This window comes from Globicephala melas, chromosome 8 (genome assembly GCF_963455315.2).
Source record: "Globicephala melas chromosome 8, mGloMel1.2, whole genome shotgun sequence".
In the NCBI taxonomy this organism is placed as follows: Eukaryota; Metazoa; Chordata; class Mammalia; order Artiodactyla; family Delphinidae; genus Globicephala; species Globicephala melas.
Window position 1 is genome coordinate 44,786,182 of NC_083321.1, and position 1,131,617 is coordinate 45,917,798.

A 1,131,617-nucleotide genomic window follows, 5' to 3' on the forward strand; every position below is an offset into this window, starting at 1 on the left:
TCGTCAGAGCCAGCAAGGCTGAAGAGTCAGAGAGTGTGCTAGTAAGGTGGAAATCATCTTTTACACCTAATCTTGGAAGTGATATCCTATTACTTTTGCCATATTCTATTCAATATAAACAAACTACTATGCCCACCTCACACTTAAGAGGAGGGGATTATACGAGGGCATGAATAAATACCAGGAGGTGGGGGATCACTGGGAGTCATTTTAGAAGGCTGCCCCCCACGACGTTAATGATTCTTCTCATTCCTTCTCTTTGCAACTTGTATATCTATGTTAGCATATGCCACGCGGTACTATTGTTACTTATGTTAGAAAAACTCAGTCTTCTTCCTGTGTGTCTTTCCTTTACTCTCACACTATTGCCACACTCACAGCACTTCTGACATCAGATATGTGTGGGGTTCTCTCCACAACAAGCATTTCTCTGGGACACCAGCTGGGTATCCTACAAGTTAACACAATTCTGATGCAGTCCACCTGGAGATAGTGTCAGAGGCCACAGGTTAAGGGTTCAGTTCTATGAGCCTGCCCCTCCCTCCTACTTCAGACACCAATCAAATTCCAGGTTGTTACCCATGCTTCTAAACCACTGGCTATAAAGCAGAGGTTCCCATGACCCCTTGCTCAGGTGATCAATTTACTAGGATGGCTCACGGAACTCAGGAAAACAGTTTGCTGTTTACCAGTTTATCTAACGGGATGTGATAAAGGACACAGATGCACATCCAGATGGAAGGGATGCACAGGACAAGGTATGTGGGAAGGGGCACACAGCTTCTATGCCATCCCCAGGTGCACCATGCTACCAGCACCTACAGGTGTCACCAACCTAGAAGTTCTCTGAACTCTGCACTTTGGGGATTTTTTTTTTTTTTTTTTTTTTTTTTTTTTTTTGCGGTACGCGGGCCTCTCACTGCTGTGGCCTCTCCCGTTGCGGAGCACAGGCTCCAGACGCGCAGGCTCAGCGGCCATGGCCCACGGGCCCAGCCGCTCCGCGGTATGCAGGATCCTCCCGGACCGGGGCACGAACCCATGTCCCCTGCATCGGCAGGCGGACTCTCAACCACTGCGCCACCAGGGAAGCCCTTTTGGGGATTTTTATAGAGGCTTCATCACATAGGCATGATCACTCATTAAGTCCATTTCCAGTCCCTCTCTGGAGAATGGGGGTGTGGCTGAAAGTTCCAAGCTTCTGATCGTGACTTAGTCTTTCCGATGACCAGCCACCATCTAGAAGCCTACCAAGAGTCACCTCATTAGAACAAAAGGCACGGCTATCACCTAAGAGAAAATTCCAAGGGATTTAGGAACTCTGTGTCAGGAACCACGGTCAAAAACAAAATATTAGAACAAAAGATGTTCCTAGTGCTTTTGTCACTTAGGAAATTACAAGGGTTTTAGGCATTCTGTGCCTGGACCTGAGGGTACTATATGTATGTATTAGCACACACATAGCTGGCTCTCAGTAAATGCTGAATGAATGAATGCATACACTTTTTCGGATTTCATGAGCTCCAAGTCAATACCTTTATCCAGCTCTCTGTATTGAGTGTTAAGATCATTCAATACAGGGCCAATGGTTCCTGACCACCCAAATATTGTTCTTCCTCATGACTTTTTTCTTGGTTTAGAATGCATTTGTGAACAAGCCAGAAGAATACATAAAGGCTATTGTACTTGAACTTTACTCTATGAGTTGGCCATTGACTCACCTCTATGTGTAATCTCATATTAATATTTATTGTAACAAGGAAACTGCAGTGTTTTGGACTGTGGTCAAGTTAAAGAAAGCTGAGCTCCCTCAGCAACCACAAAACCAATAAATATAGGCAAAATTTGGCTCCTCGGTCTCTAGACTTTTACTTTAGTCTTTGAAGTCTAGGGTGCTTTCTTGGCATCCTGAAATTCTGCATACTAAATTCTAAGATTTTCTAGAAATGAGGACCATTTGGGGCCATTTCCAGACTTTTTTTTTAACTACTCCAATCATTGTTGTTATTTTGTTTGGGTTTTTGTCTCCAGGTAAGTTGAAGACATTCTTCTGTGATCAAAAAAAAAAAGACAAAATCAGTTAAAAGTAAAATCTCTACATCAAAAGACCTAATAGAATACTATGTTGTGCATATGCTTTTACCTATGAAGATTATCATTTCATCAAAAGCTAAAATTGTAAATAATAGTAATAACAAAGACTTGGATGTTACAAAACTGCATAAAGCTATAGTATCATAGCAAAATATCTTAAAATCACATCATGTTTTCTCCACTAGTAGATTTATTAGAAGATTCTATTAAAGATGTACTATCAAGTGGAACTTCTATGTAGTAGAGGTATGGGGAGGAGATGTCTAAATCTGAAGACCCAGCACGGAAACTCTGCTTGGGTTATAAATCTGGAAAGGGGGGTGGGATGAGGCATGTGCTACTGTTAGACATCAGAGATGATGCGAACTCACCATGGGTATTGACTAGTGTCTAGGCAGAGGCAAGAGGCAAACCTGATGCCAGTGTGGACAGAAATATGGCTTTGTCTGTGGGAGATCTTGACCTATGTCTGAAATGCAAGTGCAGGTAGATCAAAGCACTAAGATGCTCAGTGAAAGTGACACCATGATACTTCAGTGAGTAAGCTGGGTAGCCTGCATCTGCATGGGGAGAAATGTCATGTGGTGCCAGCCAGAGCTGGGGAACACTTCAAACTTTACCGGAAGCAAGAGAATATTCCCATCCTTGCTCCCACCTCTGTATGTCCCCTTTTTAATACCCCCTCATGGGAAGAGTCATTGCTAACCTGATTGATAAAGGCCAGGACCTCTAGTAGGCCTTATTTTACTGGTGCGTGGAGTTATTCTGCATGTAAGCTCAGGACTTATTCATGACACTCAACTGTCAGCTTTCTGCCTCAGACCCTGGCATGGCCTGGTCCCTAAAGGCACTGTAGCCATCCTCATCCATCACTTCCACACTATATATGTGGTTAGATAAGTGGACTTGTGGCTCCTGTTGCATCCTTTTTTGGATAGTATTTAGGCCTCCAGCCTTAAGCTCTATGCCCTTCCACAGAGAGCCCTGCATTGGGGTTTATTGGCTGATATAAATAAAGTGTGGGTAGAGGCAGAGATCATTATCCTTGTTACACTATCTATACTTCCTTTATTCTCCTTTTCTAGAGTGAGGGCTTGGGAAGCACCAATGCAATCTGCCTTTATCTGGCTCTGTTGAAGCAGAATCCTACTCCTTGGAAAAAAAAAAAAGTAACCCTCCATGTTTATCCAGAAGCAGGCAACTCAGATGTGTTCACAAGCAAGTATGGTCACCTTCCACCTGGCACTAAGTCTTTTCCCACTGCTCTTGGTCTAATTCCACTCCAGTAAGTGCTATCATATCTTCCATTAGGCACTCTGGCCACTTCTGCTTGTTTCTTCCTTTTCCCACCAAGCACCATGACTGTTTCCTCTAGTTATCAATAAATCTACCAGGCACCACAGTCTCTATTGAGTACTGCTTCTATTTCCTCGGGGAACTGCCACACCAACAAGACATCTCTGACTTTGCCTGACTCTGCTGCTGCTTCCCTGGTAATATCCTCCGTGGCATCTACCAGCAATGCTACTTCTCTTGATGACACCTTGTCTACTAGAGACTGCTGCTTTTTCCTCTAGTCACCACAAAATTCTGCAGGCACTGCCATCTCTACCAGCTATTATTGCAGTTGCCTGACACCAGTGCTGATGCACTGGAATCCCTGATGTACCAAAGCTAAGGAATGTGCTGGGTAGGCTTGCTGGATTTAGCAAAGCAAACACTAGGATGCCCAGTTAAATTTGAATTTCTGGTAAACAATAAATAATATTTTAGTCCCAGTTATCTGTGTGAAGTAACATTTGGGACATAGTTACACACACAAAAAGATCCGTTGTATACCTGAAATGCAAATTTAACTGGGCATCCTGTATTTTATCTAGTCACCCTAGTGTGAAACAAGTGGATGATTAGTGCTTCTCTCTCCATTTGTGATTAAATCCATTTGAAATGGACCAAACCAGTACTTACCATAACCTAATATATTGACTTTTTAGTGCAGACAGCTGTTGCAGCTTTTATGAACATCCCTCTATAAATCTATGACATGGACTTGATTCCATGGGAATTGGTTCATGGATAAAATCTACTTAAAATCACCTCATTCCAGCCTACTCTCCATCCCATGACAAAGGCTTTATTAGGCAATCATTCATAATGGCCTGGCTTCCTTTTGCCTTCAGATGAGTTCTCTCCATAGAGGAAAATAAGAGCAACAGAGGAGGAGGTTATCCCAACCAGATATTAAAACATATTATAAAGCCCCTATAATTAAAACAATGCAGTACTAGTACATGAAGAGACTGATCGAGATTTAAAATCTTGTAATATCAAATTTAAATTAGGAATATCAGTATGAACTCTAGATTGTTATTTTCTTGATCAAGATTTAAAATCTTGTAATATCAAATTTAAATTAGGAATATCAGTATGAACTCTAGATTGTTATTTTCTTTTCAATTTCCCTAGTTCTGTCTACTGAAAAGGACTAGAAGTAATGACAATCCAATAGCTATGGATCTATCTAGCAACCAGATTGGACCTCTACATACCATTCCCCAGTAAAAGGATCCAGAATTCCTTGGAGGAATGGTAGTTCCAGATCTGGAGCAGGAAATATATAAAATATAGAAGATAAGCCAGGGACCAGAATGTAAGCAAGCTATAAAAGTCTTGTCAAAAAGACCATATACTGTGACTACCATTGGCTAAATATGGGACCATATAAATATCAAAAGTAATAATAAATGCAATTGATCAAATATATAAAACCCATGCATTCATAATTATACTAAAAACGTTAAAATTCCACACATTGGACACAATTGCAAGTAACTAGGTACCAACTCCTTAAGAGGAAAGAATTTGGTATTTCTCCTGTCTTTCCCGTATGGAAATATTTCAGTGTAACCAAATAACCTTGGTTCATAAGGAAAAGTTTTTTACAGAAGTGATGTTACTAAGTTCTGATAATTAGAAAATCACCCTCGTTTTGTAATCCCTAATAAAATGGATTCAGACTACCACCATAATGGATAAAGGCATTAGGTGAAATATTGATGGGAACCCCAGTGATCAGTCTTAATAAAGGAGATATCAGGGGCCTCCTGATGTGATGCAGCACAAGCGATGAAGTATTCCTGCCAAAACAGTTGAACATGAAACAAAGCAAGCCTCTAAAGCCAAACTGCCTATATGGGAAATATGGCAAGAAAAGGGAACAAGGTAAATGGAAGAAAGCAGATAAATCCAGAATGTAGGGAGAGTCTATACAACCACTGACCCAGAGTGATAGTCCTTATGCGTTTAGGTAGCTAAACCTTGGTCCCTTGTTATTCAATCAAACACTCACCTAAGTGTTGCTGCGAAGGTATTTTGTAAATGTAATTCAAGTCTGTAATCGGTTGACTTCAGGTAAGGGAGATTATCCTAGATAATCTGGGTAGGTCTGATTCAATCAGCTGAAAGAATTTAAGAGCAAAACTGAGGCTTCCCAGAAGAAATTTTGAGTGTGGTGGTTTCCACTCACGCCCAAGAGCTCCAGCCTGCCCTTCCTGACAGCTTGCTCTATGGATTTCCAGCTAAGCCCAAGAGCCCCGACCACTAAATCAATTCCTTGCAATAAACTTCTTAGTTTATACTTCCTACTTGCTCTGTTTCTCCGGTTGAACCCTAACACACCCAGTTTTTGTAACAAGTTGATAGTATGAAAAAAGCGGGAGAGACAGACTGTTCTAAATTTTAAAAACCTTAAAATTTAATGATCAAATGCAATGAGAGGCCATAAAGGGCTACGGTGAGATCAGTGATCACAGGACATAGTGAGGAAGGATTGTTTGGATCCTAATCCAAAACAAATTAGTACAAGTTTACTATCTGTAAAAAGACTTTTTCTACATAATCTGGGAAATGTAATTATGGACCAGCTGCTTCTAATCCTTGTTTTCCATGTAGCAGAGTGATAAACTGACCTGGGTTTTACTCTCCTGGGATAGACTTTGTCATTTCCCGTTAGTCTGTCTCTCTGACAACAAGGACCCAAAAAAACCAAGGTGAAAAGCTTCCAGGATTGGAGCAAGTAATTTCTATGTTGTTCTTGAACTTTCTCCCTTCATTTCCCCCAGCCCGGTCTGTATGCATTGGATTGATCCTTCCTTCGACTATACGTGTTAATGGTAAGGTTTGAGGCTCACATTTGCACAAGGAGAAACATGACTTCTTTCATCTGTAGTATTATTAGGCCCAGCTGGTTTAGGAAAAAACAGACTTCCAGAGGGAAGAGCTTAAAGGAACAGAGACGACTAATTGCTGGAAGTAAAACATTGTTGTGAAAGGATCTGACAGCTAGGGAAGAGAATGTTAACTTGTCTCTTAGCCAAAAAAGGTTGTCAGGGAAGTGGATTCCTCTGGTTTCAGTACGTTAGAAAGTGTTCAAAGAAAAAGCAGAAAATGGCAGAGGAGTTGTTGGCAGGAAAATGGGAATTCCTAGGGTCAAACTGAGATGGCTGAGGCAGAGAAGAAGCTCGCTTAAGGTGAGGGATGAGTTATGACAAAGGTAGGTGGGCCATGAAGAGTTGTGTTAAGATCAGTGATCACAGAACATCGTGATGAAGGATTGTTGGGGAGGGTGCTCGGAGGTGGCTTGGATCGACCGGATAATGCTGGGGGTAGATAGTATACAGAGCTGACTCTCCCCAAGGTCCAGATAGATCTTTGGGGCAATGGGGTGGTAAATTCATCCATTTAAAACAGTTCCCAAACACTAAGGCCCATTTTGTTGACCAGCTCTGGCTTAATATTGAGTACCAACACCTTAATGGTGTAGACTTAGAAGATAATATTTTAAGTTGCTTGGTCTGGCAGCAAGATACAAGATAGACTGAATAAATATGTTTCAGGATAGGTTGATCAGCTAAGGTATACTAATCTATCTGTGGATGTGGATCTAACATGGAACTTAGACTGAGATGATAGGAATAAACAAGAATGGGTTAAAACCAATAGTAAAATACAGTAGCTAAAACAGGAGGTTCTGAAATCAGACAGTGGGTTTGAATCCCTGCTCTGCCATGTATGCACTATATGAACTTAGGCAAGTTATTTCACCTCTCTAGGACTCTTCTCTTCTGTAAAATTGAGATGATCTTAGTAGCTTTAAAATCTGTCTTTTAGGACCATTGTGAGGCTTACAGGAGATAATATATAGAGAACACTAAGAACTCGAAAAAAAAGGATTAAAAAAATGAGAAGAAATTTTAAAGAATGTACAGGATACCATGACAGAATGCTTTAGGAGACAGAAAAAAATCTCTTCATATGATTGAGCCTGGGAGACCAGAAGGAATATTGAGGCCACTTTGATATAGAAATTGTTGAGTTCAGGTGCCATTACTGTGGTATTCATTCCTATGGGAGATACCCTACGTAATTAGGGAAGTACAGGATTGGTACACCAATGAAAGTTAACAATTGGCAATGTTGACTTGAGAATCATCTGTATACAGGTGATAATTGAAGCTAGGAGGGCATGAGCTCTCCAAATGTTTAACACATAAAAGCAGAGGGCTGAGGCCAGAACTTGAGAAGCAGCAGCCTGAGAGGAGGGATAAATCAGATGTAAAAACCTCAAAGTGCAGCATCCTGGAAGATGATGCTTTCATCTCAACTGTAGGTGACTCGTTTCCTCCGTATTCTACACTGATCTAATTAAAAGCAGTAATTAGAGTGAAAGCAGTACATTGTGAGGGAAAAGCACTAGACTAGTGGCCAGAAAATCTGGATTCTAACCCAGCTTAGTTAACTTGCTCTGTAGTCCTTTGTTGAATCATTTCCCACCTTTGGATCTCAGTTTCCTCATCTATAAAAAAAAATGTTAGTCCAGATGATTTATTAGACAGTTCTTTTGACTTTATGATTTTATGAATTACATACAGGAAGTTAAAAATGTTTACAATCCATAGCCACTGAAAGCCTTCCTCATATATTCCCACAGTCCTGTCACAGATGTTTAGTGACCTTACAAAAAGCAGGAGACATTGGACATACTTTCCTAGAAAAGTATTTCAAAAGTCTCTCAAATTTTCCTGCTCTTCACTACAAGACTGTGTTTACTACAATTTTATTGAAGCCTCTGTGCTTTAACTGGAAAATACCTATATAAACTATGACAATCTGAATACACATTACAAATTGCAAGATTCATTATAAAAGGATCCTTCTTATAAAAGGATTACCCTAGAGGTTTCTTCTCCCATAACTCTTCTTTAAAGTTTTTCTTAAAATTATAGTTGGGGCTTCCCTGGTGGCGCTGGGTTGAGAGTCCGCCTGCCGATGCAGGGGACACGGGATCGTGCACTGGTCCAGGAAGATCCCACATGCCGCGGAGCAGCTAGGCCCGTGAGCCATGGCCGCTGAGCGTGTGCGTCCAGAGCCTGTGCTCCGCAACGGGAGAGGCCACCACAGTGAGAGGCCCGCGTACCGCAAAAAAAAAAAAAAAAAAATTATAGTTGATTTACAAGGTTGTGTTAGTTTCAGGTGTACAGCATAGTGATTCAGTGATATATATATTCAGATTCTTTTCCACTATAGGTTATTACAAGATATTGAATACAGTTGGACCTTGTTGTTTATCTATTTTATATTTAGTAGTGTGTATCTGTTAATCCCAAACTCCTAATTTCTCCCTCCCCCCATAACTGTTAATATTTATGGTTTCCTACAAACATTTTTCCTACATTTTTTCTATATATGAAAAAAAATAAAGGCTTCCTTATCTTGCTACAAAACAACTTCATTAAGTCCTATTCCAGAGAGAATCCTAACCTCTTCTATTATGGTTTTTAAGATAATCCTTATTACTGTCCTATTGTTTTACATTCTAGCTAATTCATTATGCTTGTGCAAAGTTAAGAAAAAACTGTAGTGATGAGAAAGAACTATCTAGAGATGTCAATAATAACACTAATTTAATACTAATTTTTAAATATTTCAGTCTTGTAGTCTTGCCTATAGTCTAATCCTCACTATACTCTCCATGAAGTATAGAGGAGTACTGGCACTGTTTTACAAAAAAAAAATTTTTTTTTGGACTTCCCTGGTGGCGCAATGGTTAAGAATCCACCTGTCAGTGCAGGGATGATCCCTGATCCGGGTTTGATCCCTGGTCTGGGAAGATCCCACATGCTGCAGAGCAACTAACCCCTTGCGCCCAACTACTGAGCCCATGCACCACAACTACTGAAGCCCGTGCGTCCTAGAGCCCATGTGCCTCCACTACTGAGCCCACGCACCACAACTACTGAAGCCCATGCACTCTAGGGTCCACGTGCCGCAACTACTGAGCCCATGTGCTGCAACTACTGAAGCCCATGCTCCTAGAGCCCGTGCTCCACAACAAGAAAAGCCACTGCAATGAGAAGCCTGTGCACCACAATGAAGAGTAGCCCCCACTTGCCGCAACTAGAGAAAGCCCACGCACAGCAATGAAGACCCAACGCAGCCAAAAAGAAACAAAAAATTTTTTTAATAAAATTAAATTAAAAACCTTTTTTCTTTTCAGTTGCACCAGGTCTTAGTTGCAGCAGGCAGGCTCCTTAGTTGCGGCTCACGGGCTCCTTTGTTGTGGCTTGTGGGCTCCTTCGTTGTGGCACATGTGCTCCTTAGTTGAGGCTGATGGGCTCCTTAGTTGCAGCTTGGGGGCTACTTAGTTGTGGCATGAGTGTGGGATCTAGTTCCCTGACCAGGGATCAAACCCATGTCCCCTGCTTCGGGAGGTGGATTCTTAACCACTGCACCACCAAGGGAAGTCCCTCCAGTTTATAAAATTGAAGGCAATTTGCAGAGTGATTTTCCTGATTTCCCAGGCTCAGATCAGTCTGAAATATAAAGCCTCTTAAAATTTTAATAGATATGTCAGGGCGTCCCTGGTGGTGCAGTGGTTGAGAGTCTGCCTGCCGATGCAGGGGACGCGGGTTCGTGCCCCGGTCCGGGAAGATCCCACGTGCCGCGGAGCGGCTGGGCCCGTGGGCCATGGCCGCTGAGCCTGCGCGTCCAGAGCCTGCGTGTGCAGAGCCTGTGCTCCGCAATGGGAGAGGCCACAACAGTGAGAGGCCCGCATACCAAAAAAAAAAAAAAAAAAAATAGATATGTCTTTTTTCCCCAATATCATTAAGGTATAATTGGCATATAATAAACTGCACATGATAGAAGAGTACAATTTGAGAAGTTTTGACACATGTATACACCTATGAAACCATCACTATAATTAAGAAAATGAACATATCTATCACCCCAAAAAGTTTCCTCCTGCTCCTGAGTAATACCACCCTCCTGCTCATCTCTACCCTGGCAACTTTTCATCCCCAGCCCAAGAAACCACTGACCTTTGTGTCACTATAGTTTGGATTCTCTAGAATTTTATATCAATGGAATCACATAGCATGAATTGTTTTTTAGTCTGGTTTCTTTCACTCAGAATAATTACTTTGAGATTCATCCATGTTGTTGAGTATATCAGTTGCTCATTGCTTGTTATTCCTGAGGAGTATGCCATTATGTGGATAAACCATAGTTTGTTTTCCATTCACCTGTTGAAGGACATTTGGGTTGTTTCCAGTTTGGGCCTATTACAAATAATGCTGCTATGAATTCATGTATAAGTCTTTGTGGGTAAACACCTAGGAGTGGAATGGCTGGATCATATGGTAGGTGTAGCTCTTTTAAAAATGGCCAAACTTTTTCCCAAAAAAGTTGTATTATTTTACATTCCCAACAAGCAGTATATGAGAATTCCAGTTGTTCCACATCCTTGCCAACACTTTATATGATCAGTCTTTTTAATTTTAGCCATTCTAATAACTAGGGTGTGCAGTGATATCTCATTGTACTTCTAATTTGCATTTCTCTAATGATAATGATGTTGAGCATCTTTTTGTGTGCTTATTTTGTCATCCATATATTTTCTTTGGTGAAGTGCCTATTTAAATTTTTTGTCCACTTAAAAAAATTGGTTGTCTTCTTATTGAATTGTAACATTTCTTTATATATTCTAGTTAGAAGTCCTTTGTCAAATATATGTTTTGCAAATACTTTCTCCCAGTCTGGGGCTCACCTTTTCGTTTTCTTAAGTGTGTTTTGAAAAGCAGAAGTTTTAATTTTGAGGAAGTGAAACTTACTACATGTAATTTTTTTCCTTTAATGGATTGTGCTTTTTGTGCCTTTTCTTAATCTTTGCCAAATCCAAGGTCACTAAGATTTTTCTCCTATGTTCTCTTCTATAAGGTTTATAATTTTAGCACTTAAATTTAGATTTATGATCCATTTTTAGTTAATTTTTGCATATGATATGAGGACAGGATCAAGATTCTTTTCTTTATTTTTATTTTTAGCATATGCTATCCAGTTATTCCAGCATCATTTGCTGAAAAGATTATCCTTCCCCCATTGACATGCTTTGGCATATTTCTTGAAAATCAATTGACCATATTTGTGTAGGTCTGTCTCTGCACTCTATTCTGTTACATTGCTCTATTTGCCTGTCTTTACACCAGTACCACACTGTGTTGATTACTGTGTCTCTTATAAATCTTGAAGTCCGGTAGTCTAAGTCCCTCAACTTTGTTTTTCTTGATCAAAGTTTGGGCTACTCTAGGTAGCATTTTCATAGAAATTTTAGAATCAGCTTGGTAATTCCCACAAAATGAACCTGCTATGATTTTTATTGGACTTGCCCTAAGTCTATAGATCAATTCAGAGAAAAATGACATTTTAAAACGACTGAATCTTTTGATCCATGAACATGATATATCTCTGTATTTAGATCATTAATTTCTCTCACAATATTTCAGAGTTTTCAATTTATATGTCTTTCACATTTTGGTCAAATGTATCCCTAAGTTTGTGTATGTGTGTGTTTGTTTTGAGTTTTTTTTGCTGCTAAATGGTATTTAAAACATTTCAAAGTCTAATTTTTCATTGTTACTATAGAGAAATAAACTGATTTTTTTTTTTTTTTGCGATACGCGGGCCTCTCACTGTTGTGGCCTCTCCCGTTGTGGAGCACAGGCTCAGCGGCCATGGCTCACGGGCCCAGCTGCTCCGCGGCATGTGGGATCTTCCCGGACCAGGACATGAACCCGTGTCCCCTGCATCGGCAGGCGGACTCTCAACCACTGCGCCACCAGGGAAGCCCCTAAACTGATTTTTATATACTGACTTGGTATCCTTCAAAACTCACTTCTAGTTCTAGTAGATTTTTTTTTGTAGTATTCTAAAGTATTTTTGTCTGCAAATACAGTGTTCTTTCCAATGTAATGCCTTTTAAAAATTTTCTTTGTCTGGTTTTATCACACTGACTAGAACCTCCAACACTACATTTAACTGAAAGCAATTTTTTTCAGAGAAATAGTCCTGACTCCTGGCGCAGATTAGTTTCAACTATAGGACCTTTTTGAATTTAATTAGATTTTTAAAAATCATTATGTATGGTTCATCATTAGGCTGTTAGTTTTTACCACATTCAAATATTCATCAAATGTTCAAATGTTGAACAATTACTGCATGCCAGGCTTTGTGCTGGTTGTCAGGGAGACAATCCTCAGTACACTCTCCATAAGGTATATAAAAGGAGTATACATAACACAACACTGTAAATCAACTATACTTCAATAAAAAAAAATTTTAAAGGGATACACAGACACATGGATCTGGCCCTAATGAAGTCTCACCACCTCACTGAGGCAGTTTAGAACAAGAGTTAAAAAACACAGGCTCAGGGTTTCCCTGGTGGCACAGTGGTTAAGAATCCCCCTGCCAATTCAGTGGACACGGGTTTGAGCCCTGGTCTGGGAAGATCCCACATGACGCGCAGCAACTAAACCTGTGTGCCACAACTACTGAGCCTGCGCTCTAGAGCCCGCAAGCCACAACAAGAGAAACCACGGCAGTGAGAAGCCCACAGACCGCAACGAAGAGTAGCCCCCGCTGACTGCAAATAGAGAAAGCCCATGCGCAGCAACGAAGACCCAATGCAGCCAAAAATAAATAAATTTAAAATCTGTATTTTTTAAAAAGCACAGGCTCAGGGTTCAGTCAGCTTGGGTTTGAATCTGCCTCTGCTCCTTACTGATTGGTTGACCTTGGAAAACTTTCTTAAGCTTGTTTCTTCAACTGTAAAATGAGAGTATGAATAATACCTTCCTCATAGGACTGCTGTGCGGATTAAATGAATTAATACCTTTAAAGTACTCAGAACAGGCCTTGGCACATAGTAAATTGTCAACAAGTATTATCTGTTATTAGAGGGCAAGATTAGGTCTTGCAAGGTAAATCTACAAGTGACTGGGGAAGGATGAGTGTGGCAACATGTACAAGCATAAGAAGTAGTTTAATTTAGCTGCTAAGCATAAAGGCGATAGTGAGAGGCATACCTGGGTCTAAACCCTTGCTCTGCTGTTTATTGGCTGTGCAACTTCAAGCGAACTATTTAAACAAGAGCAATGCCTATAAAGTGCCTAGTATAGTATTTGGCACACAACAGATGCTTAATATACAGCAATTATCCACTACGGACGTTCTGAAAAGCCATGATCTCGCCAACATGTGTTCATAATAATAATAGTTGCCATTTACTAGGGCTTATCATTTTGGACTCTGTGCTGGTTACTTCCTATATATTCTCTTTTATGCTTCTTAATCTAGCTAGGTGAGCATAATGGGCCCCTTTCATGATAAAGAAACGTGATGCTCTTCGTGTAGCTATAACCAGTGGGAGGTTGGAGGCCTAATAAGTAGTGGCTTGGAATCCAACCCTTGACCAAACCGGGGCTCGCAGTGCCTTTGCCACCCGCCGGGCTCTCGCTCAGGAAATGGGGCCAGGAGAGCCAGCACCCGCCAGGCCGCACCCACTGAGGCCCCACGGAGCCTTAGCCTCGAGGAGCCTGCCAGGCGAGGCCTGTTCCGCCGCCCCTAGGGCACGGCCTCCTCCTAGGCCTCCGCCGCCACACTTCCCTATCGGACGGCCTCCGGGTCCGGGACCTCGCAGGTCCTCAGGAGAAGCTGAGCTAGCTAGCGGAAGTTCTGGGGAAGAAGGTTGAGCACCGTTTCTAAGCAACGCGCTGGGGCGGGGGTGGTGGTGCACGCCTTGTACGTCACTGAGGTGCGACCGGGTAACGGCCGGAGCCGCCGCCGCCGCCGCCACCGCCGCCTGCGGGTCTGAGAGGCTGGCTGAGGGTTCGCCGCTGCTGCCGGAAGCGCGATGCCTTGAACCTGGGGTGAGCTCCGTAGCGCTGGTCTGTCGCCGCTTCCCCTGCGCTGCCCCACAGCCCTCGGACAGGGAGGAGAGACGCGGGCCAGGCCTCGACTGCCGCGCCGGGCTTCCGTGGGGAGACAAGCCCCGACCCGCCGCCGCCGTCTCTAGGCCTCGGCTTAGGGTGTGGAGCTGGCTTGGGAGGCCCTTCCGTGGTCGTACTGTCTCTAAGCCAGTGGTTTCCAGTGACAGAGCGTGGAAGTGGCTTGTTCCGTTTTGGGCGGGCGGGGGAAGTGGTTCAGGGGGATCAGGAGACAGCTTTTCCTCCTTGAGCGCGGATCCGCTTTTGAATGTTGCCGCCGGCGCAGTCAGTCGGCCAGCAGACGTAGCTGTTGGTTCCGAGTGCAGGTGCGCTTGAGGCGGGGTGGTGGCGGAAGGGTGGTGGGTGTGTTGAGTTAACGCGCGAGTGAGGCTAGAAACCTGTGCGCGCGCCCCACCCTGGACACCCCAGTTAGAAACCCTTGCCTGGGTGATGGCTCAGAAATGGCCAAGCCCGTCTACTTAACCCGTCCTCCCGTTCTAAATTAGCTTAGGCAGCTCCCCTTGCCAAAGGCCTGGCCTTGTCGAACCAGCCACCGTGAGACCCGGCAGAGACCAGAAGTTTTCTGGCTACTAATTGTAATATTCATTCTTGGAAAGGAAACTTTCTGTGTCGCTTTTGAAATGATTCCTTTGTTATTTTTATCGTGTTACAGAATGTGAGTTTACTATTATTGTTCAAATTTATCCCCAGCCCCTTGAAAATTGCAGTGTACGTCCGTGTTCTGACCCTGTCCTATTTCACCGTGCCAGGTGATGCAGTTCTCATCTCTGGCGTATTTCTAAAGCGGCCGTGACACTTCCTATGGCTTATAACTCTTAGATCTTATGCATGAAGTGATTCTTTTCCACCTCCCCCCCTCCCCGCGCGCCCATTCTTCCTGCTATAAAATGAGCTCCATCCGTTCTGAATTTCATCTGGCACATGAGGTGCCCCGGACCAACGATCCTAAATTAGTCGCCTCTATATTGGAAAGCCCTCTAAGAAGTGATGCTTTCTGAATTAAGAACTCAAAAATAGTATGACTATTTCTCCTTTCCTCTGATGCTGCCTGGCTGCAGTTTCTAAATATTTCCCTCCAGGATATGCTTGTGTGTTTCCAAAATGTGTTCTTTGTCATTTGATAGAAGTGAGTTTTATATTTGATGTGTGTTGTCTGATCCTTCTAAGTTCACATTTAAGCACTTGACACACTTCCTTTCCCTTTCTCTTCCCCAAAGGCAGAGAATGTCCAGAGAAAATGCTTACAAGTCTAGTTAGTGCATTTTCCACATATGAAATGTATTTAGTAAACACCCTGGTGATATCAGAAACCCATGTTTTCAGCCTCCAAGTACTATCCTTTTGTAGTTTTTCTTTGCATAAAATTTTTGTCTGATTAAGGTCTTTGACCCCAGAACAGACATTCTAGACTCTACAGTGGCTCTGACTAGTCTGATAGTTTCACTATGGTCTGTAATAACCGCTGTTACTTTCTTGTCTTGCAGGACAGCTGATAATCTGTTTACAGATCTAGAGTTTGAGTAAACAATGAGTAATAAAATAGGGACCTAGTTTTTAGTACTTAGTTTTTTTCACTGATGCTAAAACGGAGTTAATAGTGAAAATAGTTGATGATTATTTCAACTATAAATATCTCTTCTGTAACTAAAGAAGTTGATACTAGATTTCATGGAGGTCTCAGAGAGGTTTTCTAAATACTGCAGTATTTGTGAGCTAGTCATCTTGTACTTCCAGGCTTTTCATCTTTGCTTTAATCCTTTTATGAATGGATATGGTTTAAATTTTCATGAAGGTTTTTTTTTTCCAGTTACCCATGATGTGATTTTTATAGCTTTACAAAGAATATTTGAACTACAGCAATTCATTTTGTTAGAAAAAGCAGTGATCAAGTGTTATGTTACCACCCACTAGGGAATGTGGCATTTTTGGAATCCTTGATATTCTTATGAGTTTCAAAATAACAATTATTCTTTATTTAGAAAATCCTTCAAATGTTTTTTTGAAAGCACATTGTTATCTTGCTTGAAAGGACTAAATTATAGGGGCACAATAGCATGAGAGCTGCCAGTTCTTTGAGAAGTCTTGACCAGAGATTTATCTTTTGCTGAATTCTATGCCAGTGGTTGGCAAATTAAGTTCCTGTTCAATACTACTGTTTCATGATCTAGAGGGAAGTATTTTGCTTATACCAAATAATGAAAGTTTCTCAATTTACATAAACATTAATGATACATTTTTACAATTTTATATTTTTTCTTCCATGTATTTTTTTAACTTCAGCTTCTCTGCAACTAGTAGATGACTGAACAAGTTAACAAAACTGAAAAGAATACTAAGTTAATAATAAAAAACCAGAAACTGTCAACAATATTTACTGTATCCATTCATAAACATTTATTGTGTGCTTATGTATATGCCAGAAGAGAGAACACAGCTACTACCCTCAAGAAGCTCATAGAGGGGGATGGTCAAGTGACCTAACTGATGATATGTGCTGTGATAGAAGAATGTGCCTAGTCACCAAAGAGGAACATTGAAAAACCTGTGGCGGGTGATGAGAGGGTGGCCTCAGCAGATTGTTTCATGAACATGCATGCATGCACCCTTGATTGTGGTTTTATTGCATGTAGATCACAGAGTCATATTTTTATGCCCATGATGGACGTTGACATTTATCATTTTATGGTATTCAAAATGAATTGTAAATCCTGGGCCCTCTCCACTGAACCAGGTTGAGAACCAATTTTCCTTTTTTTTTTGTGGTATGTGGGCCTCTCACTGTTGGGGCCTCTCCCATTGCGGAGTACGGGCTCCGGACGTGCAGGGTAAGCGGCCATGGCTCACGGGCCCAGCCACTCCGCGGCATGTGGGATCTTCCCGGACCAGGGCACGAACTCATGTCCCCTGCATTGGCAGGCAGACTCTCAACCACTGCGCCACCAGGGAAGCCCGAGAACCAATTTTCCATGCCCTTTCAGTAGTCTCTAGATAGTGTTCCCTTTTAATCTGAGGAGTTAATAATCAGGTTTCCCAGATACCTGATACCAAGTGGAATTATAAGATAACAAGTTAATATGCTGCCTCAAATTATAAATTTTATTCAAAGTTAGGACACCAGTTCAAAACAATGCAGAAACAAAAGGGATCATTTTCTTTTTTTTGTGGGGGGGAGGTACTGTTTATTGAGGTATAATTGATGTTCAATATTATATGTTTCAGGTGTACAACATAATGATTTATAATTTTTAAAGGTTGTACTCCATTTATAGTTATTATAAAATATTGGCTATATTCCCTTTGTTGTACAATATATCCTCATAGCTTACCTATTTTATACACAATAGTTTGTATATCTTAATCCCCTATCCCTATCTTGCCCCTCCCCTTTTCCCCCTCCCCACTGGTAACCACCAATTTGTTCTCTGTTATATCTGAGTCTATTTCTTTTTTGTTATATTCACTAGTTTATTTTTTTAGATTCCATGTATTAGTGATGCATATGGTGTTTGTTTTTCTCTGTCTGACTTACTTCATTACTTCAATTTCAGGTGTACAGCAAAGTGAATCAGTTATACATATACATATATCCACTCTTTCTTAGATTCTTTTCCCATACAGGCCATTACAGTGTACTGAGTATTGTTCCCTGTGCTATACAGTAGGCCAATATTAACTATTTTATATATAGTAGTGTGTATATGTCAATCCCAATCTCCCAATTTATCCCTCTCCCCCTTTCCCCCTTGGTAACCATAAGTTTGTTTCCTACATCTGTGACTCTATTTCTATTTTGTAAATAAGTTCATTTGTACCATTTTTTTAGATTTCACATATAAGTGATATCATATGATATTTGTCTTTCTCTGTCTGACTTAATTCAGTCAGTATGACAAAATCTACGTCCATCCATGTTGCAGCAAATGGCATTATATTTCGTTCTTTTTATGGCTGAGTAATATTCCATTGTATATATGTACCACATTTTCTTTATCCATTCATCCATTGATGGAGATTTAGGTTGCTTCCATGTCCTGGCTATTGTAAATAGCACTGCAATGGATATTGGGGTGCATGTATGTTTTCAAATTATGGTTTTCTCTGCATATATGCCCGGGAGTGGAATTGTTGGATCATATGGTAGGTCTATTTTCAGTTTTTTAAGGAACCTTTATTTTGTTCTCCATAGTGGCTGTACCAATTTACATTCCCACCAAGAGTGTAGGAGGGTTTCCTTTTCTCCACACCTTCTCCTGCATTTATTGTTTGTAGATTTTTTGATGATGGCCATTCTGACCGGTGTGAGGTGTCGGTTTGATTTGCATTTTTCTAATAATTAGTGATGTTGAGCATCTTTTCTTGTGTTTGTTTGGCCATCTGTATGTCTTCTTTGGAGAAATGTCTGTTTAGGTCTAAACATTTTTTTTTTTTTTTTTTTGTGGTACGCGGGCCTCTCACTGTTGTGGCCTCTCCCGTTGCGGAGCACAGGCTCTGGACACGCAGGCTCAGCGGCCATGGCTCATGGGCCTAGCCGCTCCGCAGCATGTGGGATCTTCCCGGACCAGGGCACGAACACATGTCCCCTGCATCAGCAGGCAGACTCTCAACCACTGCGCCACCAGGGGAGCCCAAGTCTGCACATTTTTTGATTGGGTTGTTTGTTTTTTGAAATAGAGCTACATGAACTGTTTGTATATTTTGGAGATTAATCCCTTGTCAGTTGCTTCCTTTGCAAATATTTTCTCCCATTCTGTGGGTTGTCTTTTCGCGTTTATGGTTTCCTTTGCTGTGCAAAACCTTTTAAGTTTAATTAGGTCCCGTTTGTTTATTTTTGTTTTTCTTTTCATTACTCTAGGAGGTGGATCAAAAAAGATCTTGCTGCGATTTACATCAAAGAATGTTTTGCCTATGTTTTCCTCTACGAGTTTTATAGTGTCTGGCCTTACATTTAGGTCTTTAATCCATTTTGAGTTTATTTTTGTGCATGGTGTTAGAGAATGTTCTAATTTCATTCTTTTACATGTAGCTGTCCAGTTTTCCCAGCACCATTTATTGAAGAGACTGTCTTTTCTCCATTGTATATTCTTACCTCCTTTGTTGTATATTAATTGACCATAGGTGCATGGGTTTATCTCTGGGTTTTCTATCCTGTTCCATTGATCTATATTTCTGTTTTTGCACCAGTACCATACTGTGTTGATTACTGTAGCTTTGTAGTTTAGTCTGAAGTCAGGGAGCCTGATTCCTCCAACTCCGTTTTTCTTTCTCAAGATTGTTTTCACTATTCGGTTTCTTTGTGTTCCCATACAAATTAAAAAAATTTTTTGTTCTAGTTTTGTGAAAAATGCCATTGGTAATTTGATAGGAATTGCATTGACTCTATAGATTGCCTTTGGTAGTATAGTCATTTTGACAATATTGATTCTTCCAGTCCAAGAACATGGTATATCTTTGCATCTGTGTCATCTTCGGTTCCTTTCATGAGCATCTTATAGTTTTCAGAGTACAGGTCTTTTACCTCCTTAGGTAGGTTTACTCCTACGTATTTTATTCTTTTTGATGCAATGGTAAATGGAATTGTTCCCTTAGTTTCTCTTTCTGATCTTTTGTTGTTAGTGTATAGGAATGCAAGAGATTTCTGTGTATTAATTTTGTATCCTGAAACTTTACCAAATTCATTGATGAGCTCTAGTAGTTTTCTAGTAGCATCTGTAGGATTTTTCTATGTATAGTATCTTGTCATCTTCAAACAGTGACAGTTTTACTTCTTCTTTTCTAATTTGGATTCCTTTTATTTCTTTTTCTTCTCTGATTGCCATGGCTAGGACTTCCAAAACTACGTTGAATGAAAGTGGTGAAAGTGGACATCCCTGTCTTGTTCCTGATCTTAGAGGGAATGCTTTCGGCCTTTCACCATTGAGAAAGATGTTAGCTGTGGGTTTGTCATATATGGCCTTTATTATGTTGAGGTAAGTTCCCTCTATGCCCACTTGCTGGAGAGTTTTTATCATAAATGGGTGTTGAATTTTGTCAAAAGTTTTTTCTGCATCTATTGAGACGATCATACGGGTTTTATTCTTCAGTTTGTTAGTGTGGTGTATCACTGACTGATTTGTGGATATTGAAGAATCCTTGCATCCCTGGGATAAATCCCACTTGATAATGGTGTATTATCCTTTTAATGTATTGTTGTATTCGAATTGCTAGTATTTTGTTGAGGATTTTTGTGTCTATGTTCATCAATGATATTGGCCTGTAATTTTCTTTTTTTGTGGTATCTTTGTCTGATTTTGGTATCAGGATGATTGTGGCCTCATAGAATGAGCTTGGGAGTGTTCCTTCCTCTGCAATTTTTAGGAAGAGTTTCAGGAGGATAGGTGTTAACTCTTCTCTAAATGTTTAATAGAATTTGCCTGTGAAGCCAGCTGGTCCTGGACTTTTCTTTGTTGGAAGTTTTTAAATTACTGTTTCATTTTCAGTACTTGTGAGTGGTTTGTTCATATTTTCTGTTTCTTTCTGGTTCAGTCTTGGAAGGTTGTTTCTTTCTGGTTCAGTCTTGGAAGGTTGTATCTTTCTAAGAATTTGTCCATTTCTTCTAGGTTGTCCATTTTATTGGCATGTAGTTGTTTGTAATAGTCTCTTATGATCCTTTGTATTTCTGTGGTGTCAGTTGTAACTTCTATTTCATTTCTAATTTTATTGTTTTGAACCCTCTCCCTTTTTTTCTTGATGAGCCTTGCTAAAGGATTATCAATTTTGTTTATCCTTTCAAAGAACCAGCTTTTAGGCTCATTGATTTTTTTCTGTTTTCTTCATCTATTTCATTTATTTCTGCTCTGATCTTTATGATTTCTTTCCTTCTACTAACTTTGGGTTTTGTTTGTTCTTCTTTCTCTGGTTGCTTTAAGTGTAAGGTTAGGTTGTTTATTTGAGATTTTTCTTGTTTTCTGAGGTAAGATTATATTCCTATAAACGTCCCTCTTAGAACTGCTTTTGCTCTGTCCCATAGGTTTTGGATCTTGTCTTTTGTTGCAATTGTCTCTAGGTATTTTTTTGATTTCCTCTTCGATTTCTTCAGTGATCCATTGGTCGTTTAGGAACATATTGTTTAGCCTCCACATATTTGTGTTTTTTACAGTTTTTTCCTGTAATTGACTTCTAGTCTCATAACGTGGTCAGAAAAGATGCTTGATATGATTTCAGTTTTCTTAAATTTGCTGAGGCTTGATGTGTGGCCCAAGAGGTGATCTATCCTGGAGAATGTTTCATGTGCACTTGAGAAGAAATTGTATTCTGCTGCTTTCGGATGGAAGTATATATTTATATATATTTATGCTGCTTTTGGATGGAAATATATATTTATATATATTATATAAATTAAATTAAGTCCATCTGATCTAATGTGTCATTTAAGGCCTGTGTTTCCTTATTGATTTTCTGTCTGGATCACCTGTCCATTGATGAAAGTGGGTTGTTAAAGTCCCCCACTATTATTGTGTTACTGTCAGTTTCTCCTTTTATGGTTCTTAGCATTTGCCTTATATATTGAGGTGCTCCTATGTTGGGTGCATATATATTTACGATTGTTATATCTTCTTGGATTGATCCCTTGATCATTATGTAATGTCCTTCTTTGTCTCTTGTAACAGTCTTTATTTTAAAGTCTATTTTGTCTGATATGAGTATTGCTACTCCAGCTTTCCTTTGATTTCCATTTGCATAGGATACCTTTTTCCAATTCCCTCACTTTCAGTCTGTATGCGTCCCTAGATCTGAAATGGGTCTCTTATAGACAGCATACATACGGGTCTTGTTTTAGTATCCATGCAGCCAGTCTATGTCTTTTGGTTGGTGTATTTAATCCATTTACATTTAGGGTAATTATTGATATGTATGTTCTTAATGCCATTTTGTTAATTGTTTTGGATTTGTTTTTGTAGGTCTTTTTTCTTCCTTCTCTTTTGTTCTCTTGTCTTGTGATTTGGTAACTAACTTTAGTGTTGTGTCTGGATAGCTTTCTCTTTTTTGTGTATGTATCTACTGTAGATTATTGGTTTGCAGTTCCCATGAGGTTTTGATATAGCAGTCTATATATATATATGATTGTTTAAGTTTCTGGTCTCTTAATTTCTAATGCATTTCCAATATCCTGCATTTATACTCTCCTCTTCTTACAGTTGCTGGCTTTGATATCATATTTGTGTGTGGATGATTTCCTACCTTTACTTTATATTTGCCTTTACCAGTGAGCTTTCCCATTTGTAACTTTCTTGTTTCTAGTTGTGGCCTTTTCTTTTCAGCCTAGAGAAGCTCCTTTAGGATTGTTGTAAAGCTGGTTTGGTGGTGCTGAATTCGCTTAGGTTTTGCTTCTCTGTAAAGCTTTTGATTTCTCCATCAAATCTGAATGAAGCGCTTGCTGGGTAGACTATTCTTGGTTGTAGGTTTTTCCTTTTCATCATTTTAAATATATCATGCCACTCCCTTCTGGTCTGCAGAGTTTCTGCTGAAAAATCAGCTGATAACCTTACGGGGATTCCCTTGTATGTTATTTGTTGCTTTTCCCTTGTTGCTTTTAATATTTCTTCTTTGTCTTTAATTTTGTCAGTTTGATTAATATATGTCTTGGTGTGTTCCTCCTTGGGTTTATCTTATATGGGACTTTCTGCACTTCCTGGACTTGAGTGAGTGTTTTCCTTCTCATTTTAGGGAAGTTTCTGGCTATAATCTCTTCAAATATTTTCTCAGGCTCTTTCTGTCTCTCTTCTCCTTCTGGGACCCCTATAATGCGAATGTTGGTGCATTTAATGTTGTCCCAGAGGTCTCTGAGACTGTCCTCATTTCTTTTCATTGTTTTTTCTTTATTCTGTTCTGCAGCAGTGATTTCCACGACAGTCTTCCAGCTTACTTCTTTGTTCTTCTGCCTCATTTATTCTGCTGTTGATTCCTTCTAGTGTGTTTTTCATTTCAGTTATTGTATTGTTCATCTCTGTTTGTTTGTTCTTTAAATCTTCTAGCTCTTTGTTAAACATTTCTTGTATCTTCTCAATCAGTGCCTCCATTCTTTTTCTCAGATCTTGGATCATCTTTACTATCATTACTCTCAATTATTTTTCAGGTAGATTGCCTATCTCCACTTCACTTAGTTATTCTTTTGGGTTTTCATCTTGTTCCTTTGTCTGGAGCATATTTCTCTGTCTTCTCATTTTGTGAAACTTTCTGTGTGGATGGACTCCTTTCCACAGGCTGCAGGATCATAGCTCCTCTTGCTTCTGGTGTCTGGCCCCTGGTGTGTGAGATTGGTCCTGAGACTTGTTCAGGCTTCCTGGTGGGAGGGACTGGTGCCTGCCCACTGGTGGGTGGAGCTGGGTCTTGTCCCTCTGGTGGGCAGGGTCATGTCAAGGGGTGTGTTTAGGGGTGGCTGTGACCTCAGTACAGCTTTAGGCAGCCTGTCTGCTGATGGGTGGGGCTGTGTTCCTGTCTTGCTGGTTGTTTAGCCTGAGGCGTCCAGCACTGGAGCCTGTAGGCTGTTGCGTAGGGCTAGGTCTTTGTGCCAAAATGGAGACCTCCAGGAGAGCTCACAATTATCAGTATTCCCTGGGGCTTCTGCCACCAGTGACCTTACCCCCACAGTGAGCCACAGACAACCCCTGCCTCCACAGGAGACCCTCCAAACCCACAGGTAGGTCTAGCCCAGGCTCCTATGAAGTCAATTCTTTGTGCTGGGTCCCAGTACACATGAAATCTTGTGTGCGCCCTCAAGAGTGGAGTCTCTGTTTCCCTCAGTCCTGTGGAGCTCCTGCACTAAAGGCCCACTGGCCTTCTAAGCCAAATGCTCTGGGGGCTCCAATTCCAGACCCCTCAGGCTGGGGAGCCTGACATGGGGCCCAGAACTCTCACTCCTCTGTAATACAATTATTTTCCAGTTTGTGGGTCACCCATCCGACCGGTATGGGATTTGATTATATTGCAGAAGTGCCCCTCGTACAATCTAGTTGTGGCTTTTCTTTGTCTTTGGATGTAAAATATCTTTTTTTGTAGGTTCCAGTCTTTTTTGTCCATGGTTGTTCAGCAGTTAGTTGTGATTTGGGTGTTTTCACGTGAGGAGGTGAGCTCAAGTCCTTCTACTCTGCCATCTTGTTGGGAATCAAGAGGTTGCTTTTGGTTTGGATGCTTGCTGCCTCTTTCCTCAGTGTGTGTTAGCTGTAATTCCTTTGATATGAGGTGTGTAGGTGCAGCAGGCCATGCTCACACCTGATACAGCAGGAACAGCAATTGACTTTTCCTCCCGTGTATCCCAGTGGCAACTATAGCCCACACACTCCCTGTACAGCAGGGGCAGTGCTTGACACCTGCTCGCTGCCTGTGCACACTCCCCAGATGGTGGGGGCAGCTATTGCCGCCTGCTCACAGGTTTCCCAACGGTAGCGATGGCCCACGCCCCCCCGGGACAGTGGGGGCAACACTTGGCACCCATTCATGGGTCTTGCAGCGCCGGCCCTCGCCCTCCCAGGACAGCAGGGACAGCAACTAGATCCTGCTCGCAGGTCTCTTAGTGGTGGCGGCTACCTGTGCCCACCTCTGGAGCCCATCATGACAGTGGCAGTGGCCTGTGCCTGTCTCTGGAGCCCACAGTGGCAGTGGAAGCTCACACCTGCCCCCAGAGCTTGTGTAGGTGGTGTCCTGTTGCCTGAGACCATGCCTGCAGGGAAGGAAGCTCCTATAGTGGTCCCACCCCTCTCCTTGCACACCCCCCCAGGAGTGGCGCCTTGCCTCTCTGGTTGGCCCAGGCTTCTTCTGAACACACCCTCAATTGCCACACTCTAGCCTCTTCAGGCTGTCTCCACACAGCCAACCCTGGTCCTTTCCCTGGGTCTGACCTCCGAAACCTGAGCTTCAGCACCCAACCTCCTCCCACACCGGTGGACAAGCGTCTCAGCCTGGGGAGTACAAGGTGACGGTACCAACGTCTGTTCAGGTCACTCTCCATTTTGCCTTCCACAATCCGGTTTCTGCACTCTGCTTAAGGCTCCAAAGCTCCCTTTCCATCCAGGCTGATCTCCCCGCCAGTGAGGGGACTTCCCCGGGTGCGGGAACCTTACGTCCTTCACAGCTCCCTCCCTAGGGTGTAGGTCCCATCCCAATTCTTTTCTCTCTCTTTTCTTTTTCTTTTGTCCTTCCTGGTTACATGGAGGTTTTCTTGCCCTTTAGGAAGTCTGAGGTCTTCAGCCAGTGTTTGGTAGATGTTTTGTGCAAGTCGTTCCACTTGTAGATGTGTTTTCGACGTATTTGTAGGAAGAGGTGAACTCCATGTCTTACTCATCCGCCATCTTGATTCCTCTCCCTCATGTAGTTTTGATTTGCATTTCTCTAATAATTAGTGATGCTGAGCATTTTTTCATGTGCCTATTGGCCATTTGTATGTCTTCTTTGGAGAAGTGTCTATTTAGGTCTTCTGACCATTTTTTGATTGGGTTTTTTCAAATTATTATTATTGAGTTGTATGAGTTGTTTGTATATTTTGGAAATTAAGCCCTTGTCAGTTGCATCGTTTGCAAATATTTTCTCCCAGTCCGTAGGTTGTCTTTTTGTTTTGTTTATGGTTTCCTTTGCCTTGCAAAAGCTTATAATTTTGATTAGGTCCCATTTGTTTATTTTTGCTTTTATTTCTGTTGCCTTGGGAGACTGACCTAAGAAAACATTACTACAGTTTATGTCAGAGAATGTTTTGCCTATGGTCTCTTCTAGGAGTTTTATGGTGTCATGTCTTATATTTAAGTCTTTAAGCCATCTTGAGTTTATTTTTGTATATGGTATGAGGGAGTGTTCTAACTTCATTGATTTACATGTGGCTGTCCTGCTTTCCCACCACCACTTACTGAAGAGACTGTCTTTTCTCCGTTGTATGTTCTTGCCTCTTTTTTCAAAGTTTAATTTACTGTAGGTGTGTGGATTTATTTCTAGGCTCTCTATTCTGTTCCATTGATCCATATGTCTGTTTTTGTGCCAATACCACATTGTTTTGATTACTGTAGCTTTGTAGTTTTGTCTGAGTCTGGGAGGGTTATGCCTCCATCTTTGTTCTTTCTCCTCAGAATTGCTTTGGCAATTCTGGGTCTTTTATGGCTCCATACAAATTTTAGGATTATTTGTTTTAGTTCTGTGAAAAATGTCATGGGTAATTTGATAGGGATTGCATTAAATCTGTAGATTGCTTTGCGTAGTATGGTCATTTTAACAATATTAATTCTTCCAATCCAAGAGCATAGAATATTTTTACATTTCTTTGAATCAGTTTCCTTTATCAATGCTTTATAGTTCTCAGCATATAAGTTTTTCACCTCCTTGGTTGGGTTTATTCCTAAGTATTTTTTTGGGGGGGAGGGGGTGCAATTTTAAAAGGGATTTGTTTTTTTACTTTCCCTTTCTGGTATTTCATTGTTAGTGTAAAGAAATGCAACAGATTTCTGTGTGTTAATCTTGTATCCTGATACCTTGCTGAATTTATTTACCAGTACTAGTAGTTTTTGTGTGGAGTGTTTAGGGTTTTCTATATATATTATCATGTCATCTGCATATAATTACAATTTTACCTCTTAAAAGGGTCCATTTTGTAACTCAATAAACAAACAACTAAATCTCTTTAATATCTGTTTCGTGGGCATATTGATTAAATTATCATTAATATTTTACATGAAATCTTAAGACCATATATTTCAAAAGTTTAATTTTTCTTTGTTAAGAATTGTAGGTATAATTTAAAGTTTTCAGTCTGGTTGATTAGAATATTTTATTGCATTTTTATTAAATCAGTACAGGAATGCTAGAGAGAATTTAAGTTTCACTTTGGGAGCAAAATATTAGGTTAGAGGTTGCCTTCTCCACTTCTCATTAAAGCAAAAATTTTCTCTAAAACACTAATTAGATGAACTTCTTATTTTTGCTTAAACACCTCCACCTTTCCAGTGAATGCAAGCTCACATGCTTTGCAAGACAGCCCTTAACCCTTCTGGATAATTATGGATGATAGGAAATTCTTATATTGACCTGAAATCAGCCTAATTTATACTGGCCATTCTGGTCTCTGTAATTATATAAAGTAAATATTACTTTCTCTTCCACATGAAAGCTCTTCAGGTGTTTGAACAAACCTATCACCATGCTCCATGTTGTTACTGAACTATGATTATCTAGAATAAATTGCTTTGTTTCCTCTTCTAGATCCATAACATCTTGCGTGCTTTCCCAAATATATTCAAATGATTAGTGCCCTTTAAAAGTGTCACTGCTTAGAGCTGATTAGAGAACTCTGGTGTGTTGGAACCATTCCAGAGCACAGTGGAACTAGGCTCTTGCTCTGGACATCTGCTTCTAGCAAGAGTTTAGGATTATTTTAGCATCTTTCTTATTGCTATTTACTGTTTACTTATTTTGACTGGAACATTCAGACCTTTTATATTTTATTTGCTTTTAAACATAACTTACCTATGTGCTTTATGTGCCTTTCAAAACATATTCAGGATTTAACTTTTAGTCATATTTGACATAAAAATTTATTCTATTTCAGAAAATCAGTATCCATTTTCAGTTTTGATTCTGGTATTCTGTGGACATTATTCATTCCAGTTTCAGTCATCCACAGATTGGGCAGGCATGCAGTCTTGTCTTTGTGTCATAAACAAAAATGGTAAACATCCCATCTCTTGGTGCCAGTCTCCCTCTCCTTCTGCCTAGGCTTTAGTCACTCTGGCTTTTTTTTTTTTTAACCTCAAAGTCACCATACTCCTTCCTATTTAGGCGCTTTCTATAACCTCTGCCTGGAATGTCCTCCCCTTGCCATGCCTCTATCCCTCTCTTCTCTGGCTAACTCTGACCGATAGCAAATCAAATGTTTGCCCAAGGACTTCTTCCCTGTCACAAGACTAGGTCAAGTCCCCCTTTTATAGGCTTTCAGTACCCTATACTTGTTTGGCTTAGCACTTATTATTTTGAAATTATGTATTTATTGGTGTGATTGTTGTCTCTTCCCCACTGAATCAGATGCTCCATGGTGGCAAGAACCCTGTTTCTTACACTCACTGTTGTATCCCCAGAACACAGCACAGTGCCAGGCATATGGTGCTTGTTGAATTTAATTTTTTAAAAGGCCATGTAACAGTGGCTCCCTAACACCAGTGTACAGCCTTTGGCTCCTGATGATTTTTTCACACATCTGGATTAGAACAAGAAAAATAAGGACCATAGTGTTACTGTATGTAGTATAAGTCGGTGTGAAATTACTGCCTTCTTGGGAAGGACTTTTATTCTAGTATTATATCCTTCTATTTCCTAGGTTATAAGTTATTCTTTAAATTTTTGTTAAGTTTTAGAGATTTTTTTCATTTATTTTTGGAAAGTATCCTTACTTAGAATAGAAATAAATGTTCAACATCATGGTGCTTTGAGACTTTATATTAGACTATGAAATCCAGAAATTACTAATGTTGAGTATTCTAGAGACCTCCTCTAAGCTAAAATCTTTGTTTCTCTTTGAATACGATTGCTATGAATCCATTTGGCTATATTTAAAGTATATAATTTTGCCTTCAGAGATGTTTTCTTAGTGGCCTGGATCTTCCTCAACAACTTCCTTTCATTTATCTCTGTAATACATATTTATCATTGCCAAGTAGGCTCAGATTCAAAACAGTAATTGTTGAGTTTTTCTCTTTAGAACAGTTGTACTTTTCCTATATTTAATGTGACTAAAAGAATAAACCTCAAATATAACACATTAAATTTGAATACAAAGCAAAATTTGCATATTTATGGTTACTGAGAACTCTTATTGTAAATGATTTTATATTTTAGAGTTATAACTTTTCATTTTTTTGATTAAATGATAAAGCAGGTTTCCTGACAAAATTTTTACTATAAATTGTTACTGTTTCACCTGCTTTATATGATATGAGTGTTAATTCAGGTGAAGTAAAATGATAGTCTTTGACATGTAAATAAAATGGAATTTCTTATAGGAGGGGGGAGGATCAGATTCTTTTTAATTTTAATGCTTTTTTCTTTTTCTAACTTTTTTTTTTTAAAAAAGTCTAATATTAGCTTTGTGGCTTTATTAATTTAACCTCTCTGTGCTTGTTTCCTTAGCTATCTTGTTTCTTCATCTGTGAAATGGTTATCATGAGGATTTAAATGACTAAATTCATGAATATATATAAAGTACTTAGAAGATTGTGTTACACAGTAGAAGTGGTGAACGAATACTAGTTGATTTTACTATTATTAGTAGTGGTATTCGTATTGAATTGGGATTTTCTTATTCAGCTGTAGAATATATCAGGATACATAAATACTAAAAATTTATCTTATTTTCTATTTTAACCGTATCTCCGTGCTTAATATTTTGATAAATCATTATTTACCAAAGGAGAAAAAACTGTCTAGAATAAACACATCCAACTCTTCTCTAGCCACAATACATAGAATTATATCCTTCAAGACTTTAGAGTGATTATTAAATAAATGTTTTGTGATTAAATTTTAAGTCAATTCAGTAACTTATTGATCTACCTTGATAGTAGATTATTAAAGTAGTGATCCAGCCTTTTAACTAAAATATCACCTTCATATTTAGAAAACAAGTTATATAAATTCGAAATTAAAAATACCTAGAGGAGGGACTTCCCTGGTGGCACAGTGGTTAAGAATCCACCTGCCAGTGTGGGGGACATGGGTTCAAGCCCTCGCCCGGGAAGATCCCACATGCCCTGGAGCACCTAAGCCCGTGTGCCACAGCTCTTGAACCTGCGCTCTAGAGCTCATGAGCCACAACTACTGAGCTTGCGTGCCACGACTGCTGAAGCCTGCGTGCCTAGAACCCATGCTCCACAACAAGAGAGGCCACCGCAATGAGAAACCCATGCACTGCAACGAAGAGTAGCCCCCGCTTGCCGCAACTAGAGAAAGCCTGCATGCAGCAACAAAGACCCAATGCAGCCAAAAATAATTAATTAATTAAAAAATAAATACCGGGCTTCCCTGGTAGCACAGTGGTTGACAGTCCGCCTGCCGATGCAGGGGACACGGGTTCGTGCCCCGGTCCAGGAAGATCCCACATGCTGTGGAGCGGCTAGGCCCGTGAGCCATGGCCACTGAGCCTGCGCGTCCGGAAACTGTGCTCCGCGACGGGAGAGGCCACAACAGTGAGAGGCCCGCGTACCGCAAAATAAATAAATAAATACCTAGAGGAGTTAAAAAGCAAAAGCACTTTTTTTTCTAAGCAGAAAATGTAACATAGTTGAATTAGCTAAAAAGTCTGTTTAATTTACATATATTTTACAATTAAAATTAAGTTGTACATTTATAAATAAAGTAATTCTACAATAAATTTTTTAGCTGATCTATTTATATCATGATTATACATCACAGTATATCATAGCGTTAAAGAATATAAGCACTAGAATCTAAAAAACATGAGTTCAAATTTCACTTCAACCATTTACCAACTGTTTGTTTTTCATATAAATTTATTATTTAGTTTTGGCTGTGTTGGGTCTTCATTGCTGTGCGTGGGCTTTCCTTCTAGTTCCTTCATTGCTGTGCGTGGGCTTTCCTTCTAGTTGCGGCGAGCAACTCTTCGTTGCGGTGCACAGGCTTCTCATTGCGGTGGCTTCTCTTGTTGCGGAGCACGGGCTCTAGGTGCATGGACTTCAGTAGTTGTGGCACGCAGGTCTCAGTAGTTGTGGCTTGCCAGCTCTAGAGCACAGGCTCAGTAGTTGTGGCACACAGGCTTAGTTGCTCCGCGGCATGTGGGATCTTCCCAGACCAGGGCTTCCTGCATTGGCAAGCGGATTCTTAACCACCGCGCCACCAGGGAAGTGCTACCAACTGTTTAATGTTTTTTGGGGGGCTGCGTTGGGTCTTCGTTGCTGCGCGTGGGCTTTCTCTAGTTGTGGCGAGCAGAGGTTACTCTTCGTCGTGGTGCGCGGTCTTCTCATCGCAGTGGCTTCTCTTGTTGCACAGTACGGGCTCTAGGCATGCAGACTTCAGTAGTTGCAGTCCCCGGCCCCTAGAGTGCGCAAGTTTCAGTAGTTGCAGTGCATGGACTCAGTAGTTGTGGCATGCAGGCTCAGTAGTTGTGGCGTACAGGCTTAGTTGCTCCTTGGCATGTGGGATCTTCCTGGACCAGGGATCGAACCCGTGTCTCCTGCATTGGCAGGCGGATTCTTAACCACTGCACCACCAGGGAAGTCCCCAGCTGTTTAACTTTAGATAAGTCACTCAACTCTATTTCCTTATCTGTCAACTAGGAATATAATAATGCCTACCTCTTAGGGTTATTGTAAGAGATAAATGAGATAATATATGAAAGCCCTTAGTTTGGAGCCTGACATGGTAAGCAGTCAGGAAATGTTCTTAGGAAAATTATATGAGGTAAACAAACTTCCTATTAAATACAATCACTTAAATGCCTCTGTGTGTGTGTGTAATGGTTTTTAACTTGGCAAAATTATAGGAATTCACCCTCCCAATAAGATAAATGAATCCTGTATTCTCATTTACCTGTATGATCTTTAAAAAATAGAACTGTAAATCTTTACTTTAAAATATAGTTGTTTAAATAAATTCCACCTTAGACTCATGTAAGTCTGTTGAGATCTCACTTAAAAGTATTCCTGTTTTGCTTTACTTTCTTGAAGGGATGGGTATGTTGCCATTTTTATATTACATATTAAAAGTATATATTACATATATATATATATATATACACAATATATATACCATATATTACATGTAAAAGTAACTTTTATGTATATTTGACAGAAACGATGTGAAGCAACACTCTTTTTGGATTTCATAAGACATCATTTCATCATGGGACAGCAAATTTCGGATCAGACGCAGCTGGTTCTTAACAAGTTACCAGAAAAAGTAGCAAAACATGTCACATTGGTTCGAGAAAGTGGCTCCTTAACTTATGAAGAATTTCTTGGAAGAGTAGCAGAACTTAATGATGTGTAAGACTTGCTCTTTTTCATTTTATTTTCTCCCCTTGACATATTGCCCCAGTGTTATGACTGTCTGAGAGATAACCACACGTATTGGTTGGTAAGAGAATGTTTTCAGCAGCAGTTAGCAAATATTTATTGAGTACTATAAGACTTTCTGTGTAGCTATCTAAAAATATGTCATAGGACTAAAAGAACAGAAGGAACTTAAAACTGAATTTTGACCACAGGCGTGTAAATTGACCCTTGTTTGAAAGCACTGAAGGAGGTGCATAACAGAAGAGAATATACCAGTTAGTCATCTAGAGAAAGGCACCTAGGATAGTCAAAGGGCACTTCAGGTTTCTGAATATCAACCAATTCATCTAGTTAATAAATAAATCTTCTGTGTTTGTTCATTGAACCATTATTTTGCCAGAGAAATATATATATATGGTAATAATTCATTTGTCATCACTGAAGAATAAGATATTTTGTTTATAAATATTTTCTAATTAGCTATCATGTTTACATCTCTACTTAACTCTTGAATAGGTTTCTAAGATGGAGTATAAACTTCTCTGACTCCGTAGCACATCCAATAGAACAGCCTTCTCTTTGTGAATTATTCTTTATTAAATCAATTTTTATACTGATCTGTATAGAAGCTATTAAAATATACTGAGCTCTGTCCCTGAATGACCCCAGATTGTTACACTTTTAAAATATTCCATTTTTGTTTGTGTGTTCTCCCTTAGTGACAGGAGAGCAGATGTCACTTCTTTCTATTAAGTCTTCCTCTAGCAGCACCCATATCCAACTCTCTTTGTATATGTATCTTCTGTCTCCCTGGGGGTATAGTTATAACTTATTGGCATTGCCTTTTAAATGAGATCTTAAAGGTTCTTTCTTTAGTCTATCCAACTTAGCTAACGTTCACTGAGCCCATAGTATGTGCAAGGCACTCTGCTGACAGTCTGACATTTTAACTGAGGCCTAAAGTGATTACCTAAGTATCGATGGCAGATCCAGCTTTCCCCAAGTCTGAAGATCTTTCCACTATCCCATGTTACCTCTCCTTAAACCCCAAAAAGGCCAAACAAAATCACCAAGCAGTTTGGAACCACTTAGTATATATAAATTTATATTATAGTCACTATTAATAGTTTAGGGTAAAATACATGAATGTAGTCCTTAAGCTTTGCAATAACTGTATTGGATAAGAGACATATTATACTTGGCCATTTAGAACACATTAGATAAAGAGAAGGAAATGCAGTGTTTTTATGGACATGGCTGGAGTGTCCTGTTATTAGCCAGTCATGAAGAATAAAGCATTCTTAACTCTTAAAAGTTATCTTAGAAGATCATTTCTTTTAAGAACACTGGATTTCACTCATTAAAAACAGACAAACCAAAAAGAAGCCCTGTATGGATATATGGATGGATCCTGTGTAGATATATATATATATAAATGCATAGAAAATGAACTGGAAAGATATACACAGCTCTCTGGGGAGGTGATGGAAAAGGGGAGCAGAGAAGGGAGATTTTACCTTTTACTGTGTATATTTGTGTATTGTCTGATCTTTTATAATAAAAATGTAGTCATGGTTTTTAAAACTCTAGCATTTTACTTTGTTCTTTTTTTTTTTTTTTAAAGATCATCCAAATGGTAGCATTTGAGGCATTACTTCTGAGACTGTATTCTTAAGGAATAAAATTCAATTGAGAATTTAATAGTATCATAAGAGTGGAATTTTTATGTATATTGTGTCAACTTTTTTGAAGAGTAATCAATGACATTTGCCATCCCTTTAGAGTCTTAGAACTTACATACAAAAAAACCTAGTCTCTTATATGAAATTTTGTTTTTTGGCCTAAAGATACTGGATAAAATGTGTCCTATGAAAACATCCTCAAGCTAAGCTTACTGTGTAATATAGAGGTGATGGTAAAAGAGTATCTCCCTTTTATTTATTAGCACAGAATGTTTCTGACTGGATTTGCTTCTTAAAACCAATTCCCCTGGGTCAGAGTTGGAATTTCACAAGTTCAGTGCTGTCTGAGAACTATAAAGTTAAACCTACGCAAAAGACGCATGGCTTGATAGCTAGAAAACAGAACTGGGAACTGGCAGTACTACTTTCACTGGCAGACTTTGTTACCTAGGGCTAGTTACTTAATTTTCAATGGCCTCAATTTATTTAGCTGTAAGTTTCTTAGTTCTGACTGTGATATCCCCACTGGTGCTCAGAGAGAAATGTGAGTAATGATAAAAGGGAGCTGCAATACTTATGTCTTTGAACTGATTTAAATTGGCATTGTTGCACGATATTGAGTTATCCTAAAAAGTGTTATATTTTTTATGTTAGTATCCTGTTGCTTTCTAAATCAGAATTACTCTGCTAGGGGAGGACAGTAAAGTTACATAAGCGTCTCAAAATCATTTGCTTCATCCAGTTTCAAATTATCTGTAAAAATTGTCTTCAAAGAGGTATATAAGTGTTGTTGCTTAAGGAAGGACTCAACCAAGATCAACATTTTTTCACACTTTATATACATCTGAGGCACTAGTCAAAATATGGATAAATGAAACCAGCTAAATTTTTTCTTTAAGTACCTGATTCCTTGCACATGTTTTTCCTAGCTGTCTTTGTTAGAAATTTAAAGACCATTGAGATATAGATATGAAAAAAATAGATTTATAAATATCATTCCACTATGCTTTCCACCTTGAAAATTAAATTGTATGTTTATAGTCAAAACATTCTCTATCCCTGTATTTTAAAAATCTAATTATTACAATCACCATTATTGTTATTTGTCTTTCTGTGTTTTCTTCACATTTCCTCCTCTGTCTTAAACTTTCTTGAATCTGGTTTCGTAGCTCCATTATTTTACGTGACTTTTCATAAAATTAACGAATGTGTTTACCTCTTTTCAGAACTGCTAAAGTGGCTTCTGGCCAGGAAAAACATCTTCTCTTTGAGGTACAACCTGGGTCTGATTCCTCTGCCTTTTGGAAAGTGGTTGTACGAGTAGTCTGTACCAAGGTGAGAGTGATAGATATTTCCAACTCTGAGCTTAAACTATTTTGGTGGTTAGAACCACATTTAATAGTATAATATAATACAGTGGAAATAAATGTTTATAATTTGGTTGTTATTAACATTTATTTGTAAAACCATATAAAACAGTTTTGATACTATTTTTGCCTTCCAGGTTAACTGTTTGAATTTCACTGGTTGTATAATTGCCATATAGCAGAGATTTATTTTTTAATTTAATTTATTTATTTTTGGCTGTGTTGGGTCTTCGTAGCTGCATGCAGGCTTTCTCTAGTTGCGGCAAGCAGGGGCCACTCTTTGTTGCAGTGCAAGGGCTTCTAACTGCGGTGGCCTCTCCTGCTGTGGAGCACCGGCTCTAGGCAGTCGGGCTTCAGCAGTTGCAGCATGCGGGCTCAGTAGTTGTGGCATACAGGCTTAGTTGCTTCATGGCATGTGGGATCTTCCCAGACCAGGTATTGAACCTGTGTCCCCTGCATTGGCAGGCGGATTCTTAACCATTGCACCACCAGGGAAGCCCCAGAAGAGGTTTTTATAATCAAGGAAAGTGGTAGTAAACGTTCATCCTTATCTTGTACCTCTCTTTTTGGAATTTAACTGACTGTGGAATCCTAAAGTAACACCCTACTTAGCTCTAAGATGACTTCTTAAAAATTAAGTGTCTCTTAGTTCATCTTTAAATTTTAGATAATAGAGTATATCAACTGTGCTAAAAAATATGGCAGCTGTCATAGAGTATTAGGAAGCCTCATCCACTAATGGGTAGATTAGGATATGTGGTTCTTAACCTTTTTGAGGCCACAGAACTTTTGGTGAAATTAAAGGCATGAATTTTATTAAGCTTCCTCCTATCCCAACCCTTGCTCTAAAACACAATAAAATCATCCATATGCATATAAACAATAAGTTGGGCATTCATGAATGCCTTTATTTCAACTCCTGATCAATCCATGAAGAACTCCTGGGTAAGGAGATTTTTTTCTTTTGTATCATGGACACTGGATGTTACCCAAATAATATGTCACATTTCCCCAGTGGGTTGATTGCCACTACTATGCTATAAGTGGAGTAGGATTGATTGTGTTTAGTTGATCGAATTTGAAGGTCTAATTATTTAAGTAGTAAAAGAACTTTAAAAAGGATTAGAGGAACAAAGACAGAGAGATCTTAATTCCAGACTTGGCTAAGTGCCTGAAGTTGATTGGCACCTGTTAAAGTTTACAGTTGATTTAGAGAAAATATATAGTATAGTTAATACCACTCAGCTGTGTCTATCAACACTGAACATTTGCTTATTGATTTTTTTTAAGTCCAAATGTTAAAAAGCACTTAACAGCTGCCAGAGAACCATCATTCAAAAATTTTTTGCATTATTCATGACAGAGGTAGTTAATGTGATACAGTGTGGTGTGGGTAGCAGTGTAACTTTATATAGTGTATAATATGTCACAAATCATAGTAACAGAATACACACTGAAATACAGCTTGATCCAAGATCACATTTTGTTATTTATACTTAGATTACTGGGCTCAAAAACTGTATACCAGGGCTTCCCTGGTGGCGCAGTGATTAAGAACCCCCTGCCAGTGCAGGGGACATGGGTTCGAGCCCTGGTCCAGAAAGATCCCACATGCCGCAGAGCAGCTAAGCCCGTGCACCACAACTACTGAGCCTGTGCTCTACAGCCCGTACACCACAACTACTGAAGCCCACACGCCCAGAGCCCGTGCTCCACAATAAGAGAAGCCACCACAAGGAGAAGCCCACGCACCACAACGAAGAGTAGCCCCTGCTCACTGCAACTAGAGAAGGCCCGCACGCAGCAACAAAGACCCAACACAGCCAAAAATAAAAAACAAATAAATAAATAAATTTATTTTTTAAAAAACTGTATACCAAACACATATTTTTCCATTTTCTGTTTGTTTTGGGGTTTATATTATATTTATATTACGTTCATAAGCGGTTTTTTACAGTGTTATAAATATGCATACTCCCAAAAGAACTTTTGAATTTGCAAAGGAATAAGGTAAAGAAGAAATGAAGAACTGTGCTTAAAACATGTAAAACCATTCAAATAGACTAAGTAAATCCCATACAGTACTCCCATCATCTTTGAGTTTACACTGCACATAATCTTTCAGGACTATTTGAAAGTCAACTTCAGAGGACACATGGGTGAATTTATAAGAACTCTAGTGACAAAGGTCATTTCTGAGAACTGTGCATTCTTTCTCCTTTTCTTGCTCTCTCTTCCACAGTAACCATCCAGCTGATCTTTTCAGTTTTATCTCTACTAGGTTTCACTTGAGTTTACTTGTAACACAAAGTTCACACTCTCAAGGAGACTGTAACTAATGCTCAGGCCCCTCTTTCTTCTCATCCAGATTACTTTAGATTCAGTGATTAATCTCCACGCCTTCAGACTCTTCTCCTAATTCCAATTTATTTATTTATTATTTTTTTAATAGCTCTTTATTGGAGTATAATTGCTTCACAATATTGTTAGTTTCTGTTGCACAACAAAGCAAATCAGCCATATACATACACATGTCCCCATATCCCCTTCCTCTTGAGCCTCCCTCCCATCCTCCCTATCCCACCCCCATAGGTCATCACAAAGCATCGAGCCAATCTCCCTGTGCTATGCTGCTGCTTCCCACCAGCCAACTATTTTACATTCAGTAGTGTATATATGTTGATGCTACTCTCTCTTCACCCCAGCTTCACTCTCCCACCCCATTTCCTCAAGTCCATATTCTACCTCTTTATTCCTGCCCTGCAACTAGGTTCATCAGTACCTTTTTTTTTTTTAGATTCCATATATATGCGTAGCATATGGTATTTGTTTTTCTCTTTCTGACTTATTTCATTCTGTATGACAGACTCTAGGTCCATCCACCTCACTACAAATAACTCAATTTCATTTCTTTTTATGGCTGAGTAATATTCCATTGTATATATGTGCCACATCTTCTTTATCCGTTCATCTATCAATGGACATTTAGGTTGATTCCATGTCCTAGCTATTGTAAATAGAGCTGCAGTGAACATTATGGTACATGTCTCTTTTTTTTTTTTTTTTTTTTTTTTTTTTTGCGGTACGCAGGCCTCTCACTGTTGTGGCCTCTCCCGTTGCGGAGCACAGCCTCCGGACATGCAGGCTCAGCAGCCATGGCTCACAGGCCCAGCCACTCCACGGCATGTGGGATCTTCCCGGACCGGGGCACAAACCTGCGTCCCCTGCATCAGCAGGCAGACTATCAACCACTGCGCCACCAGGGAAGCCCCATGTCTCTTTTTTTTTTTTTGCGGTATGCGGGCCTCTCACTGTTGTGGCTTCTCCGGTTGCGGAGCACAGGCTCCGGACGCGCAGGCTCAGCGGCCATGGCTCACGGGCCCAGCCGCTCCGCGGCACGTGGGATCTTACTGGACCAGGGCACGAACCCGTGTACCCTGTATCGGCAGGCGGACTCCCAACCACTGTGCCACCAGGGAAGCCCCCGTGTCTCTTTTTGAATTATGGTTTTCTCAGGGTACATGCTCAGTAGTGGGATTGCTGGGTCACATGGTAGTTCTATTTTTAGCTTTTTAAGGAACCTCCATACTGTTTTCCATAGTGGTTGTATCAATTTACATTCCCACCAACAGTGCAGGAAGGTTCCCTTTTCATCACACCCTTTTCAGCATTTATTGTTTCTAGATTTTTTGATAATGGCCATTCTGACCCGTGAGGTGATACCTCATTGTAGTTTTGATTTGCATTTCTCTAGTAATTAGTGATGTTGAGCATCTTTTCATGTGCCTCTTGGCTATCTGTATGTCTGTCTTGGTGAAATGTCTCTTTAGGTCTTCTGCCCATTTTTTAACTGGATTGTTTGTTTTTTTGATATTGAGCTCCATGAGCTGTTTGTATATTTTGGAGATTAATCCTTTGTCTGTTGTTTCATTGGCAAATATTTTCTCCCATTCTGAGTGTTGTCTTTTTGTCTTGTTTATGGTTTCCTTTGCTGTGCAAAAGCTTTAAGGTTAATTAAGTCCCATTTGTTTATTTTTGTTTTTATTTCCATTACTCTAGGAGGTGGGTCAAAAAAGATCTTGCTGTGGCTTATGTCAAAGAGTGTTTTTCCTATGTTTTCCTCCAAGAGGTTTATAGTGTCTGGTCTTACATTTAAGGCTTTAATCCATTTGGAGTTTATTTTTGTGTATGGTGTTAGGTAGTATTCTAATTTCATTCTTTTTTTTTTTTTCTTCTGTACGTGGGCCTCTCACTGTTGTGGCCTCTCCTGCTGCGGAGCACAGGCTCCGGATGCACAAGCTCAGCGGCCATGGCTCACGGACCCAGCCGCTCCGCGGCATGTGGGATCTTCCCAGACCGGGGCACGAACCCGCGTGCCCTGCATCAGCAGGCAGACTATCAACCACTGCGCCACCAGGGAAGCCCTCTAATTTCATTCTTTTACATGTAGCTGTCCAGTTTTCCCAGCACCACTTATTGAAGAGGCTGTCTTTTCTCCACTGTATGTTCTTGCCTCCTTGTCGTAAATTAGGTGCCCATATGTGCATGGGTTTATCTCTGGGCATTCTATCTTGTACCATTGATCTATATTTCTGGTTTTGTGCCACTGCCATACTGTCTTGATTACTGTAGCTTTGTAGTATAGTCTGAAGTCTGGAAGCCTCATTCCTCCAACTCCGTTTTTCTTTCTCAAGATTGCTTTGGCTATTTGGGGTCTTTTGTGTTTCCATACGAATTGTAAAATTTTTTCTTCTAATTCTGTGAAGAATGCCATTGGTAGTTTGTTAGGGATTGCATTGAATCTAGATTGCTTTGGGTAGTATAGCCATTTTCACATTATTGATTCTTCCAATCCAAGAACATGGTGTATTCCTCCATCTGTTTATGTCATCTTTGATTTCTTTCATCAGTGTTTTATAGTTTTCTGAGTACAAGTCTTTCACCTCCTTAGGCAGCTTTATTCCTAGGTATTTTATTTTTGTTGCAGTGGTAAATGGGAGTGTTTCCTTAATTTCTCTTTCTGATTTTTCATTGTCGGTGTATAAGAATGCCAGAGATGTCTGTGCATTGATTTTGTATCCTGCAACCTTAGCAAATTCATTGATTAATTCTAGTAGTTTTCTGGTGGCATCTTTAGGATTTTCTATGTATAGTATCATGTCATCTGCAAACAGTGACAGTTTTACTTCTTCTTTTCCAATTTGTATTCCTTTTATTTCTTTTTCTTCTCTGACTGCTGTGGCTAGGACTTCCTAAACGATGTTGAATAGTAGCAGTGAGAATGGGCAACCTTGTCTTGTTCCTGATCTTAGAGGAAATGGTTTCATTTTTTCACTTTTGGGAGCGATGTTGGCTGTGGGTTTGTCATATATGGCCTTTATTATGTTGAGGTAAGTTCCTTCTATGCTCATTTTCTGGAGGGTTTTTATCATAAATGGGTGTTGAATTTTGTTGAAAGCTTTTCCTGCATCTATTGAGATTATCATATGGTTTTTATTACTTAATCTGTTAATGTGGTGTATTACATTGATTGATTTGCATATATTGAAGAATCCTTGCATCCCTGGGATAAATCCCACTTGATCTTGGTGTAGGATCCTTATAATGTGTTGTTGGATTCTGTTTGCTAGTATTTTGTTGAGGATTTTTGCATCTATGTTCATCAGTGATATTGGCCTGTAGTTTTTTTTGTGACATCTTTGTCTAGTTTTGGTATTAGGGTGATGGTGGCCTCATAGAATGAGTTTGGGAGTGTTCCTCCTTCTGCTATATTTTGGAAGAGTTTAAGAAGGATAGGTGTTAGCTCTTCTCTAAGTGTCTGATAGAATTCACCTGTGAATCCCTCTGGTCCTGGGCTTTTGTTTATTGGAAGATTTGTGTGTGTGTGTGTGGTACGCAGGCCTCTCACTGCTGTGGCCTCTCCCGTCACGGAGCACAGGCTCTGGACGCGCAGGCTCAGCGGCCATGGCTCACAGGCCCAGCCACTCCGCGACATGTGGGATCTTCCTGGACCAGGGCACAAACCCGTGTCCCCTGCATCGGTAGGCAGACTCTCAACCACTGCGCCACCAGGGAAGCCCTATTGGAAGATTTTTAATCACAGTTTCAATTTCAGTGCTTGTGATTGGTCTGTTTATATTTTCTATTTCTTCCTGCTTCAGTCTTGGAAAATTGTACCTTTCCAAGAATTTGTCCATTTCTTCATGGTTGTCCATTTTATTGGCACATAGTTGTTCGTAGTAGTCTCTTATAGTCCTTTGTATTTCTGCAGTGTCAGTTGTGATTTTTCCTTTTTCATTTCTAATTTTATTGATTTGCGTCCTCTCCCTTTTTTTCTTGATGAGTCTAACTAAGGGTTTATCAATTTTGTTTATCTTCTCAAAAAACCAGCTTTTAGTTTTATTGATCTTTGCTATTGTTTTCTTCATTTTTATTTCATTTATTTCTGCTCTGATATTTATGATTTCTTTCCTTCTACTGACTTTGGGTTTTCTTTGTTATTCTTTCTCTAGTTGTTTTAAGTGTAGGGTTAGATTGTTTATTTGAGATTTTTCTTGTTTCTTGAGGTGAGATTGAATTGCTATAAACTTAGCAATTTCTTAGAACTGCTTTTGCTGCATCCCATAGGTTTTGGGGTGTCGTGTTTTCATTGTCATTTGTTTCTATGTATTTTTTAAATTTCTTCTTGGATTTCTTCAGTGACCTCTTGGTTATTTAGTATCTCACTGTTTAGCCTCCATGTATTTGTGTTTTTTACAGTTTTTTTCCTGTAATTGATTTCCAACCTCATAGTGTTGTGGTCAGAAAAGATGCTTGATATGATTTCAGTTTTCTTAAATTTTATGAGGCTTGATTTGTGGCCCAAAATGTGATCTGTCCTGGAGAATGTTCCATGTGCACTTGGGAAGAAAGTGTATTCTGCCACTTACAGATGGAATGTCCTATAAATATCAATTAAATCTATCTGGTCTATTGTGTCATTTAAAGCTTGTGTTTCCTTATTTATTTTCTGTTTAGATGATCTGTCCATTGGTGTAAGTGGGGTGTTAAAGTCCCCTACTGTTATTGTGTTACTGTTGATTTCCCCTTTTATGGTTGTTTTAGCATTTGCCTTATGTATTGAGGTACTCCTGTGCTGGGTGCATAAATATTTATAATTGTTACATTTTTTTCTTGGATTGATCTCTTGATCATTATGTAGTGTCCTTATCTCTTGTAACAGTCTTTATTTTAAAGTCTATTTTATCTGATACGAGTATTGCTACTCCAGCTTTCTTTTGATTTCCATTTGCATGGAATATCTTTTTCCATCCCTTCACTTTCAGTCTGTATGTATCCCTAGGTCTGAAGTGGGTCTCTTGTAGACAGCATATATATGGGTCTTGTTTTTGTATCCATTCAGCCAGTCTGTGTCTTTTGATTGGGGCATTTAATCCATTTACATTAAAGGTTATCGACATGCATGTTCCTATTACCATTTTCTTAATTGTTTTGGGTTTGTTTTTGTGAGTCTTTTTCTTCTCTTGTGTTTCCTGCTTAGAGAAGTTTCTTTAGCATTTGTTGTAAAGGTGGTTTGGTGATGCTGAATTCTCTTTAGCTTTTGCTTGTCTGAAAAAGCTTTTGATTTCTCCATCTAATCTGAATCAGATCCTTCTGGGTAGAGTAATCTTAACTGTAGGTGTTTCTCTTTCATCACTTTTAAGTATATCCTTCCACTCCTTTCTGGCCTGCAAAGTTTCTGCTGAAAAATCAGCTGATAACCTTATGGGGACTCCTTTGTATGTTATTTTTTGTTTTTCCCTCGCTGCTTTTAACATTTTTTCTTTGAATTTAATTTTTGTTAGTTTGATTAATATGTGTCTTGGTGTGTTTTTCCTAGGGTTTATCCTGTATGGGACTCTCTGTGCTTCCTGGACTTGGATGACTATTTCCTTTCCCATGTTAGGGAAGTTTTCAACCATAATCTCTTCAAATATTTTCTCAGACCCTTTCTTTTTCTCTTCTTCTTCTGGGACCCCTATACTTCGAATGTTGGTGCATTTAGTGTTGTCCCAGAGGTCTCTGAGATTGCCTTCAATTCTTTTCATTCTTTTTCCTTTATTCTGCTCCTTGGCAGTTACTTCCACCATTTTGTCTTCCAGCTCACTTATTCGTTCTTCTCCCTCAGTTATTCTGTTATTGATTCCTTCTAGTATTTTTCATTTCAGTTATTGTGTTGTTCATCTGTGTTTGTTTGTTCTTTAATTCTTCTAGATCTTTGTTAAACATTTCTTGTATTTTCTCAATCCGTGCCTCCATTCTATTTCCAAGATTCTGGATCATCTTTATTATCATTACTGTGAATTCTTTTTCAGGTAAATTACCTATTTCCTGTTCATTTATTTGGTCTTGTAGCTTTTTTCCTTGCTCCTTCATCTGTGACATATTTTTTTTTTAACATCTTTATTGGAGTATCATTGCTTTACAATGGTGTGTTAGTTTCTGCTTTATAACAAAGTGAATCAGCTATACATATACATATGTAAAAATATGGAACGCTTTACGAATTTGCGTGTCATCCTTGTGCAGGGGCCATGCTAATGTTCTCTGTATCATTCCAATTTTAATATATGTGCTGCCGAAGCGAGCACTGTGACATGTTTTTTTGCCATCTCATTTTTTTTTTTTTTTTAATGAGTGGGGTTGTATTCCTGTCTTACTGTTTGTTTGGCCTGAGTCTTCCAACACTGGGGTTTATAGGCTATTGGCTAGAGCTGGGTCTTGCTGCCGAGATGAGGAACTCCATGAGACCTCGCTCCGATGAATATTCCCTGGGGTCTGAGGTTCTCTGTTAGCCAGTGGTTCAGACTCGGAGTTCCCACCACAGGAGCTTCAGCCTGACCCCAGGCTCATGAACCAAGATCCTGCCAGCCACCTGGGGTGGCAAAATAAAAAAAGAACAATAACAAAGTAAAAAATAAAATTAGACTAGGAAACTAACAGATATGCTAGGAAGAATATAAAAATGAAAATATAGATGACTCAACAACCAGAAGGTACATCAGTACCACAATAGTAAAAAAGAGGAGGGAGGAAAAGAAAAAAAAAGGGTGGGGGGAGGCCTTGGCTGTGGAGGGTGGGGCCTAAACATTGGTGAGGTTTGGGTGGTGGGCAGGGACAATGCTCAGGACCCACAGGGCTGGAAAAGGCCCTGTGGGCTGTGGGGGGGTGGAGCTTAGGCTCAAGGAACAGAAGGGGCCCAGGTGTGCCCCCCACCCCTGGTCTCAGAGGGCAGCAGACCTCACCTGGGAGCCCAGCAGGCTTCCTGGGCTCAAATGGGTGGGGCAAACGCCCTCTTCTCCTCTCCTCCGGTCTGGGAGGGCCCCTCCCACCTGCCTCTCCTGATCTCCTCTGGCCTCCCTCCTGTACCTCCAAGGACCCATGTGGCCTGGAGGGGATTTTGAGGGCAGGGGATCAGCCTGGGACCTCATCAGCCTCCCCGGGCCCAAATGGGCAGGGCAGTTGCCCCCCACTCCTTTCCCACTCTTCTCAGAGAGTCCCTCCCGCCTGCCTCTCCTGATCTCCCTGGCCTCAGGGGCACCGATCCTGTCTGGCCTCCACTTGTCCTCCTGCCTCAGTCCCCCATACGTCCTACCAATTCACTTTGGGGTTCCTCACATCTCCTTGGGTGTCAGAGTCTCCCACCATTGGCTGGCAGTCGCCCTAGTTGTGGGGAGACGCTAACCCCACGTCTTCCTACACCGCCATTCTTGACTCCACCTCAGTTCTAATTTATGATGCTGTGAGAATAACCTTTCTAAAGCACAGCTCTCATCAGATCACTTTTCTGTTTAAAATTCCTCAGCAGTTCTTCCTTGGCTTCAAAATAGTCCCAACTCTTTGACCTGGCATTTGAGGCCCTCTACAATATGGCTCCAAGCTATCTTTTCTGTTTTACCACTATCCCCTTTTGCAGTCACCAGGCTTAACTAATTTAAGGCTGTATAGCTGTTACTTTCCTATCTCGATGCCTCTGCTCACTGAGTTCCCTCATCTAGAATGTCCATTCCTCTGTTGTTTAAATTGCCATCAGATACAAGTCACAAAAAAACCCTATTCCACCAGTTTAAACAAAAACAGTATTTATTTTCTCACTTATCAAGAAACCCTAATGTAAAGTACCTCCTCGATTGGTTAATTCAAAGACCTAGCAGATCCCTCTTTCAAACTCATTGGGTCAATATTAGCTCACATTCCCCTTCTTACACCTACACTGGCAGAGGGGATGTGATTACTGTGATTGATTTAGATGAGACTAACAAGGATTGACTCCTGAGTCATTTCAGGGAGTGGTAGTCACCAAAACAAAATTAGGGCACTACTGGCACAGTAAAAAGTGGGAATGGCATTTGGATAATCAGCCAGTAGTTTCTGCCACATCTTTTATTTCTGCATGTCTAAATTTGAGGCCTCCTTAAAGGTCCACCTCAAATACCATCTCATCCATAAAGTTAACCTAAAGAAATTCTTTTGGCTCTTCTAAACTCCAAAAGCACTTTATTTATACTTCATGATTAAATTTTACGTTATGACTAAAATTATTTGTTTAGGTTCTTAGTTTCCCTAGAAGATATTAAGCTCCTGAGAGCAGGAACTCTGTCTAGATTCATCCTTGTATCTCTTACAGCCTGTAATGCTTAGTACCTGGTAAGAACTCAATATATGTTGAGTGAACAAAAATCTGTTGAAGAAATATTCTCATTTTAAATGACTGGGATAGGTTGAAGCTTTCCTTGTGTATTGATATAGTATAGTACCTAAATTACATTCTCCATCTTTGTTTTATAAATTACTCAGCTCACATTGAAGGGCCCAGTAGAAATTGTAGAAAACTGTAGGAATATGAATGTAGCAGATTTCTGATCCCTTAGTTTTCTGTTGCTTTTCTTTGGCAAACACAGAATTAATGTTTGATTTTACTATTAGTCAAAAAAAATTTTTTTTGCCTCAGTATCTCTAACCATTATATCTTTATGGTGATTAAACATCATCCTTAAAATAAGATTCTAAGTTAGAAAAACAAAAGTATTAAAAACATAGGCAATCAGACCTTTCATTTGTATAATTTTTCTTGATTTTAGATCTAAAGAAATGTTTTATTTGCATTTCTTAGTTTCTTTTTGAAAGACTCTATGAGAAGTCAGTGTTAACATTAGAAAAAAAGAGTTAAAGTCCAGTATAAAATGCTGATAGTAGGGCTTCCCTGGTGGCGTAGTGGTTGAGAGTCCGCCTGCCGATGCAGGGGACGCGGGTTCGTGTCCCCGTCCGGGAAGATCCCACATGCCGCGGAGCGGCTAGGCCCGTGAGCCATGGCCGCTGAGCCTGCGCGACCGGAGCCTGTGCTCCGCAACGGGAGAGGCCACAACAGTGAGAGTCCCGCGTACCGCAAAAAAAAAAAAAAAAAAGCTGATAGTAGACTGAAATTTTATATTTCTTAATCTTAAGCAACTAAAAGCCAATTTACAGTAAGACCTTATCCTGAGTATCTGCTATCTGCTGTGGCGGTTATACTCAAACATTATAAAAAAATAATCTAAATAATGTTTAAATGGAATATTTTGTGGAAATAATATTAGAAAAATTAATGGGTTAATTAAAATTATGGACTAAGGTGGCTGTTAAGAAGCTTCATGAATTATTTTATTTTCATCCATCTTTTTACTTAGACCAACACCTTGGAGTCATCCTTGACTTCTCTTTTTCTCTTAATACCCACCCCACAGTCAGTGTATGAGTGAATCCTGTCAGGTTTCTCTTAAAAATATATTCAGAATGTGACCAACTCTTACCATTGTCATTACTATCACCTTATTCCTAGCAACCATCATCTCTCACTGGGATTATTCCAATAGCCTTCTAACTCGTCTCCCTGCTTCTGCCCTTGTCCCCATTATGTCTAGTCTCAGCACAATAACCAGTCTGTTCCACTCATAATCTGAAATGAAATAAGATCTTATTACTCCTTGGCTCAAAACCCTCCAGTGACTTGCCATGCCCTTGGAGTAAAAACCAAAGTCATTACTATGAACAGCAAAGTTCTATACATTCTGTCCCCACCTCACTCCCTAACCCTATCTTCAACCACTCCTCTCTCTCTCATTCTGTTCCAGCCACGCTTGGCTCCTTGCCAGATTCACTTCTGCCTTTGCACTTGACTATCATCCTGGAATGCTCTTTCCCCCAGATATCCATATGACTGATTCGTGCACCTCTTTAGTTCCTAAATATCACCTACTCTGTGAGGGCTTCCCTGTAGCCTTTCAGCATTTTCTCTCCTCTGTTTAATATTCTCCATAGCACTTATTTCCATCTTATCTAATCTGTATTTTATTTGTCTGTCTCTCCTACCTATAGTGTAACCTCCATGAAGACAGGGATTTTTGTCTGGTTTTTACACACTATGTCACCAGTGCCTAGAGCAGTGCACATAGTACGTGTAACACCCACATAATGGGTACTTGATAAATATTATGTGAATTGTATGATTATAATAATAACAGTTTGTAGCGAATATAACAAAAAAGAAGACTCACGGATATAGAGAACAAACTAGTGGTTACCAGTGGCAGGGGTGGGTAGGTAGGGGCAATATAAAGGGAGGGGATTAAGAGGTACAAACTATGAGGTATAAAATAAGCTACAAGAATATATTGTACAACACAGGGAATATAGCTAATATAATAACTATAAATGGAGTATAACCTTTAAAAATTGTGAATCACTATATTGTATACCTGTAATTTATATTGTACATCAACTATACTTCAATTTAAAAAATTGAAGTTTGATGAGCTTTGCTATTAAATACTAAGTTTATATGAATTATTCCCTAATTTCTGAACTGTGCAGTTCCAGAGGAAGACTGGCCCAGTTTCCTCAGCTCTGAAAGTCTTATTTTGTAAGCCTGTATAAATTCCTGTCACCATTAATGCTATTTATTTGTTCTCTACCCCATGTATAGTCTTTTATTACAAAGAATCTTACATATTTGCATCCCTGTAGAGACCTTACCTTCCCCAAATTTAATGAATTTTCTGATTACTAGAGATGGTTCTACCATTTTCACAGTGGAATCTGATTCATACTTGATTCTGTTTTTTCTCTTACTGCCCTCTCAAGTAATAATTAATAAATGCTAGTTACAAATATTATTATTTTATTCAAAATATTGAAATGTTGCTATAATCATGTCTTTTTAATATAACCTAACTATTGTACTTCACTTTCTCATGTCTCCAGATTGTAAGTTTTGGTATATAATAGAACTTAAGATATTCAAGAAGGAAATCTGTTGTTTCAGTTATAGTAGAATGGCATGTGGTTGTTGGATTCAAATAAATCTTTAATTAAAAAATTCTATAGGGGCTTCCCTGGTGGTCCAGTGGGTAAGGCTCCGCACTCCCAATGCAGAGGGCCCGGGTTTGATCCCTGATCGGGGAACTAGATCCCACATGCATGCTGCAACTAAAGATCCCACGTGCCACAATGAAGATCCTGTATACCGCAACTAAGACCCGGCACAGCCAAAATAAATGATAAATGAATAAATAAATAAATATTTTTAAAAACTGAACCTTAATTTTAAAAAAAAGAAATTCTTTAAATAAATTAAAATGAAAAGGATTGTCAATACTGATCTCTAAAATTAGTTTCTTAATTCTGGGAAAGTTGCCTGACCTCAACAACTAAACAGGATGATGGCTAATCAACCCTACAGGTTATTTTGAGTATCACATGATATAATATTGTATATTTTGAACCCCACAAATGTAGGGGACATGATATTATTCATTTGCTCAGACTCTTGCTCTCTTGTTAGGTAATTTGCAAACTTTGAAAACTTCTGTTTCCTAGGATGTTTGACTAAATATTTGTTCCCCTTTTTTGGGAAAAATCGATCAAAAAAATTATCAACTTTTTTTTTTCATTTTCTTTGTATTTTTAGATTAACAAAAGCAGTGGCATTGTGGAAGCATCACGGATCATGAATTTGTACCAGTTTATGCAGCTTTATAAAGACATCACGAGTCAAGCAGCAGGAGTATTGGCACAGAGCTCCACCTCTGAAGACCCTGATGAAAACTCATCATCTGTAACATCTTGTCAGGCTAGTCTTTGGATGGGAAGGTATACAGTTCATAAATACCATGTTTCTCTTATTTTCCAACATGCAAAGTACTGAAATCGCATTAATGTTTTTGCTGGTGTTCTCCATGACATCTTAAATCACATTACTTTTTGTCTTAGTTGATATTATATCCCAGATCTGCTTTTGGATTATTCTGTGTTTCAGGACATTGTTAGAGTGCCAAATAAAAGAAAAACTAAAGTGGCTCACACCAGGTAATGCTTCTGTCAATCTAGTTTCCATGAATCCACTCTTCGCTCTACCTGCTTGCATTTAATGACAAAGGATATAGTTAATACCCCTCTTATAATAGGCATTTAGGTTCTTAGACAATCAAAGCTCTTCAGGGAATTAGGTCCAAGAATCTGGCAAAACCATTCCAGTTTTTCTTAAAGATATCTAATTGGAGCATTAACATTGTAAATACTGTCTTCAGGACTTGGCAGTCCATTCAGGAATGAACAAGTAGTTGGTACACATATTGCATGTACTGAGTTACCAGAAGGAAATGAAGTCAGACAGCATTTTCTGTGATGGTGCTTGTTTACTCAGGCCTAATATATTATTGTTCTATCTAAACTTTCTTTTCCTTCTCTGTAATGCTTTTGGCATGTGAAAACTCCCACCTGTTGCCACTTGACAACCATGACCATAATTTAACTTTATAAATGCCTCATTGGAAAAAGGCTTATGTGGGTCCAGACATGTTGACATCCTGTCTTATTGTCATACAGGGTAGACAGCACAAATCTGAATTGACAGTGTCTTTTAACTTGAAATTAAGAATATGGTTAACAAGAACTTCTTTTTTATTGCTCCATTTACAGTTGCATTTTCCGATCCATTCTTAACCACCTGGTTTCCAAATACTATGTTGTAGTAAGATTGTATTTTAACTTACCATTTCCTGTTTATCTTTAATAGGATTGTTTGGTTTTCTACGTTTGGGCTGTACAAGTGTTGCTGATGAAATGCCAAATGAGTTTTAGAGTATTATAGGCAGGATTTTGGCTTATCTTTCCTGTATTTTGTAAAGTTAATCTTTCAAAGACAGGCGTCTGATTTCCTGCTTTTTGTCCTCTCCCTCTTCAGAATGGTGATTTATTTTTGAGTATTTTGAAAGTTGACAATAGTATTTATTAGTAAATAGTATTTACTAAGCTCGATGGTAGCAAATTAATTGAAAGTAATACTTTTTTCTTATTGCAGTCATTGTAATGAAGGAGGTAAGAGTGTTATTCCTTTTCATGTGCGCTTGAGACTGGGAAACTCAATGCCTGATTGGTAGGTTAGGGCTGCTTCTTGCCTTTGTATGATTTTTGGGTTTTTTTGTTACACCCTGATACACTTAGTTCATAGAAAAACAGACTTTTCAAGTTGAGAGGGATCTTAAGAGGTATTTATTTGGTTCAGCCTTACATCTGGTGCCTATTTCTATTAGTGGTTTATATTTATTAAGTACTTGTAGGGTATTAGGCATTGTGATGAGTGCTTTACACGTATAAACTCATTAAATCACAACAACCCCATAGGAATACAATTATTGGTTCATTACAGATGTAGAAACTGAGGTTTAGACAAATAAATGACACGGCTAGAAATTGGCCTAGCTGAGATTCACATTCTGGCCTGTCTGGCAATACAGCCATGCTCGCAACCTCTGCATTAGTACTCTCTGGTGCAGGAAGATCCTATATTAGAGTGCTTCTTAAACTTTAATATTCACTGGTTTTGAGAAGGAGCTTGAGATTCTGTCAGGTTCCCAGGTGTTGTCACTACTGCTCATCCATGGATAGCACTTTGCATAGTGAGACTTAACCACATTTAGCCAAGTGGTAGTCCAGCTTGTACATGAACACCTGCAGCTGTAAGGGACTCACTGCCTCAGAAAGGCAAGCCTTTTGATTCACAAATAGCTTTAATCACTATGTAATTTTCCCTTTTGCTATTTTCCTCAGAGACAAAATCTGGCTCTCCTAAGGCAGCATAGCACAGATTCTAGAACCAAATTGCCTGTTTTCAAATCCTGGCTCTACTCCTTACTATGTCACTCTGGACAAGTTATTAAACTCTCTTTCCTCAGTTTCCTCATCTTTTAAAAGAGGATGACAATGATAAGATCTACTTCATAGGACTCTTGGGAGAGTTAAGTGAGTTAATATATGTAAAATGCTTGGGGGCTTCCCTGGTAGTGCAGTGGTTAAGAATCCACCTGCCAACTCAGGGGACATGGGTTGGAGCCCTGGTCTGGGAAGATCCCACATGCCACGGAGCAACTAAGCCCATGTGCCACAACTACTGAGCCTGCGCTCTAGAGCCCATGAGCCACAACTGAAGCCCGCACGCCTAGAGCCCGTGCTCCACAATAAGAGAAGCCACCGCAATGAGAAGCCCGCGCACCACAACTAAGAGTAGCCCCTGCTCGCCGCAACTAGAGAAAGCCTGCGCACAGCGACAACGACCCAACGCAGCCAAAAATAAATAAATTAAATAAATAAAATGCTTGGAACAGTGCCTGGCCCATAAAAAAAAAAAAGTGTGTAAAAGTTAACTATCATTATTCTTAAATTATTACCGTATTCTACTTATTTCAGTGACACTGCCCTCTGGAAATCCACCAAACAAGTCTGTTCTCTCTTTCAGTCCTTCAAATACTTGAAAACAGAAATCAGATTCTCACTGAGCCTCTGTTCTCCAGGATAAGCCTCCCCAGTTCCTTCGGCCTTTGTTTGTATAGGTCTCTTCTATATCCCAGAGGCTTTCCTGGATGATCTTTTATTTGTCAATTTGTCTTTCAGGGTAGGGGGCAGAGAACTGAATTCTCCACTTTACAAGTGGTCTAATAAGGACAAACAGAGCAAGACTCTTCCTCCTTCCTTCTTCTGGTCACTGTATTGCTAGGAAGGTAGCAAGAAAAGTGAACATAGTACAGCTTCTACTGGCTGCTTCTGTGTCTCCTGTTCTTTCTTTCACCTCCATCCAGAATGCTGTTCTTTGTAACCCTCTACTCCTCAGTTTTAAACTCTAACCATCAGGACTCTGTCACTGTTTATGGATTCAATTATATTCTCTGCTACTGACACCCAAGTCCATGTCCTTAGACATAAATTGTAAACTCCTCAAGAGCAGAGACCCTAGTTCTTCTGGGTCTGGCACAATACGTGGCACCTAAAAGGCATTTAAACATTTAAATGAATAGATATAGAAAAATTCAAATAACATTAGATCCACATCCATCTAGGGTTTCATTAAGTTTCCCCATTTCAATTCAGGGGCTGCCCTCTTTTATGCATTGCTAAAGCATAGCATTTAGTCTATTACCACATCCTGATGATTTGTCTTTTGTAATGCCACTTAGACCAGGCCCTAATTATCTCCCAGGTGAATTGCTGAAATAAGGATCTGATTGGTGTTCCTCCCTCTAGACTGTCCTCCATACTGCTCTCCCAATTAATCTCCTACAGCATTATTTCCAATGGGGGTTCACTTTCCCCTTGATTAAACTCTGTCAGAACAAGTTTAAACTTATTATTTTGATATACAAGGATCAGATTATCTCTGCTATACTTAAGCAATCTTTTCTCTTATTTTTCTCCCCGGAGCATGATGCTAGCCTCCTTGTTACACACATATACAGAGTTTTGGGGTTTTTTTTTCCTACCTCTGTTGCTTTGTTTATTCACATAGAACGTCCTCTGTCTGTCGAAATCCTATCATTTTTTTCTACCTCATCTTTCCGACAAGTTTGAAATATACTCATTTCTTCCTTCTTTACTTAGCACTTACTACATGTAATGCACATTTGACATTTGCTTATCTTCTATATACAAATTGACAGATTTTAAAGTACTATATAATGTCTTATATACAGTGGTATAAGCACAGCAGGGAATAAAAACATGTTAGAGATAGTTCCTACCCTCAAGAAGCTTATAGTCCAGTGGCTATACTTTGAAACATTTAATTTTTGTATAATTATAAAAGGTAGTACATGCTTGATGAAGTAAACCTAAAAATTACAGAATAGCACAAAGATTAAAAGCAAATTAAAATCACTTCAAGAAACATGTATTGAGAACCTAAGACAAACTCCTTGTATTCAAAGAGCTTACAGTGTATGGATAGACCAACCAATACATAGCCAATTAAAATACAGTATTTAAGTCCTTTAACTGAGGAAAATGTTGGTTTTGAGAGCATAGAGAAGATGGTATCTTGAGCTGAGTAACTGAGGTTGGAGTTTACCAAACTCACAAGAGTATGCCAGGAAAGGAAAACACCACATACAAAGGTCCTTGGCTCATTCAGGGGCCTTCAGAATTGTGGCTGGAGTAGAAGGTTCAGTATCTCTTTTCTTCCCAAGATGAAAGAGCTCTTTGAGGACAAATAACTTTGCTTTCTAACTCTTTTTGTATTTCATATAGCAAGCACCTGATCCTTAAGACTAAGCTATTCTTTCACTTATATGCCCATTATCAGCAGTAGCATAACAAGACCCTGATGGCAGGATCCCTATTTTAGAAAGCTTTGTATCCTGCATGGTACATAAATCATATATTGGTTGAATTCATTTATAAAAATTCAATATGATTAAAATGGGCTAAGTTATTTTCCAGTTTTGGTCCATATTTTCCTTTTAACCATCTCAGGATTTATCTTTTATCCAGTCCTTCCTTTATGGAATTTGCCCCTCTAGTACTTCTTCCCTAATATATTAGCTGTCCCTAAAAGATAAGTTAATTTACTCTGATATTGCATGAGTCATATTGTGCTTTATGTTGGGGGCACATAGATGCTTGATAATGCTTTTTAAGGGCAATGGAAACAAAGTTTACTGCACAGTGACAACAGAGAATATCATTGCTCCAGCTCAGTTTTCACATTGCAGGGTAAAGCAGCTGACTGACGAGGAGGAGTGCTGTATCTGTATGGATGGTCGAGCTGACCTCATCCTGCCTTGTGCTCACAGCTTTTGTCAGAAGTGCATTGACAAGTGGTAAGTAATCTGCTGCTTTCATGGGTTAGGCCAAGATCAAGAGGGAGAGTGTATATGAATAAACTTCAAAAAATGCAAAAATATTATAGTTAAGTATAAGAGATTTTGTTCTTTAGTACTTTGGATTTTATGACATGCCTCCTACTGGTTAAAATATTTTTATACCTAAAGTTTATAAAATGTGGGGATGTATCTTAGTTTTGACAATTTACTTTTGCTGTAAGGAGATTTGTGCCTGACTAGAGTCTAGAATCAAACATTCCGCCTTTTCTTCTATTTTCCTCCTCATTTCTACTTTTTTCCTCCATATATGATTAGAAAGAATAATGTGAATCCTTGAATATTGAATATTGGACCTGGAGAGAACTTTAGAGAATAGCTAGTCAAGCTCATTATTTTACAAAATAAGAATCAAGTGTTCAGGAGAATTTATAATTGACATACAATATGTCAGTTATAACTACATATATTTAACGTACAATTTGATATATTTTGATATATGCATATGCCCATAAAAATCATCATCACAATCTAGGTAATGAACAAATCTGTCACTCCCAAAAGTTACCTCATGCCCACTGTAAGGTCTCCTTCCCCCCACCCCTTCTTTTAGTCCCCAGACAACCACTAATATGCTTTCAATCACTATAAAATAATTTGGATTTTCTATAATTTTTATAAATGGAATCATACAGTATGTACTCTTCTTTTGTCTGGCTTTTTTCATTCATTGTAATTATTTCAAGATTTACTTATGTTGTAGTATGTATCAGTAGCTCCTTCCTTTTTATTACTGAGTAGTATTCATTGTATGGATATACCACAGCTTATTTATTATCCATTCACCCATTGATGGACATCGGGTTGTTTTCAATTTTTGGCTATTACAAATAAAGCTGCCTTTATATATACTTTAAATGTACATTTGTGGACAACTGCTTTTATGGACATACATTTTGTTTTTTTCTTGGATAAATAACTAGAAGTGGAATGGCTAGATCATACGGTAGGTATATGTTTAACTTTGTAAGAAACTGCCCACTGTTTTCCAAAGTGGCTGTGACATTTTACACTCCTACCAGCAGTGTATGAGAGCTCCACTTGCCACACAACCTTGCCAGTGCTTGGTATTTGTCAGTCCTTTTAATTGTAGCCATTCTAATAGATGTGTAGTGGTATCTCACTGTGGTTTTAATTTGCCTTTCCCTCCTGACTGATGATGCTGCGCATATTTTCTTATGCTAATTTTCCATCTGTATGTATTTCATCTTTGGTGAAGTATTCATTCAGATCTTTTGCCCATTTCTTTATTGGGTTGTTTTGTATTAAGTTTTGAGAGTTCTTTATGTATTATGGATACATGTCCTTTATCAGATATATGATTTGCAAGTATTTTCTCCCACTCTGATTTATCTTTTCATTCTCTTAAGAATGTCTTTCAAAGAGTAGACGTTTTTAATTTTGATGAAGTCCAATTTCTCAGTTTGTGATTAATGGATAATGATTTTTTACTGTCATATCTAAGAAATCTTTGTGTAACCCAAGGTCACAAAGGTTTTCTTCCATTTTTTCTTCCAAAAGATTTATAGGTTTTACATTTTGGTCTATGATCTATTTTGAGTTAATTTTTATATATGCTGTGACATGTGGATCAAAAAGTTTTTATTTTACGCTTACATGGCTTTCCAGTTGCTCCAGCACAATTTGTAGAAAAGACTATCTTTTCTTCACTAAATTGCCTCTTCACCTTTGTTAAAAATCAGTTGTTAAAGCACAGGTGAGTCTATTTCTGGACTCTATTCTGTTCCATTGACCTATTGTCTATTTCACACCAATACCACACTACATAGGTTAGTGTAGCTTTGTAAGTCTTAAAATCAGGGAGTGTTAATCCTCCAACTTTGTTCTTTTTCAAAGTTGTTTTGGCTTTTCTAGATCTTCTGCATTTCAGTGTGAACTGTATAATCAGCTTGTCAATTTCTACAAAAAAGCTATAAGAATTTTGATTGGGATTGCATTAAATAATTTTGAGAGTGTTAACTTCTTAACAATACTGAGTCTGCCAACGCACATCACAGTATATTTCTCGATTTATTTAGGTCTTCTTTAATTTCTGTCATCAATATTTGTAGTTTCCAGTGTTGCATATCCTTGACAGATTGATCCCTAAGTATTTTATAATTTTTATGCTACTTTAAATGGTATTTTTAAATTTCAGTTTCTGATTATTGTATTTCTATGTACTAGCAATAAACAGATTTTGTGTATCAATCTATCGTGCAACCTTACGGATTTATTTATTAGCTCTTATAGCTTTATTGTAGATTCCATAGGATTTTATCAAGTGTGTGAAAAACACTTTTGAAAGATATTTTTTCTGGATATAGAATTCTAGACTGATATTTTTTCTCTCAGTACTTTAATGATGTTGCTCCCCCCGCTTCTTGCTTACATCATTTCCTGTGAGAAATCTGCTCTCATCCTCATCATTTTTCCTCTGTAGGTAATGTGCCTTTTTTTCTCTGGCTGCTTTTAAGGTTTTTTCCCTTTATCACTGATTTTGAGCAATTTGATTGATGTGCGTTAGTTTTCTTCATGTTCCTTGCACTTAGGGTTCATTGAGCTCCTTGGATTTGTAGGTTTATAGTATCATCAGTTTTGGAAATTTTTCAGCCAGTATTTTCTCAAATATTTTTTTCTGTTTTCTTTTGTCCCCTCTCCTTCTGAGACTCCAGTTACTAATGTATTAGACCACTTTAGGTTGTCCCACAGTTCACTGATGCTATTTTCCTTCTTTTTTTTTTTTTTTTTTTTTTTTTTGCGGTACATGGGCCTCTCACTGCTGTGGCCTCTCCCGTTGCAGAGCACAGGCTCCGGACATGCAGGCCCAGCAGCCATGGCTCATGGGCCCAGCCGCTCCGCGGCATGTGGGATCCTCCCGGACCGGGGCACAAACCCGTGTCCCCTGCATCGGCAGGCGGACTCTCAACCACTGCGCCACCAGGGAAGCCCTTTCCTTCTTTTTTGAGTCATTTTCTCTGTATTTCATTTTGGATATTGCTATATCTTTTCAAATTCACTAATCTTTTTTTCCTGCAATGTCTAACTTGCCATTAATCCCACCCAGTGTATTTTTTTCTTGAGATATCTTAGTTTTCATCCAGAAGTTTAAGTTTTTAATATCTTCCAATCTCTGCTTAATATGTTTGTCTTTCCTCTACTTTTTTAATATATGGAATATAATTATTATAACCTTTCATTTTCTTGCTGCTAATTCTAATATCTGTGTGAGTTCTGGATTACTTTTGATGGATTTTCCTCTTCATTTTGGGTTGTATTTTTATACTTCTTTGTATGACTGGTAGTTCTTAACTGGGTGCCAGACATTGTGATTTTTTTACCTTTTGGGGTACTGGATATTTTTGTATACGTATAAATATTCTTGAGCTTTGTTCTGGAATATAGTTACTTGGAAACAGTTTAATCCTTTTGAGTCTTGCTTTTATGGTTTGTTAGGCAGGACCAGAATGATGTTTAGTTTAGAAGCTAATTATGCCCCACTAATGAGACAAGACTTCAGAGTACTCTACCCAATGCTCCATAAATTATGAGGTTTTCCACGCTGGCTGGTGGGAACAGGCAATGTCCCAGGCCCTGTGTGAGCTTTGGTTACTGTTCCCTCAAATCCTTTTGGGTGATTCCACAGCCTCGAGTAGTTTCCTCACATGCACACACTGATCATTACTCTACTGAATATATCTACGGGGACCTTCAGTAGACTGTGGGATTCTCCCTTTGTGTAGCTTTCTCCTTTGCAGTACTCCACCCTATGAACTCTAGCTGCTTTGGCTTCCCGAGGTCCTCAGCTCTGACTTGTCAACTCAGGGAGTCTACCGGGCTCCATCTCAGTCTCCCCTGCTTGCTCTGTAGCCTGGAAACTCTCAAGGGCAGTAAGCTGGGCAATTATAGGGCTCACCTTCTTTTGCTTCCTATCTCTCCAGGGTTATAATCTTTTGTCATCTTATGCTTAGTGTTGAAAACCGTTATTTCATGTATTTTGTCCAGTGTTTTAGTTGTTTCAAGTGGGAAGATAAATCTGTTCCCTATTGGCCAGAAACTGACTGTTTTAAAATTGTAACTTTGTGCACAGAAAAGCACACAATTATCTTGAAAAATATCTCTGAGGAACCAGAAATGAATCTGAATTATATATGCCAGCTCTACTTTCACATTGAGTTTTTGGAACAGATTTCTAAATTTTTGCACAGAAGCCAAGGAGCAATTGATATAATTTAATTACTTTGGTCTCAGACTTCACTGAGAGATGAAGAGAAAAATATTTTCCCTCTATGACATGTTTCTGGCTCAAATATGTTATTTTTGAAATTTCCAAAATAATGTTTGACAAGACAAAAAAATCCCTTTGGAAAACATAATCTGATTTAAGTGATTATATATAAGCTCTTTCCTCCCCCCAAAATTATTCTGCATGTAAAGTTCATTTATTATTTTAAACCTTGAATGCTTCCATTCCATTGTTTATAGCAGCAAAAGATAGGAGAAAACCTAAATGTCCTTCTATGGGAGATAAGTTAAATGAAGTATGGCCTATCCAAACAGTGTATGTTTATTTTGAATAGACAGCTCTAACAGGTGCTGATACTTGTAAAAAGAGCAGTGATGTATAGATACACACAAGCTTGGTCATGCCTGGTCTATCTCTAGAAGAATGTATAAGAAACTGGTAACAGTGGTTGCCTCTGGGGATAATAATTAAAGACTGGGATAGGAGGAAGAGATATATTTTTCACTATATACTTTTATGCTGTTTACTTAAAAAAAAATGTACTTGTATTGTTCCAAATCCATTTTTTAAACAGAAAAAGAAAACAAACTGTTATTTGACTTCTCTAATAGGAGTGATCGACACAGGAATTGCCCGATTTGCCGCCTACAGATGACTGGAGCAAATGAATCTTGGGTGGTGTCAGATGCACCCACTGAAGATGATATGGCTAACTATATTCTTAACATGGCTGATGAGGCAGGCCAGCCCCATAGGCCATGACCTTGGGGTGAAGTGTTCTGTTGCTAATGTGGGCTACAAACACTTTGGTCATGGCGGAAGAATGCAGGGATGTTGTAGGACAGACACAGAGAAGTCAATTTTCCCCACCCTCTTATTTTCACTATTCTGACAATTTGTCCATTTCCTTTGATAAACTTTCCATGTCTTCCATTTATGGTAAACTAAAACTTGCTACTGTTTTAGACCATATTTTCCTATTGTTTATCTGTTCTAATATATATTAGGACTAATAGCTCTTGACTCCTTTGCTGAGGTAACAGCAACATTTCCAGGGGCTTCTGAAATACTATTATTTTTCAGGGCAAGAGTATTCTGGAATCTATTTAGTTAGGTTTAAAATAAACCTTGAATGTTAAAAAGCTGTAGCCATCTGAGAGAAAATCTTAAATGACTGAAAATGTAGAATACATCAAAGTGCATGTTACTACTTAAATTAGTCTTACTGCTGGAATCTAAGGAGTATGTATGCCCCCTTGTGGTTAGCTATTGCTCCTTTTATAGTTTTTACTTGAAATAATCCGCAATTATTTCATAACTTTAAGTGTTTTGGAACTACATGCTTTTCACTTAAAAGTCTTCTCCCCCCTCCCCCATGCTGTATAATTTGGATTAGGACTATAAACTTGGGCAGGACTTTGCCTTGTAAATGGATTTCTGCTGGAGAATCTTCTTGGCTATTCTGGAAATGCTTTCCCACAGCTGGGAAACTGTTCTAAATAGCTTTTGATAATACGTATGTATCTTGCCGTTTCAGATGGAAATTTTTCTTCATCACAGACCCTAAATTTTATGTCCAAATTATGATAAATCATTCAATATTGGTTTATGATGCTTTTATTTTCTTAATTTGAAGGCATCTTTCTGAGGTCCCAAAGTCTTCAAATTTCTTAGATTAAGAGAGAAGAAAATAGGGTGTAGCCTTTTAACCATACGTACATAAAACACCTCTGAAAGTTAGGAGATTAATTTAACTTACTGTTTCACTGCATTTTATTTGAAATACCCTGAAAGAGTATAGTTATGTTCAGTGGCATTTGAACCATTTTTTTAAAATTTTGCTTATAAAGTAAAATTTTTTATTTTATGCAAACACTAACATTTCAGCATATAATAAACTAGGGCCTGATGTCTTTAAAAAGTATTTTAACATTCCATGTAACTTTTCTGATTTATTATTGGTAAATTGCAAATGTTACTATTTTCCAGAGTACCAAAGTATACAATTTAAGTTGCTGCTTATTGACAGCAGAATTTTTGGATACTAGGGACTTTAATAGGCATGCAAATTAAGTAATTCATTTTTAGGAAAAATGTCTGACAAAAGGTAGCTTGATTTTACCCCAAAAATAGTGATAACTAATTGGTTGACATTCATGATGGGGGCAGCTCAGTACCAAATAGCTAAACACTTGCTATGGACGCTTATGCAAGTAGAGTACTGGGGGCTGTAGCATATCAACCTGGCAGTGTACTTGATGGCTGTGTGACCTAGAGAAAGCCCCTTCCTCTGGTTTGTAGGTTCTTACTTTAGAAACAGACTTTATCTGTGGTTTTCACACTTTATTTCAGCAATAGAACTTTTTTTTCAAGTAAAAATCTTACTCAGAACCCTTACACACATGTGCTGCACATGCATGAACACACACCCTACCCCACTAAATGTCATTTTATCATTATAAATTTCCTTATATAAACTTTATATACCATAATAACTAAATATTTATGAAGTCAACCAATGAAAACATGTATTAATGCACTGGTGATTACCAGTATATTGGAATCTGATGAGTAATACAGTTGTATGATGGGACTTGTTTTTAAAATTTTTTTTCAAAAGAAAGAATTAAATAATTCAAGTCAAAATCCAGAACTCTGAATCTCCTCCATGGATTCTTAGTACTCCATGGAACCTATTTTGAAAACCTTGAGACAGAGAATCCTCTGAGGTGTTTTCCAGCTCTAAGATTTTAAATTGTCTTTATGGATTAGATTTTCTGAGTCTCATTCAGATTGCCCAATTTAAGAATGTTTCTGAAAATGAACAAAGTGGCTTTACTGATTTTTAGATCTTTCCAGGTATAGCCAATGATTTTATCCCCCAGAATCCTTCACCTTTCAAGGAATTATTTAACAGTGAGCCCAGTGACTTGATATTGCCCAAACCTTTTATTTTCCAATATGAGCTCCAAAACACTAACTGATCTACTGTGAAATTAAACGTTTTTACTAGCCTTATCAAATAAAGGAGCACCGTTTTTTGCTCACTCCATTAAACTGGGTGATAATTCTTCAGATGTGAATGTTAGGTAGGTTCTACTGTAATAGCTAATCATAGAAGTTATAAATTTGTTTAATGGATGAAATGTATACTTTTTGTATTCTGTACAGCTTGTCTTTTTTAAATATGAAGTACTTAAACGCACTTACTATGATAGGAAATATGTGTGCCTTCTAGGATTTATGAAGTGGTTTCATGAACTCTTAAGAAATTTGTTTTATAAGTTATAAAGTTTCCCTATCTTAACCCAATAACAAAGGGTTTACTCATAATACTGTAGAACTTTAGTTTGAGAAAGTGGATTTGACTATGTACTGAATTTAGACGTTGAAAATAATAGTATCTGTTTTATTCTTAGGGCAAACTGACATATTGTGCAATAAATAATCTTTAGCAAGTAAATTTAGCTAATTGAAGAGATTTTTTTTTTCTTATCATGTAGTTTCACATTCTTATATACTGTGTTTATATTCCTTAGAGGACTATTTTGTATTGTGCTCTGGGGGATTGTAATGTTTTTGTGCTATGTTTTAAAACTCATTTCAAATTAGACTCAATTTCCTTATACCTAATATATGTATGGGTAATAAGGCTGCTTGAAAATATATTTTGGTTCAGTGATTTTTATCACTGGAAAGTTGGATTCATTAAAAGGTAGTCCAAAGAATTTGCACTTTTCACTGTTTTTTTCTTCATTAAGTAAGTCCAGCTTACTTTGTCTGTCTAGGAATAAGAAAACTACTTGGAGATTAGGGAAATCAGCTGTTCACCCACATTTAAAATGGGCAACACAATGACAATATAATATAAAGAGTTAGCAACAGACTTTCATTTGTTTTCATGGTCTTTTGTTACCCTACTGAATAGTAAAAATAATCGATAAAATACTTTATGGTGGTTTTGATGTTTACCTTATAAGATCATTTCTAAGATAAAAGAATGTAATTAGAGAAGCAGGCTAGAATCTTAGTGCTGAGAAGTGGAAAGCCATTTATAAGAAGGAGTAGCAGTTAATAATTAATGTATATTGTCATGGAGAAGTACACATTTTGGTATCAAAGACATAAACGTCCCCTCAGATATATTTTGATAATCTTGCAGCTGTTTATAGTCTTAATTCTTTGGCATCCTCTTTCTAATCACATATTCCTTTAGAGGTTGAAGGTATAAAAATTTTCAAGGAACTGTGTCTGATGAGTGTTCCTTTTATTGCAGTTATACTTTTTTTTGAGATTTTAATTCTTTTTAATTTTTTTATTGGAGCAAAATTGCTTTACAATGTTGTGTTAGTTTCTGCTCTACAGTGAAGTAAATCAGCAATATTTATACCAATATCCACTCCCTCTTGGACCTCCCTCCCCACCTTTGCCCTCCCCCCCGCCCCCCCCCAATCTAGATCACAGAGCACCAAGCTGAGCTCCCTGTGCTATACAGCAGGTTCCCACTATCTATTTTACACACAGTAGTGTATTTATATCAAACCTAATCTCCCTATTCGTCCCACCCTCCCTGTCCCCCCCATGTCCACAAGTCTGTTCTCTATGTCTGTGTCTCTATTCCTATCCTACAAATAACTTCATCTGTACCATTTTTCTAGATTCCACATATATGCGTTAATATACGATATTTGTTTTTCTCTTTTTGGCTTACTTCACTCTGTATGATAGACTCTAGGTCCATCCACATCTCTACAAATGACCCACTTTCATTCCTTTTTATGACTAATATTCCATTGTATATACATACCACATCTTCTTTATCCATTCATCTATCGTTGGACATTTAGGTTGTTTCCGTGTCCTATTGTAAAGCGTGCTGCAATGAACATTGGGATACATGTGTCCTTTTGAATTATGGTTTTCTCAGGGTATATGCCCAGTAGTGGGATTGCTGGGTCATATGGTAGTTCTATTTGTAGTTTTTTAAGGAACCTCCATACTGTTCTCCATAGTGGCTGTATCAATTTACATTCCCACCAACAGTGCAAATGGGTTCGCTTTTCTCTACACCCTCTCCAGCATTTATTGTTTGTAGATTTTTTGACGATGGCCATTCTCACTGGTGTGAGGTGATACCTCATTGTAGTTTTGATTTGCATTTCTCCAATAATTAGTGATGTTGAGCATCTTTTCATGTGCCTCTTGGCCATCTGTATGTCTTCTTTGGTAAAATTTAGGTCTTTTGCACATTTTTAAATTGGGTTGTTTTTTTGATATTGAGATCCATGAGCTGTTTGTATATTTTGGAGATTAATCCTTTGTCTGTTGCTTCATTGGCAAATATTTTCTCCCATTCTGAGTGTTGTCTTCTTGTCTTATTTATGGTTTCCTTCGCTGTGCAAAAGTTTTTAAGTTTCATTAGGACCCATTTGTTTATTTTTGTTTTTATTTTCATTACTCTAGGAGGTAGGTCAAAAAAGATCTTGCTGTGGTTTATGTCAAAGAGTGATTTTCCTATGTTTTCCTCTAAGAGTTTTATAGTGTCTGGTCTTACATTTAGGTCTTTAATCCATTTTGAGTTTATTTTTGGCTGTGGTGTTAGGGAATGTTCTAATTTCATTCTTTTACATGTAGCTGTCCAGTTTTCCCAGCACCACTTATTGAAGAGGCTGTCTTTTCTCCATTATATGTTCTTTCCTCCTTTGTCATAGATTAGGTGACCATATGTGCATGGGTTTATCTCTGGGCTTTCTATCCTGTTCATTGATCTATATTTCTGTTTTTGTGCCAATACCATACTGTCTTCATTACTGTAGCTTTGTAGTATAGTCTGAAGTCAGGTACCTGATTCATCCAGCTCTGTTTTTCTTTTGGAAGAGTGCTTTGGCTATTCGGGGTCTTTTGTGTTTCCATACAAATTGTAAAATTTTTTGTTCTAATTCTGTGAAGAATGCCATTGGTAGTTTGATAGGAATTGCATCGAGTCTGTAGATTGCTTTGGTAGTATAGTCATTTTCACAATATTGATTCTTCCAATCCAAGAACATGGTATATTTCTCCATCTGTTTATGTCATCTTTGATTTCTTTCATCAGTGTTTTATAGTTTTCTGAGTACAAGTCTTTCACCTCCTTAGGCAGCTTTATTCCTAGGTATTTTATTCTTTTTGTTGCAGTGGTAAATGGGATTGTTTCCTTGATTTCTCTGATTTTTCGTTGTTACTGTATAGGAATGCCAGAGATTTCTGTGCATTAATTTTGTATCCTGCGACCTTACCAAATTCAGTGACTAGTTTAAGTAGTTGTCTGGTGGCATCTTTAGGATTTTCTATGTATAGTATCATGTCATCTGCAAACAGTGACAGTTTTACTTCTTCTTTTCCAATTTGTATTTCTTTTCTTTTTCTTCTCTGATTGCTGTGGCTAGGACTTCCAAAATTATGTTGAGTAAGAGTGGCAGGAGTGGACATCCTTATTTCTGATCTTAGTGGAAATGCTTTCAGTTTTTCATCATTCAGTATGACGCTTGCTGTGGGTTTGTCATATATGGCCTTTATTATGTTGAGGTAGGTTCCCTCTATGCCCATTTTCTGGAGAGTTTTTATCATAAATGTGTGTGGAATTTTGTCAAAAGCTTTTTCTGCACCTATTGAGATGATCATATGGTTTTTATTACTTAATTTGTTAATGTGGTATATCACATTGATTGATTTGTGTATATTGAAGAATCCTTGCATCCCTGGGATAAATCCCACTTGATCATGGTGTATGATCCTTTCAATGTGTTGTTGGATTCTGTTTGCTAGTATTTTGTTGAGGATTTTTGCATCTGTGTTCATCAGTGATATTGGTCTGTAATTTTCTTTTTTTGTTGTATCTTTGTCTGGTTTTGGTATCAGGGTGATGGTGGCTTTGTAGAACAAATTTGGGAGTGTTCTTCCCTCTGCAATTTTTTGGAAGAGTTTGAGAAGGGTCAGTGTTAGCTCTTCTCTAAATGTTTGCTAGAATTCACCTGTGAAGCCATCTGTTCCTAGACATTTTTTTGGAAGATTTTTAATTACAGTTTCAATTTCATTACTTGTGATAGGTCTGTTTATATTCTGTAATTCTTCCTGGTTCAGTCTTGGAAAATTGTACCTTTCCAAGAATTTGTCCATTTCTTTGAGGTTGTCCATTTTATTGGCACATAGTTGTTTGCAGTAGTCTCTTATAATCCTTTGTATTTCTGCAGTGTCAGTTGTGATTTCCCCTATTTCTGATTTTACTGATTTGCATCCTCTTTTTCTTGATGAGTCTGGCTAAAGGTTTATCCATTTTATCTTCTCAAAGAACCAACTTTTAGTTTTATTGGTCTTTGCTATTGTTTTATTTCTATTTCATTTATTTCTGCTCTGATCTTTATTATTTCTTTCCTTCTACTGACTTTGGGTTTTCTTTGTTCTTTCTCTAGTTGCTTTAGGTGTAAGGTTAGATTGTTTGAGATTTTTCTTGTCTCTTGAGGTGAGATTGAATTGCTATAAGCTTCCCTCTTAGAACTGCTTTTGCTGCATCCCATAATTTTTGGGTCGTAGTGTTTTAATTATCATCTGTTTCTATGTATTTTTTAATTTCTTCTTTGATTTCTTCAGTGATCTCTTGGTTATTTAGTAGTGCACTGTTTAGCATCCATGTATTTGTGTTTTTTAGTTTTTTTCCTGTAATTGATTTCCAATCTCATCCCATTGTGGTCAGAAAAGATGCTGGATACGATTTCAATTTTCTTAAATTTTCCGAGGCTTGATTTGTGGCCCAAGGTGTGATCTACCCTGGAGAATGTTCCATGTGCACTTGAGTAGAAAGTGTATTCTGCCACTTGCAGGTGGAATGTTCTATAAATATCAATTAAATCTGTCTGGTCTATTGTGTCATTTAAAGCTTGTGTTTCCTTATTTATTTTGTTTGGATGATCTGTCCATTGGTGTAAGTGGGGTGTTAAAAGTCCCCTACTGTTACTGTGTTACTGTCCGTTTCCCCTTTTATGGTTGTTTTAGCAGTTGCCTTATGTATTGAGGTGCTCCTCTGTTGGGTGCATATTTATAATTGTTACATTTTTTTCTTGGATTGATCCCTTGATCATTATGTAGTGTCCCTTATCTCTTGTAACAGTCTATTTTAAAGTCTATTTTATCTGATACGAGTATTGCTACTCCAGCTTTCTTTTGATTTCCATTTGCATGGAATATCTTTTTCCATCCCTTCACTTTCAGTCTGTATGTATCCCTAGGTCTGAAGTGGGTCTCTTGTAGACAGCATATATATGGGTCTTGTTTTTGTATCTATTCAGCCAGTCTGTGTCTTTTGATTGGGGCATTTAATCCATTTGCATTCAAGGTTATTATCAAGATGTATATTCCTATTACCATTTTAATTGTTTTGGGTTTGTTTTTGTGGGTCTTTTTCTTCTCTTGTGTTTCCCGCCAGGAGAAGTTCCTTTAGCATTTGTTGTAAAGCTGGTTTGGTGATGCTGAATTCTCTTAGGTTTTGCTGGTCTGAAAAAGCTTTTGATTTCTCCATCGAATCTGAATGAGATTCTTGCTGGGTAGATTAATCTTGGTTGTAGGTGTTTCTCTTTCATCACTTTAAGCATATCTTTCCACTCCCTTCTGGCCTGCAGTTTCTGCTGAAAAATCAGCTGATAACCTTATGGGGATTCCTTTGTATGTTATTTTTTGTTTTTCCCTTACTGCTCTTAATATTTTTTCATGAATTTTTGTTAGTTTGATTAATATGTGTCTTGGTGTGTTTTTCCTAGGGTTTATCCTGTATGGGACTCTCTGCACTTCCTGGACTTGGGTGACTATTTCCTTTCCCATGTTAGGGAAGTTTTCCACTATAATCTCTTCAAATATTTTCTCAGACCCTTTCTTTCTTCTTCTTCTGGGACCCCTATACTTCGAATGTTGGTGCATTTAGTGTTGTCCCAGAGGTCTCTGAGAGTGTCTTCTTTTCATTTTTTCTTTATTCTGCTCCTTGGCAGTTATTTCCACCATTCTGTCTTCCCACTCACGTATTCATTCTTCTCCCTCAGTTATTCTGTTATTGATTCCTTCTAGTCTATTTTTCATTTCAGTTATTGTGTTGTTCATCTCTGTTCGTTTGTTCTTTAGTTCTTCTAGATCTTTGTTAAACATTTCTTACATTTTCTTAATTCATGCCTCCATTCTGTTTCTGAGATTCTAGATCATCTTTACTATCATATCTCTGAATTATTTTTCAGGTAGATTGCCTATTTCCTCTTAATTTATTTGGTCTTGTAGGTTTTTACCTTGCTCCTTCATCAGTAACATATTTTTTTGTCATCTCATTTTCTTTTTTTTTTTGGATGGCTGGGATTGTGTTCCTGTTTTGCTGGTTGTTTCGCCTGAGGCTTCCAGCACTGGAGTTTGTAGGCTGTTGGGTAGAGCTGGGTCTTAGTGCCGAAATGAGGACCTCACTCTGATGAATATTCCCTGGGGTCTGGGAATATTCTCTGTCAGGCCAGTGGTTTGGACTCGGACCTCCCATCACAGGAGCTCTGACCCAGCCCCGGGCTCGTGAACCAAGATCCCACAAGCTGCATGGGGCAGCAAAAAAAGGAGAACAATAACGAAGTGTAAAAAATAAAATTAGATTAGAAAACTGACAGACATGTTAGAAAGAATAAAAAAATAAAAATATAGATGAAAACAACACCTGGATGGTAAAACAAAACCACAATAGTAAAAAAAAAAAAAAAAAAGCTTGAAAAGGCCTTGGCTATGGGGTGCGGGGCTTAGGCAGCGGTGGTGTTTAGGTAGTAGGCAGGGCCTATGCTTAGGACCCACAGGGCAGGAAAAGGCCCTAGGGGTGGGGGAATGGAGGGGGGCTTAGGCTTAATGCAACAGGAGGGGCCCCAGCCCTGGAGGGCAGAGGAACAGGTCCAGGACCCGAGCAGGCTCACTGGGCCTGAGTGGGTGGGGGAAACACTAGGCACATCCCCCCAGTCCTCTGATCCCGCAGGGCCCCTCCCCATTGGACTCTCTTCTTCTACCTGCTCCTTCCCTCCTATGCCCTAGGACCCATGAGGCTGGAGGGGGCCTTGGAGAATGGAGGACCAGGCCCGGAAGCCCAGCAGGCTTCTCAGGCCCCAAGTGGGTGAGGGGGAAACACCTGCCACACCTCCCCTGATCCTCCCGTCCCAGAGGGCCCCTCCCATCCACCTCTCCTCATGTCCCCGCTTCCCTCCTATGCCCCAAGGACCCATGCAGCCCAGAGGGGGGTCTTGGAGGGCAAGGGACCTGGCCTGGGAGCCCAGCAGGCTTCCTGGGTCCCAGTTGGTCAGGGGAGATGCTAGGTGTGCTCCCCCTTGATCCTCCAAGCCCCAAGGGTCCCTCCAGGAGTGGAAACCCCTCCCCTCTCCCAACTACCCCTCAGGTGCATTGGTCCTGTCCAGCCTCCACTTCTCCCCCCTCACTGCCCCCTCATCCTACCCGGTCGCTCGGGGGTTCTTCCCGTCTCCTTAGGCGTCGAGGTCCCCCACCAGTGTCCAGCAGGCACCCTAGTTGTGGGGAGACGTGAACTCTGCATCCTCCCCCGCCACCATCTTGACTCTGCCCCCTCTATACTTGTTCTTTATAACAGTCGTAGTTCAGGTAGAGAATACCTAGGTATATTACCAACATATCACCTTCAGTTGTATCTGCAAACCCAGAGAAAGGTCAATATTGTTTCACCAACACAGCACTCAAACAAGTAAAGAGAAAGCCATAGGGATGTGCTTTCAACTCAGCTTTATCCAAGGTAAGAGAAAGTAAAGGCCCAGGACAGGCCTTGGTAAATACCATCCCAGGAGCTTGATTGGTTTTTATGAGGCAAAGAACAATAATATTGATCATTTCAGCAATGCAGTTTGAAGTAACATATAATGTGAACTTGAGCCTTTTAGAGTAAGCAAGGGATAACATGCCTCAAAAACCATTCTTTTAGAAATGTGGGCTAGTATACAATTGGTTTTGAGTCCAGCTCTGATCACAAAAGAAAGTAGAGATCCACCCAAAAAGGCCAATTAGGTACAATGATGTAATAACAGTGCACAGTGCTATAGAAAAAGGTATCTGAAAAGCTTGCAGGACAGGTAAAATCCAACAGGTGTTGGCTGAACAGACTGAAGTTATATCCAAGGAAAAGGAAATGACCATGTGAGGCTTTGGTCATGAACTGTTACAGCAGAAGTTAGAGAAAAAAAAGCAAAGTTTTACCTTCTGGGTTTTGCTTTGTAAAGCTTACTTTGCAAGCTTCAGTTCAAAATTTCTGAGTTTTCCTAGTGAATGTCATCCATACCTGAACCTTAGTAAACAGATAAATTAGTAATTATTATTGATAGCTTTTCATGATGCCCATCTTTCTTAAAAACTTAAAGATATGCCTTGAATAGTTTAAAACTACTAGTTAGCCACAGTCCTAACAGACTTTAATAATAAAAACAAATACTTGATACAGATAAAATGACAATGAAAAACTGTACAATACTTGCTATGTTAGGGCAAAAGTATACAAATGGCTTTTCAAAAAATAGTGGATGCCTAACACAAATACTCGGTTTTCATTCAATTTCATGATTAGCTGTAAGATAGCACATGTCTGCCTAGTAAAAAGACTACATTTATTGTTTGTACTAAGTTGACCAGTAGAGGTGATAAGCATTATAAAGTAACAGGACAAAACAATCTAAAGTCAGGTAAGCATTTTCACAGGCAAAAATCGGGTTCTTCTAACTCTGTAATAATTCAGAAGGGCTTCCTGTAGTCTGCATTTGCCCACAGAGATAGACAGGAAGGTCCTTGAGCAGCTTGGTGATTACCAGAAGCACACATCCTTAAAAAGTTGCTAAAAGAGGAAATTCATTCATTTATTTAATATACATATATTGAGCACCTACTATGTACCAGGCACTAGTAACACAGATGAAGAATACACTGGTAAAGCTTAAATTCAGACTAGTCTTTAAAAATGCTTTCTACCTAGCCCCAGGGACCACTTATATCTTCTGAAGAAGTCTGCATATTAGGTAAAGGTGAGATTTCACCTGGGGGGGGGGGAATGCACCAGGTTACAGTGACAGAAAAAATCTACATTTGTGAGGTCTGATGGAATAGTGGGGAAAGGACTGGATTAGGATTAGGGAAACCTAGTTCTAGTCCTATTACTTATTAGAGCTGTGTGACCTTAAGCAAACTTTACTTCTGTGGCCCTAACTCTTCATAAGTAAAATGATAATTGGGCTACAATCATAGAATATTAAAGCCAAAAAGAACAGAGGTCATCTAGTCCTGTGCTTTTCAAAGTCCTTAGTTCAAATGTAAATACACAGAAGTCCCAATGTAAAACTGATGAAAGCAGAGTCACCTTGAAGAAGTAAAAGCAGCACCCCAGAACCTCATTCCCCCCTGCCCACCCCTGCCTTGAAGTGGTCCAGGAGGCGAACTCACAGACCACCACCTGAAAATCACTCATCTAGTGCAAACTCTCACCTTTCAGATGAGGAAACCAAGACCCAAAATAGGAGTGATGGTTGTGATGTGAATATTTGGTTTCCTAAATAGAAAGGGAGGGAGGCTAAATAAAAGTTTTAAAAACTCATTAAAAAAAAAAAAAGCACAACAAAGGAAGTTTTCTAATTCTCTCGAAGTAGCTCCTTTATGAAAGGGAGCTTTGAAACAGACTTTAAGGCAGCCAGCCCATCAGAGGCTGAAATGAACAAATACCAACTAGTCTGCAGGGCCTACAGAGAGGACTGTGGCAGAAAACCACACAGCCCTCATATATCAGTGGGCACTGGACCATGTAAGATCCTTGTCCCAACAATGCAAGCATTAGCACTTTCAAGAGAAACATCTGGAAAATTAGGAATGAATATAGACAAGTGTCTAGCTCCCAGATCCCCAAGGAGGATTCACCATCTATTACTCAAAAATATTAACAGAAGTGGGCATATTAGACCTTAAAGTGAACAGTGCAACCAAAAATCACTAGTTTGAAAGTTCTTCACAGGCATCCTCTCCGTGGAGGATAGTTTGGTATCTTGAACACTGTTAATCACAGCAGATTTGAAATTAAACCAGAAAGTTAAAATGCATGTCTAGTGCTCGACTACTTGGTCAGGGCTGTGATCTCTTCTGATTTCATGGCGTCAGACAGGAAGCTGAGCTCATTGCATAAGGTCTCATATCGGAACGCCATCCGGATCTGAGCAACATTTGTCTTTCGAATATCATTTCCTTCAGGTCCCTCTTTATAATAATTTTGTCCCAGAAATTTTTGCTTTTCCTGTGGACCAAGAGAAATACAAATGAAACAATATACCTTAGAATCACTTTCTATATCCACATGGCAGCTCTGACATTAACCACACCAAGTCAGGCTAGTCCTCCAAAGCAGGTCCTCCATCAAGACATCTTCCCCCACAGAGCTCTTACAAAATTCCTCCTGGCCTCCCTCTCCTCGAGCTTGTCACCCTGACAACCACATTCATTCCCGTCATTTCCAACTGTGCTTTCCTTGGTCAGAAAGGCAAAGAACTACAAGAGCTGCTGGCAATGAAGAAGGCAAGATGAAGGCGTGAAGACTCTAGCAAGGCTCTCCCGGGAGCTGACAAGAGCACAGGTGTGTCTGGGGACAGCCAGTCCAAGGAATCATGTCCCCACAAAATGAATCTTGAGCCTTAACTCTTGTCTACATCAGCATCCAACAAGAGCAAGATGCAGCCCTCTCCCTGTACCAGTGACACCACCCAGCGAAGGTACCCCAGGGACCTAAGACACCATCTGGAGCAATGGTTCTCAACCCTGGCTCCATGTCAGAATCACCTAGGGAGCTACAAAAAATTTTTTTGTAATTACTGATGTCTGGGTCCCATCCCTAGAGTTTTCTATTCAATCTAGGTACTATTCATCTATTCAAGAAGTATTGAGTGCCCACTATGTGCCAGGGTCTATTCTAGGCCCCAGGGCTATAATGCTGAACTTACATTCTAGAAGGCAAGACAGAAAAACACATGACTACATATGGCAATGTCATATAGTAATAAATGTTATGATGGAGAATGAGGGCAAGTGTGTGGCTATTGTAGAGTGGGTAATCAGGGGAGGCCTCTCTGAGGAGGTGACATTTGAGCAGAGGTCTGAAAAAGGTGACAGAGCATCCATGAAAATTCAGGAGTCTCCACAGCGTTCTCCCCTAGAATATGAGTTTTCAGTGTGACAGAGACCCTGCTTGTTCTGTTCATCCCCAGTCCCAGGGCCAAGAAAGTGCCTGGCACACAGCAGGCATCCGATGTACACGTGTGTTGAAAGGACAGGAGGGATGGGGTGGTGCAATCACACGGCGTACCTGATGCGAGAGGCCGCTCTGCAGCACACTGTTCCTGGCGATCTCACACAGGTCACACGTGCTCAGCTTCCACACTTGAGCCGCAATTGCATATTCTTCCATAAGTGCTTCCTAGATTCCCCCAAAGTAAATGTGTTAGATGGGAGACTATCCATTTCAATGCTTCACATATTTCCCAAGCTAGAAGCATCAGACTGACATTGCAGATTTCATTTTTCTTTAAGGACTGGCACCTGAATAATAAAACAATATCCCCCCACCTTTAAATTACAAACTCCGGAGATCTTTGTGTGAAAGCTCAGGTTGCCAAAGCCAGATATATCAAAGAACACCTACAGATTTATCTGTTGACCAACACATGTTCCAAGCCCTGTGCCCATGACTGGGGATGCCAGCCTGCTCTCCTGTGCCTGTCTCCCTGTCGTGCACACTTTTAGTACCCATCCTATAGTCTTGCTTTGTATTTAACACATTTTCTTAGGATCATCCAAAATAAAAGTTAATCTGAGTAAAGAACAGAGATGGAACATTAAATAGGAATGAGAAGCGATCAAGGATCAGTAGTGAGATAGTGTTAGCCCAGAAGCATTTGGGTTTGAGCTGTGCTTATACTTTGTCCTCTGGGATGTGAAACGTCTGACATTTATCACAAGCCCTTCCGTCACCTCTTTGCCACATCATTGCCTCTGTATTGTAGAGCAGTGGTTCTGAAAACATGGTCCCAGCATTCCTGAGGGTCCCCAAGGCCTCTGGAAGGTCCTCCCTTTTCCAACTATGCATTTTGTGAGGCAAGATTTTCTTCATACACCTTGATAAAAGTAATTTATCACAGCAGATTAACTGAAGAAGCAGAGATGAGAATCCAGCTGTCCTCTATCAAACTAGACATTAAAGAGATTTTCAAAACGCCATTCTTGCCATTCTCAGTATTTTGTTATTGTAGTTTGCAGAAATATGGTTATTCTCATAAAAATTGCTAAGTTTGTTAACATTTAATGATTTATTAGTGTTATTTTACATGAGTTAGTATTTTTCAATTTCACACAGTTAAGTATCACTAGATACAAGGCATGTCAACCACAGCTCTCTGAGGGCCTCAGTTCTTCATAATATAAAGGGGTCCTGAGACCAGAAGCTTGGAGCTTGGAGCCTGTCCTAGAAGACCCAGGCACCTCTATTTTTACTAATCCGTGGCTGGTCTTATCAGTACCACCCAAACGTGCTTGTACACTAAGTGATGCATGGCATCGCCTTTCCCTTCCTCTTCAGTTTTCCAGAGATCCACAGTGTGCTAGTAATAATAGTGGTAACAAAAATGGTAGCTAACATCTTTAATACATGCTGTACGCAGACACTACATTAGACACTGATTCATTATCTTAATGAATCCTTAGAATAAGGTAGAGGTGGACATAGGAACAATTTTATCCCTATTTTACACATGAAGAAGGATAAAATACAGAGAGGTCAAGTAAGTAGCTCTACCAACATCACAGAGCTAGTGAATATCAAAGACGGAAAATGAAAGGCAAAGAAAAATCCTCAAAGATTCAAGAACCCCGAGGGCTCCTGGAAGGAGCACTTCGCTCACCAGAAAGTTACCTCTTGTCTTCAGTGGGCCACCAATGCCACCCCAAAGGCAGAGCTGAGCCATGTGCTCAGGTGCCAGCAGTGGGAGGCCCTACAGTCCTTATCTGCCCCTAAAGTCCTCACCTTCGTGTAGTGGAACTGCATGGGGTCATCGGTGGAGAGAGAAACATGCAGTCCCTTATGCAGGAATTCCCTCAGAGGGTTTTTGGAATATTCGAGGAACAGACTGTTGTTGCTAAGAGGAGACATGGCAATGGGGATCTGAGCAAGGTAGTAGAGATACTGCAACACCGGACTCTGCAAAAGAACCACCAAACTCAGGAAACAAGAGCCAGCGAGGGGAGAGAGGGATGGGAGAAGCATTCACCAGGGGAAACCAGGGGTCCGGGCAGTGTCTGCGGGAGCCCCCAGTCACCCCGAGCTCCACAACGCCAGGACCCCCAGGCCCACCCTCCACATTTACCTCACTACTGCATCAGGGCCCATCCCTCCCTGGGACTGCTCTCCTGCCCACTAAGCGCTCCCTCTTGGCTCCAGACTGGAGGCACAGCTCAGGGCAGGAAGGGAAGGGCACCTACAAGGCCCCGGGCTGACCCCAACCTACGTCCTCAGCTGCCCTCCCCCAGGAGCTGACCCCAATAGGTCAGTCCTGGAGATGCCCACTTTTGTTGCTTTGCGCTCTGACCACAAACATTCAGGTTGAGACTGTAAACACTGCAGCTCCTCGGAGGTAGGAAGGGGCGGACCTGACCGGGCCAGAGTGGTTCTCTGATGTAGCAGCCACCCCACACAGAAATGTGAAACACGGTTCGACCTCCCCAGGACCAGGGAAGGAGAGGAGTTGGAACAAATATCCTTCCTATGGAAGTGAGTCAAAATACGGAGAAGACAATGCACAGAGTTCATGGTAGCATGATTTACACGAGCAAAAAGTTGGGTGGATTCTGTGCAACAGCTAGAGCCTGGCTGAATCAGGCACAGCCCAAGCAAGTGGCAGCCGTCCTTTCAGCAGCCTTTAGAATGAGCAGCGCAGAAAAACGCTTGTGACGATAAGGGATGAAGAAGGAACCAAAAATTTGTGTTCTTTATGATAATAAGCATATTAGAAATATGTTCTGGAAAAAGATGGGAATTGGAAATACTAAAAAGCTAATAATGCTGTTTCTATTAAAGTAATAGCAATAAGGACTTTTTTCCATTTCTCCATTTTTTTGAAAATCTAAATTGTGATGTATTTGGCTATGTTTTTTCATAATTAAATACGAAGCCAAGAGACTACAGACGGCACAGCCCAGAAAAAGGCCCGGCCTTCCTGCATCACTGGCCAGAGCCTCCCAGGGCGCAGGCAGGAGCCCAGGTGGTCCCACTCCTCCCCAGGGCAGCCCCGGGCGGGACTGTCACTGCAGGGCAGCCATCTGTCAGGGGCCCAGTTACCTTCTTGAGGAGCAGCCCATGGGAAATGTTGTCGGCAGTCAGGAAAGCAGATACCAAGTGAGTGATGGAGCCAGACTCCCCGCAGTGAGGCCGGAACAGGAACGTGCTCAGGCCCCGTTCCCTGCAGACGTGAGGCTTGTGGTGAGAAAGAACCCCTGGTCCACCTGCCCCGGGCCCCACAGGCCTGCACTGCTAGCTCAGGGCCCACTCCAGGGGAGACAGTCCCCCATGGCAGGGTCCGCACCGCTGAGGCAGGGCACCCTGGAAACAACCTCTCCCCAGGTGCTGAGGCCCAGGCCCAGAGCTCCTCAGAACCAAGAGACCTCATCTCTGGGAAGAGAGGGCCTAGTCCTCCATCCTCTCCTCCCCTTCCCCAGGGCCTGGTAGCCCAGATTCATAGACCTTCAGAGCAGGAAAGCCCACGAGAAACTGTGGAGTCCAGCCTCCTTGTTATAAAAAGGGGTAAACCCAGATGTCAGAAGCCACCGAGAGGGCAACGGCAGAGCTAGAACTAGAGCTCCTACCTCGGAGAGCTCAGCCCAGGGCTCCAACCCTGGCCGTCTCCTTTCAATCATGGTCCCCCTCAAAACTTCCACACCCACAAACTAGCGCTGGCTGAGGCTGAGCTCTGAGGCCCCGTGGCCCAGCAGGGGTGGGAGGACGCTAGACGTGTGGGGAGGGACTGGCTCAGCATCCTGCCTCGTGGGCCTCGCCTCCATGTGTGCGCTGTGGGGAGCCTGGGCGTGAGACCACTGGATGGAAGCTCCATGAGCACGTGGATGCAATGTTTTGTTCCCTATTATGTGTCCCGTGCCCAGGACCGTGCCTTAACATGGCAGGTGCTGTGATTCACTGAATGGATAGACGCACGTGTGAACACCACTGGCGTGGAGGTTAGTGAACGTGTATCAGCAGGTCCTGTGTCTCTATCATATCAGGGACAGACGTGCACACATGTAGGTGTTGGTGAGTGTGTGTATGGACGTGTGTCCAGGCATGGGGTCTGGCTGCCTTGTATGTGTGATCGTATCTGTGGCAGCAGGCACGCCTGCATGTGTGTGTAGCCCTATGGGTACGTGCCCTGTGGGTACGTGCCCTGTGGGGTGGGCCCAGGAGCATCCCCTGGTTTGAGGTGTGCACAGGGGCCAGCTCACCCACCTGCGGAGGTTGTTGAGCACCATGATGTTGGCATACATGTAGTACAGGTAGTAGCTGTAGGGCGGGTTCTGCTCGCTGGTCCAGACGTCCGGGCTGGGGCTCTTGTCTGAGAACATGTGATCGCTGTGCTTGGACTCATCATCCACGCTGTCAAACCCCGTCACCTGGGCAGGAGGAGGGGTCCTGCGTCAAGCCAGGGCAGACGAGCTGCCAAAGGCCTTGGTATATGTGCAGCTGAGGTGAGCCTGCTGAAGGCACTGGAGCCCAGGCCTCTCAGCTGTGAAACCTCAGCTGGGGACCCCGTGGCCTGCCTGAGCCCCATTCTTTCCAGGGATAGTGAGTGGGCGCAGCGCCCCAGTCTGTCCCTCCGGGGCTTCCAGAGGTACCCGGGAAGTCAGTCTGGAGAGTGCCAAGCCCCTGTGTGGTGGCAACAGTGAAGGGAAGCTCAGGCCAGGCCAGGTGAGCGGTGAGGCGGCTATACTCACCTCCCATCCTTAGGCTGTGCCAACAGCAGCGGTGCCAACAGCTGTGAGGGGGAAGGGGACAGGCATTTCCCCTGCACCTACTGTATGTCAGGGCCTGCTTGAAGCACTTACCACACATCAGCTAACTTAATACTCAAGTGACCCTGTGAGGGAGGGCTTGGCTGACAGCAAAGCAGGGCCAGTTAAGGAGCTTTCCCACGTGAGACGACCAGCTCTGAGCCTAAACGGGCTCAGGGTCTGCACTGTTTGGGGCTGTAGGTGGAGGATGCCCTAGAGCGGCCATGATGTCCCAGGTGTGGCCAGCTGGGATGCCTCTCAAACAGGCCAAGGTGTGTGCCATCCAAGAGGGCCCCTTGGCAGGCTGAGCCATGGCTCTTGGGGTCAGAGCAGCTCAGGAGATGCCCACCCTCCCCCTGCACTTACACCTCAGCTGGGGCCCACACTACACCCCCAGGGCCCCACCCGAGTCACAGGCTTCCCGTCACCTGCTCCCAGAGGTCAGGCCCTGATGAAGGATGTACCTGCAAGGACCCAGCTCTCAGCCAGCATGCAGAGCAGTTTTGCTCCTGTCCCTCAGCCACAGCTATGCTTTGGGAAGGGGCCCCTGAAGGACCGGCTGAGTCTGCCTGTTCCGAAATGGCAGTAGGGGCCCAGAGGAGCAAGCGACCACCAGGGGCTTGGCAGAATCTTCCCTGTCACGGTCATTATGTGTCAAAGGAAATGACAGGGTCCCACTGCAGCTCTCAGCACAGCCTGGACAGGTCTGGGTGCCAGGGCGGACCTCGAGTTCCGCTCTGCTCTGCGCTCACTAGCTCCATGCTGCACCTGAACTCTGGGGGCCCAGCATGGGGGCAGTGTCAGCCCCTCTCCTGGGCTGCTAATGCAGGGCCCCAAACTGGGTCTCCCATGGCCTCAAGCACAAAACATGTCCAAACCCCAACTCCTCCTCCCCAAGCCTGCTGTCCCCCCATAGTTGGCAGTGTCCTCTGAAAGGCACACCATCTGCTCCCCAACGAAGCCAGGCACCAGGAGGCCCCCCGTGACTCTTTCCCCTTGCTCACCTTCAGGGTGTGCCCAGGCCCCATCCATTCTCCACCCGTGCCCATGCCCGCCCAGCGGCCCCGCCCACCGTCTGTATACGTCTCACTTTCCTTAATGTGGGGATGACAACACCTGGGTCAGGGAACTGGGTACGAATTCCACTTCTGCCCCTTTCTAGCTCTGTGATCTCTCAGTTTCCACTTCCTCATGTGTAAATCGGAGCTAGTAGCTTCACAGGACGGTCGTGAGGATTAAGTGAGATAATCCACAGTGTCTAACACACAGCAACACATAATCATGCTGCTTACTATTAACACCTACAAAATGATGTCAAGGGGGGCAACCGTGAGGCTGAAGCAAGATCACGTCATGGCGTGGATCACCAGAGCAGGGAGCGAATAATCAGTGTGAGCTGCGACTGCTGGTCCAAGGCCCCCGCACGTCTCCATTGCTGGAGCAGGCCCCTGACTCTCACCTTGCCCCCTTGCCCCCCACCTCCAGCTCCTTCCGTTCCAGGCCTTTCTTCACACAACAGCCTGCATGGTGTTTGTCTAAGACATAAATTCAGTGCCGTCCCTCAGCCCCTTCAAACTTTCCTGGCAACCCCCCAACTCCCACTACACACACTCACACACTCACACACTCACACTCACTCAGTCACCCCTCCTTCCCCCACTCCCAGCCCTCTGGTATCTCCCCCACCTCCCTCACTGTCAGAAACCATCCCCATAAACTCTGCCAGGCGCTGAACTTGCTTCTCACCACCTGCAGCCAACTCTATTCTGGGCACCCAGGAGGCGGGACCAGCTCCTGTCCCCCTGATGCCCTTTCTGGTTAAGTCTCTCTTCCACGCTTCTCACACTCTCCCACAACTAACCAGATAAATATATTTTGTGGGGCTTGTGTGCTTAACCAAACAAGGTGGGAGGACCATTGGTTTCTAAGCAAAAGCAGGAGCCTGAAATGTCTGCATTTGTAACAACCTGAGGCTACAGCTGGGACAGAGGCCAGTCCTTCTAGCCCCACCTGGTCAGGAACTAACTCCTCAGTCTTTCTGCCTCACGGCTGCCTTCCCAGCACCCCACCCATGCCCGCAGGCCTGCCCCAGAGGAGCAGGCTCATTATTCTAGAAATTCAGCTTCTTGGGCTGGCCACCTCATGCCTGGGGCACACCAGTGACAGGATCTTAGAAGGGAAGGCTGACCCTACCCCCCCCCCCGCCCCCCCCCCCCGGGGATTCCTCTCGTCCCTCCCTCACTGGGCACACTGCCTGGGCACCACCCACACTTACATATCTGAGGAAGAGGTGAAGCTCTCGGTGATCCTGAGGATTAATGGTGGCCTCAAAAAGGGGCAGGAAGATGTTCTCCAGCATCTTCCCAAAGCTTGGCAGCAGCTTCTTTGACCTAAATATGTCACTGGGGGAAAGCGGAGACTTGCTGATTAAGGTGGACCCAACAGCCCCCTTGGCCCATCAGAGACCAGCCTCCCCAGTCCCTTCCCTCAGGCAGCACAGATCCCCATTTAAACACCCAGGGTAGATTCAGAGGTAGGGCTCCAATACAGATCCTCCCCTCCTCGCCAAGTTCTGCAACACTAGGCATTGGTGGCACACTCAACACCTACCCATACCCATCAGAGAGCTTTCTCCAGCTAGAGGCCAATCTGGGAGTGGGGTGCCAGGATTCAGGATTCCAACTCTCTCCCCTCAGCTCAGTTCCCCTAAACCACGTGTCCCAGGCCCATCCAGGGGCCACATTGGCCAGACTGGAGAGGACAGTGGTGGTCTGAGTCATATCCAGGGAGAGGGCCAGCAGTGTAGGCCCCGCATCAGGTCATTCAGACCCTGGGCCTCACCCAAAAGGATAGCCCATCCTCAAACCACAGTGACAAGAAGATGGGCAGTAGTTCCCACCAGGCCTCTACACATGTATGTTCTTCAAAGAACAGAGTTGAAGTGTCACAAGGACGTCTTTGCCAACCACCCCGCCCTGTAGGAAAATCCCTGGGGCAGAGAGGCCTAGGCTGGCACTGGAACAGGCCCTGTCCCTCAGCAGCACAGACTCAGCAGCTCCTGTGGGACAGGCTGGCGACCCCAGAGGACACAGGTAGACAGCAGCTGCCTCACTTACTAGATCCGGGGCACCTGGATGATCCAGCGCATGTTGGGTGAGTAGACCTTGTGCTGGATGAACCAGCGGGCCAGGTTGGACCACTCCTCAGGACTGCAGCCGTAGATGGAGAGCCGTGGCTCTGAGTACTGGTACTTGCTCTCCTCCAGCTCCTGGGCCACCTCCTGGCACCAAGAAGAGCTCAGGTCAGCCCAGAGCACCCCAGCTGCTAGATCCTGCAGCTCCCTCAGCCACCTGCTCCTGGGCTCAGAAGGCCTGATCTACATCCCCTTGCTGCCCCGTCAGCACTAACTCCACCTTTCTAGGGAAGAAGGCCTTGGACCTGCACAGTCACACACATGACCAGGCCAGACAGCAGAAGCATCTCCAAATGGGGCTAACCTATACCCGGTGCAGGCTGCAAACACACAGAGCAGCAAGCCTGGATGCCGAGAGCTGGGCCAGCAGTGGACACCCTCCCCCCCCTCTTGCCTGCAGTCAGCACAGTCCACACACAGCACAGCCTGCGCACTCGGGAGTCAGCGGCCAGGGCCACAGCACTTGGCACCCAGGCACCTGCACCTCGCCTGAGCTGGATGGTGGATGGACGGGGATTCACGAAGGGGAAGAGGACAGGAGGCCCTGCGGGGCCCCCACCCCATGAACGCAGATGCTGTCAGGAATCCGAGGAGGGCTTGGAGAGGTCCAGGGCTCACCCACCTTGACCATCCGAGCAAAGTACTCTCCTCCCAGGTAGTTTTCAGTTTTCAAATACAGGTCTCGGAGCTCACTGGCCCCCACAGGGTTGTATTTGGAGTTGAACTTGTCAAAGCGGTGGAACGTCTGCCGGCCCTGGGGAGAAGGGACACCAGCCAGATCACCATGCAGCCACCACACACATGACCCCTTCAGGCCTTTACAAGGTGGCCTCTGTGAGCCACACTGAAAGATACCTTCTGTGTCAGTTCTTGCATGAAAACCTGGGAAGTCCCAGGGCCAGGATCATGCATCCTCACTCAGCCAGCACTGGGGTCCTTTTGCAAGGCCCTCTGTAAAGGGGGATCGAGGGCCTCATGCCTCCAGGAGCAGGGCTGGCTGAGTGAGCCGAAAATACTGAACCATCAGTGATAATGTGTGTCCTATTACCGCTTAGACTTCATAAGGCACTTTTCTCCACGTTGCCTCATTCAGTGTCTGGTTTAAGATTTTTTTATTGTGGTGAAATGTACATAACACAAAATTTACCTTCTTAACCATTTTTAAGTATACAGTTCAGTGGTATAAAATACATTCACGTTGCCATGCAACTATCACCACCATCCATCCCCATAACTCTTTTCATGTTGTAAAACTGAAACTCTGCACCCACTAAACAATAGCTCCCCCAGACCCTGGTAACCACCATTCTCCTTTCTGTCTCTATGAGTCTGCCTATTCTAGATGCCTCATACAAGTGGAATCATACAGTATTTGTCCTTTTGTGTCTGGCTTCTTTGACTTATCATAATGTTTTCAAGCTTCATCCATGGATGTAGCAGATATCAGTACTTTATTCCTTTTTAGGACTGAATAATATTCCAGTGTGTGTGTGTGCATTTCATTTATCCATTCATCTGTTGATGGACACTTGGTTTGCTTCCACTTTTTGGCCACTGTGAATAATGCTGCTATAAGCATTAATGTGCAAGTAACAGTTTTAGTCCCTGCTTTCAATTCTTTGGGGTACATACCTAGGAGTGGAATGGCTAGAATGTACGGTAATTCTATATTTAACTTTCTGAGGAGCTGCCATACTGTTTTCTATAGCAGCTGCACCATCAGTTAGTATTTTAATAACTTTGTAATGTCAATAAGGCACGTGGCAGTCACCATTTTATAAGCAAGGAAATAAAAGCTTAAATGAGTTGCTTAAGGTCACACAACTCCTAAGTGGAATTAACAGGGACCTCTCTGACCAAGTCACACACTCTTTTCCCCTGTCCCAGCCCTGTTACTCTCTGAGGACAAACTACCTCTCACAGTCCCCATGAGACAGGCTGGGACCTGGGACTCCTTGCTGCAGTGCTACAGTACTTGCACCTGGACAAACGTCTCCTCAAGCAGCAAAATGCAAAGAAACTATATAGGACTAAAAATAACTGTGTGCATGCACCGTTGGGGCAAATTATGGACAAAAGATACAAAGAGGGCTTCCCTGGTGGCGCAGTGGTTGAGAGTCCGCCTGCCGATGCAGGGGACACAGGTTCGTGCCCCAGTCCGGGAAGATCCCACATGCCGCGGAGCGGCTGGGCCCAGGAGCCATGGCCGCTGAGCCTGCGCGTCCAGAGCTTGTGCTCCGCAACGGGAGAGGCCACAGCGGTGGGAGGCCCGCGTACCGCAAAAAAAAAAAAAAAAAAGATACAAAGAGACCAAAAAACCCAACTGCCACTTCTGAAGAGCCTGGAGCAAAAACGGGGTGTTGGAAGCAAAAGCAGGGTACTGAGCATGCCCCCTGCACTCAACACCACCAGAGGGGTGGGCAAACCACCTAAGCCATCGCTCCCGCCCAACCCCGGGACACATCCCTACCCTTACCCCATATAAGGTACAAGCTCACTCCCCACACAGGGAGCAAGCACGAAAGGGAACCTGTTTGTTCTCGCTCCCCCCTGCTGCAGCAGGGTCCCCAATAAAGCCTTGCCTAAATTTCTTGTCTAGCCTCTAGTCAATTTCTATTGATCAGCAAGGCCAAGAACCCTGTTCCGTATCATCCACGGCTAGAAGAGAAAGAGATGCCTACGTGGCCAGCCTCTCTCCAAGCCCAATCCTGGCTCCTTTCCAGGGGGCTGAGTCCCCTGCCAGGACTGCACGAGGCCCTTTGGCCGAGCTCACTCACCGCATGGACATCCAGCGAGTCCACAGTGAGGTCGTACGGGTCCATGTGCAGGCTGTCGAACACCTGCCGCAGGGTGATCTTCCGGCCCCACTTCTCGGCAACTGTCCGGTCGGGCTCCGTCTGGTACGTATGCTTGATGAAGCGCAGCAGGTGCTTCTGGTTCATGCAGGCAGCTGCGTGGATGTGCGTGTCCACCTGCAACACAGTGGCCCCCAGCACGTGAGCTGGGCCACCTCCCCCCGGCAACAGGAGCCAGGACATCCAGGCTTCGGTGTGGAGCGCAGAGCCTCAGCACCTGCACTGGCGCCAGATCCCCCGCCCCATTTCTCCTGTAGACTTTGGAACTGGTCTTCCTCCGCCTAGCCTTGCTGCCCAGTCCCCCTCCTTACAGCACCAAGAGATCTTTTTTAAATGTAGGTCAGATCCAGCCACTATCCCTGTTAACAAATCATCAGTGCCCCCAAGTGTTCAAGATAAAGCCCAAGCTCCTTAGCCTGAGATTCAAGGCTTACTTCAAGCCTTAAGTCTCACCTTGCCACTGCCCTGCTCTCTGCTCCAGCCAGGACACCCCCACTTACAGGTGCCCGAGGTGCCATGCTATTCACACCGCGTGTCCTCAGCCTGGCATGCCTTCCCTCCTCCCCACCGATCCATCCACCAAGAAATTTCCCACGACTTCCTCCACGTGGCAGCCTGTCCTGATCCCGCAAGCACAGCGGATCATTTTTTCCCTTGCCCAACCTGGGACTCTAGCACAGACACTCCCGTCACTGTTTATGTCCTCCAATCTGATCTAATAATTTTCTGTCTACTTCATCACTAGACTGGGAGCTCAGTCCTCAAGGACAGGGACCATGTCTGATGCATCTAAGCCTCCAGCGCCTACCCCAGAGCCTGGTATGATGTTGAATCAATGGATGGATGAATGGACCAATGAACAGGTGTAGGAGGTTCCAATAGTTTCGATGATATCCACAACCTCCTAGAAACCTGAGGACCCACCTAATGCCCCACAAAATCCCACACTTGCCATTGACCTCTCTGGAGCCCTCAGAGCATTCCCCTCAGCCACTAGCCCTAAAGAAACGGAGGCCTGGCTAAGCTGAGAGATGGCCTGAAGTCACAGTGAACATCCTGACCCCCTTCCATGAGCCCAAGGGGCCTGAGGGAGGTTCCCCCAGGAGGGTGGCAGCAGCCTCACTGACCAGGGTGCTGCCAGCTGCCAGCCCACACTCTGCAGTCCCTGCTGCAGCTGACTGGGCACTCTGCCAGGGCTGGGGTGAGGAGGCGGCTGACCTCAGGCCAAAGAATGCTGTTCACAGCTGGCCAGGCATCTCCAAGTCATGCCAAACCAGACATCTGATCCACTGAACCTCTGTGAGCTTTTTAATCAGCCAGCCCATATCACTGACCAACATCACTCACTCATCAGAGCCCTTCCTGCCCTTAATCCTGCCACTCCTACCAGAAAAACAGACCACTAGGCATCAGAGAAAGGAAGCACCAAAAGTTAAAACGTCACACAGCAGTACACAGGCTCAGGCACAACACGGATGGGCTGGGCTCATGTGGGACACACAAGCGGAGGTCAGCCGGAGTAATCTCATCTGGACACAGCTGGGCTCAACTACCTCAGCATGACTTAGCACATTCTGGGCTTTCTTGCTGTCTTCTAGCATAGCAATGACACGCTGCAGGGGGTGCAGCCTGTCCTCATCCCCAGGAGTCACTAGATGAGGGAGGAAAACAACTGGATAATCCAGGATGCATCTGATCCAAACTTCAAACTTACCAAGGTGATTATTTTAGGAACAAGTAAAAGAGCCTGTCCTTGGAGGTCAGCATTTTCAACTCACCAGAAGACCCAAGAGCATTCCTTGCTTTCATCTAAGACCTGGGTCTAAACGAACAGTAGAGTTTCTAAACAGGGCTGGCCAATACCCGGCCCCTAAGCCAACGCTGACTATTTCCACCCCTGTGGCAAACATCGGTGATCAATTACAGCACTCTTCACTAAGCTTCGGGAGTAGCCTCAGGTAGCCGCTCCCCGTTGGTCAAGTTTGGCACAGAAGACGAAACCTATCTGCTATCCCTGATATGACATTTAAACCGAAGTGGGTAAGGCCTAATCTTACCCAACTCCCAAGCAGCGAACACTCAGCCCCTCATTCTCAGCTCTGAGCAGAAAACAGTCATCTCAGTGACACAGTCCTGCTGGTTTGGCCTCACGGTGCCATAACCCATGACCTGATGTGACGTTGCAGGTAATTTCACAAGTACCGCCCACACTGACCCACAGCCAGGCACAGCTCCTGCCTCAGAGCAGGACCCTGGCCTGCCCCTGTGACACTGACAGCCACTTGGAAGTATGGAGGCCACCTCCCAGCCCGGCCTGAACTTCAGCAAGTCAGCTCTCCTCCCCTAGCACAGGCTTCCAGGGTAAGATGAAGCAGCCAGCACTCAGGAGGCAGGGAGGGGCGGGCACAGCCTGACCTGGACGTGCGTTTACGGATAGCTGTGGTGCCAGAGAACAGCCCACTGTGTCAGAGCACGGGGCTCAAGGCCACCTCTGTCCAGAGAGCACATGAGCCCCCAGACTGACAGGGAATGCGAGGATGGGCTCTGGTATGTAACCACAGCCCCTTCGCCCCCTGCCCCCTAGGACTCTCGCCCTCATGGTGGCCAGAGAGCGCAAACACCCACTGGGGCCCCGCCTTAGAAGCAGACAGTGTCGGAGCCAGTGCAGTCAGGCGCAGGCAGCAGGAAGCAGTCAGGCCCAGAGCGCGCACGTGGGCAGAGGGCAGGGCTGCGCAGGGCTGGGCAAGGAGTTTTCTTGGACACCCATCTGGGCGTTGTAGGGTTCCTTCGGGCAGGGCAGAGAGGAGCTGACCTAATGACTGAGGCACCCAGCTGTCTGAGCACCTGAGGATCACACAGAAGAAACAGATGGTGCTTGAAGGTGACTATGCCACGGAGGTGACGTCTAACGCACATCCTTTCACCTCTGCCTGGAAATCCCCGAGACTCTTCCGTGAGCCTCAGAGCCCAGGAGCAGAAGCCCAGCTTGCACCCTGGGGGCTCTTGATCCCATCCAAGTGGGATGCAGCTTAGCAGAGGTGATCTCGGGGCCTCGCTGGAGAAGGCCGTCCACGTAGTACTGCTGAGTGCTCCCAGGCAGGGGGTCAGGGAGGCCTGAGCTGGGCTCCCCAGAGGAGACACAACCTCCTCTGGCCTACCCTCCCTTGTCAAAGCTGACCCCAGGGAGAGGGTGGCACTGGGACAGAGGCCCCTGTGGCCATGACAACCCTGCTGTGACTCAGTTCAGATGTGGCCACCCCTCCTCCGGGCATAGCCTTACCCCACCCTTCTCCCCGGAGCTTCTGTCCCAGAGCAGCGCCACACCCCCGCCCGCCTCCCTGCTGCCTCTGACAAACCTGTGGGCCCTTGCGTGATCCAGAACCTCACCCACACCTGCAGGCTCACTCCCCACAGCCCGCCACGAGCCTCTGCCCCCACCCCCGAGCTCCAGCCACACTGCACCCCTTGCAGCTGTACCGGCACCCTCGCGCTCCCTCCTGTCTCAGGCCACTCTCCCCCTGCTGCTGCTTGTAGCCACAGCTCCCTCTACCTGCTGGGCCATCACTTCCACCCCCTGCCCTGCCCTCTGCCTGGCAAACTCCTACTCAAAGTCACCTCAGTCCTGGCCTCTCCCTGAAAGACACCCTGGTCACACACCTATCACACTAACAGTAACAGGCTGGGAGCTGCTTGTGGACAGGAAGTCCTCTCATTAGGCATCAAAGGCCCCACGCTTGGCACTGATCCCACGCTCGCTGTATATCAGTCACACGGAATAAAATGGCAAAGCGGAAGTCCGTGATCATTTAACCTGCACGTCGGCCCCGACTGCGGCCCCTGCAGGCTCTCCACTCTAGGGGAAGGCCAGAGAGGGGGGCCTTAAATACGCCCCATGCAGAAGGAAGCAGGGCCACAAACTCCCAAGTCCAAAGAGGCCTTAATAGCTTTTCTCAATCCATGATAAATTTAATACATTCTCTACTGTAAAAGTAGGCTGGTCTCCACTCTTATAACCACTTAATAGGCCATGCCCTATTTCTCAAGGAGGAGGGCACGTTCCAACAGATACACAACATGGACAAAGGTTTCCACCATGTCATACCAAGTACCACCTGAGGCGTGGCCTGCCGCACGGAAGGCAACTGGCCAGTCTTCCCTCTGTACATAGGAAGGCTACGCAGGGGGCCGAGCCCGGACGGGCTAGGGCACCGGCTCTGAACACCGGCCGGCTAACGCACCTTTCTCACGTTATAGAAGTCTCGGTGAGGGTTGCTCTTCAACTCTTTGAACTCGGCCATTTCATTTAGCATCTCGTGAAGGCTGAACTTGGATTCCAGAAAGTTCAGTCGCCGGTGACAATACGTTTTCCTGCAGATTGGGAAGGGGGAGAAACCACAGTTGAGAAGAAGGCACAGCAAGCTCTCTAGTCTGGAGACCTCCAGTGTCTGCGGCGACCGACCCCTGGGCGGAAGGTCAGGACGGAGCAGGGAGGGGTACGGAGGGGCCCGCTTTCTGCAGACCCAGCTGAAGTGTGGAACCACAGCCATGTGAGTCGATGGGGGCAGTAGAGAGCTGACTGCAACCTCACACGGGTTCCTTAACTTCTAGCCTTACGGGCTTAGGCAATTCATCCCAAGCTGCTATCTCTCATGAACAGGTATGGAGCCAGCAATGCCCAAGACTGAAATGAGGGTTGAACTGGCTTATGTGTGTGAAGGGCCCAACTCAGCAGAGTGGACACTCAAGGAGGATCTCCCTCCTTCAGCCCTTCCGTCTTTCCTTCCTCCCATCTATCCTCAGCCACCTTTCACTCCTTGAAAAGAGTGAAAAAGTGAAAAAGATTGATAATACAGTCAAACCTTAAGGCGTGACCTGCCCACCTTGGCAGCAGAGAACCACCCTGTGACCAAATGACATCCCCCAAACCCTGAGACCTGAAGACTTCTCAACTCTGAGGCTTCAGGATGAGGGGAGGATGTTCTGCATCATGGGCCACTAGAAACGTAGGGGTTACCATCTCTGCAAGGACTGATGTCCCCACCGGCTGGCAAAGGCCACTGCAGGTGGGAGCACTCCCTATTCTCAGCCAACTGCCAGGTGCCTGTGCCCACAGCCACGTGGAACCTTCAATCACAAGCCAGGCCACCCTGCTTCCCTGTGGCCCCCAAACACACACAGCTCCTCTGGCGCCCCGTCACTGAGACGTGCGTGAAGAGCAGCCGCCGGCCCCGCACCAGCACCATCAGCTGGATGAGCCCCAGAGCCAAGCACGGGACAGTCTGGGTCGGACGGGATCCCCAAGGCCATATCGCCCAGTCCCTTCCCCAGCGGGACTCGCCCTGACGACAGCCACTGCTCACACACGTGGGGAGCAGTCCCATCCCCCAGGCTTCCCCTCAAAGCTCCTGCTCTTCCTGGCTGAGGCAAGCTCCCGGGAACTACCCTTTCCCCTCCCGGCTCTTACGTCTGCCCTCAGATCACCGAGGACCAAGACCCACTCTGTCCATCCCTTCGGGGCCCACCCTCCCACCTCAGACACGGCATCGCCCCACTTCCAGCGAACCCCAAAAGGCAGGGCAAGAGATAAGTCCCTCAGCCGTGACCAGCTTCCTCCCCCTCCCCCGGACCCCCAGTCCTGGCTTGGTATTCACAGCACAGCCGCTGTCAGAGGGGCTCAGGGCCCGGGCAGGCTGAGCCTCCACTGCTGATTCGCTTAAGTGCTCACCAAGAAGCGAGGGCCCAGGAAGACAGCTCCCTGCCAGGTTAGCTCGAGCCAAGCCTACAGGCGACACAGGGGTCGTGGCTAAGTTCCCAGGCTCCCTGCACTCTCCCCTCCAGAAACACAGAAAAGCCAACAGAGGAAGCAACAGTCTTCATCACTCCCCCACCTGCAGTAATGCCCTAGGCTGGTAACTCTCTGCAAGGCTGCCGTCCTGCCTGGGGGGAGGAGTGACCGCCATTTTAAGGTGCACAGGTGGCCAGCAGCAAGCAGACGCCCCACACCTGTGCGTGCAGAAGGGACAGGTAGTAGCGACTTTAAGAATATGCCAGCCTGTGAAGGAAGATTGTGGCAGAAACCCACAAAGCACTGGGGAAAGGGGAAACCACCCTCTTTCTGGGGGTGGTTTAGCTGAGGAGAAGCCCACAGCAAGAGGCCTCCCCCGGTCCCTTCCTACAGGATAGCACCCCTGCAAAGAGAGGCAGACTCGGGGGGCTTACGTGGGGCCATGGGTGATGAGAGCCAGGATGTGGCTCATGTCCACCGTGTAGGTCTCCAGGTCCGGGTAGGGCAGGCTGTGGGGCTCCTGGCATTCCAGCATCTTTGTGTTATCGTACACGTAGAGGATGCCCCCCTGCATGCGGACCAGGAAGCCCAGGTTTCGGGGAGCATCATCCAGGCAGTAAGGGTCTTCCTGGGGCAGTGGGGGAGGGTGGAAGTCTGCAAAACAGGATTGAGTGATGGCCAAGTGCCCTTCACCTCAGGAGCTCACAGGGGCTCAAAAGTCGCATTCCGGGCTTCCCTGGTGGTGCAGTGGTTGAGAGTCCGCCTGCCGATGCAGGGGACACGGGTTCGTGACCCGGTCTGGGAAGATCCCACATGCCGCGGAGCGGCTGGGCCCGTGAGCCATGGCCACTGAGCCTGCGCGTCCAGAGCCTGTGCTCCGCAACGGGAGAGGCCACAACAGTGAGAGGCCCGCGTAACGCAAAAAAAAAAAGTCATGTTCCCACCGAGGCCTGCCCTGCTTGTCTGATCTAAAACCTAACCACTCCCACTGCCCCCGACATCTCATATCCCCTTCCCTGCTTTATTTTGTCTCCTCAGCACTTGCCACTATGTAAAATAATTTCTCTTCTTTATCTTGGGCAGTATGTGTTCATTTTGTTCACTGCTGTGCCCCCATTGCCTAGAACGGGCCCTGGCACGTGGCTGGCCCTTCACTGCTTTAACTGAAACGAGCTTCAGCCTCCTGGGAACTTCAGGGACACGAGGCTTATGAAAAAGGGCAGCTGTGTCTCCTCCTAATAAGAGAACAGACAGAAGCTGGCACTGCCCGGTGGGAATAACTGTCCCTGCCCTTCCACATCTTCCTGAGCCCAGGGAGGCTAAGGGGCTAGAAGCCATCCCCTCCACAAATAAGCACAGAATAGGGAACGCGTCCCCCCCCCCCCCCCCCGAGACAGAGCTGTCTGTCCCTACGGCTGCGGGCTGTTAGCCCACAGGCGCCAGAAAATGCCTCTTGGCTATTTCCCAGCTACGACTTGGAGCAAACAACGTTACCTCCTGAACCTGTCTGCTCACCTGAGGATGACACCCTGCCTTAATGGGCTGTTGTGAGGGCTGCACTAGCAGGTAGAGGAAAATGCTTTGTAAACAGTAATACATCGTAAGGCATTATTCTCATTACTCTCATAGTGGGTTTTCCTGGCTCTCGATAAGCTCTGTTCTGGCCAAGGAACAGGTTATCCTGAGCAGCAGTAGAACTGGGGGCTTCAGCTCTGCACATCAGCCAACCCCGCACAGGGTCCAGCTGCCTGGCTGCCACCCCAGGCAGGAGGAAACCCTGGAATCTTCATCAATGGAAGGAATGAAGGCGGAGTAGCTGCCTGGGCGACCCCCATCAGTGCTCGGAACAGACTGCCCTAGAGCAGATGTGAGGCATCACAGGGGCTGAAGCAGCAGGGGGGCAGGGAACTGATGCCCCCCACACACACTTCAGGCACGGCCACAGGCCAGCTCAGGAGTCCCTGATGTGTGCCAGTGCCTGTGAGACACACGCAGTCCAAAGGCCTGGGGGGACCACTGCCTCCACATCACCACACTCATACCCGGGCCCCCGGGGACTCTGTTCTGTATAAAGTACACCTTCGACAGTCAGTCCTGCCTGCCCTTGCCAACACTGGAGCGGGTGGGATCAACTTCCCTCAGACAGACAGGGAAACGGGTTTGGGAGGGCTGAGACTTACCCAGGGCCCCAGGTAGTAACAGATGCCCAAAGTCGAGGTCTCAGAGCTTCAAGGAAAGCAAGAGACAGGAGACATCTTGGCACCAACTCCCCCCGAGGGGGCAGCCAGGGTCCTGGGTGCCGGCACAGGCCACCAGGCCCTCATCCGATACCCCACCACCAGCTTTCAAGATCGAGGTTTCCTGTTGTCTTCATTCATATTAGTTAACTTACAGCCTCTGCTGCTCCTGGGTCTTTCACAGGCCAAACAGACTCCACCAGAAACCATCCTGCCTTCTCTGATCCCTCCTTCCCCAAACTCCACAGCATCAACGTAACTCCTATTTACCAATCACTCCCCAGATGCCAGAACTGCACTAACCACTTCACGTGCATTCTCTCGTTTCATCCTCACAACTGGCCCAAGGGATAGATATTAGTATTCCCATTTTACAGATTGAGAAACTGAGGTTTGGAGAAATACCTTCCTTGCCCAAGACAGTGGTGGAGCTTAGATCGGAATGCAGGTGTGTTGGATTCCAGAGCCAACTTCCCTGCCCTGGGAACACACCCTCTCTACTTACCCACACGCCACCCACCTCACCACCAATTTGGCATTTACTGTCTGATTGTGTTTAAATATCCAGCATGAGGCTGCCTGTCTCCCTGGAGGACCCCCAAGATCAGGGACTGTCTTTCACCCCCTCCCCTGCCTTGTCTCTCTCAACTTGTACAGCTCAACCAAGGGCAAGGCACACAGTGCACGTGGAATCAATCCTCGGGGAAACCAGCAAAAAAAATCAGTGTAGGAGAAGCCAACACCAGGGCTCTGCCCTTAAAACACCATCTGGGGGAGATACATCCAACCAGTAAAACCTCCTGACCAACCCTCGGGCCATGCCCTGCTTGAAAGCCCACCTGCAGCCACAGCGCCGTACCTGGGAGGCCCTCTTCCAGAGGTGCAGCGTCTGCCCGCCAGTGACCCAGGTACTGGGCCGTGGTGCGTGGGAAGCGGTGGTAGGCGAGCCGGGCGTACTTCTCCCGGATCACCAGGGCCTTGGCCAGGCTCTTGGCGGCCTGTTCATAGTCCTCCACGGTGATCTGCAGAAAAGGGTTCACACAGCAGGCCTGAGACCACTGACCTAGCAAGACCTGCCGCAAGGTTAGCCCTTGACGAGCAGCAGGCAACTTGGGTTTGGGGAGCATTCCCACCACTGTGGGCCCAGTGGTTCCCTGTGCTTGAACGGTTTGTACAAATACCATGGTTAATGCCGGACACCCAAGTTCCTTCTGGGAGTCTGGACCCGAGGGATGTGCTCTGCAGATGTGTGGCCACAGCCCCAGTGAAAACCGTGGCTGCTGAGTCTCTAAGGAGCCTCCGTGGTAGACGACACTTCACACGTGCTGTCACAATTCAATGCTGAATGGATTAAGTGCGTTCTGGGGACTCCACTGGGTGGGGCTGCTGGGAAGCTTGCTGCTGGCCTCTTCCAGACTCTGCCCCACGTACCTCTTCCCTTTGCTGACTTTGCTCTGCAGCCTTTCCCGGTACTAAATCCTAGTCCTAAGCACAGCTCTGCGCTGAGTCCTAGGAGTCCTCCTGGCAAATCACTGAACCCAGCAGGGGTCTTGGGGGTCCCCTAACACAGGAGGAGATTTGGGGCTGTTGGAGAGAGTCAGGTACCCCAGCCTGCACACTGCAGGCCAGCCTCAGTGCGGCTGATTAAACCACAAGCCAGCTGCTGCTGCCCCCGGCCCAAGAAGAGACACAGCCTGGACCGTATCCCCGATCAGGGTTAGCACCATCATTTTCAGTTGAGAAAATACATGGTTTCTTCGGAGGTAAAGATAAAAACTTCTGTGCTCAGTCTGCTGCTCTGCCAACCCCAGGCTTCTGATTCATCTGGTAATCACCCCCGTTCACCCCGTCAACAAGCACTTGTGTGTTATGGGACAGACCCTTTCCGTAGATTTCATTTCGGTCCTCACTGCAACCCATTTTACAACTGGGGAAACAGAGACCCAGAGAGGATAAGTCACAGGAAGTCACGAAGTCAAACTTCAGACCCTGATCTGACCGAGTCCCAAAGCCCAAGTATGCTCTGCTTTCCCAGAGCTGCCTCACGCTCAGAGACAAATGAGATAAATTCCCACCTTCCAGAGGGCTCGTTAATCTTTGTCTCTTGGGAAGGACAGGTGTGGAAGAAATCTGAACGTGCTGGGGGAGACAGTCATTCATAAGAGAGGATATGAGATGCAGCAGAGGGAGGTACAAGAGGGAGCACAGAGCCGGAAGGCTGGGGCCTGGACCGTGACCCCTCTGCTTTAGTAAAAAAAAATCATTTTGAGCTTTGAAATGTTGTAAACATACAGACAAGCACTGAAGATAATATGACAGACGCCCATGTATCTACCTTCCAGAGCTAACAATTTTAATATTTTTTATTGTTGTTTCAGATGTCTTATATGTTTACATAAATAAATCATCTCAGATAACAGCTAAAACTCTGCCCTCCTCCACCCACTCCATCCTCAGAGGAAGGAAGTTGGTATACATCCTTCCCATGCACGTTTTTACACTTTTTTTTTTTCCTTGCTTCTTGTTAAGGAAGGAGCTTCTCCTTTCCTGACTCCAGGTGTCCCCATGAGGGGGTGTTAATTCCATTTTACACTTTCTGATGGCTTAGAAGAGCAACAGGAATAGGTGAGCGGACAACACCGTAGACACAAATATGTCCCTGCCAACAATAAAGCCAAATACTGTCTGCAGGACTGAGGGACTCAGCAGGGCAAGGGGCTCAGGCCACGGCTGGAGGTATCAGAGACGTGCTCAGAGTCCCAGCAGACCAGCCAACCTGTAAGCACTGCAGGCCTCATGCCTGGCGGCTGACCCACTGGGGGCCAAGGCGACCTGCAAGGTCAGCCTGCCTCTCATAGACTGGTGGCTCTCTGGGGACCACTCACCAGTTCAGGGGCTCAATGCCCTACAATGTGCCAAGCAGGAGACTGACTGAAAGGAGCTAGTTAATGCACCAGGCCAACGTCCTCCCCCCCGTTCAGCTGGCTGTCAGCCCACCTCTAGTCTCCCCTTCCACTGTTCTGCCCACATGCCAGAGGCTGGGTGGACACCACGGACTCCTGGTCAGGATACTGTATCTCCAGGCAAGGCCTGTGTTGTTTCCAATACAACCAAAATTCCCATGCATAGAAAGGAATTTAAATAAAGTATGGTTCATCCACACAGTGGAATACTATGCACTTGTAAAAAAGAAATAACAAGGAAGTTCTTGATGTATTGATATGGCATTATCTCCAAGATGTACTGTTACATGAAAAACCCAGGCTCAGTATAATGTATAGTAACCACCATTTGTGTAAAAATAAATAAATCAACTACACGGGCATAGTAAACTGTAGGTACACAGGCCATCTATGTGAGAACACACCAGAAACCAAAACCAAGGATTGCCTCTGAGGAGGGGAATCGGGTGGCTAGAGGACTGATATAATTTTTGTACCTTTTAAATTTTAAGCCATGTGCAAGGATTTTCTATTGCTCAAAAAATAAATTTTTTTAAGCTAGAAGAAAACGTATAGAAGAGTAATAAGTCACTTTGCTTTCTCAGATACACTATATATTCTAAAACTACTGTTAAAAAAGAAGAGAGACAGAATAACAAGGCCAACTGAGGGTAGTAGGTTGAGGGCCAGGGAGACGGAACCAAACCTGGCACTAAGTGATACTTCTCTTCAAGAAACAAGCAATAAAAAGGCATCATCCAACCAGGTGAAAGGAGCACATTTTCAGTGACTGAGCTAACCGACTTGGTGCAAACCAAGCTTGTTTACTTTCTTGTCGAGACCTGCTCGTCCTGCCTGGCTGGTCTAGCCTGTATTTAAGGACATGAGTCCAAGCACAGAGGAGGAGCTGATTCAGCAATAACTGATTTCGCACAAACCAATCAACACCAGGACTTAATCCATTCAACATCTGGGAACACTAAAGAGCCCAAGCTGGAACCGTCCCCAATGGGCTACAGGGACAGAGGGCAGTGTTTCTGGGCCCACAGCACATATGGAACCTACGGGCCACACGGTGTACCAACCTGCAGCCCTAGGCCCTCCTCACAGGGAGAGCAGCGCCCTAGACACACACCCGCTACGTCGCCTAGAACCCTCCTTCTCTCCAGGCTCCTGTGCCTCCTGCCTGCCACCTCCCAGACACCCACAGACCAGGCCAGGCTTCAGGCTGGACGTGACCCCACGGGACCCCAGCTTTGGCACAAGGCGTATACAACACTCACAGAGCCCCCGCAGAGACGCCTTACCCCAGCACAGTAGTCTCCGCTGATGGTGACCCGCTGGTACTCAGGCATGGCATAGGGCGCAGGTGCGGGCTGGGGAGGGGCTCCGGGGAGCACAGGAGCTGCTGCAGACACGGCTGGGCAGGCTGTCGGGGGGCCCTTCCAATCTTGCTGCGTCGGCATTTGCAGAGACAGGGACTGGGACCGAATCATCTTAAAACTTTTCTTTCTAAAAGTCGAGGACAAGGAAAAGTGAAAGAAAGCAGCGAACTGGGGCGAGTGATGAAGAGTCTCTGTTATGGACATGGCAGGAGAATTTGGCTCTGATTAATCAGCGGTGCTGGTCCTACCGTGAAGAAGTTTCTAATCGTTCGTGCCGTCCTCTCACACTCGTCTCTCTGCATGCAATATCCCAGACACCCCTCCCTGCGGCCACTAAGAACTGCTGTGGCCTGCGTTTGCAGGGCGCGTGGAACATGCAAGTAGGCAAATGTCTCAGGAGACAGAGGGCAGACCACCCTGCAGGGGTCTAACACCAAGGGCAAGTGAGGTGAGCACGATGTCGAATCAACCACCATGCTGTCTTCAGATAAGCCAGACTCTGGGTCCCAGCATATGAACAGTCTCAATCACAGTGCACTTCACAAAGTTAACAATTTGGGGCATTGGAGCCAGAAGAGATTGTGACAGTCAAGCAGTCCCACCTCCTGTTTTCATAAAGGAAGAGTCAGGGGACCAGAGATGGGAAATGGCTTATACGAAGTCACGGCAAGGTGCAGCTGGCCCTTAGCTTCCCACCTCCCTGGTACCCTGTCACCCCAGCTGCTCCCTCCTCTAGCCTGGCATGTGCCCTCCTGGCCGCTGCTGGGGCAGGCACAGGTCTGTAGCTTTGTTATGGGAAAGGGACTGATCAGCATCAATTTCAGGTCTCTCTGGACCTGTCACCTCGGGACCAAAAGACGATCTCACAAACTCTTGGGGAAGTAAGCACAAGGTTGGTTTAAAACGCCACAAGCTCGTGCTTATTTGCAATGCTGATTTGTGAACCCTCACCTTCCTCATTAACTAATCAGTAATGTTTCAAATGACACCACCCCAAGTCCTAGGATCTCCAGGCATAGAGTTAAGCAGCAGGGAGGTGAGGCCATCAGCACTCCCCTCTCCCACGTCTCTCCCCAGCACTGCCACCCAGTGATGTCCAACGCCAGCAACCAGCTGACTACTTGCCCTCCTGTGTCACAGGGCCCAGCAGCCTCCTGGGTACTATCCCAGCACAACCAGGGCCTACAGCCACCAGCGAAGGACTCAGTGACAACCGTGACCCACCAGAGCCCCTAGAACCCCTCCTTTTCTCCAGGCCCCAGCGACACCTACAGGGTGTGGAGAAATCAGCTGATCTCCAAACCGACCTTATGACTCACCCAGAGGCAGCTGTCTTCCTCCTGGCTCTTGGCCGGGTCTCTTCTCACAGACCCACGGCTGATTTTTCAGGAACCACCAGTCTTTCCCGCCCTGTCTATACACCCACTGCTTGCCATGGCTCTCTGGTCCTTATCTGCCCACATGTGTTATCCCCTCTTAGGGGACAAGACTGTTTAGACCTGGAAAGTGGAGGCGGGCGGCCCTTTTTCAGAAGTCTGTCTTTGCCCTGACCCCAACCCTACATAACAGATGCACTGAGTTGTTCAGGAAACCCAGGCTGGACTCCAGAAACCTCCAGCCTAGGCTTTCCCCAGCCCACCATCCATCCATCACACGGAGCTGAGTCAAGCATCCCATTCCAAGGAAGATACCAACTCATGTCTGTCAATCATTCCTCAGAGGCAGACTCACCTTGAGCAATGAGGTTCCCACTTTGGCATCTTTTGGATGTTCGCACCTAGAGGAAGAGCCGTTACTTTGGGCTCCCTCTCCTGTTCTGACAGAGTCAGCCAGACCCTGGGAGACTCTGGCTTCTGTGTCACCCACACGTCTGCCAGGTCACTGTTTTTATCTCTATGCCAACTATACCCCTGCAGGCCTCAGCCAATGCCGCCTGATGACCAGTCCTGCTAAGGAAAAGCAAGGTGACATCTAAGGTGAGGAACAGGTAAGAAAGTTTTAAAAAAAAAAAAAAAACACAATCAGAAAGCTGTCTGAGCCAAAGCCCACCAGACTTGTGCAAGGAACGTCCATATTCCTCTGCCCCAGGGAGGAAGCCAGAACCCATCCATTACGGCTCCAACCTTGGTCTTCAGGTGAGCCCCAGACTGTCACACGTGAACATGGGCTGGGAGCTCGGACTCCACAGGGATAAGGGACAGGTTTAACAACAGATGGGGCAGCTTCTTAGGGCCCACACGCCATGGGCCAGGGCTTGGAATAACCAGAGCTAACCACTAAAGCTCGTCTCTAAGAAAACCGGAAAAGCTAAATGGAGCCCAAGGAGAGGGCCCACTTGCTGGCTCGCAGCTCTGTAGGTGAAACGTCGGCGTGGGCTCGGCTGGGCTCTACGTCCGGGGTATTGAAAGGCCAAACCCAGGCTGGCCACACTGGGCTCTTAGCTGGAGACCCTGGGAAAGAATCCACTTCCAAGCTCATGCAGGTGGTTGGCAGAATTCATCTCCATGTGGGCCTAGACTGAGGCCCAGGCTCCTCGCTGGCTACTGGGCAGGGGTCGCCCTCTGATTCTTGTATGTAGCGCCCTCCATCCTCAAAGCCCGGCACAGCGCCTGGCTCTGGCGGGAAGGCTCCACATGAGCATTTAGGCTCCAGAATGTCAGGGAGCAGCCAGAGACAAAGAGGAAGCTGCAGAGAGGGTTCCTCCTCCGGAAGATTCACATCTGAGTATTTGCATAACGGTGCCTCTACTGAACAGCGAGGCTGAGAGATAAAGCTGGGGGTGCACAGCTCCAGAGGATGCTGGGACATCTGACAGGCAGTCTAGGGACCAAGCTGTCCTCTGGCAGAAAAGAAGCCAGCGGGCAGCAGGGAACTACGGTCCAGCTTTTCCCTCCATTTCATTCAGAAGCTGGCAATTATACCCTGGGGAGTAGCCCCCAGTGTCATTCCAGTGTCTTCTCGTGGAAGCAAGGACCCCAGCCCTGACTGGAGATGGGACAGCCTCGTGGTTAAAGTGTGGGGTCCTACCTTCGACAGACGTGGATTTGAGTCTCTGCCCTGTCACTTACTGGCAATGTGTCCTAATCAGCAAAATCGAGATAAGAATATCCACTTGATAAGCTTCATGTGGGGCTTAAAGAATGAAAGTAAACTGCACAGGGCAGCACTTAGCCCACAGGAAGCAGTAGCTGCTGTTGCTGCCCATCTCTGCCACAGGAAGCTGGACAGATAGTTAACGTCTCCGTGGGGCTTCCTGTGATCCAGGCACTGCCCTAAGCCTTTTGTGTACGTTAATTCCCTCATTCCTCACAACACCCCAAGAAAGTAGCTCTTTACCATATCTACTTTACAGATGATGAAAAACTGGGGCACAGAAAGGTTTCCTAATGGGCCCAAGGTCACAGAGCGTACCAGGGAGTGGTAGAACACAGTGGCCCAGAGAGCCGTGGCCACCCCGAGGTAGCATCTGTGGTGGCAGTGGAGAAACAGGATGTCTTTCTTCTGCCACACGTCATCCACTGCTCACCAACACAGGCCGAGTCCTGGGCTAGATCCTGGGGATCCAGTGGGAGCCAGATAAAGTCCTCAAGGAGCTTCCAGTCAAAAGGGGGCAGACAGGGCTTCCCTGGTGGCGCAGTGGTTGAGAGTCCGCCTGCTGATGCAGGGGACACGGGTTCGTGCCCCGGTCCGGGAAGATCCCACATGTCGCGGAGCGGCTGGGCCCGGGAGCCATGGCCGCTGAGCCTGCGCGTCCAGAGCCTGTGCTCCGCAACGAGAGAGGCCACAACAGTAAGACGCCCGCATACCGCAAAAAAAAAAAAGGGGGGGGGGCAGACAGATGCAAACCAAGACCATCACAACCTAACAAGTAGGGAAGGAGCAAAATTTCTGGAGATGAGCTTGTAGAGGAATTTCTGGAAACCACGGAGCATCGTTTAGACTTAGAGTAAGAAGGCTTCCATTTTGCCAGTAGCCTGGGCATCGATAAGAAGAGAAGACTCTCTTTTGAAGACGTCAGGCCCAGTGTCGCTCTGTAATGGAAACTGGCCTCAGAAACCTATTTCTAGTAATACGAAATGCCAGGACTCCTTCTCATTATTAAGGGTCCAAAATGCTCAATTCTTAAGACACAGAACGCCGGCAGACCATTCAGTTCATGAAGTTAGCCCTCTGTTCAGTCAATGTAGTGTGGACCAGGGTCTCCCCCATCAGCCTCTTCTTTACCCTCCAGGGATGACCTGTCCCCACCTCACTCAGCACAAGGCTGGCACTCAGAGCTGGCCAATGGCACCAACGACCCCTTCACTTCACAGCCCCTCGGAGGAAGGAAAACACTTATTTTTTGGATGATGAACCTCTGTTCTTACCTTCATACAAGTACTTGACATTTTACTACTTTCCAAAAAAAAGTTAAGGAAATACTGAAATTCTGTCCTACCAAGAAAGGAAAGGACTTGCCTTTTAAAATAAGGCGGTACCTTAGGAAGGACCTGATGATGGACTAGGTGGCAGAGAAAGCCCAAGTTCTACGACGTTAGCCGTTGGGGTCTGCAGTACGCCAGCCAGCCAGGCACCCAGCTACGGCCCTGCCAGACACGTTCTCAAAGCTTTTTATTCTTTAATTCTGCTCTCCCAGGTGAGATAAGCTAAAAGGGTGAGGGCTTCCCAATGCACTTGGACAAAGATCCAAACTATTGGGTTGGATAAAAAGTGTATTTGGGTTTTTCCGTAACATCTCACAGACAAACCTGAACAAACTTTTTAGCCAGCCCGATACTTACCAGGGAGCACAGACCACTCTGATCTGGGCCCTGCCTACCCCTCCAGCCGGAGGTCATGGCTCTTCCCCCTTAACCACACCTCTGCCCAACATGGGCCTCCTTGAAGATCCCTGAGGGCCTCTGTCCTGGCTGCTCCACCTGTAAGACTCTCACCCAGCTCTACCCAGAGCTAGCTCCTTTATGCCCTTGCAGCAGCTACAACGTCACCTCCTAGGAAAGACCTTCCCTAAGAACCCAGTCTGAAAAAGGACTCTCCCTTCTCCATGCGTCAGCTGGCTGCTGGCTAGGTTTGGCCAGTGGCAACCGGTGGGGGAAACTGGAACATGCCAGAAGGATTAAAGCCAGGTATCCCTGCCTCCATCTCTGCCTTGGGAGGCATCTCTGCAGCCGTTGCCTCTCCCCCAGGCTACATTTTCCACTGACAAGGCCACCACAGTTCCAACTTCTCTACCCCAGGCTCCAGCAACACCACCTCTCTCCACTGTCTCTCTGCCTGGGGTAGTGGCTGCTTCCTGCTGTGTCTAATCTCCGGGCTGCCTCTCTCCCCACTGCTTGCCTCCTCGGTTCTCTACCCCCTGTAACCAATTCCCTGCATGAAAATCCTATTTCCATTACTCAAGTAGTTTCTGCTTTTCTGGTTAGACCCTGACTAACACAGCACTTATCATAACTTGTCATTTTTCAATTAAGTGGTCCAGTCACTTAATTACTGTCTAGGCTGACTGTAAGCTCTACAGAGCAGGGACTATACCTATCTTGTTCACTAATGCATCCCCAGTGCCCAGCACAGCACCTGGCAAATAGTGAGCTGAGTTAATTAACAGTGCAAAGTACATATACATTGTTAATTAGCAATGAAAAGAAGTAAAACATGTTTCCCAAGAAATCCTCGAGTTTTCAGAAAGAAAATGGAAATGTCATTTGGAAACGGTGTGTACTTGTGCACATGATTTGTTATTAAAACATCAGGAGAGAAAGTGGTTTTTGATCTTTTCAACCAAACAAAGGCACCAAGACACACTTCAGTGAATAAGCGGTGAGTTCAGTAGTCTTGGTTAAGAAATAAACTCAGTTCCCAGGACAGCCGAGTTCACACAAAGCGTCTCATCCAGGACACACGCCCACAGCCCGCCTGGGTCTGAACAGCCCCACCCAAGTCAGGGGGACAAACCTTTTCGCAGTCTCCACAGACTTCTGCTCCGCCAGCTCCTTCTGCAGCTCCCTCTCCTTGGCCTCCTTCTGCCCGATGGGGCAGTCCTCGGGGACGGTGAAGAGGGACAGGACATCTTTGCTGTCCTCTTCTCGGAGCACTTTAGCGAACACCTTCTCGGCCAGGAGCCGGACTTGCTCGTCCACCTCGGAGATGTTCAGCTTGGGGAACTGGCGCGGCATCTCGACTGGCAGAAAAAGAACCAGCGTGAGCCTATAAGAATTACTGGACCACCTGAGTCACTGGTGAGCGGCAGGAGAAGACACTGAAAAAAGGGCCAGGTGCCCTGGTGCTTGTGGTCAGCTGTCTACTTAGGAACTCCCCAGACCAAACCCTGCAGGCCAATTTTTAAAACTAGCTCCATAAGTGACTGGATGGGAAGGGCGTAGGTCCAGTTACATCTCACGAGAACGCAAACGTTCAGAAGTGAAAGAATGAACTGTCCAACCAAGTCTACTTCTGTTGTCCTGAACCCAGGGAATCCTTAGCGCGTGGGCGGCCCCGTCCTTCCCGCCTTGGTTTCCATGACAGAGCAGGAAGAGGAGAGTTCAGAAGCCCCTTCCTGCAGGCTATGAGGAGGCCGTGCCACGTACTACAACGTCCAGACTTGCTTCCCACTGCACATAGGGGAAGACCAAAGACCTAAGGGGTTAATGATTAGCATAAGGTCCCAGGAGATCCACAGCTACACTCCTCACCACATAAAATGAGGCCTTTTGCTGAAATGAAATCATAATTCCACCATCTCCCAAACCCTCTGGAACTTCTAACAAGACAGCAAATAAAATAAAGGTTTGGGGACAGGGAGACTCTTTACCTCTCACAACCCCACTGAACACTCACTTCCTCAAAGAAGCTTGCCCTTATCCTCCTCTGCACACTGGGCTCCTGTCAGTAGCTGGTCTAAATCGCCTGGTTGGCTCCTTTCTTTACTGTCTTTCTGCCTGTCTTTCAACACTTACATAGCCCATAGTAAGTACACTCTGCGAAGCCCTGTACATTCACGAGCTCAGTTTATTCCCATTTTACAGATGAGAGAAGGAAGGCACAGAGAGCTAACTTGCCCAGGGTCACACCTCTCATAAGTGGGCAGAGACCTGAGCTGTTCTCAGTCTCTGGCTCGCCTGTCCCTTTCCTCTCTAAGCCTCTGCTGAGGGATTTGAATGCGGGCACCTGGCTCCTGTATCTGTCCTCTAAACCACTACGCTGTGCTGCTTCTCTCTGTCTATTTGGGGGTCAGGACAAGTGTCCACACTGTCCCTCACACTTATGGAACAGACCAATACGGCCTCCTCTCCACAAGCCACCTTCACCAGGAGCGGCTCTGGAAGAGGCGTTTCCTGTCCATCCAGTTTCTTTAAGGAGGGTTTTGAAGAGAGACGTGGCTTTGTCAGCCCGACAGAGGAGGACGAAGGTGAGACAGGGCCCAGTTGCTGCCTGGCAGGGAGAGGAAGCAATTACAAGGGAGGAGGGACTCACTGAACAACCCTGGGGCAGTCATTCTCTCGGCTCACAGTGTTCTCACCTGTGAGATAAGGGGATTAGACTAAGTGATCTCCAAGGCCCTCTCAGTTCTAGGTACCAGGAGGTTTCTGGTGCTGGGGAGCCTTGCTGCTCTGGTCTTCTCTGCGGTACATGGGTCTAATTCATGACACAGACAGGAGTGAAGCAAGCAGGCTGGTAACGGACAGGCACAGTACCCCTGTGGGCCCCTAGACTGTAAAACCAATTTCCTCCTTCCCCCCCACCCGGCCCCCAGGGCCAGGCCTTTCCTGGGCCTCCTTCACCCTCAGGGGCTTGAGTGGGAGGGAGCTGGGAGGTGAGAGGCAGCCCAGCACGCAACTGCTGGTCCGTGGCAGCAGAGACCAGGACTGCAAAGGCCTATCCTGCAGAGATGAACAGCTGACTGTGGAGATTTCCACATCCTGATAGCAGAGAGAAGGGGAAGCTGGAAACTATCAGAGCAGAGGCCAGAGAAGGTGACAGAAGAAAGAAATGGAGAGAAAGACAAACAGCTAAGACCCGGGAGGAGCTGTTAGGGGAGAACAAAGCTGGGCCCCCAGCCCTCAACTCTAAGGCCCCGGGCAAGTGCAGCATTCCAAAACCTCACATCGCATCTCAGAAGCAGACCTCCAAAGGGCCCCAGGCAAGAGGCAGCAAATGCCATAAACCATTCAAGCATCTGACAGAGTAAACCCACTTCTAGAAATTGCTTCTAAGAAAAGAATCTGAAGGAAAAAGCACAAACATGTTTACCTTCACTCTTTATATAAATAGCTTTAAAATGTCCAAATGAGAGCATACTCGCTTGAAAAAAAAATTAAGCAACCAAAATTATAACTATGAGGACAGTGCAATCACATAAAAAATACCTTGTGAGGACTTCCCTGGTGGCGCAGTGCTTAAGAATACACCAATCTCAACAAACAGGAACGTTTTCATAGCACCATGACCCCTCCAGAAAGGGAGCACAGTGCCTCTTAAATCCCCTCCTTATACAAATGATGCTGTTTCTTGCTCTTGCCAGACTCCCACAGTTAGAACCCATGACACAGACCTGAGCCTGGCACTGGAGTCTCCATGGCCGATTCTGAGGATGCCACCCAGGTGACGCACTTGGGCCAAGGGCTGCGTGCTGCCGGGGAGGCTGAGCTGAGTCAGTGTAAGTGCAGCTAGCTCGGTTCTGTCTGCTGCTGGGGTGGGAGGTCTCTGCTTTGCATATCGGTGAGCACCCCTCAGTAAGAGCAGGAAAAGTCTGGGCTGGAAATTCTTCCGTGAATATGAAATGGAAGCGGAAAATTTCCAAGAGTCCTACGGGGCCCAGGTAATGCTAGTTATCATGGCTGCTGTGTCCGGAATGCAGCGTCCTGGCCCGGTTCACAGCCCTCTTCAGAGCAGGAAACTAAAGCAACTGCTGTCCAATGCAATAGTGCATTCAGCCTTCCTGACAAACCTCAGACGATAAGCCACAGCCTCCCTCTAACGTCCAGACCCCTCCTGAAAGCCGCGCACTAACCGCGATACCATCACCCGTGCTGCTTCCGTTTTGAACCCCGCCTCGGGCTTGGCCTGGGACCCGGTTCATCTTACCAAGGGAAGTCGTCTATACACACAGAGCCTGCCCTGGTCTCCTCAGAGGGCCCCCCAAACAGTCCTGAGGGCACCCCAGGGCTGGCGGGGGGAGCTCCGGGCCAGTTGCTAATATGAGCCTCTCCCCACCCCCTCTAAAAGAGGGAAGGGCCAGGAACTGGAAAGGACAGAGACTCAGGGGGAGGGGACATCTCAGCGCAGGAGCAGGCAAGGATGAAAAGACGGGCATGCCCTGTCTCATTCCTTCCCTTCTTCCCTGAAAAGAGCTGCACATCACAGGTGACAGGGCAGCCTGACCAGCTCTGCCGGAGCGCACGTGCCTGCCCACCCCTCCACACCCAGGGAAGAGGCGCCTCCCGCCTGACCCACCCAAGCCCACCTGCCCCAGCCTCCCCTTCTTACTGCCGCTCCCGGCTCCCATGTGGGCCTCCAGCTCGGAGGAGCCTCCTGAGCGCCGGCTGGACGCGGCCACCCAGCCACCACAGCTGCCGCTCTCCCTGCCTCAAGGGACCCGCAGAGCAGTCAGGGTGGATCACAGCAGCATCACAGGTCGCAAAGCTCCACTCTTCATCCGTCGTTTAGGAGAAGGATGGTCCTCTGTGGGGAAGCTCACAACAGACACACAGCTTCCCCGTGACTCAGACCAACAGCGTGGGTCTGGGAAATAACCATGAGCAAAAGGGCTATTTCTGTGGTGCTGTCGAAATCCTGGGGAGAAGCGCCCAGAAAGGATGGGGCCAGTTGTTTACCGGGAGGCTGGCTCCAGCCCTGACCTGGGCCTGAGTCACCTCCTCACGTCCAATCATGAGGTTGTGCCTTCCTGAGCCCACATAATAACTCCTGTGCGTACAGAGCAGGATTACAGGGTTGACACACGATCCTCAGGCCGCTGCCGGGCTTTAGCTACCAAGAGATTATGAACCCCCCGTCCTCACAGCTGTTTCATAAACAGTGCAACCAGCAGGCTACAAGCAACCTAGAGGGAGGGTAATGTGTATTCATTAAATAATTAAATGACCTTAAAACGGAAAAAAAAAAAAAGAAAAGAAATCCGAGCCCTTAGTACTATCCTGCCAGAGGGAGGAGAGGCAAACGATTCCTTCTGCTAGTGTGTTTGGGGGGCGAGGTTGGGGGCGGGTAGGACGGGGCTGCCATGGGAGCATCCTAGCCCATGCATCTGAGAACCGACTTAGACCCAGCACATCCAAGGAATCTTATTCTGCACCTTTAACCAGACCGTGGATACCCTTGGTCTAAACAAGCATTTTCCAAAGTGTAGTGTGTACAACATAAAAATGTCAGAAGGCTGAGACAGGACTGCATACCACAGTCTTTATGGGGATTCACACGCAATTCCTACTAGTAGGTCCTAGACATCTGAGAAGTCCTCCAGTCAAGAAAGCTGCTTAACTTTCTTTAACCCAACACACTTATTTGACCCTCCCACCACTGCCACCATAGGGAAAAACACCCATTAATATCCTGGGCATAGGCTTTGGAAAATGCCTTCCACTTTGAGCCTTCATTTTCCAACCTAGAGAAAGCTGCCTTCCTGGGCCCCAGTGACCAGTGTGAGATCTACTCCATCATGTCCATACAGAGATGGGCAGCAGACCCACTAAGATGACACAGGTTGGGACAATGGCCAAGGGCCCCGCTGTAGGGATACAAGACCCTCCAGAACAGTTTAGGAGGAAACTGTGGCTCTGTTTTGGGAGGGCAACCTTTGCTCAGGACCTAACAATTCCACCTTGAGCCTAAGCTGTCTCTGCTCCCCGTGGCCCAGAAGTCCCTCTGGATGGAGGAACACTGGTCCCAAACGCAAAGCCTTTTCCCTTTTGAAGGAACGTTAAGACAATCTATGATACTACTGAATGGAAGAAAATATTGCTAATGATATAACCGATAAGGGGCTAATATCCAAAGTATCAATATAAACAGCTTATAAACTCAACATCAAAAACACAAACCACCTGATTAAAAAATGGGCAGAAGACTTGAATAGACATTTTTACAAAGAAGACATACAGATGGCCAACAGGCACATGAAAAGATGCTCAGTATCATTAATCAGAGAAATGCAAGTTAAAATCACAATGAGAGGGCTTCCCTGGTGGCGCAGTGGTTGAGAGTCAGCCTGACGATGCAGGGGACACAGGTTCGTGCCCCGGTCCAGGAAGATCCCACATGCCGTGGAGCCGCTGGGCCCGTAAGCCATGGCTGCTGAGCCTGCACGTCCAGAGCCTGTGCTCCGCAACGGGAGAGGCCACAACAGTGAGAGGCCCACGTACCGCCAAAAAAAAAACAGGACTTCCCTGGTGGCACTGTGGTTAAGAATCCGCTTGCCAATGCAGGGGACACGGGATCAAGCCCTGGTCCGGGAAGATCCCACATGCTGCGGAGCAACTAAGCCCGTGTGCCACAACTACTGAGCCTGCGCTCTAGAGCCCACGAGCCACAACTACTGAAGCCCGCGCGCCTAGAGCCCATGCTCCGCAACCAGAGAAGCCACCGCAATGAGAAGCCCGCGCACTGCAAGTAAGACCCAAGACAGCCAAAAATAAAATATAAAAAAATTAAAAACAAACAAACAAAATCACAATGAGATATCACCTCACACCTGTCAGAACAGCTGTCATCAAAAAGACCACCACAAATAACAAATGCTGGCGAGGATGTGGAGAAAAGGGAACCCTCACACGCTGTTGGTGGGAATGTAAATTTGTGCAGCCACTGTGGAAAACGGTATGGCGGTTTCTCATAAAGCTAAACACAGAACTACCATATGACCCAGCAATTCCACTCCTGGGTATGTATCTGAAAAAATGAAAACACTAATTTGAAAAGATACATGCACCCCAACGTTCACAGCAGCATTATTTACAATTGCCAAGATATGGAAGCAACCCAAGTGTCCGTCAACAGATGAATGGATAGAGAAGATGTGGCACATATATACAATGGAATACTACTCAGCCATAAGAAAAAATGAAATTTTGCCATTTGCAACAACATGGATGGACTTGGAGAGCATTATGCTAAGTGAAATAAGTCAGAAAAAGACAAATACTGTATATTATTTATATGTGGAATCTAAAAAATACGAATGAATATAACAAAAAGGAAACAGACTCACAGATATATAGGACAAACTAGTGGATACCAGTAGGGAGAGGGAAGTGGGAGGGGCAAGATAGGGGTAGGGGATTTAGAGGTACAAACTATTATGTATAAAATAAATAAGCTACAAGGACATATGGTACAACACAGGGAATACAGCCAATAACTTATAATAACTATAAATGGAGTATAACCTTTAAAAATTATGAATCACTATATTGCATACCTGTAACATATAATATTATACATCAACTATATCTCAATTTTTTTAAATAGACTTAAAAAAAAAAAAAGACAATCTATGATAACCAGACCCAGGCCTGCACCTCCCTCCCAGGAGACCAGACTGCATTCACTTTTTTTTTTCATTGCCATGAGATAAAGACCTACAATATTTATTAGGTTCAAGGACATAAAGTTATTGTGCCAAATCAGACTGCATTCACTGTTATCACTTAAGTGTCCCTTACAAAACCCCAACAAACAGGAAAGGCTGGAATCAAATTATGACTCATCCAAAAAGATACGACTCTCCCCTCCCCAAAAGGATGCTGTGGGGTTGCCTATAGGGGCCCATCTTCCTTCTCATTTCTGAGGTGTGCATGACTCAGAGAGGCGTTGGGCAAAGGGGCTTTGCCCACTATATATCACCTCCATGACAGACCTCGCCCACCTCATTCACTATTGTATCCCCATGCCTGGAATATAGCAGGTATCAAGAAATACTTGTTGAATGAATGAACGCATAACGTAATGAATGAGTCAATGAGCTAAGTGGTGCATCTATCTATGCCAGTGTCAAGAGTCAGCTCGGTGTGTGGTTAAGAATATGGATTCAAGCCAGACTACCCAGGTTGGACTCCTGTCCCACCACTAAGTTGCATGACCTTGGGCAGGTTACTAATTTCTCTGGCTCAGTTGTATTCCCTCTAAAATGGGGATAATAACAGTGCCAACCTCATAGGTTGCCATGACAATTAAATTAGTTAGCATGTGTAAAGTGCATAGAATAGTACCTGGCACAGAATATGTGCTTTATAAATATTATCTCGACTCATTATCATCCTGATACCAGGTACGAGAAAGTCCAGCTGGGAAAATGAACATGACCTTTCATGTAGACACCGAATCCTTTCACTCAACATTATTTACTGAACACTATTATGTGACAAGTACTCTCTCAACCCCTATTTGGGTGCAAGGAGAAGGCAACCATGTTCAAATGTGAAACCCTATCAGGAAAAAGAGCCTTCTCCTCTATGAGTGATACTTCTTGCTGACTTTGCATGGCCAGCACCCCAGCCTTGAGCCCATCCTCTTGGGCCCTAGCCCCTCCTAGATCAGAGCCCAAAGCCATGATCTCCTGTCCTAGATATGCAGCAGCACACAGAAGAAATAAAGGATTAATATTTGGGGGGAAGAACCAGGGAGGCCAATGAGTAGCTTTCGGGGAGAGAAGATCTTCTCCCTGCTTAACCCTAAGGCTACATTTTATCTGCCCATGATATTTTCAAAACCAGGGATTGATTTCAAAGCCATTTGAAGAGTGATTCACCTAGTATGAGGACAAGGAAAACAGGCCTCATCTCTCCAAGAGCTTCCTGACCTTGCTGAGAGCCTTATTGAGGCTCTCCAAAGAGCCAAGGTTGGGCTGAGGGTGGGGCTCAGAGGTCCCAGAGTCTCCCAGCAAACCACCCACGTAAGTCCCATGATTCTTAGTGCAGCCCCGAACCGGCATCTTCAGAGTAAGCCGGTCCCTCAGAGCTGCCACCAGAGTTGCAGCCAGGTCAGGCTAACTACTCCAAACCTGCTAACACTCCAGAAGGTGAGTGCCAACAGGGGCTCTGTCTGCCTGGCCCTACGGCTTGACTACCACTCAACACTGATGCTTCACAGCCAGGGGAGGAATTTCTCCCATGAGGGTTCCAGCTGCAGCCAACTCCCCCCTAAAGATGGCCAAATGTTGGTCACCACATCCAGGGGGATAGCCAACAAGGGCTCGGGACCATGCTGAAATTCCTCCTAGTGCTTCCAGCTGTCTTCACTCAGCTCCTTTGCTAATTTGTCATGACCAAGCTTCCAGCCACATACAAGGACCCAACAGTTAGTGTAAGTGACACTCTAGTTAGCAAGTGTCTCCTACTCCAGGGCCTCTCAAAACTCACCCCAGAGGCCTCTGCCAGCCAAGGCAAGCAGTTCCACTGGCAAAGCAGCTACCAGGAAGTTCAAGGGCACAAAGCAGACTGCCAGATGCAGTACACCTACCTCCCTTGCCAGGAACGAGCCAAAGAGGTAAGGATGAAGGCCTCCAGTGACCCCATCACTCTGCCATCCTGCCCATCCCCCTGCCTCCAGGTGGAAATCCTCAGCCCTCGGTATCTGGCCAGTCCTCAAGCACTAGAAAGTGGTCCGGGCTCTTAAGTGGCGGCAAGTCCCGGGTCCCATGATTTCTCTAAACCTTTCGAATCCAATGTCGGTCGCCAGGGAGCTGAGGTATGGCGGGCTCACCTGAGGCCTCTGGAGCCCAGGCCACCGCAGGAACTGGGACAGGAGCACAGTCCAGGGCCCAGGCAGGGGATGAGCCCGGGATTGGAGCCGCCGCCTTAGCGGGCAGGGAAGCCCAGGGCCAAGATTCCGACCCGGGGGCGCTCCGATCCCCACTGTGGGCCGCCGGGGGCCGCGAGCCGTGGGTTCAAGGTCAGTAGCGCAGCGTCGCGCGCACTCACGGGCTTCAGGGGACAGGGTCATGCAGTGGGCCAAAGGGGGCGGCTCGCAGTCTGGAGAGCAGGTGGCGACGCGGGTCAGGGCGAACAGCGAGCACCGCAGAAGGGCTGCCCCGCCCTGCCGCCGACCCGCGGAGCCCGGGCCGGGCCTCGCCCCACGGCGGGAGCTGGGCGGTAGCCGGCGGTGCGCCCCGCGGCAGGGACAGGGGCCGGCGGTCCCGGGGCGCGGTGCTGCGCCGCGCCAGCCCGGAGCTCCCGGGCCGCCGGGCGGGAGGAAAAGGGCCGCTTCCGCAGGGGAGAATCCCGGGGGTCTCGCGCCGCCCCAGCCGGTGACCTACCTGGGCGCGGAGCAGAGGAGAGGCGAGGAGCCAGCGGCAGAGGGGCGCGGGCCGAGCCGCTGCCGCGGAGGTCTGCCCTGTCCGCCGCCCGCCCACCCGGCCGGGCTGCTGCTACCTGAAGCGCAGGGCCGCGCGGCCAACAGGAAAGGAAACTTGAGAGAGCCCGGGGCGCGGCGGCCTCCGCCCTGTCCCTCGGCCGGAAAAGCGCCCGCCGCAGCTGGGGGTCAGGTCCAGCCCGGCTCGCCTCCGCGGTCACCCCCGGGCCCCAAAGCGTTCCTCACGATGTTCGGATCTTCCCAGACCTCCTCCCCTGCCGGGACTTGTCCCAAGGAGAGATTGTGGGGTCAGCGCCCCCAAACAGGTGACTTACTCCCTGGGGCTGAACTGACACACTCTCTCCTCCAACCCTGTGCTCTGGCTTACACACCCGCCCCTCTAAGTCCGGATTGACCTCTAGTTGCCAAAGCCAGTGGGTGCTTTATAGCCTCCCCTAGTCGCTTCTCCCCAGCCTTTGAACCTGCTGAGCACACCTTCCTTCCTGCAACCCCCTTGGAGTACAGTTTCCGGAGTCGGCGCCTGCAACCACCACCCCTCTCTCTCTCCAGATTTTCTACACACCTTAATGACTGCAGCTTCTCAGCCTCCAGGGCCTGGCTTTTCATTGTGGTGGTGTTCTCTGGGGTTCCACTGCTCGGCTGCCTGCCCCATCTGGGGATCTCACCCACTCCCATGTTAAAACCTCCTGCCTGCTAATGACTCTGGAACCTCGTCTCCAGCCCAGAATGCTCCAGAGCTGCAGATGGCATATCCAACCAAATGGACACATCTCCACTAGAGGTTCCTAGACCGGAGGAAACGTGTCCAAACTCAAACTCCTAATTTCCTTCCAGGAACGTGCCAGAACCCACTCCTGTTCCTGTGTTTCTGTAACCAAGCAAGACCCTATAAGGTCTTCTAGGGACAGACTCCTCCCACCCTCCCTGTCCTCCACCTGCATCTTGTTTGTAGAAAAACTTTAGCATCGTAGGCCTTTCCTGAGTTCCACATTTAATCAGAGAAGTGAGAAAATGCAGAAGCAAAGGAAAACAGTCAAGTAAGACAAAAATAATAATAGTTTAGCTATAAAACAAAGTCAAGGACCTTTAGTTCCTCTTCGAGGGCTACAGATAATATTCTGAGCCATATGCTTGAGCTGTTTTGCAGAGACTGAAACCTCCACCAGGTGGAAGGCATTAACTGCATGCTGATCAACAAGCACATAGACCCCAGACAATTAGAACCAGAAGGTTGATGATGTTGACTCCCAATTATCTCACCACCCATCAGAAGAATGTCCAGGATCTGATCACCCACCCTGTTGCCCTCTCCCTGTCTTTAAAAACCCTTCCCTGAAATCCATCGAGGAGTCTTTTGAGCTTTACCCGCCAGTACTCCTTGCTTGGCCTTGCAACAAATGCTGCACTTTCCTTCACCACAACCCAGTGTCAGTAGTTTGTCAAGTGGACCCAAATTTCATTAGATAACATTTCCAGCCTTCTGGGTGACAGCACCACCACCCACTCCCCCAAGCCACTCTTGAGAGCTATCCTCGACTCCTTCTCCCTTTCATATCTCACACCGGTTAGTCACCAAGGGGGAAGCGAAACTATTCATTAGTGTCCTGATGGTGCTAACTGCTTTCACATTGTCACATTTGTGCACCAAGTTTTATTCCTTCTATGTCCTAGCCTGATATTTACAATTTATTTGTAAGTTATATGCACATGTAACTATATAAATACATTATGTATTACAAGGCATGCTAAAAGTCATTACAGGATTGGGTAAAGATGAAACAATAATCTTAAATTATTTCAATTTTAATGAATGGTACATTATACCCTTTTCCCTTCACTTTAAAGTTATTAGCAAAAATCTGTTTGAGAGCAACATGATTAAAAATGATTTCAATCAATCTTAGTTTAATATTTTATGAGACTAGAAAGTATGCTTTTAAGTTCAGTTAATGTCAATACTTAGTCCTAATGGCTGTTAATTGCAAAACAAAGCCAAAAACCTCACAAAGATAAATACACCCAAATAAAAAAGTTCTGGGTCTTCCCTGGCCGCCCAGTGGTGAAGACTTCGCCTTCCAATGCGGGGGGTGGGTTCCATCCCAGGTGTGGGAGCTAAGATCCCACATGCCTCCAGGCCAAAAAACCAAAACATAAAACAGAAGCAATATTGTAACAAATTCAATAAAGACTTTAAAAATGATCCACATCAAAAAAAAAAAAGTTCTTTCACTACACTTATTAAATCACAATTCTCACTGCTTAAATCCCATCTACCAATTTTGCAAATGTGAAATTCCCCCAGGAAACTCTTCTTTGTCCATGAAGCCCACAATCCCAATGATGTTTTTGTTATCAAGCAAAGGTTCACTGCCTGATGTGCATAGGAGCCAATAATATGGCACTGGTTTTGAGGGAGAAGAAGCTTTATTGCGAGGTTGACCAGCAAGGAGACAGGAGGCAAAGTTCTCAAATCTGTCTCCTTGATCCAGGGTTGGGGTGAAATTTAAGAGGTTAGGGGAACTTCAAACTTGGAAGCTGACTGGCTAGTCTTGAATCAGAACATATAAACTACTCGTGCTACTGGAAGATGTTCCTTATTGAAGGACTCCCTTTGCTTTGTTAAGAGTTCCAGTGGCAACCTTTTGATTCTTTGAGTGCTGTAGACTGAAGATTCTCAGTTGGGGGTCATCCTGAAGAGATGGCTTCCCATCTTGCACTGCTGTTTCTGTAAAATAACTCAAGGTTTGATTAATCAACCTATTTAGGGAGGCAAAACCAGTTTAAGCTGGGGCTGTTTCAACAACCTATTTAAGGAGGCAAAACCAGTTTAAGATGCTCAGTGTTTTATGAGCTGTTTCATTTTCATCAGTTGTTCCTGCAGATATTTTTAACAATGGGATTTTTTTAAACTCCAGAAACTCTTTATTTGAAAGAATGTAATATAGGTTTAAAAAGTATATTTCTTAATTTTGAAGACAGTGGCTATGACAGTCTATATAGTTGAAACTGACACACTTCATTTTGGCATTAAAATCACATGATAATGGAAACAGTTACAGCATCAATTTTCAAAGTGCTTTCCCCATAACATGATTATTTTAAAGCACAGTTACATTCATTGCTAAAATATCACCTATACCTGAAGGGATACCTTGTGTGACTCACATGGAGTCCCTCCCTGCCCAGCCCCAGTTTTGTATTCCAGTCTGGGCAGCCACTGCATTGATATTTACTCTTACACATAAAAACCACAGCATGTTATACTAGATATATCATTCACATTATAAACACATCTTTTCTTTAGTAGATCACAAGAAGTATTTCTTTATGAATGCCGTCACTGAAAAGACTTAAAGTAAAACATATTAGCAACTGGCATCCAACCATAATCCAACTTCCACAACACATAATATGTTCTAAACCATTTTTCCAAATCTTCGACGACGTTTTCTGTGTGTCTTTCAACAGAATGCATTTTTACGTGTTGCCATCTTCTCACTGTACCAATTCAGTCACTTTAATCATGGCAAATAGAACAGTGGGTTTTTTCCAATATACTGACTGACATTTTGCCTTTTACTATTAAATAAAAGAGATTTTACTCAAAAGAGATTTCTAAACATGTTTATTACATTTAATAATAGTTCACAAAAATACACGACTAAGTATCGCATGACGTGGAAAAAAATCATCGAGATTTGTCTTCATGCTCTGGGTGTATAGAATGTACATATCTCGCTGATCATGATGGCATATTTATGTAATTATTAGCTAATACCTCAAAGTGCAGTATCCCCCTAGGCTGGTTGTTAACTATAGCGATGTAAATCCGTATTTTGAGAGGTCTTTTTTTATACATTTGAACTTTTTTCTGATAGACTTCCGTATCAGAGATATCATCATAATGGATCTCATATGAATAGCAGGAAATTGTTAGCTCTACCATTTTTCTGAGTTTGCTTTTGCTTGCGCTATCCATATGACAGCGTCCCTTCCAAGACCCCTGCAGATACTAAAATCCATGGATACTCAAGTCCCTCATATAAAATGGCATAGTATTTGCATATAACCTATGTACATCCTCCCGTATACTTTAAATCATCTCTAGATTACTTATAATACCTAATACAATATATAAATAAATACTATGTAAATAGTTGCCAGGCACACTGCAAATTCAAGTTCTGCTTTTTGGAATGTTCTGGAATTTAAAAATATATATATTTTCCATCCTCAGTTGGTTGAATGTGCAGATGCAGAACCCATGGATACAGAGGGCCAACTGGATTTTCAATCTATGGATTTCTTTGCAGGAATCGTTTCAAGCTACTTGTCCCTTTTGTGAGAATTAGTTAAATGCTAGTTAGATGATATAATCTATCTACCACCTGGGCTACAAGTAATTCGTAATACCTTGCGATCCACTTGAAAGTAACTGGAACAGTGAGGGTGCCACTGTCACCCCTCCCCTATGTAGTAGAATTCCCTCTTCCCTGAGGACACTTCTTCTATGACACATGACATGGACACCTGACAAAAATGTCGAGTAAGGGTGACTTAATCCATACAGTAAATATTGCTAAATTTATTTTTACACTAAAACATAAATACAAAAAACATACCTCATTTTATTGTGCTTCGCTTTATTGCACTTAGCAAATATTGTGTTTTTGACAAGTTGAAGGTTTGCGGCAACCTTGCATCGAGCAAGTCGGTGAGAACACCAACTAGTAGCAACCAACACAACCGTCCCCCGCCCCACCTCCATCCCCCAGCAGCACCATCAGGCTCTTCTCCATTCTTCTGCCACCAGGGGCAGACATCCTGAGTCCTTTCTCCTCCTCTCCTCCAATCTGCCCTTCCCTCCAATCATTCAGACCTGAACGCTTTGGAGAGCACTGGGCCCCGAGCTGTGGGTTACCTCCAAGGGTGCTCTGACACTGGCAGATGGGGATTATCTGAGCATTTTTGGAAGCCCAGGGGTCTGCGCTTCATCCCCCCAACCCCTACTAACACCGTCCTCTGGGTAGTTGTTCCACAATGCACACACGCACATCCAAGATGGGCATGGCAGCCTCCAAATAACCAATTCATCTGTCTCCTTTTACTGTCTCCTGAACTACAGAAGCAAAAAATCTCACCCAGGAGACGATAAGAAGGGGGTTCTGCTTCTGAGAGTGCTTTAGCAGAGTCTCAGCAAATACATTCAATTTTCAAACCAAAGTGCCCCCGGGCCTTCTACTAATTGAGTGAACTGAAATCATAGCATATGGTCTGGAAACGGGGCAGAAATAGGTCCATCAGGACTATGTAGTGGCTGGAAAATGAGTGCTCCGGGCATGGAAGGGCATTGTGGCCCCCACTGGTGCTGTAGCATACAGCCTTCGCCCCACCTGCCTCCCCACTCCAGCTGGAGGTTCAATTCCACCCCCCCCCCAGGAATTCTATTTTTTTTGGCACAATGCACGCCGGATGTCAGTTCCCTGACCAGAGATTGAACCGGGGCCGTGGCAGTGAAAGCCTGGAATCCTAACCATTAGGCCACCAGGGAACTCCCTCCTCCCCTACAGTTTTGAACTCCTGTGTGGTCAATCATCCCTAAGCAAGCTGGAGTCTGACAGCATGTCCCCTTACAGTTAACAGCCCGGTTCCTTCTTTCTGAAATGGGTTTCTAGAAAGGAGAGAGACAAACCCGAGCACCTTGAAAGTTAGCGTGAGTGTGAGCTAGCCCCAAGACCCAGAGCACGTGCACTCAGGATTGGAAATGGAGCTGTAGTGACAGGAAGTGGAGAGATGTCTTGTCCCCATGCCCGGGCCCGGAGTGGGGCTAGTGTAGAGTCTTGGGGTGCCTGGAGATCTTGGGCTTAGAGTCCCCCAGTCACTCCTCTCTGGACTGGAGTGAAGAGGGTCAATGAGTGGGGATTTGAGGCTTGGGGCTCACAGCACATGACCACAGAACACCCTCTCAGTAGGCAGGGGGATGTTCCCCAGGACACACCTGTCAGCTTGTGGGCACACGGTCTCTGTATTTAAATTGAAGTCTGGGAATTAGCAACCCCCTTCCCCATCTAAGAATGGCCTGTTGTCTCTGCCTTCCCTTCAGGACTCTGCACAAGATAATGCTTGGCTGTAGCTCCAGCTCCACCCCCAGCTCATTCCCAGAACTTGAATTTGTGTGGTTTTCATATTCTCTGAACTCTACCATCAGCCTAATCGTTATACCATCTGGTGAGACTCTGTGGTTGGACTCCTATAGATGGGAATCACAGCCTCAAACAACTTGCACGTTTAACTCATTGTCTGAACACCCCAAATCACCTGCCCCAAACTCCCTTCATCTCTCCCTCTATACTTTGAAATTCAGGTGTCAATTTCTAGCATGAATATAGCCCTCCAGAATTACTTGGGAAGGGGGAGAAGGAGGTGGGTAGAGTACAGCCTCACATGAGGCAGTGACCTCTGTCTCCTGCGGATGCAGTCTTCCCCCATTGCCACCTACACACACACACACACACACACACACACACACACACACACACACACAGGCACACACACATTCCCCTTAGGCCATACTCATTCCTAAGATCCCTCCTGGCTGCAGACACTGTCTGCTTCCCAGTTGAGTGTCAGACTCCAGAAGGCTGACCACCATCAGTGTGACAGTACCATCAACACCCAATCCATCCTCGGCTCTGTGGATTCTACCAGGGACATCTGGAGGAATGGGAGCAGCTTAAATTGTATCCAAGAGAAGCACAGGCATTTTTCCAGTTCCTGAATTTCTATTATTTAAGCATGAGCCTAACTATGATCTCACTGAGAATAATGACACCTCTGGGTGAGGGAGGAGGACTCTGCATAAGATTTTGATTTGGGAAATCAAAAATCAGAAAATTGTGATGATTGCACAACACTGTGAATGTAATTGATGCCACTGAATTGTACACGTAGAATTGTTCATGTTACAATAGCAAATGTTATGTTCTATATGTTTTACTACAAAAAAAATTGTTAAAAGAACCAAAAATAATGAATTTTTTAAAAAACTGTTATTTCACAACTCCACTGTTTCTTTGCACCATTAACTGTGAAAAGACCCAGGGCAAATGGCTCTTTATCGACTATCCGACTATCCCTAAACCTTCAGGCAAAGTGGTTTCAGAGGTGCCCTGAGGGAACAAAGAAGGAAGAGTTATGTTCCATGCTGGAAAGACCCAGGAAAGAAAGGAGAGTGGCTGTCAGAGGAGAGGGGATCTGCACATAACAAGGGATGAGAACCCAAAGGTCACTATGAAGCGGAAGCTCTACCCAGAAATCCTCAGAAATCTTGGGGAGAACACTGGACGAACCCCAAACAGTTCGGGGTGGGCAAAAGTCCCTATGGCTCATGATTTGTCTAAAGGGTGAGTCTCTGAGAAAGAGAAACAAAGCAGTTGGAAGTCACTGATATCTATCACCTGTCAAATGTTCCCAAAAGGTAAGCCCCAGTCCTTGACCCATCTGCATAGTTCCTGTCTACAGTCACATTCTAGACAATCCCCACTTGAGCCAGATCAATTTCCAGTGACATATGGCAAAGTTCAGATCCTTTCTAAATAAACATTGCAAAAGCTTGTGGTTTATCAATAATTGAGTATTCTCAAATGTATTATTTGGAATTAGATTCAGCTGAGGATAATAGCGACCTAAAATAACAATGAGATAAATAAGAGAAATATTTTTTTCTCTTTCTTCCTGTAAATAGTCCAGAGTTGGGAATTATGGGCACTTCACAAATCCTCTGACTCTTTCCAGCCACCACTCTACCTGCCCTCAAGTGTGGTCTCATCCTTGTGGGAATTAGCAGTCCCCCTTCCTTTGCTAAGAAAAGCCTACAGATAGATCTTCAGCCATTACTTCCATGTTTCATGAAACAAGAGGGAGGAAGGACCATATAGTGGTTCTATTTTTCATCTTTTGAGGAACCTCCATACTATTCTTACAGCAAATGCACCATTTTGCATTACCACCAACAGTGTATACAAGGGTTCTAATTTCTCCACATCCTTACAACACCCATTGTCTTCTGTTTTCTTGATAATAGCTATCCTAACAGGTAGGAAGTACTATCTCATTGTGGTTTTTATTTGCATTTCCCTGATGGTTAATGATGTTGAGCATATTTTCATTTACCTGTTGGCCATCTGTCTGTCTTCTTCAAGGAAATGTTGATTCAAGTGTTTGGCCCATTTTTAAATTGGGTTATTAATTTTTTTGCTATTGAGTTGTATTACCATATGATCCAGCAACCCCACTTCTGCATAGTTATCCAAAAGAATTGAAATCAGGATCTCAAAGAGATATTAGCATTCCACATTCACTGCAGCACTATTCACAACAGCCAAGATGAAAATGCAACCTAAATGTCCATTGATGGATGAATGGACAAAGAGAATGTGGTATGTCCATACAATAAAGAATATTCAGCCTTAAGAAAGAAAGAAATCCTGCAATATGTGACAACATGGATGAATCTTAGGACATGATGCTAAGTGAAATATGCCAATCACTGAAAGACAATTACTGCATCGATTCCACTTATATGATTCTTTTCCATTATAGATTATTACAAGATATTGAATATAGTGCCCTGTGCTATACAGTAGGTCCCAAATGTCTTTTAATGAAGCCACCATATCATTTCCACTTATCTTGCATTGGCCACACTGAGCAGTTCTGTAACATCCAAATATAACTCCCACAGATTTTGTGATTAACTTGATTACATCAGGCCTAAAATCTCACATCAGAGAAAGCAGGGAAAAATACAACACTATGCAGTTTAGATATCCTTGCCACCTTAGAACTTCTCCAAGTTGGTGTCAGTGCACCATGATATCTGCATAATCATAGCAACCACTCCGAGACCCAAGGACCTAAGTTAAGGATAAACGTTTTGGCAATTTCAGGGAAATCAAAGGAGTTGTCTTTCATGCTGTGAGGGCAGGACTCTATCTGACTGAAGGATTCTATCTGACTACCCTTCCACATGAAGTCCTAACGTCAGCAGTTACCATGCTGGTATATGGCGTTACATGCTCCCACCCTGCTAGTGTGGTGTCAGAAAAAGGTCTTTTCACGGAGCAATGCAGGGAATATAGGCCCAAGGTTAGCAGAACTATACACTGTGGTTCACCTGCTCTTTTTTTTTTTTTAACATCTTTATTGGAGTATAATTTCTTTACAATGGTGTGTTAGTTTCTGCTGTATAACAAAGTGAATCAGCTATACATATACATATATCCCCATATCTCCTCCCTCTTGCGTCTCCCTCCCACCCTCCCTATCCCACTCCTCTAGGTGGTCACAAAACACCGAGCTGATCTCCCTGTGCTATGCAGCTGCTTCCCACTAGCTATCTGTTTTACATTTGGTAGTATATATATGTCAATGCTACTCTCTCACTTCGTCCCAGCTTACCCCTCCCCCTCCCCATGTCCTCAAGTCCATTCTCTACGTCTGCGTCTTTATTGGTTCACCTGCTCTTACTTGGGAAGCCAGTCTTGACATGCTCTAAAAGTCCTTTGGGCAGTCATCCATGAAATATCTACTGAGTATCTAGCAGGTGTCAGGCTCTAGGTCCTAGAGCAACAATGGTCAGCAGAACACTTCTTGCCTTCATGGAGGTTACAGCTATTTAGCAAGACAGGACATTAATCAAATGACCGCCTGAACACATAACTTCAACAGTGATAGTGCTGGAAAGAAAAGTACAAGAGCTGTAACAGAGCATAACAAGAAAAACTGACCTCCTTCCAGGTTCCACACCTTGGAAACAGCATGTGCAAAGGCCCTGGGAGAATTTAGGGGAATAAATACCTGAGTCATTTTCCCACATTTTATTTCTGTCACATATTCATGATTGGAAAGTCTGTAAAGATTACACAATAAAAGCTCCATTTCCAACGTGTATAAATCTCTTATTTTACTAAAGGAAATATCACATGGCCTGGGTAAATAAAACCAGATTTAGTGCTCCAGGGTGGTGATGTTTTCAAATTAACTTTTCCAAATTCTGTCACTTTTCCAGCATTTATTAAGTTTATAATAAACCTGTTTTTAAATTCCTCATGCCCACCCTCCCCAACCCTTCATGTTTTCTGGATGTTTCCAGTTCTGTCTCTCTCAAACATTCCTTCCATGTGAGTATATCCTGGAAGTCAGTGGGGAAGAATGTGCTCCCATACTGTTTTGTGAGCATCTTTGTTCCTTCTGCCAAAGCTGTAGAGGGGCCCGACCCTGTGCCGGGACTCCAGGGCCAGGTCCCACCCCTCCCACCCTACTCCTGCTTCAGTGGGCTCTAGCTTTAATCACTCATTCCCCCCTCCAGGGTCTAGACTGCTGCTCAGCCCTTCTCCAGAGAGCAAGTGGAATAAGATCTGGGTGATATTAATGGTCCTGCTTCCTAATACCACCACCCCACCCACTGCTTCAAATCAGATCTGTCTGATCTCTACCCAACCCGATGAGTTAGGCATAAATGCATTGCCAAATTCCATTCCTACCAGGGATCTCTGGAGTATGTCAATGAAGTTACACTCTCTGTCCTTATCTTTTGTCCTTTCCCCTCCTGCAGGCATCTACTATTTAAAGCCCTGTCCCCAGACTCCATCTCCAGAGCTGGTCCAGAGGGCCTCCCCAGAGCCAGCAACAGAATGGCTTCTATATCAGTAGGGTCCCAGAAGCAAACAGATGCTACCTTCATATTAGGATAATTGATTTAATAGATAATTTAATAGAGGGACTATTTACAAAGATGTGGCAAGGGTGTAGGGAACCATGAGGATTTGTATGATACTCAAGGGCTGGTAGCATCAGGGTGTCACCCTCCCTGGGCCTGAAGAGGGAAGGCGAAAGAGCATCTGCACTGATTCCATGGCAGGCTTCCAATAAAGCCAGATTCCCAGTGTTCTTACTTGTCTCATATTACCTGGCCCTTTGGTCCTGGTAGGCCTTTTTCCTCGCAGCTCTAGCCTACATCTTCAGACCCCTCCCTAAGCCCCATGCAGAGGTTACTCTTCAGTATAGGGTTTTCCTGTCTCTAACCTGGCCCACAGGCCTCCCTATGAACCCAGTGGCTGCAGGCACCTGGCTGAGTCCACCTGTCCCTGTAGCTTCTCTCTCTTCCTCAGTTGAGGATCTGAGAACAGTGCTAAGAGTCACCACATTAGCCCTCTGACCTCTGGCCTCTATGTTAGTTGGTGACTGGTACCCAATCAGGCTGAACATTGAAGTCATGGCCAATTTTTGTGGCAGCCTGTTGTGGTGGTCTTGCAACCCTCCTTTTCCAGACCAACATAGTTCGGTCCACTCATGGCTCAGGCAGCTGTATCCAATCCGTTTCCAGGATTATCTACCATGAGAAGGAAGGATCCCTCCCACCATCCCCTCCCTGTCCTCCATGGGTCACTATTACAGAGAACACAAAGCAAGGTGGCCCAAAACTCCCACAGAAATCAGTGAAGCAGCCCTGTTTTTATTCACTTTCCATTATAGCCCCTCCCTCTAGGATGGTCAGGGCAACACGAGCAATGTTACAGGCTTGACCCTCTCCCAACAGGTTCCTAGATCCTTCTGAGAGCGGACTGCTGCCTCACCCCCTCCCCACAACTGCTCCAGACACACAGATGCATCTAACCTGGCAGTCCTGATTCCCAGCACACCAGGCTGTCCCACCAGGGCCATGGCTCGGTTACAGTTTGATGAGGGATAGCTCTGTCCAAGCAGTCACTCACAGACTTTCCGAATATTTTTCTTTCTGTTCAACTGTCGGAAGCTGAAGTCATGCAGCCCACTGTGTAAAATGCTCTTTGTCCAGTGGATGGGATTTCAGGGGGACAAGTTAACTTCAGTTAATTTGTCCTTCTTTACACCCTGGGATTGATCATTGTGTTTTTAAATAGGAAAAAAATGCAAATGTAAAAAGATGCTTACCAAAATCATATAGTAATGTAGTAAATGCTTATGATAGAACACTAAGTTATAAAAGTACAACGCAAAGCATGATTTCAACTATGTGAAAAATAAAAGAAGTGAAATAAAATAAATAAAAACCCAAGCATAGAAAAAAAAAAGTGGCAGGAAATTTTTTTTAAATACAACTCTAGGTTCTGGGAAAAAAACTCTTAGCTTGGAAGGCCCATCCTGATTCTCCAACAGGCTGCCCACAGCCCCATTTCTGCCCCAGACCTCTGGGTGTGCTTTGGTCAGTAGAGAAGACACCATGACTAGGAATTTGATTTTATCCTAGGTAAGGAAAAGCTATATGTAAAAACTGGAGAGTTTTGAGGTGCCTTAGAATAGGAAGGATGGGAAGAGAAGAGAATACGAACTGTGAGGGAAAAGCTTAAATAGAGAAGAGAACTCAAAAACCTGGCAGGGCCAAACCAAAAAGAGAAATAAAGACAAATTTCATGTGCGATGAAGAGGAAGGCATATTCAATGTAAAGTTGTTTCCTATTGTGTGCTGTGCTGTAATACCCCTCCATTACCCCCACATATTCAGTAAAAACCTCTTATAACAACAATCTCATAATATTGATATTTGAGTAAATAAAGGAGAAGAGGTCTTCTGCAATGTGGACCAATACAGGAGCTGATGTAAGACAGGCCCTCTTATATTAGCCACGATAAGTTAGGTTATAGCAACCTATTCAAAACAAACAAACAAAACTCAGTAGTTCAACACATTAAAGTTATGTTTCTTGCTCATATCACAAGCCAACGCAGGTCAGGCAGCTCTCCCGCATGGCTTCCCTCCAAACAGTGACTCAGAAATTCACACAGTTTCCATCCTGCACTTTCACCATCTAAGAGTCTTTCACTACTTGATCAGTGGGAGAAGGGAGGTAGTGGGGTCAATAACACTACTGAAGCTGTAGCTAGAAGAAACCTATACCATTAAATGTATATATTAAGGAACTTCCCTGGTGGTGCAGTGGTTAAGAATCCGCCTGCCAATGCAGGGGACACAGGTTCGAGCCCTCATCTGGGAATATCCCACATGCCGCAGAGCAACTAGGCCCATGTGCCACAACTACTGAGCCTGTGCTCTAGAGCCCGCAAGCCACAACTACTGAGCCCGCGTGCCACAACTACTGAAGCCCGCGTGCCACAGCTACTGAAGGCTGTGCACCTAGAGCCTGTGCTCCACAACAAAAGAAGCCACCGCAATGAGAAGCCCACGAACTGCAACAAAGAGTAGCCCCCGCTCACCGCAACTAGAGAAAGCCCATGCACAGCAACGAAGACCTTACACAGCCAAAAATAAATATAATTAATTAATTTTTTTAAATGTATATACTAAAACATAAGAAAAGTTGAACACCAGTGATCTAAGTGTCCAAATCAAAAACTTTTAGAAAAAAACCCAGCAAATTAAACACCCCTCCAACAAATAGAAGGGAAAAATAAAGATAGAGCAAAAATCAATGAAATAGAGAAAAAGACATGCAATAGAGAAAATCAGCAGTCAAAAGTGTATTCTTTGAATAGACTAATACAATTAATAAATGCCTGGCAAGGCAGATCTAGAGAGAAAAAAAAAATGAGAGAGAGAATACAAATACCAAAATCGGGTATAAAAAATGGGATATCACTACAGACTTTACATACATGTAAGGACAATGAGAGGCTATTATAAGCAACTTGATGCCAATAAATTGGCGTTCTATATGTGCATATTTATGCCAATAAATTGGAAATTTTAGGTGAAATATTCAAGTTTGTTAAAATACAATTTACTGGGCTTCCCTGGTGGTGCAGTGGTTAAGAATCCGCCTGCCAATGCAGGGGACACGAGTTCAAGCCCTGGTCCGGGAAGATCCCACATGCCACAGAGCAACTAACTCCATGCTCCACAACTACTGAGCCTGCGTGCGCTCTAGAGCCCGCGAGCTACCACTACTGAAGCCTGCGTGCCTAGAGCCCGTGCTTTGCAACAAGAGAAGCCACCGCAGTGAGAAGTCCGTGCACCACAACAAAGAGTAGCCCCCGCTCACTGCAACTAGAGAAAGCCCGTGTGCAGCAACGAAGACCCAACGCAGCCAAAAATAAATAAATAAAATAAATAACTTTATTAAAAAAAAAATTCAATTTACCAAAACTGCCACAAGAAGAAATAGAAAATGCCAATAGTCTTATAGCTATCAAAGAAATTGAATCTGGCATTAAAACTCTTCCACAAAGAAAACTGCAAGCCCAAATGGAGTCACAAAAATTTAAGGTATAAATAATACTGATCTAAACAGATGCGTCAGAGAATAGAAGAGGAGAAACATTCAAACTCATTTGGTAAGTCTTCCAAAACCTTGATACCTTGACATCAGAGATACTTTACAAGAAAGAAAAATTACTGCCCAACATTGTAGGCTGAAAAATGTAGAGGAGCACATGGCAAGCCTATGTGGTAAACAAATAACAGTCTCCACCACAGTGTCCTCTTCTGGTCATTAAATATCCCTTTGTTCCCTTCTTCCTACAAATAGGACACCTTCTACTGCTCTTCATGGAAAACAATCCAAAATCCAATCTGTCATTGCGTTTCTCAGTCCTCTCTGTCAGGAACAAATGTGACTTCTTTTAGACTGTGAACTAAAAGGGCAAGTTGTCTGTCTCATACCCATGCCAACATACAAATGTGCAGTGATGGAACAGGAAGAGGAAAACTTCACTTAACACTCCCATTCGGAAAGGGGAAGACTGAGAGACCCACAGCGGTCACTGTTCCACAGCTACACTGGTATGACACTGCTGAATACATGGGTATTGCAATGCTGACGTACCAACGGGCAGACATTAGAATGGCTGCCTAGCCAGGGGTAGGAATTCAGCCCTTCACTGTTCTTTGTGATCCTAGGCACCACCATCTGAGAGGCTTCCTCTTGGACCCTTACTCTCTTTGGCCACATCTAAAGAGGGCACTGGAGAGAATGTTTTCTTAGGGGCTGTGCAACTTCCTGCACAGTTTTAAGGCTTAACTAAAGGACTCAAACTTTTCACACAGGCTTGTGGTTTCTTTAACAATACAGTTTCCTCAAAAATAACTTTCTAACCTATTTGCATCCAGACCATTCCATGTGCCAATACTCACACTCAGTGTTCCTTTTCTAAGATACAGTTTTCAAGTTTGCTTTATTCTTTTGCCTTCTTGCCCCCGCATACTCTCTTTCAATGTGAGAGTGATTTCGTTGAAGCTAGCTGGAACAAAGGAACACACCTTTTTTTCTTTCTTTTTGCAGTACGCGGGCCTCTCACTGTTGTGGCCTCTCCCATTGCGAAGCACAGGCTCCGGACGCGCAGGCTCAGCGGCCACGGCTCACGGGCCCAGCCGCTCCGCGGCAAGTGGGATCTTCCCGGACCGGGGCACGAACCCGTGTCCCCTGCATCGGCAGGCGGATTCTCAACCACTGCTCCACCAGGGAAGCCCGGAACACACCTTTAATCAGGTATTTTCCATGATTCACTTTAACCAGCTGAGATATTTCCTTGGGCCTTTGCCACGCAAAGCCTTTTAAATTCCCATCTCTTTCTATCTGGGAACTAGAAGCAGTCAGCTTTTCTAACTCTGCAGGCCTCAATATTCTGGACTTTGTCTATTCCATTTAATTTAATTGGCAAAACAGCCAATCCTATGCTTTTTTATTTTAAGTTGAGCTATAATTGCGACCATAATACTCACCCTTTTAAGATGTACAATCCAGTGTTTTTTGCTATACTCACAAAGCTGTGCAACCATTCCCACTGTCTAATTTCAGAATATTTTCATCACCCAAAAAGAAACCTTGTAACCATTAGCAGTCACTCCCCATTTCCCATTCCCTCTATCCCCTAGATTCATCTGTTTTCTGACTCTATACATCTGCTTATTCTAGGTATTTCAGATAAATGGAATATGTGGTCTTTTGTGTCTGGTTTCTTTCACTTAGCATAATGTTTTCAAGGTTCATCCACACTGTAATATGAATCAGTACTTCATTTCTTTTTATGGCGGAATAATATTCCATTGTGTAGATACACTATACAGTAAGTCTCCTACATATGAACCTTCACGTTGCAAACTTTCAAAGATGTGAACACGCATCTGGTTCCAGCAAGGAACCAGAACCTGTGCCATCACCGTCAGGCATGAGTGAAACTGCAGCTTGCCCTCCATCTCCTATTGCTAACGATCCTTCAGCTCTACCATCTCCCTCCTCCAGTCAGTAACTCTTCTTGCCTGTTCACTCGATGTGCCCCTGTATGCCAGCTGTTGTACTGTACTACTGTACTTTTCAAGGTACTGTACTGTAAGATTAAAAATGTTTTCTTCATTTTTTGTGTGTGTTTGTTTTTTATGTATTATTTGTGTGAAAAGTATTCTAAAACTATTACATTACAGTACTATATAGTTGATTGTGTTAGTTGGGTACCTAGGCTAACTTTGTTGGACTTACAAACAACTTGGACTTACGAATGTGCTCTCAGAATGGAACTTGTTCGTACGTAGGGGACTTACTGTATTTTGTTTATTCATCTGTTTATGAACATGTGGACTGTTTCTACTTTGGAGCTATTATGAATAACGCTGCCAAGAACACTTGTGTACAAGTATTTGCATGGATGTATGTTTTCATTTCTCTCGGATAGATATCTAGGGGTGGAATTTGTGGGTCATATAAGAACTCTACGTTCAAGATTCTGAGGAACTGTCAAACTCTTTTCCAGAAAGCCCATCCCATATGACGTTCTCACCAGCAACGTATGAGGGTTTCAATTTCTCCATATTCTCACCATCACTTGTCAGTGTCTCTATTTGACTATAGCCAGCTTAGTGGGTGGGCAGTTGTATCTCATAGTTTACTTTGCATTTCCCTAATGACTAATGATGTTGAACATCTTTTCATGTGTTTATTGGCCGTTTGTATATCTTATGCGGAGAAATGTCGATCAGATTCTTTGCCCAGTTTTTTCTTTCTTTCTTTTTCTTTTTTTTTTTTTTTGGCTATGCGGTACGGCATGTGAGATCTTAGTTCCCCAACCAGGGATCCAACCCTTGCCCCTGCAGTGGAAGCGCAGAGTCTTAACCACTGGACCACCAGGGAAGTCCCCATTTTTTTCATTTTCATTCATCTCAGAGTATTTTCTAATTTCCCTTGGGATTTCTTCTTTGATCCATTGATTATTCAGAAGAAATATGTTTAATTTCAACATGTTTGTGAATTTCCTTCTGTTATGGCTTTCAAATGTCGTTCTACTGTGGTTGAGGAACATACATTATTACAAACTTTTAAAATTTATTGAGATTTGTTTTATGGCTTGACATATGGTCCATCCTAGAGAATGTTCCATGTGTATTTGAGAAGAATGTATATTCTGCTGTTGTTGAGTGCAGAGTTCTATTTCTCTGTTAGGTCTAGTCTGTTTATATTGTTGTTCAAGTCTCTACTTCCTTGTTGATTATCTGTCTATCCTTTATTATCTGTCTGTTCTATCCATTATTGAAAGTAAGGTACTGAAGTCTCCAACTATTATTGTAAAACTCTATTTCTCTCTTCAATTCTCATTTTTCACTTCATGTATTTTGGAGCTCTTTTGTAAGATGCAGAGATTTATCATTTTATAACTGCTTGTTGGATTGATTCTTTTATAACAATAAAAGAATTAAAATGTTCTTCTTTGTTTCTAGTAACAATTTTTGTCTTAAAGAGTACTTTGATAATAATATAGCCATTCCAGCTTTCTTTTGGTTACTATTTGCATGGTATATCTTTTTCCATCCTTTTACTTTCAATCTATTTCTGTCTTTGAATCTAACATGTGTCTCTTGTAGACAGCATATAGTTGAGTCATGGATGTTTGTTAGTTTGTCTGTTAGTTTGATTTTTATTCATTCTGCCAGTCTCTGGCCAATTCTATTCTGAGCTCATCTTTTTTCTTGTAATACCTTGACAACTGCAGCCAACAGTAGTCAACACACATTACCAATGTTCTGTTTTTCAATCTCTGCTCCTAGAAATGTCATATAAATAAACATGGATTCTGCCTCCCAAGTTAGATCGAATTTTTTTTTTAAGATTTCCTTCAATTTTTTTTTATTTATTTATTTTAATTTTTGGCCACACCCCACGGCACGTGGGATCTTAGCTCCTTGACCAGGGATTGAAGCTGCACCTCCCTCATTGGAAGGCAGAGTCTTAACCACTGGACCTTCGGGGAAATCCCTAGACCAATTATTGATGTTTCAGCATTAAAGCAGTGAGAGGGACTTCCCTGGTTGTCCAGTGGCTAAGACTCCGCGCTCCCAATGCAGGGGGCCAGGATTCGATCCCTAGTCAGGGAACTAGATCCCACATGCCGCACCTGAGTTCACATGCCGCAACTAAAGATCCCATATGCTGCAACCAAAAAAAAGATCCCACATGCCACAACTAAAGATCTCACATGCTGCAACAAAGGTCCTGCATGTGGCAACAAAGATCCCACCTGCCACAACTAAGACCTGGTGCAGCCAGAAGGATAGATAGATAGCTAGATAGATAGATAGACAGATATTAAAAATAAATAAATAAAGCAGTGAGATATTTCCAGTCTCCAACATTAGTTTTCCGCTCAGCATACCACCAGACCATTAAGCTGTTAGAGCAGTGCCCTACTTAGAGGTACCAGTATCTCTATGAGTAAGAAATTTATATTAGAGTACAATAAGCTATACTGTGGTAATAAAGAAACCCCAAACTCTAAGCGGTCTAACCCAACAAAGGTTTATTTCTCACTTATGTCACTATCCAATGCAGGTCAGGCAACTGTTCTGCGTTGCCCTCTCCACGCAGTAACAAGTTCCTTACAAATTGCAATTTAGTCATCTCAGAGTTCTTAACTTCTAGAAGCATAGACAGGAAAGAGAGAGCGGCTGATAATGCAGGGGGGTTATTGCCAGGCTTAAAATGGTATATATCACTCCTGCCTACATCTAATGGGCCAGACTTAGTCACATGTCTCTAACACAGCTGCAATAGAGATGGAAACTTTACATGAATACATTGATATTTGGTGATCACTAACAGTTTGCACCATACTCCTATTCCCTATATATATTAAAGTTTCACCTCTGAAGTGGAGGAAGATGGTTAAAGTTCACTCTTTTATGAATACAGGGCATCCAGAACAGGAGTCATCATGGCTTAAGTGCTGTGGGCTCTGGAGCCAGGCTGTCTGGCTTCAAATCTTGGATCCACTACTTAATAATAATTCTATCGCTTTACAGCTCCATACTTCACCCCTATAAATTTCAGTTCCTCATCTTAAAGTGGGGATTAAATAGTACCTAGCTAGCTCCTAGGCTTATTGTCAATATGAAATGAGACAGTTCATGTAAAAACAGCATAGTACCTAGCACACAGCAAGTATATCGTAGATGTTATCTATTATTAAATAGGTTAAAGAGCTATAAAATAATGGGAAAGGAAACCATACAGTGAATATTATTGCCATTAATGACATGTTCCTCTGCATGCCTGATTAGAAATGTGTTTGTCTGGGGAGCTCCAAGCAGTGGCAGGAAAGTGTAAGGCCAGACAGACAAGGTGCTAATGGGACTATTTATGTGAGAGGAATGGACATCTGATAATGGTATTAGCTCTCACAGGTACATGGTCCAAGCCTGAGAATGATCCCCTGAGTACTTAGAGAGGAGGAGAGACTTAATTGGAGTGCAATTTAAATTTTGATCACACTCCTACCCACAGGAGAGCGGAGCTGCTTGCATGGTGTCAAGAGGCTTGGACTCTACTTTGACTGCCTCTGATATTCCAAAGCATACAGCCCTGCAAAGCCCAGGAGGACGCGCTTTCCTGCTTGAAGGAAACCGGCAAGTGTACGTCTATCAGCACCACTGAGGGGGCGAGGGGGCTGGACTATGAGCTCTTGTTGCTGCTGCAGCTAAGAGGTGATGTTGCAAGGGGACCAGAGAGATAAAGTCCTCACCTGAGTTGTGTGTGGTGTGTCCAGCGTTTGAATCCAGAGTCTTCATCTGAGAGCACAGTGGTCAAAAGCACAGGTTCTGGAGTCAGACTGACTGAGTTCAAACCCTAACTCTGACCCTGAATTAACTGTGTGAATCTAAACCTGTCACTAACTCCTCCAAACCTGAGAGTCTTCATCCATGAACTGAAATTTATATTACTGTGTTGACTGTCTTCTATTTGCCCCTCCATATCCACTCTCCACTCTTCTCTACACAGAAGAGTAGAGGAGTCTGGGGAGGCTGGACTATAAGAACCGTATCAAGGGGGAATTCCCTGCTGGCGCAGTGGTTAAGAATCCGTCTGCCAGTGCAGGGGACACGGATTCAAGCCCTGGTCCGGGAAGATCCTACATGCCGCAGAGCGACTAAGCCCGTGCGCCCCAACTACTGAGCCCATGAGCCACAACTACTGAAGACCGTACACCTAGAGCCCGTGCTCCACAACAAGAGAAGCCACTGCAATGAGAAGCCTGTGCACTGCATTGAAGAGTAGCCCCACTCGTCGCAACTAGAGAAAGCCCACACGCAACAATGAAGACCCAACGCAGCCAAAAATAAATAAATAAATAAAATTTTAAAAAAGAACTTTATCAAGGGACTCCTTTGCTCTCTGGCTCTGGTTGTGTCCAAGAAATGGGCAGGTGGGAGGAGAGTGAAATCTTAATATTTATTTCCCTAGATCCCACACTGCTGGGTTGCTGAGAGTTGGTTGTGACCTTCTCCCCAAAACCACAGCTAATTTTCAGGCAGCCTTCTCCCTATAGCTTTCTCCACAGGTTTCAAAACCACTACTTCCTCCTTCCTCTTCAGGCCTGGCACGGAACAGCTCCCCACTGTCACGAGCCCCAGGATACTCTAACATACCTTGCTGCTTTCCCTAAACTCTTCCCTCTTAATCCCCTTATTAATGTACTTCAATGACCCACTTTTGAGTGCCAGGACCTTGACTGATACAACTATTTGCTTGCAGTAGATGTCCTTTTGGTGGCTAACTGGTTCACAGTGATTCCCTTTCTCTGAGAACAGCCCTGATACAAAGAAAGGCAAGGGACCCCAGTGGCCATGCCTGTAATGCAAGTCCCTTCAACCTGATTGGCCCAAGGATAGATACCTGACCCAATCAGATTCTCCCTCAAAGGAATGTGGTATTTGGAACAAAGAGATAGCAGGGGCTAGGAGCCAATAGGACTGCCCAGATTTATCCCCCAAACCCACATTCTAAAGAGCCTACAAAAGTAGGCAAGCGTGGGTTTCTACCCTTCCAAATTTTGATTATTCCGCTCTGCTTCCTATCCCATGAGATACCCTACTATCCTTTCAGTACATTTCTTCTTTACGTAGCTAGCCAGAGTTGGTTTCTGCTACTTACAGTTTAGAGAACCTCAGTAAACACGGCATCTCATTGGAATTTTATGAGATACTATATGTAGGGTATTTAGCACAGTGCTTGTGTATGGTAAGCTCTCAATAATTTGTAGCATTTATTATCTACAAAAGTAGAGCTAATAAGAGAATGAGTAAACAAGCCCCAAACTAGGAGAAAATATTTGGAAAAGATACATCTGATAAAGGACTGTCATCCAAACCACACAAAGAACCCTTAAAACTCAACAATAAGAAAATGAACCAATTAAAAAATGAGCAAAAGACCCTAACAGACACCTCACCAAAGAAGATATACAGATGGCAAATAAGCATATGAAAAGATGTTCAACATCATATGTCATTAGGGAAATACAAGTTGAAACGACAATGAGATACCACTACATGCCTATTAGAATGGCCAAAATTCAGAATACTGACAACACTAAATGCTGATGAGGTTGTGGAGCAACAGGAACTCTAATTCACTGCTGATGAGAATGCAAAGTAGTATAGCCACTTTGGAAGACAGTTTGCAAATTCCTACAAAATTAAACACACTCTTACCACACAACCCAACAATTGTGCTCCTTGGTATTTTCCCACATGATCTGAAAACATGTCCACACAGAAACCTGCGTACAAATGTTTATAGCAGCTTTATTCATAAATGCCAAAACTTGGAAGCAACCAAGATGTCCTTCAGTAGCCTACTGGACAAATATACTGTGGTACATCCAGACAATAGAATATTATTCAGCTCTAAAAAGAAATGAGCTTTCAAGCCATAGAAAGAATGGAAGAAATTAAGGCACATGGACCCTGGGTGATTATGATGTGTCAGTGTAGTTTCGGCAAAAGAAAACAGAAAGAGGTATGGACATGAGACAATATATGTGACTATACTAAGGTACTCTTTTGACCATATGTCACTGAACAAATGTGAGGACTATTAATTACCAAAAGGGTGCTCTCAGGGGGGTAATGTAAATGTGTACCCCATGCATGTGGTCATGAAATGGTTAGACACCAAAACCCCAGTGGCTGCAGATGGAAGATGCTTAATGGTAGGAGACCAGAGGGTGGGAATCAATGACTGGGCAGTAAGGAGCCTTTGGCAGTCAGCATCCACCCTTATCAACAGCCCGTGCTGGTGGCCTGGCCCAGTGTGAGGCAGAGGAGGAAGCTGACAGAGACGCTAAGATGCATCTAGATCCTGCTCTTCAACTGGGTGAGGCTGGCAGAAGCTCCCTGGAGGGATCTGAACCAGGGAACTTCGGAAGCAAGGCTGGAAAGAGAGCTTTTAGCCACGTGGCAATAACAGAGCAGAACCAGCAGCATGGACCAATTGTCAGATAGAAAAGGTAAAGTGAGGCCAAAGATGAAAAATGCCAGATTGAGAACAGGAGGGATCAGGAGCAAGCCAGAACACAGTGTGCGGGGCTGTCAGGGAAGGTTCAGATCCAAAGTTGTAAACCAGAGGGCATTAGGGGCCTGCTTTTTTTTTTTTCAATTGCGGTATAGTTGATACACAACATTTTATAAGTTTCAGGTATACAACATAGTGATTCACAATTTTTAAAGGTTATATTCCATTTACAGTTATTATAAAATATTGGCTATATTCCCTGTGGTGTACAGTATATCCTTGTAGCTTATTTATTCTGTACACAGTAGTTTGTACCTCTTAATCCTCTACCCCTATCCTGCTCCTCCCCCTTCTCTCTCCCCACTGGTAATCACTAGTTTGTCTTTTATACCTATGAGTCTTTTTTTTGTTCTATTCACTGGTTTGTTTTCTTTTTTAGATTCCACATATAAGTGATATCATACTGTATTTGTCTTCCTCTGTCTGACTTATTTCACTAAGCATAATACCCTCCAAGTCTATCCATGTTGTTGCAAGTGGCAAAATTTCATTCTTTGTTATGATTGAGTAATATTCCATTGTATATATACACCACATCTTCTTTATCCATTCATCTGTTGATGGGCACTTAGGTTGCTTCCATATCTTGGCTGCTGTAAATAATGCTGTTATGAACATTGGGGTGCCTATATCTTTTTGAATTAGTGTTTTCACTTTTTTTTTTTTTTTGGATAAATATAGGAGACTGGTTTGTTTTGTTTTGTTTTGTTTTGCAGTATGCGGGCCTCTCACTGTTGTGGCCTCTCCCATTGCGGAGCACAGGCTCCAGACGCGCAGGCTCAGTGACCATGGCTCACGGGCCCAGCCGCTCCACGGCATGTGGGATCTTCCCGGACTGGGGCATGAACCCGTGTCCCCTGCATCGGCAGGCGGACTCTCAACCACTGCGCCACCAGGGAAGCCCTAGGAGACTGTTTTCATGTCATGTTGACTCCGTGGCCCAAAGGCTGTCACTGGAATCTTGAGAAGTCCATGCAGAGCCAGACACACTGGATGAAATTATACCTCCTCAAAAGCATAGTCACTGAAGACTTGCTTCTTTACTGCGAACTTTGAGCAACTGCTGGTGGAAAGGCTGGGAATTTTCCACTCTTGACACTAAATCCCAGTTTCAGAAAGTAAATCATTTCAGGGTAGATAAAGCGGTATGCAGACAGCTTGAGACAAAAATGAGGATTGAGAACTAAAACCAGGGGCTTCCCTGGTGGCGCAGTGGTTAAGAACCTGCCTGCCCATGCAGGGGACATGGGTCCGGGAAGATCCCACATGCCACAGAGCAACTAAGCCGATGCACCACAACTACTGAGCCTGCGCTCTAGAGTCCACAAGCCACAACTACTGAGCCCCCATGCTACAACTACTGAAGCCCACACACCTAGAGCCCGTGCTCTACAACAAGAGAAGCCGCTGCAATGAGGAGGCTGTGCACTGCAATGAAGAGTAGCCCCCGCTCGCCGCAACTAGAGAAAGCCCGCACACGGCAACAAAGACTCAAGGCAACCAAAAATAAATAATTAACTAATTAAAAAATAAAAAAGGAACTAAAACCAGGGTAAGACAACAAAAGGAGAGGATGTTAACAGAATCAGGACAGGGATGATTCCTCAGCCACAGCTGGCTGTTGTTGTCATAGTCCCCTAGTGAAGAGGAATTAGCATCAATAACTGAAGAACCCTTCATCTTCTGTGTGATTTCCTGTGTATATCCATTTGCTTCAGTCCACTTCCATAGTTCTCGTCCCCCAGTGTCAGCTCAGTCCTTCTAGACTAACCTTTGTGCTGTCATTGTCTTTCTAGGGTTCCAAGGAAAGCCATTTACTGGCTTTGGTGATAAGACACCTGCCGTTATAGAAAGACACCTTGGCTTGGTGGCTTCCAACAGGCAGTCACTGCATAGATCCTGGTGCCCAGATCGGGCAGACCCGGTAACAGCTCTCCCTGCCTCCCCAACCCACATCCTTAGAAACTCATAGAACAAGCCAGAACGTAAGAGAATAAGGCCTGAACAGGGCTCATCACAGTGTGGGTGTGCCACTTATTACACAAGCCCCTGAGTTAATTAAGAAGCAAGATCTGGACTAAGAACTGGGTCAGACATAAAGAGGCCCAAGAAACAGGTACACAGATCACTGAGACATGACCAAGGAACTTGCCAGCAGCTGTGCTTCTAAGACAATAAGAATGTGTTGCTGGGAGATGCCCAGTCTTGCAAGTTGACTGAGCATCCTTCTTCCCTGAATCACTGATGGGAGCGCGGTCACGGCCCCAGGACTGCAGGCAAGGCGGGAGGGGTGAGAGAGCTCTGCAAGGCCCCCTTTGGGCAGCTGCTGCTCCCCAGCTCACCTTAGGGTAGAGCCTTCCCTGGGCTATGAGCATCAGAAGAGGGGGCAGAGCTTCCAAAACTTGGTCCACCGCTTCCCTAGTTTTGTAAAAATTCTGCCGGAGCGCTGTGACCACCCTAGAGCCTCAAGTCACTCACAGAGGAAATGTGATCAGGCGCCCGGCTTCCCACTTTGCCTTCTTCAAAAGGTGAACATTTTCTCTCTCCCTCTTTTTTTTATAAATATATTTGTAGCTATTTTTATGTTTGTTTTTTTTCCCCAAATCAAAACCTTTAATAACCACACAACAACACAAAGGAAAGGAAACTGCTACATTGTCATTTCCCAAACTACAGCCCAAACTCCCAGGGAGAATCTGTGTCGCCACATCTTCTCTGAGCTGCAGACCACAGATTCCGGTTTTAACGTAGAGGCAAAATGAGCTTCCTTGAACCATTCCCTTTAAAAAGAGCCACGAAGGAACATCCTGTGTGTCACTCCTGGACTTTCCTACACAAAGGAGAGCAGGGAACTGGTTCCAGGTACAAACAACACACCACGCCACCCTTCGGATAGTCTCAGGACCATCCCAGACGTTCCACGGCCCACACTTGATGGAGCTGACTGACCACGTGGAAAACTACCCACAAAAAGCTGTGAGAGAAAGTTGCATGGAAAGTTACAGAATGTCACAAGGGAAAACTGTGCTGCTTGGGGCAGAGGAACAGAGCAAAACCTTTGCAGAGCTGTGCCACTGAGCCAGCCTCCCACCCCCAATCTTCTTGTCCTCCCCTTTACCCTTCAATTCTGCTTGCTGACTCTTTATAAAGGGCCAGATTTCATGTAATACCCTAGCCTAGAGTGAGGAAAGGAAGCAAAAGTTCAAAAGACAAATTTGGAGGTGACTGCGCTGCCTACATCCCCTTCTCCGGGATCTGTCCCTGTTCCTATTCCCTTTAACTTAACTGGTCATTCATTCATTTAATGCACAGATATTTATCCAGCACCTCCTGTATTTCAAGCACTGTGTAAGTGGAGACACACACACACAAAAAATGAACAAGACAGACAAGGACCCTTCCTTAGGGAGCTAATTTTTTAGTGGGAGAGTTAAATTATTTGCAAATAAACAAACAAAGAAGGTAAGTTTGGATAATGATACTTGCCATGAATTTTTTATTTTATTTTATTTTTTAATAAATTTATTGGGCTTCCCTGGTGGCGCAGTGGTTAAGAGTCCGCCTGCAGATGCAGGGGACACGGGTTTGTGCCCCGGTCCGGGAAGATCCCACATGCTGCGGAGCGGCTAGGCCCATGAGCCATGGCCGCTGAGCCTGCACGTCCGGAGCCTGTGCTCCGCAACAGGAGCGGCCACAACAGTGAGAGGCCCACGTACCGCAACAAAAAAAAAAGAAAAAAAAATTGTTTATTTTTGGCTGCGTTGGGTCTTCGTTGCTGCTCGCGGGCTTTCTCTAATTGTGGCGAGCAGGTGCTACTCTTCATTGCGGTGCGCGGGCTTCTCATTGCGGTGGCTTCTCTTGTTGTGGAGCATGGACTCTAGGCGTGCGGGCTTCAGTAGTTGTGGCTCATGGGCTCTAGAGCGCAAGCTCAGCAGTTGTGGCACTCAGGCTTAGATGCTCTGTGGCATGTGGGATCTTCCTGGACCAGGGATTGAACCTGTGATCCCTGCATTGGCAGGCGGATTCTTAACCACTGCGCCACCAGGGAAGTCCTACCATGAATTTTTTAAAACGCAAACAAAACAAAGTGATGTTCTAGAGAGTCATTTGGGAGAAAGGTTGCCTATTCCAGATAAAATAGACTAGGAAAACCTATCTGAAGAGGTAAGTATGAGCTTTCACATGAAAGAGAAGGAGCTGTGGCTGCAATGAACATTCTAGACAAAAGGAAGAGCGAGTATAAAGGTCCTGGGGCAGAAATGAGAGAGCAACAGAAAGGCCAGTGTGGCTGAAGCCTGTAAAACAAGGGAGGGTGGTAGAAGGAGTCTGTAGAAGAGCAGAGGCCATGGTAAAAAGCTTGGGTTTTATTTTAAAGGGAATAGGAAATCACTGGAGAATCTTAAGAGAGTGGCATAACCTGACAGACATTTTTTAGTACAAACTCTCTTCCATATTTTATTTGCTAATGGACAGCTGATTTCTAAATTAAGAACATGTTTACAAGACAGGTGAGGAAGTTATTCATCCCAATCCATTAGCAAGTCTTGTTTTGATTGAATTTTTAAATAACTTCTGATAATTAGTGCATCTTGGCTCTTAGATTTCAAATGAGATGAAAGAATCTGTTTTCTTTTTCATTTAGAATTATTGTATATTTAGCCCAATCCAAAGAGTTTCTCCCAATGAAACAAATGGTTTGAATAATTCCTTAATTCTCACAAGGAAAACACATGCTGTCCATACACTCCCATCACCAAATTTTAAATGATCAAAGTGTAGAACTCTATTTGTGATTAGGTCAGGAGTTAGTAAACTTTTTCTGTAAAGATCCAGATAGTAAATATTTTGGGTTTTGAGGCCATAAGGGCTCTATCACAGCCTCTCAACTCTGTCCTTGTAGTGCAAAAGCAGCCGTAGAAAATACGTAAGTGACTGCCTATAGCTGTGCTCCAATACAACTTTATTTATAAACACTAAAATTTGAATTTCATATAACTTTCATGTGACATGAAATATTATTCTTTTGATTTTTTTGCAAGACGTTAGCACCATTCTTGGCTTAGGGCTCATATAAAAACAGGTAGCAAAAAAAAAAAAAAAACAGGTAGCAGGCAAGATTTAGACAGCAGGCTGTCATTTCCTGACTCCTGCTTTAGGTGAATTGGGGCCTAATAGATTTTTTTTTTTTAATAGATATTTTTAATGGAATCATTTTGGCTGCAGTGTGGAAGGTGGCTCATGGGACATGGGGAGCAATGGTGGAAGCAGGGAAATCAATCAGAGGGTAATTGGCATAGTCCAAGCAAGACATGATGGCGGCCTTGACAGGGTAGTTGCAGTGGAGCTGGAAAGAAGTGGATGTAATAGTACATTGTGGAGGCACTGACAGGGCTTGCTGATGTAGTAAATGGGAGCAGAGAAGGAGAGGACAGAGTGAAGCATGATCTTGTGTTTTGGTCTTGAACAACTGGTATGTGGGCATGTCATTTACTTAGATGGAGAACACCAGGAAGGAACAGGTTCAAGGGAAAGTCAAGAGTTCTAGTTTGAGATGCTTGTTAGGTATCCAAATAGAGATGTCCAGTAAGCTGGAGTTCAGGGGGTTTCGGGGCTGGAGATGGATATGTGGGGGTCACTGGCTTTTAGGAGGTATTTAAAGACCCAGGACTAGATCAGATCTACTGGGGAAAGTGTATAGGCAGAAAAGAGAAGAGGGCCAAGGAAAGAGTCCATGGGGATTCTCAGAAGAGGAAGAATTAGCAAAAGAGAGTGAAGGTAGCCAGTGGATGAAACAGACAAATCAGAAGAATGCTTCATCTTGAAGGTCAAAAGAAGCCAGTTGTTCATGAAGAAGGGAGGGGTCAAGTATGTGGAATGCTGCTGAGAGACAGTATTGCGAGCTCAGTGAAGTGACCTTTAGACTTGGCAACATGTAAATAATGTGTGTCCTTGACAAGAAGAGTTTCAAAGGACTGATGGAAACGTAAGAATGTCTTGAATGGTGACTGGGACTTCCACTTAAGCATAGGGGGGTTTAAACACATGTGTATCTCCATTCCCTCCTGACACCCACTAAAGTAAAAATGATGACGTGAAAAAGAATGAGTCCACAAGAGCAAAGAAATTGGCATGACGGTGACAGAGGACAACAGAAGTTAATAAACCCTTAGAAGAGGCAAGAGGCTGGATAATGTCAACTAAGCAAAGCAGAGAAAGCTGAAACCAAAGTGCCTGCAAAGGGGGAGGTGGGGATGCCAGAAGCAAGCTCGTTCCATTCAGTGAACCCCAGCAAGGCTCATGAATTGGAGCCAAGGTGAGAAATGGGGCTGAAAACAGGAGGATAGAGAGAAAGTCTTTACAAGGAAGAGCTGGCTCTCCCAGAGCCCTTCCCTAATCCTGCCCTGCCAGGAAACTATCGCGCTGGGAAACAAACGGTTTAGTCTCTGCAGAAACTCAAGGATAAGAGATCCCTGGCCCAGGGAAGGTAAAGGTGAGGCGCTGGACTAAAAGCAGGAGAGTTGAATAAAATTTACATACTGATTGGCGAGGCTCCTATCACCCTCCCAAGCCCAGCAGCCAGCCAAGCTTATAGCTCTCTCTCTGTAGCAGACAGAGAAGCTGTGGGCAACACCCTTCCTGGGCTGGCAGCCAGGTTGGCTGTGTGCAAGCAGAGGAAGCCAGTCAAGATGAGAGGAGAGAGAAAGCTGCGAAGATGAAAGATGCTGCTGCCCCGGGAAGTGGGGGCAGCTTTGGGTGCCAGGCTCAGGCAGTTCTTCCTCCCCGAGGCTACGAGATTGCCCAGTGTATCCTCATACATGCACCCTTACGAGGACAGCTTGAGTGGCTCTGACCTTGACCTTGTAGCCTGATGATCCCCAACAAAAGCAGGAGGCATCCTGTAGAAGGCTGATTTTCCAGACCCTGTCCAAGCCCCATTTGCAGCCTTCCTTGGTCACTGTTATGCAGGAGGTGCCAACTGAGCTGCAAGCTGCCCCTCCCTCAGGGGCTCTAGAATGGCCAGGAGGAGCCCAGCTGCAGGTCTGGAGGGTCTGGGAAGGCAAGCATTGTCCCGCTGCGTAGAAGGCCAGCTTGTTAGTATCTTGTGTAGCCACCACATTTTACAGATAAGGAAGGCCAAGCACAGGGAAGATGAGCAACTTGCCTAAAGTCACAGAACTTATTTACTGAAAGAACTGCTCAAGGATAAAATTCAGTCTCTTGACTTTCAGTCCCTGACCCTTCCACTGCCCTACCTTCCCTCCAACATGCTCAGAGTCTACTTTAACAGGTGGGATTTAGTTATTTCTATGGCACGACTGAAAACAAAATACTAAAACGTGGCACTTCGGATTCGCTTTTGGGTGGCAGACAACATGCTCAATGTGGAGTCCAGCCATGTGCATTCCAGTCACACACCCACCTCCCATTCTGCGGTATCACTTAGGCGAGTAACTAACTGACCCACCTCTCTGGACGTAGTTTTGTCATTTGTAAAAGGTGGAGAGAGGGACAATACTCAGAGCAGAGGAAAGAATGCAAATCCCAAGGGTCTGGGAGGAGAGCCTGAATTGCTTCTGAAACTCAAGGTTTCTGTCAGGACTCCCCATTCTCTTAAACATTTATGCGAAGTTTGCATTCTATTCCTATATGTATATTTGTTTTAATAAACATAGGTGGGAGTGGTATTGCCCACAGATAATTCACATCAAATTGATGCTCCAGGAAGATGGTCCATATTTATCCTAACTTGGCACAGCGTTGCATATCCCGATTTGAGACGTCCAGGGCAAGAACTCTGAAGTATTTTCAGCTACTAACATTCTTTAAAACTTCTCAAGCTTCAATAAGTCCAGTCTCCATTCTGCCAACATGGGAGCCAACATCCCTAAATCATCCATTCCTGGAAGAAAAATCAAGTCTTGATGCTATTAAGCTCCTCCAACACCTGAATGGGGACCAAGTTTCCCAGGGGATATCCTGGTGAATACACTGGAAGCCGTGAGACCGGAGCAGACTCGGGTGTTAAGTGGAAGCTGGAAAGAATGAAATATTGCCATTTGCAACATGGATGGACCTAGAGATTATCACGCTAAGTGAAGTAAGTCAGACAGAGAAAGACAAATACCATGTGATATCACTTCTATGTAGAATCTAAAAAAATGATACAAATGAACCTATTCACAAGACAGAGACAGACTCACAAACATAAAGAGAAAACTTACAGTTACCAAAGGGGAGAGGGGATGGGGAGGGATAAATCAGGAGCCTGGGATTTAACATATACACACTACTATATGTAAAATGGATAATAAACAAGGACCTACTGTACAGCACAGGGCACTCCATTCAATATTCTGTAATAACTTATGTGGGAAAAGAATCTGAAGAAGAATGGATATATGTATCTGTATAACTGAATCCCTTTGCTGTACACCTGAAACTAACAGAAGATTATAAATCAAGCATACTCCATATAAAATAAAAATTAATATAAATTTCATTTTTATATTAATTAAATAAATTATTTATCTAATAATAATTTAAAAGACAATAGATTGTGGGTATCTGGTGGGTCCACACCCACCAGACACCCACAATCTAACCCGGTGGCGGCCACTACCACGGCTGTCACACCCAGGGGCCTTGTTTTGAGCCTCAGTCTCATACTCCAAGGCTTTCTCTAGGGGCTGCAGTTGGGGCTGAGGGGAGGTAGAGGAAGGGGTGGGGGGACTGCAGAGCCCCCCCTAGACTGGAAGAATAGAATGCACACCCAGGGCTGGCAGTCAGCAGTCTCCTTCCTGGAAGCTTTAGTGGAGGCCAACAGTATTTAACTCTTTCAGACCCCACTCCAGGGCTGATCATACCCCTCATGGTGGACCCCTTAGGAGTTCCTAAAATAACATCCTGGATTCCCCTCCCAAGCACTGTGGCAAAGCGTCCTGACTGCCTGAAGGGAAGGACGAGAGCTCTCTCTCACAGCCACTCCTTTGCAAATGCTGTTGAAAATGATCATCCTCCCACCTCCCCACCCACTTCTGCAAAAGTGCCATTTGCTCCTGGAAGGCGTCCCCACGAGCCCCACCTCCGGGCAGAGTTGGACGCTGCCTCCTGAGCCCCACCTCGTCGTTCTGTGCAGTTCCTTATTAAAGCGTACATTACCTGACACGTCCATCCCCCTCCACGCTCTAGGCTGTGAGCTTCCTGTCAGTGTCTATGCAGAGCCTGATGCTAGAAGCTCTCCTTTTATTGTCCTTTGTGAAGGAAAGAACAAACACGTTAAAGATGAAAGCAGCAGCCGCAGCTCAGGCCAGCGCCACAGAGGGCCAAGCTGCGTGGTTCCACCCACCAATTTTCCAAAGCCTCCCAGGTGCCTCCACTCGATCCACAAAATACCGGGCCTCAGAGAAATCCCCTTCCTGCCGCCCAAAATTGCCCTTTCCCACAGCAGTTATCCCCTAGAGCCCTCAGCAAAGGCAACCTGAGAGTTGAGACTCTCCCTCTCAACAGACCACAGCAGAGGTAAGAGCCTGGGTCCCCAGCTTGCATAATTAGATCCTGGGGATGCTGACGGAGCTCTTAAACTCCTGCCTGCGAGGCCTGATTCTCCCTGGGAGAGGCAACCAGCTTCTCTCTCCAGCAGGGCAGGGCCCCAGCAGGAAAAGCAGGACCAAGTGTGGGGCACAGATCTCACTCCCCCGATCTCTGCTTCCTCTCTCTCTGCCCCCACCCCATGGCAATGCTCCTGCCAAAGTCCCTTTCTGTAGCCTTGACCTTGTCCCGGTCTGCATCCCTCCCTGCCCTGTGGTGTTACAGGGCTCCTTCCTAGGTCCCCAACCCTCCTCGCCCCTGGATGCCCTGTTAGTCGACACAGGAGAATGTTCTGGAGTAAGTGACCCACAGGCATCCTCCGTGACTGAGGTCCCTTGAGGACAGGCAGCAGGGGCTGGCTCAAGCTCCCAGGTTCCAGCCAGACTGGATAGGTCCCGCTAGCGAACTGCCAATTCAATTCCAGCCAACAAGTATTACCAAGGCCCACTCTGGGCCTGGCCCTGTTTTAGGTCCTGGAGGGACACACACAGCCCAGACCAGCCCCTGAGGGGAGGCAGGCCTGAGAACCCACAATTATAATCTATTAACTATACAGAGAAGATAATTAGTGACGCAAAGGACAGAGGGAGGGCGGGAAGAAGAGGTCAGGGCGGCCAGCCCACCGATGGCCACACCGTCCTGGGAGCAGGACTCTGTAGGCTGACTTCCAACGGAGGAGCAAGTGAAGGGAGCCAGGGATGCTATCCAGCTTCACTATTCCTGAGCCAAACTGCCATTTTCTCTCACATAATTCACAAACAGTGGGCGCAGGAGATCCCCCCAAGGGACAGGGTGGGGGAGGGACAAGAGCTATGCCGCAGCACCGCCCTGGGGCACCAACTCCTGATGTCAGGGAAGGCCCGAGAACAAAACCCAAACGACCGTGCAAGTGACAAGGAGGAGGAAAAGGGAATAAGGAGAGAAAGGATCCAGGGGCGCAGAAGGAGAGTAAGACGTGGGGCCCAGGAAGGAGGAGGCAGGAAGCAAAGCGGAGCTGGCTGAGAACGCCTGTGAATGCAAGCTGAGCTAAAGGCATGCAGGTGTTAAGTATCACGCATGCCCAGAAACAGGCCCTAACCTGGCCCTTCCCACAGGGACGCTGCTTACCTGGCCTGCCTACTCTAGGTGTGAGGGGCAGTGACTACAGTGGACTCTTGGTCCAGTGTCGAATTAGTTCCCTATAATGGTACCTGAAGGGGCCCCCGCCCTGGACTTTATTCAGGGAGTCACCCCACGCACACCTTGGTATAGACCTCAAAACACAGAATTTGGTTCCTCATAACCTTTGGTTCCTAACACATTTCTATGTCAATTTATGGCCCTCTTTTATTTTAATTTGTCATGCCAGATGATTTCTGAAAACTTATTTGAAAGTCCAAATCAAATGACTGAAAGTCAAATAATAACATTTGTGTATTATGGTTGGGGAAAGTTCTTCAGGGGCTGAGAGAGAACTTCTGGTTTAGGTGCAAAACAAACAGGAGCTGAGAGAACATCTCAGGAAAGCTAAAGGTCATGGCCTCTTTAACTGTGTTGAAAGCCAGAAATCCAAAAGCCATCCCTTTTCCAGAAGCCCTGCACCCTCAGGATTCCCCATACGAAACACACCTCTCCAGACCAGCAATTGGCAAGCTGTGCCCAGCCAGCCAATTCCAGCCCACCATCTGTTTTGTAAGGCCTGTAAGCTAAGAATGTTTTCTCCATTTTTAAATGGCTGGAAAAACTCAAAAGAAGAATTACATTTTGTGACACATAAAAATTACATGAATTCAAATTTCAGCCTCCATAAATAAAGTTGTATTGGAACGCGACCACAGTCATTCACTTTCATGTTGTCCATGGCTGCTTTCAAACGACAGGGCAGAGTTTAGTGGTTGCAACAGAGATGGGACAACCCAAAAGCCTAAAACACGTATCTAGCCCTTTACAGAAAAGTGTGCCGACACCCGCTCTAGACCAAAGTCCAGAAAGGGGATTTAAGACCCAAGTGTCTGACTGCTCTCTTGTCTCTCCTCCCTCCCCTTCTCATTCCTCTTCTTCTTCCTGGGGCCAAGAAGTGGGCGTTGGTTTATTTCCTTTACATAGATCTTCCCCATTTCTGACTCCAGCCTCAGGAGTAAGCCTTAGGGACTGGCATAGGCACCCTCCCAAGACCAAAGCTTTCTAGTAGGCGTGCCTCCAGTGGGCCACAGGTGTGCAGCAACGTGGTGTGATGTCCGCAGCCCCGGCGTGCTCGGGGACCTGGAGCACGTGGGCTGGTCACTCCTGGGGAGAGCCTGGCCTACAGCTCCTTGGAGGGCCGCCCCCTTCAAGCAAGCCCCCTTAGGCACAAGGACACTGATCTTCCCCCAGCCAGAGAAGGGGGCCTCCACCCCCTGCACACTTTCCCCAGCCACCAGCTGCAGAGTGTGCCACTGCCTGCTGTGCACCAAGAGGAGTGTGTCCCACGTGCCCAGGGACCACAGAGTGCCCACCAAGGGGGCAGAGGCGGAGGAAGGAGAGCAGGAGGGAGCTCCTGGCGGGCCCAGCATCAGATGGCAGCCCTGAATCTCTCTCTTCATGCATATGTACAGAAGCCATATAATTTATTGTCCAAACTGGTACACGTTCTTTTTTTAAATCCACTTAATAAGTATCATTTATATGCAGTAAAAGGCACCTATTTTTATTATACAGTACTATGAGTTTTGACAGATGTATAAGTAGGTGATCTACCAGGGTGACCACTGCCACAACCTAGATAGAAAACCTTGCCTACATTTCCTACCTAGCCCTTTGCAGTCATCTCCCACGTCACCCCCAGCGCTGCCCCAGACAACTATTCATCTGCTTTCCATCACTACAAATTTGTTGTGCCTGTTCTAGCATTTCAAATAAATGAAATCAATCATACAACATGCACTTTTCTGTGTCTGGCTTCTTTCACTCAGGTTAATGTTTCTGAGATTTGTCCATGTTATATGTATCAGCACCAAACTGATGCAGTTTTGTTTTTTGGTTTCGGTTTTTTTTGAGTGAAAGGAGGTGCTATGAATAGTCATGTCAGGTCAGAAGACATAAATCAGAATCCTTCAGGACTAATCAGGACAATGGTTACTCTATGTATATGGGCTGCTTCTTATCTTTTGCAGCAGCTGAACTTTTTTTAGTTACATCCAGGCTGGCTGCAAGGTGACTTCTCTAAAAATGCATGTGTATTCTGCTTCAGCATTATTTCAGTACACTCAAATCCAAGAGATTTGATGGATGTTAAATCCAATGCCTTATCACAAGAAATTTCAACACTGCATTAGTCAATGGAAGGTGAGAAAAAGCTCATAGTCTTTAAATGTAATTTCAACTGCTATAAATTTTTTAGTGGCTATAAAGTTGTTTTTAATGTTTTATCACCAGATTGTACACATGAATTTTCTTGTCAATGATGATTATCAAGAATTTAAAGAAATAATTAAAAATCTTGATCAGAAGTTTCATGTTTCCATTTCAGTTTAAAATTAGTTATAAAAAGAGATGTTAGTGGAAGCCAGCTCATGTTTAACCGTAAAATATTTGAAATAATTTTTAGAATTGTATACAAATTCAGTATTACTATTTTCCTTTACTTTGTATCTTACTATAATTTCAAAACATGAAAAAAATGATATGCATTTTCCCACTAAGCCCAAATATGTGTCCCCACGTCCCCTTCAGTTTACCCCAGTGCGTCATACACATCCTCATTTTCTATATGAATGGGAAAGCTTTAGGCAGCTCAGCCCCCGTCTATGGGAGAAGTGGTGGCCCTGCTGGAAGCCTGCGCACTCACTGAAGTCTCTCCTGCCCTCTAGTGATAATCTTTGTAACTGGGTCTCCGCAGGAAAACAATAATGTAAGGGGTAATTAAACATATCAGTTTTACATGTGCAAAAAAATCACACGCATTATGCCTGCTTTGGGTCCTGGCAGGTGCAAGAAGCCTTCACGGGCATCCCCCCTGTTGCTCCCTGGGGCCTGGAGAGGCCCAGGCTGTAGCTCCTATTCTGTGATTCCAACATCCCTCTCCACCCTCATCTTCTCCGCTACTACAGATGGGCAAAATCTCCACCATCTCCAGCCAGAAGACCACCTTTGCCATCACCTGGAACCACCAGCCACTGAACTCCTTCCCCACCCCCACCAGATGCAAGGACCACAGGAGGGGAGAGGGGAGATGGAAGCACCCACACTGTTCATCAATCTGATGTCAACAGGCAAGCTCCAGGCCCCAGGTATCCAGGGAATTTGGGGTCCCCTTGGCACATTGTGGGAAATGAGACCAACTCTGCCATACACATTTCCTGTACCTCCACCCCAAGGTAGAGACCCAGGCTTTCATCCCCTAGCAGCAGCAGGTAGCAAGTGGCCACCAAAAGGGAACACAGATCCCCCCAGCTGATAGATGAAGTACCAGTTTCAAGGTATCAACGTGTAGTTACACAATTGAAAGTTATATGAAAATTGGAACATATAAAAGTTAGGCTCATTTATGCAGGCAGCAAAAAAAATTGTTGAAGACAGCAAAGTTCTCCTCTGAATGGGAACTGTAGACTATTTACTCTTGAGGTAACTTAAATTCTGCTGAGTGTAAATCCAGAAAACTGAAAATTCTACATAGTCTGTTCTAGTATTCAGTTCTAGCCCATCTTCATGTGCACCTGCTACATTTGGAGGCCTCTGCAGTCCAGAGGCCCTGGCTCCCTGTCTATGTCCCACTTTTCCAGGTCAAGACCCAGAAATCCATTTGGGGAAGAGCTGTCAGAAGATTAAGTCATAATGAAGGAGTGACAACTCCATGACTGCTGTGATGAAGGACATCAGAGGAACACAGAATTTCTCTCCCAGCCTGTGCTTCTAAGTGGGACCTTCAGAAGCACACAAGCCCTCCCCAGGTGTGCCTGCCAGGAGATTAAGTCCCAGACTTGGTGTCTGATTAAGCCCTTTTCCCTGGGACTATGTGAGCAGACTTACCTTGGGCTGTAGACAGTAGCCAGACAGTAATACAAGTGGCACAAGGCAGGTGCAATGGTGTCCAGGTGGACAGTCTCTGGGCCTGCCTCACTTGGACCTATAAAACAGCTCTCCTGAGGCCCCGAGGCTGCCGGTCTCTGGATCCGTGGGGCCTCACCTGACCCTGCACAAGTCAGCAGTCGTTAGCTGATGAGCGCCACTGAGTCACTGTGGGACTGAGTTCTAATGATCTCTTGAAGAATCATCCCCCATCACTTTGGTCTTTATAAAGATGAATTTTATCATGGGCTCTATATTGGGTAGGACTTTTTTGGTTGCAAGTGATTAAAACACACATACATACGCACACAGATATAATTAGTTCAAGCAAAAAAAGGGCCCATGAAACTAAAAAGCCCCAGGGGTGGGCAGCTGTAGGCAAAGCATCGTAAGGGGCTCAAATGATGGCATCTGAGCTCTGCCTCTGCTTTGCTCCTCCTTGTTGCCTTCAATTTCAGATTTCACAGCTAAGGGAAAATGACTCCCAGCAACTTCAAGCCTTCATCTTCCCAGATGCAAGTCCAATGGGAACAGATCAAGTCTCTTCCCCAAAGCTCTTGTTCGTCATGGAGTTTACTCTGATAGATGTCTCTTGAGCGACATGCCATAACCTGAACTAAGCACTGCAGTCAAGTGAACGGAACAGGACACACACCCAACTTGTCCAGGCTGTCTCTCCCCTAAAGTCTGGCCACCAAGGCAGCAGCAAACTCAAGTCCCCAGTCCTGAGTCAAGTCAACCTGCCCATGACCACTTCCTGGTCTCTCCTGGTTTCGGCTCCTACAGAACTCCTTCTCCTCCCACCTTTCCTTTTCTTCCCTGGGCTGTGCATGCAGAGACCTACCCCACCGAGCCTCTCCAGGTCAGCTGGTTCTCATTATAACCTGCTTCTCTGTGCCCCTCCCCACCCCCAAGGTTAGACCTGAATTCAGGGACTGAGAGACCGTCCCCAAACCCTCAGGTCTTTTAGCACCAGGCAGCCAGAATTCCCAAGAAATGCTAGGAAAGACAGAGCTTCTCTGTACTCAGGTGCCCTGAGTGTGCCCCTGGCCCGGGAGACCAGCTGTGGCTCCAGGTGTGGTGTGTGAAGGACTGGGCAGTCAGGGCAGACTAGAGCAGTTCAGGAAGCAAAAGCTCTCGTCCAGCTCCCTCCTAGATGGCTCAGACGGTGAGGGGCCTTAAACGCCATCCCAAGGGGCTGAGACTTTAGCCAACAGTGCCAGGAGACGGCGAGTAGTCAAAAGGCTTATTGGATGGATGGATGAACAAACAAGTAACCTGAGCCCAGAGAAGAAAAGTGACTTACATTACACAGCAAACAAGTAGGTGCAGGGAGACAAGACTCCAGGCCTTTCTGTGCCATCCTGGGGCCTGGGCTGCCTCCACCCCAGCAGGGTGCTTTGGGGATCCCCAAAGATCATCAGCCATGGTTTCACTCCTCAGGTGCTCTAGACCTGGGCTCCTGAGCTCTGAGCAAAAGCGGGACCCTGGGGATTACAAACTTGGACACAGTCAGAGACAACCAGCAACTGGGAAATTTCAGGAAGGCTCAAGCTGGCGCCCAGGGTTGAGGCTGGGGAATTAGAGAGAGACTGAGTTCTCTGAGAGCGTGGTAGAGGAGGGGCAGAGGGAAGCAGCCCAAACTCAGCCACACTTTGCTCTGGCTGAGGCCAGCCAGACTCTGAGGACAACCCATGCCTGACAGAGCCCAGAGCTCACCATTCTTTATGAGGGTAAAAATCCCCGAGGAAGCTGTTGGGGGGAGATGGGCGGGAGGAGGTGTCACCTCTGGCCTTCAGAAGCCTTGGCATTGCTGAGCCTGACATTTTGCCCTGGGGAACAGAGCTCCTCTAAGGCTGTCATTAACAGAGGGCAGGGGCTGGGATTAAGGGTGGAGGGGCAGAGGCCTCTGGGCCCTGGTTTAGGCAAACCTGAAACTAATCTAGGGCAGGATTAGTCAAGACTTCAAAGGTAAATAAAGGTCCGGAACTTCCATGCTATCTGGCTCACCACTGTATCCCCAGTCCCTGGAACAGCCTGACAAATAATAGGTGCTCAATAAATACCTGTTGGGCTTCCCTGGTGGCGCAGTGGTTGAGAGTCCGCCTGCCGATGCAGGGGACACGGATTCGTGCCCCGGTCCGGGAAGATCCCACATGCCGCGGAGCGGCTAGGCCCGTGAGCCATGGCCGCTGGGTCTGCGCGTCCGGAGCCTGTGCTCCGCAGGGGGAGAGGTCACAGCAGTGAGAGGCCCGCGTACCAAAAAATAAAAATAAATAAATAAATAAATACCTGTTGACTAAACAAAGGACTCTTGAGAAGGGTCAGGGGAGCAACTTTTCATTCCTTTTTGCTGCCCGCAATCCCCTCTCTACTGCACCGGCACCACGTAATAAAAAGTCCAGGCAGGAGTCAGGCCAACAGTGTTTACAGTAGTTGGTGGAGAACTTACTGTCCTCAGAGCAGCAGGCCACCCCAAGGAGAACTTTTCACCCTTAGCTCTGTCAAACATGTTTGATGGATGCAAAAGTTATTAGGCTGTAAATCGGGAAATATAAGTCTTAGGGACAGCCAGCCTCTAACAGTGACAGATGTGAAAGCGCTTTGAGAACACTTTCACATTTTATGGTCTTATACTATCCCCATTTTATAGCTATGAAAACTAAGATTGTAGGCAGCACTAGATTACACAGCCGGGGAGTGGCAGCGCAAGCCCCCCGCGTAAGCACCCCGTCTGCGATACTGCTCCAAACCCAGTCTGAAATCACCTGGGGGTGGGGGCTGGGAGGCGACGGTATACGCGCCCGGGCGACAGGCCTGGCGGCGCCCCCTGCCGTCCGTCGCTGGGGCTGCCGCTTCTCTGCGTGGCGCTGCCCTCCCTCGGCCACCTGGACGAGCCTTGGGCCCCGTGGCAGGCAGGTGTGAGCTTGAACGCGCTGGGGTGCTGGGGGCTGGAGGCTGCTCGGACCTTGTACGTTTGACCCTACTCTCCGGTCTGGATCGTTCTATCACTTTTCCCCAGAACAGAATATGGAAGAGCCGGGGTTAGGAAGGAGGAAAGAAAGAAGAGGGAATATGTATAAAATAGATAAGCAACAAGGATAGATTGTACAGCACGGGAATTATAGCCATTATCTTGTAATAACTTTAAACGGAGTATTATCTGTAAAAATACTGAATCACTACGCTGTACACCTGAAACGAATACAATATTGTAAAGCAACTATACTTCAAGTTTAAAAAGGAAGGAAGAAAAAAAAAAAGGAAGGAAGGAAAGGAGGGAGGGAGGGAGAGAGGGAAGGAGGGAGGGAAGAAGGAAAGCAAAGGGTGAAGGAGAGGAGACATCCAGCCTCCCACCACGGCCCCTCCGCTTACTCTCACTTGGGGTCCTGGGCATAAACCGATAGTCAGGAGAGCCTCATTTCAGGACATAGTTATTTGAACAACCCCAGAGGGCTGTGACCAGCTGTGCCAGGCTCAGGGGCTCCACAATTGAGCAAGACTTAAGCCTGTCCCCTCAAGAAGTCACAGCCCCATGTTGGGGGATGTGGAGAATGGGAGGAGGAGATGGATAGGGTCACCTTCAATCCAGCCTGAAAAGTGCTGTGAGGAAGCAAGTCCAGGCGCTGGAAGTGCTGAGAAGGAGATGACTGTCTCCACCTGAGCGGTCAGGGAAAGAGGAGAGCCTGGGGCTGCCACTGCAAGGATACATCAGGGGCAGGGCTGTTCCAGACCAGGGACGAGCATCTACAAGGACCTGAATACGTGGTCACCATGAGGAACCCCTGCCGCTTCCTCTGGCTGTGGACTCCCCCTTGGAGAGAGCAGCCTCCAGTCCAACCTCATATCTCCCTGTTTCTGCCCAGCCTGCCCTGGAGCTCCCAGATAACCTCCAGGCTCTGGACCTCTCCCAGGTCCCCCAGTGCACGTCAGCCAGCACCCTCTGGCTCTCTTGACTCCTGGTCCCCTGTTCCCTCATCCCCACACCCTTTGCCAACGAGGGCTGCAGGAGGCTTACTTATGGGGGAAGTTTGACCCCACTGTGAGTCACACTCTCCATCTACCAGGGAGCCTTCCTGTAGCTCCTCATTCAGCCCAGGAGTCTCCCCACTTCTCTGGCCAACAGGCTGCCCTTATCTTCTCCCTTCAAACCCCGCAAACTTCCTTTGCCAACCTCAGCATTTTCAGGATAGCCTCTGCATCTACTCTACTGAGGCAGGGGTCTTCAGCTGACACTCCTTCAATTTCTCTTTCTTCAAATCTATACCTCTCTCATCTCCCATTCTTTCCTCTTAACTGACTCCCCCTTTCCAGTCTTACCCATCTCCTGTCTGTGCTCCAAACAGCTTTCTGATACCTCTCGATATATAGATGATAGATAGATAGATAGATAGATAGATAGATAGATAGATAGATGATAGATAGATAAATAATATATAAACTTGTGTGTGTGTGTGTGTCCTGTTGGTTCTGTTTCTCTGGAGAACCCTGACTAATACATCCCTTCCCTCCACTTCATCCACAGAGAGGGACATAGCCCAGGCTTCCTTCCGTGGAAATCCAAATAAGTGTGACATCATCATGAAAGTCCCAGGAGTGCTTTGGCCCTCTTCTCAGGCCTCAGGGGCCCAGCTCGAGCATCACCCTGCTGGCCTGTCCTGCAAATCTTTCCAGGAATAGCCTGGCTCTCGGCCCAACACTGAGGAGGTCTCTTGCACTGATGAGACAAGATTACTAGAAAATGGATTTAATTTGAAGAAAATGTTGATAACTGTGACAAACATTCACTGTGCAGATTACATGTCAATGCTAGCGAGTCACCCAAACCTCTACTTCCATCAGATTTAGTCATTCATTCACTCACCCAACAAATATTTATTGAATTCCTACATGTGCCAGATGCTGTCTTAGGCTTTGAGAATGCAGTAGTGAATAGTTACATTCATGCAGGGAAAGACAGACAAGAAACAAACAGAAAGATATGTAATATGTTACAGGATGATAAAGAGCTACGAAGAGAAATTAAGCATGGTAAGGGATGGAGAGGTGACTGAGGGAGGTGTCTGATTTAGGGAGGATGCCTGGAGAAAGCTTTTCTGTTAAGGTAGCATTTGAACAGCAGCCTGAATGAGGGAGTGAGCCACACAGGTCTCAGAAAAGCTTTCCAAGCTGAGGGAACAGCAAATGCAAAGACCCTGAGGCGTAACGTGCCGGCATCGTCAAGGAACAGCAAGGAGGCCAGTGTGGCTGGAATAGAGTGAACAGGGAGAACGTAGTAGGAGAAGCAGTGGGAGACCAAGTCACGAAGGGTCTTAGGTTAGTGATAAGAACTTTGGATTTTACTCTGAGAAAGATGAGAAGCCATTGGAGTGTTTGTCCAGGGTTGTTGTGCTAACTCCATAAAACTCATAAGGAGTGGAGAAAAAAGGGGGAGGCATCCAGAGCTCCTGTGTCCGCCACTCCTGGGCCAATAGGCGCCCCAGAGAGACCTCTGTGACTGCATTTTCAACAGCCATTGGCTTGGCTCCCTACATTGTCTCATCCCCAGAGGGGGATAGCTTTTAACCTTAGGGAGAAGCACCTGGGGATGGGAGAGGGTAGTGAGGAAGAAGGACTGCCAGGGCCACATGTTGACTACCATCTCTCCTCGTTGATGCTTGTGCTTTCCACATTGCTTCCATTAATCTCTCTTCTTTATAATCCTGACAACTGTCCTGTCAACAGGCCACCTTAAAAGTGGTCTTACCCTCCTTTTCTTGGCGGGGATCGGGCGTGCGGTCCCGGTCCGCGTAATGTACGGAGGTAGAGGGAAAGGGCTCCAGCCCCCTTGGCGTCATGTCTTCGGTACCAGCAGGTTCTATCCTCAAGCGCCGGGACACAGGGGGAAAAAAAAGAAAGAAAGAAAGAAAGAAAGAAAAAGAAAAAAATGGAAAAAGAAAAATGTGGTCTTGTAGCAAATGTGCCCATGGAGACAGCTGCCCCTCTTCTCTTGGCCCACCAGAAGTTCATCTGCACCCTGTGCCTTCTCCTTGATTACTGAGGATTGCAACCTTGGAGCTTGGAGAGGTACCTTCTTGGGTCAAGGTGCACAGAAGCTTCTCTGCTCTTTCCTCACTTTCTGTTCCCACCATCAACATTCTACAGCTATGGTCAACCGCGTCAGGCCCTACACACCACTTCATTCCATTGTGAGGTAGAGTTGGGAAATAAAGATGTAAGAAAGGAGACCAGGGTGGGGGGGGAAGTGGGGAGAAATAAATCAAAGAAATGAGGAGCAGAAGCAGGCATTTCATCCCTGGAGAAGTAGCTCAGGAAGCTCTGCATATGGGAACAGGGGCAGGACTCTGCTTCCCCAATTGTGTCCTATAAAGTCAAGAATGATAGCAGCAGGAACCTCCACTGGAGGGTCCCTGGGGTCAAGTCACAGTGTTCTATCCCAGAGAGCTCAGCCATGGGAGAGAATAGAGCCCTAGGCAGGAAAATTCCTCCTGGTGGGAGAAGCACACTGTGTTCTCCCGCTCCAGAGAAATAACATTTCTCCTCCTTGTCCAATTCTTCCCTTCCTGCCTTGGTTGTCAGACACATCTGAGTGCCCCCCCTCTGCCCTCCCTCCATATCACGTGAAGCTAGGTATGGTTTCTTAGGAGTGGAGAGTTGCAATGACTCAGCCTGGCCACCTGCATCCATTTTCCAGCTCTTTGGCCTCTGGTGCATCCTTGGGGACGGCCTCCACATCACAGAGCAAGATATGCCATCTCTGCCTTTGCTGAATCCATATCCAAGAGGATTTTTCCACGATTTGTCACTTTCTGAGAGGGCTTACATAAAAAGTGTTTCCAGGGCAAAGCAAAAAAATAATCAATGGAACTTAGAGCAATCCTAGGAAAGGCTTGTCCAGTGGAGAAGAGAAAGTTCCCTGCCCTAACTGAATCACTACTCCTGCACGGTCCTGATCCTGCAGGAACCCAAGAGCCCTCGCTCCTATGAGAAGGGCATCCTGGGACCCACACCCCAACCTCTTTCCTCAAGGCAGCATGGAAGTCCTTAGCTCTCGTGCAAAGCTGCCAGGGAAGCAGATAGAAAGTCTCCTCCTGTCTCATTATTCTCCAGGTGCTGATAGCGCTGATTAAACTGACTTCAGCCCAACCTCTTCTCCGAGCTCCAGCCTCATTTCTCCAACTGCCTACTTGACCCACTTGGATGTCTAATAGACATGCCCAAGTCTGGATTTCCTCCCTCAAACTCCAAAACTTCTCTGCTTGCAGTCCATATCTCTGTTAATGGCACTGCTATTCACACAGTTTCTCAAGCCAGAAACATGGAAGTCATACATGGAGTCTTCCTTGCCTACCACATCTGATCTTCCTGTTCTATATCCAAAATGCGTCTCCAGTGTCATGACATCAGATCTCTCAGCTGAAAGACTGCAATAGTTCTTACCTGGTCTCCCCGCTTCCACGGGGCCCTCTCCAATCTACTGTCCCCATAGCAGCTAGAGTCATCTTTCAAAAATATAAATCAGATCACATCAGCCCTTATCTAAGCCTTTTCCCTTTCTAACTTTTTTACCATGACCAAAAAGCTGTGCATTAATCTGTCTCCCACCTACCTCCTTAGTCTCATTTCATGCCACGTTCTCATTTGCAGTACTTCAGCCATGCTGCTTTCCATTCCTGGAACACATTTTCTTTCCCATCTCAGGGCCTTAGCATATCTTATTTCCTGCTGCCTGCTCATTTTTGTCCCTCCATCATATCCTTCAGATCTCAGCTTAAATGTCACTTCCTCAGAAAGCCTACTCCCAACATCCTTTCTAAATAGGTCTCCCCTCTAATCCCTTGCTGTTCTCTTTTGCTGTCCCATTTATTTCCTATATAACACTTAGCCAGCTAGCGTTAATTATTGTTTACGTGTTTATCATCCATCTCCCCTGCTTTTTTCTGTCATCCCCACAAGAATGAGGCCAGGCCCAGAGGTGGACACATCAGTGACTCCTGCTAAGTGGTGCTGAGGGGACAGAGGCAGGGCACAAGGGTCCCTGAGGAAAGAAACCATGTCTGACTTGTTTATCACGGTGTTCTCATTGCACAGCACAGAAACTGGCAGAAGCATTAACTGAGTGACTGGACGGATGAGTGGGTGGGTGGGTAGGTGGATGAGGGAATTTCAGCCTTGGGCAAAATCTATAGGAACCATGTCCAAGGAAGAGGAAATGATTAGACAGAACGGACCCTGCATCTGCAGGAACCTTACAGACCCAAGTTCAGGGATGTAAACAATGTCATTTCGGTAGCTGGATTGAGAAAGGGACTGTGAAAGGTCAGCCTAGAGTGTACTCAGGTGAAACCTGCCTGCTTCATGGGAGGGAGAATTAAAATCAAAAGAACGAGGAATAGAGTCTGCTTTTCTCCTTCTTCACCTTTGACAGAGCTGTTTAGATTCCGATTAATCCTGTGGGTTGATGATTGTGCTGACCTAGGATGATCCGTAATATTCTGGGACATATTTACATGGTAGACTTGACTCTAAAATGTCAGCATCCCTCACTGGTACATTAGGAGATCAGCTCCCTGGGGAAAGGGCTGCTGCCCACTGACCCCCAGCAACCCTCACAACCAACAGAAGAGAAACCGAAGGAAAGGAGAGAAGACTCCAATAGAGGGTCTAGTGGGAAGCACAGCCCACGCTAAGCGTTACTAGAATGGGCACACAGAGGAACATGTAGGGCCAAGGAGAGGAACAAGAGAAGATGGAGAGGGCTCCCTCATTAACCCCGAGCCATGGGTTCCAGCCCAGCTAAAAAAGGCATTTCTGATTGGCATTAGTATTTAAGACAGCCAGTCCAACAGGCAGAGATGACAGAGATGAGAGGCAAAGTAGACTCAAGTGAAGCTAGATCATGGTGCCCAGGGTTTCCTGCATCAGTGGCTGGAGAAATGGACAGCAGTTCAAGGGTTGTAAGTGGATGTGGGGCCCCAGGCAATCTGGGTTCAGGGAAGTATTACCAAGTAAACTAGGAAGAAGGGACCAAGGTAGGAGCCCAGTCTATGGATATCCCAACACAGCAAAGCAGGAAGAGCCCAAGCAGAGGCCCAGCCTGGTGCTCCCCATGCTAGGCGTACCAGTAGGAAGATGATTCCAAGTCCCCTGGAATGGACTGAGGCTGCCATCAGGATTGCCTCAAGCCCTGGCCTGAGCTCAGCCTTGGAAACGGCCACATCAATGATTGCCGTCATGAGGTGCTGGAGGGACAGAAGCCGGAGCAGCAAGGTGTACGCAACACTGACAGCATCCCAGAAAACATCAGCGTCACTTCTCACACCAAGATGGTGGAATGGAAGAAAAATGTCATTGTCAGGTGCTTTGGATGACCAGGAGATACCCAATTTCCTTCCCCTGCGGGGTCCTTCAGGAGCTAGCTGTCTAGCCTGGCTTGGGGACTCTCCTCTCTAGCCTCAAGGAAAGGTCTCTCCACCAAAGGCCTTTTTTTTTTTTTTTCTTCGCGGTACGCGGGTCTCTCACTGTTGTGGCCTCTCCCGTTGCGGAGCACAGGCTCTGGACACTCAGGCTCAGCGGCCATGGCTCACGGGTCCAGCTGCTCCGCGGCATGTGGGATATTCCCAGACCGGGGCACGAACCTGTGTCCCCTGCATCGGCAGGCGGACTCTCAACCACTGCGCCACCATTGAAGCCCCTCACCAAAGGCCATTTTATGGCTCGCTAGTTTGAGCCAGGACTCAGGAGAAAGAGGCACCTCCTCCCTGCCCTGCCCTGGCCTTCCCTTCATTCTGTCTTAAGAAGTAGCCTCCAGGTAAAGTAGACAAGAATAAGGGGCCATCCTTCCCCCAGGAGCCTCACAGCTCTGTGAGAGATCACCCTATCCGGGACCTATGACACACACCTTCTGGTAGCTTCCCCAAGGGTTGCAACTAGCCACACCACTGGTGTTTGGCTCCCAGCTCACTCCAAGGTCTGCCAACAAAATTCTCTCTAATCAACACTGCTCATTCTGGAGCTGCTCCCACGGGGAAACAGCATGGGCAGAGTCTATTTCACAATCGTTGGCTTCGCATCAGGACCAAAGGAACAGGGTGTAGTGGAAAGAGCACTGGGTTGGGAGTTAGGAGTCTGGATTTAGTCCTGCTTCCGACACTCACAGGCGAGCCTCCCTGTCCTGTCTCACTCACAATGGTACAGTGGGCGGAGGAGAAGCTGTCTGTGATGTGCATCTTACTGTAAGCACTTTTCGTAAGAAGAGGCCCAAGCCAGGGTTGGCTCCCCTTCCCCCAATTTACACAGGTGACCCTGATCCCTGGCCATAGATGATTTTATCAAGAGTGAGCCTGTCCCCTACCAGGCCCAGTGAACACCTTTTCTCAAGGAATCTGGAATTGGGGAAGCAAGAGAGAGAAAAGGAGGCTCATGTGAACTCAGGAGCAGTGGGAAATCGTGTTTTCTCGCCGTGCAGTCTGGAGAGCAGAGATATCCAACCTGCAGTGAGACCGGAAAATGAGAAAGATATGCAGGAACTGGCAGCCATGAGGGCAAGTGCACTTTTAGCTCTGGGTTTCAGGGCTCCCTGAAGCCCAGATGTATCTTTTTTTTTTTTTTAAGGTGGCCTTTAAAAATGGGTCCTGGGACTTCCCTGGCGGTCCAGTGGTTAAGACTCCACGCTTGCACTGCAGGGGGCGAGGGTTCAATCCCTTGTCGGGGAACTAAGATCCCGCAGGCTGCATGGCACGGCCAAAAAAATTAAATAAATAAAAATTAATTAATTAATTTTTTTAAAACCACTAAAAAAAAAAAAAAATGTCCCTCCCAGGTCCCAAGTTTCCAGACAGCTTCTGAGTGGTGAGTGCTGACAGGGGCTGTCATGGGTCCCGCTCATCACTGCCCTCCGGGAGGCCAGGGCAGGCGCTGGTTCACATTTGCATTTCACCTCCGCCCTGTGCTTTGGCCGCAGAAGATGCTCCGTCAATTTTTGTCAGGTTAAGACAGATGGAATCCAAAGACATCCATTCCTCTGTGAGGGATGGTCCCTGGAGCCAGGCTGGCAGCTGTCCCTTCCTGTGCAAGGTTGTCTTTGGTGCCAGCCTCACGGCCAGTCCCATGGAATCCATGACCTGCCCGAGCCCTTCCGGCCCTGCAGCCCATGACCCTGTGTGAGCCCAGGACTCACCCCCAGTGCAGCTAGCCCACAGCTTCCCAGGTTTTATTTTCATTAACCCAACTGGAAAATTGGACTGCGTTCAGGATTGTGCTGAAAACCAGATGCTGGAGCTGGGCTCCGGTTTCCTAGATAAACACACTGGAATAATATGCATCTACCCATGAAATGCTCTCTGTGGCGGCACGTGGCAGCTCTCCAGAAGAAAGAAAAACAGTGTCAAAGCTCCATTTGAGGCTTCTCACTCCCCCTTCCTGGCCAGAGGCTGGTGAAAATAGCCAAGTTTTTTGTTGGCCCCATTGCCGGCCAGCTCCCTCTCTGCTGGCTCTCCTCACCCTCTCCCCATCTCTGGCCGGGAACATATCAGCTTCTAAAAAGAATGTCAAGCCTTCCCCAATTCCCCTGTCTGGATGAAGGCCCTTCTTCTGAGCTCCCAATGCACTCTGTGGACCCCCATCCTCCAGCAATGAGAGAGTCCTGTGATTGTGTGGCTCATCTGATTCCTCCAGAACCACTCAGAAGCTCCTTGACATGAGGGAGGGAGCCTTGTTCTCTCTGGCCCAGGGTTGGTGAAGATAGTTGTTAATGTTGCTGAATGAATGAATCAGAAGAAGTCACACCAGCCACGCGTGAAGGAGGCTTGGGTTCCGGAATGCTCTTGAGGTCTGCTTTTCTCTGCGCGAGTGTTTTCACTCATCCAGTGCTCACTGAGCTTTCACTTTGCAGCAGACCCCATGCTTGGTGTGGGCGTAGCAGGGATAATAGCAAATCCCTGCCCTCAAAGAGTCCACCATCTGCTAGAGGAGATGGACCCAAGGGATGTGGTAGCTGCATGAGGTTTTCTTTCCCCCTCGTCCACTTCTTTCCTACAGATAACCCCACCTCCTCCTTTGGGGAAGGCTTGTCTCTAGATAGTCACAGTAGAGTGGTAGAAACTCTGTCAGCACAAAAAAACCAGGCTACAGGAGGCAATCAGTATTAGAAAGAGGATGACTTATGTTATGGATGTTTCTCTGCTGATTTTTAAAGACATTAAGACCTGAAGACTTCAGGATATAATGCCACAGCTCTGGAATGGAGTTAGGACCCTGGGGGAGGCCAAGGAGTAGAGAAAAGAAACAGGATCATAGGGAGGTGAAGAGAACAAAGGGAACACTCCCATTTGCCCATCTAAGGCTACTTCTGTAAGGACCGATGAATGATTTGATGAGACAATTAAATCTTTTGCTGAATCTCCTGGACTCTACAGGTGTACATGAACCCCTGAGAGTAAGAGGTACTTCTGTCGGTAGACTGTACCCACTCTACACTCCACCCGGGTGTTACAAGAATAGTCCAAGAGTTACAGAGATACTTCAAATCTGGCATAACTGGGAACGAACAAGGGCCTGTATGTAGGAGCATAAAGGGGGGGGCAGCTTTTTAGGGGAGTCATGCCCTCATTCAGGAATATGTATGGTCTGACATTTGGGTTCAAGTCCTACCGTTGTCCTCCTTGTCCCCTCTGGACCTTGGCCCCTCTGGACCTCAACTGCTCAGGTGAGCGGTAAACATCCTATCACACTGTGCACTGGGGAGCAACGTGTGAGGATGAGCACATGGTTTTGCAGGATTGCCAGGGGAAGCACAGCTACAAGCCCAGCTGTTGTTGTTGTCAGGGACATTTCCTTTTGACCCACGCACGTAACTGCAGTCCTGCTCCAGTCCACACGGTGTTTCTGTGTTCTGAGGACAGTCAGATCCCAAAGTGGCATTCAACCACTGCCCACTATCCTGGCCCTTGGCCCCTGTCATTAGCCAGGAAAGAGGTCAGATCTTCTTCCAGAAGAGTAGGGAGAGCAAAGCAGATTTCTCAGTAACCTCACCATTTGATATAAAAGCAAGCAAATAGCAAAAAAGACTTGATATAGACAATAAAATGTAATCAACATAAATGCAAATTAGGTAATTCCCTTTTTTATGTGGAAAGGGAATTAAGTGTTTAAATTAAGAAGACTGGGACTTCCCTGGTGATCCAGTGGGTAAGACTCCATGCTCCCAATGCAGGTGGCCAGGGGAACTAGATCCCATGTGCATGTCGCAACTAAGAAGCCCGCGTGCTGCAACTAAAGATCCCACATGTTGCAATGGGGATCCTGTGTGCCGCAAATAAGACTCAGTGAAGCCAAAATAAATAAATATGTATATAATATATATTTTTTAAAAACGGTGTAAAAGGCAAAGGGAAATTCTCCTTTGCCTAAATAAATAAATAAGACTGAAATCAGCACAATTATGGTGGCAGCTGTAAAGACCACTTTTATTTATAAATGACAATGACACCGTTTTTAGTGTACTTCAGACTTCTGTGTGACTGCTTTTCTAGGAACTACAGCATTTGTTTTTGTTCTAAATAAATGACAGCTTCTATAGGAAGACTCAGTTGAGAGCCAGGAGGCACTGAGACTCTCAGAATCTGGGAAATGGGTGTGCTGTTCTGATAGAGGGAATCAGAGGTACACCAGAGAACGACTAAGCCACTTCCATTTCAGCATCTTCCAATGGCCTGTGTATATCCTTTATCCAATTTTCTAATAGCACTTTTTTCTTTTATACAGGCTTATGTTTGCTATATATATTTTATGAATCTCAACATTTTGTTATATACTGATATATACTGCAAATTCTCCCCCAACTCTACCATTTTTTTTTTTACTACCTTCTTGATCCATGTGTGAGTTCACTGTTTGGACCTGTTGACTTTTCTCAAGGAGAGAAACTGTGAGACAAACCCAGAGATGAAAACTCAAAGAGGGAAAACTCAAAAAGGAAGGATTAGAGACTGAGAAAGGGAGAGCAGAGGCTCAGAAAGGTGGCCAGGGGCTGAGAAGAGGAGAGTCAGAGAAAGATAAGAACTAGAGAGTGGGGGACAGAGCTCCAGAATTTCTTTTGTGTTTGTAATCTGTTTATGGTGTCTTAGCTTGCACAAAAGTTTTCAATATTATGTAGTCAAATCTGTCAGCCTCTTCCAGGTTCTAAATTTTTGTCTTACTTAGAATGGTCTTCCCCACCCCAAGATTTAAAAAATACTCCCATATATTTTGTTCTAAAATGTTTTAATTTTTGTTCTTTAGTATTACTTCCACAACTGAATTTTATTTCTGTATATGTGTGGGATAGGGATCTAACGTAATTCTTTTCTAAATGGATATCTAATAACACCACCTATTATATAATTGACCCTATTCCCCTCCCTTTATCCTCTTATCTGAAATATTCATCATATGCTAAACTCACACATATAGATGACTCTGTTTCTGGACTCTCTATTCTGTTCCATTGAATTACTTGTCTATTCCTATGCCAAAACCACAATGTTTTAATCATTGTATCTTTATAGTATATTTTGATATTTGATAGGGCATATTCTTCGCCATTGTTCTTTTTCAAAATATTCTTGGCTAGGCTTGTGTCTTTTCTCTTCCAGGTGAACTCAAGAGTCTGTGGTCAAGTTTCATAAAAAGTTAAGAACACATCAAATACTCTGTTTCTAAATGTTCCTCCTTTTCCAGTTACTAATGTGTTTTTCCTCCCCCCCATCCCCACCTCTTGGAAGCAGTACACATGGTCATCAGCAAGACACTCCCCAAATTCTAAGAATTAAACTATTAAAATCTTCACATTCTCAATAAAATTAGAAACATGTAAAAAGCTATAATCATAGACTATTCCTGGGATCAGGAGTAGAAAGAGCAGAATCTAATTAAGTAGGTTTAACGAATTATTTTTTAAATAAAAAGAAGGAATCATCATAAAGGGTATTGGTCAGTGATACAAGTACAGTAAAAAAAAAAAAAAAGTATGAGCATAAATGGAAACAGAAACAGTACCCAATTTATGACTCACTACAATACAGGGATGGAGAGGGTGTAGCATGTGCTACCTGTGCTCCACTTCTAACCCATTAACACCATCCATTTTGGTGCCCATCAAACCATCTTCTAACTGCCTCATCTGTGTCCTTTGACCTGAGGACTTTCTCTGGCCACCAGGCTGGAAAATAAGTGATATATCCATACACACAGTACGCTGGGTATGTCAGCCAGTTAACTACTTAACTCCACCCTGTGGTCAGAAACATCACTCAACCAATGACTTATGATAGTTGATAGATAAAGAACCTGCATCTCTTGCCCCTGGGGTGGGTTAACAATGAGATGCACATTGTACACTGCTTCTCAGAGTCCCCAGTAAGATTAAGTTCCAGTTGCCCACCATGGTAACTTGTTTGATCACATGCTTGTACTGGCTTCCTTCCCTTCCCCATTTCATTTCCCCACTCTGCTACCACTGATTCTGGGACCACCTCCCAAATAAACTACTTGCACTCAAATCCTTGTTTCAGGGTTTGCTTTAAGAGGGACCCAAACAGAGAGGGTCAGCTTCTGAACCCAAGATCTTAACCTATCCAGCTTCAGTGGCAGTTTTCCCCCCATCCTAGACATGAGGGGAATGACTGGTCAGAACCTCTTGCCATGAAAACTCGCCATCATAAAACTATCTCCCCTTATTCTGAGTCCCAACTCACCAAGCAACCTTCTGATTATGATCTGGCTTCCAGATGGTTCTTCTATAGAAAAAGAAGGGATACTGACTGAAAGCAGCAAATGCCAGGCCCCCAAAGAGCTTTATTTTCTCATTGCCAATGAACACCTGGAAAGTAGGTGAAACTTACTTTCACCTACAGTGAAACCCTGTTCTGAGTGAGATGGAGCCACCCTCAGTATTGACAAAATTGCATTTCCAAGACTGCCAGGCTGAAAACCAGACTCAGGGCCAAGGTGACTTCCCCAAGTAAAGGCTGTTTTATGAAGAGCCTAATGGAAGCCAATCAGCCTCTCCTGCCAGTACCTGACCTGCCCATACACCTTTTTACAGGCTTTAGTGGCAATGTTCCACGCCTATTGAGTGAAGCAATAGATGGAATCACATTTTTTCAAAGCTTTCTGTTCACTCCTGGCAGGAAAATCTCTGTACACCCTCAAGTATTTTAGTTTCCAGGGTGTTCACAGCTCCAGGACATCCATTTCCAGTTAGACTTCTCTCTTCTACCTGAGTCATTCTAGACTGCTGGTTATGGGCATGATAATCATAATTCTGAATGTTCTGGAACATCCCAGATTTCAAATATTCTGAACATTAGCTTTAAAACATTAGCATATCTTTGAAATGATAAGATTTCAGTGTCCAACTAACCTCTCCCATATTGCATTAGCACTGGGAAGTAGCCCAAAACAATTTTTGTAAGATGATGTATCCTTGATGTTGATTTCGATCTGAAAATCCTGTTATAGAAGATTCCTGAGCTATTACACACACGCAAATCCCTGAGCTGTTTCTAACTCAATCAGTCAGGCTCTTATAATTAGCCAAAGTAATACTTTATTCAGACTAATTTCATATTCCTTTTTATATATTGTTTTGTGTATCCTAAAGAATAAAACCTCTTGAATCGAATCTCCCTTACAACAAAGTGAATGTCTTAAGAAAGAAAGAAGAAATAACAAGAGAAAGACAAGCCATCATTCACAGAACACCAGTGGCCCCGTGGCCCCGTTGAGATGGGGAGATCTGGTGGTTGCTGTGGAGCTGTCCACCAGGCAGGTGCTGACAAGAGTTGAACAGGGGCTGCCCTCCTCAAGAGTTGTGAAAGAGCCCCATCCTCACCCCAGCCATCACCCCACCCCCAAAGATATGTGAAAAACTATTAGAATGTAGGGAAACAGGCCATGTGCCCTGATTGGGGTAGAGAAGACAATAATTGGTTTGCAGAGTCTTCTGAATCTTCTCCACTCAAATCCAGACATAATATCTGTCCAGGATTCCTTTTCCCTGATTGTAAACATTCAGTGCAGTGGCTGCTGTAGATGCCTCCAGGGGGTCTTGTAGTCCCTACGGTTGCTAATTCTGGCAAATTTAATAGGAAAATAGGACTACCTGCTGGAGACAGAGAGGTTGTGGCCCCAATCCCTATCTCACACCCTGACATTACCCTTCCTTCTCCAACTTCCAAATCAAGAATGAGGGCCTGAGGCCCTACCACCTCTCCTTATTTAATAGGGCTTGGAGAAAAATATTGCCTGCCTTTGAAGTGGTGCGTTGGATGTGTGTGACAGGCTGGCTGGCACTGAACAAGTCACTCTTCCCCTCTAGGCTTGGTCTCATCATATGTAAAATGGGGAAATGTCAGCGACTCAAAACTCTTTTCTTATCTCCCTGTCCTTGGCCATGTTCCCTCAGTTACATGCCTCCCTGGCAGGCTATTCACAGCCTTTTTGCAAAAAGTTTCTGCAACTCAAGTTCTCCATCACTGAAGACTCCTGACATGAGCTCTGGGAGCAGGGGCCTAGTATAGGACCACCATGGGTATCGGATGAGCATGAAAGACTTGGTTCTGGAGTATATGGGGTGGGGGAGGGTGGTAAGGGCAAGGAAACCCCAAATGTTAGGGAACTCCAGAAGCTTGTCTCCTCTTCTTTAAGATAATCCTTCATTTTTAAAACAATGATACATTTAAGGGACTTCCCTGGTGGCACAGTGGTTAAGACTCTGTGCTCCCAATGCCAGGGGCCTGGGTTTGATCCCTGGTCAGGCAACTAGATCCCACAAGCATGCCGCAACTAAGAAGCCCACATGCTGCAACTAAGAGTTCGCATGCCACAACTAAGGAGCCCGCTTGGCACAACTAAGGAGCCAGCAAGCTGCAACTAAGGAGGCTGTGAGCTGCAACTAAGGAGGCTCTGAGCTGCAACTAAGATCTAGAGCAACCAAATAAATAAATACTTTTTTTAATGATACATTTTTTAAAATTTTATTATTGAATTATAGTTGATTTACAATGTTTCAGATGTACAACAAAGCAAAGTGATTCATTTTATATATATATAATATATACTACATATGTATTACATATTCTTTTTCAGATTCTTTTCCATCATAGGTTATTATAAGATATTGAATATAGTCACCTGTGCAATACAGTAGGTCCTTTTTGGTTATCTATTTTATATATAGTAATATGTATCTGTTAATCCCAAATTCCGAATTTATCCCTCTTCCCCTTTCTTTTTGGTAACCATAAGTTTGTTTTCTTTTTTTTTTTTAATTTTAATTTTATTGGAGTTTAGTCAATTTACAATGTTGTGTTAGTTTCAGGTGTACAGCAAAGTGATTCAGTTATACATATACATATATTCATTCTTTTTTAGATTATTTTCTCATATAGGTTATCCCAGAATATTAAGTAGAGTTCCATGTGCTATACAGTAGGTCCTTGTTGGTTATCTATCTTATATATCCCATAAGTTTTCTATCCCATAAGTTTCTATCCCATAAGTTTCTATCCCATAAGTTTCTATCCCATAAGTTTCTATCCCATAAGTTTTCTATGTCTGCGAGTCTATTTCTGTTTGGTAAATAAGTTCATTTGTATCTTTTTTTAGATTTCACATATAAGTGATATCACATGATATTTGTCTTTCTCTGTCTGACTTACTTCACTTAGTATGATAATTTCTAGGACCATTCATGTTGCTTCACTTAGTATGATAATCTCTAGGTCCATCCATGCTGCTGCAAATGGCAGATACATATTTATTATAACAAATTCAAATAATAGTGAAAAGCACAAAGAAGTTATTCAAAAATCTTCAAAATCCCTTCACCTCAAAATAATCAAAATAATCATAGCTAACATAAGTAAACATGATTGCAGATATTTCTTTCTATAGATGTACAGAGAGAAGGATAGATAGGCAGGTAACTAAGAAGGGAGAGTGGTTGGATGGATGGGTGGATGGATGGATGAATATTAATGAAATAGTCAGTTAAAAAGGGAATCACCCTTCACATACTCTTTAGTAAAAGGTATAAAATGCTGAAGTAAAGCTAATGGAATTACCTACCTTCATTTATTCTCCACAGGAGATATTTCTCAAAGATACCTCTAAGGTTAAGAAAACACATTATGAAAAAAATTAAGAGACTTGAATCGCTATGCATTTTTTTTTAAACAAGCTTCAATTTTAAACAGTATCAATGGATTGGCTGCTATCAAAGGTAAGGAAATTAACACGCTTTTGTTTCATCTCATTTCCACACCCCCCACTTCCCGAATATTATGAGCAATACTGTTTTCTTTTTCTATTTTTGTCTCTTAATATGAGTCATTGTCAGTGCATATGATCAGGATTAAATGGTACATGTAATAGAGAAATGTGATGACATGGATTTCTATTACAGACAACAAAAAATAACCAAAAAAGAGAAAAATTAATTTTTTATTTGCCTACGTCAGTGCAATAATAATTTCAACTATTGATGTGAACCACTGACCTTGTGTGTGCCTAATAACTATGTATCACAAGAGTAATTATATATGATTGTCTTCAGATGCCAGATTTTTAAAATAGTAGTAAAATTAAATGAGTGGTCAAACTGGATTACCTCTAAGCCTTTTGCAGCGCTATGACTTTGCCCGGAGGGATCTTCATCTGAGTTCAGAAGAGACTTGCCCTGTCTCAGAGCAGAGCCAGACTTGAGAATAATAACAATCTCTAACATTACTCAGCACTTACTGACTGCCAAGCACAGGGTTATGAACTTCACATAGATTGGCTCATTTAATCTCCCAACATTCCAATGAGGGTCATGCTATATTCTTAATTTTAAAAGTGAGGGAACTGAGGCAGAGTGGTTAAGTAATGCTCAAGATCCCACAACTAGTAAGTAGGTAACCCTAGATTCAAATGCTCTTCAGGGTAAATAGCAGAGCTGGAATATGAAAACTCCCCCAATCTCAGTAACTCACTAGCTGTGTGGCCTTGGGCTAATCACTCATCCTCTCTGGGCTATAGTGTCTCCTATAAACTAGGGACTAATAAGGACTTCCCTGCCTGTCACCCAGGGCTTCACTGGGGATCAAATGAGCAGTGCCTGGAAAACAGCTTCCTAAAGCAGCATTACCACCTTCCTCCCTGCCAGAACTCAGCGTGGCATGCAGCCGGCGGCCTTGGTCAGGACTCAGGCAGGAATCAGCCTCTGCTGATGAGAAAAACATTACCCCGAGGCCACAAAAACAAAATAGTCCTCCTGCCAGAAGACAGTTACATGGGGTAGGCAAGGAGTTCCGATGGCCGTGAACACTTTACAAAGTTCATGTTCAGGGTGAATTCCAGCAGGACACTATTTGTACGTTGGGTTCATTGTCAAACTACTATTTGACAGGAGAAGGCATTGCATGGAAAGAATGTCAAGAGGGCTCCTGGCTATTGTCTCCACTCCCTTAGGCCAGATCTTTTTCCTCGGGTCCTGAGCATTCATCCTGCCCTGGAGCAGACACACTTGTCCTGGCCCAGCCATCAAACTGCCTCTCCAGATGTGATGCCTAAAAGGTGAGGGCCAGAGGGAGATCATTTCAAAACCTCAGTCCTCATGAAGAAAGAGGCCCCCAGGCTGGCCTTCTGAGCCACAGAGGCCCCGGGAGGCAGGAGAGCTGACCTCTGGCCCTGACTCAAAACCATGACCTCGAGCAAGCCCCTTGTCCCCTCAGGAGTTTTGTTTTTCTATCCATAATACAAGGACGCACTCCCAGGGCCCTTCTAACTCTGCATTCTCATGCTGGTTATTCTGGGGAGAGGTGCAGCATGGATATGACTGGCTGTGATTTATCCGGGAGATTTCCAGACAAAGGAATTAAGCAAGAATCTGGAGACCAAAAAAACATTCAAGTTTTGCATCCTTAATCTAAAACTAGTTTTATCTCTGAAACATACTATTTGTTGTAGCCAATTTGCATTACTGTACACAAAACTTATAGCATCTATCTTTCAGACTGGAAAGACCCACATGATATAAGTAAGCTCTATCCTGAGTTTTCAGAATGATAAAGCACAATTAATCATATTAAGAAGATACATTTGATAAGCAAGAATCTGGAGACCACAGACTATGATAAACTGCAGTTTAAGAACTCTGGCTGACACTGTAAAGTCATAAAGCCACAGCAGTTGGTCTATAGGGCAGAGGAGAAGACAGTACGCTGAGGAGCATCTGGGGACAAGGGTCTTTAACAAATGGTCACTGGTACCCTGGATTATATATTATATGCAACGCACAAGGAGAGAGGGAGGGAAAGAGAAGCTACAGAAGCTTCCAACAGGAATGAGACATAAGCCCTCATAGGGCTTATAATGAAGGTAAGAGACAGCTGTGGACTGAGCCAGGAGAGGAATGAGGGGCTGTGGAGCCCCTCTTAGATCCTGTGCTAGGTGTGGCATCATCAAAGGTAACGGTCCTCCCTGGTGGTGGGGTGGGAAAGCTGGCTAGGCAGAGGGTTACTCTTAAATACCATCCCAGAGCCTTGGAAAAAAATACAGCGCTCAAAGGGCCTGGGAAGCAGGTGGTACTTCAGTTTCACACCTCTCAGCCAGGCCTCGTATCTCTAAAGGACTTCTGCTTCTCAGTGTGCAAAACTCAGGAGCCACAGCTCCCTTCCCAACTGCCCACCCCCAGCACCCGGGGCCTCATACCTTTCAGAAGAAGCCAAGATTCCCAAACCCGTTTCCAGATCCGTCACTTACCTCATCAGCCACAGGGCTTCTCTCTGAGAGCCGGGTCAGGATCCCACCTCCCAAGGAGCCTGCAGGAGCAGAAGAGAGTCTGGATTCTCCCACCAGTTCATCAGGAGCACAGGCTGTTTCTGCCTTGCTGGCTTTCCGTGCTCTGCTGCAGGTCAGGTCTAACATGTAGCCCAGACAGACAGAAACAGGAGCTGCTCATCTGGAGCTCAGCCCTGGAACGATGGCTACAATGCTGCGGGACCACCTGTGCAGGCCTGCCTCCTGCACAAACCTGAAAGGCCTCTGTGACCCAGGACTTTGTAAAGGTGGCAAAAGGATCATTTGAAAGACCCAAACCCATCCTATGTGATCAAACATATATTGCTGTTTACTAATTTTATATATATATATATACACACACACACATATATAAAAAACATAACTTGCATTACATAATGTAATATATATTACATTATTATACAATAACAATTGCAATTATATAATAGTTATATAAAATTACATTATATATAATAATATATATACAGTGTGTGTATATATATATACACACAGTGACTGTGACTAAGTGTGACTACAGTGTCATGGCCACAGTGGGGGCCTAGGATGAACTGACAAACCCTCCTCTCCAGTCCTGGCTCCAGGTCGAGTTTCTGCGATGGTCTGATTTCATCCTCCCTGCCATGACCCGACCGTGTCTCACCTGCTCACTCACTTCCTCAACTTGTCAGTTCATATCCCACACAGACCCACATGAAACCTCATTAGAACGGTCATTTTTAAAAATATTTATTTGGCTGCGCCAGGTCTTAGTTGCAGCATGTGGGACCTTTAGTTGTGGCATGCGAACTCTTAGCTGCGGCATGCCTATGGGATCTAGTTCCCTGACCAGGGATCGAACCCAGCCCCCCCGGCATTGGGAGCATGGAATCTTAACCATTGGACCACCAGGGAAGTCCCTAGAACAGTCATTTCCTTCTATCAGATCCCATTTACTAACTGATGATAATTCCCCAAATCTCCTTTTTTAATTTTAATTTTTTTATGTCTTATTAATTGATTGAGTAAAAGAAACCACATCCTTATGACTCCAAAACCCAAGTCTCTTCCCCTTCACCATGTTGTGAAATATGATTCCTGTAGATGGCTTAAAAAGACCCAGAGGATATATACCATTTAGGATAGATTTCCCTCTCAAAATGTAAGCATTAAAAAGACACTCTTCTTGGATATACAGAGTGGACAACAGTTATTTAGCAAATCCTCTTGTGCAGATGTGCCCTCGCTGGTGCAGGTACATGGGGCTGTATGTTGGGCTTAGAAGAGGCTGTGGGCACTGAAGATGTAAAGACTCAGCTCATGGACCCCACCTTGCCCCTGAGCCCTGGAGGCACTCAGCCATCCTTTCCCCAACAATGGAAACACCCCTGCCCCACTCTACACAGTCCCTGGGTCCCTGGAGACTCTGGAGGGTTGAACAGTGGAGAGGAGCATCTGTTTCTTTACAGACAGAGGTGTCCAGGAGGGCAGGGTTACCTAGGCCCTCGGGGAGCTGCGGAGGAAGGGAGAATCACAGACTTTGAGGACTGATCCCCAGATCCCAGTGTTGCTGGTAGGGTAACCTGTCTCCAAAGATGGCCCCATCCATTCCTTCCTTCCCTCTTGGACGTGGATGCTGGCCACCACAACAGGGGGTGGGGGAATCTGATTTCCCTCTCCTTAATCTTAGCTGGCCTTAGTGACTTTCCTGACCAAGACAATGCAGTGTGAGTGACATTCTGAGATTAGCTTGTAAAAAGCCTGCAGCTTCCACCTGGGACTTTTGGAATGCTTGCTCTGGAGGAAGCCTGCCATCATGCATGAGCCCTCCATATTATGAGAAGGGAATGAACATTTAAGGAACCTACTGCGTACTGGGTCAGAGCATGGAGTGAACAAGAGGGACAAGGAGCCCTGTTCACATGTTTCTAAGTTGTAACCCCCTGGAGAACAATCATGACTGTAGCATAAGAGCTTGGTCTTATTTTTGTCTTGTATTGTCCGCCAGTGACTAGACTAAACCCAGTAGATCCCAAATGTTCAAATCTATATTTTTAATTGTGGTAAAAAACACATAACAAAAAATGTACTGTCTTAAAGCAGAAACTAACACACCATTGTAAAGCAATTATACTCCAATAAAGATGTTAAAAAAAAAAGTACTGTCTTAACCATTTTCTCAGCGTATAGTTCAGTCACGTGCAGCACATTCGCAATGTTGTTCCCATCTCTCCTTTCACAGTTGCCTAAAATTCAGTCTTAAAGTGACAGAGTCCTCATTTGCTGTGACTAGATTGTTCCAGGGATTTGACCTCTATTTGCTCCTTCACAGATCTTCACCTCAAATGCCCGCTGCCAATTGCCATTATGAGTTATCTGCACATTTTGTTGACTTGGTGGATAAAAGCAGGTCAGTTCTCTGCAGCCAAGAGCCTTAGTCGGGCTGTGGCATGGTCTCTCTTCCAGGGGACCTGGTCTCACAAAGGAGCCAGATCTACATGTGCTTAGAACACAACCTGAGCTGGGTCCTCCACGTCAGATGCGGGGACCAGAGGACTGTGCCTTTAAAAGTGGAAGGTGCCTGCCCGTGTGGCCCCTGCTTTGACTTTTGGAGGAAGCAAGTTATGCAATGTCAATTTCTTCATCTGTAAAATGGGAATAATATCCACGTTATAGATTATTTCAAAGCTTGAAAAATATGATGATGTACATGAACTATTTTACTTTGAAGTCAGACATAGCAAGTGCTTAATAAGTGGAAGAACAGTATTTGTTGTTGTTATTATTATTATTGGACCCCAAATTTTCCCAAGCCCTGCAAGGCTATAAGCACAAGTGAAGATGCTTTAACAGCAATAGGTCCAATTTCACCAGCTTATTGCTCCCCATCAGCAACTTAGTTCCTCACTCCTATGGAAGGTGTCACCCATCTCTGGGGTATCCAGTACTCTACAGGGTTCTACGGGTGTGCTGGAATCTTTGCAGGGTCACACTAGCTCTCTCTCTGTGTGTCACACTCTGCAAAGTTGTCCTAAAGTAATGTGGGTGGTGCACCAATGTTTTACATTCTTTGTAAAATGGGTTCAGTGTTTATCACAAGACAGGCTTGAGTGAGTCTCTTGGGACTAAGTCAAGCGACATTTCTAAGGGATAAGACACCAAGCTGTGTTCACATTTCCTGCCCCCTCCTCTCCTGCACTGAGTGCTGTCCAAAGAGGTCTCTCAGCAATGACGTGTAAAGGCACCTGGTGGCCAAATCCGTCCCAGAGCAAGGAACATGGCCTAGGCTAAGCTGAGATCTATCATCTTTATTGTACTCAGCTTTGACATCCCCAAAACAATCTCCCCAGCACCTGCCCTGTATTAGTTATTTATTGCTGCATAATGAGTTATTCCAAATTTAGTAGCTTAAGACAACAAACATGTATTATGGAGTCAGGAATTCAGGAGCGGCTTAGCAAGGTGGTTCTAGCAAAGAGTGTCTTGTGAGTTTGCAGTCAAGGTATCAGCCAGGGCTACAGTCACCTGAGACTTGATTGGAGCATCCACTTTCAAGCTCACTCACAGGGCTACTGGAGGCTTTAGTTCCTTGTCACAGGTCTCTCCATAGCATCTCATGACAGGGCTTCTCCCGGACTGAATCATCAAGAGAGAGAGTGACCAAGACATAAACTGCAATCTTTTATAACCTAATCTGAGAAGTGACATACCACTACTTCTGCCATATTCTGTTGACGTCACAGACCTACACTGGTACCAAGTGAGAGGGAACTATACAAGGTGTGATACCAGGAGGTAAGGATCATGAGGGCCATCTTGGAAGCTACCACGCACCCTCCGCCTTCTCCCACTCCAGCCTCTGCAATTTTGCCTGAGGAGTGCCCACCTTTTTCATGGTCCAAGAGGGGACTTTGGGGGCCCTGAGGATGGAGCTAAGCAATGACAAGGTAACACTGGGACCCAAGGATATGTGTGCAAAGGACAAGAACTAGGAAAAGAAAGAGCAGGACCAAGAAGGACAAAAGTAAATCAGAGAGAGCAGAGTCTTGGGGGGAAAAAAACAGGTCTTCCAATACTGTGAGAGAGTAGAACTTGGGAATGTGCAGGGGACCTGGATCCTCCATGAAGCAGAAATAAGTGATTCATAATAACACAGGTTTATTTCCCTCTTATGCTACCTGTCCATGGCTGGGGGCTCTGCTCTACATCTCCTCTTTGGGAACCCAGGCTGAGAGATCAGCCATCATCTTGAACATTGCCCAAACTGTTGACAGAGAGAGAGCTCCAGACGGTCTGGTATTGGCAACGAGATGCTCTGGCCTAGAAGTGATGCACACCCCTTCCATTCCCAACCCATTGGCTTCAAGTGGTCACTTTGGCTCCAGCCACAATGGTGCCAGGAAGTGCAATCTTATCATGTGCCTGGAAGAGAGGAGAACTGGAAATATTTAGAAAACAGCACAAATATTCCTTAAAGTCTAAGAGAGGACCAAACTTTTCAGCAAAATGCAAGGAAGAGGTTGGGGCTGGATCCTGGGGCCTAAGCTGGAGTATAGCAAAATGAGGCTTTTCCATGACTGTGCTCTAAAAGGCTCTCTGCTGGTTACTCCATCACCCTGGGTCCAGTTTATCCTTTGCTGCCTCACACAGCCATTCAAAGGAGCAAACATCTCTCAAGTCCTCTGTGTCAGGCCTAGGTCATTCTCTGACCCTCCCCTTGACTGTACGCCTCCTCTTCCAACCGTTTGATTCAGGGGGAGGATGCCTAGACACCAGGTCACGCACACCCCCAATTTCATACCCCAAAGCATGGCCAGACTGTTGAAATCCCTGGGGACAGCCGCCAACTCACTTCCCAGAGATGAATATACCTCTGCCCCTAGCCTGACCTCCTGCCCATGGTTCTTGGTAGACAGATACAGGCCAAGCGCCCATCAGACCTGAGAGGTCCCTGGAGAAGTAAGGTCCTTGCCTGCTGAGGCCCCAGTTCTCTCCCTTTTGACTAGTTCAACTACTGGGAATGTCAAGTTCTCACCCACACTAGCCAACCCAGCCCACCTAACCTAGGCAAAGGTCCCATCTCCCCAGCAGGCCTTTCACAAAGAGACCTGGAGGTGGATGGGCACAACACATGGTAACACTCTGGCTTCTCTCCACACTACCTCCTTGCAGGTTTGTTGACATTCTCTCCTTCAAGAACAGCCTATGTTAGAGCTGGCTTAGTTATTGTCAAGGTCTAAGTACTCCATTCACTCACTCACAGATTAGGAAATATTCGTGGTTCATCAGTAGGACTAATGCTACCTGACTCCAACCTCTTACCACCCACCCCTAAGCATCCCTAACAAACATACATCACAGTGAAATCAGTGTGTTTCCCATGCACCTCTAGCTTCCCCTCCCAGCAGATTGCCTCCCAGCCCTCTCCGTGGAGAAATTCTGGAGCCAACAGTGCCCTTAAAGCCTGAGGCATTCAGAGATCAACTCTCCAGGAGGGGCATATCCATGGAAATTCAGGACATTTGTCACATGAACTTTGACATTAAATTTCACTCTTAGGGGCCAATCTCATCACCTGGTTCTTTATTGAAAACAGTTACAGTGGTAACACTCCAGGGGGAGGCAGACAGCCTCTGAATGGGGCAGCCAGGAACTCCTCATGGATCAGGTGGTATTTAACTTGGGCCTTGACAATGGGGAAGTTTCTCAGCAAATGATGATGAGATGGGACGAGGTCAGTTTAAGGCAACAGCATGAACAAAAGCAAGGAGGTGAAAATTTGGCTGATTAATGAGTATGTACAATGGGGCAGTGGAGATAAGGCTGGAAAGACAGATTGAACACTGGTTGTAGAGAGCCTTGAAATGTCAGCTAAGGAGTTACCTTGATTTCACAGGAGAAATAATAATCAGAGTAGTGAAGAACTTAACTAACATCTATAGAATGTATACTAGGTCAGGCATTGGGCCAAATAACTTTATATGCATTATTATCTCACAACAACCTAACAAGTTGTTATTTTCCTATTTTAAAGATGAGGAATGTTGTCACAGAGAGGTTAAGTTATTGGTCCACGATATGTAAGTGACACTCCCAGGGTTCAAACCCAAATCTGCCTGACTCTTCACCACTAGGTGAGATTAAATAGAGAGCAACAACATACTTAACAGAAGTGCCTCCCATGGCCTTGGCCTTAAATGGCCTCAGGGGAGATTGGCAAGGAAAGCGTCAGCCTGAGCCAGATGGTTCACGGAATAGCTCAGGCCTCACCATCTGGTGTCATTCACAGCTGACAGCTGAACAGAAAGCCTGAACAGACAAGTTGTCTCAGGTGGCAGGAAAGGACGCGAAAGCAGCATAGGGGGCGGAGGGTGTAGAGGTGTAAGTCATAGATACCTCTTGGGCCCCAGATGTCTCTGGGGACACCAGTTCATGTTGGACAAAGGTCCAGATGAAATGTGACCCTTCTGCACTCTGGGACTCCCAGAGTTGCCCTGCCAAACCACAGCAGCCCTTCTCAGAGGTGTCCTTTGCCAGAAATGTGATTCATGTTTCCCCTGTGAGGGCAGAGTCCACGTTCTGGATCTATTCTGGCACTGTCTTTCTTCAGAGACAGCCTGTTCTGTTCACTGTACCATCCACTTCTAACCAGTTGCTCTGGAGAACTTCCTGGGGCTTCAAGACACCCACGAACACTGAACCTGTGGAAGTAAGCCCTGTTCTCGATGCCTCTGGCTACAGGAAACCATAAGGACACATATGGTGGCCAGAAGGCAGGTGAGGGCAGCAGAGAGCTGGAAACAGAAGCCCGGAGAGAGCTAGTGACTGCAGCTGGGGGTGCTCCTGGAGGAAGTGGGAGGGGCACACCGAGAACCTCCAACTGCCAAGGAAGTCCCCTCCCCTGGGTTCACCCAGAGGCCAGCTCAAGTTGGAGCATAGATGCTAGGGGAGTGCACTGGGAAGTACGACCTAAGGAGAAGCAGAGAGATGCCAGAGACAATAGCACCGAGAGTCCAGAAGAGGGCGGGGAACATGCTGGAGGTCACCAGGGGTCCTGGAAAAGCTCTGAGCATGGGCCAGCCTTGTTCTCCCAAAGCCAGGAGAGCAGAGAGGCATAAAAGCAAAGAAAAGCTGCCCAGTTCATTTTATGAGGTCATCATAACCCTGACAACAAAACCTGTCAAGAACAGTATAAACACAAGAAGAAACAACAGACAGTCTCACTTTCGAATATGGACAGAAAATTTTTGAGAAAAACTTTAACGAATTGGATCAAAGCACATTAAAACAAAGATCCGTGATACTCAAGCAGGGTTTATTCTAGCGATGTAAGGATGGTTTGACATCAGGAAATGTATTTAAATTATACAGTTCATCAATAAGAAAAATAAATCACCCAAATCTAGATTCCGAAAATCATTTGTTAAAATTCCACATCCATTTCTGTTGGTTCTTTTTTTCTTTTTTAACAGTTAAGATTTTAGGAAGAGTAAGATTATCTCTTTTTTTTTAATTTATTTTTTTCTTTCTTGACTGTGCCAAGAGGCACGTGGGATCTGGTTCCCCAACCAGGGACGGAACCCGCGCCCCTGCATTGGGAGCACGAAGTCTTAGCCACCGCACCGCCACGGACGTCCCCTGATAATCTCTTACCATAATGAAGACCAGCAATATCTTACTTAAAATTGAAATACTATAGACTATTCCATTAAAATCAGTAACCAGAAAAGGATGTTCAGTCTCACCATTATTCTTTAGTATTGTTCTAGAAGTTAAGGTCAATGAAATAAAGGAAAACATAAAAGAGGAACAAGGGGTGCTAAGACAAAATTATCATTATTTATCAAATCTATACCTTAGTTATCAATGCTATATGTTAAAATTCCCAGATAATGTCCAGAAAAAAAATAGTAGTCAAGAAGAGTGATTAAAAAATCACTCAGAATAAAAGAAAAGTGAATTGAAACAATAGGCAATGTAAGTTTTCTTAACCCCCTAGAATGATAGCTATCAAAAAATTTGAAAACATGTCATTGGGCTTCCCTGGTGGCTCAGTGGTTGAGAATCCACCTGCCAATGCAGGGGACACGGGTTCGAGCCCTGGTCTGGGAAGATCCCACATGCTGCAGAGCAACTAAGCCCGCGCGCCACAACTACTGAGCCTGGGATCCAGAGCCCATGAGCCACAACTACTGAAGCCCGCATGCCTAGAGCCCGTGCTCCTCAATGAGAGAGGCCACCACAGTGAGAGGCCCGCTCACCGCAATGAAGAGTAGGCCCTGCTCACCGCAGCTGGAGAGAGCCCATGCACAGCAGTGAAGACCCAACACGGCCAAAAAGAAAGAAAGAAAGAGAGAGAGAGAAAGAGAGAGAGAGAGAGAGAAAGAAAGAAAGAAAACATGTCTGATAAGGGTGTGAGTAAACAGACACTCTCGTACATTGCTATGGTACCGTATCTTGGTACAGCCTCTATGGAGAGCAATTTGTCAATAGTTAAAAATTATAAATGTACATGCCTTTTAATCCAAAAATTACTCTTCTAGGAATTTATCCTATGGGTATCCTTGTATATATGTACAATGTTATTCTTTTTTATTTGTTGTTATTATACGAAAATGGAAACAAATATGTATAAATGCTCAATAAACAATTACAGTGTCCATTCAATGGCATACTGTGCAGCTTAAAAAAGAACAAAGAAGCTTTTAATATATTGAAATGGAATGAACTCTGAGATAAAATGTTAAGTGAAAAAGCAAAGTACATAAGGCTGTGCTAGTTTGCTATCATTCGTACATGTATTTTTTAAAAAGGAAAAATTATACTTACATATTTACTAGTTTATGCATAAAACATGGATGCATATAAAAATATGTATAAATACACAAGAAACTAGTAACATTTGTTGCATCTGTATACCCTTTGCTATGATTCGATTTTTAAGCCAAGTAAATATATTACTTGTAATAAATACATTTAATTTTAGAAGAGCTGGGGAAAATGTTTATAAGAAGGGTATTGGAAATTCTTTGTTTTGTCAGATATGAAATATATTTTTAAACTACTCTTATTTTAAACATCACAAAACTATAAAACTGACAAGAGTACTGACAAACATTTAAATTAGTAACTTAAACTATGATAAAGAAACATTGGAAATTAATAAGGAAATGCCAAATTATTCAAAAAATGGCATTGGAAAAAATAACTCTTTGGCAAAAAAAAAAAAATCATATTCTCACCTGAAACCAAGTAAATTCCAGATTGTTTAAAATTTTAAATGTGCAAAATAAAACTATATAGAAACTGGGTTGAAATATTTGAGTAGTTAACTGATCTCCAGATATTGATGGATTTTCAGTTTCAAACATTAAGTCAACCCCTCATTCCTGGGATAAGCCCCACTAGGTCATGATCTATTATCTTTTTCATATACAGTTGGTTTCAATTTGCTGGAATATTAAGAACTTTTTAATCTGTTCAGAAGCGATATTGATCTTCAGTTTTCTTGTAGTATCTTTGTCTGGTTCTGGTATCAGGATAGTGCCAACGTCCTAAAATGAGTCAGCTAATGCTCCTCTTCTCGTTTTTAAAAGAGTTTCATAGAACTAGCATCATTTCATTCTAAATTTATGGTAGAATTTACTCATTAAGCATAAAGCTGTTCGTAATATTTTCTTACTGGTTTTTAATACCTACATGATTTATAATGATGTCTCCTCTTTCATTTCTGTTGCTGACAATTTGTATCTCAGTCTGGTTAGAGGTTTATCAATTTTACTGACCTTTTCAAAGAACAAGCTTTCAGTTTGATTGACTTTCTTTTACTTTTCTGTGTTCTATTTCATTGGGTTCCACTCAGTGATTTCCTTTCATCTACTTATTTCGTGTTCAATTTGCTCTTTTTCTGCTTTCTTTTAAGGTGAAACCTTAGACCATTGATTTTCAGACCTTTCGACTTTTCTAATAACATTTTTTTCTAATAACATTTAAAGCTAAAATTTCTCTGAAAACACTGCTTTAGCTACCTACCACCAATTTTGATTTGTTGTGTTTTTATTATCATTCAGTTCAAAATAGCTTATAATTTCCCTTCTTTGACATGAGGGTTATTTAGAAGAGTATCATTTAATTTCCAAATATTTGTGAATCTTCCAGTTATCTTTTTGTTACTGATTTCTAAGTTAATTCTTTCTTAGTCAGAGAATGTACTCTATGTGATTTTAATTCTTTTAAATTTATTGAGACATTTTATGACCCATTAAGTATTTGTTCCACCTTTGTGAATGTTCCACATGCACTTGAAAGAAATGTGTGTTCTGTTGTTCTTGGGCATTAAATGTTCTGTAAATGTCAATTAGGTCAAGTTGGTAGATGGTGCTCAAGCCTTTATTGGTACTGATTATCTGTGTTCTACCAATTACTGAGAATGGAATGTTGATGTCTCCATCTATAATTGTGGATTTGTCCATTTCTCTGTTCACTTTTGTCTTTTTTTTCCCCCATATATTTTGAAGCTCCAATTGAGTGTATTCACATTTAGAATTATGCCTTCTTGATGAATTGACGCTTTTATCATTAGGAAATGTCTCACATTATCCTTGGTAATATTTCTTGTCCTGAAGTCTACTGTTTTATATTAACATAGCCTCTCCGGTGTTCTTAGAAGTGTTTACAAGGTATATCTTTTTCTATCCTTTTAATTTTAACCCATCCGTGGCTTTATATTTAAGGTGAGTTTCTGTAGACAGCACAAAGTTGAGTCTCTGTTTTTAACTGGAGTGTCTGGAACATTTGTGCTTAATGTAATTATCTGTACGGTTGGATTTAAATGTATCATCTTATTTGTTTTCTACTTATCCCATTTGTTTTTTGTTATTTCTTTTTTTTTTTTTTCCTTTTACTGACTTCTTTTGGATTACTTTTTGATTGCTTTTTCAGTATGCCATTTTATCTCTACTTATTTGTAGTCTTTGGCTACACTTATTTAGAAGTACTTTCTTTTTGCCTCTTGTTTTGTTTTTAGTGATTGCTTCACATTTTATATACACATATTTATCCTATCACAGTCTACCTTCAAATAATATGCCACTTTATGTATAACATAGATCTTATAACAATACGCTTCTATTTCCCCTCCCATCCCTTGTGCTATTGTGGTCATACATTCTACTTCTACCTATGTTACAAGCATTATGAAACATTGTTATTATTTTTAAACTGTGAATTATCTTGTAATAAAATTTTTAAATGAGAGGAAATTCTTTTGTAAATACTCACATGTTTACCATTTCTTCCACTCTGCTTTCATTCATGTAGCTCCAAGTTTCCACATGGTGTCATATTTCTTTAGCCTTAAGAACTTCCTTTAACATTTTTGCAGTACAGGTGATAGTCACAGATTCTCTCAGCTTTTATTTATATGAAAAAGTATTTCTTTTATCTTCATTTTTAACGAATATTCTTCCTGAATAGAGAATTCTAGGTTGACAGAGTTTTCTTTTAGTACTTTAAAGATGTTGTTAGAAACAATGGCTTGTTTTTGTAATCATTCTTGTCTTTGTTCCCCCGTATGTAACGTATCTCTGAGTGTCTCTGGCTGAGTTTAAGTTTTGGAGGGTTTTTTGTTTTGTTTAGTTTTGTTTTGCTTGTCATTAGCTTTCAGCAATTTGATTATGTTATGCTTTGGTGTGGTTGGCTTTTTATTTTTCCTGCCTGGGATTTGTTGTACCTCTTGGGTCTGTGGATTTATAGTTTTTATTAAATATGAAAACTTTTTCTGCCATTATTTCTTTGCCCCACCCCACCCCACCCCAAATTTAGGACTCCAATTATAATGCACATATTATACCACCAGTTATTGTTCCATAGGTTATAGAGCCTCTGATCATCTTTTTACGCCTTTTCCCCCTCTCCTCTGTATTACAGTTTGGATAGTTTCTATTGCTTCTTCTAATTGAGTCTTCATTTCTAAAATGATTTTGTCTGTTATTTCTAATTCTATTCATTCTAATTCAATGCCCAAACACATTGTGGTTGCTGGTGCTTGTATTTTGTTACCTAGTTTTGTTACAAATGTTGACCCTAGGTCTTAAATTTTTTAAGTAGTTGCTCTGTCTGTTTTATATGTGGTGATTCAAGAAGATTCAAAATCTATACTATCCTGCTCCTTCCATCTTCTCACAGTTCAAATATGTATCATTTTTTAAATCAGAGCAAGGGTGGGGAACATTAGATATTCTGAAGTACATTTTACATTCCTTTTGTAATTTAACCATGGCAATAGAAACTTAGAATAAATTGGGTGAGACAAGGAAGAACACCCAACACATTTGCACTGATAATGTATGTAGCATTTTGCATACTCCTTTTTTATGAAATAATTTAGTATGTGCTTTTCATGTTTGGTACATAATCTTCATAGTGATCTTTTTAATGCCTTCAGAATATTCCACTGAGTAGAGGTACCAAAATTAACTCAGCCTGGCCCTTATCATTGGACACATGGGCTGTTCCCATTTTTCTGCTGCCTCACATGATGTTATCATAAATACATTTGTGCACTTAGCTTTTTTGTTTTTGTTGAATTATTTCCTATGATAGAATCCCAAGAGTGGGATTACTGGGTCAAGGGTAGGAACATCTCCCTGACTCTGGCAATCTATAATTTGAAAATATGTTTTGAGAATTATTTTTCTCATTATAGGGGAAAGGTTAAGACTCAGTTGTTGATGGTAAGGATCACATAAAGGAAATAGGACAATTTTCCAGGATCACTGCTATTCTATCCTTTCTCCCAGCTGTCAGTCTTTCCTGTTTATTTTATTCAACTTTCATTTTTCATTGATTTAACCAACATTTATAGAGGGCTTACTATGTGTCAGACACTGTTGTCTCTCACCCACGCTAGAGTGAACTCACAAGTATGTGTGGCGCTCTGCTCAATGACTGGAAGAAAGGGGCCCGATCCAGGTATGCCCTGGTCTATACTCTCTACAGCGATGCAGGCTACTGTGGCTCATCCTCAGCTGACCCGTCCTGAATGTCTGAGATTGCTCAAGAAACCCTAGAATCTTTTGCTTAGAGAGCTCTGGTACCAACAATCCATCCTCCCCCATAGGCAGGTTTAGCCCCATTCTAGAGTAGCTTTGAGAAAAGGTTGGACCCAAGAAATTGTAATTGCATTAGCTGATATAGTTGCTGATATAAAATAATCTTGTTATTTTATCCCCCAAAAGCTTGTAAGCTAGGACTAACCCCCAAGGTCTCCTAGTCACAACCTGAGAGCTCTAATGATTCAGTTCATACCCCTGACTTTCAGCCTCAGTTTCCCTGTCTTTCCATTGCCCCCTGAAAACTGAATTTTGCCCTGAACTCAAGTTTCCATGGCGTGGGTTCTGGTTGTTCTTCGGAGTCCCTATCTACCCTGGCCAGGTTTCCCTCATAGAGGGGCTGGACCCTACTCCACAACTCCCAGACACTGGTTGAGTTTGTGTTCAGTGGCCTGAGTATTGAAAACGAAGATTCTGCATGTATCTCTACTTTACACTCCATGGCTGCCCCCAAACGCTTGATGGAGCCCTGCAGTCACAAGCCCCGACCCACATCTAGCCTGACTGCACCACACCTCTGTAGTCCCCGCCAGGACCAGTGGACTCCCAGGACCCATCCCATCTAGTCCCTGTGCTGAGGAGCCTATATAACTCATGTCCAACCCTGTTGAGTTAATAATCATCTCCCCATCCACAATGTTTTACAAGAGAGGAACCCAAGGGCCAGAGAGTGAACGTGACTTTGCATAAGTCAATAGAAATTTTGTATCAGATCTAGGCCCAGAGCCCAAGGTTCCTCACTCTTAAGAGGAAACGAGTAAGTGGAAGACCAGAGAAGAAATTTAGGAATAGATTACACAGCAAAAGTCTAATTACAAGTCCTGAGGGCCTCAGGATGGGGAAAGAGAGACAGCAAAATAGGGGTGTGAAGTCAGGAAAGTAGCTAAATTGACTTTATGTGCAGCCCTAGACCATCAGATCGGATCTAGTTAAATACCTCTTGCATCTCCAGAATGTCCCAGGGATCTGAAGCAGGGTTGGGCCTATAAGTGCAGGTCAGGGGCTCACATACATAGGCCAAGGAAAAAGAAAGGGTAGAAAACTGAGGAAGGACATAGGGGCCAGGAACCAGACAGGGCCTGACACATATAGATGTTCAGGTAGTCCCTCACATCAGCTGTGAGGTCCTTGCATCATGAAGATTAGGCAACCTTTGCTCAAAATACACACCACCAGGGTCTTTGGAAGTCGAAAGCTTTCTCTAGGATTTCTGTAAATGCTCAGGACACATAGATTCTCATGTCCTGCTTCCTCAGGGTAATGTTCTTTGAGTACAGTCTTTGTTTAGCACCATATCAATCTACACACAAAATTTAGCCCTTTCATGGAAAAAAATTCATATGTACCATACATAAGATTAATATTTGTTTGGGAATTCCCTGGTGGTCCAGTGGCTAGGACTCGGCGCTTTCACTGCCGTGGCCCAGGTTCAATCCCTGGTTGGGGAAGTAAGATCCTGCAAGCCATGTGGCGTGGCCAAAAAATTAATATTTGCTTCAGATGTTGAGGGGGAGTCACAGGGAGGGAGTCCCATCACTCACTGTACAACAGACCGCCTAGGAATCCTCATTGCACATTCCTGCTGTCCTCAGGCCCTGCAGCCACCCCCTGATGATGGTTTTCTCTATTAGCCCCAATACCACAGCTTCCCACACTGCACCCACCCTCACATACTCCTCTGGTTTCTGTCTTCCTTCTCCCTTCTCTGCCCTCTGCTCTTTCCTCTTCCTGCCATCTCTCCAAAGTCAGAAACAAATTCCCTTCCCTGTCTCACCCAGAGAGGCTGGCGTAGGAGGTCAGTTGGGGCATATTCTCGCACACCCACTGCTTCTTCACCAAATTCTTTTCTCAGAGTTACTTTCCTCCCATAGAGGAATTCAAGTGCCAGATGTTAAAGTAATTCAAATTTTTTCCACCTCAATATACATGTGTAAACAAGAAGTATGCAGAACTATTCTGATGCATAGTTCATGCCTGACCAAGCGCTATGATTGTCCTGTTCAAAATGGACTGATAAGAAAGTTTAGAACATCCTGTCTGATTCAGGAGTGTGCCCGTGGCTGTGAAAGCTCAGCTGAATCCCAGAACTGAGCCTGGGAAAATTGGATTTGTCTTGTGCCCCTTGTGAAGACAGTTTACAAACCGCTGATACAGGAAAGACACCAAGAGTAGGGTGCTACTTTTTTAAAATGAGCCAAAAAGTAAGTAGTGCCTATGACACTTTCATAGAATCGTTCAAGGTTTTTCAATCCTGCATGGACTCTTAGAATATTCTCAGGTTGCAAACTTTGGGTTGAAATGTGATATCAATCTAGTTCCAGAAAAATGTGCAACAGTATCTCATATGATCAAACCAGGTGACCAGGTAAGCAATAAAGCTTCAAGATATGTGGTTTGTTCTAGTTACTACCTAGTGGTGTAAAACAACAACCAATTTATTATTCTCGAGGATTATATGGGTCAAGAATTCAGAAAGGGCATAGCAAGGACAGTTTGTATTTGTTCCACAATGTCTGGAACCTCAGCTGGGAAGTCTGAAAGGCTGGAAGGTTACTCAATGACTAGGTATTAGAATTATCTGAAGGCTCTTTCACTCATGTCTGTAACACTGGAACATCTACATGTGACCTCTCCATCTGGGATTCCTCATAGCATGGTGGTTAGGTTTTATGGTAAGAGGTCCTAAGGTGACCCCCAATGATCCCTACCTCCTGGTATTCACAACTTTGTGTAATCTCATCCCCTTGAGTAACTTCCTTCTAGCCAACAGAATATGGTACATTGATGGAACATTCCATCCGTGATTAAGTTACAGAAAATTGAGAATCAGATTCTCTCTCTCTTGCTGGCTTTGATGAAGAAAGCTGCCATGTTGAAGAGGCCCACATGGCAAGGAATTAAGGGTTATCCTGGCCAACAGCCAGTGAGGAATCACAGACTTCAATCCGATAATCCTCAAAGAACTGAATCCTGCCAACAACCATATAAATGACCTTGGAAGTGGATCCTTCCTCATTTTCACCTTCAGATGAGACCCCAACCCTGGTTGAAACCTTGACTGTAGCCTTGGGAGAGATCCTGCAGCAGAGGAGCAAGCCAAGCTGTGGTCAAATTCCTTGCTCAGAGAAACAGAGATAATAAATGTGTGTTGTTTTAAACTGCTAAGTTTGGGGGTGATTTTTTACACAGCAACAGGTATCTATCTAATATAGGTTCCAGGACTGAGCATCCCACAAGGACCAGCCAGAAATTGTATCACTTTTTATGACCTGGGCTCAGTCACATAACATTACTTCCCCACAAAGTCACAAGCCTGTCCAGATTCAAGAAGATGGAACATAGATCCCGTCTCTCAAAAGGAGGAATGTCAAAGTATCATCATGGGAACAGCATCGGGGAGGAGACATGGTATTGTGGCCATCTCTGGAGAACACGGCCTGCCTGCCACATGACTCTTTGGCCTTGTCCCATAGCAGGGCTTGAAGTGCTCATGCGTAAATTTTAAGAAAGATTTATTTTTTGGTGCTATCTTGAAATGGAGGTTTTGTTTGTGCTCCTCCTGAAATATCTCCTCTGCTTTTAAGAAATGCCTAAACAATATCTCAGCATGTCACAAGATGAATGGGAATTGGCCCTCCTGCAACCAGAGAGACCTCAGAACCATAATTTCCAAGAATGTGACCAAATATCTGAAGTACAAGCTTCTCTCCCCTTAAGAATGACTCCTAATGAATTACAACATTGCCCTGGCTACATGTTCTGAAACATTCCAGCATTGCCCCATACTCCATGCCAGCTGAACAGAATCAGAACAGTGAAGGAGGAGAATGCAGTGGGGAGAACCAATGGACACTCAAGCCAGGCTGACTCCACGGGTGCTTCCACACCCCAGAGACTCAAAGAACTGCTGAGCAAGAAGGCATCTTAGAAGTCGATCAGCTCAACTTACACTAGTAAGGATAGTAGCGCAGTTAATAAAACCTGACTGTAACAGCAAGTCCTTTACCACAGGATGACGTAGATTTTAGTATCCTGATGTAACTCAGACATGTCAAATTTTCAGTTTGCAACTTCCTGCTTCTGCTTAATGCCCCAGGCACTGTAGCTTAAGCCCCATCCCACTTGTCTTCAAGAAATCCAAGCTTTTACCAAGTTCCCCTGGGAATGCCTGTGTGGCTCACCCATTTCTCCTGTACTTTCCACCTCTCCCATACTTTGCCTAGCCCCACATGGAGGATCCTGGGTCTGAACATCTGCCTCCCTCAAGATACAACTTTCCTAAGCCCAGTCACTGCTCTGCCCCAGCATAAGCTATACAGACCCTTCCCCTATTTTCTCATTGTGATAACACAGACTTAGAAGAGAATTACAACAGAGAGAAACTTAAAACCCAATATTTTTACTCCAATTTCCCAGGCTCCACACTGGACTTCTATACCCTACTGCTCTACTGCTGCCATGGGGCAAGGGCCAGCCTGCTTCCCACAATGGTGATACTCTTCATTCCCCAACTCCTTACAATCCAGATAAAAGATGTGGTTATTTCCCCACACTCCAATCCAAGGCCCATCCCCTTTGTCTTTATTTCGTGCTTTAGGATTGACCTTATTCCAGGAGGCCAGAGAATTGAAATGTCCGTTTCAGGGAAAACTCCAACTTCTAAATGATGTTAGAAAAAGCATTCTGACCATAGAATACCATGTATATGACACTACAGGCTAGACAATCTTGAGCCCCATAACACCCAGTTAAGTTTTTTTTCACATTCTCTCCTCTGACAAGAGTTTATGACCAGGGTGATACAGCCTTCCAGACATCCTCAATGTCTGAGCAACTGAGTTTCTACTATTTACTAGTTGAAAATGGCTCATCCATTTTCTAAAAGCAATAATAAACAGGCAGATGGCAGTCTAAATAGATACTGAGGAAATAAACACTGCTCCAAAAGAAACCCTTTGGAGAGATTAACTCTGTCTAATACAACGAAAATGTTTGACACAATTTTACTAACCATTTTAGGTTATTGGAGCCACAGAATATCAAACCCTCCCCATTCCAGCGTAAGATCTTTGCTCTACATTTGCTTGGCCCATAGGATGCACTTCCTAGACTTTTCCTTTTTAGGAGACAAAACTGCTTGTGAATTTTAAATCACAGTTCTTTTTCAATCTCAACTTATAGGGGCAGGACAGGTATAAAGATGCAGACATAGAGAATGGATTTGAGGACACGGGGAGGGGGAAGGGTAAGCTGGGACAAAGTGAGAGAGTGGCATGGACTTATATACACTACCAAATATAAAATAGATCGCTAGTGGGAAGCAGCCGTATAGCACAGGGAGATCAGCTCCGTGCTTTGTGACCACCTAGAAGGGAGCGATAGGGAGGGTGGGAGGGAGACACAAGAGGGAGGAGATATGAGGATATATGTATATGTATGGCTAATTCACTTTGTTATAAAGCAGAAACTAACACACCATTGTAAAGCAATTATACACCAATAAAGATGTTAAAAAAAAACAAAAATCCAAAAATCTTTGGGTCCAATCTCAGTGAATTTCACCTTGTTGCACCAACTTTATGGATGGAGGAAACTGAGGTTTCGTGAAATCCAATAACTTGCCTGAATGACACCATTAGAAAGTGGGAGAGCTGAAATTTAGAACATTAACAGCCCTAGGTGCACTGGGGCTTGCCACTATACCAGGCCACACTTGGTCTGAAAGGAAATGGTACGTATCACAAAAACATGCTGTGTGAAGACCAGCCAAGCATGCAACAAATGGGTCCCATTCAGCTTGGGATTACGGGCAGAACAAACAATAGAGCAGGTTTCAAAACGAACTTCGAACTTCCGTTTCCAGGATGAGAAGGAAACAGAGGGACATGAGCTCTTAGGAGACACCTGCAGAGAGCAGGGACTCAAGCCAGAGAAAGGGCGTAAAGAGCCTGAAAACAAGAGGCTGAAGAGAGGACGCTACATTCGTTCTTCCATCCCACGGATTTTCACCAAATGAGTCCTTTGTGCCTGGTTTTGTGCTAAGCCACAGGCACATAACAATGAACAAGTCAGAGTTCCTGCCCTCCTACACAGTCTGGTAGAAGGGGCAAACAAGTAAATATAGAACCTGCATCCCGCTGATTCAAATGAAAGGGACATCCTGATTAAAATATCTATGACAACTCTGAGACTATTTGTGCCCAAGGACAGCAGGAGCCTGAATGGGTTGTCATTTCCTTTGTCTACCAACTCCGTTGTACCTGGAGTTGAATCCCTGGGGCCAGCTCTGGCTGGGCACCCAACGGGATCCCTCTAGACCTCTGGGTGGCTCAGCCTCCTTGCAAGCGTTTTACCCTGGAAAGGTCTGGACTTTGAGGTACAATGCGTGACTATGACCACTGTCAACAGGCAATGACACAAAGCAACCGTCATTTTTGGCAACAGCCAGTTGAGCAAAGGCTTAATTCAAAAGCCTCTTATAGTTTTTGTGAAAACAAATTACATCACTTGCTTACCCAGGAGTCTCCCAACCAGGCTAAAGAGTGTTTTCTTTTGGGAGTGGGCATGCGGGAACTCTGCATAGAGTGAAGTGGCACAAAAGTCTCCATATCTCAGAGGTTTGTCATGCTCTCAAGCAGAGCCCTTGGAAAACCCGCTTGGCAGGGAGGCAGACATTCTGAGAAGTCTCTGCATGCCAAGCCCTGTGCTGTGTTCAGGGAGATGCAGGAGGTCAGCTGAGGTCAATAGGGAAATAGGCTTTTACTGAGAGACTTCCATGTGCCAGCTGCAGGGCCAGAGTATTCAAGTACCTTATCTCATTCAATCATAACACGTGTGTGCTCAGCTCCAAACATCACCCTGGACCCACCTCAAGGCCAATACTTAACAAATCCACCTCTAAAGCAGTGGTTAGTGATACAGTGTTCACCACAGATTCCATGGGGACAGAGCCAGAACATTTACATTGCAGACCACTAGTATATCTTAATACAACACCTGCATTTGTCTTCTCCCTCCTCTCCTCCCCAGTCTCTGTAATTTTCCTGTAACAGGATTCTTCCTCTCTCCCTCTCTCTCTCTCCTTATATACACAGCTTCTTAAAAGTCCCCTCCATCTCTCTCCCTGTGACTTGCCTAACCCCATACACAGAAGCCTAATAGTTAGCCAAAAAGCAAGAATATCATATTCCTCAAGCAGGACCCTTGTGAGTTTCACTTTGTCTCATTCATTCACTTAACAAATAGTTATCAAGTGCCCAGCACTGTTTTGGGTCCAGGGGATTAGCAGTGAGCATGATAGACAAAAATATCTGCCCTCATATAGTTTCCATAATCTTATAGCAACACATTTTTATCTATAAGAAAACTGAGGTTCATGGTCAGTTGATCCCACAGAGTCAGACACCTGGAGCCCAGGGACAAAATCCAGCCCAGAAAAAGTAGCTCTCAGGACCTATGCAGGTTCTCAGGTGCCCAGCTAGCACCGTGGGGTTTGTGGTGAGACTGGGTGCCTAGAGCCTGGAGAACTAGGTATGGGTGTCATGTTACAAGAACAGCACTTGGAAACAAGTAAGTCTGGGTTCAAGTTCCAGCTCAACTACCTACTTGGACTAGTTACTTAATCCTCTTTAAGTCTCCTTATTCCCATCTGTAAAATGGGGATACAAATTAAACTTACCTTATAGACTGTGATACACACACTCACACACACACACACACACACATATGGTATCTAGCACATAGTAAGCTCTATAAATATTTGTTATTGTTTATTTATTTATTCACTTACTTTCGTTATTATTATTAGGGGGGACAATGGACTACATCGTAGTAGACCCTCACAACTTGTCAACCCAGCATCCTTCTTTTTCTTCTGGGAACAGACTTTCTCATAATCACCTCCCCACATGTTCCTAACCTTCTGACCAACCAACTCTCCCCCTGAGGTTTTCATGGAAGCCATCATGTTAGTACAATATGACCCCTCCCTCAGACATTGAACAAAGCCGGACTAATCAGAATTCTTCCCCAGGAAGTTTGCAACCGGGACAGGAAAGAGGTATCAGTCTCCCTCCAGGGAGACTATTGCTATTGCTCTTAGCAGCCATGTTTTCAGCCACATGGACTGAAGAGCAGTAAGGACCAGTCTGCAATAAGAACATGGAATGAAACTTATGTGCAGAGAGAAGCAGAAATGAGATATGGGGAGCTGTTCCAGCATTTGAGAGCCTGGTTCCACTTTTTTCTTGAGGACCAACTGAGATCTTGTCTTTGAGTTCCAGGAGACAATTTTCTAAGTAAATTCCTTGTTTTTCTCAAGCTGCTTGGATGTGGGATTCTATTCTTTGCCATTAATAAGAACCCTAATTAAATACAGGTCTAATCCAGCAGACTTGGCCTTGATAATGGGTAACACAAGCCTCTTAAAGTCTTCTCTCTAGGAAAATCCAATTTCCCCTTAATAGTCAGGTCAAATATCCCCAGCCAGTTTAGTAACCCCCTTCTTTTCCTGTTGTTTCATTGGCATGAGGAGCTTGAAGTGGCCAGGTGGTAGTCTTCACTTCCAGTTTAATGGTACCATTGAGGTGTTCCCTGAAGGAAACATTCCTCCCTTGGGAGATAAGACTTCTAGACCAGCAGAGCCTAAAATGATAAAAATAGAAAGCAAAAATTTCACTAGTGGACCTCTAAATATGATAGTAAGAGGAACCTCTCCCACTTCCACAGCTTGATTCCTGGACCCATAAAAACTGGCTACAGGAGAAATAGCAACATAAGTTGGTCACTAATTTAGAGTATATATACATCCTGGAGGATATTCCCCCGGCTCTGCAAGATGTTTCCACCCAGCTGGCACTGTAATTAAGCCTTCAGAAGAACATACCACCACTTTATCAGGGCAGCTCCTTCAAGGTGATGGACAACGTTGCAAGACCAGTGAATTCCATGAATGTGAGCCCATTGCCACACATCATTTGCAGTGAGTTCCCTGGTCAGAAGCAATGCTTTGTGAAATACCATGTGAATAACACAATCTATAAATCCCTGGATAGTGGTTTTGGTAGAAACACTGTGAATAGGGAAGGCAAATCTGTAGCCAGGGTAAGTGTCTGTTTCACTGAGAGCAAAGTTCGGTCCCTTCCATGATGGAAGTGATATTTTGTAATCAAACTTCTACCACATGTGACTGGTGCTCCCAGGGAATGGTGCCATAATGAATGCTCAGTGTTGGTCTCTGCTATTAGCAGGTTGAACGTTCGCCAGTGATGATTGGAAATCCACGTTGCTCAGTCCATGAATAACCTCCATGGACCACTTTGTTTGGTTTCCACTGGACTAAGACAGGAGTGGCTGAGGAAAGAAGCTAACAGATGTCCACAGGCATGTTATCTCATCCACCTGCTTATTAAGATCCTCTTCTGATGAGGTTTCTGTTTGGTAAGCATTCACATGGGACAGAATATCTTAGCACTATGTTCATATTCAGAGAGTTCTAGCCACAGAACTCTTTCTCAGACCTTGTCATCAATTCTCCAATCATGATCCTTCTAAGTTTTGACCATCTAAGCAAACCATTAGCCACAGAGTCAATATAAATCCATACTTTTGCCCACTGGGAGAATTTTCCTTCACTCCTACCTTTGGAAGCCATCCATCATGGCAGGCCTACAGTGTGGCAAACATCCACTTTTGGATAGCACCAGCATATTGTACAGACCCATCTTTAAACCAGGCTTGGAATTTTTCCTTGTCAGCCAACTTGTCATAGGAAACTCCCCAAGAAGCCACAGATTCGGGTTGAGAGGGAAAAGGCAATGTGATAAGAACACGGGCCATAGGCATCTGTGTCATTTTCTTACACAAATTATTTGTGCCTTCAGAACTTGCTTGAGCCTGATCTCATACATACCATTTCCATTTAATGATGGAATGCTGCTGTGAATGCCCAATTTTATGGCCTGGAGGGTCAGACAACATTCAGTTCATGATGGGCAACTTAGGTTGCATGGTAACTTGACTCGTGGTCAAGCATTCAGTCTCTACCAAGGCCCACTTACAACCTAGAAACTGTTTCTCCAGAGAATAGATGTCTTCAGAAAATGGTAAGCTTGCTCCAGAATCTTAATAGTCTGGGCTATGATTCACCCACAGGAGACGCTAAAGTGTCCCTACCTGCCACAGGCACTTCAAGCACAACTGGATGCTGTGTTATACAGCCCAGGTGGTAGAGTGGTTTGCATGGCAGTCTAGATCTGAGGCAGAGTCTTCTCTTGTTTGGGGTCCCACTCCAAATTGGCAGCTTTTTGAGTTTTTCAGTAAATTAGTGAGAGTTGCATGTCCAAATGAGTTACATGTTGCCTCCAAAACCTAAAGAGACCCTAGAGGGATTGTACCTCTTTCTAAGTGGTGGAAGGGACCAGATACAGCAACTTTTTCTTTGCTTTGGTAAAGATAACTCACTGTGCTCCAGATCACTGGACCTCTGGAAATTTTACCAAGATGGCAAGCCCCTGGATTTTTGTGGTGTTTATTCCCCACCCTGTGGTTGAATCTGTGTTTCCAGTGTATCTAGAGTAGTTCCTACTTCCTGCTTACCAGGAAGCAGGATAAAATCAGCATGATGTCATCCATCTGATGAACTGGGATGATTCAGAATGGAAAGGCAATCAAAATTTTGGAACAAAATTATGACATAGGGCTGGAGAGTTGATACATCCCTGAAGTAGGATAGTGAAGGGATATTGTTGGTCCTGCCAACTAAAGGCAAACTGCTTCTGATGGGCTTTCTTAACAAGTATAAAGAAAAAAACATTCAGATGAACAGCTGCATACCAAGTGTGTTAAATTTTTCCAGCAATGAAACTACATCTGTAACAAACACCTGATTAGATTTACAATAATTCACTGTCATTCTTCAAGATGCATCTGTCATGAAGTTGGTATTATTATACACATTTACAGATGAAAAGATAAAACCACAAAGATGTTCAGACTCTATTAAGGTGAAGAGCCTAGATTTGAACGCAGCATCTATTCGGCTTTGTCATTATCCTATCACAGTCTTTATACCATGATTGCTCCCATTTGGGGCATGCAATCACCTTTGATCTAAGTCCTGTAAAGACCTACCAAACCCTGTAGAGACTATGAGAGAATTAGTTATCAGAAAAGAAATGCTGTTCCCAGAAGACTTAGAGGAAGTGCCTGATAGAGGTACTGATTACACAGTAGTTATTGATTACACAGACCTTGTCTTTATCAAGGTTTATCTGTGTCTCTCTGTAGTAGATGTTATAGATAAGTAAACAGATAATTACAGTGCAGTGTGGTTAAGTGCGATGATAAGAACAAGTTCTGTAGAACAAGTAGGAGGTGCCCTTGTGGAGTGTGGGAGTCAAGAGACGTTTTCTGAGAGGACACGATACTTGAACTGAGACGGATCAGAAGGAGTTAGGCAGAAAAAGTGAGGCAGGGCAAAGGCTGGGACAAGGAGAAGAAACTAGTAGATGGGACAGCAAACGCCAAGGTCCTGAGATGACAGCGAACACAATGGACTCATTCAGTAAGTCTGGACCTTAGAACGTAAAGGAGGGAAGGACAAGCAATGAGGCTGGGGGAATTCCCTGGCAGTCCAGTGGTTAGGACTTTGTGCTTTCACTGCTGAGGGTGAGGGCTCAATTCCGGGTTGGGGAACTAAGATCCAGGGGTGGCCAAAAAAAAAGACAGACGAGGCTGGAAGGCCAAGCACTGGCCAGATTATGACAGAATGTATAAGCTTTGTTAAAGAGCTTATATTTTATCCTGAGGATGATAGGGAGTCATTGAAGAGTTTTAAGCAGAGAGATAGCATGACAGTTTTACATTTTAGAGGTATTATTAAAGCTACAGAGTGAAGACAGGGGAATGGGAAGCTACTGCAGTAGTTGACAGAGAAGACAATGGCCTAAGCTAGGAGGCAGCAAGGAGGATGGAGAGAAGTGGGTTGACAAGAGACACAGTTGATAGACTGTTTGACGGATGTGAAAGAGAGGAGCTGGGGATTACATTCAGCAATTAGGAGGGTTTGTGAGAATTATGGTGCCATTCTCTGCAATAGGGAATACAGTTTAGGGATAAAATGTTATGGAACATCCAAGTGGTAATGTCTGAAAGGCCATAGGAGTCTGGAGCATATGCAAACAAATTTAGACTGAGCCTCAAATATGGGAGCCATTCAGCATATGGTGATAACTAGAGCTCAGGAAGAATGTGTAGAGTGAGACCATAAGAGGAAAATGAAATATTAATGGTGAAATCCCAACGGGAAATTCAGTAGAAATTGTTGGGAGGAGGAATCCATGCCAACTGAAGGTCTGGGGAAAAAATTCCACAGAAAGGGAATTCACTTTAAAGCATAGGTATTCAGGATTAAGTGTTCAAAGTATCACAGCTAACCATAATAGTTAATATTTATTGGACATTTACTATGTACTAGGCATATTTCTAATTGTTTTACATTTATTATCTCCTTTAATCCTCACAATAATATCACTATTTTATAGATGAGAAAACTGAGGCATAGAGATTTAGTAATATGCCCCAAGGCACATAAGATATTATTGACATATAACATTATATTTATTTCAGGTGTACAACATAATGATACGATATTTGTATATATTGTGAAATGATCTCCTCAATAAGTCTAGTTAACATGCATCACCATACATAGTTACAAAAAATTTTTTTCTTGTGATCAGAATTTTTAAGATCTACTCTCTTGGCAACTTTCAAATATACTATACAGTATTATTAACCATAGTCATCATGCTGTACATTACATCTCCATGACATTTATTTTATAGCCGGAAGTTTGTACTTTTTAACCCCCTTCACCCACTTCGCCCATTTCGCTCATACCAACCTTGCCTCTGGCAACCACTAATCTGTCCTCTGTACTCATGAGGGTGTGGGTTTTTTTGGATGCCATGTATAAATAAAAGCATACGTGGTATTTGTTTTTCTCTGACTTATTTCACTAAGCATAATGCCTTCAAAGTCCATCCATGTTGTCACAAATGGCAAGATTTCATTCTTTCTTATTGGCAAATAATATTCCATTGTACATATATCCTACATCTTCTTTATCCACTCATCCATCCAAAGGGCTGTTTTCATTCCTTTGGATAAGTACCCAGAAGTGGAACTCATATGATATTCTATTTTTAATTGGTTCCACAGAGGCTGCACCAATTTACATTCCCACCAACAGTGCACAAGGGTTCCCTTTTCTCCACATTCTCACTGAAACTTGTTGTTTCTAGTCTGCAGAGTTGGCATTTGAACCCATGCTTTCTCATTCTAGAACTTGTAATGCAATGCCTCCTCCCGTGAGAAACAAATTACTGTTTATTTTACAAGTCACGTTGTAAAGTCTCAACATTTAATACTCTGTGGCACAGGAGTCCTCACTCTGAAGCTAGGTCTTTTCAACAGAGGAATACTTTTATATACATTTTTTAGATATGCTATCAACTGTAGCAGGACTGCTGAAAATGTTATCGTGTGGCAATTTCAACCTCTCCTGGTTCTCAAAGCGATTTGCACCTTAAAAACATAAACCAAAAAAGATGATGGTTCTTCAAAAGACATGACCCTCGCAACTGAAACTTGAGGCAAGAACTCAGAGGGCTTTAGTACATAAAACATAAGGATTGCCTTACATTGATGCCCAGCGACATCATTGTCAACATTTTCTGTCTCATAGTTAAATGATTAATCATGGTCAAAAAGTTGTATGCAATTTTTAAACACCTGAAGTAGAAGATTAGACTGTATCAGTGAAATATGTTTTTCTAGAAGGGAGAAGTAGTTTGGATGCTAAAATATTGACATTCCGCAGATGTTCTAATGGTTTATGTAGAAAGGAAGTTAATTGACATTAGTACTGTCCTGATCTTTCCAGGCTCTCTGGCAATGTCACTTCTCAGGCCCCACTTGAACAGTCTCTAGAGGATTTTTATAATAAAAAACGAATATACATTGGTACATGCAGACGGGAAATTTGGGCCCCTCACTGTTGTGGCCTGTTGCGGAGCACAGGCTCCAGACGCGCAGGCTCAGCGGCCATGGCTCACGGGCCCAGCCGCTCCACGGCATGCGGGATCTTCCCGGACCGGGGCATGAACCCGTGTCCCCTGCATCAGCAGGCAGACTCTCAACCACTGTGCCACCAGGGAAGCCCCAGACAGGAAATTTTGAAAGTGGCACAGCACCATGAGGATTGTGTTTGCCTTAGAGACAGCAGTAGCAATGGAGCTGATTGGAGATGGGGGAATTTATATGCTTCTATTATTTAAATATAGTTTTGACACATGTATTGTAACAATAGCATCCACCTGTGAATAACAACAACAAAACAAAAACAAAAAAACAGTGGCTTAAAAAAACACTGGTTCTGGGCTTCCCTGGTGGCGCAGTGGTTGAGAGTCCGCCTGCCGATGCAGGGGACGCGGGCTCGTGCACCGGTCCGGGAAGATCCCACATGCCGCGGAGCGGCTAGGTCCGTGAGCCATGGCCACTCAGCCTGCGCATCCGGAGCCTGTGCTCTGCAACAGGAGAGGCCACAACAGTGAGAGGCCCGCGTACCGCAAAAAAAAAAAACAAAAAACACTGGTTCTCAAACTTGGCTGCACATTGGAATCCCCTGGGGAATTTTAAATATTACAGAATCTCAGGTCCCATCATCAGAAATTCCCATCCAACTGGTGGTATAAAGGGTCATGTAAACATTGGGTGAGTTAAGCCTCCGCAGGTGATTCTAATGGGCAGCTAAGTTTGAGAGTCAGTTTACTGGTGTAAAGAAGTAAAGGATTTTTGTTCACATAACACAAAATCCAGAAGTGGGTGGACCAGAACCAGCCCAGTTGCTAAAGGATGTCATGATGAAATCAGGCTTCACCATTCTCAGCTTACACTTCTCATTCTCTTCGTAACAAAAGGGCTGCTGTCTCCAGGCATTGTATCTAAGCTCCAGGCTAGAAGTCAGAAGGGCAAAAAGCTTCTCCTCACGTATCTTTGCCTTTCTATTCAGAAATGGAACCCCATTGCAAGGACTTCTGGGAACTCCTCATGAACCCAGACTGTATTTCGTGGCCACCTCCAGTTTTAATGAGATCTTGGAATTTATGTATTTTGCTTTCCAGCCTCTACAGTAAAGGAAAGGAGAAAGTGGTTTCAATGGTTATTAAGTGAACCAATCTACAGCATCTGCAAAGTATGGCTGTATCACTTTTGTAATTTTTATAAAATGTAAATATAGTAGTACAAAGACAGTAAATATAATGGCATAATGACACACCTGGGAGCACTTTCGTCATAACCTGACCTGTCCACCACTCTATTTTCCACTTATATAACTGTCTAAACCCCAAACCTCTCTACTACTTTTTCTGAGGCTATATTAATAAGTTAATATAGCAGCCTTTTCAAGTCCCAAAGTCTCATTCCGGTAGAAAAGAAGCAGTCATTAGCCTAAGTCCGGTGAGTGGAATGACCACAAAATCCTCCCCAAAGTCCTGGCCTCCTTTTGCTTGATAGTCTCCAAAATAAATTTCATTTCTCTACTGACCTGAAGTTCACATTAAACTCTTTGCTGCCAAGGGTTTGAATTACTGCAGATATGTCCCTTGGGTTTATCCCAGTTGAATTAATAACCAGCGTCCCCACCATAATCTCTTGTTTGGCAGTTGCTCTTATTCCACACAACCTCCCTCCTGAACTCAAGACTCATGATGTCCAACGCCTGCTGGACAAGAACATCTTAATGGCCCACAAGCAAATCAAACTTGGTATATCATCGTGATCTCATGATGTCCCCCCAGCCCAAGCGCCTGCATTCCCCTTCTCAGTGAATGGGCAAGTCCAGTGATCAAGTCTTTCAGACTACAAAGTCTCAGAACTGTGCCCAAATCCTCTTTTCTTTATTTCGTACATCCAATCAGTTAAATCCTTTCAGTTGTACCACATATATGCTCTCTGACCTGTCCCTTCTCCTCTAATTCAGGCCCAATTCCTCTTCTACCTGGATTATATAGCAAAAATCACTCAAATGTCCTGAGGGTAGCAAACCTTGCACCTTCAAGAAATGGAAACAAAAGCCAGTGGGGTTGAAGCATTAAGAGCAAAGAGGAGAGTGTCAGGAGATGAGGTCAGCAAGGCAGGCTGGGTCCAGATCCCAAAGGGCTGTGTAAGTCATATTAAAGAGTATGATTTTTTTCTTCCAGTTTTTTTGAGATATAATTGACATACAGCATTGTATAAGTTTTAGGGTGCACAGCATAAAGATTTGAAGTGCATACACCATGAAATGATTACCACAAAAAGTTCAGTAAACATCTATCATTTCATATGAAAAGAAAAGAAAAAGAAAAAATATTTTCCCTTGGGGTGAGAACTTTTAGGATTTACTCTCTTAACAACTTTCAGATGTAACATACAGCTGTGTTAATCATATTTATCATGTTGTACAATACATCCTTAGTATTTATTTATCTTATAACTGGAGGTTTGTAACTTTTGACCACCTTCATCTAATTCCCCCTCCGCCATCCCCGCACCTCTGGTAACCATGAATCTGATCTCTTTTTCTACGAGTTTTGTCTGTTTGTTTTTGAAGTATAATTGACCTATAACACTATGTTAGTTACTGGTGCATGACATAGTGACTCCATATTTCTGTACATTACAAACTGTTCACCGTGATAAGTCTAGTTACCGTCTGTCACCATATGAAGATATCGTATTATTACTGACTATATTCCCCACACTGCACATTTTATCCCCATGACTCATTTATTTTATAACTGAAAGTTTGTACCTCTTAATTTCCCCATCTATTTCTTTCCTTCCTCCACTCCCCTCCCATCTGGCAACCACCTGTTTGTTCTCTGAATCTATGACTCTGCTTCTGTTTTGTTATGTTTGTTCATTTGTTTTGTTTTTCAGATTCCACATATAATTGAAATCATACAGTGTTTGTCTTTCTCTAGATTTTTTAATTCAATAATTGTGATGGTATATTACTCAGCCATAAAAAAGAATGAAATAATGCCATTTGTAGCAACATGGATGGACCTAGAGAATATCATACTAAGTGAAGTAAGTCAGACAAAGACAAATATCATATGATATCACTTATATGTGTAATCTTTAAAAAATGTTACAAATGAACTCGTTTACAGAACAGAAATAGACTCACAGACATTGAAAACAAACTTACGGTTACCTAAGGGGAAAGTCGGGGGGAGGATAAATTAGGAGTTTGAGACTAACAGATACATACTACTATATATAAAATAAGCAACAAGGACCTACTGTATAGCATAGGGAACTATATTCAATATCTTATAGTAACCTATAATGGAAAAGAATCTGTAAAAGAATACATAACTGAATCACTTTGCTGTACACCTGAAAATAACACAACACTGTAAATCAACTATACATTAATTTAAAAAATTAAAATTGAAATAATAATAATTGTGATGGTAAGCCATTGCAAGGCTTGCCAATGGAGTGGTGCCAATTTAATATATTCCATCTAACTCACCCTTCGCACTGGTCCCAAATCACTCTTGTAAAACATAGGTCAAATTATACTGAAAAATCCATAGTACCCAGAATTCCAGTGTAATCATGAGAAAAACAACAGCCAGATTCCAATTGAAAAGCATCCTATAATATTCCTGACCAATACTCCTCAAATTGTCAAGGTTACTGAGAAGAAGAAAGTCTGAGAAACTGTCACAGACAAGAGGAGCCTAAGGAAGCATGACAATTAAATGTAATGTGGTGTTCTGGATGGGATCCTGGAACAGAAAAAAAGGACATTAAGTAAAAAGTAAGGAAACCTGAATAAACTATGAACTTTAGTTAATAATAATGTCAATATAAGATTCGTCAATTGTAACAAATGCCACTATGATATTATAAGATGTTAGTAATAGAAGAAACTGTGGGGCTATGTGGGAACTCTCTGTACTATCTGCTCTGTTTTTCTGCACATCTGAAATGTTCTAAAAATTAGTGTGTCTATTTAAAAGGAAAAAATCCTCTACAGTAATTGCCTAGTTCCTTAAGGACAAAGGCTAAGCTTGGAAGCACAACATGTACTTAGGGCATTTTCCCAAGCTAATTTTTTGTACTCCCTGCACCCCCAAATTATACCACAGCCGCACTGAGCATTGAACTTTTCCTCGGACATTCCAGGCCCTTTGGTGCCTCTAAGGCTTTGCACATGCTGTTCCCTCTCCCTGGAATGCATACTCTGCCCTCCTCAGCTTAGCTAATTCTACACTGATTCAACTCAAATGCTTCCCTCAACTCTCCCAATTCACTTCTCCTGTGACATTCCATAGCTCTTGAAACACTCACACATTTTCTGCCCCAGCAAACTCTAGAAGAGCAAGCTGCCCAGATCAACTACCTCTCCTTCACTCCCAAGGTCTGAGCAGCTCACCTAACCATCTCTATCTTTTACATTTTCCAAGGCAAAAGTCCAACAAAAGTCCAGTAGGAATGCTCCCATGACCAAATTTCAGGGGATCCACATCAAACTCCCAAAGTGGTCCTAATGAATACCTTCTTACTCACCTGAAGTGATAGGAGAAGTGCTCAGCCCTATTGCTTAGGATAGGCGGAGATAAAACTGCACAACTTTTCCTAAGAAATCCTCTTTGAAAGTCCTCTCTTTTCCATGCTTTTTCTATCTTTGAGGTAAGTGAGCAGTTTAATTAATTCTGTTATCAGTTTCAGGGATCTATTGGGTTGGCCAAAAAGTTCATTCGGGTTTTTCCGTAAGATGGCATGGAAAAGCCCGAACAAACTTTTTGACCAGCCCTATACTTCAAATGTCTTGGTACTTGCTTTGCTCTGCTGTTTAGCATATGGCGCTGGATATGTCTATAAGCTTCAGCATCCCTTCCCATACCCTTCTTCGTGCCTTCCTGTGCTACAGAGGCTGGAAAGTTAAAAACTACAGCTCCCTTGCAGCCAGGTTACTAAATGCAGTTAAGAAGCCTCACGTGAGCCTGTCCATAGAGTAGCTCTTAACACTGGTGCTGGCTTCCCAATTTCAGGGATAAAAGAGAGAGAGCTCAGAGGAAGAGAACAGAAACAAAGGGAAAGAGAAAGGGCAGGAACACAAGAGAGAATGTCACAGGGAAGTAATGGTCTTTTGTATTTAAAACTGAGGTGAACAGCAATGTCTTACTGTATAGCACAGGGACCTATATTCAATACACTGTAATAAACCATGATGGAAAGGAATATGAAAAAGAATATACATATATATATACATATATACATATATAACTGAATCACTTTGCTGTACAGCAGAAATTGACACAACATTGTAAATCAACTATACTTTAATAAAACAAATTTTTTAAAATAACATAAACATAAATAAAACTGAGAAGTGACATCCCATTTTACTTTGGTTGTAATCTGTTGGTCAGAAGCCAGTTACTAACCATTTAGTAATTACGGTAGGACGTGTATAGCAACAGTGGGGATCACTGGGAGTCACTGTGGAATGAATATGGTGATATAGTCACTGAAAGTCAATCAGGCCAAGAAACTAAGGTAAGACTTAGAATTAACGGAATTATTCAGATTAAAGATTACCCCGTGCTCACTGGATGTCATAATCAGGGACTCATCAGGCTGAACATAAATCTACATTAAAGATGAATAAAAATGTTCAAGGGCAGGCTTCCCTGGTGGCACAGTGGTTGAGAGTCCACCTGCCGATGCAGGGGACACGGGTTCGTGCCCCGGTCCGGGAAGATCCCACATGCTGCGGAGCGGCTGGGCCCGTGAGCCATGGCCGCTGAGCCTGCGCGTCCGGAGCCTGTGCTCCGCAATGGAAGAGGCCGCAGCAGTGAGAGGCCCGCGTACCGCAAAAAACAACAACAACAAAAAAATGTTCAAGGGCAACAATAAAATATGCTAATATAGATGGAACAGTACCTGCCTCAGTATTTACATAAAAGGTAATATTGCATGCCATTTATACGTGTAAAACAATTTCACTCAAATAATTCATATTGGAGCTATACCTCTTTGGGTTTTGTGTTTTTATATATAATTCTGTTTTTCATTTCTAATATCCTACTGGTCTTTTTTTTTTTTTTTTTTTTTGGCTGTGTTGGGTCTTCGTTGCTGCACGCAGGCTTTCTCTAGTTGTGGCGAGCAGGGGCTACTCTTTGTTGCGGTACGCGGGCTTCTCGTTGCGGTGGCTTCTCTTGTTGTGGAGCACAAGCTCTAGGCATGCGGGCCTCAGTGGTTGTGGCTTGCAGGCTCTAGAACGCAGGCTCAGTAGTTGTAGCGTACGGGCTTAGTTGCTCCACGGCATGTGGGATCTTCCCGGACCAGGGTTCAAACCCGTGTCCCCTGCCTTGGTAGGTGGGTTCTTAACCACTGTGCCACCAGGGAGACCCACAGCAGTACATTCTTGAACACATTAGTTCTGGTGGCAGCCCCAACTCCAGCTACTCCAGCTCTTCCAGTGATTTTGAAATCTGTATTAAATCCTTCTGTGCTTAAAATATCTAGAGTAGTTTCTAAATCAGTATTAGTCTGCTTGGGCAGCCATAACAAAATACCACAGACTGGGTGGATAAAACAACAGAAATTTGTTTTCTCACAGTTCTGGAGGCTAGAAGTCCAAGATCAAAGTGTCGGCAGGGCTGATTTTCCTGCGGCCTCTCCCCTTGGCTTACATAAGGCTGCTCTCTTGCTGTCTCTTCACATCGTTACCACTCTGTGCATACACGCCTCTGGTGTCTCTCTGTGTATCCTAATCTCCTCTTCTTATTAGAACACCAGTTAGATTTGATTGGGGCCCATCCTAATGGGCTCATTATTTAATTCAATTATCTCTTTAAAGTCCCTCTCTCCAAATACAATCACACCCTGAGGTACTGGAGTTTAGAGCTTCAGTTATGAATTTTAGGGGGACACAATTCAGTCTATAACAATATCCTTCCCTGAAAGCTGACTGATACATATATCTTGATGTGCCTGTCCATACTTCCAATTTAACATCCTTTAACAAATGAATGGATAAGTGAATGAATGAGTGAATGAACATGGCAGAGCTTCACAGCAAAAGCCCATTCTCTAGTCACTACCTTCTCCTCATCAAGTTGCTGAGTTTCCCTTCCAACCTCCTCCCTCTGGCTCTTCTTTATCCTGCAGTTCTTATGGAGGCAAAAGAGACCAACCAGTGGTATATTAGTCACCTATTGTTGCTTAACGACATTACCACAAATTCAACTGCTTACTATGACACATTTATTATCTCATAGTTTCTATGGTTCAAGAGTCCAGCCATTACTTAACTGAACCCTCTGCTTAGGGTTTCAGAAGGCTGCCATCAGGTATCAGCCAGGGCTATGCTCTCTTCTAAGGCCAGCCTAGAGAAAAGTCTGCTCCAAGCTCACTCAGAACTCAAGTGGCAGAATTCAGTTCCTTGTGGGTGTAGCATTCAGGGCTTCATTTCATGGTGACTGTCAGCCAGTGGCCACCCTCAGCTCTTAGAGTCTGCTCACAGGTCCTTGGCACTTGGGGTTCCCCACATGGCTATTTGCTTCCGCAGAGCTAAAAGAGCCATTCAGCAAAATGGCACTAAGATTATATATGGAACCAAATCAATAATCATGCACATTCCATCACCTTTAATGTACTCTATCGGTTAGAAGGAAGTCACAGGCCACATTTGCACTCAAGAAGAGGGGAATAGGGACTTCCCTGGTGGCGCAGTGGTTAAGACTCCGCCTGCCAATGCAGGGGCACGGGTTCAAGCCCTGGTCCAGGAAGATCCCACATGCCGCAGAGCAACTAAGCCCATGAGCCACAACTACTGAGCCTGCGTGCCACAACTACTGAAGCCGGCGCGCCTGGAGCCTGTGCTCCGCAACAAGAGAAGCCACACGATGAGAAGCCTGCACACCGCAACAAAGAGTAGCCCCCGCTCACGCAACTAGAGAAAGCCAAAGACCCAACGCAGCCAAACATAAATTAAAAAATAAAATAAAATAAATTTTAAAAAAAAAGAAAAGGGGAATATACAAAGGTATGAATGCCAGAGTTGAAGTTCAGGGAGGTCACCTTGAGAGTCTACTTACCACAACCGGCTTCTTTCTTTCCTGACTTCTTCCTCTTCCTCTCTCTGCTGTAGTCTCTGTGATCAGGACCCTGTGTCGATCTGATAACCAACAGATAGAGGGAAGCGGCATGGGACCCTCACCTCGATCAAGTACCTCTTTTCGCACAGCTGCCTGTGCAGGAGCTGTCTGAAGGCAGAGAGCCCATCAGCTTTAGCTGTCCTAAGAGCAGCAGAAAAACTCAAGCTGAGCGTGTGGCACACTCCTCTGCAGCCCTTAACACATGGGCCCTTGTTCCATCATTATGTGCTTGTTTTATGACCCCTATCAGATTCCAAACATCTGACCAGCCAAGACCTTGCCCGTTTTTTTCTTTTTAGTTCCTTGTCATTCTGAGCCAAGATCTGGCATATGGTACATGCTGAATATACTTTAGGAAGAATTAATTAACTCCATAGTTTAAAGACAAATGATTGTGATGTCAGAACCTGAAGCATTTAAACAGACAATCTAAACACTTCGAAAAGAATGAGATGCATACAAACGAGTTCTCCTCAGTAACAGAAAAGTAGCTGGAATAGATTAAATGAAAAATGATGTTTTTGTGATTATGTTTTTTACAAGTAAAAAATTATAATAATGGATATGTATAATGATAATAAATGGCCCAATGGTTATAGTCAGTCATAGTCTACATTTTATTTTTCTGTGATGTGTGACACTTACATTTTGATTTCAAACAATGAAAAGGCATGTAAAGAGCACTAGGAAACCAAGTATCTCATCAATTAATCATGCCTCGTTTCCTTTTTATTTTGTTTTTAAATATGTGGTTATTAAGCAGATGATTCAGGGAATCCAATTTAATTCAGCAAACATTTATGAGACCCTACCACGTGCAAGGTATTGAGTAAGTGCCAGACTTCTAGGGGTCAAAATGCCAGAGACAATGTAACTTGATTTCAGTGAAGCCTCAGACAAAACATCTCACGATTCACTGATAGATAAGGTTGGGAAGGTGAGTGGTATAAAAGTATTGTGACATGGTTTTGCAGCTGACTAAATAGCCATATCCACAGAGGATTGATAAATAACTTGTGTCCCAGGGAGATCAGCTCCGTGCTTTGTGACCGCCTGGAGGGGTGGGATAGGGAGGGTGGGAGGGAGGGAGACCCAAGCGGGAAGAGATATGGGAACATGTGTATATGTATAGCTGATTCACTTTGTTATAAAGCAGAAACTAACACACCATTGTAAAGCAATTATACCCCAATAAAGATGTTAAAATGAAAAAAAATAAATAAATAAAAACAGCACTAAAAAAATAAATAAAATAAAATAAATAACTGGTGTCCATCAGCAGGAAGTTTTCCATCAGAGTCATCCTTCTTTTACCCTGCCTTAGTCAGCATTTTTATATATGCATTGAATGAAGAAGATAAGCACAAAGTTTAGAGTCATAGCTAAGAGATGAAAGAAACAAGATGTACAATAATCTGCACAGCACGAAATTCAGCAAGGATCATTATTCCACTGTGTATTTTGTTTAAAAAAAAAAAAAGTGACCGTACAAATTCATGGGAATTCCTGGCTTGGCAGCAGTTCATGTAAAAAGCAACTGGGTTTTTTTATTGACCACAGCTTCATTATGAGGCATTAATGGAATGTGGCTGATAAAAACAAAGGCGAGGGCAATTCTTGACCACAGTCATAAATCTCATGTCCAGATAAGAGGCTGGCAGGTCAGTCCTGTTCTAGTCGGATCTCGTAGGAGTTCTATTTTCACTTCTAGGCATCCATTCCGCTGTTGGAACATGGCACCCTTAACCCATTTTTATGAAGAAATGTTTTCTTACACTCCTTCTCCATCCTGTGTTCTAGCATATTCCAAAAGCAGTGTGCTAAATTGGGACAAACGAGCTCTATCTTCGTATGCGGCAAGATTGCAAAGCAGTGATGTCACGTGAACAAGGTCCCTTACAGAGCTTTCAGTCCTGCCAGCTTTGTGTCAACTTATTCTTTTATTGCAGTCTCCTCTCACTAGGGACGCAGGCCTAAATCTAGGGGTGATGAAATGACCAGAAATCTGACTTACAGCCCTCCTACCACAGTCACAACACAACCCTTTGTCCGTGAACCAGGCTGTCTTGCCTACATCCTTATCTTTCGTGCCAGGACTCCAAGACACCAGCCTTGCCAACCTCCTATAGGAGTCTAAATCCACCTTTTAGTCTGCAAACTGAGATCCCTGCTACACTTAAATAAGTCACTAGAGTGAGATAAGAGACGTTCTCCTGTCCCCCTCCAGTAAAGACGTCCCCTCCCTCATCAGGAATTCCTCCCAACTCTGAGGTTCTCTTATTCCTCAGGCCTGGTGAGAACTGACAGTAAGGAAAAGTGTAAGGAAGTGAGGAGGGAAATGAGGAAAGAGAGAAGGGAAGAGATTAACCCTGATCCCAAAGCTAGGTCCTTTTGTTATTTCTCTAGCAAATCATGGTTCTCTCCTTTCTTCCCTCTTTTTCCCCCAACCCTCTTCAACACATATACCTGCCCAGGGTCTAGGGGAACACCAGGCTTATAAAGCCCACTCCCTCCAAAGAGGTTGATCTTAAAACTAGAACCGGTCCAGCAAGGCCACCTCCCAGCCCAGGCAAGATGCCCAAACCTCTAAACAGGCTAAGGTCTAGTTGGGATCTGCTGAGTCAGACTCTCTTCTTCCCTAGCCCCAACAAAGACTTGAGAAATGGTGGTCTGTCCCACTAATACCCTTGGTCTGGAAGGGTGGAAGTCATTTTTATAAGTTAGGCTCTGTGCTAAATACTGTGAATGCATTATCCCATTTAATACCCATGATAAATCCTGTGCTGTGATGTATCAGTTAAAGATGTCTTGCATTACAAGAACAGAAAGCTCAACTCAGAATGGCACAAAGTAAAGAGGAGTATTGGTTCACACAGTTGAAACAACAGAAATAGAACAGGCTTCAGGATGGGTCGATTTAGGAGTCCAGAAACTTCATCAAGGTGTCCTGTGCTTTCCATCTCTCCACTCTGCCACGCACAGTGAGAACTACCAACTAGAGCTGACCCCTGTTGCAGTCTCAGAGTGGGACCACACATAACCCCCATCCTTATCTAGCAGGAGAGAGGGAACATTTTTTTTTTCTGGGAGTAACCAGTAAACTTCAGCAAGCTCATTGGCCTGAATGAGGCCAGCACTGGGTCTATAATAATGACCTGGAAATGGAATTGCACTAGGCTGAGGCTTCGGGAGCAGAGGGGTCTGCTCCTGGGGAGAGATGTGAACATCCTAACAAAAGTCATGGTAGTTGTCAAGAGAAGGAGAACAGATGTCTGGGAGGCAACCCCATGGCTCTCTTAGGAATACATTACTGCAATTTTGCTGATGAGAAACTGTAGCTCAGAGAGGGTATGCAACTTGTGTAAGTGGAGAAGGCAGGATTCTCACCCAGGCTGTCTGGACCAACACCAGGATACCTTGAGAACCAAATTAAGAAAAGCCAGAATAAGGGCTTCCCTGGTGGCACAGTGGTTAAGAATCCACCTGCCAATGCAGGGGACACGGGTTCCAGCCCGTGTCCCACATGCCACAGAGCCACTAAGCCCGTGCGCCACAACTACTGAGCCTGCACTCTAGAGCCCACGAGCCACAACTACTGAAGCCCACACGCCTAGAGCCCATTCACCGCAACAAGAGAAGCCATCGCAGTGAGAAGCCCGTGCACCGCAATGAAGACTAGCCCCCGCTTACCGCAACTGGAGAAAGCCTGCGCACAGCAACGAAGACCCAACACAGACAAAAATAAAGAAAAAAAGCCAGAATAGTCATCTCTTCACCCTCAGCCTGAAGTGTGTGGGTGGGAAAGGGCAGCTGGGGGTTCATGCAGCTGGGAAAATCTCAGCCACCATCTTGACACCTGGGAACCACTGAATCAACCCACCCCCCAAATCTGAGGCAGCTTGGAATCCCTCATGAGCTGATACCATACCTAGCCCAGCAAATGTCTGTAAACTAAAGCGAAGAGACCACAGATCTATTACCCGCGAAGGTGAGTTCTAGAGCACTGCTTCCCAAGTCTGATCTGAGTGAAATCCAGGCTGTGGGCTAGCCTGCAAACCTAGCCACAATGTATAACATTGCTCCTCCTGGGGGATGTCTTCCAAGTTCCAAAGGACAGATTTGCAAATAGACTTCTGGAGCACAGCCCCATCCACTGCTGGGAATTGCCTTTCTTTGACTTGTTTATTCAGGAGAGCTGTTCTGGACTTTCACCCAGCAGCTGCCTGGCAGGAGGTGACCTGGCTTTGGCCAGCAGAGGGTGGGGACCACCGGATGGTAAAGCTGCTAGCTACTGCTCAGTGCTAGCTAGGCACCATAGGAAGGGAGAAGGGCAGAACATTCAGAGGCCATAGTACAGCTGGTTTCTGACAAAGGACTTCACTTAAGGAGTACGAGTCTCCAGTCCCACACCACTTCCATTTGGAAAGGGAGAAACAATGCCTCATGCGCTCACGTGGCCCGAAAAGTTTTTGCAATGTTTGAGTGTCAGTGAGTGTAAATGTTCCTTTAAGCAGCTGCTGTTTCTCCTCCCAGTTGAGGTCTCTCACGAGGCAGCATCAGGTTTGAGCATCACAGCCTGCCACAGCCATACTGGCCTTGAAGATTTCTGTGGTCTATTTTGAGCGATTTTACTGTTCATGGTCCTGGCAAATTATCCACTTTCTGACAATATTTAGAGTCTGATGTAAGTGCAAACTAGATAATGACCTTTAAAGTCGTGGCATGATGTTCCGTTTAAAGCCTTAATTTCTTCCTCAGGTCATCTGCAAGTTCCTCTGACCCCTTTGCATGGCCCCTTGGAGACTTCCCTAAGTTTCTGTCCACTTGCTGGGGCAGGGCTGGTGTATGATAGGCAGAATTTTCACGTGTCTTAGGCCGCGAGGAGCTTCTGAACCTGCAGAGACCATTCTTTACGTTTTGACGCTGTTACAGCCTGTTCTGAGATGCATAACACTGACCAACTCATCCGAGGCATGTCTGTCTCTCTGGACATTTTAGGATGTTCCCCAAAACACATGTGAGAGCATGTCACCAGCTCCCCCCAGTGAGTCGTTACTAGGACTTGGCTAATATTTCAAGCTTGACATGGCTAAAACAATACCATATCTGCAGCTTAACTTTAGGTGACTCATCAGAAGAGCTATTTTAAACAGAATTTGTAGCAACTAAGATTACATTTGTTCTAGGAAAAACAGACTGAAGGGACAAAAGGCTAATGCTAATGCAATATTTTGAAATGCTCTTTTTAAGCTCATAGGAGCCCTGCTGTATTTTCTTGACAGCATCCTAGTTACCAGGCACAACAGGAGGGGCAAGAACCGGTAACTAAAACACTCAAACTACCGTGTCCTGGCACCATCCGGCAGGAGTGTGTGTTTATCAGAGGACAGGTTTGCAGAAATAGTGATCTTGTTCATCTAGTCACTGGGGAGCCTCATATGTACCCTTGCAAAATAACATTTGCTGGGATAGCCTTATGATGGGCAGAGTTTACCAGTCACCTGCTTACCTTATGGTCATCTTTGATTCACTTGGCAATCACTACACTCTCTTCCCCACCCCAGAGTGCAGAACCAGATTGAGGACTCTGGCTCTGACATTTGGGCCAAGACAAGGTTTCTACAGGGAGCAAGGGATCAACAGATGCATGGGACGGTGGGGTCCCATGCTACTCAAATCAAACATGCAGGGAAACACCAACCTCATTGTTTTCTTCAGAAGTTGCTTCCCTTCCCGAAAATTAAAAATTCAGGGCGGGCTTCCCTGGTGGCGCAGTGGTTGAGAGTCCGCCTGCCGATGCAGGGGACATGGGTTCGTGCCCCGGTCCGGGAAGATCCCCCATGCCGTGGAGCGGCTGGGCCCGTGAGCCATGGCCGCTGAGCCTGCGCGTCCGGAGCCTGTGCTCCGCAACAGGAGAGGCCACAGCAGTGAGAGGCCCGCATACCTCAAAAAAAAAAAAAAAATCCAGAACCTTCAAAGCCTGAGGCTGTCAAGATAAATACAGTGTACTACTGTATGATCTCACTCATATGTGGACGCTTAAAAAAAATTGAACTCATAGAGCCAATGTATGGATACCAAGGTGGGGAAGGGTGGGTGGGATGAATTGAGAGATTGGGATTGACATATACACACTACTATGTATAACATAGAACCTACTGTATAGCACAGGGAACTCTACTCAATGCTCTCTGGTGACCTAAATGGGAAGGAAATCCAAAAAAGAGGGGATATATGTATACATATAGCTGCTTCACTTTACTGTACAGCAGAAACTAATAACACAACATTGTAAAGCAACTATACTCCAATAAAAATTAATTTTAAAAAAATTGAACTCATAGAAACAGAATGTAGAGTGGTGGTGGCCAGGGACTAGGAGGAAGGGAAAATAGTAGATGTTGGCCAAAGGGTACAAACCCTCAGTTATAAGATGAATAAGTTCTGGGGACTTAAGGCGCAGCATGATGACTACAGAAAACAATACTGTATTATATACTACTGAGAGGTTAGATCTTAAGCATTCTCACCGCACACACACACACAGGTACGCACACACACACACACACACAGAGTAACTGTGAGGTGATGGATGTGTTCATTAACTTAATTGTGGTGATCATTTCACAATGTATACATATATCAAATCATCACAGTGAACTCTCTAAATATATACAATTTTATTTGTCAATTATACCTCAGTAAGGCTGCGGGGAGAAAAAAAAAGAAAACCTAAATAATAGAGAATCTCCAGGAGGGGAGAACCTCCGATGGGAATCTCCACGACCCAATCCAGTCCACCTGAGTTTTCCTTCTCGCTTAGGGTCTCCCACTTTTACCTCCCATTGCGATCATCACATTAGCCGCCTCAGAGAGATGCTGGTACTTCTTTAGTAGGATACAAACCCCTTCCCTGAACTCTTCTTTACATAGCTGAGACAGGCTGGAACTTTTCCAAAGCCTTTACAAAATTCTGAGAAAGAACGAGGATATAAACAAGAAAATACATGAAGCATAAGCACAGCCAGGCTTGCACAAGACATTAACAATGGTAATGTTTAGGGAATGAGACATGCAAGGAGGAATTTTATACGTTATACTCTTCTTGTTTGATTTTTTCCAAGAATTATATTTGATTTATAAGTAGTACACATACATACAGTATTAGTTGGGTTTTTTGTTTGTTTTTGTAAAGTTTTTTTACTGAGGTGTAGTTGATGTACAATATAAGTTTCAGGTGTACAATATAGTGATTCATGATTTTTAAAGGTTATACTCTATTTATAGCTATTATAATATATTCACTGTGTTACCTGTGCTGTACAATATGTCCTTATAGCTTATTTATCTTATACATAGTCATTTGTACCTCCTAATCCCCTACCATAGCATTCTAGACCCTATGATTCACTCTACCCACAAACTTTACCCCTTATTAAGTCTGAGACTCTTCCTTCTGTTCCTTTCTACTCCCAACCCTCTCTAACAGATCTCACAGACCTACTGGGGAAACAATGGGTGATGAGTCTGATCATTCCACAAACGTGTCACTACATGCCAACTATCATGCCACACACTAAATAATGGGCCATGGCTCACCTTCAAAGCTTATCAGTACAACTCAGATGCCTTTTCTCTTTGACCGGAGAAAGATCAAGTGTCATTTCCTTAAAACTTCATTCCTGCCCATCTATGAAGTCCCAGATCTTACTTTTTTTTTTTTTTTTTGCAGTACGCGGGCCTCTCACTGTTGTGGCCTCTCCCTTTGCGGAGCACAGGCTCTGGACACGCAGGCCCAGCGGCCATGGCTCACGGGCCCAGCCGCTCCGCGGCATGTGGGATCTTCCCAGACCAGGGCACGAACCCGTGTCCCCTGCATCGGCAGGCAGACTCTCAACCACTGCGCCACCAGGGAAGCCCCCAGATCTTACATTTTTTAAAAAAGAGGAAGAATGGGCACTTAGAATTATATGAAAGCATACTTAATAGATTCATTAATTTCTGCCAACAAAAGGATCTTGGTTGAAAGAATTCTCAAAAGACAATGGAAAGGAACTCATTTACATATAAATGGATCTTCCGGGAGACTGCAAAGAAAAAAATCCCGCTCTCTGATTTGGAGCAACAAAAAGCTACTAATACAGTCAAGACTAAGAGGTCTCTGTCCTCCGGGTGCCTCCAGTAAGGTGACTAAGGGCCCTTATTAGGCCCATCTAAACTTGTTAACTACTAACTCTTCCCCTGCTCTTTACCTATGCTTCGAGGAGATACCATTTCTCTCCTCCGTCTCATCATCTAACCTGGGCTCAAGAATTCTCACCTGGGAGTGATTCACATTGGGTTAACCTTCATTTTCCTGGGGACCCCTCTTCCTTAATCTGCCTCAGTTTCCTCAAGGATGACAAAGATAAAGCATTTGGAGACATCACAAATGAACCTCATCCCAAGGTTTAAAGCCTCCTCTGCTGAGAAGAACACTTCAGAAGGGCACATCTGAGGAACAGTATCCACTGACACACCCGGGGGAGAACAGTCTGTGCCTGGGGAATTTGCCTTCAGTTATGGCTTTCATGACATCATTGGCCCATGATGAAAGGACATCCAAACCTAAACCCCATTGGCCATACCCCTGCGTGGACTTCCTTGGAAGCTTGCCAGGGGTCAGGGAGTCTGCCCTTCCCTTCTGCACCCTAGCAAGTTTGTACCAAGGGGTGGGACAGACAGGACTTAATGGCCTGAAAGAAGGAAGCCACCCGTTTGGCCCAGCGATCCGTCCTAGGAAATGACAGGCCAGCTGGTACCCAACTCTACAAACATGTATTCTGAAATCCCCCAAATTCTTCAAGGCACTTTGCTAAAATAAATCAACACATAACCATTCTAGAATCATTTCAAGAATTTATTACTAAGAAAACAGCAGGTGGCAGCAAAGTTTTACATTTTTTTACCCTTTGGGTGAGAATGAAAACAAAGTATCATGGAATTATCTCCTCATCTCTGAGTCAGCCAGCTGGCTCTGAAACTGGCACACTGCCATCTTGTAATGTGGAGAATATAGAGTCTTCTTGAGTGTGCTCTGTGCATTGTGACAAGAGAACCAAAAAAAAATGTCACCCCAAACCAGAGACCTGCCTGGTTCTTTGCAAGCCAGGCAGGAAAGTGACCAGCACAGAATGGCCGGATCACAGAGCAAGAGGCTGTGGCTGTGAGTCTCGTGTTCTCTTGCTCAATGTCAAGGAGTTGCTCATGCACAATGGGAAGGCCGTCATAGAAACCCGAGTATGATTAAGTGGAAGTATGCCTAAAAATTGTGTGTACACTGCATAGCATTTTCACCATCTATTATGATGTAACCCACAAGGTGAAATGTGTGGAGAGAGAAAGATAGGGGAGACAAGGGGGATTTTAAAATCTGGTCTCTGGTGCAAGTAGAGATTTAGAGACCTCTGAAGGCTACATCACCACCCCACGGCTGCTGAAGCTCTGGGCTCAGGAGCAGGCAATGCCAAGATCACTGTCTGCTTTGGTCTCAAATGTCTTCCTTGCCTTAGTATTGTGCTTGGCTCCCAACTTCAAGTTGTGGCTGGAAAGTTTCCATTGCCCCAGCACAGCACTGGAGTTTGGAACCCAAGTTTTGGCTGAATTGTTTTGCAGAAAAATCCAGTTTTGCCTTTATGAATTGACTGGCCAGTTTATTTCATCCCAAAATGGTACATCAGAACTCTCTCAGACCCAGTTTAGATTGAGCTGCTTAATTTCCATCCAGGAGGAAATTCTCTTCCTGTTTAAAGTAGGGATGGAGAGAGGGGATGGGGCTGGAGGATTTTGCATAGTTGTTGTTTTTAAAGATACAGAACTTGTTATGAAAAAAAAAAGGACAAAATTGAAGACCCTGTTTTCAACATCCTAAGCAGATTTTATAAACAGATGTATTTGTGGGTTTTCTTTTGGGAAGTGGAATTGACAGAAAAGTGAGGAACTTTGGTCTTTTGTAAGTTATATAACTATATCTGTGGCATTAGCAGCTTCTGGTGATCAAAGAGAACATTCCTGAAAGGTGCAGTGAAGGTAGGAGAAATCCATTTATTTACATAACATGAGGTTTCAGTCCCAAACACACAATATTTTTCTTTCTTGCAGAAAATGTGATCTTGTTCTGAGGGCTTAAGGACAAACTTCACAGCTCTCTGCACAGAAAGGGTACTTCAAAATTATCTACTAAAGAAAACATTTTATGATTCCTTTGAATGTAATAAACAATATCTTTTGAGGCAACTTGCAGTGAATGTTCCAAAATTTATATCAGCATTTAATTCCCTCTCTGTATGTTCTACACTCCCCAAATATGATGTTAAATCATTTAACACGGAGAATTGACAGCACCAGGAAAATATTTGGATAACTGTCTGGAGTTGCCATTATTGGCTTTAATTATGACCTACTGGCTCTTGGGTCCTGAAGCAGCCAGAAAATGAGATTTGTGTGCCAAAATATTCATTAGAATTCCCTTCTCAGTCATTGTTCAGAAAGAAAAAGTTTCCTTCTGGCTCCCATCTTCAGTGCTTTTAAGTGGAATCATTAAGATGCCAGATTTTTTAAAGGATCAGTCAGAAAACAAGATTGTGAGCATACCTTGTATTTTGCATTTTAAAAAAATCTTGAAAAGGTCAAATGTCCCTTTGCTCTTTTTCTGTTACCTTGAAGAATTATTTTGCAGCCATGAAGTTAACAGGTACTCTCCCCCCAGGCCTCCTCCCCCTGCTTTCTTGAAAAAACATCATCCTATAAGCTTTGGAACTGGAAGTACTAGTGAAGCACAGCTTGAGCCTCCAGAGGAACTAGTCAGAAAAGATGATCTAATTTTTTTCTGCTCTTCAGTGTTCATTTCTCCCTGAATATAAGATCTTAGAATGTTGGAGCTAGAGGGGAGGAATCAGAGATCATTGAGTCCATCTCCCAGTTATTAAGATGACTAATCTAAGGTGACATGGTACACCTACTGTTTCAGCTCTGGGTTCTGGCATGGGGAAAGAGCAGGTGCTTTTTTTTTTTTTTTAAATCAGGGCATCCTTAGTTGTTACTATTAAAAAGAGTGGCCATTTAATGAGCATTTACTACACTGCCAGGCAGCGGCTGATGCTTTCATATACGTTGCATCATTAATCCTCACAACAAGCCTGTAAGGTAAATATTATTATCCCTATCTTATAGCTAATGAAACTGAGAATCAGGTTAAGGGAATTGCCCACAATTACAGGGCTAGAAGAAGGAAGAATCCATGGGCAAAGTCAAGACTGCCTGACTTCAAAGCCTGTGTCCTCTACTCTTCCCCCATGCTGCCTGCCAAATGAAACAAGGCCAGAGTGCATATCAAGTTGGGAGATCTTGGGCTCACACCACTTTAATTTTTCAAATAATGGGTGAGGAAAGAGTCCTCCACAGTGATAAAGTAGAGAAGGATGCCTGTGTCAAGCAGTCCCCGGTTACGAGAATTTGCGAAGAGATCAACAGGGACCGTATAGATGAAACTATTTCCCATTATCTACTCGTCATGTTTAACAAGGCAGTTTACTCTGAAAGCTTTTGAAAGACTTCCCAGCTTTTCATAAAAGTTGGCTGATTCGATGTTGACAATTTGTCTTTCATTTAATAGAAAATTGGTGAGGGAAATTTGGGAGGGATGCTTATTTTGGGAAAAAATAATTTGGATTTTTTTTTTTAATGCTCAGGGTCAAGAAGGGCTAGGAGAGCAGATGTGGTATAAATTAGGGAAGTTCATCTGATGGTTGTCCACAGTGGCACAGATGATGGAGTTACTGCCTGGAAATGCTTGCATTTTCCATTGAAACATAGTTTGGGAAAGAAACTTTGACGTTTTAGAAAAACTAATAAAGTTAAGATAGAATTGGAATGTTACATGTTAAAAACCATGAGATGGAGACATTCAGGGGAAACATCCAAGTTTGTTAACTGAGATGCCAGTAAAACCTCTTTGTAAACTGAAACTTTACTGTCTCCCAAAGAGAAAAACCATATACCTGGATAAGTTATAAATAACCTGCCTGGTCCTTGCTCCTTCTCTCTGAAGAGGAGGTAACTCAAACCCCGCTGTAGGTAGGTAGGTAGGTATGTGCCTGGTCAGGGAGATTTAAGGAGCATCACTTCCATGTTGGGTTATTTCAGTGTCAAATCACCTGATCCACTGCTACCCTGCTAATCCAAGCCAACATCACCTCTCATCCGGACCAGTGCAGTCACTGTGTATCCAGTGCCTGGGACAGGGACCAGCATAGAGTTAGAAGCTTATTAAAGTATTGTTGATTGATTGAATGAATGAGTTCCTGCTTGCCCTGAATTAGTGTCCCAGTCCTGGTTCCCTGACCCTTGATGTGTGCCTGGTACTGAGATCCAGCCATGATACCCTACCTCTAGGATTACATCCCTGCCCTGTTCTCTCCAGTCCCTTTGATAGCAGTGTGTTAGTTTACTCAGGCTGCCATAACGAAATGCCATATATTGAGTGGCTTAAACAACAGAATTTTTTTTCTACAGTTCTGGAAGCTAGAAGTCCAAGATCAAAGTGCCACAGGTTTGGTTTCTTCTGAGGCCTTTCTCTTGCCTTGGAGATGGCCACTTTCTCTTTCTGTCCCCACACGGTCATCCCTCAGTCCCCGTGTTATCTCTGTCCTAATCTCCTCTTCTTATGAGGACACAAGTCAGATTGGATTAGAATCCACACATAAGACCTCAGTTTACCTTAATAAGTCCTCTTTAAAGGACTTATCTCCAAACACAGCCACATTCTGAGGTTCTGAGGGTTAGGACACCAACTATGAATTTGGGGAGGAGAGACACTATCCAGCCTATAACAAGCTGTCACAAGCAGAGTCCTCTCTCCGCCTCCTACAGCTGGACTTCCCTGGGGCCTGCCTGTAGTTTGCTCCTAGGACGCCCATTGCTGTGCTCTCTGACTTTTTTTTTTAATTTATTATTTTTTTGGCTGCATTTGGTCTTAGTTGTGGCATGTGGGCTCAGTAGTTGTGGCATGGGCTTAGTTGCCTCGCAGTACGTGAGATCTTAGTTCCCCAACTAGGGGTCCAACCTGCGTCCTCTGCATTGGAAGGCAGATTCGTTACCACTGGACCACCAGGGAAGTCTCCTCTCTGCCATTCTTGATGCCCTGGTGCTTCCTGCTGTTCCTCTTTGCTGCCAACGCCTTACAGCACAACCACCTGTTGTCTGTTACGGCACCCTAGGCTGGCCTTCCTCCCATCACCTGCTGCTGGTCTTCTCTCCAAATGCTTGCCCCTCCTGGTTGCAATTAACCCTTCTATTTCTGGCTGTGTTAATGGGTACAATCCTAAATCTAAAACTACTGTTAGAGGGGTGGGATAGGGAGGGTGGGAGGGAGACACAAGAGGGAGAGGATATGGGGATATATGTATACGTATAGCTGATTCACTTTGTTATACAGCAGAAACTAGCACCATTGTAAAGTAATTATACTCCAATAAGGATGCTAATTAATAAATAAATAAAAGTACTGTTAAAAAAACAAAATTCAAATGAGTAAATTTGAAGAACTAATTGGTTCTATTCATCGATTCACAAATGGGGCAGCATCCCACCTAGCAACTAGAAGGGTGCTCCGAGGGGTTGTATAAAATGGAAGGTTTCTATAGGAAGAAGAATAGGGTGAGGGAACTATTAGCAAAAGAAAAGAAAGGATTACTTTTAGGCCAGGACATCTTTTGGGGTCGGGGGAGGGAATGGCAAGGGTTTTATCACACACATCCCCTCTGGGGGATGGAGAGGGCCTAGTGACAGATTACCTCATAGGTGCTGACCCAAAAATTCCAGCCTGGTTGATTAAGATTACATTTCTGGGGAAGGTCGAAACTGCAATTAGGTCAGGTAATAAGTCTAGGTTTGCTAGCATGGGCTTTAGCACAGGTGATGCCATTTGGGGCCTGTAGCTTTTTCTTAACACTACATACAAACATAAACTAACTCTTGGTCTCAGTCTGTTATGATCACTGGGGTGCATTTTTGAAATAGCTGAAGAGTGATAACGTCTGGGCTGAACAAAGTTAAGTGGCCTCACAAAGATAAAATTTTACTCACAAACACACAATGACATTATGGCCCACCCACAAGAGAATCTAGTTCAATTGGTTTGGGATGTGGTCTGGTGTCAGTACTTTTGTAAAAGCTCCCCCGCGTGGTTTTAACAGACGGAAAAGGTTAAGGAGGACTGCTCTAACTAGCAGAACAAACCCATCAAATTGAGACCAAAAACTAGCTAGAACACAAGAGTACAACTAGGCTGGGAAATCCTGACCCATTTGTGACTTGTGGATGTCCTGCAGGGTCCAGTCCCGCGCAAATACAGAGGTGGGTGGCCCTCCCTCCAGCTCACCACTCCTTTGGTGTAAAGTGCCCTGCCCTTTGATCTAAGAAGTTGGAGGTGGCTTAGTAGTGTCCTCTGCCACTCGGAGCAATCTGGATGGGGCTCAAAAATTACTCTGGACACAGACAAGTGTCACTTCTGCTTGGCCCTCTGGCTGTTGGTGATGAAAGACCCTTGGCAGTGGTGAGAAGAACAGCTAACATGGCCCTTTGACTCAGCAACGGTGGGACTCACTCAAGTGGCAGATGGGCTCCAGGCATGGATCAGCCTCCAAAGGCTTCCTGAGGCTAATCTGCAGTCTCTCCATGATGCTGTCCTCCTCTTGGTGGGACTCTGCCCCTAGCCCTCCCTCCAACCTCCTAAGTCCTAGCTTTCCCCCAGCCCAGAGAATGCTGGGGTGAAGGGGCTTAGTCAGGTTCTCCCTCTAGACTCTTTCTAATATGTTTAGGGCAAAGTCAATCCCTCATGCTTCCGGGCCTTCCCTTTTGATTCTCAAGGGCCTTTTCTTCTCTCTGCAAAACCTGGCACTCTGCAAATAAAAGGCTTTGGCTTTCAAAACTATTGTCTTTGACGTGAGCTTCAAGAGGCTGTTTTAAAAGTCAGAAAACTGAACATTGACTGCCTTATTCTGACTCTTTCTTTCTCTTCACATTCCGGTTTTACCAATCCTAATTCTCCTTGAGCAATGCCTCTGATTTACTAGGGGAAAGGTCAAGTGGAAAAAGTGTAGCAAAGAAAAGCACAAAGATTAACCTTTCAAGATACTCTCTATGTGTAAGAAATACTGTGACATTGGTCACTCCAGTCCCCCACCCTGACCCCACCCTGACAAGTTAGCAGGTCAGGATGTTCTGGCTGAGTCTACACAGGGAGAGTGAAGTGGAGAATCAAGATTTATCTTGATGATAAAAGTTCTAAGTGACAATTATTAAAACCTTGTTTTCTTCAACAAGTCAATGGCATGAAAATAGAAGGGGGGGCGGATTGCTCTAAATTAAAAGAAAACTTAGATATACAGCAATCTTGTTTGGAGTCTGTTTTGAACTAACCACTGTTGAAAGACATTTCCAAGACAATAAGGCAAATTTGATTATGGACTGGGTATGAGAGGATACCACAAAATTATTGTTAACGTTAAGTGTAACAATAGCATTTGGTTATGAAAGAAAACATTCTTTTTTCATTCCTTTTTTCTTAACAGATGCATACTGAATTGTGTGAGTGAAATGATATGATGTCTGGGGAAAAGAGAAGAGAAAAAGGAAGGAAGGAAGGAAGGAGGAAGGACGGGAGGGAGGGGGGGAGGGAAGGAGGGAGAGGAATAAAGGGCAGGGAAAACCAAACACTCTGGAAAGAAACAAAGCAAACAGAAAAGAAAAAGGGATAGATGAATTAAGTGTGAGAAAATCTTGATAATTGTTGATTTTAACAATAGGTATATGGGAGTTCATTATGTTATTATCTCTAATTTTTGTGTAAATTTGAAAAGTTTTATATTAATTTGTAGAATTGTTAACCTGGTACAGGAAAAGACAGACTGAGAATGGAAGAGAATAAAAGGGCCAGAAACAAATTCAAATATTTAGTGTTTAAGATTTATTGCGGAGGGGAGGGATAAACTGGGAGATTGGAATTGACATATACACACTACTATATATAAAATAGATAACTAATAAGAAACTACTGTACAGCACAGGGAACTCTACTCAATACTCTGTAATGAACTCTATGGGAATAGAATCTAAAAAAGAGTGGATATATGTATATGTATAATTGATTCACTTTTCTGTACAGCAGAAACTAACACAACATTTAAATCCGCTATACTCCAATAAAAATTAATTTAAAAAATAAAAAAATTAAAGAAATTTAAAAAAAGATTTATTGTATTACTGATTTGCAGGCAGATGAATTCTTTTTTTTTTTTCCTAAAGTTTTTATTGTTGTTGTTTTGTTTTGTTTATTTGGCTGTACCAGGTCTTAGTTGCAACACACGAGATCTTAAGTTGTGGCATGCAGGATCTAGTTCCCTGACCAGGGATGAAACCCGGGTCCCCTGCATTGGGAGCACGGAGTCTTAACCACTGGACCACCAGGGAATGAATTCTTTCTTCAAATAAACTCTGACATGGGACCTCAACATATAAAACAAAAAAGAGTAGAACTGCTCCACTTGAGGCTAGAGAGTCTACTTTTGCTTCCTCCTTGTCTCCCCAGGAATATGCAGAAGTAACTCAGGGAAACCCTGTGGCTCTATAGGACACAGTTTGAAAACCTTTGTAGTATATGATGAAGGAAACCTCCCAAGTACTGCAGAAAATGTGTGTTACTTAGTATATGTGTTAGACAACTGCTAACTATTTGGGAGAAAAAAATAAAGTTAAATCTCTACTTCACATCATATACCAAAATAAATTCCAGTTGCATTAAAATGTTTAAAGTACAAAATGAAATCAGAAGAGTAATAGAAAAATTGATGAATATTCTAAAATATTAAGACAGAGAAGGACTTCCTAAGCAAGCCAATAAAGCCAGAAAAATTAGTATCTTTGATTATATAAATATCTAAAGTTTTATAGGGCAAAAAATAAATCACACTTCACAAAAATGAAAAAAAGGAATGTGTGTATATGACAAAACTTTAATATTCTTAATCATTAAGTAGAATTTCAAATCAATAAAAAAAGACAAACACTCCAATAGAATAAAAGGATCAACAACAATAAAACAATATATATGAGGACATAAAAATTATCGTAAAGATATGAGAAATATTTCATCTACTATTGATCAAAGAAATATTGTAAGTTGAAGTAATAATGAGAATAGTTGATACTGACTCCTATTTCTGGTGGTAATGGCAGACTAGATAAGCTGAAAATTCAGCTACTATAAAACATCTAGAATGCTAAGCAAAGCATACTTAACATCCTTTTAAATGGATAACTGAACCCCCATGAAAATACAGAAAATCCACAAGAGACCAAACCAAAGTAACTAAAAACCAGAATGGAGAGCTTTAACTGAAAAGTAGTTGCCTGGACTTTAGGGAGGGCTTTCCTCTCCCTGGTAATAAAGAGACTTGCTTAGGGACAGAAGAAAAGGAATTGAGACACTCAGGTAAATCCAGGATCCTCCAAAGGCTACACCCCACTTCTCTAGCACAAATGCACACGTGCATGGTTTAGAAACACTGAATCAAGAAATTAGTATTAAAAATGGTCCCAGGTTGGTAATAACTCTGGGGCAATAAGAAAAAGCAAACACAAACCTCTCTGGAGCAATTCACCTCAACCCAGAATCACCATAGATTAAGCTTTAATAAGATGAGCTCAGAACCCCAAATTACAGAAATAGGAGGAAACAAATCATGATGACTAAGAGTCAGCTGATAAAGATTATAGAGTTATTAGAATGAAACTATAAACTAAATATGTTTAGAATTATTAATATATAAAATGCAGTCTAGAAACATAGGAAAAGAACAAAACTTTCTAATAACAAATATCATTTAAAAAAAAAAGAAATATCATTTTTACCTATCAGATGACACAGTATTAAAAAAGAAGTATAATGCTCAGTGTTTCTAAGAATATAGGAAATTGACATCTATAGACTGTTAGTAGAAGTAAAAACAGATCATTCCAGAGGTCAATTTGGCAATATGTATCAAATATTTAACAAAAAACTACATACTTATTGGCTCAATAAATTTACTTTTTTTTTTTATTGAAATATAGTTGACTTACAATACTATATTAGCTTCAGGTGTACAAAGAGTGATTTTTATAGATCATGCATCATGCAAAGTTATCACAATATTATTGACTATATTCCCTGTGTTGTGCATTATATCTCTGTGATTTATTTTATAACTGGTAGTTTGTACCTCTTAATCCCCTTCACCTATTTTACCCATCTCCCCATCTCCCTCCCCTCTGGCAACCACTAGTTTGTTCTCTGTATCTGTCTGTTTCGGTTTTGTTATATGTATTTGTTTATTTTGTTTTTTAGATTCTACCTGTAAGTAAAAACATACAGTATTTGTCTTTCTCTGTCTGATTTATTTTACTTAGCATAATACCCTCTAGGTCCATCCATGTTGTTGCAAAAGGCAAGATTGCATTCTTATTTATGGCTGAATAATATTCCATTGTATATATATTCCATTGTATATACAATGGAATATTGTGGTGGGGTATATATATATATATATAAAATCTCACATCTTCCTTACCCATTCAACTGTATGGATACTTAGATTTCTTCCATATCTTGGCTATTGTAAATAATGCTGCAATGAACATAGGGGTGCATATGTCTTTTCAAATTAGTGCTTTTGTTTTCTTCAAATAAATACCCAGGAGTGGAATTGTTGAATTGTCTGGTAGCTCCATTTTAATGTTTTTGAGGAAACTCCATACTGTTTTCCATAGTGGCTGTACCAATTTACATTCCCACCAACAGTGAAAAGGATTCCCTTTTCTCTACATCCTCTCCAACACTTATTTCTTGTCTTTTTGATGATAGCCATTCTGACCTATGTGAGGTGATATCTCATTGTGGTTTTGATTTTCATTTCCCTGATGATGAGTGCTGTTGGGTATCTTTTCAATGCGCTTAGTGGCCATCTTTGGAAATGATATCTTCTTTGGAAAAATACCTGTTCAGGTCCTCTGCTATTTTTTTAATTAGACTGTTTTTTTTTTGATATTGAGTTGTATGAGTTCTTCATATATTTTGGATATTAACCCTTTATCAGATGTATAATTTGCAAATATCTTCTCCCATTCAGTAGGCTGCCTTTTTGTTATGTTGATAGTTTCCTTTGCTGTCCAAAAGCTTTTTAGTTTGATGTGGTCCCATTTGTTTATTTTTGCTTTTGCTGCCCTTGCCTGAGGAGACAGATCCAAAAAAAATTTTGCTAAGACCAACATCAAAGAACACCCTGCCTATGTTTTCTTCTAGAAGTTTTATGGTTTCAGAGCTTACATGTAAGTCTTTAATACATTTTGAGTTTATTTTTGCATGTGGAGTGAGAAAATGGTCTCAGTAATTTTACTTCTAAGAATTTATCTTTAAAACAATTCATAAAATTACCCTAAGATGAATACACAAGGATGTTTATTCAGGAAGTTTTCATGGCAAAAATGCAGGGGGTGGGGAGAAGTTTAATGTCCAATAACAGAGGAATGGTTAAACAAATTAGGATAATTTCATATGATGAAATATCATGCAGGTAATAAAAATGATATTGTACAGATTTATTTACTGACATGGAAAGATGCCACGAATATACTGATGAGTAAAAAAAAAAAAAAAATCAGATTGCAGACCAACCTGATCCCACTTTTTAAAATTTGTGTGGCCCATTAGGGAAAGTCCAAATGACCAGTAAATAAATAAAATTTAGTAGTAATCAGTAATGGAAGTTAAAACAATAGTGCCATATTAGTTTATACCCTTTAGGATGGCAAACATGAATCCATACAGAGGTCGGCAAGGACACTGGGAGGTGGGGAACTCTCACGCACTGCTGGTGGGAATACACACTGGTACAGGCATTCTGGAGACTAATCTCACAGAACTTAGCATTGTCCGTAGAAGCTTTTGGATGCCATTTCTGGATATATAACCTCAAGAAATTCTCATTCAGATCCACAAGAGAACATGAAACAGGATGTTCATCTATACATTATTCGTGGCAAACAGGTGCTGGAGGCAAACCAAGAGTCCCTCATTAAGAGACAAGAGAAGTTAAATGTGGTAGATGCGTTATTACTCCATAATGTGCAGCTATGAGAAGAAACAATCTACTTGGATAATTATTTTTTTAAGTGTTTAGTGAGAAAAGTAGGAAATTTTTTAACACAATATATTTGTATGTTAAAAACACATAGTCACAAAACAACAAAACAGATTTTACAGGATTATATACATATAATAAGTACAGATATCAAACAGGTTAAAGACACTTCCTATGGAGGAGATGGGAAGGGGAATGGGAATTAAAGGAGAAAAAATAAAGTAATTAAAACAAGAGAGAAGGCTTGCACAGACCAATAATAACAACTTAAACTGAGAAGTATGCTTCATTCAGCTCTCTGCAGTTGAGTTCAATTTTTTAAAGTGCGTATGTATAATATGTAAAAATGTCTAAAAAGGTAAACTCTAAAATAAAGGTAGTTATCTCTCTGGGAGTGGTATAAAAGGAAAATCTTTTCTTTTTTTCTACACTGGATAAATATTGTATAATAAGTAAAATGCATTTCTTAAGTCTCAAAAACTCATCTTAACACTCAGAACTACCTTCCTGCTTTTGGATAAAGTACAATAACCTACTAAATTCAGCTGCCTGTGTGGTCACAGTCATTTTATTATTTTACCAGAATTCAAAATAATTCTGGAACAAGACCAGTGGGACCACCAGATAGCTATCTAGCCTCACCCTTCTTCCCATGCCAATGAAGACCAAGCCTCCAATCCGGCTTTGGCAGAAACCTCTGTGGAACCCAGGATAACAAGGCCCTCGGCGTCCCCACTGGGGAAAGGAGGGGCAGCGCTCATAACTCTGTCAGCTCACTCAGCCTCTGAAAAGACGGCTTGGACAGCAGTTGCCAAAGACAAAGGTTCCACCTAAGGGTGGAAACTCTATTTGCAGCTTTGTAGACACAGGTGTCCTTCCAGGCGACTCAAGACCAGCAGTGTGGGACTGGGTTTGGCCAGGAATAGCTCAGAAGGCCTTCCTCTCAGAAGCCAGCTTTTGAGGCCTTCAGGTATATGTTCTAACTGTATTTGGCAACAAAAACCAAAGAGGTCAGCGGCTTAGCTCAGGGCGAAAAAACGACTATTTCTGATTATAATCCCCACTTCAAACCAGGTCAAAGAATTAAAAAACTCACTTCATTTATTTATTTTGCACTCACTAAGCATACTGCTGAAGCAGTTCTGGTTTCCAGTCCTACCAGTCTCATGTAAATCCTTCAGAACCACAGGTGTAAATCACCTACCCAAGCCATCCTCATAGTAGAGGACATCTGGGGACATCTGGCTTGAGAATCCAAATGTTAAAATTATTCCACCTTACTCTCTGTGTCTTCATAGCATCAAAATAGCCTGTGGCACTTAAGTGCAAATCCAGACTCCAGCCCTGATTACTCACTGTGTGACCTTGGCTAAGTTACTTTATGTCTCTGAGGTTCAATTTCTTTATCCACAGACAGAACAGAGATAATAACACCTACTCCACAAGGCTGCTGTAAGAATTAAATGAGCTAAGGTATATAAAGTGGCTAGGAGAATGTCTAATACAAAGAAGGTGCTAAAAAAAAGAAGCCGTTTCCATTCCTCGCCATCACTCCCTTCCACCCTTAGCTGTTCAGCTAAGGTGTGGGCATTTCAAGAAATTGCTTGGTACATTGTGTTTGATTACAAATGGATGGTACCATTCCCACAGCCAGCAACAGTAGCTAAAGATAAAAGCTGCGACTACTCCTCAGCCGTCGACAGGTCGGATCAGCCACAAATGACTCACCACTGTTGATAAATGATGTGTTCTTGGCATCAAGAGACCTTATCCTGACAGGCTTTGACACCTTATGAAAAAGAAACCAGAAGGAAGGTTGAATGGCTCACAGAGAAGGTCCTCAGGGTTTGATGGTGACCTTCAGTCAATTCTGAACTTGTACCAGACTGGTGTTAGGAGGGTCTCCTGTGTCTTCAGACATGTCTCCAAATCACAGATTTTTTAGTTGGGAAGGACTCCAGCTGAGCAGCTGCCTCTTCATCTCAGAGCTGAACCATCTCCTTCACTTGCCTTAGATTCCCTGAAGGGAGTCATAAGACTCCCTGGGCAGAAGGCAAATGCCTGTTCCCTGCTCGGAATAGCCCTAAGCTAGTGCCCAACCTGCCTTTGGCAGCTTTGTCTGCTGGTTGAAACTCTGCCAGGGTGAGGTTTGGCTGAAGGGCTCTGTGGCTATTGGACAAACCTTGGCTCAAGGAAAAGGGTGAGTATTTAATCCCAAGCCACTGTCTGCAAGGATGAAGTGTTTGCAGCTCTCCGGTTTTTGTAGCCCCTTCAGACCACCCAGAACCACTCACGGGCATGGGAATTCCAAAACTGGATTTTTTTAGTCACTCTTTCATTCTTACATCCCCTGTACCTTGTGCAGTGCCTGTGGCACAGAGCTCCCGCTAAGTGAATATTTACTAGAAGGACCTTAAGAAAAGCACGGTCTTTTGCTACTTTTGTAACCCCTTGAATTCTGATGAACCTCACTAAATTGTTAAGATCAACTAGGACAATGAACTGTATGAAGATTGACACTGTCAATAGCCAGGTGCTCAAAACTGAGGCCTCAGATGGTCTTAAGGAAATTCCATGTACTAGGATCTACTTTCTTTGAAACTGAAACTGCTTCAGGAGCAGGTTGTCTCTGGACTCCAGACCTATGACCCCTTTCAGTGTCATGGAGGCTTTTTCTGGAAGGAACTATTCTAGGCCCTCAGAAGGGACCTTGTGGAATGCAATTGATCCAAAAGTCCCAGGAGAAGGTAGGCTGCCCTGGAAACATTTCCATTATTCAAACTCACCCTCAGATTTTCTTCACCAAGAAGGTTTCTAAGATCACCTAGAAGCACCAACATTTCAGTCATGCTTTGAAGTGTAAAGGCCAGGGAGTCTTTCTGGAAAGGACAAGCAGTAGAACTCCATCCTGGGTCTTCAGGATATTGGTTGAGACAAATAGGGTAGAGACATCAATAGCAGGGTGCCTTCCCTTATCCTCTTCTTCTGTCCTAACTGTTTCCACGTCCCCTGCCCTTCTAGTCACTCACTGGGGCTTAGTGTCTGGCTTCTATCACCAGAACTGGGGGTCAATGGTCTAAGATGATAAGGTATAAATTTAAGCAAAGGGGAGGAAGGAAGAAAGAAGGGAGAGAAAGGAAGACTGGAGAGAAGTGGAGAAAAAAATGAAAACGTCTTGGGAAGGAGGAAGGAAGAGGAGAGCGGCAAGGGGAGGCGGAACAATGAAGGTCTCAGGCCGTCGCAGGCGCACGGTTCCGGCGGCACGTCCGTCCAGCCCGCCTCCCGTCAGCAGCTGCACGCTGCGCCCCGTGTGGGCGCTGAGTCACGGTCCCAGAACAGGGAGCCGCCGTGCAGGTCTAGGGGGGGCCGGCCCTGGTTGGCATCTGCAAACTGTTTTTTTCTTTCCTCTTTCATTAAGGCTGTGTGCTGACTCCCACGTAGGAGGACTTATTAAACCGCACGTACTGCCTGAAGGCTCTCTGGCGCGTCGGAGGCGGCCGGCTGGGGGCGCCGCAGTATCGCTTATGAGCCAGCACACTCTCTGGGGCACTGGGCCGGGAGAGGACTGGGGTCACTGGCCCGGCTGCGGATTTCCCGGAGGAGCTCGCACTTTTTGCTGGAGTCGCTTCTAACTTTAGCCCCGCTGCAGCAGGGGGACACTCCTCAGCTGGAAGACCTCGGAGACCACCCCAACTCTCCGAGGTGCGCTTATTGCGCAGGGTTCCGTGAGCAACTCCATAAAATCTGGGACTCTGTTGCGTAATCGGGAAAGTCCATGCTCGCCTCCCCACTAAGGGTTCACCCTACCCCAACCGGCCCGGCCGCCACACGAGGCTGTGACCTGGAGCATCTCCTCGAAGCCCGGACCCGCACGCGAGACACGCTCTCCGCACGTCCCACCAGAGAGCGTTACTCCGACAGCTCAGCCAGCGCGGAGAGCAGCCAGCACGCGCCAGCGCAGCCGTCCTACCTTCCTACGCCAGGCGGCTGGACCCCAAGGCTCCCGGACCCCAGGGCTCCCGAGCGGACCAAGACTGGGGACACCCTCCCTCCCAAGACTCGTGACCCGAGAATGAATCAGCATTGAGACAGTTTATTGGTTTGCTACTTCGCATATCACCCATTTTATGTAAATAGATTATACAGACATGGTGTTTTCTTCTTCCACAAGAGGCAACCAGTCTCTCTTTCACGCATACACGCTCACATTCCACGCAGCACACAACGTTACACCTCTCTGAGACATTCACGTATTAAAATAGAGGGGAGGGGAACAATATAATTGCTTTAAAATGCCCTTAATACAATATATAACGTACAAAAATATCTCTATATTTGAAGTTACAAAAAAAAATCTTGACACAACAAACTTAAATATTGATAATTACCTCTGTATATACAACACACATTGCACTTTTCCTCTCTAGGTTTTGGAAAGTTCAAGTAATAGTGAGGCTTGCGCCCCAGTGGGGTGACACCCCATCAGAAATCAGTTTGTGGGCGGGCACGGCAGTGGCTCAGACCCTTGCCCCTGGGGGTCTCAGCATTTATTTCGCAGTTTCTCCTCTCCATGAGCCTGGCAGAGGACACTCCTTTGGATTCCTCTGCACCACCCTCCCCGCCCGGGGCACCCGGGCCGAATTAGGGTGAAGAGAACACTGCCTCCGAGGTGGACGGGGTCCTGCAAAGCCAGGGCTCGCCGCCGGACGGTACCTCCCGGACTCTCGGTCTCTCAGGGCTGTCTCAGCCCGGGTCCCATAGGCTGAGAGGCTCGGCTAGGGGAAGTCCTCCGTCCCGGGAGGCGCCGGCGGGATGCATGTGCGACTGTTCGCTGCTGCCACAGGCGCCTAAATCCTAAGAAGGGTGGCGAACACTTGATGAGCCCGGGAGGCCGGGGCCCCGCGCGCCTGTGGCTCCTGGGAAGACAGAGTCCGTCCCAGGCCGGCCTCGGGGAGGGAGCGTCGGCGCCGGCGGCCGTAGCCCTGGGGGCTGATCTTGCTCCTGGGGGCGACGCCGTCCTTGTCCTTGTCCGTGAACTGGTAGATCTGGTGCGCCAGTTTCTGCACCGTGCACGTCCCGAAGCGACAGCCAAAGCTCCGCAGGCTCTGGAAGTTGTTCATACTCTGGCGGTAGCGCTTGACTCGGATGCGGGCGGCGTCCGGACTGCTGGAGAAGGGAAGGAAGGCCACATGAGACCCCCATCAAGCAGGTCTTTGGCCCCACCCAGCGGGAACGGAGCCATTCTAAGACCAGAGGGAGCTGCTAACTGCTACCTCCATCTGAACTGCCATACAGCCCCAATGATCCCCAGGGCCAGGGCAACGGAGGAGAGCTCCCCTTGCCCACCCCGCGACGGCGCCCCGCATAGTTACCTTGCCTGGGGGCTGCGAGAGGCGCCCTTCACATCCTGCGGCCGAACGAGAGTCTGGGCAGGCCCTGCCTTCACATCGGCGAGCCCGGTGGGGTAGCTGCTGGACTCGCGAAGTTCTCTTTTTCCACGACTTAGAGCCCACTTATTCCATCTAAACAACACAAATAGACTCGATTCGCAATCGTCCAGACGAGGTCTTGGCCCATCCCTGCTCCTGTTCACTTCTAACCCCTTGGGGACCAATGGTTAGTTTCCCTTGTCTTGCAGGTACCAGAACTGGGGCAGGCGCTGCCTGCGACTCACTTCTTTCGGAACTCTGCCGCCACGTCGAGCCGTGCGGTGTCCGCGCCTAGGAAGGCGAGCGAGCCCAGATACATGAGGGCGACGGGAACCAGCTTCATCCCAGCGTCGATGCGTAGACCCTGGGGAAGGAGAAAGAGGAGCCGAGCGTGAGCGCCCGGGTGTGCTGCACCGCCGGGCGGGGCACGGAGGCGGGCGGGGGGCCCCGGAGTGGGCAAGCTCAACCCGCGCTCTGCCGGACTCAGACGCTTATCTCCCCGGGGCGCAGAGAGGCGCCAGCGGCATTTGCACCCGCCAGGGGGGTGACAGGCCCCGCAGGGGAGGCCACTGACCCACGCCAGGCTCCCAGAGGTTCCCCGCTCAATTTCTCGGATTGGCTGACGGAGCAGAGGGGACTGGGTCTCTGGAGTTCCAGCTGTGTCCACGAGCTGGGCCCGGGATGTGGGACGCACCCAGCAGAGGACCCTCCAAAGTGGATTGTACCCCTCACCCAGCGCTCCTAGTCTCCGGCCTGGGCAAGCCTCCCCACCTTTAACCCGCCCGGCCCGCGGTGCTTACCTGCTTGAGGGGGTGATCTGCCGAGATCTTTGGAGGATTAAGTCTGAGACGTCGCTCTGGCAGTGGCAAAACCCAGACGTCCAAGCTGCGGTGAGAAACCAGAGATGGTAAGGTTCGACCCGTTCCGCCTAATGTCACCAAGAAACCACTGAGTGGCCGGCTCTCGTTCCTCCGCTTTATAAGAGCTCAGGGGGCGGGGCCTAGGCTGCCCTCGCGCCCTCCCTTTCCTCCCTTGGGCGCGCGCTCTGCAATCGGGAGCGCGCATTGCTTGCCTGCGGGTGTGGGGTTTGGAGGTGAGGTGGGGGGTCCCTCATGCCTAGAGGGCTCAGAGATGAGCTCCAGGAGATTGGTGCAGGAACTGCCTCAGCCCTGACTCACTGGGCACAGAGTTCAGACCTTAAGCCCGGACGAAGCAGAGCCGGTACAACCTCTTGGGGGTCCTTACCTAGGACTTATGCAGCCCAGAGTATAACGTCTTCTGGCACACAACTGCGAGAGCCAGCGCGGGGTATCACGCGGATGACCCGAACTCCAGACCTCTGGAGCTGTGGCCTCGAGTGGACCGCACCCCGTGCCGGCTCGGCGCCTGACCTGGCCGCGACCCCAGACTTCAGCGCAGCCTCAGGGGCAGAGCACAGAGCACAGCTGAGAGAAGGGGGGCTAGCCGAGACTCCGGGGTTCTGAGGATGGGCTAGTAAGATTTCGCAATAGGGGCAAGGCTCGGAAAGGCTGATGTGAGAATTGGGATTTAGAAGGGGGGACTTACCTGAAGTTTCAGAATTTGCATGCCTATTTGGAAATAAAGGAATAACCAAAATTAGGACGAAGAATACAGTTTCATTTTTTTTCCCTTTTAATCCAAGTATGCCTTATAAGGTTACAACCTGAGAGTTTGCCTGGCTGCCCTTGGAGCCTTCATTCACCCCTTGTAAACGTGAGGATACTGCCAGGGAAGCACACTAATGCTTCACTTATGTTAATCCCTTTACAAAGCATGGCCACATTCTGATCTCCTTTGATCTTCACACCTACCTTGAGTTAGACAAGGAAGGTAACATCAACTTTCTACCTGGTGAAATGAGAAAACTAAAGTTCAGAGGGGTAAGCATTTGCCCAAAGTCACACCAAAGGTGGTAAACAGTAGTGTCCCAGCTCGGCCCCGCAAACATGCACGGCCGACTGGACTGGGGCGCCGCGTGGATTTTTCTAGGCTAGTACCATCATCTTGTCAAGGGAGAGAGGAGAGTCCTAGCCCCCGCCCAAGGATTTATGCCTTTTCATGATGAATCACCCCCAAGCACGTTTGTCACCGTTTATGCTCTTCCATCCCTGCTTCTTGACTTCACTTTCTTACTTAACTTCGGGAGGCCAAACTAGGGAGGGAACTTAACCCCGCGGGGCTCCCTACTTCTTGCAGGAGGGCCTCTGGTATCCTATCACCCACTTCCCTGGATGCAGGTCCTGAAGCCGAGGGCCTAGACTGAGAGGCGGAGGGCGCGCGGGACCATTGGAACTCTGTGGTGCAGCTTCTTCTCTCACCCTACGGCAATTCTCTTTGTGAACCTGGGCAAGTTACACACCCCACCCTCTGGTTTCCCCATTTAAAACTTGCTCCCAGCGGATCTCTAAGCTTCCTACCTGCTCTGCCACACTGGTTCTAAGACCCAGTGCACAGGACCTTGCCTGCCCTGGGCCGCGCACTGCTGGCTCAGCCGCCTTTTCACTCCCAGGACTGACCGGTGGACATTGCACCTGGGAAGGAATGGCCGCGCCGAAGTTATTTATTCTGAGGACTCTTCTCCGAGGGAGTCACCTGAGCGGACCCGAGTTCCAGCTGAGGGTGGGGGACAGATTCCTGGCTCGGGCTCGGGGTTGGGCTGGGAACGCCGAGGGTCGGAGGAGTGCAGCGCAGCGCACTGGCTGGTTCGGGCCGCCTGTCTGGCTTCAGGGCAGTTGCCGCAGTAGACCGGATCTGGCGGCTAGTCTGCCCGCACCGCAGACAGCAGGTATTACTGAGTGCCTGCTCTGTTTCCAGGAGCCTCCCCAGCCTAACTATTCTGTTTTGCTCGCTCGTCTCCCATTTCTCAATGCTTCCTTTCAGTTCGTCCCCTACGAGTCACGCTCTTCGCAGCGACTCTGTCCAGGACCGGCTGTCTTGTCAGTCTTGTCTGAGGATGCGACCTACTCGTCGCCAGCTTCCAGCTGGGTCCGCGCCAAGACAGGTTTTTACTTTCATTTCCCCGGCTTGCGCCTCTGGCTGCCGGGGAGGTCAAGGACAGCTGGGCGCCGGCCCACAGCCAGGGAAGGTCCCGTGGTCTGGACTCGTTCCTTCCAGTTCCCACCAGCCCTGGGGGGTTTGGTCTGCAGAGGACTCTTCAGCTGTACCTCGTGGCCTCCCGGCTGTGGCCTTTAGGAGAGCCCTGGTTCCAGGAGAAAGGGAGGGTGGAGGGGATGGGGGAAGGGACCGGGGACGGAGCTCTTGGTGCAGACTTCGCTTTGAGCTGCTGGAGGCTTCAAAAAGCAAACCCAAGCCAGAAGTGGAGACTCCGCCGGGCTCCAGTGCCTACGCCAGCAGCATAGCGGCAGTGCCGGGGATTCCCACCTGAGAGCCTTGGCACAATGATATCAGCCCAGGTGTGCCTTATAGCTCTGGCACGTAGAGGTCTGACGCTTGAAAACTCCGTCAATTCTTTAAGCCCTGTGTTGGCAGCTCAGGGTTTTGCTAGAGCACCCGTATCTTCGAAAGCGTGTGTGTGTGTGTATGTGTGTGTGTGTGTGTGTGTGTGTGTGTGTGTGTGTTTGCTTGGGTCGGCGACAAGGGCCGGAAGGTTCCCCAAAGTGTCATGGAGTATAAGTCGAAAAAAAGATATAAAGTTTTCCAAATGTTGGCATCTATTTTTTTCCCTTGGAACCTGAGGTTCGTTTACTTTAACAAAGGGGGAAAAAATCACTAGAATGCATTCACGGTTAAACGTCGGACATAGAAGGAAACAACTTAAGGACGTCTGCTTCTGGCGATTTGTAAACGTGGAGTTTCATCCATTCAAGTTGCAGCGATTGTAGATTCACACAGAGTATAAGGAAGGAAGGAAGGAAGGAAGGAAGTGAAGGAAGAAACATCTTTAAAATCTCACTGGCAAGACAAGTGAAAGAAGCAGAAGAAAAGAAATTTTGGTTGATGAAGATCCACTTCTTTTGTGCCCAAGAATTTTCAAAAAATAACCCCCCAAAGCACTGTAATAATTGTGCGTATTCTGACATCATATATACAGACATACAAATATTCTGAAGCCTTGTTGTATAATGGTGTCTCAACTTCTTCACATTCCAACTGAATTATTTTTAGGCCCTAAATCCAAGCCTTATTCTTAGTAATGTAAGGAGTTTTAAAAAAATTTGGTGGTGGTTTTTCAGTTAACACTGTGGACACAATCCCTAAAGCCAGTGTGACCACACTCAGGTCATGAAGAAAAGAAATGAGAAACAATAAATAATATTAAAAAGAATAACTAAACTTGAATAGCTAAGTGCATTGCATAATTATCTCTGATGCCTCTTTTTTCAAACAGGAAATTTTACAATGCATTTATTGTTCATATAGTTCAAAATGCCTCGGCTAAGCTGAGGGCTTGTTTACCAAGTCCATTTGAAAACAAGTTTCAAGAAGCATCCGGGAGTCATAACACCAAGTGGTTTAGAGAAAGGAGCCAATCAGCTACTCAGATTTAGTCACAGGAAAAAGTAAAGCAGGATACAAAGCTCAGGGCACTTTTTTTTTTTTTTTTTGAATCTCTGACTTCTCTAAACTAATAAGATATAGATCCTTTCCAGAGAAATGCACATGTACATAAACCAATTTAAGTATAAAATAAGCATACGATTTCAGGAGATTGACCAAGTAAAGAATGCTGGCACAGAGTAAAAAGCACTGTTTCTATAGCATTAATTTCTGTCTTGGAGTGGTAGAGGCAGGGAGGGCAGTTAACCTCTCTCTTTCTAGGGCATAGAATTTTCCAGAGCATCAGCACAAAGAAAAGTCAAGCTTTTGCTGCCTCATTTCTGTGCTCTTGCACAAAATATATGGACAGAAATAATCAGTCCTTGAATGTGATAAAGAAGACAAACCTCCCTGAAGCTTAGGGAATATAAGTTGCTATAGGACAGATGAAAGAGAACACAGAGAAGATGGTTAACATATAGAAGCTTCTTATACTAACAGCTATAACAGAATGAGGTGAAATGACTTAAAGAGAAATTTACTACTGATGGCACAATGAATGGCATTAATAAATGGAGTATAAAAGAGATGATTCGGGGCTTCCCTGGTGGCGCAGTGGTTGAGTCTGCCTGCGGATGCAGGGGACACGGGTTCATGCCCCGGGCTGGGAAGATCCCACATGCCGCGGAGCGTGTGGGCCCGTGAGCCATGGCCGCTGAGCCTGAGCGTCCAGAGCCTGTGCTCCGCAACAGGAGAGGCCGCAACAGTGAGAGTCCCGCGTACAGGGGAAAAAAAAAAAAAGAGATGATTCGATCATTTAGAGTTATCCCTAGCCAATGAGAATGGTGTTAACGAGAGCAACCATCATGCTACCTGCCTCCAGGTGGGGATACTGTATTATCAGATTAGAACTGTAGGAATGAGGCAGTTCTAATGTATGGGCCTACATGAGTTGAATGTTCATTCATTCCTTCAACAAACATTTACCAAGTATGTATTATATGCCTAACTCTGTGTTAAATGCTGGGCATACAATAATCAACAATGAAAAAAAAATAATAATCAACAATGTAAGCATCATTCTTGCCCTCAATGAGCTTACAGCATGGTAGGGTAGCCAAATATAAACAAATCCTCATAGGAATAAATACATGATTACAAACTGTGGTAAGTGTTCTGAAGGAAAAGCAAGATTAGGGGGACCTAATGTTCCAAATATAAGGAAAAGCATAGACAAATGCTTAGAGATGAGAAAGAGCTTGGAACACTAGGGAAGAAAAAAGGAGGCCAGTGTGGTTGAAATGTATTGAGTGAGGGAGAAGAGAAGCATGAAATGAGATTAAGGAGGTCATCAAGGTTAGAGGAAATAGGACCCTTTGAGATATGATGAAGATTTTGCACTTTATTCATAGCGATTTGGGAAGCTTGACAGGTTTGAAGACTGGAGAGACATGATCTGATACACATTTATTTAAAAGATCCATTGTGGCCATTGAATGTGATGACTGGATTAGGGAGGAGCAAGAAGGGGAGCAGTGCAGTGGTGGTGCCCTGGAGCAGCGGTCCCCAACCCCCGGGCCATGGACCAGTACCTGTCCGTGGCCTGTTAGGAACCCCGCCACACAGCAGGAGGTGAGCATGCAAGCCACAGAACCTTCATCTGTATTTACAGCCACTCCCCATCTCTTGCTTTACTGCCTGAGCTCCACCTCCTGTCAGCATTATCTTGAGTTGTATAATTATTTCATTATATATTACAGCATAATAATAATACTAGAAATAAAGTGCACAATAAATATAATGCGCTTGACTCATCCCCAAACCATCCCCCCACCCTCGTCCGTGGAAAAATTCTCTTCCACAAAGCCGGTCCCTGGTGCCAAAAGGGTTGGGGACCACTGCCCTGGAGAGATTGGAGAGGGCCTAGTCCCACCATAATCTCAATTAATCCACCACACACACACACACACACACACACACACACACACACACACACACTCCACTCTAAACTTCACCAACAGAGCTGGCTTCATGGACGTGCACCCTGTTCGGTCACACAGGACCCCACACTTTGTTTAATGCTCTGCTTGTTGCTGTTTTGAAATTCTTAATAATTTTTGAACAGAGAGGACCCTTTATTTTCATTTTGCTTTGGCCTCTGCACATAACATAGCCAGTCCCACTCACCAGATAGACATGCAATCTAAGTAAAAACAGTCTGCAACCTCTCACAGCACCTATCTACACTGCTAATGTCAGGGATAGTTTACGTGAGTGTCAGGATTCAATTATTCATATAATCACACATGTGAAAGCATCTGTAGGACAATTTCTATTAGCCATCTCTGAAGCCTCCTTCCCGCACCCTAAACAGACACCCAAGGTAGAAACAGTGTGTTTCCTATACAGATTTACTTTGAAGACAGGGTTCATAATCCACTTACTGTCCTGAAGTTTTACCTACAGGGAAAGTCTGGGATCACCATTGAAGCAGGGAAACCAGTTAGGAAGCTCTTGCAATAGTCAAGGTGGAAGGTGATAGTGGCTCAGACTAGTGAGGTGGCAGTGAGGCGGGGAGAGAAGCTTACATATTTGGGAAGTAGGATCAATAGAACTGAGTGAGGAATGTGGGGCTGAGAGAGAGGCAGGTGTCAAGGGTAGCAATCATTCAGTTTCTTACTTGGGCAACCGAGTGGATGGAGATGTGGCAATGGATCAGGGAATTTTCTACCACAGCTGCTTAGTCTCCTTTTTTACTTGTTGGTAGAGATTGTTTGAAGAGGCCCCAGCCCTGCCTGCAGATGTTTGGTCAAGTCGAACTCTCATATTGCCTCTTTGAACTGTAGTGGCTAACCACAGGAAGCACTTGAAATAACTGTACAGATCAACCACTTACTCCACGACAGCCAAATGTAGGAGCAGTAGGTTGATAATTCTTGCTGACTAGTAATCAGCTCCTTTTTGACTTCTAAAGCATAAAGGAAAGGCATCTGCTATGTACACACCATCACTGTGTTGCATAGTCTTCCTCCCTCCCTGCCACCCTTCAGTAAAACGAATCTGAGTTTGCTTTACCCCTCACTCTTTGGTGAGAGGTGATGGTGGTTATCTCAAGGGATGGTCTGGCCTTCAGCCAACCTCAGTAATCAGGCTGCCTTGTCAGGGCTTATCAGTTTCAGCAGACTGGCAGCTGTTGGCTGAGAAACAAAGCACAGTTCCAGTGTATGCTAAATATGTTCACATGTGTATTCAAATACATGATGCCTTTATATACATATACCTGGGGTATGTCAAAATCCCTATGCTACAAAACACCCATTTGCAAATGGTCTGGCAGCCTACCTATGACCTAACAGGTGAAACATGTCTAAATGCAAACAGCACTTGATTCGAGGCTTGAAAACAGCTAATCTTTGATTAAAAAAAAAAAAAATTAAACCAACACTTGTGAATGAAATAAAAGCACATTTTAAAAGTAAAATGTGACATCCTATGTCATGTCATATATAAAACTCAACTCAAAATGGGTCAATGGCCTAAAACAAGAGTAAACTATGAAACTCTTAGAGGAAAACATAGGAGTAAATCTTCCCTTCCAAGAAGTGATCTTGGATTTGGCAATGGATTGCAATGGAAGCCAGGCAATATGACACCAAAGCACAGGAAACAAAAGAAAAAATAGATAAATTTGACTTCATATGGTATAATACGTACAATGGAATATTATTCAGCGATGAAAAAGAATGAAGTACTGATACATGCTACAACATGGATGAACCTCGAAAACATTATACTAAATGAAAGAACCCAGACACAAAAGGTCACATATTGTATGATTGTATTTATATCAAATATCCATACTAGGTAAATCCATAGAGACAGAAAGCAAATTTGTAGTTGTCAGAGGCTGGGGGAGGGGAAAATGGGAGTGACTGCTTTACGGGTGTGGGCTTTTCTTTTGGGTGATGAAAATATTTCGGAACAAGATAGACGGGGTAGTTGCACAACATTGTGAATGTACTAAATACCACTGAATTGTACACTTTAAAATGGTTCATTTTATGATGTGTACATTTCACCTTAAAAAAAGTGAAATGGGGAAGGAACATGATAGCTGCCTTAAAAATCAGAAAGGCTATCATACAAAGATAGATTTTATTTTTGCTGGGTATTTCCATGGAGCAAAACTGGGGGAAGTTACAGAAAAACTCTGACATAACAAGGAAGAACTTTCTAACAATAGGGTTGTTAAACAGTGGAATGGGCTAGTTCCCAAGGAAGTTAAATTAGGCTTTTACTAAAAGTGATCAAGTTGGATGATGAGCTTTCAGGGAATTTATAGAGAGGATTCTTACTTGAGGTGTGACTGAAGCATTTTAGGTTTAATTGTTTTCAAGATCAATCTGTTATCTTCCCTCCACCTCTGCAACTAGGCTGATTCAGTTTGACCATGTGCAATTTGCAAATGAACTCCTTGAGTTACAGTATTCCTTCCTGGCAGTTTCAGTTCTAGAGCAGCCCAACCCTCCCAATCTCTGGGTGAAAAAAGCACCACACAGAAAGAGGAAATGATCAATGAGAGTAAACTTCCAGTAGCTGAGACACCAAATCTCTGAACTCACAGTTCAGAGTTCGAGCAGCTTCCTGCTGGTAGTTGGGGGAAATTGTATGCATTCACTCATTAAACATACTCGTTAAGCACTTAAGACACTTCGCTAAGAGCTCTTATATGTAAATGAAGGGTTAAATCATCAATTGATAATGAGTAGTGACAAGCAACCAGGAAGATAATCATATTTGCAAATCATGGAGATTCCCACAACTTCAGTCTACCACTTGTAATATATCCTGCTACTAAAACTTCAGGAGATGCTAACAGAGCACAAAGCAAGCTCATCTGGATGGATGCCTCACTTGCCAAATTCGGAACGATCAATAAGAGCTGCAGTAAAAAGAAAGCGATCTAGATAATTCCTAGATTGGATGATGAAATCCACTAATTCATTTTAATTGCATTGTTTGAACAGGGAAGTTGGAAGTTCCCGCTCCTGCTGCAAGAGCCCTGGGACCGCTGCAAGGGGCGAAACCCTAGGCGAGAAGGGCTCCCTTGGGAGACACAAGCCTCCTCCTCCTCCTCCTCCTCCTCCCTCGGATTCTGTTGTTCCGGGCAGTTCAGGAGGATCCCGGGGATGCCGCGTTCTTCGGAGGAATCCAGCCTCCCCAGGCGCTCCGGGGGAAGCCCAGGCCAACCGCCTCCAGCCCACCCAGCACTAAAGCACGAGGCGCCTCTGAGGATTGAGCAAAACCCTCTTCCTCCTCCGCCTACTCGGTGGCATGTTCCTAAAATTCCCATCTGCACAACATAAACAGGAAACGTGCAGCAAAAGCCCTGGCGGTGCAAATTCCATGCTTCCAGTCGAGGGCGGGAGAATCTCGTCTTGGGAGGGGGAGGGGGAGGGGAAGCAGCAAACTTTCCAGGGGACCCCTCAGCCATCCCTGTCTCTTCTTCCCAGACCCAGAAAGAAAGAGTGGAGAAGGCGGAAGGAAAGACACCCTGCTTTAGGAAAAATAGGGGAGTGGGAGGTGGGCCGCGGAGGAGCAGCCAGGCCTCAAAGTGAACCACCCCAAGCAGCTGCGGTGGCGGCGTGTGGTGGCAATACGCCCGGCAGCCCACTCCCCAAACCAGCTGTCCTAGCGGCGCCAAGAGGGTGGGGGTGGGCTCTCCGCCGGGGGGTCAGGTCAACCAGCCAGCGCGGGTGGGGGCGGGGGAGGAGCGGACGCTAAGCGCGGCGCAGGCGCAGAGTGCGCCTCGGTTGTCAAACATGGCTGAAGTGCCGCCGCTGCCGCTACTGCTGCTGCAGGGAAAATGCTGAGCCCTCCCGGAGCGGGTGGGCGGCGGCGGCGAAGGCGGCAACGGGCACCCGCTTCCCCGGCGCGGCGGCGGCGGCCATGGCCCGGCTGGCCGACTACTTCATCGTAGTAGGCTACGACCACGAGAAGCCAGGTAAGGGTGTGGGACGGGCGCCGCCCCCGGGCCTCCCCGCCCCCGCCCCCCGGCTGCCGTCCAGTGGGCTCCTCGGGGCCGGGCGTCGCGGCCTGGAGGCGGGGAGGGCCGGGCTGGGACCCGGCTGAGCGGCGCTCGGCGTCCGGCCTTCTTGGCCCCGCTGAGCCTCGCGGTGGGCGTGAGGGACCGGCACGAGGGGAGGGGGAGGAGGAGATCGCGTCCTCCGGGCCCGGGGCGGCCCAGCTGGGGCGAGTCTGGGTGCCGCGACCCTCGCTCTGGAGGGGGCTGGGTACCAGGGGCAGCGCCCCGGTGCCGGCGGGATTGGGCCAGGACCGCAGGGCTGGTAGGGCGGGAGCCAACTGTGCTAAGTTCCTCGGGGATAAACTTCTGCCCAGCATCCTGAGTGAGTAGCGAGTGACGCAGGGGGCTGTCCTCTCCGAAAGGAAGTGCTGAGAGTCCTGTGCTCCCTCACCCCTGAGCTGGTGGGGGCCTGTCTGGTCACCGCGCCAGTGGACGCGTGGTACCGAGGAAGGGGAAAGGATCCTTAAACTTCTAAACATTTCTAGGAAATGCTCCTCGTTCTTTCAGAACAAATGTGACGGTTATTTCAGAATGAGTCTGAACACTATTTTTTTTGTTGTTAACATCTTTATTGGAGTATAATTGCTTTACAGTGTTGTGTTAGTTTCTGCTGTACAACAGAGTGAATCAGCTATACGTATACATATATCCCCATATCCCCTCCCTCTTGAGCCTCCCTCCTACGCTCCCTATCCCACCCCTCTAGGTGGTCACAAAGCCCCGAGCTGATCTCCCTGTGCTACGCAGCAGCTTCCAACTAGCTATAGCTGTTTTACATTTGGTAGTGTATGTTTGTTAATGCTACTCTCTCACTTCGTCCCAACTCCGCCCCCCCCCCAAGTCGTGAACACTGTCTTTTTAGGTAAGGACCGTTAGCAGACCTCTGAAGGTGATCTTGTTTCACTTTAATGTGTGTTTTAATTCTTTTCATTTGTCACAAAATTTTCCTCATAAGGAACAATCTGGCAAATGCATTGCATTTCAATTTAATTGAGGGATTTCCACAACTGAAGAGAATTCAGGGTTTATGCCCGTTTATTTTTGTATTTGTATTCTTTTGTATTACTGTATAGCTACACATAATGTAATAACTTGAGCTGGGGAAGCACGTCTATTTCAGGGTAATTCTGGTCGCACATTTGCAAGGAATTTTCGATCTCAGCTAGACAGTCCCTTCATTTTTCAGAGGAGATGCTGAGATTGTGTTTTGCTGATGGTTACAGCCATTTGTAGCATCAGAATACCATTGTTCTACCCACTATTGGTCTACTGCCCCTTTCACTATTCCTCTCCTGATAAGTTCCTTTAGCGGGGACCTTTTATATTCTTTAGTCCTTCATCACTCTTGACCTGACTGAGGTTAACAAAAGAAGGGCTTGGGCTATATTTAAAGTATTTTCTGGCTCCAAAATTTTATTTGTTATTTCCTAGTAATTTTGCATAATCTGTCTCTTTCTTATTACCAAGATTAACAATATGGAGAATCACAGTTTGTTTTTAACATTATTTCATTTTTAGCGACATTGGGGTTTTTCCCCCCTCACCTTTTAAAAAAATTTGAAACAATCACAAACTTGCAGAAAACTTGCAAGTATGGTACAAAGAACTCTTTACTCCCTGAACCATTTGAGAGGAAGCTGCTGACCTGATGTCCTCCCTTATCACCCCAGAATGCTTTAGTGTGTATTTTCTACAAACAAGGTTATTCCCCTACATAATCACAGTATAATCATCAAAATCAGGAAATTAACACTGGCATAGTACTCCATCTAGTTCTCACGTTTTGTTGATTATGCCATTAATCTCTTTACTGGCAAAAGGATCCGGTTCAGAATTATGTATTGCATTTATTTGTCACAGGCCCATCTCATCAGAGGTGAGGCAAGCTCTTGGATGGCTTTTGAGCTCAGCTGAGGAATCTTACTGATACTCAGGTGTTTGCTGCTCGCGTACTTATTCTCGATGGCGATGAATTTCATTTTCATTTACTTTCAATACATTTTTGGCCATGTGCTGCATGACTTCTTCAATCTGAAACAATTCCTTCATCTTTTGATTTTCATAAACTTGACCCTAATGAAGATTATAGGGTCGTTATTTTGTAGAATACCTCTCATTTGGAATTATCTGTTCTCTTATGATTAGATACATACAGGTTATGTATTTGGGCAGGAATATCACAGAAGTGGTGCTCATTGCATCCTATCTGGTGTACAATTTCAGTTTGTCCTATTATTGGTGATTTTCACTTTGATTCCTTGATTACTTTGATTATAAGCAATGTCTGCTAGGGTTCTTCACTCTAAAGTTAATATTTAATAGTTAATTAATAAATGGTTTTTGTGAGGACTTCTTTGGAACTATGTGTCTTGTTCCTCATCAGACTTGTATTCCTTTATGCATTTATATCTATGGATACATGGTTTTCTGTTTTTTTGCTGAGTAATATTGTTACTGTTTATTTAGTTGTTCAAATTATTCCTCTTTTGGCCAACGAGAGCCCATTCAAGCTGGCTTCCGTGTCTTTATGACGTGTCCCCACCATTCTTTGAGTATGTCTTTACTTTTTGGTATAAGAAGATGTTCTGGGCTTATCTTGTACTGTCCCTCCTTTAGTCCTGGAATCAGCCATTTCTCTGGGGAGACCTGGATCCTTTTAATGGAGAATGGTATTTAGAAGCTAAGATCTCAGTGCTGTGTGTTTATTGCTGTTGTATTGTTACTGCTCTCAGGCTTTCTTAATGGACCGAGCCGGGGAATATATGTATGTGTACACACACACATATTTATGTCTATGTTTATTTGTTTATCCATATATATTGAAAACCGTGAGTTCCCACCAGTACCACTGATTTCACTTCAACACTCCAGGGTCCAGTCTAGTTTTTTCCTTTTTCATATTTGTAATATTCTTATCTGACAGTGAGAAATCTGGCTTCCGTTATCCTTAATATATTTACTTCTTTGTTCAGTCTCCCTGTATTTAACCAATCTTTCATCTTTGCTACCACCCTCTCCTCTCCTGGATGCCTTCCTCTCTCTGCTGGGCTCAGATTCTTCATTCTTTCTCTCCCAGCCCCCTGTCCCTGTCAGGACCTAACAGCCCATACCAGGATGCCCCAATACAGGGACACCCTTTTCAACCTGCCCTGGCTTCGGCTCCCCATGTCAGCTTCCCCACTGTTTGTGGATATACTTCTCACTCCCCTTAGGTTCTGCTTCCATGTGGAGCACGACGTCGTCCTCATTCCGTGCTCACCCAGTGCCCCATGCCAGGTTGCCCCTCTGCTTTGACAGCCTCCTTGCAGTGCTTGGACTCTGACTAAACTCATTTGGCCGTTCCTCCCCACATAGAGTACCTCCTTGGTTCACTTGGGCTCTGACAACCCTCACCCCACCCCAGGGCTATAATGACCACTCTCTATCCCACAGTAGGGAAAGGGAAGATTATTTTTTTAAGTACCATAATCCAGAAGCTTTTATAAATTGTAGAATCTTGATAGTGAGATTTATTCTTTTTTTTTTTAACTTGGGATAATTTTTCTTTTCTTTTTTTTTTTACATCTTTATTGGAGTATAATTGCTTTACAATGGTGTGTTAGTTTCTGCTTTATAACAAAGTGAATCAGTTATACATATGTTCCCATATTTCTTCCCTCTTGTGTCTCCCTTCCTCCCTCCCACCCTCCCTAGGATAATTTTTCTTTAGTCATGTTTGTTGAAGTATAATTTACATGCAATAAAATTCACCTTTTTAACTAAACAGTTCAATGAGTTTTGACGGATGTACACATAAGTGTAGCCACTACCGCAATCAAGATATAGATAGAGAACACTTCTCTCCTAAAAGCTCTTCTGTGCCCCTTTGCAGTCAATTCCCTCCCTAGCCTCTGGCAATCGCTGATCTATTTTCTGTCCTTGTGTTTTTGTCTTTTCTAGAATGTCTTCTAAATGGAATTGTATAGTTTTTTATGTCTGGCTTTTTTCACTTAGAAAAATATGTTTGAGACTTATCCATCTTGTATGTATTGTCAGTTCCTTTTTATTGCTGAATATAATACAATTTGTTTATCCGTTCACCAGTTGGTGGACTTTTGAGTTTCTGGTTTTGGGCTATTATGAACAAAGTTATTCTAAACATTTGCAGACAGATCTTTGGCTGTTCATATGGTTTCATTTCTCTTGGGTAGATACTTAGGAGAAGAATTGCTGGGTCATATGATCAGTGTCTGTTTAACTTTATGTGAAACCACCAAACTGTGTTCCAAACTGGCCATGCCATTTTGCATACTTACCAGCAATGTAAGAGAGTTCCAGTTAGTCTTTTAAATTTTATTTATATTATTAAAAAAAATTTAACCATTCTAGTGGACATGTAGTGGTATCTTATTGTGGTTTCAATTTGAATTTTCCTGGTGGCTAATGATGTTGAGCACCTTTTCATGTGCCTATTGCATTGGAATATTTTTGTGAAGAGGCTGAGCAAATTTTTACCCTTTTTTATTGGATTGTTGTTTGGCTTCTTTTTAAAATTAATATATAGTTGATTTACAATGTGTTAGTTTCTGCTATACAGCAAAGTGATTCAGTTATACATATATACTTTTTTTTTTTTTTTTTTTTTTTTTGCTGTACGCGGGCCTCTCACTGTTGTGGCCTCTCCCGGTGCGGAGCACAGGCTCTGGACACGCAGGCTCAGCCGCTCCGCGGCTTGTGGGATCTTCCCGGACCGGGGCACGAACCTGTGTCCCCTGCATTAGCAGGTGGACTCTCAACCACTGCGCCACCAGGGAAGCCCTATACTTTCTTTTTTTATATTCTTTTTCATTATGGTTTATCTCCCTGTGCTATACAGTAGGACCTTGTTGTTTATCCATTCTATATGTAATAGTTTGCATTTGTTGGCTTCTTATTATTGAATTTTTAAGTTCTAGATACAAGTTTTTTTTTTTAACATCTTTATTGGGGTATAATTGCTTTACAATGGTGTGTTAGTTTCTGCTTTATAACAAAGTGAATCAGTTATACATATACATATGTTCCCATATCTCTTCCCTCTTGCGTCTCCCTCCCTCCCACCCTCCCTATCCCACCCCTCTAGGTGGTCACAAAGCACCGAGCTGATCTCCCTGTGCTATGCGGCTGCTTCCCACTAGCTATCTATTTTACGTTTGGTAGTGTATATATGTCTATGCCACTCTCTCGCTTTGTCACAGCTTACCCTTCCCCCTCCCCATATCCTCAAGTCCATTCTCTAGTAGGTCTGTGTCTTTATTCCTCTCTTACCCCTAGAGATACAAGTCTTTATCAGGTGTTTTGCAAATATTTTCTTCCAATCTGTGGCTTGCCCTTTCATTTTCTTAACAATAGCTTTTGAAAAGTAGGCGTTTTAATTTGAATCACTTTTTAGGCATTAGAATAGTTTTGTGTATCTTGAGTTGTATCCTTTGAATAGTCCTTTTTATGTAAAACTCTCTGTAAAAATTTACTGGGAGAGGGCTTCCCTGGTGGCGCAGTTGTTAAGAGTCCGCCTGCCAGTGCAGGGGACACAGGTTCGAGCCCTGGTCTGGGAATATCCCACATGCCGCAGAGCAACTAAGCCCACGCGCCAAAACTACTGAGCTTGTGCTCTAGAGCCCGTGAGCCACGACTACGGAAGTCTGCGCGCCTAGAGCCCATGCTCTGCAGCAAGAGAAGCCACCACAATGAGAAGCCCGTGCACTGCAACAAAGAGTAGCCCTTGCTCGCCGCAGCTAGAGGAAGCCTGGGCGCAGCAATGAAGACCCCATACAGCCAAAAATAAATATATAAATAAATTAAAAAAAAAAACTTTAATTAAAAAAAAAACTTACTGGGAGAAAATCCACCAAATCTATGTACTTGTTTGAATTGTAAGTAAAGGATAAACCTAATTGAGTCTGCAAACCTTTTTTATAAAGCTTTCTTCAGGAGTTAGTATGATTTTGTTACCTACATCTCTCTAAAAGCTAATCATACTATGATAATATGATACTGAAATGTTCTGTGTTTAATTCCAGAATGTTCCTGGAATTATGTGTTCAACATACTAAACTATTTTTGTTCCTAAAGTATCTTTTCAATTAATAATACTTTTTAGTTGATTTTTTTCATATTTCTATTTTAAAGTTGAGTTGAAAGAAAAAAACCTTGTCTTTTGAAAAATTACTTTTACAAACTGGAAAAAATAGTTAATACATGCTATTTGAATTATATGCAAAGAAGAGTGCTTGACACATAGTAGATGTTTAATAAAGATGTATTGAATGAATACCCAGTTGCTGCACATATGGAAAATACAAAAAACTATAAGGAAGGTGAGGGATGGGTGTAGTTATGAAAGGGTAACAGGAGGGATTTTGTGGTAGTAGAACTGTTTTGTATCTTGACTGGGTGATGGATACATAAGCCTACATATGAACTGCATAGAACTAAATACACACAAACACAAATGAGTACACAAATGAGTAAAACTGGGGGAATCTGAACAAGAAAGTACATTGTATTAATGTCAATATCCTAGTGTTGATATTGTTCTATAATTTTGTAAGATGTTATCATTGAGGGAAACTGGGTACAGAGAAATGGGATTTCTGTATTCTTTCTTTCTTTAAATAATTAATTAATTTATTTTATTTTTGGCTGCGGGTCTTCGTTGCTGCATGCGGACTTTCCCTAGTTGTGGCAAGCAGGGGCTCCTCTTCATTGTGGTGTGCGGGCTTCTCATTGTGGTGGCTTCTCTTGTTGCGGAGCACCGGCTCTAGGCGTGCGGGCTTCTGTAGTTGTGGCTCGCAGGCTCTAGAGTGCAGGCTCAGTAGTTGTGGCACACGGGCTTAGTTGCTCCGTGGCATGTGGGATCGTCTCGGACCAGGGCTTGAACCTGTGTCCCCTGCATTGGCAGGCGGGTTCTTAACCACTGCGCCACCAGGGAAGCCCTGTATTATTTCTTATAGTTGTCTTAAAATAAAAGTTTAATTTAAAAAAAGCTATAAGGAAGATAAAAAGACACCCAGAGTAGCCTTTTTTTCCCCTTAACATCGATGACATAGGAAAAGGTTATTCTATTAAATTCCAGAAAAACATAATCTTCAGTGGCAAAATTATTACATCTTGTGGGTATATTAATAATGGGTATTATAATGGGTATAATAATGACTTCATTTACTTTATTATTGGATATTTAACTTGTTTCCAATTTTGTGCTCTTCTGAATACTACAGTAAGTCCCCTGCATATGAACGAATTCTGTTCTGAGAGCACGTTCATAAGTCCAATTTGTTTGTAAGTCAAACAAAGTTAGCCTAGGTACCCAACTAACACAATTGGCTATATAATACTGTACTGTAATAGGTTTATAATACTTTTCACACAAATAATACATAAAAAACAAACACAAAAAATAAAACTTTTTTTTTTTTTTTTGCGGTACGCAGGCCTCTCACTGTTGTGGCCTCTCCCATTGCAGAGCACAGGCTACAGACGCGCAGGCTCAGCGGCCATGGCTCATGGGCCCAGCCGCTCCGCGGCACGTGGGATCTTCCTGGACCGGGGCACGAACCCGTGTCCCCTGCATCGGCAGGTGGACTCTCAACCACTGTGCCACCAGGGAAGCCCATAAAATGTTTTTAATCTTACAGTACAGTACCTTGAAAAGTACAGTAGTACAGTACAACAGCTGGCATACAGGGGCTGGCATCGAGTGAACAGGCAAGAGGAGTTACTGACTGGAGGAGGGAGAGGAGGTGGGAGATGGTAGAGCTGAAGGATCGTCAGCTATAGGAGATGGAGGGCAAGCTGCAGTTTCACTCACGCCTGACGTTGATGGCACAGGTTCTGGTTCCTTGCTGGATTCAATTCTATCTACCCTCTTGAAAAAATGATCCAGTGATGTCTGGGTAGTAGCTCTTTTTTTCTCATCATAGATGACACGGCAGCACTGGATTACATTCTGAACAACTGCTGCAACCTTCATGTTCCGTTTTACGTTTGGGTCCTGTGCCTCAAAAACTAACAGTGCCTCCTCAAATAAAGAAAATCTCCTTGCCATTTCCTGTGTTTGTGAATCTCTTCAGTTCTTCACCTACTTCCTCTTTCCCTTGTCGCTCCACTGTCTCAATTATTTTCACTTTTGTTTCCATCGTTACTGCTTGGCATTTCTTAGCAGTACCAGTTACATCACCGCTGCTTTTACCCTTTCTTCCGGACATCCTGGGCTTGAAATAAAGATACTGTACTACTGTATTCTATACAGTACTGTATAGTAAAGTACACAAACGCACAACCACTCGTAGAAGATGCACGCGCTTGACAATGTACGCCAGACGCGTGAACTAACTTGCCTGATTGGACATGCGAACGCCTGTTCGTATCTTTGAAAGTTTGCAACTTGAAGGTTCGTATGTAGGGGACTTACTGTACTGTCATGCTGAGGAGAACATAGCTTGAAAATCACTGATTTTTATGACAGTCTGATTTTGATAATTTGAAATTAAGAGTTTATTTTCCTGACTTTGCATATGTACTGTGGCACAATAATTAGCAAATTTCATTTGTTTCTAGTAGGTGAAGTTACTTAGCCAACTGTCTTTATTTTTCTTATAGTTTTTACTTTCTCGTACTTTGAGATTTGTGCAAGAAAAATTGTTAATGACCACATGGGTTAATTCCCTTATATGCCTTTACTTTTTTCTTTTTGTTTTCTTTTGCTGTCCGTTAATACACTTAGAATTTAATCCATTTATTTAGATGGTATTTAACCTGGAATGAAGTATTATAATCATTTGAGGTTCTTGCATTCTTTCATATCAACCTGCTTAAGTATATTAGAGAAAGCATTTGAAATATTTTATTTAAGCAGTATAAGTGAGATAAGGTAAAAGGTAAATTTATGCATAATACCTGAGGTGTCATAGTCTGAGACATTTAAAAAATTGATAATTGTTTATTATTGAACCATTGTAATTCATAGCCTGGATCCCCTCCCTTCCCCCATTCTGTATTGAAGTAGTTGGGATTTCTTGGTTGCTGTTTGTTGCCAGTTGTCAAGAACCGTTTGGGATTCATTGATTTGACAAGTACTTATTGCTTTCCAGGCATTGTGCTAATTGCTGGAACAAAAATAAATGAGTAAGGAGTAAGATTCTATCCCTAACTTAGTCATTAATGGAGACAGTCTTGAAATAAATAGTGATAAATGAAGAAGATGTATCCACTTTACTGAGGGAGAGAGAAGGCTTCTTATGAAAGGTGATGTTTAAACCACGGTATGCAGGATGAATATGCATTTGCCAGGTAGAAAAAAAGGGTAGAGGAGGCTATAGGCAGAGAGAAAAACATGTAAATGTGTGAAATGGATTGTTCCAGGAATGGAGAGAAGTATAGTGTAAATGGGAATTGAGGTAAGCTTTGGTGCTGGAGTAGGTTGGGGTCAGATTGTGAAAAGCTTTGTGTACTAGGCTATGGAATTTATAGCTTTCACTCTGTAGACCGTGGAGTCTGTTGAAAAGTGGGGATTCTTGAAAATCAAGAAACATCTTAGAAATGTGACTCAAATAGCAATGGACTGGAGGGAGAAAGAACAGTGTGAAAAAACTCAGGAGCTTTTACAGTGGGAATAGAAAGGAACGTATGGATTCTAGAGAAATTTTAAAGCTCATATTAGCAAAATTTAGTAGTGAGTGGATGTGAAGGGTAAAGGAGAAAGAGTAGTTGAGGGTAACAGTTTCTAGCTTGGGTAAGTGAGTGGGTGATGATGCTGTGAATGCAAATGGAGAATTTAGGGGAAGAAATGAATTTGGATGAGGGAAAGTAATGCTGAGGTTAGTTTTGATATGTTGAATTAAATGTGCCTGCCTATAACCAAGGTAGAGATGTCATTTAAGTGTTCAGATGTATGGATCAGGAGGTTAGGAGAGAAGTGAAGATTAGAGATATAGTTTGGCAATTACCAGTAGCCAGCTGATTGTCAGAAATAAAGAAAAAAATGAGATTGTTTAGGGAATGTGTATAGAGTGAAAAGAGGAGTGGCCTAAGAATTGAACCCAGGGAAAATTCGATATTTAAGAGGTAGATAGAGAAGTAGCAGCCAGGAAACTGGATGGGAGTGGTTAGAGGTATTGCAAGAGAACCAAGATAGAGTGGTATCATGGAAACGCTGAGTGTGGAGAATTTTGAGGATGAGGAAATGATGAATAAATGTGAAATACTCTGAAGATGTCATGTATAATGAGGACTAAAAATAATATCTTTGTCTGGGCTGCTGTAACAAATTATCATAGACTAAGGGGCTTAAACAACAAAAATTTATTTCTTACAGTTCTGGAGGCTGGGAAATCCAAGATCAAGGCACAGGCGGGTTCGGATTCAGGGTCTCGTGAGAGCTCGCTTCCTGGCTCATAGATGGCCATATCCTCACTTGGTAGAAGAGGCAAGGAAGCTCTCTGGGATCTCTTTGATAAGGGCACTAATCCCATTAATGAGAACTCTGTCCTCATGACTTAGTCACCTCCAAATACCATCACTTTGGTCCCATCTCCAAATGCTATCATATTGGGGATTAGGTTTCAACATATGTATTTTGTAGGGGGGGGGACACAGACATTCTATATCTATGACCGATAGACTCACAGACTTGATAATTAGGATGGTGACTTTAGAACATTATAGTTGTAGGGGCCAAAGCCAGTTTGATAAACGCACATCCCAAGTCATATGCTATATAAACCTTATATAGTCCAATTTATTCCATTTCTTTTTATAAGTTCACTATGACCTGCAACCCATGGCTTGTGGAAAGAGTCAGAGGTGACTTCAAAATTCCAACCTTGAAGGTCTGGGATACTTGTGAATCCATGACTTAAATAAGAAGATTGAAAATGTTTTTCTTTTAAAATTACTTATTTGTCTTTGTTGGCTTGGAAGATAATGGGTTTTACTTTATAGTTATCCAAATGAAGCCTTCAGAAGATGGACAGGCAGGGGCTGAACACAAAGACTTGAGAGTCATTAGTGTAGATAGAGCTGTGACACTGTGTGAGTGCCCTCAGAAAGTCGGTGTAGAGACAGAAGAATAGAGGACCAAGGACTGATCTTTGGGGAATGCTCTTGCTAAGAGGATGGAAAGTAAAAGGAAGCATAGAAGAAAGAGAGAGTTTGAGAGAGACATTTAATTTTCCCCAATAGTTCTTCTTCTTCTTCTTCTTGATGTTGATAGAACCCCTGATTTTTTGGCTAGTCTTGTAGCCATACAGGAGAGATTGTTTTCAAGTTACTAATGGATAGAGACATGTGCATAAGTTCTGGCCAGTTGGATGTAAGTGGAAACGATGCATGCAGTATTCCAAAAAGTATTCTTAAAGGATGAGGGTACGTTTTTCTAGCTTTTTTCTTTCCTGAGACTGGCATCCTGATATAAAGACTGGGGAGCTCTAGCAACCATCTTGGACCATGTAGGTAAGGACCCACATCTTAGGGATGTCAGAGCAAAAAGCTGGAAAGAACCTGGGTCCCTAATGACTTATAGTGGAATTGTCATAGCTGCCTCTGGATTTTTTTTTTTTTTTTTTTACATGCAAGACTATAACCTTGTATATTTAAACCACTATAAATTAGAGTTTTCTGTTGCATATAGCTAATCTTAATCTAGGCACAGAGGTGGAGGAGATCGGTATCCAGAGTCAAAGAAAGTGAGGGAATGTTTCTCAGCATCAGGGGTGGCAGATAGAGGTCAGTGAGATGTGAAATTAGTGAAGATCTTTGTGTTTCATAAAATTTTAAGAGTTGAAAGTTAACTGTACAGATCATATGATTCAACCCAATTTATGGATGAGGAACCAATGTGCCCATGCCCCCTCACCCCTTCCCTGCATGTTTTTTTTTTTTTCTTTTTTTTTGCCGTACCGTGCCTCTCACTGTTGTGGCCTCTCCCATTGCGGAGCACAGGCTCTGGACGTGCAGGCTCAGCGGCCATGGCTCACAGGCCCAGCCGTTCCACGGCATGTGGGATCTTCCCGGACTGGGGCACGAACCCGTGTCCCCAGCATCGGCAGGCGGACTCTCAACCACTGCCCCACCAGGGAAGCCCTGTTTTTATTTTTTTAAAATTATTTATTTACTTATTTATTGGCTGTGTTGGGTCTTCATTGCTGTGTGTGGGCTTTCTGTAATTGTGGAGAGTGGCGACTACTCTTCGTTGCGGTGCGTGGGCTTCTCAGGGCGCAGGCTCGGTAGTTGTGGCACACGGGCTTAGTTGCTCTGCGGCATGTGGGATCTTCCTGGACCAGGGATCAAATCCATGTCCCCTGCATTGGCAGGCAGATTCTTAACCACTGCGCCACCAGGGAAGTCCCTCAAAATAACTTTTTGAGCAGCAATTTTATTTCCCAGTTGTAGGTTAATTTATATATTGTAGGTTGTGCCCAATATGATGATAATCTTCATTAAAAACTATTATAACAGTGAAGCCATTGACTAAATCATTGTATTGTTAGACTAGTATTCCTTTTTTAAAAAAAATCAATTTATTTATTTATTTATTTATGGCTGCCTTGGGTCTTCATTGCTGCCCGTGGGCTTTCTCTAGTTTGGTGAGCAGGGGCTACTCTTCTTTGCGGTGCGCGGGCTTCTCATTGCAGTGGTTTCTCTTGTTGCGGAGCACAGGCTCTAGGCGCCTGGGCTTCAGTAGTTGTGGCCCGTGGGCTCAGTAGTTGTGGCTCGTGGGCTCTGGAGCGCAGGCTCAGTAGTTGTGGCACACAGGCTTAATTGCTCTGTGGCATGTGGGATCTCCCTGGACCAGGGCTGGAACCCGTGTCCCCTGCATTGGCAGGCGGATTCTTAACCACTGTGCCACCAGGGAAGTTCTCCCACTAGTATTTCTTAATTTTTTAAAAAAATTTATTTATTTTTGGCTGCGTTGGGTCTTTTTTGCTGCGTGCGGGCTTCCTCTAGTTGTGGCGATCAGGGTCTACTCTTTGTTGAGGTGTGCGTGCTTCTCATTGCGGTGGCTTCTCTTGTGGAGCATGGGCTCTAGGTGCGCGGGCTTCAGTAGTTGTGGCTCGTGGGCTCAGAGGCAGGCTCAGTAGTTGTTGTGCATGGGCTTAGATACTCCGTGGCATGTGTGATTTTCCCGGACCAGGGCTCGAACCCGTGTCCCCTGCATTGGCAGGCAGATTCTTAACTGTGCCACCAGGGAAGTCCCATTCCACTAGTATTCTTAATTTTAAAGATTTGCTATTGTCAAAGCTGAGATCATTAAATATCACAAGATTTAATGTCCTGTTTTTAATTATTGCTGACTTTGAGTAATGATTTGGGTTATGCAGTTGTTTATAAAGTAAATGCTATTCATTTAAAGTTCTCATTTCTGTAAGCTACATTGAAGGAAAATATAACTTTATAATTTCATAATTATTTTACTTTCCCTTATACATATCAATGTCTTCATTGTAGAATTTTTCAGAAAAAATTTTTTAGTTATATCTGTAAGTTTTCCATTGTTTACTGAACAAAATGAATGAAAAATATTTTGCCTGTGGAAATATTTCATAAATTCCTGCTTAAATGTAAATGGTTTTCAAACAGGCTAGATTTTTAAAACTGTATGTACAGTTCTACAGATACTGATTTTTCTGGAGTATAGAACAAAAAGATTAAGAAAGGAAAAAAGCTTGTGTTTTAAGAGAGCATTAACACTATTATAGGGAAGTACCAGAGAAATAGTCCTCATTCTCTAAAATGTCTTAACGACAGTACGATTTATTGTGTAATAGCTACAGGTTAGCGCTCCAAAACTGTGTTAGTTTCCTAGGGCTGCCATAACAAATTATCACAAGCTTGGTGTCTTAAAAAAACAGACATCTATTCTCTCACAGTTCTGGAGGCTAGAAGTCTGAAATCTAGGTGCTGGAAGGGCAGTGTCCCATGAAGACTAGAGAAGAATTCTTCCTTGCTTCTTCCAGCGTCTGGTGGTCCTAGGCTTGCTTTATTTGTGGCAGTATAACTCTGATCTCTGCCTCATCTTCACATGGCCTTCTTTCCTGTGTCTCTGTGTCCAAATATCCTTTCTCTTATAAAGACACTAGTCGTTGGATTTAGGGCCCACCTTAAATCCAGGATGATTTCATCTCGAGATCCTTAACTAATTAATACTGCAAAGACCCTATATCCAAATAAAGTCACATTCTGGGGTTCTGGTGGATATGAATTTTGTGGGATACTATTCAGCCAACTACAAACACAGTGGTTCATGCAAGTTTTGTAATGGTAGGTGTTCATAAATATTAGGAAATTTATCTGGACAGAATGCTAAATCTAAGACAATTTTTGGAAAATAATTTTGTGATAGAGTATACATTCAAAGGCCAAATGTATTTTAAGAAAATCATTCCCACAACATTACAAGTTAAAACATTTTAATGACCGAGGGCTTATGATGACCAACATCCAGCTGGGTGCCTGGGACCTTCTGAATGTATGGCAGGGGCAGGGGAAGAGAGGTTTGATGCATCTGGGACCTGAACTACATTTGTGGTCTCCTTGGCAACATGCTCTATCTAATGGAATTAAACAGAAATACTTGAGTCTCCCACTTGAAAAAAAACAAACAAACAAAAAACAAAAAACAGCATTTGCTCTAAATACTTGGGTGAATAACATGCTACAAAAAATTCAGAATTTCTTGGAATATATATTATATACATATTTATATAGCTTTGCACATAGCTTTTAGAATGGTTTAGATTTATATATGTTCTTTGTTCTAACTTCTACTAGCGCCATCTGTTCTCTCCGTATTATTATGTTAGTAAAGTCTACAGCTAACTTTCTTTGGCTCTGTCACATAGCTTAAATTTATTTCTTTAGGCATTTGCTTCACATGCAGAGACTTATCTTCATTTTATCCGTTTAAAAAAATTAGAGTGTTTCCACATACATTATCTCAATAACTCTTCTTGGTAACACAGTGAGTTACCCTGTGGAGTCCATCAAAGTTAAATAATTAGCCCACTTTCACACAGATCATAAATGGAATTAAATAGGATTAATTGGGATTTGAACTTGATTTTCTGACTTTACATCAATTTTTTTTTAAAATAAAGAGTCTAAATCAAAACTTTTATTTATAAATGCATTGTAGGGACTGGGGGTGAAGAAGAGTGAGGGAGAGGAATAGGGAAGGGATTTTTAGGTGAGGGGACAGTAGTACAAAGGCACTGACGTGATAAACCATGAATAGGTCTTTGATTTGGCTGAAATATGGGGACCAGAAGAGGAGAACTGATAAGTAATAGTATCAGAACTTGAGAAGGAGTGCTGATAGGTAATAAATGAAGATTATATTAGAGTAGCTAAGACAGTTTTTTTTTTTCCCCCAGCTATTTTTGAGGCTTGTCACTGCATTGTTTTCTTGTCCTTCTGCACTTAATCTCTGGAGTTGAAATTCTTGATGTTTTGGAAAACAAAATTTAAAAACCTGTTGCACAAGAAGGTTTAAAAATGTTTCCATAGAACTTTGGCAGTCAGGAAGATAAACTTGCTTTTGAAAATATTTTTCTGTTGCAAAGTGTGGTTGCTATTTTTTGGTATAACAGGTAAGTGTGGACTCCTAATTGTGATGAGAAACATTTTCCTCTTAACTTATCAGCAGTGTCCTTCGTGGAAAGTTAAGTGTTAAACTATGCAAAGTGATCACTGTAAAAGATGATTAGCTATAATCTCAGAAAAAAATTGCTTCTTTTCAAGCTTCTTAAATTTAATGCTTTATTTGATTATAACTATGACCAAAAGTTGAAGAGGATTTTCAAGTTTTGAAAGCTAAACATGTTGTAATCTATAGTATTATGAATACCACATAAGTTCAGAGACAACAGTGAAATATCATATTGTTTTACATGCTCTTCTAAGAAGAAGAGTGTGTGCTTGCTGTAAGAAGACACTTAGTGGACCTTCACAGGTACATATAAGTAAAAATAGAGCCTACAGAATTTTATTTTATGTTAAAATATTATTTTGGAATAGTGAATTGTTAAAGTGTTATACGTTCCCCAAGAAGCAATTTTTGTTTTACTCCTTCTAGCATATTGATGTTTTGTTTTGTTTAAGATTCTTTTGCAGCCTTGGAACTGAGGAGGATTGGGAGACCTGTTTTTTTATGAAAGACTGTTCAGCCATAGAATAAAAGTTAAGGAAAAGTCACATAAGTGAAAGTAATTTTGGTCTGTAAGGTGTATATTTGGACTTAGAAATTAAGAGCATGAAATTAAAACAATGTTTAAAACATCCCACAAATAACTTAAAATATTTTAGTTTTACATCGCATAAGTAGGATATCACAGAGAGATGGGTGTCATACCTACCAAGTTGTCCCAGAGAATTAGGTTCCTGAGGAGTAAAATATTTTTTTCTGGTCTTGGAATCAGGGTTATGACACTAAATTCTTTTAAAGCAATGTTGTGCTTTCACAACTATAAGCACAAATGGGGTAACACAATTGCTTGCTTTTATAGGAAGCAGGTTAATTGCCTTTGATTTCAGACTGGTGGTTTGGTTTCCTTTCTCTACAGTCTGTGTACCCTGTTTTACTCACATCTTGACTTTACCTACTTGTTAGACCTACTTTCTGACCTTCTGATCTTTTCTGCTTGGCTCTTGAATTACTCTTCTGTCCAGGTGATTGGAAACTCTGCTCATCTATTTTTCTACCCAGTTTTGACTCATACTGTCATGGTTTGGTGCATCAGTATATCCTGCTTTGACCTGTCTATTGCTAATCTGTTTTATATTTTACTTATTGTAGTAACCTACTTGTTACAAATATTTCAAATAGTACAGAAAGTTGCTGACTCTTGACCATAGTACCTATCTCTTCAGACCTTGTCGCAGTTAATTTGGCAGCTAATTTGGTTCTGTGTACTTATACAGAAACTTTCTAGTTCTCTTAATAAAGTGAAAACTCCGGTCTTCCAAGGTTGGCAGTGGAAGGAGAGCCATCACATGGGAAGAGTTGGTTTGACCTCAGAGCTCCAATAGAGCCCCAATTCTTCCATGTCTCAAGTGTTCTCATGGAACACCACTATTTTCTTCACATTCTGCCTCAAATGACTCCCTCTCCACCCAGTCATTTCCCCTTTGTTTGCTAAGACACAGCTTAAACAAGGCTGGATTGTTGAAAAAAGAGTTTTCTAAAGGCTAAAAACAAAACAAAAGGGTAACAAAGCCAGAGAGTAACTTTTAAGTCAGTTATCTGGTTTGCGAAGTGTAGTTTACTCTTTTTCCATCTGTGGTCTCCTAAAGGGAAAACAGTCCTGCCTACTTTCTGGCCTCCTTTCATGTGATGGAGGTCATCTTTCCTATTAACATGTCTCCTTAAGTCTAGGCCCTAGGTGGGGGCCAAGCAGACAGTCCATTCCTGCCAGGTTTATATAGGGTCCACTTTCCTGGTTCTAGTTTTCTATCCCAAGGATCTGTCTCAGGACTGGGATTCAGGAGATATTCCATTCCTTACCCATTGGCCTATAGCACCAACTGGTCTGCTGTATTAGAATTCAGTGCAAGAAAAGGAGATATACAGAAACAGAAGTGTGGGAATAGGACATCTTTGTGTTTGTACCTGTTTTCCGTCCATGGTCCCAGCATTGAAAAAACTTTGATGTTACCTAGAAATATGGTCATAACATTCATGATTCAAATCAAAGCACAGCTAAACAAGCATCATATTTTCTGTTACTTTTAAAAGAAAAATAAGTTTTGTAGAACTATGTAGAACTATGTGTTCATATTTATTTTTAATTGATGATTTGTAATCTTTCCTGTTTGATTTTAATCTGAACAAATAATGATACCATTTTTATTACTCAGTAAGCATGAATGTTAGTTGAAGCAGTTTTTAAAAGACAATACCTTAAGTCCAAAAACATCTAGATTCTGGACTGATATAACTTGTACAGTTAATTTAATGATTTCTGAAAGCTGTCCCTGTTGTTTTCTTTTTCTTCTCTAGTATAATGGAACTGTTTTTTTCTACTAATGATTAAACAGAATAATTAGTTACCAAAGCATCTAATTAAGAAAAACCAAACAAAACAGTATAACTCGTCTTTTCTTCTATGTACGTATTACATAGAGACTTACAAGGGATTGTTTATTTTTAATGGATAATTTAAAAGAAATAGTATGATGAAATCACCATGTTTGCCAAGAGTTATTTGTACTTGTGGGTCATGAGGTTTGAAACTATTGAAGAAATTGTTGAAAGACTTAAGGAAATAATGTGAGTAGCTGATAATTGGCAAATAGATAAGCCTCAGCTATGGTGAGGCTTGCCATTCTCCTAAGGAATCAAGATTGTTCTTGACTTTGCAGTTGCTAGGTCTTTATTGTTATCTGTCTTTGTCTTTTCAATTATAGCCATCCTAGTGGGTGTGAAGTGGTATATTGCTGATATTTTAATTTAAGATATATTTCCAGAGATTTTTGTGTGCATCCATAGGCATCTGGATCTATCATTAGTTTTATTTTAATTCTTATAAAACAAGTTCATAACATCTGTTCATTTATGCAGTCTGTGTTTTTAAAATTTAACTGTATATTAGTGGCAGCTTTCCATATTCTAAAATATATGTGTGTGTGTATATATAAATATATAGTAGCGTTAATTTTTATTAGCTAAAGTGTTTTATCATTTTAACATATAATTTAATGTACATGTAATTATAAATGTGATGAATTCGTCTAGCTGAATCTTTGCATTCATCTTTAATTTATTGTGATAAGTAGTTAAAGAGAGAGGCAGTAAAGTTTAGTTAAAAGCATGGGATGGGGGCTTCCCTGGTGGCGCAGTGGTTGAGAGTCCGCCTGCCGATGCAGGGGACACGGGTTCGTGCCCCGGTCTGGGAAGATCCCACATGCCGTGGAGCGGCTGGGCCCGTGAGCCATGGCCGCTGAGCCTGCGCGTCCAGAGCCTGTGCTCCGCAATGGGAGAGGCCACAACAGTGAGAGGCCCGCGTAATGCCAAAAAAAAAAAAAAAAAAAAAAAAAAGCATGGGATGGAGTCAGATGATCTGGGTTTGATTCCTGGTTTTGCCTCTTACAAGTTCTGACTTTAGACAAATTATTTAATTTTTCTGTGTCTGAGTTTCTGTATCTATAAATTGGGATGATAATAAATAGTAGTATCTACCTCACAGAGTTGTTGTGGAGATTAAATGAGTTTATTCTTGTCATTTATTTATGTTTGGTACAGAATAATTGTATAAATTTTAATTCCTTGAAGTGCAATTGCTGGTCAAAGGATATGTACATTTATATGGACATATGTTAATTTTCTGCCTAGCATACTTTCCTTTGGGAATCATGTTATATTCCCTGTGGTTCCAGGGAAAGTGTCCTTGTTACTCCCACCTTGTACCTTAAGCTGGGCCATTTAGAGTCATTCATGGGTCTTTTCTTTTGGAAGGAAAAGAAAAATCTCTTTTTTTCTACTGGGATGACTAAGGTAGGATAATGTAACTAAGTTGGGGCTGTCAATGTATGTTTTCTCTACAGTGTATAGAGAGTATGTCTGAATATTGAAGAGAGGCAAAGATAGCCAAAAACTGAGGAGACAAAACTTTGGCAACATCATTTAAACTTCTGGTTCCAGCCATTCCTGAAAGCCAAAAGAACATTTTTAAAAGTAGTTTTGAGATATATTGCTCAATTGTCTTCCAGAAAGATTACATCAGTTTATACTCCCATTTCCTTCAGGGGAATTTTTTTTTAAAATTAATTAATTAATTTGTTACTGGCTTGTGGGATCTTAGTTCCCCTGACCAGGGATTGAACCTGGGCCCTCAGCAGTGAAAGTGCGGAGTCCTAACCACTGGACTGCCAGAGAATTCCCTTCCTTCAGGGGAATTTTAGTTAGAAAAAAATAATTCACTCAACAAAAGTTATTGCTTAAGCAGCAACAGAGGAAACTGCATAGTTTCATGAAGGCGAGAATGCTAAGGGACAGGATCAGGGAGATCATACCTTACACCTAATTCAAATTCTGTCTCTGAAACATTACAAAGTATTACTTGTCTTTGGCCTTTATTATAACCTAAAAATATTTAAAACCAGGAATCTGAGTTTTTGAGATTCCAAGTTCTTCTCTTTTGTATTTGCCTGATTTATTCAGACTGAAAGAGTTCCTTGAGGGCTTGGTGCAAATAAATCCCAGTATTCTATGAGTAGAAAAGTCTTTGAAACTGGAAAAAAGTCTTTTCAGCAGACATACTTTTATTATTTTAGTAGACTACTTTATCTAATGGGAGCTGAACACTTAATTTACTATTTATTTATCGGGTGGACAGATTTGTAGGGCTTTCTTTTTCAGTGATTTCCCTAATAGATTGAGTTAGGAGAAAGAATTTGTATCTTCCTTGGAAAGGCCCATTTCCACGGATGAGACCATTCTGTAGATGACTTCTTTTCCCTTGAGTGGTTGTAGCTCTTTGTGTGTACTTTATTAATTTAAAAGATCAATTAGTGCCATGATTTGAAGAAAAGTTAACTTGTTCGGAAATTTGACATCTCAAGTAATTTTTTTCCATCAAGCAAATATTCAATTGTTATAGTTTATTTAAATATAAGATTTGAAAACTTGAAATTGAAGATTCTTATTTAAAGAAAATAACTAGTTTTGGGACAAGTTTTTAAGTAAAAAAAAAAAATCTGTTTACAGTTAATGACATCTGCTTGTAGGTAAAAATATGTCTTTTTTTTTTCCAGCTTAATCTGAGTCTAGTTACATTTAGAGAGAGACATCAAGTGTCAGAACAAACTTTCAGTGGAAAGTAGTAGTTGGGACTGGAGTGAATTTTACAAATGCTTTATATAATTATCCCACATGGTTGTATGGAATTTGAAAAGAATGTTACTTGTTTTTCTTTTTAGACAGATATTTTACCAAATAATTTTAGCCTGAGTAAACCAAAATCCCCACAGGATTAGATTAATAAAACTCATTTTTTGGTTTTTCTGTAAGGAGGAAAGAAATGGGAGGGGACAACAATAAAGATTCATTTGGGATAGTAAATAACTGAAGGTTTTTGAAATTACAAGTTAGAGCATTTAGGGAAAAGATGGACTTGACTCTTCTCTTTAAAAGAAAAGTTAGTAGCCTTTTATAAGTGGAGTACCAAGTGGCTTCCTTTTAGCCATTCAGCCAAGTGTCTATTGAGTGATTGGAGAACAGGTGAGGGATGTTGGCTTTGTTCTCAAGGAATTTATTTAATTTGCTAGGCTTGATCAATCTCATTAGCAGAGAAATGGAAAATTCTTCTTTTAAAAGGCTGACATCTACACCAGTATGGAATGTAATGACCAGGTAGTTTTGGACAGGTATATGGCATCAAGAAGATACTAGTAGGGGTATGTAGGTATGCACTAGAAGGTGGAACTGCTTACAGGGAAGAAAAAAAAAAAAAATCCACCTAGATGTCTCATAGGAACTGGAAATTCAACATGTTCAAGTAAACATGTTCCTCTTCCAGACCTTTTCCTCTTGGTCATTTGCCCAAGTCAGAAACTTGTCACACTTTTCCCTTTCTTCCTCACTTTCACTTTACAGTGTTTTATTTTTCTTCTTAAATTTTTCTCACATTTCTCATTTTTTTGGTCTGTTCCCACAGTTAATGCCATCGTTCAGACCCTCCTTTCAGTTAAATTCTTCTCCAGCTAGTTCCGTATTGCTACTAGAGTAATTTTTTTCAAAAAAATGTTTATGTCACTCTGTGTTTAACCTTTCAGTAGTTTGCCAGTGGCTTCAAATTTATACCCAGGATGCCTCAAGGTATCTAAGCAGTGGCAGTGGCAGAGGAAATCTGCATTACCTGTACAATGCAGTCACGGTGTCTTACATGACAGGGATGTTTCTTCTCTACCATGGTGAGTGGCATTTCCTAGTCGTTTACAGCCTCAGTGCTCTGTCGTTGGCTGAAAGGTCTCTGATTGTCCAAATAGTGTCCTTTCCTGCTCTGTACCTTTGCAGTGAGGCTCTGCATGAGACAGTATAACTCATTGGTTGGTCACAATTGAGCATAAATTTCATTCATTCATTCATTAGCACCGGGTCTTAGTTGTGGCATGCGGGATCTTCGTTGCGGGAGGCTCGGTCTTTTTTTAGTTGCAGCATGTGAGATCTTTAGTTATGGCATGCGAACTCTTAGTTGTGGCATGTGGGATCTAGTTCCCTGACCAGGGATCGAACCTGGGCCCCCTACACTGGGAGCGTGGAGTCTTAGCCCCTGGACCACCAGGGAAGTCCTGAACAGAAATTTTTGGGTCAGACAACCTGAGTTGAATTTCTGCTTAATCATCTACTGGAGTGTGACTGGACAAATCATGCAACTTACCACTGAGCTCAGTTTATCCTCTGTAAACTTGGGTTAATAGTAATAGTAGTACCTGATTCATAAGATTGTTAGGATTAAATGAGCCTATAAGGAGGATCTTCTGCCTAGAAGATCCTCCTGCCAAAAATGGCACCTAGGGCTTCCCTGGTGGCGCAGTGGTTGAGTCCGCCTGCCGATGCAGGGGACACGGGTTCGTGCCCCGGTCTGGGAGGATCCCACATGCCGCGGAGTGGCTGGGCCCATGAGCCGTGGCCGCTGAGCCTGCGCGTCTGGAGCCTGTGCTCCGCAAAGGGAGAAGCCACAACAGTGAGAGGCCCGCGTACCACAAAAAAAAAAAAAAAAAAAGGCACCTATTATTTTTACATGTATGTATATATGTTCTTAATACACATATATAACATTTAGGCATGTATCACAAAATTTCAGTGGGGTATGGTTTTTTATTGAGTTCCCTGAATGTTTTCATATTAATTAGCAGGAGATACAGAAATTTTAACATATTTTAAAAAGAGATACCTTGTGTTGATTATTTTGCTGATTTCTATACTTGACTGTGAACTCTTTTAAGACAGGGACTGTATCCTGTTCATTTTTAAAAAACTGAAGTATAGTTGATTTACAGTAATTGTGTTAGTTTCACGTATACAGCAAAGTGATTGTTTTTTATATATATATATATATACTTTTTTCAGATTATTTTCCACTATAGGTTATTATATTAAATATTGTTCCCTGTGTTATATAGTAAATCCTTATTCCTTATCTATTTTGTGTATAGTAGTGTGTATCTGCTAATCCCGTACTCCTAATTTATCCCTCCCCCTCCCTTCCCTTTTGGCAACTATAAGTTCGTTTTCTATGTCTTTGGGTTTGTTTCTGTTTTGTATATAGATTCATTCGTATTACTTTTAGGATTCCACATATAAGGGGTATCATATAATATTTGTCTTTTCTGTCTGACTTACTTCACTTAGTACGATATTCTCTAGGTCCATCCGTGTTGATGCAAATGGCAATATTTCATACTTTTTAAAAATGGCTGAGTAATATTCCATTGTGTGTGTGTATATATATGTGTGTGTGGTGTGTGTGTATGTATATAAATATACATATATGTATATATATACACCACATATTTTTAAAATAAATTTATTTATTTTACATTCATAGTTTGTTCGAGAAGTTCCTGCATTTCTCCTGATAATATTAGTTAACATTTCTGCAGTTTGAATCAATCGTAGTTATCATTAATGTTTTAAGAGTACAGTAATCATTCTCTTGGTTATTCATACATGGCAGTGAGGGCAACACCTCTAAACAGAAAGTAAATTGTAGTTTCTTCCAGAGTTATAACAATTGAGATGAATTTAGAAAAACCTGTTTGAGTATTTGCTATATCTGATACTTGCAGCTTCATGTTTTTTCTTTTGGGGACAAAAATGTGGAATTATTAAAATTACTATAAAATATGTGTAATGTATATGCTTATTTCCTTTTGCTCATACCTAAATGTTGATTTCTTATGCTGATACATCTTACTTAAAAAGAGGATAACAGAAGATTCTTAAATGTTTTATTATTGTCCTTTAACAGGTATAGAGAAAAGGTATTTGTAAAGTGACAGGAAATTTAAGATCCTAAATGTAAATACTATGTATAATTTTTGAAACATGAAAGTAGCAAAACTTCTTTAAGATTAATTAAATGTTGTATTGAACAATGGGAAAATGTTGAACAATTTTAAAGAATGGCATCACTTTTTATGTAAATGTTTTTTCATCTTATGTGATCATTGAATTATAGACTCCATATAACTGCCTGAGGATACCTTTATCTTCAAATAAAGATGCTCAAATCTGGTGCCATAGCTCTTCACAGAGTATTTTCAGAAAGCACCAACCAGTTCTTGAATTCAGTAGGTGTAGTATATTTCATTAATAGCCAAGGACTCAAAAAAAAAATCATGGGCACTTGGTTAAAAGTTTAATGGTTTTTGGGGTTTTTTATGCTGTATGCGGGCCTCTCACTGTTGTGGCCTCTCCCGTTGCGGAGCACAGGCTCCGGACGCACAGGCTCAGCAGCCATGGCTCACGGGCCCAGCCGCTCCGCGGCATGTGGGATATTCCCAGACTGGGGCACAAACCCGTGTCCCCTGCATCGGCAGGAGGACTCTCAACCACTGCGCCACCAGGGAAGCCCTAATGGTTTTTATTTTAGTTTTCAGACGCATGTATGTGTGTTGTATATGCATATATGTGTATATATTGATATTTAAGTTGACTGATAGGTTTAGCTGTCTTTTGGAAGTTATGGCTCATTAAAGAATTTATACTTACAAAGAAAGAGTAGTCAACAGATCACGACAGTCTTTCTTATTCCCGCTCTCAAGAAGCAGCCCCCAAGAGGCTTACACTCTATTTTATAAATATAAGACAATATGTGGAAAGATAACTAACATAAAATTGCCAGATGAGTGCTCTTGGCAGTAAAACTAGTGGTCAGTGGCTGAGGGTGATAGAAAAGGGCTCATAAATAATTGATTTTGAGTTGAATCTTGAGGGATTGGGCAAGTTTTTTTTCCTCACTACATTTGTATGAAAAATTTCAGGGAATTCCCTGGCACTGCAGTGGTTAGGACTCTGCACTTTCACTGCTGGGGCCCGGGTTCGATCCCTGGTCGGGAGGACTAAGATTCCCTCAAGCTGTGTGGCCTGACCAAAAAATAAATAAATAAAAAATCAAAGTTGAAAGAAATTTGTAGTGACCACCATAGCCTACTACTTACACTGTACAGTTAACACTTTACTATATCTATTTTAAAAAATAAATTTATTTTTATTTTTGGCTGCGTTGGGTCTTTCTTACTGCGTGTAGGCTTTCTCTAGTTGGCGTCGAGTGGGGGCTACTTTTCGTTGTGGTGCACGGCCTTCTTATTGCAGTGGCTTCTCTTGTTGCGGAGCACAGGCTCTAGGCTCGTGGGCTTCAGTAGTTGTGGCTCGCGGGCTCTAGAGCACAGGCTCTGTAATTGTGGCGCACGGGCTTAGTTGCTCCGCGGCACGTGGGATCTTCCTGGTCCAGGGCTCGAACCCGTGTTTCCTGTATTGGCAGGCAGATTCTTAACCACTATGCCACCAGGGAAGTCCTTACTATATCTATTTTATCACATATTAATTCATCTGTTCATTTCTCTATCATCCATCTTTCCATCTTTTTTGGGGATACATTTCAAAGTAAATTGTTAATATCAGTGTACTCCCTCCTAACTAGTTTGGCATGGCTATCATGAACTAGAATGCAATATTTTTTGGACCTTTTTTCTTTTGATGTAAGATTTACATATAATGAGATAAATCTTAAGTTTACATTCTTGGAAATTTTACACATCTATATAAACCAACCCCCGTCAAAATGTAGTATAGCACCATTACCCCAAAATATTCCCTTATGCCTCTTCCCAGTTCTTGTCCCCACCTTCCCAGAGGTAATCACTGTCACCGTTCTGATATTTTTTCACTTTAGATTAATTTTCCCCATTTTAGAACTTCCTGTAAATGGGGTTATACAGCATGCTCTCCTTTATATAAGGCGTCTTTTACTCAGCATAGTGTTTTTGACCCATATTATGTCTATCAGAAGTTTATTCCTTTTTTTTTTTTTGCTGAATAATATTCTGTTGTGTGAATATAAAACAGTCTATCCATTCTATTCATGGATACCTGGACTGTTTCCAGTTTTTGGCTATAATGGATAAAACTTCTGTGACTATTCCTTTGAGTGTTTTTGTGAAAATATTTTCCGTTTCTCTTGAGTAAATACTTAGCAGTTGAATTTCTGGGTCAGAGGTGGGTGTATGCTTAATTTTATAAGAAACTGCAACATTTTTTCCCAAAGTGGTTGTACCGTTTTGCATCCCTACCAACAGTGCCTGAGTGTTGCGGGTATTCCACAGTCTCATCAATATTTGGCGCTGCCGGTCTTGTAAATATTTGGCCATTCTGGTGTGTGCGTAGTAATATCTCATTGTGGTTTTAATTTCTCGATTTCTCCGATGATTAATATTGTTGATCATTTTTTTCTTATGCTGATTGATGAAGTGTCTGTTCAAATTATTTGTCCATGTCAGAGTTGGGTTGTTTTTCATTTTATTATTGAGTTGTTATTTTATATGTAGTAGTGCTCAAATATGAGCTCAAGTTGTGCCTTTAGTGAACACAGATTCAATTACTTGTGAAAGATAGTTAATCTTATTGAAGTAAAAATAATACAGACTTTTATTTTTATCAACACATTGTGGGTGGTGGGGGCAGGTTAATAAAAAAAGTGGGCTTTTAAAATTTTGATATACTTTCTCAAGTTATTCTAACTAATTTCTTTGCTGTCAAACAGGGGAACTCTAACTGAATAGAGGAGGGTGATACAGATAAATAATTATTAAAATAACTATGAATTATTCCTAGGAAGTAAATAACTGTTTCAATATACAAAGTGAATCTAGTATGATCTAGGCATTAATAGAGTTAAAAATACAGTTAGTAAATGGTAATGAGATCACTTGTCTTTGGATTTGAAATTGTTTGTTATTAAAATACCTCAATAGAAACTACTATGTATTTGTTTCCTTTGTATTTCTTGTTATTATAGTAGGTTTGTATATTGATACCAAATATAATAATCTTAGAATAAGAGAAATAACTTATTATTTTATAGAAGTTTATTTTGTTGTCCTTTAAAAGTTGTTATGTTTTGGAATCATTTAAAATGTTGATGCTTTAGATAAGGTGTATCTGGCATTGATGTAACATTTTTACCCCATTGTGGAAAAAAAATCATTTCATTAAGATAAAAAATATTTTCAGAGTATTTGATATTATTATTTCTGCAAAATGTACAAAGGGGTGAAAGATTCCCTAGAGTTAAGACATTGTGGTTAGTGTAGTAGTAAATTAAAAAAAAAAAAATTACCAGATTTTTTACATCCAGAATAAGATTTTTTTCCTCTCTTAGTTATGGTCTAAGGACAAGATTTTTATATTGAGTGAGAGAAAAATGGGACATTTTTCTTCCAGGTAGCCATATACCCAGCTAAAAACCAAAGATTCCATTACTGAGTAAGAGGGAAAAACAGATACTGGGGGACAACTAACAGCCAGGTTGACTCTAAGCCTAGGGAAGTACTGATTGAAAAACAAATCTACCTGTTTTGTCAAGTTCTTTAGAGGAAATGGTTATAAATATTTGAAATATAAATAAAGGATAAAAAACCAGAAACACATGGTAGCAAAAGTAGATAAGTTAATGTCACATCTGTGACGATATATTATCCCCCAGACATCCCTTTTTCATAAACAAAAGAGTGGAGAAATGCTGAAAACTGTTAGACTTTCCTAGTTAAGCTGCATCAATATTTTAATGTTTACTTAGTTTGACCACATTACTTCCTCTCATCTTTCAGATTTATTGCCATCTCTTACCGTTCCTAAATGCTCTGTGAACAGTGACCAATTTAGAGCTAAAAGTCTCTTTTCTGGGCCCAAAAACCCCTGCTCGACTAATTCAAATTACAGAAAGAAAACTCTGGCCACAAAATTAAGAGAATTATCTAAGATCATACAAAGCTAGTGGACGGCAGAGCCATAAACCCAGGTCTCTTCACCCCAATACCGAGGCAACTATGTCAAAAAACAGAAAGAAGCACAACTGCTGTTACAGTCTCTGATCAGTAATGGCACAAAGCCCCAGTTCCTCCCACCCAGCTAGTCAGTTGGTCTCATTGACACCAACTAAGTGAATTATTATGCTTTACTTAAAGGATGTGGGCGGTAGTATTAAGCAAGATGGACTCTTTCTGATTGTCAGAACTATATGCAGATTCAATTAAATTACTTCATATCGAGAGTTTAGTGTAAGAGTAGTGTGGAAGGACAAGGACAGTCTCCACAATCAGGCCTCATTGAGAACTGGAACACTAGTCAGAATAAAATAAAATTGGTATCCCAACAGGAACTCTGACTGATCATTGTCATCATTCAGTTTCCTGATTCTGCCTCCACTGTATCTGTAGATATGTTTTACTCTTCACCATGATTGCTCTCTCTACCAAATGGTTTCTACTGTCCTGCAGCTTCTGCTTACTGCCTTCTTTGCTGTCTCATATTCAGATTCCCTAAGGAAGAGGATCAGACTGAGTTAGTTCATCATTTTGTAAGACAGAACTACTGGACAGTTCTCAGGTCATGGTAATTTATAAGCCAGAACTCGTGATAGAAAGCATAACAAGTGATGCAAGCCCTTAGAGCTGCTTTTTCCAGAAATGAGCTGTGGTTGTTGCTAACACTCAGAGCATTATGTTCGTTTATATACATTTGGTTTAAAAATCAAAACATCATTAGGTGAATTCATCCTAAAAGTCTGGCCCACCCTCTCCAGAGCATAGTCTCTCACCATATTGTCACCCCCTACACACATACTCCTACATAGCAGATCTCGAACAATAACCTCACCTCACACCACACCCCCATAAATTTTACTCCTTGGTGTAGAAAATTTAATAGCCTCTCTCCTATTGATATCGTTTCTGTGAATTGAGATTCTCCTTTGAACCCATATTTATTCCATATTTACCCTAAAATGAAGTCTGACACATGAATTATGCTAGATAAAACTATTCAGATATAAGATAACTTCCTATTATAGAAGAATGATTGCCCTAACTGGTGCACCCAAACATTTTCTAGTAGAAACACAGGTAATTTTACAGATCACCATTTATTAAGTATTTACCATGTTAGGCACTGGGCTAAGTACCTGATGGGATGTATCACAGATTAGCAAACTGAGGCCCAGAAAGGTTAAATTCTTATCCAAAATCACACCTAGTATATTGCAGAGCTAAAATTCAAATCCTATCTCTGTAACGTCAAAGCCTGTATTTTTTTTTTTTTTTTTGGCGGTACGCGGGCCTCTCACTGTTGTGGCCTCTCTCGTTGCGGAGCAGAGGCTCCAGACGCGCAGGCTCAGCGGCCATGGCTCACGGGCCCAGCCGCTCCGTGGTATGTGAGATCTTCCCAGACCGGGGCATGAACCCGTGTTCCCTGCATCATCAGGCGGACTCTCAACCACTGCGCCACCAGGGAAGCCCAAAAGCCTGTATTTTTAATAATCATACCCTACTGTCAATGACTGCTAAGTAGAATTACCAATAGTATTTTATTTATTTTATTTTATTTTTTGGAGGAAGGTTTATTTATTTATTTACTTACTTATTTTCATGCATTTTAAAGAATCTTTGTTTTGGACTTACAGTGACCCTGAACTTTATATAATTATGGAATCCCTCTCATCGTTTAGGAAGATCACATCACTGCATGGGAGATATCTCTATAAAACTGGTATTCAATAACACATGTTGACGATTATAACAAAGGTTAAGAAATATAGTGTGTGTATATAGGTATATATGTTTGCATTTATACGTATACATACATGTACATATACACATACACTCATACATATGCACATACACTCTTATTATACATATACATACATATATATAAATATTTCATAGACTTGATGCAGAGAACATTTGCTCTTATAAACAGCTTTATTGCTTAATTGGTAATTAGGTCCTGCTTGCTTGTCTGCGGCATTAACATAAATTGATAGAGAACCTCACCAGATGCATTCAATTTTAAAAGTTTTAAAGCAAGGTATCATGTTTACTACTTGGTTGCATTTTGAAAATATAATAGAATTACCGATAGTATTTTATAACACTAACTAATCCTACCCCCCTAAAAAAAGAAAACCCCTACTGTACTCTAATGGAATGCTCCTTCCCCCTGTACTGCTCAGTAAGATAGCTATTACACAAACTAAGTGTGTGACAAACTCTGTGACAAGCTAAGTGTGGGAAATGTTATATTAAAGAGCTTGTCAAAGTTCCATATTGCAAGGATTCTCAGTTTTTTTTCCCCCCCTCTCTTTTTTTTCTTTGAGAATTTTTAAATATACCATTCCACACTGTGAATCTCCAGAAACTAAATACGTTTGGCAGTTTCCTATATATATTTAGTCAGAGTTACCACTCTTCACAGGCCATTGACTAAAACTTCTGTGAAAGGCACCTTAGAAAAATATTTATCTAGTAAAAGTTTCACATGACCATCTTTTTCTTCGATAGTTTCACCTAAACTAGGTCAGTTAGTTGTCAATAAATCTTATGATACCCATATCCCACTTCTAGGTGAAATGTCATGGCCATGTTTAGGGCCAGTGGCCATGTTTTGGATCATGTAACTTTACCTCTCTTCAGAAATGACAGGATAGGAACTCAAACCCATCCACTTATATGGTCTGCCTCAGAAAGGTGAGATGGGCCCATACGATTTAGCTCCCCAAATGGGAAACAAACAATAAAGCAGAGGGGCTGGAAGAGCCACACAGCAGCAGTAGGACAGCTAGTGAAAATCACAAAGGAATAGGAAACTACTAGGGAGCAAAGGAACTGGCCAACAGAAAAAAAAAAAGGGAGAGTAGTTACATAACAGAGAAGTTATGTAGAGATAAGCAAAATCCAGGCTGTGTGCCCACATTTTGGGGCTTGGTCTGGCTCCTGTGAACAAAGCCCTTGGATTTCTACGAGATCTTTGTTGAACCCTTATACTAACCTCCCTTTCGGTTGAACTTGCTTGAGTAGCTCTCTTTTCCTGCAACCAATCTCACTTATATTCAAATGAGGAAAGTTTGATAATTTTCACTGAAATGAGGCAGGACAACTCAGGTGTTAAAAAAGAGTGTAGATTGTAGAGTTGAGATTGAATGCTTGAGATTGAATCCCAGGTCCTGTACTGTAAGATGCAAAACTTTGGACAAGTTACCTAAAGCCTCCATTTCCTACCTGTAAAATGGAAATGATGAGAGTATCTCTATCAGACTGTAAGGATTAAATGAGATGTTTATAAAGTGCTTTGTATATATGGAAAACACTGAATAAATGTTAACTATTATTATTACTTTGCATGTACTTCTTTTCTCTGACCCAACATAAAAATCTTGTTCTTAGACCATAACTAAGAAGAAAAAAAATCTTATTTCAGGATGTAAAAATCTGGTAAATATTGTTTTGGTTTTTTTTTTTAGTTTACTAGTACACTAACTACAGTGTCTTAACTCTAGGGAATTGCTCATCCTTTGTACATTTTGCAGAATTAATAACATAAAATACTCTGAAAATACCTTTGATCTTAATGAAATGATTTTTTCCACAACAGGGTAAAAATGTTAATTAATTAATAATTTTTATTGTAGCTAGTTGTGGTGATATGATTAAATACTAAACAGTAAATCACATTCAACTTCTGGGAGGTGTTTTTAAGAGAAAGGAACACAACCTTCATTATTACTTTTCTTTCCTGCTGATTAGAAGGTAGATGTTATGGTTGGAACTTGAGCAGCCATCTTTGACAGGAACTAAAAGCTATATATTGAAGATAGTAGAATGAAAAGATAATTATGGCTCCTCCATACCAATCTTGGATTATTTCATTTGTGTGAAATAGAAATTTCCTGTTTTGTTTAAGCTACTCTTGCTTAAGGTTTCCATTCACTTGCAGCCCAACCTAACCCTAACTGATATACCTCCATGTCTCTAAATAAATCTTATATTACTGTTTTTGATTAAAAATATTAGACTGTATTTCTTGACTTCCCATCATGAAAATGGAGATTGACTTTCACCCAACTGATTTCACTTGCCTGCACAGACACACTTCCCACTCAACCTGGCATCTTCCCAAATATTACATTGTAGTTTTGGCTAAGTCAGTGTTCAATGCTTTCATTTTGACTATGTAAATGAACTTAATAGTTATCTCTTTTGTTGTTTGTTTACTTAGTTTTTGTTGCTTATTCTTAGTTCAAATGCAGCTAATTCTGCCAGTTATTTAAGTCTCTCCATCAGTTTTATCTTCTTGAAGAACTCTTTCCTTGGGCCTACTGAGGTGCTTTATGTATTAGTTCTATATGATGCACCACTGATATCCGGGAATTTTTCTTCCCCATCATTCTGAAGACTCCCTTTTTTTCCTCTTCCTTGTGTTGGATCTCTTTATTCCCAAACCTCACCTCTTCTTTCTTGTTTTTTTCCTTAATTTTGTTGGAGTGTACCTGTCAGTGGCATCTTGAGAAAGAGTAAAAAGGAAGTAACATTCCTGTGGCCTTGCATGTCTGCAATGTTTATATTCTTGATTGATAATTTGAATTGGCTAGAAATCATTTCCCCTCAGAAATTTGAAGTTATTGATCCATTGTCTTTTCAATTTCAAGATTGCTGAGAATCCAGAGCTACTCTGATTCCTAATCCTTTATGTGGTGCTCAGTTTCCCCTCCCTCAAAGCTTTTGGGATTTTTCATTTATTCCTGATCTTTGAAATTTCATGTCTTGAAGTGGCTCTCTTTTGTATTCCTTATTATAGCTATTCAATAGCCTCTTCCAAACAGGTAACTTAGGGACTTAACATCCTTCCATTCTCCACTGTCTGTGTTCTTTCTCTCTGGAACTCCTGTTTTCATCTCTTTGGGCTTTAAAAAATTATGTCTTTTTTCTTCCACCTGTTTTTTTATTTCTACTGTCATTAAAAATATTTCTGCAGCTCTTTTTGTCTCTGAATATTCCTTTTCATAACGTTTTCTTGTTTTTTATGGATATGATAGCTTTTCCTGTGTCTCTAAAGATATTACTGATTTTAAAAATGTTTCTAAGTCCAAAAAGACTTTAAAAAGTCTTTTTCTTCTCGATTTTTTCCCCCACTGTTTGTTTTGTTTTTGATCTTCCACGTTAGAGGCTTTCCTTAGCTTCCTCATGATCTTGTGCCTCATGATCTTGTTTTGGACTATGGCCTTCACTATTGCACGATCTTGCTTTAATTGGGTTTGATAACCTCCCGGTCTTTTGGGTTTGTCACATTTCCCAGAGAAGGATCTTCCCATCTTCTGCCTGGGGGGTATAGGTTTGGTTGCCAGAATTTTAGGAGCCACGAAGGAGAAGATTGTTGGGGGTTGCAACACTCACTATGTAAACTTTTAACATTTCTTCTCTTTGCAGTTTGAAATCCTTACTCTCAATTGCTAAATATTCCCACAGCCGAGTTACCCTCTCTTTTATTTTTTCCTGATGTTAAGCCTCCACTCTTCAGCTAGGATGGAGCAAGGACAGTCACCTAGGTGTACAGAGAAGGGACGGTATCTGGGGATCTAACTGCTTCTTACCTAGGCTTTTGTACAGTTCGCACCCACCCTTCACTTCTAGAATTGTCTGGTAATGCCAGTTTTGCTTGGTATTGCCAGAGCTGTTGAACACCCTGAAGTCTGAATTGGGTAGCTTCTTGTCATTTTCCCCATGGTTTAGGACTTAGTGTTCTGAGGGTGAGCTAATTCAGCTAAATTTATCCAGTTGCTTTTCAACTTCTAGACTTGTGTTTTATCCTCTCCTGTTTTTTCCTTTCTCTCTGTGGTTGCGTTGCTAATTATTGTATCTTTGGTAGCACCTCTCCTTTATTTTAAAACTTTGAAACAGAAAAAAAAATCGACTTCAAGTATAGTAATTTTATTTGCTTATGGACTGTAATACCCAATCAAGTTTCTTCAAAATAATTTTAAAATTTCAGAATTCCCTGGATGTTAATTTATATGGAATAAAATGCACAGAATATAAATGTACAATTTAAGTTTTAACAGACAGATACACCCTTGTAATGTAAATCCCAATCAAGACCTTGATGCTTAACTTGGACAGGCTTCTAGCATGGTTATTTCAATGTTCGTAATTCTAGGATCAAGCTAGGATTTAATGAAGCATTAATGAACTGCTGTTCTATTTCATGTGGGACCCTTACGTGTTTTTGAGATATCAACTCATGTAAAAAAAAAAAAGACTTTACAATTATATCTCAATAAAACTGGAAGAAAAAACCACCACCAACAACAAAAGACTTTAATTTTTAGAGCAGTTTTAGGTTTATGGCAAATTGAGGGGAAAGTACAGAGTTGCCATATACCCTCTACCCCAGTGTGTACAGCCTTCCCCACTATCAACATCCTGCACCAGAGTGGGACATTTGTTACAGTTGATGAACCTACACTGACACATTATCATCACCCTAAATCTATAGTTTACATTAGGGTTCACTCTTGGTGTTGTACATTCTGTGGGTTTTGACATTATGTCATTATAGCATCATACAGAATAGTTTCACTGCCCTGAAAATCCTTTATGGTCCACCTATTCACCCCTCCCTCCCTCCTGAACTCTTGGCAACCACTAATCTTTTTACTGTCTCCATAGTTTTGCCTTTTCCGGAATGTCATATAGTTGAAATCATACCATATGTATCCTTTTCAGATTGGTGTCTTTCACTTAGTAATATGCACATAAGGTACCTCCATATCTCTTCCTGGCTTGATAGCTCATACTGTTTTAGTGCTGAATATTATTTGTCTGGATGTGCCACAGTTTATTAATCCCTTCACTTACTGAAGGACATACTGGTTGCTTCCGAGTTTTAGCAGTTATGAATAAAGCTACTTCAAACATCCATGTGCAGGTTTTGGTGTGGACATGTTTTCAGCTGCTTTCGATAAATACCATGGAGCACAATTGCTGGATTGTATGGTAACAGTATGTTTAGTTTTGTAAGAAACTGCCACACTGTCTTCCAAAGAGGCTGTACCATTTTTCATTCTTACCAGAAATGAATGAGATTTCCTGTTGTTACACATTCTTTTTTTTTCACGTTTATTGGAGTGTAATTGCTTTATAATGGTGTGTTAGTTTCTGCTGTATAACAAAATGAATCAGCTATATGTATACATATATCCCCCATCCCCTCCCTATCCCACCCCCTAGGTGGACACAAAGCGTTGAGCTGATCTCCCTGTGCTATGCAGCTGCTTTCTACTATCTGTTGTACATTTGGTAGTGTATATATGTCAGTGTTACTCTCTCACTTCATCCCAGCTTACCTTCCCCCCCACCACCCCCCTGTCCCATGTCTTCAAGTCCATTCTCTTCATCCCTTTCTTTATTTCTGTCCTGCCCCTAGGTTCATCAGAACAATTTTTTTTTTTTTAGATTCCATATATATGTGTTAGCATACGGTATTTGTTTTTCTCTTTCTGACTGACTTCACTTTGTTTGACAGACTCTAGGTCCATCCACCTCACTACAAATAACTCAATTTCATTTCTTTTTATGGTTGAGTAATATTCCATTGTATATATATATGCCACATCTTCTTTATCCATGTTCCACATTCTTAAGAGCATTTAATGTTGTCAGTGTTTTGGATTTTGGCCATTCTAATAGGTGTGTGTTGGTATCTTATTATTTTAATTTACAATTCCTGAGTGAAATATGGTATTGAATGTCTTTTCATATGCTTATATGCTTCCTCTGTATGTGTTCTTTGGAAAGGTATCTGTTTAGATCTTTTACCCATTTTTTAATTTTTAAAAATTTTTATTTTTTTAATTTATTTTATTTTTGGCTGCGTTGGGTCTTTGTTGCTGTGTGCGGGCTTTCTCTAGTTGTGGCGAGCAGGGGCTGCTCTTTGTTGCGTGCAGTGCATGGGCTTCTCATAGCAGTGGCTTCTCTTGTTATGGAGCACAGGCTCTAGGTGCACGGGCTTCAGTAGTTGTGGCACATGGGCTCGGTAGTTGTGGCTCGTAGGCTCTAGAGCGCAGGCTCAGTAGTTGTGGTGCACAGGCTTAATTGCTCTGCGGCATGTGGAATCTTCCCGGACCAGGGCTCGAACCGTGACCCCTGCATTGGCAGGCGGATTCTTAACCACTGCGCCACTGGGGAAGTCCCAAGATCTTTCACCCACTTTTAACTTATTGGATTGTTCATTTTCTTACTGTTGATTTTTAAGAGATTTAAAAAATATTTTGGGTAACAGCCCTTTATCAGATACACTGTTTGCAAATATTTATTTACTTATTTTATTGAAGTATGTAGTTGATTTATGTTGTGTTAATTTCTGCTGTACAGCAAAGTGATTCAGTTATACATATATATACATTTAAAATATTTTTTTCCATTATGGTTTATCATAGGATATTGAATACAGTTCCCTGTGCTGTACAGTAGGACCTTGTTGTTTATCCATTCTATATATAATAGCTTACATCTGCTAACCCCAGCCTCCCACTCCATCCCTCCTCCAACTCCCTCCCCCTTGGCAACCACGAGCCTGTTTTCTATGCCCCTGAGTCTGTTTCTGTTTCATAGATAGGTTCATTTGTGTCATGTTTTAGATTCTACGTTTAACTGATATCATAATGATATTTGTCTTTCTCTTTCTGACTTACTTCACTTAGTATGATAATCTCTAGTTGCATCCATGTTTCTGCAAATGGCATTATTTTGTTCTTTTTTATGACTGAGTAGGTATTCCATTGTATATATGTACCACATCTTCTTTATCCATTCATTTGTTGATGAACGTTTCGGTTGCTTCCATGTTTTGGCTATTGTGAATAGTGCTGCTGTGAATATAGGGGTGCATGTACCTTTTTGAATTATAGTTTTGTCTGGATATATGCCCAGGAGTGGGATTGCTGGATCATATGGTAATTCTATTTTTAGTTTTCTGAGGAACCTCCATACTGGTTTCCATAGTGGCTGTACCAATTTACATTCCAACCAACAGTGTAGGAGGGTTCCCTTTTCTCACACCCTCTCCAGGATTTGTTATCTGTAGACTTTTTAATGATGGCCATTCTGACTGGTGTGAGGTGGTACCTCATTGTAGTTTTGATTTGCATTTCTCTAATGATTAGCAATGTTGGGCATCCTTTTATGTGCCTGTTGGCCATCTGTATGTCTTCTTTGGAGAAACGTCTATTTAGGTCTCCTTTGCAAATATTTTTTCCCAGTCTGTGGCTTGTCTTCTCATTCCCTTGAATCAACTCACTTTTTAGAAGGGGAACCTGAAAAAGATTGAAGCTTAACAAAAGTTCTGATGTTAGAGGATGGTTTATAATTTTATGATTTGAGGTAGGTCTTTAGATAAAAAACGTTACAAGCACCACTTACATGTTCAGAGCCACTTAAGATTTTTACTAATTTTGAGAAATACATATCAGTTACATTAACCTGTGTGTTATTTAAAAAAGAAAAACACTTTAGTTACCCTCCATCGTCCACTTAATAAAATTCCTCCATCATCTTGCTTCAGCCCCTTTTTCCAGTTTTTATTTCTTGTTTTCCTTTATACATACATAATGCACCAGCCAAACTGAACCACTCTGTATTCCTCACAGACCTCAGAGTCAGGGCCTGCTTGTCCTGTGTCCTTCTCTTCTCTATTCAAAATTCTCTATCCTTTATTTATTTAGTTTGGCTGTGCTGCGTGGCTTGCGGGATCTTAGTCCCCTGACTCATGGATTGAACCCACACCCTCAGCAGTGAAAGTGTAGAGTCCTAACCACTGGATTGCCAGGGAATTCCCAAAATTCTCTATCCTTTAATTCCAGTACCACCTTTTCCATAATGCCTTAGGGAAGACTATGAATCTAACCTAAGAATATAATAGAAAATTTTGAAAACTTGCTATGTAAAGATGTTTATTGCAGCATTGTTTATAGTAGCTAAATACTGGAGCCAGTAATCTTCAGCAGCAATGGAATGATTATAATTAAAAATGTTTTTGGAGCATATAGAAACATGGAAAGATGCTTATGGTATAGTTGGGAAAAAAGTGAAAATATAAAATCATTTATGCAAAATAATTACAGCTCTGAAACACACCCAAATGAAGAAAGTTGAAAGGGGGAAGTACATTGAAATAAGTTGTGTTAGAGTGGCCGAATTGTGTTTTTTCCCCTCTTCATTTTATAAATTTTATGTAATATAAGTAAAATTAAATAATTATAAGTTGCTGTGGTAAATATTTGTGCATTTTAGTTTACCGTTTAAAGGATTGATCGAAGTGGTGTTAGGAAAACCCCAAAATGAAGCACATAAAGTGTTGAATATTGGGTAACTGCACTGAAAGGGTTTGTAATGTTTTACAGTTACCTATAAAAGAGTTATGTACTTTCAGTCACAAGGAGAGCTGAGAGGCATCTGAATTTGATGTTTGGATAGTGTGGAGTTGGTGAAATTTTAATTTTCTAGTGTCTGGCTCTTTGAAGAAGATAAGACATTCTAAAAAAATCATGAGGTATTGCCTGTGAGAACAGAAGGTAAAATAAGATGGGAGTACTGATGAATGCAGATACTGAAAGGACGTAAAGAAGGGCAAGGACAGCCATATAAACAAAGATGAATATAAATGAGAGGCACTAGACTATGAAAATAGTGTGGAGAAGGCCAAAGTTTGTAATGAAGCTTGTGACAAATGCTTAAGTCCATAAAAAGCTTTTACAATTGTTTTAGGAGCAGTATCAACAGAGAAAGAGAGAATAGTCCTGCTGTTTGGTACTGAGGTGTTATATTAATAGATTGTCAGAGAAAGCAGAGCATTTCTATTCCCATTTGGCTTTGCTCTCCTCTTTCAAGATGAATTGTCTTTAGATTGAGGAGGATAAAAAGGCTGTTGTTCTTTTATAATTAATTTTCAGATATATCTGTTATGTAAGATTTCCATGTTTGTTGTAGATAAATTTAAAAAACAGACCAATATGGGGAGAAAAACGCCACCGATATTTATGTCACTCAGATATAACTCTTGTTGATATTTTGTTGTGCACCCTCCCAGAATTATTTTCTGCATAATGTATATATGCAATATATTTTTATAAAAAGAGATAAAACTATTATTCAGTAGTTTCTTCTTTTTCTCAGAACTTAATTTTCCCAGAAGTACGCTCTGAAGTTTTCCACGTCAGTACATGTAGACTGCACCATCTTTTAAAATACTTTTAATGAAATTACAGCATGCATAAACAAATTACACAAGCTACACAGCTCAGTAAATACTCCCCCAAATGAACACACCCATGTAACCACCACTCAGTTCAAGAAACAGACCATTATCAGTACCCCAGAAGCCCTCATTATGCTCCATTCCAATCAATAACCCTTCCTCCTCTCTAAAGATACACTTCTGATTTATAATTCCATAGATTACTCTTGCTTGTGTTTGAACTTCCTATGAATGGAGGAATATAGTAAGTATCCTTTTGTGTCTTTCTTCTTTTCACTCAGCATTGTGTTTTGAGATGCATCCATGTTATGTATATTGTGCTCTGTTTTCGTTATTGTGTAGTATTCCATTTTATAAACAAACTGTAATGCATTTATCCATTCTTCTGTTGGTAGGCTTTGAGTTGTTTGTAGTTTATTTTGTTTACTGCTGTATGTACATAGTGCCTAGTTTTGTGCTTGGTACATAGGAGACGTTCAGTGTTTGTTGAATTTAAGAATGAAATGTCTCAGTTTTCTTGACAGTTACTATTGAATTTTCTCTGAATTATCAAAGGCTAATAATATAAATAGACACTTTTATCCTCTTCCTGCTAGTGTAAGGACTTTAAAACACTTTAACTTCATTTATTTCTACTGACTTGTGTACTGCTGTTGTAGTTTAATTCTATTTAAAATTTAAACACTATAGGAAATTGTAGCTATTGTTTAAACAGTCATTCATTTAAGTTTACCCACATATTTAATGTTACTTTTTTTCCCCTTCCTGGTTCTTTAAGGCTTCTATCTGGCAAAATATTTCTTCTGCCTTAAGCACACTTTATTTATAATAGCCCCAAACTGGAAACAATGTAAATGTCCATTAATAGATTAATGTATAAGTAAATTGAGATATATTTATACAGTTGAATACTGCTTAGCAATAAAAAGGAACAAAATATTGATATACAGAACCATATGAATGAGTCTCAAAATAATTATGCTGAGTTTTCTGTGTGTAATTCTGAGAATTCTCTGTTTTTGTTTGAAAATGTGTTTATTTCACATTCATGCTTGAAAGAAGTTTTTGCAGGGAATAGAATTCTAAGTTGGCAGTTGTTATTATTCAGTTTGAGGATGTGTTTCTGTTGTGTTCTGGCTCCTATTGTTTCTATTGAAGTTAGCCTAAAGTCTAATTTTTCTTTCCTATTTTTTTAAAAAATAAATTTATGTATTTTATTTAATTTTGTCTGCGTTGCATCTTTGTTGCTGTGAGCGGGCTTTTTCTAGTTGCGGCGAGCGGGGGCTGCTCTTCATTGCGGTGCGGTGGCTTCTCTTGTTGCGGAGCATGGGCTCTAGGCTCGTGGGCTTCAGTAGTTGTGGCACGTGGGCTTAGTAGCCGTGGCTCGTGGGCTCTAGAGCGCAGGCTCAGTAGTTGTGGTGCATGGGAGTAGCTGCTTCACGACATGTGGGATCTTCCCGGACCAGGGCTCAAACCCGTGTCCCCTGCATTGGCAGGTGGATTCTTAACCACTGCGCCACTTGGGAAGCCCTAATTTTTCTTTCCTTGAAGATAATCTGGTTTCCACCCTTTGGCTGCTTTACGCATTTTTCCCCCTTTTTGAACTCGGAATGATTTTCTTTGTAGTTATTTGCTTGAGTTTCATAGGGCTTATTCAGTCTCTATCGTGATGTTTTAAAATCAGTTTTCAAAAATTTTAAGCCATTTTCACTTTGAGTGCTCTTGTGTCCCATTTTCTTTCTCCTTTTGGAATTCCAAATACATGTATGTTTACTTTCCCACTGTATCCCCTCTGTCTTTTGCTCCCCAACTTTTGTTTTTGATATATTCCATCCTTTTGTCTCTTTGTGTTCTGCATGTTTTCTTCTGACCTACATTCTGAACTGCTGTTAATCCCACCCATTGAATTCTTAATTTTGGTTAATTGTGTGCTTCAATTTTAGATTACTTACTTTGTTCTTTTGTAAAAAAAAAAAAAAAAAAAATCAAGTTCTTTGAAGATATATTACTCTATTTCTTTGAACATATTAAGCATGTATTTTTAGGTTTATTGAGATATAATTGATGTAAAATAAACTGTGCATATTTAAAATGTACAGTGTTATGAGTTTTGATATGTTTATACTGGTGAAACCATCACCATGATCAACATAATGAACATATCCATTACTCCCCAAAATTTCTTTATGTGCCTTTGTAATCCTTGATTCCTACTCCTTTCTCCCTTATTACTTCCCATCCCTAAGTAACCACTGATCTGCCTTCTGGCACTGTAGATTACTTGTATATTTGGAAATTTATATAAATGCACAACATGTTCTTTTTGTGGGGGCTTCTTTCACTCAGCATGATTATCTTGATATTCATCCACGTGGTTGTGTGGATCAAATAGTTTCTTTTTATTGCTGAGTAATATTCCATTGTATCGCTATTTGACAAATTGGCAAAATTGAGATTTGTTGATTCATTCATCCATCGAAAGACATTTAGGTTGTTTTCAGTTTTTGGCTATTACAAATAAAGCTGCTAGGAACATTCTTATAGAAGTTTATGCATGGACATGGCTTGGGTATTTTCCAGTCTGTTTCTAATAATGCTATTTTCTGGATTCCTGTGGGAGCTTTATTGTTGCTTTAAAAAAAAGCACTTTCCTTTTATGCCTAGTCATATTTGATTGAGTGTTGGATATTAGAAATAGAAAAGTTACAGAAGTAACTGAAGGTTTAGGATGAAGATTTATGTTTGCTTCTGGCAGGTGGCTAGGGGCACTAGTGATTCTGTATCACCTTAATCCAGTTTTAAGTACTGAGATGATTTGAGGTGGGACTGTAATCCCAAGGATAGTAAGTTTATTTTAGGCTGCCTAGGGAGTAGCCTTTCAGTGTTTGGACTCCAAATATTACAGGGTTTTAACTACTTTTCTTGGTAGACTCTGGACTACAGTATTTTTTCTCTATCCCTACCTACCTGTCAAAAGCTCTGCTTATCTTCTAAATCTTCAGCTGGATTTGCAGAATTGTGCTAGGGGAAAAGTGGCCCAAAATGCTGATCTTACCTCTAGGTTTTCTTCTTCTCCTTCTGGATCTGTGTCCTGTAATTTTTTTTTTCTGTCTTGCTTACTCTAATGTCTATGATCAGATGATTTTAACATTTTTCAACTTTTCTAATTGTTTGCATTGGGAATGTTGGTCTAAATTACAGACTACACATTACTAGAAGGGAAGGTCACTGTTTAAATGGAACCTTTTTTTCAAATATTCATTAGTTATTTTATTTTTTTATTTTAATTTTTTTTAACATCTTTACTGGAGTATAATAGCTCTACAATGGTGTGTTAGTTTTTGCTGTATAACCAAGTGAGTCGGCTATACGTATACATATATCCCCTCCCTCTTGCGTCTCCCTCCCACCCTCCCTATCCCACCCCTCTAGGTGGAGACAAAGCCCCGAGCTGATCTCCCTGTACTATGTGGCTGCTTCCTGCTAGCTGTTTTACATTTGGTAGTGTATATATGTCCATGCCACTCTCTCACTTCATGCCAGCTTACCCTTTTCCCTCCCCATGTCCTCAAGTCCATTCTATACGTCTGCATCTTTATTCTTGTCCTGCCCCTAGGTTCTTCAGAACCATTTTTTTTTTTTTTTTTAGATTCCATACATATGTGTTAGCATACGGTATTTGTTTTTCTCTTTCTGACTGACTTCACTCTGTAGGACAGACTGTAGGTCCATCCATCTCACTACAAATAACTCAATTTCATTTCTTTCTGTGACTGAGTAATATTCCATTGTATATATGTGCCACATCTTCTTTATCCATTCATCTGTTGATGGACACTTAGGTTGCTTCCGTGTTCTGGCTATGGTAAATAGAGCTGCAATGAACATTGTGGTACATGACTCTTTTTGAATTATGGTTTTCTCAGGGTCTATGCGCAGTACTGGGATTGCTGGGTTGTGTGGTAGTTCTATTTTTAGTTTTTTAAGGAACCTCCATACTGTTCTCCATAGTGGCTGTATGAATTTTACATTCCCACCAACAGTGCGAGAGGGTTCCCTTCTCTCCACACCCTCTCCAGCATTTATTGTTCGTAGATTTTTTGATGGTAGCCATTCTGACTGGTGTGAGGTGATACCTCATTGTAGTTTTGATTTGTATTTCTCTAATGATTAGTGATGTTGAGCATTCTTTCATGTGTTTGTTGACAATCTGTATGTCTTCTTTGGAGAAATGTCTATTTAGGTGTGCTGCTCATTTTTGGATTGGGTTGTTTGTTTTTCTGATATTGAGCTGCATGAGCTGCTTGTAAATTTTGGAGATTAATCCTTTGTCAGTTGCTTCACTTGAAAATATTTTCTCCCATTCTTAGGGCTGTCTTTTCGTCTTGTTTATGGTTTCATTTGCTGTGCAAAAGCTTTGAAGTTTCATTAGGTCCCATTTGTTTATTTTTGTTTTTATTTCCATTTCTCTAGGAGGTGTGTCAAAAAGGATCTTGCTGTGATTTATGTCATAGAGTGTTCTGCCTATGTTTTCCTCTTAAGAGTTTTATAGTGTCTGGCCTTACATTTAGGTCTTTAATCCATCTTGAGTTTATTTTTGTGTATGGTATTAGAGAGTGTTCTAATTTCATTCTTTTACATGTAGCTGTCCAGTTTTCCCAGCACCACTTACTGAAGAGGCTGTCTTTTCTCCATTGTATATTCTTGCCTCCTTTATCAAAAATAAGGTGACCATATGTGCGTCGGTTTACCTCTGGGCTTTCTGTCCTGTTCCATTGATCTATATTTCTGTTTTTGTGCCTGTACCATACTGTCTTGATTACTGTAGCTTTGTAGTATAGTCTGAAGTCAGGGAGTCTGATTCCTCCAGCTCCGTTTTTCTTTCTCAAGATTGCTTTGGCTATTTGGGGTCTTTTGTGTTTCCATACAAATTGTGAAATTTTTTGTTCTAGTTCTGTGAAAAATGCCATTGGTAGTTTGATAGGGATTGCATTGAATCTGTAGATTGCTTTGGGTAGTATAGTCCTTTTCACAATGTTGATTCTTCCAATCAAAGAACATGGCATATCTCTCCATCCGTTTATATCATCTTTAATTTCTTTCATCAGTGTCTTATAGTTTTCTGCATACAGTTCTTTTGTCTCCTTAGGGAGGTTTATTCCTAGGTATTTTATTCTTTTTCGTTGCAATGGTAAATGGGAGTGTTTCCTTAATTTCTCTTTCAGATTTTTCATCATTAATGTATAGGAATGCAAGAGATTTCTGTGCATTAATTTTGTATCCTGCTACTTTACCAAATTCATTGATTAGTCCTAGTAGTTCTCTGGTGGCATCTTTAGGATTCTCTATGTATAGTATCATGTCATCTGCAAACAGTGACAGTTTTTTCTTCTTTTCTGATTTGGATTCCTTTTATTTCTTTTTCTTCTCTGATTGCTGTGGCTAAAACTTCCAAAACTATGTTGAATAATCGTAGTGAGCGTGATCAGCTTGGTGCTTTGTCTTGTTCCTGATCTTAGTGGAAATGCTTTCATTTTTTCACCATTGAGAACAATGTTGGCTGTGGATTTGTCCTATATGGCCTTTATTATGTTGAGGTAAGTTCCCTTTGTGCCTACTTTCTGGAGAATTTTTTGTCATAAATGGGTGTTGAATTTTGTTAGAAGCTTTTTCTGCATCTATTGAGATGATTATATGGTTTTCATCCTTCAGTTTGTTAATATGATTTATCACATTGATTGATTTGCATATATTGAAGAATCCTTGCATGCCTGGAATAAACCCCACTTGATCACGGTGTATGATCCTTTTAATGTGCTGTTGGATTCTGTTTGCTACTATTTTGTTGAGGATTTTTGCATCTATGTTCATCAGTGATATTGGCCTGTAGTTTTCTTTTTTTTGTGACATCTTTGTCTGGTTTTGATGTCAGGGTAATGGTGGCCTTTCTCAGTTGGCTTTTAAAAAATGTTCCTTGTTCACATGGCTGAGACTTTTTCAAAGTTGGATCATGGTGAGACTTTCCTGGCCCTATCTTGCTTCCTTTAATCTTTCACAGGCATTGTTCTCCAGTACATCTCTTGCACTCCTGTCTCCATCTCAGCATCTTCCAAAGGACCCAACAGATACAGTTATTTAATACTGATATAACATTATTATTCATCAAACATCCAAATATAAAAGTATAATATTAGCACCTTAAAACAAACATTTATTTCTTTAATTTATATATCCCTTTGGATTCTTCTACAGGGTGAGATTTAGAAAATATTACTCTACAACATTATGAAAACAAGTGACACCCTTTACTGGTTAAAGGGTTTATTTTTTGTATCAAAATAATGAATGAATCTTCAGGGAGAAAAAATATTGTTATAAAATATTAAAAACAAATATACTGAAGACTTTTATCATTTTATTTGGGATGTTAGTTGTTTTTACCCCTGCAGATGTTTTACTCTGACACCAAGGATGTGTTTTTTCTGAGCCAATTTCTAAGCTAGTGTCCTAGCTTGATTAATTTTTGGCACAGCAGTTAACTCTATACAAAGTCTGAGCCAGCTCAGTGGGGAGCTCTAGAGCAAAGATTGCTTTTTAGAAGAGTCCCGTGTTAGGTAGAAATGGCCACGTCCTAGTATCCCAACCATGCACAGTCATTGGTTGGGGTATTTCTGTGAAGATTGTGGTTTTGGCTAGAAAGCTGTTGCAGAGCCTGAAGGCTCTAATAGCTATTTACCTTCCCTACAGGTGTATTTTATGTTCTTTCTTGAAAGGAGATCTGAGCAGCTCATCTCCTTGGCTGCCATACTAATCATTGTTTTTTTCTTTTAAAAGAGAATTATCATAGGTTGTTCAAAATAATACAGAATTTTTCGGGTAAAATTTTTTTTTTTTGGTTAGGGAAAAATTTGTTTTTCCTTAGCCTCTTAACACCAAGGGGCTAAGGAAAAATAAATGGATACTTTTTAGTTTAGAAACTCTTAAAAATTCGTGGTACAGATAAGATTATAAGTTAGGGATTACTCAGAATAAGAGCATCTGAACAGTGGTCCGGCAGTAGAAAGATTTTTTTTTAGGGGGAGGTTTGGCTACATAGTTCTTCTTATGCTTTAAGATAAGGACAAAATAATTCTTCCTGTACAGTTGTAATGAAGATTAGGACATAAAGCTTATCACATATGTGAAAGAAGTCTTGTCAAAATATGATACAAATGGAGAGAATTGATAGAAAGGACATGGTAACTACTTTAAAAGGTAAGATTAAAGAGCTCAATTTGTAAATCAGCATGAGACTTTCGAAGAGAAGACATGGTAAACAGAAAATATCTACAAAATAGAAATAGAGTTACAGATGTAGAAAACAAACTTATGGTGACCAGGGAGTAAGGGGGGAGGGATAAATTGGGAGATAGGGATTGACATATACATCCTACTATATATAAAGTAGATAACTGGGGCTTCCCTGGTGGCGCAGTGGTTGGGAGTCCGCCTGCCGATGCAGGGGATGCGGGTTCGTGCCCCTGTCTGGGAAGATCCCACGTGCTGTGGAGTGGCTGGGCCCATGAGCCATGGCCACTGAGCCTGCGCGTCCGGAGCCTGTGCTCCGCGACAGGAGAGGCCACAGCAGTGAGAGGCCCGCATACCGAAAAAAAAAAAAAGATAACTAATAAGGACCTACTGTATAGCACAAGGAATTCTACTCAATAGTCTGTAATGGCCTATAATGGGAAAAGAGTCTAAAAAAGAGTGGAGGGCTTCCCTGGTGGCGCAGTGGTTGAGAATCCGCCTGCCAGTGCAGGGGACACAGGTTTGAGCCCTGGTCTGGGAAGATCCCACATGTCGCAGAGCATCTAAGCCCGTGCGCCACAACTACTGAGCCTGTGCTCTAGAGCCTGCGAGCCACAACTACTGAGCCCGTGTGCCACAACTACTGAAGCCCACGCACCTAGAGCCGTGCTCTGCAATAAGAGAAGCCACTGCAATGAGAGGCCTACGCACTGCAATGAAGAGTAACCCCTGCTCACCGCAACTAGAGAAAGCCCGCGCGCAGCAACAAAGACCCAATGAAGCCAAAAATAAATAAATAAATAAATTTATAAAAAATAAATAAATAAAAAAGAGTGTATATATGTATATGTATAACTGATTCACTTTGCTGTACATCTGAAACTAACACAACATTGTAAATGAACTATACTCCAATAAAAATAAAAATAAAAAAGTTTTAGTGTATGGCCAGTTAGCTCCTTTGATAGCAAATACTGGTTTAGGTTTGACATATGCAAATAAATAAATGTGATACTTTACACTAATATAATGAAAGATAGAAGTGATTTGATCATCTCAATAGATACAGGAAAAGCATTTGACAACATATAACATCCTTTCATAATATATACCCTAAACAGGTTGGATGTAGACGGGACATACCTCAACATAATAAAGACCATTTTTGACAAATCTACAGCTAACATTATACTCAACAGAGAAAACTGAAAGTGTTTCTTAAAAAATAAAAAACAAAAAATCGGGACTTCCCTTGTGGTCCAGTGGCTAGGACTCCATGCTCCCAATGCAGGGGGCCCGGATTTGATCCCTGGTCAGGGAACTGGATCCCACATGCCACAACCAAGAGTTTGCATGCCGCAACTGAAGACCCCTCATGCCTCAATGAAGATCCTGCACGTGGCAATGAAGATCCCACATGCCACGAATAAGACCCAGTGCAGGCAAACAAACAAACAAATAAATCTGTGTTTTGGACATCTATGATAATAAATAAAGATATATGCTATTCTTAATAGCTGTATACTCTGTCTTTTCAGAAAATGAATTGTGCCTACTATGACTGGACCCTGACTGATATGTGAATATACTATAATTTAAACAATTTACCAGTACCAAATAACCAAATGATATATAGGTCATTTAAATTTAAATTCAATATTACCTGACAGTGTTGCAGCCTGTGGGCTTACACATGTCTCCTGACTGCTTATTTCTGTTGTATAAAGTTTTAGAAATGAAAATCCTTGTTTCAAAAGCATGCACATTTTAAAAACTTCTGAAACATATTACCAATTGTCCTGTTTAAATTTTGCCAATTTACACTTTTGGTAACAAGGTATATGAATGGTTTTTTTCCCCTTTAAATCCCTTCATCAGCTCAGGGTATTGTCAGTTTAACTTTTGCCAATCTGATAAATAATGAATGGTATCATATTTTAATTTACTACAGATGCTGCAAATGTCTGAGTCTAGAATGATGAAATGTTCCTGGGAAGTAGTAAGAATAGCTTCCCTTGGGATAGTTAGAAATTAACTGCACAGATTATTTTAAGAACTTCTGTGGTAGGGTGAATTAAAGATGGCTTTTAATAGAATTAAAGAAATAAAAGCAAAAAACCAGCTTTCTCTTTTTTTTAAAAAAATGATGTAGTCAGTCATTGTCATCTGGTTCTCCTGTGGAGATAATAAAGGAAATATATACACAACAATTATTAGGAAATAGATTTCTATTTATAATAGCACAAGTACAATCTCTATGACTTCTCTTTAGGGACAGAGAATACTTCTTGTCTAGGATTTAGATGTTTACTATTTTCTTAAGAACATTCTTATACTACTTAGACAACTGCTTTCTTTTTTTTTTTTTTTTTTTGCGGTACGCGGGCCTCTCACTGCTGTGGCCTCTCCCGTTGCGGAGCACAGGCTCCAGATGCGCAGGCTCAGCGGCCATGGCTCACGGGCCCAGCCGCTCCGCGGCATGTGGGATCTTCCCAGACCGAGGCACGAACCCATGTCCCCTGCATCGGCAGGCGGACTCTCAACCACTGCACCACCAGGGAAGCCCCAGACAACTGCTTTCTTGATAAGCAATTGGGTTTTCAAAATGCTGCATCTGCTTAAAAGGTCTTTTTCATTTTTCTGGCGTAATTTAATAGTCCACTTAGGTTTTTTCTTTATAAAAGAAGAAATGTTTTTACTTTTGTTAATTTAAATTGTTAAATATTATCAGTTATATTCTCACATTGGTGGTTTTTTAAAAAAATTAATTTATCTATTTTTGGCTGTGTTGTGTCTTCGTTGCTGCGTGCGGGCTTTCTCTAGTTGCAGCGAGTGGGGGCTACTCTTCGTTGCAGTGCGTGGGCTTCTCATTGCTGTGGCTTCTCTTGTTGTAGAGTACAGGCTCTGGGCACGCGGGCTTCAGTAGTTGTGGCACGTGGGCTCAGTAGTTGTGGCTTGCGGGCTCTAGAGTGCAGGCTCAGTAGATGTGGCGCACAGGCTTAGTTGCTCCGCGGCATGTGGGATCTTCCCTGACCAGGGATCAAACCTGTGTTACCTGCATTGGCAGACAGTCTTAACCACTGCGCCAACAGGGAAGTCCACACATTGGTGTATTTTAAAGATATGCTCCTGATGTGGATTAGATTGGAATATTGCCAGTGATTTTATATATATATATATATAAAGTATTTTTCATCCTGATTTGAGTAACACAGATTCTCAGGGACAGTAAAGGAAATATTTTATATTCTCTTTATTTTTAATAAAAATTTTGCATGAGGGCTTCCCTGGTGGTGCAGTGGTTAAGAATCCATCTGCCAATGCAGGGGACACAGGTTCGAGCCCTGGTCTGGGAAGATCCCACATGCCGCAGAGGAACTAAGCCTGTGTGCCACAACTACTGAGCCTGCGCTCTAGAGCCTGCGAGCCACAACTACTGAGCCCGTGTGCCACAACTGAAGCCCGTGCACCTAGAGCCCGTACTCCGCAACAAGAGAAGCCACCGCAATGAGAAGCCCAGGTTCCGCAAGGAAGAGTAGCCCCCGCTCGCTGCAACTAGAGAAAGCCTGCATGCAGCAATGAAGACCCAATGCAGCCAAAAATAAATAAACAAACAAATAAATAAATAAATTAAGTTTAAAAATTTTGCATGAACATTTATTTGTCAAGTCAGTCTCCTCATGTTTCCCTATCTCAATATGGTAAACTAAGATGTCAAGTAAACTATTTGAAATGAAGCAGTAATGAGATGTGTGAATACTTGAGCCTGTTTTTGGCTTTCAGTTAATTAAAAAAAAATTATTAAGCATCCTCAGTATTCCTGTTGTATTAGCTATCAGGTGTCCTGGCAAACCATGCAGATGTGGTCCCTGTTTTCATGGAACTATAGTCCTGTATAGGGGTCTCAGACAGTAAAAAGCAATGTAAAGGAAAGCAAAACAAAACAAAGACACCATAATTCTGATTTGTGACAGATGTTATGAGGGGAAAAAAATAGTGCAGCGTTAGAGAATAATGTGGAGACATGTTTTTGACAAGGTGCTCAGGATAAGCACTTTGAAGAGGTGACGTAGAAACTTAACGTGTAAAGGATCAGAAGGAGTTAGCCATTTAAGTAGCTGAGTATCTTAGTTCAGGCTGCTATAACAAAGTACCATAGACTGGTTGGCGTATAAACAACAGAAATTTATTTCTCAGTTCTGCAGGCAGGAAGTCCAAAATCAGGATGCCAGCATTGTTGGGTTCTGGTGTGATGGCCTTCTTCTAGGTTGCAGACTACCATCTTCTCTTTGTACCCTCATATGGTAGAAAGAGGGTGAGAGAGCTTTCTGGGGTCGTCTTTATAAGAACATAAATCTACTCTGCCCTCATGACCAAATTTTCTCCCAAGGGTCCTCATTCCTAATGCTATCGCATTGAGGACTAGGATTTCAATGTATGAATTTTAGTGGGGGGGGGGTACTCAATTATTCAGTCCATTGCACTAGGGGGTAGACAGGGTAGGGGGAGTAAGCCAGTTTGAGGGAACAGTCTGTACAAAGAACTTTATAAAAGAACTTGATGTGTTCAAGGAATTGAGAGGAGGGCCTCTATCACTGAAATATAATGGGTGAAGTTGAGACTAGAATGGGATGAATGAAGCTGTAGAAATAGGGGCTATATCACACAGATCTTGGAAGCTTAGTAAGGAGTTTAGGTTTTTATTCTAAATGCAGTGGGGCATCAGTGGAGGAGAGTGACATGATCCATGATTTGTGGCTGTTGTGAGAATAATAGAAGGGCAAGAGGGAAAATAGTAATCCATGTAAGGAATGATGATGGCATGAGTAGAGGCAATAAAGATTGAGAGAAGTGGATGGATTCAAGATATATTTAGGAGGTAGAAATGACAGGATATATTGAGGAGTTGAATGTGGGACAGGGAGGAAACAACTGATGTCCCATGTTTCTAGCTTGTTAGATTTTATAGTCAGTGAGTTAATAAAAATATTCAACAGTGTATGCCTACTGTATTACTTTTTATTTACATTCCTAGTTTCATAAAATGGATAAAACTTTCAAATATACAGTTTGGGAGAGGTGTCTTAGTCCGTTTGGGATGCTTTAACGAAAATACTGTAGACTGGGGTGGTTATAAACAACAGTAATTTATTTCTCATAGTTCTGGAGGCTGGGAAGTCCAAGTTCAGGGTGCTGGCAGATTGTCTGGTGAGGGCCTGCTTCCTGGTTCATAGACAGCCATCTTCCTGCATGGCAGAAGGGGCAAGGGAGCTCTCTGGGGTCTCTTTTATAATGGCACTAATCCTATTCATAAGGCCTCCACCGCCATGACCTAATACCTCTCAAAGGCTCACCTCCTATTACCACCATATTGGGGGTTAGGATTTCAACGTGTGAATTTTGGGGGACACAAACATTCAGTCTAAAGCAGGAGGTAAAGAGACTTCATGGGAATTCCCTGGTGGTGCAGTGTTTAGGACTCAGCGCTTTCACTGCTGTGGCCGGGGTTCAGTCACTGGTCGGGGGAACTAAAATCCTACAAGCTGTGTGGTGCGGCGAAAAAAAAAAAAGAGAGAGACTTCATAACTGGCATATAGAGGACTACTGATAAAACATCCCTGAAAATATAGCATAAATTAATAATAAAAATTATTTATAAACAAGGTTAATGAAATGTTTATTGCCTAAAGGACATTGTTTATCCTAGGTACGTGTTAAGTATTTGTCGAATTAACGAATGCATTTCAAGACATTTCTGGTGCCCTTCATACTTTCTGAAGATCTGAGTTTCCATCTAGTATCATTTTCCTTCAGCCTAAAGAAATTCTTTTAGCATTTTGTGTGCCAGTCTGCTGGCCCTGAGACTTTCTTTCTTTTTTCCCCTAAATCTTTTTTTCTCTCTATTCTTCAAATTCCGTAATTTTATTGGTCTATTTTCAAGTGCACTGAGTTTTTTCTCTGTCATTTTCATTTTGCTGTTAAGTTCGTCCAGTGAATTTTTCGGTGTAGGATATCTGTTGGTTATTTTTTAATTTTCTTTTGGCCTGTTAAGCTTTCTTTTCATTTGTTATGATAGAATTTTCTCTGCATCATTGAGCATAGTTGTAATACTTGTTTGAAAATCTTGTCTACTAATTCTAACATCTGAGCAATCTTTTACTTAGTCTCAGTTGTTTATCTTTTCTCTTGAAAATGGGTCACCTTTTCCTGATTGTGTTGTCTGTGAAGGAAGTTTGGATTGTATCCTGGACATTGTACACATGAAGTTGTAGAGACTCTTGAATTCTGTTATATTCCTTTAAACACTGTTGATGCTTTTGTTTAGTAGGCAGTTAACATGATTGGACTCAAACTCTAAGCTATCTCTTGGATGGTAGTGTTAATTCAGTTCTTTTATCCTTAGCTGGGCTTCCTATGGTTTACTCCTTGCAAATGTGGTTCAGAGGTCAGCTAGAAACTTAGATAGAGTTTGTACCTAGATTTTGTATCTCTCCCTTTTTGGCTCTCTTCATTCTGAGATTCCTCTTACTTTTCAGCATCCATGGTGTCCCTGAACTCTGTCTTCTGGTTCTTCAAGATAGGAAGGTTGTGAGGTTTATATTGGAGTTTTAGGAACCCCTGTGGTACTGACCGGACTTGCCATAGGAAAAAAAAGTGAGAAATTCACCTGTACTGTTCTATTCCAAGTATTGACTCCCCTCTAATTTAATATGCCTTCTTTTGGTTACTCTTCAGTGCCTTTAGGTAGTTATTTTTGTATTTTGTTCACGAATTACAGTTGTTATCTGATTTGGTAGGCACTTAACTCAGTGATACCAGAAGCAGAATTCTCCCTTGTTCCTTTTTGTGTGGGAAAATTCCTTTTATGATTATATTCCCTATTATAGATACCAGCTTTTAGAAATATCACGTTTAATTAGTTAAGAAATTGTTATTTTGAATATTGTCTTGTAAATTGCCTGACTCAAAGAGAGAAGTCACCGTTCCTGATCTTGAGACAACATTCTAGTGGTAAAGAGAAAATAGTAATATAAGTGAAAGGAGACATGATAGGATAAACAGAGGGATAGACAGAATACTATGAAGAGCACAGAGAAAGGGAACCTTAACCTGGTCTGGTAGGGAAGAGAGGAGATGCAAAAAGACTTTCTGGAGCATGTGATTTCTGTGTTGTATCTATGAGAAATAAGGGTATGCCGGCTGAAGAAGAGAATAAGGGGCTTCTAAGGAAGAAGAGAGAAGCACACAAATAAATACGTGGGGGCCTAAGAATGGATGACCCTTTAGAAGAATTGCAAGTAGTTTTGGTGTGGCCAGAGTTATGAGGTGTATATGGGGATGTGTGAAAATATGAGGCCAGAGAGATTGGGCTAGAGCCAGGTCATTAAGGGCCTTGAATGTCATGCCAAGGACTTTGGACTTTATACATAGTGGGAAGACATTGATATTTTAAATGTGGGTGTGACATAATCAAGTTTGCATGCTAGGGGCTTTCCTGGTGGCGCAGTAGTTATGAATCCGCCTGCCAGTGCAGGGGACACGGGTTCGACCCCTGGCGCAGGAAGATTCCACATGCCGCGGAGCAACTAAGCCCGTGTGCCACAACTACTGAGCCCGCGCGCCCAGAGCCCAGACTCCCCAACAAGAGAAGCCACTGCAGTGAGAAGCCCGCACACTGCAACGCAGAGTACCCCCACTCGCTGTAACTAGAGAAAGCCCACACGCAGCAGCGAAGACCCAATGCAGCCAAAAATAAAAACAAACAAATTAATTAAAAAAAAAGTTTGCATGCTAGAATGATTGTTTTGTATCAGTGTACAGAATGAGGAGAAAAGGGAGAGAAGGATACCAATTAAGGCAAGAAATTTTGAAGGCCTAAGGGAGTGGTGGTAGAGAGGAGGGAATTAAAATGAGAATTTAGGGGGCTTCCCTGGTGGCGCAGTGGTTGAGAGTCCGCCTGCCGATGCAGGGGACGCGGGTTCGTGCCCTGGTCCGGGAGGATCCCGCATGCTGTGGAGCAGCTGGGCCTGTGAGCCATGGCCGCTGATTGGAAGTTATTCTTCCTCTCAGAGGTTGTTATAAAATAGAGCAACATCTCTCTAGGGCTCAGAGATTTTTTTTGCTCATAAATATTATGTGGAAGCAATGGCACAATTTGGCCTCTGGTAGAGGCATTGCGGTCTCTGACTTGTAGCAGTGAGTGTTTTGTGATTTCATAGCGATGATATTTGTGGAGTAATTGAAAAAACTATTCAAAGTTGTCAGTGGTCATTTTGTTTTTTATTTCCTTGAGTATGTAATCACAGATTTTACTACTTATTTTTTTCCCATATTGTATGTATTAGTAAATGTTTTATTTTTAGTTGGTTGTTTTTGTTTCGTTTTTCAAACAAAACAGTTAAACTGAAGAATATAAAGTAAAAAGTCTCCCTTACTTCATCCACCCTCATTCCTGCTTCCTTTGAAGTAATACTTCTTTTCAGTTTGTTTTTGTTTTGTTGGTGGACACATAGAGGAATGAATATGTTGAACAACTTTATACAGCATCTGTTGATTCTCAAATATGAAAGATGTGGGATTTAATAAACCTAATAACTAACTTATCCTTCTACCTCCTCATATTTGTTATGTTAATATTGTTAGTCTTAGAGGGTACTTTATTACTTTAAATACTATGAGTAAACACGTTTCTTGAATTATCAAATGTATAATGTCTGCTGATTTCTTCCTATGAAAGGAAACTAATATGCTTTCTATGTGTCTTTAGTTCCTGTATTTTTTTTTAAATTAATCAATTTATTTTTGGCTGCGTTGGGTCTCCATTGCTGCGTGTGGGCTTCCTCTAGTTGCGGCGAGCGGGGGCTACTCTCCGCTGCGGTGCGCGGGCTTCTCTTTGCTGTAGCTTTTCTTGTTGCGGAGCATAGGCTCTAGGTGCGTGGGCTTCAGTAATTGTAGCGCATGGGCTTAGTTGCTCTGTGGCATGTGGGATCTTCCCAGACTAGGGCTCGAACCTGTGTCCCGTGCATCGGCAGGCGGATTCATAACCACTGTGCCACCAGGGAAGTCCCAATTCCTGTATTGTTTGTTGTGACTTTTTAGAATACTCATTTAGACATTAATTTATTTACAAGTTTAAATATTTGCTTTTTCCTAAGATGAATTGTCTCTTATCTCTTAGCTTTCTGCTTTTTAATCCTTTTATGTGTTATTATTCTGAGTTAATTATTCTTCCACATTTCTTTTTCTTTTTTGACTGGAATTTACACTTAATTATTTATTTATTTTTTATTGAAGTATAGTTGAATTACATCTTCCACATTTCTTAACTTGTTTAACTCTATTTGGACACTATATGATAAGGATTAGAGTAATGTATAATAGGACGATTACTCAGTTCCATTAGAGGAATTAGGCGAGCAGGATGGGAGAATCATGCTTATGGCCTTCAAACAGCTAAAAAGCTGTCATGTTAAAGAAGGAATAGATGTACTCTGAATCTGGTGACATCAGGTGGTGAGAATACTTGGAGAAGATTTTGACTCAGTGTAAAAAGAACAATGTTTTAAGATAGTTTAGACATTTCCAATAGGGTGATATAATCTCTCAGCCCTCATTTATTTATTTTATTTAAAATGTTTTATTATTTTTTAATAACCACTTTTTATTGAATATAATTTGCAGTCTTGTGTTAGTGGCAGGTGTACAGCAAAGTGATTTAGTTATACATATATCTATCTATTCTTTTTCAGATTCTTTTCCATTATAGGTTATTACAAGACATTGAATATAGTTCCCTGTGCTATATAGTAGGTCCTTGCTGTTTATCTGTTTTATACATAGTAATGTGTATATGTTAATCCCAGACTCCTAATTTATCCCCTCTGCTGCCCCCCACTATAAGCATATTATAACCATAAGTTTGTTTTCTATGTCTGTGAGTCTGTTATTTGTCAGCACCCTTTTAGCATCATTCTTTTCCTTTCCTAGTTAGAATTCCATAGCTATTCACTTCAACGTTCTTTTAAAAACATTTATTTATTTATTTAGGTTGTGCTGGGTCTTAGTTGCGGCAGGTGGGCTCCTTAGTTGCGGCAGGTTGGCTCCTTAGTTGTGGCTCAGTGGCTCTTTGGTTGAGGCATGTGGGCTCTTCAGTTGTGGCAGGCAGACTGCTTAGTTGCGGCTCACCGGCTCCTTAGATGTAGCACATGGGCTCCTTAGTTGCGGCATCCGAACTCTTAGTTGTGGCATGCATGTGGGATCTAGTTCTCTGACCAGGATTGAACCCGGGCCCCCTGCATGGGGAGTGCAGAGTCTTAACCACTGCACCACCAGGGAAGTCTCATATTCACTTCAACTTTAGTCTAACTTACCCTCAGCTTTCCTATTCTCCTGATTGTCTCAATATAACATTGAATGAGCCTCACAATTCACTTTTTTCTCTTATGTTTTAGAACTGCTAAGTCCTGTTGGAGATCACATAACCATTTGACTCCCCCTGCCCCCACCTAAATATTTAGAATGAGATATTATGGAAGTGCAGAAAAGGAACACTTAATCTTGGGACACAAGGCGCCAGGAAATATTTCTAAAAGGAAGTGACACTTGAACTTAATCCTGTAAAATGTGTAAGAGTTAACTTGGTGATGGGAGAAAAGGAGAGTTTCTGGCAGAAGGGACAGTATATTCAAAGGCAGATCAATGAGTTTGAATGGATCCGACTTGTTTGGGCTGCTTCATGAATAGGCTGTTGAAACTAGAGTCTCCATAAGGATATGGATGAGAGTTAGGTAAGGCTCAGATTGTTAGGAATTTGACCATTATCCTGAATGTGGTGGTAAGTCAGTTAATTGGAGTGACACAATGTACAAAACGCTGGCAGCATTGAAGAAAATGGTTTGGAGGAAGCAACAGTGAACTCAGGGAGAACAGTTAGGAAGCTATTGCAGTAGTCCATGCAAGAAATGATGAGGGGGGACTTCCCTGGTGGCACAGTGGTTGGGAGTCTGCCTGCCAATGCAGGGGACATGGGTTCGAGCCCTGGGCTGGGAAGATCCCACATGCCGCAGAGCAACTAAGCCCGTGAGCCACAACTACTGAGCTTGGGCGTCTGGAGCCTGTGCTCCGCAACAGGAGAGGCCGCGACAGTGAGAGGCCCACGCACCATGATGAAGAGTGGCCCCCGCTCGCTGCAACTGGAGAAAGCCTTCTCACAGAAACGAAGACCCAACACAGCCAAAAATAAATAAATTAATTAATTAAAATTTTAAAAAAAAAAGAAATGATGAGGACCTAAAACAAAACCATTGTAGTGGATGTGGGAGAATGTTGCAGTTCAACATTGTAAGAGGTATATGCTTGTTACTGATACAGGGGATTGTTCCTATAAGATGTCATTTACCTTAGTCTGGAATCTAGTTTTCAGTAATGCAGGCTCAGGAAACTGCATTATTGATAGGTTAAAATTCAATATGCCTCTTGGAGAATACCACTTTTAAAAATGACAGTGTAGAAATGTAAGTTTCAGAATGAGAGTACTTAGTAGTCTTCCTGACCAGTACATTCTCTCCCTATAGGCTACTTTGTTTCTGGACATGATTTAGGTTCCACCCTTCATATACACTTTGATTTGGAACTGAATCAGGTGGAGATAGAGGTGGGGGGGTGGGCTTGAATTTTGCTGGCATAAATTGTGAGGGAGATAGACTTGTTCTGAGTTAGCAGTTTGTGGGGGTGGTTTCCTAATTTAGTGGGTGTCTTTCTATTTCTACAGCTTCTGCAGCAGCTTCCTTGTTTGCCAGCTTCCTGTACTGATGGTGACAGCTTTCCTGATTGTGGCTGAGGCAGAATGTTATATGGGTTAGGAGTTTCTGGAATCTCAGTTACTCTAGAGTCTGTCTCTCCATTTTTCTAGTGATTTTGTGAACATCTGATTCTTTTTTTATGAATTTTAGAATTTTATTTTTTATACAGCAGGTTCTTATTAGTTATCCATTTTATACACATCAGTGTATACATGTCAATCCCAATCTCCCAGTTCATCACACACACACCCCCCCCAACCGGCACTTTCCCCCCTTGGTGTCCATATGTTTGTTCACTACATCTGTGTCTCTGCCCTGCAAACTGGTTCATCTGTACCATTTTTCTAGGTTCCACATATATGCGTTAATATACAATATTCGTTTTTCTCTTTCTGACTTACTTCATTCTGTATGACAGTCTCTAGATCCGTCCATGTCTCTACAAATGACAATTTCGTTCCTTTTTATGGCTGAGTAATATTCTATTGTATATGTGTACTACATCTTCTTTATCCATTTGTCTGAACCAAAATTGGGTCAAAGTCTAATCCAGTAAGTTGTTGAAATACATGTAGGTTGAATCTACAGCTTAATCAGATCTCTTAGCTGTAGGCTGGGGCATTGATTGGGAAAGAATGAGATTCCAAGAATTGGAATGTGTTTGGATGACTCCAGATAATCTTTTTTTTTTAATTTGCTTTTTATTTTATTTACTTATTCTTTTGGCTGCACTGTGCAGCTTGCGAGATCTTAGTTCCCCGACCGGAGATCGAACCTGTGCCCTCGGCAATGAAAGTGTGGAATCCTAACCACTGGACTGTCAGGGAACTCACCAGATATTCTGAATCTATGATTTTTACTGAACCTCCCTTGCCAGCAGAAACAGCCCGTCTTTCTTTGACTGGTGAGAGTGGTCCTGCCTTGCTTAAAGTTGCTATCATGACCTCACCTTGTAGAGTCATGGCTGTACTCAATCCCATCCCTACCTCTAGACCTATATAGCTAGAGTCAGATCCTAGCAAGTCCAAAGGGCCAATTTCGAAATCAAAGACAAGTTTTATGCATCAAAAAATTGTAAGAATTTTACTAATTTATATTAGCAAAAATCTAGGAAATAGATACAAGATTGGCTTTTGAGGCTGCTAGATAAGGAAAGAAGGGATCCAGTTTTAGTTTGGGCTGAATTTGTTAATGTAGGTTCACCCGCAAGAGATTTCAGATTTGGTGATTGCTCAAGCAGCAAGAACTGGTTCTAATTGTCTGCTTGTTTTGTTGACTGAAACTTCAATTCAGTAGTGACCTACATTGAACAAAGTTAAGATGCCAGAGTGGAGAAGTTAGGAATGTTAGGGAGGTGAATTTATTAATGTTCAGCTGGCTTTCTTACTCACTAATTATGTCCTCCCAAGATGGATGTTCTCTACCAGCTTTAAGAAAATACAGTGGTGAGGGGAATGCTGGCATCCTTCAAAAGTGCTGTAGCGGCAGTCATTTCTTTTCTTGGTATGAGTGTGAGAGATGCTGCTATAAAATGGGCCCCTTTAAGTGAGTGGGATCCTGGAACGGCAGAGACAAGTAAGTTAACCGTCAGAGGCAAGGTGGACAGTGGTTATCATAGCGGATTGACATGGAGGCGCAGCTCACTAAGGTCTTACTTGATCTGGATGCCTGAACTAAAGCAAACAAACAAGCCAAATGAAACACCTTAGGTCTGATAAACATAGGATTGATTTTAGGTCAGCATACTGGAATCACCTAATCCCCATACCTTTATCACTTCACATATCTAGATATGTGGATAAAGAGGAGGCAAGGTACTTTCCTTTGAGGCAGTTAATTTTTTTCATAGCCTTCCCTAAAGAAAGGGACCTTTGGCCATATACGAGTGTGACTGTGCATCAGGGAAGGGAAAATACTCAACCTTTCAGGAATTACTGGAACCTGAGCTAATGCTAATTCCTAGTGACTCAGGATGCCACTGTGTCCCACCAGGCAGAATGAGAGCTTGTGGAAATCAGGTGTGAAATGGAGCTTTGGCTTGAAACTATTTCACAGTGCTGCTGGTGGGTCTGTGAATTCATCCTGTGGTTATATCTAGTTTCTTAGTGCATATTTGGAATAAATGTTTGGCAGCTGGGAGAATTCCCAAATTGGCTTCCATATCCATGGATTAAGAATCATTATGGCAGGAAGAGCCAGGTGTAGCCCCCTGGAGCTCTCTCTTTCTACCAAGATAATAAACCAAAAGCAGTCTCACATCCAGAATTACAGAGATTAATGCTGCACTAAAGAATTGAAAGGTTCAGGGGTGGAAAGCTTCAGGCTGCATTGAACTCTCTTGTCTGTGTGGAAGATAGGTAGATCTTGGAGAATGATGATGTATTACCATAACCTTCATCCACAGCTCTAGTTCTACCTGGTTCTATCTGGTGTTCCACATGTGGTCTCTTCACTAGAAATAGACCCTGGCACCCGGTGATTAACTACTGATCTATCAAATGCCTTACCAAAAAAAAAAGAGGGGGGGCCTTCCCTGGTGGTCTAGTGGTAAAGAATCCGCCTTCCAGTGCAGGGAACGTGGGTCCCTGGTTAGTAGGGAACTAAAATCCCACATGCCACAGGGTAACTAAGTCCACATGCTGCAACTACTGAACCTGCATACCACAACTAGAGAGAAGCCCGTGCACCGCAATGAAAAGATTCCGTGTGCCATAACTGCTGAGCTTGTGCATCTCAACTAGAGAGCCTGCATGCCGCAAACTAAAGAGCCCACGCACTCTGGAACCTGCGCGTCACAACTGCAAAGCCCATGCGCTCTGGAGCCTGCATGCCACAACTAGAGAGAGAAAACCTGCACGCCACAACTAAAGAGAAGGCCGTATGCCGCAAGCAAGAGCCCACGCGCCGCAATGAAAGAGCCCGCGTGCCTCAACAAAGATCCTGTGTGCCTCAACTAAGACCCGACACAGCCAAAAAAAGAGCAAAGTATATATAGCCACACACACACATATGCAAAGATCATCAGAAATGACCAGCAGTGTAATACCACCATATTGTCACCATATTACCTCCATCATTAGGTTAGTTTTTTAGCTCTGTGCTATCATTTAGTCTATGGGGATTTTGTTCATCTCACTATCTCAGAGTGTATCTCACTGGTCCCCTACAATGATGACATAATGCTCAATGACAGGACTTTGGGTTAGAGAACTAGCAAGCACCCTAGAGCCTTTGTAAAGACTCAGCAGTAGTACACAAAGCCCATAAAAATTTTAAGCATCTGACACCTTAGTGAAGTTTCTCACGTGGCAGTGTTTAGGGATATGTTGAGATGTCCCTTCTAAAGTAGAAGATAAGCTACTGCATCTTATATCCCCTGCTACCAGTGAAGCTGAAGAAGCTGGATCCCCGAGACCACAGATATGTCTTTAGTCTTGGGCTCCCACTTCTAGACTTCCTTTATATGAAATGAAACAAACTTCTCCCTTGTTTAAGCTGCTAATATTTTAGGTTTTTGTCATATGCTGCTGAACCTACTTCTAATGGAGGCACTGAATACCCAGATGGGTAAGGTGCCCCTCTCTGAGACAGGGAATGGAGGAGGAGAAGATACAGGTTTTGTAGAAACGATGGAAAAATCCCATTTTGGTCATGTTTAATTTACTGCGTCTGTGGAAATGCTCAGTAAGGGTTGTAGATGGCATTGGGAGATTGAGAAAGATTCTGTTTTATCTGGTAGAAAAAGGCAATTTTTTTTTTTTTTTTTTTGCTATACGCGGGCCTCTCACTGTTGTGGCCTCTCCCGTTGCGGAGCAACAGGCTCCAGACGCGCAGGCTCAGCGGCCATGGCTCACGGGCACAGCCGCTCAGCGGCATGTGGGATCTTCCCGGACCGGGGCACGAACCTGTGTCCCCTGCATTGGCTGCTGGACTCTCAACCACTGCGCCACCAGGGAAGCCCGCAATGTTTGTTTTTAAGAGAATGAAACCTCAGGGAAAACAACCAGCCTTATAACTCGTTCACTTCTTTTTGTAGGACAGGAAGTTTGATTTTTGAGAAGAATTGCGCAGAAAACATAAGGCTTGCTGGTATCTGTGCGGGTAGTTCTGCTCAAAGGTGAACTTTGAGTTGGAGATAGGGAGTTAGAGATGTGAAAGAAAGAGATGGGGAGAATGCTGTAGGTAGGGGACATGTTTAAACTGCATTTGGGAAGAAGAAATTTAGCATCTGTATTCCTTTAAAGACGTGATTGATTTGCAAGGCACAGGTTGCTAGAGATTCTTTCAAACTCAGAGATTTCCTGCCTTCTCCTTTATTGAGTTAGAGTTAGGGAATCCATTGATAGGAACATGTTGACTGAGTTTTAATGAGAAATTTAGGTGTATCACGCCTGATTGCATTGTGTAACAAACAGGAATCTCTTGTTTAAGGAAGATGAACGTGATGACCTTTGCTGTTGTTGTCAATAACTTTTCTCCTTAGTTTAAAAATGTTCTATTTTAAAATTCTTATGCTAAAACTAAGTACCTGTCACATAATAATCTTATCTTCAGTTGGAGGGAAACTTAACAACATAGTGAAAGTGATACCACAAGTCATAGTAGAGAAGAATTGTATTTTAAATGTGTAATTTTTTTATTCTAAAAAGATCAAGGTATTATGCATACAACCAACATATTGGTGTTTTTAAACTGTTTATAAGAAAGTTGTCTGAAATTTTTATGTGGGATTACTTTTTCTGCTGTATTATCAACAGGGGCTAAATATTCTGTGGTGTCACGGTAATACATTTCTATAATACTTTGAAAGGCATAGGTACACTGTTATATTAGAAATTCCAGAAAACCCCAGCTGTTTCTTTTTCTCTTCCTCACTTCTCCTTTCCTTTCATCTGTGTTCTTTCTGTCCTACTGTATCAATCCCTCTTTTTTTGGTAAGTTTGCTGATTTCTCAGTATTACACAATAAGCATGTTTTTGTGATATTCAGTTTGGTTTAAGATAACTTTAACCAGTCTAGAAAGAAATCTGTTATTCTACATCATACAAAATAACAGTGTTTAAGCAGTAGCCTGGAGTTCTTTGTCAGCAGATGAGTTATTGAGGCATAGTTTAAATTCATATAGTTTAAATGAGTGTAGTTTTCCTAGCAAGGTAATCTGTCTGGAGATTTTTATCTACTCTTTAGGTTGGCAACCATAGTTTTGTTCCCTCTAGTGGTAGATGTATGTATTTCACATTTTCTGGTGTCTATCATGCATAGAATTTTAGAGCCAGAAGGGACCTAAGATCACTTTATAGGTGAGAGACTGAGATTCAGAGAAGTTAGAGGATTTGCTTAAGGTTACTATTTAGAGATAGAGCTAAGATAAGCCTGGGATCTTCTGATTACCAATGTAGTGTTCTTTTTTAAAACAGGACTCAATGGTGTATATGTATATATCTGTGAGGACTGTCTTAGATTAGTTAGAAGATACTTACTGTGGGAAGGTATTTATATTTTGAGTTATTTCTGTTTATTCATAATTACTGTTGATGTCTTTAGTGTAGTAGTCTTTTGAGAAATAGACCCTTGGAAGAGTGACCAAGATAGAAAGGGAAATGAAAATCATATTTACCTTTTAGAAGACACAGTAGTTGTCTTTAAGTAGTTGAAGGACTACTTGTCGGAGAAGGGTGAGCTTATTTTTAGCTTGTTACATTGAGTGTAGCAAATATTAATTATTGAATCTCTGGGCTTTCCCTGGGATGGTCTAGTTTCTTTCAGTAGAATAGGAAGAATAGGAGAGAGTCAGGGCCCTAGAATTGGACTTATCTACAAGATCATACCCAGATTAAGTTCTGTGTTGAAAGAAGAGTTAATTCCAGCAATTACTACCCACCTGCCCTGCTACAGTACAGCAACTAAAGGTTGCAAGTCAGGCAAGCAGTAAAATTCAAGGTTAGAGAAGTTTTAAGTGATCCAAATGTTGTTGGACTGAGGATAGAGAATGGAGAATATTGCCCTGGAAGGAGGTTTAGAGCCAGTTGACATCAAGACACCAGCCATTGGTTGAGAAGCATACTGAGTACTGGATTTAGGATGACTTGGATTCACATTTGTGGGCTGCCGCTTATTTATACAATGTGACTTTGGGAACATTAGCTGGTATGTAAATTTATTTCTTTATGTGTAAAATGGAGATTAATATTTTTATTTCATAGCTTGTTAAGATTAACTCATGTATAGTAACTGCAGAATAAATGTTGTTTGGATCTGATCTGAAGGTGTCTGACCTGAACAAAAACAAAACCCCAGTCCTAGGGAGACTTGGATTCTGAACAAATATTTCAACATATGGAAGAACTTTCTAATAATTTGGGAAGTAGTAATTTCATTTTTACTTAGAGGTGTTAAGGCAGAGGCTAAACAACTGTTTGGGGATATTGTAGAAGGTATTTAAACTTTGAATTGAATTGTTATACTTTTTGTTTAATTATCAGATATGATTTATGAAACTCATGAAGAGAATGATAGTTTATCGTATGTACTCATAGTTTTGCTCTGTCCATTGTTCTTCTGTCCTGATGCTCCAGTATTGCTTCCTTTATCATTTCTTTTGTTCGAACAATTTCCTTTAGCTGATCTTTAAGGATAGGTCTTTTAGTGGCAGTTTCTTAGTTTTTCTTCATCTGGATTTCCCCTTCATTCCTGAAGGATATTTTGTTGGAAATAGAATTCATAGTTGATAGTTCTTTCTCTCAGCACTTAATAAATGTTGTGCCACTTCCTTTTGACCTCCATGGATTCTGATGCAAAGTTTGCTGTCATTTGAATAGGTGTTATCCTGTAGGCAACATATTGTTTCTCTCTTGCTTCTTTCAATATATTTTTTTTAAGTTTTCAGAAGTTTAATTATTATTGTGTCTTGGTGTAGATTTCTTTGAATTTATCCCATTTGAGGTTCCCTCAGCTTCTTGAATTTTTCTACTTTGCCAAATTTGGGAATCTTTCAGTCATTATTATCTCTGAATACTCTTTCAGTTATACTCCCTCTTCTCCTTCTAGTACTCCAGTGGTATGAATGTTAGATACTTTGTTATGGTCCCATGTATCCTCAGGGCCCTGTTCTTTATATTTTATTTCCTCACATTGTTCATAATTGGGTAAATTCTATTGATCTGTCTCAAAGTTCACTAATTCTGTCCTATGCTGTCTCTATTCTAACATTGAATCCTTCTACTGATAGTTTTATTTTGGTTATTTTATTTTTTAGTTTTATAATTTTCATTCATTTTATAACTTCTGTTTCTTTGCTGATATTTCCTATTTTTTCCTTTGTTTCAAGGGAGTTTGGGATCAATTATTGATGAATTTTTATGACAGCTGCTTTAAAATCCTTGTCGTATGTTCCAACAACTGATTCATGTCTCTTTTGGCATCAGTTGATTTTTCAGGTTTGCTTTTCCTGGTTCCTGGTACAATGGATGTTTTACAGATTGCATCCTGGGTATTTTGGCTGCTGAGTTAGGTATTCTGTTTAGATTTAGCACATGGACCATTGTCTAATTTTGTAAGCTGTTGTTCCAGTGGCAGTCTAGTTTTTAGTTCTTAGCAATGTTATTTTGGTCTTCTTGGTTTATCTGGTTCTCCCACTGGTCCAGGCTAGTGCTGTCTGAAGTGGCAGAAGAATATGTTCCCCAGGCTGGGCTGTCTGATGTCTCTTGGTGGGGGAGGGGAATCTCAGACCCACAGGGCCTAAAATGTTGAGTTGACATTTTTTTCCTTTAAGTATTTTAAAGATGTGACTCCATTGTCTTTTAACTTGCATTGTTTATAATGGGAAGTCTGCTGTCATTTTTACCTTTGTTGCTCTTCATAACATGTCTCTTTTTTTCTGGTTGTTTTTAAGATTTTCTTTTCATATCATTTTAAATTAATTTGACTATTATGTGCCTTGGTATAGTTTTCCCCAATTTTTTTTTTTTTTGTGTGTGTTTGTGGTTTGCTGAGCTTCTTGATCATTGGGTTTATAATTTCTGTCAAATTTGGAAAAATAAAATTTCATCAAATTTGGCCATTATTACTTCAGATATATTTTGGTCTCCCTCCCCCTTCCCTGACTCCTGTTACATGCATATTAGGCCAATGGAAGCTGTTTCACAGCTCACTGATGCTCTGTTTAATTTTTGCAGTCTGTTTGTCTTTCTCTTTCATGGTGGAGATTTTATATCACTATAACTTCAAGCTCATTGATCTTTTTTTTCTGTAGTGTCTAATTCATTAATTCTATCCAGTGTATTTTTCATGTCTGTACCTGAAAATATGCAACAAAGTTATAATAACTTTGAATGTCCTTATCTGCTAATTTCATCACCTTTGTCATTTTGAGTCTGTTTCAGTTGACTGATTTTTCTACTCCTATGGCTCATACTTTTCTGCTGCTTTTCATGCCTGGTGGTTTTTGACTTAGTTGTTAGACATTGTGCTTTACTCTGTTGAGTGCTGGATATTTTTATGTTTCTATAACTGTTCTTGAACTTTGTTCTGGGGTGTAATTAAATCACTTGAAAATAGCTTGATCTATTTGAGGCTTGTTATTCAGTTTTGTTAGGTGGACCCTCAGCAGCATTTAGTCTAGGGCTGATTTTTCCACACTACTACTCTTCTGAATTCTCTACTTGAAGCCCTGGGAATTATGGCAGCGTTTTTCTTTGTTGGTTGGTTTGTTTTCCCGCTGTTGGTTATTGGGAACACAAGCTATTCCTGGCCTTATGTGAGCTCTGAGACTCATTCTCTCTGTTCCTTTCATGTGGTTTATTCCCTGGCCTCAGGTGATTTTTCTTATGTTCAAGTAATGAGTACTCAGCTGAAGACTCAGGCAGATCCTCTGCAGATCTCTGGACTTCTCTTTTCCTGTGAATCTCTCTTCTCTTTGGTATTCTGCCTTGTGAACTCTAACCTCTTTGGCTTTCCTGGACTCTCAACTCTATTGCTTCAACTCAGGGAAGCTGCTAGACTTCACTTGGATTCCCCTTTCCTGTCCTGCAGTCTGGAAACTCTCACCAGGGAGTAAGCTGGGGCAATTGTAGGACTCATTTGTTTATTTTCTCTCTGAGTTTACTGTCATCTACTGCCTGATGTCAGTGTCTGAAAGCCATTGTATTTTTTTTCTGCTTTTTTAGTTGTTGCAGGTTAGAGGATAAATTCAGTCCTTGTTGCTTTCATCTTGGGAGAGGTGGCAGTCCCTAAAGTAATGATTTTGGAATTATTTTATTCTGTAGCCAGTGGGAGAATCATTTAATGATTTTAAGCAAGGGAGTTAGTGTGATGAACTGTGACTTTGCAGAGCTTATTTCCATACTGCCAGAAGCTTGAATATGTTGGAGTGAAGAGGAGCAGGAAGATGATGAGGCTCTAGCCATCATTTAGGTGAAAGATGATGAGAATTTGAACTGTTGGAGTGACTGTGAATGACGCTGCATCCTGGGCACATTTGGTAGATATTTGGAGCTATAGACTTGAAAAGGCTTTCTCTTTTAAAATATTGATACACAACTGTATAGTTTTTACAGCATTTCAGACTGTGAACAGCTTTACATGCATTGCTGTGAAAGAAGGCATTTTTATTCAGTAAGAAGATGCAATCTGAAGAACTTTATCAAAACGCTAAATCACATATTTAGTTTTAATTTCAATTTGTACTCTTTTCTCTTTTCCTAAATCCTGACCTTTAATGTTTCAATCACTGGATTTATACATTATTGATAAACTGTGAGTTTAATAGAAGCTAAGGTTATATAGCTATTGTTGGCTTATTATTATTATTATTATTTTTGCGGCACGCGGGCCTCTCACTGTTGTGGCCTCTCCCGCCGCTCCGCGGCATGTGGGATCTTCCCGGACCGGGGCACAAACCCGTGTCCCCTGCATCGGCAGGCGGACTCTCAACCACTGCACCACCAGGGAATCCCCTTGGCTTATTATTTTTAATGGTATACCTTGTTCTCTATGTATTCTGTTCAATTTTGAAATGCATTCTTTTTCACTTCTGTGAAAGCCCATGGGCTTTTGCTAAATTTAACTCTGGAAAAAAAATAGTTTGTGTGTTCTGAATAAGCCTTTTGAATAATAGGAGATTATACTGGAAATTCGGAAAATCATATTGCATTCCTACCTAAATTTTTGAATAACCACAAAAAGGCTTGTTTCAGTTGAAAAAAACAGACTTCTTTGATTAAATACTAAATGGATCAAATATGAAAGCCTTTTGTGGAATGATTTCCTGCATGCTTTCTTTTCAGTGAATGAACAGTTTTTATTTTCCTTATCCTTTGAAAGTCGGTCTTTACTGGCACAATTAGATCTTGTTTTGGTGAACTTTGATCTTCTGATTATTTTGGCATTATAGCATAAGTCTTCTGATGAATAAGCAAACATTTAAAAAAATTATCATTTGCTAAAAAGCAGATTTTGTAAATCAAGGATCAGGAGCTTGGGACCTGCAAGACCCTCATCTTAATTTTACCTGTGAACAAGTAAATTAAGTTTCTGCTGATCAACTTTTACCCTGTTAAGATGTATATAGATCAGTTATATATTCCTGAAAGGTCAGAAGTTCTGATTTTCTAGCATTGTGTTTTTGCTTCACTCGTTTCCCCTTGAGGGTGATTTTCTCAATGAAGAAGAGAAGAACAGGTGCTAGGCAGAGTGCTGAAGTTGCAGATTGTTTGGGGATAGAATGGGATAGAAGGACTGGTGCCAATGTCCATAATGTGTGTATAGCATGTTTTGACCAAGACTTTTTCCCTGTGGAAATTTTAACTCCAGTTGGGAAAATAAAAAATTTTAATCAGACTTATGCTGATATTGATGAAGTGTTTTTGGAAAATATTTTCTGGGGGAACTCCTTGAGCGATTTTTTAGTATAACACAATCAAATAATTTCCATTTTTGTTTTTATTTTACTGAAATAGTTTTTAAGATTTTGTCAACACCTATTGAACTGTTAAAATGGTCACATTCTATGAAATGTATGCCCTTACTTTAAAAAATTGAGTAATATAAATACAGTGAGTAACAGACATAGGATCTAAAACATGCCTGTGCTAGGCTAACTAAAGAAATTTAATAGGTACAACTTGAGTCTGCAACAGTGTTTGTACAGGTACAGGATAGCATCAACGTTTAAAAAAACGTTTACATGTTTCATTCAAAAGTCTTGTGGTAATCAAAAGACCTAATATAATTAACACTTTAAGCTTCATTATTAGTAGCACAGTTATTTAGAACAACAGTTCTCTATACTGCATCACTTACATCAACTCAGTAATCTCAAGTACTGTGTTCAGCTCTGAGTACTACTCAGGCAAACTGGCACACGCTTATTTTGTTATAATCGTGGTCATCATTATCGTCATCATCATCAACACTTATATAGCGTTTACCATGCGCCAAGTATTTGTTGAAACACCTTACATGTATATTAACTCATATTTTTCCTGACAAGAGCTCTTAAGAGGTAGCCCTCTTTTATGTATGGGGAAAACAATGAAGCACAAAGAGATAATGCAATTTTCGCAGAGTCAGGTAGCAAGTAAATGGCAGAACTGGATTAGAATGCAGGTAATCTAGACCCGCACTCCATATTCCTAACCATGTTAAAAAAAAAAAAAAATCACATTGGGATCTGTGGGACAAACTGAAACTATTTAAGCTGAAAAAGTAAAGATCAGGGAGAGGAGGAGGCAGGGGATAAGATTTTTGTTAGTTATATTCAAATATTTGAAGGACTACAATGTAAAAATGGGACTAAATTTATCCTATATAGTCCCAGGAAGGAGCACCGTGACCAGCAAGTAGATATTATAACAAAATAGACTTTTTTTTTTTAGTTTTTCTTTCATGTCAACAAAATCAGATCTCTACTAATGTAATGAAATATTGTTACCAAATATTTTAGTTTTCTAGGGCTGATGTGACCAAGTACTGCAATTTGGGTAGCTTGAAGCAACAGAAATTTATTCTCTCACAGTTCTAGAGATTAGAAGACCAAAATCGGGGTGTCGGCAAGGTTGGTTCTTTCTGGAGGGTGCTGAGGGAGAGTTTGGTCCATGCCTGTCTTCTAGCTTTTGGTGGTTGCTGGCAGTCCAAGACATTCTTTGACTTGTAGCTCTAACATTCCAGTCTCTGCTTTTGTCTTCTCATGGCATTTTTCCTGTGTATCTGTCTGTATCTCTGTTTTTTCTTCTTCCAGGGCACTGGCCATTGGCTTAGGGCCTACCCTAATCCAGTATGACCTCATTTTAACTAATTAAGACCATATTCTAAATAAGACCATATTTCCAAATAAAGTTTTATTTTGAGGTTCCAAGTAGGCATGAATCTTTGGGGTACATTATTCAACCTAGTACACCTTATAACTAAAATACATTTTAGTTATACACCTCATAACTAAATACATCTCCTATCTTCTGGGGCTTAGAAAGAGTTTAAAATTATTCAAATTCATTTAAAGATACCTGTTTTTAAAAATTAAAAACCAAAATGTATGTATAGAGAGAGCCAGAGAAGAAATAGTTATTCTCATTAAATTTTTTTTAATCTGTGAATTTAGTTTTATTTTTGATTCCATATATAAGATATTCTCCTTAAATTTTAACACAGTTGTCTTCTCAGTTTGTATTCACATATTACATTTAGTACTTAAAAAAATAATTTGATAGATCGATGATAATACTGCACATCATAGTTAAAGTTTCCTGTATCAGGTTCTCAGAAGGATCTTCTATGATAATCATCCAGAGATAGAATAGGCTCCCTTGGGATATTGCACATTTCTATCACAATATCTTCCAGACAGACTAGAGGAACATGTTCAAATATAGAGAAAACTATTACAGGAGGAAAATATACATTACAGATGAATTATGCTAGGACTCTTTCATTCTTCCATAGATTACAATAGATTCCATTCTGACTACAGGCAAAATTTAAAGAAGATGTATTCCTTCCTGATTGTCTTAACTCTGTGGTAGCAGAAGTATTTACTCACGTAAACACCACGGCATTAAGAATAAAGAAAATTTCCATCACTCTAAAAAATTCCCTCATACCTCTTTTATTCAAGTTGATCCCTAATATGCATCCCTAGGCAACCACTGATTTGCTTTCTATCACTATAGAGTAGATTTATCTTTTCTGCAGTTTCATGTGAATGAAATCCTGTAGCAGGTACTCGTTTGTGTTTTGCTTCTTTTGATCTGTGTAATTATTTTAAGATTTATCCGTGTCGTTACATATATCAGCAGTTTTATTTTTTAGTGCTGAATTATGTTCCAGTGTATGAATATACCACAATTTTTTTTATCCATTTACCTATTAATGGCCCTAAGTATTTCATGATTTTTGATGTATGGCATATGTTTTTTAAATTTTAATTTTTATTGCTAGTATATAGAAATCTACTAGTATATAGAAATACAATGAATATTTTATATTGATCCTTAGAAGTCTTGCTAAACTCATTTATTAGTTCTAGTAGCTTTTTAAGATTTCTTAGGATTTTCTATAGATTGTCTTCAAATAAAGACAATATTACTTATACTTTTCCCATTTGTATACCTTTTGTGTCTTTTTCTTATTGTATTGCACTGGTTAGCACTTCCAGTACAATGTTGAATAGAAGTCATGGTAGTGGACATCCTTTTTCTGTATCTTAGTGGAAAAGCATTTAAGTCTATATCCATTAAGTATGATGTTAGCCATAGGCTTTTTATAAATGCTTTTTAATGTATTGAGGATGTTTTATTTGTTATTTGCTGAGTGTTTTTTTAAATCATGAATGGATATTGAATTTTGTCAAATGCTTTTTTCTGCATCTGTTGAGACAGTCATATGGGTTTTCTTTTATTGTCCAATTTATTGATTCTAATAACAGTACCACATTGTCTTTTTAAATTTTATTTATTTATTTATGGCTGCATTGGGTCTTTGTTGCTGCGTGCAGGCTTTCTCTAGTTGCATCAAGAGAGGCTACTCTTTGTTGCGGTGTGTGGGATTCTTAGGGCTCTAGGCACGCGGGATTCAGTAGTTGTGGCACACAGGCTTCAGTAGTTGTGGCTTGCGGGCTCTAGAGCACAGGCTCAGTAGCTGTGGCGCATGGGCTTAGTTGCTCCACGACATGTGGGCTCTTCCCGGATCAGGGCTCGAACCCATGTCCCCTCCATTGGGAAGCGGATTCTTAACCACTGCGCCACCAGGGAGGTCCCTACCACATTGTCTTGATTCCTCTAGCTTTAGTTGTAAGTCTTTAAGTCAGGTAGTATAAGTCCTTTTCTGCTCAATTTTGATTCTACTCCCTGCAGTTTCTCCAGTGTGGGGGCTTAAACTGCTCCAGCAATTTTAGTCCTTGCTGCAGAAATGTTGTCCTTGCCGTTCCATTTTGAGCTGCTGCTCTCAAATTGGCCATTCTGCTTTCTAGTGAATACTTGTTGGCTATTTTGGGGTCCTCCTATTCTCAAACCATTACTGTTGTTTCTTTCTTAATCCTGCACAGATGCAGATACTTTCCAGATTTGGTGGATGTTTATGATTTTTCTCCCATTGGAGTATTTTGGAGATACCTTTTCACCTAGTTTTCTTATGCATGTTGTCCATGAGTATTTGGTTGTGCTATTTTTTAAAAAATTGTTGTAAAAAATGCATAATATAAATATACAGTGCATCAGTGTTTACTACATATGTGTGTGTGTGTGTGTGTGTGTGTGTGTGTATGTTGGTTTGTAACAGATCCCTAGAACTTTTTCAAATTGCAAAACTGAAACTCTATACCCAGTGAACAAAATTCCCCTTTCCTTTCTTCCCGAGCCCCTGTCAACCACCATTCTACTTTATATTTCTAGGAGTTTGGCTACTTTACATTTGTCATATAAGAGGATGCAGTATTTGGCTTATTTCACTTAGCATAATGTCTTCAAAGTTTATTCACGTTGTAGCATATGACAGGATTGCCTTCTTTTTTAAGGCTAAATAATATTCCATGTATGTATGTACCACATTTTCTTTATCCATTCATCTGTTAATAGATGTTTTGGTTGCTTCTACCTCTTGGCTATTGTGAATAATGTTACAGTGGACATGGATGTGCAAATGTCTCTTTGAGATTCTATTTTCAATTCTTTTGAATATATACTCAGAATTGGGATTGTTGGATTATATGGTAATTCTATTTTTAATTTTTTGAGGAACCTCCATACTGTTTTCTACAGGGGCTGTACCATTTTATATCCTAGGCAACAATCCACAAGCGTTCCAGTTACTCTGAACCCTCAATAACACTTGTTATTTTCTGGAATTTTGATAGTGGCCATCCTAACCTGTGTGGTTTTGATTTGTATTCCCTAATGGTTAGTGATGTTGAGCATCTTATTATATGCTTGTTGGCCATTTGTAGGTCTTCTTTGCAGAAATGTCCATGTAAGTTCTTTGCCTATTTTTAAATTGGATTTTTATTGTTGTTGTTGAGTTGTTGGAGCTCTTAATATATTGTAGATATTAACTCCTTATCAGATATATGGCTTGCAAATACTGTCTCCTGTTCTGCAGGTTGCATTTTACTGTGTTGATTGTTTCCTTTGCTGTGCAGAAGTTTGTAGGTTTGATGTAGTCCCATTTGTCTATTTTTACTTTTGTTGCCTGTGTTTTTGATGTCGTATCTGAGAAATCATTGCCAAATCCAATGTCATGAAGCTTTTCCCTTTTATTTTCTTCTAGGAATTTTGTAGTTCAGGTCTTAGGTTTAGGTCTTTAATCCATTTTGAGTTAATTTTTCTATGTGGTGTAGGGTAAGGGTCCAACTTTATTCTTTTGCATGCGGATATCCAGTTTTCCCAGCACTGTTTGTTGAAGAAACTATTCTTTCCCAATTGTGTAGCCTTGACACTTTTCTTAAAGATAATTTGACCATATACATGAGGGTTTATTTCTGGGCTCTCTATTCTGTTACATTGGTCTTTATGCCAGTTCACTGTGATATTTTGATGCTATTTTTTATATGGGAATTCAGACAGATTGATGAGCTACATTTCTGCTACCTCCATCTCCATCTTCTCTTAGATTTTTGCTTTTTATAGATTTGAAGAGGATGTCTTCTGTTTTCCACCATGTAATTAATAAAAGTGTTGATTGGGACAGGGTAAAACAGATATCAACTAAAGGCTGTCCTTTAGGTTGCCACTGGTTTCTTAATAGGCTTTGGGTACCTCACTTTCGTTAAGGAGATAATATTAACAATGGGAGCTCCTTTAAATTATATTCTTCAAGTAAAAGAGTAAGTCTTAAATTGACCTACTTTTTCTTGTCCCAAGCCTGTCTTTTGTGGCAGATTCTGTGCTGCTGGGTATGTAATCTCATTGTTAATAGCAACCTTGTGTGATGGGCATTATATTAACCATATTTTGAGGTTGAGAAAACAGATTTCGAGAGATTAAGTGTATTTTTCAAGGTCACAAGGCTATGAAATAGCAGAGCCTGAATTTGAACCTAAGTCTGACTAACGTCCAAGCCTGGGTTCTTTCCAATATACTAATCAGAGGACAGATATACTATGTCTGCCATGTTTCTTTATCAGAATTCTTCTACTTCCTCTCTAAGGACAAATCTATGTCGATTCTGTTCTTGTCCTCCTTGGGAGAGATGAGGGTCAGTTAGGAACCAAGGGATGGGCAATCTTTGATGAAAATAAGAGGACATTTTAGATGATGTATTGCTCTACATTATCTGTTCATTTACTTGTAAAATTATTTCAAAGGTCAGTCATAAAGGTTACTGTTTCATTTGTGTAATATTCCTATTTAAAAGTTTCTGTTAGTACCCTTAATTAAAAAAATTTTTTTTTGGCTTTTCACTATTTTTTCCCAACTGTTTATTGAGGTAAAATTGACAAATAGAATTTAAGATATTTAAAGAATACATCATGGTGATTTGGTATAGATATGCATTGTGAAAGGATTCCCCCATCTAGTTAAATTAACTCATCACTTCACATATTTATCTTTTTTTTTTTTGAAAACAAGTTTTACTCTGTTAGCAAATTCCAGTTTTACAATACAGTGTTATCAACTGTAGTCACCATGTTTTACCTTAGATCCTCAGACTTATTCATCTTATGGTTGAAAGTTTTTACTCTTTTACCAGTCTCTCCCTGTTTTCCCGCCAGCATTACTCTAAGTGAAATACACCAGACAAAGACAAATACCTTCTTCACTAATAAAGCTAGAGACTTCTGCTTTTGCATGTAGATATTAATAAATTTACTCTGCTATTTGGTTTATATATTTGAAATGTGTTAGCCAGTCAGAAAGTCCATACTTTAATTTCCATAATTATTCATGAATAGTTTTGCAGTATTACACGTGGACTGAGTGTAAAGTTTGCTAAGTGTATAAATCATCTGAAAAACAGAGTCACTGTGTAAAGAAGTCACCATGTATGCATCATGCACTTTTAGACAACTTGAATTGCATTTTAAAAATTGAACTATAGTTGATCTATAACATCATATTAGTTTCGGGTGTACAACACAGTGACTCAGTATTTTTATAGGTTATACTCCATTTAAAGTCACTACAAAACAATGACTGTATTTCCCTATTCTGTGTAGTACATCCGGTAGCCTTTCCATTTTATACATAGTAGTTTGTACCTCTCAGTTTCCTACCCCATCCCGCCTCATAGCAAAAATAGAGACAGACTCACAGGTATAGAGAACAGACTTAATGAATTGCTTTTTAAAGCATGAAAGAATGTCTGCTTCTAAGATTTTTCTTTTGGATATACCATTACTTATCATTTTATTTGGATTCTCAAGAATTACATTTCTCATCATTGAACTTAAGTGATGCTGCTATTATGTCAAAATAGGGATAAGAGGGCTTCCCTGGTGGCGCAGTGGTTGAGAGTCCGCCTGCCGATGCAGGGGACACGGGTTCGTGCCCCAGTCCGGGAAGATCCCACATGCCGCGGAGTGCCTGGGCCCGTGAGCCATGGCCGCTGAGCCTGCGCATCTGGAGCCTGTGCTCCGCAACGGGAGAGGCCACAGCAGTGAGAGGCCCGTGTACCGCAAAAAAAAAAAAAAAAAAAAAAAATAGGAATAAGAAATATCTCTGTTCCAAAATTTGGAACTTTTTAGTTTTTCTAGCCCTTATTTCCTTAGACTCATGACCTGATTTCTAAACAGTATTATTTTCTTCCCTAATCTTTACCCATTGTTGTACTGTGCCTACATCTGTCCTTTTATTGACAAAACTTAATCATCTAAGTGCTGTTTAAAACCCCAATTCAAGTTTTAAATGTCCTCACAGCAGGTTTTATCCTTAGCACCTAACACAAGGCCTGGCATTGTTATTGTTGAATAAACGAATTGCTGTAGTAGTCTGCTTTCCATATTTTTTTGGATTTGTCCTCTTACCGTTCTACCCGGTTTTCCAGACCACAAAAATTAGTAGCTTGTACTAAAACTCGTTCTAACCATTGCTTTCTGTGGCAGTTCATTCTGTTTTTTTTTTTTTTTTTTTTTGCGGTACGCGGGCCTCTCACTGTTGCGGTCTCTCCCGTTGCGGAGCACAGGCTCCGGACACACAGGCTCAGCGGCCGTGGCTCACGGGCCCAGCCGCTCTGCAGCATGTGGGATCTTCCCGGACCGGGGCACGAACCCGTGTCCCCTGCATCGGCAGGCGGACTCTCAACCACTGCGCCACCAGGGAAGCCCCATTCTGTTTTTGATAGTTCTCATTCTCACAAGGTTCTTCCTTTATACTGACTCAAAAATATCTCCTCTGAATTATAGTTTTTGGCTCTAGTTTGCTCCACTTTATCTTCTTCCACATAATAGCTCCTTACATATTTGGAGAAAGTTCTCATATGTGCTTCTTAACTTTTTTAAAAAAGTTTTCTGACTAAATCTTTTTATGTAAAATTTTCCAAACCCTTTACCAGTTTGAAAGGGCTTGATTTATCAGAGTGCCTCTTACAGTGTATTATACTTTGGATTCTTTACTGACAAGGAATCATAGGTCCATTCTAGCTTAAGAAGGAGGAATATCATTACAATACTTCAGGAGTTTGATGACAGATGCAACAGTGCTGCCAGAGTTTACTGGAGGTAGACCTGTTCTACTGGCAAGTCTCTGCCGGGGTTTCTCCTGTTCTATAACTGGCTTGACGCCCTGTGGTTGCCTGAGCTCGCAAGTCTTGATACATCTTTTTAGCTCCTTTAGTCTCTCATTCTTCTATTCAAAATTTCCTAGCAGAGAAATCAGGTTTGTCTAGGATACCTTTTACAGCCAGGTCACTTTGGTCATAAGTTGCTTTCCGGTTTATAAATGCCCTTGCCCACCTAATAGTCCCATTCATTGACTCAACAAGTATTTTATTAAGTATCTAATATATACTAGTAGTTGTTCTAAATGCCTGGGATACATCAGTAAACAAAGCAGGCCAAAATCACTGTTTTCACTCTAGTGAAAACAGACAAGTAACAGTAAATGTGATAACCAAAATAATGATTTCATAATTTCTCTTTGGCTGGTGAGAGGAGAGACAGGATTGTGTGCTTCTGAGCATGACTGCTGCCCTTCATTGAGCTGTGGGTGGTGCCATTTTCGATAGAAGATGATATGGGCAGCTGGACTTCATAAAACAAGTCTAGTGTAGATAACCACTGATTGTTGTTTAGATAAATGATCTAGTTGTTTAGATAAATATACAGAAGATTTAGCGAATTATGCATTAGAGTAATTCTCAAAGTTCAGAGTCTGTGTTAAACAAATTAGTATATATTTTGTACGTTTACACTTTAAGCATACACAAGCCACTTAAACGATTAATTTTTGTCAATTGGTACAGTCAACAAATATCAAGCATCCTGTTTTGTATAGAGCAGAGTATTACATTTCTTCACTTAATTAACCCCTACTAATTCTTCAGTTCTTCTGCAGATGAACTTCTTCCTTATACAACTCCGCACCTATAGCATACTACTTAGTAACCCCCGAGAATACTATTTGACTTTCCTGGGGTCATATGGTAAGGCTAAAACAGTCATTTTGACTGAGTGGTTGGATCATCCTAGGTCACTTGCTAATCCTTGTGGCTGGGTTGGGTAGTCTGGCAGCCCTACTAGGACCCAAGGGAAAGTGGCTTACCACACGTAAAGGAGGGAAAAGTGTGCCAGATCACGCCAGTATTTCCTCACCCTTCCTAAATTTGTTTGGGGCAGTTTGTATAGCATTTGCACTTTTTTTCAAAGAAGGCTATTTCCAAATGTGCTGGTATCCGGCCAAGAGTCCCCCTTTTTATGTATGAACTCCATTTGGTCATCATATTTCTTATTTTTATGATAGTAGAAGAGTAGAAGAGTAGGGGCTGGAAAGAAAAACATGAAGGCCTTGACTAATAACCGTCCCCTCTTTTTTTTCAATTTAGCTGCATGCAATGCAGTGAACAACCACAATTTTGTCTGCTTAGCACCTCTCCTTTCTAAGAAGTGGTCCCGTTTCTTTTGAGGAATTTCTCTCTCTCCCTACCCAGTCACCCAGCCCCATTAAATACATAGTGCAGATAGGAGCTGCTTCCACAGCCACTCACTCTGACTTACATGACCTGTTTCATCTCTGGACATAATTATCAGTACACTGGTGGACATTTGACTCTAGAACAGTCTTCCTTCAATGTGGCTTGCTCCTCAATGTAAAAGGTCATCTTGTCAGCATTCTTAAATACAACCAGTACTTCCTATAAGAATGGTTTTATATAAATTATATAAACTTGGGAAATAAGTTTAAACATTCAGACTAAACTCTTAAAATCCAAGAAACAAGGATCAGACAATGTTTGTTTACTTCTGTAAGGTATTTTCCTAAGTTCCTCAAAAGTTGTTAGCTGCATCAGTTTACATATTTGATATTCAAAACCAAGTTATTGTAGCTCTTTCCACATTTTACTTGTGAAATATCAATTTTAGCATTTTTGTTTTTGCCTTTTTATAACCTAATTTCCATTTACAAATAACATTATCATATGAAATCTATCACTCATGAATCGTATTTCTATGTGCACTTATAAATGTTACATCAGCATTTCAAACTAAGCTTTCATATTATTGAAAGACTGCATATCATTATGAAATCAATAAATAATATGCTGCTCCTGGAGAACTTTTGAAAGTTATGCTCCTGCTTACGAGGAACTTTTTTACTTCTCAAATTGGCACTAACTAAAACAAATTTTAAAATAACAGTTGTTGGTGAGGATGTAGTGAAAATGCCAGTCTCATTCTTATACACAGAACGTAAAAAAATTATTAATATCTTTCTGGTGAGCCCTTTGGCTTTGTGTGAGTCTTTAAAATTTTCATATTCTTTGATCCATTAGTTGTATATCTAAGAATTTTTTGGGCAAAAGTGAGATGAGGATAAAGATTTATATAGAAAGATGTTTTTTGTAGCATTATTTATAATAGAGAAAATAGAAAATGCATATTATGATCAAGGGCCCATTATAAAATACTAATAGTAAAGCATTATATAAATCTAGGTTTAGTATTATCTCAATTCTGATGAAAAAATACATGTATGAAAAAAGCCTAGGATAAAACGTTAACAGTAATTGTCTTCAGGTGTGGGATTATGGGTGATTTCTTCTTTATATTTTCATATATTCAAAAAATTTCCTGCAGTTAACATTTGTTAATTTTATAATTAGTAAAAATTAACGTGTTAAAATATTTTCTGAGCCTGCAATGCATGAAGTATGACTTTCAGAACTGAATAAACAATATAGGAACACCTGGTTAAATATGATGAGATAAATAACATGCATTTCTCTCTGTTTTAAAAGAGAGGAGGGCGTCCCTGGTGGCGCAGTGGTTGAGAGTCCGCCTGCTGATGCAGGGGACACTGGTTCGTGCCCCTGCGCGTCCGGAGCCTGTGCTCCGCAACGAGAGAGGCCGCGACAGTGAGAGGCCCGCGTACCGCAAAAAAAAAAAAAAAAAAAAAGAGAGGAGATGTAAGCTTAAAACAATTTCTGTCAATATTAACGAATCTATTAAAATAAACATTTAGCTCCATATGAGCTAAGTGCGAGGCATTCAGTATGCCAAGTACTTGGGCATATAAAGATGGTACTGAAAGAACAAGAAGCTTTCTGTCATTTCTTCTGTAAAGTTTTCCATGGTTTCTCTGCTACGTTAGGTTAGGTTCTCTTCTATCATTGTACTTACCATGATATACTGAAATTATCAGTTCATTTTTTTGTTTCTCCTAATAGCTTATCAGTTCCTTGAGAATAGGGGCCATATCTTTTTCATTGTGTATCCCAGTATCTAGTAATTTGTTGAATTAGCCTTGATGTGAATGTAAGAAGTGGTGATGCTTGAGGTGGATTTTGAAAACTGAATGCCTATGATAAATCACTTTTAGTTTACTTTAGTCTTTTTTTTTTTTTTTTTGCGGTACGCGGGCCTCTCACTGTTGTGGCCTCTCCCCTTGCGGAGCACAGGCTCCAGACGCGCAGGCTCAGCGGCCATGGCTCATGGGCCCAGCCGCTCCGAGTCATGTGGGATCTTCCCGGACTGGGGCATGAACCCGTGTCCCCTGCATCGGCAGGCGGACTCTCAACCACTGCGCCACCAGGGAAGCCCTACTTTACTCTTAATGAAATCCTTTATTCTCCTATAATACGGGTATATGAAGAGTTACTATACTGCAGCAGTTGTTAATTTTAGTATATGTGCTGCCGAAGTGAGCACAGTTGTTAATTTTAATTGAGAATGTTTTCATTTTGCCTTTGTCAAACGTGACCTCGGTTTTAGCAGATAGTTCAGAGTTGGTCAGTAAAATGAACTTAACTTTCTGTTTATCTTTTAAAGGTAAGATTTGGTCAGAAAGTGATTTTAAAGTCTAGGTGAGGGCCGGGGAGTTCAGTTCACAGGGATGAGGATGAGAGATGATAGTGAATTTTTTTTTTTAAATTGAATCAGATGTTCACCCTGACACTAAAAACCAGAAAAAAAATCACAAAAAAGAAAACTATAGACCAGTATCACTGATGAACATAGGTGTAAAAATCCTGAACAAAACAGTAGCAAACAGAATCCAACAGCACATTAAAAGGATCATACACCATGATCAAGTGGGATTTATCTCAGGGATGCAAGGATTCTTCAATATATGCAAATCAATCAGTGTGATACACCACATTAACAAATTGAAGAATAAAAACAATATGATCATCTCAATAGATGCAGAAAAAACTTTTGACAGAATTCAACATCCATTTATGATAAAAACACTCCAGAAAATGGGCACAGAGGGTACTTACCTCAACATAATAAAGGCCATATATGACAAACCCACAGCAAGCATCATACTTAATGGTGAAAAACTGAAAGCATTTCCACTAAGATCAGGAACAAGACAAGGATGTCCACTCTCGCCACTCTTATTCAACATAGTTTTGGAAGCCCTAGTCACAGCAGTCAGAGAAGAAAAAGAAATAACAGGAATACAAATTGGAAAAGAAGTAAAACTGTCACTGTTTGCTGATGACATGATACTATACATAGAAAATCCTAAACATGCCACCAGAAAACTACTAGAACTAATCAATGAATTTGGTAAGGTTGCAGGATACAAAATTAATACACAGGAATCTCTGGTATTCTTATACACCAGCAAAAATCAGAAAGAGAAATTAAGGATACACTCCCATTTACCATTGCAACCAAAAGAATAAGATACCTAGGAATAAACCTGCCTAAGGAGGCAAAAGACTTGTACTCAGAAAACTATAGAACACTGATGAAAGAAATCAAAGATGACATGAACAGATGGAGAAATATACCATGTTCTTGGATTGGAAGAATAAATATTGTGAAAATGACTATACGACCCAAAGCAATCTACAGATTTAGTGCAATCCCTATCAAACTACCAATGGCATTCTTCACAGAATTAGAACAAAAAATTTTACAATTCATATGGAAACACAAAAGACCCCAAATAGCCAAAACAATCTTGAGAAAGAAAAACGGACTTGGAGGAATCAGGCTCCCCGACTTCAAACTATACCACAAAGCTACAGTAATCAGAACAGTATGGCAGTGGCCCAAAACCAGAAATATAGATCAGTGGTACAAGATAGAATGCCCAGAGATAAACCCACTCACATGTGGGCACCTAATTTACTACAAAGGAGGCAAGAACATACAATGGAGAAAAGGCAGCCTCTTCAATAAGTGGTGCTGGGAAACTGGACAGCTACATGTAAAATAAGGAAATTAGAACACTCCCTAACACCATACACAAAAATAAACTCCAAGTGGATTGAAGACTTAAATGTTAGGCCAGACACTATAAAACTCTTGGAGGAAAACATAGGAAAAACACACTTTGACATAAATCAGAGCCAAGATCTTTTCTGACCCACCTCCTAGAGTAATGGGAATAAAAACAAAAATAAACAGATGAGACTTAATTAAACTTTAAAGCTTTTGCACAGCAAAGGAAATCATAAACAAGACAAAAAGACAACCCTCAGAATGGGAGAAAATATTTGTAAATGAAACAACAGACAAAGGATTACTCTCCAAAATGTACAAACAGCTTATGGAGCTCAATATCAAAAAAACAAACAATCCAGTTAAAAAATCGCCAGAAGACCTAAAGAGACATTTCACCAAGGCAGACATACAGATGGCCAAGAGGCACATGAAAAGATGCTCAACATCACTAATTACTAGAGAAATGCAAATCAAAACTTCAGTGAGGTATCACCTCACACCGGTCAGAATGGCCATCATCAAAAAATCTAGAAACAATAAATGCTGGAAAGGGTGTGGTGAAAAGGGAACTCTCTTGCACTGTTGTGGGAATGTAAATTGATATAGCCACTATGGAGGACAGTATGGAGCTTCCTTAAAAAACTAAAAATAGAACTACCATATGACCCAGCAATCCCACTACTGGGCATATACCCTGAGAAAACCATAATTCAAAAAGAGACATGTGCTACAATGTTCGTTGCAGCACTATTTACAATAGCCAGGACATGGAAGCAACCTAAATGTCCATCGACAGATAAATGGATAAAGAAGATGTGGCAATATATACAATGGAATATTACTCAGCCATAGAAAGAAAGAAAATTGAGTTATTTTTAGTGAGGTGGATGGACCTAGTGTCTGTCCTACAGAGTGAAGGAAGTCAGAAAGAGAAAAGCAAATACCGTATGCTAACACATATATATGGAATCTAAAAAAAAAAAATGGTACTAATGAACCTAGTTGCAGGGCAGGAATAAAGAGGTAGACATAGAAAATGGACTTGAGGACATGGGGTGGGAGGGCAAGCTGGGGCAAAGTGAGAGTAGCGTCGACATATATACACTACCAATATAAAATAGTTGGCTGGTGGGAAGCAGCAGCATAGCACAGGGAGATCGGCTTGGCGCTTTGCGATGACCTACAGGGGTGGGATAGGGAGGATGGGAGGGAGGCTCAAGAGGGAGGGGTTGTGGGGACACGTGTGTGCATATGGCTGATTCGCTTTGTTGTGCAACACAAACTAACACAGTATTGTGAAGCAATTATAGTCCAATAAAGATCTATTAAAAAATAAAAAAAAGTAATGAAGCTATCAGTGAAGAAAAACAAAATTTGAATCAGGTGTTAAGGTTTCCTTTACTTAGATGTCCAAATAATCAGAATGTTGTTGCTTTGACTTCAGAGTTGGAACAACATGTAGAATATGCAAACACATGAAGCTCTTAAAAAGGATTGCAGAGGGACTTCCCTGGTGGTCCAGTGGTTAAGACTCTGCGCCCCCAATGCAGGGGGCCCGGGTTCGATCTCTGGTCAAGGAACTAGATTCCACATGCTGCAACTGAGAGCCCACGTGCTGCAACTAAAAGATCGCGCACACGGCAATGACGGTCCTGCTTGGGGCAACTAAGACCTGGTGCAGCCAAATAAATAAATATATTTTAAAGTATGGCAGAAAGCAATTAGGCCTAACATGTAGTCTCTAGCCCCAGATTACTCACAGATTATATCCCCAAAGTTCAATTTTAAGTTGATCTGGTTTTTAGTGTCACAGGGTAATTTTATAACAATAATGCTATATATAGTCCAATGGTCTTCAACCAGAGGCATTTTTGCCCCCCCAAAGCACATTTGGCAGTGACCTGGAGACATTTTTGGTTGTAACAACTTGGTGATTGTAGGTGGGGTGCTATTAACTTCTAGTGGGTTGAAGCTAAGGATGTTGCTAAACATCCTATAATGCATGGGATAGCTCCCAGCCCCCTGCCTCCAACCCAACAAGGAATTATCTGGCCCAAATTGTCAGTAGTGCTGATGTTGAAAAACCCTGTCTAGACAATGGTCAAGTTCCCAGGCCACTCTAAAAATCTTTATTTAACCCAAAACAGTGCTTATAACCCATAACTGAAGCTTAGTGCTAATGGTACCATTTCATTTGTCACTTAAAATTACTTTGTCTCCATAGAAAAGTTCTTCTTAAATATCAACTTGAGATACTGAGAAGACGGCTTTCCTTACTGGGAACAAAGTGCAGTTGCTCCCATGGTGTGGAGACTCCAATTTTAATGCCTCTGTCTGTTGTTCCTAGCTTTTCATACGTGTTACTCTTTTGAGAGTCTATAGGATAGGGATTGCCTATCATTTCAGTGTTATGTTTAGAAGGTAGTTTTAGACCCTTTAAAACTTGAAAATGTTTAATCAGTATATCAATTTATTCAACAAATATTCATTTAGAAATAAGTATTAATATGAGTATTCAGATTTTTAAGTACCCTATAACCAAATTCACTTTGATTTTATTAATAGGGTCAGGAGCAGGTCTGGGGAAAATAATCCAGAGGTTTCCACAGAAGGACTGGGATGATACACCTTTTCCACAGGGAGTTGAACTGGTAAGTTGGTATTGTTTTATTGTACTTTTATAATGATATTTTTCTTTTCATGTTTCATTTATGGTTATATTTATGTTGCAGTTACTTTTAAATAATTTGGTGATTTAACTGTAACACATTATTAGAAATAATCGCCCTAATACAGTAAACTTTGAATATACTGATTCTGGAATGTCTGTTTTGCTGTTCTTTTTCCTGTTTAATCTTCTCTTTAATATTAAAGATGAAATAGATGATTTTTATATACCTGGAAGCTGAAAAATTCCTCTGATTCTTTTAGTCACAATCTTAGTCTAGTAGCTTCAGTGATGGTGTGTCACTAATCAAATATTTATTATATCTTTTTCTGAAAATTTCTAGGTCGTTGTTTTAGTGACAACTAAACAAAAACACAGACAAACAAAACCAAAGGTTGGTTTAATAGTGACCAGTCATGGTTTGAGTTTGGCCTTGAAATCAGAATCTGAATTCTTTCTTTCCAGTTACAGAATCTGTATGTTGCTTTATAATAGTGCAGTTCAACTGCTTTATTTTTGTCAGCCGTTTTAAAGGAATTTAATGGTGGAGCATAATTTGTGATGACCAGGACATTCTGTCTGGTGGTGGATCTATGGTGGTAAAATGAGACTGAGAAGATGATCACTAAAGTATTTTTCAGTATGACTATAAAGTTTAGAGAATGCATATATGTGTGTATGTATGTATGTTTGTGTATTCACTTATATTGTGTGTATGTTTACATACACACACATACACATGAGCAGTGTTCATCAAAGCAGTTCTTGTTGAGCGATCATTTGGTATAATATGACAATGAAGAGGAGACTGCCTGGGTTGAAATCCCACCTGTACGGTATGACTTCTGACAAGTTACTTAACTTCTTGAACAGCCGTCTTCATCTATAAAATGAGGATAATGATAATACTAATCTCATAGGGTTACTGCAAAGGTAAAATGGGAAAAATATAAATAAAATGCTTAAAACAGTGTCTTCCATAAAGTAAGTGCTCAATAAATGAGGTAGCTTGTTAATGTTATTATTGTTACTGTCATTGTTGTTGTTTGTTTGTCATATTGCAGCACCTCCCCCAGAGGAAGAATTGTTCATTCTCTTGTTAGCCTGGATCAGAAATATTTATTAGGAATAAAACTGATGTTGAAAATTATGAATTTTCTTGTCCTAGCAAATGAGTGTCCATTTCTGCCTCGCTGAGGATAAAAGGTACATTTCTAAATGCTTAGTTTTGATTGTTAAACCCAGTTTTGTAAAGAAGGCTGTGGGTTCTGTAGACACACAGAGAGGGTAAATCTTGAGTTTAGGCATTAAAAATGGGGAAAGAACGTGAGGATCTTTGAGATAATAGAAAATACATAGTGGGCTCTGCCCCCAGTTCCTGGCACAGAGCTTCTGAAGTCCATCTAATTTCCTAAGTGTTATGAGTGTCTTTGATCCCGGTTCCTGACACAGGGTTCCTGAAACCTTTGTAAGTTCCTGGGTGATATGAATGTCTTTTGTTCTAATGAGGCGACTCTGGGTGGGCTCCTGGATGGCTCCTGGATGGGGGCTGGTCACTGGAAAGACCAAACCATGATTAGAAGCTTGGAATTTTCAGCCCCACCTGCTATTCTCTTGAAAAGGGAGAAGGGCTGAAAATGGAATTAATGATTGATCATGCCTACGTGACGATGTCACCATAAAAATCCCCAAAGTTGGGATTCGGAGAGCTTCCAGGTTGGTGAAACGTGCACCTACTGGGAGGGTGATGCACCCCAACTGTACAGAGAGAGAAATTCATATGCTTGGGACCCTCCCAGACCTCACTCTGTATCTCTTCATCTGGCTGTTCATCTGTATTCCTTATCATATTCTTTAATAAACTGGATAATGTAAGTAAAATGTTTTCCCGAGCTCTCTGAGCCACTTGAGTAAATTAATTGAATCCAAAGGGCTGGAGGGCACGGGAACCTCCGATTTATAGCCAAGTCGTACAGAAGTTGTACTACTGTACAACCTACATGCAATTGATATCTGAAGTGGGGGTCAGTCTTGTGGGACTGAGCCCTTAACCTTAATCAGTGAGTTAAATTGTAAAATTGTAGGACACCCAGCAGGTGTCTTGAATAATTGCTTGTTTGGGGGAAAAAAACCCCACACTGGGTGACTAGAAGTGTCAGAAGTCAAGTGTTCTGGGTAAGGTAAAAGTTACCACACAGATGGAGGAGAAAAGTAGGTTTTTAAGAGAGCCCTTGTATTCCTTTCTCTTCTCTTCCACATGCCTGCAAATAGTAATAATTGGTCTTATGGTGTGGATAACTGGTGTTTGTACTATTAAAGCTTTAAAACTCTGCTTCACTGTCCTTTTTAGTAATGATTGAAAGGGGAAAATTTTGGTACTGGAGACCTTTTAGAACTTTTTGTGAGTTCCTACCTCCCCTCACATCAATGTGTGGATGGATATAAACTACATCAGTTTGAAAATATGAACAGTGAACCACCTTCATAAATTTCAAGAACAGCAGACATTATTGGGTCAGAGAGAGATCATGATTTGACTCTAGCTATTTAGCTATGACTGAGAAGGAATAATTTTTGTGTTTTGAAAGCTAAGGCATAGATACTGTGATGCCTCTGATATTTCTCCAGTAGTGATGGAGAGACACATGTTGATTTTAATAGTTAGTAAATGGATATTTTTTCTTTGTGTGACAGACACTCCCATGTTCAAGTGCTGTCAGTGCCTCTCCAATAACAAGTAGAGCCGTGTGCTGCTGGATTGGTGAAACCGAGGTGTTAAGAGGTAGCATAACTTTTCCTCACCTAAGATTTTCCTAGATGACATCTTGGCTGATTCTTCATGAAGCATTTCAAGATTTTGGGAGCCAGATTAATATTTAAAGAATATTTGAAGTGCTGGATTACATTGGGAATTTTTTCTTTTAATTTTTTCGTAACTGATAGCAATTCTCATCCTCTAATGTCTATTGTGCTTTGTCAGGTACAGAATAAATTTGTTTATCTAACAAAGCCCATTTTTAATTTTTATTTAAAAATTTTTTAAATTTTATTTTTTTTTTTATCTTTTGGCTGCACTGTGTGACACGTGGGATCTTAGCTCCCCGCCCAGGGATGGAACCCGTGCCCCAGCAGTGGAAGCACAGAGTCTTATCCACTGGACCACCAGGGAGGTCCCCAAAGCCCATTTTTAAAACATAATAGAACATTAGCTGTTAAATTTTTGTTGTCTTATTATTTATGGCTTTGTGCTTTACTTTATATGTTAGGGAGGTGCAACTATTCTGCATGTTAACAGCAATAATTGAGTAACTGTGACATACTGTGTAATCTAGAGCAACTCCTGCAACTTCAAGACCAGAGATAGGCCTAATAAAATTTTAGTCTAATTGAAGGTGATTTGGCTCAGAGCCTAGGTGGTTTTTTGATTCCAGGGTGGTAGTGACCCTTTTGTGATGATTTACATGGAAAAAAATCTTACCCTACCAAGGTGGTAGTAGCGGAACAAGTTTTTAGCATGTAACATTAATGTTAATATCTAACAGTTACATACAATTCACAGACTGTGATGAACTCACACATTAGATGATTAGAGGTAGTATATCTAATTTAAAGGTAGGTAAATTGAGGATTAGGAAGTTTTAAATGGTTTCACTAAGGTCTAGCAGCTCAGATGCAGCGGAGCTAGCATTCAAACCCAGGTTTTTTGACTCTTGGTCTCAGCCAAGATCTGAGAGTATTCTGAGAGTATTCTCAGAGTGACACTTTAAGCTTTGGTTAGCATTTGGACTTTAATGTAAATGCAAGATCTGAAAACAGGATTCTATAATTTGGAAGAACTGAGGTTCAGAAATGTTTAAAAGCATGCTGTGTTAAAAGAATGCTGTGTTGCCTCTTCAATAAGTGCTGCTGGGAAAACCGGACAGCTACATGGAAAAAATGAAGTAAGAACACTCCCTAACACCATACACAAAAATAAACTCAAAATGGATCAAAGACCTAAATGTAAGACCAGACACTATAAAACTCTTAGAGGAAAACATAGGCAGAACACTCTATGACATAAATCACAGCAAGATCCTTTTTGACCCACCTCCTAGAGAAATGGAAATAAAAACATAAATAAACAAATGGGACCTAATGAAACTTAAAAGCTTTTGCACAGCAAAGGAAACCATAAACAAGACCAAAAGACATCCTCAGAATGGGAGAAAATATTTGCAAATGAAGCAACTGACAAAGGATTAATCTCCAAAATTTACAAGCAGCTCATGCAGCTCAATATCAAAAAACAAACAACCCAGTCCAAAGATGAGCAGCACACCTAAATAGACATTTCTCCAAAGAAGATATACAGATTGCCAACAAACACATGAAAGGATGCTCAACATCACTAATCGTTAGAGAAATGCAAATCAAAACTACAATGAGGTATCACCTCATACCAGTCAGAATGGCCATCATCAAAAAATCTACAAACAATAGATGCTGGAGAGGGTGTGGAGAAAAGAGAACCCTCTTGCACTGTTGGTGGGAATGTAAATTGATATAGCCACTATGGAGAACAGTATGGAGGTTCCTTAAAAAACTACAAATAGAACTACCATATGACCCAGCAATCCCACTACTGGGCATATACCCTGAGAAAACCATAATTCAAAAGAGTCTTGTATCACAATGTTCACTGCAGCTCTATTTACAATAGCCAGGACATGGAAGCAACCTAAGTGTCCATCGACAGATGAATGGATAAAGAAGATGTGGCACATATATACAATGGAATATTACTCAGCCATAAAAAGAAATGAAATTGGGTTATTTGTAGTGAGGTGGATGGACCTAGAGTCTGTCCTACAGAGTGAAGTAAGTCAGAAAGAGAAAAGCAAATACCGTATGCTAACACATATATATGGAATCTAAAAAAAAAAAAATTGGTTCTGAGGAACTTAGGGGCAGGACAGGATTCAAGACGCAGACGTAGAGAATGGACTTGAGGACACAGGGAGGAGGAAGGGTAAGCTGGGACAAAGTGAGAGTGTGGCATGGACATATCATACACTACCAAATGTAAAATAGCTAGTGGGAAGCAGCCACATAGCACAGGGAGATGAGCTCGGTGCTTTGTGACCACCTAGAGGGGTGGGATAGGGAGGGTGGGAGGGAGATGCAAGAGGCACTGGATTTGGGGATATATGTATATGTATAGCTGATTCACTTTGTTATAAAGCAGAAACTAACACACCATTGTAAAGCAATTATACTCCAATAAAGATGTTAAAAAAAAAAAGAATGCTGTGTTATTAGAAACCAACTTCACTTATTTTTTTCGGAGGATAAACCTGGGTTCAGAGCATAGTATTAGACTTGAAATTATTTTCTGTTGCCATCTTTCCTGCCCACACAACAAGTATTTCATGTATTTAAATTCTAAATGAAAGGTATTGTAAACAGTGCTGCAATGAACATTGGGGTGCACGTATCCTTTCGAACCATGTTTTTCTCTGGATATATGCCCAAAAGCCAAGACATAGAAGCAACAGATGAATGGATAAAGAGAATGTGTACATATATACCATGGAATATTACTCAGCCATTAAAAAGAATGAAATAATGCCATTTGCAGCAACATGGATGGACCTGGAGATTATCATACTAAGTGAAGTATTGGTAAGTCAGACAAAGACAAATATCATATGATATCACTTATATGGGGAACCTAAAAAATAATTAAAAAAAAATGATACAAATGAACTTATATGAGCAAAACAGAAACAGACTGACAGATTTAGAGAATGCACTTACGGTTACCTGAGGGGAGGGATAGATAGGGAGTTTGGGATTGAGATGTACACGCTGCTATATTTAAAGTAAAATTCCTTTCCATGAAAAAAAAATAAATGAAAGGTAATTCTGTTCAGAATGAAGACTAAACTTTATGACTTGTGGGAAAGGATTTAAGGCATTCATTTGCTAATAAGTCAAATCCCAAATTTAATTTAGAGGATGCTGAATTTAGTCTTGCTGCTTTTGTGTAAAGAAATCGCCTTCTCTTTCTTTTCTTCTATTGAGAAATGCTGAACTTTAATTTGGATGGTTTTTAAAAATAAAAATATGAAAATAAGCTAAACCAAACATAATGACTGCTTTTCCAATTCTGGGATATTTTTATCTTTTTCTTGTGCCTTTTAGGCATACGTGGAAACCACAGACAGTCATATAAATAAAGTTTCAGTTAATTTTAGAGACAATATTTCAAAGAAAATGTAAGAATTGTTTTGCAGAGGCATTCTATGGCTAACAATCTATTTCTGATTATGGGAGGAAATATTTTTATTGGCTTGGTTTTGGGCATCAACAAAATAGTATTGTTTAGGCACTAGCTCTTTTTAAAGATGCCCTGTCTCAGAAGTGAATTTTTTTATATCATAATTCAGAAAACATGCCACCATCTTCACTAGGGAATGCCTGCACTGACGCATTTGTAAATCTTTCTGATTTTTTTAGAAGTCTAAAGTACTGTGATAAAAAATGTTGTGGCTTGAGTAAAAGAGGATTAACCGTGTCATTAGAATTTATAAATTTGAGGTTCTTAAGATATTAGCTCATTTATTTAAGTTATAGACTAATGATTTGACTACCTTCAGTATGAATCCAGTTTTCTGTAATTATAAGTATAGATTGGGGAGAAGAGGTAAAAAAATCTTGTATTCAGCATTCTGCAGTTGTAACATAGGAGAAGTAGCCTTAGTATGGGATGCTATTTGAGGGCAGAGAAGTAAGTATAAGTATCATGTAATATTTTAATTCTTTTAGTTGTTTAGAATGCATTGAATACCGCAGATGGGCTAGCAGTGGTCCATCTGACCTAGATATAAATACTGTTTGGTCAGGAAACCGAGTGTAGAAAGGACGGAAGAGAATTTTCTCCCCTCTTTGTAGAGGAATATGCGTGAAAGGAGAATGAGAAAGGTAGTGAACATACTGGATGACAGAATCAGGGTTCACAAAGATTTTAAAAGGCTGGAGTTACGGGCCCTTTATATAAGAGGATTAAATATAATAGGTGAAAATGTAGGTCCTGCATGTGAGTATAAAAAACTAGCTGTATAAGTAATATTTAAAATAAAGATAGGCCGGATACTTTCCCAGCCAGAGAGATTTGAGATAAGAAGACAGCTAAAAATAAAAAATATATAATTATAAACGAGACCTATGAAAGATACTGTAGGTAGCATCTAAAGCCTCTGTGCTGAGGTAGGGTGCTTGGTGATGAATTTAGTTTTAAAGCTGGTGTAAAAGATGTGTGGAAGAACTCTTGATTTTGCATAGAGTTGAGGCTGAAAACAAGAACATTGCTATGAAGTATGAAGACATGGCTTTTTTTAATTTATTTTTTTATTGAAGTATAGTTGATGTACAGTGTTGTGTTAATTTCTGCTATACAGCAAAGTGACTCAGTATTCTATGAGTAGTCTATGAGAATACTCAATGTATTCTATTCCATTACGGTTTATCCCAGGATATTGAATATAGTTCCCTGTGCTATACAGTAGGACCTTGTTGTTTATCCATTCTATATGTAATAGTTTGCATCTACTAACTCCATACTCCCAGTCCATCACTCCCATACCACCCCCCACATGGCAACCACAGTCTGTTCTCTGTGTCTGTTTCTGTTTCATAGGTTCATTTATGCCATATTTTAGATTACACATGTAAGTGATATCATATGGTATTTCTCTTTCTCTTTTTGACTTCACTTAGTATGACAATCTCCAGTTGCATCCATGTTGCTGCAAATCGTATTATTTTGTTCTTTTTTATGACTGAGTAGTATTCCATTGTATATATGTACCACATCTTCTTTATCTGTTCCTCTGTCAATGGATATTTAGATTGTTTCATGAAGACATGGCTTTTGAAACATACTAAGGACTACAAAAAGGACGTTTAAAGTTATGTTCACAACAAAGCAAGTGGATACAAATGGGGTTTAAGCTGGAAAGTGGTGGTTTGAGCTCACATTTTTGTTTCCTACTCCCAAAGACACAGTTGTCTCTTTGAAGTAATAAAACTGCATAGCAGGTAGGAACTCCATCCTGTAGATGGAGTCTAGAGGATGCATCTGAGATAGTGGATTCTCTCAACATCTCTGAGGTAGAAGCTAGTCAGTCTTGGTGTTACTCTTCTCACATTCCTTGATGCTTACTAAGGTGGTTTGTTATACTGTACTAGACTTTCAGTAGCTTACAATTCTGCTTATTTTACTAATGTATTGATAGCCTCAGTTATGCTAGAGAATCACCTACCCAGTCTCCATGGTCTGCTCTCAGAACCACCTCAGGAGAGGTTTTCTTGCCATGTTGGGGTCCTGCTATCCCTAATGCTTTGACGCCATAGTGAACTTCCTGAAGAAGACGTAGAACTACAGTACACAAGCCTGACCTATTACAAATTCATGTTGTTTGCAAACAGCCTGGCCCCGTTACCACACAGAATACTGCTACTGATCTCTCATGTAATTGTCTGTCATATCACCACTATGGTTGTTCTATACTTTTTAATGTCCAGTTCCTTGTTCTATTCTTCATTTTCCATTGATCCCAAGTATTAACTTTAAAAAGTCTTTTCTTGAGTTTATTTATTAGCTATTATCCTATTTCTTCTTCATTATAAAATGTTTCAAATGATTATTCTTCATTTGCTGTCTCTATTTCTATAAGAGACTGGTGTGGTACTCTGGAAGCAATATGGGATCTGAAACTGTAAAATCTTAAGCAAAGTTAATTTATCTTTCTGATAATACTGCTTTTCCTACAGGACTGTTATCAGGTGATTGTCTATTAGTATTTTAATAAACTATAATGTTATGATTTCTTGCTGTCCACTCGCATCTCTTACATCCATCTCACCCACATTTCAGAGGTTTATTCTGAAGTACACTTTATGTCCTCTCCATTCTGAAATCACAAAGTTGAAGTTTAGTAATATTTTCTGAATTCATTAAGTTAATAAATACTAGATGTTATAATAGGTGAACCTTGAAGCCTTAGTGGCTAGAATGAAACAAGCTTTTTTCTTCTTACTTGCATAATCACTTACTTGATTAGTGACAGTGTTGTAGACAGGAGTGTGGTTTGCTGTCTTCAAAGTGTGGTTCTCAGGGTCATCTTGGGCATCAGCATTCAGTTGGCAGAGTAGTAAAAGAAAGCATGGAGGTGGGTTTTATGGGGTAGGCCTGGGAGGCTGTATACATCACTTCTATCCTGTTCCATTCATCAGAAATCAGTCATTTAACCACAGTTAACTGTAATGGGAGTTTGGCAAATAAAGCCTAGATGGGTGCCTAGGAGAAAAGTGAAACAGATTTAGTGAACAACTACCTTTCTTCTGCCACAGTGTTCTTGCTGAAATTCAGAGGCCTTTTCCCTTATCTTAATTCTCCTTGACCACTTTATTTTTTGACATCATTAATTCAGTCTTTGTGGTAAAATAAAAAATGAACACTGTATTTAGTTTTTGTCTCAGTTCCTGGCACAAAGTTCCTGAAATCTTTGGAGTTTACTGTCTTTTGTATGCTAATGAGATGGCTTATGAATTTAGGGAACGCTAGGTAGCTTCAGGAAGGGGGCTGATGTGCCACAGGAACCAACCATGCGGTTAGAGGTTTGGAAATTTCAGCCCTACTTGGGAGGGGAGAGGGGCTGGAGATTGAGTTCAATCACCAATGGCCAACGAGCTAATCAATCATGCTTACCTAATGAAGCTTCCATAAAAACCCCTAGATGAAGGGATATAGAGATCTTCCAAGTTGGTGAACACATCTATGTGCTGGGAAGGTAGTGTGATTGGAGAAGGTGTGGAGGCTCTGTGTCACCCCCTCCCTCCATACCTTGACTTATCTATCTCTTCTATTTGGCTCTTTTTGAGTTATATACTTTACAGTAAACTGGTAAGTGTAGGTAAAGTGTTTTCCTGAGTTCAGTGAGCTGTCCTAGTGAATTATTGAACCTGAGGGGGACAGTCATGTGAGCCCCTGAATTTGTAGTCTGCAGGCAGAAGTGTGGATAACTTGGTCATCCCTTTTGCAGCTGGCATCTGGAGTGAGGGCAGTCTTGTGGGGCAGAGCCCTGACCCCTTGATTGTGGGGTCTGCACTGACTCTGGGAAGTTAGTGTCATAAATGAATTGAATTGTTGGACACCCAGTTGGTATTGGGAAAAAACACATACTTGGTGTCAGAGAAAATACAACAGTCTTCATCATGCTAATTTTCTCTTAATGTCAGTTAATTCTCTTCCATTTTTCCCTGTTTTTGTTTTATTTTGTTTTTGTGGCCCCCTTACTACAGACTTTCTGTAAGATTCAGTTTTCATTTTTTGGGTATTTTGTTTTCTCTGGGAAGTGATGGTATCACTATTCTGTCAGTCTTTTGTACTTGAATCCTAGTCATGCCTGTGTGTCTTCTACAATTCCTGTAATCTAAGTGTATAGCCTACATGTCTCAGACAGAGCTAAGCCATATTTTGGTATCTCTTTCTAATACCGGACTTCTAATATGGGGTGAGCTCTGGTAACAAATAGCCTTGGAAGGTTAATCAAAGTTAGTTCTTGCCTAATTTCACTTGTAGCAATTTGTCCTATAGCAGAACTGACACTTGGATAAATAATATATATTATTCAAACCAGAATGCTTTTGAGAGTGAAAGGTAGTGAATCGGAAAACATGCGTCCTGAACAAATTGATTTTTATGGTTACTTATACATATGCATGTGTAAAGTTATTCAAGGCAAAAAATTGGAAACTACCTAAATGTCTATCAGTAGGTGACTGATTGAATTAGTAGTGCCACAGTCATTCATCAGAATATAATGCAACTGTTAAAAAGTATGAGATAGAAGATGGCCAACAAGCAGATGAAAAGATGCTAATGTCACTAACCATTAGGGAAACGCAAATCAAAACAGCAGTGAGATACCACTTCACACCTATTACGATGACTAATATAAAAAAACACAAAGTGCTGGCAAAGATGTGGAGAAATTACAGTCCTTGTGTACTGTTGGTGGGAATGTAAAATGGTACAGCTACCATGGAAAATGATAGGGCGGTTCCTCAAAAAATTGAGAATGGAATTACTGTATGGTCCAGCAATTTCACTTCTGGGTATATACCCCAAAGAACTGAAAGCAGGGACTCAAATAGATTTTTTGTTCACACGTTCATAGTGGCATTATTCACCACAGCCAAAAGCAATCCAGGTATCCACTGACAGATAAATGGATAAACAAAATGTGGTATATACATACAATGAAATATTATTCAGCCTTAAAAATGAAGGAGATTCTGACATGTGCTACAACATGGATGAACCTTGAGGACATTATGCTAAGTCTATGGGTATAGATTTTCAGTTTTGCAAGATGAAAAGTGTTCTGGAGAGTGATTGCAGGACAATATGAATGTACTTGACACTACTGAACTGCACATTTAAAAATGGTTAAGATGATAAATTTTATGTTATGTATATTTTACTACTATTAAAAACTTTTTAGAAAAATATGACCTAGAGCTTTGTTCAGTGACGTGAATCAGTCTCTAAGACACATTGTATAGCAAGTAGCCAAAGAATTTGGAGAAGAACAAAGTTGGAGGACTTGTACTACCTGGTTTCAAGGCATACTGTAGAGCTCAGTATTCAAATGTGGTATTGGCTTAAGGATTGTCTTTTGTAGATCCTTGCTACAGTCTAGAAGCAAACACACACATTATGGTAAATATATATTCAATAAAGTTGCCAAGGTGATTCAGTTGTGAAAAAGATAGGGTTTTCAACAAATGGTGCTGAAACAACTGAATGTCCATTTGGAAAAAAAAAAAGCCTTGACCCTGCCTCACAACCTACAGAAAAATTAATTTGAAGTAGATCATAGACTAAATGTAAAAGCTAAAAGTATAAAGGTTTTTAAAGGAAAACTTAGGAGAACATCTTTGCAACCTTTAGTTAAGCAGAGACTTTAAATAGAACACCAAAAGCATGAACGAATAAAGTTTACCTGGAATGCTTGAAAACTCTTGAAAAATAGTGTATCATCATGCAGAAAAGGTGGACAGTCGGATAATAAGAAGTCCCATTTTGTTTCATAGATTTCACTTGGATCTACAGAATCTCTGAATCCTACTTGGACCTTCTGTTTCTTGCTATTTACCTTTAGTGAGGAGGAGGAGACTGGAAGAAATGAGGGGACATAGGGTATTCTAGCAGCAATTCACCTAGGGTGTCAGAGCAAAGTTTTCTCAGGTGTTATCTATTCTGCCGAGCCAGATTTTCTTTGTCAAGCCAGAAATTTGGATATATTCAAATTTGTGGGGCGACTTTTATAAATAGAACTTCTTTATCAAAATTTTAATTGCTATAGATGGTAGCCAACTTTAGATGTAAAAACATTACTATATGTGAAAGACTTTGTGATATGGAGGAAAGAATATTGAACTCTGGGATTTTATTTATCTGTCTGTATCAGTATATATACCTATATATAGATATATAATTTGATTAAGAAAGGCAACAGCTATTTAGAGAACATCAACTCTCTAGGTCATATAATCTATTTTCAATGGTATATAAGGAATGATATTTTGATACTATCCATCCCCCCACACCCCAGTTCTTGTTCTAATCAAGTTCTTTGGTGATCCAGACATACTATTTACTGCATGAAATATGTTCAGATCTTTTTTCTTGAGTTTGTATTGTGCTTTGAGTATTCATGTGGAACTTTCCCTGCTATGGATATGGTCATTTTTCTTATAACTTAACAAATGTGTCAGTTTTAAAAAATGAAGTATTTGGTGGCCTCTAGTGGTACTTATGTGTCTATAAAAAGTCACTAATATCACCAATGTACAAAATTTTAGGTGGAGAGTTACTAAGTTGACAAAACTTACTGAAGAAAAGTTTTTTAATCTTTGAGAACTAAAAGTTTATTAATCAGTTATAAATCTATCAGTGATGTGGCTGTATCTGTTATAGTAAATTTTATCTTTCCTTACTTTGAAGACATGCCTTGAAATTTTATATATATATATATATGTGTGTGTGTTTGTATATATGTGTGTGTGTGTAATATATATGCCATTTTTAAAAATAAATTTATTTATATATTTTTTATTTTTGGCTGCCTTGGGTCTTCGTTGCTGTGCACGAGCTTTCTCTAGTTGCGGTGAGCAGGGACTCCTCTTCATTGCGGTATGTGGGCTTCTCATTGCGGTGGCTTCTCTTGTTGCGGAGCATGAGCTCTAGGCACGCGGGCTTCAGTAGTTGTGGCATGTGGGCTCAGTAGTTGTGGCTTGCAGGTTCTAGAGCACAGGCTCAGTAGTTGTGGCGCACAGGCTTAGTTGCTCTGCGGCATGTGGGATCTTCCCGGACCAGGGCTGGAACCCATGTCCCCTGCATTGGCAGGCGGATTCGTTTTGTACTTATGTCAGCAGTAGTTTACTATTGCATTTTACTGAAATGTGTCTATAAAGGGGATGGTAGAATGATTTCTGACATCTCCGTAAATATAATAAAAGCTAAAAATAGGGCCAGTATTTCATAAGTTAATCATAAAGATAATCAATCCTTAGTAAAGTTTCTTTCTTTCTTTTTTTTTTTTTTGTGGTACGCGGGCCTCTCACTGCTGTGGCCTCTCCCGTTGCAGAGCACAGGCTCTGGACGCGCAGGCTCAGCGGCCATGGCTCACGGGTCCAGCCGCTCCGCGGCATGTGGGATTTTCCCGGACCGGGGCACGAACCCGTGTTCCCTGCATCGGCAGGCGGACTCTCAACCACTGCGCCACCAGGGAAGCCCTAAAGTTTATTTCTTTAAACAGCTAATTTAGCTAGCTTAAAGATACTTTAAGTTAGGCTAAGAATTATCCAGAATCTGAAATATATGTGGAAATTTAGATCATTTCTTAAGTTGGGAAAATTTGTATAAATTCAAGCTTTGGAAAGCTAAAGAGAAAAGTGACAATTTTAGGTAAGTTGAATTTACTTTAAGTGCTAAAATTCACCTCCATTTGTGTTAAAAATTAGATATTGAAATCCAGGTCATATAGCTACTTACTATTGGCTGAGATGATAACAAAAACTCCTGGTCTTTTGACTCTCTGCTAAAGCTTTTCTAAAACTAAACTAAAATACTCTATTCTTGTGTTAGATGAGGTAAGCTGATTTTTTAAAAGTTTTTTTCTTTTTCTGTTTCTTTTAAAAAAAAATTAACAAGATAAGTCTTATTCTAATTAGGAAGGTTTAACTGGCATTGGAAAGACATGAATAGAAAAGTGTTAACTTTAAAACAATAAAATCAAAAGGGTCTAATGATACAAATCTTTGGTAATTAAGGAGCTAGCAGCTTTTATTTCTTCCAAAGATGGACTGTATTTACAAGAAACACACCATAGTATGAGTGAACTCAGAATAGCTTTGATTACCACAGCCTTAGTGTTCTAATGAAATAGATTCTACTATTGGGTTCATAACTGACTGGAAGATCTCGTTAAGCCTAGTAAGATCTTCAGTATATTTCTCCAATTCAGTACTATGTACTTATTTTGGAAATAGGAATAAACTGCTATAAAACTTAAATGAGAAGTGCTGTCAATTTATGAATTAATTGTGGTTTCCATTGTTTGTGGCTTCCATTGTTTGAGGTTTACTGGTCTCTTTCCCCAGGCAGTGACTGCTTTTCCTGAGACTTCTGAGCACTGATAAACAAGATGAGGTAGAATCTTGGATTCTGGTTAAATGTTTTTCTTTCTGGCAGGTCAGAGAGGTGGAAGGAGAGACATTTTCTGAGTTGAAAAGAGCCACAGGAAGGCTCCCTGCTCATAAGTAATATCGATATTTTCTATTTATTCCATCAGCTAGAAATTCTTTTAAACTGAATGTGCCTTCTTTAAAATTTCTGGAATATGCATTTCAATTTCACATGAATATTTACTTATATTAATATTGTTCTATCTAGGTAATGCCTGTAATCTTATTTCACAGAACAGCCTGTTGTTGCCTCTTGGTGATGGTGACAACTTTAAGTAGTAGAATGATGTGATGCTGCTGTTACTAAAAGTGAAGAATTGTTTCCTAAACATGAAAAAGGGGTAGGGGTGGAGTCCAGAAACTAATAACTTAGATATAGATCTCTAGTGATTTTTATTTTTATTTTATTAAATTAAAAAATTTTTTAAAATTGAGGTATAGTTGACTTACAATATTATGTAAGTTTCAGGTATACAGCATAGTGATTCACAATTTTTAAAGGTTTTACTTCATTTATAGTTATTATAAAATATTTGCCCTATTCCCTGTGCTGAACAATATATATTTGTAGCTTATTTATTTTATACACTGTAGTTTGTACCTCTTAATCCCTTACCCTTATCTTGCCCCTCTTTCTCTCCCCACTGGTAACCGCTGGTTTGTTCTTTTTTTGTGAGTTTGTTTCTTTTTTGTTATATTCACTGGTTTGTCTTATTTTTTAGATTCCACATATAAGTGATAACTTATAGTATTTGTCTTTCTCTGATGTATTTCACTTAAGCGTAATACCTCCAAGTCCATCCATGTTGTTGCAAATGGTAAAATTTCATTCTTTTCAATGGCTAAGTTGTATTCCACACCACATCTTCTTTATCCATTCATCTGTTGATGGACAGTTTGGTTGCTTCTTTATCTTAGCAGTTGTAAATAGTGCTGCTATGGACATTGGGTGCAATCTTTTTGAATTAGTATTTTTGTTTTCTTTGGATATATACCCAGGAGTGGAATTGCTGGATCATATCTGGTGATTTTTAAAATAAAGATTATTAAAGTGCTAGCTTGTGAGTACTTACGAAAAACTTTTTTTTTTTGTAGTTTGCTCATCTGTCCAGAATTTTGCTTTAAAATTTATAGCCATTTTGAAAATTTGGCTATGATTTAATGCCAGTTCATTCATTTAACAGATATTTATTGAACACTTACTATGTGTCAGTCACTGAGATGGGTGTTGATGATATGGCAGTGAAGCAGATAAAATCCCTGTCTTCTTAGAACTTAAATTTATAGTAGAGAATGGACTGACACTAACTATAATGAATAAGTAAATTATATGGTACTTGAGAAGTGATAAGTACTATTAAAAAATAAGAAAGTATTGGCAGGAATAGTGTAGCCCATTAGTTTATAAGTAATCAAGGCAGCCAGTTACCTGTTGCTGCTTGCCAGATAGCCTAAGGAAAGCAAATGAGCTAGGTTAACTAGCTTTTAGAGTTCTGCATAGTTTTGATTTTACAAAGCAAATTGTAACATACTTTAATCTCACCAAATTATTATAGAAAATATCTTTAATATGAAGTAGTGATGGATGTTAGTTTCTTGGATTAAAGTAGCCAAAAATTATTCAGACAGGTGAGTTGTACACAACCGTGATTATAACTTCCTGTAATCAGATAGGTTACACATTTAGTGTGCAATCTATTTGTATATGATACACTATTTTTTAAAATATTTGTATTCCATTCAAGACAAAGAAAAGAGTAGAGAGATTTATCACACATTTGCAGTTTATCATTAAAGCGAGTTAGGCACAAGTAAAAAAAATCTTACGTATTTCTAAATTCTGTAACTGAGCAGTTGCTTAACTGTTACAGGACTTTCCAATTTGAGGCTTCTAAGGAAAAAATTATTCTATGTACTTTTTAAAAAATATATTTGTTTTTAAAATATATATGTTTTTAAGTAATATATTTACATTTGTTTTTTTGGTTTTTTTTTTTTTTTTTGGCTGCGTTGGGTCTTCGTTGCTGCGCGTGCGCTTTTCTCTCTAGTTGTGGCGAGCGGGGACTACTCTTCATTGTGGCGTGGGCTTCTCATTGTGGTGGCTTCTCTTGTTGCGGAGCACAGGCTCTAGGGCGCGTGGGCTTCAGCAGTTGCAGTGCACACGCTCAGCAGTTGTGATGCAGGGGCTCTAAAGCGCAGGCTCAGTAGTTGTGGTGCACGGGTTCAGTTGCTCCGCGGCATGTGGGATCTTCCCAGACCAGGGCTCGAACCCGTGTCGCCTGCCTTGGCAGGAGGATTCTTAACCACTGCACCACCAGGGAAGTCCCTCTATGTACTTTTGATACTAGGGGATTTTCCCCCTTAGTTGTTTGTTAGTGTACATAACACAGCATTTAAAGATTTATTCTTTTAATACAATCCATGGACTTGATAATTTTTTTAGATTAATCTAATTGTCTAGTTTCAAAATATAGAAATATATAAATAAGGTTAATTTGTCCTTTAGGATCTGTAATGTTTAGTGATTCTCTTTTACTCATTTTTCTTTCTTTTTTCCTGCTTGACAAAGATTTGTATAGAATGACTGATGGGTTATCATGCAGCCTCTAGTAACTGGTAGACATCTCTCTAAAGGTTCTTCCTATAATGAAGTGTGACCCTCATTTAAAATCTTCACTGGGGTAATGATAAAAATGTCATGTGATCTTAGGGTTTGGAAAGGACCTTAAAGGTTTCCTGGTCAAATTCCAACCTCCTTTTTGATGGTTAAATTAGTTTGTATACAATAGTCTTTTCCAAATGGTCATGTAGCTTCCAGTGATTCATCCTTAAGTATGTTCTTAGTGCCTGTTAGGTGCTGGACAATGTGTTGGGTGCTGGGGATACAACAGTAAATAAGACAGATGTGGCCCATGCCCTCAGATTCAGTCTAATAGCATTTTTTTAGTGACGATAAACTTGTTCTTGTATATATATTCACCTTCATAGTTTTATACACATCATCTTCAAGGGTCTTGTTCTGCTTCACAAATTTATAAGCACATTAGCCTGACCTATTCAGGTTAATATTCCAGTTGTTGTTCCTGTACTTGGAAATACTATGTTTTTCTCCTTCGAAATCCTGTTTCTAAATTTGTATTAAAATATATACATACTCATGTTCTTTTTTTCAAAAGTTGGTGGTTCTAAAATGTTTAGATGTGTTGGTAAATTACAAATATAAGATTCTTAACCTAATAAATTGGACTTTCTAGACCATATGCAGGGCAGAATGTTAAATCTTACCTATCCTATTTAATTATTTTATACTAAGTGAGATTTCAGACACTTACATGATCTAGTTGAAAGTGATTAAATGGGTAGCTGGTCCATGTAATGCTGGATGTTACACTATGTACATGTACATTTAGGATCTTAATTCAGTTGCCTTCTGCTTTTCAAAAAGAAATTTAAATTGGGACAAATCTTTGGACGTTATTTTTGGCTAGCTTCGTAACAGATCATATTAGAGACCGGAGACTAGTGCCAGCTATTGCTAGTAGAGTCATGAGCTCTTGCTACTGCTCTGGCAGTCATTTTTAGAGGTGTTAGTTGCAGTGCTGCAAGGGTATGAAAACATTACAAGAACATCGTATAATGAGAAGTTAATATACTCCATATCACACCATATTAATATCTGTGGCAAGTTTCAAATACCAATATTGGTGTATTTTATAATCTCAAATCACCTTAGCCCTCTGGTTCAGGTAGCTACTCCTATATGTGGAGGTAAGAGCTCACTAATTGAATAAAGTCACTCAGTGGTCAGTTACCAAGCAGCTAGATGAGGCTTTTCTTCCAGATTTAAAACAGGAATAAAATAGGAGGGTCCAAGGTGTAGGTCAGAATTAGCTACTATTTCTTTCTGTCTCTCAAGAGAAAGAGCAGAAGATAGCACTCCCCACATCCTAGCACAAAGGTAGCTGGGAAGTGAGGAACCCATATGAAGGACCTTCAAAGGTGTTCTCGGGCTTTGGATGGCTCTCTGGCTTGGAATAGATTAGAATTTATGAAGGCTGAGAGCAAATAAGCTGCGGTAGGTTAGTGTGGAACTTGCCAAGCGATGCTCTGTGCCACTTGGCTGGGCCATCAGTGTGTTGAGGTATTGAGACCACTGATGTGAGCAGTCTTGATTTACCATGTGTGCTGTGTAAATAACATCTGTGTTGCAGGAAGTGAAAAAGTTTGGAGAGCACTGTGATTTATCCTATGCTGTGGACTGCTTTTAAGCTTGTTGACCTCTATTTTTATTTGTTTCTCTCTGTTTGGTAAAGTCCTTTTTAAAGTCTCCAAACTGTCTCGTTGATGCTCATTGGAACCAAAATGGATTAAAGGAAGCACTATGCTCCCTTGAGGGTCATAATTTATGATTATGGTAATTGAAGTGAGAGCACCCTACCCCCAAGTGTAAAGTTTAAAAGATCACTTGATCCAGCTACCTTTCTCTCCTATAGATTTTATTTCTAGTGCTAAAACCTTAAAGTCTCTGTGTTTCATTTGAATAGGGAGTATATTAGTACGTTTTTAAAGTTTTGCTTACCCAGTGTTTTGGTATATATCTGGAAGGGAATATTAATATATAGGCTAAAGAGATGGGCTGAAATTAATAAGGAGAACTTTTATGGGGAAACGTAAAATATTTTACTATAATTATGCCTCATAAAACTAATATAAGAGGCCTGCAGTTCGGTTGGCATGAGCTATTGGCTTCTTAAAAAGCTGATGCAGTTCTTGGCTACAGAATCGCCAGGATAATAATAGGAGTGGAAATGGAGTATGTATTTAATTGACAGGGTTTGGTTGGATGACTAATTGAATATGAGTGCACCAAAGGGCCAAAAGTTGTCTCATGGATTCGGATTTGGGTGACTAGGGGAGTAGCAGTACCTTGACAAGATAGGGAGAAAGTAGAAATAATTTTAGCTCTGTCCAGTTTTACTCTGCAAATGAATTTAAGTTGTAATACCTAAAAAGACAATTTGGTAACGTGATTAAGAGAATGGACTCTAGAATCTGACTCTTTGAGTTTTAATTCTAGCTTCTCCACTTAGTAATTTGGTGATCTTAAGTCTTACTTAAAGACTCTGCCTCTTTTCATCAGTCTAATAAGAATAAAAATAGTATTGTGACTTACAGGATCATTAGAAAGATCAAATGAATTAATACACATAAAAGTGCTCAGAATAGTGCTTGTGCATAGTAATCATTATGTATTAGCTGTTGTTACTATTGTTATCTTTTATTAGGGTATGTTTTCCAAAATAATTCTGTGATTTTGGTATAAAACTTAATGATATAAAAAGGATTTCTTTCATTTGGAGCAGTCCCAGGAGACTTCATTCTCTTTCCTTTTCTGCTCTCAATACCCTCTCAAATTTGTAGAACCAAGGTGTGGATTGATTAGTTATGCAGTTTTAATTATTAAATCGTGTTAATCTTACTGCGTATTTTAGGGAAGTGGGAGAAGGAAAAGGTCTTCGAAAGTGTTTTATTACTATAATTACAGTTCTTTTTGATTATTTTAAAAAGCCATATTGAAAGTGTTTATTTCCTACTTTTATCATCCTCATCTGGACACTGTGTCTTAGCTCAATTAAAGTCAAAGCTCTGGTGTCAGATTTCATTTTTTTTACTCCACCTCACTCCATGACATTAGCTTTGTTCTCCCACGGATTTATCTGATCCTTTGGACTGTCCTATACAGGTAAGGTTTTGCTCACCTCGACTCTCATACACTATGGAGTGTTCTCAAGGAACCTATAGGAAGCAATTTGCTTTCTCAGAAAAACTAAAACTAGCCTAAAGACTCACCTAGGAAAGCTGTATATCAGAAATTACAGATGAAAGGGGCAGTCTGAAGAAAGCTATCAGACTGAAGTAAGCCCCACACATAAAGGGAACTGTTAATCTTGGTTAGTTAATCTTGGATCTGTGGAAATCATGTAGTCTTGGATTCCCTTCTCTCTTATTTCCCTCTACCCATCAATATTTAAATAAGCTATACATACCCATTTCTGTCCAGTCCTTGTAAATATTTAATGAGCCTGTCGATTTAACTGCATGCCAGATAGAATTTCGAGGGGGCCTAGCAATTTGGTACCCATAACTACCAAAAATTGTGGCTATTTTATTTATTAAAATTTTTTTTTAAAAAAAGTATATTTAAGCCTGTATCTAAAATAATATTGTTCTCAGCTGAATTCTAATATCCTTTCATGAGAAAAGAATGCTATGCATTTCAGTTAATGTTCTGTCTAGTTGCAAGGAAGAGATAGCTTTAAACCCTGAGTTCTTATTTCAAACAGCTCTGCTTTGGGTGTTCAACATTAAGGTGTGTCTTGTTTCACTCTTGGCTATGCCTGCCATTATGAATTATATTCTTCCATTGCCCCAAAGGGCAGAAGTTTCATTTAGTTCCATTAGTTGTCAGTAGCATTCGTTAGGCTTAAAGAAATCACATCTTTTTTTTTTTAAATTTTATTTATTTATTTTTGTCTGCCTTGGGTCTTTGTTGCTGCATGTGGGCTTTCTCTAGTAGCAGCAAGCGGGGGCTACTCTTCATTGTGGTACGTGGGCTTCTCATTGCGGTGGCTTCTCTTGTTGTGGAGCACGGGCTCTAGGCATGCAGGCTCAGTAGATGTGGCTCACGGGCTCTAGAGCTCAGGCTCAGTAGTTGTGGTGCATGGACTCAGTTGCTCCGCAGCATTCAATTGCATTCAACAGAAAACGCGAACAATAATGGCTTAAATGAGGTGGGGATGTATTTTTCTTTCCTGTAACATAAAAAAGTCTGGAGTTAGGTGATTTGATGTTTTGAGCTCGGTGTGTTGCCATCCCCAGTAAAATCTCCTAGTGGGAGAAAAGGGGGAAAAATAGATATTGGGTGGGCAGCTAACAGTCTCTGCACATCTTTCAATATAGAGAGTTCTTATAGGGCAGCCCTCAGTAAATCATCCCTGGACTAATCATTTGTGGCCAGGAAATTAAGGTTGGTTCATCTTCTAGTTCTTGGCTTTGCAAGTCATAAAGAACAGGTTTGGCTTGGTTTTTGAAGAAGGCATAGGGTAGTGTAATTGGTGAGGCTTTATGGTCTGTTCATTAAGAGTAAAGTTATTTAGCTTGTTGTGGAAAGAATGCATAACTGGATATGTATGTATGTGGCAGCCAGAAAAAAGGATTGACAATTGCTTTCTTTAAGTAACCCAATCTCATTCCTAATTCACAATCTTTGATCTTTCCAAACATGGTGATGTCTTTCATTATATATTCTATTAGAATAGTATTTTTTTTAACTTCAAGGCCAGTTCACTAGTGTTTACTTAGTAGCTTTGAGTATTTAGCCAGTATTTACCCTCTCCTCTTCCCACCTCAAGTATCATGAGAAAAGAAACCCTTTGTTTTTGCTCATCTTTGTATCCCTAATGCTAGGCATATATGAGGTACTAAATAAATATTTGGTGAACAAACGATTGACTGAAGAAACAAGAATGGTAGCATTCTGTTTTACCTTGAGTACTCCAAGATTGAGAATCTGCTATTTTAGGAATTCACCTTTTCAACTTTTATATAGCTCTAGAGAAACAACATAATAGAATAGAAACAATATGACTTTGGAGTCTTTTGTACAACAAACTGTTTTTGATCCCTTACTGCGTGTGAGATACTGCTGGAGTTTCCTTATTTCAAGGACAGAGAGAGACAAATTTATAAACACTTTAATTATTGAACTTACTATGGTAAATGCTATATGTGTGCACTAGGTTCTAAAGGTGCATGCAGAAGGAGTAGTTAGCCTACATTGGAACAGTGGGTTTGAAGTGAGCAGGGTTGCGGTCCAAGAAGGCTTTCCAGAGGAGAGGCTACCCATGTGGTAAGAATTAGCCAGGTAAAGGTGAATGGGGATTGTGTTCAGCTTGTGCAGAGGTACAGATATGAGGATGCAAGGGATATGGGGGGTGGCAAAAGGCATAGGAACCAACTATGAAGGTCCTACTGAAGGACTTAGACTTCATCTGGAATATCATTAAAGACATTTTCGAAACAATTTATTTTTCTCTCTACTGAAAGGGGTAGCACGTTTTATCTTTTAGAAGATCTCAGAAATACAGAAAGGTATATAAAGAAGAATGTGATTACTTGTAATCTCTTCAACCAGAGACAACCACTGTTAACATTTTTGTGGACATACTGCCATAATTCCTTAGTTTCTCATCCTTCTCTCTTTCTTCCCTCATTTTCCCCTTTTCTTCTCTCTTTCCTCCTTCTCTCTTTCCTCATTTTCTGGCCAGATTTTGTTGGCCCTTATGGCAAGACTTGAAGGACTCACTGAAGAAAGAGGTTAAGGCATGGAAAGGGGTAGAGTTTTTGTCTTGTAGACATCTTCTGAAATAAATATTATAGAAAGAGGCATAGTTTTGGGGATGGAGAGTTTGAATTTGGTTAATAGGTATGCATTTTTTTCCACAAACACTTTGAGCACTGAGTATGTGTCCATTTCTATTTTAAGAACTTTCAAAAATTACATATTTTAATCTCATGACAAACTTACAAGATAAATATTACTGTTTCCATTTTATAGCTGAGGAAGTTGAGGAACAAAGAGGTCAAGTAATTTGTTTGTTCAAGGTTCACATAGCTGTAGAGCATGGAATCCAGACTCTGGATTTGTATCATGGCATTCTGGCTCCACCATTCATGCTCTTTACACTATACTATCTCTTAGGTTGAGGCCAAAATGTATGTGAAACAGTCAAATAAATATATCTAGCAGGCGTGTAGTTATGCATTTGAAGCCCAGGGGACAGGTCAGTCTTGGGGATATAGATTTGGAAGTCATCATATAGAAGGATACTAAAGTCATGAGAGTTAGTGTTTCTAGTATTATCAGTCATGTTCTGTGACGGTACTGAGTGTGCCTTGTTTCCTGGTTACTTTTCTCTGGGAATCTCGCTTTGGCAATATTCCTTTTTAAACTGTGCCTTATAACTAGGTGTAGAGTTGTACTGCAGAATAAATGACTGTATTTTCCCACTTTGAGATAGATATTACTTCTATTAATGCGACCAAAGCTGATTATTGCTACTTTTTTTTGTTTCCTTAAAGTAAGTATACTGTATTGCCTCAATACATGTGTTGACTTTGTTTGTGGTCACCTTCCCACACCTGCTCTTCTTTGGGTTTTGTTTACATAAAAGTGTGCCAAGATATATCTGCCCCATAAGGTACTTAATGATTTTTTAAGGGCCAAAATGAGAACTTTATATGATATCTGTAATTTATTTGTAGTTTGTAATTGTATTCTACCTAGCCATTTTACTTTTCTTTGTCATTAGGGAAGGAGTCAAAGAGCAAAGGAAATTTCCAGAAAGAGCTCAAAATATGCAGAAACTTTCCCCAATATTCCTGCTTTTGAATGCTCTTAGACATCAGATGTGTGGCGCAGAATTGACTTATACCCCTTTAAGAGGGCCTTGTGTGAAAAAGGGGAAATCAGAACAGGGGATGTGAGGAGGTCATTTAAATCAATTTTGCTTATGTGTAGCACCTTATCAGATCAGGTAGAAGAATTTTTTTGCTTTTTTAAAAAAATTACTGTTCCTTATCCTTAGGAGTATGGGAGTATGGTTGTGGGTGGTTGGTGGTTAGCAATTACACCACATGAACCTGCATTTGTATGTGATAAAATTTAGACATGTTATATCTAAAAATATTTAGGTGAATGTGAGAAAATATTGGTTTTTGTGAGAAGAAATTTTTAACATTAGAAAAACCTACTTTCCAATCATTTTAGTTTATCATTATTATTATTTTTGCTTTGTTGATTGGAAGGGTAAATTCTATATAGAAATCGGTTTTATTTAGCTAACTGAGATATTTACTTATTTGCAGTAAAGCAAATGATCTGAAAGCTTCACAAGTTAGATCTTTTTATAAATTTATTTATTTATTTATTTATGGCTGTGTTGGGTCTTCGTTGCTGCTCGTGGGCTTTCTCTAGTTGCAGAGAGCGGGGACTATTCGTTGCAGTGCATGGGCTTCGCATTGTGGTGGCTTCTCTTATTGTGGAGCATGGGCTCTAGTCGCGTGGGCTTCAATAGATGCAGCACATGAGCTCAGTGTTTGTAGCTCGGGGACTCTGGAGCTCAGGTTCATTAGTTGTGGCGCACGGGCTTAGTTGCTCCGCAGCATGTGGGATCTTCCCGGACCAGGGCTCGAACCCGTGTCCCCTGCATTAGCAGATCTTTTTAACGATATAAACAATTTAAAGTGCTTGGCAGGGATTTCCCTGGTGGCGCAGTGGTTGGGAGTCTGCCTGCCAGTGCAGAGGACACGGGTTCAAGCCCTGGTCTGGGAAGATCCCACATGCGGAGCAGCTGGGCCCGTGTGCCACAATTGCAGAGGCTGCATGCCACAACTACTGAAGCCTGCACACCTAGAGCCCGTGTTCCGCAACAAAAACAAGCCACCGCAGTGAGAAGCCTGCGTGCCATGACGAAGAGTGGCTTCTGCTCACTGCAACTAGAGAAGGCCTGCGAGCAGCGATGAAAACCCAAAGCAGCCAATAAATAAATAAATTTTTTCACATCTTTATTGGAGTATAATTGCTTTACAGTGGTGTGTTAGTTTCTGCTTTATAACAAAGTGAATCAGTTATACATATACATATGTTCCCATATCTCTTCCCTCTTGCGTCTCCCTCCCTCCCACCCTCCCTATCCCACCCCTCTAGGTGGTCACAGAGCACTGAGCTGATCTCCCTGTGCTATGCGGCTGCTTCCCACTAGCTATCTGTTTTACATTTGGTCGTGTATATATGTCCGTGCCACTCTCTCACTTTGTCACAGCTTACCCTTCCCCCTCCCCATATCCTCAAGTCCATTCTGTAGTAGGCCTGTGTCTTTATTCCTGTCTTACCCCTAGGTTCTTCATGACTTTTTTTTTTCTCAAATTCCATATATATGTGTTAGCATACGGTATTTGTCTTTCTCTTTCTGACTTACTTCACTCTGGATGACAGACTCTAGGTTCATCCACCTCATTAAAAATAGCTCAATTTCGTTTCTTTTTATGGCTGAGTAATATTCCATTGTACATATGTGCCACATCTTCTTTATCCATTCATCTGATGATGGACACTTAGGTTGTTTCCATCTCCTGGCTATTGTAAATAGAGCTGCAATGAACATTTTGGTACGTGACTCTTTTTGAATTATGGTTTTCTCAGGGTATATGCCCAGTAGTGGGATTGCTGGGTCATATGGTAGTTCTATTTGTAGTTTTTTAAGGAACCTCCATACTGTTCTCCATAGTGGCTGTACCAATTCACATTCCCACCAGCAGTGCAAGAGGGTTCCCTTTTCTCCACACCCTCTCCAGCATTTATTGTTTCTAGATTTTTTGATGATGGCCATTCTGATTGGTGTGAGATGATATCTCATTGTAGTTTTGGTTTGCATTTCTCTAATGATTAATGATGTTGAGCATTCTTTCATGTGTTTGTTGGCAGTCTGTGTATCTTCTTTGGAGAAATGTCTATTTAGGTCTTCTGCCCATTTTTGGATGGGTTGTTTGTTTTTTTGTTATTAAGCTGCATGAGCTGCTTGTAAATTTTGGAAATTAATCCTTTGTCAGTTGCTTCATTTGCAAATATTTTCTCCCATTCTGAGGGTTGTCTTTTGGTCTTGTTTATGGTTTCCTTTGCTGTGCAAAAGCTTTGAAGTTTCATTAGGTCCCATTTGTTTATTTTTGTTTTTATTTCCATTTCTCTAGGAGGCGGGTCAAAAAGGATCTTGCTGTGATTTATGTCATAGAGTGTTCTGCCTATGTTTTCCTCTAAGAGTTTAATAGTTTCTGGCCTTACATTTAGGTCTTTAATCCATTTTGAGCTTATTTTTGTGTATGGTGTTAGGGAGTGATCTAATCTCATACTTTTCCATGTAGCTGTCCAGTTTTCCCAGCATCACTTATTGAAGAGGCTGTCCTTTCTCCACTGTACATTCCTACCTCCTTTATCAAAGATAAGGTGACCATGCGTGTGTGGGTTTATCTCTGGGCTTTCTATCTTGTTCCATTGATCTATATTTCTGTTTCTGTGCCAGTACCATACTGTCCTGATTACTGTAGTTTTGTAGTGTAGTCTGAAGTCAGGGAGCCTGATTCCTCCAGCTCCGTTTTTCGTTCTCAAGATTGCTTTGGCTATTCGAGGTCTTTTGTGTTTCCATACAAATTGTGAAGTTTTTTGTTCTAGTTCTGTGAAAAATGCCATTGGTAGTTTGATAGGGATTGCATTGAATCTGTAGATTGCTTTGGGTAGTAGAGTCATTTTCACAATGTTGATTCTTCCAACCCAAGAACATGGTCTATCTCTCCATCTATTTGTATCGTCTTTAATTTCTTTCATCAGTGTCTTATAATTTTCTGCATAGAGGTCTTTTGTCTCCTTAGGTAGGTTTATTCCTAGATGTTTTATTCTTTTTGTTGCAATGGTAAATGGAAGTGTTTTCTTGATTTCAGTTTCAGATTTTTCATCATTAGTGTATAGGAATGCGAGAGATTTCTGTGCATTAATTTTGTATCCTGCTACTGTACCAAATTCATTGATTAGCTCTAGTAGTTTTCTGGTTGGATCTTTAGGATTCTCTATGTATAGTATCATGTCATCTGCAAACAGTGACAGCTTTACTTCTTCTTTTCCGATTTGGATTCCTTTTATTTCCTTTTCTTCTCTGATTGCTGTGGCTAAAACTTCCAAAACTATGTTGAATAGTAGTGGTGAGAGTGGACAACCTTGTCTTGTTCCTGATCTTAGTGGAAATGCTTTCAGTTTTTCAACATTGAGGACGATGTTGGCTGTGGGTTTGTCATATATGGCCTTTATTATGTTGAGGAAAGTTCCCTCTATGCCTACTCTCTGGAGGGTTTTTATCAAAATGGGTGTTGAATTTTGTCGAAAGCTTTCTCTGCATCTATTGAGATGACTGTATGGTTTTTCTCCTTCAATTTGTTAATATGGTGTATCACATTGATTGATTTGCGTATATTGAAGAATCCTTGCATTCCTGGAATAAACCCCACTTGATCACGGTGTATGATCCTCTTAATGTGCTGTTGGATTCTGTTTGCTAGTATTTTGTTGAGGATTTTTGCATCTATGTTCATCAGTGATATTGGCCTGTAGTTTTCTTTCTTTGTGACATCCTTGTCTGGTTTTGGTATCAGGGTGATGGTGGCCTCGTAGAATGAGTTTGGGAGTTTTCCTCCCTCTGCTATATTGTGGAAGAGTCTGAGAAGGATAGGTGTTAGCTCTTCTCTAAATGTTTGATAGAATTCGCCTGTGAAGCCATCTGATCCTGGGCTTTTGTTTATTGGAAGATTTTTAATCACAGTTTCAATTTCAATGCTTGTGATTGGTCTGTTCATATTTTCTGTTTCTTCCTGATTCAGTCTTGGCAGGTCGTGCATTTCTAAGAATTTGTCCATTTCTTCCAGGTTGTCCATTTTATTGGCATAGAGTTGCTTGTAGTAATCTCTCATGATCCTTTGTATTTCTGCAGTGTCAGTTGTTACTTCTCCTTTTTCATTTCTAGTTCTGTTGATTTGAGTCTTCTCCCTTTTTTTCTTGATGAGTCTGGCTAGTGGTTTATCAATTTTGTTTATCTTCTCAAAAACCAGCTTTTAGTTTTGTTGATCTTTGCTGTCGTTTCCTTCATTTCGTTTTCATTTATTTCTGATCTGATCTGTATGATTTCTTTCCTTCTGCTAACTTTGGGGTTTTTTTGTTCATCTTTCTCTAATTGCTTTAGGTGCAAAGTTAGGTTGTTTATTCGAGATGTTTCCTGTTCCTTAAGGTGGAATTGTATTGCTATAAACTTCCCTCTTAGAACTGCTTTTGCTGCATCCCATAGGTTTTGGGTCGTCGTGTCTCCATTGTCATTTGTTTCTAGGTATTTTTTGATTTCCTCTTTGATTTCTTCAGTGATCACTTCGTTATTAAGTAGTGTATTGTTTAGCCTCCATGTGTTTGTATTTTTTTCATATCTTTCCTGTGATTGATATCTAGTCTCATAGTGTTTTAGTCGGAAAAGATACTTGATACAATTTCAATTTTCTTAAATTTACCAAGGCTTGATTTGTGACCCAAGATATGATCTATCCTGGAGAATATTCCATGAGCACTTGAGAAGAATGTGTATTCTGTTGTTTTTGGATGGAGTGTCCTATAAGTATCAATTAAGTCCATATTGTTTAATGTATCATTTAAAGCTTGTGTTTCCTTATTTATTTTCACTTTGGATGATCTGTCCATTGGTGAAAGTGGGGTGTTAAAGTCCCCTACTATGCATGTGTTACTGTCGATTTCCTGTTTTATGGCTGTTAGTATTTGCCTTATGTATTGAGGTGCTCCTATTTTGGGTGCATAAATATTTACAATTGTTATATCTTCTTCTTGGATCGATCCCTTGATCATTATGTAGTGTCCTTCTTTGTCTCTTCTAATAGTCTTTATTTTAAAGTCTACTTTGTCTGATATGAGAATTGCTACTCCAGCTTTCTTTTGATTTCCATTTGCATGGAATATCTTTTTCCATCCCCTCACTTTCAATCTGTATGTGTCTCTAGGTCTGAAGTGAGTCTCTTGTAGACAGCATATATATGGGTCTTGTTTTTGTATCCATTCAGCCAGTCTGTGTCTTTTGGTGGGAGCCTTTAATCCATTTACATTTAAGGTAATTATTGATATGTATGTTCCTATTCCCATTTTCTTAATTGTTTTGGGTTTGTTATTGTAGGTCTTTTCCTTCTCTTGTGTCTCTTGCCTAGAGAAGATCCTTTAGCATTTGTTGTAAAGCTGGTTTGGTGGTGCTGAACTCTCTCAGCTTTTGCTTGTCTGTAAAGGTTTTAATTTCTCCATCAAATCTGAATGAGATCCTTGCTGGGTAGAGTAATCTTGGTTGTAGGTTTTTCTCCTTCATCACTTTAAATATGTCCTGCCAGTCCCTTCTGGCTTGCAGAGTTTCTGCTGAAAGATCAGTTGTTAACCTTATGGGGATTCCTTTGTGTGTTATTTGTTGTTTTTCCCTTGCTGCTTTTAATATGTTTTCTTTGTATTTAATTTTTGACAGTTTGATTAATATGTGTCTTGGCGTGTTTCTCCTTGGATTTATCCTGTATGGGACTCTCTGTGCTTCCTGGACTTGATTAACTATTTCCTTTCCCATATTAGGGAAGTTTTCAACTATAATCTCTTCAAATATTTTCTCAGTCCCTTTCTTTTTCTCTTCTTCTTCTGGAACCCCTGTAATTTGAATGTTGGTGTGTTTAATGTTGTCCCAGAGGTCTCTGAGACTGTCCTCAGTTCTTTTCATTCTTCTTTCTTTATTCTGCTCTGCAGTAGTTATTTCCACTATTTTATCTTCCAGGTCACTTATCCGTTCTTCTGCCTCTGTTATTCTGCTATTCATCCCATCTAGAGTATTTTAATTTCATTTATTGTGTTGTTCATCGTTGCTTGTTTCATCTTTAGTTCTTTTGGGTCCTTGTTAAATGTTTCTTGCATTTTCTCTATTCTATTTCCAAGATTTTGGCTCATCTTTAGTATCATTATTCTGAATTCTTTTTCAGGTAGACTGCCTATTTCCTTTTCATTTGTTAGGTCTGGTGGGTTTTTATCTTGCTCCTTCATCTGCTGTGTGTTTTTCTGTCTTCTCATTTTGCGTATCTTACTGTGTTTGGGGTCTCCTTTTTGCAGGCTGCAGGTTCGTAGTTCCCGTTGTTTTTGGTGTCTGTCCCCAGTGGCTAAAGTTGTTTCAGTTGTGTAGGCTTCCTGGTGGAGGGTACTAGTGCCTGTGTTCTGGTGGATGAGGCTGGATCTTGTCTTTCTGGTGGGCAGGTCCACGTCTGGTGGTGTGTTTTGGGGTGTCTATGGACTTATTATGATTTTAGGCAGCCAATCTGCTAATGGGTGGGGTTGTGTTCCTGTCTTGCTAGTTGTTTGTCATAGGGTGTCCAGCCCTGTACCTTGCTGGTTGTTGAGTCAAGCTGGGTGTTGGTGTTGAGATCGAGATCTCTGGGAGATTTTTCCGTTTGATATTACGTGGAGCTGGGAGGTCTCTTGTGGACCAGTGTCCTGAAGTTGGCCCTCCCATCTCAGAGACACAGCACTGACTCCTGGCTGCAGCACCAAGAGCCTTTCATCCACACGGCTCATTGCCAGGAATCTGAGGTTCAGATGTCATCTGTTAGAGACGAGCCTCCTCCATCTGGAATTTCTGCTAGTGTTGGAGGGTCTCCTGCAGAGGCGGGGGGTAGCTCTGTTTCACCATGGGGACAAGGACACTCTAAAATTTTAAAAATTAAAAGAAATAAGTGCTTGGGAACTTTCCTCACTTGTAACTGTTCCTGTAATGTGAGAATACCCATAGGTGTGGAAAACTAAAATATGAAGACATTAGAAAAGTTATTCTGTTTTAGGAGAAGTTGAAAATTGTCAGAAATAGAAAGTTGTTTAGTTATTTAATCCTGTATATATATGACCTTTAAAATATATATGACCATCCCCTCTGAAGTAGAAATAAAATGAAATTTTAATAAAAAGAACATAAAGAGTTTCTAGACTATAAAGATATATATAAATTTGGGGGGGGGGCATTGCCCCAAAGTTTCATTTTATATCTCTCTTTAAAAAATTCAAATATATGGCGACAGTATATCTTTTAGTATGCTGTCTCAGCCTTTCTTGAATGGAGAATTTTAAACCCTTTCAAATTCTCTTAAGTTTATTTATTTCACCTTTTTTTAATATGTATATCAGCAGAATATAGCAGTGGTGTTACAAAATTTAATGTCTCTCGCCATGACTTTTGCATTTTCAACATTTTAATATTCTGTTGTGAGGGAGAATAACTTGTGGATAAGTGTGACCAGTGTATAAAATTGTTCTCTTCTTAGTGATAGTGAAACAATTACTGAATTGTAACTATTAGCAAAAATATAGATGCATAGCACTTGTTTTCTGCATGACTCACGTTGTAGCTCACTGAAATGACTTATCTGTCCATTACAATAAAAAGTAAATCTGGACATTTAGAGTTTAACACCAAAGCTGACTGTATGGAGAAAGAGTATTTGGTTCTCAGGAAAGCTTTCAATAATAAAATAGGTAGTCAGAATTTTGTAATTTTGATGGAGTCAGAAGCTGGGAAACAAGTTCCCTTCTTTTAAATTAAATCTGTTTCTGGATTTATTTCTAAGTGTTATAATAGGCTACATTGTAGATATATGGGTGAATTAGAAATAGAGCAGCACTCACAGGGACTGAAACCAACTCTTAAATTATTTTAACTCCTGATTGGATTAAGGTTATCTGCTATTTATGATGTCTTTAGGCTAGCTACCTGCTAAAGGAAAACATAAATTCACTTTGGAGGAAGATATCATCCAGAGTTTCAAATTATCTCCACCTTAAAAAACAACAACAGTGTTCAGCATACAGTTGAAAGTAATCAATTCGAGGAGATAAGACAATGTGACAGAAAACTAAGATAAATAATAGTAGAAACAGACTCACAAAGGATTCTGATAATGGCACTAACAGACAAGACTGTGCTTTAATATGTCTAGGGAAAATAAAAGATTTAGTATTTTGGCAGAGTATTGCAAACTAATAAAAGAACCAAATGAAATTCAAGAACTGACAAAATACAGTAACTGAAATAAGTAACTCAGAGATTAACTTCACAGCATATTAGGCATTCCTGAAGAGAGAATTAGTAAACTGGAAGATAGATGAGAAGAAAATATTCCACCTATTTCATGGTGAGGGTTAAAAGGGTAAAAAATATAGAAATGAGTAAATTAAAAAGAATCATTGTGTAAAATATCCTAAGAAATCTCCAAATACTACTAGAACTAATAAATGAGTTCAGGGAAGTTGGAGGATATAAGGTCAATATACAAAAACTAATTGTTTTTGAATATACTAGCAATGAACTAGTGAAATTCAAATTCAGATGGAAATACAAAAGACCTAGAATAGGAAAACGAATTTGATAAATATGAACAAAGTTGGAGGACTTACACTAATTGACTTGAAGGCATATTGTTAAGCTACAGTGTTCAGAGCAGTTTAACACTGGAGTCAGGATAGATAATGGAACAATACTAATTCTATCAATAGACAGAAGAGATAATCCAAACATAGACCCCACACACACACAGTCACACACAGAAGAGATAATCCAAACATAGACCCCCCCCACACACAGTCACACAGACACACACATGCACACACACACACTGATTTTTTGGCAGAGGTACAAAGGTAATTCTGGAGAAGGGATAGCCTTTTCAACAAATGGTGAGAACATTTGATAGCCATATTAACAGGTGAACTTCCATTCATATCTCAAGAACTCCAAATAGATCATAGATGTAAATTTAAAGCAATAGAACCTCTTTTTTTTCCTGATCAGTCTATCAATTTTATTAGTTTTATTCATCCTTTCAGCAAACTAGCTTTTGGTTTCATCGATTTTTCTCTATTGCTTTTCTGTTATCAATTTCATTGATTTCCATCCTCTTATTATTTTCCTTCTTCTGCTTACTTTGGGTTTAATCTCCTCTTCTTTTTTGATTTCTTGTGGTGGAAGCTGAAGTCATTGATTTGAGACCTTTATTCTTTTCTAATAAAAGGTGTTTAGTGCTATAAATTAATCCCCAAGTATTGCGTTAATGCATTTCAAAAACTTTAATAAATTGTGCTTTCACTTTAATTCAGGGAAAGTTTTTACTTTCCCTTTTAAATTATTCTTTGACCCACGGGTAATTTAGAATTGTGTTTCTTAATATTTTGGGATTTTTGTGGGTAATTGTTCTTTTATTTAAAGGTTTTAAATTTAATTCCATTGTAGTCAGAGAATACAGTTTTGTGTGATTCAAATCATTTTCAATTTATTGAATGCCTTTTATTTTTATTTATTTTCTAAAAATTTATATTTATTTATTTATTGCTGTGCTGGGTCGTCATCCCTGTGTGCGGGCTTTCTCTAATTGCAGTGAGCACGGGCTACTCTTCCTTGCGGTGCGTGGGCTTCTCATTGCGGTGGCTTCTCGTTGCGGAGCGTGGGCTCTAGGCACGCAGGCTCCAGTAGTTGTGGCACGCAGGCTAAGTAATTGTGGCTCACAGGCTCTAGAGTGCAGGCTCAGTAGTTGTGACGCATGGGCTTAGTTACTCCGTGGCATGTGGGATCTTCCCGGACCAGGGCTCAAACCTGTGTCCCCTGCATTGGCAGGCGGATTCTTAACCACTGCACCACCAAGGAAGTCCCTTGAATGCCTTTTACGTGGCCCAAAATATGTTCTGTCTTGGCCTCTACAACTTACGTATGATGCTGTTATAATTTTTCTTCTTGGTAATTATAACAGTTTCCCATCCAGTCTTTGTTATGTTATCACTGCCTACATTTCACTATTGCCTGAGTTATTATTCCTGAATACCAATCTGATTTGGTCACTGTTGACCTTCTCCAAAAGTCGGCATTATCCCACTACCTATCTGCAGAATGAAATTCATTCTCTTTATCATGGGAAACAAGGTTAATTATCTGGCTACTAGTTATCTTTCTAAGAAAGCCTCATCTAGGACTTTTATCCTTTCTGCCTCTTTCCACACATTTTGTATACCAACCATGTTAAGCTGGTTTTCTTTTCCAGAAATACATTATAGCATTCATTTCCTATATAATTTTGATGAAGCTATTCCTTTCTCCTGGAATTTCCTTTCTCTTCCCTTCTTGCTTTTCATCTAACACTCATGCCAATTCTGCTGCACCTGTGGAACTTTCTTTGCTTTCCTCTGCTGGTGTCTACTGTATCCTTGGTTCATTCTTAATATGTCTTATGGTATGCTTTGATTTTGGGAGCATATTTAAGTAGGCATTCAGTGTTCCTTCAGATCTCAATAGTGAGGAAATTAAGACAATATTAAGAGGTTCTTAAAAATTATATATTTAGTATCCTTAATTCAGCACATGGATCAAGGGGTTCAGGAATGGCGAAAAATTTAAAGTTACCTTTTGGAGTAAGTTGAACACTGGATTCTAGGTTTTCTGCACCTTTTATAAGTCATCAACATTAAAGACAGAGTTTACAAATGGAACAAAATTCCCAGCTCAGTTTTCAGTGAATCTTAGATAAAACCGAGCAGTTTGACAATGCTACAGAAAACAATGAACTACAGAAAGAAACTGAAAATAGTTTATCAACTGATGTCTATAAAATTATATGTTCCTGTAGTTTAGTGAAGGTATTAATATTGATGATTAGTTGGAAAATGAAATTATGGGTGATGTAGATATGTTACACGTAGTGACAGAAATAGATGGATCTGAATATGAAGAAGAGGAGAAATTGAAATTACCTCCAAAGCTAGAAATTACTTCTGTGATAGCCAGAGCTGCCCAAGCCTTATTTTATATTATATTCAAAATTTAGTGTAAGTTATGATAAAACAATAGAGAATATCTTGAAATAATATTTCTTCTAAACAACGTAAAGATTTCTCATTATAATAAAATGATGTATATATATGTTTTAAGTTAAAAATGTCAGAGGTGTTTATCATTTTTTATGATTCTCAGCTTTAACTAACTTGTTTGATCAACCAGCTAATTACCTGTTATACACTTTGTGATCTATAAAGACTTGTTTGAATAGGAATTGTTCTTATAGCTAGGAAAATAAGCTGTGTGCAGTAGTAATGTTTGGATAGCACTGTACTGTTTTCATAGCCCTTTTAGGCGTGCTGTTTCTTGGGAGGAAAGGAATACTAGTGAAAGTTGTCAATAAATAGGTATATGGAATCTCTTGGTCCTTCTACCTAATCGGTGGAAGAAGGTTGCAGAGGAGAGGCTAGGTGAGCAAAGAAGTACTAACGTATTTTCTGACTAGCATTACAGAAGCTCTTTAGAACTTGAACTATACTATGGACATTTTTAGAGGTGTTAAGTAAGTATGGTATGTGTAGGCATAGCTGAATATACATGTTTTCAGATATCATTGAATCCTTGAAGGTTAGAGATCATATATATCAGAATATTAGATTTGATGATGACACATAAATCTGTTCTAAGAGACATGCATTCTAACCTTTAGCATAGAAAGTTGGGAGGAACCCTTTAGTTGTCAGGAGTCTTATGAGAAGTGCTGACTAGTGTTTCTCTAATGATTTCACCCCAATTCCAGAAGGTTTTAGTCATGCGTGACTATGAATTTAATACATTAGGTAATTGCTCCAGTTCTGTCATTATCCTTATTTGGTTTTTTATCTTCCCATTTCATGCCTGTTCTTGTTCTTATTTAGCAATTGACCTTTTTATATGGATTTGGGGGGGAAAAAACCCACCACGCCTCACCAGCAACGAAATGCCTCCATCTCAGACCTGCCATATTTATAAATGTTTTTCTTTGAAGTGTTTGTTAAGTCTGAGCTGTTTTATCCAGTTGCAAACTGTGGGATATTTGTTTTAAAGTAGAATTATAACATGATCATTTGTTTTCAAGGTGAAACATTTCCAGCTGAACTGCTTAAAAAATAACTTTTGTAGTCTAGATAGTTTTAGTCAATAAAATATATTAAAGACAACAGATCAATGCAGTTAAAACAAACTTTTTTTAAAAACCAATTTTAAACCATGTCAGTCAACTTAAATTTAAATGTTAAATTACTAAATTTCCATTTAAATATCCCATCTTCCATCAGTAATGCTATTCTCCAGAAATAGCTAATCTTAATCTGTTGATCTTAATCTTCTCTGTTGGTATTTGTTCAGTGAATGAGAACAGTGTCCTGCCCCTGCACTGTCAATTCCTGATCTACAGATTCCAAGAGCATAATAAAATGGTGCTTAATTTAAGCTATTACATTTTCAGATGGCTTATTATGTAGCAAGAGTAATTGGAAAATAAGTGGAATTTAAACATGCTAAAGAGAAAAGGCATTTGTACTGCTTTAGCAAAAGTCCTGAGATAGGATATTAAGTTGTCTGAAGCTTAGTATTTATTTTGGATTTGGAGGGATGTTAGGTCATAACAGAGAAGAGAAGGCTGCAGAGGTGGTAGGGGCCAGTTGTTTATGGCTCTACATAATTCGTTAATAGGTTTAAATTTTTTTCTGTGTGCGATGAGACCATAAAGATTTTTTAAGTATAAAAGATTATATAGAAAATGTGGAATTTATTGTCTTTCTCTTACATCATCCCAACTTCCTGGAATGTGTCTTCAAGTTCATTTATTCTTATATGTGTTTACTCAGCAAGCATTTGTCATATATATTCTTTCTGACAGGAGCATAATTCTGGTAAAGTATGAAGGCTTATGTCTTTGTTTTGTTCTGTTTTTGTTTTCATGAAACTGTATACAGTCAAAACAAGGGTCTAATACGAAGGCTAGCTATAGTGTTATTTATATCTCTCAGTAGATAAAAAATTACCATGGCTTTGTGCATACATTAAGTAGTCATATTGAACATTCAGAGCATGAATATGGTAGAAAAGACTTGAAGGTTAAATCAAGATCAGAAAATATTATTTGGTGGGGATACACATTTCTGTGGATTTGTGAAAACTCATTTATTGATATCTATGAAAAAGCCTTGTGGGAATTTGATGGAGATTACATTGAATCTGTAGATCAATTTAAGGAGAATTGACATCTTAACAATATTGATCTACCAAACTATGAACCCAGATTTCTTTGCGTTTATTTAGGTCTTCTGTAATTTCTTTCATCAGTGATTTGTAGTTATCCTGCAACCTTACTAAAATCACTTATTAGTTCCGTGAGTTTATGTTCATTTTCTTTCACTGCTTTTACTTTTGATTATTCCTATTTAAAAAATATTCTTGACTTTCACATCATGATAGCACACTTGTGATTCTGCTGTCTTAGTCAGTATGACCTTTTAAAAAACATTTTCATCAAAATGTTGTCTTGTACAGAAACTAAGAAAATGTTTTGCTTCTAAGTCTTTGTTTTACTTTACCTTATATTTATTACTTACCATTTTCTACCAGAATTAGGTTCTGAAAGGCTTTGTCAGTCTTCCTTTAAAAAGCAGTGCTATTTTAATATCTAGAATATTTGCCATCTGAAAACATATTTTCAGGGAACCATAAAGCTAGATATCAATACAGAAAAAATTTTGTAATTTGAAAAATAACATGCTTGCTGTATCATTTTACAAATCTGACTTTGTTAATTGCTTTGGTGCTTTTATAGATTACTTCAGAATAGGGGTAATAACTAGTGTTACTTTCTTTCATTGCATATTGTTTCACGTGGGATTCTCTCAAGGCGGGGGTGGGAGTGGGTGGCTAGCAGATATCTTCCTGCCATGCCTTTCTTTGATCTCTCTTTACAGGCAGAAATTCATGTAATTGACTAAAGGCTCCATGCCTAATTAATGGAAGAGGTAAGAACGGGGGCCCAGATACATCAATATTTTATACAGTAACCAAGGATTGAGTGGAATTAATAAAAATTTAAGAAGGGGAATACTCTCATGAGACTATTGGTTTTGTAGCAGACAAAATCTTTCACGTCTGGATACATATTTGATGTCTACTTATAGTACCCACCTTTATGAGTTCAACCTGAGTTTTGCAGAATGATTCCCTCCAAGTGTTTGTGTCAGTTACATATCCTATCAATGCGTTGCCAAGTGGTACCTTTCTTTAGACTGTTATTCTCTTTGGAGATATCTCATCTTGTAAATAGTCTTAAAATAGTCAATATAAATTCTGATCACAGATACCTCCTCAAACTTCTGGCTAGTGGAAATAGTTGTATTGGTTGCTTAAAATCAGTCTGCAAGTTTAATGTGGTTGGTAATGGAAGCGCTAAGAAGTCGATGGCTTTATGGCATTATAGTTTGTCATTTTTGACATTCACATATAGAAGTCATTTTTGCAGTGAATGGTGACTTCACACCAGAAACTTTTTTTTTTTGAGAGATAGCATAAAATGACCTCTGGAATTTAGGCAGGTAGAAGGAAAAAATGTTTTGATCCCGCATAAACTAGTCTTGAAAAGTAAGGTTGTTATTCTTAGAAATTGTGGCTTTGTTTGATATAGAAGCTTTCTACAATAATCCTAATTTTCTAAATAGGTGTGAGTCACACCTTGTACTACTTTGACATTACAGGAAGACCTGATAACATAGTCCCCTTAGATATTGAAAAATATAAAGCCAAACTACATTCCCAGGTCTGTAGCGGATGAGGAAATTAATTTACATTTACATCTAAAAGGCGGATACATGAAAAGAAATTAGAAGGCTTTGTGCAATATTTCAGTTCATAGACTATCCTTATCCAAGCTTGTTACTAAGAGAAACATTTAAAATGTTCAGAAATGGTGCAGTTCATGCCTGTGATACAGGTTACTTACCTGCTAATGATGATGACTTCAGTATGTGCTTCTTTCTCAGAATTTCAGAATTAGCAATGAGAGAAATCTAGGCTGAAATCTTGGAGGAATGATGTTTCTTAAGGAAAGGTGCAAAGTTACAAGGCTTAAGAGCTTAAAGAGGATGGATTACTTTTACTTCTGTTCTTATTAACCTGAAGGTTACATCAAATGCTGAAAGAAGTCAGATTTGAGCACCTGTAGGCTTAGGTACTTTATGGCGTTTAAATGTTCCATGAGATTATATATCTGGGCAACAAATTTCCTCAGCATTCTGTCATTTTTATCCCTCCTTTCTCTCCCCTTCCCTGTTCTCCCAGCCTTACCTCAGAATTTATTGAACAATTGATTGTCACAGAGATGAATATTAATACCTTTATTTAAATTAAAAAATAAATTCACATCTTTTCTCGTAGAAGTTAAATCCAGCTTAACTGATTTGACAAGTATTGTTGTTGTCAAATGAATTATATGGCACCCACTTTCTGTAAATTGAACTAAATTTGTAGCTTGAAGATTTTGATTAAAATATATTCAGAGGCTGAGAGAATTTTTAAAATTTAATTTAAAAATATCATTTTCACCTATGCATCCAGAAAAGTAGAATAGATATACTTTTCCTTATTCTCCCCACCAACTACAGCTAAAGTCCCTGGACATTCTATATTCTTTTTCTTTTTTAAATAAGAAGATTCTTAGGGTAAAGGCAGACTGATAACGGAACTCTTAAAGGTAAAGGGACTTGAGTAACATGGTAGTGAGATCTTGGGTTTTTTGTTGATTTATATATCCCAGACTGGGTGTTGTAGAAGTCAGCAACCCAGCAGTGCCAGTTGGCACAAATGGGGGGGAAAAAAAGGGCAAGAAAAGCATGCTCTGTCTGGTAAAGGGAAAGGGGAGCCTACCAAGACAAGAACTTTTAGGTAATACCCATTCTATCCAAACACCACAGAAGAAAGACTGCAGCTGCACCTCTGCCCCAACTGCAGTGGTGTCAGAGAAGGCTGAGTGGAAATTCAATATTTTCATTTAAGTCAGGACTTTCATCCATGAGTGGTGAAGAGTCAGTCCCCTTCCGCCTCCTGTTGTCACAGAAGCCACATGGAGAGGCTTATCTTCTACCCTTACGTGGCAGTAAGGAGGCACCTTTCTTCTACACAGTAGTGATATCAGAGGAGGCCTATTGGAGAGTCAGGCCTTTTACCACCACCTACCACTAATGAGGCCACCACTCATGGTGTCAGTGAAGGCAACATAGATAGCAGCAATGAGGAAGCCCTGCCCTTTCCAATCAGAGTAGTATCAGTGTAGGCCTAGTGGAAAACCTGAACTTCTGCCTCTGCTCAGCAGTAACAAGGATCCCCTTCCCTGATGGCATCCACAGAGACTGAGTAGGGAAACTGGACTTCCACCCCCATCAGGCGATAATTTGGCAGTACCCTTCTTCCCCTGCCAGAGCACTATCAGAGGAGGCATGCTAAAATAGAAGATTTGACTAAGATCTGGAATTTTATACATAATATTTTAAATTACTAGGCTTCAAGTGAAAATTAATCATAATACTAAGAACCAGGAAAATCTTAACTTGAATGAGAAAAGACAGTTAACAGATACCAATACCAAAATGACACAGATGTTAAAATTATCTGACAATGATTTTTAAAGCAGCCATCATACAAATGCCTTTACAAATGTAAAACAATTACAAACACACTTGAAACAAATGAAAAAATAGATTTTCTCAGTAAAGAAATAAAAGATACAAAGAAAAACTAAATGGAAATTTTAGAACCAAAAAATACAATAACTGAAAATTTTAAAAAAGGGAGAAAACTCCTCAGTAGATGGACTCAACAGCAGCGTAGAAAGGACAGAGAAAAGAATCCATGAACATGATGATAGAGCAATAGAAATTTCCTAGTCTCAACAACTGAGAGAGAATAGAACAAAACAAACAAACAAATGAATAGAGCTTCAGGTACCTGTGGGAGTATATAAAAGATCTGGCATTTATATCATCAGAGTGCTGGAAGAAGAGGAGGGTGGGACTATAAAACTATTCGAAGAAATAATAGCAGGAAAAAATCCCATTTGGCAAAAGTTTATACACACTTTTCAAGTTGCTTAGATTCTATAATTATTTCAAAATAAAGAGTTAAAGTATTGTTTTACCAGAGGTATATTTAATAAAAATTTTAAAATTTCCCATCCCTTTATAGTATATTTGATTAAAGAAGTTGTCTCTAGGTGAAAGAGTAACACATATAATTAATATTCATAAGATTACTTTTTGGAAAGCCATTTTGTATACTTCTCAGAAAATGAGAAACTAAATCATCCTCATGTCTGGCTACAAATATTTTTGCAAGTTGGATGATTTCCAATTAATTGCTTTCAATTAAAGTAAAGGAGGACCTGATCATTTCACAATATATACAAATATCGAATCACTACGTTGTACAACTGAAACTAATGTAATGTCATGTGTCAATTATATCTCAATTAAAAAAAGCAATTGTGACAAAATCTTAATTTTTAAGCCTAGGTGAAGGGAGTATACATGTTCATCAAATTCTTGTTTTTGATATTTGAAAATTTTCATAATACAGTTTTTAAGCTTAATGAAAAAAATATTGAAATGCCGGTGTAGGGTTTAGAAATCTCACATACTAGCCTATAACTAAACAAGAGTGAAAGCAAGAGATCAGTTAGTTTGTTAGCTAGTTAGTTATTTAGTTATTACAACAGCTGTATTAAAAAGAGTATAGTGGTTTGAACCAAGCAATGGAAATGGATGTGGAGAGAAGTGGTTGGATGTGCAATATATTTTACAGATCAGACCCATGATTGTTGAAGGTTTTTAGGTGAGTGAAGGTAAAGTGAGCATCAAGGAAAATAAAAATAGACTACATTTTAAAAAAATTACAGAGGATCATAATTTATTAGTTTCCTCAGTGCTTAAGCACAGTGCATGGCTATATGTTTAATAAATAGCTATTGATTGCTTTGGGGAGAGGAGAGAAATTGTATACAAGTAACAACAAAACCATTTTTCTCAAAGCTTCTTAGAACCAAGGAAATAATAGCAAAGGAGCAAGAAATAGTATTCTGTGGCAGACATGACTCTTTGAGCCTGGGGTCATTGTTTGGATATTATCTGCGTTGGTCCAGGTGGAGAGAAATTCCTGTTTTGAGAGCTGAATTACACTAGATAAGAAAACAAGTAGAAAAATAAACATTTATTCATATAAGAATGATTAGAAAATACAGTTCAAAAGAAAACACAGCTATTTCCCCTACCTGTTTTAAAGTGATGAAAAGTTCACAACTCTGTAAATTCACTACCTTTTATTTTGTTGAGCATTTTTCCCCAGAAATTGAGTTTATAAATTAATAAAACTGACAAAATGTATTATTTCTCACTTGCAGCCCAAACAATAGGTTTTTTATTTTTTTAATATGTTTTTAGGACTTTGAAGTTCAGTACTGTCATTTCATCTAATTCCACAGTCATCAAAGTCTTTAACTAGTGTGTGATGTCCCACTACAGATTCTTTAACTGGCATGTATTCTTGGTATTAGAACATGTCGTAAGATAGGTGAGGACTAAGATAGATTGATGTTCTCTGGTGATCCTTGCAAAAAGATAACCTTTGCTTTTAGTTTTCAGGAAGACAGAATCAATATTTTTGAAGGGAAGAGTGTTTATTGTAAATGATGTAATAAGTATCATATAAACTCTTTGGACTTTGTAAAATATTAGTTATTTCATTAATTCAGCAGTTATTTGAATGCCAAATTTGTGCAAAGGTACAAGAAGGTAAAGAAGGAACCATGATGAAATGGGTAGGAGGGGCAGAGACGCAATATAGTCAAGACCCACACTCCCAAGTAGGCGACCTACAAACGGGAGGATAATCAAAATCGCAAAGGTTCTCCCCAAGGAGCGAAGGGTCCAAGCCCCACATTGGGCTCCTCAACCCAGGGGTCCTGTACTGGGAAGATGAGCCCCCAGCACTTTGGACTTTGAAGGCCAGTGGGGCTTGTACTGGGAAAACCTGGAGGGCTGTAGGAAATGGACTTCAACTGAAGGACAGGTACAAAATCTCACATGTTTCAAGACCCAGCACAGAGGCTGTAATTTGAAATGAACCTGGGTCAGACCTACTTTCTGATCTTAGAGAGCCCTCCAGAGAGGCAGGAGGCAACTGGGGCTCTCCCTGGGGACATAGACACTGGTGGCAGTCATTTTTGGGAACTCAGTCTACCACAAGGACACTGGTGCTAACAGCACCATTTTGGAATCTTCCCTCTAGCCTGTTAGTGCCAGGGGCTTAGCTGCCCACCAGCCAGTCTGCGCCGGTTCTGGGACCCCTCCAGGCCAAGCAGCCAGCCATATGGGGACCCAGGCATGCCCACCAGATAGCCCAGGACCTGGCCCTGCCCACCAGTGGGCTGACATCAGCCCCAGGATCCCCCAGGCACTAGCCCCAATCAACCACAGGTCAGCACTGTCCTCGAGACCACCGCCACCTGCAGCCAGCTGCCTTGGGATCTGGCCTTCCCCACCAGCAGTTTGGCACCAGCCCCAGGCCCTGCAGCCAGCCATGCCAGGACCCAGCCCCACCCACCAGCAGCTGGCAGCCTCCACATGAGGCAGGGTCTGCAGCCAACTGCCCAGGAGCCAGCCCCACCCACCAGCACACCCACAGTAGTTGGCCCCACCACAACAGAAGGGCCCACTCAGCCTACATATGGGGCACCCCTAGGTCACATACCTTTGTTGACCAGAGGGGAGTGTGTTGCTGAGTCCCATAGAATGTTTCCTGCATAAGACCACTTCTTGAAGATCAGGAAATATAACCAACCTACTTAATATGTGCAAATAAGCACAGAGAATTAGGCAAAATGAGGTGACAGAGGATTATGTGACAAATGAAGGAACTAGATAAAACCCCAGAAGTAAAACTAAACAAAGTGGGGATAGGCAATCTACTTGATAAAGAGTTCTAGATAATGATCATAAAGATGCTCAACAAACTGGGGAGAATGGATGAACACAGTGAGAGTTTTAACAAAAAGTTAAAAAATATAAAGATAAATCTGAGCTGAAGAATACAGTAACTGAAATTAAAAATACACTAGAAGGAATCAACAGTAGATTAGATTAGATCAAAAATAAAGATCAGCAGAAATAAATGAAATAGAGACTAAAAGACAATAGAAATGAGAAGTGAAACTAAGAGCTGGTTCTTTGAAAAGGTACACAAAATTGGTAAACTTTTAGCCAGACTTATCTGGAAAAAGATAGAGAGGGCCCAAATAAATAAAATCAGTAATGAAAACGAAGTTACAACCAGCACCACAGAAATACAAAGGATCATTAGAGATTACTACAGACAATTATATGCCAATAAAATGGACAACCTAGAAGAAATGGATAAATTCCTAGACACACAATCTCCCAAGATTGAATCAGGAAGAACTATGAAATATGAATAGACTGATTACTAGTAATGAAATTGAATCAGTAATCAATAACTGCCAACAGGCAAAAGTCCAGGACCAGATAGCTTCACAGGTGAATTCTACCAAACATTTAAAGAGTTAACACTTACTATTCTCAAACTGTTCCACAAAAATTGAAGAGGAAGGAATGCTTTCGAACTTATTCTATGAGACCAGCATCACCCTGATACCAAAACTAAAAAAAGACACCACAAAAAAGAAAATTACGGGCCAATGTCCCTGATGAACAGAGATGCAAAAATCCTCAACAGAATATTAGCAAACTGAGTTCTTCAATACCTTAAAAGGATCATATACCATGATCAATTAGGATCTATCCCAGAGATGCGAGAAGGGTTCCACATCTGCATATTTTGATACACCACATTAACATATCACAGAATAAAAATCATAGATCATCTTAGTTGATACAGAAAAGGCTTTTGACAAAATTCAACATAAATTTATGGTAAAAACTCTCAACAAAGTGGGTATGGAGGGAATGTATCTCAACATAATAAAGGCCATGTCTGAGAAGCCTATAGGCAGCATCATACTCAACAGTGAAAAGCTGAAAGCATTTCCTTTAAAATCAAGAAGACAAGGATGTCCACTCTTGCCACTTTGATGCAATATAATATTGGAAGTCCTAATTATAGCATTCAGACAAGAAAAAGAAATAAAAGGCATCCAAATTGGAAAGGAAGGAGTAAAACTGTCACTGTTTGCAGATGACATGATACTATATATAGAAAATCCTAAAGATGCCACCAAAATCTATTAGAACTAATAAATGAATTCAGTAAAGTTGCAGGATACAAAATTAGTATAAGGAAATCTGTTGTGTTTGTATACACTAACTGAATTATCAGAAAGAGAAATTAAGAAAACAATGCCATTTATACTCACATCAAAAATAATAAAATAACTAGGTATAAATCTAAGGAGGTAAAAGACCTGTACTTGGAAAACTGTAAGACATTGATGAAAGAAATTGAAGATGAGATAAAGAAATGAAAAGATATATTGTGCTTGTGGATTGGAAGAATTAACATTGTTATGATGACCATACTGCCAAAGGCAGTCTACAGATTTAATGCAGTCTCTATCAGAATACCAATGGGATTTTCACAGAACTAGAACAAATAATTCTAAAATTTGTTTGGAAATACAAAGACCCTGAATAGCCAAAGCAAGCTTGAGAAAGAAGAACAGAGCTGGAGGTATCATGCTCCATGATTTCAAGCTATACTACAAAGCTACAGTAACCAAAACAGTATAATACTGGCACAAAAACAGACACATAGATCAATGGAACAGAATAGAGAACCCAGAAGTGAACCCACACTTATATGGTCAATTAATCTATGACAGAGGAGTCAGGAATATACAATGAGGAAAATACAGCCTCTTTAATAAATGGTGCTGGTATAACTGGACAACTACATGCAAAAGAATCAAACTAGAGTACTTTCCCACACCATATACAAAAATAAACTCAAAATGGATTAAAGACTTGTATGTAAGACCTGTAAGACAATAAAATTTCTAGAAGAAATTTTATGTAGCATACTATGTAGTACGCTCTATGTAGTATGCTCTTTGACTTTGGTCTTAGTAGTATGTTTTAGATCTGTCTCCTCAGGCAAGGGAAACAAAAGCAAAAATAAACAAATGGAACTATATGAAGCTAAAAAGCTTTTGCACAGCAACGGAAGCTGTCAACAAAGTGAAAAGGCTGCCTACTGAGTGGGAGAAGATCTTTGCAAATGATATATCTGAAAAGGGGTTAACATCCAAAATATACAAAGAACTCATACAGCTCAACATCAAAAAAAAAAAATCTTATTTTAAAAAGGGCAGAAGGTCTGAATAAACATTTTCCGAAAATTCAGATGGCAGACATATGAAAGGATGCTGAACGTTAGTAATGATCAGGGTAATGTAAATCAAAACCACAATGCGCCATCACCTCACACCTGTCAAGATGGCTCTTGTCAAAAAGACAATAAATAACAAATGTTGGTGAGGATGTGGAGAAAAGGGAACTCTTTGTGCACTGTGGAAAACAGTATGAAGGTTCCTCAAAAAATAAAAAATAGGACTACTGTTTGATCTAGCAATCCCACTTCTGGGTATTTTTCCAAAGAAAACAGAAATGCTAATCCAAAATGATATATGCACCCCTGTGTTCATTGCAGCATTACAATAGTCAAGATATGGAAGCAACCTAAGCATTCGTCGATAGATGAATGGGTAAAGAAGATGTGATTAATATATATTACTCAACCATAAGAAAAATGAAATCTTGCCACTCATTACAACATGAATGGACCTAGAGGGTATTATGCTAAGTGAAATAAATGAGATAAAGACAAATACTGTATGATTTCACTCATATGTGGAATCTAAAAAACAAAACAAATGAGCAAACATAAAACATAAATAGTGTCGTAGATACAGAGAACAAACAGGTGGTTGATAGCAGGGAGGGTGGTAAAGGGATGAGTAAAAATAGGTGAGGGAGATTAAGAGGTACATACTTCCAGTTACAGAATAAATTAGTCATATGAATGAAATGGACAACATGGAGATTATAGTAAGTAATTATCTAATATCTTTGTATGGTGGCAGATGGTAAGTGACTGTGGTGATCATTTTGTAATATATAAGAATATTGAATCACTATGTTGCGCACCAGAAAATAACATAATGTTGTAGGTCATTTATACTTCAAAAAACAAACAAAGAACAAGAAAGAGATCAGATTTGTGGTTACCACAGGTGGGGTCTAGGGGTGGGGAAGGGGGAATTGGACGAAAGTGGTCAAAAGGTACAGACTTCTAGTTATGAGATAAATAAGTACTAGGGATATAATGTACAACATGAATAATAAACACTGCTGTATGTTATGTATGTATGTTGTAGCGAAAGTCACCACTATCCATTTCCAAAACTTTTTTACAGAGTTTCCAAAACTCTGTACTCATTAATAACAACTCTCTGTTCCCCTTTCCCTTCAGTCTCTGGTAACCTCTGTTCTCCTTTCTGTCTCTGTGAATTTGCCTATATTAGGCATCTCATATCTGGGGAATCATATAATATTTGTTGTTTTATGTTTTGCTTATTTTACTTAGCATAATCACTTCAAGATTTATCCACAATATAGCAAGTATCAGAGTTTAGTTCCTTTCTAAGGATAAATAATACCCCCATTTTATGTATATACTACATTTTGTTTAGCCATTCATCCATCGGTGGACACTTGGATTGTTTTCACTTTTTGGCTATAGTGAATAATGCTGCAATGAGCATGTGTGTGCAAATACCTCTAAGTTCTTGCTTTTCAATTCTATGGAAGTATATCTAGAGATGGGATTTCTGGATCATATGGAAATTTTATGTTTAAGTTTTTGAGGAGATCTATTTATTGAATATAATATTTTATTTGAACCTGTTTAATATTGCTTACATCTATTCTTACTTTCTCATCCTGCATGTTTTATGTATTATAGCTAGGTCAGATTACATGCTCCATTTTTTTTCCAATCCTCTGTTTCTTTGGTTGTCTGCTTTGTTCAGTTTGCCTTCCAATCACTTTTCTTTTTTTTTTTTGCGGTATGCGGGTCTCTCACTGTTGTGGCCTCTCCCGTTGAGGAGCACAGGCTCCGGACACGCAGGCTCCAGCGGCCATGGCTCACGGGCCCAGCCGCTCCGTGGCATGTGGGGTCTTCCCGGACCGGGGCACGAACCCGTGTCCCCTGCATCGGCAGGCGGACTCTCAACAACTGTGCCACCAGGGAAGCCCCACTTTTTAAAAAAATTTATTTTTTATTGAAGTATAGTTGATTTACAATGTTGTGTTAGTTTATGGTGTACAGCAAAGTGATTCAGTTATTCATATTCTTTCCCATTATGTTTTATTACAGGATATTGAATATAGTTCCCTGTGCTATACAGTAGTACCTTGTTGTTTATCCATTCTCTATATAATAGTTTGCATCTGCTAACCCCAAACTCCCAATCCATCCCTCCTCCACTCCTTCTCCCCCTTTGCAACCACAAGTCTGTACTCTATGTTTGTGTGTTTCTGTTTCATAAATAAGTTCATTTATGTTATATTTTAGATTCCACATATAAGTCCCATCACTTTTTAATCTGTCAATGCCCTGGCCATCTGTCAAGATCTAAATACTGCTTCTTTGATAAATAATGGAGTTAAAAGGTGATAGTAAATTAGAAAACCAAAAATATAATTGATAATAAAACTCAAAACAGAAGGTGTGCAAAATAGTCCAATCTAAAAAAAAATCTAAGAAAAGAAGAAAGAAAACAGTAATATACTGCCTCAGGATTGAGATAGGCAATATATCTGCAGATTTAGAGGATATTAATAATAAAGAATAAAATATTTTGTGCAGTTTAAACATATACAGTTTTTAAAATCTCAATGAGGCAGATTATTTTTTTAAGCAAAATGTAAATTATCAGAATGAAACTCAAGAGGTAGTAGAAAACCTGAACAGATTGATAACAATGGATGAATAGAAAAAAACTGGTACTATCCAGGTCATCAGTGTTGACATCAGCAGTCATAAGTCATGTTGATAGAGTGTACCACTTGATAGTAATGCAATGAGAAAGGCCTTTACTTCTGTGACATTCTTCCTCAAACCCATAACAGCAGGATGGACATGAGAACACATTAGACAATCCCAAGTTGCAGGACATTCTACCATATTTCCAACCAGCACTTTTAAAAACTGTCAAGTTATATGAAGAAAAAGAAGAAAGGAAGAAAAGCAAAGTTTAACTGTCATGGATCATAGGAGACTAAGGACTCATGACACTAAAAGCATTTTGGTATCCTGAAATAGAAAAAGGACATTGGTGGACAAGTAAGAATCTGGATAGAGTCTGTAGCTTAGTTAATAGTATTTTACTGATGATAATTTCTTAATTTGGACAAATGTACCATGGCTGTATAAGATGTTTAGAGGAAAGTGATAAAGAGTATACAGGACTTCTATTATATTTATAGCTTTTTTGTAAGTCTAAAATTATTCTGAGGTAAAAAGCTTATTTAAATAGTTAAAAAAGAGTTGTTAAAAATTTGTCATAAGAAAGGGAGCATGCCCATATGGTTTTATTGGCCTACTGCCCTTTCAAGTGTAGCTCATTAACAAGCAACTGATAATTCTTAAATTGTTAGAACAATTCTAGAATGTTGAAAATAAAGAAAGCATCGCAGTGAATTATATGAAAGCAGCATCAGTTTGAGCAGTAGTACAGAAAACCTAATGAAGACAGGAAAAAAGAACAAATAATAGGTGCAAAAAGCCTAAGCAAAGTATTGGATCATTGTAGTGTTTTACAAAACTACCCAGATAATAGGGATAAATCTTCAGTTTTTTCTACTGATATTAAAGAGGAAGAAAGTAGAACAAATATTAATAGTATGTTATCCCCAAAGTATCTGTCATAAATAAACTATTAAGAGGAAGAATGAATATTTTTACTCAGTAAATTGTGTTTGTGAGGTAGGCCTCATGTCTCATTTCTTACTCCCATTTCTTTTCCTCAGTAATCTTCCTTTCTGCCTTTCTCTTTCAAAGCTGAACATTCTTAGATTCAGTTTTGTAGTATCTTGTGATACTCTAATCCTGAAGCATCCTTTGCTTTCAGTAGGGACAATGGAGGGAGGGTTTCCTTCAGTTGAGTCAGGTGGTTGGAATGGTGAAACTAGGCAGGGAGAGGTAAAGCCAAAGTAATGAGCTACTTAAGTGGTGATTCATGAAAGAGGCAAAATTGGGTAGCTGCTGGAAGAAAGCAGGAGAAAGGTGTAGATAAGGTGTGTGTATGTGTGTGCTGCAGCTGCACAGGTATGTGCCTTGTAAGCTATGCACTTTTCTAAGTTCTCATACTAATGTAACTTAATCTTTGCTTGATGAGTAAAGCTACTCAATAAGAGTATCAGTTCTCATAATATACTGTAATAAGCGATATTTCAAGTAATATGCAGGGTGTAGGTAGAAGGGCCAACCTAGACGATTGTGCTGTTCATACTTCCATGTCTTCATCTTCAACCCTAGAATATTTACATTTGTTATATATTAGAAAATCATTTCATTAAATTTGCTAAAATTGTGTGTAAACTGATGGTTTCTGATAACTGAAGTGAGAGCCAAAGGATTCTCATATGAGGAAATCAAAGACCTTTGTTTTAAAATTGTTTTTAGGTTTTTTTTTTTAATGTGGACCATTTTTTTTTTTAAAGTCTTTCATTGAAATTGTTACACTAGTGCTCCTGTTTTATGTTTTGGGTTTTTGACCGCGAGGCATGTGTGATCTTAGCTCCCTGACTAGGGATCGAACCCACACCCCCTGCATTAGAAGGCGAAGTCTTACCCACTGGACCACCAGGGAAGTCCCTCAAATGCCTTTTAACAAAGAATTTTTTGATATCTAACTTTTACTCCCTGTTTGCTTATTTGGCCTGTTTTTAGGGTCTTGGTTGTAGTCTGCATAATTGAGGGTAATGAACAAGTGATGATGTTGGAAATTTCTCATGGTTCAAGTAAGAAGCAGATTTTGAGGACCTGCTTTGAGTTCTAGCTCTAAACTCTAAAATATATAAGAGATATACAGTTTATTCTACAGGTCTCCAAGTAAATGCTTGGTGGGTACCAAAGAATATTCTTATATCAGTGTTAGTTGTTTTGTTTCTAAAATAGTCAGCCTTAGGTGAAATAAATGGCCAACTATGAGCCAATCATCTTGAAAACTGTCTGTGACGGTACCAGCTCTTGAGTACCTTTGCCTTGTAGTTGCTTAAAGTTTCTCCTTCTTACCAAGTGAAAAAAAATTGTTTCTTATCTAAAGGATGTTAAGGCTTTATCTGTAAATGTCCTGGGGAGAAATCATAAACATTCCTAAATTCATATTAAATCCTTTCTTAAGAACAGAATTGAATTGAAAGAGAATACTGTATAGAAAATGGAAAAGGGCTTCCCTGGTGGTGCAGTGGTTAAGAGTCTGTCTGCCAATGCAGGGGACACAGGTTCAAGCCCTGGTTCGGGAAGATCCCACATGCCGCGGAGCAGCTGAGCCCGTGCACCACAACTACTGAACCTGCGCTCTAGAGCCTGCAAACCTCAACTACTGAGCCCACGAGCCACAACTGCTGAAGCCCGTGTGCCTAGAGCCCACGCTTCACAGCAAGAGAAGCCATCGCAATGAGAAGCCTGCGCACCACAACGAAGAGTAGCCCCTGCTCACCACAATTGGAGAAAGCCCGCACGCAGCAACAAAGACCCAACGCAGCCATAAATGAATAAATAAGTGAATGAATGAATGAATGAATGAATAAATAAATGAATGAATGAAAATGGAGAGACTGGGGAGGTTCAAGGAAGGAAGAAGGCTGAGCAGGATGGAAGAAGCAAACCCGTTTTGCCTGAAGGTTTTGACTATTTTTAAAGTGTATTTCAACCATTACCTCTCTGTGCTTGATTATTTTCTCTTCTGGATGTCAATTCCATGTTCACAGCAGCATTAGTCACAATAGCTAAAATGTGTAAGCTACCCAAGTGTCCACTGACTGATGAATAAAGAAAACGTGGTATATACATACAGTGGAATATTGGCCTTAATAAAAGGAAGTTCTGTCACATGGTACAACATGAATGAACCTTGAGGTTCATTGTATGCTTGTACTTATATGAGGTCTCCAAAGTAGTCAAAACTCTTAGAAACAGAAAGGAAAATGGTGTTTGCCAGGACACCATTGGGGGTTCGACGGGGGGAAGGGAAATAGTGAGATGTTCAATAGAGTTTCAGTCATGGATAAAGTTCTAGAGATCTGTTGCGTAACAATGTGAATATAGTTAACACTATTGAATTGTACTGTTAAAAATAGCTAAGATGGCAACTTGTATGTTATGTGTTTTTACCACGATTAAAAAATTTTAAAAATAACTTATACTGAGGCCTGCGTGCCAAGATAATTCTGATTTATATGATTTTGGTTGGGGTCCTGGCATTGAAAAATTTTAAAAGCCTTCCAGGTGATTCCACAGCATAGTCAGGTTTGGAAACCATTGAAACAAACCAAAAACATGTTTAAAAAAAGGAATTGTAGGATAAACTGCAAAGTAGATGATATCAGGAGATCTTGTAAATAATTTCTTTCTTGGAAATTAAATATTCTTTGGTTTACCTACTGTTAAATTCTAACTTACTAAACAATCATTTATTAATTCAGCCATAAGGAGTTGAAATCAGAGAACCCTTTTAATAGTAAATTGAAGAAATTTGTAAAAACAAAAGTATCAAGTTCTCCTATGAATGATTTTTGCCAATGCCTTCATGCTAAGAATTTTTTAAAAATATATTTATTTATTTATTTGGCTGTGCCAGGTCTTAGTTGTGTCATGTGGGACCTTCGTTGTCGCATGCGGGATCTTTAGCTGCGGCATGCGAACTCTTGCGGCATGTGGGATCTCATTCCCAGACCAGGGATCAAACCCAGGCCCCCTGCATTGGGAGTGTGGAGTCTTAGCCACTGGACCACCAGGGAAGTCCCAGAATTTTTAAATCTACTTTTAACTTTGTAGTGGTATACATATAGTTAAATAACATTTATTTAACCTAAACTTTCCCTTATTTGAAAGATTAAATGCTGTTCAACTAGAATTATGCTTGCTGTTGTTTTATACTTCCAACATTTTTATCTGTACATATTTCCATATTGTCACTTTCTGGATTTTTCAAAATAAAATTTGTTTCTAGTTTGTTATTGATACTAGTATTTACCCATGAGAATCATAAATGGTGAATATATTTGATGCAAAGGCAAGGGGTAAGGGAGTACTGAGACAATTTTCATCATTATAGGGTTTTAGAAAGTATGGTGCAAATCAGTCTCAGTTGAAGGTGGCAGACTTCTTCACTGAAATATATTAATAATACAAATATCATTTTAATTTTCTGAGTCTGGGATTTCTGTCTTAAATAAATGCTAATATAAAACTGTTTATTTGAAAACAGTTTTCGTCCTGAGCGTTGCAGAATATCTACTGGCAGGATATTAACTTGAAATAGCAGACTGTTCTTTTTTTAGTAGCCTTTTTCCTGTAGATGTGATTTTAACAGAGGAAGGTGTGTTTTTTTTGTTGTTGTTGTTTTTCTTTTGTGCTCCCAGCAGGTAATCAGCAGTAGAAGTAAAGACAATTGTCATTTGTTAAATGAACTCTGTTCAGTTTAGATATAGAATGTGTACAGCTGTTTAAATGTGATTTCTAGTGTTCTTAATAAGTTGTTTGTTTTTTGAAACTCATCTAGGTAAATTTTAGAGATAAATTTTGAGTACCTCAATCATATCACCTCTGATTTTTGGTAGGGGGGAGAGAGCAAATATATTTAGTTTCTGTTCTAAAATGGGCAATGAAAATTTGATGGTAACATTTCCTATATCCAATTATCACATGACATTAGAAAAACAGGATGTATGCTACAATCAAATATTATTTATTACAGAATCTTAAAAATGCTTTGTAAATACTTTCCCCTTACGTTATAGTGTACACTTTCTGATCACATTTTGAATTTGATACTAAGGCAGTATTAAGTTGCTTTATGCTAAATTAAGTATTCAAAAGTTTATTTAAATTTTTTATTAAAGATTAATATCTCATTGAATAGGAATTTGACCCAGGCTTACTTACATATGTGTGTATGCTTCTAACTCTTATCCTGACACTTGACTTTTTGCATTTTTCCTTTGTTGTACTACAGTCCCTGTCGTAATCTGGAATGCAAAAAGAACTTCCGGGAAGGACATAGTAGTACTTTAAAAATGTGCAAATAGGAATAGAGTCGTCAGTCAGTGACTAAGGATAGCTGAATTCAATTTTGCTGATGTTTAAATTGTCTAATGTCCTGTCTTTCAGTGAAACAGACATTTGGCATTCAATATCTGGGATTGTGGGTGAGGTGAAAGGAAAGCTGAATTCTAATAATGAATCAGGGCAGGAACTGAAGGAGGCTTTGTTTGTTTCTTTAACTTGTTTTATAATAAGATCAGTTGTTTCAGTGAATAACCAGGTTGTAGTGACATGAGGAATTGCACGTTGCTTGTGGGATGCAGAACGACATAGGAACGGCCAAAATTCTTTTCATTTATCATGAATTCCAGAAAGAGAACTTTTGACCAGAAGTATCACATTCCTTTTTTTTTTTTTTAACTAAACACTGTTCGTTCCTTAGGGAATACAGCATTCCAACTTTACTCGAAATCCCAAATGGAATCATATTGCATGATTGTAATCAAAAAAAAAAATGTATAAATAGCACCCAAGAGAGACTCTTAAGACTGCTTTACCAAGGTTAAATACAACTTTGTGACTCTAAGCAAGTCCGTAACTAATTCTGTCTCCTCCCCTCCCAGTAACCGCATCTAATTTGTATTGGAACTTTAATTCAAAATTCATAAACTTTCAGTCTAATTGGGAAAGACGAATATCAGTGGGTTAACACGCAAGGAACAGAAGTATATAATGGCCCTGTTTGTGATTTTATTTTTTATATTAAGCTAAAAAGCAAAATAGGACCAGGGTTTGAAACATACCTTCTGTTTTGCTCCATACCTCATGTGCCAATAGTATGTTGAAGGTAAAGATCACTAAAATGGGCTTTCGTCTAGGTTGAACTGTTTATATTTAGCTCTTTGATCTGGGCATTTCATTTAATTTCTCTGAGATTTAGTTTTCTATCTTTTAAGTCGTCCTTTTTTTTCTAATAGAATTTTTCTCATCTAGTGTATAAGAGAAAGGCCTGATGATAGTTTTCATATTTCCAAGGCTTCTTAAGGTCTAAGTTAGGACAAAGCAATAGTTAAGAAACAAATAGGTAAGTATTATTGATAATTTATATAATAGTGTCTCTAGCTACAGCAGGAACTGAAAATTAAGTAGGTTAAGACTTTAATTGCTTTGGAGGGTAGGGTAGGATTTTATTCGTTAGGAAGAAGGTGATGGGAAGAAGTGAACAGATAAAGGTAGGATTGTAGGAAAGATGGGGACTTCCTTTAACAGAATGACCTGACTGAAGCAGAGACACAGGGAGGTAGAAGTGGGGAAAAATGGAAATTAAAATTGCATAAATTTATGAAGCCAGATAATGGATGGCCTTGAAAGTGGTGTAAAGTGTGTATTTGAATTAGGTGGTAATAAGAAGCTATTACAGATTCTTGAACAGGAGAATAACGTGACAAAAGAAGTGTTTTAGAAAATTAATCTATCAGTGCTTCATTGGAATGTTTGGAAGAGAACATCTGAGTTTTCCCTGATGTATAAATTCTGTCCTGGCATTGGAAATCAGCAATTCTTAAAGAGTTCACATTTTTCCACTGTATTTAATTATCTTACCTGGTATGTGACAGTCAACTTTATTTATGTATTCTTACTTTCTGTTTCAGAGCAGCATCACGGTATAATCTTTTTTAAAAAATTTAGCAGACACTTAGGGATTCAATTTGAATTAAAATTCAATCACATTTGGTGCTACAAATGCAGATACTTCAACCAAGGTAAAAGTCAGATGAACAGATATTTTATGAGCACAGCTGTGTTTGTAGTGGTTTCATAACTTACTTCTCTGCATAATCACCAGCAGGTTTCTTTTGATGTTAGTTGGGAGATCCATCCTGATTGTAGACACATTGAAGTGTGAAAGGTATGTCTTAGAACGGAGATAACATGATGTTTTTATAATGCTTATAGCAATATTATGTGTCTGGTAGATTTGGAGCCTCAGTATTTTATACTAATAATTGAAGTAATAAAATAGGTGGGGAGTGTTGTAGGATTTGATATCCGGAATTAACAGGAAAGAAAAAGAATACTTACCAGAAACAGAAAATCAGATATGTATACTACTAATGAATAGTAAGTGAGACTGTAGTGTATTTCTGTGTGTGCACACGAGCCAACAGCTTTGGACCTCAGATCTTTATGTCTAAAATGAGGGTAGTATTTCTGGCCCTGTCATCTTCCCAGGGTGGTTGTGAGGAACAAAGGAAAGATGCTGTATTTTAAATTTACTTAAGGGATTATATAAACTCTTAACATATTACCCAAATGTATTTATTATCATTATTATTACAATTACTTCTGAAAATATACAGCAATATATTGTAGTTCTTTATTAAAAAGATGATTTATAGAATAGATTAGAATTGCCAGTACTTGGGATAGGAGTATACATTTCTGGGATTAATTGAATGTATTATTATTTAAGAGAAAACATCTGAAAGAGTGTCACATTTATTTGCTCACTGCAGCCAGGAATTCCAGTAACAATGGTGAAGTAATCCATATCATAATTAAAATAATAATATAAAATAAACAAAAAGGTTCATACGAACTCTATACAGACGAACTTATTTCCTTGGTCAGGGACCAGTGAAATTCCTTGGCGCCTGGCAAAAGCAAATGAACATGTATGTCCTTTAGGGCATACATAGATCCCATAGTGTAAAGCATCCTCTGCTGAAGGTTGTACACATTGTAAACCATAGGAGGAAACTACCATGTGGAGAATGAGTAGACACAATAGGCAAGTGAATAAATACAACAAGAGCTGGAGATAATAGAAAAACCTTAAAGAGACTGTAAAACAAGTTTGAGACTCACAGATACAGAAACCAAGCTAGTAGTTACCAAAGGTGAGAGGAAAAGGGGGAGGGGCAAATTGGGAGTATGGGATTAAGAGATACAAACTACTATGTATAAAATAGATAAGCAACAAGGATATATTGTATAGCACAGGGAATTATAGCCATTATTTTGTAATAACTTTTAATGGAGCATAATCTGTAAAAATACTGAATCATTATGCTGTACACCTGAAACCAATATAATATTGTAAGTCAACTATACTTCAGTCTAAAAACTTTTTTAAAACCAAGTTTGTTTAAAATGATTGGAAATTAAAAGAAGGAATAGGAGCCATACTGGAAAACTTGTGTAATATGAAGAACAGGGAGATTTGAAAGAGACCAAACAATGCTTAGAAATGCAAAAATACAGTAATTGAAATTAAAATGTCAGTGATTTTCATTCACCAAATTTTTGCATTCTTTCTATGTGCCACAATATTTCTTACTATAGTATTGTATAATCATTTGAAGAGAGAATTAGTTAATTTGAAGAGGGATTTTGAGGATACAACCCAAAAAACAGCACAGATAAAGAGAAAAAATATATATATAAAATTTTAAGAACATGGAAGGCAGAATTACAGGGTCCAACTTATGTCTAATAGAAGTTTCAGAACCAGAAAATAGAATGAATGAGTAAGAGACAATATCTGAAAGGAGGATAAAGGCTGTAAGTTTTCAAAGATTAAGGAAAATCATGAGATTTTAGATTGAAGAAACATACTGTGTTCCAAACAAGATGCATAAAAATAAATCCACACTTAATAATAATATGTACTGTTTATTGAGCACTTATTATTTGCCAAGCATGTTCTAAGTGCTTTACGTGTATTATTTAATTGCTTCAATAATCTTTGGGAAAAGTACTATTCTTACTCCTATTTAAAAACTGAGGAAAGCCCAGAGAAGTTAAAAGCTCACTCAAGTCCACACAACTTATAAATGATGGAGCCAGTATTTTAACTTGGGCAGATTCCCCTGATAACATTGGTCAAGAAATGGTAGAAGTAGTACACACAAACAGTATTAGAAATATAAAGGGCTCATGTTGAGATTTTTTAAAAATTATAATAGCAACTTTGAAGAGGCTTATTGTAAAAATGAAAATTTTGAATAAGATTTAGAATTTCTAGTTTTCTAGAAAAAAACATACATTACCAAAGTTGACTAAAGGAAATAGAAAATCTAAGAGAACTCTAACCGTTAAAGAAATGGATTCAGTTTTTAAAAACTGTATGTAAGGGCTTCCCTGGTGACACAGTGGTTGAGAATCTGCCTACTAATGCAGGGGAAACGGGTTCGAGTCCTGGTCTGGGAGGATCCCACATGCTGCAGAGCAACTAGGCCCGTGAGCCACAACTACTGAGCCTGTGTGTCTGGAGCCTGTGCTCCGCAACAAGAGAGACCGCGATAGTCAGAGGGCCGCGCACCACGATGAAGAGTGGCCCCCGCTTGCCACAACTAGAGAAAGCCCTCGCACAGAAACGAAGACCCAACACAGCAAAAATAAATAAACAAATTACTAAACTCCTACCCCCAACATCTTCTTTAAAAAAAAAAAACAAACTGTATGTAAGAAGCATTATTCTCAGTTATTTTACTTGTGAATTTTACCAAAATTTCTATTAGTAAGTTACCTCTGTCTTATATGAAATGTTCCAGAAAGTGAAAAATTGAGTGATTTTCCCTTTTAGCACTTATCTCTAACTTAAGTTTTGCTGCCCTACTGGAAAATAATCTTATGAGGGCAAGGGTCATGCCTTACTTATTTGCCAACTGCATCTTTAGCATTTAGTGGAATACTTGTCATATGGTAGGCTCTCAGTAAATATTAATATTTGACTGAAAAATATAGCAATATTTTAATTAATGTTTTAAACATAGTTAGAAATATTTAATAGTCATATTCTTTTTCCTCATTTGACCTATCATAATTCTTACAGAGAAATATTAGATGAAACAAGTTTGTGTATATTTTGATATTTTATGTTTTATTGTGTGCAAATATTTATTTTTTGAGGCTTTAATAAAATACATAAGATTTTAAAAGTGTACCATTTTATTTTTAATTTTTTTATTTTTAAATTTTATTACTTATTTTTGGCTGTGTTGGGTCTTCGTTGCTGTGCGCGGGCTTTCTCTAGTTGCGGCGAGCGGGGGCTACTCTTCGTTGCAGTGTGCAGACTTCTCACTGCAATGGCTTCTCTTGTTGCAGAGCACGGGCTCTAGGTGTGCGGGCTTCAGTAGTTATGGCACGCAGGCTCAGTAGTTGTGGCACACAGGCTTAGTTTCTCCATGGCATGTGGGATCTTCTTGGACCAGGGCTCGAACCCATGTCCCCTGCATTGGCAGGCAGATTCTTAACCACTGCTACACCAGGGAAGCCCAAAGTATGCCATTTTAGATGTGTTAATTAACTCAATGCGTGGGGGAATCCTTTCATGATATATACATGTATCAAATCATCAGGTTGTACACTTCAAGTATCTTATAATTCCGTGTGTTAATTATACCTCAGTAAAGCTGAGGGAGGGGGGGAAATGCCACCCAAAAAAGCATATTATTTTAAGCATGTATATTATTATTAGAGAATGATCTCTCTCAGATACGACAGTTCTTTGATGCTTTAAAAAGATAAAGAAAACTCCTTTTCTTTTCTCCATCATAAATACACAGTTTTAATGCATTTTTTCCTATTTATACTTCATCCTGTTTTCAATATACTAAGTTTTTGTCTTAATAGGAACATTCTCTCATATTCTTTTTCTTTTATGTACTTTATTGTTTAAAGACCTATGTCAGATTTAAATGATTTTGCTTTCCCTCATCTTACCTTTTCTGTTTCTTCTTTTTGCCTGTGTGTTCCGTTTCTTGCATCCTACAAATTTTACTTTCTCTGAAAATGTGTTTGCTAATCAACTCATCAAGATAGCAGTTATCCTTATCTGATTATAAGTGTCAGATTTATTATCAGGTTTTTTGTTTTCCTTTCATGAATTTAAATAAAGGAAAAGTCAGCTATATTTTAGAAACCAAGCGTTCAATCTTATCATGTATGGAATGTGACATTTTAGCTCCTGGCTAGTGTCATTCATATTTTATTCCTTGAAATCAGAGATTTTTCATCTTTCTGCAATTCATAGGAACTTTTATGTTCAAATTCAAGTATGAAGTTTAAGTAAAACATAACAGGTTTCTTCTTAAATGAAGAGGAGTTTTTGTGCTTGATAGGTTTTTTTTTTAATAATGAAAACATCTGTTTTCTTAAGAGCACTTAAGTTAAATTTTTGTTCTTAATTTATTTGTATTTAAAATCCAACCACAATTACTTACTTCCAGAGAGGAATTGTTAGTGAAAGTAAGAGTTATTGGCACAACATCAAAATTGTACATTAAATAAATACGTGTGGGTGTAAAATGATGTTTCTGGTGCTTTAGAGAATTAGAAAAGAAACATTGGTCCTCTGATTTGAGTTATTGCGCAGTTTTACTGAAGCTCATAAAATGTGTTCTTGTCTACTACTTCACACTTATTTCTGATACATGTAGGAAATCAACCCCATCCCTCAGGTAAAAAAGAAATTATTTATATAGTATTTCCTACCTGGAAAAGTTTCTTCTTTTAGTTTAGAATTTAAATTCTTGGAATATTCATAAAGTGTTTCTATGAACACATCTAAAATTATATTATTATTAAAATTAAAATGGGTTGCTAAATATAAAATATTCATTTTATGTAGGATATCATAATTTTAACATTTTATTAAATCACTGAAAACATAAGGACAAAAATTGTCAGTTTAATGTGCTTGTGTGTATGTTTAGATTTTTGTGATGTGCACTGATGCTTGATCAGCTGTTATTTCTTAGTGCATTAGGCAGTTTTCATATAAAATATTTATTTAAGTCACACCCACTTACAACTGTCATAACTAATTAGCATGTGTGTACATCCTTTTTCCTGGGTAAAATTAAACATTTCAGCAAGATCACCCATTTTCCTGATTAAACTTTGTCTTCTTTTTTAAATTTACATAGGAACTGTTAAGTATTTAGAGGATCTGTGGTGGAGGGCAAAGGAAATGTATGTGCCAGAGGAACCATTTTTGTTTGTTTCTAGTTGGTTGAGATCTTAATATAATGGTGGTTGGTTTTTGTGATATTATATTTCTTGATTTTTGAACTTGTGTCATTGGTATTATAAAATGACTTAAAACTTTGAGGCCATGCAATTAGATTCAGGTGTATGACTAATTTTATTAAGTCTTGCTGTGATTCATTTATTTCTGTGTAGAATTTTTTCTCAGATGTTGAAGTCATGACATTTTAATAAAATTGTAGGTGTATTTTTCTCTTTATTTTCCAGTAATATCTAATATTTAATAATATCAAAAGAAAGTTGTTTAAAACAATTTATGTTATAATTAGTATGGCTACTGAACACTGAGAAAAATAGTGGATTATAAATGTTAAATTGATTCTCAGTTACCATTTACTTTAATGTTCGTTGATAATGTAGCAACTGTATATATAGTTTGGTTAATTTAGTAATAATTCAATAAATGAGTGCTTTAGAGTAGAAGACTCAAAAAAGATTTGTAGGATTTCCCTTTTGCTGCCTCTGATTTTAGTGTAATTTTAAGTGGCCTCAAATAAAGGCAGTGAAGAAATGTTTTATTTTTCAAACATATAAAATACATCTGGAAGAATAAATTCACATCTGGTTCATGGATTTCCTCCATGGAGATGATCCAAATTCAGTGTCAAGATTAGAGTTTGTACTCATGGGTTTGCAGAATCTTGTACGGAATTTGAAATATTTTGTTTGGAAGTAGTAGGGGAAACAATTGATTCAGATGTTTGTGTTAAGTTCTAATTTTAGATCTATTTCTCCCTCATTAAAAATAAAAATGTTTTGTGCTTCATAATATAATCAAGGTACTTGTAAACACTTTATATTTAAGATATTTTGTGTCACCATTCTCAAGCATTATTTTATGAAAGAACAATTAAAATTTTAAACTTATCAGGTCATGATCATTGGTGACCCTTACCATTAGCGGAAATGTACTTCTTGTACATAATGTTGTATAGTCTCAACTATACTGTCACAGTTCATTGACTCCATTTAGAAGCAACAACAGTTATTATTTTTAAAAATTGTTGTATTCTAAATTCTGCCTAAATGGGCTGTATATGTTTAGAATATAATGGTATATGTACTCAGTTCCTCCCTCAGCCTCACAATGGCTAAAAAAATGTATTTGTGTCTGAATGGAGTCCCTAGAGTAGCATAAAGTAGAAGCATTTATGGGCTCAATCCAAGAAGCATGTGAACTAAAAATAATATTGTCAAACTTTTATGAATTATTTGGCTTATGCAGTGAGATTGCCAAACCAAGCTGCTAGTCATGTGAATTAAGCATGATATACTAGAACAAATGGGTGTTGCTCATTAAAGAGGATGTTTGTTATTTTTCAAGGATTACTTTTTCATCCTTTAACATATGATATATTTTTCACATAGTAACATAGTAAAGTTTATTTGTAGATAAATCTATGGCTATTTGTTTTTCTATATATTTTTTTAACTTCGAATTTTCTGTGGAATAGAAAAATGCATTTTGCATATGTGTCTAATTTAGTGGTTTCTGAACAATATGGCAAGAATTTTTGTGTTTCAGCAGATTTTCCAGTGCATCACCAAACTGTAGGTATTATAACAGTCTAGGAAGGGGCCAGTCATTGAGAATTCCTTCTTTACTCCTTTACTCCCTATTTTAACCCTTCCTCCCACTTTAGTCATTGGCATATAAAGTTTTGTTCTTGGCAAATGAGAATGAAGATGGAAACATTAATTTTTTTTGGTCATATTTATACTTAGTGTTACTGTTAGAAACTCTGGTTTCCTGTACTGGTGCAAACAGCCACCTTAAAAAGTTATCTATTCTCATTTGCTTTTGCAACCTTCTTTGAAGTTTTGTGCTCCCCACTGTTTGTTCCATGGTTACCACAGGGAACTCTGAATGAACACTTCATTGATACATTGATTCTTTCCATGTATTACTAATTCACTGTTACCTTGACTCTTTTTCTATATATATGTATATATTTAGCCTTTAAAAGTGTTTCTTGAGGGTCTACATAGCAGGCAATGTTCAGAGTACTGATTTTAAGCTGCCTGATCTACCTTTCTTCCCTTTCAGGTAGTAGAACTCCTTTAGCCTCTGTCATTCATAATTTACAGCTCAGTTTGTTCTGCTATTCTTTTTGAATTCCATATCCTTTCCTAACCCTTTTCCCTTTATCTTACTTCAAATTTGTGATTGTTTACTTTGTTCAGTACCATATGATGGTTGTATTTTGAGATTCAGATGTCAGTAATGAAGGTGTTCTTATTGCAGAAGGTACACTTTAATAGCTTTTAACATATGCATATATCCATGAAGCCACTACCACAAGCAAGATAATGGACATATCCATTACCTCAGAAGTTTTTTTCATGCCTCTTTGTAATCCTTTTTTCTCATTGCTCCCCATCCCCAGACAGCCACTGATTTGCTTTCTGTCGCTGTACATTAGTGGGTTGAATGGTGGGCTCCCAAAAGATATGTCCACATGGAACCTGTGAATGTGACCTTATTTGGAAAATGTAATTAGGTTAAGGATCTGGAAATGAGCTCATCCTAGCTTAGGTTGGGCCCTAAATCCAATGACAAGTGTCCTTATAAGAAAAAGAGAGGACATAGAAAGGAGAAGGTGATGTAATGGAGTTAGAAATTGGAGTGATTCATCTACAATGTGCCAGGGACTGTCGAGTACTGCTGGCAGCCACCAGAAGCTAGGCAAGAGGAACAGAACAGTTGCTTCCTCGGAGCTTATAGAAGGAACCAACCCTACCAACACCTTGATTTTGGATTTCTGGCCTTCAGAACTGTTACAGAATAAAATTTGTTGTTTTCAGCTACCAAGTTTGTGGTAATTTGTCACAGCAGCCCAATGAAGTAGATACAAGATTACTTTTCATTTTCTAGAATTTTATGTGAATGGAGTCATACAGAATGTACTCTTTTTTATCTAGATTCTTTCACTCAGCATACTTATACTTATTTTGAGATTCACCTTTGTTACATATATTAATAATTCACTTTTTATTGCTGAATAGTCATATATATGTATATACACCACATATATATGTATATAGATACATATATATGTATCTATCAACCATGATTTTTTGATCCATTCACTTTTTGATGAACATTTGGTTATTTCCAAATTTTTGCTATTATAAATAAAGTTGCTATGAACATTTGTGTCATCTGTGTGTGGACATATGATTTTATTTCTCTTGGATAAATTTCTAGAAGTTGAATGGCTGGGTATATTTGACTATGTATATGTACATATTTAGCTTTTTTTTTTTTTTTTGTGGTATGCGGGCCTCTCACTGTTGTGGCCTCTCCCGTTGCGGAGCACAGGCTCCGGACGCGCAAGACTCAGCGGCCATGGCTCACGGGCCTAGCCGCTCCGTGGCATGTGGGATCTTCCCGGACCGGGGCATGAACCTGTGTCCGCTGCATCGGCAGGTGGACGCTCAACCACTGCGCCACCAGGGAAGCCCACATATTTAGCTTTTTAAAGAAACTGCCAAAGTGTTTTTTGAAAACATTGTGCCATTTTACATTCCCTCAAGTAGTATATGAGAATTCCAGTGTTGCCACATCTTGGCTAGTTCTTGGTAGGGTTAATCTTTTTATCTGTAGCCATTGTACTGTGTGTAGTTGACATCTTATTATGGTTTTAATTTTCATTTCCCTAATGACTCATACTATTGAGCAATTTTTCATGTGCTCATTTTCCATCTGTATATCTTATTTGGTGAAATATGTGTTCAAATCTTTGGCTCATTTTTTAAAAAAAATTTTATTTATTTATTTATTTTTGGCTGTGTTGGGTCTTCAGTTCTGTGCGTGGGCTTTCTGTAGTTGCGGCAAGGGGGGCCACTCTTCATCGTGGTGCGCGGGCCTCTCACTGTCGCGGCCTCACTTATTGCGGAGCACAAGCTCCAGACGCGCAGGCTCAGTAGTTGTGGCTCATGGGCCTAGTTGCTCCACGGCATGTGGTATCTTCCCAGACCAGGTCTCGAACTCGTGTCCCCTGCATTGGCAGGGAGATTCTCAACCACTGTGCCACCAGGGAAGCCCCTGGCTCATTTTTAAATTTGGGTTTTTGTTTTCTTATTATTGAGCTTAGAGATTTATTTGTTTTAAAAATTCTATCTGGATACAAGTCCTTCACCAGGTATAAGATTTGTAAATATTTTTCTCTCAATCTGTATAATGTCTTTTCATTCCTTTATAAGTACCTTTCAAAGAACAGAAATCTTTAATTTTAATGAAGTCTAATTTTATCAATATTTTAATTAGCTCTGTGTGTGTGTGTGTGTGTGTGTGTGTGTGTTGTACCTCAGAGATGGTTGTCTTTCTGTGTTTTCCTTAATTTTTTATTTCAGTGGGTTTATTAAGGTATAATTCATATATAATAAACTACACATATTCAAAACTACACATATTTGAAAGTTTTGACATATACCCGTGAAACCACCACAGTGAAGATAATGAACGTATTCATCACCCACAATAATTTCCTATTGCCCCTTTATAATCCCTCCGTCCCACTCTTCATCCACCTCCTTCTCCAGACATTCATTTATCTGCTTTCTGTCACTATGGATTAAATTGCAGTTCCTAGAGTTTTATATAAATTGGAATCGTATACTATGTTCTTTCTTTTGAGAGGACAGCATAAATACATTTCAGTCAGCATAAATATTTTTAGATTCATCTATGTTTTATCATTTATCAGTAGTCCATTCCTATTCTTTTTTCTTTTGAGTCATATTACATTGTGCAGATATACTACAATTTATCCATTTACCTGTTGGTGGATCTTTGGGTTGTTTCCAGTTTTTGGCTGTTATAAATAAGCTGCTGTGAACATTTATGTATATTTTGGACATATGTGTTCTTTTCCCTTGGATAAAAATCCAGTAGTGGAATGGCTGGATCAAAAGAAATGTGTAAACCTTTTTTCCAAAGTGGATATACCATTTTACATTTTTACTATCAGTGTATGTGAACTCTTATCACATCCTCATCAGCAGTTAGTATGGTCGGTCTTTTACTTTTAGCCATCCTAATAGATATGTCACAGTATCTCATGATTCGAATATGAACTTCCTTAATGGCTAATGATGTTGAACATATTTTCATGTTGTTATTTGCCACCTGGGTATTTTCTTTGGTGAAGTATCTATTGAAATCTTTGGCAACTTTCGAGTTGGGTTGTTTTCCTCTTTCAGAGTTTTGAGTTGTCTTTTATATTATGGATACAAGTTATTTATCAGATATATGTTTTGTAAATTTTTTCTCAAAGCTGTGACTTGATCTTTATTTTTATAACACTAGGTGTTTTTTTTTTTTGAAGAGTAGAAGCTTTAAATTTTTTAAATTAATTTTTTTATTGGAGTAGTTGCCTTACAATGTTGTGTTAGTTTCTACTGTACAGCAAAGTGAGCTTTAAATTTTTTATTTTTATTTTTTGACTGCGTTGTGTCTTCGTTGCTGTACACGGGCTTTCTCTAGTTGCAGCGAGTGGGGGCTACTCTGTGTTGCGGCGCACAGGCTTCTCATTGCGGTGGCTTCTCTTGTTACGGAGCACCGGCTCTAGACGCGAGGGCTTCAGTAGCTGTGTCTCTTGGGCTCTAGAGCACAGGCTCAGTAGTTGTGGCGCATGGGCTTAGTTGCTCCCTGGCATGTGGGATCTTCCCGGACCAGATCTCGAACCTGTGTGCCCTGCACTGGCAGGCGGATTCTTAACCACTGTGCCACCAGGGAAGTCCTGAAAAGGATTATATATTTAAATGTTAGAGCTAAAGATATAAAACTTCTAGAGGAAGGCTTAGGATAAATTCTTTCAGACCTTGGTTTGGGCAAAGGTGTCTTAGTGTACCAAAAGCAGAAACTGTAAAAGTTGATAAATTATACTTCATTACAATTAAATACTTCTGTTCTTCAAAAGACTATAAATAATATGAAACCATAAGGTACAATTTAGCAGAAAGTATTTTCGAAATACCTACGTGATAAAGAACTTTTATCCAGAATATAAAGAATTCTTACAACTCAGAAATGTCAACCAGACTAGAAAATGGGCAAATGATTTGTACCAACACTTTAGGAAATAAGGTATACAAATGGCCAGTGTTCAATGTCCTTTGGTCATTAGGGATTACATATTAAAACCTATTTACCCAATAAAATGTCTGAAATGGAAAATACTCATAATGTCAAATGTTACTGAGGATGTGGAGTAACTGGAACTCTCATACATTCCTGTTGGTAGAGTGAAATGGTACAACCATTTTGGATAACAGCTAGTTTCTTAAACGTGTACTTTTATCAACAGGTTAATGGATAAAAAAATACGGGGCATTTATATAACAGAGTTCTACTCAGCAATAACATGAAATATTGATACATGTTGGAATAATGATGAATCTTGAAAACCTTACGCTATGTGAAAGAAGTCAGACAAATGCCAAAGACTATATGATTCTGTCTACGTGGAAGTCTTTAAAAGGCAAAATCATAGGGACAGAAATCTTATCAGTGGTTACTTAGAGTTAGGGACAAGAGAGCTGGTCGACTGCAAAGGGGTAAAAGGAAACCTTTTAGAGTAATGGTTACATGACTCCTCAGTTACCAACATTCATCTAACTATATGCCTGAAATGAGTGTGCATTATATATATGTAAATTACACCTAAATAAAGCTATTTTTATTTATTTTCATTTTTATTTTATTTTTTGGGTGGAGTGTAATATCTCTTTAATATCTTAATTTTAGTTCTTTTGTTAAATAGCCAAATGTGAGATTGCTGGGTCATATGGTATTTCTATTTTTACTTTTTTGGTCAACCTCTCTTCTATTTTCCATAGAAGCTACACCATTTTGTATTCACACCAACAGTATGAATACAAGGGTTTCTATTTCTTTGTATCCTTGCCAACACTTGTTTTCTTTCTTTCTTATGATATCCAGCCTAACGGGTGTGAGGAGCTATTTCATTGTGGTTTTGATTCATATTGCTCTGATGATTAGTGATGCTGAGCACCTTTTCATATACTTGTTAGCCATTATTATGTTTTTCTTTAGAGATATGGCTCTCTCCTTTACCCATTTTTAAATGTGGTTAATAGTTTTTTTAATATATATATTGAGTTGTAAGAGTTCCTATATATTTTGGAGATTAACCCCTTAACAAAGCATTTTTAAAAGGGACATATAACTGTTACCCACAACAACATGAATGAATCTCAAGGTCATTATTCAGAGCGATGGTAATAATACATAAAGGACTACAGTCTATACGATTCCATTTATATAAAATTCTTGATTAAACAAAAACTGTAGTGACACTAAGCAGATCAGTGGTTGTCAGGGATCTGGGATGGGTAGAAGGAATGAACTTCATCAAGGCAGGAGGGAGTTTTTTGAAGTGATGGAAATGTCCCATGTTTTAATTGTCATAATGTCATGGGTCTATATAGTTTTCAAAATGCATCATGTATACTTCAAAGGGGTATATTTTATTTATGGAAATTACATCTCATTAAAACTGATATTTAAAAGAAGTTGGGATGCAGCGAAAGCAGTGCTTAGAGGAAATTTTTTTTGTACCTTTAAAAGATTATATACTAAGATGAAAGATTTAAAATTAATGATTTATGTTTCCACCTTAAGATATAAAATGATCACATTAAGTCCAAGGTATACAGAAGGAAGTAAAAGGTAACGATAAAAGTAGAAATCAATAAAATAGAAAACCAACAAAGAGAAATAGCCATCCAAATTGAAGTCGTTGTCAAGTCTAATAAAACACACACTTGCATACACAAAAATTATTGATATTAGCAATGAAAGAGCTTATATTACCATATATTCTACTGATATTCAGAAGAAAATAAAGGATTGTTATGAACAACTTTATGCCCATAAATTTGACGAGTTAGATGTAATAGACAAATTTCTTGAAAAAAATATAACTTACTGAAACATAAATTGAAAGAGAAATCTGATTAGCCCAGTATCTAGTATAGAAATTGAATTCATTGTCAGAACCTTTCTACAGGGAAATCTTCAGTGATGAATTCTTTCATACATATAGGAAGAAAGAATACTGATTTTATACAAACTCAGATAATAGGGGAGACAGAGGAGGGAAGAATTCCAAACTTATTCTTTTGAGGTCAGCGTAAGGCCTCACACCTAAACTCAATAAGGATGTTAAAAGAAAATTGTGGACAGCTATCCCTCGTGAAAGCAGATGTGCAAATCCTTACCTAAATATTTGCACATCAAATCTCTAGCAATATTTAAAAAGCATAACATATCATGATTCATCATAATCAAGTGGAGATTTACCCATGAATGCAAGGCTCATTTAATATTTCAAAACCAATCTGTGTAATTCATCATATAAACAATAAAAGACAAAGCGACCATATATATGGTTGTTTCAATAGAAGCAGGAAAAACATTAAAAGAATTGAATATCCATTCATAACGAAACAGTTTTCCCCTTATATAAGGACTGTAAGTAAACTTCCCTAATCTGATAAAGGTCATCTTCAAAAAACTTAGAGCTAACATCCTACTTAATGGAATAATATTGAAACAAGTTCCCCCTGAGATTGGGAACTTAACAAAGATGTTCTCTCACCATTTATATTCAACATTGCTCTGTTGTTCAATAAGGTGAAATAAAGGAAAGGCATAACTATTCGAAAGGGAAAAGTAAAACCATCTTTATTTGCAAATGATGTGTGTGTTTGGAAAATTGTACTCTACAAAACAATTACTAGAACTAACTAAATGAATTTAGCAAGGTCTCAGGATACAAAGCCAGTATGATAAATGTGAATTTTCTTTCTGTAGTCTAGTGGCCTTAAGTGGAAAAGGCACTAAGTAAATTCTAATTTTAACAGTTTCTAAACACATGAAATACTTTGGATTAATTTAAGAAAACACACAAGACCTCTAACTGAAAACTCTGAAACATTGTTGAGATAAATTTAAGAAGATAAAGCAATAGATTGGATTAGATTTCATAGAATTGTCAACATTCTTCTTGTTTTAATATATTGTTTTAGTATAGCCCCAAACATAGCAATCCCCATGGAAGTTTTTGGTAAAAGTTAACAAGATGATTCTAAAATTTATATAGAAATTCCAAGGACCTAGAACAGCCAAAAAGTTTTGAAGGACAAAAAAGTTGAAAGATTATATTCTGTAATTTCAAGATTTACTATAAAGTTGTAGAACTCAAGTCAACATTGTATTAGAATAAAATATACAAATACTGTGGGTCCGTGGAACAGAATAGAGAATCCAGAAGAAGACCCACACTTGAAAAATCAGTTGATTTTGCCCAAAGTGACAAAGCAGTTCAGATAGCGAAAGGAATACTTCTCAACTAGTGAGGCTAGAATGCCAGAAACAACAATCAGTTCTAGATAGACTATAGATCTAAATTAAAGTTAGAATTATAAAGCTTTAAATGAGATGCTTAGGAGAGTATCTTTGCCACTTTGGGGTAGACAGATACTCCATACGGGGCAAACAATAATCATAAAAGAGCAGACTGATAAGTTAGACTTCTTCAAAGTTAAAGGATTTTCCTCATCAGCCACTGTTAAGAAAATGAAAAGACAAGTGACAGATTAGGCCAGAATACTTACAAAACATATATCTGACAAAGGATGTGTATATAAAATGTCTAAACAGTAGTCTACAACTCTGTTATAGAAAGAATGTTACTTGTGAGATTAGGTTTTGAAAGGACTACAGCTTCCGTCTTGGGTGTGCTCTCTCACCTTATCTGTCTCTTGAATAACTGCCTTTGGGGAAGCCATCTGCTGTATCTTGAGGACCCTCAGCCAGCCTATGGAGAATTCTGCCCATGTAGGGAGGAACTGAGGCCTGCGTACAGCCATGGGAGTGACCCTGGAAGATCTGCAACCCAGGCATGACTGACTGCAGTCTCGGAAGATACCGTGAGCCAGAGCCACCCAGCAACTAAACTCCTAGGGTCTGACCCAAAGAAACTGAGAAAATAAATGTTTGTTGTTTTAAGCTGCAATTTTGGGGTAAAAAGTCTCCTTAACATGTATATGCCTAAAGACAGAGTGTCAAAATATGAGGAAAAAGCTAATTAGAACTACAAAGAGAAATACATGAACCTACTGTTATAGTTGCAGACTTCAGCACCCTCTGTATCAGAAATGTTCAGATCCAATAAGCAGAAAAGTAGTAAAGACATAATTGAACTCAACATCATCAATCAACTGGATTATAATGGACATCTATAGAATACTTCATCCAGCAACTGCAGAATACACATTCTTCTCAAGCTCACCAATTGGAACATTCACCAAGATAGACCACATCTGGAGCCATAAAACACACCTTAACAAATTTAAAAGACTGGAAATCATACAGTGTCTGTTCTCAGACCACAGTGGAATTAAACTAGAAATCAGTAATAGAAAGATAGTTAGAAAATCCCAATATACTTGGGAATGAAAAATGCATTTCTAAATAACACATGGGTCAAAGAAGAAATCTCAAGAGAAATTTTTAAATATTTTGAACCATTTCAAGTGGATTAAGGGATGGTAGGTTGAAATAAGGTTTACATTTATTTGTTCAGATATGTGCTTCTCATTCTAGCAGGTACTTTTTTTTCTTCTCTCAGACTCCATATAGCTCTATTGTAAAATATTACAAGTTAGCATTTATTAGTGCTCACAAGTATTTGGGATAATTTTTTCTGTTTAGAAAAACAAATTGCTTAAAAATAATTATTTTTCAAACAGTAAATAATTACAATTTTTTGTAAAAAAATAAGCATGGCCTTATTTATTTATTTATCTATTTTGGCTGCACTAGGCCTTCGTTGCGGCACGCGGGATCTTTTATTTGTGGCATGCGGGATCTTTAGTTGCAGCGTGTGGGATCTAGTTTCCTGACTAGGGATCGAGCCTGGCCCCCTGCATTGGGGCACAGAGTCTTAACCACTGGACCACCAGGGAAGTCCCTAAACAATTATAATTTAATACCAGAATAGAAATTACATGTTCATTATTTATTGGCTTTAAAAATAACAATAGAAGAGTATTTAGCTTATGTTTATTATAGGTAGTAGTATGTGATAATCAGTTTCTAAAGTTACACATAAAGCAAAATTCTTGTATTGCCAAGGTAATCTTATGCAATTTGATAAATCTGTATGGTACAGAGATAATATAAAATTAAGTTCCTTGACATCAGTCTTAGCAATGATTTTTTTTTGAAACTGACACTAAAAGCAAAAACAAATACAAACAAGTGGGACTACATCAAACTAAAAAGCTTCTGCATCACAAAGGAAACCATCAACAAAATGAAAAGGCAGCCTACAGAATGGGAGAAAGTATTTATAAATCATATATCTGATAAAGGGTTAATATCCAAAATACATAACAGCAAACTTGAAGTTTTGGGTTGATGCTCTTTTTTATGTTGGGAAGTTTCCTTCTATTCCTAGTTTGCTGAGAGTTTTAAATCATAAGTGGATGTCATATTTTTGTCAAGTATGTTTTCTCTATCTATTGAGCTGATTGTATGGTATTTTTCTTCAGTCTCTCTCTGTCTCTCTCTTGACTTGACAACAGTGTATTTATTTATGTATTATTTATTTATAATTTTTAAATTGAAATATAGTTGATGTACAGTGTTGTGCTAGTTTCCGTTGTACAGCAAAGTGATTCAGTTATATACATATATATATATTCTTTTTTATTTTCTTTTCCATTATGGTTTATTACAGGATATTGAATATATTTCCCTGTGCTATACAGTAGAACCTTGTTGTTTATCTATTTTATATGTAGGAGTTTGTATCTGCTAATCCCAAACTCCTAATTTATTCCTTCCCCACTCCCTTTTCCCTTTGGTAACCATAAATTAGTTTTCTATGTCTGTGAGTCTGTTTCTGTTTTGTAAATAAGTTCATTTGTATCATATTTTAGATTCCACATGTAAGTGATATCATATGGTATTTGTCTTTCTTTCTCTGACTTACTTGACTTAGTATGATAATCTCTAGGTCCATCCATGTTGCTACAAATGGCATTATTTCATTCTTTTCTTTTGGCTGAATAGTATTCCCTTGTGTATATATACCACATCTTCCTTATCCATTCATTTATTGATGGACATTTAGGTTGCTTCCATGTCTTGGCTATTGTAAATAATGCTGCTATGAACATTGGGGTGCTGTATCTTTTTGAATTTGAGTTTTCTCTGGATATATGCCCAGGAGTGGATTCAGTCTCTTGATTTGAGGAATTACACTGATCAATTTTCAATTATTGAATTAGCCTTTAATTCCAAGGATAAACTCTACTTAGTAGGATGTATTATTCTTTTTACATATTACTGGGAATAGTTTGCTAATACTTTGTTGGGAATTTTTCATCAGTATTCACGAGAGATATTGGTGGTCTGTAGTTTTCTCATTACGTCTTTTGTCTGGTTTTGGTCTCAAGGTTATACTCAACTCAAAAAATAATTACTTTTCTATTTTTAAGAAGTTTTTATGTAGAATTAATTATTACACCCTCATGAATTGATTAATTGAATTTGCTTATGAAGCTGTAAGGCCTAAGACTTTTTTTTGTGGTAAGGTTTTAAACTAGAAACTTAAGAGATACAGGACTATTCAGACAGAATATCTGTTTCTTCTTGAGTGTCTTTCAAATTTTGTGTTAAAAAATTTGTCCATTTCATCTGAGTTGTTGAGTTATGAGTATGAAGTTATTATAAATACTCCCTTATTATAGTGTTAATGTTCTTTTGATCTGTGGTACTTTAAAGAAATTCCTGATACAGATAATTTGTGTCTTCTTTTTCTTTGTCCACCTGGCTAGAGGTTTATAAATTTTACTGAACTTTTCAGAGAACTAGCTTTGGTTTCATTGTTTGTTTTTTTTTTCTAATCGTTTTTCTGTTTTCTATCTGATCTTTTCTATTATTATTTTTTTTTGCTTCTGTTCCATACACTGTTGGATACTTGAAGGGAACCCTCTGCAAATCTCTGGAGTTTTCTCTCTTAAGCATTTTTGTCTTCTGTGGTACCATGCTTTGCAAATTCTAGCTCCCTTGGTCTTTCTGGATATCTGTTCTGTCTTCTCAACTCAGAGAGTCTGTTGGACTTTATCCCTCTCTGTTCTGCAACCTGGAAACTCAATGTGGGAAGCTGAGGAAATCCTAAGGGTCACCTCATTTTTCATGGATCATTGCCCTTTATTACCTGATGCCCAGTGTCTTGAAAACTGTTACTTTATACGTTTTGTCCAGTTTTTGGTTTTTAAAAAATTTTTTTTTGGCAGGAGATTAAATTTAGTCCCTCATTACTCCATCTTGGCCCATCATTTACTTTTCAACTGTTTTCTTATCTAAATGGTCTTGAAGGGAAGATAGCTTTTGTACCCCTTATAATATGTAGTACAGGGCCTTGTACTCAGTCATTGCTTATTGTGAATTTTTCTTATTTCTGGAGTTTACTTGAACTGAATGGAAGAGGAAAATAAAACAGAAGAGTAAAGCCATCATCTGACTGCATTTCCCTTGCTTGTCAAATGAATGCTCTCTGAAGCCTGGTAAAAGAATTTCTATATTCCCTCCCATCTGACAGCTCTAGCCCTTACAGCTGGATTGCTGGAACTACCTCCTTAACCCCAACCAGATATTATGTGACCCAACTGGTCCATTTAGCTTTAGTTTTTATAAGAATGTGTAATTTGTCAGCTTTGTAGGATGTTGCGAGGGGCAGAAATATATGGGAAAATCACAGATTAAGAAACAATCTCAAAAGAATTTCTCTTGATGATGACTCCAAATTGTCCAGTTTCATTATGAATCTGAAGATTTAGTTTTCTTTTCTCAAAAATTTTCAGCAGTTGTTGTTTCTTCACCATTTATTTTAGTACTTTTTTCTTAAACTCCCATTACATGAATATTGGAGCCTCTCAATATATGCCTTATATGTCTTTTAGCTGTGGTTTCAATTAAAATTTTTTTCTGATTCTCTGTGCTGAGTTCTTGGTCAATGTATCAGGACTTTTTTCTAATTCAAGAATTCTGTCTTCATTTTATCTGGAGAAGAGTTCATTTCATCTATTTTTTTTAAAATTTCAATGACTGTTTTTCATTTTCAGATTTTCTAATTGGGTTCTCTTCATACCTAGATTTCTTCTCCTGCTTTTGTTTTCATTATTTCTTGTTCATTTTCAGTTGAAATTTTGCTTTCATTTATCTCCTTGAACATTCTATATGAACTTAGTTTTAAAGATTTTTTTATTTCTACAAAATTATTTTCATATTGAGTAAATTCATGTTTGATTATTGATTTTTCTGGCTGTAATTTTTAGCAGTAGATTTCTCTGTATGATTTTGAGTATTGGTTTGCTGCTCATTTTTCTGCCATTGTCCTTCCTCCCTCTCTGTTCATACCTATCTGTCTCTAGGTATTCAGTTAATTTTCACTTTAACTCTCCTTGTCCCCAATCTAGAACCAAGTCTTTTTCCAGAATTTCAAGTCTTTTTCCAGAATTTCAGTGATTCTATCACCAGTTATGGTGGAGATATGACAGAAACATTCAGTACTTTGATTCCATTTCTGGTACTAGGTTAATAGGTTATGTCAGCCCACCTCCCCCCACCCCTGCCCCAAGGCAGGAATTTTTCTAAAAGCCCTAGGTGAAGGTTGACTGCTGTGTGTGTGTGTGTGTGTGTGTGTGTGTGTGTGTGTGTGTGTGTGTGTGTGTGTGTGTGTGTGTGTGTGTGTGTGTGTGTGTGTGTAAGGGCTGGTGTGGTGCTGATCTCTGTCACTCCTGTTTAAGTAACCTGTAACCAGGAGACCTGAGCTTTTAACCAAATTTACTTTTTTTTTTTAACCATTTCTGTTTCATTACTGTCCATTGGAGTTGTTTATCTTGTTTTGGAACTTGGCTATGTCTTTTTTGTTATCTTTTCATATATTGTATATGTCCTGACCATGTTTTTGGTGCACAATTAGTGATTGAAGGTTCACTATTACACCATCCTGATTTTAAGTCACATTCCTAGGTGAGTAGCTTTCAGAATAAATATACAGGATTTAACTTCTCTTGATTGGATAAGGAAAGGCAAAGAAAGCTCAGGATTACAAATCAAATGTTATTCTTTTACTGGGGCTCTGCAATAGATAATATATAAATGGTTTCTTTATACAGTAATGCTAACTTGTGATTGCTTAGTTTCATTCTAAATTCTGTGAGTTATTTCTCCATGAATTTCTGCTACCTAAGTCTTCTAAACTGTCGTACAAAGGGACACTGTTATCCTAGAAGTCAGAGTTCCTTGAGCCTACCTGGGTGAATCTGGGCACATTATTTAACCTTTCTGTATTTCATTTTCCTCCTTTATAAAACAGGTGTATCTGCTTTCACTATCTCATGGGATAGTTATGAGCACTGTGGAAGATAATAGAGTCAAATTCAACAGAGTTTTACTTAGCACCTATTTGGAGAGAGACGTAGTGCTAATATTATGTTCTAGGGAAATAATTGAATAAAAACACAGCCCTATGGTTATTAATAATATAGTGAGACATACAGCCTGTTTTATAATCAGTTGTAATACAAGGTAGTCTGGATAAATGTTCAAATACAGATATTAAACAAAGAATTAAGAGGACCCCAATAAAGGAACAATTTAGACTTGAGGAAATGAGCGAACACTTCACTGAGGCACTGATTCTTTGATCTCAAGCCCTAGTGCTTTGAAAAATGCAAGGTGCTATGTAAACATAAGATGTGCTATTATGTTTTATTTAAAAAAAAATTTTTTTTTGCGGTGTGTGGGCCTCTCACTGTTGTGGCCTCTCCTGTTGCTGAGCGCAGGCTCAGCGGCCATGGCTCACGGGCCCAGCCGCTCCACGGCATGTGGGATCTTCCCGGACCAGGGCACGAACCCGTGTCCCCTGCATCGGCAGGCGGACTCTCAACCACTGCGCCACCAACGAAGCCCTATTATTTTATTTTATGTTTCAAACAATTTTCCATGAGCTAATCTGATTGGAGACCACTTAGCCATTTCTTCTTTACCTTTTTGTTTGCTGTGTAGGTCTGACCTTTCTATTAAATCTTCATTCTTTTTGGTTCTGATGCTTGGGTCTAGGCACACTCTGGTGGTGTGACACTCAGTCTTTCTCTCTTCTGTGAATGACTGATTTAGTTGTTGCTTTTTCAAGGGAAAAGTTTTCTCTGTATATTTTATTGTTTGATAATTTATAATTGAAAGGAAGATATTCCCCTCCAGGCTGCTTTTCAGAGATTGTTACCTCTGAAGTTCCAAGGAGACACTCATTTTGCTATTATCCAGATACGTTTAGACTGAGCCTTTGCAGTAGAACATTTTGTTCTATTTGCTGTAATTTTTTTTCAAGGGACAAAGATAAACAGCTTAAACAGATAACCATCTCTGGTTGCTGTTTCTAACAATAATATTTAGCAGCCAGTGAATATTCTGCAAGTGCCTTTCTCAGAAAGGCTGCATTAAGTAAACAAGTAGTAAATATTCTGGGAGACTGATAGATGATAGAATTTAAAGCCAGCCAGCTGCCCATATCAGGCTAACACGTTGTTTTTCTGTTTTGGTAAATATTAATACTCATCTTGTTTAGACAGTTCTTATCAAAAACAGTGTTAGCATTTCATACCAAACATATTTTTATAAAGCTCGTGAGAGCTAAAACTAACAAATTTTGAACTGCTTGAAACATTAGTTTCCTTAGATGTATATTTTGACTTATTTCCAAATCACAAGTTCTACTGTATTCTGTGTTTTGGAAACTGATAGCTTTTGTGCAGTGTTCTAGTCAGTTACCATTTACAGTAAAACTTGGGTTGTTTTTGCCATTGAAATCTTAGCCATGGATTGAATTGATACTTGGAATTGATACTGTCATTTGATCTTTGGCTGACAAAGGGTTTTATTACAGGTGTTTTGTGAGGTTTATGTACTTAATATTTGGTGGTATCTATACCAGGTATCATTGAGATTTGAAGTATCATTCTTTTGCAGACTTATAATACCAGTCTAAGAGATGTAGCCATTTCTAGTACCCTTGCCTGGGTCCACAAAAAAGACAGCTACTGTATATATATTTCAGGTTCAGATGTTTTCCTGAATTACATTATATTCAAGTAACAACTATGTGTCATTGGAATCACCAGAAACACTAGAACATAAACTGCCACAGGGCAGGGACTTTATTTTTCTTATTCTGTGTTAGTGCTTGGCACAGGGTAGTTGTTCAATAAGCTAATTGAATTAATTACCATCAGTCTCAGGGTCACCATCACTGCTCCCATTGCTTATAGAAATACTGACACATGGATCCTGTCTTTCAGTAATGCCATCTTTCTGGTCCCTCTGTTGTCCCACCTTTTATGGCTCAGGTGAGATGTTTCCTCTGTTCCATTCATCAGTTACTTACTAGAACCCTTATGTATAATAGCAGTAGCAATAGTAATGAAGGTGATATTGATTGCTAGTATATCTGAGTACCAGCTGTGTGACAGGCCAAAGGTTCTATAATAGTGTTTATTAATCATCTACTATGTCCCAGGTACTGTGCTAAACAACTTACATGCATTATATCATTTAATCTTATCCACAAAATATGAGGTATTTTATGTTCAAGGGAAACTGAGGTTCAGAGAAATTAGGAAACTTCACCAAAATCATAACCTCAGTTAAGACCAGAATCAGGACTCAGTTCTTTCTGTCTGGTGCCAAAGACCATGAAATTATCAAGTTCAGCCTTCTTTATGAACCTGTTTTTCAGTATATCTGATAAATCTAGCTTCTGGTTTAATATGTCAGTAAGGGGTTCTAATTCTCTAGGAGATAGTTAATTCTCTTTGACAGCTGTAATTATTAAAAGGTTTTTCATAATATTAAGGAAGTATTGATATATTTTTCTGTAACTTTTAAACTGTATGTCTTAATATAAAGTGTCCCAGGGATAGCCAAGATAGAATGAATCCATCCTTACTAACACTGGCTATACTTAGCAAGTTGAATTTAATATAAATATATGTCTAAACAACATTTGCCTGGCTATAAGCAAGATATTTCTTTTAGATGGATTTAAAATTGTGTGTGTGTGATGTTAAAAAAAAGAAAAAGACTCTAGAGAGCTTAATGGATATATTTTAAAATTTCTATATCCTTTATCTAGTCTGTACCTGTATCCATATTTAGTAAACAGAGATAGGTAATGGAATTCAGAGCAAATGTTTTTTAATCAGCCTAAATGAAATCACATACAATACTGATTAAAAGTAAGTGAAAGGGATTGTGGTGTGAGGAATATATAGCTATTACAAACTTTAAGAGGTAGTAAAATCCACACAATTAAGTCACGTGTGAAAATTTTATAAAATTTAAAAAAACATTTTGTTTCTAATTTTTATTTTTCTATTTTATCTTCTTTTGCTAGTCTAACTAGTTTGTTTTGGTTTTACTACCCTTCTCGGTTGTTGATGACATGGTTAGCTGTGTTTTTGTTAGCCCACCATTTCCTATAGATAATCCTTTCTAAGAAGAATATTGGTTTAGATATCATTTCAACATTTGTGTTTTTGTTATTTACTGTGTGTCATATGGAGTGCTAATAAGCATTGGGCAAGGCATAGTTACAGGTGGGGTTCTCGCCTCAGTTTTCTATTCATTAAATACATAGAAAAATGAAAACATCAAAATAGAGAGAAATGAACTCCCATGTACTCATCATCCAGCTACAACTGTCATTAACTTTGGGTCATTCTTTTTTTCATCTATAAGCCCTATCCACTCACCAGCCTCACACCCACCCTGTTGGATTATTTTGAAACAGACCATAGATATTAATTGGACCATATGAAATTGTCTATATCCATCCTTTTTCTGTCTACAAAATGATAATTCCATATGGTTCAACTTAATATCATTTCATTCGTAAATATTTCGGTATGTATGTCTAAAAGATGAAACCTCTTTTGGTTTGTTAGCACAACCACAATGTCATTATCATATCTAAAACTTACCAATAATTTCTTAATATCACCAATATCCAACAGTTTTCATGTTTCCTCATTTGTGTATTTATCCTTCACTATTTTAGATGCTTGAATCAACATATAAACAAGGTCCACATATTGCTTTTAGTTGATAGGTTTTGTAAATCTTTCTTAATTGATAGTTTTCTTCTTTCTTTGATTTTCCTTGCAAGTCATTTGTTAAAGAAATTGCTCTCTCAATTTCAGTTTAATAAGGAATTTAATAATTTTAATAATTAAATCAAAATAACAATTTTAGTAATTTTATTTCAATTTCAGGAAGAGTATAGGAAACATATAAGTGTAACTCAGTATATGTAAAAGCCTACTTTATTTTTTTTGAGAAGTAGTTGATTTACAATATTATATTAGTTTCAGGTATACAACATAGTGATTCGATATTTTTACAGATTATACTCCGTTTAAAGTTATCACAAAATATTGGCTATATTCCCTGTACTGTGCTACATATCTTTAGAGCTTATTTCTTATTTATTTGATAGATAGCTCTATCTCTTAATCCCATACCTCTATTTAGCCCCTCCCCCTTCCCTTGGCCCGCTGGTAACCACTAGTTCTCTATATCTGTCTGTTTCTGTTTTGTTATATTCATTCTTTTTATTTAGATTCCACATGTAAGTGATAACATTTGTCTTTCTCTGTCTGACATGTTTCATTAAGCATAAAACTGTTGGTGGAAATGTAAATTGTTGTAGCCACCATGGAGAACAGTATGGAAGTTACTCAAGAAAAAACTAAAAATAGAACTGTTATATGATCCAGAAATACCACTCATGGATATATAACCAAAGGAAACAAAAACATTAATTCAAAAAGATACTTGCACCCCAGTGTTCATAGCAGCATTATTTACAATAGGCAAGATATGGAAGCAACCTGAGTGTCCATCAGCAGCTGAATGGATAAAGATGTGTGTGTGTATGTCCATCTTTCCTCAGTGCCCTGCCTATAAGCAGCACCTTCCATTTCTATGCATGTTGTCCTGATGTCTGACTGCCAGTACATATGATTTTTAGCTTGGGGGCTTTCTTTGTCCCCTGGAGCCTGCTCTGCCCCTGCACATTGGCAGGCCAGAACTTCTAGGGAATTCATGCCCCATAGGAGCAGCCAACTGATGACTGACAGAAATTGAGGGGAAAACCTCTAGCTCCCTTGCGCCTTGAGTGGGATAACTGTAATGTAAGCCCTACACTGACTCTCAGTGAGACAACTGAACTCCAATTGCCCACAGATGTAGCCTGCTCATTAATGTACACAGTGGCTGCCTTCTCTTTCCTACTTCCCTACTACAGTTTCCTGGGAGTTTTTTCTCAAACAAACTACTTGCACTAAAATCCTTACTTCAGGGTTTGCTTCTAGGGAAACCATAACATAAGTTGTGGCACACTTAAACCTGCCTTTGTCCCCCCCCCGCTAAGTAATCAGAGACATCTGGGAAAAAATTCCGTATATTTGGCCTTAAACATTCAAGTTGGCCATGTTTATTTTTCTAATTCTCATAGGCAGCTGCTGGGAATAATAGAATTTTGTCTATCATTCTTAAAACTTTTTTATTGTTTAAATTATTATGCAATAAAATTAACCTTTTTATTTGTTTGGGATACAGATATATGTATTTTAAGACATGTATAACCACCACTACCATCGGGATACAAGACGGTTGCATCATTCCAGCAAACTCCCTCATGCTATCCCTTTATTGTCACACCTCCCACCACTTGTAATCCCTGACAACCACCGATATGTTCTCTGTTACTGTAGTTTTATATTTTCGACAGTGCCGTATAAATGGAATCATACAGTGTGTAACCTTTAGGTCCTGGTTCCTTTCAATTAGTATCATGTATTTGAGATTCATCTAAGTTGTTGCATGTATCAGTAGCTTGTTCCCTTTTATTACTCAGTTTTCCATTATGTGGGTGTACCATATTTTTGTTATCCGTTCACCTATTGAAAGACATTTAAGTTGCTTCCAGTTTTTGGCTGTAACGAATAACGTACTGTGAACACTCATGCACAAGTTTTTGTGTAGACCCATTAGTTTCCATTTCTCTTGGGTATATACCTAGGAGTAGAACTACTGATTCATGTGGTAGCTGTACGTTTGACCTTTTGCTGAACTGCCAGACTGTTTTTCAAAAGAGGCTGCACTGTTTGACACTTCCACCAGCAGTTTCTCTACATTCTTGCCAATACTTTCATCAGCCTTTTTGATTATACCCATCCTAATGGGAGTGAAGTACTATCTCATTGTGTATTTTATTTGCACTCCCCTAATGACTAATGTTGTTGAGCATCTTTTCATGTGTTTTTGGCTGTTTGCATATATCTTCTTTGGATAAATACCTATTCAAATATTTGCCTATTTTCTGATGGGATTGTTTGCTTTTTTTATTGTTGAGTTTTGAGAGTTCTTTATATATTCTGGAGACTTGGCTTTTAATTTTCTTAACAGTGTCTTTCTTACACACAAAAAAATTTTTTTAGTGAGTGCTCTTTTTTAAAAATTTTATATATTTATTATTATTATTTTTTGGCTGCATTGGGTCTTCACTGCTGCATGTGGGCTTTCTCTAGTTGCAGCGAGTGGGGGCTACTCTTCGTTGCAGTACGTGGGCTTCTCATTGCGGTTCCTTCTCTTGATGCAGAGCATGAGCTCCAGGCACGTGGGCTTCAGTAGTTGTGGCAGGTGGGCTCAGTAGTTGTGGCTCGTGGGCTCTAGAGCGCAGGCTCAGTAGTTGTGGCGCACTGGCTTAGTTGCCCCGCGGCATGTGGGATCTTGCCGGACCAGGTATCGAACCCGTGTCCCCTGCATTGGCAGGCAGATTCTTAACCACTGTGCCACCAGGGAAGTCCCCAGGCAAAAATTTTAAGTTTGGTGAAGTTTGAGTTAATTTTTTTTTAATGGATCCTGTTGTTGGTGTTATTTCTAAGAAATTTTCACTTAAACCCCAGGTCGTGAAGATGTTCTCTTGTGTTTTCTTCTAAAAGTTTTATGGTTCTGTGTTTTATATTTAGATCTGTGGTCCGTTTGGAGTTAATCTTTGTATAAGATATGAGGTTTAGATTGAGATTAATATTTCTTTTTGTATGCATATAAATGATCTGTTGTCCCAGCACCATTTGTTGAAAAAAGACTATTCTTTCTCAGCTGAACTACTTGTGCTCTTTTGTCAAAGATCAGATGGCCATACTTATATGGGTCTATTTCTGGACTTCTATCCCATTGACTTACGTATGTCTTCACCAATACCACACTCTCTCTTTTTTTTTTTTCTTTTAACATCTTTATTGGAGTATAATTGCTTTACAGTGGTGTGTTAGTTTCTGCTTTATAACAAAGTGAATCAGTTATACATATACATATGTTCCCATATCTCTTCCCTCTTGCGTCTCACTCCCTCCCACCCTCCCTTTCCCACCCCTCTAGGTGGTCACAGACCACATAGCTGATCTCCCTGTGCTATGCGGCTACTTCCCACTAGCTATCTGTTTTACGTTTGGTAGTGTATGTATGTCCATGCCACTCTCTCACTTTGTCACAGCTTACCCTTCCCCCTCCCCATATCCTCAAGTCCATGCTCTAGTAGGTCTGTATCTTTATTCTCGTCTTACCCCTAGGTTCTTCATGACTTTTTTTTCCCCTTAGATTCCATATATATGTGTTAGCATACAGTATTTGTTTTTCTCTTTCTGACTTACTTCACTCTGGATGACAACTCTAGGTCCATCCACCTCACTACAAATAACTCAATTTTGTTTCTTTTTATGGCTGAGTAATATTCCATTGTATATATGTGCCACATCTTCTTTATCCATTCATCTGTTGATGGACACTTAGGTTGCTTCCATGTCCTGGCTATTGTAAATAGAGCTGCAGTGAACATTGTGGTACATGACTCTTTTTGAATTATGGTTTTCTCAGGGTATATACCCAGTAGTGGGATTGCTGGGTCATATGGTAGTTCTATTTGTAGTTTTTTAAGGAACCTGCATACTGTTCTCCATAGTGGCTGTATCAATTTACATTCCCACCAACAGTGCAAGAGGGTTCCCTTTTCTCCACACCCTCTCCAGCATTTACTGTTTCTAGATTTTTTGATGATGGCCATTCTGACCAGTGTGAGATGATATCTCATTGTAGTTTTGATTTGCATTTCTCTAATGATTAATGACGTTGAGCTTTCTTTCATGTGTTTCTTGGCAATCTGTATATCTTCTTTGGAGAAATGTCTGTTTAGGTCTTCTGCCCATTTTTGGATTGGGTTGTTTGTTTTTTTGTTATTAAGCTGCATGAGCTGCTTGTAAGTTTTGGAGATTAATCCTTTGTCAGTTGCTTCATTTACAAATATTTTCTCCCATTCTGAAGGTGTCTTTTCGTCTTGTTTATGGTTTCCCTTGCTGTGCAAAAGCTTTTAAGTTTCATTAGGTCCCATTTGTTTATTTTTGTTTTTATTTGCATTTCTCTAGGAGGTGGGTCAAAAAGGATCTTGCTGTGATTTATGTCATGGAGTGTTCTGCCTATGTTTTCCTCTAAGAGTTTGATAGTTTCTGGCCTTACATTTAGGTCTTTAATCCATTTTGAGCTTATTTTTGTGTATGGTGTTAGGGAGTGATCTAATCTCATACTTTTACATGTACCTGTCCAGTTTTCCCAGCACCACTTATTGAAGAGGCTGTCTTTTCGCCACTGTATATTCTTGCCTCCTTTATCAAAGATAAGGTGACCATATGTGCGTGGGTTTACCTCTGGGCTTTCTATCCAGTTTTGGCCATGCTGTGCGGCTTGTGGGATCTTAGTTCCCCTACCAGGCCTCCCGGCAGTGGAATCATGGAGTCCTAACCACTGGACCGCCAGAGAATTCCCCACACTCTCTTGATTACTGTTGCTTTATAATAAGTCATAAAATTTAATAGTGTGATTCCTTCAACTTAATTTTCTTTTGCAACATTCTTTTAGCTATTGTAGTACTTTTGTCCTACCATATAATGTTTAAGAATGAGCTATCTATAACTACAAAAAAAGCCCTTCTTGGATTTTGATTTTGATATAGATCATTTTGGTGAAAATTGATATCTTTCATATGGTGAGTCTTCTTTTTTTTGGCTGTGTCAGGTCTAGTTGCGGCGTGCGGGGTCTTCGTTGAGGTGTGTGAGATCTTTCATTGTGGCATGTGCTCTTTGTTGTGGTGCACGGGCTTCTCTGTATTTGTGGTGCGCAGGGTCCGGGGTGTGTGAGCTCTGTAGTTTGCGACACATGGGCTCTCTCATTGAGGCATGTGAGCCCAGTAGTTGTGGCGTGCAGGCTTAGTTGCCCCGCGGCATGTGGGATCTTTGTTCCCTTACCAGGGATCGAACCCGCATCCTCTGCATTGGAAGGTGGATTCTTTACCAGTGGACAACCAGGGAAGTCCCTATGTTGAGTCTTCTGATATTGTACGTCTCCCCGTTTTTTAGGTCTTCTTTGATTTCTTTCATAAGTGCCATGATTTATTAGATTTATACCTAAGTATTTCCAATAGTAGTGTGTCTGTGCATCTGTATGTATGTGGTAGAGGGACTGTGATAGATGTGAGACTTCTCCCTGTTGTCATACAGTATTCCCTTGAAGCTGTCAGGGGATTCCCAGCCCAAGGAATATCCCTATGTCAATCTTGTCATTCATGTTTGACAGCAGGAGTGGTGGGATGGGTAGGAAGAGAGTAAGGCTTGGGTGGGTGTGGATTCTGAAAAGGGGTTCCAGGTAGTCCTCAACTCTTGTCCCAGGAGTTTTGAAAGAAGTAGGAGAGCAAACATGGGTCTCCAGCACTGGCTTCTTAGGGAATATGGCCCAGCTGGGCCTACCCTTTCAAGTGCAGCAAGAACCAACAGGATCTTATTATTCCATTCTGAATAAAGCTCCATGAGCTGGGTTAGCAGGTGGGGAAGCTTTTATAAATGTTACTGGTTTTTTGTTGTTGTTGTTGTTTTTTAATTTTGGTTTCATGTTGTTTATTGCTAGTGTATAGAAATTTAAGTGATTTTTGTGTTTTGACTTTGTATCCTGTAGTTTTGTTCGTAATAGTTCTAGGACTGTTTTTAAAGAATCCCTGGGGTTTTCTACATAGACATTCTTGTCATCTTGCAAATTGGGATAGTTTTATTCCTTCCTTTCTGTTCTATATGTGTTTTATTGCCAGAATGGTGAATGTAGATATCCTTGCATTTTTCCTCTTCATAAGTGGAAAGTATTTCATCTTTTACCATTTACTTTGATGTTCACTGTAGGTCTATTGCACATGTCCTTTATTTGGTTGAAAAGTTCCCCTTTGTTCTTAGCTTGATGAAAATTTTTATCCTGATGGCTGTTGAAGTTTTGTTAAATGATATTATGATGTGATTTTTCTTTTTTAGATTAATATGATGGGTTATATTGATTTGTTTTTGAACATTGAGCTAACCTTAGGTTGCTCAAAAAAAACCCATTTGTTTGTGTTTATTATTATTTTTTTGTTGTTGAATTTTTGAATTTTATTTTTTTATACAGGAGGTTCTTATTAGTCATCAGTTTTATACACATCATTGTATACATGTCAATCCCAATCGCTCAGTTCATCACACCCCACCCCCACTCCCCCACCGCTTTCCCGCCTTGGTGTCCATACGTTTGTTCTCTACATCTGTGTCTCAATTTCTGCTCTGAAAACCGGTTCATCTGTACCATTTTTCTAGGTTCCACATATATGTGTTAATATACGATATTTGTTTATCGCTTTCTGACTTACTTCACTCTGTATGACAATCTCTGGATACATCCACGTCTCAACAAATAACCCAATTTCATTCCTTTTTATGGCTGAGTAATATTCCATTGTATATATGTACCATATCTTTTTTTACATTCATCTGTCGATGGGCATTTAGATTGCTTCCATGTCCTGGCTATTGTAAGTAGTGCTGCAGTGAACATTGGGGTGCATGTATCTTTTTGAATTATGGTTTTCTCTGGGTATATGCCCAGTAGTGGGATTGCTAGGTCATATGGTAATTCTATTTTTAGTTTTTTAAGGAACCTCCATACTGTTCTCCATAGTGGCTGTATCAATTTACATTCCCACCAACAGTGCAAGAGCGTTCCCTTTTCTCTACACCCTCTCCAGCATTTGTTGTTTGTAGATTTTCTGATGATGCCCATTCTAACTGGTGTGAGGTGATACCTCATTGTAGTTTTGATTTGCATTTCTCTAATAATTAGTGATGTTGAGCAGCTTTTCATGTGCTTCTTGGCCATCTGTATGTCTTCTTTGGAGAAATGTCTATTTAGATCTTCTGCCCATTTTTGGATTGGGTTGTTTGTTTTTTTTTTTTTTTTTTTTTTTTTGCGTTATGTGGGCCTCTCACTGTCGTGGCCTCTCTCGTTGCGGAGCACAGGCTCCGGACGTGCTGGCTCAGCGGCCATGGCTTATGGGCCTAGCCGCTCCGCGGCATGTGGGATCTTCCCGGACCGGGGCACGAACCCGTGTCCCCTGCATCGGCAGGTGGACTCTCAACCACTGCGCCACCAGGGAAGCCCGGGTTGTTTGTTTTTTTAAATATTGAGCTGCATGAGCTGTTTATATATTTTGGAGATTAATCCTTTGTCTGTTGATTCGTTTACAAATATTTTCTCCCATTCTGAGGGTTGTCCTTTCGTCTTGTTTATGGTTTCCTTTGCTGAACAAAAGCTTTTAAGTTTCATTAGGTCCCATTTGTTTATTCTTGTTTTTATTTCCATTACTCTAGGAGGTGGATCAAGAAAGATCTTGCTGTGACTTATGTCAAAGAGTGTTCTTCCTTTGTTTTCCTCTAAGAGTTTTATAGTGTCCAGTCTTACATTGAGGTCTCTAATCCATTTTGAGTTTATTTTTGTGTATGGTGTTAGGGAGTGTTCTGATTTCATTCTTTTACATGTAGCTGTCCAGTTTTCCCAACACCACTTATTGAAGGGACTGTCTTTTCTCCATGGTATATCCTTGCCTCCTTTGACATAGATTAGTTGACCATAGGTGTGTGGATTTATCTCTGGGCTTTCTATCTTGTTCCACTGATCTGTATTTTTGGTTTTGTGCCAGTACCATATTGTCTTGATTACTGTAGCTTTGTAGTATAGTCTGAAGTCAGGGAGTCTGATTCCTCCAGCTCCGTTTTTTTCCCTCAAGACTGCTTTGGCTATTCGGGGTCTTTTGTGTCTCCATACAAATTTTAAGGTTTTTTTGTTCTAGTTCTGTAAAAATGCCATTGGTAATTTGATAGGGATTGCATTGGATCTGTAGATTGCTTTGGGTACTATAGTTATTTTCACAATGTTGATTCTTCCAATCCAGGAACATGGTATATTTCTGCATTTGTTGGTATCATCTTTAATTTTTCATCACTGTTTTATAGTTTTCTGCATACAGGTCTTTTGTCTCCCTAGGTAGGTTTATTCCTAGGTATTTTATTCTTTTTGTTGCAGTGGTAGCGGGACTGTTTCCTTAATTTCTGTTACAGATTTTTCATCATTAGTGTGTAGGAATGCAAGAGATTTCTGTGCATTAATTTTGTATCCTGCAACTTTACCAAATTCACTGATTAGCTCTAGTTGTTTTCTGGTGGAATTTTTAGGATTCTCTACGTATAGTATCATGTCATCTGCAAACAGTGACAGTTTTACTTCTTCTTTTCCAATTTGTATTCCTTTTATTTCTTTTTCTTCTCTGACTGCTGTGGCTAGGACTTCCAAAACTATGTTGAATAATAGTGGTGAGAGTGGACATCCTTACCTTGTTCCTGATCTTAGAGGAAATGGTTTCAGTTTTCATCATTGAGAATGACGTTTGCTGTGGGTTTGTCATATATGGCTGTTATTATGTTGAGGTAGGTTCCTTCTATGCCCACTTTCTATAGAGTTTTTATCATAAATGGGTGTTGAATTTTGTCACAAGCTTTTTCTGCATCTATTGAGACGATCATATGGTTTTTATTCTTCAATTTGTTAATATGGTGTATCACATTGATTGATTTGCGTATATTGAAGAATCCTTGCATCCCTGGGATAAATCCTCCCTGATCATGGTGTATGATCCTTTTAATGTGTTTTTGGATTCTGTTTGCTAGTATTTTGTTGAGGAATTTTGCATCTATGTTCATCAGTGATAGTGGTCTGTAATTTTCTTTTGTTGTAGTATCTCTGTCTGGCTTTGGTATCAGGGTGATGGTGGTCCTGTAGAATGAGTTTGGGAGTGTTCCTTCCTCTGCAGTTTTTTGGAAGAGTTTGAGAAGGATGGGTGTTAGCTCTACTCTCAATGTTTGATAGAATTCACCTGTGAAGCGCTCTGGTCCTGGACTTTTGTTTGTTGGAAGATTTTTAATCACAGTTTCAATTTCATTACTTGTGATTGGTCTGTTCATATTTTCCATTTCTTCCTGGTTCATTCTTGGAAGGTCATACCTTTCTAAAAGTTTGTCCATTTCTTCCAGGTTGTCCACTTTATTGGCATAGAGTTGCTTGTAGTAGTCTCTTAGGATGCTTTGTATATCTGCGGTGTCTGTTGTAACTTCTCCTTTTTCATTTCTAATTTTATTGATTTGAGTCCTCTCCCTCTTTTTCTTGATGTCAGGCTAATGGTTTATCAATTTTGTTTATCTTGTCAAAGAACCAGCTTTTAGTTTATTGATCTTTGCTATTGTTTTCTTTGTTTCTATTTCATTTATTTCTGCTCTGATCTTTATGATTTCTTTCCTTCTGTTAACTTTGGGTTTTGTTTTTTCTTCTTTCTCTAGTTCCTTTAGGTGTAAGCTTAGATTGTTTACTTGAGATTTTTCTTGTTTCTTGAGGTAAGCTTGTATAGCTATAAACTTCCCTCTTAGAACTGCTTTTGCTGCATCTCATAGGTTTTGGGTCGTCGTGTTTTCATTGTCATTTGTTTCTAGGTATTTTTTCATTTCCTCTTTGATTTCTTTAGTGATCTCTTGGTTATTTAGTAATGTATTTTTAGCCTCCATGTGTTTGTATTTTTTACGTTTTTCTCCCTGTAAGTCATTTCTAGTCTCATAGTGTTGTGGTCAGAAGAGATGCTTGATATGATTTCAATTTTCATAAATTTACTGAAGCTTTATTTGTGACCCAAGATGTGATCTCTCCTGGAGAATGTTCCGTGCACACTTGAGAAGAAGGTGTAATCTGTTTTTGGATGGAATGTCCTATAAATATCAATTAAATCTATCTGGTCCATTGTGTCATTTAAAGCTTGTGTTTCCTTATTTATTTTCACTTTGGATCATCTGTCCATTGGTGTAAGTGAGGTGTTAAAGTCCCCCACGAATATTGTGTTACTGTCGATTTCCTCTTTTATAGCTGTTAGCAGTTGCCTTGTGTATTGAAGTGCTCCTGTGTTGGGTGCATATATATTTATAATTGTTATGTCTTCTTCTTGGATTGATCCCAGGATCATTATGTAATGTCCTTCCTTGTCTCTTGTAGCGTTCTTTATTTTAAAGTCTATTTATCTGATATGAGTATTGCTACTCCAGCTTTCTTTTGATCTCCATTTGCATGGAATATCTTTTTCCATCCCCTCACTTTCAGTCTGTATGTGTCCCTAGTTCTGAAGTGGGTCTCTTGTAGACAGCATACATATGGGCCTTGTTTTTGTATCCATTCAACAAGCCTGTGTCTTTTGGTTGGAGCATTTAATCCATTCACATTTAAGGTAATTATCGACCTGTATGTTCCTATGACCATTTTTTTAATTGTTTTGGGTTTGTTTCTGTAGGTACTTTTCTTCTCTTGTTTCTCACTTAGAGAAGTTCCTTTAGCATTTGTTGTAGAGCTGGTTTGGTGGTGCTCAATTCTCTTAGCTTTTGCTTGTCTGTAAAGCTTTTGATTTCTCCATCAAATGTGAATGAGATCCTTGCCAGGTAGAGTAATCTTGGTTGTAGGTTCTTCCCTTTCATCACTTTAATATATCATGCCACTCCCTTCTGGCTTGTAGAGTTTCTGCTGAGAAATCAGCTGTTAACCTTATGGGAGTTCCCTTGTATGTTATTTGTCATTTATCCCTTGCTTCTTTTAATAATTTTTCTTTGTGTTTAATTTTTGCCAATTTGATTACTGTGTGTCTCAGCGTGTTTCTCCTGGCTTTATCCTGTATGGGACTCTCTGTTCTTCCTGGACTTGGGTGGCTATTTCCTTTCCCATGTTAGGGAAGTTTTCGACTATAATCTCTTCAGATATTTTCTCGGGTCCTTTCTCTCTCTCTCCTCCTTCTGGAACCCCTATAATGCGAATGTTGTTTCGTTTAATGTTGTCCCATAGGTCTCCTAAGGCTGTCTTCATGTATTTTCATTCTTTTTCCTTTATTCTATTCCACAGCAGTGAATTCCACCATTCTGTCTTCCAGGTCACTTATCCGTTCTTCTGCCTCAGGTATTCTGCTGTTGATTGCTTCTAGTGTAGTTTTCATTTCAGTTATTGTATTGTTCATCTCTGTTTGTTCTTTAATTCTTCTAGCTCTTTGTTAAACATTTCCTGCATCTTCTCGATCTTTGCCTCCATTCTTTTTCCGAGGTCCTAGATCATCTTTGCTATCATTATTCTGAATTCTCTTTCTGGAATGTTGCCTATCTCCACTTCATTTAGTTGTTTTTCTGGGGTTGTATCTTGTTCCTTCATCTGGTACATATCCCTCTGCCTTTTCATCTTGTCTGTCTTTCTGTGATAATGGTTTTTGTTCCACAGGCTGTGGGGTATCTTGTTTGGTGAGTTCCAGTGTCTTCCTGTCAATGACTGTTCAGCAGTTAGTTGTGATTCTGGTGTTCTCGCAATAGGGAGTGAGAGCACGTCCTTCTACTCCACCATCTTGGTTCAGGTCCTCTATTAATGTTTTTGTATACTACAAGATTTGATTGGCCAATGTAGTTCTTCTTGCTTCTGCTGTCTGCCCTCTGGTGGATGAGTCTATCCAAAGGCTTGTGCAAGTTTCCTGATGGGAGGGACTGGTGGTGGGTAGAGCTGGGTGTTGCTCTGGTGGGCAGAGTTTTGTAAAACTTTAATCCGCTTGACTGCTTATGGGTGGGGCTGGGTTCCCTCCCTGTTGGTTGTTTGACCTGAGGCAACCCAGCACTGGAGCCTACTGGGGTTTTTGGTGGGGCTAATGGCTGACTCTGGGAGGGCTCACGCCAAGGAGTACTTCCCAGAACTTCTGCTGCCAGTGTCCTTGTCCTCACGGTGAGCCACAGCCACCCCCCCACCTCTGGAGGAGACCCTCCAACACTAGCAGGTACGTCTGGTGCAGTCTCTCCTGGGACTTTCCGTTGGATCCCGATGCACACATTACTTTGTGTGTGCCCTACGAGAGTGGAGTCTCTATGTTTCCTCCAGTCCTGTCGAAGTTCTGCAGTCAAATCCCACTAGCCTTCAAAGTCTGATTCTCTGGGAATTCCTCCTCCTGTTGCCAGACCTTCAGGTTGGGAAGCCTGATGTGGGCTTCAGAACCTTCCCTCCAGTGGGTGGACTTCTGTGGTATAAGTGTTCTCCAGTCTGTGAGTCACCCACCCAGCAGTTATGGGATATGATTTTACTGTGATTGCACCCCTCCTACCGTCTCATTGTGGCTTCTCCTTTGTGTTTGGATGGGGGGTATCTTTTTTGGTGAGTTCCAGTGTCTTCCTGTCAATGACTGTTCAGCAGTTAGTTGTGATTCTGGTGTTCTCGCAAGAGGGAGTGAGAGCACGTCCTTCTACTCAGCCATCTTGGTTCAGGGCCTCTATTATTGTTTTTATATACTGCAAGATTTGATTGGCCAATATTTTGTTGAGCCTTTTTTGCATGTACCTTATTCTGAAGCCAGTTTTTTAAGTAAGTATACTGAGCTTAGTGTACAGTATGTAATTTTAGTTTATAAAAGGTTTCACCTTGGGCAGCTTTTCCCTCTTCAGATCTGCTAATGAGTCATTTTTTCCCTGCATAGGTTGTATCTGTTTTTTCCTTTGGTTGTGTAAATGTTTCCCTTAAAAATAATACCTCTAGTATATTACATTCATTTTTTGCTTTTTAGATGAGGTTGTGTTAGTGGGATCCTCGACTTTTATTTTCTTTAAGTAGAAGACCTAAGACCTAATCTTTTTTTAAGATTAATTCTCAAGTTTACCTTCTTCCTTGCTATTATGAAGCACTTTAAAGGACAAGAATGCAGGACTTCCCAGGTGGTGCAGTGGTTGAGAGTCCGCCTGCCGATGCAGGGGACATGGGTTTGTGCCCCGGTCCGGGAGGATCTTGCATGCCGCGGAGCAGCTGGGCCCGTGGGCCATGGCCGCTGAGCCTGCGCGTCCGGAGCCTGTGCTCCGCAATGGGAGAGGCCGCAACAGTGGGGGGCCCGCGTACCGAAAAAAAAAAAAAAAAGGACAAGAATGCAAATGAATGTTTCATTCATGACGTAATTTCTCAAGTTTAATTTTCATGTAATATGAGCCTATTGTATAGGCTTCTTGAAGGAGTTGTTTGAAATCAAGATTTCACTGGGTTGTTTGTTTTTAGATATCATGGTCATGGAACTATAAGTGGAAAAGACCCAAATGATAGCATTCCTTCCATTTGTCATCCAGGAAATTAGTAAAATTCCAGTGTTTATAAACTGGAAAGTGGAATTGTAATGGAACTCACCTTATTTCCTCTATTTAAGCACTAAATTTTGAATTCATTCTAAAACACCCCCAAGGAATTCTTATGACTATTTGTTAATTTCCATTTTTCAATTAAAAATATATCTATAACTGTCCCTGAAATATGTATTTCTGACTCTTACAGGGCAGTGAGCTTCAGGAAGTGAGTAGATATGTTGGGCCTGAAAGATTTTGAAATGTCACCTCTCTGTACTAACTAGAATCTTAATTTTCCCATAAAATTACAAAGTCTTTATGATAAAATTAATCTTTTCTTAGAGCTGTTTATAAAATTTCAACTTCAGTAACTATAATCTTTTTAATTAAATTAATTTATTTTTGGCCGCGTTGGGTCTTCGTTGCTGCACGTGGGCTTTCTCTAGTTGCGGCGAGCGGAGGCTGTTCTTCAACGCGGTGCATGGGCTTCTCAGTGCGGGGGCTTCTCTTTGTTGCAGAGCACAGGCTGTAGGCGCGCGGGCTTCAATAGTTGTGGCTTGCAGGCTCTAGAGCACAGGCTCAGTAGTTGTGTTGCACGGGCTTAGTTGCTCCATGTCATGTAGGATCTTCCCGGACCAGGGCTCGAACCTGTGTCCCCTGCATTGGCAGGCGGATTCTTAACTACATAGCCACCAGGGAAGTCCCAGCAACTATAATCTTAATAAATTCTATCTTAGAGGCTAAACAAAATACATGAAATGCCTATATTAAAAAAGCAAAACTAAATATTTTTAAGTGGTGAAATGGTTACAGTGAATCTAGATAAGGAAAGATGGGTTTCATTGCACTGTTTGAATTAAACCTTAATACTTATATGCACACATACATGTGTATATAGAAGGTGCAAAAATATTTGGAAGGAAACACGTAAAACTATTAATAATAACTTATATGGCTGGAGGTGAAGGGTAGAGTGTCCATGTCACTGGGTTGGGCAGCATAATATGAACGTTTTCTTTACAAACATTGATATTTCTTGGATTTTAAACAACAAAAGCAAATTCATTAAGTATTTGTTTTAAAATTTTTAAATAATATGAATAGTTGTCCATTGGCCCCTTGAGGGCAACAACACTGAATTGCTTAGAGCTTAAAGGTAGAGAAGAATTTGAAATTAATTTTTTGAAATTAATTTGTAGGAAGTAACTGGGTGTAGGTAGGTAATAATAACAGTGATAAAGATAATAGCAATAGCTACCATTTATTGAATCTTTACTGTTGGCTGGGTACAGGTTTTAACCTTTTAGGTGCATAGTTGTAAAAAAGACCACAGAAGAGTTGAATACAGTTCTGTTTTATTCAAGAATCCTGTCTTAACCACAGTTATGGAGCCTTAGTAATAAAAATGGAGAAGAAATAGGAAAACAGTATTATAAAGACATAGCCCTGGAACTGCATGAAATTTTCAGTTCAGTGGTGTATAGGACCACAGGACAGAGGGCTTGACCTTGGATTCAAACAGAAAAGGACAGTCTTCTTCTGAGACCAAAATGAGGCTTTAGGAAATAGCATTGAATGGAAGAGTTTAAATAAGATGAGCTACCTGAAAGTTCTGTAACTCCAGTAGTTCGTTCCCTAAGACAGGTGTCCAAGGATTAGAAAGGGTGGATTATAAGCAGATAACTCAGCTGCGTATGATTTATCCTTTAAGTCACTTAAGGAAGCACTTAATCTTATATGTATAAATATATGCAAAGTAAAATTTACCTGTGTGGGTATTGTGCTGAGGTGACAACTGGAGGTGACTTGCAAGCAGCAATAGATCAGGGAACCCTATGTGCAGGGAGAATTTTTTCTGCTTAGGGACCTTCTCCATTAACATGGTGCTTCATTTCATTATCCTTTACTTTTAGAACACATAACAGTTAATCTTTCCTCGAGCAAGTGTAGGAGGAGATCAGTTCTCCTTGTACGTGTGGGTTTATTTCTGGACTGTCTGTTTTTGTTCCATTGATCTATTTGCCTATGTTTACTGTAATACCACACTGCTTTTTATTACTCTGGCTTTATCACAATTCTTGAAATCAGGTAGTGTTAGTTCTCCGATTTTGTCTTTTTCAAAGTTTGAGCTATTCTACATCCTTTACATTTCAATTGGAATTTTAAATTCAGTTTTATAATTTCTACCAAAAACAAAAACAAAACCCTGCTGGCATTGGGATTGGAATTGCATTGAATCTATAGATTTATTCAACTATGTGTTAATTTGGAAGGTTGACAGCTTAATAATATTGAGTTGGCCAACCCTTGACCAAAGTATATCTCCCTATTTATTTAGGTCTTTAGATTTTCAGCAGTATTTTGTGGTTCAATATATAGGTCTTTCATATTTTTTGACATATTATCCCTATTTCGTATTCTTGATGCTATTGTAAATAATATTTTCTGATTGTTCACTCCTAGTATGTAGAATACAATTGATTTTTGTGTATTGATCCTACAGCCTTTCTAAGCATCACATATAACTTCTAGACACCTTTTGTAGATTTTCTACATTGACGGTTATGTTGTCTGTGAATAAGGAGTTTTATTTCTTCTTTTCCAAAGTTTATACCTTCCATTCCTTCCTCCCTCCCTCCCTTCTCCTAATTGCTCTAGCTGGAACCTGTAGCCCAAAATAGAGTAGATGTAGTAATAGTGGGCACGCCTATCTTGTTCCTGATCTTAGCAGGAAGCATTCAGTTTTTAAATATTCAGTATGATGTTAGCTGTAGGTTTTCCATAGATGTCTTTTATCAGGTTAAGGAAATTCACTTTTACTTCTAATGTGTTCAGAGTTTTTAACAGAAATGATGCTGAATTTTTTCAACTGTTTTTTCTGCTTCTGTCAAAATGATCATACTGCTTTTTTTCTTTAGTTTGTTATATTTTCTTATGTAAACATGTTAAAATGATGAATTACATTGTTTTTCAAATGTAAACCAACCCTTTATTCTTGGGACAAATCCTACTTGATCATGATGTATTAGCCTTTTGCTATATTCTTAGATTCCGTTTGTTAAAAAGTATTTTGGAAAGAATTTCTGTGACTGTGTTCATGAGAGCTGTTGGTAGTTTTCTTATAATGTTTTTTGTCAGGTTTTGGTATCAGGGTAATACTGGTCTCATAGAATGAATTGGGGATTATCCTATCCTTTTCAGATGTTTAGAAGAGTTTGTGTAGAATTGCTATTATTATTGATTCCTTAAATGTTCGGTAGAATTCACCAATAAAACCATCTGTGACTGTAGTTTTCATTGTGGGAAGATTTTTAACTACAATTTCAATTTCTTTGATAAATACAATTATTTAGGTTATCCATTTCTTCATGAGAGATCTTGGTAGTTTGTGTTTTTTAGTGAATTTGTTTATTTTTTCTAATTGTCAACTTTATTTGCAAAAAGTTATCCATAATGTTCCCTTATGATCCTTTTAATATCTGTAGACTCTAGTGATATCATCTCTCTCACTTCTGATACTGGCAATTTGTATCTTCTCTTTTTTTGTTGTCAGTCTGGCTAGAAGTTTATCAAGTTTTTTGATCTTCTCAAAGAACCAACTGTTACTTTCATTACTTTTTTTTCTATTGTGTCTGTTCTGTTTCATTTATTTCTGTTTTGATCCCTATTATTTTCTTTTTTCTGTTTACTTTGAATTTAATTTTCTTTATCTAGTTCTTAAGATAGAACTGAGTTCATTGACTAAGACCTTTCTTCTTTTCTATTTTAGTTGCTTTAACTTTCCCCTTGAGTACTGCTTTAGTAGCATCTCACAAATTCCACTTAAGTCCTACTTTAGTAGCATTTCACAAATTCTGATAGGTCATCTTTTCATTTTCATTTAGTTCAAAATACTTTGTAATTTCCCTTTTGATTTCTTCTTTGACCCATGAGTTATTTAGAAATGTATTATTTAGTTTCCAGTATTGTGGATTTTCCAGAGTTTTGATTTCTAATTTAATTCCCTTGTGGTATGAAAACATACTTTTTATGATTCGAGTCATTTTAAATTTACTGCAATATATATATATATATATATATATTTTTTTTTTGCAGTACGCGGGCCTCTCACTGTTGTGCCCTCTCCCGTTGCGGAGCGCAGGCTCCGGACACGCAGGCTCAGCAGCCATGGCTCACGGGCATAGCCGCTCCGCGGCATGTGGGATCTTCCCAGACCGGGGCACGAACCCGTGTCCCCTGCATTGGCAGGCGGTCTCTCAACCACTGCACCACCAGGGAAGCCCATACTGCAATATATTTTATGGCCCAGAATATACTCTGTCTTGGTAAATGTCTGAAGTATGCTAGGAAAGAATGTGTATTCTGCTGCTGTTTGAGTGGAGTGTTTTATAAACATCAATTAGGTCAAGTCTGCTTGATAGTATTTTTCAGATCTTCTACATTCTTAGTATTCTTGTTTTGTCTACTTGTTTTATCAGTTATTAAGAGAGAGATTTTGAAGTCTTTGACTAAAATAGAGGAAATTTGTGTCTTTTTACTCACAATTCCATCTGATTTATTTCATGTATTTTGACGCTCTTTATTAGGGGCATAAATATTTAGAAATTTATGTCCCCTTGATGAATTGGCCCATATATCATTATAAAATGCCTTTTTAGTTCCTGTTAACATTCTTTGCTCTGAAATCTGTATTAATATTAGCCAGCTTTCTTTTGGTTAATGTCAGCATATGATATCTGTTTCCCATCCTTTTCCTTTTAACTTCTTTGCATCTTTGTATTTAAAGTTTCTTGTAGGAAGCATATAGTTGGGTCTTGCTTTTTATCCAAAGTCATCATCTCAGCCATTTAATGTGATTATTAATAGAGTTAGGCTGGAATCTTATTTTACTGTTTCTTATTCATCTCATTGGCCTTTTCTTCCCCTTTATTTTCTGCTTTGTTTTAGATTGAGTATTTTTCTTGATTATTCCATTTTACTTCTTTTGTTGTCTTATTAGTTTTAACTCTTTGTTTTGTCACTTTTCAGGCTTATACATCTTTAACTTATGGTGTATTTAACTTAACATTCTACATTTAAGTGATACTGTACAACCTTTCCTATAGTATATGAACCATACAGTACTACTGTACTCTGCCATTTTCCTCTCCTGACTTTTGTACAATTGTTGACATACATTTTACATTTATATATACTATAAACCCCATGCCACAATGTTATTTTTGTTTATATAGTCAATCATCTTTAAAAGAGACTTAAATAATAAGAAAAAGTCTTATTTATTTACCCATGTAGTTACACTTCTGGTGCTCTTCATTGTTTTGTATGGATCCATTTTTCATCTGCTGTTATATTTGGCCATTATTAATTCAAATGTTTTTTTCTGTTCCTCTTCCTCCTCACTTCCTTGTTCTTATTACTCGTGTGTTAGGCTGACTGAAGTCCTAGAGCTCACTGATGCTCATTTCGTTTTGGAGGGTTCTTTTTTCTCTCTGTATTTTATTTTAGATAATTTTTATTGGTGTGAATTCAAATTTACTAATCTTTTCTTCTGCAATATTTAATATGCTATGTATCCCATCCATTTTTAAAATCTCATACATTGTAGTTTTCCTCTTTAGAAGTTGATTTGAGTCTTTTATATTTTCCACGTCTCTGTTTAAATTTTCAACATATGGGAATCAGTAATAGTAACTCTTTGTGTCTTCTTTTTGCTCATTCTGATATCTCTGTCAGTTCTAGGTCAGTTTTGATTGATTATTCTCCTCATCATGGGTTCCATTTCCCTATCTCTTTGCATGCCTGTTAATCTTTAATAGGATGCCTGGTATCCTGAATTTTATTTTGTTGGGTGATGGACATTTCGTATTCCTGTAAATCTTCTTGAGCTTCTGAGATTCAGTTAAAGTTATTTTAAACAGTTTGATCTTTTTGGGTCTTGCTTTTATGATTTGTTATGTACCAGCAATAGAGCAGATCCAATGTAGGGCTAATTATTCCCACTACTGAGACAAGACGTTTCTGTGTACTCTGTCCAGTGTCCCATGAATTATGAATTTTTACATTCTGGATGGTGGGAATAGGCACTCTGCCCAGCCATGCTTAAACGATGGGCACTATTTTCTCTAATCTTTTCAGATGGCTCTTTTACCAGCCTGGGTGGTTTCCTCATATATCAATACATGTACTGATCAGTACCCTACTGAATTCTCAGAGGAACCCTCTGCAGATATCCCATGTTCCTTCTCTGTGCAGCTCCCTCCTCTCTGGGTTCTGTCCTAAGAACTCTAGCTGCCCTGCTCTCCAGAAGTCTCTCCTCTATTTCCTTGTCTAGGGAGTCCTCTAAGCTCCACCTCTGTTCCCCCTCCCTGCACCATGGCCTATAAACTCAAGGCACAAAGTGGCGCCAGTAGTAGAGCTCACATTGCTTGTTTCCTGCCTTTCAGGGATCTTTGTCCTTAAGTTGCCGGACACCTTAGTGTCTTGCAAGCCATTTTTTCATATATTTTGTCCAGCTTTTTAAGGTGTTTCAGTTTGCAGGGTAAATCTTGGCCCCAAATAAGAGTCTTCTGTATTTATTAATTTTAAATTTTATTACCTTATTGTATTCTCTTATTCATAATAGTTCTTTTAGTTGATCCACTTTAGTTTTCCATGTTATACAGTTATATAATTGGGAAACAATAATAATTTTATCTTCCAGTTTTTGTATCTGTAGTTTCTTTCTTCTGTGTAATTGATTCTGCTAATATATCCAATAAACAATATCAGTAATAATGGAACTCATTTTTAATTTAAGAATGGGTGTTATATTGAGTTATGTCCTATTTTAAAAATTATAGAGTTGATTTTATTACTCTTATGATTATATTTATTAATGTAATTAATTATGTTAATAGATTTCTGTTCCTATTTTGATTTTTGATCTATTGTAAAATATCTAGTTTTTCTTTTTCTTTAATTTTTTTCTCCTTAGGACCTTTTTTTTTTTTTTCATTTCTTTGAACTTTCATGATGATGTGCTAAAACTAATGGGTTTTTAAAAACATTAATTAAAAACATAAATTCAGTATGCTAGACATATGAAATTTAATCCTGTCCTAAGGTTCTGGGCTTTGTGAGGGGTGGGAGGGCTGTGTCGTTACTTCTTTCATAAATTTTTCCTTTTTGTTCACTGTTTCTGAATTTCCTGTTACCTCAGAATTAGAACTCCCACAATTATCTAATTTCCTTACTTGTATCTCTCCCATTTTCCATTTGTATGTCCCTTTTGGGAGTCTACTGAGACAGTGTTCCAGTTTCTTCATTTTTAATTTTCATTATCTCTCTTGTTCTGTAAATGTTCTCTAATATACAGACTCTTCTTCGTGATTTTGATCACTTCATTCTCGTGTGTTTGAAATTTTCTGCTTCTTGTATTGTCTTATGGTCACTGATCCCTTCTTCTTTGTTTGTCTTGGTCTTCCCTTCATATTCGTGATATTCATATATACCTAGTGCCACCCATTCATTACCTTTTCCAGGAATTTGTAGGGTAAACCAGTTTTCTGGCTTCCAATATCTTTTTGTTTTAAATTTTTTTACATCTTTATTGGAGTATAATTGTTTTACAATGGTGTGTCAGTTTTTCCTTTATAACAAACTGAATCAGCTATACATACACATATATCCCCATATCTCCTCCCTCTTGCGTCTCCCTCCCACCCCCCCATCCCACCCTCTAGGTGGTCACAAAGCACTGAGCTGATCTCCCTGTGCTATGTGGTTGCTTCCCACTAGCTATCTATTTTACATTTGGTAGTATATATAACTCCATGCCACTCTCTCACTTCGTCCCAGCTTACCCTTCCCCCTCCCCGTGTCCTCAAATCCATTCTCTACGTCTGCGTCTTTATTCCTGTCCTGCCCCTAAGTTCTTCATAATCTTTTTTTAAAATTTAGATTTCATATGTACATGTTAGCATACGGTATTTATTTTTCTCTTTCTGACTTAATTCACTCTGTATGACAGACTCTAGGTCCATCCACCTCACTACAAATAACTCAATTTCATTTCTTTTTATGGCTGAGTAATATTCCATTGTATATATGTGCCACATCGTCTTTATCCATTCATCTGACGATGCACATTTAGGTTGCTTCCATGTCCTGGCTATGGTAAATAGAGCTGCAGTGAATATTGTGGTACATGACTCTTTTTGAATTATGGTTTTCTCAGGGTATATACCCAGTAGTGGAATTGTTAGGTCGTATGGTAGTTCTATTTTTAGTTTTTTAAGGGACCTCCATACTGTTCTCCATAGTGGCTGTATCAATTTACATTCCCACCAACAGTGCAAGAGGGGTTCCTTTTATCCACACCCTCTCCAGCATTTATTGTTTGTAGATTTTTTTGATGATGGCCATTCTGACCGGTGTGAGGTGATACCTCACTGTAGTTTTGATTTGCATTTCTCTAAAGATCAGTGATGTTGAGCATCCTTTCATGTATTTGTTGGCCATCTGTATGTCTTTTTTGGAGAAATGTCTATTTAGGTCTTCTGCCCATTTTTGGATTGGGTTGTTTGTTTTTTTGGTATGGAGCTGCATGAACTGCTTGTATATTTTAGAGATTAATCCTTTGTCAGTTGCTTCATTTGCAAATATTTTCTCCCATTCTGAGGGTTGTCTTTTCGTCTTGTTTATGGTTTCCTTTGCTGGACAAAAGCTTTTAAATTTCATTAGGTCCTATTTGTTTAGTTTTGGTTTCATTTCCATTTCTCTAGGATGTGGGTCAAAAAGGATCTTGCTGTGATTTATGTCATAGAGTGTTCTGCCTGTGTTTTCACTAAGAGTTTTATAGTATCTGGCCTTTATTTAGGTCTTTGATCCATTTTGAGTTTATTTTTGCATATGGTGGTAGGAAGTGTTCTGATTTCTTTCTTTTACATGTAGTTGTCCAGTTTCCCCAGTACCACTTATTGAAGAGGATGTCTTTTCTCCATTTTATATTCTTGCCTCCTTTATCAAAGATAAGGTGACCATATGTGCGTGGGTTTATCTCTGGACTTTCTGTCCTGTTCCATTGATTTATACTTCTGTTTTATGCCAGTACCATACTATCTTGATTACTGTAGCTTCATAGTATAGTCTGAAGTCAGCGAGCCTGATTCCTCCAGTTCCGTTTTTCTTTCTCAAGATTGCTTGGCTATTCGGGGTCTTTTGTGTTTACATACAAATTATGGAATTTTTTGTTCTAGTTCTGTGGAAAATGCCATTGGTAGTTTGATAGGGATTGCACTGAATCTATAGATTGCTTTGGTTAGTATAGTCATTTTCACAATGTCGATTCTTCCAATCCAAGAACATGGTATATCTCTCCATCTGTTTCTATCATCTTTAATTTCTTTCATCAGTGTCTTATAGTTTTCTGCATACAGGTCTTTTGTCTCCCTAGGTAGGTTATTCCTAGGTATTTTATTCTTTTTGTTGCAGTGGTAAATGGGAGTGTTTCCTTAATTTCTCTTTCAGATTTTTCATCATTACTGTATAGGAATGCAAGAGATTTCTGTGCATTAATTTTGTATCCTGCTACTCTACCAGATTCAATGATTAGCTCTAGTAGTTTTCTGGTAGCATCTTTGGGATTCTCTATGTATAGTATCATGTCATCTGCAAACAGTGACAGTTTTACTTCTTCTTTTCTGATTTGGATTTCTTTTATTTCTTTTTCTTCTCTGATTGCTGTGGCTAAAACTTCCAAAACTATGTTGACTAATAGTGGTGAGAGTGGGCAACCTTGTCTTGTTCCTGATCTTAGAGGAAATGGTTTCAGTTTTTCACCATTGAGACCGATGTTGGGTGTGGGTTTGTCATATATGGCCTTTATTATGTTGAGGTAGGTTCCCTCTATGCCTACTTTCTGGAGGGTTTTTATTATAAATGGGTGTTGAGTTTTGTTAAAAGCTTTTTCAACATCTACTGAGATGATCATATGGTTTTTATCCTTCAGTTTGTTAATATGGTGTATGATATTGATTGATTTGTGTATACTGAAGAATCCTTGCATTCCTGGGATAAACCTCACTTGATCATGTTGTGTGATCCTTTTAGTGTACTGTTGGATTCTGTTTGCTAGTATTTTGTTGAGGAGTTTTGCATCTGTGTTCATCACAGGTACTGGCTGTAGTTTTCTTTTTTTGTGACATCTTTGTGTGGTTTTCGTATCAGGGTGATGGTGGCCTTGTAGAATTAGTTTGGGAGTGTTCCTCCCTCTGCTATATTTTGGAAGAGTTTGAGAAGGATAGGTGTTAGCTTTTCTCTAAATGTTTGATAGAATTCACCTGTGAAGCCATCTGGTCCTGGGCTTTTGTTTGGTGGAAGATTTTTTGTTTGTTTGTTTTTGCGGTACACTGGCCTCTCACCACTGCGGCCCCTCCCGCTGCAGAGCACAGGCTCCGGACACGCAAGCCCAGCGGCCATGGCTCACGGGCCTAGCCGCTCTGCGGCATGTGGGACCCTCCTGGACCGGGGCATGAAGCCACGTCCCCTGCATCGGCAGGCGGACTCCCAACCACTGCGCCACCAGGGAAACCCCGATGGAAGATTTTTAATCACAGTTGCAATTTCAGTGCTTGTGATTGGTCTGTTTATATTTTCTGTTTCTTCCTGGTTCAGTCTCAGAAGGTTGTGCTTTTCTAAGAATTTGTCCATTTCTTCCAGATTGTCCATTTTATGGCATATAGTTGCTTGTAGTAATCTCTCATGATCCTTTGTATTTCTGCAGTGTCAGTTGTGACGTTTCCTTTTTCATTTCTAATTCTGTTGATTTGAGTCTTCTGCCTTTTTTTCTTGGTGAGTCTGGCTAATGGTTCATCAATTTTGTTTATCTTCTCAAAGAACCAGCTTTTAGTTTTATTGGTCTTTGCTATTGTTTACTTTATTTGTTTTTCATTTATTTCTGGTCTGATCTTTATGATTTTTTTTCCCTTCTGCTAACCTTGGGGGTTTTTGGTGGTTCTTTCTCTAATTGCTTTAGTTGTAAGGTTAGGTTGTTTATTTGAGATTTTTGTTTCATGAGGTAGGATTGTATTGCTATAAACTTCCCTCGTAGAACTTCTTTTGCTGCGTCCCATAGGTTTTGAATCATCATGTTTTCATTGTCATTTGTTTCTAGGTATTTTTTGATTTCCTCTTTGATTTCTTCAGTGATCACTTGGTTATTTAATAGCATATTGTGTCGCCTCCATGTGTTTGTATTCTTTAGAGTTTTTTTCCTCTAATTGATATCTACTCTCATAGCGTTGTGGTCGGAAAAGATACTTGATACGATTTCAATTTTCTTAAATTTACCAAGGCTTGATTTGTGACCCAAGATATGATCTATCCTGCAGAATGTTCCGTGAGCACGTGAGAAGAAAGTGTATTCTGTTGTTTTTGGATGGAATGTCCTATAAATATCATTTAAGTCCATTTTGTTTAATGTGTGATTTAAAGCTTGTGTTTCCTTATTTATTTTCATTTTGGATGATCTGTCCTTTGGTGAAAGTGGGATGTTAAAGTCCCCTACTATGATCGTGTTACTGTCGATTTCCCATTTTATGGCTGTTAGCATTTGTCTTATGTATTGAAGTGCTCCTATTTTGGGTGCATAAATATTTACAATTGTTACATCTTCTTCTTGGATTGATCCCTTGATCATTATGTAGTGTCCGTCCTTGTCTCTTGTAATAGTCTTTATTTAAAATTCTACTTTGTCTGATATGAGAATTGCCATTCCAGCTTTCTTTTGATTTCCATTTGCATGTAATATCTTTTTCCATCCTCTCACTTTCAGTCTGTATGTGTCCCTAGGTCTGAAGTGTGTCTCTTGTAGACAGCATATGTACAGGTCTTGTTTTTGTATCCATTCAGCCAGTCTGTGTCTTTTGGTTGTAGCGTTTAATCCATTTACATTTAAGGTAATTATTGATATGTATGTTCCTACTACTATTTTCTTAATTGTTTTGGGTTTATTTTTGTAGGTCTTTTCCTTCTGTTTTGTTTCCTGCCTAGAGAGTTCCTTTAGCATTTGTTGTAAAGCAGGTTTGGTGGTGCTGAATTCTCTTAGCTTTTGCTTGTCTGTGAAGGTTTTTTTTTTTTTAAATATATGTATTTATTTATTTATTTATTTATTTTTGGCTGCATTGGGTCTTCATTGCTGCACGTGGGCTTTCTGAAGTTGGGGTGAACAGGGGCTACTCTTCATTGCGGTGCGAGGGCTTCTCATTGCGGTGGCTTCTCTTGCTGCGGAGCATGGGCTCTAGGTGTGTGGGCTTCAGTACTTGTGGCACGCAGGCTCAGTAGTTGTGGCGCATGGGCTTAGTTGCCCCGTGGCATGTGGGATCTTCCTGGACCAGGGCTCGAACCCTTGTCCCCTGCATTGGCAGGTGGATTCTTAACCACTGTGCCACCAGGGAAGTCCCTCTGTGAAGGTTTTAATTTCTCCATCGAATCTGAATGTGATCCTTGCTGGGTAGAATAATCCTTGTTGTAGGTTTTTCCCTTTCATCACTTTTAATATGTCCTGCCACTCCCTTCTGGCTTGCTAAGTTTCTGCTGAAAAATCAGTTGTTAACCTTATGGGGATTCCCTTGTGTGTTATTTGTTGCTTCTAATAATTTTTTCTTTGTATTTAATTTTTGGTAGTTTGATTAATATGTGCTTCATTGTGTTTCTCTGGATTTATCCTCTACGGTACTCTCTGTGCTTCCTGGACTTGATTTACTATTTCCTTTCCCATGTTAGGGAAGTTTTTGACTATAATCTCTTCAAATATTTTCTGAGACCCTTTCTTTTTTTCTTCTTTTGGGACCCCTATAATTTGAATGTTGGTGTGTTTAATGTTGTCCACAGGTCTCTGAGACTGTCCTCAATTCTTTTCAGTCTTTTTTCTTTATTCTGCTCCTTGGCAGTTATTTGCACCATTTTATGTTCCAGTTCACTTATCCATTCTTCTGCCTCAGTTATTCTTTTATTGATTCCTCCTAGAGTATTTTTTAATTTCAGTAATTGTGTTGTTCATCACTGTTTGTTTGCTCTTTAGTTCTTCTAGATCCTTGTTAAATGTTTCTTGTATTTTCTCCATTCTGTTTCCAAGATTTTGGATCATCTTTGCTATCATTACTCTGAATTCTTTTTCAGGTAGGTTGCCTATTTCGTCTTCATTTATTTGGTTTTGTAGGTTTTTACCTTGCTCCTTCATCTGTAACATTTTTTTGTCTTTTCTTTTTTTTTTTAATTGGATGGGTGGTGCTGTAATCTTGTCTTAGTGGTTGTTTGGCCTGAGACATCCAGCACTGAAGTTTGCAAGCAGTTAGATAGAGCTGGGTCTTGGTGCTGAGATGAGGACCTCCGGGAGGTCTCAGTCCAGTTGATATTCCCTGGGGTCTGAGGTTCTCTGTTAGTCCAGCAGTTTGGACTTGTAGCTCCCACCATAGGAGCTCATGCCCGACCTCTGACCTGGGAACCAAGATCCCGCAAGCTTGTGGCGCTGTAAGAGAAAAAAAAGGAAGAAAGAAAGAAGAAAGGAACAGTACAATATCAAAGAATAAAAACAAAATAAAATTAGAAAGATAAAAAATATATTAGGAAAAATAAAACTATAATTGAAACAACTACAGCAAGGTAAAATTAAACCACATCAGAAAAAAGAATAAAAAAGGCGGGTGGAGCAACAAGCCAAAAGGAGAGATCACTAACAAATTGTAAAGAATAAAATAAAATTAGAAAAATAAAAGATTTATTAGGAAATATAAAAGCATCAATAGCAATGAATCAACAAGGTAAAACAGAACCCCAATCTAAAAGCGGAAAAAGGAAAAGGAAAAAAAAAAAAAGCCTTGGCTGTGGGGGTGTACTTTAGGCAGGGGTGGAACTTAGGCAGGGGTGGGGTTTAGGGTGGGGCGGGACCTAGGCAGGGGGTGTGTAGGGGTGGGGTGGTGTTTGAGCATGGGGCGGGGCTTAGGCGAGGTGACTTTCACGTATGGGGCGGGGTCTCTGCTTAATACCTGTGCAGAAGGGGAGAGGCAGCATGTGGAAAGGAGGGCCTCTGGTGTGTGGAGTTCCAGAGTTTGAAGGTGGGGCCCTGAGTGAGGGTGTGTGGGTGGGATTTAGGCCCAGCGCATTGGAAGGCGTCTCCAAATGTAGAGGTAGGACCCTGGATCGGTGTGTAGGGGCAGGGCTTTGGCTCTGCGTGGCAGGAGGGAGGCTCCGAGGGCAGAGGATTAGACCTGGAGCTCAACCGGCTCCCTGGTGCCTAAGTGGACAGGGAAAGCATTGGCCCCGTTCCCTTCCATTCCTCTGCCCCCCTCCCCCTTTGTCTCCCCCAGGGTCTACCCCGTCACTGCTGGACCCCTAACCATGGGTGGGTCCTGTGGGGTGTAGGAACTCCTCCCCTCTCCCAGCCACCCCTCAGGGGTGTGGATCCCAAGGTCCGGCGTTTACTTTTGCCCCCCTCATCCCTCCCTCCCACTCCCTCAGGACCTGAGTGGCTGGAGATGGCCTAGGTGGGCAGAGGATCTGGCCCGGGATCTCAGCAGGTTCCTGGGGGTCCAAGTGGGCAGGGGAAGGCTGGCCACACTCCCTTTTGATCCTCTGCTGTCCCAGTGGTTCCCCAATTTACCCGTTCGGGTGTGGGAGCCCTTTCCCTCCCCCAGCCGCCCCTCAGGGGCGCCAGTCCCTTCCTGCCTCCACTTCTCCCCCCACTTCACACCCCCCATGCCCCACATCCTACCCAGTTTCTGGGGGTTCCTCCCATCCCCTTAGATGTCTGTGGTCCCCCACCGGTGCTTGGTAGGTGCCCTAGTTGTGAGAAGACTTGAATTCCGCATGTCCTGGTAGTACACCATCTTGACTCCCCCCCACCCCACCCCCAGCAGGCGGATTCTTAACCACTTCACCACCAGGGAAGTCCCTCTTATTGTCATTTTAAACCTGTTATCTTCTTTCATTTTACTTTGCTGTTTGTATTCTTTTTAATTGCAATTTTAGAGGGATTTCAGGAGCTCTCGGAGGTAAACTCATTGTTTCATCTGCCATGCTTAACTAGAAGTCATTAATAACTTTTCTTTTGCTCTTGGAATTGTTTTAAATTTGTAAATCATGTACAGTTGTATTTTTTCAAAACTTGGATGTTAGAAGCTATTCTAAACGTTCGTTTTTCTCTTTGGAGTTTGCTTCTTGAAATTTTTATATTTAGAGGCTTATGTGTAGGGCTCTTCATGAGACTGATATGCCAAAATGTTCAAAACTTGAGAGATTAGGTTAGCTCATCCTGTAGCTTTGAGGACATATTAAAGTTATGAATAAGATCTTTTTAGAAATTACTTGTTGCTGATCTCAAGGAGAGCTGTTGATTTTTATATGTTCTTATATCTGGCTACATGACTAAACTCCTATTTACTCAAACAATATTTAGTCAGTTTGCTTGGATTCTCTAGGCAGACAAATCATATTATCTTATACATAAAGTTTTATTATACTGATGAGGACAGTGTAATGTTGTGTAGTAGTAATAAAATATCTGAATAAAATATCTACTAAAAGCATTAGGTGACCCATTTAAATTGTTTCATTTAAAGCAGATTGTTTTGGATAGTCTTTTAAAATTATACTTCATCAAAAGCTGTCCACTAAAATTAGGCACATGTGTGTGATACCCATTATTCTGTGGATAACAAAATATTTGAAAGTTTCCCAACTCTTAGATTGGCTTCTCTTCCAAAGTCTTACAACCACTGTGTTTTCTCTGAACTTTTGAAAAATATCTGTCTAAAGTAAAGAGCACACACCTGACATTGCCATGGCCTGGCTTGACAATGGAGTTCAGTTTCTTCAGGCTTCTCTTACGTTATTTCACAAGTCAGTTCTTTGGTCAGAATATAGTTCATAATAACAGTTCTTTGTTATCACTTCTTTTTTGTCCTTTTTAGAATTCTATCAGCAAAACAAAATAATTTTGAGGTTGCCTAACCTTTAAAAAGGAATTCAAGGGCAATTAAACATTTTTTGTGGTCATTTTGGTTGTGCTCTACAAAACCAGTTCTTCCCACAAAACATAATGAGACATGCCTGGGAAGATTTATATAATACCATGCTTGTCCCAGAATTATTAAGAAAAAAAACTGTGAACAACATAAACAACCCACAATAGGGAATTAGTTATGTTGTGGTGCTTACCTATATGCTGGTGTAATATTCAGTCATTAAAAATAATTTTCTTAAAAATATGTAGGTACATGGGAAAACGCACATGTTACAGAAGGTGGAGAAAAGCAGGACTTATAACTATATGTATAATATATCCCATTTTATATAAAAAGTACATCCAGAGATAAATGGTTGCAAGGGAAGGTTGTATGTTAAAGAACTTAGTTCATTTTCATTTTCTCTTTTCTGATTTTTCTACAGTAAATTCATATTAATATAAAATAATATCCACAAGGTGATATACAAAGATAATTCAGCAGTGAGAAGACGCAGTTTGTAGAGATACAGAGGCTTGAATTCTAGTCCTGCTTTTATCACACACTAGCTGTATCACCTTAACGTCTCATAGCCTTGGTTTCATCGTTTGTAAAATAAACCTTGTGGGATACAATTATATATAAAGTGTTTCACAAATATGAGGGATTATTGGCACTTATCTTTTATTTGCAGATGGGTGGCCTGTTTGCACATGATCTACTTCATACATTTGGGCAATTAAAGAAACAAGTAAACAAAGTTGGTATTTGTAATGCATTAAATGTGGAGCCTAAAAATGTCTGTCAGTTCTAACCTTGCACCCTTGAGGTATCATTTGTTTCCAGGTTATGCCAAGGTCTTGAAGAAAACTGGAACTGAATAAAGACAGATAACATCCTGAAAAGGAATCCCCATATTGGCTGTTCCCAGATATGTTGTAAAATTTTTATGAGCATGATCTGTGGGAAATGATGAGAGTCAAGTGGAAGGGAATAGTCAAAAACATACATTGTTGCATATTTATGAAACAGACATATATATGGTATGTCCATTGATAGTATCACTCCAAGTAGATGTGTTTCCTCAGTGACTTGGAAAAGGAGGGCAAAATGTAGGCCAGTCAGTTACGATAGTCAATTCTAAACAGTTTAGGTTTTGCACCTGTGATAGCATTTTTTTCCCCTGTTTGCCAGTAAAGACACTGGGGAGAGCAAAATCCTGATTTTTATCCTGTTTGTTTAATGCTTATCATTCTGCTTACTATCTTTTAGTGACTACTCTGTTTCCAGCTGTCTAAACATTCTCTCACATTCCTGTCAGAAATGTGACTCGAGCTCAGGTTCAAGAAATGCAGTGTCCACTCCCTCATTGTTTTTTGGTTTTTTTTTTTTTTTTTTTTTTTGGCCACACTGTGAGGGGAATCTTAGTTCCCTGACCAGGGATCTAACCCAGGCCCTCAGCAGTGAGAGCACGGAGTCCTAACCACTGGACCGCCATGGAATTCCCCTCTCATTGTTTATTACTTTCTCAGCACGCTTTTAGTTAAGGTTTGAAATGATTAAACCAGTTAGCATTATTATATTTCAAATCCAAATCCTATGAGGAGTACTTCTCATTAATAGTGGGATCATCTCCTGATACACCAAATTCGATTATTACTTAATCTTATGATACAATGAATTTGAAAAGTAGACATTTAACTGGAGGTTAAGGCCTTTCTTTTCATCCATTGAAAAAACATTTCTGTAAACTCAGTTATGTGAGCTATTGTTTATTTATTGTGTATTAATATATTTCATTTAAGAATGCAACATCAAAATTTCTTATGAAGTATGATTCTAATAATATTACTGCATAGTATAAAATAATTACGTAGCTGTATTCTTATGTATGAAATAAAGGGTCTTATGTGTAACCAGTGTAACCAGCTATCTTGGCAGCTTCTTTGTGAAAAATTTAAGTAAAAAATATCTGACCAGGCCTAGCATGAATTACCATTACTATCTTAGTTGTGGTCACATTAAGCTTAGTTTTGAAGAAGTACTTATTGAATCCAAAAAGAGGATCCTTGGAATTTCCCAGAAGTTTTACTGTTAATACTTTTAAAATCAGAATTCCTGTTAAAATGTTAACTTGGGGAAGTGAGGCCATTTAAATAACTAAGGAGGTCTTCCTACCTAAACTCTCATATTCTCCTTCTGGATGTTATGTGTTTATTTTTTTCTATGAGAAGGAATTTTCTTACAGACTTCTTTTTTTTTAAAGGGACACCTTTAATTTTTTTAATTAGAGGTTGAACAGTAAAATGTAGTTTAGTGAGCTGTAAATTTATAGATGTGTATATGAAGGTCTTGGAAAATATTGAGTGACTGTTATCCCAAGAACCTTCTACAACATTTCACCTTTGAGAGATCATTAAAATTAGTCACAGTAATGCTATGGACATCTTTTATTATTCTGTAATATTTTTATTATATTCACTGTATGTGTAAAGCATTTGAGAAAAGTAAGCATGAGTTGATTTTTCTAGTTTTAGCAGCAAAATATCTGATTGCTTATTTAAGTAATATATCTATTCATTTACAAAAGTTAATTTGTTATTTGTGAACACTTCTCTGTGATGGGTACCTTTGATTTGAGAAATCAGTAAAGTTGGTTGAGTTGGAACTAACATAAAGAGATTTAGTTTAATCCTTACTGAAAACCTATAGTTTCATTTAAATTATGTGAAAATGTATAGTTATTATTCTAGCTTTTAGTACCGTTTGCCAAGCCTGATGAGCAGCTGTGATAATGAATGACAGACCTCTAAGAGAATGCGATTATTTGCTATTAATTCACAGAACTGATTCACTTTATATCAGAAGACTTGTTTGTCGAATGAGTAGACCTGATGACACAGGCTCTGTATCATTATATTATTTCATACCCAAGCTCAGACACGAGTATTTTGAAAGACACTTCTGGGTTTTGTTAAACCCAGAAGTTTAACCTGTTAAAACTCCCTGGTTCTGCCAAAGATTATACCTTTCTGCTACCTAAGTAGCTTAAGCCAAGGCTAGTTACACATTAACACTCATTCTTACTAGAATAGCAAGTCTCATACTTTGGGAGTCTCACACTTTATACTCTCACAGATGACTGAGAATCTGCAAAGAGTTTTGTTTATGTAGTTTTATCAATTTTAGTGTTAGAACTGACAACTAGAAAAATTTAAGCTATTTATTTATTTTAAAAAGGACAGGAAACTATTGCATATTAAATAGCATATTTTTTGAAAAAATAACTGTACTTTCCATAACGAAAAAGATAGGGAAAAGAATGGTATTGTTTTATATTTTTGTAAATATCATTGATATTGGCTTAATAAAAGACAGCTGGATTCTCATACCTGCTTCTACATTCATGCTTTTACAGTACATTGTTTTGGTTGAAGTATATGAAGAAAATCAGGTCTCACGAATATGTAGTTGGAAAGAGGAGTATTTTTATAGCCTTTTCAGATACTTATGGAAACTCTTGTTTGAATACTACACCAACACTCAACAAATAATAATATCTTAAAGGCTAGTTGCAATGTGAGATATATAAATGCATCAATGAACTTTTTTTTACTCTGCTACGATAAAATATATTGGTTGGCTTTGCACTTTGAAAGATCTTTTATCCATGCATGATTTTATAACATCATGCATTAGTCACTTGGCAAATAGGGATCAATGAGTTATGCAGATATTCCAAATGTTGACACATACAGTATTTAAAATATTACATTAGTTAATAATACTGTCATATTAATCAGGAATGCAAAGCTGTCAGGCTCATGATGGTGCTTGAAAGTTCATTTTATCACTGGTAACAAACAGTCTCAGATCTGTATCTTGAAGTGACAGGCCTATTTCATTCATTTGAGACAATGTCTACCAAATACATAAGACTATATAAACATGTTTGTCAGTTATTCTTTCAAGTAAAAAATGGTGTTCTTGGGGGAAAAAAGAGAACAGTTCAGCTCACAACTTAAACATCTACACAAGTAGTTTTTTGCTAAACAACTGTAATACTTCTGTATGCAGCAAAAGTGCTTTATGTGTATTTACTCTTTGAAACAGAATACTGTATACTCAAGGGTCAAGTTACAATGAAATTAAAATGTTTATTGCTTCATCAAGGAAATTATTAACAGAAACTTTTTTTTTTTTAAACTGCAAACGTGCGTGTAAATACAGTGACTACAAGTATAGTTTGGTGCTGCTGCATTGATTACTGTTAAGTTACCAGCAACTTTACCCACCATTACTTTTCCACCATTAATGTAAATGTCGACAAAGTGAAAGAAACAACCAGTTCTTAGTACTAATATGATAATAGTTTCGACCACCGGGACTCCTGTGATTCTGTGTACCACACTTTGAGGGCTACTTTTCTAGAATGAAAAAGGCTTATGGTGGCCACAGGAAAGCCAAAGATGTAAAGTCATGGATAAATGAATTGTTGAGGGTGAAATATACATGTAAACAAATTGACAAGTCAACTTTTCTGTACCATGTTAGTAAAATATATAAGTTTAGTGCTATATATAGGAAGAAAAGGTTATTATAATTATTTATTATAATAAGAATGTATAAAATCATTTGGAACACATGAGTGGAACTGCTTGATTCTTTGGTTTGGAGGGGGCTAGAGAAACTGGGGCGCTTCAGAGAAGACGTCACAGAATAAGTGAAACTGAAGTGCTCAATAAATATTTGTTCAATGAATTACTATTTCAAAACACAAATGTAGTAGAGAAAAATAGTTTCACTTAACTAATTAATGTGTCCTTAAGGTTTTCATGCTATTTCTTTATGTATTCCTTATGATGTCTGCTCAAGGAAATGAGTCTGGTAGAATTTTTCATTTGGTAGAGAAGCTATGAACTTGATTAATGTGTCTCTCTAAATGTAGGAAGTCATCCAAATATTACTTTTTTGATGTCTCTTTAGACTGAGTCAAGGAGTCAATGAGGCAATGAAAGGAGAGGCAGGAAAAAACTAGTAAAGAAGGGGAAAGAAAGTGTTATAGCTGTGATGATAGAAACTAAGGTTAGGTCAAAGGGGGTAATAATCATAATAACTAACACTTACCACGGAATTATATGGCAAAGGCTATTCTGAGTACTTTTCATGTGTTACCTTGTATGATCGTCCCAAGAGTACTAGTAGATAGGTTCTAATATTCTGCCTTTTACAGATGAGGAAACTAAGGCACTGAGAGGTTAAATAAAGTGCTCCAAATTACACAGTTATTAAGCAGGGTAACAGAAGGCAATCTGGCACAGAGAGCTGCTGTATTGGTGAGCTCCTTTCTATTTCTATTCCATCTCTTCAACAATATTGTTATCCAGATATTTTTTCTTCATGTTTTTAGAGATAGACTTTACTTTTTAGAATACTTTTAGATTCACAGCAAAATTGAGCAGGAAGTACGAAGAATTCACATATATTCTCTGTTCCCCAAACGCACAACTTTCCACAATATCAGTATGCCCCACCACAGTGGTACATTTGTTACAGTCAATGAATGAACTTACATTGGTCACATCATTATCAACCAAAGTCTGTAATTCACCTTAGGTTTCACTCTTAGTGTACATTCTAAAGGTTTTGAAAAATGCATAATAAAATGTATCCACAGTTACGGTATTATACAGAATAGTTTCACTGCTCTAAAAAGCCTCTAAGTTCTGCCTATTTATGTCTCCCCAACCCCAGGCAACTACTAATCTTTTTGCTCTCCATAGCTGTGCATTTTCCAGAATGTTAAGTAGTTGGAATTATACCACATGTAGCCATTTCAGACTGGTGTGTTTCACTTAGTAATGTGCATTTACGTTTCCTCCATGTTTTTTCATGGCTTGATAGCTCATTTCTTTTTAGCACAATAAAGTATTCTGTCACCTGGATGTGCCTTCACCTACTGAAGGACATCTTGGTTACTTCCAAGTTTTGGCAATTATGAATAAAGCTGCTATAAACATCCATGTGCAGGTTTTTGTGTGAACATATGTTTTCAACTCCTTCGGGTAAATAGCTGAATTGTATGGTAAGAGTATGTTTACTTTTGTAAGAAACTGGTGCACTGTGTTCCAAAGTGGCTGTACCATTTTGCATTCCTACCAGTGATAAATAAGAATTCCTGTTGCTCTACATTCTTGCCAGCATTTGGCATTGTCATTGTTTTGTATTTTGGCCATTCTAATAGATATGTAATGGTATCTTGTTGTTTTAATTTGCTTCCTTTATGAAATATGATATTGAACATCTTTTCATTTGCTTATTTGCCACCTTTATATCTTTTTTGGAGAAGTATCTATTCAGATCTTTTGCCCCCTTTTTAATTGGGTTGTTCACTTTCTTATTGTTGAGTTTTAAAAACTCTTTGTATGTTTTAGATGACAGTACATTATCAGATATGTGTTTTGCAAATATTTTCTCCCAGTCCTTAGCTTGTCTTCTCATTTTCTTGACAGTGTCTTTCACAGAGCAGAAGTTTTAAATTTTAATGAAGTCTAGCTTATCAATTATTCCTTTCCTGGTTCATGATTTTGGTGTTGTATCGAAAAAGTCATTGCCAAAACAAAGATCACCTAGGTTTTCTCCTTTGTCATCTTCTAGAAGTTTTATAGTTTTGTGTTTTACATTCAGGTGTATGGTCCACTTTGAGTTAATGTTTGTGAAGAGTGTAAGGTCTGTGTCTAGATTCATTTTCTTGTATATGAATATCTAGTTGGTCTAGTACCATTTGTTGAAAAGACTATTTTTTCTCCATTGTATTGCTTTTGCTCTGTTGTCAAAGTTCAGTTGATTATACTTGTGTGGTCTGTTTCTGGGCTTACCATTCTGCTTAATTGATCTATTTGTCTTTTCGTTGACTGGTACCACACTGTCTTGATTACTGTAGCTTTATAATAAGTCTTGAAGTCAGATAGTGTCATTCTTACAACTCTGTTTTCCTTCAATATTGAGTTGGCTGTTCGGGGTCTTTTACCTCTCCATATAAACTTTAACATTAGTTTATCAACATCCATAAAATAACTTGCTGGAATTTTGTTTGGGATTGCATTGAATCTGTAGATCACACTGGGAAGAATTGAAACTTGACAATATTGAGTCTTCCTATTGATGAACATTGGAATTGCTCTCTCTTTCTCTCTACTTAGTTCTTTGATTTCTCATCAGAGTTTTGTGATTTTTCTTATATAGATCTTGTACATAATTTATTAGATTTATACCTAAGTATTTCATTTTTGGGGGTGCTAATGTATGAAGATGGTATTGTGTTTTTAATTTCAAGTAACAGTTGATTGTTGGTGTATATAGGAAAGCAGTTGGCTTTTGTATATTAACTTTGTATCCTGGAAACTTGCTGGAATTGTTTATTACTTTCAGGTTTTCTACATAGACAGTCATGTCATTTGGGAACAAAGACAGTTACACATCTTCCTTCCTAATCTGTAAACCTTTTATTTCCTTGTTTTGGCTAATTGAATTAACTAGGACTTTCAGTGCAATTTAGAAAAGGTGTGGTAATAGGTGACATCCTTGCCTTGTTCCTAATCGTAGCTAGAAAGCTTCTAGTTTCTTATGATTAAGTATGATGTTATCTGTAGGTTTTTGGTGAATGTTCTCTGTCATGTCAAGGAACTTCCCCTCTATGCTTAGTTTGCTGAGAGTTTTTATCATGAATGGGTGTTAGATTTTCTCAAATGCCTTTTCTGTATCTATTGATATGATCATGTACTTTTTCTTGTTTAGCTTCTTGATGTGATTAATTGACTTTCAATGTTGAACCAGCCCTGCATACCCAAAATGAATCTTATTTGGTCATGGTTTGTAATTCTTTTCATACATTGCTACATTCAATTTGCAGATATTTTGTTGAGGATTTTTGCATCTGCATTCATGAGAGATATTGATGTATAGTTTTACTGTAATTTCTTTTTCTGGTTTTGGCATTGGGGTAATGCTGGCTTTATGGAATAAGTCAGGAAGTATTTCTTTGGCTTCAGTCTTCTGGAAGAGATTGTAGAGAATGTTTTAGTTTCATCCTTCAGTGTTTGGTAGAATTCACCATGCACCCATTGTGGCATGATACTTTCTATTTTGGAAGATTATTAATTATTGATTCATTTTCTTTAATAGATATAGGCCTATTCAGATTGTCTACTTCTTGTGTGTCTTATCAGATTATATCTTTCAAGAAATTGGTTCATTTCATCTAGATTATCAAATTTGTGGGCACAGAGTTATGCATAGTATTCCTTTATTATCTTTTTAATGTCCACAGGATCTATAGTGATGTCCTGTCTTTCATTTCTGATATTAGTAATTTGTATCTTCTTTTTTATTTTTAGTTTGTCTGGCTAGAGACTTGTTGATTTTAATGTTTTTTTCAGAACTAGCTTTAGGTTTTGTTGCTTTTCTCTATTGATTTCCTGTAATAGATTTCACTGATTTCTGCTCTAACTTTATTATTTCTTTCCTTCTGTTTACTTTGGATTTAATTTGCTCTTCTTGTTTCTAGTTTCCTAAGATAGAACTTAGATGACTGATTTTAGATTTTTCTTCTTCTCTATGAATTCAGCGCTATAAAATTCCCTCTAAGCACTGCTTTTGCTGAATCCTACAAATGTTAAGCTGTATTTTCATTTTCATTTAATTAAAAATATTTGAAAATTTCTTTTGAGATTTTTGTCTTTGATCCATGTATTACTTAGAAGTGTGTTGTTTAATCTCTGAGTATTTGGGGATTTTCCAGCTATCTTTCTGTAATTGATTTTTAGTTTAATTTTATTGTGGTCTGGGACATGCATTATATGATTTCTGTTCTTCTAAATACATTAAAGTGTATTTTATAGCCCAGAATGTGGTCTGTCTTGATGAACAAGATGTCTTTTTCATTGTACTGAATTGAAGAGTCTTAGATTAATGACGATATTTTAAAATAATTCTGTTTTCTGTCCATGGTAGGTACTGAGCACTTTATCTTCAACTTATTTCATGATTTGTTCTAATGGTGAAAAGTTTTCATCTTAGTGCTCTGTTCCTACATGTGCCAACCCTGGTCTCAGAATGAGTGGCGTCTATGGAAAATCTAGGCTGTCTTCATAAAATGCATATGCATATTAGTGAAAGTATTCTACATCATGAATCTGCAAGTGATTTTTGAAAAATATTGGCTGAAGTAACATATCACATCTGGAATTTTTTTAAATGGGGAGACATTTCTCAGGGATTTATAACTAATAAATTTACCTTATACTTTTAAGATGTGACAATTTTTTTTTTTCTATCTCCTTTAGTTTTGTCAGCCTGGAGGGTGGCAGCTGTCCAGAGAGAGGAAGCAGCCAACGTTTTTTGTGGTGGTCCTGACAGATATTGACTCAGATCGACATTACTGCTCGTGCCTAACCTTTTATGAGGCAGAGATCAATCTTCAGGTACAGCAACTTTTCTAGCCAAATTATAGCCAAAGAGACACCATTTAGGAATCTTTTTATTATGCCATATTTGTTTTTGTTAGAATAGCAAGTTTGAGTTCTATGAGCTACTTTAAAATGACTGAGGTACTATATTGTTGAAGAAGAGAGCAAGAAGGTAAAGTTATTGTCCAGGTTTAATTGTTCTTCTTTAAAATATTGTTCATAATCTGCATACTTCTAAGAATCGCATCTCTGCAAATTGGTTTATTAGGAAGATTTGTGTCCTCTCATGATGAACCTGTGGTTTTTCCCTTTCAGTCTTTCTCCTGAGGTTTCTTTCACAGAATATAGAGCATTTAATCAGAATGTTTATAAATCACTTATCACAATGCTTGATATTATTTTTTAAGTGCTGAAGTAACTGTTAACTCATTATTATTAGTGGTAGTAGTATCAAAATGATGGGACTGACATTAATAGGCTAGAACTATAGAAATTAAAAATACTGGGTCTTTCAGAGAATTAGCTGGGGTTCTCTCAGTTTCAAACAACTGGATCTACTGTCTCTAATTTATTCAGAAAAGGATTTATGAGAAAGTATTGGGTAGTTTATGTAATTTCATGGGTAAGGGGTGAGCAGGGAACCAGTTCTGTTTACTAGGAACTGCCTAGCTTGGGGCTGTTCATGCTTTTTCAACCTTTTATTACTATGATGTTGGGTACCAGACAATACAGCCTTCACAATAATCACACTAAAAAAATCCGTTCTCCAATGTGTAGCCACTGTGACACATTGGTGACTTCTGCTTTAAGTGTCATATGGGTTGTTTCCTTGTGTCAGATTGCATGCAGATCCCCCCCCAAAGGAATCAGAAAAACTTTGTTGTTGTTGTTATTTGTTTGTTTGTTTTGCTTTCAAGGCCCTATAGTATGAGAAGGAAACTATAAAACAGTTTGCAGGATGTTGAGTGAGCCAATTGCATTATCATCTGCTATGCTTTCTGCTACATACAGATGAATGAGTATCACCACCAGGGAAAAGGATTGGCTTGCTTTCTGAAATGACCTCACAAAGGAGCATTTGTTATTTTTGTTATTTTAATTAAATGCCAAGATCTGAATTTTCTGGATGCAGAAATTTCATTTTTCAGTACAAGAGGAGACAAACCACCTCTCATGGTACAGACTCACATTATCGAAGTTCATTAGACTGATGTATTAAAACCAGCATGCTAGCTTTTTAATTTACAGTGATAAGTTAAAAGGTTATATAGAACAAAATATACATTATCTATATTATCAGCACATTTTCTCCTTGTTGTCAGATCTTTGTGGGAAGCCGTATCAAAATCAGAAGCATTTTGATTGTGGAATCAAACTAAGGAATATTTGATGTCAAATATTTAACACCTGCCAGATTAACACAGCCCATTGTTTATACAGTTGACCCTTGAACAACATGGGCTTGAACTGCACGGGTCCACTTATACACCGATCTTTTTCAGTAACTATATACTACAGTACTGCATGATCCATAGTTGGTTGAATACGTGGATGCAGAGGGCCAACCGTAAAGTTAATATGTGGATTTTCGACTGCACAGTGGGGTCGGCGCCCCTAAACCCTGCATTGTTCGGGGCCAACTGTTTTTGAAATTAGGGCTTATGTTGTCAATTCAGACAGAGAACTTAGATGTCTATGATTCTAGTCATTTCTGTCCTGATTAGTGTTCGGGTGGATGTTGCCAACAAATAGCCAATCGAATTCCCATTTTGGTCAATTCAGTCTAAATAAGAATGTTCTCTTGTTGAGAGCCTTGCTATCTTTTTCAGGTGACCTTTCATTTCTCTATTGATCTTTTGAACATAAGTCAGTGCTGAGAAGGCAGTATTTTCTTTTATTTCCATATTCTTGAGGGTACCTCTTTACAACTCCCTAGAATGAAACTGTGATTATTTGGGTTCTTTTTCTTCTCTCCATCATTACCAACCCCTTACCCCCCAAATAAACTCACAGAAAAGTAATACATTAAGACAATGTAGGGGGTTCCAGTCCAAGATGGTGACATAGGAAGCTTCTGAACTCACTCCTATGGACACACTGAATCCACAGCTACACATGGAGAAATTTCTCCTGAAAGAAATCCAGAAACTAGCTGAGCAATTCCTATATAGCAGGCAAACGAGAACATACCCACACTGAAGTGAGTAGAAAAGGCTGAGATGCAGTCTCACCATAAATGTCCCCTGGCAGAGAGACGTGCAATTGAGAAGCAACTTACAACTTCCAGCTCCTCCCCTGAGGTGCGAAGGATTTGGACCCTGCATCTAGCCCCCATCTTTTTAGACTTCCACTTGAGGTAAGGACCCAAAAACACCTAGCTCTGAAAAACAATGGGGCTTTTATTCATGAGACCCACCGGACTATAACAAGCAAAGAGTTCTTAATGGGTTTTCAAGGATTTGCTGTGGCTCAGCACAGAGGAAGCAGGGAGAAACACCCATCTCTCAGTCTGCCTGAAAAAATCCTGTTTGCCTACTTTTTTTTTTTTTTTTTTACAGTACGCGGGCCTCTCACTGTTGTGGCCTCTCCCGTTGCGGAGCACAGCCTCCGGACGCGCAGGCTCAGCAGCCATGGCTCACAGGGCCAGCCGCTCCGCGGCATGTGGGATCTTCCCGGATCGGGGCACGAACCCGTGTCCCCTGCATCGGCAGGCGGACTCTCAACCACTGCGCCACCAGGGAAGCCACGTGTTTGCATACTTTAAAAGCTACTGCCTGAGGGTCAGGTTTCTAACTTAGCACACATCTAGGAGCTAATTTTGATTCTCTTTGGAGACCAGGGATCTGGCAGGTGCCATCTCTGTTCCCTCTCTAGCCTGCTCCTGCTCACTGGTTTCTTCTTGGAAAGAGCTTGTGCACATGTCTGGCGCCCCAGATTTTGCAGCTGCTTCCCAAGGGACAGACCCTTTTAAACCTTTGACTCTGTGGCCAACAGGACTTGAGCTCCCAGGTCCCACAGGATTGTAGCAAACGAAGTTCTTAACTGGCTGTCCCCCAAGGCTCAGCACAGAGGGAGCAGACAGTAACACCCATCTCCCAGTCTCCACTGAAAGATACATATTTGCATACATTAAAAGCTGCTACCTGAAGGTCTGGCTTCCAATCCACCTGATTCTAGGTGCTGACTATGATCCTTCCCTTTGGAACACTATCAGGTATTGGTATACCCTCAACTATGGTGAGCACTAAGAATAAAGTAGGCTGCTTGGACCATCATAAAGATTTGAGAGACAACCAAGAGCTAGGGCAGGTTTGAATAATAAGGTTCATCTCCTACAAGAGGCCACTCCTTCAGGACTAGGAGAGGTAGATGTTTTAAATAATGCATAGAAACCAACACAGAGAGTCAAGGAAAATGAAGAAATAGGAATATGTTCTAAATGAAAGAACAAGGTAAAACCTCAGAGAAAGACCTTAATGAAGTGGAGATAAGTGATTTACCTGATAAAGAGTTTAAAATAATGGTCATAAAGATGCTGAGCTCAGGAGAAGAATGGATGAGCAAAGTAAGAATTTCAACAAAGAAATAGAAAGTGTAAGAAAGTACCAAATAGAAGTCACAGAGCTGAAGAGTATAATAAGTGAACTGAAGAATACAATAGAGGGGTTCAATAGCACGCTACATGACACAGGAGAGAGGATCAGTTTACATGAGGACAGGACAGTGGAAATCATCTAATTAAAACAGAAAAATGAAAAAAATGGAAAAGAATAAAGATAGCTTAAGGGACTTATGAGATAACATCAAGCAAACCAGCATTCGCATGGTAGGGGTCCCAGGAGGAGAAGAGAAAGAGAAAGGGGCAGAAAACTTACAAGAAGAAATAATGGCTGAAAACTTTCCTAACCTGGGGAAAGAAACAGATATTCAGATCCAGGAAGCCCAGAGAGTTCCAAATAAGATGATCCCAAAGAGACCAACACCAAGACACATTATAATTAAAGTGTCAAAAGTTAAAGACAGAGAGAGAATCTTAAAACAGCAAGGGAAAAATAACTGGTTCATAAAAGGGAACCCTGATAAGACGATGATCAGAATTTTCAGCAGAAGCTTTGCAGGCCAGAGAAGAGTGGCAAGATTTATTCAGAGTGCTGAGAGAAAAAAAAGTGTCCATTAAGAATATTCCACCTGGGGCTTCCCTGGTGGCGCAGTGGTTGAGAGTCCGCCTGCCGATGCAGGGGACACAGGTTCGTACCCTGGTCTGGGAAGATCCCACATGGTGCGGAGCAGCTGGGCCCGTGAGCCATGGCCACTGAGCCTGTGCATCCGGAGCCTGTGCTCCGCAACGGGAGAGGCCACAACAGTGAGAGGCCCGCGTACCATAAAAAAAAAGAATATTCCACCTGGCAAGTTGTCCTTCAGAGTCGAAGAAGAGAAGAAAGAGTTTTGCAGACAAGCAAAAGCTAAAGAAGCTAATCACCACTAGACTGGCTTTACAGGAAATGTTAAAGGGACTTCTTTAAGCTGAAATGAAAAGGTGCTAATTAGTAACAGGAAAACATATGAAAGTATAAATCTCACTTGTAATGGTAAATATATACTAAAATAAAGATAAAGAATTTGAAACAGCAAGGAAACAACAAATTGACAGTAGTAAATACATAATTAATTTAAATGTAAAATGACTAAATTTTCCAATCCAAAGATGTAGAGTGTCTGAATAGATTAAAAAAAACAAAAAGACCTAGAACAAAACTCACTTCAGCTTTAAGGACACACATTGACTGAAAATGAAGGGTAGAAAAAGATACTTCACGCAAATGGAAATCAAAAGAAAGCTAGGGTAGCTATACTTAATATAAGACAAAATGACTTTAAACTAAAAACTGTAATAAGAGACAAGGATAGTCATTGTATAATGATAAAGTAGTCAACTCATCAAGAGAGTATAACACTTGTAAATATTTATGCATCTATTATCAGAGCACCTAAACATATAAAGCAAATCTGAAGGTAAAAATTGATAGCAATACAATAATAGTAGAAGACTTAAGGACCCCACGTTTAACAATGGATAGATCATCCGGACAGAAAATCAATACAGAAAACTGGATTTAAACAGTATGTGAGACCAGGTGGACCTAACAGACGTATATAGAATCTTCCATGCAACAGCAGCTGAATAAACATACTTCTCAAGCACATGTGGGACATTCTTCAGGATAGGTAATGTGTTAGGCCACAAAACAAGTCAATAAATTTAAGAAGATTGAAATCATATCAAGCTTCTTTTCCAGCCACAAAAGTATAGTACTAGAAATCAATTACAAGAAGAGAACTGGAAAATTTACAAATATGTGGAGGTTAAACAACATTCTATTGTATGGGTCAAAGAATAAACTTAAAGGAATAAAAAAAATACCTTAAGACAAATGAAAATGCAAATACAGCATACCAGAATTTATTGGCTAAAGCAAAAGCAGATATAAGGGGGAAATTTATAGCAGTTAACACCTACATTAAGAAAAGAGTAAAATCTCAAATAAGCAACTTAAGTTTATACCTGAAGGAGCTAGAAGAAGAACAAACTAAGCCCAAAATTAATAGAATGAAGGAAATAACAAATATCAGAGTGGAAATAAATGAAACAGAGTAAAAAGACAATAGAAAAAAACCAGTGAAACAAAGAGTTGTGTTTTTTTTTGGAAAGGTAAATCGACAAACCCTTAGCTATACTCAGCAGGATAAAAAGGGAAAGGACTCAAATAAAATTAGAAATGAAAGAGGAAATGTTAGATTTGATACCACAAAAATACAAAGACTCATAAGACTACTATGAAAAAACACACACCAACAAATTGGACAACCTAGAAGAAATGAATAAATTCCTACTAACATACAACCTACCAAGTCTGAATTATGAAGAAATATAAAATATGAACAGAACAATAGTAGTAAAGATATTAAATTGGTAATCAAAAACATCCTACCAAGGAAAAATCGAGGACCAGATGGCTTTACTTGTCAATTCTGCTACACATTTAAAGAAGAATTAATAACAATCCTTCTCAAATTCTTCCCCCACCAAAAAAAGAGAAGAGGAGGAAACACCTTCAAACTCATTTTACAAGGCCAGCATTACACTGATACCAAAGACAGACATGGGCACTACAAGAAAAGGAAACTACAGGCCCTGATGAACATAGATGCAAAAATTCTCAACAAAATAAAGGCAAACCAAATTCAGCAATACATTAAGAGGATCATACACCATGATCAAGTGGGATTTATTCCTGGATGCAGGGTTCAACATATGCAGATCAATGAATGTGATCCACCACATTAACAAAATAAAAGGATGAAATTCATATGATCTTCTTAATTGATGCAAAGAAATCTGTCAGAATTCAACAGCCATTCATGATAAAACTCTCAACAAACTGCGTATAGAGTGAACATACTTAAGCATCATAAAAGCCCTTTATGACAAGTCCACAGCTAACATCATACTCAGTGGTGAAAAGCTGAAAGTTTTTCCTCTAAGATCCAGTACTAGTCAAGAATGCCCACTCTTGATACTGTTATTCAACATAGTATTGGATGTCCTGGCTAAAAGAATTTGTCAAGAAAAAGAAATATAAGCCATTCAAATCAGAAAGGAAGAAATAAAACTGTCTCTATTTGTTGATGACATGATATTACATATAAAAAATCCTAAAGACTACAAAAAAACTGTTAGCACTAACAAAGGAATTCTGTAAAGTCGCAGGATACAAAATTGATAAACAAAAATCAATTGAGTTCCTATACACTAACAACAAATCATCAGGAAGAGAAATTAAGAATATAGTCCTATTTGTAATTGCATGAAAAAGAATAAATACCTGGGTATAACTTTACCAAGGAGGTAAAAGATCTGTATCCTGAAAACTGTAAGACATTAATGAAATAAATTGAAGAAGACACATAAATGGAAAGATACCCCATGCTAATGGATTGGAAGACATAATAATGTTGAAATGTCCATACAGCTCTAAGAAATTTACAGATATGGTGCAGTCCCTATCGAAAGTTCAGTGGCATATTTCACAGAAATAAAGAATCCTAAAATTCATATGGAACCACAAAATACTCTGAATAGCCAAAGTATTCTTGAGAAAGGAGGTTAAAGGTGGAGTCACACTTCCTAATATCAAAGTGTATTACAAAATTTTATTAATCAAACCGTATGGTATTGGCATAACAACAGACATGTAGATCAATAAAACAGAATACAGAGCCCAGAAATAAACCCATGTGTATATAGTCAATTAATTTGCAACAAAGGAGCCAAGGATATACAGTGGCAAAAAGATAGTCAATTTGATAAATGGTGTTTGGAAAATTGGACAGCTATATGCAAAAACAAACAAACAAAAAACCAGGATCCCTATCTTATGCCATACACAACAATAAATTCAAAATGGATTAAAGATTTGAATGTAAGGCCTGAAACTGAGTAAGTTCTAAAAGAAAACTTAAGGGGTGAGCTCCTTAACAAAGGTCTTGCCAATGACTTTCGGCAAAAATAAGTGGGACTGCATGAAACTAAAAGCCTTCTGCACAGCAAAGGAAACTATCAACAAAATCAAAAAGCAACCTGCTGAATGGGAGAAAATATTTGCAAACCACATATCTGTTAAGAGGTTAATATCCAAAATATATAAAGAACTCATGCAACTCAATAGCAAAAAACCAAACCATCCAATTTTTAAATGGGAAAGGACTTGAATAGACATTTTCCCGAAGAAGTCATACAACAGGTACATAAAAAGATGCTCAACATCACTAATCATCAGGGAAATGGAAATCAGCACCGTAATGAGATATCACCTCATACCTGTTAGAATGGCAGTTTTCAAAAAGATAAGAGGTAACAAGTGTAGTCAAGGCTGTAGGTAGAAGGGAACCCTTGTGAACTGTTGGTGGAAATGTGAATTGGTGCAACCACTATGGAAAATGGTATGGAGGTTCTTAAAAAAATTAAAAATAGAACTGCCTTATCCAGTAATCCCACTTCTGGGTATGTATCCAAAGGAAATGAAAACAGGGTATCGAAGAGTTATTTGCACTTCCATGTTCATTGCAGCATTATTCACAATAGCCAAGATATGGCAACAAGTTAAGTGTCCATCAATAGTTGAATGGATAAGGATGTTTTATATACATGCATAATACATATGCACAACAGATATATATTTCATACACACAATGGAACATTCAGTCATAAGAAAGAAGGAAATCCTACTGTTTATAACAACATGGATGGTTATGCTAAGTGAAATAAGGCAGAGGGTGACAAATACTGTATGGTATCATTTATATGTAGAATCTTAACAACAAAAAAGGTTAAACTCGAGAAATAGAGAGTGGAATGGTGGTCACCAGGGGCTGAAGCTTTCAAGAAATAGGGAGAGGTTGGTAAAAGAATACAGAGTTTCAGCCATAAGATTAGTAAGGTCTGAGGATCTCTAGTAAAACATGATGACTACAGTTGATAGCACTGTATTGTATGATTGAAATTTACTAAGAGTGTAGATCTTAAATGTTTTCATCTCCCCCCCACACACAAAAAAAGTATCTAAGGTGATGGATGTATTAAATAACTGGATGGAGGATAGCTTTAACAGTGTATCCATATGTCATATCACCACTCTAAATATCTTAAAATGTTGTCAGTTATACCTCTATAAACCTGATTAAAAAAAGACAGTTTAGCAGGTGTAAAGAGATTCTAGGAAGCCCAATTAAACTTAACAGAAATCAATACAGGATGACATTATAGCAGGCATTTTTGGAGCGGTTCTAGGAATTCTTGGATATTTTTCAAACTTTTCATTTGGAAATAATTTCAAACTTACAGAAAAGTTACAAGAATATTGCAAACATCTATATACCCTTTACCTATGTTTGCCCATTTAAAATATTTTGTCCCATTTCTTTATTATCATAGATATTAATTCTCTTTAATAGACCCCTCTCCTTCCCTTACTCCCTCTTTCTCCTTACACACACACACACACACACACACACACACACACACAGAAAGTTTTTTCAGAACAATTTGAGACAAATTTGTGTGCATCATTTCCCTTTGCCCTAAAGTCTTCAGTGTATGTTTCATAGGAATAAGTATTTTCTTATGTAAACATAGTATGGTTATCAATATCAGAAAATCAATATCAATATTATACCTTTATCTCATCTACCATCCATTCGATTTTGTCATTTGACCTAATGCTCTTTATGCTCCGCCCTCCCTTTTGGTCTTCCAGTACAGGATGTAATTTAAAATTCTGTATTGCATTTAATTATCTTTTGTCTGTCTTCATCTGGAATAGTTGCTCAGCCTTTGACATTTTCAAATAATGCAGGTCCCAATGCCCCTTTTAAATAGAATGCTTAATATTTTTTGTTTTTCTGATGTCTCTCACTTTAGATTCAGGTTATACATCAGTAATTGGATTACTACCAACATTTGGAATACTAAGTGTATGTCCTACTAAGGGCACACATCTGGAAGTACACAATGTCTGTCTGCTACCCACCTGCCTTACTGATGCTGTTCTTTTTGAGTACCTAGTCTGGTGATTGTCAGATTATCTCCATTGTATAGTTGCTATTTTTTTTTCTTTGCTTCCAACTAATAAGCCATGACTGATAAGATACTTTAAGACTCTGCAAATACTCTACTACTCATTAATTATCCCCCCTGCCAGATTCAGCATTTAGTGATGATTCTTGCCTGTGCCAATTTTTATTATGATGGTTGCAAAATGATTATTTTCCAACTATGCACACTCTCTACCTGTACCTTTACCAGTCAGCAGTTGACATTTTACGTTTTCTGTCTTGTCTATCTATGTGAGTTATAGATTCATGTATTCCAGTTTCTTTTTCTTCAGTAGTATATAATTAATGGTTTTTACTGTTTTAATGCACAGATTGTCCAAGATTTGACCAGTGGGCAACCCTTCAGAGTGGTTCCTGTGTTCTCTTGACAAGCCCCATCAGGGTTTTTTTTTTAGCATTTTTAAACTTTCTTGCATAACAAGCTGATCCAGGATCATCTTTTTCCTTCCCTTCCTCAGCCTTGAAATCAGCCAATTCTCCAAGGAGCCCTGGCTCATTTGAGTATGGAATAATATTAAAAACCAAGATTAGGGGCTTCCCTGGTGGTGCAGTGGTTGAGAGTCCGCCTGCCAATGCAGGGGACACGGGTTTGTGCCCCGGTCCGGAAGATCCCACATGCCACGGAGCGGCTAGGCCCGTGAGCCATGGCCGCTGAGCCTGCGCGTCTGGAGCCTGTGCTCCACAACGGGAGAGGCCACAACAGTGAGAGGCCCGCGTACCGCAAAAAAACAAAACAAAACAAAACAAAAACAAAAAACAAGATTAGGGTTCTTGTATATTTGGAATCAGTGTTTCAAAATTATTTTTCTTTTTAGCTCAGATATTTTCCTATTTGCCATTTTAACTGGACCAAAACATTGTAATTTATTTAGTATTTACAGTCACCTTACAGAAAGTTAGTGTCTGCTTCATATGAGTTTTTTAAGATTCTGAAAATGTAAATAAGTTATAAGAGTTCTGGCTCCTATATAAGTTCGCTTAGGTAGTAGATGCTAGCCAGAATTATGTAACAGCTTTTCTGTATGAAGAACAGAGAGATAATATCTTCTGGAATTGGTCCAAAAATTGGTAAAAATAATGAGGTAATATTTGAAAAAGATAATATTAAAGCCCAGATGATGTTCCTTTCTAGGTCATCATTAATGTTGTTCCCATTTTCGATGTGAACAGTTAATTATGTACTTTAAAAAAAATGTGTTTTTCCATGCCGCGGAGCAACTGGGCCCGTGAGCCACAGCTACTGAGCCTGCGCGTCTGGAGCCTGTGCTCCGCAACAAGAGAGGCCGCGATAGTGAGAGGGCCGCGATAGTGAGAGGCCCGCGCGCCACAATGAAGAGTGGCCCCTGCTCGCCACAACTAGAGAAAGCCCTCGCACAGAAACGAAGACCCAACACAGACATAAATTAATTAATTTTTTTTTTTTTTTTTTTTGCGGTACGCGGGCCTCTCACTGTTGTGGCCTCTCCTGTTGTGGAGCACAGGCTCCAGACGCGCAGGCTCAGCGGCCATGGCTCACGGGCCCAGCCGCTCCGCGGCATGTGGGATCCTCCCAGACCGGGGCACGAACCCGTGTCCCCTGCATCGGCAGGCGGACTCTCAACCACTGCGCCACCAGGGAAGCCCTAAAAATATTTTTTTTAAATGTGTTTTTCTTTTATTTTTGGATCATATCATCAATTGAAAAATAGATCTTTTAATTCTCATTTTGTGTGAATTACTTCATACCAAATATACTATGGCACATTATTTGGAAGCCTAAAGAAGAGGAACTTAGGGATACAAACTATCCAAAGTATAATTGTGCAACTTTAAAAATGTTGGCTCTTATCTCTCTAAGATACAGTAACACTGTCAAAAATCACAAGCATTAAACTTTTGATAACATATTCCCGGAATTATCCAACTAGGCAATGTGATTATAAAATTTTTTAAGTAATCAGTAAAATATGATAGATGTGACGTTGCTTTATATGACTTACCTTAAAAAATGATAGACCTGTCTAAATTTTTTATTTAGTTGTATCACTTTGGAGTCTTTTAATGTGTTTGTAAACGTGTTTATGAACCAATAATGATGCAGTTCAGACTAAAGACATTTTGGTATGTTAGCAAACGAAATGTGATCAAAGAAAAGGGGTGAAATGAATGAATGTACTTCGGAATAACATTGACATATAGTAGGTGCACAATGAAGGTTTTATTTTCATTTTTTTATTATGGATATTCTGAAACAAATAGAAAATTTAAGTGAGTAGTATAATAAATCCCATTACACTTGACCCAGCTTTAAAAATTATCAGCATTTTGTCAATCTTTTAAAATCTAAATCCTTGATTTTTTTTTTTTTTTTTTTTTAGGGAGAGACATTTAAAAGCAAACCCCAGATACCATATTTCACCTGCAAATATTTTAGTATGTATCTCTAACTGGTAAAATCTTCTTTAGATTACCAATCTGCCATTATAATTTTTAACAAAATTAATTACAATTTTGAATAACCCCTTAATATTATCTAATATCCAACTTACATATTTTTAAATTAAAAAAATTGTCTCAAAAATGTCTTGGTTTATTCAAACAAGTTCCACACATTGTATTTGGTTGATATTTCTTAACTTCTTTCTGTAACAGTCCCTCTTCTGGGGGTGGTAGAAGAACTGGGTCATTTGTCCTATGGAATGCTCTATATTCTGGATTTGGCTGATTAATTCTCCATGTTATTTTTTAACTTGTACCTCTACTCTCTATAGTTTCCATAAAGTAATATTTAGATCTAGAGGCTTAATTGGATTCACGTTCAATTTTTAAAGCAAAAATTGCACTGTACTTCCTATTGTGTTACATCAAGATGAACTTATTTTCTGGTTGTTCTCCTTTTAGTAATTTATGATTGATTTGTGGGTTTGGGGTAGTGCCAGCCTTTGACTTAATCGTTTGGGATCTATTGATGATCATTGCCTAAATACATTATTTCAGTAGGAATTGCAAAAGATAATTTCCTCATACTATTATTCCTGCTGCATTTATTGACTGAAATTCAACTATTAAAAAGAACTTTCATTGACCACAGTTTGATAGAGAAGACAGTTGTTTCTCCTTATTTTTAAAAATTTTCAAAATAGTAGATTGGTACCCTAGCAATCTTCAGTAGTGACCAATTAAAAAATTATCATATGAACTCATGGATTTTTGTGTATTTGTTGAGTTTCATTCAGCTGCGATTTTTATTTATTTTGATTCTGTTAGTCTTTGACAGATTCTTTACTTTTTGACTAAGATGAATAGTCTTATTTTGTACATTTTTCTGGCCCAAATATAGAATGTCATTTCTCCAGGGAGTCCTGGTTTCCTTTACTAGAAAATAGTATTTAATAAGTTCTTGATTGTATAAATGAATTATGAACACTGGTATGATGCTTAGTACAGTGTCTGGCATGTAGAATATATGTTACAGTTATTGTTTTCTTTTATATTCTCATATTAATTAGCCTAGAACTGTGGTTCTTAAAGTGCGGTCCCTGGATCAGCAGTATCAGTATCACTGGGGAATTTCTTAGAAATGTAAATTCTCAGACCTGAATCAGAAATTTTACGGGTGAGACCCAAAAATCTATTTTAGCAAGCCCTCAGTGATTTTGTTGCACACTGAAGTGTGAGAACCACTGGTCCAAAGTAGAAGTTCCTAACTCATCTGGTGCAAATGGGCCACAGGCATGCTGAATATTTTCTTAGGGCAGCTGTAAAGCACCCTAGCTCCCAGCAGTCTTGTCCATTTTCTAATCTTTTCAAATCTTATTTTACTTTATGAAATGTGAGAATTAATGAAACAGATGTTAAGTATAATAATATATTTATGAAATAAACATTGTATTAACCTAGCCTCCTAAGGATATAGAACACAGGAATATATACATATTTCAGTTTTGTACATTTTCTGTCCCAAAATAGCTTGTGACAGCCTTTCTCAGCATGTGTTCTATAGGGCACTAGGTCCTCTTGATGCTCTGTAATAAAGAGGGTTTCAGTGGTCCAGTAAGTTGGAGAAATAATTTATATTATATCTCCTTTGCTTGGCATTGTAGAAATAATATTTGCATATCAAAGTCTGAAAAATCCTGCAGTAAAGAAACCTTTTTAACTTGGCTTTAACTTACTGTTTCCAAAATGTTTTGATTAGATCTTTTTGGCTAAGCAGTATCTGTTAGCTTCCAGCAGAAAACACTTTGGAAAATGCTGCCTTATGAGTATATATTTTTTTTAAAATTACGGACTATGCACCACTTAAAATTACGGAGCTTTCTGGGTGAATGTATAGTAACCCTACAAATGAATTTGTCCTACCTTTGGAATACTGTAGCACACAGGAGCTGCTGAAGGGGGAAATATCAGGATATTCTCTTTGCTAGAGGTAAACTGGATTCTGAGCTGAAGACTAGTGGCCTGATTTGTCTGAAGCCTTGTTATCCTAAAATTTGTATGTTTCATGTAGTCATTATTTTCCAGACCAATGCAAGGATAAACTAGGTTTTGTCATATAGACGTGTCAACATGATTAAGGGATTATTTGGCAAGAAATGAAGAAGTTTGCTGGGGGAACTGTAGACCTTACAGAATTTTGCAACTACTTAAAACTTATTTCCAATTTTGGAAAATCTTAAAGTCCTTAAATTGCTTAACTGAGGCAACTCTATATAATGGTACACTGTAATAAATTACTTACTTTTCAAAAAGGAAATGCAGAACTGGAAGTTTTTTACTTGCATAATTCCTTTCATCCTCCTTTTAAAATGAGTGTTTAACAAAATTTTGTAGGGAGAGTTAGTATGAAACAGTGTTGTTGAAAATGAACTTAGCACAGATGATATTGGGTGCAACTAGTCTTTTCAAGATAGAATAGACAGGAATCAAGCATCAGGAGTACAACAGAGATGAGACAAGTATTTGACCTGAGTGATAGGATAAGCTTCTTAAAGATTGTGCCTATCTGCTATATGGAGTCATTCCATAAAGTCAGTATTCTAATAATTTTTAGCATTTTGATCTTAGGATATATTTAAAAGGCAATAGTACTTTAAGGAAAGATTGCTATGGTGGGTACTAATATATCCCATATTATTGAAGCATGAAGACTATGAGAGCTACATCGAATGTAAACTACATAGAAGCTGGGAATCCCACTAGCAGATGTGGTCCGTAGTAACAATAGGTAGAAAAAATATCAATAAATGGGCAAGTTGTGGCATGTGCTTATGATATGTATAAGAGATAAGGTCACATTACAAGTCAGTGTGAGGCAGTTCAGTAAACAGTATTTAAGGTAAATTTGTATCTTTAATGGGACCTACTAAAACCAAGGAATAATCTTAGCTTAGAAGAAGGCTTGTAAATATTGTTCAATGAGATAAAATACGTGAAAATGTTTTATACTATAAAATGTTAAATTTCCAATCATTATTACAATATCTATTACATTTGTGTCCTGTGTTTTTGATTTCCTGCTTATTGTTAAGTTTCTCACATCTTTTCGACATGTGAAAATCTGTCATTGTAAAATGCAAAACAAAGTTAGTATCACTACATAGTTATTACACAAAAGGTATTCTAGCAGCTATAAAGAAGAGGCCCTATTCCCTTACATGATATATTACTTATAGAAAAATTTAACCAAAACCACGTCATTACTATCTCCTGGAATAAGCCTTATTATAAACAAGAATTTTTTTTTTAATCACAGCAGTACATTTTGGTTTGAAAAAAGGAATATGAACTTTCTCTAAACTTGGGACATTGTATTCTTACAGGAGAGCTATTGGAATTAAGAATAACAGCATCTTATGATTTATAGCACATTTACAAAGTAAAGGTCAAAGTCTATAATAAAAAGTGATGTAAAGACTATGGCTGAGTCCCTTTGCTGTGCACCTGAAGCTATCACACCATTGTTAATTAGCTATACTCCAATATAAAATAAAAAGTTAAAAAGAGATGTAAAGAAAAATGGAATTGGGCTTCCCTGGTGGTGCAATAAGAATCTGCCTGCCAGTGCAGGGGACACAGGTTGAAGCCCTGGTCTGGGAAGATCCCACATGCCACGGAGCAACTAAGCCCGTGTGCCGCAACTACTGATCCTGCACTCTAGAGCCTGCAAGCCACTACTGAGCCTGCCTGCCACAACTACTGAGCCTGCGCACCTAGACCCCGTGCTCTGCAACAAGGGAAGCCACCTCAATGAGAAGCCTGCACACTGCAATGAAGAGTAGCCCCTGCTCGCGGCAACTAGAGAAAGCCCTCACTCAGCAATGAAGACCCGAAGCAGCCAAAAATAAAGAAAAAAAGAAAAAAAATTTTTTTTAATTAAAAAAAAAAATGGAATTGTTTTTATTTAATATTGATTAACATTATATTGGACCTTTTTTCTTTCTTGTTAATAATTATTCCAGTTAGTGAATGTTTAATAAAAGGATAGCTTTAAGAAATGACCAAGGCATTCTATTTTATGTTTAGGTTAATGCAGGTTAATGGTCATTTATATGAAATGGTTATGCACTTACTCAAGCTGACTTCTCACGGTACTCTAGGGCATGTATCACAATCTCATAAAATTGTGGATAGCTTTATCTCTTTCAGGAATTTCAGTCATTCTTTTGTCCTGAAAGGACAAAATTTGTTAGTAATCCGTAAAGAATATGATTCATTAAGTGTGGAAATCTTTGGTAAATTCATATTCATCACATTTTTATTATTTCTAAGAATTCCAGGAACCACCCAACCTAATTTTAGCTTTTGCTTTGTAACAAATGAAAATCTTTCAAGAGCATATGGATCTTATCACACATAATAAAAAGTAAACAGATATTTCCCTTTGGATATGTGCATTCCATAGACATCTAATACTTGGTTATATTTCACTGTATAGAAACTATACGGGCTCCAAAGGAGACAGAAATACAGTTCTTGGCCTGAACAAGTAGGGGGAAAAAGCTTCCCTTGGTAAAATACCCAGAAAACTATTCTAAGAATATTCATTCCTGCATGAATGCAGTGAACAAATATTAAGTAAGTATCAACTATGTGGCCAGCTCTTGGTTTAGTAACCGGGAAATTACCAGTGAACAAAACAGAAATCCTGGTCTTTGTGGAGCACATTCTAGTGGAGGAGATAAACAAACCAGAAAACAAAGATAAGTGAAATAGATAATATGTTGTCATGCCATGGAGAAAAATAAAATATATTTTATTTTTATTAAGGAAGGGGATATAGGGAGTGTTAGGGCATTGCAGTTTCAAGTAGGGTGCCAACAAAGGCTTAACAGAGCAGAAGTTTACTTGAATGAAGACCCAAGGGAGATGAGGGAATTATTTATTGTATCTGTTCCAGGCAAAGGAATAACAAAGTTCTTGAGACCCTTATGTGGGAGCATGCCCAGCATGTTTGAGGAGCAGCAAGGAAGCGAAGTGGGGCTAAAAAGGAACAGAGGAGACTAAAGGAAGCTGTTAAAATAACCCAGACAAGTGATGATAGTGACTCACAGTACTGTGGTAGCAGTGGAGGTGGTAAGAAATCAGGACTGCTGACAGTTTGGATACGGGTTATGAAAGAGAGGGGAATCAGGATTTTTGATTTGCTAAATGGGAGGATAGAATTTCCATTAACTGAGATAGGGAATACTGCAGGAAGAGTAGAGTTTGGGAAGAAAGATTGGAGCTGTATTTTGGACATGTTTGAGATACCTATTAGTCATCTAAGTGGAGAGGTCAAGCAGGCAGTTGGATATGGCATTTTGTGGCATTTGGGAGAGAGGTTTGGCAGGAGAGATAAGTATGAGCAAATGTGTGATATGTTGATGAACTGTGCTAAGAATTAATAGTAGGAGATAAATCAGTAAAGGAAAGGCTTCAGGAAGGAAGATAATTCCTAAGCTGGACCTTTGATTAATGGAAAAGAAAGAGAAGAGGATTCTAGTTAGGGAAGATGTCCTAGCATCTTAGAATATTATATAGAAATAAGTCTGAATACTACCTTGTTTTTTTTTTCTTTTCACTTGGAACTTTTATAGTGCGTCATATAGTATTATGGAACAATAGGTGCACAGGAAATATTTGTTGACTAATGAGAATAATATCTTTCAAAGTTTATTTTATTAACTAGTATTTAATCACTGAACATTTAGGGTTTTAAAAAAATTCTAGATATTTTTATTGTGCTAAAATATGCATAACATAAGCTTTACCATTTCAACCATTTTTAAGTGTACAGTTCAGTGGCACTAGGTACATTCTGAAACTCAGTTTTGTGTATAAAAATATCCTCTGTTTTCAAAAAATCAACATTGTTGCTTCTGAGCAAAAAGAATTTAGAGCTGATTGGGCTTTACTTTTAAGAGCAATGAGTATTCTGCAACATAATCCTAAATGATTATCACTTTTGTTTGAAAGATTGGGAGAAGTCCAAAAAGCAAAAATGAAAAGTAGTGCCTTACTTCTAAAACAGATTTTTTCTTTCCTTGAAAACTGAATTTCCATTAAGTGAGTGTCATTTGTATTTGTATGGGTCACTAATGAATGTGTCTTACTTACCTTTGATTACTGGTACCTCACACAGAAACCAAATGCTCAAATAAAATTGTGGTATATATCTGGAGCTTAAGGAATTTTCAAAAATGAAATAAGTATGCCCTGTTTCATAATTTCTTTGCCTACTTGCTTCTCAGATTCCTCTCAAAGTATGTTTATTTTTAGTTTTGTAAATTATATTTTGTAATTAATTTTGGATTTTGTAAAGTACATGAAAGTGTGTGGTATGTCTATATTTTGTGAGTTATAAACCTAGGAAATTGTTCGTCTGTTGATTGCAGTGTCTCTTTCTTTAGGGAACAAAGAAAGATGAGATTGAAGGTGAAGTGGAAGTGCCTGGTTTAATTCAGCCTGCAGAAGTGTTTGCTCCCAAAAGCCTGGTGTTGGTATCCAGATTAGATTATCCAGAAATTTTTAGGGTAAAGAACTCATAGTTGTCATTATTGATTTGTATTATTGTATAAATCTATTTTGAGTGAACCACGGTAACAAATTCTTTGTATCTAAAATATCATTAAATTGATTAGGAATTCATCAATAAAATTACTGTGAACAGAAGAAATGTATTTCATGTTGGTTAAAATAAGTACCTGAGTAAGTTAATATGACTATTTAAACTTCTAAGGATGTAGTGTTTGTTTTAAAATAGGTCCCATCTTTACTGACTCCAAAATTTATGAATCCTAAAGAAATCATTTGATTACCTGTATCAAATTTAAAATGCATTAGTAATATAACAACTTAGTGTATTTTTGTTGATCTTCTTTTTAGGAGTCCAGGTTCAAGGAAATAGGATAAGTATTTGTGATTTCAAATAGTTGTGATCATACTGCTATCCATATAGCTTTAAAATATTGTTTACTTCCAGATATTTTATTTTTTTAGATAGTTAGAATTTGCAAATGTGGAAAAAATTTACTTTAGTTATAAATACATTTAAGCTTTGCAAGAAGAGGGCTTATTTTTCTTATTTCAGTTGCAATCTTTAATAATAGTAATGTTGACCATTGTCCAGAGTCACAGATCTTCTTTGGAAGGTATAAACTATACCTTAAAATTTCTCAAGGATTTGGGAAATTGATACATAATTTCTGGAAAACTTTTTCATATTGTTGAGATTATATATATTCTTAGTGTCAAGATTTCAATGACAGTGGCTAACTCCTAACAGATGCTAATTTTTTAGTTATAAGTTTTAATAAACTGAGAGATTCATATGATTACATTTTATCTTCCATTTTACCACCTACCTTCTTCTGAGCTTAAAGTGTTAATCATATCTTGTCTCTATTTTGCTATTCTTTGTAATAATTCACATAAATTAAGTTTTTCTGTAGAATAAATGTTCTGAATTTATAAGAATCACAAAACAAGATAAAGTTTCTAAGTTTTTATCTTGAAATTTGGAGTTCTGCAAAATAAGTTGAGACAGAAACAGTTTTAAGCCCCACAAATTTGCTAGAGTGATTATCTAAGCACAAACACCTGTTTTACAAATTACGGATTTCTGCTTTTTATAAACTCATCTCAAAAGCTCATTTAGAGCTTCTGGTTCTAGAGGAAAATTTAATAAACTTAATAACATTTGCTGCTTAAAATTTATTCCATGGTCACTGTAGAATCTACTAGGTTCAAAGAGAAATTTTCCTGGAAGCAGATGTCACAACAATTTATTTTTAGTGCTTGCTTTTTCCATGAAATAACTACATGCATCTTTTCTTTTCAGGCTTGCCTGGGTTTGATCTATACTGTATATGTGGACACTCTGAATGTCTCCTTGGAAAGTCTCATTGCAAACCTGTGTGCGTGTCTTGTCCCAGCGGCTGGAGGGTCTCAGGTAAATAGAATAAAAAGGGAGATGAAGAGGGCCTGCTTCTCTTCTCCTCTCCTCCAGTAAATTTAATTTATGAAGAAAAGGAAAGAAAGAATTCTTTAAATATTTTCATTTTAAAAAGGATCTTAGTTTAATTAAGCATTGTCCCTATGGTCTGCCTTCTAGAGACTCAAGATTCCATTCTTAGGTCATAGGGTTAATTTTAACACAGGGTTCACCTTTCACATAGCATAGTTAGAAGTCATATTCTGTGTAACTTGAACTCTACCTTACGCTTTCTTGGAAATACACTTTTTTAAGTTGAACTTCAGATGTGTTCTTTGTACCTTTCTTATTATTCCTCTCTGTGATTACGCCTCATTTTATTAACTTAAAATTTTTTTCAGGGATAAAAATTAGGAGGTAACATTAAGAAAACTTTTAATATAATTCTTTGTAACATTATAACTACTTCTGGATAGATTAATTCATTTCTTCATTTCCCTGGTTAAAAGCAATTATATGTGGTCCTAAAACCATTTTGTATGTTGTGTGTAATCTTTAATAGAATAGCTTGCATTTAAGCTTCAAAAGAGGAGGGCTTATTTTTCTCATTTCAGTTTGCTACCTTTAGTAATGATAATGTTAACCATTGTCCAAAATCACAGATCTTCTTTGGAAAATATAATCTATACCTTAAAATTTCCCAAGGATTTTGTCATAGATTGAGCCCATGAGGACATTAAACTCTTCTACTGAAATAAAACTTTCTCAAAGTGGCATGTTTTTCATCTTCTGTATGTCCTGAAATTTTTATATTCGTCTCTGAAGTAGAAAAATGAGAACTTCAGTTGCTATGACTTAATATTTCTAGAGAACTTTTTTTTTAAAGGCTCCTTTCCTTAAGTCCTAAAATTGATTAGCTGATCACTTATTTTACTTATTCTTATGTAATATTGAGGAAAAGGACAGCCCTCTAAAAATTACAGTTTTTTATCCTCAGTCTGATAGAGATGTTACTCATAGTAAAAATGGCATCTTTTTCCCGTGCCCTTTGCCTTTTTAGCTGTCTCCTGTCTTTCCTAGCGCCTTTTGGTTACTCTTAAGGTTTTTTTCCTCCTGCACTCTCCTCCCTCATTCTCTTATTTCTGCTACAAGGGCATAATATGAAATGTGAGTTTGGTCATGATTGGACCTAAACTTTAAAGCAGCCGAGTTGTTTTATGAGCCTTTATTATGATGGGAATTTTGTTGACATGATTTTATTTTATTTATTTTTTAATTTTAAAAACGTTTTATTGTAGCTGCTAGAGATTTTTAAATTACATGCATGGTTCATATTACTGTATTTCTTTTGTTTTTCCACTTTTATTGACATATAACTGTCATATAAATGTTAGCTTTAACATTTTACTATTTTTTAGTTAAGTATTATTATCAATGATTTGTGTATCTCATGAAGTATTATTATCAATGATTTGTGTATCTCATGATTACTAAATTTTCACCTTTCAACTACTGAATTTTCTTGTACCATATTCATTTGGACACAAAGTAACTTGAATGTTTTGGGCTGCATTATTGCCCTTCACATCTGTTAATTGGATCTTACATGGTCATCATCTGCTTTAAATTTGAACTTCAAAGGGATTTTTTTATCTTAAGAAAATATCTGAAAAGAAATCATTTGTGGTGTGTGTGTGTGTGTTTTCCGCCCATTCTGCAGAAGCTGTTTTCCTTGGGTGCAGGAGATAGACAGCTGATCCAGACTCCCTTGCATGATAGTCTTCCTGTCACAGGCACTAGTGCGGCTCTCCTGTTCCAGCAATTGGGTATGTCTCCTTCTCCCATTTTCAGTGTTCTTATAAAAGCCTATGAAAAAAAGATTTATTTTAAGCCTACATCACCTGACATAAATCAGGAAAATAAAAAGCAAACCATTAGATAACTGATATGTAAACTATATAATTATATGGGTTCTAATCTTAACTAGTATTCATTCTTTTTTAAAATTAACCCAGGCCCCTTTTGCTCTTAAGTCAATTAAGCTTTTAGAAAGTAAACATATTTTCTGTGCTTTAAAAGACGAATAAATAGTATATTTTGTTTTTCCTTAGATGAATTGCTTTTATAGAAACCTTGTCAGATAGAACTAAAAGTCCCATTCTTTTCATCCCACCACCTGTATCAGACTTCAGTTTTCTAGCAATGGCTAGGATGACGTATTAGGGGGAGGACACTAGAAAGTGCCCTCTGTACATTGGACAGCTCATACTTCATTAAAGGAGTACTATAACTTAAAAATGAGTATGTTTTAGACCAATGCTGCCAGAGATTCCCACTTACTTTACCTTGTACTTACCCTTTATATGTACCTGTGTAAGAGTGTTCCACTCTCTTTGATTCAGTCTTTCTCATTGTTCTCCATCTGTGTTTGTCTTTTTCTAGTTGAATTGAAACCTTCCCTTTCCTGGGGCTCAGTCTAGTAGTTCTCCATGGAATTCTTAATTCCTTGCACAAAAATTCTACCTTCTTATTTCCCTCCTATCTCATGTTGAATTTTACTCCCTGCTTAACTCTGAAATTTACCTCTCCTTTTTCTTTACTGGCCCCATCCTAATTCTTCTGCTGTGACTTCAGTCAGTGAAATTTAGAAAGCCTTAGAAGAGATTAATGTAAGTACAAGTAGAGTTTCTAGTATCCTAATAAAGATGAAAGGTTACATCAACCCCAAAGTAGTAGTTCTCTATTATATCTGCCCCCACCTTAGGGGTTTAAACTCTCAAAAATTACATATTCCTTCTCTTCCTCCCTGAAAGTTTCTGCTCATTGAGTCATCTCAACCAAATTCTAATTTAATTAAAGCTATTTTCCTTAACGTGTGAAATAGGTACTGTCTCCCTGGTGGTACTTCTCTAAAGAATATCTTGTTGACTAAAACCTCCCTCCACGAACTTTTAGATATAATCTTAGGGGTTCATGGACTACCTACAGCATGTCCATGGTCCCTCCTAATCACTGACTTAATTGACTTTATCTAACCACTATTCACCTGACCTTTTTCAGTTAAGAGGGCCTGTATACCTCTAAAGGGTCAATCAAAGCAAAGGTCTACCATGAAGAGGAATAGAAGGATATGACACAAAATTTCACATTCCCAAATGCCACCATTGATCTTATACTTAATGAGTGCCTTATAAACCTCTCATGCTTTTGCATTTTTACAATGATTTGAAGGGGAGGGGAGGGATTGTTACTGGCATTCATGCCTAGGACCCAGGGATATTAAACATTCTTCATGCATAATATATGTGCACGAGAAGATTTTTTTACCTCAAATACTAGTAGCACTCCTGATGAGAAAAACTGCTATAGATAAAGAATAAATTTATAAAACCTGGACCTCTCTTCCAGTAATGATGGCCTTTGTAATTCAGACTAACCCTCTTAACAATGAATACTAGGAAAGCTATACAAGTATAAACAACTTCTACTTGAAAGCGTCAGAAGCAGTAAATAATGACCAAACTATGGTCCAAGAGAAGAAAAAAACCTAGAGAAGTGAACCAGATATTTGGGACCACTTTTTCTCAAGCATCTCTTGATTTTGAAAGAAGTTACTGAAAAACTGATCTCTGTACTGTTGATATCCAACGGCGAAGGGGAGAATCGGAGTTCACATTTTACCAAGGGAAATTCCTTTACAAAGCTCTCTTGCTTTGAGTTGGGACCATAAAGGACCATATCCTGGGAGAGGGTAAATCACAAGTAGACCGTCCCTCTGAGGGCCGGAAGTACAGCTTGAAATCATTTCAGTTCCTAGAAACAGATTAAAATGATCCTTAATGCTACTATCTTTAGCCTTATAGTAGGAGTAAAAGTAAATCCTTTCTGGAGCAAGATAACTGCATTCTAGGCCTCCAGTATATCTACAGATTTTTACATGTATGCCCAGTACTCTCCAAAGAAGACATACAGATGGCCAAGAGCACATGACAAGATGTTCGACATCACTAGTTATTAGAGAAATACAAATCAAAACTACAATGAAGTATTACCTCGCACCTGTTAGAGTGGCAATCATCAAAAAATCTGTAAACAGTAAATGCTGGAGAGGGTGTGGAGTAAAGGGAATCCTCCTACACTCTTGGTGGGAATGTAAATTGGTTACAGCCACTATTGGAGAACAGTATGGAGATTCCTTAAAAAACTAAAAGTAGAGCTACTATATGATCCAGCAATCCCACTCCAGGGCATATATCCAGAGAAAACCATAATTTGAAAGGATACAGACACCCCAACGTTCATTGAAGCACTGTTTACAATAGCCAGGACATGGAAACAACCTAAATGTCCATCGACGGTGGAATGGATAAAGCAGATGTGGTACATATATACCATATATATACCATATATACCAATATACATATATACCATATATACCAATATACATATACCAATATTACTCAGCCATGAAAAAGAACGAAATAATGCCATCTGCAGCAACATGGATAGACCTAGAGATTGTCATACTGAGTGAAATAAGTCAGACAGAAAAAGACAAATATATGATAACATGTGGAATCTAAAAAATGGTACAAATGAACCTATTTACAAAACAGAAATAGGTCACAGATGTAGAAAACAAACTTATGGCTACTAAGGGGGAAAGGGGGAGAGATAAATTGGGAGATTGGGATTAACATATACACACTACTGTATAGAAAAGATGATAGGAACCTACTGTATAGCACAGGGAACTCTATTCAGTGCTCTGTAACAACCTATATGGGAATGGAGTCTAGAAGAGAGTGGATATATGTATATGTATGGCTGATTCACCTTACTGTACAGCAGAAACTAACACAACATTGTAAATCAACTATACTCCAATGAAAAAATTAATTAAAAAAAAATAAAGCAGACCATCAAGTTAAAAAAAATAACCAGAAACATGAGGACTAAAGCTATCTGAAAGAAATATAAAAGAAACCATAGACAATATAAAAGGCCCCCAGGGGCACCAGAAGGTAGTTATCAGATATTAAAATAACTATGCTTAAATAGTGAAGGAGATGGACAGTCAAGAGTGAGAATTTAGGGAGTGACATCAGCAAGATGGCACAATAGGAGGTCCCAGTCCTCGTTCTCCCACAGAAACATCAATTTAACAATTATATACAGACCAAAAATCCTTTGTGAGAATTCCAGAAGCTACTTAAGAAGGTGTGGTACCCCAGTTGATCACAGAGCTGAGAACAGCTACATTGAAACAGGTAAGAAGAGCAAGTTCACTTTACCTGGTCAGCCTCACCCCCAAGCCAGCACAGCCAGCACTGGAAGAGAACGCCCAGCTTGCAGCTTCTCCTTGGGGGAAAGGGAAGGAGAAAAGTGCAGTGTCCGTCCAATGTTCCAGATTTACAAAGTGCTGGGCCAAGGAAATGGTTTCTGTCTTGCCATATTCGGAGCACTGACAAAATTAGCATATTTGGGATGCCTGAGGGCCGCTGGGAACAAAGAAGAATGAGGTGTGGCTTGCTGTGTTGGGAGAAGGTGCACAATCCCTTGAGAAGGAGGGAGAGGAACATTAGCATTCCAGCTTTTCAGAGGGCTGCGTGAAGTGGAGGAATGGGAACTTTAGTTTACTGCTAATGGGAGTGTGAATGGGGCAGCTACCTTGGAATGCAGTTTGACTTTTTTAAAAAGTTAAATAAACCAAATAATCCAGCCATTTCACTCCTAGGCGTTTACTTAAGTAAAATGATAGCATTGTCCATAAAAAATATTTGTAAATGAATGGTCATATCCATATTTTTATAATAGTGAAAATCTGGAAACAAGCTTAGTGTCCATAAATGTAATGAATAATGGTTATAGTAATGGATAAATAATCTGTGGCATATCCATACAATGGAATACTACTGGGCAATATAAAGAAATGAATTGTTGAGACATATTACTGTAAGGAACGGCACCAATAACGGAGGAGAGCTTAAACATGCTTTATTTGGGAACGCTCCCGGGCGAGGTTCACTGGTCCGAGAGAAAGGGGCCAGAGAAGTCGCGCCCACGTGCGGGCGCGAACAAAATTTATAGGGGTGGACGCAGGGGAGGTGCTTGCTGTGTGAAGCAGCCCTTTTTTGGTAATCTCTCAGGCGTTGTGGCAATGTCAGGTGTCGGTTGCATCAGCCTCAGAGCGGGAAGACCGGGGCCGAGTAGTGTGGCAATGTCAGGTGTCGGTTGCATCAGCCACTTTGGCGGGGGTTCCGTCTGGCTCCCTGGGCCCTTCCTCGGACCTGCTGACCTTACAATTACCATATGGATTAATTTGAAAATAATTATATTCAAAGAAAAAAAACAGGGCTTCCCCGGTGGCGCAGTGGTTGAGAGTCCCCCTGCCGATGCAGGGGACACGGGTTCGTGCCCTTGTTCGGGAGGATCCCACATGCCGCGGAGCGGCTGGGCCCGTGAGCCATGGCCGCTGAGCCTGCGTGTCCGGAGCCTGTGCTCCGCAGCAGGAGAGGCCACAGCAGTGAGAGGCCCGCGTAGCGCAAAAAAAAAAAAAAAAAAAAAAAACCAGGCAAGAAAGAATGCATCCTGTATAATTCAGTTTTTCTAAAGTTCTAGAAAAGCTTCAAAAATAAAGGAAAAAGAAATTATCGAAATAGAACATCATTTTACAACCCTCGCAGAAGAAAAACAGGCAGATATTATGTTCCTAACCTTGCCAAACACTACCTGTGTTTTGCCAGAGAACTTAAATCTGATTCTGATCATAGGAAATACAGAAGATGGGGAACACGTTGGTCCAAGAGACTACAGTTGTCAAAATCCAGGCTGTAGGAAACTGTTGGTCAAATGTCCCAGGTTCTTTTTTTTTTTTTCTTCAAGGGAGAGTATGGAAGTTCTACTCTGTGCTTTTTCCTTATTTATTAATAGGGAGTTTTCCCTGACTTGACTGGGAGCTTCAAGAACTGCCTTGTCTTATTATTATTTGCATTCTGTGTATCTGCATAGTGCCTTGGGCACAGAAGGCATCGGTTTTTCTTGAATAAATTAATACACTAGCCATGAAGAAAATGGCAGTCATATCTCCTAGGAGAGTTCTGTGTATGGATGAAGTGCACCATAACACAATGATTAGCTATTTGAATATCAGATGTCATTATTTTACTCTCTAGTGTTTTGAGCTTAGTTATCTTTTGCTTACATATTCAAAATTTACTTTTCCAGGGAAAGAATAAGGAAAAGATAAGAAAGGAAAGGAGAAAGAAAGATGCTTCTAAAACAGCACTGTATGCAGAGTTGTAGTTCTCAGAGCATGTGGTACTGATAATTCTGCTAAAGGCATGCTCTTATCACCAGTCATTTTGGTTGGACTGTTCTTGAAGGTCAGTATTAGACCATTATCAGAGTTCACTACCTGGGTTGGGGGTGGGGTAGTGGTGGTAGATTTTACAAAGCACAGACAGGAAGCAGATAAGACTCTAAGATTCTTTTGTAGCCTTGACTAGTTTTCCTGTAAAAAAGTCTAAATGTAATGATAGCATTTCCTTGGTTCTTCTCTCCAAGGATTGTTATGATAATGAATTTGTTTTTCACAGTTTCAGAGGTCTCTGTGTTTGCCTGAAGTAATTATGTGGACTGCTGCCATTACCCGCCTCATTCCTTAAAATTTTCTGTTAACCATCTTCATCTCCAACTTAACACCTATTTTATTTATTTGTTTGTATCTTTTTGTAGTCTATGTGAATTGTTTTTGTTTACCTGAAGACTTGTGTTTTGTGTGGAAAATTGTAATTTTTTTACGTTAATAAGATTATATTCACAAGAACTGGTTGCTGTAGCCCCTCTGATTTTTTAATCTAATCCATAGCTCAGGTATCCTTCCTTGACCCAAATAATTTTGTGAAATTCTCATGACATCTTTTGTCATATATATTAACCTATAATTTGGTTTTTAACTACAAATACATTAGTTTTAGAATACTTATTTCCTAATTTTTATAGTATACTACTTATTAGACATTTTTAAAGTCACAGACTAAAATGATCTTGGGCCTTTAGCTATTGTCACTTTGTTTCCATAGTAAAACAACATTAGGCATGTAACATCTGTGTTTATTGGTATTTTATTGACATATATAAGTTTAAGGTTTACAATGTGGTGATTTGATGCTTGTATATACTGAAAAATAATTACCACAATAAGATTAGTTAATGCCTCCATCCCCTCACATAACTATCATTTGTGTGTGTGCTGTTAACATTTAGCATCTACTTTTTTCACTGTTTTCAAGGATGTAGTACAGTATTGTTAATTATAGTCACCATGCTGTACATTAGATTCTCAGAATTTATTCATCTTATACCTGGAATTTTTACGCTTTGACCAGTATCTTCCCACTTGCCCCACCCCTTAGCCCCTGGCAACCACCATTCTACTCTTTATTTCTATGAGTTCAGTTTTTTTTAGATTCCATATATAAATGAGAATATATAGAGTATTTTTCTTTCTCTATCTGACATTTCACTTAGCATAGTGCCTTCAGGGTCTATAGTGCCTTCAGGGTCTATCCATGTTGTCATGAAAGACAGGGTTTCCTTCCTTTTTATGGTTGAATAATATTCCAGTGTAGTATATATATTTTTTCTTTTTCCATTCATCCGTTGATGGACACTTAGGTTGTTTCCATGTCCTGGCTATTGTGAATAATGCTACAATGAACACATGAGTGTAGATACCTCTTTGAGATAGCGATTTCACTTCCTTTGGATATATACCCAGAAGTGGAATACCTAGATCATATGGTAGTTCTATTTTTCATTTCTTGAGGAAGCTTCATACTGTTTAACATAGTAGCTGGACCAATTTACATTCCCACCAACAGTGTAGAAGAATTCCCTCTTCTCTTTTGATAATAATCATTCTAGGGGCTTCCCTGGTGGCGCAGTGGTTGGGAGGCTGTCTGCTAATGCGGGGGACACGGTTCGAGCCCTGGTCTGGGAGGATCCCATATGCCGTGGAGCGACTGGGCCCATGAGCCACGGCTGCTGAGCCTGCGCCTCTGGAGCCTGTGCTCCGCAACGGGAGAGGCCACGATAGTCAGAGGCCCGCGCACCACGATGAAGAGTGGTCCCCCCTTGCCACAACTAGAGAAAGCCCTCACACAGAAACGAAGACCCAACACAGCAAAAATAAATAAATAAATTACTAAACTCCTACCCCCAACATCTTACAAAAAAAAAAAAATCATTCTAACTGTTGTAAGATGGTATCTCATTGTGGTTTTGATTTACATTTCCTTGATGATTAGTGAAGTTGAGCATCTTTTCATGTGCCTGTTGGCATTTGTATATCTTCTTTGGAAAAACATCTATTCAAGTCCTTTGCCCATTTTTTAATCTTTTTTTTTCTTTTTGGTATTGAGTTGTATGAGTTCCTGATATATTTTAGATATTAATATCTTATCAAATAGATGGTTTGCATGTAATTTCTCCTATTCTGTAGACTGCCTTTTCGTTTTGCTGATAGTTTCTTTTGCTGTTCAGAAACTTTTTAGTTGGTGTAGTCCCACTTGTTTATTTTTGCTTTTGCTGCTTGAGCTTTGGGTGTCACATCCAAAAAATCATTGCCACGACCAATATCAAGAAGATTTTTCCCTGTTTCCTTTAGTAGTTTTATAGTTTTGGTTCTTTTATTATTTAATACACTTCATGTTATTTTTTGTGAATGGTGTGAGTTAGGGGTCCAATTTCATTCTTTTGTGCACGAATATCCAATTTTTCCAGCATCACTTGTTGAAGAGATTGTCCTTTCCTCATTGAATATTTTTGGCTTCTTTGTCAAATATTAGTTGACTGCATAAGTGTGAGCTGCTTCTACACTTTCAATTCTATTCCATTGATCTATGTGTCTGTTTTTATGCCAATACTATACTTTTTGATTATTGTAGCCTTGTAATATAGTTTAAAATCAAGAATTGTGAAACCTCTAGCTCTGTTCTTCTTTCTCAGGATCCCTTTGGCTATCTAGGGACTTATATGAATTTTAGGACTGATTTTTTTTCTATGTCTATGAAAAATATAATTATTTTGATTGCCTTGAATCCATAGGTGGTTTGAGGTAGTATGGATATTTCAACAATGTTAATTCTTCTGATTTATGAATATGGGATATATTTCAATTTATTTGTGTCTTCTTCAGTTTCTTTCATCAAAGTGTCATAGTTTTCAATGTACAGATCTTTTACCTCCTTGGTTAAATTTATTCCTAAGTATTTTATTCATTTTGATGCTACTGTAAATGGGATTATTGTAGTTCTTTTTCAGATAGTTCATTGTTAGTATATAGAAATGCAACTGGTTTTTGTATGTTGATTTTATATCCTGTAACTTTACTGAATTTGTTTATTAGTTCTAACAACTCTTTGGTGGAGTCTTTAGGATTTTCTATATATAAGATCATATCATCTGCAAATGGAGACAGTTTTACTTCTTCCATTCGGATTTGGATGCTTTCTATTTCGTTTTCTTCCCTAATTGCTCTGGCTAGGACTTCCGGTACTGTGTTGAAGAGGAGTGGGCAGCTTGTCCTGTTCCTGATCTTAGCAGGAAAGCTTTCATGCTTTCACTGTTAAATATTCAATAAGATGTTAGCTGTGGGCTTGTCATATGTGGCATTTATTATGTTGGGGTATGTTTTTTCCATACCCAATTTGTTGAGAGTTTTTATCATGAAAGAATGTTCAATCAGATGTTTTTTCTGCGTCTGTTGAGATAATCATAGGATTTTTTAATCTTTAATTTCATTAGTGTGGTATATCACGTTGATGGATTTGTATATGTTGAACTCTCCTTACATTCTGGGAGTAAATTCCACTTGACCATTGTATATGATCCTTTTAATGTGCTGAATTTATTTTGCTGGTGTTTTATTGAGAATTTTCGTGTCTATGTTAATCAGTAATATTGGCCTGCAGTTTTCTTTTCTTACAGAGTCCTTACATGGCTTTATTATTAGGGTAATTCTGGCCTTAGGGAGTGTTCCTTCCTCTTCAGTTTTTTGGAAGAGTTTGAGAAGAATTGGTATTAATTCTTCTCTAAGTGTTTGGTAGAATTCACCAGTGAAACCATCTGGTCCAGAACTTTTCATTGTTGGGAGGTTTTGATTACCGTTTCAATCTCCTTATTCATTATTGCTCTGATCAAGATTTTTATTTCCTCATGATTCCATCTTGGTATAAACTTTTTTATATGCATACTTTCTTTTTGCTCACCCATATTTAGTCAGTTTTTCATTAGCAATTATTGAGTCAATATTTCTGTGTATTATATCTAATACTAAATATAGATTTTTAAAAATTATTAAAATAGCTAGAGTTTTTCTTCAGTTTATCTTATAAACATAATTTTTCCTTTTTACATAAATATCCTTAAAATGTTGATTGTAACCATAACTTGCTATTTAGAAAGTTATTTCTGCTTTTAAATATTTTAATGGAAAACTTCTGGCATTCTCTCTTTTGTCTTCCTCTGGAAAAGCTTCTGTTTGTAATGCTATATAATTATTCTTAAAGTGACATTAACTTTTATAAGAGTATCAAAAATAATTTATGTTCCTGAAATAGAAGAAAGATGTCAGAGGAAAGAATGAAGGCTTAGGTTGTGGAAAATGGTTCTCTTTAAAGGTAACACCTTTAAGAAGAATATGTTGATTGGTAAATTTATGAACCACATGATGAGTGCATCAGTTGTAGAATGATTTTTGTTCTTTTTCCTTAAATGATCAAAATCTAGTGTCTTGGATCATATTGCTATTTTCATTAGTTTTCCTAGATTATTCATATAGCATTATTAGTTGTTTTAGTCTTATTCTCAGTTATAATGGAAAAAACTGAAGTAGCTGTTTTCTTTCTCAATACATGTAGTTTAAAAGGTAGTTGGAGGGACTTCCCTGATGGCGCAGTGGTTAAGAATCCACCTGCCAATGCAGGGGACACGGGTTCGAGCCCTGGTCTGGGAAGATCACACATGCTGCGCAGCAACTAAGCCTGTGCGTCACAACTACTGAGCCTGCACTCTGGAACCCGTGAGCCACAGCTACTGAAGCCTGCGCACCTAGAGCCCATGCTCTGCAACAATAGAAGCCACCGCAATGAGAAGCCTGTGCACCACAATGAAGGGTAGCCCCCGCTCGCACACAGCAATGAAGAGAGAGAAAGCCCGCACGCAGCAACGAAGACCCAATGTGACCGAAAATTATTTAATTTTTAAAATTAAAAAAAAGAAAAAATGGTAGTTGGAGAATTTGCGGGCACAAGAGTTTAGACCGTTACTATAAATGGCATATTGTGCTCTAGGTGGGAAAGAAGGAAATAGGAAATGTAGTGTTTTACTGTAACTATATTTATGATTAATCACTTTTTGACCGTTTATAAATTTATTTATTTATTTAGGGCTGTGCTGGGTCTTTGTTGCTGCACGCGGGCTTTCTCTAGTTGCGGCGAGTGGGCCTACTCTTCGTTACGGTGCACGGGCTTCTTATTGCGGCGCGCGGGCTCAGTAATTGTGGCATCTGTGCTCAGTAGTTGTCGCTCGCGGGCTCCAGAGCGCAGGCTCAGCAGTTGTGGTACACTGGCTTAGTTGCTCCGCGGCATGTGGGATCTTCCTGGACCAGGGATCAAACCTACGTCCCCTGCGTTGGCAAGCGGATTCTTAACCATTGCACCACCAGGGAAATCTATCATTTTTTGGCAGTTGAGATGTCAACTGTTTGTCTTGGGGATTTGAAACAAATCTTCTCACTAGTCTGTTCTGGAGCACTTTTCTGAAGAAACTTCTTACCATGTCTGCTTTATTACAGAGTCTTAAAATTTCTAGGGAAGACTGTTCAATTTACGTTTTGGTAATAAATAGCACAAAGAATAAACTTTCTATAATGCCTATCTGCAGGAGTATATTTTTCTCATCGGATGTTTACAAAACCATTGCCATGTGCCAGGTCCTGTGCTAGTCACTAAGGATATAAAGATGAAACAACCTCAGCCCTTATCCCAGATAATACTTTTAGCCTAGTGGAGAAACAGATACATTTTTAAAATTACAGTACAGTATAATTAGTGCAGTAATAGAGATACTAAGAGCTAACTCTTACTAGCTAGAAAAGTGGAAGAAGGACGTTCTAGGCAGAAAGAAGAACGTAAGCAACGATATAGAGCCATGACAGGCCTTCATGAAATGGTAAGATGTTTGATGAAGCTTGAGCATTCAGAAGTAGTCAGAATGTTATCAGGAAATTGATTGTTTTCTTTTCAAAATTAAACATTAAATATTTATGCTAGTTTTATAAAGGAAACCATTTTAAAAATACCAAAGACTGACAGTCATTGACCAATGGAGTGCTTGTTGACTAATGTACTACGCTTGCTAGAATTACACATAAAGTATGTGCTTGCTACATGATATCATTTGAGGACAGTTCATAAGAATCCTGATTCAAAACGATCTTCTCCATTTTCCTTTTATGGCGTTTAAATGCTACCACTAAATAGTTACCTCTGTCTTTGAATTGAGTTATCCTTTAATGAACGCAGATGTCTGAGGCAAGATAACTATTAACTGTTATCCACCATTGTCACAAAGTTCTCTTGTGTAAAATATCATTTTGCTGTTTTTGGCCCTGCGCTGCGCAACATGTGGGATCTTAGTTCCCCAACCAGGGATCAAATGCGTGGGCCCACTGCAGTGGAAGCACTGAGTCTTAACCATGGACTACCAGGGAAGTTCCTCTTTGAGCACTTTAGAGATTAATATTCTTATAAAATATGGTTATTCCAACAATTAAGTATGCAACTTACAAATGGTGGCAGGATAAATTATCCTCTTTTCTGTGCTCTGTGGCATTTTTTACAGGTCTCTATTCTGTTGTGTGTTAGCTGTTTTTTTACCAACCTGCCATCTTCACTGAGCTGTGAGCTCCTACAAACCTGCCTCAATTTTTTTTATATCTATCCCTAGAGTTTAGCATATCTCAGCAGCTAGGTAAAGGTTTAACAGTAGAGGCAGGGAAGAAAGTGGAGAAGAAAGTTTTAATTAAAAGAGTTCGTTCTGCCAAGGCACTTGCTTCCTGTTTGTTCCTTGCTTTAATTCTCCAGTTATTCATTCACTCTATATTATCCTTTCCCTTTGTTTGCTATTCCACTCCTAAAGCCTCTTTTGTTTCCTGCTTCTTAAATTTAAACATTAAAGTAGATTTAAAAACCTGGTCATTCAGAACAGGCACAGACTAGGAATCTGGACCATTTGGGGTTGATGTGATTACCCTTGACCCAGAGAACCAATTGTGTTGTTCAACAGGAAGGAAATGTGCTATACCTTTTTACAAAGTTTTGCTTGAGTTGGTCTTCTGTGGATTGTTACTTGGGCTATAGATATACAGTTTTAGATTTGAATTCTTTGTGGTCATAAGTATTTGTTAAATGACTTCTTGTATTTAAAGATTACCAGATTGCTAAACTCTACTTATAAGTATGTAAAGTGTATTTAATTCATGTCACGTTCAAGGGAATAAGCCCATGTTCATAACCACTAAAATATACCCATGCATACTTCCCCAGTTCAGTTACATTTCTTAGTTATTTTTTACTTAGAAGATTTCCATTTATAATATATTTGGAAATAATATACCGAATTTGTAACAAATATTAAACATTGCTTCTCAATGGTAGTTACAAAACTAAACTATATAAAGCTTTAGGTAATCTGGGAGGGTAGGGATTTTGTTTTTCTTCATTATTGTATTCCTGATACCTTGTGCATAGTAGCTACTCAACAAATAACAACCGAATGAATGAGAAATCTCCTTTTTCATGACTTGTATTAAGCCATAACCATTGTTAAGTTTTCTCCATTGTGGATTGACAGAATTATAGTAAATTGTTTAAGGCTTTTGGAAATATAGGCTGTCTTGAAAACCATGGCCTTCAGTTCCTCAATTTGCCCATTTGAAAGCTGAGACGTAGTGTTCTATTTGTGTAACATACCGTTATTATTCAGAGAAGGGAAGGATTCTGGAGAAAAGTTTTGGGTGTTGTTTTTTCAAAACGGGAAACAAATACGTTCATTAATGTTCGATGCTATGAATTTTAGAACTTTAACCCCTAAAGAAAAGTTAAGATCAGGAAGTAATTTTTCAGAATGTTTTACTATTTAAATAATCAACAGGATGTGTATGTACCATTATAGTGAAATCAGCAGTAATTATCACTGGAATGTTTGTTTTTCATATTGTTTTCTCCACTGTTATTGTGTAGCTTTGGATGGACGTTGGCTACCAAAGACTAGGAAACAATTCAAGGTTATTTAGAAAGCTGATTATGACTAGTAGTTCAAAGAAAATGAACTTCTAAATAACTCTGTGAACACAGCAACAAGTGTTGCTAGTTAGGAATAAAAACATTGATGTAATTTCTTAAAATATTTGAGATTGTTAATTATCTAAAGCTGAAGAAAGCATGTTATATTTAAAAATACAAAGTTTAAGCAATCCTTCAGTTAGTCACAGGTAAATTTTATTCTATATTACGTTAAATAATTTTCTGGATAATGAGAAACTTACCCTTTAAGCACTAGAATATTATCCCAACTCATTTCTAATACATGAGACATAAATCCTCTATTAGTAAATATAGTCCAATATTTCACCCCTTGATATCACAAATTGATTGTTTTTACTGATATAAGTAGGTTAGAGTCCCTTAAAAGTGCATGCCTTCCTTCTTCACAGTTTATCTACTACTACATGATGCCAGCTATGACTTTTATTTTCTGATGGATTATCTTTTGTGTGAGGGATTACAGAGGGTTCACATGGGAGTGGAAAGGGAAAAGTTCTTCCCTAGAGTCTTCAGGAAAAAAGCTTGGACTCCTTACTATGGTATACAAATTCTTCATGAACCTACCCTTGGCAAAACTACTTGTAGGTCTCTCTGAGTGCCTTTTCCTTCCTCAGTCCTCTGTTTCTTTGCATATGGTCTTCTGTCAACTTTGAAAGCCTTGATGCTCTTGTCTCCCTAACTCTAACTTCCGCTTATCCTTCAAAATACAACTCGAGTGTCAGCTCCTTTAGGTGGGCCCAGTGTGATCATAAAGGTCCTTAAAAGATGGAAGAGGGAAGCAAAAGAGTCAGTGTCAGAGTGGTGTACTCTGACATCACACAAGGGACAAAGACTCAACCGGCCTTACCAGCTTTGACGATAGAAGGGAGCCATGAGCTCAGGAATGTGGGCAGGTGCTGGAAGCTGGAAAAGCCAAGAGTAGGGCTTCTGACCTCCTGAACTTTAAGATAATATATTCATGTTGTTTTAAGCCATTAAGTTTGTGGTAATTTATTATAATAGCCATTGGAAATTAATGCAACTGCAGACTTTTTTAATATAAATTTTTATTTTTAAAGGCTTTGACTCACGAGAAGTTGCTAAAATGGTACAGAGAATTCTCAAGAATACATCACCTACCTTCCCCCAACTATAATGTCTTATGTAATCATAGTACATTATAACAACCAGGGAATTGATATTGGCACAATACTATTAATTCAGGGAAGGAGTGACACTTCTCTGAGTAGACCTTCTTATGTAGTTTTGACTTCTCAAAACTTATTTAGGTCTCACGTCTTCAGAAAATAATATTAGATCAATCATGATGGGAAGAAATAAAAAAAAAATTAAAACTGAAAGCATACAGAAACAAACTCCACTCTCTTTCAAATGAATAACATAACCATACTGAAGAGGAAAAACTAATCAAAGTAACTTATAAACACAGTATTTGACTATATAACCTCAGTTTTGGAGAGAATTGCAAATAAATTATTAACTCCTTTTTAGTTGGTGTAATTTTTTTGAGTTAGAATGGCTGAAAAAATCATGCAGTTTATATATAAGATTTAGCACATGAATAAATGTGTTTATGTTATTAGAATCCAGGGTTCTCAGTGGAAGAAGGGACATGCAAATACGTATTGGAGTCAGTGGGGAGACCCTATGAGAATAGATTGGAATTGAAAGTAATGATATGGACTCAGGATTTCTCAAATATATGTATATGTGTGTGTGTCTGTTTGTCTTTATGCATGTATATGCGTTCATGTATCTGCTGTATCTGCAGAAGTAGCCCAGAAACAAAGACACCCTAGAAGAAATGATCTAACGTTTACCCTAAACCCCAGTATCCTTGATCTTTAATGCCATTCCTCACAAAAAGGAACCAGCCTCCTTGGAGAAGTGGCTGACTTCAGAGCAGGGACAGAGTAGGTAAAATATGAGCCTGGATTATTTTGTCAAGACAGAAAGTAAGAAGAAAAAAAATTGAGTTCATGTCACAGGGACATAGGAACTAGGTTTAAAGGGGTGCCCACTGTCTAAATCTAGGACTTAATTGGCACAAAAATAATTAAGGGCAGTAATGACTTATAGAATGTTGGAATAAAAGAATAGAAATCCAAAAAAAAAAAAAGAAATCCATGAGTCCATACTGATAATGGATATATAAATAAGCAGGTTAGTGGGGGAATAAATGAGGGTTCTGCTTATTGCAGAATGTTGAGTGCTGACTGGTGAATGTGGAGGAAGTGCTGGATTTGGAAAAGCATTTTATGATCATCATAGTAAAGACTGAGTCAGATAGTAATTATCAATAGATGCTAAATCTAGGCAGAAATTTTGGTGAGGAACAAGATATTTGCATGGTCTAAAGTGTCTGAACACAGATTGCTTATTAGTTACAAGGAAAAATACGAAGTATACATTAGAGAAGTTAGATAGCAATAAACAAAAGTTTGGGTGAACAAAATTGACATCACCAAGGATAATGATTCTGGTTATGGCAGTAGGAAGAGTTAATCCTCTCCCTAAAGAATCAGTGTGAAACTAGACAGAAATTGTTGTGCAGTTATTGTACAACTATTTCAGTGCTCTGGAAATTGACCAAAAGCAAACAACAAACTCAGAAGCATTTATTCATGCTAGACCTTTGGATAAGAATAGTAGGAACCTGCAGCGTTCTTACCCGGGGTGGCTCCCATCTTTCCCACATGTCAGTACTATCAGTGAAAATGATAGTTTTGCCAGGGCAGGGCTGGTCATAAAACCAGCAACTTTGCTGCCAAAAGCGGGGAAAGCTTAAGCCCACAACATCATTGTCAGGAAAAATAATATTGAATCCAGAAGGAAATGAAAGGGAAAAAACTCTAACTCTACTTGTCTAAGTTATAATCCTATTTGGGGCTAGTGGCAGACCTGCTAGAAATTTAACAGGAAAATCCTGGTAATGAGAGAGTCGTAGGAGGGCTAGATGAGACTCAGGACCAAGATGGCAACATAGGAGGCTCCTGAATTTCACTCTTTCACAGAGAGCTACACATGGAGCAATTCCCTGTGAGAGAAATCCAGAAACTAGTTAAGTTACTCCTGTACCTTGGGCTCCTAAGAAAATACCCACATTGAAATGGGTAGGAATGATGGAGATACACTCCTGCCATAAACCCCACTCCTTGCACAGCACCAAATAATGGAGAGGGAACCCCCAACGCGCAGCTTCTCCCTGAAGAGCAAAGGGTTGGGGCCACACATCTTGAACATCAACTTTTAAGGCTCCCACCTGAGGAATGGTTCCCTCAAACTCCTAGCTCTGAAAGCCAACAGAGTTTGTGTTCACAAGTCCCATAAGACTATAGAACACAAAGAAGCAGTTCTTAATGGGTGTGTGAGCACTTACTGTGGTTATCCCTCCAGGCTCAGTGCGGAGGGAGCAGGCAAAAATACCCTTCTCCCAGTGTTTCCCTAAAAGGTGTTTGAGAGACTTCCGGGAAGATGGCGGAAGAGTAAGACGCGGAGATCACGTTCCTCCCCACAGATACACCAGAAATACATCTACGCATGGAACAACTCCTACAGAGCATCTACTGAACGCTGGCAGAAGACCTCAGACCTCCCAAAAGGCAAGGAACCCCCCACGTACCTGGGTAGGGCAAAAGAAAAAACTAAACAGAGACAAAAGGATAGGGACGGGTCCTGCACCAGCGGGAGAGAGCTGTGAAGGAGGAAAAGTGTCCACACACTAGGAAGCCCCTTCGCGGGTGGAGGCTTTGGGAGGCGGAGTGGGGGAGCTTGGGAGCCGCGGAGGAGAGCACAGCAACAGGGGGGCAGAGGACAAAGCGGACAGATTCCAGCGCAGAGGATCGGGCCGACCGGAACTCGCCAGCCGAGAGGCTTGTCTGCTCGCCCGCCGGGGCGGGCGGGACTGGGAGCTGAGGCTCCGGCTTTTGTCGGAGCGCCGGGAGAGGACTGAGGTTGGCGGCGTGAACACAGCCTGCAGGGCGTTAGTGCACCGCGGCTGGCCGGGAGAGAGTCCGGGGAGAAGTCTGGAACTGCCGAAGAGGCAAGAGACTTTTACTTCCCTCTTTGTTTCCTGGTGCACGAGGAGAGGGGATTAAGAACGCTGCTTGAGAGAGCTCCAGGGACGGGCGCGAGCCGCGGCTAAAAGTGCGGAGCCCAGAGACGGACATGAGACGCTAGGGCCGCTGCTGCCGCCACCGGGAGGCCTGTGTGCGAACACAGGTCACTAGCCACACGCCCTTCCGGGGAGCCTGTGCAGCCCGCCACTGCCAGGGTCCCGGGATCCAGGGACAACTCCCCCGGGAGAACGCACAGGCGCGCCTCAGGCTGCAACTTCTCGCCGGCCTCTGCCGCCGCAGGCCCGCCCCACACTCCGTGCCCCTCCCTACCCCCGGGCCTGAGTGACCCAGAGCCTCCGAATCAGCGGCTCCTTTAACCCCGTCCTGTCTGAGCAAAGAACAGACGCCCTCCGGCGACCTACACGCACAGGCGGGGCTAAATCCAAAGCTGAGCCCCTGGGAGCTGTGAGAACAAAGAAGAGAAAGGGAAATCTCTCCCAGCAGCATCAGAAGCAGCGGATTAACGCTCCACAATCAACTTGATGTACCCTGCATCTGTGGAATACCTGAATAGACAACCAATCATCCCAAATTAAGGAGCCCTGTGGATGAAAGGCTCTTGGTGCTGCAGCCAGGAGTCAGTGCTGTGCCTCTGAGGTGGGAGAGCCAACTTCAGGACACTGATCCACAAGAGACCTCCCAGCCGCACATAATATCAAACAGCAAAAATTTCCGAGAGATCTCCATCTCAACGCCAGCACCCAGCTTCACTCAACGACCAGCAAGCTACAGTGCTGGACATCCTATGCCAAACAACTAGCAAGACAGGAACACAACCCCACCCATTAGCAGAGAGGCGGCCCAAAATCATAATAAGTCTACAGACACCCCAAAACACACCACCAGACGTGGACCTGCCCACCAGAAAGACAAGATCTAGCCTCATCCACCAGAACACAGGCACTAGTACCCTCCACCAGGAAGCCTACACAACCCACTGAACCAACCTTAGCCACTGGGGACAGACACAAAAAACAACAGGAACTACGAACCTTCAGCCTGCAAAAAAGGAGACCCCAAACACAGTAAGATAAGCAAAATGAAAAGACAGAAAAACACACCGCAGATGAAGGAGCAAGATAAAAACCCATCAGACCTAACAAATGAAGAGGAAATAGGCAGTCTACCTGAAAAAGAATTCAAAATAATGATAGTAAGGTTGATCCGAAATCTTGGAGATAGAATGGACAATAGAATGGACAAAATGCAAGAATCAGTTAACAAGGACCTAGAAGAACTAAAGATGAAACAAGCAACGATGAACAACACAATAAATGAAATTAAAAGTACTCTAGATGGGATCAATAGCAGAATAACTGAGGCAGAAGAACGGATAAGTGACCTGGAAGATAAAATAGTGCAAATAACTACTGCAGAGCAGAATAAAGAAAAAAGAATGAAAAGAACTGAGGACAGTCTCAGAGACCTCTGGGACAACATTAAACGTACCAACATTCGAATTATAGGGGTTCCAGAAGAAGAAGAGAAAAAGAAAGGGACTGAGAAAATATTTGAAGAGATTATAGTTGAAAACTTCCCTAATATGGGAAAGGAAATAGTTAATCAAGTCCAGGAAGCACAGAGAGTCCCATACAGGATAAATCCAAGGAGAAATACGCCAAGACACATATTAATCAAACTGTCAAAAATTAAATACAAAGAAAACATATTAAAAGCAGCAAGGGAAAAACAACAAATAACACACAAGGGAATCCCCATAAGGTTAACAGCTGATCTTTCAGCAGAAACTCTGCAAGCCAGAAGGGAGTGGCAGGACATATTGAAAGTGTTGAAGGAGAAAAACCTGCAACCAAGATTACTCTACCCAGCAAGGATCTCATTCAGATTTGATGGAGAAATTAAAACCTTTAGAGACAAGCAAAAGCTGAGAGAGTTCAGCACCACCAAACCAGCTCTACAACAACTGCTAAAGGAACTTCTCTAGGCAAGAAACACAAAAGAAGGAAAAGACCTACAATAACAAACCCAAAACAATTAAGAAAATGGGAATGGGAACACACATATCGATAATTACCTTAAATGTAAATGGACTAAATGCTCCCACCAAAAGACACAGATTGGCTGAATGGATACAAAAACAAGACCCATATATTTGCTGTCTACAAGAGACCCGTATGCTAACACATATATATGGATTTTAAGAAAAAAAAAATGTCATGAAAAACCTAGGGGTGAAACAGGAATAAAGACACAGACTTACTAGAGAATGGACTTGAGGCTATGGGGAGGGGGAAGGGTAAACGGTGACAAAGCAATAAAGAGGCATGGACATGTATACACTACCAAACGTAAGGTAGATAGCTAGTGGGAAGCAGCCGCATAGCACAGGGAGATCAGCTCGGTGCTGTGTGACCGCCTGGAGGGGTGGGATAGGGAGGGTGGGAGGGAGGGTGACGCAAGCGGGAAGAGATATGGGAACATATGTATATATATAACTGATTCATTTTGTTGTGAAGCTGAAACTAACATACCATTGTAAAGCAATTATGCTCCAATAAAGATGTTTAAAAAAAAAAAAATAAAATAAAATAAAAAAAATAAAAGGTGTTTGACTGCATACTTTACAGGGTACAGCTTCTAATTAACACAGAGCTAGGTGCTGACTGCTGTCCTCACCAGAGCCTAAAAGAAAAAAGACTCACTTCAGCTTTCATGGTATATATATACTGAAGGTGAAGCTATATAAAAATATATCTCATGCAAATAAAAGCCAAAGAAAAGCACAGGTAGCTACATTGATATCAGACAGAATAGACTTTAAGCCAAAAACTGTAATAAGAGACAAAGTCATTATATAATGATAAAATAGTCAGTTCATCAAGAGGTTATAACAACTGTAAATATTTATGCACCCAACATCAGAGTACTTAAATATATAAAGCAAATATTAACAGATCTGAAGGGAAAAGTTGACAGCAATACAATAATAGTAGAAGACTTCAGTACCCCACATTCAACAATGGATAAATCATCCAAACAGAAAATCAATAAGGCAAATAGTAAGGACTTAAACAACATGTTATAGCAGATGGACCTAACAGACATATACAAAACCTTCCATCCAACAGCAACAAAATATACATACACATTCTTCTCAAGCACACATTGAACATTCTCCAGGATGAATTATATATTAGGCTACAAAACAAGTCTTAATAAATTTATGAAGATTAAAATCATATCAAGTGTGTTTTTCAACCAGGATGGTGTGAAACTAGAAATCAGTGTCAAGAAGAAAACTTGTAAATTCACAAATGTATAGAGATGAAACAACATGCTCCTGAACAACCAGTGGGTCAGTGAAAACATCAAAAATATCATGAGACAAACGAAAATGGAAAAGCAAACACCAAAACTTACGGGATGCAGCAAACACAGATCTAAGAGGGAAGTTTACGGTGATAAATATCTACATTAAGAAAAAAGAAAGATCTCAAATCTCCTAACTTTACATTCCAGGGAATTAGAAAAAGAACAAATGAAGCCTGACGTTAGTAGAAGGAAGGAGATAACAAAGATCAGAGCAAAAAATAAATGAAATAGAGAATAAAAAGACAGTAGAGGGCTTCCCTGGTGGCGCAGTGGTTGAGGGTCCGCCTGCCAATGCAGGGGACACGGGTTCGTGCCCTGGTCCGGGAAGATCCCACATGCCACAGAGCGGCTGGACCTGTGAGCCATGGCCGCTGAGCCTGCGCGTCCGGAGCCTGTGCTCCGCGATGGGAGAGGCCACAGCAGTGAGAGGCCCGCGTAGCGCAAAAAAAAAAAAAAAGACAGTAGAAAAGATCAATGAAACTAACAGCTGTTTCTTAAAAAAGATAAGTAGAATTGACAAACCTTTAGCTAGACTTAGAAAAAAAAGAGAAAATACTCAAATAAGTAAAATCAGGTATGAAAGAGGGGACATGACAACTGGTACCACAGAAACACTAGGGATCATAAGTGAGTACTGTGAAAATACCAACAGTTAGGTAAACTAGAAGAATGAATAAATTCCTAGAAACATACAACCTACCAAAACGAAATAATAAATAGAAAATCTGAACAGAACAATTACTAAGGAGATTGAATCAGTAATCAAAAACATTCCCAAAAGAAAAGTCCAGGACCACATGGCTTCACTGGTGAATCCAACCAAAAATTTAAAGAAGAATTAATACCTGTCCATTAAAAACTCTTCTAAAAAATGGAAGTGGGAACACTTCCAAACTCATTTTAAAAGACCAGCATTACCACCCTGATACCAAAGCCAGACTTGGACACTACAAGAAAAGGAAACTAGAAGCCAACATCCCTGATGAACTTAGATGAAAAAATCCTCAACAAAATACTGGCAAACCAAATTCAACAACATGTTAAAGGATCATAGACCATGATTGAGTAGGATTTACTCCTAGGATGCAAGATAGTTTAGTGAGCAAATGAATAAATCGTTCTCTTTGAAATGGTTAATTTTATGATATGTGAATTTTATCTCAGTAAAAGAAAAATTTAAGGTTGTGGAAATGCTCCATATTGAATGAGAATAAAGAAACATGACAGCTAAATGGAATATTGAGCTTAGAATGAATGCTGATGGTAGGGGGAAAGCTCCAAAGAATAACATTGAGTCAGTGGACAAAATTGGAATACAAATGTAAGATTAGACTTCAAGTATTGCAACATGTTTAATTTACTGAGGATGATAACCATACTGTGGTTAGGAAGACATTATCTTTATTCTTACAAAAAACACACTGAAGTATTTAGGGGTAAATGTCGTGATGTGTACATTCACATGGCTCAGAAAAATGTGTGTGTGTTTGTAGAAAGAGTCAGGGCATGCTAGTACATAAGTACAAATGTTAAAGCAAATGGAGCAAAATTTTAACATTAGGTGAATCATTGTGAAGGGTAGATGGGTGCTCTGTGCACTATTCTTACAACTTTTCTGTAAGCTTTAAATTATTCCCCCCCCCGCAAAAAAAATGTTTAATGTATCTATGATCCAGTTTAACAACTGTAGCATCATAGATATCGTTGAAACTTCCTGCGTATGCCTTCTCATCCCAGAGTTATATACTATCCCAAATTTGGTATTTTTTAGTCCCAGATATATCTTTATATTTTGACTGTATGTTTGTATATACCGGAACAATATATAGTAGCATTTTGTATGGTTTTAAACAATATATAAATGCTGTCATTCTATAGCATCACTTTTTACCTTACTTTCCTCACTCGATATTATATTTGGGAGAGTTATTCATGTTGATATATGTAGCACTAGCTCTCGTATTTTCACTGCTGTAAAGGTATCCCAAAAGTCTTAGTGATGTTTTAATCTATCTTAAATTTACAAGTATAAATGTTACAGACCTACCCCCAAAAGCCGTATCACTTGAAAATTGTATTTAAATTTCTTTAATAATTATTTCATTTTATAAATTTGGTGGTTTTTTAAAAAAATCTTTATTGGAGTATAATTGCTTTTCATTTTATAAATTTTGAATAATAAAACTTTAGTTTTTTGTTTCAGTCAACATTTGCCATCTTCAGTCAGAGGAAGTTTAATTTATAGTATGATTTTACTATAATTTATTCTTCATTCTTACATTTAGGATGTGCCCACTTTTTTCATTGTTTAAATACTTCTACAACATACCTTTTTGTACCTTATCTTCTTGGGTACATGTGAGAGAGTTTCTGTGATAAATAACTAATAATGGAATTACTAAAATTACTGTAATAACTAGATGGTAGGGTATATGCATCTTAAGTTTCTTTATATTCCTCACAGCAGTATGTATGATAGTTCCTTTCCCTGCCATCCTCATAAAAACTTAGAATTGTCAGGCTTTGATTTTGGATATTGTAGTAGGTTTAATATCATACCTCATGAATTTATTAGGTTGAATTTTTCTGATTATTAGAAGTTTTGGAGCTTCTTTTCATGTTTATCATTTTGATTTCCTCTTTTGTAAATTGTAAATTCATATTATTCTCTTACGTTGCTTTCTTCTTGTTGATTTTAGTGGGGATTTTTAAAGTTGTCAGCAATGTGCTATTTCCAAGGAGTAGAGAAAGGTTGATGTAAAAAGGTGGAAAAAAGATATACCAGGAAAATTTCAATAACAAAACTGGTATGGTTATGTTAACATCAGACAAATGGACTTTAAAAGGGAAAAATGTTATTAGAACAATGCCAAGGATCTAAAACAGAAATTTAAGTACAGACCTTGGAGATTACGTTGAAAAGAAGGTAATAGTGTATTTCCAAACAACTAATATATTCAATGAGTGTTACACTGATTAGACAAACAAAACTGAAAGTTTGGGAAAGAAATACCCTTAGGCTCTATGGAATTTATAGTTTAACCAAATATTTTTCTTCAGAGATTTTTAAAATATTGGCTTTTTCATTCCATGTCATTCTAAGTCTTCGTTGGCAGCACATGTAAAATTAAATGCATTTGGTAATCATTTGCTCTTTGTGTTTTCAGGAATTCAGAATGTCCTCAGCCTCTTCTGTGCAGTCCTCACAGAAAATAAGGTTCTCTTCCATTCTGCAAGTTTCCAGAGACTTAGTGATGCTTGTAGAGCCCTGGAATCATTAATGTTTCCTCTTAAATATAGGTGAGAGTTTTTATTTGGTATCTTTATTTATTCCCAAATCATGCATTACTTATCGATGATCAGTCAAAACATCATAGCACGACAGTTTTGAATGACAAGGGCATATGTTACAAAGTTACATTGTTGTAGGAGTCATGATTCTGATAGGAATTAGCCTGGAATTTGGAACTTTTCCAAGTTGTCTATTATTGAGTGGTGATTTATTTCATGAAAAAATAATTAATTTGAATAGTATTGTCAGCAACATTTAATTCCCTTTGAATATAGTAGGAGGTAAAAATCTTAAGATAGTACTGTCTGACTATTTACTGTTAAGGAATTATTATTAATTTGAGGGGTTATAGTGTATTATGGTTTTATTTTTTAAAGAGCCCTTATCTTTTTCAGATATATACTAAAGTATGTATAAATGATATGTCTGGGATTTGCTCCAAACAATATGGTAGGGAAGAGAACAAAAATGGGTAGAAATATGTATGTGGCCATGCATTGGTGATTGTCGAAACTGAATTAGATACATGGGGCTTTATTTTCCTTTTTTCTCTATTTTCGGGGGGGAGAGGGAAGTTAATTTTTCATAATAAAAAGTAAAAAATAAAACAACCTAAACAAGTGATGACTTAGAGTGCTGTAAGTAGAATATTTTATTTTAATACTCTTTTTTATCAATTTGATAATCACAATATCTAGGAAACTTAAGTTTATACAAACTAGAAAAAATTTAGACAGTCTACAGATTTTATTAAAAAATTTTTTTAACCTATGAGCTTTTCTTAACTCCTGGATAATAGAGCATTCTAAACCTTTGCTTTTGTACCTTGCCATTCTTATTAAATACAAAAATCAAGTATAGAAAATGGAATTTGAATGATTGTTTTATATAGACAAATAAACCATCACCAATATTGAGGGAGCGGACCGATCAGGGAGTCAGTATTACCACCTGATGTCAGATTGCTGTGTACGGAAAAATTATTTCAAGCAAGTTTGAACAACCTAAAGAGACTGCTTGCCTAGGGATAAGGGATAAGGAAGCTGCCCTTGTTTACTTTATATCTTGTTATATTGGATCATATCTTTCACATGAAGATTTTTTAAAACATTTTTTCCCCAAGAATTTAATATTAACAACCCGGCGAATATTATTGATAATTTCTAAACATAGGTAATCTAAAATTCACACAGCATAAAAATGAAAGAAAGGTATGTTATATTACCGAAGAACAAATATATCTCATGTATGTTTTTATTATTTCCAGTTATCCTTATATTCCTATTCTCCCGGCTCAGCTACTGGAAGTTCTGAGTTCCCCAACGCCTTTCATTATTGGAGTACATTCTGTCTTTAAAACTGATGTTCATGAGCTTGTAAGTATTCATCTTTATTTTTATTTTATTTTATTTTTTAACATCTTTATTGGAGTATAATTGCATTATACTAACACAGTGGTGTGTTAGTTTCTGCTTTATAGCAAAGTGAATCAGCTATACATATACATATATCCCCATGTCTCCTCCCTCTTGCGTCTCCCTCCCACCCTCCCTATCCCACCCCTCTAGGTTGTCAAAAAGCACCGAGGTGATCTCCCTGTGCTATGCAGCTGCTTCCAACTAGCTGTGTATTTTACGTTTGGTAGTATATATATGCCCATATTCTCTCACTTTGTCCCAGCTTACGCTTCCCCCTCCCCACGTCCTCACAACCATTCTCTACGTCTGCATCTTTATTTCTGTCCTGGCCCTAGGTTCTTCAGAACCATTATTTATTTATTTATTTTTTAGATTCCATATATATGTGTTAGCATACGGCATTTGTTTTTCTCTTTCTGACTTACTTCATTCTGTATGACAGACTCTAGACCCATTCACCTCACTACCAATAACTCAATTTCGTTTCTTTTTATGGCTGAGTAGTATTCCATTGTATATATGTGCCACATCTGCTTTATGCATTCATCTATCATTGGACACTTAGGTTGCTTCCATGTCCTGGCTATTTTAAATAGAGCTGCAATGAACACTGTGGTACATGACTCTTTTTGAATTATGGTTTTCTCAGAGTATATGCCCAGGAGTGGGATTGCTGGGTCATATGGTAGTTCTGTTTTTAGTTTTATAAGGAACCTCCATACTGTTCTCCATAGTGGCTGTATCAATTTGCATTCCCACCAGCAGTGCAAGAGGGTTCCCTTTTCTTCACACCCTCTCCACAATATACTGTTTGTAGATTTTTTGATGATGGCCATTCTGACTGGTGTGAGGTCATACCTCATTGTAGTTTTGATTTGCATTTCTCTAATGATTAGTGATGTTGAGCATTCTTTCATGTGTTTGTTGGCAATCTGTATATTTTCTTTGGGGAAATGTCTGTTTACGTCTTCTGCCCAGTTTCGGATTGGGTTCCTTGTTTTTTTGATTTTGAGCTGCTTGTAAATTTTGGAGATTAATCCTTTGTCAGTTGCTTCATTTGCAAATATTTTCTCCCATTCTGAGGGTTGTCTTTTCGTCTTGTTTATGGTTTCCTTTGCTGTGCAAAAGCTTTTAAGTTTCATTAGGTCCCATTTGTTTTTATTTCCATTTCTCTAGGAGGTGTGTCAAAAAGGATCTTGCTGTGATTTATGTCATAGAGTGTTCTCCTTATAGTTTCCTCTAAGAGTTTGATAGTGTCTGGTCTTACGTTTAGGTCTTTAATCCATTTTGAGTTTATTTTTGTGTATGGTATTAGGGAGTGTTCTTATCTCATACTTTTACATGTACCTGTCCAGTTTTCCCAGCACCACTTATTGAAGAGGCTGTCTTTTCTGCATTGTATATCTTGCCTCCTTTATCAAAGATAAAGTGACCATATGTGCCTGGGTTTATCTCTGGGCTTTCTATCCTGTTCCATTGATCTATATTTCTGGTTTTGTGCCAGCACCATACTATCTTGATTACTGTAGCTTTGTAGTGTAGTCTGAAGTCAGGGAGTCTGATTCCTCCAGCTCTGTTTTTCTTCCTCAAGATTGCTTTGGGTATTTGGGGTCTTTTGTGTTTGTATACAAATTGTGAAATTTTTTATTCTAGCTCTGTGAAAAATGCCATTGGTTGTTAGACAGGGATTGCATTGAATCTGTAGATTGCTTTGGGTAGTATAGTCATTTTCACAATGTTGATGCTTCCACTCCAAGAACATGATATATCTCTCCATCTGTTGCTATCATCTTAATTTCTTTCATCAGTGTCTTATAGTTTTCTGCATACAGGTCTTTTGTCTCCTTAGGTAGGTTTATTCCTAGGTATTTTATTCTTTTTGTTGTGGTGGTAAATGGGAGTGTTTCCTTAATTTCTCTTTCAGATTTTTCATCATTAGTGTATAGGAATGCCAGAGATTTCTGTGCATTAATTTTGTATCCTGCTACTTTACCAAATTCATTGATTAGCTCTAGTAGTTTTCTGGTGGCTTCTTTAGGATTCTCTATGTATAGTATCATGTCATCTGCAAACAGTGAGAGCTTTACTTTTTCTTTTCCAATTTGGATTCCTTTTATTTCTTTTACTTCTCTGATTGCTGTGGCTAAAACTTCCAAAACTACGTTGAATAGTAGTGGTGAGAGTGGACAACCTTGTTTTGTTCCTCATCTTAGAGGAAGTGGTTTCAGTTTTTCACCATTGAGAATGATGTTGGCTGTGGATTTGTCATATATGGCCTTTATTATGTTGAGGTAAGTTCCCTCTGTGCCTACTTTCTGGTGGGATTTTATCATAAAATGAGTGTTGAATTTTGTCAGAAACTTTTTCTGCATCTATTGAGATGATCATATGGTTTTTCTCCTTCAATTTGTTAATTTGGTTTATCACATTGATTGATTTGCGTATATTGAAGAATCCTTGCATTCCTGGGATAAACCCCACTTGATGATCGTGTATGATCCTTTTAACGTGCTTTTGGATTCTGTTTGCTAGTATTTTGTTGAGGATTTTTCCATCTATGTTCATCAGTGATATTGGCCTGTCGTTTTCTTTCTTTGTGACATCTTTGTCTGGTTGTGGTATCAGGGTGACGGTGGCCCTATAGAATGAGTTTGGGAGTGTTCCTGCCTCTGCTATATTTTGGAAGAGTTTGAGAAGGATAGGTGTTAACTCTTCTCTAAATGTTTGATAGAATTCGCCTGTGAAGCCATCTGGTCCTGGGCTTCTGTTTGTTGGAAAATTTTTAATCACAGTCTCAATTTCAGTGCTTGTGATTGGTCTGTTTATGTTTTCTATTTCTTCCTGGTTGAGCTTAGAAAGATTGTGCATTTCTAAGAATTTGTCCATTTCTTCCAGGTTGTCCATTTTATTGGCATATAATTGCTTATAGTAATCTCTCATGATCCTCTGTATTTCTGCAGTGTCAGTTGTTACTTCTCCTTTTTCATTTCTAGTTCTGTTGATTTGAGTCTTCCTTTTTTCTTGATGAGTCTGGCTAGTGGTTTATCAATTTTGTTTATCTTCTCAAAGAAACAGCTTTTAGTTATATTGATCTTTGCTCTTGTTTTCTTCACTTCTTTTTCATTTATTTCTGATCTGATCTGTATGATTTCTTTCCTTCTGCTAACTTTGGGTTTTGTTTGTTCTTCTTTCTGTAATTGCTTTAGGTGTAAAGTTAGGTTGTTTATTTGAAATTTTTCTTGTTTCTTGAGGTAGGATTGTATTGCTATAAACTCCCTTCTTAGATCTGCTTTTGCTTCATCACATAGGTTTTCGGTCGTCGTGTTTTCATTGTCATTTGTTTCTAGATATTTTTTGATTTCCTCTTTGATTTCTTCAGTGATCTCTTGGTTATTTAGTAGTGTATTGTTTAGCCTCCATGTGTATGGTTTTTTTACAGTTTTTTTCCTGTAATTGATATCTTGTCTCATAGCGTTGTTGTCAGAAATGATATTTGATACGTTTTCAGTTTTCTTAAATTTACCAAGGTTTGATTTGTGACCCAATATATGATCTATCCTGGAGAATGTTCCGTGAGCACTTGAGAAGAAAGTGTATTCTGTTGTTTCTGGATGGAATGTCCTATAAATATCATTTAAGTCCATCTTGTTTAATGTATCATTTAAAGCTTGTGTTTCTTTATTTATTTTCATTTTGGATAATCTGTCCTTTGGTGAAAGTGGGGTGTTAAAGTCCCCTACTATGATTGTGTTACTGTCAATTTCCCCTTTTATGGCTGTTAACATTTGCCTTATGTATTGAGGTGCTCCTATTTTGGGTGCATAAATATTTACAATTGTAGTATCTTCTTCTTAGTTTGATCCCTTGATCATTATGTAGTGTCCTTCTCTGCCTCTTGTAATAGTCTTTATTTTAAAGTCTATTTTGTCTGATATGAGAATTGCTATTCCAGCTTTCTTTTGATTTCCATTTGCATGGAATATCTTTTTCCATCCCCTCACTTTCAGTCTGTATGTGTCCCTAGGTCTGAAATGGGTCTCTTGTAGACAGCATATATATGGGTCTTGTTTTTGTATCTATTCAGCCAATCTGTGTCTCTTGGTTGGAGCTTTTAATCCATTCACATTTAAGTAATTATCGATATGTATGTTCCTATTACCATTTTCTTAATTGTTTTGGGTTTGTTATTGTAGGTCTTTTCTTTCTCTTGTGTTTCCTGCCTAGAGAAGTTCCTTTAGCATTTGGTGTAAAGCTGGTTTGGTGGTGCTGAATTCTCTTAGCTTTTGCTTGTCTGTAAAGGTTTGAATTTCTCTGTCAAATCTGAATGAGATCCTTGCTGGGTAGAGTAATCTTGGTTGTAGGTTTTTCCCTTTCATCACTTTAAATATGTCCTGCCACTCCCTTCTGGCTTGCAGAGTTTCTCCTGAAAGATCAGCTGTTAAACCTTATGGGGATTCCCTTGTATGTTATTTGTTGTTTTTCCATTGCTGCTTTTAATATTTTTTCTTTACATCTAACTTTTGATAGTTTGATTAATATGTGTCTTGGCGTGTTTCTCCTTGGATTTATCCTGTATAGCATTCTCTATGCTTCCTGGACTTGATTCTTCTGGCACCCCTGTAATTTGAACGTTGGTGCATTTAATGTTGTCCCAGAGGTCTCTGAGGCTGTCCTCAATTCTTTTTGTTCTTTTTTCTTTATTCTGCTCTGTGGTAGTCATTTCCACTGTTTTATCTTCCAGGTCACTTATCCATTCTTCTGCCTCAGTTATTCTGTTATTGATTCCTTCTAGAGAATTTTTGATTTCATTTATTGTGTTGTTCATCATTTTTGCTCTTTAGTTCCTTTAGGTCCTTGTTAAACGCTTCTTGTATTTTCTCCGTTCTATTTCCAAGATTTTGGATCATCTTTACTATCATTACTCTGAATTCTTTTTCAGGTAGACTGCCTATTTCCTCTTCATTTGTTTGGTCTGGTGGGTTTTTACCTTGCTCCTTCATCTGCTGTGTGTTTTTCTGTCTTCTCATTTTGCTTATCTTACTGTGTTTGGGGTCTCCTTTTTGCAGGCTGCAGGTTTGTAGTTCCCGTTGTTTTTGGTGTCTGCCGCCAGTGGCTAAGGTTCTTTCAGTGGGTGTGTAGGCTTCATGATGGAGGGGACTGGTGCCTGTGTTCTGGTGGATGAGGCCAGATCTTGTCTTTCTGGTGGGCAGGACCACATCTGCTGGTGTGTTTTGGGGTGTTTGTGACCTTATTATGATTTTAGGCAGCCTCTCTGCTAATGGGTGGGGTTGTGTTCCTGTCTTGCTAGTTGCTTGGCATAGGGGGTCCAGCACTGTAGCTTACTGGTTGTTGAGTGGAGCTGGGTCTTAGCATTGAGATGGAGATCTCTGGGAGAGCTTTCACCATTTATATTACGTGGAGCCGGGAGGTCTCTGGTGGACCAATGTCCTGAATTCGGCTCTCCCTCATCAGAGTCAGCGGCCTGACACCCGGCTGGAGCACCAAGACCCCGTCGGCCACGTGGCTCAGAAGGAAAGGGAGAAAAAAAGAAAGAAAGAAAAATAATAATAAAATGAAATAAAATAAAGGTTATTAAAATAAAAAAATATTTAAAAACATTAATAAGTAATAAAAAGAATAAAAAAAAAGAAGGGAAGAAAGAAGAGAACCAAACCAAAAAACAAATCCACCAATGATAGCAAGTGCTAAAAACTATGCAAAAAAAAAGAAAATACGGAGAGACAGAACCATAGGCCAAATGGTAAAAGCAAAGCTCTACAGACAAAATCTCACAAAGACTCATACACATACACACTCACAAAAAGAGAAAAAGGAAAAAAATATTTATGTCTTTTGAGAAGTCTGAGGTCTTCTGCCAGCGTTTAGCAGTTGTTCTGTAGGAGCTGTTCCACAGGTATCTCTGATGTATTTGTGGGGAGGAACATGATGTCCACATCTTTCTCCTCCACCATCTTGAGGGTCTCCAGTATTCATCTTTAAATTGCCGGTTATTGCGGTCAGAGGTTTATCATATTTTTTTGAGTCCTGTAACATTTCAACTAATTACTATTTTCGAATCTGTTGCATTACCAGTAGAAAAGATTGGCTGGAAGAAAAGCATCATTCAAAAATCTAAATACATTAATTTTTCCTTATAGCAAGTACAGGAGACTTATAAAATGAATTCATTAATGTTTTAAAATTCCCCTCTTTTGGCATGTTAAGTTTATCTTTCTGTAATCTTCATCCTATATATGAGAAAGGAAGATAAAATTATCCATTAATTTATACTTTTGTTATGAGTGCTTTAATTTATTCGTATTTCAAAATGAGGCCTGTGTTAATGCTGATTGGCCGATAACTAAAATACAAAAAGCATTTGCAAAAGAGTGAAGAGTTTTAGTGGAATACAAGTTCAGTATGAGCTCCACCATATTATTCTGTTCTCAATGCCATATGAATAAAATACCAGAGAGAGAAAGTAATGCTCTGTATTCAGCCAGTTCTGAAATAACAGGTTTATTTCTCTGTACTGCACTTTAAGAGGGACTGTAACAAAATAATGGGCTTCAGAGAAGGACCTCTAGGATGTCAAGAGTTTGGAAACTATTTTATGAGGCCCTAAGGAAATTTTCTCAGGTAATAACCTAATGTTATTTGATAGCTAAAGATAAATATTTAAGTAGCTGTCATAGAAAAAAGGGTTAGAGACTGAAATAGAATCAGTGGGTATAGTGGATATGGAAACAAATTTCTCCTCAGTATAAGAGTTTTCAGCTAAATAGAGCTGCCCAATGATGAGACTGGGTTTCCTTATGTGAAGAGTGTACTCTCAGGTAGTGTAAGTAGAGTGCAAGGAACAGGTTGCGTGACACTTTTCAGGGAGTTTAAGAAAAATGCTTCACTGAAAGGTTGGGCTACATGACATCTGTGATCCACAAATCCTGAAAAGTTGTAATTCTAATTTTGTTTTAGTTTTAAATGCCAGCAAAGAGGTAAGCTCTGTAGGTAGTTTTACATAATTACAATTGTAATCAAATCATAGGTGTTATGTAAACTGACAAAACACCATTCTACATTACAGTTATAAACAGGACCCTTATTCATATATTAATCATTCTTTCTAACCTTATATATTGATATCTAGTTCCTATTTAACTTTGATATCACCATATAAAAATCTGTGTAAATCAGTAATCATTAAGTAAAACCTCATTAGTACTAATTAGAAACACACTCATCTGGTTTGTAGGTAATTTTTTCCCACTGAATAAAAACTGTCTCTGGAAGTTAGACAAACCAAGTGCTGACAAAAGTAAATTTCTTAATTTTTTATTTAATAAATTAGAATTAATTTTAATCCTATTATCAACATAATAACTTCAACAATTTTGGCTAGTTTCTCTATTACATTTTTACATGTTATTTTATTTATTTTTTTGCCGTGCAAAATTATCCCCATTTATTGTGGTTCAACTGCAGACTCTACTGCCTCTGGTGAAGGCACACAGCACGTTCTTTTCATAAATAACACCCTTCAGGACGGCCCCTTCCTGTTTTACACAGAATTGTCTTAGAACTTGGGGCCAAAGTAATTGAAAAGCAAGCCAGTGAAAAACAGGGACTCCTGAGGCCAGTGGTACTAAACTCACAGGCCAGAAGGGGGGACCCTGTGACCTCTCCAGGAGCTGTCCATTCATAAGCTGACAAGATGTAACCTCTAAATACAAAATTCCATTTATCAAAAACAAATGGTAGTCAAGCTTTAGCTACAGTAGGTACTTCCTCTTGGAACAGAGAACTGTCTTACATACCAGAAGGTAAAGGGTGACCCCAAATCCCATCTGCTGGTCAAGCCAAGTGCCTGTTCAAGAGGCTGGGGACAGGGCTGAAGTAAGAAGGCAGCCATCAGCGAAGACCCCACCAGCCAAGCAAGTGGTCCCCTCCGAGGGCACAGTCTCTTGTGATGCCAGGTGTCCCAACCTGGACCTCAGCACATGGGTTACCCACTGGGGTCACATAATCTTCCTAATGATGTGATTCTACCAAAACCCACATATTTTTCTTGACCAGACTCTGATTTGGCAAACTAAGTCCTAGCTTGGTGCTTGCCCCTTCACAGGGACATGATTCAGATCCTCATGTAAACACCACAAGAACAGCTAATGGAATCAGAGTGCTGAGCTCTCATTTATGACACAAACTATTGAGATGACATTCTTGATTCATGTCACTTTCAGAGATTGTGGTCACTAAAAGAGCGCTTCAAAACACTTCATTCCTTCCTACTAAATGCAGAAATGTGCTGAGATAGGCATCACCAGCAACTTTTCTTGTTTTTAAATGCTTAAAAACAAAAGGGTTTTCCAACCATAAGCCAGTCCTCATGCATCCTGCATCCCCTAAGGGGGACTGAGGCATAACACAGACAACTACAAAATATGCCCTAGAAAAATGCAAGATCCTCATAAAACCAACATCTCCCCACCAAACATCCCACTAAGTCAGCACAGAAGCGGTGAAGGCTCATCAGAAAACACAAAATGAGTATTAGAGAAATAGAGCTTGAAACACTGAACATGATTTCCCCATGATCCTTCTCGTAGCCCTGCGTCCTCTCCTCCTTGCTGCTCCAAAAGGAGGGATGCCCTACTCCAGCAAGGGAAGAAGGAGCCCAGGAGACAGCGGCCATCCTTCCCTCTGGATCCGGGCACATGCCAAGTCTGACTTATGGGTCAGAGAATTAGGTTCTAAGAATTCAATGCTAATTGCAGTAATTTTGCACTGGGGAACGTTTACCAGAATTGCACACAGCCATGGGGCTGACCAGAAAGCTGAGTCCATCTTTGTGGCTGGAGATGTTTTCAATAACCCTCGCACTCCTCTGCTCCACTCCTGCACCAGTCCTGTGCCTACCTGAGCAGTGGAATTAAAGCAGTGGAACCAATCCCCCCCTCAGCTGGGTTATACTTTCACTGGTTGTCAGAAGTTTCTGGTACTTCTGGGGGGTGGAGAGGAGGACTGGCAGAACATCCTGCCCTGCTTGCTAGACTCTGCATGTCATAATGGTACAACATGTATGAGTTTGGGTAGCTCTGCCGGCTGTACTAGAAGTGATCTGTCAAGATGTTGTTGTGGCCGTACTGATAGTCCCCGTGCTGGGGGAAGAGGATGCTGTTGTGGGGCTTCTCTAGGGGGCTCCGATGATGCTCCTTACTGCTCAGGTCCCCCATCGTGACAGGGAGGGCTTCCGGGCTTGCTGATTCGTATCTTACTTGGTCTTATTGCACAGAAAGACCCCCAGGATGGCTGTCATCATGCCCAGGACGTTGGTGCTGGTGACCGGGTTTCGCAGCATGATCAGGGGCACCGTGATGACCATGATTCTCTTGGTGGCATTGGCAACCGAGTAGCTCAGAGGGCTGATGGAGTTGAGGATGCTGAAGGCAATGACGTTCTGGGCAAAGTTACAGAAGCTGCTGACAGCCAGGAGCAGAAGCATCCAAGGCCACTGGGACACATAGGTCAGGTCGCTGCTGACCAGGAAAGCTCAGAGGTCCACCAAGGACCCACGTGGGGATCATGTAAAAGACAGCATGGCAGCCCAAGCTGCTCAGCAGCTGGAGATGGTGGATCCTTGACTCTCGTAATACCTTTTTGGAGAAAATATTCTGAAGCGAGAAGCATAGTGTGGCAGCAAGGGCGCTGACAAGCCCCCACATGTCGAAGGACAACTTGGTGACTGTGGCCAGCAGGACGCCACTGATGATGGGGATGAGTGACAGGTACACCTTGGTGCTGTTTCTCCATGATGATCCAGGACAGGAGGACCACCGAGATGGGCATGGTGGCCTTGACAGTGTACGCGTAGAACATGGGCACCTTCCAGGTGCTGACGTGCGCGGACACTGACACGAAGTACTTGCCGAAGGCAAGCGGCAGCATGTAACGCCGTTAGAAACGTGGCGGCCACAGGCAGCTGGGCTGCTGATGCGGTTGGGGCCCAGGGCACAAGAAAAGTGGCGCCAGGGGCACACGCCAGGCATGGAGCAGAGGCTGGAGACCCGTGCACAGCGCCAGGATGTGGCACAGCGACAGGGTTACGGGGAATGGGAAGGCGCTCTGGGTCACCTTGTTGACCACGCTGTCGCCCGCACTCAGCGCTTAACGCAGCAGGCCGAGCGCCGCCACCGGCGCCCTCGCGCACCCCGCCACCCCGACCCCGCGGCTCCCAGGCCCCCTGCGCCCCTACCTGTTATTTTAAAACAGACTTGTAAAATGCTAAAAATCAGCTTCTTTCTTAACTACCTAAACAGTACCATTTTGATGTACACTAATTGCTTTGCTTGTTAACTCTTATAATGATTACTGTGTTATTTAGGATATGGCTTAATTCCTGTAATAAAGCATGCAAAATACAATGGCTAAAACAAAATGGAATTTTATTTAGCGCTTATGCAGCAGTTTGTAGATAGAAGTGTTCCATTATGTCAGACCAGTTTGCTCCATGAACGCATTCAAGGTCCAAACTTCTTTGCTTCTTGTTCCTCCACTAGAATCCACTCAGGCATTGTCATCTTCTCAATGTTCAGGGTTGGGTTACTGCCAGTTCATAGTTTCAGCTATGGGAAGGGGAAAGAGACCATAGGAGGGCCTTACATCCCCTCTGTTTTGAGTACCTGGGAGTGTGCACATCACTTTTCATGTTCCATTGGCAGAAACTTAGTCACACACCATACCTAATTTCAGAGGAAGCTGGGAGATATATATATAGCTGGGAAGCCAATCTAGACATACATTTTATTAATTACAGATTAATTTTTTTTTTGTCTTCTTCAGTTAGATGTAATCATAGCTGATTTGGATGGAGGCACTATTAAAATTCCTGAATGTATTCACCTCTCTTCCCTTCCGGAACCACTTCTACATCAGACTCAAGCAGCTCTTTCTTTGGTATGATATATTTTTTATAGTAATTTTCTCTGGATTTAAATCTAAACTAAGATAATTGGATATCATTTATTGACAGTGTAATTACTTAAAAAAGATATCTTCTTAAAACATGAATATATTCTCATATAGTAGTTAGAATAAGATTATTTATTAGATATTATCTAAAGAATATACTTTGAATCCTAACTGAATATTTGTTCTACATTCAGTTTTTCACTCAGCATACTTATTTAGTAGTTACTATATACTGAATACTGTGCTAGGTATTGGAAACACACCTGTGAAAACAAGACCAGACTATGCCTCGAAATCCCTGAATCTCCTAACATCCCTCATTAGAAGCTAGCACCTGTTCCTTTTCCTTCGCCTTCTTTATTGACATCTCATTTCTCTTTGGTAGGTGTGCTTCTTGCAAAACAATGTGATAGCAACCGGTCAGTGTTTCCAAGTTACTACAAAAAAGATGTAACCTAGTGATAGATTAAATGTCCAGCATTCTGTACAGTGAAGTTTTAAGAAATATCGTGACTTGGGTGTTTCTCATTGAAACAAATTTAATTCTTTTGTCAACCTTTGTTTATTTTTAAAAGTACAGTATTTTATTTTACTGACAACATTTTAGGTGCCCATTTATCCATCATCAGAAATTTGAAACTTAGAAATTTTGCATTCCCTTTCAAGTCATTACTAGAACTAAGACCTTCATATTCTTCTTGAATAGTATTCCAGTCTGAGCTGTTTAAAATCTTTTTTTTTTTCCCCCTTAAACAGGAACTTAGGAACTCAGAAGTCTAGGATTACCAGGAGGGATTTATTCTCAGAATTGTTAGTCCTTATGTTGTTATAGTGGATTCTGTGGAATGGGAACATTTAGAGAAGACTGACTTTTCCTAATATAATTTGTAATCTGGGATACAAGGTGTGATAGAGTAAAAAGCAACTAGTTTAGGACTTAGGAGAACTAAATTCCAGTCTACATCCTGCCACTTGATATTTTGAGCAAATCACATTACATCTCTAGGTCTCTGTTTCCTAGTCTTTATCAATAGGATGAATATTTTATACAAAGGATGACAAATGACTGTTTCCCAGAGTGAAGTATCGAGATGATTTGGGGTGGTATGTGGCAACTTTTTTTATTTTAATAATTATGTACTATAATGTTTATTAAAAATAGCATACAAAACCTGTGACTTCACAGATGGTATCATCTAAGAAAATACTAGATTTAAAGAGATAAGATAATTTAAAGACATTTTAAAGAAAAATATTAGGTAAATAATTGCATCAGTCGTATATGGATATAGCAAAAGCTGAGAAGGTAGTATTTGAGTGATTGAAAAAAGTTTTATGTTTCTAGAAAATTAAATAAGTTTTAAAATCTTATGTATGATTACTTAATGATATTTTTAATTATGCAGGAATTAGGTACCAAAATTAACAAAGATTAAGATTTTAGTTCTTAAATCAGTGGCTCTTGGTAGAGGTTCTGCTGCACATTGGTAAACCTTAACCTGCAACACCTGTGCCACCAAGTTTAATCAATGAGTAAAATTCATTTCTGATAAAACTGAGTATGCCTACTTATGTAGTTTTCAAGCACTGGTGGATTATGTACGACAGTGTACATGAGAGCATAGTATACTGGAAAAATAGGACCAAAAAGAAATCACATTTGATGGACCGTGTGGGAGATTTGACACACAAGTATATGAGCTTCATTTGGTCAGTCAATAATTGTAATCAAATGGTTACACAGTACTCCAACTGTATAATAATCATGGATAATTTATAGACATGAAGATGTTATTATACTGTAGTAATGATTTGGTGATTGGATTGTAAATATTATCGATATTTTGGTGTCGTGTATAAGTGTTGTTTTGAGCCTTTTGGTCTATTGTAAGTATGTTACGAAACGCTGAGTATTTGAAAATGATTCTGCAAAGACAAAAATTTGCTACATAATGATACAAAGTTATTTTTTTCTTTTAAGTCCTGCATGGACCTTTCTTTCCCACCTGCTCCCCAACCTGCTTTCCTTCAAAGCCTAACACAAATGTTAGTTACCTTCTTTTTTAACTTTCCCTAGGTTGAATTAATTATACTTTATATTCATATATTACTATTTTATATATTTGTAATACTTGTCACATTATGTTATACTGTTACCCCTCTGGACTTTGAGGTTCATAAATTTATTTCCTTTCTCCTCAGTATTTTAATTAATTAACTAATTAATTTTTAACTACACTAAGAAACATAAGAACAAATGCTTAAGATTTTCAACTGTATAGACAAATAACTCTGCCCTAGACCATTCTGTTTCCAGAAGTGACTACTGTTTTACAGTTTAGTGTGTATTTCAGAACTTTACATTTTCATTTATATATATATATCAGTGCATGTACATATATAGATTTAGGATTTATTTTGTTTTATATTCAAATAAATGAAATCACACTATGTGTGTTTTTCTAGAACGTGGGTTTTTAAAAATTGTTTATTTATTTTTGGCTGCATTGGGTCTTCGTTGCTGCCTGCTGGCTTTCTCTAGTTGCAGCAAGCGGGGGCTACTCTTTGTTGCGGTGCGCGGGCTTCTCATTGCAGTGGCTTCTCTTGTTGTGGAGCGCAGGCTCTAGGCGCGCAGCCTTCAGTAGTTGTGGCGCACAGGCTCAGTAGTTGTGGCTCACAGGCTCTAGAGTGCAGGCTCAGTAGTTGTGGCACATGGGCTTAGTTGCTCCGCAGCATGTGGGATCTTCCCGGACCAGGGCTCAAACCTGTGTCCCCTGCATTTACATGCGGATTCTTAACCACTGGACCACCAGGGAAGTCCCTAGAACGTGTTTTTTAATTAAATATTTTTTCTTGCTTTTCACATAGTACATACAGAGCTGCCTCAGCTAACTCATTGTATTTCATGGAGGGAATATATTGTAATTCATGTACTGACACTTTTTCATCTTAATGCCCCAGGTAGATCAAATAATAGATTTTATTGATATTACAATCTTTTATGTAACAAAGCTTCTTTGCTTTAGATTCTACACCCAGATTTGGAAGTAGCAGATCATGCTTTTCCCCCTCCACGAACAGCTTTATCTCACTCAAAAATGCTGGTAAGAAGTTTAATATTTAAATTTGATGTTTTTAAAAAGAGTTGCTTTTCTTTGTATGTTTTTCAAAGAAGCTGAGTATAGTGAGAGTTAGATGGGCAGCCTAGTAAAGGTGTGCCAAATTAGAAATTAGGAGAATTGTCACTGACTGACCTTGTGACCGGCTCAAGGAGAAGCCTCAGGCAGTACACTGACTGGGAGGGGGAGTAAGCTAAGACTGTTGCTCTGAGGAGGCATGAGTAAGTATGGGACAAAAAATCAGAACATAGATTAGAGCCTGAAAAACTGTGTCAAGCATCAAATCAAAAGGGTCAGGCAAGAAGATGGCGGAAGAGTAAGACGCGGAGATCGCGTTCCTCCCCACAGATACACCAGAGATACATCTACGCGTGGAACAACTCCTACAGAGCATCTACTGAACGCTGGCAGAAGACCTCAGACCTCCCAAAAGGCAAGAAACCCCCCACGTACCTGGGTAGGGCAAAAGAAAAAACTAAACAGAGACAAAAGGATAGGGACGGGTCCTGCACCAGCGGGAGAGAGCTGTGAAGGAGGAAAAGTGTCCACACACTAGGAAGCCCCTTCGCGGGTGGAGACTGGGGGTGGCGGAGTGGGGGAGCTTGGGAGCCGCGGAGGAGAGCACAGCAACAGGGGTGCGGAGGGCAAAGCGGACAGATTCCGGCGCAGAGGATCGGGCCGACCGGAACTCGCCAGCCGAGAGACTTGTCTGCTCGCCCGCCGGGGCGGGCGGGACTGGGAGCTGAGGCTCCGGCTTTTGTCGGAGCGCCGGGAGAGGACTGAGGTTGGCGGCGTGAACACAGCCTGCAGGGCGTTAGTGCACCGCGGCTGGCCGGGAGAGAGTCCGGGGAGAAGTCTGGAGCTGCGGAAGAGGCAAGAGACTTTTACTTCCCTCTTTGTTTCCTGGTGCACGAGGAGAGGGGATTAAGAACGCTGCTTGAGAGAGCTCCAGGGACGGGCGCGAGCCGCGGCTAAAAGTGCGGAGCCCAGAGACAGACATGAGACGCTAGGGCCGCTGCTGCCGCCACCGGGAGGCCTGTGTGCGAACACAGGTCACTAGCCACACGCCCTTCCGGGGAGCCTGTGCAGCCCGCCACTGCCAGGGTCCCGGGATCCAGGGACAACTCCCCCGGGAGAACGCACAGGCGCGCCTCAGGCTGCAATGTCTCGCCGGCCTCTGCCGCCGCAGGCCCGCCCCACACTCCGTGCCCCTCCCTACCCCCGGGCCTGAGTGAGCCAGAGCCTCCGAATCAGCGGCTCCTTTAACCCCGTCCTGTCTGAGCAAAGAACAGACGCCCTCCGGCGACCTACACGCACAGGCGGGGCTAAATCCAAAGCTGAGCCCCTGGGAGCTGTGAGAACAAAGAAGAGAAAGGGAAATCTCTCCCAGCAGCCTCAGAAGCAGCGGATTAACGCTCCACAATCAACTTGATGTACCCTGCATCTGTGGAATACCTGAATAGACAACCAATCATCCCAAATTAAGGAGCCCTGTGGATGAAAGGCTCTTGGTGCTGCAGCCAGGAGTCAGTGCTGTGCCTCTGAGGTGGGAGAGCCAACTTCAGGACACTGATCCGCAAGAGACCTCCCAGCCGCACATAATATCAAACAGCAAAAATTTCCGAGAGATCTCCATCTCAACGCCAGCACCCAGCTTCACTCAACGACCAGCAAGCTACAGTGCTGGACATCCTATGCCAAACAACTAGCAAGACAGGAACACAACCCCACCCATTAGCAGAGAGGTGGCCCAAAATCATAATAAGTCTACAGACACCCTGAAACACACCACCAGACGTGGACCTGCCCACCAGAAAGACAAGATCTAGCCTCATCCACCAGAACACAGGCACTAGTACCCTCCACCAGGAAGCCTACACAACCCACTGAACCAACCTTAGCCACTGGGGACAGACACCAAAAACAACGGGAACTACGAACCTTCAGCCTGCAAAAAAGGAGACCCCAAACACAGTAAGATAAGCAAAATGAAAAGACAGAAAAACACACCGCAGATGAAGGAGCAAGATAAAAACCCATCAGACCTAACAAATGAAGAGGAAATAGGCAGTCTACCTGAAAAAGAATTCAGAATAATGATAGTAAGGTTGATCCGAAATCTTGGAGATAGAATGGACAATAGAATGGACAAAATGCAAGAATCAGTTAACAAGGACCTAGAAGAACTAAAGATGAAACAAGCAACGATGAACAACACAATAAATGAAATTAAAAGTACTCTAGATGGGATCAATAGCAGAATAACTGAGGCAGAAGAACGGATAAGTGACCTGGAAGATAAAATAGTGCAAATAACTACTGCAGAGCAGAATAAAGAAAAAAGAATGAGAAGAACTGAGGACAGTCTCAGAGACCTCTGGGACAACATTAAACGCACCAACATTCGAATTATAGGGGTTCCAGAAGAAGAAGAGAAAAAGAAAGGGACTGAGAAAATATTTGAAGAGATTATAGTTGAAAACTTCCCTAATATGGGAAAGGAAATAGTTAATCAAGTCCAGGAAGCACAGAGAGTCCCATACAGGATAAATCCAAGGAGAAATACGCCAAGACACATATTAATCAAACTGTCAAAAATTAAATACAAAGAAAACATATTAAAAGCAGCAAGGGAAAAACAACAAATAACACACAAGGGAATCCCCATAAGGTTAACAGCTGATCTTTCAGCAGAAACTCTGCAAGCCAGAAGGGAGTGGCAGGACATATTGAAAGTGTTGAAGGAGAAAAACCTGCAACCAAGATTACTCTACCCAGCAAGGATCTCATTCAGATTTGATGGAGAAATTAAAACCTTTAGAGACAAGCAAAAGCTGAGAGAGTTCAGCACCACCAAACCAGCTCTACAACAACTGCTAAAGGAACTTCTCTAGGCAAGAAACACAAGAGAAGGAAAAGACCTACAATAACGAACCCAAAACAATTAAGAAAATGGGAATGGGAACACACATATCAATAATTACCTTAAATGTAAATGGACTAAATGCTCCCACCAAAAGACACAGATTGGCTGAATGGATACAAAAACAAGACCCATATATTTGCTGTCTACAAGAGACCCACTTCAGACCTAGAGACACATACAGACTGAAAGTAAGGGGATGGAAAAAGGTATTTCATGCAAATGGAAACCAAAAGAAAGCTGGAGTAGCAATTCTCATATCAGACAAAATAGACTTTAAAACAAAGACTATTAGAAGAGACAAAGAAGGACACTACATAATGATCAAGGGATCGATCCAAGAGGAAGATATAACAATTGTAAATATTTATGCACCCAACATAGGTGCACCTCAATACATAAGGCAAATACTGACAACCATAAAAGGGGAAATCGACAGTAACACATTCATAGTAGGGGACTTTAACACCCCACTTTCACCAATGGACAGATCATCCAAAATGAAAATAAATAAGGAAACACAAGCTTTAAATGATACATTAAACGAGATGGAGTTAATTGATATTTATAGGACATTCCATCCAAAAACATCAGAATACACATTTTTCTCAAGTGCTCATGGAACATTCTCCAGGATAGATCATATCTTGGGTCACAAATCAAGCCTTGGTAAATTTAAGAAAATTGAAATTGTATCAAGTATCTTTTCCGACCACAACGCTATGAGACTCGGTATCAATCACAGGAGAAGATCTGTAAAAAATACAAACACATGGAGGCTAAACAATACACTACTTAATAACGAAGTGATCACTGAGGAAATCAAAGGGGAAATCAAAAAATACCTAGAAACAAATGACAATGGAGACACGACGACTCAAAACCTATGGGATGCAGCAAAAGCAGTTCTAAGAGGGAAGTTTATAGCAATACAATCTTACCTTAAGAAACAGGAAACATCTCGAATAAACAACCTAACCTTGCACCTAAAGCAATTAGAGAAAGAAGAACAAAAAAACCCCAAAGTTAGCAGGAGGAAAGAAATCATAAAAATCAGATCAGAAATAAATGAAAACGAAATGAAGGAAACGATAGCAAAGATCAATAAAACTAAAAGCTGGTTCTTTGAAAGGATAAACAAAATTGATAAACCATTAGCCAGACTCATCAAGAAAAAAAGGGAGAAGACTCAAATCAATAGAATTAGAAATGAAAAAGGAGAAGTAACGACTGACACTGCAGAAATACAAAAGATCATGAGAGATTACTACAAGCAACTCTATGCCAATAAAATGGACAACCTGGAAGAAATGAACAAATTCTTAGAAAGGCACAACCTGCCAAGACTGAATCAGGAAGAAATAGAAAATATGAACAGACCAATCACAAGCACTGAAATTGAAACTGTGATTAAAAATCTTCCAACAAGCAAAAGCCCAGGACCAGATGGCTTCACAGGCGAATTCTATCAAACATTTAGAGAAGAGCTATCACCTATCCTTCTCAGACTCTTCCAAAATATAGCAGAGGGAGGAACACTCCCCAACTCATTCTACGAGGCCACCATCACCCTGATACCAAAACCAGACAAGGATGTCACAAAGAAAGAAAACTACAGGCCAATATCACTGATGAACATAGATGCAAAGATCCTCAACAAAATACTAGCAAACAGAATCCAACAGCACATTAAACGGATCATACACCATGATCAAGTGGGGTTTATTCCAGGAATGCAAGAATTCTTCAATATACGCAAATCAATCAACGTGATACACCATATTAACAAATTGAAGGAGAAAAACCATATGATCATCTCAATAGATGCAGAGAAAGCTTTTGACAAAATTCAACACCAATTTATGATAAAAACCCTGCAGAAAGTAGGCATAGAGGGAACTTTCCTCAACATAATAAAGGCCATATATGACAAACCCACAGCCAACATCGTCCTCAATGGTGAAAAACTGAAAGCATTTCCACTAAGATCAGGAACAAGACAAGGTTGCCCACTCTCACCACTCTTATTCAACATAGTTTTGGAAGTTTTAGCCACAGCAATCAGAGAAGAAAAGGAAATAAAAGGAATCCAAATCGGAAAAGAAGAAGTAAAGCTGTCACTGTTTGCAGATGACATGATACTATACATACAGAACCCTAAAGATGCTACCAGAAAACTACTAGAGCTAATCAATGAATTTGGTAAAGTAGCAGGATACAAAATTAATGCACAGAAATCTCTGGCATTCCTATACACTAAGGATGAAAAATCTGAAAGTGAAATCAAGAAAACACTCCCATTTACCATTGCAACAAAAAGAATAAAATACCTAGGAATAAACCTACCTAAGGAGACAAAAGACCTGTATGCAGAAAATTATAAGACACTGATGAAAGAAATTAAAAATGATACAAATAGATGGAGAGATATACCATGTTCTTGGATTGGAAGAATCAACATTGTGAAAATGACTCTACTACCCAAAGCAATCTACAGATTCAATGCAATCCCTATGAAACTACCACTGGCATTTTTCACAGAACTAGAACAAAAAATCTCACAATTTGTATGGAAACACAAAAGACCCCGAATAGCCAAAGCAATCTTGAGAACGAAAAATGGAGCTGGAGGAATCAGACTCCCTGACTTCAGACTATACTACAAAGCTACAGTAATCAAGACAGTATGGTACTGGCACAAAAACAGAAATATAGATCAATGGAACAGGATAGAAAGCCCAGAGATAAACCCACGCACATATGGTCACCTTATCTTTGACAAAGGAGGCAGAAATGTACAGTGGAGAAAGGACAGCCTATTCAATAAGTGGTGCTGGGAAAACTGGACAGCTACATGTAAAAGTATGAGATTAGATCACTCCCTAACACCATACACAAAAATAAGCTCAAAATGGATTAAAGACCTAAATGTAAGGCCAGAAACTATCAAACTCTTACAGGAAAACATAGGCAGAACACTCTATGACATAAATCACAGCAAGATCCTTTTTGACCCACCTCCTAGAGAAATGGAAATAAAAACAAAAGTAAACAAATGGGACCTAATGAAACTTAAAAGCTTTTGTGCAGCAAAGGAAACCATAAAGAAGACCAAAAGACAACCCTCAGAATGGGAGAAAATATTTGCAAATGAAGCAACTGACAAAGGATTAATCTCCAAAATTTATAAGCAGCTCATGCAGCTTAATAACAAAAGAACAAACAACCCAATCCAAAAATGGGCAGAAGACCTAAATAGACATTTCTCCAAAGAAGATATACAGAGTGCCAACAAACACATGAAAGAATGCTCAACATCACTAATCATTAGAGAAATGCAAATCAAAACTACAATGAGATATCATCTCACACCAGTCAGAATGGCCATCATCAAAAAATCTAGAAACAATAAATGCTGGAGAGGGTGTGGAGAAAAGGGAACCCTCTTACACTGTTGGTGGGAATGTAAATTGATACAGCCACTGTGGAGAACAGTATGGAGGTTCCTTAAAAAGCTACAAATAGAACTACCATATGACCCAGCAATCCCACTACTGGGCATATACCCTGAGAAAACCATAATTCAAAAAGAGTCATGTACCAAAATGTTCATTGCAGCTCTATTTACAATAGCCCAGAGATGGAAACAACCTAAGTGTCCATCATCGGATGAATGGATAAAGAAGATGTGGCACATATATACAATGGAATATTACTCAGCCATAAAAAGAGACGAAATTGAGCTATTTGTAATGAGGTGGATAGACCTAGAGTCTGTCATACAGAGTGAAGTAAGTCAGAAAGAGAGAGACAAATACCGTATGCTAACACATATATATGGAATTTAAGGAAAAAAAAATGTCATGAAAAACCTAGGGGTGAAACAGGAATAAAGACACAGACTTACTAGAGAATGGACTTGAGGCTATTGGGAGGGGGAAGGGTAAACGGTGACAAAGCAATAAAGAGGCATGGACATGTATACACTACCAAACGTAAGGTAGATAGCTAGTGGGAAGCAGCCGCATAGCACAGGGAGATCAGCTCGGTGCTGTGTGACCGCCTGGAGGGGTGGGATAGGGAGGGTGGGAGGGAGGGTGATGCAAGCGGGAAGAGATATGGGAACATATGTATATATATAACTGATTCATTTTGTTGTGAAGCTGAAACTAACATACCATTGTAAAGCAATTATGCTCCAATAAAGATGTTTAAAAAAACAAAAAACAAAAAACAAAAAAAACAAAACAAAAGGGTCAGGCAAGGATAAAAAAGGGAAGCTTACAAAAAATGGAAACAGAGATTGTTGGTTACAGGAGAGAATTAAGTTTAAGGAGTGAGTGGATGAATGTAGCTCCAAATGGAAGCCATAAAAGAGTGAATATATAACAGAGACCCTTTTTTAATTTTGATCATTGCATTTCTTAGAGATGAGCTTTGTGGTCAGTAAGGAGCATTATAGAGCTGCACACCTTTGACAAATTATGAAGCATTTTTAACTGTTTCTTTGTCAATTAAATAAGAGGTTGACTAAATAAATCTGTAAGTTTCCTTAGAGTTCTAAAACTATGATTTTTAAAAAATCTGAATTATCAAAACAGATTTTTGTTATACATTATTAATATAAGAATAGATTTTTATAAATTGGATAAACTTTGGAACAGTTTCATAAGCCTTTAAGATACGGTCTTGAGTGTTTTCTTTTGTATTTGTGACTGTAATTCATTTGATGGATATAAAAATCAAATGACTTGGGAAATATGCCCTTCTCTAACATGGTGAAAGGGGAGACCCTGTGATTTATGTTTTTTTCTGAGAGGAAAATTGGATGTACTAGAGGCAAGTTTTGTTTGGTTCAGCTTTTAACAGAACTATTTAATGGCCTCTACTCTCCAACAGTGGGACAGACTAGATGTCCATCACTTAATGCTGCCACAAATGAGTCTTCTGTGTAGGAAACACAGACAGATTTATTAAATAATCTCTCAGGTTCTTTCCAACTTTTCGACTTTGTGATTTTTCGTTTGTTTTTTTAAGCAATTTAATTATCTAACATATTTCTTCTTATATTTTCAGGATAAAGAAGTGCGTGCAGTTTTTCTTAGATTATTTGCACAGCTTTTCCAAGGATATAGATCATGCTTACAACTCATAAGAATTCATACAGAACCAGTAATACATTTTCACAAGGTAAGATATAATACCATATTGTATGTATCCAAAATGTAGACTCTATTTAATAAAACAACTTGGTTATCTTTTTCTAGCCATGTATTTTGACCTTAATTTATCAAATGTGATTATTTAAAATCTCTGCTTTTTGTGGTTAGGTGATAATATTTTTCTTCTTTTCTATATTTTTATTGGAACGTAGTTGATTTACAGTGTTGTGTTAGTGTCAGGTGTACGATAATCTTTAATAGTACTGTGGAGCTGACATATTTTCCTTTATAGTATGGTAACTTTAAGTTGATTTTTCTTTTAAAATTGAGGTTATTTCTGATTTCCCCTCATGCTTTACAGACAGATTCATTTTTATTCTTTTCAATACATGTAGTATTTCAGGTATCAAAACCCTTTTAGAGAGGAATGTATTTTTTAACAACACATTTATGCATGAAGACATTTATTCAGGCTTTGATCTTTCTATTATATTTATGTTTTGATCATTCATCCATTACTAAGTGATAACTTATTCATTTCACATTTTCTTTCTTTACAGACAGCTTTCTTGGGACAGCGTGGTTTGATTGAGAATGATTTCCTCACAAAAGTTCTCAATGGAATGGCATTTGCAGGTTTTGTTTCAGAAAGAGGTCCTCCCTATAGATCCTGTGATCTTTTTGATGAGGTATAGTTCTTATCAAATGAATGCATTATTTACACACAAAATTAGACTAGTAGATAAAAGTAGAGAAGTAGTGTTTTAAACAGTTAATCAAAATAAAAAATATTTATTATTATGCATATCAGATCTTGATGTTTATAATGTGGATTAGAAAAATTAGAAAAAAATATAATTATTGGATGTCTCAGAAATACATAAAAATCTTGAACAACTGAGTTTTTTTTTTGGCCCCGCTGTGCAGCTTGCGGGATCTTAGTTCTCTGACCAGGGATGGAACCTGTATCCCCGGCAGTGGAAGCGTGGAGTCCTAACCACTGGACTACCAGGGAATTCCCTTGAACAACTGAATTTTAAATATTTGATTAAAATCTTTTTGAAAAATTCACAGTGATTGTATAGATAGGACTTATCAGTTTTATAGAGAGAAAGATCTAAGTTCAATGTATAAATAGTTTATTTCAGACTGCAGTTACATTTAATCTATCAGTGTCTTAGAGCCATAGTTTAGCTAAGCCATTCTTTTTTTTTTTTTAACTGTTATCTTTATTTTAATCAAAGCTTGGAAAATAAAGTAGGGAAGATACAATTTCAGTTCCTCGGTAAAAGATAGAACCACAAATAAGGGTATTTTCTTAAGTACTAATCCTTGGAAAATATAGCAGATTTCAAGTAAGAATTAGCACCTTCTTTGCGTTTAGCTAAGCCATTCTTACTAATCAATAATCAGCATTTGTCTAGCTCCCTTAGGAGATACTAAGTATATTTAAGACAGATTTAGTCTCTATCTTCAAGGAATTGGCCATATAAAGGAAAAGTTAGGGCAGATGCAACTCACAATAAGGATCCTATTTTTTGCTAGTTGTGAATTTTCTTATTGTAATGCATCTTTCCATTTATCATTTAACTATGTTCATAGCAGCCCATTCTGGTGGATAGAACAATGACTCTTACTCCCATTTCAGTTTCTGGAAGAACATTATATTGGAACCAATAAATGTAAAAGTTAAATGTAAAAGTTCTTAGAAGTCTATAAAAGAAAAACACTCCTGGCACCCAAGGTAGTGAAGAATAGTAATAGTGATCATATTATGCTTCTGGTGGTCTTATTTTATATAGAGAAGTTAGGAATCAAGGTTTTAAAGATGCTTGGTTCAGAGAAGGGTCTTTTATTCTCTGTAAAGATAGTTAAGTAAGGTAAGAATGAAAGAAAAGGCATATGTTTTAGTTCTGAGTATGGAGATCTGCACCAAATGCTTTACTTAATAATAACACAAAGCATGTGAAGATCTAGGAGAGATTGCCCTGAGGTGGACAATTTTTTCTGATCACTGTTGATCTCTGATTCTCTAATATGATTGATCATTGATTATCTAATACTAACATATACCAGCCTTTAGATCTTGAACTAAGTAATTGATACATAATGTTTTATGTGGATGAATTAGGTGCTCCCCAGGGTCCTTTCTAGCGCCTATGCTTTATTAGTCTCTGAAGCATTCTAAATAGTAACATTGGTTTATGTACCCTTTGCTTTCTATCCAAATTCCTTTAGTAGCTCTCTCTAGCATCTTCATCACAACTAATAACCCAGATTGATTACTTCCAGAAAACTTGCTTGCCGGCTTGCCACAGCCTCTGACTGTATTTGTAACTGCTTCCCTTGTCTGAAGTGCTCTCTTTCTCCTTTTCAGTCCATTTTCGATACTCTTCTCATATCTCACCACCTCCTCCAGACTTTCCCAGAGTAGAGGACTCTGAGAGCCACTAGTCTGCATTAGCCTTTATTTTATGTCTCTAACTTTATATGGCAACTTGTCTTTTATTATGTTCATTTATATACTTAAGGGATAGATACATAGATAGATAGATAGATAGATGGATGGATGGATAGATTGATTCTTCAGTTTGGAAACAATGATAAGGCAAGGACTCTGTGTGAGATTCCTATTGGGTCTCCCCTTAGTGTTCATCCAGTTCTGTGTTCTGTCTACAGTGATGATTTTTGATGTCTTATTGATGATGTTACTTGAAAACCAGTTATTTGTATGTTTACTTCAGTCAAGGGCTTAAAAAAAATAGGACACCAGACCTAAGTAATTTCTTCTTCTACCCTCTTTGGCCATTTAACTGGTTTGCAGGGGAATGTGCTTTTAGGAAAATTACACTTGCTCCTGGGAAAGGGATCCTTGTTTTCATTTAGCCAAGGGCAGCCTACCACACACAAGGCTTATGGAGCTTGGAGTGACAGCTTGCACTGTGTGTTGTCTTGTCCCCACACTCCCATCAAATAGACCTGCTAGAAGGAAAGAAACGTTTGACTTTCTTTGGCAATCCTTCTGAATCCTGGCCTAGAAGAGGTGGAGTCATAGTTTTATATGTCTGCTCCAGTGAATCTATTAGTTCCTTGCATGAGAATTCCTACATTATACCCTTAAAAAAAAATCCATCTGTTTACCTCCTCCCTATACCTCATTTTTTCCTGTCAGTACTCTTTGCTCTACTTCAAGTGTACACACTAGCACAGTTCTCCCAGTAAGTTAGTTGGTTAGGAAATGGATCAGAGTTTATAAAATTTGAGAACTAGAAGGAACCTAAAGGTCATCTTGTTCTTCCATCTTATTTTAGAGATGAAGAAACTGAAGCTCAGGAGTTTTAGTGACTTGTTTCAAATCATGCTGTTAGCATGCTAGGACTAGAGTGACCCAACTTGAACATTTGGTTCATATTTTGTGAGTTAGGGAAATGTTTGAAGACTTTCTGACCATCTGAAATTCTCTGAGAGAATTCTCTGAGTGAGGCCTGGAGAATGAGAGAAGAATCTGAGTTCCAGAAATGACTTTTTCCAAGACCCTAAATCAGCAGAGAGAGACCACCAGAACATGCAAGGGCTTGACTGACTCTGTAACTGTAAAATAGAGGCAAAACACAGTAAAAATCTAAAACAATTTGTTTTAATAATAGTATACATTTTGGATGCTTTCTGGTTTGCAAATTGTGTGAAATTGTCACACAGTTTTCTATATTCAGCATATTTGGGAGTTGATGTTTTACCATTTGATTCTTTTTCCAAGTTGGTAGCTTTTGAAGTAGAGCGAATTAAAGTTGAAGAAAATAACCCAGTGAAGATGATAAAGCATGTCAGAGAACTTGCTGAGCAACTATTCAAAAATGTAAGTAAGTGTATTTATTTAGACAGCCATTAATTTTAAAAGTATTAATAAAGTATTTTGTTTGAAAAATTAAAAAGCTTTGTATTCCTAGTGATTATCTCTTTTGTTCTGATTTAAAACCTTTGGGACTATGAGTTACAAGATATTACAGTTGGTACTGGGCATCAAAATAGACCTCACTTTTCAAAGTGATTTTCCTGTCAATTGCTCTATTACAAAAACATATTAGTCACAATTTTCCAGTTTGTCATTTGCCTTCATTGTGATTTTCATTTAGGTCTCTGTCTTCTTAAGAGTGTATTGAACATTTTTGAGATGTAAAGATTAGACTCATTGGAAACCAGAACTGCGTCAGACAGAATTGACCAATTTACTCTGCTCTAGCTTTGTACAGTGATTGTCCACTGTATCAGGAAAAACTTTGAGTTGTATTGTTTTGAACACATAGGGAGTGAAAAGCGAAAGAAAGAAAGAAAGAAAACTGTCAGGTGACTACAGAAACTCAAGGGTGAAAATATTCCCTGAGAGAAGAAATACAATAAGTTAAAAAGACTGGAATGTGGTAAAATATGCATTTGGATACCGGGAAAGAAGAAAACCTAAGATGCACACAGAAAAGTGGATTGTGGCTAATGATATCTCCTGCGTGTGAAGCTTTTCAGAGTTGAATCTTTTTACTAAGTAAAGGGAAGTAAGTGGGAAGTATGGTTTTCCAGGGGAAAGTTGAGGGAAGATGCATTTTAAAGGAAATACAGTTAAGAAAGATTTTGGGTCAGTATACTGGTATTGTATAACTTCATTATTTGAATAGGTGGACCTTTTTGGATGTTGGATCATTAGTCAGTGCTTTGTCACATCCATTCGAAATCTGAGAACCAATTGGATAAAAACATGAATACTAAACTGTGTTTCTTTGTTTCATATTATTCAGTTATTTATGAATTTTATTCCTGAAGTTATTTTAAAATTTATCCCTTGGACTGATATCCTAAATTCCACATTTATAACTGTGTCCAATATAATAAATCTGTTTCTTGATTAGTATGCTGAAACTTAAAAAAGAATTCTGTCAGAAGGAAAACTTGTGTTCTGTGCTGGTCTTTGCCATTTATTGTCAATATGATGGCTGTATAGAACTAACGTGTAGCGTGATCACATGAGAAAATTCTGTTGACGTATTGTAATAATAATAAATATTGAGTGTTTAGCACAACGTGCCAGGCATGGAATTAAGCACTTTACATACATCATCTCTAATCCTTATAACGATGTAAAATAGGTGTCATTATCCCCATTTTACTGGGAATAATTGGCTCAGGATCATATGGTTATTAAGTGATTGAATCCAGATTTTAAATTCAGGAATTTTCCTCTATCCAGTTCCTAAGACTATCTTCTTTCACTCCATTAGGCTGGCTCATCTCCAATTGGAAAAATAGTGGTACTTCCAAAGGCTGACTTTATACTTTTTTCTTTATAAAGCTCTTTAATGTATTTTCTCATTTGACTTGAAAATGGCCCTGTGAGGTACATAGGGCAGGTGTTGATATGTGAGGAAATTGAAGATTAGAAAGGTTTTTTCCTGGCCTACTAGGAGTGATTTATTTATGGATTTCAAAGAATAGCAAAACATCAAATGGGAATCAGTGTTTGAGACTCTGGGACTGATCCCTTTAATAACTGAATATCTATTTCTTGCATTTTTACAAGACTGTTCCAGAACTGCAAAATTGTATAGCCAGTAAGTGACCAGAGCTGGGGTTGTGACCCAGGTTTGTCTCTGTCACAGGACAGAATATGCAGTGTATGTAAGGGAGTGTGCCAAGCCATTGTGATGCAAAAACAAAGTAACTGAAATATAATGATAGCTTAAATGTAATCTGTAACTTAAATTTAATGATACGTAGCTTACACTAAGCCAAAACAAAACTGAAAACTGCAATAAAATAAATATCTAGTAATTATATGTTCTTAAGGGTGATTGTAAAACACAAACAGCCCCCATCCTATAGAATAGCACTTTTAAAGTGATCATCGTGAGGGATGTATTACTAGTTAAGATATGGAAATCGCCCTTCAAATGTACTCTGCATTTCTTGAGCCCTTGCTGGGCTTTTTCCCTTCCACAGTCTAATTCTGTTCCATTTAAGTTAATCAAATTTGTTCATTCAGTATGTATATTAGGTACCTACTAGTTCCAGGCATTTTCTAGGTACATGATTCCACTAATATCCTTGAGAAGGGGATACACATACATGATGAATGAGTAATGAGTATTTGAGAATATTCCAGTGGATTATCATCAGACTTTATGAGATTCCTTCCAGTTCTGTGATTCTAAATCCATGATGGTCCTAAAGTAAATACAAAGTTTTTTCTGAAGTAAATACAAAGTTTTATCTGAAGTAGATACAAAGTTAAAAACAGACATGATGGTAAAGTTACTTTCTTGGGTTGTACAGGAAGTTGAGGGGAGGGAGGAAGGATGGTCTCAATGCAAGGAAAATAATCCAGATGGTTCTATTTTTAACTAGTCTTTTTTTTTTTTTTATCACATTTCTAAAATTCCCTTTTGGTAAGCAAAAACCAACCATATAATTTGACTGTTTCCTTATTATTGGGTTAGAATTGAGACCTGGTGATTCCATTCAGATGTTTGTAAATACTTTATTGCACTGAAGTCTGGTATGTGTATCTAGCCTCTCTCTTTCACTTCCCTTTGAAGTACCTCAAAAACAAACGTTAACTGTCCAGTTTCTTATCATCATTCCCTTATAGTGCTTTTCAGTGAGTAGGGATGAATTGTAGGAATGTGAGTGGACCTGAGTAGGATGAATTGCAACGGGGTTTAGCTGCTCTTTTAACTTTCTGAAGCTTCCTAAATAGTTAAGAAAAGTGTTTGGTGAGTTTGGTGGAGAAGGGAAAGGGAAGGTGGAATGAAGACGAAGGAAAGGAATAAATCCATTAGAGACAAATGTGTATGTGTTGGCAAAGTTATACCATGAAGATTTTTATTGGCCATACATTGGTACAGCTTTTCTTTCCATGCCGGGTTGATAATACTGTGTCTGCCTACTTTGGCTATCAGAATTCTTGATGTCTACATGACAGCACATGTAGCTACTCACCTGCTCTTTCTCTGTGATTCTTGGTATACACTTATAAAAGACAACTAGCCGAATGCAAAATGAGAATATTAGGATAGGTCAGATCAAGAGCTTTATAAACATCTGTTCCAAGGCAGCAAGAAATCAATTGGACATGTGTTTTACTGTTTTACATAGTGCAGTTTTTCTAATTTGTTTTTCATCTGCGGTAGTACATAAACATTTGCTAGACTGTGTAATTTGTTTTCTTAAAAATTAAAGGAAAAATGAGAGGACTTGGACTTTCTTATAAAATAATATGAGATTTCTGTTTGTGCCTAATAAGTATTTCATTGCCCAATGTTGAAACAAATAAGTCTGAAAACTAATGAGAGAACAAAGCCCAAATGCAGGAGTAGCCATTCTAAATCACATAAGATCTGTTCCCTTTACATTTCTGCAGAAAGTTAATTTCACTCCCAGGCACATTCAGTCTACACTGATGATGTTTGTACTCTTTGCCAACTGTGAATAAAGGGGTTTGTTTTTGTTGTTATAGGAAGAAAGTAAAATATTACAGTCATCTTTCATCTTAAAAAGTCAAAACATAAACAACTTACTTAGATTGTTAGGATGAAATGAGGCCCCCACCCCAAAGCGTAAAAATCAGATTCCTTCCTCCACCCTGTCTGGTTTGCTTGTCTATTTTCAGTCGGGTTTACCATGGTGTAATCTACAGGTAGTAAGATTTACCCTTCTTAACGTGCGGTTTGATGGGTTTTGGTAAACGAATGAGTTTTGCGGCCACCGCCACCACACTGAGGGCGTAGAGCATTTCTGTCGCCCCAAGTTTCTTCTTAATGCTCCCTTAGAGTCACATCGCTCTGCCACTTCAGACTCTTGGCACCTGATCTGTTTTCTGTCTCTGTAGTTTTTGCTTTTTCCATAATGTCATGACATAGTTTTTCGAGTCTGGTTTCTTTCTCTTAGAATAATGCATTTCAGACTCATCCATGCCACTGCATGTATGTCATTCCTGTTTATTGTTGAGCAGTACTCCATTGTATGGTTATACCAGAGTTTTATTTATCTGTTGAGCAAATGAAGGACAGTATTGGCAATTATGAGTAAAACCACCCTAAACATTTGTACAGGTTTTTGTGTGAACTTGAATATTTTTTGCTCCTGAGTTAATATTTAGGAGTAGGATGCTGGAAAAATGGTAACAAAATGTTATCTCTGTAAGAAACTGCCAGACTGTTTCCTTAAGTCTATACCATTTTTGCATTCCCGCCAGCAATATTTGAGTGTTCTGTTTGCTTTGTGTCTTCACCAACAGTTGGTATCCTCAGTTGTTTTTTTGTTTTGCTTTGTTTTTAGCCATTTCAATAGGTGTGTGGTTTTCTCCTTTTATGGCTTTAATTTGCATGCCAGCGGGTGAGTGAGAGTATTAGGTCTCCTAGCTAGTCACTTTGTGCTTTCTTGGTACTTGTAAAAAGACTTGTCTTAGACCATGAAGCCTCCGTCTAGAGTCATGAATTAGAGCAGTTGTTCTAACAGGGGCAAACTCTGTACCCCCAGAAATTTGTCAGCGTCTGGAGACATTTTTTGGCTGTCCCAACTAGAAAGGGTATACTAGTAGCATCTAGTAAGTAGAGGCCAGGGATGCTTCTAAACATCTTACAGTATACAAGACACCCACTTTTCCCTGCCCCCCACCACCAAACAAAGAATTATCTAGCCCAAAATGTCAATAGTGTCAAGGTTAAGAAACCCTGAATTAGGGCAACCAGCACATTACATATTGAAGTCATATACCAAATTTCTTTGTATTAAGGATGAGACATTAATTCTATTAGGTGATCATTGAAAGACCTGTGAGGATGGAAAATTGAGAGTGTTTCTTTCCATCAAACATGTTCACAGCCAGGCAACTCTAAAAAGTCCAGTTACATTTTTTCAGTGTTCAACGATTTAGTCCAATTGATAGTATTGGTTTCGGCTGTATTTAAAAGGATTTTTAAGAATTTGTGTAACACAGGTCTAGGTATGATTGGTGCACATTAAATAATTATTAAATACCTAAATTAATATGGGAAACTTGGTAAACCCTGACAAGGTCACATTGATTTGTCATTCATTGCTGAGACCAATGTGTTGGAAGAAATTTTTTTTCCCAGTGTGCCTACTTTGAATTTCCAGTAGGGTTTGGGGCTTTTTGTTTTGTCTTGCTTTGCTTTGCTTTTATTTGAAGTGCTTTCTCAGCCTTGTTTTTTGTAAGCCCTAAGCATATTCTCATTTAGCTTGCCAAAAAAAAAGAGAGAGAGAAAAGAAAAATCCATGTTTCCAGACCAGATGGTGTGTGTGTCATTTTTTCAAGTCTGAGAAAATCATTATACCTCCCATTGCTATAGTATACTCTAAAAGCAGGATTACAGAACCCACTTCTTGAAAATCATTATCCAACTTTAAAATTCCCTCTAAATGATAGCGCATTTTGCCAGCTTTCTTGTTGCTTTGGACAGAATTATGTTCACCATAAGTATGTAGTTGTCTAAGTCCTTGGTTATTACTTTATATTTGCACTTCTCTAAAATCAAAGATGAATATTTGGCTGCTTTTTTGTTCTGTTGGAAAATAATGCATTTCCTTATTTCAACACGGAGATTCAACAATGAAATTGGGCTGCGGTTTTTAATGAGCTCAGTAATCTTCAAGGGATTGATCTAAACGCATTTGGAGTTACAAATTATAGCATGTTTCCAAGAACATGCAGAGTTCAACGAGCCTTAAAATGTCTCATTTCTGCTATCTTCTCAGAAGTCATTATGTGACTAAGGTGGGTGTGAGGTGGTGAGTGTGGTCCTTTATATTTACCATACTGCCCGCTAGAGGGCAGCAGCGTACAAATACGGCCGCCAGAAAACCAAATAGTACTAGATCTTGGAGCATGAGCCTTTTTTCAATTTTCTAAACACAGCTGAATATATTATCATTTAGTAACTTTAGCCCATAATCTGAATTTTTATGAAGACTATCTGTACAGCTAAAGGATAGCCTCAGCTTTGAACTTTGTTTTAAAATCATTTTTTAGAATGCTTATTATTCTGAATTGTATATGGATTCGGTTTACAATATTTCAAATTGCTTATGAGAAAAAAAATACTATTAGTGACAAATAGCTATATCTTTTCTTTAACAAGTGATTTTTATTTAAACCCTCATTGAGTACTATTATTGTTGTCATTGTTGTTAAAATATAAGTAGCTGGTGATATGATGGGAACCCTGGGAGAAAGAGGTGGTTTTAGTCTCAGAGGCATGGTGTCATGCCATAGAATATGCAGTGACTAAACATTTTTCAAATGAATATACTCTAAACTTTCAGAAAAGAGCTTTCAGATTTATTCTGGGGAAGTGTGTGTGTGTGTGTGTGTGTGTGTGTTGTAAAGCTTTCCTATAACAACTTGTTCCACCCTCACAAGAACCTTGTGAAGTAGGTATTATATTATTATCTTCCTTACAGATGAGGAAACTAAAACCCAAGTGGTAAGAGAATTGATACTGCACCGGGTCACGCTACTAGTGAGTGGCTAAGCTAGGATTTGACCCAGGCTGTCTGATATCAGAGACCATGAGCTAAAATTACTTTGTTGTATTACCTTCTCTCATTGAATTGTCTAACTTTTCCTTCTGAATTATAGTGTTTCCTGTCTCTATCACATTTTCACATATAGTCCTGCTTCTGGGCTTCTCTATTCCATTAGCCCTTTAACCCTTCAGTGATGCCAGTTACTATACTGTATTAATTATTAAAGGTTTGCATAAATTTTGATATCTGGAAAGTTTGACTTCTCTATTTACTCTTCTTCAGAATTGCCTTGACTGTTTTTGGATCTTTGATCTTCCTTACAAAGTTTAGGATGAATCCATAACATTACAGAATTTTGATTAGAAGCAATCAATATGTGTATCTTTATTTTTCTAAACCACCTTAAGTCATTTTTGGAGCAAGAGAGAAGAATACATAGTAAGAGAGAGAGAAAATATACTAGAAAAGATACTGGCACCACTAAGAAGATTTCTACTTTTATTTTTCCATTTTTTCAAATTTGTTTTAATGAATATTATTTATATCATAGGAAGTATCTTTAAAGTTTTTATTTTATTATAAAGAAAATAAGTATAGATAGAAATGGAAGTAGTGAAGAATGTACTTTAAATGATTCAAACTCAAAATCCACATGAATTACCTCCCCCTCCTGAAAGAAATATCTGCCCAATGGGTATTAGAAAGTTGATATTTATAACTTTTGAGAAGACGAGGTATCTTAGATATTGTGCCTAAAGAACAGAGAAAAAACATGCTGCTTTTGGAAAAGGGCAGTTTCAGAAATTCTGGGCTAGTGATATTGGTGTTAATCCAGGTGTAATTTTGGAACAGTTTTTTCAACATATAGTTTAGAAAGTGGTGATTGTGAAGACTTGGCATAGGAATTTACTTATTTTTTCCTGTCTTTGCTGACAATATAAGGGGAAAATACAAAGTGTGTATGAGGGCTACTTTGGCAAGAACAAGTTTTCAATCTGATTTCACCTCCTCAGGAACCTTTTAAGAAAAGCGTAAGTACAGGCATACCTCAGAGACATTGTGGGTTCAGTTCCAGACCACTGCAGTAAAGCGAATATCACAATAAAGTGAGTCACACGCATTTTTTGGTTTCTCAGTGCATATAAAAGTTGTGTTTACACTGTACTGTAGTCTGTTAACTGTGCAATAATAGTATTTGTGTCTAAATAAACAATGTACATGCCTTAATTTAAAAATACTTTTTTGCTAAAAAATGTTAACCATCATCTGAGCCTTCAGCAAATCATAATCTTTTTGTAATAATAACATCAAAGATCCCTGACCACATATCACCATAACAAATATAATAATGATGAAAAAGTTTGAAATATTGTTAGAATTACCAAAACATGACATAGAGACACAAAGTTAGCAAATACTGTTGGAAAAAATGGTGCCAGTACTCTTGTTCGACACAGGATTGCCACAGACCTTCAATTTGTAAAAAACCTAGTATCTACGAAGCACAATAAAGTGAAGTGCAATAAAACAAGGTATGCCTGTATATACTTAGGCAAAGTTATTTATCCAGCATCACATAATGAGCAGAGCAAAAACTAGAACCCAGGCTTTTGACACTTAAAGGAGTATTATTTCCATTGTATTGCTGAGATATGCTCCCTATATCATCTGCTGTGGTCTGGGTCTGGGTCAAATAACCAAAAAGAATTGTGGGGAGCAGCTCTGGTAGGTGATGAGAGTTGGCCATTTTAACTGTCCAGAGAATGTATAGGGCAGTATTGAGCCTAATGTACAACGTGAATAACACAGGTTCAGGAGGAAAAAGAAATTTTCTGGTTGCAAAGAATAATAAATGCAAGAATTGGTCTAAGAATGATTGTATAGCAGCCTTCTTTTTTGTGTGTGTGTGTGGTATGCGGGCTTCTCACTGTTGTGGCCTCTCCCGTTACGGAGCACAGGCTCAGCAGCTCCACGGCATGTGGGATCCTCCCGGACCGGGGCACGAACCCGTGTCCCCTGCATCAGCAGGCGAACCCTCAACCACTGCGCCACCGGGGAAGCCCCTATAGCAGCATTCTTTAGAGAACTTTGTAAAAAGGATGGATTCCACTCTGCCCGTAGTATTTGAAATATAATTCTACTTAAGTGGTAGCTGGATAAAAGTCCATGCCAGCCCTAAGGGTCTATGAAAATATTAACTGACACAATTAATTTAATTACTGCAATTCTAATATGTGTTCAACATTGTGTCCCACTCATTAGCATACAGTAGGAAGTAGTTTAGGGTGCCTGCTATGTGCCAGGCAGTTTCTAGATGCAATATGTATACAGCAGAGGATGAAAAAATAGTTTATAATTGATCAAAATGTCTGTCCTCTTGAGTTTCGTTTTAATGAGAAAAGGACAGACAATAAACAAGTTAAATAGAATTTGTAGTATGTGAGAAGGTGACAAGGGAAATATAGTAAGGGGGATAGGGACTGTGTTGGGGGGTGTCATTTTAGATAGGGTGGGCACGAAAGGTGGCATTTGAGCAAAGACATGCAGGAAAAGAGAGAGGGTGCTGTACAAACTGGTGGGAGACAGGCATTCCAGGCAGAGGGAACAGTTAAGTGTGAAGACTTTGAGGCGGGAATTAGAAGGCCTGTGTAGCAGGAGCAGAATGAATGAAGGAAACAGTAGTAGGGCACAGTCATATAGAGAAGCCATATCTTGTAAATTATTGTAAGAACTTTTGGTTTTACTCTGAATGAGATGAAGAGCTATTTGAATGAACAGAGTAGTTAGGTGATGATTTGACATTTTAACTAGATCACTCTGTCTGTGGTGTTAAAAATAGAGTGAGGGTAGGAGCAAAGGGTGGAGCAGGGAGACTGGTTAAGAGAATGTTCTGTAGCAACATGAGAGATATTGGCTTGAACCAAGATGTATTGAAAAGTGGTCAGGTTATAAACGTATTTTAAAGGCAAAGTGTAAAAGGTTTGCAGAGGAATGGATAATTCGGTATTAGAGAAAGGCATTAATGATTAAGCTTTTCACCGGAGTGATTGGAAAAAGTAAATATGCCATTTACTGAAGTGGGGAAGACTGTAGAAAGCAGATTTGGAGGAGGTGAATATTAAGTGCTCCATTTTGGACATATATTTACAATGTTATTTTAAATCCAGATGGAAACACTATGTGCAGGTGGTTGAATATACAGGTATGGAGTTCAGGAGGAAGCTCATTTGGAGATAAAAATCTGTGAATCATTGGTGATTTATGGTTTAAAGATAAAAGACTGGAAGTTATCACCAAGAAAGTAAGTGTAATTAGAAAAGTGGCCCATGATCTGAGCCCTGGGGTATTCACATAGTTAAGAGATTAGGGAGATGAAAAATAAACAAAGATGTAACAAGACGACCTAGAAACCAAGTGAAGAAAGTGTTCCTTGAAGAGGAAAAAGAGTGATCAGCTGTATCAGATGCTGCTGGTAAATCATGTAAGAAGTAAGATTCCAATACTCTGTATTTTATGGCATATATTTGAATGTATGTACAGTGTCTCATCTCTCTGATTTCAGTTTCTGGCTGACAATCTGCCATTGTTCTTTTAACTTTGGAATCATTTTACGTATGTTTCATATCGCAGGAAAATCCAAACCCTCATATGGCGTTTCAGAAAGTTCCACGTCCAACAGAAGGATCCCACTTGCGAGTTCATATTCTTCCTTTCCCAAAGATTAATGAAACTCGGGTACAGGAATTAATACAGGAAAATCTTGCCAAGAACCAGAATGCACCTCCTGCTTCAAGAGTGGAAAAGAAATGTGTTGTGCCCGCAGGTCCACCTGTTGGTATGTATTTGTCCATTTATTTGTTTTAAAACTAAACCTTTTGAGGACTTCCCTGGTGGTCCAGTGGTAAAGAATCCACCTTCCAATGCAGAGGACGTGGGTTCGATCCCTGGTCGCAGAACTGGGATCCCACATGTCACGGGGCAGCTAAGCCCGCGCGCCACAACTACTGAGCTCACGTGCCTCAATGAGAGAGCCCAAGTGCTGCAAACTACAGAGCCCACGCGCTCTGGAACCCCTGTGCCACAACTACAGAGCCCACGCACCCTGGAGCCTGTGTGCCACAACTAGGGAGAGAAAACCTGAATGCCACAACTAGAGAGAAGCCCGTGCACTGCAACGAAGAGCCTGCGCGCTGCATTGAAAGATCCCGCATGCCTCAACGAAGATCCCATGTGCTGCCACTAAGACCCGACGCAACCAAAAATAAATAATAAATAAATCTTAAAAGGAAAAAAGTAAACCTTTTATTAAGATATAAGACACAAAAACAGAAGTGCACAGCTTGATGAGTTTTCACAAAGTGAACAAATTCGTGCAACCAGAATCAGCACTATCAATACCTAGAAACACTTTTCCATTCAGTACCCCTCACAGGGTAACGATTAGCCTAACGGCTCCCACTGTGGAATCTTCTTTTTTAAAAATAGCTATATTGAGATGTAATTCACATACCATAAAATTCACCCATTTAAAGTGTGCAATTCAGGATTTCCTTGGTGGCGCAGTGGTTAAGAATCCGCCTGCCAATGCAGGGGACACGGGTTTGAGCCCTGGTCCGGGAAGATCCCACATGCCGTGGAGCAGCTAAGCTTGTGCGCCACAACTACTGAGCCTGCGCTCTAGAGCCCGTGAGCCACAACTACTGAAGCCCACGTGCCTAGAGCCTGTGCTCAGCAACAAGAGAAGCCACCGCAATGAGAAGCCTGCACACCACAACTAGAGAAAGCCCGTGTGCAGCAGCAAAGACCCAACGCAGCCAAGAAAAAAAAAAGTGTGCAATTCAGTGGTTTTTAGTATCTTCACAGAGTGCATTTTCACTGTCTAATTTCAAACATTTTCATTCCTCCAAATAGAAACACCCATACCCATTAGCAGTTACTCCCCACCCCACCCCCAAAACCACTCCTTCCCCAGCTTTAGGCGGTAATCTACTTCCTGTCTTTATAGATTTGCCTATTTTGGACATTTTATATAAATGGAATTGTACAATATGTGATCTTTTGTGATTGGCTTCTTTCATGTAGCATGATATTTTCAAGGTTCATCCATGTAGCATGTGTAGTACTTCATTGCTTTTTGTGGCTGAATAATATTCCATTGTATGGGTATGTATCACATTTTGTTATCCATATATCAGTTGATGGACATTTGGGTTGTTTCTACTTTTTGGCTACTAATAATAGTGCTGCTGTGAGCGTTCATGTGTAAGTTTTTGTGTGGACATATGTTTTCAGTTCTGTCAGGTAAATATCTAGGAGTGGAATTGTCAGGTTATATGATAAGCCTGTGTTTAATGTTTTGAGGAGCTGCCAGGCTATTTTCCAAAACAACCACACTATTTTACATTCCTACCAGCAATGTATGGCATTCTGGTTTCTCCACATCTACTAATGTAGAGTATCTTCTCATGTGCTTATTGGCCATTTTTATATCTTTTCTGGAAAAGAAGTGTCTCTGTTCAGATCCTTTGCCCATTTTTTTTTTTTTTTTGTGGTATGCGGGCCTCTCACTGTTGTGGCCTCTCCCGTTGCGGAGCACAGGCTCCGGACGTGCAGGCTCAGCGGCCATGGCTCACGGGCCCAGACACTCTGCGGCATGTGGGATCTTCCCGGACCGGGGCACAAACCCGTGTCCCCTGCATCGGCAGGCGGACTCTCAACCACTGCGCCACCAGGGAAGCCCCCCTTTGCCCATTTTTAAATTGAGCTATTTGTCTTTTTGTTTAAGAAGTCTCTGTATGTTCTGTATACAAGTCCCTTATGAAACATGTTAATTTGCAAATATTTTTTCCCATTCTGTGCATTGTCTTTTTTTTTTTTTTTTTTTTTTTTTTTTTTTTTACTGATTTTTATCTCTTCTTTTTCTTCAGCTATTGCGGGAGATGTGTTAAAGTCTCCCATGATAAGTAATAGAATTGCCTAGTTCTCATTTTAGTTCTCTCCATTTTTTCTTTATGTATTTTGAAATTGATTTGTTATATGCAAATATATTTACAAATATTATAGCATCCTGGTGATTGACCCCTTAATCATTATGGAATGTCCTGCTTTGTCTCTAGTAACACTTCTTGGCATAAAGTGTACTTTGAGTTTTATACGGCTAGACCAGCCTTCCTTTGGTTAGTGTTTGTATGGTTTATCGTTTTTTATTTTTTTATTTTCAAATTCTGGGTCCTTATAATTAAGGTATGCCTCTTGTAAGCAGCATGTGAGGGTTTTTTTCCTCCAGTTTGACTATTGTAGTATATTACTTGTATTTAGCTCATTTATATAAATATAATTACTCATACAGTAATGGCTTTAATATAATTTACTGGGTTTTTTCTATTTGATCCTCTTGTTTTACATTTTCCCCTGCTTTCTTTCATTCTTTTCGATTAATAAATTATTTTCTATTCCATAATTTATATCTGTTAACTTGTTATTTATATACGTTTACTGTTCTTTTAGAGGTTTACTTCAGGACTATAGCATACATCCACTTTTGTCTGTTCAGCTCTCAACAGAAACTTTGCTGGTCAACCTGGCCATCTGCCAGAATCAAGCCCAGATTCTCAGCTTCCTGTCTGTACTCAATATTGGCAAATCTCTTAGGGAAAAAGTGGATGTACTTGTTAACTTACCTCTTTGGTCTTTTCCTTTCTCTGGAATTTTAGGTCCTCTAATCCATGTGTTTCTGTAGCACTCTGATATATTTAAATAGATGGCTTTTGCATTTTATCTTACTTTTATATAATTGTTCCTGGTGGGAGTTTTAGTTTGTTACAAACTGTTCCATCATACTTGGAAGTGAGTGAAATTTTATTATTAAAATTCCGGGATAATAATACATTAATTATTTATGTTGTTTAATTATTTATGTTGTTTATGTTGTAATGTTAATAATTTATGTATCTTAACGTTTATGTTATATAGTAATGTTAATATTACTTATTATTTACTTAATAATGTTAATTTGTTATTATTTCCCTAAGTAGTAACAGCTTTTACTTAAGTGTTGATTGTACTTTCACATAGAGAAGAGAATGGAGGAGAAGTAGACATGTTAGGGTAGTTATTTTTTGAAGGGTTTGGTCATTTAACTTTAATATCCATGAGCTAGTTGAATGCTTTCTTTAAATACCCACATGAACAGATTAGAAGTTGGTTTAAATTTTAATTTGCTTGAATTGTAGCCTTGTCTCAATATTGTTTTTGTATAATCTCTTTACTTTCATTTTCAATCAGCATCAAATTCTTTTTTTAGATGCATATGGAATGTCTCATTGTAGTCAGTGAAAGAGTTACACATGACTCAGTATTTGTCCCTGCATGCACTTCCTGTAAAACTAGAATGAATGAATGAATGAACAAACGAACAAATGATGAATGAATGAGTGAAAGACGAATACAGGGACCTCTGTCCCAGTTTCTGGTTCATTTGAGTTGATCAGAATTAGGATTTCCCTTGTATTAAAATTAAAAGGTATGAATGTTTCATTTTACATGATACCCATTTAATCTGAATGTAGAATTGCTCTGTCACTTTAAGAGCCATTCACATTTTGAGAGGTTAATTAGTTTCCAGCTGTTCCTCAGAGGGACCAGAGTGTTGAAGAATACTATTCAAATGCTATTTCAAATGCTAGAAATAGCATTTGAAAGCCAAAGCCTTGGGAAGGAAGCCCTGGGGAGGTCAAATACCCACAAACCAGAGTTGTTATCAAATGTTAGAAAGCTAGTATTAGAATGCCACAACTGGGGATTTGGCCAATGCCTGATACATCAGTAACTCTAAGTGAAGAACTTTCTTCTGGGAATGAACCAAGTCATAGTCTCCAAAGGAAAATAATAATTCCCAGATGGTAAACAGATTCATTATAAGAAAATGTGGGGTTTTTAATGGTTCATCCTAAAGAAAATTTAAAATGCTGCTAAAAAGATTTTAGAATTAAAATTTTATAAACATAGGTTAAAGATGTTACTCTCTCAATAAAGCATGTGGTCTTATTTGGAGACTAAGAAGTTTTCTACTCTAAATATAGATCAATTTCAATTTCAGTCTATGCCACTGACCTACACATGTGGGAAGCACCAGAGTGCAAAATTAAGAATGCATGTTTCAGACAGAAAAGTCATATGAAATGATCTATTTTACAGTCATGGTCATTAATGTTAATCTTACATGATTTTAAGTGATTTCAAGAAAACTACAGTAAAAACCAAGTAAGATTGATTTCCTGATTCTGATAAAGCAGTATAGTTATGTAAGATATCACCATGGGGGAAGGTGATTAAGTGCATGGATCTTCTCTGTAATAATTTGCAACTTTTTGTAAGCTTATAATTATTTCAAGATTTTTAAAAGTTTAAAAAATTATTTGAAGGATATAAAATTTCGTATTGATGAAATGAAAGGAATGCTAAGAGTAAGATATGGTGGTCTTTCTTGTTAGGTAAGAGCAGCCATAAAGTATAAGGCTTAAGAATTATTGATACTGCCTCATTTGTACAAATTATATAGTGTAGTTCTTTGTGAAATTATACTTTTTATTTGACAAATACTGCTTCAATTTATATCTTTCTAATATTCTTTTAATAAGTTAAATTTATTTTAAGTAATGTAAGCCTATGTAGTACACTAGAATTATCCAACCTTGTAAAGTTGACAGGTACTAAGTTCACAGAACTGAGAAGTGACTCTCCCAAATTTTTATAGTGATTCTTTGGCCATGATCATTTCTCTTTGTGTGCAGTGCTTCTTCAGGTCACCTGTACTCAGATTTGTAGAACCTAATTTTTTGTGGTATGTGGTTTTTCTTTGGTAATATGTTAGAAGTATCAACTTCTTTGTCTGTTAGTAGTCAGTCCTCTTACATATGAGTGTTTGCTATTTTTGTCATGATCTTGTACCCAAAATATTTTTTATCTGTTTGTTTGTTTACAATTAAAGGAAAAATTATTACCTTAAAAAAAATTTACTGAGCAATGTAAATATGAATTAATTTGCCTAAGAGTTAAGTACAGTGTTAGAATCTATCCTGTGAAATTATCCTAAATAACCCATTGACTAGACTGCCACTTCACAACCTAAAAATGTAATCAAAGTGAGGAAATGAAATACTTTCAGTGTCATGTAACAAGGGAAAAAAACGCTTAAATGTTGGTCATGTAAACAGAGTCATAAACTGTAAACAGTAATATTCCCCTTTTGTAATTGCTGAAGGAGTTTAATTTGTGTTTTCCTTATACTCCTTTACTAGTTTCAATAATGGATAAGGTGACAACAGTTTTCAACAGTGCACAGAGACTGGAAGTTGTTAGAAACTGCATCTCATTCATATTTGAAAATAAAACATTGGAGACTGAAAAGGTAATAAAATGCCATCTTTCCCAAGTAAGCGTTCATCACATCCCTTTCAGATTTCTATGTTTAGCTTGCCTACTGACCGCTTCTCTGATTCAATCCCTTTTCCTTATAAAGTATCCTTTCATTGTTTTGATCATTTTAAATGAACAGTGTCTAAGATTTAAAATCTTACCCAAGCCTAATTATATGGCAACCAGAGAAGTATTGATAGTCATTTCCCCCCCCCCGGAACTTTTAAACATTGTTCATTAATTCTATTTTGGCATGTTACTTAGAAACTTAACATCTAAAATATAATTTTATTTATTACAAAGAATCTAGTTAGAACAAGTAATGAATTATAAAAATTGTGGTATTCATTTAAATATGCCTTGTTAAAGCACATTTTCTTGCCTTCTTTAATAAAACATACTAAACATATGTAACCTTTCCTTAGTGACTCGTCATAATTCTGAACATTTATTACAAGGGGCTAGTAAAACATGTAAAATGAAGTTTTTACCCTTGCACTAAATGACCTCAAGCCTCTTTATATTTTGAGTTTTTCTGGTATCCATTTTTTTCTTATGGTTGAAGTGTTACAGACTTTCTTTTGCTTCTCTTGCTTTCAGCTTTCACAGCCTGTTTCCTGTACCCGTGGTAACAATATTAGGTCCCCCTACTCTCAGTCTTCTTCCCTTCCTTCTTCTTTGCCCCTTTGTTCTCATTTTAGGCTTTCAAAGTTAAATTATTACTTTATGTAAAGTAAATTAATTCAGCTCTAAAGGTGAAACGGAAGAGGCGTTCTTGTGGGTGATGAAGTGAAAGAATTTTAGTACATACACCTAGAGATTTCTGTTTGTTGCTCTGAGTTTTTTTCCTTCTTAATTATGCTTTTGAAATAAGAAGAGATTGCAGAATTTTCCAGTCATAAATTAAAACTGAGTAGTGATTAAGTTGCTAATCACTTGAAAAGTATAAAATCACCCATGATTCTTGTCATTTTAATTTTTCCTTCTATTCTTGCCATGGAGATGTGACCAGTTATTGCAAGAACGTGTCTAAGTGTCTGTGGTTTTGACTCATAATCTGAAGCAACAGTTATTTTGGTGACCACAATTTTGATGAGTTTTTTTTAATGAAGTTTATTGTTTTTTAAATGTATCACATAAACTAGTCCTACTTATTTTCATGCTGCCTTACAAATTAAAAAATCACTATAAATCCATCTGTTTACTGTTGTCCTTAACAGTACATCAACTCTTTTCTAGCAGTTTAATTCTACTAATAACTCTGTTAAATGGTTTATAGGATACACGTGAGTTTTCAGTATGATTGAAAGTTACTTTTTTTCCAGTGGTACCTTTTGTTCATGTCTTCCTCTCTTGTCCTCAGACCCTTCCTGCTGCACTGAGAGCCCTTAAAGGAAAGGCAGCAAGACAGTGTCTCACTGATGAGCTGGGTTTACATGTTCAGCAAAACCGGGCAATATTAGACCATCAACAGTTCGACTACATAATAAGGATGATGAACTGTACTCTACAGGTAACTTTTAGTTCTTTCAGATTATCCTTCTTATTTGAGAATACTTTTTATTTTTCCAGGTGATTCAGTAATTACCAATATATCAGGTTCTTGAGCCTTCTGCACCTAATAGGATGAAGAGCCAATATCCATACCATTTCTGTCAGAAACACTTAGGTATTACTTGGCATAAATATTAAGAGTTTTTTTATTCTTTCTTTGTTTTTTCTTGAAAAATATTAGGTTATTTTACTAGTTCTATAAGCAAGCTTTCTGAAAATGAAAAGTCATCTTTAAAACATTTAGTATATTACTTAATGTCTGTATTCATGTCAGCCCTTTTCAGTCAGTCTTCAGTTGTACTATTAAAGCAGAGGGCAATGAATGGTGGGTAATCCAAATGATAAATGAATTACTCAGTTAAGCGTTTACTAAGTACTTTGTGTGGGTAAAGCACACAAAAAAAATATTTCCAGTTGGCTTCAACATACATGTATTATCTTACAGAGGTAAACTTCCCACACAATAATGAGGACACAGTTTAGGAGAAGCAAATAATCTGATTTCCCTATCCTGTCCCTTGACATTGGCATCGTATTCTTTGTAGGTGATGCAAAAATTCTTTCTTAAACTTTTTGTACAAAGAGAAAAATGTGATTAAATATTAAGATTTCAAAGACTATCTGTGGAACTCCAGAGAGATTGAGTAAAATGCATGTTAAATTCTGGTAGATTGGAAAGTGAGAATTACAGGATATAATTAATAATAACATTTGTGGATGAAAGAAGGCCTAAAGACATGGAAAGATATACCACGTTCATGGATTGGAAGACTCAGTATTATAAAGATATCAGTTCTCCCCAAAATAATCTGTAGAGTTACTGCAATTCCCATCAGAATCCCAACAGAAAGAGCAAAAGTCTGAGAATTATCAACATGCTCCTAAAACAAACGGCAAAGCCTGGGAATTGGCCTTGTCACATATCAAAAATTAGTTTAAAAGAAGACACACAAATGGCGAAAAGGTAAGTGAAAATGTGCTCCGTATCACTAATCATCGGGAAAATGCAAATCAAAATCACAACGAGATACCACCTCACATCTGTTAGAAAGGCTATTATCAAAGACACAGGGGATAATAAGTATTGGCAAGGATATGGAGAAAAAGGAACCCTTGTGCACTGTCAGTAGGACTGTAAATTGGTGTAACCACTATAAAAAATAGTATGGAGATTCCTCAAAAAATTAAAAATAGAACCATACCATATGATCCAGCAGTTCCACTCTGGGTATATCCAAAGGAAATGAAAACAGGCTATTGAAGAAGTATCTGCACTCCCATGTTCACTGCAGCATTAGTCACAATAGCCAAGATGTGGAAATAACCTAAATGTCCATCAGTGGATACATGGATACATGGATAAAGAAGATGTGGTATATATACACAATACAGTGGAATATTATTCAGCCATGAGAAAGAAGGAAATTCTACCACTTGCAATAACGTGGATGAACCCTGAAGGCATTCTGCCAAGTGAAATAAGCCAGACAGAGAAAGACAAATGCTGCATGGTATTATATGTGGAACCTTAAAAAACAAAAAAGGTCAGACTCTTAGAAACAGAGTAGAAAATGGTTGCCAGGGGCTGAGAGGTGGAAGAAATAGAAAGAGGTCGATAAGTGGTACAAACTTTTAGCTATAAGATGAATAAGGCCTGAGGATCCAAGGTACAACATGGGGACTACAACTGGTAACACTTTATTATATAACTGAAATTGCTAAAAGAGTTGAACTTAAATGTTTTCACCAAAAAAAAAAAAAAAAAAGACAGGTAAATGTGTAAGGAGAGGTGTTATTTAACGGAGTTGTGGGAATCCTTTCACGATGTATACATATATCAAATCACCTCAGTGCACACTTTAAATATCTTACCATTTTATTTGTCAGTTATACCTCAATAACACTTAAGAAATTTTTTAATTAGTTTAAGATTGTAGTAATTAAGACAGTGTGTGGCACAATCATAAACAAATTGGCCAGTAGAGCAGAATTTAGAGTTTATAAACAAATGTACACATGTTTGGAAATGTGATTTATGACAGAGTTGGTGTTTCAGATTAGTGACAAAGAGGTAAAAAATTCAATAACTAGTACTGGGACAGTTGGGTGACCATGTACACATAATGAACCATGTACAGGAAAAATGTACCGATACCTCACACTATACACTAAAATCAGTTTTATGTGGATTAAATATTAATACTTAAATATGAAAAGCCAACCTATATAGTCTTTCAAAGAGAATAAATGGCATAGCCTTATGACTTTGGGGGAGGGGAAGATTTGTTAAACATGGTAAAAATAGTGCCAATCTTAAAAGAAAATATTGTTATATACCACTTTTACCTCAGTTAGAAAGAAAAGATTGGTAAATTTGACTACATTAAATTGACTACATTAAAATTCATCAAAAAATACCATAAAGAGAATGAAAATGTAAACTTCAGAGTGAGAGATGTTTGCAGAGCATATGACTACCAACTGATTAGTACTCAGATTATAAAAGCTCCTACAAATCAATAAGAAAAAGACAACCCAAATTTTAAATGGGCAAGAGACTTAAAGTATCCCAGAGGAAAGGAAATCCAGTTGGATAATTAGTGTATAAATAAAATGACATTTTTTAAAAAGATGATCTGTGTCAATAACTGGAAAAATATAAATTAAAACCACAATGAGATAGCATTTTACATTCACTGTTTTGCAATAATTGTATAATTGGATAATATTAAGTATTGGTGAAGTTATCGAACAAATGGAGCATGTAAACTCTGCTTGTTAGAGTGTAAAATGGTACAAAGATTTTCTTGTAAAGCTGAATATGAACATATTCTATGACCCAGTGATTCCACTCTTAGAGGAGATCTTACCCACATACACCAAGAGATATGCGCAAAAATGTTCATAGGAACATTGTTTGAAATAGCAGGAAACTGGAAACAACTCATATGCCAACCAGCAGTAGAATGTATAGATAAATTGTGCTATTTTCTTATGTTAGAACATTATTTGCAGAGATAATGAATGAATTGCAGCTATAAGGAATAATGTGGATGAATCTTAAAGAAGATAATTTTGTGCAAAAATAAAAAGGCAATTCAATTACAATATGCTTTCATTCATATAAAATTCAAAGCATGTAATATATTATTTAGAGATATTTAAGTTAGGGATAGAATATATGTGTTAAAACTAAAAAGAAAAGCAATGTGTACATATATTAAATCATCACATTGTATACTACAATTTTATCTGTCAAATGTACCTCAATAAAACTGGGAAAAAAGAAAATCAAGGGAATAAGCAAAATATTGAAGAAAATTACCTCCAGGAGACAGAGAGGAAGGACATGAACATAGAGATCTTCAAAGGTAATGGTAATACTCTATTTCTTAAACTGTGTATATGGGTGTTAATTGTATCATTATTATTTATAATCTTATAACTTATACACATTAATGTCTTAGGGTACTACTGTTACATTTTCTTGCAGGGCATATTTATCTCTTTTTTTTTTCGGTACGCAGGACTCTCACTGTTGAGGCCTCTCCTGTTGCGGAGCACAGTCTCCGGACGCTCAGGCTCAGCGGCCACGGCTCACGGGCCCAGCCGCCCTGCGGCACGTGGGATCTTCCCGGACCGGGGCACGAACCCATGTCCCCTGCATCGGGAGACGGACTCTCAACCACTGCGCCACCAGGGAAGCCCGGGTATATTTATCTTTTAAAACCCATTTCAAGTGATACCTTTCTCAGAAATTCTAACTTAAAATCTAGCATCAAAAAGGTAATCTTGGGGCTTCCCTGGCAGCGCAGTGGTTGAGAGTCCGTCTCCCGATGCAGGGGACATGGGTTCGTGCCCCGGTCCGGGAAGATCCCACGTGCCGCAGGGCGGCTGGGCCCGTGAGCCGTGGCCGCTGAGCCTGAGCGTCCGGAGACTGTGCTCCGCAACAGGAGAGGCCTCAACAGTGAGAGTCCTGCGTACCGAAAAAAAAAAAAAAAAAAAGTAATCTTGTTTAAGCAAATTGGCACGATAGGAGATGATTCACCTTTACTGGAAATACATTCTTACTTTAGAGCATAAGAGACGAGCTGTAATAGTTTATAATAGCAAAAATTGAAAGCATCTTAAATGTTTACCATTTGGATTTTGATTAATTATGGTAGAACTCTTCTTCGGAATACTGTTCAATTACTAAATAGAAAGAGGTAGCTCTATAATATGTACAGCTGTAATATGTAGCTCTATAATATGTACCCATATGAAAAAGCTTCTGTTATGTATTGCCAGGTGGGCAAAAGGAAGTTACATAAAGTAGATATAATTCTATTTTTGATCTAAAATTACATATATGTATGTATGTATATCATGGTAAAAATCTGGAAGGATATTTACACTAAATCCTTAATAATGGTTATCTCTGGCATAGATAGAGGAGTTTTGACTTCCATTTAAACTTTTCTCTGCTTGAAACACACACATACACACAAGCATAATTAAGTTATATAAAACATATAACAAGCATATTTTATAACTTAAAAAATGATTCTCATTTTTATAGGAAGGAAATTATCAAACATTTATGAGAAGAATAAGACGTAATAAATTTACCCTAAAAAAACTCATGTCTTTTGCTACTTTTGTTACTTTCTTACAGTTACTTTGGTACTGTCATTATAGAGAACAAAGGAATTTGATTAATAGATCAAGGTCACCAGAAGCTATAAAGTTAGGTAATTTCCTGATTCCCTATAACTGGTGATAAAACTATAAAAACTGTTTTAGGGAGCTTTTTTCCGTTTGTACTTTATGTGCTGTAATTAACTGAAGAACTAATTTATAAGGCTTTCTCTAAACTTAATTTTAGCATATACTAATTAGTAATTACTTATAGAATAGCCAGGTACCCTTGGGTTACAAAAATACTCCTTTTCATTTGAATAATCATATTCTAGGGGTAAAAAGCTTGCATTTTTTTGTTGGTGTTGTTTCCAGATACACCTGTACTGATGAACACTTACTATTTTTGAATTCACTATTTCATAAATACATTAAAATATATCCTGTCTTTCTTCCAGCATATGCTGTTGTTTAACATTATAGAAAGGCTCTTTTCAGTTATAAATGGGTTCACATGTGATACTCTTATTTTAATGGGTTATTTATTACCAACTTGGGATTTATTAATATTTATATTCTTGTTGCAACAATGTTACTTGCGGGGATTTAACATGACATTCTGAACATTCTTTACAAAAGCATAGAATGTCAAGGCAGAGAGGCCAAACATCTGTGTTGGTGTTTTAAGATAGAAACATTAAATGAACCAATTTTTAGGTAGTGATTCAGAAATTTTAGTAATTTTTGCTCTTCATGATCTTGAAGTTATTCTGTCTTTTCTGTCCTCAAGGGAAAATTAAATGGAACATGAGTACTGCCAAGGGGTTATTTTGTTTATCAGGTTCTTTCACTGCCAAGATAATTTTTTAAAGGACTGGTTTATAGAGATTATAGATTATTCCTATGTATCTTCTCATCTCAAATAACTGATCGTATTTTAGTTGTTTTTTGTAACTGAGATTACTAGAAATCTCTTCAAAAATATCATGGCCTTAACTCTTTTCATTTTAGCAGATCTATGATTTTTGTGTCAGGATCTTAGCTAAGATCTTTTCACAGTAAATTATAATTTAAAAACCCAGTAAAGTCCTCTATTTCCAGCATTATGATAAACTGCATGTTATGAGGGACCCTCTCACTAATGTAGAAATAGATCTTAGAAAATTGAAGCAACAACAAAAATACCCCATGATTTTGATATATAGTTTTTCCCAAGGAGAAAAGGAAATCTATAATAGGCCCCTCCTCTACTCTCAAGAAAAGGACAAATAGGAAAAACCAAATTCTGAGCTATTAGCAGGTAGGGAAACCAGATTTGTGAGCACAATTAAGTCGACTTCTGTAAAGAGAGCTGGTTGAACCTGAGAGCTTTATTTACATCAGGTTAGGACACTGGAAGAGGAATAAAATAATCCCTCTTCAGTGGCATGCCCCTCACCCTTGCCTCCAGAAGAAGCAATTATAAATCCTTTCTAGAATAATGCAGCCACAATTTAGGCAGTCAGGATTCCCACAGATAAAATTCAGTAAGATATGAACTCACAATTTTTAAATGACCAAATACCAAAGAAATGAGCCAATATGAAATAGTGTCAACAGAAACAACCAACAGCAGATTGAGACTCCCAAAGGCTTTATATATTGGAATTATTCAGTATGAACATATAATAATTAAAATACTTAAATAAGTAAAGGATCGAATACAAAATAAGCAAATAACAAGAAACTAACAAAAATGGCCAGGTAAGTTTAGATTATATAATCAGTAAAGTAAAAACTCAAAGGATAGGGAAAACCCAATATTGTTAAGATGTCAGTTCTCCACAAATCAATCTGTAGCCTGAATGAAATCCCAATAAAAACTGCAGCAGAATTTTTTCTAGAAATTGACAGGATAATTGTAAAATGTATGTGGAAATGCAGAGGACTTAGAATGGCCAAAGCAGTCTCGAAAAAGACCAAATTTGGAGGACTTAACTCTACCAGATTTCAAGATTTACTGTTAACCCACAGTAATCAAGACAGTGTGATACTGACATATCAAATAGATCAGTGGAAAAGAGCACTCAGAAATAGACCCGCGTTTATGGCATTTTTGACAAAGGCACCAAAGCAATCCAATCGGGAGAAGAAAGTTTTTTCCACAAATAGTGCTGAAATAACTGAATATATCCATATGGAAAAAAAGTGAACCAATATCTCTACCTCACATCAAACACAAGGATTAACTTGAGGTAGAGCACAGACATAAACATACAATATAAAACAATAAAGCTTTTAGGGGAAAGCATGGAATAGAGTCATGACTTGGGAATGAGCAACAGTTTCTCTTTTTTTTAATAATTAATTGAATCTTTATTGCCACTTATATTCTTTATAACTGGCAACAGTTTCTCGGGTCACAAAAAGTGATAACCAAAAAAGAAAAAAAGGTCACTGTACTTTATCAAAATATGCTTTTCAGAAGACAGCATTAAGAAAATGAATAGTTAAGACTAGGAAAAAATATTCCCAAAATGTAAACGTGACAAAGAACTGATGTCATGTTTATATAAAGAACTCCTACAACTTAATAAGGTGAAGCCAAACCAGTTTTTGAAAATGGACAGTTTGAACAGACACTTCACAAAATAAGATATGTGAATGGTCAGTAAAAACATGAAGAACTGCTCTGTATCAGTCATCCGGGAAATGCAAATTAAAACCATTATGAGATACTACTATATAACCACCAGTATGGCTAAAATTGGAAAGACTGACAATACCAAATGTTGACAGAGTTGTAAAGTACTTGGAATTCTCAGCTTTTATTGTTGAGAATGTAAACTGTTACAATCACTTTAGAAAAAAGACTGGGAGATTCTTATAAAACTAAGCATATACCTAGCCTATGATCCAGTAATTTCACTCCTGGGTCTTACCTTAAAAAAATTAAAACATATGACCATAAAAAGACTTATACAAAAGTATTCGTAGGAACTTTATTCATAATAGCCTAAAACTAGAATCAGCCCAGGTGCCCATCAATCAGAGAATGCTTTTTTCTTTAACTGCCATATATCCATACAATGTAATACTAATCGGCGATTAAAAAAAACAGGCTAGGGGCTTCCCTGGTGGCGCAGTGGTTGACAGTCTGCCTGCCAATGCAGGGAACACGGGTTCGTGCCCTGGTCTGGGAAGATCCCACATGCCGCGGAGCGGCTAGGCCCATGAGCCATGGCCGCTGAGCCTGCGCGTCCGGAGCCTGTGCTCCGCAACGGGAGAGGCCACAACAGTGAGAGGCCCGTGTACCACACACACACACACACACACACACACACACACAAACAGGATAATGATACGTGCAATCACATAGATATATCTCAAAAACATTATGGCATATTTGTCAAAACCCAGTGAACACTAAAAGTTTGTGCATTTTATTGTATGTAAATTATACGGCAAAAGAAGAACCTATAAACAAATATTGACCTCTAATGATATGCATACTAAAGTACTTGGGGGAAGTATAACTGATGTCTGCGATTTACTTTGAAATGCACTAAAAATAAGATGGGTTAAAGGATAGGTAGATGAATAGCTAAATGATAAAGCAAGTGTAGTAAAATGTTAATGACAGTCTAGGTGGTTAGTATACAGGTGTTCACTGTAAAATTCTTTCAATTTTGATAATATATTTGAAATTATTTGGGTAAAATAAGTAAACAAAGAAATAAGTACATAATTACAAAAAGCTCATTGGATGGGTTAGGCATCACACTAAATGCAGTGAGAGACTTGTAGTGAACTGGACTACAGATCTGAAGCAATTACACATAGTGGAGCAGAGAGAGACAAGAAGATGGAGAATATGGAAGAGAAGTTAAGATACATGGAGGATATAATGAGATGGTCTAACACAGTGCTATTCAAAGTAGTAGTCTGTGACAAGGTAAGGAACTTGTGCCAGAATGTGAATCAGTGGCTTTCTCTTCATTGAGAAAGTCTTGCTTAAATAAATAAATAAATAAATACATAAATAAGCAAGCAAGCTACTCAACAGTGGGCTTACTATGACTTCAACTGGCAGTGGTCAGTATCTCCAAAAGTAACTAAGGGTCCTGCCTTATTAAAGAGGATAGGCTTCACAGTCAAGCCTCAGATTTTGTCAAGGCTGAAAATTCTGGTACCAATAAAATTGTTTTATAAAATTCCATTGGTTACTGGATAAATTCTTATATTGGGCATCTTAGGCTAAGGGCTCTGAATAATATAGGAAACCACATAGAGGTTTAAAAGTATGAGAAAAATGGCTTATCTTCTGGAACCCCAAACTTTCCACAATCTACAAGTTTTTAAGGACACTCAAGCACTGCTGATGACCAGTCCTATGTAAGAGGTAGCAAATTTGAGAATTTTGTTAAGTGCTGTGTTCTGAATGTGTCCTCCCAGATTCATATGTTGGAAACCTAGTGCCCAAGGTGATGGTATTAAGGATTAGGTCATGAAGGTAAAGACATCACAAACTAGATTAATGCCCTTTCAAAAGAAAACCAGCAGAGCTCCCCAGCCCCTTCCACTGTGTAAAGATATAACAAGAAGTCTGCAACCCTGAAGAGGGCCCTCAATCAACCATGCTGGCACTCTGACCTTGAATATACACACCACATCTTTATCCATTCATCTGTTAATGGACATTTAGGTTGCTTCCATGTTTTGGCTACTGTAAATAGTGCTGCTATGAACATTGGGGTGCGCGTATCTTTTCAAATTAGAGTTTTCATCTCTTCCGGATATATGCCCAGGAGTGGGATGGCCGGATCATTTGGTAGTTGTATTTTAGTTTTTTAAGGAACCTCCATACTATTTTCTGTAGTGGCTGCACCAATTTACATTCCCACCAGTAGTGTAGGAGGGTTCCCTTTTCTCCACACCCTTTGTAGACTTTTTGATGATGACCATTCTGATCGGTGTGAGGTGGTACCTCATTGTAGTTTTGATTTGCATTTCTCTAATAATTAGTGATGTTGAGCATCTTTTCATGTGCCTGTTGGCCATCTGTCGGACTTCTTTGGAGACGTCTATTTAGTTCTTCTGCACATTTTTTGATTGGGTTGTTTCTTTGATATTGAATTGTATGAAATCTTTGTGGGTTTTTTTTTGCGGTACACGGGCCTGTCACTGCTGTGGCCTCTCCCGTTGCGGAGCACAGGCTCCGGACGCGCAGGCTCAGCGGCCATGGCTCACGGGCCCAGCTGCTCCGTGGCATGTGGAATCTTCCCGGACCAGGGCACAAACCCGTGTCCCCTGCATCGGCAGGCGGACTCTCAACCACTGTGCCACCAGGGAAGCCCTCTTTGTATATTTTGGCAATTAAGAGTGAAATATTGCCATTTGCAGTAACATGTGGACCTAGAGATTATCATACTAAGTGAAATAAGTCAGAGAAAGACAAATACTATATGATATCACTTATATGTGGAATCTAAAAAATAATACAAATAAACTTACTTACAAAACAGAAACAGACTCACAGACATAGAAAACAAACTTAGGGTTACCAAAGGGGAAGGAGGGAGGGATAAATAAGGAGTATGAGATAGCAGATATACAATACTATATAGAAAATAGATAAACAACAAGGATTTACTGTATAGCACAGGGAACTATATTCAATATCTTATAATAACATATAATGGAAAAGAATCTGAGAAAGAAAAAAATATATATATATATATTCAACTATCACTTTGCTGTGTTCGTGAAACTAACATAATATTGTAAGTCAACTGTACTTCAGTTTTTTAAAAAAGAGTATGTTAATCAGTAGAATACATCTTTTGCTTGAGCAGGGTATGTATTTTACTCCTCTCCTCCTTTCTCCTCCTCCAAACATTTACTGATTTCTATCATGTACTAGTCTCCGTAATAGGTACTAGACATACTGAGATGATTAAGATATCATTTTGGTTCTTAAGGAGTTCACAGTCTAGAAGGAAAAACTCACAGGTAAACCTGTATTTATAATATAGTAGAATATGCACTGATAGAGGTGTATGAAAAAGTGCTACGAATGCTGTTACGGGTTACTGGGTTTAGAGTGGGAAGGAGGTGGTCACAGAGGGCACTTGTCAGACAAGGATTGGGAGGGAGAGTGTTCCAAATAGACGAAGTTGCTAGTAGAAAAAAGTATGGAAAGCACCTGTGTTTTTGAAAATTAAAAAATATTTCCATGTTGCCAGGTGTAATATAGAAAGGTGGTGGGAGATGAGATAAGTAGATAGAGTAACTTCTGGTTAAAGTGAACATTGAATACATACATTTAACCTCAGCTACTACCCCAAAACCCTAAAACAAAAGTAAAGAGTTTTTTTAATGTGTAAACCCACAGGCAAAACAGGATAGGAGACAACAGCAACAACATTTTAGAAACTAGAAAGCTGATGGATGATTGCCTTTACTTAGCAGCCCAAAGAAAGACTTCTCCTAACTAACATTTGTACAAGCCTTAAAGCACCCCAGTTTGTGGAACTGCACAGGGCTCAGGAATTAGAGATATCAAGTTATTGCTCAAAGCAGGAGGTTAAGATGGAGTTAAAACATTAAAAAGAGGATTAGTTGAAAGTCTCCTTAAGATGCAGTTAGAGTCCCGTCTCAGATCTTTTCCAGTTCTGTGTTAACAGCCAGCTGCCTCTCCTTTACCCTGGCAGAGTATTAGAGGTTGGTTGGTTGGTTTGTATATTTTTGAGAGAGAGAGACAGAGCGTGAACAGGCCAGGGAAACACTATGTCTGGCTGAAGGAAATACTGTTTTGCTGCAAACATGGGAGTAAAGTGAGTGTCAGATATTAAGAATACCAGTCGACAACTTTCCCCCTTCAGCTCCTAGAACTTTGGCAACCTTCCCTCAAGCAGGACATTGGAAGACAGCTCTCTGAGAAATGTGACCAGCCAAAGAGGAAAAGATTTTACTAAAAATACTGAGATAAGAGTTTCTTAACGGAACAGCTCAACCAGGTCATGCTATAATGAAGCTCTCAGTCAACAAGCTTCACCATGGACACGTTCTTTTTCTTTTGTCATTCTTTGGTTTACCTCTTGCGAAGGATGACCTAAGCAGAAGGGGTCAGTTAAACAAAGTCCGTTCCTACTCCCCACCATTGTTCCTCAACTCTGCTTTCATTCTCCACGCCCCTTGTGAGAGAACCATCTAGTCAGCATCCATAATTATTCTGTCCTTTTCCTTCTTGGGTACCTCTATTCCTCTGACTGCCTCAGACAACCTCAGCTTTCTTTTGGCTTTGAAACAGGGTCATCCACAATCACTACTACCCTCTGGAAATAGGCTCAAAGAAATTAAGTGATTTTCTCAAATCACACAGCTTGTAATTTGAAAAGTGAGTCCTAAATATAATTTTTTTTTTTTTATTCTTGCCTTTAAGTCACTGATATACTGTGTTCTTCAAAAACTGTGGCAGGGCTTCCCTGGTGGCGCAGTGGTTGAGAGTCCGCCTGCCGATGCAGGGGACGCGGGTTTGTGCCCCTGTCAGGGAGGATCCCGCGTGCCACGGAGCGGCTGGGCCCATGAGCCTTGGCCGCTGGGCCTGCGCTTCCGGAGCCTGTGCTTCGCAATGGGAAAGGCCACAACAGTGAGAGGCCCGTGTACCAAAAGAAACAAAAAACAAAACAAAACAAAACAAAAAACTGTGGCAATAGGTACTATATAGCTAAATTTAAGTTTAGATCAGGAACTTAAATTCTGGAAACTTGTGGATCTTTATTTTTATTTTTCCTAAATAGCAATTGCTGTTGAAAAACCCCAACCTTAACTGAGTGAAAACAGACCTTGTTTTTATTGTTCATCATTGTATACCCAACATCCAGCACAGTACCTGGCACATAGAAAGTATTCAGATATTATTTGAATACATGAATGATTACATAATTTCATGGAAGTGGTAATTATTGAAATAAGAGTCTACTTTTCTAAGTTACTTAATAAGGAACTAACTTGGTTGTCAACACTTTGAATTTCAGATATAGGAGAAAATTCATTAAGAAGTTAGCTGTTCTAACATCTGTAAGGTTTAGGCCAAATCTTTGGCTATCACCAACTCAACCAATGAGAACTCATTGATAAATCTAGTGGAAACTCTTCAGTTCTTATTTATTTATCTGTTTGTTTGTTTGTTTATTGACACATGGTAGATTTGATGATGACCACTGGCCACTTCTGTGCAAAACCCTCTTCCCTTATCTTTTTTTTTTTTTTTTGCGTTATGCGGGCCTCTCACTGTTGTGGCCTCTCCCGTTGCGGACGCGCAGGCTCAGCAGCCATGGCTCACGGGCACAGCCGCTCCGCGGCATGTGGGATCTTCCCGGACCAGGGCACAAACCCGTGTCCCCTGCATCGGCAGGTGGACTCTCAACCACTGTGCCACCAGGGAAGCCCCCCCTTCCCTTATCTTTGATGATACCATTTCTCCTGACTTTCTACTTCTTTTGAATCTCTTTTTCAGTCTTTTTGGTAAGCCTTCTTATCCCCATCCTGCAAGTCGTGATGTTTATTTTAAAATCTTAAATGTTTATCTTAAATCTTAAACCTTCTCCCAGTCTAAGATTCTACCTAGGCAATCTTATTCATCCCCATTACTGTCTTCTACGTAATCCTTCCAAATCTTCCTCCAGAACTGAATATCTTGCTGGTTGCTCTCCATCTTTACTTGAATGTCCCAAAGCTATTTAGATGTTATGTTCCAAACTGAAATAATCACCTTTTATCCCCATTTTCAGGCACCATCCACAACCTCTTCCTCCTGAGTTTCCTGGTTTAACAAATGGCACCAAATAAGCAAAAAACATGAAATTAGTCTCTTAGCCTTATCCTCACGTCTGATCAGCCACTGAGTCCTATAGAGTCTGCGTTCCTATGTCTCTTTCCTGATGTCTCTCAACTCCCATCCACTTTTCTCTGTCCTTAAATTCCAATATCCTGATTTAAGTCACCAACGTTTCTTACCTCTTTTACTGCAGCAACTTCTTAACTGGTCTTCCCACCTCTCTCCTGACCCATCCCCTTACTTTATCTGTTTCCTTGCTTTACAAAAGTGATATTTCTACAATTCAGGTTGGATCTCATCACTTCCCAACTTAAAATCCTTTCCCCGTGCCCTCAAAGTAAATTCTTGTCATATCTTTGCTCCTTCCTACCTCTACAGCCTCATTTTTCACTGCTGTCAATCCTCTGGCCTTTGCACATCTTACTGCCTTAGTTTAGAACACTATTCTTTTCTACTCCCTACTCCCTCAATTGTCCCTTTCACCTAGTTAACCTAGTCATCCTTTACTCTTAGTTTAGATGTCACTTCCTCCTGGAAGCCTTCTTTGGCCCGTCAGTTTTAGGTTGGTAGCCATTTCTGTGTGCTTCTACTGTATTTTGTACTGCGTCCATTCTATCCACCGTGATCCTACAATAACGCTTACCACATATAATGAAATTACCTGTTGGTGTACCTATATTCTCCATTATGTCTGGCATGAAATAGTGTCTCAGTACAACTTGGATGAATGAGTAAATGAATAAGTGAATGTAATATAAGTAGCTGCTTACCTTATCTGGTTAGAGTTTCAATTCTCCACAGCTTCCATCCTTAAACAGGTTGCCAGAGCTAGCCTCTGCTCACTTTTGTATCTCTGTGCACAGGAATATCTAGGAAAGAAAACCTAGATCGATGGTTTGATAATTCACAACCTCTGCTTGAAAGCAAAATTTAAAGTTCACATATAGCTGGCAAATACTGTCCCAGTCGACAGTACTGTCAATGATATATTGAATGGGCCAAAAAGTGCCTTCAGTTTTTTAAGTAAAGATAAAAGACACATTTTTCATTTTCACCAAGAACTTTATTGTACAACATATTCACCCTTTTGTTCCACTACCTTCTGCCGTTTTTCAGGCAACTTCATAATTCCATCTTCCCAAAACTTTTTATCTTTTTGAGCAAAGAACTCTTCCACGTGCCTTTTACAGTCTTCCAGGGAATTGAAATTTTTTCCATTAACAGAATTTTGTAAAGACCGAAATAAATAGAAATCCGAAGGTGCAATGTCTCGTGAATACAGCTGATGAATTAGAACTTCCCAGCCAAGCTGTAACAGGTTTGCCTGGTCATCAAAGAAATATGCGGTCTTGTGTTATCCTGATGGAAGATTATGCTTTTTCTGTTGACTAATTTGGGATGCTTTTCGTCTAGTGCTGCTTTCAGTTGGTCTAATTGGGACCAACTTGTTGGAACTAATCCTTTGGTTTTCCAGAAGGAGTTCATAATAGAGGACTCCCTTCCAGTCCCACCGTATACATAACATCATCTTCTTTGGATGAAGACCGGCCTTTGGTGTGGTTGGTGGTGGTTTATTTCACTTGCCCCACAATCTCTTCCGTTCCACATTATTGTACAGTATCCACTTTTCATCACCTGTCACAATTTCTTTTAAAAACGGAACGTTTTCATTACATTTAAATAGAGAATAGCATGCAGAAATATGGTCCAGAAGGTTTTTTTTGTTTAACTTACTTGGAACCCAGACATCAAAGCGATGAACATAACCAAGCTGGTGCAAATGATTTTCAGTGCTTGATTTGGTTATTTTGAGTATGTCAGCTATCTCCCACGTGGTATAATGTTGATTGTTCTCAATTAATGTCTCGATATGATCTCTGTCAACTTCAACTGGTCTACCTGACCATGGAGCATCGTCCAGTGAGAAATCTCCAGCACGAAACTTTGCAAAGCACTTTTGACACGTTCAGTCGGTCGCAGCACCTTCTCCATACCTGCACAAATCTTTTTTTTGCATTTCAGTTGTGTTTTTACCTTTCTTGAAATAATAAAGCATAATATGCTGAAAATGTGCTTTTTTCCATCTTCAATTTTGAAATGGCTACACAGAAATTCACTAATTTTGAAAAGTCTTTTTTTAAATGTACGCTGATATGACAGCTGTCACATACAGTCTAACAAAATTGTTTCAAATGAAGTTAAAGACAACTAAGTGCTACTAGAGCCATCTTACAGAAAAAACCAAGCGAACCTTTTGTCCCACCCAATATTTAAAGCATGAGTGTTCGTATCTACTGTGTTAGAATCCCAGGGATGAAGCATGTTGTATTTTTTTTAAAGTTCCACAGGTAAATTTGACATGTAACTAGAGTTGAAAAATCAGTGTCCTGTTATCTGGTGTAGCCATTTATTAAGCTTTCCTTAAAATTTTTAAATGTGCATTTCTGGGCCCCATCATCAGAGATTCTGATTTGGTAAGTCTGTAAGGGGTAGATTAGAGCCAACATTTAAAACTTTTCAACAGCGAAAAGGACAGCTTTATAGATATGCAATCCATCAAATACTCTTCAGTCATTTTCAGGAAAGCTGAAAAAGGATTTCTGCATTGTCAAAGAGGTTGGACTAGATGTCCCCCGGATTCCTCTTATAAATTCTATCATCTCAGGACCCTTTTTTTCATCCTTGCTTAGTAGGAGCAATCGTGGTCCTCTCTAGTTCATAACACCATATCATCTTTGGTCCATGCAAGGTCCCATTCTTGTTTTATTCATTTATTTTTAAAGTTCTTCTTTCTTTTTTAATAGTTATTTATTTGGCTGCACTGGGTCTTAGTTGCAGCACGCAGGTCTTTAGTTGCGGCACGTGGGATCTTTTAGTTGCGGCATGTGGGATCTAGTTCCCTGACCAGAGATCGAACCTGGGCCCCCTGCATTGGGAGTGTGGAGTCTTAACCACTGGACCACCAAGGAAGTCCCTATTCATTTATTTTTATTACCATTATGCTCCCAATCTCCCTCAATTATTTTAATGTGTTTAATATATTATTTTCAATGTAGATGTTGTTTAAAATTGCATATTATTTAGTGCACATGTATTTTTAATTTTATGTAAATGTTGTAGTACATATTCTGTTTCTTTTTCAATCAGCATTATATTTTTAATATCATCTTAGGAGGCTAGTGTAAATATGATTCCAAAACCAAATAAATACAGTAGAAGGAAAGAAAAATTAGTCCCACTTTTCATATCAAGGAAAGTGCAGAGCTCTTAAATAAAATATTGGCTAATTGATTATATTAGTGTATTAAAAAAAACCAAACCATCATGATATAGTAGAATTGGTCCCTGGATCCTTTCAGTATAATTCACCACATTAATAGATTAAAGGAGAAAATTATGATTATCTTAATCAGTACAGAGAAGGCATTTAATAAAATTCAATGTGTATTTGTGTAAAAGTTCTTAGCAAACTGTTATTAGAGAAAAGCTTCCATACTTGGTAAAACCTACATACCAAAGACCTATAGCAAGCCTTATAGTTATTGAAGAAATGTTATGTGTTCACTTTAAGACTGTAATAAGATAAAGATGCTTACTTTTATCACTAGTGTTAACAATGTGTCAAATCATTATGTTGTATACCTAAAACTAATACAATGTTACATGTGAATTCTTTCTCAATTAAAAAATGTTACAAGGGGAAAATGAGATCCAAGGATTAGAAGAGAAAGAAAAAACTGTCATTATTTTCAGATGATATGATCCTCTGCCTGGAAAAAGTGCCACATTGACAAATTAACTACTCAGATGATTCATTTAGATTACTGAATGTAAGACCAATCTACAAAACTCAATAATATTTCTTTTTACCAGCAAAAACCAACTAACAAGTAAAAAAATTTTTTAATTCCCCCTTTCTCTCCCCTTCCTTCTTTCCTTCCTTCCTCCCGTATCCAAGCACCATTGGGCAGGCTCAGGCAGGGTAATGGTAGCCAGACAGAGGCTGAATCCCATACTTACAAACACACAGAGAGTAGATGAATTGGTATCGGTGGCCCAGTGGAATAAGAGTACTATTTATAGTCAGAAGACTGACCAAATTAAGTAAAGGTGTTGAGAATAATTGTAGCCAGGTTTTTCACTGATAAAAGAAGAAAGTATAAGTATCGAAAAAGAGAAGCTAGCATGAATCTTATGGTTTTGAATAAATTAGGGCTAATAATGCCAACTCATGGTTTTCAACATATATACATTGAAAAAAATATGTGGAAATGTGTGTGTATGTCTGTGAATATGTGGGGGGAGGGTGCATATATATATTTCCTAGCTGTATGTATTGAGAGGGCCAGGCAGCAGAGACACCCCCGTATAACAATGAACACACCTAGTATCCACATCTTGGTTTCTAAATACCAGTCTCCATTAAAAGGAAGAAATGACTCCTTGAAGAAATTACTAGGGCCAGGACTAGAGCAAATAAAACATGAGAAAGGCTTTATATTTCAGGAAGTACAGAAGTGCTCAAAGAATGAATGAGCTCTAGTTGGACTTTTTTTATTGTGGTAAAATATACACATCATTAAATTCAACATTTTAACCCTTTTCAAGTGTACAGGTCAGTGGCATTAAGTACATTCACACTGTTATGCAAAAACATCACCACCATCCATCTCCAGAACTTTTTCCATCTTCCCAAACTGAAATTCTGTACCAGTTAAGCAGTAACTCCCAATTTCTGCCTACCTCCCACCCCAGCCCCTGGCAACTATCATTTTACTTTCTATCTGTATTAATTCGACTACTCTAAGTACTTCATATAAGTGAAGTCATACAATATATGTCTTTCCATGACTGGGTTATTTCACTTAGCATGATATCCTTAAGGTCATTCATGTTGTAGCATGTGTCAGAATTGCCTTCCTTTTTAAGGCCAAATAATATTATACTGTATGAGTATAACACATTTTGCTTATCCATTCTTCTGTTGATGAGCATTTTAGGTTGCTTCTACCTTGGCTATTGCAAATAATGCTGTGGTGAGCATGGGTATACAAATATCTCATCACGTCCCTACTTTTTCTGCAAGCAAACTGCCTTTAAGCCCTCAAGTTTGCTTGCAGAAAAAAGTTAATTCTCTTCATCACAGAGCTGCATATACATTAGCTCAGAAATTCAAAGATCCTGAAAGAGGAAATCCAGCTGAAGGAGCTGCAGGCCTGACTGACAAGGTAGCCAGCAGATCAGTAACAGTATGTGCATGCAGCACCTAACCCTACACTTACTTCTGAACATAAGCATGTGTACTGCGTCACTTGCACCTTCCACATCTCTGGCAACTCTAGCTCAGAACTGTACAGTGAAGGGAATTCTGGGGACTGTAGTTCCAGCTTAGCTAAATTGACATACTGCAAAGTCACTCCACTCTTCTTCCCCATCAATACCCTCATTTAACATGAGACCCTGTAAGGCTGTGACCTCAGTTTGTACTGTAATTCAGTCACCTAAGGGTTAAACTTTGTTATGATAGTTACACATCTGAACCCTGCAGCTACAGGATCTTATTTCATTTATCTTTTAGAGTAGTCATAGAAACTTTCTGGTCCCTTAGCTGAACCTTGTGATAGAAATTTAGCATCTTGAGCTTATTATGATCTTCCTTCAAATTCTCTAGTGAACTTTGATACAGTAGGCGAGGCTTATTGTTCCTCTTATTTGAATTAAAATATGTATGGCAACACTGATTTGATTACATAGGCACCTGATTACGGTTGTTTATAGGTGTTAATTTAGGTAACTGTTTTGCTTTTGAGTGCCATGGACTACCAGTTTCTCATTAACCACTGGCAAAAGATTTATTAATGCTTTTTGGTTTTAATAATTATTTTTATCAAAACTTTATTTTTTCTTTAAGACTTTATTTTTTTTAACATCTTTATTGGAGTATAACTGCTTTACAGTGTTGTGTTAGTTTCTGCTGTATAACAAAGTGAATCAGCTATATGTATACATATATCCCTGTGTCCTCTCCCTCTTGCGCCTCCCACCCACTCTCCCTATCCCACCCCTCTAGGTGGTCACAAAGCACCGAGCTGATCTTCTTGTGCCATGCAGTTGCTTCCCACTAGCTATCTATTTTACGTTTGGTAGTGTGTATATGTCAGTGTTATTCTCTCACTTCGTCCCAGCTTACCCATCCCCCCTCCCCATGTCCTCAAGCCCATTCTCTACGTCTGCGTCTTTATTCCTGCCCTGCCCCTAGGTTCGTCAAAACCACTTTTTTTTTTTTTTTTTAGATTCCATATATATGTGTTAGCATACAGTATTTCTTTTTCTCTTTCTGACTTACTTCCCTCTGGATGACAGATTCTAGGCCCATCCACCTCACTGCAAATAACTCAATTTCGTTTCTCTTTATGGCTGAGTAATATTCCATTGTATATATGTGCCACATCTTTATCCATTCATCTGTCGACGGACACTTAGGTTGCTTCCATGTCCTGTCTACTGTAAATAGAGCTGCAGTGAACATTGTGGTACATGACTCTTTTTGAATTATGGTTTTCTCAGGGTATATGCCCAGGAGTGCGATTGCTGGGTCATATGGTAGTTCTATTTTTAGTTTTTTAAGGAACCTTCACACTGATCTCCATAGTGGCTGTATCAATTTACATTCCCACCAACAGTACAAGCGGCTTCTCTTTTCTCCACACCCTCTCCAGCATTTATTGTTTTGTAGATTTTTTGATGATGGCCATTCTGACCAGTGTGAGGTGATAACCTCACTGTAGTTTTGATTTGCATTTCTCTAATGATTAGTGATGTTGAGCACCCTTTCGTGTGTTTGTTGGCAATCTGTATATCTTCTTTGGAGAAATGTCCATTTAGGTCTTCCACCCATTTTTGGAGTGGGTGGTTTGTTTTTTTTGAAATTGAGCTGCATGAACTGCTTGTATATTTTGGAGATTAATCCTTTGTCAGTTGCTTCATTTGCAAATATTTTCTCCCATTCTTAGGGTTGTCTTTTCGTCTTGTTTATGGTTTCCTTTGCTATGCAAAAGCTTTTAAGTTTCATTAGGTCCCATTTGTTTTTTTTTTGTTGTTGTTTTTCTTTCCATTTCTCTAGGAGGTGGATCAAAAAGGATCTTGCTGTGATTTACATCACAGAGTGTTCTGTGTATATTTTCACTAAGAGTTTTGTAGTCTCTGGCCTTACATTTAGGTCTTTAATCCATTTTGAGTTTATTTGTGTATACGGTGTTAGGGAGTGTTCTAATTTCATTCTGTTACATGTAGCTGTCCAGTTTTCCCAGCACCACTTATTGAAGAGGCTGTCTTTTCTCCATTGCATATTCTTGCCTCCTTTATCAAAGATAAGGTGACCATAGGTGCGTGGGTTTATCTCTGGGCTTTCTATCCTGTTCCATTGATCTATATTTCTGTTTTTGTGCCAGTACCATACTGTCTTGATTACTGTAGCTTTGTAGTGTAGTCTGAAGTCACAGAGCCTGATTCCTCCAGCTCCATTTTTCTTTCTCAAAATTGCTTTGGCTATTCGGGGTCTTTTGTGTTTCCATACAGATTGTGAAAATTTTTGTTCTAGTTATGTGAAAAATGCCATTGGGAGTTTGGTAGGGATTGCATTGAATCTGTAGATTGGGTAGTATAGTCATTTTCACAATGTTGATTTTTCCAATCCAAAACATGGTATATCTCTCCGTCTGTTTGTATTGCCTTTAATTTCTTTCATCAGTGTCTTACAGTTTTCTGCATACAGGTCTTTTGTCTCTTTAGGTAGGTTTATTCCTAGGTATTTTATTCTTTTTGTTGTGGTGGTAAATGGGAGTGTTTCCTTAATTTCTCTTTCAGATTTTTCATCATTAGTGTATAGGAATGCAAGAGATTTCTGTGCATTAATTTTGTATCCTGCTACTTTACCAAATTCATTGATTAGCTCTAGTAGTTTTCTGGTAGCATCTTTACGATTCTCTATGTATAGTATCATGTCGTCTGGAAACAGTGACTGTTTTACTTATTCTTTTCCAGTTTGGATTCCTTTTATTTCTTTTTCTTCTCTGATTGCTGTGGGTAAAACTTCCAAAACTATGTTGAATAGTAGTGGTGAGAGTGGGCAACCTTGTCTTGTTTCTGATCTTAGAGGAAGTGGTTTCAGTTTTTCACCATTGAGAATGATGTTGACTGTGGGTTTGTCATATATGGCCTTTATTATGTTGAGGTAAGTTCCCTCTATGCCTACTTTCTGGAGAGTTTTTATCATAAATGGGTGTTGAATTTTGTCAAAAGCTTTTTCTGCATCTGTTGAATTGATCATATGGTTTTCATCCTTCAGCTTGTTAATATGTTGTATCATATTGATTGATTTGCGTATATTGAAAAATCCTTGCATTCCTGAGATAAACCCCACTTGATCATGGTGTATGATCCTTTTAATGTGTTGTTGGTTTCTGTTTGCTAGTATTTTTTTTTTTTTGTGGTACGCGGGCCTCTCACTGTTGTGGCCTCTCCCGTTGCAGAGCACAGGCTCCGGACGCGCAGGCTCAGCGGCCATGGCTAACGGGCCCAGCCGCTCTGCAGCATGTGGGATCTTCCCGGACCGGGGCACGAACCCACGTCCCCTGCATCGGCAGGCGGACTCTAAACCACTGCGCCACCAGGGAAGCCCTGTTTGCTAGTATTTTGTTGAGGATTTTTGCATGTATATTCATCAGTGATATTGGTCTGTAATTTTCTTTTTTTTGTAGTATCTCTGTCTGGTTTTGGTATCAGGGTGATGGTGGCCTCGTAGAATGAGTTTGGGAATGTTCCTCCCCCTGCTATATTTTGGAAGAGTTTGAGAAGGATAGGTGTTAGCTCTTCTCTAAATGTTTGATAGAATTTACCTGTGAATCCATCTGGACCTGGGCTTTTGTTTGTTGGAAGATTTTTAATCTCAATTTCAGTGCTTGTGACTGGTCTGTTTATATTTTCTATTACTTCCTGGTTCAGTCTCAGAAGGTTGTGCTTTTCTAAAAATTTGTCCATTTCTTCCAGGTTGTCCATTTTGTTGGCATATAGTTGCTTGTAGTAATCTCTCATGATCCTTTGTATTTCTGCAGTGTCAGTTGTTACTTCTCCTTTTTCATTTCTTAGTCTGTTGATTTGAGTCTTCTCCTTTTTTTCTTGATGAGTCTGGCTAGTGGTTTATCAGTTTTGTTTATCTTCTCAAAGAACCAGCTTTTAGTTATATTGATCTTTGCTCTTGTTTTCTTCACTTCTTTTTCATTTATTTCTGATCTGATCTGTATGATTTCTTTCCTTCTGCTAACTTTGGGTTTTGTTTGTTCTTCTTTCTCTAATTGCTTTAGGTGTAAGGTTAGGTTGTTTTTTTGAGATTTTTCTTGTTTCCTGAGGTACGATTGTATTGCTATAAACTCCTGTCTTAGAACTGCTTTTGCTTCATTGCATAGGTTTTGGGTCGTCGTGTTTTAATTGTCATTTGTTTCTAGATATTTTTTGATTTCCTCTTTGATTTCTTCAGTGATCTCTTGGTTATTTAGTAGTGTATTGTTTAGCCTCCATGTGTGTGTTTTTTTTACAGTTTTTTTCCTGTAATTGATATATAGTTTCATAGCGTTGTGGTCAGAAATTATACTTGAAATGATTTCAGTTTTCTTAAGTTTACCAAGGCTTGATTTGTGACCCAGTATATGATCTATCCTGGAGAATGTTCTGTGAGCACTTGAGAAGAAAGTGTATTCTGTTGTTTTTGGATGGAATGTCCTATAAATATCAGTTAAGTCCATCTTGTTTAATGTATCATTTAAAGCTTGTGTTTCCTTATTTATTTTCATTTTGGATAATCTGTCCATTGGTGAAAGTGGGGTGTTAAAGTCCCCTACTATGATTGTGTTACTGTCAATTTCCCCTTTTATGGCTGTTAACATTTGCCTTATGTATTGAGATGCTCCTATGTTGAGTGCATAAATATTTACAATTGTAATATCTTCTTCTTGGATTGATCCCTTGATCATTATGTAGTGTCCTTCTCTGCCTCTTGTAATAGTCTTTATTTTAAAGTCTATTTTGTCTGATATGAGAATTGCTATTCCAGCTTTCTTTTGATTTCCATTTGCATGGAATATCTTTTTCCATCCCCTCACTGTCAGTCTGTATGTGTCCCTAGGTCTGAAATGGGTCTCTTGTAGACATATATATGGGTCTTGTTTTTGTATCCATTCAGCCAGTCTATGTCTTTTGGTTGGAGCGTTTAATCCATTTACATTTAAGGTAATTATTGATATGTATGTTCCTATTACCATTTTCTTAATTGTTTTGGGTTTGTTATTGTAGGTCTTTTCCTTCTCTTGTGTTCCCTGCCTAGAGAAGTTCCTTTAGCATTTGCTGTAAAGCTAGTTTGGTGATGCTGAATTCTCTTAGCTTTTTCTCATCTGTAAAGGTTTGAATTTCTCTGTCAAATCTGAATGAGATCCTTGCTGGGTAGAGTAATCTTGGTTGTAGGTTTTTCCCTTTCATCACTTTAAATATATCCTGCCACTCCCTTCTGGCTTGCAGAGTTTCTGCTGAAAGATCAGCTGTTAATAACCTTATGGGGTTTCCCTTGTATGTTATTTGTTGCTTTTCCCTTGCTGATTTTAATATTTTTTCTTTGTATTTAATTTTTGATAGTTTGATTAATATGTTTTTTGGTGTGTTTCTCCTTGGATTTATCCTGTATGGGACTGTCTGTGCTTCCTGGACTTCATTGACTATTTCCTTTCCCATGTTAGGGAAGTTTTCAACTATAATCTCTTCAAATATCTTCTCAGATGCTTTCTTTTTCTCTTCTTCTTCTTGGACCCCTATAATTTGAACGTAGGTGCATTTAATGTTGTCCCAGTGGTCTCTGATACTGGTCTCAATTCTTTTCATTCTTTTTTCTTTGTTCTGCTCTGTGGTAGTTATTTCCACTATTTTATCTTCCAGGTCGCTTATCCGTTCTGCCTCATTTATTCTGCTATTGATTCCTTCTAGAGAATTTTTAATTTCATTTATTGTGTTGTTCATCATTGTTTTTTTGCTCTTTAGTTCTTCTAGGTCCTTTTTAAACGTTTCTTTTATTTTCTCCGTTCTATTTCCAAGATTTTGGATCATCTTTACTATCATTACTCTGAATTGTTTTTCAGGTAGACTGCCTATTTCCTCTTCATTTGTTTGTTCTGGTGGGTTTTACCTTGCTCCTTCATCTGCTGCATATTCCTCTGTCTTCTCATTTTGTTAACTTACTGTGTTTGGGGTCTCCTTTTCACAGGTTGCAGGTTTGTAATTCCCGTTGTTTTTGGTGTCTGCCCTGAGTGGGTGAGGTTGGTTCAGTGGGCTGTGTAGGCTTCCTGGTGGAGGGGACTGGTGCCTGTGTTCTGGTGGGTGGAGCTGGATCTTGTCTTTCTGTTGGGCCGGGCTGTGTCCAGTGGTGTGTTTTGGGGTATCTGTGAACTTAGTATGATTTTAGGCAGCCTCTCTGCTAATGGGTGGGGTTGTGTTCCTGTCTTGCTAGTTTTGGGCATGGGGCATCCAGCACTGGTGTTTGCTGGCCATTGGGTGGAGCTGGGTGTTAACATTGAGACAGAGATCTCTGGGAGAGCTCTCGCCAATTGATATTGTGTGGGGCAGGGAGGTCTCTGGTGGTCCAGTGTCCTGAACTCGGCTCTCCCACCTCAGGGGCTCAGGCCTGACACCAGACTGGAGCCCCAAGACCCTGTCAGCCGCACGGTTTCTCGCTTTGTAGGTAAAGTCTCTAAGCCAGCTTGTAGGTTTTGCCATCTCTCTGTCAGCAGGAGGGACTTTTTTTTCAGATATGTGCTGCTCCTGGTACGCGGTGGCTGCTCCTGGGTCGCCAGGCTCCTGAGTGTCCTCGGCGTGGCAGGGGTGCCGTGGGTGACTGCCTGCTTTCCTCCACCAAGAACCTGCCCCTGAGTGGCTGCGTGTTCTTCCCCGAAGCCCACACAGCCCACCCAGATGGGCCACACCTGACTCGCAAGACTTTATTTTTTAAGAACAGTTTTAGGTTCACAGCAAAATTAAGAGAAAGGTATAGAGATTTCCCATATATCCCTTGCCCCCACACATGCATAGCCTCCCTCATTATCAGCATTTCCCACAAAAGTGGTACATTGTTACAATTAATGAACCTACATTGACACATCATAATCACCTTAAGTCCACAGTTTGCATCATTTTTGGCGCTGTGCATTCATTGGGTTTGGACAAATGTTTAATGAGGTATATCCATCATAATGATATTATACAGAGTATTTTCACTACCCTAAAACTCCTCTGCCTTTTCATACCCCCCCACCACCACCAATTTTTAATGCTTTTGAATCTGATCAGATCAACGAACCAAGTCCAGATTTCCATCCTTAGATTGCTTTTTTCCTGTAATAAGTTCTGGTACAGGTCAGGAAAATCCTTAAGTAGCAATCTTCATTTTCTGCAAGTTTGTTTTATTTTACTTATCTCAGTTACATCTGTCTAAATGTGTAGAAACACCAACAATAATTTCTGAAGATTCTGGACAATAAAATGATTTTGAAAATGGAATTTAAAATTCTTACCTAGTTATATCAGATCTCATTGAGTGTTTACTATACATTTCTAAGGGACACTTGATGGAAATTTAACGGACTGCTGATAATCGTAGGGTTGACATTCTATATACTGATTATTTGAGAACAATCCATGATAAATAGTAATTTGTATTTTTGCTGAGGCAGAAATATGAACTGTACATGTAATGCTAGTGTTTACTAGTGGAACACTTAGCTAGTGTGTAAACCTTGAGAATCATTACCCATCATGCATCTCAACTTGACCTTGTTTTCAAGTAGTCATTGTGTGATTCATGAAATTCTATTTGTGATATGGTAATTGTGACATATGTATTGTTTAAAGAGTAGTAATAAAGCACACATGTACCCAACATCTAGTTTAAGAGATAGAACATTCATATTAAAGTTCTTGGGAGTTCCACTCAACTGTTCTCTGACTCTTCCTCTCCCTTAGAGCTACTCTCCTGAATTTGATGTTATTCATTCCTTTGCTTTTCTTCGTGGTTTACCCCATATGTGTACTCTTAAACTATAATTCAGTTTAGTTTTGACTGCTTTGACCTTCATGTAAGTGGAATCATCCTGTTTTTTCATTGATACAGTAAGTATTTTTTGAGTAACTGCTCATAATGAGCACCTGTGTTGATACATGTAGTTATGGTTTATTTATTCACTGCTGTGTGAGTCCATTCTACTGTTGAAGGATATTTGGACTGTTTCATTGCCCCAGCAATGAAAGCAGTGTTGTAACTCAAGCAATGTTGTATGAACATTCTTATACACTGATGCACTTGTGTAAGAATTTCTCCTGAATAAACACATAGGAATGGAATTGCTGAGTCAAGAGTATGTGCAACTTCAACTTTCCTAGATTATGACAAATTATTTTCTAAAATATCTTTATAAATTTACATTATTGCAGCAGTGTATGAGAGTTTCTTTTACTTCACATCTTTGCCAACTTTTGGTATTAAAAAAATCTTAATTTTTAAATTCTGCCAGTCTGGTCATTATATAAGGGTATATCATTGTAGTTATAATTTGCATTTCCCCGATAACTAATAAAGTGGAATAATTTTTCATGTTTATTGGCTTTGCATGTTTTCTATGTAAGGAAATTCCTATTTGCTTCTTCAGCCCTTTTTTCTTCTGAATTGTTTATCTTTTTCTCTTTGATTTGGAGGAGTTCTTAATATGTTCTGAACACCAATCCTTTCATGTTGCAGGTATCTCTTCCTAGATTGTGGTTGTCTTTTCCTTGTCTTTCTAGCACATTTTGATGACTATAAGTTTGTAAGCATTTCCTTTATGATTTGTACTCTTCTTATGTCTTGTGCAAGAAATACTTCCCTTCAGTGAGGTCATAAAGATATGTTCATATCCACTTAAAAAGTTTAATAATTTTGCCTTTCATATTTAAGTCCTTTAATCTATCTGAAATTGATTTCTTGTGGATTGTATGAGGTAGAGCCAGTTTATTTTTTTCCAAATGTATAACCAGTTGCCCACAGAATGATTTATTTCTATAAATATCTTTTCTCCAGTGATTTGCTGTGGCCCCCTCTTCACACACCACATTTCTATAAGTATATGGGTCTATTCAGGATTTCTGTTCCATTAATCTGTTAGCCTGTTTTCACAAAAGCGTCTCATAGTCTTAACTAAAGTTTATATTAAATTTTAATACCCACGAGTCAAGTCCCCATGCTATGTCTTCTTAAGAAATATCTTGCCTCTTCTTTGCCCTTTGTTTTTCTATATAATTTTAGAATCACTTTGTTGGATTCCATAAAAAAATCTATGGGCACTTTGATTAAAATTACATTGAATCCATAGACTAATTTAAGGAAGAACTGACATTTTTGCAAGTCTTCCTATCCATAAACATGGTATATTTCTTAATGTATATAGGCCTTTAATGTCTTTTAATAACATTTTATGATTTTCTCTGTGAAGATTTTATACATCTTTTTTTAGATCTATTTCTGGTTGCCCTATTTTTTTTTTGTCTTTACTGTTGTTTATATTACAAATGGTGTCTTTTTAAAATTACATACTCTAATTGCTTTTTTCTGATATATAGAAATATAAATGTATTCATTAATATTGCAAACTTCCTTAATTCTTATAATTTGTCTACACATTCCTTTTAGTACTTCGTGTTGGCAAGCATATAATCCAGTAATAGTAATGCTTTTTGCCTTATTTTAAAAATTTTATACATTTTATTTCTTTTTCTTATTGTCTGGCAAGAATTTATAGTATAACATTAAATAAAAGTGATAGGACTTTTAAAGTTTCATTATTGAGCTTTGTATTTGCTAAAAGGTTTTTGATAAGTGTCCTATATCAGGTTAAAAAGTACTCTTCTATTCCTAGTTTAAGAGTTTTTATCATGAATAAGTATTGAATTTTATGAAATGCTTTTTCTGCAGCTATCAATTGTTTTTATGCATTGTTGGCCTTTATGTGTTAGGGTTTTTTTCCCATGATTGTTTTCATGATTGAAATTAGCCTATACCTTTTTATATTGTCCTTGACTGGTATTAGAACAAGGTCACATTTAGTTTCAGAAAATGAAGTAGGGAGTGTTCCTCTGTATCTCTCTCTGATATAGTGCATATTAGATTGAAATTGCATGTTCCTTGAAAGTTTGTTAGAGCTCATTAGTAAAGCCATCTGAACTTAGTGTTTTCTTTGTAGGAATATCTTAAATTTCTAATTATAGACTTGAAATTTTTCATTTTTCTTTGGTATTTTTTTCCTAGGAATTTGTGTATTATTGACTTCTCTCTTCTTTTTTAAGAAGAAATACCCTTTGCCTTTGTAATTTTTCCTCTATTTGTATTATTCCTTTTTGTCAACTTTTTAATTTTATTCTATTATTTTTGACTTCTTGAACTACAAGTTTAAGAGGTTCCCAAACCTCCTGAGTTCAGAGTCCTTAGTATCTCAGCAATTTTTTCTTGGTGCCCCCTGGGCCAAAAAGAAATACCTAACAGCTTCACTTCTTAAGTAATTAGAGCCAGCTTAATATGTATTGATGTCCTTGAAAGTGAATAACCATTTGAAAAAAATACACATAAATTGAAAAAATTAATACTGTTATTTCATTTTTAAATAACTACAAGCGTTTACTAATGGAATGTGTGCTCCTGTTAAGTACTTCATAGCTGTTCAAACCATGATTTGCACTACCTACATATCCCGTTCCATCTTGCTTTAATTATAGTACTTGCTTTTAAATCACAACAACTACTGAATACCCCAGCTTCACAAAGATATGTTGTTGATAGTAATGTAGCACAATCTAATGTTGAAAATGTGCATTACCTCCAGCTAGTTGTTCATGCAAGGTCAAGAGATGTTGAAAGATGCTGTATTTCCCCTGAACATTAGAATTATATACCATGTCACTTCTGTGATTTTGATGTAGCACTACAGAATGACTCATCTCATAGTTTGGGAACCAGGGTTCTAAACATTCTTTTTAATTACTGTATAATATTTCATGGTGTGGCTGCAACCCAGTTTTTTTCAAGCATTTCCCTATTGATGGGAATTTACTCTCTGTACAGTTTTTTTCCAACACAAAGCTTCAGTAAACAACATATGTCTTTGTTTACTGTGTTAGTTTTGTACTTCTGTAAGTTAGATGCCTAGGAATGGAATTGCTTGCTCAAAGAGTGTGTGTGTGTGTGTGTGTGTGTGTGTGTGTGTGTGTGTGGTATATGTAAGGCTATATATTTGTATATATACGTGTGTGTGTATTTTTAATAGGTATTGCCAGATTGCTTTTCAGAAAGGCTGTTATGTTTCATGTTTCTGCCAATTTATTGAGGGTATCTCCTTCCCCACATCTTTGCCAGTGATAGGTTCAGTTGCTCTTTTCAATGTTTGCTCTTTGACAGATGGGCAAAAATGATATGGCAAAAATTACACATAAAGGATTTTGTTTAGTTAACTTCTGATCCCCAGCACCTTAAACAGTATTTGACCCATGAAAATTTTCAGTAAATATTTGTTGAATGTGTGAATCAGGAATAAATGAATCAACCAGCCAGCCAGTCAGTCAGCTAATCTCATTGTTCATTCAATTTGCAATTCTTTGACTGTTACTGAATTTTAGCATCAATTTAGATGTTTGTTTGACCTTTCTGGAGTTGTTCTTCTGTGACTTGCTTATGCATACCTCTTGCCCACTTTTCTTTTGGGTCATTTGACTTTTTCTAGCCATTTTGTATGAACACTTTGTTTAATGTACATATTGCCCTTTCAGTTTTTTTCCCAAATACATTTATTCATCTGTTGGCTTTGTATTTTATCTTTTGCCATAGAAAAACTTAATTTTTTGTTCAGATTTTGGCTGTTCTTTTTTTTTTAATAGCCTCTGTATTTTCATTCTAATTAAGACCCTTTCTTTCGTTCCTAAGATATACATCTTGTCTAAATGTTCTTGCAAGATTCTTATTCCATCTGGAATTTATTTTTATAATTACGTAGTATATCATAAGTGTCCAATTTTATTTTCTTCCAAAAGGATAGCCAGTTGATATCAGCACAAATTACTAAATAATTCGTTGCTTTACTGTTGAATTGAATTACCACGTTTGTCATATATTGAATTCTCATATATACTGTAACTTATTTCTGGATTTGTTATTCTAATCCATGGATATTTATATATATCTTAACCAATACCATATTGATTTAAGGGGCTTTATTATGTTCTGGTAAAACAAATTATCCTACAGTGATATTCTTTTCTGTATTTTTTTAGCCATTCCTGGCTATTGATTCTTTCATATAAACATTAAGATAATAATATTCAATTCCCCAAAATATTCCATTAGAACTGAGAATGAAAACCCAATTGAAATTGCATTTAATTTTTATGTCAATTTGGGGAAAGTTAATATTTTATTATGTTAAGTCTTCCCAAGCAATAACTGGTTTGTTTTATGCCATTTAATTAGCTTCTAAAGTTTACTTCTCATAAGTTTTTTGCTTTTTTAAATGTATTATTCCCTAGTATTTGATAGTTCATATTGCTGTTGTGACTGAAGTGCTTTTCCCATTTCCATTCTAGTTACTTTTTCCAAAAATAAATTAAAGCTATTGATTTTGTATATTTTATATCAATCCATTTTACTAAATTCTCTTATTAATTTCTGTTTGCTATTATAGTGCTTGGGTTTTCTAGGCATATAATAGTACAAGTCCCCAAAAATGATAGTTTCATTTCTTCTTTGCCAGTGTTTACACCATTTATTTGTTTCACTTTGATGTCTTATTCTATTTGCCAGAACCTCCAAGACAGTGTTAAATAAAAATTTCATGAAAGTCATCCATGTCTCATTCCTGATCGAAATGGTTAGTGTTTTGTCACTTAGGGTAATATTTATTATTTGGCTTTAGTGGATGTTTCTTATTATATCTTACTAGCTTTCTTGTATTACTGTTTTACTTGGTTATTATATGTATTGGCTGATAAATATTTTTATGGATTTTCAGCACCTATTATAATAATATGGTTTTCTCTCCCTTATTGTGTTGATAAAATGGATTAAATGGATAAATATCCCGAATTGAACCATGCTTGCGTTCCTTTACCCTTCCCATGAAACTTGTGTTTTTTCTCTTTGGAAGCTTGTAAGATCTTCTCTTTGACCCCAGTCTTCTAAAATTTCACAATGATGTCCCCTGATGTCATTGGGCTATTTGCATGTGTTGTGCTGGATACTTGATAGGCCTTTTTAATCTGGAAGTTCCTGTCCTTAAATTCCGGGGAATTTTCTTCAGTTATTTTCTTTGATATCCTTTCCTTCATTTCCTCAGTTTGTTCTTCTGGGATTTATACTCTTCAGATGTTGGCCTTCTTGGACCAGTACTCTAATTTTATTTTCTATTTTCTCTCTGTGCCTTTTTGACTTACCCTCTGGGAGATTACCTCAACATTATCTTCCAAACCTTCTATTAAATTTTACATTTCAGCTATCATGTGTTTTCATACCCAAAGACACTTTTATTCTCTGAATATTCTTGTTTTTGGTATTCTAGTTTTGTTTCATGAATGTAATAGCTTCACATATCTGTCTGAGGATATTGACAAAGAGCGTGTGTGTGTGTGTGTGTGTGTGTGTGTGTGTGTATGTGTGTGTGTGAGAGAGAGAGAGAGGGGGTGGGGGAGGGGGAGAGGTGCTTGGTTTCTGTCTCTCCATAGTTTTCTCAGTCAATTTTTTTTTTTGGTCTTTGTCTTTTATATTAGAAGCTTTGCTCAGATGTATGGTAGTATTTGGTTATCTGTTTATAGGATAACCCTCAGTATCAATAGCTTTAATTTTCTTTTTTTTCCTTTTTTTTTTTTTTTTTTTTTTTTTTGTGGGAGCATGGAGCTGGTCATATTTCCCAGAAAATTATCTGGTCTCCTCCCTGGAATGTAGAAACCTGGCTGCCAGAGTTCTAGGAGCCCAATAGAGTAAGAGGTTTAGGTGTCCTAACGTTCGGTATGTAATATTTTACTTAATTTCGCTCATTTTCAGTATGGTACACCTACCTTCAGCTGGGTCTGGTGTTCTGCAAACTAGGGAACATGATACCTCCAGCTTTGTTCTTCCTTCTCAAGATTACTTTGGCTATTCAGGGTCTTTTGTGGTTCCATAGAAATTTTAGGATTTTTTTGTTTTATTTCTGTGAAAAGTGCCATTGGAAGTTTGCTAGGGATTGCATTGAGAAAATAATATCTTTACTGTAATTTAAGTGGGGTTTTACAAGGAAGCAAATTCAGATGTGTATAAAATTTTCAACTTTAGTCACCTACAAAGTAAAGTCAAGTTATCTTAGAATGGCATCAAAGCCATGCCTTTCTTTCTAGCCTTGTATTTATCACCACATGTCGTCTTACTAGTTTAAATTCCACTCAGCCACATTCTTTACAGTACAATGACAAAACTATGTTTTGCCTTTGTACCTTTGTTCAGTTTTTTTGTCCTGTAATGCCCACTATCCTTCAATTTCCCCCATAACTGGTGAACATATCATTCAAGCCTCAGCTCAACTTTTATCTTTCCTGTATTTCTCAGGTCAGAATGGCCCCTATACTCATCTCTTATATACTCTTACCATAGCACTGATAGTAGTTTTTTGTAACATTTTAAACTGAACTTTTAACATATAATAAACTGGACATATTTCAAGTGTACAACTTGATAACTTTTTTAACATGTGTATACACCTATGAAACCATCACCACAGTCAGGATAATGAACTCTGTGTCTGCCTCACACTTCACACTTCAGTGAAATTCACTTAACTTGGATCTCACCGCAGAAATTGGCTGAACTTTAAGCAGGTGTTTAGGGCCAGGAATTAGAGATGCACTTTTAAAAGGGTGAGGAAAATCAATTAGATACAGACACTTGGCCAGTAACGTGGTTCATTCCAAAAGGTCACTGCTAAATCCCCCCTCCTGCAGTTCAGAACATGACCGCCATGCACCAGGAGGAGCCAGGCTAGAAAATGGTCTACAACCTACTTTAGAGTCAAGAAGACATGTTCCTTTTTATATAACTTTTCATTCTTTAAGGTTACTCAACTTTTTGAAAGTTTCAAAATTTCACAACCATAGTAAACAGTTGTCATTATTTTTCTGTGCACTAAGAATTATATTTGGACTGAAATATTCTAACCATGTTTTCGTAGAGTCTCAGTGTAGCAAAAAATCTTCCACTTGATTTAAATCTCTTATGTTCTCCGTTATGAAATTCAGTTCTGGCCTTATCTGTGTTATTGTTGTTGTTTAATTAGGGTATGTTTCAGAGCAGGTTTTACACTTTGAGGAATGACTTTTCTGTCAATTATACAACAGAAAGTCATTCAGCCAAGGTTTTGACCACTGCCATGGCCTCTTGAGACACTTCTTGTTAGAGATGAAGTAATGTAATTTTAAGGACACTCTTTCCTAATGTGGTCTGTGATGAACACGTTTTGAGCCTAACATTGTGTTCTGTAAACTTCATGCGACTAGCTTCTGGAATCTACTTTTGTAGCCAAAGTATTTGTAGAGTATATTTGCCTAGATAGCCAGAAAAAGAGGCATTCCCCTCTTGATGAATATTTTAATAATTGAACCAATTGAAATTATAAATGGAATTCAAAAGGGTTTTGACAAAGAAGAAATAAAAATAAAGGTCCTCAGAGATCACTGAGTCCAAACTTTTCTAGATGAAGAAACTAAGGTCCAGAGAGGTGAAGTAATTTCCTCAAGACCACAGCACCATATAGTGACACACTGTGAATAAGAATGTGGTCTTAATGTTGTTCTGTCCTGTGCTTTTTCCAATATACTACACATAGTCTTTAAACAATAAAATAGGTTTTGGTCTATAACCATAAAAACATTTCTTCAGATTTATTTAAAGGAAACTTTAAATAAACATAAACTAGCTCAATATTGGAAACTTGTCTTGAGGCAAATAATAATGCTTTTCTTAAAACCAAAATCACTGGGCCTCATTTCCCATACAGAATATATATATATCGTCATGTTTAACCTTTATATATTTTTTAAACACTGCATCTAAAACCATATGCAAAATAGCCATTAACTGGCATATAAGAGGAAAAAATTAGAGATATAAGGAAGAGAAATTAATCCAAAGAGCCTATTCATCTTCCAGTTCAGCTCAGATGCCCCTCATTCATAAAGCCTTTTCTGATTGCTCTGGTGGAATCACTCCCTCGTCTATGCTCCCATAACAACTTTTTCTACTTCACTTTCTCCTGTGGCATGTTGAACACATTGATTTTCATTACATCTTGTTAGGCCTCTCTGCTGGTTCCACTACCTTGTAAGCCCTGTCATGTAGGGACCGTATGCAAGTTTTCACTTTGTAGGCCCATATTTATTGGTTGAAAAAATGAAAACATGTAAGTATAAACTAAATAACATAAACTTATTTCTTCTAAGCATTTAGATTTTAGTCTAAAGTATTTGGTGCCGGTTACTTTAAGCAAATGTAGAGTAATTTGAATAACACAAAATCGTTCACACATTCACCTAAATCTAAAATCAAGTCAAATATAGCCCTATTTTTCTAGAATGGTTCACGGTTGTATCAGAAAGGATAGTTGTACACTGTAGCCCAGTGATTCTCAAAGTTTAGCATGTATTGGGATAACCGGAGAGCTTGTTAACACACAGATTGCTGATCCCCACACCTAGATTTCTAATTCAGTGGGTCTGGAGTGGAGCCTGTGAATTTGCATATTTAACAGGTTCTCAGGTCACACTACTACTGCTGGTCCAGGGACCTCAATTTTCTGAAATGGTATCATAGGCAAATAGACTAAGAAGAGAGGAGAGGCAAGCTGAAGAAGAGAAAGAAGGAAGTGTGGCAGTGTACACAATGAGTGGGAGGATTAAGGGAAGGAGCAGTTGTGGAGCCCTGACAGAACACCAAAACATTAGAAAGACATGGCCTTTCTCCACTTCATACTTCCCTGACTGGGGTGCCACTCACCTGACACTTACCATTCTGAAATAAAGGCACTGAGTACCACAACCAAACTCACTCTCTACTAGCCAGTCAATTTTGTTTCAGAAAATAGGCCTTCTTCTGCAGCTAGTCTTTTCAAACCAGTGCTTTGAAGGACAACTTTTCTATACAGCACTAAAATCTCAGGGATAAAAAGGTAAAATGGTAAGGAACTCTTAGATGATGTCTTTTTTCACATATAAAGGAATAAAAACCTTATCTAGTGGAGGAGAGTCTAATCATCTGTAGCCTGATCACAAAATTCCTTTATGTGTATGCTCTGAAAGACAGACTAGGTATCTACTAAGGCATATGTATGCTTATACTAGTGCCCAGAGTGTCCATGTTGGGTCTTAATAAACTACACTCAAAACTGATAACTCCTCTCTGTGTCAGGAGCTTGGCCTGCTTTTGCCTTTCCCTCCTGTACCTTCCTCCCCTACTCCTGTACAAAGCTTAGTTGCCCAACTTAGAATATATTCTTTCTCCATCCCAATTCTGCCTGTCTTTTCATTAAAAAAAAAAAAAAATTATTCCTGATGTGTCTTCTCCGACAAGGATTCCTCTCTTTTTTCCAGTAACCTTGCCACTTCTCTCCTCATGTCCAGCACCTTTTCAGTTTCTACAGCCCTTACTGCCTTTTCTCAGCTAGCTGAATTCTATTTTGTATGTTTGTGTGTTATTTAGGAAAACTACACCTAGAAAGGAAAGGTCTGATTTTTTTTTCAGAGAATTCCGGCCAGTGGTGTGATTTGTTTTCCCCTAAGGAATAGGAATTAAGTAAATATTTGGTTGATTGTTCAGTTTCAAGGTTAACTCTCGTATCCTTTCAAAAATACCATGGCTCTGTGTGTGTATGTGTGTTTGTGTGTGTTCATTCCAAAAGTTTTGTAGAAGAAACATTCATAGTTCTCTAAAATATTTAACTAAGATCAGAAAGAATTTTCTGGTAGGCTGTCACGCCAGTCATTTGGCAAGTAGGCTTTAGTGTTCCAAAATAAAAAATTAGACCTAATTTCCACCTGAGATTTAAGGCCCAAGGTATGTCACTAATATTTGCACGTTGTTGCCTAATGAGTTGTACATGGTTGCTATACAGTCCTAATACATCTACCTACTTACTGAATTTTATTTACTATTTCCTCGGTGACTAGATGACTATATAAGATACTAATAATTTTTTTTAAGGAATGAACTAGAGGCTATTTCGAATTTTCTTGGTGGAAAATCACATAGCTAGGAAATGTGAAGGAAGAGATATTAAAGTATTCTAAAAATGGTGGCATAGAGAAACTTCTAGAAATTATAAACTCTAGAATGACTTGATTTGGGGTGCCTGGTCACTATCTCCACACATTTATTTCCATTTCCCTTCTGAAACTCAACTAAAAGGGATAGTAGAGGGATTTTTAAAAGATAAACACAATTCTACAAGGACAAAGAAAACAGGTAAAGAAATGTTAGCACAAAATTTTAAAAGACAGCACATGAACAAGTGTTAACTGATTTTTCAGACATGAGAAAGCTGAAATTAGGAAGATGGGGCAAAACAGAGAAGCATTCTGAGTTCTGATACAGAACTCCCCAAAGGCTCAGAAATTGGTTGGAGTAAAGAAGTTATACCTGTGGTGAAAGCCCAAACAAAGGTAGTAAATATGAAGAAGAGGGAAGAGATGACAAATGTGATAAAGACAGAATTAACAGTATTTGATTCAGCTTCAAGAGGGCAATGATGGGCTTCCCTGGTGGCACAGTGGTTGAGAGTCCGCCTGCCGATGCAGGGGACATGGGTTCGTGCCCCGGTCCGGGAAGATCCCACATGCCGCGGAGTGGCTGGGCCCATGAGGCATGGCCGCTGAGCCTGCGCGTCCGGAGCCTGTGCTCTGCAACGGGAGAGGCCACAACAGTGAGAGGCCCACATACCACAAAAAAAAAAAGAGGGCAATGATTATATATAACTGTTTAATTCAGAGCCCCCAGTGCAATGTACCTAGTTCAACTAAAGATATTTGTTGGATGGATAAATGGAAGCAGGATAACACTGGAAGCATCAACTTGATATCTGACTGAGTGTGAGAGTATGATGCGATAGAAAAGGTTTCTGGCTAGTCAACTGAATAGATGCTTTACCAAGGTAGTATGGAAGAGTGTCAGGCTTGAAGGTATATGTGAGGGGTGGAGATAATTCAGTTTAAGATATATTGAGTTTGAGGTCTCTACAACAAATTGGAAGAGCCCAGTCGGCTGGAGCTGAGGAGAGTTGTCTAGGCTGGAAATACAGTGGCACTCTATCTCATAGAAATGGTTGAGCCAGCCTAAGGAAAGTAGGTACTATAAGAGAGGAGATCTAAGGATGGGGGAAAAAACCTGAGAAATACTGACATTTAAGGGGTGAGCAGAATAATAAAACCTATAAACATTGAGATGAAAGGGTCATAGATGTAAGAGGAGAAAAGGTGTAAGGAGAAAATGGGGTCATAGAAGCCAAGGTAGGAAATTAATTTAAGAACGAAGTGACTAGGAAGAATGCAGGCCAAGGTGGTAGAGTAGGGAGACTGTGAGTTCACCTCCTCCCACAGGCACACCAAAATTATAGCTATTTACAGAACAACTATTGATGAGAAGGATCAGAAGACTAGCAGAAAAGATTTTCTACAGCTAAAGATATAAGGAAGGAACCACAACAAGTAAAGTAATAGGGGCTGGAGACTCAGTGTAGTCAAGACCCATATTGCCAGGTGGGCAACCCACAAATGGGAGGATAATTACAATTACCAAGATTCTTCCCAAGGAGTGAGTGGTCCAAGTACCGCATTGAGCTAACCATCCCGGGAGTCCTACACTGGAAAGATGAGCCCCCAGAATGTTTGCTTTTAAGGTCAGAAGGGCTTACTTTCAGGAGAGTGAGAAGGCTCTGGGAAATAGAGACTCTTCAGGGGCGCACATGAAATCTCACATGCTCCAGTACCCAAGGCTGAAGCAGCAATTTGAAAGGAGCCTGGGTCAGACCCACCTGCTGATCTTGGAGAGCCTCCCAGAGAGGCAGAAGGCAACTGGAGCTCACCTTGGGGACATAGACACTGGCGGCAGCCATTCTGAGTTTGTTCTGCCACCTGGACACTGGTGCTGGTAAGCGCCATTTTGGAATCTTCCCTCTAAATTATTAGCACTAGGACCCAGCCCCACCATCAGCAGGCTGGCTGCCTTAAGAGCCTCTGAGCCTACAGCCATCCTGGAATGTAGCCCAGTCTACCAGGGGGCCCAGGTCCTGGCCCCACATACCAGTGTGCCAGCACTAGCCCTGGGACCCCCAGGGCCCTGCAGTCACAGACCCTGGGACCCAGCTCCACCCATCAGCGGGCCAGCACTAGTTCTGAGACACCTTGGACCCCTCAGGCAGCTGCCCCAGGATCTAGCCTCTGAGACCAAAAGGGAGTGGCATGATATACTTAAAGTGATGAAAGGGAAAAACCTACAACCAAGAATATTCTACCCAGCAAGGTTTTCATTCAGGTTTGATGGCGAGATCAAAAGTTTTACAAACAAAAGCTAAAAGAGTTTGACACTACCAAACTAGCTTTACAAGAAATATTAAAGGGACTTCTTCTAATTGAAAAAGAGGAGGCCACAATGAGTAACATGAAAATTACAAAAGGAAAAATCTAATTGGTAAAGGCAAATATACAGTAAAGGTAGTAAATCAGCCACGTGTAAAGCTAGTAGGAAGGTTAAAAGGCAAAAGTAGTAAAAATCATCTATCCATGATAAGTAGTTAAGGGATACACAAAACAAAAAAAACGTAAAATATGTTGTCAAAAACAGTAAATGCAGGGGGAGGTGAGTAAAAATGCACGGTTGTAACAGTGTGTTTATGGGGGAGGGTAGGGGAAGAAGTAGGTGACGGAGATTAAGAGGTACAAACTTCCAGGTGCAAAATAAATGGCATAGTTTGAAATGTATACTGCGGGGAATATAGTCAGTAACTGTGTAACAATATCTTTGGTGACATAGCGTAACTAGACTTATAGTTATCATGGTGATCAGTTTGAAATGTATAGAAGTATCAAATCACTATGTTGTATAACAGGAACTAACAGTATTGTAGGCCAATTATACTTCAAAATCAAACAAACTCAGAGAAAAACAGATCAGATTTGTGGTTACGAGAGGTGGAGGGTCAGAGGAGGGGGAATTGGATGAAGGCAGTCAAAAGGTATGAAATTCCAGTTATAAGTTCTAGGAATGTAATGTATAATATGATAAATATAATTGACATTGCTGTATGTTATATTTGAAAGTTGTTAAGAAAGTAAATCCTGAATTCTTGTCACAAGAAAGAAGAACTTTTTTTCTATTCCTTTATTTTAATATCTGTATGAGATGATGGATGTTCACTAAACTTATTGTTATAATCATTTCATGGTGTATATAAATCAAATCATTATACCTATACCCTAAACTTACACAGTGCTGTACGTCAATTGTATCTCAATAAAACTGGAAGAAAAATTAATTTTTTTTTAAAGATGAAATGACTATATAAAAGTAAAGTTAAATTATATGAATAGGGCTTCCCTGGTGGTGCAGTGGTTGGGAGTCCGCCTGCCGATGCAGGGGACGCGGGTTCATGCCCCGGTCCGGGAGGATCCCACGTGCCACGGAGCGGCTGGGCCCGTGAGCCATGGCCGCTGAGCCTGCGCGTCCGGAGCCTGTGCTCCGCAGCAGGAGAGGCCACAGCAGTGAGAGGCCCGCGTACCGCCAAAAAAAAAAAAAAAAAATTATATGAATAAATATACAATTTGTGACTTGGAAAAATAGGAAGCATAGACACCAAAGTGTTACATTGGTTGTTTAAAGGTTGTGGGATTTATGACAAGATATTTTTCTTTTTTATTTTTTTTCACTTACCTGCCTTTCCTAGATCTTTTATAAAGAAATGAAAGTTTGTGAGTTTTTTTAAAGGACAGTAGTTTTTAAAAAAGAGAAAATATGTGTTTAATCTTGACAAATGGTATAGAGGTTAAATTAAATGTCTAAACATAATCCATTTGGTTGGCAAGTAAGAGGTCACAGGTGGTGACCTTTGCCAGTGAAAGTGAGGGCGCGGGGTTGAGAAGGCCAAAGCCAATCCAGAGGGGGTTGATTTTCTGACCAGTGTCTAGTTTTATGTTGTCTTTAAGAAATAAGTTCAGAATTCGCAAGCATTGTTTTCTTAGGATTCCCAGAAATGCTTTCATGTTACTATCCTGACCTTAGGTAACACTTTACATTTTACTGAGTGTCTTTCTTATCAGTGCACCAGAAAAAAATGTATTTAACCATAGGATTGATAATTCCTTGCCTATTTATATTTACGGATGGTGAGATGTGGTTAATTGCGTCTCACTTTTCACATATTTCATTCATTGTGTGGAAACTGATTTTGATTTTCAAAAAGATTTTCATAAATAATGCTGCCAATGAGTCTTACAATTTAAAATTTTTCTGCCAATGTCCATTTTTAACTCTTCACAATGGCATTCCAGAATATTATTGAAAATAAGAGCGAGTTAAGTTTTTTTCCTGATCTTATGTTATCATTGCTTTTACAACATAAATCATGAAGAAAATTGTCTCTAGTTATTTGCAGTAGTTGGTTATATAAGTATTTGATTATTTTATCTTTTGCTTATATTATAAAAGCAGCATAATGATAACCTATGGATTTTTTTTTCATTTATTTTTTTGGCTGTGTTGGGTCTTAGTTGTGGCACGCAGGGTCTTCGTTGAGGCACGCAGGATCTTTTGTTGCAGCATGGGCTTCTCTCTAGTTGTGGCGGGTGGGCTCCAGAGTGCACGGGCTCTGTAGTTTGCGGCACGTGGGCTCTCTCATTGAGGCACGTGAGCTTAATTGCCCTGAGGTATGTGGGATCCCAGTTCTGAGACCAAGGATGGAACCCGCGTTCCCTGCATTGGAAGGCGGATTCTTTACCACTGGACCACCAGGGAAGTCCCTAACCTATGGATTTAAAATGCTAAAAAGAGGTGTTTGTTTTTGTTCATAACCTCACTTATATACATGAAGGCTTTTCTAATGTAGAAGGCTTTTCTGTAGGTTTTATTTATTAGTCCTTCTAAATATGACAGATTAGCCATTCTAAATGTGGCAGATTTATAATTCACTTTCTTTTTTTCCCACAGGAATTTAAATTACGGTCTTTTTGAGGGGAAGGGGAATATAGGAAAGCAAACAAAAAATATGTTATAGTAGCTACCTTGAAACTATGTAAAGTATATAAATTATTCATGTTATCTCTTCGTGGTTAAGTCCACTGACTTTTCCATGCTTTGAAGATAGAGGAAGCAGTTTATCAATTAGAATTTCTTTTTGAAGCACTCTCTTTCCTTAGCTTCCATGATGCAACATTTTCTACATATCCTCGTACCTTTCTGGCCATTCCTTCTCCATCTTTGAAAGCTCATCCTTCTCCACTTGGCCTTTAATTTTTAAAGCCTTATATTATTTATTAATTTTTGTCTCATTCTATACTCACTTCAAGGATGGTCTCTTTCACACCCACAACTTAAACTACTACCTACATGTTGATGACTCGTAAGTTTATTTTTCTACCTTTTCTCTGAGCTACACCTTTATATCCAGCTGGATACCTGGTATCTCGTTTTCATGTGTCAAAGACGCTCAGCTTTAATGGTTACAAACTGAAGTCATGATCATGCATTTCCTTTACCCCTCAACCCTCAAACCTGATTCCCTTCCATTGTCCCTAATCTTGGCAAATGGCACGACCATTGATCCAGTTACGCGAACTAAAACCTGAGTAATCCTTGACACCTTCTTCTCCTTCATCTCTAACACCAAGTTATACTGATTTTTACCCCCATAAAAACCTTTTAACTCGATCCACTTGTCTCCTACCTCCACCTGTAATACCCCAATCAAAACTACCATCATCCCACTTAGATTGTTATAATACCCATCTAAGCATTCTTCCCACATCCACTTTTGTTCCTGCCCAAATGCATTCATTGTCCCATAGCCAATAGTGAGCTTTTCAAACTACAGATCTCTCTTAGCCTGGGTTCCCCAGAAAACAGTGTGTGCTACTACTTTATTAGGAAGTTGTTTCAGGTTGGAAACAGATTCTGAGGCAGAGTTTAGTGCAAAGGATGTTTGTTAGGGAGTGGTCTTTGGATCAACACCTGTGGGAGGGAGGGAAAATAAATAGAATTGGGCAAAAGGGGAAGTCAGGCAATATTGTGAGCTCAAGGATAACCTCAGCCTAACCCACACAAAGTTCTGGAGCTGAAGTTGTCCCACGTTAAGTCAGAATGGCTGCGTATGGACCCACACCTTAATCAGTCATTGAATATTTGCTGCTTCGGGAAGGGCTGTTGACAGCACTGCCAGTCATGGAGGCAACAAGTCCTCCCTTGAAGGGGTGTTTGGATAAGGCATTCTCATGTTCATCCCTTGTGGTGCTCGCCTCCACTTCTTCATAGGTATTCAGGAGCAGTTCCTCCAGAATTCTAGTGTGCCTTTCTTGCTGAGGGAAACTTAGAAGAGGGTAAGTGGGAAAAACGTTTGCCCCTGCAGATGTAGCTGATTGTAGGATTGCAAATGATGCTAACTTCCCTTCTTATGACCCAGACCCTCATCCTGGAGGGGTCCTAGTCTCTGGTCACTGGTCACTTTGTGTTTCTCATCCTAGGGTTGCTGCATTTGTTCATTTTCCATCAGAATTTGGCAAGGAAGTACCAAGAGGTACCCAAGGACTTAACTGGGTGCCAAACATATTCCTCCTTGTTCCCATTATGTGACATTAGCCCTACCTCCCTGGCATTCAGGTTCAGTTATTTCTGCCAAAATGATGGCTCCTCCAAATGTAAAATCGATAGCTAGTGAGAAGCAGCCACACAGCACAGGGAGATCAGCTCGGTGCTTTGTGACCACTTGGAGGGGTGGGATAGGGAGGGTGGGAGGGAGACACAAGAGGGAGGGCATATGGGGATATATGTATACATATAGCTGATTCACTTTGTTATAAAGCAGAAACTTACACACCATTGTAAAGCAACTATACTCCAATAAAGATGTTAAAAAAAAATTATGGTTCCTCTTGTCTGCCAATTTCTGGGCATTAGGAGTATAATGTGCCTTGGTGACAGCTGTAGTTCATAGATTAATGAGATTCTTGTTTTGTCCCCTGGTAGAAATGTTTCTCCTTTGGGGACTGGAATCTATAACCTTGCACAACTCAGAGTTACAGCAATGGAAAGTGCAAACTCTCTAAGTGGGTCACTGACTGTGATGGTAAGCAGGGCTTTTTAATTCCTGGATCTGCTACAGAGCCCTTTCTTCTTCTGGGCCCCACTCAGAGCTGGTAGCTTTTTGTGTCACCTGGTATGAGCCTGTACAGTAATCCCAGATGTGGAATATGCTTCCTTCATAGCCCGAAGAGGCCTACCAGAATTTTTGCTTCCTTCCTCATGATGGGAGATACAAGATACAACAAATTGTCCTTTACTTTGAATGAGATGTCCCAGCAGGCCAGAACCTTTATAAGGTTTATCTCCCATGTTCTGGAGTGCATGTCTCACCAAGGTTTCCAACATGGTAGCCGCTTCTTGCTCATCCAGCCTGATTAGCATGATGTCATCAATGTAGTAGATCAGCATAATATTCTATATGATGTTCAGATGGTCCAAATTCAGATCCTCCTCTCTGATAGAGATAGAAAAGAACTTATTCACCACATCAGTAATTGCATGCAACATACCCACGACCATGATAATCTGCTGTAGCAAAGACAAAACATCTTTATTATAAAACTGCCATTGGAGCTACCGCGTGATTGAATTTGCTGTAGTCTGCTTTTATCCTCCAGATCTGTCTGGTTTCTACAGACACAAGACTGGAGAATTAAATAGAGATATGACAGAGACCATCACTCCTGCATCCTTTAGATCATTAAGAGTAGAACTAATCTTCACTATCACCACCAGTAAATCCATATAAAATAGGAACTAAAATTTCATACCAAATAGTGGGGGAACGGTTTGTTTGATACATTATATTTCGAAGAAGAAATATAAAATTTTAACAGATATTTAGGTTATAATTTTTACCATATGCTGATATTTTTAGAACCAAAGTATGAATCTCACTTTTGTCTGGGGAAGGGAAAGGTATTTAAAATAATTCTCCTAACGAAATAGCATTATGACTTACTTTATGTTTGGCTTTTACAGCACTGTCTCAAAGATGATCATTTTGCAAAAATATTTAAAGCCTTCATTATTTTTCTTAAGGGACTCCCTTTAATCCTCTGACATCAAATCATTTTCTTTTAAAACACTTAGCATAAAATCATCCGAACTGGTGATCTTTTTTTTTCACTTGACCTGATTTTGTTAGATTTTCCTTTGTCAGTATGATTTGATAAAAGTAATTCTTTGACATTGCTATAGTAGACTTTATGAAATCCTACGTGTTTACAATGGTGTGTTTGATGTGGTAAATAGAGATAGAGGCCAATGTTAATTAAGAATGTGTGTTTCAGCAGTGACTGATGATGATGATGATGATGATGATGTGTTCTTTTTGCCTTGATTCTCTGGATCAAAATTTTGTTTGGGAGATTCATCCATGATTTTGGATATAATTATAATTCATTTATTTTCACTTTCATGTAGTATTGTTTTGTATGAGTATACCACATTTTATTCATTGTACCAAATATCTTTTTTCATTTGTCCTATTTGACACTCGCTGGACTCTTTGCATATGAAGACAAAATTCTTTTTATTGTTTCTTTTGCTTTCTTCTACCTACTTTGTTCTCTCTTTCCAGCACTCCTATTAGGCGTATTTTAGAAGCTTTGACATGATCCTTTGTATTTCTTAATTTTTTAAGAAATTATGAAGATAGAGATGAAATAAAAGGATACCATGAGGGAAAAAAAATTAACTTCCAGCCCTTCCTTTGCATTTTAATTTTAGCAGCCACATTTTAAGTTTTCAATTGCTTTTTCACAGATGTAGTATAGTTTCAGCCTCTTTTGAGGAAATTATTTATAATTAGTGGAAAATTTCTTCTTTTGCCTGAATTATATGTTTCCACAGATGCCATCTTTAGGTTCAATTGCATTTGAGAGGCAACGGGGCATAGAGCTTTAAAGCACAAACATTGGAGTGAGACTACCTGGGTTTGAGCTCTGGCTCTGTCATTTGTGCCCATGTAATCTCAGGCAATTATTTAACCTCTGAGAAACTCAGTTCCTTCATCAACAAAATGGATATAATTGTAGTATCTACCTCCTAGAGGTGCTGTAAAAATTAAATGAAATAATTTCTGTAAATTCATACTGAAAATATGTTTGATACTTAGTAAGCACTCAATAAATGTTAACTATTATTACTATATGCCAGGTGCAGTTTCCTAGTTTCCAGACATAAAATTGAAGCGGACTTGCGCCATTCACTCAAAAACTTAAAGCAAAGCTTGATAATATTTGTCAAGTCTAGCATTCATCTTCTATCTCAATGGGAGTAATGGTACATATTAAATAACCATAGTGTTCAAACTTGTGATACATCCTCAATGGTTATATTCGTAGATTTAGCATTAAAATGTAACCTGAGGCCGAAACAACGAGTCCTACTGCTTATTTTGTACTTAGCACCATACTTAGAAAGGGTGGGAAAACACGAGGGCATGCATATGGAGGTGCCAAGGAGGAAGAGTGTAAATGATAAAGCAAGGCATGGGTGCTATTCTAGGGGTATTAGATGTGGTAGGAGGTAATTATGATATAGAATAGAAGATGATAAATAAAGCAGACTGACTAGACCTGCGGCTTATTGCAGGAGGGCCATATGGTTGGGTAAGTGTGGAGATGGGTCCACACCACGGAGGGTTTACAAGTTTGGCAGAAGAGTTTGGTCATTATCCTGTAATGGTCAGAACATAGCTGACATTTTTGAGCAGAAGACTAACATGATATACAGAGGTATTTGGGGCTTTGGTAGTTTTAATTTTTGTCCCTACGTAGAAGATACAAATGTTCTCAGTGTTTTGGACAATTCAAAAAAAATTTTTTCTGAGCTATATTAAGTCTAAACTCAAGAAAAGTCAGTTTTGCAAGACATTCTGCCTTTCAGTCTTATTTTTTTCTTTAATGTTTACCTATATCGTTTTTGAGAGGTTCCAAAGTTTTACAAAAATGGGAATGCTGGTTGTGACAGTCCAAAGGTATGCAAATCAAAATATGAAGTAATTGAGGGTAATGAGAAATTAAGATTGCAGGGCTCACTCTTCAGTTGTAGGAGGAAAATTAAAGGTAAGCTGCATAGCAAAGTTCAGAATAAAACATGTATAGTCATTCAAGTCCTTGCAGTCTTATAAATTGTCTGGTATGTCTGTAACTACTTTGCTATTACGTGGCCAAAACACAGGGGGTTTCAGGATGTGTATTTATGGACTGATTCCCCAACAGATAACTGCACTATTCCGGAATGCTATTGCTATGTCAATAGTTGTACTTATTGTTTCAAAATTTTTTCCATTTTTCAATCTAATTAACTTAGAATATCTCTAACGTGATTTGCAAAGAATTTTATATTTATATTTTGCAATCAGCATTTGACTGGCGCTCAGGTTTGAGACATGCACTACAATGTGTAAACATTTTATAAGATAATAAATAGCCCCTAAATGTTTTATGATTGCCTGTTCCCTGCTAATTGGTCATGGATTGAAATTCCCCATTGTTTAATTTTTTTTTAATTTGTGGGAAATTTTTATAAATGAGTGTGTGGGACTTCATATCACAGCTGTTGTCATTTAAAGTTTGGACAGCATCATTACAAATGAAGCCCTGCTGTGAAATCAAAGTCAAAAGGCATCTTGGCATCCCAGCCATTTCCTTAGGAGAAGATTACAGCTCAAGTCTGTTGAACTTTATTGCCTTGGGCCTCATGACAGTCTTCAGAAACATGCAAGGCATTTCTGTTAAAGAAACTCAGATGTGCTAGGACACAGGGGATGACATTCTTGTGCATAGCAGTGTCCTAAGCAAGAGGGTGAGGAATAAGTCAGGAAGAAAAAGATGATTCACCCTTTTTGCCGTATTCTGGGATTATTTTATAAAATCCATGGAGATGACAGAGAATAGGAAAAAGGTGTGGTGTTTTCCTACATGGCCTATATACTTTTTCCAGTTTTAGTGAGGTATAATTGGCAAATAAAGCTATAACATATTTAAAGTGTACAGCATGATGACTTAATATACCATACATTGTGAAAGGATTCCCACAATCGAATTAACACATCCATCACCTCACAGATTTCCTTTTTGGGGGAGGGGTGAGAATACTTAAGTTCCACTTTCTTAGCAAATTTTAATTATATGATACAGTATTATCAACTATAGTCACTATGTTATATATTAGATTCTCAGACCTTATTCATCTTATATGTACTCTTTTACCAACATCTTCCCATTTCTTCTTACAATAGTTGTCTTTTAACCAGAGTATTTGGTCTATTTCTGCTATTATATTTTTATTTATTCCTACTATCTTATTTTGTTCTTTTTTGATTGTTTCCTTTTTCTGAGTTTCTTTTCCTCCTTCTTGCTTTCCTTTGGGTTATTTTTCTTTCAGTCCACTTTTTCCCCCACTAGTTTAGAAGTTGTAACCCATTCTGTTCCTTTGGCAATAACACAGAGAAATTTAAATGTTTACTTAATTTATCAAAATCCAGCTCCAGTCCACCACCTTACAATGTCTGTGCTACCGTGGTTGTATATTTTAGTTGTATCTTATTTTTCTTTAATACTGAAAGACATTATTTTTGTGTTTTATATAGTCAGTGTATGCTTAATTTACTCACATATTCATTACTTCCCTTGCTGAATTATCGTTTTATATCTCAGACTTTCCATCTGGTGTTTCAGGTGGCCCTAGGGGGTCCCTACCATAAGGTAGTTCTCCTAATGGACTTCCTACCTTTAGCGAGTGCTGGGTTTTGTCTTCTATCTTTTGAGTCCTTTGAGTTGTTCAAAACTAATACTCAAATTTACTTTGCTCACCAACTGTTCTTGAGGTAAAATTGCACTTTAGTGCTGTATCTCTCCAGGTTCCCACTTAACTTATATTTTGGCCTGAGTGTTCCTTACTTTCTTGCCAGTTCATTGCCTTGCATTAAAGATTTTTAAATATATTATCTAGCATTTTTAGTTCTTTACAGTAAAAATGCCTGTCAGTATATGACCATAAGTCAAGAAATAAAAGCTCATAACTAAGTTTTTAAATGATCTTTTGGTTGGAGTGCTCTCAGAAGATATTTTATGATATTAAATCATTTTTTCAAAATATATTTTTCTGGACTTCCCTGGTGGCGCAGTAGTTAAGAATCCGTCTGCCAATGAAGGGATCATGGGTTCGATCCCTGGTCCGGGAAGATCCCACATGCTGCAGAGCAACTAAGCCCATGCCCCACAACTACTGAGCCCGTGTGCCACAGCTACTGAAGCCCGCACACCTAGAGACTGTGTTCCGCAACAAGAGAAGCCACCGCAGTGAGAAGCCCGCGCACCACAACGAAGAGTAGCCCCCGCTCGCCTCAACTAGAGAAAGCCCGCACACAGCAACGAAGACCCAACACAGCCATAAATAAATAAATAATTTTTAAAAATAATAATAATAAAATAGCAATTGCCCTCAATTTAAATATATATATATTTTTCAATTGCTTTCTAAAAGAAATGTTCTTAGTCAAATTAGGTTGGAAATGCTGCCACCAAATTCCTTTCATCCAGTCACAGTATAAAGCCCTGAGAAGTCCTACAGTTTTTTAAAACAAAAACATCGCACTTAATTTTGTTTACCCAGCATTTCCCCAATTTCCCCCCAAGTAACAGCTGTCAGTACTCCATAAAACTGGTGTTTGCACAACAGTCTGAGGACTCTCTCCCCGCTTTTCCCATGGAAGCCTCTTAGGTAGGCCTGAGTCTCTGTTGTAGAAACAAGCTTCTCTCTCCTAATAAGTTATATTTGCTGAAATATTCAGAGATCCTGCTGGTTAATATAAATTCTGTTTATTTGCTTTTTATGGAAATGAGATGTTTCCCCCTTAGAAATGGGGACCATATTGATTAGCAGCGATATCACAGAGACCTTGTTCTATCAGTGACCTTTCTTTTTCAACTCTCTCTCCCTCGGATTTTCCTCCTTGGTGTACTTAGGTCCCTTCTAATTCGTATAGAATCAAAGGATTACATAGAATCTTAGTATTCATCTGGTTTAGGCCTACCAAGATTCATTCAGCTACCCATTTGGATGTCATAACTCCTCAAACAGCTTCCTTCCCTTTACAACTATGAGCATTTACACTCAGGACCTTTTTTACTCTACTCACTTATACCCTCATCATGTCACCAGTGACCTCTTTGATTCACAAGTTTCTTGGCTTTTTCTCAATCTTCATTTTACTGAATTTCTCTGGAGACTTCAACACTATTGGTCGTTTCTTCTTCTCGTGACAACTATAGTACTGCTTTCTCCTACTTCTCTTTCCCATCTTGATTTTCCTTTATTCCTTCTCTATAAATATATCTTTCCCAGGTTTCTGTCCTTAGCTTCTTCTCCTCATTTCTCTCTCTTCTTGAATTTATTCCTTTTTTCATTCACTTATTCATTTATCCAATAAATGTTTACTCTGTGTGGTGAATTAATTAGAATTATTATTTTTAGGACAGTATAGGAAGTTTGAGCCTACCTTTTAGTTTTTTTTTTAAATTGGGTCAGAGAATGTCACGTCTGTGAGAATGATTCTTTATTACAGAGATTTGTCTTGTAACCCAGTATTGTTTCAGTGTTTTCTGGAGTTGGACATTTAGTGTATTCTATAGCTGTGTTTTTCGTAGTTAAAAATGCATGAAATTCTATTAAGAACTCTTTTAGCAGATCATAATACCAAATGTACTCATGCTAAGCAAGACTAGCATTAGAAGAGATGCCCGCCTTTGGGCCATGACTTCTGAAAGAAAGTTTCCTCCTTTTTTTCCTCAGGGCAGAACTACACCCTCAGCCCTGCCAAGCCATAGTAGTATTTTGAAATAGACCAAGGTTGTCTATGGTGTATTTTCTCTTTGCTTCTGACTCTTTCTCCTTTTTCTAGGGGCCCTGTCCCTGGCACCATTGCCCTTTTGCAGCTTTAAGCCTCCAACTGCTCTGCTGTTGAGGCCTGTACTCCCTCCCTCACATTCCAAAATCAGTGCTGGCAGCTCAGAAAACTCATATCCGCCTCCTCAAGAATATGAGGAAAGTAATCAAGTACAAAAGGCGGTGTTTAGAGGAAAAAGCACCAGGCTGATAGGTAGATAAATCTAAATTCCAGTACTGGCTGACATCTAGGCCTCTTTTTCTCATCTGAAAAGTAGAGGAATTGCATTGGAATAATTGATATTAAGGTCTCAGCTCTGTGAGTTTAAAATCAATTCATACAAACCTATGAATAGCTGATGAATTTGCATTTTGATGGCGATAGTTATATTGTCTAAGGTTGGGGCTGAAATTACTATACCTGACCTCTCTAAGGGTATTACCCTTGAACATTGTTCCAGACCATGGCCCCCCATGTCTGTTCAAGTCACTGTTGTTTTAGGTATATATCCAGAAGTAGAATTTCTGGATTATAGGATAATTCTACTTTTCAGTTTTTGAGGAATTGCCATACTGTTTTCCTAGCAGCTGCACCATTTTACATTCCCACTGAGATTTTCTGACCGTCCCATTCCCCAACAACATTTCACCCAAGGGGTTTTGGCATCAGTGGTATTTCTTGCCTGATCAATAACAGAATTTTATAAACCCTTCATGTGTAAGACTAAGAAAAAATATATTATTTCAATTATACATCCCAGTCTCAGAGAAGTTAAAATGTGGGGAGAAAATGTGTATCTCAGATTCAATGAAATACAGTCGTTAAATGCACTAAAACCTCGTCCAGAAATTTTTGGACAAATATGCACAGCTGTAAACACAACTTTTGTAAAACAGGAAAGTAAAAGTAGCTACTCACCAATAGTGTATGAAAACATCTTTCTCAAATGTATTTTTATATCATTTCTAAAAGAATGGACTTTCCCTGGTGGTCCAGTGGTTAAGGCTCCGTGCTTCCACTGCGGGGCCATGGGTTCCATCTCTGGCCGGGGAATTAAGATCCCACATGCCACGTGGCACGAGCAAAAAACAGAATTTTTTTTTTAATTAAAAAAAATAAAATATATTTTTTTAAAAAAACAATGTGCTTCGGGACAGTATTTTTTCATACTTTTTTTTCACACTTATCTACGTAAGCCTTAATGACAATTTGAAATAAAAGTAAAAACCCCTTAGGACAGTAAATCATGTATCATAGATTTTTGTTTCCACATATTTGTGATTTCTGGTAAATGTCCTAATCTCATTTCTCTTTGTTTTGTTTAAGGATTGTTCAAGTTTAGAAGAATATAACATTGCTGCAGCATTACTCCCTTTGACCAGTGCTTTCTATAGGGTAAGTCTCATTGGTCTATATATAAGTCATTATGATTTATATAGATGTATTCAGTTTGATTTATCATGGAACTACATCAATCGCGTCCCCTTAGTGTATCTAAGACATATCTGTGGTTATATTTGTTACGATGTTTATTGCATGCTATATGTAAAAAATATAATATATAATGTTAAATCATCTCCTAAGATATAACCCCACCATTCCATCCCTACTTTATTGTTCTTTAAAGCACTTAATAACACCTGAAATTGTGTTGTGTGTTGGTTAGTTTACGTTTGACTGTTTTCCCCCACCAAAGAAAATAAATTTCATGAGGCTGGGATATTGTCTGTCTTATTCATTGCTGTATCCCAGTGTCAATCAACAAATGTTTGTTGAATGAATGAATGAACAAATTAACAAGCTAGATAAATAAATGGAGGCAGAAATTAGAATTTAACTTCACCGGCAATTTCTATGAACCTTCTGAAAATTTTCCAGAATGTTCAGTGCTTTTCTTAATTCTGTCATTTATTGTAGTTGTCCTATCCATGCCTTTTCATAGAGAGATTAATTCTTAGGGCAAATAAATCCAGCAAACTCTTATTCCCTCTTTTCCTATGAAGGACTTGTAAGGAGTTAAATAGCCACACTCTGAACAGCACATTGAATACGTCCTTCTGAAATGTACAGTAGGAAGCAATAAACCTGTGATAGCCAGGCTGACTCACTGTGCAGCTGTGTGCAGGTAGCTTCAGGAAGCCCAGGACTTATGGAAGGACTTCTGGCTAAAGCTACTCCATGTTTCATGGGCGCTAAGTCAGGAGAGATTATCAAATATTCCTAGATCTGTTTTAGTAGAGAACTAGGCACCAGATAAAGTGCCTTAGCTGAGTGATGAAATGATCCATGCCCTTAGATGCTGGCAGTATTCTCTTACTCTTTTTGTTCTGCCCGTCCTTTTTGTTTCATCCACCATTTCTAACTGATAAGGTCTAGCCCCCCTCCTGCACTTAGTAGGTACCCAATAAATATTTCTTGATAAACTCAGTTTTTTAAAAACTTTACTTCAAATGATTTGTCCACAGTCTCTGAGTTAAAGGTCTTAACCCTAAGGTTCTCCGTAATCAGGAACTCTTTGCTGCTAACTCACTTGCATTCCTCTTTCTTCCTCCTTACCCTCCCATCCTCTTCTAAAACAGAAAATGGAATTTGTGAGACTCATACTTCTGAGACCTGGCAGGTCATACTGAGCATGCTCAGGAAACAAGGACAAATCTCAAAAATGTTAAACAAATGAATTTGGGTTTAGAAACTAATGACAACCATCTGGAGCTTAGGCATCATCTTTCGGTTTTCCCTCATCAGCTTAAACTTATCTTCAGGCCCACTCTAGTTTTTCTTAAATGCATACATATTCGTCTTCTCAGAACTCTCCCTAGTAGTTCTTCATCTTATTCCCCTCCTGGCATGGAGAATAATGTTACAAAAATAGGTCAGGCTCTCCTGTATCTTAGGCCACCAAGGAAATTTGTCTCCATATCTATCTCAGCGGAACCAAAAAAACTTGGTTCTAACTAGCCTTCATATGGGCCCTCACATGGGCATTTGTTAAAGAAAATGGCATTTAAAATTTTTCCCACTTTAACATCTATTTTTTAAACTTAGATATTATGTAGAAATAAATAAGAAACATAGGGGAAATAAGAATTGACAGTAGAAACTCAATTGCTCAAGAAATCCAAATTACTTAAGATTTTTTTTTAAGCTGGATCATTTATCTGTTTTATAGTGTATATTAGTGAGGGTTTGATCATCATAGCAGAAGCACCATGAGTGGTAGGAAGTAAGGAATCTATTATAGGGACCAGCTTTTATTCTGTTGTAGAAGCTGGGGAAGAAGTTTATGGAAAGCTTTGAATTAGGGTCTGCCTGTGGCCCTGAAGTCACTATAGATCATCAGGGCAGCAGTCAGGAAGAAAAGCTGGGCATGATACAGGGAAGAACAAGGACAAACTAGAATCTATGTATGTCTTTTAAAGTCCTCCAACCTCAAGAAAGCAGGTGACCTGGAAAAGAAGCAGCATTACTGACCATGGAGTTACACATGTGCCTGGCCCTGGCTAGGAGCAGCTAAAGGAAGAGATCCAGAAGGAACTGCAGGAAATGTGAGCACAGTTCTTTCCACACATCAAGATGGTCCAGCAGATCTGCAACAAAGCGTATGAGATACAGCAGCACCTGGCATCCTATACTGACCTTCAGAGTATAATGGCTGCTGCTTCATTTTTGCCTTCCAAATTTTAGACAAATTTCTCTGTAGTCAACCCTAACCTAGAATCATGGAGGAAAGAGAATTCTGGGAAATACAGTTCTAGCTTAGTTTAGTTTACACAGTACAAAACCATCACATCGTGTTTTTTTGTTTTGTGGAAGTTTTTAATGCAATTAGTTAACACGTTGGGCTACATGCCATGCTCTTCTCTGTGTTACTAAACTTAATAATACAAACTTATGTTTTATGATGGGTTTATAGATTTAATTTTTTGTTGTTGACTTGGCTTGATTTTACTTGGTTTCTTTTGGTTTAATTTGATTTGGGCATGAAAGGTCCAATTAGGCACCAGAAACCATACCAGTAATATGAACAGGAAAATTTTAATATAAGGAGTTATTAAGTAGTAATAGGGGATCAACTACTAAGAAATAAAGAGAATTTTCAACTTGGAGTGTGCCACTTCCCAACAAGACCGAGATTCAGACCTTGTTGGAGAGGTGTTTCTGTGGCCACTGGATGGCACTGAGGTGAACTTCACTGAAGGGCCACAGACTAAGACTGGCAAGCAGGAAACTGCCTAATGGAGTTCTGGCAAGACTTGCTAGGAATCCACTCACTAGGGTGAGTGGTGAGCACAACTGGCTGTCCCACACACGGCTAGCAGGTACATGTCACAGGAACAAGAAGAAAAAAGCACACCAGAACCAGGAAAAGAAACCACTTCATATTGCTCTGTCCCTACTGACAAAGCTTAATATTGTGCCAGCTGGCAAAGGAGAAATTTTTACAGGTCCAGCTCCAGTACCACAAAGCAAGGCAAAGAAAGATAGATTTGGAGGAAAGAGGTACTGCATTGATAACCAACAGAGAGGGTTAGGGAGTGGATCATATTGATTCTTATATACTTTCTGAACTTCTATCTTATGGAAATATAAAAGGTTACTATGCCAGGCAGCATCTTGGGCAGCAAGATGAACAAAACATTGATGTGGCCACTAGGAACTTACATTAGTCTTTATAATACAATAAATAATAAATAAATAACCAAACTGGTCTACAGTTTCATCAGTCAGATGGACATTTTCTTAAAGTAGTACATATGCATGGTTAGAAAATTCAGATAGTACAGAAAGATACAAAATGCAACATAAACGCTCCCTTTTCCACCTCTACTCCATTTCTTCTGACAGTTGATTTCTTCCTGGGAAAAAAAGTTGTGTATTATTGCTAGGATATGCAGATAAAATTATCTTTTTTTAAACTAAAATGATCAAACCATTCACACTTTTCTCACCTTGCTTTTTTCACTTTTTTCACACACACACACACACACATGTATTTTTTTTAATAGTGGAAGTCAAAGCCTGCTCTGGGTAAGGACGTAGGCGAGATGATGGATCAGGTGCCTCTTTCTTTGCTTTCCTTTCCTTTTTCCGTTCCTCTTTCCTTTCTTCTTTCCTTCTTTCCTTCCTTCCTCCCTCCCTCCCCCCTCTTCCTTCTTTCTTTCTTTCTAAGTAAACCAGCTATTTTTTTAATTGAAGTATAGTTGGTTCACAATATTCTGTTAGTTTCAGGTGTACAACAAGGTGACACACTTATGTTCTTCAGATCGTACTCCGTTATAGGTTATTACAAGATATTGAATATAATTCCCTGTGCTATACAGTAAATCTTTGTTGCTTATCTATTTTATATATAGTAATTTGTATCTGTTAATCCATACTCCTAATTTGTCCCTTCCTCCTTCCCCTTTGGTAACCATAAGTTTGTCTTCTATGTCTATGTCTATGAGTCTGTTTCTGTTTTGTATATAGATTCATTTGTATTATTTTTAGATTCCACATATATGTGATATCATATAGTCAGAGAGGGTCTTTGTCTGACTTACTTCACTAAGTATAATATTCTCTGGGTCCATCCATGTTGCTGCAAATGGTAATATTTCATTCTTTTTTATGGCTGAGTAATATTCCACAGTGTGTGTGTGTGTGTGTTCACGTGCGTGTGTGTATATATATATGTATATATATATATACCACATCTTCTTAAGCCAGTCATCTGTTGATGGATACTTGGGTTGTTTCCATGTCTTGGCTCTTGTAAATAGTGCTGCTGTGAACATTGGGGTGCATGTATCTTTTAGAAGTATAGTTCTCATTTTTTCTGGATATGTACCCAGGAGTGGGATTACTGGATCATATGGTAGCTATAGTTTTAGTTTTTTAAGGAGCCTCCATACTGTTTTCCATAGTGGCTGCACCAATTTACATTGCTACCAACAGAGTAGGAGGGTTCCTTTTTCTCCACACCCTTTCCAGTGTTTATTATTTGTAGACTTTTGATGATAGTTATTCCAACCGGTGTGAGGTGATACCTCACTGTAGTTTTTATTTGTGCTTCTCTAGTAATTAGCAATGAGCATCTTTTGAGCATGTTCATTCAGCATCTTTTCATGTGCCTCTTAGCCATCTGTATGTCTTCTTTGGGAGAATGTCTAGGGCTTCTGCCCATTTTTTGATTGGGTTTGTTTTTTCAATATTGAGTTTTATTAGCTGTTTGTATATTTTGGCTTATTAGCCCCTTGTTGGTCGCATCATTTGCAAATATTTTCTCCCATTCCATAGGTTGTCTTTTCATTTTATTGATGGTTTCCTTTGCTGTGCAAAAACTTTTAAGTTTGATTAGGTTCCATTTGCTTATTTTTGCTTTTATTTCTTTTGCCTTGTATATTTTGAGACTGATCTAAGAATATACTGCTACGATTTATGTCAGAGAATGTTTTGCCTATGTTCTCTTCTAGGAGTTTTCGGGTGTCATGTCTTAAATTTAAGTCTTTAATCCATTTTGAGTTTATTTTTCTATATGGTGTGAGGGAATGTTCTAATTTCATTGATGTACATGTAGCTGTCCAGCTTTCCCAACACCATTTATTGAAGAGACTGTCTTTTATCTGTTGTATATTCTTGCGTCTTTTATCATAGATTAATTGACTGTAGGTGTGCAGGTTTATTTCTGGGCTCTCTATACTGTTCCATTGATCTATATGTCTGTTTTTGTGCCAGTACCATGCTGTTTTGATTATTGTAGCTTTGTAGTATAGCCTGAAGTCTGGAAGGGTTATTCCTCCAGCTTTGTTCTTTTTCCTCAGGATTTCCTTGGTAATTCTGGGCCTTTTCTGATTCCATATAAATTTTAGAATTCTTTGTTCTACTTCTGTGAAAAATGTCATAGGTATTTTGATGGGGATTGCGTTAAATCTGTAGATTGCTTTGGGTAGTATGGCTATTTTAACAATATTAATTTTTCCAAACTAAGAAGATTGGATATCTTTCCGTTTCTTTGAATCATCTTCAGTTTCCTTTATCAATGGTTTATAGTTTTCAGCATGTATTTTCTTTTTAATAAAAAGATAATTATGTATATACTTACCATTCTCATAAAAGCGAAGTACTTTATTGGCCTAAATGAAACAAATGTTTATCTTTTTTTTTAATTATTATTATTATTTTTTTTTGTGGTACGCGGGCCTCTCACTGCTGTGGCCTCTCCCGTTGCGGAGCACAGGCTCCAGATGCGCAGGCTCAGTGGCCATGGCTCACGGGCCCAGCCGCTCCGCAGCATGTGGGATCTTCCCAGACCAGGGCACGAACCCGCGTCCCCTGCATCAGCAGGCGGACTCTCAACCACTGCGCCACCAGGGAAGCCCACAAATGTTTATCTTTTAGAGCTTTACTTAGAGTGAAAGATGTTCCACTTGCAACATTATCTATATTAGATCTTAGGGAATTTGTTACACCACAGCCACCATAAGTTTAGGGTTTTTTTTTTTCTCTACAGTTCCTTCACACGTTTTTCTACTTCTACGAACTTGTATGTATTTCATGTGTCTTTAACTTATGAAGCCTTTCTTTTTCTTTTTTTTAATTTTTTATATATTTTTTAGAGATCAATTTAATACCGATAAATTGTCTATAAAGGTGGGCAGATCATAGTAAGAAGTCAAAACATTTTAAGAAATTTTTCACCTTCTGCTTTTCTTTCTTTTCTTTTTCTTATTAGTCATGCATTTTATACACATCAGTGTATACATGTCAATCCCAATCTCCCAATTCATCACACCACCACCCGAACCCCTGCCTCTTTCCCCTCCTAGGTGTCCATACGTTTTCTTCTCTACTTCTGTGTCTCAATTTCTGCTCTACAAACCAGTTCATCTGTACCATTTTCAAGGTTCCACATATATATGTTAATATACGATATTTGTTTTTCCCTTTCTGACTTACTTCACTCTGTATGACAGTCTCTAGATGCATCCTCATCTCTACAAATGACCCAATTTCGTTCCTTTTTATGGCTAAGTAGTATTCCATTGTATATATGTACCACATCTTCTTTATCCACGCGTCTGTCGATGGGCATTTAGGTTGCTTCCATGACCTGGCTATTGTAAATAGTGTGGCAATGAACATTGGGGTGCATGTGTCTTTTTGAATTATGGTCTTCTCTGGGTATATGCCCAGTAGTGGGATTGCTGGGTCATATGGTAATTCTATTTTTAGTTTTTTAAGGAACCTCCATACTGTTCTCCATGGCTGTATCAATTTACATTCCCACCAACAGTGCAACAGGGTTCCCTTTTCTCCACACCCTTTCCAGCATTTCTTGTTTGTAGATTTTCTGATGATACCCATTCTAACCAGTGTGAGGTGATACCTCATTGTAGTTTTGATTTGCATTTCTCTAACAATTAGTGATGTTGAGCACCTTATCATGTGCCTCTTGGCCATCTGTATGTCTTCTTTGGAGAAATGTCTATTTAAGTCTTCTGCCCATTTTTGGATTAGGTTGTTTGTTTCTTTAATATTGAGCTGCATGAGCTGTTTATTTATTTTGGAGATTATTCCTTTGTCCGTTGATTCGTTTGCAAATATCTTCTCCCATTCTGAGGGTTGTCTTTTCGTCTTCTTTATGGTTTCCTTTGCTGTGCAAAAGCTTTTAAGTTTCATTAGGTCCCATTTGTTTATTTTTGGTTTCATTTCCATTACTCTAGGAGATGGATCAAAAAATATCTTGCTGTGATTTATGTCAAAGAGTGTTCTTCCTATGTTTTCCTCTAAGAGTTTTATAGTGCTCGGTCTTACATTTAGGTCTTTAATCCATTTTGAGTTTATTTTTGTATATTGTGTTAGGGAGTGTTCTAATTTCATTCTTTTACATGTAGCTGTCCAATTTTCCCAGCACCACTTATTGAAGAGACTGTCTTTTCTCCATTGTGTACCCTTGCCTCCTTTGTCATGGATTAGTTGACCATAGGTGTGTGGGTTTATCTCTGGGCTTTCTATCCTGTTCCATTGATTTCTGTTTCTGTTTTTGTGCCAGTACCATATTGTCTTGATTGCTGTAGCTTTGTAATATAGTCTGAAGCCAGGGAGTCTGATTCTTTCAGCTCCATTTTTCTCCCTCAAGACTGCTTTGGCTATTCGGGGTCTTTTGTGTCTCCATACAAATTTTAAGATTTTCTGTTCCAGTTCTGTAAAAAATGCCATTGGTAATTTGATAGGGATTCAATTGAATCTGTAGATTGCTTTGGGTAGTATAGTCATTTTCACAATATTGATTCTTCCAATCCAAGAACATGGTATATCTCTCCATCTGTGGTTATCATCTTTAATTTCTTTCATCAGTGTCTTATAGTTTCCTGCATACAGGTCTTTTGTCTCCCTAGGTAGGTTTATTCCTAGGTATTTTATTCTTTTTGTTGCAATGGTAAATGGGAGTGTTTCCTTAATTTCTCTTTTAGATTTTTCATCATTAGTGTATAGGAATGCAAGAGATATCTGTGCATTAATTTGGTGTCCTGCTCCTTTACCAAATTCATTGATTAGCTCTTGTAGTTTTCTGGTAGCATCTTTAGGATTCCCTATGTATAGTATCATGTCATCTGCACACAGTGACAGTTTTACTTCTTCTTTTCCAATTTGTATTCCTTTTATTTCTTTTTCTTCTCTGACTGCTGTGGCTAGGACTTCCAAAACTATGTTGAATAATAGTGGTGAGAGTGGACATCCTTGTCTTGTTCCTGATCTTAGAGGAAATGCTTTCAGTTTTTCACCATTGAGTATGATGTTTGCTGTGGGTTTGTCATATATGGCCTTTATTATGTTGAGGTAGGTTCCCTCTATGCCCACTTTCTGCAGAGTTTTTATCATAAATGGGTGTTGAATTTTGTCAAAAGCTTTTTCTGCATCTATTGAGATGATCATATGGTTTTTATTCTTCAGTTTGTTAATATGGTGTATCACATTGATTGATTTGCATGTATTGCAGAATGCTTGCATCCCTGGGATAAATCCCACTTGATCATGGTGTATGATCCTTTTAATGTGTGTTTGGATCCTGTTTGCTGGTACTTTGTTGAGGATTTTTGCATGTATATTCATCAGTGACATTGGTCTTTAATTTTCTTTTTTTGTAGTATTTTGGTCTCGTTTTGGTATCAGGGTGATGGTGGCCTCATAGAATGAGTTTGGGAGTTTTCCTTCCTCTGCAATTTTTTGGAAGAGTTTGAGAAGGATGGGTGTTAGCTCTTCTCTAAATGTTTGGTAGAATTCACCTATGAAGCCATCTGGTCCTGGACTTCTGTTTGTTGGAAGATTTTTAATCACAGTTTCAATTTCATTACTTGTTATTGGTCTGTTCATATTTTCTATTTCTTCCTGGTTCAGTCTCAGAAGGTTGTGCTTTCCTAAGAATTTGTCCGTTTCTCCCAGGTTGTCCATTTTATTGGCATAGATTTGCTTGTAGTAGTCTCTTAGGATGCTTTGTATTTCTGCGGTGTCTGTTGTAACTTCTCGTTTTTCATTTCTAATTTTATTGATTTGTGTCCTCTCCCTCTTTTTCTTGATGAGTCTGGCTAAAGCTTTATCAATTTTGTTTATCTTCTCAAAGAAGCAGCTTTTAGTTTTATTGATCTTTGCTATTGTTTTCTTTGTTTCTATTTCATTTATTTCTGCTCAGAACTTGATGATTTCTTTCCTTCTGCTCACTTTGGGTTTTGTTTGTTCTTCTTTCTCTAGTTCCTTTTGGTGTAACGTTAGGTTGTTTATTTGAGATGTTTCTTGTTGCTTGAGGTAGGCTTGTATAGCTATAAACTTCCTCCCTTAGAACTGCTTTTGCTGCATCCCATAGGTTTTGGATTGTCGTGTTTTCATTGTCATTTGTCTCTAGATATTTTTTGATTTCTTCAGTGATCTCTTGGTTATTTAGTAACGTATTGTTTAGCCTCCCTGTGTTTGTGTTTTTTACATTTTTTTCCCTGTAATTGATTTCTAATCTCATAGTGTTGTGGTCAGAAAAGATGCTTGATATGGTTTCAATTTTCTTAAGTTTACTGAGGCTTGATTTGTGACCCAAGATATGATCTATCCCGGAGAATGTTCCGTGTGCACTGAGAAGAAAGTGTAAACTGCTGTTTTTGGATGGAATGTCCTATAAATATCAATTAAATCTGTCTGATCTGTTGTGTCATGTAAAGCTTGTTTCCTTATTAATTTTCTGCTTGGATGATCTTTCCATTGGTGTAAGTGAGGTGTTAAAGTCCCCCATTATTATTGTGTTACTGTTGATTTCCTCTTTTAGAGCTGTTGGCAGTTTCCTCATGTATTGAGGTGCTCCTATATTGGGTGCATAACTATTTACCGTTGTTATATCTTTTTCTTGGATTGATCCCTTGATCACTATGTAGTGTCCTTCCTTGTCTCTTGTAACATTCTTTATTTTAAAGTCTATTTTATCTGATATGGGTATTGCTACTCCAGCTTTCTTTTGATTTCCATTTGCATGGAGTATCTTTTTCCATCCCCTCACTTTCAGTCTGTATGTGTCCCTAGGTCTGAAGTGGGTCTCTTGTAGACAGCATATATATATGGGTCTTGTTTTTGTATCCATTCAGCAAGCCTCTGTCTTTTGGTTGGAGCATTTAATCCATTCACCTTTAAGGTAATTATTGACATGTATGTTCCTGTGACCATTTTCTTAATTGTTTTGGGTTTGTTTTTGTAGGTCCTTTTCTTCTCTTGTGTTTCCTACTTAGAGAAGTTCCTTTAGCATTTGTTGTAGAGCTGGTTTGGTGGTGCTCAATTCTCTTAGCTTTTGCTTGTCTGTAAAGCTTTTGATTTCTCCATTGGATCTGAATGAGATCCTTGCCGGGTAGTGTAATCTTAGCTGTAGGTTCTTCCCTTTCATCACTTTAAATATATCATGCCACTCCCTTCTGGCTTGTAGAGTTTTTGCTGAGAAATCAGCTGTTAACCTTATGGGAGTTCCCTTGTATGTTATTTGTCGTTTTTCCCTTCCTGCTTTCCATAATTTTTCTTTGTGTTTAATTTTTGCCAATTTGATTACTGTGTGTCCGGCGTGTTTCTCCTTGGGTTTTTCCTGTATGGGACTCTCTGCACTTCCTGGACTTGGGTGGCTATTTCCTTTCCCATGTTAGGGAAGTTTTCGACTATAATCTCTTCAGATATTTTCTCAGGTCCTTTCTCTCTCTCTTCTCTTTCTGGGACCCCTATAACGCGAATGCTGTTGCGTTTAATGTTATCCCAGAGGTCTCTTAGGCTGTCTTCATTTCTTTTCATTCTTTTTTCTTTATTCTGTTCCCCAACAGTGAATTCCACCATTCTGTCTTCCAGGTCACTTATCCGTTCTTCTGCCTCAGTTATTCTGCTATTGATTCCTTCTAGTGTAGTTTTCATTTCAGTTATTGTACTGTTCATCTGTGTTTGTTTGTTCTTTAATTCTTCTAGATCTTTATTAAACATTTCTTGCATCTTCTCGATCTTTGCCTCCATTCTTTTTCCGAGGTCTTGGATCATCTTCACTATCATTATTCTGAATTCTCTTTCTGGAAGATTGCCTATCTCCGTTTCATTTACTTGTTTTTCTGGGCTTTTATGTTTTTCCTTCTTCTGGTACATAGCCCTCTGCCTTTTTATCTTGTCTGTCTTTCTGTGAATGTGGTTTTTTCAAAGCCTTTCTTGAAGGTAGTGCCTTAACAGCTAGGTTTAAATTATTAGGATTAGTTTTGTGGTGAAAAATAATATAATCTTTTACATTCATGTTATGTTTATTATTTATATGGTGCTTTCATTCTCAGTTCAGCAAACATTTATTAGGTGTGCCAAGCCCTGTGCTTATGTTTGTTGCAGAGTTACAGATGAATAACATGGTCCTTACCCTCAAGAAGCATACGGTCTAATGTTGTATCCATTAATTAACTACTGACAGAGGAACCATTTCACAGTTAATGAATAACATTGGTCTACTCTTTGTTTACTTAGGTCCTTTTTATTCAAAGATCATGTTTGTTAAAATAAGAACCAGAATATATACGCAGAGTTTAAAGCAGGGGTTCTTGTCTAAATGTTACTTTTTTGGGAAGAAAATTAATTAAAGCATAAGATAAAACCAATACTCAGTGCAGAAGTGGAACCAAAATCGGATACCCCTGCGTTGCTCTTTCCTAGCGATAGCACTGAGCAACAGTGAAGGCCATGGACCCCTCTACCATGAACCACCATTTAGTACCTTCTCCTAGTGACCTGTGTAACTTAGGGTCACCCTGTTGCAATTCTTAATAACCCAAGTAATCTGGAGAGTGTCCAGAGTCTATCAAAGTATGCCACATCCCTCCCATTATGTCTTTGATGCACATCTGTTGGTTACCGATGCTCAAAATGACTCCCAGGAGAGATGACACTTTCTCCTTTGGTACGCACTGTGGTTTATGTTTACCTGGGGGGGAAAAAGCAACACCCTATTTACCTCAATTCAAGCACCCTGATGTGTTGCCTTCCCAAATTCCAAAGATCTCCATATGCAGATGGCACTTTTTTTTTTTTTTTTTTTTTGCGGTACGCGGGCCTCTCACTATTGCAGCCTCTCCCATTGCGGAGCACAGGCTCCAGACGTGCAGGCTCAGTGGCCATGGCTCACGGGCCTAGCCGCTCCGCGGCATGTGGGATCTTCCCGGACCGGGGCACGAACCCGTGTCCCCTGCATCGGCAGGCGGACTCTCAACCACTGCGCCACCAGGGAAGCCCTGCAGATGGCACTTTGAGAATGTTTATTGATTTACTGTTTGAGCTATGTCTTATTTCACCATAAGAGCATTATTCAGGCTCTCATTCGCAGTAGAAATAGATTTCTTCTTCAAAATCCTCGTTTCATTTAGCATGTAAAAATATGTTTTCTAAAATCCAGCCACATGGAAGATTTATTTTTATTAACAGGTTTATTGAGGTATAAGTTAAATACCATAAAATCCACTCTTTTTAAGTTTCATTTCAGCGACTTTTAGTATATTTATAGCATTGTACAAGTATCACCACCATCCTATTTTAGAACAATTCTGTCACCCCAAAAAGAAATCTCATGCCCATTTACAGTCACTCTCCACTCTCTGGCAACCACTAATATACTTTCTGTCTCTATAAATTTGCCTTTTCTGGATATTTTATATAAATTGCATCATACAATATATGTTCTTTTATGTCTGGTTTCTTTCACTGAGCGTAATATACTTGAAGTTCACCTATTTTTTTAGAAGATTTCTTTAGGGCTGTTAATTATTAATGAAAATTTTTTCACACCCTGAGTGCTTAAGTCACCTTCTGTATTGTTTCAATTTATACCTAATTCAAATGTAATATATAATTAAACTATTATCTTTTAATAAATATATTAGAAAAAATATGAGATGTAAAGCCTGATTTCTCAGTTTGAAGAAATGAATTTTACATTTCTCTCTACATGAGTTTATAGTTCTTAATTTTTCCATTGCTAAATTTTAACTTTTGCTTATACATTCTAAATGAATATCCACTAGCTTATCTGACTAAATAAAACTTGAGACCTAGGTATCATTTCCATTTCAAAATATAAAAGCCCAAAGTAAGTATATTCAGCATAGTATGTTAAGAAAATCTGTTGAAAATCTGAAAAAAGTCATTTGTGTAAACCTGGCCTACCTAATCATCAGAAAGTGAACATTAAAACATGGAGAATCACAGAATTTGCTAGTAGATTTCCTGAACGATGACCTTCCTGCCACCAGACTCTAGCAGTAATTCTGCACCCAACACCTGCCCCCGCAAAATAAACTAAAATCTATTATCTGTGTCTTTCATGTCAAAGCTGTATATCTCTTATGTAAGAGATAGTCCAGAGTCTATCAAAGTATGCCAAATCCCTCCCATTATGTCTTTCATGTCTGTGTCTTTCATGTCAAAGCTGTATATCTCTTATGTAAGCGTGTGCACCTAATAGAACATAGTAAAGAACAGAAATCCAGAGGAAGGTGATAGGAATAATAATATTTATTGAATTTTTACTGTGTACAAGATGCTACATTTGGTTTACTGTACCTAATCCAACTCAGAGAGTATTATTCCCATTTTAAGACAAAGGAACTATGGCTTAGAGAGAATCTGTACCACTGAGCAAGTAAGTGGCAGAGCCAGGACTCAAACTCAGTTGTACTTGACTCCAAAGCTCGTATTCTTTAACTATAATACAATTCCCCATGTGAGTCCCAATTATGCAGCATACTTCTCGGAGTTTTGGGTTTTTTTGTCTCTTTGCTTAGAGGTATTGAACTGGCATCACTCCTACCTCCTCATTCCTCCAATTATTTCATCCATATATCCAGCAAGGATGTTTCATTAAGCTTTGGCTTGGAGGAGGCAAAGTTAGGAGATGCTGATTAACTGTATATTATGGTTAATCTAATAAATAATTATCACACATCATTATTTATAAATCTCTAATTTCCACATATTTCTAATATAAAACCTACTAAGTACTCAGAGTCACACCACATGCAGTTTTGCATTTCTTTGATGACTTAGAAGTTTCTTGAATAACTAACTGGCTTTGCCTCTTAGTCATTAGCATGGACCCTACTTATCCTACTATAGATATGATCCTACTATAGATTCTAACTGATGGAAGATTGCTGCTAGAAGAAAAATCTTATAGTAATAAAAACTAGATATTTCATCAGTCTTCATTTTTCCCCCATTGGTAAATGACGAGAGAGATTCTTAAAAATCTACAAAATAGGAAAAGAATTTTGTTTTTCTTAGACTTCATGATCTGGATACATTGCATTTCCTATAACAGGTCTCAAAGAATTACATTTTTGGCCAAAAAAAGAGGGGGGGTGATGAAGGGTCTTTTTTCATCTTTTTTGTGCTGTAAAATCAAATACTAATCTTAAAAATGACAGCAGGACAACGTTTCAAAGTGAAGACAGGCATCAACACTGGGCTCAATCCAAATTTGGCCTGGAAAAGATATGTGAATGAATGTGTTCGTTATAGCAGATGCCTCCAGCACAGCAGAATTTTAGAATGGCCAGAAAAACAGTATCTTACTTTTACTTCCTTCTTTTATTTTCTTCTTTTCTTTAGGACAGCTTAGCATTCCTCCTCCTCCCTCTCAGCACAACCTCTTCTTGCTTCTCTCACTCTTTCTTTCCAGTTTTACATGGCTGCTCCTTTCTCCTGGTCCTCCTGGAAAACCTCTATAATTATATAATTAGTTTGGAATTACTGTTCTTTATTAATATTAGTTTAATATTCATAGTTTAAACTAGTGATACAAGGCAATTATAGAATAATTTACTCTAACACTCAAGAACAGATATTAATTATTATTGTGTATTCCAGTGAAGAATTAACAAGTATTTATGGAGCATTTTTCTGGACTTTTCAACTTTTTCATATTATATTCTCAGAGGTCGGAGGCCCTTTTATTCATTCTTGGGGAAATAAGACAGCCTACCAGTACAATTCAGTTTAATAGACATTGAACTACAACCACCATGTCCCAAGTGTTAGTAATACAAAGTGAACAGTCAAGGTCTCTGCCCTTAAGGAGCACACATGCTTACAGAAAAGATAGATTAGTAAAATAAATCACAACGTAAGTGTTCTAAAACAGGTATAATGTAAGTACTATACATACATTAATTCCTGGTGCAGCAAGGAACACTACAAAAAAATTAGGACATTTGTGCCTTGAAAGATAAATAGGCATTTGTCTTACAGGTGGGGATGAGGTGAGAAGTGGGTGGGCAGGGAAGACATAAATACTACAGGCAGAGAAAACACCATGAACCACTTAGTGGGAATTGTGACTAGAGGTGGAGGCAGAAAGACAAGGTAGTCTGTGGCTAGTGTATACAGGGCTTTGTGTGCCATGTTAAGGAGTTTGAATAATGTTATATAAATAACGAGGATTTTTTACTTCTACCCTCATAATTTTTTTTTAAGGTTTAAACAAACTAATAGCAAGAACAAGATTTGAAGGAACATGGTTACTTGTAAATGTAAAGTTACTTTAACCACTTTGGTAGAAAATTTTATTTCAACAAAGTCTCTGTCTACTTTGTGTAAAACTCTGTACTACGAATTGTGTGAGTTGCAATGATGCATAAGACATGATTTCTGCTATCCATTGATTATGCAGTAGGATAGATAGGCATGAAAATCACTAGTACTAAGTAGAAAAGGTACAGACAAAGTGAACTATTAAACTAGTAGGAGAGTGTCAAGGATTAAGGAGACTAATCTATTCTTTACTTTTTTTAATCCTCCATAGTCTCCCTTACGTAATGACACCATGATTTGTGGGAATTCTGTTTTCTCTTCCTACCATTTCCTGTGGGTTCAGGCTATGCTGTGAGTTTTGTCCCCTCCCTCACATGGGGGCATTCTCCATCAGGCTTTCTAATCAACTTTCCATGCTTTCCTGGGCTTATTTGTCATTCTCTACTCGTTTCCCTCTTTTCAGAACCCTCTTTCTGTTATTTCTTCTGCTTCAGCCAGTCTTAGAGCATCCTTCAACATTAATATACATGAAAGCTATACAAATCAAGACACTTTTATTAATGTTCTAGAGAAAGTTGTTATTCACAAAGGATAATTAGTTACCAATAATTAACCTTCAACCTCAGGATTTATTATCAATATTGAGTCAAAACTGTTAACCCCAGTCATTCTCTGAGAAATAACCACCTTGGAGGAGAGACCTTTTCTTCCATTATTATCATGTAGCAGAGTCGAGTTTGAAGTACAAACTACCATTCAACGTGGTGGTCAAACCAGGTGCTTGGGAACAGAAGGATGGTCCGACTTTACTCTCTTCTTAGTTTTTAATATTTATATTTTTTTGTTCTGGAATTTGGTGCCTTAAGTGAGAATAGTGTCTACTGTAGTAAGAGATTCAGAGAATATAGTGTAAGTAAGTTATTGTAAAGGGTGTTTAATATACTAAGAAAAGATCAGAATCTTGGTTACATAAAATCCTTAGCTAAATTCCAGAAATTTTTCATAAGTGATTTGGGCAACAGCCTAACCTTAAAAGGAGAGTTATAAATGCAGATTTAAAATATTTATGTGGAATGGATTAGACACCATTTATTTAAATATTCTTGAAAAGATTCTATATAGCGGTGGTGTGTGTAATTACTTACTTTTACCTAACTTAGTTTCCTTATTAATACTGGTTGATTTATTTGTTTAATTTGGTTCACACCAAACTGAACATTGCGTGTAACCTTCTCGTGTGTGTGTTCTCTGGATCTAACTACAGAAGCAATTGTCTGTGTATTTTCCCAATGTCACTAGGGCCCAATTAAACTGAATGACAGATTAGGAATAATGACATCAGTAAGACCCCATGCATAAATTGTCTTGTGGCTATGACAGGCATTAATGTTAATTTTAGCATAACTATTATAGCTGTTGGCTATTGAAAGAAAATAAATAAAAGAATAATAAAAATCATAACTACTTTTATTGAGTACTTCTGACATACCAGGAACTAATAAGCTAAATGCTTTATATGCATGGGATAATAATAACTATTATTATTCCCATTTTTAAAATATAACCAATCATGCTATTTTTAAAAATTCTTAACATATGGTCTGACTTCTTGTCATCTGTTGGTAAAATTTGGGCTTGTCTGAAACGCACATATCTAGATTTTAGAAAACAGGGTGAAAGCTCATGAAATAATTTTTTTCATAGATTTTCTAATACTTGATAGTTTGTATTTATATACAGAATTCACTATGAAATTTTAAAAATTTACCCACAAAGATATTTTCAGAGTCAAAAAAAAGTAAGCCATATTTGAAGCCATTTAACTTGTTAAACCTCAGAAAAGATTTTTATTATTCAATAATACATTAATATATTTTTATTGAAGTATAGTTGATTTAAAATATTGTGTTTCAGGTGTACAGCAAAGTGATTTGGTTTTTATACATATATAATATATATATTCTTTTTTCAGATTCTTTTCCATTATAGGTTATTATAAGAAATTGAATACAGTAAATCCTTGTTGTTTATTTTATATATAGCAATGTGTATCTGTTAATCCCATACTCGTAATTTATCCCTCCCTTCACCGTCCCCTTTGGTAAACCATAAACTTGTTTTCTATGTCGGTGGTTCTGTTTATGTTTTCTAAATAAGTTCATTTGTATTCTTTCTAAAATTTCACATAGAAGTGATATATAATATTTGTCTTTCTCTGACTTATTTCACTTAGTATGATAATCTGTAGGTCCATCCATGTTGATGCAAATGGCAATATTTCATTCTTTTTTATAACTGAGTAATATTCCATTTGTATATATGTACCACATCTTCTTTATCCACTCATCTTTGATGGACACTTAGGTTGCTTCCATGTCTTGGCTATTGTAAATAGTGCTGCTATGAACATTAGAGCACGTGTATCTTTTTTTTTCTATAAGTTTATTTACTTATTTATTTATTTTTGGCTGCATTGGGACTTTGTTGCTGCGCACAATGCTTTCTCTAGTTGTGGCGAGCGGGGGCTACTCTTCCTTGCGGTGTGCAAGCTTCTCATTGTGGTGGCTTCTCTTGTTGTAGAGCATGGGCTCTAGACACGCAGGCTTCAGTATTTGTAGCACGTGGACTCAGTAGTTGTAGCTCACAGGCTCTAGAGCGCAGGCTCGGTAGTTGTGGCACACGGGCTTACTTGCTCCACGGCACGTGGGATCTTCCTGGGCCAGGGCTCGAACCCGTGTCCCCTGCACTGGCAGGCAGATTCTTAACCACTGTGCCACCAGGGAAGTCCCCACATGTATCTTTTTGAATTAGAGTTTTCATCTTTTCCAGATATATGCCCAGGAGTGGGATTGCTGGATCATATGGTAATATGTTATATTATTAACATGTGCTGGGCTGTCCTTTGTAGGGAATGATGAGATGATGGATGATGTCCAGCCACCACAAACATCACAAAGACTGTAGAACTGATTTCAGGAGAGGAATTGAGTTCTCTCTTAGCCATCCATTGTTATATGCCAGATTCCCTTCATGATTAGTTCAGGTTATAAAATAAAATTTTCCTTGTGGAAAGCTAAACATTCTTAGTGAGATCAAATATTAACCTACTTTTCTAGAACTACTTGCATTGACCAGCCCAGACTGTGATTTATAATTCAAATAACATCGATTTACACTTGATACATTTTATGAGAAATTTTAAATTATACTCACTTTAAAATAGAGATCAGTTAAAAAAAAAAATAGAGATCAGTTAAACTTTTATCTGATAGTATCTTGTTTAAATAGCTAATGAGTGTAATAGTCTCATGAAAAGAGGAAACCCTGTGCCTCCTCCAAGGAACCTGATGAGCATCTTACCCATTGCCACCATGTCAATTGAGAGAAAGCACTGCCTGGAAGAAAGAAGAGCTAGCATCTTGGTGGGACCCACAAGTTACAGAGAAGAAATCCTACTTTATTTCCCTCTGTTTGCATCCCCTGACTGTTCTTGAAGGCATGAGATTGTAGAGTCTGACATTTGGCTAGTTACTTCCCCCTTCACTTCTGCTCCTGGGGTAGTGGAAGGTGGCCATAAAGACAGCATGGGTGTTTAACTGAAGACATTTAATGAATTACAGTTAGTTGAGTGCAGCCCGTATTCACTTTTTTAAAGGGAGTGAGTGGGTGGCAAGAGTTCTCCTAACATTTTTATGCATTTGGCTCTGGTTGTGATGTATACTTAGAGACAACCCAGCTGCATGTCTTTTCCACTGAGCACACTGCTATTTGTAATTTATTTTCAATAGATCACTTTAGCAATCGTTTATTGAATACCTACTATGTATAAAGTGCTGCAGCCATGTTGATGATGATGATGACGATAGTGATAAAGTATATTAAGCATTTCCTATGTGCCAAGCATTGTGGCTAAGCACTTTATGTGCATTAGAAGATCATAATCTTTATAACCACCCCATGATCTAGATATTATATTCTCCATTTTACATTTGAGGAAACTGAGTCTAGATAAATAACTTGCCAAGGTCATACAACTATTAAATGGGAAAAGGTGGAATTCAAACCCAGGGACTTCCACTCTGACAGTGTAGCATACTAGATGTTCTGAAACATCCCTGGCCAGCACTCCCACCACCAGCAATAAAACACTGAACATGTAGTGTAAAATAAAATATCTTAGTAAATGCATAACTAAGCACAAGAACGTCAGGGAAATCTTCGTGGGTGAAAAATGAAAAGGAAGCAGGAATCAAGGTGGAATGCTGCTGCTGGCTAAAGCTGCAGCTAACCTGAAAGCATCCAGCTGTACCCTGAACCTAGAGCCTTTGGCACTGGGTGGGGAGACTGAAATCTATAGACAAACTTATAAATTAAAAAACATTTCCTAAGCCCATGGCAGTCTCTTGCCTGGATTATTACCCTCTTACTGGTTTCCCTGCTTCCACCTTTGCCCCTTACATTCTATTGTCAACACGGCTGCCAAAGTTACCCTTTTAAAACATACATCAAATCATGTCATTCCTTGGCTAAAACCCCGCAGTTGCTTCTCATCATACTCAGAGGCACTTTCTTAAATTAACTCCATGATTTTGTCCCTCAGTTCCCTATCTGTGCTTAAATGTCACCTTCTCAGTGAGGCCTATCCTGATAACCCTGTTTAAAATTTTACCCATCCCTCTCCACGCTTAGTCCCCCTTCTCTGCTTTTTTGTGGGTATGTGCACATCACATATATTTATTACATTTATTTTCTGGGTCTTGCCACTAGAATGTAGGCTCCAGGAAAGCAGAAAATTTCATTTGTTCACTGATCTATCCCCATCTCCTAGATTGTGTCTGTTACACAATCAGTCCTTAATGAAGGAAATTAATGAAAAGGGAAAACAAAAATACAGTACAAAGGATCAACAAAACCCAAAGTTGTTTTCTGAAAAGACTTTATATTCCAGTTTTGTTGAACTCCAGAATCCATCCTTTTAACCATTACACAGTATACAGTTTCCAAAATACAACTTCCTTCCACCTTCACAAAGCTTACCATCTAGTGAGTGGGCACTGCAATCAGATTGACTGGGACTTAATAGCTCTGTGAGCTTAGGCATGTTAGTTTACTTCTCTTTGCCAGTGTCGTTAGCCATAAATAAGGATGATAATAGTATCTACCTTATAGGGTTATTATGAGCATTAAATGCTGTAGCACATGTAAAGTGCTTTACTGACCAGCACATGATAAGCCTTCAATAAATGTTAATGACTACTGATGATATTTTTGTTATTACACTTTCTCCTCCTCCTTTTCCTTGTGTCAAGTTTAGCTGAGTTCTCCCAGGAAGTGTTATAAATGTGGTGAAAGCCAATCAGAAGTCCTATAGGTGGACACATCAGTTGTCTAACACAAGAATCAACACTCAAACCAACTGTCCAGTTAATTCTTATTGGCTCTGTGCTGAGTTTTTTTGTTTGTTTTGTTTTCAGAAGCACCAAAGATGTATTTATTGCATTTTCTTAGCATAAATAGCACTGTGCAAAAGTTGTGCTGAGTTTTGATGGCAATAACAGACCAGTGATGTGAGGAAGGAGGGGAGTTGTAGACAAATGGAAGACATGGTCTATGTATTGCTCTTGGATCAAGAGAACTTTGTGATAACCCTCCAGGGGCTCCATAAGAACAGCCCTCCCCCCAATTCACACATACAGATCTGCACACCACTCTACTTATCAGGCTATACACTCCCTACTGAAAGGTCATGTGCTGATTACTTAAACTGAAAACAAACAATATATGACTAACTCCCCAGTGATATCACGGCAAATATATGGATTTAAAGGTAGACTGTCACTAAACATTGACACTTTGGGGTGGAAGGAATCTAAAAGTCAGGCCTGCTATCTATTCTTCCTATCCTCTTTGATGAGATTGCAAACTCAAATGCTTAAAGACACCAAACTGGTAATGTAAATGATTGAAGTGGAAGTACATAGAACTGCAGAACATGCTTGTTCCATGTTAAGAGAACATCTTCTATTTAGTTCCATTCTTTTGTTGTCAGGCAGAAATGTGGGCAAGTGTTGCTGGGTCTTGCACTTTTCAAAATAAGACAGAGATCTGGGGGGGTTTTGTTTTGTTGTCGAGTGGCGGGGGGGTTGGTTGGTTTGTTTTTAATTTTATTGAAGTATAGTTGATATACAGTGTTGTGTTAATTCTTCTGTACAGCAGAGTGACTCAGTTTTATATATACATTATGTATTCTTTTTCATTTTCTTTTCCGCTATAGTTTATTACAGGATATTGAATATAGTTCCCTGTGTGGTACAGTAGGACCTTATTGTTTATCCATCCTATATATACTAGTTTGCATCTGCTAACCCCACACTCCCACTCTATCCCTCCCTCAACACGCCCCCCCACCAGCAACCACAAGTCTGCTCTCTGTGTCTGAGTCTTTCTGTAGATATGTTCATTTGTGTCGTATTTTAGATTCCACATATAAGTGATATCATTTGGTATTTGTCTTTCTGACTTACTTCACTTAGTATGATAATCTCTAGGTCCATCCATGTTGCTTCAAATTTTTAAAATTTTCCTAATTATCAATAATAAAATTCAAAATAAAACAAAAGAACTGCAGGATGCCAGTTTGATGCCTTTGCTATAGAACTTCTGTGTGGATCTGTGAAGAAAACAATGAGAGGCTTAAATTTGAAAGGCTTCTAAAGAGAGATGATTACCAAACCCTATTGGGAGGAGAGAGAAGAGAAAAAAATCTGTGGAATGAGGAAAGGAAGAAAGGCCAAAGGGTGAAACAGCACAAGAGAATCACATGTAGGAGATCAAGAGAAGTTGCAAAATTCCTGCTTTCAAACGGAAGTTAAAGAAAGTTGCTAATTTAAGCAGTCTTTCTGTAGGTTATTTAGTGCCATTAAAAATCAACTAATTTATTTTACAAGAAAACAATGAGAATGGAAATATAATTATGAGCTGAAGCTAGGCTCCAACTTACTCTACAGTTGCATGGAATTTGATGTATTCTCTTGGCGCCTCCAAGTACATTTGAAGGGAGGAAGCATTCCATCTGCTGAAAAGTCACACTGGAAGATGAGGGCAGGGCTGCAGAGTTTCTGTAAGTCTGATTCTGCCTGAGCCTTAGTATACCTGGTGTGCTAGATCCCGTTGCAGGATTCCAGGGCAGTCAAATAATTCCTGACATACAGATTTAAAGGTAAAAGTTTTACAACAGAAAAACTTAATCAAAACATAAAAATTTGTTTGAAAGTTTTCATCTTCTAGAGAAAATAGACTTCTCCCAAAAGTATATCTCTTCTTACTTTGCTATCACCATGTATAGAATATAGTATAAAATGTTTATATCCCCCAAAATTGAGAAGGGAACTATCCAGGCTTAATGAACTTGGTGGGGTGGGGGGGTGGGGTGGAGTGCAGGGACATGACTGTGAATTATACAGCTTTGGACTAGACAGGGTATTCATGGGCAACATGAGGATTGGAAGAAAACATTAGACTATAGATTTTAAATTATTTAAAGAATATTCCACATTTTTAAATAATGCAATTAAAAGTACATGAACTACTTTGGAGTGTTGACATCATGTATAGTAACAGGAAGTAATTACACTATTTCAATATCTAGGTCTCAAAAGCTTTGGTTTATATATTGACTACCTTAGGGTGTTTCCATGAAACGTTTGGAATGTGTTTACATGATTGAATACATAACTTATTTTGTTAGGCTTTCTTTTAGTATTACCAAGAATAATTGGAGAACAGTGGTTAATTCTTGATTTACCTCAGAGGACACATGGGAGAGCCTAAGTGGGAAGTCAGAAACCAGACACAGGCTGCAGGGCTTGAGCAGATAGAGATCCTCCAGGGGCAGGGTTCTTACGAGCACGTGTATTTTGCCCACCCACAGCTCTACGACAAACGCCTGTCCTCATTTCAGTTATACTCCAGGAAAAGTGAAATATGCAACCTTGGGATAAGGAACAAGTGTGCCATCAAAGCTATAGGATGAAAATGCTATAGGATTGGAGAGATAGCTTCTTACTTAGAAGAGCAGTGGGAAGGCTAATGCAATAGAGGAGAAGTTCCTAACCCCAACCCACTTCCCTTTTGTTTCTTTCGCATACATTGAATTACAAATAAGATTTCATTTGAAGAAAAGCCAAAATTGCATTTTAAAAAAAAGGTTTGAAACCCACCCCCGTCTTTAAATGGTACAGAGCATTTCACCAAAAAGTTTGTTGAATTGATTATTCAGCATTCAGTACAATAGCCCAAGTCCCCTGATTCCCAATCATTTATTTCTCTAAATGAGCTCTAATCCTTTTACCTGGATCCACTCAACCCTGCTCACATTAGAATCACCTGGAGTGCTTTTAAAGACAACAGATATAAAACTCCTATCAAAGGCCAGGTGAAACCAAAATCTCGGGCTGAAGACTGGATATCAGTGCCTTAAAAGTTCCACAGTTGGACTGAGAGGTATTTAAGGATCCCAAAACCCTGAGAATCTATCATGAACTTTTGTGAAAATACTAATGGTGTCTAATATAATTTAATAACATACTTTACAAGTAGACAGTGGGTCACTCTTCGCAGATAACATGATACTATACATAGAGAATCCTAAAGATGCTACCAGAAAACTACTAGAGCTAATCAATGAATTTGGTAAAGTAGCAGGATACAAAATTAATGCACAGAAATCTCTTGCATTCTTATACATTAATGATGAAAAATCTGAAAGCGAAATTAAGGAAACACTCCCATTTACCATTGCAATAAAAAGAATAAAATACCTAGGGATAAACCTACCTAAGGAGACAAAAAACCTGAATGCAGAAAACTATAAGACACTGATGAAAGAAATTAAAGACAATGCAAACAGATGGAGAGATATACCATGTTCTTGGATTGGAAGAATCAACATTGTGAAAATGACTATACTACCCAAAGGAAACTACAGATTCAATGCAATCCCTATCAAACTACCACTGGCATTTATCACAGAACTAGAAGCAGAAATTTCACAATTTGTATGGAAACACAAAAGACCCCGAATAGCCAGGCAATCTTGAGAAAGAAAACCGGAACTGGAGGAATCAGGCTCCCTGATGTCAGACTATACTACAAAGCTACAGTAATCAAGGCAGTATAGTACTGGCACAGAAACAGAAATATAGATCAGTGGAACAGGATAGAAAGCCCAGAGATAAACCCAGGCACCTATGGTCACCTTATCTTTGACAAAGGAGGCAAGAATATACAATGAAGAAAAGACAGCCTCTTCATTAAGTGGTGCTGGGAAAACTGGACAGCTACATGTAAAAGAATGAAATTAGAACACTCCCTAACACAATACACAAAAATAAACTCAAAATGGATTAAAGACCTAAATGTAAAGCCAGACACTATCAAACTCTTAGAGGAAAACATAGGCAGAACACTCTGTGACATAAATCACAGCAAGATCCTCTTTGACCCACCTCCTAGAGAAATGGAAATAAAAACAAAAATAAGCAAATGGGACCTAATGAAACTTCAAAGCTTTTGCACAGGAAAGAAAAGCATAAACAAGACCAAAAGACAACCCTCAGAATGGGAGAAAATATTTGCAAATGAAGCAACTGACAAAGGATTAATCTCCCAAATATATAAGCAGCTCATGCAGCTCAATATCAAAAAAACAAACAACCCACTCCAAAAATGGGTGGAAGACCTAAATAGGCATTTCTAAAGAAGATATACAGATTGCCAACAAACACATGAAAGGATGCTCAACATCACCAGTCATTAGAGAAATGCAAATCAAAACTACAATGAGGTATCACCTCACACCGGTCAGAATGGCCATCATCAAAAAAGTCTACAAACAATAAATGCTGGAGAGAGTGTGGAGAAAAGGGAACCCTGTTGCACTGTTGGTGGGAATGTAAATTGATGCAGCCACTGTGGAGAATAGTATGGAGGTTCCTTAAAAAAAAAACAAAAATAGAACTACCATGTGACCCAGCAATCCCACTCCTGGGCATATACCCTGAGAAAACTATAATTCAAAAAGAGTCATGTACCACAGTGTTCTTTGCAGCTCTATTTACAATAGCCAGGACATGGAAACAACCTAAGTGTACATTGACAGATGAATGAATAAAGAAGATGTGGCACGTGTATACAATGGAATATTACTCAACCATAAAAAGAAACGAAATTGAGTTATTTGTAGTGAGGCGGATGGACCTAGAGTCTGTCATACAGAGTGAAGCAAGTCAGAAAGAGAAAAACAAATACCGTATGCTAACACATATATATGGAATCTTAAAAATAATGGTTCTGATGAACCTAGGGGCAGGACAGGAATAAAGGTACAGACTTAGAGAATGGACTTGAGGACATGGGGTGGGGGAAGGGTAAGCTGGGAGGAAGTGAGAGAGTAGCATTGACCTATATACACTACCAAATGTAAAATAGCTAGCTAGTAGGAAGCAGCTGCATAGCACAGGGAGATCAGCTTGGTGCTTTGTGACCGTCTAGAGGGGTGGGATAGGGAGGGTGGGAGGGAGGCACAAGAGGGAGGGGACACAGGGATATATGTACACATATAGCTGATTCACTTTGTTATGCAGTAGAAACTAACACAACATTGTAAAGCAATTATACTTCAATAAAGATGTAAAAACTAAAAGAGAGAGACCTGTGGTTTACAAGAAAAGCCTGTGGAAAAATAACACATTTTGCTTTATTGTTTTTCTTACAAAACAAATTCATTTGTTTAATTGGGGGTCGGGGGTTGGAGTTGCAGAGACTATACTTGGCCAAAACTGAAATCTGTGATCTTTTCCATTCAAGAAAGTTAACTGAAGCTGACATGACTTCTGGGAAGTGCATTGCAGCTAACATCTGGGCATGCCCCATGCCAAAGTGTTATCATGAGAAACTGGTCCACCAGGAATGGAATTTGAATCCAAAAGATTGAGTAAAAAAAAAAGAAAAAAGTTATCTGGACTGTATCACCTTTTCTGGAATGAACAAACTTAAAATTTTTATAGCATAACTCTTTCTCTAGTGGGATGCTGTGTCACAATTGGCAGTTACCTGTTCTTCCTAACACAACTCTATTCTATTTCACAGGGCTTCATCCCAGTGTTTTAAAACCTTATAAGTGACAGTACATTTTAGAACTACCATCCCAGACCCCTGCAGAGTGCTAAACACACCTCTGGTACTCTGAAAAATGTTCGTGGTTATAGTATAATATATCCTTAGGTACCAGTGCGGTGCAGAAAGCCTTCTGTCCAAATGCAAATCTTATTTTATGTAACCATTGCTTCAATTTATTTATGTCTTTTATCTGTCATCTTGCTTTTCTTCTTGGTCTTGAAAAATTAAGATTCCATATCCAGAAATGCTTTAGGAATGCTTACTATGCTGTAAAAGGCAAAGGAGCTGTGTATCTTTATGATTGACATTTGTGTAATCTTAAAACACCATTGACCCCAGATCTTTTTGTTTTCCATGGGTGAGCACTTGTCGAAGGCAGTAAAAAGATTAAGGTACACATCTCACAGGATGAACGTAAATAAATTATAAATATTTCCTATTCCCTCTCCTCCTGAAATCTGAAAATCATACTTCTCGTTATTTAAGTCATTGATTAAAATGGTGAAAAGAGCAGAACTTCATAGCAGACCACTTGACACTTCCTTTTCGGATAGTGTCAATCTACTTAGCAAATGTGATGGGAAAGGTAATTTGGAATCTGATCGCAGAATGCCTAGAATGTCATGTTATGAGTTTAGATTAATGTTATTCTCTAGTCACTAAGAAGCATGCAATAGCATTCTCTAGAACAGGGCAGTGACCTGCTTGTGTTTCAGAAACTTAACAGCAGTGTAGATGTTCAGGAGGATTGAGAGGTTAGAGGAACAGAAGCCGCTTAATAGGCTAGTGTAGCAGGTGAGTGTTGATGAGAGTACTTAAGGAGAGATCCACAAAGTTATCTATAGCGTGGTTTGCTTTTAGCAAGGGAGACAAACCAAATGCCTATGGAGGCCAAACAAATAAGGCAAATGAATTAATTAAGCAGGCCAAAGGAAGAGACTGTCTAATGAGGGCAGCCCGTCAGCCTCAGCAGTTGTCACCATGCAGGAATGCAGGAATATTTTTACCACGTCTTTCAGTTTTTCAAAAGAAGTTAGAAATTTAGCTTTTATGTAGAATCTTTTCATTTTTAAATGTTGGCTTAATTTTTTAAAAGGCTTTTGACAGCCAAAAAAGAAACACATCTGCAGCCAGATGTAGCTAATAGGAGGCTGACTTTACAACCTGTAGCTTTTAGCTTCTTCTGGTTGTGAATTCTTGAGTGTAGTAGGGAAGGGGCTAAGGATAGGAATTTAAAAACTTTTGATGAGGTATAGCCTGATAACATAATTGAGAAAGGAATGTAAAATGCAAAACTTATGACTCTCTTTGTGGATAATGGAAGCAAAGATTTTATTAAAACTTGTCCCTAAAAAGCACTTTATACATAGATTATTCTTCTAGTTTAATTTTGCTTAGGTAGCACTGTTTCCTTCTTATTAGTCAGCATTGTTAGCATTTTTGAGTAATCATAGATTTGATGGAGACTTGTGGAGGAGCTGCTGAATTACGGAAGAAGTTATTACAGCAGAAAATAAATTATGTGGTGCTATAAATACTTAACTCAGTGACTCAGCAAATTCCCTTTATGTCCAAAGGGAAACGTTTTGTACCTAACTCATGAAGTCTGTTTTTAATTTCTGCAGCCTTGCAGTTGTCCCCGTTTGTCACTGATAGATTTTTCTGTGGTGAGAGAGGCATAAAGATAAAGAGAGACCACTTTCAGAGGGAGATTAAGTACTGGGGAAATGAAAGCAGGGAGAACGCTCAGTCATAGGACTGCTTCAGTACTGACGGCAGGGGATTACCAGGAAGAAGTCAGAGAACCAGCTGGAATGACCGTGAGAAATTAAATAGTTTTATTATACTCTTGGGTGACATTTCTAGCTAATAAAATTAGAATGAATATTGTAATGTTAGAAGCAAACCACTGGAAAACATGTAATTAACTTTTTAAAAATTCAACAAGCATTCTGTATATCCCCAATACTCATATTTAAGATACTTTAACCAGACATTTGAGTTGATTCCAAGATGTGCCAGAGATGGCTTTAAGAGAGAGATGATATGTACACAAAAGTTTTTAATTATTTGTGTTTAATTCATAGGTTAATGCTTAGTTTTTAAAACCTAATAAATTTTGGCCTATTAATAAATATTTATTATCATCTCTTAATGACCATGTGAAGATAGGAACAATATAGGAACTGATTTCACATAATACATTTTCTTATAAAACAGTAGGGTATTACTTCTTTAAAAAAAAAAAAACCCTCTGTACCTTGATCATTTTTGTTGTAATACAAATACTAATACTCTTTATTGCTATTACATTGTACTACATTGGCAGCTAAAATCTGTCAGTAGTTGTTCTATCTTATATAATTCTGAGAGAGGTTTTAAGATGGCATTTTAGCACATTCTTGAGCAAAAATAGTCCTAGATGTAAATAGAATGAAATAATTGTTAGAGAAGTATAAACAAAGTTCTGTATAAGATAATGTCTTAGTCTGCTCAGATTGCCACAATAAAATACCATAGACTGGGTGGTTTAAACAACAGGATTTTATTTTCTCACAGTTCTGGAGGCTGGAAATCCAAGATCAAGGTTCCAGCCAATTTGATTTCTGGTTAAGGACTCTGTGGCTTGAATCCACCTCTTGCTCTGTCCTCATAGGGCCTTACCTCATGCATGTGTGGGGAGTAGAGAGGGAGGGGGAGAGGGAGAGAGAGCTCTCTGGTATCTCTTCTTATAAGGGCACTAATCCTATCAGATTAGGGCCCCATCCTTATGACCTCATTTAACCTTAGTTCCTTCAAATACAACCACACTGGGGAGTTAGGTCTTCAACATATGAAGTTTAGGGAGGCACGAACAGTCCTAACAGATAGGAAATAGAGAGGGAGTAACCAGGAAGAGCATTTTGAAAGAGACCTTTGAATAGACCTTTGGAGAATGAATAGGATTTTAACCATTAGAGATTGGAAGGAGAGATTCCAAGTGGCAGAAATAGTTTAACCAATGCCATGGCAATGGGAAAGCAAAGAATATGTTCAGCACATAGATCATTCAGCTCCTTCACCTGCAGGATGACATCTACATAAGTGAATAGTACTCAGGAGGTCCAGAAAGAGAGGATGTGGCCAAATTATTTAGTATCTTATAAAACATCATTTCCTCGTTTCAGTACTGCTCTAAGTAGCTGTGTGACCTTGATTATGTCACTTTACTTCTGTGTGTCTTAACACCCCCATGTGTCAATGAAAAAATTCAACTATCTCTGAGGTTTCTTTTAACTTAGGGAGTCTATACTTCAAAAAAAAAAATAAGTGATTTAAGTTTAACACATGTTATGTGTTTGTGTGTGCCTGTATACTTTCACATTTGTGCTCTCACACCAGCAGATATGCATACTTCTGCAAGTGTTTGATGATAGGCATAGAAACCTACTGTCACTTAGGTATGTTGAACTTGAACTCCTCCCACCTCTCCATGAATTAGGAACATTTCTCTGCATATTCCAAGGACCCAAACTGGACCTCCCAGGGAGAACTGATCAGGCAAACTGGGGAGATAGATGATTTCCCCAGCCTTGTTCCATGCCCTTTTCCAACTTCATTGGCCCTCTTATTTTCTCCTGCATCAGACTTCCAGTTTCCTAATGACTGCTTTTTCTACCCTGCTAAGGAAACTTAATCTCAAAGCCTTTTTCGTATTCATTGGTAGGCAACTGGCTAAAGGTATCCCCAAACCTTCAGGGATATTTGCCTTTTAGTAGGAACTAGACCTTAAACTATAAGAAAGAAACATGAACAGTAAAATTTTAGACATTAATAAATGGACATAAAAGCTGGGAATGGGGGTGCATAGGTGGATTTTCTGGTGTCCCTAAAATCCTTAGAAGTGGGAAATGATCCCTTGGAGCTTAAAAACCATCCCCTAGAAGAGTTTAGTATAGCTTTACAGCTATTTTATTCTTAGCCTGGACCTGTCTTAGTTATTTTTAGCCAGATAATACTGTTATTTACTTATTTTTTAGAATTCTGGGTATAGTTGTGGACTTACCATGCAAACACTTAGGTAACTTTGACCTGATCTTTATGATTCAGTGGATAATTCTTCTTGGGAAACAGCTACTAGATCAACAGCTTGTTCATCATTCTAGAGGCTCAGTTTTAATGAATCTTTCCAAAATAAATAAGGAACAGTAGAACTGAAATTGAAGAAGAGCTGTTTTCCTCAAAAACAAGGGCGTATTTCTTTTCAAGAAATAACCTTTTCCCCCACTATATACAGTCAACTTATAATACTGAGTTTTTCTTCTCAAAAATAGGTTGGTCTGCCTCTATCAGATACACATCCAAGTCAAAAAGGTGTTGTCTTTATAATGAACTTAGGTGACTCATCTGAGAATATTCTATCCGTCAGAAGCACTTCAATGTCCAGCCCTAGTACTCACTGCTCTGTGGCCTCCACTTTGCGTGGGCACCAGCTTCATGACTCATATCGGCTGTCCATCACTTGTTCTCTGAAGACCACAGTTTCAAAATATAACCCTTAGAAAACAGTTGCCATTACTTCACCTGCAATTGAGTGTACTATGGATGCAGCCTACAATTTGAGTCTTTATTTGGTCATTGACAAGAGTCTTAAGTTTTTGAGTCAAAATTTCAATAAAATACAGAAATTTAGGCCCCAAGATGTTGATTTTGTTGTTTGTAAGGATGCTTTCAGGACTTACTTTGCTCTTTATAATTCTAACAAAATAATTTAACGGTGTGTGTGTCTTTGTGTGTCTAGAAAAGTTGAGTAGATGGAAACTAAGGAAGGAGAAGATGTACCTCAAAATTGTAATCTAACAGTACTGTGATTTCTGCTTTCATCTAGTAAGAAGTAGAAAATAGTGTAAGGAAGAAGTTCATTTTTCTTAAGATTATTTACTTGGTAATAAAACTCAAGTTAAAAATCACTTGAAATCAAAGCTTTCTGATTGTGTTTTCTCTCTAGATTCTTTGTTATCAGAACAGTCTCTAAGACAGTGATAACATTATCCAAATTTAATCAGAGGATTTAAATTCTAAAGTTTAATCACATAAGAAAATAAATGTGCTTTTCCATGGGATACATCTTTGTCTTTTTTATCCTAATATAGTAGTGAACTGTTAACATGCAGGACATCTAGAGCTGGATGACTGTTGCCAGCTTTCTAGGTGTCCGGCCTGCCCAGCTGCCTCTGTATATCCCTAAAACTGCTTACTGTTCCTCTACCCAGGCAGGCGCTTATATTTTCCGGAGATATCTATGACTTCCCACATGGGCTTTCGGCTGTTGCACATGACCTAGTACAACTATGCCTAATGCAACTATGTTGCACATGACCTAGTACAACCTTGGCATAGTTGTACTATTTACTAAATACATATTAACTGCCAGGTACTATGCTAAGTGTTTTCCATATCGAATCTTCCCACCTCCTTGGGGCAGAGCTAAGCTGACATGAAATTAGCACAGACGGTACACCATAATTTTCTTAGTTTTGCTTTCATAATATACCTTCTGAATTACCAAGGCTGTGGTGAATGACTACTACCATTCATGATTGTGAGCTCATTTTTTTCTTTTTTTATTGTGGTAAAACACACATCACATAAAATTTACCATCTTCACTGCTTTTAAGTGTAGAGTTCAGTGACATAAAATACATTCACATTGCTGTGCAGCTATCACCACCATCCATCCCCATAATTCTTTTCATCTTGTAAAACTGAAACTCCATACCTATTAAACAATATCATTCCCCATTCACTTCTCGCCCTGTCCCCTGGTAACCACCATTTCATTTTCAGTCTTTATGACTTTGACTACTCTAAGTGCATCATATACGTGGGATCATACAGTATTTGTCTCTCTGTGACTGGCTTACTTCACTTAGCATGATGTCCTCAGGGTTCATCCATGTTATAGCATATTACAGAATTTCCCTTTTAAGACTGAATAATTGTATGTATATACCATGTTTTGCTTATCTATTCATCAGTCGAAGGACACTTGGGTTGCTTTGACATTTTAACTATTGTGAATAATAGTAATGCTGCTATGAACATACCTGCACAGATATCTTTTTAAGGCTCTGCTTTCAATTCCTTTGAAGTAGAATTGCTGGATCATATGGTAATTCTACTTTTAATTTTTTAAGGAATTAATCATACTGTTTCCCACAGCAGCTATACCATTTTACATTCCCACCAACAGTGTACAAGGGTTCCCCTTTCTCCACATCCTCACCAACACGTGTTATTTTCTGATTTTTTTTTGAGTAGCCATCCTAGTGGGTGTAAGGTGGTATCTCATTGTAGTTTTGATTTGCATTTCCCTAATAATTAGTGATGTTAAGCATCTTTTCTTGTGCATATTGGCTATTTGTATATCTTCTTTGGAGAAATGTCTATTTCAGTCCTTTACCCATTTTTAATCAAGTTGTTCTGTTGTTGTTGTTGAGTTTTAGAAGTTCTATATATATTTTGGATATTAATCCCTTATCAGATATATGATTTGCAAATATTTTCTCCCATTGTGTGGGTTGCCTTTTTGCTCTGTGGATTGTGTCTTGATGCACAAAATTTTTAATTTCATGAAGTCCAACTTGTCTTTTTTCTTTTGATACCTGTGCCTTTAATGTCATATCTAAGAAATCATTGCCAAATCCAATGTCATCATATTTATATATACGACACTAATCCAAATCTCTTTAGACCTGTGTAGCACACTGTAAAAATTGCTTTTTAGTGATTACTTCAGGTCACTGAAAAGACTCTCCAAGCCCTAGAAAGGTGGTTTTCCTTTCATCTCTGATAAAGTGAAATCCAAGAATCATTAGTATCACCAAAGCTATTTTTAGACTAGCTAATCTATAATTTTTATCTAGGAACAATATTCAGTTCCATCAGCGGAGGAATGAGTTACCTTAGAACATGTGCTATTTTGGGTAAATGTATAGCATCTTTGCCTTTGTCACTCCATCTCTGCAATCTGCCAAGACGGTAGGGCTTGGGCATTGGAACCAATGGTTGTCAGTGCCTCTTCCACCCTCACTTGTTAAACCGTTGCATTGTTCCAAATGTCAATTCTCTCACTCTAGATCTATTTGCTTAGATCAAATTCCTCTGTGCTCCAGGAGGAATTTTGTACATACTAATGAACAAAGAGAAAGAAATAGTATAGATCATCTACTCTGAGCAGTATAAGTCAAGGGAATGGCCTCTTGTAAATTAGATTTCAGTTAATGGGTATCTTTATAGAAGTGTATCCTCGGGCTTCCCTGGTGGTGCAATGGTTAAGAATCCGCCTGCCAATGCAGGGGACACAGGTTCGAGCCCTGGTCTGGGAAGATCCCACATGCCGTGGAGCAACTAAGCCCGTGCACCACAACTACTGAGCCTGCGCTCTAGAGCCTGTGAGCCACAACTACTGAAGCCCACATGCCACAACTACTGAAGCCCGCGTGCCTAGAGCCCATGCTCTGCAACAAGAGAAGCCACTGCAATGAGAAACCCACGCACCGCAACGAAGAGTAGCCCTTGCTCACCACAACCAGAGAAAGCCCGCACGCAGCAACAAAGACCCAATGCAGCCAAAATTAAATGAATGAATGAATTAATTTTTAATAAAAAGAAATGTATCCTTAAGACAGAGATTGCATAATAGATTGAGGCCAAATCACAAAATTTTAATATCCAGCAAAACTTTACAATATCCTGATTAATTTTTTTCTAATTAACCTAGGATTAAAACTGTAAACATTTTGGGGAATTCCCTGGAGGTCCAGTGGTTAGGACTCCATGCTTTCACTGCCAAGGGCCCGTGTTCAATCCCTGGTTGGGGAACTAAGATCCGACAAGCCATGTAGCATGGCCAAAAAAAAAAACCTTAAACATTTCATTTCAAACCACATAGTTGAAAATCTTATTTTGGACTACTTTCCTGCCTTGATAATATAGTAAAATAAGCACAATTGGCCAAACTTTTTATTTCAGCGTTTTTTAGAACTTTGGGTTTATTATTTGAAATACAATTCTTACCTAGGAACAGAGATTTTGTAGGCAAAATTTCAATAACCTGCTGAATCTTAGCTGAGCCTAAAACATGCCCTGCAAGGTTTGGAGTTTGAATTTGTCATTTTTCTGAAATCTCTCAAGTACTAGGGATAAATACTATACCTGTGGTTGCTAGAGAGTAAAAACTCTACATGACATAATAGAGATTTATTTCCAGACCACTCAAGGGCCCACATATTTTGTAAGAACAAAATTCTGAGATAATGGAAGACCTTTAACACTTGCTTCTAGGTCATTATAATAGAAGTTGACCCATCCACTAACTTAGTCTAAACATATTTCATTTTTCCGTGTCTCAATTTACATATTTGTAAAAACAGGTTTCAAAAGAATATTCTCTGAGAAGTAACTAATAAAAATTATTTTCTATTGGGGCTTCCCTGGTGGCGCAGTGGTTAAGAATCCGCCTGCCAATGCAGGGGACACAGGTTTGAGCCCTGGTCCGGGAAGATCCCACATGCCGCGGAGCAACTAAGCCCGTGCGCCACAACTACTGAGCCTGCAATCTAGAGCCCGTGAGCCACAACTACTGAGCCCTCACGCCACAACTATTGAAGCCCACGCGCCTAGAGCCTGTGCTCCACAACAAGAGAAGCCACCGCAATGAGAAGCCCGCATACCGCAACGAAGAGTAGCCCCCGCTCGCCGCAACTAGAGAAAGCCCGCATGCAGCAATGAAGACCCAATGCAGCCAAAAATAAAAATTTTTAAAAATAAAACAAAATAAAATAAAAAAATTATTTTCTATTTAACTTTATTCCACGTATAATAATTGCATTTTAAAGTGTTTTCTAATTTAAGACCTTTCAAAGTAATATATGTATATAAGTCAGAAATATAAAGATTACATGGTTTATAACAAAAAACAAAGGTCCCTGCCTTACTTCCAAGATCTGCTTTCCAGAGACAATCATGTTCAATTGTTCAGATGTTTCTTTTGGTATTTGGCTTAGTGTTTCTAACATGCTTTTACTGCTATTTCTTAATTTTACAATGTTAGATGTTATCAGTTTACTTGGAATATGAAAATTTAGATCTCCTACTTTCACCACCATACCACCTCTACGTATTCTTACTTATAAATTCCCTCCCTCCTTCCATTCCACACAAATACCACCCTACCTGGCAAAAAGTCTGATGCCGTAGTGATTTCTAATCCTTTGTGTCGCCCATTTTTTTCCTTGTGCTTCTTTATAGGATTCTCCTTTAAGGATTAAGTGTCCCTAATGATATACTTTAATGTGGTTCTTTTTTCATTCAGTTTGCCAGACATGAGATGGCTCTTTCAATTTGAAAATCCATGCCCTTCGATTTATTTATTTATTCATTTATTTAATCATCTGTTTTTCCTATTTTTCTTTCTCGAACTCCTACTAGTCGGATACTAATGCCTAGACTAATACTCTATTTTTTTTTCAATATTTTATTATGAAATTTTTCAAACAGAGAGAAAATTTTTTTAATTTACAGTAGACATCCATAAACCTACCATCTAGAGTTTAGTATTAACATTTTTTCTATCCTTTCTTTGTATATATCTATCCATCCATCAGTCTATCTTATTTTTGATGTATTTTAAAGCAAATTATAGTCAACATATAATTCCAGTACTTCAACACGCATGTCGTTTTGTAGCGAGAATTGTAATTAGAGTTTGCATTTTCTTCTTTTGAGGTAAAATTTACATACAAACTTACGTGTACATTTACTAAGTGTTTTTAGTAATTTTTTAAAAAAATAAATTTTATTTATTTATTTATTTATTTTTGGCTGTGTTGGGTCTTCGTTGCTGCACGTGGGCTTTCTCTAGTTGTGGTGAGCGGTGGATACTCTTGGTTGCGGTGCGTGGGCTTCTCATTGCGGTGTCTTCTCTTGTTGCCGAGCACAGTCTCTAGGCACGTGGGCTTCAGTAGTTGTGGCACGTGGGCTCTAGAGCACAGGCTCACTAGTTGTGGCGCACGGGCTTAGTTGCTCCGCGTCATGTGGGATCTTCCCGGACCAGGGCTCAAACCCGTGTCCCCTGCATTGGCAGGCAGATTCTTAAGCACTGCACCACCAGGGAAGCCCTTAGTAGCTTTATTAAGGTATAACTAACACATAAACTTACATAGTTAAACTGTACAATTTGATTTGATAAGTTTTGACATATATATATGTCCCCCATGGAACCATCACCACACTCAATATAGTGAACATACTCATTACCCCCAAAAGTTTCCTCATGTTTCATTGTAATCTCTTCATCTCATCTAACCTTCACCCCCATCCCCAGGAAACTACTGATCTAATTTCTGTCAGTACAGAATTTGCATGTAGTTAGCATATTCTGTGGTTATATATAAATGTAGTTATACAGTATATGATCTTTTTTGTCTGATTTCTTCAGCATAATTATTTTGAGATTCATCTATGTTGTTGCAGTTTATTCCTTTTTATTGCTGAGTAGTATTCCATTGTAAAAAAAAAAAATCCCGCAGTTAACCTTTTGGTGAACATTTGTTGTTTCCAGATTTTATCCATTACAAATAAAGCTACTGTGAATAGTTGTATACAGATCTTTGTATGGACATACATTTCATTTTTTTCTTGGGTAAATACCTAAGAACGGAGTGGCTGGATCATATGGTAGGTGTATGTTTAACTTTTTAAGAAATGGCCGAAGTTTTTTTCCAAAGTGCTACCATTTTATATTCCTTTCAGTAGTGAATGAGAGTTCCAGTTCCTCACACACTAATGTCATTGCTTTTAATTTTAGCCATTCTATAGATATGTAGTGATATTTCATTGTGATTTTTATTCTCATTTCCCTAATGACTGATAATGTTGAGAGTCTTTTCATGTGCTAATTTGCTTTCTGTGTATCATATTTGGTAAAGTGTCTATTCAGGTATTTTGCCCATCTTTTAAAACTGAATTGTTTGTTTTCTTACTGTTGAGTTTTGAGAATTCTTTACATATTCTGGATATAACTCCTTAGCAAATTTATGATTTGCAAATATCCCTAGAAGCCTTAGAGTATTAGGTTTTACATTTAAGTCTATGATTCCTTTTGAGTTAATATTTATATATGGTACTAGATATGATCAAAAATTCAATTGCTCTGACACCATTTATTGCAAAGATTATCCTTTCTCTACTTAATTGCCTTACACCTTGGTCAAACATGTGGGAAGATCCACGTTTTTGACAAACTTTGGAAGAATTTGTGTTGAAGGGGTATTAGTTCTTTCTCAAAAGTTTGGTAGAATTCCTAGTGGAACCATGTGTTGAGAGTTTTCTTTGTGGGAAGATTTTTTTACTAAAATTTCTATTTCTGTAATAGATATGGGCCTATTCAGGTTATCTGTTTTCTTTTGTTTGAGGTTTGGTAGTTTGTATAAATATCTTTCAAAGAATTTGTCCATTTCATCTAATTTGTCAATATTGTCAATAACAAAGTTATTCATAGTATTTATGATCCTTTTAATATCTGTAGAATTTCTAATAGTGTTACTTCTCATTCTTGATAGCAGTAATTTTATCTTTTTTCTTTTTCTAAGCAGTCTGACTAATTGACTACTTATCAATTTTATTAATCTTCCCAAAGAACCAGCTTTTGGTTTCATTGGTTTTCTTTATTGATTTTCTGTTTTCTGTTTCATTGATTACTGCTTTAATCTTTATTAATTGCCTTCTTCTGCCTGTTTTGACTTTAATTTGCTTTTCTTTTTCTAATCTCTCTAAGTATAAGCTAAGGTCATTGATTTGAGACCATTCTTTTCCAATACAGGCATTTATTGCTATAAATCTCCACCAAAGTATTGCTTTAGTGGCATCTCACAAATTCTGATATGTTGTGTTTTCATTTTCATTTAGTACAAAGTATTTTCTAATTTCCTTTTTTATTTCCCCTTTGATCCATGAGTTGTTTAGTTTCCAAATATTTGAAGATTTTTCTAGATACCTTTCTGCTATTGATTTCTAATTTAATTCCATTTTGGTCAGAGAATATACTTTGTATTATTTGAATCCCTTTAAATATATTAAGACTTATTGCCCAGAGAGCAGGTTTTCTTGATAAATGTTTTTTATGCACTTGAAAAGGGTGGGTTTTTTGCTGTTGTGCTATCAATGTCTATCAGGTTAAGTTAGTTGATAGTGTTATTCAAGTCTATTATATCCTTGCTGATTTTCTGATTACATTTCCATTAATTACTTAGAGATATTGAAATCTCCAACTATAATTGTGTATTTTTCCTTGCATTTCTATGAGATTTCATTCATGTATTTTGAAGCTCTCTTGTTTGTACATAAACACTCTGGGGTTTTATGTCTTCTTGATTAATTGACCCTTTACCATTATGAAATGACCTTCTTTATCTGTGGTAATATTCTTTGCTTTGAAATCATCTTCTATTAACATAGCCACGCCAGCTTCCTTTTGACTAGTGTCAGTATACTATATATTCTTCCATCTTGTTTTTAAAGTAAACTTTCAGAGCATTTTGACATTTACCAGAAGTTGCTAAGACAGATAGTTTCCATGTGTACTTGCCCAGTTTCTCCTGTCAGCAACCTTTTTTTTTTAAGTGATAAAATAAAGTATACATAGCAACCTTTTTTAAAAGTTTTATTGAGATATAATTCACATGCCATAATAATGCACCCATTCAGAGTATACATTTCAGTGGTTTTTAGTGTATTCCCTTTCACCATAAGCAATTTTCAAACATTTTTATTACTACAAAAAGAAACACCGTACCCATTAGCTGTCACTACCTATTTCTCCTCATCCCCCGAGCCCTAGGCCACAACAAGTCTACTTCCTATCTCTATGTATTTGCCTGTTCTGGACGTTTCACATGAATGAAGCCATGCAATATGTAATCTTTCATAACTGGCTTCTTTTACTTAGCATAATGTTTTCAAGGTTCATCCATGGTATAGCGTGTATCAGTACCTCACATTTTTTTACTGGCACGTATTACATTGTACATATATACTACATTTTGTTCATCAGTTGATACACATTTGGGTTGTTTCCATCTTTTAAATTGAGATATAATTCATATACCCTAAAATTTACTCTTTTAAAGTGTGAAAAGGGCTTTCCTTCTCTATGTAGTAGGGGTTTCAGCTTTATCTGATCTTCAACATTTGTTACTGCTTATAAATCCATTTTATGACATCTAAAATTTTATTAACATCATTTATCTGGTGTCTGTTTTCTCATTCTCTTTGTTCTTGTATGTTTAAAAAATGTTTTTCTTTTGCTGTCATTTCAGTGGAGTTCAGGGAGCAAAAGAATATTCAGTCTGCCACATTTAATTTAAAAATCTCTTAAAATTATTTTTGAAGAAGGAAAATAAATTGTTCAGAATTCTATTACCTTTAATTCATTTTCATTTTGTCTTTTTCCTCTCAGTCTTTGTGTACTTACAGACATAATCATAGCATAATTGACTTGTTTTTCTGAAATACAGCATAAGCACTTCATTCATAAGCACAGTATCATATTAACCACTTTAATGGTAGCATAATATTCTTTTGTGTTAATAATGTACCATCATTTGTCTAACCTTTCATCTCTATAGTTAGACATTAAAATTGCTAACTTTGGAGAGGGTATAGCTATTAAAGATAATGCTATAATAAACATTTTTGTTGAGCTTTTGGGCCATTTGCAAGTACACCTAGTAAGAACTATGACTCACCAAATTCCTCCATTTCCTGTGCCAGGACTCACTGATGCCTTTATTCTATTGCTCCTTTTGCAATTACACCTCAGAGAAAATACCTTGTTATGTATCTACTAGTCTTTTTGCTGATTATATTCTCCCAATCAGGTACTTTATCCTCCCGGTTTACAGTGCTGTTATAAACAACATCATTAGGTTCATCAGTCCACAGCTTCCAATAAACACTTATGGATAGATTTTTTTTGGCTTGTTTCTAAACAGGTTTAAGAATAGTTAAATAAAATATGTTTTAAAATCTGTGAGTTTGTAAAAATATGAATTTAAAAAAAGAAAAAGTAATTGTTCATCTGTAATGCTGGAAAAACAAGTCATTTTTTTAAATTTTTGGTGTTTTTTTTTTAATTTTTTAAATTTATTTTTGGCTGCATTGGGTCTTTGTTGCTGTGCATGGGCTTTCTCTAGTTGTGGCGAGCGGGGGCTACTCTTTATTGCGGTGCATGGGCTTCTCATTGCGGTGGCTTCTCTTGTTGCAGAGCACGGGCTCTAGGTGCACAGGCTTCAGTAGTTGCAGCACGTGGGCTCACTAGTTGTGGCATGCGGGCCCTAGAGTGCACGGGCTTCAGTAGTTGCAGCATGTGGGCTCAGTAGTTGTGACTCACGGGCTCTAGAACACAGGCTCAGGAGTTGTGGCACACGGGCTTAGTTGTTCTGTGGCAGGTGAGATCTTTCCAGACCAGGGCTTGAACCCGTGTCCCCTGCATTGGCAGGTATTCTTAACCACTGCACCACCAGGGAAGTCCCCAAGTCATTGTTTTTAAAACTGATAAATGAAGGGATAAAATCATGTTTTTAACCTGCTTTCTAATTTACACTATATGTTTGGGTCTCCAAACAGTTGATGAGGGGAACTTTTTCTTTATAGAAACATTCTAGCTAATAAGTGAGGAGGTAATGGTAGAATGACAATATCAGTATTTTATTGCGAATCTAGGCATTGACCATCAATGGCCTTTAATATTACAGAAAGAGGGGCTTCCCTGGTGGCGCAGTGGTTGAGAGTCCGCCTGCCGATGCAGGGGACACGGGTTCATGCCCCGGTCCGGGAAGATCCCACATGCCGCAGAGCGGCTGGGCCCGTGAGCCATGGCCGCTGAGCCTGCGCGTCCGGAACCTGTGCTCTGCAATGGGAGAAGCCACAACAGTGAGAGGCCCACGTACCGCAAAAAAAAAAAAAAATTACAGAAAGACAACCAGATTTGCCTCTTACAATAGTATCTCCATGAAATATTCTTGCCAGACAATCAAGCCTGAATCTGATCACGCTTCTAGATCCAACTACCAATTTGCAGGAAATGCAGAGGACAAAAGAATAGGTCACGTGAGACCATTGGGACGCAGTCAGCAGCCACTAGACGGATGGAAGTTCTGTTGGACAAATAATCCAGTTTCTTCAAAAAACAGATTGCAAGTGGTGGGAAAAAAAGAGAGGCAGACAGACAGGTGGTAAAGAAATCTGTAGATTAAAACCAACCTCAGAGATATATAAACTAATGTAATATATGGGCCTTATTTGGGTCCTTCCTGAGTCAAACAAACTGTAAAAAAAAAATAAAAATAAAAAACAAGGAAAAAGACAAACTTTTTAACATTTATAAGATAAATTAAAAATTTAAACACTGACTAGATATTTTATATTAAAGAATTATTGTTAATTTTTTCAAATAGTAGATCTGTAAAAAGTCTATGTGAAATAATTTCTCATTAGAAAAATAACCAATGTACAATAACCCAAAAATGTTTATTGGTACAGATAACAATGGGAATATTTCTTAGGCTCCTCTCAAGTAGTTCCAGGAACTATATTAAATAGTACTGAAGCTAATAATCGAAGTTGACAGTTGACATGAACCATTGTTTATAATAGCTAAAAGGTAGAAACAATACAAATATCCATTAACAGGAACAAGGAAATGCTATATATTCATACAGTGGAATTTCACACAATAGTTAAATTGTGATTAAGAAATTAAATTCTTAGCTAAACTACCTAGGTTTGAATCCCAGCTCTGCTCCACCATTTCCTGGCAATATTCTCTTGGACAAATTACTTAACTTCTCTGTGCCTCAGTTTCTTCCCCTTTAAAACAAGGGTAATAATAGTACTTACCTCAGTGGATCATAAGATTGCTATAAATACTAAGTAAGTTGACAAATGTATATAGTGAGAGATCAGTACAAGTTAGTTATAATAGCAATAATTATTATTACCTTAATAAGTCTAGCAACATAATACGTGAAAAGCCAAGTGGCAGAATAAAACACAATATGGTACCATTTATATAAAGTTTAAAAACCTACCAAAAAGAGGCAGGGATTTAGATCCAGTTTTGTGTTTTTAGGAATACGAGACCCAGGCAAAGGACTTGACAACAAGCTAGTATTTGATTTCTACTAAATTCTGGACCACAAAGGAAAGAAATTGATTCATCCTCTCTTCTCTCAATATTTACTAAGCAGCTTCATACAGAGAATCATTAGAAGGATACATAGTTTAAGGACTTCAACCCTGTCATTCCAGCTACTGACACTGGCACATCAAATGAATACTGGGCAATGCTTGTGAATGAATATACTTCTTGTGTAGAAATTTTGTGCCTGGATCTTCTAAGCAGCCCAGGAGAGGTTTAGACCATTACGCATTTGAGGTTACTTGCACTCTTCAGTATCAGGTAGTAGAACAGGAAAAACTATGGTAGATTCTCACATTACCTCCGTTTAACTAATTTGATTACTCACCTTTCTGTAAACCCCACTGACTAATGAACACAGTTTTCGTTGTTGTAGGCCACTGTCTTTCTGTCCCTTCTGAGTTGTTTGTTTACAAAGAGCTAGGTGTTTTGTCCCAATTAATTATATAGTTTAATTAAATATTACATAAATCAATGAAATATAAGATGTATACTTTGAAAAGCATTAATAAGGAATAAAATGCAATATAATCCTATATATTCTTTATGGATATAAACAGGTATAAAAACATAAATAGGAATGAAAAATACCTAATTCAGGATCATTGTTGCCTCTAGGATAGGAGAGAAATGGGATCAACAGAGGTACACAGTAGGCTTCAACGAGATCCATAATGTTGTATGTCCTTTGTTTTAAAAAAATGCACAAAGCAAATATGTTTAAGATGTGGTTAAGAGTTGATAAATATAGGTTTTGAATACACGTTTTCCCCATTCCTGTCTCCCTTTTGTTTGTCTCTCAAGACTAAGCATTTCACCAAAGTTCATCAGAAAATACTCAGAAGTTAATTTTTTTTTGTTTTTTTCAACATCTTTATTGGAGTATAATTGCTTTACAATTGTGTGTTAGTTTCTGCTTTATAACAAAGTGAATCAGTTATACATATGTTCCCATATCTCTTCCCTCTTGCGTCTCCCTCCCTCTCACCCTCCCTTTCCCACCCCTCTAGGTGGTCACAAAGCACCGAGTGATCTCCCTGTGCTATGCGGCTGCTTCCCACTAGCTATCTATTTTACATTTGGTAGTGTATATATATGTCCATGTTAATTCTTCAAGTGACTTAATATGTGGACTTCACAGGCCAGTGTAGAATCATAAAAGGGCTGGCTGGCACCATCCCTGAACTGTGCCGTAGGGTACACTTGTATTCCAGTGTCCAGAACTGGATAGGAAATACCCAGCAATTTAAACAGTGAATCTTTGTATTCTAATTATTCTTTTTAAGAACACTACATATTTATGGAATCACTCCTCCCAGGAGCTTTTTCTCCTGAAATCTGGCTTCCCTCTGAACTCCCTAACTGAAGCCTTGGGGCTGGAGAGCAAACGTATCTAGCCAGACAGTCCTTAGATAGGCCTCTCATACTGATATCTTAACCTTCCCTTGACCAACTCGTCTCTGAGATGACTTGTATCCATTTACTTGGATTTGAATCTGGCCTGCTGGTTAATGAGCCCCGTGAAGTTTATTCTCCATATCTTGTCCCATGCTGGGTTTCCTTTGAATGCTTTGTGGAAAATGAATGGTATTCTTAATCTAGTACCTTCAGAGCTATTTTTTCTAGATAAGGAAGGAAGTCAACACATTCTTAAACATCTCATAAAATTGCATGGCAAAATATCACTTGTTTATTTAGGATAAAATCATAAGAATTATTATGAAATGTAAATAAATATTATTGCCAAAATTGAAGAGGAAAAAAAGATGCCATTTGACAACAGTATTACCACCACCCTCAAACCTTCATTGTGGATTAAGTCTCATCTGTGTACAAAATAAAAGGTCATAACGCTGGCATATGGGCCAATTCGAGAAACCATCTTGGGAAAGTCTTTTTTTTCAAACCAAAAAAGTGATCAGAATCATGAGATAGTTTTATCTACAGGTGCTTATTTTCTTTGTTTACTAAAACTACTATTAACACTATCATAGAACATAATGAATCTGAACCCCTAAGCAGTATCATTGCCTCTTTCTCTAGATAATTATAGTTTTGTTTTGTGAAATATCTTAGTTTTTGTATCTTACAGAAATGACATAGAATAATGGAAAACCTTATCTCTGTTCCCTTTTCTTCTACCCATCTTGCTGTGTGACCTTGGGCAAATCCATTTGCTTTATGGGGTCTCTCAAATGTACAGTGAGGGCATGCAGTATTCACCTTCCACCCAACTTTCTAGCCCAGTCAGAATGCATGGCTCCATTTTTGCAATTCTTATTTTAAAAGCCTTATATGGATGGAATCTAGGCAGAATAAGGTGCTACTGCCCTCTGCTGGCCCTAAGAACACACCTACCCACCAGTGCAGTGGATCTGCCCATCTGAACAGCAAGGAACTCAGTGCCCCTTGCTTGCACTTGAGAAGACATAGCAGGAAACCACAAAGAAAGGAAGCACATTTCATATTTGGAAAAATAATAATATTTAAAGTATTGGGGCATTAATGATTTCTTATGCATGTATCAGATGCCATCACCATTTGTGACTGACTTGCCACCAAAAAGTGCTTATCCTATAATCCCTTCACCTTGCTGTCGTTCTCACCTAGTAAACAAGCTGTGGGTTCTGACCCTTTGGGCCACTGTCACTGTTACACCATTTTTCTGCCTTGGAACACATTCAGTCCACTTTTGTTCAAAAGATTTAGGGAAGTTTTTACATATTCACTTGTAGTTTGTGAATAAACAGGTAGATAATAACTGGTATGTGCCAAGGAAAGTGAATATGCAGCATCAGTGAGAAAACTGCTGAAAGAGAGAGGCAGGGCTTCATTAGACTCTCAGATTCCTACAGTGCTCTGTCAAGTTGTAATAAGAGATTTATAATTAATTATAACTTTCTGTTTTGTTGATGATCCTAAAAGGACCACATGTGAGAAACTGATAAGGATTTGTTAAGAGCTCAGTTTTTCTGAGCTCATCTATATTAATACAATTTCAGAACTCCAAAATTTTAGAATCTGTTGTTACATTGTGTTTGTAAGAAATGGTGCTGCCTCTGGCTATACTCAAGGGAAAGGCAGTTGAGAATTATGCTTTTACCTTGTTTAAATTTTATGCCTTTAAAATCTCTTTCACAATAGGCCTATGCACTGCCACTGAGGTCATTGTTATTTCTTAGAGTGGTTGGGGCAAAAATAAACCCAGTTCAACCCACATCTCAGGTGTCCTCAAGTAGAGTATAGAAGGAGTATGTGACTCACAGTATCTGTGGCTCACAGAACCACACACATTTTGTCCTTGATTCCCATAGGTGGAGAGTAGCTGTGTCTTAAATGAGCAGTCTTTGCACAGCTTCCCCTTGGGGATCTCCTGATAGGTGCTTCATGGTCAGTTCCAGCTTATAGCCCTTAAAAGAGTTATGGACGATCATCCCAACAGCAGTGCATAGGCCTATCTTGAAAGGGACTTACATATGGGATGCAGAAGTACAGAGACTCTACTAGGCAAAATCACAGCCACCCCACTTCCAACTATATAAGTACTACATTTCATGGTATACATGGTGCCTATTCCAGCTGTAGGTTTAGTCTGTTCTTAATCAAGAAGGAAATTAATTAGCATGTACTGAGCATATGATTTTTACCAGGAATCTTATACATTTGTTATGCATCCCTAAGAAATGAACCAACTTTTTGCTACATAACTGCTATGTATATAACCTTAATAGTGATCTTCAGTGTCCAACATTTTAGAAGAGAATTCGCTTATTGAATTACTTCAAAATAAAACTTACATTATCAAAAACTTTACTGATAGAAAACAAATTAACTCAATTCTAAAGAATAAAATGGAACAAAAATTATCTGTCTATTGAAAGTATTATCAGGTATTTGCTGAGAAATAATGGATTTAAAATTTTTTGAAACATCTTTAACTTTTAGAGGTGAAAGAAACAGCTATGGAAAGGTGACTCAAATCATTTACTGAAGTTTGGCAACTGAGTTGTCTGTAAAATTTAAAACGCAGCATTAATTAAAATCATATCAGAGGTTTCAAGGCAGAATACTACTTTGGGAAACAAAATCCTAAAGTGAAGGAAAAAAAACAGATAGTTGTGCTAAACAGTATTTAATTTATTTATGATTTGCTTTCAGTTTCTTTGCAAGATAATTTGCTATAGCAAAAAGAGCAGGGACTTTGGAAACAAACAAACTTTGGGCTTGAAACCTCGTTCCACCACTTGTGTAATTGCTATATGGCCTTGGGCAATCACTTAAACCTTGAATTTCTGTTTTCTCTTCTTTAAATTGGCAATAATAATGTGCATCTTAACGAGATTTTTAGTATAAATGAGATGCATAAAGATTTATGAAGAGCCTCAAGTGACTGCAGAGTTAGTTTTCTTTCCCTCTGTTGTTAATCACAGAGTAGGGTTTACTCTTACTTAGAAGCCCAGCAGGAAGTTCTGGAAAGGAAGGTTTGGTTTGAGATTACCTTCTCACACCCAGACCTGGTTACCAGAAAATGCCCCAGAAGCCCGGGACAGTCATCTATGGATTTTGTGAGCCAGACAGCAGCCTCGGTAGGGAGGTAAATGGCTGGAGTGAGCAGGAGGGAGGGTGCAATTCCTCTTGAGTCCCAGATTCATAATATGCCCTCATTCTGTGTGCAAGGCGAAGCTGTAGGCTCACTCGCATTTCAATTAGTGTCCCCCTAACCCCACCAAAATGTACTCTATTACCAAGTAGAAGAAATTTTGAATTATCTGGAGTTTTATATTTAGGTTGTCATGAATTTTATTATATGTCCTAATTGTAATAAGAGCTACCAACTCTACAGTGCTTGCTGTGTGCACAGTACAGTGTTTAGGTACTTTTCATATATTCTCTAATTCATATAATTCCTTTGATTTTTAGCTGTTGCTAAAATGTCCATTTTAATAGATAAAGTGACAGAGACCCTGAAGGATTTGATAGCAAGCCCAAAGTTGCCAGTTAAAAATATGTAAGTTGATGATTGCTAAGCTTGCACTGCCATAAGATATTGTTTAGATAAATCCTTTTATCACATTCATGATTATCTGCGGCCCCTGTAACCTTCTGAACTGTCATGACTCTGTCAGCCCCATGGTGATGTATATTGTGTGTTCTCACAGAAACTGGCCCCTGGAGTCAGCCAGTTTGCTTACACCTGTGTACAGGACCACCCCATTTGGACGAATCAGCAATTTTGGGAGACAACCTTTTACAATGCGGTGCAGGAACAGGTTCGATCCCTGTATCTCTCAGCCAAGGAAGACAATCATGCCCCACATCTGAAGCAAAAGGTAAGATAAAGAAAGGTATTTGTGTGGGGCTGTGGTCCTGGCTTCAAGGAAAGCTTACTCAGGTGTTCCCAGGGCCAAAGGAAATCTAGCCACTTCCTACCAGTGTATTTGGGGTTTACTTTAGGAAGCCCTCTGGTGAGCATCTTTCTCCTGTTGATTTCTGACATTTTTTTTCCATAATAACTTCTTACTACAGTTCTGTAGCACTAGAATTGTTTTATTGTATTTTAATAAATAAGAATTCGCTGGAAACAACTATAGGAAGTTGAACAGAAAGAATAACCCTAAAATACCTAGGCAGATGTCTTTATGCAATTAACTTCTTGAAGAAATGTCAAATTAAAGTCAGTTGACTCCTAAATAAATGCTCAAAAGTATGCCAGCAATAAATCTAGGTCTTCTTTTAGGAGTATTCTATATGTTTCCATATATTTTTATCACCATAAAATAAATTTAAGGAAACTATCAAGAAAATAGTTTAAAATAAAGAATATTGGTTTTAATTTGAAAGAGCAGTTTAAATTTTTCTGAAATTTTGAAATGTCATACACTAGCTGTCTGGTCTTAGGCAATTCACTTTACCTTTCTGTGCCTTATTTCTACATTGGTAAAATCAATAGATTAGATTATTGTAAGACTTTAATGTCTAATACAAGTAAAGGACATTGAAGAGTTCCTGGCACATACTAAATAATAACTGTTAGAAATTACTGTCCTCATTAATTGAACTTAAAGCAGCACTAAGGGCTGATTATCAGTGTTGGTTCACTTTAAGAGTAATTTTTTTTAAAGTTTTTTTTAATTTATTTTTTTATTGAAATATAATTGAAGAGTAATTTTTAATCCTACATGCTGGGCTAATACATTGCTGCTGATCCTTTCCTCCATTTTAAATTTGCCTTATATTACATGAGATAAATGAACCTCTATAGCTAACTGAAACTACCTAGTAGTCCCATATTTCTATGACCTCAAGTAATTTTAAACATATTATTGATCTATTATTGAGTATGATAAGAACAGAAACTTAAATAACAAATAGCACTATATGACATCAATCTGGTATTGCAAATTATTGTTGTACAATTAGCTTTAATTGTTTTTTCTTAATTTAAAACTCTCAAAACACCAGATGCACTTGGAAAAGGGGTAACTTGTAGAAGATCCAAAAAGTATTAGCTCGAAGTCATATTCTAGAAATAATTGGCCTGGTGGGGTGCTTTTGATAATTTTTAAAGAAGATGTGGTGCTAACATTGGTATATCTCAAAAACGTTCATAGAGCAAATACATGTCACTGCTTCTGTGTCCTTTATTCTATAAAAGTCTGTCTCTGATCCCCAGTTTAGGTATGAGTGAGACTATAGATATACCAGCTCTTCATAAGCTGTAAAGTGCTGTGCAGATGTGGGTTACTGCTGTTGTTTAACTCTTCAGCCTATAGGAAACCCCTCTTTAAAATCCCATGGACACCTATATACCCATGTGGTGATAATGTTTGATTCCCATATTTACAAAGAAACCTAGCTCTGATTTTTTGTGACTTTGGTCATTCTATCTTCTTCTCCAAAGAGCAGAAGAAAAGAAACAGCAGAGTACTAGAAAATGCTACTGGCACATTTGACCTGAGCGTTAATAGGTACTTCAGGTCAACGATTTGTTATAACTGGCAACTTGAAGGGGATAGAGCCATAGAGATAAATAAATGCAGTGAAACGTTAGCAATGAGAAGTGTGTACATCTTTGTTTTGCTGCTGCTTCCTTGTGTTTGTCATGTGGTTCCATTCAAGGCCTGTTGGAGCTCAGAAAAAAAGACTACGTTTCATGTTGTTATATTTTGTTTATATATTTTCATTTTTACTGACATAGGTATTTGATAGATGAATTATTAAAACATCTTCCATGTTTTTTGAAGCTCATGTCAAGTGATAGATTTGGATTTTTTTTAATTTTTACTATATTTTTAAAATTTTGGCTACGTTGGGTCTTCGTTGCTGCAGACGGGCTTTCTCTAGTTGCGGCGAGCGGGGGCCACTCTCCGTTGCAGCGCACAGGCTTCTCATTTGCAGTGGCTTCTTTTGTGCGAGGGGTGCGAAGCTCTAGGTGCGAGGGCTTCAGTAATTGCAGCACGTGGGCTCAGTAGTTGTGGAACACAGGCTCTAGGGAGCACGGGCTTCAGTAGTTGCAGCATGCGGGCTCAGTAGCTGTGGCGCACGGGCTCCAGAGCGCAGGCTCAGTAGTTGTGGCGCACGGGCTCAGTTGCTCTGCAACATGTGGGATCCTCCCAGACCAGGGATCGAACCCGTGTCCCCTGCATTGGCAGGCGGACTCTCAACCAGTGCACCACCAGGGAAGTCCCAGATTTGGATATTTTTGCTTTGGTTTTTAGGGTAAACTGCCTGATGACCAATATCAGGAGAAGACAGCAATGGACCTGGCAGCCGAGCAGCTACGCCTTTGGCCTACTCTGAGCAAATCAGCTCAGCAGGAGCTGGTGCAACGTGAGGAAAGCACTGTCTTCAGTCAGGCCATTCACTTTGCAAACCTCATGGTCAATCTGCTAGTTCCACTAGATACAAGTAAAAACAAGCTCCTAAGAACATCAGCACCAGGAGACTGGGAAAGTGGGAGCAACAGCATTGTCACAAACAGGTACCAAATGTGGACACACAGAGACCCTCCTATTCTTCTTGGCTTAGCACAGAATATAAAGTATTTCGGGCAAATATTGCTATACATATTTCAAAAAGCAACCATTTTCCTCATCTTCAGACTTGCTCAGCTTTTCTCTATTAAAAGACTTTCACTACATCCAACTATTGTTAATCACCTCCCATACTCTCTTCTCTTTCATGACCTCTGATTTTTCAAATGTCTCAACCACTACTGATCCAGCCCTTCAGTCACTTTCCACCACAGCAATTTACAGAAAGCACTCTGGAAAATTACTAATGAACTCCTTCTTGTCAAAGTGATTATTTGTTTCTTGGCCCTCCTTTTCCTCAGTTTATCCATTGCATTTGCCTGTAATCATGTCCTCAACCAGTCCTTGCTCTTAACCCTACTACTTCCCATACCACTGAGAATAAAACCATAAGGCCTAACAGGATCTGGCCCCTGGCTATTGCTCAGACCTTATTTCCTATCACTCTTCCGTCAATGAAACTGGTATCCCTGTTCAACATTCGAGGCATGATACTGCCTCAGGGCCTTTGTACTTCTTGTTCCTGCAATCTGGAATACTCTTCCTGAAATAGTCATAAGAATCACTCCCTCACTTCATTTAGTTCTCTGCTCTAATGTCACCCACCCAGAGAGGCCTTCCTGACTTCCTTGTCTTAAGTAACACATCCATCACTTGCTCATACCTTTTTTTTCTTTCATGACATTTTCTACAATCTGATTTACATAGTGAGTGGCTAAGACACCTAAGTTTGTTAATGCTTTGGGATGGTGTGATGGCCAAATTCATTGCTTTGCTTTACTTCTAACACTGATTCAGCTAATGTGGTTGGATTTGGAAGAAAGAGAAGTGAGTAGTTTAGAATTGGCAGTGAGTCTTTTCCATGACTAGCAGTCTAAAAGAAGTCATAGGAGGCAGGAGTATTTATTGAATTAAAAAAAAAAAAAAGCAACACGGGCAGGTATTACACTTTCACATCTGCTCCATTTCAAATTTATTCCCTTCTTTTGCATGATTTGTATCACCTACAGACAAATGATGGTTTCAAAGTGACCAAAATGGTTGTGATTCACTGACAGAAAGAAGAATATTGGCAAGAGAAGGGTTCATAGGACAATTTTGTTCTTCCATTTGGAAAAATATGCTACTTGCTGAAAAAAGTTCTTTTACTTTGCCTACCAGGGACATGTCCCCCGGTTGCCAAAGGCCAAAGATAGCCATATTACTTTGTCTGGCTCCATGTGGCAATTAATTTGGAAGGACAAGTTTTTTTAGAAGGTCCAAGTATCAGATAAAATTTAAAGTCTCTTTTTGTTTTATTTTCTGTGGTTCGTGAGTTCCTCTTAGAAAAATGACAGAAGGTATTCCTTACAAAAACAAATCTGGATCCAAAGAACAATGCCTGACAATAGCTTCCAAATGTCGGCAAACAGAACATCGTGTTTCACCACTATCACTTATAGAGAAGCCATGGAGTTAAGTGAGGTTTCTACTTGAGTATACATCCCTTTGAGCAAGTTTAAATTGCTGTGGAAGATCACTGTGATATAGTAGTCATTTGTTTTACTGACCATGATTTCTTTCCTTGACTTTCTTAGTATTGCAGGAAGTGTAGCTGAGAGCTATGATACAGAAAGTGGGTTTGAAGATTCAGAGAATAATGACATTGCCAATTCTGTTGTGCGTTTCATTACCCGATTTATTGACAAAGTTTGTACAGAGAGTGGAGTTACTCAGGATCACATCAAGAGCCTGCATTGCATGATACCAGGTAATCACTTTGCAGATATCAGAGAACCAGAATATTAGAGATAACTGAATAAGAATTATTCTTATGGGTCTGTTTTCTCCAGCATAATGCTTGGCTTCCATGTAGTTTAGCCTGCTATTTATTTTTTGTTTCAATTAGTTTCTTTCAATAGTTTTAAATTATAGTAAAATATATCATAAAATTTGCCATTTTAAACTTTTTTAAGTGTAAAATTTAGTGGCATTAATTATATTCACAATGTTGTACAACTGTCACCAACTGTCTATTACCAAAACTTTTTCATCACCCCAAACAGACACTCTGTACCCATTAAGCAACAGCTCCCCATTCTCCACCCTCTAGCCCCTGGTTACCTCTAATCTACTTTCTATCTCTATGAATTTGCCTATTCTAGATACTGCATATAAGTGAAATCATATAACACTTGTCCTTTTGTGTCTGGTTTATTTCATTGAGCATAATGTTTTCAAGGTTTATCCAGTTGTAGCAGGTATTGTAACTTCATTTCCTTTTATGACTGAATAATACTGTAATTGTATGGATATACCACATTTTATTTATCCATTCATCTGTTGATGGACACTTGGATTGTTTTGACCTTCTGGCTGTTGTGAACAGTGCTACTATGAATATTCACGTACAAGTATCTGAGCCTTATTTTCGGTTCTTTTGGGTATATACCTCGGAGTGGAATTACTGAGTCATATGGTAATTCTGTGTTTAACTTTTTGAGGAACCACCAAACTATGATTAGTTTTTAATTCTAAAATATCCAGAATTTGTTTTAATTCTGCTTGTTTGGTACTCTTTCATTTTGAATACTCTGATTCATCCCAGGAATTGTAGCTATGCACGTTGAAACCCTAGAAGCAGTGCATCGAGAGAGTAGAAGACTTCCACCTATACAGAAGGTAATTATTCCAGACTACATGCTTTCAGAGTATAAAATCTCTTAAAAATAGCAACAGTAGACAGTTGTGCCCCAGAAAGTACCTTCTCCTAACCTTCTACAGAGACCAGCTCTAGTTTTAATGATGCATTAAACTTTGAGAGGAGTTTACATGTAGATCCTCATAAAAAAGTATAGTGAAACAGAATAGTGGATCAACAAAGGAGCAATCATAACCTCTTGTTGAGTCTACTTTTATAGGCGAGGCATAAATTATGAACATTCTAACTTCCAAGCCCAAGCCACGATTTTATGCCCTGCCTCTTTCCCCCCAAAAATGACTTAAGGCAATTACCATAAAATCACCAGGTTCCTGAATCTGTATGCATTACAAGCATACATCGCAAACATCTGGGAAGTCTATTAAAAATTGAGAGGCCTGAATCCCAGCCCAGCCTCCTGAATAGGAGTACCCTGGGACTTGGCCTGGGAATCTGTACTTTAACAAGCCTCCCAGATGATTATTTTGCAGTTAGTCTGGCACCACTCTGTGGAACCAGGGTTCAAGACCCTCTTACCTGTATAAGAGAACTACTAAAAATAAATTCAAAGGAGAAATCAGAAGCCAGATGGAAAGGAGAGATAATTCTATCAGAAATCTGACACACAGTGATCATTATACTTTGGCTTTACATTTAGCTCTGAGGTTCCTAGAGCCAACAAAAAGAATAGTGCTGATTTATATAGTTTTTATTGCTCAGTAAAAAAAGAATAATAAGCGTATTATATCTTCAGGAGAGATGGATTGTTTTGAACCCTTCTGGGAAGTGTATCATGTGGTTCCTTACTTCCCAAGATGTATAAATGGTCATAGCTTGGCCATTTTTTGTGTTAATCTTTATAAAAGGCTAAGAAAGGCTCTTCAAAGATGCATCCATTTTTAAAAAATATTTGTTTTTTCAATTTTCAAAGTAACAATGCTTTTGTATAAAATTGAAACATTAAAGAAGCACACATTGTACAAAATGGAAGTCCCCCATGGTCCTCCTCACCCCGACCTCTAACTCTTAACCATGATAGCACCACCTTTAACAGTTTGGTTCATATTCTAAAAGGGGATCATAATATACACACTGGTTGGTAGCTCTTTTTTTACTTAGCCATGTATTCTGGCATCTTTCTATGTTCACATATATAGATCCATGTCATTCTTTTTAATGGTTGCAAAATGTTCCATTGAATAGGTATTAGTAATTTCCAATGATTTTACTGTGAATAAGCAATGCTGAGAAGAATCTTTTTGCATTTGGATATAGAAACATCATTTCTGCCTCTTCCCAAATCTGTTTACTCATTTTGGCTACTTGGGAAGTCTGGCTCAAATTTTTTAGCTCTGTAACTGCAAAGATAACCTTGGTCTAAGGGTTGGAAATCCCACTAGAGTTGTGTTTAAATTAACTTTCTCTGTTGCTAGCCCAAGATTCTTAGACCTGCTCTACTGCCTGGAGAAGAAATTGTTTGTGAAGGTCTTCGAGTCCTGCTGGATCCTGATGGAAGAGAAGAAGCCACTGGAGGCCTTCTTGGAGGCCCTCAGCTCCTGCCAGCAGAAGGAGCCTTGTTCCTCACCACATACAGAATTCTGTTCAGAGGGACTCCCCATGATCAGCTAGGTATGGCTCATATAATGCCATCAGAACAGGGTTATCTATGTGCTGCATGAGGCTTCGATTCCATCTGTGTGCAGTGATTTGCGAGTCAGTTCAGATTCAGAGTAAGCCTTTTTACTACACAGATTTTTTTTAGAACTTTTGTCTGTCAAAGCTAATAATAATTTGGATCATAGATTCTTATTTGAAGAACCAAAGGTATCTTCTAGAGAGCAAACCACGGTTCATCCACTGAAACTATAATAATTTCATGAGGCAGCATTTTGTGACTTAGGGATATTCATAGTATCCAGCTACTAACATCCTCTGCTGATTTGCCCCACCTTCTGAGTCCTGCAGTAAACTGTAAGGCTGAGGTTTTCCAGACTCATGATCCCTTTTGTAGAAGGGTGTGCTAAGCATTGCAGGGCTGTACAGCACTAACTAACTAACCCCACTTCTCTCATTCCATTTCAACTAACCCCATTCCTCTCTTAGCAGACCTCTCTTCTATTCAGCAGACCTCTCTTCTAAGAAGATACCTCTCTTCTATTCACTAAACTCCCTCAACTTCTACTTACTACTACGCTCTACAATCTTCTGTATTAGCAAGGAATAGCATACCTTATCAAGTCTGAATTATCTTTTTCAAATCTCTATATAAACTATTCTGGTTGATAGGAAAAGCATATAAGGTTTTAGGTAAAATTATTGGACTCCAAATCAAGAAGCTCAGGTTTAGATCACTGTTGACCAATCTTGATATCTTAAGTGAGTCCCCTAACCTCTCTGAGTTTCAATTTCCCCTTTGATAAAATTAGGGAATTGGGCTTGCTTGGTGATAATGCAGTCGCTCTCAGCCTTGCCTGCGTACATGAATTATCTGGGAAGCTTTAGAAAAAAAGGTTTTTTTCTGGGCCTAATTCTCAAACAATTGAATTAGAATCTGTAATAGGATTCTAGGAGGGGGAACCCCCCCCAGGCATCTGTGTATTTTTGTTACATACTGAGGATTGAGAAACATTGGGATAAATGGTCACTAGAATTCTTTCCTCATCTGAAATTATTTATTCAATAGCATTTGATGAGTGTGTACTATGTGTTATGCACTTTGTTAGACAGTGGAATTCAGATTTATAAACTGTATTATCTTCAACATCTCACAGTTGTATAATCCCTTGCTTAGATAGAATCAAGATGGTTTATTGGTCATAAAGATTGCTTACCACATGAAAAGCAAAAAGCTTGTAAAATTCAATAAAGAAAATGAATCAGCAGGAATAGTTGTGCTCTTTTGAAAAAGAGTGAAAAGGAGAGCAAAATTTCTCAATCCTCTCCTGTCATGTTACTGTAAATAAATTACATTTGTATTTGTAAGCAAGTGTATTTTTAAAACTAAATATCTAGTACTTAAAGCATTTTCTTACTAAAACCTTTGTGAGCTCGGTGGCCATAAACATATATTTTGGGCATATAAATATATGAGATACTTGGTCATTTAAATTGCTCTAATTTATGTCTTTTAAAGAAATCAAAGCCATATTTAGTGTGAAAGCTTGTATTGGTCTCTTGTTTTTTCCTGACAATTTTTGGGTTAATTTCACATTTTAGGAAAATTATTTTCATCAGAGAAAAGTTTTGTATTTGCCTCTTTTATTTCTCTTTTTAAGTTAATTTAAATTTTAAAATTTCTCCTTTAATGCCACATAGAAATCTGATCATTTGACATGTGTTATATAAGTCATTTAATACATCTTAGAACTTAAATCCTGTGTATGTCTTGATTTTGTTTAGGCTCTAGGTACGAGTCTAATATAAGAGAATTTTCCAGGTTAGGAATTCAAAAGTTCAGGGACTGAGGAATTCTGATAATAATAAGTAGATTACTTAATATATGGGCTCTTAAGTCAGATAAACCTAGTTTAAATCTCACCCCCTTTGGCTTACTAGCTGAGGGGCCTTGCCCATTGCTCCTCCTTTCTGTTACTTGTACCACTGCCTGAAATGCCCACCCTTTCCCCCTCTGCAGATCCAAACCTACATTCTCTTCAACGCTCACCTTCTCTCTCACTTCTTCCAGGAATCAGTCTCTAGCCATCTAGCGTGCAGAAGTCTTCTCCCCTTCTGAAATATTTAAAGCCGTGTTCCCTCAAACCTAGGAGCTAATTGCATGTTGTTGTATTCTGTATTCTGCATGTGACTTTCCTCCCCCATGGGGAACTGTGAGCTCTCCAAGGGAAGCTTCATGTGTGCTGCTTCTTTTCTAGATGCTCATCTTCATACCCTCAGGTAGTTGATAAATAATTATTTGTATTTTCCCTTTCTTGCTTTACTATTTAAACTCCTGAAAATCTTGGGCCTAAGCCCAATCATATATCTTCTGAAGGCACATATACATAGTATAGCACCTTTATACAGAAACAAACTTTAACAATCTTTTCTGTTTTGCTTTATTATTACATTAAATATGATAAGTGTCTTTTCAATATTTGAAGATACTTCTTTTCTTCTGTATAAAACCTACCCTTCCTATAAGATACCTTAAACCAGATGATCTTGTGTGGCACATAATAGGCTGGGGAACTAGAATGAAGCCTGGCAGGCTGGGACAGTTCCTTCATTCTGGGAAAGGATTCTTTCTCAGGAATGAATTGCCATGCAACAAAACTAATGAATGCAATTCTAGAGTCGTGGCACTTTCTCTCACTGCATTCCTGGACATTGTCCTCTCCAGACACATTTCTCCGGCAGAGGCTGGTGAAATGAGCGCAGAGACTCTAAAAAAGAGCTCTAGAAAAGGGCTTCCCTGGTGGCGCAGTGGTTAAGAATCTGCCTGCCAATGCAGGGGACACGGGTTCGAGCCCTGGTCCGGGAAGATCCCACATGCCACGGGGCAGCTAAGCCCGTGAGCCACAACTACTGAGCCCACACACCACAACTACTGAAGCCCGCGTGCCTAGAGCCTGTGCTCCGCAACAAGAGAAGCCACCACAATGAGAAGCCCGCATGCAGCAACAAAGACCCAATGCAGCCAAAAATAAATAAATAAATTTATTTTTTAAAAATAAATGAGCTGTAAAGTGCTGTTGCTTAGTCTGTACCCTGTCTTCCTATAGTTGGTGAGCAGACAGTTGTGCGAAGTTTTCCCATTGCCTCCATCACCAAGGAGAAGAAGATCGCAATGCAGAACCAGCTACAACAGAACATGCAAGAAGGACTGCAGATCACATCAGCATCTTTTCAGGTATTAAGAAAGGGAGCCATTTGTCTGCTGTTTAAAAGTTTTCTACAAATGATGTCATGGCCACTTTCTTTTGATCATATGGTCAGGAGTTAGAGGATGAGGAGAATTAGAGGGTCTGAGAGGGTAATCTTTGATTGAGTCAACTCTTGAATGGTATTGGATTTAATCCTCCATTTCCTGAGCCCTGCAGTCAACTCAGAGTAATAACAGATTATCTGTTGATATTCAGTGATCTTAGAAATTCAGACACACACAGTTGACTCTTATCCTGTGCCAAGTCATACCTTAGTTTGGGTTTGATAAAGTCTTTAGACAGAAAGCATCTCTTGGGATCTATTTCAGAAGGAAATGCCCTGTGGCTCTTCTGTGGAAAAGGTAGAGCTCTGAGAATTATAGCTAGGTCTAAGGTTCTAAGTAACCCCTGATGAAGCAAAGGTTTTTTCAGGGAGCTCTGAACGTATCAGAACTTGTGAAATTATTGATGCAAACCAGACACTTGGAAGAGTGATCTTTTCTTAGTTTTCCTTTTTTTATAATTCTCGGTCTGCGACATTGTGCTCTTCTCACTCTTCCTGCCTTGTCTCTGACTTCTCAGATTTGCAGGGGTTCCAGTTCTTGCCTCGTTCCTTCCAGGCAAGAAGCCCTCCCTAGTACCTCCATATGCTAATTGTGTGAAATGTAAGTCTGCTGATCTCTAGGCCCAGACCTTCTCTGGTCACCTGAGAGTACTGACCTCCTAGAGATTTCTTCACTATTCCAACTGCCAAAGGACTCTAAACTAGAATGCTGCATGGGTCTACTGGGTAGGATTCTAGTCAAACTGAATTTTTTCTTCCTAGGTTTATAGTATCTCTGGGTAGGAAGAGACCTTCTTAGGCCAAATTCCCTATCTAGAACCAACAGTTAATAAATGAGAAGGACATGTTTCCTACTCCAGCCACTATAAGTTAATTTCCCTATCCCATCATAGAAAAGATAGTCTTGAATTCCCTGGCTGTCCAGTGGTTAGGACTCTGTGCTTTCACTGCCGAGGGCCTTGGGTTCATTCCCTGATCAGGAAACTAAGATCCCACAAGTTGTGTGGCTCAACCAAAAAAAAAAAAAAAAAAAGAAAAGAAATGAAAAGAAATTGAGAAAAGATAGTCTTAAAGAAACTCAACTTCAAGATACACGATTTTCCTTGCCAACTAACCATCTATAACAAGTAAACCTTTCTGAGCCTTTTTTATTTTTGAAATTTTTAAATTTTATTGCATGATATCCAAGGTCCCTTCAACTTCGAAACTCTTGCCATTTAGTATTATTATTTTTTTGTTATTTCAGTAATTTGGGGGAAGCTATCTGGAAATCCTTAATGTTTCTGATATGTTTAATTTCTTTTGTCCCTAGTTGATTAAAGTAGCATTTGATGAAGAAGTGAGTCCAGAAGTAGTAGAGATCTTTAGGAAACAGCTGATGAAGTTTCGTTATCCTCAGTCCATTTTTACCACCTTTGCTTTTGCTGCTGGACAAACTACCCCACAAATAATTTTACCCAAGCAGAAGGAAAAGAACACTTCCTTTCGGTAAGAAGACAGGTTTCTTCATTTCAGCCCTCCCATAGTTGACTGTCAGGCGAAGTGACCTATCTTTTGGGTCAATATGTGACTGTTCTTTTTGTTTGCGGTTTTGTCACACCCACTGAACCAAGCTCAGGAGTTATGGAACAGCAGCATCAATATATGTAACAATCATGTCCATTGCTCATGATGCATTTTTAGAATGTGAAATTCTGTTTTCCCTTTTTCCTGTACTGATCGCTTTCTAACTTCAGTTTTCATTAATATCCAGGCCTAGTAGACAGTTTTGCTCTGGTCTAGAGATGAGAATGTTTATTTTTTCTTTTTTGTAACTTTTTATTTAGATATAATTTCAAATTTATAGAGAAGTTACAACATGGTACAAAGGATTCCTGTATACCCTTTACCCAGATTCACCAGTTGTTTGTTTTATTCCATTTTCTTTATCATTTTCTCTCTCATATATATATTTTTTCTAAACCATTTGCGTTACATATATAATGCCCCTTTATCCTTAAATACATCAGTATACATTTCCTAAGAACAAAGACATTATCTTATATAACCACAGTACAGTAATCACAACCAGGAAATTTAATTGTCATAAAACTTTTACCTAACCCAGATTCCATATTCAAATTTTGCTTATGAGCCTTTACAGCTACTTTTTTTTCTGTCTGGTACAGGATCCAATCCAGGATCAGGCATTGCATTTACTTGTCATATTTCTTTAGTAGGAATACTTATTTTCTGATGAAAATGTTGAGGAATTCATGTTGAAACTTTTAAATTTCAGTTATTACAAAATAACAATTGCTTTAAAATTCTCTTCAGTTAGTGATAAAATATAAGGCTTAACATTTCAGTCCATTCATCATCAAACACCTGGAATTTGGACATCTGCTAGTACAAATTACATATTAGGGAGTACTCTGCAGATTTTGGAGAAAAGGCCTTCTTTTTGCCTGAAAGTGGGATAGGTTGGGGATTATAGGTGATTTGAGTCATTTCTAAACTGCATAGCTAGCCACTTGTACCGTTGTTACCTGGTGAGCAAAAGAGACCACGCATAGCCAGATATGAGATGCTGAAGAAGTATGAGCAGCTTTCTAGGCAATTACAATGGTGAGCTAAGCATCTTATCTTAGCACTGTGGGGTCACAGGGGAGCCTGTGATATTCATTATCTCAGCCCTCTATGGAAGAAACAAAGTTTTGTATGGTGTTTTATGTTTAGAAACTGTCAGGGTCGGGTTGGTTATATATATCTATAAAATCAAGCTGATTCTGTCAAGCTACAACAGAGATATAGCAATTTTAAATTCTTAAATATCTTAGAATTGTCTTGCATATATAAAACAAAAGATATAGCTCTAGCTGGAAAAAATTCAAAAATCCCATTAAGTTTAAGTTACACCTGAAGTGATTCACAATAGGCTTAATTTAGGAAGTACCAGTATTCTGTGATTTCTAACAACTATGTAAAACATGCTCATAACCCTCAGATTTACACTTCAGATCACTAAAGACAAGGACTGGCAAAACTATTTGACAACAAAAGAATCCTTACCACCTTTCATCGAATGACAAGAAAACACAAAAAGAGTTCTGTTCTTTGCAATAAAGAAGAACATAATCAAAAACAATCTTACTTGAAACCTTCATCTCAATATGATTATTCAGGAAATAGGTTCTTTGTTTAATTCTTTGAATTGTAGATATCTATACCCAGAATTTCTATCAGCAAGAAAAAGTAAACCATTTAAATAAAGTACTTTTAGGTCCAAATGACTTAAATCCTAGTTTCTCTTTAATTAAAGCTGACTCTCAAAAGGATACTCAAATTTCTGGTTTCTTATTTTTTCTCCTCTCAAAGAGGGGAATGATTTTACTCTTTTCTGTATCTCAGAAGGCTTCTAGTGTCAGAAGGCAGGACACCACACATACACATTTAAAACACTTAAGAAATAAGTAAAGGTGTTGCCAGTTATAATTGTCAAGATCTTAAAGAAAAACTTATGAGTTAGTAGAGAGTTTGAATCAGCAGAGAAGGAGGCAGGCTGGCTTTCCATGGAGGAGGACTTCCGCAAGCATAGTCTATGGGAACTGGTGGGGGGAGTAGCATGGATAACCAGAGTAGGTTAAGGACATGCTTGACCAAAAAGCCAAACTGAGGAGTTTAGATGGGGAATGATAAGTAGTTTGTGTCCCACTCTAGGTTCTTGCACTTTTTGCCTAAAACAGTGTCCTGATGACAGCAGTGTTTTATGGGAAATTAGTCTGCTGACATATAAAAAGTGATCTAAAGAAAGAGAGGCTTAATGAAGGTCTGGACAATGCTAGTGGCTGTGGGAATAGAGAAGAAACAAGTTGAGCAACGTAGGTATCAAAAAATATAAGTGGCATCTTCATATTAAATTGACATTCTCTTTGGTTTTGTGACTTGTAGCACCTTCTCAAAAACAATTGTGAAAGGTGCCAAAAGGGCAGGGAAAATGACGATTGGGCGGCAGTATTTATTGAAGAGGAGGACAGGGACAATTGTGGAAGAGAGAGTGAACCGTCCTGGATGGAATGAAGAGGATGACATATCTGGTATGTGAGAACTTGTTTTTCCTTCATGAATGAACTTTGTATCTTTCTTCTTATATGAGTAAGAACAAGAGACTAAGACATAGTTGCACTTAAACCTGACTCTCAAAAACCTAGATCTATCTAATAAGATGAGAGGCACTTACCAGCTTCTCAGAACTGGAAAAAAAAAATTTTTATTTTCCCAATATTCCATTGTTCAGATAAGATTTTGTTAAGTTATATTCCTCCTCTACCAAATCCATAGAGCTGATTGGCCACTGTTATGTGGGTCTCATTAAAGGGAAAAAGAAAGAAACCCCACTACATAGAAAATTTAGGTATAAAGTAGTCCCCCATACGTTATTGTTATGGAATAAGAATAAGGAAATAAGGGCATTAAATATTCAAAGTTGAAGATTTGAGGTTTTGGTAAGAACATTGTGGGTGCTCTTAATCAAAATGGGGGCCTAAGATGAAGGCACTCTTAGATGATAAGAAAAAAGTGCCTGCTAAATATTTAAAAGAGCAGAATCTGGGAAGTGGAGATAACTCTCCGTCAGGAAAATAAAGGCAGAAAACTAGCAGCAAAAGGTTATTCCTTAACCTAGTGTCAAGTATGCTTATGGAATTAACACTAGAGAGAATCTGGTCTAATAGAGAGGATGCCATTGTACCCTTTTCTTTCTCAGGCTCTTAGACTCAATCAGTGATTATACAACTGCTACTTTTACTCCTACTAATAACAACAAGAACATTTTAAAGATAGAAACCTCACCTTTAGAGAGCTCACTAGCTAAAGGTCTCCATTTCAGTATGTGTATCTACGGGCTTGCCTCTGGGGGCAGTGAAAAGACCATTTATTGGAACCCTGGCTTCTCACAGTCACATGGAAAGCCATACAAAAACTACTGCTACCCATCACTATTGACTTCTAATTCAAAGATTTTATGACTTCACAGAACAAAAACTTATTCTATGATAGTTATTCCACCAAAAGACCAAATTATATAATGCTCTTTGCTCCTCTGAAGAGGCCAACACAAATAAAACTGATACCTAATGATATATTTGCATTGTGAAGTTCACAAACTAAAGCACAAAGTCTTATAGAGATAAGCTGGGGTTTTTTTTTTCCTTTTAATGGAAGAGAGCCATATCATTCCCTTTGACTTTAGAACTTTGAGTACATTTCCAAAAACTTTGAAAGCTTAATTTGACTTCTCTCACTTTAAAAATAAACAGGGAAGTAAGTAAAGATAGTCTTTAACATGGAAATTTTTTTTTTTTTTAGTTAGAACATGCAGTACCAATTAGGAATGTTGTTTTTTTAAAAAATCCTCCCTAAAATACTTCATTATTGGGAATTCTTCCAACATCTAAAATCTTAAAGGATTCTGTAACCTGCGATTGCAAAATTGTGAGGGAGTTTCCCATATATACCACATCCTCTGACAAAATATAACTTCTACGAAATACAACTCCTTCATACCTAAGAAAGGTCATTTCCCACTAGTGAACTTCTGCTTAATCTAAAAATTTCTAATAAAAATTTATGCTGTTTGAAGTTAACTGAAACCTGGAATGATGAGTTTGTGTAGTGATCATGTTAGAGATCAGTTTTACTGACAGGTTAGTCTCTCACAAAGTATGAATGTTTATTCTATAGAGTCCTAAACAGAAATCACTGCAGGTGGACATCAATAAGCAAGCCTGACTGAAACAGAAAAATATGGGTAATGAATTCAAAATTAGATTGTTTTTAGAAATTTTGAGTTAATTTCCCTGATACTTTGAGTTAGTTGAGCTCCTGATGTTTTATTTCCTGACTATTACAGTTTTAATTTATGTTTAAGCATAATGATGCCTCAGAGAAGTTACATGATTTAATTTTGGTATACATAGCACCTGTAGCCCTAATATAAACCTCTCTTGGTTAAGTATCCTCTTCAGAAGGAAGTTTTTAATCCTCTACTTTGAGCTATATCATTTCTTCAAAACCTGTTTCTTCCTTCACAGTTTCAGATGATAGTGAACTCCCCACAAGTACCACCCTGAAGGCTTCGGAGAAATCTACAATGGAACAGTTAGTGGAAAAAGCTTGTTTCAGAGACTATCAGCGTTTAGGTTTGGGAACCATAAGTAGCAGCTCTTCTCGCTCAAAACCAGAGTACTTTCGAATCACTGCCTCCAACAGGATGTACTCACTCTGCCGGAGGTAAGTCTGTTGGTGGTGTCCAAAAAGAGACCTTTCCTTCCTTCCATTTGCATCTTGAATGGGCTATTTGCATCCATAGCACAGAGAGAAAGAGAGATGCTAGAAAACAGGAGCAAGGTGTCCAGGGGTATGTGTGTTTAAGGGACACTTTTTATGCAGCATGTGCAAGCATCTCACTGACATTCTCAGAAGTAGTTATATCACTGAACAGTGCCTATATTAGATCAGAAAGTGAATGGTAAAAGTTTTTGTCCGCTTTATGAATTTCCCATATTTGTCTTTCTCTTCCCATTTGCCTCTCTTCTAACATGTCTGAGATAACTTGAGTAAGAATAGATTTGCCCAGGCAGAGAGGAGAGATGAAAATCTGCTATAGGTCAGGGGTCTGCAAACTTTTTCTTTAAAGGGCCAAATAGTACATACATATTTTCAGTTTTGCAGGGTATATGTTCTCTCATTGCAACTACTCAACTCTGCCACTGAAGCAGCCATAGACGGCACATAAATAAATGGGCAAGGCCAGTTTTGGCCCACAGGCTGTAATTTGCTAACCCAAGTGTAGGTAGGGTTTCCTTATGCTGTCTAATTAGAATTTTTTCAGGAGATATTACTTAAAGAATGTAAATGAACACATGTTCTTTTTTCTGTTCTTTTGTCTATTGCTGTTTTATATATCTGTTAAGCCCTATTCCATGCTTTATATCTTTTAAAACTACATTTCTACCATCCACAAGTTTAATCATTTTCATTTCCAGGTAAATTCTATTCTTTGCATTTATAAATTACTGGTTTGATTAAATACAATAATGCTGTGAAAGTACTTTGTAAGTTGTAAGCCTTGTACATATCTTAGAAAGTTGTCTTAATGTTACTATTAGTTTCAATCCTACTGTTCTCAAAGAACTATAGATATCTCATTTTAAATGACAATTTAAATGTACAAATACCAATGTGAAACTTGAGAAACAGATTGGGAGTATAGTGTGAGATTTGGGACAGATAAAATTTTTGCATTAAGTACTGAAAGGCTGTGATTTTGTTGAGTATGCAGTAATTTTCCTGATACTCTATCATTCTAACTATATTCTCTTTGTATATAAGTGTAAGCAAAGGTGTAAGGCGTGATGTCCTACTATTTGAGAAGCTTGCTATCAAAATCATACCTGACAGTGAGAAAACAGACATTATTTATCATTTCAATCTGTCAGAAACAAAATAAAATCTTAACAGACCACTTATTAGAACACTTATTATAAAGAACTTATGGTGATATTAAATAACATAAATCCCTCAAGCTATTAGAAGGAAGGAAATGGAATAATAAAAAATAATCCAAAAGAAGGCAAGAAAGGAGAGAAAAGGAAGTATGGAACAGATGGGACAAATAGAAAGCAAAGAGTAAGATGGTAAATTTAAATTCAAATATATCAGTAATTATGTTACTTATAAATTGACAAATGCTCCAATTAAAAGAAAAAGATAATCAGAATTTTTTAAGCTTTATGCTGCTTTTAAGGGCTTTATCTAATGTACAAGATTACAAAAAGGTTGAAAGTGAACAGAAAGAATACACCATGCAAAACTACCTTTAAAAAAACCTATTGTCACTATATAAATATTAAAGTAGATTTTTAAAGTAAAATTTTACTAGCAATAAAAAAGGATAGTTCATAATGACAAAAGTTTCATTTCATGCAGAATTTATTATAAACAAGTATAGTTTATTACAAGAATACAGAACTGGCTTGACAATTGAAAATTAATCGGCATAGTTCACCACATTAAAAGAATTACGAAGTGTTTTAAGTTCATTATATACAGAAAAGCATTTTATAAAGTGTAATATATATTTATGATTTTTTACAGAAGAACCCTAAGCAAATTGGAAATACAGGGGAAGCTCCTTAATCTCCTAAGTGTCTAAAAAAATCCTATAGCAAAAATTACTTAATGGTAAACTATTGAAAACTTGTACTCTGAGATCAGGAAAAGAATGCCCACTATCACCACTTCCAGTCAGTGTTGTACTAGAGGTCTTAGGAAGTACAAAAAGACTAGAAAAATAGATAATAAAAGTCAGAAAGATTGAAAAGAAAGAAATAAAACTGTATTATTCACAGATGATCTGATTATACACATAGAAAATCTGAAGGAATCAACAGATAAACTTGTTATATTAATAAGTGAATTTAATAAGGTCACTGGTACAAGGTCATTATACAAAAATTAGTCATATATGTACCAAAAACAAATAATTAAAATATGAAATTTTAAATGATGTTATTTTAGTACTACTGATACTACTTAAAGTCGCACTAAAAAACATTAAATACTTAGGAATAAATCTAATACAAGATGCGTAAGACCTCTACATGGAACAGTCAAAACAATATTAAGGATCATTAAAGATACAAATAAATAGATATTTAATGTTCTTGGACTAGAATATTCAATATTCTAAAACTGCGATTTCTCCAGACATTGATCTATAGATTCAATGCAGTCCCAATCAAAATCCCAGAAAAATGTTTACAGAAATTGAAAAGATGATTCTAAGAGTTACACTAAAATGCAAAAGGCTAGAGGTAGTCAGGATAGTCTTATAGAATAACACTGCAGGATATCAAGACTTCTTATAAAGCTACAGTAATTAAGGCAGTATGGGATGTACACAGGAATAGACAAACAGACCACTAGAGCAAAAGAGGGAATATAGAAATATCTCAACATATAAGAACACTGGGTTTAAGATAAAGATAGCACTTAAGAGCAGTGGATAAAAGATGTTTTTTTCAATATATGGTGCTGGATATCCATACAAGAAAAAAATTAATTTTGACCTCTACCTTACACTGCATAGACAAAAATCAATTCCCATTGATCTGTAGATCTACCCGTAAAAGGTTAAAATAATTAAAAGCTTCCAGAAGACAGGAGAATATCTTCATGACCTTGAAGTAGGGAAAGATTTAAGACAGGAAAAACACTATCCAGAAAGTAAAAAATTGATAAATTAAGAAGTCTTATATATCAGAAGACATCATTAAGAGAGTAAAAAGGCAATAACTAATGGCAGAGGATATCCTCTTTTGTGAGGATATCCTGGTGGGCAATAAATATCTGAAAAGATGCTTGTATGGCTGTTAGCATAACTGATGCCATCTTGGGCCCTTACGGTTTCTCCTGTCTTTCGCTGACCCTACCAAGCACTGTACTATGCAGTGAATCACTTCTCTGTCATCAAGAGCTTTGTAGTTAATAGATATTGTTTAATGATCATTAGGACCAGGTAGCCTCTATGCTCTGTTAGTCCCCAAACAATGATGAAAACCTTCCCTTAAGTATTCCCAGTACCCATGAGAGTAGTTACCTATTCATATCTCTTAACTTGAGAATGCACATCCTGTTTCCAAGCACCTACCCCCATACCCTAGGTTAACTATAAAATTGTCCCAGTGGCCCCTCAGTGGCTTGGAGTGCAGTTGAGAATGTTTCCTCATCATTATTCACCCGATCTAGATCCCACCCTATGAGTTAGTTACCCTGTAATAAACTGATCCATTAATTATATGGAGCTGCCTGTCTGATTTTTTAGTCTCAAGATGCCTTCTCAGTTTGGTGGGTACTTTTGGTTCCCTCCATCCTCCAACAATGCTCAACCTATTAGTCTTCAGATAAATACAAATTAAAGTCCCAGTGAGACTGCTTTATACCTGCAAAAATGGCTAAAATTTAAAAGACCAACAATACAAAATGCTAGTAAAAATGTTGAGCAAGTAGAACTCTTTATTGCTGGTGTGACTGTAAATTGGTTAAACAGCTTTAGAAAGCTGTCTGGCAGCATCTACTAAACTTCTAGACATGTATTGAACAGTGCACAATCTGTCATGTATCTGTTGGAAATTCTACTCCATCTAGGAATGCATATCTTCTCCCAAAAGACAACTGCAAGAATGTTCATGGCAACGTGTTTCTTACATAGTCAAAAACTAGAAACTACTCAAAATCAACAACAGAAGAATAGATAAATAGTATAATCACATAGTGGGCTACTATATAGCAATGAAAATGAACAGACTACAGTTATATGCAAAGGCTTGGATGGGTCTCATAAACATACTGTTGATCAAAAGAAGCCAGACACAAAAAAATAAATTCTATTCGTTCCTTTTTTATTCAAAAAAACAGGCAAAACTCATCGATGTTGTTAGCAGTCAAGGATAGTGATAATCTTTGAGGAGGAAGAGGGAGAAATAGTGATTGGGAGGTGACACAGGGGATGCTGGTTATGGTCCATTTCTTGACCTAGGTGCTAGTGATATGGATTTCTAAAAAGAAATAGAGGGCCCTAAATAATGGAACTGCTTTTCAAGTCTTCTTGAATGATTATGTCTATAGCTAGGTCTCTTTATCAGTTTGTGGTATTAGAAGAATACAGCCTGTAACTTCCTGAAGCATGGAAGTACTAGGTTTTCAGAATACTTCCAAGGTATCTCTGGTTAAGTATTAATGTCACTGATTTGTGCACGGAAAATGGCTAACATGTTAAATTTCATGTTAGGTTTATTTTACCACAATAAAAAAAGTCACAAAAAAAGACATGGATTAGAGGTTAGGAAGTTATTAATATGAAATCTCTTTGGTCTAATATTTCTAAATAAACTAAAGGAAAGAAATGCTCTGAAAGCTGCCTGTCTTCTAGTACTTAGTAATCTTTAAAAACAAGGTCTCTTGCCTGTTTTTCATTTTCCCAGCATCATATCCTGTAACTTTACGAGCTAATCTTTTTTTTTAATTATCAACATGTAGTGTTAATAAAATATTTAAACGCACTTGACATTTGAACGAATTGTTTTCATACCAAAGATCATTTAGTTTTGATTTTTAATCCTTTCACCATCTCTGGCAGTCTAAATATTAGTGTACTCTATTCTCTGTTGTCATTTCAGCAATCCAATGAGTTGACAGTTTGATTTGTCATTCTCATAAAGTTGACACTAATACATTAACCTTGGGACTTCCCTGGTGGCACAGTGGTTAAGAATCCGCCTGCCAGTGCAGGAGACATGGGTTCGATCCCTGGTCCAGGAAGATCCCACATGCCGCATATCATCTAAGCCCGTGAGCCACCACTACTGAAGCCTGTGCGTCTAGAGTCCATGCTCTGCAACAAGAGAAGCCACTGCAATGAGAAGCCTGCACACAGCAACGAAGACCCAACATAGCCATAAATTAATTAATTAATTTTTAAAAATACATTAATCTTGCAATCTTTATTTCAAGTCATGTATAAGGCAAGGGAAATCACGTTTAACAGAAGCCTTTTTAATAATTCTTTGTAACGTTTTCATTTTCTAAGCTTGTTCCTTAGCAAAAGGCTGCAGTATCACTGAAGGAGGCTTATTAAAAATAATAATAATAATACAGATTAGTGGATGAGTTAGCTGTCTTCACCATCTAGGCCTTTTCTTCTCAAACCCTAAAGAACTGAGTTAAAACTTAGTTTCATGTTTGAAATATATGTCTTACCACTCCACCAATATGTTTGAGTCTTAGAAAATTACTATGATATTATGATATTCATGTTCTTATATTCTCTTTCTCTCCATTTCTTTTTTCTTCTCCTCTCCCCACCCCTCCTCGCCCATCCAAATTATTCTCTTTCTCCCTTCCATGTCCCTAAAGCTATCCTGGCCTCTTAGTTGTACCTCAAGCTGTACAGGACAGTAGTTTACCAAGAGTAGCCCGCTGCTATCGACACAATCGCCTGCCTGTTGTATGTTGGAAGAACTCAAGAAGCAGTACCCTGCTTCTGCGATCTGGAGGATTCCATGGGAAGGGAGTAGTTGGCCTTTTTAAATCTCAGAACTCCCCTCAGGCAGGTAAGCGGCTCTCTTACAGCAGTATTCTGATCCTTCCACTTCAGAGTATTCCAAAAAATGAAGGAAGTAAAATCTGGGAATGCCAGTTGTACCCTTTCATCGAGCCTCTCACACATAGCCTTTTCCACGGTGCTATATACATGTACAGCTTAAGAACTAGACTTGACAATGTGGTGCTCCACCTTGAATTTGCCATCTTGCTTAATATGTCTGTTTATATTTGGATTTTAATAGAAATTAACATAATGAAGTCTTTGGTTCTAGGCTGTTTTCACTTCACAAACCAGAGTATCCACAGATGGAAACAGGTTACATATACTAATCATTTTCTTTTCTTTTGGGAAGCATTCAAATATATTTAACCGCTTCAGAAGCAAATAGGGATTCTGTCCCACGTGGTATAAGATATCCTATCTCATTCCTACAACACACACACACACACACACACACACACACACACACACACACACACACGCAAACTAATGACCAAAATGCTGCTTTAGGAGCTCTCAAGCAGAGAGGTTTTCAGGAAGCCAGAGGCTGGCCAACTTAAAAAAGATACACTAAGTGCACTGCCCCTTTTTCTGAGGATATTTTTGAGCACGATGTCTGAGGTCTGAGGTCAGTCGGGAGCTATATTTTGCTAAGCTTTTTCATAACTTCTAGCTTAAAGTAGATGCTCAATAAAATTAAACAAGGACCGCTAAGATATCAGATCCAGTTTAGGGATGGCTGCTGCATTCTTTCCTCTTTGGAAATGAACTCACTCAAGTTCAGTGGTTCAGTAGGTAGAACCATGTGCTTTTTGATATCTCTTCTTTATTCTCATCTGTTCCTTCCTGAAAGTTAAAAGTTGGCCAGTACATCTTTGATCATTCAGTTGACTGAGGGCATGACACACACCACGCTATATTATTATTGTTGTTGTTGTTATTGTTATTATTTCACCTGGCATTTTTGTGTAATTGAAGGCAGTTGGCTTTTAACTTTTTCTGCCCAGAGGAATCCTCCCAAGCCACATAATGGGTATAATAGAACACAGCATATGTAGGTTATATAAAGAGAGAGAATCATTTCAGCATTAATGCATTAATGAGCATATCACTAAGCATTAATGAGCATATCACTGAACTTTTAGTTAGAAAAATTGAAATTGTTTTATTCCACTGGTTTCTTATTTTTCAATATTTCACATTTTTGAGCTCACACATTTGCTCACATTTTAATATCTTTGAAATTGGAATGCAACTTACAATTCATGTGACAGAAATAATTGTGTCATGGTTTAAATGGCAGAGTTTTTTAGTCTTAGTACATAAAATTGTGGTGCATCTTATAATTGATGACATTTTAGAGTTTATAAAATATGATGGCACCTTAAAGTTGATAAAATACAAAAATATAGTAATGCTAACTATTTATTTCCTATTCACCTTGTAAGAAAATTTGTTAATATCTATTGTCCTTCCAGTGAATCCCTCCCGATGCCACTTTAAAGTGCCTGGGCCAATTTCAGTGATTCTGTTTTACTCCACACAAGCCAGGCTCAGACTCCCTCCAACCCAGACTTGCTCTGACAGTTGTTTCCATCTGTGCATACTTTTTGATCCTCTTTCAAAAGGACCAGGGAATTGAGCAGCAGCTGCTCTTGTCTTCTCATCTTCCTCCTCTCTTTCCACAACAACCCTCTACAAGTTCATATCCCCTAGGCCTATGTGACAGAATTGGAATAAAATTACTGGTACTGGGATATTCTCACCTCTGCCCATTCTGGGATGCTGAGGGAAACTGCTCTATCCTTTGCTCCCAAACAGTGGCATGGACAGAGTGGTTGGGGGAGATCATCAAGGACATGCTGTCTTTTATGAATCTTTATTTTGAGTTGATTGGTTGATGACAAACTGCACCTGTGCTTGGAAGGACCGGCTGTATGTTGGTTTTCCAGACCTGGGCTCTTTCTGGGAGGATGATGGGGCAATCAAGAAGTAGGTGTGGTGAAACCAATATCATAGGAGGATTAGCCATTTAATAGTTTGGAGCTTTAAGTGGGGCTGGTTTCTATATTTGGGTACGGTAACTTGAAGACCATATATAGAAAGAATAAGCGTATGTATGTAGAGAGAGCCTGTTTTATTAACATAGATACAGTTTGTTTTATGTAATATCTTTTCCTTTTATAGCTCCTACCTCCTCTTTAGAATCTTCCAGTAGCATAGAACAAGAAAAGTACTTGCAAGCCTTACTGAGTGCAGTTTCTGTCCATCAGAAACTCAGTGGCAATAACACCCTTACTGTCAGGCCAGCACTTGCTCTGTCTCCAGGTAAGTTCTAATAATATTTTTCTTCTTGACAACTGTGAAAGGTCATATTCATTCCTAGGGTTAGTCTCTTTAGTTATTTGCATTGTTCCTTCAACATGACCCCTTAATGTTTTACCTTGTGGGGCTATAACTTTATTTTATTTAGACATCAGGGTACCACTATTAACTTCTAGTAAATAGTAACCAACTTTAGAGATTTAATTATTTCCTTTTTAAAAGAGTAATAGGAGAGGTGGTGGAAAACATAAAGTCATGTGGGATTTTTTTTTTTCCTGGAATCTGTTTTACATAGACTTTAAAATATTACAGAGTTGAATGTGTAAGTTGAACATGTTTATTAAATGTATATTTATTAAAATCATCATGTATAACTTTGAAATTCCTGACATTTCTGCAGCCTTTTATGATTTGCAGTACAGTTTGTTTTCACTAGATTTGGATGAAGCCATTAAGACTTGTACTAATATTCTGTTTCAGTTATCATGTGATGGAACCCCAAAGGGTTCATGTAGAGGTAACCCTAATGTGTTAGACACAGGAGCATGCGACTTGAGAAGTTGGTCTCCTTGGCTTAATCAGCTATTTGAATAGCTCAACATAAGCAGAAAGTGGCTTTTCTTGTAAAGTAACACCATGCATGCCTTGTTTCATTTATCATTAAATTCTCTGATTGCACTTGCCAAACCTAACTCTCTATAATCTTGCAGATGTGTGTATCTCTGAGGAAATAGTAACAGTGCCTTGTTATCTCTATTAAAGCTTTGGGTACTTAAAAAGTACAATGTTTGGCAGCAATTAGACATGCTACACATGAAGATAACTTTTTGTCATTTGAGTAATGTTAACCCGAACGACATGGTTTTTGTTCTTCTTTTTGGCTGACTTTAGGGACTGAAAGGAGGACTTCAAGAATGTCCACTGTGCTTAAGCAGGTAGTGCCAGGACATTTGGATGTAAACCCATCCAATAGCTTTGCTCGAGGAGGTTAGTAAGATTGATTTTATAACTGAGCACTGATACAACCTTAAAAGCAGAAAACTTTTTTCTAGATAGTGATACTTCAAATCAACTAATTATGGTTAAATTTGTTTTTAATTACCCTTTTCTAAACGAATGATCAAATTTATTACTAGCATGGTGACAGATGAGTTTAGCCTCGTGGGACAAGAGGTATAATAATTGCTGAAATCTTAACATACTGATGAGTTTGGAAGCACTGGGAGAGGAGGGGAACATATCTAAATGGTGACTCAGCTCTGGCAGCATTCCATGATGCTTCAAGTTTGCAGTGCAGAAAGGCTGAGCACAGAAGCATAGACAGTTAGGGAGACATGATTCCAGACTCAAAGGCTGTGCCTCCAGTGCCTGTTATCTTTACTCCTGTTCTCTGAAGTGCTAGTTTGAGGAGTAAGAGACAGTGGTTCAGAATCAACATAAAGACTCTATTTTACAAAATTCACTTTTTTTCCTTTTGAAAACCAAGATTGCTATGCACATCTCCTGGCAGCCATACTGATTCTTTAGATACTTTTTTCCCTACCTCATCAGAACTTTCTATGATGGCAGAATTTCCTAAGAGCTTTCACCCTTCTTCAAGTATCTTCCTAATCAGGCCTTAAGGTCATTGTATTAGTTTGCTAGGGCTACTGTAACAAAGTGCCACAAACTGTGTGGCTTAAACAACCATTTGTCTCACAGTTCCGGAGGCTAGAAGTCCAAAACGAAGGTGTTGTCAGGGTTGGCTCCCTTGGGGGGCCGTGAGGAATAATCTGTTCCACGCCTTTCCCCTAGCTTCTGGTGGTTTGCTGGCAATTTTTGGCATTTCTTAGCTTGTAGAAGCATCAGCCATATCGCTGCCTTCATCTTTACATGACATTTTCCCTGTGCATCTGTCTCCACATTTCCCCTTTCATAAGGACACCAATCATGCTGAATTAGGGGTCCACCCCACTCCAGTGTGACCTCATCTAATTACATCTGCAGTGACCCTATCTCCAAATAAGGTCACATTTTCTGAGGTACTGGGGGTTAGGACTACATCATAAGAAATTTGACAGGGGGTAGGGACACAGTTAAACCCATAACAGTCATATGTAACTTTTTCCAGAACTTTTAAAATACTATTGTTTTAAAGTTGAAGACACAAACTTCATTCTTTTCATCATTTCTTTCTTGGTGAATCTGAACTAAAAGATAGTACAGTGACTTTCTCCTAAGGTTTCTGGTATTTTTGTTGCCAAGAACTCCTGTCAGAATTTGGTTCGACGTTGCAGTTCTTATTGCTTTATTTGCCATCTGAAAGCTTATATTAGCAGGCACGTCAGAAACTTTTCCCTTTAACTTTTAGTAGGGTGCAACTTCTGGCATATGTCTGGTTAGCTGAAGTCTTCCCATCCCCACCCTGCTCTTGAGTTTTGCCTTTGTAAACTTCATCAACAACATGTTATCTCTTCCTCCATTGGGCCAGGTGACCCATAATATAAATTTTAGGTACAAAACTGTCTCTCCTTCTGTGTTGGTACCTAAGGCACAAGGATATTCACCAATCTGTTTCAACTACATTATCTTTGCTTTTTTTACATTGGCCTCAGACTCATGGCTTTTTTATACAAGGGATTCCCCACTAGTGGTTACATTCTAGTCATGAGTCCATTCTTTGCTATTCTCAAAGGTACCTGGAAGGCTGTATTTACATTTTAGGATTAAAATCTCCTATTTAATCTGTTTATGACCCTTTCTATGCATAATGAGGCCATAATTATTATTTCTGACCCCCTTCCCAAATATTTTCTTCTGAAAATTCCTGTAAACTTAGTGTGTTTCCTTATGACAATTTTTTGCTCCTAACCAGGTCCCTTCATTCTGGTATCTTAAGCTAGGATCCAGAAACGCAAATCTTATTATTTTCCTCCATCTCTTAATTCTTCATTCCCAAAGCCTCCAAATCTCCCAAGGTCCCAGTGATTAACTGGAAGATGAGATACGGCTGTTTCCTGGCACCTTCAACTTCTTCTGTGATCCCTGGCGCTGCTTTCCTTTGTCTCCTCTGATAGCATCATCCCTCTCACATAGAGAAGCAGGAATGGACTGGGGCAAGCAAGTTTGGGAATTCTCAGAAGATTCCCTATTAACATGAACATGGCAGGTAGACGCACACTCAGATTGGCCAGGGCAAGACTATATGTAGACACCTGCATGCCCTGACATTAGTTCATTTCCTTGTTCCCACCCTCGAGTACAGAGTCTCTTCATTCTTCCAGAGAGCTGGGTACCACTTCTCCAGCAGTTCCTCATTTACCCTGTGTGGGAAGAGCCTCCTGTCTCGAAATCTCCCTCCTAACCTTCTCCTTTTTCCTCGTCTGTATTTTCACTGTTTTTCCATTCCTTTCATTGTCATAGAATCTTAATTACAGGTTTCCTTCTTATGTTATTTACACTGTGTGCCTTTCCCACTCTGATGAGCCAGGGTTTAGACTGACCTTCACCTTCTCCTTCACCCTTTTTCAGTGAGGGTGGTCACTTAGCGTTCAGCATGCACGTTGAAGAGTTCCTAAGCCAGGGGAAGCAACCTTTTTGACGCAAAAACCAGTTAAGAAAAAATGAAGATGTGAATTGCTTTTCATTTAAAATTACGATAGCTTTTATGCCCCATGGGGAAAATGCAAGTATTTGCAACTTGGATAAATTATCTTGTTGTATAGAAAAATGCCATGAGAAAATCTGCCTCTTAAATATAAAAATGAAATACCTGGGTATATTTGAGAAGTAGCCACATGGAGGCAGCTTTTAAATTTTTCATCCTTTACGTTTTCATAGCCCTTTAAGTTCCTCTACAGTGTTATTTTATCCTTGAAATAACCTCCAGGACAGGTACTTTAGGAGGCTTTGAGAGAGGATGTAACTTAGCCAAGATCACTTAGCAGCCAAGAGCATAATTGGGACTAGGATTAGGTCAGTCCATTTCAGTGCAGCCTTCACTGAATATAGCTTATACCTCATGCACTGTGCTAGGCATAAGGTCACATCCATAAATTCAATATACCCTGTCGTCACGTCCAACCCAAGCATCTCTTTTCCTTCTCTCCTTTGTTCTGAACAGAGTAGAGAGAACAATACCATTGCTTAGGAAATGCTCATGCTCTGAACAACACTGCACTCCCATGGGTGGGATGAACTGTATCACTTCTTCCCTGAAACAGTCCCCTTAGCCAGACCCTGCTGGACAGATCCAGGGTCACATGGTTGCTTAGGTGACAAGACATAAAGAGTTTGGTTCAGTTACATTCAGATTCAAGCTGCAGTCCTACCACTTAGTGTATGATATTAAGCAATTCAGGAAACTTCGTAATTTTCAGTGTCCTCATCTGTAAAATGGAGATAATAAAAAGTATTCTAGCTTTAGAATAGTTATGGGGAATGAATGAAATAATATATGTAAAGCACTTAACTTAGTAAGTGGCTCATTATTAATAGGAGCTCAATAAATGTTAGTTCCATTATTATTGTTGAGGTTGTTGTCATTATTGTTGCATAATACTCCACTGAAATGGGAGGAAAGTCTACATTTGTATGTAAATTACCTTAAGCCAGGTTGCTTCTCACTGGCCAAAGGCAAGCAGATAAAGGAGAATGTGTCTTAGGCCTAGACCAGTAACTTTCAACCTCTTTTGATCATGGCTCACAGTAAGAAATACATTTTATATCTATATGTATACATATACATTTTATATCACAAAGGTAGTACTAAGTCACAATGCAAAATGTATATAGACTATAGCGAAAGTTTCATGAAACAATATTCATCTATACCACATGCAGTGCTCATAGTATTTTCCACTCTAATCTGTTTCACTTCCTTAAAAATACTGGTTTGACCTTCTAAAATGATTTCACAAACCACTAAGGAGGACCCTGCAGTCTGGAAAAACACCGCTCCAGGTCGGTGTTACATGCTCAGGACAAGTATTTGACACCTAGGAATCACTCAGGAAGCTAAGCAGACCTCGCCACCAATGCAGTAGTGTAATGCCTTTGGTTAACGTGATTGCCAGATGGACTTACAGTTCTCCAAGCCCTGCTGGCCCCATATCAGTACAGCCCGTTTTCTCATTGCTGATTTTCTGCTAGGTGATAAACACTTGGCAGTTTTTCATTAATGAGGCTCTGTTTGAGAAAGTGCTTAATTTTTTTTTAATTAATACCCTTTTCATTCTTTCAGGGCAAATAATTGAGTTGAAGGTATAGTAGAGAACTACAACAGCTCATATGTATCAATTTTCAAAAAGAAAATAATCAACAAATGTTTGCAGTACCTAGATATCAGGCTCTCAGCATGGATATAAGAGTAAATGTGATTAGGTCCCTGCCCTTTGGAGTACACAATCAAGTAGAATAAAATGTGCAAGTAATCACAGTGCAATGGGATCAGAGTTCAGATAGAGCTGTCTGCAACTCTAGGAGGACAGTCAAGAATGCTTTTCAGAGGAGTTTACATCGTTCCTGGATCTTAAGGAATAAGAAGTTTGTCAGGTAAAGAAATGGGAGAAGTCATTCTAGGCCAAGGGACTAGCATAAGAAAATGATATATTTAGGGAACAGCATCTCAGAATCAGGAACCAACCACTCAGGCTTCACTGTAAGCATTTAATGATCCATATTCCAATAGGAAAGCTTAAAACCTTGGCAGAAAGGAGAGTAGCTGGCTCGCACACAGGAGTCCCTGTGCCTTTTTCATGCTGTTCCAGGTCTTTGTTCTGTCTTGCAGTAGCATTCTCTGTGTATAATCAGCCAGTGCCTCTGGAACCCTTAGCTTTCTGACTTCCTTTGGCCACTAAAGCCATCAAGGCCCTTCATTTCCTACTTCCAAAGGAGTGAGGCAGAAATGAAAAATCACTTATGATGATTTTTCTTTTATCAAATTATGTCATATTTTATGCAGTTTTGAAATGGATAGCTTAATAATCCTGCCATTAATGTTTTCAATCCTCAATAAGTACAGAATCATTTTCCTTAAGTGATTTGAGCAGTTCCTTTACTCAGGAAAGAATATAACTGTAACTTACCGCTCACCATTATTGTTATTACCAGGTAAAGTTTGCGATAAGTCACGAAGCACTTTCTTTCTGTTGGAAAAAAACAATATTACTCAAATTACAAAAGTATTATCTTTGATACTGCCTATCATTTTGGTGCAAATAGGGATTTTAGGAGAAGTCATTACGTCAACCATCACAAGCTGTATTTTTAGTGGCATTGGGTATTGTCACAGGGTCATACATTTTTGCTGCTTGTAACTATCTATCTGCTTATGGAAAATAAATGGAATTTCCAAATGAAAAGAGGAAAAAAAGAAGATAGTGTGGCAATGCTTAATGCTCTACTGCAAAAACATGCCCTTTGTTATTCCAAATGGTTGTTAGAGGTTCATTCCTGATATGATGGCCTTGCTCAAAGAACAAACATGTTGTACAACACATCGTATTTGCCAATCAGTCAGCCTCCTTAAATACTAGGGCCAGTGTATTCACCCCTCCCCAAATTCCTTAATTTTATTATAAAAATTTGTTTCTCACCAAATGACAACCTCCAAAAGCTTATTCCATTTGGTATAATTTTTTAGTGGCACTCTTTGCTGCGCTGTCCATTTCATTGTGCTTATAATATTTATAAACAAGTGCTGAAATTTCATTTAACAGGCACTCAGTTCATCTTTTTGTGTGACCGTGCAGCTTTTTATTTGTTAATCAAATCTTCTGCTTTTAATATATTTACATTTTTCCCCTATCATTAACTTAATGTTTAAAATTAACCTGTTCTTTTCTTACTCCATTTGCTCTGATGTTTGCTGCTATATACATTTCATTCCTTCTTCCTTCTTTAATCTTGCCTACCAGTGCATGGGTACAGAGATAAATGTTTTACTCAGTCAAATCCCAAATCTTCAGCTAAGGGAAGAGTCCATTATCAAGGTACTGTATTATCTGTCCTGATGTGTCACTCTTTTTAACCATCTTCATATGAAAGCATATGTGTTACAAGTGACTTTTTTCACATTTGTTTGTCAAATTATCTTTATTCTCATCCACATTCTGAATTTCCTCTGTGATGCCATTTACCGAAAAATTAACACTTGCTGTAACATCTAAGAAAACTCATAGGTTGTAATAGAAAGTTTCATCCATGTTAAGCAGAAATTTACAATACCTTTTCTTGAGAACTGGTCTCCTGACCCTATAGATGCTTATAAAGAGAAGCAGATGTGACATTATCATGATGACTTGTAGTCACCTAGAAACATGGCTTGATTTAATATTTGGCAAAGATTAAAGCTTCTCAAAGAGCCTTTCCAAATCTAGAGAATGCACTTTAGGGAAGCAGTGGCAGTGTTATGCACCACTGTGACTCCATCACCAGCCTGAACGCTACAGTCTGTGGGCATTTGTAAGGAGCTCTGTCAAATTTGGGACTTATTATATGCCTTTGTGTTTAGATATTTGATATTTGATAGTCTCACTTGCATATTAGAAATCCTTGATTTTTCTAATTAATATAATTAAGGTCAACTTATGAGATCCTTCCAGTAGCTTAGCTTGACCTTTCCCTTAGAAGACATCTGCTTCTGACTATACCTTTTAAATAAAGCTTCCTAAGATTCAGTGAAATGCACATTACTAAATTTATAACTTCTCACTGTTTTTCCTGGATACTGGGGGAAAAAAGACTAAAATATAACTTATACTGACTTAAAATTACATTATTTTGGCATGATACACAAATATTAATTCTCAGATGTTAGTGGGTTTAGTAAAGTTCTAATTTATTTCTTAATGTGGTTTTATGGTTAAATTGACTGACTAAAGCAGAATAATGTTCCTTCTTTTTTGAAGCCCTGAGAAATTTACTCCACGTTCTCCTTCCTAGGCTTCATTATTGCATCCTGCCCACATTTTTTCTTTCCTAGAGCCAGTGCACTCTATTTATGATACCAGTATTTACTTATAATTACTGAATTTTTATCAGTATACAAAAATAGAATTGACTTGGGTGACTTATTAGGTTCCTCTGAGCCAAATGATTTTTGAAATACTATATTAATAATGCTTATATGATGCAAAAGTAAATGACAAATGACCAATATGATACATGATTACTTAGATGAATTAATTTGCTGTTACCTCTAAAACTGTACCCACAGAGCATGCATCTTTTCCCCTATTCAGTGTCATTCTCACATCAGATTATCTCACTCAATTGTTTTGACTTTTGTGAAGGTGTTTGGGCAAGTCTTCGCTCTAGCGCTCGCCTGATCAGCTCTCCAACATCCTTCGTTGATGTTGGCGCCCGGCTGGCAGGCAAGGATCACTCGACGTCCTTCAGTAACAGCACTTACCTGCAAAACCAGCTCTTGAAACGCCAAGCAGCCCTTTATATATTTGGTGAGAAGTCGCAGCTAAGGGTAAGATTTCTTTTTCTCACTTAGAAACTTCATGGATACGTGAAGGCAGTGTATAAAACTTATTTCATAAACCAGCTTTCCTAGAAATTTTTTTTTTCTTTTTTGCTGCATGGAGTCTTAACCTGGAGTTAATAATCTTTAAAAAAATTAGCTCATGTATATGTATACATGTATGTCTACCTGTACTTATATAGATAGAGATACACATGCATACACACAATGCATATTTATTAGGCATGAAAACAAGTGCTTATTCATAATCATTTTTAAAATCAGCATAAATATCATGAATATTAGGGAGTGTACATTAAAAAAATAAGGCTTATCCAGGCTGTGTTTTTCCACTGTCTTAGTTCAGCTTCCATAGGAGTCTGTGCCCATGGCAAAACAGATGTTTTTGTTCTTGTAAACCTATTGATAAAGCTGCAGGAAGGAAGAGTGGAAAGAAGAGCATGGCACTGCATATGGAGGCAAGGGAAGGCCAAGGCTACACTTCTTAAGTTACATTCTTTAAGGGTTCTCAAGACTATATAGAGTGACACGTCCTAAGACATGTCAGAAAATGTAAGATATTAGCTGGTAATCAACTTTATTCTTACTTTTTTTTTTTTTTTGGGGGGGCTGCATTGGGTCATCGTTGCTGCACGGGCTTTTTCTAGTTGAGACGAGTGGGGGCTACTCTTTATTGCGGTGCACAGGCTTCTCAATGCGGTGGCTTCCCTTGTTGCGGAGCACAGGCTTTAGGCGCACAGGCTTCAGTAGTTGTGGCTCACAGGCTCTAGAGCACAGGCTCAGTAGTTGTGGTGCACGGGCTTAGTTGCTCTGCGGCATGTGGGATCTTCCCGGACCAGGGCTCAAACCAGTGTCTGCTGCATTGACAGGCGGATTCTTAATCACTGCGCCACCAGGGAAGCCCCTTTATTCTTACTTTTAAATTATTATGTTAAAGAGCTTCACTATGCTCAAGTCCCATAAATTGTAAAGATAGTCTCTATCTCCAAAAGCAACAATAATTCCTTGGGGTTTAATGTTTTTGCAGTTCACACATTACAGAATAAATTTCATTACTACTGACAGGTGTGTGGGAAATAAAAGTATTTGGGGTTTTTGGGGGGGGGTTGTTTTTGTTTTTTATTTTGACTGTGCTGGGTCTTCATTGCGGTACGCGGGCTTTTCGTTGTGGCGCACGGGCTTCTCTAGTTGTGGCGTGCGGGCTCAGTAGTAGCAGTGCGCAGACTTAGTTGCCCTGCAGCATGTGAGCTCTTAGTTCTGTGATCAGGGATCGAACCCGCGTCCCCTGTATTGGAAGACGGATTCTTAGGCACTGGACCACCAGGGAAGTCCCTAAAAGTATTTGTTAATTCAGAAATCCCCTCAAAGTTTAGTCCAGTGCCCCAGTGAGCACTGGACAATCTAGACAGATGTTCAGCTGAACTGTAAAATGGAGGCTGTGAGCAGGATCCCACATGCTTGGTCCTCAGGATGCCAGTGACTGAGTCAGCTCTTCAGTGGCAGTCTGGCTTTGCTAGCTCTTCTCCCACTGCCTGGACTACTGCAGTCACTTAGTCACCAAGCTTTAGGGTAGAGGGAATGAAACTGCTGGGTAACGCTCAATTTTTAAATATGCACACGTGTCTTCTGATACAGCAGATAATTTTATATCCAGAAAATAGTTGGGACATTTTTCAACAGTAGTCCAGGGATGCCTGCACAGCCTCCTTGGCACCAGTGTCTTTCCCAGAGCACAGACTTTGCCCACTTCAGCACACCTCTTATTTATGATCTGAGTCACTCCCCAAGGTTTGTCTCCTGAATGCTCACCTCTGCTATTCCCTTTGCACATCAGTCCTCAGATAAGCTGTGTGATCATGCATATATGAGTAAGAAAGACTGACCAATTGGGACCCTTCCTCCTTTCCTCCCTCTCTCCCTCCCTCCTTTCTCTTTCTTTCTTTCATCAATAAAATACTGTATTTTAAAAACATAATTCCAAACATAATTTCTGGCACAATAGTTATTAGGATTTTTGTATATTCCTTCACATTTTGCTTTTTATTAATTCAACTGTGTCTGTAGGGTATGGGTGCATATCTGTCTGACGTGTGCCACAGTCTAGCCAGCACAGCGCTGCCTAGTTGCAGCTCCACACCTTTTTATCCCAACAAAGGAAACATAGGAAAGCAAATAAGTGAGAGTGACTCATTCTAAACAATCTGGAATTGCCCTTATTTACCTTTTTTAATTCACATACTTTAATATCTTATACTTAGTAACAAATTCTTCATAATCTTAACAGTGTGTCGAACACGATGGTTGATAACTCCTGCTTTATAAGGTAGGTATACCTAGCTCAAGTATGGTTGGGAAATGGAAAGGAATCTAGTTTTTCTGAAAAGTAAACTATTTTTTATATGTTTTAAAAAAAACCAATATGACACGACACTGTAAGTCAATTTTCCAATGAAAATTTTAAAAAATAAAGTAGATAACCAACAAGGGCCTACTGTATAGCACAGTGAACTATACTCAGGAATATAAATGTCTAAATGTCTTGGTAAATATATCTGGATTGTAATAATATGTTTTGAATTGCATAGAACGTTTAAAGCAAAAAAAGATTAAAAAAAAACTAACAGAAAAGAACTCATGTTCTCATAGTGCTAAGTTCTTTATCTCAAGCCATCTTTCCATGTTGTGTAATACATTTCATATTTATTTTAATCACTGCATAACTTTTTTTTTAAACATTCAGTCCGTTTTTTAATATTTATTTTCTTTTTATTTATTTTTATTTTTCGGCTGTGTCTGGTCTTCATCATGGCATGTGGGATCTTCATTGCAGCATGAGGGATCTTTTTGGCGTGGCACGCGGGCTTCTCTCTAGTTGTGACGTGTGGGTTTTCTCTCTCTAGTTGTGGCGCGTGGGCTCCAGAGCGCATGGGCTCTGTAGTTGTGGCACGCGGGCTCCAGAGCACATAGGTTCTGTAGTTTGTGGCACGCAGCCTCTCTAGTTGAGGTGCACAGGCTCAATAGTTGTGGCGCGCGGGCTTAGTTGCCCCGCAGCATGTGGGATCTTAGTTCCCCTACCAGGGATCATCCCGCGTCCCCTGCATTGGAAGGTGGATTCTTTACCACTGGACCACCAGGGAAGTCCCATAACTTTCTGTTTTGTTGGATGTTTCGGTTTCTTTCTTTATCATCTATATGTAAAATTGCAGTCACATTTTCAAGCATATAGCTTTTTATTTTTATTTTTTATTGGAGATACAATCCACTAGAGGATTTTTTCGTACATTTTAGATTATTTCTTTAGGCTAGCTTCCTAAAAGTGGAATTACTAAGACAAAGAAACTTTTTTTTTCCTTAATATACATTGGTAATGCTGTTTAAGAAAAACAACTTGGGGGTTTTTACTTTTTATTTTAAAATTTTAATAGGCCTTTAAAAAATAAAGTAACCAATATAAAACATGAAACAGACCCAATATGTAAGTCTTTGGCAGCAATTTTTTTTAATTGTGGTAAAATACAAATAACATAAAATTTACCATCTTAACATGTACAGTTCAGCAGTGCTAACTAAGTACATTCATATTATTGTACAGCCAATCTCCAAAAAGCAGTTTACTCTTAGAAAAGCAGATGATCCAGTAGAGTAATTTGGGCAGAATGTGAAGAAAGTGAAAAGAACATGAGAAAATTAATTCATTCTTTCTTTGGCGTAAGAAGTTAGAGAACTTTTAAATCGTCTTCAGAAGTAGGCAACTAGATTATCAGAATAAACTATTTCAATGGGCCACCAATTTAGCATTCTTTAGTTAAAATTGCGAACTCACATAGAAAAAATTCCATATGGATTAAAAATATAAATGATAAAAATACTGAAACAAAGATTGATATATGTGTCATACTGAGTGAAAAATAGTCCAAAAGTTAGAAATCAACAAAGCCTTTCATGTTTTACTGTATATGTATTTTTTTATTATTGGCTTTAAAAGAATACAATATTAGTAGTCGTAGGGCAGTGAGATAGTGATTTTTATATTCTTCTCAGTGTTTATCTCTGCTTTTTTTTTTCATTTTCACAATGACTATGTTTTACTTGCATAATAAGAAACAAATGTGTATGTCTATAAACTTTAATTTGTAGAGCTCTGGAACCTCAACAGCATATTACCTTTTAATTATAATTCACATCTTGGGGAGACTTAGTTTACAGTTTTAGATTAATCATGCTGTCAGGCGTCATTGGTTCCTCCTTAGACCTCCAGGTTCATGGCCTTGTAAGTAGCTTATATTTGGTCCTATAAGCTCCATCAGGTTCCAGTCTACTAGTAGCCTCTTCAAGTTCTCAGAATGACAGCAAGCTAAGTCAAACCACTAGACTTTACTGAATGGCTCTTTCCAGCAATACTGACACATTAGCGAAAAATGATTGACTTTCTTGATCCACTGCAGCCCCTGCAGCTCTTTGGCCTCAACTAACTGTATATCACTAAGCATTACCCTGTTGAAAATATTGTTTTTTTTACCTATAACACGTCGTCTGCCTAATTCTCTCTGCATCTTCATCCACAGAACTTCAAGTTAGAATTTGCTTTAAATTGTGAGTTTGTTCCTGTTGAATTTCATGACATCCGACAAGTGAAAGCCAGTTTTAAAAAACTGATGAGAGCTTGTGTCCCAAGCACCATCCCTACTGACTCAGAAGTGACCTTCCTGAGAGCCCTGGGAGACTCTGAGTGGTTCCCACAGGTAATGTCTGGAGCAGCTTATCTTATAACTCAAGAAAAGAGAGGCCCAAGGGTATACAGAATTGATATTTGAGGAAAAAAATATTATGTTCCCCACTACCTGACATTCTCCCTTGATTGTGTGCCCTCTGTAAAGGGCTTTCAGTTCCAGGGAACCATGTGATACAGGAAATGAAGGGGTAGAATTCTCCATGCCTGGGTTTTTCTCTCTGTTGTTGAAACTTGCTTGGTCTCCATAGGATGCTAAGAAGGAGATTATTATTTTTAGATGGAAACTTTTTGATATACAACAAATTTAAACAACATGTATGTATAAGGCTCCTGCTCTGTTACTAACAGAGTGAGGATCCAGGACAGGATGTGATTGCTAGGTGACTCCAAGGGGCTTTTCCTCTTACTTTCTCACTTTCTATTTGTCTCTGCCTGTTCTGTGTCTCTGGACTGTGGCTTCACTCCCAAGCCAGCCCAACAAAGGCACATTGGTTGCCCTGAAGCCTACCTAAGGTTTAGGAAAAACCACATATCCTTCTTTCAGCTAAGTCAAGCTTGGGATGTTTTTAATTGAACGCTTATTGAGAAATTAAGGAGAAATAGTTATGCCAGCACACCTAACCCACATTTCTTCCAAACCACAGAAAGAAAGGTGTTTATGACATGCATGTTTTAGACACTGATGCAGATATTTGGCCAAGAGCCTCTCTGCAATACAGCCTTCAGCCTTGTCTTTAGGCCCCTGGTGCTATGTCCATTATTCCTTCCCCCCTTGTAGGAGCACACAGCCCCTCTATCCCCTGTCCACATTGACCTCCAAGCCTCCCGCCTTTTTTTTTTTCCTCCTGCTTCTCTTGAGGAGGAAAAAGGGTTGTTTCCCACAGTACATTGGACTAAAAAGAAAAAAAAAGCCAGGAAATGATGTAAGTACCCAGGGCAGTGACTATTCTCAAGGGTACTTAAACTCTAGGAAAACAGCCACATATACAATTAGCTATTATATGAGGCTGTGTTAATTACTGTTAAGGCAATTCAGGATACTTTGAGTACCCATGGAAGGAGCTGATCAATACCCCCTGCTGTCCCTAAGTTATAAGCCCCAGCCCCAAAGTGTTCCTACCACTCAACCTATCCATCTATGTTTCTCCTATTCTGTGTTCTACTCCTTACTTCAAAGTGGATTCATATCAGAAGTTAGTGACTAAAAACAATGGAAAATGTTGCCCCACTTGGGATATTGGCAGTTTAAAAGTTAACTCAGAGCACGTGCTAAGCCCAAGAGAATTCAGGCCTGGTAATAGTTGTGTTATAGGAACAGTGAATGAGGACCTTCCCATTCTTGAAGAGGACATGTGCCTTGTTCCTGTGTTTAAAATAGCCTAGCTCTGGGATGAACTGAGAGAGTGACTTGGACTTATATACACTACCAAATGTAAAACAGATAGCTAGTAGGAAGCAGCTGCATAGCACAGGGAGATCAGCTCGGTGCTCTGTGACCACCTAGAGGGGTGGGATAGGGAGGGTGGGAGGGAGACGCAAGAGGGAAGAGATATGGGGATGTATGTATATGTATAGCTGATTCACTTCGTTATAAAGCAGAAACTAACACACCATTGTAAAGCAATCATACTCCAGTAAAGACGTTAAAAAAATAATTTAAAAAAATAGCCTACCTCTGTTTAAAATATGGGGGTGGGAGTGTTTTGTTTTAGTTCAGAGTTGGATTCATTCTACAAGTTATGTCAAGTAATGTTTAAAATTTTTTTAAACCAGAATGTTACACATTTAGTTTTGAAATCTATGTGCTTTGCTCACACCCTAATTGTTCATTAGGGACTTGGAGTCAGTTGTCTTGGCTTAAAAAGCTGAGCACAAATAAAAGTTTTCTTCCCATTTAATACACAGTACAAATACTTTAGTATAGAATTCACATTTGATAGAAGCAATATCTTTTGTAATTTCTCTGGGGAGATGCATTATATATATTTTGTAATATTTTTCTTTCTCCTGAGATTTTTTTGTAGGTATATTTTCTCTAATATTAGAGGTTTTTTAAATGAAAAAAAGTATACAATTCAGTACTTTTTAGTATATTTACAAAGTTGTGTAGCCGTCGGAAATAGAACTCACTATATCACATAAGAACAAATTTTAAATCTAATAACTATGTTGCGAGGGCCACATAGAGCCTCACTCTTTTCCACTGGAAAGAATTATAGCTCTTCTGCTTTGAGGGGAATCTTGTACGGTCAGTTTATTTCATTAAGTATCACTTGAACACATTGTTTTAAAATGTGTCATTGTTTAATCTTGATTTTGACAAAGAACTTTAAGTATTTAAAATTCATATGATTCTTTTGTCCAAATATTTTAATCCCTAACTTGTTTGATTATCTAAGGTTGATAGCAAGTCTGTCTGTTCTTGGTGCTCAGAAAGCACTTTGTCTAATTGTGGCCTCCTTTCTTAACTCTTAGCTTCACAGGATATTGCAGCTTGCTGTGGTTGTATCAGAAGTACTTGAGAATGGTTCCTCAGTTTTGGTGTGTTTGGAAGAAGGCTGGGACATCACTGCACAAGTAAATTATTAAAACATATTTTCAGATATTTAATTTTATATTTGTATTTTAATTCAGTTATTTTAAAATTCTGCAGATGAATCTTTTGTATAATGACTAATGTGTTTATGGACAGAGAAAGTCCTCTGTTAAACACCACCTGGTATCCATCAAAAAGCTCTGTGCCGTGAGTTTCCAGGCCCTACAGAGCCTGGAGCTCTGGCTCAGGGCATCAGGCTCCCACACCACAGAAGCATCATGCAAGCATGACCAGCGGTGTAGGACATGGACCATCCTTCCCATGTTTTGTCAGTCCTTTCTCTGGTTCTCTGTAAGCCCCTTCTTTACTCACTCCAGAGTGAAAAGGAAAAGTACGAGTATAATCTACAGTAAAACATTAATCTACATCTGCCAAAAAGTAGATGTAGGTTTGAACTGATCCTCTGACCTTATTAATTAACCTAGAAGAAGGCCACAGTCAGCAAACTGGCCAGGCAAGGATTAAATTCTTAATTCTCCTCTGAAGGAAAATGTAGCCAAAATGAATTTGAGTCTCAGTTTTTAATGGAAAGTTTGTAGAATTAATTCACTTAGCTGTCCTGGAGCAGTTAGTGAACAAATTTGCCATCCAGGTAACTTTGCTTGTTAATTAGCTGTCAGTCATCAAAAGGAAGTGCTTTGTCTTAGAAGCAGGAATTTTTCAGGACTGAAAGTAATGAAGTATCCAACCTGCTTGTACCCTAGGTGACCTCCCTGGTTCAGTTACTCAGTGACCCCTTTTATAGGACACTTGAAGGCTTCCGGATGCTGGTCGAAAAAGAGTGGCTCTCTTTTGGTCATAAATTCAGTCAGCGGAGCAGCTTGACCCTCAGCTGTCAGGGCAGTGGTTTCACTCCAGTCTTCCTACAGTTCTTAGATTGTGTACACCAGGTAAGTAGAGCAAGCTTAAATCGACTTGATACGAGAGAAAGAAAAGACCTAGCATTTACTGAGCATTGCATTGCTGTGCCAGGTACCTTTATGTCACAGCTCTGATGGACTCAGCCGTAAGACTTGCTAAAATCTCAGCAGTAGCTTCCTGGAAATGGAAAAGAAAAAACTAGTTGGTTTCTGAAACTAGGCTAGCTGAGCTGGCTATCGAGCTGGCTCCCAAGTGAAGTGGGCAGCACTCTAAATTACCATCTAATGTAACGGAGCAAACTTGGCTTGTTCTCGAAGAAGGTTTGATCTAGTGTAGAACAGTAAAACTCTCTAGGTGTTGGCCAAGCCTGAAATCCAGCACGTGGTCTTCCCATTTGGGAAGGACCCTACTTTATGCGTGAAAATATAGGAGGTAGAGCTAAACCCCTAGAGAAAGAATCAGGGCCCGACCAGGCAAGCCTCTGAGGTTGAGAACAATGGCTCAGTTCTACTGGGTGGCATAATTAGGGCTAATCAAGAGACCAGACAGAGGGCTTCCCTGGTGGCGCAGTGGTTAAGAATCTGCCTGCCAAGGCAGGGGACACGGGTTCCATCCCTGGTCCGGGAAGATTCCACATGCCGCGGAGCAACTAAGCCCGTGCGCCACAACTACTGAAGCCCGTGCACCTAGAGCCCGTGCTCCGCAACAAGAGAAGCCACCGCAATGAGAAGCCTGCACACCGCAATGAAGAGTAGCCCCCGCTCACCGCAACTAGAGAAAGCCCACATGCAGCAACGAAGACCCAACGCAGCCAAAAATAAATAAATAAAATAAATTTATTTTTTAAAAAAGAGACCAGACAGAAACCCAGGTATATAATCCAGTCAAACCCAGTAGGAGCTGGGAGTGGGGGAGATGTGAATGCTCTGGGCTCCCTCTTACCTTCATCTCAGGCCTTGGTCAGTATTGGGCTTGAGAATTGGATGGCACTGGGTTTAAAAGTTGAAGGCATTGGCACCAGTGGCTAAAATGGCCTAGAAAAAGTAAGGTTGACACTTATAGCCTGTTTCGTCTGCACCACAACAGTGAATGGGTTCTGGCATGTCAAACATATTTGTCAGAACAGTGATCCTCTTTGAAATTGAAATACATTGGCCTCAAGTGTCTGTTGGAAAGAAAAGTAAAAATGTTTTTAGGAACCAGTACTGGAACTAGATCATCTTATGTATGGTTATGTTTTGTTTTTTATTCCATTAATCACTTGATCAGCTTTATCAATTCACTTCATAATTTTTTAAAAAATGTATTTAAAGTGTATAATTCAGTAGTTTTTAGTATATTCAGAGTTGTGCAATTACCACAAGCACTTTCTGATTATTTTATCACCCCAAAACAAACTCCATACCCATTAGCAGTGACTTTTCCATCGACCCCATCCCCTACATACACAAACACTGGAGGTTATGTTTTTGATTGCTCCCATCAGCTTCTTAAAGAAAAGACCTATTGAATAATTTTAGTTGATTTGAGTAGTATCTGGAGAAGCTGGTCACAAGGTTGAGCTTATACTTTTAAACTCTTTGCAGCAAATTATATATTTGCTTCCTGTTTGAATATTAGCTTTTTTATTCAGACATCTTTCGACAAGTACATGAGGGAGAAGTTTGAAGCCCATTGTCTCTGAAACAGAAAGCTTAACTGAGACTAAAGGGGAGGAGCAAGCATTTTTTCTCACTTCTGGATAGCTGAACGCCTACAAGTTCTTCATGAAAGCACTTCTTATCCTGCACATTGTCTTATTATGCTATGCACAGGCTATTTCCTGCCTTCATGCCTATATCCCACTACCATCTGCAGTCATCATTACTGATATTTCTTGACCGCTTACTATGCACCAGGCACTGTTCTCAGCACTATATTTTATTCCATGATTCTAAGTAATCTTTGAACCTTTTCCTGGCCCCTTCATTTGTATTCTTATGAACCGTGTACAGACTTCTTCGGTAGCATCTGTACACTAGCATCTATCTATTTGTACGTGTCTGTTGCCTTCTACTTAGACTGAGAATTCTTGGGAGAAGGGTCTATGTTATATTAACCTTCATATCCCTAATATCTAATGCAATTATAATTTTAGTCTCTGGAATGTAGTAGACCCTCAATAAATATGTATAAATGAAAATTTGAATGACCACCTGGTTCAGCCTTGTTGAGGCTCTCACCACCCTTCATCAAGACCATCTAGGGTGTCCTGAGTTGCTAATAACATCTTCTGAATGCTCAGATATGAAGCTGTTACTCTCTTTTACAAAAAACCTTTAAAGCAGACAAACAAAAACTTTCAGTGGCTCTACATTTCTTAAAGAATTACTCTTCCTCATGTCCAATTTGAATATAATAATGTCAAAATTTCACTTGAAAGGTTCTTAAGGCTCCTCACTGGATGCCTCTGTTGTCTTAATAAGTACACTCAACCAATTTTACCCCTGCATTGAAATAATATCACTCTTGGGCTTCCCTGGTGGCACAGTGGTGGAGAATCCGCCTGCCAGTGCAGGGGACATGGGTTCGATCCCTGGAAGAAGTAGTAGTCCGGGAAGATCCCACATGCCGCAGAGCAACTAAGCCCGTGCGCCACAACTACTGAGCCTGTGCTCTAGAGCCCGTGAGCCACAACTACTGAGCCCATGTGCCATAACTACTGAAGCCCTCACGCCTAGAGCCCATGCTCCACAACGAGAGAAGCCACTGCAATGAGAAGCCCAAGCACCATACCAAAGAGTAGCCCCCCACTCGCTGCAACTAGAGAAAGCCCGTGCACAGCAATGAAGACCCAACACAGCCAAAAATAAATAAATTTATAAAAAGAAAAAAAAATCACTCTTTATGCAGTTGAATACCAGATGAAGCAGTTGACTTGCTTTTAATGTCTTTGGCGTATAAAAGTGGATATCTTTAAAAATTAAAATCACAATCTTCATAATGTGGTGTTCACACTTAAAGAACATATAGGGATTAAAAAAAAACACACAGAAAAAATCAAACCAAGAGCTGGTTCTTTTAAAGGGTAAATAAAATTGACAAACCTGGCCAGGCTCACCAAGAAGAAGAGAGAGAGAACCCAAAGAGAAAAAAGAAATAAAAAAGGAGAAATCTCAACTGATACCACAGAAATACAAAAAAAATAAGAGAATTCTATGAACAATTATATGCCAACAAATTTGACAACCTAGAAGAAATGGACAACTTTATAGAAACATACAGCCCACCTAAATTGAATCAAGAAGAAATAGATAATTTGAACAGACTGATCACTAGAAGTGAAACAGAATCTGTAATTTAAAAAATCTCCCTGCAAACAAAAGGCCAGGACCAGATAGCTTCACAGGCAAATTCTACCAAACATACAAAGGAGAACTCATACGGATTCTTCTCAAACTCTTCCAAAAGACTGAAGAGAAGGGAACACTCCCAAAGACATTCTGTGATGCCACCATCACCCTGATACCAAAACCAAAGATCCCACCAAAAAAGAAAATTACAGGCCAATATCTTTGATGAATATAGATGCAAAAATTCTCAACAAAATATTAGGAAACCAAATCCAACAACACATAAAAAAGATCATACACCACAACCAAGTGAGGTTCATCACACATTCACAAGGATGGTTCAACATATGCAAATCAATCAGTGTAATACACAACATTAAGAAAAGTCAAAAACCACATGATCATCTCAATGGATGCAGAAAAGGCATTTGACAAAATTCAACATCCATTCATGATAAAAACTTACCAAAGTGGGTACACAGGGAACATATCTCAACATAATGAAAGGTATTTATGACAAACCCACAGCCAATGTAATACTCAATGGTGAAAAGCTGAAAGCCTTCCTACTAAAATCTGGAACAAGGATGCCCACTCTCACCCCTTCTATTCAACATAGTATTGGAAGTCCTAGCCACAGCAATCAGACAAGAAAAAGAAATAAAACATATTCAAATTAGATGGGAAGAGGTAAAATTGTCACCATATGTGGATGACATGATACTATATATAGAAAACCCTAAGGATTCCACACAAAAACTACTAGATCTAATAAATGAATTCAGCAAAGTAGTAGGATACAAGATTAACATTCAGAAATCAGTTGTATTTCTTTACACTAACTATGAAATAGAAAGGGAATGTAAAAAAAAAAAAAAAAGTACCTTTTAAAATTGCACCATTTAAAATTGCACCAAAAAAAAAAAAAAAAACCCTAGGAATAAACTTGACCAAGGAGGTGAAAGACTTTTACACTGAGAACTATAAAACATTAATAAAGGAAATTAAGGAGGGCTCAAAGAAATGGAAAGATATCCCATGCTCTTGGGTTGGAAGAATTAATATTGTTAAAATGGCAATACTACCCAAAGCAACCTACAGATTTATGCAATCCCTATCAAATTACCCATGACATTTTTCACACAACTAGAATGATCCAAAAATTTATATGGAACCATAAAAGACCCAGAATTGCCAAAGCAATTCTGAGGAAAAAAAAAAGCAGGAGGCATAATTGTCACAGACTTCAGACAATACTACAAAGCTGCAGTAATCAAAACAGTGGGGAATGAGAGGACTGGCAGGTAAAGTCACCCATGTAGACTTTTTTTAATAAGAATTAAACTGAATCCATGTCAACTTTTTTTTTTTTTTGCCACACTGCTTTGTTTGCAGGTTCTTAGTTTCCTGACCAGGGATTGAACCCAGGCCCTTGGTAGTGAAGGCACGGATGGAGTCCTAACCACTGGACTGCCAGGGAATTCCCATGTCAACTTTTTTAAAAGAATTAAACTGAGAATAGGACACTTGTTTACAAACTTCTTTACTGATTATTTTAAGATATCATCCATAGGCATTTGAAAATATCCATATTTTTGGTTTCACATATTTTTATCCTAAAATTAACTTAAACCTTTTTTATGGCTGAAATAAAAGTTTGTAACTGTCCCTTTTTCATATAATATTTTTCATATAACATCCTCAGATTTCAAAGGGTGAAATAAAGTTTAAAGGAAGTAAGTTTAACTGCTGTTTCCACAAATGAGGGATTAAAACTCTAATGACAACTTCCCCCACAGAAAACAATTATAAAATGAGACATGGGGAAAGGAAACTTTTCAACAAATGGTATTGGAATAACTGTATATCTATATAAAAAAGTATGAACCCTGACCCTTACATCATTCACAGAAATTTACCTGAAATGGATCATAGATGTAAATGGCTAAAGGAAATTATTCAAGCAGAAAATAAATGATAAAAGAAGGAATCTTGGGATATCAGGAAGGAATAAAGAACAACAGAAAGTAAAATATGGATAAATACAATAGACTTTTCTCCTCCTCTTCAGTTTTCTAAATTGATGGTTGAAGCAAAAATTATAACAGTTTTTGATGTTCTCAATATATGTAGAGGAAATAGTTAAGACAATTATAAGTGGGGGAGCACAAAGGGATGTAAAGGGAAGTAAGGTTTCTACACTTCACTAAAATGTCAACACCAGTGGACAGTAACAAGATATGTAATGTAATACCCAGAACGACCACTAAAAAAGCTACATAAAGACATACACTCAAAAACACTATAGATAAATCAAAATAAAATTCTAAAAAATGTTCAGGTAATCCACAGAAGGCAGGGAAAAGAAAACAGAAAGAAAAAGAAATAGAACAAACTGAAGACAAAAAGTAAAATGACAGACTTCAGCCCTAACATACCAATAATTGCATTAAAAATGGAAATGGTCTAAATAAAACATGACGTAACAGTATGCTTTTTATAAGAAACTTGGTTCAAATATGAAAGTATTGTCATAGAAGTTGTATTTGTAATAGCCAGAAATTGCAGGAGGGAGGGGACAAAATGTCCTGAAACAGGTAAATGGCTAAACAAACTGGTTCATCCATACCATGGAACACTACTCAGCAATGAAAAGGGGTGAGCTGCTGATACAAGCGACAATTTGAATGGATCTCAAGAGCATGATGTTGAGTGAAGAAAACGCAATCTCCAGTGGTCCCATACTGTATGATTCCATTTATATAACATTCTCAAAATGACAAGATTATAGAGATACAGAATAAATTATTGGTTGTGAGGGTTTGGAGATAGTGGGGGAGGGGAATGGGTGCGACTATAAAGGAGTAGCATGAAAAACAAACCAATTGTCCATCAGCTGGTGAACAGATGAACAAATTCTGGTACATGCATGCAATGGAATACTACTCAGCAAGCAAAAGGAATGAAATGTTAATATACACAACAATATGGATGAGTCTTAAAATCATGATCAATGAAAAAAGTCAGATAAATCTCATCATAAGGGACTTCCCTGGTGGCACAGTGGTTAAGAATCTGCCTGCCAATGCAGGGGACACAGGTTCAAGCCCTGGTCCAGGAAGATCCCACATGCCATGGAGCAGCTAAGCCCATGTGCCACAACTACTGAGCCTGCGCTCTAGAGCCCGCGAGCCACAATTACTAAGCCTGAGTGCCACAACTACTGAAGCCTGTGCGCCTAGAGCCTGTGCTCCACAACAAGAGAAGCCACGGCAATGAGAAGCCCGCTCACCGCAACTAGAGAAAGCCTGCACGTAGCAACGAAGACACAATGCAGCCAAAAATAAATAAATAAATTTATAAAATAAAAGAAAAAATCTCATCACAAGGAGAAAATTTTTTTTCTTTTTATTTATATGAGATGGTGGATGTTAACTAAACCTATTGTGGTCATCATTTCACAGTATATGTAATTCAAACGATCATGCTGTAGCGTTAAACCTATACAGTGATGTATGCCAATTATTTCTCAATAAAAATGGGGAAAATGGGTAAAAAAGACTACAGACTACACAATATATGATTTCATTTATAGGAAACCCTACAAAAGGCAAAATGGTAGTGGTAGAAAAACAGATCAGTGGTTGCCTGGTACCAGTGGTCAGGGGAGGGGGTCGACTTCGAAAGGACATGAGCAAACTTTATAGGATGAGGGAACTGTTCTGTATCCTCACTGTGGTGGTGGTTATACAAATGTATAACCAAATGAACAGTGACCAAAACTAATCAACCTGTAGGCTTAAAATAGGGAAATTTTAGTATATTTAAATTATACTTCACTGAATATGAAAAAAAATTTTTAATTAGTAAGTCCAACTTCTTAGTAAACTGGAGTTCTAAAAAAAAAAAAAAACCCAGCAGCTCTCTAGTTTCTCTAGAGAAAAATTTGCCATTGTGATACCCAGGAAAGTACTTATAACCCTGGCTGCCTGGTCCAGGGAAATCCCAGTTAAGTGTGCAGAGTTTTACTTTTTCTGTACTGTTTTCAGTCTCATCATTAACCCAGTTGTGCATGGTGTTCCCAAGTCCAGAACTTATCAAGTTTGGTTTTTCCAGAGAACACACCTCTAATCTCTTGCTTGCAAGAAGGTAGTCATGAGGCAGGAAAGACTACATGAGATAGGAAAGGACCCTGGAGGTCTCACCACTGCCTCTCTAGACTTAAAACTAGTTCTCATTTTTAGCCCCCCTTTTCCTCCTATATAGGACTTGGGCCTCTGAGTCCTGAGCCTTTCTGGGTTTACAGGGCAAACTGTTACCTTTTCAAATCATTTTCATCCCAGTGTAGCTTCTCATCTCCTGTCATTTTCTGCTATTCTTCCTTCTGTTTTCCATCTTTCTGAATTTTCTTGGCCTGCTACTGTCTCCCCTCCCTTTCTCCCCACCTCGTTTTCAACTTTTACCTTTTAAAAATTCCTTTCCTCTAATTGAGGGAGAGTTGCTGGGGACTGAGTTTGTATGGCTGAATTTGGCTTAAGTTAAATACAGTATTAAATGTGTTAAATACCCATATTCAACTTGCAGAATTCTGCATACCCAAATATTAGAGTCAGCGAAAGAACCTACTCACAATCAGTAAGAAATTTCAGTTCTGAAACTGAAAACAAAAGTTGACTTTTAATGAAAACTCAATTATTTGTAAGTGAATGCTTCACAAACTGTAGAAAATAATATTGTTCCGGGTCTGAAGACCCCTTTAGTATGATTTCAAATCTGGTCATACTACATTAAAAAAAAATTAAAATATAAATTTTTAAAACTTTGTCTGAACCCTTCAACTTAATACTCTCACACATAATAACCTAAGTTCAGGCAAGTCATGGCAAAGTGAGTGTATGACATTAATTGCAGTATTTAAAGAATGCTTGGCTATGATAGGTGTCAGTTTTGGTGAAGTAGATTATTTTGTGCTGAAAAGGGACAATTTATTCATTCAAAAACAGAAGACTGTAGTTAACAAACAGAGCTTTTGATTCTTGCTGACTTAATTATAAGGTAGCGTTTCATCATCTCCTACATAGTGGTTTTAGGCATTAGAAAATGCCTTCTTTGAATACCTTTCAAGTGAACACTAATGCTCTACATGACTCTGGCTTTTGCCAGACAGTTCGAATTAGTGCTATCCTCAGTCTCTCAGGAGCACAAAACAGAGCCAAGCCTCAACAACATTTTTAAAAATAAGTGCAAAATTATGCAGCAGCTAGCAAAACTTCCCCAGGTGGAATGTGTTCCCTGCTTATTAACCTTTTCTAACATGCCGAATGCCAAAAGGCAGTCCATGGACGTATGCCTAGACTTGCCCATTAGTACTAATAGAGTTACAAAGAAAACAGATGAAGCGCTGATCTCAAATTAGAACTGCCTCATCATATAAAAAGCCATTGTTTGTGCCAGTGTATCCAGGTGTCAGATGAATTATAAATGCTAGATCACAGTTTCATAATAGCAACATCTGGCAGATTTTTTGTTGCTTCTAAAAGAAATTGGCTTAGCTCAAATGATATCATTACAGGATGCTTCCTTTTCTTAAAATAGTTGAACCAAATTCAGAAGGAAAATACATCCAAATACAAAACAAAAATTTTTTTTACCTAAAATTTCCTTTTAAAATATAATACTAAGGGAAAAGATATGTATAATATGAATGAAAGCATGACGTATATGAAAAGCATCTCCTTTATTCCAGCATTAGAGTAAATCTTTGAGTGCGTCTTAGAACTTTCTCATTATTTGCTACTTTGAGAAAAGCAAGTAACCGTTATAACTTTGCCTTTGAAGTTTATTCAAATTGTAAATTGACTCACTCTGGTCTGGCTTTGTGGTATGATTCTCCCTACAGTTACCATATGCCAGCACTATGCTAGGTCCTATTCCAAAGAGAAAACCTATTTGCCTTTTAAAGATATGAGCTTTCCCTGTGAGTGCATGTGTGAGGAGCTAAGTCGCCCTCACATAGGTCTATTACTCTAAAATTTATCCATGCATATTGGCAAAATAACTGCAGTTAATTGATTCATGGTGTATTCAAGAGTTTCTGGTGTCTGCCTGCTTCCCAGTCAACTGAAAATTGGCAAAAGTTGACACACTCCAAGCTGATTTATAACAAAGCAACTTCACATTAAAGCTTTTAATATTTGAGCCCATAAAGTAAGTCTGAGTTTGCCTATCAGTCTCATTTACTAATTTTTGATCTTTAACAAATTATTCAGCCTCTCTGTGCTTCAATTTCTTTATATATGTATATATAGCAGAAGGATTAAAAATTTTATGTGAAGTGATTGGCACAGTACAGAAGGTATACAATTAATGTTTATTAAATCTTAATCTGTGAAATAACAAAAACTAGTGTTAGCTACCTATTTTTCTAGGGTGTGTCTAACATACCCATAATTTTTAAAATGTTGATACCATTAAATATAGGGTCTCTTGTAGCTTAATATTTCTAATTCCTGAAAGCAAAATCCAGTTTTAACTTATTATATTTTATTCCCAAAATGTTGATCTCTCCTGGGATTTGAGTCATAGCTTACTTTTATGGGCCTTTAAATTTTACAAAGTACTTAATGGCATATGGGCAAAAAATAAGACCCTATAAATTCATATTTCTCCAAATTCCATTTCAGATTCTCTTCCTATAAATAAGTGAAATTGGCAGATTTTACTCCATAATGGAAAACAAAACCAAAATGCCTCAAACAGCTTAGTCTTAGTATTTTAAATCTGTATATTTTTTCTCTTCATCAAGATAAATGCAAAATTATTTTGAACAACAGAATCCAGATGATGACTGAAAGAGGCCTAAAACTCTGTTCATCAGCATATTTGGGGAAATGCTCACATAGAATTAATTTATAGGCTGAGATGCCTGTCATTCCCAATTCTACATAATACAATAAGGCTAAATTTATTTGAAACAGACTTGCCTTTAGGCCCCCCAGATCTTGTGGCCAAGAAGAAAACTAATGAAACCAAAAGCTTTTGTTTGAAAAGATCAATAAAATTAATAAACCTCTAGCCAGACTGATCAAAGAAAAGACACAAATTACCAATATTAGAAATGAGAACGATAACATCCCTACAGATTCTACAGATATTAAAAGGACCATAAGGGAATATTGTGAACAATTTTGCATCAATAAAATTAAAAATTTAGTTGAAATGGACAAATGCCTTGAAAGACACAAACTACCCCACTCACTCAAGAAGAAATACATAACTTGAATACGCTTATGTCTATTAAGGAAATTGAAATTGTAGTTAAAATCTTTCCACACTGAAAACTTCAGGCCTAGGTGGCTTCACTGGTAAATTCTACCAAGTATTTAAGGAAGAAATAATAGCAGTTCTACAAAAACTCTTAACAGAAAATTTAAGCAAAGGGAGTACTTCGCAACTCAGTCTATGAGGCCAGCATTACCCAAGTCTGACAAAGACAGGGAAAGAAAACTATAGATCAGTATCCCTGATGATCATAGATTCAAATTTTCTAAACAAAATTTCAGCAAATCAAATTCAACAATATATTTAAAAGGTAATATACCATGGTCAAATGGGGTTTATTCCAGGAATGCACAGTTTCACATTTGAAATCAATCAGTGTAACTCACCATATTAAGGAACTTTAAAAAAACCATACATCATCTCAATAGATGCAGAAAAAGCATTTGACAAAATACAATATCCATTCCTTGTGAAAATTCTCAGGAATCTTCTCAAACTAAAAATAGTATCTATTAAAAAAAAAGTACAGCTAACATCATACTTAATAGTGAAAGACTGAACACTTTCCTCCTAAGATCAGGAACGAGATGTGAATGCCTGCTTCACCACCTCTATTCAACATTGTACTAAAGGTCATAGCCATGCAATAAGGCAAGAAAATGGTAATAATAAAGACATTCATGGGACTTCCCTGGTGGTCCAGTGGGTAAGACTCCATGATCGCAATGCAGGGGGCGCAGGTTTCATTCCTGGTCGGGGAACTAGATCTCACATGCCGCAGCTAAGAGTCTGCGTGCCACAACTAAGAAGTCCGCATGCCACAACTAAGAGTCCACATGCCACAATGAAGATCCCTCGTGCCACGACTAAGACCTGGCACAGCCAAAATAAATTTTTTTTAAATTAAATTGAACATTTGGGGAAAAAAATTAAATGATTTTAAAAAGACATCCACGCTAGAAAGGGAAAAGTAAAACTATCTTTATTCACAAATAACATGATGGTCCATGGAATCTATCCCCGCCCCCCCCATAAAAGAAAAAAAGCTACTAGAATAAATGAGTTTAGCAAGGCTGCAGAATACATGCTCAGTATACAAAAATCAATACTGGCAATAAACCATTGGAAAACTGAAACTTAAAAATCATTACCATTTACAGCAGTATCAAAAAACATGAAAGAAATCTAGCAAAATACATTAAAGACCTGGACACTGAAACTATAAAACATTACTAAGAGAAATTAAAGACCTAAATAAATCAAGAAATACCTGTTGTTCATGGATCAGAAAACTCAATGTCGTTAAGATGTCAGTCTCCCCAAATTAATCTAAAGATTCAGTGTAATCACAATAAAACTCCTAGGAGGCTATTTTGTAGAAATTGGCAAACTTATTCTAAAATCCATATGGAAATGCAAAGGATCTAGAATAGCCAAAACAACTTTGAAAAAGAACAAAAGTGGAGGACTAGCACTATCTGATATTATTATAAAAGTATAATAATCAAGACAGTGTGGTAATTGGTACAAAGATAGACAAACAGATCAATGGAATACTGTCCAGAAATAGTTCCATACATATATATGGACAACGGATTTTTGACAAAGATGCAAAAGTAATAGGTAGAAATACGATGTTACTTATTTGTGGAATCTAAAATATGATACAAATAACATTTACAAAGCAAAAACGGACTCACAGACCTAGAAAACAAATTTATGGTTACCAAAGGGTAAACGGGGTGGGGAGGGATAAATTAAGAGTTTGGGATTAGCAGATACAAACTACTACATTTAAAATAGATAAAAAGCAAGGTCCTACTATATATATAGCACAGGGAACTGTATTCAATGTCCTGTAATAAACCATATATATATATATATATATATATATATATATATATATATATATATATATATAACTGAACCACTTTGCCATACACCAGAAACTAATACAACATTGAAAATCAGCTATATTTCAATTAAAAATTTTTAATGAAAAAAATTTAAAGCAATAGGTAGAGAAAGACTAGTCTTTTCAACAAATGGTACCAGACAATTGGATTTCCAGATGCAAAAAAAAAATTAACTTTGACCCATACCTTGCATCAATATAAAAATTAATTCAAAAGGGATCATAGATCTTAAATGTAAGATCTACTATAAAACTTCTAGAAGAAAACATAGGAAGAAATCCTTGTGATCTTGGGTTATTAGGCAAGGATATCTTAGATTCAACACCAAAAGCATCATCCATAAAAGAAAAAATTGATAAATTAGACTTTGTCAAAATTAAAACCTTTTGTTCTTCAAAAATCACTGTTACAAAAATGAAAAGACAAATCACAGAGTGGGAGAAAACATTTGCAAATCATGTCTGCTGGAGGACTCGTATCAAGAATATATAAAGAATTCGCAAAACAATATATAAGAAACAACCAACCTATTTTTTTTAATGGCAAAACATTTATACTGACCATCAAAGATATATAGGTGAAAAATTAGCACATGAAGATACTTGATATCATTTATCATTAGGAAATGCAACTTAAAATCAAAATAAGATATTACTAAATACCTATTTTCATGACTAAAATTTTAAAACTGACCACCCCAAGTGTTAGCAAGGATGTGGAAGAACTGGAACTTTCTAACACTGCTGGTGGGAATATAAAATTATACCATTGTTTGAGAAAACAGTTCTTAAAAATTTAAACATACCTACCTACCAGGTGATTCAGCATTCCATTCCTAGGCAGTTACACAAGAGAAATGAAGTCCTTATGCCCATAAAAGGACTCATACATAACTGTTCACAACAACATTATATGTAATAACCAAAAATCTAGAAGCAACCCAATGTCCATCCACAGGTGAATGAATAAACAAATTGTGGTATATCCATGCAGTAGAATACTATTTAGCTGTAGAAAGGAATTTAGTACTGCTAACCCAACAACATGGATGCATCTCAAATAATTATGCTTAGTGAAAGAAGGCATACAAAAAAAGAGTACAGGGCTTCCCTGGTGGCGCAGTCATTGAGCGTCCGCCTGCCGATGCAGGGGACACAGGTTCATGCCCCAGTCTGGGAAGATCCCACATGCGGCGGAGCGGCTAGGCCCGTGAGCCATGGCCACTGAGCCTGCGCGTCCGGAGCCTGTGCTCCGCAACGGGAGAGACCACAACAGTGAGAGGCTCGCGTACCGAAAAAAAAAAAAAGAGTACATACTTATGATTCCATTTATATAAAGTTCTAGTAAATGCAAATTAATCTGTAATGACAAAAAGCAAATCAGTCATTGCTTGCAGAGGAGGGTGCAGGAAGATGCAAAAGGAGCACAAGGAAACTTTTGGGAGTTATGGATGATATGTTCACTATGTCGATTGTGGTGATGATTTCACAGATGTGTGGAGACGTCAGAAGGTATCAAATTGTACACTTTAAATATATGCAGCTTATTGTATGTCAGTTATACCTCATTAAAGTTGTTTAAAAAAAATCCTGCGGCTAACAAACCTCTAAACTCTCATGCATTCCCTGTAATAAGTTCTTAGAGGCAGTCTCTTTGGCCTGATCCCATTTCATCTATTAAAACAATACTTAACAGAAGGAGAAGGAAGCACGTGGATTGTGCCTTGTGGAGACCACTGTGGGGGGATACAGCAGAAGAGGCCAGGTGTCCCATTGACGAGGAAAAAAAGCCAATTAACTGGAAAAATTGAGTCCCTGGGATGTAGGACTAAATGGTGGAGAAAGCACCAGATTTTGTCTTGTGAATACAATCAGGTCTTTGTTTCTCATTATGGTAAAAAGACATTTCAGAAAATCCCTTGTATTTCTTAATGTCGGATTCCAAATGTGGTTATCTAGGCATTAATCAACCCAGCATTTGACTCAGGTCAATTTGATTTTTTTTTTCATTGAAGAAATTTTCATGCTCGTTGCTTAAACTGTTGCTACACAGTAAAAAAAAAAAAAAAAAAAAAAAAAAAAATTGTTCAGCATCTTCTCTTCCACTTCCAACAGACCTGATAACTAACTCCAGTATGAGGACAGACTGTTTTTTTTCCCCAAGCAGTTAGCAACTGCAGGTGCCATTGTGGCACACAGATGCAGACACTGCTGCCCCCAAGCTCTCACACCTTAATGTTTTCTAAGCACCAATTCCAATTCAAGCAAGGCTGGTGCCAGCGGCCTTGGAGAAGTGTTAGCTTTTCTAACGTAATTGTGGAGTGCAGGGTTTGTGGTGAGCCCAGTCACTCAGTACAGTGGGCTATGAAAGCATTTTTCCACTTGTAGAGGAGTGCTTCTAGTCCTAGCATCTGATCTCCCTGAAATGCCTGTAAGTTCAACTTAAGGTCGTATTCGTCATCATTTCCATTCTACTTTACCTCAGAAGTGGGTCATGAAAATTATATTCCTAAGCGCATTAAATATCAGAATAATCAAGGAAAGATACAGTTATGTGTGAGGCAAGTGGTTTTTATGGAGAACAGTCATTGAGAGAAATGTTTTGTTATTCTGGAGCTTTGTTTAATAAGTTTTTAAAAGAGTTTTTTGAACTGTCATGGACTGGGTCAGTGGAAATAGCCCTGAACTCTTCTTCCCCTGGACACAGTGAGCCAAGGGTCTGGCCTGTGATTACCAAGGTTTATTCCAGGGGCTGTTGGGGCAAAGTTGTTCTTGGAGCTCACCCTGCCCAAGCACATTGCAGATTCTCCTCCCTGAGATTCTCAGATTGGTAGAGAACCAAGTTCTATCCTCTTAGACCTGTCTCCTTCTCCTGTCACACCACCCACAATCCAGGTCACCCCCCTCCATCATGTGTGCACCAGCCCCTTGAGGTGGTGCTACTGATTCTGAACCAGGAACCCAGGCTAAAGAGTTTAAGTTCTAAAACGTAGCATATGGCGCACAACCTCGCTATTCAGAGCCACATCCCAGTTGTCTCAGGGAAAGTGTTCCTGTCCTGGGGAGACCAGAACCAACTGGAAGGGCAGTGGCTTAGGTCAAGAAAGCAGGTCCACAGTACACAAGCCCATTGCTTAAGAGTCAAACTGTTTTAATACATCTTCTTAACATCCATTTTATGTTGTATTACTTATGATCTAAAATTTTAGTTCAATGTAAAAGCCAGAAAAAATGTTATAGGAAAAAAAACCTTTAATCATCACAGAAAACTAGGTTTCTAATCAAATGATAAACATTGATAAAATCACTGATATCCAGATCATGACTTTAAATTCCCTCTGATCTGTTGGGTAATCAACATATTGCACACATGTCTGCTCTGTTTGGCTGACCAAGTGTTGGTCTACATTGCCAAATTAAAACATGCAGAGGAAAGCTGGCTTTTAGACAGCCTGCCTCCAGTATTCATTTGAAACAGCTTTTAAGTAAATACAATTATGATTGGAACTTATCTCAACCAAGCAAAATTCTCTAACTGGTCATGAGAGAGTGAGCAATCCAAAGGTGAGATTGCTGGGTGGACTGGAGAGCATCACAAGGTCATCAGCCTATCTTCTGCCACATGAGATGGCTCCATGGAGTCTGCGTACAGGTTGCCTAGAGCACGCTATAGCTCAGTGACCGTTCCGGACTCTGCCTTCCTCCCACCCTCCCATGTCATTCCCTCATCCTTATTCCTCTCCCAGTGACCTCACTAAGTTACTGATGGAAAATTAATGTTAAAAGGCATAAGCTCCTACCCCTTCCCTTGGCACTTGAACATACCTTTCTTTTTATCTACTCTTCTGTCCCTCCTCATTTTTAAGGCTGTTCCCTGTTTCTGGACCCTTAGCCTCATTCATTCTTGCTTTCCCAGGGCCTTACTCTCTTAGTTATCAGCTCTTTCTCCACAGTTTATTCTCTCTCTGTTGGCTCCTTCTACATTGCCCTACATTTCCCGACATTTCTTTTGTCGGGAAAACGTCTCTTGCTGTCGCCCCAAACCACCACCTTCTCTTCTCATTCCTGTCACTGCCAAACTTCTGTAAGCATAATTTTTCTTACTGTATTACACACTATTACACCACAAATGCCTAGAAAGCAAGAACCACAACTTATGATAATTTGCATATCAAGTATCTAGCACAGTATAAAGTAGTGAAGGAGGCACAGCCCGAGGAGCCTAGCAAGCCAGGGTTCAAATCTGGGCTCACTAGTTGCTGTGAATGACCTTGGGTAAATTATTTAATCTTGCTCATCTTCAGCTTCCTCATTTGTAAAGTGGGGGAGGGGAGGGTAATAATTCTCATCTTCACAGGATCTGAATAGACATTTTTCCAAAGACATACAAACGGCCAAAGGTACATGAAAAAGTGTTCATCACTCACTAATCATCAGGAAAGTACAAATCGAAACCACAATGAGACATCACTTCACACCTGTTAGAATAGCTGTTATCAAAAAGACAAGAGGTGACAAATGTTGGTGAGGATGTGGAGAAAAGGGAACCCTTGTTGGGAATGTAAATTGGTGCAGCCACTGTGGAAAACAACATGGAGGTCCCTCAGAAAGTTCAAAATAGAGCTACCGTATGACCCAGCAGTCCCACTTCCGGATATATTAGAGGGAATGAAGTCATTATTTCAAAGAGATATCTGTACTTCCACATTCATTGCAGCATTATTCACAATAGCCAAGAAGTGGAAATAATGTAAGTGTCCATCTATAGATGCATGGATAAAGAAAATGTTATATATATAAACATGAGAAATTCATTCAGTCATGAGAAAAATGGAAATCCTGCTACTTGCAGCAATGTGGATGGAATCCGAGGGCATTATGCTAAGTGAAATAAGTCAGAGAAAGATAAATACTGTATGATCTCACTTATAGGTAGAATCTAAAAAAGCCTTACTCATAGAAACAGAGTAGAACGGTGGTTACCAGGGGCTGGGGGCGGGGGGATGGAGAGATGTTTGTCTTCCAGGTATAAGAGGAGTAAGTTCTGGAGATCCCGTGTACACCATGGCGACTATAGTTAACAAATACTGTATTCTATACTTGAAAGTTGCTAAGAGAATAGATCTTAAATGTTCTCACCACCACCAAAAAAAAAGGTAATTGTATGAGGTTATGGAGGTGTTAACTAACCCTCTTGTGATAATCATTTCACAATAGATATGTGTATTAAATCATCACATTGTACACCTTAAACTTACACAATGTTATATGTCAGTTATATCTCAATAAAGCCAGAAAAAAATAATGCCTATCTTGCAGTGTTGTTATGGAGATTATATGAGATTACGTTTATAAAAAAAAACCCCTAGCATGGTGTCTGTCAAAAGACTGGTTCCTTTCCGACTTCCACTCATGGTAGGGATTCAGTTGACTGAGTGACCAAATGGTCTCCTGCATATTTCAGGTCAGCACTCAGTGGCATGGCATCCACTTTTTGTTCCATTTGATTCTTATTCTTTTCTTTGCCTTGTGTGTTTCAGGTTCACAACCAGTATCCAACTGAGTTTGAATTCAATCCCTATTACTTAAAGTTCTTGGCTTTCCACTATGTGTCTAATCGCTTTAAAACATTTCTCCTGGATTCAGACTATGAAAGATTAGAGCATGGTACGTGTTTGCATGCCCTTGTTCCATCTTTCTTGTTAGTTTTATGTGTTTTTAATTAAAGACACTAATAAGATAACCACCCCCAAGTGTGGCAAGGCCACTTTAAGGTTTTACTCTACAAACTACGAAAGTAGAATGGACATGAGTGAGTGAGATTATGTGCTGTGTTAGCTCTTAGGGGCTCCAAGTGGTCATCATGTAGCACCTTTGAAAAGTTAAATCTGCTTATTACTATTTTATTATCTCCAAGCAGTATCACTGTTAGTGGAGAAACACTTGATTCATAGTTTTTCCATCCCTGGTACACTCTGGTAGGTAAGCTGCCTGCCCCTGGAAGCAGTCTGTATAGCAGTTACGGCCATGGGCTCTGGAGCAAACAGAATAGTTAAATTTCAACACTGCCAGTTACCAGCCAAGTACTTTGGACAGGTTAGGTATCTCTCTGAGTTTCCTCATCTTTAAAATGAGGATAATAATATCACCCACCCCTTTGGGCCAGGATGATTCCATTAGGAAATATTTGTAAATTTCTTAGCACAGTTGCTAGCACAAAGAACTCAACAAATTTTAGACATCACCATTGTTATTATAATTTTTAATAGCAGTAATAGTTGTAAAGAGTAGATTCTCAAAAGCCAGTCAGCCCTGTGAAAACGTTTCCCCAAGGGGAATTTTACATTCTTACTTTTGCTGTTTTTATAGTGGGGGGGAAAGGGGGATACACATGAGTATTTTTGTTAAGAAGACAAGTAAATAAAGAAAATCAGTATATTATATTGACTATTTTCAGTATATTATATATACCTGAATATTCATAAAGAAGACTCTCTTAATGGCTGAAAATATTTACTAATATTCTCAGTTTAAAATATGAAAGCAAAGAAATACTGCTTTTCAGTGCATGCTATTAAAATTATCTAGCATGATATTTCATCCATTTGGTAAAGGAGACAGCACTGATGAGACCGTTTCCTTTACTGTTTGTACTTCCAGACCTCTGTTGACTCATAAAATTGTCATTCCACACATCATAATCAGAAACCTTAATTTTTTAAGCACCCGTGTGTTGGGAAGACATTAAGTAGAGCTGGTTACAGTGGACATTAGAGTCACTTGGAGAACTTTTTTAAATGACTGATGTCTGGGGCCCATCCTCAGAGATTCTGATTTAATGGGTCTGAGGTGAGACCTAGGCACTGGGATTTTTTTAAGCCCTTTTTTTTTTAATGAGTGGCCAGGGTTGAGAACTACTCTTCTGCACTCTACAGTTGAAAGGTAGAGAAGAAACATTAATTAGTCTTGGGGGCCCCTCATATTATAGGATTTTGTGCAGCCTTGGGCATGAGACCCTCTTTTATGATAAATAAAATGCTTGTTGACTTTTGACTGAATCTTTTCATTCAAAGCAAGACAGCACTGCTACGAGAGGCACCCTTCCTGGCCTTTTAAAGAAATACCTCCTGCCTCACCCTAACACATCTTCCTCTCTATTAAAAATAAAGTGGGCTCATGTGAGTAACAGACTGACTGTTTGAAAGGTACAAATATAGTACCTGAAGTGCCCCCCGCCCCCGCAAATTCAGCTTTTGTGTTTAAGTCATCCAAGGATACGGACCGCATCCTTCTGACATCCAAAGTCTCCATGACCATGATTTGTGGTATATATAAATTACCAAAGAAAACACTTTAAATAGCTTCATAATAAACAGCCAACAACTTTAAAAAGAAACATAAAATTATGTTTTTAACTGACTTTCATCAAATCATTTTCCTTCCATTTTCTCTTGAAAAATGTGTAGAATGTCTCCTGGCATGGACCTCTATGAATCTAGATATAGACGTGGGATGTCGATTGGAAGGGAGTCATGCTGTCCTGCTAAATGCTTGGGGAAACTTTATCCCAGGTTTTCCTTCCATTTAGATTTGTTTCCATATAGCTATGAAGTCCATTCCTATCTTTAGCTTTGCAGTCATTTTCTAAGGCTTCTGCACGTGCGCTGCTGTTTCTAGAGCCGTGTGAAATATTCCATTTTTCATCTGCTACATGCATCATATTTTTAGGCAAACTGTTGATTTATCTGACTTCTGTTTTGCTTTTTTTTTTTTTTTTTTTTTTTGACGGGATCTACAGGAACTTTATTTGATGATAAAGGAGACAAGCGTGCCAAAAGAGGAATTTGTATTTGGGAGTGTATCGATAGAATGCACAAGAGGAGTCCCATTTTCTTTAATTATTTATATTCACCAGTGGAAACAGAGGTACAGAAAGAAAGCATTTATGTTTCATTTTTGGAATATTTTGTGTTAAAGTTTTCCTTACTTTTTGAGCATATATAAGCTGTTTAAGCGTTTTATAAACATTCGACTAGGTTTCATACCAGAAGCTATTTAAAAGTTGATACACTATGGGTTTAGGTTATGATGGAATGGAGACGGATACCAAATTCTTGACCACAAAAATTAGAAGCTGGCCCCCCAACCATAGAAAGGATAACTTCAAGAAAGTCAGAGCAAGTCAACTTTCCCTGGGAAGAAAGAACAAACAAAACTTGAAACCTTAGCAAGCCGTGTAAGCAGAAAAGATTTCCCTAAGTCCATTTGTACCAAAGCCATGGAAGAACCCCTGTGAGAAGCAGGGATGTTTGGAGCCCAGCCCAAGAAGGATGACCTCTCAGGGACAGCCATCCTCTGCCATGCATGTCTGCATGAAATAGGCTCTGCAGTGGAGTAGACCACCTTACTCAGGAGCAAGGAAGGCCTGGCCCTGGGCCCCATGCAATAGGACCTCACCCTGGCCTTTCTCCAGATGCACCCTTCTCATGAGGTGAGGTGTATGAGAAACCAAGGGTACATGCTTGGATGCCTCTCCTTCATCTAGACCATGCTCTGGCACTTCAAGATTCCTTGCCCAAATTCAAGTTAGTCACCAGACCACTTCCCCAAGCCAGTGAATGTATCCCTAAGCTAAAAGGGCAGCTAAGGAGTAGCTGTTTGGACAGGGAGTAGACAAGAGTTTAGCTGCATGGGCTGGGGTATATACACACGTTCATAAGAGACCCTCAGAATATAGGACAGAGCTGGGTCAAGAGGAGCAGGGCTTTAGGCCAAGAACTGGGAGCTGGGACCAACTTTCCCAGTGCCACCACTTCCTGGTGTAGAATTCCCAGAAGTCCAAGAATTCTCAATTGGAGCCTGGCCTTCTAGGTCATTAGGAAGTTATATTTGTCAAGGTAGGAGCATAGAACATATTTTATCTAATAGTTATGTTGATGTATAATGTTTAAATATATAGATATATGGTATTTGAACCTCTATTCATACTTTTTCCCTGGACCCTGCAATGTTAGGGGCTGGCCTGCCAGTAAGCTTGGGGCACTTTGGGGTCAAGATGAAACTATATTTCAGAATTTTCTTTATACAGGCCCTGAAGCCCAATGTAAACGTTTCCAGCCTCAAGAAGTGGGATTACTATGTAGAGGAGACCCTTTCCACAGGGCCTTCATATGACTGGACAATGCTGACCCCTAAGCAGTTCCCCTCCGAAGACTCTGAACTGACCAGAGGAGCTGGGCCCCAGAGCCAGAGGAGAACAGTGTGGCCATGCTATGATGATGTCAGCTGTGCTCAGCCCGACGCTCTCACCAGCCTTGTCAGTGTAAGTCAGCCGTGTGTAGACACACTCTTGGGGCACCAGGGGACCTGGAGGCACATGAGGCCTCAGGAACTGAGCTTAGTTAAGACTGGTTCACCAGCTCCTGGACATAGCTCTCCTTACTTTGGGTTAGCACTATAGCTAGCACTACAGGAGTATAAGGACACCAGATTTGCTCCCATGGATCAGTGGGGAACCAGGCTCACGTACTGGCAAAGAGTCTCAGTAAAAATGAGCTTTTCAGCGTTAGAAGGAAGCATTCGAGCAAATGGAGCCGTTTGCAGCTTCGCAGCTGTTTCAGCTGGCCAAGCAGCCTGAGTCAGGCCTGGGCTATGGCTTTTGTGGGTGCCTTACTTCCTCTGGTCAGAAGTGTGGGTAGCTGATGGCCTGATGGGAGCACTGCCAACCATCTTCTACAAGGAATATTCTGGAGTGAAGCCACCCTGGCAGTAGCTACCCTGATGAGAACAGCAGCCCTGAGGAAAGGGTTTGAGCCCAGATACGGGCCAAACAGTTCCTGAAGAGTCTTCTCCGTCCAGTTTCCTGACCAGGACGAGCGTGCTTCAGTGAAAACACCGTCACAGAGGCTGCCGCTCTGCTCTCCAGCTTCCCTGTCTGAAGGAAACTCCATTCCTTGGGCATTTCTTGGTTCATTTTTTCTACATCTGGTTTGAATCATCAGAGTTGAGGGGTTCCTCTGTCAAGGACAGACTTCTCATATACCTCAGCTATTACAGTTTGGACACCGGCCCAGTGCTTGACCTTTTGCTGTGGCCATCAGATGTCCTATGGGCTGGCCAAGGGTGAAGGTGTTGGGGATATTTATTTCATCTATTTAAGCCATCTGTACGAAAAGGCCCGGTTACAGGTCCTAATAAATCACCTTTGCCACAATGCATCGCACCAGCTAGAGCTCCCACCTCTGTTCCTGGCTTGGGAGGCTTCTGAGGCCCCATGCTTACCATGGTTTTTCACTGCCCTCTGGCCACGCTGTTCATCTAGTACAGAGGGGGTGTGGCTCTGGGGAACATCCTGATTTCTATGAAATACTTATCTGTCAGAAAACTCCTTTTAATTACTTTGCAGGAAATTGAAAGACTGGAGCATAAATTGAACCAAACAGCTGAGAAGTGGCAGCAGCTATGGGAACGGGTAACTGTGGACCTTAAAGAAGAGCCCAGAGCAGACCGTGTGAGTTGGCAAAACCCTTTGAAGAGCTACTTCTGAGCTTCTGGAGGGCGCTAGGTCAGGTGGGGCCTCTGCCGCAAGTAATTCAGGAGGTTTATGGCCAAAGGGAGGGTCATGCCCTGAGGGTCCAGGGCAGAAAGCTCCGGATGACTGGGTACTTCCTGAGTGCCTCACTTTACCACAGTGACATAACACTTATGTTCCAGGGCCCTGTATCCAGGGGAGATTATTCCTGGTGTAGCGCCTCTGTGGTTTCAGCTGATCTTCTACCACATGAGGGAGGAGGGCAATGCCAAGACCTTATCTGCGCCAGAGAAATAATCAGAGAAAATGAAGTGTTTTAAATGAGCAAAATATGCTGCTTTCCGTTGTTCACACCCCCTTTTTGTTTCTGAATTAAGAAACATTTATCGTAAAAATATTTTTAAACCAAATACTCTTGTTTTCTGCTTCTCACAGCCCCTCCACCTGTAGTATGTGGAAGGGCTGTGCTGAGCGCCACCCACACTTTGCATTCTGTTAACCCACAGTGAGGGAGTGGCGTCTCAGCTCAGGCACACTGGGACAGGCTCAGGTCACACAGCTGATACGTGGGGCGGCCACCAGTCAAACCCACATCAGATTGACTCCAAGTGCAACAGAAGGGAAGTTAGGACAGATGAGTGTTCTGAAGAGCACTTCAGGAAAGGAGAGGTCGGCAGGGTCAGATGTCACAGAGGAGTCAAGGAGAAGGGAGTGTAGAAGGAAGCCTCCAATGTGGTAGGAAGGGGTCCTTGGGGTGCCTTCTCCTGCCTTCAGATGGCAACTCAGGAGCTGTTATCAGACAGGCCACAGGTAGGTGGTGTCTTACTGCTTTTTTTCTCAGAAGAATAAAATAGTTTCTTAATTTTTTTTCTGATTATGAAAGTGAGATATGTGTATTCCTTTAAATAAGACAATATACAGAAAGTTATGAAATAGACAGAAATCACCCAAAATTTATAACCTAGAAATAAACCATTATGCCATCAAACTTGTTTTATAATTCTAAACACATATAAAAGGGATTTACTATACATGCAGTTTTAAAAACCTGCATTTTTTTTACTTAATATGTGGCGTACATGCCTTCAGTTTGTCCCTGTTACGTAAATCAGCATCATTTTTAATGGCTGTCTAGAAGTCCATTGTATGGAAATACCTTTTTTTTTTTAAGCAGTCGCATAATGATAGACATTTAGGTGGTTTCTAGTTTTCTGCTAGTTTCCTAAAAAACTCCAGGATAAACATCTTTTTATATATATTTTACATATACATATATATGGTCCAGTTATTTCCTTGAGGTAAATTTTTAGAAGTGAAATTATCGGATCAGTTGTTTAAAGTCTTCGGAAAGCTTTCCTAGCTCCTGTTCTGTCTTTTTCAGCCCCAGAGACACCCTTTGGGCTCCCCAGGAATTGTGTCTACCAACCTCCCTTCCTATCAGAAGAGGTCTCTGCTGCATCTCCCAGACAGCAGCATGGGGGAGGAACAGAACGCCAGCATCTCCCCATCCAACGGAGTGGACCGGAGAGCAGCCACGCTGTACAGCCAGTACACGTCCAAGAATGATGAAAACAGGTTGACGTTGCTAAGCCCTCCCGGGTGTACTGAAAAAGCTCTCCCCACCCTGCCCTCGGCCACACCGCAGGCCCTTTAATAAGCTAGGCCTGTGCCGTGCCGCCTTCTGTAAACTTAAAATGGGTCCGCTTTAATCCTTTGTCTCTGGTTTAAATGCGTTAGACGGTTCTTGGAAGAGGAAAAGTCAAAATTACAACTAAAATAATGCCAAGAGGTTGTAGTTATTTGTGACGGGTCCTGATTGCTATTGTCTCATGTCTGCCAGATCTCTTGAGGGAATATGTGTTAGTGAGCACGTTTTCAGGGGCAGACTTCAGCAATCCAGCGCACGCTAGCTCAAGCAGAGAGGAATTTACTCACATAAATTGGGAAGGCCAAGGATGTGCCAGTTTCTTACACAGCATCTTCAGGCTTCTGTTGTTTGCCAGCTCTGCTTTCTCCCATGGGCTGCATCTACCCCAACATGGTATAAAAAATGGCTACTGAGAGCTCCAAACCTCACACGTTTGGTAATTCCAGCAGAAAGAGGCAGCCTTTCCCCAAAGATCTAATAGAAAAATTCTAGGGGGAGATCTGATGGATCTTTTTTGGATCATCTGGGGGAAATAGAGGCTTGACCAACAAAAACAACAGATATCCCCTTTACAGCACTTTTTAAATGAAAAATCAAATTAACTTCTATGTCATCGTTATTTCTAGGTCCTTTGAGGGAACGCTCTACAAAAGAGGGGCTTTGCTGAAAGGTTGGAAGCCCCGCTGGTTCGTTTTGGATGTAACAAAACATCAGGTAATAAATACCATCACAGCCTATAGAAATCACTTCTCCCTAGGCTAGGCTCAGTCCCCGGCTGTTGTGTGACTCTTAGCAGAAAGGCACAGCCTTCATGTACAGAATGCTTTCCTAAGGCCTCTCATATGCTCCTGAGGCTCCTCCATGGACCCAGTGAGGAGCAGTAGTCCTGAGACTGAGTGCAGCAGCCTTCTGAGAGAGTGCAGGTGTGTGCAGGCAGAGGCAGTGACTGCTGAGCCCAGAGCATCAAGAGCAATAGAACTCTGCTTTTTAATGCTCATGTTAGCTCCTGCTACCTGCTCTTAAAACCCAGGCCACGAGAGGACCTGAGGTTTTCAGCTTGTTGCATACCACATGCACATACAGAACCCATGCCTATGAATACTCCCCAGAAGACAGATTACCTTCATCTTTGCAGCATAACACATCCATTCAAAATCGAGGGTGTTCATGTATTCAACAAACATTTATTGAACACTTTATCTGTGCCCATCACTGTACTTGGTACTAAAGAAGGCATCATTATCCCTCAGAGGTGACAGCAACAGAGGATGGAGGGAGCCCTGAAATAGGCAGAAGGGGATGTGCCCACCCAAGCCTGAAATCCACAGTGGGCAAGTACTAGACTGGACCTCCCAGACCACGCTGGGAAGCCTTTTCCCCACTGCTAGGTTCTCTGCTGTGGCTGTAGCACCCCGCACAATCCTGAGTGTCAGAATCTTTGCTCCAGTGATCTTGGTTGGGGTGGAACCCAGCCCTTCTGCACCCTTCACTAGTGAGAGTCGCATGGCCTCCTACGTTCTGACCACAGACCTCACTCTACCTTGGACCTGGCCAGTCAGCCTTGAGCAGCTTCTCAATGCACTTATGTCCAACATGGAGTCTGTTCAGAAAGATACAGACTGTTAGGCCAGTACAGTGCTCTTGTTGGACCTGCACCTAGATGACTCCTGACAGATGAATACTTTGCATGGGGACCCCCTTTCCCTCTGCTCAAGGAGTTTCATAAAGGTTACACAGAATCTTTGTGGAAGAATATAGAGAAGTTTTTACAGATATGCAATGGAAGCCCTTTTTAGGGGGCTGGACTTTAAACAACATTGTCTCTGAAACCATAGAGCCTACACTGTGTAGAAAAGTTTCATTAAATCACTAAATATAACAGGAGAATGTCATAATTTTTCTATAAGTTACAATTACATCAAATTATATTTGCATTCTTGCCAGTCTTTTAGATTTCTTTAACACGAAAGGTATATGGTTTTTCTGTTTAGTCCTACTCATACTATGCCTGAATGGAGAGGCAGAGAAAAGTCTGAGGCCAGAACCACAGAGACGGAGGCGCCACACACATTCCTGCCGTGTAGATTATAGAGAGTGAAGTCCAGACTAATTTAGTTAGAGTGATGTCCAGTCCTTACACACAGTAACCACTCAATCAAATGTTGAGCTATTTATTGTTTTTCAAAAGTCACTTTATATCTACATGCTATTTGGAAACTTGCTTTTTAAATATAAGATAGCTTGGGGCTTCCCTGGTGGCACAGTGGTTGGGAGTCTGCCTGCTGATGCAGGGGACGCGGGTTCGTGCCCCGGTTCGGGAGGATCCCGCATGCCGCGGAGTGGCTGGGCCCGTGGGCCATGGCCACTGGGCCTGCGCGTCCAGAGCCTGTGCTCTGCGACGGGAGAGGCCACGGCAGTGAGAGGCCCGCATACCGCATAAATAAATAAATAAATAAAGATAGCTTGGACATATTTTCCTACCAGTTCATAATAGATCTTAACATTTTTGAAATGTTGTATAGAATTCCATATTATTGATGTACCATCATTTAATTAACCAAAACCATATTGACAGATACCTTTTCAGTTGTTAGCTAATAAAATAAAGGCAGTGCTGAAGGAAACCTCTTTATAGGTGTGTCTTTGCATGCTTGTGGGAGGGTTTCTGTAGGATAAATTTCTAGAGGTGGGAAAGGTGTATCAATAGGTATAAACATTTTAAATTTTAGTTCATATTGCCAAATTGTCCTCTAAAAGGCTTCTGACTAATTATATCCCCACTAACAGTGTTTGAGAATACCTAGTGCCTTCCATTCAGCCTGAATATTGTCAGCCATTTTAATATTTCTTAATCTAAGTGAAAAGTGAAATCTCATTGATTTCATTTACTTTTCTTTGATCAGTTAGGTTGTTCATCTTCTCAGATGTTTATAGGTCACTCACATTTCTTCTGTGACTTGCCTGTTGAAATCCTTTGACCATTTTTCTATTAGGTTGTTTATCTTTTTCTTCTCAATTCTAGGAATTCGGTATATATTCTAAACATTAACCCTTTTTTATATGTTACATGTATATATATATTTTTACAGTTGTTAGTTGACTTTTTCTATGTGTAATACACTTATTTGTTCAAATTTCAAAAAATATGTCTTTTTCCGCCTTTCTCCCAGCTGTCTAATTCCTCTTCCTAGAAGCAACCAGCGTTTTTAACTTCTTGTCTATTCTTCCAGGCATAGTTTAGCAAGATGTGGGAAAGTATTCAAATACATTTTGAAAAGCCATGCTGTTTTCCCTTTCTGTGTCTCTTATATCCCATGTATCTTTTTGGTTCCAGCTGCGATACTATGACTCGGGTGAGGACACAAGCTGTAAAGGCCACATTGATCTGGCTGAGGTAGAAATGGTCATCCCTGCTGGCCCCAGCATGGGAGCCCCAAAGCACACGAGTGACAAGGCTTTCTTTGATGTAAGTCGATCTTGCCTTTTCCTGGCTCTATTTGCACATGATCCCTTACAATCCATCCACCTCCAAGAATCATGGGGCCTCAGAGCAATTGGTGGTAACTGCACATGGGTCACAGACCCACCCCGGCTGTGGGAATTGCTACAGAGCTTGAACCCAGCACTCTTCATCCCCAAACCTGACCTCTCCCTGCTGTCCACATGTCTCAGAAAGGCTGCACATTGCTTTGCACAAAAGACTCCTTTAAAAGGGATCCAGCTACACGTGGAAGCAGATGAACGCCTTGTTAAATATTGTTAGTTATTCACTCACCACCTACTGTCAAGAACAGATATTACTTCCCTTTGTATCCATTGATCTTCATGCTTGATCATCCACAAAAAAACATCCTTAGTCACACATGATGACTGTCTGCCCTAACATCTTCAGCAGTCCTTAGGTGGGCCTTGGGGCATTTTATGGGCCACATGATAGGGGACTTATCTAATCCCCAGAGCCAAGCAGGACTACATATGGAACACAGGTCATACTCTAGGGCCCTGCTCAGCCTATGAAGCCATTTCCCTGACTCTGGGCTGCCAGTGTGGCCCCAACTGAAGACTTAGAGAAGGGGATGGAAAGGGGACATGAAAGCCAACCCCATCGTGGTGTGGATGAAGCTCGGCCTTCCTGGCGCCTGTGCTGCACTGGTGCAGTGCGTGGGCGGGGCCAGAGACTCCAGCCATTCCTGACCCTCTTCCTCAGTCAAGGAAGGCCCCGGGAAGATGCAAAGTCAGGCTTTCCTAGTGTGTCTCTCTTCTCTGCCAGGCCCTTCTGTTGACATCCCCCTTGACTTTTGGGGCCAGGAAAGTATAATGACTCTAAAGGCAATGACAGTATGATAGTGGGAGACAGAGAAAATAACAGAGGTTCTGGGGCAGAACGGAAAGGAAAGGTCACAGGGATTTATTTGCACACTTGCCCAAAGCCATAGACTAGCCCTGCCCTTCATCTCTGGTTCTCTTCATTTGATTTTATAGCTCAAGACCAGCAAACGTGTGTATAACTTCTGTGCCCAGGATGGACAGAGTGCCCAGCAGTGGATGGACAGGATCCAGAGCTGTATATCTGATGCCTGATGCCCATGGTCAACCCAAACAGAAGAGGGAGGAGGGGCTTGTGCTGCCAGATAGGAAAAAAGTGTGTGAGTCCTTGAGGAGCTGACAGCTTCCTGCTGGTTCTGATGAGTCATCCTAGGGCCTAAGGTTCTCCTACCCAGACTTAACCCATTCCCCTCTTTTAGCAGTTGCTAAGCCTGCTTAGCCTGAGTGGGTGTGTTACACAGGTCTGTCAAGAGCCCTAGGCCCTCCCTGTATCTTGCACTAGGTTGTTCTAACAGGGTCTTCATGGTTAGGGATCAGAAGAATGCTTTCTGAGCCGACCGTCATCCATCCCCTAGGCAAAGTGGCTGCCACCTACCTGGGTCCTTCTTCATGAAAGATACATAGATCCTTTTTGTTCTCCAAGGTCCTAATATCCTTGGAGAGCTTTCTGACAAGCAAAAATCAAAATCCTCCAAGACTATCTTCCATTCTGCATAGACTAGGTTTCCCATCAAAGGCTCCTATTCTTACTACCTGACCTTAGAGATGCTCAGTTCTCTGGTGCTGTCAAAGGTGCTTCCGTGATACCTGCTCGACCATTGGGGTTCACAGCAAGACCATCAGTGCTCAGTGGCAGGCAAAGGGGGGCACACAAGATTATCCTGATGCAAAAAGATTGTCCAGAGAATGATGCAGTAATCACCAGGCCAATGCAGGAAAATACTGCTTCCAAAACACTGAATTTTCTAGGCCAAAGGTGCCCTGAGGATGCAGGACTTTGTGCTCCCATGTATTCTTCTGCTCCCTGACGGCTTCTTACACAAAATAACATGCAAAAAGCTGAATGCACTAACTCACAAAACAGACACTTGCACTGAACTAATAACGTGGAGATGTTTGAGAGACAGAAGCCAGCTGTTTATGACCACACGACCCCTATGACAAGGGCTGTGTAAACCGAGGTCGCACTGTGGCGTGACTGGATACCCAAACGGCACCTCTGCACGTGAACAGTAGGGACTTGTTTGGTCTTTAGGTTTTCTTTACTTCTGATAGCCTGTGTTTGTTCAGCTTAAGACACCAGGAATACTGTTTCTCATGGCACACAGAAACAGCTTTTCTGCAACGGCCGCTGCGGTTGGCTGGAGTCGTAGGTAGCTAGATCATTACATTTGTTTTGAAATGTTAATATGTTAAATACCAAACTAATATTTCAAAAATATGTATATATGAGTTCTTATATCCTTGTTTTTCAGATAGTCTGCTTATAATTTAATATAAAATTAACTGATTCATTCATAAAATTTCAGTAGTGAAATGGTTCCCTTTTTAAAAAGCCGCTTTGTAGATTAAAAATAAATCAGATTTTCAAATTTAAAATTATCTACACACTAGAAAATAGAATTGTGTTAATATATAAGAAATTGGGGGATGATAAGAATGAAGGATTTTTCTATCATTTTCATTTTATAAATTGCCACCTGTGAAAATGGTTTTTGCACATTATTTGTATTTTTCTTTGTATATGAAATAATTTTTTGTACTCTGTAAAATATGGAGCCCGTTGTACCCTCAGCTATTTGAGACTTTACACAGTGCTTCTTTTGTAACTGGATTCTTGTAACTTTCATGAAGGCGCTACATGCCTTGCATTCACTAACCACCTTGAATTAAATTTATTTCTTAAGAAGAACCATCCCTCATTTACTGAAATAAAGTTCACTGTGCATTGCTTAGCACTCAGAAGGCAACATTTATGATTCATACGTGGGGGTAAAAGTTCAAGGGTAAAATGCAGCATAACCCATTTCTTGCCTTGGTTCTCTTAATGTCATCACTGCCCTTTGCTCAGGAAGTAACCAGAGACACTGGACAGGCTGGCCTGAGCTTCTGGGTTCTGGACGCACTGCTGCAGAGTTTAGGTAAGAGACGTGAGGCCGCCACTCCCACCCTGAGCCCCTGGTGAGCTGTGTGAAGTTGGTTAAGTGCTTCACCTCTTCCCGGTCGCAGTCTCACCACCTGTGGCACGTGGCAATTTGTGAGAACTTTAGGCAGGAGAAATTTAACTCTAGTTTGGAATGAGGTTTTTCTGCTTCAGGAAATAGTTAAACAGCACAGATGAAGGATCAGTGCTTTCAGTTCTGGACAACAGTTCCTCTAGATAAGCCCTTGGAGTTTACCTTGGGGACTCTAACTACATCTCGAATGGAGCCATCAGAATGCAGGTTCTCCTCAGGGCTGAACCTCTAAGTCTTGACATCCAGGAGCCCTCCCTGAGGGGGACCCCCAGGGTGAGGCAGTGGCATCCCCCTCTTAAGGCTTCAGATTTCCTCAGTCTAGAGGGCTCATGCGACCCAGGCCAGGGCCCTCAGGCCTTCATTAGCCCCAGGCCTCTCTTCTGAATGGCTGGCCCTGGGACCTGCCATTCTCTCCTACTGTGTCCCTGACATTCAGTAAGGAGGGAAGCAACTGGGACTGGGAGTTGAGCACAAGTGTCAGGACGCCCTTCATTCCGCCCGTCTTAGCTGTGACGGGGAGAAGGGCACTAGGTTCCAAGGAAGAAGGACTGGGGCCTGGTGCCCCTGCCCCCGCGGCTCCTGTGACAAAGCCTTTCTCCTCCGGGCTCTTGAAAGATGCAGACCCGAGGGAGCACATGAGCGCAAGCCCCACTCCCCAACACCTCCAGCCCAGGTTCTTTATTCTTACCTCCCAAACCCTCCGCCCAGTGGCCTCACTCCAGAGCCAGAGCGTTAACTGTTAATGGTACGGCTGGTTTGCTTTTCAGTGAAAATTGTCATTTATAGATATTTCACTAGGAGTTCTTTTAAGAGTTGTTAAGTAACCCCATTATCTCATAAAGAACTTCTGAATAATCTCAAGATTTTAGGCTGATAACCAGGAAATGCCCTCAGCTACGGCAACCAGAGCTATGAAATAAGCCAAAAATAAAGCAGTGCTGATGAAGAGATAGGGCTTGGAGCAGCACTGCCAAATAGACACATAATGCAAGCCACTTGTGTATCTTTTTTAAAAAGTAAAAAGAAATAGAGGGACTTCCCTGGTGGCGCAATGAATAAGACTCCGTGCTCCCAATGAAGGGGGCCCGGGTTCCATCCCTGGTCAGGGAACTAGATCCCACATTCCACGACTAAGAGTTCCCATGCCACAACTAAGAGTTCCCATGCCACAACTAAGGAGCCCACATGCTGCAACTAAGGAGCCTGCCTGCCGCAACTAAGGAGCCTGCCTGCCGCAACTAAGACCCAGTGCAACCAAATAAATAAATACGTCAAACTGTTTAAAAAAAAGAAATAGATGAAGTTAATTTTATAACATTTTATCTTATTTTCAATAATATATTTACGATAATCTATCAAAAACACTTTTTCAACATGTAATCAGTATAAAAAATTATTAATGAAATATTTTATAGTCTTCGTTCATACTGAGTCCTCAAAATCCAGTGTGTATTTTGCACTTACGGCGCATCTCAGTTTGGACCACTGTGTTATCTTTTTTCCGACACCACTTATGAAATGCGTGTCATTTTCCCACTCCATTCTCCAGTTCTCCCACACCAGCTGGGTGTCCAGCAGCGCACCCAGTTCTGATACATCCTACCCAGAGTCAGCACAGACCCCACAGTTAAAGGCTCGGTCCCATAAGACTGCCCCCCTTCAGAGGCCAGTTGCAAGTCCCAGGGGCCATGAAGAACGCACAGAACTCAGGAAAATACTTTGCTTATGTTTACTGGTTTGGCGTAAGGGAAACAACAGCAGCCGCGTGGAAGAGACGTGTGGGGCCAGGCTCGGGAGCAGTGAGTGGCGTGCCACCCTCCCCGCACTTCCGTGTGGTCGCCAACTGGGAAGCTCTCTGGATCTTGTTCAGGATGTTTCCATAACCCACTCTCCAGCCCCCCTAGAGGCTGTAGCTTCCCACTCTATTCACACGTTTCTCCTTCTGGTAACCAGTCCTCATCCTAAAGCTATCTAGGGGCGCCAGCCTGAGTCACTGCATTCACATAAACACACGTGTGGTCAAATGGACTCACTATGAATTTCCTTTCACTCAGGAAATTCTAAATGTTTCAGCAACTCTGTACCGCAAACCCAGGACAAAGACCCCCCCCAAAAAACTTTGTTTTTTATTATACCACAACTAGCCACATTCCAGTGCTACCATGCTAGGCAATGCAGATTTAGAGCAAGTGGCCTGCTCACAGCAGAGCCAAAGTGGAAAGAGCTGGGAGGCGAGAGACCCGGGTGCTGGCTCTGTTCTAATTCACTATATGACGCTGAACCTTCGCCTTAGCTCTGCAGGCTTTGACCTATAAAATGAAGGACCCAGATCTGCGATTTTGTGATTCCAACGGTTCACCTTTGCAATGACTGAGATTCCAAACTGAGATTTAAAGGATTTGCTGAACAAGACCAAATCATCTATAAATCAATGCTTCTTATAGTGCGTGTATGAATCACCTTGTTAAAATAAAGATTCTGATTCAGTAGGTTTGAGAAGGGGCTTGACATTCCGTATGTCTAATAAGCTCCCAGGTGACGCTGAGGCTGCTGGTCCAGAACCCTGCTTGGGGAGGCAGGTGTGTTAGCCCCAGTCCTCTGAGAAGCAGGCCCGGAATGGAAAGGAAAGCGGGGGAGGCTGGGAGGGCCAGGAGACCTGGGTGCAGGTGTGACCTTGTGAAAGACAAAGGGAAGGGAGGGAGGAGGAAAAGTTGGGTGGGAGACTTAGACTGTGGAGCAGTTCCAAGGAAGCCTGGCGAGACAGGTGAGAAGTCCTCAGGAATCGTCAGAGGAACCCCACACCTCCCAAGGGCGGGCCTGCCTGGGAGCCCTGCCCCGCTTAGTCATCAGCAGGCAGCAGCCAGGGAAGCAAACACAGTAGTAGATTCCAGAAAGCACAGCTGGGGCAGACAGTCACGCACAGTCCCTGCAGTCAGAGACCTGGGGGAAGTCTTCTCACGGCGGTTGCAGTCTACCCCTTGTGGCCAGGTTCAGAGAGCAGTTCCTCCCTGTTTCCCTTGGGCCTCTCTTTCTAAGGGAGACTCAGGAGAGAAAGAGGGGAGTCGGAGGGCTAACTACCCTGTCATGGAGTTCATTTCACGCTCTGCCTCCCCCACTCTCCATTTTGAATTCCCCTCACTCTCAACAACCTCAGCTTGCCTGGTGATGTGACCAAAACCTTCGATGGGGGAGGAGGGACCTGAATACTTGGTAATTAGACCTGTCTCAGGTCAGGGCTGCTGCACGGGTTGTTTCTCAGTTACAGTGGGGATTACTTGGAGGCAGCTAGAAGATCACCCAGCACACACCTTCCTTCCTGCCCACATGGTGTAGAAGCAGCCCTGCCTTCTGCTGATCAGGGTCAAGGATCCCTGCTGGTTCCTGGACATAGGAGTTCTAAGCGCCCTGGTGGCAGCCATGAACTATAGTGCAGGAGGACCTTTGCTGTGTCCCTGGCCAAAAGCTAAGCTGAGTGGAATTCCACACCTTTGGATCCAGCCTTCTGTAAGTCCCTGGGCAGTGGTGCTGAGGCTCTGTGGTCAGGAAAGGGAAACCCAGAAGAGTTCTCTATCCCTGTGAAGATGAACCACTGGCCCTTCCAGGATGGAAAGGGCCTGATGTAGCGGACTTGCCCCAGGCGGGAATGGTGCCACGTGAGGGCTCAGCATAGGTCTCTGCTGCTGGCGGGCTGGACACTGAGGGGCGGCAGTGCCTAGAATGGCCTTGGTATGTGGGAGTCTGTGCTTTGGGGCCCACGTTAGCCTTTGCATGGCTTCTGCCTCTGCCATTGTGGCCACTCCACTTATGCTCATCGTGCTGGTTCTATGTAGCCAATGATAAGGACCAGCTAGCATCAACCGTCCAGGTCATTTTGTTTACTTGCTTATATTCACTGCCTTAATGTGTTGGGTACTTTCTAATGGGCATTAACACGTGGCCCTAAAATCTTCATGTTTTCTGCCGTATGTCCCTCCGCTTGTCTCTACCCCACATCTCCTTGTCCCCAGTCTTCCCATCCTTTTCCTTCCAGGCCCCTGACCAAACAGGCCATTTGGCCATTGCCCAAGAGCGTGTGTGTCTTCTCACTACCTTGGGCCACTTTTTGTACACGAAGTACATGACCAAGTCCTCTGCTCACAGCCCTACCCGGTGGGAATATTTTCCATTTCCCTTTACACCCTGTCACGCAGCCACTGTCCATCTTCAGTTTGTACCCATGTACCACATCAACCCATCCATAAACCAGGCTCAGGCTTTTTCCTCCTCTTTCAGCTGGTTGTACAGGACCCTCCATGTGGCCATAGGTACCAGCCAGGGGACAGGCACTGGCTATGTCCTCATGCGGTTTACTGGTGCCCTCTGGCCCCGCTCAGGCTCAGCCCCAGAGGGAGCAATTCCATCTTACGAATATTCTACTGCCAGGCCCATCTGACTCTGAATTCATGCGTCCAACAGACCCCAACTCAGAATGGGCAGTTTCAGATGCCCCATATGGTGTGCCCTGGTCAAATGTTCCAGAGCTTAGGAACCAGAGCCTAGTAATGTGCCAGGAACTGTTTCTCAACAGGTGTGTGATCCTGTTGCCGATCGCGTAGCCTTGCTGTAGAATCCCAGGGGCCTGCCCTGTGACTCTCCCACTGGGGCTTCTCACAAGCTTCATACTACATCTTTTCCCTTTCCCCCAGCTGACACTTCCAACACCAGAGACTCTGCCAAATGATATGACCCAAGTGGCAGGACTGCTTGCACTGCAGCCTGGACCTTCTGCAGTGCCTGTTCCTTTTATGGGATCCACCTACAGCCAGCAGCCTTCCATGTCACCAATATGCTGTCTCAAACCCCAAACAGGGGTACCAGGCACCGTGCTGTCTTCACCATTGTGAAAGAGACAAGATGTAGCAATTTCTTTCACTTGGGAGGGGATATCCTGGCATACCCCTGGCCACTGAACCCCTTACAAACTTCACGAAGTGAAGTGGCAGGTCCTTGAGTCTTCATAGGTTTATATGCCACACTCGGAACTGCATGTGGTCTCGCCAGGCCTCCAGCACAGAGGCACCTCTTACTCATCCTGTCTCATTACCATGGTGTCATTGATGTAGTGGATCACCGTGGTACTCACGTGGCCCTGATCTCTGGGGATTATATTATGACAAAGGGCATATTACCACAAAGGGATTATACTATGACAAGCGTAGCCTTGAGGCAAAACTGTAAATGAATATTGTTGTTCAGCCCATGTGAGTGTGAGCTGTTTCTGATCCTCTTTTCAAACTGGAGTGGAAAAAGAACACATTTGCCAAATGACCGCAAACCACATACCTAAGCCCTTATTAATCTGCTCTAGCAATGATTCCACATCTGACACAGCAGCTGCAAACAGGGCTATCACTTGGTTAAGCCTGAGACAGTCTGCAGTCTTCCTCCCGGATCTGTCGATTTCTGCAAAGGTCGGACTGGTGAATTAAATGAGAAATGATAGGACCACCACCCATTCATCCTTTAAGTGGTTAATGGTGGCATTCGTTTCTGCCATAACCCCTGGGATGAGATGTTATTTTTTATTTACTACCTTGAGCAGGGTGAGGGAGTGAGAAGGCAGTTTCAGAAGTTTCCACTTGGCCTTCTCTACTATGAGAGCTCCTACCCACTGGGCCAGGCACCCAATGTGGGGTTACCCCTACTATCAGAGCACCTGAATTCTAGTTAAACACTGGAGTACAAGGGACTGCCGGGTGGGTTGTGGACCCAGTGAGCCCACTGCAAGCCGAACTGTAGCCAGGATTCCACTTGCTACCTGACCTCCATAGGCCCCGCTCTGAAAAAGGGCCTGTGATGATGCTTCGAGTCTCCAGGTGTTAATGTCAACTCAAACTCTGTCGACTGCTCCCCTTTCTCTAGTGAACAGTCACCCAAACAAATGGCCATAGACCTCTGGGGGAAAACTGAAGGCACCCCCATGGTACATACTGGTTGCAGTTTTGCAGGGTCCTTCCTCCTAGAGGCTTGGCCACCTCTTCAGTCGACGGGTTCCGTGTCTGAAAACTGGCTCAGGTCTGGGAACTCAGCAAGGGACCGTGACTTGCTATTGCCCTGCCTCCTGCTCCTCCACTCCCGTCTGCTTTCCTGGCCGGTGATGTGAAGCAGAGCCTACTGGCTGCCTGTCCGTCTTGCCCCTAGGAGCACCATGCTCTGTTCACCATCTCTACAGCTTTCCGTAGGGCAAGCCCCCTTGTCTGCCCTCTGCCTTGCCCGTCACTACTGGCCTTACATAATACATCATTCTAGGTGCCCGTTTTCCTCAGCTGTCGTAAATTTCTTCTCTACCATCTGCCAGGGGAACTTGGGTATTTCCGTTTCGTTGAGTGCCGGCCTCTGCTTTTTCCAGACCTCTCAAAGCGTCTGCTGCATCCCCTGGCATCCTAGCTAGGGTATTAAATCTTGTGTCTCAACAAAGTGTCCTCACGTCAATGGAATCTTGCTTATCCGGTCTTATGCTCCAGCTCCCTTCATCAAGCACTCTCAAAATCCAATCCCAGGAGCGTCCCCCTCCTCCTGCCAGTATCCACAATAGTTCCTATTCTTTCACAAGATAGTCTCTTTCCCCTTATCAGGTCCAGCAGGTCCCCAGCCAGATTATTCTGGAATTCAAGCCTAATCATTGTCCTTGGCAGACAGGAGAGGAAGCAGGGGCAACTCCTGGGAGGGCACTGTTGCGGGGGCGAGGCCTCTGTGGCATCTTTCAGTGCGGCAGAGATGGCAGTTCTCATGGGTGGGTCACCCCTGCCAGCCCAGAGGGTCAGGGAAGATGCAGCACCCGTGACCTCAGGGGTGCTATGCAGATGCCTTCAGCTCAAGTCTCAGGGTTCCAGATCTCCCCAGCTGGGCCCAGTCCTCACACAACTACCTTGGCTGAGGGCTTGGACTCATCTGGGCTCTGCAACTCTATTTGTCTTCACCTGCCACTCAGCTGTACCTGCCCCCCACTCCAGGGGTGAGGGCCCCTTTTCGGGCACACACACGCCCCCGGGCTCCCTGCCGTCACACTCACCCACTGGCTGCTTGTTGGCGGCTCGCCGTCCTTCCTCCTCCCTCTGTGGGGCGTCAGGACAAGCGAGCAGTAACCAGCCCATCTTTAGAAGGCACTGTTCCCCCCTTATTTTTCAAATGCCTGAATTATCACCCCTGCCACAGAATTCTTCCCCTCTAGGAAATGTTCCCAAGTCCTCACCAGTGAAATATTTAGCATTTGAGCTACTACCTGCTCTAGGGACCACCTGGGGCACCCACCAGCCAGGATGGCATCCTCCTCCCCTCCCCTCAGCGTGAGACAGCCTCAGGTCCTCTTCTTACACTGTTTCCTCAGACCATTTATGTCAGTTCTGGTACTTAAAGGAGTAGACAGGAAGACGGGATTCTATGTGCAAGAGATTTCTAGGGGTAACACCTGTGAGGGAAGGTGGGCAGAGAGTGGGGGGCAGCTGGGAGGGACATCAGACTCATGTAGGTTTGACCCCTATGGAGGAGAGAAGGGAGGACAGAAGGTGGAGCAGAAGAGTCTTAGGCTGCGGTTCAGATCTAAGAAAGCAACAAGGCCAGTGGGGGAGACCTCGTGCCAAGACTGCCTGTCAGAGCAGTCCGGGGACCTGAGAGCAAATGGTGACGGGTGTCAGAACACTGCAGCGGGGGCCAGTCTGAAACCTGAGAGGTGCATTTTCATGGCCACCACCGAAGGTCTAGGGGCTTGTCTCTCTTGGAGCTCCAGACTCAAAGGAACAAAGGTGTCAGCCTTGTCTACCTGAGGTCAACGTCCACTGAGCTTCTGCTCTGTCACTTACTCTTTGGCCTTGGGTGGTTCCTAACTTCTCTGAGCCTCAATTTCCTCACCTATAAAATGGGAACAAAAGCTGTGATGATATGTGTAAAATTACCCAACACAAAATGGATTCTCCACAAATTGTTGGCTGAATCAGATTTATCCAACAAATATATAATAAACACCTAGTGTGGGCTGGGCACTGTTCTGCTCCTGAGGCATCTGCAGATGTGTAAGACACAGCACAGGCCCAAAGAGCTCACAAGTGAAAGAAGGGACAGACCATCTCTGATGTGCAGAATAATGTCGTCCCTGCACCGCCCCCAAAGATGTCTGTGTCCGCATCCCCAGAGCTTGTGAAGATGCTACCTGATGTGGCAAAGAAGAATTAAGGTTGCAGATGGAATTAAGGCTATTAATCAGCTGACCTCGAGAGACTACCCCGGATGGGCCCAATGTCATCACAAGGGTCCTTATAAGCAGAAGAGGGAGGCAGAAGCGAGCGTCAGAGTGATGTGATAAGAGAGAGACTCAGTCAGCCACCGCTGACTTTGAAGACAGAAGGGGCCATGAGCGAAGGAATGTGGGCAGCCTCTGGAAGCCGGGAGAAACTCCACAAAGGAATACGGCCCTGCTGACACTTTCATTTTAGCCCAGTGAGACCCATTTTGGACTTCTGACCTCCAGAACTGTAACATAATAAATCTGCCGTTTTAAGCCACTAAGTCTGTAGTAATTTGTTACAGCAGCAACAGAAAACTAATACAGCATCATACAGATGAACTGCCGTGATACACGAAATTACAGAGGTGTGTGTAGGGCACCGGGGCCCTGGGCAGGGATGCTGCATGGGGGATGGCCCAGGGAGAGGCAGGAGGGAGGCAGAGGGTGGAGGTGTTACGGAGGGTATGGGCTCGAGGGTCTGGGCTGGGTTGGGAAGGAGCTGCTGCAAGGCCCTGAGGGGGACACTCACACACACGCAAACAGAGTCCTGACACACAGGCAACAGACAAGCGCTACGTGTTCACGCACGTACACTTGCACGTGTACACACCCCAGTGACGTAGGCACTTATACATGCAGACGCTGTCGGACACGGGCCCACCCATTGCCTCTGACAACATCCAAATTTCCTGGGGGCAGCTCAGTTTAGCAGGTGGGGCTGGGGGTCCCTGCCATGACCCCATCACTTGAGCCTCACCAAAGGGAGGTGACCAGAAGTTATGTCTCTGCCCAGGGCCTTGGTATGGGAGGTGCCACGCTCAGCCCTAATAAGGGGCACACGTTCCCCCAAACCTCTGACTGTAGGAGGGAACCTACTACGAATGGGCCCATCACCCCAAACTATGGCGTGTCCATCTTTTCAGGCATTTGTCCATCATTCTTGCTTGCTGTGTGCTGATGCCTGTTCTGGCTATGCTGGACCCCAAGTGAAATAAGCCATTATCCAGACACACAAGGTTTGGTATCTAGTGTAATCAAAGCTGTGACGGGGCCTGTGGAAAGATGGGAGGAGATCCTAGTCCAGTTCTGAGGATCACAGAAGACTTCCCTGAGTGACTGACATTTATGCTGAATTCACGGATGCAAAGGTGCACGGAGGAGGGCAGCGAAGGCAGTTAAACCAGGTTGTGATGCGGTGTAAAAAGATCTCCCTAGTGAAGAACACACAGGGGAGAGTGAGAAGGGAGGGCAGCTCGCGGCCGCTGTGCTTGTTCAAATTTGAGAAGGCAGAGCGGCTGGATAGATGTGGAAGCCTCGGAGACAGGCCTGAGCTGGCATCTGTAGGACCTGGGGCCTGACTGGTGGGTGGATGCCTGGGACACCTGAAAATGTCCCCAGCCTCAGAGGCAACTGCCGGGAGACAGGGAGGGATGGCCAGGTGGAGCACGGATGCCCGGGCCCCGCCTCCCCAGGAGGCCACTGGCTGCTTGGGGGGAGCAGGGGGCACCCGTGGAGCGAGGGCACGGGCAGCCTTTCTGGGCTCTGGGAGGGGTTCTGTCCCACAGTGTCAGGCAGGAGACCTGCCCAAGTCACAGAGCCACCGTACCACTTGATGGACAGAGAGAAATGGAGTAGCCCCTCCCTGCTTTGCAGCTGAGGGGCCAGTAGTTTAGAAAGGTTAACTGACTGGCCCAAGGTCCCACGGTAGCATCTGACAGAGCCAGGTCTGCACCCAGGCTTGTGTGACTGCATCCCCGGCTCGTCCTCCCCGGCATCGTACTTCAACCGGGCCAGGGACCCATGACCTCTGCCTCCCCCTGGGCCTGGCCAGGCCACTTAGAGGCCACTCAAGGCCAGGACTCCACAGCCTCAGCCTCCTAGGGCTGGACCAGGACGAGAGTTCCATCTGTGCGTGGAATGAGCTGGGGTCCTCCACTGGGAGGACACACGGGCCCTCAGCTGACTCACAGCTCACACGCACGCCCTCCCCACATGGGCTGCCCACCCCACAGCTAGACCACCTGGGAAGCACGCATCCCGGGCTGGAAGTGAGGGTTCCTGCCTCCCTCCAAGAGGGGCACAGACCTAGCCCGCTTGTCCCCCACTGTCACACAGCTCAGCAAAGCTGGGCCTTCCAGGAAATGCAGCCCTGGCCAGAAGAAACAGAGTTTGGGGCTTAGAACCAGGATGCTTGTGTGATCCTGTGAGACCTGGTCCTGTCTGAGCCTCTGTCTCCTCATCTGAAATGTAAGGTTGGGCTCCTTTGTCCTAAAGCTCCAGCAGCTGTGATGGATTTTTGCTCTGCTGTACAGCCCCTGGCCCCCCTCCAGCCAAAGGGTTGGACGGCAGAGGCCTGGTCCCTGCAGAGGGCCCCCAACTCCGGCCTCAGCACGTCCACCTCCTCACTCCCCACAGGTCCCCTGAGGTCCGGCGTGGCCCCAGCCAGAGGAATGTGAGCCATTCCCGGCATCTCCTCCCCTGTGGCCAGCCGGAGAGGGGCTGGGGCCTCTGGGCCACTCTGACAGGAAATTAGCTGGGCCTGGCCTTCCCCACTACCAGCTGCTCCGCTGACCCTGACCCTGTGTTTTCCGAAACCTGATACTGCAAATTTCACAGCCTTTTCTAGGTTCCTGAGGAGGCCTGGCTGAGCTCCGTGTCTAACGGGCCTCCAGCCTACAAGCAGCCTGCCCTCCTGCCCTGGAGACTCCAGCTCCTGCTGTGACCCTAAGCCGGCCCTACCCTCTCCAGGCGAGTCATCTCCCATCTGTGTGTGTGAGAGCTTCTCTGACTGTCCTGAGTAACAGGCCCTCTGCCCCCGTGAACCACAGCAGTGACACAGGTGGGGAACGCGGGGAGGGGGAGGGCTCTCTGGAAAGAGGAATGGTCCTCAGCCTCTTGCCAGGGACTTGCTTTTTAACTTTGCTCTTTTGTAGAAGGATTCTGAAAGAAAACCAATAAAATGCACCGAAGCCATCAAAAAACAAAAGAGCAGAATCCGTGCGCAAAGCAGCTGCAACATGGAAAAAGGGCCAGAGACACGTAAGAGAGGATGTGGGAAGACCACTTAGGAGGCCGTTGTGGTCCAGGGAAGAAGGACAGTGGTTTGGATTCAGATGGGGCAGTGACGATGCAAAGTGCTGCACACAGTCCAAAGCGACTGAGGCAATAAGATGGGGCGAGATGTGCTCATCTGGCCACAGAGGCCCAGGGGGAGAGGTGTGTCAAAGGCCTCCAAGTTTCTGAGGGGCACGGCTGGCTGGTGCCTCTCACTGGGCGCTGGCCAGGGCTGCCGCCAGACGGGACAGGACGGTAAGTTTGGCCCCGGGCCTGTGGAGGCTGCCGTGCCTTTGGGATGGCCTCGTAGCCAGGAAGGGGCTGGAGGCGCACATCTGGGGGACAGAAAAGTAGGGACGGTCATCCAAGCCGAGGGCTAGAGCTCAGAGGAAGAGGGAAGAGAGGCAGCCTGTGGCTGCAGGGCACTGGGCGGAGGGCGGACCTGGCAGGAGGGGTGCCAGGGGTGCGGAGAGAAGCAGGGGAAGGCGGTGCCACACACGGAACGGAGAAGAGCGGTGGGAGAAGCCAGGAGTGCTCGGAGGGCTGGAGGGCTGGGGTGCTGCGGAGCCGGGGAGGGGCTGAGCGCTTGGCGTCCTGGAAGAAGCCAGCGACTTGACAGGGGCGTCTGAGTGGAGGGCGGAGGGCAGAAGCCAGACTCTGGTGGGCGGGCAGGTACATGAGAGGGGAGAAACGGAGACAGGCGAACGAGCAGCTCTCTGGAGGACGTTTACCGGGAATGGGAGGCAGCAGCTGGAGGGGACACGGGGTCAGAGGGGCTGCCTGTTCGCTTTTTAAGGCGAGGGAGACCTGAGCATGTTTCTATGTTGCTCAGGAGGATCCCGCTGAGATGCGCGGTTAGCAAACCTGAGAAAGCAGGGGTGACAAACAGAAGGATGGTTTGGGTCAGCAGGGGGCTCGCCTGGGCCGCTCTGCTTGTCTGCAGCTGGGCTGCGGGGGGCACGACCCACAGCCTCCAGCCCGGGGCGTCCTCACTGCCCGCCCAGCCGCACTGCGCCCCAGGGCCGCCGGGAGCAGCCCCAAGAGCCATCCTGGCCAGTTCTGGCCTGACAAGAACACCTTCTCTGGGATGCTGAGGTTAAGGAACACTGGAGTGGCTTCCAGCACTTCTGAGGGCAGCTCCCGAGGTACAGGGGGCATGCAGGGGTTCAGGGAAGGGAGGTCTCTGCCCCGTGCACTGGGCTGGCCGGGGCACTGCCCCTGATTGCTCCATGTGTCCGCCCCCCAGCCTTCGCTGGCCAAATGCACGCACCTTATGGACTCCATTTAACCCTAGCTGTGGAAGGCAGGGATTGGAGGCAGCCAGCCAGACGGTGCTGGGCGGTGGCAAGGGTGCTACATCTCCAGGGGAAGAGCCATGGGCTCCCAGGCCTACCGTGGACAAAGGCCTGTTGCCAGTGACAGGATGCCTGGACACCTGCTGGATGCTATCCCTATCCCTCCAGCTGGCCTGGCAATGCCACCTTGGCTGTTGTTTTGTAGGACAATCCCAGGCACCCCAGAGGGCAGTGGTCCTCAGAGCATGGTCCCTGGCTCCTGATCCAGGAGTTTCCAGCATCCCCTGGAAACTGGTTAGAAATGCAAACTCTCAGGCCCTACCATGGATCTACTGAATCAAAACCTCTGGGGGCTGGATCCAGCAGCCTGTGTTTCACAAGCCTGCCAGATGATTCTGAAGCACCACTGCCACAAGGGATCAAGCCATCTCTCTCTCCATTCACTGTCCATCCATTAACCTAAAATTCACACACCCATCAATCTAGAGTCATCATCTACCTGTCATTTCTCTATCCAATTTACTCATCCGGCCAGCTACCTATCATCCCTTTTAACATTCTGTCCAGCCGCCTCTGCCCATCTGTCTGGCCCAGTCTGACCTGATGGCTCACTGGCCTAAATAAAGACTCCTTTATTAATATGACATACACACCTGGTTATCAAGTCACTATTCTCACAGCCCATTTATACTAGAAAAGAGCATTTGCAGCTCTAGTACCTCCCCTTGCTGAGGAAGATGGACACAAACATTTCTTTCTGCATAAATCTTGAGGGTTATATCATATGTATTAAGTGAAATCAGTTCTACTTCCTGAACCCTGATTAGACCACAGCCTGGTTCTTGGGATTCCTCAACTAAGGCAACTGTGTTTCTATGTGCACTATATATATACATATATTCGTGTTTGTGGGATATATGTGTGTGTGTACACACACAAATACACAACTTGAGTAGCTTGGCAAAAATGTCTGCCCAAAGAGGTTGTCTGTGTTCGAGGTGACAGACTTAGCCAATCACATGGTGCCTTCCCCGGAGAGGGTGAATGTTAGATATTACTGAAAAGTCAGGTCCCTTCATGCTGCAGACTCCAACCTGAGCGACAATAAGCTTTTGTTCCATTAAGTTTCCTGTTAACTGAAGTTTTCCATCAAGCCTGCTGCTCGCCTCTGCTTTGGAGGAGTGGGACCCAGAGCAATGGTACAGCTCAGGAGCTGCGGGGACCTCGGGCACCCGCCACGTCCCCGTGTCATTACCCGAGACAAGGGTGGCGGGGGCCACACTGCAGTTCCTCCTCGTCCAGGCTGATCTGCATGACCACCTCCCCGGAAGCAGAGCCTGCAAACACCGGGCGGGACTGAGAACCAGGAACTGCTGTGTCCACCAAACCTTCACTCCAGCCTCGTCCTTCCTGAGCCATCAGCAGCTCTAGGTGACGTTCACTCCCTCCAGCTTCAGACATTTTCTTCGCCCCCTCGTCTGCTGCTCTCCCTCCGGCCCCACTGGACGCTCCATCCAGGTCTCTGTGGAGGTTGGTCTTCCCCTAAACCTCGAACACTGGCGTGGCCAAGAGGTCATGCCTCAAACCCTTTGCCTGTCTGCACTCTCCTTAGATGAGCTCATCGTCCCCTGGCTTTAAATGCCATCTACATGGCACAAGCCCCTCATCGGGACCCCAATTTAGAGCTCCTTCCTGAACCCCAGACTCTTAGATCCAACTGCATCTTAATATCCCCCCTTGAGCATCACTCTGCAATGCAATCTGAACTGTGATGTAACGCCTCTCCCTGCACCGCCTCCTGCCAAAAAGACAACTTACTTCTTCAGAAACAGGAGCTCCATCTTCGTAGTCACCCTGGCCAAAACTTTTAGGGTCATCCTTGACAGAATTTTCCTCTCTCTCTCACACCCACAGCCCATCCATCAGCAAATCCTGGTAACTGCCTTCAAAGCACATCCTGAACTGGACCACCTGTCACCGCCTTTGCCACTGCCGCCCCGGTCCACCTCCTGGATTTCTGCAGGAGCCTCCTAACTGCCTCCGTGCCTCCACCTCTAGCCCCTTCAGTCTGTTCTCAACACAGCAGCCAGATGGCCCTTTGAAAATATAAGAGCCTGTCGCTTCCGTGTTGAACATCCTCCAATGTCTTCCCCTCTTTCTTGGGGTAAAAGTTTAAATTGTAATGATGGCTTGTAAAACCCTTGGTGATCAGTCCCTCTGCTAATCTGACCTCACCTCCTACCTCTGTTCCCCTTGTTCACCCTGCATCAGCCACATGGGCCTCACTGATGCTCCTCAAACATGCAGAGGGGTCCCGCCTCCGGGCCACCGCACTTGCCATTCCTTTTTCCTAGAACACTCTTCTCCCAGATATCGTCAGGGCTCACCCCTCGCTTTGTTCAGATCTCCGCTCAAATACTCCCTGATCAGAGACATTCCCTGCGCATCCCCTGCCCCTCTCCACTCGCCGCCCACCTCCTCGCCCTGCGCTGCTGGCTCCACAGCATATAACCACCTCGCATGTAACTGCTTAGCGTCTGTCTCTCCCTTTAGAAAGCACACTAAGCAAGGGCAGTAGCTTATTGTTCACAGTCTATTTTTCGGCACATAGAAGCAAGGCTGAGGTGCGAACAGGCACATAACCAGTCACTTGATAAAAACCTGTGGAAGGAAGGAGCAAAGAGTAGCTGAGAGGACGACTGCTGGGCCATGAGGAGGAAAACCAAGCCAGCTGGGAGAGGAGTGAGTGAGGGCACCAAAGAGCAGAAGCGACCAGACCGAGAGCTGCTCAAGACACGAGAAGCCACAGTCCCAACCTTCGTGAGGCCCGGGCGCCAGTGAGGTTTGCAAGGCACCCAGGTCATAATCATCCCCTGCCCCTTTCCTGATGACATGTGGCGGGGGGCGGGTTGTTCCTTGCGACCGAAACAGCCTTGACTTCCAACCAGCCACCCATCCACCCCTACTACTAGCCTCCCAATCACCCAGACATCTCATAGTTCGTCTACAAATCAAACAGTCCATGGGCCCCTCCATCCCTATAAGCATCCGTCAGCCTAACGGCCACGAATCCACCCGTCAGCACATAACCAACGATCTCTTCACACATCAGCCTTTCAAAACACACATGGTAGAGCAGGGCCAGGTTATGAAAGGGTCTTGGGCACCAGGCTAAGGCAATCCAACTTTACTGCTAAATAGGGGGGAGCTATGGAAGCGGAAAGCTATGGAGATTTTGAGCAGAAAAGTTATATAATCAGGTCTGTATTTTAGAAAAATAATGCTGGCAGCAGTGAACAAGATGGACCAGAGGGGGTAGTCTTAAGGCAGGAAGATCAGCTGGGGTAATGCTGCAATATTCTGGATGATGAAATAGGGCAGAGGCATAGCCGCTAGAGAAAGGAAGAGTCAAGCTGCAGACGGGGAACGGCCCTGCAAGAAGGCCTGCCCAGATGGGGGACCATCTAAGAGGCCTTGGTTGGGCACCCACCAGAGGGACCCAGGCACCGTGCTTGCCCCCGCCCTCAAGTGGGGCTGTGCCTCCCACACATTTGGCCCAAGACATCCAGGAGAGGTAGTTCCCAGGATCCCAACCCAGAAGTGGTCCTTTCTGGGCCCATCTGCAGAACCCTCTGCCCTACAGCTCAAGCCGCTGACATCTGAGTACACAGTCACCCACCAGCTCTAGTCTCACACTTCAGTCCTGGTTGTGGAAAGCTGGGGCCTCTTCTCTGTTAATTTTCTCCAACTCCTCCGAGGCTGGGCCTCAGGCCCAGTGAAGTCACGGTCTGGGAGGCAGCCCTGGCTCCCTGCCGGCCCACGGAGGCTATATTTGGAGCAAGACAACTCCCTGCAGACACAGACTCGGGACCCACCCTGCAGCACTGCCCCAACCGATTTTACCGAGTTTACAGGAGTTTCCAAGCAGTGTGGGTGTCACTCACATCTTCACGTGTTTGTTCATTTACTCATTTGTTCACTCATTTATCCATTCCACAAATATTTATTGATCCCCTGGCACGATGCAGCAGGATGCATGGCGGCACGTACACGCATACATATGGGTACCTGCGTCTAAATAGGGAAGGCAGAACGTACTCTCGGTGCCCTCCCTCAGGGTTCAACAGCTCTGGTGACTCAGAATCAGGTGCATGCGCGTCATTCACCTGTGTGCATGTGCGCAGGCACGTGCTCTCTGCTCTCGGAGAGGCGGCTATTACTCAGCCGCATGGCGTCTGCGCATACCTGTGTGGATGTGTCTGTGTGTGCGGGCGGAGCTGAGGCTCCTGCCCCCAGGGGGTGAGGGAAGTAGTGGTGACTGACTCAGCTGCATACGTTGACTGAGCGCCCGCAGGCCAGCTACGACTTTGTGGCCTTGCTCACTTCCCAAGCCAAACAGCCAGTGCTGGGTGCAAATATTCTATACAGAGGAAGAGAAGGTCCTGAGCAGGAGAGACTGAGCAGCCTGGACGCAACCCCATTTGCCCCAGGGTGCCCCACCTGCCCCTCCACCGCAGGTACAGGGCCCCCCATCTGGAGGCTCGGAGGCCATGCCCCCCACTGACTCTCCAGCACCCTCACCCACCGGTCCCAGGTTGGCGCACATCGCGTACCAGTGGCCCAGAGGGGCGGGGCTGCCAGCCCAATCCACTCTCCCACCACACAAAAACCCTTCTGTTTCCACCACGATTGCATCTTTCTCCAACACCAGAGCCCAGTCGTGGCTTAGCAAGCGCGATCGGGAAGCTTTTCTGACCTCTGGGGCTCCAGACCCACTGCATGGGCTGCTGCCCTGCACCCCCATCTCCTCATCTGTGTCCCTCGCCCTATCTATGCCCGCTGTCTCTCCTTATCTGTCCCAGGGTCTATCTTTGTCTCTTCTCCAGGCAGACTGTCTGCAGCGGAGGCTTCACAAAAGCAGAGGTGCTGACAGGGAGGGGGTGTGGGGAGGACACTCCGTGTCCTTTCTTGAGCCTTATTGGGAAAAGCGAAGTTGCTGCTCAGGGCGCAGGCTGGAATTTCGCCCTGGATGACCTTGCTCAGTTTGCTGGGGCCTCCCCGGGGACTGCCGGGGTCAGGCCAGGCAGGAAACAGGCCCCTGCCTGTTGGCTGCTCCGCCTCCCTCCTCACCCACTCTCACCCCTAACGGCAGCCTCCAGCCAAGCGCCCCGCACAGGGCCGAGGGCTGCCCCCTTTCCGAGGCGCCTTCAGTAACAGGGCCCCGGGCTGTGTGCCTCGGGGGTCGGGGGAGGGGCGAGGCATGATCAACATGCCTCCGGGCGCCAGCAGGACCCTCCTTAGGCCCCCAAGAGAAAATCCCCAGGGGCTGAGCGGGAACGGGGGGCTCCCACCCTCGCCCCATGTGGCCCCCTGGCCGGCCTGAACCTGCCCACACACGCACGTGCTGGGAATGGCTGGGAGCGGCCCTGGAGTCCGGACACCTGGGTTTTGCCCCAGATCCCTCGTGACCTGTGTCCCCTTGGGCAACTAACTCTCAGAACCTCACCTTCCTCATCGGTAAAACAGGAAAGCAGCGCCAAGTTTCCGGGTTGTTGAGGATAAAATGAGCTGACGGCAGTGCTCGCTCCCGGTGGGGCCCGCGCGGGGCTTCCTCCACCCTGGGCGCCCCCACCCCCCCGCCCCCGCCAGACGCCTGGCCCGAGCCCGCGTGAGCCGCGGAGCAGAGCGCCTGGTCCAGGCGGGACCCGGGTCCGCGGCACACGCCTGCCCCCTGGCGGCTCCGCGGGTCCCCGCGCCCCGCACGAGGGCTTTTCCCCACAAAGCGGGGACTTTTCCCTGCCTCCGGGCCGGGGCCGCTCGAGAACCTGGGCTGCTCGAGGACCTGGTCCGGTGTCTCTGGGTGTGGGATTGTCTTTGCGGGGCGGGTTAGAGCGCAGGATTCTGTTCTCTTTGCATCCCTGTCCATTTTCCACACTGTGTGGGTGTTACCTTGTGATAAGAAAAAATCTTACAACATTACTGCTTTTTTAAAATCACATGGAGCCTGTCCAGCCAAGGGAATTCTGGGTTTTCTAGCGTCTCCATTGGCATGAAGTCTCCCAGGGTTGGCTGGAAGAAAGGAAACTAGGACTTGCGTCATTGGAGTTGATGGTCCACCCTCCGAGTATGCTGGGATTAACTTTCTTTAAGAAGAAAGGGAAACGTGTCCCCAACCTCAGGATAGGGTGGGGTAAAAGCCACCGATGAGAGGAGAGTTGTAGGGTGGGTCAATCAAGCGCTGATGGTGCCCAGGGGGACTGTATTGGGGACATATTTGAGACCAAGGATTTATTTCAGAAAGGGGCTATTAACAAGCCAACATTTACGAGGAGGCTGCCTGCCTTTCCCAAGCACTGGGCTTGCCTTTGGGAGAATTCATCAGAGCTGAAGCACCGGTGGGAGCCGTACCCCACTGGTGCTGAGGGGGAATCAGCAAGAACGCTGGGTGAGGCCCCAGAAGGTACTGTGGAGAACAGCTCTGGCCACCACAGAGAAAAGCTGAAGTGGCCACAAGGAAGACACAAGATCTCTGAGGGGAAAGCAGAGCCTGGGGTCCTTGGGGGTCTCCTGGGAGGCGGCCATCCCAGACCCTTGAGATCCACTTTGCAGCCTGCTGGGGTCCTCCAAGCAGCTGGTGTGACTGGGCAAGTGGGAGCCTGGCTGGGAGGAGCCTTCACTCTAGGCCCTCGCTTATTCACTCACAAGTGACACCTGCCCGTGGAAGTGTAGCCCCCGTGACTGACCTACCTCAGTCACCTGTGGGATTTCCTCAGAGCTTACCAGCCTGCTGGCAAAATCCCCATTAGGGGACCTGCCCCAGCCAAGATGGAAACCCCTCACCACAAGACTCTAAGGAAATGCACTGAGACAACACATCAGCAGGGAGTATGTCTCTGCGAAGTGGAGAAACCTGAGCCGGTTATGTATTCCCTCACCGATAAGGGACAGATGTGCCTCCACGTGTGACACCCTTAGAAGGACACATTCCCTCTGAGAACGCAGACTCTGAACCCAGCTCACCCAAGGTAACTCCGCAAGGTAGAACCATGAGTAGGACCCAGGTCTGCGTCACTCTGGAATCCAGGTTCTTTCCAACTCAGTACTTTTGAAAGCCAAGCACTGACCAGTTAGAATCTCAGGCTGTGAGGGCAGCCACTGTAGAAAGAAGCCATTCACACTGTCCCTTTATCTTACAGCTAATTGTGCTGTTAGGAGAACAGGGCCTTGGGACTTGGGGATGAAATCTACGTTTTTTGGATTCCCTGCATGTCCCTTGTGAACAATATTTCAGGCGCGAATGGCCTCCACATGGGAACAGAAAGCCCCGTCAGCGGCATGGGGCAGTGCATGGGGGGATGGGGCCTGGGCTCCGGAGGGGCTGCGGGACAGGTGAGCATGGAGGTGACTGCAGTCTCGGCACCCCTGAAACCAGCCTGTGGGCTTACAGTGCATCTTCCCAGGGGAACCAGCCCAGGATGGTCCTGGTTGACCCATAGGAGGGGTAGAGACTTTGAGAGCAGAGGAGAGAAGACATGGAAGATAGGACCCCAGGGAGGCTGCTTTCAGAGACCCACCGTGTGAGAGAGCGGCCAAGACGTTGCAGGAGAAAAACCCAGAGCTCACCTCCTCTCACAAGCACACCAAAATTACAACTATCTGCAGGATAACCATCGGTGAAAAAGACCAGAACCTACCAGAAAAGATCTTCTACAACTAAAGACATAAAAAAATGTTGCCAGAGCTGCTCCAAGTCTTTGCTCAAAACCCATCAACACCCACCTTTAGCAGGAGTGTCCCTGCTCACAGCCTACCAACGCCCCCCATACCCTTTAGCAGGAGTGAACATAAATCTTTAAAGGGTCCAGAGATGAGAAATGAAACTACTCACACAAAAAAGAAAAACCAGCAAAAGTGGATATTTAAGTTTATAATCTAAAAGCTCTCCTTATTTAATCCTACTTTTCCAGAATCTGGTTAAAAAAAAAAAAAAACCACGGTGTTAACTTATACCATACGTTCAATTTGCTCTATCTTCTGGGCTTCAACAAAGAAACACTGACGGCAAATTTAAAATGTGACTAGCTCCTAATTTACCGCTTCTGTAGAGCTTCTATGTTTTCAACCAATGTTCTCATTCTAGGCTTTTATTCTGTTAAGAATATATTTTAATGATATACTTAGTTGTGTTGTATCTGTCGAGGATTTTATTTTGGTGACATTTCAAAAGATTAGTTTTTAATCAGCCTTCTGGTAAAATCTACATTACTGAATAAGAAAAGCAGATTTTTAATGGCTTAAAAAAGAAGAAAAAAAAACCCAGATAGAACCAGCCGGGGCCAAGATGGCGATGAATCTGACCTCCAACAGACCCCAAGTCTCATTATACATTGATTTTACTACATTAGCATATTAAATAACACACCTACCAGCAGCCAAGACCAGCTATTAAGGACCAAAAAAGGATAAAAGGGGGATGGGACCCCCCTCCCTCAGAAAAAGCCCTGCCCCTTCCCCCCGCAGACTACTGCATATGCCGCCACATAGCAGGCCTTGCTCCTCCTCCCTTTGTCTTTACTCTTTAAAATTAAGTCCCTCCCGCCAGGTGGGAGAAGTTGATCTTAGTTCCGGCTTCTCCGTTCTCTGGCCACCGGGTGAGCCTATGCTATGTCAATTTCAGCTTTGGTTTTTATTATCGGCTGCTTGAACCCAAAACGAAAAAGAACTCTACCGCACCAAGACAGAGAGCCTCAGCTGGGCTAAAGGGCCCAAGTAGGGTCCATACGACTTAATTCGGTAACAGAAGGAACCAAAACGAGACAGGTTGGAGGGACAGACTCGCGATATAATCAAACCCTATGACCCCCGGGTGGGCGACCCTCAGACTGGAGAATAATTACAGTGCAGAGGTCCTCCCACAGGAGCGAGAGTTCTGAGCCCCACGTCAGGCCCCCAGCCCAGGCGGGGGTTCAGCACCATGAAGACGACCCCCAGAGCATTTGGCATGGAAGACCAGTGGGGCTTAACTGCAGGAGCCCCTCAGGACCGGGGGAAATAGACACTCCACTCTTAGAGGGCGCACACAAAGTCCCACGCACACCTGGGCAAAAGCAATAATTTGATAGGCGCCTGGGCCAGACCTACCTGCCGGTCTTGGAGCGTCTCCCGGAGAGGCAGGGGGCATGGCTGCGGCTCGCCCTGGGGACAAAGTCACTGGCAGCAGCCTTCCTCAGGAGCTACTTCTGCTGCGTGGACGCCGCTGCTGGCGGGCGCCATTTTTAAAGTCTTCCTCCAGCTCATTAGCCCAACAGCCTGCAGGTGCCGGCGCTGGGACGCCTCAGGCCAAGCAGCTAACTGGGCGAGGACACAGCCCCAGCCTTCTGCAGACAGGCTGCCTAAAGACTAAAGAGCCCACAGCTGCCTTTAGACGCAGCCCTAGACAACGCCCTGCCCACCAGAGGGCCAAACCCCAGCTCTACCCACCAGGGGGAAGAAAACTACAATTCCCCAACGGGGGCCTGGCTGGCCCTGTCCACTTGTCCACTCGTCTGTTCGTCCCGTTGCAGACGAACGCAACCTTCGGGACACCCTGAACCTCATACCCAGGTGTGTCAGGAACCACCCTCTGCCCAGCAACTGATCTAAAGCAAACTCCAGGATCCCTGAGCCCTGCAGCTAGACTCCAGGAACCAGCTCTGCCTGCCAGTAGTCCGGCACTAACCCCAGGCCCTGGCTTCACCTGCCAGTGGGTGGGCAGCAGACGCAGAGTCTTCGGGACCCTGACTCTGCCCACCAGTGAGCCAGCCCTAGCCCCGGGGCCCCCTAGGGATGAAGGAACAAGACAAAACCCCAGAAGAACTAAGTGGGGGTAGGCAATTTACCCGAAACAAAGAGTTCAGAGTAATGATCGTAAAGATGATCAAAGAACTCGGTGGAGAATGGATGCACAGAGCGGGAAATTAGAAGCTTTTAATAAAGCGTTAGAAAATATAAAGAACAACCAGAGATGAAGAATACAATAACTGAAATGAAAAATACACTAGAAGGAATCAATAGTAGACTCAGTGATACAGAGGAACAGATCAGTGAGCTGGAAGACAAGAGTAGTGGAAATCACTGCTACAGAACCAAAGAAGAATGAAAAGAAATGAGGACAGTGTAGGAGATCTCTAGGAAAACATCAAATGCACTAATATTCACATGATAGCGGTCCAAGAAGGAGAAGAGGAGAGAAAGGGCCTGAGAAAATATTTGAAGAGATAATAGCTGAAAACTTCCCTAACCTGGGAAAGGAAACAATCACCCAAGTCCAGGAGGCGCAGAGAGTCCCATACAGGATGAACCCAAAGAGGAACACACCAAGACACATTGTAATTTAGAGACCCATTGTGGGCTGCTGGTCAAAGCAGAGAGTGCTGGTTAAGGGGAAGAGGCTGGGTGATACGGGACAGGAAATGAGAGATTCAGATGGGGAAGAAGGGCAGGCTGCGGGGCTCAGGGCTGAACAGAATGGGGGTTGCTAGACAAAGCTTCCCTCTCCCACTCATCACGTCCCGCTGGCCCTCAACCGGGCCCTGAGGACTGCTGTTGAGGAGGTGGACGTAAACAGTGAGGAAGGCCTTCATTCCTGTGGGTGCACAGCCCTGAGAGTCAGTGTGCTGCATCTACGTGGTAGAGGTGGAAAAGGAATCTCAGGCTAACCCTGGATGGAATTTAGTGTCCACCACAGATTCACCCACTACCCAAGGCCAAAGACTCAGCAACCTCAGAAAGGTCAATGGAAGCTGAGCACACGACTAGGAGGGGTCAGGGCCACTCCTGAGTGGTGAAGCAGGGACACGCAACCAGCTGCGTGATGGGAGATAGAAAAAACTGAGATTAAAAACGTATGACATCAACTGTATTTAAAGGACCCAGCAGGGGGCAGGTGCTGTCATGAACCACATCCTGGAAGAGGGGCAGCTGTTCCTGGGTAGATTTGGCCCATCCCCTTCCAGGTCCTTCTGTGCAAAGTTGAGGGCTTTGGACCAGCTGACCCCTAGGGACTAGCCAGTCCAGCATTCTAGAGGCACTAGTTACAAAGAGCAAACTACAAATCTTGAGTGTAAAGCTGATATATTTTACTTAGGTAACCGCTGCCCATTTCCAGCGTCCCAGAAGGTTCACTTGTTTCCAGTCAATAACCACCCTTCCCACCCCCAGCTAACCATAATTCTGACTTCGAAATCCACAGATTAGCTCTGCCGGTTCTGGAAATTAATATAAATGGAATCAAACAGTATTTTCTCTGTGTTTGGCTTCTTTGCTCAACATAATGTCTGTGAGATTCATCCAAGTTGCTGCATCTCTCAGTGACACTCTTTTTAAATAAAGTATGGTCTCCTTGGTCTGAATATACCATATTCATTGATCTGTTCTCTGCTGATGAGCACTTTGGTTGTTGCTGGTTTGGGTCATCCTGAATGAAGCTGCTGTGAACCTCCTTGCAGGGCCTTCCTGTGGACACCTGCCTCATTTCCCTTGGGGGAGCCGCTGGCCCATAGGGTAGGTGTTGTCTTTAGCTTGAGTAGATATCACCATACGGCTTCCTAAAGTTGAGGGGTGACTTTTACAGGTCTCAAAATGAATATCAAAATAAGGCAGGAAGTAGAGGGAGAGCAAGAGGAAAGAAACAGATAGACCTTAAAGTATTCCCAAGACTGATTCTTTCAGTAAATGTTGAGCCCCTACTAGGAACTGGTAACAGCTGGGCCGCGCCTCTTCCCCACTTCCCGTGGCCTGGCGTCACCTGATCCCTGCTCCACTAGGGCAGCGATGCCTTGCTGGCACGACCCTGAAGGCACGACGGAGGCTCTGCCAAGTGTAACAGGCACCAGTGCTCCGTGAGGTACATCACCAGCCAGGCCGTAAATCTGAACACTCATCCCCCACCAGCTGCCGAATGGTTCCGACAGCCCCTCCCCGTGCTCAGCCACTCACATGAAGAGATCAAGGTCACGGCAGCTTTACATTTCACGCCCCAGCAACCTGCATCCCAGGGAGACTTTAAAGCATATCCAAAGCAATTCCCTTTGCACCTATGCTGAAAAGGCATTTACAACGTTCCTGAAGCACGACGCCCCGCACGGGGTGAGCCAAGGCTCCCGCCCTCTGCTCTCTGCCTGCTCACAGAGCACGCGGCCACTCTCCCCCCACATGCGCCCCAGTTACACCAAAGAGGTCACTCCTGCTGCTCCTCCTGGGGAAACCGTGACTCTAAGAGACTGTTGTGCTCCGAACCTCGATCTTGCCTTTCTGCAGAGAAGGTTTTCTCCACCTCAGCACTAGTCACATGTTAGGCCATGTTAAGTCTTTGTTACAGGGACCGTCCCGTGAATCGTAGGACGTTTAGTAGCATCTCTGGCCTCTACCCTGTAGATGCCAGTAACAAACCCAGGAGTGACAATTAAAATGTCTCCAGACACTGCCCCTCCAGATTTCTGCTTAGGGGGTTCAGGGAGTATCATCCCTGGTTGAGAACCACTGCAGTAGAGAAAGAAGTTAGGGACTTCCCTGGTGGTCCAGTGGTAAAGAATCTGCCTTCCAATGCAGGGGACACGGGTTTGACCCCTGGTCAGGGAACTGTGATCCCACATACTGCAGGGCAACTAAGCCCGCGTGCCACAACTACTGAGCTCGTGCGCCTCAACTAGAGAGCCTGTGTGCTGCAAACTACAGGGCCCACGCACCCTGGAGCCTGCGCACCACAACTAGAGAAGAGAAAAAACCCGCACGCTACAGCTAGAGAGAAGCCCGCGAGCCGCATCTAGCAAGGAGCCCGAGCATCACAACGAAGGTCCCGCGTGCTGCAACTAAGACCCGACGCAGAAAAAAAAAAAAGTTAAAAAAACACCAGCCAGTGTGTTCTCTCCTCTAGAAGGAAATGATCAGTTTTCCAAGACAATCACGCTGGACTGAGTGGGCCTGCTTAATCCACAAGAGGCGTTTTAATCTTGGCAACTGTGTAAAACCAAAACAAAAAAAACCACACGGTTTACTCTGGTAAAACTGAAAGAAAAACTAAGAGGCATAAAAAGAAAATTCGGGAAAGCAGAGGTAAGAGGATTTGGAGGGCACAGCAACAATGAGGGAGAAATCATCTTTGTAAATTCCCGTTTGTGAGCTGACACATCCACCACGGTTTCCCACATGAGTGACTCAAATGCCAAATTGGAGGCCAAAGCTAACTTCATGATAGCACTGGTTTGGGGGCTCCAAACTGCAAACCCAGTGTTTTCAGGAAGTGTCCCTAAATCCAAGTTCATCTCATTATATGAAAACATGCACACATACACACAACCTTACTCTCCTGTCCTGTCAAATCAGACAGTTGAAAATGTATGCTCTTCTGGTATTTTTTTATTTTCTTACTGATTCCATTTTACTAAAACAAACAAAAACCATACAAAACACTTTTAATATACCTTAGAAAATTAGCAAAAAAATTAAGTTCAGCATATTACATTGTACAACATTTAGGTAAGAATGTTTGAAAATTATAAATATTTTGTTCCTTCTCAACATAGCACGTCACAAAAATACATTTTAAAACTTTTTTCATGAATGATTCCTAGAAATGATCATATCCCTATTTATCAAGGAAAAGGTCTGATTAGGACAAGCATTCACGGACACCTGAAATGTTCTGTACAGTAACTACAAAAGTAAAACCAAGGGGTCTGCCGGCACTTGGACAGTTGAAACCATTTTAAATATTAGGAGGAATTCAGTTAGTATCAAGACATCATTCCAAATGGGATTTACTTAGTTCATCTCTGTGCTGTCCTTGACTCGTAAGTATCTATCTCAGCCAAAGCACTGTTTGAAAGACTTCTGCCTCCTTGAGATAGCGCCGCTGGGGCCAGGATGCCAACCGGTCATACTGCATGAACCTGCACAACCAGAGACACAGACGGCAACCGCTTAGTCAGAACGAGGGCCACGTGTGAGAGAAACGCCTTCTCCAGTAGAGCATCCGTGGTCACAGGCAGTCCACGTCAACTGCGGGCCACGGCGAGCAGGCTGGCCCATCTAGTTTAGGAACAAGCACTCGGAGGAGGAAGAACAACGGCCCGGCCCGCAGAGGTTCTGGTAGCCGGTGAGCTGAGCGCCGCTCGCTGCCAGCCACACGCCGCGGGTCGATGAGGACGCCACTGCGCTGTCCGAGCGCTGGCCCCACCGGCAATCTGAGGGAGCTAACGGGAACTTTCAGAAGCTGAAGTTTTCAGAGAAAGGGTAAATAAAGAGCTTGACGATGCTGACGTTTTTTTTCTTTTCAGGTAAGCCCTTCTTTACAGGCAGATCAGTAAGAAGGCTTCCTTAGTATACTGACCAGGAGGCACTGAAAGAAGAAGAGTTAGAAGCAGCAAAGCCAGGTCCTTTTGTCTTTAGCATAAAGCTTTCCAGTTATACTCAGAACCTACATAACTGACATGACTTCTGCTCACTCCGTGGCCTTCTTTCCTTTCCAGCTCTTCTCTCTCTCTTCAAGTTCTGCCTGGGTGAAAGCTGCAGGGCCCCAGTTAGTGATCAGGTGAGGGTTTTTTGAACCTAAGAGACAAACATGCATTAAACATAGGAAGTCTTATATTCTTCAATTAACATTATCATTTTTCCACAGACAAAGGAGTAACTTTTCTACGTTATTTCTTCTCTGAGGAACATCCATAAAGGTTATACCAGCCAAAACAACTAGAAGATGTATACAAAGGGGATTAACCAGGCCTTCTTATCTATCAGAGGGCAAGTGATTATTCAAGAGAAATTTACTGTAAACAGCTGGGTTTCTGTATATTTGGGCTGAGGAAGTTTGTTTTTTGGGGTTTTATTTTTAGCACAATTCAAGTACACAAATAAAACAGAAAAATAAATTGACTAAATATCTGATTACTTCAAAGAATGTGTTACCTGGTTCTATCAATCGAATTAACCCTTCATGCTGGGCCACTCTGTCCTTCCAGCTCTTGGTCTTGTTAGTTGCCATCTCCAGCTTCTTTTTAACTCCCTAGAACAAAAGCAGATTTTAGACTATGCAAACACACAGGTAGTTTAAGAGTCAAATAACAATGATTAGGCACTTACTATACACTAGTGGATTATCTCATTAAATCATCACAGCCATAAGAAGCACGAAATATTATTATCCCGTTTTACAGATGTGGAAACTAGGATTCAGAGCAGTTAAGTAACCTGCCCGAGGTCACACAGAGGACGTAATTCGCACTAATTACAGATGAATATATAAGACCCTTGTGTGCCAGTTCCGGCTTACTGCCGCTCGGCTCCAAACCCACCCTTCGCTGTCTTGCCTGTGCCATTAGGCTAACGTTCCCTCGACAGCTGGCACCACTTAAGCTTCGTTAGTGGAACGGCTGGCGGGACACTGCAGGAGGCTCCACTGTGCTCTGCGCAGCAGCTCCTGCGGCTAGTGGGACACCCATGGTGCTCACACCAGTGGCTTTTAGCGGCACCTCCGCTGTGGGCAGCTTCCACCAGTGCCCCAGAGGGTGGCTTCCCAGTCTCAGCACCTCACTGAGCTTTTCTGCCACCCAGTGGGCGAAGGCCATGCCCTCTCCAAGAAGGACTGGCTCACAGCACTGGGCTAAGGGAGCAAAGTGGATGTGTTCCTCCCCTGGGCGCTCTGCCTCAGCCCTAGAGGCAGTGGCTGCTTCCTGTGTCTGCCCTTCCTGCAGCTCAGAGTTTTCTTTGCTGCTCAGGAGGTAATCCCCTGTTAGAGTTAATAGTCGTTTATATTAAACCTTCCCTGTTCATATTGCCGGCGTAGTTTCAGTCTCTTGATTGGACTCCAACTGTTACGCCCCATCGCCTGTAAAAAAATTCCTACCTACAGCTAAACACAATTCTTACACCGCTTCTTACAGTAAAGCAAATATCCTGTTGCTTTAAATGTTTAAGAATATTTAAATGCACGTGTTTGCAGGGCTGGGTTTAATGACCTCGTACTGCTCAAGTGCTTGCTTCCGCTCAAGCTCCAGCTGTTGCAGCTGCTCCACGGCTTCCTGCAGGGCCTGTTCTTTGACGGCGCGCTGGTTCTCCAGCTCCTGCTTCTCCGCCTCCGTGGTGCGAATGGCCTGCTGCTGCTCCAAGTGCCACTTCTCCAGCTCGGCCCTCTTGGACGACTCTTCCTCCAGCAACCTGCGATGCGAGCTCGGCGTCAGACCCGCCCGGTCACCGCCCCTGACCCAGCAGATGTCGGAGCACGCCAGAGCCGCAGAGAAGCCTGGGGGTCATCTAACCCACCGCTCATTTCACAAGAGGGAAACTAGATTCACAAAGTGGCTAAGGTGACTCATGAGTCCTGCTCCAAGCTCTGTTTCACCCTTTTATGAAAAAAAAAATGACAGTAAAAATAACATGCGTTGAAGGCTTAACGGGCCAAGAAGGAAGTGTGTTTTCTCAATTAATCCTCACAATAAACTTAAGTACTATTATTATTCCGTTCAGAGATGAAAAAAGTGAGGCACAAAGGCTAAGTGACCTGCAGGGCCGTGTTTTGAAATTTGCCGGGTTGCTACAACATTAAAACATTTTTTATCTAGTGAAGACCTATCACCAAGGAAAAAGCTGACTAATGAAAGCAAGAGAAGAAGGAGCTGACAAAAGGTAGAGTGAGCAGACACCATTTCCTAACGAAGCGCTGCCTGTCAGGCTCTTCACCTTCCTTGCTGCTAACCCTCCACAATTCTGCAAGGTGTTATTATCCCTGCAGATGAAGTCAAAGGGTTTAAAAGTATGACGCACAGGTAAGTAATGGATTTCAACCCAGGCCTGTGTGACTTCAAAATGTTATCTTTTAATAACAGGCTACCTATCTGAGAATATCCAGCTATGCCAGTATTTAATAAATAAATTAACGTGCAGCCCCACCTGTACCCAAAGTGTAGACAATGTGGTTAGATGCCAGCCCAGGACGGGACGCATCTCTACCGGCTTGACCATCAGAATTATGGTAACAAGCCACACGGCAGGCCAGTAACTACTACCCAAGAGCGTTTGCGCTTCTAAAACCGACAACAGCAGAAGTAACGTAACAGACTCCACAGCCCCTATCTGACTACTCCAATCCCCATCCCCAGTCCCACACCGTTGTAAGAATTCCCTCTACAACATCCTACAGGGTTGTTCTCCAGTTCTGTGTGATGGGCCACGCTTCACAAACCGGGTCAGTTTATTTCTGGCAGCCTTGATTCTTAGAAAGTTCTTCCTCAAGTAAGATGAGCTCTCCCATCCCCTACCCCGGGTTCCACCAAGGGCCAATCTGCACCCTCTGAGACGTCCCTCGGAGTGTGACATCCACAGTGAACACATCACTGCCAACGTGGGCTGACCAGTGCAGAGTGGACTCACTTACTCAGTGTGTATATATTCCACACTGTCCATGTGCTTTTCTAGGCACAGGGGATACAACAGTGAATGAGACCGGAAGGATTCTTCATCCTAGTGGTGAAAGTCTGGAGGGGAAGGGACATTTGCAGGAGGTTAGGCTGCCCAGCCTGAATCCCATTCACGTGTCTAGGGATGTCTTGATGGAAGCCACTGACACAAAGGAGCAGAGACAGTGAAGAATTTATCTTTTGGTGGCAGCAACATCTAGTGTCAAGTGATGGCAGGAGCAATGGGGACAACTGACTGACCGACCCACGGTGCCAATGTCGACATCAGCGGCACCTTCGCTGGGCTCTTGCCGTGGCCTGGTCAGGGCTGCTCAGCCTCCCTTGGTTCCTGCCTGTGTTCAAGGCCTGGCCACCTGCCTTTCTGTGGAATTGGTGAGTTTCTCAAGAACCTTCCAACAAATGCTTTTATTGCTTTAGCTAACCCAAGTTGGTTTCTGTGGTTTACAAACAAGACTCCTGACTAAAGACTTGAACCTCTCTGTGCCTCAGTTTCTTCATTTATAAAAAAGGAATAGGAACTATACCTACCACCAAAGGTTTGCTGATCTATTAAACGTGATAATGCAAGTAAGGTACTTAGAGCAGTGCCTACCATGTCGTAAGTGCTGAATAAATATCAGTTCATATTATTATGGTGGGACTATTACCTCACTTGCTCCAAACACTTCATGAAGGCTGCCTGAGAGTATATGAGGTTCTTGGCAATCAATCATATCAGGGAAGTAAAACCCTGAATCTTTTCAAATGAGCTGCTATTAAGCCAAGTACCCTGGATCCTGTACTTGTTCTGCTGATATTTTAAATAATCTTCTTGCTCTAAAACCACCATTCCAGCCTGTCAGCACCTTTTCTGAATGCTTATTTGACATTCTATACGTTGCATATCTTCCCCCTCTGCAGATGAGCTAAAGGAACAGAAACCAACATACTCCGAGTGACCACCAAATCCAGACGTTACACGAAACTCTTTGCAAGCATCCCCTCCCTTACCCTTCGCAACAACCCTACGAGCTTATCGTATAGATAAGGAAATGAAGGCTGCAAGAAATGAACTAACTTTTCTAAAATTACACAGCTAGGAAGTACCAGGGCTGGGAATCAAACCCAGACCTCACGCCAGGGCTCAGCGCCAACCTGCCTTCAAATACATGAAGAGTATTATCGCATGGAAGAGACTGTTGTTCCACATGGCCCCATGTGTAGAACCTGGCTCCATTCGTTCAAAAAAGACTCCTTGGGCACTTACTGTGTGCCATGCACTGTACTAGTTGCTGGGAATACAGACCTAAGGTACGCTCCTAGGCCTCACAGACACAAAAATTTAGTGGGTGGAAGTTATAACCGGACAGACTATGGCTCCGTCTCAAGAACTTTCCAATGATTGAGTTGTCCAAATGTTAAATGAACAGTTTCCTTCTGAGTTCCCATTCAGGAGAGGATAGATAACCTTCAGGATTACACATTTTTTAAAAAAAACTTCAATTTTAGTGGGGAAAAAAAACCCCAACAAGATCCAGATGGCTCAAGTCAAAGTTCTTGTATTTAAACAATTTACTATAAAAAATATCTCTGGGAAAATTTAAGACACTGACAGAGAAGGCACCATCCATTGGAAGAACAATGAGATGCCAAACGTTCAAAGAATGACTTGCTATTGCTTAAAGAAAGGACAGAGGCTAACTAAAAAGCCCTCTAGGGCTTCCCTGGTGGCGCAGTGGTTGAGAATCTGCCTGCCAATGCAGGGACACGGGTTCCAGCCCTGGTCCAGAAGATCCCACATGCCGCGGAGCAACTAAGTCCATGCTCCACAACTACTGAGCCTGCGCTCTAGAGTTCACGAGCCACAACTACTGAGCCCACGTGCCACAACTACTGAAGCCCACGCGCCTAGAGCCCGTGCTCCGCAACAAGAGAAGCCACCGCAATGAGAAGCCCACATACCGCAACAAAGAGTAGCCCCCGCTCACCGCAACTAGAGAAAGCCCGCACACAGCCAAAAATAAAAATAAATTAAAAAAATAATAAAAGCCCTGTATATACACCCTCAGCCTAAGATTATATTACAGTTCATTAGTACCAGACTTAAATGTTTCTATCTCAACTCCACGATGACTTCCCTTGATTTCCTACCCAGAAAGGCCTACCCTGAGTGGGAGCAAGGAGAAAGCCCCCGTTGCCAATCTGACAAAATGTCCCTCTGGGGCTTCCCTGGTGGCGCAGTGGTTGAGAGTCTGCCTGCCGATGCAGGGCACACGGGTTCGTGCCCGGGTCCGGGAAGATCCCACATGCCACGGAGCGGCTGGGCCCGTGAGCCATGGCTGCTGAGCCTGCGCGTCCGGAGCCTGTGCTCCGCAACGGGAGAGGCCACAACAGTGAGAGGCCCGCGTACCGCAAAAAAAAAAAAAAAAAAATGTCCCTCTGAATCAGGCCCAGCCTCCTGTGACTTCGGGAAAGAGATGGACTCGCCTCACTTAAAAATGACCACTAGAGGGCGCGAACCTGTCCACTTCAAGTTCCAAAAACTAAAGTCAAGTTCCAAAAACTAAGGTAAAAGAACAATTTAGAGTAGTAAAATTCATAAAATGGCCTTATATACCCCAAGAAAAACTAGTTAGTTTTTGTGCAGTAATATCAGCTTATTGGAGCAGAGCTGTATGTAGTAGTTATATTTGCATTTAAAAGGTTGGAACCATTTACTTAAATCAGAGTGTACAAAATAATTAGCCAGAGCATTTTTTTTTTTTTTTTTTTTTTTTGGCCGCATTGCACAGCATGCAGAGATCTTAGTTCACCGACCAGGGATAGAACCCGTGTCCCCTGCAGTGGAAGCACAGAGTCCTAACCACTAGATCGCCAGGGAGTTCCCTAACAAGAGCTTTTTAAATAACAATATTCATGCCTGGGCTCCTATCCACAGATATTTTGATTTACTAAATTTGTGACAGGCCCTACATGAGTATTTTTTAAAAGGTTTATAGGGGATGATGATATTTACCACTGGTTAAAAACTACTGGCATCAATTATCCAAAACTGTCTTATTCAAAACATCACTCATTCTATAAACATGAAATAACTAATACTTTAATAAATTTCTGGAGTTATCTGGTTTCCTTTATGATCTAATCTCTGCCGTGTCATAATTAACCTCCCTCACAGCTTCAGAGAAGTAAATATATATAACATATCTCACCTGTGAATTCTCTGCACAAGGTGATCTATAAACTCTTGACACATCACAAATGATAAGGAGGTTCAAAAACGTCTAATGTCCCTTAGAATGTCTCTCTTTGCAAGTCACATGGGACCAAACCTTCCCATGCAGTGGATGGTGTGCTAACATCACTGCCCAATAACAACAGGGTGGTGGTTCCCATCCTCTGGTTAACACCATGGTGAACACACACTTGTGGGACCCATAAATGCCAGGCAATGTGCTAGGCATTTAATTTTCTATTTAGAAGATAATTTTTTCCTTAATAGAATCAACCTTTTCAAAACCTAATTCATTTATTTTTAAGTCATTTTTGGCAACATACATAACAAAGAAACCTCCTTCTTTCTTTCCTCCTGAAGATTAAAAGAACATCTGTTGCTGCTCCACGTGTGGCATGGCAGCTATGGAAAATGTACCCCAGCTCATCCCACAAGTGCTCCTAAAACAGGGGGCGTAGCTTAAAGCACAAGATATGCCTGCACTGACCAGCTGGGGAAACAGTTTTTAGCGCTGCATCCCCTGACATGACATCTTAAAGAAAGCAAATGCGGAAGCAAGTTAGAAACTGGGAGAGGGTAGCTGAGCCCTGTCTTTAGCCCTATAAGCAAGGGTCTCCCAGCGGCCCAGACTGGGAATAAATAGCCCAGCCAGCCAAGCCCCCAGGGTCTCTCCAATCTGTCAGAGACCCCTCCCTCTCCAGCAGAGTTAGTCATTCCTAGAAAGTGTATGAGGAGTCCAGGCAAAGCACATAAAGCACAGAGGATGAGGCGATCGGCACCTGGCCTGAAGCTTCCGCACAGTCTCTTCATCTTGCCGGGCCTGCCTCTCATCCTCGAGAGCCTCCTGCAGCTTTAGGTACATGTCTTCCAGCTCCCGGACCCGCTGCAAATACTGTTCCAGTTCAGAGGATTTCTGGGCAACCTGTTCTTCCATCTGCTGCCTGATCTGACGGTATAAAAGAGTCATGTTTAAACTCAGGTTGACTTCGCCCTCAGGGAAAGCCTCCCGCTCCACCACCACCCTGAGTGAAGCCGCAGCACAGCCCACAGCCGCAGCCCATCAGGGTGGACAGGGCCCGTCCTTCACTCCCCGAAGACCGAGGAAGCAAGAGCACCAAACCCAATGCCAAGACCCAAGACCACAACCAAAGAGTCTGGGTCCACAAACTACACCCGAAACGCTGTTCTCCTGCCCTGGTATATTTCTCATCCCTTTCACTCCACATTTCAGACTCAAGAAAAAAATATTTCCCTGTATAATTTCTCTTTAAACTCCTTTCTGTCTTAAAATCACCATCTTTCTACCAAGAGTCTCCTCTAAAGAGAATGAACCTTTTCCCAGTCAGAACAGCCGAAGGGTTAAAATAAGGGGGAAAGGAAAGACTGGCCTGCAGTGAGCCCTTCTGCACTTACCTGGCTGCCCAGCACCCCGTCCTTTCTCCCTCTCTAGGGCACCTCTGGCCCCAGGGGGACCTCAAGCACTTAATTAGTGTTCTAACACATTTATGGTTTCTCCATTCTAGCTAAAAGAGCTTTGAATCTCTGCCTTATAAGTTAAAAGACAAGGACATCCTAAATGCAATAACATACACATTAGCATACGTCTCTGCAGTTTATAAGACACTTTTACTTGCATTAGCTTAGTTCACCCTCATAAGGGTCATGAAGGATCATACGACTATCCCCCTAATTTGAAGAAGAGAAACAAGTTATTCATCAGCAGGAGCAGAGGACACAAACCCAGATCTTCTGGCCACGAGGGCAGGACCCCCCATGTCATACATGCCTTCTTCTCGCGACACAAACACGTCCACTTCAAGTCTGAGCAACAAAAAGGTGCTAAAGGGAACGTCACAGCACCTATTTAATAGGCCCTGGGCCCAGCCCTCTCCCACACACTGCAACTCATGTGAGGAGACCTGTGTTCCAACTAACCAGCTCGCTGCCTGAAGCAACTTGGACCTTGGGTCTCTTGGGGATGAGAACCTCTAATCAGATGATGAGTCAGAGCTGCCAAGAGCGGCAGGCCAGCGTTCACGTGTTCTCCTGACTTCAGAACCCTCACTCTGCTCATGACAGAGGTGCAACGTCATGGAACTTATGCTTACTTTTTCCGTAGCTATTTATTTTCCAAGGCAAGACTCTGAAGGCTGAAAGGGATGCTATTAATAATTGTACCAGGATGGCAGGGACTGTCCCAAGCAAACCAGGAACTTTAGTCCTCCTACCCACAGTACTTACCATCCCATTCCATAAATTTCTACTTGGGGGTCTTGAATGCAAGGTTTACCTTTATATCCTTGGCATGGTACCTGGCATATAGAAGGTGCTCAATAAACCGATAATGAATGAATAACTTCCCCAGGAGCCCACTGCAAGTCAGCAACAGAGCCAAGCTGGCAAGATGATCTCACTCTAGCCTCCCAGCTCTTCACCCTCCACCAACCCAGGCAGGCTTTTGCCCCTCTGCCGACCGGGGCTGGCTCTGTGAGTTAAGGCCGCAGCAGCACCTCTGGGCATGCGATACTCACAAGCTTCTCCCGCTCCAGCTCCGTGCTGAACCTGGCCTGTAGTTCCACTTGAGTCTGAAGGCGCTTCTTTTCTTCTTCTGCTGCCCGAGATGCTGCTTCTTCTAGTTTCTACCCAAAAACCCATCCACAGAAAAGCAGGGAATATTACAATGGAAGTGCATTTGGAGAGAAACGGTCACACTTAAACATTATGGAGGAAGTCAAACATTCTCAGTGTTCAATAAAGACCGAATAAAACTTGTAAATCCACTGGAATTCCATTCCAACAATTTTCCCAGTCAACATACAAAACAAATTAGGTAAATGAATGATTCCTCATAACTCTGAACAACATTTTGCCAAGAAAATTTTAGTACAGTCATTAAGTTAAATTCACTTGCAAATGCATTCATGAGGTAGGAATCTATTTCTTGAGCTTGTCCTATACAGTTTTGTCATCTTAACATTATTCCTTAAAACTTTATCAGAGCTCAACTTCCCAAAGGGTGCATGAGGAACTCCACAGACCCTTTCCCTGGCAAAACAACATTTAGAAGAAAAGCAAAAACAACCATTTAAAGTCTCTGGGAATTATCCTAAAAGCATACAGCAAACGGAGAACACTTAGCAAGAAAATCAACTGAATCTCAGCAAGAATAGTGAAAGCCTATGGCATGTGAGCCACGGTGCAGCCCCCTCTCTGCCTACTGCTCCCCCGACATGGCAGTGGAAGGAGGCTCTACCCCATGGCCGTGGAACCAAGAACATAAGCCTCCCTCTCTCCTCAGTTTCCAATCTAGGGCTAAGGTATCTCACAGGAGGGTGCAGACAAAAAAATGTTGCTTGCCGTTCCAATAAACAAAGAACATTGCCCACCATCAAGCCATCAGCCACTGCAGCTGTCCCAACAGTGCACCCTGGGAGGAATTCAGGATGGAGGAAAACAGGATCCTGGCCCTAGATAGTTAAGATGCATATCTAAGAAATAATTTTAATGAGCTCAGATTTGCATCTTCCCATACATTGAAAAGCACTAAAATCATTAACTTGAAATATCTGTTTTTTGTGATTAGCAGTAACTACATGTTTTGTTTTGTTTTGCTTTTTTCAACAAAAACTCCTTTGTATCCTGGCTCCCCGCTTACCTCTTTGGAACAGTTCCTCAGAGCTGAGAAGCTTTCTCCCGGGCTGGCTAGAGTCCTCAGTAAAGTCCCCGAATAAAACATAACTCTCAGATTTTAGCTGTGCTTTTTTTCAGTCGACAAGACCAACAAACTAAACCACAGGCCAGCTAGAAGTCTGACAGGCGAGGCCAGCAAAGAGCCCCCGTGTAGTAGGAACAAGTCTCAAAGACAGGCCTCAAAAACTACATGTGGGCCAGAATTTAAATATCAGACTGTGGGGCCAGGTAGGTTCCAGGGCATTGTTGAAAACAACAGAGCCACTGTGAGATGAACAACTGGAGGTGATACCAACAGAGGCATCCGGCTTAACACAGAGCTGAGAGACTGACAGAGATCAGAAATGGAGACAAAGAGCTCTGCTGCCACATACAAAAATAAGCTCAAAATAGATTAAAGACCTAAATGTAAGACCAGATACTATAAAACTCCTAGAGGAAAACACAGGCAGAATACTCTTTGACATAAATCAGAGCAATTTTTTTTAATGTATCTCCTAAAGTAAAAGAAATAAAAGCAAAAATAAACAAATGGGACCTAATTAAACTTTAAAGCTTTTGCACAACAAAGGAAGCCATTGACAAAGCGAAAAGCCAACTTACCAAATGGGAGAAAATATTTGCAAATGATATGACCAATAAGGGATTAATATCTAACATATATAAACAGCTCGTACAACTCAACATCAAAAAAACAAACAACCCAAAACCTTGTACACTGTTGGTGGGAATGTAAACTGGTACAGCCACTGTGGAAAATTGTACGGAGGTTCCTCAAAAAACTAAAAAGCAGAATTACCATATGACCCAGCAATTCTACTCCTGGGTTTTTTGGGTTTGAATATTTATTTATTTATTTATTTATTTGGCTGTGTCAGGTCTTAGTTGCGGCACACAAGATCCTTGTTGCGGCATGCAGGGTCTTTTCGTTGTGGCACGCGAGCTTCTCTCTAGTTGTGGTATGTGGGCTGCAGAGCGCGCAAGCTCAGTAGCTGCAGTGCACGGGCTCTCTAGTTGTGGCGCATGGGCTTAGTTGCCCTGCAGCATGTGGGAGCTTAGTTCCCTGACCAAGGATCAAACCCGCGCATTGGAAGGTGGATTCTTAACCACTGGACCACCAGGGAAGTCCCCACTCCTGGGTTTATATCCAAGAAAAACAAAAGCACTGATCTGAAAAGATACAGGCATCCCAATGTTCACAGCAGCATTATTTACAATTGTCAAGATATGTAAGCAATCTAAGTGTCTATCAACAGATGAATGAATAAAAAATAGATGTGGTGAATACATATCTACAATGGAATACTACTTAGCCATAAAAAATAATTAAATTCTGCCATTTGCAGCAACATGGATGGACTTGGAAGGCATTACGCTAAGTGAAATAAGTCAGACAGAAAGACAAATACGGTATGATATCACTTATATGTGGAATCTAAAACATACAACAAACTAGTGAATATAACAAGAAAGAAGCAGGCTCACAGATATAGAGAATAAACTAGCGGTTACAGGGGGGAGGGCAAGATAGGGGTAGGGAAAGTGGGAGGTACAAACTGTTGGGTGTAAGATAGGCTTAAGGATGTATTCTACAACACGGGGAATATAGCCAATATTTTGTAATAACTGTAAATGGAGTGTAAACTTTAAAAACTGTATAAAACAAAAGAATGCCAAAAAAGCCCTGCTGACACCTCGGTCACCCCAAGGCACTGTGTGCACGCCCAAGGTTCTGCTTGGGAGGAGGACAGTCAGAGGCTGCACACCATGAGGCAAACAGACTCCACTGAAATAATCCAGCCAAATCATGAAACAAATAAATGAGCAAACAACAATAACAAGCTTTTGGGGGAGGGGGCGAAAGCCATATCTAGAGTTGCTACAACGTATTATCTAAAACATCCAGTTTTCAACAAAAAATTATGAGATGTGCAAAGAAAGAGAAAAGTGTGACTCATACGCAGGGAAAAAAGCAGGCAATAGAAACTGCCTTTGAAGGGGCCCAGACACCAGATTTAGCAAAGACTTCAAAGAAGTTATTATATGTTCAAAGAACTAAGGAAACCATGCTTAAGGAAGTCATAGATGATATGATGATATCCCATCAAACAGACAACATCAATAAAGAGACAGAAATTATAAAAAAGAACCAAATGGAAATTCTGGAGTTGAAAAGTACAATAACTGAAATGAAAAATTCACTAGAGGTTCTCATACATACATTTGGGCTGTAGGAAGAATCTATCAAAGATAGATTGATAGGGCTTCCCCGGTGGCGCACTGGTTGAGAGTCCGCCTGCCGATGCAGGGGATACAAGTTCATGACTCAGTCCGGGAGGATCCCGCAAGCCGCGGAGCGGCTGGGCCCATGAGCCATGGCTGCTGGGCCTGCGTGTCCGGAGCCTGTGCTCCACAACGGGAGAGGCTGCAACAGTGAGAGGCCCGCGTACCGCAAAAAGCAAAGCAAAACAAAACAAAACAAAAAAAGATTCATAGAAATTATGCAATCTGAAGAACAGAGAAGAAAACAGCATCAGAGAAATGTGAGACACCCATTAAGTACACCAACATTCACATAACAGGAGTATCTGAAGGATAGGAAAGAGAGAAAGAAGAAGGAAAAATATTGGAAGAAATAGTGACTGAAAACTTTCCCAATCTGATGGAAAATACTAACCTACACATCCAATAAGTTCAATGAACTCTAAGATAATACAAAGAGTATAACACATACTTCATATCATACAGACATACACATCATAGTAAAATGGTGGAAAACCAAAGACAAAAAGAAAATCTTGAAAGCAACAAGAGAAAAATGATTCATCACACACCAGGAAACACCAGTAAGACAGACAACCAACTTCAGAAACAGAGGAAGTCAGCACAGAGTGTGGCACTTCTAGGGGTTGCAAAGGGAGAACCCCACCAGGAATTTGGGGCCTTAAAGTATGCCACATCCCAGGGCACAGGTGCTGCATAGGAGGACACAAAAGGATGCTTGAGCTTGTGGTTAGCAGGTGCTCAGTGATTCAAGGCAGAAAGGATCAACCCAAAGGCGCCCCAAATAAAGACCATGACCACACACTGAGGACTCAGCACCACACCCAGAATTGTGATATACACAACTGAGGAAGAAAGTTTCCCAATGAATGTCAACTATCTCATACAGCCTGTGGTACTTGACCTCCTAGCCCTGAGATGGAAAGGGAAGCTGACCCAGACTGTATCTTTGGCTCCAAACAATAAGTAAAACCCCACAATTCTAACACTAAGGGTCTTCCAAGATCCTCATGAGTGAAGATGGGAGCTAAGGGGGAAAACCTAAAAAAGCAACAGATCCTGTCCAGTTCACCAAAAGTGACCTTGACATCCTTAGGGGAATACAATGTCTCATCTTTCTCTGACAAAATTCAACTGTGCTCATTGTTCTTATAAATGTTCTTTTCTGGTCAATGAAATGTCCCTGCTACCCTGAGACCCTCATAACTTTCAAGGGCTGGGTAAACCAGGGCGTCTCACTCAGTGGTCTAGATGTACTTCCTGCAAGCACAGTTCACAAAAAAAATCTCTCTACGGTTGCATTAACCTAGTCTTGGTAGAACCAAAGCTCTACCAAGTAAGTGAGGTCGCTGTGGCCTCTGCAGTGAAATGAGAGCCCGCCCCTAGCCCAGCGTCCACGCCCACCTTCCTCACGGTCTCCAGCTCCTGCTGCTTGTTTTCATTTGCCACCTGGAGCTCCTTCATCTGTCGCTCCAGCTCCTCCTGCTCAGCCAGCACCTTCTTCCGGAGTTCTTTCCGACGCTGGCGGGCTTCTTTGTGTGGTGGGGGGCTGCCCAGCTTCAGCAGATGGATGGTAGAATGGATGGCTGTGAAAGGCATGGGAGAAAAAACAGGGAATACCCTTTATTCTTTGTAAGCCTAACATGTAAATGGCATAGTGGGAATAAAACCAGAGACCCAGGATAATTCTGATCCTGCCACTGAGCAGTGGTGTGACCGTGAGCAAGTCACAGAACCTCTTACAGCACGGGTTTCTCATCTCTAACATGAGAGAGATGATCTCTGGAGTCCCTTCCAGCTCCAAAGTTCCGTAACTGCCTATCTGTGCTTAAACAGATCTTGATTTGGGAATATCACACACATTTGAGGAAATCCCAACACTTCCAACTCCCTTTCCTATACTTCCCAAAAGGCCAGGTAAGAACAAGACATAGCAAGGGCTGAGATATAAAGTTCCTGGTATCTGATTTGCTGCCTGCTGTATTTAGTCTGCCCCTCATCCATACCTTATGAAACCATCTCCCTCTATACTCCCTTCCCGAGGTGATAACAGCAGCTACCATTTTTTGAATATTTGCTATATATACACACTTTACATGCATTATATAATTTCTACGTGAAATCTGATTTCTTTCCTGATTGTTTCAATTACTTAAAGAGCTAATACTTTCACATTGTTCAAACTCAAAAGCATGAAAGGACATAGATGAAGTCTCGCTCCTACTCCTATCCCCCAGTACTGAGTTCTCCACTCCACTAGCAACTAATGCTAACAGTTTCTGTGCATCTTTCCTGAGATACTTTAAGCATATACAAATAAACATGTATATACGTTCTCCATCTTCTGTTGACACAAATCTTGGCATAACACACTCTTCAGAGCCTTGGAGAGCTTTCCATATCAGTACATACTGCACAGTACTGCACAATTCTCCACTGTGTAGCTGTACCATAATCTGTTAACCACTCCCCAATTAATGGACGTTTAAGTTGTTTGCAATCTGTCACAAACATTTCTGCAATGATGTGTCATTTTTTAAATATGCAACTATATCTTCATTTTCTAATTATGAACCCTCACAACAACCTGAGAGGTTGATACTGTTATTTGCCCCATTCCACAGAAGAAGAAAGCTGCTAGAGAATTCCTAACTCAACCCCAGAAGCCCAGGAGAGAGGATTCAGACCCAGGTACACTTGCCTCAAACTCTTAAACTACATCAAAGTGACCATAATTTTCAATAAAACAATTTTACCTATGTTCAAGAATATAACATTCAGAATCCTCTTTCATGATTAAAAATAAAATCTCATAAAGTGTTTCATTCTTTACTAATTTTGGAGTAATACTTTAGTTTGAAAGTTATTAAATCAGAAGTTTGCATTCTTGAGATAATTATTTGAAACTAGTGATTTCTTGTGAAAGTAACAGATCTTGAAAATTACTTGAAGTATTCAAAAGCTATTGCACAATTCCTCTTTCGTTTTACACGTTACTAAATACTCAAAATGGCTACTTTAAAATTCTTTATAGTCCTTAAAAGGGGAAATTCCATGTTCTTTAAATAGTAAGAGTAAAAAAACCTAAAATGTCCAGTTTATAATTTTCCCACACATTCATCAGGCAAATGAAATTGATGAAAATTTTGGGAACTCCTCTCACTTTGTTATTCTTCTAGCTACTGTTTCACATAGAAATAACTATAGACAATGAGGAAACAATGCCGAGTATCTTTAATGAGATCCAAAGCTGAAAGAGCTCTCAAGTTATATCATGACAAGTAATAAAAATTACCTTACCCTGAATCCACTCTTGTTTCTTCTTCTTATCTGACGCACTGATTTCAAAGGTCTTATCAAAACATTTTATGAGAAAAAGGCATTTCTTTCCATCTTTGTCAGGCAAGGACTAAGATAGAAAGCAAAATTAGTCTTTAAAATTTTATTTTAAAATATTTAGATTAAGTTCAATCTTAATTATTTATATAAGAGGTACCTATAAATGAATATTACTGATTTTCTAATGCTGCCCCCTAGGCAACAGTACTTATGGTAAAAATGACCCTGGATTAGTGTACTACACCTAGACTGGGAGAACCAACACCACCTGATGGGCCATGCTTTGGGCTTTCCTGAGCACAGCAACCCTTGTACCTTAGCACATCTCTTAAGGGAACCCTGGAAGATATACCCATGGACTGTTCCAATAGGTCTTGACTCCTATAGGATATGAGGCTTCTAACCCAGGGTGATTCCCACACCCTCCAGATGCGTCTCTCCCTTCCTTGCACCAGGGGTATTGTTGCTGGCAAGCTGTGGTTCTTGTCCTATATCCTTATAAGTAGACTGGTATGGCCTATGGTAATCTTGTGAGTCTCCATGTTTACTTGAATCTAAGAAGACCCCTTACTGGGCACTGCACACCCTAAGACATTAATACATACCATTTCAAACATCAAAACACATTATCATTTATGAGTGAGATCTTAGGTATTTTAAATGTTCTTCAACAAATACAGATGTGGCAATAGTTCAGCTATAAATTAAAAACTCAAAACTTTATGTTCTTGAGGACTTCACTTCTTTAACCGAATTAGCAGCTGTGACTAAAGTATTCTGAAAGTCACCCTAAGTATTCCAAGGCAATGCTCACATCTTCTTTTGGTTTATCTATTACACTCAAAATGGCCCAGGTTTTCTGATATATTCATGACTTCAAACACTTTCTTACTGAATTTTTTTTTTGCTTTATTTTCTTATTTATGACTCCATTTTATTCAAGAAATGATCCCTTCAATGTACAAATGAGATTTAATCCCTATATTTTATTCTCGAGTATAAGAAAATAAACTCACATTAGAAAAAAATTTTGTCAGGTATCTAATTTTTTGGTTCAGAAACTACGGCTACTGTATGCCTGTATTATTTTGGAAATGTAAATTTTAAGATTATTTTTAAGGCTCTGGAGTCTAGAAGAAGGAAGATACACTACTTGAACAGCAGGGGGCAGCACTGGAAAGAGGTAACCGTTGACTCTTACCTCCACACAGCAGTTCTCATCCAAGAGAATGTCTCCTTTCTTATCTTTCAGATCCTCACTCACATAGTAAGAAATTATGTTGGGTTTTAGTACAAACCAGCGTTCAGTCCAGTTTTTCCGTCTATGGCCTTTTTTCATCATGTAACCCTATGAAAGATTAAATCTGATATAAACTCCTGTCCTTTTATTTATAAGAGCTGATACCTCTTCCTTGACATTCTTGCCTGCTCCATTATCTGATGTGTGGCCTTGAATACATGAATATCAAAGGTTCTTGCCCTTTGTGGATCATGAACCCTTTGAAGAGCTACAAAGGCAGGGCACTATACCCAGTCAAATTCATGCAAGCATGTGCAGATAAAAGTTTACATAGAATTTTAGACACTCAGAGACATCTCCTCCCCCCACCCAAACCCCCCAACCTCGCCAAAAGCTATATGCAGATAAGAGACTGCAAGACCCCCTGATGTTAACAGCATTGTGGGGTTTCTTTTTTTAATACCTTATCTTTTAGGGATGCCTACTGAAATATTTATAGATAAAATGAAATGTCTGGATTTGTGTCAAGATAAGACAGGAGAGGTCAAAGTAGGCGGGGAGGATTAACCAGGTATCAGTGGTTCCTGGGGCTGGGTGATGGGTATACGAGAGTTCATTATACTATTCTATCTGTTCCCTTTAAAATAGAAAACAAACACATGCACACACACAGTGATCTGAGATTCTCAGTAAATCTAGACCTAGACATCACAGTGATTCTCAGTAAATCTAGACCTCCATCAATGAAAATGCTAAAACCTATCAGTCAACTTGGCCAGGCATATCTTCTCAGCCAGTCCCCCTCTGGCACCAAAGTACCTCTCTGCCTGACCTCACAATTCTGGAGGATGACTCTGCTCCAAAGGAGCAGAAAAAGAACTGGACCAGTAGTTAGGCTACTGGCTGCTAAGTATAGCTTCTATGCTCACACTTACTAGCCCTGTGCTTCCTTCCCATACATCAGCATCAAAGGTGTATGATTAAAACTTTTACTTCAGCAAAAGTACACATTTATTATAGGCCAAAACCCTTCAGTACTATTCAAGAATAACACTTTTTTTTTTTTTTTTTTGTGGTACGCGGGCCTCTCACTGTTGTAGCCTCTCCCGTTGTGGAGCACAGGCTCCGGACGCGCAGGCTCAGCGGCCATAGCTCACGGGCCCAGCCGCTCCGCGGCATGTGGGATCTTCCCGGACCGGGGCATGAACCCGTGTCCCCTGCATCAGGAGGCGGACTCTCAACCACTGCGCCACCAGGGAAGTCCTAACTCACATTTTAAATAGTAAATCTATAGGTGCTGATAGCTTATGGTAGACTATACACATTGTTAAATATATGATAATATCTTGGCTGTATCATTCGATTATTACACTAAGTTCTAATCATATTACTTGTTCAGTTTGCTAATCCTTGAACATTTAAGCCAAAGCTATCTCATACTGCAATTCATCTGTAGTTCTATATTCTGCCATCCTAATCTGTCTGGAAATCCTCTTCAGACAGAGACCATGTCTCATAACTCTTTGCAGCACCAAAAACTTACACAAATTAAGCCTCAATTAATTTTTTTGATGGGCTCCATTTGGAGAAAAGAGCAAAAGCAATATCACCTAACAGAGCAAAGAAAGGACCAAAGTAAGGAAATCCCAAATCAGAGCTATTATTCAATGTAATAAGGTAGGAAATCTAATCTAATCCACTAAAAATATATAAATTCTACTTAATAAGCATTAAGCCTCCATACGTATATCAGATGCTATGCAGGTGCTGAGAAAACAAACTTTATCATCTAATATGATAAACACAACTTTACTATATAAAGGTATTTTTTCCCAAAAGAAAGAATATTTTTATGATTTTATAAAAATAATATATATCATATATATAAAGAGAGATCAACATGTGTAAACATATATAATAGTAAGTCCAATAATAAGAAAAGAACAAAGAATAAAATAAAATTCACAGAAATCCCACAATCCAGCGGCAATCAACATCTTGGCACTCATCCTTCCAGACAGCTCTACAAACACAAATCACATTGCATGAAAGGGATGACAAGACACCTACTGTTCAACAAACTTTTTTTCACTGAACAATATGCCATGGGATCTTTCAGATGAATAAGTATGGATGTACACGTGACATAAAAGTACTTTAAAAATGTTTAGAAATGTGATCATTTAAACAGTTATTTCAAAATAGTAATTTCCCAATGCTTAACTATAATTCTTTACAATGAAAGCCTAACACAAGACTGGGAAAACACAAGACTGTTCTCAATCAGTGTAAAAGTATAAGTGACTTAGACTCATCTTTGTAATGCAAATTTGTTTTATTTCAAACATGTCAAATTCTAAAGGTAAGGAGAAATAGTGTTATAGGACTCTTACCTGTTTCAGCACATCTAATATAAGCTCATTAAAGACCTCGTTAATTGCCATGGACACTGTCTGCCGATCCATGCCTTTGCTAAACTGTCCATTTCCAATAAGCTCAATCAGTTCCCACACGGAAAGGCCATCTTTACTGTCATCAAAGTTGATTTTATAATTTTCAAATTGTTCTTGTTGCCAACCTCCTCCCATAGCTTCTGTAAGTTTCTTAAGCAGGTATTCAATCTATATAAAGAATTTTTAAAACATTATTTCATAGCAAAAAAATAACTTTTAAACTTAGGTATGTACCTGTGTTACTTACACTGAAAGGTCAATTTCGGAGATATTCTTTTATAGTGCCAAAAGTGTATCTTTCAAGAATCATGATACTACCAGGGAGAAGGGTATGGATAAAATGCCATTTATTCTATATGAAACTAGAATAAGTAATCAAAAACTGGAATCTTTAAGAGTATAGTATATTTGCATACAGAACTAAAGCAAACTGCACACATACTATCATACACAAACTAATTGATGTGATCTGATTACTCTTGGATTTCAATATATCAGAATATTAATTTTACTGAACAATAAGCATCTCAAAGTACGTACAACTTAGTCACCAATTTATTAATTTTCCACATAAGCCAATTATTTGAAATTAATGCTGCTGCTTCTCATTAGAATGCTGACAATGTTGTAAACAACGGTGAATTCCTAGCCTGGGCCAGAAAAGTCTATTAAATCCCGAAACACATAGCTTTGTATAGAAAAACAGTAGAAAATACTGCACGCATCTTTCCAGACAGCTCTACACACACACACATCACATTGCATGAAAGGGATTACAAGACACCTGCTGTTCAACAACCTGTTTTTTTCAGATGAATGAGTATGGAGGTACACGTTACATGAAAGTACTTTAAAAGTGTAAATGAAATAGTAACAGTTAAACAAAACAGTGATGCAGTAATACTGAATGAGAATTGATCTCTCTTATCTTCTGGAAAGCCTGGGTATCCTACAGTGCTCTCTCAAACTCAACATGTGCAAAAATGAATGAACCATCTCTACCTTTCAAATGGCTTCTCCTCCAATTATGGATTTCAGTTGGGAACAACACCATTCACCCATGTCAGGACCCTTTTCCCCACTCCCTTACATCAAATCAGTGACAAAATCCTACTGTTTTCACCTCCCTTCTTTAAACTCTGGCTAGCTCCCTATCACCTCAAAGATAAAGGCCAAGCTCCTCTGTGTCCCCTGTGATCACCCCCGCCTACTGTCTCTAACATATTTCCTGCCATGCCCTACTGCAGATTTTACACTCCACCAATAACCACCATCAACACAGATCGCAAGCATGTTCTGTAAAGGGCTAGCTTGTAAACATTTAAGACTTTCTACATCTCTGGTATATGTTCTTCTTTGTTCGGGTTTTTTTTTTGTTTGTTTTTTTGGTATTTTTTAACAACCCTTTAAAAACGTGAAAATTATCTTAGCACATGGGCTATATAAAAACAGGCTATGTGGGCTGAATTCACCCAGCAAGCTGTAGTTTGCCAACACCTGCTATAGATTATAAGTAGTCTACCCATTTAACACATTTTTTTATGCTTCTATGCCTTGCCCCATGCTGTCCTATCTAGATTACCTTTCCCCATTTCTCTACCCAGCTAACTGGTATCTGTTCAAATCCTACATTGTCTATAATATTCCCACTCAGAATAGTCCAAAATGTGGACCAGCAGCATCAGCATCACCTGGAAGCCTGTTGGAAATGAAGAATCTCATACCGCACCGAAGACCCCAAAATCAGAATCTGCATTTTAACAAGAACCCCCAGTACTTCCATATGCACATTAAAGTTTGAGAAGCACTGCTCTGGTAAAACTGCTCTGACCCAGGTCAGGTGTTCCTCTTCTGTGTCACTGCACTCAGCATACTGTATTGAAACTATCTCTATATTCATACGCTGCCCCCTGTAGATTTTCTGAAATCCTTACAGGAGGGACAATGTCCCACTCATCTTTGAATCTCCAGAACTCAGAATCATACATAGAATGTAGTAGAAGTCAATTAATGAAGTGGAAATAAACTAAGCTAGGTCTCAATTTTTCTCATCTATGAAATGGGTATAATAACACCCATCATACAGAACTACTATGGGGATAAAATGGGACAAAAATAGAACACTGTGCACAATGTCTGGCACAGTATGTACTCCATCAATGTTTCTTCCTTCTGCACTGAGTAGAATATTATTCAACCATTTAACATTACATTTAAGGCAGACTGGTTCAAGATGGCAGAATAAAAGGATGTGCACTCACTCCTTGTTGCGAGCACACTGGAATCACAACTAACTGCTGAACAATCATTGACAGGAAGACACCGGAACTCACCAACAAAGATAACCCACATCCAAAGACAAAGGAGAAGCTGCAATGAGATGGTAGGAGGGACAATCACAGTAAAATCAAACCCCATAACAGCTGGGTGGGTGACTCACAAACTGGAGAACAATTACACCACAGAAGTCCACACACTGGATTGAAGGTCCTGAGCCCCATGTCAGGCTTCCCAACCTGGGGGTTTGGCAACAGGAGGAGGAATTCGCAGATAATCAGACTTTGAAGGCTAGTGGGATTTGACTGAAGGACTTTGACAGGACTGGGGGAAACAGAGACTCCACTCTTGGAGGGCACACACAAAGTAGTGTGCACATCAGGACCCAAGGGAAGGAGCAGTGACCGCACAGGAGATGGAGCCAGACCTACCTGCTAGTGTTGGAGGGTCTCCTGCAGAGGCAGGAGGTTGCTGTGTCTCACTGTGAGGACAAGGACACTGGCAGCAGAAATTCTGGGAAGTACTCCTTGGCGTGAGCCCTCCCAGAGTCCGCCATTAGCCCCACCAAAGAACCTGTAACCTCCAGTGCTGGGTCACCTCAGACCAAACAACCAACAGGGAGGGAACCCAGCCCTACCCATCAGCAGACAAGCACATTAAAGTTTTACAGAGCTCTGCCCACCAGAGCAACTCCCAGCTCTACCCACCACCAGTCCCTCCCATCAGGAAGCTTGCACAAGCCTCTTAGATAGCCTCATCCACCAGGGGGCAGACAGCAGAAGCAAGAAGAACTACAGTCCTGCAGCCCGTGCAGTGAAAACCACATTCACAGAAAGACAAAATGAAAAGGCAGAGGACTATGCACCAGATGAAGGAACAAGACAAAATCCCAGAAAAACAACTAAACGAAGTGGAGATAGGCAACCTTCCAGAAAAAGAATTTAGAATAATGATAGTGAAGATGATCCAGGACATCGGAAAAAGAATGGAGGCAAAGACCGAGAAGGTGCAAGAAATGTTTAACGAAGACCTAGAAGAATTAAAGAACAAACACACAGAGATGAACAATACAAGAACTGAAAAGAAAAATACACTAGAAGGAATCAATAGCAGAATAACTAAGGCAGAAGAACGGATAAGTGACTTGGAAGACAGAATGGTGGAATTCACTGCCGTGAAACAGAAAAAAGAAAAAAATAAATGAAGACAATCTAAGAGACCTCCGGGACAACATTAAATGCACAAACATTCGCATTATAGGGGCCCCAGAAGGAGAAAAAAGAGAGAAAGGACCCGAGAAAATATCTGAAGAGATTATAGTCGAAAATTTCCCTAACATGGGACAGGAAATAGCCACCTAAGTCCAGGAAGCACAGAGAGTCCCAGGCAGGATAAACCCAAGGAGAAAGATGCCAAGACACATAGTAATCAAACTGAGAAAAATTAAAAGACACAGAAAAATTATTAAAAGCAACAAGGGAAAAACAACAAATAAAATACAAGGGAACTCCCATAAGGGTAACAGCTGATTTCCCGCAGAAACTCTACAGGCCAGAAGTGGGGGGGGCACAATATATTTAAAGTGATGAAAAGGAAGATGCTACAACCAAGATTACTCTACCTAGCAAGGATCTCATTCAGATTTGATGGAGAAATCAAAAGCTTTACAGACAAGAAAAAGCTAAGAGAATTCGGCACCACCAAACCAGCTCTACAGCAAATGCTAAAGGAACTTCTCTAAGTGAGAAACACAAGAGAAGAAAAGTACCTACAAAGAAACACCCCAAAACAATTAAGAAAATGGTAACAGAAACATACATATCAATAATTACCTTAAATGTGAATGGATTAAATGCTCCACCCAAAAGACACAGGCTTGCTGAATGGATACAAAAAGAAGACCCATATATATGCTGTCTACAAGAGACCCACTTCAGACCTAGGGACACATACAGACTGAAAGTGAGGTGATGGAAAAAGATATTCCATGCAAATGGAAATCAAAAGAAAGCTGGAGTAGCAATACTCACATCAGATAAAATAGACTTTAAAGTAAAGAATGGACAAGAGACAAGGAAGGACACACATAATGATCAAGGGATCAATCCAAGAAGAAAATATAACAACTATAAATATAAATGCACCCAAGATAGGAGGACCTCAATACATAAGGCAAATGCTAACAGCTATAAAAGAGGAAATCAACAGTAACACAATAATACTAGGGGACTTTAACACCACACTTACACTAATGGGCAGATCATCCAGACAGAAAATTAACAAGGAAACACAAGCTTTAAATGACACAAGAGACCAGATAGATTTCATTGATATTTACAGGACATTCCATCCAAAAACAGCATATTACACTTTCTTCTCAACTGCACACGGAACATTCTCCAGGATAGATCACATCTTGGGTCACAAATCAAGCCTCGGTAAATTTAAGAAAACTGAAATCATATCAAGCATCTTCTCTGACAACAATGAGAAATCAATTACAGGGGAAAAAAACGTAAAAAATACAAACACATGGAGGCTAAACAATAAGTTACTAAATAACCAAGAGATCACTGAAGAAATCAAAGAGGAAATCAAAAAATACCTAGAGACAAATGACAACAAAAACACGATGATCCAAAACCTATGGGATGCAGCAAAAGCAGTTCAAAGAGGGTAGTTTACAGCAATACAATTCTACCGCAAGGAACAAGAAAAATCTCAAATAAACAACCTAAACTTACACCTAAAGGAACTAGAGAAAGAAGAACAAACAAAACCCGAAGTTAGTAGAAGGAAAGAAACCATAAAGAACAGAGCAGAAATAAATGAAATAGAAACAAAGAAACAATAGCAAAGATCAATAAAACTAAAAGCTGAAAAAAAAAAAACTAAAAGTTGGTTCTTTGAGAAGATAAACAAAATTGATAAACCATTAGACTCATCAAGAAAAAGAGGGAGAAGACACAAATCAATAAAATTAGAAATGAAAAAAGAGAAGTTACAACAGACACCGCAGAAATACAAAGCATCCTAAGAGACTACTACAAGCAACTCTATGCCAATAAAATGGACAACCTGGAAGAAATGGACATATTCTTAGAAAGGTATAACCTTCCAAGACGGAACCAGGAAAAAACAGAATATATGAACAGACCAATCACAAGTAATGAAATCGAAACTGTGATTAAAAATCTTCCAACAAACAAAAATCCAGGATCAGATGGCTTCACAGGTGAATTCTACCAGACATTTAGAGAAGAGCTAACACCCATCCTTCTCAAACTCTTCCAAAAAATTGCAGAGGAAGGAATACTCCCAAACTCATTCTATGAGGCGACCATCACCCTGATACCAAAACCAGACAGAGATACTACCAAAAAAGAAAATTACAGACCAATATCACTGATGAATATCGATGCAAAAATCCTCAACAAAATACTAGCAAACAGAATCCAACAGCACATTAAAAGGATAATACACCACGATCAAGTGGGATTTACCTCAGGGATGCAAGGATTCTTCAATATACGCAAGTCAATCAATGTGATACACCATATTAACAAATTGCAGAATAAAAACCATATGATCATCTCAATAGATGCAGAAAAAGCTTTTGACAAAATTCAACACCCATTTATGATAAAAACTCTGCAGAAAGTGGGCATAGAGAGAACCTACCTCAACATAATAAAGGCCATATATGACAAACCCACAGCAAACATCATTCTCAATGGTGAAAAACTGAAAGTATTTCCTCTAAGATCAGGAACAAGACAAGGATGTCCACTCCCACCACTATTATTCAACATAGTGTTGGAAGTCCTAGCCACAGCAATCAGAGAAGAAAAAGAAATAAAGGAATACAAATTGGAAAAGAAGAAGTAAAACTGTCACTGTGTGCAGATGACATGATACTATACATAGAGAATCCTAAAAATGCCACCAGAAAACTTCTAGAGCTAATCAATGAATTTGGTAAAGTTGCAGGATACAAAATTAATGCACAGATATCTCTTGCATTCCTATACACTTACAAGGAAAGATCAGAAATAGAAATTAAGAAAACAATCCCATTCACCATTGCAACAAAAAGAATAAAATACCTAGGAATAAACCTACCTAAGGAGGTAAAAGATCTGTACTCAGAACTATAAGACATTGATGAAAGAAATCAAAGATAACACAAACAGATGGAGAGATATACCATGTTCTTGGACTGGAAGAATCAATATTGTGAAAATGACTATACTACCCAAAGCAATCTACAGATTCAATGCAATCCCTATCAAATTACCAATGGCATTTTTTACAGAACTAGAACAAAAAAAATCTTAAAATTTTTATGGAGACACAAAAGACCCCGAATACCCAAAGCAATCTTGAGGGAAAAAAAAGGAGCTGGAAGAATCAGACTCCCTGACTTCAGACTATACTACAAACCTACAGTAATTGAGACAACATGGTACTGGCACAAAAACAAAAATATAGATCAATGGAACAGGATAGAAAGCCCAGAGATAAACCCATGCACCTATGGTCAACTAATCTATGACAAAGGAGACAAGGATATACAATGGAGAAAAGACAGTCTCTTCAATAAGTGGTGCTGGGAAAACTGTACAGCTATATGTAAAAGAATGAAATTAGAACATTCCCTAACACCATACACAAAAATAAACTCAAAATGGATTAAAGACCTAAATGTAAGACTGGACACTATAAAACTCTTAGAGGATAACACAGGAAGAACACTCTTTGACATAAATCACAGCAAGATCTTTTTTGATCCACCTCCTAGAGTAATGGAAATAAAAACAAAAATAAACAAATGGGACCTAATGAAACTTAAAAGCTTTTGCACAGCAAAGGAAACCATAAACAAGATGAAAAGACAACCCTCAGAATGGGAGAAAATATTTGCAAACAAATCAACAGACAAAGGATTAATCTCCAAAATATATAAACAGCTCATGCAGCTCAATATTAAAGAAACAAACAACCCAACACAAAAATTGGCAGAAAAGCTGCTCAACATCACTAATTATTAGAGAAATGCAAATCAAAACTACAATGAGGTATCACCTCACACCACTTAGAATAGGCATCATCAGAAAATCTACAAACAACAAATGCTGGAGAGGGTGCGGAGAAAAGGGAACCCTCTTGAACTGTTTTTGGGAATGTAAAATGATACAGCCACTATGGAGAACAGTATGGAGGTTCCTTAACAAACTAAAAATAGAATTACCATATGATCCAGCAATCCCACTACTGGGTATATACCCAGAGAAAACCAAAATTTAAAAAGACACATGCACCCCAATGTTCATTGCAGCACTATTTACAATAGCCAGGTCATGGAAGCAACCTAAATGCCTATCAACAGACAAATGGATAAAGAAGATGTGGCACATATATACAATGGAATATTACTCAGCCATAAAAAGGAACAAAATTGAGTCATTTGTTGAGACGTGGACGATCTAGAGACTGTCATACAGAGTGAAGTAAGTCAGAAAGAGAAAAACAAATATCGTATATTAACGCATGTATGTGAAACCTAGAAAAATGGTACAGATGAGCCAGTTTGAAGGGCAGAAGTTGAGACACAGATGTAAAGAACGGACGTATGGACACCAAGGGGGGAAAACCGTGGTGGGGTGGTAATGGTGGTGTGCTGAATTGGGCGATTGGGATTGACATGTATACACAAATGTGTATAAAGTTGATGACTAATAAGAACCTACAGTATAAACAAACAAACAAACAAAACAACTAATACTAAACTTCCTTTGGGTTATTTGTATGGAAATATGTTAATATAAATGTTTCAGACATTACATGAAATTTCTAAAAATCTTATATGTTCTGGTATAATGTTATAAGTCATAATTCTAGTTATTACTTTAAAATGTATATCTCAGAAATAACTAAATTTCCTTGTCAATTGCATCATTATGAACTTTCATCAAATCTTTAACCGTGGTCATTTTTAAATCTTTTGTCATTTACAGACAGTTCTGGGTGTACTCTGATGCTTTTGCAAATATGTTCCTACAAAAGGGTTTCATCTTCAAGGAATTCACTGAAAAGACTCCAAGAAGTACAGGTTTCTGGTAACTGACTATACTGCTGAACTGAATGAATAAGCATTTTCAGAACTCTAATGGAAAACTGATGAATTCATAAAAGTGCTAACAAAAGATCAAGATGAAAAAAAAATTAATTACATGGGGCTGAGTGAACTGATGAGGATGATTATAATTTTTGTGACTTTCTGTTTCAATAAACAAACAAAAAAGACACATGCACCCCAATGTTCATTGCAGCACTATTTACAATAGCCAGGTCATGGAAGCATCCTAAATGCCCACTGACAGACAAATGGGTAAAGAAGATGTGGTACATATATACAATGGAATATTACTTAGCCATAAAAAGGAACGAAATTGGGTCATTTGTAGAGACATGGATGGACCTAGAGACTGTCCTACAGAGAGAAATAAGTCAGAAAGAGAAAAACAAATATCGTATATTAACGCATATATGTGGAATCTAGAAAAATGGTACAGATGAACCAGTTTGCAAGGCAGAAGCAGAAACACAGATGTAGAGAACAAACGTATGGACACCAAGGGGGGAAAGTGCAGGGGGTGGGGGTGGGAGATCAACTGGGAGATTGGGATTGACATGTATACACTAATATGTATAAAATAGATAACTAATAAGAACCTGTTGTATAAAAAATCAATTAATTAAATTAAATTTTTAAAAAACAGAAAAAATAAAATTACATTTAAGAAAGCATTTATGAAATAATATTAAGTGAGGAAGAATGCAAAATTAAATTTACCCATGATCTCCACTGCACAAAGTTTATATAAATATTTTGAAAAATACTAGAGCAAAATATTAGAGCCTAATTTGTTACAGATAGGATTGTGAATTAATTTTTTCTTTCTCTTCTTTGCACTTCCAACAATTTGATTATAATGTCGTTTGTGAAATAACATACTTTAACAGAAAAAGAATGCCAACAATAGGAAAAACATGTTTGCAAAGAAATATACATTTGCAAAATATCACAAGGTCAAAAAATATCAAGAGTTTTATTGTAATTTGATGAGATATTATAAGCTCCTCTTGTATGCAGATTATCTAATACCCTAAATCTAGCATACAGTAGGTATTCAACAAATGTTTACTTGCTGGAGAAAAACACACTTAGGTCTTTCCTTTCTCTTGCTGAAGATGTAACATCTGCTCTTTAGCTTATCAGATATTATTTTCTTGGCTTTTAAACAGAAGTAATAGGGATAGGCAGTGGAAAAGAGAAAAAGAAAATTATTAAGAAGAAAAGAAAGGGAAAAGGGAAGGAGAGAACAGGACAGAAAAGAGTAGAAGGAAAAAAGCTTAAAGGCAATAAGACACAAGAGAGAAAAAGTCAATTATATAAATAATTGACCAAAGTAAAATAACTTAGAGGTGTTATCATGCACAGAAATTCAATCTCCCTAAGGCAGCAAAAAGAGGGCCCATGCTGCCTGATCACAACTTGGGATAAAGGTTGTACAGGCACTGCTAGAAGTTTTAGTAGTGAGGCCATGGGTGTGGCCACATGCATGGACAGGATAACAAAAAGTGGGCATGACAAGTCAAGAAACAGCCTTAGCTTTTTCTCACCTACCACTGTGAATGAACTGGTGCCCCTCACACTCTGAGCTTCAATTCCTCATGTATATTGGAATGTCTTTAACATTGTTTCCTGTTAGCAGCAAACTCAGCTCTAGAAACAGCTTCCCAGATTCATCCTGAACCTTTCTGAAGTTGCCCTCCCCCAACCCTCCAGAGTTTGTCATCAGCGCTCAGCATCTGCTCTGCATTCCCAGTGACTGTTCCAGGCAACTAATCTAGATTCATTTCCTGTTGGCTTTCAACACAGTCATATACTTATAACCAAATAACTTAAGGACCTCTTAGTTCATTATATTGGGCCAAGGAGAGACAAACATTCCCATTCTCAGTAACTATTCGATGATACTAAGTAATAAATCATGTGCTGCTGTGTTAGTCTGAGTGGACTGCACCAATTCTAAGAGCTCATTCAGTTTCAGGAAGCAGCTTACTTCCTCCTTCCAAGGCAAGTTGCACCAAAAATAACAAAGAATAAACTTTCAAGCTGCATGTGATTTTTGAGGCCTCTGGCTCCAAAGTTTATTTGTTAGAAGTTGTTTCACTGTAATCATTGAAGTGGGTCTTTATTAACTTAATAACAATTCAGATTTTATTTCTTAATAAAGGATCTCTTAAAACTATTTCAGGTTTAATATTTAATTGCAAGAAGGCAATTCTTCCAAATAAGCAACAGACAAACATCCTGTTTTGTTCTTGGCTCTGTGGGAAATGAATACTAATGTAAAAACTATACTTTACAGACACACATTTCCAGGAATATCATTTGACAAAAATTATAGAACCATCTCAAATGGGGACATGCAATTTCTTGACTTTTGGTACTAAGTCACTTTCACTTAATTTATTCAATATTCTTGATATTGATTGATATTCTGGGTGATGGGAAACTGAGTCAAAAGCAAACTTACCCCACTTATGTTATTCATGTCACTACCACTGTTACTTATATCTCATATAGTATTAATCGAAGCTGGAGAATTAAATCTTAACTTAAAAATATTTTGGACTTAAAATGCAAACCATCATTATGGTAAATGACTTATTGGAAACATAAAAATTACTTTAAATTTATAAAGCCTAAAAACTGTTTGTAATAATACAAATCAAACTCATTCATGACAAATTAAGACATTATACTTCAAAATTTATTCTTAAATGTACATTTTCATACTTAATTTTATTAAAATCTGTAAGTCTAAAACTCATTCAAAATATAGTTTTTTTAACACTATTAAAGTACTTAGGAAGAAAACAAAATCTAACAGAGAGTGGGCACCTTAAGAAATGACTCTACTGTTTCTCATAAACTGTGCAACCTTGAATTTGCAGTGCTTGGCAAAGGCCAGGAGATGTGCTAGGAGCTCAATAAATACAAGGCCATATTTTAAACCTTAGGAGGCCGGTTCAGCAGCCAGACAAAGCAGTTCCACGTAAATCTGTTTTAATGATCCCTTCTTTCCCCCAATAAGTACTCCTGGCCACAGAGGAATAATCTGTAAAACTAACTCTATTTCTACTTCTAATCAGAAGAATGCTGAGGGAGCTAAGGACATCAAAACAACAGAGTTAAGTCCAAACAATGACATGACAAGGTATGCCACTTGACTATCCTGACAAGTCAAAAAGAGGCCATTCCCTTCTCGAATAAGATTAACTTGTTTAGGAGAGGACGAAGACATTCCTGTCAGCCTGCAAAGAGGAAGGCAAGCAAGCAGTGAAGTCTTGGCTGGGCTCTGGGTGCATAAAAATAAAGTCATGGCCCACATCAAGTCTTATGTAGGTCCCAGTTTTTCGGGCCACCTAGGGCAGAAATCTTTTTTTTTTTTAAATAAATTTATTTATTTTTGGCTGCGTTGGGTTTTCGTTGCTGTGTGCAGGCTTTCTTTAGTTGCGGCAAGCGGGGGCTACTCTTCGTTGCGGTGCACGGACTTCTCATTGCGGTGGCTTCTCTTGTTGTGGCGCACGGGCTCTAGGTGCGCGGGCTTCAGTAGTTGTGGCATGTGGGCTCTAGAGCGCAGGCTCAGTAGCCGTGGCGCATGGGCTTGGTTGCTCCGCGGCATGTGGGATCTTCCCACACCAGGGCTCGAACCCGTGTCCCCTGCCTTGGTAGGCGGATTCTTAACCACTGAGCCACCAGGGAAGTCCCGAGCATAAATCTTTTTTTTTTTTTTCCGGTACGCAGGCCTCTCACTGTTGTGGCCTCTCCCGCTGCGGAGCACAGGCTCCGGATGCGCAGGCTCAGCGGCCATGGCTCACGGGCCCATCTTCCTGGACCGGGGCACGAACCCGTGTCCCCTGCATCATCAGGCGGACTCTCAACCACTGTGCCACCAGGGAAGCCCCCGAGCATAAATCTTTTGAGTGTCATAGGCAGAGTAGTCAGGAAGCTGATGCTGACTGGCTCCCTCCACAGCCTGTGACTCAGTGATAATCTACTAATGACAAGTCCTCCACATCAAGTAAGAGCTGCTTTGAGGAATATGGTTAAGTCTCCTTACAAACTAATTTCTAATTCTGAAATCAGGACAAAGCCACTTTCAAGTCCACTGTGGATATTTTAGAGATCAAAAGATCACAGGTGAGAGACCCACCCCATCTCCAGTTCTAAAGAAAACGCAAATAAATTTACAACACTATGTATAACTACAAAATGTCTTAAAAGACAATACTGGAGATTTATTAGCACAATTCTTCCAAGCAGCAGCTAGGTTTTTTTTGAAAGATTTCCTTATAGTCACTGTTGTAATATAGTTTTTTTTAACATCTTTATTGGAATATAATTGCTTTACAATGTTGTGCTAGTTTCTGCTGTATAACAAAGGGAATCAGCTATATGTATACATATAATCCCATATTCCCTCCCTCTTGCGTCTCCCTCCCACTCTCCCTAAGCAGCAGCTAGGTTTTAAAAATACCATTAGCATATCTTTTTCTACATCTATCAACATTCTATTCCCTTCTATATGTTTCTGTATTAAAAGAATTTTTGTGGACAAAAATTCCATAGCATGTTTTATTTATTTATTTTTTTATTTATTTTTTTTTGGCGGTACGTGGGCCTCTCACTGTTGTGGCCTCTCCCGTTGCAGAGCACAGGCTCCGGACACGCAGGCTCAGCAGCCATGGCTCACGGGCCTAGCCGCTCCGCGGCATGTGGGATCTTCCCGGACCGGGGCACGAACCCGTGTCCCCTGCATCAGCAGGTGGTCTCTCAACCACTGCGCCACCAGGGAAGCTCAGCATGTTTTATTTTTTGCTTCCCCTTTCACATACGTGCACAATTATATTATTATTATTATTAAGCACTAAGAAACTGTCCCCACCGCTACAGTGAAACTGCCTTCTCCTTGCTTACCAATGACCACCTAATTGTTAAATCCAAGGGCAACTTCTCACTCATTACCCTCTAATTTTTCTATAGAATCTAATGCTAGGAACTACTTTTCTGCTTCTTAGAACTTCTTCTTTCTTTGGCACCCATGACTCAACACTCTCCCAGTTCTCCACCAACCTCACAGACTATCCAATTCTGCTTCCTTTACCAAATCTACTTCCTCCCCCTGCTACAGAAATGGGCTCAAAATTCTGTCTTCAGCCCTCGCTTCTCCCACTATTGTCTCTTCCTCCCTGATGTAACCTACTCCCATGGCTTCCCTGTCTCTGTCTCCAGCCCTGACCTCTCACAGCTCTAAATGTACTCTTTCAGTTCAAACAGGACAGCTCCACAAGGATGATCCACTCAAAATGCCAAATGTACCAAACCCATCATCATACATCATATCCCCAATTTGTTCATCACCCTGTCATTCATTCATACACACACACACACACACACACATACACACACACACAAAATTTAGTGAGCGTTTATCATGGAGCCAGACATTAAGTTAAATGCTTCACATACATCAACTATCAGTCCTCACAAGAGTCCAGTGAAGGAAGTAGTGATCCCCATTTTCCAGATGGGGAAACCCAAACAGGGAGATTAAGTAATCTGTTCACAGTCACAGAGCTAAAAAGTGGTCAAGTAGGGATTTAAACCAGGCAGTCTGATTTGAAAGACCATGCTTTAAACAACTATACAATATTACCTCCCAGTCGCCCAGACCTGAAACTTGTCTCTATCTCTGTACAGCCATCACATTCTAGTTAGAAAGGGCATGTGTCATTCTTTTTGACTGCCCAGCACCTAACCCGCTTCTTATGTCTGGGGAATTCCCAATATGGAAGTTAAAAACACAATTGGACACTTTCCAGGCCTCCTTTGCAGCTAGCTCATGGCATGTGACCTAGGTTATAACAATTAGATGCATCACGCCCTGACTGTGATTGAGAAATAGGCACAGAAAACTCTCCATGGTAGCAAGAACAGTTACTTGCAGGAAGATTTGAGTTCCTGGACAGCACCCAGTGTGCAGGGCCAGAGGTGTTCCGTGGTACAAGTACAACACACATTTTCCCTGTGGTTCCTCACTGCACAGCCTCCACACCTGGTTTTTCAGCCATCATAGCCATTCTGTCAGCTACCCAACATCCTTTTTAAAATTCCCTTTTTGGCTTAAATCAGTCAATCCAGCTGTTTCAAAGACTGGCAATCCAGTCAAGCTGGATACCTCACTCATCTCCGACATGCCCTGCCTTTCCTTTCCTGCCTCATATAACCTTGCCCACTGTTCCCTCCAACCGGAAGTCTTCTCCTCTGCCTTCTCCATTAGTCAAAATTCTTCCGTCTTTTAAGGCCCAGCATAAATGCTACCTTCCCACTAAATATAATAGGTAACACAATGAGCACTTTCTAAGGGCCAGGCAGTCTTCTCATCTGATATTCACAAGAGCAGTTAGGAGGCAGATACTAGCATTAGCCTTATTTTACAGTTGAGGAAACTGCAGCAAAAACTAATGAAGTAAATTTCCCAAGGTCACACAGCTAGTGAGCAGTGTGGAAGCCAGAATTCAAATCCAAGAAATCTGACTCCAGACTCCTGCTCTTAACCAAGGAACACCAAATTACAGCCCATGAGTCAAATCTACCCCAGCTGCCAAATCTGGCTCTCAGCCTGTTTTTATACACACTTGCTCCAAGAACGGTTTTTACATTTTTCAGCGGTTAGAAGGGGTAAAATCAAAAGAGTAATAATATTTCATGGTCCATTAAAATTATATGAAACTCAAATTTCAACATCCATAAGTAAAAGTTTTATTAAAGCACAGGAACATATTGTCTTGTGGCTGCTTTCACGCTATTAACAGCAGAGTTGAGTAGCTATAACAGAGACAATATGGCCCAGGAAGCCCACAAAACCTCAAATATTTTCTGTCTGGCCCTTTACTGAAAAAGTTTAAGACCCTGCTTTTAACCACTACATTATACTGCCTCTCTTAAAAAGCCTTCCCTGATCCCTGACCTCCCTCAAACTGGAATAAATCTTTCCCTTCTCTGTATTTGCATGGCATTTGCACCTCTCTTATAACAGGTAGTTTATTTTGCTTTGAATTACACTTGATTTTTTTCTTTTCCTTGAGCAGACTGCATATTCCTTGAAGGCAGGAAGTCATCTTTTTCACTTTGTATTCCTCTTATTGCCTCATTTACTGTTGCCAGTCGATAAATCCTTGCTGACTTGAAATAAAATATTGCAGTGTGAACTTTTAAACAGATTTTCCTAACATAAACATGAATCATACAAATAAATCACAGACTAGACTCATGCTGGCAGGATGGGTAATAATGGGCACCCTCAATCACTACTGGTAGGTATATAAATGGTACAGCCTTTCTGAAGGGCAATTCTGCTTCGTTCATCTCATACCCTGAAAGTGTGCATTTCTTAGGACTTAGCATTCCACTGCTGGAAATTTATCCTACAGAAATAAGCAGACTAGTGTGCAAAAATGTATGCAATAATATTAGTCATAGGAGCTAACATTTACTGAGTACATATCATGTGCCAGGCACTGAGCTAAGTCATTTATTTTTTCCCCCAGTCGCGATTTAATTATTTTTTTTAATTTTAGATTTTTTATTGAGGTAACATTGGTTCATAACATTATATAAGTTTCATGTATACAACACTGTATTTCTAATTCTACATGCACTATAGTGTGCTCACCACCGAAAACTTAGTTTCCAAAAAGTTGACCCTCTTTATCCCTTTCACCCTTCCCACCCCTACTTCCCCTCTGGTAGCCACTGTTCTGTTCCCTGTATCTATATGTTTTTGTTTGGTTTGGTTTGTTCGATTATTTTGTTTGTTTGTTCATATTCCATATATGCATAAAATCATACAGTATTCCTCTTTCTCTGACTTATTTCACTTACTGAACTAAGTCCTTTAAATAGAGAGCCTCACAACCCTTAGAATAAACATTTTTATGAGCCCCATTTTATAGATGAGGAAATTAAAACTCAAGAGGTTACATCATTTGTCCAAGGTTAGGGGATTACAAATTACTTCTTTTAAGGGGAGGACTACAGTTGATTAATCTGCATATTATTAGTCTTTTCTAAATTTACTACTGTAATAAGCATGTATTACGTGGATCATTTTTTAGGGCAGTAAGAGAGCACAGAATCCTTACTCCTGCATTCCCCCTGTCCCCCGCCGTCCCCCCGCCCCTTGGAAGCTCAGGGAAAATAACCCAGAACAAAACAAGCAAATGTCCTTTTTCATTTACTTTAGAAAGTATGGTCTTAAAAAAGTCTCCATCCTTGGCTTTGAAACAAGAATAGTTATTTCCTCACATAAATCAGCCTTGGGAACAACATTCTGGATCCTATGTGTTTCCCTAGCATCACTCAGCCATTTCTTATGGTTTTGCCAATATGTAAGTAGACAGAAAATTATGTTGTGACTTGTACTGAATAAAGACTCTTTGAACATGAGGATGGATTTGTCTATAATTATAGCAGTTTAGAGAGGAAGAGTCCCACCCTGTGTGCAAATCTCCATGGTTACTGCATAACCCTAAATCACTAACTTTTGGACTTTTTTGGCTCTAAGCTTTTTTGCCTCTGATCCAAAAACACTAGTATAGGATCTCCTTCCATATCTACTTCCAAGTTAGATCTATTAAATGCTAAGATGGCCCTGTAAAACTTCCCAGAGCCACACTTACCTCTTCTGGTACAATAATTAGTGGGTACTTGTCCTCAGATAAAAAGTTGAAAATAACCCATACTTTAAATGCATCGTCTTCTGTAATGAGCAGGAGACTCTTTGCGAGGTTTTTTTTGACACAGAGGGTCCAACACATCCTATTGAATTCAATCTTGTCAAAGTTGTCTTGGACCTAAAAAGGAACGAGGAAAAATTCCAATGAACCAGTCCAAAATAAGCAGCATGTAAACCAAATAAAACAGAAAGACAAAGCCTACTACAGGCTTCTATTTTAATCAATCCAATTAACCAATAACCATTTCCTAAGTAGTTGCTTAGGTACCACACTTTCAAAGACTCGATTAAGAATGTTATATTGAGGGCTTCCCTAGTGGCGCAGTGGTTGAGAGGCCGCCTGCTGATGCAGGGGACGCGGGTTCGTGCCCCGGTCCGGGAAGATCCCACATGCCGCGGAGCACCTGGGCCCATGAGCCATGGCCGCTGAGCCTGCGCGTCCGGAGCCTGTGCTCCGCAACGGGAGAGGCCACAACAGTGAGAGGCCCGCGTACCGCAAAAAAAAAAAAAAAAAAAAAGAATGTTATATTGAGGGACTTCCCTCGTGGTCCAGTGGGTAACACTCTGTGCTCCCAATGCAGGGGGCCCGGGTTCGATCCCTGGTCAGGGAACTAGATCCCACACGAAGCCGCAACTAAACGTGCCACAACGAAGATCCCACGAGCCACAACTAAGACCCGGCACAGCCAAAATAAATAAATATTAAGGAAAAAAAAAGAATGTTATATTGAGCCTGACACTGAAGCAACATCTGCCCGTATCACTCAGTCGGCACATAAAATACTGGCTTGTCAAATAGTTTTTTTTTCATGTATAAACATTATCTTCTAAACAGATTACCAATCCTGATACAGAGAAGTTGAGAATGTCAATTACTCAATATGAGCTACATGCAGATATCTCATCTTTACCTATATGGTCAAAGAAGATACTTTCTCTTGGGAAAAACTGTTGAACTGAAATTCTAAAAAGACAGCCCTGCCACTCAGTCATTCAGTTATGCATTCAACATTCTCTCAGGGTCTACTATGAGCCAAATACTATGCTACAAATTAAGGATATAAAGGTGAAGAAGAACTTGGCCGCTGCTCTTAGAATAGTCACAGTTTATTAGGAAAAACAGACATGCAAATAGACAAATTTTAACATAACACAGAGTATAATTCAATAGTTTTTCACTCATTCAACAGATAAAATTTAGATAGTAATTATTATCTGCCGGGGACAATGCAAAGATACTGAATATACTACTAGCCCATGTCTCCAAGGGATGTCAAGGCAATTACAATATAGTGTGATAAGTATTATATAGAGGTAAGCAGAGGATTCTGTGGGAACACTGAGGAGCTAACCCAATCTTAAGAATTGGGGGAAGATTTGCAGAAAAAGTGACATAACAGAGCTGAGTCCTAAAGGACCGCCAAGAGTCAAAACAATTTGAGAATGAGGTAAAGAGTGTTCCAGGTAGAACAGAATGTGAGAAAGCCCAGAGGCAGAAACAACCATGGTTAGTCTGGAAGAACTGCAGGAAGGTTAATGTGAATGGGGCACTTGGTACTAGAGGGCGGTATGAGTCAAGGCTCTTTATAAATGCAAATAAGAGAAATGATCTTGAGTTCCTTTAAACAGATAAGGAATTTATTGGAAAAGCAATGGGTAACCTCAAAGATCCAACACAAGGGCTGAAAAACCTAGACTCTGAAACTAAGCCGTTACCAATCTAGGCTAAGCAGTCATAACTGCAATTGAAACTACTCATGGTACCAGCGGGTGGAGACACGACTGCCAATATAACATGAGGCCATCACTGTTGCCGCTGACCCAGTCCTTGATCCTCCGTGTCCTTCAATGCAGATTCAAAGTCCCCACCTCAATGCAGATTCAAAGTCCCACCAGGTCACATTCCTAAGCCCTAGCTGCCAGGGAGCTGGGAAAATGAGGATCCAAACTTTTCAATATCTGAGATGTGAGATAGGTCCTGTCCTCCACCAAGACACTGTGGAATTTCCCAGACATAAGAAAAGAGTTGATACTGGTCAGATGAAAAAATGACAAATGTCCACTGCATGGGGCACAGTGAAAGACTAGGCTAGAGAAGTAGGTGAAGACCAGATCATGAAGAGCCTTATAATTCACAGCAAGGAGTTAGGATTTATCTATACTGAAAGAGAGGGAGGGGCAACATATACAACCTGCATTTTAAAAGCCGTATTGGGGACAATATGGAAAATGTACGGGAGGAGGCAGAGCGGGTGACAGGACAACATGAGCAAAGCATTTCTTTCTAGAGAAAGATGAATGAAGTGCTGTGTGTAATGTAAGGAAGAAGTCACTAGTTGGCTGCAGGAGGAAGTTTCTCTCATTCTCTGGCTAGAATTTGTCATTAGTAAACCAGTTCCCCACGAGTAAGAAGATATATCCTTTGTGCTCTGCCTTGAGCACCCTGTCTCAGTCTGACACCATTTCCCATGCCCCCATGGTACACAAATGACCCCATGAAGGGAATAATAACTGCTGCTTCTCTTTTTCTTCTCTTCTCTTTTCATTTCTTTCTTTTTCTTTAACACCATTTATTGAGGACTTAGCATATGCTTGGCATTTTATATGCAGTTTCTTATTTAAACTTTGTATTGGCCCCATAAGGTTAAACACTCTCCCAATTTTACAGATCAGGAAATAGAGGTTCAGAAAAGTTGAGTACCAAGTTTACACGGCTAGTAAATATCAAAACCAGGGTTTAAAATCAAAGCTCAAATTCTGTCTCTTCTCTATGCCAAACTGCTTGTAGAATTCAGTAGATGGAGGACATCTATCTATGTGATGGAAGACATCTCTACAGGACTAGTTTGAAAGACCACTACTATCAACTCTATCCACCCACACCCCCAAAAAGCACTAAGTGGAAGATATGCCACCAGGGAAAATGACATGTGCATGAAAGCATACAGTCTTGCCCTGAGGAACAAGAAGTGATTCTATGTGTATCATGAGGTGAATTATTGAGTTCCTGAGGGGGAGTGGCTAGATTTATGGCTAGAAAAGCAAACACAGACAAAAATCACAAAGAGCTTTATAGTTTTAAGAGATAGCCTGTAGGAAACTCCCAAGTTTAGAGCAAAGAACGAGCAGGTCATCTGCAGCCCACATTAGTACTTTGCAGAAAAGATGGTATTTGAGGCAGACCTTGAAGTATATTGAAGAGTACAAGGAAAAGTACTCCAAAGGATAGGAAAGGAAATGCCATGAGCAAAGGCATGGCAGGAGCAGCACACCAACCATGTTTGGGGATGGTCACAGCATGAAGAGGACACAAGGGAGAAAGAAAGACAGGTGTTCAATTATGTGAATCTTCAACCTGCAGTTCTGGGAAGACATTTAGATGGAGGTGTCCAAAGACAATCGAGGAAGGAACTGTAACCTAACAGAAGAGGCAGATTTGTGAATCAACTGCATGTCGACAATGACTGAAGCCACAATGGTCAGTGAGATCACTGAGAGAAAACATAAAGTGAGAAAATAGATGGAATCAAAAACAGAACCTCAAGAGACTCGCACATTTACAAGCGGGAGGAGGAAGAGGAATTATGATGACTAGAAGAACAGTCAAAGTGGTAGGAGAACCACAAAGACATGAAAACTGAGTGAGGAAAGAGTAAGAGGAAGGTTTGATCAACCCAGGAGTCTCCCCTTATCCACAAGGGATAAATTCCAGGACCCCAGTAGATGCCTGAAACCACAGGTAGTACTGAACCCTATATACACGTGTTTTTTCCTATACATATAAATCTATGATAAAGTTTAATTTATAAATTAGGTACAATAAGAGATTGACAACAATAATTAATAATAAAATAGAACAATTACAAACAATATATTGTAATAAAATTTATGTGAATGTGGTCTCTCTCCCTCTCAAAATATCTTACTGTAAAAAAATTTTTTTTTAATAAATTTATTTATTTATTTTTGGCTGTGTTGGTTCTTCATTGCTGCGCGCAGGCTTTCTCTAGTTGCAGCAAGCGGGGGCTACTCTTCGTTGCGGTGCTCGGGCTTCTCATTGTGGTGGCTTCTCTTGTTGTGGAGCATGGACTCTAGGCGCGTGGGCTTCAGTAGTTGTGGCACGTGGGCTCAGTAGTTGTGGCACAAGGGCTTAGTTGCTCCACGGCACGTGGGAGCTTCCTGGACCAGGGATCGAACCCACGTCCCCTGCACTGGCAGGCGGATTCTTAACCACTGTACCAACAGGGAAGTCTCTTACTGTACAAATTTAATGCCTTTTCCATCTTTAAGCACTTATCATGTACTTGGCCATAACTTTTGCAGTTTGAGGTGCAACAAGAAAACTAGCAGAATTTCTTTTTCCTTCCTCACAATTTCACGGATAGAAGATTCGGTCTTACCACAGATATTAGCCAACTCAGCATACAGTTTTTTTTTTTTCCTTATTAAGTATAGAAGTTTCACCTTTTCACTTAAAGGAAGCACTTTAAAGCTTCTCTTTGGCTATCTGAATTGCCAGCATCACCACTCTTGTGCTTTGGGGCCATTTTTAAGTAAAATAAGAGTTACTTGGGAATTCCCTGGCAGTCCAGTGGTTAGGACTTGGCGCTTTCACTGCTGTGGCCCCGATTCAATCCCTGGTTGGGGAACTAAAATCCTGCAAGGCTCGCAGCGCAACCAAAAAAAAAAAAGAGTTACTTGAACACAAGGACTGCAATACCCCAACAGTTGATCTTATAACTCAGATAGCTATTAAGTGACTAATGGGTGGGATACACTGGACAAAGGGACAATTCATGTCCTGGTGTCCTAGGCAGGACAGGGCAGAAAGGCACAAAGTTTCATCACGATACTCAGGACAGCGTACAATTTAAAATTTATGAATTCTTTATTTCTGGAATTTTCTATTTAATATTGTCAGACCACGCTTGACAGGTAACTGAAACCATGTAAAGAGAAACTAAGGATAAGAAGGGGCTACTGCAGTGCCAAATGCTACAGAGAAATTAAGGAGGAGTCGTTTAAGAAAAGACTACTGGTTTTGCAATTCAGTGGTCACTAGTTAGTTACCTTCAAGATAGGCGAGAAGTCTGGATATAAGTCAGACTGCAGTGGGATCAGAAACCAAGCAGATTCTCCATAAATTAGTTTTCCCAGGAAATAAATAGTGGCTTTTCGGTGCAAGTTCTCTGTGTCTTATTTAATTTTAATAAATTGTCTGTTTGGCTTATTACTTCTCTATATTCTAATCTACTATTCTTTAGTTTAATCATGATCAAAGGTAGAAGTATATCAAACGATGGCATTTACACCTTTAAGAAAAGAAAACATCAGATCATATATGAAAAGTCCACAACTAACATCAAGCTCAAAGATGAAAAACTGAAAGCTTTTCTCTTCTCTTAGAGAAGAGATGAGGAACAAGACAAGGATGCCCACTCTGACCACTTCTATTCAACACAGTTCAGAAAGACTCAGCCAGAGAGATTAGGCAAGAAAAAGAAATAAAAGGCATCCAAATTGAAAAGAAAAAAGCAAAATTATCTCTGTTTGCAGATAAAATGCTTTTTCTTTTTTTCTTTTCTTTTTTTTTTTTTTTTTTGCGGTACGTGGGCCTCTCACTGTTGTGGCCTCTCCCGTTGCGGAGCACAGGCTCCGGACGCGCAGGCTCAGCGGCCGTGGCTCACAGGCCCAGCCGTTCCGCGGCATGTCGGGTCTTCCCAGACCAGGGCACGAACCCGCGTCCCCTGCATCGGCAGGCGGACTCTCAACCACTGCGCCACCAGGGAAGCCCCAAATGCTTTTTCCTTTGTAGAAAACTCGAGATTCCACCCAACAACTGGTTTATTAAAACTAATAAACCAATTCAGCAAACTTCCAGGATACAAAATCAACCCTCAAAAATCAGTTGTGTTTCTATACACTAACAATGACAATCAGAAAAGAAAATTAAGAAAACAATCCCATTTGCAATAGCATCAAAATGAATAAAATACTCAGGAATAAACTTAACCAAGGAGGCAAAAGACTTGTACATTGAAAACTACAAAACATTACTCAAAGAAATTAAAGACGACACAAATAAATAGAAAAACACTCTATGCTCATGGACTGGAAGACTTAAATTATTAAAATGTCTATACTATCCAAGGCAATTTACAGATTCAACACAATCCCTGTCAAAATCTCAAAGGCATTATTTTTTTTTTTGCAGAAACAAAAAACATCCTCCTAAAATTCATATGGAATCTCAAAGGTCCATGATAGTCAAAACAATCTTGAGATGGGACTTCCCTGGCAGTCCAGCAGTTAAGACTCCGTGCTTCCAATGCAGTGTATGTGGGATCGATCCCTGGTTGGGGAACTATGATTCCATATGCCCTGCGACACAGCCAAAAAATTTAAAAAACAAAAAACATGGGCTTCCCTGGTGGCGCAGTGGTTGAGAGTCCGCCTGCCGACGCAGGGGACACGGGTTCGTGCCCTGGTCCGGGAAGATCCCACATGCTGCGGAGCGGCTAGGCCTGTGAGCCATGGCCGCTGAGCCTGCGCATCCGGAGCCTGTGCTTCGCAACAGGAGAGGCCACAACAGTGAGAGGCCCACGTACCACAAAAAAAAAAAAAAAAAAGAAAAAAAAAATCTTGAGAAGAACAAAGTTGGAGGCCTTACACTTCTTGATTTCAAAACCTATTACAAAGCTAATAGGTAATCAAAACAGTATGGTACTGGGGAATTCCCTGGTAGTCCAGTGGTTAGGACTCCACGCTTCCACTGCAGGAGGCATGGGTTTGATCCCTGGTCGGGGAACTAAGATCCCACAAGCCATGCGGCACAGCCAAAAAAACAAAACAAAAAACAGTATGGTACTGGCATAAAAACAGACATATAGACCAATAGAACAGAATAGAGAGCCCAGAAATAAACCCTAATGTATACTGTCAAGTGAGCTTTAAGAAGGGTGCCAAGACCACACAATGAGGAAAGGACCATCTCTTCAACAAGTGGTATTGGTAAAACTGAATATCCACATGCAATAGAATGAAGATGGACCCTTATCTTACACCATGTTCAGAAATTAAGTCCAAAACAGAGTAAAGATCTAAGTGTAAGACCTAAAAGGATAAAACTCCAAGAAGAAAATATAGGGGAAAAGCTTCATGACATTGGAATGGGCAATGATTTCTTGGGTATGATTCTAAAAGCACAGGCAACAAAAGCAAAACAGACAAAACTACATCAAACTTAAAAACTCCTGCACACAAAGGAAACAATCAACAGTGTGGGACATGGGTGAACCAGTCCTTGCCATCCCAGAACTTACACTCCAGGGGGGTAATAAGATATCGAACTATACAGCAATAACACAACCACTTATGTGGTGAAAACTGTGGCAAAAAGGAAAAGCACAAAACGTTGCAAGCATACATTACAGGAAAGCTGGTTAGGTCTAGAATGGGTGGGGTGCTACCTGGAGAAACCTCCCTGAGGAAGTGACAATCAAGACAAGACCTCCACATTACGGGTGGAGGAAACTTTACAGCAGAGGAAGCAGCATGTCTGAAGACTCTGTGGCAGGAAGGGTCTTAGTAATCTGAGGAAGGTCAAGGTGGCTGGACCGAAGTGAACAAGAAGGGAGGAGAGAGGAAGAAGAGGAGGCTAGAGAGGTTGCAGAGGCCAAATTGAACGTGGCCCTGTGTGCCATGATAAAGATGCTTAAAACAACAGCAAGGCATTGAAAGGTATGGATTCAATATTCAATATTACCTCCATGAAAATAAATCCATAAATTGAAATGGTCTCTAGGTCTGTTCTAACTATAAAAGGTCTAGAAATCTATGATTCCATACTCCATTTCATCTACAATTACAAACTGTGCTCCAAAATTCCAGTTTGTATCACACATATTAAATCAATAGTCTCACATTTAATAATAATGGCTGCTAGTGGTTTCAAGGTGTCCAAATGGAGGATAATTTCCCAGGAAGAAAGTGTAGAGTCCTTCTTATTTTTAACATATAATTACTTCACACCAAAATTCATACATATGAAGAATAAGGTATGACCTCAATCCTGACTCAAAACAAAACTAAACTCACATGTTCTCTAAACTAGAAATTTCATACAAACCAGCTCGAGACTAAAGTGGCTGTGGAACAGAGACAGTTCTCAGAAGACAGGGAAACTGGCCAATCTGACGCTTTAGAAATTGATTGTAGACATTTTTTTTCTCAGAAAGCATTCACACTCTTTGATCAGTGATTCTACTTCAAATAATCTATCCTAACAAGTGAATCCGAGTCAGATAAAGATTTATCTTGGATAGTCACTATTATTTATAAGAGTGGGAAAAAAAAAAGTCCACCAAAAAGGGAATGGGTATAAAGTCACAGTACAAAACTATTATACAGTCACTGAATACCACTTAGTACCTGGGTGACCTTGGGCAAGCAATTTAACCCAGGGTCCGTCTCATCTTTAAAATGGTGGTAATGATGGTACTTGACCTACAGAGTTGACATAAAGACTTAATTAGAAACCTGTTTAAAACATTTAGTACCTGATACACAATAGACTCTAAATAAATGTTAGCATATGTATACTCAACGTCTTTTTTAAAAAATTTAATGATATGGGACAATATTAATGTTAAGTGTTCAATATGATCCCAACTTGAAAAATAATATATAAAAACATATTTTAAAAAACAAAAACTTGGGAATTCCCTGGCAGTCCAGTGGTTAGGACTCTGTGCTCTCACTGCCAAGGGCCTGGGTTCGATCCCTGGTTGGGGAACCAAGATCCCACAAGCCGTGCAGTGCAGCCAAAAGAATAAATAAAATAAAAACTCAAAGCACACATATAAAATGTTAACAGTAACTGCCTATATATGTTAAAGTTATGGGTGATACATATTTTCTTAATAAGTTCCTTTTTTTTCTTAATTTCAACAATATCCTGTTATTGCCTTTACAATTAAAAAAACTTTAAAAACAGTATTTTACATTAATTATCATGGAGATGCAAATCAAAACACAGTAAGATTCATACCCACTGGAATGCCTAGAATAAAAAAAAATGTTGGGCTTTCCTGGTGGCACAGTGGTTGAGAGTCCACCTGCCGATGCAGGGGACACGCACGGGTTCGTGCCCCGGTCCGGGAGGATCCCACATGCCACGGAGTGGCTGGGCCCGTGAGCCATGGCCGCTGAGCCTGCGCGTCCGGAGCCTGTGCTCCGCAACGGGAGAGGCCACAGCGGTGAGAGGCCCACGTACAGCAAAAAAAAAAAAAATGTTGGTGAGGATATGAAGAAATTGGACCGCTCAGCCATTGCTGGTAGAAAAGTAAAATGCCCAGCTGCTTTGGAAAACAGCTTGGCAGTTTCTCAAAAGGTTAAACACAGAGTTGCCACATGACCCAGCAATTCCATTCCTAGGTATATACCAGAAAACTGAAAATATACATCCCCACAAAAACTTGAACATGCATGCTAACAGCAGTAAATTCATAATAACCAAAAAGCGGGAAAAACTCAAATGTCCATCACCCAATGTGCAAACAAAATATGGTATATCCGTAATGAAATATTATTCAGCCATAAAAAGAAATGAAGTACTGTTATGTACTACAACATGGATGAATTTTGAAAACATGATGCTAAGTGAAAGAAGACATACACAAAAGGCCACATATTATGATTCCAGTCATATTGTATGAGTTCAGAATAGGTAAATCCATAGAGGTAGAAAGTAGATTAGTGGTTGCCTAGGGCTGCGAGAGGAGAGTAAGGGTTAATGGGTACAGTTTTTTTGAGGGAGAGTAATGAAATCTTCTAAAACTGATTTTAGTGATGGTTGCACAAAAATGTGACTATACTAAAAACCACCAAATGGCACCCTTTAAATAGTTAAACTGTATGGTACATGAATTACATCTCAGTAAAGCTGCTATTTTTGAAAACAATATTTCTTTAAACTACATCACTCTTATATTGCTGGCCAAAGTATTCAATGACATAAAGTCATCCATATTCTCAGCAGGGAACCTCTTTAATCACTCCGAAGTTTTTAGTCCTGTGTAACTTTACAAATCTGATCAAAATGTAGAGTCCAACTTGACCACTGTACCAAGTTAATACTATATAACTTTCAAGCAACAATGAAAGAAAAAAATAACAGGCTATAGGACAATAAGAAAGAACTGTACAAAAGCATGGTTTGGGAAACTTAAGAGCAGTACCCCTTCCTATTAAATGATACTTGTTAGGCATACATTTGACAACATTTTGAATGCGAAGGCATATTCATTCCACTAAAAGAAATTTGAAAACTCATTTTATAGAACTATAACACAGGAAGAGCAAGCATCCGGTAAGAAAGTAAAAATGTCCAGCCTAGGAAAACAGAAAGCAGAGACTGCTAGACTCTAGAAAAGGGACATTATATTGAACAAAAATTTTTCTCTTTGTGTGTTTTTCTTTTGTGTGTGTGTGTGTGTATGTTTCCCAAAAAAACAAACAAACAAAAGGATTATGTTAGAAAGCAGCAAATTCCCCAATTAGGACTGGCTTATTGCCAATGGATTACTGGTTTTTAATCATCAAATAGCCCAGACCAACCTTTAATGTGTAGAATCAGGGAAAATAACTGACCATGATTTGGACCAAAAAGCCCATTAGGCTACTAAATCTCATGAAAGGCTTAGCTTGCCTCATAAACATGCTGAGGCAGAACTAGTTTTTTATGTAGTCTACTAGGGCTCAATAGTAAAAAGTTAACAATATAACACTTTCTTCAATTACTCACTATCAGATAAGCCAGGCGCAGTGGTTTTTTTGCCCAAAAAAAAGAGGGGTGGGGGGGAAGCTCACAAAAAATTCTTCCTAGGTGTTCACAGAATCCTATTCTTTTATTTATTTATGTATGTTAGTATGGCTGCGTCAGGTCTTATTGCTCTGCGCAGGCTTTCTCTAGTTGTGGCGAGCGGGGGCTACTCTTTGTTGTGGTGTGCGGGCTTCTCATTGTGGTGGCTTCTCTTGCTGCGGAGCATGGGTTCTAAGCGCGCAGGCTCAGTAGTTGTGGCTCGCGGGCTCTAGAGCGCAGGCTCAGTAGCTGCGGCACACAGGCTTAGCTGCTCCGCGGCATGTGGGATCTTCCCGGACCAGGGCTCAAACCCGTGTCCCCTGCATTGGCAGGTGGATTCTTAACCACTGCGCCACCCAGGAAGTCCCCAGAATCCTATTCTTCTAATCCTATTTCTTCTAAAGAAGAAATTTAACAAATAAGCAAAGAAAAAGTTAACAATCAGCGGAGGCAAAATATTTGCTACAAGAACACACATGTTAATCATCTGAAGCCTCAGGAAAGCTGAAAATAAATTCTATCAATGTGAAGAACAACAGGAATTATTCTCTCTGAAGAAGCAAATATAGAAACCAAATAGAAAAATTACTTTTCGCAAAGCAAGTTTCATTATAATTTATCTCTTGGTCTCAACCCCTTCTGAGTAATTCTCTTAGGCAAAGGCAGAAAACCTCTCAAATAACCTGGGAGGAAAATGACCAAAATGAACACTGAGGAACACCAGATACTAATTAAGAAGAAAAAATCACCTTAAAACACTTGAGAAAGAACCTAAGAGAACTAGAAGGAGGCTGAGATAGTCTGAGATGATCAGAATGGCTTTTAAACCATTCTACCCCTGCCCTTACATATCCAGTAACTGGAAAACATTAATTCTGGAAGGGAGTAATTAATCCCTCAAGAGTACATATAGTTAAAAGGACACTGGTCTAGAAGTGAAATGGCTTAGGTTCAAAATCTATCTACCCCTTTTTAGCTAGGCAACCTTATGCACTCTATTTCCTCCCGAGTTAAATGGGGATAAGAATTCCAGTTGTGCATCATCACAGGATTACCATGAGGATCAAATGAGACTTTACACACACACACACACACACACACACACATATATAGGAAAGCACATCTTGCAATGTTTAATCATTTCATATTTTCATTGCATAACTGATGACGATCTCTAAGTTTTTATGTTAACATTCTTCAGTCACTATTGGCATTTTTTTCAACCAAGTTTCAAAACAAGGCACTAATCTTTGCTCAATTTAAACCCACACCACAAAAACCTTGCCTGCTTTATTTGGATTGAAGGCCAGGCAAAATTCCACTCCAGGTGGCTAAGCAATAATAAACAAGGGCTCACTGTTTCATCACATCCTCACTTGCTCTGTGAATAAATTTTTCTCCAAATTTTGTGGCTAATTTTGGACTTTTTAAATACTGCTGTATTTTCTCCCCCAGTTACAAAACTTTTAAATACCTAAATACTAAAACAAAGAACATTTTAAAACTTTAAAATTCAAGATGTTTAAAGAGAGTTACATCAAGGAGAACAAAATGTGGTATCAGGGTACAGCACTTCAAGATATTCAACCATGTTTCTCTATCTACTAGTCCAGCCCACACAAATTCTAGCACTGAAAAACAAAGCAATTTCCAGATTTCTGAGAATCCCCCAGTATGTTTCATTTATATATATGTGTATATATATATATATTTTTTAATATATATAAATTTATTTATTTTGTTTTATTTATTTTTGGCTGCGTTGGGTCTTCGTTGCTGCGCGCAGGCTTTCTCTAGCTGTGGTGAGCGGGGGCCACTCTTCATTGCGGTGCGCAGGCTTCTCATTATGGTGGCTTCTCTTGCTGTGGAGCACGGGATCTAGGTGCGCGGCCTTCAGTAGTCATGCCTGCTGGGCTCTAGAGCGCAGGCTCAGTAGTTGTGGTGCACGGGCTTAGTTGATCCATGGCATGTGGGATCTTCCCGGACCAGGGCTCAAACCCGTGTCCCCTGCATTGGCAGGCAGATTCTTAACCACTGTGCCAGCAGGGAAGCCCCTGTTCTATATATATTAATAACAGACATAATTCTGCTTATTGTCTTTAGTTTTTAAGATTAAACACATGCACACAGCAGGTCATCAAACATTTGCTGAACATAAGACATATTTACTATGTGAACTTGGTTTGATTTTGTTTAAATAAATTGAAATTTTTGAAAAGTAAAAATATGATGAGGTTATAGTATCTGTTTAAAACACATTTTTGTATTTTAAAAGTAGGGAAGACAATAAGTCTTTATTTTTTATTTATTTAAAGTCCATGATGCCAGAGTGCTAACACATACTTTAGGGGAAAAAATTAGGGGACTAGCCGTTGTTTGTCCTAGACGCACAGAGAAAGGGAGTCCTTTGGGTTTGATGGTCCACTGCAGATTGACTGTCTTGTTTCTAGTTCATAGGGCCTAAACTTGATTAAAATAGATATTGGGAGAATAAAAGAGGGATATACCTAATTTTAACCCCTTCTGTGGGATCTGGGCATGTACCATATCCTAACCACTTGTCTTAGGGGTTGTTAATGGAGTGTAAATGTTCTCACCACTATGGTTGTATTCAAAACCTCTTGCCTTTTATTTAAATTAGTGCAGAAATATCAAATGGTAAACTCAAGGATTCTGAAGCTGTTGTAACTAATCATGGTTAAGAGAATTTCTTTAAGATACAGAAAAACAAATACTATATGTTCTCAGTTATACTGCAGACTATTTAAAACAATGAACTCAAAGAAATAAGAGAGTAGAATGGTGGTTGTCAGGAGCTGGGGGGTAGGGGAAATGGCGAGATGCTGGTCAAAGGGTACAAACTTTCAGCTTTAAGATGAATAAGATCTGGGATCTAGTGCACAGCATTGTGACAATAATTAACAATACAGGATTATATACTTGAATGTTGTTAAGAGAGTAGATCTTAAAAGCTATAACCACAGGGAAAAAAAAAAGGTAACTATGGGAGGCAATGATAACACAACTAACCTTACCGTGGTAATCATTTCGCAATATATATATGTATCAAATCATCACGTTGGGGGACTTCCCTAGTGGTGCAGTGGTTAAGACTCCGCCTGCCAATGCAGGGGACACGGGTTCGAGCCCTGGTCCAGGAAGATCCCACATGCCACGAAGCAACTAAGTCCATGCACCAAAACTACCGAGCCTGCGCTCTAGAGCCCGAGAGCCACAACTACTGAAGCCCGCACACTTAGAACCCGTGCTCCGCAACAAGAGAAGCCACTGCCAAGAGAAGCCCATGCAGCACAACAAAGACCCAACACAGACAAAAATAAATAAAATTTTTTATAAAGTTAGATTAAAAAAAACATCACGTTGTACACCTTCAATTTACATATATTACATACAATATACATATATATTAGGTATCAATAATATCTCAATAAAGCTGGGGGAATTTTTTCTAAATAAAAAGAATTTCTTCACCAAAAAAGACATATTTACTTATAATACAACTATAAACACAAATGAGCTACCTGATAAATAAACAGAAAGACAGCCCAAAAAAGCTTTAGAAAATAGTACAGCATCATACTGTGAAGTTTTGAAACCTCACACATCAGTTTCTGTATAATTTGTTTGAATCTTTTTTATCATGATATAATTCACATTCCATAAAATTCACCCTTAAAGTGTGCATTTTAGTAGTTTTTAGTATATTCACAAGGTTTTGCAACCATCATCACTATGTAACTCTAGAACATTCTCATCACCCCAAAAAGAAATCCCAAACCCATCAGTAGTCACTCACCATTCCCACTTCCCCTCAGCCTCTGGCAACCACTAATCTATTCTATATCTCTATGTGTTTGCCTATTTTGGACATTTCACATAAATTGGATCACACAATATGCGGCTTTTGTGAGTCTGATCGTCTTTCATTTCATTATGGTGTGGTTTCTCCCTCTGCAGTTGTTTCTAATTAAAGCATGACCAAGTATATGTATAAAACATACACACACAAATAAAGAGCAAAAAATTGTATTATGAGGCTGATATGGAATAATAGATATAGGTACAGAGAATACTACCTAGATGAATACACTGTAATTTGGACAATCTTTGCTGCAAAATTTCTAAAACATATAATGTGATTTTTAAAAAGAATGCTGACCAACATTTTGGCATTCTCCATACCAGTAACTTAAATTATTATTATAAATTTTAATTACTGTACTTTGCTTTTATAAAAAAGACACTTAACTATGAAAAGAATTTATACATATAAGTAGCTATAAAAATCCCAAAAAAGTCAACAGAAAAATATATGTCAATAGTTATGGTATTTAGGTGATTGGAAAACAGGCTTTTTAATGTGTTTTATTTTTAATTTAAAAGTATTATCACTGTCACTTTTTGAAAGACATTTTTGACATATATCCAAAAATTTCAAGCTTGGTGTTATAAATAAGCAAAAGCAGTAATTCCCAACCCTTCATGTGCATATATGATTACTTTCATACCTAAACTAAATGTACATGATATGGAAAGATGACACTAATATATTGTTCAGTTAAAAAAGTAAGTTGAACTATATGTAGCATAATCCTATTGGTATAGAAACAAAACACTATGTATTGCATAAGTGTGTATTTGCATGTCTATAAAAAGGTCAGCAAAGATATTCATCAAACAGTTAAAAGAGGTTACTCCTATGGAGTCAGACTAAAAAGGGTAAAGAGGTTTTACTTTTTATTTCATATATTTGTATTAATTGACTATTTAATAACAAAGCTACTTTTTGTAATTTTTTAATCACCAATGTTTTTAATTAAATGTGCCATCAATTTAGATTATTTTCTTTAAAAAAAAATAAAAGAACATTAAAGTCAAAACTTTAATGTGTCAATTTTTAATTATCCAAACCAAGGGAGAAACCAAACCCAGCAGAAAATACCAATATGGCTTCCAAACACATAATCTTTTTTTTTTTTTTTTTTTTTTTTTTTTTTGCGGTACGTGGGCCTCTCACTGTTGTGGCCTCTCCCGTTGCGGAGCACAGGCTCCGGACGTGCAGGCTCAGCAGCCATGGCTCACGGGCCCAGCCACTCCGCGGCATGTGGGATCTTCCTGGACCGGGGCAGGAACCCGTGTCCCCTGCATCAGCAGGCGGACTCTCAACCACTGTGCCACCAGGGGAGCCTGCATAATCATTTTTTACAGCATCTTTACTCATAACATATCCCAGAGGAAACATCCAAGTGGCACCGAAAAAGTCTAGGATGAAAGTTTTGCTGTATGATATCTATAAAGATAATTGACATCACATTTTACCCCATCATATCCATGCTTTAACAATCATTGCCAGTACATGTGGAAACAGAATTTAAAAGAAAAAAAGCTCCCTAAGAGAAGACAGGTACAGATTAATACAGAATACTTAATTTCCAAAAAGAGCCAAGTCATAAAAATATCGAAGTTTTAGAAGACACTGGAGAAGAGAGAGAAATAGGAGTACTGTCAGTCTCATTCTTTCTTTCCTTTCTGATTTATCTCGTGATGCTTCACACCGAAACTCCTTAGTGAACTCACCAACAAGGGGCTATAGGGCCCACTTGAAATGTGCAATCTGAACAATGCTGTAAGAAGGAAGAGATTAGAGTCATACCTTTTCCAAAATGAACTTGTTTAAATACGGCATGTAGCCCTGATTGGAGACAGGCCCCTCATCATCATCCCGGAAGTGCTCTTCAAGGGCAACAGGGTCATGTGGAACCTTCAGCACTGTGCACAGGTTATGGGAAAGGACCTAAGGGAGAAAAAGGGTAGTTTAGAGGCATCCACTAACCAGCACACGGCACCTTCACTGTCCGAACACAACTGGCTGCTCCCTGTCCTGGGGAGAGAAAGATGAAGAATAAATTGCCGGCTGCCAGCTCCCCACCTGTTACCCATAGTGTCTCATTGCCTCCCCAGTTCTGGTCCACTTCAAACAAGTCTCTCTTACATGCCCTACAATGAGCCAGGCTCCATGCAAGATCTGTGACTACCAGACTCCTTGTAGTCTTTTATTAATTGGCCGACATTAGAAAGAAAAAGGGGGGAAAGAGCAAGAGAATGTGTTTAAAATTAAACTTCTCCTAAGTAGAGCAGTCCGTCAAGTAGAGCTGTAAGAGAAAGAACCTGGCTCTGAACAGCTGCAGCTGGGGGTTCTGGACAAGGTGGCTGACCTGGGCCCAGCCACAACCTCTCTGGGCTTCAGTTCTCTCCTTTGTTCAATATAAAGGGCCAAGTTAATATACAAATATACCAGTTATTAATTAGTAATTAGTTATTAATTAGTTATTAGTTATTAATTAATATATATTATATATAATATATATTATATATAATATATTAATAATAAATATAATAATAAATATAATAATAATACATATTATATATAATATATTATTAATATAATAACTAATTAGTAATTAGTTACTAATTAGTTATTAATTAGTAACTCTAAGCATCCAAACATCTCTAAAATTCTGTGATGCTAGGCTAAGTTTTCAGGATGAGTATAAAAGAGTATAAATATAAAAAGAGAAAGAAATCAAGGGCCCGATTTAGAAATACATGAAAAATCAATAGCAAAAAAATCTCAGGAGTCACCAAAATGGTTGAAAATATTCTGTCAAAAATCTGCATCCTGGGGCTTCCCTGGTGGCGCAGTGGTTGAGAGTCCGCCCGCCGATGCAGGGGACACGGGTTCATGACCCAGTCCGGGCGGATACCACATGCCGCGGAGCGGCTAGGCCCGTGAGCCATGGCCGCTGAGCTGCACATCCGGAGCCTGTGCTCCACAACGGGAGAGGCCACAACAGTGAGAAGCCCGCGTACCGCAAAAAAAAAAAAAAATCTGCATCCTGGTCTTGCAATAATCGAAGTGCACACTTTAACATTCAGGTAGCTGAGTTAGCAGTCTGGGCTCTTTCAGTACTACTCTTTTTTCTTATTAAATGAAAATCTAAATATAAAACTTAAATCCCTTCCATTCCATTTGTGCATTCTAAACAGGTCAAATTACAGAGCTAAGGCCATGCTGCCTCTAACACAGAATCTTATTAGATGTTAAATCCCAGGTTAAAATCTTCCCTATTTGTCTCAGCCCTACCCATTTAATCGCTTAAGGAGCCAAATTCATCTCAATGAATACTTTCAATTCCATAAAGCAAGTTACTTTTTTCTGCACACACATATTTCGTTAGAATTTTTTAAGATTAAAAAAATTAACCTATAAAAAAACATTTGCATATCTTCTTTCTACATTTGTTTTGTTTCTCAAAGCTTCATTTATGTGGAGATCCTTTTCTACATGCTCTACTGGTTTTAAGGAAGTAAGTAAAGTAAAGGAAGTAAACTCACAAATGGTTATAAATGAAGTAATGAAGACTTCTATCAGCCCCTACAAAGCAGGCTGTTTTTCTCAAGTAAAACTTCTATTTGCCAGTAGTAGAGCACATGAAAAGGGCACGGTAGAGCTTTTACTGAATCTTGCACCACAGTCAGCAAAATCCTAAATAGACATTTCCTTTCTTTATTTACCTAGTAAAACCTACAGAGTAATTATCTACCTCCAAAAAAGTGTTGTGAGGATCAACTTCAGGAATGTAAGGAGCTTAAAAACTGCAACATACCATGGAAATATAGAGAAATAAAGAGCATACTCCTCATATAAGGCTCAACGGTCATTCAAATTTTTAAATTATTTGGGACTTTACTCAAGTTAAAATTCCCAACCACAGGTTAACCTATGGTACGTTCATAGAAGGTTAAGAACAGTGAGGAACTCACTGAGTAGTGATACGTAAAGATCTACAAGATAACTTAAGTGAAAAAAGCAATGTACCTAAGACTACATATAGTGTGTTATCTTTTGGGTAAAAGGAAAAGGAAGAAAAAATAAGATACTCTAGAAGGATATATAAGAAACGAGTAACCATGGGGAGAAAACTAGTATGACTGCAGACCAGGAGCAAAAGAAGATTTCTTACTGTATCTCCCTTTTCATTAAGTTTAGGAAAAAATTTTCCCTATTCAAAAAACATAAAAACTATTTTAAAAATTAAACACACACACACACACGTATATATACACACATACACGTACACACACACAATACACATACACACACACATATATACACACATATATATATACACACACGCACATACACACACACACACATACACACATGCGCGCGCGCGTGCACTTTTCTTAATGGCCAGCTTAAGCCCATACAGCTAAATCTACTTATCTTCGAACTCTACACTTTTTCTTCTACGTTAACTTACTCCCTAGAGATTAGGTATAAAAGGAAGACATATTCCACAGCAATGTACCATGACTAATGGATGAATAAGATGTAAGGGCAATAAATGAGCTCAGAAAGAATACTGTGTGCTACAATGACTTCACAGACTAAGTGAAATGTAACCTAGGCCTTAAAATAAAAAGAGCTTTTGGATAGGAAAAGGGCAATTGGAAAGCTTTCCAACAGAGAAATAACATGAGAAAAGTAACTGATTAATGCAAAATCCTCAGGATACAAAAAGCAGACACCAATCTCTCTCACACCCATCCCTTTCTTTGCCTTTGGGTTTCACAGATCCTCCAACTAAAGCCCTGGCAGGGGCCTTAGATACCATATTGTCATCCTTCTCATCTTATAGATGGTGAGTACTGGCTCAAAGAGATTAAATTTGTTTTTCTTGACTAGGTTACTTAGGAGAACTGAGACTAGAAGTCAGGTTTTGTAATTGCTGGTCCAACACTCTCCAGGAAAAAGGAACATTATGTTTCCAGTTTTCTAAAGTCAACAACATCTTTGCAGAGCTGCTTTAGTTCAACCAGTGATCCCATTGAAGATTTAGATTTAAACTCTAGACTTCAGCCTTGGACAATTAAATACAGGGATAACTAAATCCAGTGATAACTTTCTCAACCACCTTCATTTAGTTAAGCAAACTGTGAGGGAGGCAGATTATATTAAAGAACCCTGGAAGAGGAGACCTGAGTACCAGCCCTATTCATGTGGTCTGTTCCTGTACAGTGGTTTGCCATTTACCCTTTTTAAATATTAGAATATTTTGCTACTTACTCGCTTAGTCTCAGTATCCTCACTGCAAAAGGAAGAGTTGGTGACTTGTCTCTAAAAATAATGTTTTTAAAAGCTCAATCCTTAACTATCAACCCAAACTCATTTCATGAACTCAACAGAAAGAACTATAATTTAGATCAGAAATTCGGCTTTTTTCATTGTTAGTAAGGCCTAGAACTGGGAAGTCTTCTTCAAACAAAATAACAAACTGAATAATAGATAACTGGAAAAGTTTTGTAACTAAAAGAAAAAAAAATGTGCCATCTTTTAAACTTTAAAAAAATTTTATCAGTAATTTTTTTAAAGCCTAGACAGTATCTCAAGTTTTTTTTTAAAGTAAAAAGTAAAATGTATTTTTAAAAAAAAATTCTTGACGGCCAGAATATAAACTAATAATAAGAAGTAAAATCTCCAGAAGCTTAAACAGCAGTTTATGCTTTTTAGAGTAGACTCACATCATCCATTAGTTGGTTTTAGTCTCACCCCTGGAAAGTAGATGGTATTGCTACTTTACAGATGAAGAGGCTGAGTGAGAGATAAGGAGATGTCCCCCAGATGACAGAGTTTTATGTGCTGTGAAACTAGGTCTAGAACCCAAACCTTATACTTTGGTGCCCTTTCCCTGCCCGGCCACATTCCCTCTCCTCCTGGAAAAAAAGAGAGCCCTGCCTATACAAAAGTGACATGAATGCTGTGGCCATGCATGCATGTTATTGCTAAGGTGCAGTGATGGACTGGTGCCCACCCGGTCAGTTCTCCAGCACCCAGCAACATGGCTGGAGCTATTCAGTGGAGCCAACTTAAATCCAGTGGTGAAGAACACATCCGTCTAGAAATCTGGGACCACTCTCTCTCTGGAAGCCCTCATCTCTCAGCACCCGCCTTTGGGGGAAACTGTTCCAAGAGGTACTAGCCTCCTCTGCCGATGCGGAAGCTGGAAAACAGATGAGGACAAAAGCAATCAAGAGGAAATAGCACTACAAGTTCTTGATTTGTAAAAGCACTGCCCCTCAATCACTCTAATCAGTGTTTGCAAGTTTCTTGAGAAAGTTGAATTTATCCTACTTCAAATGCCTGCTCCTCCAAAGGCCATTCTTTCAACGCCCACATAATTGCTAAGCAACTTTGCTCTCAGGCCCCGATTTGAAGAATAAACTATTGTTACTACAATAAAAGATCCACATCCATGCCAGACCCTCATCTCTCCAGTTCCTTCCTAGCTGTCTGCTAATGCCTCTGCAGGGCCTCCGCTGACGAGAGATGACTAATTAACTGCTCGTGTGGTCTGTTCCTTTGCAGCGGTTTGCCATTTACCCTTTTTAAGCATTTTGCTCCAACTATCCTGAAAAGACATCAGGGATGATGAATGACTAAACAGTATTTTAACACATGAGTGCCTAATGCTTACCCTCCTCCCTCCCAAAGATGGAGAGATTACAAAGGTTCTCTGAAATGAGCCCCCTGGTCACAGACTGTTTCCCTTTACAGGATGTGCGTAATGGGCAAAATTCAACACTGAAAAAAAGGGGGGTAGGGATCTCTATTCCGACAAGCTTATCTTAACCGACACAATTACAGAACTATAATTCATAATGGGCAACCTTTTTTTTTAAATGTGAAAATTCCTGTCTGATTTATAAAATTTCAAGCTCAGGGCAAATTACCAGAAAACTCTTCCTAACAGAATGACCAACTTCCTACCAGAGCTATGCCCTGCCTTAAGAGCATTGTCTTAATAGAAGTCCCACCCCTTACCACAAGGACTCATTTTCCCTTTCCCGACAATATCTTTTCATCCTGCTTGTCACTGCTTAAGGCCTGCTTGCTTTCTCTTAAATTATCTTTATCACACTCAGCCTCAGAAATCTCAGTCATCTCTGACTCAGTCCCTGAATGCCATCAATCACCATCCTAGACACTTTTACCAAATTAATCTTCAAGGGCTGCTGACCTCACATTATCACCTTGTCTGAAAGTCATCAAAAGCCTACAGAAGTAAAAACCAAAGAGGTATCTGAGCTCCGTATTTAAGTCACTTGGCAAGCCAGCCCCTCTTTACATTTGTAGCCTTATTTTTCCCCACCCCTCTGCACCAACTGTACAAATCTAGTCAAACAAGCTTACTCACAGCATCCCAAACAAACCCTGTATCACTCCCCTGCCCCGTCCAGGCCTCTGCTCTAATCACCCCTACACCTCCATTTCTACCTAACATAACTGCCATCCCTTTCTGAAGCCTCCACCTCCCAAAATCAAGATGGCCTTCCTCACTCTGCATTTCCCAAGCACTCTGTATTTCTTATCTTACACTACCACACATGATTTTCTCTCTCCCGTAAGACTGTAAATTTCTGAAAGGCCCATGTCTTACCTCCCCTTGCATCCCCACAGCACTTAACGTGCTACTCAGAATGAAGAAGGCTTTCAATAAATGCTGAACAAATTCATTCTAAAAATTCTCTTTTCACAGTAAAACCACAATACTTTAACAATGAAAATGCTCTTAGGAAATAGCCTACTGCTATCTCCTTATTTCATTGATAAAAAGACTGAGGCCTGGGCTTCCCTGGTGGCGCAGTGGTTGAGAGTGCACCTGCCGGTGCAGGGGACACGGGTTCGTGCCCCGGTCAGGGAAGATCCCACGTGCCGCGGAGAGGCTGGGCCCGTGAGCCATAGCCATTGAGCCTGCGCGTCCGGAGCCTGTGCTCCGCAACGGGAAAGGCCACAACAGTGAGAGGCCCACATACCTCAAAAAAAAAAAAAAAAAAGACTGAGGCCTGAGACTTGCCTAAGTCACAAACTGATTAGAAACAAATCAGAAACAAGAACCCAGGTCTCCTAACTGCCTGTCCCACAATCATGCCCTGTACTGGAAACATTCTCTTTTGCCTAGTCACATCCTTCAAGACTGGGTTATTCTTCATAAACTCTAGGAAACCTTCACCGCCCCCTCTGTCCACTGAACTCCTATTCAGCACTTAACGTGAATTCTGTTTCACATACCAGTAATATCTCAAATACCTAACTGCAGCTCAGTAAGGGAGGAAACCCTGCCTAATGTTGTTCTTCCATATCCTTTACGGTGACTAGCAGAGGGTTAAGGGAGGACTCAGTGGCAGCATAACACTTATGGACACATTAAGGAAGGATATCTAACTCAAAACCGTCTGTTGTGATGTGTCCACAGAACGTATACCATTGAACTACAGTATATGCCACTGGATTACATTCTACATAGACTACCTTTAATAAGTTATTTTGGATAATTCACTAACTTAGCCCTCTTCAGAAATCAGAAAGAAAATATTGGTAAATTTGACCACATAAAACTTCTTAAATTTCCCTTTAAAAAGAGACACCATAAACAAACAAAAAAGGCTAATAGCTCCAATATTCAAATTACTCCTAGAAATTATTAAGTAAAAGGTGAACACCTAATTTCAGAAATGGACCACAGACACGAATAGAAAATTCACAAAAGAAGCTAATGACTAATAAGTATAGGAAAAGATGCTTAACTTCGCTAGTGATCAACATAATGCAAACTAAAAGAGCTACTACTTTTTGCCTGAAAAACAACACCTGGTGTTTGAGCAGACACAGGGGAGTAAAAATTGCCAACACCCAACACTGGAGAAGGTATAGAGCAGGTTTTCTCTGTCACTGCTGACATTTTAGGCCAGATAATTCTTTGCTGGGGAGCAGGGGGAGGTGTCCTATGCATTGTAGGAAGTTTAGCAGCATCCCTGGCTGAAAACATCAAAACACCTCAAATATCTCTGAATAGTAAAGTAGTTAAACAAAGCATAACTCATCAACACAATGAAATAGCTCATAGTCATAAAGGATGATGGTGTCTGTATCTATGTGCACTGACATGGAAACATGACCCTAACACACTGTTTAAGAAAATAGGCTACAAAAGCATATGAAATAGGATCCTATTTATATAAAAGGATATATATGTATGAGTATATGCACACATGTGCATGCATGTGTGTACATGTAGGAGGCAAGGGAGATAGAGGGAGAGAGAGGGAGGAAGGATGGTGAGCGCAAGATGTTAGAAAATCATTGCAAAGTTAACTGCATCTGCCTTTGGTGGTAGAATTTCGGGTGCTTTTACCTTTGTCTCTATACTTTATTTTTTTTTTAAAGATTTGTTTAATATTTATTTATTTTATTTATTTTTGGCTTCATCGGGTCTTAGCTGTGGCACATGGGATCTTCATTGAGGCATGCGGGATCTTTTGTTGTGGTGCCCAGGCTTCTCTCTAGCTGTGGCGGTGGGTTTTCTCTTCTCTAGTTGTGGCACGCAGGCTCCAAGGCACCTGGGCTCTGTAGTTTGCGGCACGTAGGTTCTCTAGTTTAGGCACATGAGCTCAGCAGTTGTAGCACACAGGCTTAGTTGCCCTGTGGCATGTGGGATCATAGTTCCCTGACCAGGGATCAAACCCACATCCCCTGCATCGTAAGGCGGATTCTTTACCACTGGACCACCAGGGAAGTTCCTGTCTCTATACTTTAAAGCAGGGGTCCCTAACCCCCAGGCCATGGACCAGTACCAGTCCGCAGCCTGTTAGAAACCAGGCTGCACAGCAGGAGGTAAGCAGCAGGGGAGCTAGCAAAGCTTCATCTGTTGCTCCCCATAGCTTCCCATCGCTCACATTACTGCCTGAACCATACCCCCTCAACGCCCCCATTCCGTGGAAAAATTGTCTTCCATGAAACCGGTCCCTGGTGCCAAAAAGGTTGCGGACCTCTGGCTTAAAGTATTGTTTGAATATTCTATGTTCTACCTTTATAATCAGAAAAAGTGAAGCTTTTATATTTATGTAAAATTTTTAAATTAATTTTTAAAATTAACTGTATTAGTGCTCTCTATCTGGGGTTTCAGCTACAGAGCACCAATAAAATTAAAAAATATGAAGAGATCATTGTAGGACTATAAAGTTGATGAAATTAACTCACTTGAGTCATTCACAAAGAACTATGCTTTGCCATGCCTCTTGAAGAAGCCACACTATGGGCAACAAAGTCTCCTGATCTGGGCAGCCTCCTTAGATTCCAGCCTCCCACTGGATCACAGCATAAACAAATGTCTTTAAGAAGATAAGTCTGGGACTTCCTGGTGGTCCAGTGGGTAAGACCCCACACTCCCAATGCAGGGGACCCGGGTTCGATCCCTGGCCAGGGAACTAGATCCCACATGCATGCCACAACTAAGGAGCCTGCCTGCCTCAACTAAGACCCAGAGCAACCAAATAAATAAATAAATATTAAAAAGAAAAAGGATCCTGCATGCCACAACAAAGACCTAGAACAGCCTAAATAAATAAACATTTTTTTAAAAGGAAGATAAATCATGTGTAAGAAGATTTAACTCCAATAAGCTTCTGTTTCTATTTCTCCCACTACTCTGTAAGCTCCTTAAAGAGAAGATCTTTATTGTATCTATCCTGCAATATCAAAACCTAATAAAGGGCTTCCCTGGTGGCGCAGTGGTTGAGAGTCCGCCTGCCGATGCAGGGGACACGGGTTCGTGCCCCGGTCCGGGAGGATCCCACATGCCGCGGAGCGGCTGGGCCCATGAGCCATGGCCGCTGAGCCTGCGCGTCCGGAGCCTGTGCTCCGCAACGGGAGAGGCCACAGCAGTGAGAGGCCCACATACCGGAAAAAAAAAAAAAAAAAAACCTAATAAAGTGCCGAGGGGAGAGTGCCTGATGTCAACAAATGTTTACTAAATGAGTCCCATTTAAGAATTTTCTTGTTTTGGTTTTTTGTTGTTGTTGTTTAGTTTCATTTAGTTTGCTTCTCTATCACCTTTATTTAGATGTGGGTCTTTTTTTTTTTTTTTTTTTTTTTTTTTTTTTGCGGTACGCGGGCCTCTCACTGTTGTGGCCTCTCCCATTGCGGAGCACAGGCTCCGGATGCGCAGGCTCAGCGGCCATGGCTCACGGGCCCAGCCGCTCTGCGGCATGTGGGATCTTCCCAGACCGGGGCACGAACCTGCGTCCCCTGCATCGGCAGGCGGACTCTCAACCACTGCGCTACCAGGGAAGCCCTAGATGTGGGTCTTTTAATGTATTTCACTATACTACCAGTATATTCTTTCCAGGAAGAATTTTTGTTTAATTGGAATCTCTAATTCAGGTCATTTTTGAAGTAAAAAAACCTCCATTAGTTATTAGCACTACCAGAACTAGAAGGCATTACTCATCTGACCTGAGATCTAGTAAAGCAGTCCAGTTTCTAAAAATTCCACTAAAGATTTTTGAGGAAAGGACTCAAGAGGAATTAACAGTGTATGAGAGAGAAGTCTATAGCAGAAGACAGAGAAATTAGGTAGTTCAATTTAGTACACTCTTCTCCAAGAGGAAATCTGAAGCCACAGTGTACACCCAAGGTGATGATAAAGATCACAAATCTGAGGTTCACCTCTCTGCTGCCCCACCCTCTGACCACTCTGTCCCCTTCTAGTCACTATAATATGGCTTCTTTCTATCCCTATCAATGGCATGAAATTGCTTTTTCAAAAAGATTCTGTGGTAGACACAGAGCTGCACCACTCAAAAAAGGAACTGCTGCCCTGCTACAAGGACTGTGGTTAGCTGAGAGCCTCTAGTTATTAGTACTTTCGGGGTCCACCTCAGCCAATGACTGAGCAAGCTGGTGACACCATTTCTCCCCAGGATGGACATTCTCTAACAGGCCATCTTTGCTCCAGAGCTCCTGGTTTTGTTAAGTCTGTATCATGATTTGACAGCTCCTTTTCCCAATCCTGTTTCCTCTCTTTTTTCCCATAAGCGTTTCTTCCCAATAACCCTTTTGCACTCCCAACTCTGTCTCAGCATCTGTTTCCTGAAGAACCCAACCTGGGATAGATACCTTCTAAACAATTCACTCTCCCAAGTCTCTGGCACTGAGCAGCCTGGATCATCCTCTCAAGACTTTTTTTGGTCCCATGATATACTATTTTCTAAATTTCTCAAAGAACTTACTCTACCTTGGTCTACCTTTATGGGGTCACCTCCCTTACCCTTCATTCTCCCAATCTGGACATTTCCCAAAGCCCAATTTTGAGCCCCAAGTTCTTAAAAAAGTGCTTTAATTCTGAAAACATTAAGTCACCTGAATGACTCTCAGATCCCTTTCTGGTCTTGACCTATCAACTGAGCTCTGGTTTATATCACTAAGATGAAAGATTTCTATGCTAAATTTGCCTCACATCCAAAACATCCAAAGGAGAGTTCATTACCTTTCTCCCCAAAACAGGTTTCCCACCCCGATTCTAACTTTGGTACCACCATTCCCTTAACAACAAAACTATGGACTCTCCTACTCTTGTACTTTTTTAATTTATAGTTTGTCCTATTTCTGGATCCAATTCAGATGCCATTCCTCTGTCCACTGAGTGAGCTCCCCTGTTGGCTAACCAGAGAATGTGGGGCTGGGGAAACAAGGGCTCCCTGCCCCCAGCAGCAGCTCCCATTCTCCCTTCTGAGGCCCTAACAAAGACCACTCACCAGGATAAGACCGTGGTAAACATATCGAGCTGACAAAGTTCAATTAGAAGGCTAAGCCTTGAAGATCTTGTCTGCTGTCCCACATTTCGCAAATGAGGAAAATGAAGCCCAGCGAGGAGAAGAAACCTTCCAGGGTCACACAAATAACAGAGCAGAGACAAGTCTCCTGACTCCCTAACCAGTGTTCTCTCTCCTGACACTTTTTGCTGTGCCTCCAAGGAATTTACTTTCCAAATCTTTCATCACAGTTGTTCTTATAGAGGGGCTTCACACATTTCTTAAGGTCAGTGACAACTGTTCCTCTAGAAGCATTCTCTGACCTAACTCCTCCAATTCTCACCACAGGTTAGGTAGGTTCCCTTCCTCTGTGTTTCCCAGCGCTGTGTACTTTATATCATATTTGAATTGTCGGTTTGCTGATCTATATCACTCACAAGACTTCAAGCTCCATGAGGGTAGGGAGCATATCGGTTTTGATTCCCACTGCCACCATCCCAGTCTAGCACACATCAACTTTCACAGAAGTCCCCCACTTGGTCTCCCCATCTCCAGCCTCTCCCCTCATGTCAACACACCCACATTGTTAGAATAATCTCAAAACTCTACCTTTGTCATATATCTACCCAAAAAGTATTAATAACTTCCTCTCTTTACAGGATCAGTTCTAAACTACTCATTCTAACATAGTCCACAAATACATATTAATCATGTATTCTGTACAAGAACGAAACCATCTAAAATGTAACCCCATCTCCCTTTAAATCCTAATTTTCCACCATGCCTCAAATCAAACACTACTCCACCCAGAGTATTTCCTTACTGCTCACAAATACTCCAAGTTTTAGCTCCTGCTCTTATCCACAATGCCACCATCATACCTGTCATCTTTCTGTGACTATACTGGACAAGATTTGCCCCATTCCCTCCAGAAGCAGCTGACATTCCATCGCCTCCATGAAACGTTTCTCGTCTACAACACTCTGCATCTTTTTTTTTACAGATTTATTTTATTTATTTATTTATTTTTTGGCTGAGTTGCATCTTCGTTGCTGTGCGTGGGCTTTCTCTAGGTGCTCAAGTGGGGGCTACTCTTCATTGTGGTGTGCGGGCTTCTCATTGTGGTGGCTTCTCTTGTTGCGGAGCACAGGCTCTAGGCGCGCGGGCTTCAGTAGTTGTGACACGTGGGCTCAGTAGTTGTGGCACACGGGCTTAGTTGCTCCATGGGGGATCTTCCCGGACCAGGGCTCGAACCCATGTCCCTTGCGTTGGCAGGCAGATTCTTAACCACTGTGCCACCAGGGAAGCCCCTAAAACTGTCTGCATCTTTTTCTCTATTTCCTTTAAACTTCTACAGCAGCTCCATCTGACAGAAATATGCAAACTACATATGGAATTAAAAATTTTTAATAGCCACATTTTTAAAACATAAAAAGAAACAGGGAGGGCTTCCCTGGTGGCGCAGTGTTTGAGAGTCCGCCTGCCGATGCAGGGGACACAGGTTCATGCCCTGGTCCGGGAAGATCCCACATGCCGTGGAGCGGCTGGGCCCGTGAGCCATGGCCGCTGAGTCTGTGCGTCCAGAGCCTGTGCTCCGCAACGAGAGAGGCCACAACAGTGAGAGGCCTGCATACAGAAAAAAAAAAAAAAAAAAAGAAACAGGTAAAATTAATTTTACTAATGTATCCAAAATATTATAACTACAACATGTAATCAATATTTTTAAAAGAGATATCTTATGTTATTTTCTTGTACTAAGTCTCTGAAATCCTGTGTATATTTTATATTTACAGCACATCTCAATTCAGACTAGCTACTTTTTCATTTTTTTTTTTTAAATATTTATTTATTTGGTTGCTCCAGGTCTTAGTTGCAGCAGGCGGGCGTTGCGGCATGCGAACTCTTAGTTGCAGCATGCATGTGGGATCTAGTTTCCTGACCAGGGATGGAACCCAAGCCCCCTGCATTGGGAGCACAAAGTCTTATACACTGCGCCACCAGGGAAGTCCCGTGGACTAGCTACTTTTCAATGCTCAATAGCCAGATGTGGTTAATGGCTAATGTACTGGACAGCATGGCCTACAGCCCTCATTTCCCACACTTTCTAGAACTTGCTTATACTTTATCTTGTTGTAGTCATTTCATGTATTATCTTCTTTACTAAACTGCACACTCCTCAAGGTAAGGGACAATGCTGTATATTTTTCACTTCCCCAGAGTCCCTAGCAAAAGGTATAGATTAAAACCTTCAAATTTGTATACTGTTTTGTAGATCAATTTTCTTCAACATCAGTGTTTGGTAAGAAACAGTTGGCTGGTAAATGTTCTGTTGTAACACATAGAGGTTGTGAGCTCCATCTATTCAAGCAAGTATATTGTTAAAATGTCTTATAATTCCCATTTAACAGAGAGTCCTAAATACAACAAGCAAAGCAAATTCCCCAAAGTCACCCCGGTGAAGAACTTCAGAATTCCAACCTAGTTCGATCTAACAGCCTGGTGTCCCATTATCTAACAGCATTTTCTCAAATCATCACTGAAGGAAGTCACTGAGAGTTAAGTCAGCTGCCTACCAGCTCCTGCTCTCAACTCCAAGGTAACAGCATCTGCCTGAGACATACAACACCCTATGAACAAAAAGCACTGATGAGGGATGGACTGGGGGTTTGTGGTTGGTAGATGCAAACTATTACATTTAGAATGAATAAACAAGGTCCTAATGTATACCACATGTACAGCAATATCCTGTGATAAACCATAATGGAAAAGAATGTAAAAAAAGAATATATGTATGTGTATAACTGAGTCACTTTGCTGTAGAGCAGAGATTGGCAAAACACTGTAAATCAACTATACTTCAATTAAAAAAAGAACTGATGGAAATGTGCTGCCTGGTAATGCAGGTGCTCCATCCTCCCAGAGGTGCCTACCCAGTGAAATAGAATACCTTCGACATTGTCCATCTGACAGAACAACTTTTATCCTAACTGCTGTCACTTCTGGTTGGTAAGCCATTGTGGCTGTAAAGCTAAATATTCCTAAGGAAGCAAAGGGTAAAGAAGGCATAGAAGAACCTTGAGATGAAAAAACTAATTTTTCTGACATTGTAGAAATCTCTTCCTAACTGTAAGATCTCCTTATATGAAATTTGGCTATATGCAGATTTACTCCCAAATACCTTTCTACAATTAAAAATTAATTTCTGAAAACTGCAGTTTCAAGTAGACACAGATTTTGGGTTAAAAAAAAAAAGGAATCTGAAGGTAGAATGAGAAGAAGGAAATAAAGCAGAAGAGGAGAAAAATAGATTTATGAAATGAAGCCTTGGGAAACACAAAGGAAGCTGAGGCAAAGACTAACTTAGACTTATGTTGCAGGATTCGGATTCCAATGTGTTAATAATCATTGAGGGGATTACAATAACCCTCCTGGGGGGTGGGGCGGTGGGGGGGTCGGGGAATGAGAGGGCAAACTGAATAAGTGAGAAAAGGTTATTCAAAGCCTCTTCCGTCTCTAGCTTCCAGTTACTATGTACCTCTGGGACTGCAGTAAGACCCCAAAGGAAATACAAAATGGGGACCAGGAAGGTTAAGAGCCTCTGAGTCATAAGATTAGAAATGCACTGGCTATTAAGATGGAAGGCCACACACACAAAAGTGCCTCGTGGATTGCGTATTATCCTCAATAAAGCAAAAGTTTACATATGTTTCAAAAAAACAAAAACTTCCAGTCTATCTTACTGAAAAGTTTCTAGCAAGTAAGAAACGGAAAAAGGAAATAATCCAGAATCCATTATTACCATTTTAAGATGTTTGAATGTCTCTTACATGCTCTTTATTTGGAGAGCTGTCTTTACTGTTTCATTTTGGTGAGATGCAAAAAATATTTACAAAGACTTTCACAGGCTCGCTCCTAAGTCATGCTCTGGTTCTCTAAATGGGGTTTTTTTAAAATTAGATTTTTAGAACAGAAACAACTTTAACCACAGGGGTTAACAGAAACATAACACTAAAGATTAGGGAAGGAATACTATACATGCCAAATTCACAAGAATTAACCAAATCTTTTACATTGTGTTTCACACAATAAAAGCCCTTTACTGTAACTTGCTTCCTTTATATTTTCAACAGACCACTGGCCTGGCTCAATTACTTTTGTAACTAGCAAGATTAAAAATTTTTGAAGCTAAATGCCTACATGGGAACAGAACACATGACATTATTCACAAGATACGAAAATCAACCGCAGGGCAAAAATTAAAGAACATTTAGTTGCAAATCTATCATTGAGAAATGAATAAAGATTCAAACTACTCATGTTGTTCCTCAATTTTTTTTCATTTACATCCTCACTAGTTGTGAGCTCTTTTACTTCAAAAGGGCACAATTTAAAACAAAACAAAACCCTGCGTTTCTAAAAACAACAGGATAAGAGTGCAGAGCCAATAATCTTATTCAAGACATTTCCAGCACTGACATGTAATTCACACTGCAACCATAATTGTAAAGTAAAATTATAACAGACGTTGGAAAACTATCACTAGATTTTGCTATATTTAAGAAGACAACACTAACTATAACAGTAAGAGTACTAATTTTAAGGTACTTTTTTATTGAAGTATAGTTGATTTACAATGATCTGTTAGTTTCAGGTGTACAACAAAGTAATTCAGTTATATATATACAGATATATATTCTTTTTCAGGTTCTTTTCCCTTATAAGTTATTACAAAATATTGAATATACTATACATATTATGTATAGTAGTGTGCATATGTTAATCCCAACCTCCTAATTTATCCTTCCCTCCTCCTTTCCCTTTCGGTAGCCACAAGTTTGTTTTCTATGTCTGTGGGTCTGTTTCTGTTTTGTAAATAAGTTCATTTGTATTTTTTTTAAGATTCCACATATAAGTGATATACGATATTTGTCTTTCTCTGTCTGGCTTACTTCATTTAGTATGATAATCTCTAGGTCCATCCATGTTGCTGCAAATGGCACTATTTCATTCTTTTTTATGGCTGAGTAATATTCCATTGTGTGTGTGTGTGTGTGTGTGTGTGTGTGTGTATATACTACATCTTCTTTATTCATTCATCAATCAATAGGCATTGTAAACAGTGCTGCAACGAACACTGGGATGCATGTACCTCTTTGAATTACAGTTTTCTCCAGATATGTGCCCAGGAGTGAGATTGCTGGATCATATGGCAATTTTATTTTAAGGAACCTCCATACTGTTCTCCAAGTGGCTGCACCAACTTACATTCCCATCAACAGTGTAGGAGAGTTCAATTTTAAGGTACATTTTGATTTCTGGAAGGAATACAAAAAAAACTAGTAACAATGGTTACCTCAGGGGCAGGTAACTAGTGTGGGCCAGGGGTTGGAGGAAACTTACTTTTCACTCTTGTAAATGCCCTTTAGTACATTATGAATTTTATACCATATGTATATATGAACTATTCAAAAAGTTTCTTTTTGATGTACATTTGTTTAAATGATAGGCTTCATCTCTTCAACTTCTTGGAATTGCATGTATTTCTAAGTAACACTGGAGATTTAGTATCTTTCTGCAAGACCATCAAAATTCTAAATAATCTGAAGATAATTTATAAACACCAATGGAGAAGAAAATAATTGTTGCTTCTCCTTCAAACAATATGTCCAATACCTATTTCCCTTATGACTTTTGTAAACTTACATACCTAAAAGTAACAATGTCTGTTTCAGATGGCATATTAATAAAGTTTACTAAAATATGGAATCCACACACAAATGTCCCTCATTAAAAAAAAAAAAGACAAAAGAAGGGCACAAACATCAAAACCAAGGGAAAAACTGGTGAAAAAAAAGTTCAATAATGTTTACTCAGCCACCTACATGTATGTAGCACCTTCCTATAGATATAAAGAAAAGTTTCCATCAAAATCTCTCCCAGTAGTTTTTAACTGAATTCAAGATGAACATAGACTTAAACTACAGTTTTTTCTAAGGAAGGGCTATTAATGAATACAAGTATAAAAGCAAGTAAAGAATGTGTTTCTGAAGATTTCTCTCCCACCATAAGCCTATTGCTATCTACTTCAGCAGCTGAAAAGTAGATCTCCACACAATTAGAACAAGCTTAACTTAAAACAATAACTTAGGGCTTCCCTGGTGGCGCAGTGGTTGAGAGTCCTCCTGCCAATGCAGGCGACACGGGTTCGGGCCCCGGTCCGGGAAGATCCCACATGCCACAGAGCGGCTGGGCCCATGAGCCATGGCCGCTGAGACTGCACGTCCGGAGCCTGTACTCTGCAACGGGAGAGGCCACAACAGTGAGAGGCCCGCGTACCACAAAAAAAAAAAAAAACAAGAAGAAACAATAACTTAGTTTAGTATCCCTCTGTGTTCCAGCCTGAAAAATAGTGACAGCAAATCAATGACAGTTTAAAAAATGAGTTGCGGGCTTCCCTGATGGCACAGTGGTTAAGAATCCCCCTGCCAATTCAGGGGACACGGGTTCGAGCCCTGGCCCGGGAAGATCCCACATGCCACGAAGCAACTAAGCCCGTGTGCCACAACTACTGAGCCTGTGCTCTAGAACCCACATGCCACAACTACTGAAGCACACGCGCCTAGAGCCCGTGCTCCACAATAATAGAGGCTGCCGCAATGAGAAGCCCGCGCACCTCAACAAAGAGTAACCCCTGCTCGCCGAAACCAGAGAAAAGCCCACGTGCAGCAATGAAGACCCAACACAGCCAAAAATAAAAATAAATAAATTCATTTAAAAAAAATGAGTTGCCTTTTAAAAATCCAATTACAGATTAAGCTAATATAGCTGATGACTGCTATGGGGGTGCACAGGCTGACTGTGCGGGTGGAGACCTATACAGCTACAACTCAGGTAGGGAGCCAGAAATGCCACAACTGGAGCCAAAGAGACAGAGGTCCCCTGGAGAGGGTGCACAAATTGCCAGGAGGAAGCTCAAGGAAATCACAGGGAATGTGGAAGAAAGAATCAAGGTAAGGAAAGTGAGGCAGAGTTGGTTCCCTATTTGTTGGAGGGCATGGAGGTGATAAGGGGTGTTCTTTAATGAAGATCAAGATATTGACCTGCAATGATCTCATGCCCAGCTGTTTTAACAAGAAACGCCACTGTGGCTAGAGCAGGGGTCCCCAACCCCCAGGCTGCAGACCAGTACCGGTCCGCAGCCTGTTAGGAACTGGCCGCACAGCAGGAAGTGAGTGGCACGCAAGCAAAGCTTCATCTGCCATTCCCATCGCTCCCCACTGTTCGCATTACCACCTGAACCATCCCCCGCCGCTGCCCTGTGGAAATACTGTCTTCCACAAAACCAGTCCCTACTGCCAAAAAGGTTGAGGACTGCTGGACTAGAGGACAGCCCAACATCTGCTTCTATAGTAGCTTATGTAAGTCACAAGTAGTTTTTAAATTCTGTGTTCTGTATTTTTATCTTATTGCTAAGTTTAATGAAAATCTATGTTTGCCTCAACAAATATCTTTTATTTTTAATAAATTTTTTTGTCTGCGTTGGGTCTTCATTGCTGCACACGGGCTTTCTCTAGTTGCGGCAAGCAGGGGCTACTCTTTGTTGCAGTGTGCAGGCTTCTCATTGCAGTGGCTTCTCTTGTTGCAGAGCATGGGCTCTAGGTGCACGGGCTTCAGTATTTGTGGCACGTGGGCTCAGTAGTTGTGGCTCACGGGCTCTAGAGCGCAGGCTCAGAAGTTGTGGCTCTCGGGCTTAGTTGCTCCATGGCATGCGGGATCTTCCCAGGGATCGAACCTGTGTCCCCTGCATTGGCAGGCGGATTCTTAACCACTGCACCACCAGGGAAGTCCCAACAAATATCTTTCTTATGTTAATTTTTTCTTTGTATTTTAAGTTTCAAAATTTATACAGATGGTAATTTTTGTTTTACTCAAAAATATGCTATTACTCTTCAATAAGTGGTCCTGGGAAAACTGGACAGCTACATATAAAAGAATGAAATTAGAACACTCCCTAACACCATACACAAAAATAAACTCAAAATGATTAAAGACCTAAATGTAAGGCCAGATACTATAAAACTCTTAGAGGAAAACATAGGCAGAACACTCTATGACATAAATCACAGCAAGATCCTTTTTGACCCACCTCCTAGAGAAATGGAAATAAAAACAAAAATAAACAAATGGGACCTAATGAAACTTAAAAGCTTTTGCAAAGTAAAGGAAACCATAAACAAGACGAAAAGACAACCCTCAGAATGGGAGAAAATATTTGTAAATTAAGCAACTGATGAAGGCTTAATCTCCTTTAATATGAGCTGCTCAATATCAAAAAAACAAGCAACCCAATCCAAAAATGGATGGAAGACATAAACAGACATTTCTCCAAAGAAGATATACAGATTGCCAACAAACACATGAAAGGATGCTCAACATCACTAATCACTAGAGAAATGCAAATCAAAACTACAATGAGGGGCTTCCCTGGTGGCGCAGTGGTTGACAGTCCGCCTGCCGATGCAGGGGACACGGGTTTGTGCCCCGGTCCAGGAAAATCCCACATGCCGCGGAGCGGCTGGGCCCGTGAGCCATGGCCGCTGAGCCTGTGCTCCGCAATGGGAGAGACCACAACAGGGAGAGGCCCGTGTACAGAAAAAAAAAAAGAAAAAAAACTACAATGAGGTATCACCTCATACCAGTCAGAATGGCCATCATCAAAAAATCTACAAACAATAAATGCTGGAGAGGGTGTGGAGAAAAGGAAATCCTCTTGCACTGTTGATGGGAATGTAAATTGATACAGCCACTATGGAGAACAGTATGGAGGTTCCTTAAACTAAAAATAGAACTACCATATGACCCAGCAATCCCAGTACTGGGGATATACCCTGAGAAAACCATAATTCAAAAAGAGTCATGTACCACAGTGTTCACTGCAGCTCTATTTACAATAGCCAGGTCATGGAAGCAACCTAAGTGTCCATTGACAGATGAATGGATAAAGAAGATGTGGCTCATATATACAATGGAATATTACTCAGCCATAAAAAGGAACGATATTGAGTTATTTGTAGTGAGGTGGATGGACCTAGAGACTGTCATACAGAGTGAAGTAAGTCAGAAAGAGAAAAACAAATACCTTAGGCTAACACATATATATGGAATCTAAAAAAAAAAATGGTTCTGAAGAACCTAGGGGCAGGACAGGAATAAAGACGCAGACGTAGAGAATGGACTTGAGGACACGGGGAGGGGGAAGGGTAAGCTGGGACGAAGTGAGAGAGCGGCATGGACATATATACACTACCAAATGTAAAACAGATAGCTAGTAGGAAGCAGCTGCATAGCACAGGGAGATCAGCTTGGTGCTTTGTGACCACCTAGAGGGGTGGGATAGGGAGGGTGGGAGGGAGATGCAAGAGGGAGGAGATATGGGGATATCTGTATACGTATAGCTGATTCACTTTGTTATACAGCAGAAACTAACACACCATTGTAAAGCAATTATACTCCAATAAAGATGTTTTAAAAATGCTATTAGTTAATAATAAAATTTAGGTATAAAAAATAAGCTTTTTGACTTGTGGTTGCCAAGCAGAAGGCGAGGTGAGAGAGGGATGGTTTGGGAGTTTGGGATTAGCAGATGCAAACTATTATATATAGAATGGATAAACAACGAGGTCCTACTGTACAGCACAGGGAACTATATTTAATATCCTGTGATAAACCATAATAGAAAATATGAAAAAGAATGTATATATGTATAACTGAATCACTCTGCTATACAGCAGAAATTAACACAACACTCTAAATCAACTATACTTCAATAAAGTAAATTTTTAAAATTAAAAAAAAAATTTTTTTAAATAAGCTTTTTGGGGACTTCCCTGGTGGCACAATGGTTAAGAATCCGCCTGCCAATGCAGGGGACACGGGTTCGAGCCCTGGTCCGTGAAGATCCTACATGCCCTCGAACAACTAAGCCCAGGCGCCAAAACTACTGAGCCTGCGCTCTAGAGCCCGCAAGCCACAACTGCTGAAGCCCGTGCACCTAGAGCCCGTGCTCCGCAACGAGAGAAGCCACTGCAATGAGAAGCCCTCGCACTGCAAGGAAAACCCAACACAGCCAAAAGAAAAACAGTAAGATTTTTGTACTAAACTGGGGGCCCTCAAGGAAAATATTTACTAATTATAGCAGTGACCCAAACACATTTATCTAAATGAGTACTGTACTGCAAAGAAATCTCCTTAAAAGTCAAAAATAAATTTATTCCCAAGATGATGCCAATACTCCAAACTTTTCACTTCTCTTCACAAAAGAAGAAATACTGTAGTTTATGAGCTACGGCAGGGAAGAATCAATATCATTACTTTACAATCTCCAAAATATATGTACATAATAATAATAAATTAACTCTCAAAGATAACAGACGATGTTTTCCTTGAAAATCTCTTCTTCCTCAGCACCAGTGTTGCCCCAAAGTGGTTCTTATATCCCATTTCTGGTCCCCTGGCTTCCATTCTTCCTCTCACCACCTACTGTAGCCATTCCCCAAGGCCACTGTTGAACCTCTTCTCTCCTTTTTCCAAGCTACAACTACCAAGATCCTGTACCAACAGCCCCACACTTACCCAAGGACATCATCTCCAGGTAAATATCCATCCATCAAAAACTCTTTCTTGGGCTTCCCTGGTGGCGCAGTGGTTGAGGGTCTGCCTGCTGATGCAGGGGACGTGGGTTCGTACCCTGGTCCGGGAAGATTCCACATGCCGCAGAGCGGCTGGGCCCGTGAGCCATGGCCGCTGAGCCTGCGCGTCCGGAGCCTGTGCTCCGCAACGGGAGAGGCCACAACAGTGAGAGGCCCGCATACCGCAAAAAAGAAAAAAAAAAAAACTCTTTCTTATACATACACACAAACACACTCATACCCTACACTCCAATCAAAATCAGTTACACAGAAGTCCCTATAAATGCCTGATTAATTCCTGTGGCCTGCAGTTGTTCACAGGGATCCCTTAGAGCTAAAAGCAGGCAATAAATACCCATTGAAAGAAAGAAAGAAAGAATGAATGAATGAATGAATGAATGAATAGGATGGGCTTAATCCTCCTCCCATTTCCACATAATCACATTCTAGCTTTCTTCAGAGGCAATTTCAAAGCTTTTTCATGAAGTAATTCCACCAGTAAAAAGTACTGGTCTTGGGCTTCCCTGGTGGCGCAGTGGTTGAGAGTCCGCCTGCTGACGCAGGGGACACGGGTTCCTGCCCCGGTCCGGGAAGATCCCACATGCCGCGGAGCGGCTGGGTCCATGAGCCACGGCCGCTGAGCCTGCGCGTCCGGAGCCTGTGCTCCACAACGGGAGAGGCCACAACAGTGAGAGGCCCGCGTACCGCAAAAAAAAAAAAAAAAAAAAAAAGTACTGGTCTCTTCCTCTAAAATCTCATGGGCTCTTATCTTCTATCACATTCATCATGGGCTCTTATCTTCTATCACATTCAACATCTTCCTCTCCATAGTATTCCTGTACTTCTTATCTCTACCACCAGATCTTACATTTTTTAAGGATAGGGTAATTGTCTAAGTAATATAATCTATATATATACACAGAAAGGCAGAGAGAGACTTCTCTAACGGTTGCCTATTCTTTTAGTTTGCCTACCAACATTTAAACTCTTTGAATGCAAAAATTCATGTTTCTTTTTCCCCCACCTTCACTATCATATCACCCTTAGAATTAGGCACAGTATCTAACACATGAAGTGTCACCACTCACGTCAAAAACTGTGAAGGTAATTCAAAAAGACAAGTGTCCAAAGTATTTTAAAATGCCCATACAGTTTTCCAAAGCAATAAATTTTAACCTCATTTTGGGTATGTAATTTTTAGTCTGCTATTTAATAAATCAATTGTATGATATTTTCTCCAAGGAGATATTAACTCTTAAGAGCCTAAAAATACTGATCTTTTTATAAAATTAGTATGGTAATTTACACAAAGTATATGCAAAAGGTTATTTATGAACAAATGAATGAATGAGCAAATTAAGGCAAAAACTCTATTCCTAGCCAATGGATCAATGAACGTCGAACTTCAGAGTCAAAACTCCAAAAAGGAGAGAACTAAATAGAAACTTTTTAATATTTCCAATTCCAGAAACACTGGCAAGATGAACAGAACTGAATCAATCCCGAAATCTCTCAGTTAAGCAGACAAAGAGACAAAATACAACGACACATTTGCATTATCAACATCCTGTGGGTAAAAGCTATGCACTAGGATTTAATACTTCCTGCCAAGCCCACAGTCAAGAATCCTCTGGACACTTTTTCCATAAGCAGCCACAAAGAAAATTTTGAATGGTGTACAAGAAAAGTAATAGAAAATATTTCGTTAATGCCATCAATTGGAAGAGAAAAAAATGAAAAAATAATGAAAACAAACAGAAACCAAATAGTCAAATGGTAACCCTAAATCGAACATCATAATTAAATGTAATTGGTCTAAACACACCAATTAAAAGATTGTTAGAATGGATTAAAAAAAAAAACAAGACCCAACTACATGCCATCTACAAGAAACTCACTTTAAACATAGTGGTATAGGTAAATTAAAAGTAAAAACAGTGAAGAGTAAAATGCAACTCTATTCATAATCACCAAAAAATGGAAATAACACAAATGTTCTTCAAGGGTGAATGGATTAACTATGGTACAACCATACAATGGAATATTACTTAGCAATAAAACGAATTATTGATACACAACAACATAGGTGAATCTCTAAGGCATTATGCTGAGCAAAAGAAGTCACTGTCAAAAGGTTACATACTGTATGACTCCATTTTTATGACACTGTAGAAGAGACAAAACTATAGCAATTAAGAACAGATCATTGATTGCCAGCAGTTGAGGAAGAGGGGGGCAGCATGAGGGAACTTTTGGGGATGATGGAACCCTGATTTTGGTAGTAGTTATACAAATCTATATATGTTAAAACTCAGAACCATCCACCAAAATAGTCAATTTTACTCTATGTAAATTTTAAAAATAAAGTCAAATAAAGATTAAATGGATGATCTCTATGAAACCTTCCAGACTATGTTTTTATGAATGAGAAAAAAAAGAGAAGGGTAAAAGGAAAACAGGCAGAATGCTAAGTCCTACTGGCATAAAAGCCACTAGTCATGAGAACCTCCTGATTACTGCACAAAATATACAAAGCAAACTCAATCTTCAGAAATTCACTCCCAGAAGAGGCTAAGAAAACCAGACATTCAGATCCAAAATGTGTATATTTTTAAATGTCTATGAATGGCTCTTCTTGTCTGTTTCCATATTTTACACTTTCAAGAAGCTGCCAATTTCTCCTGGCTAAATGCCACTTACCCTGCTTGGGGTTACTCAATTTACAAGCATTCCTTTATTTATACCTTATACGCTCATTTAATGATGGGGTCTTTGGCAGTCACAATAAAGACTCTGCAAAAGCACTTGCTTTTGCAAAGTGCCAGATCAGAGCTTCTCACCCGGAAACTAAGGTCCCTGCGGCACACGGCACACCCTCGATTCGTTCCAGACCTGAGGACGCTAGGTCTTCCTCCCTAGTCGGAAAGGGTACCCCACCGCCAAAGCGCCCCAAAATTGGAGGCCGCTGCGGGCCAGGCTCTGGGGCACTTCTCTCTTCTCGGAACTGCCTGGTTGCCTGGAGGGCATTTGGCCGTTTTGAGAACTGCCCCGGTGCAGAGCGTGCCCCTTAGAGGGCTCTGACCAGTCACCTTGGGCAAGTCCCTTCCTCTCCCAGAGCAGGGAGGAAACTTTGGATAGGTTTCCTAAGGGAGCTTCCCACCGCTCTCTCCGAGTCAAACTTTCTGGGCCTCCCGCGCCAACAGGGAGACCGGCTCGCCCCTCAGAGCCCCCCACCCGCGCCGTCCCTTGCTCACCAGGAGCCCTGAGGGAACTAACGCACCGGTCCGAGCGCGAGGCCCGAAAGCAAGAGGGAGGCGAAAAATGCCAAATCCCGGTCTCGGCTCCCCCCACCCCGAGCACCAGGAGCCCTAAGGGAACTAACGCACCGGTCCGACCGCGAGGCCCGAAAGCAAGAGGGAGGCGAAAAATGCCAAATCCCGGTCTCGGCTCCCTCCACCCCGAGCAGGCCGCTCGGCCGCATTCCGGTCCGCCATCCCCTATGGTCACCGCCCGCCTGCCCGCTTCCACCCGGTGGTAGTAGAGCACGCGCCGGGTAGGGGCGAGTGCGGGCCCGCGGTAGGCGGGTGCGCCCACCTTGAGCTGGGACTTCGAGACCTTGCCGCTGTGGTCCAGGTCGAGCGCGGTGAAAGCATGCCAGATGGCCTTGAGCAGCTCGTCCTTCAAGCCCCCCATGGCCGCGGCCCTGCTACCCCGGCTGCCGCGACTGTCCCGCCAGCCACTCGGCGCGTCTGACGCCCCTTGGCCTCTGCCGCCACCGCCCGCCGCGCTGTCACCTGACAGCGGCAGACCCCGCCCCCGCCAGGCCCCGCCCACTCGGCGCCCGCGGCGAACCGCGCTGTGCAGCTGGAGCTCTGGGTCCGGTGGTCTGCCTCTCCCTGCCGGTAGGAACGCCCGGCCTTCTTTCCCGGCTAGAACAGCAAGCGCCACCACGCATCCTCCTAGTGCTCCCAAGACCAGCTCGGGCCATTTTCGATGCTCGCATGCCCCCCAAACAAGAGCCCCTATCCCGAGAAAAAATATGAGAGTCCAGCGTCCCACAGTGAAAAATGGAGCCCTGCTCCTGACCCGGGGACGGGGTCACTGTCTGAGGAGGCCAGACAAGATCCCCAAAAGTCCCCGATCAGGGGCTCAAATGCTGGCACAGTACCTATTGGGAGAGGAGGGGAAGGGGAAGCAGGGAAGGGCCTCGAGGGAAGTTGGTTCATGCATTTCGCAAACGTCTCTTGATGCCTACTGTGTAGTGGTCTCCGGGCGCAAAGAGTTGAGGTTTAAGGTGGGTTTAGAAATCAGAGGGTCAGACAACCTTTTCTAACTCTCAGCTGTTGAGGGACAGTTCACAATTTAGGAAGGGTTTGATGTGGGTAATGCTGCTGTTTCCTGATATTTCTGTGCTTGCATAATAGGAGATCTGGAAGGACCCCAGCAAATCACTCCACCCATCTTACTAATCAGAATGGTTGGACCATTCAAAAGAACCTATCTGTGCCCGGAAGAGCGTCCTCCTCATTGCAGATGTTCATTTGATATCTGTTAACAATGATCACTTGACCTCTTTGGGCTTCAAATGTTCCACGTATGAAATGAGCGTGGTTGCTCCAGATGTTCTGGAAGGGTTCTCCTAGTGCTCACATCCTAAGATAATAAATATTGCTGGCTGACTCCAGTCTGATTAAGTCACCAGGCACAGTGCCTTGCATCTCCAATCCAAGACCAAATCTGGACAAAATGGATAGAAAAACAAATACCAAGAGTTTTCAAAGGGAAATGGTTCTCAGATGAAGTTTGGTTTTGTTCTCCTCTTTTATGTTCCTAAATGCACATATATGAACTTTATTAAAAGGAAAAGGGCATCATTAAAAGGAAGGGGGATTTGGAAAAGAGCAGAAAAGGAAGGAGCAGCTTCAGTGAGCTTCAGGCCAAAGGGAACTTGGTGGGGCAGAGGAAAGGATGGCCCAGTTGAAGGGAAGGGGCAAAAGCAGAGGGACTGTCAGTCTCTCACTGTGAGGGCCCTAGAGACCCCACTTCTCCATTTGTCAGGGCTTTTCTTGCTCTGCCAGAATCCAGTCTCTATCAATGATCTTCCCCAACTCCAGCTCAAGTCTGCCAGTCAACAGAAACACATGATTTAACCTCTAATTTCTTCATGCCAACTCAGCTTTCCCTAGGTAGTGACAAAAAAGAAACCCTCCTAATTCTCAAGGTTCAGATTAACCACTAGATGACACTCCTTCTCTCTCTGTATCTGGAAGCACCAAAAAGATATTTCAAAGCTTTGTGGTGGGGGGTGGGGGTCACATGACCAGTACATTCTGAACTTTCAAATTCCTACTTCTTGAACTTCCCTGGTGGAGCAGTGGTTAAGAATCTGCCTGCCAATGCAGGGGACAAGGGTTCGAGCCCTGGTCCGGGAAGATTCCACATGCCATAGAGCAACTAAGCCCGTGTGCCACAACTACAGAGCCTGCACTCTAGAGCCTGCAAGCCACAGCTACTGAGCCCACATGCCACAACTACTGAAGCCCGCGTGCCTAGAGCCTGTGCTCTGCAACAAGAGAAGCCACCACAATGAGAAACCTGTGCACCGCATTGAAGAGTAGCCCTTGCTCGCCGCAACTAGAGAAAAGCCCGCGCACAGCAACAAAGACCCAACGCAGCCATAAATAAATAAATAAATAAATAAATGTATATTAAAAAAAAAAAATTCCTACTTCTTCCACAATCCCCACTCTCATAATCTGAACAAATTTTAAAGCAAAATGATGTCATGGAAGGAGCTGTGCTTTGGAACCTAACACATTATATTAATTATCTACTGCTGTGTAACCAACTAACCCAAAATTTAGCAGCTTAAAATAATAATAAACATTATCTCATATTTTCTGTGGGTCCAGAATTTAAAGGCCATATAGTTCTGGCTTGAGGTCTCCTGAGAGGTTTCAGTCAGGATATGGGACTGTAGTCATCTGAAGGGGAGGCTGTTGCTGTAGAAATTACTTGTACCATGGCTCACCCACATGGACTTGTTCACAAAAGGCCTCAGTTCCTCCCTGTATGGGTCCACCTACAGGCTACTTGAGTGTCCTTACAACATGTCAGCTGGCTTTTCCCAGAGCAGGTGGTCTAAGAAAGAGAAAGGTGGAAGCTGCAATGTCTTTTATGATCCTGCCTCAAAAGTCACTTATCATCATTTCTGTAATATTCTACTGATTACTCAGGTCAGACCTATTTAAGGTGGGAGGGGAAATACAAAAGAGCGTGAGTATCAGAAGGCAAGAACCACTGGGACCCATCTTGGAAGCTGGCTACCACACGGATGTAGGGCAGAATCCAGACTCCACCATTTGCTTACCTATGAGCAAATATGAGGCTTCATTTCTTCATATGTAAAGTGGAAATGCTAATATTTATCTTGCAAAACTGTGATGAGGCTTAAATGAGACACTAGTACACATATGAGACACAGCATCCTGGTACCAGGCAACTGTTGATATTTGGCTCATGTGGTAGTTCTGTGCGGTGTCAATTTAACTAAACTGAAATTCAGTTCCCCAAATTTCCCTTCCCAGTCTGGTTCCAAGATAGGATTGGTCACAAGAGAAATTTGTGTAAGATTTGAAAGGAGCAAGTGAAGCAGCAGCCCTTGTGCTCTGAAGATGCCAGGTACCAGCTGCGGATTGTAAACTTGTTACTGACCTGCTGGCAGACTGTTGGTGCAGAGCAGCAACTGGTCCCCAGCTCCTCCAGCTCCCACCACATCTCCTATTTCAGCTTCTCCAAGCCCCTGGGGCAAGGCACACATGTAGTTCTATGGTAAATGCATCAACTTCTCCTACAGACCACCTGCATCAGCAGCATGAGAGACAGCTATGGGTTCCGTTTTGTCCTCATAGCTTCCAGTTTGTCCTTGTGGATCCTAGTGTGCCCTCACTCTCCCCCAGTTCAATCCAAGCTGTCTTCCTGACTGCTAGCCCTGATGACCTATCAGTTTCAGGCCATTTCTGGATGCAGAGGCTACAGCCTTCCACAGAATTCTTCAGCAGCTTTCCTTTGTGATCCCTGGTTAGTTTCCTTTGATCCTCCAGCCATCTCCTTCCAGACTTTTTCTCCCTCAGCTTTTCCTACAATTGTGCTGTATTTAATCCCTGTGATGAATCCTGTATTCCTTAGTGGTGCTGCTTCCCTGACCAGCCCCTAACTGATACTGAAATTTGTGAAGTTTGATACTGTTAACAAAAAGCATGTGTTACTGGCTTTGGGCAGGGGGGTGGCAGAAGCTAAAAGGATCTCAAGGGAAGGTTTGAAAGACAGTGAGGGAATTGTTGTTGAAAGTTGCTGCTTTGAGTTGAATTGTCTCTCCCCAAAATTCACATGTTTAAGTCTTAATCTCCAGTGTCTCAGATGAAGTTTTACAGAGGTAATCCAGTTAAAATGAGGTCATTAGGGTGGGCCCTAATCCAATATGACTGGTATCCTTATAAAAAGAGGAAATTTGGACACAAACACACAGGAAGAATGACATGTGAACATGAAGACAGAAATCAGGGTGATGGGTCTACAAGCCAAGGAACACCAGAGATAGCCAGCAAATCACCAGAAGCTAGGAGACAGGCATGGAAAAGATTCTTCCTCATAGCTTTTTGAAGGGACAAACCCTGCTGGTAGCTTGATCTTGTATTTCTAGCTTCCAGAACTGTGAGACAATAAATTTCTGTTGTTTAAGCCACCAGTTTGTGGCATGTTATCATGGCACCCCTAGCAAACTAATAGAGTTATAGCTGGTAAAAAGTTTGGCAACACTGTTGCCTGAGATAATGTAAAAACTAGGAAGAGTATCTAATAAAAACTAGTAAAGATACTTAATGATCTTGTGGATCTGGCTAAGGAGATTTCCAATCATAACATTGAAATTGCCAACTGGCTTCTACTATTTCTCTAAGACACAATACAAAAAGGGAGTTGAACTAAGTTTGAATTGTTCAATTTTCAAGTAGAATCTAGAGGGACTGTAAAGGAGCCAAGATATGCTGGTTTCAAAAATAAAATTCTTCCTAATCCCCAGTCTCTCCTGGTAACCAACAAGGAGCACTAGGCCTGCCAGTGAGCTCTATCGAGCTCTCATCTTATCTTGGCCAAAGGTCTGTGTCGAAGAAAAAAATCAACTGATAGTCAATCTAAGAAAGAAATGGAAGATTTTATTCAAGCCAACCTGAGGATTATAATGCAGGAAGCAGTCTCGCAGAAAGCTCTGAGGACTGTTCTGCCTGTTACAGGTCAAAGCACAGGTATATAAGTTTTTGAGACAAAGGGTTCTACACCAAAAGACATACTGACAGTGGACACAATCAGATCTGCACATACGAAGAGGGTCATCATGACCCCTTATAAGATTAAGAAGGAAAACATTCTCCTAGGGCTTCCCTGGTGGTGCAGTGGTTAAGAATCCGCCTGCCTATGCAGGGGACATGGGTTCCACCTCTGGTCTGAGAAGATCTCACGTGCCGCGGAGCAACTAAGCCCGTGCGCCACAACTACTGAGCCTGCACTCTAGAGCCCGCGAACCACAACTGCTGAGCCCATGTGCCACAACTACTGAAGCCTGCGCACCTAGAGCCCGTACTCCACAATGAGAAGCCACCGCAATGAGAAGCCCGCACACCACAACGAAGAGTAGTCCCCGCTCACCACAACTAGAGAAAGCCTGTGCACAGCAACGAAGACCCAACGCAGCCAAAAATAAATAAATAAAATAAATTAAAAAAAAAATTCTCCTAAGGAGGTCTGGGTAATGCAGATGCACAACACACACTAAAGCGGAAGGAAGAGGCCCAAACAGGCGGAGAAAATTTTTAAATAAAATATGAATTTTATCCCATCACTGAAATGCCCTGTAATCAGTGGGCACAATCTGGCAACAAGAAGCAGAAATGCTGAGCAACTGTGCCTGAAGCCGGCAGTTGTGGGAGTGGTGTCCGGCCCCTGGCCACTCAGGGGCTGATAGCATCTTTGTGACTGCCATTACCCCAAAGCTTTCCTGAGAGGAAGCTTCTGGTTCCATGGGAAGTTTCATAAACCGATGCCAGGATTCAAGTTCTCAGAACCAGGACAAATTGCAGTCTCCTCAACTGGTGAAAACAGCTCTCTCCGCCTCATGGGGTTATTGTGAGGATCAAATAAAATAACAGCTGTGAAAGCGTGGCATAGTCACTAAAGCCCATCCAAATGGGAGGGGCAGTCGTGAAAAACAGGAAGGAGGAGAATAATGGAATTCTGATGCCAACAAGGACAAAACCTTCTGAGGCCTTAGGGTTGGGTGGTTTGCTCAAGGTGCAAAAGCAGCAAAATCTGATCTTGTAACTGTAAGAATTGTGTGACAGGGTTAACTCTGAAAGCCTCCTCCAACATCACTAGCTGGAGTTTAGGCTGAACCTCATGTTCCAATGAAAATCCTGATTTAATCATCTGTCACTGAGACCAAGGCCATATCTACTGCCCCATGGAATGCATGAAAACTCCATGTCAGCCTGACCCACTGAGAATAGGGATGAGGGTAGAGTTAGGAGAAGCTTCTCAGATGTGGAGATTGAGTCTTTTTTTTTCATTTTATTGAAGTATAGTTGATTTACAATGCTGTACCAATCTCTGCTGTACAGCAAAGTGACTCAGTTATACACATATATACATTCATTTTTATATTGTTTTCCATTATGGTCTATTACAGGATATTGAATATAGTTCCCTGTGCTATGTGATAGGACCTTGTTTATCCATTCTAAATGTAATAGTTTGCATCTACCAGCCCCAAACTCCCAGTCCATCCCTCTCCCTCCCCCCTACTTCCTCCCCCTTGGCAACCACAAGTCTGTTCTCCATGTCTGTGAGTCTATTTCTGTTTTGTAGATAGGTTCATTTGTGCCATATTTTAGATTCCACATATAAGTGATATCATATGGTATTTGTCTTTCTCTTTCTGACTTACTTCACTTAGTATGATAATCTCTAGTTGTATCCATGTTGTTGCAAATGGCGTTATTTCGTTCTTTTTTATGGCTGAGTAATATTCCATTGTATATATGTACCACATCTTCTTTATCCATTCATCTGTTGATGGACATTTAGCTTGTTTCCTTGTTTTGGCTATTGTGAATAGTCCTGCTGTGAACATAGGGGTGTATGTATCTTTTGAATTACAGTTTTGTCTGGGTATATTCCCAGGAGTGGGATTGCTGGATCATATGGTAATTTTATTTTTAGTTTTCTGAGGAACCTCCATAGTGTTTTCCATAGTGGCTGTACCAACTTACATTCCCACCAACAGTGTAGGAGGATTCCCTTTTCTCCACACCCTCTCCAGCATTTGTTATTTGTAGACTTTTTAATGATGGCCATTCTGACTGGTGTGAGGTGATACCTCATTGTAGTTTTGATTTTCATTTCTCTGATAATTAATGATGTTGAGCATCTTTTCATGTGCCTACTGGCTGTCTGTATGTCTCCTTTGGAGAAATGTCTATTAAGGTCTTCTGCCCATTTTTCCGTTGGGTTGTTTGTTTTTTGTTGTTGAGTTGTATGAGCTGTTTGTATATTTCAGAGATTAAGCCCTTGTTAGACATGGAGATTGAGTCTTGAGAATTAGTGAAAGTTCACAGATAGCTGTAGAAGAGAAGGAAGGACATTCCAGAAAGAAAGAGGTAGCTAGCTGCATGCACAGAAGTATGAAGGCAAAAAAAAAAAAAAAAAAGAATGGTGCTTTGGCTATGTGATATCGTGATTTATAATAAATATACATTTGGGGCTTCCCTGGTGGCGCAGTGGTTGAGAGTCCGCCTGCCGATGCAGGGGACACGGGTTCGTGCCCCGGTCGGGGAAGATCCCACATGCCGCGGAGCGGCTGGGCCCGTGAGCCATGGCCGCTGAGCCTGCGCGTCCCGGAGCCTGTGCTCCGCAGCGGGAGAGGCCGCAATGGTGAGAGGCCCACCTACTGCAAAAAAAAAAAAAAAAGAAAAAAAAAGAATAGAATGATAGTTGCCAGGGGCTGGCGGGAGGGAGAAGTAGGGAAATGTTGATCAAGGGCACAAAGTTTCAGTTTTACAAGATGAATAAGTTCTGGAGATCTGATGTACAGCAATGTGAATATAGTTAACAATACTGTAGTGTATACTTGAAATTTGCTAAGAGGGTAGATCTTAAGTGTTCTTACCACCAAAAAAAAAATGGTAACTGGTAACTACGTGAGGTGATGGCTATGTTAATTAGCTTGACTGGAGGAATTATTTCACAATGTATACGTATATAAAAACATCAAGTCATGGCTTCCCTGGTGGTGCAGTGGTTAAGAATCCGCCTGCCAATGCAGGAGACACGGTTTCAAGCCCTGGTCCGGGAAGATCCCACATGCCGCGAAGCAACTAAGCCCATGCGCCACAACTACTGAGCCTGCGCTCTAGAACGCGTGAGGCACAACTACTGAAACCTCTGCACCTACAGCCCGTGCTCCGCAACAAGAGAAGCCACCACAATGAGAATCCCGTGCACCGCAACAAAGAGTAGCCCCCGCTCACCGCAACTAGAAAAAGCCCACACGCAGCAACAAAGACCCAACGCAGCAAAAAATAAAATAAAATAAATTTATAAAAAAAAAATTCAAGTCATATACCTTAAACATATACTATTTTTCTTTGTCAATTATACGTCAATAAAAATGGAGGGAAAATCAGCAATGTCAAAAAGAAAAAAAAAATCTTCCATTCTTCACTCTCTTCCTTTCTTCCTCAGTGCCTTCCTTCCTTTTCTTCTTTCTTTCTTCCTTCCACAAATTAGTGTTGAGCATCTTCTCTGTATCAGGTATTGTGCCAGGCACTGGGAGTCCAACAATGAACATGCAGGTTGGCCCTTCCCCTCATGAACTTAGAGTTGGGTGGAGGTCCCGTCCTTTCTGCTGATGACTTGAGGAGGCCATGCCATGTGGGTGCCGCTGAGTTTACCACTCCTGGACTGTTCAGGGTCCTCAGAATAGCTTCCTGCTCCTTCTCATATTTCCAATCTTTCCCCATCTCTCCCATCATCTAACCTTTGATACATTAGTAGAATCATCGGCAGATTTTACTTCCCAGGAAACAAAGGATGGAAACTTTCGAGTCAGCTTTCTTTCCTTATGGTATTTGATGGATGCCCCATCTTGTAACACATTATCAGACCCCCTGTTTACCTGGTTATTATGTGACCATCAGGTTAATCCTATTTTCCTGTTCTTAGTACAATTTCTGCTTTTTACATAATTCTTTGGCTTACTTTTGTTCCCTGTATACATTCGTCCCTCTTTACACTGAGGGAAATATATACTTATACTTTATACTGTTGGGGAAGTGGAAATTTCCCCTTTACCCCTCTTGAGTTCCTGTGGGACTAATAATAAAACTGACACAAAACAGATTAACAGGACAAAAAGAAACAAATTTTAATTCATGCACTTGGAGATGCCATAGAAATGAGACTTAGGTAGTGGCCAAAGCAGGCAACTTTTATACTTTTTAGACAAAAAACCAAAACAAAACAATAAGTTTGTGAAGAAGTGACAGGACAAAGAAACTTATGTGTTGGCTGCTCAGTTAGTGAAGAATCTAAACAGAGTTGGGCTTGAGGGAGTATATTAAAGAAGTAACAGGTTTGTCTATACAGGCTTCGTGGCCTGACTTCCTTACCTCTAGTAATAAGGGTCCTTTCTACCTCCAGATGCAGGGAGGGCACCTTTCACGTGAGAGACTGACTTCCTGCTTTCAGGGAGACCGAGGGGAGGGTCAGAGTGTCCCTCTTATGTTGGCCGTTTCTTAAGTAACTTTAATTCAAAATAATCTATATGCCATTGAGGCACATTTTGAGGTGGCCTGCCCTGAGCCCCAGAAATACACAAAATGTATTTACCAGAAGAAACAAAGAGGTCAAAAATAGTAACACCTACTTTGGAAATTAATAAGAATATTTAAATATATTTTATTACATTTAGCCTCATTTGGTGTTTTTTCTTTGTTTGTTTGTTTTTGTTTTTTGGCTGTGTTGGGTCTTTGTTGCTGAGCACAGGCTTTCTCTAGTTGCGGCGAGCGGGGGCTACTCGTCATTGCGGTGTGCAGGCTTCTCATTGTGGTGGCTTCTCTTGTTGCAGAGCACGGGTTCTATGTGCGAGGGCTTCAGTAGTTGTGGCATGCGGGTTCAGTAGTTGCAGCACGCAGGCTCTAGGTCGTGCAGGCTTCAGTAGTTGTGGCTCGCAGGCTCTAGGGCGCAGGCTCAGTAGTTGTGGTGCACGGGCTTAGTTGCTCCGTGGTATGTGGGATCTTCCCAGACCAGGGATTGAACCTGGGTCCCCTGCATTGGCAGGCGGATTCTTAACCACTGCGCCACCAGGGAAGTCCCGTTTGGTGTTATAATTACCTTTTTATATGCCTCTTTAAAACTTTTCACTTTGAACCATGGACTTTAGAAATGTTATAATTAACTGTAATTATTATTCTTTTTTGATGCTCAAAAGAATCACAACACGACCGCTGAGAGCCCTGTTATATTGGCTTCAATGTCCAATCAGCACTATTTTAAATATTTTTGGAAGCATCCTTTTCTCAGATGTTACAGGCTCCTCCTTGTCTTTCCCTGTTCCAAGACATGGAATTGGCTATGCTTTTAAAGGTCTTGGCTTTTTTTAAGGAGCATAGTAGAATCCAAAATCTGGATGTTGGGTGTGCCAATCAGTTTGGTAGTGAGTCAAGTTGTTTCCAGGTGACAAACCTGACGAATATCTTTCTTTCTAAGTCCACATCAGTTTGCATTAAATCTTTCCACTTTTATCCAACTCTTATTTATTCTAATGTAAAAATATAGTTATTTAATATACCTTCTGCTTCCTTAATTTTGAACCCCACACCAAACCTACGATTATAATCTCTTCTCTTTTATAATCTTTATTTGAATCATCTATCACCATTCAGAAGTCTCTCCATTGATGCAAATTTGTTTGCATTCTTTTTCTGGTCCAATATAAATCTAGTGCTCAGCTATAAGAAAGATTTTCTTAGCTGTTAACATCTATACCTTGGCTATTTATAAATGACCTGTGTTCTGTTTCAATTTTAATCCTTTTGGGGGAAGGATCTAGATATAAATATGAAACAAATGAACAGCTTAGTGTTGTCATCAAATAAAACTTCGTAGCAAAGCAAATCTGATTTTCATGAGTTGCTATTGTGAAAATGAGATAATGAAGCATGTATGGAAAAGTTTGCATAAATGGTGGTAAGTATACACCTGAAGATAGTATGTCAAAGGTTAGATGGTAGGAGAGGTAGGGGAAGACTGGAAATATGAAAAGGAGCAGGAAGCTATTCTGAGGACGCTGACCAGTTCTGGAACGGTGCTCAGCAGCACCCACATGGCATGGCCTCCTCGTCATCAGCAGAAAGGACAGGACCTCCACCCAATTCTAAGTCATGAAGGGATGGGCCTACCCGCATGTTCATTGTTGGACTCCCAGTGCCTGGCACAATACCTGATACAGAGAAGATGCTCAACACTTATTTTCGGAAGGAAGAAAGAAAGGAAGGAAGGCGTGGAGGAAGAAAAGAAGGGAGTGAATGCTTAATATATAAGGCATGTTTATATTTGCAATCATTCCAAACAACTGTGTAAATACATAACAAAGGCAGTACAACCAATTATATAATACAAGCATACTTCAGAGATACTGCGGGTTCAGTTCCAGCCACAATGAAGCATATACTGCAATAAAGCGAGTCACATGAATTTTCTGGCTTCCCAGTGCATAGAAAAGTTATGTTCACACTATATTGTAGTCTATTAAGCGTGCAATAATAGCATAGTCTATAAAACCAATGTACCTACCTTCATTACAAAATATTTTATTGCTAAAAAATGCTAACCATCACCTGAACCTTCAGTGAGTCATAATTTTTATGCAATAGTAATATCAAAGATCACTGTCCACAGCTTACCATAAAAAATATAATAAGAATGAAAAAGTTTTGAAATATTGGGAGAATTATTGAAATGTGACACAGAGATGTCAAGTGAGCAAATGCTGTGGGGAAAATGGTGCCGATAGACTTGTTCAACATAAGGTCGCCACAAACCTTCAATTTATAAAAAGCACAGCATCTGTGAAGTGCAATAAGCAAAGCACAATAAAATGAGGTATGCCTGTACTAACTAAGCAAAACTATAAAATACATAATTTCAGGAAATCCCCCATGAAAGGTATAGGCATGACAAATGTCACTGATGGAGCAAGTAAAGTGTAATGATTAAAAGGGACCCAGCCTCCACAGGGTGTATGATTCCGTTTGTAGGAAATGTCCAGGATAGGCAAATCCATAGAGACAGAAAATAGACTGATGGTTGCCTGGGGCTTAGAGGAGCGGGGAAACGGGGAGTGACTCCTAATGGGTTTCCCATTGGAATGATGGAAATGCTCTAAAATTGATTGGGTGATGGTGGCATAACTCTGTGAGTATACTAAAAGCTATTGAACTGTATACTTTGAATGATGAACGGTATGGTATGTAAATTTTATGACAATAAAGCTGTTATAAAAGGGGGGAGGGCAGCCGGATGCATGCCAGCTCAAGTTTAGAAGGTGCCACAAAATCCCCTGCTCCAGCCAAGAATCAATTATAAATAACCCCAACCTACGTAAATAACCTACAACCGTGGCCAGTATAAAATGGTATTATTTTAACTTGGGGTCTAGTAAAATCACTGTAACATAGAAAAGTATCAAAATAAATATTACGTCTACAAATAAGTATAGAAGTAATGAAAAAGAAATTAAATCCACGATTTTAATATTTTGAAGTTAGACTTAAATGTGGTTATAGCCTTTGTGATTATTTTATTTTCGTGATTCTGTCTGCTGTTTGGTGTGTTGGGATGTTTCAGTGTTTGAGAAATCAGTCTTATTGGATTTGTGATTATAACTTGGATTGTTTAAGGGAATTTGAGCAAGTGATGAGGTGATCATTATCATGGACTTCTCAGCGCTCATTCCACTCTGAGATAATTAATAAAAGCCAACGGGCAGTCCCATTCTCCTTGCCAGTGATTGGTTTAGGAACAGGCATGTGATACAACTCTGGCCAATGAGATGGGAATTAAAGTCCATGTGAGGCTTCTGAGAGAGGTTTCCACAGTCCCAAAAAAGGGAAATAAAAGTTCCACTTTCTCTGAATTGTTGTGTCTGGATATGATAATGTCATTGCTGCAGCCACACTGCTACAAGCCTGAGGCTTCTACCAGGACACAGAGAAGGGCAGAACCAAGAGAATCATAACAGAGTGGAGCTGCAGCCTGGGCACACCATGCCCACAGCCTATCCCACCTCAGAGCTTCATGTCATGTGAGATAATACAATTCCTTATCATTTAAGCCATTTTGAGTCAGGGCTTTCTTTTATTTTCACCCAAAAGAAACATTTTATAATGGGATTTAAATGTAAAACTGTAGTTTAAGAAACTTTTAAAAATGTATTAGTTTTAAAAATAAACAAATGGGACCTAATGAAACTTAAAAGCTTTTGTACAGCAAAGGAAACCATAAACAAGACGAAAAGACAACACTCAGAATAGGAGAAAATATTTGCAAATGAAGCAACTGACAAAGGATTAATCTCCAAAATTTACAAGCAACTCATGCAGCTCAATATCAAAAAAACAAACAACCCAATCCAAAAATGGACGGAAGACCTAAATAGACATTTCTCCAAAGAAGATATACAGATTGCCAACAAACACATGAAAGGATGCTCAACATCACTAATCATTAGAGAAATGCAAATCAAAACTACAATGAGGTATCACCTCACACCAGTCAGAATGGCCATCATCAAAAAATCTACAAACAATAAATTCTGGAGAGGGTGTGGAGAAAAAGGAACCCTCTTGCACTGTTGGTGGGAATGTAAATTGATACCGCCACTATGGAGAACAGTATGGAGGTTCCTTAAGAAAACTAAAAATAGAACTACCATATGACCCAGCAATCCCACTACTGGGGATATACCCTGAGAAAACCATAATTCAAAAAGAGTCATGTACCACAATGTTCACTGAAGCTCTATTTACAGTAGCCAGGACATGGAAGCAACCTAAGTGTCCATCGACAGATGAATGGGTAAAGAAGATGTGGCACATATATACAATGGAATATTACTCAGCCATAAAAAGAAACAAAATTGAGTTATTTGTAGTGAGGTGGATGGACCTAGAGTCTGTCATACAGAGTGAAGTAAGTCAGAAAGAGAAAAACAAATACCTTAGGCTAACACATATATATGGAATCTAAAAAAAAAAAAAAAAAAAACAGTTCTGAAGAACCTAGGGGCAGGACAGGAATAAAGATGCAGATGTAGAGAATGGACTTGAGGACACGGGGAGGGGGAAGGGCAAGCTGGGACAAAGTGAGAGCGTGGCATGGACATATATGCACTACCAAATGTAAAATAGACAGCTAGTGGGAAGCAGCCGCATAGCACAGGGAGATCAGCTTGGTGCTTTGTGACCACTTAGAGGGGTGGGATAGGGAGGGTGGGAGGGAGATGCAAGAGGGAGGAGACATGGGGATATATGTATATGTATAGCTGATTCCCTTTGTTATACAGCAGAAACTAACACACCATTGTAAAGCAATTATACTCCAATAAAGATGTTAAAGAAAAAATAAAGTAAAATGAAACCCTCCCCCCCAAATTTATTAGTTTTGTTTGTTTATTAGGCATATAAATTGGATAAATTGAGCATCAGTTATACCGGAAGTTGTAGAGAATGTTCCTCTGCCCAGACAGAAGCCCCCTGGACTTTGAACAATCTAGAAACAGTGTGGTGAGGCAAATTTCAAACAGGGGTTCCTGCCATTGATCCTCACATGAGAACCTACTGGTAACATGACACGTGTCTTCAACTGTGGCATTTATTATAAACTCAGGGAAGACATAGCTGCAAGAATTACAAACACTGACTTATGCTGGGATCACAACTGATTTCTGCTGATATCTGTAGAAATTACAAACACTGGTTTCTGGTGTAGGAAGAGAGGTTAGAGTGTCCAAAGGAACAGATCACTAGCAGCTGTGCTATCAGTGACCAAAGGGGACTTCACAGGCCAGGAGCCCCCAGTTTAAATGCCTTCAAGGCCCAGGCAGGATCTATACATGAAGGAAAATGAGTGGGAATGAAGCAGTAGGAAACGGTGATCCCGTCTACAGGGAGCGTCTCTGCTCAGGCCCAGGTGATGCTACTGTGAGGAAATGCAGCTTCAGTGTTGCCAGATCTTCCCTTTTTCAAGAGAAGCCAAAAAACTGGATCACGTGAATCTTGTGGAGTTTTAGATTAGGGCAACCAATTCAACTAAAAGAACAAAAACAAAACACTGCGGGGCCAAACAGCACACATCTACGGGCTGTCTGTGGTCCACAGGCGGCCAGTTTGCAGCTCAGCCCACAGCTTTAGGGTACATCCATAGGGTAGACACATGTGAAAGTCTGCAAACATTTTCTTCCCACAGGAGCTTCTCAGACACTGAGATCTGGGGCTACATAGCTGAAAAGACGTGATTCATAGTAACAGCTCAGTAAGAAGGATTAGCTGCAAAATGCACACGCATAGTTAAACAAAATAATCTGCTGCATGGGGCTGGTTGGTATCTTCTGCTTAAATCTCAAAGACAAAGACAATTTTTATTTCAGTCCTTGTCAGAGCCAAGTTGCTATTTGTGATTACCTACCAGCATGATCAGTCCTACTAAATTGCTTTGCTGTCTTCCCAGGCTTTCTAAATTAGGATTAGTCATTCATCTGTAACCCAAAAATTAAAAGAGAGGGAGAGAGACTGAGACCACTGGTCCAAACGAGACATGAGTCCCAAGAGAGTCTCGTCACACCTCTCCGGAGCTTCCCAGCAAAGCCCAGCACAAGTTTCTGGTCCGCAGGGGTCACACAACAAGTATTCCCTGGTTTCTCGAAGATAAGAGTAAACCCCAAGGCCTGTGAGTGCCTCTGACTCACAGAAAAATCTGCTCATTTTCATGGGTCTGTTTGTGTGTCATTTTTTAAAAATTGTGATGTGACACATGGTAGCAGGAGGAACTTAGGCTAGATATTAAGAACAATTTCCTGACTAACCGACTGTGAAATATTACAGCACATTACAAATGAGGAAGTGGAGGCTCCCATCTATGCAGGAGTTTTCCGCCAGGGTAAACGCCTGATTCTGTTGGTCAGATGCTATCACTGGTGAGGTGGGAAGGGGGCATTTGTACAATGTGTCCTCGCCAGCCCTCTCTTCACTCTTAACAAGAGCTGCCATTTACAAAGGGTCAACCTGCTCACTGTCCTAGGTCCTTTATCTTATCACATCCTCATAGAAACCCAGTAAGAAAGATTATCCCCATTTTATAGATGAGGACACTGAAACCTCAGAGAAATGAAATAACTTGCTCAAGTTCATCCTGTTAATAAATGGCAGAACTAGGATTAGAACTCACCTCTGTGTAGCTTCCAAGTCCAGGCCCTTTCTCTAAGGCTGTGCTGCTGCAGGTGCCTGGGCAGAACACCTGTGGCTACCTGTGGGGAAGAGAGACCAAACAGCAGGTTCAGGCAAGGAGAGTGTTACGCAAAAAAGTTGTGAGAACGCTGCTGAGGCCCGAAGAGGAAGCCAGTGTCAGGAAGAGAGATAAAATGCCAACTGGGGAAGTGACAGAGACACGAGGGGAGGTAAGGTCAAGGGATATCCTTCCAGAAATGAATCTGCACTGACTTGGACAGTCCAGGAAATGAAGATAGAGAATAGGGAGTTCCTTTTAAGCAACACCCAGCCTGTGTTCTCAAGCCCACCAAGCAGCAGGCTGGGTGCTGCTGACCCGCCCAGATCGGATTTTCCTTTGGCGACTCCTGACCTGCTAACAGTGCCCTTGGACAATTCTCATTCCCACTCCCCCGCCCATCAGCAATTTTCTTTGATATACAGGAGCTAAAACAGTTTCCAACAATGACTCTGCAACTTAGTCAAGTGCTTATGTCCACGTTCACAATACCTATAATCATGTAATTTTCCTTCTCTAAAAAACTGTCCCGGGCTTCCCTGGTGGTGCAGTGATTGAGAGTCCGCCTGCCGATGCAGGGGACACGGGTTCGTGTCCCGGACTGGGAGGATCCCACATGCCGCAGAGCGGCTGGGCCCAGTGAGCCATGGCCGCTGAGCCTGCGCGTCCGGACGCTGTGCTCGGCAACGGGAGAGGCCACAACAGTGAGAGGTCCGCGTACCGCGCAAAAAAAAAAGACTGTCCCCGTTGTTTCTGCCCTGTTAGGGCCCAGGTTTCTGGATTAGGATTATTGCTACCACAAAAGAGAGGGCAGGTTGAAAATTAGTGGGTCCCTACAGCCTCCATATATTTATATGTTAAACCATATCGCCTTTCCTACTTAACACTTGTGGCTGAAGAGTTAGTGTTTTTATTGCAAAATCATCCAAAAAAGCAGGTCCAGGCCAACTTTGGAGCAGCAGTCAGCTGTACACTATTTCAAGAGGGGATTTGGGTCCTTCATCCTCTCTCTTAACAGTTCATTTCCTAAACTCCAGTATGGCCCCAGTAGCTCCAGTCTCTGTGTTCAGACAGGAAATCTAAGGAAATGAATACAACTGCAGAGACACAGAACAGATTCACTGGGCTGGTCTTCCAACTGCTCAACTAGATCTGATATCCAGTTCCCCTTAATTAAACTCAAAACTTCCTGGACGCTCAGGCCTCAAGAAGCAGGAGGGAACCCCAAACCTGTCCTGCTGGTCTGTGCCTTTGGGAAATTCTTTCATTCAGTCTGTACTTTCCTGAAGCTCACCCTGCTAACAGTGAGGGCAGGAAGAGAAAAATAAAACCAGAAATCAAATAAGTCAACAATTAAACCAGAAGGACTTTTCTTTTCTCTGAATAGCCTTTGGTTGGCCATGTCAACAAATCAATGCAAGGACACACCTTCCTGAAATTATTTCTCACCCTAACCCCAACCCACTACGAAAAAAGCTAGAGCTGACTTACGTATGATTGCAATGAAAGTGTAAACTTCTCCCAGGCCTTCAAGAGTTTGGCCTAGGGATTAGCACCATTCTGGGGAACGCTTGGGATTTTAGGCTCTTTCAGTTACTCCGTAATCAATTTTTGAGTACTTCCTATTTTCTGGGTGCTGAGTTAGAAGTGGTGAAATGACCCAGAGATGACTAGGACACAAATCCTGCTCCCTAACTGCTCAGGGTGCAGTAGGGGAGATGCAGCATGAACTTGATGCTTCCTTGATGCTGTAATCAAAGGAAGAGAGTGCTTCATGCCACAAGAGAGAGAACCAAAGAATAATCATCATTTATATTTGAATGGGACTTTCTGAGGACAGTTTCCTTATATTATCTCATTTGATCCTCGACATACTTGTGATGGACATCTGCCGTTATTCTCATTCAGCATCCTTTCCCCCTCTGGTAAGTGTACCCTAACTTCTCAGTGAAGAATCTCCACCCAACCACTCTGATCCTGTGTGCTGCTGCCAGGGCTGCACCCAGGGTCTGAGGCAGAACACGTCTCCTGGGACACAGGCAATCCAAGCGTCAAGTTCTCCTGGCCATAGTGACCACCTCAGGGATGGAAACGTGACCCACCGAGAGCAATGAAAATACAGTTGGTACTTCTTTTTTTTTTTTTTTTTTTGGCCACACTGCACAGATTGCAGGATCTTAATTCCCTCGACCAGGGATCCAACTCGGGCCCTCGGCAGTGAAAGTGAAAGCGCGGAGTCCTAACCACTGGGCCTGCCAGGGAATTCCCTAGTTGGGACTTCTGAGAAAGAGATTCTCAAGTTTGTCTGCTGGACTTGAAGCATGAAGACTGTGGGTTCTGGAAATGCTTGCCACTCTTTGAACCTGAGCCTGAAGGTGACAGAGTGAAAGGCAGAACTGAAAGAAGGAAAGATACAGAGGCTTGATTATATCATTTGAAATTTGACTTCACCCATGCCTGAAGCCATCTCTGCCCCTAGACTTTTCACCTATATAAATCAATAAATGCTGTTTCATCGGAAGCCAGTTTGGGTTGGGTTTTGTTGTCACTCAAAATCAAAAGAGCCAAAAGAAATTTTAACTCCATGTGGTAGATATTTCTATCTCTATTTTATATAAGGAAAATTGAGGCTCAGAGAGGTAATAAGAGATAGCTAAGGAGTAGCAGAACCAGGTCCTGATATCAATTCACAGATTCAGTCATTTATACCATAGCTGCCTCCCTCAGTGACAGAAATCCAGAGGAAACGCAAATAAGATTAGCCAGTCTTTGCAGGAGCACCAGTTGAACTGGACTTTGAAAGACAGGTTGGATTTGGCCTGAAGTGATGGCAAAAGTATTCTGGGTAAAGGGTAATATGCAAGGTCATGGATGTGAGAAATCTCAGGGGCATATGGAGAATAACAGGTACTTGGGTGTGTCAAAAGCATTGGGTGTGGGCTTCCCTGGTGTCGCAGTGGTTAAGAATCCGCCTGCCAATGCAGGGGACACAGGTTCAAGCCCTGGTCCAGGAAGATCCCACATGGCACGGAGCAACTAAGCCCGTGCGCCACAGCTACAGAGCCTGCACTCTAGAGCCCGCGAGCCACAACTACTGAAGCTCACGTGCCTAAAGCCCATGCTCCACAACAAGAGAAGCCACTGCAATGAGAAGCCCGCACACCGCAAGGAAGAGTAGCCCCCGCTCGCCGCAACTAGAGAAAGCCTGCACGCAGCAACGAACACCCAACGTAGGCAAAAATAATAAATAAAGGAAATAAATAAACTTATATTAAAAAAAGCGTTGGGTGTATAAGAGAGCATAACAGGAAATAGAGTTAGGAACATATATAAGATCAGAATGTTTGGGGAACTTGAACTTTATGCTGAAGGTCAGAAATTCCCAAACCCCACTGTATTAAACACTGGTTTCAATTGACCGAAATTCAATTTTCGCCAGCTTAGTTGTACTAGATCTTGTAGATGAGGTTTACTGACACAGGAAAGAAGACTCAAAAGAACCCAGTGAGGAGAAAGAGTCAAATTTTTGGCTCCGAGTTCCAAAACGGTGTCTTGAAACCAAGACAAGCTGACGGAACTGAAGCAGGACTCATTGCTCACACAAAGAAAATGCTGGATAATTTTTTCTTAAGATGTATCTGACACTGAAAACCACAAAGGGAAATTTCCAGGTGCCAGAAATCAAAAGGGAACCCAAAGCTAGCATGGTAAGCAGGATGCGAAGCTGAGACGGGATAGGTCTTAGGCATTAGGGATGGGATTTTAATGTTGCTGTGGCAGCAGAAGATGAGGCCTTGAGCCCTGGCAAGGCCTGGAATTAGAATAAAAGTCCTATCTACTCCCCACAGGAGGATAGAAAAACTCTGCTTACCAGCCTGGGGAAGGAGCAATAAAGTCTGCCATTGGCCTGGGCGACAGGCGGAGAAGGAATCATCGATGATAAATTAGAACCCCAAGCCTGTTCTGCACCAATGTGGGACCGGAATTCACATTATCCATCAGGTGCAGGTCACAAAATATTGAGCAAAATACAAATAAATGCCTACCTAGACATCATGGTAAAACTGGAGACCATCAAATATAAGAAACGAAAATCTTAAAAGCAACCTATGGAAAAAGACAGACTACCTACAAAAGATGAACAGGCTTTAGCAGACCATCGTGAGCAAAAATAAATGGCAGAAGACAAAGGAATATCTTAAAATAGCTGATCTACTGAGCTGCAAAGGACAAAGAGAATGAGAATCATGAGACTGTTGGGTAGCCAGACAGAGAGTGATTTTTTTTTTTTTTTGGTGGGGGGGCGGTACGCGGGCCTCTCACTGTTGTGGCCTCTCCCGTTGCGGAGCACAGGCTCCAGACGCGCAGGCTCAGCGGCCATGGCTCACGGGCCCAGCCGCCCCGCGGCATGTGGGATCTTCCCGGACCGGGGCACGAACCCGCGTCCCCTGCATCGGCAGGCGGACTCTCAACCACTGCGCCACCAGGGAAGCCCGAGAGTGATGTTTTAAGAACGAAGTTATGACAAAAGCTGCCAAATAGTCAAGTACGATAAGGATAGAGAAACATGCATTGGATTTGGCAACTTGAACAGCATCAGTGGCTTTGACTTAGTGGTTTCAGTAGAGGGGTGGGGGACAGAAAGCAGGTGTGAGGAGATTGAAGTCAACACAAGGAAGTGAGTTTTTATCTCCCAAAACCCCTTTACTTCAAACACATAGCAAGCCATGACATTTAAAATTATAAAAATGATTTTAAAAAAAGATATAGCTGGGACTTCCCTGGTGGCACAGTGGTTACGAATCCACCTGCCAGTGCAGGGGACAAGGGTTCGAGCCCTGGTCTGGGAAGATCCCACATGCTGCAGAACAACTAAGCCCAGGAGCCACAACTACTGAGCCTGCGCTCTAGAGCCCGCGAGCCACAACTACTGAGCCCGCATGCCACAACTGAAGCCCGCGCGCCTAGAGCCCGTGCTCTGCAACAAGAGAAGCCACCGCATGGGAAGCCCGCGCACCGCAACAAAGAGTAGTCCCCGCTTGACGTAACTAGAAGACCCAACACAGCCAAAAATAAATAAATAAATAAAAAGATATAGCTGGACCCTCACATATCTCCATGAGCCAGAAATGAAATAGAAACACAGTAAGATCAGTGGGGCCCATGTCTCAGGCTCGTAGGCTCCAAGTCTGGAAGCTGGACTTTGGCAGCTGGGTGGGCGTTCAGCTCCTGTGGGGGTAAAGTGCTCCCCTCAATGTGAAGGACTGAAACTCACGGCTTGACAGCAGAGGCTGATGTGGGTTCCACTGCTTGGGAAAAGAAGTTGAAGAAAACAGCTGTCAATCTAGGAACTCTGGCTTTATTAGAGCCTGGGGAGGTGAGGACACCTTGCTACCAGGGATTGTCAAGTTGTCTACTGGACTTGACTAGATATGCCATTTCCCTAATATCTGGGGCTGACGGATCATAATCCAAAGCCCTGGCTCTAGGTTGAGCTCCAGAGGGCCAGATGGTGGCATCCTGAGAAGGGATGAGAGGAAAGTCAGAAAGAGAGAGAAATCAAACAAAAACAAATCTTTTCTCACTCGAACCATAATTCCAAAACATAGGAAAGAAGCTACTTGGTGAGAAAGATGGCCTTTGAAATTAACCATCAGATCAGAAATTTTCTCAAATTTCCACTGGAAATTTGTAAAAGAGTATAGAAAGACTTTAAAATAGGATGTTGAAAATGTTCAGAGATGAATGCACACCTTCCATTTCAAAAGGAAATTATGAAGCAAAAATAGACTGAAATGAAACAATATGAACAATAACCAATTAGAAATCCTTGAAATGAAAAATACCCTAATTGAAATCTAAAAGGCCGTAACAGGGGAATTCCCTGGAGGTCCAGTGGTTAGGACTCCACGCTTTCACTGCGGAGGGCCGGGTTCAATGCCTGGTCAAGGAACTAAGATCCTGCAAGCCACACAGGGTAGCCAAAAATAAAAAATAAAAAAAGGCCATAACGGGAGAAATTGTAGATTGAACACACTCGGAGAGTGAATTAGAGAATTGGAAGAGAGAACTCAGGAACTCACTCACAATATAACATGAGCTAAACAGAAAGAAACAGTAGTTAAAATATGGAGAACAGATTAAAAGGTTTAAATATTTATATAATAGGAGTTCCAGAGAATTGAAAGAAATGGCAGAGAGAGAAATATTTGAAAAGTACTGAGAATGTTTTTTTCCAGAATTGAAGGAAAAGCCTTAGGAATGAAAGAAATTTATACTCTGCCAAATTATTATTCAAGAGTATTAGAGGAGGTGAATCTCAGCATATAAAAATTAAGAAATTCTTACCACTCACAGGCCCTTCCTAATGAACAACTGAGTTTTGATTCTAACATGTACATTTGTTCACATCTTAACATCTCTGAAATCATGACACATATTACAATCAATTGGCAACTTTTAGTTTTAGTTTTGTTTCCCCTTTTTAAAAATAAGTCTAGGGCTTCCCTGGTGGCGCAGTGGTTAAGAATCCACCTACCAATGCAGGGGACATGGGTTCGAGCCCAGGCCCGGGAAGATCCTACATGTCGTGGAGCAACTAAGCCCATGCACCACAACTACTGAGCCTGCTCTCTAGATCCCGTGAGCCACAACTACTAAGCCCACGTGCTGCAACTACTGAAGCCCGCGCGCCTAGAGCCCGTGCTCTGCAACAAAGAGAAGCCACCGCAATGAGAAGCCAGCGCACCACAATGAAGAGTATCCCCCGCTCACCACAACTAGAGAAAGCCTGCGTGCAGCAACGAAGACCCAGTGCAGCCAAAAATAAATTAACTAATTAAAAAAAATTTTTTTAAGTCTAGATTTTTGTTTGCTTAGTTTTCTATGTCCTTATCCTAATGTATCTTCAAATGTTCCATCAGCTGTGTATATCTCTTCTCAAGTATACTTCTTCCCTTTAGGCACGCTATCTATCCCATCTCCTTGAAATCTCTTCTGGAGCCTTCTGACTTGTTCCAGTGGAAGCTGGTTGTCCTCTAAGCTAGCAGCATCATCGTCATCTTGGATTCTCCATTCACCATCATTTTGAGGATTTCCTTCACCTCTCTCTCATGATGAAGACCTGGTCCTCTATTTCCCATTCTTTCACCCTTTTGGTTTAACCCCTTGCTTTACTGGAGCAAATTCTCCTGTTGTGTCCCAAAAGTGCATAGAAAGTAACATTTTTTGAGATTTTGCATGTCTGAAAATACTTGATAGTTTGGTAGGGTTTGAATTCTAAGCTGAAAATTATTTTTTATCAGTATTTTGAAGGCATTTTTCCATTGCCTCCTAGCTTTCCATAAGAAAGGTGAGAATTCAGATGCCTTCTGATCTTTGAGGCTTTGTAGAAAACAGTTCTTTCTCTCTGAAAGTTTTTAGGAACACCTCCTGTCCACACTGTTCTGAAATTTTTCCATGGAGTACGGATTTTTAATCACCCTGCTAGACTTTTAATGGACCCTTTCATACTTTATGATGGGACCTTCATTCCAGCTCCAAGTCTTACCAAGTCCAAAGCCTCATCTCCTGTTGCTGTAACAACATTAAATCCCATCCTTAGTGACTGAGACCTACCTTGTCCCAGCTTCTAATTCTGCTCATCATACTAGCTTTGGGCTCCTTTTTGGTTTCTGCCTCCCGGAAATTTCCCTTTCTTGCTTTTAATCTGCCTTGGTGATATCATCCTGTCTCATGGTCTTAAAATACCATCTATACACTGACAACTTGAAAATTATATATCTACAACAGACCTCTCCAAACCTGCATATTCAACTGTTCCTTCATATCTCACTTGAGTATCCACAATAGAAATCTCAAACTTAAAATTACAAGCTGGAACTCCTGACAGCCCCCTAACCCTGCCCCTCCCCCAGTCTTTTGCTTCTCAGTAAATGGCATTCTTCCAGGTGCTCAACCTGAAAACCTCAGAGTTACCCTGGACTCGCTGTCTCACACCTGCATACAATGCCATCAGCAAATCCTCTCAACTCTACCTTCAAAACATATCCAGAAACCAGTGAATTCTTACCATCTCCATTGCTAACGCCTTGGTCCAAACCACCATCATATCTTGCCTCAATTATTAAAATAGTGTTCAGTGGTGCTGGACTATCACTTTGGTGCCCCCAGTGAACTACAGCTCCTGTATTCATGTCCTTGAATGGTTCCTCCCCTCAAAACCAAGGTGGCCCTGTACCCGCTTTAAATAAGAGAATGTGGGGCTTCCCTGGTGGCGCAGTGGTTGAGAGTCCGCCTGCCGATGCAGGGGACACAGGCTCATGCCACGGTCCGGGAAGATCCCACATGCTGCGGAGCGGCTAGGCCCGTGAGCCATGGCCGCTGAGCCTGCACGTCTGGAGCCTGTGCTCCACAACAGGAGAGGCCACAACGGTGAGAGGCCCGCGTACCGCAAAAAAAAAAAAAAAGAGAATGTGGCAGAACTGATGCTTGCCAGTGCTGAGCCTAAGTCTTTAGAAGGCGTGCCAGCTTTTAATTTTACACTCTGGAAGCCCTGCACTGTCATGTAAGAAGTCTGGCTATAGGACTTCCCTGGCGGTCCAGTGGTTAAGACTCCACGCTTCCACTGCAGGGGACGCGGGTTCGATCCCTGGTCGGGGAACTAAGATCCCGCAAGCCACACGGCATGGCCAAGGGGGGAAAAAAAACAAAGTCTGGCTACCCTGTTAGAGAGGCCACTTGAAGAGGGAGAAGCTATAAGACCATCTGGAGGTGAACCAAGGAATCCAGCCAACAGCAAGAACTAAACTGTCAGAACTGTGACCCCGGTGTTGCTGCTGCAGCCAGACCCCGACTGTGTGTGAACACATGTGAGCAAAGGAGCCATATAGGACATTCCAGGCCCCCTGAAATTGCTAGCCCTGCTGTGCTTTGTCCGAATTCCTGACCCACAGCACCATGAGTAACAATAAAAGTTTGTTGTTTCAGCCTCTAAGTTATGGGGTGGTTTATTTTGCCCCACATATAACATAAACTCTAGTGTCCCTGCTTCCTCCTTCACACAACTCCCCTCCCCGCCCCTTCAGTCTGTTCTCCACACAACGGTGGGAGAGATCCTTTCAAATCTAAACGAGGTCCTGTCACTCCTCTGCTCAGAATCCTCCAGTGCCTCTCATCTCACTCAGGGTAAAAGCAAAATCTTTACAACGGCCTACAGGGTCTCAGAGGGTGGCAAGCTAGGGCCAGAGGGCCAGACCCTTGTACTGCCCAGGAAAGAAGACTATTACACTTTTTTAAAGTTGTTTAAAAATTTTAAAGGAAGAATATGTGACAGACCATGTGTGGCCTGCAAACCTTAAAACATTTACTATCTGGCGCTTTACAGAGAAGTTTACCAAACTCTGCCCTTCTCGGTCTGGCTCCTCTATGACTCTTGGTCATTCCCTTTGCTCCCCTAGCTCCAGGCCAACTCCTCCTGTCATTCCTTGCAGTTTCCTGCAGTTACACTAACCAGCCAGGCATGCTCATGCCCTGAGGCCTTTGCTCTTGCACTTTCTTCCCCCGGGTATTTGCCCAGCTAACTCCTCTAGCTTCCTCAGGTCTTCACTCAAGTCACCTCAGTGAGGCCTTAGCTGACCACGTTATTTAAAATTACAGTCCCCCTGCATACACTCCCTAACTCTCTCTGCTTTATTTTTCCTTATACCACATAACACGAACATGTACTTTTAAGTTTTTGTTATCATTGTTTATTTTGTATATTCTCCAATACAATGTAAACTCCATATGGACAGAAACCTTTGCTTTTTCACTGATGCATTCTCAGGGCCTAAAACTATTCCTGGTGTATTGTAGGTGCTCAGTATATATTTCTTGAATGCCCTATGAATCATGAAAACCACCACTTTCTTCTGTTTTCTGCGTAGCACTTGTCACTCGCTCTAAATACCATATTTTGGGGTTTGTCCACCAACTCATGATAGTGGGGACCACAGAACAATGCTCAACAGATACAGAGTATTCAATGTAATATTTAGTCAATAAACAAACACATCTCCCATGCATCTTTTAAAAGAGGGAATGGGAAGTGAGGAGGTAGAAACACAGTAAGTCGACAACCTTCTCAAGAATTTTTGCTGTGAATGGGAGTGGAGAGATGGGATGGTGGCCGGGAGAGTAAATAGAATCAAGGGAGGGTTAAAAATGGGGATACAAGGCCTAACCAGATTGACACAATCAGTAGCATAGGAGAAAGGAGGGGATTAAAGAAGCAGAGTTCTTGGAGAGGTGAGAGCAGTGGGATGCAGAGCGTAGAAGCAGAGGTTGGCTGGTGATGGGAGGGAAGAAGGAGCAGCCTCCAGCCGAGTTAGAGCCTCGTACGTAGGTGGGAAGATGAGGGAGTTCCCATCTCCTGGCTTCGACTTCCTGAATGAAGCGTGGGAGGTGAGGTTATCTGCTGAAACTAAGGGTGAGCAGGATATTGGAGGTTTGAGAAGAGAGAAAAGTTAGAAACCTTACTAGGGAAACGTGAGAGGACAGCTAGGCAGTTGTTGAGGGCCCATTTGGAGTCTGTAATCACAAATTTAAACAAAAGCAGTCAGCCCAGTTGGTGATTTCTCTTGGGCAACATCCAGCTACTTGGTTGCACGTGCAGAAAAGACGGAGTTGAGTTGAATCAGGGTGATTGTAGCAAAGCAGTGGTTCTCACCGTGTGGTCTCCAGACCAGCAGCATCAGAATCACTGAAAACTGGTAAGAAATGTAAAGTCTCAGGCCTCATTCCATATGTCCTGAATCAGAAACTCAGCAGGTAGGGCCCAGCAATCTGCGTTTTAACAAGCCCTTCAGGTGAGGCTTATGCTACGCCCAGTCAAGTTTGAGCAGCACTGCAATAAAGGGAAAGAACAAGAGACCTGAGGGTGCTTATAAGGAAATAATTATAATGACAGACTAGAGAGTCTAAAGGAAATAAAGGCCTGAGGGACTGACCAATAGTGATAAAGTGGTGGGGATCAATAGCTTAGAATATAATGTGAATTGGGACTTCCCTGGTGGTACAGTGGTTAAAAATCCGCCTGCCAATGCAGGGGACACGGGTTTGATCCCTGGTCTGGGAAGATCCCACATGCTGCGGAGCAACTAAGCCCGCGCGCCACAACTACTGAGCCTGCGTTCTAGAGCCCGCGAGCCACAACTACTGAGCCCACGAGCCACAACTACTGAGCCCACGTGCCACAACTACTGAAGCCTGCACACCTAGAGCCTATGCTCCACAACAAGAGAAGCCACCGCAATGAGAAGCCCGCGCACCACAATGGAGAGTAGCCCCCACTCACCGCAACTAGAGAAAGCCTGCGTGGCAACGAAGACCCAACACAGCCAAAAATAAATAAATGAAATAAATTTTTAAAAAGATTATAATGTAAATAATTGTAGTACAGCATATTCACTTTCTATTAATATTACTGCCAAATTACTACAAACTAAATTGATTGAAACAATACCCACTGATTATCTCATAGTTCTGTAGGTCAGAAGTACAGGTACAACATGGCTCAACTGGGTTCTCTGCTCAGAGTCTCATAAAAGCTGAAATCAAAGTGTTGGTTGGACTGTATTCCTCTCAGGAGATTCTAAGGAGAAATCTCCTGAGGTAATATAGGTTGCTAACTAACTTTATTTCCTTGAGGTAGGAGGTGTGGATGGCGAACTCGGAAAACCTTAAACTCACCTCCTCCCACAAGCACACGACCATTTACTGAGCAACTATCTATGAGAACGATCTGAAGATCAGCAGAAAAGATTTTCCACCACTAAAGATAGAAAGAAGGAACTACAATGAGATGGGTAGGAGAAACGGAGACACAGTATAGTCAAGACCCACACCCTCAGGGAGGTGACCTACAAACGGGAGGCTCATCACAATTGCAGAGGTTCTCCCTAAGGAGTGAAAGGTCCGAGCCACACATCAGGCTCCCAGCTCAGGGGTCCTGCACCAGGAAGATGAGCCCCCAGAACATCTGGCCTTGAAGGCCAGCAGCGCTTGTGTGCAGAGAGCCAGAGGACTGTAGGAAAGAGAGACTCTGCTCTCAAAAGGCACATGCAAAATGTCATATGCTTCAAGTCCCAGAGCAGAGGCAGTAATTTTAAAGGATCTTGGGTCAGATCCACTTGCTGACCTTGGAGAGCCTCCTGGAGAGGCAGGAGGCAACTGGGACTCCCTGGGGCACAGATGCTGGCCACAACCAATTTTGGGAGCTTTTTCTACCATGAGGACACTGGTTCTGGCAAGTGACTTTTTGGAGTACTGCCTCTAGCTTATTAGCCTGTGAACTTACCCACTCACCAGCACCAGTCCTGGGACCCCCGGGCCACACAGTCTGCCCCACCAGGTCCTGGCTCCCCAATCAGCAGGCCGGCACCAGCCCCACAGGTGGATTCTTAACCACTGCACCACAAGGGAAGTCCCAAAAAAAGAATTTTTAAAGATGAGGATAGGGCTTCCCTGGTGGCGCAGTGGTTAAGAATCTGCCTGCCAATGCAGGGGACACAGGTTCGAGCCCTGGTCTGGAAAGATCCCACATGCCGCAGAGCAACTGGGACTGCGTGCCACAACTACTGAGCATGCATGCCACAACTACTGAAGCTCGCATGCCTAGAGCCCATGCTCCTCAACAAGAGAAGCCACTGCAATGAGAAGCCCATGCACCACAACGAAGAGTAGCCCCCACTCGCCACAACTACAGAAAGGCCGCACGCAGCAAAGAGGACCCAACGCAGCCAAAAATAAATAAATAAATAATTTTTTAAAAAATGAGGATAGTTTAAGAGACCTCTGAGGGGACTTTCCTGGTGGTCCAGTGGTTAAGACTTTGCCTTCCAATGCAGCAGGTGCAGGTTCGATCCCTGGTCAGGGAGCTAAGATCCCACATGACTTGAGGCCAAAAAACCAAAACATAAAACAGAAGCAATATTGTAACCAATTAAATAAAGACTTTAAAAAATGGTCCACATCAAAAAATCTTTAAAAAAAAAAAAAGACCTCTGAGACAACATCAAGTGTACCAACATTTGCATTTAGGGGTCCCAAAAGGAGAAGAAAGAGAGACAGAGGGCAGAGAACTTATTTGAAGAAATAATAGTTGAAATTTTTCCTAACCTAGGGAAGAAAACAGGTCCAGGAAGCGCAGAGAGTCCCAAACAAGATGAACCCAAACAGGTTCACACCAAGACACATTATAATTAAAATGGCAAAAATTAAAGATGAAGAAAGAATCTTAAAAGCAGCAAGAGAAAAGCAACTAGTTAAATACAGAGGAACTCCCATAAAGCTATCAGCTGACTTTTCAGTAGAAACTTTGTAGGTCTGAAGGGAGCTACCTGACTTATTCAAAGTGATGAAGGATAAAAACTACAGCGAAGAATACACTACCTGGCAAGGCCATCATTCAGATTTTCATGAGAGATAAAGAATTTTACAGAAAAGCAAAAGCTAAAAGAGTTAAACAGCACTAAACTGGCTTTACAAGAAATATAAAAGGGACTTCTCTAAGCAGAAAAGAATAGATCACAACAAGAATTATGAAAATTACAAAAGGAAAAATCTCATTGGTAATGGTAATGATACAGTAAAGGTAGCAGATCAACCATTTACAAGGCTAGTAGGAAGGTTAAAAGACAAAAGTAGGGGCTTCCCTGGTGGCACAGTGGTTGAGAGTCTGCCTGCCGATGCAGGGGACACAGGTTCGTGCCCCGGTCCAGGAGGATCCCACATGCCGCGGAGCGGCTGGGCCCGTGAGCCATGGCCGCTGAGCCTGCACGTCCGGAGCCTGTGCTCCACAATGGGAGAGGCCACAACAGTGAGAGGCCCGTGTACTGCAAAAAAAAAAAAAAAAAAAAAAGACAAAAGTAGTAAAATCACCTATATCTACAATAAGTAATTAAAGGATACAAAAAACAAAATGATGTAAAATATGATGTCAAAAACATTAAACATGGGGGGGGTGTAAAAATGTAGAGTTGTTAGAATGTGTTCAAACTTAGATTAACAACTTAAAATAATCACCTATATTTATAGGTTGTTATATATGAACCTCATGGTAACCACAAACCAAAAACCTATAATAGATACACACACAAAAAGGAGACCGGAATCCAAACATAACACTAAAGATAGTCATCAAATCAGAAGGGAAGAAAGCAAAGCAAGAAGAAAGGAAAAAAAAAAAAAAAAAGAACTACAAAAACAATCAGAAAACAATTAACAAAATGTCAATAAGTACATACCTATCAATAATTACTTTAAATGTAAATAGACTATATGCTCCAATCAAAAGATATAGAGTGGCTAATTGGATAAAAACACAAGACCCATAAACATACTGCCTACAAGAAACTCACTTTGGATCTAAAGACACAGACAGGGCTTCCCTGGTGGCGCAGTGGTTGAGAGTCCGCCTGCCGATGCAGGGGACATGGGTTCGTGCCCCAGACCGGGAAGATCCCACATGCCGTGGAGCGGCTGGGCCCGTGAGCCATGGTCGCTGAGCCTGTGCATCCGGAGCCTGTGCTCTGCAACGGGAGAGGCCACAACAGTGAGAGGCCCGCGTACCGCAAAAAAAAAAAGACACAGACAGAAAGTGAGATGATTGCTTAAAGGTATTCCATGAAAATGCAAACAAAAAAACAAACAAAAGCTAGGGTTGGGGCTTCCCTGGTGGTGCAGTGGTTGACAATCTGCCTGCCAATGCAGGGGACACGGGTTCGAGCCCTGGTCTGGGAAGATCCCACATGCCACAGAGCAACTAAGCCCGCGCGCCACAACTACTGAGCCTGCACTCTAGAGCCCATGAGCCACAACTACTAAGCCTGCATGCCACAACTACTGAAGCCCACATGCCTAGAGCCCATGTTCCGCAACAAGAGAAGCCACTACAATGAGAAGCCCATGCACTGCAACAAAGAGTAGCCCCCACTCACTGCAACTAGAGAAACCCCGCACGCAGCAACACAGACCCAACACAGCCAAAAATATATAAATAAAATAAATAAATTCATTTTAAAAAAAGCTAGGGTAGCAATACTTCTATCAGACAAAATAGACTTTAAAACAAAGACTGGTGCCACAACTAAGGAGCTGGTGAGCCGCAACTAAGCAGCTCTCAAGTCGCAACTAAGGAGCCTGCCTGCTGCATCTGTAGGAGCCCACGTGCCACAGCTAAGACCCGGCGCAACCAAATAAATAAATAAATATTGAAAAAAAAAACAAAGACTGTAACAAGAGACAAAGAAGGACATTACATTATGATAAAGGGATAGATCCAGGAAGAAGACATAACCATTGTAAATATGTATGTGCCCAACATAGGAGCCACATATACATAGAGCAAATATCAACAAGAATAAAGGGAAATTTTGACACTAACACAATAATAGTAGGAGACAAACACACCACTTACATCAATGGACAGATTATCTAGACAGAAAATCAATAAGGAAACTGTCACCATTTGCAGATGACATAATACTATATATAGAAAATGCTAGACACCACCAAAAAACTATTAGAACTAATAAGTGAATTCAGTAAAATAGCAGGATACAAAATTAATATACAGAAATCTGTTACATTTCTTTACACTAACAACAAAATACAAGAAAGAGAAATTAATAAAATAATCCCATTTACAATTGCATCAAAAAGAATAAAATACCTAGAAATAAATCTAACCTTGGAGGTGAAAGATCTATACTTGGAAAACTATAAGACATTGATGAAAGAAATCAAAGATGACACAAACAAATAGAAAGATATACCATGCTCATGGATTGGAAGAATTAATATTATTAAAATGACCATACTCCCTAAGGCAATCTACAGATTTAATGCAATCCCAATCAAAATACCAATGGCATTTTTCACAGAACTAGAACAAATAATTCCAAAATTTGCATGGAAACACAAAAGACTCCAAAGAGCCAAAACAATCTTGAGAAAGAAGAACAAAGCTGGAGGTATCACTCTCCCTGGTTTCAAGCTATACTGCAAAGCTACAGTCATCAAAGCAGTATGGTACTGGCACAAAAACAGACACATAGATCAATGGAACAGAATAGACAGCCCAGAGATAAACCCACACTTATATGGGCAATTAATCTACAACAAAGGAGGCAAGAATATACAATGGGGGAAAGACAGTCTCTTCAATAAGTGGTGCTGGGAAAACTGGACAGCTACATGCAAAAGTATCAAACTAGGGACTTCCCTGGTGGTCCAGTGGGTAAGACTCAGCACTCCCAATGCAGGGGCCCCAGGTTTGATCCCTGGTTGGGGAACTATATCCCACATGCATGCTGCAACTAATACCCAGCACAGCCAAAAGTAAATAAATAAATGTTAAAAAAGAAAAGAATAGTTTCAAACTGGACTATTCTCTCACACAATGCACAAATATAAATTCAAAATGAACTAAAGACTTAAATGTAAGAACTGAAACTTTTATAAAACTCTGAGAAGAAAACATAGCCAATACATTGTTTGATATAAACCATAGCAATATTTTTTTGGATATATCTCCTCTGGCAAGGGAAACAAGAGCAAAAATAAACAAATGAGACTACATCAAACTAAAAAGCTTGTGCACAGTGACGGAAACTACCAACAAAATGAAAAGACAGAGAGAATTTCCTGGCAGTCCAGTGGTTAGGACTCCGTGCTTTCACAGCTGTGGGCCTGGGTTCAATCCCTGGTCAGAGAACTAATATCCCAAAAACCACGTGGCACAGCCAAAAAATAAATAAACTTTAAAAATAAAAAGACAGACTCTTGAATGGGAAAAGATACTTGCAAATGATATATCCTATAAGGGGTTAATATCCAAAATATACAAAGAACTCCTGCAGCTCAATATATTAAAAAAAATTTTTTTTAATGGGCAGAGGGACTTCCCTGGTGGTGCAGTGGTTAACAATATGCCTGCCAATGCAGGGGACACGGGTTTAAGCCCTGGTCCGAGAAGATCCCACATGCCGTGGAGCAACTATGACCGTGAGCCACAACTACTGAGACTGTGCTCTAGAGCCCATGAGCCACAACTACTGAGCCCATGTGCCACAATTACTGAAGCCCACATGCCTAGAGCCCGTGCTCTGCAACAAGAGAAGCCACTGCAATGAGAAGCCTGTGCACCGCAACAAAGAGTAGCCCCCGCTCGCCGCAACTAGAGAAAGCCCGCGCACAGCAACGAAGACCCAACGCAGAAAATAATTAATTAATTAATTAATTTAATTTAATTTTTAAAAAAATAGGCAGAGGGCCTGAACATTTCCCCAGAGAAGACATACAGATGGGTAACAGACACATGTAAAGATGCTAAATATCTCTAATCATCAGGGAAATCAAAACCAAAACCATGAGATATCACTTCACACCTGTCAGAATGGCTATTGTCAAAAAGACAACAAATAGGGCTTCCCTGGTGGCGCAGTGGTTGAGAGTCCGCCTGCCGATGCAGGGGACATGGGTTCGTGCCCCGGTCCGGGAGGATTCCACATGCCGCGGAGCGGCTGCGCCCGTGAGCCATGGCCGCTGAGGCTGCACGTCCGGAGCCTGTTGCTCCGCGACAGGAGAGACCACAACAGTGAGAGGCCCGCGTATAGCAAAAAAAAAAAAAAAAAAAAAAAAAAAGACAACAAATAATAAGTGCTGTTGAGGATATTGAGGAAAGGGAACACTTGTACACTGTTGGTAGGAATATAAATTGGTGCAGCCCTATGAAAAACAGTATGACATTACCTCAAAAAATTAAAAATGGAACTACCATACAATACAGCAATTCCATTTCTGGGTATTTTTTCAAAGAAACCAAAAACACTAATTTGAAAAGACATATGCACCCCTATGTTCACTGCAGCATTATTTGCAATAGCCAACATAATGGAAGCAACTTAAGTGCCAATTGATAGATAAATGGATAGATAAGATGTAAAAAAAATATATATATATATACACCCAACCATAAAAAAGAATGAGGGACTTCCCTGGTGGCGCAGTGGTTAAGAATCCACCTGCCAATGCAGGGGACACGGGTTCAATCCCTGGTCCGCAAAGATCCCACATGCCGTGGAGCAACTAAGCCCATGCGCCACAACTACTGAGCCCGCATACCACAACTACTGAAGCCCGCGTGCCTAGAACTTGTGCTCCGCAACAAGAGAAGCCCGCGCACCGCAACGAAGAGTAGCCCCCGCTAAATGCAACTAGAGAAAGCCCATGGGCAGCGACGAAGACCCAACGCAGACAAAAATAAATAATTAATTAATTAGTTTTTTAAATAAAACATAAAAAAGAATTAAACCTTCCCATTTGGGACGTAGAGGGTATTGTGCTAAGTGAAATCTCAGATAGAGAAAGACAAATACCATATGATTTCAGTTATATGTGGAATCCAAACAATGAAACAAAGGAATAAACATGAATCAGACTCATAGATACAAGAGAAGAAATTGGTGGTTGCCAGTGGTGGGGTGGGGGAGGGGTAGATGTGTGAAATAGGTGAGGAAGATTAAGAGGCACAGATTTCCAGTTATAAGATAAATAAGTCATTGGGATGTAATGCTCAGCATGAATATAGTCAATAATATTTTAATAACTTTGTATACTGACAGATGGTAACTAGACTTATCTTGGTGATCATTTTGTAATGTACAAAAATATCGAATCACTATGTTGTACACCTGAAGCTGATATAGTATTGTAAGTCAATTATATTGTAAGTCAATTATACTTCACTTTAAAAAAAAAGAACTCAGTTCCTTGTGGTTGTAGGGCTCAGGTCCCCATTTCCTTTCTGGCTGTCAACCAGGAGTCTCTATAACTTCTTTTTTTCTTTTTAATTTCTAGCATCAGCTCTTTATTTTTAAAAAATATTTATTTATTTGGCTGCACCAGGTCTTAGTTACAGCACGCAGGATCGTTGTTGCAGCATGCAGGATCTTTGTTTTTTTAGTTGCAGCATGAGGGATCTTTTTTTTTTAGTTGTGGCATGTGGGACCTTTATTTGTGGCATGCGAACTCTTAGTTGCAGCATGAGGGATCTAGTTCCCTGACCAGGGATCAAACCTGAGCCCCCTGCATTGGGAGCACAGAGTCTTAGCCACTGGACCACCAGGGAAGTCCTCCATAACTTCTTGAAGCTCCTGCATTCCTTGTTATGTTGTCTCTTCTATCCTCCAACCAGCAACAGCACATGGAGTCCTCCTCACACTTCAGATATCTCTGACTCTGCCCCTTTTGCCACATCTCTTCTGCTTTACGTCTTTGTTGCATTTCTCTGATTCCAGCCAGAGAAAGTTCTCTGCTTTTAAGGCTTCATGTGATTAGGCTGGGCCCACCTAGACAATCCAGGATAACCTAGCTATCTTAAACTTTGTAGCTTTTTTACATCTGCAAAGTCCATTTTGCCATGTAAGGTAGTATAGTCACAGGTTCCTGGGTTTAGAATGTGGACATCTTTGGGGGACCTCTGTTCTGCCCACCACAGCATCAAGTGACTAGAACAAGTGAGCTGGAGAACTGGAAGGTGGAGATTTCACAAGTGGTGAAGATTCTGGTGGTAAGATCTCAGGTGAATCCGTAAGAGTAGGGAGGAGTAGAGGGAAGCACGCTCAGGACAAGGATCTCCGCCTTATCTAGCCGTTCGTTTGGAGCTAGAATTCAGATGAGATATGTGTGCCATAGGGAAACACATGTTTATTGAAATTGAGAAATGAAGACTAATGGGATGATTAATTTGATAATATCTGGGGTTGCCAATATTTTTATATGACAGACATTTCCCTTAAATTGAATGCACCAAATCTGCAGCTCCAAGCTTTTAACAAATTATAGGTACAGCCCATAATAAGAAAAAATAACACATTTTATTTTTAAAAAATTATATAGTTGACCCTATATACACATATTATTTTTAAAAACTATATAGTTGAACAGTGTGAGGGTTGGGTGTGCCAGCACCCGCCCCAGCCGCAGAGTCAAAAATCACATTATATACTTGTGACTCCCCCAAAACTTAACTACTCATAGCCTACTGTTGGCCGGAAGCCTTACCTATAATATAAATGGTCGATTAACACATATTCTATATGTTATATGTATTATATACTGTATTCTTACAATAAAGTAAGCTAGAGAAAAGAAAATGTTATTTAAGAAATCACAAGGGACGTCCCTGATGGTCCAGTGGTTAAGAATCCACCTTCCAATGCAGGGGACGCAGGTTCAATCCCTGGTCGGGGAACTAAGATGCCACATGCCACGGGGCAACTAAGCCTGTGCACTGCAACCACTGAGCCCGCACGCTCTAGAGCCCGCATGCCACAACTAGAGAACCAGTGCACCGCAACTACTGAGCCCACGCAGTCTGGAGCCTGAGTGCCACAACTAGAGAGAAGCCCACATACTGCAACGAAGAGGCTGCATGCCGCAATAAAAGATCCCGCATGCCTCAATGAAGATCCTGTGTGCAGCAACTAAGACCCAATGCAGCCAAATTAATTAATTAATTTTTAAAAAAAGATATCATAAGGAAGAGAAAATACAATTACAGTATTTTACTTTATTTATCAATACCATGAACTTACATCCTCTGTTTACAGGATGAATCATCTGTCAGCACCTTCATGAGTATTGTCTTATATGATACAAACCACTGTAGGTGTTATAAGTATCACTAATAACAGACATGAAAAATGAAAAGATAATGTAAAAAAGAAATTTTTATTTACAGGTATTCATGCATTGATAATGAAGAAGCAGCAATATGATTGCTTTACGGTAGCCTAGTATAATTGATACAACTGCTTCACGGTAGCCTAGCCCATACACTAACGAATCATTATAAAATTTTTATAGCATATAGTATTATAGTCATATTCATAATATAGTATTGGAAACACTGTTACATTTTTTTAAAAACAACTTACCTGTGATGATAGGCTGATACCTGGTTTCTGCAATTATCAGAGAGGCATACTGTACAGTAAAGTAAGTCTTTGAAAGCAAAGTTATAAAACAGTAAGAAAACTAACACATTATTAATTTTATATTAAGTATCACTCACCTTATGCCTACGTAAGGATAGGGTATCCTCTTCAATACCAGTTTTGCACACGATGTTCTACAAGACGAATACTTAGGAGATGCTGATGCTGACACAAAAATATCTCATACGGGTCTTGCTGTGCAGGTATTAGACTTTCATACAAAGACACAAACATGTACAACAGATAAGTTTATTAACTGTACCACATGATGATTATTTACTGTACATTAGGTGGAAGTGGATCATCATAAAGGTCTTCATCCTTGTCGTCTTCGCATTGAGCAGGCTGAGTGGAGGAGAAAGAAGAGGGGTTGGTCTTGCTGTCTCAGGGGTGGCAGAGGCAGGAGAGGCAGGCACACTCGGTGTAACTTTATGGAAACACAACATAATTTGTCTGACGTATTTGCTTTTTCGTTTCTCTAAAAATGTGTGGTACCAATCCTTCTTCCACCATTTGCTTTAGTTTCAGTGCCCGTATCACAGAAGGGTCTATGTTGTAAAAGAAGTCAAAAGCAGTCTTAATTAATCAGAACGCTTCTGCCAGATTGTCTAACATCAGGTTGTTTCCTGGCACTGCTTCTTCTGTGTCTTCTTCCTCCTCGTATGACACTGGTTCAGAAGCACTCACCTCCATCAAGTCATCTTCTGTGAACGCCTCCGGTGTGGTGTCTATTAGCCCACCTTTTTTGCCACATCCACAATGTCCTTCGTGATTTCCTTGACAGGCTCTGTAGTAAATCCCATGAAGTCAAGCACAACATCTGGACACAGTTTTCTCCAGCAGGAATTTATTGTTTGGGGACTGACGGCTTTCCCAGCTTTTTCTATAACAATAATGGCATCTTCAATGGTGTAACATTTCCAGACTGTCATGATGTTTTCTCTAGCAGGGTCCTCTTCCATAGAGTTGACAATCCTTTCCATACAGTACCATGTGTAATGAGCCTTAAAGGTCCTTATGACCCCTTGATCCAGAGGCTGAATTAGAGACGCTGTGTTTGGGGGTGAGTAGACCACACTGACGCCTTCAGTGTTGAACTCATAGGGTTCTGGGTGGCCAGGGGCATTGTCCCATATCGAAAGAATATAAAAGACAGTCTCTTACTGGCAAGGTATTTCCTGACTTCAGGGACAGAGTACCCATGGAACCAATCCAGAAAAAGGGTTCTCATCCAGACTTTCTTGTCGTACAAACAAAAGACTGGCAGCTGGTGTTTATCTTTTCTCTTCAAGACTCAGGGTTTAGCAGCTCTGTAGGTAAGGGCAGTCCTGGTCACAAACCCCACTGCATTTGTGCAAAACAGTAGAGTTAACCTACCCCTGCCTGCCTTAAATTCTGCTGCTCACTTCTGTTCCTTACTAATAAATGTCCTTTATGGCTTTTTTTTTTTTTTCCAGAATAGGGCACTTTCAGCTGCATTAAAAATTTTTTCACATGGATATCCTTTCTCTTCAATGATTTTCTTAATGGCTTCTGGAAACCTGTCTGCTGCCTCTGGTCAGCAGAAGCTGTTTCTCCTGTTGTCTTGACATTTTTTAAGCGAAACCTCTTTCTAAAATGATCAAACAATCCTTTGCTGGAATTACATTCTCCAGCCTTGGATCCTTCATCTTCCTTTTGCTTTAAGTTGTCATGTAATGACCACTTTTTCTTGAATCACATTTGAGTTTACAGGTATGCCTTTCTTATAGCAATCCTGCCCCCACATAAAAGCTGCATTTTCAATACGAGATAAAAAGGCATTTCGCAAAAAGTGCAAGGTTTTCACTCCTGCTAGAGTAGCTGCAGCGATGGGCTTCAAGAATTCCTTTTTCTTTTTTTGCAATGGTCCGTACGCTGGATTCATTTGTCTTGAAATGGTGGACAACCACATCTGCAGACCTCAATTTATGGTAAGTATCAAGCAATTCAACTTTGTCTTGTAATGTCATGACTTTTCTCTGCTTCTTGGGAGTACTTCCGGCATCACTGATAGAACTTCGTATGGGTCCTAGGATGTTACTCAAGGTGTATATTGCCTTAAACACAATGGAAAATACGTGAGAACCATGAGAGATCACATTTTACTGTGATATTTTTCTTACTGGAGAGAGCAGTTAGTAGCTGCTCATGTGGAGATGATTAGCCTCACAAAGCCTTTTAAGCAGATACTCACAACACTTGACCTTACTGCAATAGCAACAGGATGTGGCTACAAAATTATTAGAGTCGTACAGTTAGTACTACAGTCAATTTTATGCAACTATGATTTAATACTGCATCTTTATGTTTGTTTACACTTCTCTGGCCTGCGAATGGCACCATGTATGATCTGTAAGTGTTTGTGTACCTAAGTTTTGATAAATTTTAATTTTTTATAATAGATCTGTATAAATTTTATGGTAGTAAATGGTAAAATAGACTAGTATGTACATATATTTTATGCATTCATGACATACCTAACTTTTAAAAAAATGTTTCAATATTTCTAGGCCATGTGGTTTTTTTTTTTTTTGGTTTTTTTTTGTGTTGTGCAGGCCTCTCACTGTTGTGGCCTCTCCCGTTGCGGAGCACGGGCTCCGGACGTGCAGGCTCAGCGGCCATGGCTCACGGGCCCAGCCGCTCCGCGGCATGTGGGATCCCCCTGGACCGGGGCACGAACCCGTGTCCCCTGCATCGGCAGGCGCACTCTCAACCACTGCACCACCAGGGAAGCCCGGCCATGTGGTTTGTCTGAGAATTTTTTCAAATTTCACAGATCTCAAAAAAATTTTCCAATATATTTATTGTAAAAACCTGCATATAAGTGGACCCACACAAAGTCATGTTGCTTAAGGGTGAGCTGAATGGGCAAGGCATATTAAAATTCATTTTTTATGTTCCCAGTTCTTTCTGAGTGTATTGGGTTAAATAAGAATTCTTTCCATCTGAAAGAATAAAATATATACGTAATATTAATTTGTTAAGTCTTGGTAAAGCCTTTCTGGTATGCTTCCCAGAAATTGAAAAGTGAGTGATTCTAACCGGGTAACAGTCCTTTTGAAAGTTAGGTAGTTTCCAACTCTTTTGCTTTCAACAAAACTGAAAATTGAGGTGTCAACCGATAGATTATTAAAAATAATTTTTGTTAAAAGATTGCTATGTGATTTTTGGCATTTAATTCAGAAGGGGCTCAAATAATTGAGAAAGTCTACAATATCAAAACTCCTTACCCCACACACCTATGGTCAATTAGTCTTCAACAAAGGAGGCAAGGATATACAATAGAGAAAAGACAGTCTCTTCAGCAAGTGGTGTTGGGAAAGTTGGACAGTCACATCAATGAAATTATAACACACCCTCACACCATACACAAAAATAAGCTCAAAATGGCTTAAAGACTTAAATATAAGACATGACACCATTAAACTCTCAGAACATAGGCAAAACTTTCTCTGACATAAATCGGACCAATGTTTTCTTAGGTCAGTCCCCCAAGGCAATAGGAATAAAAACAAAAATAAACAAATGGGACCTAATCAAACTTACAAGCTTTTGCACAGCAAAGTTAACCATAAACAAAATGAAAACCTATGGAATAGGAGAATATATTTGCAAATGATGCGACAAACAAGGGCTTAATCTCCAAAATATACAAACAGCTCATACAACTCAATAACAAAAAAATAACCCAATCAAAAAATGGGCAGAAGTCCTAAATAGACATTTTCCAAAAAAGACATACAGATGGCCAACAGGCACATGAAAAGATACTCAACATCGCTAATTATTAGAGAAATGCAAATCAAAACCACAATCAGGGCTTCCCTGGTGGCGCAGTACTTGAGAGTCTGCCTGCCGATGCAGGGGACACAGGTTCGTGCCCCGGTCCAGGAGGATCCCACATGCTGCAGAGCGGCTGGGCCCGTGAGCCATGGCTGCTGAGCCTGCGCGTCCGGAGCCTGTGCTCCACGACGGGAGAGGCCATAGCAGTGAGAGGCCCGCGTACTGCAAAAAAAAAAAAAAAAAAAAAAAAAAAACCACAATGATATACCACCTTCACCAGTCAGAATGGCCACCATCATTAAAACGCCTCCAAATAACAAATGCCGGAGAGGTGTAGAGAAAAGAGAACTCTCCTACACTGCTGGTGGGGATGTAAATTGGTACAGCCACTATGGAAAACAGTATGGAGACTCCTCAAAAAACTAGAGATAGAGTTGCCATATAATCCAGCAATCCCAGTCCTGGGCATTTATCTGGAGAAAACTATAATTCGAAAAGATACACACAGCCCTATGTTCATAGCAGCACTATTTACAATAGCTAAGACATGGAAACAACCTAAATGTCCATCGACAAATGAATGGATAAAGAAGATGTGGTACATGTATACAATGGAATACTACTCAGCCATAAAAAAGAATGAAACAATGTCATTTGCAGCAACATGGATGGACCTAGATATTATCATACTAAGTGAAGTAAGTCAGAAAGAGAAAGACAAATACCATAGGATATCACTTATATGTGGAATCTAAAATATGACACAAATGAACTTATCTACGAAACAGAAACAGACTCACAGACATAGAGAACAGACTTGTGGTTGCCAAGGAGGGAGGGGAGGGGAGGGATGGTTTGGGAGTTGGGGATTAGTAGATGCAAACTATTACATTTAGAATGGATAAACAACAAGGTCCTACTGTATAGCACAGGGAACTATATTCAATATCCTGTGATAAACCATAATGGAAAAGAATATGAAAACGGATATATATATATATATATAAAATAACTGAATCACTTTGCTGTACAGTAGAAATTAACACAACTTTTTAAATCAATGATACTTCAATAAAATAAAAGAAAAAGAAAACTTCCATTCTCATTTACTTATTTTTGTGAACAATGTAATATTTAACCACCAAATAAAACATAGGCCAAATAAAAACATAGGCCTATCATCTCATTGAGCAAAACATTTTTACTGAACTTTTTTCATGTTTAATAATTATTTATCATAATTTATAACATCTATATTGTTCTGACCAATTATGTACTAATAATAATTATGATGCTAATTGAGTCCAGAAGAAATTTAACATCCATAATCTGATAATCATAGGAAATATATATATAGAGAGAGAGAGTGTGTGTGTGTGTGTGTGTGTGTGTGTGTGTGTGTGTGTGTGTGTGTGGTACGCGGGCCTCTCACTGCTGTGGCCTCTCCCGTTGCGGAGCACAGGTTCCGGACGCGCAGGCTCACCGGCCATGGCTCACGGGCCCATCCACTCCGCGGCACGTGGGATCCTCCCGGACCAGGACACGCATCGGCAGGCGGACTCTCAACCACTGCGCCACCAGGGAAGCCCAGGAAATATATTTTTTTTAATTTCAATTCATATGGTTTTTTGTTGCAGAAAAGAATAATAAAGTAATCATTAAAAAACTTCTAAGGATAAAAATATGTTATATCAGGATAAAATTCCATGGGGAGAAGTGCAATGGATTTTGCACTTTCAATGGAAAAGTCTAAGGAGAAGATGCAAGATACAATTCCAACTTTAAAGAAGACCTTGTTTACCTTGTTTTCTTTTTTTTAATGAATAATGGTGGGCATCAAACTGCCATGGTATTTAGATCCTATTGATACATTTTTTTAAGGTGTCAATATATGCAGGAATTCCCTGGTGGTCCAATGGTTAGGACTCCATACTCTCACTGCTGAGGGCCGGGTTCAATCCCTGGCTGGAGAACTAAAATCCCACAAGCCGCATGGCGCTACCAAAAAAAAAATTCAGTACGTGCAACCAGAAATTACATCCTTTGAAATTATTTAAACTGCTAATACAAATTCTAAAAATGATTGTGGGGAATACAGCAGCTGAAAAGTTTGAGGACTGCTGGCTAAAGACAACAGCAGGAAATATGTACCCATAGGAGGTGTATCAATGAATCTTTGTTGAATTTAATTAGCAGCAAGAGGCAGGGAGACTAAGACTAGAGGCAGGGAGACCAAGAGGAGATTGTTACCATAGTCCATTCACTTTTAATTTTATTAATGGACTGGCCTCTCTGTATTGGGAACTGTACTATGACCTGGAGATCAAATAGTAACCACGGCCCTGCCCTTGTCGAGTTGACGGGCCTGGAGAAAGGCAATAAGGCCTAAACCAAGGCAGTAGCGTCGAGGGTAGAGGTGAGGGGATAGATGTCAGTAATACTGACACTTGCTGGCTTATCTACATGTCTTGTCTGTATTCCATGTTTTCCTTTTTTAAAAATAAGACTGGGACTTCCCTGGTGGCACAGTGGTTAAGAATCCGCCTGCCAATGCAGGGGACACAGGTTCAATCCCTGGTCCAGGAAGATCCCACATGTCGCAGAGCAACTAAGCCCGTGCGCCACAACTACTGAGCCTGAGCTCTAGAGCCCACGAGCCACAACTATTCAGCCCGTGTGCCACAACTACTGAAGTCCACGCGCCTAGAGCCCGTGCTCCACAACAAGAGAAGCCACTGCAATGAGAAGCCTGTGCACCTCAATAAAGAGTAGCGCCCCTCGCCGCAACTAGAGAAAAGTCCACGCTCAGCAACAAAGACTCAAGGCAGCCCAAAATAAATAAATAAATAAACAAAGTACATGAATATATATAAAATAAAATAAAATACAAAATAAAAAATAAGACTAACTTGCTGAAAGTCTAAGTCCAAATACTAAGGATGCAAAGGCAGGGCCTTCTTGAAACTGAGTGATTTTATGACTCAGGCTCCACCCACCACCAATTTTTTAAATAACAAAAATAACTCCTGCTCATTTTAAGAATTCAAGTAACACCGAAGTGTAAAAGTGAAAAGTTAGCCTCTTTGTCCCATCCAATCTCATTTCCATACAGCAACTGCAGTTACAAAATGCGATGATTTTTATGATGCCAGACCCAAGTGGGAGAGGATGTGGACAGGAGTCAAAGGTGAGGGGGCCAGACTCCCGTGTCATGCTGCCCTGGATCCAGATCTTTGCTTGCCTTGAAGGTCTAAAGCAACGTGGCAAGTTATGCACACACGGATATACTCAGGATTGGAAAAGATGAAACTGTGGCACCCTTTGTGTTTCCAGCTGCCTCTGGACTCCAGGGCCCAGTGTATTTATTTGTGCATAGCCCCTGCAAGCCAATTCCCCCTCCCAGAGTTCTGCTCACCCTAATCCCCATCCATATCAGTCCTTTCAGGGACTTGTATATTTGAAAACCCCGCTGGTTAACCCAGATGAATCTCAAAATTAGTCTAATTGGTAGGTCTTCCCAGAACCCTCTCCACTGGCCAACACATCCTGCCCCAGGAGTTGACCCACCTTAGACAGTACACAGAGGGCAGGAGTGGGGGGCAGTAAGCAGGGTCTCAGCCTACACGGCTGTTTGGGAAGCTTTAGAGCTCTGGCCCCATATTTGTGTCTCCTTGACCCAAGGCAGGCCAGAGGTCCTGGGCAGCAAAGAGCAAGTGGATTTGCCACAGGAGCACCAGCCAATTCAGTTCACTCTGCTTTCACTTCTCCCACCTTGGCAGCTCATATAAGTGTTGGTAACCCTATGAGACTGAGACAAATGCCCTACTCAGGGAATACACTAGCTCTTTCATTCACTTGGACACTTCACCTTTTAACTCAGGAAAGCTCTGACTGGATACAGCATTGACTTTCGCCATATTTTCCGTATTGTAGGAGCAGAGAACGCATTTGATGAATGAATGACTGAGTGAATGAATAAATGAACAAATAACTACATGGTGTCTGTAAGTTCCAGTTTTTTAAGATTGTCACTTTTTTTTTTGTTTTTGGCCACACTAGGCAGGCATGTGGGATCTTAGTTCCCCAACCAAGGATCGAACCTGTGCCCCCTGCATTGGAAGGCGGAGTCTTAACCACTGGACCGCTGGGGAAGTCCCAAGACTGTCACTTTTAAAATATCCTTCCATACCCTCTCTTGGTTCAGGTCCTCATAATCTTTTACCTGTACCCTTCACCCAGCCCAGGAGTCTCAGCATTATACTTATACTCGCTCTTGGCAGCTTCCATCACTCCCACATTTCAGCTTCAGCATCACAATCTGCCTTGGAGACCCTCAGACTCATCTCATTATATTCTACATTCAACCATTCATTCATTCAACAAACATGTATTGAGCATCCACCATGTTTCAGGCACTGCTCTGGGTACTTGGGACACATGGGTAATTTAAAAAGACAAAACAGGGACTTCCCTGGTGGTCCAGTGGTAAAGAACCCTCCTTCCAATGCAGGGGACCTGGGTTCCATCCCTGGTCAGGGAATTAAGATCCCACATGCCACGGGGCAACTAAGCCCACACACCACAACTACTGAGCCTGCGCACCTCAACTAGAGAGCCTGCGTGCACCACAACCACAGAGCCCACATGCCCTGGAGCCTACGCGTCACAGCTAGAGAAGAGAAAACCCACACACTACAACTAGAGAGAAGCCCGCACACCGCAGTGAAGAGCCCGCGCGCCTCAATGGAGATCCCGCATGCCGCAACTAACACCTAACACAGCCAAAAATAAATAAATAAAATAAATAAATAAATAAATAAATAATAAACCTTTTTTTTTAAAAGACAAAAAGATTCCTGCTCTGCAAAAGCTTATATTCAAGTATCTATGTATTTGAATACATAGGTTATGTGGTTAAAAAGTTAGATAAAGGGCTTCCCTGGTGGCGCAGTGGTTGAGAGTCCACCTGCCGATGCAGGGGACACGGGTTTGTGCCCCGGTCCGGGAAGATCCCACATGCCGTGGAGCAGCTGGGCCCGTGAGCCATGGCCGCTGAGCCTGCGCGTCCGGAGCCTGTGCTCCACAATGGGAGAGGCCACAACAGTGAGAGGCCCACGTACCTCAAAAAAAAAAAAAAAAGTTAGATAAAAAAGAAAAAGGTAGAGCAGGGAAAGCAGGGTCAGAGTGCAGGCAGAAAGATGCTGCCAGGGACAGTCCCACTGAGAAAGTGAGCCAAGAAAAATCTTAAGAAGGTGAGGGAATGGGATAGGAGGATAGCTGAGAGAAGAATGTTCTAAGTGGAGAGAACTGAGGTGGGAGTGTGTCTGGAATGTCTGAGAAACAACAAGGGGACCGGTGTCGCTGGAGCAAAGTGAATGAAGAGAACAGTAGGAGACAGAGGTGCACTCCTCTGCGTCAGACCGCACAGAGCCTCGTGGGTTCTTATAAGGACTTTGTTGGAGGGTTCTGAGCAGAGGAGGGACCTGCTCTTACATGTTTTGAAAGAATCCCTCTGGCTCCTTTGTTAAGAATAGACTGCGGGGGGTGGAGGGGTGTGTAGAAACAGAGGAAATTGTAGGAGGCTACTACGGCAGTAAGTACCCAGGCAACAAATAACTAAGAGAAGGTCTGACCAGGATGGAGGCAGTGCAGGTGGTGAGAAGTGTTTGGATTCAATTCTGGATATAGTTTGAAGGCAGAGCCAACAGGATTTCCTGACAGATTGGATGTGGGAGGTGAGAGAAAAAGTAAAGTATGACTCTCAGGTTTTAGTCTGAGCAATGGAAGAATGGCAACCTCATCAACTGAGGCAGGGGAGGCTGTGGGTAGAGCAGTTTAGGGGGTAAGATCAGATTTTGGGTGTGGGCACGTTGACCTTGGGCTGTCATTTAGACTTTTAAGTGGAGATGTCAAGTAGATGTCAACTGGATAAATGGGGAGAGAGGTCTGAACTAGAGCTCATGCCTTCTCATGCTTTAATATCATGAGTTCACTGACATCTCCAAAATCTGCTCTGACTTCTCCCCTAAGCTGCAGGCTCCTAGATTCCACCACCTACTTGACTTAATCGTTTAGCTTTCTAAGAGACATCTCAAATTTAACATGTCCAAAACTACGTTCCTAATTCCCTGTCTCCCTCTACAAAACACAAACACATGAACAAACAGCAAAACTCAAAAAAAAAAAAAAAGGCAATTCCATTCTTCCTAAAACTTTAACTCATCACTGACGGTTCCTTTCAAATTTCACATTCAAACCATCAACAAATCCTACTGGATCCACGCCCAGGCTAACTGTACCACCTTTACCAATGCACCCTAGTCCAAAGCACTGTATCATCTCTTGCCTATATTAACAACCTCTGAACTCTGACAGTCTGTTCTGCACAACAAAAAAATTGATTCTTTTAAGAGGTAAATCAGAGCATCTCATTCCTCTGCTCAAAACTGTCTAATGGCTCCACTATCATAGGGTGTGGTACAATCCACCTTTCTGCTCACATCCACTTTCATCTTTCCCACTCACTCCACTTCTATCACACTGGCCTCCTCCAACATGCCAAGCACACTCCTCTGCCTCAGGGCCTTTGCACTTGTGTTTCTTCTGCCTAGAAAACCCTTTCCCCAGATTTGCAAAAGGACTGCTCTTTCACCTCCTTCATATCTCTGCTCAAATGTTACCTTATCAAAAAAAATCTGCCCTGACTACTCTATAAAAATAGAGTACACCTGATCTCCCTCACCTGGCTTCATTTCTCTCTGTTGCACTTATGATTATCTGACAATATAATATATAATACTTAATATTTTATATATATGTTTATTGTATGTCTCCCTTAACTAGAATTTGAGCTCCATAGTAGCACAGACTTTATTTTGTTCACTTCTCTATCCTCAGTGCTTGGACCAGTGCCTGGTATGTAGTAGACATTCATTAAATATTCGCTGGATGAAGGAAGGAAGGAAGGAAGGCCGGCTTCTTTGGAGCTTAAGCGTTCATCATGACACCAGAAATTGGCTGGAGAAAAAAGACCTCAGCATGAACTCTCTGAACACAAGTTCATAGCATAACAACACACACACACACACACACACACACACACACACACCCTCAATAACCTGAAACCCATGAAAGTGTACAACAAAGGGAGATGATGAAATATGCTTGTGGGTGGAAAAGTATATAGCCATTAAAAACACTGATTATGAAGATAGTAAAATGTTTATGGTATGTTAAGGAAAAGTAGTAGATTGTGAAATAGAACAGCTCTCAATATACAATTATTGTGCTACTATAATCACAGCAATGCAAAATGCGTGTACACAGGAGAGCTGATGTTTAAAACAAATTATTGCGTTAGGCCTATTCATGAGATTGTGGTGGTTTTGTAATCTTTTTTTTTCTTCACAATTAAAAAAAAAATTCTTGTATTCTTTTTCCCTTAAAAGGAACACGTTTTAACTCCCTGGGCACACTGGCTGAGGAAAATCCCAGCCCAGTGAAGTCAGCACCCAAGTTCCCCCAGAGACTCCAGCGAGCGGAAGAGGGGTCCTGGGCCACGCCTGCGCCGAGGGCTGCCCCAGAGGCTGAAACCCAGTGGTAAGTGAGGCATAGAGCATTTGCATGACTAACCCGGGGAAAAAAGCCACCAGAGAGTTATTTCTATTTAGGCACAGAGAAATGCAGAAGTAAATCTACTTGAACCCAAGTTGGCTTTAAAACGAAACCAACAGTGCCCCTGGAGGGTTTTTTTGGGGGTGCGGTGGAGGTGGGGAGGAGCTTCTGTAAGGAGAAAAAGTCAAGTCCAAGCTCTAATGACCCTCACTGGAGAACCAAACTCTTCCACTGGGGTCCAGATTCATGGGCCTCAGGCCCTCAGGAAGACCTCTGTGTTAGTGCCAAGGGTTCTGAATCTAGAAACCCACTGAATGTCAACTTTAGACAAGCTTTTTTTTAACCAAACTAAGGTTATGAACATTGGTCATCATAAAAGATACAAAATTTCTTACTAGAAAAAGGCACATCACCCGCCAAATTGGAAACAATTTCAGGGTTGTCATGGACTCCCTAAATCCTAGACAATCTTACTTGGCCCTGTACCCCCAGATTAAGAACTGCTGCTGGGTCTCAGTAAATACGTTTTACATACAATGGGTACAACGTGAGCGCTGTTTTTCGTCTCTTGATAGGTTTGTGATGAATAAATACCAACTAACTTAAAAGAAATACTGAATTCACAGACTTTGTTGTTGTTGATGTTATGTATGTTCTCCAGGCAGACAGTAAACTCCCCTGAAGGTCCAGGAGCATGTTAAAAGGGGTCTTCTATCCCAGGGGTCCCCTATCCCTGCAGCAAGGCTGTCGTCCAAGTGTCCTTTCCAAGAGAGTGGGGCCTGCCGCCTCTCCCCGGTCCCAGGGCCCAGGCATTGGAGGGCACCTCTGCTTTCCGGGGTTTTTTCACGGAAATGCTGCAGCCGTTGGTTGGCTCACCTGTATTTAAGTTTTACTCTCCAATCATCAGCGGGTTTTCCGGACGTAGATTGTCTGCACGTGTCTAAAAGAGTCAGCAGCGCGGGCCTGAGCGCCTGGCGCAGCCCTCGAGGTCGCTCCGGGTGAGCTCCCCTCGTTAGAGCCCCGCGGGGCCCGGGCGTAGGCGGCCGTCACTGCTGCGGCGAGCGGCGGAATGTCCTGCCCGCGAGCTCCCCCTCCTGGGCGCGCCTGCAGGCCTGGCCCGACCCGGGAGTGCGCCGCCTTCCGGCCCGAGGGGAGCACCGGGCGCTGCTGCGTGGAGGCAGCTGTCGGGCTCCGGCTCCCGACAGGCCTCGGCCTCGGGCGGAGTGGCGCCAGGCCCGAGACTGTGCGGTTCCTGGACACCCTTACCCCTGGCCCGGCGGCTCGCGGATTGAAGGGGAGACTAGGAGGAGAGGGTCGCGTGGCCCAGCGCATTCCCCATCACTGACGACTCCAGGACGATCCCCCTCCCGGCTCTCTACTCATTCCCTGAGATGCTCCAAGACCTGATTTCGACTTTGGCAACCAAACTTGGTTGGTTCTAGAAGCCCCGGGTTGGCTCAGTCTGGGACTCATCTGACAATAGTATCTGGCGCACAGTAGGTATGTGTGCATCTGCTGAATAAATAAATATTTTATTTTTCATGCGTGAACTGTGTCTGCTTCAACAACACTTCAACAGTGAGCTCCTTGTGAGGAGTAGGTACAGTCAGTGATGTGCCGAGAAGGATCGGGGCGGCCGGGGAAGTGAGGGGAAATACGCGGGCCCAGCGAGCAGCTTCTGAGTGAGCTGGAAAGTCAGCGCCCAGAAGCTATCCGGGCGCAGCGCCTGGGTGCCGCGGAATTCCGCGCAGACGGCCAGAGCCACGGGCCATGGGCCCTGGGGTCACGGAATTGGAAAAAAAGACGCTAAAGGGAGAGCCCGAAGGGGACAGTCCCCACCCGACAGCTGGATACAGGCCCAGCTCTAAGGGATGCTAGAGACCCCAAGAGACCTGAACAGAAGGAAGCCGGTCAAAAGGGCCCCAAATCTCCCTGCAGAGACAGAGCGACACATCCCCCCGGCCTGCGGGCTCGGAGGGCAGATACCAGTGGGCGAGCGTCCCTGCCGCCCTGACCCAGGCTGCTCAGGTCCTGCGCGGTAATGTCAGCCTGCAGGGGGCGAAACGTTCCTTTCTCCTGCTGGGCTGCGGCTGAAACCAGAGCCAAAAATAGAAGCTGAGATCAACCGAAAGGAATGAGACTGAACAAACATATGCGTGTGTCTAAAATCCTGATGGGACACACAATAAAGTAATACTCCCAAACACGGGTGTAAGGCGGGATTACTTAGTAAGGAATGCTCGGATAAATGAATGAAAACTTGGAGAAAAAAATGTAAGTTCCACAATATACCTCAAAATAAACTCCATGTGGATTAAAATTCTAAATATTTTAAAGAACAGTCATAGAAACACTATATCAAATAGGATAAAACCGATTTATGGCTAAATGTCAGCATTCTCAAAGCTGTAAAGCAATAGAAGAATGCAAACGAAAACTAACTTTCGAAAATACAAGAATTGAACAGGATTTTTAAAATAAAAATATTGACAACAAGCAGAAAACCCCTCAAACGTATAAAAGCTTGTTTAAATATATAAAAACAACCAAGATATCAATAACTAAATACACAAAGAAGTTAAGTATGTAATTCATGAGGAGAAATAAAATTACTATACAAGTGCATGGGGAAAGGTTCATTGTCCTTGAAAATCAAACATTTTAAACTTAAAACAACCTTGAAAAATATTGAATCATTATGTTTTACACCTAGAACTAATATAATATTATAAATCAATTATACTTTAATTTTAACAAAAACCTTGACATAGCACTTAACATCTACTAAAGTTGCAAAAGTGTTTTAAAATTATAACACATGTTAGCAAAGTAGAAAAATAATGGAGTCACAATAATACTTTGAATATTTTAAAAATTGATTTATATACATATTAAGACAATGATAAGTTCATTAAGCTGAAGTGATATAGTTAAATATGTGTCATTTTATCTTCACTAAATTAACAAAACCTTAACCTCAATGGAAGGTGACATTGCAAAAACATTGCTTCACCCCATCCTCCTCCAGGCATAAAATGCCACTTCTTCATTTTCAGTACACTCAGTCCGTTTCAAAATAAAGTATCTAAAGATATGAATTAAATAAAGTACTGCCACAGTTTAGGGAAAGGGTTTTCAAAGTAAAAGCAAAAAAAGTCTTGAGTGAGTTTATCCACTTTCGTGGTTTTCAATACCATCACTATGTTAATGATTCTCAAAACAGATTCCTAACCCGAACCTCTGCCCTGAACTTCAGACTCAAACATCTGTCTGTCCATCTGACCTCTCCCAATGGATGTCAAATGTAAATGTCCAAAACTGACCACCTGTTCTCCCTTCCTCCTCCCCCAAACACACACACACACACACACACACACACACACACACACACACACACCATGGACAAAGTAGTTTCTCTAACAGTCTTCACCTGTTAATAGCAAGTCAATTCTTTCAATTGCTCAGGCTCCAAACTTGGAGTCATCCTTGAGTCCTCTCTTTCCTTTCAAAGCTGAATCAGGTCATCAGTTCTCTACTTAAAACCTACCATGTCTCTCCATCTATCATATCTGTAAAAGCTGAACTGCTCACTGTTCCCTAAAGGCCCCACCACCTCTCTGACCTTTTCTCCTACGCCTCTCCCCTCCTATCACTCCTCTTGGTCAGACTGGCCTCCTTGCTGTTCCTCAAATACACCAGGCACATGCCCACCTGAAGGACCTGTTTCCTCAGCCAGGAATGTTTTCCCCTCCATACTCAAATGTGGTACATGCCTCACTGCCTGCAGATCTTTACTCAAAAGCCAAAACAACTTTCTCAGTGAAACAAACACACGAAAAACTCCCTGCTTTGGATTTTCTACTTTATCACTATCTAAAAGTATATATATATATATATATATATATATATATATATATATATATATATATATAAAATCTTTCACTTGTGTATTTTGTTTATTATCTATATTTCCTTAGAAGGTAAGCCTCTGAGGGCAGAGATGGTTTTCTGTTTTGTTCACTGACATATCCACAGTGCCCAGAACAGTGTCTGCCACCACATGGTGAGCAATGGATAAATGTTCACTGCATAAATTACAGGGGAAAGGAAAGCAGGTAATACAATGTGGTAAAGATCAGAGACAGGAGGAAACATTCTCATTAACAGAAAACCAAAACAAACAAATAAACAAAAACCCAGAAAACTAGCTTAGGGAGATTATTAAGAATACAGGTGTGGGAATTCCCTGGTGGTCCAGTGGTTAGTACTCTGAGCTTTCACTGCCGAGGACGCAGGTTCAATCCCTGGTCGCGGAACTAAGATCCCAAGCCGAAAGCCACAGCCAAAAAAAGAATACAGGTGTGGTAGTGCAAAAGGTTCTACAAAGTATAAATAGGTGTCTGGGTCACCAAGATAGAGGCTGGAGGCCAAATATTCTCTGACAAAGAAGACTGGCCCCCTCCCTAGTTCGTAGTTTACATCAGGCTCCATCTTCAGAATCAGTCCCCTGAAGGGTAAGAATGCCAGGATCTGCACCATGCCCTGCCCTAAAGACATACCCTGGCCCTGGAAGGTGGCATGGAGGGGCTGATGGGACAAGGAGATGCCTAAGATAATGTTTGTCTCATTTAGGATACTCTCAAGTAAGGTAAGGTAACAGAAATCTCAACCTCTCACGGCCTCTTTTGGACCATCACTCTGCTTTGAGTCTCCCTTCATTGGCACTGCTATCTTCCCACCTCCCAACATTCACTGGGGAATATTGCCATCAGTCTGGATAACTTAGTGTCTCTGTGGGTAATACCTTCTACATCTTAAAGTCTCTGACTCCTGTGTCCCCAATGAACTTTGCCCTTCTTGCCACTTAGGCCACTCATCCTTTGGCCACACTCTGAGCCTTGTCATCACCTTGAAGGGCTCCATTGTCTGACAAAACCCCCATTCTCCAAACATGACCATACTTGTAGCTCTCCTTCCCTTACCTCACGACCTCCTTTGTCTCCTTATCCTTCCATCTTCTTGTCAACACATACTTTTTAGCAGTGGTGGGGGAAATTCCTTTCCCCTTTGGACTGGGACCAGGGTGTCCATTTCCAGCCCCCTGACATCTGGATTCTCTACCACACTTCCAGAGCTGCTCCCTCTAATGTCATGAGACTTCTATGTTGCTAAACTAGAGGGACACTTCAGTCCTTATCTGATTAGTCCCCTTCTCTACGTTGACCACTTCCTCATTCTTGAAATTCTCTTCTCCTGGGGCTACCAAGACACCAGTAAGTCCTCATTTTCTTCTGTCTCCTTGGATGCTCTTTTTCCATCTTTGTCACTAGTTCCCTTTTTCCTCCATCAACCCCATAAATATTGTTGTTCTTTGGGTTTACTTCTCCTCTCATTTTACAAATCCTTCTCAGATTCTCTCTCTCAGGCCCAGGTCTCAATGATCACTCAAACGCCAATGATGCCCAAATCTAAAACTTGGGCATGGATATATAGCTGATCACCCATTGGATATTGCCACCAGTGTGCCCCTCAGGGACCTTAACCTTAATATGTCCAAAATTGAACTTTCTATTCTGTAACTTGAACTCCCCTTTCTCTTCACTAAGGCATCATACTCTGTGTGAAATGCCAGAATCTAAGTTAAGACCAGCAGATGCTGCCTCTCCCCTGGATAGAAAGGGAAACTTGAATAGTATTCATTATTACCAATTTAAGATGCATTAAAATGTCCCAAACCTACCTTTGATTCAGCACGTTGGTGAATATAAAATCACTTACAATCTTATTTTCCTCTTAAAGTCCTGAGTTGCTCAACTGTAAATTCTTTTCCCACCGATGATTTCAGGGGGAAATACGGTGCCTTGGCCAGCTGCTCCTCTTGGGTTGGCAGTTGACATGAGTCATGCAATACAGAGCAGGGTCTAGGTGAGCAGATACAGTGCATTTGTCTGCATGGTTAAAAATGAGTTTTGCTTTACTGCAGATATTCAGCTTTCTATGAGAAGAGGATGGGTCACATGTAAAGCTAAAAACAGATGTCCTATGAGAACCCTCCAGGAAAGTGCCTAGGTTTCTGGGTCTTGTATTCTCTTGTGGGCTCTCAGAGGCTGGTCCCAGGACTTTCTAGGACTGAGAGTTTCCTAGAAAGGCAGATGCAAGATCTGGTAATGGAGCTTTCAAAACTGGCTGGGAGCAAAACAGTCCCTACTGACACAGCTCCCCTTGGGTATCACTGTGATCAAGGGATGCAGAGTAATCGGATGTCTGAGAAAGAAGAAAGCTTGGATAGGATTAATTTAACCTACTCAGTCCGTCATCTGTGTAAGAGAAACCTCTTGGGGGCTTCCCTGGTGGCGCAGTGGTTGAGAGTCCGCCTGCCGATGCAGGGGACACGGGCTCGTGTCCCGGTCCGGGAAGATCCCACATGCCGCGGAGCGGCTGGGCCCGTGAGCCATGGCCGCTGAGCCTGCGCGTCCGGAGCCTGTGTTCCGCAACGGGAGAGGCCACAACAGTGAGAGGACCGCGTACCGCAAAAAAAAAAAGAGAGAGACCTCTTGGTGCGTGATGCAAGAAACCGAAAACTAACTAACTACTTTGAGAAAGAAAAACAGGGGCATGGGGCTTATTGGAAGGATAAATGATTGTTTCAATAGCAACCAAACTAGAGGAATGGGAGGGAAACCCTGAGTTTGGGCCTCGGTCAGATATAACTGGAACCAAGGATTCAATATCTAGTGTTCTCTCTGCATGCTGGCTTCAACTTTTCCCACTACAGACCGGGCTCCTCAGTGAGGCTGAGTGCCAATAGCTCCCTGGCCTCTCACATCCCACCTGCCCCTGCAGAGAGGAACTGGCTTAGTCTCTCTCTGCTCTGAGAAGGGACTCTGGCCTGGCTCAGGGTGGGGACTGACCCCCATACTGAAACCATGCAGGCCCATGTAGGGGCCTTCTTCCAGTGACAGGCCCCTCTGTGTCCCCGCTGATTTTTGATCGGGAAAAGAGGCTACGGAAGTACACTGTGACCTCCTAAGCCCTCCTTGTGGAACAAAGAACAGGTCCCAGCAGTTAATGTTTGGGGAAGTAAAGAATGCAGAAACAAAGATAAGGCAGTCAAGAAGGAGAGTAGGCATAACTTAAACAATAAATCAGTCACAAGGACCCCCAGTTCTGTTTCAGAGGTAAAGATAGGTCTGACGCACATTCTTAAGTTGTTCTGCAGATACTAAAAACCCCACCAGGTGGAGGAAGTTGACTGCCTGCTGACCACCAGCACGTTGCCCCCAGACCGGTTGGACCCAGAAAGTTGATGATGTTGACTCCTGAAGTACCACCCTGTTACCTTGCTACCAACCAATCCGAAGGATGTACACAAGCTGATCACACACCCCGAAACCCCCTCCCGCACTCTGACTTTGAAAACCCTTCCCCAAAAGCCATCCAGGAGTTTAGGACGTTTGATCATGAGCGGCCCCTTTCTCCTTGATTAGCACCTGCAATAAACGCCATACTTTCCTTCACCACGACTCGGTGTCAGTAGATCGGCTTTGCTGCACAGAGGGCAAGCAGACCCAAGTCTGGTCTTGTAAAAATACCACCGATGGCTGGGCTGTGAGGAGATCTGAGAGCCCTCTTGAGTCAGGTGATCACGGGATCAATCAGCTATGCCAAGGAGACAGAGTCCCAAAGCACGGACCCACTCACTGGGCACCCACCCCATGTTAATAAAAACACTTCTCAGGGCAGAAGGAAGTATTAGAACATTACAATTACAATACTATAATTAGAATACAGGCATTCACCCCTAGCAAGGATTGCTACATCACTGCTAAGTAAGTGTTTTTCAATCTTTATCCAAAACACAGTCAAATAGCCTTAATACATTGCCCATGCTAAGTTCAAGGGTTAAAGCACATGGCAACATGGCTGAGCCCTCTCTCCTTGCTCTGTCAGCTGCTCTCCCTCTGCTGTACTTCTAAGGCATCAACCCCTCTCATCTGTCCCAAGCTGCCCGAAAGTGTCTTCACAAGCTGCCCTCTGTATTTCCCTCCCTCACACCATCTTATCTCTGAGTCGCTCTCTCTTTTTATTATGCCCAAAGGGAGGGCCTTGAAGTCGCCTCCCTGCCAAGGGAAAATGCAAACAGATGTAAATCTGCATGTGCTCCAGTTTCACAGAAGGAGCCTGGTGGTTGAGGAAGAATTTCCTTCCCAGACGGAGTGCGGAGGAAAGGGAGAAGGGGAGGAGCGCTCATGTCGCAGACTCCCCAGGTGGGTCTGGTTCTCTCCCTGGGTGAAGCCAGGGATTCCCTGTGCGAGAGCCTCCAGATGTGCGAGCCAGTGTGGGTGAGCTCGTGGAGCCAGTGTGACACACGAATGACAACCAGTGAAGCAGTAGATGGGGGTTGTGCCAGCCTGATCCAAGCCAGGATCCAAGCCTTCTGCCTCTGGCCTGCAGTTGAATTTGGTTTTCTACACAGATCCTTGTAGTTCTCTAAGATTTAGCTCTTATTCACCTTCTAGCTACATTGGTTAAGATCCTCCCCCTTTAATTTCAGCCTTTACATAGAACCTTCTGCCCCAGCCTTGTTGGCAAGCACTCCAGCCAAGATCATAACAGCAACACCCCGGGGGCTCAACAGCAGCGGCCAAGGAATAAGAAAGGAAGAGAAGCCGCGGCCCGTGCCAAGGGCGAAGGGATGCTTAGCTCCAAAGCACAGCCCTGACCTCCACCTGCCCGAACTCCTGTCTCTGCTGGGGCTGCTCAGCGTTCAGGGACCAGGGGCTAGGAAGGGGCATGGGGGTGGCTATGCCCAAGGCTCAGGCACAGGGGCCCGGGCACAGGGGAGGCAGTACCGGGAACACTGGAGGCAGTAGGATGGTACAGGCGACAGGAGGAATAGTGCCTGCAGCTGGCCTGCTAACGGAGCAGACGGCAGGACCAGTGTTGCAGTAGGAGCGGACTCTGGGCTCTTGCCAAAAGAGGGGGCTTGGAAGAGGCCAAAGTTGCAATGGTGATCGAAGCTCTTCCCTCCTTTTCCTCCCAGAGTCATTTTCCTTGACTGACAAGGCCTAGGACCTATTATATATTTTTCTTTCATTTGTTCATTCATCATTATTTTCAACTCTTCTCTGAACAAGAATAAACAGAAATCCGTATTTCTCAGCAGTTTATCACAGAATTGAAACCCAGAAATGGAAAACATGAACCTCACAAAGTGAATCTGGGTTCCCAGTACAATTGGGCAACACTAGCTCACTTCCTCTCCTCTGACGCACAGTACATCCTCCCCATCCCAATACCCCGCACAGCTCCATTCCTCTGCGCCCTGTTTATGCTAATCCCTCTACCTAAGAAACCCTTCTATTGATACTTTATCCACTTGGCACACTCGTACTCATCTTTGCAGACCTAGATGAAGTGTCACCTCTCCTGGGAGCAGCAACATTCACCCCTCTCTCCACTGGATTAATTGCTTATCATTTTGTCCCCACAGTGGCCTATGCATGTCCTAAAAAAGCACTTATTGGGCTTCCCTGGTGGTGCAGCGGTTAAGAATCCGCCTGCCAATGCAGGGGACACAGGTTTGAGCCCTGGCCCGGGAAGATCCCACATGCCGTAGAGCAACTAAGCCCGTGCGCCACAACTACTGAGCCTGCGCTTTAGAGCCCGCAAGCCATAACTACTGAGCCCATGTGCCACAACTACTGAAGCCGGTGAGCCTAGAGCACGTGCTCTGCAACAAGAGAAGACACCACAATGAGAAGCCCGCGCACCGCAACGAAGAGGAGCCCCCGCTCGCCACAACTAGAGAAAGCCCACACGCGGCAATGAAGACCCAATGCAGCCAAAAATAAATAAATAAATAAAATAATTTTTTTTAAAGTTAAAACAAATGCACTTATTTTACTGTATATATAGTTAGATGTTTCTAATACCTCCATGTAACTGAGTGCAATGGAGAGGGTGGGGGATTACCTTGTTTGTATTTGTAGCTCAGTGCCTAGCACTAGTTAGTAATCCCCAGCACAGTGCAGGTCCTCAAAATACATGTTGATTGAAAAACTGAACCAAAGAATGTAATCGACAAAGTAAAACTGGGTGCAATTCTACTCTGTACTTCAGTCCATTCAATGTTGGAGCCAGGAGGGAATTTCCTGGCAGTCCAGGGGTTAGGACTCGGCATTTTTACCGCCATGGCCCGCGTTCAGTCCCTGGTGGGGGAACTAAGATCCCGCAAGCTTCGCTGTGTGGCCAAAAAAAAAAAAAAAAAAAAAAAAGCTGGAGCCAGGAATCTGTTTGGGAACTAGGTCCTCTGCCTTCTCCAACTTCAATACTCCTTCCACCTCTCTGAATGAAGAGGCATAAATACCATCCTTTCCCAAATTTATATGTCAAATACAAATTTAAGACTCCTCGCTGGTTTTTATCTCCAGGTTCTTCATTCAAAAACAGCATCTTTGTTGGGCTTCCCTGGTGGCACAGTGTTTGAGAGTCCGCCTGCCGATGCAGGGGACACGGGTTCGTGCCCCAGTACGGGAGGATCCCTCATGCCACAGAGCGGCTGGGCCTGTGAGCCATGGCCGCTGGGTCTGCGCGTCCGGAGCCTGTGCTCCGCAGCGGGAGGGGCCACAGCAGTGAGGGGCCCGCATACCGCAAAAAAAAAAAAAAAAAAAAAAAAAAAAAAACATCTTTGGGACTTCCCTGGCGGTCCAGTGGTTAAGGCTCTGTGCTCCCAATGAAGGGGGCACGGGTTCAATACTGGTCAGGTAACTAAGATCCCGCATGACGCACAGCACAACCAAAAAAAAAAAAAAGCATCTTTGACCTCATAGCAATAGTGTATACAGACAGGAAAACAGACTGCACAGTCTAATTATTGTCTAAATCACCAGGCTGGGTAAGTCTCTTTAGCTGTTAATAAAACTGTGTGTTTTCTAATCCTGTTCAGGAGAGGTCAAGTCTATCAGCAGAATTCTTTCTGGAACTGCTGTGCATGGTGCTTCACACAAAAGAACCACTAGAAAATTGATGCTCTAACCACATGTAACCAGAAAAAATGAGGCAGGCCAGGGTGGGATACTGAGGAGTCTGCTGCCATCACACACGAGTCTTGACACAGCAGGAGCCTTAACAAAGGGATTTATCAGGAACCCTAGAATCTTTGGCATACACTTCTCAGTCATACAATGCCTAGAATATTTAATTCATGGCTGTCAGTTTAGAGAAATATGTTGCACCACTCAAGCTCTTTTAATTACAAGCAACAGAGACTCACCTCAGTATAGCTTAGGACAAAAAGGGGAATAAATACAGTAATGGAACCAAACTAAGATTGGCTTCAGGGACTGATAACACTGTCAGATCTTGCTCTCCTCATTTCTCAGTTCTGGTTCTGTGCTGGTTCATTCTCTCCTCCTGCAATAGGCTTTTTCCAAGCAGTGGAAAGTCTGGCTTTCCCATCTTTGCCAACATATTAATAGCAAATGGAGATACTTCAGGGTTCCAGGAGAAACTCCATTTGACCCAGCCCAGGTCACATAGGTGCCCCTGGATTCAAGGGAATAGTCTCATTACCAGAAATTTTAGGGCCTGAAGGTGTGATCACTGGACAAGTCTCTGCAAGCTGGCTGACTTGCCCAATTTGTACTGACTGCACATGCTAATAACTTCAAACATTTTTAAAGTGTATTTTTTCTGATTACAAAATAAAGGCTCATTGTTTAAAATATAGAAGGTTCATAAAGGAGAAAAGAGTGGGAAATACCCCACAATCTCACCGCTCAAATGACAGTCATTGTTAGGCCTCCATTCTTTTAATGCTTTAAAAAAAAAAATCCCTTATACAATTTTGCTTCTTGATTTTTTTTTCACTTTAACATTATAACTCAAACATTTCCCTAAGTCATAAAAATTCCTTGAAACTTTGCTTTAAATGGTTATATAGTATATACTCTATGTATTTCTCTCATTTAGAAGGAAAGAATGCAGTGGGGTAGGGTAGCATTCCTCGCACGTGTGTGCATCTGTGCACAGGCACTTTCAGTTCATGGGACTCGATAAGAGGCCTCAGACTGGATTCCCCTCCCCCACTTCCTGCATTCCCCCAAACACTTCCAAACTTGTCTCATCCACACTCATTCTTCCTCTGCTCCAGGCTCAAAGGACTTGCTATGAATTGGGCTAGTAGTACAGCCAAACACTTTAGGTTTGAAAACTGAATCTTTGTACCTATATCATCTGGGAAATTTGTTTTACCACTCTAAATATCATGTGTATAATGGGGATTTTTGTGTAGAATTCTTATAAGGATTAATGACATTATGTATGGAAAACATTTAGCACATAATAGGTGATCAATAAATGATAGCACAAGACCCAAAGATTCCTCTCCAGCTGTATGGCCTTCTCCTCTCTTGCCCTGCTTTTTCAGCCATTTTTCTTAAAAATAATTTATACTTGCTGTCTCAACTTGCCCATCTCCCATTTACACCCAACTCACTGTAACCTGTCTTTTGTTCCCCCTCCATTGACACTGCTTGCCGAAGATCTAGTGAACTTCAGATGCATTCATGGAGCTTTGAGTCATTTCTTAATCTTTTCTGCATACAGTCACAGTTAACCAGTTTCTCCTTCAAACTTCTCTCTTGGTCTCGCCGATACCAGAGACTTCCCAGTTTTCCTAATTTTCACACTGTTCCTTCCTGTTCTCCTTTGCTGACTCACTCTGCCCTTTAATTAGTGTTGCCCTCAACTTTCACGTGTCTGGAAAAAGCATGATTCTTTGCTATGAGATCTGAGTTGAAATTCCGGTTCTCCTACTTACCAAATTGAGTTCCTAAGTTACTGAACTCACCTGAGCCTCCCTATGCTAATCTGTGGAAAGGTAACTCCTCTCCTAGATAATCAACCTAAATGGAATCATTGTACACTGAACCTGCATTTCCCATTGGTGTAATGGATTGGTAGCCATAAACTGGAATTCCAGGCCTAGAAACTCATTTCATACCTCAAGAATGTCAAAACTCAAAACAAAGAATATGCTCTTCAAAATATTTATTAACCATATAAAACTAAACAATATGAATTATAATATAAATGTTTCTTTGAGGCATTTTTCTTCATGGGCTGGACTGGCTGAGGTTTCTTAGGCTCTTAGTTTAACGAAGTTTGGACAGAACATGTCATCTTTTCCTGGTAACTCTTCCTAGAGCATACACAGATATTTTTCCTTACTCCAGAGACCTTTGAACTGCATTGAAAATTAGGGTCATCTGCCACAAAGAAAAAAAAAGTTCAATGACGTTCAGATGAAAGCCTCTCAAAGTTTTTGAAAGTTAAATGTTGGGAGAGGGACAGTTTCAATGATGTCTTACTCTCGCATTTATATAAAAATCTACTTTGCTGAGCTTGAGAAATGTCTAACAGTACAACCAGGTTTTCAGGAGAAATGTCTAGATCCACTCACTCCGCAATGTCAATCAGTTTCAGTGATGCTTTTTACAGTTAAACCAATGCCTTCAAAATACTGAGGCAGTTTCCTCCAAATTCCTAGTTCCAAGCTTCCATTATGATTTTCACAGCATCCAAAACACTTCCAAAATTTCTTTTGATCCATCCTGTTTGTTGATTGCTTTAACTGGCCTTAAATAATTTCACAAATAAAAATACCAGAAGGACGCAACAACTTTGATCTGCTGGCTAAAGTCAGTGAGATGCTTTGTGGATATGAACTGGGGAGGAAGAAAAACTAATGTCAGGATGCTGCTGCTTAAGAATTAGGAGACAGCCTAAAGCATTACCCAAACCCAGCTGTTACCAATTTTTAAAATACCATTTCTTGCCCTCTGGAACAGAGTAAAAAAATCAAAGCTTAAGAATCGGCTCTTCAAAAGACATTAGTTCATTAATTAAAGGGGATTGCCTTGGATTCTTGGCAAGATAAAGGTAAGGCAACAGTTTCAATTTGTAGTCAACTGCAGTATGGGATTCCTCCTACTCAACTGCATAATCAATATTTTAAAATTTTCTTCCTCACTTAAGTTAGCTTTCCAAAAAAGTAATTTTATCAGTGTTAAATATCTGTCTCAAACAATAACAGGCCTCTGCATTTTAATTTTTCTGGGAAATTCTTCAATGCTTCCATATTAGCACTTGCAGCTGATTCTCCCAATTCTGACCTTATGCTAACAAGTTCTTATTCCATTATAAAAACAAACAAAACCTGTTCAATGTGCAGTGTGCCCATCTAATGAAATCCTATCCCCTTGTTTCCATGCATAGACCTCCTAGTTCAGGCCCTCCTTACTTTTACACTGATTTAGTACAATGGCCTTGAAGCCAATCTAAACCTAATTCCCACGATCCATTCTCTAACCTGCCACCAGCTTCCTCCCAAGGTGTAGGTACATAAATTGTCCTTTGAGCCATCCCTCCAACATAGCACTTACCACATTTTATTGTCGTTTTGTGTTTACATGAATCTCCTCTATTTTATCCCAAGTCCCTAGTGGACAAACACTATTTCTTGGTCTACCAGTTAGTACATAAAAGGCACTTAACCTAAGTACACTGTATTGAATATGAGCCCAATTCTCATGATCAGTTTTCAGAGAGCCTCAGAATTCCCTCTTTGAAAATCAGATTTTTTTCCTACTCAATCTACTACTCTTAAACAATGTGAAAAACTTACTGCAAATCTTGATGAAAAACACCTGATTTTTTTCTTTGAAGCTAGTGCACTAGAAAAATGCACATTAACGACTTAGTGATGCTCACAAACACCAATTATTATATTTCTTATAGCTTTGTCCTCAGTGGCTGAAATGTATTACCTGCTCCAGCCTATGCAGCTTTTTCTGTCTTCCATACCTGTCAGCTTTTATATCTAATTTATCTGCACCAACTCCTCTAGTGCCTCTAAATTGTACTTTTTAACATGCCGTGGGCTTAAAAGCTAAAATAATCAAGCTTGTTAGAAATGTTTATAGCAGAAAGAAATAGACCCTAATCAAAAGAAATGATGTACCCATGATCGAAAAGCCCAAGGATCTTGCAATGTTCATTTTTACCTGCTAAAAGGCCTTCACTGCTTACTCTCTGGTTCTAATCTATGTCAGAAAAAGATGTCACATAGAATTAGCACTGTTAATCACTTAAACTTGCATTCTCAATTCTAAAATCCAGGCCAGTTTAGTGAGTTAAAACCCTCTCCACTTCAAAACTCTTCTGTGACTCAGTTCAAATTAAAAAGTTGAGTCCTATCCATTATATTCACTTAATAATCTAAAGCTATCTTAAACCACATTATATATTTCTAGCAGATCAAATGCATAATATGCAATGTGATGTAAAGATATTATTTATGACAAAAAACATTGAGGGTTAATGGGTAAATTTTTGTTAAATCTCAAAATGTAACTAATGTAGACTAAAGCTCATCATTAAATAATCAGTGTTTCATATTCTGTCAAAAATGTGCCCTCTGCTTTTAGTATTTCATATACATTACACTCTACATTTTAAAATGTAGTGATAATGGAGATAAACTAGTAGAAAACAGGCATCACAAAGATTTAGACAATTAAAGTAAGCTCAGAGTGACTTTTAATATGCCAATCAATGTTAATAAAACACAAGTCAAACAGACTAGTGCAAACATGTTTTAAACCAAAATAGAAAAACAAACAATAGACAGATTCTATTTTTTTGCAACATCTGTTAGCCAGTATTATTAGTCAAATGGCTAATCACACATAAAACATATTTTGTGATAAGCTTGGGTCAGAAGTCATTCTGGCATTTCAAATAGCTATGTACAGTATCACCAAGATTAGTTTATATACACAAATATTGAAGAGAAACCAGGCAAAACATTTAAAAAACAGACTAACAATATAATCAAGTACAAAACTTGGGTGAAGGGAGGAAACATTTTTTAAAAAGAGTCAGGGAAGGGCATTATCAGGAAAAAGTACAAAACCAGTAATAATTATACTACATTAATACAGCATTCCAAAGGGGGGGAGGTGCATTTCTCCAATGCACTAGCTTCAAAGTTCAAAGAAAAAAAGAAGGCAAATAGCTGCTTTTCATCAAGAGCAGCTATATATTTCACATAATTGTTTTAAAAAGAAAGCCTATTAACAACGATGATTGTTTAATGCTACAATTTTACAGCAAAGACACAACTAAAATAGCAGCAAATTCACAAGGCAGTACTTCCACAGAATCATCATTCCATGGTGCATGCAATGCCTACAAAGTGCTCCCAGTGGGATATACAAGTATAATTCACAATTTAAAAAAAAGAAATATAAGATTGACACACAGGTACATTGAAGGCTGAGGAGTACTGAGTCTCTTAGCATTTCCCTTTTCAAAGGGAGAATAGGTATGTAATAAAGCCCTTGAGTCCTTTTTTACAAGTCACTACAGAGACAGATACCTTTTATTACAATGCAACAGCTAACTATAAGCAGCACACCACCACAGTGGTTAACCCTGGAAAGGCTGGTGTAACATCCAACAGTGACTGACATCCTACAGAAGACAGACTGGTAAAACTAGACAAAAGCCTGATATAGCACTGGTCAAAATACAGCTTTCAACTGTAATTCACAAATAAAAGTCCTAAAACATATTTCAGTAAAACTACTGACACCGATTGAGAAAGTAATTGCAAACTGGATTCTAGCAGTGATTTCAACCTAGCTTCCTCTTGTCACAGTTTTTTTTTGGGGGTGGGAAATGAGTAGTTCAGTATATGGTAAGGCTGACAGAGCGGTTCATTTTCTTTCCAATAAGTCGAGATGTTCTATTACTCTGGGTGGTGGACCTTGTGGCCATCCGGTCAGTGAAGAGTGCTCTTTCCTCAGCCGCAGCTTTTGCCATCTGGGCTTTCTTGAGTTCTCTAAGAACGTAAAAATAGGAAACAAGACTTTTCACCTACTGTATTAATCCTAGGAAGGGAACCTAAGAGGCCAAATACAAACTACATTATCAGTTGGGAGATCTTTGCATGTTATCATTACTCATGCAACTGAGGAAAGAAAAAATACAGTATTGTGAAGATCTCTTTACATAATACAGACAAAAGGAAAACTCTACTTCCTCTTTATATGAACTATGATGGCTATCAAACTAATGGCAAAGGAACCTTTAAATATTTCAAGTCAGTTTTATTAGGTTAGAATCAAAACGGCAGCAATAAAGCAAATGAATTAGAATGATCATTCCAACCAGTTTTCAAAAATGTCAAAGGTCATTCAGAGCAAATATGAGAATCATCTACTAACCTAATCGACATTTATTTCATCCCTTCATATAAATAAGTAGAATAGAACGTTTCAAGGAAAATGTTAGTTTATGTTGAGAGTGTGGAGGGAAAAAACTGATACCTGCTCATTTTAGTTTTTGTGACAATTTGGGGCTTATCACCACTGCAAATATATGCAAGTTTAAAAAATTTTTAAGTCCATAATTTCAAACTTTAGAAACAACACAAATTTATAGGTCAAATACCAATGTAAAGCAGAAATCCCCAATCTTTAACCGTATAACATGCCAAGCCACTATATTCCTCACTGATGGAAAGCCTAAATCATCTCTCATTAAAATTTGAGAATAAAAATGAGAAAGTAAAAACAAAACAAATAAAAACCCCATCACTTACTTCTGCAAAAGTGAATTTTTGAACTTTTCAGCATTCAATTCTATTCGTAATTGTTCTGCACTCTTCCTAGAAGCAGACAGCAATACTGAATGCTTTACCAATGCCATTGCTGAAGGTCTTCTCTCTGGATCTGGATGAATCATAACCTTAAAAAGAGAAGTAAAATTAATGTAAAGGCATGCAATTAAATAAAATATTGAATCATGTCAATAAAGTGCCTCATATATAAAATGCTCACTTTTAGCAACTCTGTAAATTCTTGGGAAAGCACTTGTGGAATCCGAGGTAATCTACCCTGTCTGATTTCATGCCATTGGTCTCCATTTCTGGGAAGAGGCTCAGCACCAGCAGCACATACCACTGTGAGGGCAAGGGCAAAGATATCCGCCTTTGGTAGATGAGTATAGTTCTGTAAAATTAAAAAAAAAAAAAAGAAACTTAAGGGAATATAAAAATGGCCAAAATAAAGTAAGATTACACCTCAATGATGATTTGGGTGAGAAATAAAACGAAATTAAAATGTCCAATGCCACATTTAAGTTTAGGACCTATTCCGAGAACAAGCTAAATTTGGGGAGATTATTATTTTTTTAATGATAAAATAATATACACTCTGGGGTGGGAAAGTAAATAAATACATTTCTAAAAGTATTTAGGCATTTCTAAAAGGCCTCTTCTTTATCACTAGCCCAGCTCAACTCTCAGAAGAAACTCCTATCCCCCTGGGGGCATTCATATGAAAATACAAAACATACATATATCAACAAGTCAGAAATACGCATATACTTATAAAACACAAATATACATATAAAAAGAACAATGTAATCATACACTTCATTTGTTCTACTTGTTCTATTTTCATTCAAAACTCTTATCAAGAAATATTTTGCAACACTCTTTTTGAAATAGCAGTATTAACTATGTGCCATAATTTACTTAATCATTCCCTTACTGCTAAACACATATTTACATCATTCTCAATTTACTTGTATATGACTATCTCTGAATGAGAGACTCCTAGAAATGGAAATTTTGGGTCAAAGCGTACATGATTTTAAAATGTTGAAAGATACTAACATTTTTTTTTTTAAGATTTTTTTGATGTGGACAATTTTTAAAGTCTTTACTGAATTTGTTACAATATTGCTGCTGTTTTACGTTTTGCCACGAGGCATGTGGGATCTTAGCTCCTTGACAATGGATCGAACCCACACCCCCTGCATTGGAAGGCGAAGTCTTAACCACTGGACTGCCAGGGAAGTCCCAATACTAACACTTTGATCCCCAAAAAGGCAATGCCATTTTAAAGTTCCACCAGTAGTGTATGGAAATTTCTCTTACTGCAACTCCACCACTGCTGAATATGATAAATCTTTGCCTTTACTGACTTTCGCTAGATTAAATACGTCCACAGTTAACAGTTTACACTTTCTATTTTGTATTACCTTTCTACAAGTTATTAGCATAAAATTTCAGTACATCTGCATTTATAGTTTTCTAGCAACTGGTTAAGTATTACAAAGCAAATGGCTTAAAGGAGAAAAACTACCTCCTGCAAAACTTCATTTGCAAGAAAACGGCTATCACCCTCTTCAACTTGTGGACTAGAGATTCTTGTTACATGCCCAAGGTCACCTAGAAGTATTGAAAAAATACAGTCAAGAATTAAAACAAACCAGCCTCTCCCTCTTTATTTTGAGGAAATAATCTGGTTATTTTTCTTTCTTACCTATTTTAAACATAACTTTGTTGGATACCCAGTCATCTTCATCTCCTTCTTCAGAGGCAGCATTTGGGATTGAAGTTCGAGATATGAAAATATTACCTGTCAAACAGTTATTTAGGTTAGCCATACTAACAGTTAACAGTTAAACCAAAGTTCACAAACAAGTCATATAACAGAATCAACCAGAAAGCTTTTAAATATATAGATTCTTATGTGTTCTACCCCAAACTCAGTGAGAATGAAAATCTCAGGGGACAAGAACTGGGACTATATTTTCTAGGAATATATTTTCTGGCCTAGCACTGGTCCTTGAACACTTGGAAACCATTGCATTAGACCCTTGTCACCTACACACTGATCTTCAGCAGTTTTAATTACTTAGAAATAATACAAAAGGCAATTAACATACTAATTTGTGATGCTGCCAAAGAACAAATTTTAATCTAATGCTACAAGGCTGGTGTGAAAAGAATAAGTCATGTAGCTATTGAGTTTGGCTGACCATACAGCATCTACATCCCAATGAGGTTCTGTGGTTCATTATTTCTGCTGTACACATTTTTTTTTTCTAATTCAGGTAAGCTCATGATTAACGTAAGTTTTAGTGGCAGATTTTATTTTAGTAGTTTTATCAATATAGTATATAAGTTATAAATGTTACATTCACTAGAGTCATCTTTCCAATTTTGCTTTATTTACAGGACAACTTATTTTATGGTGATATTTGTAAATTTAAAACTTCACAAACCCTAATATTTTCAACTTTTGTACTTGTAATATAAGAATCCACTATGTTTGTCTGACATTTAATACAAGCTATGAGTGAGTATGGGCAAACCTTACTGATCCACGTTAACTGCCATCAGTTCAAATATAGTTTTTCCTTTTGGAAAATAAACATTTTAGCAAGTTAATGTAAAAAAATCCTTCACATAATTCATATAACTAAGTTGTGCAAAATGATTTAAATTCCCGTGAATCACACATATTTCCATAGATTAAAAAAGAAAAAAAACACCACCTCATTAAATTCAACTTAAAAACACCTAGCCTACAATGTTTAACTTAAATACATCAACCTTTTAGTTATAACTTCTAATTTATAGGATAGAGAAAGGAATAAGCTAGGAAGCAACCAGTCAAACCCAGAAGAAAGGATATCTTGCAAGACAAGGTCTGTATTATTTTTATTATTTAAGTTGGGGAAGGGTAAAACCTAAAAAAGAAAAATGGATTTAACCTGGTGTAATGCATGGTCCTAAAATGGAAATGAGTTTGGACGAATCAACTGTTAAGGACTTTGGTCAACTAGGAAAAATTTTAATATGATCTGGCTACTAGATGAGATAAAAATTTACTGAAATGGAAAGGTAGAGACAGTTGTCTTAAAAAAAAAGTTATGGGGCTTCCCTGTTGGCGCAGTGGTTGAGAGTCCGCCTGCCGATGCAGGGGACACGGATTCGTGCCCCGGTCCGGGAGGATCCCACACGCCGCGGAGCGGCTGGGCCCGTGAGCCATGGCCGCTGAGCCTGCGCGTCCGGAGCCTGTGCTCCGCAACGGGAGAGGCCACAACAGTGAGAGGCCCGCGTACCGCCAAGAAAAAAAAAAAGTTATAAAACAGTATGTACATTATGATGTTATTTTTGATTAAATGAGAGGAATTTGCACTAAAATGTTAGTGTAGGATTCACCTGCATACTTTTTTTTTTTTTTTTTTTTTTGCAGTACGCGGGCCTCTCTCTGTTGTGGCCTCTCCCGTTGCGGAGCACAGGCTCCGGACGCGCAGGCTCAGCGGCCATGGCTCACGGGCCCAGCCGCTCCGCGGCGTGTGGGATCCTCCCGGACCGGGGCACGAATCCGTGTCCCCTGCATCGGCAGGCGGACTCTCAACCACTGTGCCACCAGGAAAGCCCTGCATACTTTTTTTAATGCAAGACAATCTAAACGCATGTACCATTTTGTTTTCTGAATAAAACAGTAACATTTTGATGGCATTTTACAGGCTAGAAATACCACCATGTTTGTACAGCACATAAGTTTTCAAAGCATCTTCACAGCTCAGTTTATTCTAATAACCCTGTTAGTAGCACTGACATTATAACTGTAGTTCCAAAGATTAATAGAAGAATGGGGATTTAATTTTTCTTTTTGTCCAGCTTGTCTATATTTTAAAATATTCTACAATGTACTAATTACTGCTTCTGTAATACAATTTTGTTTCAGTTTAACATAAAATTATGTAGGCCTACACCTTGATTCGTACCACTGCATCTTCAGTTTGAAACCTCATAAGCCTTTGAAAGAATACTATGAGGTTGTTCTGAGCCATAGTATGGTCGATCTACTAGAGCCATTTATATATAAAAATCAATTTTTAGCTGAAAATGATCTAATGGTAAAGAGAAAAAAAATAAAACCACTATGTTCCTAAACTCTCCAGTGCTTATTTATCTGCAACATTTTAAATACATTTATAATCACAATACATCTATCATTTTGTTTTCTGGGTCATACAGTGACAATTTTATTATTTCTTTTACAGACTAGAAATACCTCCAGGTTTGTAGCACCTATGTTTTCAAATTTATCATTTTATTCTAATAACCATGTTAGTGGCACCAGCATTAATTTAAAATTATGGGTCTATAGCCTAGTACAAGAGACGGGCTTTAAACACAGGTTCTTTTAGTCTCCCCAAAGTCCCACTCCGAGACTACATGGTTCCCATAAGATGCAGCACATTTTTAACTTTTAGTAAAAGTGAGTTTGTTATTTCAAATTTGGGATAACAAGGGAAGAGGTGATGGGAAATAAAACAATACTAATAAGTGGGTCAAAAATCTTTTAAAACTAACAATGAAAAAACAAAGTAAGATGTTTATGTTCCCATATTATTTTAATGAAGTCATTTATTCTCTATAACCCTAAAGAACACAGGTCAGAGGATCTATAATACTTACTAGGTTTTATATCCATGTGAACCAAAGACATTGAATGAATATACCTCAAGCCCCGGCCAACTTGCAAAAGGAGATCCTTCAACTCTGCTTCTGTAAAGTAACTCATGCTTCTGTAGTTTTCACTTATGGCATCAGCTAAACTTCCACCTAACAAACACAAGAAAAATTAGAATCATCTTCTTCCTGAAATATTATTTTTCTTCCATCTTTACTGTATGATCACACACAACCAAGAAAGTGACATTTTATATAGGACCTATTCTCTTCAACCTGTTTGTGAAATCCAAATTTTATTTATTCTTTCAGTAGGTAATACACTCACATGGGTACAAAGTACAATGTAAAGTCTCTGTCTTATGAATACATACTTCAGCAATGCACCTGGTTCTCTTTCCCAGAGTAAATCAATGTTATCAGTTTCTTACGTATTCTTTTCAACTCCTTTTTACACAAGCGAAAACATATTTTCATTATCTTGAAGATCATTCTCTACCAATATACAAAACTACCCCTTTCTTTCTTGTGTCTACAGAGTTCCACTGTATAATTGAATGGTAATACACTAACCAATCTCCTAATTGATGGACATTTAGAAATAATTTCCAAGCCTTTAATACTACATACTGTGGTCGCGGGAATAACTTCGTACATTGGTCATTTCACACATATTTAGTATATCTCCTACAAACAAACTGCTGGGTCAAAGGGTATGTACAATGTAATATACACATGCACAGTGTGTGGGGGAAACTTTTATTACATATAGAATAAATTTCTGTAGCTGAGAGGGCCATTTCTGTTTATCTGGCAAAAGAGCTTAGAGTTGGTATTCACACCATCAGTGCCAAGATCTGATTACCTCTGAAAGCTCACATAAAATAACAGTACACTCAGTTTCTGATTTCAAAATGGCTAATACTTAAATTCTGCTAGCATAAGCTTATGTAAATCTGGGGATTTGGAAGATAAATCTGGGGCAATAACACACACACATAGAGTGCCCCTTAGAGAAGGCTGTACCAATTCATACTCCCATGTTTAATGTGTGAGAATACCTGTTTTCCCACACTTAACAACAGAGTCTAAAAATTTTGCAAGTAAAAAACAGTATCTTAGTATCGTTTTAATTTATACTACCCTTACTATGAATAAGAACATAACCTACTTTTATAGAATCAGTCAAACCAATTAGCTAATTTGTTTATACTTTAAAAAACTTTAAGTTTATACTTAAAACCTTTGTTTATATTCTGTCTCAGAGGAAACAAGGAGTTATTGTAATAAATAAATAAATAAATAAACCACTTCCATTTAAAGCTTAGTTGGGAATAATAAAATCAGAATCAAGGTAATAAAATCCAGGTCAATGATATACTACTCAGAAAAGGAGGTCCTATAATTTGAACAAGACCGAATAACAAAACGTCAAATGTGTTTAAAATAAATAAATAAATCACACACCTGGAGAGCTTAGGATTAAGTATGTTTTCTGAACTTAACTTGAACAAATCTTGAACTGCAGGAAGAAGAGGGGTCTAGGAGGGAGCAGGTCAAGAAGCCTGTCAGACAGGTGAGCTTGGAGTCCTAGATCAAGTTTACCAAGAAATAACATGGCTGCTTTTTAGTGGGTCTAGCAACTACAGCTAGGCCAGTTCTTCTATCTTGTTGATGAAAGGGCAAGAGGTGAGAAAAGCAAACCATTGATCTGATATTTCAGGTTCTCCTCCCCTATCTATCAACATTTTTCTACACCTGTTTATCAAGAGTAGAAATTCAGTCTATCACCAAACCAAGAAAAAAGGCTCAAAATGCAAACGATGTTTGAGACAATAAGGAAATTCAGTTAAGATAAAGGATATCAGTTAATCAACACAACAAATGAATGATAACAGAATCCTTCCCTGTGAAACTGTAGAAAAGGATCTAAAGACCAGGCCTATTAGGACATTCAAGGGTTTATGTGGAGAGAATGGTGGAAAAGGGAAACAAAAGAAGAGCTCACAAATGTATCTAGATAGCCTCACTGTCTTTCATCTAAGCAAAATAAACAACCATACAAAGAGGCAGTCCTATTTTACAGAGGTCTATTTGTTTTCTAAAGATCCATATTCCTTAAGTGTTTTACAATGCTCCAAAATAATAAACTATTTCAAAAGATTATTTTATAATCTAACTTTATTACAGGACAAGGTCTCTGTAATCTGAGAGGGTTAGCAAGATGGCTCATTCCCTCCCAACTCCCAGGCCCAAGAGTTTTCTCAAAATCATCTGAATGACACAACCATGTATCTGGACTGTGGCTGAAATACTTAAAGAGAGCCAGGCACATCCAACAAGGTGAGAGGCAGATAGAAACTAAAAGGAGACGGCATCTAGCAAATATGGAGGGGAGAAGGTATTATGGTAAAGTTGTACTATTATTAAATGCAGTTACTAAAAAATGGAGGTTAAGAAACACAAGGCCATGGGCGATAGCTTCAAAAATGTTTTGATGGTATGAAGAGAAACATTTCAACAGATGTGTGAAACAAAATAGCAGCAATGCTGTACACTGAGCACTTATTCTTTCAAGGGTGGAGATTAAAATGACAACTCAATGAGAAGTCAGGTAAGACAAATGAGTCTTTTACTGCTGTTTTGTTTTCAAATACAGAAAACCTGAATCTACTACCTATAACACTTATTTATTCACAAGCTATGAAATGGCTGGTCTTAAGAAAAAATGAGAATCAACAAAAATAATCTTTGCTACTCGACTGTTCATTAAATTCTAAATTCTCTAATATTCACTGAAGATATACAGAAATAAAAATCCATCATATATAAAGATTTAAGTATTTAATAACAGCTGTCTGTAAGAATCAGAAGTGAGGCCGGGACTCTGGTAAAGCTTTAATAAAAAAGGAAGGACACACGTTGATTGCTGAAGGACCTGATGAAATTCAAAGCTATACAAAGGTCCAAAGTTAAACCTCTATAAATGCTTGTTTTAGGGGGGGAAGGAGGGAGGGAGGCACAACTAGGGAACTAAAAGAGCATAACTCTTACTTTACAGAAACATCTCAGTGGATTCTAGTGGTAAACTAGGTTGGATAGATGGAAGGGGGAGCAAGATTCAACAAATGGCTAAATTTGTATCAATGGAGAGTCACTGTCATTTTATGAGTAACCAATATCAGTTTTAGCAGCACATAAAATGAAATGGAAAGGGAAGGCTAGATGCAGGGAACCTGGATTATTAACTACTATATCCCCCACACACACTATGTTAAGTGCTAGGGATACCAAAATATATATGGCAAGGCTGCTGTCCTCTCAAGAAAATCAGTTTAATTTGAGTAACAGGCATACATATAATATGCACGCAAGAACAAGGTTTTCAATACTAACTTCTACGTAAGAATTACTTGCACTTGAAATTCATGTTGAAATTCAAAGATCAGGCTTCTGATCTTTGAATTTACAAGAGATAAAAGATATATAGAATTAGAGCAAGACTTTAGATAAAAAGAAGTATCTCCTTGGTGTTCATTTTCTTGAGCTTATGAGTTTACAAGGGAACCATTATATTACTCACCGTTACAATATTCATTCTGTATAAGCATATGGTCATCTTCTGCCCATGCAGAGAAATATCGAACTACATGAGAATGTTGTCCAAGCACTGCATGAGCATATACTTCTCTCAAAGCGTTCTGCCTAGAAGTTTGAGATTAAGAGAATGGTAAATCATTTTTATTCAAGCCTGAACTGAGTTAATTTATCTGAAAGTTCATAAAAGAATCTTGACTTCTGGATCTATCATTATGCTGAAGGACAACTTGCTTGAAAGAGAGGGAGTTAAAACTCTGTACCAGATTTTTCCATAGACTTCCATTAAAGAATGTTAGAAAGAAGGAAGCTTGCTGGCCCTAGAATTCAGAAAAGATGAAACTCCACTTCACTATGAATTCATGGATGCCACTAGAAATAAGAAATTTAAGTTAGGCTCCAAGATCAGACCCCTTATATTATTCTTCCAAGTCCAGTAAGAACTAATGGCACAAAATGAAATGGATCTGATTAAATCATTACAACTTCTCAAACGTTAGAGAATTAAATTCAATGATTGACCACCTAAAACCTTAACATTTGTAACATCATACTGAACAAAAGAGAAGACAAAATCTTTAATACATACTCATCAACAGAGCCAGCCAATGGCTTTTTTGATCGCTTTATGGCATAAATGCATCCATCCAGCCTCTTCACACATTTAAACACAGAACCAAATTCTCCAGAGCCAATCTTCTCTAGCTCATGAAATTCTGTTGTATACCGTGACTTCATATTGCTTTCAGTAATTGTAATTCTCTGTAATAAAAAGTGTATCCATATATATATATATATATATATATATATATATATAAAATACAAAGGTATGAAAATGACTTTTTCACTATGGTGATAGCACTATGTGTGAAATTTTTAAATTATATCTTATGTTTTGCAGGTGCTCTGTGGGAATTGTTCCATTTGTAGATGCGTTTTTGATGAACTTGTGAGAAGTGACAAATTCCGCATCCTCCTATTCCACCATCTTGACTCCTCCCTAAAAATTATGTTTTAACATGCATCTATGGTAGCTTGCATATGTGGCTTATTTAACATGTATATGTGGTAGCTTGTTAAGACGTAGAAAATCAAATTTCAAAAACAATAAAATCAAAATCTATTTACTTTAGCAGGTCTTGTTTCATCGTCAAACTCATAATCACTGGCTTCCATGTCTTCACCACAGGAACTGAAAAATATTATTTTTTCCATCAACATATCTGACAGATACATCAACTAGAGATCCAAAACTTTGTCTGACAGGTATATAACAAAATGAAAATTTAATGAATGAAAACAGAAAAGAAAGTATTTAATTTTGTAATGACAAGATACAGCTCAACTGATGGAAATGTTGTTCTTGCTTAGATACACCAACACCACCACACATATAAAAATTAAAGCCTTTGGAAATCAACCTTCTCTGCCTGTCTCATTTTGACACCAGCAGATTTCCTACTATCTAGGCTCTTTATTCCTTCCTTTCCCATACCACTCTTTTCCACAGGTGATTACTGAGAACTGCTAATAATGGAGAAAATTCTCAGTGCATAAACTTCCATGTCATTCAGTTGAAACGAAACTTTAATAAGTATACCAAACCAATCTTGGGTGGTTGGGGAACCACACTTGAATAATAAATAACTTACTCATTCCAGTATGTTCTCTTTCTTCTACGACACTGTCCTGAGGAATGAAGTAACACAGAATCTGGAGTAAAAGGATTAATATTCACTTGAGGAGTCTGTCGTATGTCAAATTCCCTTTTTCCTGACTTTTCTGTATCCATGAATAGAGAACCACCTCGGAGTTTAACAGAACTGGAATCGATTCCTCGAGCTTTGGAGAGCAAACTCTAGGAGGGGGAAAAAAATGTTTAGGATCCAAGTGCTATAGCTGGCCTTCTCAACCGAACTTTCAACAAGGCTTTCACGAGGCTGAATGTGTAGGTCAAAGCAACACACAAGCCTTTGTTATCTTTCAAGCAAAATAAACAGTGGTTAACTTAGGAGCCTGAAGCTGGATACTAACCACCTTTTCTGAAAAGGCCAAGTAAAATAAGGTCTCTAACCCTAAAAAGAATATAAATGCAGACTAAAATTAAGTTCATTCTAGAGGATAAAAGTTAACAAAACCTTTCAATCCATCTAAAAGTGGAAAGCAGTCAGGGAGTCCCATAAAAGCTCCCCTCCCCCATCCAAGTAGGGCTTTGAAAGCCTCCTCCGTAGGACTCCTCCCCTCACTTCCAGAGGGATCTTGCCCTGGGCAAGTCGGCTAGCAAACAGTAGAGCACAAAAGCACACATCTTCCTGAGGTTTATGACTAGTAACGGTACTGAAACTGACTCACTTAAAAAGGTGCATTTCCTGCACTAATCTTATAAATGCGGCACCTGTCTTAATTTCGGTAAGTGTCCGTTTTAAAATCTTGTGTTACTTCTAAAGTTCTAGAAGTGGTCATCTGCTTACTCACTAGCCATTCAGCAAACAGGTGCTGAACAGCTACTTCTTTAAGATACCTTATTAACGGTATATGAAAGCCTGAGGGTCCAGGCAACAACACCAATGCTGGTTTTTAACAGTTGGACGTTCCTAATCCTGACACTTAGGCTGACCAAACTTGGGAACTGCAAACCCAAGGGTGTAAACAAACGCTTACCCAATAAATATTCTGTCCGGAAAGAGGCTTAAACGCTACCCCTTAGTTATTTACGAATCTTTTTAAGACTGTAAATGCTTGAAGGCCAGCCTTTTCTCCCAAGTCGAAGCGCAGTCTCCCTCCGTATCTCAAACTTTCCCCCATAAGGCCACCTGATACGAAACGATAAGCGCATGAATTTTTTTTTTTAATCGAACTCCTGCGTGCGCCGCCCAAATTACAGGACAGAACACTGCGTTTAAAAGCCACCTGATGGCTGCGGCGCTCGGGAGTGTCAGGTGGTCGGGCCAGGACCACTCGAGCATCATTCCAAACCACGTTATCGGTGCCACACTCCCCGCTGCCACGCTCGGGGAGGCCCCGACTCGGCGGGCGTTAAATCGTCAGCCACCTGGACTGCGCCGATCAGCCCCCTTGAAAGATGAAGTTCCAGACGAGGCCCATTGTTCAGTTACATAATCTTAACGGACAACTTCTGGGCAGGGCCCAAAAGAGGGACTGCCAACTTTTTTGTTGCGGCGCAGAAGAGCGAGCGCGGGTGCGGCCCGGCGGTTGTGTAACCGAACCCGGGCAGCGCCGCGCTCGGCTCCTGGCGCCACTGCCTTTTTAAAAGGCTAGGCCGGCGCGGGCTCGGGGCGCCCCAGCAGCTGCGTCCTCTCACCTTGGGGGTGTGCGGCGTGTCGAAGAGCCGCAGCTTGCGGAAGGTCTTGTGGGGCGGGGTGCCCGGGTGGTCGGGCAGCGGCGAGCAGGGGCCCTCGCCAGCCCCGCGCGCTCCGCAGCCCCGCGGGGACGCATCCCCCGGGCCGCCGCAGCGCACAGGCGAGAACGAGCTGCCCAGAAAGTAAGCGGCTGCAGGCGACTTGACCGGCGACGAGGAGCCGAAGCCCTCTTCCTCCCACGAGTCGCCCTCGGCCCCGCCGCCCGCCGCGTCCGCGCCTGGGCAGGCGCCCCGCAGCAGCATGTCCTCCTCCAGCTCTCCGGGGCTGCCGGGGGCCGGGCCGGGTGAGCGGCGGCGCTCGGGCCCGGGCTCTGTGGGGCTCCGCGCGGGCGGTAGCGGCGAGTCAGGCTCCTGAAAGGCCGAGTCCTCCCCGGTGCTGTGGCCACTGCCTTCCTCCTCCTCTTCCTCCTCCTCCTCCTCACAGTCGCTGCTGGGCGAGAAGATCAGCTTCTGGCGCAAGGTGCACGAGGCCCCGGCGCGGAGGGGCGGCGGCGGCTGCTGCCGGCTCAGGAAGCTCATCGCGCCCACGGGGCCGGGGCGGAGGACCGGAGAACCTGGGCCCGCGGAGTCCAGGGCACGGCCGGCCCAGGGGGCGGGTCCGCCACGTGCGACTGGGCGCGCCTGGTGGCCGCGGCGGCGGGCCTGCGCGGCGGCTCCGGGACTCTCGGGGCGGCGGCCGGCGGGGGCGGCGGCGGCGGCGGCGCGGACTCTTCTGCAGAGGCGGGGGGGCCCGGGCGCCGAGGCTGGGGTCTCCGCAGGTCCAGCAGCAAGTTCGGGCTCCGCGGCTTCCCGCGACCGTTAACCACGTGAGTGCCCAGTCCACCAATCCCCGCCCAGCCCGGGGTTTGAAAAAAAAGGAGGGCGCGACTCAGCCCGCGGGGGAGGGATCAACTACGCGATTTTGGCGCGAACCTGCTGGCTCCGCCCCCCACGCCCCCGCCCCGCCCCCCCGCTCCGCGCGGATCCAGGCCTGGGCGGGCGCAGTGCTCCGGTCCTATGAGCGAGCTGGATGGCTGGGAGCTGGGTCCGCCGCCGCCCGGACAGGGCCGGGCCGGGGAACAGAGGCAGCCCTCTGGGAGGAGCGAAGGGTGCGGACTGGACTAGGCCGAGCCGAGCGCCGGCCTGGACACGACTTCCTCGCCGCCCCTCCGGCTCCCCGGAGTCAGGAGCGGGACTTGCGACGGCGTAGCCCTCGGGATCCCTGCGGGTCGCGGGGAGAGGGGGACCGCCGTGGCCCTTGGGCGCTGCCCAGGGAGACCGACATCCTGTCCCGCATCCCTTTGGTGCCGGGCCCTGGGGCTCAGTGGGCGTGGCTGTGGGGAGTCTGGTTGCACGGTCGAGGTCTGAATCGGGAATGGTGCCTCCGGCCTCTGGACCCTTGCGACCGTGTGCAAATGGGTTAGGCCGATACCGAAGTCAGCCGGAAGACGGACGCTCGAGTTCTCGAGGCGAGGTCACTGGATGCGGGGCGACCTCTGAGCCTCAGTTTTCCCCCAGAGAGTCTGTTAGGGGCCGGTGTGTCCGCCGCGAGGGGAGCGCTCGCAGGCCATAGTCCCCTCTGCCGTCCCCGCTCTCCACCGCCCGCCCCCCACTTGCCCACAGTAAATAAAGCAGCACCACACTGGGCCCTAAGCACAAAACCAAGTGCCCACCACGCGGCCACGGTGTTTATATTTGTTTGCCAGCACGTGGGCAAGTGTTGGCAAAACAGATTGGCTCAGCTCGCTGCAAGTTTCAAAGCAACTTGAGAAAAAATTTCTCTAGTACTACGTCAAATTGTGATTTAATCCGTCTCTTACTGTCGCACATAGAAGCTTCTGACAATTTTTCAGTTGTGAGTAACCCCGTAATGAATATTGTTCCTTCTCGTGTTGTTTTTCCTCTGTGTTTTGTTTTTTATTCTTTAGGATACATTCACAGAAGTGAGAATTACTGGCTCAAAGTATATATAAACTGTCAAACTGCCTTCCAGAAAAAAAAATTTACGTTCTCACAAGCGGTGGATTAGAGTACACCGTTGGTGGATTCTGGACATCAGTGGGTACTTAATGTTTGTAGATGTAGTTTTGTTTTGATTCATATCACTGGACAGTTTTCATGGGCTTAATGGCCATTTGCATTTATCTCTCTTGTCTGTTTTTCTTATTGTGGCACTTTATGGATATTAACACCCGACCATATATGTTCTAACACTTTTCAAAGGTTAAACTCAAGGTGGTTTTTAACAATGGAAACACATGGGAAATTCCCTGAGATCACATAACTGAAGAAGCAGTGAAGGGTAAACAGTTGTCTTCTCCAAATATCTGCTAACTGATGTATAAATGTGTCTTTTTTGTGTGTTAGTCCAAACTTAATTTTAAGCTCTCAGAAGACTGGAACTTAACCCTTTTGTATATATCAGAGAGAGGTGTTCTCTGATAATCCGTGGCCAAAGCCAAGGAGTGGTTTTTAGCACCCTCCCTCCAACACTTCTCTCCTAGTGAGAAATATAAATTCTTTGATACGGATAGTTAACATTTTCTCAATTTTCTCACACTTCATGTGAAGTGTAAATAAAAATAACTTTAGAAAACTTCTACTCTTTATTGATCTGTAACATGAGTTGTATGTAAAAATAGTGTGCTTCCTAGGTAAACAGAAACTTTAAAGCTGAGTAAACACCTCTCCAGAGCGAGGTTTTTGCCCCTAAGCCTCTCCCATATAGGAATCCTATATCCTCTATCGTTTCGCACGCAAGCTCATGCTGCCGCCCCCCCCCCACTCTTTCACAACACGTTGCTTTATTTCCTTTACAGGCTTATATCTATTTCAAAGTGTGTTGATTGTTTATTCCTATTCCCTTCTAGAAAATGAGGTCCTTGAGTATAGGGACATTTTCCATTTGTTTATTGCAGTATTCTGATGTGAGTTAGGTGCTCAATATCTTCTGAGTGAATAATAGAGCCCTTACTTAAATATTTGTTGATTGGTTTATTTTTCTCTCTATGTTATTAATTCAAATGGTATAGAAGTCTCCGACTTACCCCTGCAACCCCCAGCCCAAGTCCCCTTCCTGGAGGTAAACAATCTTCTAACATTTTTTGGGTTTTGTCACCTCTTAACTTTTCCACCTCTCTGCTTCCCTGAACTAGGAGGTTCTTGAAATTGGCTGGGGCAAAGGGGCCTGGTTCCGGATGGGAAGGGAAGAGTTCTTGGTTCACACCCAGGTCCTCACACAGAATATGAAAGGTAAATTCCCAACAAATGTATAAAATTACTGGGGGAAAGAAGGAATTTTTTTTTTAAGTATTGTTAAAAGCAGTAATCAGAGCAAGAACCATTTGACTTTCACCACTTCCATGTAAAATAGATATTCCCGGCTCCAGACTTTCCACTGCACCCGGCATGGACTATGTAACACTCTTTGTTTACATGTCTGGCTTCTCTCCCACCCAGCGCTGAGATCGAGTTTTATTAGTCTTTAGAGCTCCAGCAACCAGCAATGTGCCTTGGCCCCAAAGAAGGTTCTTAATAAATGTTTCTGGAATAATTAAAATGTAGTGTTCTTTAAAACAAAAGTGCCAAAATGAGTAAGAAACCCAGGCCCTGCCTCCTCCAGCTGAGAACAGGCACAGTGTTATGGTTTAACTGCAGCAATGTCCTAACTGAAATTCTAAATGATTGTTCCGATTTTTAAAATTTCATGCTCCTCAGAGTACAGCACTCACTGTACGGGTCACGCCCACCTGCCCCAGGGCATATCTAATTCAAATTTCCTGTTCTTTCCCTACCCTGTGTTGTTTCTAACTGTAATGTTGCTAGGCAACTTTTGCAGAATCCACAGGCTTGTAGTAATGTTGTAATAACTGAGTGAAAATTTTGCCTCTGGGTATTGGGAGAACAAACTTAACCTGTTTATCTCCTTTAGACTGATGATTTAACAAGTAAAAGGCTTTTTCATGCCACTGTTGTCAGCCTATTCACCTTCCTTAGCAGCAAAATAAGCAAGATTCCTGCCCTGAAAATTTATAATTGAGAGTCCTAAATCACCTTCTCAAATACTTTTTTTTAAATAAATTTATTTATTTTATTTATTTTTGGCTGCGTTGGGTATTTGTTGCTGCATGTGGGCTTTCTCTAGTTGTAGGGAACGGGGGCTACTCTTCATTGCGGTGGGTGTGCTTCTCATTGCGGTGGCTTCTCTTGTTGCAGAGCACAGGCTCTAGGTGCGCAGGCTTCAGTAGCTGTGGCACGAGGGCTCAGTAGCTGTGGCACGAGGGCTCAGTAGTTGTGGCACATGGGGTTAGTTGCTCCACGGCATGTGGGATCTTCCCAGACCAGGGATCAAACCCGTGTCCCCCGGCAGGCGATTCTTAACCACTGTGCCACCAGGGAAGTCCTCAAATACTTATAATATATGCAGCACATAAATATATGTGCATATTCTCATTAACATAAGCCATGAACTTTTGAATGAAAAGTCCTTCAGAACTAGGACCTAATTTTTCACAGTGATGTAAAGTCTCTAGGAATGTTTGTTAAGACTAGCCAGATTTTACCCAAAGCTGAATCATTTCCAGATTATGTTTTTGATTCTGGAGAAATAATAACTTTTTCTAAAGAAGAGCCTACTCTGATAGATATCTAATTTTTTTAAAAATCCATGTTGGTCAAATCTGTTTTTCACTTAAAAACCAAATAATATACTAAAAAAGTTAAACTGTCTTTCTTCATCTTGCTTAATATCTTTACCTATCTCCTTCTGCTGGTTCTCCCAGCAAACCTCATCTCACTTCAACCCAGCTCTGTTACGAACTGCTGGTTGGCCCCAGGAATCCAGTTCTCAGGCTAGAATGTGGTAACTCCTACCGCTGCTCCTGTTTGACTTCTCACATATAGATTAGATTTCTCTCCTTTGTCACTTGCCTTAATACCCTCTGATGGATGACACTGTTTGACCATTTCACCACATGTTCATCAGCTTACTCTGATACAGAATAATCAAATCCAGTTCCTCCTTAGTTGTTCAATGGATTAAATGTGAGACTAGCATTGTCCCTTACGAATAGTGTTCAATAAATGTTATGTGTGCTTTTACTTATAACAGTGTTATTCGAGAATATTCATACTTGTTAATGGCTTTATACTCAGTAAATGCAACATGTGATTCCTGGTGTCACCAAAATAAGTTTGCTTAACGTGGATCAACAGTTAAAGGCTGTGTACAACCAGCAAGGATAATCAAATCAGAACAGAGATAGTATTGATAAGAACTTGAGAAGTATAGCTAGGGAAGAGTGACCAGTTGAAAGCTTGTATTTTAATGAAATGAGCATAATTTATTTTCATGCCTAATGACTCTTTAAGGATTACTAACATACTATTTTCATTTATCCTTCTGACATTTATATAAGATCAAGGGAAGATTCCATTACATGCAATTATATAGATTATGTACAAAAACTTTGAGGATCTAAGATTCTCATTCAGTTTTGTTAATTTTTTTTTTTTTTTTTTTTTGCTGTACGCGGGCCTCTCACTGTTGTGGCCTCTCCCGTTACAGAGCACAGGCTCCGGACGTGCAGGCTCAGCCGCTCCGCGGCATGTGGGATCTTCCCGGACCAGGGCACGAACCCGCGTCCCCTACATCGGCAGGCAGACTCTCAACCACTGTGCCACCGGGGAAGCCCTCTCATTCAGTTTTTTCTTGAGGGCTTCAACACTGAGAGACCGTGCCGGGGTGCTTGACAGTTGCGTCTGTACATACACAAAACCTTGGCTATAACCAGTTTTGTTAGTGAAAGAAGCCTTCAGGCCTGCCCCCAGTTATCTCAGCCTTTACACAGGCCCCCCTAATCTTCAACGACTTGATAGTCCACTGCAATCAGTAAGGCCTGTGGCAAGAATACTACTTTAAGACTTTTCCCAAGAGAAAATACTGACCACTGGCCATATTATTTCTAGATAAGAGAGGAGTTCTCAACCCACATTTAAAATTACAGCTCTGTGAGGCAGTTAGCCAAAACATCATGCTTCCTATTTGCTATTTTAGAACTTCTTTTTACTGGAATGGAACGAAGTAGCCCCATTTTCTCCAATATTTCTTGCAAAGGGCTGCTTTTCTCTCTATTCTTCATGAGTTTCAATAACTGAAAAGGTCACTTCACAGAAATGTTATAAACAGGAGGAATCAGTAAGTGAGTGCCCAACAGAATGCCGGTGCTAAATACACAATCGGGTAATTGATTAATTGCCTCTCCTGGGTTAGTGACATACACAGGAAATGACCCGGATGACCACGAGTTGTCTGCTGGCCACACTGTGATTATCTAAACCAGCTTTGTTCAGATTACTGCCGCACAAAAGATGTGATGACTCCTCTCCAGTGAGACAAGGGGCCCAGTCTCAGTAGGAGAGGGAAAGGAGATAAGGCAGACATCCCATGCTGGTCTTTTGTGAAGCAACAGGAGTGTGTTTGGGTATTGCTATGTTTTGATGACTCAGTGGTGAGTCAGTCAGTTTTAAAGTTCTGTAAAAGGCCTTGTTCAGCTCAGACAGGATTGAGAGATGAGCTCATCCAGTAGCTAGTTGGGTAGAGAGTACGCAGCAGTGTGGGATACGATCAGCTGATTGGTGGTATAAATATGTACGTGGAAAAAAACATAACAGTGAGGATGGACTAGTTCCTGAATGCAAAAATCAACTCTACCTGGCATCTTCTATTGAGTGCGTGCCATGTTCAAGCACCATCCATATCCTACCCACTGCCCCTACTTTTTATACAGGTCAGCATATGGGAAATGTCCTAAGTGCCACAAAAAGCTGGAGTGCTTTAAAGGGAGCTGGGAAGGCTATAGTGCCAGCTGTATGGTAGGCACCGAGCCAGATGCTTTACATATTTATCTTACTTAATCTTTATAGGAACCCTCCAAGAGGTATTTTTATTCACATTTTACGGATGAAGAAAATGAAACCCAGATACGTTAAATGCCTGTATCACACAGTCATAGAGCCAGCATTACTGAGACTGTATTACTACTGACTTAAAGAATAGCTCTTTCTACCCTGTCAGGAATGGGGTAAGGTGAGGGTGAGAACTCACTGGGAGACTTGATGAAGACAGTGTCACAGGAACCAGCCATGGGCCAGGCTAGTTGTGCAGTGTGCTGCTAGAGTCTGGACTGCAGGGCACACTTCCTGTACGGCGTGATTGAGGGGAGTGGGAATCAGAGACAGTCAGACTTGGCACCTCTACCTTTTTGTTATACCATAAAATCCACATGTATTTTAAATTCTAAAATCAAGAGGAAAGATTATAGGGGCTTCCCTGGTGACGCAGTGGTTGAGAGTCCGCCTGCCGATGCAGGGGACGCGGGTTCGTGCCCCGGTCCGGGAGGATCCCACATGCCGCGGAGCGGCTGGGCCCGTGAGCCATGGCCGCTGAGCCTGCGCGTCCGGAGCCTGTGCTGCGCGACGGGAGAGGCCACAACAGTGAGAGGCCCGCGTACAGCAAAAAAAAAAAAAAAGAGGAAAGATTATAAAGACTGATACTATGCTGTGTTGCAGAGGGTTTGGAGAAATGCATTCTTGTCTGCTATGGGGGTGGGTGTAAATTGGTACCACTTTTAAGAGATTGTTTTGTTATTATTTTTTAAAAATTAATTATTTTTGGCTGGGTTGGGTCTTCGTTGCTGTGCGCGGGCTTTCTCTAGTTGTGGCAAGGGGGGGCTACTCTTGGTTGCATTGTGTGGGCTTCTCATTGCGGTGGCTTCTCTTGTTGTGGAGCACAGGCTCTAGGCACGCGGGCTTCAGTAGTTGTGGCACACGGGCTCAGCAGTTGTGGCTCGCGGGCTCTAGAGCGCAGGCTCAGTAGTTGTGGCACACAGGTTTAGTCCCTCCGTGGCATGTGGGATCTTCCTGGACTAGGGCTCGAACCCGTGTCCCCTGCATTGCTAGGTGGATTTTTAACCACTGCACCACCAGGGAAGTCCCTAAAAGATTGTTTTGAATATTTCTGTTACAATTTAAATATTTATAATTTTTGACTCAGCAATGCTAGTAAACATTTCTACAGGTTTGCAAACATATATAAAAGAATGTTTATCCTTGTATTAATTCATTCAGTAAATACTTAATGAGATTCCCCTGTGGGCTTGGCACCCTTCTGGGCACTAGGAACACAGCAGTGAAACAAACCAAAGTCCTTACTTTCATAAAACTTTGAGGCCTCTGGTGGAGACAGACAATATATAATTAAACAAAGGTACAAAAAATATCAAGTAGTGATAAGTGCTATAAAAGAAAAAGGGAGGTGTCAGCGATTAAGAAGTGGTAGAGGGTTGGAGGGAGGTGCTATTTTAAATAGGATGATCTAGGAAGGCCTTTCTGAGGAGGTGGCATTTGAGCAGGAATCTGAATGAAGTGAGGGAATCAGCCAAATGGAGATTTGGAGGAATTGTGTTGTAGGCATTGTTTAAAATACCAAAAATTGGAAGCCACCCGAATGTCCATTAAATAATAAGTAACCACAGTTTGCATAATAATGAGATAGAGCTATATGTACAAAATGAAAAGATATCTAAGATACGAAAAAAAGGTTGCAAAACTGTATAATGATTCAATTTTTAAAAATTAACCTAGAGTAAATATATTTACCACAGCGAAGACATTTGGAGAAATATACAAAATTATCAAAAAATCTCACTTCCAAAATGCCTAGGTACCAACTAAAGAGAGAGCCAAGAGAAAGGCCGAATCATTGCTCTAAAACAGGATGGGGAAGGTGGAATATGGCACAAGTCCTAGAGACCCATACCCTGCCTTTTCTGACACACTAGAGCTCTCCTCTCTTTCTGGTCACTGATGCCCTATCCCTCCTTCCCTTTCCTCGCTTCCCCACCTCTGTATCTCCCTCCCCTGGCTTTGCTCTTGGGAAAGGAGCCTGTGCTTCTGTTTTCTTAGCCTGATTACTTCATCTGGACTGGTCTTCCTGCAGGTCTGTTCTCTGGCTGCAGTCTGTGGTGAGGTGCTGATAAGGAAGGGGCTTCCAGGAGCCCTCTGATTTATTACAGTCTCACTTTTAAACACAGAATAAGAGGCTTTGTCCCTGGTTACCAGCGTCAGAATCTTAACTGAGCCAGGAGCTCAGTTTGGGACGTAGGATTGCTCACACACGCTCCTGACAATTCTGACTGGATCACCTGCCTTGCCTTCAAGGCTCTTGAAGCAGCCCAGCTTTCTGTTTGATGCCTACCCCAACTCCCACCCACCACTACCAAGCTCTGCTGATTTCCAGGGCCCTGTGTGTCTGTGTGCTTGTAAACCAGTGGTTAGAAACAACAAGAGCACAGAAAAATGGCGAGGATGAAATAAAGACACAAAACATGTTCTGTGCTCCTGGATTACTTCTAACAATTTTTCAGTTGATTATTTTGGATTTCTACGTAGGCAATCATATAATTGATAATTCTGTCCTTCTTCCTGGTATTTATGACTCTTACTTTGTTCTGTTGTCTAATTGCATTAGCTAGCACTTCCAGAACAACATTAAATAAGAGGAGAGGTGTTCAATGGCTGGTTAGCTCAGTTGGTTAGAACATGGTGCTAATTATAGGAGAGGTAGAGAGCATTCCTGTCTTGCTCCTGACTTCAATGGGGATATTAAGAATAATATTGGAGGGCTTCCCTGGTGGCGCAGTGGTTGAGAATCTGCCTGCCAATGCAGGGGACACAGGTTCGAGCCCTGATCTGGGAAGATCCCACATGCCGCGGAGCAACTGGGCCCGTGAGCCACAACTACTGAGCCTGCGCATCTGGAGCCTGTGCTCCGCGGCAGGAGAGGCTGTGACAGTGAGAGGCCCGTGCACCGCGATGAAGAGTGGCTCCCGCTCGCCGCAACTAGAGAAAGCCCTTGCACAGAAACGAAGACCCAACGCAGCCAAATAAATAAATAAATAAATTTTATTAAAAAAACATAATAATAATATTGGAAAAAAGAATAATATTGGTTAATAAGATGCGATTATGTGTATGTGTGCATGTGGACATGATTTATATCTGTTATATTAGGGAAGTATTCTTTTCCTTTTGTCAGAATATTTATGAGGAATGAACATTCAATTCTATCACATTTTAGCATTTCTCTTCATTATTCTGCTTTTTCCTCTTTTTAATTATTTATGTGGTGAATTAGATGATAGATTTTCCTTCTATTATGCCACTCTATTCTTCCTGAAATAAACTGTAGTCATTTTCAGAACATACTGCAAAATTATGTTCATGTATTTCATTTAGTCATTTTGCATCTATATTTATAAATGGAACTGGTCCATAGTTTTTCTGTTGTACAATCTTTATAGGACTTTGGTTTCATGAAACACTGGAATGTTTGCTTCTTTCTCTGTGCTTTAGAGCAGCTTTAATAGTATGAGAATGATTGATTATGTGAAAGTCTGAAAGATGTTGCTCTTAATGTGTCTAGGTTCAGATTTTTTTTTTTGAGGTATTGCTTTTGATAGCTTTTGTCCATGGTTATTTATCTGTTTAGATTTTCTTCTGTCTTTGAGTCCCTGTTGGTAATTTATATTTCCTTGAGTATTATCCATTTCATTCAGATTTTAAATTGTAATAGCATAGGACTGAGCAAAGTTTTCACTTGTATTTCTCATCATTTCCTCTGTACCCATAGTTATAAGCCCTTTCTCATTGTATATTTGTTTCGTCTTTTTTTTTATCATGTTAGCTAGTGGTTTATCAGTTTTACTGTTTGCTTTCCTCCCACCTCAAAGAACTAGATCTTAGATTTATTAATCAGTTGTTTTCTGATACTGAAATAATTCATTTTGCTTTTATCTCTATTAATTCCTTCCTTTTGCTTTCTTTAAATTTTGCTTTGCTGTGACTTTTTTTTCCCCTTCTAATTTCCTGCATTGTCTGCTTTGTTAATGAACTTTTATTTTTTCTTATTCAGCAGTAAAAGTGTTTAAGGTCATGAATTCTCTTGTGAATACAACTTTGGCTGCATTCCATAAGTAATGTTTCATTGACTTTTTTTTTTTTTTTTTTTTTTTTGCGTTACGCGGGCCTCTCACTGTTGTGGCCTCTCCCGCTGCGGAGCACAGGCTCCGGACGCTCAGGCTCAGAGGCCACGGCTCATGGGCCCAGCCGCTCCACGGCACGTGGGATCCTCCCGGACTGGGGCACGAACCCGTGTCCCCTGCATTGGCAGGCGGACTCCCAACCACTGCGCCACCAGGGAAGCCCAATTGACTTATTTTTAAAATAATCTATAATTCAACTTTTTTAAACTTCATGTTGAGGTATATACATACAGAAGAGCAAACATATCAAAATATGTACACTTTGGTGAATATTCACAAATTCAACACTCAGATTAAGATATAGAACATTACAGCTACATAGTTTACAGGGTCCAATGAGAAATGAAAATGCAATGTTCCAGTTTTATTAAGAACTTTAAGATGGTGACAGCAGAGCATTAAACCACCAGTGGGGCCTTTCTAGGTGCAGGGCCCTATGGACATGCCCATGATGCTAGTGCTTCAACTTCCCTCTGGGCTTTCTTCTCACCCCCAGCTCCCCTCCCTACCAATAGTATCCACTGTCCTGACTTCAGATAATGAGAGTAGTTTGGCCCGCACTCTTAGGTCCAGCTTCCTTTGCTGAACATTATATTTATGAGGATCATTCATACTTTTACATGCAGTTGAAGATCATACATTCTCATTGCTGTGTACTTAAAACTAGTCTATAATTTAGTTTTGGTCTGTCACCGATTGAAGAGTTGTTTAGGAAAACTTCAAATTTTTCCTAGTGATTGAGTGCATTAGACTAAGTTCTAACTTCCTAGTCTCAGAGGTGGAGCTAGAAACGGGCTCTTCTTCCTCCGAATGAGCAAGTCCTTAGTCAGAAAACATATAGTATGAATAAGGAACAGTCAGCTTCAGAATAAAAAGCTCCTCCTCGGGCTTCCCTGGTGGTGCAGTGGTTGAGAGTCCGCCTGCCGATGCAGGGGACACGGGTTCGTGCCCTGGTCCGGGAGGATCCCACATGCTGCGGAGCGGCTGGGCCCGTGAGCCATGGCCGCTGAGCCTGCGAGGCCACAACAGTGAGAGGCCCGCGTACCGCAAAAAAAAAAAAAAAAAGAATGGAGACTGAGACGGTGGGTGACTGAGACCTTTTCTAATGTTATCTATCTATGAAGAGCTTTGAAGGGAAAGCAGCCAATCCCCCCGCCCAACCCTGAAGGGTTTCCCATTTCAAATGACTAAATCATGACCCTTTTTAGCAAGACTTCAAAGAACCTGATCAAAGATAACATTTATATTAAATAAAACGGCACATTTTTTCCTTTTTACTGTAAGGCTTGAAATGAAAAACAGCCACGTTTCAGCTCCCTGGCAAACAAAGCATGGTGAACAACAGCAAAGAAGTGATTGTTGCAGGACAACCCTCACACACCCTCCCCCCCTTTTTTTGGACCTTGGTAGACCCCACACTGATTTTCCAACATTAGAGATGGTTTTTCAGGTGCTCAGGTCATTGGGCAATCGAGATCACCAAAGCTCATCTTGAAAATCTCTGCCACAGGTTATCATCTGAGAAGGCAGTTGTGGTGTGGTGAAAAAACACCCTGGACTTGGGAGTCAGAAAGTCTGGATTCTTAAGTCTTTGCCCTGCCTCACCACAGCTGTAAGGCCTGGGTAGACACTTAACCTCTTTGGACCTTCAGCTTCCTATGTACAAACAGGAGTAGTAAATCCCACATAGCTCACAAAATTGTTATGAGTAGATAAAAATGTATGGAAAAGTACTTATTTTGTGCTTGATACACAATATACTCTCAATATATGTGTTGTATTTTATTATGTTCGTGATATTTTCTACACTTCCCCCCACCTCCATACCAATTTAATGAAACAAATATAAAGGTAACATTTAAAAAATTGCTGTATTCAAAATTAATAATAAACTTTAGGGTAAATAAGCTTTAAAACAAAAGTACATAAGCAAAAATAAATAATTTACACCAACCCACTAACCTAATTTTCAGAGTAAAGCCATTTCCAATTACAGCACTATTATCCCGGGCTCCAGCCTGTGGTCAAACTTTGATAGTTTATTATTTTTAAAAAACAGTAACAAGAAACTGAACGCTAAGGAAAATCTTTTAACAAAACCAAAGTACTGGATTTAACTTTTTAATTTTAAATAACCAAACTTTGTAATTTTATATATAATCCAATGTAATGCTAATACAATTAGCACTTCAGCTTGAAGAGCTGTTAGTTAACAGGGATGGAAAACTATAATGAATAGTCTTCAAACCGTAAGATACAAATAAAAATGGACAAGTATACAGTAGAACAAAAACTGCAGACACTCTACTAGCTGAGGGAAATATGTGAAGGCTTTACATCCTTTATTATCCATGATGGCTTTTGGAATTATGATTGTTTGATGTATAGAACCTTTGACATTTTAGATACAGCCTTTCATTTTTCACAGTAAGTTAAAAATCCATCATAAGTCTCCATAAGACTTCACTGGTCTTGCATGTAGACTCTGGGATTTTGCAATCTGATAAAAGAGTAACATAAAAATTTACTGTATTACCCTAACTTCATACTTCCTTGTACACAATGAATCAGTTTGGGAAATCTTTTCCAAGGGTTATATACACAAAAGTGTCAAGAATAAATTGTTCTCCACTCTTGCATAAAAATGTGTACAGTGTTTCAGGAATGAAAAATTTCTAATTTTCCTGGGCCCGGGCTTCATGGATCTCTGCTGCCTGAAGATGATAGGCTCCTCTTCCTTTATTGCTCCATTGTTCTGAGGATTAATCATCCAACCCTGGCGTTTCTCCTTGTTGGATCCTGGATGCTATTCTGATGGCTTCTTCCAGAGATGGCTGTTCTCCAAGCTGAAACAGGAACATACACAAAACCACAGTCAAGATGCCAAAGAAATATAACATACCAGAAGTAAAATTTCTCTCTGTAACTCTGACACCTGGGCTTGTTAACGTACTACTGCTGATCCACAAAACATAAAAACAAATTCCTGCTGGGGATGCAGTTTCTTTATTTAGGATTTTGATAAACCTTCACGCATGCAAGGAACAAAAGATGCTCATCTTTTCCAGTGGAGATAGAGAGCTTCCTGAGCCTTTAGCTTTTATGCCCATAAACTAAATTAAAACCAATAGCTGACATTTTCCTGAGTATGTTCTAACCCTTTTCCAAGTAAATACATTTAAAAAAAAATCTTCCCAAGGAAAGGTAATCTACACCTAGCATTCTAGATTCTCTGCCTGAATGCAGTGACTTCCCAGAGAATATGTTCTTCACAGTCTTCTGACATTTCCCACCATAAAATACAGCTGTGCAGTGATTCTCAGAGGACTAACTTGGGGTCTGTGTTTACAGGAGGTTCATTTTCAAGGAATAACTCTTAAGTGCTTTATAGAATCCTGCCTAATTAGACTTTTATTCTGAGAGTAAAGATAGCTGGCCAGGTACACACAGGTATATATATATACCAGGAGCTTTATTTTTCTTGTTATAAATTCCCCTAGAATATACAAGGATGGTAGAAAACAAAGTTTTAGTCTGAGTCTACTTCAAATGCAGCAATTTCCTTAATGTGGCTAAGTAATACAGATGATTCTGTGCCCTGCCTCTGTGAAGGTTACGCATAAAGCAGAGAGTACAAGGCTGAGAGCTGAGCAGCACTGCTGTCAATGGAGGACAGTTGCCATTGTACCCACCTGAACTGCAATCTGGGTGCCGTTGGATGTTGCCACTAAGGTCAAAGGTCTGGTTTCTGTGGTTACTAAGTGATGGCTATGCTGTTGGTGCCCCATTTCTGATGATGCAGTATGGAATGCTGCCAAGTCCTGAGCCACAATTGCAACCTTAAAAAATACACAGAAAAATTAAAACTATGATTTAAATAGGTTAAAATCCATTTAACACAGGGACTGTCTTCAAATTCAAAAGGCAAACCTCCCTTCTGACCATACACTTGTAGAAGCCTAAAGCTGGAAAAGACCTTACATATTGTCTATTCTGGACTCTTTTTTTTTTTTGGCTGTGCCACGCAGCTTGTGGGATTTTAGTTCCCTGACCGGGGATTGAACTCGGGCCCTTGGCAGTGAGAAGCAGCAGTCCTAACCACTGGACCACAAGGGAATTCCCATGGACTCCTCTTTTTTATTTGAACAAGTTGAGGCTCAGATAGACGGGACGTATCTAAGGTTATAAAGTGAGCCAATGGCAAAACAGGGTAGAGGACACTGAAAAAGTGGATTCGCTATGTCAGGCTCCATTAACCAGGAGAGACATGACTGTGCATAGATTCTATTATCCCTAAGAGGCTGCCTGGGAGATTACACATGTGGACTAATTCACACCTCATATGTCTATTTATTCCCGAGTTTGGATCATTGGTAGATATACTATTTTCTCCTGTTTATCTGTTGCATTTAAAATTAGATTTCCATAAAAAAATTAAAAATTAAAAAAATAAAAAGCAATTAAAAATTTTAAAAATAAAAAATAAGACAAAAGAATTAAAAATAAAGTTAGATTTCCATTGGGAATTCCCTGGCGGTCCAGTGGTTAGGACTCGGTGCTTTCACTGCCAAGGGCCCAGTTTCGATCCCTGGTCAGGGAACTAAGATCCCAGCAAGCTGCATGGTGCTGCCAAAAAAAACAACAAAAAAAAGATTTCCATTAACTAGGAAAACAAAGTACCAGCACCATTACTGACAAAATAGCAACTATCTTTTTTTTGGGGGCGGGGCTCACCATGGCCTGAGGGATCTTAGTTCTGACCAGGGATCGAACCCATGACCCCTGCAGTGGAAGCACAGAGTCCTAACCACTGGACCGCCAGGGAATTTGAAGCAACACATCTTGTTATACTCACTTCCTCTTTTAGATTCCATGGAATCTTTCCATCTCGTTCCTGAAGCATCTAGTCAAAGTGGTTAAAAGTGCTTTTGTGGCTCTTAAACCACAAATATAGATTTTGCTATGTGGATAACAAAGAAAATGGCATCAATTACTTCTGTTATATATTTAAGAATTTTGTCCAGCCAAACTCAGAGAAAGAATAAGTTAAAAACTGAAACTACTATTTTACTTGGCCATTAATCCATTAAAAATGCTAGATTTTAGAGCTAATAGATATTCAGCTTGGATCAATTCCAGTAATGTTCCATAGTGCAGCAACAAATTTCAGTATGGCAGTGGGGGAATAGCTTATATTGGACTAACCCTTCCTGCAGATAACAATCATAAAGTGTGGAAAAAAATATAAAAAAGCAACCATTTGAAGGCAGTGGTGAATGATGAAAAGCAGGCAGGAAATGGAGGGGATTCTTAAAAGAAGAGAACCACACTGGGTCACATCTATGTTTAAATAGCTTTTCCACTGAGGGCACTCACCAGTCTGAGCAGCACAGGGCAACTTAAGCTATCAGAGATAATGGAGTCTATGGCTGCCAGAATGGCTAGGTATTGAGAGGGATATCCTAGAAAGGAGAAAACCAGAGGGAAAGGGGCTCCCAAACCTGTGTATAAACTCCCCTCAATTCTTTAAGACCTCAGAACTGCAAACATGTTGGGGGGGTTCCAATAAATCTGGTAGAAAGCAGCAGCTAGAAGGCTGAAAAGCTGAGAAGAGATTTCAGCGATACCACGGGACAGACAGGATTTAGAACTTCAATCCCACCAAGTTAGAAGGGTTTGGAAAATACCTCAGGCTTTCCATTGAAACCCTAAGAGCCACACTTTAGGAGTAAAGATTGTATCCCAGGACTGAAGATTCACCCTGAGACTAAATGGCAAAACTAAAACAGAACTACTTTAATAAAGTATAAAACCCAGCCTCTACAAGTAACTTAACTACCTGACAAAGCAAAATGAACATTCTTCAGAGAAAGATAACAAAATTAAGAATCTCTATAATGTATCATCCATAATGTTCAGAATACAATAAAAAAATTACAACACATAAGAAGAGGAAAATGTAACCCAGAGTCAAGAGAAAATGAAGTCAGTAGAAACAGACCACGAGATGACCAAAACGTTAGAATTAGTAAACAGGGACTTTAACACAGTTATTATAAATATGTTAAAAGGTTTATGGAATGCATACAAGAGGAAATCTCAGTAAATAAATGAAAACTATAAAAAAAAGTAAATTCTACAATCAAAAATGAGAATATCTAAAATTATCTGAATGGGCCTAATAGAAGATGATGATGTCAAAAGAAAAGGTCAGTGAACTCTAAGATCAATAGGAATTATCCACCTGAAGAACCAAGAAAAAAAGATTAAAAAAAAAAAGAATGGCTCCCCAGCAACTTGTGGGACAATACCAAGTTAATATACATATAATTAGAGACCGAGAAGGAAAAGAGAAACAGAATGAGGCAGAATAAAATCTTTTGATGAAATTATGGCCAGACTTTTCCTAAATCTGGTAAAAAACAAATACCCTACAAAATATTATATAATGTTTTATAATATTATATATATTGTCTTATAATTATATAAAAGAAACCTAGTAGATAAATACAAAGAAAATCACACCATAATCACATTGCTAAAAAAATCTAGAAAATAGCCAGAGAAAAACTGATATATTATATACAGGGGAACAATGATATGAAGATGGCAGATTTCTCATCAGAAACAATGAAGGACAGAGACAATTTAAAGTGCTGAAAGAAAAAAATTAACTGCCAACCAAAAATTCCATATCTAGCAAAAATATCCTTCAAAACAAAAATGTTTCAAAAAGAAGGGTGAAATAATATATTTTCAAATAAACAAAAACAGAATTTGTCACTGTAGATCTGCACTACAAATAATGCTGAAGCATATCCTTCAGGCCAAAGGGATGATTCCATATGGAAACTCAAATGTACAGAAAGGAATAAAAGGCACTGGAAATGATAAATTAGTGGGTAAGTATAAAATATTATGTTTCCTGTCGTCCTATAACTTACTTAAAAGATTAACTGTTTAATGCTAAAATATAATATTGCATTGCCGGGGTTATAACATGTAAATGTAAAATATATTACAGCAGCACAAAGAGTAGGGGCATGAATGAAAATATACTGTTGCAAGGTTCTTAGATTTTATGTAAAGTAGTACAATGTTAAGTCTAAGTAGACTTCAATACCTTAAGGATGCACATTTTAATCCCTGGAGCAACCACAAAAAAGTAACACAGAAGGGTATAATTAGGAAGTTATTTGAGGAATTAAAATGAAATATGTATGCACCTAATAACAGAGATTTAAAATACTGGAAGTAAAAAAACCCCTAACAACTAAAAGGGAAATACAAATCCACAATCATAGTTGGAGGTATTAATTCCTTTTTCTTAGTAACTAGAACAAATACAGAAATGATTAATAAGGTTATAGAATATTTGAACAACACTATCAACCACCTTAACCTAATGTGTAGTATGCTACACCCAACAAGTGCAGAACACACATTCTTTTCAAATACATATGGAATATAATGGGAAATCAATGAAAGACACAGGGAAAACAAGTCTCAAATTTCAAAATAATGAAATCTTACAGAATATGTTCTCTGACCGTAACAGATTTAAATTAAAAATCAAGAACAACAGGTATCTTGGACTTCTCTGGTGGCACAGTGGTTAGGAATCCACCTGCCAAAGCAAGGGACATGGGTTTGAGCCCTGATCTGGGAAGATCCCACGTGCCGCAGTGCAACTAAGCCCGCTAGCCACAACTACTAAGCCTGCGTGCCACAACTACTGAAGCCTGCGTGCCTAGAGCCTGTGCTCCGCAACAAGAAAAGCCACCACAATGAGAAGCCTGCGCTCTCCACAACTAAAGAGCCCGTGTACAGCAATGAAGACCCAATGCAGCCAAAAATAAAATAAATTTATTTAAAAAAAAAAGAAAACACATTTCCTTATTAAAAAAAAAAGAACAGGTATCTAGAGAAGTACCAGATATTAAGAAATTAAGCAACCTACATGCAAATTAAAACCACAATGATATATCATTTCACATCCACTAGAATGGCTAAAATTTTTTAAAGTAACAACACAAAATGTTGATGCTGTGAAACAAACAGAAGTCTTATACATTGCTAGTGGGAGTGTATGATGGTCAAACCACTTTGGAGGACTGTTTGGCACTTTCACATGAAGTTAAATATACCTCTACTCCATGGCCCAGCAATTCCACTAACAGGTATTTAGCTAAGAGAATGAGACCATATGTGTACAAATATACTTGTACTAGAATTTTCACCGCCACCTTATTCACAATAATCAAAGATTGGAAGCATCCCAAATGTTCATCAAGGGGAGAATCTATCAACAAATTGTGATATATTCCTACCACAGAATACTGCTCAGCAATAAAAAACAATGAACTGATGTTATAAACAAGAACATGGATAAATCTCCAAAATATTATGTTAAAAGAAAAAACCCCAAAACAGAAGAGTTCATACTCTGGCTCCACTATGCAAAGTTTAAGAACAAACAAAATAATACAATCAGAATAACTAGGTGGAGACTGACTGGAAGGGGTCTCAAGAGAACTTTCTGGGGTGATAGAAATGTTCTAGATCCTGTTTGGGATGGGATGGGTGTGTATGTTTAATAACTCACTGAACTGTAAATTTAAGATCTGTGCAGGGAATTCCCTGCACAGTCCAGTGGTTAGGACTCTGTGCTTCCACTGTCAGGCGCCCGGATTTAATCCTTGGTTGGGGAACTAAGATCGCACGAACAGCGTGCTGTGGCCAAAAAAACCCAACAAACAAACAAACAAACAAAAAACCTGTGCATTTCACTGTATATAAATTTTACCTCAATGAAGAAAAAACAGATTTCAGGCTAATATGAAAAACATGTTCAACCTCACCAAACAAATGAAAGTAAAAATATAATTTATCCTTGGCTTGTGAATTATGCAAATATATAAAAAAAATCCTAATGCTAATCCTAATGAGAATACAGTGAAAACAAGAACACTTTTAGATCCATGGCATGATTGCTAAAACTTTCCAGAAAATAATTTGGCAATATGTAGCAAGAAACTTAAAATAGTTCATACCATTAATAATTAATAGTTCATACCATTAATCTAATAATTCCATGTCTAGAATTTGTTTCCTATGAAAATAATCAAGGGGCTTGCAGAACAATTTATGAATGTGGAATGAGTTAATGTTATGTATATCCATTTTATGGATTATTTTGTAAATATTAAAAATCCTTTTAAAAGAATGTTTAGGGACTTCCCTGATGTCACAGTGGTTAAGACTCCAAGTTCCCAATGCAGGCGGCCCGGGTTCAACCCTTGGTCAGGGAACTAGATCCCACATGCATGCCACAACTAAGAAGCCTGTGAGCCACAACTAAGAAGCCTGTGAGCCGCAACTAAGGAAAAGGTGAGCTTGCAACTAAGGAGCCCACCTGCCGCAACTAAGACCCAGCACAACCAAATAAATAAATAAATAAATAAAATATTAAAAAAAGAACACTTAATTGATATGAGAAAGTACTCAGGATGTAGTGTTAAGTGGATGACAAGCATACAAAATTGTATTATAATCCTAACTTTGTTCACATATGCATACACACAGAAAAAAAGATGAAGTAAATAGTCTTAAATGTTGAGACTGGTTATTTTAACACCAAGGTAAATAGCTGACTTTTAGTTTGAGTCTCTAGTTTCAAATTCTCTTGGGTAGATACCTTTAAGTGGAATTACTGGATCATATGTAATTCTATGTTCAACTTTTTAAGGAACTGCCACACTGTTTTCCACAGCAGCTGCACCATTTCACATTCCCATGAGCAATGCACAAGAGTTCCAATTTCTCCACATCATCCCCAAAACTTGTTATTTTCTGTTTTCTGGATAACGGTCATCCTAATGTAGGTGAAGTGGGATCTCATTGTGGTTTTTATTTGTATTTCCCTAATGATAATGATGTTGAATATCTTTTCATGTGCTAATTGACCATCTGTAAATCTTCTTGGAGAAATGTCTATTCAAGTTCTTCACTCATTTTTTTAAAAAATTTATTTATTTTTGGCCGTGTTGGGTCTTTGTTGCTGCGCGTGGGCTTTTTCTAGTTGCAGCGAGCAGGGGCTACTCTTCGTTGCAGTGTGTGGGCTTCTCATTGCGGTGGCTTCTCTTGTTGAGCACAGGCTGTAGGCGTGCGGGCTTCAGTAGTTGTGGCACACGGGCTCAGTAGTTGTGGCTCGCGGGCTCTAGAGCACAGGCTCAGTAGTTGTGGTGCATGGGCTTAGTTGCTCCACGGCATGTGGGATCTTCCTGGCCCAGGGCTCGAACCTGTGTTCCCTGCATTGGCAGGCGGATTCTTAACCACTGTGCCACCAGGGAAGTCCCCTTCACTCATTTTTAAATTCGTTTGCTTGCTTTTTTCTTGTTGAGTTATAGGAATTCTTTATATAGTCTAGATATTTTCCCCCTCATAATATTATTATTTTATTTTATTATTTTAAAATATATTCTAGGGACTTCCATGGCAGTCCAGTGGTTAAGACTTCGCCTTCCAATGCAGAGGGTGAGGGTTCGATCCCTGGTCGGGGAGCTAAGAGCCCACAGTCCTCTCAGCCAAAAAACCAAAACAGAAGCAATATTGTAACAAGTTCAATAAAGACTTTAAAAATGGTCTACATCAAAAAAAAAAAATGGTCTACATCAAAAAAATCCTAAAAAAATAAAAAAATATATATATATATATTCTAGATATTAATCCCTTACTAGATGTATGATTTGCAAATATTTTCCCTCATTCTGTAGATTGTCTTTTCACTTTCTTGGTAGTGGCTTTTGATGCACAAGTGTTTTTAATTTTTTTTTTTTAGCCGTTCCCCGTGGCTTGTGGGATTCCAGTTCCCCAACCATGGATTGAACCAGGGCAACGGCAGTGAAAGCCTGGAATCCTAACCACTAGGCCACCAGGGAACTTCCAAGTGTTTTTAATTTTGAAGAAGTTCAATTAATTTTTTTCTTTCATCACTTATCATTTTGGTGTCATATGTAAGAAATAATCTCCTAATCCAATTTATCTATTTTTTCTTTCATTGCCTGTGCATTTGGTATCATACATAAGAAATAAGATCATGAAGATTTTCACCTATGTTTTATTCTAAGAGTTTCATAGTTTTAGCTCTTAAGTTTAGGTCTTTAATCCATCTTGAGCTAATTTTTATATATGGTATAAGATAAGGGTCCAACTTTATTTTTTCTCATGTGGATATACAGGTTTCCCAGCACCATTTGTTGAAAAGACAAATGAAAAGCCCTTTCCCACTGAAAGATCAAATTCTGACTGTCAAAATTTAGTTGACTATATATGTGAGGGTTTATTTCCAGATTCTCTATTTTATTCCATTGGGAATATGTATTACTTTTGTAATCTGAAATTAACTAACTAAAATAGATGGAAAGCACTGACTCTTTAGTCTATACCTGCTAACTAGGCTTCCAAAGGCACCTGGAAAAATGAGTCTCAGAAATGCAATTACCTTAACGACCAAAAAAAAAAAAAAAAAAAGACTTAGGGAAGGACTGACTACTTTCTTCCCATGCATGTAAAGAAATGGTTACAACCAATTTAAGTGTTACAGATAATTCATAGGTGGGGTCCAAACACCCCAGTGGATAGCCAACTTTTGCCCGATGGCCTACATGTAGTTAACAGCAGAAGGAACAGTAGCAGCAGCAGGTCCTCAAGTGAAACCCCATCCCTGTTGTGATATCCCTAGTTGCTGGAAGCTGCCTGGCTTCATTCTAGCCCTCAAAGCCTTCTCTCTTGAGAACTTTTCTAGCTCACAGGCTACAGATAAGCTACATAAGAATGTGTGCTTTAGGGTCACTATCTTTCCAGACCTGCAACTGTACAAGGTGTATTTACCCAAGCTGGGCTATAAACCCATCCAGGAATCCCAGAGCCACGGAAATGACTGCAAACTGATTAGGTGGGACCATTCCATAAGACAGCCTGAAAGCTTGTGGCTGCGTTTTTTGTTTGTTTTGGCATAAGGTAAAATTAGAAACAATAAAAATGCATGGATCTTAGGTGTTCTGTTGAGTTTTGACAGATACAACTGTGAAACCACCACTTAAAACAAGATGTAGAATAGTTCCTTCATATTTCATTCCATCAATTTCCTCCCCAGCCAAGCAGCACTTTCTGATTTCTGTCACCATGGATCGTCTTGTCTGTTCTTGGATTTCGTGTAAGTGGAATCATATGGTATATATTCTAGAAGGAATTGCTGAGTCATAGAGTAGAGGTATGTTCGACTTCATAAGAAACTGCCAAACAGTTCTTCAAAATGGTTGTAACACTCTATACTCTCACTAGTGTGTTGAATGTCCTAGTTGCTTCATTTCTTTGCCAACATTTGGTTTTGTTTGTCTTTTTTATTTTAGCCATTTCCCTGTGTCTGAAATGGTGTCTCTTTGTGATTTTAACTTGCATTTCTTTGATGATTAAAGATGTTGAGCACTTTTTTGTGTTATTGCCTTTCATGTACCTTTTTTTTGTGAGGGGTCTGTTCAAATAAGCAATCAGATGATTTGATCTTTTTTTTTTTTTTTTTTTTTTTTGCGGTGTGCGGGCCTCTCACTGTTGTGGCCTCTCCTGTTGCGGAGCACAGGCTCCGGACGTGCAGGCTCAGCGGCCATGGCTCACGGGCCCAGCCGCTCCGCGGCATGTGGGATCTTCCCAGACTGGGGCACGAACCCATGTCCCCTGCATCGGCAGGTGGACTCTCAACCACTGCGCCACCAGGGAAGCCCCTGATTTGCTCATTTTTAACGGGTTGTTCACCTTTTTATTATTGATTTATAGAAGTTTGTCATATATTTTCAATACAAGTCCACTGTCAGATATAGTGTGAATATTTTTTTCCCAGTTTGGGGCTTATCTAATCTTTTACTACATTGTCTTTGGTGAGCAGAACTAATTTTGAAGAAGTCCAATTTATCAGAAAAGAAAAAAATTTATTATTAGTGCATTTTGTATCCTGTCTAAGAAATTTTTACCTTAAGGTTGCAAAAACATTCACTTTTCTTCTAGAAGCTTTATGATTCTGAGTTTTCTATTTCAAGGTGTAGAAAACCTTCAATTTTGTTCCTTTTTTCAGGACTGTTTTGGCTATTTTAGGTCCTTTGTATTTTCATGTAAATTTTAGAATCGGATTATCTGTATCTTCAAAAATTCCTGCTGGAATTTTTATTGTGATGGTATTGAATCTATAACCGAATTTAGGAAGAATGACAGCTACTAACTTACAGACTTTTTCACTGAACAGGGTAAGGCAGCTGCAGTGAAACCCCGCACTGCCTTCAGCATAGCACAAGAAGGGTTTTTAAATGTTATTAACCAATATCATTTATTTTAAAAGAAATGAAAAATTAAACTACAAAGAGATACATTAGATTGGCAAAAATCCAAAGGTTTTACCACTATATTGACTGTCAGAAGGGGAGGAGGCACTCTCAAAGGCTGCAGCTAGGAATGTAGATGGGTATAACCCTAGAAAGGAAGTCTGGGAATATCTATCACAATTACCAATGCATATGTTTTTTCACCCAGCAATTCCACTCTAGGGATTTATCTAGTAGCAGATGTACTCACACACATGCAAAATCACATGTGCACAAGGTTATGTGTTGTTTGAAACAGCAAAAGACTTTAAATATATTATGGCATGTCCAATACAGTGGAATATGATATAGCTTAAAAAAAGAATGAGGAGGGAATTCCCTGGTAGTCCAGTGGTTAGGACTCGGTGCTTTCTCTGCCGGGGCCCGGGTTCAATCCCTGGTTGGAGAACTACGATAACTAAGATCCCTCAAGCCATGCTGCATGGCAGGAAAAAAAAAAAAAAAAAGAGGAAACTCTCTATAAAATGAAATAGAAAGATTTCCTAGATGTATTATTAAGATTAAAAAAAAAAAGGTGAAGACGAGTATAGAATTTAGTATCATACAAAGGGAAGGAGGGGAAGATGACTTTATTTGTATTTGTTTGTATATGCTTAATGAGTTGTTGGGAAAATTACACAAGAAACTGATAAAAGTGGATTATCTCTATGGGGGCAGGGGTGGAAAGAAGACTTTTCACTGCCTATCTGTATATACTTTTTGACTTTTGAATTATGTGAATATATTACATATTCAAAAAATTAAATTTTGCAAATGAATTTTTTTTCTAAGTATCTGATGATGATAATGATGATAGGAAGAGCAACCATTAATGAACACTTAATATATACTTGGGCTGACTACTTTATATGCATTATCTTGCTTAATCCTTCTATTAACCTCATGGGGTAGATGCAATAATCACTCCTATTTTACAGATGAGGAAAAACTGAGACTCAGAGGGTTATGTAGCTAAGAAGTTGTAAAACTGGGATTCAATCTGAGGTTTGTGTGCTTAACCACTATATCACACTGTACATCTATGTAACGGTTTTGATATTGACATATGTATTGACTGATATAAAAGAAAAAAGCAATTACCTGCTGCCCTTCTGTACCCTCAGCGGTAACCATAGCAACAGAGTGTGTTCCTGCTGAGGAGATGACTGCATCATGAGCAGGTACTGTGATGGGCGTTCCGTCCTGTGTTACCATTGTGATGGTATTGCCAATGGCCTGCATGTCAGCTTGAGATATGTTCACCTGCAATACAATGCATTTTACAATCAGGCAATGTTTCTTGTTTTATCTGGCAGTCTTTATTAAGGGCTAGGCCTAATCCTTGTATAAGTCTACTCTGGGAGCAGATAAGCATTTTACAATGGAAAGAGGTCATCAGAAAAACTGCATATTGCTTTTTTTTTTAAATATCTTTATTGGAAAAACTGAATATTCCTTAAATGCATTTACTCCTCTCCATCTCTACTGCCAATTTAGACCCCTATTTTTCTCCCATCTAATTTTCTACAATACAATGTCTTTCCAAATATCTAGTCTAACCCGTCCCTAATCATCCTCTACCTTGTCACCTTTCTAAAAAACAAACAAATTTCATTATGCTCCCTGCTCAAATCCCCAGTGACTCCCCATCACTACAGTTCAGACTTCTTACATGGCACTCATGACCTTTCATCATCTGGCCTTAAACAGCTTCTCCAGACTCATCTTTCACTACTTCCAAACCAGCACACAAATCTGGCACTCCAGCCACAACAGATCATTTGCATCCCCGGGACTGTCATATTCTGTTATATTTTTGTGACTTTGCCCTTTCCTTCACTCTCTGCCTGGCTAACTCATAAAAATTCTTCAAGATCTAGCTGAATGGCCATTCTCTACAAGGGCCTCCAAGATTCCTTCAGGAAGCATCATTTACCCCTTCCTCCAGGTTGCCACAACACTTTACATACCTGTCGATTATATACCCATCACTATGAGAAATTATTTTTCATTTTAGGAACGTCCCTCTCCTACTAGACTACGATACCCCCCCTTCCAGTACCCCCCACACTAACTTTACCAAAATATCTGTCATTGGGTTTAATAAATGTTTGTTTTTTAATTGACCGAAGGAATGGAATAGAAATCCCTAAAGGAAATGGGAAGGTTATATCTAGAGAAAAGACAACATTGGGATGGGGAAAATAGCTGCTTTAAAACATATGAAGAGGGATTAGACACATTCTATATGGTCAGAGAAAAGCCATGAGTGGATGACACAGTGGTAAGTTTCAGTCTGATAAACCCTCAAATTATCCAGCAATGGAACAGACCGTCTCTTCAGAGAGAAACTGCCTCATCTATATGGGGGCTGCTGTAGAGGGAATTTCTCCAGTATAGGAAGGGAAGGAAGTTAGATCAAATGACCTCCACAGAGCCTATCTGTGATGACCTAATTTTTAAAAAAGGCTTAGGGTTGATGCTGAATTAAAATTGTGTTAGTAAATATGTTAAATCTTATATGCCAATCAGTGGACAAAGAGTGTTGTGTAGAATTAGTGATGTCAAAAGTAAGGGGAAGAGGAATGAATGGGATGGTACAAGTGCTTTTTATTTTCCTATCCTGAATACGTTCTGCCTTCTAGCTAACATCAGCACATTAACAGTTATCAACACAGAGGGCAAATTAATCATGGGAGGTAAAGGTCCGAGAGAGACAGGTAAGAAGAGAGTTCTCCATGGAAGAGGTAGATATAGAAGGATAAAGAACCCCATATGTCTATTTCCACCAGTTATTAAGACAACCTTAGCTAGAGCTTAAAAATGAAATCAAGTCTGAATTATTTTAGGCTAGTGGCATCTAGAAAACAATGAAAAGTTTGACTATTGAACAACAGCCATTATATTGCTTTTCCTGGGGAAATCAAGATACCTCTTCTATTAATTCTGTGAAGCTAGTTAAGTGAACTCCCATGATTCCAGGTAGGGAGAGAGTCACACTCTGGAAATTTTACAGATGTGCCCATCACTGACTTGCCAGGATCTTTTAATGATGTCCTCGTCACCTCAGCCAAACCTCTGCTGACTTCTCAATCCTATCCCTTCTCTGAATTGGGTTTCATATGGATCTATTACTTTTCAAGCCCTCAATTTCACTGTGGTTCTGACCTTCACCACCTCACATTTGAACAATACCCATAACACCATTTGAATTCTACAGAGTCACAAACCTTCTCTCTTTACTAATCTCCCTGCAGGTAGTCACTTTCAACAGGCTACTAGAAAGCCTCCAGGAGATCCAGCACTGCCTACAAGCTAAACTCCAAACTCTGTGCCCCAATTCAAGGCTTTCCTCAACTGGGACCCAACCTGCCTTTCAAGCCCAGGCTCAGAGAAATATTATTTAACTTGTTTGACTTTTGGTGGGTACTTACATGCTGAGTCCCGTCCTGGGATATGAGTGTAACCTGTTGACTCAACCCAGACTGGGTTACTGTGGCTACTTGTGTAGACACAACATCGTCCCCTTCTACACCTGTAACATACGTGATCTGGGACCCTTTAAGAACATCTTCACTTTGACCTGTTTAAAACAAATGAATTATTCATTTGATCAAACAACCAAGCTGTTTAGAAAACAGAGGAGATTTTAAATATTACAGAGAAAACTGACAAAAGTTAAATGGCATGTGTATTAAATTCTAAATCATGTTTTTTTTTCTTTGGCCATGTGGCATGTGGGATCTTAGTTCCCTGACTAGGGATTGAACCCGAGGCCCTTGCATTGGAAGTGCAGTCTAAACCACTGGACCACCAGGGAAGTCCCTAAATTCTAAACCATGAAAATGGCTTCCAGCACCTCCTGCCAATCTCTCCACCTCCTCTTTTGCAAAGCCAAACCAAATCAAAGCAGACCAAACCAAACTTTTCCACATAAAGTGTAACTGTTCTAATTTTTTTTTTTTTAACTGTTCTAATTTTGAGAGACCTTGCTTATTCTCTTATTTGGAGTAATTATGTGATACCATGCATGTGTGCTGGGGCAGGGAGTGGGGGAACTGTACAGGGAGACTAACTGGCAAATAACCCTTCCAACATGGCAAGTATGCACTAAGTCCTTGCAGTCACTTAAGAAGCTGCTAAAAATGATAAGACAACCTTCATAAACATTAACCACAAAACCAGAATGGTATGTGAACACAACGTACTAACACGAAGTTACTTACTCTTTTAACACAAGTGACTGATTATAAGTCATGAGTACACAGTGACATCATTGTGTAAAGACAACGTAATGGCATATTATCTGGGTTAAGGTTAACCATTTAGTAAGTAACAGAACAGGAGCCCCCCTCCACTTCTTTATTTCACAAAGAACCAGCAAGTAAACAGCAATTTCAATAGTCAATTATTGCCATACTTGGCAACCAGGAAGATTATTGATCCCTCTCTTCTATTGCTTTCCACCTCTCATGATGCCAGAAAAAGGGTAAATATTTTTTTTTCCTTCAAAGGAGGACTTTATATGCTAATTTATGAGTACTTCTCAAAGTTATGGTTGATGCCTACACTCATACAGCTATAGTCATCATGGTGTAATCTCTATGACACTCATTACTTCATTTCTTTTTGTTCTGTTCCATGGCTATTTATTATATTTATTATTATACCATTATTCCAATGGGTTCAAAACCTAGGGGACCATATGGGAGAAAAGGAACATAAACCCATCCTTATTCTTGGAAAAACAATCTTACTTTAATTTTTTTAACAAAATGTATATTATTATAGATTATCTTCTAGAACACAAGAAATTTTGACAATCTGAAATATCAACATTTAAGGAAGAGATTGAGGAAGCTTAAAAGAGGAACAGTCTTAAACCTAAGTTTGACATCATGAAAGTCTGCTTTCTAATTGTAACATTTAGCAGCTGTTGTGATATCTAACAATGCACACTTACACTGCTTTGGCTAGAAAACAGCGTAGCATTCAAGAGTGAAGGAATTTGGGGGAGTTCCCTGGTGGTCCAGTGGTTAGGCACTTTTACTACCAGGGACCTGGGTTCAATCCCTGGTCAGGAAACTAAGATCCCACAAGCCATGTGGCGTGGCCAAAAATAAAAAAACTAAAAAATAGAAGAGTGAAGGAATTGTTATTTTCTTACTATCACATGACTGATATCTGAAAAGACAAATTAGAACTCCAGGGAATTATCTGAGTAGACAGTGAATGATCTGTTCTTTTCCTTATTCTCCAACCATTTTTTTCCTACCTAAATGTTTTTCAACACTTCAATACTAGTTGTTAAGAATGGGTAAAGATGTTTTAATTTTCAAATTTACTCCATTTAGGAGGTACTCAATGAAATAGGACAACATATGTTTCTTTTTGTTTGTTTTAGAAAAACCTACTTCATTTTACCTGTTTAACTATGCTGATTTATTTAACTGAAATCATAGAATCTAATTCTCTAAAATATTTTTTCCAAGAGTTTATCCTTATTGAAATGAATGTTTTTGTCTCCAACAACACTACTGAATAGCACATGAATCAACTAAGAGTTATCTGGGAGTGCTTCACCGCTCTTATGATTAAGACCAACATCTTAATACACCCAAATAGTCTAGGCTGCCCCTGACTTGCTGTGCAGTCTCATTTCATACCACATTCCCAAGCAGAAGTGCCATGCTGGCCAGGCTTCTTTCAGTCTCTCCGATTTACTGTGCTCTCTCCCACCTCAGGACTTTTCGTTTGTGCCAATCCCTCTATTTGGATCGTTCTCTTGCCTTTGCTCCCTGTTTACCACCCCCCCAACCCCCCACATCCCTGACTCTACACGAAGTTAACCCTTATTCACCCTGTAGATCTCTCCAAAAATCACTTCCTCAGGGGAGCCTTCTCTGACCTACGAGACTAGACTAACTTCCCCTCTTATATCCCAGAGCATTAAGCGCCTTTCTTTGATAGCAATTATCACAGCTGTAAATGATGTTTGTGTGACTATTTGAAAAACTTTATGATTTGAGAAAATGCTTTAAGTCATAAATTACGTTCATAACTGTTGATTTTCAAACACAGACATAGACATACTGGAAAAAACCCTTACCTGGGGGAGGCTCAAAGAAGGCTTCCTGCTCCTCCTCGATGGGCTCAGTGTCATTGTGAGCTGTCCGTTTGTGCATGGCCAGCGTGGAGATCTGCTTGTATGTCTTCCCACAGTGGTTACAGTTGTACGGTTTGGAGTGAGTGTGAACAACATGATGTTTGTACAAACTGGAATATTCTGTGAACCTTTTGTCACACCCAGGGACTGTACAAACATATGGCTTTTCCCCTAAGAACAGCACACACATACAAAAAAATCAACTTTTACCTATGAAGGCATAATCATTCCATACCTTCTGGTGGGGGGAGGGGGGAGGGGGTGGGGGAGGGGGCAGAGAGAGGGAACCTCTAGTGGCAAAAATAAATAGCTGTCAAATCCCTTTCTATCCTGCTAGGAGGCAGTGAACAAGAAAAGACTCCTTAACTATGGTTTCAACTTGGATCAAAAGGTGGTCTGCACCCTGAGTCTCATCCCATGCCTGAATACTACTTTCCCCTTAATTACAAGGGATGTGAAAAATAAGGATGGAGATGTTTATTGCCCAGTTAACTCTAAGATTTGGTGAAACTGTTATTGTTACCTGTAACTAGATAATCTAGATATCATTAGTGATACTTTCCTAATAATGGCAATAATAAATGCAATTATTAGTATAACTAATGTAGCTTACCCTAAGCGTTTTTAAAAATATATTTATTTATTTATTTTCTAAAAATTTTTATTTATTTATTTGGTTGCGCCAAGTCTTAGTTGTGGAAGGCGGGTTCCTTAGTTGGGGCTCCAAGGCTCCTTAGTTGCAGCAGGTGGGCTCCTTAGTTGTGTGGCATGCGAACTTTTAGCTGCAGCATGCATGTGGGACCTAGTTCCCTGACCAGGGATTGAACCCAGGCCCTCTGCATTGGGAGCGCAGTCTTATCCACTGCACTGCCAGGGAAGTCCCCAAATATATATATATTTATTTATTTACACTGGGTCTTAGTTGTGGCACATGGGCTCCTTAGTTGCGGCAGAAGGGCTCCTTAGTTGCGGCAGGCAGGCTCCTTAGCTGTGGCATGTGAACTCTTAGTTGTGGCATGCATGTGGGATCTAGTTCCCTGACCAGGGATTGAAACCAGGCCCCCTGCACTGGGAGCGCAGGGTCTTAACCACTGTGCCACCAGGGAAATCCCACCCTAAGGGTTTTATAAGGATAATAAACAAAGATTTTCTAAAAAGTCTATGAGACATAGTTTGGACACTTCAGTAAATCTAAAAGGACACACATTTTATATTAACTTCAGTTGACTTCTTGCATCCAATCAAAAGCTATTAAATATTCACTAAAAACAACTCAATACAAAGTAATTCTTTTTCCATGAAACAGTCTGAGAACAATGTAGGCAGTACATATATTTTTAGAACTTTTCATTATAGAAAATTTCAAACATACACAAAAGTATAGAGAAACAGTGCAATAAACCCCCATGTACCAATCATCTAGCTTCAACTACCAATTTATGGCCAATATAGTTTCATTTATTCACCACACATTTCTGCCCCCTCTTCCCACCCTGGATTATTCTGAAACAGCTCCAGATAGCATTCTATCTCATCTATAAATTTCAGATTGTATAAAAGATGGATGTTTTTAAATAACAAAATTAACAATAATTATTTAATATCATAAAATATCTAGACACTGTTAATATGTAGTGGGGGGAATCTAACACTGAGAGCAAACTGGAACAAATTAACCTAACTGTAGTTTTTTTTTCTTTTATAAATTTATTTATTTATTTATTTTTGGCTGCACTGGGTCTTCATTGCGTGCTTGGGCTTTCTCTAGCTGCAGTGAGTGGGGGCTACTCTTCGTTGTGGTGTGTGGGCTTCTCATTGCGGTGGCTTCTCTTGCTGCGCAGCACGGGCTCTAGATCCCAGGCTCAGTAGTTGTGGCGCACGGGGTTAGTTGCTCCGTGGCATGTGGCATCTTCCAGGACCAGGGTTCAAACCTGTGTCCCCTGCATTGGCAGGCAGATTCTTAACCACTGCGCCACCAGCGAAGTCCCCCCAACCTTAGTTTAAATGAATACTTGTAACCACTTAGAAGGGGTATGGGAGCCAGGGCCAGGGTCGGGGGTAGCAGGGGGAGAATAAACTAATTAAAGTAACTCATACACACAGTATTTGACTAATGCTCTCAGTCTTGGACCAGGCTGGAGTGGGGAAAACTGCAAACAAATCTTCAGCTCTTCTTGGTAGGCTTGTTTATTGTAGTGCTATGGGCAAAACAACTCTGAAACTATTTTAGGTGTAATAAAGGATTAAGCAATGAATAAATGTGTCAATGTTGTTGGAAGCTAGAGCACTTACTATGGAAGAAGGGACATACAAATACGGAATGAGGGAAGAAAAGAGCTCTGTAAGATGAGCTGGAATTGGATGTACTAGTATGAACTCATATACTCTCTAAAATGTGTTTATGTGTGTATACATATGCATATCCCAGTTTGTTCTCATTTTACACATTTCTTGGGTTAACTCCATCTTTTTCCATGGTTCTGAACCAGTAAAACCAACCACAAATATAAAATCAAAATGTAATCTGTAATATACGTCTTAGACATTAGTAATTGAAATTGCTTCTGTCCTTTGCCCAGCCTGCATTCTCAAAGCAGGGCAGGTTAAAGTTCTTATCTTGGGGAATGGTTGTGGGGGAGATATGACAAGGGCAAGGCCAGGCAGGGAAATGTCAGGCAATTCCAACTCAGAGAACCAGCCCTATTCATATTTAGGCTGGAGCAGAAACTGCCACTAGGTGGCACCAAACCACAGTCAAGATGGAAATGAATTTGTATTTTTGGTGGGAGGGGGGTTGTTTTGTGATTTTGTCTTGAAATTATACTTTTTTAAATTGAAGTATAATTGACTTACAATATTAGTTTCAGGTGTATAGCATACTGATTCAATATTTTTATACATTACAAAATGATCACCACAATAAGTCTAGTTACCATTTATCAACGTACCAAGTTATTACAATATTATTGATTATATTCCGTATGCTGTATATCCCATGACTCATTTATTTTATACCTGGAAGCTTGTACCTCTTAATCTCCCATGCCTATTTCACTCATCCCCCAACCCCCTCCCCTCTGGCAACTACCAGGTTTGTTTTCTCTATCCATGTGTCTGTTTTTGTTTTATGTTTGTCTGTTTTATTTTTAAGCTCCACATAAGTGAAATTATATGGTATTTGTCTTTCTCTGTCTGACTTATTTCACTTAGCTTAATACCCTCTAGGTATCCATGTTGTCACAAATTGCAAGATTTCATTCTTTTTTATGGCTAATATTCCATTGTATGTGTATCACATCTTTTTTTTTTAATATTTATTTATTTGGCTGCACTGGGTCTTAGTTGTGGCATGCGGGATCTTTTAGTTGCAGCATGTGGGATCTTTAGTTGCAGCATGCACGATCTTTTAGTTGTGGCATGCAGGATCTTTAATTGCGGCATGCAAACTCTTAGTTGAGGCATGTGGGATCTAGTTCCCTGACCAGGGATTGAACCCGAGCCCCCTGCATTGGGAACATGGAGTCTTAGCCACTGGACCACCAGGGAACTCCCTATGTGTATCACATCTTTATCCATTCATCTATCAATGGATACTTAGGTTGCTTCCATATCTTGGCTACTGTAAATAATGCTGCAATGAACACAGGGGTGTATATATCTTTTTGAATTAGTGTTTTTGTTTTCTTCATTAAAATACCCAGAAGTGTAATTGCTGGATTGTATGGTAGTTCTATTTTTAATTTTTTGAGGAACCTCCATACTGTTTTCCATAGTGGCTGTACCAATTTACATTCCCACCAACAGTGCGATAGGATTTTCTCTTCTCCACATCCTTCCTCATGACTAACTTGGTCACCAGGTCCTTTGCTGTTACCTCTTCAATGTCTTTCATTTTTATCCTTCTCCATCTCACTCACTTCAAATATTCGAACGGCCCTTAATCAGTCTCCTTGCTTATGGTCTCATCTCCCTTTAACTTCTTTCTATGGTATTGACAGAGTGATTTTTTTCCCAAAAAAACAAATTTTCTTTAAATCCTCTTAAGGCTTCCCCTCTGTCCATAGCAGTATTCAAAACTTGTGAATGTACCAGTTTCAAAGGAAAGGGATTGTTGTAAATGCCTGAAAACATTTCCAGAGATATCCAGGGGTCTGCAGAATGCAGACTAACTTACGCAACCAAAGTTCCATTCTTCAAAAATGTCTTTTCATTTTGAATTATCACAAGTTTACTCTTAATATCAGTAATAAAAACAATACATTAAAAATCTCGCTCTCATTCACCTTTCCACTCACATCAAAAATACAACCATCTGGGCTTCCCTGGTGGTGCAGTGGTTGACAGTCCACCTGCCGATGCAGGGGACACGGGTTCGTGCCCTGGTCTGGGAAGATCCCACATGCTGCGGAGCGGCTAGGCCCGTGAGCCATGGCCACTGAGCCTGCGTGTCCGGAGCCTGTGCTCCGCAACGGGAGAGGCCACAAGAGTGAGAGGCCCGCATACCGCAAAAAAACAACCATCTGAAACTAACACAATATTATAAATCAACCATACTTCAAATAAAAAAAAATACAACCACAAAGTGGAGAATCAAAATTAAAACGTTTTAAGAGGAGGGTGGGACGAACTGGGAGACTAGGATTGATATATATACACTACCATGCGTAAAACAGATAGCTAGCAGGAACATGCTATAAAGGACAGGAAGCTCAGCTCGGTGCTCTGTGGCGACCTAGATGGGTGGGATGGGGGAGGGTGGGAGGGAGGTCCAAGAGGGAGGGGATATAGGTATACATATAGCTGATTCACTTCATTGTACAGCAGAAACTAACACAACATTGTAAAACAATTATACTCCAATTAAAAAAAATTTTTTAAAGTTTTGGGTAATTCCCCAGCAGTCCAGTGGTTAGGACTCAGTGCTTTCACTGCAGGGGGCCGGGTATGATCCCTGGTTGGGGAACTAGGAATCCTGCAAACCATGAAGCGTGGCCAAAAAAAAAAAATTAAAAACTTTTGAGCTGCAAATGACACCATCAAGAAATTGAAAAAAAAACGAAAACAAAAAACCCACAATAACAGGAAAAAATGTCTGTAAATCACATACCTAACAAGGGACTTGTATGCAGAATATAATAAAGAATTCTTATAACCCAACCAAAAAAAAGGCAACCCAATTTAAAAAATGGGCTAAGAATCTGAACAGACATTTCCCCCCAAAATACATACAAATGGCCAATAAGCACATAAAAAGATGCTCAACATCATTAGCAAACTAGGAAAATACAAATCAAAAGCACAATGAGGTAGATACCACTTCACACACATTATGATGGCTAAAATCAAAAAGAGAGATAACAACAACTGTTTGCTAGGATGTGGAGAAATTGGAACCCTCATACATTGCTGGTGAGAACGTAAAATGTTGCAGCCACTTTGGAAAACAATTTGGCAGTTCCTCAAAATGTTAAACAAAGTTATCATAAGATCCAACAATTCCACTCCTAGGTGTATACCCAAGAGGAATAAAAACATATATCCAAAAAAAAGAAAAAAATGGAATTCCCTGCTGGTCCAGTGGTTAGGACTCTGCATTCTCACTGCCAAGGGCCTAGGTTCAATCCCTGGCAAGGGAACTAAGATCCCAAGAGCTGTGTGGTACAGCCAAAATAAAAACACCACACATCCAGACAAAAAATTGTACATGAATACTCCAGCAGCATTATTCATAATAGCCAAAAAGTGAAAATAACTGGTAAACTGATAAATAAAATTTGATGCATTCATATAAAGGAATACTAGTCAGTAATTAAAAAGGAAAGAACTATTGATATGACATGGCTGAACCTCAGTACTATTATGCTAAGGGAAAGAAACCAGACAATAAACACCATATACTGTACATCTATATGAAATATTCAGAATGGGAAAATCCACAATTGCTTATGGCTGGGGGGTAGGGTGGGAGAAGACTGCTAACAAGTATGGAGTTTCTTTCAGGTGAGATGAAAATGTTCTAAAATTGGATTTTGGTGATGGTTGTACAACCCTGTGAATATAATAAAAAACAATGAATCATATACTTTAAATGGATGAATTGTACAGTTCGTGAATTATATCTCAATAAAGCTGTTAAAAATATATATCCATAGACACTCTGCAATAATCATGTCTACTATGCCTCCCTAAATCAACTGTCCTGGAAAATATCTTGTCTGTCTCTGTATTTCTGGTGCCTGGCAGGGGAACAAAGAGCAGATGGTCAATAACTGTTGAATAAATAAATGTAAAAATGCTAAGGTGGGGCTTCCCTGGTGGCGCAGTGGTTGAGAGTCCACCTGCCGATGCAGGGGACACGGGTTCGTGCCCCGGTCCGGGAAGATCCCACATGCCGCGGAGCGGCTGGGCCCGTGAGGCCTGGCCGCTGAGCCTGCGTGTCCGGAGCCTGTGCTCCGCAACAGGAGAGGCCACAACAGTGAGAGGCCCGCATACCGCAAAAAAAAAAAAAAAAAAATGCTAAGGTGAAGTTTTTTCAAGTTGCATAATCCATTTCTACCATGCCTAGTGGCAGGAAGGAGGGAAGAGATTACTTGTAAATGGTTTATAGGAGAGGCAGGAATTCAATTGAGCCTTGAAAGACAGAAGACCAAGAACTAGAGACCGTTACCTGTGTGTATCCTCACATGGTTTTTATAATTGGTTGCACTGGCAAATGCCCTCCCACATCCTGGTTCTGTGCAGTAATAAGGTCTTTCTCCTGTGTGTGTCCTAATATGCACTTTTCTGATATTCGATGTTGTGAAAGACCGACCACAGCCTTCAAAGTGACATTTAAAGGGCCTTTCTCCTGAAAACACGAAGGGAAATACATTAAATGGTGCAAAAATACACAGAAAATTGAAATGTCTTATCCTTCAATTCTGCTTAGGATCATTCATGCTCAGACTCTAGCCTTTTTGTATTGAACTTCCCTTTGAGTTTTTTTCTCTTTTTTTCTGTCAACAGCATCATCTACTACAAACTTAAATTTACATAGGAAAATCTGAATAGTATTCAAAACTCATCACTGATTACATGACTTTCCAAAATGGAATTACCCAGAAAGGCATATTAAAAAATGAGCTGAGAAAAGAAGACAAAGAAATACATATCATAAAGAAATACAAAAGAAAAATAGAGTCTGGAATAAGGATTAAGTTAGAACAACCCTAGAATCCCCTAAAAGCTTACCTCCTACTTTATTCTATAATACTTGAAGAAAAAGAATTTTTGGTCCTTTTAAAATCTAGTGTCTAACGCATAATATGAATCAAAAATCCTTGCTGAATATATTACTATTCTCAGGAGCTTGGAGACGCTTGCCTCTGATATAACAGATAAAACTAAGAGCACGAATGAAATAGAAGCAGGGACCTACAGCTTTGTTCCTTAACACTGTAAAGTAAAGCCGATTTGGGATCATATTTGAACTAAAAGTTAAACTTTAATGACTGGAAGAATCCTCCATGAAAATCTGCTAAACTATCTCAGAATATTTAGAAGTATTTGGGGACAAAGCGATAACACTATGTTTAAAACATCTGCAGTAAAATCTCAAACTAAAGGACCTTATGCTATACTACTTAGTCAACAGCTTATAATAGCATCTCTTATCAACAGTTTCTGAAACTCTTCCAGCTCTGATCCAAAGCAAATAATTACCTTTATATTACCAATCTGCAAATAATCAAGTACAAGGAGGGGAGGGGAGGGGAGGGAAGATAAGAACAAAGTACACTTTAGGAAAAGCAGAGAAGGAATTTAAGGACAGGGGAGATGATCACAAGGAAGTAACAAGCCTTTCTTTCTGTGGGGCTGTGAGGGGTTCAGACACTTTTTTTAGAAGCAGCTTAATGCAGAAGAAGCAGTACTAAACTGAGAAGGAACTGGGTGCCTTAGGTTCTGGTCTCTGTTGCGCTACTAAGTAGATGTATAATCCTAGGTAAGTAAGACGGTTGCTCAGATAATTCCTGAAAACTGAGAGGGTTGGTGGTCTAGGGCCATCGTTAATCTCTTGGAACATGAACCCCTTTGAGAATCTAACAGCGTTACAGGCCCTCATCCTGGAAAGAAGCATACATGCACGAATGGCAAATTGCATGGAGTTTTGGGAGTTTAAGAGAAGCCCTTGACGTTGACTCCCTGAAACGCTTCCAGAAACTACTTCCCCAAGTTCCTTCCTGCAGATTAAGAACTCCTTGCCTAGATATGACATTTCTTCACACCAGTACCTGTATGAGTTCTGATATGTTTTTGTAGATCTCCTGAAGTTTTGAAAGATTTAGTACAATTATCTTCTGAACACCGATATGGCTTTTCTCCTGTATGAGTTCTGACATGACTTTTTAATCCATAACCTTTAAGAAAAATTTAAAAGAAATGTAATTACACAAGACCGCTCTAAGCATGCCCATTGAGATTAAGTTATTGAAAAATATAGTAAACACCAAGGATATAATACTAGGCAAACACAACAGAATAACTATTAAAAAGGTACAAGAGTATGACAACTCAGGACTGTCCTGCTGAAAATTCAATAGTTTCATCTCTGTCTAGAAGAGATTGTGTGCTTCTTTTTTTAAAGTGCCCCAATCTTATTAGATGTTTACAACTCATACCCCAAAATCTTGAAGTAGAATCAAGACATGATACCCGGAGAAAACCATAATTCAAAAAGATACATGCACTGCAATGTTCACTGCAGCACTATTTACAATAGCCAGGATATGGAAGCAACCTAAACGTCCATCAACAGAGGAATGGATAAAGAAGATATGTACATATATACAATGGAATATTACTCAGCCATAAAAAAGAACAAAATAATGCCACCTGCAGGAACATGGATGGACCTAGAGATTGCCATACTGAGTGAAGTAAGTCAGACACAGAAAGACAAATATCATATGATATTGCTTATATGTGGAATCTAAAAAAAAGGGTACAAATGAACTTATTTACAAAACAGAAGTAGAGTCACGATGTAGAAAACAAACTTACGGTTACCAGGGGATAAGTGGGGGGTGGGAGAGATAAATTAGGAGGCTCAGAATGACATATACACACTACTATATATAAAATAACTAATAAGAACCTGTTGCATAGCATAGGGAACTCTACTCAATACTCTGTAATGGCCTATATGGGAAAAGAATCCAAAAAAAAAAAAAAGGGGAGAGTGGATATATGAATATGTATAACTGATTCACTTGCTGTACACCTGAAACTATCACAACACTGTAAATCAACTATACTCCAATAAAATTTTTTTAAAAATAAATAAATGAATAAATGGATGAATACAGGAAAAAAACTTATAGAATGTTACAATTAATATTTGTACAGTAAACTGTATGTAAATTTTACCTCAAAAAAGAAATGTAAACAAATATTGATATGCATGCTGAACTGTTTATGGTGGTATACTCTAACATTTTTCATTTATATAAATGTTTGTAAATTTTCATAATAAAAAAGAAAAAATCCTGAGAAACAAAACCAAAAAGAATTGTGACATGGAATGAGGAATAGGGTGAAGTCAGGAGGCCTGGCAACGGTCCTGGCCCTCTTGGATATGTACCTGGGAGGGACCTGTCCCACTGCTAAGCCCCTGTTTCCCATGGTTCCCCCTAAGGTCTGTCCTAATGTTAAACTCTGTGTCAGCTTTAATGCTTGACTTTTGTTTTTCCTGCTAAAAGAAAGCAGAGTGTGGAGTGAAATAACAAACACAGTAGGCAGAAACAGGTCTGAGGAGCAAAATGAGAACACAGAGAGAGAACAGAGCAAGCAGGACAAAACGCAGTAAGGGAGAGATTGGAAAACTAGTCACTGTGTGCCCACTAATTCAGACCAAGGCAAGGGGTCAGTTCCTGCCTCTGACCCGTCTCTGCTTGACCCCCAAGTGGAACCAAGAAACAAAGAAAATTCATGTTTTTACCTGTTGCAAATGCTTTCCCACAGCCTGCATGCTCACACTGATAAGGCCGGTCTCCTGTGTGTGATCGCTCATGCACCTGTTATTAAAACACGGGCATGAGTTTATTTCCTTGAGGCACTCCACAGGTGGATGGTCTACACAGAGACCTTTTTTATTTCCCCACTGCTGAATTATGTTGTTGCTTGTATGTTATTTTTGAAAAACAAAAGATAACTTCTTTTCTCAAAAACTACAGGTCAATAATTCTCAATATAGACCAAATGTTGTACGTTAAGAAGTACTCATTTTAAATAAGGAACAGGGGACTTCCCTGGTGGCACAGTGGTTAAGAATCCGCCTGCTAATGCAGGGGACACGGCTTCCATCCCTGGTCCGGGAAGATCCCACACGACACAAAGCAACTAAGCCCGTGCGCCACAACTACTGAGCCTGCACTCTAGAGCCCGTGAGCCACAACTACTGAAGCCTGCGTGCCACAACTGCTGAGCCCACGTGCTGCAACTACCGAAGCCCATGTGCCTAGAGCCCATGCTCCATAACAAGAGAAGCCACCATAATGAGAAGCCCACTCGCCGCAACTAGAGAAAGCCCGTGTGCAGCAACGGAGACCCAACGCAGCCAAAAATAAAAATATATATATATATATAAATTAAAAAATAAGAGGTTCAAGTTTTTCTAGAGTGGTCAAAGGTGTTTGAATGGAACATGTACCTGGTGAGACGCAGGAGTACAAGGAGACGCTACACAACATAAGGCTAAGAGTGTGGAGGCTGCTGGCAGAGGGGCCTCAATCTGAGGCAAGGCTTCACTGCTGACTAGTGGTGTGGCCATGGCACTTGCCTTCTCTCAGCCTCAAAGTCCTCTCTGTAAAGTGGGGACATAATAGTACCTACGATAGAGGGCTGCTGTGACAAATGAATACTCATGACAATGGCCAACATTTACTGAACCTTTACCACATGCCAGGCCATTCTCTTCAGTACTTTACATGTACAGAATTAACTAACTTAATTCTCACAACCACTCATTGAGGGAGGTACTTTTATCATCCAATATTATAGATAAGGAAAATGAGGTACTTAAGAGGTCAAGTGACATGTAAACACTGATAAGTAGTGGAGATGGGCTCTAGGGATGTTATTCCAAATATGCTAAATGCACACTTCCTGACACATTGTGAGTTATTCAATAAATGTTAGCTATTATTTTTATGGGTCATGGTATGTTGTGTTTAGCTGCAATCAAAATACTTGGCCTATGTATTTGATAGACAGGACAAATTAACACCAACTTTCACTATATTTCAGCAAATCACTGTTAACGGAATGATTACACATATATCTCCCATGTAATTACATAAATTTCACATTTGAGAAAAGTGTATTCAAATATGTAGAGTACCCCTATCATGTGTCACGTAGTATGCTGGACCTGAGGGAGCCAGAGATGAAAAAAGCATAGTCCAAGCCCTCAAAGAGTTCAGTTTCTAAAATCTGCATAGGCTTTTGTGTGAGTATATTTGTATCTTGATAGGTGGGGGAGAACAATGGTGTCTGAATACTGCAAACACATTATATTGGCATTTAATGCCCTATTCTCATAACTAGACACAGCCTTCCCTTCATATATACCTTAAGATGATGAGCTGTTGTATATAATTTTCCACATCCGTCATAGCCACAACGAAAGGCCTTCTCTCCACTCTGTTGAGACTTAGCAGTTACTCTTGTTGCATGTCCTTGTAAGACAATCTAGATGAAACAAAAAGTATGATTTAAATTATTTATACAGAAATAAAGTAGATGAAATTACAATTTTCAGGATAAAAAAGATAAAACTGTAATGTGGTTTTCCAGACTCAGGTCATCATTTTATGAAGATTCTATCATGCTGAGCCAGTTAGTTAATTCTGTTCCATGGCTGAAGTCAGCAGCTCTGGAAGAAGTCAAAAGGAGATCCACAAGGGGGCATAGTCAGCGCTCACAGGTCGATTCCCACTCTAGAAAAGTCAAGCCAGGGAGCATCCATCGATGCATTATATGCAGGTGTTCCTTGACATACTCCAGGGAATTAAGTGTATGTGTGTGTGTGTGTGTGTGTGTGTGTGTGTGTGTGTATGTGTGTGTATGTATATATATGTATATATATTTATAATGTATATATGTATTTTAGGACATATGTTCTAAACAATGTAAAAATCATTTTCAATTTCAAAAGCAAAGGAAAAGAGGGGGTTAGGTCATTTGAGTCGCCTGTGGGAGACATTACAATCCATATGATCCTAGTCTATACTTACATAGTGTTAAGTAGAAGATCACTTCTCTGGAACTCAACACAAGACTTTAAACAACTGCACTGATGTTAGAGGTTTTTTAAAGATTATGACCTATTTTAGAAATTGAGGTACCATGAAAATTGAAGAATAACTTTCTACTCTGTGGGCATGTGGTGATGGTGCTGCCACATCCTATCTGTGCAGATTGTCATACTTGGCTCAAAAATGACTCTGGGACTTCCCTGGTGGCGCAGTGGTTAAAAATCCACCTGCCAATGCAGGGGACACGGGTTCGAGCCCTGGTCCAGGAAGATCCCACATGCCGTGGAGCAACTAAGCCTGTGCACCACAACTACTGAGCCTGAGCTCTAGAGCCGTGAGCCACAACTACTGACCCATGCACCCAGAGCCCATGCTCCACAATAAGAGAAGCCACCACAATGAGAAGCACGTGCACTGCGACCAAGGGTAGCACCTGCTCACCACAAGTAGAGAAAGCCTGCGCAGCAACGAAGACCCAATGCAGCCAAAAATAAATAAATAAAAATAAATTGTTTTAAAAAACTGCCAAGCCAAAGGACTTTGATCTCCAATGTAAATAAAATTAGTTTTTAATGAAGTCAAAACTAATGGAAACCATGAAAAAGGACCTTGGATTCTAACAGAACATGTAAAGCATCAACAATGCTGCATGATGCTAACACATTTACAAATTACATTCTCATGTGTTACCTAAAATATTAATCAAATGAAACTCTCATTTGGTTTTCATAACCCCACGAGATGGGTAAGGCAAAGATTATTGTTCTCATTTAGCTAATAAGTCTCAGATCCACAGAAATTAAGTAATTTGCCCACAGTCACACAGATACTACATAGCAGAATGGAAGCTCGACTGAGATGTTTTTATTACAAATTACATGTTACTTTAATAGCACGCTGTTCTGCTTAACTAAGGGTGGTGTAGCTGAAGGGCAATGACAACAGTCATAGCCTCCCTGAAACACACATATCCCATCATCCTTATGGTTCTTACAACTGAACACATGGGCAAACTTAGAGTACTTCAGATGAGTGTTTTCAAATTCGGTACTACTGGGGCTTCCCTGGTGGCGCAGTGGTTGAGAGTCCACCTGCCGATGCAGGCGACACAGGTTTGTGCCCTGGTCCGGGAAGATCCCACATGCTGCGGAGCAGCTGGGCCCGTGAGCCATGGCCGCTGAGCCTGCGTGTCCGGAGCCTGTGCTCCGCAACGGGAGAGGCCACAACAGTGAGAGGCCCGCGTACCACCAAAAAAACAAAACAAAACAAAACAAATTCGGTACTGCTGACATTTTGAAAGAATAATTCTTTGTTGTAGTGGGGCTGTTCTATGCCTTGCAGGACATCTACCCAGAATACGTCCCCAATTGTGACAACCAAACTTGTCTTCAGACACTGCCAAATGTCCCCCAGGGGGCAAAACTGCCTTCCCACAAGCGCATTAAGTTTTAGATACTCTAGGTCTTTCTTGTTCTATGAAATCTGGTTTCAAGTAAGAGATCAGCTCAGCAGCACAACTAGTATGCTTATGTTATAGATGAAAGAAAAAGCTCTAAACTGTAAGCATCACAATGAAAAAAAATCTAAAGCTTTGAAACAAGACTGTAAAAAAAATCTATCGCATTAGGTATAGACCTCTTTACTTTAAAGTTCAGCCAGACACAGAGTTACAACTTCTTAAGCAACTCTGGCAGAAGTAGGATGAGTACTAAGAGACAAACCAAGACGTTACAGGTCCTGCTTATTTGCAGCGGTTCTTCTGGGATATTTTGACCTTTTAATACCACGTATTGGGTCCTCAACCTCAACTATGGTACTCAATTGTTTTGGAGGATAGAAGATTCAGAAACTTCTGGTCTAGCACTTAATGAAGAGAAATATGAGTCACAAATACAAGCCACATATATAATTTTTTTTTTTTGGCCGTGGTGGGTCTTCGTTGCTGCGCACGGGCTTTCTCTAGCTGCGGCGAGCAGCGGCTACTCTTCGTTGCAGTGTGCAGCCTTCTCATCGAGGTGGTTTCTCTTGTTGTGGCTCGCGAGCTCTAGGCACGCAGGCTTTAGTAGTTGTGGTGCACGGGCTTAGCTGCTCCGCGGCATGTGGGATCTTCCCAGGGATGGAACCTGTGTCCCCTGCACTGGCAGGCAGATTGTTAACCACTGCACCACCAGGGAAGTCCCCACATATATAATTTAAAATGTTCTAGTAACTACATTTTAAAAGGAAAAAGAAACAGGTGAAATTAATTTTAGTAATTATTTTATTTTACCTAGTATGTCCAAAATATTATCATTTCAACATGTAATCAACAGGAGACATTATTAATGAGATATTTTACATTCTTTTTTTTTTTTTTTTGCTGTATGCGGGCCTCTCACTGGTGTGGCCTCTCCCATTGCGGAGCATAGGCTCCGGACGCGCAGGCTCAGCGGCCATGCCTCACGGGCGCAGCCGCTCCGCGGCATGTGGGATCTTCCCGTACCAGGGCACGAACCCGCGTCCCCTGCATCGGCAGGTGGACTCTCAACCACTGCGCCACCAGGGAAGCCCTACATTCTTATTTTCACTGTAAGTCTTTTAACTCTGGTATGTATTTTACACTCACGGCACATGCCAATTCTGGCTAGTCACATTTCAAGTGCTCAGTAGCGACAACATTTTGGACAGCATAGATCTAGTCTGTAAGGAGAGGTACAAAGGGAAAAGGCGAAAAAGCTACAGTCAGAACAAAAATCCTATTCAACTTTCTTCATTTTCTTTGTCTATTGGCACAAACACCAAATGGTTATATATCTGCAGATAAAGAGTAAGCGTGCTTTTTACGACATTCTGTTTCAGCAGTTCTGAATTCCTAGTATGTTTCTGGGTTCAGAAATTAATTATTGATCGTAATAGAATTTTATGCTAATAGTATAATGTTATACGGACCAATGGTAAATTCACTCATTTTTTGTAAGACCTATTCTAGTTTATTACAAGTGTAGTTACAACTGTCTTTCTTTAAAAATATTCTATTATTTAAAAACTTAATTGTTAGTCACTAATAAGAGACAGAACCCTATTGGGCCACTCCAAGGCACTGACCTACATCTCTTGTATATATTTACACTGTGTTTGCATTTTAGTAGAGTTTGACTTTGATAGATTTGACATATTGCAGTATAAAAAACATTAAAGTCTCATTTTATGAATTCAAAGACTTGAAAATTTTGCCAAGAATCATGTAGTTTCAAAGCTGGTGGGCTTAATGATTTACAAACTGTGTTTATATTACTGCTACTTCATGGCATCACTTCAGTGATAAATAGAAATACTGGCTATCCAGCAACGTTTAAAAGCATCAAATTTTTACCAGTGATTTCTTTTATTATTATTTTATTTATTTATTTATTTATTTTTTGCAGTACGCGGGCCTCTCACTTTGTGGCCTCTCCCGTTGTGGAGCACAGGCTCCAGACATGCAGGCTCAGTGGCCATGGCTTATGGGCCTAGGCGCTCCGCGGCATGTGGGATCTTCCCGGACCAGGGCACGAACCCGTGTCCCCTGCATCGGCAGGCGGACTCTCAACCACTGTGCCACCAGGGAAGCCCTCTTTTATTATTTATTATTATTATAAATATAAAATCTTCTTGATAACCCCCAACAGTACTACTCAATGGCATTAAGTAGTGATGCTAATGCTCAAGTTAAAAAGTGTTGCCTGAAGCAATAACTTTAGGAGTTAAAGATGATAAAACACTTGGAAGACTGCAAAAAACTATGAGGGAGCAGTCAGCCAAATACTAGAGATAATTGCTGAGAAAAAAAGGAGCAGCATTAAAGCAGTAATAAACTACAGTGATTATATAAGCTCCAAGAACATCCACCCACACAAACACCAACCCCTCAAACAAACACAAAAACACATAATTCATAACAGAGTCTTGAAATTTGACTTGTAGATCTCCCAGAATGCATCTGTGACTACTCTGTACTTAACTACAAACCTTGGCGAGGCTCTGCAGCTCTAGGCTGTTATTTGGGTAAGGGATAGCCAAGGACTGGACCCAAGGTGAGCATCTGAATCAAGGGCAGCCAACCAGTGGCCATCTGCAGCCCAGGAAGGAGTCTGGCAGAAGCAGTAAAAACAGCTTTGCCCAGAAGGAACAATGACAATTAGCTAGACTGGACCTTCTCTCCAGAAGTTGAAAAGGAAAGTATGGAGGGAATCAGTTGTAAACAGAAGAAACAAAAACATATAAAAAACAAAGTAGCAAGGGTTAGTCAGTCACAGTAAGGGTGAAGGCCCAGAAAAAGGATCCACAAGCTGCCGAGGGTGGGGCAGACAGAAGACCGCCTGGTCTCCAAAACTGCTTTGGACTCCACAACACAAGCTTCATCTGGATTTCTGTGATATTTCTATTTCTTTAGTGCCACTTTCATCCATATAATGAATTCTGAGACCTGAGGAGGTAATCTGAGAAAGCTGCTGCCTAATGCATACACTGTTTTTCTGAATTGGTAAGATATTCCTAGGGAGGTAGTGAGTTCTTGCTTTCGTCCCTAGAAGGGCTCAGAAATGCTAAGAGAAAGAGATTCTAATATAAAAAAGTAGCCTTACATACCTGCATTTTTTTCTCTTGCTCATTTTCTCCAATCATTCCTGAACCTGTTACGCTTTCACTTCCATCAATGGACACCTACAGGAATAAAATAAAGCTTAAAAAATTTTTCACATATTGATAACTGTTTAGGCTGGGAGATAAGTACATGGGTACATTATCATTTATTTCTGTGTGTGTTTGAAAATTTCCATTATAAAAATGGGGGAAAAACCTTTTAAATTATATAAATGATATAATTTCAATGCAGGGAAAAAAACACAGCCCTTTTGATATAAAACTTAATTGAGGGGAAAAAAAAAAAAACTTAATTGAGGGGCTTCTCCGGTGGCGCAGTGGTTGAGAGTCCGCCTGCCGATGCAGGGGACACGGGTTCGTGCCCCGGTCCGCGAAGATCCCACATGCTGCGGAGCGGCTGGGCCCGTGAGCCATGGCCGCTGAGCCTGCGCGTCCAGAGCCCGTGCTCCGCAGCAGGAGAGGCCACAACAGTGAGAGGCCCGTGTACCGCAAAAAAAAAAAAAAAAAAAAAAAAACTTAATTGAGATTTTCCTTCACCTTTCCAAACTCTAGTTTCTACTTTATAATTCATAAGCAGTTCCATCTATACCTCATTGCTTCTTTTATGTCACTCATACTTGAGTATATCTTTGTGTGAATTACCTGCCACCCATTTCTCTTCTATAAGCTTTTACTCCATTCCTTTTTTTGTCTTCAAATGTTCCTTTCTACCCTTCACTTCTTTTAAGATAAATGCTGATCTTCTCCTTGATGCTGTCTGATTTTGACTCTGAATTCCTAGTTTCTTATTGTTTTTTTGCTTTCTTTTCTTTTAGTGAAAGATAAAGAAGCTGTATCTGGGATGTTCTTCACATTGTAAAATGCTGTACCTTTGCTGCATACTGTTCCAAAGCACTGATGGTGTCGGGATCGATCGTGGCATCCCCAGTGTGTAGACCTGCCACTGTCCCATCAGCCTGAATTGCCAAGATGGTGTCAGACTGTGGGACTTGCACTGCATGGTGGATGTAAGCTGTGGTGCCGTCTTCCAGCTGAACTGCCTGTAATGCACTCTGGTCATAACTATCTGAGGGAGTAGAAGAGAATAGCATTAAATTAAAGGTAGTCTGATAAACAGTTACATATTTAAAGGAAGAAGGGAATGAACTTTTATCGAATATTTACTATGAGCAGGGCCCATGTGCTTTACGTATGTTATTTCATTCAATCCTCACAATGATTCTGTGAGGCAGGTATATTTACACCTTATTGTACGAATGGGAAACTGAGGCTTGAGGAAGTAAAGTCACTTTCCTTAGGACCCAGGAAATAAAAAAAACTAACAATTAACAGTCAAAAATCAGTATGCAGGGCTTCCCTGGTGGCGCAGTAGTTAAGAATCTGCCTGCAAATGCAGGGGACATGGGTTTGAGCCCTGGTCCGAGAAGATCCTACATGCCACAGAGCAACTAAGCCTGTGCGCCACAACTACTAAGCCTGCACTCTAGAGCCCGTGAGCCACAACTACTGAGGCCCGTGTGCCACAACTACTGAAGCCTGCGCGCCTAGAGCCTGTGCTCCGCAACAAGAGAAGACACCGCAATGAGAAGCCCGTGCACTGCAACGAAGAGTACTCCCGCTCTCCAAAACTAGAGAAAGCCCACATGCAGCAACGAAGACCCAATGCAGCAATCAATCAATCAATAAATTTATTTAAATAAAAAAGGAGTACTAAAAAAAAAAAATCAGTATGCAGAGAAACCAGGATCTGAACTCATGTCAGTATGACTCCATGGTTTTTTCCCCCTTCTAAATAACCATACTAAGAAACATACAGCATTATGAAATAATAAATCTAGCCAATTACAGTGAACCTGTGATCAACTCCCACTGCTAAGGAAAAAAAATTTTCAGAGTTTACTTTTCTCAACTTTAAATAAATTTATTTACAAATTCAAATATTCTATATTTTAAAAAATTTCTTCCTTTGGTTTCACAACTAAATATAGTCTTTTAAAACATTTACAGTCATTCTATAATAAAGTATTTTATAAAGTAATAACAATAGCTAATATTTATTGAGCATTTACTATGTGATAAATATTGTTCCAAGTGCTCTACATGTTTGTACATTTTGTCTTCACAACTACCCTATGATGTGGATACTTATCATAATCCTCATTTCAGATGATGAAATTGAAGCACAAAAAGGTTAAATAATTTGCTCGGGGGCACACAGCTAAAAGACAGCAGACCCAGATTTGAACCCAGATAGTCTGGCTACAGAGCTGTGCTCATTGCTCCTATGCATTCCACCTCAAACCCCTGGTCCTCCCTACACAAAGCTAATAAACATGAACATTTTGCCATATTTGCTTCAGATAGTTTCAAAATTTTTATTTAGTTTTAAAGACCAACACAAGGGGCAAAGGACCTTGCTAAAGACATTATATTTAAAAGGAAGAAAAAAATCAACAATTTAACTTTCAAGTGTTTAATTTCATATTTTAAAGGCAGCCTCTAGTTGAAGTCTTTCAGAGACCAGGGGTTTGCTATTTCAACCTGTTACTGGACAACTCAAATTATTAGAAAGTTTTCCCTTAGACTGTGCCAAAATCTACCATCTTATATTTGAGAGAACAAGCATAATCCTTCTTTTACATGACAACAGCATTTCTGCAACTAAAGGCAGGTCTTATTTTTCCCACACCCTACCCCCCCCTTATTTTATTCAAATGTTCAAAGCTAATTTACCTTTGGAGGTATGGTGAATAAATGCTGTAGTTCCATCTTCTAACTGCACTGCTTGCCCATCCTCTAAACGCAAACTGTCCCCTGCTCAAGAACAATGTTTACATTTAGATCCCATATTTTCCAAGCATATTCTGATAACTCAACAACAACAGAGTCAATAAACCATTAAACACATCATACAAACCTACACTTCCTTTATGGATCCTTCAACATTTAAATAATTTCAGCAAAGCTGCTCTGAATAAGTGTTTAAAGGTAAAAAGATATTAGAATACCTGTTTTAGGAATATTTACCAGGAGATAGGAGAATTGAAAGAAGGAAAAAAAAGAAAATGAGAAGGCGTGTAGGATTTATCTCAAATAATAGAAATATTCACTTAGAACTGTTGCCCATTTATCTCCAGAGTAAAGTCTAGTAATTTCTTTTCCATTAACTTCGAGAGAATATCTCAATTAAGTTAAAATGGTCTTTAGATCCTCTCCCCTTTCAGAAGGAGACCTAGAGATCAGGACTAAGTTTAAGTAGTAAGAGGCAGTTGGAGGCAGCAAATACTGAAGTATGAGAATCAGAAGGGTAAGTAAATATCAAATACTTACTACTTTTAGGTATGGGTACATGTTGAACATAGGCAGCAGAACCATCCTCCAACTGAATGACCTGACCATCTATGAGTTTCCCATCTAGAACAAACAATTTAAGCCAATAAATTAGCACAAGCAAAAATTTTAAACTTTATACAATTTCAAAATGATATCAACTATAAAAACATACACTACTTAAGATCATGTTCATCTTGATTCTTCCCTCAATGTTCTGAGGCAATTCAATAACACATCCAGTGATCCTACAGAAAGCAGAAAATCCTCCCTCAGCCATCCTTTCTCCCCTCCGATTTTCAATTAGACAAGTTCAAGAGGAAGAGTGGCTCATCTGAGCAAGCTACATGAGTCAAACCTCTATATACCTTTCAGAGCCACTTAGGAATCATGACCCTGACCCCAGCGAAGCTGAAACTGGGAAGATAGAAAGATGTATCAGTATACATGAGGTCAGCTGTCATTCTCATCCCTGGGGGCTACAAGTCCCTTGACTATGTATACATATGCTCAGTAGCTTTCCAAAAAAACAAGGAATTTGAGAACTAGGCTATTTCTTGGAGCAAAGTAAACACTGATTTAGAAACAATGTTATAAAAGAAAAACCAAATGTCTACTTTTACGCATATTTTGTAAAAACATTAAATAATAATTTAAAGGGAAAAAGTGAGAAAGGTCTTACTAAAAATAGGTCAGGGACACTACCCCCTCCCCTCTTCCTCACTAATTCTGATACCCCAGAGTATCTTCCAAATATCTCAAAAAGTGTCCTCAAATTATCAAAACAAAATTTAAGTTAAACTGAAATTACTACCATATGTAGTACAGTGTCTGTAGGAGGGATTGGAAAGTGGTATAACTGCTAGGTGTTCCAACTCTGAGGTTATGAATTGCTGGTAATAACCAATGGGCTGTATATGAGGCACATACCTTTAGAATTGTGTTGTATATAAGCAGTAGAACCATCTGCAAGTGTTACTGCTTGCAGGCTTACACCTTCCATATTTTCTAAATTGTCACCATCTATTATAAAAAAAAAAGTTATTTTCTTTAGGTAACTATCATATGTGTGTGATGTTTAATTTTTTAAAAAATAAAAATTAGTCAAAAGGCAGATTGCTTAACTTAGACTCAAATGGCATTTCTTATAGCATTTACAAAAAATATTTCTACACCCTACTATACCAGCATCCATACCAGGGTAAAAATGCTCATAAAAAGGCTTAGCTTTGTGTTGCCTTTAGCTAAAGGAGGAGGAACAAAGTAAACAGTATTGTAAGTTTTCATTTTCCCTTAAGATAAATATTTCCAAACCCACATGATCCCTTCAAATAAGATTGCTCACCTGCCACAGTTACTGCCTCTGTCAGGCACAAGGTAACATGCTGAGCCTCCATTCCTCCTCCAGGAAACTCTGTCATTCCCTGAGAATCTCGATTTATCTGGGCTAACAACATTTTCTACCTTGAAAAAAACGTAGGCATTGAGAACAAAGAACGATGTATATGAAATAAAATCTACAAACAATATTTATGAACCATAAAAAATTGCTACGGAAGTGAACAGTGTTTGAAATAAGCTGAAATTTCACTTAATATGCAGGGTAAAAGTATTTGCCCGAAGTCCAGAGCATGCTTTTAATAATTCATCAGTAAACTATTGAGCACACCCAAGTCTTGCCCATCAGTTCTGTACCATGTCTAAAATTCCCATAATTAGTGTTCTTTGGGTTTAACATGGTTGAAGATTCCCACTGAGAATCCATGAATGGATTGAGTTAATCCTGTTGACTCAATCTTCAGAAATCTATGCTGAACCTGGCCACTTCTGACAAGCTTCGCCATTACCTCCCTGATCCAAGCCACTACCATCTCTCACCCTGAGATGTTACTGCAATAGCATCCTAACTGGTCTCCTTGCTTCTACTGTGACTTCCCTCATCTCCTCTCAACACAACAGTCAGATTGTCCTTTTGAATGAAAAAGTTAGATCACATCTCTCTTCTGCTCAAAACCCTTTGATGATTTCTCATCAGAGTAAAGCCAAAAGTCCTTACACTAGCCTATGAGGCCAATGATCTTGCCCCCATTTCTACTACTCTCCGTCTCATTCGTTCCATTTCAGCCACACTGGTGCCCTTGCTTTCCCTCAAACATACTGGATGTTCTGCTGCCTCAGGACCTTTACATTTGATGTTCCTTCTGCTTGAAACATTCTTCCTGGTATCTTCATTATTACTCCCTCATCTTCTTCCAGTCTTTGTTCAATGGCACCTCAACGAGAGCTTCCTTATTCACCTCATTGCAAACTGTACCTCCAATCCCACAATGATGATATACTCCAGCCCTCTTCCCTCCTTTATATTTCGGCATAGTACTAATAAGTTGACATATTACATGTATTTACTTATTTGGTTTTTTTCTTATCTATTTCTCCCTCAAATAGAATGGACAGGTGTTTTTATGTTTGCTCATTGCTGACTAAAGTGCCTAAAAAGTACTTGGCACACAACAGACACACAATTGGTGCAGAATAAATGGATGAATGGCTCTTTTACCAATCATCACCACAACCCCCTTCCTCCCTTTTCCTATCTCCGGGTCCCATTACCTCTGTAGGCCTTGAGTTGTCTCAAACATGAGTTGGGATAATTTAGCTGCCTTGAGCCAGGGAACTGGATACCAGAGCATCTCTTGAGGACCTTTCCAGGTCTAAAGATCTGATTTCAGTGTCAATATTTAAAAGAGCAATATGCAGATAGTAGTAATAATTTGCAATTATATTTATGTTAGGACTACTTGAAGATTTTTGTTTTATAAACACTATAAACTACACCCTCTTTGGATTAAAGCCAGGGACTATGGTTTAGACGCTGAAAGGTATCAGTGCTGTGATAAAAGTCAATCACGGGCTGACTTTTCAGGGATTCCTGAAATATTTCTAATCTATAACTGTTCATAAAGCAGACTGAAACTTCAATACTTCCTTGCTACATCTAAGGGCTAACAGAGAAGCCTCAAAGTAAAACTGGTACTCTGCTGTTAAGCCCCCTGATGAGTACAGGATTGGGACAGGCTAATTTTCAGAACAAGTACTGCCACTATATAACAGAAATAAGACAAGGAAATGGAAGGGAAAACACCTATAAAAATGTAGAAAGCACTCTATGATTTTTACAGCATTCGTCTAGAAGACGAATTTTGAAAAAGGCAGATTACAAGTTAATTTGGGTCATGATGTTAAGAAATGCCTATGGTTTGACCATAATTCAAGCATTTGTCCTTTTCATTGAATTATCTATAAATCTCCAAATAACTACATCAACAGGTAACTGATATATCTGCAATAAATAAAAGTTATTTCTTGTCTGAAAGCTGGTCAAGTGTTAACTTTCTTTAGGAAGGCTTCAGGACCTATAGTATCTATCCTAAGGGAAAAAAATCTACACTAACTGAAACATCTTGAAGAGACAGCTGATTCCTGGACACAAACTGCTGGCAAATACATGGGGTGGTGAAGGAATCAGAAGAGATCATATGGGCACTACAATTACCAGAGATAATAAGTGATGGCAGGTACACAGCCCGTCTTATTCTCAAAAAGGCTCTGTGATACAATTAATGCCCTTTGTTAGAAAATGATCAACTAGGGAAAATATGATAATGAATAGATGAAATAAATAAGCTAGAGATCAAACACTCTATAGTTGCTCATACCATATCCACCATCATGTCTTGATTATTTCTGGCACCAACATTTTCAGGTTGTGTGAAAATAAGTATGTAAGATACACGTGACACCTTTAGAAAGGGCCACCTTGCAAAAGGTAGTCAGCTTCCTGTGCTTTAATAATGAATCATGGGCCAAAATCAGACACAGCGGAGGCTGTCATGGGGACACAACAGGAATCTCAAATGAAGACATCTGTGTAATAAATAAAGTTCCTGCCTTTCTGGAAGATGATGATGGATATTAGCATAAGAGAAAAAAACACACTTACGAAATTTAGCAAATGTTATATCCAGAATATATAAAGAAATTCTACAACACAACATCAAAAAACTAATAACCCAATTAAAAATTGGACAAAGGACTTGAATAGAAATTTCTCCAAGGAAGATAAACAAATGCCAAACAAACATATGAAAATATGCTCAATATAACTAACTGTCAAGGAAATGCAAATCAAAACCATAATGAGATATCACCTCACACCTGTTAGAATGCCCACTATTGGGACTTCCCTGGCTAAGTGGTTAAGACTCTGCACTTCTACTGCAGGGGGCCCAGGTTTGATCCCTGGTCCGGGAACTAAGATCCTGCAAGCTGCGTGGCACGGCCAAATAAATAAATAAAAATAAAACAAAAACAGTATGGAGATTCCTCAAAAAATTACAAATAGAATTACCATATGATCTAGCAATTCCACTTCTGGGTACATATCCAAAAGGATTAAAAACAGAATCTCAAAGAGAGATTTGCACACCTCTTCACTGCAGCATTATTCACAATAGCCAAGAGGTGGAAGCAACCTAAATGTCCATCAACGGATGAATGGATAAAGAAAATGCAATTTATATATACACAATGGAATATTAGTCTTAAAAAAGAAGGAAATACTGTCATATGTTACAACATGGATGAACTCTGAGGACATTATTCTAAGTGAAATAAGCCAGTCAAAAAAAGACAAATACTGCATGATTCCACTTATATGAGCTATCTAAAGTAGTCAAACTCTTAGAATTAGAAAGTAGAATGGTAGTTACAAGTACTAGGGGAGTTGTTTGATGAGTATAGTTTCAGTTTTGCAAGATGAAAAAGTTCTAGAGATCTATCACACAACAATGTCCATATAGTTAACACTACTGTACCCTACACTTGAAAATGGTTACGACTGTAAATTTTATGTTGTGGGTTTTTAACCATAATTCTTAGAAAAAGGTCTGAACACATATGGAAAAATGTTAGGATCTGTTAAAAACCAAGTGGATACATAAGCTTTTATTCAATTACTTATACAGGTACTCCTCCTTATATTTGATAGATTTCACAATTTTAAAAGTGAAAAATATCCAAAATTATTGGCAGGAAGAAAAAAATGTCTGAAAATTGATGGTTAAAATTAGTAACTAAATACTAGCTGACTTCATCCCTTAAAAGAAAGAATCAGTGTTTCCTCAGTGGTATGAATCTACATCAGACGAATATTTTAAAATGTGAAGCCCTTAGATATTTCAAGTTTGGTCTAATTTGTTAGATACAATTATTACCACAAATTATTATGAAAATATAAATCTAATGGTCCAGGTATAAAGAACTCCAACTACAAGTAACCTTTATTGTGGTAAGAAATGATACAAAAAGAAATCTAGATTAACAAATCTTAGAGGTCTTTTTGCATGAAGCCACAGAAGCCAGGCCTTCAGAAATTGTCAAGCTCAGATCCTAACCTCAGGCTGGTTTCACCTCAACACTTAACAGAGAAGCTATGCCATTCTATTACCTGGTCTCAATTCCAAATTTTACTCATAAATTTACTACTATACAAAGTGCTTCTCCATTTAAGCATGGTCATTTGTGCTGCATTTTATGACATCTCCTAACCTGGAATGAGGAAGTTCCTTAGTACAGCAACATAAAAATAGCAGGCTAGGGGCTTCCCTGGTGGCGCAGTGGTTGAGAGTCCGCCTGCCGATGCAGGGGACGTGGATTCGTGCCCAGGTCCGGGAAGATCCCACATGCCGCGGAGCACCTAGGCCCGTGAGCCATGGCCGCTGAGACTGCGCGTCCGGAGCCTGTGCTCCGCAACGGGAGAGGCCACATCAGTGAGAGGCCCGCGTACCGCAAAAAAAAAAAAAAAAAAAAAAATAGCAGGCTATCCTGTACCTTTGCAGTATGCTGATCCAGTAACACTGCTTTGATTAACATTTGTGGAAAACTATCTTTAAATCCCTTCAATTTTATTTAAATACACCCAGGGAATAAGCATGTTCCACTGATGAAATGTAATTCAGTTAAGTACAGAGTAGTTAGAATGTGCTGGTGAATGATGTAGAGTTTTCATAGGCTCTACAGAATGCTAAAGGGTAAAACTGAGGGATAGAGTTTATACTACCTATTTTAAAGAAGTAGAATATTCTATCAGATGGGTGAAATGTTGGAAATTGAAGGCTTTCAAACTTTTTGCCAAGTTCCAGGACCATTCAGAAATAGAATATTTGAAACTGACTGGCAGGTACTTGAGATGAGGCCTAGGAGACCTGAAACTAAAATACCTGTGAGAAAAAGAGGTGAGAAGAGACAAGAATTGAGAAATGGACACCTAGGTCTAGTCATCAGGAATGTCAATTTTGGTGATGGTTTGTTCTTAACTGAACCACTGATGTGAAAAAGTACCAAAACAAATCTCTCTCAAACCTCAACAGTGTAGCATTAAAAACAGAGCTTGAGGGCTTCCCTGGTGGCGCGGCGGTTGAGAGTCCGCCTGCCGATGCAGGGGACACGGGTTCATGCCCCAGTCCGGGAAGATCCCACATGCCGCGGAGCGGCTGGGCCCGTGAGCCACGCTGAGCCTGCACATCCGCAGCCTGTGCTCCGCGCAGGAGAGGCCACAACGGTGAGAGGCTCACATACTGTAAAAAAAAAAAAAAAAAAAAAAAACAGGGCTTGATAAGGGCACACCTGCATAGCTCAGTTTGCTAAGCATGCCCTGGCTTGCTTTCACTGAGACTAGGGAGTCTGAGGAAGCATCAGGAGGAAGAGAAAGGTTCTGATATATTCAAACTCCACTTCTGACATTGTTCTGTTAAAAAAAGCATAAAGTCGTTTCAAAACTATGATGCCACAAAAAAAAAAAAACTATGATGCTAGATTGTACTTTATTTCCCTCAAGATAAACACTGTGTATGTTAATATTTTATTACCCAAATTGCTCATCTTGTCATAGGTAAGGGAAGCAAAGCATTGTGAGACAATTATGAAAATAAGAGAGGGCACTCCTGAAACACAACACTATCACAAAATAGATCCTTTGTCCAAAAAAGTATATTGAATAGGACACTAAACATGGATAGTTAAAACATATACCTCTAGTCAGAAAAAACTGTTTGTACAGGTCATATTTACGAAGCATTTTTCAGATCTAATAACTTATTTGATGGAATAGTCCTGAAGGGCCATAAAATTTCTTGGGCTCTTCCAACCTCTTCTGAACCCCCAAAGCAGTCCAGCAAACTTACATGTCTTTATTTCTTCATGATGACTATTTAAAATATTTTCCATTTACCTCAAACCTTCTACCCCCACTCCCTCTCCTGCTATCCTCCCACACTGTCTCCTTCACCACTTCATTTTCAGCAAATTAATCAGCTCCCAACTTCACGGAAAATATAGAAGTCAGCAGAGGAATTCTCTGCCAACAAACCTCACTTCACTGCATTTCCACACATTTCTTCCTTCTCTCCTACAATATTACCTTCCTACAAGGTAAGACTAATCCTTCCATCCTGTACTCTGCATTTCATCTGTCTTTCCTCCTTAGGGATCTCAGGGATCTCTCCTGTAAAAAATTTCCCTCTCTCTCCCAGTTCCTTCCCATCAATAACTTAAAAAAACACAAAAACAGGGACTTCCCTGGTGGTCCAGTGGTTAAGACTCCATGCTCCCGATGCAAGGGGTCAGGGAACTAGATCCCTCATGTTGCAACTAAGAGCCCGTGTGCTGCAACTAAAAGATCCTGCATGCCGCAGTGAAGATCCCTCACATGGCAACTAAGACCCGGTGCAGCCAAATAAAAATAATAAATATTTTAAAAAACAAAAACAAAATCGATAAAACAAAATCTTGCCTCTGACTCAGCTACTAGTCTCTCTCTCCTCCTTATCACAGCTAGATTTCTCTAACAGTTGTTACTAAGACTATTTCCTGATTTCCCACTGCTATCCATCTGGTTTCTGTCCCTAAGTATTGAAACTGCTTTGGCTGGTCACTAATCTCCACTTTAACATGAAGTTCGATGGCCATTCCTATGAATGAGAGATGAAAATATTCATCCACAAAAAGACTTACACAAGAATGTCCATAGCAACTTTATCCATAATAGTTCCAAATTGGAATGAACTCAAATGTCCATCATAAAACAGATTAAAAAGCTGTGATAGGGGCTTCCCTGGTGGTGCAGTGGTTGAGAATCCGCCTGCCAATGCAGGGGACGTGGGATCGAGCCCTGGTCTGGGAAGATCCCACATGCCGCAGAGCGCCACAACTACTGAAACCTGTTCATCCTAGAGCCTTCGCACTACAAATATTGAAGCACACACACTCTAGGGCCCGCGTGCTGCAACTACTGAGCCCACCTGCTGCAACTAGTGAAGCCCGCGTACCAAGAGCCGGTGCTCCGCAACAAGAGAAGCCACTGCAATGAGAAGCCCGCTCACCGCAATGAAGAGTAGCCCCCGCTCGCCACAACTACAGAAAGACCTCGCACAGCAACGAAGACCCAACGCAGCTAAAGAAAAAAAAAAATGTGATGGATACTTTTCTGTCTTATATTGGGTTTGATATCATTGACCTTTATCTCCTTCTTAGAACATTCTCTTACCTTGGCTTCTGTGACTTCCACACGCTCCTGGTTTTTTCCAACTTCCTAGCTAATCCTTTTCCATTTCTCCTATGGGTTCCTAAATACTGAGAACCCACAAGTTTCCATCCTAGTTTGTTTTTTCATTTTATGCACTTTTCCTCTTGGAATATCATATCCATTCTATTGGCTTCAAAGATCTCTGGAATTTATAAGCTCTTTAAAATTTCTCTAGTCCTTTCTCTTAAGGGCTCCTGATCTATATATCTAGCTGCTTACTGGCCTTGGTGACCTTCATGGTCCACAGTCACCTCCATCTCAAAACAGTTTGCCACAAAATTGTACTTTAGTATTTTTTCCCTCAGTGATAAACGCAGTCACCTACCCAGTAGTCAAATCCCCCTTATTCTCCAACCGATCACTAAGAACTATCACTCTACCTCCTAAATATCTGTCAAATCCACTTGCTTCTCTTATTAGGTTGTCTTAATTCAGGGTACCATCACTGCTTGGGTTACTACATCGGCCTCCTAAAATCCACTCCTACCCTCCTCCAATCTAATCAGTCCAAGTGCTTTCAAATCCAATCAGAGCATTTCTCTGTCTCAAAACCTTCAAAACTTTCCCATTTCCCCATATAGTCCAAATATCATGATCTGGATTCTACTAACTTCTCCAATAAGACGAACAATCATCCTGCGTTGCCCAAGACTGAGAAGCTTCCTGGCTCATGGGACTCTCAGTTCTTTTTTTTTTTTTTGGTGGTGGGGGACACTTTCTTTTAAAACTGGGATAGTCTTGGGCAAATCAAGACAAGTTGGTCACTCTATCTTCCAGTCTTGTTCTAGCACAACCTCACATTCTACACTCCAGCAATACTGTTTAAAATTCTAGTAGTTAATGATACTGGTATCATTTAATAATAATATTAATTAAAATGTTAATAATACTAATAAATAAAAATGATTATAATGATAACTAACTCTTCCAAAATACTATACGCCAGGCATTACTACTAATTCATTTAATCCTTCTAGCAATCCTATGAATTAAGTACCATTTTATCACAATTTTGCAGACCAAGAAAGTGAAGCCCACAAAGGTTAAATGATGTCCTTAACTTCACAACATAAGTGGCAAAGTCAACCTTCTAATCATCTGGCTCAACAACTTATACATGAGCTGCTGGATTATTTGCCACTCCCAGAACAGCCCAAGGTGTCTCCTGCATCTCGGCTCTGAACACTGCTATTCATACCCTCTAGAATACTCTTCCTCCTCTCTTTACTTGGCTAAATTCTTCAGATTCCACCAGAAAGTTTTACCTGAACTCCCCAAATTGGGTCAGAATGCTTTAGATGTATTTCCCAAGATACTCTGTCCATACTCTTATAATAACACTTAGCACAGTATACTTTAATTACCTGTTTTTCTCCAGACTGGAAGCAGTATATTTACAGTAACCAGCTACTAAAACATATCTAAGGAGGATTCCCCTATAGATAGATTGGAAAGTATGGGTTATACTTAGGAAGGAATGCTTATGAGCGGTAGTATAACACTATACTTAAGAATAAGGACTCTGGAGCAAAACAGCCTGCTTCAAAATCTCATTTTACCACATATTATTTTTGTGACCTTGGGCAAGTTACTTAACCATGCTGTGCCACAGTTTCCCTATCTGTAAAAGGAGGGTACTTCACAGAGGGTATTGTGAGGTATCTGTGTTAAATACAAAGCACTTGTAACAGCACATGGTATTATATATATGTTTGCTATTAATGCTTATCAGTAGTTTAAAGCTAAATGAGAAGAGACTGTACAGCTCTATCTCTTGTCTTATTCACTATTTTCTCCTACTACTGTAAAAGGGTATTGCCAGAGGAGAAAGAAGACAAAAAAGAAAGTTTCAGAGATGTGTTATTCAAGAGGAACTTTCCTCTTGTTCATGCTTTTCCTTTTTGAAAATATCTTTACTGAGATGTAATTCACATATCATAAAATGTACCCATTTAAGGTATACAATTCAATGACTTTAGTATATTCAGAGTTGTACAAACATCACCACAACCTGAATTCACAATATTTTTATCACCCTTCAAAAGAAAACCCTACCTCCCCCTTTCCAAAGCCCTAGGCAACCACTAATCTACTTTCTATTTCTATAGATTTGCTTATTCTGGACACTTCATGTAAATGGAATCATAGTATGTGGTCTTTTGTGACTGCCTTCTTTCACTTATACATAATGTTTTCAAGGTTTCTCCATAAAAGAATAAAAACTAAAAAAAAAATTTCAATCCATAAAAATAATGAATCACTATGTTGTACACCTTAAAAGAATAATAATGTAAATCAACTATACTTCAATTTGAAAAAGGTAAAAAAAAAAAATCTCCTTTTCCTTCTGAAAGTCTTTTTCCCCTAAAAAGGAAGACAAAAAATAATTTCTAAAGGTGATTTTAGGGACTTCCCTGGTGGCACAGTGGTTAAGAATCTGCCTGCCAATGCAGGGGACACGGGTTCGAGCCCTGGTCCGGGAAGATCCCACATGCCGCGGAGCAACTAAGCCCACATGCCACAACTAAGCCCACGTGTCACAACTACTGAGCCCTCGTGCCACAACTACTGAAGGGCGCATGCCTAGAGCCCATGCTCTGAAACAAGAGAAGCTACCACAATGAGAAACCCACGTACTACAACGAAGAGAAGCCCCGGCTCACCACAACTAGAGAAAGCCGGCACGCAACAACAAAGACCCAACACAGCCAAAAATAAACAAATAAATTTATGTTTAAAATAAGATAAAATAAAGGTGATTTTAAGTAATTGACTTTTTAAAAATTTTTTATTTATTTATTTTTGGCCATGCTGCCACATGTGGGATCTTAGCTCCCTGACCAGGGATCGAACCCGTGCCCCCTGCAGTAGAAGCTCAGAGTCCTAGCCACTTCACCACCAGGGAATTCCCTGAATAACTGACTTTTAATAACAGACATTTATCTCCTAGTATATTTTCCTTAAATATTATCTTCTCAACAATAAGCATGTCCACTTACAAAAAGCTCCCCAGTTGAATCTAACATGCACTCCTCATTTAAAAACACAGATCTATAATCCATCAACTAAAAACATTTACATACATTCCTAGGTCTCAAATCAAACTGCCCCATCCAAAAGTCTGCCAGTGATTCTTTTTCCTCTCAGCACTTCTGTTTGAAAGGACAAATGCCAGAGGAAAGGGAAGACACTAACCAATAGGTAGGTGGGGAGGTCTGCTAGGAATGTACCACGTTGTCATTCTTTTTTTTCTTTTAATTTTTATTTATTTATTTATTTTTAGCTTTGTTGGGTCTTCTTTGCTGCACGCAGGCTTTCTCTAGTTGGGGCGAGCGGGGGCTACTCTTCACCGCAGTGCGCGTACTTCTCATTGCGGTGGCTTCTCTTGTTGCGGAGCATGGGCTCTAGGTGTGCAAGCCTCAGTAGTTGTGACACATGGGCTCAGCAGTTGTGGCTCACAGGCTCTAGAGCATAAGCTCAGCAGTTTTGGCACATGGGCCTAGTTGCTCCGCGGCATGTGGGATTTTCCCAGACCAGGGCTCGAACCCATGTCCCCTGCATTGGCAGGCGGATTCCTAACCACTGTGCCACCAGGGAAGTCCCTGTCATTCATTTTATATCAAAATACATCTTGTTTTCTGTCTGAATTAAACACAACACATTCCATATACACCATTAAGGTTTGCCAATTCATCTTTCCACTCTAATCAATTTGCCATATGGACTTGGCTATTTCCACCAAACCCAGACAACAGATTAAAATGATCAAAAGTCATCCTTGACTAAACCCTCATTCTTTTTTTTGCAGTACGCGGGCCTCTCACTGTTGTGGCCTCTCCCGTTGCGGAGCACAGGCTCCAGACACGCAGGCCTGCGGCCATTGCTCACAGGCCTACCCTCTCCGTGGCATGTGGGATCTTCCCGGACCAGGGCACGAACCCGTGTCCCCTGCATCAGCAGGCGGACGCTCAACCACTGCGCCACCAGAGAAGCCCACCCTCATTCTTAAATTCACAACAGGGCAATTGTCAACTCCATGATTTTTTTTTTAAATGGAACCATATATATGGGAACTTGGTATGACAGAGAGCATTTCATCTTTTTAATTTTTTTTGGCTACACTGCCCAGCTTGTGGGATCTTAGTTCCCGGACCAGGGAGTGAACCCAGACCCTCAGCAATGAGAGTGTGGAGTCTTACCCACTGGACCACCAGGGCATTCCCTTCAACTCCATGATTTTTATCCTTCAAAACCTTTCTTTTCCAACTCCTCACATATTAATAACTACTGCAATAACTTCTTTACTGCTTTCTTTACTCCAGTCTCTCATCCTTCCATTCCAATAACACTGCCAACTATCTTATTTTGTCTTGTACAACAGTAGAATTTTCATTGCATACAATATTGTAAGAAAAATTTGTTAATAAGATTAATTCCCACTAGCTTAATAAATCAAATCTTTTTGTTTCCTGGTTTTCTTCTTTAACTCTTGCTATCCACACACATAATTTTTTACAGCATTACCTCCCAGAAATGGGACTAGGAGATGAAGGTGGACTGGGGACGGGCCTTTTAATTTCTACCGTATACATTCCATAAGTTAAAAAGAAATTTACCATGTATTATTTTCATGGTTTTAAAACTAGTTACTTAAAAAAAAAGTTACTATAAACAGAAGCATTAATAAAGTAAGGAGCACCTAACTCTGCCTCAGGTATGCAAAGATGATTACATGTGAATATGGGCATAAGAAAGATAAGTAAACATTTCCTAGGGGTAGGAAGAGTAGAGAAGGCAGTCCAGACACAGGGAACAGCCTTTGTCACTGTCCAGTCTAAATCCATCTTTGAAACAAAATCACTTTGATTTTGACAGTACGGTAAAGTTTAAAACACTGTCTCAGGGACTTCCCTGGTGGCGCAGGGTTGGGAGTCCGCCTGCCAATGCAGGGGACACGGGTTCAAGCCCTGGTCTGGGAAGATCCCACATGCTGCGGAGCAACTAAGGCCGTGCGCTGCAACTACTGAGCCTTCACTCTAGAGCCCAAGAACCACAACTACTGAAGCCCACGCGCCTAGAGCCTATGCTCTGCAACAAGAGAAGCCACCAAACTGAGAAGCCTACGCACCACAATGAAGAGTAGCCCCCACTTGCTGCAACTAGAGAAAGCCCGCGCGAAGCAACAAAGACCCAATGCAGCCAAAAATAAATAAATTAAAAACCAAAAAACACTGTCTCACAAAAGCCATCCCTTAAAATGCAAATTAAGCAAAGAGCAACGACTCAAGCAACCCAACTCTTTAAAAAATCACTACGTCCTGGGCTTCCCTGGTGGCGCAGTGGTTGAGAGTCCGCCTGCCAGTGCAAGGGACACGGGTTCGTGCCCCGGTCCGGGAAGATACCACATGCCGCAGAGCGGCTAGGCCCGTGAGCCATGGCCGCTGAGCCTGCGCGTCTGGAGCCTGTGCTCCGCAACGGGAGAGGCCACAACAGTGAGAGGCCCGCATACCGCAAAAAAAAAAAAAAAAAAAAAAATCACTATGTCCTGAAATAAAGCCAGGAGCAAAAAGACTCAGAACTGGGTAAAACCTCAGATTAAAAACCAAAAACAAAAACTAGATAAAAACTTCAAAATTAAGTAATGATGAGAACATCAGGACTCAGAAAGTTCTCCTCCCATGATCATAAACTGTACCTACATTATAAATATTTAATAACAGCTAAAGTAATAGTAGAGGCACAATTCCCCAAAACAGCTAGGTCATCTTTCCATGAAGAATATGATGAATCCTTACTTCACAGCAATATCTCAACCTGCAGCAAAGGGCAATGGACATTTTGCAAATCATATATCTGATAAAGGACCTTTATATAAGAAACTCTTAGAACTCAATAACAGATAAACAATCCAATTTTAAAATGGGGGAAAGACCCAAATAGACATTTCCAAAAAGAAAATATACAAATGGCCAATAAGCACATGAAAAAATGCTCAGCACAATTAGCCATTGGAAAATGCAAATCAAAATCACAAGAGAGGGCTTCCCTGGTGGTGCAGTGGTTGAGAGTCCGCCTGCTGATGCACGGGACGCGGGTTCGTGCCCCGGTCTGGGAGGATCCCACATGCCGCAGAGCGGCTAGGCCTGTGAGCCATGGCCACTGAGCCTGCGCGTCCGGAGCCTGTGCTCAGCAGCAATGGGAGAGGCCACAGCAGTGAGAGGCCCGCGTACCGCAAAAAAAAAAAAAAAAATCACAAGAGATACCACTTCACACCCACTAGGATGGCTACCATCAAAAAGACTGATGACAACAAGTGCTGGCAAGGATATGGAGAATGGGAGCTCTCATACACTGCTGGTAGGAATGTAAAATGGTACACCCACTTTGGAAAAGTTTGCCAGTTCCTCAAAAGATTGAACACAGAGTTACCGTATGACCAAATGACCAAGAAATTCTACTCCTAGGTATATATATACACACAAGAGAAATAAAAACAAATGTCCACACAAAAACTTGTTCCGTAACTGTTCATGGCAGCACTATGCATCATAGACAAAAAAGTGGAAGCAACCTAAATGTCCATCAACAGATGAATGGATAAATAAAAGGTGTTACGTCCATACAGCGAAATATTTGGCAATAAAAAGAAATGAACTACTCATATATGCTATAACATGCATGAACCTTGCAAATATCATGCTAAATTAAAGAAGCCAGTCACAGAAGTCCACATACTGTGTGATTCCATTTTTATGAAATGTTGGTAATAGACAAATCTGTAGATTAGTGGTTGGGGAAGAAGGAGTGTTATGGGGAAATGGGGAGTAACTTAAGTGGGTACAGAGTTTCTTGGGGGGTGATGAACATGTTTTAAAATTTTGGTGATGGTGGCACAACTCTGTGAATACATTAAACCTACCTAATTATTATAATACTTTAAATGGGTGAATTGTAAAGGTATATAAATTATATCAATAAAGCCATTATTTTTAAAAAATAAAAGACAGCTATGGAAAAAATAGGCACTCAAGTATTTGTACACTAAATAATTTCCAAAGTAATCAAAATACACCTGGATAAATTAGTTACCTGTCTTACCTGAGCTTTTGTATGATCTCACTACCTATTCTCTTACTAAACACTTAACAATGAACTGAAACTAAGCATTTAGCAAGAGAATATATTAAATACTGCACAGATTTTTGTCAACTACAGCAAAACACAAGTATCTTCTAGTAAGGTTCGGGACAAAGCCGACCACAACTTCGAACCTACAATTTTTCACATCCCCACTAGGTTATACCAGCTGATTAGACACTTCCAAAGGCTTAAACTGATCTTAAATAATCAGTTTAGCAATTGTATTCTTATCTACTCTTTACTTAACTTCCTTAATGCGTAAACTTAAATGTTAAAAAAAGCAAAAGGAGAGAGAAGAAAAATTGATTTACGTTCCACAATAAAATGTTACAAAGCAACCAAAGCATTCGTATACTCTTTGGCCAAAACCGAGAAAAAAGGAGAATGATAAAAATGACAATTTCTAATATTCGCTGTTAGGCCTCAATGACCATAAACATTTTTTTTTTTTTTTTTTTTTAGTGAGGGAAACAAGAAATCTGTGCACGATCAGAGTGGGAGGAAATTCTGGGTGCGATCTACAGGCGGGATGCCGACCGGGCCCTCAGCCAGTTCTGCCGCCGGCGCCCCAGCTAGGGCCTGGTGCCGACCGGGGTCCAGCGTCTCAGCCGGAGGAGCTTCGCCTCGGCGGCGCCAGGGGACTCGCTCCGCGCGGAGGTCAAGCCGAGAAGCGCCGCCGGGCTCCCAAGGGCTCCACCCTCCCCTCCTTCACTCCCTCCCCTCGGCAGTCCCCTGAGGGGAACAGGCGGGGCGCAGTGCGCAGAGACAAGGGCGGGGGGTGGGGGTGCGTCCTCTGAGAAAAGCTCCGCCGCCCGAGTGCCGGCCGCGGGTTATTAATAAACTCCGCTTCTGCCCAGGCGTCTCTACCGCGGCCGGCCGTAGGATCTGCAAGGCCTGCGGCGGAGGCTGAGGAGCCAAAGTCCGAGCCCGGGCCCTACCGGGCCCGCGCCGCCACGCTGAGGGCGGCGGCCGGGCGGAGAATAATGCACACTGGGTAAAAACACATTTATATACGAACCTCCGAGAAAATTTTCCAACAATTCCTTCGTCCGACCACCATGCACCAGGACAGGAAACAGCCGCCCGGCCCCTCAGCCCCGCAACCAGCATAGTGGGTCTGAAGCCCGCCCCCAGCCTCCATTGGGCTTTCATTACGTCACTCACTGGACGCTTCCTGCTTGCCATTGGCTCAAATTTAGGCGACGCGAAAGGAGACCGCCTTATCCACGCCCCTTTTCCTGACGTCAGCCTCGCCTGGCCTTACAGCCAGCGCCTGAGTGGCTTACCCAAAGTGCGGAACAAAGTTTTCTGCTTCTGACTGGTTGGCAGAACCGCTCGTCCCAGCGCGACACCGCCTCGCTGACAAGTGAATTATGCAGAGTCTGTGGCCCCAGCAGGAGACGCCATTTTGTAGCGAGGGAGGGAGGCTGGTCCTTGTGACTAGCCGGGAGGGAGAAGGGTTCACACGCGCCATTTTCCCCACAGGGGCTAGGCGGTGGCCTTGGCGCTCCCGGTGGGCTTGCTGGAGCGCGTTCTGGAGACCGGATGGGCTTTGCCTAGCAATTGCCGAGTGTCGTCCCGTTGGGAGGGAAGTGGTAGGGTGGGGTAGGACAGGATGGGACGCCTCACCGCTCCCTGGGGGCTCTCGGTGCCAGCTGAGGCCTTTGGTCTTGGGCGGAGGCTCTGCTTTTCCGAGAGCTGCTGTATGCCTGTCACTGGCTGCCAAGTCTCCCTTTGCTTTTCCAGTCGCTGGGGCATCATCATTGGTAGGAGGATGAGCCTCCTGCCTCAGCTGAAGCTCCGGCGTAGCTCGACAGCGGGGTGGTGGTCTTGGACTCTGCTGGGAGACACTGCGGTTGCTTTTGCGCTTTCATGTTCCTTAGGTTCAAATTTTGAAGTCGTCTGTAATGGTGTCGCTAACTTTTTTACTTTCCCTTTTGTGTGTGTCGCAAATTAAAGGAAAGTCAAAAGGCTGAGGAAATAATTGACTCGGTCTCCCCAGTATTAAGAATGGATACAAATTAGTTGTGAAGTTTAGGTAGTGTTTCTTGTAGTTCTCAACCCAGAATTTTTCTGAGCCATTGGAAATACTAGTCATTTCAGGAGTATTCAGTATGTATTCATATGCTTTGGCAACCAGGCTGAATAAAGATGAGGTAAAGTGTGTAGACTCAAGATTTGTTAAATCTGGTGTTCCAAATGTAGATTTGAGTTACTAAGAGATTGAGAAGGATGGTCCCGTTGTAACTGGAGATTTGTGTCGTGCTTACAAAAGCTGGACAGAGCTGGATGATGTTTGATCTAGTGTCTTTGCATTTCAGGTGATTATGGAATGGCCTAAGTGAGGATAATTAAAGTGTTTTGATTTACATTCGAGTCCAGTTTGAGATTTTTAACGAGACCTTCTTTTAGGTAGCGAGTGAGGGGCAGGCTGCAGACCCTAACCAAGGTATAGCTGCGTAATTGGTGCCCAAATGCCATTGGAAGGAAAATAGGACGTTGAGTGTCGTTTGAATACATAGTCTTTAGAAGTTTAAAGTAGTTTTTATATTTTATGCCCTTATAAGAATAAAAGATGTGGCACATAAAATTGGATTAGGTTGCTTGAAACTGGAGGAATTGGCTCATTCAAGTCTTGTACCCAATGGATAGATTTCCCTTTTTCACAGAGAGTTCAGATGACAAACGAGGTGTTTTAATTTATACTTTCTGTACCTTCTAGATGTTATATCTGTATTTTATAGTCAGAAATATTATTAAAAGAATCAAAATACTTTTATGCAATGTAGTCATTTATTACTAAGTCCTGAATCTCTAGTCTGTTAAAACACAGTAATACAGAATCTCAAAAGGAAGTTAAAAATCACCCTGTAATCGTAGTTTGCAGTTACAGGACATCTTTTTATCCCCAGGACCTACTGAGTGGTTGTAAACATTGAATGGTGGTGGTGGATAGGATACTATAATTCTAATCTGATTCAGGGAGAAACCTTAATAATGATTTTGTCATAGGTAGTGGAACTTTGTGTTACAGTATTTACCACTGACTATATATAGAACAAAGTTCAAATGTACATACTATTCAGGGCCATCCAGAATCTTCACATTTTCCCTAAATCACTTCCTATCCCTCATATCTTATTACATGTTAACAAATTAATGGCATGAAAACATTTCACTGCCAATCAGTACTAGTCCATGCTCTTACACAAAGCTGGACCTTTTCCCCAGTTTTCTAAATAGGCTAACTTATTTCTAGCCCCCTTCAAAAACTGTTGCCATCAAGGTTTTAAAAACATGTCTTTCAGTAACTAAAAACTTCCTGGAGAATTGGTTGATTTTGGTATATTTGTACAATGATATAACCATTAAAGTATTATATGTATAGGGCTTCCCTGGTGGTGCAGTGGTTGGGAGTCCGCCTGCCGGCGCAGGGGACACAGGTTCATGCCCCGGTCCGGGAGGATCCCACATGCCGCGGAGCGGCTGGGCCCGTGAGCCATGGCCGCTGAGCTTGCGCGTCCGGAGCCTGTGCTCCGCAACGGGAGAGGCCGCAACAGTGAGAGGCCCGCGTACCGCAAAAAAAAAAAAAAAACCAAACAAAGAACAAAAAAGTATTATATGTATAGAAAAAAGATACGAAGAGAATTTCCTGGCAGTCCAGTGGTTAGGACTCCGTGCTTTCGTTGCCAAGGGCTCGGGTTCAATCACTGGTTGGGGAACTAACATCCCACAAGCCGCATGATGCGCCCGAGAAAAAAAAACAAAAAAACGTAGAAATAATGCATTCAACTCTTAAAAGTAATTATGTCTAGGAGAAGGTGATTTTGAGTTATCAAATTATTTTCATATAGGTTTATAATAAATTTTTATTATGAATTTGTAGCTTTTGTTTAAACACTGAAGAATTTTTCTTTTTTAAAAAAACTTATTTCTCTTCTGTTTTTTCTTTTCTGAAAACACTAAAGAATTTAAAACCAACTCTCTCCATTGGAAGTTGTGGCTGTTAGATGTGTCACTTGTCTTACAAACTAGCCCCATGTGTAAAGTAGAAACACTTATTTCACAGTGTGACTGGGAGGATATGTGAGAATGTAGATAAATGTAGCACAGTGCTTATCAGAGATACTTTTCAAGTGCTTAATAAATGTTAGCCCATCTCTCTCCAGTCCTCACTTTAATGGTCAACAGCAGTGGTTCTTAAGCACTTTGACAACTCCTTTGAGATTCAGATGAAAGCTATGAAAAATATACTAAAGACTGCAGTTTCATAGGACTCCTGGACCCAGAATTAAGAGTCCTTGGTCTGTAGAATAAACTCATTCAGTTAATCAGCTTCCACACCGAAAGCATTAATCAGAGCTTAATTAGAACATACTTTTGGAAGTGTATGAGGAAGTTACTTAAAATGTTCCTTTCCAATCTCAGATACATAGTTCTCAGTATATATGCTGACATAGACATAGGTATAATACAACTGGTAATGTTTTGTTAGTGGCTAATTGCATGATTCTCCTCATTTCAAGCTATCTATAGTGACTCCAGTGTGTGCAATTTTTCATTTTACCAACTCTACCCCTGGACCACATGTTAACCCCATTCATTCATTACATCTTTGAAAATATCACCCAGTAAGTGAGCTCCAAGGTTACTAGTTGTGGTTAATGTGTGTTAGGTTTATTTTAGTGGGAAACTAAGAGGAGAGTAAACTCAATTTACAAAATGTTATCAATCTAAAGCTCCTGAAGATTCCTCCTGCTACCCACCCAAACTCGCACCAGCTAGGGCTATTTGATAGGGTGATGGGATTTAAAAAACAAATGAGCAGCTGGTAGCAAAACAAAGTATTGGGGGGAAGAATACTTTCCCTATAATAAGGGGATAGCTAGATCTTAATTTGTATTTAATAAACATTTTATGTTACTTTTTAGAGAACTTTAAACAAATTTGAGGCTTAAGAAAACTGAAAATTGAGATAGTCATATATCATAAAATTCGGGCTTCCCTGGTGGTGCAGTGGTTGAGAGTCCGCCTGCCGATGCAGGGGACACGGGTTCGTGCACCGATCCGGGAGGATCCCACGTGCCGCGGAGCGGCTGGGCCCGTGAGCCATGGCCGCTGAGCCTGCGCGTCCGGAGCCTGTGCTCCGCAACGGGAGAGGCCACAACAGTGAGAGGCCGGCGTACAGCAAAAAAAAAAAGTTTGTAATCTCATATATCATAAAATTCATCATTTTAAAGTGTACATACACTTAAGTAGTTTTTAGTATATTCACAAAGCTGTTCAACCATCACCATTATCTAATGGAAAACACTTTCATCATGCCCAACAGAAACCCTATAGCACTCACTCTCCATTCCCTCCTCCCTCCCCACCCCTGCCCAGTGTTCCCTAACTTATTGATTTGCTAATTATAGATCTTTCATGTAAATGAAATCCTGTGACTGACTTCTTTCACTTTGTTTTCAAGGCTTATCCACATGTAGCATGTAATTGTACTTCATTCCTTATTGCCAAATATCTGATTATTTGGATATACCACATTTTGTTTATCCATTCATCAACTGATGGCTGTTTGGGTCGTTTCCTCCTTTTGGCTATAGTAATGCTAGTATGAACAACTGTGTACAAGTTCTTGTGTGGACATATGTTTGATTTCTCTCAGATATATGCATCATCTGGGAGTGGAATTGCTAGGTGACACTATTTTCTACCTTTTGAGGAACTGCCAAACTTTTACACAACAGATAAGCATTTTACATCGTATCAACACTATGAGGGTTTCAATTTCTCTTCTTCCTCACCAATACTTGTAATTGTGCACCTTCTTGATTATAGACATGCTAGTATGTATGAAATATCTCATCATGAATTCTGATTTGCATTTTCCTAATGACTAGTGATGTTAAGCATTTTTTCCTATGATACTGGCCATTTCTTTCTTTGGAGAAACGTCTACTTGGGTTCTTTACTGTTTTTAAATGGGGTTTTTGTGTTGTTGAGTTCTAAGACTTCTGTATATACTCAAGATTAACAGGTATTTTCTCCCATTCTCTGGGGTCTTTTCACTTTCTGGAAAAGTGTCCTTTAAAGCACAAAGTTGTAAGTTTTGATGAAGTCCAAGTCATCTGTTTTTTATTTTATTATTTTTTTGCGGTATGCGGGCCTGTCCTGTGGTGCTTGTTGCTTGTCCTGTGGTGTTATATCCAAAAACTATTACCTAATTCAGTCACGATTTACACCTGTATTTTTTCTAAGACTTTGAGATCGTATATTTAAATCTTGAAACCACTTTGAATTATTTTGTATATAGTGTTAAGGGTCCAACTTCATGTTCTTACATGTAGATACCCAGCTGTCTCAGAGCCATTTTTAAAAAGATTCTTTCCTACATTGGTTTTGGGACCCTTGTTGAAAATCAATTGACCATAAATTTAAGGGTTTATTTCTGGACTCTCTATTTTATTCCTTTGGTCAGTATAAGGTATTTATCCTTGAGAATTCCCTGGTGGTCCAGTGGTTAGGACTCTGCACTTTCACTGCAGAGGGCACAGGTTCAGTCCCTGGTAAGGGAACTAAGATCCCACAAGCCGCGAAATGCAGCCAAAAAAGAAAGAAAAAAAAGTATCCTTACTAGTAAAATCATGTTTGCTTTAAAGATTGTTTTGACTATTCTGAGTCCCTTGTATTTCCATACAGATTTTAGAATGTTTGTCAATTCCAGCAAAAAAGGTAGCTTTTACAAGGATTACACTGAATCTGCAGATCAACTTGGGAAGTATTGCTATCTTCACAATAGTATGTCTTTCAATTCATGAACATGGGATGTCTCTATTTAGGTGTTTTGTAGTTTTCAGAGTGTAAGTTTTTCACTTTTGTTTATTCCTAAGAATTTTGGGGATGCTATTGTAAATGGAATTTTCTTAATTTCACTTTCATTTCATTGCTGCTGTATAGAAATACAACTGATTTGGGTATATTGATATTATATCTTGCAACCTTGAAGAAGTCATTAGCTCTTTGTGTTTATGGATTCTTTAGGGTTTTCTGTGACATCATGTCATCTGTGAACATAGTTTTACTTCCTCCTTTCCAATCTGGATGTCTAATTGCCCTGGCCAAATCCTCATGTACAATGCTAAAGAAGTGGCAACAGTGGGCATGCTTGCATGGTCCTTGATCTTAGGGGGAAGTGTTTAATCTTTCATCATTAAGTCCATTAGCTTTAGGGTTTTGGTAGATGCCTTTATTCAGGTTGAGGAAATTCCTTTTTATTTCATTTTGAATTATTAAAAGGATGTTAAAAGACTTTTTAAAAAAACTCTGGTAGGAAGCATTTAAATATAGGAAATACCAAGTGTAATTGGCAAATTTCTATCTATACATGAAAGCAGAATCTATAAATACATAAAGGAATTATCACCTGTTCTTTTATTTATTATTTTCTTTCTTTTTTTTTTTTTTGCGGTACGCGGGCCTCTCACTGTTGTGGCCTCTCCCGTTGCGGAGCACAGGCTCCGGACGCGCAGGCCCAGCGGCCATGGCCCACGGGCCCAGCCGCTCCGAGGCATGTGGGATATTCCCGGACCGGGGCACGAACCCGTGTCCCCTGCGTCGGCAGGCGGACTCTCAACCACTGCGCCACCAGGGAAGCCCTCATCTGTGCTTTTAAAAAACCTCGAAGGGGAATTACGTCTCAAAAAGTTACTTAAAATATATTCCTCTCGGGCTTTCCTGGTGGAGCAAGGGTTGAGAGTCCGCCTGCTGACGTAGGGGACACGGGTTCGTGCCCCGGTCCGGGAATATCCCACATGCCTCGGAGCGGCTGGGCCCGTGGGCCATGGCCGCTGGGCCTGCGCGTCCGGAGCCTGTGCTCCGCAACGGGAGAGGCCACAACAGTGAGAGGCCCGCGTACCGAAAGAAGAAAAAAAAAAAAAAAAAAAAAAATATATATATATATATTCCTCTCATAGTAATAAAATTCTGGATTTCCAGCTGGATGTCTAGTTTCCCTTTGTAAAAACCACATGCACCAAAGTGTGAAGTGCTATTATTGCAAGGGTGGCCAACCTCATCAAGGGTAAAACCTAGAATTCAGGAGGGATACTGATAAATATTCACAGATAATCTTCACCAAAATTTAAAATTATATAGAACAGAACTGACATTTTTATAACCAATATGCTTTAATGTAATTTTAGGTCATTCATTTTACAGACACTTATGGAATGCCTACTATGCTTAAATCATTGTGCTAGATCTTCCCAAAGACACGGTTTATATTAATACAATTCCTAATGACTTTTTCTTCATGCTTGCTTCAGGGACTACATCTGGGACTGAATAGCAGCACATAGCCATAGGGCTGCGGTATGGCCACCCCTGCTCTACACTCTGGTCTCTTCTAGAGGTGAACACAGCAGCCACTATCTTGGTAAGGTGTGTAGATTAGTAATCACCATTCTGTTACCTGCAGAGAAATAGATTAACATCCTTTATTTAATACTGATAAACGAATAGCTTTTATAAAAATGGATGGCTTAAGTTTACAAAAAAGTGAAGATTTTATGCTAATGTCAGCCATTAAAAAAGACAAAATACTGAAACCCAAAGTCAGAATTAACTTGTATAAATTAAAAAATAAGTTATAGGTTAGTGAAACTGTGGGAAAGGCTGTATGTTAAATAAATAAATAAAATCTACATGCAACTATTACAAGTTTATAAATACTACTCTCGAAAAGTTATCTAAAAGTCCTATAACCTTATTTAAAAACACTGACACATATCAAGATCCATAATCTGTAAGAAACTCTAATTTGATGTTATATTTAAGGAAATACTGAAAATAATCGAGGTATATATTTGATGTATTAGAAACTACCATCTGAACAATATTTAATATTAAATATAGTTTAATTTTAAGGTCTTTCATTTCAAAAATCCATAAACGTAGATTAGTTTGGACTGTATGACAGAGGAGACAATAAAACATGTTCTCAAATACATGCCAATACATTTTCTTGAAACAAAACCTCAGCAAACGAGAATTTCCATACTGTGCATGGGAATAACTAAAACCTTTATTAGATATGGTTTCCAATAACAATGTGAAAATTGGAATTATCAATTCAAAGAGCAGTGAAGTTTGAAATTTAAAAAAGTAGACTAGATATTAGGTAGGGGATAAAAGGTAAAGGAAGACGAAAATGTTTAATACTATTCAGTATCTCCCCTCTGTACACAATGTTGCATATATACAACTACTCCACTTTAATTTTACTGATTTTATATAATAGTGAAATCCCCTGAAGCAACCTAGGGTTTACAGATGGTGTCCAACTTGGGGGGAAACAAATTAGGAACACACTTGATTAACAGTTTTCACCCACACATTTTAGACAGACATTTTTTTTTCTTTTTTTGCCAAGATTTTCATAGTAAATTCATAAATATAGGAAATACTTTCACTCCTTCAGTGTTAAAATAGAAAACCAAACAGTGCCAACAGTAGTGGCTTAATTACTGGCATACAAGAAAAACACAACACCAATGGGTTTTCTTCATTATGCATTTTAAATAATGTGTGCATGTTTCATTTTTACAGTTATAAATTTTCTGGTCTGTTTTGACAACAGCACTTAATAGTCTTGAATCCACTGAGATGTTGCTTTCAATTTGAAATATTGTGTGTATAATGTATATAAAAAATAAACCAATGTATGACTCTTCTGACAGATGTTTAATATCAATAAAAGCTTATTTTTGAACATGCAGTTAGAAGAGAGGGAAGCAAGCCAACCTCTCTACATTGTCTTGTTGCTGGCCTGTTTCTGCAGTGGTATCAATAGTGGTTTTTGGAGGGAACCCTGTGCCTTTAGCCTATCTAAGACCAGATACCACCATCAACAAGAGGGGGAGAGGAGATGGGAAAAGGGAGGTGGGCAGGTGTTAAATGTCAATTTTAAAAGTGTACATTTTGTGTTCTTTCTAGGTATAGCATAAAAACAGATCAATGAGGAAAAAATTTATAATTAGGAAAAAACTGCAATCAAATGAAGACATAAAAGCCGAATTAAGTTCTTTTAATAGACTGCATATATAGATGTTTAGCCATACTCTTTTATCAACTCTTTAAGAGTAGAACTTTATATCCAATTTACATGCTTCAAATATCATCTTTCCTATTTGTTACAGTAAGGTCTTGTATCCAAATATCCACTTGTACACTGAGAGCTTTAAGAAAAAACAGGACACAGAGGGAGTTGCCATTTTTAGCAGCAATGAAATATCACTAACCCCTTTTAACATACCGAATTCAAGTCACTATCAGAGGTGAGTGCACCACAAAGTCACCAGGTACAAAATTGCTAATTCATTTTTAAATTAATAACTTGAAATTACCCCTGCCCCCCACCCCATTACATCCCATCTTTTTATAAACAGCAAACATTTTGCTATTTTATACATAGGCTAGCAGGCTTGTTTCAATATGAAAGTGCTAATTCATTTACAGATTTTTTTAATCAGTTATGTAGTGCTACAATAAATGTCCAATAATCTACATAGGAACAATCTTTGATGATGAAAATGATGAAGATTGAATAAGGCTATCGATTACCTTATCTTATTTACATATAAAGAATAGATACCCAATGGTGAGGAAGAGACAGAAATCGGACAAATACTCATAGGTGTAAAAATTACATCTACCTCTGAGCTTATACTGTAAATGAGACATTTTAAATAGTCCTGTAGCCCATGCCTATTTTTTCCTCGGAAAAAGAAAAGCTGCCTTCATGACATCCCCTCTTGTTGCAGATTTCCACAGTGTCACTTGAACTTTCAGTCAGAATCTTACTTTCTTCAAAAAATAAAGAAAATACTCCCTGCCCCCCAGGTTACCTCCCTCCCCCGCCAAAATTCCTCTGGATTCATTTTCAGTGCCAAGTTGCATGATCAGGTCCCACCTCCTGGGTTTTTTTTTGTCCATCTATTCATCAATTAGTTTAGAGTGGATAACATGAACCAGTTCTGGAACCGCTACTAGGAGGAACACAAGCTCTTCACTACAATCACACTGCAGGAAAGTGGTAACTCAATTCATCCCTGGTGCCGGGCCTCCAAAATTGAAAGAACTTGGCACAACTGGAGCACTGAATTTGTATCCTCCATGCTTCTCAATCATTTTGGATTCTAGAAAAACAAATATGTGAATGTTTAATAGAGCATTCGATCACCTTACTGCTTTGGAGAAAAGAAGGAATTGACAGACATTAACAATAGCTTAACCACCAGTACTAGCCAGGAAGTTCCAAACTTTGGCCTCTGTTCTCCCTCCAAATGTATAGAAGAAAGAGTATATTATGTAGAGAAGACCAACTCTCTTGTATGCTATAGACTTCTTAGCCAACTTTCACTTTGCATTGTTTAAAAAGAAAAATCTTTACTCTATTTTGAGTCAAATACTAAATCAGAAGGATCCAATCTCCAAAGGTAATTACAGCTAATGAATCTAATGCAGGCAAATTCAAATTAAATACTTTAGAAAGCTGTGCCTTTTTTATAAGGAGGACCCTCTTTGAATATAAAACTAGTCTGACGCAGTATTAAGACCTCTAGAAAACTACTAGGCTGTGTAATATCTGAAACATCCTGTATTGAAAGGCATACTGAAATGTTTAACGATGAAAAGAAATGATATGTCTTTAATATAGTTTTTAAAAATTGCAGTTTTTAAAAAAAATTGCAGTTTTCATAACTTTAAAATTCACAATTTTAATGGAATTTTCTACTATCAAACCAGCCCCATGAGATTTAGCGACCTTATCAAAGCTACTGCACACTGAAAGTAGTCTTCAACTATACTTAAAATCAGTAAATTATGGCCAAAACCAAAATTCCTTTTTTCATTTCTACAGATTGGAATGAATTTCTTATCACCTCCAACAACTGTAGCTTTTATGTAATTTTAAATCACTTAATTTAAATTTTAAAGCTGTATCAAAGTCATTAATTGCATTAAAGAGGGGTTGAGGTTGCGACTTCCCTGGTGGTCCAGTGGCTAAGACTCTGCGCTCCCAATGCAGGGGGCTCAGGTTCGATCCCTGGTCAGGGAACTAGATCCCAAGAGTTTGCATGCTGCAACTAAAGATTCCGATGCCGCAACTAAGACCTGGTGCAGCCAAATTAAAAAATAAATATTAAAAAAAAAAAGAGGGGTTGAGGTCAATTAACATACCATGGGCTGCTCTTCTTTGATCAGCTAGAGTTGCTATATCCTGTAACTGTTTTCTTTGTTCTTCATTAAGACCATGAGTCAGAGCCTGATACCACACGGGATTACGATTTTGTATAGCTATCAAAAAGAAAACAAGGGAAAAAAGGGCAATAAGAGAGTCCTGGTAGTTCTTTTCTGTTCTATTCCCTCTACTCCACCTCCAATACTGAAATTCTGATCTAGTTTATATTCTCCCAATAATAATCTAAGGTATTTTAAATTACTTGTGAAAAAAAGATACAGGGGGAAAAAAAATTCTGGTTTAGCATTATGCCTCAAAAATCTAATCATAGTCATAATTCTTATCTCTAGTAAGGATTTAGAGCCTAATCCAATTGTTATATAAGTAACAAACTAGGGAAACTAGAAATAAAGTTAACCCAAACCCCTTAAAAGATTAAGAGTTAAAGCAACTTATTTTTTTCTGCATTGCTTATTCAAAAAAACACTTTCTTAGATATATGTACTGTCTTTCCACAGAAAGGTGCTCTGCAGTATTAAGTTAAAAATGTTCTCTATAACATGATTTTCTACTTCTACTTTATTGCATTTACTGTGGATGAGCCTTCTATAATAAACCATCCTTTAGGGATTAACATGTGTTTAAGTATACAAAATACAAAGTCATGGACAAAAGCCAGTCAGTAAGTTCTTGGCACTTCAATCAATCCTTACAGTCTGCCATGTAGCTCAGAAACAATTCCTTGTGTTTCTGTAAGCTTGCATCACAATTGCTTTGTCATGGGCTTGGAAGATTAATGCTTTGGTTATCAGAGAATTTATTCTACATCAACGTTCATAATGCATAGGAATGATAAAATAGCACAGTAGTTAACTCTGGAGGGAAAGGATGTTCAAATATAGTGCCAATTCTAATTTCTTAAGTTGAGTTAAAGAACACAGATGTAAAAAACAAAAACTGGCACCTAGTATTCCGTAGCCACACACTGTGAAACAGGAGAAAAGAATAGAGATTCCAAGACCATAAATGTTATATAAATGGTCAAATTCTCAGACAGGTAAGCATGGGTTTAGCCAGGGGGAAAAAAAAGATACACAAATACATAAACATAAGAAACAGACATAACAGTAGATATTTCTGGGGAAAGCTGGGAGGTTAGAAATTAGAAGTAGGAAAAACAAACTCGTTGTATAAACTTTTTGAACTATACAATTTTCCTATGACGTGCATATTTCAAAATGACAATCTAAATAAAAGCAAAATAATAGGATGAGGAAAATACACTGAATCTCTAAGGCAACAGTAGAAGTAACTTTGGTTACTCTGCCTAACAATCCTAAATCACATTTTAGTTTGGGTTTGATATACCCAAAACCCCTTCTTTAAGGGGCAGACGTAAATAAGAACAAATTGATTCAGGAAAATGGATCATACGGAGCTATCTGAATTACATATAACAAGTTAACTTACTTTGAAATATAGCTTTAAATATCTGATACTCATCAACAGGGTTATCTTCATCATCAATGATCGTGGAATAGCCTTCCAGGGCAGTTTCTTCAGCGTCATCTTCTTCCCAGTCTTCATCATCTCCATCTTCGCCTGCTTGCTTAGCCAGGATCTCCAAATATTCTTGTCCATCTTCATCAATATCATCTTCATCACTCCCCAGTTCCTCTGCCAAGTCATAAAAAGGTTATGTTAACACTTGTTAACACTGGAATATTCTGTTACTCACTGTAACTCAGTGACAGTGATCATTGTTGGTGAATTACAAATCACAACTGAATAAATTCAAGGAAGAGTTCCAGGAATTGGTGTTTAAATACATATTCAGCAATAAACAGAAAAATACATATTCAGCAATAAACAGAAAAAAAATTCTCATAGAAATCTAAGAAAACTAACCACAACTGTTAGTACTAGAAGTCTGAAAAAGGACTGCATAATATGAGAACCAGCACTTGGTGTGCTGAGACTTATGGTATATACCAAATCAAATACCAACAGTACAGTAGAATAGTTTATTATATCCACAGAATACCTTTTATGAGATTTTTTTTTTAAAGCCTAGCTGGCTAAGATAGTAAATGATAAAAGACAAAAATGGCAAGTGTTATATTTTGAAACCTTTACAATAATTTCTTTTAAACAACATCCTATCAGTTTATATTCTTGTAGTCTATACTGTCTTACAGGTGAAATGTATTAGCCAACATCTAATTAACTTAATTTTACAGTGTAGATATAGCTAGATTTTAGCACTAATAGACAGATGTTTACCAACACTAAAAACCTGCCAACAGGGCTTCCCTGGTGGTGCAGGGGTTGAGAATCCGCCTGCCAGTGCAGGGGATACGGGTTCGATCTCTGGTCCAGGAAGATCCCACATGTTGTGGAGCAACTAATCCCATGTGCCACAACTACTGAGCCTGTGCGCTCTAGAGCCCGTGAGCCACAACTACTGAGCCTGCGCACCTAGAGCCCGTGCTCTGCAGCAAAAGAAGCCACTGCAATGAGAAGCCTGTGCATTGCAACAAAGAGTAGCCCCCACTCGTCGCAACTAGAGAAAGCCCACGTGCAGCAACAAAGATGCAACACAGCCAAAAATAAATAAATTATATATATCTCTCTCTCTATATATACACATATATATATATATAAAAGCACACACACAAAAAACCTGCCAACACTGGAACTATATACGCCTAGAACTGCTTTACGTAATGGTGATACAGCTGAAAGTTCCTGCCTTCATGGACCTTACACTCTAGTTCTATGAATGAATGAACATGAAAGCATTTGGCTATGATCCCACATTTCTTTAGGAGAAGGGCTAAAAGAACAAGTCCAGTGATATTTCTAACTGGGTAATAAGACTGGCTTTCTCCATTGCAAATCCCTTACCCGTTTCATCATCATCTTCAGCTTCATCATCATCATCACTGTCATTCTCGTGTTCTGCATGGCAGGCATATGCTCTTTTTAATCCATTAAATAAAAGAATAAAAGCTGGCAAAATCTGTCCAGAAACCTGATTTAAAACTTGTGGTATTTGTTCCATATCAATAAGAGCACATAGGCCCAGAACACACATCTTTCTGTCGTGAAGCCTAAAAAATAAAATAAAATATTTCCTTATTTTCCTTTAAAAAAGATTTTGCAGAGTTCTTTACAAAGTAAATAAAGATCCAATATATGTCACTTACCCCAAGAAACAATCAACATCATTAAGCCACTGTGTAATAAAATGATTTGTAACTGGTTCAACATTATTAGGGAAGCGAAGATTTTCTAAGGTGTTGAGAAGTAGGTGTGGATTATAATACAAAGCTGCAATGGCAACTTGCAGGCACATTGTTCGAAGTTCACTTGTCTTCACCTCTCTTGTCAGTCTCTCTAAAGCTGCTTCCACAAATAAGGGAATACACTGTAGAGAAAGACAGCGAAACATTCCAAAACTGTAAGTAAAGCAGCCGTTAACTACCCACCCATATTAACTTTCTTGTTGCCTCAACTAACCCCCCTTCCATTAAATGATCCAATTTTTACTGTTGAGCCAATTCAGTGGGAAATCCAATTTTAGAGAAAAATTGGTCCTCACTGAGCTATTAGAGCCCCACCACAATAGCAATATTGGATTCAAAATATCCCTACTGACTAACCTTATTGTGGTAATCATTTTGTAATATAAACATTTATCAACTCATCACACTGTATACCTTAAACTTATACAACGTTATCTTTCAACTATGTCTCAATAAAGATGGATTTTCAAAGTCCTGTTGAAACTGACCATGGAAATTTAATGACTAAATCTATCCTATTGCAAAGTGATAGGGTGGCAAACAATACTCTCACAATATACTTAAAAAAAAATCTTGTCAAAACTTACCTTGCATAACAAGTAGCCATAAAACTTGCCAGTCATATTTCCATACATATTAAATATACAATCATTATTAAATATTGGTTAAATTTTAAATGAACAATTTTAACATGTTATCTAGGTGTCATAATAAACAACATACAAAATATATAGAACAAATGCCCAAAATGAAAAAGTGAAGGGAAAGATTCCCTCTCTGAATCCTCCAACACGAATCATTAATAGCTTCACTGACCTGGTCAATGCCACGCCCTTTGCACTGCAGAATGATGACCTCTAACAATTTTGCTGCATGACATTCTGCATCTTCTCCTGCAACTCCTGTAAGAACCTGATCAATACAAAATATAAACTGCAAGGAGGCGTCACAAAACCTTGAATCAGTCTATAGCTGCTGAAGTATTTAAGGTATTCTAATTAATATGAGTGACTGCAATAGTCATTGTACAGACTATAGTCTAAAGCACCCGTAGGATTTGGAGTTATTCGTCTGTAATACTGGTCTACATAATCAAAGCACATCCCATGTGCCATTCTGGACCATAGCAAGTTGACAACCACTATGTCTAAAAACATACTGACAATGGAGAGTGAGATGAGCAGGAAGTAGAGGCAATCTGTTGATGGCAAAGGCTGTTTCCAGACAAGAAATAAAAGCATGGACTTGATGTGCTCATTAGCACTAGAGGAATGTAAGGGTTAAGGATAAGGGTTTTGGAATAGGAAAGTAGATGGTATAGACATCTCTGTTTCCAGAGTATTAACATAAACAATATAATTTGGCAATAAATAATAACATAACTAGATGATTATTTTGTGACTAAGTGTTCAGAAAGGAATGACATCGATGAGGACAAACACATCTAAAAACTTCATAAAGCGAAATCATTTTTTAAATGCCTGGTGTTGGGACTTCCCTGGTGGCAGAGTGGTTAAGAATCCACCTGCCAGTGCAGGGGACACGGGTTCGAGCCCTGGTCCGGGAAGATTCCACATGCCACGGAGCAACTGGCCCCGGGCGCCACAACTACTGAGCCTGCACTCTAGAGCCCGCGAGCCACAATTACTGAAGCCTGTGCGCCTAAAGCCCGTGCTCCACAACAAGAGAAGCCACCGCAATAAGAAGCCCGCGCACTGCGACAAAGAGTAGCCCCAGTTCGCCCCAACTAGAGAAAGCCCACACGCAGCAAAGAAGACCCAATACAGCCATAAATAAATAAATATATTTATTTAAAAAACCCAAAACCCAAACATTTATAACTCCAATTAAATGTCAGAGGGCAGACATAAAACAAATACTTGTCAAAGCCATTACTGAGAGATCTAGAAATCAAAGCCATTTTCAGTTTATAACTCTTAAAGCTCTTATTCTGTCAGACCCATATAATATGTTCACCATAATGTGGTACCACATCTCTTCACAATTTTGTACTTTTTATAGCACCAGCCTCACATGCTTATATTAACTAAAAGTGACCTACCTTTTTGCACATACTGTATATCATTTCAAGGTACTTGGTATCAGACAGAAGTGTGTCTGTATCAACTGTTACATAATTATGAAGCAGAGGCATCATATCTGTATTAATAAAAAAAGCATCAGTTAAGTATCTTTACTAACATATATGCTGTGTTTCTGAAAAAAATCTCAGGAAAAAAAAAAGCAAGTCTGAATGTTCTGTCCCTAAAGTTCACTTTTAATTATTCACTTATAATTAAACATAAAAATGAGGCTATTATTAAAGTGCATTCCTTCATATTTAGCAGTTAAAAGATTATACAAAGAAGACTGACAGGGGGCAGAAGGTAAGAATCTGTGTTAAAGAAAAAAATCTCAAGTGATAACTAAATCAAAATGTATAATGGGTCATCTTTGAGCACTAATTGCTACTGATAACTTATCCAAACAACAAAACACTTAGAATATTCAGAAGTTTGTATTCAAGTGATACACTAAAATTGAATACAAATGGGGAGGAATCCTTAGTATTTCTATGATGACTTGACTCACCTGTAAAGTAATCAAAGCCATCTTGCTGAAAAACCTCAAATACCAGAGGTAGTAGCTGCCACATCTGTGGAGACACTTGTTGACATGTCAAACTATGTGCTAAAGAGAAGATCTCCTCGTAGAATTCTAAAAGAGAATACTGAGTCATTAGGACAATGCTTGCTCATATGAAATAGTAGTGTATTCTTAACACAATCAGAGATATATACCTAAGACATGCTGTTGTAAAACAGTTCCAATGACCTGTAAGCAGATTCCTTCAAGCTGCTGGGTTATCTAAAAGAGAAGAAAAAAATCATATGGAATTGTAGCACACTGAATGAATTATTAAATAATGTATAATAATTCAATGCATTTCAGTGTAAAGTCAATATTGTGAACAAATTAATATTTTAAACCTGTTCCGAAATGACTCATATTATGAAATTATGCATCAATATAGGTATGAAATTTAATGAAACACCATTACAATGAGACGAAGAAAGAACATGCATAGTTTACCTATAAAGTAAAGGAAAAAAAAAATTTCCTGGAAAAATGCAGGTAAGTATGAAAATAAAGGAGCCACATCATTCTGCAGAGACTAAAATCTTTTTGTGTGTCAACATAGATTAATTCAGGCCAGATATAATAGAGTGTAATTGAGATGTAAATCAGTAGCTTACTGAAAAATTATTTAAAATAAGGCATTATTCCTACCACTCCCAATAATTTTTAAGCCACCTCCATTTTATATAACAGTGAGCTAGGCCCCCAAGTCATACAAGATAGACAGAAAATACACACTCCCCTTTTGTCAGTATGGTCCTCAATTGGATCCCAAATCCCTGGAAGTCATCAGAATGTTTAAAAAGTGGGGGAGAGGAAATGAGATAAAATTTACTAATCAGGGGCTTCCCTGGTGGCGCAGTGGTTGAGAGTCCGCCTGCCAGTGCAAGGGACACGGGTTCGTGCCCCGGTCCGGGAAGATCCCACATGCCACAGAGCGGCTGGGCCTGTGAGCCATGGCCGCTGAGCCTGCGCATCCAGAGCCTGTGCTCCACAACGGGAGAGGCCACAACAGTGAGAGGCCCGCGTACCACACACACACACACACAAAAATTTACTAATCAGATATAGAAGCAGGATATCCATTTCGAATACATATACTCAATACATCTTCAACTCTTCAAATATAGTAAGCAATTGATTTGTTAACCGTAAGGTAGCTATAGGATTCCTCATGGCTTCTAGCTATCTCCAATTATAATCTACAAAAAAAATCTGAAAGTTTACTGTAACTCTCAGGTTGCAAAAGGCAGTTTGTAGATAATCTGAAAACATGATTTATGGATTTAAATATCTGCATTGTAATTATAAACACCAAATTTAGAACAATGCTTACTTCTAAGGGAAGGAAGTAGGGAAATGAGATTAAGAAGTGGTGCCCTAATGGTTTCAATTACATTATCTGAAAATTTTTCTTACTGGAAGTCTAAGGATATACCACGGAACGTTAAAAATCTAATAAATTTAGGTGGTGGGTAAGGGGTACTGGTTAGTTTTCTATGTTTTTTACTCTTTTCTGTATGTTTTAAATAATTCCACTTTTAATATTCATGATTACAATTCGCTTACCTTTCCAAAAGACAATAGTAAAAGAAGAAAACTAGGAAGATGATGGTGATGGTTGCACAACGTGAATGTACTTAATACCACTGAAATGTACACCTAAAAACGGTTAAGGTGGTATATGTTATATGTATTATACCCTAACTAAAAAAAATTTTATTAATAAGGAAAACCAGGAAGAATATGTTTTCCTAGGAATCACCATAATTTTGGATCTGAAAAGGTAACCCTAAGAGGGAGCCAAAACCCAGAGCCTTGAGGGTAAAGATACGGTGATACAAATACCTCCTTCCTATTCCTTCTAAAATATCTGTAAGGTACCTACACAAGGGTACTAGTTAATAGATAGCAAAATCAAGGTATGTGAGAAGATGACCAGAGAATAGGTAAGTCAGAGCCCTCCAAAAAGCATAGAACAGTTGGCTTGAAATTCCCTAAAACCTTTACAACACTGGATCATTTTCTTACTTCTTTATGATCTTCAACTACACTAAGAAGTGTGTCGATGGTATTCAGGATTCCCATAGCAGTAACTGCTTTGTCATCACTTCCTTCTTCATCTGGCCCAGTCTGGATTACTTGATTAAATGTCATTGCCTACATTCAAGAGAATGTAATTAAGGTTTGCCATTAAAGCAGTATAAACACGTTTTTGTCTAAAACTTTTAATTTTTAAAATGTTCTCACTGGGACAGCACAACCGATCAGCATTTCCAAATCAACTAATATTACTTAAGAGCTTGGGCTCTATAATCAATGGTACTGCTCTGCCACTTACTAGGTCACCTTAAACAGATTACTTGACCTCTTTTTCCTGACATCTCCATAGATACTGTGGGCAAGGCATAGAAAGTGCTTAATATTATGAATATTTTTATTTAAACTACTGGCTAACATTTGACAATGCCCAAATACTAGTCATCAAGGTTTTTGTTGCCATTGAATTCAATCATTTTGAAAAACACTGAGCAACTGAGCAAAGTCATTAGTTATGAGGAATCATAATAATCAGCTTTTTATAATGCAATATACTTTTAATGAACACTACTATATTTATCCAAATGTCTTTACCCACTTCAAAATCAGCTGTTAAAAATATACACAGCAAATACCAAGAGTTAGATTCTTCAAACCTCAGTATTTAGCAAGAATACAAACTGCACCAAGTAAACCATTGTATAGAGAATATGAATGGATAATTGTTGGGTACATGTCCATATTTTCTATTACCCTTAAATAATTTATGTTGTTAATTCTCAGAAGTTCAGGGCTATGTACAATAGACAAAGGTCAACTACGAAATAACTATTTACACAAATTTCACTTTAAAAATCTATTTATAACGATTATCTCTATCTTTCAGTTGGTCCAAAGCAATCCAGGAAACCACACAAACAAGGCAGTCATGATGCAATGTGAGTACAAGTAAACAGCTCTGCACTGTAGAGGCATACAGCTCAGGTGTGAATCCCAGACCCACCCCTCCTAATTTGGGCAAATTACTTAAACTTCTTATACCTCACATATTCTCTCAGTATAGGAATATTCCTCATAGGATTGTGTGAGAATTAAATGAGTTAAAATATATATCAAGAGCTTAGAATGGTGCCTGACATACAGAAGCTCTGTGAAAATACTGCAACCTAAGTAATGCATAAATGACTGGTTCAAATAACATACCAAATGTTGTGTCATTTCTACTGCAATAGGAGTAACTTCTTCACTATACTCGCAGATCATTTTCTGAATTACATTGGTAAGATCATCATTTTCTGTTTCTCTTATAATATGAAGAAGAGCCTGCATGACAGGTCTGATGAATGGTGTGATGTATTCTTTAGCTGTAAGAGACAGAGAAAAAAACTTTTGGCCAAAACAGCTAAAACTCCTTAAAACCTGACACAATATATACCAAAGAGTAAACAAGAAATCGTTTCAAATAAAAAGGAAGACAATGTATCACGTTTCTACGATTATGCCTTGTACAATTATGCGTAAGCAGATTGCACTATTTTTGAGATACAAATCCTTTACCTTTCTCTTGATTGCTGATCAGCACTTGAAGTGCAATGGCAGCTTCCACTTTAACAGGCATTTCCCTATCATCAATCAGACATCTTCGTGTCAGCTCTAGGGCTGTTTGCAGGTTCTGGTCACTTTTGAACTTCACTTCACAAAAATAGTGAAGGACCCAGCAAGCCTTTTTAAAAAAAAAAAATGCAGTGAGTTACTGTAGGTATATTACATTAAATTCCACCATGTGACAATATCTCTAGTGTCAAAGTGCTATGTGTGGGAATTTGGAGGCTGGCCAGTGGTAGATATGTCCAAAGACACAACACTCGACCAGTACTATGATCCCAACTTACTCTTTGGCTACATGATGTTTGTGTGGATAGCAAGACCTGAATGCAAAACACAGACAGACACTGCTATCAGACACAGATGAAAACTATGCACACATTATGAGCAGCCATTTAAAGACTTATACGAAAGTCTAGAATAAAACATGGCTTTAAGGTGAACATTTAAAAGTTTCCATATAAAAGTCCACACAAGCAGTTATTCATTACAAGACATAAAATGTATAAATCAATACAGCTTTAAAACATACCCTCGCTCTCATGTAGCCTAGTTCACTGCTGAAGAGAGGGAATACATGATTCTGCAACATATATTCCATCTGATCTTTGTAGATCTTTTTCTGTAAAAATAAAGTTCCAAATACAATCATCTCAAATGCCAGATACACAAGTTTTAAAAATGACTACTGATGTCAAAACATACATTTATTCTGGAATTTTGAACCACAAGATCCACATCCATTTTCTTATTCTCGAACGTTACTATCAAAAATCACTGGGTACATTTTTTTAGTCCTTTTACATCATTTGTTTAGAAAGCAATTATGCCAAATCTTAACATCAATGGTGTTTAAGTAATGGGAAGAGTGGTTAATTTTATTCCTTAGCTTATTAAACGTTTTTTGTTACAAAACTATTTATATAAACAGTTATATTAATATAACTATAAAATGTTAATATAAAACTATTATAGTGAAAGAACCTCTCTGGAAAGGTTCTAAATGAACAATACAACATAGATTGAGAAATATCCTGCTCTCAGGGTAATAATCTGGATATCTAAAGATACTCCTGTAAATCTTAAAATAGGATATTTTCTAAATGGTAACAAGTTTTTAAGAAGAGTTCCTTGAATTGCATATTAGGATCAACATTAAAAATTGACAACACTTTAAAAAACGAAAGTGACTAACGAGACATGATAACTAAATGCAACGTGGGATTCTGGACTGGATCAGGGACCAAACAACAAAGGACATTAGTGGGAAATCTTATCAAATGTGAAAGGGGTCTGCAGATTAGTTAATAGTATCATATCAATATTAATTTCCTGGTTTTGAGAATTGCGGCATGGCTATCTAATATGTTAACATTAGAAAAAGTTGGGTGAAGAGTAATGGGAACTATTTTTGCAAATTTTCTCTAAGTATAAAGTTTAAAAATATAAAGTTAAAACAAAAACCTGAATGTGAGAACTCACTCAAGATTCCCAGACACAACAAATAACCAAGTAATTTACCCTTTATAAACGAAGAGAAGAATGGGTGGACAGATATAGAAAAGCTGAAAGATACACAAAATATACCCATAAATTAATGGTGATGAATTCAGTGGAGCATCATATGCAGCAAGGTTTCTGGGAGTAGGATGAACTGTTGTCTAAATATTTACTTACACTTTGAAATAGTTATTTATTAACTTTAAAGTGAAAACAAATTTCAGATCTTATGAAGTCAGACGAAATGTGTACAATTAAGGTGAGGTTTCTAAACATACATCTAATCCAGTCAGCCATTCTTTACCAGAAAATGCGTGCCACAAAAGCATGATGTTCCTAGGCTGTGAAGGGATATATTCAAGCTTACAAACTTCCTTAAAGATCAATTTTCTGAGAAGAAAAAAAGACTACTTTACAATTGTCTTGCAACATGAAAAGAAGATAACTCATATGCAAAAAGAATTACCTTCAGCTCAAGCAACAGCAAAAAAGTATAGAGGACATTATTTCAAAATCAAATTACATGTGTACTTCAAAGGACATCAGCAAGAAAGTAAAAAGATAATCCACAGAATGGCAGAAAATACTTGCAAACCACAAACAGTTGATCTTTGAATAACGAGGGGGTTGGGGTGCTGACACTGCGCAGTTGAAAATCTGCATTTAATTTGCAATTTGACCTGCATATCTGTGATTCCGCATCTGCAGATTCAACCAACTGCAGATCATGTAGTTCTGTAGTATTTATTGTTGGAAAAAAATCCACGTGTTAAGTGGACCCAAAAACAGTTCAAACCTGTGTTGTTGAAAGGTCAACTGTATATGAAAAGTTTCTAGTATTTAGAATATATAAAGAACTCTAACAATTCAACAATAAAAAGACAAAAAACCCAATATAAAAATCGACAAAAAATTTGAATAGAAATTTCTCCAAAGAAGATATACAGTGGACAATAAGCATATAAAAAGATTCCCAACATCATTAGCTATTAGGGAAATGTAAACCACAATGAGAGTACCATTTGACACCAACTGGAATGGCTGTAATTTAAAAAGACAGATAATAAGAAGTGTTGATGAGGACATAGAAACTGGAACCCTCACACACTGCTAATGAATATATAAAATGGTACAGCCACTTTGGAAAACAGTCTAGCAGTTTCTCAAAATATGACCAGCAATTTGACTCCTAGGTATGTATTACCCAAGAGAAATGAAAATGTATGTCCATAAAAAAATGTGTACAGAAATGTTCATAGCTCCATTGTTAATAATAACCCAAAAGTAGAAACAAATGTCCACTTACTGATGAATGGATAAATAAAATGCAGCGTATCAATACAATGGAATATTATCTGGCAATAAAGAAAGAATGAAGACTGACACATGCTGTAACATGGACGAACTCAGAAAATATGATAAGTCAAAGAAGCCACTCAGAAAGGACCACATGTTTTATCATTCCATTTATATGAAATGCCCAGAATACACAAATCCACAGAGGAGACAAAAAGTAGATTAGGGCTAGGGCTGGGAGATTTGGGAGAAAATGGGGAGTGATTGATAAAAGGGTTTCTTTTGGGGATGATGAAAATGCTTTGGAATTAGAGTTGACGGTTGCACAGCTCCTTGAATATACGAAAAACCACGGAACTGTACACTTTAAATGGGCAAACCATATGGTATGTGAATTGTACCTCAATTCTGTTTTATCTCAACTGCTGTCATTAAAACAAACTAACTGTGCTTGTGCATGCATGCACGCGTGCACACGCACGCGCGCGCACACACACACACACACACAAGTACCTTCAGAAGTATTTCAGCTAAAGAGCCAATCATATGTAGGGCTCCATCTTTTTTTCGAGGATCAGCATTTGGTTCTGTAAGAATCTGGTAGCAAAATCCCATAGTCTTTTGTAGTACCTAGATTAAAAGAGAAAAGTATGCTTTACTGGATATCCAAACAACCCTTTTAAAACACTGACAACAAAATGACCTATACGGCTACCATTAAAAACTAAATGTTCGGGATTAGCAGATGCAAACTATTATATACAGAATGAATAAACAACAAGGTCCTACTGTAGAGCACAGGGAAATCTATTCAATATCCTGTGATAAATTATAGTGGAAAAGAATATGAAAAAGAATGTATGTATATGTGTAACTGAATCACTATGCTGTACAGCAGAAATTACCACTGTAAATCAACTACACTCAATAAAATAAATTAAAAAAAAAAACGAAGTGTATATCTGAACATATTTTAAGTATTAAAGCAAAAGTTATCCACATATTAAATAACCTACCTCTTTCCTCTTACTACAAGCTGTAAACAAAAGTGTCTGGGCAGCAGTGGTAGGAGAGATGAAATCCTCAAACACATCTAGAGAATAAATTTAAAATTAATACAGAAAACAGTAATTTCAATTTTTTCAACAAACATTTTAACATAATTTGCAAATGATGCTCTGTAACAACAAAAAAGGACCTTAAATTTTTGCTAAATCTTCACAGAAAACAAGCATGAAAACAAACCCAGATCCCCATATAACTTTGCAAAAGCCTAATTCCTTTTCTTTCCTGTACAAATTAAGTCTTAATCCATCAACTTCTCCCAATGATTATTTTCTTTCATACAAAACCCCACTACTGTGAGAATTTTCACAATGGGGTCACAACAGTACAAATGACTGAAAGTACATAAGATTTTGGTACAAAGAAGGACTAATACTCAACATTAGCCAAATTACAATTCTTTAGTCCCATGCAGACTCTAGCTTCCAGTATGCGTCGTCTCCATTTCCACACACATGATGACTGACGTGGAATCCAAAAGTATAGTTTAGACACTTAGTGTTTAAGCTGTAACCTTGAATTTCTAACAGATTTGGCATGTGCCAGAAGCATATCCAATAATCATAACTACTAACATTACTGTATTTGTTTCTGCTAAAAATGAAGATTATCATTCTCAAATGCCAAAACTAATGAATAGCTTCCTGAAAGTCTAAACAATGAATAAATTGCATTAAAACAACAGAAGGCTTTTCAGTTCCTAAGGTGAGGCCTTAATATTCAAAGTTTACTATATACAAATTTAACTACCGACATACTTTGTTTCTAAAAAAGTGAAAATTCGTTACCAAACTTCATGCGTATATATTCATAGGGGTCTTCTTGCCAAAGTTCCTCATCAGCATCTGTATAGCACATCAATGGAAAAATAACATCTTGGATAATGCCCTGCAATTTAAAAGTTAAGATAAGTCGGTCTTCAAATTTAAACTTTCAAATTTCCGTTAAGTGCTAAAACAAAAGTAACTCTCCAGTTTGTGTTTTAAAGCTTAACATCAAACTTCAGTAAAGCATTTAATGCATTCTCAGATCGACTATCAACGTACATATTCTTACCCTCTGTGCAACGAGTCATTGTAAGACATGTGTACATAGGTAGCAATTAAGTATTCCGAGAAAATGCAATATGAAATTTTAGTCCATCAAACCCTACAGTTCTAAATAAAGCAAATAAATTACATTGGAAATAGTACATAAGCAAATTAGCCTCAAAAGTAATTTGGTGAAATAGTCCTTTGCCTATTCCAAATTACATGATGTTAGCTAATCATGTTAAACTATAATCATGATCCAACAGTAAGAACTTAAAAGCAAATTTTAAGATAACAGTTTCAGATTAAAAAATAATCTGAATATCCACAATATACCTTTTATAAAGTTTGTCAGGATGTTGCATCATTTTCCTAATGTACAATTACCAGAACTAGACTAAGTAACATAGGTCAACAAAAAAAATGCACTTTTTCAACCTTTTGGTAATTAATGTTATTTCTATTACATTTTCTAGAAAAATAGTTCAGATAGAAAATTATTACTTGTATATGAGGCTTCAGATTCTTCCAGGTGAGAGCATGAGAAACTCCTTGATTAATATAATTTAATGTCTGTTGTAAAACTCGAGGAGCCATATATTGCTTCTCCTTGTACTGATACAACACTTTCAATAAAACCTTTGAAAAAAAAATTTTGATCAAAAAATAAAGTTTAAATAGAAAGTTTAACCACTTACAAGCTAGCAAAAACATCTGACACTTCTTACCCAGGTCATTATCATAAAATAACCACCATATTCTTTTTAAAAGAAAGTAATTTTTTAAATTATGTATTGGAGAACCATATTTATTCCCAAAGTATTTAAAATAAACAAACTGAAGTAACACTGTGTGTCAAAGGACTAGTTTCTGATTAAGTATAAAAAGAAGAGAAAACCATATGCTACTTGTGGAACATACCACAATATTCTGAGACAGCACTATATTGTTAAAATCAGCTTCTAGGCAAATCCTACCCAAACCATTCACCTACTTATTTAACGTCTGCCAAGAGTTCTAATTTAACTTGATACTTGAGAATAGCAGTTGTCAAAATATGGTCCACAGACCTCTCAGAAGGTCTGACAGGTCAAAACTATTTTCATAATAATGCTAAAACATTATGTGACCTTTTTCCTGTGTTGACATTTGCATCGATGGTACAAAAGCAGTGATGGTAAAACTTCAGGTTCCTAACATGAATTAAAGGAGTGGCACTAAAGTGTACTAGCAGTCATCATATTCTTTACAGCCACATAATCGCAGAATAAACTTTCCTTAGGAATGTCCTTAGTGAACCAGAAATATAAATATTAATAAATGGGAAGTATACATATAGCACTTCTGCTACGTACCAAAGTACGATGGTTGGAAGAAAAGCTGAAATAGTAGCTTTTCCCACCAAATATTATCATAAGCATGAAAGAAAAACTGACAGACAAATTATGATTATTTAGACTTTTGTGTGTGGCAGATTTTTTTCTCAAAAATGAACAAAATGAGCCTCTCCAAGGAAACTGACAATATGTTACTGGTGTTAAAATTTGAGCTTTCAAGCAAAACTAGAATTCTCAAAATCTTACATCCACTACTTAGATCCACCTGACAGCTTTCCAATATTTAAAGACAGTTATGAGATCAATGGTGATATTAATGACTGTAATTTTTTAAAACTACATAAGGAAATCTATAAACATTTAGAAAATCGGCATAGACTCAATTAGTCAATATTTTCCAATGACCAGGGCAGTATGTTATAAAATCATATATGGATAAAAGACCCATTCAAAGTGCAATGGATGTTAATATAACAGAAGATGAAATGTTTATTGTTACAGTTTCAAACTCTAAATTACAATTAACCTTTAAGAAAATACCATTGTCAAATGTTGGTGTGATATCAAAAATTTCCCCAATTATATGAAAAGTACATTAAAAGTCTTTCCTTTTCCAACTTCTTATCTTTGAGACCAAATTATCTTTATTTACTTCCATTAAAACAAATTGAAACAGAATGAATACAGAGGTAGACGGGTATACAGCTGCCTTTTATTAAGGCAGACATTAAAGTAGTAAAAATGTGTAACAATGCCATTTCCTCCTGCTAAAAATTTTTCATTTTGGAAAACAATTATTTTTAACAAAAACATGTATTCTGTTAATATGTAATAGGTTTGTTATTTTTAATAACTTAATACCATTAAATTTAGTTTCAATTTTTAATACAGTACATATCACAAGGTATAACCCCCATAAATGGAAGCTTGTCGATGTTCTCAATAATTTAAGAGTGTAAGGAGGTACTGAGACCATAACATTTGAGAACTACTACAGTGTTCAAAATGTTAAAGACTGCTACATGCAATCTTTGAATGCCAAAGAAACTAGAAATAAGCAAGACAAATTAACATAATAGTGTCATGTTTCTACTTGGAAAAATTATCTTAGACTTACCTGTTGGACACCAACAGCAAATGCCTTCAGAAATACTTCAGCAAATTCATTATACTCCTTGGAAACATTGCCAGGGCTTCCATATCTAAAAGAACATTCAAATGCCCATCATGTCTTCATAATGCTTTATATCAGCACTTATAAAAAAAAAAAACAAATTCTTGAAAAAAATAAACTCAAATTATCATATATTGAGAAATGTGTACCTTTCAAAAAGCCTTGCTAAGATATGTAAAGCCCACTTCTTACATTTCCACCATGGTAACTCAGGTCTATCATCTTCTTCAACTTGAAGTGTTTCCTTTAAAGAGACATTTATTTAATGATAGACAATACAATCTAAAAGGAATAGTGTGAGTTCAGAACAGACTCACAGAAACATGAATCCTCCTCCAATGATGGCCTTTCATAATAAAAGGCTAGAACAGGAAAAGTATTAACCCTTATTTAAATATAAGAGGCACTTCACTTCACTACTTAGTTACAAAGGACATGCTTTCTCAAAGTCTTATAAAAGTTTAAACTCAAACATTTTAGTCAAGATCCAAATAATATAAATCAAAGTCATGGCAAGTAGCTTAAACTAGTATAGTTCAAATCAAAAGGGCATGAAAAATTTCATTTTAGAAATCCAGTTTCAAAAATATTAGTATACATACATAAATATGTATGTATGAGAATGTTCATTTACAAAACCATTTGTAGCAGAAAAAAACTGCCAAGAACTAAACATTCATTAACAAGGGGATGTTTAATTATGCAACATCCATTAAGAGAATGAATTGGTTCATTATATATTGACCTAAGACATCCATGACATATTTTTAAGTTAAGACAGAGAAATGAGACTGTGGAACAACCAAAACTCCCATACACTGCCAGTGAGAGCGGTGGTACAACCACTTTGGAAGTTATTTATAAAGTTAAACATATACATTCATAGCAGCCTTATTTGTAATCTTAAAATCTTAAAACCACCCAGATGTCCATCAACTTGTAAATAAATAAACTGTAGTACATTCATACAATGGGGTACTACTTGTCAATAAAAAAGAACAAACTACCATAGCACAACATGAATATATCGTAATATTAAGCAAAAGAAGGTAGATACAAAAAATTACCTTTTTATTAGATTTTAGAATAGGTGAAGTTAATCTATGGTGCTAGAAATGAGAATGGTGATGGTAGGGATGACCAGACCCAGCCACCAGCAAACATTCTAGGTGATGGTTACTCTGGTGAATATGACTCTCATAACCCACTGAACTGTTTACTTATATGTGCATGTTTATGATTACAAATTATACCAAAAAAGGTGCAGAATGTAAGTATGAAAACTCTTAAAGCTGTATTTTATACCTATTAAACGTGTACAGAAAATAACACATCAAACTAGTTTCCCATGGAACGCAAGAAACGTCCTATTTATTTCTTCTGCATTTTTTTAAAATAAAAATTTGAGCAATAAACTACAAAACAGGAGGCTGGTCTCACTTATCTCACTAATAAAATTATGTTGGATAAATTACACAACCCTTCCATGTCTCTGTTTAAAATAAATTCAGAAGGAATTATTTTGAGGATTAAATAAGCAAAGTATATAAAAGTACTTAAAACACACTAGGGATTCAGGCATTGTAAATTTCCTACCTCTCTAGAAAACTAGATAGTAAAGAAAAATTGTGGTTATTTTAAAAATCGTTATTATATGTGAAAAAAATAACATAGTTGGACAACTCTGTATGTACTACTGGAAACCGCTGAATTGTACACTTTAAAATTGTAAATTTTACGGTATTTGAGTTATAGCTCTATGAAGTTGTTATTTAAAAAGCAAGTAATATAACTAACTACAAAGTTTGACCAACTTGTAAATCAAGTTCTACCCCTGTTCATGCATGTCTAACAAATTATTAGCCTAAAATCCAACTATAGGCTCTATGTTCCTTTTTGAGAAATAATTGATATTGTTATTAGTTTATAAACATAATGATTTGACATATGTATATACTGTGAAATGACTACCACAGTTAAGTTTTAGAAGATGGTGAAAAGGTACAAACTTCCCGTTGTAAGATAAGTAAGTCCTGGGGATGTAATGTAAACACGGTGTCTATAGTTAAAAATACTATACTGTTTATCTGAAGGTTGCTAAGAGAATAGATCTTAAAAGTTCTCACTACAAGAAAAAAAATTTCTAACTATGTCAGGTGACATATGTTATGAACTCAATTAAAAGCTGAAGAAACAGAATTAGGATGGAATAAACAAAGATATAATACAAGCACTTAATAATATACAAAATAACCCTTTACAATTTTTCACTTAATATATTCACATATGTAAACAAATCGTGTCTCTATCTAGAAAAATCTGCCTCACAAATAATATAAATTCACAAAGAATGTTTTAGGAAATATCAGTTAAAATTCTCAAAAGGTAACTAAATATTTAAGCTTAGTGATATAAGAAATACACAGAGACTTACATTAGGTACATCCCTGTTCACAACAGTCTTTAAAATTTCTATCCATTCTGTCAGGTTCTGTTGGTTTATCAGCTCCAGTGGTAGTGTATACTAAATTAAAATCAAGAATCAATATTTTAAAATCCTTACAAAAGAAAATCCAACTTCCTTTTACTCTTCACAAAACCTACAAAAAGCACTTCATTCAGTCCACATTTCCTCTTTCAGTACATAGGCAAATTTCTCATCTGGCTGATTCGGTTAGTTATGTACAATGGTGAACTGTGGCACCGATAGTGGGCATCCTTGTCTTATTCCCAAATTACTGGGAATGTATCTGATTTTCACCATGAGGTATATTTATTGTGATTTCTAGTGAACTTTTTTTTTTTTTTTTTTTGCGGTACGCGGGCCTCTCACTGTTGTGGCCTCTCCCGTTCCAGAGCACAGGCTCCGGACATGCAGGCTCAGTGGCCGTGGCTCTCGGGCCTAGCCGCTCTGCGGCATGTGGGATCCTCCCGGACCGGGGCACAAACTCATGTCCCCTGCCATCGGCAGGCAGACTCTCAATCCCTACGCCACCAGGGGAGCCCTCTAGTGAACATTTTTTATCAAGGTAAGGAAATTTCTATTCCAGGATTCTTAAGTATTTTTGTTTTGTTTTGTTTTAAAGCAGAAATGGTTATTAAATTTTATCAAATACTTTATCTGGCATCCTTAAAGATTGTTTACAGGTCTCTCTTTTCGTGTAATATAAAAGTTAATCACAAAAACTGGTTTTTTACTCTTGATCCATTCCTGTGTTCCTGGGATAAATCACATCACTTAATAGGCTCACAACATCAATATCCTATTTAGGATTTTAGGACCTCTATTTTCACAAATGAGACAGTACTATATTTTGATTTCAAGGTATGCTAGTCTCAAAAAATTAGTTGGGTCCTATGCCCTAGAATAATTTATAAAAAGAACTTATTTTTATAATCTAGAAGTTGTGATCCTACCAGTTAGAGGGAAAAACAATTAAAAAACAGTACATTGTCTATCCAAATCATTTTTTAAAAAATTATATAAGAAGCAGCCATTAGAAAGATATTAGATTATCTTTAAAGATCTAGCAAGGGCATGAAAAATCCAACCAAACAATGGAGTGAGTCAGTTATAATAATCTTAGTGGAAATAAAGTCACAGGTCTATTTAAATGAGATTTAAAAAAAAATAAGTAATGGCATGAATTGAACCAAAGGTCCTGGTGGATGAGATGAATCTTTCTTTGGCTATGTGGCACAAAAAGAGCCAGAATTTTAATCCAAATCAAAAACTCTGTTTCATAAGTAATTATAGTCCACTGAGACTATAGACACAACCATTTCTTTAGTGAGATCTTTTATCCCAGGAAGATTTAGAACAATATACAAAGATAATAAGGCCCATTACAGTGTGCCAGTCAAGCCCACAGTATTAGTATTTTTGTATCAAGCTTAGGAATAGGTTTTGTAATTACTGCAACAATCTATGCATATTTGGCATAACAGAGCACACGTTAGATGTAAACTCTAATCCAGTAAACTGATTTTCAGACTTGTGAATTCTTAAGGTGAAAGACATAAGAAAATTTTACTAATTTTGTAAATAGTATTAGATGGTTTAAGAGAACTTAAGATTGCCCACTTATAAATTAAGATTAGAGCTATTTGTGTATTTGGCAAAGTATGCTTGGTTAGACTTTAATGTATTTGTAATTTTGGCAATTTATATTTGACTAGCAATTTACCCACTTAATGTAGATTTTCAAGTGAAATTATTATTCAGATGCTGAAATTCTTTATCATTGTTTAAGGTGGCAAATGATAGACTGACTTTACATATAAAAACTACTTTATAAAATTACCTGAACAAGAGCATAGAAGATCTTGAAAATCTGTTTCTGGATGAGGACAGATTGATCAGACTGATCAGAAAGAAGCTGGATAAAACGGTCCTTTAGAACTGGCAGGAAATGTTGCATTGCTGCTACCAATGGACTCCGTTCCTCTGGTTTCTTATACCTTTGGGTAGGAATACAAACTAATTCTGTGAGAATTTATTCACAATTATATATATACATATAGATAGATAGGTAGGTAGATAAATATATATATACATATCTATTATATATATTTATATCTTATATAATGAAATATAAATTTAAACTACTTGTCTGTTCATACAAATATAAGCAAATACTTTCTAAGCAATTTTATATTCCTAGAAAGAAGAAGAACCTACTATGGAATCAAACCACAGGCAAAAAGCAACTTGAAAAAAACCTCAAATAATAGTATCTAAAATTTACTGAGCATTTATTATGAGGTAAATAATCTTCAAGGCCCCATTAGTATTCTCACTTCTATAGTTGAGGAAACTGAGGGACAGAGAATTTAAGTATCTTTCCCAGTACAGACATCTAGGTATGAACCTCAGCAGATTCAGGATCTGCCCTTTAACCACCTCACTATGCCATCTGTAACTGTGAATACTGATACAATTGAGGAGCTACAACAATTTGGCTTTTAAACATTAGCAGCTTATCAATATAAAATTGATTACATATAACCATCCTTAAGTAATTTACATACAAAGTGCATTAAGGCAGAAGTGGCATCTATAAAGCAGAAAATATTCTATTTCTAAAAGCACTATAAATCAGAAGTTCTTTGGTAACCTTTTGGCAACAAAACCTGACCTCAACAGGCTATTTATGATCTCTATTTATCCCATCTAGAGTGAATATTCACATATTTTATATCAGATATAATAATAATATGTTTGATCCCAGGGTACTGGTACATAGGAGTGTATTATGTGAACCTTGTTACCTTCCTAAAATCTGAAAAATCCTAAATTCTGAATCACATTTTGCTCCAAGGATACGAGTGAAGAATAGCTAATTGAGACATTCCCCCATATAGATTCCTTAGCATTTTAACAGTATTGTTAAAAAGTCTGTTGGCTTTTTTTTTTTTAATTTTTAAATAATTGATTTTCCCTACCAGACTCCAGTTTTATCTACCGGTAGCCTTTTTGAGGGGAGAAAATGTATCTAAGAATGGAGTATCTTAGCACAGTTTTAAAAGGTAGACACTCTTAAAAGACTGGATTGTTTTTTCCTACTGGGAGAAATGAGAAGCAAAGTAAATTGCCAAGAATAAAAAACACCAAGAGAAATGGTCACGCTAATAATGACTGAGATTATTAAACAATTAACTGACAGACTTCTAAATATTATTTAATGTGCTGAGAAATTACACTTAGCATACACTTTAAAAGGTTACCTGTACATTTCTTTGAGTCAATAAAGCAATAACAATTTACAAAAGGAAGCCATTTGCACTCTCCAATCTGATTAGACAAACTATATTAATTACTGACAATATTATCTTTTAACAATAAAGGTGAGGACTATATTATATTATGCACCTCTCTCCATTATCCAACCCAGGTGATCACCCACATTAAGAGGGCTTGAATACCCATTCCATGTTAGATATTATTCTCTCCTACCTCCTTCTCTACACTGAGTAGTAGACTGGAAGTTGGGTGGTACCATATCCAAACTAATGGGTATGAAAGTAATTTACGCAAGGAAACAAATATTATTTCATACGACCTGAAAGTTCCTGAAAGCGTGAAAATGTGACACTAATAAAAGCCTAGGGAGTGATCAAGATGGTGGAGGAGTAGGATGTGGAGCTCACCTCCTCCCACCAATAAAAGTCTACTACCACAAGGCTGCAGTGTGTCAAACTGGTGAACCATACTCACAGGAATCCTCAAATACTAGCCCATCACTGTTCTGTTAAAAAAAAGTCAACGGTTCATCATGTAAAAGATCACATACAAATCCCCCATCATGGCATTCAAAACCCTCTTTTAACACAGTCCCAATTTACCAATTCAAAATGATCCCCCTCTACCACCAAAAAAAAAAAAGAAGACAAAATGATCCCCGATTTCAACAGAAGTTATCCATACCATTTAGAGGTCTCCTCACTACCCACTAAAGATAGTGTCACATTTCCACCTCTGTACCTTTCTTTCTTTGCTCATACTATTCCATGTGGTGTGAGATGCATTCCTCTTCAAATGTTCCTTCTATGCTCCTTCACCTGACAAGCATTTCCTGAGGATCTATGCTCCTGAAGGCCATCACAACTTCCAATTTCTCCATGAATTTTCTTAGAACTGCTTCAGTCCACACAGATCCCTTGTGAACACGCTGTGCTCCACAATCGAACACTAGCTGAAAATGAACTGTAATTCCAACACTGTAGCAGCCTATGTCTCCCATTTTAAAAATCCCTGTCATACTCTCTCCTGCTAAGATTAAGGACAGGAGAGACAAACCTCCTCCATGACAATGACAGCTTATTACTGTTATTCTCTCTCAGTTTAGTCACTCACTTACCAGAACTACAACTGGCACTCTGACAGAGGTTGGAGCAACAGCTGGAACATTCCTTAGCAGGAAGATGGGTAGCTGGTGGGAACACAAGAAAACACCAGTACCAATGCTGTAAATGGTTTATTTCTCTCCTGCTCAGAACAAAAGCAGCAGTTCATCAGCTACTTTGAGTTGGGACCCAAAAAGGGTATTGGAGGCTAACTACAAGTCCCAGAATTAGAGGGCTCACAATGGCATCTGTGTAGCTGTTAGGGCTGGAAATAAAGCCACCATCATGGTGTAAGTGTTCCTTCCTCATAATTTGCTAATATCAAAACTTTCAAGTGCCTACCAATTTCATTACTTTCACCACACACTTAAAAGAAAATCTCTGCAACATTTGGCTTACTACTTTTAGTGCTATACCTCAACTTCCAAGGTTAGATTTTTTTCTGATCCTTAAGCCCAGGTCTAAAATGATCCCTAAATCTTTCTTACTGATACCAATTACTTACATGAACTATAATTTGCTCAAGTATGCCAACACTGAAGCAGATGACTATGAATCCCTCAAACACAATGATTAAAAATGATCATATGAAATTCCAACATATTCTTCTTAAAAAATTAGAGGTAGGTTCTTGAAACTTCACAAGAACCCAAATTAAGATAAAAATTCAAAGAAAGGCAGAATAAAGAGCTCTAATGATCAATGTACTTTGACCCCCTTCACATCTTAAAACCTTATCTTTAGGCCTTTTATCACCACAAATTGAGGAGCCTATATTGAGAAGTTAGGGATAACTTGGGTTTTGAACAGGGAAACAGATCATGATTAAGAAAAAAGGGCACAAGGAGTTTCCTAGTTGAATCAACAGAAGAGACTGCAGAATTAAAACAAGAATGCTATTTCAAAAGGAAGACACAATTAAAATCAACATGTAATTCACTAACTTTAGTATATATACCAAATGAAATTTCAAGATGTTCAAACCAATTAGCTTAAATTTCCCAAGCCTTTTCTACTTCTCAAAACTCTACAGGAATTGAGAGAGATACTTACTCATAATTTTTCACAAGCTGATAGAGGCAAAGAAGAATTCCTAGCCAACATGCACTGTTATCAGACTGAAGGTAAAAGCCAATTTTGTCCACAATGGCAGTCCAGCGACTCGGATAATCATGCTTAATGATATGATGAATGCATGTAGTAAGCTGTACCCTAAAAGTCAAAAATAAACAATAAGGAGGAAGAAATGCTACCTCAAGTTTTGTTAACTCATATAAAGAAAAAGGCTGTTTAGACAAAAATAAGTCACTAAGCAAAAACTGTTACTACTGACTCAAAAGAAACCCAACAATGTTACAAATGCAAGTGATTTTATTTTTATTTTTCATCCCCATCATCAACTGACAGGTTTCATTTAGAATATCAACTATTCTCATTAAAAATTCTACAAAATCGGGCTTCCCTGGTGGTGCAGTGGTTGAGAGTCCACCTGCTGATGCAGGGGACACGGGTTCGTGCCCCAGTCTGGGAAGATCCCACATGCCGCAGAGCGGCTGGGCCCGTGAGCCATGGCTGCTGAGCCTGTGCGTCCGGAGCCTGTGCTCCGCAATGGGAGAGGCCACACAGTGAGAGGCCCGCGTATCGCAAAAAAAAAAAATCTACAAAATCAAGGGTCAGGACAGGAACAAAGACGCAGATATAGAGAATGGACTTGAGGACACTGGGAGAGGGAAGGGTAAGCTGGGACAAAGTGAGAGAGTGGCATGGACTTATATATACTACCAAATGTAAGCTACTGGGAAGCAGCCGCATAGCACAGAGAGATCAGCTTGGTGCTTTCTGACCACCTAGAGGGGTGGGATAGGGAGGGTGGGAGGGAGACGCAAGAGGGAGGAGATATGGGGATATATGTATACATATAGCTGATTGATTTTGTCATAAAGCAGAAACTAACACACCACTGTAAAGCAATTATACTCCAATAAAGATGTTAAAAAAAAATTCTACAAAATCATACACAACAAGCTTTCAAATATCAAGACTATACAATATAAAGTATATGACAGTATTCTATAACTTTCTATACCCTCTTTCATCTGATCATAGTATGTTTCACAAGTTTTACATGAAGTTTTGGTTTTTAATATATATAAACTGTAGCAAGAAAATAAAACAAAAAAGAATTCCCCTGTAACTGCATTTGTTAAGTTTTGTGCCACAAAAAATGACAGATTTTTATGTTCTGAAAAGATCCCCTCTTCTGCATCCCTCCAAAGCCCGCAAATTATATATCTGCAACAAAGGTTAAGTTTAAAACATATACATACCTGATGAGCTCAGGAGAGTGGATAATGGCTTCTACAATATTTTCTCGAATACAATGTCGATCTTCTTCTGGAATAGTATAAGGGGATATATCCCCTGGTGCCGTTTCCCGATCAGGCCAATACTGTGTTATCATATTTTTCAAATAGATAACACCTAAAATATAGATCAATTTGACAAAAGAAAGTGAAAGCACTGTAAATATCCCTGTGTCTACACCTCAATTTATTTCTGTCAGACCAAACATTGCTAGGAAAGCTAACCTTTTAAAATCAAAGTACTATACTCTATAATTTTAAAAGTTGATAAAACACAAGTTTAATGCTCAGCTACAGTAATCACTCACAAAATTATTATTAAACATACAGTCTAAGAGAACTCTGCAAACTACAAACAAAATTGTTTTTACAACACATTTATACACAACACTTTTCATCCCTGTTTTCTGTAGGAAAGCTGTTTTACCAAATCCGCTTTCTAAATGAAGCCTCTAAAAACAAAACCACATCCATATACCAAGTTTCTATAATTAATAACTCTGTTATACAGACTGAATGTATAACCCTAACCCCCTAACCAGAAACCCTAACCCCCAATGTGATGAGGGGATGAGGGCTTTAGTAGGGTGATCAGCTAATGAGGGCTCTGCCCTCACGAATGGGATTAATGCCCTTATAAGAGACCCTAGAGAGCTTCTTCCTCTTCTACCATGCGAGGGTCTATGAACCAGAAAGTAGGTCCTCAGAGACCAAATCTGCCAGTGCCTTAATTCTGGACTTCTCAGCCTCCAGAACTGTGATAAATAAATTTGTTGTTTATAAGCCATCCAGTCTATGGTATTCTGTTAGAGCAGCTCAAAGTGACTAACACACACACAGGTTGTTATTTTTAATCATAGAAAAATTACAGTATATAAAGATTCTCAGTCAATAAATTTAAGTATTTCAATCATACACCACAATCATACCAATTCAAATTCGTGTTATTTTATGGGAGAATTCGCTATGTTCAAAAATTACAGACTACTACCTTCTGTCAGTTATCATACTGCCACCTTGCACATTGCTAGCTCCTTCTGTCAGTTATCATACTGCTAGCCTGCATATTGCTAGTTAACTCTAACTGAACTAGCTTGGTAATAATGCTTTTTATCCTGACCCCTCCACCCAAATGAGAGAGAAAGAGAATCCTCGAACACAAATGTACAGAATGTATAGGAAAGGGAAATTATTCAAAATTAATTTCTAAATTCTGCAAAACACTGATTCTTCTCTGATTAGTAATTAACACTTACCTGGAGTCTTGTACCTATTCAAACAAGGATAACTGATACAAATATGATTTTTATATTCTACTTTGGTTTATCTTGGAAATTAAAATAATACCCCATCTTACAGCATTTCAAAAAAGATTACAACTACATATTAAAATATCCTTCAACAAAAGCTTTAAGATAACCTACATCTACAGTCAAGAACACTGATTCAGCATGTGGGACTGACATATTTCAGATTAATACTATTTTATTCTTTAGTTCCAAAACAGAACAAAGATAAAAATTAAGACTTGATATAGCCCCTATGTCTTCCAGATATAGCCTCTGAGTATTTCTTTCCAACAAAATGCACAAAGGAAGTAAATATATATACTTATTTGTACACTTTTGATTCAGTATTTTTAAAAGTGTTTGCTTGAACAAAACACATAAACAGGTGAGAACTGCACTGAAAGAACCTCGTGATTCACAGTCTACTCCATCCAGAATGCTTGAGTTCTACTACAAAGACAGAATGAATGCATCTTTCAAAGTCTAGCAGATAAAACCACCATATACCATGTACTATAAAATATCATTCAATTATTACAAGGATGTAATAAATTTTAAAGTAATGATTATATTTTGAAAATTAGGACCAATTTCATAGTTTGGTTGCTTCTGGTTTTGTACATACTAATAAACAACTTTCTAGAATTTAATTTTGCTAATACACATAATCAAGTTTCTAATGTGTTAAGGTCCCTCCTAAATGCCAAATGCTTTCAACATCTTAGTAAAATTTTGAGATTTAAAGGCAAAGATTCTTATCTAAAAAAATAACTAAATGGGAAAATGTTAACTTCATTAGTAAAAAAGAACTGACAGTTAAAACAAACAAAGCGACCTTTTCCTATTTAACCAGAAAATTTTTTTAAAGATTTACTGCTGACCAGGGTTCAGCAAAATTACTGTATTTTATAGGCACAAAAAATGTCCCATTTTTGTGCTACTTATATACCAATTTAAAAAAATCATAAACAACTTACATTGATTCATTCATTTACTGAGTACCTGCAGTGTGTCAGGCAATACCTTAGGCACTGGGAATACAATTGTTAATCAAACAGACCTGAGATTAAATTCCAACAACTGAGAAATGGTTCACTGCATATGGCACATTATTGTAAATTATTTAGCCATTAAAACATAACTTTTAAGATAAACACTATGTAGAGAAAAGGAATGTGCTTACTATACATTAAATATCGTAAGCAAAAAAAATTCTTTTAATAAAACTGGTGTAGGGAAAAAGAACAGCAAGAAATAACCCCAGAATATAACTGGTTTTTCTAGACTAGTAAGGTTATTGGCACTTTATATTTCCTGTAAGAAATACATCTGCAAATAAATTAAACAACAAGCATTAAAGAGGTCAATTCCATTATTCTGCAGACTAACAGATGATATCAGGAGCAGTATGCCACATTTTCATAGACTCTGATACTGAGGGAATTACTCAATATTTTGTTGAAACTGGAACTAACAAACAGTACCTTTTAAATGGTTAAAATAAAATAGTAAAAGCAAACAGCTGGAGGTTTGTATCTTAGAATCATCCATCATGGAAGAAAACAGGGAATATGGAGACTCTTTCAATAAACCCCATCAATTTCTCCTTCCAGCTTCTTTTTTAATTCAGTGAAATATCACATTCCTTTAAACTCTGTCACCAGATATCAAGGCACTTGTGGCAGTTTGTAGTAAACACAACGGAGCAAACCAATTTTCAGTGAAGAAAATCACTGAAGGGCCTTCCCAGGATACTTCTGCTACTCAACTATGAACCTTTGAAATGATATTATTTACATATATCCAAGAAAATAATTCAGGAAACTTGCCTGCCTGTCTCACAGGTAAATCCAGTTGTTCCGACATAGTAATCTGAAGCAGTGTTGAAACAAAATTCAGAGACTTGTGTGCCTACAAATAAAAAAATACATTTTAAATTTCTGCAAATAAATATTCTCAGTACTCTATTTCACTGCTTGGCTGGCACAAAAGGCTCTCCTCCACAAGTTGATTCCAGCCTTATTTCCTATCACTCACATATAAGGAACTCAAAAAATTCAGTAACCTAACTCCTAAAACTTTTGTTATGTTTGCATTTGCCTGTGTACCATTGCACTTCTGATCTACACTGGTGGCAGCAGCTCAAAAACAGTGTCTTTTGTGATACCTATTTCCTCAATTCAGTAATAATTTCTCCAGAGACATTCTATGAAGTGGCTAGACAAAAATTAAACAAGTAAAAATTAACAGCCTGAGGGGCGGTTTCCAAGGTGCTAATAACGTTTCTTTCTTTTTTAAAAAAATCATTTATTCATTTAATTATTATTTTTGGGGGAGGGGGCTGCGTTGGGTCTTTGTTGCTGCGCGTGGGCTTTCTCTAGTTGTGGCAAGCAGGGGCTACTCTGCGTTGCAGTGCGTGGGCTTCTCATTGCAGTGGCTTCTCTTGTTGCAGAGCACGGGCTCTAGAGCATAGGCTCAGTAGATGTGGCGCACAAGCTTAGTTGCTCCGAGGCATGTGGGATCTTCCCAGACCAGGGCTTGAACTCACCATGTCCCCTGTGTTGGCAGGCAGATTCTTAACCACTGCGCCACCAGGGAAGCCCGACGTTTTATTTCTTAACACGTCTGTTTTATAAAAGTGTGTCCAGTTTGTGAAAACTAATCAACTGTATTCTCACGATCACTTTTATATATGCATATTTCAATAGGAAATTTAAATGAAGAGCTTTGAACATAAAATAAAAGTAGGATACAAACTATACGATAATTTAGCAAATATATTTACATGAATATACAATGCAACATATACAGAAAACAAGGAAATACACCAAAAATGCTAATAAGTTGTATCTGGGATGGTAAGATTATAGAGGAACTATTGTATATGTTATTTTCTATTATCCAAATTTTATGCTATGATCCTGGGTTACTTTCATTAACAGTATAAAAGTTATTTAATAATTCCTAAATTTGCCATATTTGATTTTGATTTATTAATAAAGAACTGAAATCTCTTCTCATATGTGTTCTCATTCCCTCTCCCCCAATATAACCATTTCCTATAATGTTATCTCCTCCTTCCAGCCCAAGTTTTAGTATTTTTCTGCATGTGTTCACATGGACACTAGTGATTTTTATTTTAGTTTCTTCCTTACAGACTTTTTTTTTCATATCTTTATTGGAGTATAAATGCTTTACAATGTTGTATTAGTTTCTGTTGTACAACAAAGTGAATCAGCTATATGTATACATATCCCCATATACCCTCATCCCTCTTAAGCCTCCCTCCCACCCTCCCTATCCCATCCCTCTAGGTCATCACAAAGCATTGAGTTGATCTCCCTGTGCTACTCAGCAGCTTCCCACTAGCCATCCATTTTACATTTGGTAGTGTATATATGTCAATGCTACTCTCATGCATTCTACAAACACATTCTTAGAAACAGAAAAATTTCCCTTTGGATATAAAAAAATGTCTTTCACATTAGACCCAGAGTGATACTTTGCTCGTTCAGTCACTCCAAAAATTATTTATTTAGGTGTTCTTGGTGCAAAACACTATGCTAGGAGCTGAAAATACAAGGTTGAACGAGACAATGAGTCTCCATGACCTCATGGAAACTTAACAGTGAAGGAAAACAAGACAAACAGGTAACTGCCATAAAGTATAATGGAAGAAACAGAAAACACTATGGAAGAATCAAAAGTAGAACCTCCTAACCCAGAAGTAATGCTTAAATTTAACACCTGGACAGGAGCAGTTAGATGAAAGGGAGGAATTTACCCTTTCCCGTACTCCAAATAGATCTGAACACAGTTAACTATTATCACTTTCATGAAACACCCTTCCACCTACATAGTTCATACACCACTCTTCCTGGTATCTTCTCAGGCTCCTTTGCTTGCTTCTCATTCTATGTACAAATGCTAGAACGTGGTGCAAGAACTCAGTCACAGGCCATCTTTTCTGCTCCCTAGCTGATTTCATCCAACTCCTGTCTTTAAATACTATCTATAAATCAAATATGTCATTTCCAGTCCAGGACACTCTAACAGACCTATTTAACATCCCTACCTTCATTGTCTCATAGGATTCTCAGACTTACTATGTTCAAATCATTTTTTTCCCCTAAAAGCTGTGACTCTACTTCCTTGTACCACCTCTCCCAACCCTTGTCATCACCATCCTCACAGTTATTCATGTCTGAAAACTGAACGTCATCTTTAATACTTCCCTCTTTTTTACCCCAATACAATATATCAGGCCCTATCAATTCTACATACAAAATGCTTGTATAATTATTATGTCCACTTTCTCCATTCCCATTATCACCAACATAGTCCAAGTGACTATCATCTCTCTTGATGTAGCCATCTGCCCCCCCAACCATTCTCTATTTAGCAGCCAATAATCTTTAAAATTGTAAACTAATCCCCTTTAACCAAACCTTTTAACAATTTTCTACTCTATCTCCTAAAGTCTAAAAGGCCCTGTGTTATCTTGCTCCTGTCTATATCTTCAGCCTCATTTAAAGAAACCTTCTCGGGCCTTCCCTGGTGGTGCAGTGGTTAAGAATCCACCTGCCAATGCAGGGGACACGGGTTCGAGCCCGGGTTCAGGAAGATCCCACATGCCATGGAGCAACTAAGCCCATGCACCACAACTACTGAGCCTGTGCTACAGAGCCCGCGAGACACAACTACTGAAGCCCGCACGCCTAGAGCCCGTGCTCCACAACAAGAGAAGCCAATGCAATGAGAAGCCCTCGCACAACAAGGAAGACCCAAGGCAGCCATAAATAAATAAATAATAAAGAAACCTTTTCACCCCCCACTGCCCCACCTTAGCAGCCTTCTTTAGGTCCTTTCAACAATACACATTACCCCATTGCAGTCTTTGTACATGCTGTGACTTTCTACCTACAACACTTCTCTCCAGTGCTCCACCAGAGTTAACTGGTCCACAGCTTCACATTCTTTGGGTCTCAGTTTAAACATTTCCTTAGAGAAGCATTTCCTCACTGATCACACTAGGGCTAAGCAGGGCTCCCTATTACTCTCATAAGCTCCAAGGTATTTTTACTTCATAATACTTATTACATATTTGTAATTATTATATTTGTAGCTGGTTTTATGTCTGCCTCTCCTATTAGACTTTAAGCTCCACTGAGAATAAGGACTTTACTGTATACCCAGTTCCTCATATGTTTGACATTCAAAATACTCAACAAATTTATTGAAAGAATAACAATGAATCAACAAAAAAAGGGGCTTTGGAAGCAGTTCTGATCACCTAGGGGCTGTGCAGAGTGAAAAAGCGTATTTATATTTTTAGACCGATGAGCCCACAAAGACCACTACTATGTCACTTTTTAGGCCATTAATATTAAAGTAGGGGGCTTCCCTGGTGGCGCAGTGGTTGAGAGTCCGCCTACTGATGCAGGGGACACAGGTTCGTGCCCTGGTCCAGGAAGATCCCACATGCCGCGGAGCAGCTGGGCCCGTGAGGCATGGCCGCTGAGCCTGTGCGTCCGGAGCCTGTGCTCCGCAACGGGAGAGGCCACAACAGTGAGAGGCCCGCGTACCGCAAAAAAAAAAAAAAATTACAGTAGGTATCTTGTCTCCCGCATCAAATTGTGAACTCCTGGAATGAACTGCTAGAATCAGACAGTTATAAGCATAAGTGATGTCACTTCCTACATTTTTAACTCTTGAGCAAGTTTGATTCAGCAAATCTAACTCTTAATTACCAAGTCAGTATAACAAAATCTACTTCACAGGATAGCTCTAAGGAATAAACACGGAAAGTATTTTGGCAAATATCAAGACATAACAAATGGGGAGCTCCGTGGTGGCCTGGTGGTTAGGATTCCGAGCTTTCACTACCATGGCCCGAATTCAATCCCTGGTCGGGGAACTGAGATCCCACAAGCCGCGCAGTGTGGAAACACACACACACAAACACAAAGAATTAGTACAAGTGGACAAGACAATCCTACCACAAAACAATATATGCAATACACCAAAGCACTGGTCAAGATGGGGGAAAAAATGGAACACAGTGCTGGTAGACGTATAAAACGGTACAACCATTTTGGAAAACCGGCAGTATCTGACATGCACCTATCTTACAACCTAGCAATTTCCCCCTTACATATCCAAGAGAAATAAGTGCTTATGTTCACAATAATACCTGTCCATTAACAAGTGAATGTATAAACAAACTGTGGTACAATTCATACAATGAAATACTATACAATAAATTAAAAAAAAAAACCAACCTACAGAATCAAGCAATAATACAGATCTCAAAAATATGTTGAGAAAGAAGCCAGACTGTATCACATACTATGTGATTCTATTAATGTGAAGTTTAACGACAGGCAAATCCAAGTTATAGTTAACAGAAGTCAGAAAAATGATAACCTGAAGACGAGTCTGAAGAGAAAATTCTAGGCCAATGGAAATGTTTTATCTATCTTATCTATCTTCCTACCTACCTACCTATCTTAATCTAGATGGTGGTACCTAGGTAAAAGCTGACTGAGCTGTACATATTTTTGAGCTCTGTGTTATATGTAAATTAACCCTCAATTAAAAGAAAAAGCCAACAACACTACTTTTACTTGAACATTCACAGCATTATTCATAAAAAAGTAGAAACAACCCAGATGTCCATCAACTGATGAATGGATAAGCAAAATGTGGCATATCCATACATTCATGTAACGTTATTCAGTAATAAAAGGAATGAAGTACTGACACTTGGTACAACATGTGTCAACCTTAAAAACATTATGCTGCGTGAAAGAAGCCAGTCACAAAAGACTACAGATGGTATGGTTTCATATATATCAAATGTCCAGAACAGGCAAATCTATGAGCAAAAAGTAGCCTAGAGGGCTTCCCTGGTAGCGCAGTGGTTGAGAGTCCGCCTGCCGATGCGGGGACACGGGTTCGTGCCCCGGTCCGGGAACATCCCACATGCCGCGGAGCGGCTGGGCCCGTGAGCCACGGCAACGGGAGAGGCCCGCGTACCGCAAAAAAAAAAAAAAATGTAGCCTAGGACTGGAGGTGTAGGGCGGAATTAAGAGTAACTACTTAATGGTATGGGGTTTCCTTTAGGGGTGATAAAAATGTTCTAAAGTTTGTAGTGATGGATGCATAACTGTGAATACACTAAAAATCACTGAACTGGATACTAAAGTGGCTAAAATCAATAAATTTATTTTAAAAAATCAACAAAACTAAACACTGAAAACAAGCACTTAGTTTATTACCCTATTATTTTAGGTCACTTTGAATGCCTTCATAAACAAACCAGCATAAATCCAAAAACTACAACTGACCAAAAAAAAAAAAAAAGTTACTTTCAGACAACAGAGCTAGATTAATGGTAAGAAAGAAAGGATATTTCTGTCAGCAGGAATAGCACAAGCAATCTCAACCTGGGACATCTATCTACTGGTCTCATCCAGCTGAAATCCCTAGTGCAGGTAGCCTTGTATTCTCCCTAAGAAGGTAACAAATGGACTTAAATTAGTACTAAATATTAAAAATCAGGTTCTCAAGAAAATTGAGACAGAAAGTGGGTTCGTAATCACTTAAGACTGGGATGGGGATTAAATACAAACTGCAAAGAGGCATCTTACTGGAATAATGGAAATGTTCCAAAACTGGATTGTGGTAATAGTATTATCTACCAAAAATCACTGATTCCACTTAAAACAGGTAAAGTTTACGATATGTAAATTATACCCCAATAAAGTTTAAAAATGGGAAAAAACCCCCATGGATCTGTACAATTATAAAACACAGGACAAATAAAGATATACACTAACTATACAAGTTAGGAAAAAACTCTTTCAAGCATTGGGTAATCTCTAACAACTTTCTGGCATTCTTGGATATAGCAAACTATCACATATTTAGAAGAATTCCTATCACATGTTAACTATTACTATATTTATTAACTATCATAAATTTAAAGGTCTTCATGTTTTACACTATAAAAAATAAATTTAAGTAAAAATATCACTAGCATCAATTTTTATCACAAAGTTTGGCAAACACTGATTAGGCTTGAGAAGATGCTACAATAAATCTTTTATTAGTCAAAGTATCTGGCTTCTAGCAGTCAGAGAACCAGGAGAAATTAAGCAACAAATGGGTCATTATATATCATTAAGTAGAGCTAGAACTGCTAATACTCAGGTTTAAAAGCTGCTCACCATAACACAAAACTACCTTTCCAGACAACTTCTTACCTTCTCATGATCTGTCATCATGCCAAATAATTCAACGTTCATCCTTAACCCACCTCATCAAAATTCTTCAATAGCCCCAACTCCATCTCCATCTCCTTTAACTCCACTCCACTTACTAGTACTTACAACATGCCAGATACGACAGAGATAAAAGATCACCACTCTAAAGTAGGTTGGGAAATTAATTCTAATTAGACTGACAGGTAAGTATTTTAGTTAGACCCTAAAGGATTTAAACCCACAGAGATGGAGAGAAAAGATTTTTAAAAGGAAAAGAAGTATGGGTTATGTTAAAGAGATTACTAGAAAAATGAAAGAAAACAGTGGAAGACAAAAATGAATAGGTAGAGACTTCCCTGGTGGCGCAGTGCTTAAGAATCCGCTTGCCAATGCAGGGGACACGGGTTCTAGCCCTGGTCTGGGAAGATCCACATGTCACGGAGAAACTAAGCCCGTGCACCACAAATACTGAGCCTGTGCTCTAGAGCCCATGAGCCACAACTACTGAGCCTGTGAGCCTCAACTACTGAAGCCCGTGTGCCTAGAGCCCGTGCTCTGCAACAAGAGAAGCCACCGCAATGAAAAGCCCGCGCGCCGCAACAAAGAGTAGCCCCTGCTCGCCACAACTAAAGAAAGCCTGCGAGCAGCAACAGAGACCCAATGCAGCAAAAAATAAAAATAAATAAATCTATAAAAATTATTCTTTAAAAAATGAATAGGTATATTGTGACCACATCAAGATCCATTAAGTGTGCACTTTTTTTGCAAGTTTTTACATGATCAGATCTATGCTGCAGGAAGAATAAGGTCCTGAAGCAGTATGAAGAATATAATTCTAGGATAGATGACTATTAAAACATTACAAGGGCTTCACTGGTGGCGCAGTGGTTGAGAGGCCGCCTGTCGATGCAGGGGACGCGGGTTCGTGCCCCGGTCCGGGATGATCCCACATGCCGCGGAGCGGCTGGGCCCATGAGCCATGGCCACTGAGCCTGTGCGTCTGGAGCCTGTGCTCCGCAACGGGAGAGGCCACAACAGTGAGAGGCCCGCGTACCATAAAAGAAAAAAAAAAATTACAAGTAGAAAATTATTATTACAACAGGTAATAATAGGCCTGAAAAACTTCTACTCCACAGGTAGCTCCCCTTACTCCCCAAAATAAGTCAAACTACAAAAGAAAAAAAAAATGAAAGACATACATATCACATAAACAAATTTCCCCTGACCCTACTACCTTTTTAACCTACAAACTTATTCCTACCCCCTTACTAGCATTTCACTCACTAACCCTGTAATCAGAAATTTTCTCCAAGGTTGCCAATATTTTTAAAGCTCCCCTCCCCTGCCCCCACCAAACTCATTTTGCTTTAACTTCCCTCATTTAGAAATATCAACAACGCTTTCTTTTTCTAACAGCTTTTTTACTTATTACAAAAGGAATTCATGTTCACTGGTAGAAAATTTATGAAATTTATTTATGGAACAAGGAAACTAAACCTACCAATCTTCTTACTTGAAATTCCTTTTCTTGGCGCCCTTTGGCTTTTCTGCACAATTCTCCCATCTCCTTTTCCCTATGTTTCTCAATGTCCCCAAAATGGGCATGGCCCAAAGGGTATGCAGCCCTCTAGGCCACCCCACACCTCTGGATCACACTCCCTTCCTCTCAATTCACCTGCAGAAGAAAAATCACTTTTCCATTACTGCTTTCTCTCCTAAACTTCAGTTCCACATTCCCAATTGCCTACTAGACATTTTCTCCTTGGTGTTTCCAGCTCCTCGAACCAGACAGACTGTAGTCATGCTTTCTCCAATATCAATTTCCCTTCTAGACCCACATTTTCCAATGTAATCACCTAATGTCAATATCTTTTAAAGCTTACTTTAAGACGTAACTTTTTATTAATTCTCACCACCAAACAGACCTTCAATTAGTTACTGTACTTTACATCATTTATAAGGAAGAGAGGCGCTTAAGGGCACTATGACATCAGAGTTTACATAAAATGAATACAATCAGGTAATTTCAAGAGCCAAGGAATTTCTACCCTCTGCTTTACTAGAGAAGTTGACAAAGGCAATTACTGTATCTATTTTACCTACATGAAATATGAGGCATAGTGAGGTTAAGGCAGTGTAGTGGTAAAACCGGGACCAGGCTGAGGCTCTTCACTGTGTCCTCCTGCCTTTCATTAAATTGCGGTAATGCTTTCCAACTAAGGAGTTTTTAAAAAACTTCTTAATTATAAATTACTTAGCAACCAAAAAAAAAAAAAAAAGCACCCACTTTAAATCAAGCTCATCGTTAACATGCCACTGACAGAAACAGTAAGTAAAATAATGCATGCATCTATTTCTGAAAAAGAAAATTGTTTTCTTACAAATATTAATATGGTGTTATCTTTCTTTCAGATCTTTAACATGCTCTGTCACTGAATAACTTCCTGTCTAACAATCCAAGAATCCAGGAACTTTCCCTCTCCAAAATTCAGAACAGGATCTACTTCATGATATTCCTAATTAAAGAATGTTAACCTGCTCAGACTACAAACTATTCTATCTTCCAAAAACATACACCATAACCTCATAAATATTTGCTGAATTTCTAGACTTGCTAAATTGTCCTATAAATGTGCCGTCATTTTGCACTTTTCCAGACCTAAGATTTTCACTGATTAAACATTTCATAAGCCTTTAATAAAATAAAATCAAATTAACCAATTATAAATAATCACTTTCGGTTGTAATAGTAACCATCTGTGAAGACAGCAGATGTTACTTAGGTAGTTCGTGAATTTTAAAGATAAACAAAATATCAAGAAACTTATCAAAGCTATGTCCTCTTACTTTTTTTCACATAAAGCACGTGAAAAAGCAGCATTTCTGCCTACATAAGCATTTTACAGCAATTAAGCTTAGGAACTGAGGGTTTAAAAGAGATTTAAATGAGATTTATGGTTAGGAAAAATTTCAGTTTAAGGAGGTAAGAGGTTAACAGGAGGGGTGAGCAGCATGAGTAAAGGTTTGCATATAGAAAGGCTTCCACTGAAGAACACTGGCAGCTAAAGCAGGAAGAGAGCAGCGATATTGTTCTCTGTTATAATAATCTGCCAAAACCCTCCAGACATTATTTTCTTTATCTTACAAATGAAAAAAACAAGTATTTCTGAGTGTGTGTGTGCGCGCGCGCGCGCGTACAGATAGGAAAAGACAGTCTTTGTATTCAAGAGCAAATAGTCTGGAATATAAGAAACAATGTTGAATGAATACCAAATGCACATATTTTAGATTAGCTAAACAAATTTTTAAAAATTGCACTTCTAGATATACTAGAATATACAGTATAGAATTTAAATGAGAAGTGACAGATGTCTGTAACACAAACCTACTTTAACAATTCAAAGATGAGTATTCTTAACATTCTTAACATTATTCAAGGGCTTCCCTGGTGGCGCAGTGGTTAAGAATCCGCCTGCCAATGCACGGGACACGGGTTCAAGCCCTGGTCCGGGAGGATACCACATGTCGCGGAGCAACTAAGCCCATGCGCCACAACTACTGAGCCTGCGCTCTAGAGCCCACGTGCCACAACTACTGAAGCCCGAGTGCCTAGAGCCTGTGCTCTGCAACAAGAGAAGCCACCGCAATGAGAAGCCTGCAGACCGCAACGAAAAGTAGCCCGTGCTCGCCGCAACTAGAGAAAGCCTGCATGCAGCAACAAAGACCCAACTCAGCCAAAAATAAATAAATAAATATATTTAAAAAGAAAAACAAAAAAAATTCTATTATTCAAGTTATTTCTCTTTGCACTCAACAAACATTTACTATAGAGAACCTATAATGTGGCAGGCACTGTGTTTATAAGAGTGCCAATTTTCATGCTGCAATAATGCTATCTACTAGTGAGCTCACTGTCCAAATAATATGTACTTGTGTTCTTTCTCCATCAGTGCTGATCATCTGCCACTGAGATGAACAACTACAAAGTTAGCAGACTGAGGTAGGAAATGAAATGTATTGCATGTCGGATTGGTTAATCAATTGGCACTTAAACAGTAATTCAAATAATCTGGAGAGAACTTAGTAGTTGCCAAACACTTTCCTAAAATTTTTACATTCATCATCTCACTCAACCCACACAACACAATGACATACCATACTAACATAAGGAAAATGATGGTTAGAGGTTAAGTAACTTTAACACCTCACAGCTAGTGCAGAAATCTTTAGTTTAAAAAAAAAAAATGAAAATGGTTTTCTTCAGTCTTTGAGGCAAAGCTTGTTATACAAACATATTTCAAATTGGGACATGAGAGAGAACAATGGGTTCCAAATTACAGCAGAGGTTCAAAAAAAATCAAAATTCATAACACACTACAGAGTAAGTGGGGAATACTAAAACAGATTTATCTTGAAAATATCTGCCAAAAAGAGTGTCCTTACTGTGGTCTTTAACAGTCTTATGGGACTTTATCTATATGTAACATAAAAAACATATAAACAGGGACTTCCCTGGTGGTACAGTGATTAAGAATCTGCCTGCCAATGCAGGGGACACGGGTTCCAGCCCTGGTCCGGGAAGATACCACATGCCGCGGACCAACTAAGCCTGTGTGCCACAACTACTGAGCCTGCACTCTAGAGCCCGCAAGCCACAACTACTGAAGGTCGTACGCCTAGAGCCCGTGCTCTGCAGCAAGAGAAGCCACCGCAATGAGAAGACCGTGCACAATGACGAAGAGCAGCTCCCGTTCTCCGCAACTAGAGAAAGCCCGAGCGCAGCAACGAAGACCCAACGCAGCTAAAAATAAACAAAATAAATAAATAAAATTAAAAAAGAAAAAAAGCACCCTTAAAATCCTTGAAGTGGAGGTGGTATAAGACATCTAAAGCCTATACTGTTCTCTATTATAACAGGAAGTCAGTAAAGCCTACCATTAACAAAGAATTGCAGTAACAAAACACAGTAATTCCTGACCTCATGAAACTCAAAAATTATACTGGGGAAACAATAAGTAAAATACATATGATAAATAAGTGACACAGAGAAAAATAAACAAGTGAAGGGAGACAGGGAGCATGGTAGTCAGGCCACTCCTTAGGGATACGGAGACAGTTGAACAGTGATAGAAGTTTCTGGGAGACAACTGAGTAAAAGGGGTTCCAAGCAGATGGAACAGTTAAGTGCAATAGCTGAGACAAAGGCACTTTTCGTTTTGTTTTTAAACCATCTGCACTCTAATACTTGGATAACATTTACAATTTTTATAGAGTTAGTGATTACTTCACTTAGCTGAAGAGATCTATTCAAATGGCAATGATCTTTTTCTTTTAGCTAAATGAACCAAAATGTAGCTTCAGTTGAATGAGACATGATGGACTGATTGGTTCACCCTATTTTATCTAAAGCAAGAAGAGCTTGCCAAAAATAAAATGCAACTTCCTCCTTCTTACTACAGTAAAGCTTCTTCAAGACTTATCTGGGATCTATTTCCTAAATCAAGGTTCTGCCACAAGAAAGTCAAAGCAAAAAGTATTCAAATGGAAGCACTTCATTAAAATGGAATCAAGATTAGAAATGAGAATAAATATTCTAATTAATAGAAAAGTTGTCTTAGGAAAATTACTAAAAAATCTAGGTGTAATGACAAAGAAATTTGCAAAATGTAAACATTTAACCATCACAGAAATACAGGCCAGATATCAAATTTTTTGAAAGAAAAGATAAGCAGTGTTCACTACTCCAGAGTATTTTAAAACCCTAACAGCAGCTTAAGGGTTAAGTAATAAATGCTTTGAATACTATTTTGATTTATCTTCTAAAAACTAGCTTGTGAAATACTTACCCCAGGTCTCTACCACAAGATGTTAGTACATACAACTGAACATTCAATAACCTGATTGAGGAATAAATGAATTTCTAATTTGCAGAAAGTATCATTTACCCAATTTTTCTACAAGGGAACCAATTCTTTCAAATAACAATTTTTAAAATTAATAATTACACACAAGTATTTTAGTCAAAATAATGTGCTTTTAGGGCAAAGTCATGGTAGAAATCACTATGACTAAACTTTTAGTGTGTCTAGGTTTACATATGCGTTAGCACATCATCAACAAAATAATGTTCATCTTAACCTGTGTCTATCACAAAACAAATCAAAATAAAAAGCAATCCACAACTCCCTCTATGGTTTAGTAATGGTTCAAAGTGGGAATTTCTTTCAACTCACTATTTTATATCCAAAAATAATCTATCCTCCTCCCAAGGTGTCTTCGAGCCTAAGAATTTCAGCATCATTTTTGGCAAGATCTAATGGTCTTATTCACATATAAAATAGATTTAACTTTTCATTTTTAAATAATTTTACACTTAATTTGTCTATATTCCGTGGGCGGTCTTAAAATTTAAGTTCCTAGAGGCCAGGAATCTCTAAAATAGCATTGTACACTGAAGATGTTCAATTATCAGTACTCCTGGAAGTCAATATAAATAATGTTTTTAAATAATTTACCCACCAGCTAAGAAGAGCATAAACTAACTGAATTTCTATTTTAACGAGGGACTTCTCTTTATGTAAAAAAAAAAAAAAGTACACTAAACGTCACTAAAGCTGGGCAAATTCATAGGAAGGCATAGGAAGTGACAGCGATCCTTTAAAGAAGCCTTTAAAATACTCCCTAAATATAAGTTACAGAAATTTAGAAACAAAGAATGAAACTGAAAAAAGTACAATAAAATACCCACATAATAAGGCTCTTTTCCAAAGCGTGGTCTCCTCCAAAAATATGGGTAAAAAAGAAACCAACGCTCAGAGAGTTGACATGGAGCTTGGCACGTTTCAAGGCACTCTGTCTTACATCGTCTCCCTTGACTGTCACAGCAAACCCTGTGGCCTAATCTTATGAATGGGAAAACTAAGCGTCGAAAGGTTAAGAGACTTGCCCAAGGTCAGTCAAGAAATTAGTGGTACAGCTCTAACTAGAAGGGTGCACTTCACCTGACACCTTGCACTAAATCGCGCTGCCTCCCCGACCGAGGCGTTAACAGAGTAGAAGAGCAGTGAATCAGACTCCCATGGGTATCCCGCACTCCCCGCACCCTGCCTAAGAAGCGGGGGCTCGCCTCTGAAAGCTGTCCCTAGCAGCTCAGCCGGAGAGGAGAAAGTTGTGCAGGTCACCGATCAGCCCAGGGAAGTGACAAGCTGACAGGCACAGCCCCCAGTGGGACTAGCTCTGCATTCCCAGGAGCCCCTCAGAATCCGGCGCCAGCGGGACTGCTACCGGAAACGTCTGAAAAACCTCCCGGTGACTTTCGCCCCCTCCTGGGCGCGAGGAACGAGCTGGGAATGAGCCAGAGGGCGGCCGGCCACCCGAGCCAGCCATGTGTCCAGCCCGTCACGCCCGCCTCGCCCTAGCCGGCTCCTCATGCCTCGACCGCAGCCAGAGGCCCAGCTCAGGATCCAACGCAAAGGCTGCCTTGGCCGCCGCCGCCACCACCGCCGCAGCAGCCTGAGGGCCCCGGCGTGGCACTCGCCGTCAGGTCCCCGCCCCACGGCTCCAGTTGGGCCCCTCAGCGACGCCGTCCCCGCCTCTGGCCAGGCCCGGAGGGCTCGGCCTGCCACAGTCCGCCCGCCCGCCCGCCCGCCGTCGCCGCCGCCAGCCCAGCGTCCTTACTTCATTGAGCTGGCGCTCCGCGGCCTCACGCAGGGCTGGGTCCATGGTGCCCCGCAGGGCCTCGATAATGGTGTTGGGGTCCATCGCAGGGCGGACGCAGTCAAACCCGGAGCTCGGGTGCTACTGGGCCAGGAATAGCGCCCCTCACTGCGCACATGGACCCGCCGCGCTCCGCAGCGGCAACCGGCGCGAAAGGAAAGAGAAGCGCCAAGGCCCCGGATAGAACCTCTTCTCTTCGGCGTGGAGGCGGGAGATGCTCCGGCCACTTCCTGTCGGCGCTCCCGTGGAGCACTTTGGGAGATGTAGTCCACTTGGGCAGTCCGCAGCCCACGTGGCCCTGAGCTGTCGCTCCTACAAGACAAGACCTGTTCTTCAGAAAGAGAAAAATGTTCAAACTTCACAGAAAGAAAATTAAAACAATCAGTTACACATAGATTCCACATAATAATATACCTTTGGTAACCATAAGGTAAGGCTGATGCAATGTGTGATGCTAGTAGCTGTGTAGTTGAAGGAAGCCTTTTGAAAAGCAATTTGAGATGTGTTACTAAATGCCATAAAAATGTTTATAATCTATGACCCAACTAATCCCATTTATGACACTTTATCCTAAGGAAATAACATAAAGGGTTAAATGACCTTTATGTGTAAAAGGTGTTTATCACATTACATATTTATAATCAAATACTAAAATTATGGGGTTTTTGGTTTGTTTGGTTTTTTTGTTTGTTTTTTGAGTATCCAAATTTTGGCACAGATCGCCTCTAAATGCAGAATAAAAGTATAATCCCTATTAAAATCCACCTTCTTTAAACAGGCAAACATTTTCAGAAAGGTTAAATTAACTTGCCCAAGGTCACTTAGTAAGAGGTTTGCCTAGGATTTCAAACCAAGGATGTTTCTGTTTTCAAAGTTTTCATTCTCTCCAATGAATCACTCTGCCTCTCGAAAGAAATGTGGAACCGTAGGGGAATGGTTAAGCAAATTACAGGAATCCAGTCTATTAAATTTTTCACAGTCACCAAAAATTACAAATGTAACAACACTAAAATATATATAGATACAGCTTTGTTACATAGACAAAAACTGGGAAACAAGGCTGGCAAATGAAAGTAACTGATTTTCTAGCATGGTGAGATTTTCAGTAATTTCCTTTCATACCTGTTATTGTTGTAATAAAGTTATGTAAATGTATTTACTTAAAATGAATTATAAGCCTTCAAATACAATTTGTTAAAAGATCACTTATTGTTTTTACTTTACAAAAAGGAAAAAGGGAGACACAAAAGGCTTTCCCTGGAATAGTGGGCTTTGCAATATTAATCTCTTATGTGCCAGCCACTGTGCCTGGAAGTGAGGTATAATTATTCCTGATTTACCAATGAAGACTCCAGGGCTTAGATTGTGAAAGGTCATAAGGTTTTCATAATATAACCTGTAAGATATATCATTGTATTGATACAATCTGTTTAAGAATTTCATCTCCCTATTCCATCCCTCAAATGAAAGGGCCTTGAAAATAAAGATTATGTTTTAATTCACTTTTGAATCTTCACCTCCTATCACAGAGCTTGAATATCTACTAGGAGTTCAATAAATATTTTAGTGAATAAATGAAGAAAGGAATGAGTGAACTAGTAATGACTTTTAGTTGTCAGTGGCTGAGCCAGAATTGAAACCTCAGTCTTCATGATTCCAAAGCCAGTCCTCTTTGCATTACTACATAGCTATTTTAGACTCCAGCATTGACTTGTACATAATGGAATTGTGAAAATTACAGCATAACACAATGTATGTAAAAGCACTTGACACAAAGAAGGTGCTCCAAAAATGTTAATTCCCTGTGCCTGAAACTGAAATGGTGAAGGAGTGTTGGGGGAAGTATGGTTTTTAAGCTATAGTGCTGGGAACTGGGAGCCGGCAAGGTTTGCAGGTCTATAGCTGGAGTGGGGGCCTGTGTCTCATGCTTCAAAGAGAGTATAGCTCATAGGGTACTAGACCCTGTCTAGGGAGCCAGAGTTCCTTTATCCATACAAGGAGCTTGGCTCCACGACCCTTCAGTTTACTTGGCAGAGTGATTAGCACACCCAAATAATTTGTAGGGTTTTTTTTATTTTTAGCTAGTAACACACAAAATGTGACTTATATGACTGGAAATTTAGATGTCAGCTCCTCCAGGGCAGGGACCATATCTATCTATCTCTTTGTGGCAGACAAAGAAATGAGTGTCTGTTTGGAACTCCCTGGTGGTGCAGTAGTTAGGGCTCCGTGCTTCCACTGCAGGGAGCCCAGGTTCAATCCCTGGTTAGGGAACTGAAATCCTGCATTCAGCATGGTGCGGCGCGGCCAAAAAAAAAAGAAAAGAAATGAGTGTGTGCTCAATAAATAAGTGTGTGAAGATTAAAAGAAAAAGCACCATGTTAGGGCTTCCCTGGTGGCGCAGTGGTTGAGCGTCCGCCTGCCGATGCAGGGGACACGGGTTCGTGCCCCGGTCCGGGAGGATCCCACATGCCACGGAGCGGCTGGTCCCGTGAGCCATGGCCGCTGAGCCTGCGCGTCCGGAGCCTGTGCTCCGCAACGGGAGAGGCCACAACGGTGAGAGGCCAGCGTACAGCAAAAAAAAAAAAAAAAAAAAAAAAAAAAAAGAGGAAATAATTCCATACCAGGCTCCCAAAATTATTCTGAGAATCCAATGAGGTTGGAAAGTGCTTTGTAATTATAAAGCTCAGTACAAACATAAATTGTTACTGGTATTAAGGAAAGGACCGAGGAGAAAGGAAGGTAAGAGGGCAAGGAAGGAAAGTTAAAGAAAGTGAAGAAATGGGGACTTTCTGCAGAGCATCTTTCCCAGCAGTAAGTGTGCACTCTCAACAGTTTGGTACATAGATGTCCTTATAAAGCTTAGTATATGCAAGGAAAGGTAAAAGACAACCTTGTATTGATACTGTCACATGAAGACCATTTTATTGCATTTCTTTTAAGTACACTGACCTACACAAAATTGAAGTTTATGACCTAAACCATATAAAAATTTTTAAAGATCAACTTCATCAAGGTATAATTTACATAAAATTCAATGAGTTTTCACAAAGTTATACACCCATGTAACACCACCATAATCGACATATAGATTCTAGCCATTAGCCCTTCCCAGTCACCTCTTACGTGCTCAGCCCTATGACACATATGCTTTCTATTCCTGTCAGACTTGCCTTTCCTAGAGTTTCATATAAATGGAAGCATTCAGTAAGCACTTTTTATGTCTGGCTTTTTTTTTTTTTCCACTCACTGTAGCACTTCTGAGATTATTTCTACGATGTTGAGTACATCAGGTCATCCTTGTTGCTAAATGGCAGTCCATTGACTGGACGTACAACAATTATCCATTCATCTGTGGCCCTCTGAGTCATTTCCAGTTTTTGCCTATTGTGAATAAAGCTGATATGTACATTTGTTTACAAATCTTTGTGTGGATATATGTTTTCATATCTCTGGTAAATAGCTAAGAATGGAAAGGCTGGTTTGCATTGTAAGTGTATATGTAACTTTATAAGATACTGCCGAACGATTTCTAAAATTGGTTGCACAATTTTACATTCCCACCAGCCATCATGGACATTTCATTGTTCCACATCTTCATCAACAGTTTGAATTCTCAGTCTTTTCAAGTGTGTCTAGGGACTTCCCTTTTGGTCCAGTGGGTAAGACTCCATGCTCCCAATGCAGGGGACCTGGGTTTGATCCAGGGAACTAGATCCCGCAGGCTGCAGCTAAGACCTGGCACAGCCAAATAAATAAAAATAATAATTTTAGTCTATCTAGTGCAGTGGATGTGTAATGGTATGTACAAGATGCATTTCTCTGATGAGTTAATAATGTTGAGCATCTTTTCATGTGCTACTATATCTATTTGTATCATCTTTTGAAAAGTAACAGTTTTGCCTGTCTTTTTTTTTTTTTTGGTCATGCCACGTGGCTTTTGGGATCTTAGTTCCCCGACCAGGGATTGAACCACCAGGCCACAGCAGTGAAAGCGCCGAAAGCACCAGGGAATTCCCTGTTTTGCCTGGTTTTTTTGGTTTGTTTTGTTTTTAATATTTATTCAGTTATTTATTTGGCTGTGCCAGGTCTTAGCTGTGGCACTTGGGATCTTCGTTGCCACACGTGGGATCTTTAGTTGTGGCATGCAGGACCTAGTTCTCTGACCAGGGATCGAACCCGGTCCTCCTGCACTAGGAGCTCCAAATCTTAACCACTGGACCCTCAGGGAAGTTCCTTGACTGTTTTTAAAATTGGGTTGTTGCCTTACTGCTCTTGGGTTGTAAGATACTCTGGGTACAATTCTTTCTGTCAAATTTCTGTTTTGTGAATATTTTCTTTTGGTTTGTGTCTTAATTTTTTTAACTGATCTTTCAAAAAACGATTTTCTATTTTGATAAAGTCCAATTTATCAATTGTTTCTTTCATAACTGTGCTTTTTGTGTTCTATGTAAGAAATCTTTCTCACCTTAAGATTGTAAAGATTTTCTCTTATGTTTTCTCCTAGAAATTTTACAGTTTTAGCATTTATGTTTTGGTTTATGATTCAATGTGAATTAATTCTTTGTGTGTATGGTGTGAGGTAAGCATTGAAGTTAATTGTTTCTGCATATGGATATCCAGTTAGTACAGTGCAGTTGGTTAAAAAGCTTACCCTTTGACCATTGACTTACTTGGCCACTTTGTTGAAAAATCAGTTGCCCAAATACATATGTGAAGATCTATGTTTAAATTATCTATTCTGTTCCATTGATCTATTTATCTGTCCCTATGCCAATATCACAATGTCTTGAGTCTTTTTTTTTTTTTGAGAAGAATTGTAAAGTCTTTTTTTATTGTCTCTGCTGAGAGGCGTCTACCATCTGTTAATCTGAATATTTGTGCTTCCAGTATTTTGCTTTTTTTTAAATTTAAATCACTTAATTACCAAAAAAAAAAAAAATTATAGTCTATGTCTATGAACATTTCCAGACTGATAACTGGGAATTTTCAGTTGTGCTTGTAAGTTTCTTAAATAATGCCAACTGACATGACATCACTAACTTTGATGCCCTATTATTCTTATTTTCTGCTTTAAACAACTGTAACCATTACCTTTTAAATAACCTGAGTCAAGTAACTTAACTGCACCCGATTACAATTCCACTCTCAAACTGGGCAAAAGTTTTGTTTAGCTGTTCATACCAACATTTCCTCTACCTTTCCCCTTCCCTACAACCCCTGTGTGAATTCTTTTTTTTTTGTGGAAGTGCAAAGTTCTGTTTACCTTGAGTCCCACCCCCAAAGGCCTGTCCTTCAGAGTCACAAAGACAGAGCCCTAGAACTGATATGTAAGAACTGTAACTTATGTTATATGAATTCCATTGAAACAGACATACAAAACAGTCTACAGGGTGTCCATAAAGCTGGAAACATAGGTAAATATATATAATGCAATTGAAGATATTTTCAAAGTGTAAAATACACACACACACACACACACACACACACACACACACAATGCTTCCAGACTTTATGTAGAATGGAAATCAAGTTCCGCATACCTGGAATCCTGTTAAGTGTCACCCAGAAATGTTCATCAGGAGAGTGGGTGTCCTTTGACCACCCAAGTAAATCAATGGCCCTCTGGTCCTGGAGAACAAAATTAGCAAATTCTCTTGTAGGGGCTACATAGGTGGAGCCAAAGTAAATGATGAGATTATGGAGAGGAGACATTTTTCTTATCCAAGTCCACAGCATGAAGGAAAACAATTGGTACTTCTGCTCCAAGTGCATAAATCTGGTTCTTCTGATAATATGAGGTGGAGGCAGCACCCCTGGGGTGACGTTTTTCCCTTTAAATCCTCTTATATACTGAATGATCTCCCTGTTGGTTTTCAGGGGGAAATCTTTTTTTTTTTTTTTTTAATATATAGGAGGTTCTTATTAGTCATCAGTTTTATCCACATCAGTGTATACATGTCAATACCAGTCGCCCAATTCATCCCACCCCCACCCCCACCCCCCCACGGCTTTCCACCCTTGGTGTCCATACGTTTGTTCGCTACATCTGTGTCTCAATTTCTGCCCTGCAAACCGGTTCATCTGTACCATTTTTCTAGGTTCCACATATATGCGTTAATAAACGATATTTGTTTTTCGCTTTCTGACTTACTTCACTCTGTATGACAGTCTCTACATCCATCCACGTCTCAACAAATGACCCAATTTCGTTCCTTTTTATGGCTGAGTAATATTCCATTCTATATATGTACCACATCTCCTTTATCCACTCATCTGTCGATGGGCATTTAGGTTGCTTCCATGTCCTGGCTATTGTAAATAGTGCTGCAATGAACATTGGGGTGCACGTGTCTTTTTGAATTGTGGTTTTCTCTGGGTATACGCCCAGTAGTGGGATTGCTGGATCATATGGTAATTCTATTTTTAGATTTTTAAGGAAGCTCCATACTGTTCTCCATAGTGGCTTTATCAGTTTACATTCCCACCAACAGTGAAAGAGGGTTCCCTTTGCTCCACACCCTCTCCAGCATTTACTGTTTGTAGATTTTCTGATGACGCCCATTCTAACTGGTGTGAGGTGGTACCTCATTGTAGTTTTGATTTGCATTTCTCTAATAATTACTGATGTTGAGCAGCTTTTCATGTGCTTCTTGGCCATCTGTATGTCTTCTTTGGAGAAATGTCTATTTAGGTCTTCTGCCCATTTTTGTATTGGGTCGTTTGTTTCTTTAATATTGAGCTACATGAGCTGTTTATATATTTTGGAGATTCATCCTTTGTCCGTTGATTCGTTTGCAAATATTTTCTCCCGTTCTGAGGGTTGTCTTTTCATCTTGTTTATGGTTTCCTTTGCTGTGCAAAAGTTTTGGAGTTTCATTAGGTCCCATTTGTTTATTTTTGTTTTTATTTCCATTACTCTAGGAGGTGGGTCAAAAAGGTCTTGCTGTGATTTATGTCAAAGAGTGTTCTTCCTGTGTTTTCCTCTAAGAGTTTTATAGTGTCCGGTCTTACATTTAGGTCTCTAATCCATTTTGAGTTTATTTTTGTGTGTGGTGTTAGGGAGTGTTCTAATTTCATTCTTTTACATGTAGCTGTCCAGTTTTCCACCACCACTTATTGAAGAGACTGTCTTTTTCCATTGTATATCCTTGCCTCCTTTGTCATAGATTAGTTGACTATAGGTGCGTGGGTTTACCTCTGGGCTTTCTATCTTGTTCCGTTGACCTATCTTTCTGTTTTTGTGCCATTACCATATTGTCTGGATTACTGTAGCTTTGTAGTATAGTCTGAAGTCAGGGAGTCTGATTCCTCCAGCTCTGTTTTTTTCCCTCAAGACTGCTTTGGATATTCGGGGTCTTTTGTGTCTCCATACAAATTTTAAGATTTTTTGTTCTAGCTCCGTAAAAAATGCCATAGGTAATTTGATAGGGATTGCATTGGATCTGTAGATTGCTTTGGGTAGTATAGTTATTTTCACAATATTGATTCTTCCAATCCAAGAACATGGTATATCTCTCCATCTGTTTGTATCATCTTTAATTTGTTTCATCAGTGTCTTATAGTTTTCTGCATACAGGTCTTTTGTCTCCCTAGGTAGGTTATTCCTAGGTATTTTATTCTTTTTTTGCAGTGGTAAATGGGAGTGTTTCCTTAATTTCTCTTTCAGATTTTTCATCACTAATGTATAGGAATTCAAGAGATTTTTGTGCACTAATTTTGTATCCTGCAACCTTACCAAATTCATTGATTAGCTCTAGTAGTTTTCTGGTGGCACATTTAGGATTCTCTATGTATAGTATCATGTCATCTGCACACAGTGACAGTTTTACTTCTTCTTTTCCAATTTGTATTCCTTTTATTTCTTTTTCTTCTCTGATTGCCAAGGCTAGGACTTCCAAAACTATGTTGAATAATAGTGGTGAGAGTGGACATCCTTGTCTTGTTCCTGATCTTAGAGGAAATGCTTTCAGTATTTCACCATTGAGAATGATGTTTGCTGTGGGTTTGTCATATATGGCCTTTATTATGTTGAGGTAGGTTCCCTCTATGCCCACTTTCTGCAGAGTTTTTTATCATAAATGGATGTTGAATTTTGTCAAAAGCTCTTTCTGCATTTATTGAGATGATCATATGGTTTTTATTCTACAATTTGTTAGTATGATGTATCACATTGATTGATTTGTGTATATTGAAGAATCCTTGCATCCCTGGGATAAATCCCACTTGATCATGGTGTATGATCCTTTTAATGTGTTGTTGGATTCTGTTTGCTAATATCTTGTTGAGGATTTTTGCATCGATATTCATCAGTGATATTGGTCTGTAATTTTCTTTTTTTGTAATATCTCTGTCTGGGTTTGGTATCAGGGTGATGGTGGCCTCGTAGAATGAGTTTGGGAGTGTTCCTTCCTCTGCAATTTTTTGGAAGAGTTTGAGAAGGATGGGTGTTAGCTCTTCTCTAAATGTTTGATAGAGTTCACCTGTGAAGCCATCTGGTCCTGGACTTTTGATTTTTGGAAGATTTTTAATCACAGTTTCAATTTCATTACTTGTGATTTGTCTGTTCATATTTTGTATTTCTTCCTGGTTCAGCCTTGGAAGGTTATACATTTCCAAGAATTTGTCCATTTCTTCCAGGTTGTCCATTTTATTGGCATAGAGTTGCTTGTAGTAGTCTCTTAGGATGCTTTGTATTTCTGTGGTGTCTGTTGTAACTTCTCCTTTTTCTTTTCTAATTTTATTGATTGGAGTCCTCTCCCTCTTTTGCTTCATGAGTCTGGCAAACAGTTTATCAATTTTGTTTAACTTCGGAAAGAATCAGCTTTTAGTTTTATTGATTTTGCTATTGTTTTCTTTGTTTCTATTTCAGTTATTTCTGCTCTGATCTTTATGGTTTCTTTCCTTCTGCTGACTTTGGGTTTTGTTTGTTGTTCTTTCTCTAGTTCCTTTAGGTGTAAGGTTAGTTTATTTATTTGAGATTTTTCTTGTTTCTTGAGGTAGGCTTGTATAGCTATAAACTTCCCTCTTAGAACTGCTTTTGCTACATCCCATAGGTTTTGGATCATCATGTTTTCATTGTCATTTGTCTCTAGGTATTTTTGATTTCCTCTTTGATTTCTTCAGTGATCTCTTGATTATTTAGTAACGTAGTGTTTAGCCTCCATGTGTTTGTATTTTTTACGTTTTTTCCCCTGTAATTAATTTCTAATCTCATAGCGTTGTGGTCAGAAATGATGCTTCGTATGATTTCAATTTTCTTAAATTTACTGAGGCTTAATTTGTGACCCAAGATGTGATCTATCCTGGAGAATGTTCTGTGTGCACCTGAGAAGAAAGTGTAATCTACTGTTTTTGGAATGTCCTATAAATATCAGTTAAATCTATCTGGTCTATTGTGTCATTTAAAGCTTCTGCTTTCTTATTTATTTTCATTTTGGATGATCTGTCCATTGGTGTAAGTGAGGTGTTAAAGCTCCCGACTATTATTGTGTTACTGTCGATTTCCTCTTTTATAGCTGTTAGCAGTTGCCTTATGTATTGAGGTGCTCCTATGTTGGGTGCATATATATTTATAATTGTTATATCTTCTTCTTGGATTGATCCCTTGATCATTATGTATTGTCCTTCCTTGTCTCTTGTAACGTTCTTTATTTTGAAATCTATTTTATCTGATATGAGAATTGCTATTCCAGCTTTCTTTTGATTTCCATTTGCATGGAATATCTTTTTCCATCCCCTCACTTTCAATCTGTATGTGTCCCTAGGTCTGAAATGGGTCTCCTGTAGACAGCATATATATGGGTCTTGTTTTTGTATCCATTCAGGAAACCTGTGTCTTTTGGTTGGAGCATTTAATCCATTCACGTTTAAGGTAATTATCGATATGTATGTTCCTATGACCATTTTCTTAATTGTTTTGGGTTTGTTTTTGTAGGTCCTTTTCTTCTCTTGTGTTTCCCACTTAGAGAAATTCCTTTAGCATTTGTTGTAGAGCTGGTTTGGTGGTGCTAAATTCTCTTAGCTTTTGCTTGTCTGTAAAGCTTTTGATTTCTCCATCAAATCTGAATGAGATCCTTGCCGGGTAGAATAATCTTGGTTGTAGGTTCTTCCCTTTCATCACTTTAAGTGTATCATGTGACTCCCTTCTGGCTTGTAGAGTTTCTGCTGAGAAATCAGCTGTTAACCTTATGGGAGTTCCCTTGTATGTTATTCGTTGTTTTTCCCTTGCTGCTTTCCATAATTTTTCTTTGTTATTTGTTGTTCTTCCCTTGCTGCTTTCAATAATTTTTCTTTGTCTTTAATTTTTGCCAATTTGATTACTATGTGTCTTGGCATGTTTCTCCTTGGATTTATCCTGTATGGGACTCTCTGCACTTCCTGGACTTGGGTGGCTATTTCCTTTCCCATGTTAGGGAAGTTTTTGACTATAATCTCTTCAAATATTTTCTTGGGTCCTTTCTCTCTCTCTTTTCCTTCTGGGAAGGAAAGTGAATGTCATTGCGTTTAATGTTGTCCCAGAGGTCTCTTAGGCTGTCTTCATTTCTTTTCATTCTTTTTTCTTTATTCTGTTCTGCAGCAGTGAATTCCCCCATTCTGTCTTCCAGGTCACTTATCCGTTTTTCTGCCTCAGTTATTCTGCTATTGATTCCTTCTAGTGTATTTTTCATTTCAGGTATTGTATTGTTCATCTCTGTTTGTTTGTTCTTTAATTCTTCTAGGTCTTTGTAAAACATTTGCATCTTCTTGATCTTTGCTTCCATTGTTTTTCCGAGGTCCTGGATCATCCTCACTATCATTATTCTGAATTCTTTTTCTGGAAGGTTGCCTATCTCCACGTCATTTAGTTGTTTTTCTGGGGTTTTATCTTGTTCCTTCATCCGATACATAGCCCTCTGCCTTTTCATCTTGTCCGTCTTTCTGTGAATGTGGTTTTTGTTCCACAGGCTGCAGGATTGTAGTTCTTCTTGCTTCTGCTGTCTGCTCTCTGGTGGATGAGGCTATCTAAGAGGATTGTGCAGGTTTCCTGATGGGAGGGACTGGTGGTGGGTAGAGCTGGGTGTTGCTGTGGTGGGCAGAGCTCAGTAAATCTTTAATCGGCTTGACTGCTGATGGATGGGGCTGGGTTCCCTCCCTGTTGGTTGTTTGGCCTGAGGCAACCCAACAATGGAGCCTACCTGGGCTCTTTGGTGGGGCTAATGGCAGACTCTGGGAGGGCTGACGCCAAGGAGCACTTCCCAAAACTTCCGCTGCCAGTGTTCTTGTCCCCACAGTGAGCCACAGCCACCCCCCGCCTCTGCAGGAAACCCTCGAAAACTAGCCGGTAGGTCTGGTTCAGTCTCCCCTGGGTTCACTGCTGCTTCCCCTGGGTCCCGATGTGCACACTACTTTGTGTGTGCCCTCCAAGAGTGGAGTCTCTGTTTCCCCCAGTCCTGTCGAAGTCCTGCATCAAATTCCACTAATCTTCAAAGTCTGATTCTCTAGGAATTCCTCCTCCTGTTGCCAGACCCCCAGGTTGGGAAGCCTGACGTGGGGCTCAGAACCTTCACTCCAGTGGGTAGACTTCTGTCATATAAGTGTTCTGCAGTCTGTGAGTCACACACCCAGCAGCTATGGGATTTGATTTTGCTGTGATTGCACCCCTCCTACTGTCTCATTGTGGCTTCTCCTTTGTCTTTGGATGTGGGGTATATTTTTTGGTGAGTTCCAGTGTCTTCCTGTCAAAGGTTGTGCAGCAGCTAGTTGTGATTCTGGTGTTCTCACAAGAGGGAGTGAGAGCTTGTCCTGCTACTCCGCCATCTTGGTTCCCCTGTGTGAATTCTTGCTCTTATACATAAAGACACCGGAATTCCTATCCCCTGATCCTCTCTCCAGCCTGTTCTCTTGGTGTAGGTTTGGTTATCCCAAGAAAGGACCACTCTTGTAGCTTCAATGTCAGGGCACCAAATGCCACAACGTCTTGAGTCTTAAAATCAGGTAGCATAAATCCTCCAACTTTGTTACTCCTTTTCAAAATTTTTAGACTATTCTAGGTTAATTGCATTTCCAAATACATTTGGAAAGTTCAGCTTGTTGATTTCTAATTTATAAAAAGTGTGTTGGGATTTTGATAGATACTGCATTTAATCTATATATCAGTTTGGGTAAATTAACATCTTAACAATATTGAGTGTTCTAATCCATGAACACGGTATATCTCTCCATTTATTTAGATATTTTAATTTTTTCTCTCAGTAATATTGTTAGTTTTCCAAGTACAGATCTTGTACATATTTTCTTAAATATATGCCTAAATATTTCATGTTATTGTTAATCATACTTTAAAATATCATTTTCCAGCTGCTTGTTGCTTGTATCTAGAAATGCAATTTATTTTTGTATTTTGACTTTGCATCCTGCAATTCTGCTAAGCTAGTTTATTGATTTTACTAGTTTCTTTTCTATGTTCCTTAGAATTTTCTGTGTACATGATTAGGTCTTCTGCAAATAAAAACAGGGTTTTTTTCCCCCCATTCTTTAACCACTGGTTGTTCACTGATTCTCTTTATCAGATTTTAAAAGTTCCCATTTGTTCCTAATTTTCTTAAAGTTTTTAACGTGAACATGGTGTTGAATTCTGTCAAATATTTTTCTAGAGCTATTAATATCATCATATGGATTTTCTTGTTTATTCTGTCAATGTGGTGAATTATATTATTTGATTTTCACATGTTGCTTTCCTGGAATAAACCTCACTTGGTCATAATGTATTACCATTTTTATATATTGCTGTACTCAATTAGCTAAATTTTTTTTGGAAGATACTTACATCTATCTTTGTGAGGCATATTAGTCACTAGTCTTGTTTTCCTAAATGGCTTTACCTGGTTTTAGTACTGTATCATGGTAACACTAGCCTCATAAAATGTACTCCTTTCTCCTTTGTTTTCTGGAAGAATTTGTGCAGAACTTGTGTTATTTCTTCCTTAAATATTTTGTAGAATTCAACAGTGAATCCATCTGAGCCTTGGAGTTTTCTTTTTGGAAAGATTTTCAATTATGAATTTAAGTTTTAATAGATATAGGAATATTCAGATTTTCTACCTTTTTCTTATGTCAGTTTTGGCAATTTATATCTATCAAGGAATTTGTCCCTCTCATCTAAGTTGTCTAATTTATTCGAATAAAGTGGTTCATAATATTCACATGTTACTCTTTTAATGTCTGCAGTATCTGTAGTGATATTCCTTCTTTCATTCCTGATATTAGGAATTTGTGTCACATTTTGCTACTTCTTGCCAGGTCTGGTCATTTCTTTATTGGATGCTAGATATGGTAAATTTTATGTTGTTGACTGAGTGAATTTTCTTGTCTTTCTTTAATGAATGTTGAGCTTTGTCCTGGTAGGCAGTAAGTTATTTGGGGTTCAGTGTGACACCTTCAAGCCTTGTTTATAAGGTTTCTAAGGGTAAGTCTAAGTTAGCATTTATTATAGGGCTATTTTACAGTAAAACTAAGGTGTGGCCTTTTGGGGTTCTATTGATGTCCCAAGTGATCAACAAGGTCTTTGCAGTCTGGCTGGTGGGAACTCTACGGTCCCGGCCCGGTGTGAACTGTAAGAACTATTCAGGTCACAGTTTCTTGGTTACTATTTGCCCAATCTTTGAAGTTTCACCCTATGTATAAACACCCTGGGACTTCCCTCGTTCTCCAGTGGGTAAGACTCCACGCTCCCAATGCAGGGGGCCCAGGTTCAATCCCTGGTCGGGGAACTAGATCCTGCATGCATGTCGCAACTAGGAGTCCGCATGCTGCAACTAAAACCCGTTGCAGCCAAAATTAATAAATAAGTCTTAAAAAAAAAAAAGATTACAATCCTGCTCCTTGTTTGAAGTCAGAAAACAGTTGTTTCATATATTTTGTCCAGTTTCTAGTTGTTTACAGCAGGAAGTGTTCACTGTTACTCCAACATGATTGGAAACAGAAGACTCTCTGTGCAATTTTTAGCTACTATGGACAGGTGAATACTCTCTTTATCACATAAAGTAGTCAGGATAACCATGAGGACCAAAAGAGAAATCACATATCAGGATTATTATTTTAATTCACAGGGGAAATTTTCCTTTTACCTGCTCACTCATAATGTGGGGGAAATATGCTACTTACTTTGCAGTCCTTTTATATGCAGATCAAGCCCAACAAGCAGATTGAAGGGTGGAAAATAGAATACATGTGAGTTAGCTTTGGCCCCAGTAACCAGAAAACTCTGACCTGAGGTCAGATTACCCCATTTGTTGGGAAGGAGGTCTGTGGTTGGTTATTTGGTAGACTTCATTTTCCAGGAAGGCAGTCTAATGGAGAGCTGACCCAGAAAGACCTAGCTTTTAGATGGCAAAAATTATTCCAGTTAGTCATAGAGCTTCAATACCATTATGGTTTAGTAGAAGGAGCATTAGTGTCAAAGACAAACAGACTTGGGTTGAATCTTGAATTTTGTTTTTTTTAATTTACTTATTTTAGTTATTTATTTTCAGCTTTGTTGGTTCTTCATTGCTATGCGCGGGCTTTCCCTAGTTGCAGCGAGCAGGGGCTACTCTTCGTTGAGGTGCGCAGGCTTCTCATTGCGGTGGCTTCTCTTGTTGCAGAGCACGGGCTCTAGGCACGCGGGCTTCAGTAGTTGTGGCACGTGGGTTCAGTAGTTGTGGTGCATGGGCTTAGTTGCTCCGTGGCATGTGGGATCTTTTGGGACTAGGGCTCGAACCTGTGTCCCCTGCATTGGCAGGCGGATTTTTAACCACTGCACCACCAGGGAAGCCCCAGACTTGGGTTGAATTTTGACTCTACATCTTCCTACTTTTGACATGACTGAGGACCTCAGTTTTTTTTTTGTTTTTTTTTTGCTGTAAAATAGGAATTTTATCATTAGATTGTTGTAAGGTCATGTATATCAAGCAATTAGCACAAGCCCTGCACACAGGGTACACAGAGTACAAGTAACTCAGCTAATGGTAATTTGAATAGACACCTCACCAAAGAAGATGCACAGATGGCAGATAAGTATATGAAAAGATGCTCAACATCATATGTCATTAGGGAATTGCAAATTAAAACAACAACAAGGTGCCACTGTACAACTATTGTTGTATATGGCTAAAATCCAAAACACTGACAACACCAAATGCTGACAAGAATGTGGAGCAACAGGAACTCACATTCACTGTATGGCAATGCAAAATAGTACTGCCACTTTGAAAGACAGTGTGGCAGTTTCTTACAAAACTAAACATACACTTACCATATGATCCAGCAATCACAATCTTTGGTATTTACCCAAATGAATTGAAAACTTATGTACAAACAAAAATCTGTACATGAATGTTTATTGTAGTTTCATTCATAATTGCCAAAACTTGGAAGCAACCAAGATGTTTTTCAATAGGTGAATGGATAAACAAACCAACAGTAAATCCATGCTGTGGAATATTACTCAGCAATAAAAAGAAACAGGCTATCAAACCACAAAAAATATAGAGGAAGCTTAAGTGCCTATAGTTAAATGAACAAAGCAATATGAAAAGACAACATACTATTAATATATGATTCTAACCATATGACATTCTGGAAAAGGCAAAATTATGAAAAAAAGTGAAAAGGTTAGTGGTTGCCAGAGGCTCAGGGGAGGGAGAGAGGGATGAATAGGTAGAGCACAGGGGATTTTTAGGCAGTGAATCTATTCTATATGATACTGTAATAGTGGATATATGTCATTATACATTTGTCAAAATCCATAGAATGTACAACACAAAGAGTGAGCACTAATGTAAACTGTGGATGTCAGTTAATAATATATCAATATCAGCTCATCAGTTATAACAAATGTACCACACTAATGCAAGATGTTCAGGATAGGGGAAACTGTGTGGGGAGAGGTGAAGGGATATATGGGAACTCTCCATACTTGCTACTCACTTTTTCTATTATCCTAAAACTGCTCTAAAAACTAAAGTCAGTTTAAAAATCAATAGTGGCAAAATGATAAAATTATATAAGTGGAGAACAAATTAATGGTTATCAAGGGTTAGAGATGCTGGTGGACAAGGGGGAAAAGAAGTAATGTGACTATAAAGAGGATAACACAAGGGTGATGTGATTATGGAATAGCTCTGTATCTTGATTGCAGTGGTGGCTACATGAATCTACACATTGGATTATATGGCATAGAACTATACACACACACACTGTACCAATGTCAATTTCCTGGTTTTAATATTGTGCTAATGTGAGATGTAATGGGGAAACTGGGTGAAGAGTACACAGGACTTCTGAAGACTAACTTCGCAACTTCCTGGGAATTTACAATTGCATAATAATAAAAAGGTTTTTTAAGAATAAATATCATAACCAAGAGGAGTCTAAGTAAACATGAATGTTAAATGCCATGTAGCTGTACCACAATGTTCAATGCAGCACTATTTACAATAGCCAGGACGTGGAACCAACCTAAATGTCCATTGACAGATGAATGGATACAGAAGATGCATCTGTATATATATGGATACATATATACAATGGAATATTACTCAGCCGTAAAAAGAAATGAAATTGAGTTATTTGTAGTGAGGTGGATGGACCTAGGGTGTGTGATACAGAGTGAAGTAAATCAGAAAGAGAAAAACAAATACTGTATGCTAACACATGTATATGGAATCAAAAAAAAATGGTACTGATGAATCTAGTTGCAGGGCAGTAATAAAGATGTAGATATAGAGGATGGACTTGAGGACACAGGGTGGGAGGGGGAAGCTGGAGCAAAGTGAGAGTAACATCGACATATATATACTACCGAATGTAAAACAGTTAGCTAGTGGGAAGCAGCAGCAAAGCACAGGAAGATCAGCTCGGTGCTTTGCGATGACCTAGAGGGGTGGGATAGGGAGGATGGGAGGGAGGCTCAAGAGGGAGGGGATATGGGGACATATGTATGCATATGGATGATTCACTTGGGTATACAACAGGAAGTAACACAGTATTGTGAAGCAATTATACTCCAATAAAGACCTATTAAAAAAAAAGTGCCATGTAGCATCCTGGATGGGATCGTAGAAGAGAAAAAGGACATAAGGGAAAAACAGGACATCTGAATAAAGTATGGACTTTAGTTAATAATAATACATCCATAGGGCTTCCCTGGTGGCACAGTGGTCGAGAGTCTGCCTGCTGATGCAAGGGACACGGGTTCGTGCCCCGGTCCGGGAAGATCCCACATGCCGCGGAACGGCTGGGCCCGTGAGCCATGGCCGCTGAGCCTGCGCATCTGGAGCCTGTGCTCCGCAACGGGAGAGCCCACAGCAGTGAGAGGCCCGCGTACTGCAAAAAAAAAATTAAAATTAGAATTAAAATAAATAAATAATACATCCATAGTGGTTTATTAGTTGTGACAAATGTACCATACTAATGTAAGATGTTAATAATAGGGGATTAGATGTGGAGTGTAAGGGAAATCTCTGTTCTATCTTTGCAGTAATTCTACAAATTAAAGTTATTCAAAAATAAAAAGTTTATTTAAAAATAATAAATAGGGCTTCGCTGGTGGCACAGTGGTTGAGAGTCCGCCTGCCGATGCAGGGGACGCAGGTACGTGCCCCAGTCTGGGAAGATCCCACATGCCGCGGAGCGGCTGGGCCCGTGAGCCATGGCCACTGAGCCTGCGCGTCCAGAGCCTGTGCTCCGCAACGGGAGAGGCCACAACAGTGAGAGGCCCGTGTACCGCAAAAAAAAAAAAAAAAAATAATAATAATAATAATAAATAAATAGTGGCAAGCTAATAAGAACATAAGTCCAAGTACATAATGACATATCCAGAATATATAAAGAATTCCTACAAATCAGGAAAAAAAAAAAAAGACGGACAATTAAAAAATCTACAAAAGTCTGGTGGCTTCCCTGGTGGCTCAGTGGTTAAGAATCCACCTGCCAGGGCTTCCCTGGTGGCGCAGTGGTTGAGAGTCCACCTGCCGATGCAGGGGACACGGGTTCGAGCCCCAGTCTGGGAAGATCCCACATGCCGCGGAACGGCTAGGCCCATGAGCCATGGCTGCTGAGCCTGCGCGTCCGGAGCCTGTGCACCGCAACGGGAGAGGCCACAACAGTGAGAGGCCTGCGTACCACAAAAAAAAAAAAAAAAAAAAAAATCCACCTGCCAATGCAGGGGACAACAGGTTCGAGCCCTGGTCCGGGAAGATCCCACATGCCGCAGAGCAACTAAGCCCGTGCGCCACAACTACTGAGCCCGTGCTCTGCAACAAGAGAAGCCAGCGCAATGAGAAGCCCACTTGCCACAACTAGGGAAAGCCCACTCGCAGCAACAAAGACCCAACACAGTCAAAAATAAAATAAATAAATTTATCAAAAAAAAAAGTCTGGGAGTTCCCTGGTGGTCTAGTGGTTAGGATTCTGGGCTTTCACTGCTGTGGCCCTGGGTTCAATCCCTGGTTGTGGAACTGAGATCCCACAAAGCTGCGCAACGTGGCCAAAAAAAAAAAAAAAAAAAATTTACAAAAAACTTAGACATCTCACTACAGAGAAAAAGAGTAAAACAAAATGAACAATAAACTTATGAAAAGGTGTACAACATCATTAAAGTCATCAAAGAAATACAAATTAAACAACCATAAGGTAGATTGACCCATGCAAAAAGTGTCTAAAATTTAAGTGATTGACAATACAGTGTTGGTGAAGATGTATAACAACTAGAACTCTTATGCATTGCAGGTGGAATATAACTTGGTACAATCACTCTGAGTAAATGTTTGGCAGTGCCAACTAAAACTAAGCATTCATATGACATTGGATATATACTCTAAAGAAATTAGTGTTTATGTCTATCAAAAGACATGCACAAGAATGTTTGTGGCAGCGTTCTTTGTAATTTCTCAAAACTGGAAATGACCCAAATATCTATAAATAGAATGGATAAATAAATTCATACACTGGGATATTACACTGAAATGAAAAAGGACAAACTATTGATACACACAATATGGAAGAATCTCCCTGAGAATGTTGAATGAAAGAAGTCACACACAGATACAGTATGTATTGTATGACCCCACTTATATTAAATTCAAAAGTATAGGGACTTCCCTGGTGGTGCAGTGGTTAAGAATCCGCCTGCCAATGCAGGGAACATGGGTTCGAGCCCTGGTCCGGGAAGATCCCACATGCCGCAGAGCAACTAAGCCCGTGCACCACAACTACTGAGCCTGCGCTCTAGAGCCCATGAGCCACAACTACTGAGCCCACATGCCACAACTACTGAAGCCTGCACACCTAAAGCCCATGTTCTGCAACAAGAGAAGCGACTGCAATGAGAAGCCTGCACACTGCAATGAAGAGTAGCCCCTGCTTGCCACAACTAGAGAAAGCCCACATGCAGCAGCAAAGACCCAGTGCAGCCAAAAGTTAAATAAATAAATAAATAAATAAATTTGAAAATAAATAAATAAAATTTGAAAATAAATAAATAAATTCGTGCACTGGAATACTACACTGAAATGAAAAATAACGAACTATTGATATACACAATATGGAAGAATCTCCCTGACAGTGTTGAATGAAAGAAGTCACACACAGATACAGTATATATTGTATGACTCCATTTATATTTAAATTCAAAAGTATAGGGACTTCCCTGGTGGTTCAGTGGTTAACAATCTGCATTCCAATGCAGAGGACAGGGGTTGGATTCCTGGTCGGGGAACTAAGATCCCACATGCTGCAGGGCAACTAAGCCCAAGCACCACAACTAGAGAGCCCGTGAGCGGCAAAGAAGAGCCTGTGCGCTTCAGTGAAAGATCCTACGTGCCACAACTAAGACCCAATGCCGCCAAATAAATAAATAAAATTTTTAAAAAATTCAAAAGTATACAAAACTAATCAATGGTTGTAGAAGTAAGAATAGTGGTTACCCCTGAGGATACTGACAGGGAGAGGGAAAAAGAAACCTTCTGGGATGATGGAAATATTCTATGTATTGGTTTGAATGGTGGTTACAACAGTTATATACACAAGCAAAACTTATCTAGCTCTTAAGATTTGTGCACTCTATTATATATGTTATGCCTCTATTAATCTTCCCTGGCAGTCCCCTGGTTAGGACTTGGTGCTTTCACTGCCAGGGCCCAGGTTCAATCCCTGGTGTGGGAACTAAGATCCTGCAAGCTGTGCAGCACAGCCAAAAAAAAAAAAAGAGAGAGAGAGAGAAATAATAACATTCACCTATGTCAACCACAGCCAACTAGAGAAGATAATAGAAAATAACATACGACTCACAATAACACCATATTGCCTTACCATAAAAACCATAGCATTAAAAGCATGTATGTATGTCACTGGCTCAGAAACAGACAAATAGAGAAATGGAACAGAACCAAAAGCTATAAACTGGACCCTCATATAAATGGGAATTTCATATACGACAAAGGGGACACCTTAAAGTAACTGGAAAAGTACAGGTGGTTTAGTGGGTAGTTTTGGAAAACCTGACTCTTTTTAAGGACAGAAATAAAACTGGATCCCTACCTCACACGATATACATAAGTGGATCCCAGATAGATTACATACAATTTTGAAAAGCACAACTGTAAGGCTAATAGAAAAAGTGTAAGAGAATTTTTTTTATTTTACTTAGATGAAGGGAAAGGCTTTTAAAATCAAATCCAAAAATGTATCTACATGAAAATAAAGATTTCTATCCTATAAAAGGTACAACAGACTAAGTTAATAGAGAGATAGCAGACCCTATAAAGATATTTACCACATCTGAAACCCACAGAGGGGAACTTCCCTGATGACACAGTGGTTAAGACTCCATGCTCCCAATGCAGGGAGCCTGGGTATGATCCCTGGTCAGAGAAATAGATCCCACATGCATGCCACAACTAAGAGTTCCCATGCCACAACTAAGGAGCCGCCTGCTGCAACTAAGACCAAGCACAACCAAATAAATAAATAAATAATTTTAAAAAAGAAGTGTCCAAAAGTATTTGATTGATTGAACCAAACGCAGTACTCAGTGACGGTAAGGCCAGTCTCCTGCGTGAGACACTAGATTGCCCTACTTGTAAAAAATAAAATAAAATGAAATAAAATAAAACCCACAGAGGGTTATTATCAAGTATATATGTAGAATTCCTTCAAATCAGTACAACTAAGACTCCAAAGAAAAATGGAAATATATTACTTAGAGGCAATTCATAGAAGAGGAAGCTTGAATTGCTAAATGGGATATAAAGAAATGCTCAAGGTCACAAGTAATTAGTGAAACATAAAACAATGAAATACCATCTTTATTCCACTGGAATGACAAAAAATAAAGTTTATAATACCAAGTATTTACAAGTGTATGGGAATATTGGCACTCTTGTCCACTGCTTATGAAAATATAAACTGATTCAACTATTCTGGAAAATAATCTGTTAGTATTTACTTAGCAAAATCAAATAATGCTTACACACTATAAGGCAGTACTCCCAGTCCTAGGTCTACATTTCAGATCATAGTCTTCATGGCTTTTTGTTTTAGGGGGAAGTAGGAGGGAACCCAGATATCTATCATTAGGGCAGTGGAAAAGACAAAAGTAGTAAATTCACACCTTGGAACACTATGCTGCAGTTAAAAGCAACAGTCTCAGTGCACCTATAGCAATATGAACAGATCTGAAAAACACAGTGTTGTGTGAAAAAGGAAGCAACTTTATGAGATTCATAGCATAATGACATTGATGTAAATTACAAACCTATACACATGCCACTTCTGACCATAATAAAGTAACTACAGGAATAGCCATCTCACTGTAAACAACTATAAAATTGGGAATTCCCTGGTGGTGCACTCTACGCTTCCACTGCAGGGGCAGAGTTTCAATCCCTGGTTGGGGAACTAAGATCCCCATAAGCCATGCGGTGGAGCCAAAAAAAAAAAAAAAAAATTGGATAAAATATATGAAGCATCCATTTTGAGGTAAAGAAAAGAAAAAAGTATAAGACTGTGATCCCCAAGAGAAAGGGAACTTACAAAGTGAGCCCCATGATTGTCCATCTATCTGTCTTTTTTAAAAAATTTATTTTATATTGAAGTATAATTGAATTACAATGTTGTGTTAATTACTGCTGTACAGCAAAGTGACTCAGTTATACATATATAAATATTCTTTTTCATATTCTTTTCCACTTGGTTTATCATAGGATATTGAATATATTTCCCTGTGCTGTACAGTAGGACCTTGTTGTTTATCCATTCTATACATACAAGTTTGTATCTGCTAATCCCAAACTCCCAATCCAACCCTCTCCCACCCCTTGGCAACAATCAGTCTATTCTGTCTGAGGATAATTCCTAACTACAATTTAAGGAAGAGGGTTCTGGAAGAACACCAGATCTGAGGAGGCAGAGATCAGAGTTCAGGACAGGAGAAATTGCTGGAATCATTGTGGTGAGATTTCCTAGAGGAGGGAGCTGTGTAGAGGTGAGCTGTGGAAGTCTGGGTAGTGGTGGTCTCCCATGAGAACATGGCTGAGGGTTGTGCTGTACACTCACAGAGCGAGACCATACAAGGCTTGCTAGATAGAAGCTCCCAGGAGCTGGAGAATGGACCAGAGATACTAGAGATCAAGCAGTCTGGGAGTCACGGGAGTTCCAGCCCCGTCAGAGTGAAGAGATCCCATTAAACATCTCTGGACTTCAGATGAGACACTAGAAAATCTGTGCCTTAGGCATAAGGACCATATCCTAAAGAAAAATCTATGGTAGATTCAACTTGATAAAATATAAAAGCAAATCCTCAAAGATGACCCAATATGTTTTTAGGAAATACACATAGAAGAATTTAGCATTAAAGGGGTATCATGTGAGCTGCTCTCACTTCTGAGAATGACTGCATTCTGCCTATTAAATGAGTATCTCTCTAATTAAACTCACTTTCAGGACTTTCCTGGTGGTGCAGTGGTTGAGAATCTGCCCTGGTCCAGGAAGATACTACATGCTGCATAGCAACTGAGCCCGTGCACCATGTGCCTGTGCTCTAGAGCCCGCGTGCCACAACCGCTGAATCCCACGATCCTAGAACCCATGCTCCGCAACAAGAGAAGCCACCACAATGAGAAGCCCGCGCACCACAACGAAGAGTAGCCCCCACTTGCCGCAACTAGAGAAAGCCCATGCGCAGCAACGAAGACCCAACGCGGCCAAAAATAAATAAATGTATTTTAAAAATAAATAAATAAACTCACTTTCACTTTAAAAATAAATAAATAAATAAAGGGGTATCATGTCTGCAACTTACTCTCAAAAAAGAAATATATGCAGAGAGAATAATAAAGCAAATGTGATAAAATGTTACCATTTGAGAAGTCAGGGTAAAGGGTATATGGGAATTTTTGTACTCTTTTTATAACGTCTGAAAATGAAAATTAATAACAAATACAATTTAAAAATTAAATTAAAAGTTAAAAAATAATGAAATAATAACCCATGTTGTCACATTCCCCCACACACACCCGCCCCAAGCAACATAAATTTATTTTTTCTGGAGGCAAAAAGTCCAAGATCAAGGTGTCAGCAGGATTGGTTTCTTCTGAGGCTTCTCTCCTTGGCTTGGAGATGGCTGCCTTCTCACTGTGTCCTCACATAGTGTTTCCTCCATGGACATTGTGTCCCTGGTGTCTCTTTTTGTGTCCTAATCTCTCCTTATGAGGACACCAGTCAAGTTGGATTAGGCCTTGCCCTAATGGCTTCATTTTTTTTTTTTTTTAGTTTATTTTTGGCTGCGTTGGGTCTTCGTTGTGGTGTGCAGGCTTCTCATTGCGGTGGCTTCTCTTGTTGCAGAGCACAGGCTCTAGCTGCACGAGCTTCAGTAGTTGCAGCACACGGGCTCAGTAGTTGTGGCTCGTGGGTGCTAGAGCGCAGGCTCAGTAGTTGTGGTGCACGGGCTTAGTTGCTCTGCGGCATGTGGGATCTTCCCGGACCAGGGCTCGAACCTGTGTCCCCTGCATTGGCAGGAAGATTCTTAAACACTGTGCCACCAGGGAAGTCCCCTAATGGCTTCACTTTAACTTCACCTCTTTTAAGGCCCTATTTCCAAATATAGTCACATTCTGGTAGTTAAAGCTTCACCATATGAATTTTGGGGAGGACACTATTCAGCCTGTAACATCCTCAGTCCCGCTTTTTCTTTCCTAATTCCTCTTTGTTTCTTCAAATATTTGAAAAAATTAAAATCACCTATGATTGTGGATTTCTAAATTTATTCTTATAATTCTATCAGTCGATTTGCATTACATATTTGGGGCTATGCTATTTACGGAGGAACTGAAACTTCTATCAGTATGAAATGATTCTCTAGCTCAGTAATTTTTTTCATTAAAGTATATATAAATTTTTTTTTTTTTAATTTTTTTTTTTGCGGTACGCGGGCCTCTCACTGCTGTGGCCTCTCCCGTTGCGGAGCACAGGCTCCAGACTCGCAGGCTCAGCAGCCATGGCTCACGGGCCCAGCCGCTCCGCAGCATGTGGGATCTTCCCGGACCGGGGCACGAACCCGTATCCCCTGCATCGGCAGGCGGACCCCCAACCACTGCGCCATTCTATGTCCCCTGCCTGTGTGTCCCAAGCTTGTGCTCCGCAACGGGAGAGGCCACAGCAGTGAGAGGCCCGCGTACCGCAAAAAATAAATAAATAAATATCGGGGTATATCTTTGTGATGCCCAGTGCATAGGATATCATGCTGACCTAGATATCGAGTAAAAGCTGGATCTTGCATTCAGCAAACATATATTGAAATTCTACTACGTGCAAACCAGTTCTGGTTCAATGGCGTGTTCTTAAAGATAACTGACACCATGAATGAACTAAGACTGAGAAATGGGGAGAAGATAGGCAATGTATCAATAGGAGAAGTAAATAATTAAACACCTATTCTACGCATGGCTTTATGTTTAGCTCTGCTATGAAGGTAACAGAGATGAGATAGTCATTGTATTTACTTCAAGGTACTCATCTAATAGAGGTGATGTTTTTCTATAACATAGTTGGGAGTGAGAAATATTCTTAAAAGAAGTAGAAATGGGAGCTCCAAGGACAGAGGAAGCCATTACTTGCAGCTAAGATAACAGGATGGAGGAGATGGCGTCCGAGCTGGACTCTGGGTACATAACACTGAGTCGTGCAATAACGAGACCGTGGGGCAGAACATTGTAAACAGAGGAAATGGCAGAGGCACAGAAATGGGAGAGCATGATTTGGAGAAGCTGGTAGTTGGGATCTTTGGTTGCAAAGATCATATTACCGGGCTTCCCTGGTGGCACAGTGGTTGAGAGTCCGCCTGCCGATGCAGGGGACACGGGTTCGTGCCCCGGTCCGGGAAGATCCCACATGCCGTGGAGCAGCTGGGCCCGTGAGCCATGGCCGCTGAGCCTGAGCGTCCGGAGCCTGTGCTCTGCAATGGGAGAGGCCACAACAGTGAGAGGTCCACGTACCGCAAAAAAAAAAAGATCATATTACCTTAAGTGATAAAGATTTCCTCCAAGGCTATGTGGGAAAATAAAGAAGACAGGAATCTCAATCATGTAGGACTGAGGCCTTGTGGGGGATTAAATTCCATCTGGGAACGGGAAAGTTATACTAGATCCAAGGCAGCTCAAGGGAACAGCTATTTTGTGTGGACACCTCTCTAAGGCTGCGCCGCTGTGTAGGGACGCTCGTGCTGCATCCGTTGCTCCTGCTCCTACTACTTCTCATTTTGCTTCTGGGTACTCAAGACGTCTGTCTACTCCTGCATTATGCTGTGTCATAACTTCTGGTTACAGCCTTTTCTCTGTGTGTCTTTCATCTTCTGACCCTGCCATTAACTAATTGCCTGTCTGGGTCTCAAATTCAATCTTTGCAAGAGAAAATTTGATTGATCTGGTTAATTATTATCATTCCTATTGAACATCTCTCTTGGGCAGTTGGACAGACTATGAATAGACTGGTCAATTAGATGTGGCAAAGTTGACAGAGCCCAGTGGCATAGGACAAGGTGACCTCAGAGCATTGGGAATAGAAGGCACTGCTCCAAAACTGGGAATATCAAGTGAAGCAACTTGGCCTGATGCTAGGTATAGCAAAGAGAAATAAACCTGAGACAAGACAATGATGGCCATAAGTGCCAGGATGAGTCATTTAGATTTATTTGACTAGGCCAGTTGTTCTCAACCTTATCCGACCTCTTTTTGTAATGTCCTCTATGCTATTCTTAAATGAGGTCTATAGATACTATAGTCTAAATACACATATTTTTAAAGAATCAATATAGTGCTTTAACTATAATACAAGGAAGAAATAAAAGGAAAGTGAGGGGGCTTCCTTGGTGGTGCAGTGGTTGAGAATCCATCTGCCAAGGCAGGGGACACGGGATCGAGCCCTCGTCTGGGAAGATCCCACATACCGTGGAGCAACTAAGCCTATGCACCACAACTACCGAGCCCGCGTGCCTGGAGCCCGTGCTCCGCAACAAGAGAAGCCACTGCAGTGAGAAGCCCGTGCACCACAAGGAAGAGTGGCCCCCGCTCGCCACAACTAGAGAAAGCCCACGCAGCAGTGGGGATACAACACAGCCATAAATAAAAATAAATAAATTTATTTTTAAAAAAGGAAAGTGATTTACAATAAAATAATCTGTATTTTAATATGCAGTTGCTCATGGACAGCTACACTAGAAGTCATAAAGCAGTAGTCAGATGCTTGCAACAATACAAAAGCACAAAATTATACAAGTTCTGGCTACAATTCAGACCAATATAAGTGCGTTGTGTTGGTGACTCAGATGCCATCAACAATATTGGAACCAGTAACGGTAATTTTTTGAAATGATGTCGTCATACCCTAGCATAGTGTCCAGTACTCAGTTAGATTTAGAGTTTTTTGAGATAAATAAAAAACTTTTCGAAAACAAAAGAGATCCATTCAAGATTTTTAAAAGAGAAGTACCTGGATCAGAATAATCTTCAGGAAGATTTAAGACCCTAAAAGATAATAAGCTTCAAGGTCTGGGTTGTTTTTATATTTGGCTCATCTCCCACTCCTACCCCAGTGCTTATAAGCAGTGGGTACTCAATACATGATTTTGAATTGAATTGATTTGAATCAAAGAATTTCTCCAGCAAAGTGCCCACGGAGCCCTTTTGTATAACATTAGCTTTGGGCAGAGCTCCAGAAAAGCAGCGTTGGCGGAAGAGATTCCCTTACCACAGGGCCCAAAGTTAGTCCTATCTCTATTTCATATGTGCAGGATTCTGGAGTCTGAAATAGAATGTTCTAGGTACAGCTCTATTGCAAAGAAAGCTACATTCTGTCAGATCATCTCAAGATTCACTAGCAACAAGCGCAAGGACCAACAATCACAGAAGTCTTTAACAAGAAATCCATTCTATGTAGCTGGCACACATGTGTTTCAAACTTTGGTTGCCTGTTTGAGGAATGTCTTCATTACCAAGTGTAGTGCCTGGCACATAATAACCAGTTAACGAATATATGTTGAATGGATGAATGAATAGCAGCAGTTGAAAACAGTGCCTAAGATAGAAAAATGGAGAAGCAAAATTCTAGTGTATGTTACACCAGAACCACATCTGGGACTCCATTAGTTTTCAGTTTGAAGAACCATCTAACAGACTGACTCAAAAGCAAGCATTTAGGCTACACATCCAAAACAAAACAACAATGAAAAAGTAAGTAATATATGTGCATGGTGACAAAGTAATGCAGAAGAGCCTAAGATGAAAAGTAGCAGCTTCTTCTTTTTTTAAAAAAATAAATAAATTTATTTAAAATTTATTTTTGGCTGTGTTGGGCCTTCGTTGCTGGGCGCAGGCTTTCTCTAGTTGCAGTGAGCAGGGGTTACTCTTCGTCGTGGTGTGCAGGCTTCTCATTGCGGTGGCTTCTCTTGTTGCGGAGCATGGGCTCTAGGTGTGCGGGCTTCAAGAGTTGTGGCATGTGGGCTCTGTAGTTATGGCTCACGGGCTCTAGAGTGCAGCCTCAGTAGTTGTGGCGCACAGGCTTACTTGCTCCATGGCAATCCCAGAGCAGGGCTCAAACCCGTGTCCCCTGCATTGGCAGGCAGATGCTTAACCACTGCGCCACCAGGGAAGTCCCAAGTAACAGCTTCTTGATCTTCTCCCCACACCTTTCAGTCTCATTGCCCCAGATAGGTCCAAGTTTCTAAAAGTAAAACTTTGTTCAAAAGATCGTATGACATTATACACCTATTTTCAGCTTAAGCCATTTTCTCTAACTATGAAACTACTGATCTGATTAAGAAGACTTACACATGGAGTTGATTTTCAAATGGTGGGTAAAGTTTGCAAGGAAACACTTATACCATTTCAACTTTGGTAGCCATGGCAGATGCTGTCTGTCATTACTCAGTATAAAGCCATTGTTCTCTTTAATAGCAGAAAGACAATAATATTTATTTATAAGTAAACATTTGTTGAGCATTATGTGCGGGGATTCGAAGCACTCACTTTACAAATATGATCTCATTTGATTCTCACAATTTATGAAGTATGTACTATTATTATCCCAATTTTTCAGATGAGAAAACTGAGATTGAGGTTAAATAACATGTTCTGAGTCATACAGAAGACAGTAAACAGTGGCACTTGAACACAAACTGCTTGAAGAAAATCTGAAAATGTCTCACAACACAACTCTGAATCCCACTTCTGTCAGACTCCTGGAAAGTTCTGGTCTTTTAAAATGTATACCTTACAGCATTAAAGAAAGGCTGTGATTATCCAAGTGGGATAAAATATCAAGACTATTTGGGAAAATGATGCGAACTCTTAAAAAGAAAATAAGCTTTCCTGTACTGCAATGGTTGGCAGCCACTTTTCCTTATAAGGTTCCTCATTTTGCCCAGTGAGAATGTTTCCAATGGAGGACAAAGGCTGACCGTCAGAAACAAGTAAAGAGCAATAAACAACCTACATCAATAAAACAACCTACAGGGACTTCCCTGGTGGCACAGTGGTTAAGAATCCACCTGCCAATGCAGGCGACATGGCTCTGACCCCTGGTTCGGGAAGATCCCACAAGCCACGGAGTAACTAAGCCCATGCACCACAACTACTGAGCCCGCAGTCCTCAACTACTGAAGCCCGAGAGCTCTAGCACCCACGCACCACAACTACTGAGCCCGTGAGTGGCAACTACTGAAGCCTGCGCTCTAGGGCCCGTGGGCTGCAACTACCAAGCCTGCGTGCTGCAACTACTGGAACCCGCAGGCCTAGAGCCCGTACTCCGCAACAAGAGAAGCTACCACAATGAGAAGCCCACGCACCGCAACGAAGAGTAGCCCCCGCTCGCTGCAACTAGAGAAAGCCCGCGCACAGCAACGAAGACACAACACGGCCAAAAAAATTAAAAAATAAAAATAAAACAACCTACAGGCACACCAACAGGAGGACAGCAGTTTATGTGGTGAGCATAATGCAGTTATTTAAAATAATGATCCTGAAGATCTGTGAGCCATGGACCAATGTTTACATAACATTACCTGAAAACAGTAAAATAGAAAGTGATAGCTCTATTGCAGCTATGTAAAAATCTCTTCTTTGTGAACATTAAGTAAAGAGAGAAGCAAAAGTAATTGTGGCTTCTGGGGCCACCCTGGTGGTGCAGTGGTTGAGAATCCACCTGCCAATGCAAGGGACACGGGTTCGAGCCCTGGTCCGGGAAGATCCCACATGCTGCGGAGCAACTAAGCCCGTGCACCACAACTACTGAGCCTGTGCTCTAGAGCCCGCAAGCCACAACTACTGAAGCCCACGCACCTAGAACCTGTGCTCCACAAGAGAAGTCACCAAAATGAGAAGCCCGTGCACCTCAATGAAGAGTAGCCCCTGCTCACCACAACTAGAGAAGGCCCTCAGGCAGCAACGAACACCCAATGCAGCCATAAATAAATAAATAAATAGTAATTGTGCTTTCTGGTTGAGGGACTGTAATTAGGTTTAATTTCCAACCCCCCATCCCCCAGCAATTTCTATAGTATCATTTTTAACTAAAAAATAAATTTGAGCAAAAACGATAAAGCATTATTTTACTAAAATGGGTTCTGGCCTCACTATTGTAGAAGTGGGGAGAAACAGGAGAAAGACCTTGGGATCACGTTTACCAGGGATCTCTAGAAAGTTCCCTCTGCCACACTCCCATCTTGTAGAAACTGTCTCAGAAACCAAGGTTTATTTTCTCTTGGAATTCTAGAAGTTTTGCTCTTGCATTAAAAAAAAAAAGTGAGTGTTTCGTTTTCATTATTATTTACTAAATTTGGGAACTGGGTCAGGCAAACCAATTCTGTTCCTGGGCAAGTCCCTTTGATCTTCAAAATCCACTCAGTCTTTGAGACACACAGCCCGTCTCCTTTCACAGGTCAGGAGCTTCCACTGAAACCTGCACAGAGCATCTGTTGCTTGGGGCGACTTCAAGATGTCAAATTTCGGTCTCAGATTCCAGTCCCGGGGCGGGATATTCGAAAACCTGCGTCTAATCTCTTCTGGGCCGTGGTGCCGGGATGGCCTGGGATCCGCAGGCGCAGCCCTCGGCGCAGGCTGCCCGGACGCGGCGCGCAGGAGCCGAAGGTGCGGGGGGTCCTGCAGTCGCGCGTCCGCCCTCCACACGGGCCTCCGCGGGCGTGGCCTGCGCTGACTCGGCCTTTCCGGTCAGTGGTGGCTCCCCACTGCCCCGCACGTGCGGCCGCCGAGCGTCACAGCTCACTATGCAGAGCCGCGGGCGGCCGGCGCTCTCCGCGCTGACCGCGTTCCGGCCCCGCCGTGACCAAGCCGCTTCCGCCTCGGGGTCCGTTCAGCTCCTGCAGCCGCTGCCGCCGCCGCCACGCGCCTTCTTCCGACCGCAGCCGCTGGGCTCTAAGGTCCCGACAGGGCTTGGCAGCTGGATAAAGCATCCCTGAACTGCAGTGCCCTCTGCAAGGCTCTTAGTGAAGAATTGAGGAGCTGAGGCCTCAGGTCGGGAAAACGGCCCTCACCGCGCAGTGCAGAGTGGGTGACTGGGGTTGAGGCAGCGGAGGCCTCGGCAGACCCATGACCTGCGTTGGAAGCTCAGCATAGCTGCTTGCTTGCCGGGTGTGAGACCCCCTAGAGAGTCGCTCAATCTGACCAAATCTCATTTTAAACATGGGCGAGATGGGGATGAGACCATACCCACCTTGGTGGTGTTGGCCCAGCCTAGCAAATAGCGGGAACTCAGCAAATCTAACTTTTTGTTATTATTTCTTTTGAATTTACCTTTTGGATGTAGTTCTCTCTCCCCACGCCACCGCAACCATCTTGCACTTCTTAACATCTCAGTGCAGGGTCACCGCGGGTGACTTCCTAACTGGTTTAGCCACATTCCCATCCGACTCTCACACAATGACCTGGCACATTTTTAAGGCACACTACATTTTTCAAACAGATTGCCCTGCTTCAAGAAAATGACACACCTCCCTGTTGTTTTTGGTTTGCGTAGAAAGTCCCTTTTCTGGTATTTAAGCACTAGAGTGTAGCCTGGCTCACCCAAACCCTCATCCCTCCTATAAATATTTATGCTTACTCTTCATCCTACATTGTGGCTCATAGATTCCAGCCCTCTCAGAGCTGGAGTGTGTGTGTGTGTATACTATGTAATAAATGCTCTCATCTAAGTGCGAACAAGAAAGGAAGCAACTGAGAGAATAGAGGGGGATGAGAAAAGGTTTCACGGAGGAAGTAACATATAGGGGTGTGTGTGGTAAGGGCAGTGGCTCGGTGGAGTTTGCCAGCACTGTGATAGATAATATATATATCAGTGTCCTGGTTGGTGTAGAACCCGGACATCAAGTTGGGCTCTGCACTGTTGTGACAGAATGCTTGAAACACCTAGTCCCTTCCCTTGATTTTCTTGGGTCCAGAAGAAGTACGTAAAATTTGAGTTTTTAAAATTAACATCACCTGATGAAACACAGGCTGTGGAAAGTAATAATGGATTCCTTAAGGGAAAAATCCCCTACTGAAGAAGGAGTTCCCATAGAGGGTGGAATCAGCCACAGGGCCTGAATGTTAGAAAAGGGTGTTTATGAAGATTTTATAAAGCTGTATTTGAACCTGCTCCCCACTCAGTCCTAGGAAGGAGAAGGCTGTGTACTAAAACGGAAACAGCCGACTCACCAGGAGCCCAGGTACCCTTCTGGATGGCTTGCTGAAAGAACTGAATTGTTAGGAACTCAGCTGTGAGATCCCCAATGAAAAGAGCTTTGCATAAGAAAGGGACAGGCATTTGCCTACTGACCAGAGAGAGAAGGGCAGCACAGATCTGCAAGCTGGCAGAGACAGACTCGAGATGGCAGTAGCAGAGAGAGTGGATGCTCCAAGGGACCTCGGCGTTCTAGGACACCTCCGTGACACTTTGCAGGTAGCCCAGGTAGCATTGATTGGGTACTTGGAGAGAAGACAAGGGAGCAAAGTGGTGGCAAGAGGAGCAGTTTACACAGGGACTGCGATTACAGTCGATCTTAAGTTCTTTCTTTTGATGTTTCTGAATTAAAATCTCCATCATGAACATGTTTTAGTATCAGAAAAGGAAACAGGGGACTTCCCTGGTGGTCCAGGGGTAAAAAAATCTGCCTTCCAATGCAGGGGACGTGGGTTCGATCCCTGCTCGGGAAACTAAGATTCCCACATGCCACGGGGCAAATTAGCCCAGGTGCCACAACTACTGAGCCCGCCTGCCTCAAGTAGAGAGCCTGCGTGCCACAAACTACAGGGGCTGCAACTACTTAAGCCCGCGTGCCTAGAGCCCGTGCTCTGCAACAAGAGAAGCCACTGCAATGAGAAGCCCGCGTACTGCAACGAAGACTGGCCCCCACTCGCCACAATTAGAGAAAACCCATGTGCAGCAACAAAGACTCAGCACAAGCAAAAAAAAAAAAAAACAAAAACCAAATACATCATGATACCATTAATATAAATTTAAGAATACACACAATAGGGACTTCCCTGGTGGCGCAGTGGTTAAGAATCTGCCTGCCAAGGCAGGAGACACAGGTTCAAAGGGGACACAGCAATGAAGACCCAATGCCAACGCAGCCAAAAAATATTTTTTTTTAATTAAAAAAAAAAACACACACACAACATCACAGTCCATTGGTGATGGATACATATGTGTTCGCAAATAAAATTACAGGGAATGGAATGGAAAGATGCACACCAAACTCATGGTGGCAGTTTTCACTGGACATTGAGAGCAGAAATGGGACTGAGTGGGAGAGTATGTGGTTAAAGAAGACAATAAAATTATCTATAATGTTTTCCTTCCTTTAAGAAGGTGAATGCAGGGACTTCCCTGGTAGTCCAGTGATTAAGACCCCATGCTTCCATTTTGGAGGCTGTGGGTTCAATCCTTCATCAGGGAACTAAGATCCTGCATACTGCCCGGCGTGACCAAAGGGAAAAAAATATATATATGAATGCATATCCTGTAATAACCTATAACGGAAAAGAATCTGAAAAAGAATACATATATATACAATATGTATATATACACAACTGAATCTCTTTGCTCTACACCTGAAACATTGTAAAGCGACTATACTTCAATTAAAAAAAAGAGAAAGGGACTTCCCTGGTGGTCCAGTGGTTAAGGCTCCGCACTTCCAATACAAGGGGTGTAGGTTTGATCCCTGGTCAGGGAACTAAGATCCCACATGTTGTGCAGTAAGGCCAAATGAATAAATAACTAAAATAACAGATTTAAAAAAAAAAAAAGAAAAAACGAATGCAAATATGAAGCTTAAAAATTGGTGTTTCTGGGTGGTGGGAAAATGTGTGATTTTTATTTTATTATATTGTTTTTAAATTTTTGATTTTTTAAAAATAAATAACTGTAGGGACTTCCCTGGTGGCACAGTGGTTAAGACTCTGAGCTCCCAATGCAGGGGACCTGGGTTCCATCCCTGGTCAGGGAACTAGACTCCACACGCATGCCACACCTAAGGAGCCCGCCGGCCGCAACTAAGACCCAGCGCAACCAAATAAATAAATAAATAAATTTAAAATAAATAAATAAATAACTGTGGAGTCTTTTCTAAAAAAGCAAATTATGCATGACTAAAGAGAGATATAGGTAAAGTTCTATGGGAGCTCAGAATGCAGAGACATTATCAAAGGCAGGGTGGGAGAGAGAGGGGTTCAGAAAAGGCATCTGAACTATGCCTTCAAGGACGGAGAAGATGAAGATAGATGAGAAAGGAAATGTGGAATGGTACTCCAGGCAGAATGAGCAGCATGAAAGAGGCATGGAGACAGGAAAGCAAGGGACTCTTGAGTAGTTGCTTGGCTGGACTAGAAAATACCTGATGCCAAATAGCAGGAAGCAAGGTTTAAAAGATGGCTGCAGCCTCATTCAAAAGGAGCCTTCTATGGGAAATCAAAGAACTTCAGCCTGTTCTGTAGATAGTGGCTTGTCATAACGGGTTTTGGAGTTGGAATGACAGCATCAGGACAGGAAGATTAATCGGGCCATGAAATATAAAATAGTTTGAAATGGAGCAGGACCAGAGGCAGAGAAAGCAGCTAGGAGGAAATGACTATAAGGAGTCTAAGTGAGGGATGAATTCAGGTCCTTCCCCATCACCTCCCCCCAACTCCTTTTTTAAAACAGCTTTACTGATCCTGGTGCCCTTCTGACCACACACAATAGTCTCTGAAATAGTGTTTCTGCCTCTGGGATGATGTTTCCCAACCATTGTTCATGTTCCTGGCTGAGAGTTATAACACGCACTTTTCAGTTACAGTGGTTCACTGAAGCACGGGTTCTAGGGACATCTGGTTGAAGTGTGTAGTTTGAAAGAGGATCCAAGTGATTTCTGATCAATCATAACTTTCATCTTGTACAAACACTATCCTAAAGCATTCAAAGATTCCCTTTGTCTCGTTCTATTCGAAGGTTCTATTCCCTGAGAATACAATAGAAGCTCCATGCCTCAGCACCCCACCCCCCACCCCAGGTCTGGTAGCAGCTAACTTCTGCACCTTCTCCTATATGGATACCAACTCCAGCCATGTTGATATGCTCTGTAATTCCATAGGCATAGCCATGCATTTTGTCATTCCCCCAACTCTTTTATTTTTCTGGGACGCTCTTCCTCCCAATCTCTGCTTATCAAAAATTCTCTTCACAGTCCAAATTCCACTTGTTCCACGAAGCCTTTTTTGTTCACCCCAGAGGAAATTATCTCCTTCCTCTCAGTTATCAAGGTTTCTACCAGTCACATGACAGCTTATTTTCTCTCTCTTTCTGTCTCTCTCTCTCTCTAACATTATCTCTTCCTCTAGTTAGATTTTGAATCTCTGGAAGTAGTGACCAAGTTTTTTCACTTTTCTTTTTGTTTTTTAAATCCCTCTAAAATACACTAGCCCAGACTTCCCTGGTGGCGCAGTGGTTAAGAATCCGATTGCCAGTGCAGGGGAAACATGTTCGATCCCTGGTCCGGGAAGATCCCACATGCCGCAGAGCAGCTAAGCCTGTGTGCCACAACTACTGAGCCTGAGCTTTAGAGCCTGCGAGCCACAACTACTGAGCCCATGTGCCACAACTACTGAAGCCTGCACGCCTAGAGCCCATGCTCTGCAGCAAGAGGAGCCACTGCAATGAGAAGCATGCGCACCGCAACGAAGAGTAGTCCCCACTCGCCGCAACTAGAGAAACCCGTGCACAGCAAGGAAGACCCAACGCAGCCAAAAGTAAATAAATATAAAATAAAATGGAATGGTTGAATGAATGAAAGAATACATTTTTGAGCACTTTTTCAACTGGCTTTTCTTTGGTGTATTTCCTTCCTGGAGGTTTACCCAGCTGGTAAAGCAGAAGGAAATACCAGTCAGTTTTTTTTGCCAGCTGTATTAGTTTCAAGTAATAGAAAACCAACTCATACTGACTTACACAATAAAAGTAAATCTCTTGATTTATAAACCAAGGAATCCATTGGTGGATTGCTGGCATTAGGATTGGATCAATGTTGTAACAATTTTTCCTTCCTCTTTCAGTTTTGTTTTCCTCTAAGTTGACTTAGTTACCAGGCAGTCTCTTCCTATGTGGTGTCAAAGATGGCACACAGTAGCTCCAGGTTACATTCTATCAATTTAGTAACCCCAGCAGAAAGCACTTCTTTTCTGATAGGGCGAGTAACATTTCCAGGTAAGACTGTCATTGGCCCAGCTTAGGTCACATGCACATCACTGTAATCACTGAGTCCGAGGAGTGTCATGTTGCTCTGATTGGCCAGGGGGTAAAGCTGGGGTTTGGGTTAACCCTACCAGAATGCTGGATTGAGAATAGGAAAGGAAAAATTATGGTACCAGACCAGAAGGGATGCTGAGCAGGCAAAATAAATGTCCATTAAACACACATTCACTTAACTAGTACTCAGCAGTCTCTGATCCAGGTTGACTGTGCCTGAGTAGAGACTGCAGGTGACTCCATGATCTGTCCTCAAATGACTCACTACACAAGGCTGTTCTGATTTGGTCCCAAGGGTTGCACCGTTCTTCAGAGCAGTTATATAATAAAACATCCTACTCAGGGGAAATGGTTCATGCCTGGCTTGAGTCCTATGATGGCCTAGGGCCACTGAGAGGAAAAGACTGCGATCTGATACCACCAGGGGACACAGTGTCAACTGCAATAGTACTGGGCAGGCCAAATCTGCCATTGGGAGGGCACAGGAACAACCAACGAGCAGTAGCATGGGCAAGCAGTTCGTTCCTGGGGCCAAACGGGACCTGACAGGTCTTAATGGGAGAGAGAAAAATTCTGAGATAGGAGATACTCAGGACTTCAGATGAACAGATAAGTCTGGTCAGCAGGTAGCAGGACTCCAGCCACTGGACTAAATTTCAGGGACAGTCCAGACTCAAGGAGTGGGGAATTGAAAGGGGCACGCGTGTGCCAGTTGCAGGGGGATCAGGACTCGGCAGAGTATAAGGATTGGATCTAAGGCACTAGGCTGAAATCCATGGACTAGGTCTGGAGTCCACAGCAGGGCTGAGTCTCAAGAATAAGACTGAAGGTCAGTTAACAGATAGGACCGGGACGTAAGTGCAGATCAGCAACAGCCTTGGTAAGAACCCGTAGAGTGAGGGATGGAAGTGCCATAAATTCCTCTTGCCTCTGCTGAGAATTCTGTCCAGTGACTAGATTAAGCCTGAGCCTGCAGATGCCACTGAACAGCCTCTCAGCTGAGGGGAAGGAGGGAGACAGAAGTTGGCCCACAACAGGGTCTAACCAAGTAAAAAAAATTGAGACGTGTTCTCATTGGAATGCATAACCTAATAAAAAATCAAATTGAAAAACTTACAGCTGGAATGTATTAAGAAACAAAGACACCTGGAAAGAAATAGATACAATTGTAACAAGATGTTAACTGAGATTTCCCTCTTTTCTTCTTTTCACAGCTTAGAATAATAGATGGCAAGTACCCTCATATTATAAGAAGACATGTCAGATGGTGTTTGCATGACTTGCTCAGGGGGTGGCCCCCAGATTGGTTCTGAGATCTGTAGCCTGCCACTCCCACTTTTGGTCTGAGAAAAGATGATCAAGAGGAGAGGTTTAACAATGAGGTATCACCTCACATCTGTCAGAATGGCCATCATCAAAAAATCTACAAACAATAAATGCTGGAGAGGGTGTGGAGAAAAGGGAACCCTCTTGCACTGTTGGTGGGAATGTAAATTGATACAGTCACTAAGGAGAACAGTATGGAGGTTCCTTAAAAAACTAAAAACAGAACTACCATACGACCCAGCAATCCCACTACTGGGCATATAGCCTGAGAAAACCATAATTCAAAAAGAGTCATTTACCACAGTGTTCACTACAGCACTATTTACAATAGCCAGGACATGGAAGCGGTCTAAGTGTCCGTCGACAGATGAATGGATAAAGAAGATGTGGCACATATATACAATGGCATATTACTCAGCCATTAAAAGAAACGAAACTGAGTTATTTGTAGTGAGGTGGATGGACTAGAGTCTGTCATACAGAGTGAAATAAGTCAGAAAGAGAAGAACAAAGACTGTATGCTAACACATACATATGGAATCTAAAAAAAAAATGTTCTGATGAACCTAGGGGCAGGACAGGAATAAAGACACAGATGTAGAGAATGGACTTGAGGACACAGTTGGGGGGCAAGGGTAAGCTGGGACGAAGTGACATACTACCAAATGTAAAACAGATAGCTAGTGGGAAGCAACTGCATAGCACAGGGAGATCAGCTCGGTGCTTTGTGACCACCTAGAGGGGTGGGATAGGGAGGGTGGGAGGGAGACGCAAGAGGGAGGGGATATGGGGATACATGTATACATATAGCTGATTCACTTTGTTATACAGCAGAAACTAACACAACATTGTAAAGCAATTATACTCCAATAAAGATGTTAAAAAAAAAAAGAGACGTTTAAAAAGTGAGGATTGTTTTGAAGAGAACTAACAGAACGCTGTGGTTTTCCTCTATCTTTGGTCAAGGGAAAGTAAAGAATAGGGACCTGCCAAGAGGGGAGACTGACATCGCAGGTGGATGTGTGCTGAATGGAAGACATGCTCTGAGGTGGCTGGGACCTGGAGCAGAGTATGGTGAGAGAGTTCTTGGGACAATCTGACCTGAGTCCCCTGAGTTGTGGTGTAGAGAGACTGATAACTTTTCTCACCTGAGAGCTAGGTGAGAGGCTGGCTGGAGGACCAAAGATGGTAGGTTAAGGGGCTGGGAAGGGAGAGTTGACAGAATGAGTTTGAAAGGCAGTAATAAGAAAGAATAAAATTATTCCTTCCATTGGTTAAAAGGTAAGAAACCTGAGTTCTCCTTTCAGCTCTACCACAAATTAACTGTGCTACCCTAGAAAACTGCTTGATCTCTCTGGATCTCAGTTTTCTCTTCTATAAAAGGAAGAATCGGATTAAACTGTCTCTAAAGTACCCCGAAGGGACCTTCCATGATTTTCCAATTCTATGGGAGTATTAGGCTGAACTCCATGGTGACTTGTGGAGTGGGATGGGTTATGATGGTGCATATATACACATCCCATTACACTATGCCCTAGACATTCAGGTCTCAAAGGTGCAGCATTCTCTTTTTCCCCTGCCCCATCTTCTCTTAACAAGTACTTAAAAGATAAATTATTTTAAATTTTTTAAAAGAAAAAGTAACTCATAATACCACTAACCTGACACATTACTAATTATCTTTTGGCTAATTCGTTTCCAGATCTTGACCCCCTATCTGCATATTTGCCCCAGTTGCAATCACTAGCACATACTTTTTGTGTTCTTACAGAGCCCCCGGTTCAATACACTATGCATGACCAAGAGGAGTAAAAGCTTGGGTGCTTCCAATTATTGCATAATAAGAGCAGGCAAGGAACAAGGTGGCCTTTGATAAGACAGTCTTTTGGGGCACAGAACTACTCTGGTGTGGCCTCTCTTCCTCCTTAAGTCTCCTTCCCCCCTCCCCACCCTCACTTCCTGATCCTTCAGCAACAACAGGAACTCAAGAGGTCCGGTAGAGCTAAGCTAACACAGCCTCTGATCTACATGACACTCACTTTGAGTTTACTTCTGGGCTAGAAATACCAGGTGATCCGTGTAGCAGATATCACAGCAGCCACCAGAGAGTTATGTCAAGCCCCTAAAATCACAGAGAAAACCAATATCAAGGGATATAGAGATGTGCTAGTGATTCTGCTGTTGTTAAGACAGGAGTGAGGGGACTTCCTTGGTGGCACAGTGGTTGAGAATCCACCTGTCAATGCAGGGGACATGGGTTCAAGCCCTGGTCTGGGAAGATCCCACATGCCTGAGCAACTAAGCCTGTGCACCACAACTACTAAGCCTGTGCTCTAGAAGCCACAAGCCACAACTACTGAAGCCCACGTGCCACAACTACTGAAGCCTGCGAGCCTAGAGCCTGTGCGCCACAACAAGAGAAGCCACCACAATGAGAAGCCTGCACACTGCAACGGAGACTAGCCCCTGCTCGCCACAACTAGAGAAAGCCCGCGCACAGCAACAAAGACCCAAAGCAGCTAAAAATAATAAATAAACAAATAAAAATTAAAAAAAAAAGACAGGAGTGAGGAGGTGGTCACAGAGGATCAGCAAGGTGATGGCAGTCCACCCACCTTTTATTAAAATTGAAGTATAGTTGATTTACAATGTTTTATTATTTCAGGTGTACGGCATAGTGATTCCATATTTGGATAGAGTATATTCCATTTAAAATTATTATGAAATAGTGCCTACATTTCCCTGTGCTGTACAATATATCCTTGTAGCTTATCTATTTTATACATAGTAGTTTGTATCCCTTAATCCAATATCCCTATCTTGCCTCTCCCTCCTCTTTTCCCTCTCCCCACTGGCAACCACTAGTTTATTCTCCATTGTCTGTGAGTCTGTTTCATTATATACATTCGTTTGTGTTATTTTTTTAGATTCCACAAATAAGTGATAACATAGAGTATTTGTCTTTCTCTGTCTGACTTACTTCACTAAGCATGATACCCTCTGTGTCTGTCCATGTTGTTGCAAGACACTCCACCCACCTTAGTGCCAACTCTTGTGTCTCAGTCTCTATGACCTCAGTCCTACTGACAGGAGCACCCCTGAGCCCAGCCCCAGCAAAGTCAAGCTTTTTGGAGAGGTCTTTGTGCATTCTGATCTAGGCAGAGATGGAGATGGTTCAGTCTGGGCCTTGAAATGCTGTTCCTAAAACTTAGTCTGGTATCGTAGAAGCTTTAAGAGCAAGGTGACTAGTAAAGGGCAATGGGCCTAGAGAAGCAGGTAGGTAGGGCTTGGTTCATGGAGTCCCTGGAGTCTGCAGGGGAGGAGGAGTCTCAGATAATTTGCAGCAGGGATGTGACTTGCTCAGATCTGTTTAAGAAAGATCCCTCTGGTAACAGTGTGGGGAATGATTTGAAAAGGACGACTGGAGCCAGAGACCTGAGCTTATTAAAATTTGGTTAAGACATTACAATTTTTAGAAAAGCATAGGATTTAATCATTAGAAGATAAAAAGGACAAAATGCACTAGATGATAGAGAAATACTATACCCTTGGAGAGCTCCATAGGTAAAATATCTTTCTTTTTTGTTGGGTTGCATTTTTCTTTTTCTTTGGCATTGAACATTTTAAAGAAATATGTATTTACATTTTTTTTCTGATTACAAAAGCAACCCATAATTACTGAAAATTTTCAAACATTTCAGAAATATTTAATTTAGGAAGTAAAACTTCTACACAATCCCCTCCCCCAGAGGTAACAGCTGTTACTAGTAAAATACCTTTCTCACAGTTGGAAATCTTGCTCTTACCAAAGGACTTGACATGCCTCACAACCAGATCTCAAAAGGCAATGCAAAAAATAAAAAAAAAAGGCAACGCAATGCTTGAATTCCCTGAAGAATAAATGATGAAAGATTATTCAGAGCAGAAAAGGTATACAGAAATAAATGGGTGAAAAAGATTAAAAGCTAAAGGATCTAATTCCCAATCATATTTTCTGCTCAGGGGTTCATTTGCCTGAAGCTATCCAGGATGCTTGACTAAGGGGTGGCTAGAGATTACTTCAGTGGAATAAATGAGCTCTAGAAGTTAACCTTCGTTCTTGGTTAAGTATTCATATGTTGCAGTTTTTTTTTCTTTTTAAAAAAATTTTATTAGAGTATAGTTGATTTACAATGTTGTGTTAGTTTCAGGTGTACAGTAAAGTGAATCAGTTATACATATATCCATTCTTTCTTAGATTCTTTTCCCATATGTTGCAGTTTTCCTTTTTTTTATTATTTAAAATATTTATTTATTTGGCTGCATTGGGTCTTAGTTGCAGCACGCGGGATGTTCATTGCGGTGTACAGGCTTCTCTAGGTGTGGCGCATGGGCTCTAGAGCACGTGGGCTTAGTTGCCCCGTGGCATGTGGGATCTTAGTTCCCAGGGACCGAACCTGTGTCCCCTGCATTGGAAGGCAGATTTTTAACCACTGGACCACTAGGGAAGTCCCTGCAGTTTTCTTTTTAAAATGAAAAGTGCTGTCTTGAGGCTAAAAAGGGTTTCCCATTCCTAGCAGGCCTCTTGACATGGTGGATAGCAAAAGAAAATAATTCAGTATTTTTGTGCCCATTTGTACCTGTCAGAATGGGATAATAACATCTGTCTGCCTCCCCAGGGAGATGATGAGATGATTGATTTCTTCTTTGTTACTTGCTTTTGAAATCAGAGGGAAAAATCTAGACTTAAGGGCCCTTTAAAGGAAAGAACTGTCCTTTCTAGACAATTTTTGGAGAGTTTCTTTAGAAAGAGAGCCTTTCTTGGAATGCATTCTGGGGCTTAATAACTTTTACCGTCAGAAATTCTGAACTCTTCAAATGCATATGATAGAAACCCAATTCAAACAAGGTGAAAAACATAAGGTTATTGTTTCATTCCTCTAAAGCCTGACAAAGGTGGAATTGGCTTCAGGGATACAAGTTCCATCAGGAATTATGATTGGATTTGAGAAATTCTATTTCAGTATCTGCATGTTGCTTGAGTGGAGAAGGTGCATTCTCAGAAGCTTTGGAATGGCCATGTTTAGCCATATGCATGTCAAAACACTGAAAGCTAGGCTTCAAAGACAGGGGATACCAAAACAGCTGTGCAGAGAGAAACAGAGATGAGAGATAGTGAGAGAACTAACAGGATCACAGTTCTTGATGGTTTTCCAGATTCTCTTTCCTTTCCCTTTGTATACTGGCTACCTTGGGGCTTTGCTAAAATGCCTTCTCCTTGCACTAGTTTAAAGTGAATTTCTCTTTCTTGCAACCCAAAGAATTATGACTATTATGATCTGAATGTTTATGTTCCCCCCAGCCCCTACTGTGATACTATTTGGAGGTGGGGCCTTTGAAAGGTGACTAGATTTAAATGAGGTGATGAGTGTGGGGCCTCCATGGTGGGATTAGTGCCCTTCTAAGAAAAGGAAGAAACACCAGAGCTCTCTTTCTCTGCCATGTGAGTAGTCAGCAAGAAAATAGCTATCTGCAAACCAGGAAGAGTCTTCACCAGGAGTTGAATCAGCAGACACCTTGGACTTCCCAGCCTTCAAAACTGTGAGAAATAAATGTCTGTTGCTTAAGCCACCTAGTCTATGGTATTTTGTTATAGCAACCTGAGCTGACTAGGACAATGACTGAGACAACTACTATGAAAATTAGTGATGGCTTTTGCTGTATACTTTCTGCAAGATGTAGAGAAGCATCTTTCTTATACTGAAACTTCCCTCTCAAAGGTCACCAATTTCTAAGTGCAAAACCCAATGACTTCTACTCACTTTTCATTCTTCTTTGCCATGTTGACTGTCTTTGCCTTCTGGAATCTCCTCTCTTGGCCTTTGTGATCCCCCCTCAATGGATTCTCCTTTTACTTCTCTGACAGTGCTTTTTCAGTATCCGTCACTGTTTTCTTTTTTCCACTTGCCCTATATAGGTGATCTCTAAGATTCTGTTCTTGGCTGCCTTCTCATCTTGCTCTGCCCTCTTTGCTAAATACGTTTATCTACTCCAACGATTTTCTCTTGCACTCATAGGCTGATGACTTCTTCATTTATTATTCATAGCCTTAAAGTTTGCTGAGCTTTAGGTCCTAATTTTTACTCTCCTGGTGAATATCCCCACCTAGATAATGTGCAAACACTGCAAAAATGTCCCAAACTGAACTTCTCCTTTCCTTAACCTGGTCTCAAATTGCTTTTCTAGCCACCAGTCCCTTCCATACGGAACTTCTCTTGCAAGCCACACTGTCTTCTAGTCTCCAGCCCAGCTTTGTAGACTTCCTTTCCGGATACCTCTTCTCTTCTCCCCTAGGCTCCTTTTCTTGGTACTCCCCTCCTACCACAGTCTTGCTCCCATTCTCACTTTCTTGTCTAAATCTTGCCTTGTCCCGGAGCTGGTGGTGGGATGAATTGGGAGATCGGGATTGACATATATACACTAATATATATATAAAAAATAACTAAAAAAAAACAAACAAAGAATGTCCAGAGAAGGCCAATAAAGTAGCCTTTAAAACTTGAAAAAAATAGGGCTTCCCTGGTGGCGCAATGGCTGAGAGTCCGCCTGCCGATGCAGCGGACGCGGGTTCGTGCCCCGGTCCGGGAGGATCCCGCATGCCGCGGAGCGGCTGGGCCCGTGGGCCATGGCCGCTGGGCCTGCGCGTCCGGAGCCTGTGCTCCGCGACGGGAGGGACCACAGCGGTGAGGGGCCCGCGTACCGCAAAAAAAAAAAAAAAAAAAATAGAGTGAGAGATGGGGCAAAAGTAGATTAGGGCAGATGCCCTCTTAACTCCTCTTGGTAGGTGATTGAATTTGGCCTTTATCCTACAACCCAGGTGGGTCTTGCCTTTAAAAATGTCTGCTTGGGGAATTCCCTGGCCGTCCAGTGGTGAGGACTCAGCACTTTCACTGCTGTGGCCCGGGTTCGATCCTTGGTCGGGGAACTAAATCCTGCAAGCCGCGTGGAGTGGCCAAAACAGACAAATAAAACAACAACAAAGTCTGCTTGGAATAGTGAAGATTTCTTGAAATTTGTATCTTGAGAGGTTTTGTTCTTTAAGTAAGCAAAAGAGAGAACTCTGCACTGACACATTATATGGTCTTGATATGTGATGGGGCCCACATATGTGAGTAACTGGTTTATGAAGAAATCTCAACCTATCATGGCATAAGAAGCAGTAAAGCATGTTGGTCAGGGGCTTGGCTCTGGAGTGGGACTGCTGGGGTCTGAATTAGGCAAATTAACTTCTCTGTGCTTCAGTTGCCTCTTGTGTCCAGTGGAGATTGTAATGGATCTACTTCACAAGCTTATTATGAGGATTAGACAAGATAATATATGTAAAATTCTTTTTTTTTTTTTTTTTGCGGTACGCGGGCCTCTCACTGCTGTGGCCTCTCCCGTTGCGGAGCACAGGCTCCGGACGCGCAGGCCCAGCGGCCATGGCCCACAGACCCAGCCGCTCTGCGGCATGTGGGATATTCCCAGACCGGGGCACAAACCCGTGTCCCCTGCAACGGCAGGCGGACTCTCAACCACTGCGCCACCAGGGAAGCCCAATATATGTAAAGTTCTTGAACAGGCTAAGCACATAGTAAGCACTCGGTAATTGTGAGGTATTATTATTATTATTTTAAATAAACTTATTTATTTATTTTTATTTGTTTATTTTTGGCTGCACTGGGTCTTCATTGCTGCGCGTGGGCCCTCTCCAGCTGCGGCGAGTGGGGGCCACTCTTCATCGCGGTGCGTGGCCCTCTCACCGCGGTGTCCTATCCCATTGCAGAGCACGGGCTCCAGGCACAAGGGCTTCAGTAGTTGTGGCACACGGGCTCAGTAGTTGTGGCTCACGGGCTCTAGAGCGCAGGCTCAGTAGTTGTGGCACACGGGCTTAGTTGCTCTGTGGCATGTGGGATCTTCCCGAATCAGGGCTCGAACCCATGTCCCCTACATTGGCAGGCAGATTCCCAACCATGGTGCCACCAGGGAAGCCCAGTATTATTATTTTTGATTACCACTTTCAAGTATGATGTGGCAAATCCCCCTCACCTGTATCTTAATGACATCCTGGGCAGATTCTATGACTTGACAACTAAAACTCAGTTCAGTTTGGTTTAAAATGTCAGTCTCGGGGGCTTCCCTGGTGCTGCAGTGGTTGAGAGTCCACCTGCCGATGCAGGGGACACGGGTTCGTGCCCCGGTCCGGGAAGATCCCACATGCCGCAGAGCGGCTGGCCCGTGAGCCATGGCTGCTGAGCCTGTGTGTCCAGAGCCTCTGCTCCGCAGCGGGAGAGGTCACAACAGTGAGAGGCCCGCGAACCGCAAAAAAAAAAAAGAAAAAAAAAAGAAAGAAACAACAAAACCTAAACTGTCAATCTCATGATTGGTTCAAAGCTCTCCACCTGCCCCAGTATAAGCTAGACTTACGGCAGAGGAGATCAGTGGACTTTTTAAAATCCTCCTCCCACTCTAGTGCCCTAGAGGGCAGGTGGAGGCTGAGTCATACCCTGGGACACCTTGTCCCCTTCCCTGTTCTCAGGAAGGGGTCAGAGAGAAGGATGAGGCACTCAGAGGTCTTCTCATGTAGCTAGTTGCCTCTTGTTGGAGAGGCATCCCTGAAATTACTGCTCTGGTTCAGTTTTGTCCTGCTACTGCTGTGGCCTCTGATGGAGTGGTAGTCTCGACCCAAATGGGTTCACAATCTCTTTATGCACATGTTCAGTTTTACCCCAGATACCTCTTTAGTGATAGATTACTGAAGCACAATTGGTGCTGGAGAGGAGACGGGAAATGATGTTTGATTTTGTTGTTGTTGTTATTCTTCTGACAAGCAGGGACAGTTCACAATCAGAACAAACTCTTATTTCCCACAGTGCCTGCTGAGTAACCTCCCAGGAAGGATGTGTTATAGAGCTAAGAGTGGCTGAAGCAGATCAGAGACCACAAGGCCAGATGCTGCCCAAAGGGCTTCTGGATTTCAAGTACTTTAAAAAGAGCAAGGGGCTTCTCTGGTGGCACAGTGGTTAAAAATCTGCCTGCCAATGCAGGGGACACAGGTTCGATCCCTGGTCCGAGAAGATCCCACATGCCGCGGAGCAACTAAGCCCATGCGCCACAACTACTGAACCTGCGCTCTAGAGCCCACGAGCCACAACTACTGAAGCCCACTAGCCACAACTACTGAAGCCCGCGTGCCTAGAGCCTGTGCTCCACAACAAGAGAAGCCACCGCAATGAGAAGCCCGCGCACCGCAACGAAGAGTGGCCCCCGCTCGCCGCAGCTGGAGAGGGCCCGTGCGCAGCAACTAAGACCCAACGCAGCCAAAAATAATAAATAAATAACATAAATAAATTTATTTAAAAAAAATAGCAACAACCCAAAATAATATTTATTGGATATCTACTAAAGCTAGGCACTTAGTATACATTATCCATTCTATGTGATAAGGATTATTAGCTCCATTTTACAGACGAGGATAGTGAAGGTAAGAGGAATTAAATCAATTGCCATTATTTTGAGGGCCCTGTTTCTTACTTAATTTCTATAGTCAAAAAAAAATCTAGTTAAGATTTCAGAGAGGCAATATAAACAAAAGTCATATTTCGGACATTTAGGAGATAGCTCTGATTGCTAATGTTAATTTTTTTCTGATGCAAATATATGCCTTTACTTTGTGTCAATTCACAAGAGCCATAAAATGTCAATTAAAAAAAAATGTCCGTTTTTGCCATCCTTACAGTTTTTTTCACTACAGAGAACTAAACAAAAGAATGACCTTATTGTTGTTAAGTTCAACGGGGACTTTTTCTATCCTTTTAAAATGTGTCTTCTGTATTCATGTGTATCTCTTCACCTTAATTGAACGAACTTTTTCATTACTAATTTACATATTTCATTGAATAACAGCGTGTTTTAGGGTGACTCTTCCAAGAGCTATTGAGGAAAATATGTGTAATGGTTAATCTATGATTTGCTAATGACTTTTGATTTCCTTTGATCTCCGATCCAAGTGGTAAAATGCACTGTGTGTGATAGACTCACACCTGGTACAGAAACCAGTGCTAAGGGCATAATTAGAAGTTGACAATGGATGTGATAATCCCAATTCATTTTTCTTTTTGGCAAGACAGTAATTGGCTGGAAATTTAAAATTCTCTTTTTAAATCCTTAAACAAATCACTCCTCCGAAGTTTTACGCTTAACCACTACCATCTATCAGCCACCACCTATTCAATTATAAATATGTACAAAAAGCCTGTTGTATACCAGGAACTATTCAAGGTGCTGGAGTACTGTGGTAACCAAGGCAGACAGGGCATTTGCTTTCATGGTGCTTAGGTCTTATCTAGGGAGACAGACAATAATCCAGTAAGTAAAATTTCAGATGCTGTATTGTGAGGAAAATAAGACTAAATGTCATGAGACAGAGTCATGGGAGGAGGGCAATATTAAATAGGATAGTCAGGAAGGACTGACATTTGACTGAAACCTGAATGATGAGGAGGCAGCTGCTCAAAGATTTGGAAAAGAGCCTCTCAAACCAAGGAACCAGCCGGTGCAGAGGCCTGAGGAAATGTGTGGCAACTTTTCAAGTTTTGGGTACTGAGAATGCAGGCCCTCTCTACAGTGAGCTCCCCGCCCCTGCCCCAGCTCCCCACCACACACACACTGATAAGAACCCGGCAGTAAGTACAGTGAGAGATTGGAATATTTTACTTAACTTCTGGACGGTGAAAGATCTGGTAAGGAAATAAGCAGAAGTCAAGAAGAAAACGAAGATGAATTGGAACCTGAAAGGCCTACTAAGATTTTTCTATCATTAAGGTGGATTCTAGGAAATTTAGTTTTGTTGATTTAGTTTTGTTGATTCAATAAAGTTACTGACTAGCAAGGAATCCACCCTAAGTCACTCTTCTTCTATGCTTAGTGCATCACTCTATTTATGACTAAATGTTTCCTGAAGTAAAATAGAAAACAGCCACTTTGTTCCCTGTATTTATGCTTCTCAACAGAGATCCCATAGTAGATTTTCTTACATTTGTGGTAAACTATTTTTAACCATGCATCAAGGCAATATAAATAGTTTTCATGTGATTATGTCTTTGGAAGTCTGGCACAAAATGTGATTTCACTTAGAGAGTGTGGTGTGACAGCTGTAAATCGTCACATTCCAGCTTAATGCTTCAATATTGTATTTTCAGTGTGACTGAATGGCTGGCTTTTTCCGGCTTTGACTGCCTTTTCTATAGAGAAGCTGGCACTCAGACAAATCCCCTGAGACACCCTCACAAAGAGATGCTGACAGATGTCTGTCTCTCAGAGGTTCTAACTGGGCAACATTCCATGCAGACATGCTGGGCATGAGCGTGGGTGTCTGTGTCTGTTGGCCTATGGGACAGTCTTCTCATTCTGTCTTGCCAGCAGCCAAAAGGCATGGAGAGCCCTTTGGGATGGGAGTTCTGCCCTGGGGCCAGCATGCTCAGGTAGAATGGCACTGAGCCAGTTTAACAGGGCAAGGAGTCTTATTCAAGAAAGCCAGAAGTAGTGCAGCAGGCTGGAGAATCAAACCTTTCTCCTCATTATATGGTTGGGTCATAGATAAGTGCTTAATAAATAATTGGTTCCTGTTCAGGCACTCTCCTCGATACGTGTGATATACAGATGCTTAACTCAAGGAACTCACCCTAACTTGTTCAGGGAAATAGCCTATAGCAGCCAACTCTTTTTTAGCCACTCCACCCCAACTCCAAGACTGCTTACAACTCATTCAATGAATTTTCAAGTAGTTGTATCAAGTACTTTCTTCTATGCCAGGCATTGTGGTCTGCTTAAGATAAACAGAAATAAAAAGATTGTTCTAGGATTAATATTATATACACAAAAATGTTATAATGGTTATCTTGGGAGAGTAGAATTAGATGGAGATATGGACAAAGACTCAAATTTTACATTTTGAACTTTACTATTTGAACTTTTTGTAACATTTTTTTGGCAGTGATTATTTTTTGTAACTCAACTAAAATCTTCTGTTTGTGCCAGGCACCCTTCTGAGCTTTGAGAAGACAGCAGTGAATGAAGCAGAAAAAGTCCCCTGTCCTCAAGGAGCTTACATCCCAATTGGGGAGTAATACAAAACAAAAAACCTATACAAATGTGCTATTATAATATAATAAGTGACGACATGGCCCATGGAAAAAATAATTTTTAAAACTAAAAGTGTTCATTTTTAAAAGTTATTCTATTCTGACTTGTTCAGATAATCTTGACTTTAGAGACCAGGATTCTTTACTGGCCTGGGCAAATAGCAGCTCTGAGAGAAACGGGCCAGAGGGCCAAGCCTCAAAGCCTTGAACCATTCGGACTCTTGCCAACACTCTCTCCATCCAGCACAAATGAAAAGGCAGTTTGAGATGCCTGCGTTCTTTTGGCACAAGAGTGATGTCAATCCAGAGAATTTGACCTGGCTGGTTGTTCTTGACTGGAGCCCAGCCCTTTTCTCACTCAGTTTGGGGCCAGAACTCACTGCTGTGCCAGTATGTGAAGGTGCCGACCCTGCCTACCCCACATACATAGCCTGCTTCTTCTTTCCAGCTTTACCAGCTGGTTTCCATTGGCTTCTGGCCTGCCTTGTCTGACAGCTGCCTGAACATTGGGACTTAAAAATTAGTTCTAAATGCCTGAGTCCAGCCACCACATTCCAACCTATTTCTAGGACAACATCTTCTTTCTTTGGCTCCCTGAGAAACTACTCTTCTTTTTCTGTTTCTAAACTGTTTCCATTCCTAGTTCAGGCTGAGGTCTCCTCACCTGGAAGTGTAAAACTTAGGGGTTACCGTTCCTGCTCATAGCCAAGGAGAAGATGCTGTTTTCACTAAATTCCTCTAGTCAAAGAAGAGGTAAGACTTGATATGATATTAAAGAAACACAATAAAAATTGTATGCATACTAACATTACGAACATTTAAAAAATCTTCTTTGTTTTTATTCCAATCATGAAGGTAACACAAGCCTGTTGCAAAAACTTTAGAAAATACGGTAAAAATAATTTATACTTTAATAAATTATTTTCATTTTTATCTATTCTTGTGCTCATATGTTTATTGCTGTTATTGGTTAAATATATTATTCATGCATTTGGGACAAAATTTCAAAAGTAAAATCTCACTGTTTCCCTGCCACCCATTTCCTCTCCCTGAAGCGAACTGTTCATCACAGTATCCTCTTTTTCTTTAGTGAAAACTTTTATATTTAAAATTACCAACTGGACTCAGTTTAGATAACCCCAGTTTTGTTGGCAACTTCCAAAGCATCGTAATCAGGAGCCAGTTGAACATACGCTTCTTCTCTCCATCAGGCCCTATCAGGGTGCTCACCTTGGCCACGTCAATGTCATAGAGCTTCTTCACAGCCTGTCTGATCTGGTGCTTGTTGGCCTTGATATCCACAATGAACACCAGTATGTTGTTGTCTTCTGTTTTCTTCATGGCTGACTTGGTGGTGAGGGGGAACTTGGTGATGCCATAGTGGTCAAGTTTGTTTCTCCTAGGGGCACTCTTTTAAGGACATTTGGGCTGCCTTCTGAGCCACAGTGTTTTGGGCAGTTGGAAGGTGAGTGATGTCCGTATCTTTTTTCGTGGCTGTGGATGCCTTTCAGCACTGTGTTCTTGGCCTTCAAAGCCTTTGCTTTGGCTCAGCTTTGGGAGGGGCAGGGGCTTCCTTCTTCGCTTTCAGCACCGTCTTTGTGAAAAGTCACAGTATTCTCTTATAATCCTTTTCATTTCTGTAAAATCTGTAGAAATGTCCTACTTCAATAAACCTTTCTCTGCTTCAAACTCTGATGTTTCAGTTTATTTGGCCTCACTGTGCATCGGGCACATGAACTTTGGTAACAATTTCTTTTCTGATTTTAATACTTTAATTTTTCTTGCTTTGTATCTTAGTCAATCTAGCTAAATATTTGTCAATTTTTTTTTAAGAAAAAGCTCTTGGTTTTATTGATTTTCTCTATTGTTTTTCCATTCTATATTGTATCTGTCTCCATTCTGTTCTTTATTACTCCCTTCCTACTGCTAGCTATTGTTTTAGTTTGCTCCTTTTTCAAGCTCCTTAAGGTGTAAAGTTACTTTATTGATTTACTTTGCCACTCTCTCTATTATGTCAATGAAAAATCAAATAACAATCAAGCTAAGAAGAAAGAAAAGAGAATATTATTCAAGACAAACTGAGGATTATAACCCGGGAAACAGATTCTCAGAAACTCTGAGAACTGCTCCATTGATCAGGAGTTAGAGATACAGTTTTATACGTTTTTGAGATAAAGAATTAATGTACCATATTGAAAGGTTAGCATTGTGCACACAGTTCATCAGTTTTTTTGTTTTTTGTTTTTAGTCAGTTATGCACGTACAGAACAAGCCCTTGGTCAATGTGACCCTTTGTATGAGATGAAAAAGAAATATTAATCATAGAATTACAATGCTGGCATCTGAAGAAAGGGACCAGCTTTTTCTCAAAGTTTGATTTCATCCTCCTGCTTTGAGAAGGTCTGGGTAATGTATAATGTAGATGCACAGTGCACATTGGGAAAGGCCTACCATAAAGGGGTCATGTCATTTTTTTTTTTCCTTTCTGTCTTAGTTTGATTGTCCAGCCATAGAAAATTTAAGATTTTTCCTCACCAACTATATATGTAGATATTATTATTTACTATTTTATTTAAAAATTATCGTACACTAACACAACGTTGTAAAGCAACTATATTCCAATAAAAATTAATTAAAAAATAAAAATTATTATACAGTATAACTGATTCTTTACAGTATTGTTCTATGAATATTAGCAAATATACAGATGTGCATAACCAATATCACAATCAGAATACAGAACAACTACTTGTTCTGTTAATTACTAAGAGATAAGTGGTAGAATCTCCGACTATAACTGTGACTTGTGTATTTATTTCTTTCAGAATTGTTGCCAGTAGTACAAAGAATTTTTTTCTTGAATCATTTGAGTGGGATATAAAGTTACTCTTTTTCATTTTGTAATTAATCAATATTTTATGATAGATATTTCAAAACTATGTAAATATTCTATTTTCATCAAACTTTAAATTTATTCATTGATTTTTTTATCAACATAAATTCATGATTTCATATTTTATCCAATGAGTTATAGTCTGTTAATATCATTATTTATTTTGGGACCGCCCTGGTGGCACAGTGGTTAAGACTCCACGCTCCCAATGCAAGGGGCCCGGGTTCCATCCCTGGTCAGGGAAATAGATCCCACATGCATACCACAACTAAGAGTTCGCATGCCACACTAAAGAGCCTGAGTGCCGCAACTAAGGAGACCACCTGCTGCAACTAAGACCCAGCGCAACCAAAATAAATAAATGAATAAATATTTTAAAAAATATATCATTATTTATTTTGCAACTCAAGCTATACCCAATTTGGCCACTGGAGCCTCTTCAAGCTGGCTCTTGTCCTTTTGATATGTCCCTGTCATTCTTTGAGCACTTCCTTGTTTCTTGTACAAGATGCTCCAGACTCATCTTGTATTTTTCCTTGCCTGTAACTAACCCTGTAATTAGCCATTTCTCCAACAACTGAAAAATATTACTTAGAACCAAGATCTTAACACTAAGTATATTCATTGTCCTTGAGGTGTCACTGCTCCAGGCCCGTTTGGTAGACACACTCAATTACATTTATATTCATTCTTACTTCCATCTATCTATTGAAAACCATGAGTTCAGACTGATACCTCCAATTTCAATATCCCCAACATCACAAGTTTCAGTCTACTTTTCTCCCTTCACATGTTTTTAACTCTAATGATGGTAAGAAAATCCAGGCCACTATTATCATAATATTGTTACTTATTTTTTATCAATGTACCAGTTTGTAACCAATCTCTTATTGCTGCACCCTTCTCTCTCCTGTGTAGATGCCCACCTTATCCCATTTGACTCCAACACCTTGAACCAGGTTGCCCTAGATGGATGCATTTTTCACCCAGTTTTGACTCTGACTCCCAGTACCAGGCTAGTACCATCACAGCCCCCTGCATGGACACTCTCCTCAACATTCTTTGGCTTTGAAAACCTGCTTTGAGCTGCCCCTCCTCAAGGATACCCTTGTCACCTGATGTGCAGAAGAGTTAATATAGAAGGCCTGAGACTGCTATTGCTAGAAGGGATTGTGTACAAGTTTGGTCCTTGGCTGGCACCTGGTACCTTGGATTTCAAGAGTGTTCCCACCTTCCCCATACTGATAAGAATGGTTCACTGTGCCCAAACTTTTTGTATAAATAATGTGGTTTATCCTGAACAACTTGCTTTCCTTGTGGGAATCTGGAATTTTTGTACATACAGGCATGGAGTACCTTTGTGACCAACTTTTGATAAAAACCTTGGGTTCTGAATCTTATGAGCTTCCTGATAGATAACATTTCACACATGTTGTCACTGTTTGTTGCTGGAGGAACTAAGCATGTTCCCTGTGATTCCACTGAGAGAGAACTCTTAGAAGTTTGTGCCTGGTTTCCTTTGAACTTTGCCCCATATACCTTTCTCTTTGCTGATTTTGGTTTGCATCATTTTGCTGTAATAAATCATAGCCATGAGTATGACTGTGTGCTAAGTCCTGCTAGTTAATTATTGAACTTGGGGGTGGTCTTGGGACCTCTGACACACCTGGCTTGGGCTCTGAAACTCCACACTGGGCTGCTTCTCTATAAGGACACCCTCCCCACTCTGCTTGGGTTTTAAACCCCTATGCTGACCGAGTCTCCTCATTCTGTCCAGGCTCTGACACCCTACACTAGCCCACCCCATTTCAGGGACAATGTCCTCACACTACCTGTTTCCAGTTTTTAGCTATCGTGACTAAAACTGCTGTGAATATTTGTGTATAAGTCTTTTTCTGGACATGGACATGCATTTTAAACTATACTTAAGAGTGACACTGCTGGGTCATAAAATAGGTGTTTGTTTAGCTTTATAAGAAACTGCCAAAACTTTTTCCAAAGTGGTTGTACAATTTAATACTCCCACCAGTGATATATGATTACCAATTATTCTGTAAAAACTATATAATGAAGAAAAAAGTCTTTTATAGTTACCCATCTATTTTTGGCACTCTTCATTCCTCTGTAGGTCTGCATTTCCTTCTGCCATAATTTTCCTTCAACATTTCTTGTATTTTAAGTCTGCTGATGACAAATCTCTCAGTTTTTGTTTAACTGAAATATCCTTCTTTCACCTTTGTATTTGAAGCTATTTCTGCTGGATTTAAAATTCTCAGTCCACAGCTTTAATTTTATTTTCTTTAAGCACTTTAAGGAAGTTGTTCCATTTTCTTCTTATTTGCATTATTTTTCTATAAGAAGTTTGCATTCATTCTTTTTCTGTTCCCCTGAATGAAATGTGTTTTTTCTCCAAAACCCCTCTGGCTGTTCCAAAGATTTTCTGTTCATCTCTGGCTGTCAGTATCATCATGACAGGTCTAAGTGTGTTTTTCTTTATATTTATCCTGCTTGGGGTTCAATTAACTTTTTGATCTTCGGGCTTATTGTTTTCAACAAATCTGTAAAAAAAAATTGAGCATTATTTTAAAAAGTACTTCAAATATCCTAATTTTTCTCTTCTTTCTTTCTGAAGTTCTAATTAGACATACAATATGTTGGACTCTGCCTTTTTCTCTCTGTGCTACAATTTGGAAGATTTATTTTGCCCTGTCTTTAAGTTCACTGGCCTTTTTTTTGTAGTGTCTAACTTGATGTTAAACCCATCTAGTTAATTTTTCACTTCAGGTATCGTATGTTTTAGTTCCAGAATTTCTGTTTTGTTCTGCTTTACAGGTTACATTTCTTTAGTGGTATTTCTTGTTTGTCCCCTTATTACGTTCATGGTTTCCTTTAAATCCTTAAACATATTCATAATAGCTTAAAAAAAAAATCATTCTTGGGTCTCTATTGACTGATTTTTCTTCTGATTATAGGTCACCTTTTCCTGAATCTTTGAGTGCCTAGTAATTTTAGATTGCATGCTGAACATTGTGGATCCCATGCTATAAAACTTCTTGATTTTATTTTCTTTTTAAAAAAAATTAAGCTGTGGCACAGCAAAGGAAATCATCAACAGAATGAAAATGCAACCTACTGAATGGGAGAAGATATTTGCAAATCATGTATCTGATACGGAGTTAATATCCTAAATATATAAAGAACTCACACAACTCAACAACAACAAAAACAAACAATTCAATTGAAAAATGTGCAGAAGATCTTAATAGACATTTTTCCAAAGAAGACATACAGATGGCCAACAGGCACATGAAAAGATGCTCAACATCACTAATTATCAGAGAAATGTAAATCAAAACCACAAAGAGAATGACTATTATCAGAGAATGACTACTATCAAAAAGACAAGAGGGCTTCCCTGGTGGCGCAGTGGTTGAGAGTCCGCCTGCTGATGCACGGGACGCGGGTTCATGCCTCAGTCCGGGAAGATCCCACATGCTGCACAGCGGCTGGGCCCGTAAGCCATGGCCACTGAGCCTGCGCGTCCGGAGCCTGTGCTCCGCAATGGGAGAGGCCACAACAGTGAGAGGCCCGTGTACCACAAAAAAAAAAAAAAAAAAAAAAAAAGACAAGAAATAATAAGTATCAGAGAGGATGTGGAGAAAAGGGAGCCCTGTTGGTGGGGATGTAAATTGGTGCAGCTGCTATGGAAAACAGTACGGAAGTTCCTCAAAAAATTAAAAAGAGAACTGACATGAGATTCAACTATTCCACTTCTGGGTATTTATCTAAAGAATACAAAAACACTAATTTAAAAAGATAAATACACCCCTGTGTTCATTGTGGCATTATTTACAATAGCCAAGATATGTAAACAACCTAAGTGTCTATGATTGGATGAATGGTTAAAGATATACAGATTACAGTGCAATACTATACAGCCATAAAAAGAATGAAATCTTGCCACTTGCGACAACATGGATGGACCTTAAGGGTACTATGCTGAGTGAAATAACTCAGGGGGAGAAAGACAGATACCATATGATTTTACTTATGTGCGGAATCTAAAAAACAAATGAACAAAAAAAACAAACTCATAGATACAGAGAAAATATTGGTGGTTACCAGAGAGGAAGGGAAGTGTGGAGAGGATGAGATGGGTGAAGGGGATCAACTGTGTGGTAATGGATGGTAACTAGATGGTAACTAGTGGTGATCACTTTGCAGTGTATACAAATATCAATTTATAATGTTGTACACCTAAAATTTATATAATGTTATATATCAATTTTACCTCAATGAAAATAATTGAATTTTGTTCTGTAGACGGTTAATTTACTTGTGCATCAAATCAATCCTTTGAATCTTGTTTTTAATCTGTATTAGTGTATGTCTAAAGCAGCCTTTTCTCGGTTAGATTAGCCCTAATACTAAGGCTTTGCCTTTCTGGTGTCTTTTCTGAATGCCAAACTTGGTCACGAGCTTTTTTCACTCTGGTTTAGTGGAACTTTAATGTCTTCCAGTCCCATGTAAGCTCTGGAATCTCCACACAGCTCACAGCTTTCCAGTATCCATTATTTCGCGAGCATTTTTCTTTGCTCCACCTCATGTGGTCTTACGCTGGCTTGTGCAGGTTTTCAACCAAAAACCCAAGGAGATTCTTATGCAGCTATCTGGAGCTTCTTCTTTGTTTGTCTCTGGTGTCCTGCCCTGCAAATTCCAGCCTTAATGGTAGCCTTGAACTCCCATCCTGTTCTCTTTGGCCTAGTAATACCACTGTGCCCTCTTTGGGCTACCCCTTCTTGTGCTGTGGTTCAGAAAGTGCCTCTAGGCAGAAGACCATGTAATCATGAGACTCATTTGTTTCTCTTCTCTCAAGGATCATAGTCCTTGACTGACTATTGTTCAGCATGTAAAAACAGTTGTTTCAGATACTTACCTAGTTTTCTAGTTCTTTGCAGAGGGAAGGCTGGTCTGGTACCAATTACTTTGTCATGGCTAGATAGGGAAATCTCAAATTGGCTTTAGGTTTTGCATTATATTTTAAGAGGCTTTTCCAGTGGTTTCTCTTGGGGAGGGTGAATAGTGACTTGGAAGGAAGTATTGGGTATTCTGGGTGTTGGTACTGTTCTGTCTCTTGACTTGGAGATGCCCCTCTTGAGTCTGTGAATATTCAGCAAGCTGCAAACTTAAATTATGTCCATATTTCTTTATGGAAAATATATTTTAATGTCTTCCTTATTCCAATATTAATTTTAGATCCTTAAAAAAGCTTTTCAACTTTTATTAGATAAATATTTGCTATGCTTGCACAAAGGCTAGACCTCCAGGGCCGTCAAGTCAAGACTGAAAGCAGAAAAGCACTGTGTTTGCTCTAGAGATTAGGAGGGGGGAGAAAAAGTGAGGTGCTGACAATAAGAGGGAAGAACAAAAATGTCTAGAAAAATTTATTAACTGTCTCTCTGTTTCTCTTCAAACAATTCAATAATCTCTACATTATTCATTATTGTTTTGTGGAGTAGATTTTCCTTTGGGTGTGTGATGGGTGCTAAATTCTGTTTTAAATTTGCACAGGGATAAAATCAGAGGCTTTCTTATAGGTTATACTAAGAAAGGTCTTTCTGCTCAAGATAATAAAAATGTTTTTTCTATTTATCTTTCTATACTTTCATAGTTCTTATTATTAAATTTAAAGCTTTAATATCATCTGATAATTAATTTTGTATATAGTATATGATAGATATCTGATTTTAAAAATTGGTTAGACAATTATCCTAGTACCATTTATTAAATAATCTATCCTTTTTTCTTCTGGTTTAAAATGCCTCCTTTGAGTCATGTGGGACCCACCAGCATGCACTGAATTGATCTGGTTGTGCCTTATACACACACACACACACACACACACACACACACAGAGGCATAATGATTGATTTTTTAGAATGAGTTCCTCTAGGATAGCCCTTTTTTTCTCTAAATTAGTTTTTTCTTTAAATTTAACCTTCAGTTTTGAGTCACTTAGTTGTCTGTTGCATCAAATGATTCTTTGGTTTTACAGGTTGTCTCCCAGTGATGCCAGATGGGATCAGCACAGCCCCAGGTGCTAGTTGCTAATGCCTATAAAATAACCCCCACACACACAAAGGAGAATCATTTAAGAGTTCTTTGGACTTCATCTTCAAAAGTAGCCAAAGAATTCAAGCGACAGGTTATCCCAGAAAATCTTTTGCAGTTAGTGAAATTAGGCTATAACTAAGAACATTCAGAATATCACACACACAGTTTAGGTATTCTTGGTATAGTGGTGGGACAGCAGTGATTATAAAATGAAAGTAATTAACATGTATATGCTCTGTTGGGCGAGACTAAAGGGAAACAGGTTTTCAGCCTAGAAAAACATTTCTCAGTGGATTTCCTATGAAGTCAATGTGTCTTGGGTTTAACTTTGAAACAAATTAAAAATTTTTTAAATTGAAAAAAAAATGCCTCCTTTATCATATACTAATCCCTATGATTATGTGGGTCTACTTGATCTCATTTGTTTACCTACATTTTTCCTGACCCAGTACACCCCTGTTTTAATTACTTTATAATATTTTTTTATATCTCCTGATACAGGTCTACCCCTCTCAGCCTTCTTTTTTCATTTGTGCATTTAACTGTCTAGTGATCATATGCATTTGGAGAGCTTTCATGTATCTCAAAGGCATTCACTGTACAAAAACATATTGAGAAAGGCACCATGCTGAATCACCAAAGGGGCTTATAGTCTGGTTGCAGATAATAAGTAGACAATTAGGGGACTTCCCTGGTGGTCCAGTGGTTAAGACTCCACGCTTCCAATGCAGGGGGCATAGGTACAATCCTTAGTCAGGGAACTAAGATCCCACACGCCATGTGGTGTGCCCCTCCCCCCCAACAAAGTAAACAATTAAATATAATTAGGTAATTACTAAAATAGAGTCAATCCAGGGGAGGAAGTGCCTGTCATGATTGGTAGGTACCTTTAGGACAACTCTTCTAAGATAAGCAGTAATTGATCATAGAGAAACACTGCGGGGAAGACATTTAAGGCAGAGGGACAACTATTGCAAAGGCACAGTAGCACAAATGAGTATGGTGTGTTCAGGGTACGATATGTGGTCCGGAATGGTTTCTTTTATTCATTTATTTGTTTATTCATGTTAGATTCAGAGTCAGCTTGACCATTTGAGCTTGTGTCAGACCATGAAGGGCTTCAAGATTGTCTCTCAGAGACCACTCTAGTGGTAATATGGAAAATTGCTTAGAGGTGAGTGAGAAGAGAGGTCATGAGATCTGAATGAGGAAGGTAAGGAAGAGGAGATGGAGATCTGACTAGACCCAGTGTTTGGATGTGGTGTGAAAGACAAGAGGAATTCATTCATTCATCATTCATTCAACAAGTTGAATTTAATGAATGTTAAATGAGAGTTCTTAGGTTTCTGGCTCAAGCATAAGGGGAACTGATGGTGCCATCTCCCAAGACTGTGAATACAGGAAGTGTTTAAAGTTTGGAAGGATAAAGTTGATTTCAGATTTGTATATTCTGAGTTTGAGGTGCTTGTGGTACACCCTGGTATAAATGTCTAATAAGTGTTATGTGTATAGTTCTGGTGTTTGAAATAAAAATTTGTTATCTATGTATGTATAAGTGGTTATTGAAGTCATGGCCAAGATTGCCTAGAAAAAGTTTGTAGACTGAGAAGAGAGTGGATATCTAGGGGAGATGTCAGCTTTTAAGGGAAAGGAAAAAAGAAGTTTCCTCCAAAAGAGTTTACTAAGTGGTCAGAGAATTGTCATGGAAACCATGAAGGAGGGAGCAGTTAATGTATTAAGCAATGGAGAGAGGTAGCAAATGACTAAAAACTGAATCCAATGAAAAGAAGCTCACTGGTGACTATAAGGAGAGGAGTTTCAGGTAAGAAAAGATGATAGAAGTCAGGAAGCAAGGAAGTATAGATAGACAGTATCCAGAACAAAATTCAGCATCCTTCCCTCCAGTGTGACTCCTCTTCCTGTTATCTTAGGCACAAATATTCCACTCAGCCTCCTAAACCAGAAATTCCTTGAACACCTAATCCCTTCACTCTCACTTAATATCCTTGTCTAATTAGGGCATTACTCCCCTAGATTCAACTTCCTTAGTTAACATTTCTAATATTCCAGAAGGATAAATCCCAAATATCATGATTATCTATGGATGGTGTTATTAGAGATGATTTTTATATTTTTCTGTTTGTTTTTTCAGTTTTTTTTCTGGAATAACTAGTATGTATTTACTCATGTAATTAAATAAAAGTTTTAAAATAATTTTTCTCACATTATCTCATATCTGACATCATCTTTGTTTCCAGTCCACTACCCTGGGTCTAGCTGGGATTATTACAATAACTTCTTAGCTTCTCTTTCTGCTGCTAGTGTGGCACTCCTCTAATTCTGTCACTGGGCAGTAAGGATAAGCTTTGTAAAATACAAATCTTAATACATCTCTCTCCAGTTAAAAAAGTTCTTCAATGGTTTCAGATATCTTTCAGGATTAAGTTCAAACTTCTAGCACTTTGTGATAATGCCCTTGTCTTATCTCACCTTTTTCCATTCTCCTATTCTTTGCTTAAAGCTCCTTTTCAAAGATAAGCAGTGGTTAAGAATCCGCCTGCCAACGCAGGGGACACAGGTTCCATCCCTGGTCTGGGAAGATCCCACGTGCCGCAGAGCAACTAAGTCCCTGCACCACAACTACTGAGCCTGCACTCTGGAGCCCACGAGCCACAACTACTGAGGCTGTGTGCCACAACTACTGAAGCCCACACACCTACAGCCCGTGCTCTGCAACAAGAGAAGCCACTGCAATGAGAAGCCCATGCACTGCAACGATGAGTAGCATGCAGCAACGAAGACCCCATGAAGCCAAAAATAAATAAATAAATAAATAATAATAATAATAAAACAAAGCTGTTCACAAAAGCTGTTTTCTCCTCCTTTCCTTTGTTAATTCCCTCTCATCCTTTAAATCTGTTTAATAATCATTCTCCTTAGGAGACCTTCACTGCAGCTCCATTCTAATTTAGACACTCCTCTCTTCTGCTATTGCAATCTATACACCTCTCAGTGTCATCACACTGTATTAATGAACTTGTTCATCTTTTCCTAATTTGTTGGCTATTTAATTTTTCTTCTATGAATTTATTATTCATATCTTGTCCACTTTTCTGTTGAGTTGTGCTTTTCTTATTGATTTGTAGTAATTCTTATTTACGTGACAAATATTTTTTCTCAGTCTGTTCCTAGAGATTATTTTTTGGTGCTTAAAAGTTTTTTTTTAGTAAAATATATCAAGGGTTTAAGTTAATAGTTTTGCATCTTGCTCAAGAAGACCTCTCTTCCAAAGATATAAATTTACTTGCTTATGTATTCCTTCTAATATTTTTGTTTTGTTTTTTATAGTTATCTCTTGGAATTTGTTTCTGAATAAGCATCATCCACATTATTAGTCTCTGGGTATTTTTTTTTTTTTTTGGCTACATTGGGTCTTCGTTGCTGCATGCGGGCTTTCTCTAGTTGCAGTGAGCGGGGGCTACTCTTCATTGTGGTGCATGGGCTTGTCATTGCAGTGGCTTCTTTTGTTGCGGAGCACAGGCTCTAGGCGTGTGGGCTTTAGTAGTTGTGGCACATGGGCTCAGTAGTTGTGGCTCACAGGCTTAGCTGCTCCGTGGCATGTGGGATCTTCCCAGACCAGGGCTTGAACCCATGTCCCCTGCCTTGGCAGGCAGACTCTTAACCACTGCGCCACCAGGGAAGCCCCTCTTCGTCATTTTTTATGGTTGAAAATCTATTCAACATATTTATTGAATGCCCTCTTAGGTGTTGGCACTGTCATCTCCTGGGGGATACAATGGTGGACAAGGCCCCTTACCTTAATGGAGCTTACATTCTAGAGGTGGAGGCAGACAATAAACAAGTAAACAAATAATCCAAATAATTATTGCTTTTAATAACGACCATGAAGGAATTAAATGGGAAGCTACCTCTTAGAGTGGTCACTGAAGGTGTTAATATAAGTAGGCAGAGGATGTGTACATAAAACAGTTCCACTGAATGGTTCTCCCATCATTTACCTAACCATTCTTTGGTGTTGGGTTTTTAGATTGCTTCCCCATTTACTATTATACTAAGAAATAATCCCGTTAGGAATAACTCCCTCTGCATGTTTATTCCCACAGAATAGCTTCTTAGAAATTTAATTACTGGATAGGAACAATCAGTATTTTTATACACATTACCAAGTTACTTTCAAGAGGGAATTCCAATACATTCACCAGTGAGTAAGCTGAATACCGCTCTGAGAGGTAGGATGGAAAAAGTAACCGCCAAAAAAGGTACGTTTGGGATCTGAGAAAGGAAAAGATAAATATGCTGACCTGGATTTACAAATGAGGGGTGGCAGGGCGATGACGTGGGAAAGCATTGGCTTGGGAACAAGAAAACTGGATTCTAAACCGATTTCTGCCACCCTGTGACCTTCACAGATTACGGGCTCCTTGAGCCTTAGTTTCCTGAAACTCGGTGGGTTCGGCTCAGGCTTTATGTTTTCCAACATCTTCAGAGCAAGCATTGTCTAGCCCCTCCAGATTCGAGACAGATTCTCGAATTGGTAGAGAAGGGAGTCAGCTGAATCAGCATCCACCACGAAACTCCAACTAATCATTCCCGGGCACTTCCGGTCGCCAGGACAAAGGCATTACAGTCTCTGAGATCGCACTTCCGGATAATTAGAGCTGCGCTTTGGATGCCTGCGTCTCTGAGTCACACCCGCGGACTCCGGTACCGTGACTGCGCATGCTCCGCGCAGTCATGAAGCGGGGCGGGGCAGCAAGTGGGGCGGAAGGGGACCCTGGCTAGTCTCGCGGTTACTGGGCGGGCGCGAGCGCGCTATCCTCGGGGGCGGTGCGGGGCGGAGCCTAGTCCGAGTAGGCGCTGCGGGGCCCGGTTTAGTGTTACTGTGCTTGCGGGCCTGAGGTCGTTTCAGGTGAGGTCGTCGTCCCGGAAGTGGCTGTGGCTGTGGCCCCTGGGTGTTGTAAAGAGCCTGCCGCGTAGTTGTTGTTAAGGGGCCGCGGCATCACCCCGCTTCCTCCACCTTCCCTGCAGCAGCCATGACGAAAGGCAGAGTTGTCGAAAGGTCGCAGACGGGGGCACTCCATGCGACCCCTCCGGGGGACAAGGCAGCGGGGCCGCGGGGTCCCTCGGCGCCAGGCAGCGGAAACCACCTGAAGGGTGAGCTCTTCTGGGAGCCAGAGCTGGGGCTGGCCCAGGGGCGGGAGTGTGCCGGGAGGGGCTTCGGAGGAGAAAGGACCCCAGCGGGTTCAGGGGATTTGCGGGTGGAAAGGGGGCCTGTTGGCATCTAGTGGCGGGAGCAGAGTCGGGGACCTAGGCTACGGCCTACCACAAGGCCGGACACCTAGTGGGTTCGTAAATGCTTTTTTAGTTGAGTTCAATTAGAAGAAGGAATGACACTGGCTGGTTGACGCTCAGGGAGATTGTAAGATTGATAATATTGAAGTTAGGCAGAACTGGAAGGAACATTAGCATTTGTTGATTTATTTTTACAGATGAGAAAACTGAGGTCCAGAGTGGATATATAACTTGCACAAAGTCAGAAAGCCAGATTAGTGAAGTATTGGCTAAAAGCAAGGATTTAACTACATCCAGGTGCCGCTTCGAGGTAGCAAGAACACTTGGGTTTGCGTCCCTGCTCTACCACTTACGACTTTGGACTTGTTATCCTTCAAAAGCTCAGTATCTGAACTGTACAGTGGGGATGGTGATAATATTAATAATAGTAATATCTATTTAAGATTGATGCGTGGATTAAACAAAATAATTCACATAAAGGATTTAGTGTAATGTTTGGCTTATGTGAAGTGAAGGCTGAATAAATGTTAGCAATTACTATTATAGCTAAGATCTCTTATTCTCAAGCTTTTTTTCCACTACGCCATCCTGGCATTTCTCAAGGCCTCAAATATTATTTTAAGAAAAAAGTGTACCCAGAAACTAAATACTTTGATTTCATCTGGGCGTAGAGTTTTCATTGCTTTTCAGCAGTTGAAGTGATTTAAGCTCCTAAATGCTTTCAAAGCCCATAAACTTGGAGAAATCCTAACAAATGCCCATTAAGTTGTCTGCATCTTACTCACACTGATGTGTTCCACCACCAGTGATGGGTAAAGAGAGGGTCTTTTAAGAGTGTCTAGCGACATTGTAACTATAGTCATCAGTAAAGTATTATACACTTTAAAAATATATTTATATATGGATATAATATGTTTAACATTCAGCTGAAATTTTTTTTTTTTTTTTTTTTGGCCATGCAGTGTGGCTCTTAGTTCCCTGACCAGGGATTGAACCCGGGTCCTGGTAGTGAAAGTGCCGAGTCCTTAACCACCGTACCGCCAGGGAATTCCCATCAGCTGAAATTTTTTGAATCAAATTTAAAACATGAAAAATTTAGAAAACGTCTTGCAGAAAATGGTATTTTATTTTCAAATAATTTAAAATGTCTCCAGTCTAATTTGGGTTTTTCAGCTTTATATATTTGGATATTTTTACACCTTATAGACAATAGAGCCAAATAACTTCAAAAACCAGAAATGGAGTGTTGTCAAAGTATAAATCCACTGTAAATGATAGTAACCTTGTTTTGATGATGCTGCAACTGAGAATGACAGTAATCTAAGGGCTTCCTGAAAAAGTATTTTCCAGATAGGAAAATACTTAGGAAGTATTTTCCATGGTGTCCAGATAGAACATCCCTAAAGATTGTCATTCGGTTTGGGATAGCAGTCAATTATTTTATTATTATTATTATTATTTTTTTAACCTTAAGCTGTTCAGAAAATAAGACCTTGAAACTGCCAAAGTGCTTTTACAATTGTTTCTTGTATTTTAACATTTGAACAACACATTCAACAAAGTTATTTTTGTGATGCTGTCAAATGACTTCTGTGGTCTACAGATCTATAGGAAGACAGAGGGAAGAGATGTGAAGGCACGCCTTCATAGAGAAGTAGGGTTTGGGTTAGTAGAGAGAACAGAAAAGGATTCTGGGTGGGGGAAACATTAGGCTTGAAGGTTAGTTAGTGTGAACCTTTTGTGTGTGTCTATAAAGAGATAAACTTGTCAGTAGTAGAGGATTTCTTTTTTTAATTTTTATTTATTCAGAAAAGGAAAGGTTTTAGAGAAAAAAATTTTTATTAACTCTTGAGAAATACATGGTAATAGAGTGTTTCTATAAATTCCATGTATTTGTATTTTTAAATAAATTTGTATTTTTATTAACTGATACATCTACATAATTTTGACAAATAGTTGTCATTGTGTGTATGCTTGAAATATTTTACACCTCACATTGCAGTGTTTGGTACATTTAGTGGATTCCTTGCCTTGACTCTAGTCCGATGTCTGAGTCTTACTGAGGACCGCTGTGATGATTTGAGCAAGGCAATAACACTGAAAGTCTAATTCTTGCATGATTAGAAAGGGTGAGAGACAAGAGGTATTACTACTTGAGAGGCTCTTGACCTACTCTGTGTGCAAGGGTACCTGGACCAGGTGTTTTATTTTCTTTTGTTGTTTGCCCTGGCTGATCTTTTTACTCGCAAATCATAGAAGTTCCCCATTTTGATTTAAGAGAACTCCTAGGACCACGTTTTCCAATATATAGGTCATACCTTTGTGAGCGGTGTGAAATGAATTTGATGGGTAATCATGAGCCATTTAAAAAAATGGAAGAGAAAATAGCAGAGTTCTTTGCATGTAGTAGGGGGTAAGTATTCTTTGAATTTTATTTTTCAATTATATAGATTTTGTGTGTATCAGATCATGATATAAAATACACTGCTTATTGTGGAAAGCAGCCAAAAATGTTTGGGAAACACTGTCTTGAAGTTGGTTTTACAGCTCTTAGGAGGCAGTATTGTTCAAAATTGGATAATATATCCCTCTCAGATGCCTGTTCTAGGTTCTGCCTTGCTAATGTGGTTCAACAAATATCCTTTGAGCATCTGCTATGAGCTAGGTACTGGCTTAGAGGAAGAAGAAGAAAGCTCTGATTACTGATAACTGGGAACTAAGACTAAAATTGGCATTTGGACATCAACCAAGGTATTAGTATGATGTGTTGATGTCAGTCTCAACCCAGATATTATATATCAGGATTCTTTTGCTTGTAATCAGTAGAAAACACAATCGAAAGCTTTGCTAAAAGGAAGTTTATTGGTTCATATAACCAGAAAGTTGAGAGATTAAGTGGGATTCACTGGCTTCAGTCTGGGACCAGTGGCTCAGTGATATCATCAGGATCAGATTTCTTTCATATCTTGTTTTGCTTACCTGATATTAGCTTTACCTTAAGGTTGATTCCTCTTGAAGGTCCAGGTAAGCTAAATGCTTCCTTGATAATTTTGAGAATCTTTTTCTAAGTATTAGCAATACAAATCTATATATTAACTCTGATTAGATTGCCTCAGATCAAAAGCTTATCCCTGAACCTATCACTGTTGTCAGAGGGTAAGAATTACCTAATTGGCTCAGACTGATTCATGTTCAACACCTAAAAAAAGGGAGTAGAAATGAGGCTAAGTCAGTTTTCCCATAGACGTGGATTTCTGTGATGGGTCACTCATGATTTTTCTTTACTTGTGCTCAGCCATCTTGGTATAGGAATGAAGAAAGTAAGCTTGAAACACTGATTTTGGGTTAGATTAGCTATAAGGAAAGAGTGAGGATTCTAATCAGAGGTGCTGCTGCATACACCATGGAGTCCAGGCTGGGCATAGAAGGAAGAGAAGTGAGGAGCCCAACAGAGGGAGAAAATGGAGGTGTTAAGCTCATGAAAGAATAAAGATGATCAAGGAATGGCAAGTTGGAATTTAAAATATCCAAGATAGGGCAGTCTCAGGTGGTGTAAGAACTTAGTGTACCACTGGAAGTGGGTGGCTAAAGTTGAATAGAAATGAAAGTATAAGAACTTTGAGGCTGGGTGAATCATCTAAATAGATGTATCTTTTAGGATTATGAAAAGTTTGCTTGAAGCTTGGCTTAGTCTTCGCTGAATAGGGGAAGTGCCTGAAAGTGGTTGATGATAGTGAGGCTGTGTGGGTTGAATGGTAGCAGAGATGCAGGGCATAAATATCAGAGAATGAGCTTTTATACAAGATAGGTAGTGCTCTTTCTTCTGCTGCCTGCAAACATGCTTTCTCTCTGTGTGTTTTTTTAATGGTTAATTCTTTATATTTTATAAAAAAGTTATTTTAACTGTTTAAATTTATACTTGATGATACTACCATTTTTGATTATTAATACATAATTTAAAAAATTTTAAGCTCTTGAAATAAAATTTACTTGCAAAAATGTTACAATAGATTCTTGTAACCATAAAAAACTTGTTAGAGGGAATTCCCTGGTGGTCCAGTGGTTAAAAATCTGCCTTACAGTGCAAGGGATGTGGGTTCAATCCCTGGTTGGGGAACTAAGATCCCACGTGCCGTGGGGCAACTAAGCCCGTGTGCTGCAACTACTGAGCCCGGGCACCCTGGAGCCTGCGCAGTGCAACTACTGAGCCCATGTGCTCTGGAGCCCGCACGCTACAACTAGAGAGAAGCCCACTTGCTGCAACTAGAGAAGCTCGCGCACCACACAAGATCCCACGTGCTGCAACAAAGAGCCTGTGTGCCACAACTAAGACCCCATGCAGCCAAATAAATTTTTTAAAAAAAGAACTCTGAAATCCTTGTTAGAGTTCCTGTAAACTGTGTCCTCAGGGGAGATGGGTCTTTTGCTTCCTCCTACCTATTAGAATGGTAGGATTCTGTAGGTCTAGAACTAGTGGACTAGATGACCAGTAAGAGTGATTCCTAAAATCTTGTAGATATAAAGATTTTGCTTTTCAAAAGGTATTGATATGAAAGTTATAAGAAATAGAGAGCTACTACAGGAGCATTAAGGTTAAGTTTTGATTTTTCAGGGTAGATATATGCATATTAGAAGTTAGAGAAGAGTTGCTTGTTAGTGGGAAGGATTAGAGATATTCAGTGAATGGAGATGAGATAATTCTGAGAGCAAGATCTGCAAGGAAGTGTGTTGGCATTTGATGCAAAGATAAGGGGAAAGAGGGTAGTGGAGATAATTTCATGAACAGATCTTGAGGTAGAGATTGGGAAGCTCTCTAAAGTATGGAGACAGCCTCATTGGTTGAGAATAGGGGGAAGTAGAATTAAAGGCTTGAAGACTTGAAATAGCCCTTTTGGAGGGTACTGTAAAAGGATTATAGTTTGCCAGTGATAACCTTAATTGACGATAGAAAAGCAGGAAGCATATGAACTTGTAAGCCAGGAGAGCACAATGATCTTTCTCTAGCTGTACCTTTGGCCTGGGAGGAGGTTGGAAAACAGATAATGGGATAATTGAGAATGGGAATTAGTATGATGGAAGATTTGGAGGTTAATGAATGTATAAAGCACTGTTGTGGGTGGCTCTAAATGCTAAATAACTTGTGTCTAATGCAGCCAGAAGGAGGATGCACATTATAAATGTGTATGTTACACATTCAGATGTTGAATCATTAAAGCAAGGTTTATAACCTTTCTTTTTTTTTTGGCTGCACCTTGGACTTGCGGGATCTTAGTTCCCTGACCAGGGATCGAACCTGGGCCCCCAGCATTGGAAGTGTGGAGTCCTAACCACTGGACAGCCAGGGAATTCCCAAGTTTATAACTTTTATCTCTGTTCAGAACTAAATGAATTACGTGCTAGCCTCTAGATTTATTAGAACTATATTAAAAAAGAATTGTGGAATCATAATAGGGAACATTCCCTATTTCCAAGTTTGTGTGAAAGAATGGAGAGCTTCAAAATTGACTCACTTAGTTTTATTGCATTATTAGCTGTTTTCTTGTGTTTACATTATGCTGAGTACAATGCTTGAAAAAGTTTTCCTTTCAGAGAATGAAAAAAATAGGTATCGAGTTAAACTTGGAGGTTAATTTTGTTCAACAAATGTCTATATATTTCATCATCCAACTGTAAGGCAACAAGTAGCAATCAGAGAGATGTGTACTCAAGGAAGGTTTAGGGTGGTGTTCTGTAGTCCAGTTAAGTCCACACCTTTCTCTCCTCAGACTCCTTACTTAGGACTTGTGAATTAATGATGGGAAGAAAAATATTGTAGTTAAATTTTAGAGTTGCCATGCAAAATGTCTTGTTTAATTTTTAATTTAAGAGGACTGTTACCTACTGAAGTCTTTATTTAAATTTTTTTTTATTGGAGTATTATTGCCTTACAATGTTGTGTTAGTTTCTGCTGTACAATGAAGTGAATCAGCTATATGTATACATATATCCCTTCCCTCTTGGACCCCCCCACTTCCCACCCATCTAGGTTATCACAGAGCACCTTGCTGAGCTCCCTGTGCTTTATAGCAGGTTCCCACTAGCTATCTATTTTACAGATGGTAGTGTATTTATGTCAGACCTAATCTCCCAGTTCATCCCACCCTCCCCTTCCCTGCCTGTGTCCACACGTCTGTTCTCTATGTCTGCATTTCTATTCCCGTCCTGCAAATAGGTTCATCTGTACCGTTTTTCTAGATTCCACATATATGCGTTAATATACGATATTTGTTTTTCTCTTTCTGACTTACTTCACTCTGTATGACAGACTCTAGGTCCATCCACATCTCTACAAAGACCCAATTTCATTTCTTTTTATGGCTGAGTAATATTCCATTATATATATGTACCACATCTTCTTTATCCATTCATCTGTTGATGGACATTTAGGTTGTTTCCATGTCCTGGCTATTGTAAATAGTGCTGCAGTGAACATTGGGGTGCATGTAACTTCTTGAATTATGGTTTTCTCAGGGTATATGCCCGGTAATGGGATTGCTGGGTCATATGGTAGTTCTATTTTTAGTTTTTTAAGGAACCTCCGTACCGTTTTCCATAGTGGCTGTATCAATTTACATTCCCACTAACAGTGTAGGAGGGTTCCCTTTTCTCCACACCTCTCCAGCATTTATTGTTTGTAGATTTTTTGATGATAGCCATTCTGACTGGTGTGAGGCGATAACCTCATTGTAGGTTTGATTTCTCTAATAATTAGTGATGTTGAGCACCTTTTCATGTTGCCTCTTGGCCATCTGTATGTCTTTGGTGAAATGTGTATTTAGGTCTTCTGCCCATTTTTGGATTGGGTGGTTTGTTTTTTTGATATTGAGCTGCATGAGCTGTTTGTATATTTTGGGATTAATCCTTTGTTGATTCATTTGCAAATATTTTCTCCTATTCTGAGGGTTGTCTTTTCATCTTGCTTATGGTTTCCTTTGCTGTGCAAACGCTTTTAACTTTAATTAGGTCCCACTTGCTTATTTTTGCTTTTATTTTCACTACTCTAGGAGGTGGGTCATAGAAGATCTTGCTGTGAGTGGTTTTCCTCTAAGAGTTTTATAATGTACAGTCCTACATTTAGGTCTTTAACCCATTTTGAGTTTACTTTTGTGTATGGTGTTAGGTAATGTTCTAATTTCATTCTTTTACATGTAGTTGTCCAGTTTTCCCCGCACCACTTATTGAAGAGGCTGCCTTTTCTCCATTTTATATGGTTGCCTCCTTTATCAAAGATAAGGTGATCAGATGTGCGTGGATTTATCTCTGGGCTTTCTATCCTGTTCCATTGATCTACATTTCTGTTTTTTTGTGCCAGTACCATACTTTCTTGATTACTGAAGCTTTGTAGTAGAGTCTGAAGTTGAGGAGCCTGATTCTTCCAACTCCATTTTTCTTTCTCAAGATTGCGTTGGCTATTTGGGGTCTTTTGTGTTTCCATACAAATTGTAAAATTTTTTGTTCTAATTCAGTGAAAAATGCCTTTGATAGGGATTGCATTGAACCTATAGCCTGCTTTGGGTAGTATATTCATTTTCAAAGTATTGATTCTAACAATCCAGGAGCATGGTATATCTCTCCATCTGTTTGTGTCATCTTTGATTTTTTTCATCAGTGTTTTATAGTTTTCTGAGTACAGGTCTTTTGCTTCCTTAGGTAGGTTTATTCCTAGGTATTTTATTGTTTTTGTTGCAGTGGTGAATGGAATTGTTTCCTTAATTTCTCATTCTGATCTTTCGTTGTTAGTGTATAGGAGTGCCAGAGACTTCTGTGTGTTAATTTTGTATCCTGCAACCTTACCAAATTAATTGATTAGTTCTAGTAGTTTTCTGGTGGCATCTTTAGGATTCTCTATGTATACTACCATGTCATCTGCAAACAGTGATGGTTTTACTTCTTCTTTTCCAACTTGTATTCCTTTTATTTCTTTTTCCTCCTCTGATTGTTCTAGCTAGGACTCCCAATACTATGTTGAGTAATAGTGGTGAGAGTGGACATCCTTGTCTTGTTCCTGATCTTAGAGGAAATACTTTCAGTTTTTCACCATTGAGAATGATGTTTGCTGTGGGTTTGTTGTATATGGCCTTTATTATGTTGAGGTAGGTTCCCTGTATGCCCACTTTCTGGAGAGTTTTTATCATAAATGGGTGTTGAATTTTGTCAGAAGTTTTTTCTGCATCTATTGAGATGATCATATGGTTTTTATTCTTTAATTTGTTAATATGGTATATCACATTGATTTGCATATATTGAAGAATCTTTGCATCCCTGGGATAAATCCCACTTAATCATGGTGTATGATCTTTTTAACGTGTTGTTGGATTCTGTTTGCTAGTATTTTGTTGAGCATTTTTGCGTCTATTTTCATCAGTTATATTGGCCTGTACTTTTCTTTTTTTGTGGTATCTTTGCCTGCTTTTGGTACCAGGGTGATGGTGGCCTTGTTGAATGAGTTTGGGAATGTTCCTTCCTCTGCAATTTTTTGCAAGAGTTTGAGAAGGATAGGTGTTGGCTCTTCTCTAAATGTTTGATAGAATTCGCCTGTGAAGTCATGTGGTCCTGGACTTCTGTTTGTTGGAAGATTTGTAATTACAGTTTCAATTTCATTACTTGTGATAGGTCTGTTTATATTTTCTAATTCTTCCTGGTTCAGTCTTGGAAAGTTGTACCTTTCCAAGAATTTGTCCATTTCTTCCAGGTTGTCCATTTTATTGGCATAGAGTTGCTTGTAGTTGTCTCTTATGATCCTTTGTATTTCTGCGGTGTCAGTTGTAATTTCTCCTTTTTCATTTCTAATTTTTTAAATTTTTATTTTTTAAAAAATTATTTATTTATTTATGTCAGGTCTTAGTTGTGGCATACAGGATCTTTGTTGCAGCATGCAGGATCTTTTGTTGCAGCGTGCGGGCTCTTCGTTGTGGCGCATGGGCTTCTCTAGGTGCGGCACATGGGCTTCTCTCTTTTTGCAGCACGTGGGGTCTCTAGTTGTGGTGTGCGGACTCAGTAGTTTCAGCACGTGGGCTTAGTTGCCCCGCAGCATGTGGGATCTTAGTTCCCTGACGAGGGATCGAACCCTGCATTGGAAGGCAGATTCTTAACAACTGCACCACCAGGGAAGTCCCTCATTTCAATTTTATTGAGTCCCCTCTCTTTTTTCTTGGTAAGTCTGGCTAAAGGTTTATCAATTTTGTTTACCTTCTCAAAGAACTAACTTAGTTTTATTCATCATTGCTAATGTTTTCTTCATTTCTATTTCATTTATTTCTGCTCTGATCTTTATGATTTCTTTCCTTCTACTAACTTTGGGTTTTCTTTGTTCTTTTTCTAGTTGCTGTAGGTGTGAGGTTAGATTGTTTGAGATTTTTCTTGTTTCTTGAGGTGAGATTGAATTGCTATAAACTTCCCTCTTAGAACTGCTTTTGCTGCATCCCATAGGTTTGGGTTGTTATGTTTTTGTTGTCATTCATTTCTGTGTGTTTTTTAATTTCCTCTTTGCTTTCTTCAGTGATCTCTTGGTTATTTAGCAGCGCACTGTTTAGCCTCCATGTATTTGTGTTTTTTACAGTTTTTTCCCTGTAATTGATTTCTAATCTCATAGCGTTGTAGTCAGAAAAGATGTTTGATACGATTTCAATTTTCTTCAATTTTCCGAGGCTTGATTTGTGACCCAAGATGTGATCTATCCTGGAGAATGTTCCATGTGCACTTGAGAAGAAAGTGTTTTCAACTGCTTTCAGGTGGAATATCCTATAAATATCAATTAAATCTATCTGGTCTGTTGTGTCATTTAAAGCTTGTGTTTCCTTATTTATTTTCTGTCTGGATGATCTGTCCATTGGTGTAAGTGAGGTGTTAAAGTCCCCCACTATTATTGTGTTACTGTCGATTCCCCCTTTTATGGCTGTTAGCATTTGCCTTGTGTATTGAGGTGCTCCTATGTTGGGTGCATAAATATTTATAATTGTTATATCTTCTTCTTGGATTGATCCCTTGATCATTATGTAGTGTCCTTTCTTATCCCTTGTAACAGTCTTTATTTTAAAATCTATTTTATCTGATATGAGTGATGCTACTCCGGCTTTCTTTTGATTTCAGTTTGCATGGAATATCTTTTTCCATTCCCTCACTTTCAGTCTGTATGTTTCCCTAGGTCTGAAGTGGGTCTCTTGTAGACAGCATATATATGGGCCTTGTTTTTGTATCCATTCAGCTAGTCTGTGTCTTTTGGTTGGAGCATTTAATCCATTTACATTCAAGGTAGTTACCAATATGTATGTTCCTGTTACAATTTTATAACTGTTTTGGGTTTGTTTCTGTGGATCTTTTTCTTTCCTTGTGTTTCCGCCTAGAGAAGTTCCTTTAGCATTTGTTGTAGAGATGGTTTGGTGGTGCTGAATTCTCTTAACGTTTACTTGTCTGTGAAGCTTTTGATTTCTCCGTTAAATCTGAATGAGATCCTTGCTGGGTACAGTAATCTTAGTTGTAGGTTTTCCCCTTTCAACATTTTAAATATATCCTGCCTCTTCCTTCTGGCCTGCAGAGTTTCTGCTGAAAAATCTGCTGATAACCTTATGGGGATTCCCTTGTATGTTATTTGTTGGTTTTCCCTTGCTGCTTTTAATATTTTTTCTTTGAATTTAATTTTTGTCAATTTGATTAATATGTGTCTTGGTGTGTTTCTCCTAGGGTTTATCCTGTATGGGACTCTCTGCATTTCCTGGACTTGGGTGGCTATTTCCTTTCCCATGTTAGGGAAGTTTTCAACTATGATCTCTTCCAATATTTTCTCATACCCTTTCTCTTTTTCTTCATCTTCTGGGACCCCTGTAATGCCAGTGTTTGTGCATTTAATGTTGTCCCAGAGGTCTCTGAGACTATCCTCAATTCTTTTCATTCTTTTTTCTTTATTCTGTTCTTCAGCAATTATTTCCACCAGTCTATCTTCCAGGTCACTTATCTGTTCTTCTGCCTCAGTTATTCTGGTATTGATTCTTTCTAGTGTATTTTTCATTTAGTTACTGTGTTGTTCATCACTGCTTGTTTATTGTTTAGTTCTTCTAGGTCTTTGTTAAACATTTCTTGTATTTTCTCCGTCCGTGCCTCCATTCTATTTCCGAGATTTTGGATCATCTTTACTATCATTACTCTGAATTCTTTTTCAGGTAGGTTTCATGTTTCCTCTTCATTTATTTGGTCTTGTAGGTTTTTGCCTCGTTCCTTCGTTTGTAACATATTTTTTTGTCGTCTCATTATTTTTGATGGTTGGGGCTGTGTTCCTGTCTTACTGGTTGTTTGACCTGAGATTTCCAGCACTGGAGTTTGCAGGCAGCTGGGTAGAGCTGGCTCTTGGTGTGGGGATGAGGACCTCTGCGAGACCTCACTCTGATTAATATTCCTGGGGTCTGAGGTTCTCTGTTAGGCCAGTGGTTTGGACTCGGTGCTCCCACCACAAGAGCTCAGGCCTAACCCCCAGCCTGTGAACCAAGATCCTGCAAGCCACCTGGGGTGTGGCCAAAAAAAAAGAACAAAGGAGCAGAACAATAACAAAGAATAAAAAAGAAATAAAGTTAGAAAGATAAGAAATATAGTAGATAAAATACAAATAAAAATGAAATAGCAACACAGTAAAACAGAACCATAATAGCAAAAAGAAAAAAAGAAAAAGAATAAAAGCAGGAAAAGGCCTTGGCTGTGGGGGAGGGGCAGACTTAGGCTGGGGGAGGGGCAGACTTAGGCAGGGGCAGGGCCTAGGCTCAGGACTGGAAAAGCCCTGGGGGGTGGGGGGCGGGGGTTAGGCTCAGCACAGCTGGAGGGGGCCTCACAGTGGAGGCTCAGGCCTGGGGCCCCGGCAGGCTTGCTGGGACCCAAGTGGGCAGGGGCAGTACTGGCCAAGTTCCCTCTGATCCTCTGAGGTTCCCTCCCTGTCCCCACTGATCCCCTTCCTGTGGGTAGGGGATCACAGTGTGCCCTCCGTGTGCCCCTCCTCAGTGCCCACCTCCCGAGCGTGGGAACCCCTCCCCTCCCCCCCCCAGCCACCCCTCGGGGCACTGGTCCCATCTCGCCTCTACTTTTCCTCTCCCCCTCCCTCTCACACCCCCAGGACCCACGCAGATGGAGGGGGCCTCGGAGGGTGGAGGATCAGCCCTGGGACCTCATCAGGCTCCCTGGGGCCTGAGTGGGTGGGGGAAACGCTGGCCACGTTCCCTTCCAATCCTCTGATCCCCTGATGGTCTCTCCCCATCGCCATTGATCCTCTCCCTGTGAGTGGGCCCCTACAGGCGTGGGAACCCTTCCTCTCCCCCAGGCGCCCCTCAGGGGTGCCAGTCCCTCCTGCCTCCACTTCTCCTCCCCCCTCGCTCCCCCCCATGTCCTACCTGGTCGCTCGCAGGTTCCTCCTGTTCCCTTAGGTGTCCAAAGTCCCCCACCATCACCCGGTAGGTGCCCTAGTTGTGAGGAGATGCAAACTCAGTGTTCTCCTACTCCACCATCTTGACTCCGACCACTTCCATATGATTTTTAAGATAACACTAAGATTACCTTGTTGGAGAATGCAAACATATTCTCCCATTCTTGGAGTCACAGACAGAGCCACCCAAAACATTTGAGGTTCAACTATATCCTGAAGCCCTTGGTGTAAAGAGAAAGTGTAACATTCATCAGTTGCATTAGTGAATCTGTGGGTTCTTTCTCATGACAGTTTGAAGTAATTGCCAGATTACCTCATTTTTCTTAAGAGGCCATTCTGCCTATGCTGTTATCTCCCAATATAGATATATAAAATTGAAAGTCAGTGATAGCATTTAGAGCAATGCCCTTTTTTCCCCTTTGGCTTATCAACAAATCAGTGCTACAAATTCTGGTGTTCTGTTTTTCTGTGCTTCTAAAATGCATATATCCCTTCAAAGAACTATGGCCAGTTAATAAACATCAAATATGGTAGTATTTAAAATTTAATGTTACAGTGTTTTGGGCAAAAGTGTGAACAGTTTCTTGGGAGGAAAACCTTTCAGGAAATTATTTACTGGCTTGGAATACTGTCTTCCTCTATATTTATCTTAATTATAATTTTTTTTTTCTTTTCAGAGAAAGCCTGTGCAGAAGCTGGGTCAGCAAGAATGTCGCTTCTTATATTGGTGTCCATTTTCTTATCTGCAGCTTTTGTTATGTTTTTGGTATATAAAAATTTTCCTCAGCTTAGTGAGTAAGTATACTGAAAGAAGTGGAAAATGTCTAGACATTTATAGAGATGAACGTGCATTGAAAGTTCAACTAATTTAAGGAACAGAACTGGCATAATAATTGTATGTCAGCTCTCACGGCTTGTAGCAAGTTCATATTGACACTGTAATTTAAATACTTCTTTCCAAATATGTTTCTTGATTTTCTATGCAAGGTTCTCCTAGCTCTGCTCCTCTAATTAAGGCATCTTTCTAATGGCTATGTTGAAAAACATAGCCACATTAATAAATTTATTGCATATTATTTTTTAATGTTAGTAGTGACCAAGTAAATTTATATTGCAGTCCATAATAGATATTGACCTGCAGTTTGAGAAATACTGATGCTCTTTTTCTCTGCTTTATCCCTTTTTCCATCCCTGTTTTCTCCCTTCCTACTTTTCCGTGTCACCATTTTTTGTCTGCCTCTATTCATCCATTTACTTCCGCACCACATCTCTGTCTCCTAGCTCTTTTTCTCTTCCCTGTTTTATAGAAATGACATGGTTTGAATAGGTACTTTTCACTGTCAAATGCACTTTGTAGAAAAACTTGTCTATCTAGTATACAGCCACAATTCCATAACAAAAACCTTGGGAGTGAAACGTATTTCAGAATTTAGAACTTTTCTATTTTGGAAAGATAACATGGAATAAATACTGTATGTTATGTAGTATCTCCAGCAGGATCTGGGGTAGCACCCCATAATCAAATTAATATTTTCACAGTGAAACCTGTATTATAGAAGACTATGAAAAACTGTATATAAGTGTGGGTCAATTTTTGCTGACAGATTATAAAGAACTTTTGGTTTTCAGAGCTTTTTGAATTTTAGGGAAAAGATTATAGACCTGAAACATACTTTATGAGGATTAAATATCCCTGGGTTATTCAACCACAATAACAACACCCTTGGGTAATCATAGATTACATCAGAGACTACTAAAATGTAGTTAGACTTTCAACCAGGGCCAGCTTGGTGTGGTGATGGATAACTGTGAAATGTGATTTCAGGGTATAAGGAAGTTCCTGTTTCCTCTAAATTTCTTTCATTAACACTTTCTTATGCTTGAAATTTTATAGTTAAACTTATTTTTATTTTAATACTTTGATTTCTTACGTGAATGTAAATGCCTTTGGGAGGACAGCATGTTATATTGTTATGTTAATATTAGTATCATTGAATTTTAGATCTTTTCTCTTTTTAATCAAAGGAGTAGGAAATAAAGAGCTGACTGAAGGAGGGAAAGAATATAGAGTGTAGATTAAGGTTGTTTTGGATCCCAATCTGCTCTAAGAAATATAACACTTTCGTATAATAATATGCTGTTATAAATCTTTTATATTCTGCCTATTTCTTTCGGTGTGTGTATATGTGTGAGATGCATGCACACGCCTATAAAGAGCTTTTTTAAGCTTTTAAATTTATAAATGAGAAAACCCATTTTAGTTCACCTGCTATTTTTATAGGACTTAAACAACATTCTATCATTGTTTTGCAAGGTTAGTTAAATTTCATCATGTAAACAAATGGGTACAATATATGGGTACAATATACATTAAACACAAAGATGATTATTTGGGGCTTTTATAAACAGAACATTCAGTTCCAAACAAGGCACCAAATATAAAGTAAAATTAATAGAAAGTGACAAGTGTTTTAAGTTTTTATCTGAACTTTGAGCTGGGATATTCAAGAAAAGATGTGAACTGTAAATTCATTGAAATTTTTACTTAATTTCAGTTGTAATTGATTATTGACTTCAGTTTATCATGAGGATTACCCAAAATGATGTTCAGTATGTTTTAGATATGCTAACATCAGTGGTTCATTTCTTAATTCAAAATTTACTCCAGTGTTTGAGCAAATGCTTTTTAACCTTTAGTTTGGGTCATCCTGAATTTTCAAATGGATTACATATCTCATGAAATTATATTAAAACATTAAAAAACAAATAATTTATAGACTTTGAACTTAAATTTTGTGAATTTATGCTTAGCATATTACAGATCAAGGCATCAAATCATTTTGGATAGAACTTCATGTTTTGAACTTGACTTTGATATGAATTATCTTGGCAAATCTCTATTTAAAATTTTTTTTCACTTTATTTCTTTAGAGAAGAAAGAATGAATATGAAGGTTCCCAGAGATATGGATGATGCCAAGGCTCTAGGAAAAGTTTTATCCAAATATAAGGACACCTTTTATGTTCAAGTACTTGTAGCTTATTTTGCTACATATATTTTGTATCCTTTCAACTGAAAAATGTTTTCTAGTTTTGTTTAAGAAAAAGGTTTTAAAAGATCTGCTGCTCAGTTATACGTAACTATTTTTCCTTTTAAAAATTTTTAATGCAGTATAACCTTAAATAAAATATTGAAAAATGAGAATGAAAAAATTCTCACTTTAATCCTTTCTCTTCATGTCAGTTGTCATTTCTGAATATTTATTACCAGTTTTTCTATTTTCTGCTTATTTCAGTTATAAACTTTTTTCTTTCCTTTGTATTATTCAAGATAATCATTTTATTTAGGATTATTTTATTAGTTAATTGATTGTCTTAATTTAAATAATAATTTTGAATTAATAATCACCATACCATAAATTTAAAAAAATTCCCTTAGGTTTGAAGATATAATTTGTATTTAATTTTTACTTTTCTAGATGTTGTGTTATGAATCATTTGCTCATGATTTTTTTCTTCCATTTGATGGTTTTCTTGGTAAAAAATCCTATGAGAGTAACTAGTCATGTAAAGGATATGAATTTTTTTTTTTTACAGTTCTTAGTATGTATTTCTTTGTTTTATATAGAAATATATGTTGTATTTTAACTAGGCAGGAAAATTGCTTTATTCTTTCTACATATTTTCAAACTGCCTATGCAACTGGTGATTAGCCTTCCAATTTGTGGACGTTAATTTCTAATTTTTGTATCTTTTATTCTAATCCAACGTATTTTCCAAATCTTCTCAGTTAATGAAAGACATTAACTCTTTTTTTTTTTTAAACATCTTTATTGGAGTATAATTGCTTTACAGTGTTGTGTTAGTTTCTGCTGTATAACAAAGTGAATCAGCTATATGTATACAAATATCCCCATATCCTCCCTCTTGTGTCTCCTTCTCACCCTCCCTATCCCACCCCTCTAGGTGGTCACAAAGCATGGAGCTGATCTCCCTGTGCTATGCAGCTGCTTCCCACTAGCTATCTATTTTACATTTGGTAGTGTATATATGTCAATGCCACTCTCTCACTTCGTCCCAGCTTACCCTTCCCCCTCCCTGTGTCCTCAAGTCCATTCTCTACGTCTGCATCTTTTTAATTTATTTAATTAATTAATTTATTTATGGCTGTGTTGGGTCTTCATTGCTATGCACAGGCTTTTTCTAGTTGTGGCGAGTGGGGGCTACTTTTCCATGTGGTGTGCAGGTTTCTTATTGCAGTGGCTTCTCTTGTGGAACATGGGCTCTAGGTATGCAGGCTTCAGTAGTTGTGGCATGTGGGCTCAGTAGTTGTAGCTTGCGGGCTGTAGAGCGCAGGCTCAGTAGTTGTGGTGCACGGGCTTAGTTGCCCCACAGCATGTGGGATCTTCCCGGACCAGGGCTTAAACCAGTGTCCCCTGCATTCGCAGGCGGATTCTTAACCACTGCACCACCAGGGAAGTGTCTGCATCTGCATCTTTATTCCTGTCCTGCCCCTAGGTTCATCAGAACATTTTTTTTTTTAAGATTCCATATATATGTGTTCGCATACGGTATTTGTGTTTCTCTTTCTGACTTACTTCACTCTGTATGATAAACTCTAGGTCCATCCACCTCACCAAATAACTCAATTTCATTTCTTTTTATGGCTGAGTAATATTCCATTGTATATATGTGCCACATCTTCTTTATCCATTCATCTGTCGATGAACACTTAGGTTGCTTCCATGTCCTGACTATTGTAAATAGAGCTGCAGTGAATATTGTGGTACATGACTCTTCTTGAATTATGGTTTTCTCAGGGTATATGCCCAGTAGTGGGATTGCTGGGTCGTATGGTAGTTCTATTTTTAGTTTTTTAAGGAACCTCTATTCTGTTCTCCATAGTGGTTGTATCAATTTACATTCCCCCCAACAGTGCAAGAGGGTTCCCTTTTCTCTACACCCTTTCCAGCATTTATTGTTTGTAGATTTTTTGATGATGGCCATTCTGGCTGGTGTGAGGTGATACCTCATTGTAGTTTTGATTTGCCTTTCTCTAATAATTAGTGATGTTGAACATCCTTTCATGTGTTTGTTGGCAATCTGTATATCTTCTTTGGAGAAATGTCGGCATTAACTCTTGATGTTGTAAAGGTAATCATTTTCCTTTTCCAATCAGCTTTCTGAAAGGCATATTAATTATTTTGTTAATTCTCTCAAAATATTTCTATTCTTGCTTCCTCTCTTATTTCCTGAATTTCTTTTGGTTTTTTGGACTTTTCAGCTAAAATTTTTTTCTCATAAAATTCAATAGCATTTTATTTTCTTGGATTTTTATTGGATTAGATATTATGTATTTAACATATAGATGTTCCTGTATTTACCTCCTTATGCAGATGTTTTGAGTGTATACTTAAAACACATTGGACCAGTTATTCCTGGCATAAACAACTTAGTGACAAGTACGGTTATAATAGCTTTTGCTGCTAATACAAACATTACTCCTTTACCCAACTGGTGAAGATAACATTTATATTTAGGTAGTGTGCTATGTGTGGGCACTTTGTCATTATCCTCCCTATTTATTAGAAAAATTCAAATTTGGGGGTAATTTGAAGAATGATTATTATGCACCTGTCTTTCCACAGTTCTTTGGAACAGTTATTTGTAAGGTAATTTAATTATATACTGACTGTTCTAAGAAATTCACACCTGCTGCCTTTTCCTACTTCCCATTTCATCACTTATCTGTAAAAACCAAAGTGTTAGGCTTGTAGGTTATTTTGCATTTATAAACTTTAACCATAAAAAATATTTTCCCCAGGGCTTCCCTGGTGGCGCAGTGGTTGGGAGTCCGCCTGCCGATGCAGGGGACAAGGGTTCGTGCCCCGGTCCGGGAGGATCCCACATGCCGCAGAGCGGCTGGGCCCGTGAGCCATGGCCGCTGAGCCTGTGCGTCCAGAGCCTGTGCGTCCGGAGCCTGTGCTCCGCAGTGGGAGGGGTCGCAGCAGTGAGAGGCCTGCGTACCATTAAAAAAAAAAATTTTCCCCAAATAAGAAACATTTGGTTCAGCCCTTTCATTTGTCTTTTGTAAGGTTTTTGTGAACATTTTGTGAATGAGGCATATAGTTTCTATTTACTTTGGAAAGTCATCTTTTTCTGCCCCATTTTGCCCCCTAGCTTTGGAAGGATTCATAGCTGAGGGATAAAGGGGATACCCATCCACAGGGCCAGAGAGCCAGTTAGCATAAGTGAATCTAGATCATCTATGGCAGAATAAATGTTGTAGCCTAGTTGTCTTAATATCCATATGTAAATTAGTAGAAAAAAAGAAAGTGACTTGTAGAAAGTGAATTAAAAGTATAGGAATAGGGACTTCCCTGGTGGTGCAGTGGTTAAGACTCCACGCTCCCAGTGCAGGAGGCCCGGGATTGATTCCTGGTCGGGGAACTGGCTCCCACATGCATGCAACAACTAAGACCCAGCACAACCAAATAAATTAATTAAATAAATATTTTTTTTAAAAAAAAGATAGGAATAGGTTTATTATTATAAAATACATTTGGTTTAAATTTTTCAATTTTAAATGAATCATTGGTTAATATTGTCAATTCAGCAGGTTTTATTGCATATGGTTACTATTTGCTTAATAATTAAGGTATTGTAGTGATTCTGCATTGTTTTAGATTTTTAAAAAATTAATTTATTATTTATTTTTGGCTGCATTGGGTCTTTTGCTTTGCACGTCTTTCTCTAATTGCGGCAAGCGGGGGCTACTCTTCATTGCTGTGGCTTCTCTTGTTGTGGAGCTTGGGCTCTAGGCATGTGGGCTTCAGTAATTGTGGCACGTGGGCTCAGTAGTTGTGGCTTGTGGGCTCTAGAGTGCAGGCTCAGTAGTTGTGGCGCACCGGCTTAGTTGCTCCATGGCATGTGGGATCTTCCCGGACTAGGGATCGAACCTGTGTCCCCTGCATTGGCAGGTGGATTCTTAACCACTGCACTACCAGGGAAGCCCCTGTTTTAGATTTTTTATAGGATAATTTGTTAAATCTATATATTTTCTTATAATTTTCTGTTTATTTTACACTCTGGAATCTTAAGCTCTGAGTGTTAAAAAGGTACTTTTTAAACTCAGTGAACAAAAGAGAAGACTTACCTTTGGGCGTATAATAAGTACAGCGCTCATTAATAGAAGTATAATGTGAGCTACATGCAGCTTAAAAATTTTCTAGTTAGCACATTAAGGAAAGTGAGAATAAATTAATTTTAATTAATTTTAATACATTTTACTTGAACTGAAATGTCAAAGATATCATTTCAACATGAAACCACATAAAAATTATTACTATTTCACATTCTTTTTTTTGTACCAATTCTTTAAAATGTGTATATTTCACACTCATAGCACATCTCAGTTCAGACCTGGCACATTTTAGTGTCTCTTCCCCACAGCCACATGTAGCTAGTAGCCATTGTATTCAGCAGTGCAGTACTAGTACTTTCATTGGTAATACCTATTTCAAACTCTTGTATGTTAATTACTTTTTACATTATAATTACTTATTTTAACTTTAGCTTTCATCCATTTAACCAGAAAGTACTAATTATATGCTAAGTACAATCTAGTGTTTTAAGCATTCAAAACCAAAACAACTATTTCCATCTGGAATAATGGGAATTATGGGTAGAGATACGGTATAGTCATTCTAGACAAAGCAAGTCTAGATCAGAGCTTATAAGCACAGGGCATGGTTAGGAAGTGATCAGTAGTCCAATTTTGTTGGTATATAGGATGTGAGAAGGGGAGGATTTGAGAAATAAGTTTAGGAAGGTAGGCTAGACATTGCACTCAGATTGTAGAGAAGTTTGAGTACAGGCTAAGGAATATAGAATATTGATTTGGTATTGGATAGTCGTTGAGGACTTTTGAGCTGTGGATGACAAAAGAAAGGATATTTTTAAAAACGAATAAAAATGTTTACCTATGGAGAGAGATGAAACAGGGATGGAAGTGAAACTTCTCTAAGTGTATTTTATTGTATAGATTTGACTTTAGAACCAAGTAAATATTTCACGTAATTATAAAACCAATTAAATCAAATTGAAAAAAGAAACAGAAATGTTAAAAATCTAAAGTAACCTCACACCCGTTAGTAGGATGGCTACTAATCAAAAAGAAAAAAAAAACCAGAAAGTAACAAGTGTTGGTGAGGATATGAAGAAATTGAAATCCCTGTGCACTGTTGATGGGAGCATAAAATGGTTTGGCTGCTGTGAAAAACAATATGGCATTTCCTCAAAAAATTAAAAATAAGATTCAGCAGTCCCATTTCTGGGTGTATACCTGAAAGAATTGGAAGCAGGGTCTCAAGAGATACTTGCACACACATGTTTATAGCAGCATTATTCACAGTAGCCAAAAGGCGGAAACAACTCAAGTGTCCTTTAATGGATGAATGAAACAAAGTGTGGTATATACATACATATATATACATACATACATAATTGTATACATACATAATACATACATACACAATTATATACATACATAATTGTATATACATACAATTTCCTTCCTTAAAAAGGAAGGAAATTTTGAAACATATTACAACATGGATGAACTTTAAGGACATTATGCTAAGCAAACTAAGCCTATCACAAAGATATGCTATATGATTCCACTTACATGAAGTACCTAGAGTAGCCCAATTCATAGAGACTGAGAGTAAAAGGATGGTTGTCAGGGAGTTGGGGGAGGTGGGAGGGGGGAATGTTATTTAAGGGGTATAGAGTTTCAGTTTTGCAGGATGAGAAGAGTTCTGGAGATTGCTTGCACAACAGTGTGAAAGTACTTAATGTTATTGAACCATACACCTAAAAATGGTTAAGATGGTAAATTTTATGTTATGTATATTTTAACAAAATTTAAAAAAATTAAACAATCTAAAGCAAAATGAAACAAATTTAACAATATATTGAGTTGATGGGGATTTGACTATCTAGAAGAATTATTTCAAATTGTTTCCTTGAAAAAAGTAATTTGGCTGTGTGTCCCTTCTGGGATAAATCTTAAGGACAAAAGATTTGAAAGAAATCTTAAACTATTTTCAGTTGCTATATTGTTCTGAAATTTTAAAATATGTGATATTAATGTATCTAGTATATATATATACACACATGTGTATATATATATGTGTATATATATATACTTAATAGTATGTAAAGGAAATAGCTAATTATGTTTATGACATTAAGAACCAAGATTTTTCAGTGTTAGAGAAAAGAAATAAAAATCTATACAAAGCTGGAAAGTTAAGGTCAAATTATATCCCCATGCAGAGAGAATGGCTTTGTTAACACTATAAGGTAAATGACAGCGGAATGATATAGGTATAAGTATAACTGATTCACTTTGCTGTATAGCAGAAACTAACACAACATTGTGAATCAACTATACGCCAATAAAAATTAATTTTAAAAAAATGACAAAAGAACATATTAAACCACCCTAAGGGATACAATAGGCAAAGTTCAGAAATTGTTAAATCCTGCAAATGACCCAGTTTCTTCAACAAGACCAAAAAAAAGAACCAAACCTGTAGTTAAGTGCTGTGGAGAGCAAATACCATGTGTGGACCTTTTTTGTCCTGATTTGAACAAACCAGCTGTCCAAAAAAAAAAAAAATTAAGACTCTCTTGGGAATTGTGAGCACACACAATAGCTACTTATGATAGGAATTTTGGTTAATTAATCTCTGACAATGGTATTATAGTTGTGTTAAAAAGAAAAGGAATCCTTATCTTTTAAAGGTATTAATGTAGTTGTACATGTAATGATATGTCTTGGATTTGCTTCAATATAATCAAAGGTAAAGTATATAGAGAAAACCAGATTGGTTGTATGTTAATTGTTGAAGCTATATATGGGAATATAGGGCATCATAATACTAGTTTCTCTACTTTCATATGTGTTTGAGACTTTCCATTAAAAGATTCTAAAGAGCCCTGAAATAACTAAGTTTAAATTTTTAATGGAGGCATCCAGTAGACTGCTGGGAAATTTGAGACTGGTATTTGATTAGAAAAGTTGAATCAGAGATAGAGAATTCAAAGTTATCTATCATCTATCTATCTATCTATCTGTCACCATATGCTTGAAGCCATGTGTACATCCATATACATGGAAATGACTGAATTTATCAAAGAAAAGTGAGAGATTAGCTAACAGAATGTTAGAGAAATCTCAGGTTTGAGGGTGAGGAGAAGAGAAAAACTAGAGAAGTAATGATCTGTAACACAGAAGAAAAATACAGTTCACTGGAGGTGAGTTTTACACTGAAGGATGAGTTTTACACTGAAGGATGTTTAATCCTATGCAAGAAAATTCTTACTGAGAAAAAGTCATTACTTTTGTCCAGGAGGGGGTTTCAGTAGAGTGAGGGATGGTTAAGCCAGGTTGCAAGGGAGGCAGTGAAGATGAGAGGCAGTAACTGGATAGGATACCTTGCTCAAGGAAAAGCCTAGGTTTTCTTTAGTGTGTAGGCATCTGAGTGGTTTTATACAGAAAGGATCTGTGCAAGAGCAAGAAGTTAAAGATAAAAGAACTCAGGAAGAAGGAGATTGAAATGAAAACAAGAGTAAAGTGGGAACTAGAGGAAAAAAGGAAGGATGGGTAAAGATAGAAATTTTAAAGTAGAAGGGAGAGATGTTGAAGGAATTCACTCAGTCTGTCTGACTTACAAGTAAATCACGTTATGGGTGATGCAGAGGTCCAGGCCAAAACTAGGAACTAGAGAGACGCAGGAAAAAAACATAATTCTGTTTTAAAAATAAGATTTGTGACTTTTACTATATTTTGTAACCCTTATTCTTTTTTAAATGAGTAGTAAGTTGAAGTAAATGTCCAAAAGTTAAATTAGAAATAGTAATTATTATAACATTATATTGTACCTGTATTTCCATAGAAATCATGTTTCCTAAAAATATTTGAGAGTAAAAATCCAATGCATTAGGGGCTTCCCTGGTGGCACAGTGGTTAAGAATCCGCCTGCTAATGCAGGGGACCTGGGTTCAAGCCCTGGCCTGGGAAGATCCCCTATGCCACAGAGCAACTAAGCCCGTGCGCCACAACTACTGAGCCTGCACTATAGAGCCTGCGAGCCACAACTACTGAGCCCACGTGCCACAACTACTGAAGCCCGTGCGCCTAGAGCCCGTGCTCCACAACAAGAGAAGCCACCGCAATGAGAAGCCCGCACACTGCAACAAAGAGTGGCCCCCGCTCCCCACAACTAGAGGAAGCCTGCGCCCAGCAATGAAGACCCAATGCAGCCAAAAATAAATTTTTTTAAAAAAGAGCCCTTTTTAAAAAAAAAAAAAACCAGTGCATTAGAGAAGCATGTCATTTACAAGATTACTGAAGACTTCTGTTCTCTTTCTTTTTTTCTGCCCCGTGTGCCCCCCCCCCTTCCCCTGAAGTGCCCAGTTCCTCTCTATCTGGTACACATTCAGTATTTGTCTTTGTTTTCTCTTAGTAACACACTCTAATTAGCATTGATTTACGATAATGTTAGTAAATGGTTATAAAGGTGTTGCAGCTGTAGAATCATGTATTTTTTAAACTTTGGGTATAATTTTACTTTTTTTAAATACTGAAATATGGATATAATCTTATTAACATCTAATTTCTGTATTGATACTTTTTTTCTGGATTGTTGGATTTGTGGTTTAAAAATTCATTTAATTATGTTTTAATCCTTAACTTAGAAGTTAACAGCTTGCAAACATTTGCTATTCCAGGCTCTATATTTCTCAGTATACTCTCAGGGTTTCTTTATCCCTTTCCACTAGCCTTATTTCTTGTTTGTTTGGTAAGTATATAAAATGAAATCGGGAGACTAGAAAGAAATAACTTTAAATAGAATGATGGGAATGCAGATGGCATCCTAGTCCCACTAGTCTCTGGAAGCATAGACTTATTAGTTTTAAAAGGGGGTTAATGTTACAGTAATATCTGTTAAGTCCCTCCATAAGGAGATATTATAGTTTGGCTTTTTTCTAGAACAGGGTTATCATAGACTTAATTGCATTTATAGGCTCTGTTCTAGCCTTTGCTTTCTATACTGTTTTGTAATTCAAATAGTCCAAGAATGTTGGTGGGCCCAAGGAGTTAAGTCCCATGGCAGGAGGTAGTGTTTTCAAGCATAGGAATTGAAAAAATATTGCTCTTGAAGTTTTATTCATAGGCTAATGGCTAACATTAACTATTTGGATATAGTCACTAAGTTTAATCACAAGTGCCAGTTTGTTTTAGCTGGTCTCATTTTAGTTATAATTTGGTCAGAGAAAGGACTAGATCAGATGGGTTCTTCTGCTCTGCTCAAGAGATGTTACGCAGAGTATCCACCCCATACCCCAAAAGAAAGAAACTAGTTGAGGTTTGCCTTAGGTGAATATATATCCATGTGAATAAGATGGAAAAGTACAAAGTGCTTATGAGTTCTTGTTATTTTGTAGTGTTCTGGACTCGGTGCCTCATTCTGCTATATGCTCTCCTATTTAGTTGGGAGGCCAGTTGTCTATAAATACCTAACTGAGAAAGCAGTAAAATGGTCACAGCAGGTAAACATGTATTTTTAAATTATTTGATGTAATTCTTTGGCTACTTGGGGGGGTCAGTGTATAATATCTACATAAATTAACTCAGACTCAGGGCTTTGATAAAAATGATCTTTTGAAAATTAAGTGGTAGGCAAATAATGAATGTTAATAATTTCAAATATGATGTTTTTGTAACAGTCATCTTAATTCTTTATTCCTAATAACTTCGATCAGAGCACAGAAGTCAAAGTGTCAATGTAAAGGCATCCATATATTTAGACACCTCACCTGTTTTGTGTTGATGCAGGATGCTGTCAGTGGGTCTCTGAAAAACTTGTATCAGCCAACTCTTTTAATGCATTTCATCAGTGGGAAGAACTTATCTTCCGTTAGGGTCTCTGCAAAGACTAGCAGTGATAAATAGAAGGTCTACTGCCCAGAAAAGTCTAGCATAGTATTGCTAAGAATCTTATTCTTATAAAGAATCAGAAGAAGCAGACTATTAAATCAGAGGAATTTTAGAAATTTACCCCTTTGTTTTACAGGTTAGGAAATTAAGAGAAATTAAGCATTTTGTCCAAAATCATAATCACTATTTGTGTAGCAAGATCTAGGAAGTATAAACTGTAATCAGTGCTTTTATTTAGTCAGCTAAATGTTTCTATATGCTTGTTTAACCTCATTTATCAATGATGAATGAATTCATTCATGTGAAGTACATTAACATAAAGATTATCTGAATTTTTAATTGGAGGCCAGGTTTATTGATGTACTATACTAGCCCTTTATATTACAGGACGTTAAAGGCATTAAAAAGTTGGTCATTTGATATCTATCTTATATATTGTTATAAATTTAATTTTGCCTTTTTAGGTTTAAAATGTTGTTGAGCCATATTATCTAGGCTGATGTAGAGCCATCTTTAGTAGTATAACATTACACTCTAAGCACAATCTTAAAAACTTTCATCTGATGTTATTTAGCTCTAGTAATGAACATTTGATAAGCAGTTCATTGTCATTTTCAAGCTCCTTATTTGATCATTTCTGTTGGGTAAATGCTGAGCTATCAGGGATAAGAATTTGAAATAAGGTATTTTATAATCAGTTTATTTTCAGGCTTGGCTTTATCTTGATCCTAACTTGTTTCTTTCTTGTGACAGGTTGAACGTCATAGAGAGCATCTCATTAACTACATTATATTTTTGAGAATAACACCATTTCTGCCTAACTGGTTTATTAATATTACATCTCCTGTGATAAACGTGCCATTGAAAGTTTTTTTTATTGGCACTTTTCTAGGTAAGCCCTCTGGTTCATGCTGTGTTAGAACTCATTGTGTACATGTCTAGCAGTGTCCAGCTGGGCTAGATTTTGTGCTCTTTGCAGGCATGCCAGCACCATATATAACTGGTGGGCACAGAGCCTGGCCCATATAAATAGATGCTCGGAAATGTTTGTTGGATTGTGTTGATTTAAATTTTTTTTTTAAACAAGAGCACTCTCTGCTGGATATTTTTTTAATCATGTAGAATTAAGCAGGACTTTTTAACTCCATTCTCTCCCTCAGTGGAGAGAAAAAAAAAATTTGAAGATGCCTTTTTTGAGTACTTTCTCCTTTGTCTTCTAATCAGGTACTGAAATACTGAACTTTAATTTTCAATAGAAAATTGATCCTATCTTTTTATTAACATAGAACTTATTATGGGCATTACTGAAAGTTTGAGGGAAAGCAAGGATGAACAAGAAGTTTCTTGCTTTCAAGGAGCTAACACTTAATTTTGAAATTAATCAGTGGGTGTAAAGATTCATTTATATATTTGTGAATTCTGGTAGTTCTTTAGTAAGAGTATTCTGCTTTTCTTCCAAATTTAAGGTGAATTGTTTAGATACCAACAAAATGAGCAGATTCCTCAAGTATTGACTGTCTGTTAAAGCTTTACGATAATACTTAATTTTTTATTGCTATTTTTAGAAAAATTTATAGACAGACTTAAAAATCTTAGCAGGTTCTCTATAAAAGTGGGAAAAAAATCTTAGCAGGGGTAATTTTGGATTTTGTAAAATAATATTACACTTATAGAATCAGAAGAGAGAATTTTGTACTGTCTCCTTATTTTACAGATGAAATACCTAGAGATAAAGTTAACTTCAGCTTTGGCTAAAGTAATTTTTCCAATTTGTTCTGGCTTTTAATAAAATGTGGCTGTTCCACCATGCTTTTGTATAAACTGCTCTTTTTACTCATATATTTTGAGTATCTTTCCATTTCTGAGTATCTCCTACCACTCATTTTTAAGTACACTCTATCAAGGGTGAATGACAATTTACTCAATCTTATTTTTGAAGACTTAGATTGTTTCCAGATTTTTATTATTATAATTCTTTGATGAGCATCCTTGAGACTAGATCTTTGTTCATATACATTAATATTTCCTAAAGTTGAAATTGGTGGATCATAGCACATTCATTTTTTAAGGCTGTTGATAAATTTTGTAAAATTATTTTCTGGAGACTTTCCTTGGGTTTTTAAATTCATTATCCTTAAGCGGTGATTATGAAAGACTGAATTCTTTATATGGAAATAAACTTGAGGGGCTTTAAATTAAATTAAAATTTTCCAATTGTAAATCACTATATTCTTAGAAGAAATTGTATACACACAGTATTTTAATTTTTAAAAATAATTGATTATTTTTTACCATATGTTTTTACTTTCTATTTTAGGTGTTGCACCTCCCTCTTTTGTAGCAATTAAGGCAGGAACAACATTGTACCAGCTTACAACAGCAGGGGAAGCTGTTTCCTGGAACTCAGTATTTGTTCTAATGATTTTGGCTCTTCTTTCTATTCTGCCAGCCATCTTCCAAAAAAAACTAAAGCAGAAATTTGAGTGAATAATCCTCTGCGTTTTAGTTTTCCTATCATCATCATCATCATCATCTCTCAGGATTGGCAGGTTTATGTGTTAAAATCACCTCTTCAGTAAATGAAACAGGAATTTGTAAAATAAAATTTCCTATCTGGTGGTTAAAATAATGTATTTAAGTGGCAAAGGAGAGAAGAAATAAAAATGGAAATTGGTATACCATGAAAAGTGCTGTCAGTAGTTATGATAGACATCTCCTAAATTACTATTCCAAGGCTATAGATAATAAATGCAGCAGCATAGTAGGAAATTCTTGACCCAGCTGATTAACTCAATATATTTCATGAACTGGCCGTAAATACTTACCCTTGACTTAATAATTTAATATTTTTCTCTCTATTCCATACTATAACTAAAATAGGAAAAGCAAATACAAAATTCAAAAGCAAAGATACAGTATTGCTGTTTTGACTAATGTCAGCCTTCTTTCAGAGCATAAACTTGAAAACTAAAGCTCAAAAGAGATTTACATTTTCTTCCTTTTTACCTTTGAGGTAGTAGACTTGTTTTGAAGTTGCATCTTAGTGGACTACTGAATTTGGAAAAGATATCAAGTTATATCTATTTAGTGAATTTTATTTTTGTCTTCTGTTCTAGATTATCATGGATTGGTCTGAAATTTAAAATTCTGACCAGTCTGTTTTCATCTGTTTCCTAGCTTTCAAAATATTTCCACTGTGCATATACAAAATGGCAATGACATGATAATTGTATCATATTGGTGTTGATAATTTATATTCAGATAATATTTTGTTACACAGTTCCCCTTTACTATCTCAAAAGGGTATCAAAAAAGCAAACATTCAAAGTATGCAGTTTTTAGATGTTAGATTAATTATGTTACTTTATTATTTTGAAACAAAAGCAGTGTCAGTACAGCACTCAAGTAGTTGAATATAGTTTATTTGTTCCAATGACTGTAAAATTTACCTCATTTATTTATTGGTCTGGTCATTAAAGTATGTATTATGTAATTATCCTTTTTATGCATGATACATAAGAATGCCTTGTTTCATTTCTAGTGATGGCTTTTTTGTTTGGGGCTGCTTTTGATTAATGCAGTTTCCCTATTTAGGGTTTTTACTTTTTATATCAAAGTAAAATTAAATTCTCATATGGTAACTACTATTTAAATAGTCCTGGAAAAACTAAACAGCTTTTTGCTGCTTGCTTAACGGTAATAGCCTCGATCGCTTGATTCTAGGACATAGAGTAAAGTACTCTGTCAGTTTTACTTTCACCCAAGACTGTCATGTTGAAAAGTACTTTAGCTGTGGAAGAAATCCTTGTATGTTTTTATTGTGAGAGGTATGATCAGCCTCAAAGCCAGTTTCTACTACATAATGTGGACTGATTATTTTTTCTATTGCAGTATTAACAAATGGATTTATTGTAAATACAAAAAAATATATTAATTAATATACTATTCTTATGTCACCTGGACTTTTGTGTGAAATTATTTATTGTTATTTCTAGCAAGGTTTTCTTCCTTTCTTATTGACCAGAGACTGAGTGATAAAGCTTTTGTTATTTTTACAAACAAAACATAGCCTTTTTGGACAGAGCTCACTAAATATTACTGTATAAAATGTAATTGAGTAAATTTTTATCAGACTTTTAAAAATAAGAGTTTGGACTCAGGAGCAGCCTCACTATTCCATTATGTATATATTGTACTTACTCTATTCTCAGAGTATTTTCCCTATCCTTATCATTGATCCTGTCCTTGCTGATTATTTTTTCTGTTAGAAAACTGTAGTTGTCACTTAAGGTGAGATATATTTTCTTCTCCCAAGAGAATAGCCAGTCTTTCCACATTCATCATCATTGTCTGTCAAGAAAGAACCTTCAGCAGGCTGAACTCTAAATGCATTTGGTGGCCTATATTCATGGATTCACAGACTTGGCCTGATGCCAGATGTAGATTCAAGCTTCAGCCACATCTTGAAGACAGCTACATAGTAATAACCACCAGAGGGCAAGTATGTGTAGTGGGGAGGCGAGCAGGCTAACTAGGAAGTTGACACACTGAGACTGTTCACCTCTTAGTTAATGGCCTCTCTCTGGAGCTCTATTACTTTGAGTGTAATATTTCTAAAACACTTAATAAATGTAAATTAAAATGTAAGAATAAATTGTACTGAAAAACTTAAATGTAGCACTTGGGATTTATTTCATGGAAGTATTTGTATTTAAAAAAACTTTCACTGAATAAAAATATTCTTTTGAAATTCTGTGCACATTTTCACCTCTAAGAACAAAGAAATTGTTTTTTAAACCTTTTATTTTTATAGTTGGCTTTTGAGAATCTTAAGGCATTTAAAATTTAAATTGTAGAGGTAAGTAAGTACAGGTAAACATTTATTTAAGTATCTGTATATATAATTTCTCTATAAAGGAATTGATCTCAGAGAGAGCAGTGAGCAGTCCTGAAGAGAGAATTTTAGTTCCCTGCCCAGGAATTGGACCTAGGTAGCGTGGATGAAAACCAGGAATGGTAGCCACCAGACCACCAGGGGCTAGAGGCTAGAAGCAAAGTGGCCCTAGCTTTTTCCCATTTGAAAGGAAGAATGTCTTGTTCAAGGAGGCAAAAACTGTAAAAACAGGTACAAGGTTTATTATTAAAGACAGCACAACGTATGGGAGAGCACACAGAGAAGCAGTTTGTTTAAGACAGAAGTAAGGCAGAAACACACACCCAGAGAGAAAGGGTATGGGCATCCTCTCTAATGAGGAGGAGCACAGTAAGTCAGAAGCCAGGCAGAAATAGACGCCTGGAAAGGAGTGTGGGCTTCCTGAATGAGGAGCGCAATAAAGAGGTGATTTAAATCACATATAGGACAGCCCTTCTGGGTCTTTGTTTACATTTAGCCAATTATCTTGTTTCTTTTTTCACACCTGACTGGTCCTAGGACTCTCCTCAACATGCATGTGCAACTTTTTTTTTTTTTTTTTTGCGGTACGGGGGCCTCTCACTGCTGTGTGGCCTCTCCCGTTGCAGAGCACAGGCTCCGGACGCGCAGGCCCAGTGGCCATGGCTCACGGGCCTAGCCGCTCCGCGGCATGTGGGATCTTCCCAGACTGGGGCACGAACCCGTGTCCCTTGCATCTGCAGGCGGACTCTCAACCAGTGTACCACCAGGGAGGCCCTGTTTAGATGTTTTAAGGTGGATCTTATTGCAGTTTCAATACTCTACTGATTATTGCTCTTTCTCTTTTTTCTTCATTACCTGGGGAAAACTTGCTAAGCTGGGTGACTTCGGAGGATGTTGTTCAAGCTCTAGGCCTCATTTTTCTCATCTGGACTAAGTGAGCTCTAAGGTCCAGGTTCCTTACAGCTCAGACATGATAGGATTCTCTGAAATTAATGAGATACATTAACAGACCCTTCTAACTAAAAATATTAAATTAAGCAGCCTTTGTCTAGCTTGTTTTTTTGTTTTAAAAATTTATTATTTTTGGCTGCGTTGGGTCTTCGTTGCTGTGTGAGGGCTTTCTCTAGTTGTGGTGAGTGGGGGCTACTCTTCATTGCAGTGTGCGGGCTTCTCGTTGCAGTGACTTCTCTTGTGGAGCACGGGCTCTAGATGCGCAGGCTCAGTAGTTGTTGCTCGCGGGCTGTAGAGTGCAGGCTCAGTAGTTGCGGTGCACGGGCCCAGTTGTTCCGCGGCATGTGGGATCTTCCTGGACTAGGGCTCGAACCCATGTCACCTGCATTGGTGGGCAGATTCTTAACCACTGTGCCACCAGGGAAGTCCTGTCTAGCTTGTTTTATAGCTTACGGTGCCAGATGTAGATTTCACATACACTATCTCATTTAAATAAATTAACCATTTTATTTGCAATGAAAGACTTGAGAAAACAGAACAAGGGCTATTCCCATTTGGTTAGTTTGCTAGTAATATGAGGTAGGGTAAAATGGAAATTGTTTAGGGGCTAAAAGGACTCTTCTGAAGAGTCTTTTCATCCTAGAAATACTTGGTATGAAAAACAGAAGTCATAATATCAAGTCTGATGACCACTTCGAGTTATCGGGGATGGTACTTTGAGAATAGAAGGTGGGGGAACTCACTAACTCCTATATTATATTTTGGGGGCCTGCCTGGGCTCCTTAATCTAAGGTTTACTATCATGTAACATCTGGAGCTGTGCCAAGTGGGTACTCTTGTCATGATGACTGAACTGTTAGATAAAGACTGCCAGGAAGAACTTCCCTGGTGGCAGTCCAGTGGTTAAGACTCCACGCTTCCACTGCAGGAGGTGCAGGTTCAATGCCTGGTTGGGAAATTAAGATCCTGCATGCTGCACGGGCATGCTGAAAAAAAAAAAAAGGAGTGATGGGGAGTAGAAATTGACCCAGTGTTAGCCACTGATAGTTCTGGAGTACCACTTGAAAGTCTAAGGGGACTTTTGAAAACCACTCTGAAATCGTAAAACTATGGAAGCTGAGAGATGGAATTATGCTGTTCAGGTCTGTGTATTTTAAATGGAAAACTAGTCACATTTTAGCATTGTCTTAACCCTGTAGAGTGAATCTATAAGAATCTTCATCCTGAAATTATAGTCTGGAAGATGGTCTTTTGTGCAGCATCACCTACACTTCCTTAAGTAAATGGATTCTTTCCTGGAAAGCTAACAGGCCCAAGGTAGACATAGTGTACTGAGTCAAGACCCCTACCTACTTTAACCTTTGAGACGGTTTCCTGGTGACTAGATCAGCACTCTGGGGCTTGCTTTGGAATTCATGTTAGAACACCAGTCAAGGTTTGTGATGGATAATCTAATGTGTCAACTTGACTGGGCCATGAGATGCCCCAATAGCTGGTTAAACATTATTTCTGAGTGTGTCTTTGAGGGTGTTTCCAGAAGAGATTAGCATTTGAATTGGTGGTCTGAGTAAAGCAGATTGCCCTCCCGCATGTGGGTGGGCATCATCCAATCTGTTGAGGGCCTGAATGGAACAAAAAGGTAGAGGAAAGTTGAATTCACTCTCTGCCTGGAACATTGATCTGCCCATGGTAGTCCTAGTTCTCAGGCCTTCTGACCTGGACTAGAATCATCACTGGCTCTCAGGCCTTCGACCTATACCACCGACTCTCCTGGGTCTCCAGCTTGCAGACAGTAGATTGTGGGATTTCTCAGTCTCTGTAATCACATGAGCTGATACCTTAATAAGAAATCTCTTTATATAAATATATATAATATATATCAACGTTTCCTATTGACTCTGTTACTCTGGAGAGCCCTAAGGTCATAGGCTACTATTAACTAGAGAAATATTGAAAGGAAATAGTGATAGATATTGCAGAGGAAAATTGGAATTCCTGGTGAAGTCTGGAAATGATGAAGGGATAGTGATTGATACAAAAAAATTAGAATTATACGTCGTCATCAAGAATTATACGTGGTCTCAAAGATGCAGATGCCCATGTCAGTGTAGTGGTAAGCATGAGTCCTTATATAAGGTATTTGGTAATGTGGATAATTGTCAGAATTTATAGTTTATGGCTACACAAAAAATAGGAAAAATAAAATAATCTCTACCTATATGAAGACTTGGGAGATTTCTCATCAAGTCATGTGATAAGGGTGCTATCAAATACATTTTGGAACATCAGGTCTAGCTGGAGTCAAACATTATAGAAGCAATTTTTAGTGATGTTTAAGTGTAGAAACTAAGATTCCACCTAAGGCCTGAGAGACTCTTGAATCATCTTAGGTCTCAAATTTGGGTGGAGAAGCAGGATGACACACTGGTTATCTTTAGATAACAATTCTAGCCAGCCTTGTTGGGAAGAGAGGCATCAGTTCAAACGAGCTGGAACTGAGTTCAGAGGCCCAATGAGTAAAGTTCTGGGCAATGGAAAGAAATACATTCCTTACCTTTTGATCGAAGTGGTGCCTAAAGCAAGCCCTAGACATCAATTTGCTTCAGCTGTGAATGTGTGGAAAGGCTTGGTGACAAACAAAACAAGCCTAGCAGGTTTTGGAATATTTGGGAGAGGTTCTGAGAAAACAAAGGGCTGCTTGATTCGGGGAGTGGAGGAGGAGAGTGGGTGGGGCTGAAACACTAACCCATTTGTTACTGTTGTAGAAGCTGGGCATTTGGGGAAGACTGCACTCATGTCCTGATTATTAGTTATTAGTTATTAGTCAGGGTTCATTGATGGCAAACAACAAAACTCAACTCTGGCTTGAGCAAAAGGATATTCATTGGTACCTTTGGAGGCTAGGAACCAGAAGCACTGGAATGGCCTCATAACAGGATAGAGGTCGGGCTACTGCCAATGGAATGAATAAAGTACAACTGTCTGCATCTTGTAGGCATTTGCTCAGCATTCACATTCCAGGGGTTACCACTGGAATGGTAACCATTCCACTCAGCCACCAGACTAAAGAAATTGGAATGCTGATAGGAAGGGGAAATGAATTTAAGTTAACCAAAAAGCCACAAATAGAAAACGGGAAATGAGAGGAGCTGGAATGATTGATCCCTGTGAGCAGAAAGCTTGAAGGTCATATATACACATCCTCTCCCTTAACAGTGATAGAGACCCTGAAATGAGACACTGAAGTAGTCAGGAAGCCCATCTGATGATGTACATTCTCAGGGCATGGGACAGAGACAAAAGAAACCCGATTCTGAGGGTGCGGAGAGTAGCAGAAGATCCCGCCTGGGAACTTGCCTAGTTTGGGGGTTTATGCTGTTTTATCCAATAAGAATGTGCTAAATGTCTAAAATTGAGAGCTCCCAGTTTTGCTCTTCTGTCAGTCTTCCTCCTAAAAATGGCTCCATTAAAAAAAAAAAAAGGCTCCATTCATACATCTAGTTTTTTATGCCAAACACTTAGTAGCCAGTCTTTATTCTTCACCCTGAATTCGATTCATCAGCACAACTTATTAATTATGCCTCCAGCACTTTAAAAAAATATAAATTTATTTATTTATGGTTGCATTGGGTCTTCATTGCTGTGCATGGGCTTTCTCTGGTTGCGGTGAGCGGGGGCTACTCTTGGTTGTGGTGCACTGGTTCCTCATTGCAGTGGCTTCTCTTGTTGCAGAGCATGGGCTCTAGGCTTCAGTAGTTGTGGCTCGCAGGCTCAGTAGTTGTGGCTTGTGGGCCCTAGAGCGCAGGCTCAGTAGTTGTGGAGCCTGGGCTTAGTTGCTCTGCGGCATGTGGGTTCTTCCTGGACCAGGGCTCAAACCCGTGTCCCCTGCATTGGCAGGTGGACTCTTAACCACTGCGTCACCAGGGAAGCCGTACTTCCAGAACTCTTGAATCCAACTACTTCTTCCATCTTTATTGCTAGCATTGTAGTTTGTCCAAGTCCATTTACCTTTGACCTGGAGTACTTCAATAACCTAATTTGTCTGCCTTTTGCCAGGCTTGCTCCTCTAAATTCCATTTTCTACACAGCAGCCAACATGATCTCTTAAAAACTTAAGTTACCTATCAAGATTGTGAACTACCATAGCCTGCTGGCTTCGTGTCCAAAATCAGCCCTAGAGGAACAAGGGAAGCAAGAGAGAAGCACAAACATCATGAGAAACCTCTGGGGAGAATGAAAGTTTTAGAGACTCTCTGTGTGTGTTTACACATGTATGCTCACTACTGCTAGTAGCTAGAGCCATGGGGGAGGACTGGAGACAAATGAAAGTATGGGTTGAATGTTTCGAAGTTACATTTTTTTCTCTTCCTGCGTTAAATAATAGCCCAGACTCCCTGTGTCACCGGGATAACAACAGGATAGTGCGAAAGTGCTGCTGGGGTGAAGAACTGATGAACACAGGGCCTAGCAGCCCTCAACATTCACTTCTCTCCACCCCTGCCCCTGACCCCACCCCAATCCAGGACTTAGGAATCATAAACTAAAGAGACTACCTCCTACATTGGGGTTTCTTTCCAAGAGTTTATAGGTAAATCCCTGACCTGAGGAGTGGCCTAATAAAGTGGCAGTCAAAGGAACCTAGTATCTGAGGCTTTCTACCCTGGAACTTACTCCATCCTCTCTCTTTAAATTCACTGGGAGAGACACTGAGACTTGGCCTTCAGTCCCTGCTTGATAGATATTAACAGAAAGAGTAACTAATACCAGGAGAACATACGATCATTAACCAAGACAACTAGACACCTGAGAAGAACAATCACTATGAAAGAAAGACAGCAAATTAAACAACGTATAATACTTAAAGCAGAATTATTGGATGAGATAAATGTTAATAAATATATTCAAAATAATAAAGATATTAATATGCTATGAGAACAAGAAATCATAAAGAACTAGGTAAAATATTAAATATGTATAATCATTGAAATAAAGAATATAATAGATGAATATTTAAACAAAAATTTTAAGTGAGAGGATTGAAAGGTATACCAGGTAATTCTAAATCAAAAGAAAGCTGGAGCACTTGACAAAATAGACTTAAAGACAAAAATATCATAGGTGATAAACATACTGAGAAAAAAGTATAGAGTGGAAGATACAATGATTATAAGTATAAATGCATTAAAAACAGCTTCAAAACGTAAAAAGCAACAACCTATAGAACTGTGGGGAAAATGGATAAATTGATTGCGATTGGAGATTTTAACACATCCCTCTCAGAAACTGAGAAGCAGACAAAAATGAGCAAATACTGAATATATGAAAACTAAATTAATTAAAGCGCATATATGTATGATATATATGTAGAATTATGCACCCAAAAAAGAATACATATTCCTTCTGAACACATGCAAAATCTTTACAAAAACAGATCACAGAGAAAGCCTCAATAAATTGCAAAAGACTGATATCAAACAATTTTTTTTAATAAATTTATTTTATTTATTTATTTGTGGCTGCGTTGAGTCTTCGTTGCTGCATTCAGGCTTCCTCTAGTTGCGCCAAGCTAAGGCTACTCTTCGTTGCAGTGCGTGGGCTTCTCATTGTAGTGGCTTCTCTTGTTGTGGAGCACGGCTCCAGGCGCATGGGCTTTAGTAGTTGTGGCACGTGGGCTCAGTAGTTGTGGCTCATGGGCTCTAGAGCACAGGCTCAGTAGTTGTGGCCCATGGACTTAGCTGCTCCATGGCATGTGGGATCTTCCTGGACCAGGGATCGAACCTGTGTCCCCTGCATTGGCAGGTGGATTCTTAACCACTGCGAAGGGAAGTGGTTAAGAATTCCCACACCAGGGAAGCCCCTAGACAATCTTTATACTGCAGTGAAGTTAGAAATTAATAACAAAAAGGTAGCTTAAAAATCCAATTTGTGGGACTTCCCTGGTGTTCCAGTGGTAAAGAATCCGCCTTACAAAGCAGGGGATGCGGGTTCGAACTCTGGTCAGGTAACTAAGATCCCACATACCGCGGTGGGCAACTGAGCTCGCGCACCTCAACTAGATCCTGAGTGCTGCAAACTACAGAGCCCACGCACTCTGGAGACTGCACGCCGCAACTGGAGAGAGAAAACCTGCCCGCCACAACTAGAGAGAAGCCTGTGTGCCACAACAAAGAACCCGTGCCACAGTGGAAGATCCAGCATGCCTCAACGAAGATCCCACATACCACAACTAAGACCTGATGCAGGTAAAAAAATAAAAATAAATAATAAAAAAATTCCAATTTGTGTAGTAAAGGAAAACATAAATGATATTATGAAATATTTGAAATTCAATGATAATGAATATCTTATATGTTAAAATTTATGGGACACAACTAGCACAGTAGTTAAAGTGAGATGGACTAAACACACTTAAATATTTTAATTACATCAAAAAACAAAAAACATTAAAATTTGAAAATCAATCCATGTAATCCACTATATTAACACGCTGAAGAAGAAAGTTCATTTATCATTTCAATAGATGCAGAAAAAGCATTTGGCAAAATTCAACAGCCACTCATGATAAAAACATTCAGAAAAAGGAATAGAGAGGAACTTCTTTAACTTGACAGAATACAACAGCTAACTAAAGAAGAAATAGTTATTATTACACTTAATGGTGAAAGATTGAATGTTTTCCCTTAGATCAGGAACAAGGCAAGGATATCCACTCTCACCAATTTATATAACACAGTGTTGCAAGTTTTAGCTAGTAAAATGAGGCAGAAAAAGGGATAAAAAGCATATAGGAACTTACCTAGTGGCACAGTGGTTAAGAATCTGCCTGCCAATGCAGGGTACACAGGTTCGGGCCCTGGTCCTGGAAGATCCCACATGCCGTGGAGCAACTAAGCCCATGAACCACAACTACTAAGCCTGCGTGCCTAGAGTCTGTGTTCCACAACAAGAGAAGCCACAGCAATGAGAAACCCGTGCACTGCAGCAAAGAGCAGCCACCGCTGGTCACAACTAGAGAAAGCCCGCGCACAGCAACAGAGACCCAACATAGCCAAAAATAAATAAATAAATTTATATGAAAAGAAGCATACAGATTAGAAAGGAAGAAATAAAATTGTCCCTATTTGCATATGACATGATAATTTCCATAGAAAATACCATGGAATTGACCAAAAAAATGCCTAGAACTAATAAGTGAGTTCAGCAAGGTTGAATTTCTATATACAATGATGAACACATAGAAACTGAAATTAAAAATATAATACCATTTATAGCCACTCAAAACAAAATGAAATACTTAAGTATAAATCTAACAAATTATATACAGGACTTGTATGCTTAAAACTAGATGAGAAAGAAGAGACATACTGGACTTCCCTGGTGGCTCATTGGTTAAAAATCTGCCTGCCAATGCAGGGGGACAAGGGTTCAAGCCCTGGTCCAGGAAGATCCCACATGCTGCAGAGCAACTAAGCCCGTGCACCACAACTACTGAGCCTGCATGCCACAACTACTGAAGCCCACGTGCCTAGAGCCTGTGCTCCACAACAAGAGAAGTCACCACAATGAGAAACCTGCGCACTGCAACGAAGAGTAGCCCCACGCACTGCAACAAAGAGTACCCCTTGCTCACTGCAAGTAGAGAAAGCCCGCGTGCAGCAACGAAGACCCAATGCAGCCAAAAATAAATAAATTAAATAAATAAATTTATTTAAAAAAAAAAAGAGAGAGAAGAGACCTACCATCTTCATGGACTGGCAGACTCAACACTGTAAAGATGTCAGGGCTCCCCAAATTGATCTGTAGGTTTAATCAATATGTCAGCAAGATATTTTGTAGATAAGATTATTTTAAAATTTATATGGAAAGGCAAAGGAACCAGAATAGATAACACTAGAATAGGTAAAAAGTAGAATAAAGTAGGAGGAATCACTCTTCCCCATTTCAAGACTTATTATATAGCTACAGTAATCAAGACAGTGTGGTACTGGCAGAGGGGCAGATATATAGATCAATGGAACAGAACAGAGAACACAGAAAGAGAACCACACAAATATGCCCAATTGATTTTTGACAAAGGTGCAAAATCAGTTCAATGGAAAAAATATAGCCTTTTAAACAAATAGTGCTGGAGCAATTTGGACATTCATGGGAAAAAAAAATTAACCTCTACAAAAACCTCAAAACATATATCAATTAACTCAAAGTTAATAATAAAACTGAAATGTAAAATATAAAACTAAAACTTTTAGAAAGAAATATAAGAGAAAGTCTTTGTTATCTAGAGCTAGGTAGTGTTCTTAGACTTGTCATCAGAAGCATGATCCATAAAATGAAAAATTGATAATTGTACTTCAGATTTTAAAATGTTGGGACTTCCCTGGCGGTCCAGTGGTTAAGACTTCGCCTTCCAATGCAGGGGGTGCGGGTTTGATCCCTGGTCAGGGAGCTAAGATCCCACATGCCTTGTGACCAAAAAAAACAAAACATAAAACAGATTTTAAAATGTTTACAAAAGATCTTGTTAAGAGGCTGACAAGACAAGCTACGGAATGCGAGAAAATATTTGCACACCACATATCCAATACAGGCCTGGTATCTAGAATGGATGAAGAGCTCTCAAAATTCAACAGTAAAAAAACCCAACAATGCAATTAGAAAATGGGTGAAAGGTATGAACAAATATTTCACCAGAAACAATATACAGATGACAAACAAGCACATGAAAAGATGTTCAACGTCATTAATCATTAGACAACTGCAAATTAAAACAACAAGATATTCCTACACACCTGAGTGGCTAAATAAAAAATAGAGACAATACCAAATGTTGATAAGGATGTGGAGAAACTAGACCATTCATTCATACATTGCTGGTGGAAATGTTAAATAGTATAGCTAATCTGGAAAACAATTTTGCAGTTTCTTAAAAAAAAGTAAACATGCAGCTATCATATGACCCAGCAATTGCGTTACTGGGCATTTATCCCAGAGAAATGAAGACTGTTCACATAGAAACCTGCATATGAATGTTTATAACAGTTTCATTCATAATAGCCCCAAACTGGAAACAATACAGATGTCCTTCAATGGGTGAACCATTAAACTGTGGCAACTTCATACCAGGGAATACGGCTCAGCAATTAAAAAGAATGAATTATTTATTCATACAACAACTTGAATGAATGTCCAGAGAATTATACTAAGTGAGAAAAGCCAGTCATAATATGTTTTATATGATTCATTTCTATAACATTCTAGAAGTGACAAAATTATAGACATGGAGTAGATATTAGAGGTTGCCAGAGACTAAGGAAAGGGTGGGTGTAGGACAGAAATGGGTGTGGCTATAAAAGGACCACTTTAGGGATCGTTGTAGTAATAGAAGTGTTCTGTATCTTGACAGTAACAATGTCAATATCCTGGTTGTGGTATTGGACTATAGCTTTCCCAGATATTGCCTTTGGAGGAAATTGGGTAAAAAGTAAATGAGATCTTTCCATGTTATTTCTCAAGGCAACATATAAATCTACAATTATCTCAAAATAAAAAGAGTAATTTAAAAACAAATGAAATGATGGGACTTCCCTGGTGGTCCAGTGGTTAGGACTCCACGCTTTCACTGCCAAGAGCATGGATTCAGTCCCTGTTCTGGGAACTAGGAACCCGCAAGCCGCTCAGTGTGGCCAAAAAAAAAAAGAAGAAGAAGAAGAAACAAATTACATAAATTGTTGGAAATAGAGCAAAAAATCAAAGCCCCAAAACAAAAAAACAAGAAAGAATAAGATAACAGTAGAAATTAATGAACTAAAGAACAAAAAGCCAATAGAGAAGATTAGCAAAATAAAAGTTAGTACTTTGAAAAGATTGTCAGTCATGTTTGACAAGTCTGATCAAGGTAAAAAGGGAAAATGTGCAAATAAATAAAATACAAACAGAAGAAGAGGAAATGGCTATATGCACAATAGAAAATTTTTTATATTTCTGAAATAAATATATATTGGAAAATCTAGATGAAATGGATAAATTCTTAGAAAAACATTTAAAAAAATACAATGCCACAATTGGCAGAAGAAAAAACAGAAAACTTATACAGACCAAAATGTATTAAAAGAAATTGCAAAGGTAATCAGGCACATCACTTTCAAAATCCAGGTGTTTCTCAGGTAAGTTCTAACAAACTTTCAAGGAACAGTTTATTCCTGTCTTATACAAGCTTTTCCAGAGAGTAGAAAAAGACAGAAAGCCTTCCAGTTCAAAGTGCAAGTGTAGCGGTATAATTTTGATTCCAAAACCTGGTGAGAATAATTCAGTAAAAAAAAATTAGACTCATTTCTTTTATGAACACTGATGCAAAAATTCTAAATATTGTATATCTAAATCCAACTCTTATATTTAAAAAATACATCAAGAATAAGTAAAATTTATTCCCAGACCATAGTGATAGTTCAACATAAGAAAAATTTATCAGTGTAATTTGCCACATGAAGAGGAGAAAAAAATACATTATCTTGGTAGATGCAGGAAAATTTCTGATAAAGTTCAATATCTATATAATATATAGTAAAAATTGTAATTATTACAAGTCAGTAATAAAAGGTTATTTCTTTAATCTGATAAATTGTTTACCAAACCTATAGCAAATGTCATTCTTTTTTTTAATATATAAATTTATTTATTTATTTACTTACTTATGGCTGCATTGGGTCTTCATTGCTGTGCGTGGGCTTTCTCTAGTTGCGGCGAGCGGGGGCTACTCTTCGTTGTGGTGCACAAGCTTCTCACTATGGTGGCTTCTCTTGTTGCGGAGCACGGGCTCTAGGCGCACGGGCTTCAGTAGTTGTGGCACAGGTTCAGTAGTTGTGGCTCACGGGCTCTAGAGCACAGGCTTAGTAGTTGTGGTGCACAGTCCCAGTTGTTCCGCGGCGTGTGGGATCTTCCCGGACCAGGGCTCGAACCCATGTCCCCTGCCCGGCAGGCGGATTCTTAACCACTGCACCACCAGGGAAGTCCCCCAAATGTCATTTTTTTTTTTTTTTTTTGCAGTACGCGGGTCTCTCACTGTTGTGGCCTCTCCCGTTGCGGAGCACAGGCTCAGCGGCCATGGCTCACGGGCCCAGCTGCTCCGCGGCATATGGGATCTTCCCGGACCGGGGCACGAACCCGCGTCCCCTGCATCGGCAGGCGGACTCTCAACCACTGCGCCACCAGGGAAGCCCCAAATGTCATTCTTAATGGAAAATTTTAGATGCAATCTCTTTAAGATTGGGAACCAAATAAAGATTCCCACTGCGATTGCTACAGTTTGACATGATACTGAAGGTCTTGGCCAAATGCTGTAAAGAAAGACAAAGAAATATTAGGTGTAAACATTGGAGGGGAAAGGTATAACTGTCATTATTTGAAATTGCTACAATCATCTACTTAAAACAGCAGAATAAACAAACAAATTGAAACTAAAACAAGGCGTTAGCCCGGTTGCCGGACACAAATAAATGGCATACCGGTTAATAGGATCTACCATCTTAAAAGATAATCTTTTGGGGCTTCCCTGGTGGTGCAGTGGTTGAGTCCGCCCGCCGATGCAGGGGACATGGGTTCGTGCCCCGGTCTGGGAAGATCCCACATTCCGCGGAGCGGCTGGGTCTGTGAGCCATGGCCGCTGAGCCTGCGCGTCTGGAGCCTGTGCTCCGCAACGGGAGAGGACACAACAGTGAGAGGCCCGCATACCGCAAAAAAAAAAAGATAATCGTTTGGAATCTCAGCCGTAAACTACAAGGCCATCTCCTCCATTTTTGTACAGCTGTTAAAGGACTAAGTGTTCTCAATGTAGTTAGATCTATTTGCTCTTAACTAACCATGAGCTCTTTGAGTACAGGACCTCTGCTGAAGAGAGGGAAGGTTGATGCAGTCCCAACCAACTGGTATTACTTCAAGAATGGAGACATAAACTTCCAGTTACAAAATAAATGAGTCACGCACCCGGAGGAAATGTATAGCATGGGGAACACAGTCAACGAAAATGCATAGCCCTTTGTTCAAAAAGCAGAAAAAAAATTAGTGCCATTAAAAATACTTAAATGTGGGACTTCCCTGGTGGCGCAGTGGTTAAGAATCTGCCTGTCAATGAGGATTCCCACGTACCTAGAGCCCATGCTCCACAACAAGAGAAGCCACCCCAATGAGAAGCCCGTGCACTGCAACCAAGAGTAGCCACTGCTTGTTGCAACTAGAGAAAGCCTGAGCGCAGCAACAAAGACCCAGTGCAGCCAAAAAAAAAAAAAAAAAAGTCCTTGAATGTAAACATTTTTCTTTGTTTCCAGGGTCTTCTTGATTTGTCCTGGTGTTTGTGTTTACTGTTAGTCTAGGCAAAGAAAAATTAAAATTGTAAATTATTAGCTTGAATTTTATATTTATCTTTATATTGCGCAGTGGCAGTTTTAAATGCAAATATAAGAGCATTTAACTGAATATAGAATCACCGAAATTATACAGTTCTACTGTGACGCTCATACATGCATATTCACTTTATTCTTACACGAACATTGGAAATACTGCAAAAAGTAACTCAACCGTTTTTGTTTCACTTCGTGCTGAGCACTCATTCTACCAGCATTCTTGGACTTACTGATGAATGAAAAAGGCCTGAAAGGAAAAGGAACTATGGGTTGCCCTGTTTTTCCCCTTCCTTCTATGTCACCATTTTTAGCAAGTCATTGGCTACTACAAGGAAGTCACATAAATAAGAATGTGCTAGGGTTCCTCAGTCGTTTGCATTTCTCAGAGTGCCGATGCCTTCTTTCTGTGTTAGGAGCAAGTTCTGGTTTGAATAGAAAGCACACCCTGGCAGGGTAGTCAGCACCCCTACTTATGCAGTTGTAGACATAACATACTTGCCCTGTACTGGCTTTAATTCTCGCTGAATTCCCAAGCAACACAGGTCCACCGGAATTCACCAGCCATGGAATATTGCAGACACTGTATGGGAATCAGGCAGCAAGGAACAGCGGACATGCATTTGCTCATACAACATCTGCTCATGGGCCTGTTCCTTCATTCCATCAGACTTCACTTATAAAACACAAGTTCAAAGATAAAGTTACTAAGAATTTTAAGGGAATTCTCTGGTGGTCCAGTGGTTAGGGCTTGGTGCTCTTACTTCTGGGGCCCCGGTTGGATCCCTGTCAGGGAATTAAGGCAAGCCCCTCCAGGCAACCAAAAGAAAAAAAAAAAAATTAAAGCCGCAACAGCCCAGAATTAAACAAGTTCTGAATACAGAGTCCTGTGCATAGGTAGAAAGCCCGTGGAAGTCGCCCTGGGTGTAATAGAAGGAGGTAAGAATCAATGTAGACTCCAACTATTATTATGTATCCAGTATAGACATTTGTAAACAAATGAGTGAGGAGTGAGGATGGAAAGGGAGGGAGAAGAAGGAGCAGAGAGACTAAAAGAAGCCATGGTGGGGGGGCGTGGGGGGAGAAAGAGAGAGAACAACTAATGTTGACTTGACTTTCTAGTTCTGTGAGGCCCAGTTCTACTTCCTGTGTCTTGCTGTTGACCATCACCATGTTGGGCAATGCAGAGAAAATGCAGCCCCATTGGTAGTTCATACTGTGATTTGGCGTGAACTAGAAAAAGATGCCTCTTTCTTAAGATACTTTACTGCCATCTGTTGGAAAACTGTCGTAATAACTATGTGAATGAATAGTGACCACAATGAATCGTCTCTCTGGGGCAATGCTCTGTCTGTATAGTGAATGGCAGCCCTGCCTGTTACCCTCAGGGTCCCCAGAAGTCAGAGGCACAAATGGGGATAACTTACAACCTGAGCTTAGCAAACTTAGTGGGCGGCAGACAGGAGTTGAGGCAGCAGGCCAAGGGGTGGCCCAGGCACACCTCCGAATCATAGAGGCGTTCAGTTGAGAATCAAAACCAGTAGTTCCTCACTTTTAATATTTATTTATTACTTATTTATTTATTTTATTATTTATTTTATCGGGTCTTAGTTGCGGCACGCGGGATCTTCGTTGAGGCACTCGAGATCTTCCGTTACAGCATGAGGGCTTTTCCCTAGTTGTGGTGTGTGGGTGTGGGTTTTTTCTCCTCTAGTTGTGGCACACAGGCTCTCTAGTTGAGACATTTGAGCTCCGTATTTGTGGTGCGCGGCGTAGTTGCCCTTTGGCATGTGGGATCTTAGTTCCCTGACCAGGGGTGGAACCTGGGTCCCCTGCATTGAAAGGCGGATTCTTTACCACTGGACCACCAGGGAAGTCCCCCAGGGATGTCTTTCTAAGTATAGGGTCCCTGAGGTGGGAGAGCAGTAAAAGAACTCTCAATGATGCAGCTATTGGAAACTGTACTCAGGGCCAAGGCCTTCTCTGTAGAACTGGGTAAGCGGAAGACTTGAGAGAATGAGGGACCTACCAAGGTCACATCATCTGAGTGCATTGCAGAGTTAGGATTTTAACTCGGGTTTCCTGGCTCCTGAGCCAGGCTCCTTTACAGTCCCTAGGAGTGGCATCTGCTTCTTTCTTCCTTCTCCTCCTTGTCTTGAAATTTCATGAACTTTTATTCAGACTCAGAAAAAACCCAAACCATTTCACATATATTGTGAATATACTGCATTTAATAACAATCATTAATAATTCTTTTGCAAGCTCTACAGTTACCAGCAACCCAGTAATATCTCTTCCTTGCCCACAGAGTACATTAAACTGTACTTTTTTTTTTTTTTTAAACTGTACTCTTAAAAGAACTTCTTGGGAATTCCCTGGTGGTCCAGTGGTTAGGACTTGGCACTTCCACTTCCAGGGCCTGGGTTCAATCCCGGGTTGGGGAACTAATACCCCGCAAGCCGCAAGGCGCAGCTAAAAAAGAAAAAAAAAAGAACATTAAAAAAAAAAGAGAACATCTCCTTATGTATGAATAAAGACAAAGTGTTCCCCAAATATAAACTAGGACATAATGCTCTGAACTTTTTTAGAAATTCAGTTTATTTTGATTATAGTTAATTCTTGATGTGTTAAAAGTCTTGTGCTGTTTTAATTCTGTCAATTCATTACTATAAATTTAATCATTTCAGTAATTAAATATTCTTAATTTTTCTATATGTAATTATTCTTATGTTTTTTGCCTATCATACTAAAGGCAAATTGATATAACCTAGAAAACTGATAGTGTGACACTATGTTTTTGTTTATGGTCAGCTGAAAAAAATACTAACATTCAATTGTCAATTGTACAGACTTTTCCATATTTTTTATTGAGGTATCATTTACAGAAGAATTCACTCTTTTTTTTAAAAAATAAAGTTATTTATTTATTTATTTTTGGCTGTGTTGGGTCTTCACTGCTGCGCGAATACTTTCTCTAGTTGCGGTGAGCAGGGGCTACTCTTCGTTGCGATGCGCAGGCTTCTCATTGCGGTGGTTTCTCTTGTTGTAGAGCACGGGCTCTAGGCATACGGGTTTCAGTAGCTGTGGCATTTGGGCTCAGTAGTTGTAGCTCACGGGCTCTAGAGCGGAGGCTCTGTAGCTGCGGCGTGTGGGCTTAATTGCTCCACAGCATGTGGGATCTTCCTAGCCCATGGCTCGAACCCATGTCCCCTGCATTGGCAGGCGGATTCTTAACCATTGCGCCACCAGGGAAGTCCTAGGAGTCACTCTTCCTAGTGTACAATTCTGTTAGCTTTGACAAACATATACAATTATGGAACCACCATCACAATTAAGATATATAACTATTCCATCACTCCTCCAAAAACCTTTGAGAGCCCAGCCACAGTTAAATATATCTTCCTTTTGGGATCTGGTCCAAGGGCCTTTCACTTCCCCTCAGGAGACCATCTGGCCTTTCCCAGAAAGCTCTTGCTCTCAAGTTGATGGGAATAGCAAGGGTCTGTGTTCACAGTCTAAGGGAGAGGGCCGGATACAACACATATAAGGCCATCCACCCAGACTCTCAAAATGCTCTCAACCCAGGAGGACAGAAGGGAGGAGGGGACAGAGGGACCACCAGTGAGTCACTCCTAGGTTTGTTAAGAGCCAAAGGTACCCCTTTGCTTATCTGGTCTAGCAACTCTGCCCTGTCTCAGCCTCCTCAGATACATACAACACACACAAACATACACACACTATCCACAACACAATTGTTTACACATGCAAGTACACAGACACACATCTAATATATGTGAGTGCCTACATATACATTATCGACTCTATACAAATGTTCATTCACATACAAATAAACAGACATGTATATAGATAAACACATGCACACGCTCATGCACAACTTTTGGGAAAGTTGCATCACACGTGAACATTATCAGCAATTTGCTCTTCCTGTTGCTCAACTTCATCCTTCCCCAGGCCATGGGGCAGCAGATGCTGCTTGGTTGCTGACTCTTCTTTGGGGCTTCTTTGTTGCTGTGAGTTATGGTGGCTGAAGGTGATGTCTGATTTTCAACTGATCTAGGGAGCTTGTGTGGTTGAGAGACATGAGGAGCCTGATACTTGTTATGAATGAGGTATTGGGGGCTGGTGGGACAGCAGGACATGGATCAGTGTGCAAAGAGAGCTGACTGCCAGAGATGGCTGTGGGTGTGTCACTCTACCCAGATGTATTTGTGCTTCTTGTCTTAAGAAAGCCCATACTGTGAAGCTTATGTTTTTCTGTATGATCAGTGGGATTCATTTCAGTTTGCACATGGTGAACTCTTCACTGAGCATTGGAGAGGAAGGGTTTTGAGAACCTCTGGGTTCACCAGCTGACCTTTCTTGAATGCTATGCTGTGAGCTGGGAGTGGGCAGGGTCTCGCTGGGTGGGGTCAGCCCTGTTAGTACAGATATGGACTGTCTCTGAAAGGATAAACAAGGCATTGCTGACATTGACTGCTTTGGGGGAGGGAAACTGAGTGGTGGTATCAAGACCCTGTGTGGTGAGATGCAGAGGGCTCTAGAAGTCCCCAGTTGTGGACTCTTAGAAGAGGTGCTGCTTTAGCTGGGCCCCGAGGGAGGTCAGCAGGTGAAGGAGGGCAATTAACCTAATGTTAGCTTGGAGTCCAGCCTTGGCCCTATCTTCTCTTCAGAGGCTCTACCTGAGGCCAAGGCAAGAATGTACAGGTGGGAGGGTAAGGGGGGCTGTCCCAGCCTCCTCGCCTATATGGTGTGTCAGGCCAAGGTCCTCCCATCTGCCTAACCACTTTTCCCTTTCACCTCAGAGCAGGCTTAGTTTGGAAGGAGGAGGTAGGGAAGTTCCTGCTCCTGAGGTTTTCTTAGTGGAAGAGGCCATTGGCCCAGGGACTTTGGGATCCAAAAAGTTCTTTCTCCCTTTCAGAGGTACAGGTCTAAATTGGGTTAGCAGGGCCCCAGTCTAAGGCCTGAACTTCTAGGTCGTTATCAGGCTCAGGTAGGGGCAGGGAAGTTTTGTAGGTGTTTACTGACACAAATCAGAGAAAACGGGTGAGATGGGAGGTGTGGAGGTGAGACAGGCTAGGACCTGTGGCCTTGGACCCTTTGCTGCAGTGGTTGCACAAGGGACTAAAAATAACTGCATACATGGGCAGTTGGGGCAAATTATGTACAACAGGATACAAAAAACCCAAAAGCCCAACTGTCACTTCTGAGGTGTCAGGAGCAAAAGCAGGGTACGGCACATGATCCCTGCACACAGCACCACCAAGGGGGTGGGCAGATCATCCAAGCCACCCCTCCAGCTTGACCCCTGGACCTGCCCCTACCCTCACCCCATTTAAAGGATCAACTCATTCCCCTCAGGGAGTGAGCAAGGGCACTTGTTACTTGTTTTCACTCCCTTGTGCTGCAGCACGAGTCCCAATAAAGCTTTGCCTGAATTTCTCATCTGGCTTCTTATCAATTTCTATTGATGAAAGAGTCCAAGAACCCGGTTGGGTAAAAGAGGAGGAGCCACAAATAAGTGATTAACTTTGGGCTTTCCAAATGCCAAGGTGAGGATGGGTTATGGGTACTATGGTCCCAAACAGGGTGACTGCTGGGAAAGTAGTTGAGTGAGTAGTAAGGCTTGACTGGAGACAGCCTGTGTGAAGGGGGATATTGGAAGAATAATAGGATGGGTGCGTTGAGCCTGGATCATATAAAGCCTTAGCAGTCACACTAGGAAGAGTTTGTGCCCTACTGAGGATTCTGACTGGCAGGCTGTAGCATGACCAGAGCTGTGTGTCTGGCAGATTAATCTTGCTGTGTGAGTAGTGGAGACTAAAGGAAGGGGATGGCATTTCAAAAAGTTTTAATAATACTTATTTTTTGAGTAGATAATACATTCTTATGGTTCAAAACCCAAAAAGTACAAAACAATGTAAAACGAAACACTTCCCTTCTGTTC

The 1,131,617-nt window shown here is 40.1% G+C and overlaps 9 protein-coding genes, 1 long non-coding RNA gene, 3 other non-coding genes and 2 pseudogenes across 33 annotated transcripts; 4 read left to right on the plus strand and 11 right to left on the minus strand.

Annotated features, from left to right (window-relative positions):
* Positions 1–14,232: 14,232 nt before the first annotated feature.
* Positions 14,233–62,695, plus strand: RNF141 (ring finger protein 141). 3 transcript variants are annotated; one of them, XM_060303509.1, is made up of 7 exons: positions 14,243–14,357; positions 20,258–20,401; positions 32,247–32,440; positions 35,358–35,466; positions 49,483–49,664; positions 54,554–54,661; positions 59,579–62,695. In XM_060303509.1, the coding sequence occupies exons 3-7, from the start codon at positions 32,298–32,300 to the stop codon at positions 59,727–59,729; spliced, it is 693 nt and encodes a 230-aa protein (XP_060159492.1). In that variant the 5' UTR covers positions 14,243–14,357; positions 20,258–20,401; positions 32,247–32,297; the 3' UTR covers positions 59,730–62,695. The 3 variants fall into 3 exon arrangements, with proteins under 3 accessions (XP_030687231.1, XP_060159492.1, XP_069902246.1); XM_030831371.2 differs by lacking the exon at positions 20,258–20,401 and having other exon boundaries at positions 14,233–14,357; XM_070046145.1 differs by lacking the exons at positions 14,243–14,357; positions 20,258–20,401 and adding an exon at positions 14,720–14,740.
* LOC115839633 (U6 spliceosomal RNA) lies at positions 44,022–44,128 on the minus strand. Its single transcript, XR_004034127.1, has one exon. It is a non-coding gene; the product is annotated as a U6 spliceosomal RNA (small nuclear RNA).
* A 7,050-nt stretch (positions 62,696–69,745) lies between the features above and the next one.
* AMPD3 (adenosine monophosphate deaminase 3) lies at positions 69,746–112,491 on the minus strand. Of its 3 annotated transcripts, none has more exons than XM_060303510.1 (15): positions 112,352–112,491; positions 102,424–102,649; positions 96,394–96,598; positions 93,004–93,166; positions 90,342–90,561; positions 88,361–88,490; positions 84,045–84,239; positions 81,890–82,021; positions 81,191–81,354; positions 80,350–80,476; positions 77,533–77,696; positions 76,375–76,495; positions 75,064–75,237; positions 73,351–73,461; positions 69,746–72,288 (listed from the first exon to the last, which is right to left on the minus strand). In XM_060303510.1, exons 2-15 carry the CDS (start codon positions 102,642–102,644, stop codon positions 72,112–72,114), a joined length of 2,304 nt encoding a protein of 767 aa, XP_060159493.1. In that variant the 5' UTR covers positions 102,645–102,649; positions 112,352–112,491; the 3' UTR covers positions 69,746–72,111. The 3 variants fall into 3 exon arrangements, with proteins under 3 accessions (XP_060159493.1, XP_030687227.1, XP_030687228.1); XM_030831367.2 differs by lacking the exon at positions 112,352–112,491 and adding an exon at positions 111,734–112,269; XM_030831368.2 differs by lacking the exon at positions 112,352–112,491 and adding an exon at positions 111,181–111,307.
* A 42,489-nt stretch (positions 112,492–154,980) lies between these two features.
* LOC115839635 (small nucleolar RNA SNORA57) lies at positions 154,981–155,115 on the plus strand. The gene has a single exon (XR_004034129.2). It is a non-coding gene; the product is annotated as a small nucleolar RNA SNORA57 (small nucleolar RNA).
* Positions 155,116–230,872: 75,757 nt separating this feature from the next.
* ADM (adrenomedullin) lies at positions 230,873–232,974 on the minus strand. The gene is made up of 4 exons (XM_030831360.3): positions 232,843–232,974; positions 232,288–232,406; positions 231,986–232,135; positions 230,873–231,779 (listed from the first exon to the last, which is right to left on the minus strand). The coding sequence occupies exons 2-4, from the start codon at positions 232,383–232,385 to the stop codon at positions 231,461–231,463; spliced, it is 567 nt and encodes a 188-aa protein (XP_030687220.2). The 5' UTR covers positions 232,386–232,406; positions 232,843–232,974; the 3' UTR covers positions 230,873–231,460.
* A 9,413-nt stretch (positions 232,975–242,387) lies between these two features.
* Positions 242,388–712,138, plus strand: SBF2 (SET binding factor 2). 5 transcript variants are annotated; one of them, XM_060303511.1, is made up of 42 exons: positions 242,388–242,564; positions 327,934–328,019; positions 447,761–447,898; positions 466,426–466,548; positions 467,856–467,966; positions 469,669–469,774; positions 493,959–494,091; positions 495,351–495,459; positions 506,341–506,454; positions 509,496–509,573; positions 517,588–517,701; positions 518,234–518,362; positions 521,431–521,529; positions 531,837–532,041; positions 537,506–537,615; positions 538,987–539,136; positions 591,249–591,317; positions 639,546–639,716; positions 642,105–642,367; positions 643,997–644,169; positions 645,007–645,080; positions 646,533–646,728; positions 649,821–649,948; positions 651,338–651,513; positions 653,956–654,101; positions 656,097–656,295; positions 661,981–662,177; positions 664,358–664,498; positions 665,387–665,482; positions 671,392–671,466; positions 672,769–672,953; positions 677,531–677,707; positions 680,173–680,274; positions 680,998–681,183; positions 699,223–699,349; positions 701,481–701,608; positions 702,771–703,004; positions 704,088–704,192; positions 705,595–705,788; positions 706,488–706,575; positions 709,196–709,327; positions 710,344–712,138. In XM_060303511.1, exons 1-42 carry the CDS (start codon positions 242,510–242,512, stop codon positions 710,440–710,442), a joined length of 5,721 nt encoding a protein of 1,906 aa, XP_060159494.1. In that variant the 5' UTR covers positions 242,388–242,509; the 3' UTR covers positions 710,443–712,138. The 5 variants fall into 5 exon arrangements, with proteins under 5 accessions (XP_060159494.1, XP_030687215.2, XP_060159495.1 ...); XM_030831355.2 differs by lacking the exon at positions 671,392–671,466; XM_060303512.1 differs by lacking the exon at positions 665,387–665,482.
* On the minus strand, positions 504,474–506,196 carry LOC115839624 (solute carrier family 35 member E1 pseudogene; annotated as a pseudogene).
* Positions 680,228–730,674, minus strand: LOC132597680 (uncharacterized). Its single transcript, XR_009564898.1, has 3 exons — positions 730,540–730,674; positions 682,097–682,188; positions 680,228–681,331 (listed from the first exon to the last, which is right to left on the minus strand). It is a non-coding gene; the product is annotated as an uncharacterized lncRNA (long non-coding RNA).
* Positions 730,675–738,410: 7,736 nt separating this feature from the next.
* SWAP70 (switching B cell complex subunit SWAP70) lies at positions 738,411–817,843 on the minus strand. Its single transcript, XM_030831353.2, has 12 exons — positions 817,670–817,843; positions 792,388–792,528; positions 775,797–775,970; positions 758,643–758,870; positions 756,211–756,357; positions 754,971–755,079; positions 753,075–753,256; positions 748,229–748,336; positions 746,477–746,643; positions 741,026–741,224; positions 739,977–740,073; positions 738,411–739,619 (listed from the first exon to the last, which is right to left on the minus strand). Exons 1-12 carry the CDS (start codon positions 817,766–817,768, stop codon positions 739,513–739,515), a joined length of 1,758 nt encoding a protein of 585 aa, XP_030687213.1. The 5' UTR covers positions 817,769–817,843; the 3' UTR covers positions 738,411–739,512.
* A 63,904-nt stretch (positions 817,844–881,747) lies between these two features.
* On the minus strand, positions 881,748–896,040 carry WEE1 (WEE1 G2 checkpoint kinase). Its single transcript, XM_030831351.3, has 11 exons — positions 895,416–896,040; positions 893,746–893,951; positions 893,222–893,285; positions 892,683–892,855; positions 892,080–892,201; positions 888,503–888,649; positions 885,546–885,641; positions 885,366–885,451; positions 884,055–884,225; positions 883,817–883,962; positions 881,748–883,054 (listed from the first exon to the last, which is right to left on the minus strand). Exons 1-11 carry the CDS (start codon positions 895,989–895,991, stop codon positions 882,901–882,903), a joined length of 1,941 nt encoding a protein of 646 aa, XP_030687211.1. The 5' UTR covers positions 895,992–896,040; the 3' UTR covers positions 881,748–882,900.
* Positions 896,041–908,035: 11,995 nt separating this feature from the next.
* Positions 908,036–963,260, minus strand: ZNF143 (zinc finger protein 143). Of its 13 annotated transcripts, XM_060303516.2 has the most exons (18): positions 963,174–963,255; positions 952,795–953,009; positions 952,493–952,652; positions 947,720–947,838; positions 947,305–947,397; positions 946,375–946,458; positions 945,778–945,861; positions 943,914–944,110; positions 943,030–943,104; positions 937,739–937,858; positions 936,108–936,183; positions 934,402–934,527; positions 932,799–932,978; positions 926,075–926,302; positions 923,400–923,548; positions 921,067–921,228; positions 910,246–910,392; positions 908,036–909,399 (listed from the first exon to the last, which is right to left on the minus strand). In XM_060303516.2, the coding sequence occupies exons 4-18, from the start codon at positions 947,829–947,831 to the stop codon at positions 909,316–909,318; spliced, it is 1,917 nt and encodes a 638-aa protein (XP_060159499.1). In that variant the 5' UTR covers positions 947,832–947,838; positions 952,493–952,652; positions 952,795–953,009; positions 963,174–963,255; the 3' UTR covers positions 908,036–909,315. The 13 variants fall into 13 exon arrangements, with proteins under 13 accessions (XP_060159499.1, XP_060159503.1, XP_060159504.1 ...); XM_060303520.2 differs by lacking the exon at positions 952,493–952,652 and having other exon boundaries at positions 947,720–947,834; XM_060303515.2 differs by lacking the exon at positions 952,493–952,652 and having other exon boundaries at positions 908,037–909,399.
* A 7,950-nt stretch (positions 963,261–971,210) lies between these two features.
* On the minus strand, positions 971,211–1,018,077 carry IPO7 (importin 7). The gene is made up of 25 exons (XM_030831342.3): positions 1,017,835–1,018,077; positions 1,003,720–1,003,801; positions 1,000,566–1,000,719; positions 999,292–999,450; positions 995,697–995,853; positions 993,827–993,916; positions 991,542–991,636; positions 991,336–991,420; positions 989,386–989,520; positions 988,639–988,738; positions 987,802–987,878; positions 987,299–987,415; positions 984,522–984,611; positions 983,942–984,107; positions 983,588–983,748; positions 982,376–982,504; positions 980,506–980,572; positions 980,297–980,422; positions 979,767–979,864; positions 978,521–978,616; positions 977,606–977,826; positions 977,304–977,509; positions 975,867–976,073; positions 974,396–974,512; positions 971,211–973,350 (listed from the first exon to the last, which is right to left on the minus strand). The coding sequence occupies exons 1-25, from the start codon at positions 1,017,916–1,017,918 to the stop codon at positions 973,253–973,255; spliced, it is 3,117 nt and encodes a 1,038-aa protein (XP_030687202.1). The 5' UTR covers positions 1,017,919–1,018,077; the 3' UTR covers positions 971,211–973,252.
* On the minus strand, positions 984,194–984,377 carry LOC115839626 (small nucleolar RNA SNORA23). The gene has a single exon (XR_004034120.1). It is a non-coding gene; the product is annotated as a small nucleolar RNA SNORA23 (small nucleolar RNA).
* A 50,700-nt stretch (positions 1,018,078–1,068,777) lies between the features above and the next one.
* Positions 1,068,778–1,072,309, minus strand: LOC115839438 (large ribosomal subunit protein uL23 pseudogene; annotated as a pseudogene).
* Positions 1,072,310–1,081,451: 9,142 nt separating this feature from the next.
* Positions 1,081,452–1,112,088, plus strand: TMEM41B (transmembrane protein 41B). Its single transcript, XM_060303526.1, has 8 exons — positions 1,081,452–1,081,585; positions 1,081,705–1,081,830; positions 1,095,085–1,095,202; positions 1,097,339–1,097,467; positions 1,106,183–1,106,276; positions 1,106,923–1,107,027; positions 1,108,169–1,108,307; positions 1,109,733–1,112,088. The coding sequence occupies exons 2-8, from the start codon at positions 1,081,710–1,081,712 to the stop codon at positions 1,109,900–1,109,902; spliced, it is 876 nt and encodes a 291-aa protein (XP_060159509.1). The 5' UTR covers positions 1,081,452–1,081,585; positions 1,081,705–1,081,709; the 3' UTR covers positions 1,109,903–1,112,088.
* Positions 1,112,089–1,131,617: the final 19,529 nt, after the last annotated feature.

Coding starts and splice junctions, on each gene's coding strand:
- RNF141 (XM_030831371.2), top strand. CDS start 32,298: ATGGGACAGCAAATTTCGGATCAGACGCAGCTGGTTCTTAACAAGTTA. Junction 32,441..35,357: donor GTAGCAGAACTTAATGATGT/GTAAGACTTGCT, acceptor ACCTCTTTTCAG/AACTGCTAAAGTGGCTTCTG. Junction 35,467..49,482: donor TACGAGTAGTCTGTACCAAG/GTGAGAGTGATA, acceptor TTGTATTTTTAG/ATTAACAAAAGCAGTGGCAT.
- AMPD3 (XM_060303510.1), bottom strand. CDS start 102,644: ATGCCGCGCCAGTTCCCCAAGCTGAACATCTCCGAGGTGGACGAGCAA. Junction 75,238..76,374: donor ATGGGCTGCTCCTCAAGAAG/GTAACTGGGCCC, acceptor GTTCTTTTGCAG/AGTCCGGTGTTGCAGTATCT. Junction 73,462..75,063: donor TGCAGTTCCACTACACGAAG/GTGAGGACTTTA, acceptor GGGGGAATCTAG/GAAGCACTTATGGAAGAATA.
- ADM (XM_030831360.3), bottom strand. CDS start 232,385: ATGAAGCTGGTTCCCGTCGCCCTCATGTATCTGGGCTCGCTCGCCTTC. Junction 232,136..232,287: donor GCGGCAGAGTTCCGAAAGAA/GTGAGTCGCAGG, acceptor TGTGTTGTTTAG/ATGGAATAAGTGGGCTCTAA. Junction 231,780..231,985: donor TCTCGCAGCCCCCAGGCAAG/GTAACTATGCGG, acceptor TCCCTTCTCCAG/CAGTCCGGACGCCGCCCGCA.
- SBF2 (XM_060303511.1), top strand. CDS start 242,510: ATGGCCCGGCTGGCCGACTACTTCATCGTAGTAGGCTACGACCACGAG. Junction 644,170..645,006: donor CCTGCATTGCATGATACCAG/GTAATCACTTTG, acceptor GATTCATCCCAG/GAATTGTAGCTATGCACGTT. Junction 704,193..705,594: donor AAGAGCCCAGAGCAGACCGT/GTGAGTTGGCAA, acceptor TGTCTTTTTCAG/CCCCAGAGACACCCTTTGGG.
- SWAP70 (XM_030831353.2), bottom strand. CDS start 817,768: ATGGGGGGCTTGAAGGACGAGCTGCTCAAGGCCATCTGGCATGCTTTC. Junction 775,971..792,387: donor ACAAGTTCATTTTGGAAAAG/GTATGACTCTAA, acceptor GTTCCTTTTTAG/GTCCAAGACAACTTTGACAA. Junction 753,257..754,970: donor GAAACAAGAGTGGATTCAGG/GTAAGGTAATTT, acceptor TGCCTTTCACAG/CCATCCATTCTACCATCCAT.
- WEE1 (XM_030831351.3), bottom strand. CDS start 895,991: ATGAGCTTCCTGAGCCGGCAGCAGCCGCCGCCGCCCCTCCGCGCCGGG. Junction 893,286..893,745: donor AAGAGAACATACTGGAATGA/GTAAGTTATTTA, acceptor AATATTTTTCAG/TTCCTGTGGTGAAGACATGG. Junction 892,202..892,682: donor TTGGCTGGCTCTGTTGATGA/GTATGTATTAAA, acceptor TCAAACTTCTAG/GCAGAACGCTTTGAGAGAAG.
- ZNF143 (XM_030831344.3), bottom strand. CDS start 963,215: ATGGTGGTCGGACGAAGGAATTGTTGGAAAATTTTCTCGGAG. Junction 936,184..937,738: donor CAACAGCTCATCATCTTAAG/GTATATATGAAG, acceptor TTTTAATAACAG/GTGCATGAGCGATCACACAC. Junction 923,549..926,074: donor CTTCTTTGAGCCTCCCCCAG/GTAAGGGTTTTT, acceptor TGTTTTAAACAG/GTCAAAGTGAAGATGTTCTT.
- IPO7 (XM_030831342.3), bottom strand. CDS start 1,017,918: ATGGACCCCAACACCATTATCGAGGCCCTGCGGGGCACCATGGACCCA. Junction 976,074..977,303: donor TGAAGATGATGATGAAACGG/GTAAGGGATTTG, acceptor ATGACTTGGCAG/AGGAACTGGGGAGTGATGAA. Junction 974,513..975,866: donor ATTTAAAGCTATATTTCAAA/GTAAGTTAACTT, acceptor TCTTTTTGATAG/CTATACAAAATCGTAATCCC.
- TMEM41B (XM_060303526.1), top strand. CDS start 1,081,710: ATGACGAAAGGCAGAGTTGTCGAAAGGTCGCAGACGGGGGCACTCCAT. Junction 1,095,203..1,097,338: donor AATTTTCCTCAGCTTAGTGA/GTAAGTATACTG, acceptor TTATTTCTTTAG/AGAAGAAAGAATGAATATGA. Junction 1,097,468..1,106,182: donor TATTTTGCTACATATATTTT/GTATCCTTTCAA, acceptor AGAAGTTAACAG/CTTGCAAACATTTGCTATTC.